Source organism: Marmota monax, unplaced genomic scaffold (genome assembly GCF_021218885.2).
Source record: "Marmota monax isolate L192 unplaced genomic scaffold, Marmota_monax_Labrador192_F-V1.1 WCK01_AAM20220418_F8-fsc00048, whole genome shotgun sequence".
In the NCBI taxonomy this organism is placed as follows: domain Eukaryota; kingdom Metazoa; phylum Chordata; class Mammalia; order Rodentia; family Sciuridae; genus Marmota; species Marmota monax.
Genome location: NW_026694895.1, coordinates 8,985,521 through 10,138,953, shown reverse-complemented (window position 1 = coordinate 10,138,953; position 1,153,433 = coordinate 8,985,521). Strand labels below are relative to the sequence as shown.

Genomic DNA, 1,153,433 nt, shown 5'->3' with positions numbered 1-1,153,433 from the left:
CACAGTAGAACACAACGGCCCTGGCCAGCAGTTCTGTCCTCTGTCCAGGTAACATAGTGACCACAGTGAACCTCTACAAGGAGGAGAGAAACTTAAGAAAAAAGCAGCAAAAAAGTAAGGAAAGGGACAAGGGGTAGGGGGAACCAGAAAATGCTCACCATCATCCCTTCAATGACAGTATTACCCTAAGCACATTTCTAGATTGAGTAGGAGCTGAGACAAGAAACTGCCGGGCAGGACTCCGATGACTTGGACGGTTAACATTCATATTATATGAATAACGTAAGAACTGAAGGACAATCCCCCCAAATATTCCCAAGGCCCTCAAGCCCTGGTTCTGATGGTGACCTCAACTATCTGTGTGATTTTAAGCAAATGACTTGACTTCTCCATGTCCCATTTATTGCTATCTTGTTTAGGTGAGGAAATAAACATTAAGAGTTTTGAATGTTGAAAGTGCCAAGCATTTATTAACTATCATTTTGATTATAATGATATTATAATGGTGCAATGTTAGTGAGGACATAGAATTCAGATGATTTGCTTCAATTCAAATCGTCCCATTTGCTTCCTGGACAGTTTTAGTTAATTGCCCTTTGATTTAATCTCCCAATTATGTAAAATATGGATAAAAAGAAGCCTACCTCTATCTTATCCCATTCAATCATGTGCATACTAAATCCATAAGACATTAAATAGGTTCTTAACAAAGATGAAGTTCCCTCTCTTCCTATTGCCAGCAGTGTCTCAGTAAGGTCCTCTATCTAACAAGAGTGTTCATTCACTCTCCAGGATTCCTGTTCCAGGGAGCCCAGAGAAATTTCCATAAAGAGCTGGGTCCAGTTGCATGGGGAGGAATTTCCCAGATCTTGGCCTTTCTTCCACAGACTCCTAATTTGGTTGTGTTTTCCATCCTAGACATATTTCATGCAAGCTACTCAAGGGAATTGAATGATATCTCTAGCCTGGTCTGAGACCCGAAGCCATCTGGAGAACATAACTTCTAATACTTGCCCCTGGTTGCATCACACCTAACCACAAACTCCATCCAAGCTGAGTCTTTCTACCACTCTCCTTTCTCCATGGATTTAAATTCATAAGCCTGAAATGACCTTTTAAAGCCTACAAAAGGCAATCCATTCTCCCTTTCACCTCCTCTGGGCTGTTTCCTTAATGAGGGAACAGAAATATGTAGAAGGCAACTCAGGAGTAAAGCCAAACCATCCAAAGTAAATCATTTCTGCATTGTTCTGGAATGTATGGCACATGTTTTCCTGGGAGCAAATTTATCTTCTTAATTGAGTTTTATTTAGGCAACTATTGAAATTAATTTCCATTCCCTGAGCACATTCCATTTGATAGCAATGGCAGGCAGCCTAAGATTAAATTTTCACTATGAATAAGCTACAGAAGAAATCGTTCGTGTGGCTAATCAATAACAACACATCTTTGGTAAAGACCTAAAGATCTCAAAGCTTTATCTCAGAAGTAGCACTCAGTGTCCTGCCAAACAATGAACAATCGATTAAACTTTGCCTTCCTGCTGCACATTTGGTCTTAATTCTCATCCTGGTACCATTCCCAAACTTTCCAACCCCATCGGGGGCTACGGTTGCTCTAGAAATCCTTCCAAGGGAGATGCAGCCATTAGACTGCTCTCTGCCACCTTTACTCAAGCCAAGCCTCAAATGCCTCAAGGTGACTTATTGTTACTAACACACGTTTTCCAGCATAAAGAATGACTGAGTTTCCCGCAGGCCTTAGATTTGGCTCTATTTGGTGGGTTGACTCTGTCTGTGACCAAGAAAACAGCAAAATCACAGAGCAGTGAGTGTTCTGAATAAACTTAAGGCAACTAGACACTTAGAAAAAGGCAGCTATGAAATATATTCAATAAATATTCTCATCCAGTTATGGTCTTTCTTTAGCTTTGACAGAGGGAATACAAACTAATCATCAGTACACAATTAGCTGTCTATCCAGGAGATGGGATTTTTCAAAATTTCCACTTGGGACCGAACTAAGACAGCCATGCAAACTCAGACACTGCAAGAATACTGCCTGAAGCATAAAAAAAAGTTGCTTCTTTGGCTACAGACCCATTGTCTGTAATCAGAATCTGAGTGAGCAGCCTCAAACTCTGAATCTGGTGAGCCTCAGTAGTCCTGGTAGTTGACAAAGGCCAGATATGGGATTGGTCAGCTATTTGAAATGAGTCTATCAGACAGACTATCAGGGATGTTCTCCAAAAGCAGGAAGAAAGAAAAAGCCCCAATTGTAATAGCATTTATCAAGAGATTTCGCCCCCCCCCCCCCCCGAAAGCACATAATGATGAAGACCTAGCGAGATAATAAATTCAGCAGTATAATTATCACCAAGCAATTTGACCCAATGTGAGCCAAGTGATTTTATTTGAGGAGTAAAAGTTGGTAATAACAAAAATATTAGGATTGCAGTGTAGATAGAGATTAACACATGGCAGTGGGGGTCAGACCTGAACTCAAGTGGTAGCTGTACTGTTTATCAGCTATGTTGCACTGAGCAAGTAAATTAACCCCTAGCCTCAGTCTCCCCTTATTATGTGCTTGGTGAAATGTGACATAATATTAAGAACCAATAAAAGTGAGGAATAATAAAGCACCAAATACAAAAATGTTGTGCAACTATTTTAGTTTTCACTTTAACTGAGTCCAAAAGAGTGGTGCCAATTGTTCCCAAATTTCAAAAAAAGGATACCCAAAAACCTGAGCAGAGTTTTTAAAGCAGGTGCTCTTAACTTGTTTTATACCAGTTTCCTCACCTACTCATGGGTATCAAAGAATAATTTGTTAAAACTAGGAAAATTGGAGAGAATTCTTTGGGAAATGTCTATTTCTCCTTGGTACCAATGAGAGACTTAGGAGATCACTTAGTGACTTGTTACAGGGCTCCTGGGTGTTGAGTACCACAGTAGCTGGAAACTGTCATATCTGAGAAATATGAGGGGCAGGAATGAGAGCTGGCTAAAGTGACATGTGGAAGTAGAATAGACAGGGTAGGTAGGTATGTGACTTCCCACAGAGTCCCAAATAGGGGCCACATGAAAAAGATAGTAGTAGAGTGAGATGGTCTTGTAGATCGGTGGGCAACCATTGCCACCCACCCCTGCATCACCTCCACCCCCTGCATTATCACCTAAATCAGGCAAGACCTGTGAGTAAGACAGGGCAACATTCCCATCACTAATCACTTGATTCTGAGTTGGCAAAGGGGAACTTTACTGAGCAGGCTTCACTTAATTAGATGAGTCTTTAAAAGAAGGCAAAATGTCAGAGAGACGGTGTCCTGCTGTCCTAGAAACTGCAGCCTTCTCGACTTTCTGGAACAACAAGCAAATACATTTTGCCAAAAACTATGTGTGGTTGGAAGAAGACCCCAAACCACAGATGAGGTCCCAGCTCTGGCCAACACCTGAATTTCATCCAGATAAGAACCCTAAGCAGAGGTCCCGTTATCACTGACCTACAGAAACTGAGAGATTTACATGATTTTAAAGCTAGTGAGTTTATAGTAATTTATTTCCCGGCAATAGAAAACTAACATGAGAACACTCTAGAGGAACAAGAAAACCTCAGCAGAAACATGCTAGAGATAAATCAGCAGATGGCCAGTGCGGAGGCAGATAACAAAGGCAGCCGGCAGAGAATATTTCATTTGTGACAGGACCCAGCAGGTAATAGATCCTCAGACATAAGGTGTTGGAAGAAGAGCATCAAAACCTCAAAAGTGCTCCATAGGACAATCAGCTTCAGTCAGTCTGTCTGGCCTGCAATGCTCCATCCAGCACCAACTCACAGTACGACCAGCCATGTTAGAATTTTTCTGTCTTCCTTCCTTCCTCTCCTACTTATCTCCCAGCTTGAACCCATCAATGGGGCTGAGAATTCATGGTCAGGAAGATGAGGGAAGATGGGTAGAAGTATAACACTGAAGAAGGTGGAAGTTCTTTAGCCCTACACCCACCTCACTGGGCAGTTTTATCTTTCAGTGGGATACCTAGTTTTGACCATTAAACTAAATTACACTTCATAAAAGGAGCTGTCTAATTTTCATCTTTGCAGTTACAATGACTATAGAACATTTCATTGTCTGAAAACCAGAAGATACATCCCAAACTTAGCCAAAATGTTTTCCAAAGATAGGGAAAGAATAGACCGGGTTGCCAAATACATCATCCAGAGGGAGAAAAAAAAAGATATTGTTGCTTTAAAATGGCATTGGATTAGTCTATTCTTTGAACAGAGAGTTACTAGGATTTTCATGAATGATTCAATAAACCAAGAAAAATATTTCTTTTCTGTTTCTAGATAAAAATCATCAGTTTGGGAGAATGAGGTGTAGGTTAGCTGAGGAGAGCCATGAAATTGAGATGGTGTAAAGACTGATAACACTTATCAGGCCGTGAACAAAAATTTTGCCATTGCAGTATATTGAATTCAGATCCAGTGAGGACCTCAGATTCTTGCTTCCATCTTAAAGGGAAGGGAAAAAGGTTGGGATTTTCAATATAGTTTTCAGATTCAATTTTAAAATGATGGTGACAGCCCGTCAGCAGCCCTGCTGCCCTACTGAAATGGAAAGGATTTCTTACACACTAGAAACTAAAAATTTGTCCAAGATAATTTATTGATTCAATGCAGATACATTTGAGAACTGTCCTAGGCAAGATCTATAATTTACCTGAAAGTCATAAAAACCATGGTACTCATTCCTGAAAAGATTGCTGTCTAGTAGTGTTTTTAAGATAAATCCCTTCCTAGAATAAAGGTAAGCATGAATGGTAACTACATATAAACACAGTGTCTCTTTAAAGTGGGAGAAACCAACAAAACTGCATTCTTATTTCTACTCCTGTAAAGGAGATTAAAGGGAAAAAAATTGTTGTGCTATAGAGAGATGGAGGAATCTCAAAGGGCAAGCAAAGGGAATGAAGATGAGACACATGCGGTAAAACGAAGGACAGAGGTGGGACAAGAAAGGGTGCAGAAAGGAAATGCACCAAGCCAGAAACAAAAGCACAGTGCAAGGTCTCCAGCATCCTTGCAATTTCTGTGACTTACTCCTGGCGAGAGCTAGGCCTAGAGAAGGAGGCCCTGAAGGGAAGATCCACGTCACTACATTACAGTCAGCATAAAGGAGGTGGCCACTTTGGAATTCTCCTCCTTCTGAGCAGTTTTATCTGCTATTTCAAAGGGTCAGGGCTGACCACTGCATATTTTAATACTGAGTCATCTAAAGGCTCTCTCTAGGTCTCTGGCTATGACTATCCTGACTCCCGTCTACATTCCCTGGCTGGAATGTCTTTCTTTGATACACTTTCATCTCCCTGTTGAAATCCTAGGCTACATTTAAGACCTAGCTCAAAACATAACTACTCCATAAACTCTACAAACACATATCTTGTCCTTGGTGGCCTATTAAGTCTAGAAGGGGAGGGGAAGGGGACTGGCATGCTGAGATCACGTACTCTATACAAAGGACTGGGTTGGTAGGTTTCCATTCCAGTTGTCTCTCCACAAGTAACAAACCATCTCCCAAACACGGGGACTTGAAACAGCCATTTTATTATGCTCATGAATTCCACACGTCAGGGATTTGGAAAGGGTATATGTAGATAATTCTCTGTTCAGTCTATTGGGGGCCTAGACTGAGACAACTTTTAAGGCTGGAAGTGACTCAAATAATGGAGGCAGGTATACCTCTGTTTGAAAGATCCACATCAAATATGTCTTCTTCACTCATAAGTCTGTTGCCCAAGTTGGGATGACTGTTCTTTAGCAGCTCAACCAGAGTGCTCAACCAGGACTCAACCAAAGGGCCTACATGTAGCCATTCCAACGTGATGGTTAAGGGTAAACCCTGACTGGCCATTTTTGACCTATCTTTGGAGGCCTCACAATATCACTCTACTATTTTCTCTAGGTCCAAGCAAACACAATCTGTCCAGATTAAAGGGCCAATGGAAAGGGTGGCAAAGATTTTGCAGTTGTGTTTTAAGCTCATCACGAATACAATCACATTTAATTCTCAACAACAACAACAAAAAATGCTTAGAGATATTGGCATTTCTCCTTCAGAGAGGAGGGGAATAAAAGGTTTACAGAAGTTAAGCAAGTTGATTAGTAGGTCTTATATCTAGAGAAAGAAGTCCAAATTTGTCTCATTTTGTTGTCAGGAATATTTTCATTGAGACTTTCTGTCACCCTTGAATTATCATCACACTGACGTTTTTCTGTAACCCAAACTCTTCGATAGCACAGATTGTATCTTTTGTTTTCTTATTACATGCACATGACCTAAGTACCTAAACCAATTGTGGGGCTTCTCAGTATAGCAGAAAGTCAAATGCACAAAAACAGAAGCTGTGCTTCCCTGTAGGGAAAAAAAAATGTAAAAATCACCATTTATCAATTCAACCAATATTTATAGAGCACCTACTAAGAGTCCAACACCATTCTAAGCAATGGATATAAGTAATATCCCTATTCTAATGGATTCACTCTCTAGGGTCTGAGATGGACTAATCAATAGATAAAAAAATAATACAAAACAAATCCTGGTAATAATAACTACTATAAAGAAAAATAACACAGAGCAAGGGTATAGAAAGTAACACTGCACTGCTTTAGACAGGGTATCAGAGAATATAATTGAAAGGGTGAGGAAGGAAATGAGGTTAGAAAGCCAATCAAGGGTCTAATGTGTGGGATCTCATGGACTACATAAGAGAGTCTCAACTTTACCCTGAGTGTGATGGGTAGACATGTTAAGAGTTTTAAAGCAATGGTAGTGTGTGTGTGTGTGTGTGTGTGTGTGTGCGTGTGTGTGTGTGTGTGTGAGAGAGAGAGAGAGAGAGAGAGAGAGAGAGAGAGATTTGATTTACATTTTCTAAAGCTAGTTTGTGATACTGTGAAAATAATTTACTATAGTGGAGCACAGCGGATTAAAGACAGTTTCAGATTTTTTGACACTCATCTCATTGAGAAGTGGGTCTATTTTTATTCATCTTGAATTTTGGCAGGATCTGTGATTGTTTTGACCAATAAAATATAGTAAAGTGGTGTTTGCCAATTTTTCTGACCTTACCTTAAGAACTTGGCAGATTCTACTTCTGGTGTCTTGGAGCACTCATCTGTATACTGGACAGCAGGCTGTGGGAAACCCAGGTGGCCTCAAGAAAAGTCTCCTATGGAGAGGAATTGAGACTCCCAGATGACAGGCTCAGCTACACTCATAGCCAAGAGCCAGCACCAACATGCCAGTCATGTGAGTGGACCGTCTCGGAAGTGAATCTTCCAGACTTAGGCAGTTCTATGTGATAAAATAAGGAGGAGAGACAAAAAAAAAATCTTCCTGGGTTCTTTGAAATTCCTGGTCCACAGAATTGTGAGATTAAGTTTCCATATAGTTTATTTTGCAACAAGCAAAAATTAGATGAAACAGGAAGACACATGAGGAGGCCATTGTAGTAATCCAAGTGAGAGAGAATGAGATTTGAGGTGCTTTCATCAAAAGGGATGAAAACTATTAAAATTCATGAAATGTGTTTTTATATAGAATTGGTGACCATATGTAGTTGCCTAATATCTTATGCAGAAAAAAAAAACAATGGTCTAGAATTAATGGCAAAAAAACAATTATTGTTAAGTATTCTTTTAAATGTTAAGCATTATTTTAAGATCTCAAATGTTTTTCCTCATTTAAACCTCATAGCAATCTATGAGGTAGGTACTGTTGATACCCGTGGGTTGTATATGTGGTAACTGAGGCACAGAGGAATTGAGTAATTTTCCTTAAGACTCTTATTTGGGGGAAGTGCTTTTACAGGCTGTCTAACTCTAGAATCCATATCCTTAGCCAATCTTACCTAGTGTGTTATACAAGGTACACTAGGATTTAGGTTATTCTAGTAATTAGTGATATGACCTTTGGCAAGTTACTTGACTTTTCTGGGACTCAGTTTTGTAATGTGTAAACTGCAGAAGTTGGAGAAGATAACCCTTAAGGTCTCTGCAAACTATAACATCCTGAGAATCTGCATGCCAGAATCCCTAGAATTTGGTATATTTATTTCTAGAATCCAGAATGGGTAACCTCAAGTGAAGTCATGAGAAATAAGAGACAGAAAGTTTATTAGGCTCTAGAGAAATTCCAGGCCTGTGTAATACATCAAAGATTAGGTGCTTTAAAAACAACTCTCTTAAGACAAGTTTCCATATCTGAGTCAGCCACAGCTTGTCTTCCTCTCTTCTCCCCTCAAGCTCTGTGGCCCAATGTGACCAGCAACAGCACCCAGAAGTCCAGCCCCAGGTTCACATCATGCTGAAAAAACTGAAACTGAAAATTTACTCCTGCAACTAAATACCCAACAATATCATCACATAGCACAGAGAAACAGAAGCACTTCTGGGTTCCAACCCTAGGTCTCCTAGACTATAACTCTTCTCATGACACACAAGCATGTTTCCAAAAATCAAAGTAGCAATTTTTTGAGAACAAGTACTAGGCTTAGTTTTGAGTTCCAATGTCTCCATTTATCTCAAATCATTTCAAATTCCCAAGATGCCATGAAGACCACTCTGTTAGCAACTGTGAAAACACTTTGATTTTCTTAAAGGAAGGTGAATGGCACATACCTGAAGAAAGTGAAGAATCATTTTTTTATGAATATGATAGATTATCATACACTAGAGCACAGTTAACCCCCACATCATACTGTTCCTCTCCTGATCTCTCCTGTGAATGTTGCATGTTAATATAACATAAAATGAAGTTTTCCCGACACCAAAGATCATAACGAGCATCCCGAATGTCAACTTTTCTGAATCTCTAAGGTGCTAGGAGTCCTTTTGGAAATTACACTGTGCCATTTAGCATGAATATTTTAGTATGAGATGGAGAGATTTCACGTTCTCCTTATACACTCACCCCTACTTACACACCAAGAGGAAGGATTGCTAATACTGCGCAGATTTCAGGATGCTGATAGGATCACAGTGGGCAGGGCCATTGTGCCTTAAGAGATCACACTCAGAGAGATTTACTTTTTTCTATTTCCAGCTTCCATACCTTTGGTTGGTTAAGACCTGAACTGATCTAGTCCTCTTGCCTTGGCCTCTGCCATTATCGTGTTATATGGTCAGCCTGGTGAGCTGCATCAGACCTCCCTAGGAACCTGGCCGTCTTTCTTTCTGAACTGCTTCTGTGTGGCTAAGTGACCAATTAAGCAAGCTAGGATCAGGCTTACCCAGTCTTTCTTTTTTGCCACACCCCTTTTGCAGTGGGTTTTGCTGGATGAGACTAAACCTGTTTGGGAACTGGTTACCTCAATGCTTTTTGTCCTTGGTCACTGAGCTGCAGCACTGTCACTTTTCTAGACAAGGCTGGCAATGGTGGGGCCATATTCCAATGGTAAGGATACTGTTGTGTTTAAAGGTTGCCTGTTTGCATGACTTCTTTCCTGTCTCTCAGTCTCTGTCCTCTTGGAAGAATCATGATTCCTCACCTAAGCAAGCCTTTCATCTTGATTTCCTGTGTGGATTTCTTTTTCTTCCCCGTGGGTCACAGTGTAAGTTGCTCCAGGATCCCCAGGATCTAGATTGTCTCTTCTCAAACACAATCATAAGTGCCTGTAAAATTGCTTGTGTCTTTATATCTAGGTTGCTCCAAGGGGTTCAGATAAAGAATTTGAGGGCTCATGGAAGAACAAACCTCAGAGCTACATAAATTGGGCCTTCTGTGCCAATGCACCTTTCACTAGAGAGTCACGTTAGTAAAATGGATACTGATCTAGCCAGCAGTAAAGTATAACCTGATTTTGCATTTGTCAATTTTGCTCACAGATTTCTATTTCCTGGGAAACTTTCTATAGGTAACTGAAATAGAGCAAAATTTATGCATTCTTAGGTCCCTGACCATATCACCTCTTAATATCAAGACCTAACCCCAAATTCCTAGCAAAGTAACTCAGTTTTCATCAGAGAGCTCTATAGTGATTTGTCAGACTTTGGCACCTAATTTCATCTGCTATTGTTCTTTGTGTGTATATCAGAAACTTTATTGAAGGCAAATGCTTGGACCAACATGAAATCCAGAAAGCCTTTCTCTGTATAATACCATCAAATGTTTATCTGATTCCTAATAATTCTCTTGTCCCTCTTAGGAATGGAAACCAGGAAGAACACTCTCCCTCTGCTCCTGGGGAGGGGAAGCAAAGTGAAGATAACATTGCCCAGTTTCACTCAAAGGCTACCTACCAAATTCAGATGGGGAAAGATAGAGTTCTGTTTTAAGAAAGCCACTGTCTTTATAAGTTTGCCCTCATAAGCAGCATGTAAATTGAGTTTTAATAGCACTGTTTTCATCAGATAGTTGAAAACACAGATGCCTATGGACCCCAAAAGACCTGGCACATTTTCCATAGCATCAGCAGGAACAGAAGTACCACGAAGCATCCTGTTAAGTCACCCAGCCACCAAACCCAATCACAGTCCCTTAACCCAATCACAGAACTGCTAAGTAAAGACCTTACAGGTCGTGTAATTTAGCTACCTCTTGGAAAAATATTGCTGACAACCTCTTCAGGATCTGGTCACTAGTCTCTGCTCTTCCCACAACTGAACATTTCTGAACATAGTAGCATCATTCACTCCAGTCTGTTTCCTAACAATGTCATCATCCTGCCCCCTAAGTCATTAAATAAATTTAAGTCTTCTTAAAATTTTTATCTCCTCCAGTATATTAAATTAATCATCATACCATGATGATGGGTCAAGAGATCCATCACCCTGGACTATCACCAAGTCTCTTCAGATAGTTTAACTTCCCTGAGCAACTTAGCAAGGCCTTAAGCAATTTAGTGAGACCCTGTCTCAAAAATAAAAGAAAATAAAAAGGTATATGGATGTGGTCTAGTGTTAAAGTACCTCTGAGTTAAATCCCTGGTACCACAAACAACTTTTTTAAAATTTCCCAATTTGATAGAACGTTTTCCTGTGGGACCCGATTTCAGACCACATGTCATTATGTCCACTTAGCTTTGGATTGTCAAAGCTTTAGTTTAAATGGGGTACCACAAAGGAGCATTGTTCCAGTTATACCATGGCCACCATGGAGTAGAAGAGGACCTTCTCCTTTGTTGAGATAAATAGTAATATCTTTAGAAACATTCTTAATTGTTACATTGTTAGAAGCTACATCACCCTAGTTCCTCCCTAGATGCAGGTAGTCAAGATATTGGCTTTAAAAGGGAAAAGGTAAGAAAATGATTAGGATCCTGACTCCTTCCTTCACTGGGCCTAACTCTTTCTGATACTAAAAGCCAATTTTTTAGTCCTTTGGCAGTGATGGCATTGTCCTTTCCTGACGAACACAATGCAGCTGGTGGTATAAGACTAATGAAGGTGGAGAGAGAAACATCCAGAGGAATAACTTCAATAGCATTTTATTGGCACTCATCCAGACAGTGTATTTTAAAAATTGGCCAATGCAGAGTTATTAGGTTGTAGAGAGTAATAATTTGTTCAAGTAGTGTTCTTATTCACCTCTTGATACTCTCTAACTGGCTAGGTAAGTATTTCTGAAATTGTAACCCACACCATGACATCAGAACCCTAGCAACATGGATACCACATCAGTCTTACTGAATCAGATTCTCTCATGGGTACCTGAAATTATCTTTCCCACAAACTCGCAAAGGACTCCTTAAGTACCTCAATGTTTAAAAACCAGTATTTTAGGTAGCTCAAGTTAAACCATTCTTCATCTTGGAGGATAAAGACCAGAGAACCCTTCAGGAAAGTAACAGATTCTCCCAGATATATAAGTATAAATGAAGAAATGCCTTCTTGCCTAGTTTTTAAGCATTGCTAGAATAGAAAAAAGAAAAATCCCACAGAACATCAAACAGTGGTAAAGCAATAGTACTCACCATACCTGTCTTTTTTAGTTGGTGGGAAAAGTGTTGATAAAAAGTGGTTGGTTTCATGAAACTGAAGATAAGAAGATCAAAAGATTTGAATAATTGCTACTCACTGTCCCACTGGCAAACAATATTATTACATGATCTCTCAACACCTTGGTCGTAGATTTCTCTATGATTTAGTGACCTGAAATGTAATAGAGGTCAAGAAACAAGGTGAGGCTCTAGAGGTAAACAGAAGTCAATCATAAAGGACCTTGCAATCCTTGATAAAGAGTCCAGACTTCACCTCCCTTAAGATAAGGAATTGTGATAGACTGGTTAATTGTTTCTTAGCTCTCTTTCCTTTCTTGCTGGCTAAGAGAACGAAGCTGGACTACATTTCCCAGACTCCTGTTGGTTAGGTGTGGTCATGTGACCAAGGACTGATCCATGTGCTATGTGTGGAAGTTTGGTGCTCCACTTCCAGGCTTGGGCCATAAAAACCTCTCACACCAGCCTCCAACTTCTTTCTCCCCATGCACCCAGCTAGAAATTAAATGTTACAGGAATCTAAAACTTGATAGAGTGAAAGAAGAAAGGGGCTTGGGTCCTTGACTCATCACATGGAAAGCTGCCATTACACCCTCATATTTTATACTAGGATATAAGCAGAAATATAAATGGATATTCTGTCAAGACAGTGGAATTTTGGACTTATCCATTGGATATCTAGCATTACTTAACTACTATAGGAATTATAGAACGTAAGGCACACAAGTTTTTTTGTATATCTATCTTGATATTACATTATCTGGCGAAAATTAGATATAAAAGGTAAACAAGCACGTGAGTTGCTTACAAAGGACTTTCTCTATGTAACATGAAAAGAACAAAGACCAAGGACACTAATTGTTTTTAGTTTTTCATCACTCTGATTAAAAGATCAGACCAGAACAATTGTAGAAGAGGAAAAGTTTATTTATTTGGGGGTTCATAGTTTCTCAATCCAAAGACAGCAGACTCCATTCTTCAGGGTTCAAGGTGAGGCTGAACATCATGGCAGAAGAGTGTGGCAGAGGGAAGTGGTTCACATGATGAGAGAAAGACTCCACTCTCCAGATACAAAATATATACCCCATAGCCATGCCCCCAATGAACCACTTCCTCCAGCCACACCCCACCTGCCTCTAGTTACCTCTCAGTTAATCCCAGCAGGGATTAATTCACTGATTAGGTTAACGCTATGCTCCAATCATTTCTCTTCCAAACCTTCTTGCATTGTCTCACATGTGAGTTTTCATGGGATACCACATCAAAACCATAACAGTAATGAACACATAGCTTAAAAATGACTTCTGTGAGTCATTTGATACCATAATCTGCTTATAAACCATTGAACCTCCCATCAACTATTCAAATCAAAAGGCTATTTCTATATTTTTAAGGAACACCAATAACTTGTACTACTTTCCATGGTAATTCAGACTTGTCCTTTGATTCTAGACATTTTTCTTTAAGTATAAATATCATTTTGCTGCATTTGAAAAATATTCAAATATCCAGAAAGATATTCTCTCAACAGCTAGTATTAGTTTCCCCCTAAATCCACTCTTCCCTTCTTCCAAACTTTCATAGATTTTGCCGAATACATCATCAACCACTTAGAAACCATGTTTCTAGTCTCACTTGCAGCTAGGTATGACTAAATGACTTAAGTTCTCTCCTGGAATGTGAATGGAAGTGGCTCCTATTCCACCCTCACCTCTTCTAACCCAAAGGGATCAAATCCACAATATCTCCAGCCAGATAGAACATTTGTTAATGTAATTGATAGGGCAATATTTTTCGGAGTTCCTGGAAGCCAGGTGCACTCAATAAGTGTTAAATTTCTTTCTACCCACTTTTAATCTCAGTTGTGAACTCAAAACAATACGTTTAATACAGTACTATTTTTTTCTGAGCATAAGATAATGGAAGTAAAGGACAAGGGATTGACTTTTCTGGCCCACTGTGTCATGGTTCAAGATTCCCATTGAATGCTCACTTCTCAGGCCCACTTTGTCCCCTTTAAGAAAAAGAGAAACTGTTTAACATATGTTTTAAACTGCTATCATTTAGTCCTCTCTTTCTTAAATTTAAAAATGACATTCATGTTCAAAGTCTTGCAAAATAAACCAGTATAATTTTTGTACTTAGAAAAAAATGCAGATAAGCACAGAGAAGAAGATGCAAAATTCTCACATTCCATCCATGGTAACTGTGTCATTCTAGTCCTTTTTTATTAACATATGCCTATACCTGTCTTGTTTTTATAAAAATAGTCATCATTAGCACATGATATTAGATAAAGTTGCCTTTTTAAGATATTTCCTTTATATAAAAAGACTAAGGGAACTAAAAGAGAAGTAAAGTTAACTGATTTATACATAAATATATATGTATATTACACATGTGGGTATATATACATTCATACAGCTTTATTGAGATTTAATTCATATGATGTAAAACTTACCTTTTCAAAGTGCACAGCACAGTTGCTATGGTTTGGACCTGGGATGTTCTCCAAATCTCACAAGTTAGGCAAGGCAGCAGTGCTCAGAGGTGAAATGATTGAGTCATGAGGGCTCTGACCCTCATGGTCAGAGGAATCCATTAATTAATCTCTTTGATGGATTAATAATTTAAATGGACTTACTAGGAAGTGGTGAAAACTGTAGGCAGGTGGGGTATATGGCTGGAGGGAGTAGGTCACTGGGGGCATGGCTTGGGGACTGCATTTGCCCCTGGCCCCTTCCTGCCTCTCTGTGGGCTTTCTATCTGCCCTCCATGAATTGAGCAGTTTCCCTCCACCACACCCTTCTGCCATAGTTTTTCTGTTTTTGCGCCAGCTGACCATGGACTGAATTCTCTGAAACCAGGAGCCAAAATAAATCTTTCCTCCTTTAAGTTGTTCTTGTCAAGTATTTTGGTCACAGTGACGAAAAGCTGACTAACACAGTGGTTTTAATATATTCAGAGTTTGTAGCCATCTGATTCCAGAAAGTTTCTCCAGCTCAAGAGAAACTCAATATCCACTAGCAGTAACTCCTCATTCCCTTCTCTGCCCAGACCCAGCAGCCACGAATTTACTTTGTATTGCTCCAGTTGCCTACTCTAGACATTTCATACTGGTAGAATCATATGATATGTGGCCTTTTGTCTCTGTCTTCTTTTATTTAACATAATGATGTCAAGGATCATTCATGCTAGGATATGTATCAGTGATTTATTTCTTTTAAGGCTGCATAATATTCCATTATATGTCTGTGTGTGTGTCTAATATATTCATGAGTTAAGTTGGCAACTTATTCTTTACTTATCAATTTTTTATTTACAAAGGAGTGACCTTCCTTAAAACCTATTAATGCCTGAAAAGTATTGCATTGAATAAGTAGGATCATTCCCTTAAATGAGATACACCATTCACTTAATCCAACCCTTTAATTACAAATGATCTTGTAATAAATACCCCATAGAAACACTTTAGCATATTTATCTCACTTTAAGTTAGAGTTGGGCACACAGAATGGGGTCAACCCTTTCCTAAATTGCATTCTGGGAGAGACAGAAGGAAGTAATTGCAAATATGGTATAGGAACAGAGTAGTTAGGTGAGAGGCAGAGGCCACTTTCTTAAACTATCTACTATCAAGTGAACCATGTTCAGGAATATATCTCTAAAAAGGTCTGTTATCCTTCAAATAAAATGATTTGCTTGACCAAGGGCAGATACAGGTCACAGACTGCCAAGATGTGATTTTTGTCTCTTTCAGACCTGAAGCAGCCTGAGGCAGTACCCTCCTAGCCCTAAAAGACTGAATATATATGATGGTTGCTGGCAATTCCTGTTGACGTGCTGCCTGACACATGGCTAAAGCCTGTCTCAGAGCTGAGAATAAATTCCAAGACAGCAATGACAGCTATAACAATGATGCCACATGTTAAAGCGTTTAAAAGCCCTCAACAGGAGTAGTTATTCAACACGACATCCTTTACTTAGATAGCTCCTGCACAATGCAACACAATGGGGAAGGGGGTGTGCTATGCTAAAGAAGAACGGGAGAATAAAGATTGTTTTGCAAAAGACGACAGGGGTGAGGTTTATAAGCAATATTCAGATGAAGTGGCCCCTATTCCACCCTCACCTCTTCTAACCCAAAGGGATCAAGTTCTTCTAAGGCATTTCAGTCATGAGCAGATGTCTACCGTGCAACAAGAAAATGAGACAAAGGGGGATAGAGCATCGCTTGAAAGAGCATAATAAACACAAATTATGCTGCCTCCAATAGACTGAACAGCTTTCATTTGCAATCTGGCTTATTCCACGTGATTTGTTTCTAAAGGACTGAGGTTTTTATTTTTTCTGGGATGGGGTGGTCAGGCCCACATTGGGTCCTGGGGGTCAGCTTCTGTGGAGTGTCCACTCAGGAACATGTGCTCCAATGGCATTTGTGAAGCTCAAGGGTTTTGCTCCAAAAGCAAAGTCACAAAAGGGAGAAGTCCTGCCAGCCTCTTGGAAGGGATTAAAACTATCCCTTTTTAGCAATTTGCCTTTGCAGAAATTTGCCAGAGACTGATTCTTTTAATCAAACAAACAAACAAAAAAATTGTGTGTGTGTGTGTGTGTGTGCACATGTGTGCAAGTGCATGTTTTCAGAGAGAGCTGTTTGCAGAGAGAACATGCCTTGAGGTTTACAAGAAGACTTGGCAACATAAGAAAATCAAAGGACCTTCTTGAGTCAAAAGAAAAAATGAAATTCCCTGGTGATTGCTGGCTCTGCAAAATGTCCTGGGATGGGGACCATCTGGACAAAGACATTCCCACCCCACCAAACAAGATGTGAGTTAAAAAACAGGAAAAGCACACCCCCACACAAAGCCAGGCCAAGGGGCCAAATGGTGCAGGGCGGCAACTCACACAATGCCAGGAGGAAGAGAAGCTCCTGGAACCTCAGTTCGGGGGCCCTAGGGGTGGGGGGAGGTCCCTGAGAATGTCCTGGGAGATGGAAAGAAACAGGGCCTGCGGATCCATAGAAGACTGGTCAAAGGAGAAGAGGACAGGGAGAAAACAGAAATTTCCATTTTCGTAACCGTTTTCCATGCTGTCTCCAAAAACTCAGAAGCTGTCCAAAGTAAAGGCTATTTTCTGTTTGGCTTTGAATGATAGAATGGCCATTTCCTTCCTGGGATTCATTTGTGTTTAAAACTTTATGAGGATGCAAGGGGTGGAAGATTTCATCTGTTGAATCAGATGGGCCTTCAATTTATCAAACATGTAAATGAGCATGATCGTCACAAACTGGCCAGGAATGTTTCACTGACATGACAGGCTATCAGCAAATTTAACTAATTTTTTTAGTTGAGTATTGGATACTCTAACACTTTAAAAATTCCCCTTTGGGGCTAGATTCTCTACATTTCTAGGTAAGCTTTTAACATCTTTCATTGGTGTTACTACTGAACCAGAGGAATAGAGCAAATATGTATATTATGGTATCATTGTTGTTTTCAAGGTCTTTTTTTTCCCCAAGTAAAGTAAGAGCTCTGTTTTAGTTAGCTTTTTCACTGCTGCCACCAAAAGACCTGACAAGAACAATTTTAGAGAGGGGGAAAGTTTATTTGGCGCTCAACAGTTTCAAGAAGTCTCAGTCCAGGGATGGCCTACTCCATTGCTACTCCGTGGTCTTAAGGACCATTGTCCAAGGTAAGGCATTACATCATGGCAAAGAGAGCAGAGGAGAAAAACAGATCAGGACATGGCCACCAAGAAGCAGAGAGAGAGAAAGTTCCCCTTACCACAGACAAAATATAAACCTCAAAGGGACGCCTCCAGCAACCCACCTCCTCCAGCCACACCCTGCCCGTCCAAGGTTACTTTCCAGTTAATCCCTATCAGAGGATTAACACACTGATTAAGTTAAGACTCTCCTAACTCCATCATTTTACCTCTAAGCTTTCTTGCATTGCCTCACACATGAACTTGGTGGGGATGGGGGACACCTAATGTCTAACCTATAACAATGTCAGATTTTCTTTCTTTACCTAAAAAAGTTAGCAATGATTTCATTTGGGGCTGGAGCCTAAAAACATTGTTTTCCCACCAGAGATGCCTTCCCCATTCTCTCAGCACCAAATACCTCACTTCTCATAAGTCACTTCAACATCTATTTTACTTCACTTTATCTTTGAACTATGTAATCAGAGCATCTTCTGCCAATCAACAGCTCATCCATCTCCATTTTAGAAGCCTATTGGTTTGGGCTTTTTTTTTTTTTTTTCCCCTTCCAGAGCAGCTGTCTACATCTTGCGGTCCACAGTTCTATGCTGGTCCAAGAAGACACTCAGAAAGTGGTCCAAAGTGCCCTCCTTAGATGAGGCAATGTAAAAGGAAAGTTGACTGCTGCCTGTCAAACAAATAACTACACAAAGACACATTGGGATCACTAATTCAGACCACAGGAGAGTCTTCAGCTATTATCAGAGCTTTAAAAAAATAAAATCAATCCATGTGGCCAGGCCAAAAACATTGTGGTCCTGGTTGCTAAGCATTCACTTCTACTCTGAAGTTTTTTTTTTGTTTTTTTTTTCCCACCATCTAAACCTGCTGGTGTGTGTGTGTGTGTGTGTGTGTGTGTGTGTGTGTGTATCAGACTTCATCTAGAAATAAGAGATTAAAAAATACAGAGGCTTTATTTTTATGTCTATGTAGGACAAAGAAAATGGAGTAAAGAAAGAACTGTGATAGTAATTAATTCTTCCTTTGCTTTTTCTTTTCATTTCCTTCCTTTTTTTCCTTTCTCCTTCTTCCCTTCCTTCCTTCCTTTTCCCCTCCTTCTCTTCCTTCCATCTCTTTTCCTTTTTGTCTGGTCAAAGATGGAGTAAAGGACCATCATGCTTGCTCCCATCTCCCTCTTCAATTGCTGCTTTCCTCTGATAACTATTGATGTGACAGAAAAACCATCAGCTGGGGGTATCAGAAGTCTCTGTCCCATTTAGAAATGGAGTTCAGGCCCTATTGTGACATCCAGGGAACCAGAAGGATCAAGATGGGCTAGGAGCTCGGGCAGTGTCTCGTAAAAAGTAAGTCAACCTGGTAGGCACTGGGCGAACTTGCAATTATTTTGTAAATAATATTTTATAAATATTTTGAAAGCTTCTTTTAGTCTTTCATTCAAACTGACAAAGGCTACATAATATTTCACTATGTTGATACATCATAGTTGTTAATCGTTCTCTGTTAGTATGTTGATGACAGATCAAACAGCAAGAAAAACTCAGAATTGTGATGCCAGAGGTCACAGCCCTGCTTGATAGAAGACTCTATCTGAACAGCCGAAATACTCTGCTTGTATGTTTCCATGGGGTTAAGGACCAGCATATGATAGGGCCTCACCTGATGTACTCAAGGTTGGAAAATACGTATGACAAGCGAGGTGCAAAATTTATAGTATATAAATATAGTTATAGAAAGACCTTTCAGCTTACCCTGGCCTCCAAATACTGAGAAAATTGGATGTGCTCACCCACACAGTTCGATTATTTGATTATTATTTGATGGAGGCTCCTAGGTCTTAGCCATTGCTGTATCAGAGTCATTCTTGGTTAACTCCAGGTCTGCTTTCCAGGAAAACCTTAGTCAGAAATTCCTCAATTAGAAAGCAATTTCTTCTCTTAAAAAGAATATACATTGGGAATAAACTCTCAAGTTTTAGAACTGGAAATTTTTAAGGATCTAGAAAATATGTCCTCACCTGAAATAATACACCTCTTCTGCTTGGCGTTCTGAGAGCATTTGGAGATTTACAACAAAGCTTTTTTTTTTTTTTCTAACCTTCCAAAACACCACAATACTGGGCCTTTGGTTGTATAATTTAGGTCACCTAGACTTTGACTACTTTTTCTTCAACCAGAATTTGGTTTTCAGATTCAGTGGTGGTTATTTTGATTTTGGTCCACATACATTCAGGAAGGTTTTGTCAACAGGAATCCAAAAAATTCAATTCTTAGAAGCATTTCTTTTTGCACCCCCTCTTATTCCTTGTCATTCTTGCTCTAAAACATGCAAAATAATTCCAACTTTCCAAAGCCTTTTGCACCTTTCCAATGCTTGTAGCAGGTACATGGGTTGTATAAATACTAACAAGGAAATCAGTCTCTGAAAAGTGCTAAATAATCACATTGTTGGAGCTATAATAGCAATACAAAGCACTTTCATTTTCACAAGTACATTTTGAATGTAATAAAATAAAGAGTGTTAGTTAAACAGAGACATTTGCACCATAGGAGGTTGTAGAACTATTCAAAGGTAACATTGACAGAGGTTAATATATGAAAGGGACTGTTGGGAACAGATTATTATTATTATTTTAAGTGGAAATATACTTATAGGGTTTTAAAGGAATAGGACTGCAATATTATTATGATAGGTTCTCAAGTTCCTGATTTTTTAAAAAATAAAAATTTGCATCTGATTAGTATATATCATTCAGTGAAACCTGAAATACTTACAGCATTTCCCCCGCCGCCTTCTTTTTCCTCTTAAACCTTTCACACTCAGTACATCAAGTTGATATAATCCAACTGGGATAAACGACTGGCTTAAAATGACCCTCAATTCTCAGCCACACAATCATGCAAAGAATAATGACCACTTTCCTTGGCTGTCACCAGAGCTCATGTGTCATTAAGAAAATGGAATCTTAGCCTTTGCCTCTACATATGAAAACTTATTCTTGGAACTGTGAAGATGGGGACTCCATTGCAATCTTCAACACCAACCACCAGGAAGCATTTTGTGCCCCAAATAAGTGCCCTATAGGCCTTCTCCCACACTCCTTCTGGTGAAATTCCACCATTATACTTTGACAATCACTGATTTTTTTCAAGAATTTTATTGATTCATGCAGTCACAGCAATATGGATACATGTTATCAAAGCATTACTTAACTTTGCACATCCTTTTTGTCTTCTCCTGACTTCCAATCTCATTTCTTATACAAAGAAAATTTGAAGGTACACTGGATCTCTTTCATACCTAGGACCATGATGCCCCATGAACCTTCAACAGTATTACACTCAGTATCTTTAAAAGTATTCTACTTGCCAAAGTCATTGCAGGAAATGTCTCTACCATTGTCTCTGCTCCTCCTTGCAGCCTTATAGCACCTCAGTCCATCAGTGATAACACTATTTGAGGACTCGAAGTTCTAAACTACTAAAGAAAAATAAGACCTTAAAAAATAGCCAGAGTTATGGGCCTCATGGAACTTAACAAACATCTATTTTTCTAACTCACAGGGTGGCACTGATGGGCAAGAATCCCTAATTTTCCTTCATTCTAATTGTAAAAATTCTGTCAAGCAAACATCTCACCAGTTCTTAGGGAAACAGCAGAGTATATTAGTGTAAAATAGAATCAAATCAAATTATACCTCTGCAATGCGTTAGCTGTCTGATATGTCATGACTCCTTAATTTCTCTAAACCTCAGTGTCCACATCTATAAAATAGGATAATGGTGTGTATGAGATTACTGTATTGTAAAAATGTAATCAGATCCTTCTGGAGTAGCCAGATCAGAACTTAACACAAAATAAGTCCCGAAAAAAAATATTGATTGTTTTTTCATTATCTTTGTTTTCACTTTGTGCCTTCTCATTTTGTTCAATAAATAGCCACTCACCCATGACCAAATGAATATACAATGTTCTGTAAGTTGAATGCTTCTGATGGTCTGCGGGTTTATAATTTAATCTTAAATTACATCTTGTTTGAACTTTTCACCTGGATTATAAATGATCTTAAGTAAAGGATTATATCATATGCTCTCCTTGTGCTTTGAGGAGGAAATCACTTATTGAACATCTATTAGGTGTAAAATGTTCCACACACTGTCAATCAACCAGCAAGCTTTATTGAGTACCTAATCTCTACATATAAATATCATCAAAGTGTTTATCTGGGTGGAATTATCCTTTCACAATTTGGTCCTTATTTTGGAGAAGGCTCATAAAACAAGGAAAGCACTCTGCTTGGCTCAGGTTTACAAATCCTTCTGTTTGAGTAAGTGTAAACATTTCAATGTGAACAGGAAGTTCAAGCTCTGCTAGGAGATGCTCATGCACAATAAACACAAAGCAATAAAGATATCACAATTTCAGTGCAAGTCTGCAGGGAGCCTGAGAATCCCACAATTGTATAATGTTACAATTTCAAACTACGTTTAATGAGCATCTGTAGGAATTGAGTTATAATGCCTTTTTTCTAAAGATTTGTAACATGACATGAATTTCCCATCAAAGTGAACCTTGTGTTACATCCAATTTAAAATGTTACAAAAATGACATTATTGTCCAACATCTGTTTTATCAGCTGATGATTCTGTTGTAAGATTATGATGAGGAAGTTATTTCAGCAGAAGTCAAGAACCCTTATGCCATCATTATCTTGAGATTACTTTCCTATTGCTTCCATATCAGGCTCATGGCAGGGAAGACAGAGTCTTCAGAGGAGATCATGGAACTTCACCTTGGCCCATTCTCAGATTCTATGCAGGGTCCTACCTTATCTACTATCCAAAGAAATGATTGTGTGGTTATCAAGCAATATAGTTTTCAATTCACAGATGAAATTTCTAGGAGACATTTTCTCATTTCACTTTCTATTTTAATTGTTTCTTTCTTTGATCCCAACATGCAGCAAGTTGACAAACCCACAATGAAGGTAAAAATTTGCCTAGTGGTAGGATGTATTATAACTCATTTTATATTTATATTTTATATTTATATTTATAATCATAGGATATATTATAACTCAATTCCTATTATTTCAATATTATTTCATGGATAGATATTACCAATAAAATTCCTCATATTGCTCTTGACAAATGTAACCTATTATACATATGGTTAATTGAAAGGTTTTTTGGTTTTTGTTTTTGTTTTTTTTTTTTGTTTTTTTTTGTTTGTTTGTTTGTTTTTTGGTGTGTGTGTGTGTGTGTATGCCAGGTGCAGTGGCACATGCCTATAATCCCAATGGCTCTAGTGGTTGAGACAGGAGGATCACAAGTTCAAGGCCAGCCTCAGCAGCTTAGTGAGGTCCTAAGCAAATTAGTGAGACTCTCTCTCAAAATAAAACAATAATAGATTAAAATTTTTCTTAAAAAGGCTAGAGATATGGCTCAGTGGTTAAGCGTCCCCGAGTTCAATTTCTGGCACACACACACACACAAAAGAGTTATTTTTGCACTTTTTAGTTGCTAAAACAATCAACAATCTGCTCAAACTAAACTTATTATCAAAAGCCTCCAGTCCACATCCCACACACAGTAGACATTCTATTACATGCTGAAAAGTAAAATAAAGTCATTTACGCATATATATAAAATGTTACCATAACCTTACTTTTGTCCAGAACCCAAAAAAAGTTTTTAAGAAATAGAGTTTTAATTTTATATGAATGTTCCACAAAAACTATTCCTTGAGAAAAAGTAGAGCCCTTGAAATAGAGGGACCAATTTTTCACAACAGTTGTGTGTTTGTGTTTGTGTGTGCGTACACACACACACATACACACTACTGGGTACTAGCTCCGAGGTCTTTACATTTCTGGCAGCACAGTTGTAATTTTTAAAAGTTGAATGTATTGTAAGCTTCTTGCACAATTCATGACACAATAGGTATACAATGATGGTAATGATCATCTCCCCTCACTATTCAAAAGTTAAATAAGAACAGGAGCACCAAAATCATTATGCTATTGACCTCCTACATTTTCCTCCCATTTCTGTGGTTAAGAAGAGCAGAATTCAGTTGCTTGAAGTCAGGGATTGTCTCTTTTATTCGCTGTTAAATCTCTAGGACCTAGAAGAATACCTGACAAATAACAGGAAGTCAATTAATAATTGTTGGCTCTTCCCCTTCCTCCTTCACTCAATCCTGTCTCTACCTCTCCTCCTCTTATATCATATCCTAAACTCAAAAGCAGGGAAAGGAACAGAGAGGAAGATAGGCAGGGCCTGGGTATCCAAATAAAGGAGACCTCCAGGCTTGGGACCACGCACTCAGGCTTGGATCATGTGGTCTTCCTTCTCCTTCTCCTTCTCCTTCTCCTTCTCCTTCTCCTTCTCCTTCTCCTTCTCCTCCTCCTCCTCCTCCTCCTCCTCCTTCTTCTTTTTTTTTTTAGCTCTGACTAAATCATCTATAAAAGCATTAAAGATTAATGCACTAATGCACTATTAGGACTTGACTGTTCATTATGGTAAATGATGCTTTGTTTGAAATTTGTAAATAAAAAATAATTTCTTCAAACTTCACAGAGGTTTCCATCCAAATCAATAAGACCCTTGGAATCATTCAGAGTGGCAGGAGATTGAGATGGGAAAAACATTTTAAAATGCAAATCAATATAGGAATCCCATAAAAAGACTGAAAAACAGAATCAGTTAAAATGAACAACTAGGTTCTCACTTTATTTTCTGAAACAAAAATTGAACAAGGCATGGTGTATTGAATCCTTTTGAAGGGTCATCCATCTCCAGATTAGAAAAATATTGCATTCTGGGATGTCATGATATTGGAAGGTTTAAAAATCAGTCTTGTTTTGCTCAATCATTTCAGAAAATATAAGATTTGATCCACTGATCTTCATAGGGAGAGGTGAGCTACACCAGAATAAAAATTAATATGTACCTACAGTGCTATTTATACAAACTTACAGAGTCATCTACACAATATGATAAAAAAGTTTAAATTTGACTCATATTTTTAAAGAAACCAGAAAACACAAGAAAAGACCAATGTGGAATTCTAGATTCTATCAAGTAGGGCTTTATCTTTCATTTTTCATTTCGGTCCCTAAGTGAAGCATTGTTTTCCCCATAAATAATGCAGCAAAAATATTCTGTGGCAGTGTGGGAATATGCTAAATATATTGTAAAGGGGTGTTAGGACTCTCTTAAAACACACACACACACACTTAAGTTTAAGCAACACATAGGCCAGAGATTTTTCTTTACTGATTGAATCAAGAATTTAACTTACTAGTTAAATATAGTGGCACAGCTATAATGCTAGCTACTTGGGAGGCTGAGACAGGAGGATGTTGCATTCACAGCAAACCTTGACAACTTAGGGAGATCCTGTCCAAAAGAAAGGTAAAAAGGGCTGAGGATGTAGTTCAGTGATAGAGAACTTGCCTAGCATATGTGAGGCCCTGGGTTTAATTCCAGTAACACACACACACACACACACACACAGAGAGATAATTCAATTTTTAAATTTATGTTAAATACAGGTAGGAGACCGTATACAAGAAATACACAAATTCTAGCCAGAAGAAAGTTTATATTTTAATAGTTATTGTTATGTTTTTAAAAAGTAAGTTGAGTAAAAAAGACATTTCTGGAAGCATTAGGTCCTTAACAGCCTAATGTTTGAGGAGGAGGAATGAGGAGAAGGGATAGGATGTTAGACTACTATAAATGTAGTGAACTCTAGGATTCTCCCTTGAATTGACATTTCACTGCTATTAGCAAAATAGGATATCATTCTGAAAGAATATTAGGATACCATTGACTATATGGGCCAAATTTTAAATACAATATGAGGTGCCCTGTCATTATGTAGAAAGAATTTACTTACTTCAAGAAGTTTAATGCTCAAATTGAAGGCCAGAATCATTCTTCCCATTTGTAAGCATGCTGACATGTTAGCTTAGGAATAAAGACAGAATGAATGGAATAAATGAATGAATGAATGAATCTCTACCTACTGAGAAATTGTGATTCATAAAACTTAAATATCTTAGTGAGATCACACTTTTAGAAAATCTAGCCTGAACCTAAGATCTGAATTCCCATGATCACTAGCACAGGTCCATGAAATATAGACAGCTCAGGTCCATATCCAATTCTGTGATGAGAAGAGGAGAATGTTGTACAGAATGAGGAGAAGAAGGGAGAAACTTGTGGAATTCTGTAGTCAGAGAGGGGAGCAGTCAAAGTCCAAAATCACAGTTCACAGTATGAGATCCAGATTCAAGCCCATTTCAAGATGGGGTTGATTCCAGGCCAAAGACAGGCAGGAGAGAAGTGACAGAGGGCAGAGGGCAGTTAGGTGGGGGTGGGACAGGAAGACTGACACTACGTAGTTCTCTAGAACTTCTTCCCCAAATTACATGATATCCAACATCTCCAATTCACAAAAACTGGCATAGCTGGGTCTGGTGGCTCGCTTATATAATACCATAGACTGGGAGGCTGAGGCAGGAGGATCACAAGTTCAAAGCCAGCCTCAGCAACTTAGGCTCTAAGCAATTTAGCAAGAACCTGCTCAAAAACTAAAAATAAAATGGGCTAGGAATGTAGCTCAATATTTAAAGACTCCTGGGTTCAATTCCTGGAATAAAATGTTTAAAAAACTGGCATAAATGCAGGTTTGGTGATTTCAAGGTCATGTGAAAATTGGTGAGAATGTACTGACACCAAAAAGAATGTCATAAAAATTTAGTCACATTAAAAAACCAACTAAAGGGGGCAAAATGATGGGCATGGAGCATGACATGAGAATAAAAATATTTAAAATGTTTATGCTTAGTATGAATGATGTCAAATATCAAGATATCATTTTTATCAAAAATTGGTGAGGGATTTTTAATAATATTATATGCAGTGTGCAGTACTTTTATATATTGGTAATAAGTGTATAAATTGAGAACTGTAAGTTAGCTATGAGTATAAAGTAAAAATGTACTCATACTCAGTAATTTTTACTTCTAAGTATCCATCCTGTGTAAAAAAATTTGAAATTCAGATAAAGACTTTTAAGTCACAGTAGTACTCACCATAGTATTACCTACAATATAAAAAAAATTGAATTTGCTAAATATTAAAAATAAGCAAATTACAGTATATATGTCTCATGGAACATTAAATAATAATTAAGCATATTGATTTTGAGGAGCTTTTAATATCATGTTGTTAAATTAGATCATAAAATCATTATGTGCCCTGATTCTGATATATCCCTACAATTTTGGTTATATGTATATGTTCATGCATATCTAAATAGATATGGCTATAGGTAAAGATGAAAAACATACAGAGATAAGAATGAACATATTAGAAGACTAAAAGAAATTGGGATAGAACATCAAAATGTATAGTATTAAGGTGATTTTTATTCTATCATTTACTGTGAACTTGGTACATGACAATGATCTGGAGTCTCAATAAATGATAGCTACTGTAATACTATTTCCAGGAACTTTTGCCCCACCCCCAATTCATAACCCTTACCACATACACACCCTGACCACATACACACCCCACCCAATGCACACATCTAGTCTTTAGAGACTATGTTTATAATAATGTTAAATTAGCACCCTCTGCCAGGTGGTGCACTACCTCCAGGGTTAGAAGAGACTAAACTCTGGGATTAGAAGAGACAGCTATTTAGAATGACTCAGTTCATACAATTAAGTCCCAGCAGCTTCCCTGTCACTTCATTCCAGACCCACAATTTCTTCCTCCCAAATCTGAAGGGTTTAAAGCCACTGCTATTTATAAACCTAACTATTTTGTTGAATTGCACATTGCCTATGATTCCATGCTTTATAAGATTAATTTTATGTGTCATAATTTGGCCTCCATGCTAAAAACATTTTCCTCCTATTTATTTATTTACTTATTTATTTATTTATTTTGGGGGGAATTCTGTTTATTTTTTCACACAATCCTGGGCATATAGTGAGTCAAACAATTTGCTGAATATAGAGTATACCAATTGTACACTTTCCAAAGTAATATATTCAACCAATAATTCATGCAAAAAACAGAATGTGTATATACAGACAATTCAATAGCTTTCAATTAATATTCAGGTGAAAAGACTGAAGCAACACACAGTCTTTACTTTTTACTTGAGAAAGTAAAGACTAAGGCCTGTTAGTCCAGGAGATTTTGATAAACAGAGCTATTATTTACCCTGGTAACCACATGAAAGAAAGACATGAGAAACAGGACCCAGAATGGGGATGGGGAAGTTCTTAAAATAAAGTAAGATAAAACATTTCCATCCAAAAAAAAAGATTTTTCAGGTGATAAGCCTCTTTAAATATTGACGTATCTACTAAGGGAAAATGTAGATTCTTCTTAATTTAGGGTAGAAGAAGGAAATAGAAAGGAAATTTGGAAATAAATTTTCATCTGCCTAAATTGGTGGCTAAATGTGGGATCCATTTGATTTCACAGATGGCAATTATTTAATTATTCTACCTTAATTCTCTTCTTTGAAGACTGCACAAAATATAGCCCACGTGGTCGAGATATTTTCAGATTTATGTGATGCTTCTATATGAGGTCAATATGGGAGAAAGAAAAGTGCAATTCTATGCAATAAGTGCCACTTGCAAATCACTTATTGTATCATTCAATAAATATTTATTGAGAACGAACTCAGCAGCATGCTCTGAACTAGAGGTGGGAATATAAGAGTGAACAAGACCTTCTAGTCCTTGATCTCATGACTGGATACTTTAAACAGACAGTCTGAAAACTGGAAGGATAACATGTCATATTCACAATGTAGGAATGTAGGTTACTTCAAATAAAGTAATCAGAAATTCTTGGTATGCTTCATGCCCTAAAAACAAACAGATGAATAGAAGGATGGGTGGGTAAGCAACAGAATGGATAGATGAATGGATTGATGGATAGATGGATGGATCAGTACAAATCAACCCTTATTATTTGTGAATTCTTTACTTCCAAATTCACCTGAGCACTAAAATTTATTTGTCAGCCCCAAATCAATACTTACGGTGCTCTCACAGTTACTCATGAATGTGCAGAAAGCAGAGAAGAACTTGAGTCACCAATTGGAATCTCTGCTAAAGTCAGACAAGATGACATTCTACCTTCTTATTCAACTTTCATATTATAAATAAGTGTCCTTTTTGCTGTCTACTCAGTGCCACATTTTTCACATTTTTGTGGTTTTGCTGTTGATTTTGTGCTGTTAAAGATGGTGCACCAGTGTAGGACAGATGCACCGTCTAGGGTACCTGAGTGCTGGAAGGCCCCCATGTGCCTTATACAAAAGACACATGTCTGATAAGCTGCTCAGGCATGAGTTATGGGGTCATTAGTCCTGAGTTTGGTTGTTAATGAATCAATAATATATATCAATTTTTTAAAATAGAAACTCATAGGAAACAAAGTTATTTTGCTCAGATAATAAAAATGTTGTGACCAGTGTGTTTTGAATGAACTTCTTCAAGTTTCTCTATTAACTTTGATGGTAAATACTCTGCCCAGCCGCCCCTGGAGACCCAGACAGATCACATGAGGGCATCCTGTTTGGGTCTCCTAAAGTGAGGGAGACTCACCATTAGGGGTCAGCTTGCAGGTGTTACAGCTTCAATGACACAAGCATGCTGTGAAAGTTTAAGAGCATTAGTACTTCTAGACCTGGAGGCCACACACAGGGAGCACAGACAGGGAGAGGGAGAAGGCCAGTGGGCCAGTGCCTTTATTGGATCCACGGTGTTAACCCAACAGGTTTTGCCCAGGAGTGTTTTGATTGGTGCATTTAAAGTAAGCAGGGATGTGTTCCAGGAGGTCACACTGTGACTGAGAAGTAGTCATTTAATTTCTCCAGCATGATCCACTTCAAGGAAGTGGTGGGAAAACCAAGAGCCCAATCTGTTAGGTGGGAGCTATTTCTTTAAGATCTTATCTCTGGCTTGAGCCATGTGGGTGTGGTGTAGAATTGTAAACTGGGTCAAAGGCAGCTGGGCCCTGCTTCTGCTTAAGAGAACATTCAACCTACATTTAAATAAGCAGGTTGAGGCAACATAATATCATAAGCACTCACCACTTAGGGGCTCACAGGTATTCTCCATAAGATCAATGCTTCAGTGTTCCCTAATTCAGTGTTTACGACAACTTTGTAGAATATAATTACCACTAATAGTGAGAATTAATGATAGAGATGGCTCTGAGAGGGGTGGTAGAAGTCATACAAAGCAGAGTAATGATGTGGCTTTTGTTTTGAGATGAAATGTCTTGCTTCTGGATATAGACAATTCATTACCTTGAATTGTTCTTGAGGGTTCTCTTCAGGGATGAGGCTGAGCTTCCTGAAGGAGCAAGTCCAAAAAAATAGGCTAAGCCTGAGAGGTCTCTATGTGTGCCAGCTGTTGGCCTTTCCTGCCAGTCCCATCACAAAGGAACATTTTCCCAGGCTCGTATTTGATTTCAACACTCAATTATTTTCTTCAACCTCACCCACATGCTAGTACATGTCCAATAAAGTGTTGAATTTTTTTTTCTCTTTAGCTGTAAACACAGAACAAATCCAACTCCCACATAAAGAGTATCTGCTGCAAAATCATGTAGCACCCACATATTTGTTTAATGAAACAAGGCCTAAGTGGAAAAGTTACAATCTCATTTAAAGTTGAGATGCCTGGAGACAATTCTGATAATGTTTAGAGGTAGATAATTGTGGGAAGCAGAAGAAATGAAAGATAAATATTGGCAGTGGCTGAAAGAAAACGAAAAGGCTATATTCAGATCCGTGAGCAACACCAATAAATGGTATGCCATAAAAGACGAGCGATTTCATGGGTATTTGATGTCTAGGTATATTCTCCTCGAGTGCCAGGAGGCTTCTGACTTCCACAAGCACAACTGCTTATGAAAAGAAATAAGAAGCATTTATTATTACGAAGCATTCAGCCATGCTTTTGCACTTACAATTTTTAACTAGAAGTCCTACTGTTTTCAGAGACCATGGACTTCTAGGTAGATAAATAATGCTCTAATAAACGTTGATCTTGGTAGTTGGATAATGCCACCAGATAAAAACAGGGGAAGAAAGAAAAGCTTTGGAAGACTGTGCATTCCCAGAGGGACAGGCACTACATTCTACAAACATTCAAAGAACGACACCAAGGAGCCAACATTTTGGATAAAAATGGATGACCTACAACAAGTACTCACACGGATCTCCTTTTTGTTCTCTTTTGTTTTTTTAAGAATAAAAACTTTGGAAATTATATAATTGGATCTTGATGTTTGTGTAGCTTGTCTTATTGCAACATTTTGACTGGTGTTTACAAGAAACCCTCCAAGCTATTTATTTTCACTGAAGGATGCAAAACATTCAAAATTTACTTGAAGAGATCTGATGACCTCTTAGAAGGATCTGATCACTGGATTTGGCTTTAGCGAAGATTATTCACTTTCATGATTCTCACATTTGCATCTGATGTGTATGTGACTGACATTGGTGTTCATCTCTCGTCGGAAAAGGCCCTCTCAACATCTTCTCAGTTCCCCTTCTCAGTGGCCAGAAAAAACATCATAGGAAAAAACCATCAGTGATGGGGGATTGGGGAGTTGGGGGTCCAGAGGTGAAGCTGGAAAGGACAAATACTTGAGAGCAAATATTTCAACAGAGATCATGGGGGCCAGGAAGTCGAGTTTCAGGGACATTGCCACCGGTGCTAACGTAAAGCTGGCATTGAACGGAGCAAGCATGTCCTGGTCTGTTCCTGACTATGGCTACATCAATGATCTCAACTCCTGTACCAGATCATTACTTCCACTCTGTTTCACAGCCAACGCCACTCTCTCTAGTATACCCCTGACACTTACACACACACACTCTTCATCATCAAAATACTTATCACGCTATAGTCTATTTATAAGATGTAGTGGCTGTGCATATGAGTTCCAGAGTCAGACTTCCTGGTTTCAGGTTCTTTACACCACTGTGGCCCTGGACGGGTTACTCTACCTCTCTGGGCTCCAATCTCTTCTTTCATAAAAGGTGATCTGGTGAGCATTTTGTTGTTGTTGTTTATAGCTGACGGTTATTTTCATGTGTAGAGAATCTCTCACTCTATGAATCTTGGTGCAAGGCAGAATCAGCCTCCTGTTATGGAAACTGAAAAGGGGGGTCATTCAGCATCCCAGGTTCCCTTGCAACTAGGGCATACCTCCTGCCCATCAGATTCACCTACTTGGGATTTTGCCTCAAAGAAGAAGAAATGGTGGAGAATCATTTTGGTGTCAGCTGGCATGACCCTAGCAAAAAAAGTCTGCTTTCCAGACAGCAGAAGAAGGAGGACCAGTGGGGATCACAGGGTTGGCAGCCTCTGCAGTGTCAGCTGAGGCATCTGCAGTTTAGTGGTATCAACTTGGAGAAATAATTTTGGCTATGGAGAAAACTAATTACTTAACAGAAACACACTAGGACCAGAAGGAGAACTGAAATGGGGCAAGAAAAATAAAACCTAATCAAATCGGTCCCTTTCATATAAAACTTTTAATAGCTTTCTATCCAACAGAATAACATGCAAATCATAACTCTGGCCCATAAATCTCTTCAGAAATGAGCCAAGCTAAATTTTCCAAACTGAAACCTTGCCACAAGATCCACACAACTTAGTTTCCTAAACCACAAAAGATTTCTTTCAGGTGGCAAACATTATCATGTTCATTCATGCCTTTACAACCCACTCTATTCACCCTGAAGGGTTCTTCTCAAAAGTCCCTCCCTGAGTACAGCACTTTCTAATTCTTTTACTGAAATAAAATGGATTAGTCTCTTTCCCTAGTCCACTCACCAAGAACTAGGGGAACTTTTGTTAGCATTTTCTATATGAAATTTGGAGTTGCATGCCTGCCTGGGACAGATTAGTTTCCTCATTTCCTGATTTCTAATATCTAACACAGTGCCAGTCTATTGATGGGTACTCAATACATAATTAAGTGTAAGCATGAAGGTCAAGAACCTAGTTCCGAAAGGAACCAACAACAAAAAAAAAAAAGAAAAAACCTTTAATAATTAAGGTACAGTTTGGTTCCAGTGAGGAAACACATTTGGGTCTAGCAGGTCTGTGTGGTGGAAGTATACAAATGTGATTTGCACCCAGAGTTTTTTGTTGGTGGGTGAACCATATAAATTCAAGTGCCTAACCAGAAGAGAAATGAAATGAACAAATCCTGACATTCCAAGAGACATTTTTGTCCAACGTCTTTTCACATTGGTTTTGGATTGTTTGCAAAGCCTTCCATTAATGGAGACCCAACACGTTAATTCTGTAAATGACAAGGAACTTAAGAGTACTTCTCTTGCTTCTCAAAGGACCTCAATTCAGGTTTCTGGATCATAAAATCTAATGTTGACTTGGTCGGATCCCATCAAACACTTGGTAAAGAAGCCATATCAGTGCTCCTCAGGACAATGAGAAGCATAGTAAGAACACCAGGCAACAAGAATTAGGGAACCTAAGAGAGGCTGCCTTGTTTCAGTCTTTTAGGTTATTTAGCAAGTATGAGCATTTTTATGGAGGAGTTCTATCTAATTCTATCATTTTGTATCTACAAAAATGCAGAAATAAATAAATACGGAGATAGGGCATTTGGGGAACAAATGAAGAACCCAGGCATGCATTCATGAAATGAGTGGAGTAACATAAGTAAGTCCTCTTGTGTTCATTGAGGGATTGGGGCTTAACTCCCTCTCAGTGCAGCATTCTCTCCATCCTACTCAGACAGGCTGCTCCCTGACACTGCCTCTCGCATCCCTAAACACTTCCTCTCTTGTTCATTCCCATTGGTATTACAATATGCATAGAACCTGCCATCTTTTAAAAAGCATCGCCCCCCCATACCTGGCCCACGACTCTACCAGAGACTACTTTGCCCTCTGTTTTCCTTCACAGCCAATCTTTCCCTACACTGTTGTCTACACAGTCTGTCTCCATTTTCTCACTGCCATGTACAGTTCAGCCTATTAAAATTCTAATTTCTGCCTCTACCTCAAATGATGAAGTCCTCATCTTATTAAACTATCTCAGCACAGTCAACAAAGTTGGCAACTCTCTTCCTGTTGAAACTTCTCTTCTGTCTCTCTTGAAGCACTACCCTCGCCTGAATGTTTTCTTATCTTTCTTACTTAATTCTTAGACTCATTAACAGAACCACCTCTATGAGGTGTTTAAATTTTAGTTTTTACAGCTCAGTCTCTGGGTTTCTTCTTTCTCTACCAAATGCTATTTCTTAGTAAAATCTTTTTTTCCCTCATTAACCTCTTTTTTTTCCAGTTTTTTATTGGTTCTTTTTAGTTAAATATGACAGCAGAATCCATTCTGATGTAATTATCCAAGCATAGAATACATCTTATTCCAGTTAGAGTCCCATTCTTAGGGATGTCCATTGTGGTGGGATTCACTGTACTGTTTTCCTATATGCGCATAGGAAAACTATGTCAGATTCATTCCACTGTCCTTCCTTTGCTTATCCCCTCTCCCTTCCCTCCATTTTCCATTGTCTGATTTACTGCACTTCTATTCTTCCTCTGACCCCACCCCCTTATTGTAGGTTAGCTTCCACCCATCAGAGATAACATTCAACCTTTGCTTTTGGGGGATTGGTTTACTTGATTTAGCATGACAGTCTCCAGATCCATCCATTTGCTGGCAAATGTCATAAAGTTATTCTTCTTTATGGCTGAGTAATATTCCATTGTGTATATATACATTTTCTTTATCCATTCTTCTATTGAAGGGCACCTAGGTTGGTTCCATAGTTTAGCTATTATGAATTAAGCTAGTATAAACATTGATGTGGCTGCATCACTGTAGTATGCTGATTTTAACTCCTTTGGGTAAATAACTCAATAAACAGGCAAATGAACTGAACAGATGCTTCACAGAAGAAGAAATATAATCGGTCAATAAATATATGTAAAAATGTTCAACATCTTTACCATTCACAGAAATGCAAATTAAAACTACACTGAGATTCTATCTCATTTGTCAGAATGGCAATTATCAAGAATATAAGTAACAATGTTGCCAAATATGTGAGGAAAAAGATACATTCATACATTGCTGGTGGGAGTACAAATTGATGGCAACCACTCTGAAAAGCAGTGTGGAGATTCCTCAGAAAACTTGGAATGGAACCACCATTTGACCCAGTTATCCCTCTTTTCAGTATATACCTTCACTGATACCTTGTACACTCACATGGTTTTATGTGGCAATAAATTTTCAACTCATATCTCTAATCAGAGACCATTACATGTAAATAACTCTTTAACATCTCCACTCTAGTGCTTCAAAAACATTCAATCATAATATATACAAAATTAAATCTTGATTTTCCTCTCTAATTTGCTCCAACTCCAGCCCTCCCTATCTAAGTTAATGATATCTTCTTCATTCCACCGATTGTACTAGCCAAAAATCTAGTAATCAAACTCATTACTTCTTTCTCCCTCATCTTCTCATCCAAGCCATTTCCAAGTTTCATTTATTTCACCAACAAAATATATCTGCAACCTGCTAACATCTGCTCTTCTTTGATCCTATGCCTGGAGTCCAAGCTACTGTGATCTTGTCCTGAACTAAAATAGTATTACTCCATCATCCATTTTTGCCTCCTTCTCCAATTGATTTTTCTCACAGATAAAGGTGGTCTTTGGCTACTTAAATCCAATTATGTTATTCTCTGCCTTAAAAGCTTTCAGTGGCTGTGGGTTCAGCAGTGGAGTGCTTGTCTAATATGCAGAATACCCTGGTACCACAAGAAAAGAATAAGAAGAAAAGAAAAAAGCATTCAGTGTCATGATGTATTGGTCAGGATTGTCTAGAAAAAAAAGGACCAATCAGTTATGTGTGTTATGTGGGGTGTGTGTGTGTGTGCATGTAGAGTAGGATAAAACCTATAATTCTTCAAGTAAAGCATAGGTCTGGCACCCTATTGACCCCTGCCCGTACCTCCAAACTTGTCCCAATACACTTTCCTCCCAGAAGACACGATGCTGCAACCATCACCACCTTTCCATTCCCTCAACTATTCCAGGTCTTTCCCTCCTCAGAGACTTCACACTCTGTTGCTACATGCCTGGAACAACCACCTCTCCATTTCACTCTCCAACTCTTATTTATCCTTCAAGTCATTTTAGACCTTCTCAAAAAGATCTGTCCAAGACCAATATTAATTTTAAGCTTTGATATCTTTTGCTTTTCACCATTGATCTTGAAACAATTTTAAATTTTATAAGTTTTCATTGAGTTAGCATCTGCTTCCAAAGTGGAACATAAGTCCAACACAGACAGGAATTATACCCATTTTGTTCACTACTACATCCTCAGGATGAAGATCAGCATTTGGCCCATTGGTAGGCATTTGGTAAATGAATGGGAAGTCAACATTTTTATAAAACTTCATTTGGTTTTCCTCACTTGATTTAAAGAGGGTAGGAAATTGTTGATTTCCAAAGGAGGCAAAAAGAACAATAAGAACTTTCAGACACAGAAGGACAACCTAAAGAGCAAGGACATAGCCAGGATACTATGGAATAAAATCCTAGCTCAGTTTTCTGGATGACTGATATAGAAAGCATAAGTCAGAATGTGTGATCAGATCTAATTGGAGTTCTAAAGTTTCAAGTGCAGTTGCAACAATTCATGTAATTTTTTACATCTTGTGCCTCTCTTCATATTGTTCATAAACTTCAAGTCTCTATTAAATCACCAAACTTAACGTTTCAAGGATGGTGTACATACTTTTGCAAGCACTTGCAAATAAGCCCTTTTAGATATTTTGCAGAGAGGAATAAGGCTTATTACCTTCTATCACTGAGCTGAATACTGGTTTCTCTGTCTAGAGGTATAAACAAGAACATTTTGCATTTAATTTTATGATTCATCTTGTCACAGACATAAAATAATAAGTCTGAAATAGATGTTACATGGATGGAAAAAAGAAAGTCCAGAACTGTGAATAATATTCCTTCAGCCTCTCAAGTAAAATGAAATGATAAATAAATCTCTCTTACTATTCCTGGTCAAGATTCAGTGATTAAAGTGCTATGTTCCAAAAATCCTACAATGTTCATTGGAATTACAGGTACTAACAGCCAAAAAAAGAAAGAAAGAGAAAAAAGAAAATCTCCCCTCAATGCTGCCTACCCTCCCCCCCACACACACACACACTGCCAATAAAGGTCAGATCCTTAAAATCATATAACATTTGCTTCACTTTCAAGTTTCCTCTTCATAAACTTTTTCATTCTGAAGAAAAAAGAACTATGATAAAATTTCTTCCTTTTGCCAATTGGATATTACCTAAGTATAATTTTCTTGTCTTCTACAGAGTATTTAAATAAAATGCACTTAGAATAAGGTTGCCATCAATTCCTTAGCTACACTGGTAAATAAATCTAAATTTATTTTACAACCTGAAGAATATAATAATGCTTAAACATAGTGTCTTAGTTGCTAAATAGGAGGTCAATGCCATTCCCTTCAAGTAGCTAACTCAGCAAAATTTGGCTCTCTTTCTAAGGAAGAGTAAAACTTCAATTACTCAACATGTTCAATATGAGATTTGATAACGAGGGGTAAGCAAAAAAAAAAAAAAAATGAGATCCAAACTTTGTTCTTCTCAAATTTTTCTGTGTCTTTTGTGATTTGAGGTTTTATATGTCTTAGATCATTCCTGGATATTAATCATAGTCATAAACTGATAGCAGGTATAGGAGAGTAGGCAGATTTTCTACTAATCTCAAACCATTTCATGAAAGTTTGTTTCTTGAACAAATTTCCAATAGCTACCTCATTAGCATTTATCTTTTCCTTCTAAAAACATATTATACAACACTTTCAACCAACAAAACATTCTGTTAAATGAAAGCCTTTGTACTGTAAGAACAAACTACTTTAGGTAGAGTCCCATGCAACTGAGGAAGTTTTAATAGAGTAATTTTGATTACACTTTTATTGGCACATGAGTTCACAAGCATTTCTCTCTCTTGGAATTCCAAAGAATTCCAAGTTCTGGGAGAGAGGGTGGGCTTCAGATTCTGGAGAGTACTGAAGCCATTCACTCAAATCACTACAATTTATGCTGTATCAAGGGGTCTCTATGAAGCAGGTTACTATAAGACAACTTGGAAGAAACTGATAAGCAGTTTGAGAAGCCACACATTTTCACGATTATCCCCAATAAACCAGGCACTTACACTTGAAATGCATATTTTTCCTCTGCACCTTTTCTACTTTCCCAACTTAGGCCACAAAAATCTTATCCATGAGCCTTATTTTCATTCTCAGAGCTCAGCACATGAGAACAAGCAATGTTTAAAGTAAGCAAAAGTAATGTGAAAGATAAAAGTAAATAAAAAAGGATAAGGGCTATAGAAAGTGAAGTCAGCCTTTATGGAAGACAATGACCATTTGAACCAGACTCATTCTTGAGCCCAAATAACCTACTCCTACTCTCTGACAGTTACAGTATCTACCCAAGAATGTGACCATGAAGAGCTGGCTTCCAAAGGTCTCTGTATAGCAGCATCTGCACTTCCTCACTGATGACACTGTTCAACTTCCACTTTTGATGATCCAAGAAAGCCAGTGCCCAAGAGAACCTCCTCTGCTCTCCTTATGGCAGACACAGCCACACTGCAAGTCTGCCTTCGAGAGGCCCCCGAGATGCTATATTCTACCCATTCTCTTCATTCCTCTTCTCACAGTCCTGGACTGTCAGAGCCACTAGAACAAAACTTGATCCCCGAAGAACTGCTCCACCTTTACTAACCTCAGGACATAGTCAGGATCAGAACTGGCCTCATTTGAAAACTGGGGAACCCATAGACAAGAGAGGATGTATTACCCAAGAACACACTATCAAGTAGGACTCAGGTTTGGAGGCGAAATGACCATTAGGAGTGACCATGGTTTTTTCCTTTTCTTTTCTGCTACCATCCCTCCACCAAGCCAAATAATTGGAAGAAGAGGAGGTTCATGCATCTCTGAGTTTTGTCAGTTTACTTTTTTTAATGTTGTTAATATTATGTAAGTGTCCAGGGGCAGCCTAGCCAAGGACGCAGAGCAGCAGCCTGCAGCAGAATACCACTTTGCAGAAGTCACCTCTCCTTATAGGGTGGTCCAGCCAGAGCTCACCACTTCTCCATGTTTCCCAACCATTTTGGCGGCGTGTCATCTCTCCAGCCTCGAGAGTTACATATGGTGAAGATCTCACTGTGTAAACTGACAGCAGAACCAGTCCAAGTTCTCCCCCATAGAAAGGGACTAGTGGGATCCCCTGTGTGAGAAAAAAATAGGAAGAATTTGTATTGCAAATAGCAACATTTCCATGGGGTGGGGAAGGCTCCAACTTCCTTATGCTAAGCAAGGGTCCCTAACCTTTTCATAAGCAGGTCCTTTTACAGTCAGGCAAAGTCTATGATGCCTTCTCATGGTCATATTTTTTAAAGTATAAAATTAAAACATATACAAAAGGAACAAATTATATTTAAATGCTAATACAAAAATATTTTAAAACAATTTAAAGACATAGTAATATAATTTTTCGTTTTTACTGCATCAAGTAACAAGATGTAGGCCTGATAAACACAAAAACATCTGTAATTTCTATTATGATTGACCAAAGAGAATACTGCAAATTCTACTATAATTAGTGGCCTATATTTATAATGAGAAACTGCTAAATTTCATTAGAGATTGGTAAAAAAAAAAAAAAAAAAAAAAAGGTGTACTGTCTTTTTAATTCAACTCCACAGAATTCCTAACCTCTATCATGAAACCCATGTGAAAAGGCTCTTCTCTCAAGAATCATAACTAAGACTTTATGATAATCGCCTATCCCGACTAGTGAGTACATACCATGTACACTTGAGTATATTTGGTTTAACATTCCGTAATGTCATTACCTTTAAATTGAAGGTTATCCAGGAGCCAGTAGGAATTAGATTACTTTGCTATCACTTTCACTAAACCAATAGTTAATATATTCTCATTAGCTCTATTAACTCATAAGCATTATTTCCCAGAGTGAGGTCATCATACCAGAAAATATTGATTATTCGCATGTATTATAGCAGGTCTGCCTGTCTCTGAGGTTGTCTATGCAGGTCAGAGCTCAGCTGAGAATATGGTGGGGAGGCACTGGTTAAATGAGTTTAGGGATCCCCATTTATCATAAGAAAGTAAAAAAAGATCCACTACACAGCAAGTGGGGACCAGCTGTTGCCTGCCTCCATTTTGCAGAGTTAAACAAAATCACAACTGTCAGAAATTCAATTTAGTTCATAAAATCGGCTTTGCCTTCTAGTGTGTTCACTAATGTTTCTCTCCCATTTTCTTATCCTTTTTCCCTGAGCTTCAGCAGGTAGTAAATGCATTCTCGAATAAACATAACTCTATCGTATTCTTTTTACTATTGGGTATCATTTTTTTATTTCTCAACTAAAGTTTAAAATTTACTTGCCTGAGGCAGAATCTACAACTTAGTTGCCCCAGCAGCAAGCACAGAGCTGAGCATATTATAAGACTTTTTTGCAAATGGCTACAACATTGGCCAGAAGTAAATAAGAAACTTTATTTAAAAGATGAAACTAAATATATTAAGTCCTAAATATATTACCTTCTTTGCTGACCACTCTTTGTTTTCATGGGTGTTCTGCTTATGAAGATAATGAACAAATCCATCAGACACATCAGAGGGAATTGGCACGTTGAGACTGGACAGTATTCTTCGGGGAGATTATATGAGCCAGGATGTTTAGCGTGGATGTGGTGTGGTGGTCTTTGGCAACAACAACAGCAGCAAAGCCTCACCTTCATTTACTCATTGGTTCATTAAACAAACACAAGTTGAGGGCTCCATAGGTGAGGAAGAGGAGGAAAACCTGGTGTAACTTTAAGAAAATCAAACCTTGGGAACATAACAATAACCCAATGGATCTCCTTACCTTTTCTTCACCATTGTCCAGTTAGACCTTGAATCAGTACAGTTTCTTCCTGTCTTGGGCTCTCACTTCCAACCATTTGTTATTTGTGCAACATAACCTCCTTCTCCAAATCAAATTGTTGCCAAATGAATCTTAATAAAATAATTATAACACTACTTAAAAATAGATAAATGGATAATAACCCGAATGTTCAGCAATAGAAAAATGATTCAGGAAATAATACTATTTCCATAATATTTTACAACAAATTGAGACTATGTTTATAAAGTGATTTTTAATAATATGAGATATTAATATTGTTATATTACGTATAAAAACTGGCAAATTATATATACAGTGTAATTTCTACCATATAAACACACACACACACACACACAAAGAAATAGAAATTCATGGAAACAGACCAAAATACTAACCATAATAATGACCTATGAGTGATTATACAAATTTTTTAAAACATAGAAATGTACAAAGAAAAATTATGCTGAAAGTGTCTAACCTTTATACATTTTTAAATCCACTATTTCTCTTTATTAACCCAAAAGGAATTTCAAAAATATAAATCTGATTATATAAATCATAATCCTGGCTCATAATCCCTAAGTGCCTTACTATGACTCACTAAACCGATGCCAGTTCTCTTAGATTAGCCTGCAGAGGCTCTCCAAGCGGATGCCTCTTCCTCTGCACCATTTCTCACACTTCTCTGCTGCAGATGGTGCTTCACATTCTGGGATGTCATCTTCAAGCTCTCCAGCCTCCAAACCTTTGCTCAGGATATTGCTATTTCCCAGAGCTAGATTAAGGAGAGGGCCAGATGGCAACTACCCTAGCTAGGCTCAAAAATATAATGAAATGGAGCAAACTGTGTTTACTAGGCCTCCATTCAGAAACCGCACTGTAGGTGTTAGGGAGGAATAATTTAATAAAGCCACTTAGGAGTGGGGAAGATTGGCAGAGGTAAGTGTGAATAACCACAGATGGTAGGTAGCTAGACTGCCTTCCAAGGAGAGTGGGTTCAGGTAAACTCAGAGTTTTTACCTGCTAAATAGGGTATATAAACCTGAGGCCAGAACCCAACGACATGGGCCAATAAAGAGGAATATGTGGGGGTTATATTCTCTCCATCCAACAAATATTGAGCAATATTTAAAAACATCAATCTAAAGGAACACCAAACCATAAATCTGGTCAGAGTGCTCATACCTTTGTCCTGTGAGTATGGCTTCTGCTACAAAAATTCCATACATCTCTCTTCCATGTCTTGCTTCTTCCCTCTTTCACATACTACTACCTGAACATCACCCTTCAACCAACTCTCTGCTCTTGGCTGATATAGCCTGTGTCATTTCATTCCATGTTAAGACTATTTAAGGGTGTGTGTTTTCTCCTTCACTAGATGTAAAGTTTTCTGAAGACAAGTTTTATTTTTAACCCCTCGCCTGCTACCCAGTACATATGAAACTGAATGAATGAACTAATTAGAGAACAAGTAAACCATGTGAATGCCAAGCCAAGAAGACGGAGATTAATCAAGAATGAGAAAAGATTCGACGGGTGCCTTACAGAAGCCAGTTCATTGAGGCCAGTTTGACCTGGGTCAGCGTGAGAAAAAGGCAGAGACCTACTAAAGAATCTACTTTGATCTGACCTAGAGAAATAAAACCCCAAAGTACCCGAGGCCTCCTCGGGCACATTTTAATGTCACTGTCTGTCTGACAGCTGGCTATAAGCAGTCCTACATTTTTCATGAGAAAATGTCATTGAATGTGAATAATTTGAAGTTCCATTGGAATTCCCTAGTAATTTCACCTAGACAAGCAGCTCTTCAGCCTGATGTCACGTTGAGTTCTTTTGGTGGAGGTGGGAGTTTAGCAGAGGCTCAGCACGGCAGGCTATAAATAGAAGAAGACTGCCTCACACATTCTAATAACAATAACTATCCCTGAACTATTTAGCCACCGCCTGCTATATTTCACACTCCTCATATTTCCCGACTCATTTGCAAGAGTCAAGCCAGGGCCATGAATCACCCTCTGTTGCTAGCTCAATCCATTCTTCCAGAATTAACCTCCAGACTCAGCAGAAAATCACAAGTCCCAGAGGAAGCCATCCTTCACATGGGTAAATTGGATCATCTCCCTTTTCAGGCCTCTGGGGGACATGCCTCTAGGGAGAAGCCCTTCCCTGCCAAGTGCCTTGTACAATCTCTCCACGATGACTTTAGAGCTCTCTCCAGTCATCACTGTCAAGGCCCAAGTTTGTTGCTTCTATGGTATTTTTGGTGGGAGTTTCATGTGATTGAGCTCTAACCACACAGACTGAAATTTTTTTCAAACATGTACAAATCATCTCTTCTTCCCTACACAACAGACCTCTGCAAATAATATCTGCTTACAAGACTAAAATGTTTACAGATAGTACCCTTCATTTTCTATCTTGTGAGGTTCCCACTAAAAATTCTACTTTGAAAGCAATTTAAAACAGACAAAAATATGAATACAATTTAAAGATGATACTTGTTATACATGAGATTACATGCTACCTTTTAACTATAATCGGTATATTTGAAGTTCATTCTATGTATGTTTAGTTGACCTTGCTAACTTTCACAGTGATTGGGAAAAATATCCAAAGGGATTCTATTAAGAGTAGCTGGATGGAGGTCAGTATTTTTAGCTCTGCTCAAAAAATTCTGTTTAAAAAAAAAATCTTCCTTTACCAAGTACCTAGAAGTCAGTCTATAATGGATCTGATTTTGTACTGAGATTTATAGGGCTCTAAAAAAAATCCATGATCCCCATGCCTTTTCTCCACCACAACAGGTTGCCACAAGATCTGAAGCTGCTGAAAGCACATTTACTCTTTTGGGCAAAGTCACTGGGTTCCTGGAAGTCCCTCCATGGGAAATTTTAATGTCCCCTCCAACACCCTGGACATTGAAGTAATGGGAAGCATGCTGTCTTTGAGTCATTTCATCTTCTTTTGGACAATTCCAAGTTTTTTTTTTAAAGTCTTTAGTACATAATAATAAAATAGACATCCAAGTACCCACCATCAAGTATTCACCATTTACAACTTACAACTTTGATATGTTTTCTTGTTCTTTCTTTTTTATTAAAAAAATTCATCATTGCAGATGAAGTTGAACCTTTCATCGGTTAGGCCCATTTCCTTCCCAAAAGGAATTCAGTGCAATCACTTCAAGGCTATTTCTTAAACTCCTTTGTATTTAGTTTGAATAATATAGATTTGCTGATATTTGACTGTTTTTTACCTAAATAATGCAATTTCGTGTGGTTCAACCTAACACATATTTTTCATGTAAATGATATTGTGCCAAACATGTAACTCTGTAATTTTCTGTTTTCACCAATATGATTCTTTTAAGGTCCTTATCCACTTAGAGCTCTGGTGCATTTATTTTAGCAGTTATACAGGGTCTCAATGTGCATGAAGGTGCCACGTTGTATTTAGCCATCACTGAGGGCTTGGTTGGTTTGTTTTCCTATTACAAAGAAGATAATAATAGACATCCTTGCCCATTTATCCATGAACACATGAGTGACAGATTCTCAAGAGTATTAGGAGTAGATTTTTCTGGGCTATCGAATACATTTTCAATTAAACAAGAGATTGCCAATTGGCTGTTACCAGTGATCACACTCAAACTTCTACTAATGATTAATAAGAGTACTTAATTTTATCTACTGTCATCATTCTTGAAACTATCAGATTTTAAAATTTTTGCCAATATGAGCGGCAAGAAATTGTTTTTATCTGGTATTTTAACATTCATTTTTTTTCTAATTACTAGTGAGATCATGACAGCTGCAATCTTCAAATACTTTCCTGCCATAAGCCCAGGTCTGCAACTTCTGCCCATTTATTGCCTATGTCAACAGTTCTCAACCTTTTGTCCTCAGGAGATCTTTATAATCTTTAAAAATCATTGGCTATCCCAAAGAGTTTTATGCATGTGAGTTTTATCCATTAATATTTTCTATATTTGAAATTTTAATTGATAATCATTTAAATATTTATTAATATAAAATTGATTATATATTAACCTATATAAAATGTTTTTATTCAAAATAACAATGTTTTCACAAATAATTTAGTAAGAAGATTGGTATTATTTTCTCTTTGCAATTTGCTTTAATGTCTGACTTCATGGAAGACAGCTGGATTCCCATACCTGTTTCTGCACTCAAGCTGTTGTGACATGTTGGCTGAAGTACATGAATAAAATTCGTCCTCACATAGGTAAGTCCTTGGAAAAAGAAAGAGATTAATAGCTCTTGCAAATAAGAGTAGAAATTCTTTGATACTACACAAAACTTCAGAAGTGGTAGTGCCTTAAAGGTTATCTGCAGTATGGAATCAGAAGTCATATCAATGAACATTATGTCTTCTATTGCATTAAAATCTATTGGTCTATCTCATAGTCTAAATAGATCTTTGACCTGGGAATGATTTGGGACAGCTTACATTGGTCATTTAGAAAACATTAATTCACAGGGTTATCAGTTCTTCTAAATGCTGACACATTTCATACAATATCAAAAAGTCATATTTGTAATACCACCATCAATTTCATTAGAAAAGTCTTTAAGGATTGGGAAGCTGTCAAGCTCAAAGTTTTCCAAAATTCTAATCTCTTCTTGAAAGCTTGAATTTTATCACTGGTAACAAATGTTCACTTTTTTCTCAGAGTGACAGGCTCATTTTGTTCTTAATTTTTAAGAAAATGTCTACCAAATACCTAAGTCTGCATAACCATAGTCTGTCAGTCATTCATACAATTTAAAATGCCATCCTATGAAAAAAAGCAGCTAGATCATCTTGCAATTCAAACAACTGCACACTTGCTTTTCCTCAGAACTATCATATTTGGATATGTGGCAGAATTAGTCTTCGCATTCCTCCCATTTTGTCCTAGGGATTAATGAAGAGATATGTATTCAAGGCTTGAAATTTTATAAAATTAATAATGTCTACAACTTCATCAAATTCTTTGTGCTTGTTTATTGGGCTGTGGAACTAAAGAATGTTATGATTAAGGTTAATAATTCTGTATGTTTGACTTTCTTGTTTGAATAACTTTGTGTTTTCTGTCTCCTGATTGGATCATGAATGATGCAGATCATATAGAACAAAAGTTAATCCTCTTCATTGAAAAAAGACTTTTTATTAGAGGTTTTTCCATCTGTAAGAAGAAGCCCTAAACAAGAAGACAAGGTAGTTTTGGAGAGGAAAATAGAAGATAGGAGAAATGAGAAGTCCATGGTATGGACTTGAAATGGTAGGGATACAAATGAGGACTTGGAATGAACAGAGTCTCAGTAAACTCAGAAAGACTATTTGAGGGCTCTGATCCACCAGAAAGGGAATTAATTGAGTAATCTATTAGGGTGATCTGTTCTGTGTTCCATTTGCATATTAGCTTCCTATTACTACTATAACATATTACCACAAACAGTGATATAAAACAAAAAAAAATATGATCTTAAAATTCTGGAAGTCAGAAGTCCAAGATGAGTCTCACTGGGCTAAATCAAGATGTTGGAAGCTGTAGGGGAGAATCCATTTCCTTGACCTTTCTACCTTCTAGATAGCTAAGACTTTCTTGACTTGTGGTCCCTGCTTCCATATTCAAAGCCAGCAATGGAGTTAGATCTTTATGTCACATTCCTCCAGTCTCCTCTTCTGCTTCCCTCTTCTGCTTTTGTGATTGCACTAGATGCTTGTGACTACATTGTGCCCATCCAGACAAAGCAGGATAATCTTCTATTATAAGGTCAGTGGATCAGCAACCTAAATTCCATCTGCAGCCTTCATATCCCTTTACCATATAAGGTAACACATTTATAGATTCCAAGGATTAGAATGTGGACATCTTTGAGGGATTATTATATTATTTACCACATCTTGGTATGGGTTGTTTTGTGAATCTCACTCAGTTGGGCATAAAGGAAGAAATGCTAAAGGGAGATAATTAGTAATGCCAAAGAAAGTCATCAGTTTTCAAAACTAACAAGTTTTTTTATGACACGTGTTATGTTTTGCTTTTCAGTATATTTATGCATTTAATGCTAGTTTTTACCCTTAAAAATGTTTAAACCTAATATAGACAAATAAAACAAACCAAATATTTAAGGAAAAAAAAGGATATTTAGTAAGTAGAGAATATTTTATTCTTTGTTCTTCTAAGCCCAAAGCACAGTGCTTACAAATAGGAACAAATGTTTGTTTAGTGGAGAGGAGGTAGAGAGAGAGAGAGAGAGAGAGAGAGAGAGAGAGAGAGAGAGATGATATAAAAGATAATCTGTTACACACACACACACACACACACATTCTGGAAGGCAAAGAAGAGGATGTAGGTGAAGACAATACTTTAAAATAAAAGAGAACTATGGAAACAGAAAAAGGTTTAACTTCAAGCCCATATTATTTTATCTTATTTCAATGGTCTCTCAAAAATAACCAAGTAAAGTAGGCTTTCTATGTTTGTCTTCTAATTTTAACACAGGAAGAAAATGCATCCTTTCCTCTCTTCAAAAAATGTAAAACATCAGCAAAGCAAATTGCAAGATGATAACTTTAAATTCAGAGGGTAAATTTTTATAGTTACATTAAATTACAGCCCCCTGAGGTTTCAGTAATGGAAATGCTGACAGACCCTGAAATACAGCAGCCATGCCCAGGGACTCCCACCCTTCCTCTCTCTCTCTCTCTCTCTCTCTCTCTCTCTCTCCCCCCCCCCGCCCCCACCTGCCCCATTGCCTCTCCTATGTCTACCACCAAGAGAAAACTGAACTATTTTTTGATCAGCTTTAGATTTCAGTACTCAAAAAAAATCCTGCCTTATATCAGAAAAGTTCATAAAATATTGTTATATATTTGCCAAAAGCCACGTTGTTCTTGATGTATCTGTCCTGAAACATGTTGTTGTCTAACAACACCTACTTTGTATGATTCTGGACACTTGAATTTAGATATTTTGAAGGATAAAAACAGAAGCAATAAATGTGAGTTCTTTATATCTGAGCCCCTTGCTAGCTTACTAAGGGACTCTGAAAACAATGGCAGAGGTTGGTGAGGGGACACGGTGAGAAAGTATCTTGGGTCACGTTGCCTCTGAGTGTATTGCCAGAGCTTCCTTCCTCTTTGGAGAGCCCTATGATTGTTATGGTCCCTTGGGATCACCCTCCAGGTTGACATCCTGCCGAAGTCTTTTAGAGCATTTTAAGGGAAGTGAATGTTTTTGGAAATTCCTTGTATGTACAGAATGAAGAGCTGATGCAGACATAGAAGAGCATGAATACCCTCACAGGTTACCTCTCACCTGGCAAGACCACAGCTGTCTACAGCATTGCTGAGCACAGCCATTGAGGTTGTGTACAGAAGTAGGTGAGCACTTAGGGGTCTAATTAAGTTTTGGCAGTTCTAAACTCTTGCCTTAGATTGAACTGAAAAAACTGAACAGGCAAGATTTTTTAGTTGCCTGATGTTTTTAAAATCTCCATAGCTCATCTTAGGAAAGATGCAAAATAGACCTCTTTTGATAGTATCTTACTGCCTTTCGGCAGCATCTTCCCCCAGGTACCCTCAGGGTAGGACTGTCCCTGCCAGCAGCATCCCAACTCCATACTCTTCCCACCAGCCTTCCCCATTCAAAATGCATCTGTCTGTGTCCCATGCCCTCCAGGCTCAATTCCCAGGTAAAACTTGATGCTTTCTGAAAGGAAAAAAAAAAAAAAAAAACCTCTAAAATGATGAAAATGAAATGAAGAAATTTCAACTCAGAAAATATTTGAGGACAATGAGTTTGGTAGCCCTCAAATCAAACCACATAGGTAGCTCATTAGCAAAGCAGACATACATAATTATTCCTTTGCATGTGTTGAATTTATTAAAGAAACCTAACCACTGCTGGTAGCAAGGCATAGCTGGAGATGTTGAAAAAACAAAGAGCCAGAGCCATTGCCTTTAAGGAGTTTACAATACGGTTGATAAAAAATAGACATAAATAAATACAACATGAGGTGCAAATATGTAAACAAAGTATTACAGGATTTCCAAGAAGCAAACACCAACCATTTCCTTCTAAGAAATAGGGTGTCTGCATACATGTGAGGTCAATTTCTGATACAAAATACATGCAGTTGTGATTATACTTTTTTCAACTCTGCATACTAATCTTACTGAAACTCCAACTAGATTTAACCCCTTTCTTTAAATGGCATTAATAGCAAATGCAAGGGGAAAATAACTAATCTGATGAGGGAAGAAAAGCAATTACACAGCTTATAAAAATATCCAAGATGATTTTTTTCCCTCCTAGCTGTCACTGGTTTCAAAAACAAAAGAAAATCTGCAACCTGAAAGAAAAAGCATAGAACTGGGTGCTGATTCAATTTTGAAGATTAAGAATGCTGTTAAGTGCCTAGTAGACCCTTATCCTTCATGTACATGGGCACCTGAACAGGAAAGGGCATCAGATCACTTCTCTCATTCTGCTTATCTACATGTTGCTAGGATAAAATTTAAAATATTCATCAAAAGTGCATTTGGAATATTTACTGGCAGAGGAATAGCATCCCATGCTTTGGGATATTTCATTGTCACCATTTCAGAAATCTCACCTGCCTGGCAGATTGCTTTGCTTAAAGTGAAAAAAAAAATAGTGGTATCTATTTTAAGCATCATGATCCTTAATTTCTTAATCTTCTGTTCTTGAGTTCTATAATAAATCCATTCAAAGCTGTACATATGCAGTAAGAAGCACACAAAAGTCACCTTTTCTTTTCTCCCCCAAAACATGAAAGTCTTTTTATTTCTGTATTAAAAGACTCTTAAACAAGTTCTCTAAGCCAGCTTTCAGAAGCACATGTCATGGAAGAATATTGGATGAGTTATTGTATACAATAATTATCCTCATATCCAGCATAATTATTTATCTCTCATCATCTCAGGAAGAGGTAGTGGTTGGATCTGAATGTTTGTGTCCCTCCAGAATTCACAGGTGGAAATCCTACCCACATCAAGGTGATGAATCAGGAGGGGTACTTTTAGGTGGTAACTAGAGCCTTCTTGAATAGCATGAGTGCCCTTGTAGAAGAGGACCCAGAGAGACTCCTTGTTGCTTCCACCTTGTGAGGACACAGTGAGATGGCACTATGAACCATCTATGAACAAGAAAGCAGCCCTTCACCAGACACCAAATCGTTGGGCACCTTGATCTTAGACTTCTCAGCCTCCAAAAGTATGATAAATAAAATAAATCTCTATTGTTTATAAGCCACCCAGTATATGGTATTTTGTTGTAAAAGTTGGGATAGACTAAGACAAGCGGTTTCTGAGCAGAACAGGGCCAACTCTAGGAACAGGCAGCAGCAGTGTGGCATTCAGGGGCTGGCTCTTTCTCATTTAACATAGCAGGGTTGTCACCAAATCTCCAAAACAGTAGTTAATAGTAGCTGCTAAGAACTCATTAGGACATGCCTTAAGACTGACAAAGATTTCAAGATATACTCCAGGAAGACATCCCTAACCCATATGCTGTTTCATATGCAAAAACCCAAGATCATGTCAACAATGGCTTCAAGGGGGTTCTGAGATGGCAGTGTTTGCCCAAGATTATTGGTTAGGACAGAAAAGCTAACCCTCTGGGTTACTAAACTTCAAAAAACATATTCCTTTCTCCTCTCTGAAAACAATAATAAATATTTTGTTTAATATAATACAGAGAGAGACAAGAACACATAAATGTATTTCTGTGCTTTCATACATCTGTCTATCTCAGAAATTCAGAGATGGGTTCCCCCCAAAATTGGTCTCTTCCTATAAGTACAGTGTGTATGCTAACATAATGCACTGTCCTTCAAGAGTTCTTGGGGTCAAAGCCTGCATGCCAACAAAACAAGCCCCTAATGCCATGGATATTAATAATTACCATTCACATTCGCACAGTGGATCATCACAAAGAGCAGAACTTAGGTGGTGAGAGAAGTTCCCAGCAACCCTCTGTAGCTTGTCTGTGTTTCTCCTTCCCTCTTTGTAGCCCCAGCCATCAAACATGTCTCCTCCTTTCAGGCTCAGATCAAGCACCAAGCCAATAAATTCTTCCCTAACAGTGGGGGGCCTCTTTTGTCCATTGATCACAGCCTGCTCTATGGGAGGTCTGGCGGATTTAGAACACCTCTGAGCACACTGCCCTCCAGCCACCAAGGCGACTCCTGGGAGGCATCACCCCAGGTTTCTCCAGCTGCTCATATATGACATCCTCCATTACCTCCACATTGTCTTCTCACAGTTCCTCACTGATGAACTCCACCCATTTTCCTGGGCGACATTCAGTTATCCCCACTCACACTGTAGCCAACACCACTCAGATTCCAAACTCACCATTTTGACACCAAACCTGTCTGTTTCCCTGCCCCCTGGTCTATTAGTTTCATTGTTCTTTATATCTAGTCTTAAGGTCAGGCATTGCAACTTTATTCTTGCTGGCCCTCTGGGAATTCTCAAAATGTTTCCCTTTTCCACCTACCTAATTCATGTTGCCAGCCCTGGATCTTGAGTCAAGAGGGCCATTGCTCTCTCCTCCTGCCCTGAACTGCTGCCACTAGAGAGCAAACCTAAGGGGGAGAGGGGTTAACTGGCACCCATGCAAATGCACACCTGTGTCCCACCAAGAATACAAAGGTTGCCTCTTGCCCCAGACAGAGATAAAATGCCCCAAGTTGTTCCACTGCCTCATTTTCCAGGAAGTTCCACAGCTCCTTTAGGCTTTGTCTCACTTGCTTTTCTATGCTGTACTTCCTGAGGGTTATGGCTCTCACTTTCCCTCCTCCAAAGATCCCTCCAACAGGATCCCTAAGCCAAACAGCAGAACTGTACAGAGCAAAAGCCCCAGAGGTTCAAATTCCGGGCCTACTGCTTATTTCCCACGTGACATTAGGTAATTGACTTAACTTCTCTTTTTTCTTATTCTCTTGTCTGGAAAATGAGAAAATTAACGTATCTGGTGGCTGTGAGGATGATGGGATATAATACCCAGATAATGTTAGACTGGAATATGATCAATAATTATTAATTATTTTTAACTAATGAAGAGGACCACTCATTTCATTTCATGACAGTAAAAAAAAGTCATGTCCCTATCAGTAAGGATCTCCCTCCACTCACCTTCCCTCTCTCTCCCAGGATTTTCAGTTGCACATTTTAACACCTCTGCATGTAAGATGGTGTTCCCCACACTCCCACTTCCCCAAGGGCAGACACTCTCTAAGGTTTACTTGCTCTGTCCTTCATTCAGTAGGTTACATCAGTGAGTCTCACATCCACTGCTAAATGGAGGGCAAGGACTGGCTTTAGACTTCTTCTTCATGCCCCAAATGACCATGGATATCCTAGATGCTCAATAAATGTTTCTTAATCAGACTTAGACTTGATTTTGGTATTCAAATTTTTAAAATTTCCCTAAGTGGCCTGAGGTGCTCATTCATTTCACCTAAAGGAGTTTAGTCAATCACTTATAAGCACCAGCAGTCTAAAGTCAGAGTCTGTCCCTCTAGGTATCACAGGCCAGAACACACAAGAGTCCCTCAACTTCCAATCAAGGCCACCCAAAGTTCACTCACTTGCCTTCCCTCAAGTGAGTGAAGGAGATTAATCCAGGAAATTTGCTTCAGTAGCAGATCCTTGACTCAACAGGTTGAAAGTACGGCTCAGGTGTGACATCTCCCAATGATGCTGATGGGGTCTTTGGAAGACAAAGGGTCTTATCCTTAGTTGTCTTTTCCAGGACCAAGCATAATGTCTGGTACATGTTTGCTGACCTGACTCTAAAGCAGCCAGTACTATGTAGGAAAAAAAAAAACAGTATGGAATTAAATTAAAGTGGGGGCATTAGAGACAGGATTGGAGATTCCACCGGTCCTGTGCTATGTCTGCGCTGTTCGTTTCCCTGCTCACATCCTTTTACAGTCTCACTTCACACTTTGTTTACAAGTAGTTCTGGAAGTATCCAGCTCTCTTATGTCACCATCTTGGCCCCTGCAGTCCCACATGGCACTTGGTTCTGTGTTCCACCACCCTTACCAGCATCAAAAATAAGCTCAGGTTACTGCAGACTACAAGCAATCTGGAGGAAAGAGAGGAAGCTTGGGTCAGATTCCAAGAAGAAACTGTGCTGGGCCCTCCTTTCTGCTTCCTTTGGCTGTACGGGAACTGGTGGCTTCTGGAAAATTGAGGCTATGGCTGCCCGCATTTGTAATGTTGTCTGATGGGGAATAAGATGATTACACAGGCAAGGAGTGAAGCCAATGCAAATGTTGTGGGATGAAAACGATGCTTAAGGAGTTTTGAAATCTTTTACAAGGCTGACTCCCATTGTGTCCTGACTTCTGCTCACCCCTACTTGACCTCTATCCAGAAGGCAAAGCAGAGCAGGGAGAACAACTTCCCAGATACTGCAGCCCTTGGGGTGGCTCAGTGTGAGGCACATTGGGGTTGAATGAAATTGAGCTTCAAGAAACAGACTGACCAGGTCCTAGCCTCTGCTAATTCACCCACCACTGTTCTTTTAGACTCAATTGTCTCCATCAAAAAAATGAGGCGGTAGGAAACAATGAACTAAGGGGGCTTTTGTATATTTGACACTAGAAATAAACCAAAGGTCCGCTCCATCCTCAAAGTTTAACCTCACCCAAAACTCATCTCTGGGCACTGCAGAGTTCCCAAATTCATAAAATGAGAAGAATTTTGGTAGTCTCCATTTTAAAGATATTGACGCATAAGAAAACTAATAAATGAGAGTAAGCACCTAGAAGTGATAAATTATTATAAATTGTACAATCATCTCAAGAATGATGGTGTTCTGCTGTCTTTTTCATTATTAATGAACAAGACAACCTTATTTAAAGTAGACAATGGTGAGCAGTGAGAAGATAAATATTTCACATTTGCATTCAAGACCTTCTCCCTATGAAGAGAAATTTCAACTTATAAATATCTCATGCTATTTATTCAATTACTTCACTGTATACTGTTCTTTTCCACTTGAATTTATATGGGAAGAAGAGCTCAGATAATTTTTTCCCTTTGTACTTGAAACTCAGGGTCATTTTTGCATTTTTCCCTAAATAATCATCCTAACACATTTTTCTTTGTCTCTCTTGGATTTTAATATTTGAAAATGGGCAACTGCTTATCTTCTAGAAAGGTGATGATTTACTACTCATACAGCTCAACTCCAAAAGTGCAGAGAGCACAGAACTCACACAGATAATGATACCTTTTTTGCCTTGCCAATTTCAGCAGCTCTTACACTCATTATGCTCCAATTCCCAAGAAATAACACAAGGGCACTAGGTAGAAATCCCATCATCATCTCAATTCGGCAAACATTCAGTCTTAGTGGAATGAACTGAACACAACCAGCACTCACCACATGTGCATTGGCTAATATAAACATTTGTCTTAGTCTATTTAGGATGCTATAACAAAATACCTTAGACTGTTGACTTAAAAACAACAGAAATTTGTCGCTCACAGTTCTGGTGGCTGGGTAGTCCAAGATTGAGGTGCCAGCACATACAGGGTCTGGTGAGGACTCGTTCTCTGTCTCATACATGGTGCCTATTTGCTTCACCCTCGCATGGTAGAACTAGTAAAGAAGCTCCCTCCGCCTTCTTTATAAGGACACCAATCTCATCATAAAGACAGGGCCATAGCAAACATTCAGATCATAAAATCCCCTAGAAGCAAGTTCTAGCTGAGGCAAGAGCATAATGCCTTGTATTTAAACTGCACATTCAGGTTAAAAAATGCTTTAACATTTCTCATTTGATCCCCACATTAATCCAGCCATCAAATCATTTTATAGATTAAGATGCTGAGCAAAGGCAAGAGGTCATTTTACTGCTTTTCAAAAAAGTACAAAACCATTCCAAATGAGAGTTGGGAAACTTCTATAGCAATCCTGCTGCAAGCAACAGTTCCAGAGTAGATTAGACAGAGCACTGAAAGCTGGATGACCCAAGTCCCCACTCTGGTTCTGCCAATTATTAGCTATGTGACCTTGGGAAATGTACCTAAGCCCCAAAACTCAAAATTTTCACCTGTAAAGACAGAGCTACGTCTCCAGATCACTATGATGGTTTAATGAAAGAATGTGAACAACAGGCTTTGATGTTTGTCATTCAAAACCACTCAGAAGAGAATGCTTTATAGCAGAAATGCACAGTGCCACCTGCGTTTCCTAATTATTGTCCCTCATAAACACACCCCAATAAACTAAAAAACCAAGAAAATTCTGCCCATGTCCCTCAGAAGATGTAAAAACATGTCACTTTATCATTAGTGACACTCTTCCTATATGTCTTATAATAATTTGAGCTTTATTTCAAGAGGTTACAGAAGTAAATATTCCTTGGACAAGAAATAGAGTTTAGAAAATGACCCTCTTCCTGTGGCAATGTCCTCTACCATCTTTGACCTACACATAGCAGCTCTCTTCCTCCTCTTTACCATTCATTAACTGCATTTTTCACAGGTGCTTTACAAGCCTTTAATGCATAATGTCCTGAGAAGCCTGACAGAACCATGATCCTTGGTTTATTCATTGTCCCATTTCAGTAACCTCCCAGCCTGGGAAACAGACATCATTCTCTGCCAAAGGAGCTGCTTTGTGCAACTTGGGCAGTACATGTCCCCGGCTTCCTTTCTCCCTTACTGTCCCTGCCCAGACACTAAGCAAATGGGATTCCTTCAGGGAGAGTTTGCATGGAATCCAATTCAAAGACATATAATTGGCAGTTTTTTCATCTTTCAAAGGCCTTTTCAATAGTCATGATGCTGCTGTCAGACTTGCTTTGATTCTCCCAAAGCGTTGCCTCACCTCCAAGACTGTTGCTAGGATATGAGGGATATCACAACTCCTGAATACATAGGCGGAAGGAAAAGATTTTCCTCTTCCTTGCAAATGTCACTGCAATTCTTGCTCTGCTTTTCTTCAGGGCAAACCTGAGGACAAAGAATGGGATAATCAAAATAAAAGTCAGAAACCAGAGGGACCAGTGCCTGACTGGGAATGGAGGTGGGGAAGGCTCCGTGGCAAGCTTTGTTTGTGACAGTGGTTAGGTGACTGCTTTATGGATCAGATCTAGAACCAGGAGATTGCACATGTGTGTGTGTTTATGCACACACAGGCATGTGCATCTCAGACAGAAGAGGGTATTCAAAATCAACCAGATTCTGAAGTATCTCTATTCTTCTCTGTCTAAAGTCAGTAAGTCAGAAAAGAGAGCTCTAGAATCTATTAAGCATTGAACATTAAGCATTGAACATTAAACATTGAGGATCTATTATTATATAAATGTAGTACTGGAAAAGTTAGGATGGTAAAGGATTATCCATAGTCCTTGATGCTCCTCCCTTCAAAGGTGAAGCCCAATTCCTGGACTTCCCTTAAGGGTGGAGTGTATCTAGTGATTCACTTATGACTAAAAAAATATGAGAGTGATTGCAAAAATGTCATGAGAGTGGGACACACTCTCCTGGGTGGCCCTCTTCTACATTTTCTATAATATCACCCATTCTGGGGAAAGCCATGCCCTGAGGACAAGCAGTCCTGTGGGGAATCTTACAAGGAAAGAAACTGAGGGCCCCTGAAAACAACAGCACAGGGAGTCTGAGCCTCCAGCCCACAGCCATGTGAACGAGCCACTTTATAACCTGACTTTACAGCTGCAGTGGAGCCTGTAGAATAATCAAAGCTCCAGCTGATATCATGACTGCAATCTCATGAAAGACCGCAGCACAACCATCTGGCTACCCTCCTCCCAAACTCCTGACCGAATTAAACTATAGGGTAATAAATGTTTCTTGTTTTAAACCAGTAAGTATTAGGTTTTATTTATTTCGCAGTAAAAGATATCTAATATATGAACTTTCCTCTAGGAACATATTAGTTCAATTAGCTACCAAAAAAATTAGACATAGGACTAAAGCATTTTAGAGAGGGGAGGAGTCAGATATCATTGTTGTTTCATCGCTAATTCACATTGACAGAAAACAGAAAACCCAGCATGTATGTATGTGTGTGTGTGTATATATATATATACACATACATATATATATACACACACGTGTATATATGTATATATTCATGTATATATACATATAATATATATAGTTGTATATACATATATATATATATACACACATATGTGTGTGTATATATATATATATATATATGTCATAGATGGACACAATACCTTTAATCTATTTATTTATTTATTCATTGGTACTGGGGATTAAACTTAGGGGCACTCGACCTCTGAGCCATAACCCCAGCCCAATTTTTGTATTTTATTTAGAGACAGGGTCTCACTGAGTAGCTTAGCACCTCACTTTTGCTGAGGTGCTGGGTATCAAACCAGTGCCTCACACATGCTAGAGAAGGGATCTACCATTGAGCTACAACCCCAGCCCCAATGATTCTTAAAACATTAAAGCCAGTGGTGCCCAACAGGGATAGGAGGGACCCAGGAACTTCCATCATTTTCCACTGTCATCTGCTACTTGTTTCTTAGTCATCACAGGTCTGGGCCACCTTCCACTTTCAAAATATGAGACTAGCCTGCACCCAGTGGGGCAGGCAACACGCACAGAAAACCATGTATACAGACTATCTAAATCAGGAAGAAAACCAATCATGGTCAAGAAAAGTCTAAATATCCCCAATTTTGGGTACTCAGAGATTGAAGAACTAATACTTCAAAGAATCCCAAAATGTCATGAAGATCAGCATATTGTGTACACAGTGTTCACACAATATGATTCCTCAGTGTGACTATAATTCGGCTCCTACAATAGCCTTTCAATAAACCTGGCTATACACCTACACAGGAAGAGCTTTGGTAAAATGTAAATTACTGACCCTATCCCAGAATCTATGGAATGAGAATCTCTGAACTTCCAGAAGGTATTGGATCACTGGCTTTGATCACATGGTTACCTTGCTGGCCCCATCTATAAAGATGGAAATGAAAATAATTCCCCAAATCCTTACAAGGATGAAGAAAAATTTAGTTAGTGCCAGAATACATAGATCTTATCAAAAGAAAGTGTCACATAAACACAGGGTTTGCTATTACTGTTATTTTGCTTGAGGAATGTATTTGAAGGCCTCCTTGAGTTGCTTCAGAAGATTATTTCCCTTTTGAAGAGAAAACCCTTTGAAGCTAGTCATTGTTTGCCTGTAGCAGACAATATGCAAAAAGAGGCTTCTTCCAAATACATGTGCTCTGGAGGTGACCTTCATGTGTTAAGGGCTGAGCATGTTTGGTAGAAGGTGAAAGGCTTATACCCATGGTTTGCTGTATCTTGGATTTGTGCTCTTTGTAGAAACTGGATGATATTGTAGTAGATGTTCTCTTATTACAGAAGCTCATGCACAAATTATAGCTCTGAGAAGCCACTAACGGCAACTAGTAGAAGTTCCCCCAAAGCATTCCCAGTTTATAATTATTCAGAGCAGAAACACAAAAAAGGAAATATACCAATACATTGATTATGGTCATTGCTGAGTAGTAGAATTTCACCACTTTCCTTTTTGCAGTGTTTTTTACAATGGTCTTGTAATATGCATAATCAGAAAATAATGTGTTAGAGTTTTTTCTTTTTTATGACAAACTGGAGGGAGACTTTGGGAGTGGTGGCAGGGCATGCTTGGGAGCTAGAGGTGCTGCTAGAGATGTGACCTGAAGCAGAGAAACAGCATTAGCCAGGTCTCTCTCTTCTTTCCTGACCCCAATTTCCTGCCCATGCATCTCTTTGACTGACGCTGACTATGCAGGGCAGACCCCAAGAAAGGCAAGAAATCAGTCTAAGAGCAAACAGGGAATTGACAATCATCCGCACATTTCAGAATTGTTTTCCATTTTATCTTTTGATATTTGGGGACACCGGGAAAGAGAGGAGCCCACACTCTCCAATAGAGCTCCTGGTACCACCACACCAAAAAGAAATTACATTTCCAAAGCAGTGTGCAAACAACCTAGCTAGATTGCCTAAGTTCATTTCTTTATGGAAAAAACTTAAGGATTCAAACCCAGAAGTGGGAGGAAGGAGTATAATTCACCAAATGAACAACATTGATCATTGGGAAAGTTTCACACACAGGTTCAATTTTTGCCAATTCATAAAATCTATAAACTGATAGATCTTAATGAATAAGGTTTTATCACTCATTTGCAAGAAACAGAAAGCAATTCATGAGGTTAGGTTTTCCAGGTTAGTTACTATTTTCTCCATTCCCTTTGCTCTTTGTGTAATCAGGCAGAGCTCAGAAACATGGCGATTCCACTACAACAACAACAATAATCCACTTGAAAGAAGGAGACAATCAAACACTCACCAAACCAACTATGAATTTGCAGAGTTTTTGGAGTTGTGGCAGTTCTGAAAAAGAACCATTATCCCTTCACCTTCAAAAACAACATCAGACTCTATTGTGCTCTGTAAAATCATCTGTAAGTGTGAGCTAGCTAAGTTCCATTTTTAATTCTCTTTATACACATCTCCCATTCATTTATTAGAATGTTTAAAACTGCAGCCTTTGCTAAAAGCCAGTCCACAAACACAATAAAATTTTTCATTAAAATATTTAAAACCCAGAACAGCAGTAATAACATCAAAACTAAATGCTAGCAGCCTGCAGCAGCAAATCTCAAGTGGCCCTTCCACCATGCAGCCCTCTTCAAAGAGGCAGCATTTCACACTTTGTCCAAAAAAGCAGAGCTACCCAAAATCTTGAATTGTCCAAAGAAATGTATGAAAGCCTTCCAATCCTTACCCTCTAGTCCTTTCATAATGTAGAGCTGGATAGACAATAGATAGATGATAGATAGAATGAATTACCATATGGAGCTGAGTCTGCTGTGAGTGTGTTTTGCAAACTAGCACATCCTGCCATGGAGCCTGGAGAGGATGGGGAGCTAATGCTATCCCCAGGAAGGATAGAGGGTCAGCTTAGCACCAACAGGTAGAGCCATTTGTGTGTACTTCCATCTATCAGATCCATTAAGATAAGAATGAAGTGCCCAATGCTCACCAGACATAATTGTGCTTCTCAAACCAAATACAGGAAGAAAAAAAAATGTGATACACAGAACAGAACATTGGAAATGAGAACTGCTGCCCAGGAAGTATCAGACTTGAGATCTGAAGACAGGCAGAGAGATCCTGTGGGGCCTAAGCATAGAGCTCACTTATTCTACAGTTTTCTGAAATACCTTTAACAGGGGCAGGTTCCCCAACTGGCAATAAGAACCTCAAACTGCAAACACACCTGGGAAAAGTAGTAACACTAACTTGATTTAGCACAAGTTCTGCAGAGCTGCCTTTCTTGAGAAAGATTTCAATTTGAGGGTGAGGACTGAGCAATCATAGGGAGGAGATATAACATAAGGAAGAATTGTCCTGTGGAGAGAGCAAACAACTGCAAGAAGGCAGCTTGATCCAGCAAGAACTTACAGCTCCAGGTCACTTTTACATCCCCCCACAAAAAAAAACAAATACGTCACAGCAGCTGTCTAGGGAACCCCCTTCCAGCATGACCTAGACCCATAATCAACCTCATGATGGTGAACAGAAGTAGATTCCAAATCCTGGTACCATGAGCTCATGCAACAGCAGGCTTATCTTCTACAATCAGGGAGAAAGCATCAGCAATGTGAAATGCAGAGGGCTTCAGGGGAAAGTGGTCATGTTCCAAGGAAAGGAGTAGAGGAACCCATATTCCTTAAGAATGTATGGTTTTTTGTTGTTTGTTTTGTTTTGTTTTTAAGAGACCACTTCTCCTGTTTTGTGTTGGGAATTCATAATCTCAGTTCTTCGATACTTATCAGTTATATTGCAATAGAGTTCCTATTTTTTCATAATAATCAAATATCATTTAACCTGAATGTTCTCAAAGCAGAGGTAAATTAAGCTAATTGAACTGACTTAACAAAAACAACTTCAGAAACCTTTTGACAGTCAGGTTTCCTCATCTCAATCCAGAATAAAAGACTATTTTCCCAATCCTTCCAATAATGGTACACACAAATTAGATTAATCCAAACATGTAAGTGAAAAGTTAATTCATTATATAATGAACCCTTAACTCCATTGAAGAACCCTTATTGAGAAAATGTTTGTATTGGAAAGTCAATAAGAAATTAGAAGAATAATGGTTTTTGCCATTCATAAATGACATCTGATCCCTGGGAAGTGAGAAGTCAAACTTATATGAAATAGGCAGTAGGCAACTTTTATCTATTATAAATATAAGGAAGAGATAACAATAACTAGATTTAGGAAGAAACCAGATAGTAAGAGAATTCAGTCATTTTTACACATTCACACTGATATATTCAGTGCACTCTGATATTCTTCTTTTTTTCCTATGAATATTTTCGTATTTTCCTATCCAAGTGTGTTTCAAAAAAACTTCATATCCTTACCTAAGAATAGACAACCGATATATTTACACCAAATACTAACCAGAAAAAATGGCAAGTGAATTGGAAAAAGAATAAGATTCTATGTAATTCAGTTATCTGAACCATAGGGTTCCAATCCCTTCTAAAAGCATCTTGACCAACACCAAAGCTACTTTTCTCACTGTGGGACATCCTGTATTTAAAAAAAAAATCAATCAACCAACCAACATATGCTCAGTTAGCCCAGTTATTTTCATTGCATACATTTGGAATGACAAAGTATCTTTGAATGAAGAGGTGATATTCTAATTTTGGAAGGCTCACTCCACCACAGTGTGGCAGGTGCTCAAAGTCAACTCCATGTGCCTCTCTAGAGGATACATAGAACCTCACTACACATAACACATTTCAAGTCCGTAAGACCCCAGAAAAAGAAAGTGGCTGTCTCCACAAAATTCCAGTTCCACAATAGCCAGCGCTCTGCCAACCAAGTGTTAGAAAGAAATTCTAAGCAAATGTAAAAATAGCCAATAGTCACAGATTTGAAGATTATGTTCACAGGACTAATCAGTCTTTGATGGCATGAATTATTTGCATGATTCTCATTATTAACCCAATTTCTAAAATTCCATCACAGGGTGCATTTCTTGCTCATGTTTGAAGGCTCTTATTGTAAGAGCTCCTCCATGAAGTGATATCCTAATTGCTATGAAAATAATCAAGGTACCACTTAACACTCTTGTCTCAAGATATTTATTTTTAGCCTCTTACTCTTACCCTACTGTAGAACCCTTTACCTTCCCAGTTCCTTTTTATTACTCAAAGATTATACACATTCGAATAAAGAGAAACAAGAAAATGTCAATAAACAAAGCAAAGAAAAATTTACTCTCCCTCTTTACAATGACTCTTATAATAATTAGAAGCACAAACATGGGGATCATTATATTTCAAATATTGTCATGGTGACAAAGTAATGCCAGGCAGCTGCGTATGATTTTTTTATACTGTTTTCATTTGTTAAAATACTTCCAACATTGTTTGCATCTTTTCACCAGCTGGCCAGAAATGGGTTTAAGTCCACTTTATGTTACAACGTCTCTAAGGCCAAAGAGCTTCAGACATTTTGAAGTCCCACATTAACAGGGTGCACATGTGTAAATAAGGAAAGCCGGCTTTACAGCTTGAAAGTGTGTAGCCCTGGATCTCACTCCCACAATGCTTGAAAAATTCCCAACTTGATTAACTTTCAGAGCCTATAAAATGCTTTGAGCTCCTCCAAGAAAGACGCTATATAAATACAAAGTATTATTATTAGGTGGCACTGGAATTTATGAACAGTTTAGTTACTTCATCAGTTTCTTAGGATGTAATTTTTGTTCTGGCTCACACAAATCCACCTGTAGGGCTAAAACAAAATTTGGTCCAATGATCCAAAAAACCACCCTCTCTCAAATAATAAAGCAAAGATATTCTCATTAGCTAGAAATAGCTAATTAACTTTTCATGCTGTTGGAACCTCACATTACACCTGTAAGGAGTCACACTAAGCCACCCCTAGGGTCAGCCAAAGCATGTAATTCTGTTCCTTTGGGGTGGCATCTCTGGAAAACCATCACAATTATCTTTCATAATATCTACTGCAAAAATAAATGCATTCAAAATTATATTTTTCTTAACTCAATAATTTAGCTAAATTTCCATGCACCCTTTTAATGCACATTTCTGGATATAATGATTTTCATAAGTTTAGTATCAACTACCAAAATCCACAATTTATTTGCCAATGAAGTAAGAAGTATTTATTGATTTCCAATAATTATTTTTTAAAAACTCACACATGCACAAATATATACTAAAGCAATATAGTGTATATCAGGGAGGAAGGAATACAGAATATAAAACCACCAAAGGATTTAGGATTCAACTGAAAAAGAAAATTGGAAATATGCACTTCTAAAGGTGATTAATAACATACAGCTGATGGTTGTTTTCCATTGACTGAATTAAATCAGATGTTGTATTAATTACAAGTGAATATTCCAGCAGGAGGTCAGAGGAGCAACTGAAATTGAGAATGCATCACCAAAGTCAAGTTGGGACTAAACTGGTGGTCCGGGTTCATTAAAATCATCTGGAGAGCTTTAAAATAATACTGATACCTGGGTCCCACACCAGACCAATTAAATTAGAAGCTCGGGAAGTGGAGCCCAGGCATAGTATTTTAAAAGCTCCCGAGGTAATTCTAATATGCGCCAGGGTTGAAAAACACTAGTCGAGACTTAGAGGGAGTCAGTCGGACAGAAAAGCAGTGGGGACAAGCATAAAAGTGAGGGAAAGATGCCTAGGTGAATAGTAGGTGCACTTGGGGACCAGTGAGCCAGCCCAGAGTGGATGGGCGGGGGATTCTGAAAAGAGCAGGAGGCCTGGGTGCACATATAGAAGGCCTTGAAATCCAGAACCACAATTTGGCTGATCATCTCCTCCTCAGACCCAGCCATTCTGAGCCCCAATTCCTCCTCGAGATGTTAAGTTTTTTTTAATATTTTAAGTTGTTAATATAAAATATTTTAAAACAACCATCAATTTTCCAGAATATTTAGTCTTCTAGGATAAACCTCTCACAGTTTAATCATTCCTCATAAGAGCCTGATGCTTTCTCAAAAACTGGAACCCAGAAAATTTCAGTTCTTGGGATATGGTCTACCCAGGCAGAGGAACCCTACTGAGCCCTGGCACAGGACATTCACCAGGAGGAAGCACAGGAGCCTGAGCACTTTGCCTTCGGGTCACATAACTGCATGCATGTCAAATTTTTAGTCCACAACAGCTTCTAAATTGGGGTGGATGCTGGTTTGTCTTGCTTTATTTTGATTTGTTTTGCTTTAATAAACTACATAGCTCTTCTATGAGTGTGCAGTTGAATTTTTTTTTTTTCCTTAACGGCAGGACTTCGCATTCATCCCTGTTCTATTTCAGCATATTTGTTTTGGCCCGCTCTCCCAGCCTCCTTCCTTGAAAGTTAATTATGTTTGATTAACATGATCTGAATGTGTCTGTTTCCAAGTGCCAAAGTGAAGTATTCATTAGCCCTTCGGTGTGATGCACAAATTACTCCACCAAACAGTAAGGAACCAATTTGGACCCTTGGGAACAATTTAACTCAATTCCAAGATACTTCAATACCACTTCCCTGGTATTCTTCCCACCTAAACAATTTATATGAAGAAAAGGCAGCAAGGAATTGATGAGCTAAACAAAGAAGTAAGGAATCCTGAGCTGAGAGTTTCCTGTCTGACTTTCTGTGAGTTTGGATTCCTCAAACATCATCTGAACTTTCTTTGTAGAAGGCCATCCTCAGATAGCAAAGCAGCCCCTCAGCTCTTTTTCTGTCCCTTTGTCTCTCCACCACCATAAACTGATTTATTTCATTCCAAGATTACAAAATTTAGCCTATTGTTCATTATTAGCATCTTCAATCTAGAGGGATGTAATTTCTATTTGGAAGATGAGTGGGAGAAGACACTGATTTCAGTTAGCATTCTTTTCCAAAGAGCAACCTCACCCTCACGTGGACTTAGCTCTGGCCAGGGCCCCCTTTCCTTCCCTATAAATCAGAAAATTATACTGACCTACTTTTCTGAGCATAGCTAATAAAAAGTTGTGTGAAGCACCATCCAGATATAATGTGGCCTATAAATGCTTTATGTTCTGCAAGTGGCATGGGACAGCCATGCATTTCTAAAGCTTAGGGGCCATATGCCTAAAGTTTGCGTCTTAATTACAACTAAGAGAATTCCACACGTGTTGGCAAGTAAGACATTCTATTTGTACTTGGCAGGTTCATTTTTTTAAATAAATTAGATAATCCAATTTGGGTTCTGTTGTTAATTTTCTCCCCTTTTCTTCTGGACAGAAAAGATGAAAGAAAATATGAAGAGTAGGAGCCTGTGGAACATTTCAGAATTCAGAAAGAACCATGAATGTGACCTCACATCGAGGCTGATCTATCTGTGTGAACATATATACATGTGAATATGTGTTCTCTAATATGTGTATTGAGGGAGTATTTAAACTGAGATTCATGGGCTCACCTCTCTGAGCAGTGACAGCATCTGACAGGAAAGGAGGAAGGGAGCTCTGGACACCCAAACAATGAACACAAAAGGCTGTTTCACATTCTGTCAGAAAGAGTTGAGGTGGTGGAACTGATGAGTCACGTGGCACCAAGCACTGCATGTTCAAATTCTGCAGTTTCTAAAAGTATTCAGCATGCTTAATTTTCTCCCATTGCTGATATTAATGATAGCACTTAGCATTTCTAAAACATTTTTCATCTTCAAAGCACTATATGAACATTACCTAATTAACTAACATTAACTAATTATAATTAAACTTGCCCTGGGCTTACAAATCAGGAGAACTTGAGGAAGGGAGGGGAGAGGAAGGAGAAAAGAAGAAAAGCTTTCTAGACAGACAGGTTCCCCGAGTTTTCTCAGACTGAATTTCGACTCAAATTATCAAAGATTTTTAAACAGTCCTTGAGATAACCTAATAGGCCTTCCCTGCTTCCCAGTGGTTAAATATTGATGAGAATGATGGTAAATGCTCTCCAGAAAAGAAAAATTGTCATTCTTATACCAACTTATATTAATAGAAGAATTTAAATGCCACTTAAAAGTGTTTCTCTGAAGCAACATGTTCTAAAATATTGAGCCAAAGAAATCTCTTTTCCTAGAGCAACTTCCCTTCACACACACACACACACACACACACACACTCACTCACTCACTGCTCAGTGGCGTCAGAATTCCGACTTCCAGGCTTTAAGTGCAGTGAGCTCAGTGTTCTAACTCATAAGCCTATTTCAGACATTTTAATGTATCTATTGAATTTCCTTTTTATTAACCTTAGCAAAAACTTTCAGTAATATTATATCCCAAGATCAAATAAAACATCCTGTTTCCATAATTCCTAGACAGAAAAGCCATATAATCAAATGAGTCTATTTGGATGCTTATGTTCTGTACATTACACTTATCTAAATTTATACGCCAAGGAGCGAGTGGGGAGATAGGGTTTAAGGCCTCTTAAAAGTTCCCTCGCTTTCATTCTCGAAATGTCTAGATGAAATATGTTGCTACGCTTGACTGGAAACCGTTGCTAAGACTTTGTTCGAGTCAGAACTTGCTGAGACTCTGTCCTAAAGCATGCACTTTAGTAACCTGCAAATTCTGTATTGTATCAAAAAAATAATGTTCCTCCTTTATGGTTCTTCAAAGGTCAGTGTTTAATAGGGCAGCGGTGCAAAACATGGCAAAAATAGTATAATTTATCTTGGCTTTTGTTTTTGTTTTATTTCACATACTTGCATTGGTAACATCATCCTATTTCTATCAATAAAGCAGACTTTTGTAATGTTATAGAAAAATCATCGCAACATGCCTGTATCCCTATAGGTTTGTGTACTTTAAAGGCCTCCAAGCTTGAAAGGGATATAATCTTCACTTCTCAGTAAGTCTCAGATAGGAACTGATACAGCTCAGTTAACAGTGGTTACACTCAGAAGCCGGTTATCGATCACCTATGTTGCTGGTGTGTGTCGTTTATCTCTGCTGAATTTGATCTTTTCATTGCACCCTTCTAACCTCCATGTAATGGGAGCCTACAGGCCCTGTTCTCCACGAAGTCACCTCCATCTTCTGAGTGCCCACCTACCTCCCTCTGAAGATACCCCTCATCTTTCTCCTCAAAAGCCTGAATCTCAGAGATAATAGAGGTTTGGGAATAAATAAATGGCTGCAAGCACCATCAAAACATACAGTAGAGGCCAGAACCTCTAATCTCCCACAAATTTTTTAGTTTTTCAAAGATGATCCTCAGCCTTTTGCTTTGCAAAGACACACAACTATATTTTAATTCTTAGCTCTCTTAAGAAAAGTTCTTTTTGATTTGGGATTTTTGTTTTATTTGTGCTGTGTGTGTGTGTGTGTGTGTTAACAGTGAAATTAATTCAACATTTGGAAAGTATCCAATGTCAAAGAAAAAGTGGATTATACAGAAATCAACATGTCACATTCTGGGAGGGATGATCCCTGGGGCACCCCATCATGGGACTCTTTCAGAAATAGACAAATAAAGGGACCACAAAATAAATCAAAAGAGAACATAATTTTTAAGATATTTAAAATCCTCTCGCTGTAAGGCTAATGGCATATGCCATTTTCATTTGATGGCCTGAGGCAAAGTCCCCTAACTACACATAATGCTCACAAAATCACATCTTTTATTTTTTGTCTTCTGCCAGGGAAGTTATATGACTCCTTATGGTGTCTTAGGAAAACTCAGTATACAATGTGTAAGCTTGCTCTGCTACCTGAATCCTTTAGAGAGATACATTTGCTAAAGGATGAAACCTAATTTCTGAGCTCCACCTAATTGTCGAATCCAAAAATCTCTTACAATCTTGATAATTGTTCTATATAATTCCAATTTCAAATGGCATCAAGTCTGCTTTAGCAACAGAGAATTTTATGTGGAGACTTTCCTCAAACATTTTTCTAAGTTAGAAAAAAAGGGAAATATTTTATATGCCATGTGTTCTGAGCTTGACGATTCATAATAAATGACAAAATGTGTTGTATGAAGGTAACACAACCCCAATATTAATACTTGGAAGTCAAACCTTGCTGTGCATAGGTTCACTACACAGCCTATTACACAATGTTTTTACATTATTTAAATCCATTTGCTTAACACTGTGTGATTCCTGCTGTAAACTCATGAGGCTGTGATATGCAGAATCTCCACCCTCACATCTTTGATCTGTTGTGCTTGAGAGAGGGTGAGGACTTTAATTAGAAGTTGAGTCTTGAATAACTTTTTCTGAATAAAGGTAAAAGAATTTCAAAAGATGAAACCGTCATCTTCAAGATCAAGCCTGTTTGTTTGAGGATTTTGAAGTAAAGAAGGGTCCCACATGTGAGGGCTGGGAATGAAGGAAGGACCAATTTAGAAATGTGCCTTTTCAGAGATGCAGAATATGTGATTAACATACCCATGCCAGGACTGCACTCTCCCCTGAATAGAGGACTCGTGCTGTGAGCCTTCTTCTCCCTGCAGTTTACATCAAGACAGGAAAAGAAACCAAGCTTCTGAGCAGGGAAACTGAGAACCTGGATTATGCCTAGTAAATGAACTAAAGCAATCTCTGTAATGGCTGTTACATGTTACATTACTTTTATGTACCCCAAGCAAAATCTGTTTAAAATAAATTTTAGGTTTAAACTGGAAGAGCTCCTAGCATAATGGTATAAGGTACCCAGGACAAAATTGAAATGATCATTCTAGAGCTACAAAAATCTCAGGAACATAAATTTTAATTTCATGGTATGCCTTGAAGTGGTGGTTTTGCAATAAATTTAAAATATATGTAGTCTCAGTGTTTGCCTGGCAAATGCAAATACATGAAACAAACATGGTTAGTAAATGAATCGACAATTCGCTACACTTGAAGAAATCAGTTTTTATACTGAATATTTCAATTGGCAAAGATTTTTTAAAAAATTGTCTTTCTAAAGGAATTACCATGAGTACAATTTACATGATGGTCCCAAAGTGATCAGGGGTAGTAAAACCATGGGTTTGCTGGTCAAAAAATAATAATAATAATTTAAAAATTAAAAACCTTAAACAACTGAGGAAATGTTCTTGCTAAAATAATTTTCTTTGTTAATGTACATAGACTCCAAAAACAAATAAATACAAACCAGTTCAAGTTTCCTTGCTGAAGGATCAAGAAGCAAAAAAAAAAAAACAAACAAAACAACAAAAAACTAGTAGAAGTAAAAAGCAAAACAAAACCACCCATCAAAGGATATAACTGGGCATAGTGGCACACACTTGTGATCCTGGCAACTCAGGAGGCCAAGACAGGGTCACAAGTTGAAGGCCAACCTCAGCAACATAGGAAGACCCTGAGCAACTTAGTAAAACCCTATTTCAAAATTTAAAAATAATAATAAAAACAACTGGGGGTGTAACTTGGTAAGAATATGCCTGTGGGTTCAATCCCCAGTGAAAAATAAAGAAGAAGGACACATTCCAGATGGACTTTAGTAGGTTCTTACCTGTGCAGTTTCAAGTATAAAACAGCTCAGAGGCTAAGAAACCTTAAAATGGAGCTGATAACATTTCAGCAACTCACCCACTCAACAAACCTGTCACCAAAAGAGCTTATTGATTGAGGATTCTCATCAATTCTTGCCCACCCCCACCATATACACACTTTTTAAAATGTAAACGATCATTCTTGATTTACCAATTTTTCAGACTAATGACACGAATCTCGCATTCCCCTTCAGTGGTACATTTGCTTATAAGTTGTTTCTTCCTTCTCTTTTTTTCAGAAGTGCGTTTTATAGCACCAGTCACTTTTCTCAAAAGAAATTCTTGCATTTTGTTTGTTTGTTTGTTTGTTTTGGTTTGGTTTTTTTTTTTTTTTTGTCAAGCTATACCATCTATCTCACTCCATCAATTCTTTTCATTTATTTTTTTTTATTTTTTTTTTTAGATTCTCTTTTTTTTTTTTAATTTTTTATTGTTGGCTGTTCAAAACATTACATAGTTCTTGATATATCATATTTCACAATTTGATTCAAGTGGGTTATGAGCTCCCATTTTTACCCCATATACAGATTGCAGAATCACATCAGTTACACATCCATTGATTTACATATTGCCATACTAGTGTCTGTTGTATTCTGCTGCCTTTCCTATCCTCTACTATCCCCCCTCCCCTCCCCTCCCCTCCCCTCCCCTCCCCTCCCCTCTTCTCTCTCTGCTCCCTCTACTGACATTCATTTGTCCCGCTTATATTATTTTTCCCCTTCCCCTCACTTCCTCTTGTATGTACTTTTGTATAACCCTGAGGGTCTCCTTCCATTTCCATGCATTTTCCCTTCTCTCTCCCTTTCCCTCCCACCTCTCATCCCTGTTTAATGTTAATCTTCTTCTCATGCTCTTCGACCCTACTCTGTTCTTAGTTACTCTCCTTATATCAAAGAAGACATTTGGCATTTGTTTTTTAGGGATTGGCTAGCTTCACTTAGCATAATCTGCTCTAATGCCATCCATTTCCCTGCAAATTCTATGATTTTGTCATTTTTTAATGCAGAGTAATACTCCATTGTGTATAAATGCCACTTTTTTTTATCCATTCATCCATTGAAGGGCATCTAGGTTGGTTCCACAGTCTAGCTATTGTGAATTGTGCTGCTATGAACATCGATGTAGCAGTGTCCCTGTAGCATGCTCTTTTTAGGTCTTTAGGGAATAGACCAAGAAGGGGAATAGCTTGGTCAAATGGTGGCTCCATTCCCAGCTTTCCGAGAAATCTCCATACTGCTTTCCAAATTGGCTGCACCAATTTGCAGTCCCACCAGCAATGTACAAGTGTACCCTTTTCCCCACATCCTCGCCAGCACTTGTTGTTGTTTGACTTCATAATGGCTGCCAATCTAACTGGAGTGAGATGGTATCTTAGGGTGGTTTTGATTTGCATTTCTCTGACTGCTAGAGATGGTGAGCATTTTTTCATGTACTTGTTGATTGATTGTATGTCCTCCTCTGAGAAGTGTCTGTTCAGGTCCTTGGCCCATTTGTTGATTGGGTTGTTTGTTCTCTTATTGTCTAATTTTTTGAGTTCTTTGTATACTCTGGATATTAGGGCTCTATCTGAAGTGTGAGGAGTAAAGATTTGTTCCCAGGATGTAGGCTCTCTATTTACCTCTCTTATTGTATCTTTTGCTGAGAAAAAAACTTTTTAGTTTGAGTAAGTCCCATTTGTTGATTCTAGTTATTAACTTTTGTGCTATGGGTGTCCTATTGAGGAATTTGGAGCCTGACTCCACAGTATGTAGATCGTAGCCAACTTTTTCTTCTATCAGACGGCGTGTCTCTGATTTGATATCAAGCTCCTTGATCCATTTTGAATTAACTTTTGTGCATGGCGAGAGAAAGGGATTCAGTTTCATTTTGTTGCATATGGATTTCCAGTTTTCCCAGCACCATTTGTTGAAGATGCTATCCTTCCTCCATTGCATGCTTTTAGCCCCTTTATCAAATATAAGGTAGTTGTAGTTTTGTGGATTGGTTTCTGTGTCCTCTATTCTGTACCATTGGTCCACCCGCCTGTTTTGGTACCAGTACCATGCTGTTTTTGTTACTATTGCTCTGTAGTATAGTTTGAAGTCTGGTATTGCTATACCGCCTGATTCACACTTCCTGCTTAGCATTGTTTTTGCTATTCTGGGTCTTTTGTTTTTCCATATGAATTTCATGATTGCTTTCTCTATTTCTACAAGAAATGCCGTTGGGATTTTGATTGGCATTGCATTAAACCTATAGAGAACTTTTGGTAATATCGCCATTTTGATGATGTTAGTTCTGCCTATCCATGAACAGGGTATATTTTTCCATCTTCTAAGATCTTCTTCTATTTCTCTCTTTAGGGTTCTGTAGTTTTCATTGTATAAGTCTTTCACCTCTTTTGTTAGGTTGATTCCCAAGTATTTTATTTTTTTGAAGATATTGTGAATGGAGTGGTTGTCCCCATTTCCATTTCAGAGGATTTGTCGCTGATATACAGGAATGCCTTTGATTTATGCGTGTTGATTTTATATCCTGCCACATTGCTGAATTCATTTATTAGCTCTAATAGTTTCTTTGTAGACCCTTTTGGGTCTGCTAGGTATAGAATCATGTCATCTGCAAATAGTGATAATTTAAGTTCTTCTTTTCCTATTTTGATGCCTTTAATTTCTTTCGTCTGTCTAATTGCTCTGGCCAGTGTTTCGAGAACTATGTTGAACAGAAGTGGTGAGAGAGGGCATCCCTGTCTTGTTCCAGATTTTAGAGGGAATGCCTTCAATTTTTCTCCATTGAGAATGATGCTAGCCTGAGGCTTAGCATAGATTGCTTTTACAATATTGAGGTATGTTCCTGTTATCCCTAGTTTTTCTAGAGTTTTGAACATAAAGGGATGCTGTACTTTGTCAAATGCTTTTTCCGCATCTATCGAGATGATCATATGATTCTTATTTTTAAGTCTATTGATGTGGTGAATAACATTTATTGATTTCCGTATATTGAACCAGCCTTGCATCCCAGGGATGAATCCTACTTGATCATGGTGCACAATTTTTTTGATAAGTTTTTGTATCCGAGTGGCCAGAATTTTATTGAGGATTTTTGCATCTAGGTTCATTAGAGATATTGGTCTGTAGTTTTCTTTCTTTGAAGTGTCTTTGTCTGGTTTAGGTATCAGGGTGATGTTGGCCTCGTAGAATGAATTTGGAAGTTCTCCCTCTTTTTCTATTTCCCGAAGTAGCTTGAAAAGTATTGGTATTAGTTCCTCTTTAAAGGTTTTGTAAAACTCTGCTGTATACCCATCCAGTCCTGGGCTTTTCTTAGTTGGTAGTCTTTTGATGGTTTCTTCTATTTCCTCAATTGATATTGGTCTGTTTAGGTTGTCTATATCCTCCTGACTCAATCTGGGCAGATCATATGACTTAAGAAATTTATCTATGCCTTCACTATCTTCTAATTTATTGGAGTATAAGGATTCAAAATAATTTTTGATTATCTTCTGTATTTCTGAAGTGTCTGTTGTGATATTGCCTCTTTCATCCCGTATGTTAGTAATTTGAGTTCTCTCTCTTCTTCTCTTCGCTAGCATGGCTAAGGGTCTGTCGATTTTGTTTAGTTTTTCAAAGAACCAACTTTTAGTTTTGTCAATTTTTTCAATTGTTTCTTTTGTTTCGATTTCATTAATTTCAGCTCTGATTTTCATTATTTCTTGCCTTCTACTTCTTTTGCTGTTGTTTTGCTCTTCTTTTTCTAGGATTTTGAGATGAAGTATGAGATCATTTATTTGTTGGTTTTTTCTTTTTTTAAGGAATGAACTCCAAGCAATGAATTTTCCTCTTAGAACTGCTCTCAATGTGTCCCATAGATTCCGATATGTTGTGTCTGTGTTTTCATTAATCTCTAAGAATTTTTTAATTTCTTCCTTGATGTCTTCTATAACCCATTGATCATTCAGTAACCTATTGTTCATTCTCCAAGTGATGTATTCTTTTCCCTTCCTTCTTTTATCGTTGATTTTCAGTTCCATTCCATTATGATCAGATAGGATGCATGGTATTATCTCTACTCCTTTATATTGTCTAAGAGTTTCCCTGTGACATAATATATGATCTATTTTTGAGAAGGATCCATGTGCTGCTGAGAAAAAAGTGTAACTGCTTGATGTTGGGTGGTATATTCTATATATGTCAATTAAGTCTAGGTTATTAATTGTGTTATTGAGTTCTATAGTTTCCTTATTCAACTTTTGTTTGGAAGATCTGTCCAGTGGTGATACAGGTGTGTTGAAGTCTCCCATGATTATTGTATGGTGGTCTATTAGACTCTTGAACTTGAGAAGAGTTTGTTTGATGAACATAGCTGCACCATTGTTTGGGGCATATATATTTATGATTGTTATGTCTTGTTGGTGTATGGTTCCCTTGAGCAGTATGTAGTGTCTCTCTTTATCCCTTTTGATTCACTTTGGCTTGAAATCTATTTTATTTGATATGAGTATGGATACTCCTGCTTGTTTCCGAAGTCCATATGAGTGATATGATTTTTCCCAACCTTTCACCTTCAGCCTATGTATGTCTTTTCCTATCAAATGCGTCTCCTGTAGGCAGCATATTGTTGGGTCTTGTTTTGTGATCCATTCTACTAGCCTGTGTCTCTTGATTGGTGAGTTTAAGCCATTAACATTTAGGGTTATTATTGAGATATGGGTTGTTCTTCCAGCCATATTTGTTTATTTATGTTACTAAACATGGTTTGTTTTCCTCTTTGATTATTTTCCCCCCTTTAGTGTCCTACCTCCCACTGTTGGTTTTCATTGTTATTTTCCATTTCCTCTTCCTGTAATGTTTTGCCAAGGATGTTTTGAAGAGATGGTTTTCTAGCTGCAAATTCTTTTAACTTTTGTTTATCGTGGAAGGTTTTAATTTCATCTTCCATCCTGAAGCTTAATTTCGCTGGAAACATAATTCTTGGTTGGAACCCATTTTCTTTCAGTGTTTGAAATATGTTATTCCAGGATCTTCTAGCTTTCAGAGTCTGTGTTGAAAGATCAGCTGTTATCCTGATTGGCTTACCCCTAAATGTGATCTGCTTCCTTTCTCTTGTAGCTTTTAAAATTCTCTCCTTATTCTGTATGTTGGGCATCTTCATTATAATGTGTCTAGGTGTGGGTCTCTTATGATTTTGCACATTCGGCGTCCTGTAGGCTTCTAGGATTTGGGGTTCTGTCTCATTCTTCAAGTCTGGGAAGTTTTCTCGTATTATTTCATTGAATAGATTGCTCATTCCTTTGGTTTGAAACTCTGTCCCTTCCTGTATCCCAATGACTCTTAAATTTGGTCTCTTGATGTTATCCCATATTTCTTGGATGTTCTGCTCATGGTTTCTTAACAGTCTTGCTGAGCTGTCTATGTTCTTTTCAAGTTGAAATACTTTATCTTCATTGTCTGATGTGCTGTCTTCTAAGTGTTCTACTCTGCTGGTAGTATTCTCAATTGAGTTTTTAAGTTGGCTTATTGCTTCCTGCATTTCTAGGATTTCTGTTTGTTTGTTTTTTATAACCTCTATTTCCCTGTATAGTTGATCTTTTGCTTCTTGGATTTGTTTATGTAATTCATTGTTGAAGTGATCTTTCATTGTCTGATTTTGCTGTCTGATGTCTTCCTTGAGACTCCAGATCATCTGAAGCATGTATATCCTGAATTCTTTATCTGACATTCCATCTGCTGCAGCTATTACCTCTTCTAACGTTGAGTTGACCTGCAATGCTTGTGGTCCTTTCTTTCCTTGTCTCTTCATACTGTTCGCGTTCCTTTCTACTTGGTGAAACTGTTGTGCTATTGAATTTTCCCCCTATATATTTATATTGGTCTTGTATAGTTGCAACGTCTCCCTCGCAGGCACAGGCGGCGGCTCTGTCCCTCTGCGGGCCGCTAGGCTTGTTCTGTCGGTGGTCACAGTTCTGTCTACTTTGCAGGCGCAGGCAGCGGCACTGCCCCTCTGCAGGCCTCTGGGGCTGTACTGCCAGTGGGTCGCAGGTCCGCCTACCTTGCAGGCACGGGGGGGGGGCGGCTCTACCCTTCCTCAGGCCACTGGGCCTGTTCTGTCTCTCGGTTGCAGGTCTGGCCTGTTCTGATGGTGGTCACAGTTCCGTCTACCTTGCAGGCGCGGGGGGGAGGGGGCGGCTCTGCCTCTCAGCAGGCCGCTGCTCCTCTTCTGCCGGTGGGTCACAGGCCCGCCTACCTTGCAGGAGTGATTGGAAGCTCTGCCACTCCGCGGGCCACTGGGCCTTTTCTGTCAGTGGTCACAGTTCCGCCTGCCTGACAGGCGCGGGGGGTGGGGGGCGGCTCTGCCCCTCAGCAGGCCGCTGGGCCTGCTCTGTGCGTGGTCACAGTTCCCTCTACCTTGCCGGCACAGGGGGAGGGGGCGGCTCTGCCTCTCAGCAGGCCGCTGCTCCTCTTCTGCCGGTGGGTCGCAGGCCCGCCTACCTTGCAGGAGTGATTGGAAGCTCTGTCCCTCCGCGGGCCACTGGGCCTTTTCTGTGGGTGGTCACCTGGCAGGCGCGGGGGGTGGGGGGTGGCTCTGCCCCTCAGCAGGCTGCTGGGCCTGCTCTGTGCGTGGTCACAGTTCCCTCTACCTTGCCGGTGCAGGGGGAGGGGGCGGCTCTGCCTCTCAGCAGGTCGATGCTCCTCTTTTGCCGGTGGGTCGCAGGCCCGCCTACCTTGCAGGAGTGATTGGAAGCTCTGTCCCACCGCGGGCCACTGGGCCTTTTCTATCCGTGGTCACAGTTCCACCTACCTGGCAGGCGCGGGGGGTGGGGGGCGGCTCTGCCCCTCAGCTGGCCACTGGGCCTGCTCTGTGCGTGGTCACAGTTCCCTCTACCTTGCCGGTGCAGGGGGAGGGGGCGGCTCTGCCTCTCAGCAGGCCGCTGCTCCTCTTCTGTTGGAGGGTCGCAGGCCCGCCTACCTTGCAGGAGTGATTGGAAGCTCTGTCCCGCCTCGGGCCACTGGGCCTTTTCTGTCCGTGGTCACAGTTCCACCTACCTGGCAGGCGTGGGGGGTGGGGGGGCGGCTCTGCCCCTCAGCAGGCCGCTGGGCCTGCTCTGTGCGTGGTCACAGTTCCCTCTACTTTCTTTTTATTTTTTTAAAGAGTTTGTTTGAAAGATGCCAGTTAGTCTTCAGTGTTGACATTGACTTCCTTACTACTTTCACCAACCAGCTACAGGAGCTGGAATCCAAGGACCCTAGAAATTTATACTGTGGGATCACATTGTTCTCTATATTCACAAGAAAAAATAAAAGTTCCAAATTACCATCCCTATTTCATCCTTTCCTGAATCATCTTAAAAGTATGTGATTAAAGCTCTTCAATTCTATCCAATGAAGCTCCATTGCCAGAGGCAATAATGCAGTGAAGATACCAGGAAGCTGCTAACTCCGAGTCCAGTGTTGTCCTGGGCCCACACTCCTGCTCCTCCCTAGTGGAGCTTTGGCCAAGAAGCATCCACATTTTTGGCCTCAGCACCCTCCTGTATAAATGAGTAGGTTGGATAGTTATGAATACAGAAGACAATACCAGCATGTGATCACACAGTGAAGAAAGGCAAGCGACTCAATTGGTTCTTTTTTTTTAATATATATATATTTTTTTTTAGTTGTAGACAGACACAATACCTTTATTTTATTCGTTTATTTTTATGTGGTGCTGAGGATCAAACCCAGTATTCAACATGTGCTGGGCGAGCACTCTACCACTGAGCCACAACCCCAGCCCCTCAATTGGTTGTTGATGTTGTGTAAACCTATTTGAGAAGGTTTGTTCATTCTTTCCAGAGGTCATTAATGTACTAGGCTATTTAGATTTGGCAATGGGTGATGTGTTCATTGGTGCCCTGTCAGATTGGGAAGATCATCCAATGGTGAACCGCCTGCTTCTAGAGAGAAACACATTATTCAATGTGTGCTACATATGCAAACTCAAATTTTGAAGTACTGAGAATGTACAACTTTCTGTTTTCATTCAACAAATCTTTCCTTTGGTTTTAGTGTTTGAATTAAATATTGGCTTGTTTCATAATTGACATGATAATTTAAATTTTGTAATGTTTCAGAAAGGAGGGTGAGTTGTTATTCAGGATGACCCTCCCAATGTACCTACATTTCACCCACCCCATCACTTCATCCTCCTTCCTGGCCTTTTGGTCTGAACTCATTCCCACCTGGCATGATTTTACATGCTTGTTTATTATTTGGTTGTTTTATTTTTTTTTTTTTGTCCCAACAGGATGAAAGTTTCATGAGGGCAGGATTTTTGTTTGTGATATTAACCCTTATATGTCCAGGATGTAGGGAAAAGTCTAGTTTATTTGTAGGTGCTTAATAAATATTTTTAACTGAATGATATTTGATTTTAAAAAGACTATTATATGGAATATTACCAAATATTAATAACAATAACATTGTTTCATAATCATATGTATGTGTGTGGGTGCTATGTGTGTATATAAAAATCTCAGAAAAAAGAGAAAAGGTCACAAAGACAAGGACTAAAGCTTTGTAAGCATTAAGCCTTCTAAATTCTTGCTACTCAAAACGTTTGGCCTAAGACCTGGTAACGTTGGCATCATAAAATGTTGACATTAGCATGGTCAAAAATGTGTAATCATTTTTGATTACACATTTGGGGTACACCATACATACCCCAAATCTATTGAATCAGAATCACTATTTTAACAAAACACCAGGTGATTCAAATGCACATTAAATTTGAGAAGCACTGACGTAGGGATCTATAAAATTTCTTCCCTGATACAAACTTCCTTGTCTAGTACAGATGTCTAGGAGCCATAGGATAGTAGAAGATTATTCCTGATGATTTGCTTTTAGATCCCTTAGGACTAGAATGGTATCAGAAGGCCTTTTTACCTAGTTCCAGAAAGACTCCCTGCTTATTGATGCTTGAAATTCCTTCAACAAGGAAGTGGAACCTTTTACTTTTACAACCAGGAAAAAAAAAAAAAGCCTAAAGTGCAAATACTCAGAAAAGGTAAAACCAAAAAATTTAATCATACTAAGGTGAAACCGAACACCAAGAATAAAAGGCAAAGATCGGATTTCTGCAAATTTTGCTAGGGAAGAAGGAGTTGAGAGAGGAAAAGGGTATTCAATGCTTATAGGTTATTCACTAGTGAAATAATATGATAGAAGGAGGGGAACAGGAACCAGAATATAAAATTTAAGGTCATGGCAATTTTTGTTCAGCAAACCCTATCTGTTTTGAATTGAAAGAAAATAATCTATTGCTATCCATACAAATTTATGAAGATTTTCAAATTCTAACTTTATTATTAAAGTATTTTGTTACTGATTTAAATAATGCAAGTATTATCCAATAACCCCAAATAATTTATCGCCTAGTGAACTACACGTTCCCTTTAGCAATTCTGCAGCACACCAGAGGAAGTGATGGCCCCAGGATCTGTGCTGAAGAGGAGCACCCCAGTACGTTAACCATTTGGAGAAATCAGGACAATGAAAGCACACTTTTTCTGGGAACTCAACCTGTTACCAGCTGATAGTCATCTTAAGAGGCACTTTTCTATAAATCACTGCAATTTAAAAACCAAATGCTTTGAAACTCCTTTTGCTAGATCAAATCAAAGTGACTCTCAGTTGGTGGAAGGCCCAGATGTGAGTTTCATAACACACATCAATTACTATCTAATCCATCACTTGTAATGACTGAATGTGCTCACTCTCATTCCCAGAACCAGTGTCATGGAAACAAATAACAGCATCAAGGTAGGAATGGAATGAAAAAAACCGCTCTAGTCACTATCTGCAGAGCAAAAGTTGAACATGTGTCAGCATACACTCAGTTTGGCCTTTTAATCTCAAACCATATCATCTCTTGAACTATTTAAAGCCCAAACTGTAAGCAGCAAAAGATGTTGCTATGGCAAAGTGTCAATTTCTCTAATAGCTCCTAGGACACTTTCTCTGCTAACAGCTAAACGTTTCCAGATAATGGTATGTTCATCAAAATGTTCATTAACCTCAGTGATGGACACATGAGAAGTGTTGGTTTATTTGTGTCCTTCACATTGTCACAGGCCACTTTCAACCAAAAATAACACTGCAAATTAACACAATGTGAATAAGATGACATAAACATGGACTAGAACATAGGCCATTAGAATAGCTAAACTATTCTCACAGCTGAATTTCTAGTCCATTGCCACACGAAAGGGGTGTGTCAGCTATCATCACTTCATTTCCTACTCGAACTGGTTGATCAATTATTCTGGTGAGAGATTATCATCATCATCACTAAAATTTATTTAGTGTTTACTATGTGCAGGGACTGCTCTGTATGTGTTATATGTATTCATTAATTTCTTCCTTATAAAATTCATTATGTGGTAAGTACTATTATTATTTGTTTTATAAGTGAAGAACTAAAGCCGGAGCGGTTAAGGATTTGTGCAAGGTCACACAATAACTTAACAGAGTATGGGCCTTGTCCTTCCTTGTCACATTTCTAACAGCTCCACAAACACATTACCTCCCATTCTCCCTGACCAGCTAGAATGTTATTTCAAAGAAAGTTGGATGAATAAAGAGATGCAGGCAACGCACTAAGAAGACTTCTTTGCAACAATCACTTTAGCAATCAAAGAGAGCGTCCACAAGGTTAGCATTTTACCTACCCAGGTCTGTGGCCTTGGAGATGAAATGTGTAACTTCCTTGAATATGATTTTTGTGGGGACAGCCCAGACAGCACCATCACCTGGAAACCATCCCAGCAAGAGCATCATCCCACCTCAGGTGTTATTTTTCTTGTGTGTTCACTCTGGGAACCAGAATCTTAACTGTGCCACTGAGAAGTTAAACATTTCATGGAGACTGCAGATGATTAACTACAGTGACAGATTCCTCTCTATGGAATAAGGACCATAAACAGTTTTCTATAACTTAACTTAAGCAAAAGACTTATGTGTCTTTATGTGTGTGTATATACAAAATATAAATGTATACAGATATATTATCAAGCATTTATTTATATATAATATATCTATATTCATTTATGTATAATATATATTATATATATGTCAAGCATTCATATTACCTTGGCCTACACAACATACAATGTGGCCGATAGTACTAATCTGCCTAGGTCTCTCCTTACACTGTCCATCATATTCTGTACTCCACACAACCCTTGTCATACCTGTGTCCTATGTTTTGGCAAGTCATTTCCTTGGGTAAATTCCTGCATTGCTAAATCCAGGCAATTTTTAATCTCTATTTTACCCTTACATGGAACATGGTTTAAGCATAGAGTTTAAACAGTAGTATTTCTTTTTTTTTCCATGATAGTCACTTTATTTTTTAATGATATACATTTTATAATGTTAAATTATCTTTTTACATTTCTGGAATAAGCTCTACTCAGTCATCTTATACCATTTTTATTTTGAATAAGCAATTTCTCAAAATATGCATAAACATGCATAAATCACAAGTGTGTACTTTGAGGAATATGACAAAGTGAACCTGTCTTGTAACCACATCCAGATTTTAAAAATACAACTTCTGAAACACCCCCAAGAATCACTTTTCCAATTCTTTTCCCCTCCCTCTTCTTCAAAAGTAATCAATCCCTAATTCCTAATAGCAGTGAGAAGTTTGACCTAATTGTGAACTTGACATAAATGGACTTGGACAGAATGTATTACACTGTATGTGATTTCTTTAGGTCATAAACATATTCACATGTTTCATCTTGTTATGATGTAAATATTTAGCTTGTTTATTTTCATTTTTGTATAGTATTTTATTGTATAAATATATCAAAGTGGGCTGGGGTGGAGGCTCAGGGCTGGGGTTGAGGCTCAGCGGTAGAGTGCTTGCCTAGCACATGCAAGGCCCTGGGTTCAATCCTCAGCACCACATAAAATAAATAAGTAAAATAAAGGTATTGTGTCCAACTACAATTGAAAAATAAATATTTTTAAAAAATTATATATATCAAAGTTTATCAGTAGTATTTTTAACAATGTTTGCTTTCTCCGGCACATTTTTTAGTTCTTCGGCTAAAAGAGGCTCTTCTTTCAAGGTGCATGATCCTCCTGTGCTATTCTTGTTGTATGACCCTGCTTCATATGACTCCCATTCTTGTCCCCGTGTGTGGCTACCCTGAGGCCACTGGAGAAATACTTGTTTTTACTTTGCTTTGCTCCTTTTGTTCAAAAAAATAAATAACATTTTTCAGATAGTGATCTAAACAGAGGATGACGAACCCTCTCCCAACTCTGAGGGAAAATAGGCAGTCTTCCCCTATCCATCCTTATACTTAGTTTCTGAAACAAATAAACATTCTTACTGAGTCTTCTAAGAGAGTTAAAACATGATCTAACTCAGCTCAGAGGAATAAAATTAATTTTCAAAGTCCATGTTGGTTGCCTGGCCCAGGACAAAATAACAGTCAAGCTAAGAAATCATTTGTGAGTCACACAAATAGTTCCCCAAAGAAGGAACCTGGTTTTAATGCTATTCGTAGTTTTTGCCCTATTCTTAGTCTCCAAAATAATATTAAATGTGCTGGGATAATAAGCGTTCATGTGCCATTATCTAAAAAAATCAAAAACATTTAGAAATCCCATAAGGTTGATAATGGTCACCAAGGAGGAAGGAAGCTCAAACACACACATTTGACGTAACAACATACCAAACAAACACTAGGCAGACAAGAGAGGCTAACTTCTTAACTTGGAGAACTGTCAAACAGGAGCTCATTCCTCAGCTCTTACGGCTCTTCTTCATCTTCTTTTTAACCTAATCAATACTTTGCTTTAGAAATTGCCTTAAAATAACATTGGTTTATTCAGTGTAACACTTAAGTCATCCAGATAACAATGCAATAGAAAAATAAAAACAATTTTAAAACCTAAACTAGTTCAGAATCATTTGCAAGTAAAAGAGACACTATTCTGAGTTGGTGATGTTAAAAATCAGGAGAGGGAGGGAAATTAGTGGCTCAAAACACAGTTAAAATCCAGGGCAGTCTGTACCAGAGGTGGAACTCCTGGACTCAGTTTCTCTCTACCTTTGGGTTGACTTCACTCTTGAGTATGCTTATGGAGACCTTGTAACTCAGGTTTACCTGTAACCTAGAGCTAGTACTCATGGCAGAAAGGTATTATCTCTTCTCCATAATTCTAACAAATGTCCATGAATTGAGTGTCATCGTCCTAGACTAGGTTACATGACCATCCCTGAACCAACCGTATGTCAAGGGAATATGATGTACTGGAAATGAGAGTAGAGGGAGATTCTATAATCTCCATCTAAGCCTCATAGCCTGAAGAAGCTAGGGAGGGGCAGTTCCCCAAAATAAAATCAAGCAAATCAACTTCCCAACCTGAGTTAGTAAATTAACGACAAACATTTTTACAAAGGGAAATTAAGCCCAATGACACAATGTCACAATTCCAACATCTTAACTAATTGGCAAATTCAGGCATACACTGAAAATATATTAGCACAGAATCCTTCCATTTCTGACAAGAAAATATGTGGATCACTCAGCTAGAAATTAAAATCTGAATCCATTTAGAAACAATCAGGAACTCAGTTCTAAAGTCATGAGCATTCACATACATGATAATATACTCTCATGTCAAAGAGGTCTGTTTCCTTTTCACTTTCATTTTCATCTTGTCCTGACATTATACCATATGGCGTGGGCCAAGTGCTCTTGTATACAAAATGGGTTCAGAGTAAATGAGCTAAAAATGTCTGACATACATAATGGCTCTTGTTTCAACTTAGCTGTGAATAGTAGATTACTGCAAACACCAAAATAATAGTGCTGCTAATGAGGATATTTGTTCATAACTTACTATACTGTCAACTCTAATGCTCAACCACAATGGCTATTATTTATTGATATGTTGTGTGTATACAAAGCAGGGGCTGAGGCCAAAAGCAGCCTCTGAATAGAGCTCACATCTATTAGATGGTGAAGAATCTCTTACAGGTAACTATTTTAAGAGATTTTGCCCTAAATCTCTGTTGTTGGAGATATCTTGATTGAGAGGCCTAGATTTACAATTAGAATACTAGGATTCACTCTATAAGAGACTAAAACAAATGTACAAAGGACAACTTCCAGGGCTGGTGAGGAGGGAGACAAAAAGGTACTTTTAGATGTCATCAGTGGGAATGCCTTTGATCCACTCTTTTGGAGAGGAATCTGACATGATATATTAAAATTTTAAAAGCACATATCCTTTGACTCAGCAAATTTACTTCTGGGAATCAATCCTGTAAAAATTAAAGTACCAGTATATAAGGCATACATAACAAGAATGTTTATTGCAGTTGCATTTGTAATGGCAAAAACTTGAAACAACTTACATGTCTACAAAGGATGGAAAGGTTAAATAGCAGCACATACTGTGGTGCAGGTTATCATCTAGCTATTAAAAGAATGAGTCACATTTATACCCTAGCTTTGTATGTATGTGACATAGTATTCAGTGGGGAAAGCAAGTTACAGGAGAGAAAGGTAGGTAAGGAGAAAAGCAACAGCTACATACATATATATAATTCTATCCCATCTTTGAAAGAATAGAGCAGTGGGGCTTGAATTCTGCTTTTGCAATTTAAGGAATCTTTGAACTTCAATTTGTGCATCTGCAAAATAAACATAATCATTTAGTGATGATCAAATGAGGTGATAATAAAAATTATTTGTGAACTATAGATAGCAAACAAATTGTCACTCAGTTAATATATTATAAGATAGCCTCATGAAGTCTGAAGCTTAGGCTCCACAAAGTCCTCCAAGGGGAATAGCAACTTGCAAAGTTTTCTGTCAATGCCAATATTTGGCATCTCTTCTGGTCTCCAACTGTGTGTATCCAGATTTACAAGAAAGAAACCAAATGGTGAAATGTAGTTAGTACCACTGCAGATTACCCATACTGTGCCAGGAAAACAACTACATGTATTCCCTAAAGGAGCCACACGATCCATTTGTTACTTTCAGGCCTAACAAGACCAAGTTTATTTTGGTAGCTAGTTAAGTAGCTAGAACATAGAAGATAATAACCTTGTAGAAATAGCATTACATATAGGAAGAATCTTCAATTTTTGAAATCAATGTGTTCTCTTAATATATGCTTAATAGAGAGTTTTAATCATACAGATGACCATTTCAACCCTAAGCTTTACTTCTTTGTGAGATGTAACCTTGGAAAATGACTGCTCCATGTATCAGTTCTTTCATTTGCAAAATTGGGTAGATAATGCCACTTACTATTATAACAACTAAATGAGTTAAAACATTTAAAGAAAATTACCTAATAGATAGTAAATAAAAGTTATTATCATCCTAATCTTTCCATTTAACATATGTTCGTGTTTTTCATTACAAGACTGATCAATATGGAAATTGATTAGTGATGCTTAATAGTATATGTCTATCAAATAAGTACACTATAATTTATTTGGATATTATTCTAAGAAATAGAAAAATGCTTGCTTATGTTTCCAATTTTTCCTGATATTTCACAATTATGAATAATATCAATATGGTGATCTTTTTCTATTCATGATTATTCTCATAAAATAAACCCCTAGAAAGAGCTTAAAGGAAGAAAAGGTATACCAGTCTTTAGCTATTTTGATACATCTTGAAAGTAGGAGTTTAGGTTATGACTATATCGTTTCTTATTCCTTTGTGAACCTCCCTTAGAACTCGACAAAATGTTCTTCACCCAGCCATTCAACACCTGCTGATGTTTGTTCTCAAGGTTCATTCAAGAAAGGTCATTATAAGAAATTATCATGTTAAAATTCATCTAATAAAACTGTTAGAATTTCAAGAGCTTTGTTGCTAATAAGGCAATTTTGAACTCCTAAAAAACCAGGAAAACCTACTTACTCAATTGACATTTTTAGCACATAAAATTCCCCCTATGAATCATATGCTCACAAACCATGCACCCCTGAACATTCAGCTCCTCTGACTCATTCTGAAACATTCTGACAACTTCTCCATTGATATTCAAAATTTCCCAATACTGTAAGATCCTCCTTTCCTCTAATTAATTAGTTCCCTTTCCCATTGGCAAAATGCAAGTGATCACCTCTTTGTTTACAGATTGCAGAATGAGGCACACATCTGCAATCTTCCACCAGTCTAAGTTTTCCCATCTTACAGGTGTGCCTCTCTAGCCAAACACCGGACTTTCATTCTCCTCTCTTCTTGCCACTGCCTACCTCTGTCCAAAGGTGACATTTTATTCTTCAAATTTCTGGATGTTTAATAAAATTCTATTTCCATCTACATTAAACTTCTCTGGAGAAACAAAATCAGGGGTGAGTGGGAAGAAATTCACTATAAAAAATTAATTCAAGTGGTCACAAAGGCTGAGAAGTACAAGATCTGCAGTTGACCATCAGGAAGCTGAAGAATCAGAAGAACCCATGGTGTAAATTCTAGTCCAAATGGTGGCAGGCTTTGAAACCCAGAAAGAGTCTGAAGGCAGGAAAAGGCCAATATTCCAGCTTAGTCAGGTGAAAAGCATTTCTTGTGACATGAGGGAGTGTCAGCCTTTTGGGTCTATTCAGGCCTTCAACTGATTGGATGAGGGCCACCCACATCAGTGACAGTAATCTACTTTACTCAAGACTGCCAATTCCAACTGCTAATCTCATCCAGAAACACCCTCAGAGATGCACCTGGAAATAATGTTTGAACAAACACATGGGTACTCCTTGACCTAGCCACGTTGAAACAAAATTAACTATCAAGCCATCTGCAGACCTTTGTCTTCTGTGCTTTCTCTGCCTAGTTCATTTAAGGAATTGCATGCCTCTCTTTGATTTCTGTGGATTGACTCAGTCTTCCAAAGCATAGCTAGCTCTCCCATTACTTTCTTTCTCTACCCTAACACCCCAGGTCCAGGTGCTCCATCAGGATCTAGGGATCACTCCACACAGAGTTCTTATCATGCAAAATAAAAACTGAATCTATAATATCTTCTCTCAATGTCCCTTTCCCTTCCTACCAATTACTACAGCAACCCCACCCCACTCCATCCAAAAAAAACCATGAAAGTCATTCCTCAGGTATTTGTCTGTTCTGTTGCTACAAATCACACTTGGCTGTTGGTCTGGCAAGTTTTCAAGTTCCTTTGCCACCAATTATTGAATTAATTAATTTTCCAGCAAGCTTGCTCTTTGTGCTATATAGCATGTAAGTGGCACTCAGGGATGGGAAGTTTATATTAAAAAAAAAGCAAGACAAGTGCTAATTTAAGTCATCATAAGAAGCACTTAAAATTTCCATATCTTCCATGTGAATCCTTATTGACCATTATCTATCTCCCAGGCAGGACAGGGCAAGTGACTTCAGAGAACTGGAAATGTCACCACAGTGGTCTTGCATGAACCCAGACCGAATTTGAAATTAAAGTCATTCTTTGAAACTTCACTGAAAATGCTAGCAATATGGCTGGGGCGATACTTCTGATTGGCAAAATGGCAAGTCATTTATCCTTTCTGCCCTTGTTTCCTCATATATGAAATGAGGAACACTGACTCACTTCACAGGACGGCTGCATGTGTTTTCATTAATTAAAATATAAGCTGCATTTATATTTTGCTTTGCTCATTCCCCTAAGCTTAGTGATATTCTGCCAGTGATATTCATTCACTGCTTTGTCAATTTATGTATCTATCCTAGGTCTTTCCTCGAGTTGCGGCTCTTGTCTGGTCCATAAATATATTTTTGTCTGCATATACAGATCCTTACAGACACATGTGTATATTTTAGTTTCCTATTTTAATGTTTTCTTTTCAATACTGCAATTGTTGGGGTCTCATGTTTTCTTCATCAAATGCTCACTGAGATCCCTATTTACTACAGAAAACTTCAGACATCCATGCCAAAAAATGTCATGTCCGACTAGTACATATCTAGCCAAATGAGCCCATATCAAACTCAGTTTTACTTTTCTTACTCCAAAGCACCTTCTGTGATTAGACAAAAGATGATGGAAACTTCATCCTAGAACATCAAACCCTGCCAGGCACATTTCCATCTGTCCTATTGAAGATTGCCAAAACCTCTTTTACTTTTTTCCCCATAAAGTTAGTCAATCAAAAATTATTTCAAGCAGAAGTTATTTGAGGACTGAGAATGTGATGGTTCCTACCCTGACTGACCTCTTGGATATGATGGGAGACATACCTGACCAGAATAGGAAGAAAACAATTGTACCTTCAGAATCTGTTTACTTCCTTTCTTTACACACACACACACACACACACACACACAAAGACACACAAACTAAATGATAAAGAACCATGTCCTTAAGGAGAGAAAATCAGCCATCTTAATCCCTAAAAGGAGCAGAAAACCTCACAGCTAATGTTGAGGCAAGATTAGAAAAGAAATCAAACTGATGCCAAGGAGGGAAGGTCAGGACCCAGATCTTGGGCTTGAAATGAACAGTGGATGGCCATCAAGTCAAAAAGCAGGCTGTCCTTATTGACAACAGCAAGAGCAGCAAATCTTGTGGATAAACAGGCGAGAATGGAAAGCATTTGCTTTAAATGTACTTGTTCTCTTCTATGGCCAAGAGCTTACAGTTAAGGAGAAAAGCTTCTTCAGATTTTTCTTTTTGAACTAAAACTGTGTTAATTCCCTAACCATTGCCAAATTAGCAATCATCCCACCATTTATCTCTTGTCGGTCTTACTTTTTAATGTTCCTCAAAGCTTCTAAGCACCATGAAAGAGTCCCATACCCAGTCCACACCCTTGCTTAGGCCCCAATTGCTCCGGTTTTTATTCCTGTCTTTCCTAAATAGCCATAGCAGGATCATGCCCGCATGTTACAGTCTAGAGGCATCAATATGTTAATGAGCCTTTACTTAAAGAAACTATGGAATGCTGATCACTACTATGTAAGGTACCATGAGAGTGCTTTTTTAAAAAAATGAAGTTCCTTCTACTAATAAAATATGCTTTCTAATTAGAGAGTTAATATCGCCACCAATACAACAGCACTGAACAAATAATGTAGTAGCAAAATAATATATGGGTAAATGGAAAGCAAAATATTACTAAATTTTTAAAGAGAAATTTTAAAATCTATTACTAAATAAGCAGAATCCAGAGATCCTAAAGGAGTGTCCTCCAGCCACAACCCCAGGAAATGAGGTCAGAGCTAACTAGGGAAAGTGATCACTCCAGCTGCCTTTGTGTTTTACTTCCCATTCAGTCCTTAACCCTCTGGCATCTGGCTTCCTTCCCGAATATGCTTTCTTTCTGGCAGTTGGTGGTTCTCAAATTTAGTGTGCATCAGATTCACCTGGAAGCCTCGTTGGACAACAGGTTACCCGGGGCCCAGCCCCAGTGTGACTAATTGGGTTCTGAGGTGGAGCCTAGGTATTAGCCAGCTCCCAGGTGCTGCTGGTCATGGAACTTCACTTAGAGATCTACCATTCTGTGGACCTGAAGCAAATGTGACCTTGAGCAATTCTCTTCTCTGAAAGTGAGAGTCCATAACCTGGCTACCTCAGAATTATGAAGTAGAACTAAAATGTAAAAGAAGTAAAATCTGATGAAAACCCTTTGTAAACTAAGCAGATGTAGCTTTTCTGGTTATCTCAGCCTAATTGCCTCTCTTTGCCACATGTGACACCAAAGATTTTGGAACTCTGTTCTCTGATCCACTGCTCTCCTGTGTCTCCCTCACTCACCCATTTCTCTTCTGTGTCCAGCTTTTCTCTTTCTACATTTTCCTTTTATAGATTAATCTAGTATCCTGGCTCCAGAATCACTCATACGAAACACACTCCCAAAGTTCAAGTTCCTTAGCCCTTACCTACCCTATTCTGTTCACAGCTTCTCTGGTTTTGTTCAAACCACCATTGTCCTCCTAGGCTCAAAAATACGTCGTCACATTTTGCCTTCACCCTTCTTAAACCTCCTTCTGTTCAACATACTTCCTCTTGTGGCCTTTAATATCTCCTGCCACATTACCTCCCTCCCTCTCCAATCCCAGTGGTGCCATCCTTATTGGCCTCTGTCCCACTGGCTTCCAGCCTGGCTTCTTGGCTTCCAGGACCTCCCTGCTCCAGTCTTCAATGTTTCCTCCTGTGAAGCTGCTTAAAGTACTCTTTAATGAAGTTCCATTCTACTCTAAAATTTATCCTGATTTTCATGGCCTAATTTATGAATTCAATAGCCGATTCAGATACCAGGATCTCTGCAATCCACCATCCCCTTTGAAGGGAGCCTAGATGGGCATCTATTGATCAGTGGTAGGAGGCACTTCTGCATGGAGCAAACTTCCCTTTCAACTCTCCAATTTCATCAAGTATGTTCACTCTTGAGTTCTAATATATCTTTAATAAATCATGGCTTCAGTCCATTCTACTTTTTGCACCAAGACACCATCTTAACTATCATATGCACCTTTACTAATAATGTCCTTTCTGCCCTCACAATTTCTAACCATCCATCAAAATCAAAGCCAATGCCTTCTTTTCTGCTGATGCTCTTAATCCCGTGGCTTCCAAGTACTTTTTTCCTCCTCCTCCTTTTCTCCTTCTCATTTTCTTCTTTCTCCCTCCCTTCCTCCCACTTCATTCTCTTTTCCCTGAATCATCCTTATGACCATATGACATACTTTATAAACTTTTATCCTTACAAAGGACCCATCCGCCTACCATCTATCCATCAGTCTATTGCTTTTCTTTGCTTTTGCAACTTCTATACACATAGCTTCTGATATTTTTCCACTTCACATTCATTCCTTCTTCCACCCTTTGCAATTTAGCTTCTAGATCCACTAATTTGTTCTTTTCAGTTCACCAACAATCTCTTCTGTGCCATGTCAATGAAAACATCCATCTTCTAATCCCATCCTGCTTTCCGTACTGTTCAGCATGTCTAACCATTCCTCCCTTCTCAATGCTCCTTCTCTTGATTCCAACACTGCACTCTTCTGCTGTTTTTCTTATCTCATTAGTCACTCATTCCCAGTCCTCTGTCATAACTGCTCTTCTCCTCAGCCTCCAAATTTTGGAGTTCCCAGGGGCTGAGTCCTGGACTCTCCTTCTATTTGCACACATTCTCCAGATATCAGCCACTTTCATGGCTTCAAGTGTCATCTATTTGCCGATGACTCCTTGTTTTATTTCAGCTTAACATCTATTTAGAGTCTCAGACAGTCTTGTTATCTTTGATATCTACTGTGAATATTAAATTTATCTAAACAGAATTCTTCATTTACCTCCCAATCTCCCTCCTAATTCTACTCCTGTCCTCTTTCTCAGTGAATGACACTGCCCACTTAACTCAGGCCAAAAATCCAGGCACATTCAATCCATCAGCAAAATATGTCTCAAATATGTCCCAATTTCTCCATTTCTACTGCTTCTACACTAAACCAAACCACCAAAATTTCTTTGCAGAAGGTTTCAGTTGTCTTCTAAGGAGTCTTTCTCAATTCACTCTTGACCTTCTCCTGTGAAGATCACACAATGATCTTTTTAAAATATAAATAACATCATATGACTCCCCTGCTTAAAACATTTAAAAAAGGGGCTGGGGATGTGGCTCAAGTGGTAGCGCACTCGCCTAGAAGGCATGGGGCACTGGGTTCGATTCTCAGCACTACATAAAACTAAAATAAAGATAAAATTTTTTTTAAATATTTAAATAAAATAAAATTCAAGTTTTGTACTGTAGGCTTGAACATCAGTCTCTACCTCTCTGATACCTCAATTGTTACCACATTCATCTCCTGAGAGGAATCTAATTTGGGCGACGTTGTTCTCTTTTTATTCCTCACACAAGTCAAGCTTCTTGACCTCAGGGATTTTACTATTTCCTGTCTCAGTAACACTCTGCTGGGTTTTGATCTGGTTGATCCATAATCACTCACAAGGTTTCAGCTACAAATATCATCTTCTCAGAGAGGCCATTTGACCACCTCTCTAAGTAGTCCGTATTAAAAAGGTACTCTCTTATCTCAATAACTGGATCAGAGTTATCATAATCTAAAGTCTTTCTAATTATGTTTTTATTTGCTCTGTGTCTAGTTTCATCTCCTAACTTCCCCACAACTAAATCAGAAGCTCTAAAATAATAAGACTCTTACCTGTAGCTTTCTATGAATTTGTTCTTAGCCCTTAAAAATAAATTAAGTGGATGGTAGACCCACTCATGAGTCAGAATGGGCTTTAAAAGCACAAAAGTCTCCAAAATATCAGTGAGTCAAAAACACAACAATATAAATCTTCTAAATGCTAGGAGGTCAGTTCATTATCGTCCTCTGGGAACAATGACTAGCAGAGACTTCCTCTCAACATATGTGTCCATGAGGATCAGTCTAACAGTGGAAAGCCAAGGTATGGTTACTCTAACGTGCCTCAAGGTTTCCAGCAAGAAGAGATGCATATCAATGTTATTTGTGTTTTTCAAAACAAGTTACAGGGTCAAGCTTGAGTTCAAAGGGTAGGAACATATGATCCTACAGGAACCAGAAGGACAAAAGACTGAAATATTTGGTCAATAGAACTTAGGACCTCCACACTTGCCTTCTAGAAGATTCCTTCCACCCAGAAGGAAGAACATGCTCACTCTTGACTTCCACATTCACATTGTACTTAGCACTTTCTTCCACCAAGCCAACCTAATGCAGCTTAAATTATCTCCAGCACTTACTCTCACCTAGTGTTAACTGTTTGATAGCCTGTCACCACCATCTACATGTAAATAAGAAAAGCAAGGACCAGATCTCTTTTCTTTTTCATTGTAGTCTGAAAATCTAGCTCAGTGCCTTTCACAAAACAGTCTGAACAAATATTTGTTGGAGGTATTTCTCGTAACTTTTCATGTGTCTGTGTTTTTTTTGTTTTTTTTTTTTTTTTTACAGCATATCTTATATGTTATATTTTCATTCCATAATAAAGCATATAGGTCTTGGAAAAATGACAAATGTCATCTATTAGCATATCCTGTGATAGAGTTTATCAGACACTGTCTTGTTTTTTTTTTTTTTCCTTCTTTTTTGTTTTTTTTATTGGTTGTGTCTGTGTTTTTATCTGCCCAAAGAGACTAGCAACGCCTCGGTATGCAGTACATAAAGACAGGAATTTACATCCCATGTATCTTCCAGTGACTCATCATGGAGATATTCACAGACTGGCAAGAACATAGTAAGTAATTGTTGTAACCAAGCCAATTAGTTGTATCAGAGCTGTTCATCAGGAGCAGTGTGCAATATACCCCTATTAAGAAGGTACTTTCAGGGCTGATGTTGTGGCTCAGTGGTAGAGCGCTCGCCTAGTGCGTGCAAGGCCCTAGGTTCAATCCTCAGCACCACATAAAAATAAATAAATAAAACAAAGGTATTGTGTCCAACTACAGCTAAAAAATATGTTAAAAAATTAAAAAAAGAAGGTACTTTCACAGCCAGCACCATCTTCTGAACTCAAGTCCATAAGAGACACACAGTGCCATCCCTGGCTTCCTGTAAAAGTACATGACAGTTTTGGGGTTTTTCTTTTTTGGGGGGAGGGGAAGACCAACAGATGACTGCATAGGTCTTCTTGAACTGTTGGTGGTCAATCTGTGTCTGGAAGTGAAACTCCCCTTTCCACAGGATTTCAACATAGCAGTAACCACAGGGCATGAATTTTGGCCACTGTTAGTGTCTCAGCTTACCTTGAATCTTAATGTGAAAATAATGTGTTCCACTCCCTTATGTTCCCTTTCCTCAGGTAGCCAAATCTTAAAATAATGGCGAGATTAAAATCCACTCCTTCTTGAGCAGGTCATCATCTGTGACGACATAACTGTCTGTATGACCTTCCCCATGTCGGAGAGAGCTGCAAAATTGTTGAGGTTTTCACAGCAAAAAACATCCCTTGGTTACCAGGTGATTTGTGTTTCTACTGACAAGCTCAAATATAGATATTCAGACATTTTTCATGCTGTAATACCGCTGGACTTATAACCTTCTTCCTCAGAAAAATGCAGTTTCAGTTGACTGAGGACTTCCTTAATCTTCCAAATCACACAAGCAACATAGGAAGCCAATGTGGCATAGAAGAAAGAGCTCCAGAGGCCTTCTTTAATTTCATGGTATATCTTGGGCAAGTTACTTAACATGAATTTCAGTTTCCTCATAAAAAAAAAATGGAGGAAAATAATGCTTACTTCCTAGATTAACTGATACAGCATAGTGTTTATCTCTGTTTCTGACCTGCAGGAGATATTCAATAAATGTTTGTTCTTTTTTAATAGCTACATTAACTATTAAACAAGGTGCCAATTTAAAGTCCTTTCAATAAAATCACACAGAAATCTCAGAATTGTTTTGAGATGATGAATACAAGAGCTCACAACAGGGCCAAACACATGGTTAACTCTATGGGTGAACCTTGGCCATCAGCCACTACACTGGGACATGCTACTGTGCTGCAACTAATTCATACACCTTCCCCCATGCTTTCATCTCATACATATAGTTTTCCTAAAATGTATCATGTTCTAGCTACGCTGGAGATGTAGTTCAGGGGTAGAGTATTTGCCAAACATACATGAGGCCCTGGGTTTAATCTCCAGCACCACAAAAAAATTAATGAAATATCACTCTCTCTTACATTGTGATTGGGAGTGTGCATTGGGACAACTTGTTTATATGGACAGCAATATAGCAATGTCCATGAAAATTTTAAATGCAAAAATTATTTGAGCCAATAATTCTCCTAGGAATTTATTCTATAGATATCCTACCACATAAGAAATGTGATATAAGTAGAAAATCATTCATCAGAACATTGCTTGAAACAACAAAATACTCTTCTCCATTAGTAGGAAAGTAAACAATGATATGGCCATACAAGACTTCTGTAAATGAGTCAATCATAAATACAGACCTGGAACAATCCCCAAGCTATGTCATTCAAAAAATAAAAAGAGTACAGAGAGGGGCTGAGGATGTGGCTCAAGCGGTAATGTGCTCGCCTGGCATGCGTGGGGTGCTGGGTTTGATCCTCAGCACCACATAAAAATAAAAAAAAAATAGAGATGCTGTGTCCACCGAAAACTGAAAAATAAATATTAAAAAATTCTCTCTCTCTCTCTCTTCTCTCTCTCTCTCTTTAAAAAAAAAGAGTACAGAGAAATCTCTATAATATACTGCTATTTAGAATAAAAATAATATGCACATGTATACTCATGGAAACATAGGACATATCTAAAAGGACACACAGGGGACTGTGAATGGCAATCACCTCTGCAGAGTTAAACCAGGTGGCCCTGGGGAAAAGCATAGTGATAAATTATTTTTCACAGAATATATTTCAAAACACCTTTTGAGTTTTTCACTATATACATGTAGTATTTGTAAAAATATATCATTAGCCAGATGTGGTGATATGTGACTATAGCCCCAGTCATTAGAAGACCAAGGCAGGAGGATGGGAAAGAAAATATATGACTATATTACTAAAAGCTCTCCCTAATCTGTTCATAAAGCAGTGATTAAGTCTAGGAGGAGAGCGATAGAAGAAAGTCTACAACGATTTATTTATTTATTTACAAAAGTACAGCATTCAGATTACTTATAATTTTTTATAAACATAGTATAAAAAGAGAAAAATAACTAAAGAAAAAAAATTAAAGGACTGGAAGGGGAAATAAAGCTAGTTCGACCATTGTCATTTCCACACAACATTCACTGCCCATCAACGAATAATTATTTATTGAATATTTATTAAGTCCTAATTTCTGTTGGATGGCTGCAGTGAGAGAAAGAGAAGTCAAGGAGATAGAGGGCCCAGGCTCTACCCTCAGGAAACTCTTATCTGATTGGCTGGATGAGACTGACAGGTGAAATGGTGAGCAGCATCTAGCAGTAAAGAAGAATCTATGAAGCAGGAGGCTGGCTGGGGAGAGGTGACTTTCTAAAGGAGGGCTTTGCAGGTCCTTTGCAACAGAGATGATGATGACTTTAGGAACAAGTTATGTCTCCGCCTTTCTCCATTTCCTCTTCTTTAAAATGGAAAACCTTCCTTGGCTCTCTTCTCACAAGGATGCTGTTAGGATTAATGAGGTAAAGTTTGTGCTTATGTAGCGTCTTTCTTCTGAGAACTCAGAGTGCTTTGCCAAGTATTCTTATTAATATTCATAGGATAGTTTATATATTTTTCACCTTTTACTTTGGAAGTTGCACATCTATACATAAACACTCCGATTCTTCTCACACTCTTCCTCAACATCGCTTTCTTTTTTGCCTCAAAATAGTGCAGATCCAAACTTTAAAATCTTGGTGGTTTTATATAGCTCAAGGCTAATAAAATCACACAGCTTGCCTGCAGGAGAACCCACCTGTACATTCTAAAATTTCCACAGTATCCATTGTATCCATATGCATGATACACCTGAGCACATGGTAAGATATCAAATATGCAGCAAGGGAGAGAAAACTATCTATATCCAAACCTGTTTTCTAATAAGAGTGAATTGCATTAGCAATAAGGGGCTTGTGGGTGGGCTTGCAAGTTTGGAGATAGAGGCTGAGCCCCACCTGCCTCCACTGCCCCCAGGAGCCAATTCATTCTGCATAACAGGGTGATCTGGGGTTAGGGAAGGTAGGGAGTGTGAAAAGACAGAGAAGGAGGGAGCACACATGGAGGAAGAAAACTGGAGCCAGGAAGTTGCAAGAGGCCATAGAAATTAGGGTGTGATTCTTCCCTGCATTCTTCTTTCCCAGATTTGAAAAACTTCTACTTAAGCTTATAAAATGTTGGAGTTTGTGGATTTTTATAATAACTTGGCTGAGTTTTCACCCAGAGAGATGGGAGTGGTGAAACAGACAAGGTGATGAGCTTGGGAAATTACAGAAATCATGGAGAACTCTGGACTTTCCATGCCTTGGGACTGACTAGGTTCCAAATTAATCAGACTGAATCTCTAAAGGAGAAAGGGCACCATCAACTTTAGAATATAGATATGTAATGTCTACTGATGCATGTTATTTATGCATACTTGCCAATATTAGGGTCTTTACAAAGTAAAATCTTATGTTTGAAACAGAAGATCCAGTTCAGCTCTCCTCTTGGACCAAGAGGCAGAATGGAGAATAGACATCACCTCCCCTAAGCCAGAGCCAAGACTGAAGCTTAGCTCTTCCACCTTCTAGTCAGGTTCTGGCTGAACTTAACAAAATCATGCTACCTTCCAAACATGCCTTTCTTCAGGCTTGCTTCTGCCCCGTTTGCACATTTGAGAACAGCACTGGCGGAAGCCTTCCACTTGAGAAGGAGTAGGAGGGCTGCCTACTCATATCACGCTACCTGTTTGGCCCCATGCCAGTATCACCAAACAAAGCTTCTTGCAGCAACTGAGAAGAAGCCATTTGCATAACTTAAAGCTATGTTGGAGTGTTGTGCTTCATGTCTGAGCAGCATAAGTCTTGAGCTTTAAATAGCCCAACCCTAACATATATTTAAGAGCAATGTTCTGAAGCCTGTGTTACATAAAGTGGAACACTTAGTGACACCACAGCAAGTGCAAGGTCCCCTTTCTTGAAAATTGACAGAAACCAACCTCAGCAAGACAGCTGGAAGGAAAACTTTCCTATGACCTGAAATTCAAAAGTGGTCATCCCTGTTCATAATTGGAAGAGTCCTACAATATTCTAGCAAGCCCAGATGTTTCCTAACTTGGTCTGCCAGTGCCTTACGAGCCCTCTGACAGAGCCACAATGAGGTCACTCTTCTGGACAATAAAAAAGGAGTCAATTCCTGGATGGATACTTAGGAATGGGGAAACATGCCTAGGTACAAAGAGAGAGCCTTAACTGGTGAACAGAAGTGGTAGACAATTCTTTTTCTCCTTTTGGTCTTTTCCCACTTAACATATAGACCCATATAAATTTCCACTACTCTCTTTCATTTCCTAATAGTTGCTTCACATACTTAGAAAGAATGAAAAGTCAAATTGTGCTCCAGAATCATCTAGGGAATTTTAATAGAATATGCATGCCTAAGGTCTGCCCCAAACTTACTGAGTGACAATCTGGAAAGGGGTAGAGGCTTTAACAGGTGTGTTCAATGCAACAGATGAATGGCAGGTTGAAATAGGGTGTTGACAGAGGGGACAGAGAGAGATGGAGGGATGAATAAATATTTAAAAAGGAGAAATCAAACTCTTTCTGCATCTTTCCATGCCTCCATAATAGTGTGAGTGAGTGTCTTGGTTGGTGTTCTCAAGAGCAACAACAATTCCGAGAAGACAAGCAAATGTCAAGTCTTTATTAGGTTGTGCTCCAAAATCATCATCTGGTTTCTAGCTGTGGTGATGAAGCACGGTTACATTGGCAAATTTGAAATCATTGATGATCACAGAGCTGGGAAAATTGTTGTGAACCTCACAGGCAGGTTGAACAAGTGTGGAGTGATCAGCCCCAGATTTGATGTACAGCTCAAAAACCTAGAAAAATGGCAGAATAATCTGCTCCCATCCCATCTGTTTGGTTTCATTATATTGACAATTTAAACTGGCATCATGGACTGTGAAGAAGCAAGATGAAAACACCCAGGAGGAAAAATCCTGGGATTCTTTTTCTAGGAATGTAAAACATACATACAAATAAAATCCCTTAATGGGCAGGAGGGGCATGATGATTGATTGGATATGAGAGATGAGAGAGAATAAAGAGTCAAGGATGATTTCCAGATTTGCCCTTGAGCAACTAGATTGATTGCAATTTTATTTACCAAAATAGGGATCCATATTCCTTCAAAGACTACTCTCCTCTGGAGAGAGTGCACCTAAACTATCCCAAGCAGATGAGTATTCCAGTTGGATTTCACGAGGTCCTAAGGAGGTCCTCCCTCTAAACACGTCCAAGCCAGCTCTAAATTAAGAAGGTCTGAGAATTAACAGATCATGTAATCAGGAAGCCAGATAGATAGAAGACAAATTTACTTGGATTGGAGGGAAATTGATTCTAAATCTTTGTCTTTGGAAACACAAATGCCTTTTTTGTTTCTGATCATAGAACTGGGGATCTATGTGGACCAAGCGGAAGAAATCTCAAACCACAGCCAGGTATTAGTGACTATTGGATGCTTTCACCTAGAAGTGCTACTCTGGGAGGTGCAGACAGATGATTTACCTTCATATCACATCTTCTAATGTGGAGGTGTCAATCAGATGTCCCCTAAGCCCTCTGATCTACAGAATAACTCTCCTTAGATTCTCTATATCCCCTTCACCTTGATGCAGAGTATGGGAGTATGGCAGCATGGAGATCAAAACCATACCCATTAGTTCCATGGTTCTCTTTCATTGGGACTGGTGAAGAGATCAGGACTGACACAGAGGAACTGGAGAACTGCATCATTGGGAAACATGGTGGATCCCATCTTAGCCATGGAAAACCCAGAAGCACCTGACTCCCCCTTGCAAAACCCCTTTTATAGAAAGTTTTTATAAATCTCATTTCAATAGTGGTTTGAATGTCTAAGGTCAGTAAAATAATTGTGTTTGGCATGGTAAAGCACCTAAAGCTGTGGTTATTAACTATTAGAATGAAATTGTTAAGCAACAACATTCCTTTCTAGAGCTCTCATAAGAAAATACCACAAACTTGGTGGCTTAAGATAATAAAAATTCATTTTATCACAGTTCTGGAGGCCAGCCGTCCAAAATCATGATGTGATTCCATGAATGGTATAGATTCTTTCTGGAGACTCTAAGAAAAAATCTGGCCCCAATCCTCTCCTAACTCCTGGCAGGTACCACAATCTTTCACCTTCCTTGGTTTGTAGACAGGTCCTCACAATCTCTGTCTGTGTCTTCTGATAGCATTCTTCTATGTGCCTCTGTGTCCTTTCCTCTTCTTATAAGGGTTTAAATAATTGGACTTAGGGCCCATCCTACATATCACCTTGATCCTCAACTAATTACATCCAATTTCCAAACAAGGACACATTTTGAGACTCAGGTGGACATGAATTTTGAGAGAATGCTGTTTAATTCACTATGGCAACATATCAAATTTTGATGTTATTGAAAACATGGCTAAAATCAGCTTCATGTGCAAAGAAAACATTTTTGTAAATGCATGTCATTCCTTCTCATACTAGGAAACAAAGAGGGAATTTGCCCATAGTATTTATCTCTGGAATTAGGACAACATGCCCCCACCCTTAAAACACTACCCTTTACCCAGTTAATGCTTTTTTATGAACTAGAAACTGAACTCTTCTCTTCCCATCCGTCAGCACCTTTTATTTTCCGGCCTAAATTCCAACCTCAAAGAAACAAAACACTGCTGAGATTAGGACCTCTTCTTTTCTGAACTCATCAAATGAAATGAATAGATCATCATAGTTTCCCATTTCTTGTTTTATTTGAAGTATCTTAATATCTTACTCTTTCTTAGAGCAAAAGAATTTGAAGATGGGTGGGGGTGGGGATGGTGGTCACATGACCTATTGGATGAAAGGAGTATTTATGGTAAAAATGAATCTGTCTTAAAAATTGTGACCCTCCTATGGTAATAACTTCAAATGCAGACAGCAATATTATCTGAAACGATTCTGGTTTAAGATATTTAAATAACCTAATGTATCACAGTCTGTTTTAAATGTAATACATTAAAACACACCTCAACACAAGCCCATAAATGAAACAAAGATGTCTTAGAGGAATAGTTTAGCTATGCCTCTTGCAGTCTAAATGTAAACTCCTCTTTAGTCTAAAAGCATTAAGATCATAATAATGAAATTTGCCATTAAGAGTCAGAAAGCACTTTTCTCTTTAAAAAGACAGATGCATTAAAATTTAATTATTGTCTCCCCTACCTGATTATCAGACAAGGAAAAAAGAAAAAAAAAAAAAGCACATTTGGGGAGGAAAATACACATATGTTCACCCAGCACAGGAATATTTTTAAAGACTCTTCACAGAGATGTTCCCCAACACCCACCCCAAGTAGAAACAGCATAATTGACTAGATATGTATGTGTTGAAACAGAAGAGCCAATGTACCAACTGCACAAGCAAACAGATACAAATCAGGCGCCTAGGAAATGACTTGGTTCCTTAATCCTGTACATACTGCACTCTCTGAAGAGTGTTTGTGTGCTTGACTCTGTGTGGCACCCCATGGCTCCTAGCTCCACACTGCCTTCTCCAGGGTAGGTAAGTGGAGATTCCTTTCTGGAGTGTGGAAGCTCGCAGCAGCAGGAACACTGCATATCTCATCTCTAATTTATGACTGACTAACTGAAACTCCTCACTGTCAGCAAACTCTGCCGTGTTTACTGGTTTGACAGCATACACACATATGGCAGAAGCCAGATGGACCTTCTCCCCCAGCTTAGAGCTAAGGGTGCTTCATTAGGAAAGAGATGCAGCCAGGCTTTGAGATCTTTGAACAAGGCTTTCCAGCATCACAGGAAGGAAGTCAGTCAGCAATCTGGAAAGAAAAGGCCCTCCCCTAGGCGAGAGATCAGGTCAGAAGAGAATTTACAGTTGCCCCGTTGAAGCCCATCAAGTTTTAAAAGAACAAATGCCCTGTCCTCCCATCCACAGAAGTCGGGCAACTGCTTCCAGAGAAATAAGTTGATACAAAATTTGCATTTCATGTACCCAGGCAGGGATAAATAGGACAATAAATCCTAAGCTCTGATTCATAGTTAACAGTGGCAAAAAGATCTGGGAAACTAAAAAAAAAAAAAAAAAGTGTCTTTGGCACTTAAAAAGATCGCAACAGAGAACCTTCTCACTACAATGAAATATTGTTCATAAGTTACAAAATAAAACACAACCCTCTGCACCCAACCATTTCACTCTAAAATTTCAAGGGAAACAAACAAAGATTTTCTTTAGTTCATCAAACATTACTGTGTTTTGCTTTTGTTTTCTTTTCTTTTCTTTTTTTTTTTTTTTCAGGCATGTTATATCCTCTCTATCTTTTCTGACTCTTTAGCTTGAGTCCTGATTTCCTTTATTTTCTGGCTTCCAAGTATGGAAATGTGTGTCTCAAGAGTAATGGGTTTAGTTTGTCTCAGAGTCCTTTTTATCCACATTTAAATCATCTAAAGTAGAGATCTCTGCAAAGTGTTCTGAGCTCTGCCCTCTCCCTAAACCCAGAAAGAAGAGTTTCTCAAGTGGTAGAGGGTGACAAGAATTAGGGGAGAATGAATACATAGCAAGGGAAAAAAAATGCCCCAGTCTCTGAACTGTCAAACCAACCCTCTGATTGAGTTAAATCCATTAAAAATTCCATATCTTAAGGCCTAGTTCCAAATCTAGAAAGGTCTCTTTTCATTGAGGAGGGAGAGGGAAGCTCATGGTTTAAGGGACTGGCCTTTTCTCTCAGACCAAATAGATTTTACTGGAAATCTCCAAGCCTCTGTACTGCCTCGAAGGCCCCTCTGGAGATAGAGCTCTAATGAATGGAAACCGTGAGGAGGCCACTGGACTTTGTTGAGAGCTATCCTACAGTTAGTTCACACTGACTTGAAATACTCCTCCCTCTCAGAGAGGCTAAAAATTACATATTGCTACAGAATGAGGATGGAAACAACTAACAATTTTCTCAACATTCTACAATGCAGTTTAAAAAAATCTATTTCTCAAGAACAGCTTTGTAATTGAATGTTAGAATATATAGGGCCACTTCTAGTTTCTACCATTCTAGGAAGAGTAATTAGATCTAATGCTTTTCATAGGAACATCAGGACTCTAGGTTCAGTGTAAGGCATTAATCTTCTGTTTAAATGTTATTTCATAGCACTAAAGAGAAGCCCCTAGTGGGAGGCTGTGGGTGGATATTAGCCTGGCCTTTTTGTGCCTTGCTAATGGGAAACTTTGATATGATTTGAAACACAGTGGTCATTGTTGGTGAAACTCCATGGAACCAAATCTCCACCAACAGCCAAGGAAAAGGTGAACAGAGTGCTACAGGACAGTACTGCCAGGCTCTTTAGTGCACTGAATTTTATATTGGTGCAGAATGAATCCACCCCCATCCTACTGTTTGCACCTCAGAAGGATAGTGAAATAGCCAGAAAAGTTATTTACAGATAAAGAAGCTGAAGACCCGAGCGTTATATGATATGCGCCCAAGTGGTTGGTGGCAGGCAAAAAATAAATCCTAAGCTTTCTATACCCCAGAATCTAACAATAGCTTCTTATATGGGGCTTCTTTGGATAAGTGAACATAACTGCTAAAGATCTAATATTCGGTTAATGGGAATACAGAACCAATGGATTGGAAAGTATAGGCTGTGTTTCATTCTAGTTTAGAGCATCTGAATATAATAAGACAACCAGAGTAATGGGAGGAGAAAATAAAATCAAGCTAGTGCAGCCAAGTTTACGGCTCAGCAAACATACTCCTGAATCTCTCCATAGTTTACACCTCAGACAGCCCCAGTCCATGAGAATGTAAGTGAAAAGAAAATGCAAATTCAGCTGCATGTTACATCCACAGTAAATGCAAAGACAAATTAAGAATTAAAGACAAATGCAAATTACTGTGCTCATAAAAGAAACCTATACAAAAGACAGGGAATGAAAAGGCTCTGACAGTTATGGATGAATCTCTGAAGAGGCTCACAGCGACTGTATTTCCGAATTCAAGCCTTTTAAAAACCGGTTAGAAGAATGAGAACAGCTGCTGCAGAGAAGGGAGGGAAAGTGCTGTGAACAGTAAACCAAGCCACAGAGTAAAACTGAGAGTGGTGTCCTTATTGTCAAGGTGAGGATGAAAAGCAGCAAAGGGACGAAGCCAGAATACTCTCGCCAGAAACAGCCGACTTTAAAAGCCAAGCCCCTGGCAAGCCTTAGGCTGGGGGAGATGGAGGCAGAAGGAGAACAAAAGAAAGAGACAAGGTAGAGAAAGAGGCAAGTGTTGGAAGAGAGGGAAAACCCACAGGATATTAGAGCAGGAGGGAGCTGCAGAGGTGTAGAACCATTGGTGAACTTCCATGACTGACAGGTCAGGCAGGTAATGGAGACTGTGATTGATCAGGAGAGGCAGACGCTATGGGAAACCATCTAAAGGCCTTCAGATTCACTCTTCCTACAAAAGATGTGGAACATCAACTGAGGACATATCTACAGATTGGTTTGTGTCATTTTTAAATTGAGTCCTTTGGTGCATATTCAAATCTGTGGAACAGGGTAAGTGTGTCTTGAATCTTAGTTGAATGAATCAATGAATCAGTGAACCCCTCATAAAAAGATAAAGAAGAAGACTCTGAAAGATTAACGACTCTGAATTCATTCCGTTAGATAAAAGAAGTTATCACTAGGCACTAGTCCCTGACCCTTAATTCAGGGCTCCTTCATCTAAGCTGCAATGCTTACACAAGAAGAAAAGGATAAATAATGTCTCCACCAAAGAATTAAAGGGAGAGATTTACAATGTCTTAGGGGACACCTACAGGCCACCATGCCACAAGGTGCTACAGGAGCCAACAGCCTGCAGGGATCAGGGCGGCAACAGAGATGAACAAAGTGGTCCTCAGCCACTAGCAAACTGGAGAGAAAATATACACCTACCCAGTCCCAGTGCATCAAGACCAAACGGGAATATGAACCAATCCCTTTTAGAACCTACCCATTTTCTGAGAGAGTACAGGAATCTTTATCTTTATTTGAAACACCTCATTTTAAAATATGGCAACCAATTCACTTTTGAACATAGTGAGAGCCAAACAAAACACTTCTGGGTCAAGGTACCCAAGACACTGCCAGCAGACAACCTCTGACTTTAGTTGTGGCACCCATTTTAAAAATGGAGTGTGTTCATTCTAAAACACTCAAACACTTAAGCTATTTAGAAGCTCATGATCCAAAAATCTCTATTTTTATTGAAGGATCAAATATATGAAAACTGCATTACAGTTTAAACACGTGCTTTCAACAGGAGCACAACAGTTATATACTTGTCACATTTCTTGGAGGTACATGTTCCCTTTATCCTTCAGTGGCATTAACTTATGTTTGCTTTTTTTTTAATCTACCTGCAGTTAGGATGGTTGTCAAAATGAAACTCCATGGCTTCCTCCTAGCATTTATGAAATATTTAGCCTTCATATGACAACTCATTCAGTCAGGTTTAGGCCTCAAGTGATTACACAAGCAAAACAGAAGAAACCCTAGACTGAGTCCAGTCTTTGAAAAAGAACAATATTATGTAATAAGATTGGATTTGAAAATGAAAATCCGGTGCATTTTTTTTATGACCAGACAAAAAGAATTCCAAAGCTTCCAACCAACAGATAGTGACTTGTCTTTTAGGACAGTTGATTCATTTAATTTTGAGGGAAAATGTTTGTCTCCTGAAGCTATTAGAAAACCAGTTTTGTCAATTATCCAAGAAACAGAATTCAAGTTGTTTATGAGACAATCAGCCCCTGAGGAATGATGTCCATACAATGAGCTTAGGCAGAAAGGAGAGTCTGTAATTTAAAACCTGTAGGAATGTGCTTTAGTTGAAGGTGCCTGCCCCTTTCTCCTCACAAAATCCTGGGCTGTGAAAAATAAAAGTGGTAAATGTTATATAAATAGTGCGTGACATTTGCAAAGGTTAAGAAGAGTCTCTTTACTTCTTTTCTTCTTTTCCCAAGTATTATATTTGAGCAGTGAACCCCAAGGTTTCAGGATTCAGGTACAAGCCTGCAGGTCAGGTTACTGGTGACACAAAGGAAGATCAGGAATTTTACCCTGTTTGTTCCTTGGAATAAAGCAAGGCCTCACCAATAAGATTGTGCCCAAACATGACCCAAGCAAGGGGTGATGTGGCATTCTGCCACAGGGTCCTAGTGGTACTAGATTTGAATGAAGCAAATGCAGCTTTGACCTCAGTTTTCATGAGGAATTCAGCCAAAATGAGAGGCTCTGCTTCACAAAACAAGTTCCATTCCATCTAGTTGTAGCTAGTCTCTGATTTTTTTTCTTTAATCCTTCTTTTCAAGTGGTTAAACAAAGAGGTTGGGTGTTCCTGCTACCAAATCTGTGAAAAACAGCCAGTGTCTAGGATACCCAAGCAGTGAAGGTGGTGGGTTTTCCAAATCATAAACACAGAACCAAATTTGGAAGACGATTCCAGGAGGTCATCCAAGTCCTTCCCTGCCTCCATACTAAGCAGAATTTAAACCTAAAAGAAAACTTTGAAATTTACAAAAAAAATCAGCTTTTAAAGTTCCTTTCTAAGTGAACACACCAATGGCTTGTCAAATTTGGGGAAAGAAAATTCTCCCTAATGTCTAGTTTACTTAGATTTTCTCTATGTGTTTCCTCATAAAGGGGCAAATCTTCCTCTCATTGGTAATATGAATACCAAACATTCTATGTATTATATCCATATTCATGTAGCAGTGTAGATATGGAGTCCCAGTAGATTGTTCAACCAAAGCATCACAGTTGTCAGTCTATAAATTGCTCAAATGTCTTTGATGTGATGTGGTGCTGGGAGGTTTTCTGGGAACTGGATCTGATGGCAATAGAACCATTGCAAACAAGGTTTCTCTTCTGATTCACAAACATTTACAGAACTCATTCATCCCTCACACATAACACAATAACCGCCCAGGATTTGTAGGTAGGAGAGACAGTGAATAACTGCATATCTGTTGGTTGATGATTGTTGACAGCTTGACCTCATGGAAAGCCATTATGGCTCATCCTAAGCCTCTGACTCAATTTTATTTAACAGTTTCCTCATCCATTGCCTCACCTGCATTTACCCCCATAACCCACCCCTTACTGAACTAGCTTGTAGAATCAACCAGCCAGGCACTTGAGTACTGAACAAAAAACAGAGTTCCCACACTTTCCACTGTGGTCCACTTTGGATTCCTGAGTGTTTGGGTTGGTATTATCTGCTGCCCTGATTGCCTGCCTAAGATCCTTTTACAGCTGTACTCCTTGTTGGGTCTTCTACCTTGCTTCCTAACCCCTGGGAATTTATCAGAAGAACTGTAACTGCTAGGCACTCCTAACAATAAAGATGATGATGAATAGGGCCACTTGGGGCCAAAGACTACAGGTTCATAGAGACTGAATAAAAATACCAAGGGAAGCAGCATTTGTGTAAGGAGAGGAGGTGATGTATCAATAAATACTTTGTTTAAGTAATTTAGAATGATCATTTAGGCTGCAGTCTGCTCCCCTCAAGACTGGACACTCCAAGTACAGTGTGAAGATTACCAGTGGCACCCCACCTTAAAGCCTGTTAGCAATGCAGTAACTAGAGCCCCACTGCAAATTTACTGAATTGAAATCTTCGTTTAACGAGGTCTTTAGATGAGTTATATATGCATGTTAAGGTTTGATAAATAGTGAGCTAAAGCATTGCTTCTTAATTCTGGCTGCACATTAGGATCCCCTCGAGATTTAAAAATATATATTAATGTCCAAGTACCACCCAACACAAATGATAGTAGAATATCTTGGCTTGGGATCTGCCCATGAGTATTTTATAAAGGTTTGGCAAGTGACACTAATGTGCAACCAGGGTGTGAGAACTACTTCCTTAGAGTTTACTTTGCTACATAGATGGGAAACCTGACCTTAATTGGCTAAATGAACTGCTTTAGGTCACAAAGCTCATTAACAGCACACAAAGGTTGAGATTCACACGGTTTCTATCATTAAAGGAGCACAGGCTTATCGCCAGGTTCAAATCCTAGTTCTGCTACTTTCAGAAAGCATGGCTTTGAGCAAGATTTTTAGCTTCTCTGAGTTACAGTTCCTCACATGGAAAATGAATGATAATAAAAATCTCATGGAGCTATTGAGATTAAAGGAGATAATGTCTATAAGCCTCTATTATCATTTATCTTCTTCTTTCCCCTTTGACTTTATAATCCCCTGTACCTTCCAATACACAATATTTGTAGGAGTCCAAGTTGGAATTATTTATGTATTAAATACTTAAGAAATATTTACTGAGCATCTGTGAGCTAACAAAAATTGAGAATCCAGAAACAGCAAAATGGTTTCTTGCCCCCAAGAAGATAGTTCTTGTACTGTGGTCCTTGCCTCTTCTCTAGCAGAATAGATGGGCATAAACAAATTACTATGCAACTTTGTATAGGAAGCAAAGTCAGGGGTGTTGTAAGGCACATAGGTACACCAGAAGAAAGTTTTATTTAAGATTTCAAGGAAATTTCCCCCAAACATGTGACATCTGAGCAGAAGAAAGGCTTCCAAGGGGACAAAGGAGAAGAAGAACATTCCCAAAGGAAGGAACAGCAAGTACCAGTGCAAGGAGGTGTGAAATGTCATGTGTATTAAGAGAGCTACTGACGATTTAGTGTGACTGTAGCGCAAATGAAAAGGGGAGGGTGGCAAGGAATGAGATGGGGAGTAGATGTCAGCCAGGCATTAGGGCTTTCTCTGCTGTGCCAAGCAGTGTGAACTTGGTCAGGGTAATGATAGGAGTCCGGGAAAGGCTCTAAGAACCAGCTTTTTCAGGTGGTGTCTTGTAACAGGGAGAGGAACTGACAGGCTCCACTCTGATGTCTTCCAAAGGGGCAAGTCAGGGAATAGATGTAATGCAGAGCTTCAACTTTAACACTTGGCTCTCACTGTGCTGTCAACCCTACAACACACAGGATACTCTAGGACTGATAGAGTCTGAGACAACGTATTTCACAGTTGCATGAGTAAACCAAGAAGGAAAAAAAAGAGAGATGATCCAGAGGTCTGGTAAGTGTGGTATCAGTGTTTACAAATTCTGTTCCTACCATGGTACTGACAATGATCGAAGGGTGATTTCTTGAAAACAATTAAATAAGCTTAGAAAGAAAGAGCCAGCCCGTCTGCCTGTGCAGTATTTCCTGCTCTCTTTCCCAGTATACTCAGTCATCTCTTTCTTTACACCCTCCCTCCTGAACCTTTGATCTGGCACATAACTAATGGCTACATTCTTAGGTATAACTGGAGACCACTTGGATATCCTATATCTGTTACATCTTAACTTTTTATCCAATAACTTTTTCTCAGTTAAAAAAAGTAGCAATTTCCATGCTAATTTAGAAAAGTATATACACAGTAAACACAAAAATAAATAAATAAATTTACCCATAATCCCACCATTCAGTGATAACTACAAAAAAAAAACACTTCAGTGCATTTCTTAGAGCTAAGCATACATACACATATGAAATTTGTTTATAGAATAGAATTACACTATGGATGTCTATTTATAACCTGCTTTTTACACATATTTATTCATTAGGTAGGGTTAGTTCTATTCAGTCTCTTTTTAAGAATGAACAAGAAAGTAAAGCAGCTGTATGCTCAAAGAAACCTAGAAACACATCCTTCAGAGAGACACAAAAGAGCAGATGAGCAACAAAGGCAAAGACAAGATGTCACAAGACTGCAGAAAGTTAGAGAAAGGACTCCCCTTTCTTCTGAGTTTCTAAAGTTCCAATATACTATGAGCCAAACTGGCTTCCTTCCCTTGGGTTCTAGGCTATTGCTTTGTATCTTCCTAAAAAATTTCTCCAGATTTTCTTAAGACTATTTGAATGGGTTGTTTCTTATAAACAAATGATTTCTAACCAAGGCAAAAGTCCTAAATAGACTGAAGATTTGAGCATACAAAGGCAGATGGATAATGGCTTGCTTAAGTAAACAAGTGATTTTTGTCTTGAAGGTAAAACTTCTCCAAATAGCGAGTTCTGTTCTTGCTGAAGTTTGTACACCATGTTATTTCTCACCCTCAGATATTAGATTAGAAATTTTATTTAACACACCATGACAACCTGTCAAAAAGAATGACTACTGTGCATTGTGTAGTCCAAGCATCTCGATTTGTCTTTGCCTAGAGTTGGATAATTGCCTTGCTTGTTTCTATTGTCATTGGGAAGAAACCAGGTAAAATGATAAACTAAGTCAGCATCCAATCTGGGGGTGTTCTTTGGTCCTTACCGTCACAGATTCCTATTTTTAGCAGGGCTATAGAACTCTGCATTTTCAAGCCCAGGATGTGGGAACTTTCTGGCAATGATATCTGTGGGACCTAAGGTCCTTTCCTAAATATTAATTCAATAGTACAGCAAAGGCATTATGGATTTCAAAAGGAATTCTGGTGATCTTTCTCTCTTAATCTCCCTGTGATATAGACTTACAAGCCCATTGTACTAGCTATTTTTTACTCCACTGAGTTTTAGTACAGACCAATTCTTTGTTCAAATACAGCAGAATGATCTCAGAGAGTCCTCCTAATCACTCTGAATAAGAGAACATCTCTTCCCTAGAAATATATCTCCCTTTATCCTGCTTCTTTTTAAATTGTACTTAGCATAAACTGACATAATACCACACTTATTTCTTCCCACCTTTTTCTATTGGTGCATGATGGTGGTACATATTAATGGGATTTGTTGTTACATATTTGTAGTCACACAAAATATAACAATATAATTTGGTCAATATCCCTCCCCAGCACTTCCCTCTCTCTCTCCCACTCCCTCCTCCTGGTTCTTTTTCTTTACCTATCTTCCCTTTGATTTTCATGAGATCCCTCCTCCTCACCTTTCTTCTCCTTTTTCCACTCTAGCTTATCCATATAAAAGAAAACATATCACCCTTGCCATTTTGAGTTTGATTTATTTCTCTTAACATATAGTTTCTAGTTCCATCCATTGTCCTGCAGATGACATAATTTCATTTCTCATATGGCTAAATAAAACCCATTGTGTAATATACAACATTTTCTTTATCCAGTCATTCATTGACGGACACATAGGTTGGTTCCACAGTTTGACTATCATGGACTGTGCTGCTATAAACATGGGTGTGTGTGCATCATTCTATTATGATGACTTTAATTTTGGGGATAAATACCAAGGAGTGGTATAGCTGGGTCATATGGTGGTTCCATGTCTGTTCTTTTGAGAACCCTCCATACTGATTTCCAACGTGGTTGTACTAATTTACAGTCCCATCAATAGTGTAAAATTGTCCCTTTTCCCCCACATCCTCTCCAACATTAATTATTATTTGTATTCTTGATTACTTCCATTCTGACTGGAGTGCCACACTTATTTCTTGATTGTCAGTCTAGCCCACAAGAAAATGTCATTTTTTTGAGGACAATGGCCCAAGTGGCTTCACCACTGAATGCCCATGGTATAGCCCAGAACCTGGCACATGATAGAGCCTTACTAAATATTTGTTGGATAAATAAACTTCTAGACATAAGATCCTAAGACTTGGGCGGTATGAAATTCCTTACAGAATATCTTTTCCTTTCCTGAAATGACAGGATTAGATTTAGGCAAGAAGGTCAAAGGTGACTGGTCACTACTCTTTCACTTCTCCTTTCAGTCCAGACTATTAGAACACTGAATTTCCTGTCTTTTTTGCCTTCAGCTCTGAAACACTATATCCAGCTGTTCCTTCTAAATTACAAATGAAAGAAGGTAGCACGTGGGTTTCATTTCTATAATACCATAATTCCCAGCCCTGGAACACTTACCACCAAAGTGCCTCTTACCACCTCAAGGGAACATCATTAAAACTTCAGCAAAAGAATCATTTTAATTCATTTGAAGTTTTAAATAAACATAGACCACATATGACAAAATCAAGCAAATAATGATGCAAGTAAAAATATGAGGAAGCCGTACTTTAATGGATTTCATGGGTGGGATCCACAATTCTGAGATGTAGTTAGTGTGATATATGTCTACTATACATTTCCAAAATGACTCGCCTTTGAATTTTCTCTAATTTACACACTTCACCTACTCTCCTTCCAAATTACCAGGTCAAGAAATGCTTCTAGTTTTCCTCCCTTAATATGCTGCTTCGCCCATTAAGCTTCACATATTAAGTTTTAACTTATTGGCTTCAGTGACACTCAATGATCCCAAGGGGGGATGCAATAAAAAATGTGTTTTTCCAAGGTGCCTTCATGCCTGGATTGCAATTTCTAATCCCTGAACTATTGCTTGCTCTGTATCTGTCCTGTGGAAAAGCTATTGATCTGTAATCTCACCAGTACATTTTCCTCTTCTCATAAAATCCCAGGGACATTCTAATTAAAGATAGACTCTGGCTACAAATTATAGAAAAAGAGGCACTCGGGCATTCAAATAGAATTCAGACCTTTGGCATTCACACCCTGGGCAATTGGGAAGCAGTCTAAAATTCTTAATCAGTCAGCTAGGTTCTGCTGTGTCCCAAAAGCAATGGTAGTAAATAAATAATAAACAACTAAACAAATGCAAATTAGACTCATGCTATTGCAGATAAAGCTATTGATCCCGTGGTTTACAATGTGTGCATTATTAGAGGCAGCGTGAGGTAGTAGAAAAGCACAGGCTCTCGTGTCCAAATGACCTGGGAATCCAGGTTTCTCCTTTACCAGATATATGTTAATTTTCTCTGTATGCCTCAGTTTCCAAATCTGTATAATAAGACCAGAATCATATATCTCATAGATTGTAAAGTACCACAATGTGGGCTCAATAGATGATGATTACCACTCCCATTTCAGATTCCCATAGTCTAGACCATGAGTCAGAGGCTATAGAGGTATTTATGCTTTTATCATTCAAAGGAATAGGAAAGAAAAATTCAATCAGTCAAGATGCCTGAAATTGGCCATAGGAATGAGCTACTGTAAACACAGGCTGGAGATGAGGGCAGGAGTCTGGCCCTGGCCCCTCAGAAAGAGTGAGTAGATTATTGGAGAACAGGCTTAACAAAGGGTAAGAGGCTCTTCCTCCAAGCTCACATTATCTGGGCAGCAGGGAAAGCCCTTCAGTAAATGAATAACCACAGCTCTCCAATACCAAGCAACAAGGACTGATCCACTGGCTGTGGTCATCCCAGGCCACTGACGACCTGGACCAAGGTGGAGGTTGGCAGGTCAGGCCACCTTAAGCTAAAAGAATAGGAGAGAAGAAAGTGAAGACCAGAAGTAGAGACTACCCTTTCCAATAGCTCAATTGTGAAAGGAAAGTAATTCTCACCTTCCTCATTTTAAGGACTAGAAAATTTAATGCCTAATAGTAGTGCAAATGGGAGCACTGAGCCACATAGAAATCTCAATTATTAAGAACCCCACCCTCCAGCAGATGTTCAGTTGTTCTTTGGCTGCCATAAGTGCCTGCTTGAGTTGCCCCTCCCTGTCTAGAAATTTCTAGGCTTCTCTTGCCTGCCATTGGTTTCCACCTTGAGTCTTCCCCGGATGTAGTGAGGAAGCAGGATGCTTAGAGCAGGGAGTGAGACAAATCTGGCTGGCATCCTGGCTCATCACTTGTGAGTTGTGTGACCATGGGCAAAGTGCTAACATCTCTTTGTGCCTCAGTTTCCCTGAGTATAAAACAGAAATAACAACAATGCTGTGGGGTGTTATGAGAATTGAATGAGTTAATACCTGAAAAGCAATTAGACTAGTGCTTATAAGTGCTCAATAAATGTTGACTATTACTGTTAGTACTAGAAGATGTGCTAACCTGTGTTCCTATAGCTACAAGAAGAGCCCCTAGACCATCTGACCTGAACCCTGTCTTGCCCTACTCCACTGTCTGATCCTAGGATAACTTCTATTTGCCAACCTGAACCAACCTCTTTCTTGCCCAGGCTTCCATTCTTGATCCTGGTCCAGACCCTATGCCACAACAACATCCTTTAAAAACTTTAACAACTGCGTTGTACTACTGCTTAACCACATGTCAGGTACTGTACTAGGAGATTTACATACATATAATACTCCCAAGCCCATGAGATAGCCATTATAAATAAGGAATCTAGCCAAGCAACAACACAGTCAGGGCTTATCTCACTGCCACACTCCTAAGCCCTGGGTTATGTTTCCTACTGAGGGTGTTCAGATATCTTACTCAAGTTAGGCCCTAGATTCTCCCATTTCTCCTTTGAAATTAGATATTTAGGTGTTGGGGTAGTGGATTGCAAAAACAGTTACCAAAACTCCCACATTCTCTTTTCATCAAGAAATAAAATTTATTTTTTTCACCCCTTTAGTCTGAGCTGGGCTTCTGACTTCTTCTGGCCAACAGATGGATGCAGATGCACTCTTGTTCTAGAAGCTGTGCACACTTGCTCTCATTTTGGGGGGACACTTACCCCTATCACCATGTGAATGAGTCCTAGAGAGTAAGAGGCTACGTAGAGGAAAAGCAACGCACCCAATCAAAGGTCAGTCAGCACAGCTGACCTGGTTCCCAATTACAGGTGCAAAGTTGAGCTCCAGCCAAGAGCAGCCAAGCCTGGCCTGGATCAACAGAGCAGTCTAACTGAACCCAGCCCAAATTATCAATCTGCAAAAGCATCATTTAAATAAATAGTTTGTGTTTCAAGTCACTGTGTTAGTTCAGGCAGCTAAAATAAAAAATTGAAATCAAAAAATGGATTGAGGGCTGGAAATGTGGCTCAAGCGGTAGTGCTCTCGCCTGGCATGCACGGGGCACTGGGTTAGATCCTCAGCACCATATACAAATAAAAGATGTTGTGTCCACCGAAAACTAAAAACAAAATAAATATTTAAAAATTTTCTCTCTCTCTCTCTCTCTCTCTCTCTCTCTCTCTCTCTCTCTCTCTCTCTCAAAAAAAAAAAAAAAATGGATTGAGTGGCTAAAACAACAAACATTTATTTTCTCACAATTCTGGAGGCTGGAAAGTCCAAAACCAAGATTCTGGCAAATGCGCAGTCTGATGAGGACCCATTTCCTGATTTGCAGACAGTTGGCTTCTTGCTGTGTTCTCACATGGCAGAGAGAAAGCTCCTTATATAGGGTATGAATCTCATCATGGGGACTCCACCTCACAAATTTAACCTAATTACCACCCAAAGACCCCACCTCCAAATACTATCACATTAGGGACTAGGGCTTCAACATGAATTTGGAGGAGATGCAAACATTCATTCCATTGCTGTCACTAAGTATTGGTTGGTTTGCTATGGAACAAAAGTTTACTGATGCAACCATTAACTAATTCATTTCTTGTCCACTGGAGTTCCTATTTACTTTAATTCCACTTGCTCATCTTCCAGATCCCTTCTTTTACTCTGTTTTTGGTCAGGCCTTGGGCAACAGATAACAATGTTAAACAAGATCCCACTAGCACTTTAGATGAGATCCAAACTTATTCTATTTATACCAAATTTCATGCCATAATAAGTCACATTATGATAAAGTATGCAGGTAATTGCCATGCATGGAGTAAAAGAATTCAATCAGTATTGATAGAGATCTAAACAAGTCTTAAATTCCCTTAGTTTCCTTTCCATTCTACAGGTTAAAAACAAAACAAAACAAAAAGACACTTTAATCAACATAAGTCTAATATTGGGACTCAGTAAAGTCATAAAGAACCCAATGTTCCTTGTATATTTCTTTTCTGCCACACATGACTTCTATAGTCCAAAATTATAGCTTGTTTTCCAGCCATTACATCTGAACTCCAAGCAACACAAAGGACATGAGCTTCTCCCCACCCCTGCCTCCTACCTGTTAATGATTCTCTCCACACAAAGTTACTCTTCACATCTTAGTGGCAGTCACCTCAGATAGAGGGCTACAGGTCACTATAAAAGAGGCCAAGAAGTGCAGTTCATGTTCTGTTGCTAAGGAGGAAGGGTGAGTGAATATTGGGAGGTAATAAGTAATATCTGCAACAGACAATAATTCATTATTTTTAACTGTAACTAGACATCAGGCAGTTTGATTGACAGTATATACCAACATAGCATCCTGCATCTAAAAAGCCTGGGATGTAATATGGAGGCATTGCCAAAGACTAACAGTATCTCAAGAGGCAATGAAAATAATATTAATTAGAAGTTCCACTTCAGGGAGAAGACTGATAAGGTACTTTTGCCATCGGTATAGATATGAGGTTTTGGTTCCAGAACCTGAGTATTTACGCAACCATGAATAAAACAGCTACTAGCAGCAATTCACAGTCTAAACTTTGTATGTTTATGTGTAACTATCTGCTTAAAATCTCTTCTTAGATATTTGTAAGGCAGTACAAATCTAATGTGTTCAAAATTAAAATCATTTTGCCCAGAAAACCTACTCCTCTGCCATTGTCTCCTCTCAGTGAACAATACCACCATATACCCAGATGCTCAAGCTAGAATCCTGAATGCCAACTGCAATGGTTCAAATTTGAACTACAAGGCTATGTGCTTCTGCAGCTCATCCTGTTACCTAATTCCACTCACTCACTCACTAAGTTCCAGTCATACAGTCTTCAGTTCCTCCAATCCTCCAATGTACCAAGTTCTCTTTAGCCTTAGTACTTTTACACACACTGTTCCTCTGCCTAGAGTATTCTACTTCCTTCCCTTACCTGGTTGACACCACCCATCCTCTAAAATTCAGTTTGAATGTCACTTCCTCAAGGAGATAAGTTAATCAGGCTAGTCCGGCACCCTATGAGAGACTCTGATAGTACCACACACTTTTTCTCTGCTGTCCTCTTCATAATTATAATTGAGTGCTTAATTGGACCACTGCCTTCCCTGCTAGAAGAGGTGCTCCATGAAGACATCATTTTCTGTCTTGTGAGGAGATACCTCCTCAGTCTAAAATACAGTGACTAGCATGGTACTCTCAGTGAATATCAGTTGAAGGAATAAGTGAATGAAAAATATTTATGAATGAATAAAGGAAAATCATGCAAGCAGAATGACTCCTATTCCCAGAAGTTTGACAGTAGGTTTGTCACTGGGGAAGACAGTATGAAGAGAGAACACCCATAAATGAAATGAACATGGAATACTTTTGCTCATTGTAAGATCATAGCTGGACAACAGCAGTTGTGACCAGCAAGCAATTCAAACAGGTTTTCATGCTCATCCACCTAGGACCAGCTGGGGATCTGTGTCTTTAGGCAGAACCGATGGATACTGATGAGCTCAAGCATAACCAGAAGGTTCACTGCTATGTCAACCTGGGCTCCTTAAACTATAAACTGAATGAGGACAGAGGCTTTGTTCATACTTTGGTGCCTAGTACAGAGTTGGTGCCCAGTACATATTTTACTGAATGAATCTCAACATACATGGCCACAAATAAGAAAAAAGTGAATACTGGGAACCACAAATTCAGAACAAGCTCAAGAGGCAGGGGACAGTTTAAAGTCATACAAGAGAACATTTAAAAACAAAACAAAACATGGTAAGAGGACACTGTGCAGTCTTTAGTTTTTGATCCAATCACAAAAGCTACAGAGCATGTCACTTCAATCACACTTGTGACATCTTTCATTTTTCCTTAAGAACTTTGCCAGCTTGGTTTGCTTTAAATGTGGATTTTCAGTGCCAGTTAGTTCCTTTCATTTTATAGAGCACATTTTTATACCATTTGAACCACACTAGAAACCAATGAGTTCAGGTGTTTTCAGTCCCATTTGGCACATTAAAAAAAAAAAAAAAGTATCACAAATAGTAAGACAATTGCCCAAGGCAGTATAGATCACTAAATGGTTTGGGGAGAGGATTTAAAAGAATAATGAATTTTTTTCTCTCTATTCACTCAATTCACAACACTTCTGTGATCAGAGGTGTAGAGGGTTTTTTTCCCACAAACCAAGCAATGGAGTCGACAACTGGGTATCCTATAATTCCATTCAATTCTGATACTATCCAAATTCAGGTTGCTTCAGATTCTACAGATTGAGGGTTCAGTCCCACAAGATTATCCCACTGACTTCAGAGGCCAATTAGAATAGGTAGTACCTTCTGATTCATTGTTTGTAAATCAGTATTCCTTTTAGAAATTTGATTATAAATGCATTATTACAAAACACCAATCAAAACAAAAAGCTTTTCTTAGAGAATTAAATCTTTAAAAAATACAACTGTCTGTAATCTACAGGAAACTCTATATCTAAAGACATAAGTATACTGAAAGCAAAAGGACATAAAAATGTTATATACAAAGTGACCAAAAGAAAGCTGGAGTGGCAAAATTATGGTAGGCAAAACATAGTCTAAAACAAAAAGTTATATGAGATAAAATATATTTAAAATTTAAAAGAAATTTAAATGAAGCAAACTAGAATATCTAATAAAAATAAAAGGGGACTTTCCCTAGGATACTGAAATAAGAATAGATACACTCACAACTCACATCGTACTTCCCAAATACAATAAGATGGAGAGAACTAGAAATAGAAAGCATGACTATAGGACTAGGAGACATCAACCCCCACTTAGTAAAAAGGAAAAGAAAGTCAAATAAAATGATAATCACAAAACAGAAGACTTTGAAACATTTTTTAAACCAATTATACTCATATACTTCATGTTCTCAATACCAAATGGAATATTATACTGGATAAACCAACTCTTCAAGAATAAAAAAAGTTAGTAGATATGAAAATATTAAAATTATTTTGTATATATTATAGGATAAATTTAGAAATCAAAAGTGGAAGGGATGTTCAAAAATCCATAAATATATGGCAATTAATTGAATACTCTTGAACATAGTCTTATTCAAGAATTGAAAGCTAAAACTAAAAGATGTTTGTACTATTCAAAATTATCTGGAGATGCTATGTAATAGCTATCAAATTTCCAATGTTATTTTTTTGAGAAACAGAAAAAGCTACTCTAGAAATTGTATGGAATCTCAAAATTGTGTGAATACCTCAAAAATATTCAGAATACAAATAACTTTGGAAGAATGGTGTTTCCTGACTTAAAAACATATTAAAAGCCAAAGTATTCAATTGGTTTTCTTTTTTCTTTTTTATTGTTCTTTTTAGATATACATGACAATAGAGTGTATTTTTACATATTATACATACATGGAATATAACGTATTCTAATTAGGTTTCCATTCTTGTGGTTGTACATGATGTGGAGTTTCACTGGTTGTGTATTCATATGTGAACATAGGAAAGTTATGTCCAATTCATTCTACTGTCTTTCCTATTTCCATCCCCCCTTCCTTCCCTTCATTCCCTTTTGTCTAACCCACTGAACTTTTATTCTTCTCTACATGCCCCTCTTATTGTGTGCTAGCATCAGAATATCAGTGAGAGCATTTGGCCTTTGGTTTTGGGGTTGGCTTATTTCACTTAGCATGATATAGTCTCCAGATCCATCCAAAAGTCATAAAGTCATTCTTTTTATGGCTGAGTAATATTCCATTGTGTATATATGCCACATTTTCTTTATCCATTCATCTGTTGAAGGGCACCTCAGTTGGTTCTATAGCTCTGTGTGTGTATGTTTGTGTGTGTGTATTAGTGTGTGTGTGTATATATATATATATAATTATAGATTAGTTTATATATGTATATATAATTATAGCTTAGTTTATATATAATATATATATATTATTTGTTTTAATTATACATGATAGTAGAATGCATTTATGCACTTTGATATACATAGATGGGATATAATTTCTCATTCTTCTGAGTGTACATGTTGCAGAATCATACTGGTAATCCAGTCAATATATATACATACAGTAATAATGTCTGTTTCATTCTACTGTATTTTCTATCCCCATATCCCCTCCCCTCCCCTCCCATCTCTTCCCTCTACCTAATCTAAGGTAACGCTATTCTTCCCTAGTACCGCCCCCCGCCTTATTGTGAATTAACATCCGAATATTAGAGAAAACATTCAGCCTTTGGTTTTGTTGGATTGACTTATTTTGCTTAGCATGATATTCTCCAACTCCAACCATCTACTGGCAAATTCCATAATTTTACTCTTACTTACAGCTGAGTAACATTCCATTGAGTGTATATACCACATTTCCTTTATCCATTCATCTATTGAGGGACACCTAGGTTGGTTCCATAGTTTAGCTATTGTGAATTGAGCTGCTATAAACATTGATGTGGCTGCATAACCATAGTATGCTGATTTTAAGTCCTTTGGGTATAAACCAAGGAATGGGATAGCTGAGTCAAATGTGGTTCCATTCCCAATTTTCTAAGGAGTCTCCATACTGCTTTCCATAGTGGTTGCACCAATTTGCAGTCCCACCAACAATATATGAGTGTGCCTTTTCCCCCTTATCCTTACCAACACTATAGCTTAGTTTTAATGAATGGAGCTGCACTCACTACTCCTACTTTGTAAGTTGTTTTCTATATTTCTATGATTGTTTCTGCTACTTTTCCTAATAGTTTAATTTGTGGTTTGCTGATTTAGTGACATGTTTTGTTTCCTCTTCTACTTCTCTTTATATATTCTATGGGTAGTTTGTCATTTACATTGAAATTTTATACAGGTCACTTAAAGTTTACACTGCATTTTAAGATGGTAACAAATTAACTTGAATTCATTGTAAACATTCAGTATATTTATATATCCTTTCAAAGTTATATGTTATTGATGTTTCAGTTATTTTTATATCACATACCCACTAACAGTTTGATAATGATTTATATGCATTTTTCTTTCAAATTCTATTACAAAATTAAGTGGTTTTGACCCATCATTAGCATAAAATAGAATTGTTTGTATGTGGCTTTTCTTTGCCAAGAAAACTTTAAATTTTCATTTAAGAAATCAGTATTCCTACCACCCTTTCCTTTGGTTTGATTAATTTGCTAGAATGGTTCACAGAATTCAGGGAAACACTGATGTTTAGTGGTTATCATAAAGAATGTGGATGAACACCCAGATGAAGGAAGACATGTCCTCAAAGTATGGGGGAAGGATGTGAAGAACACTCCTGTCACTCAAGAAATTCAAAGGTTTTAGGAGCTCTGTGACAGAAACTGGGGACAAAGACCAACTGCATTACATGCCCAGGGAACTTGACATGGATTTTTACTTTAGATTGTATTTTTCTACTATACTCACTTCTCAGTGATGGACAAAGAAAAAGGAAGTGATCATTGAAAATCAATGATTAGGTCTGGGGATAAGGGGTAGGGGGAAGTTTCAAACAGTTTAAAAAGATCATTACTAAAACCCTTCTTCTAACTTTTTCCTTGTCTTAGCTTCAAATGCCCATGTCTGTCTCTCTGATAGCTTCTTCCACTGTGGTTCACAACACAAAGTGTGTAAATTTACTGCTGTGGAAAGGATATGAAGCTGCAAATGTGCTACATTGGTGTTACAAGATATGGTCACTTTGGGGAAAATATGTGCTTTCCCACAACATGCTTCAATGCATTTCAAAGACTCAGTCTTCTAGAGCTTGGCCTCCAGCTACCCCAAAATAGCCATCAGAGAAGCAATTTTCTGGCGTTTTTAAGGGAATTATCCCAACAGGCACCCTAATCTCCTCTCTCTGACTTGTGTTAGCCAGAATCTGTCCTACAGTGTTTGCTCAGGCAAGATCAAGAAGCAAGCTTTCCTCATTTGGATGGTACTATGATTCAGGGATGCCACTGACTATGTACAATCCCAATACATGAGAGCTGGGAGGACTGCGCCATAGTAATCAAGCTGAAAGTAGATGCTATGTCATGGGATTGCTCCTCTGAGCTGAGGAGCTTGCTAAAATGCAAATTATGAATCCATTGTCACTGGGATCTGAGTTTTTCATTTATAGCAAACTCCAGGGGTGGCAATGCTGTTGGTGAGTGGGTTTTCCTTGGATTAGCAAGACCTAGACTCCGGGTTATTTGCTTACATTGTACCTGAACTTCATAGCATATGAAGTCATTATAATAGTAGTCATTCCATGTTTGTGGATCTATTTGAATGGTATCTGTTTCACACACATACACACACACACACAAAAAAAAAAAAACCTGTAATGTAAACTTTTGAAATTGTATCACTCAAAGTCTAGAACAGGTAAAGAGACAATAACAGGTAGTTGAACAGAAGGAATTTAACTTTTTCAAAATAATTTTTGAAACTAGTTACAAAAATTTTGGAGAAATTGAGAGTGAAATAACCTAGACAAAAGCAAATCAGACCAAAAAAAAAAAAATGCTGCTATCATCCCTTGAGCTATAAGAACAAAGAACTGTTATATGATCACAAGATCTGAATTATCTTGTGGGGGCTGGATTCATAGCAGAAGCTATGGCAAGAGATGGGACACAGAAAAGAGAAGATAATATAACTTTTCAAAGTGGAAAGTGGGGGTACGGTGAAAAATACTATTGCTTCTCATCTTCCTGTTCTACTATTTCTTTATAATGTATCCCACTGATCAAACCTCGCAAGAAGCTACCTGGGAAGGGAAACTGGAAATAGTTTGCAGGAGAGATCAATAAATGAATCTGCTTGCAAACAGCTTGACAGTAAAGAAATGTCTAATTTACTTACACTGAGACCATAACACCTAGCATATAATAAATATTTATTGAAAGATTCAATCACCAAAGAAGTAAAACCAGCTATCCTTTTTTATGAGTGTACACACACATGCACACACGCAAACAAACACTATATAGACACATGCTTTGCACTTACTAAAACCATAAAAGATATCTGTGGCCACTGGATTGTGGCAATGCTCTGTATCATCCAAAATTACTGTCATACCCAGACTCTAGCCAATTGGAGTGAATAGTTATCCCTGAGCGGTGAAAGTGGCAAGTAGCTTCTATAGTAGAACAATTTCCTTTTACAGTAGACTACAGTCCATCCTGGAGAGAGTAAGAGTAGGTGAGCATAAAAGACCCTCAGGACAATTTGGTTTTGCTACAGCATTATCTATAGTCAATGCAAGCATGATAGGGGAACAAGCAATACACTGTTCAGCTGAAGATTCACTTCCCCCGAAGATTCATCTCTTGCCAATAAAGCATTCAGCCAGCCAGCCCCTTATAGAAGATGCTGGATTATTATTCTTACTACCTGGTTCTTAAGAGTCAACACAGACTAAAGAAATCATTAATAAAAATGGCTACCTTTTTCTGAGAACTCATTCACTTTCATTCACTTTGTGAAGTACTTTCATGCCCTTTTTGATTTAGTCCTCACCACAACTCAGCATAGGCACTACTATGACTATTTCCATCTTATAAGAGAGGAAAAAGTGAGCTCAGAGAATAATTTTTCCTGCTTGAGATAACATGATATTAACAGAGCTGGATTCAACACCAGGCCATGTAGCCCCAAAGCCACTTTATATCTTTGACATACAAAAGGAAGATTCCTGTCATAAGGGTAGAAATTCCTTGATGTGGACTTTGGTACATGATTTCATGTGAATCCATTCTTCAGAGCAGAGGATTATACTGATCCATAAAGGGGACTGATTATCTTTAAATATCTTCTTGGGCATGCCCATCTCAGTATCTGTTTATCAACCTGGCTAATTGTCTTTGGAAAGGACTTCAGATGTTCAATAAGTCCTGATAATCTCAGCAAGTATTCCAAGAGATCTGAAACAGAGACTAACAGCATTCTTAGGTTTTCGGTGTCATTCTGAAGTATAGCTACATAAAACAGAATGAAGTTGGAGCCTGAGGAGAGCCCTTACTCCTTTGGTGATGAAAAATGACTATGACACAATGCCATCAACTCTGACCCACCTGAGCAAGGTCCACAAAGCTCAGCGAACTTCTCGTCTTGTCTACTTAGCATCTGTCAGAGCCAAGCTCTCCTTGGAAGGGCAGGTGTTCTTGAAATACTGTCAATTTAGATTCCAGACGTTGTACTTGGTATTGCTCCTGTCAGCCTCTTTAAAAAATGTATGTGTGCCAGGTAACGTATCCTAAAGTCCAACGTTCCTCTGGTGGATATAGGGGGTGATTGTCTTTGGTGCAGAAAACCCACAGAACAATCCACTCATCCTTCTCATCTTTGCCCTGTCAGAGTCACCTATGGGGCCTTTTAAAAGAGTAAAGGGAGAGGGATAGGTGCTTTCTTCCCCCTTGATGGAAAGGATCAGAAAAGTCATCAACATTTGCTCAAGAAATTCCCATTTTTCATGACTACAACTATTTTCATTAAAATCTTTGACAATTCAAATCCATATCTGTCAATTACTAGTTATATATTGAGCATTGTTAAAAATTCAGAAAATATATCATCCCTCAAGGAGCATACAATTTACCGGGGTAATCAGTTACATGGGTATTGGTTATATATTCCCACCATAATGTTGCATGACAAATAACTACATGCAAAATAAGCACTTTGTGCTTCAGTATCTGGGGTTGTTAGGCAGATCTGCTGATCTTGGCTGGGTTCTCTCATGTCTGGGGCTTAGCTGGGCTGTAGTCTGGCCTTGGTTAGATTGATCAGGATTACTGGGCTCCCTTCACATGTCTTTCATTCTCTTTCAGGGACCAGCTCGGGCATGTCCCTCTCAGACAGCAGCAAAGTGCAAAATTATTGGCAAACTTTACAAGTGTTCTTTAATAAGATCTGCTAGGTTTTTTTATTCTTTTTTTTTTCTTTTGGGGAGGGGAGAAGGGTATTGGGATGGTGATGGAACCTCATGCATTCTAAGCACAAACTGTATACCACTGAACTAAGCCCAAAGCTCAAGATCTGCTGACTTCTTAACCAAAACAAGCCACATAGCCAAATCCAGATTCAAGAGTGGAGAATAAAAAAAACACCCATCTATTTAATGAGAAAAACTTTATTGGCAAAGGACAAGCATATACAAAAGGGTAAGAAATGGATCTATAAATAGAGTCAATCTACAGCATGTGGGTAAGAGAAAAAAAATACAGCAAAGAATATATGGCCAAGCTCCTTAGGCATGACCTTCATGATCTGGACAGTTCTGACCTACAGCTTGAGCTTCCTGTCTCCTTCCCACTAGTATTACACTCTTCATCTCACTAGGTGACATAGGTGCTCTCTCACTTCCTGGCTTAGGGCCGCATCTACCTTCCTGGAAGGCCCTTCCCTCGCCCATGTCACCTGACATTTGCCCAGTAAGTTCCTTAGGCCTCAACTTAGGTCTTCAACTCCTTTTTTCAAAACTAAAACCTGAGAGAAGGGCCCAACTGCATTCCTCCAGCACAGCCTCTTGCTCAGAACCCCCAAACAATAATTGTTCCATGAATGAAACTGCTCAGGGCCTTGGCTCAGATGGGGCTGGGAAAAGAGTCCAGGGAAAGGCAGGAAATGATACCCTGAAGAAGAGAAGGGGCAGTTTCCTCCTAAAACGCTTACATAGAAATGATACAGATGGAAGGCCTTGAAAGCTAAAAAGAACCTGTAGGTCACATGGATGGGAAGAGAGCACCACTGAAATTCTTGAGAAAGAGAACATAGGAAAGATTCATTTCCAGCAGATACTCAGGAACAGCATTACCCAACAGAAATATAATGGGAGCCGCACATGGACCCACTTATGCAATTTTACATTTTCTGGAAGCCACATTTTTAAAAAGTAACAATAAACAGGTGAAAATCATCATAATAACATTTACTTATTCCAACTTATCCAAAATATTATCATTATAACATGTAATCAACATAAAAGTTAGTAATACGATATTTTACATTCCTTCTCTTCATAATATTTGCTCAGTAAGTTCCTTAGGTCTGAACTTGGCCTTCAACTCCTCTTTTCAAAACTGAAAGCAAGTGTATTTTACACTTGAAGCACATTTCATTTGAATTACCCACATTTCCAGGGCTCAAAAGCCACAGTGGCTAGTGACTACCATACTGAACATTTTAGCTCTGGGAGCAAAGGAATCATCTGGGACTAATCTAGGATGATAATAGTGATGAAAATGATGACAGTATTGAAGATGGTGAGAAAGGCAAGTGCATGACACTCCACTGGCAGAATTAGTGTGTCAGCTTATCTGAGAGAGCCTCAGCACTGGAAATGTATATTTACACATTTGGCCTTCCGTCTGCATTGGAAAGGAGAATCGATTCACATACAAGCTGTGATTTTGTTCATATTTCTGTTCTCAAAGATAACTATTTGTTAGTGAAATCTACCACCTTTATCCAAGCCATGAAAATAGTGAAAGTACTTCTGAGGCTGATTCCCAGTGTTGAGTGCAAGATTTGTGAAATTTAAGCATACTTGGTAGAATTCAAACCCATTTTTATGTACTATGGGTCACAGTGAATTCAACAACCATTGAGTGAGTTCCTACTAATTGGAAGCTTGAGCCACTGAGAAGTTATTCTTGGGAGAAGAATAAGCAAAAGCAAAATGTATTACTTTTCTAGTTATTCTCCTGGTTATATAATTAGCCGGTTCTTACAGACATATTTTGGCATGTCTATGTGTCATAAAAGTATGCAGATATATTTTATTAGACTTTATGTTAAGTCACAGAGATTATCTAGTCTAAGGGTCCTTTCAGCTCCAACTTCTTCATTTTACAAGTGAATAACTGAATAAGAATGAAGACTTTCCTGAACATAGTCAATGAAAGATCTGAGAGAATCCTCATTTCATCCCCTTTGCAGGCAAGTATTTCTTCTGGGGCTTGTTTATTTACACAATGTGCTGAGTTTTGCAGGCTTTGCTTAATTCCATCCATTTGACATGAAAAAACAAACAAATGTTCACACACATTAAGTTATTTTTAAAGTTTTTTTCTATGGCTCTGTGTGTGTAATAAATGACTAAAATATGTAAATGTATTAAACGATTTCCTGTTTATCAGAATATTCTAAGTGTATATGTTTGTACTAAAATGGATTTCAAGCAAAGACCTTAAGGCTTTCTACCACCAAATTTGATTTGTCCCAAACTGTATCTTCATATTAGCAGCTAACTCTCTTACTCTTATGAGCATCTTTAACATATCTTTTTAAATGATCTGGATTGACTGTCTAGACTGCTTCAAGTTCCCTGGATAATTTTGCAACTCCCTCTTTACTCTGACAATGTGCATGTGACCTTGAGTTTAAATTAGAGAGCTTTCCTTTCTTCTAAATGCTTCATATGCACTACATACAGCACTTAATGTTAGAGATTTTTGCTTTAAATGTATAGAGAAAAAAAATCCTGTTGAGAAATATTAAATACCACTTATCTGAGATTATCAGGTTACATGACTGCACATTTCCAGCCTTTTCTTTCTGAAAATGAATCCAGTGTTACTGAAATTTAAAGAAATTAATGCATTTTTAATCGAATCAATATACATTTGCTATAATAAGTACACAATCCATTTTGAATTGTACATTATGTTTTTTGAGACTAATAAAATCACTGCAGGTCAAGAAACAAGTATTGGAACATAACTAAAGATATATAACACACATATAATCATTGTCCCAAAGAATAAGGTGATCTCATCGGGAGCATCAGATAAATTCAAGGATTTGATAAAATCAGGAACACCTTGGAATAGGAGGCAGATATTCAGACAATCTCTTGCTCTGCTTTTTCACATGACAATATGGGCAATTACAAATTCATAAATTCATTTAAAGGGGACTCACTTTCCCCTGGGATAAACTCATCTCATGAGAACTGAGGACCTGGAAGTTAAAACCCTTTGGATCCAATAGGCAGTCTCCAAATTTGACACTAGGGACTTTTCTTTTTCTCTCTTCCAATATGTCAACCTCTGAAAAGTTGGGATATACCCCAAATATCTCATAACTGTCCCTAATAATATACAGAGCCACAGAGTGTCAAAGGCTCTTGGATATATTCTAATGCAAGTCTTTAATTCCAGATTCAATGAGGAATGTCAGTTGCATGTCCAGCTGTGTATATCTCTTGAGGTAAATTTCCATGAATTTGTTGATCCATCTCTTAGAGTGCTACAATATGCCCTTTATATCACTGAAAACTCATATTCATTAAGCTGCCCATAAGCGCAATGAGTTTAGTCCTTTAAACTTTAAGGCATTGACCATGGCTGTGGCCTTCAGAGATTTGGTGATCAAGTCTGTATTCACTCTTCTCAGACCCTTCGTGACTTTGTAGACTTCAATCACGCTCCCGCCAGCCTTCATCTCTCATATTATTCCATCCAAACTAAAGACATCTGAGGATTTGAAACATTTGGAAGCATTCCCTTTCATTTTCAGCCAAGACAAAAATAGAGGGCTCCATTGTGCTCTCAAGGAAAAAAAAAATCTATGTGTTTGGTACTTGGGACTGTCTCAAAAAAAAATGGGACCTTACAAAATACATCTCTGTGGAAGGCATACCAATGGGAGCCAGTAAAACCTAGGAGAGACGCACATACAGATATCTACATCCACTCTCACTGTGAAAAAAAAAAAACCACTCCTGCTGGCAGCCACCTTTCACAAGTGAGGATGCTGACTCATTTCCTTCTTGGTATGCACTGAGGGAAATGTGTTGCCAAAGGAGGAAAGGTACACTGTCCCAAAATATTTCTCCTACAAAATATTTCTTCATTATCTTCCACACAGATGTCACTGACTTCTTTAACAGACTCTGTGGGTACGAATATTTCTCTTAGCATGGACTGTAAAATGCAACAGCCTCCAAGTTGATTTATCAATTATCCAGATCTCATTATGAATTGCTTTAATCCGATTGCTTTCCTTACTGATACCCAGATAAGATGAACATGGAAAGAACCATGAGTTTTCACTGGGAGAATAAAACCTAGAGGCACAGGGCACTGACAAGAAAGTGAGGTTTTAATTGGTAAACCACTAAGAAGCATTGGATCTCCAGTGTAATATGAGGTCCATGATCTTTGAGTAGGGGTTGGGAAAAGAGAGGAATGTAGGGAAAAGGAGAAGGGGACAATGCATCCAGACAGATGTATTTCCAAAAGAATGTTAATTAAAATTTTACATTCATTATCTCATTTAATTCTCAAAACTGTCTTGCACATTACATACTATTATGCCAACTTATAAATATGAAAACTAAGGTTCAGAGAGTCTAATGAAGTTTTCAAAGGCCACACAGCTCATCTGCCATTAAGTATTAAATCCTCTATATAAATTTGTTTTTATTTAGTACTGACAATAACTCTACAAGGTAGATATTACCTGTACTTTAAAGTTAAGGAAACAGAGGATTGGGGAGTTTAAGGTTTTCCAAGTGTTCAGAGCTCATAAGTGACAGAACTGAGATTAGAACTTCATAGTAAAGGCTTCAAACCACTAAAGCAATACTGTCCCTTTAGCTCAAAGCTAAAGCTTTCCTGCTACCCCAACAGCAGCCCAGGGCCTTGATCATGAGTATCTTATTTTGTTGCTTGGGATCTTGAATCTATGTTCAGCTTGGTGTGTAACCCCATTTACTTTTCTTTACTAATTAAGATTACCCAGCAAATTTTTACTCTTTCCTCAGGTATGCATGTTTGTTCAAACAAGCCTTTGCCAGAAAGTCATGTACCCTGGTAGTTATTTCAGACTTTCCTATGATTGGCTGAATGTCTCTTGATCAACTACAGAGCCACTAGGGACAAAGACACATCTATGAAATAAGAGATTAACACCCTCCTAACAACAAATTCCACAATCCTATTAGAGTCTTGTATCAATCTGATGATACCACAAATATTTTCTCAAATTTTAAAACTTAGTAATGCCCAGGAGGTCCTGGAAGAGAATAGAGATCTAAAGTAAAGGATATGCTGTTTAACCTCCGTTGTTAACCCTGCCACATGCAAGGTAATATGGTTGGGGATAACATGTACCTGTTGCGGTCTTGGTGTGAATACTTGGTGTGTTTGTTTAGTTTGTTTTGAAACAATCCCACACTGTCACCAAAGCAAAGCATTTACTTATTCAATATCTATTGAGCACCAAATATATGCCCTGTGGGCTTCACAGGGCAGAAGAGGAGCCAAACAATTAATCTTTGTAGCTAGCTGACTTTTAATGAGCAGCCAATATATGCCAGGCAGCACTTCAAGCACCTTATAAGTATCATCTCATTGAATGTTCATGCTAGCTCAGTAAGTACTAATGATGTTCTCATTTGACAAATGAAGAAACAGTCGAAGGGAGTTAATTCATCTAAAGACAAGGCAGATGGTAAGCAGTGGAATTGGGATTGGACTTCAGGCTCTAGGTTTCCACACACTTGCTGTGCTACTTTCTCCTAATACTCAGAGTTGTAATACAGGTCTCTATGAGATATGGTAGGAGCAAAGAAAGGGAGCACAAAACCCAGTTAGGCTTCAGAAATTTCTGGGGGAAAAAAAATGTAGTCTAAATTTGAGGTCACTGACTCTTCTTTGAAGAAAAAGAATAAAAAAAGACTTTTTTCCCTAGTCTTGATTTATCTAATACATTTCAATTAAATACTATTATTTTTATATCATCAATATGAGCATTGAGAAAATTTTATTTCATTAAAGGCAAAAGGATTTGGGGAAACTCATTCATTTCAGAAATTATTTATTCAAGTCATTTGTTTTAATTCAACAAACTCTAAAATTCTTAGGACAAGTTATCACAAGGATAAATTCTGAGTAAGTACCGAGCTATGAAGCTAAGGATAAACTTAATGACTTCACACATAAATGTTTAATAAACCAGCAAAAGGTGTTTCTTTTTAGGGCTCTCTTAATTGTGCTTCAATTAAAAAAAAATGTTTTCAAAGGAATGTGATTTTGCTTCATTAAAAGAGAGAGAGAAAAGAGAGAGAGCAAGAAAGTGGTAAATGTTTTCTGAAAACACCAACCCAAGACTCTATCAACACTGATGTTTACTTCTGACGACCTGGGACAACCTTGCTGGACTCTGTTATTTTTCCTGATCAGAGCTCCTAATTCCAACTCCAGACCAGACAGTTAAAACAGACTTACCCTTGGGATAGGTTTTTGGAGGTCAGAAGGGCCGAAGAGAGAGAACCAAAACTGCATTCCTCCTGGCCATTGTGGACAGGACAGCCATTGTGGAAACTCTGGGAGAAGGTAAGATTCAGGAGAGCATTCCCACTGAAAGATAGGTGGTCAGGAAGCCAGAATAAACAACACATCTTCTAGGGTCCTGCCCATGTAAACTTAGGACAAAAGGTATTGAGGAGCTCCACCAAAACCTCACCCACCCCCACCACACCTAAGGCAAAGTTGTGAGCCACACCTGACCTTCAAAACAACTCTCAGTGCAATCTGTAGGCTGAAAGTCTAGACATAGACTAACTGGAGCCTTAGTCAAGCACTGGGAGTTAAGAGCTTTTATACTCATTTCCCACCCCTTCCCAACCCCACTTACCCTGGGCCCCTGTCCACACCTGCACAAATCCCTAGGAGAGAGGTTACTTGCCCACCTTTTGCCTACCTCCTCGAAGTATTCCTCAAAGGGAATCCAGGGACCATCACTTCAGAATTACTCAAGGTATTCCTAAATAGTAAGACTCCTGGGCCACATCTCAGAATGCAAATTTTCAACAAGCTTCCTAGTTGACATTTATACATCCTAAAATTTAAGAACAACCTCTGGAACAGCTTCTGGAAAGACAATAATATATGTTCTCATTCATTTGTAGAAACTAAAAAGTCAGTCTCTTAGAAGAACTAAATTATATAGTGGTCACTAGAGACTGAGAAGGGCCAAAAGTAGAAAAGATACAAAGAAGTTCAATAAGGGACACCAAAACCAAGGGGGGGAAAGAGTGCTGGCTTTTCACCAGCATAGTACAGTAACTATTGACTAAAACAATCTATAACATATTTCAAGTGAATAGAAGACTACTGAATTCACAACATAAAAATTATTAATGTTTGAAGAGGTAGAAGTGTTTATTGCCCTCATTAGATACTTATGAATTATATACCTGCATTGAATTACCATAACATTTTCCATAAAGGTGTACAAATATTATATCCCACTTAAGAGACCTCCAAACAACGTTGCTAGGTCTTGCTAACAAGATGCAAATTAGATATATACGTAAGAATTTTAGCTCCCACAGATTAGCCTCTTGTGTTAAAATCAAAAATACAACACTAAAGACTCTGAAAAAGGAACGTGATCTAATAAAATATTCTTTAATTTTTTAGTTCACTAAAGTACTAAGTTGATTTAAAAAAAACTCATCAAAGAATTTTTAAACTAAAGAGCCTTAGAAATCAGTAGAAAAAGAGAAAAGGGACCAAGGAGTGAAAGGTAGGGAAGGAGGGGGAAAAAGCTGGGGAGTGATAGTGGCCAAATTATATTGTTATATTGTGTGCAAGTATGAATATATAATAAATAATCCCATCAATATGTATGGCTGTAATATACCTATAAAAATGTGGAAAAAAAGATAAAGAGCCTCAGAGATTGCTCTGATCCTGCCCTCTCACTTTACAGAAGAGAAAAGTGAGGGTAGAAGGGCTACATCTTTCCCAAGGTCAATCAACTTGAAGGTTCAACAGGGAGCTTGGAATGGCTCCCATTCTAGTGCTCTTTCTACCTCACATACTGAATTTCTATGTAGACCATTTCTAAAATATATGTGTTTAACAACTGCTCTTGAATTTATTCATTTCAGTGACTGATTAAATTTTATTTTAAACCCAAAGATGAGCAACTACAAAACAGACCACTCAGTATTATAATTCAAATACTTAAATATTTACAAAGGTCAGCCTTTAATACTCAGCTTGGGTGATAACTATAAGTATTTATGAAAGTGGAAGGATACATATAAACATATGATAGCCAGGGAAATCCTCAAAGGCATTTTAGCAAAGCCATTGAATATTCTAGAAACAGGGTCCCCTACCACTTTGTTCAAATATCCACATATTCGCTTATTTAACCAATATTTGTCTAGTGCCAACCATGGGCTGGGTATTCCAGTGAAGTTACGTCTTTTGTGGAAATTGAGTTCCAGGGTCAGCAGTGGAGGCAAAAATCATACAAAGCCAAAATTACTCTTGGGGAAAAAATCCATTAGGAAGGCTTATAATTCCATTTCCCCCAGTTCTTTTTCTGATTGAGCATCAGATGAAGTTGTCAGCTTGCTTTTAGTGGCCATGTCGTATGAAAATTGTCTCATTAAACATTTGAATCACCCATGCTGCAGAGAGATGCTCAGATGGGAAGCACATAAGAACTGAGACCACCAGAGGACTCCTGGGGTTTCCATCTCTCATCTCTTGCTCATTCAGCAGGTGCAAAGGCAAGTGGAATCATCTACCCCATTTACATTATGTTCCTCTCTCTCCTTTTCCCCCTAAGACATAGAATTGAGTCCAAGTCTTCATTTTGTCTTTTTGTTTTGTTTTTGTTTAAGAGACTGGGTCTGACTCTGTTGCCCAGGCTTGTCCTGAACTCCAGAACTCAAGCGCTCTCCTGCCTCAATTTCCCAAGTAGCTAGGATCACAGGTGTGCATCACCATGCCCTTCTTGAATCCAAGTAATGGAAATCCAAACACTTTGGCACCTCTTGTCATTTGTCGTAATCTGTCTTCAGTTTGCATTATCCTGCTTAATCTACATGGTATTTTCTCAAATTCACTCACTTTGACCAACTAAAGAGAAAAATATAAGAGTCTTAATGATAAGAGGAGGACTTCCATTTCAAACTCTGTTACTATTATTTTAAGTTTGCTATTCAATCATATGTCCATTGTTTTTCCATCCTCCTGTCTTTGACCACCCCCTGGTCTTACTTCTGGTGGCTCAAACAGCTGCCAGTCTCTGGAATGAGTAGTGTGGTCCATAGCGTGGTGGCTACTGACTCTCATAGATGTTGTTTCCCATTATGTTCCGTTCTCCATGTAGGCCCACAATCCTGGAATGATTCCAAATAACATATTTTGATCAGCAATAAAGTTTGGTGACACTTCTTTCTTCAGCTTATCCTATCAAATTGCCTAAGCTCTTAGAAGGGAGGGAAAATTGGTATAAATTGTTTCCAGAAACCATTCCATTTACAGCCCATTCATCAACTATGTGGCATAGAGTTATGGGGATTCTTGTATATTAAAGGTAGGATTGACAGCAACAGCTTATTTCACAGCATCCTCTAACTGGAGGTCACTAGAATCTGATTGACTCTGAATTGGGAACCAAAAAATAACAGACTCCACATTTCTCATCTATAATCTCATAAGTCACTCAATCTAAGCCCAGGGCTCTATTGTCAAGCTTCGTAGTACATGCAGCTGCATAATGAACCTCCAACCAGATCAAGCTTACCCCAGTATAATAGCATCAGGATTGGTAACTTCCAGGCTGGTGACCACAAGCCATGAAGAGCTAACATTTTTCTAGCTTTGGGAAATCTGAAAACATCATGCCATCAAGGAAAATAGTAATGGGACAGCTGGCAAGCACTAAAATTTGGGACTCAGTTGTATTTTATTTGCTTTTATTTCCCAGTTCTCATTATGCTTCCTGTCCCACTCCTTTTCAATAAATTTACATTAATGAAAGACCTTAAGAAAAAAAAAGTTACTAGAAACATTAAAGAAATATTCTTTAATACATAATTGGTAATTAAAATGTGAGCATGTCCCTAGGGCAGAAAATGGATACTTCTGTTAGGAATTTCAAAGCTAATAAATACAGCAATATAAACACACCATTAAATTGCATTGTAACTAACAAACAGATATATGAATTATTGAGCCATACATAAACTTTGGAACCTGACTGTAGAAAAGACCAAAAAGCAAATGAAAAAAAAAAGTCCGAATTAATAGAACAAGTAATAGAATCCAGAGGGTAAAAGGTTTCAAAATGGAACAGCTGAAGCATTGAAGCATAGCTTCTCAAAAGAAGAATCCCAAGTGGAGGAGGACAGCAGAAGAGAATCAACATAGAAAGTTCAAAGGTTATTTTGGTAAATGCACACCTTGTGGTTTAGATGTCAGCACTAATGCCAATTTCATTCTGAAGACAGAACATGTTGCTAGAAGCACAGCTGTGGAAACAAAATGTGATTCCATTTTGAATCTCTGGCACTATGTACCTTTTTCTTAAAAGTCTATTATGGCCATGGTGGAATTTCAGGCTCCAGATTCACCCTCCCTCCTTAAACAACTTTAAAAACTAGACTGAAGATATGAAACAGCAGTATTCAGACATCTAGCCACAGGGAGCCCAGGACAGTAATTCCCTAAATAAAGAGAAACAAACCAGGAGAGTTCTACTTTAATCACCCCTATTACTGCTTGGAGAGAGTTTCTGGGCTGTACCAAAGGAAGGAAATTCAAACAGAGCCTGATGTCTCCCTGAACTGAGGAGAAGAGTTGAACGTTCAGGGAGGGAGGCCACAGTGGCTAGAATTCAGAGCACACAGAAGCAGACAGGAGAGAGCTGCCAACAGAACCTGCAGATCTCAGAGGACTCCTTCATGTCCTCATCTGGGGTACTGCCCAGCACACACATGTGGGAAACTTCTCAACACTGAGAAGGACCCCTGAAATGGAACAATCCATGGAGCTCACACAGATCTGAAAATAATTCGTGTTCCCCTGTCCACAGTGGGGAAGCCTCATCACCCAGAGGGCCATCCAGTGGTGAGCTGGGGAGCCTATTGCCTCAGTAGCGGACAACCCCCAGGCTAAAAGTTACTGCAGTTCTACCTAACAAAGTTTAAAAACAAGACTACAGATCACACTGTTTCCAAGTAATTTAAATATATCCAGAACAAAACTCAAGAATATCTAAAAGAAAACAAAAATATCCAGGATGCAACAAGATTCACAGTAACTGGCAGGCAGCAAAAAGGTACTAAGATGAAAAGAAGCATAATGAGGAGAAAGACCAATTAATAGAAACCAAATTAGAAATTATACAGATTTAGATGTGAGGTAGCCCCCCAAAAGATCATGAGTAAGACAATGCAAAAAGGTTTAGAAGAGAAAAGATTGAGTTATAAGAATCTTAACACAATCAGTGGATTAATCCCCTGATAGGATTGACTGAGTGGTAACTAAAGGCAGGTAGGGTGTGTCTGGAGGAGGTGGGCATTGAGGGTGTGGCTTTGGGGTATATATTTTGTATCTAGCAAGTGGAGTTTCTCTCTGTGCTTTCTGATCATCATGTGAGCTGCTTTCCTCTGCCACACTCCTCTACCATGATGTTTTGCCTCACCTGGAGCCCCAAGGAATGGAGCCAGCTGTCTATGGACTGAGACCTCTGAAACTGTGAGTCCCCAAATAATCTTTTCCTCCTCTAAATTGTTCTGGCCAGGTCTTTTAGCCAGAGCAGCAAAAAAGCTGACTGAAACATAGAGCAAGAGGACATACACATTGAAACATTTACTCTAACTTTATTCCATGGTTAGAAGAGTTTCTTGATCTTAGCATTGCTGATGTTTGGGGGCCAGATACTTCTTTGGTGTGGAAGTTATCCTATGCATTATAGGATGTTTAATAGCACCCCTGACTTCTGCTGGCTAGATGTCTGTACCATCTTCCCCACCCCTATTGTGACAATCCAAAGTATCTCCAGACATTGCCCAACATCTCCTGAGGTGCAAAATCACCTGTGGATGAGAACTGCTAAGGTAGAGGCCAGCATAAACAAGTTAAGGAGAGAGACATAGACAGTAGGAAAAACCCAATTTAAATCCTATAGATGAAAAATAGAATGTTTGAGGTGAAAAAAAATACACAGAATGGAGTAAATAGCATATTAGACACTGCAGAAGAAAAAAAACAGTTAACCTGAATATACAGCAATAGAAACCATCTAAAATGAGTCAAAGTCTATCATGCACTATAGTTACTTACTATATCAGATGATCAGAGAATAGTTAGGAATATCAGCTATAGGGTCATCCTAGAAACCCAGGCTAATGAAAGCTGGTGGCATCATGGTAGTTATGATAGTAAAGTAATATGATGACCACTAATAATAGTAATATATCAATAGAAGAACTATTGAATATTAAGGGTTTTGTACCAGATACTTTTCCAAACATTTTATATGTGTTTATCATACAATATTCACAACAATCCTGAGAGGTAGTTTCTCCCTTTTACAGATAAGGAAACTGAATTTTAGATAGTTTAAACGTGAAATAAAGATTGCAGAGAGGTGGGGAGGGGGGAGGGTGGAGGATGGGAAAGGCAGCGGAGCACAACAGACACTAGTATTGCAATATGTAAATCAATGGATGTGTAACTGATGTGATTCTGCAATCTGTGTATGGGGTGAAGGTGGGAGTTCATAACCCACTTGAATCAAAGTGTGGAATATGATATGTCAAGAAATTTGTAATGTTTTGAACAACCAACAATAAAAAATTTAAAAAAAAAAAGATTGCACAGATGCTAATGGCAAGTGAACCCATATCTATTCTCCCCTCTGGCCTGTGCTTCCATCACTGTGTTTGCAGACACAAAACAACTAGTTGAAAGGAAGTGATTTGAGAGATATTTTGAAGAAAAATTAAAGTGGAATTTGATGACTGACTTGAATGTGGAAGAAAGAAAATAACAGTTCAGCAAATGGAAAAATATATGATCCAAGACATAACAGAAGGATCAAAAATATAAATAAAACTGTATACACATACAGCCCATAGAACTTACACACACACACACACACACACACACACTGACACACACACAATTTTAAACGGTAAAATAAACACAGCATTTGCTTTCCTTCCCTACATTTGTTGAGTGCTTTAAATTACTTGCTTAGTTCCCCCACTGCTAGTTAAGATACAATGTTAAGACTGCAGCTCTAATTGTTGCCCCTCTCTGCTCAACACCCTGCTTCTCCTGAGTAAATATGTAAATATTCCTACCCCATGCCTAGCACATGGCAGATTCTTAATAAATATTAGATGTTTCTATTGACAACCAATTAAGCCATTCGAAATGACTTATGCATATAGACACAGTATTACTGCATAGGCCAGACCCACACTAAAATTGGCTCAGCCTTTTCTTCATGGAATAATCTTATTTACTATCAAATGATGTAGCCAAGTCACAGTGACTGGGGAAAAGAACAGATGTTCTTAGGATTATTTCCCCTCATAGTGTATGTTCTTGAAACCCTCTCATGCTAAAGTACCTAACACCCAAGCAGAACAGAACTACAGAGTAAACATTTCCCCACAAACAGGATTGCCTGCGTTTAGTCATTTTCACAGGAAGGATGAGCTAATGAAGGCAGCCAGTTTAAATGTACAATCTTATGAGCATGTCAGAAGCCAGGTGAGCCATCTTCCACAGGGCTCTGTAACATTCAGGTTCCACCTGGGCCCCACACAAAGCCTGGCTTAATCGCTTGATCCCCATATTCTGCTCACACAATTGACAAACCCACTTAGAGATGGCTTTCTCAGTATGAGATTGCTGTCCTGAGCAACGGTTGAATCAGTTTGCCTTTAAAGAGCCTCTCCATCGCCCTTGGCACCAACGTTTCCTAATGTTTATGTTTTTGAGAGGAGAGTGTTGGTGATAAAGCTCTCTGTCACACAGAGATGGATTTTTGCTCCAGCAGTTCACAAGATCTCCAGTTTTATTTAATGGCTTAACTGCTTCATAATTGCTCATATTCAGCTGCTCCTAAGCCTGATGATCTCAGCTTTTAATATGCCTTGTCTAATTTTTAGCCACATCAATCTATACAAGTAGCTCATCACTACTCTGAAATGCTAATGCTTGTCACATATTTCAATCGCCTTTATAAGACCTTGTTCTTGTGTTCATAAATCTTGATAACATCCTAGGACCTTTATTTTCTTGCCCAATGATTCAAAAAAAAAAAAAAAAAAATATATATATATATACACACACTAATTTTCTCCAAGGACAGAATTCTTTTAAAATATGAACTAAATAGATAGGTAACATCTTTTTCCTATAACACTATTTGTTAAATGTTTATAGCATTTTACACCCTTTGCCTTCTTTCTATGTTTCTTTCTATATTTTTCTTTCTCCTCTTGTTTATAAATACCTTGGGATAAGCCAAGAAGATAAATAAAAGAATAATAGGGTACTGGGGGAGACTGGGTAAGTCAGAGACCCTTCAAAACATGGTATCTAGACTAAGACCTAAAAAATAGGAAAGATGAGCTGCAGTGAAACTGCCTCAATGTTCTCATCTCCTGTGAGAGAACAGCAAGCTTGTCAATCAATCACTATATGATGGAGATTTGTTTCTCAAAATGCTAATTTCTACAGTGAGGCAAGTGATGACATCATCAGAAATGGGTGAGATAATACGAAATTGTTGCCAGACACTCACGAGCCAACTTGAAGTCTAAGGACTCATTGCAAAATATCCCATAACAGAGCAAACAGTACCCCAAGTAGAGACTCATAAATGTGCCTTAAACTGATGATGCTCTATTTCTATGGTAAGTATAGTCAGCAATATTAGTCTCTCCAACTACATTGACAGGTTTGTATTCCAAGATAGCATCCATTTTTCAAATGCCAACTCTCCATCTTTGTTATTATTTATTATGTATCACCTCCACTAAAAGATAAACTCCAAGAGTTCAGACTGTTGGTCTGGTTCACAACTATGTTCCCAACCCTGAAAGAGAACATACAGTAGGCACTCAGTGTGCTAAAAAATGAAAGGTGCCAATCTGGCATCAGAGCAATATGAGTTTCAATTGGTTGCCAATAAGACTGAATGGCCCTTGAACTTAGAGAGGAGCCTTTATAACTAACTAACTAATTAACTTTTACTATTAGGACATTAGAGTGACCATAGTAGCTGGGTTCATTTTAACAAAATCATACATGCATGGAATTTTACTTACTTAATTTCAGTTCCCATTCCCTTCCCCTTTCCCTCCTCATTTCCCTCCAGTTATTCTCCTTCCCCTACTCTACTGATCTTTATAACTAAATTTATAGTTAGTATCTTTTTTTTTTTTTTTTTTTTGAGACAGAGTCTCACTACATTGCTATGTTGCCCAGGCTGATCTCAGGTTTTACAATTCTCCTGCTTCAGCCTCCTGACTAGCTAGGACTACAGGCATATGCCAGCACACTCATTTTTTAAATGTCTTATTTCATTTTTATTTTTATAATAGGGGATCAAACTAGGACCTTGCACGTGTTTGCAAATCCTCTACCACTAAGCTGCACCACCAGCAGTATTTTTAAAACCAAAGAAAGTCCCTACAGGAAATGACTATTACAATGGTCCTGGATTATTTAAGTTACAAATTCTTTTTTTTCTTTTTGTTGATTTTTTTTAAAAAATAAATGACAGCGAAATGCATTACAATTCTTATTACATGTGTGTAGCACAATTTTTCATATATCTGTATATAAAGTATGTTGACACCAATTCATGTCTTCATACACGTACTTTGGATGATGATGTCTACAACATTCTACCATCCTGGCTAATCCCCTGTCCCCTCCATTTCCCTCCCACATCTCTACCCTATTAAGTTACAAATTCTGACATGACAGATCCAATCAGCACACTGTACATTGCCCTCTTCCAATGCCATACATCCCATAGGCTGAGGGAGAAATCAAACAACAGTGGCCACAGGGACCTTCTATCTGGAACTGATTCTCATCTGGGAACACTGTCAGAATACCACCAGGGGTGTCAGGAGGGTGACCATCTGGCCTCCCATGCCCAGTTCTCCTCCTTGTTATACCCTATGCTAAGCAAAGAACATACAGACCTTCTCCTTCTCAATTGCCTACAGCACCATAGGTTAAATAAACATTCAGTGTTTGTTTCAATTCCTACACATAAATGTCCATTTTCCTGAAACCCAGTGAGAACATAATCATTTAGTGGACTGTTTCCATTGTACCTACCTGCATCCATCATGACCAGGCACCATACAGTCATTTACAGATCATGGTCTTCACCCAAAACCAAAACATAAGGCACTCAACATAATTCTAAATTCCATGGACCAGACCTTCCAAAAATGTTCCAATAAAAGAATTGTTCTCTTTCTCCTCCAGTACTTATTACCTTTAATAACACCTGTTATGAATGAGGCCTTGAGCAAAAAGAATGTTAGCTTAAAATTGTATGTTGTTAGTTATAATTTGCCTGCTGGGAAAAATGTTGCTTAAGTAATAAATACATTTTATTAATAGCAATCTTGGTAAGAATTTTAAAGTGTCCACTTTCCAACTACCTTTCTCCTCTTTCCCTAATTTGTGCTACTTTCCAAAAGCTGCAGGTGCTCCTAGGAGTGATTATAGCAGCTAGGGCAGGTTCTTCTGACAAGACCAATTCTAGAAAAAACACCTGCATCAGTCAAATTGGTCTCCTGGGTTCTGGCCTCCCTTACTGCAACAATTTACCTCCACTTAGCATCTCTCCCTTCTCATGAACGTCTTATGGCATCATTTATCTGATAAACACACTCACACTAAAGCATCAGAGGTGTTGCAAGCTTAGTGTGTCACCTCATTCAGGAGTATTTGTGTTTCAATGGGAAGTAAAAGAAGAAAAAGGCAGTGTTTAAAATGGAGAAATGAATTTCTAATTGTGTAATTTCAAATGACAGTAAAAGAGCTACAAGTATCTTTTCCTTCTATCAACAAAAACCAATAATGTGCAATCTTAAAAGGCATTCCGTTTATCATTCATTTATCCAGTAAGTCAGCAAATATTTATTGAAAGCTCATTTATACCAGTCACTGAAATAGTTGCTTAAAATATATTACATCACAGGCAGAGTTCTTGAGTTCACAGAACTTGCAACACGCAACTCCCTGGATCTTGATTCACAAAAACTAATATCAAAATCACTGAACACTAATTTAACATTTGGACCAACACACTTCAAATACTCTTTACTTATTAGTGTTCTCAAAACTCCCAGGAGTTTCTAACACTAATTTCAGCTAAAAAGCATTACCTAGCTCTGATTTCTTTTGCCTTTTCTTTCTCTTCAGTCTCTATGGGAGGGGGAAAAAAAAAAGTATCTGCCAGAAGACTTCCAAAGCTTTTCTCTAAAAGGCTTTAGCTTCAGTTTCAAACTTACAACCCAGAGACCCCTTGAACAGTTTCTACGTAAAGTGATCCTCAAGGGAGAAATAGCAGTTTTCTTCAAACAGCAAACTCACTCCGTACTCTAGAAAGCAGGACACTTCTCTTCCTGGCAGCCCATCACAGAAAAGAGCAGCAGACCAGCTGAGCCAGAGATTGAGAGAGTTCAGGCAATAGGAACAATCTAGAAACAGCAATTGGCAACAGCAGGCACTCAGACAGTTGCACCTGGAGTTTAAACATACCAGCCTCTGTTCTGATGGTCAGTGCCCAGGCCTTGCCCCCTAACATGCCCTTTCCCATCATTCTTCTGTAACTTTCATATAGATTTTTTTTTTGGTTTTTACTCAAATATTTTCTACTTTGCTCAGACTTGTTGATTTAAAGTGAATAGTATGTCTGATTCCATCCTGCAGAAGATTGGGACAAAAGACAATTTTGCCAATGAAACTCAAAAGTTTGCCACCAAAATATGATAAAGGGTATTAAAGAAGCCGGTCATAGGCAGGAGGCTTGTCCCTATATGATCTGGAGGAACCAGGTAAAATTTTCTGTGTCTCAACAGGACCATTGTGGATGACAAAACAGTGGTCAAAAGCACACTGAACCAAAGTTGCAGTCACAGTGAAGCAAAAGGATGTCATTTTAGAGCAAACCACTTTCGCAAATTTGGGGACAGCTGACTTAAATTAGTAGGCTGAATAGAAACTTAATTATTTCTGGAGCCAATTTTCAGAGCTGCTCTAGCAGACTTTGAAGACCAGGAATTAGAGATACTTTTAGAAACTGTTTGATCTATATATAGGAGGAGAAAGCTATATAGAGGAAAAGGAAGTACTGGGCTGCTTCTATATGAGGCAGAGCAAAGTCTTCTCTAGCAATTTTTTGCACGTGGAGTCATGCTGCAGTTACTTTTAAATGATTAAAGTTAATAACTAGAGCATCCAAACAGTATTACAGATATTCTGAATGCCATGAATCAGTAATTATTAGGATATCTGGGGAACAATTTAAGCAGGGTAAAATCTTAATGGTAACGAAAAGAAATGTTAGCAAACAAAAACAAAACAAAATAAAAACCCATAGATGATAATGATTGAGAACTTCATTCTTCTGTGCTTTGAACAACAAAAATCTGCATCTTAATTTGACCTATAACTTTGGTCTTCAAATACCTGTTTTAAGTGAACATCATCAATCTATCTTATGTTTTTACAATTAAAACACTTAATCCTCTTACACTATCCCCACATCTTTCTTGAAAGAAGATAGACAGGTCATAATCCATGCATAAAAGAAGTTCCTCAGTGCCCCACCTCCCCCCGACACATACCAATGGATCTTTCTATACAGTCATCCTTCCCAGCCATGTTGAGAAGTCTGGGCTTTGGGAACAGTACCATTGTACTACCTTGACCACACATGTCCTCAGGAATCATAGTCCAAGCAAGTAAGGGGTCAAGTCATTAATTTTTTTCAAAGCAGAACTATTGATTGAAGTCTTTGCTAGTGAATTTATCCCATTGCCATGATTGATCCAAACCATTCTACTTTATCCCCTCTATCAAACCAAATCCTGCAAACCTCATTCAAATTCCACTTCATCCACACACATTCCCCAATCCATCTAGACAACATGAACTTTTTCTTCTCTTTGAGCTATCTGATTCCCACAATAATGACAACACTGTACAATTTGGGGCCATTCCAACCAGAATAAGTGCCCCTCAACCAGAGACTAAGCAGGATTGAATAAGATTCACCCCAAAATTCACATCCATCTGGAACCTCAGAATATGCACTTATTTGGAAGTAGGGTTTTCCAGATATATTTAGTTAAAATGAGATCACATTGGATCAGGGTGGGCTCTATTCCCATGATTCCTCATAAGAAAGAGACACAGATACACAGAGGAAAGACAACCATGTGACGATAGAGGCTGGATTATGTACACTGCCACAAGCTAAGGACCACTGTTGATTGCTAGTGACTATCAGAATCTAGTAAGGGTTGGGAAGCATTTTTCCCTACAGCCTATGGAGTGAGTGTGGCCCTGCCCAGACCTTGATTTCTGACTTTCCCCTCCACAATTGTGAGAGATTTCTCTTGTTTTAAGCCACTCAGTTTGTGGGGATTTATTACAGCAGCTCTAGGAAAATGTTATAAAAGTAATGTTTCATACAGGTTAAGCATTCCTAATCTAAAAATCTGAAATCCAAAATGCTCTAAAATCTGAAACTTTTTGAATACTGACATAATGTGACAAGTAGAAAATCAACTTCTGTTCTCCTGTTACGGGTCATAGTCAAAACCTGCACTAAAATATTGTATAAAACTACCTTCAGGCTACATGTGTTAGGTATATGAAATTAAGTGATTTTTGTGTCAAAATTGTGTCCAATCCCTGAGATCTCATTATGTAAATGCAAATATTCCAAAATCCCCAAAGATATGAAATCCAACATATTTTTTATCATAAGCATTTCAGATAAGAGATACTCAACCTATCCTTGAATTTCTTCTGATTGCACAGTTGTGAGCTCTGGTTCTTGATCAATAATCAATACTTGTTTTCTAACAGGATGCTACTTTAGGATGTTTGTAAAAGTTAAGGCAGCTGGTCTATGAAGCCATAAATGAGAGCTGGTCTTTAAATAGAGCCATTGGGCCATTCTCAAGATATCTGGAAAGTAAGAAAGCCCTGCTAAGGGATTTTCCAGTGTCAAGGATAGATTCAAGTCCAAGAAGTGGACAAAAATCTTAATTTTTAATGGATGTTTTTATTTGGGGTGGTGATTACTGCCTCAAATATCTTTTCTGTTCGAAAGCATATTCTCTCACCTGCATGTTATGTTTTTACACTCCTGCCTTTAACAGGAGCTGTAGAATTATAAGCAGAGGCAAAAATCTGTTTTAAGAATCATTTTGCTCTGAGCCTTTGATATGCTAATTTGATCATTAACTTCCATGGCCATATATAGTTTTTAAATTCCCCATATTTATTTGATCATGGATTACTTTGGGTTGTGGAACATATTCAGGGAATACATTTTGGAAAGCCTACTTATTAGTGTCCCTTGCCTCTTTCCATGAGAATCTTTGTCAGAATATAATAGGGAAAAAAAGTGATTCTGAATGGTCTAGATGGTAAGAATTATTTTCTCATATACTAAGTTCTTTGTTAGATGTCTCCAAGGATGGTTAACTCAGCCAATCAGTGATGTCATCAAGCCCTATGGGTCTTTTCTCCTCTGCCTTTCTCAAGAACATTGTGAGTCCCTCCTCATGATTGCAACAGCACCAGCCATCACAACTGCACATGCCAATCACTGCCAGAAAAATACTTGTTTCCTCTCTTCTGCTTCCTTTAGTCAGAGGCAATCTTTCCCCAAAAGTTTCCTATCTGATTCCCCCCATATATCTCATTGGCCAAAATTGCGCCATGCTTCTAATGCTTAACCGAACCATTTGCAAGAAAAATTAGGCCACCATGATTGGCTTAGATCTTCTCTCTTCATGATTTTTTTTTCTAGGACTGGGAAGGGAGCCCCTCATTGTGAATGAGTCACACTCCTTGACAGTGTGGAGGAAAAACCTACTCACTCCATGCTTGGTCAGTGCACACACAGGCATGTGGCCTCAACTGTTATCCACTCCTTCTATACCAACAGAAGCGCAGCTTTGTGCAGAACAGCCATGTACTGGTACCCCATGTGTTTGAATCAATGATTACCTAAGCCATTCCTAAAATCCCGATCATGTTTTCCAGATAATGGATTGAGCATCTCTAATCTAAAAATCCAAAATCCAAAATGTTTCCAAAATCTGAAACTTTCAAAGTCCTGACAACACTACAAGTAAAAAAAAAAAAAAATCCACAATGTGAAACTTTGTTTCATGCACAAAACTACCAAAATTATTGTATAAAATTAACTCCAAGCTATGTGTATGAGAGGTACATGAAATATAAATGAATTTTGTATTTAGACTTGGGTCTCATCCCCAAGAAAGCTCATTATGTATATGCAAATATTCTAAAATCAAAAAAAAAAAAAATCTGCAATCCAAAACACTTCTTGTTCCAAGCATTTTGGATAAAGGTATTCAACTTTCAGTGGCTTTTCCAGACCCTGTATTTTGGGTGGTCATAAAATATACTTCTAGTCAATGAGATAGGAATAAAAGTCTTCCGGGGCCTTCTATATATCCTGTGTCTATCTGTGTGTCTATCAGTCTTTCTACACATATAAGAATGACAAAGAATTAGTTCAAGATACTTTATCTCCCATTTATCTGCACCCTCCTCCTTTCCACCTTTGAATATGGCCATGCTGCCAGGAGCTATGGCAGTCATCTTGTTACCCTGAAGTAACCAGCCAAGAGTCAAATACCAATACAGTGAAAATGACTGACGGAAGTTAATGCCTCGTTCACTGATGCAATCACTGAGTCACAGAATCCACCCTAGATGTTCACCCTCTGAACATTCTTTGCATTATATCTGTTCATATCAGGCAGAACACTCACAGAACACAGAGAGAAAGACTTAGGAACACCTAAATTCCGGAATGGAAATACTATTGTAGCCCTGTCCACCATTCCATCAAAAAAGAAAAAGAAAGAAAGAAAAGAAGAAGAAGATAAAATATTTCTTTGGGGAATAGTATGTCAAAGACAGTAAGAAAAGCACTTATAGTTGGTTGCAGTGGTGCACTCCTATAATCCCAGCGGCTCAGGAGGCTGAGCCAGGAGGATTGCAAGTTCAAAGCCAGCCTCAGGAAAAGTGAGGTCCCTAAGCAACTCAGTGAGACCCTGAAACACAAAATAGACCTGTGAATGTGGCTCAGGGGCCAAGTGCCCCTGAGTTCAATCCTCAGTCAGCCTCCATCCCAACCCCCACCAAAAAAAAAGCACTTATAAAGGCAGGTTTGCTGAGGAAAGCAGAGGTGCCAAGAATCTATGTTGCGAGGGAGGGGTGTGCACAGGATTTCACTGCTGTGAAGCAGCAGTTGGGGCCCCAAAAGGATAGGGATGGGGAGAAGGGGCAAGGATTCTAGGATCATTTTAACCACATTTTATCTTCACAAAGCTAGGGTGGAAAGAAATGGCCCACTCAGGGTCATCAGCACTGGTGCTGTCTGATCCACCTACTCAACAACAGGATTGTCCAGGTAGAAAACCACTTTATTAGGATCTCCCTTCACTTCTCCCAAAGTTCCATCTCAATCTCCGGCTCATTTGTGACCTGTTTTGTAAAGTGCAGGCAAAGTGCTGAATTTTGCTTAGAAAAAGGGAACTGAAAAATATCAGTAATAAAATGAGATGAGTTGGCAGAGCAAGCACATGCTTAGCACATTACCACCAGCAAAGAGGAGCTTAGAGCATGGGATCAACTTGCTCACTTCCCTCAAATCATCACCACACCTTCATTGTAACCAGTTGTACATTGTAACAGTAAACTTCTATCCAGCACTTTCAGCCTGTGCCCAGGAAGTTTAAAACACTCCTTCATTTATTTGCGTATTATCTTAGTCTAAGAAATACACAAATTTATTCATGCTTCTGAAGTTTTAAACTCAAGAGTTCAGGTTAATTGAAGCAGGAAGAAGAAAAAAAACATTCAGAATAGACGATAAGGAGAAGAAAAGGCATGAATTTTCTAACTAGAGGTCCCCATAGAGGTTTTCTCATTTCACAACCTTCCCTATTTAGCCAAAGAACAGAGAAATCCGTTTTGTGCCAACGCTAAAATCTGTATTTCTACAATTCTTCTCCAGTGCTTTTCTCAAGGGACCCATCGTTTTAATTTCAACACAAATTTGTCAGGCTGGAGGGTGGGAGAATTTAAATCATACATTATTCACATAGAAGCACATTAAGAACTTGCCACAAAAATATACATGCCTTGAAATACCTAAAGTATTGCTTTTCATACCTTCTAGCTCTTTTATTTGTAACATCAGTGATATGTATGAGCCTATCAGTTAGGTTCATAATAGATGTATGAACTCAAAAATGTTTAAGAATGCTTCTCAAGCTTAGCCAAGTCATCCCTCTTTGGGCTTTCCAACCAGGGAATTATCAAGACTGACAAATATTCACCAAAATACCACCCATAATTGCTGTTTTTCTGATAGTTTCTGTTCCATGTAATCACTGACAGTCTTACGGGTCCAAATCAATCCCCTCAACCATGGGCAGGGGCCAGGGTTGCAGGAAGAAAGGCCCCAAGGCTGCTTCAGAGGCACTTCCTCTGGCTCTACCTTCCAGACTCCCACCCCAGGACCCTGGCTCTCTCTGGTTTCCATCTTGCATCCCCATGGCTGTGGCATGGTTTCCATCTCTACAGAGCCCACAGACATAAATTTCAGTTTGTTCTGAACACTGGATTCTCATCTGGACAGGCTTTCAGAGTTCCCATGGCTCTGTTTTTCAGTCTGTCGTACATCACATCCCTTGACTCCTGGCGAGGTCAAGTCAAACTTTCTAACCTAGGGGGAGGTTGAACATTGGCAAAAATGAATTCTGTCAGCTCTGTCTAGAAGGCAAGCAAAGGGAAATAAATAGTGAATGAGCATGGGTTTGAATTTGATATATGCTCAAAAAAAAAAAAAAAACAACCTAATTTGGAAAAGCACTGTCCCAGGAATTGGAAGATCTCTAAGCAGCTGGATGGACCCTCATCTAACTAGCTCAGTTTTCTAAAGTCTGTGATCAAAAGATCTGGATCACTCAAAGCTTGAAGTCCCTTCTAGATCTAAGATTCCATGGTTTGATGAAATGAGTGGATCAAAAAGAACTGGTTCATAAACTTTCTAGTAATAAACATTTCTTAAATAACACAAAAAGCCTAAAAGTACTGACCCAGAAGACAGTACTAAGGAAATGAAAGTCAGGGTAACTGAATTTTCTTCGGTTCTCCCATTCCTCTTCAAGAGAAAGCAACCAAGATGCAGTTCCTGGTAGACCTGGCAAACAATCCACAAGAAAGCAGAAGCATATATTTCTAGAATTCCTAAACTCCAGCCACCACCCAAGATCAGTGAAAGTTAAATGATGATAAGAAAGGTAGATCTACAGTATTGCTATTTGATTAAAATTTCAGAAGCTTTAGTTTAAAAAAAAAAAAAGTGACTGTTAATGTCACTTCTCGTTTTGACTGAGCCAAGGGATACACAGATAGCTGGCAAACATTAATTGTAGGTGTGTCTTGAAAGCATTTCTGGAGAAGATTAGCACTTTAATCGGTATAATGAGTAAAGAAGACTGCCATCACCAACATGAACAAGCATCATCCAATCTGGTGAAGGCCCAAACAAAACAAAAAAGTGGAGCAATGGTGAATTTGTCCACTCTGTTTTTGCCAGGATATCCTCTTTGGCCGTGGGACATCAGTGTCCCTATTCCCAAGCCTTCAGACTCAGAATGAATTACGCAATCAGCAGCTCTGATTCTCTAGCCTGAGGTGGCTGATCATGGGACTTCTTTCTTGACCTTCATAATTTCATAAGTCAATTCCCATTATGAATATCACCTCCCATATATTTATATATATGCTATCAGTTCTATTTTTAAGGAGAACACTAACATAGCGTATGACCAATTTGCATTCCATTTGAAATACGTGTGAATGTTAAGTTTTTAAAGATTCTGGTTTATAGCAAATACAATAAAATAAATATTGTAAATAAAATAAATACAGCACAGTGTATATATGCTTACCTCAATTTAATCCTGTCCTCAATAGGAACAATAAAAGTACACAAATATCCAGATTTATCCAGCTAAAGTAAGTGGGACTTTTAGAAAGCAAGATACCACCGGGGGAAAAAAAAATCTTCCCACCATTTCCATGGTGATTGGTCCTTTTCAGTTGTTAAACCAAAGTACCTGAACCTGGGTACTTTATGAGGTTTATTTAGCTCACCATTTTAGAAGTTGAAAGTCCAAGATCAGGTGATCCCATCTGTTTAGTCTCTGGTGAGGACTTCGTGGCAAATGGCACCACAATGGCTGGACTATGCAGAAGAGATGGTATAGTGAACAGGAAGCTAGGTTTGCTCTTTTTATAACAGCTTGCTGTCACAGAATCTAGCTGAGGTCCTATGAGGACTGTTAATCCCTTTCAAGGGTAGCACCATCTGCACTGACCTCATCACCTCCCACTTGCCCCACCTCTTAAAGGTTCCACAACACTCAACATCACCACCCTGAGGACCAAGCTTCCAACACATGAACCTTTGGAGGATGCACGTCACATTCGAATCTAGTTTACATCTCCAATTTATGCTGTTCATCAACCACTTTTCACTTTTCAGAAGTCTTATTCTTAGCTTACTCTCAGCTAGTCTCTCTCAAATAAATGCTTTTATCTGATAGTGGTTTAAGGTATTTCTTTTTCCAGGTATATTTGCATGTACATATGTGAAAGTTTTAAACCATCAACCTTACATTTAAGGAATTATGATGTGAGGGGAGAGAGCAGTATGGAAAATAGGAAAGTGTTGAGTGGAAATTTTTCAATTGGCCAGCTTACTTTGCCAAAGCCCAAGGGAGAGAGAGAGTTGCAAACAGATATCAAGAAATTTAAACCCCAAACTGCCAACTGCTGAACTTTTATATTTCTTTTAGGTGCAAGTGACAAAAACATAATTCAAATCAACTTGGGCAAATGTGAAATTTTACTGGCTCATAATATTTGAGAAAGAAAAGAACAATAAAGTATGGGAAGAGGAGGGACATTTCTAAACCTCAGAAATTACTAGAATGGGAACTAACATGCACCCCGGAGTTTCACAGTATTTTTCCTTCCTGCTTCACTGCCTATCAGTTTTATTTTCTCTCCCTGATGCTTGGCATTCTTCAAATGAGAAGACACACCGTGCTTGACAGTTGCTCAATTAAGTTTATAAGATATCCTGCAGATTTAATCCCAAGAAAGATGTTGTCCTCCATCTCTCTCTGGCCTCCAATCCACCCAAGGAGAGTACCATTATCTGAGCTTAAATCAGTTCTTGGACAAGTCAAATGGGCCCAAAGGGAGGGTTGCTGGGATCAGTCACTTCCAGGGAAACCTATCAGGTTAGGTTCAGGAACTGACACAGGAAAGGGTCCATTATGAGGGGAGGAGCTGGGAGAGGGAGTTCTTAGCAAAGGGTCCAAGTGTCAGGTGTTAACATCTGGGCACCGCATGGTACTGCTTAGGCCTCAATGTCTCACATTAGCACAACATCCTCACTCCTTCAATATGGAGTACCATGTGGCTTCATGCCATGGAGATTCCAAAGAACACAGCCTTCTTGGGTAGAACTGCTGTAATATAGGGGTAGCAGCAGGATAATATTGAGGAGACACACCGGGCAAAAGGATTTAGTAGATCCTACTAGATCCGTGGGTCCATACCTAGCTGATATTCTCTGGGAACTCCCAGAATTACTTAGAAAGTGGGGACAGACAGGGTATTGCTAGAGTTTCTGTTAATACTATTTAGGTGCTGTGGCCAAAAAAAATAAGAATCATTGCTGTTAGTGTAGAATATAAGGAGCTAAGAGTTGGAGCTCTGGATCTGGACAAATCTGTTCAAATTTTTGACCTACTAATTCCTAGGTATGGGACCTTGGACTCTGACTAATGCCTCTGTCTCTCAGCTTTCTCTAAAATGGGAATAATAGTAGTATTTACCTCACTGGGTTGTTTTCAGGGGTAAATTATGTGTTAAAGTTGTATTTCCCAGACAGATATAGATGGAAACCTGATGAAAACTAAAATGTCTCCAGATCCAAAGGAATGAATTTCTGGTAGTTAAACTGCAGACATAAATAAGATACTTCAGGGTAGAGAATTATGTCTATTACCCCTCAGTCTACGCATCACAGATACCTGCCTCCCTGGCTGTGTGTTCACAGTGCCAAACAGGAAAGGACAATTTCCAATGTTTTTTTCTCCTCTCACCACATCTCTAAGGGTCAGGTGACATGTATATTTTTGATGGCTTAAAAATTATTTGATCTAGACCTTGAATCAGACCCCAACTTTGTGCCCCACCTCATTGTTCTAAATAATAAAACATGGAACCCATGTAGACTCTAAGAATTAGAGGATGAGTGGGGAAGATTGGAAGACAAATCCTGAAAGAACTGAGGAATACCTCACAATGTCCCATTGAAGGAGATAGGAAACAAATAGGAAGAGTGTGCATCTGGCAGACTAGTGAATCCTCCAGGCTATCTCAGAGAAAAGTGATAAGCTGCCCTCCAGAACAAGGTCAAGATCAACAAATAATCCTTGGGCACCTGCCATGGCTCTGAATTAAGAGGGAGGCAGAAGATGGCCAGATCACTCCAGGGCATCTTCAACCAAGGGTGACAATATGTGGATGGTTGCACTACTCCTATCCAACCCCAGAAAAACGTAGGCTCAATACAGAATGTAAAAGTGGACCCCTTTGAACTTCTGACTGATGATAACCCTTGTTTTGAATGGTTGTAAAAGCCGTGAGGGTACTTTTTTTTTTCTTCTCTCTTTCCCCTGCCCCCTCCTTTAAAGGAAGTTGCTAAACTTGTTACTGGAAAGAGTCTGATTCCTTAGATTGTTCCATATGCCCAAATCTGACAGTTACACTGGCACACTTTGATTCCCCATTTCAAAAACGTGTGTGGAGACGCAACTGAGCGACTTCCATGTCACATCCTGTTCTCTCAACCCAGCTTTGACATTTGCAGAGGACTCTTCCAAAGGAATAAACTAAGCGCAGATAGAATTCAGTCTTTTCCCTTTAAGCCATCTCTTGCTTTAACATATTCTTCATCAAAGATGCACTAGAAAACACTGTCTAGTGCGTAGAGAAGGTGTAATTTTTCAGTTTCTCACTGAGACGCAGGTTGGCAAATAGGTTAATTTTAACTTCACAGATTGCAAGGTGTGTGAACAGAACAGCTATATCAAGAACAAAATAGAGCTGAGAAGAAAGAGCTGCTCTGAACCACCAAGCTGTTTCATCCTAAGGTCATAGAGGGCATTGGGGGCTGCCATATTAACTACTGAGGAACCTCTACAATATATGTCCCTTTAATTCTTACCAGGAATAAAGAAGTGCACAGAACAGAAAAGGGAGATCAGGATATCCAAATTTTTCATAGATAATACTTTTAGCTAACATTTATTGAGTACTTACTACATGCCAGGCAGTTGACTAAGAGTATGACATGCGTGATCTCATTTAATCCTTACAGAAACTCTATGGGGGAGAAAAAGGACAGTTTCAGTCTCTTACAGATAGAGAATCTAGGGATCATAGAAATTAAATAATTTTCTGAAACCACAAAACTGGTAGGTGACTTCAGAACCTATACGTCATTTCTCTATCTTGCCTTCTGCCAAAAAAAAACCCAATGACAAGAAAAGATAGTCTACTGTTGACCCCCAGTTCCTAGCCTCTTTCTGCAGTTCACGAAGGATCCAGCATTCTCTACCAGAAAGGTAAGCAAGCAGGGGCTGAGAGCAAATGAAAGAAGAGAAAGCAATTGACTTGTCGCACACTACTGTAAACACAAGGAAGTAACTGAAACCAATGGGTAGAGTGAGATTTAGGTATTAACTGTATGTTCAGTTATCAAAACTGTTCGCTGTTCCTCATGAACCTACATAATCAAGTTGACTCCAAAGCAGTTTTGTTTGCTTTGCCTTTTACCCACCTAATTAGCCTAGACAAAGAATTCACTTCTGATTTCAGATGAACAAAGTCATTCTATATGAAACATAACTGGTTCTACAAGTAATACTGCAGCAAGGTCCCACCCTTAGATTAAATATAATTTAAGGCCAGTAATGAACAAGAACATTAAGTCATTATAAGGCCTATTACTCCTACTGACTACTAAACCAAGGTGTGTTTATTCATTCACAAATGCCAGAAAAGTCCAAAGAAGGATATGCTTACCTTAATAAAGAAAGGATGTTAAAGAGGTTAACTTATGAGTGACTTAGATTCATAGTTACGTAATTCTCTGGCTATTGACCCTAGTTCCAAGGTTAGAAAACACAAACAAATATACTCAAACAAATGTTTTCAATGATAATATATTGAATTAAGTAAAGTTGTGTTAAACAGTTTAGAAACTGAGTAATAGTCTTGAGATGTTAATAATGCTTTGGGGAATGAAAACTGAATGCAATTCCTGTTTGATTTGGGGACAAAGCAGACAGACTTAGGGCAGCATGGTGTGCTGAAGTTTTACAACCTTGTACATTAAAATAAATATTTCTCTTTGGATAAAGTCAGAGTTATCCAAATGCCTTGGGGAAAAAAAGAGTTCCCCTTTAAATCTTTTTGACAAAATTCATCTCTTGAATGAAGTATGTCTATTTCTAAAGGTCACAACAGCCACTGATTGATAAATGGACACTGTGGCAGAAAGTGTTGACTAAAACCCATGTTTTCCTCTTCTTCTGAGAAGCACAGGTAAACTGTGTCTCCCACCTTCTCCACAGTTAGATGTAACCCTGTGGCCATTGGAATGGGAGCAAAAGTGATGGGCACCATTTCTGGCTCATCAGACCTTTCCACGTATGCCCCTCTATACCCTTTTCCTCAATCATGTATCCCTGGATTCCACATGTTGAAAACGGCACAGTCTCCATCAGCCTGAGCCCTTACATGGCTTCATAGGAGACAGCCACTCTGCTGACCTGTTCACTTGTTCCTATCATCCATCAAGTGAACAATAAATAAAACTCTGTGTGTGTTAGCCATATGTATTTTGGGGTCTATTCTCATGATAGTTAGCCTGCCCTAACAAACACAGACGCATTTTTCAGCCAAAAATCAGCTACAAATTTATTAAAATCATTTTATCTTAACTGACCTCCTGGGCATTTCTCAGGAAAATCACCTATGATCCATAAACAAATCCTTGCTATTATTTATCTGGAAGCACAGTTTCACATAGAAATGCCCATGTAGCTTGACTGCAAATCAACATCTATAAATCCTGAGACTATTCGCTTCAGACTCATCTTGAAACAACTGTTGGTTTTCGCTAAGGAGCCTTGAAACATGCAGAGAATGCTTCCCAATTTACAGGCCATGAGTCCCTCCCTAACAATGTCTCTATTTCTGTCTCTCTAAAGAATGAGCACGCATCTCTTGGAAGTGACGCCCAAGAACCTCATGAGTGAATCTCTGATATGCCAGATCATCATTATTTAAGTAAGGCTACATGAATCAGGCATCAATTCCTATCTCAATTGTAGGCACAGAAGAAATCTTCAGTGTCTTCAACAATGAGAGGAACAAACAACAACAACAACAAAATGTACATAAAACCAGTGTGAGGTAAATGCCATTTTCCTCAATATTTCTTATGATTACTCTGAAGCACTTTTTAAAAAAATGCTTCAAAACTATTTTAAAATTATTTTCAAATTTACCTAAATAACATTATAATGTACCTGTTGGAGATCCAAATTATTTTTAACCTACAAGAATACCAGCACCCCTGGTCGTTTCCCTCCTCATTATTGAAAAGCCAACATTTTAAGGAAGTTATTTAGTTCCTTAGCTTCTGATTCACAGATATCTAGAACAGGAAATCAGAACAGAGGCCACAGAAAAGTCCAGTCCTAGGAAGTGGGGAGTGAGATGAGGAGGAGAGTGGAAGAGAAGCTGAGGGGAAGCAGCTGATGTGAGCTTAGAAACAGGGAGCATGTCTTTGAGAGGAGGAAAACAAGACTGGCCCAAGTGGAGTAGTTACTGATGCAATGGTTGATGAGATGGTGAGTGTACAGTCACCTCACAGACTGCTTGGAGCAGCTCAGTGATGTGATCAATGTATTAAAATTTCATTGTCCTATACATTATAAATTCAAAGTACCTTTACTTTTTATGCTCAAAGCACAAGGACACTTTCTACAAATCAAGATCTCAGTGTCCCTGTCCAGTACCCTACCCACAAAATCCTCCCCTCCACATTATTTGTGGGAGCCTCCAAAAGAGTCCTCAGTGCTTACAAAGAACTGCCCACTAGTCATCAGATGCTGTCTTCTGTGGTCAGGGACCAGTCTCCTACTGCAGGAGCCTCTTGGTTGCCACTGTTAGCCCACCCCCAACAAAATATGTGACTCCCTGGCTCACATGTGGAAGTTAGGGTGCTGATAGCTATAGTAACATGAAAAACCAAAATGGATGACCTGGATCTGGACCCCCACCTGTCCTCTCATTCAAATTCTGCTCATGTTAGACAATGAGCAAATTAAATCACTCTCTGGTGATAAGTTCTTTCCACACTTCAATTCTTCCTCTGTTTCCTCTAATCTTGATTTCTTCATAAACTTGTCTTGAAAGCAAAAGAAATCTGATCTCGAAATGGATTCCTGTTCTGGTTTTTGAGGTCTGCCAATAATTTGTACCATCTAAGGGCATCAGAAGCAGCTATTTTGACCATAACCAGATGGCTGCAGCTTCCCAAATTATCTGTATCTTCAGTGTAACATTTTTTTTTCCATTTGTTTTATGGAACTTTTTGTGAGTCTATTGGTATCTTTTATTTCAGCAACAAAAATTCCCCCAAGGAACATCTTTTCAGCCTCCCCCTCAGCTTTTTCCTAATAGTTAAAATTGTGAGGTTAAAATATGAATTGAATAATCTGTCCAACTTTATAATGCTGCAAAGAAACATCAGTAACTTTCCGGTAAGACATTGCTAATTTATACAGATGAATTTAGTCTGGATCCAGTGTCTACTTAGCTCAACATTTGCACTTACCCCCTCAAACACACACACACAAACAAGCAAATAAATTTTAATAATATATGCTTTGTGTGCATATATATACATAATAACTTATGTAAGATTTTTGTCATTATTGTTTTGTTTGTTTAGGCTTGGTTTTATTATTTTGTTGTTGAGTTTGTTTGTTTGTTTTGGTACCAGAGATTGAACTCAGGAGCATTTGACCATTGAGCCACATCCCAGTCCTATTTTGTATTTTATTTGGAGACAGGGTCTCACTGAGTTGCTTAGCACCTCACTTTTACTAAGGCTGGCTTTGAAATCGAGATCCTCCTGCCTCAGCCTCCCAAGCTGCTGGGATTACAGGCATGCACCACGGTTTGGTTATTTTTGAGACAGGATCTTGCTAAATTGCCCAGGCTAGCCTCAAACCCATGATCCTACTCCTGTCTCAACCTCTAGAATACCTGAGATTACAGATGTGTGCTGCTGACTTGTAAGTTTTATATATGGCTAGAGAGAAGATTGATATAGACATATAGAAAGGTATAGATAGATACAGAACATTAGAGAAATAAGGTTATACTGATGCCTGAATTTCACCTAAAATTGGGAAGACAATCAACTTTGGGCTTATTACAATAAACAAGTTAAAACTGCAGTTTTTCGTTGTTGTTTTTTTTTTTTTTTTTTGTAAGAATTTGTGTGATTGGGAGGGGATTTAAGTGGGAATACCATAATTACTGCTTTTGGAATAAAATTCATGAGATTATTGTGTTCTCTCTCTCCCCCTCCCCTCCCCCTCCCCCTCCCCCCCCTTCTCTCTCGCTCTCTCTCTCTGTCAGACATGCCCTTCTTTAGCAATGACAACAAGCTCTATATTCATCTCTTCTTCACCAAGGGCAAGGAAAGAAGATGGTGACAGAAGTTTACACAAGACCAGTAGAACTATGTTTTGTGTCCGTCCCACCCCTTCAGCCAGATCTTTGTGCAGGCTGGTGTTTCTTTGGCAACACAGTGATAAATAATGGAGCCTGCCCTGTGAAAGGCTGTAACTGGCAGTTAGGGAGGAGGAAACTAGACAGAAAAGGGAAGATCACTGGCTGTCAGATGGGGTGGAGAACTTAGGGTGGAGAATGTTATTGTAGAAGCAAAGAGGTTAAATTATTAGTCTGCATTTTTCTATACCTGATATCACTTCTTATCCTTAAGTATGTGTGGGAAAGATCGCCCAACATAGAGGAGAGACTGATCTGGGGAGTAGCTCAAGATCATTCACTAAACTTCTTTGGGCCCTTATTTGCTCCAACTGTGAAATCAAGAACAATTCCTTATTATTTCGCTAAGGCAACTCTGAGAGTTTGAGATGCTAATGTGCTGGTCTTTAAACATTTCAATTTTGCATTGTCAAGACAGACTGGATTATGCTGAGGTTAAAAAAGAAAAAACAACTAAGATCTCTGTAACTGAACATGACACACATTGATTTTTCTCACAAGTCCATGCAGAGAGGGCAACTCTCCAGAGCAGCTCTCTTCCAAGACTCAGTCAGAGTAGCAATACCTGCCCCTTAGATCTTGGGACAACCAGCTCAGTATCAGTACTCCTCCACAGCTTCAGTGTCAGGAGAAAAGAACTCAGAGAGACAGTCACCATCATTCACAACCTTGGCCAAAATTGGCATGTGATGTCTCCCAAATGTAAGGAGAGCAAAGAAGGTACAGTTTTCACAGGAAAACCTGGAGAACTGAGAACTAAAATTCTCTTCCACACAGTTATGTCAGGAAATACAGGACATACATTTTAAATGATATAAAATTTTTAAAAACATAAATAATAGTTGAGGAAATTACCAATATTCCTATAAGTACCTTAGAAGTAGAATCTTTGTGTCCAAGACTCAACTACATGCTAATGGGACTGAAGAGAATGCTTAAGTGATAGTTCCATCTCTCAAGGAGCTTTCAGTGTTGTTACAGACACAAAATCTGCGTCAAAGAGTAGAGGCAGGTAGAAAAAATAGTGAAAAGAGCACCTTACCAGAACCAGAGTTCTTAGATTCTAGTACCAGCTCTGTCACTTAGCATAAGCAAGTACCTTAGCCATTCTCGGGTTCCTCATGTGAAAGCCAAGCATCTATTCCATCCACCCTACAGGGCTGTGATGAGGGTCAGGTGGGATGACACACTTATCTGAGCATCATGGATGAGAAAGTGTTCTCCACACATGAGCTGTAATCGCAGAACATTACAAGACAGAACCATAATGGCACTAATAGGTCTATATAACCATTCATTTAGAAACTCTATGCTTTACATTTTATTACTCTTGGAGTATAGCTGTGGACTTAAACAGGAAGAGAGAAGGAAGAGACACTCAATTACATGTGTTGGGAGCAGTGTGAAATGGAGGAACTGGATTCCTAAGCATGATAGATAAAAGGAAGGCAGGTCTGAGTAGCACAAATGGTTTCTGAGAAATAGTGTCAGAGAAATCTGAGTAGTTGTAAGGAAGGGTCCACTAATGGAGAAGTTTTGAAGGCAGGTTGACAAGAGTGGCCTAGATCTAGTTGTTAATAGGACACAGTAGGTTCTTTGATTGGAAAGTGACATGACAAAAAATGCTGTTTAACGAGATTAGACAAGATATTAAGGATGGTTTGGAGTAGAGAGGGGCTGGGAGCACATACCATCCTGTCTTGAATGGAGCCAGAGAATGGAAAGAAAACTTAGCTGTGAAGATGAAAATCAACACATGTGTCACTGATTAGATAAGAAGGATAATGGAAAGAAGAGGGTCAAAGATGCCCCCAAGTTTGCTTCTAGAAGATAACAAAAACTACTTTGCACCTTTTATCATCAGATAAGGAAGCCCATCTTAAATATTTGACATGTGGAAATCCAGTAATTACTTAATAAAATGAGAGCTAAAGACAAATTGTTTGTTTTAATGTATTTAAAGTGGCCACATGAATTCTCATTAGAAAAATGGAATGTAATTAAGATTTGAGAAGTATAGATTGCACCTGTGCTCCAGCACCTCCCACTCAATGGCCAGTTACCTCTGTGCAAATTCAGTTGGGCATATCACTAAGGCCTTGGAGAGTCTGGCCGTATCACATCTTTTTGAACCTGGAACTCACTGCATTTCCTCATAGACTTTCATGTTTCCCATACCCAACTACACTAGGCTTTCACAAGCAGGTCCAATACTTTCTCACCTCCATATCTCTTGTTTCTTCAGACCCCCTGCATGGAATGTTCCTTCCCTCTTTTCTGTGAAGAAATGTGGCAGTGTCTGGTCTTATGCCTCAATGTAATTTTATGCCTCTAGCATGCAGCTTGATTCACTTGGTTTGAGATTATGACTAACTGAATATAGTTTCCACTATCTCTAGGGGTAACCAACTCATCCAGATTTGACATGCACCATCCCTAGTAACCAAAGAACCACATCCCAGAAAAACCTATCCATCTCAGACAAATTGGGACAGATGGTTACCCGATACCTTGCTGCGTCACAAGCCAAATGATCCACACACTGCTGAGCACAGTGAACTGCACACGATAGTAAGTGTATACTCACACTGTGTTTAAGTGGTCTTTCTCTAGGCACTTTATTTGTATTTTTTAATCATCACAGCTGCCACAAGAAAGATGTTACTATTACTCCATTTTGCAGATGAGGAAACTGAGAAATAATGAACTTAAGTAGTACGCATATTTGGGAAATAGCAGAGCTAAGATTGGAACCCAGGAAATCGGATTTTTGGCCCCATTTCAGTGTGGACTCAGACATCAGAGAAGTTGGAGCCAGGCTAATGTTTCTCCATGTTTGTCCTTAAGCCAAATCTTACTTTTCTTAATAAGAACCATATATTCTACATTCTAGATATGGCAAGGACTAGTCTCTATGTGTTCAGTAATGTTCCTTGAATTGAGGTTAACTGGTTGATAACTACCTAATGTGAAAAATAAGAGAAATACATCAAGGGTAAGGGAGTCATGAAAGAGAAATATTAACTAATTTTCAACACTACAAAGGAGAAAGGATGGCAATGATGCTTTTAGTTAGAGGTTAAGATAAAATTGCACCCAGTCTGACTCTCTCCTAAGTCTCACCTCCTTTCAGTCAGATGGAAACCAGGCCCTTTTTGCAACATTTTCTCAGAACATTTCCAAGTATTACTTCTCATTATTCTTATATTATTCCATTTGCATTTTAAGCATACAGTGTAAAGACTTGAAAACAATGAAACATGCAAATAAGGAAGCTGAAAGTGTTCTTTGAAAAGTTAAGTGATGAAAAGTAATGGCATTCAAGTTCTTTAAATGCAATACATTATCTCTTAAATCGACTTTTCTACCTTCCCCCTGCTTTTGTTACGCTCTGTCTTCAAATAAAATATTCCACAATAGAGTTTTTATAGGGAAAATTAACTTTTAAAGTTTGAATTATTTATTTTTAATCTTATAAACATAATGTCTTTCTTGAAAGAAAAAAAAGTTTAACCTGAGCAGACAATTCTATGACAATTCTCTATCATTGCTTTCTGAGGGATTACATAATTAAGAGATGCATATAATAGTGGATATTCTTAAGCTTTGGGCTATTATGAGGGTCAAAGTCTTTCTCACTTTCCAGGCCAGTGCTGGTGACTTGAATTCCACTAAGGACATTTTTAACCAATTAGGTCATCACATAGCCATTCGGGTTTCATTGTGAAGATGTACCATTTATATTTTCTGTTTACATAAAATTAGCTTTCAAATTATTATCTTTCATAATCTGCAAACTCTGAGAAGAAACCATTTCTGCTTTATTTGCCTGCTTTTTAAAAAGTGACTTCAATGGCCCTCCACAGGGATCAGTTCAGTATAAGTGTATCTTCATGACGACAATAGGGAAAGACCCAATAAAACATTCTTCAAGGATGCTGAATGATCAATAAAGTCTGGGTATTTACTGTTAAGTAAGTGAGCAGAACTGTGCAACCAGGGCATGTCTTATGTGAGCTGTGCCGCAGTATTCTCTTAGCCTGGAGCTCTTCCTTGATCCTCACTTCTGAGCCACAGCCAGACTCTTTCCAGATTCTGCTCAAGAGTAGATTATTTTGGAGAGCATTAGTCCTCAGGTAACATGTTTTCTCGAGGAAGATGATATACCTCAGTTAGAAAACTCATAAATACAGACCTCGGGTGAAACATGACATAGATTAAGCTTTTCTTCCCCTCTATCTTTGAGATTTTATAATCTCTCCATTCTGCAATTTTGCTTGCTCCTGGCCTTTCTCCCTGAATGGTTTCTCTCCTTCTACTTTTCCTCCCCTGAAAAACTAGTCTCACGGGTTTGTTCAATCTTTTCCTTCCAGGAGTATTTGAATTTTAAATACTGGAAAACAGGGCTCCCCCATGGAAACTTGATTATTTTTAATGATAAAATTAACATATACTTATTTAATAAAATGTAGAAAATTATAAGGAAGAAACATCATTCCACTACCCAAAGATGGGATATATCCTTCCAGACTATTCTGAAAGCTAACATGCATTTTATGAATGAGACCCTCCATATAGTACATTATAACCTGCTTTCCCACTGTACGATTGAGTGAACAGGAGCGTGCAAAGCTCTTTTTTAAAGTGCCTTAATAAATGCTAGCAGAATGTGAATCTAACATTTTGTTTTTTTCCTGATAGAAAAAGACCTGCTGCACATTCTCTCTTTGCACCTCATCACCACCAACAACATTTGGTTAAGAAAGATGTGGAGAAAATTCTTTATTCATTTAGTAAATCAGTTCACTCCCCACATAAAATTCAGAACAATTCCTCAGACATGAAAGGTCCAGCTTCCTTCACACCCTGGGCTCCCCCAAGGCAGATACCAGGCTTTTGTTTTCTTTAGTGCTGGGAGCACGGTCATTATGGATTCACACAGTGGGCCCTGGCAAACTGATCACTCCTTTGTTTTGTCTCTAGAAAACTGTTCTTATTTCTTTGATTAGTTCCTCCCCTTTATTTTTTGTTGTTCCTTTATTCAGAAGATGTTGGAACTTCCTGCTTGGTGCTCTTATCTCGGGTGTTGTTGTATATTTCCATTTCTTCTTCTTATGGCTTTACGTGCTGAGCAAGTTCTTCTACTTCCTTTTCCAACTCTTGCACTAAATTATCTGTATATAAGCAATAATATTTTCATTCTTTAGGAACTTTTAGTTTTTATGATTGCTCTTATTTTTATGTAATATTTTCTGGACTTTCTCTGAGTCGTATGTTGTTGTTTGTTTTATTCTGTTTCCTAAATGATCTTGGTTTCCTTTGGGCTTAGTTTAGTTTAGGTTTGTTTTTGTTTTAGTTTTGTTGTTTGTTTTGTTTTTTTCTTTTCTGTTTCTCTTGATCCTTATTTTCATGGGATTAATTTCCTTCCTGCTTCTTGGCTGTGACATCATGGTTAAGAAAAGGGGATTAAGTAGCTGCTGAGGGTTCTGCTGCTGCTACATAAATCAATCTGTTTCTTGAAAGATCTCTTACTTGAGTAGGAAACCTAATGGAGAAGTATGTATCCATGGGTAAAACATCAACTAGCAGGCCTGTTTATGGGTGAGGGTTGGAAGGCAACTCAAGGCTAAGACCGTATTCATGACCCAGTCTCTAAACAAAGAAGGACTTCCACGCCAAAAACCCTAGCTTTCCTTCAGTGGTGAGGTCAATCATTTAAGACATGAAGTCTCAGAATAATTTCTGGGAATAAATGACTCTTTAGGTATCTAGTAATAAAAACCACTTGTGCCAGGTTTTGGGGGGAGGCATACATTATTAGTACAGGTACACAATCTCTTAGTTAAACTCTGAAATTCAAAAATCTAAAAACCAAATGTCATTCCTAAATTTGGACCTAACTGACTCTTCAGGTGGCAAACCTAAACTGAACTGAATGCAGCTATTTATTTATCTTCTTGGTGTGAATGGCTTAGTGTAAATCATGTAAAGAATAGGTCTTTATTTATCTACTTAGTGTAAATAGCCACAGGCATCACTAGAGAAATAGAAAAGGGTTTCATCAGGAGGTGCTGCCCAAGACTTTTCCCAAGTGTTATTTTAATATATGAAATATATATTCCTCTAAAACATCTTTCTTTCAAAGGGTCTTCTCAAAAGACTGTCACTCAAAAGGTAATCTGAAGATAAAACTGATTTCTACTTTTAAAACTGTTGTGTTTTAATATTTTCTTTGTTACCTTTGTTAGTTGGTTTTGATTTTTTCAATAGCTATGAAGTTTTCGAGACGGAGTTTTAGCCAGGATAGTCCATTTATATACAAATAGAAAAATTATTAACAATCAATTAAGTTTTTTGTTTTTTATCACTTAAAATTGATTACATTGAGTTTTTTGTCCCCTTCTTTGTTTCTTCTATGCCTATACCGGCTTTCCCGTTTTGTTTTTGTTTTATGTGCTGAGGATCAAACACAAGGCCTCATACTAGGAAAGTACATGCCACCCATGAGCTACATCTCCAGTCTGCCTGAACCAATGGTTTTTAAAGAACTAAATCTATTCCTCTTGTCATAATGTGTAATAGTAAGGCAATATGACTTAAAATCTGTAGCAAAATACCATGGTTGAAAAAAAAAATGTGAAAATGAAACTTGCACTTAGAAATCGTTCCTCACCCAGAAATAGTCACATTAGCCACATATAATTCACCAGTTATCTCAGCTGGGCAGAATCATTTTTCCAGTGGCATGTGGAGACATAAGGAGGAACCCAATTAGCCTCCCTGTTAATAGAGCCCAAAGCTATTAATAATAAATCCAACAGACACGGTTTAATTTTAAAAAAAAAAAAAAAAACCGAGAAACTATTGTCAGACAGAAATCACCTAATAAAAAAGTAATTTATAATGCACACCCTAATTAATAATTTACCTTCTAAGAAAAATATTATCAAAAGTAATTACAATTAGAACATAGTATTTCTTTTTTAAGGATAATAATATAATACTCAAAGCTAGGGTAATATTGAGTAACAAATTCAACTAATATTATCATTTCTTTCTGTCAAAAATTATGATGAATGTTTAATGCTATTTTTTTTTTCAAATACAGAGGTTCCTTTGCCTTAGCTGACAGTCAATTAAACTGGTAATTGTGACTTTACAAATGGCAAAAACTTCTAAAAATGGTCTGATATAATTCTACCTAAGAAGGATATCCAAATGCTTAAAGCTTGGATGAGAGATGAAAATTGGTTTAAGTTTGGGCATATTGAGTTACTGACCTAGAACCAATTCTGCACTAAACAAGAGACTTCAAGGAAGGAGATTAAATACAAACAGCCTCCCAGAGGAAAGAGCATTATAAGAACAGGGACTCTGCACACTTTCATTATCATATCCCCAGTTTCTTGCACAGTACCAGGCAAAACTTCACACTTAAAAATTATATTTTGCTTGAGAAAATGAAAGAATAAAGAATTATAGAAAAATGTATGACTATAGACAGTTGTAGAAGGGGCCCACGACCTTAAGGAACGGGAAAGACTAAGTCTCCCCAACTGCAGCAAGTGCTGCAGGCTGTCAGCTCTCAGTGGGTGGCCTCCTCAGGGCTTGCAGAAGCTAGAAAGACCCACCTCACCCAAGATCACACCCTTTGCCCAGGGTGGCCCTTCTCCACAGATAGATCTGTGTGAGTACGAAGGGCACAGCCTCCTGTGTCCCAGGTCTGAAAAGGTTATCCATGATTTGCAAATTCTCTATAAGATTGTCTGAGAACTCAGCTGAAATTGATTCATAGTTCAATCTTCTCTCTGACCAATCCTGCCTCCTTCCAGAGATATTAATCACAAAAGAACTCCCTAACAAATACCTTATTTGCTAATCCTCATTTCAGAGTCATGTCCCAGGGAATCCAACCTGTGACCAGATGTACACTTTAGTTGAGAAAATTGAAAAATTTGGAAAAATAAAATGTTTTTAAAGCACAATTTCCTGAATCCTCTATTCTATTATCCAACTTACAACTAAATTCAGTAAGCCAGTAAAGAAGGCTGGAGAAGGAAGAAGTCAGTTGACAGACAAGCATCACCATGAGCAGATCATCAGGAAATGCCATGTTGCTAAAAGCCAGTCTTTCAAAGCAACTGTGGACTTAATTTGCTTGAAGTCTGGGAGATAAGATGCCCCAAAAGAATATAATATGGTCACTGACCACAGGGAATTAGGTATCCAACAGGCCTGGATTGGAATCTTCTCTCTACAACTTACTGGTTGAGTGAATTTAGGCAAGTTTTTTGACTTCTCTAAGCTTTAATGTCAAAGATAATAGCCCGTGAAGTTATTGTGAAATATTTAAGAAAGTCCCTGGCACATAGTATGCACTCACTAAATGGTAGACATACTTAATTTACCAAAAAAAAAAATTATTACTAAGAAAGCAGAAAGATAATGACCTTTGATTGTCAGTCTCCCAACCTGAAAACAATGACCATTATTGTCGCAAAGGAGAAAATACTCATCTGCACCTTGGTTTTCAGTGCTCAGAAATGAGAATCCTGTGTGTTCATAAGGAATCAGAGGAAGAAATATGAGAGAACCCCAAACCTGTTTGCTTCTGGAAAGATGATGAATGGATGGGGTATTCCCATTTCCAGAATGTTGTCAAGTATATGCATGACTTTTGGAATGTGGACTGAACTTTTATACCCACATGCAGAGAGCATGGACAGCTCATCTCCAGTGAAGATTATGTCCTTAAACTAAGCATGGGTAACTTGCAACTTCCACCATGACAGAATAAGGAGATGGGAAAAATTCCTTTTTCCCAGAATCAATTATAAAGTTGGACAAAGCAGTCAAAAGCAGCCATTTCAACAGTCTGGAATTTTACTGAAGTCATACAACAAAATGAGAAGCATTTATTCACAAAATTTACCTAGCACTGGGTTAGAACAGCACATGTCTGGCATTTTGCCCAGAGCTGCTACCTCCCTCCTCCAATTCCCACCCCAGTAGTCCAACTAGAGTGGAGAAAGCCATGAAAATAATAAGCTTTGCTGTTGCTGCTGCTGCTGCTGCTGCTGCTGCTGAGGGCTTCCCTGATTTCAAGCATTTTTAGTTGGAAAGAAGACTTTGGTGACAAGGGAGGGTTAGAGCTCCCTTGGCCTGAGGTTGCTAGCCCTTTGGAGGTAAGCAGTGGACTGGCAAACTAACCAGAGTTTTAACAAGGGAGTTAGAAAAAAATGAGACCTTCAGAGAGGGCAAGACAAACTCTTCAAATGCCCTAACTAGAGGTTATGTACATGCACAGTCACCCATATATTCTTGGTTGACAAGACCTGCATCTGGGCACACAGAAAAGACTCAAAAGAACTGATGCAGTCTTGAAAATAATCTGAAATTTGAATGCACTCCCCATCCCACACCCAATCCATCAGCAGAGAATTTAAGGTACACTGGTTCAAGGTGTTCAAACCTCTAAACAATAGTTGGCTAAACACTAAACCATTTAGACACAGAGATGATTCTAGAAAGCCAAGCTTCAAAATAAAAATGATAAAAACAAACTGAGAAGAGGCATCTGGAGCCATATATTGCAGGGGTGACAGACTTCCCAGACTTAATCTAGGCAAGTTATTATACAAACAAGTAAACAAATGAAAACAAATTCTTCGCATGAAAGAATCAGAATCCAGAGTTGCTATAAGAGATTACCTACAATGTCCAATATTCATCAATAACAACAAACAAAAACATTAAGACAAGCAAAGAAACAAGAAATTATTACCTATACTCAGGGGAAAAACCGCTTAATAGAAAATGTCTGAGAGAATAGAGATGTTGGGCTTAGCAGACAAACCCTTGAAAGTAGATGTCATGAATATATTTAAATAACTAGAAGAAACTATATTTAAAGAATTCAAGGAAAAATATGACAATGCTTTAGCAAACAGAGAATCTCAAAAAAAAGAGATACAAATTATAAAAGAAGTAAAAGAATATTCTGAAGTTGAAAAGTACCATAACTGAAGTAAAAAATTCATTACAGGGTTTCAGAAGATTTGATATGAATAAACATATGGAAACATGATCATAGATTACTAGAAATTATCCAACTAAAGAACAAGAGGAAAAAAGATTGATGGAAAATGAAGAGTCTCAGATTCCTATGGGGCCCTCTCAAGCATATCAACATATATGTAAAGTTTGTTTAAGAAGGAGAAAGACAAGGAGACTTACAAAGTTTGAAGAAATAGTGGCCAAAACCTTCCCAAATTTAATGAAAAATGTTAATCTGCCAAGCAGGAAGTTCAATTAACTTCAATTAGGATAAACACTGAAACATCTGCACCTAGAAATATCAGAGTCCAACTCTTAGATGGCAAACAAACAGAAAATCTTGAAAGCATCAAGAAAGAAATGACTCATCTTGCATAGGTAAACATCAAGGCAGTTAATGACTACCTTCTCATCAGAAACAAAGAGGCCAAAAGAAAGTGGAATGACAACTCAAAATACAAAATGACTGAAGTGTACACTTGCAGTAGCTAAATTTTATGGTAGCTAAATTATAAGTTAATAAATCTGTTGAAACAAAATCAGTTTAAGGGTGAGAGACCACAGCATAGGCATACCTGGGACCATTCCTGAGAAGAGTCAGCCTCTCCGGTTCTCTCCTTCTACTTCCTCCTTTGCCTTTTTCCGAGCCTCCTTGCTTCTTTATCCTCCCCTCATCATCCCTCACTTCTTCCAGAACATGACTTCTGTGGCAGCTATAACCCATAGAGATTGCTCAAGACCAGAAATAATCCTCAAAGATAGAGAGGCTCCAACTCCTGTTTGTGAATTATAGAAATCCTCAGAGGGGCCTTCTCTGTATTCAGATCTTCCTCATTTCTTTTGTAATGAATTTCTATTTCCAATTATAAGTCTGATTTCATAAATCTTTAACAAAAGGAGGGGGAGAGAGGTAACTATGACCCTCAGAACTATAATTTTAAAGTGCCTAGCATTCAAAGAGAGACAGTTTAAGAAATCTAAAGGGAAGTTGCCATTTACATGGTTGGCCATGGTTCAGCAATTTAGCATCACAGTTTTCATGCAAATCTAGATAATTTAGCATCATAGTAAAGTCATTAATGGTATACTTTTGTTATTTATGCCAATATTTTCTATGGAAAAAATAACTTCATTTACTTCTATGCATTCATTAGAAGTGGGTAAAGGGCAATGGTTCTTTGAAAATTGACATACACTAAAAGCTGAATCTTTCTGTAAGAATAGTCAGATACAGGGCAATTTGGGCAGCCTTTCAAATCAAAACTGAACATGACAGATAGGGGCTAGCATCAGGTGGAAAAAGTTACGCAGTGTTCTTGGAGCCTGGTGCTGACACTGTACTGCGTAAGCTGGTACACTTGGTTGGTGCAGTATGCTACAGGGACATTCAAATTAAGCTCCTTTTTACAGTGCTGAAAGGACATAATGTGATACAGGCTTCACAAAACAAACTTTTATCAAAAATGAAATATCAATTATAACAATTCTACCCAAGCCAGCAGCTTGATCTGGTGGGAAAAATCTAAGGCAGCAGGTCCTAAAAGCAAAGCCTTGGGTTAAGAATCAAGAATTCATTCTGGTTTTACTGTTCAGATGTTATATAACCCCAAAACATGGCTTTACTTTCATTGGGCCTCAGTTTTCTCATCTGTAAAATGAAGGCACTAGTCCATCTGTTCCCATGTCCCCTTCATTAAAATAAATGAAGCTTATAAAATAGTCACCAAGCTCACCTCATTTTTGTTAATTTCTAGCTCATAAGTCATTTTTAAATGTTTGCTCAGGACTGGTTGTTACCCTTCCTGAACAATCTGGCAGGGAACAACTTGTTATAAAATTTACCAAATTATTTATATGGTTAAGGAACTTCCACATCATGACTGGATAGGAAAGAGCTTCAGACTAATATCCAAATATCCACAGAATTGCCTTCTTTGAGATATTTTTTCCCTTCTTTTTTTTTTAATTGTGGAATTGTGTCTGGGATTTCATCACAAAATATTCAAAGTATTCCACTCACTTTCCATGCAATTGTTAAAAGGATTAATGAGATATAAACCGGGATCAATCCACCAGCCTTTCTACCGAGTTATTCACCACCTTTGTGCCTCATAAAATCTACCCCTTATGCTCCCGACATTCTTTTGGAAGGAATTTCTCTACCTCAGCAAGACATTTAAGGAAATGAATCTTGCAAAAGCAAAGAGGTAGAGGATCTACCCTAGGGTGTTCTGCTTTACTTTGAGCAGGTAGTCAATGTTGAGCAAAGAGAAACCAGATAAGAGGAGAAAAAGAGAAAGAGAATAAATTTACAGATTGAGAATCCACTCAGTTTTCTCCCTACATTGAGTGATTACCCTACATTAAGGAACCCCATTGCCCCTACCTTCCCTGAGGAAAAGCTCCTATTTTTGTGTTTTTCTGCCAGACCTCATTGTTGAGAGGTTTATGTTTCAAGCTAGCTATTTCTCTGAATCAACTGGTGGAATTCTCTCATTTGCATTAGCTGTAGTCTTCTGGGAGCCTGTCCAGTAGAACAGGAACAGGGAGATTTATTTGCATGCGGGCTTACTGATTTTGCACAACTTAATAAGCAGGTGAAAGAGAATCATCTTGCAAAATACACATTATCTTTAGATAGTCCTTAGCTGTCAATAGTCAGGCTTTTTAAGGATCACATTTGACAAAAAGCAACGTTTGCTTAACATTATTGCTCCTTAGAGAAGTCATGTTGTAATAACTTAATAAGAAACCAATGCTTTATTTCAGCAAATAGATTTTACCCCCTCCTCTTAACTCTCTCTGTAATGTCACTACCAATATTTTTCTAAACAAATTCAATTCTTAATAAATCAATGAGAACTAAATTCCAATAATTATTTTCCATCAGGATTCAAAGTTATTTTACTACACTGGATTTCTGTTAAGTGTATTGATTCTCTCCAAGATTCGGGAAAGGGAGTCAAGATGCATAGCAATTGGACGTGATTCGAGGATGCTGTGCTTGAAGCAACTTCTCATGGCCACACATCTCCCCCTTCCCTGACCAAAACTTATACCAGTTCTGTGGTGGGAAGGTTAGACTACCATCTGTGATTTTTAATGAAAAATGATCCCAAGCCATAAGAAGCGGCTAACCCTTACCACAGCAGCTGGGCTCTGTCTCCAAAGAGAGTTATAGGGGAATCATCGCATGCATAGCATTGCTTTGCAAGAATCTGATTAGATACAGCGTGGTAACCAAAAATGTGAACAAGCACAGTATAACTTTAGAAAGTGAGATTTACTATTCTATTCTCAGTTCCACATACTTTCTAGATTTTTTGAGTAGAAAGCCATTGTTTCTCTAACTTTTGTAGAAACAAATTATTTTACTTGATCCATTTAGCAATACAATTATGGAAGGAGGAAAATCAAATGGAGGTATGAAAATCAAAGTCAAGTTTCCTCCCTCACCAACGTGACTAAAGTGAAGCACCCGAGCAGGTTGGACTCTGCAAAGGTAGAATGCATAACCTTTGTAAGAATGTGAGGTCAGAAAGGAATTGGAGGAAACTAAAATTCTGTGAGGCAGAGAAAGAAAAGTAGCATGTCAAATGAATTTAATGAACTTAAGAGTAACTAAACTTTTCCCACAATGTTTCTTGAAACAAAGCCCAAAAAGTCACACCATTTTAGAAGATCAAGGGAACAAAATCCCATCAAAAGCAAAGATGGAATTTTGCCACTATTGCAGAATGCAGGCCCCACATTGCCAAATTTTCTCATTTGTTAAGAAATTCTTACCTCTTTTCTGTGCATGCTGGGGAATCAAACCCAGGGCATGTTAGTCATGTGCTCTACCACTGTGCTATACTCCCAGCCTTGAAGATGCTAGAAGTCTTATATAAAAGTGCACGACTTATAAAAGCCTAAACAAAACACCTGTGCATACTAGATGTAAGCCAGAAACCACCTGTTTGCAACACTCTTATTTCACAAAAGGACACTGAAGCCCAAGGAGTTTAAATTCAAAATCAAATAGCTATCTTTGGACAAATATAATTTTCCTGATACTGATTCTGTGTTCTGTCCATGCCCTTCAGTAACTGGCTTACCCTAAATATGTCAACAATATAAAGATTATGGGAAGGAAAAATAAAACTACAGGTGATAAGACTCTGCCATTCTCATATTAGCCACCCAGTTTGCTGCAAAACAAAAGATTCTAAGCCTTCCCATCAGGCATGCATATGCTAGAAGAAGCATGAAGCTTGTGATATGCAGCCATGGATCTTTTGATACACAGGACACTTCTCAGATTAGACTCTGACTCAAGGGGTGCAAATCATCTTCTTCTAGGATTGTGACACTTTCTCAAAATGACAAACGTGTTGACATAAGGCAATAAACACAACTGACCAGTATTTTCTAAGAAGATTTTACTCGTTAATGCCTTGAAATAACAAACGCTATTTTAAAACATTTAAAAATAACTTATACTGCAGTATTTACTTGTTCTTGTTGAGAACTGCAAACAAAAATAGCCACTCATGAAGACTTGCATAAGATTGTGCTATGATTTTCCAATGAAATCAGGACAGATTCTCTGAGGTCAGAGATTAAAATCCACAAAACAAGTAATGCAAACTAAGAGGGATATGTCATTACTTCAAAGAAAAAAATGTGATATTTTATGTAACAGTGTATTAGGGTACAGTGACTTGCATCTTGTAATTGTATGGGATGAATTATGTATGCATGATAGATCTGCAAAACAGTTGAAGACTGGTGTTTAAGTTGTGTCTTAGAGGAAACTTCAGCATGAGTTCTAAGATAAGAATTTAAGTAACTAATAATAGAAATATTAGCAGAACAAATAACAAATTTTAGTTTTAAAATGCAAATACTTCTTTTCAAAGAAGATCTGATACATGTAATTCAGACATTAATATGTTTTTATAATAAAGTTGATAATCAAAGCATGGCTTGGCACATTCACTGACTAAATTTATCATGTATTTCATTTAGAATTGTTATAGTCAACAAATGAAGATAGTTGGAAGAAATTGCCTTAAGAAGGGTTGACTTCATTTCTTATCAAATGTCACTAATCAGTCTACTTTCTGCCATTGCACTGTCACAGAAGACTCTGGGACTGTGAGATGAATTATACTTACTACAGACTATACAAGTAAATGTCCTCTTATGTTATCAAAAGGAATCAAATTAGAGCAGCAGTGAATTGTAAATAGCTGGTCACATGATCAGACATTAAACTAGAAGGTCATTTTGTTAGGACGTAGACGCTTAAAAAAGATCTAGGAAGACAGGAAACTGAACCAATAACTAAATACTACCATGATCTCATGCTTCATTTTGGGAAACAGTGTAGAGGCAATAAAGAGAATTTTAGGACTATTTTAGATACAAGTATGCAAGGATGGTGAGCTTGCTGTCTGCAAAGGAGCTAACTGCTCCCTTATAAATGTCAGAACCGACTGCAGAAGGATCCAGGCCAATATAACATCATCTCAAAAAATAACAGCTATTATTATAGATCATGCTGCAAATGGTATTTTGAATCATACCATCCATACCAATGTAAGTTTCCAAAAGGTAAATCGTGTCGTTCCGTTACATTTCAATAGCATATCTCTAACCAGATTCTTAAAGTCCAACATTCAAATAGGAGCAAACCCTGGGACACTATTTTTTACTATATCTCCCATAATGAGAAAAAAATTTCTCTTCCAAACATGCCATATTTGTTTAAGAAACATGAAAATTCCAACCTCGTATTATAGCATTTGTCACATCTCATGTACATACTCTTTAAAGTCAGGACCAGGTTTTATTTATTTTTACATTTCTTACCATCTAACAATGCTTTGAATAGTGTAGATGTTTAGTGTTTGTAAATTGATAGTCATCAAATCTCCTTTCATTCACCCATTCAATTAATCAACCTACTTATTCAGACAATTCAAATTTTTTATAAAGTAGGAAATATAAAATGTGTGCTCTTGCCCCATATGCTTTATTTCATACATTTTTACCAATTAAGGTTGCTGGTTTTTTAAACCAAGTGTTCTGCATTCTATGAAGCATGTTTTCTCCCTGAATCTTCTAGATTTAGTAATAATGGGAAAATAAAAGTAATAATTTCAAATTCTGTTTATAACAGAAATATGGCCCGTAAATCCCTTCCTTACATTTAATGGCATGTAAGAGCTCCATCTTCTCATGGAGAACTTACAAGGGTTGCAATACCAATCCCTTGTGTCATGAAACTTAATCCCCCAGCGTCTGGCCAAATTTAAATTGGAACACATCCACTGTGCTTTCATAATCCAGCAAGATGCTAGCAGGAGTTCTGGGACCATTTATCTCATCCTTCTCAGTTTAAGGGGGTCCCTTCTCCCTTTTACCCTGAGAAATATCCCTTGGCCTGGTCCCTAAGCTACTGTTATTTGGGATTTTCAGTTAGCAGCTTGAGCTGACAGTGTCAAATTCCGGCTGTGTTAGGGCAGAGACTGTGACCACGCTCTGAGAATCACACCTCTGCTGACTACCCACCTCATCCATCTCCAGACTAATTTTCTAAGCAGCATATGGCAATAAAGAGAGATTAGAGTTGGAAGGCAGAAGACCTGGCTTTTGCTCCTAGCTGTCACTACTTTTGGTCAAATAGAGTAACCCTTTAAATATGATTTCTCATGAGTAAAATGAAGAGCTTGAATAAAATGTTTCCTAAGGTAACTTTCAGAGTTGAAAACCTACAGTCTCAGTCTCTTAGAACCATGATTTTCTGGTCTATTAAATGAAGAGGCTGTTAAGATTAAACTAGAAAATAGAAATATTAGATCAGGGAATTTAACTCATTTGTCACTGCTACAGCTCATGTGGACCAGAACAGTGCCTACCACTTTGTAGGCACCCAATAAATATTTGTTGGCCACACTGGTGCTGACCAAGGAGATGATCCAATATTTTGCTTATCTATGATCAGTACCTGCCATCACAGCTGTCCCACACTTTACATTTCACCTACTTGTCTTGGGTGTGATTTAACATCAAGCCTATATTGGAGAGATCCCATGGTTTTTGCTCTAAATCTCTTAAGTCCCTAGGTGGCCATGGTAGAATTGTAGGATTGGTCTGGGTCACCCCATTTTCAATATGGTATACCCAGTTTTTAAATAATGCTACCAACTGCTGAGAACAACTTTGGCAACTGAAGAACAACTATGGCTGCTTGGCAAAGTTTATCAGGGAAAAGCTATCTCCAGTCACCCTCCTGGCCTGAGACACACATTGATCAAAAGTTCTGCATTACTTGAAATGTTTATTGTAAGAAAACATGTCCACTAATTATGCCAATTTTTGTTTTCAGGTATGTATGTTCTATTTACTCTGTTTATACTTATTCTTTAGAAAATTTAGGACATTAATTCCCAAAAAATTTCCCCCAAAACATGTAATCCTCAGAAACTAGAGTTTTATTTCTGTGAAAGAGACCAGTGGGTGGGGGAGGAATATGTAGGAAAATACTTTTGGAAAAATATCACATGCATAACAAACATTGTAATGTTAAAAGTTCTAATAAGTCCTATAGAGAAGAAATCAACTTGTTTTTCTAGCATTTCTCCAATCTTTTGACGAGGAAATATTTTCATTTTCTACTAGAACGAAGGAACTTTTTTTGAGAAATGCTCATAAGTCTCTTCTAGTTAAATAGAAAGAAATACAACAAAATTTACTAAGAAATGGAAACCTTTAAATTCATACTGCTAAAAATAATTTCATCTTAAAATTAACCTATGAATAAACTGTCTAATGAGGAAGGAGGCAGTTCAAGCTCTGATTGGTGCTGACATTGAACTGTCCAAAGGGAAGGTCCATTGAGGCACATTTTCTTCACAAGAGAACAGTCTGTAACCTCAGCTATTATAGCCAAGTTAGTGGGTAAGGATCAGGATGCATTTACAGACCAAAACACTAGACTGCCACAAAAGGGCTTCTGACCAATACAGGAAATTTTTCCTAGAGGGGTGCAGACAGGAGACCATCTTCTTCCTGCCAGATAACTCCTCACAGATTCATTTTCGACAAGGCAAAAACTTTGGTTTTATTTTAAAACTGTTTTGAAACATATATCCACATTGGAGGAAAAACACACATCCTGAATTTATTCCATTTGATATATTTGCACAAGAGCAAGAGGAAAAGCTTGAGTCAAAGACCAATGCAATTGATGGAGATCACATGTGAACCAGAAGTACCTGTATTAGAGAATGATGTCCACACAAGACTGATTGAGTTAGTGGGTACACTGCCCCTAAGAGTCACACATGTAGCCCCATACCTATCAGGAAATGTTCACAGTTATCTTAGTTGCTTAACATAACTGTAGGTGGCCCTTGGCTTCTGATTTGACAAGAATACTATGGAGTGTTTGGTGTCAGGCACCTGGGCACCTGCACCTTATTAACAGCTCTTCCACAGACCCTCTGCTGCCAGAAATAGGAACAATGCTCTGTTCTCATCCAGAATGTGTTTAATCTCTCTAGCAGAAAGACCGATCAGATGTAGAAAAAACCAGGATCAAATTTCTTGCTTCTATCCTGGTGCAGTAGTGCTGAAACTTGGGGGCTGAAGCAGGAGGATCACAAGTAAGGGGCCAGTCTTGGCAACTTAGCAAGACTCTGTAACAAAATAAAACAAAATGGGCTGGGATATAGCTCAGAGGTACAGTGCATGCATGAGGTACATGCATGAGGCCCTGGGATCAATCCTTAATACTGGGGGGTAAAAAGAGGCTTGCTTCTGTGGTAGACTCTTCATCTGTATTGTGGGAACTCACCATGCAATTTGGTAATTGGTTGTAGGCAGGGAGAGATCAAAGCTAGAGACTGAAATTGACATTCATTGAGAGCAGTTCACAGAACAGTGTTGATCATGGCAACAAGGAGCAGAGGAAAAGCAATATTTTTACAAGACACAAGAAGGCTTTTGTAGTAGATGGTTAGTCCTTATACCAAATTCATTGTAACTAAATCCCCAAAGTCCAGACTCTTAATTTCAGGACATAAAACATTTTCATTTTACAGATCTCTTCATTGCATTGTGTACCCATGCATCTTCACATCAGATAGCCACTAATAATACCAGCTGACATTTACTGAGCTCCTATAATATACCCTGAAACATGCAAAGCACTATACATACATAACTCAGTTACTCTTCACTGCAAACCAGTGAGGTAAATAATGTTACCCTCAATATATATATAAAAGGGTCAGGCTTAAAGAAGTTAAATAACTCACCCAAAGTTATACTGCCAGGAAGCAAGTGATGGCGGCAGGCTGAAGCCAAACACTGACTGACCAATGGCCCTGCTCCTAATCACAAAGTCAGGCTGCCTCGATGAACAAAGTTTAATTTCCTACAACACAACCTCCAAGGTATGCACCCATGTTTGAAAACCAAGCAGATCCCTCCATCTTTCCCGCTGTGAAAGGATGCTAGAGCTAACAGTTTCCTTATCTCACAGCTTTCCTGAAACAAGATACCATTGACTCTGTGGCTCAAGAATCTTCAGAACTTACACTTTCCCAGGTGATCCAACATTTACATTTTCTTGTTTTTGTAAGCAAGACCCTTACACAGTTCATCCATGGTGGATTCAGGTAGTGTCTCCTTGACCTGTACTCTAGCCCTGTATAGTTACATTCATGGTCAGCTTTGCTGCTCCGTTTTACAGGCCTAGGTGTTGTGCAATCTTTATGTTGCATTTAACTGACTGAAGAGAAAGTCTCTTGTCTAGGGACAGGGACCACAGACCTCAATCCTAGAATAAGAGGAATGGTATCTTCCTCTCCTCAGTTGCCTTTGGTCAAATAAGAGCGACAATTTTAAAAACAGCTTGTTAGCTTCATGACAAACAGGTAAACTATCATTTAATCAGTTCTGCTTAGTACAGCAGTTTCCAGGTCTCTAAGGATAGGCCATAGTAACAGTTCTTTGCTGATCTGCTTTACACACACACACACACACACACAAATCTATTAAAAGAAAATCCTTTAGAACAGATGTGTTGACAAATCCCTGTCCACAAAGCAGTTAAGCTATTTAACAAAAATGTTGGTCAGTATTTGTTCTATCTGTTGTCGCTGTATGTGTTTGCCGAGTCTCAGTGGGGTGCACTGGAGGAGGTGGGGTGGGGAGAACAGAGAAAGAAGCATTAGCAAAAACAGGTGAGGATGAAAGAAAACAGCAACAGGACGCAGTGAGAGGAAGGGAGGGAGAGAGAGAAAGAGAACACCATGCAGGACAGTTAAAACAAAAGTCACAGAGGTAGTTGATAGCAGGAAAATGACACCATATTTGCCCATCAGATGATGTTAATCCCAACAGTTCTTCTCAAAATTTGGCAATCCTAAAATATCTTCCAGACCCACCCCAGAGCCCAGGCCTCAGCCTAAGGCTGCCCCCACCCACCCAGCCCCAAGACCGCCCCTACAGATCTGCACTGGAGCCCAGGGAGATGTCAGACCCAGGACCACCCCTACTGACCCACCCAGGAAGCCTAGCCCGCCTTCATATTGGGTCACTGCAGCCATCACCATAGACCTCACCACATGGTAGCCTCCACCTTGGGACAACAGACAGGGCCTAGAAGCAGCTGCATCTCCAAACAGGCAGCCATTGTAAAACACACCCTTCCAGCCCCATCTCTGAAAGTGGTTGTATTAATCTTAGGGCACCGCCACTGCTATCTTGAGTTACCCCCACTATTGCCACCACCACCTTAAGTTGCAGAAGCATCCATCTTGGGAAACCAGCCAGGGACTGGAAGCCCAACACCAAGGTGAGGTACAGGTAATCTGCAGGGACACTACAAGATTATAGGGTAGAAACTGTAATACCTTAGATGTGCACTGCAAGAAAGAAAGACACATAGACAACATGAAAAAAACAAGGGAAAAAAGTGCCCCAAACAAACCAAGATACTACAATAATAGAATCCATTGACAGCACTGTTGATGAAATGTCAGAGAAGGAGTTAATGTACATAATTAAAATTATCTACAAATTAAAGAATGACATAAGAGAGCAAATACAGGCAAAAATTGATCACTCCAACAAAGAGATAAGGAAGCAAATACAGGCAACTATTTATCACACCAACAAAGAAATAAGGGAACAAATACAGATAGCAAAAAGATTACTTCAAGAGAGACTCTGAAAAAAAAAAAACAGAAATCCTTGAAATAAAGGAAATAATAAACCAAATAAAAAACTCAATAAAAGCATCACCAACAGACTAGATCACTTGAAAGACAGAACATCAGATAATGAAGACAAAGTATACAATCTTGAAAATAAAGTTGGCCACACAGTGAAGATGGTAAGAAACCATGAACAGAACATCCAAGAAATATGGGATAGCGTCAAAAGACCAAATCTAAGATTTATTGGGATAGAGGGAGGCACAGAGATTCAAACCAAAGGAATGTATAATCTCTTCAATGAAATAATATCACAAAATTTCCCAAACATGAAGAATGAATTGGAAAATCAAAAGAGGCTTACAGGACACAAAATGTACAAAATTACAACAGATCTACACCAAGGCAAATTATAATAAAAATGCCTAGCATACAAAATAAGGATAGAATCTTAAAGGCTGCAAAAGAGAGGAAGCAAATCCCATACAACGGGGAGACCAATTTGGATCTCAGCAGATTTTTCAACCCAGACCCTCAAAGCCAGGAGATCATGGAACAACATTTACCAAGCTCTGAAAGAAAATGAATGCCATCCAAGAATCTTATATCCAGCAAAATTAAGCTTCGGATTTGATGGTGAAATAAAAACCTTTCATGATGAACACAAGTTAAAACAATTTACAGTGAGAAAGCCTGAACTACCATTCTCAGCAAAATATTCCACAAGGAGGAAATGAAAAACAACAATGAAAATCAGAAAAGGGAGCAACTACACTAAAGGAAAGGCCAATCAAAGGAGAAAACAATTCAAATTAAAAACCAAAAATAAACAAAAAGGTCCAGGAATACAAATCATAAATAATAACCCTGAATGTGAAGGGCCTAAACTCATCAACTAAAATACATAGACTGACAGATTGGATTTTAAAAAAAGAGAGAGAGAGAGAGTCTGGGGTTGGGGTTCAGTGGTAGAGTGCTTGCTTAGCATGTGTGAGGCACTGGGTTCAATTCTCAGCACCACATATAAATAAAAAAATAAAGATCCATCAACAACTAACTAAATAAATAAATAAAAAGACCCAACAATATGCTGCCTTGAAGAGACTCATCTCACAGGAAAAGACATCCACAGACTGAAGGTGAATTGGTGGGAAAAAACATCACTCACATGTACTGTGTAAACAAGCAGGGGTTTCCATATTCATATCAGATAAAGTGGACTTCAAAACAAAGCTATTGAAAAAGGATAAAAAAGGACATTTCCTACTGGTTAAGGGATTCATATATCAACAACACATAACAATCATAAATATCTATGCCCCAAATAATGGAGCAACTATGTATATTAAACAAACTCTTCTCAACTACAAAAATCAAATAGACTACAACACAATAATACTGGGTGACTTTAATACACCTCTCTCATCACTGGATAGATCTTCCAAACAAAAACTAAACAAAGATACTATAGGACTCAATAAAGCATCAGACTTAACTGACATAAATACAATATTCCATCAATCAACGAGCAAATACACTTTCTTCTCAGCAGCACATGGATCTTTCTCCAAAATAGACCGTATGTTATGCCACAAAGAAAGTCTTAGTAAATAAAAAAGAATAGAGATACTACCCTGCATTCTATCTGACCATAATGGAATAAAATTAGAAATCAATGATAAAATAAAAAATAGAAGCTACTCCAATACCTAATAATATGCTATTGAATGATGTATGGATAACAGAAGACATCGAGGAGGAGATAAAAAAATTCTTAGAGGTAAATGAAAACTTTGTACAACCTATCAAAATCTCTGGGACACTATGAAGGCAGTGCTAAGAGAAAATTTCATTGCATTAAGCTCATTCACTAAAAGAAGAAAAAGTCAACAAATAAATGACCTGATATTACATCTCAAAGCCCTAGGAAAAGAAGAACAAACAAACACTAAAAGTAGTAGAAGTCAGGAAATAATTAATATCAGGGTGGAAATCAATGAAATTGAAACAAAAGAAACAATTTTTAAAATTCACAAAACAAAAAGCTGGTTTTATTTTAAAAAATAAGTAAAATAAAACTGACATTTAGCCACCCTAATGAAAAGAAGGAGAGAGAAAACTCAAATTACTAAAATTTGTGATGAAAAAGGAAATATGACAGATAGTACTGAAATACAGAAGACAATTCAAAACTATTTTAAAAATTTATACTCCAGTAAAATAGAAAAGCTCTAAGACACCAACAAATTTCTAGAGGCATATGATCAACCCAAATTGAGTCAAGAGGACATGCACAATTTAAACAGATCAATTTTAAGCAAGTAAATAGAAGATCTCATCAAAAGTCTACCAACCGAGAAAAGCCTGGGACCAGACAGACTCACAGCTGAGTTCTACAAGACCTACAAAGAAGAATTAATACCAATACTCCTCAAATTATTCCATGAAATAGAAAAGGAGGGAAACTTCTAAACTCATCCTGATACCAAAACCAGGCAGAGACACATCAAGGAAAGAAAATTTCAAACCATTATCCCTGATTAACATGCATGCATACATTCTCAATAAAATTCTGAAAAATTTCATACCAAAACATATTTAAAAAACAGTGCACCATGATCAAGTAGGATTCATTCAAGGGATACAAGGTTGGTTCAACATATAGAAATCAATAAAAATAATTCATCACATCAATAGATGTAAAGATAAAAATCATATGATTATACCAATTGATGCAGAGAAAGCATTTGACAAAATACAGAAGGTTTTTATTTTCAAAACACTAGAAAATTTAGGGATATTAGGAATACATCTCAACATTGTAAAAGCTACATATACTAAACTCAAGGCCAATATTATTCTAGATGGAGAAAAATTGGAAGCTTTCCCTCTAAAAACTGGAACAAGACAGGGATGCCCTCTTTCACCACTTCTATTCAACATAGTCCTTGAAACTCTAGCCAGAATAATTAGATAGATGAAAGAAATTAAAGGGATACAAATAGAAAAAGAAAAACTCAAACTATCATTATTTACTGATGACATGATTCTATACTTAGAGGATCCAAAACACTCCACCAGAAAATTTCTAGAATTAATAAATGAATTCAGCAAAATAGCAAGATATGAAACAATACCTATAAATCAAATGCATTTCTATACATTAGTGATGAATCCTCTGAAAGAGAAACTGGAGAAACTACCCATTCACAATAGCCTCAAAAAAATAAATACTTGGGAATCAATTTAACAAAAGAAGTGAAAGACCACTACAGTGAAAACTACAGAACACTAAAGACAGAAATTGAAGAAGACCTTAAAGATGGAAAGATCTCCCATGCTCCTGGATAGGCAAAATTAATATTGTCAAAATTACCATACTACCAAAAGCACTATACAGATTCAATATGATTCCTATTAAAATCCCAACATCATTCCTTATAGAAATAGAAAAAGCAATTATGAAATTTATTTGGAAAAATAAGAGACCCGAATAGCCAAAGCAATCCTTAGCCAGAAGAGAAAAGCAGGTGTTATCACTATACCAGACCTTAAACTGTACTACAAAGCTATAGTAACAAAGCAGCACAGTATTGGCACCAAAATAGAGTTGTAGACCAATGGTCCAGAATAGAAGACACAGAAACAAACTCACATAAATACAGTTATCTCATACTAGACAAAGGCACCAAAAAACATATATTGGAGAAAAGATAGCCTCTTCAACAAATGGTGCTGGGAAAACTGGGAATCCATATGTAGCAAAATGAAATTAGGCCCCTATCTCTCACCATGCACAAAACTCAACTCAAAGTCAATCAAGGACCTAGGAATTAGACCAGAGATCCTGCACCTAATAGAAGAAAATGTAGGTCCAAATCTTCATCATGTCAGATTAGTCCCAAACTTCCTTAAGAAGACTCCTATAGAGCAAGAAATAAAATCAAGAATAAATAAAGGAAATGAATTTAAACTGAAAAGGTTCTTCTCAGCAAAAGAAACAATTAATAATGTGAAGAGAAAGCCAAAATTTTAAGAGCAAAAAAATGATAGATGGAGTTCTTCTTTTCCTATTCATATCCCTTTAATTTCTTTCATTTGTCTGAATAGAAGTGGTGAAAGAAGGCATACCTGTCCTGTTCCTGTTTTTAGAGGGAATGCTTCCAATTTTTCTCCATTTAGAATGATATTGGCCTTGAGTTTAGCATAGATAGCTTTCACAATGTTGAGGTGTATTCCTACCATCCCTAATTTTTCTAGTGTTTTGCCACACACACACATCAAATAGAACACTAATCTCTAGGGTATATAAAGAACTCAAAAAACTTAACACCAAAAACAAACAAACAAACAACGCAATCAATAAATGAGCTAAGGAACTGAACAGACACTACTCAGAAGGAGATATAAAATTGATCAACAAATATATTTAGAAATGTTCAACATCTCTAGTAATTAGAGAAATGCAAATCAAAACTCTCCTAAGATTTCATCTTACACCAGTCAGAATGGCAATTATCAAGAATATAAACAATTATCAACAATAAATGTTGGCGAGGATGTGGGGGAAAAGGCACACTCATACATTGCTGGTGGGACTGCAAATTGGTGCAACCACTCTGGAAAGCAGTATGGAGATTCCTTAGAAAACCTGGAATGGAACCACCATTTGATCCAGCTATCCCACTTCTCAGTCTATGTCTAAAGGTCTTAAAATAAGTATACTATAATAACACAGCCACATCAATATTTACAGCAGCATAATTCACAATTCACTGTGGAACCAACCTAGATGCCCATCAATAAATGAATGGATAAAAAAACTGTGGTATATATATATATATATATATATATATATATATATATATATATATATACACACACACACACACACACAATGGAATATTACTCAGCATTAAAAGAGAAGAAAATTATGGCATTTGCAGGTAAATGGATGGAGTTGGAAAATACCATGCTAAGTGAAATAAGCCAATTCCAAAAAACCAAAGGCCAAATATTCCCTTTGATAAGTGGATGCTGATCCATAATGGGGGCGGGGGCATGGGAAAAATGAAGGAATTGTGACTGGGCAAAGGGGAGGGAGAGGAGGGAAAGGGGCATGGAGGCAGGAAAGATGGTGGAATGAGATGAACATCCTTACCCTAGGGTCCATGCACAACTGCACATATGGTAAGACTCTACATCATGTATAACCAGAGAAAAGAAAAGTTGTACTGCAAATGTGTACAACTGCAAATTTGTGCAAATGCATTCTGTTGTCATATGTACCTAATTAGAATACATAAATTATTAATTAAAAAAAAAACATCTTCCACCCTATACCTTCCCCTCCCAAGTCACCCTCTCTTAGGGAAAGAAACCACAAAATTCTTAAGACTGGGATCTGTGAATCTTCTTGACTCCTTTCTTTTCACACCATCATGGAGCCAATCACCACTTTCTGATAATGTTTTCACTTTACAGTTGCTCATATCTGTCCCCTTCTCTCCAGTGCTATCATCATCTCTCCTGTAGCTTCTTCAATCATTCTTTACTGTATTTAGTCACACTTTCTTCCACTCTGTTCCTGACCCAGCAGCCCAGAGGATATTATTTAAAATGCCAAACATCACCTAACTGCATCTACAGTCTTTCTACTCCTATCTTTTTGCCCACTTCTCCTGCAGGAAAGATGCTTAAAGTCTTTAACTGACACCCCCATGGCATTCTAAATAAACTTCTAACACTGAGAATGACAGACAAAACCCTTTGACACTGGACTTTGCCCATCTTTCCAGCTTCATCTTTTCTCCCATCTCTCTTACCAGTTTCTATCTGTACTCCAGCCACTCTTCTCAGCCCCTGAGTTTTTCCTGTCTCTGTAGCATTGCACACAGAGAGTCCTTTCTGATTGGCTCATCAAACTCACCAACTCCATCTCCCACCTCCCACCAGCCCTTCAATTCTTTTTTTAAAAAAAATATTTATTCAGTTGTAGATGAACACATAGTATCTTTATTTGTTTTTAAAGTGATGCTGAGGATTGAACCCAGTGCCTCACACATGCAAGGTAAGCATTTTACCACTGAGCTACAGCCTCAGCAGCCCTTCAATTCTTTAGCTCTGGTTGTGGGTGAAATCAGGAACAAGGGAACTTTAGATAATTTTAATGCAGTTAATCTGGAAATTCATATGCAGCAAAATTAAACAAAGCCCCTATCTCTCACCATGCACAGAACTCAAAGTGGATCAAGGACCTAGGAATTAGACTAGAGACCCTGCACCTTATAAATAGACAGTTGTCCCTCAACGCCTACAAAATATTTGTTCCTCTTGAGATACCAAAATCTGTGAATGCTCACATCCCTGATATAAAAATGGCATAGTATTGCATATAACCTATACACATCATGCCATATACTTTAAATCAACTCTAGATTACTTACACTTAAAACAATGCAAATGTTATGTAAATAGTTTGGGGAATGATGACATGCAAAATAGTCTGTACATATTCAATATAAATGCAACTTTTAAAAATATTTTTATACATGGTTGATTGAATCCATGGATTCAGAGTCATGGATATGGAAGGAAACACTCACACACACACACATACACACACACACACACGGGAAGGTGGGGGGAGAAAAAGGTGGTGTGGGTAGAGAGCAGATACAAGACTAGGAGAAGGATCCAGCAAACTCTCCCAACTGCCCCTTCCCTGAGTTTGCCTCGCTCAGAGCCCTTGTCATTGTCACAGTCTTTTGTGGTATTGTTTGTTTTGTTTGTTTGTTTGGTGGTTGGTTGGTTGGTTGTTTGTTTAAGACAGGGTCTTGCTAAGTTGCCCACGCTGGCCTGGAAGTTGTGTCCACTTGCCTCAGAGTCCCAAGAAGCTGGGATTACAGGTGTGCACCACCATACCTGGCTAATACAGCCTTTCAATCACCAGAAGTTTTCTCCTCTTTGGGAGCAAGAAGTCTGTCAGGATATGCTCAACATAAGCCTGATGCTCTGGATGCAATAGCAATTGCTTCTTGAATAGAAAGAACCCGTGCTCATACCCAAACTTTCCTTATTGAGAAACTATTATTTGCAAAGACTACACACTAAAGGATGGGAGGTGGGAAGTAAAATTTCCACATCCTGCAGCACTAGATTTTTGGTTTAACATAATCTGGATTGAATAAAACCATCTGAATAACACATTTGGGTGGTTAAAATGGAAGTTTTACCTGCAAATAGGAACAGGCACTTTAAAAAAATACTTTGTATAGTATAAATTGTTCTCACTGATGGAATCCTATCTGCAGTTTAATCACAGTGTTTATTGATGTTTCCATAAATGTATCTGTACTGAAAGCACAGTTTATTTTCTGGACCAAAGAGTTCTAATTTCAACCACCCCAGAGAATACCCATCATTTTCATCCAATTCCTTGACTTCATAGGAGGTCTTCCTTTCTCCTCAATGGGACAAATGAACCATTTTTCCATCATTTAAGCTCAAAGTAGCTGCTGTAGAGAAAGTCCTCTGCACAAGAGAGAGCAATTCATTAGGCACTCAACAATACTACACTAAGTACCAGGAGGAGAAATTAAGGACCTAAATAAAGACACTGCCATTGAGGAACATCCACTTTTTGACGCAAATAGTCAGCAGTCTTGAAGAAAACTGCTGTTAGTGCTACGTATCCTTCCCAGTTTATAACCCTCTTTTCCCTGTTTCTTTACCCTTTCTGATTTCCTGGCCTCTCTGGCCATTGACATTAACAATCACAAGCTACTCAGATCTCTCAGAGTAAGACCAAACGTTTCTCTTGTTCCTTCCCTCAATTTATACTACACTCCCTCCCCAAGGGGGAATTTCCAACACTCTCTCCTCACCAGTGTAGAATCCTTCTGCAAAGTATTTAACTTCTCTGCACTACAATTTCTGTGGATGGAAGTCATATCTGCGTACTCTTTTATGTCAGTTTAATATATCAGTTGAGATAATGAATACAAAATATGCTAGCACCAAGAGTGCTACACAAATCTCATTGTCGTGATAACATTACTGATACTTTAAAAATATAAGAAATAAGCCTGTGATACCACCTGGGCCAAAACAGTTCATTTGCTCTTGATTTATAACTCTGCCCAAATATACGGTCCTGACGTCAATCTCAAATTTGAAAATATATATGGTGGAAGGATGGGGATGCAGGGGAATTAAAGATGAAAGAAGAAGTAAATTAAGTGACAAAAGATAGGGATTTTCACACAATCCCTTTGGGAGGCATTGTTATGTTGGTTATAAGGATAATAGTGATAGTGGTGTTAATAATATATATGTAATATTTAGTAAGCAATTAACTATGTGCCAGGCATTCTTTTAAGTGCTTTATAGGTGCTAACTCTCTGTTCTTCCAACATCCTCATGACATAGGAACTATTATTACTTTTATTTTACAGAGAGAGAAATTGAGGCAAAGAGTTACTAAATTCAGCAATCTGAGTCCAAGGCTCACACTCTTGACCACATTGTCTCTCAGAACAGTACTGCACTGATGTACACAGGTTACAGTGCCAAACTGCCTAGGATTGAAGCTACTCTATCACTTACAATTACTCTCAAATTAATGAGATAATAAATACCCGGCACATGGTAAGCATGCAGTAGATATTAGCTAGCAACACACTGGCTCAATTTGCTTTCCTTTGCTTCTCAAACAATGAACTGGCTCTGTTGCTTATCCCAAAGAAAGCGATTTTTGAAGGCAATACATTTAAAATCAAGTGCCAAGCGGAAGCCTACACAGATGCTAGTGAACTAGCTGAAGGGAATCACTAAGTTCATTAGGTTCAGCCCCTCCCAGGCTTTGCAGGGGATGGAGCATCAAGAAACCAGCAATGTTCATTTTGCCGTTTACTAAGATGGTCCTCTGTGAATAAAATTAATTGAATTTTTTTCCCCAAATCAATCCATACAGGGTAAAGCAGACACAGCCTAAGGTCTGTCTCTCTAAACAGATAAGGTGAACCACAGAGCAAGGCAATTTTAGATCATTTTAATGTAGTCAGTCCAGTTGAATAATTTAAACTAAAAATCCCTGTTTAGCCGTAATGAAGATTTTTTTAATGAAATAATTTAGGCAATTGTCCCAGATTTCCACTTTACTTCATGTGTATCTATGAAGCTTAAAGTTGCAATTGACAAACTCATTTATAAGGACCAGGAACTTGACTCTCAGCTCAGGTAAGAGGGAGAGTCTTCTGCAGTCTATTCTTTACCTTCGCAGGGCCATCCTTCCTGAGCTGTTTTGCAGAAGTCCTCAGACAGGGCTTCTCCTCCAGTCCCTCCTATGATTTATATATATATATATATATATATATATATATATATATATATATATATATATGATCAATTATTTCATAATAGAGTGTGACTCAATATATCATGCCTCCCTGGAGTATTTGTAATTTAGAAAAGAGCCACCATATGAGGGACAATCTTAACACAAAGCAATGAATCACTGTCAGTGGCATTTCAAATATCCACAGTAGGCCTATATCTTTGAGCAGGGAAACTTCCTTGCTTCCTCTCAAATCCACAGGCATCTATTAACACTATATCACTAGACAACATTTCAATTTTTTTTGTCATTTTAAGAATCAGTAACAGTGTATCATCATAATAAAAAAACAAACAATATAAACCTTCATTAATGGAAAATAATAGAGGATGGAGTTATCTATTCAGTATCACAAATCTCTAAATAACAGAAGTCACTTTCCTAGAAGAAACACAGATTTTTCTGTTTTAATATACATACAAGGTAGAGGAAAGAGTCTTTTCAAATACAATGTCATATGCACTAGCTTTCTTATCTAAGGGCAATATGTTCTAGGATCCTGAGTGCTTGTTTGAAATCTTAAATAGTACCAAACCCTATATATTGTAGGGGTTTCCTATATGTACAAACCTATGATAAAGTTTAATTTGTATGTTAAAAACAATGCTAGATTAACAACAATAATCAAAGAGGACAATCTAATAACATACTCTAATAAAAGTTATGTGAACATGGAGTTTTCCACTTAATATTTTCAGATCATGGTGGACTAGGTAATTGAAACTGTGGGAAACGTAACTGTAAGTAAGGGAGGACTACTGTGTGCTTTAAAAAGCATTGCAGGTAAGTCTGACTGTGATTTTGGATATATGCAACTGTTTTAGATACAAAGAGAGAAGTGTAGATAAGCTTATTCGTCACAGGGAGAAAGCACTGGCTCATTAAATAATAATGTTTTCAGAGGAAGGATCAGAATATGTGTGGTATAACTGTGTGTCTGCATAAATGATGTATGTATGTCCCCACAAGAAAATCCCTCCAAGTAAGCTTTAGAGATATAACATAACTTCTTGAATTTTTCACCAGTTTTGCTTAACAGTTATTCAATATCATGACAATCTTTGTAAAAATTGTTTCAATGTGTCCACATGTGTCTTTATATAGTATCATTTTAAATTCAGCATTTAGAACAATTGCTTTCTATAAGAACTGGACCACTCTCATTATCAGAACTACTACCTTTAATATACAGAATTTCAGTCTACTCTGTATGCAAAAGAAAAAAAAATTAAATTGTGGTAACATGTACATAACAGAAAATTTACCATTTTAACTATTTTAAAGTACAATGTTAAGTATTGTTAAGTAGATTCACATCCAATCTTTTCATTTGTCAAAACAAACCCTCACCAGGCCCAGTGACACATGCCTGGAATCCCACCTCCTTGGGACACTGAAGCAGGAGGATCCCAAGTTTGAGCCTGGCCAGTGCAACTTAGCAAGATCCTATTTCAAAATAAAAAGGGTTGGAGGTACAACTCAGTGGGAGAGCACCCCTGGATTTAATCTTCAGTAATATGCACATGCACACACACATACACACACACACACATCCCTGAAACCCTGACCTCATGTAATATACAATGAGTTAGGAGAAATGAAAAATAATCACATGAAGATGTAATATAATTCAGGTTTTCACAGAATGTGGGCAAGACAGAATGTCCTAGTTCAGGTCTTTCCACCTATTCTTACAAAATCATAATCCTGTTATATTAGAGTCACACCTTTATGCCCTCATTTAATCTTAATTACTTCCCAGAGATCTCACTTCCAAATACCATAGTTGGAATAAGTTTGAACCCACTAAATATCTAACAGTGAGGATTCAAGTTCAACATGAGTTTTGGTGGCAACATTCCAGTGGTCTCTCTAAAAATGTGGAGTTTGAGACCAAAATGGAAGAAGAGGCAAGGCATGCAATAATTCTGGAGAAGAACACTGTAACCAAAGAAACAGCAAACGCTGAGGGGAGAATGAGCTGAGTGTATTCAAAGAATAGCAAGAATAGCAATTTGGAAATCACAGAAGAGTGAGTGAGGAGGAGATGGCAAGAGATGAATCATAGAAGTGGGCAGAGGCCGAATCACCTAGACTGTGAAGAGGTTTGGAACTGCTATTATAGAAAGTCACTGGAAAGCCAGTGATGTATCTCAGCAGGAGAACACCTGCCTACCATGGGCAAGGCCCTGAATTTGATTCTCAGCACCCCAAAATTATAATAATAATGTCAATGGATACTTTTTGATCAATAGTAACATTCTAAATTGTTAAACGATAATCCTGATTGCTCTGTGGAAAATAAACTGTAAGGAAACAAAATAGGGAGTTGGATGTAGTTGCTTTTAACTAGGTAAGTAATGATAGGGTTGGGATGGATTGATGCAGTGGAAGGAGCAACATAAACGAGCACGCAGCAATAGTAATGAGAATTGGTAGATTTTCGGGATATATTCTAAAGGTAGAGCCAGCAGGCTTACAGACAAATTGGCTAATTGGGAGTGAGGCAGAGAAATCAAGAATGACTCCTTTGTTTTACCGTAATCAACTGACGGAATAACAGAGAGTGGATTGAGAAGGACTTGGAAAGGAAGTAGTTAACCAACAGTTACACTTTAAACCTGTTAAATTTGAGATGGCTATTAGACATCTAGGTCAAATTGTTGAGCAAGCAGTTACACAAAAGTCTGGGGAAGAGGGCAGAGTTAGAGATACAAGTCTGGAAGGCCCTAACTCTTACGTGGGATGGAAGTCATTTGATAATGAGCAGAAAATAAAGGAAAGGAGGATGGAGACTGAGTGCTGGGGCATTCCAGATTTAGAGGAATCAGGAGAATAAGAAATCAACATCCAGAAGAAAACAGATAAGCAAAGGATTTGAAAATATAGTTTATGGAAAATAAAATACAAGTGACTATTAGAAAAGATATTCAGCTTCCTTCATAATAAAGGAAAATAAGATTTAACTTCATTGTGATACTGTTGTTCACCCATAGGATTAACAAAGATCAAAATGTTAATAATATTACATTAATAAAGCTGAACAGTTTCAGATATTATGGTGAGAGAGTGTTTAAACTGTCATAGTTCCAGGCACGGTAGTGCACGCTTGTAATCCCAGGGGTTTGGGAGGCTGAAACAGGAGAATCTCAGATTCAAAGCCAGCCTCAGCAATGGTGAAGCGCTAAGCAACTCAGTGAAACCCTGTCTCTAAATAAAATACAAAAGAGGGCTGGGGATGTGGCTCAGTGGTTGAGTGCCCCTAAGTTCAATCCCTGGTACAAAAAACAAAGAAACAAACAAACAAAAAAAAAAAAAACTGTCATATTGTCTTTGGAGAGTAACTTGGCAATATTGAAATTTCAAGTGTGAATATACCCTTTGACAAAGCAATGCTACTTCTGGGAATTGTTCCTATAGTATATTTAGAAAAATGCAAAATGGCAAGTGTATTAGGATATACAGTACAGAAGGGGGTGATATTCAATAGCAAAAGGTTAGAAACAACTTTATACATCATCAGGGAACAAGTTAAGTAAATTATGACTGATCTCCAAAATGGAATACTATTCAGCTATTAAAAAGAATGAGGCAGCTCTATAGGTGCCATATGGAAGAGTCCTGAAAATGCATGATTAATATGGATACATACATTATATATTCATATTGTACCAAGAATAGCTCTGAAAAGATACACAACATACACACACCTCTGGTTATGAGAACTGTGTCTGATGGAAAAGAGACTTACTCTGACTTTATACCCTTCTGTATCTTTATAATTTTATTTCATGCACATGTATTACCTATTCAAAGGTTGTTTATTGTTGTTAACATAAGGAAGGAGTACTGCCCACAGGTCAAGTAAAATAAGGACTGAAAATTGGCCATTTCTAAGACCAGATAGAGGTCCTTGGCAGCATTGATTAGAGTTAGTTCACTGGAGTGATAGAGATGAAGAAACTTGGTGGGATATCCAAGAAAGAATGATTGGCATGTACCAATAATAGTGAATGCAGAGCCTGCACTGGAAAGAATGTGACTTATTTCGGACCCAGCCATTTCTTATCCTTTCAACCTGAACAAGTCTCATAATTTTTGAAAGCCTCAGTTACTTCACGAGTAAGAGGAAGAAAGCCATATTTGACTTGCCTATTGGACAACATTCATGTTGAGCTCAAATGAGAAAGTGCCTTTAATGAGCTATAATACCCATTAAATTAAATATATCATTATTGGTATTACTACTTAAGCAGCCTTGTGCTATAGAAGAATGCCGCAGTCTGGCTGGGCACAAATCACGAGCCACTGAAGCAGGAACAAACTTTATTTCTGAACTCCACCAGCACACTCCACACAAGCTCCCCGGGAATTCTCCCGAACGCCACAGGGCTCCTCCAGGAACCAGCAACCGGAAAATCCCTCCTCCGGCACTTCCCCAACCAATGGGAACTCTCCAGGAATCCCTGCGAGAGCTCAAGCGGAACTCAACGGGAACTCCGCCAGAACTCAAAAGTCATCATCTTAATGGCTCTCTAGCGTCACCTCTCAACCAATACTTCTGGCAAAAATGCCATGCGTCATCCCGACTCGGCTGTGGCCCTCAACAGAAGAAACCTTTGAAAAAGTATTTTGAAGAGTTGGAGATTTAGCTTTTTCTCTGTGGGTCCATTTTTATAATGCAACCCATAATATATTTCAGGTATGTCAATATTGTTACTTTATTAAATGCCTTGTTTTTACCCAATGAAATATTTTCTCCTTAAAATTCATCAGTTTTAAAACTGTAGCTTTAACTAAAAACTTAAAAGCCTCTTGCTTAAAAAAAAAAGCCTCTTGTTTATTTTTGCTTTAACAATACTGTGATAATATAGAAATGTGCAAAAATGTTTTAAAAATTGAAAATCACAACAGTCTCATCTCCCAGAAATAACCACTCTTGTACATTTAAAAAAATATTTCCAGACATTTTTGTATTTTGTGATCAACAATGCAATCCATATCCTTACTTTGGATTTAAACAAAAACAAGTTGACTCCCGCTGACACTTCTTTTTTTTTTTTTTTAATTTTTTATTGTTGGCTGTTCAAAACATTACAAATTTCTTGATATATCATATTTCACACTTTGATTCAAGTGGGTTATGAACTCCCATTTTTACCCCATATACAGATTGCAGAATTACATCAGTTACACATCCATTGATTTACATATTGCCATACTAGTGTCTGTTGTGTTCTGCTTAATCAAAACCGAAACACTGAGCCACAATATCCCCTCCCCCCCCCCACACACACTACAAACATGAGTTGCCCCCATCCAGATCTGACTTACAATGGGAAAAGCCAGAGGTTTCCCCACTCTACACTACTCTCTATGAAAAAGGTCCATATAAATATGTTGACAGAAACAACAAGCTTTAGCAATTGAGCAAGACCCTTTCTCAAAATAAAAAAGGGCTGGGGATGTAGCTCAGTGGTAAAGTGCCCCAGGGTTCAATCCCCCATTCAAAAGAAAGAAAGAACGAACCAGCTTTGATAATAGGTCCTTCTTAAATGTTGAGTTTCTGAGTTGAGAAGAAGTTGTAGCAGTTAATTTGATTCTGCCAAATAACTCTTATCTCATTGGAAACTGGTAGAATTGTGTGGATGGATGCTTTGCAAAATAAGATATGCAAAACTCCCTCTGCTACTAACCCTTTGACCACGATAATTAGGAATCACCTAATTTAGCCCTGAACACTCAGTAGTGAATAACATATTCCCACTTGAAAGAGAAATTTTAAGATGTAATAAATATTCTTTTTAATCAAATTAATCTTTGTTTGCATAAGCAGACCCATCTCCAGGGCAAGCCCAAGAATAGAAATTGCACATAAATCATGCAATACACCTCTATCTGCAAATGTGAATTTGCAAGTTGCAGAAACCTAGAATGCATCGCAGGAATAAAGATGTTTCTGTTTTTCTTCTCACCTTCTAATTGTAATATCAATACTTGCAACACCACCAAAGTAATGGGGAAATAGCCAGATTTGGTGGTACGAAGAAAAAAAAAAAAGAGTATTTTTGGCTGTACTAGCGTATTGGTTGCCGTAACTAAATACTAGACTGGATGAATTAAACAACATAAATGTGTTCTCTCACAAATCTGAAAACCATAAATCTAAGTTCACGGCACCAGCTTTGTCAGTTTTTGGTGAGAACCGTCTTCCTAGTTTGCAGGTAGACACCTTCTCACCATGTCTTCACTTGGTAGATTAAAGGCCAGCAAACTCTCTGGTGACTCTTCTTATAAGGGACCATAATCCCATCACGAGGGGCCTTCCCTCATCACATTATCTAACCCAAATTTCTTCTGGAAGGGTCTTTTCTCCAAATATTATCTCATTGGAGGTTAGGGCTTCAATGTAATTTGGGGAAGATATTGAATCCATAACATTAGTGCTTTCTGAGGTAATTTTATAATTAAAAGGATTATAGAAAGAATGAGAAGTGAAAAGTACCCTGTGTTAGAAGCCAAGAGACTTGAACTTTTCATGTTACAACTCTGTGTGTCCTTGAGCTAGCCATTTGATCACTCTCCGTTTCTTCCATTTGTTAAAATGAAACAGGTGGACTGGAGACTCAACACTAGATCTAATATTCCACTTATTCAAAGCAAAAGGAATGCTGTAGAACTCAATTTTTCTAACACCAGATAAAATTAATTTCTATCCAGCTGTGAAAAGATGATTGAATTATAACCTTCCTTTTCCTTTCCAAAGTTATCTTTCCCAAACAAAAATCCAGTTGGGTTGCTAGAAATAATTGCCGTATCTGTGGGAGAAAGAGGTTTTATTTTGCAAAACCATGTATAACACATATCATATGACTGATGAAGACATTCGGAAAAATCCACCAGAGAAAAAGTTTATATGATTTCAGATTCCTTATTAATTTCCTTTCATCGTCTTACCTTCATCTCTGAATTTACTCCTTTAAACTATGATAATGTTATTATGACCAGATTTAATACAATTAGTTAGCAATCTTTCCACTTTCCTGGTGATACATAATTGCCTAGGTCTCATTTGGTGAGGGTGATATGTAGGTTACATGACTTTTACAAGGTACTTTCAGATCCTGTAAACTATACAATTAGTACTTATGAATTTTGTTTTTCACAGGATTCAGACATTTTATAAACTTTAAGAATAAAAACAAACTCCAAGGTTAATCAATAAATGTTTATTGAGAGTTTTAAGAGTGTCACATAAGCAGCCCTCAAATTTTTTAAGTTAGGGGTAGGGGTAGAAAGTGTTCCACAGTGACACCAGGAAGCCACAAAAATGATTTTGATACAATGGAGGTTTTATTTTTCAGAAGAAATTCAACAAGTACCTGCTATCTTCATGTCAAAACCAATGGTATGTTAAGTGCACGTGTGAATTTGGCATAATGAATCCAATATTATGTATAATTATAACCTACCAATCAAAAAACAGTGGAAATAGATATGATTATTTCTGGCCCCTCAGTATAGTACAGTTCAAAAAACTCTCAGAGAAACAATATAGGGGAGGCATGAGAATCCTCCTTACATCTGATGCAACCATAATTTGATATGGATTACATTTGATGCAATTACCTAAAGAAATGGTCCATAAAAACTAAAGTCTGTATAATTTTAAGAGTAGCAACCAGATATCCTCCTCCAATTGTAATCCTGTTTATGAAGCAATGCACATCCATTTTTTTCAACATCAATGGATACAGGGCATTTAGTAAGAGACGAGTGCCAAGTCAGATATTTCTCTGATCCACATTCACCTAAAGTTTCACCAGTTCCCTCATATGAAGGGAGAAATCTCATTTCAGAATAACTTTCAATATCCATTGTATTTTGTTAAATATATATTAACTTAAGTATAATAGTACTAATTTCAGAACATAGGTTCAGTTATTCTCAATTGCACATAATTCCTTTAGACCTTGATAAGAATATTGTCTAAAGGAATATTGTCTGTACTGTGTGAACATCAAGACCCCAGATGATAACTGCAGTCAAGATTCAACAGCCAAAAGTGAATGGGCAAGGTTAGTTTTACTCCGAGTAGAAAGGGCACAAACAAGCCTTTTTCCTATTTGGATATATATACATTATGTCAGCCTTCGGCTAGACATTTAAGGGTTAACTACAGAGGTATACATGGCATTGTTCCTGACTTTTACAAACTTGTTACGTAGTTAGAGAGGCAATACTGATATACTTACACTCACAGATTTAGCAAAAAGAGGGGGAAAATAAAAACGGCTTATGTGCAAAATACTGTGCTAAGCAGAATATAAAGATGAACAAGATATACATGGTCCTTGACTTCAAAATAATTGCAATCTTATATGTAGAGGAGGATATAATAATAGCAATAAAGTAATAATAACTTCAAACATGTAGGGCTTAAATAATATACCAGGGACTACACTAAGAGATTTATAACACACGCATGATCTCATTTAATCTTCACATTAACACTATGAAGTAGGCACAATTATTCTTATTTTCCAGACGAGGAAACTAAGTTCACAGAGTTTAAGTAAGTGGCTCAAGATCATAAATCTAGCAAGTGAGACTTGTGTGTCTTGACTCCAAAAAGCATTAGCTCTTTCTGTGATAGCTCACCTCCACAAACAAATCAGTGTGATACAGCAAACGTCACAAGATCAGACCAAAGAACTATAGGGCATTTTTTTCTTATGGCATTTATTTCCGGCCATAGAAAACCAAAGTAATGGGAAAATAGCCAGATTTGGTAAAGTAGATGTTGGACTTTGGTAAAATAGATGTTGGACTTTGCCTGGCCCTTGAGCAATGGCAAAAATTCTAGCAAGAGTCGGGTAACTATAGGAAATTAGATTATTCCAGGAGGCAGAAGGCACATGAACAAAAGCAGGGAGCTAGGTGAACATACCTTTTGTAAAGGAGGGATGGTTAATGATCTTACGTGAGTGGAAGCCTCGCAAAAATATGGTGTTGTGATGGAAAAAGGGAGCTGGAACCTGGTTGAAGTCAAATGGTAACAATAGGTCTTTAATGCTACTTTGAGTTTAGACTAATTGATTGCTACCATTGATTTATTGAAATGTGTTTGAAGAAGAGCTTAATCAGAACATTGTGTTAGTGCAATTAAATAAGAACAACAATAATTAGGTGATGATATGTGACAATTATTATCAAATAGTATCTCAATGTGAGGAAATATTCCCATTGTGACATAAGGAAAAATAACCAGTAGACTGTCTGAAAAGCTGCTAAATGCTGATTGCATTTTAACCAGAATTATCACAGTCCAGTCTAGACCCAGAGTGCTTACAAACTCAGCCTTGATCAGTCACCCCTAGCAATTTGACCTCCCTGGGAAAAATGACAAGAATAGCAAGGAAAATAAATGAACAAATTTTAATAACTGCTAAACTTTGTGGAGTTCATATGATGTACCAGGAAATAGCCCTAAGCTTTTTATAATAATAACCTGATGTCTTCTCCATGAATCCAGGTTCATTGCCAAGAAAGTTAAGTAGTCCTATGGACTATTTAAATCAAGCTATACAGATATCAGAGAATTTATTTCTTTTCAAGTGATCCGATTATTAATGACAACAAATATAGTCTCTCCCTACTGTTGCACAGCTATGATTAAAACACTGAAAAATACACTCTCCGCCTTTCCCTTTCCTAACCCTCATAAGGACCATTTGTCACTAACACACTCCATTTCCAAGATTGTAGTTTCTTTTACATTAGTTACATTTAATGGTGCTTGTTTCCCAGCACTTCTGTCTCTTCAGTAAACCTCTCTTCTCCAAATCAAAGTGTAGGATGAGTTATTTCTAGGAAAAGCTCCTCCAAATAAACTGATTCCACCCACTGTGTATTCATTCTGGTGTCTTGTTCCTGAATTTTGAAGCACTTTTGGAACCTGAAGCTCACAATCTATAATTGCTTAAAGTTTCTCAATGTAAAGGCAGACAGGATTTGTGAAATGAAAAGGAAGAGAAAGATTTTGCGACCATTATCAAACTTGACTAGAGAAGGAGACAGAGTCGCCCATGTTTTCACTCACAAAACACCTACTATAAGTAAGCTATAGGCTTAAAAAGCTCCACTAGGATAGAATGTGGGGGAATAAACACTATCTTGAGCCAGATTATTACATATAAGTTTTTTTAAAAGATAGAAATTACTTCTTAATTATTTTTGTATCATTGAATTGCCTAGCAGTAAGATATACAGTCAGAACACTGAATAAAATATTTGTTGAATAATGAATAAATAAATGCTTTCTTAGCAAACCATAGATTGGTAGAAAGAAAAGTAAAATTTAACATGAACAATTCACTTTTTTTAGCCATTTAAATTGAAGTATCTCATGACGAATGAAATTTGAGTTGAATTCATTTATTATGAAGTTCTAGAAGTTTTCTGGTAGAATTTTTTTGTATCCTCTAGGTATAAATGAATTCAGCAAAGTAGGAGGATATAAAATCAACACCCATAAATCAAAGGCATTTCTGTACATCAGCGACAAATCCTCTGAAAGAGAAAATAGGAAAACTACCCCATTTACAATAGCCTCAAAAAAAAAATTCTTGGGAATCAACAAAAGAGGTTAAAGATCTTTACAATGAAAACTACAGAACGCTAAAGAAAGAAATTAAAGAAGACCTTAGAAGATGGAAAGATCTACCTTATTCTTGGATAGGCAGAATTAATATTATCAAAATGACCATACTACCAAAAGCATTATTTAATGCAATTCTAATCAAAATCCCAACGACATTTCTCATAGAAATAGAAAAAGTAATCATGGGATGCATCTGGAAAAATAAGAGACCCAGAATAGCCAAAGCAATTCTTAGCGAGAAGAGTAAAGCAGGTGGCATCACTATGCCAGACCTTAAACTATGCTATAGAGATATAGCAACAAAAATGGCATGGTATTGGCATCAAAATAGACTTGTAGACCAATGGTACAGAATAGAGGACACAGAGACTAACCCACATAATTACAGTTATCTTGTATTAGAAAAAGGCACCAAAAACATACATTGGAGAAAAGATAGCCTCTTCAACAAATGGTTCTGGGAAAACTAGAAATCCATATAATGAAATTAAGCCCCTATCTCTCACCATGCATAAAACTCAAATCAAAGTCAATCAAGGGCCTAAAAATTAGACCAGAGATCCTATAGTTAATAGAAGAAAAAATGGGCCCAAATCTTCATCATGTCATATTAGGCCCCAACTTTCTTAAGAAGACGCCTATAGAGCAAGAAATAAAATCAAGAATCAATTCTTCTCAGCAAAAGAAACAATCAGTGAGGTGAAAAGAGAGCCTACAAAATAGGAGCATATTTTTGCCACACGCACATCAGATAGAGCACTAATCTCCAGGATACATAAAGAACTCAAAAAACTTAACACCAAAACAAACAAACAAACAAACAACCCAACCAATAAATGGGCCAAGAAACTGAACAGACACTTCTCAGAAGAAGATATACAATCAATCAACAAATATATGAAAAAATGTTCAACATCTTTAGAAATCAGAGAAATGTAAATCAAAACTAAAGTTCATCTCACTAAAAATCTCTAAAATTTCATTTTACTCCAGTCAGAATGGCAGTTATTAAGAATACAAACAACAATACATATTGGCAAGGATGGGGGGGAAAGGCACCCTAATATATTGCTGTGGGACTGCAAATTGGTGCAATCAATCTGGAAAGTAGTATGGAGATTCCTTGGAAAACTTGAAATGGTACCACCATTTGACCCAACTATCCCACTCCTCGGTCTATACCCAAAGGACTTAAAAATAGCATACTATAGGGACACAGCCACATCAATGTTTATAGCAGTATAATTCACAATAGTTAAACTGTGGAACCAACCTAGATACCCATCGATAGATGAATGGATAAAGAAACTGTGGCATATATACACAGTGTAATATTACTCAGCATTAAAAGAGAATAAAATCATAGCAAGTGCAGGTAAATGGATGGAGTTAGAGAATATCATGGTAAGTGAAGTAAGCCAATCCCAAACACCAAAGGCTGAATATTTTCTCTGATATGTGAATGCTGATCCATAATGGAAGTGGGGAGAGCATGGGAAGAATGGAGGAACTTTAGATAGGGAAAAGGGGAGGGAGGAAAAGGGAGGGGGAATGGGGGTAAGAAAGATGGTGGAATGAGATGAACATCATTATCCTAAGTACATGTATGAAGACATGAATGGTGTGACCCTACTTTGTGTACAAATAGAGAAATGAAAAATTGTGCTCTACATGTATACTATGAATTGAAATGCATTCTACTGTCATGTATAACAAATTAGAAAAAAAAATAAATTTTTAAAATAAGAAATTTGAGTTTAATATGTTGGGCTTTTATGAAGATTTAATAATCTTTTTTAACATAACCAATATTGAATACCTTTAGTAATAAAATGTGGTCAGGCTGTTATATCTTCTTAGCCAAAGGAAAAAATCATACGCCCACTCCGCCTGCCTCAGCCATAGTCACCTCCACATTAATGAATGGTGTAGTGGGTTAAATGATCAACCCAAAAAAGATATGTCCTGGTCCCTAGGAACTGGCAATATTATCTATTTGGAAAAATGGTCTTTACAAATGTAATTAAGCCAAGGTTTTTGTGCCAAGATCACCTGGACCACCGAAGAGGGCCATAAATCCAATGACTACTGTCCCAAGAGACAAAAAAGCAGGAGGCAACACAACCATGAGTGCACATTGGAGCGATGCCCCCAGGAAGACCAGTGAATGCTAACAGCCGCCAGAAGCTGAAAAAATCTAAGAATGGATTCTCTCCCAGAACTTCCAAAGGGAGTGCAGACTTGACAGCACCTTGGCTTTGGACTTCTGGCCTCCAAAACTGCAAAAGAATACATTTCTGTAGTTGTATCCCATCCAGCTGGTGGTAATTTATTACAGTAGTGCTAAAACTCTAATACAAAATAGATTTTTTTCCCCTTCCTTCCCCTGAGATCATCCTTAACTTTCATCTTTTTTTCATCAAAAATCCATCCTACAGCACTGCTTTCCAAATCTCTCACCACTTCACCATTTGCACTGCTCATTGATTCAAGCCACCACCCAGGTTAGGACTGTTTATTCTCAACATCCAGGCAAACTGACCCTTTAAATATATCATATCATGCCAAAACACTTTAGGCATCCCCACAGTTTCAGAATAAAAGCCAAAATCCCTGAAATGGCCCCCAAGACTTGAGTGACCTTTTGACTTCATCTCCTACTCCGCCCTACGTGTTGCTCATCTCCAGCCCTTGGCCTCTACACCCCTCTTGGTTCCTCCTGTTATACTCCAAGCATGGTCCCACCTCAAGATCTTTGCACTGGCAGTCCCTCTGCTTGGAAAATTATTTTCTTAAGCATCTTCAAGGTTTACTCCAGCACCTCTTTTAAGTCTTTTGTTCAAATGTAACTTTCTCAGAGATGAATAAAAATTATTGAATTAAATAACTAACAGAATGTATTTCAAATCTATATATTTTATAACTATCAAGCACTTTTGCTTCACAATTATTCTGTTTTCCCTATGATTTTTTTAACTATATGGCCTTGTCTTAGTGTTCCATGCATATTTTCTCAGCATATACAGAATTAGAGGCCTTTCTAATGTCTTATATGTTAGATCCATAATTATTTAATGACTTTGGATATTATGGAAACACACACTAATGCCTGATATTTTCTGAAGTGGTATGGCATGCATTGTCCAACTAATTAATTAATTATGTTACATATGTAAGTGAAATATTCTTTGCCTTATAAGCAGGGAGACAGCTGTGTATCTCTTCATTTTTTTCAAAGTTACAAACTACTGTCAAAACCTTAAATGGTGATAAGTTAATGAATAATGTAAGAGAGTGGTTAGAATAACATAGAAAGTTAGCTTCAAAAATGAACAAACCTATCAAAGAAAAAAAACTATCACTCCAATATGGTCAGGATGGTAGCAGGTATATTATCACTACAGGAAGCAAATTTGACTGTCAAGTTGATGAAGAATAATTACAATTGTCAGGCAGAGAAATGATGAGATTGTGGGAAATTGAGCATTCTAAAATTCTCACACAAGTGTTGACTTCATGTTGTAGTCCCAAAACTCATTTTAATGCTATAAGATCCAACTCACTTTTCCAGAAGTTATTGTTGCCAGTTTTTATCCTGCCAATTGTGAGAAGTTCCAATGTGATTTTTGTGTTTGTTTGTTTTATTTGTTTGAGATTTCATTATCACATTGTCAGATTTCTAGGTCATTGCTCAGAGAGGCAATTTTAGTAGTGTTTTAAATCACTCATGTGATAAACCTTTTCTTTGGAAAGACCTCTGTCCCAGTCATCCAAAATAATTTCATAATCTCTCTTGGTTTGAGAGTTTATGGATTTGAGGCCCACATAAATATCTCTTTGGCTAAGATGATAAATTTTCCCAAGCTAAAGAGAACTTTCCGAAACCACGTTGAAAACAAAATTGCGATATTCTACTAAGTGTCAATTTCAACAGATCAAACACCTCTTCAAACTTTCAAACAGATCAAATACTTCTAGAAGTTAGGTACTGTGTGTTCCTTCTTGATTTGCTAGGTACTTGGCTCGTGGTAGTGGCATAATAGTGCAGCACTTCCTTTGAAGTCAGTATTCGTGAAGTCCCTAGAGGCACTGGGCTCAGGTAAGTTCCTCAGAGCTATATAAGAGACAGACCTGGTCTGATATGTACAATAGCCCATGGCATTACCAGTTCACATTATAATTTTGCCAGATCTTATAAACTAAGCAGGTGTGGCCCTAGTCATTAGAGAGATGGGAAGCCCTCAGGGTAAACCAGATGTTGTACAAACTATCATTAAAACTATTATCAACATCTATCTGGTGCCAAAAATATATCCAACTCATTGTTGTCTCTTGGATCCACAGCAAGACAATGATTCTGCACTTCACTGGGGACACATGAATGCCTTGGCAATTTTAACTTAGGGAAATGTTAAACCAGAAAAGCACTTGTTGCAGAGATTCTCAGGCAACATTATCCTATCCCCTCTGACTCTGGACCATTTCCAGTTTCAGCATCCTTTATCATCTTCTTCTGTAGCCAAAACTCTGAAGGAGGCCCGGATATAATTTGATCATATTTGGACAATTTTCTCCCTAATACTTTTCAAATCTATCTCTGTTCATGCCAAATACCACTGGCTTGTTCAGTCCTTCTTATCACTGACCAGGACTAACACAAGAGATCCCTAACTGTTCATTCTAACTCTTGTTTATTCACTCCCCATTCATACCAAATCCATCTCCCTACATGCATTCTCCACCTTGCAGAGGGATCTGCCAATCATGAGAAGTTCCAATGTGTGTTGTTTTTTTAATTTTTAAAATATTTTTTTAGTTGCAGATGGACACAATACCTTCATTTTATTTATTTATTTTTATATGGTGCTGAGGATCAAACCCAGTGCCTCATAAGTGTGAGGCAAGTGCTCTGCCACTGAGCACAATCCCAGCCCCCAATGTGATTTTTATATGTAGAAACCTCCTGGAACACATCTGGATCATTTCAATCTCAAGTTTTTCATGGTTCTGAATTCATTAATTGGTTCATTCACTTCATTCAACAAATCCAGAGTGTTTCAGAACTAAGGGATACAACAGTAAACAAAACATATCTTTACTTTCTTGAAACTTATATTCCTGTGGGTAAAGCAGGTAATAAGCAGAAAAATATATAAAAACAAACAACAACAAAAATACACACACACACACGTGATGGAGGGGGAAATAAATTTTAAAAAGTAGTCAGGGGAGTTCTGTCCAGCACAAACAGTTGGGAGGAGAACCTTAGCCACAAGAGGGGTATTAGGGTGCAGGGGCAAATTAAAGCCTTCCTTTCAGGCCTTCATAACTATTCTAGATATAAAGAAGCTATTGGAGGCTGAGCACTAGGGGATGTGATTACCTAAATTGTGTTTTAGAGGAAATGTTCTTACTTCTGTGCTCTGGGTAGACTTAGAGGGACAGAAATTGAAGCAAGGAAGAATATTCCCACACCAATTGTGGAGACACTGCTGTTATCCAGGTGGAAGTGCTGATAGCTTGGACTAGGTTAGTGATGGTGGTCAAGTTTGAGCTGTCTGGCCAAAATGATTTGCTGAAGGATTGAATGTGGGTTAAAAAAAAAAGAGAGAGAGAGAGAGAAATAAGAAGTAGAAAAGTAAAGAATGAAGAACTTAGCAATGCCTACAGAATCAAGCCCAAGTGTGATATCCTTCCCATCCAACTCCTGCTTTTTCAGCTTCTTCTCCTCCCTTCATGTGTAAAAGATTTCCCTCCAGCAATTCTGATCCTGGGAGTTTCTTTGCCCATGTTCCCAGTGGCATTTCATGTCCCTATGATATTTCTCAGGCTGTTCTTTTTGTGTGGATTTCTCTTCCCACATAAATAATACTTTCTCAACTTTCAGGACTCAGCTCAGATATCATCTCTTTGAAACACCTTTTCTGGACCCCATTTCTGACTATGTACCCTCCTTTTATGTGCCCTCAACATTCTTAACATTAATCATGCTTTATTGAAATTCTATTTTTGGTCAGTCTCTCCCACTGGGCTATCACCTCCACAAAGTAGGGATCTTGCATTATTTATCTTGGTATTTCTAGTGCTTCACCCAGGGCTTGCACACAGTAAAGGCTCAATAAATGCTTATTGATCTGAACTGAGCTTCCCAGGAACTCTCCACATCATCCAAGTCAGCCTGATGAGGAGCCACAGAGGATGCTAGCATCAAAGAGAAATGGAGAGGAAAGCTTTCCTGGATAAATCACATTGCATGGGAGAGTGTGCTGACCACAGGAATCACATGCTTTTCTTATGGAGTGTGGTAAAGGCAGCCAGTCCCTTTATCTTACATCCCTGGGTAAGACAAAGTCAGGAATCAAGGATTAATGGCTTGAGTCGAGGAGAGAAAGAATAGACTTACCTACTCTCTTTTGCACATGGAGGTAACAGGCATCTAGAAAAATGAAACAATCAGGCACTAGCAGCCTGTTACCTTCACCTGTGTCCCCAACATCAGCCTGTGCTGCTTTTCTCAGTCATGTCTGGTAGACATCAAGAGAATCAGTCTGCAAACTTCAGGTACAGAGCCGTTTTCAGGGGATCTATAATCATGTTACATAAAGTGGGGTTTATATAAAGTTGACAGAATGTGCTGATGTGAGCCATTTACAGTTCAATTGTAACAGAGTAGTCTGGCAAGCAGCTAGCTTTATCTGGGATATGATGTACTTTGGATTCTGCTATCAAGTCAGATTTAGAATAACAATCTGAAAGGAACCAATCCCCCTTTTTTAAAGTCTGCTTTTTCTTCCTGGGATTCAGGAAAGAAAGCAAAAGAAGCTAGAAGAGTTTGCATAATCCCAGCAAACTTTGCATTACTCTTTACAGAAATGCAAATCACCTAAAAAGTTTTTTCCAAGGGTAATATTCATTACACAAACCTTTATTTCATAGAGTAGATAACAAATTCTTTTTTAAAGAATTATATTTCCTTGAGTTAAATAATTTTCCAGGTGAATTAATCAAAGCTTTAATATTTTTCAGCATGTCTTTTTTAAAATATATTTTTAGTCATTGATAAACCTTTATTTTATTTATGTATTCATATGTGGTGCTAAGAATTAAACCCAGTGCCTCATACATGCCAGGTAAGTGCGCTACCACTGAGCCACAGCCCTAGCAGCACCCCCCCCCCTTTTTTTACTATATATCACAAATCACAATAAAAATTCTATAAAGGGACTAAATTAGGGAAGAGACATGAGACACAGACTATCAGACTGTCAGTTTAAGTGTCACATGGGTATGAAAAAACAAAGAAGTGTTTTGGTTTTCTTGTAGAATTTTTCTTCTTAATCCAGGACTATATTAACATTTCATTTATCTTCAGACATATTCTCAAATATTTGCATCAAATATTTTTTCCCAATTTGATTTAGAATCTTCTAAAGGTTTTTTTTTTTTTTTTCTATGCTGGAATTTTTTATTTTTGTAAAAAATTAAATACTTCAATATCTTCCTTTAAGCCAAGGGGGAAGGGTGGATATACATAATGAGGAAAGGCTTTCCTCCAAGAGTACATATACTATCAGCCACACTTGTTTTTTCTTATAATTCTGTAATTTAGTTTTTACACTAAATATACGGTCCATTTGGAATTTATGTTAACATAGTGAAGTCAGTGTTTAGTTATTTTTTTTTCCTGAATGGCTAATCAGTTTTCTTAACACTATTTATTAAGTAAGCCATGTTTACACAGCCACCGTTACCATATATTTTATACCCTTATTTACATGAGTTTCCCAAACTCATTGTTTTATCTCATTCTTCTGTCTATTCCTGTGCTAGAAGAACCACCTACCTCTATTCACCCACCATTGCTTTTCTTTCTCAAAAATTTATTGGTTATCTTATTCATTGGCTATTCACTTTTTCAGAATATCACTGGCTATATTTATGATCCAAAGTTATCTTGAGAATCATTTAGTCAAGCTCCTTCCAAAAAACTCACTTGGGATTTGACTAGTATCACCATTCACAAGTCAATCGACTTTGAGAACACTATCATCTTGACATGTACAAAGCGTTTCAAGCCAAGAAAAGATGTCTTTCCATTTTGTGTTTTCTTTTATGAAGCTCACTACATTTTTATTGTTTTCTTTATAGGTCATGTATATTCCATGTTAAGTTTATCTTTTGTATTTTGTATGTTGGAAACGTAGAAATTATAATTGGCCATATCTTACACTAAAATTAAGATTCAAAAAAGATCTTAGCTCCCAACTTTAAGTCAGCATACTTGTTAATGTATCATTAATGTTTAGTTCATCTCAAAATTTATGTGCCTTTACCGAGGTTCTTTAGTCATAGCCTTTGGAATATTATTGTAGCTGCCCAGTATCTTTCAAGTATTCTCAATATTTTGATAGATTCTCACACTGGGAATCCAGCCTTGCCAGCATAGAATTAAACAAAAAAACACTACTCCTTCCAGACTCACTTGTAGCTACAGTGCAAGCAGCAGACCTAAGCAGCCCCAAGTAGATTACACACACCCACAGAAGACTCAAGATATAAAAGATGTAGAAAGTACAAACAAGTAGCCACATGTAGGAGAATTCATCTTCTGGGAAATGTGGTGGCGAAGGTATTGATTCTTCAGGAGGTGTCTGTAACCAATTCTGCATGTGGCACCCAGCCCAATTAGTGAAAGGTAGTAGCAATGTTATCTTTGAAAATAGCCATCCTGCAGCACAGTGGGGAGGAGCTCTGAGCTATACTGATGGAGAGAACTTGTAGCATTCCAACCTGTTCAATGGCCTTGCAGAGATTCTGAGCCACCTAGGATACCTTAATAAGCCTTTCTCTCTCTCTAAACTATCCAGAATAGATTTTGTGATTTTTCAACTAAAATCTCCAGCCGATTCATAAATGAAGCATGGAAACTCCTTTAACAAGCACTAAGAAGAAGAACTAATATAAGTTAAAATGAATGATTTTTTATACATATTTTCCTGTTTCCTGGGTGTTTATTTAATTATAGACTTTACTGTGACTGATAGACAAAGTTTCTGCTTGAATTCCTTAAGCACTCATAAACTCGTTTTTTTTTTTTTTCTTTTTTCTTTTTTTCTTTGTACTGAGGATAGAACCCAGGGCCTCATGCATGCTAGCCAAGTACATGTGACTCTGTCACAGAGATACATATCCAGCTCTACATTTAACTTTCTCATATAAAAAGCAAACATACTTTCATAGTACAGAACTTTGATCCCTGAGTTGCTTAATTTATCATACATTCTGGAGAAAAAGTATGAATTTGGTAATGTGTATTTTTTATTCTTGTTAATATTGGCCATCCTATGTCTAGAGACTTAAGAATAGGTATACTTGAAGACAAATTAAATATTCATTTATAATTATTAAACCACAAATAAGACACTAAATACATATTATTTGTAAATTATTTACTAGTCTCAGCTATACTATTAGCCACCAACAACTCTACATATTTTATTGGGTTTCCAAGCAATATTATTAGTAAGCTAAAAGAAACCAAGTTTTCAGAATAAGATGGGACTGGGATTTACTGCTCTAGTTATTGGCTTCCCATGCCTAAACACCATCTGAAGATTTTTTTAAAAGAAAAAAAAAACCTCAAGAGCATTGGGTATGGGGGAGGGTTGTGGCTCAGTGGTAGAGCACTTACCTGGCATTTATGAGGCACTGAGTTCAATCCTTAGAACCCCATAAAAATAAATAAAGGCATGTGTCTATTTACATCTAAATATATATATTTTTAAAGATTGCTAGGTATAAAACTATGGAAAAGAGAAGTTGAATACATATTCTATTTTCTTCTTTTTCTAATTCCATTTTTCTTTCTCCGCCTCATAACATGGTTGAGCTCCTTTCCTTTTCTGGTTTCCTGTCCATTTTCTCAACTAGGTAGTGATATATCTCTTCTGCTCTTCCTTACTCAAAGTTCAAAGATACTTTGAATTTCCTTAAACAAGACTCAGGCCATCCTTATTCATTCCTGGAAATATACTTCATGCTCTGTTCAAGGCATTTGTTGGCCCTTAGAAGAACAACCATTAGCAAAGGATGAAGTCCAAGAATGCTCACATCAACCTCAAATGATGCCTTATTTCTCTAGCTTCAGGAACTGTAAACAGCATAAAGAAAAAACATTGTGTCTTCAGCACCTGGCACAGTCCCTGACATAATATGGGGTACACAAACAACATTTATTCAGTGATGCTTTGATGTGGGATTGTGACTAAATTTCTGATTAATTTGAAGTGGTCCAAATAACAAAAGTTTTCCTTCTGAAACTTATTTTTATAACTCACTTTGCCTCAAAGAAAAGACATATCCATTACAAAATTGCCTTAATTAAAAACTTTGTTATGGTTCTATTTATATGAGCAACTATATGCACTATCAATAACTATCAAGTGAAGAAATAAATGGGGACTATTTAATAAAACATTAAACTAAAACATTTAGCCCATGAGAGTCAGTGGGATTATCTTCACTGTTTTATGGATTAGAATAGATATTTCTAGATTCTTTATTACAATATAATTATATGAGAAAATCTGTATAAAATTGAAAATTCTAACATTTTTTTCTTACCTAACAGACCATACTGTCTAGACATTGTCTTCCTGTAAGAACATAACTAAAATGGGTTTTCAAATACTATTCTCTAGATTTGACTCTGGATTTATCTATTTGCCCTTCTGAAAGGTAAGCCATAATTTAGGTAGCTGCTACAAATTTTCTTTTATACAGTGATTTATTCTTCACCTATTGACTTAATTTTTCAGGAAAAAAAATGCAATAAAAAATAATAGCAATTGGGAAACCAAAAATTTCAACCTTTTCCCCCAAAAAAGGAAAGAAAAACTTGTGAAGAAGACTTGCAATCTTGAAAGGTAGTGTGGCCTTTATAAGCACTGTCTTGAAATCATTTATTTATTTCCTCAGACTAACCATGTTGCTTGGAATTATTGGCTTGCATATAAATATAATTAAGAAACATTTTCTTTCCATATAAAAAACAGATGGGTACTTGTTTTCTAATAAAGCAAAAATGATGACAGAATGAAAAAAAAAAAAAAGGAAGAAGGGAAGCTTTCCAAAATCTACAAAATTGTAATTGCTGCTGCTTCTTGGGGAATACAAAAAGGTCTTTTTTTTTTTTTTTTTTTTTCCCTTTCATACACTGGGAATTTATCTCCTCAGCTTCATCCACATTGAACCAGAATCTATGGTTTAATGCCTGTGTATGACATTGAAAAACAAGGGCCAAACTCTAAATAAGCGTTTTTAAATGATGAGTTTGTTGCTAGAGGGTTTTCAAAGGCACTTTAAAGAAAATCAAGTGGATAATAGTTGGAAACAGAAAAATAAGTGATAGCTACTAATAGTAGGTGGTCACTTACAAAGCAGAGGCTTCTTTTACTCATACAGTCTTCACATTGTTGATTTCAGTCAGTGTGACCCATTTCCTAGCCATTTCAAATTTGTGTCAACTCTCGTCATCTCTTTTCCTCATGTTCCTCACTACAGATTAAGGTCACCGATTTTTCACAGAACAATATGAAGGGGGAAAAAAAGAAAAAGAAAAACAGAACAAGAACCAATTTCAATCAGTAACTAGGAGGGAAAAGGTCAGTCTGTTAACAATTATCTACTAAACTGCCAATATATGTGAAGACCTGGAATAGATTCTGTATGAAGGAAAAAAAAAAAAAACAGGCAGAAAATACTAATCAGACCTCTTGGAGAATTCAAAATCTAGTAGAACAAATATAAAAATGATGACATACAAAAATATAGGGGAATTATGAACAGTCTGAACACTTTATGTACAACCAAGATTCAAAATGTCTGATTGATGATCTTAACTTGTTTGGCACCCTTCTCCCTATGAAGCTATTGGGTCTTCACTGCTTAGCTGAACTTAACAAAAAAGATGGTAGGACAAGGAAGTAAGACCAAACAGATCCCACTCACTTGTGTCAATCTTTCATCATGCAGGTGTCTGAACTATTCCAAGTTCACTCCAGATGCATGAATTCAAAGTATTTAAAGAAACTTTTATATCCCAAACCTATATTCTAGAAAACTATTCACTTAAATCTACTTTAGAAAATGAATGTTTCCCACTATCCTCTAGTTTAACAAAAACAATTCAAGTTGATTAATATCTTTCACTGGATTCCTTAAAAAAAAAAAAGAATTTGGGAAAGAAAAGTTTCTCCAATTGTGAATCTGGGCCAAGCAAGCAGAAAAATGAAAGCTGGCTCTGGATACCCCACGGAGCATCAGGGAGAGCAGCGTGTGACTTCTCCTGCTTCTCCTCATAGGGAGCTGTCCAAACACAGGGCAATTTTTGAAAAATAGTAGGAGATGAACACAGAACAGCAACCTGGGAAATCTCACCAAGCATGCCAAACAACTAATGCTCTTAGCTTTTTCTTCCTTCTTTTCCTGTTATTTGTTGGCAATGAGAACCCACAAAACACAGGATCACATGCATTAAACTTTTTTTCATGAGAAGTGCCTATCTCAAAAATAGTAAGTTCCTAGTGGGAGCAGAACAAGAGGTATGTTGATTCTTTTGCAGATAGATGGTTACTACTGTGGATGCCACTGTTTTTGTTTTTGTTTTAAGTGCTGAGGAGGGGGGTGGGGGAGATCCATCTGTCCTTAATCTGGAAAGGACCCAATGGTTCAGAAGCTTTTGTTTAAAGCTCACAGGATTGCTATACATTGACTTGCCTGCCTAAATGTAAGACTCAGGCCTTCACTTAGACACCCAAGTGAGAAAATTATGAGACTAACAGAATTATGTTTTTTAATAACCATTTATTGTCATCCAGTGTATTTAACTTAATATCTTATGTCTTCTTTGACATCTAGTTAAAATGTTAGTCTCATCTCACTGAAATTGATGAAATCTAAAATGTATAATTAATGACCTCCTTTGCAGAAGAGTAGAAAATTAACTTTATTTCTTTTAAAAAAAAGGTGTTATTCTCATGAATAACCAAATTTCTCTAAGTTGTTGGAAGTAGTTTAGCTTAATAGTCTTGTAAAAAAAGATCACAGAATTTTTATTCTTCCTTTTGCAAAAGAAATAAAAGCTACATGTACTGTAACACTAATGCTCAAAATTGGAGATTTTATGTTGGCTACTTCCATTCTCTGCCCCACCCTCCATCACTTTGCCATGCCTTTTCTTTCATTCTTTTGTATAATTTCTGAATTTCTCTGTCTCCCCACCCCACAAGACAGTAAACTCTTCAGAAAGCAAGAAAGAAGTCTGACTCTTTTTCGGCTTCAAAGCTCTCATCTCTCAACCATATGTACATAGTAGGTGCTCAATAGGTGTTTGCTCAAAAATATTTTAAATTAATAAATGTACCAGAGACTGTTTCTGTTTCTATGTACAGAGATGGAATTGTTGACATCACAGCCCTGATGAAAGCAAGACTTCCAAATAGGCAGATGGTGTGTTAGCAATGCCTTTGCCACCTCCACCTTCCCTCAACCTGGCCTGCAGCTGCTGTTGGAGTGAATAATGTAGCATTCCTTCTTATCCCCAGGCTGTACTTGATACCAACTAGATGTCATGTGCTCCAAGATTGAGAGCTCATATAAGAGCTTACCTGTGTGTAGCACCTTATTGGAAAGATATATATGGCCCAAGATAAACCCCTCTGGACTTTCCTGGTCCTCTAATCTGTAGGGGGAGTCAAATGCTGACTTTTACAGGAAAAAGAATTCCTGAGACAACATATATATGATTTAGGAAGATGTTTCCAGAGCCTAGGTCCAAATGGAGAAGGGAAGATTTCTCAGCTGGTGAAAGTTGGTCTAGGACAAGGCACTCACAATGGTTGTGTCATGAGTCTGCAAAGTGTGTGTCTCAATCTTCTTGATGTCAACTGTGTTCCTGCCATCAGCAGACCTAATATCCTATGCACATGGGTTATGGTGTCTGGCTTCTCATTGCCCATTCTGACACTACCCTGGTTGATGCCACAGGTTCTAAGTAGAGATCAAAAAGATTGGAGCAAGTACACTTTGAGTTCAACCTCCCTAGCTCCACAAGTAGTAGCATCTAGAAGAGTTGAGCAGGGCTACATGTGCTAGTGGACAAAGAGAACTCAATTTCTACTCCTGCCCCAGTCAATCCAAAACATCAAGCCCAAGAATCAAGCACAGAACATAAATAGTTTTAAGCACATGGTTTGCAATGGAAGGCAAAGGGTCAGCACATTCAGAGACAGAATGGTAATGATCTGCGGAGACAAAAAAAAAAAAAAAAAAAAAACTTTGATGAGCTTCTATACACAAGCTCACCAGCATGCAAAGAACTGTTAGTAGCCAGGTAGTTTGGATTCTTTCTTTTCTCAAGGATATCCGAAGGGGACAGGGAGATGACAGGACCCAGGCACACGCCTTCTAGGAACAGCTTTTAGTTTTTAATTTGTTTCCCAGAATCAAAATCAAAAAAGCATCCACTGGTTTAGGAGCTAGTGATAGCACTGAGGTGGAAGATGGTCAACGAGATGAAAGTTGCAACACTGGTGAGGCAGAAGAAGAGCCCCAGGGTAGTTAACAAAAGAGGAGACCCAGCTTTGATTCCAGGAGTGACACCTTCAACTGAGACCAATGAGGGGGAAGCCAAATGGTTGTACTAACATAATACCATCAGCAAGTAACACAGGTATTGGAACAGCTGACAGAATCCTGAGACCAAGGTAATAGAGGAGGCAAAGCTTGCTAAAGGAAACAATCAGAGCTGCTACTCTGCAAAACTACAAAACCTCCCTAGGAAGAATTGTCACATTTGCATTGGATGGCGTAAATCAGCCTTCAAGAAGCAGCTATCTACTGAGACTGGTGCTCACCTGGATGCTTTGTATGCAGGCAGAAGGGATCAGGGGAATCTTCATTTGTCATCTGCATCAAAAAAAAAATCAACATCCCTCAAATATTCATTGAATGGCCCCAACACAACAAAATAGTTTAAATCCCTGCCCTCGTACAGCTTTCCTTCCATTTGGGAAGATCTATCAATAAGTAAATAATATTTGTGGGACTAGTGCTAAGTACAATGTAGAAAATGTATCAGGAAAGTCACATAAGTTGGTGGGGACGTGGTGACAGTTATAAATGAGGCATCCAGAGATGGTCTCATCAAGAAGGCGATGTTTGAAAAAACGCATATCTTGAAATAATTATTTGTTCTCACCATGCAAATGTATACTTTTTAAATGAATGGAGGGCAATCTAGAAAGACAAAAGAGGAAGAGATGTCATAGGGATACAGGGTGTTTCCTGAGAAGCATATTTGAAAATGGGTGGGGTGGGGGATGGAACCGGCAGGAGGTCCAGTGTTGAAACATTTATAGGGAACTCCGCAGTTCCCTGGAGCTCCTACAGGAAAACAGCAGAGCCTGTTCTTACTGCCATGTCCTCCCTAGAAGCTGCTCCCTTTCTGCTGGCTGCTCTGTGGGATGCACTCCAGCTCTGGACCCCTACTAGAACTCAGAGAGGATCATATAATCTGGGAGAGAAGGAGGAGATGTAATGGGCTTCCTTTTCTTTCTTTCTTTTTTTTTTTTTTTTTTTTTGCACAAGAGCTTTTTAGTCTCCACCAGAATAACTCACTATGCTTCACAGGATTAGGCAAATTTCTTTTCTAAAGGAATAGTTGAATTTCAGAAGAGAATAAAAACAGAGGCAGAAGAAATGCTAAAATTCCAGCAATGTGGACTTTCTTCTTGAGTTTTAAGTGCACCTCACAGACATAATGGAAGAGTGAAACCTCCAAGAAGGTGTACCTGCTCTCCCCAACTCCAACCTTGAGTCTCTTACACACACACACACACACACACACACACATAACTGATCTCATGGATGGCTGTTGATGCTAGGAAAAAAAGATAAAACAATATAAATAAAGCTTCTCTACCTTCTAATTGATTTCTACATGTTATTTGGCTACAATGTTTGTGTGTGTACACACACACACACACACTCCTACTTAATGGGTCTTCCAGATCCTCTTTTACTTTTTAGTCTTTTTTAGTACTAATAAACCATGTTATTTACAGTTTCCAATCTATACCCAGATATTTAGTTCCAAAATTCTGTAGGTTCACCATGCATATTGACTACTAGTCAATATTTGAAGAACAACTCCAGCAAAAAAGCAGCATAACAATATAGCCACATAAAGACAATAATTGAAATAGGAAAATTAACATAAATTGTCCTCAGTACTTAGATAATATAGTTTGAAATGAACCTCCAAAATTTCTTCCTTGAATAGTTATCCAGTTGGATAAAAAAATTAAAGTTACCAGTATATCATTTGTTGGACAGCTATAAATACTCATAAAAAGAGTCAACATTGCCTGACTTGGCATTTTTTACCTAATAAGCTAATACAGAGATAAAAGGCCAGTTTAAACCCAACCCTCAAGGAACCACACCCCAGCATAGGAAGACAGACCCATATGGCCTCTTGGATTTGTCAAGGATCATTTCAATGTTTAGCAGAGGGAAATTTGAATATTCTTCCAATATTTAATTAGAATTTCATCTTTGAGAGCTCAGGGCACTCGTGTTTTTAACTCAGTCTGATTTGATGAGCAGTGTCCCTTCTTCTTTCTACAGATTATTTTCCTGTAAATTTTTCTTGACAAGATTGCATTTTCATCTAACTAATATTCTCTTTATGCAAATGGATGTTATTTACATATATAAAACTGGTTAAGAAATCAAAATGACACCCAATTGATATTTACAGGCAATTTCATCTGCTTATTTTTTGGTTTCATAGAATTTAAATTCAGCATTTTCTGACTTGAATTCCATTAGATTGGTACACTTAAGAGTAAAGTTGATTTCCTTTCATTAAAGTTTAGTTTCTGTGGCTTAATCAGTGAACTGTAATTGCTTAAAGTATTCATTTTTATAAGATTTTTCAATAAATTATCAAGGATGTTTAAATCTGAAAACTGATGCTATTTCTGTACTTGTGGTCATAGATACATAGCACAATCTTTGCAGCTAGTCAGCTTGCTCTACTTTAATCTAATAAACCAGCTGGGGGAAAAAATGGTTCTGTTTTCTCTCTCCTGCATTTATTTATTTTTTTCTATATGAATATGATCCTTTAATACCTTATCATTCTGTCTCAAAGGACACAAGCTTTTATTCTGAATCATTTCTTGATTCCTCGGGCAATAATATTGATGGAGAACTTACCACATGCTAAGCACATAGCGATGGATTAACTCCTTGTAACAATCCTAAGAAACCTCTACTATCAGTATCCTTATAAAGATAAGGACACTAAGGCACATGGAGGTCAACCTTGGAAGATATCACTCACTTTGTAGGTATGTTGTATTCTCACTAAGTGCAGAACAGTGTATGTGGCTACACAGGGTTTGCCATGTTCTTATTAAATGCAGTGATACATGTAAAGCACAAAGCATAATGTCTAGCATACTCTTTGCACTATAAGTGTTCAACTAGAGTTAGTTCTGTTTTATTTTCTGTGTATATTGTTCTATTATAGCAAATGCTTCACCACATTCCAATTATGTATTTAGCTACATGACCTTGAGCAAAGTGCTTAAGAGCTAGGAAGCAGCACTGCAGGATTCTTACCCAGGCAATTCTTGTCTACAGTCCTCGCTTTTAATCAGTAAAATATCCTGATAGATAAACAATACAGCATTGATAATTTCATCAAATCAATACACGTTCCACTTTCTTATGATATTATGGTACACAGGGGATGCCTCTATTACCACACTGATTTGAGAATATTACCCACAGTCAAATCTAGATGACAATATCATGGGGTAAATGCGGGGGAAAACATAAATATGGAACAAGTTTACACAGTAAAGAGTGCTACATTTGAGACTGGTTAGGAAAAAAGCATGCCATCACCTAACCCTGAAGAAAAGGGAAAGTGTATAATCCAAGGCTCAAAATAAGAAAGGAATAATGAAGCATTTTGTTCATGACCTTCATCCTGGAAATGCTTTAAACCAATAAAGAAAATAGTATTTGTGGTTTTAATGTATAAAACTTTTAAGGTGGATTCATTCTTAAAACCTACCAGATTGCCCTTTCTGAAACGCAAATCTGATATTCCTCTACCACAATCTTGTGATGGCTTCTTACCACCCACGAGGTTCACTAGCTAGGACCTGACCCTGTTTTCTCTTGCATTTCTCTCTTCTTTCTTCACCAGTACAGACCACTTGATGTAGTGATGAAAACTTGGGTTTTGAAGTCAGAAAGGCACAGATTACAGTTCCTCACTCCACTACTGCAAAGTGAGTGATGTAAGGGAGAGCCCTAACTTCCCTGATCACAATATTCCTCCTCTGTGAACTGGGGATAATTATGAATGTTTGGGGGGTAGTATTATTTGGATTAAACACAGTATATAGTATGTGTATGTGTGTGTGTGTGCATGTATTGTGTGTATGCATATAACATAATGCTCAGCATAATAGATATAATGCTCAGCATTATAGATTTCCAATTAGCTTTAATTTCATTATATTTTGTTTACATGTTTTTCCATTATGGCAAGACTCACAGTATATTCCAAGTACTTACAAGTTCCTGAATTTCTTTAGGCTCCATTTTCCTCATCTTGAAAATGGGCATTGGAATAAGTATTTACGTAGAAGATTTTCATGAGGATTAAAGAAAATAATGAAATTTTTATAGTATAGTAATCACTCACTGAAATGTTAGCTGTATTGTCACTGCTTCTGAGGTCAATGCATGAGCTCCTTAAAGACAGAATTCTGCTTTATTCCACTTTTTATCCCAGATGTCTTACACAGTGTCTCCTTATGCAATAGGAATTCAACAAAATTTCAAAGGGTGAACAAAGAGTTTTATCCACTTTGCTCTTGAAGCAGGGCTTCTTGGGACTCTCCAACCACACCAGAATTTATAGTAGTTTCAAATCTCATTTCTTAGTTCCACTGGAGATTTCAGAAATCAACATCATTGGTAAAGGTAAATGATTATAGTTGCTATGGAAACTACCTACAAACCTCAACAGTTCGACACAAAGAGTTTATTTCTTACTCACAGAACAATCTAAAGTGTGTGGGGTTCTCGTGGTTTGTGAAGGGGATAAAACTGCCAAAATCATCTAATTCCTGTAGAATAGGATCAGAGGTGTGTATTTATTTGTATTAATGGCTTCTTAATCACCACTACCCCATTTTCCATAGATATTAACAGTGTCTTTGTTTTCTGTAAGAATTCAGAAAATACTTACTAATGAAACTGCACAATAAAGTTAGGCTGTTATCCAAATATTTTAAGAAAAAAAATCTTATTAAAGAAAAGTTGCATGGTCTGGTGTTGTAGCTCAGTGGCAGAGCATTTGCCTAGCATGTGTGAGGCATTGGTTCGATTCTCAGTACCACATATAAATAAATAAAGGTCCATCAACAGCTAAATATATACAATAATATATATAATAAAATATACTTTTTTTAAAAAAGAAAAGTTGCATATAAAAGTCCTTATCTGTGAATTTTGTCTAAATAAATTCATTTTGGAAGAAAATTGCTTAAATAATAACCACATTGAAACCATTTTTTGTACTAATTTCTAGCACTGCTAAAATTTTTAAAAAAAGCACTCAACTAGCTTAGTATGTATATTAACAGTAGTGATAAGTACTCTTTATAGACAGGGTCTGAGTCTTCCTGAGTGAATATTCAATGTACAGAATACATTAGAGTATAATGAATACTTACTGAATCCTTCTATCTATAGGAAATGACCTAAGTTTTCTATATGTAGGACTTATTTCATCCTCTCAACAAACATTATAAGAGAAATCCTATCATTATAGGTCAAATATTCCTTTTCTGAAAATGCTTGGGACTAGACATATTTCAAATTTCTGTTTTTTTCAGCTTTTGAAATATTTGCATATCCATAATGAGATATCTGGGGGATAAGACCCAAATCTAAACATAAAACTCATCCATGTTTCATGTATGTCTTCTGTACGAAGCCCGATGGTAATTTTTGACAATACTTTTAGTGTACCTGCATTTTGACTGAGATCTGTCACATGAGATCAGGTTTGGTGCCAGGTTACTACTCAAAAAATTCAGATTTTGAGCATTCAGCCTTGGGATTTTCAGATTTTGAGATGCTCAATCTGTGTTCCCTTTCACAGAGACAGAATTGACACAGGAGTCTCAACTTGCCTAAGGACTTACAGCTGGGGAGCACAGGAGCCAGACAAAATTCAGGCAGTTGAGCTAAGAGCCTATGCTCTTATCACCTCTACTATCTCTGTAATAAAGTATAGATGGAAGAAAAATAATGTATTTTTGGATTCCAACTTCTGTCTTGTTTTTATAAGGTGGAAAAGATGGTATAGAAAGCCACATGGGCAAACTGTCATTAGAAACAATATAGGCACAATTGTCTTTTATCTTTTTAACTTTAAAAAAGCCAAAGCTTTAGTATAGCCTGAATTGACAGCATTGGCGTTATCAATTAGCTTGGTAGCTGCTTTCTTTGATGCCAAAAAGGTATTTCATTTGATGTGGCAAAATAATACAATCCAGTTTTAAAGGTAACATTTGAGCTGAACTCAAGATTTGCTTTAAAAAAAAAATCTGTAATCTTCAGTTACCAATGGCTGATTTCCAGATTCTATTTCGAAAGTGATAATTAGGCCTGGAAATTTTTTGCTAACTTTGTTATGTAAATCACACCTTGGGGGGCAGGGGGGGGCGGAATTGGACAAAATAACATAATAGCAATAGAAAATCATCTACCCTGAATGATTTTTTTCATCTACTCAATCAGATGATATACACTCTAGGCTTTTGATTTTTGGAGCCTATAAAAGTTCAGTCCCTGATTCAAAAAAGAATGAACTTTGTATTTATTTCACTCTGAGATATAATCTGGAATTCCTCAGGTCTTGAGTCTCCATCTCTCAACTAGTTAGTGGTTCATTATGGAGTCTTGAATCATTAGAATCTTAAATACTCTTCTCCTTTACTCCACATTCCCTTCCCCCATCCCATTTCCAACAATGCTTCTCTGACAGAATACAAATAAATCTCCTGTTCATGTTTTTATACGCTTATGTCTATACTTTTTTAAAACTTTGAGACCAAATTATACAATTTCCAAAACTTTTCTTAGTTCAAGGCAATGCCCGAATAAAAACCGATAACCTTGCATGACACAACCAATGGGAAAGGGCTTGCTTGGGCCAGACAAAAGGAGAATAACTGTATCCGCTCTTTTGTAGCAGGACTGCTTCACTGTGGGAGGCAGAATGAAAATGGTCCTACTATTGAGCACCCTGTTCTGGCTCCTTGAGAAGCCGTGTCTGGTTTTGATGGGAAAGTCCAATTCCAATGACAGACTCAAGACATCTGCAGAACTAAATATATCTCTAAATACAGCACAGCTTGAAAAACAGACCAGATCTGGTTTCAAAACACTATGTTGTTAACCCTTTTCAAGATATGGAATCCCTTGAAACGATAATCCACATAGTTAAAGAGAAAAAAAAAATGTCATGGAAAATCATTTGGATCCAAACATTTGCTTACATCTCAAAATGACATTCCCATGGTGGCTGCATCCTACCATAAATTACTTACTGTATAACATTCAATGGATTCCCAGTTGCTGGAAATAAGAACAAAGCAAAATGGATATAATTGTCCTATTCATACATTGAGGTCAGAATGGAGAGGCTGATTCATCATGGAGTCCCTAGGAAGTCACAGTCCTTTCTATTGTTTGTTCACTTGTTATTATGAGCTATTCAATTGCTGTTTTTCTTTCTTTATGCAAAGCAGAAACATAAGGTCTAGGCGAGAGAGTGGCATCCTTAGTGACTCTTCTCTCTCACACCCCACTTGACAGGGTGGCCAGTTGGTTGTCCTAGCCAGTTAGACACACATGTCTTTGTCACCCTGCCTCCTCATGTCCTCCTGCTTTAATCACTTGCCAGCATGCTTTTGTCTCTTATCTGTTCAGAGGGTAGTTTTCCTGAGCACAGACGCTCTCTTTGTTGCTGGATATTCCATTTATTATAGTTCAGTTTAAATTGTATGCATACTTTAATGATTTACCTAATTTCAGGAAGTCAATTTCTGTTTATTCCTATTTTTCCTAATGATGAAGATTCTACATAAATAAGGGAACTTCTCTTTTTAAAACTCAGATCCTGATATATCTAGTTTTTTGTAAATCTGCTGACTAAAAGAATCTTCCTAGATTTCACGATGATAACTCCCTTTTCCTTCCCTTGGAAGTACATATTTAATACAGTCTGCCCTTCATATCTGTGGGTTCCCCATCCATGGAGTCAACAGTGGATTGAAAATATTCTAAAAAGCAAAAAGAATTGCAGCCAGGTGCAGTGGCACACACCTATAATCCCTTAGGCAGGAGGATCACAAGTTCAAAGCCAGCCTCAGCAAAAGCAAGGCACTAAGCAACTCAGTGAGGCCCTGTCTCTAAATAAAATACAAAAAAGGGCTGAGATGTGGCTCAGTGGTCAGGTGCTCCTGAGTTTAATCCCTGGTACCAAAATTAAAAAAAAAAAAAAAGAAAGAATTGCATTTGTACTGAACATGTATACTTTTCCATGTCATTATTCTCTAAACAATAGAGTACAACAATTATTTACATAGCATTTCTATTATATTAGGTATTATAAGTAATCTAGAGATGAATTAAAGAATACATGAGGATTGCATAAGTTGTGTGTGTAAATTTTGTATCAGACACATTTTGTATCAGACACTTGATCATTCATTTTTTTCTCTTTAATTATGTGGAATATTGTTTCAAGGGGTCCTAGAACAAAATTCCCATGGATATGAGACTTGTTTACCTTATTCCATTCCCTTTCAGTCTGAGCTTGCCTAGCAGTTGTTCTATTGCATATCAGAAATACTTAGGAAAACCCTTCTCCTGCAGATTATAATTCTTATACAGATTAAGATGTCCAGGCACAATGGCATACATCTATAATCCTAGCTACTCAGGAGGCTGAAGCAGGAGGATCTTGAGTTCAAAACCAGCCTGGGCAACTTAGCAAGATCCTGTCTCAAAATAGAAGTTCTGAAAGTCTATTGAGAAGTATGGAATTAAGTGGAAAAAAAAACAAGAATCAAATGAAACCAATTACAGAGCAGAAATGAGGTGAGGAGGTCCTGATTAATGAAGGAGCAGAAAGAAGGAATAGATGTGAGACATTCAAGATAAACTGTCAGGTTGGTGTTAGAGTGGGGGTGGAGAGTCAGATGGCAGCAGGGGTTCAAAACACCTCTCAAATATCAAACTGGATTACAGGATGATACCATTGCCCCAAAAAGGAGGCACAGAATTTGCAGGAGAGATGATAACTACAGGAATGCATTTCTTCCTGTAAATCAGATTCAACTTACTTTTGGAATTACACTCAGTAGTCGGTTGGAAATTTAGGTCTGGAATTGAGGAGAGAGGTCAAAACTGGAGAGGTTTGTTTAGGATTATTTATATAGAGGTTCTAATTAAAATAGTACATGATCAGAATATAGACAGAGGGGGATTGGGACCTACTAGAGCCTTAAACTTGAGAATGAGTTTTATAGTTTAGATCTGGAATGTCACCCAACAGCTCATGCATTGAAAGCATGGTCCCCAATGCAGCAAAGTTCAGAGGTAAGGCTTTTAGATAATGATTGGATCATGAGAGCTCTGACCTCCAGATGGATTGATCCATGGATAACTAGATGAACTACTGGGAAGCAGGGCCTAGTTGGAGGAAGTAGGTCACTGGGAAAGCTCTGGAAGAGTTTATCTTCTCTCTGGCTCTTCTCTCTCTCTGGTTCCCCAGCTGCCACAAACTGAGCAGTTTTCTCTGCCATGCCCTTCTGCCATGATGTTCCTGCCTTAGAGCCAGCCGACCATGAATGAAATACTCTGAAACCATGAGCCAAAATAAGTTGTTCTCATCAGGTATTTTGGTCACAGCATCAAAAAACTGACTGACATAGTGGGCTAGTGGCATCTTAGGTCCTTCATCAAATCTGAGGTCAATGAAAAGGCCATTGTGGGAAACATGAGAAGAACCAAACTGGGGAGGAATAAAAGGATCATCTAACAGCAACAATGACTGTACCAGTCAAGTTATGCCAATTGCTGTAACAAATAAAGAGCCTCCAAATCTCAGTGCCTTACCACAAAAACAGTACTTGTGTTATGGTCAGTGAGGGCTGGTGGGGGTAGGGAGAGCAAAGGTTACAGTCTGTTAAGGGCTTGATTCCATGTACTTATTCAGGGACTTCATTCTCTTTACTTTACAACAGTGGTGTCAAGATCATCCTGGCACAATCCAACCAAAGGATGAGGAAAGAGGGACTGTGGTGGTGTGGAGGATTTACAAGATATTTTAGAGTTTAGGACCAGAAGAGGTATATATCACTTCTACTCTCATTCCACTGATTAGAACTCAGTTATATGGCTTTGCCTATCAGCAAAAGATGCTGGAAAATAAAATTTTGTTGTGTGCCAAGTTGGAAAAGAAAGCAGATTTGATGTGTACATGAAAATATCTCCACCATAGTCTGCCTCCTGGCTACCACATATCTGTTTCACCCCCACTCCCCCTACATAGAACAAAAAAAAAATGTAAAAGTATTTGGAGACAGAATCTTCACAAAGATAAAGTTAAAATGTGGTCATTAGAGTAAGCCTTAATCCAATATGTCTGGTATCATTATAAAAGGAGGAAATTTGGAAGCAGACACACACAGGGGATAATGATGACAGGAAGACACAGGGAGAAGATGGCCACCTACAAGAAAAACAGAGAGACCTGGAGCAGACCCTTCCCTCAGAAGGAACCAACCTTGCTGACACTGAGATCTCTGACTTCTAACCTCCAGAACTATGAAAAAATAGACTCTGTTGTTTAATCCACTGAGTCTGTGGTACTTTGTTACAACCACCCAAGCAAACCACTGAAACTCTGTAGTTTCCAGACATCAGCTAGCCAACAGAAGGGGAAAGAGGGAACTTGGAGAATCTTGCAGACTTAAGGAATCACATCCTGTATATCACATCCACTTCATAGTAATAGCTGGAACTCAGTCAGATAGTCTCCCATAACTGCAGGAGAGGCAGGGGAATATTTGGTTGTTTGTAAAAAGGAAGTAGGTTTAGTGATCCCATGAAAATGTCCTTGATGCAATGCCAAGCTTAAGTTGGCTAGCCTGAATTTATGGTAGATAACTCTCTACTCAGACTAGGAATTCCTGGTCATTTCAGCAAAGAACTGGAAGGAAGAAGAGGAAAGAGATTCTCTGCTGTTTACAAACACTGTTTCCAATTATAACTCTATTCATTTGGTCCTAAAACAGCTCATTCAAGTTTCTGCTGCACAGTTATTAGTTGAATTCTGTTATGGATTGAGTGCTTGTGTTTTCCCAACTTTACTGAAACCTAAACTCCAGTGATATGGAATTAGGAGGTAGGTGCTTTAGGAGATAAGTAGGTCTATATGAGGTCATGAGGGTGAAGCCCTCAGGATGGGATTAGTTCCATAATAAGAAGGAAAGAGACACCAGGGTCTCCTCTCTCCGGTGTGTGATCATACATTGAGAAAGTAGCCATCTGTAAATCAGGAAGGCTGATTCCAACATTACTATACTGGAACCTCATCTCAGACTTCCCATTAAGCTATCCAGTCTATGATATTTTGTTATAATAACTTTTTTTCTCTCTGCACACGTTGAATAAAAGGTACTTTTTTATTTTTAAATTTCTTAGACTTTCAAAATTCATTTTGTGGTTAGAATAGTTTGCATAAGTTACCTATTTCATTTATTTCTTTCAAAGCTATAAGTTGACAGATCCTTTTTTACTATGATATCTAGATATTGCCTTTCCTGGCCAAGAATTTGAAGTAGGTGAAAAATATGAAATAGATAATGTTGTAGCCTTTCAAATATTATTTTCTTCTGCATGTTCTTTCTCTCTCTCTCTCTCTCTCTCTCTCTCTCTCTCTCTCTTTTAATTGTACCAACTTCCAGTTACTGTCAGGTTATCAGGGTTACCTTAATCTCATGGGTAACTAGGGTAACTTCTATGGCCATAGACATTCCTAATTCTTCTCATTTCTTTCCCAATGAAATCTAATTCTTCTCATTTCTTTCCCAATGAAATGTATTTGTCCTCTCTCACACTCCCAGATGTCCAGACTTAACCCGATAAGCAAATTTACAGTAAGGTATAAATGCTGAACACAGCAGCAGTTTCATGGTTGGTTTCATGACACTCAGGGTTGCTTGCAGTGAGGTGACACACTCCAAGTAGGAAGGTAGAGTATGAAAACTTATTCATATCCCCCAAACAGAAAAACCATATATATGCCCATGGGAAAAATTCTGTGGTCCAATGTTATCCAGTAAAATATCAATATAAGAGGGGAAGTCCTATTTAAAATTATTCAAGTAGGAAAACAAGTGAGTAAAAAAAAATACGGAATATTTTAGTGTCAGGTCTTATATCTATTGTGGCTGCCTACAGTTATAAAATAATTACATTGGAGCTGGATAGCTACTTAATATAAAAATTTGTTCCTATAAAAAATCGGCCGACTTACTAACATTTAATGAGAGAGATAATAAACATAGTCCAGAGGACAACTTTCTGTTTAACAGTGAATTGATCTAGTACCCTAATAATGACTTGATTTAAGTATAAAAATCATCTGCCTTCTCTATAAATTAGCTGGCTGAAAGGGCCACAAATACAGTGGTCCAAGCCCTCTGGGAGTAGTACAGCTGGGTTCAATGAAAATTGATTGAGAGGGGAGAAAGAGCTAGAAATGTACAGGCTATATTTTAAGATTATGAGCCTCATCCACATGGAGACAATGTCTTCTTGATTCTCTTGAAACACTCTTGTACAGAGCCATGTGCATTTTTGATACTCAAATGTCCTTCAATACCAATATCAGAAAGCTTTCCACGCCTTCATAAGCTTCAAGAACAAGGAGGAGTTTTCACCTACATTCAATGTTATCATGCCATTTAAGTCCCAGAAGCTGAGAAGTCTTCCCCTCTCTATCATAAAATGTTTTACTATGCTGATTATGGGAAACCAAATCAGTCAAATAATTCAGAGTGAGATGAAGCAAAGTACCTGGAGAACCATGGGAAATGATCATAAACCTGGCCATGGATGTGAGCACAACGATATAAATGTCTTTTTAATTTCAATGATTCCTGATTCCTGAAAATCAAGAAAATTAATCATTCATTCCTAGCCTTTTAACTATAAACCTACATACAAATGCATTTAAATAGAGGAGTTAGGTTGAGCATCATAATCACCAATTTTCACTGTGGATGAGGAGGTCAATTAAAGAAAGTAGAAAAAGATAAAAAAAAAAACTTGCAGTATTCTCTGTCTCAATAAGTCGGAGGTAGGAAAGTAGATGATAGGTAGGTAGATTCATTAGCAAATGAAGCTTTTAAAATTTATTTAATTTTTAAATAAAAATAATTCAAGTATTTTCATTAAACAGAATCAAGATGAAAGAATTAGTAAGCCTCTTTCCTCCCTCTCTCTTATATACCTAGTCATTTATAGATATTTCAAGCACATCAAAGTGTAAATCATTAAGTATAAAACTAAGGTGGCATACTGATTATCTGCAAAGTCTCTTACCTCTCTTTCCCTCTGTCACACAAAAGTGGAGAAAACTGGGGCTGGGGATGTGGCTCAAGCGGTAGCGTGCTCGCCTGGCATGCGTGCGGCCCCGGTTCGATCCTCAGCACCACATACAAAAAACAAAGATGTTGTGCCCGCCGATAACTAAAAAATAAATACTAAAAATTCTCTCTCTCTACCTCTCTCTCTCTCTTTAAAAAAAAAAAAAAGTGGAGAAAACTTCTTTTCTGGTTTTATTATTCTTTTTGTTTTTCATTTCAACAAATTTGCCACCAACTGGATTAATAGTAACATGTTGGTAAGCCTTACAGAGAGACAAACAAAACACTGTCGAGTTAAAAAGTCTGCTTAAATAGCCTTTTTGTTGTCATAAATTCTTTATTTCAACATATTTGCTGTATTATTTTGTAAAAAGCAGTCTCAAATTTTATACTAAAATGATAAATTTTTTAAAAATATGGTTTCAATGATTATTTTTCAATTCATTACAAAATAACTTCTCTGATACACCAGTGGCAGTGCTTCTGGAGGATTCCTTAACAGTTTTTTTTAGAACCATAAGTTTTATAATCTCCTTAACCCCTCGAGAAGGGGTAGCCAAATTTATTGTCCTTAACACTTTTATCTGTTGTATATAAAGCCTCTCTAATTTCACATATGTGAAAGGAAGATGCAAAATAACAAAAATACTTCTTTGTTTTTCAGGACAGGAAGAATCAAGTTCTTCAGCTACACCTCTGAGCGGGTGATTAGTTAGCTTTCCTTTCCTTGTGTTCACGCCTCTGCCCTGGAATGTGCACTCCTAAATGGAGATGGTGGGAAAAGGTAGGGATCTGTCACAGGTCCAACCAGCCCCATTCAAGTCTGAGTCAGTGGAATCTGTTGTGACCCCAAATACACATGCAATGGCAGGAAAAAGGAGAAAATACAGAGAAGGATCTTCTCCAATCCTATGTGAATACTTAAAGATACCATGCATCTGCCTTCAACAACCTACTTATTGTACATCACTGCAGATTTCTACTGAAATGAAAACACTGCCCCCAAAGAGTGGCCTTTCTAATGCTTAAAATAGATAACTTACATCCTCAAGAGGAAAACAAATCCTCATTTATTTTTAAAATGTTGTCCTTTGCTCGGAACCAAAACGTTCTTCTGAACAATATCATGTAGTAGAAAGCAAAAGGAACAAACGATGTTTTAGTAACTAGGTTTTCTTATGCTAAATAAATGTAGCATGAAGTTTGCATATTGAAGAGGGCATTACGATGTAACCCAATCTCAGAAAACTTATATTGACAAATTGCTATTGGGATATATGCATTCCAGAGCACTGAGATTAATAGTATATCTATATAAAACGACAAACCTTGTTGAAAAATAAAAAGTATTGCTGCCTTTATATAAAATAAGGCAAAAAAAGCCATTCATATAAAGTTTCTTGATCAATTCTCTATTGCTTACAGAGAATTGAATTAACTGAGACTTTTCCTAGTTCAAGAAGAGTTCAACAAATTCGCTCTATCACCCCTAACCCAAAGCAAATCTTCTTTTCTTAGTCTTATTTAATTTTAACCTCTATTTTTAGAATTTCCTCTTTTGTGTGTGTGTGTTAGTGCTTGTAAGCTACCATCAATCATTTTTGAACACTTGAAAATATGCCTATTCACCTCTCTTTCCCAAGTCCCAAGAAGCAGGTGGAATTGATTCTGCTTTATTCCAGAGATTCCGTGTCCAAATCTCACCCCCTTGTTGCCTTGGGAGAGTCACACAAAGCAGATGCATTCACATTGGTAAAGAGGATTTGGGGGGTAGAGGTATGTGTGTACAACAATAACATCACCACATTGAAAATCTGGCTTGAATTACATAAAGAACTAAGTACTCCATGTTGGAGTTGCTTCAGTTGGAGCTATCTCAACTCTACCGGCTGTTCTAGGAAATTTTGGCAAACTGGATTGCCCCTTCCTACCTTGCCCCAATACTGTTCAAACTCTAAGTGACAGGATTATGGTCCCAACATTCTTTGCTTCTCTTTGCATCCCCAATGATTTCATCCAATGCTGTACACACAGTAACTGATATTTATTAAGCACTTACTATATTCCAGCCAGTGTTCTACCCAGTTAACACACTATTGCATTTAGTTGCTTCAACAACACTAAGAAGTAGATATTAATTGTATCCTCATTTTACAGAGCATAGAATTAAGGCATGGACATATTTGGTAGCTTACCAAAGTACAAATTCACACTTGTAAGTAGCAGAGGCAGAATTAGAAACCAGAGCATTCACTCTTGAACACTAAGCAGACTTTTCTCCCACTAAAAACACCACAGATGCTCAATTACTATTTTGTTCTTTACTTGTTTAATCAACTTTGATATGAGAATAGGTGATTTTGGCAAGCAAGGTCCTAAAAAGCAGTTGAAAGTCCAGTTGCTCAAGTAAACAGGTGAGTATCCTTGATAACTCAGAAAGCTTTACCTTTTACTACATATTCAGATGGAAGCAATGTAATTTCTTGAGCCAGACTGTGCTGTGGACATGCCCTGGCTTGCGTGATAGCAATAACTTCCTACAAAGCCTTCCCCTCTGCAATTTCTCCCACTTTCAAACCATTTTCTTTGCTTTCCAAATTATTGATACTAAGGTTCTAATGTAAACTAGTTCACAATAATTTAGCAAGATCATTTGTCTCCCTCATTTGTTTCAAAATTAAAGCTCATTGAGAAAGGGATTGTATATTGTCATTTTTATATCTTCTAGGTTGCCTTTCAAGTAGTAGGCTCTCAAAAAAATGTTGAAATTAGTTAAATGAGAGCCTTGTCAAGTTTGGCTACTTTTTAAGGCAAAAGTAGGGTGATCCTGACTGGCCGAACATTCTGAGAAGAGAAGTCAGGCAAAAGCATGCATATAAATATTTGTAATTTTTTCTTTTATTCTGTATTGTTATAAATGTGTTCAGTTACAAATAATCAGGTCTCACTTCCTGGCTCAAGCCAATAAAGTTTCTTTTCTTTTACAGAGCAAGATCAAGGGTAGCAGCTGCCAAGATTAGTTCAGCTGTTCAAGTGTATTCTGAGACCCAAAGCATTTTCTATTCACCCCCCTTTACCGTACTCCATGTTTTGGCTTTTCCTTTGCATGATTTTTATCTAGTATTTGAACAATGGCTCTGTACATCCCATCCTTCAGAGGACAGGAAGAAGGGAAAGTGTACCACCAACCATCCCTTTTACCAGGAAAGGAATACTTAACCAAAAGCCCCCTCTCTGCCCCAGCAAGCTTTTACCTAATATCACTGTCAGCCAGCATATGGTCACACATTCAAAAGGAAAGCTGACAAAATCAGCTTGTCCACCCTGTTTATTGAAGATACAAGAGGAAAAGTAGTTGGCAATGGCTGTGGGTCAGCCAACTAATAGTGTCTGCTATGGGGTTCTTCCCTTCCCATCTTCTCTGCCTTCCTGAGAACATCATCTCCAGAAAATTCATATATGTGTGCTCTTTCCTCCATCTCTTACCAGGCTAATATATCAAAACTATTTCTAAGGAAAGAATCTGAAGCTTAGGTAAATTCTGAGTAACAATGACTACTCTGGTATTTACACATTAAAAGAAACCAGTCTTAAGCTAGACTCTATCAGTATCTCTCACCATTTGTACTACATGCATAGCCATTTGGGGTAGAATAATTCTTTGTTTTGCTTGACTGCTCATGTAAAATATTTATCATCATCCCTGTCACCTTCCACAACTGATTACAATAATTTGAAATATCTCCTTTCATTTCCAAATGCCCCATAATAAAACTCCCTGCTGAAAACCATAGAGCTGAAAGAAGGGAGCTCCCGGGTGAAATGTCAGAAATCAAAATTAGAGACTGAGTAAGAAATTAAGCTAGGCAAGACTGTGGAAAGGAAAGTTGGATGGGTCAACATGACCTTCTCAGAGCCCTTGAAAAGTTAATACCATCTGAAAAAGAGAAAAGACTAAACAACTTTTCTCCATTTTTTGCCATTTGCTCTTTACAAAGAAGGCTGAGCATGGTGGATACACACCTGTAATTCCAGCACCTCAGGAGGTAGAGGCAAGAGGATCCCAAATTCTTAAGAAAGGAGAGATCATTTGGCGTGCTTGTCTGACCAACATCACTGCATTCCACAATCCATCATAGACTACAAATGGAATCAGAACAGGATTGGTAAAGAAGATATACCACTCAATTTAGAGAACAGACAAAGCAGCAGACATTTCACACATGTGTGCACACATATTTGCACAAACTTAAAACAGCAATTCTATTGCAATATCATCTACACACCATACAATTCATCCACTTAGCAATTTTACTTGTGTCTGAGGAATGAAGTTTTGGGCTAGGCGGTCTCTGAGGGTGTTTGCAGCTCAATGATTCTCCCACTCACTGTGTTTTTCTGAACTTTATTTTTGAGCAGGAGATGGGAGATGAAGAGAAGTTGCCCAGCCTACAATCAGTGCTAGGAGCTGAGATGCTTTACCTGCTTCACCACCCTGTGTCTGCTGAGTACATGGGGAATGTGGTGCTGCTATGCAAAAATCATAGCAGTTATAAATAGTACTGTCCTCCAAAGAGCTCAGAGCCAGCATTACCTTACAGGAGTATTTATTTCCTGCATTAAGTAGGCAGGGGTTAAGTATGCTTATCTTCACTTCACTGATAATGAAAATGAAAGGCATTGGTTTTAGGTGGCTTAGTCAAAGTTCCACCATTTATCACTGGGTTAACTGAGCTGAGATTTCCAGTGAGAGCACTCTGTTTTTATCTCTTAAAGGAATAAACTTTAATGGCAGTTTTCTACAAAGTTGAAGAGCAAAAATTACAATAAAATACAATTCCTTTGTACAATATGCTTGATGTGTTCTTTCAAATTTGATCTTTTGTTACTAACAATGAAGATTTAGCACTTATGTAGCACTTTTAATCCACAAAGCACTTTTCAAATGTTAACTAATTAAACATCACAAGCACCCTGGGAATAAGAAAGAAAGTTATTATATTAGAATTATATGCTTTCTGTAACAAGTATATTAAAAAGTTTATTTTGAGTTCCTCAGAATATTAGTGACATGGATGAAGAAATCTCATTTTCACTAATTAATTGTCATCTTCTTTACATAATGCAATAGAAAGTGTTATTAAAAGTATTGATTAGGTATTCTGGAATTTTAATTTTAGTGAAATAATATAGGGCTTGAAACTCAATGTATTTTTGGTGTGACAGATTGTGCTTTTAAAGCATAATAAAATAATATCATTAACTGTTTTAAATCAACCATTAAGAGAGGGTAAAAACATCATCGACAATAACAAAAATTACTATCATTTATCAAGCCTCCCCTATGCCAGAGACAATTCTAAGTAGCTTACATTTATCGGCACATTTAATTCAGCCAATAGCTCTATAATGAAATACATATCCCCATTTCATAGATGAGAAAACAAGGGAAGAAGGTTTGATTGCCTTGAACAGGTTTAGACAGCTGGTAGGGAATTTAGGCTCCCTGGCCCCAAAGTTCAGATTCTTACACCTAATAGTGCAATATTAAATTTGCAACTGAGGGTACATTTTTAAAAAGAAGATTTCAACTTAAACAGCCACAGGTAGTTATTAGGATACATACAACCTGTCCAGGCACATTGCAAGTCTTAAACATAAGTGTGAATTTAGAAAATGATCTAAAGTTCTGACACTATTTTAGATTTGCAAAAAAAAATGATAGATTTCATAATTTTATGAGGATTTTAATGCTTGATATTTATCTTAAGTGCAGATATACTAAAAATATCTCTGACATCACAATTAAATTTTTGAATGTTTAATTTGTCAATTTATCTGTTAATAACTTCTAAAACAACTATTAACCTAACACCACATGGGAGGAAAATGCCACATGTTACATTTTTTCTGTAGATATGAAAGCTAAAGAGTGTGTGTGTGTGTGTGTGTGTGTGTGCACGTGTGTATTCAAGAGTGTTACATAATATAAGCTAAATAGAATAAAATTCATATCTGGAAGAAATCAAATTTAACTAACCTTTGTCAGCATATATAGTTTAAAATATACTAGTAAGTTCAGTGGATGTTCAAAAAGCATTCTCCACACACAAAATATTTATGAAGCTTCTGCTGTGAATATTTGGAAAGGAAGAAGGAATAATTTTTCAAAAATTTATATAGCATCCTACTTATATTTGGGTATAGTACTACAAATATCTTAATAGAAAAGGAAATGCTCATTTACTATGATTTAATATGCCAACATTCATAACTTAATACCTAGGATGAATCAAAATGTGATATCATCCTGCTACAAGTTATTTAATTTCATTGTGAATTATATTTACACTTCAGTTCAAATAGTGACCTTGAATATCTCTTTGAACAAAATGCAGCAAAAACCGGAATGGCAACTATGAATTCCATCTCTGTCACCAAAACTATAATACAGACTCCACTGTATCATCAGGGTTTTAAAAGCCACCTTTGAGAAAGCTACAAAATTTTCACCTCCTTGTTGAACCAAACCAGAGAAAATTCCCAAGGCTCTTTTCTATTTGCCCTCCTTCTCCTACTACAATGACCTCCCCTATCACAGGAAGAGGGGCATCCCTAAGAAGCCATGGTCAAAGACATTAGAAAATATGTCAGATTTAAAAGCATTCTTGCTATTATGTCACTTCAACGGGAAGATATATATGCACCCTACTATTTTGTTACTTTCCCTCTCCCCACCCTATTAAAAATTCTATCACTTTTTCTATGTCGCTGGGGTGTTAACATACTCTTACTATAGTTCAAAACAACACAATTAGACATGGGGTTTACAAATCAGCCATGCCAATGATATTTTGAAATTCATATGAAATTAATATCCACCTTATTAGTCCTCCACTTGAAATAACTTTTATTCACTTTGTTACAAAAACAACCATTTTTAAAATTTAAAAAAAATTTGTTTTAGTTGTCAATGGACCTTTATTTTATTTATTGATACGTGGTGCTGAGAATCAAACCCAGTGCCTCACACATGCTAGGCAAATACTCTGCCACTGAGCTACAACCCTAGTCCCCCAAAACAATTATTTTAAAGATACTTATTGATTGCTATGGCTAAAATTTCAAGTACTATGTTGAATAAGGAACAATAAATTGCATAATGATTAGATGGTACATGGGAACTTATTGATACATTTTATACTTCCTTTCAAGAGTAGAATGTTTTCTTTCACTTCCCTTTGTTCCTTAGCTATACAGCCTTAGGAATAAGAAAACTTGTACCTAATACATGTGCTACGTGAGGCTACTGGAGATAATGCCACTCGTAGGCACTTATAAATCTTCAGCAAAACTCTCTAATTCAAGATATGGAGCCTAACCATCAAACAAATCTTCCAATTTAGGAGTCAATCATCTTGATAAAAGCACCAAATTTGGTGATGTTAAAAGAACTTTACAATAAAAAGAGGGAAATGTGACAAAACAGCAGGGCACACTATATTCTAACTTGTCTTACTGGGGAATTAATGTGCTGTAATGTTTGATCACAATGTAGTTGTTAAGTGAAATGATTGTGTGACAAATGAGTGTAACATAAATGTCACAAGGACATGTAGGTAGTAAGTGTTTCATTTCTAAGAAGGACAACAGTTTATTTTAACAGCTCTGTGGTAGAAAGGGGTATGTTTAATAGTGTTTATTATTTTTGTTTTCAAGATAATATTTTCCTCTGTCTACCTAGCTGAGGTTGTACTATCTATAGAATATATATGGATTATATATGTGAGTGTGCATGTATATAGAAAGATTTTTTTTTTGTTCTGCTTTTATCATCCAGAATCCAACAATGCATTTTCTTAAGAAAGAGTTTGAAAGTGCAATTAAGGGATCCCTATTCTGCTATACAACCCCAGTCAAAAAGAAGGAAAAGGAATAGTAAAAACTGTGCAGACAATGAACATGCCACAGTGCTAAAGCAGGACTCCATTGATCTGAGCTTCAGACATTTGATAAGGGTGTGGCATATAGGTATATTAGATCTTATGTTGCAGGTGACATAAACCCCCACTCAAATTGCCTTAAAATAAATTTATTAGGCTTAAGGAGTTAAATTACTTCAGGAAAGGTTGGATTTAGCAGCTTCATTGATTTTACAAATGAGTCAGTTTGTCTCTATTTTCCACATTTTATCTCCCTTTGTGTTGATTTTACCCTCCAATCCCACATACTTGCCTCTACTGACCCTATCTCTAGTAACTGCAAACCTGACATCCTATCCACCAAGTCAAGAAAAAAAGTTCCATAAGTCAAATATAAATTGCAGGCTAGGGTATCCTTGGTCCGGGTGGGATCATATGCCTCTGAACTAATTATGAGGGCCATAGAAATGAGATATTGATAAACTGATTAAAGCCAAGGCCAGGGATAAGAATAGGGTCATTATTAACTACAAAACCATTGGCTGAAAGTGGATGGAGATAGCATGGGAAATGAATATTTTGAGACAAAACAGGAGTAAATGACAGAAGAATTAAATATGTTCTCTATATCAGCCTATACATCTTCTGCTATAGTTGGCTCTGATTAGACCTTCCTTGAGTCACAGTCTTCACAAAATAAAATGATAAATGAAAAAATTTATAGATAATTCACAAGTAAACAACAAAGAAAACTAGAAATATTTAAATTCCTTAGCCTACGGAAGGGAAATTTGAAATCTTGTTCAACATATTCCATAGGAATAGTTCTAAAAAAAAAACAAACCAACATTTTGATCTGAGGATAAAGATTTACTGGTCTTGGATTGCCTTAGATTGTCCCCATAATGAATTCTTCTTGCTATTAGACTCCCTATCCTATCACAGAGCCATGCTGGAATTCTCTATCACTCCATTATGGTTTGGAGTGACAGAATTAGCCTGGCCTCTTGCCTAAGCATCTTGTCACTCACAAGCATAACAACCGCAACAAAGGCCAACTTCTATTGACTGCTTACTATGAGCCAGACAGTATGCTAAGAGCTTTATATGTATGCTTTCATTTAAGTTTCACAACTCCATTGGATGGTAACTATTATTATCCTCAGTTTACAGATGAGGAAATAAAATTGAGTTTCTTCTCTCCAAGGTCATAGCTTTTAAGTAGTGCAGAATTCTTTCTCCTTGTCCAAATGAGAAGCAACATAATGATTTTGTGGAAAGCCAGTTGCAAGGCTTTTCGATGAGATAGTAGTTTTTTATAAGAAGAAAGTCACTTTTCTTGAGGACATATAGCTACCAGAACTCTTTGAATATCTGTTATAACTATCCCAGGACAATATATTACCATAATTGGTGTTGTGGATCATATTAGTGGTAGGTTAATCAGGTAAAAGATAGGCTTAACTATTGTTCAAATATCTCTAATTTATAATAAACACATAAAACCCAGTTGATTTTTAATATTTCTTTTACATTCTGTCTATAAAGATTTCATCTTCACAATTGAACTCTTCTGTATCAGTCAGCTATTCTCCATAATAAGTCACCCCAGTATTCAAGTCAAATAAAGAAAAATATTTATTTTTCTTTTGTCATATTTTCATGGTTTAGCTGGAGTGTTCTTATTTCAGACTGGACCAGACCTGCTCTGCTGACTGGTGGAGGCAGAAGAGCAAGAAAGAAAAATCCTTCCTACAGAAGCACTCACCAGACCTTTGTTCACATCTTATTATCTAATGTTCCATTGGACAAAACAAGGCATATTGCTAAAATCAACATCAATGGGATAGGGAAATATACATCTCCCACAGAGGCTTTTGAAGGGGAAGAGACTATTATCTGAACAATAAGTTACCACATTTCCTCAATAAGGGATGAGGAGAAAATTAACATGGATTAAGCACATACACATTTAGTCATCAATTTAGAAAATACTATAGACTAAGGTTCATTGTAGCAATTATGCTAATATAAAGATGGCAGTAATGAACAATAGTCTAACGGAAAAACAAATATTATTCCTTGTGAATCCTAATTGCAATCCCATTGGTAGATATGCTCTTCCTTATTTTTCAGCTAAAGAAACTAAGGCATCAAAAGATTCAACAACTTAGTCAAAAGCCAACTGACAAGTAGCAAAGGTAGGAAGGGAATATAAAGACTAATCATCCTGAGAATAAAGCCTAAACTCATTTGACCTCATTCATTTTGCTTCCCAATTTCTTATGACTTCAGAAATGCATAATAAAAAATAGACCACAGGAGGATAAGTAAGGTTCAATCAGGCAAGCAGAACTAATAGGAGTGAAAGAGAATAAAGAATTCATTATGATAGGGATTAGCTCTTACACAGTCATGTATGTTACCTCTAGTTCTACTGCAAAAGCAGAAGGTGAGCAGTCAAGAAGAGAAGATGGTAGCAGTTGTAGTCAGCTCTTTCCCTGCTGTGACTAAAAGATCTGACTAGAACAATTGTAGAGGAGGAAAAGTTTATTTGAAGGCTCACAGTTTCAGAGATCTTAGTAGAAGGTGGGCTCCATTCCTTGGTGAAGCTGAACATCATGGCAGGAGAGGTTGGTGGAAAGAAACAGCTCACATCATGGTGATCAGGAAGCAGAGAGAAAAAGATTCCACTTGCCAGATACAAATATATACTCTAAAGCCACGCCCCATTTCTCATCTCCTCCAGCCACACCCTACCACTTCAGTTACCACTCAGTTAATCCCTATCAGGGAATTAATTCACTGATTAGATTGACTCTTATAACCTAATCATTTCTCCTTTGAACTTTCTTTCATTGTTTTACACTTGAGCTTTCAGGGGATACCATATCTAAACCATAACAGTTGCAAAGTTGGGAAGAACAAGAGCAAACTGGAAGTTCAAGGGAAAAAAATGAAATATCATCTAATCACTCATCACATCTAGTCCTAATGGTTTGGGTGGGATAAGCCAGCATCCTTACCACAGATATGTATGTTCCACTGTCCCAATGTTCTGAGAATCTGGAGGAGCCTAATTAGGAGCTGGAGGAGCTAGAGGCCCAGCAGCTGCCTCTTGTTGACAATAAATCCCTGGAATTGTGCAAACTGAAGCCGCATCTGCCCTGCCACCACCTTTCCCAAACATAGCTGCCCTTCATGTCCAAATCCCACACAGAGAATTCTAGCTGGTGGTAAGCTGGAACCAGATGGGAAGGGAACGCTAGACAATCAACATGATATGAAGTCATCAGCCTCTGTTAGAACTCTTACTGTGAACATTTTAAAACGTTTAAAATAGGAAGACATGACATAAAATGATTCTTTAAAACTTTCAAGTACCATAGAGTAGAAAATATTAAGATGTATCAGAAGACTCATGTTCAGAAGTTTCTTCCCCTGCTTCTTCTCTTCATTGTCACTTTATGAGGTTATTTCTTTTAGGATACAGTGACAATCATGAGTACCCTTCATCTATTTAATACTGACATTTCACATTTAAAGCACCTTAACAGTTTTTATCAGTATAATTCCACTTTAATGAATACTTTTTTTTACTAAAGTGATAGAAATCCAACTTAAGCTAGCTTAATGAGAAAAGAGGGAATTTATTGCCTCATATACCTAGAAGTTCAAGGATGACTCTTGCTTTAAGTGTAGCTAAGTTTTGTGGTACAAATATTATCATTAAGTTTGATTCAATATCTCTCAACTCTGCTTGTTCCTGTATCTCTTTGTAAGATTCATATTTTCTTACTCTAAATGGACTACCTCCACATATCAGAACACATAAGTGCCAATATTCCAAGTGTGCATCTCTATCTCTCCAAAAGCAAAAAAAAAAAAAAAAAATTATAAACCCTTTCTAGCATGTGTCTACACATACACACACACACTTCATTGAAGGACTCTATGTTGTCCTGTCTGGATCATATGACCACCACGTGGATCAAACACAACAAACAAAACGATAAGACACCATGACTGCACAAGCATGGGTCTGCCTTCTGCCCACTCCTGAAGCCAGAAATTGGTAGTTTACTGGGACTGAAATTTCACCAAAACCCCAGACACAAGAGAGGAACAACTTCTCAAAAAACATGGACATTCTGATCATATTAAAATGATTGGTGTCTAATTCAAAGGTACCCCAAAATCAAAGAATTGTAAGGTCTCCTTTAATTGAAAGAGAAAGGATATTGAAGTATACACTGTTATTCCCTTTTTCCCCAAAAGCACAAAGGTAACAGAAAGAAGCACTTTTATTAGTTCCCCAATAACATACAGACTATAGAGGGGAAACAAGCACATATTGGCAATAGAATCCAATGCAATTTTCTATACATAGCACTAGCCTGCTACAGTCAACAATTTAAGATACATTGAAAAAATTTCTACCAGAGAAATTTTATAACCAAACAAACTTTATAACCAAAACTTTAATTTTGAGTGAAATAAAAGAAATCTGACATCTAGCAGATAACCTATAATGTTTTGCTTTTGTTTGGGTGTTTTTTTATTGCCAAACAATCATTCATATAGCTGTTATGAATTAGCCATTCACAGCTCATATTTATATACCCCCCAATATGTATATATTGGGGTACACACACACACAAGAATAGAGAACTTTCCTGATAATGAAGAATGTCTTCTGAGAGCTGCCCCCTCCCCCTGCACCGGCAAGGTAGAGGGAACTGTGACCACGCACAGAGCAGGCCCAGCGGCCTGCTGAGGGGCAGAGCCGCCCACCACCCCCCGCGCCTGCCAGGTAGGGGAACTGTGACCACGGACAGAAAAGGCCCAGTGGCCCGCGGCGGGACAGAGCTTCCAATCACTCCTGCAAGGTAGGCGGGCCTGAGACCCACCGGCAGAAGAGGAGCAGCGACCTGCTGAGAGGCAGAGCCGCCCCCTCCCCCTGCACCGGCAAAGTAGAGGGAATTGTGACCATGCACAGAGCAGGCCCAGCGGCCTGCTGAGGGGCAGAGCCACCCCCCACCCCCCGCGCCTGCCAGGTGACCACCGACAGAAAAGGCCCAGTGGCCCGCGGTGGGACAGAGCTTCCAATCACTCCTGCAAGGTAGGCGGGCCTGCGACCCACCAGCAGAAGAGGAGCAGCAGCCTGCTGAGAGGCAGAGCCGCCCCCTCCCCCTGCACCGGCAAGGTAGAGGGAACTGTGACCACGCACAGAGCAGGCCCAGCTGCCTGCTGAGGGGCAGAGCCGCCCCCCACCCCCCGCGCCTGCCAGGTAGGTGGAACTGTGACCACGGACAGAAAAGGCCCAGTGGCCCGCGGCGGGACAGAGCTTCCAATCACTCCTGCAAGGTAGGCGGGCCTGCGACCCACCAGCAGAAGAGGAGCAGCGGCCTGCTGAGAGGCAGAGCCGCCCCCTCCCTCGGCACCGGCAAGGTAGAGGGAACTGTGACCACGCACAGAGCAGGACCAGCGGCCTGCTGAGGGGCAGAGCCGCCCCCCACCCCCCGCGCCTTCGAGGTAGGTGGAACTGTGACCACCGACAGAAAAGGCCCAGTGGCCGGCGGCGGGACAGAGCTTCCAATCACTCCTGCAAGGTAGGCGGGCCTGCGACCCACCGGCAGAAGAGGAGCAGCGGCCTGCTGAGAGGCTGAGCCTCCCCCTCCCCCTGTGCCGGCAAAGTAGAGGGAACTGTGACCATGCACAGAGCAGGCCCAGCTGCCTGCTGAGGGTCAGAGCCAACCCACACCCCCCGCGCCTGTCAGGTAGGGGAACTGTGACCACCGACAGAAAAGGCCCAGTGGCCCGCGGCGGGACAGAGCTTCCAATCACTCCTGCAAGGTAGGCGGGCCTGCCACCCACCGGCAGAAGAGGAGCAGCGGCCTGCTGAGAGGCAGAGCCGCCCCCTCCCCCCCGCGCCTGCAAGGTAGACGGAACTGTGACCACCATCAGAACAGGCCAGACCTGCAACCGAGAGACAGAACAGGCCCAGTGGCCTGAGGAAGGGTAGAGCCGCCCCCCCCGCGCCTGCAAGGTAGGCGGACCTGCGACCCACTGGCAGTACAGCCCCAGAGGCCTGCAGAGGGGCAGTGCCGCTGCCTGCGCCTGCAAAGTAGACAGAACTGTGACCACCGACAGAACAAGCCTAGCGGCCCGCAGAGGGACAGAGCCGCCGCCCGCGCCTGCGAGGGAGACTTTGCAACTATACAAGACCAATATAAATATATAGGGGGAAAATTCAATAGCACAACAGTTTCACCAAGTAGAAAGGAACGCGAACAGTATGAAGAGACAAGGAAAGAAAGGACCACAAGCATTGCAGGTCAACTCAACGTTAGAAGAGGTAATAGCTGCAGCAGATGGAATGTCAGATAAAGAATTCAGGATATACATGCTTCAGATGATCTGGAGTCTCAAGGAAGACATCAGACAGCAAAATCAGACAATGAAAGATCACTTCAACAATGAATTACATAAACAAATCCAAGAAGCAAAAGATCAACTATACAGGGAAATAGAGGTTATAAAAAACAAACAAACAGAAATCCTAGAAATGCAGGAAGCAATAAGCCAACTTAAAAACTCAATTGAGAATACTACCAGCAGAGTAGAACACTTAGAAGACAGCACATCAGACAATGAAGATAAAGTATTTCAACTTGAAAAGAACATAGACAGCTCAGCAAGACTGTTAAGAAACCATGAGCAGAACATCCAAGAAATATGGGATAACATCAAGAGACCAAATTTAAGAGTCATTGGGATACAGGAAGGGACAGAGTTTCAAACCAAAGGAATGAGCAATCTATTCAATGAAATAATACGAGAAAACTTCCCAGACTTGAAGAATGAGACAGAACCCCAAATCCTAGAAGCCTACAGGACGCCGAATGTGAAAAATCATAAGAGACCCACACCTAGACACATTATAATGAAGATGCCCAACATACAGAATAAGGAGAGAATTTTAAAAGCTACAAGAGAAAGGAAGCAGATCACATTTAGGGGTAAGCCAATCAGGATAACAGCTGATCTTTCAACACAGACTCTGAAAGCTAGAAGATCCTGGAATAACATATTTCAAACACTGAAAGAAAATGGGTTCCAACCAAGAATTGTGTTTCCAGCGAAATTAAGCTTCAGGATGGAAGATGAAATTAAAACCTTCCACGATAAACAAAAGTTAAAAGAATTTGCAGCTAGAAAACCATCTCTTCAAAACATCCTTGGCAAAACATTACAGGAAGAGGAAATGGAAAATAACAATGAAAACCAACAGTGGGAGATAGGACACTAAAGGGGGGAAAATAATCAAAGAGGAAAACAAACCATGTTTAGTAACAGAAATAAACAAATATGGCTGGAAGAACAACCCATATCTCAATAATAACCCTAAATGTTAATGGCTTAAACTCACCAATCAAGAGACACAGGCTAGTAGAATGGATCACAAAACAAGACCCAACAATATGCTGCCTACAGGAGACGCATTTGATAGGAAAAGACATACATAGGCTGAAGGTGAAAGGTTGGAAAAATCATATCACTCATATGGACTTCAGAAACAAGCAGGAGTATCCATACTCATATCAAATAAAATAGATTTCAAGCCAAAGTGAATCAAAAGGGATAAAGAGGGACACTACATACTGCTCAAGGGAACCATACACCAACAAGACATAACAATCATAAATATATATGCCCCAAACAATGGTGCAGCTATGTTCATCAAACAAACTCTTCTCAAGTTCAAGAGTCTAATAGACCACCATACAATAATCATGGGAGACTTCAACACACCTCTATCACCACTGGACAGATCTTCCAAACAAAAGTTGAATAAGGAAACTATACAACTCAATAACACAATTAATAACCTAGACTTAATTGACATATATAGAATATACCACCCAACATCAAGCAGTTACACTTTTTTCTCAGCAGCACATGGATCCTTCTCAAAAATAGATCATATATTATGTCACAGGGCAACTCTTAGACAATATAAAGGAGTAGAGATAATACCATGCATCCTATCTGATCATAATGGAATGGAACTGAAAATCAACGATAAAAGAAGGAAGGGAAAAGAATACATCACTTGGAGAATGAACAATAGGTTACTGAATGATCAATGGGTTATAGAAGACATCAAGGAAGAAATTAAAAAATTCTTAGAGATTAATGAAAACACAGACACAACATATCGGAATCTATGGGACACATTGAAAGCAGTTCTAAGAGGAAAATTCATTGCTTGGAGTTCATTCCTTAAAAAAAGAAAAAAACAACAAATAAATGATCTCATACTTCATCTCCAAATCCTAGAAAAAGAAGAGCAAAACAACAGCAAAAGAAGTAGAAGGCAAGAAATAATTAAAATCAGAGCTGAAATTAATGAAATCGAAACAAAAGAAACAATTGAAAAAATTGACAAAACTAAAAGTTGGTTCTTTGAAAAAATAAACAAAATCGACAGACCCTTAGCCATGCTAGCGAAGAGAAGAAGAGAGAGAACTCAAATTACTAACATACGGGATGAAAGAGGCAATATCACAACAGACACTTCAGAAATACAGAAGATAATCAAAAATTATTTTGAATCCTTATACTCCAATAAATTAGAAGATAGTGAAGGCATAGATAAATTTCTTAAGTCATATGATCTGCCCAGATTGAGTCAGGAGGATATAGACAACCTAAACAGACCAATATCAATTGAGGAAATAGAAGAAACCATCAAAAGACTACCAACTAAGAAAAGCCCAGGACCGGATGGGTATACAGCAGAGTTTTACAAAACCTTTAAAGAGGAACTAATACCAATACTTTTCAAGCTACTTCGGGAAATAGAAAAAGAGGGAGAACTTCCAAATTCATTCTACGAGGCCAACATCACCCTGATACCTAAACCAGACAAAGACACTTCAAAGAAAGAAAACTACAGACCAATATCTCTAATGAACCTAGATGCAAAAATCCTCAATAAAATTCTGGCCACTCGGATACAAAAACTTATCAAAAAAATTGTGCACCATGATCAAGTAGGATTCATCCCTGGGATGCAAGGCTGGTTCAATATACGGAAATCAATAAATGTTATTCACCACATCAATAGACTTAAAAATAAGAATCATATGATCATCTCGATAGATGCGGAAAAAGCATTTGACAAAGTACAGCATCCCTTTATGTTCAAAACTCTAGAAAAACTAGGGATAACAGGAACATACCTCAATATTGTAAAAGCAATCTATGCTAAGCCTCAGGCTAGCATCATTCTCAATGGAGAAAAATTGAAGGCATTCCCTCTAAAATCTGGAACAAGACAGGGATGCCCTCTCTCACCACTTCTGTTCAACATAGTTCTCGAAACACTGGCCAGAGCAATTAGACAGACGAAAGAAATTAAAGGCATCAAAATAGGAAAAGAAGAACTTAAATTATCACTATTTGCAGATGACATGATTCTATACCTAGCAGACCCAAAAGGGTCTACAAAGAAACTATTAGAGCTAATAAATGAATTCAGCAAAGTGGCAGGATATAAAATCAACACGCATAAATCAAAGGCATTCCTGTATATCAGCGACAAATCCTCTGAAATGGAAATGAGGACAACCATTCCATTCACAATATCTTCAAAAAAAATAAAATACTTGGGAATCAACCTAACAAAAGAGGTGAAAGACTTATACAATGAAAACTACAGAACCCTAAAGAGAGAAATAGAAGAAGATCTTAGAAGATGGAAAAATATACCCTGTTCATGGATAGGCAGAACTAACATCATCAAAATGGCGATATTACCAAAAGTTCTCTATAGGTTTAATGCAATGCCAATCAAAATCCCAACGGCATTTCTTGTAGAAATAGAGAAAGCAATCATGAAATTCATATGGAAAAACAAAAGACCCAGAATAGCAAAAACAATGCTAAGCAGGAAGTGTGAATCAGGCGGTATAGCGATACCAGACTTCAAACTATACTACAGAGCAATAGTAACAAAAACAGCATGGTACTGGTACCAAAACAGGCGGGTGGACCAATGGTACAGAATAGAGGACACAGAAACCAATCCACAAAACTACAACTACCTTATATTTGATAAAGGGGCTAAAAGCATGCAATGGAGGAAGGATAGCATCTTCAACAAATGGTGCTGGGAAAACTGGAAATCCATATGCAACAAAATGAAACTGAATCCCTTTGTCTCGCCATGCACAAAAGTGAATTCAAAATGGATCAAGGAGCTTGATATCAAATCAGAGACACACCGTCTGATAGAAGAAAAAGTTGGCTACGATCTACATACTGTGGGGTCGGGCTCCAAATTCCTCAATAGGACACCCATAGCACAAAAGTTAACAACTAGAATCAACAAATGGGACTTACTCAAACTAAAAAGTTTTTTCTCAGCAAAAGATACAATAAGAGAGGTAAATAGAGAGCCTACATCCTGGGAACACATCTTTACTCCTCACACTTCAGATAGAGCCCTAATATCCAGAGTATACAAAGAACTCAAAAAATTAGACAATAAGAGAACAAACAACCCAATCAACAAATGGGCCAAGGACCTGAACAGACACTTCTCAGAGGAGGACATACAATCAATCAACAAGTACATGAAAAAATGCTCACCATCTCTAGCAGTCAGAGAAATGCAAATCAAAACCACCCTAAGATACCATCTCACTCCAGTAAGATTGGCAGCCATTATGAAGTCAAACAACAACAAGTGCTGGCGAGGATGTGGGGAAAAGGGTACACTTGTACATTGCTGGTGGGACTGCAAATTGGTGCAGCCAATTTGGAAAGCAGTATGGAGATTTCTTGGAAAGCTGGGAATGGAGCCACCATTTGACCCAGCTATTCCCCTTCTCGGTCTATTCCCTAAAGACCTAAAAAGAGCATGCTACAGGGACACTGCTACATCGATGTTCATAGCAGCACAATTCACAATAGCTAGACTGTGGAACCAACCTAGATGCCCTTCAATGGATGAATGGATAAAAAAAATGTGGCATTTATACACAATGGAGTATTACTCTGCATTAAAAAATGACAAAATCATAGAATTTACAGGGAAATGGATGGCATTAGAGCAGATTATGCTAAGTGAAGCTAGCCAATCCCTAAAAAACAAATGCCAAATGTCTTCTTTGATATAAGGAGAGTAACTAAGAACAGAGTAGGGACGAAGAGCAGGAGAAGAAGATTAACATTAAACAGGGATGAGAGGTGGGAGGGAAAGGGAGAGAGAAGGGAAAATACATGGAAATGGAAGGAGACCCTCAGAGTTATACAAAAGTACATACAAGAGGAAGTGAGGGGAAGGGGAAAAATAATATAAGGGGGACAAACGAATGTCAGTAGAGGGAGCAGAGAGAGAAGAGGGGAGGGGAGGGGAGGGGGGATAGTAGAGGATAGGAAAGGCAGCAGAACACAACAGACACTAGTATGGCAATATGTAAATCAATGGATGTGTAACTGATGTGATTCTGCAATCTGTATATGGGGTAAAAATGGGAGCTCATAACCCACTTGAATCAAATTGTGAAATATGATATATCAAGAACTATGTAATGTTTTGAACAGCCAACAATAAAAAATTAAAAAAAAAAGAATGTCTTCTAATTATAATGGATTTTTAAATTTTTTTTTAGTTGTAGATAGACAAAATACCTTCATTTTATTTCTTTATTATTTTTTATGTGGTGCCTAGGATCGAACCCAGTGCCTCACAAATGTGAGGCAGGTGCTCCACCACCAAGCCAGTTCCCTTATAATGGATTTTTACTTTCAGGTAAATTGGTAAAAGCTAATCTTTAAAGCATGACTTAAAATTATTTTTCTTAATGGCCTTGTTCCCAGACAGAATGTGAATCTGGAAGTAAAACATTGAAATTGGTTCAGAACTAAAAGTACTAAAGTACTTTTCACTCTGTATTGAAGGGCTACTTACTACATGACACGCACTGAGCTAAGCATGAGGGATACCAAAGAGAACAAGATGCATCCTTCCCTTGCATAAGCTCACAGTGCAGTGGAGGAAAATTCAAGAAACACAGAAATTGCTATAAACCAGTTGAGTTCCAAATGCTATGACAGTATAGAGAAGCAAACATTTAATTTTTAGTTGGGTATCGGAGGAGAAGTCTTGTTATGCAGTTTGTGGTGAAGATGGAGGAATTTTCTAAATAGAGAAAAGGATATTCCAGTAAGAAAGAGTAGCTTCCACTATTACAGAACTTTGGGGTTAACAGGGTCACTGACAGGACAGGGGACATTAATAGGGATGAGAGCAGATTGAACAGTATGGGAATGGTAGAGTATGCCAAAGGGTTTGAAAAGATAGTACTGGGAGCAGAAAAAAAGGGTGAGTGACAAACAGGAGAGGGACTGATAACACCAAGATCTTACATAGGTTATGGAGAAGGCTAACAGGGGGGCCTAAACAAGGACCATGAAAGTCTCTAGAGGCTTCCCAAAGTTAGAATAGAAATCAAGTAACTGAATGAAAGAAGGCTCTCGGGGAGAGGGGGGAATTAAAATACCTCTTATGTGTCCAGTTTAGGAGATTAGTTGGATGGTGTTAGCATTAAAGATATTAGAAGACAAAGACATAGAAGCAGAAGGCAAGTTAGGGATGCCCTAGGAAAGAGAACAGAGCTGTGATCACCTAACTACTGTGTGTTAATTTTGTGTTTTAGTGTAAATAGTTACGTGAAATATTAGTTTTATCCATAGTACATTATTCTTTGATATATTTTGATTAATGTCACTTATAAATGTATTCATCATGTCAATGCACATGTTATTAAATAGCAGTGTGAAACACACCATCTATTTCTATATTCTCAATACTATATGAGGAGTTGAGTAACAGTCATCACATGCTCTATTCAGTATTCTGCCTTCAAGAGTAGTATATTAATTACAGATGATTTGGTGGGAAATACTGTGTATAGAGCATGTAACTGCACAATATTTAGAGACAAATTTTTTTCTGACCTCAACTACTATTCTTGTTATAAAGTGAGAACTGATACAACTGATACATTCTAGCCTTCATTTTTCATGTGGAGATGTTTTCATCTGAATAAATATAAAAAAAATTTAAACCTTTTCAAATGGTGTCTTTTGGTTTAATTTGTGAAATTGTGGACTATAGATTCTGTTGAGTTAGGATTAAACTGTTATACACCAGAAGTGGTAATAGCTACTAGTTATTGAACATATGTAACATTTTTCAATGATCTGAGAAACTTGCTCACTACTATAACTTTCACAGTAATCTTTGATAAGGCATTAAAATGTATTACAAGAGAGGTAGATGAGTTTTTTCTCACCAAATATGAGTGAAGTGGTTGGAGTGTCTAGTCGTATTTCACACTGAGTCTTTTTCATTTGCTTTTTCTTAATGCATTCAAGAGTTGTTAAAGTTTCTTATATAAAAATATGATTGATTGTTACAGTGACAGTAATTGCATTTTAGCAAAAGTAACCATTATAGTAATTTTCTTCAGGGAAGAGAAATCTAACTAACTAAAGTAGCTAGTTACTTCCTCACACATTAACTTTGAACATTTTTAACATAAAAATACTTGATAAGGGAAGTAGAGATTGAAGAACATAAAATGGCATGCAATATTTACAAAACTATTTTCATTAGGTGGCTCACCATTTTACATAGCTGTTAATCATAAATTACATGAACCAAAAGCAAGGAAAAAAAACTAAAATTTCTATACTAGTGGATCAATTAAATTAAGTCCTCAATTGCAGTCTTTAAACATGATTCTCAGATATCTTTTTTCATTTCTGAATTACATAAGGCAATTATTTTTTTAAAACCAAGAAGATTTATTCTTTTTATTACCTTAGAAGATTGAATCAAATGAATACACAAAGATATTATGATCACAAAGAAAAAGAACAAAATTAACAAATATACATGTGCAAAGACAGGGAAATACTGCATATAGTAACAATTTGTATATGTTAAACCACAAACAAAGCAACACTGACATTTAATTTTTACGTGTTCTTCTGCACACCTGAATATTAATTATCAACTAAAATGAGAAATGTGTGTTACTACATGTATTGATAAAATTTCAGTTACTGATTGTTCAGAACCAGTGATTTAACATGAATTGTATACTGGAAAAAAAATTAACTCATCATTTTTAGTTTTATTTCTAAAATTACTTTTCTTTCTTATTTAAGGCAATATGCTAATTTAAAAATTGATCAAAAACAATTTAAATGTTGGCTAAATTTGAAATTACATTTTTAAAAATATTTACTGTTAACAAAGTATAGATAGTAATTGCCAGGAGGAGTGTAAAGCAGAAGGTTCAAACTCAGTATACAAATACATGAATAGCAATTCAGGGTAACCTAAATCAATTTATTCAACTCAAATTTTTCATTGTTAGTGAGGCACAAAGAAATTGTTACATTGTTTCTTCCTCCCTTTAACCCTGTTTTTGAAATGGCACCCAGAACTTCAAAAGACAAGTTCTATAAACTCAGACATAGGAAAAGTACTTTACCTTCATGATTTTCCCTGAGTTCCCTCTATTCAACTCTCTTCATCTCCATTCCTTGGCTAGCCTCTGTATTTAAATTGGCCTTGCACTACAATTTGATTTATTTCTGTATTTATTCATAGAGCTGAGAATTCCATTTATAAAACCATATTTCTTTGAATTAATACCTTCCTTCAGTGTGCTACTATCCCCCATAGATTACAGATCCTCTCTCATTTGTTTATATCATTCTTCCCATCCACTGCATCTATAATACAAACTAGTTCTTATTACTTATGAGAGAAATTGCAGGAGTGTATGTGTGCAAGTGCACATGATTGTTTGCTTGTAAGTTATAGTTTAAGGATTTAGTATAAAGATGGCCCATAGTAGTCTTTCAGCAAAGTCCTATTTTCTTGGAGTCTAGCTGGTATCTCTTTTATTAACAGAATACAAAGGTAAGAGGTAATTACAAAATAATGAACATTAGCAGACATCAAAATAAAATGTTTGAAAGAGAATAACCAATAAAATCACAGACATTGTATCAGTTAGGAGGCTTCTTGTTACCAAAAATAAAATATAAAACATAATTCAAACTTGCATAAACAATAAGAATTTAGTGGCTCCTGTAATTACTAGTCCAGAGGATGAGAAAGACTCAGATACACTTGATCAGAGTTCTAGGTCCATTTGGCTGTAATTATTTGGTTCTTCCATTCTTTGATTAATAGCTCTACCCTTAGGAATAGATTCTCCTCAGGTTGCAAAGTTTCATCCAGCAGCAACTGGGTCCACATTCTTTCTCATTTCCATGTCTCCTAAGATGGCATGTTATTCTCCAACCAGAGAATGAAAGTCCTAAGCTTCATTCTGATTGGCCCCGTTTGGGTCTCTTGAGTTGCTTATGGTGGCAAGAAGGAAAGAACAATGTAACATTTTAGATCATCCAGGGTACATGCCTACTATACATTAATACAATCCCATGGATGTTTAAAATATTGAAATGCTCCTAAACCCAGAGGATATGTAGCCAATGCTCTGAGTTACTTCTCCCAGCTCAAAGCATTCTCCAGAGCAGGACTTCTCCAAATTCCAGAAACTAAAACATTAATATCTGAAAATTAAGGATCCATTTGGACCCTGCTCTAGCAATGCATCGGACATCCCTTCTATTTGGATGGATCATGTACTTGTTATTAAAATATTTTGAATACAATGCCAACTGAGGGTAGCATTAATTTATACCATATTAATTCCCTAAGGCTTCCATAACAAATAACCACAAATTGGGGCCCTTAAACAAAGAGCTTTATTCTCTCATCATTCTGATGGCCAGAAGTCTAAAATCGAGGTACTGGCTGGGCCATGCGCTCTCCAAAGGCTCTAGGGAAGAATTCCCCCTTACTGCTTAGCCTTTGATTTTTGCCAGTAATCTTCAGTGTTTCTTGGCTTATAATTTCAACCTCTGCCCATTCACATGGCTGTCTTCCTTCTCTGTGTGTGTGTCTAAATTTCCCAGTCATTAGATTGAGGCCCACTCTGATTTACCATATCTTAACTTGATGATATCAGCAAAGACTTTATTTACAAACAAGGTCATAATCACAGGTTTTGGCTGGTCATGAATTTTGGGAGGGGTGGGGCACTAGTTATCCCAGTGCACCCATCCAAGTGGAATGATTGCTATGAAACGGGAAAATGGCAATGCAATGTTAGGTAAGTCACCACAAAGTCCATTACAGATCCTGAACACTCTGGGCCTTAGCTCTCTTCACTTACCTGGTTACAATCAATGGTTTTATAGTTAACAGGAATATCAGATTTTATTTTCATCTTCTAAGCAGATCCCATCATGTCTAATTTCATGTTGAACTCCAAGGCCTAAGTCCATAGACTTCAAAAAGCAGTTTGGGGGGTTGGGGATGTAACTCAGTGGCAGAGCCCTTGCCTGGCATGTGTGAGGCACTGGGTTAAATCCTTAGCACTGTGAAAGAAAGAAAGAAAGAGAGAGAGAGAGAGAGAGAGAGAGAGAGGGAGGGAGGGGAGAGAAAATGAAGGCATTCTGTCCATCTACAATTACAAATAAAATTTTTAAAAAGCGGTTTGGGTGAGGGGTCTGGCAAAGAGTCTTTATGTTCACATACCAGTCCAAGCATTATCAATAGAGTGAATAGGAAATATACTCCACCTACATTAATCCTATTATCATTTTTTCAAGTGCATATAGTTGTGACTAATTAAATAAAAATTCACTGAAAACCTTCCTGCATTTACAATATCCCCTTTTTCATTAAGCATTTTTTCTATCAACAGATGATACAATATAAAGAAAGGAAGTTAAGAAGCAATATGGTGCTAAACATGATCTTAGGAGAAAGTAATGGATATTTGCACATGGTTGTATATTTCTAACAGATTATGACATTTGGTTTCAGGTAATTTTCAAGATAATATTCCATATCTTGGTGAGAATGTATAGCTCAGTGGTAGCACACTTGCCTAGCATGCTTGAGTCCCTGGGGTAGATCCCCAGCACTAAAACAACAACAAAAAAAAGTAAATATTTCACATCTTTGATATTGTAACTTTGTGATTTGTTTTATTTAGTCTCTACCTCATCTTACTAACTCTAATTATATAATTGGCCTAAATTTGCTCACTAGATGTCTATAATAAGAACACTCTAGAGTCAGAAGGAGAATGGTGACTACTGAAGTCAATAGGATACCTTAACACCATGTATAAGGCAATTTGGAGAGTGATTGTTTTGCAAGAATAAGATTTTAACTCCCTATCTTTGATGGCAAGTTATCTGATTGCAACAAACAAGTAGAAAACTCAAACTAGAGTCAGTATTACTAAGGCTTACAATATATCTGCACAGCAAAGTGAGACTGTATAGATTGAAAACCTGGCACCTGCTTAAAAGTAGATTATTCTCAAATAGGAAGAAGCATACCAAGGTCTTTATAAATATTTAACAAAAATTCAAGCAGCCAAAGCAAAACAAAATAAATAAAAACAACACTGCCAAGAAGAAAAACAAAGGAGGAGAAAAAAGGTGAATTTTTTTTTTTTTTTTTTTTTTTTTTTAGGTATGAACACTGAAAGATTGGAAGAACACTATTCAATTTTTGGTCATTCAGAGTTCATAATGGTAATTAACTTTTCATAATTCTCTGACTTTCTACAGAAGCTAATTATAAAATTTTTTATGGAGATAAGGGGCTGAATAATCTCAATGTGTCCCTCAGAACCACTCGCCATCCTTCCTACCTGCTCTGTGCCTCAGGAGGCTACTAGACTTGCTTGTCCTCAGGCTTCCTGCAGGAGCCTACTAAGCAGAAGCACCAATAGGATACTAGACAAAGGTTTAACCCTGCCTACACTTTCGTAAATAGTTCCTTCATCAAATTCTCCTCAATTGCTCCTTTTGATTGAGCCATCTGTTTCCTGCAGGGATCCTGAGTGATATTATAAGGAAGAAGTGAGTCACTCACCAAAAAGCTTGTCCTACTTGTTCAGTGGCTAATAGGCCATTCTCAGTTTTGAAATTCTCTTCTACCAATCCATGTTCTGTTCCTCATGAACTTGAATTGATGCTCATCTCTTTCATAAGCCATTTCTAAATCAGCCACATGGCTGTACTTACTAAAAACACTGACCATCACTTCCCAACCCAGTCCATTACCCCACTTTTCTACTTTTGATGTATTTATAAGCCATTTCTAAATTTACTGTTGCTTGCTACAGACTTTTTTTTTAGACCTTTTAGTGTCTTCAGTACAGAGATGATTTTTTTTGGTCTACTTTCTATAGAAATTCCATGAATGTTTCTAGAATTCTATGCTTCTTAACCAATAGATAGGCTACATTTACTTCAAAGAAGCAAATATCTCACTTTTCTAGAGTTAAAATTGGGGAGTGTGGTAAATATAGATAAATTTCCTCACAATGTATTCCCCACACTGCACTTTCACTATAAACAACATATTTGTAGATCAGAGTTCCTCTTCATCTCTAGCTCTTCTTCATGCTAGTGGGCCCCAGAAAGCTTAGTTTCTTGCCTATCAATACTTTTCCCCTGGTAGTCCTCATCCACTTTTATGGCTTAAAAGTCTAAGGAACATTTTCACTTCTATGTCTAATAGGCATTTTAATCTCAAACTTAACATATCTAAATCCAAACTGCTGATCTCCCCCTCACTCCTACTCCAAATATGTTAATGTTCCAGTCTTCCTCTTTCAGTTACCAGAAACTCCAGTTCCTTAGGCCAGCCAAAAACTTTGGAGTCATCCTTTACTTGCTCCCCATGATACCTTACAAAATTCCTATATGCAAAAATAGATTCAACCACGTCTCACTGCTTACTCTGCTACCTACCCCTTTGGTCAAGCCACCATTATTGCTTGCATGGGTCACGGCTACAGCCTCTTCACTGGTCTCCCCTGCCTCTGTCCTCATACTTCTAATAATCTTTTCCCAACAGATCAGTTCAGATTGCTTTCTTTTTAAGCCATGGTCAGATCATGTAATTCCTCTCATGAAACCCTTCCATTGGCTCCACTTTCACTCAGAGTTACAAAGTCCTTACATTACCTACAAGATCCCACTTGATGTTGGCTCTGCTATCCGTCTGCATCTTCTACTCCACTCCAGACAAACCAGCCTCTTTGCTTTTGGACAATGTACCTGTTGTTCTTTCTCCCTGCAGGACTCCAAATCATCCCCTCCCTCACCTTCATGTCTCCACTCAAATGTGATCTGTTCCTTGTACAACTCATTTCCCTGCAGTGGTGATCATCGTTGACATATGAGATATTTTGCATGCCTATTTTGTTTATTGTTTGGCTTCCCCATAACAATACAAATTCTTGCCAGGTGCAGTGGCACACACCTAAAATCCCAGTGGCTCAAGAGGCTGAGGCAGAAGGATCATGAGTTCAAAGCCAGCCTTAGCCATTTAGCAAGGCCCTAAGTAACTCAACAAGATTCTGTCTCTAAATAAAATGTAAAAAGGGATGGGGATGTGGCTCAGTGGTTAGGTGTCTCTGGGTTCAATCCCAGAACTGTAAAATAAAAAATAAAAGAATACAAATTCTTGGATAAATTTAATATTTGTTAAATATTCTTTTTTATTCATTACATATTTCTAGTTCTTAAACCCATGCCTGGTATAAGGAAGGTGCACAACATGTTTGATGAATAAATGAAAGAATGGAAAAAATACAAACGCATGTCCTTTTGCAAAAATACATAGACTTTTGAATACCTCAAGTAAATTTAAAAGAAACACATATATGGAGGGCCAATCATGACTTAGACTCTAGTAGCACATCACAAGTATGATCTCAAGGAATTTACATAGCGGATATTATGTGGCTGGTCTTAGAGATGAGATGTTATATAACTAGTTTAAAAAAGTGAAAAAAGCAGCCAGTGCAGTAGTGCATGCCTATAGTCCCAGCAGCTTGGGAAGCTGTAGCAGGAGGATTGCAAGTTCAAAGCCAGCCTCAACAATTTAGCAAGGCTCTGAGCAACTCAAAATAAAAATGGGCTATGGATGTGGTTCAGTGGTTAAGCACCACTGGGGTTCAATCCCCAGTACCAAAACATATATATGGGTTGAAACCCTAATAATTCTGACTACAGAGTCCATTCTCTTTTTATTGTGACTAAAAATGCTTCTTTGCACTTAAATAAAAATCATCACCAACAACAATAAAAGAAAAAGATGAAATCTTTTGTTTAAAATAGTATAGCTAAATGCTTGAGCAGGATTCCAAGGTATGAAAATTACAAATTTTAGCTTTCAGGGAAAAAAAATATGAAAAGGCCTGGAAAAAGGCTGAGTACAAATTAGAACAATAGGTCTACAGATTTATTTCAGACTGAAGAATTAAAGCTAGAGAAACTTTTATGAAAACCCTATTTTCTATTCTCTTTTATAGTCATCACTGAAGTGAAAGAGGCTAAAATGAAGCCCAGTCCCTCTGAGACTTTTGACCTGAGCAAGAGCCATAAAAGCCATTTCAATGCACCTTCTCACATTCACAGGGAGATTATATCTTCCCCATTTTCCAAATAACGGAGACAAAAATGCAAATGCTCAATCCATGTCTATCCAAAAGGATAATAAAGTTCAGGTTGTGTGAGGACACTACAAAGACCAGCAAGTTCAGGATTACAGAAAGTAATATGCCATCTACATCGAATGGGTGCAGCAGGAGAAGGCTAATGGCACCATCGTCCATTTACCCCAACAGGGTGGTTTTCACTAGGCTGATACTGAACAAAGATTGCAAAGAGACCTTGAATATGAAGTCAAATCTCATGAAGTAGGAAAATACAGGGAATATAGGAGCTATAAAAATAAAGATTCAAGGGATATAAAAGTAATCATATATACCTTTCATTAAAAATTTAATTAAAAAACAAAAACAAAAAACATCTCCTCAGATCTACCCTTATTTTCTACCTACTGCTTCACACTCCCACAATCCCAAAGGCTGCAAATTATTTCAAGATTTTGCTTACTGATTTGTTATCAATTGCACCAAAAGACTGACATAATCAACAACTTCCAGGAATAAAATTAGAGCCCTCTTAATTAAGAGGGTCTCCTGTCTCTGCACTTTTGTTGGCATATGAGGAAACCTAAGTTTGATTACTTCTGTTCTTCTCCAAATCTTCTTTCTTTTGAAATATGCACTATATTTTAAAACCACTATGTTTTTTAAACAGTCAAAAAAGAAAAAGAGAGAGGACAAAAGTCATAGCATCCCAGATACAAGGAAATGTTCTTGGGAAACATTTGCAAGTAGGTACCTGAAACTTTAAAAAACCACATCAATAAAATAAGAGATTATATGAATGACTTTTTGAATATTGAAACTTAAAGTATGTTGCCAGAGAAGAAGGCCTATAAAACAAGACTACACCCTTTCTAACATCCCCTAAGGTCTCATTCCCATAAATAAAGATTCTAGAGGGAATTTTATATAAGTAATTCCCATTTGGAGCCAACATAAGCTTACTACTGATGATGGTATTACAGTTGCCAGTATCCCCCCCATCCCAATAATACACTTAAGAATAATAAGTGCCTTAAAATTTTAATTCTTTGTGTGACTTGATTTGGTTTCAGAAAAAACTAAAATTTATATAAACCTTTGGGATTTTAAAAAGCATTTTATGTCTTGGCTTTCTTAACAGAATTTTGTAGAAGAGAGGTAAAATATTGAAATCCAATCATACCTGAAACAAGGCAATGAAGTTGAATTTACTACTGCAAAATCAGAATTTCAGTACCAAAAAGTACAAATGTTGATATTTACTACTTTTGGTTTCTCTATTTTATATTCATTGATACTACTGCCCAAGATGTATGTGTATATTTTTTTAACAGTTGGAAACATGATACAACTTGTATGTACCTCAATTGAAAATATTCTTCATTATACCAAATTTTGTGTGATGATGGCTAACTCAGTACTAAGGCTTGAGTAACAGTTATAGGTCTCCAAAAATATACTAAAAGATTCTAACACCCAGGAAGCACTTAGAAAAGACAAGTTGTCCTGTCTAGTTTAAGGTAGAGCCTTGTGTATTTAAAAACAACCAAACACCTGATGGAAATTCAGTAGCAATTAGACAAGTTTGCTAAAAGATAGCATGATATTACTCAAAAGTCAAACTTTTTTTTTTCATTTGCTAGGAAAATATGAATTCTCTCACTAACATCATGTGTTGTTTATAAAAATTACATACCCATCACTAAGTGGTTGGGTTCACCTACATAGTTGAACTAGCATATCAAACAAAGAAAACAGGCTTGGCCACAAAGTAAATGAAGGTCAAATAAAAGGCCAAACTAAATAGATGACACATCATGCCCTGAAGATCAACAAAGGAGATCACTGTTAGGCATAGAGGGTTTAGAAATTTCAGCAAGGTTGATTTGCTGTGCCATCACAAACACAAAGCAGCTCATTTAAGTTACTTAGTAAAACCCAATACAGCTGCAAGACTGATGAGAAGTTGGTTGTATACACTTGGGATTTTTTTCTTCACCATGCTTTACTAAAGTTAAACTACATTGGGCTTTGCATGGATATACATTTTTTAAATTTTTGGTAAGAACAGTGGTAGTAATAAACAGGTAGTTTTGTATGAGTTCTTTTTTTTTTAATACAGAGAACATTCTGTATAAATATGTGATGGCAAGTATGATGACTGAGATTAAGATGATAATGAAATGTTTATGCAACCCTTACTATGGTTTGGGTAAGTATCCCCGAAGGGCCCAGGTGTTAAAGGGCTGGACTTCAGCTCATGCCATTGTGGGGAGGTGGTGGAACCTTTAAGAGGTGGAGGAAGTTAGGTCATTTGTGGTAGTAGGCCTTGAAGAGGATAGTGGGACCCAATTCCCTTTCTCTCTCTCTAGTTCTCCTTTCTCTGCTTCCCAGCTGCCAAGTGATGAGCAGCTTGCTCTACCACATGCTCACCAGAGGCCCAATGGCAATGGGGCCAAGAAACCATTGACTGAAACTTCTGAAACTGTGAGCCAAACTAAGCCATTCCTTTTTTGAAAAAAATTTGTTTTTTAGTTGTAGGTGGACACAATAACCTTTATTTTATTTTATATGTGCTGAGGATCGAACCCAGTGCCTCACACTTGCTAGGCAAGTGGTCTACTGCTGAGCCACAACCCCAGCCTGCCGATCCTTTTTATAAGTTATTATGTCAGTTGTTTTGTCACAGTTATGAGAAGCTAATTAACATAATCCTCAACCTGTAACATTCTTCCCAAAATGATACCACACTTTTTGAACAATGATATAATCTGATCTACTTGTCTACTTGAAGGTACCAAAGAGTCCATAATATAAAATATATAAAAGTACACAGAAATAAGCTTAATAGGATGTTAAAACACTACTGGAGAACAGATAAGAAATTGTGAAACAGAGAAGATTTATGTAGTCAATAGAGTTAACATAAAAAATATATCAATTCTTTCGGAGATAATTTATCACTAATATGAGCCCAATAAGAAAAATATTGAGTGAGTTTTGTGAAACTAGCAAACTGATCATAAAGCTTATAATGAAAAACAATTATCCAAAGTAGAAAAACTTGAAAAGGGGGGCAATGAGGGGAATGAATACTACCAGATATTATAACATATTACAAAACCATGAATATTTAAAGCAGTGTGAAATAGGTTTGTCAGTAAACAGATTCATCAATGGAACATAATGTAAACTCCAGAATAATTGCAAAAGCGTGCTACAATTCAATGTATGATAAAGATAGCATTACAATCAGTGGAGAGATGATAAACACTTCAATAAATGGCTATACAATATTTGAGGAAAAGCTGTCTTCTTTTTTTTTTCTATTTAAATGAGCATTTTCTTCCATTATATATTTGTACTGTTTGTTGTTTGACTTTTGTATATTAATTAATATTGTGCCCCACTATTTTGCTAGATAGTTTTTAAGTCAAGTTTCTTGAGTTTTCCAGGTATATAATTATACTGGCTTCCAGGAAGAATTATAATGGATGCTGTGGAAGATTATACTCCAGTGAAACCAAGTTAAATTTTAAATGAATCTAAAATTTACATATAAAATCCTGAGACCATATAAATATGAGAAAAAAACACAGAATTTTTTTAACACTGCAATGAAGAAGGCCTTCTTCTTTATGACTCAAACTCCAGTTTCCATAAAATAAAGTAATAAATTTAATGACATTAAACTATAAACAAAGTCAAAATTACAAACTGAGAAACTATTTCCAGACAATTACCTGTCTCCCTAATATTTGAAGAGCTGCTAAAAATCAACAAAAGACCGACCACATAATAGAAAAATGGGGAATAATATATACTTTGAAGTCATAAGAAGAAAATGCAAGTGACTTATAAACATAAGTAAATGATCAAGTCCACTTAAAATAAAATAAGAGAAATATGTGTCAAAACTACACTGATACATCATTTTTCAAATTGGAAATGATCAAAGAGCTTCATAATACTTTTTATTATTTGTAGGAAAACAGGTCCTCTCATACATTAGGGATAGTTGTAATTTGTATGACTCTGATAGATGAAAATTTTGCAATATTTGTCAAAGCAAATTTGTCAAAGCATTTAACAGTTGATTCACAATTGGACTTCTAGGAATTTATCTATAGATATAGTTGTCCACATGTGAGAGGACATTGTGTGTAACACTATCCATGCCATTGTTTGAAATTTAAAAATTGGATACAACTCAAGTTCCCATCAATATAAGAAAATTCTTGTATATTTACAGCACTATACAATGGGGAAAAAAAGGAATGAAGAAGCTTGCTAGTACTGATCATCAAGGTATATTGTTAGCCGGGTACTATTATGCAACTTGAGAGGCTGAGGCAGGAGGATCAAGAGTTCAAAGCCAGCCTCAGCAACTGATTGAGGCACTTAGCAACCCAGAGAGACCCTGTCTCTAAATAAAATACAAAATAACTGGGGATGTGGCTCAATGGTTAAGCACCCTAGGGTTCAATCTACAGTACCAAAAAAAAAAAAAGATATATTGTTAAATGCAAAAAACAAAAAAAATCAACATATAAAATAGTGGATATTGATGATACTTAAGAGAAGGAATAAGACTATTCCTATTTCTCAGTGGTTGGATAAAGAAACTACAATAAGGCATTGGTCATCCGGCAAAGGGAACAAACGGTCACCATTTGCATGGGATATCACCATGGCAGAGAAATGGCGTCACGGGCGGAGGAGATAACTGCATTGAAACCAGCGCAGCATCAAATAAATCTATAAGAGTAAACAGTAACTCAGCAGTCAAAGAGAACAAGAAGTAACATGAGCAGCATAAAAAAGCAAGGAAGAAAAGGAGTACAAACAATGAAGGACAGCCTAAATATTCAGGAGGACCTAGAGTCAGCAGAAAAATGGTCATATAAAGAACTCAAGGAATACCTTAGACAGATGGAATGGAACCTTAAAGAAGATACGAGACAGCAAATCCAAACAGTGAAAGAACACTTTGAAAATGAATTACATAGACAGATAAAAGAAGAAGTTAAGCATCTTTATCAGGAGATTGAGATTATAAAAAAAAACAAACAATAATTCTAGAAATGAAGGAAACGATAAACCAAATTAAAAACTCAATTGAGAGTATCACTAACAGAGTGGAGCAAGTAGAAGCCAGAACATCAGATAATGAAGACAAAATATATCATCTTGAAAAGAGCCTAGCCAACTCAGAAAGGCTGGTTAAAAACCACGAGAAAAACATCCAAGAGATATGGGATAACATAAAGAAACCAAACCTACGAATCATCGGGATAGAAGAAGGTACAGAGATTCAAACCAAGGGAATGAGTAACCTGCTGAAAGAAATAATGACAGAAAACTTTCCAGAAATAAAAAAGGAAACGGATATACAAATTGTAGATGCATACAGGACACCAAGCACACAAAATCACAGTAGACCAACGCCAAGACACATTGTTATGAAGATATCCAATATACAGAACAAAGAGAAAATACTAAAAGCTACAAGAGAAAGGAGGCAGATTACATTCAGGGGTAAACCAATAAGGTTAACAACGGATTTTTCATCACAGACGCTGAAAGCGAGAAGATCCTGGAACAACGTATTTCAAACACTGAAAGACAATGGATGCCAACCAAGAATTCTGTATCCAGCAAAATTAAGCTTCAGGTACGATAACGAAATAAAAATCTTTCATGATAAACAAAAGCTAAAAGAATTTGCAGCCAGAAAACCAGCATTGCAAAGCATCTTGAGCAAAACACTACACGAGGAAGAAATGAAAAACAATAACCAAAACCATCAGTGGGAAGTGCCTCTATAAAGACAGAGGGTGGGGGGAAAGCTAACCATGGAGAAACAAACTAAATTAAAAAAAAAAAGAAGAAGAAGATAAATAATCAAACATGGCTGGAAGTACAAACCATATATCAATAGTAACTCTAAACATTAATGGCTTAAACTCTCCAATAAAGCGACATAGGCTGGTAACATGGATTAAAAAAACAAATCCAACAATATGCTGCCTCCAGGAGACACATCTGATTGGAAAAGACATACACAGGCTGAAGGTGAAAGGTTGGGAAAAAATATATCATGCACACGGTCCTCGTAAGCAAGCAGGGGTGGCCATCCTCATATCGAATAAAATTGACTTCAAGACTAAATTAATCAAAAGGGATAAGGAAGGACATTATATACTGTTAAAAGGAACCATTCACCAACAAGACATAACAATTATCAATATTTATGCACCAAATAATGGTGCTGCGACGTTCATAAAACAAATTCTCCTCAAGTTCAAGAATCAAATAGACCACAACACAATAATTATGGGTGACTTCAACACACCTCTCTCACAATTGGACAGATCCTCCAAACAAAAGCTGAATAAAGAAACTATAGAACTCAATATCACAATCAACAACCTAGACTTAACTGACATATATAGAATATATCAACCATCATCAAGTGGATATACTTTTTTCTCAGCAGCACATGGATCCTCCTCAAAAATAGACCATATATTATGCCATAGGGCAACCCTCAGTAAATATACAGGGGTGGAGATAATACCATGCATTTTATCTGATCATAATGGAATGAAACTGGAAATCAATGATAAAAGACGGAAGGAAAAATCCTACATCACATGGAAAATGAACAATATGTTACTGAATGATCAATGGGTTACAGAAGACATAAAGGAAGAAATCAAAAAATTCTTAGAGATAAATGAAAATACAGACACAACATATCGGAATCTATGGGACACAATGAAAGCAGTTTTAAGAGGGAAATTCATCGCTTGGAGGTCATTCCTCAAAAAAAGGAAAAACCAACAAATAAATGAGCTCACACTTCATCTCAAAGCCCTAGAAAAGGAAGAGCAAAACAACAGCAAATGTAGCAGAAGGCAAGAAATAATTAAAATCAGAGCGGAAATCAATGAAATTGAAACAAAAGAAACTATTGAAAAAATTAACAAAACTAAAAGTTGGTTCTTTGAAAAAATAAATAAGATCGACAGACCCTTAGCCATGCTAACGAAGAGAAGAAGAGAGAGAACTCAAATCACTAACATACGGGATGAAAAAGGCAATATCACAACAGACACTACAGAAATACAGAAGACAATTAGAAATTATTTTGAAAACCTATATTCCAATAAAATAGAAGATAGTGAAGACATTGATAAATTCCTTAAGTCATATGATTTGCCCAGACTGAGTCAGGAGGATACTCACAACTTAAACAGACCAATAACAATAGATGAAATAGAAGAAGCAATCAAAAGACTTCCAACCAAGAAAAGCCCAGGACCGGATGGGTATACAGCGGAGTTTTACAAAACCTTTAAGGAAGAATTAATACCAATACTTTTCAAATTATTTCAGGAAATAGAAAAAGAAGGAGCTCTGCCAAATTCATTCTATGAGGCCAACATCACCCTGATTCCGAAACCAGACAAAGACACCTCAAAGAAAGAAAACTACAGACCAATATCTCTGATGAACACAGATGCAAAAATCCTCAATAAAATTCTGGCGAATCGGATACAAAGGCACATCAAAAAAATTGTGCACCATGATCAAGTAGGATTCATCCCTGGGATGCAAGGATGGTTCAATATACGGAAATCAATAAATGTTATTCACCACATCAATAGACTTAAAAATAAGAACCATATGATCATCTCAATAGACGCAGAAAAAGCATTCGACAAAGTACAGCATCCCTTTATGTTCAAAACATTAGAAAAACTAGGGATAACAGGAACTTACCTCGACATTGTAAAAGCTATCTATGCTAAGCCTCAGGCTAGCATCATTCTCAATGGAGAAAAATTGAAGGCATTCCCCCTAAAATCTGGAACAAGACAGGGATGCCCTCTATCACCACTTCTATTCAATATAGTTCTCGAAACACTGGCCAGAGCAATTAGACAGACGAAAGAAATTAAAGGCATAAAAATAGGAAAGGAAGAACTTAAATTATCACTATTTGCAGATGACATGATTCTATACCTAGAAGACCCAAAAGGGTCTACAAAAAAACTACTAGAACTAATAAATGAATTCAGCAAAGTGGCAGGATATAAAATCAACACGCATAAATCAAAGGCATTTCTGTATATCAGTGACAAAACTTCTGAAACGGAAATGAGGAAAAACACTCCATTCACAATATCCTCAAAAAAAATAAAATACTTGGGAATCAACCTAACAAAAGAGGTGAAAGATTTATATAATGAAAACTACAAAACCCTAAAAAGAGAAGTAGAAGAAGATCTTAGAAGATGGAAAAATATACCCTGTTCATGGATAGGCAGAACTAACATCATCAAAATGGCGATATTACCAAAAGTTCTCTATAGGTTTAATGCAGTGCCAATCAAAATCCCAACGGCATTTCTTGTAGAAATGGATAAAGCAATCATGAAATTCATATGGAAAAATAAAAGACCCAGAATAGCAAAAGCAATTCTAAGCAGGAAGTGCGAATCAGGCGGTATAGCGATACCAGACTTAAAACTATATTACAGAGCAATAGTAACAAAAACAGCATGGTACTGGTACCAAAACAGGAGGGTGGACCAATGGTACAGAATAGAGGACACAGAGACTAATCCACAAAGCTACAACTATCTTATATTTGATAAAGGAGCTAAAAGCATGCAATGGAGGGAGGATAGCATCTTCAACAAATGGTGCTGGGAAAACTGGAAATCCATATGCAACAAAATGAAACTGAATCCCCTCCTCTCGCCATGCACAAAAGTTAACTCAAAGTGGATCAAGGAGCTAGATATCAAATCAGAGACTCTGCGTCTGATAGAAGAAAAAGTTGGCTCCGATCTACATATTGTAGGGTCGGGCTCCAAATTCCTTAATAGGACACCCATAGCACAAAAGTTGATAACAAAAATCAACAAATGGGACTTACTTAAACTGAAAAGTTTTCTCTCAGCAAGAGAAACAATAAAAGAGGTAAATAGGGAGCCTACATCATGGGAACAAATTTTTACTCCTCACACTTCAGATAGAGCCCTAATATCCAGAGTATACAAAGAACTCAAAAAATTAAACAATAAGAAAACAAATAACCCAATCAACAAATGGGCCAAAGACCTGAACAGACACTTCTCAGAGGAGGACATACAATCAATCAACAAGTACATGAAAAAATGCTCACCATCTCTAGCAGTCAGAGAAATGCAAATCAAAACCACCCTAAGATACCATCTCACTCCAATAAGATTGGCAGCCATTATGAAGTCAAACAACAACAAGTGCTGGAGAGGATGTGGGGAAAAGGGTACTCTTGTACATTGCTGGTGGGACTGCAAACTGGTGCGGCCAATCTGGAAAACAGTATGGAGACTCCTGGGAAAGCTGGGAATGGAACCACCATTTGACCCAGCTATTGCCCTTCTTGGACTTTTCCCTGAAGACCTTAAAAGAGCGTACTACAGGGATACTGCTACATCGATGTTCATAGCAGCACAATTCACAATTGCTAGACTGTGGAACCAACCCAGATGCCCTTCAATAGATGAATGGATAAAAAAAATGTGGCATTTATACACCATGGAGTATTACGCAGCACTAAAAAATGACAAAATCATAGAATTTGCAGGGAAATGGATGGCACTAGAGCAGATTATGCTTAGTGAAGCTAGCCAATCCCTAAAAAACAAATACCAAATGTCTTCTTTGATATAATGAGAGCAACTAAGAACAGAGCAGGGAGGAAGAGCAGGAAGAAAAGATTAACATTAAACAGATACATGAGGTGGGATGGAAAGGGAGAGAAAAGGGAAATTGCATGGTAATGGAGGGAGACCCTCATTGTTATACAAAATTACATATAAGAGGTTGTGAGGGGAATGGGAAAATAAACAAGGAGAGATATGAATTACAGTGGATGGGGTAGAGAGAGAAGATGGGATGGGGAGGGAGGGGGGATGGTAGAGGATAGGAAAGGTAGCAGAATACAACAGTTACTAATAGGGCATTATGTGAAAATGCGGATGTGTAACCGATGTGATTCTGCAATCTGTATTTGGGGTAAAATTGGGAGTTCATAACCAACTTGAATCTAATGTATGAAATATGATATGTCAAGAGCTTTATAATGTTTTGAACAACCAATAAAAAAAATTAAAAAAAAAAAAAAAGAAACTACAAGAACATGTGAGAAAACAATAATAACGATTATGGCTATACATGTATAAGAGAGCTATGCACATGGTGTACAGGGTAAGAGTAAAATGTTTCACTGTGCATTTTACATTTTTAAAAAATTTCAAAGTATGTCAGACTTTTTGAGGAAAGGAACAGGAATGGTGTTCTTGACAGAAGAGATGTTCCTTTACAATCCTAATCATAAGCAAACCATTTTCTGTTAGGGAGAATGGTAAGTTAATTTAAAATCATCTTTTTCATTGATGACTTCAGGACTCCTACTAAAATTTGGACCATTAAAACCACAATTTGGAAAGAACGTAAGTAATAAAGTACATTGTTTTTACTTATTTTTGGTGCTTTACCTAAATAAAGGAAATTATCCACAAATAAAATGTTATCCTCTAAGTCTTTTTAATCCTTCTTAAACATAGAAAAACAACCACTTAGTACCTTCTCCCACAACATACTTTCAGACATTTTTAATGTTATTTTGATTTTTCTTTTACTTTTGTTGATTTTGCCATTATTGTTGGAAACTCCTCCGGTTTGTCTACAGAATTTTAAAGTTTTCTGACCAAGATTGATACATTGTTTTAGTACAAGTCTGACAAATAAAAAGTATAGTGGAAAGATTTCTCAAACTGAATTTGTGAGAATGTCTTTGGTTCAGCTTCATCTTCTATTTGTCTCCTATGATTTCATCATACATGGTTTTACCAACTTATCAAGATCATTTGCCTCTCCACTAATATATTAGCAAACCATCTAATTCAGCTCCTACTAAATCTAATAATATGCTCTGAATTATTTCATCATGATATCCATAAGGATTTGAAGAAAACTGTGTTAATCAACTTTTCATCATTATAACAAATACTTGATTCTCAACTTATAAAGATAAAAATTTTATTTTGGCTGACAGTTTTGAAAGTTCTTGTCCATGGTCAATTGTTCCCATTGTTTTTGAAATTGTGGGGAGGCAGCATATTGTGGGAGAAGAGCAAGGCAAAGCAAAACTGCTTACATAGTGGGTAGAAAGGAAAAGAGAGGAAATGGAAGAGGCTGGGGTCCCAGGATCCATTTCAAGGGCATACCCTCAATGACCTGATGACCTGTAGGTCCCACCTTTAGAAGGTCCCACAGCATCCCAATAGTACTATCTAGAAATTAAAACTTAACCACATGGACCTCTGGGGACCCCTCAAGATCCAAATTCTATAATCAGACATAACTTTCCTAGCCTTGTATTTGAATACACGATCAAGGTAACTCTGCATCATGTGCAACCACAAGAGTGGGATCCTAAATAGAATAAGTTACATTCTACACATGTATAATTTGCCAAAATACATTATACTATCATGTATAACTGAAAAGAACAAATAAAAAATTATAGATCCAAATTCTAGCACTGTCCTCAGCATAGGCTTAAACTAATTGTCATTTGATTCATCTCCTCTAGAGGTATAGCCATAGTCAACTATTCTTTACCTAGAAGTGGGGCACACCAGAGTAGTCTATTTTACAGACTTTGAAAGCCTCTTTTCTCTTCTTTCAACTGCTGCAGTTGCTAATAATTCATCCCAAATAGATATCCCCAGACTTTAACCTGCCTAGATTGAATTGGTCAGAGGTTTCTCTGAAGAATACAATGTGGGGTAACTATGACAACAGTAGTGTAATGAAAAAAAATCCCTGTAAACTCCAATAATCTAGAATTCCCCTCAGCCATTGTTTCAAAGGAGAATTTATAAAATACTTAGTGCTGTAACTTGCATTATTCGGTAAAGATAATATGAAAGAGCTAGCCCTGGGATTAAAAGAACTATAATCCATTTGTTTTTCTTTATCTCCCTCCACTTTTTCCCCCAGTATTTTAGTTTGGTTTCTGGACCAGATTTAGAATAAAAAGCAAATTGGGGTGGGTGTTGTGGCTCAGAGGTAGAGCACTCGCCTACCATGTGTGAGGCACTGGGTTCGATCCTCAGCACCACATAAAAATAAAATAAAGATATTGTGTTTGCCTATAACTATAAAATAATTATTTAAAAAGCCAAATTTATCATGGGGGATAACAATTCTTGAGACAGCAATGTTAATACAATATAGTACTCAAAGATTGTTCTTTTAAAAATAAATATAAGCAGACTGCAATAATTGTAGAAGTTGGGTGATAAATGCCTAGGGGTTCCATACACCATGCCTCTACTTTTGTATATAACAAAATAATAATAACTAGGTAAACATTAATGTACGTTCTCAATTTCTTGTGGTGATGCATGTTATTAAATAGCCTCTGAATTACCCTGGGGTTCATTCCCTAAAATTGATCTAAATTCACAGTCAGAGATTAAAAGTATAATTCAGGTTGCCGCTTCACAAACCACTCCCTCTGGCAAAATGCCAGGCACCATCCTGACTTGTTTACAGACCCTAACATCAGGTAAAATATGCTAATGCTTTATTATATTTGATAATACAATGGGAACAGTAGAGAAACAATAGCTAAGTGGTAGTAACCCCTGAATTCTAGAAGTTCTGGGCCACTCAGACAGGCTACTGATATCTGTGTAGGTTTATAGTGTAGTTACATAAAGTTGCCGTGAGAAAATAAGTCCTTCAAGAGATTCTGGGTTCAGATAGCCAAAAAAAAAAAAAAAAAAAAAGAAAGAAAAAAAAACATAAGAGAGAGAATAAACTCAGGAAGAGCTGATCATTTAAGGCTGAGCTCAGAAGACTTATGCATATTTTCACATATCCAATATAAAGTAAAGAAGACTGATCATGGAATTTCTGTGGGGTTAATCCCAATGACCCTGACAGACTGATGACTGCTCTGAAGGAGGTTGATTGTACTAGAAAGAAAAGGCAGTGCTTTCAAGGGTTTGGGTTCAAGGAGAGAGCAGCAAGTGAAAAAACTGAGAGATGGGTTGCTACTTCTAGGGTTTCTTGAGGTAATGAAGCAATATACAACAGTAACACACCATATCAGGTATAGTTTTTTTCCACTAAAATTGTTGAAGAGAATGGTAGTATTCAGGTGAGCGATTGGCCAAAGGGTGAACTGTATTTTGGTGAGTTTAGTGGGAAAGTGTGTTCCAAGGAGAGAAAAATTCAGGCTATAGAGAGGTATCTGGATAAAAAGACCCTCATATCTTGAATCTTTAAGTAGCTGAGATTTTAAGTTTTTATTCAAGGTGAAGGGTAGAGAAAACCCAGCTAGAGTTACTCTCTGTTTAAGACCTGAGAGTGGAGTTTTATTATTTAGAATTTAATTGCAAAATCATAAATGAATTATCCAAGTTCCTTATTCTCTTAATAAATAGCACTTTTTCACTTGTGTGCTATTCAGTTGACTGAAAATAAAATAAAGGGTTTCTAGTAGCTATCCACAAATACATAACAGCTTTGTAGATTCTGCTTTATTTATTATTCTCATCTGTGATTTCAGAATTTATGTTCAAAATATGCTTATTAAACTAGTCAAAGATGAAAAGTTAGCCCTTATCTGAAATACTTGAGACCACAAGTGTTTCAGGTTTGCATTTTTTCAGAATTTTGGAATATTTGCCTATATAAAATAGAGAGGAAGACAGAGGGAAAGAGAGAGATGGGTTGGCTCAAGTCTAAACATGAAATTCATTTACATTTCATACATACCTTATATCAAGAAGGTTATTTTAAACAATATTTTTAGTGTGCCTATGTTTTGACTATAATCTGTAACATAAAGTGTGGTATGGAAGTTTTTTGCTGGTGGCATCATATCAGTGCTTAATATGTTTTGGATTTTGAATTTTGGAATTAGGAATGCTTAATCTGTACCGTTTTTCAGGAAAAGCCTTGTAGCATAGAGAAATGCTCAGATAAGTTAAGGACATAGATGCTAAGGTAAGGATCGGTTCCTAATATTCTTCAAATACCTAGAAAGGAATCACCGAATTGTGACCAAGCATTCTATGTTTTAGTAGAAATCAGGGAAAGAGTAAGTGGCAGAAGTACCTAATATAATCATGGGTGAATTCCTTATTCAAAGTATGTGATATTGTAATGAATGAGCATTGAGAAATCTCATCAAGGTGTATGTTTAAGTTGGATGACAAATAATCTTCTCACAGAGAGACTAAAAAGAGGAAGTTCATATTGTTTTTCTTATTGACTCACTATGACCATTGCTATCATTTAATTGGAGTATTAATTCAATAAATCTAATGTGATTACTGATGTATTTGGATTCAAATTTATCTTCTTACTCTATTTTCTATTTTATCACCTATTCTCTGTTTTGCTGTCCTTTCTATTGGATTGTTTGTTATTTCAATTATCACATCTATTAAATTGTTACTTATATATTTATTATTACCTTATTGTCTACTCTAAAATATTAGATTCTAATATTCTTATTGGAATTGCTTTTTACAATCTACCTTAAGTCAACTAATGTAAGTCCTTAAGTTGACCGTTAGTGAGTACATTTAACATTTCTTGGATAAGTCAAGGACCTTACAACATTTTAACTTCATTTACTATTGTGGACCAAACTAAGTCTCCCAGCCCCCTCAAATCCATTTACTGAAACTCTAATTTTCAATGTGACAGTATTTAAAGGTGGTTTCTTTGAATTGTAGTTAGGTTTAGATGAACTCATGAAGGAAACGCTCCTGATATAGGACTAGGGTCTGTATAAGAAAAGGAAAGAGACTGGAGCTCTCTCTTGCTCTCATCATGTGAAGACAAAGCAAAACAGTGTCTGCAAACCAGGAAGAGGGCAAGGAACTGAATTTTCTGACATTTAGATCTTAGACTTCTCAGTTTCTAATAATAAGAAATAAATATTTGTTAAGCCACTCAGTCTATATTGTTTTGTTATAGCAGCCTAAACTAAGACATATACTTTTTTACTTTTTATATTATAATTGTCATATATTAATACTCTATTTAAAAACCCTGTAATGTGTTACTACTATTGTTTGTGGTTAGATTTACTCCTACATTACTCTCCAAGTTTTCTTAGTTTTTCTATAGTTCTGCATTTTAATCTGAAAAGATACCTATAGAGTCAAATTTAGTATAAGTCTGATAGCAAAAAAAATCTCAATCTGAAAAAGCATTTAATTAACATTCCTTTTTAATAGATATTTTTATGAGTATGAAGTTCTTGTTTAGCAGTTATATTCTTTCAGAAATTTAAAGATGTATTAACCTTGGCTTTATGGTTTGCCTAGGTTCTACTAAAAAGTCAGCATCAAGTCTCATTTTTGTACCTTTGAAAGTAATGTGTATTTTTTTCTCTACATCCAGTATTTTTAATTGTTTTACAAATGTTTGAACTTAATCATCTGGGATACTTTTCATTAAATTTGTACTAAATGTGGTTTGTAGATCTTCTTGAATGTGTGGCTTCTTTTCTTTCATTAGTTTTGTAAAACTAGCTACCAATAATTTTTCAAATATTCCTGTTGTTCTATTCATGTTTTCCTATCCTTCTAGGACTGCAATTATAGTTATACCAGAACTTTCAAACTCTGTTCCACTCTTATGTTCTTTTGCTATTTTAGCTTTTATTATTCTGCCTTCTGTGTTTTCCTTTTTTGTTTTTGTTGTTGTTTTATTCCCTATGCTTAAATCTGAATATTTTCTCACCCTTAATTTACTATTCTCTGTTGTGCCTAACCTATTATAAATCCACTTTTAAAATTCATTTTAGTTCTTATAATTTTGGGCTCTAGAAAATCCATTTGGTCCTGATTTTTATATGCTTTGTTAATTTTTAATTGAATGCTGGATGTTGTGAAAAATTGCAAAGATTATGCAGGAAGTTATCTTTCTTCCAAGAGGATTTAACTTGTTCCAGAAGTCATATAATGCATAGACTTAATCATATTACTCCACTCAGTATTAGATTTCAGATTTTTTTAGGTTCACAAACTTTCAGTTTGTCTTAAAGCTTAGCCTTTACTTTTTAAGAAGTAGCCTTCTTGAAGAATTGACCTGGGCTCTTCCTCCTTCCCATTTCTGTCTCCAAAAGTTTCCAAGACTGCCAAAATCTTGGTTCAATTCTTTAACTACCAGACTGTTTCTTAACATTTAATTTCTCTGCATCTTACCTCACACAGTTAAGGAGTCAGCCTGTGACTTGAAGAGATTCAGCAGAATTTTGGGTTCACTCCTCTGTGCTTTTCTCAACTTCTAAACTCTAGTTCATCAAGTCACTTTAGCAGTCATAAACTACAACTTATCTCCCTAATCCAGTGAAAAAGCCACAGTCCTAACTGCCACTCTCTTGTTTTCATCTATTATCCATACCTTGAATGCAAAAACCAAAGTGAAAAGCATAGGTAAATATGGACCTCAATTCATTAAACTTATATCCTCTCTAGGATTTTTGTCCCTTTAATAATGGATTCTTTAATTACTTTTTAAGTAGTTTCAAATAGTTGTGACATATCTTATTTATAAATTGTTGTTCTTAATAGGAGAATTAATGTAATATAAGTTTTTCTATCATATCCAGAAATGAAAGTAGAGTCATTTACTTTTTTTTTAAAATACATTTACTTTATTTATTTTTATGTGGTGCTGAGGATCGAACCCAGTGCCTTACATGTGTGAGGCAAGCGCTCTACTGCTGAGCTATAACCCCAATCCTGAGCCATTTACTTTTTTTTTTAATATTTAAAAAATTTTTTTAGTTGTAGTTGGACACAATACCTTTATTTTATTTATTTATTTATATGTGGTGCTGAGGATCAAATCTAGCACCTCACACGTGCTAGGTGAGCACTTTACTGCTGAGCCACAACCCCAGCCCTGACCCATTTACTTTTAATTTGTAATTTTCCTTAATCTACTCTTTCAATACAATCTCCTTCCCATTTATGGCTTTGAAAGTACAGGGTTAAAATTGAGTAAAAAATATTACATACCTGGGTGGACTTGAAATAAGAGCAATGAGTAAGGTAAACATTTATTCAAATATTACGTAATATTTATACAATCTTTTCTATGATTAGCCTAGATAACAAAGTGTACATGGATTACTGAATTATGTGTTTATTTTATACAGCAAATTCATCATTCTGTGTATCCTAGGTCTGATGCTACCATTAAAAACAAAACATTCTATGGGTTTACAACTAGGAAACAGTATATTTTTGTAACCTATTTTGTATTATTACTTTTTGAATTTATAATATATACTTATTCTTTAACAAAAAAAGCAAGTTTGATAATTTTGTGCATAAGTTATTTTCTTTCTGTCTTAACTAAATGAAATAAATAGGTCTCTTTACTATTTTGCATAGGTCTTCTGGATGGGACATGCTCCATTTAGAGCTCTGTTTCCTGCTTGGAGGAACAATTAATATGCCTACTACTTGAGAAACAGCATGGCTCATTGGACTAAGCTTTGAGTCAGTAGTTTGGAGTTATAATCCTACTTCTGCTACTGATTCAATTTATGCTTCCAGGCAAATCATTTAACCTTTGTATTTGTTCACCTGAAAAATGGGACTAAAATTATCATTTATTTGCAAGAGCAGCTAGTAATAACTGATTTTGAATATAAAAAGGTACACAGAATGTATTTGGACTAGTTAAAATTACTAACATCCCTACAACTTAAGATTCCCCTAAAGCTTCAGTACAGCTTTGATTAAAATTCTTCTGATCTAAGTTAAAAAGAAGCACAATAAAGTGCAGTTAAGTGTTTTGTTTAATTTGCATGCTTAAACAGGTGGGAAAATCCAGTGTAGTTAAACCTAAGAAAACAAGAATTTAAAAAAATCATATGGAAAAGAAAATTTTTTTTCTTTTCCCACTGGCTTTATTTTACCACAAAATATTTATATATATAATTATAAAATATATAAATATTATCTATTATGAAAGTGTAAAAATAACTTTCACACAAAATAAACAATAAGCTCACATCTTTTCATTTTCCTATTCATAATTCTTTAAGAATAGAGTTTTAAATCATAATTATTTCTAAAATAATAATTTTATCTTAGCATAGGCTAAAAATGCTCTTTCCATGTTATAAAAGTAGCAAATATTCAGATAAGTCCTTTGTCGTGTACTTTATCTTTGTTTACACAAAATATGCATCTTTCTCTACTCCCTATTTAGATGCTCTCATTCATTTCATGGCCTTAAATACCATTCGTATACTGAAAACTTCTGTATTTATATTTGTAGCATTGAAAGCTCCTCCAAAATTTAGTCACATAATCTACTTGCTTACTTTATATCTTCCCTGAGGTGTCTCACAGGCACCTCAAATTTAACATTTTCAAAATTGAACCTTTTAATCTTGTATCTTGAATCTCATCAATTTGAGATATATGTAGTGCTTCTTCCGTAAAGTTTTCCACATCTAAATAAATGATACTACCTCAATTAATTTGCTCACGAAGAAAAATCAGGAGTCATTCAATCCATCAGCAAATTCTGTTGATTTCACTTCCAGAATATATCTTGAATCTTCTCACTCCTTTCTATATCAGTTCATAATACCATCATCTCTAGGCTGACCGGATGACTTTCTAACTAGTCTCTACTTTCTTTGAGAATATCCTGCAAACTCAATCTCCGTATAACAGAGTAATATTTTAAGCATAAACCTGACCACCAATGGCTTGATGCTTCACCTTGAATTGAACCCAAGGACCTTACTTTTTCCTATGAGATTTTGCGTATTATGGGCATTGTTTTTCTCTCACTTACTCATACCACTCTCCTCCTTGACATGAGAGCCTTGTTTCAGTGTCTTAAATACAATCTAAGTTTTGTACTTACTGTTTCTTCTTCACTAACTTCTTTCTTGGCTATCTCCTTTTCATTATTCAGCTTTCAGTCTTAAGTGCTACTTTCTTAGAAAGCCCTTCTTGAATCATTCTCTCTAACTAAGTCCCCTCTTTCTACCCTATCCTACTACTCTTATTCTTTATCTCAGCATTCTGTCCACTTATCAAAATAATTCCTCCCATTTTGACAGTTACTTGTTTACTGGCTATTTTTTTCTGTCTCCTTCATGGTATTGTAAGTTCAGTGAGGGCAGAGACTATATTTATTTCATCCATTACTTGTATAACTAATACCTAGTACAAATCCTATACCTAAAAATTTATTTTGGAATAAATGAATATCACAGGTAAAGATGGACAATGTATTGAAAATGATTGACCCTTATGCAATCTTGCTTTCTGGAACTTCAGTACTAAAAGGTCAAAGTTTTAGTTAAGATTTTAATCATTTGTCAAAATGGATGGAATTCACTGTTATTTTTTTAATATTGTTTAGTTATATTTGGACACAAATTCTTTATTTTACTTATTTTTTATGGGGTGCTGAGGATCAAACCCAGGGCGTCGAATGTGCTATACTACTTGTTGGGTAGAACTAATCAACCTACTGAAGGGAATTTAACATCCTAATCCTGGTACCCTAAAAGCTAGTAACACCACCCTTACCAGTTGTTGTCTAAACTAACACCTTGCCCAACTCCAACCTCCATCCCCATACACATTTCTAGCTGCTGAGGGAAGGGTTGGTGATGCCACAATTCAGAACCACTGAGGGAAGGGGGTTCTGCCAGCCACTCAGCAGTTTTAGAGTAGGCACTTTGGTTTTTCAGTCTGGGGAGGAGCTGAGTCTTAGTTCCTGAGGAAAATTGAATACTGTGGTAATCAATATAAATTGGAGGGAAGGAAAAAAAAACATCCTTTCAAATTAATTTTGTTATTTTTGTTTCTCATACTGGGTTTTGAAGGAGATGATAGTGGGGAGAAAAAGTAACATGTTGCTTATGCGATGTTACAGAGAAACCAATTGATTGTTGATATTTACATTTCTGGATGGATTACTACAGCCTTTTATCAAAGTGCTAAATATGTTATTTCTGTCACAGCTAGTTTCTCTTAACTCTACTTACATTCTTGCCCTAAAATATTTTACCTCACTGCTTTGCCTTTTATTTAATCCCACATCCTCATTCTCCTCAGTATGTTTTGTTGACCCCATTGGCATAGTGTTGCTATTGCTGGGCATAACAAAAGGGGAGGAATAAAGCAAAAACTACTGTGTGGGGTTTCCTTCTCACCTTGGGTGCATAAAGAGAAGATATTCATAAAATATATGTTGATCATTATGTGTCTTCCTTTGACTTACGAAGTTACCAAGTTTATTCCTTAGGTATTATGCCTTAGAGCATTGGTATAGAAGAAATTTGTGTAACTTTCAGGAATGCTTGTGTTATGAGAACACAGCTGTAAACTTTTATAGTAGCTAGAAAGCAGCAGAAATACTTCCAAAGCCTTCATTGAAGGGGAACTTAACCTTCTAACATATACCAAAGGTTTTCAGTCATGTATCTTCCTGAAGATGAAGAGATTTGACATCTTGCTTCAGTGATATATTCAGATAAGTCCTTTGTCCCCAAACAAGTGAATTCTTAGGGTGAATTTCTCCAGAAATGGCATAATACTCAATCTCAGGGCAAATTCAATTCTAGCTCAGTTCAATTCCAGTGCTACTTCAGAACTGAAACTTTGTCCATCTTTTTTGAGCCACATAAGTTATTAATTCAAAAACAAAATCACCTTTTACTCTTAAGCATTCTGTGTCACTATCTCATCCAACTAAACCAACTTCTCAAGATTATTACATTAGCTTGTGGTTCAGTTGAACTTCTTAGCAGGACTCTAGAACTTGAAAGTCTAACACTGGGTTGGTAACAAGGTTAGATCTTGGGTGTGAGGATTAAGTGTCATTAACTGAATCTATTTATCTCATAACATCAAATGTTCTAGTACACTAAAATCCCTTGTTTCCCTTTCCTTCCTTCCCTTTCTTCCCAAATCAGGTTGTACATCTTGCACAATGTTAGGAAAGTGCTCAATTTGTGGATTCCAAAAAGGGATTCTATGAATGGGCACAGTGGCAGGGGCCTGTAATCCCAGTTATGTGGGATGCAGAGCCAGGAGCATTGCACGTTTGAGGCCAGCCTGGGCAATGCAGGGGACACCATGTCAAACATACATCACAAACACACACACAATTTTTTCCTTAGAAAATAGGGAGGAAAGAAGGGCAGTATAATTAGCTGTAGCTACCTTTATCTTTTTTAAGCTTTGGAACTCCAGTGGGAATTAGTCACATACTCTGTGGTTTTGCTATTATTTTTGAAATTAAAAAAAAAAAAAGCAGAGGGAGGAGTGAATACAGATGTAGGAGTAGATACATAGCTAATGTTACTGGATGTTAATAACTTCTCTCATGGGGTTACTTAACTCTGTTAGAATATTCTAGTGAAGATTTAGATTTGTTGCTCCTCTTAAGTACTACAGAAAAATAATCTTCATATTCTCTTATAATGACAAATTTGAGTGGTAAGAAGATAAGCAATATGTTTTCAAGTTTCAGTTCCATTTCTGGTTATTCCAGTTATTCCACTTGCTTTGGTTTCACAACACAAGAATATTGAAGTGATGCAGTGATAAGACAACAGTAGGGCCTGTATCCAGGGCATAACTGACATCAAATTCCTGAATGGACTGAAAGTGATTCTAAATCAAAAAAGCACTTTCCCATATGGATAGTGGAATCTCTTAATTCAACCAAAGAATGGAAGTTTTATACATATTCTTCTAACCAGCTCATAAAAGCTGCAGAATTGCATGAGATCAGGGACACCTTGAAGACTAACTTGGAACTTTGTTGCACAATATCAGTCAAATTCTGAGCACCACAACTTGAGAACTGGAAATCTTGGAGAGAGTTTAAAGAGCCACATGATTATTAATAACCTTGACAAGAGGTAGAACTAGGCAGATAATTACAGGATGAACTTAATAGAAATACAGAGTAATTTAAGGAAAGAGAAAAAGAAAACACTATAAATAAAAGTGAGAAGGCTTGAGTTTTGTGGAAAAATGTGGGAATTGGTAAATTCTAAGTAAAATATCAATTAGCCTACGATACAGTTGTTGAAAAAAAGTAGATGTAAAGATATTTGTATTTAAGAAAGAGGTCAGTTACTTTTGAATCATTTATAATTTTCTTTAACTTATTAAGAACTTATGCCAGACACTTCTCCGTGTTGAGATAAAAATAGGGAAAAAGACTAGATCTCTAACGTCAGCTCACTAACATGTGGCAAAAGACAGAGCTAGTTAACTTTAATAGCCTTTAATGTGTATTCTGTAGTCAATTTCCAATATAGTATATACCCTGAGCTCCATGTGATAGAGATCTTATTTTCACATTTTGGATTCCATTATGTGCCTAACACAGCACCTTGTAAGCAAACAACATGGATTATATGTCTTTTGGGACCTAAAAGAGCTAAAAATTTTAAAAGTAAACACTTGTCTGACCATTGGGTATGTCGATCGAAACCTTCAGGTTTTTCTTCAAAGCGTAACAAACACATATTTGCGAATCTATTACGTACAGAACCGTTTTCAAAACAACGCTTTGCGTACAAAAGGTATGGTGGAAAAGGATTCAAATTGTACATTGCGATAATTGGCGTGGATATCCCAACCCGTGGGACAGGTCTTTCTTGATTAGTTTTTCCAATGCAAGACAAAACGCTGAGATAGAAGTCACAGCGGCAGGTCGCATCGCCTAGGCTGGGGGCGCCGACGCCAGCTCGCGCGTCCCGAGCTCCCTCTGGCAGCTTCAAGGGCGCGGCAGACCGGTTCCCACCCGCGGATTCCACCCACTTGGTGCTGGCGACTAGGCGACCCCCAGAGGAAGGGCTGGGCGCCGCAGACGCCCTTTGGAGACACCGTCCACCATCCTGGGTTCCTCCAGGACTGTCCCTGAACGATTGGGCGGGCACTCCAGAGAGTCCAGTTGGGCGCGATCAGGACAACAGCCGTGCATGGTACCCGGCCGCAACCACCCCGCCCACCTACAGCCCTGCCACGGCCCAGAGACTTTGAGGCACCCGCTCCCCTTTGTCGAGGGATCTTCCGACCAAGCAGGCCGGACGCCGAGGCCTCGCGTTATCGAGCCTCCGTCCGCCCCGCCTCCTCGCCCTCCAGTCAGCCCCGCCCTCGCTCTCACCCCTCCCCCGCTCCCGCCTCGCTTCCCCGACAATCTCCTCGCGCTCCCGGGCCGGCACGCGCGCTGCGCCCGGCCGCCGCTGCCGCCGCCGCCACCGCCGCCGCCGAGCGTTCTCCGCTGCACCTAGTTTCCAGCTTCGGGCCGGAACCGGAAGTCTGGGGGGCGGGGCCCGGCGGAGGCCAGGAGACCGAAAACGCGGCCGAGCCCGGAGCCCGGAGCCGGAGCCAGAGCCTGGACCAGAACTTGGCCGCCGCCTGCGCTGCTGTCGCCACCGCCTCCCGCCGACCCTTCCCTGCGCCGCTGCCTCCTCGGCCGCCACAGTCGCGAGCTCGGTTGCCAGTGGTCCGCGGACTTTGGGTGTCCGGGTTGAAGGTCGGTCCGGACGTCGGACCCAGCTTGGTTCCCGCACTGTCCGGGCGGCAGTGGACGCCGCCACCGCCGCCGCCTCCTCTTCGCCTCAGCCTGGCGTTTTGTTCCGAGAGACTCGAGAGGCGAGCGGAGCTGACAGTGATTTTGACAGTGATTTAAACCCGCTTTTGTTGTTGTTGGCTTTTCGTTGTTTGGTTTTGTGTGTTGTGCGTGTGTGTGGCGGTTTTTCCCCGTGGTGCATTTTTTTTTTATTGTTGTGCTTTTTTTTCCCTCTCTCTCTCTCTCTCTCTTTTTTTTTTTTTTTTAAGAACCCCGTGAACGTTTTTTTACCCCCATCCTCGGGGGCTTCCGAATATGTTTTATGACGGTTGATTTTACACCAGGAGGTTTGTCTCCGAGGAAGACGCAGAAAACTGGATATCTAGCGAGAACTTCCTTCGGATTCCCCGGCGCCTCGGGAAAATGGGAGCTGCTGCAAAGTTGGCGTTTGCCGTCTTTCTTATCTCTTGTTCTTCAGGTAGGTGCAGGGAGCGCGGCGGGGCTGCTACTGCGGCCGCGGCTGCCGCTGCTGGTGGCCGCGGTTGTTGTTGGGTCGGTGAGCTCCAGTGGAGCCTGGGGAGGTTTCCCCACACCCTGAGCCCGTCTGCTGCTACCACCACCCCCTGGTCTGATTGTGATCTGGAAATCTCCATGAATTTTTCTTGTTTTGAGTTAGGTTGACGAACTGATAAGAGTGAGTGCTGTGTTGTTGTGGAAGTGAGAAAGTCGTGGTTTGTGGCCATAACACTGGATGACAGCGCTGGTGGGGTTGCTGTTAAGCCACAAATACCACAAGTGACAATTTATGCAAAGGTTGAGACCCAAAAGGGGTATTCTGAAATGTCATTTAGTGTAAGCTCCTCCAAAACAAGGTGTTGTTTTTTTTTCTTTCTTTTATGAATGTCATTTTCTAGTCTTCTAATTAGTGCTTCTCCGGTGAACATTACGACATAAATCAAGTCAGTTGATATTTAATTTTGACCGTGAGAAACAATGAATCCTATCAGCAATTCATTTGTCTCTTCTCACGTTTTCTTCAACTTCATTGTCCAGCAGTGTTAAAAATAGTTGTTGTTGTTGGAGTATTAACTATAACTCAGTGCAGGAGAGGTATGCCGCTGTCTGTTGGTAATGTGCTGGCTTTCAACCATCATTTATTTGTGTGCTCTTTTCAGGCATAGATTTTGCTTACCTACGGAATACTTATTTTAAACGCTTTGTTTGGAAGCATTGTTTTCGGTTAAGAACAGCCCATGTGAAATTGTTCGTACTGTTAAATATGCTGTGCTCATGAGATATATTTTATTTAGCCTAAGGTTGGTAAGAGTGATCTGGCCATTTTATATTTGAAATTTTGATTTTGTGAGGACGTTCTGTGTTGCAACCAGTGGTTGGAAAAACTAGTCTTTTGTATTTGAAATTCTGTAAATGAATACAATATTTAGCAGCAAGGTGTGCAAATGTACATAACAGGAGAATTAATTGCATAGATGAAATAGTTTAAAAATCATAATGGATCTACTTATCCTAAGTATTCACTATCCAGTTACTAGGTTGTGAGATAGAATTATAGGGGGAAGAACGAATTGACAGGTTTCATGGTCATGTCTTTATCTCGTTTGCCACAGGGAAATTAGAGGGTGGTAGTCTTTTCTTTGTGTACCTCTGTGGTGTGTGTGTGTGTGTGTGTGTTTGTGTGTCCCTCTTCCCCACCCCCCTTTTAATAGAATCTTTTGTAATGTATAGAATTTTGCTGAATGGTACATTTCCTTGTGGTTAATAAATGGATAAAGTCTAGTCTTATGTCTGTAGTGGTATTGATCAGTTCCGGGTGGGCTGAATGTGTTGTGAAATGGCGATCATTGCCAGAGATTAACCAAAAGAATCATGTCTGTTTAAATGGAAGAAGAAACATGCTTAAGGCAAGCTGACAGTTCTTTTTGTGCATGGTTTAGGGAGGAAGCTAAACAATGGTGTGTCTGAAATGAATGAAGGCCTTGATAACATTAAACATCTTGCTTTTGTGAAATGACTTAACCATGTAGTTTTTATCTTTCCTGTAGTACTCTTTCTCCTCTGTCCCTATTATGTTCTGAATGGTGAACTCCTCTTATTCAAATCCCTTTTTCTGATCTCCTGCCCTTGAGAAGGAGGGGCATCATGGCCACTGACCAAAGAATCCTGGACATTATTCCCTCCCAAACCCACCTGAGTCACATTAATTGGTGAAGGATGTTATTCTTGAGTGGTCTTAAGGTATTACTTCTAGAAAAGCAGGCTGTTGCTATAGATCTTACAGCTTCCTCTGGTTTGGGAGTAAAAAGAATTGAACATTAGTTTCTTAGAGGATAATTTTTCACTGGGCCAGAGATTAATATTGAAAATTTTGATATAAAGTATTTTGTTGCTATGCAGCATAGAGATAGTTCATTTACATTAAATTAATATTAAGTATTGTTGCATAGATTGTTTTTTTAAATGAACATTTCTAGTTGAATTAAAATATGTGGTCCTATTGAATATAATTGAAGTAATCTTAAAAGCCTCAATCCATATTTACATGAAGGTTTTTAGTACTTAAAACGTCTGATTTTTAAAAAGGGCTTTGTTATGAATCAAATATACTTTAAAAAATGATTATTGTGTTTCTCCTGCTAATTGATTTTTCTGTGTAATGTGTAATCTGGCATGCTGGAAGTATCAGAGTGGTTGTTTTTTATGAGAATTAAGAAATTTATCAAGTTGTCAGATTCTTTTTTTTTTTCCTTTGATATCTCATTTAAAAAATTTTAAGTGGGAAACAATAGTAAAGAACAGTCCTTCTAAGTGTTCAGGATGGAAATGTTTTCTTTAGTATTTTGTGGACTTTGATTTTTCAGTTTCTCATTCCATAGTTTGTATTCTGGAGACTGATTATGCAAGATATAGCCAAGTGTATAATTTCCTCCTATCTCTCATTCCAGGGGAAACATTTTGAGTTTTACCCTCATCCTGGAATGCTTTCAGATTCCCTTTGATTTTGAATTTTTTCATTCCTCTTATCTCTTGGTTTCAAAATACAAATCTGCTTCTCAATTTTTTCCTTTTTAAAGCTTCATGGTTAGTTTGTATCTTTTCTTATAATTTGTTAAAATATGAGGATGAATTTAATACTTGTCCTAGAACTTAGGTTTATTCTACCTAGAATAATGAAGCTTTTGTGGTATTTGAGCTACATTATATTTTGTAAGAATTCCTTTGGATTCTGTGGAAGCTGGAAAGTGTGGTCAATATATTTGATGAATAAATGAAAGTATGGTAATTATGTTATATTTTCTTCAGTTCAGCTAGGATATCTTTGTGTGTGTGTGTGTGTGTGTGTATGTATGTATGCGTATATGCTTGTGTGCCCTCGCTAGTGTGTGTGTGATTGGAGGGAGAGTTGGCACTGCAGAGAATCTTCTGAGATTCTTGTTAACTTTGGCTAACAAGTGTAGATATTAAATACGTTGTTTTCTGAGAGGGAGGATCTCTTAAACGTTGTCTGTGATCAAATATAACCTGTTGAAACATTCAGACTAGGAAAAAACCCCGACACACCCCCCATTTTATTTAGATTTTTTTTTCTATTTATGAGGTACATCAGTAGTTTTCAAGTTGGGGTGATTTTTTTTCTCCCCTCTACCCCAGGGTACATTTGGAGATATTTTTGATTGTCACAGCTTGGAGTGTATGTGCTACTGGCATCTAGTGGGTGGAGGGCAGTGATGCTGCTAACCATCCTATAGGACTGTCTTCCATAACAAAGAATTATCTGACTCAGTGTTGAGATTGAAGACCTGTTCTAAACTCTTAATTTTTTTTCTTCTCTTTGCAGTACTGGGGATTGAACACAGGGGCGTTTTACTACTGAGTTACATCCCCTGTCTTTTTTATTTTGAGAAGGATCTTGCTAAGTTGCTCAGGCTGGTCTCAGATTTGCAGTGCTGCTACATCATTCTGGAATTACAGGTGTGCACTGTGCTCAGTTTAAACACTTAATTTTTAAAAGCTTAGTATAGAAGTAAAAGTGCTGTGCTTCTTACTCCGCACAAAGTCAGTTATCTAAATTTTATCAGTATTTGGAATTGGTGATCTCCAGTTGACCTTGTATTTAAAGTTTTTATCTTTTCATTATCTTTTAAAATTAAAATATGATTAAATTATGGAAATAGGCTATATGTATAGGTTGTATATATTATTGCATCCCACTAAATTTTAATAAAAATATTTTGCTGACTTTTATCAGTAAACTTACAATGGTCTATTTTGATAGTGTTCATGAAAACTGCATATTCATGGATATGATGAACAATTAGTCAAGGTATCAATCCTAATTATATTGCTTTGGATCTGGGATTCTCTCTGCTATACCAATCATCTTTAAGGATATTGCCTTTTATCTTTTTGAGATCACTGGGCTGCATGGCTATGGGGGTATGTGTGTACATGTGTCTGTACGTATTTAACATGGTGCCTAAAAGTTTTGTATGAATGGAAGAAATATGTTCACCATCACATGTGCCTTGAATAGTTTCAAGGTATAAATTCACCCTTTAAAAAGGATTTCTTTTGTCTAACTATAATTTCAAGAAACTTTCAAGTGAATTCTTAATTATATAATTTTCTTGAAAATCATTAGTTGGGTTTTGGTTACCATTAGACTTATTTAGGATACACTAAATGCTATTCTATGATCTCTTGCCGACCCTTGCCCTTTTTAAGATTAAATGTTGATCATAATTAATAAATGCATACCTTATTTTGAACTCTGGATTTATTAAAGTTAACTCAGCCAGCCAGGATGAGAATTATAGTGAAATTTGAGATAGATAGATTGATTAGATTTGATTATATGTTTGTTTATTTTAGTGACGGGGTCTGCCTATGTTGCACAGGTTGGCCTTGAACTTAACCATCTTTCTGCTTTAGCCTCTCAAGTGTTTGGAATTATAGGCATGTGCTACCATGCCTGAATTTATAGTGAAACTCTTTTAGTAGTGCTATACCATTCAGAGGAGAAGTCTGAAGTCACTTCCACAAAAAGTATGCAGATCAGCCTCATATTGTCTCTTTAACATCTCTTCATGGCCCTCTGGTATGGTACTACTGATATTTTCACCTTTGGATCCACCAGAGTCTGTTCCAAAGAAATGAAGACTAATTAAACCAAATGAGATTTTAATACTCACTAATTTGTTCTTTCAGAGTCTAAGACTTATTTTTTTTTGCATTTTTCTTTTATAAGTACTATTACTTCTCATCTTTGATATCAGATTTGTCTTTTCATGCTTTCTTATGTTGCCACTTGTCACAGTGTTCCTCAGATCATAGAGGAAGTTGGCAACCTTTAACACTGGGGTTACTGGTATACCTTCACTATTTTTGTTATAAAACTCATCATTTCCTTCTGTTATAGTTCCTTTTTCATATTCTTCCCTTTGTCTACTCCCCTGCCTCCTTTTCCTTCTATACTTTCCTATACTGTAGGCTGTTTACTTGTGGAACCTATGCTAAGTATTCACCATGCCTTAATAAGGCTCACTCATTATTTTCAGTGAAAGCAGATTGAATTTAGAATGTTTGAGATTGACCAGATAGTTTTTTTCCTCTGGTTTCTGAACTACTGTACACACATTTGGGAGTAGTGTTATCTCTTGTAATCAAATAGCTTGAACTTTAGATTGCTCTTATTTTCCTTTTCATATTCAGGTTTTTCTTAACTTTTTGCTGCTGTCATATAGTCTCTTACTAATTCATCATCTCTGTTCATGCCAAAATTTGACCATACCTGAAAGTGTATTTCTTGCCACTGATGGGCCCACATTAGCTTTTCTTTGTGGTACATTTAATTCTGTTAAGTTATGACAGCCATGTCTAGACAGAACATTGATTTTAAATTAACTATTGAACATGAAAGTTCCAGGAATAGTGTATAGAGGAAGAAGGCAGGAAAACTGTTTTAGATAGCAGTTGATTTTCCATCATTCTCCAGCTAGATTTCAGTTAGTCATTTTCATATACCCAATACATTTGGTGGTCAGGTTTTTTAAAATAAAAGTATTTAAAGGAAATATGTTGATCCTGAGGTTGAATTTTTAGAACTTTTAGAATGGTAGACCTAAGGGGGGAAATTTGGAGTTTCTTATGGATAGTACACAACATTGTTGGTTGTAGTGTTGGTTGACTTGGGTTCTTGTGCCAGTACTACCACTATCTAGCTCATCTGTCATTTTCTCTTACCTGAATCATTGTTGGTCTTTTAGCTAAGTCCAGTTAGTTCCCTGTCACTACTTTTCTTTTCAGTTCATCCAGATAGCTGCCAGAGTGGCCTCATTAAAAAATAAATCTGACATCACTTTTGCTTAAAACCTTTCACGTTGAGTCACCTTTATAGAATCTAAAGTATTAGCATGGTACACAGGGTCCTTTGATTTTTGGTTCTTGCCTATTTTCTCGAATCTCTTTGTATAGTAGTTAAGGGTATAGGCACTGACATTAGATTTCCTTGGTTTAAATTTTTACTTCACAGCTTAACCTTGGCCAAACTCACTTTAAATTCACGTGCCTCAGTTTCCTCATCTACAAAATGGGAATATTAACAGTGCCTGCCTAAGAGATTGGTTTGAGATTAAATGGCACATAAATGCTAAATATTTTGCTATTGCTTCTCTTTAGTGTGGATTCAATCAATACTTCATTCATACAAATTTGAATTACAGTTTTCTGGATGTCATCTTGTGTATCAGTAGGGTATCTTTGTACATGTTGTTTCTTCCTCCTTTACCTAGCTAACTCCTGTTGTTTTAAAAGACTAAGTATCACCTCTTTAGAATTACTCTCTATCACCCAACCTAGATTCAGTTAGTTGTTTTGTGTTCATCTAACATCTTGTAAGTCACCTTGATTTCAATAATTATTGCAAATGTTTGCTTGCCTGCTTTTACTTTACACTAGTGCAGATGTTTGCTTTCCTGTTTGCACTCTTGAAAACATCTTCTCTTACTCTACAGACTCATTCCTATAACCTGGTACACAGTAGGCACTCAGCAAATGTTTATAGAATGAATGAAATGAAATTATTTCACTTTTCTGGGCCAGAGATTTCCTCTTATGTTAAGAGATGAACTTGGATTAGATGACTTGAATTAGATGATCTCTGATTTTTTTCCTACTTTAAAAGATATAAGATTCTATAATTTTAGGATTAGTGTTCAGTAACGACATTTTGTTAAGAAAAATTATTTTGCTGGTAGTTGTTTTGATATCCTTAAGTTCTGATCATTTTTAAAGATGCTTTATTTTTTATCCTTAGACTAAATCTTTTAATATAATTTGAAATTTTATACTTAGAAGATATCTTAGATATCTTCAAGTTTCAGTAGCTTTCATGCTTTTTTGGCCATAATCCACAATAAGAATTATACATTGTGTCATGACTTAGTTCTCATGTAATTGTGTATGTGGTGTGTGTGTGTGTGTGTGTGTGTATGTAGCAGAACAAAGTTTCATGAACTATATAATCTTAATGTGAGTAGGATACTTTTAAAAAATAATTTGATTTCATTTTTAAAATGTTGAATTTGACCCATCAATCAGTGACCAGCCAATGGATTGTAAACTTCTAAAACACACTGACCTAGCTCATCAACTTCTTATTCTAACCAGTACTTCAGAGAAGGAAATATGTTCAGTCAAAAATATATACACTGAACAAAACTGTGCACTGAAAAATATGGTCATTATTTAATCTGTAATGGAGAATGTGTGTCTAGGTGTTGGAATATAGGGAAAACTGGTCTCAAGGGACATTTTATTTCTGTTCTGGACTAGTTGCATAAATTAAAGTACATAGGAAGGTGTTGTAGATAATTTTGGGGAATTCAGACTTTTTTTTTCATTTAAGAAAATTAGAGGAATTATATAGCCCAATACTAGAGAAAAATAGTATCTTTCCAGGAGTTTAGAAGAATATTCATCTTATATGAAGCAAAAAATACAAAATATCATCAGGAGCACAAGAACAGTTGAGAGTAGACTTGACCATGGTTGGAAGGCAAGTTGGGATAGAGGAGTTTTGACCTAATCTGAAGAAAAGATTTATGTAATAAAGAGATATTCATAATTGCTTAAAGAGGTGGGATATTCTTGGTCAAAGGGGTAAAAGCAGATGAAAGTAATTAAAACTTAGAAAAGGTAGAAGTGATATAGATCCTGATGGATGTTCAAATATATGATCTGGGATATAGGACAGAAGAGCAACTTGAATATTAATGTAGATGGAGGTAGTACTAAATAAAATTGGTAAAGAAGTTATAAGCCAGAAAAAAATAGAAAGAGCTTTCATAACTGAGTAAATACACAGATAGACATGGATTTAGTGATAACTATGAATGAAAATATGCACACAGATTTGGAAAAATGAAAGCGCACATAAAAAACTGGAGAGCCTGTGATATTCTCTTATGTGGTGAACACTGTTTGATGAATATGTCTTTATTGTGATACCTACTTAAAGAATTCTGAGTTTTAATGGCTCAATATGTTGTTTGTGCTTAAATAATGATCAGATTCTAGTAATTACAGTAATGAGTCTTAACTGGTCATCTAGATTATGTTTAAATAATGGTCAAATTCAAGTAATTACAATAATGACTCGTTATCTAGATTTTTATATTTTTATATTTTATATATTTTTCTAAATCTATGTGAGGCATTTTCCTTACAATAAATTATACTGTGCTATAGAAATAGATTTAGATATTTTTCTGATCTTGGTATATGCTATTCATACCTGAAACCTAAACCTTTCATTGATCATTGTTTTGTACTTAATACAGACAGTTTTTCATTTTTGGGGGGGGGGGTCTGTTATCACACTGGGAATCAATTTATCCCCTGATGTTGCTGAAGTAACAATGTTAAGCAAGGAGATACTTACTAAATGTTAAGCAAGGAGATACTAAATTGGACTAGCTACACATTTGGGGGAGGGGCTGCCTTATGAAAGATTTTTAAATTAAGTCTTTACATATTGTCTTTACATCTAGTTATAAAGCTTGAAGGGAAGATTTTTCCTAGTTGTTATTATTGACTTTAAAATTTATATTTTATAGAAAGGCCATTATTAGGAAAAATCTGTTGTTCATATCTTTATGACTATATATTAAAAACCAAGCTTGTTCCAAGGCATTATTTCAAGAGGAAAGGGCATGGGTAAATTATGAGATCTTAGCAGGTTTCTAAAACTCTGAGATTAATTTTTTAGATGTGTAAACCAAGTTGTATTAAATAGAACACTATACCACATAACACAGTGGCAAATCTAGAGTAGCTCTCACACACATATGTTAATCATTAATCTGTCTTTGAGTCTAATTGAGAAGGATATAGTGTGTAAGACATTTAAAAGTATAAATTCAGTTTTTGGGAGATTTTTTTTTTTTTTATTGTGGTACTGGAATTGAATCCAGGGATGTTCTACCACTGAGTAACATCCCCAAGTCTTTTATTTTATTTTATGTTGAAACAGGATTTCTCTAAATTGTCCAGGCTCACTTCAAAACTTATGATCTTACTGTCTCAGCCTCCCAGATTGCTGGGATTACAAGAATGTGTCACTATGTTTGGCTTTCTTGGGAGATATTTTTAAATTTGCAGGTATATTACTTATAAACTAATGTGAAATCATATTCTAACTAAAAATGATACAGACAAAATATCAGTATAGAGTGCTAGATAGATGCCAGGAAATAAACATTCAGATATCATGGTTCTTTACAAAGAGTTCTTTAAGGTCTCATTGTTCTCACTCATTAAAAAGAAACATTGGCATAAATCTGCATCTGTATTTGTCAGAATTAAAAAAAAATGATTATTTCATTTCAATTTTAGGTATTTTAAAACTTCTTTTTTGATATAGAATTTTTTGTGTTTGAAAGATTCTCAGGTCTTTTTAAGGTACCAATAACTTAAGCTTTGAAAACACAATTAGTTGAATTTTAAAATCAGTATTTTGAGTGTGGTATAATATTTTGGAGTAAAATTTAATAGGAATCTTTCACTCAAATTCCTACTTTCCTAGTGACTCTGCTTTGACCTTTGACAACCATTAAGACCTCACTTATCCCCAAATTAAAGATGATAAAATAGGTGCTCATTCATTTAATAAATAAATTCTGGATGGTTTGCTAAGTGTTTGGGATTTGGTAGTGAACAAGACAGACATATTATGCCCTTATGGAGCTTATAGTCATGAAGTAAGCAGTCAAGAAGCAGTCAAGTGAACAACTAAATATAGAGGTCATATTTACTACTGTTGAAACTAGCAGGGTGCTGAGAGGATTGCTTTTTATTCACCTCACATCACACATCACAATCACTAATTGTTTACCTTCCTATTTATTATTTATCCTTTTCACGGCTAGAGTTTAGGTTCTAATAGTAGCTCCAACAGTGAAGCAGGATATGTGTTCATCGCAATATCCCCAGGACATAGCACAGTTTCTGGCACAAAATAGAAACTCAAGAAATATTTAACTGGCTGCCCAAAGAAGTAAATGCGGAGATCTGGAGAGAGAGGAACAAGATCATACAGGACTTTGATCTAATAGGGGAGGGGATTAGAATAAAAATGCAAAGAACAGTGGTAAGCAAAGAATTTTAAGGAGGAACTAGATCTCTTTTGCAGCTATCTGAAAAATATATTGGGAGGGTATAGGAGTAAAGAGGTGAAGACTAGTTAGCAGTCTGTTGCATCAGTGTGAGCTAGACTCTCCAAGATCTCTCCTAGCATTGAACGTTCTCTGATTGTATTGTACAACTTGCTTACACTTATCAGTCTTCCTCTAGTATTATTTAGTTATCCGATGTTTTCTACTAGAAAAAAGTTTTTTTTTATGACATAAGAACTTTGAATATAGTGTCTCAAAAAAAGTAAAAAAAAAAGATAATAAAACTCGGACTTTTATCGAATTTTTGTAATAAATTTCTATATTTATATTTTGTGCATCTGCTAATTTATATTCTTATTTAAGCATTCCCACTTCTAAAACTTTGGCTTTCCTCTTCTTCAAATACTTATTTTTAAATGTTTTTATTTGTGTATTATAGTTATACACAATAGTAGGGTTCAGTTTGACATTCATAAATGCATATAACATAATTTGCTCCACTTAAATCCTTTGTACTATTTTTTTCATAAGATCACTACCTCTTTATTGTTTGAAATATGTAATATACTGTATTTTGTACCTTAATTATTATGAATAGATCTTTTTCAGGTAATTAAGCTCTTACAATAAATTCTGAAACGTAAATAGTTAATACTTTGGGCTGTTAGTTTTACTTAGTGCTATTGCCTCTAATTGTAGGTAGTCAGTTTCAGTATTCTTATCTGGAAGGATATCAAGCTTCTACTCTTGTTTAGGGAAGTAATGCTTTGGGCAGGGATATTGGCTTTTATTATGGCACCAAGTTGAACAGCATCTTTGACTAGGAAATAATTGCATTATTACATAAAGGTGAAAGCAGAAGAGACATAAAATTTTACTGAATTTAAAAAATATAATGGTGGCTACCTTTTCATTTGATGTCTAACATTTGAAGTAGGAAAAACTAACTATATTTGAGTCACTTTGTGTAAAGAAGTATAGTTTCACACCCTGTAAATACTATAGGACATTCTGTTTCTTATTACCTTCAGTAAAGTAGTTCTAGGAAAACAAAACAAAACAAAAAACCGGTGGTTAGGCTTTGTGTTACCCTATAGTGGAGTTTGATACTATAGGATTAGTGGAAAATTTTAAAAAAATTATTTTTGTTGATGAACTTTATTTTATTTATTTATATGTGGTGCTGGGAATCAAACCCAGTGCTTCACACATGCTAGGCAAGCACTCTATAAGCTATTAAACCAAGCCCTAGTTAGTAGAATTTACTAATTATTTTTATAATGAACTTGAACTTGCACAAGTGTACTTTAAAATGATATGGGGAGAACTGAAAAGTTGAAAAGTATAAGAGAATGTTGATAAATAACCAATGAGGACAGACAGTTCCCAGATGGTAGTTTTATGCAAGATGGGCATAGTATTAGAAAAACAATTTGTTTAGCAGGTATTCAGAAACAGAATAAAATACCTTTCTAAAAGACCAAGAAATAAAAAGAAGTTGAATAGAAACTAACAATACTTCTATTCTATATAAATATATGACAAATTTTATTTGGTAACCTTTTCCTATTTTCTTCTTTTGTTCTTTCTAGATATATAACTTGGTTTGGGTGTTAATTAGGAAATTAGGAGACTCTGACTACTGAGAGGGCCTAACAGCCTGTCAAGTACCATTTTCTCCAGTAACTACCTCTGATGATTTTTAAGAAGAATAAACTACTCAAGCTGATCCTTACTTCTGAAGTATGGAATAAAAGTAATAGGTTATTGTCAGAAGTGAATTAGTTGGACTATTTTTTTCTCTTTGGAGTCAGTGAAGCATAGTTGGGATCTTTTATCTTCAGGTCTTATCTTTTAGTATTGTATCCCAAGAATATTACTATACCAAGAATTATAATTTCTAACTACTCTAACAGCATGTATTTAGCAGCCCTAATTTAAGTATTTTCATAGTTAATAACTACCTTTATTTCCATGATCTCACTAAGCCAGAGAATAGAAGAATAGCTGACCCAATATATTATAGATTATAGAATTTTCTGCTGTTGGAGCATGTGATTTACCAATAAGGGCTAGTTAATAGAAACAAAAACATATTGGTACAAGTAGTCGTTTGTTGGCAAAAATGGCTGTCTAAAACAAACAGCCATAAGAATTTCCTTTGTCTTCAAATTCAGTGTAAGTCATCTATTTTGCATTCTTGGAATCATATATTAGAAAGAGCAGACATTTCTCGGGAAGAAACCTTGGGTGTTGGACCTTTCTCTACCATGGTGTGATTCTGTGTGAACTTGGGGAAATTCCATAACTCTGTGGACTTTTTACATTTCAGTGGAATTTATGTTGCTCACCTCATAAGATTACAATGAGGATTCAAGGTTACACACAAAAGCCCAAGCACACTCATATACATATATACATGAAACCTTTAAAACTTTGAAATGTTACACCAAATATTTTTAAGGAATACAACAATGTTTTCAAGGAGTAGAGAACAATAGGGAGAGTTCAGGGGAACTATGATAATACTTCTAATTCAGAATTTGTGATTATTAATGAGTAGAAATTCATCTTTAAGCTGTCAGTGAATATAGGTAATAATTCCATAGGCAATTGAATATAAAACATTAGAAGAGTATTTACTCCTTACAGTGACCTTAAAGACACTGCATACTATGGCCCAGGTCCAACCCCATTTGCCATATCTGTTGTCTGGTAGTTCCTACAAGAAATCAACTGCTTTTTATCTCTATGAGCTTTTTTCCACTTGCCTTTCATTGCTATTCATAAGAGAGACCATAGCTGACTTATTTATTGTAGTGTGCCCAGTATCTGGCAAATAGTAGATGCTTAACAAATATTTGTGAATGAATGTCGAATGCTTTCAAGTGCTTAGGACAGGAGTATGCAAACTTTTTTGTAAAGGACCAGATAGTAAATGTTTTAGGCAGTCTCTTTTGTAGTTATTTAACTCTGCCATTTTTAACACAGAATCAGTCATATGCAATATGTAAATTAATCAGTGTGACTGATTTTCATTAAAACTTTATTTGTGCATAGAGGAATTGGAGTTCATGTAATTTTTAAAATATTTACTTATTTTTAGTTGTAGATGGACACAATACCTTTATTTTTTTAATTTATTCATTTTTATGTGGCACTGAGGATCAAGCCCAGGGCCTTGCATGTGCTAGGTGAGCGCTCTACCACTGAGCCACAATCCCCGCCCCAAGTTCATGTAATTTTAATGTGTCACAAATATTCTTTTGATTTTTCTCTATTATTTAAAAATAAAAACCATTGTTCAGGGGCTGTGTAAAAAACAGGTCACAGAGTAGATTTGACCTGTTGGCTGTAGGTTGCATTTGTTGGTTGTATGGATGGCATTCCTCCCTCAATTTAGAAATATGTTTAAGAAACTTTCTTTGGAAAGTAGTTAGCATTTTCTTATAAAATCATTAAAAATCGTTTCTTATAAAAACATTAAGTTCCTAGACTAATATGCAAACCTACTTAACCTTCTGTATTGTATTCCAGCAATCCTATAGACTTTACCATCAGGAATAATGCTATCTCTGAGGGAAAATGGGTTTAATAATCCTTCTTGGACCTTAATAAAGACTCTCCCCATTATTTTCAAAACTTTCTCTTTCCATGATCTCTCTTTTGCTTTCTGGGCTTTACATCTTAGGAAACACCCTGCTTCTGGGTGCTCCTGTAGGGTGGCATAGGAAGACTAAAAACACTTTGTGCATTTGATTAGAGAAGAAAAGATGGGAGGAGAAAATCAAGGAGAGAGAAGAGTGCAAGGTAGTTTTTTTTTTTTTTTTCCAAACTAGAAGTCACAAACCATTAGAGGTCACGAAATCATTGTAGAGCGTCAATTTGACGAAAAAACAGAAACTATTAAAATGTATCACACATAGTAAGTGATAGTATTGTTTTGTGAATCTTCAGTTGTGTGTGATTATATATATATACACACACACACATATATATATGTATGTATGTATGTATGTAATGGATCTCAATGAAAAATTTATTTCTTACTGTAGTTTGTGGTCAGAAAAGTTTTATTAAAAGCCTTTGTTCTGGGGCTGGGATTGTGTCTCAGCAGTAGAGCGCTCGCTTAGCACGGGTGGGACCCGGGTTCGATCCTCAGCACCACATAAAAATAAAAGGCATTGTGTTGTGTAAATCTACACCTAAAATAAATAAATATTTAAAAAAGCCTATGTTCTAAGGGTTTGGGATATTGATCTTGAGATTCGAGTTTTGTTTTTTTTTTAATTGTATGTGAGAGCCAAATGAAATATATAAAGGAAGCCTCTTGATTGCTTACTGCAGTGTATTTCTGGTACTGAGCTACTTTATGAGAGAAATTTACAGGAGAGAAAACAGAGTCATATAGCTAATATGCTTTATAACTGAGATTCAAACAGAGACTCATTTCATTTTAGAGTAGAGTATGTGCTTCATTCCTTATATCCTGGATGAAAGAAAGAAGGCATGTATGATTTTTTTTTTTTAGACTGTGAATGATACTTTTAGGCATTTTTGTTTACATCTGAAACTCTGGGAATTCAGAATTAATATCCTTGCTTGTAAGCTTCTTACAGTCACCAGAAAAAGTTTTATCCTTGGGTTCCACATTGTTCTGTGCTTTGTCCAAATGAACCTTTATGAGCTGGCTGCCATCCAGCTTCATGAGATCCTCTTGCCCACAGTTTGATTTGAGAAGACCTAAGTTCTCAAGGATCGCATTGTACACAACTGGTCACAGTGCAGCTTTTGGGATGCTTTTGCCTGTTTTTCAGATGGCTTTTTTTTTTTTTGAATTGGCTTAGGCAGAATTATCTGAGAAATAGAGACCATGTGCTTCCCACTGAACTTTTTTCTCCAATTCATGCACAAGCCAAACTTTGATATTATGAGAAGATTTCAGTTGAGGAACTGGAACAAATATTATGATAGCTTTTTGACCACCACCAAATTCAATTCCCTTGACTGTTGTGCTGTTGAACAGCTGGGCTTTGAAGTCCAAGTTTATCTCCAGCTTTAAGAGCTCTTGTTGCCCATTGGGCTTCTGAGCTATGGGTTTCATAATTTTCGTAACTATGTTTTGCAAGACAAAAAGTATCCAAGTTGGTGGCAGCTCACTAGATTTCTTGAAGGCATTGGCTTTAGTGATAGAGCTTTTGAAAAGGTGTGAATAAATGTTTAGTAATCTATATGAGTAATGACACATGATACTTTTAGGCATTTTTGTTTACATCTGAAACTCTGGTAATTCAGAAGTAATATCCTTGCTTGTAAGCTTCTTACAGGCACCAGAAAAAGTTTTATCCTTGGGTTCCACATTGTTCTATGCTTTGTCCAAATGAATGTGTAAGAGGAGAGATTTTACTTTTAGTTTTTCTTCTCTCTGTACTTATACTCTTTGTTCCTTCATTTTTCATCAGCAGTTGGGCTCTTTACTCATACTAGAAATAGCAGGGAATTGAGGATGAGGTTTAGTGAGAAAGAGTAATATAATCATGGCGTTAACTGAGAGGGGAAACCCAAGTAGCAGGGACACCTGGTCACCAAGATGGGTTTGCTGTTCCCATGTGGCAATTTACAAGTGGGTGTAGGTAAAACAGGACTTACTGTTAAATTGTATAAGTAGAAGTCTTGGCTTTGGAGATGGGTAGCTTTGATATGCTAACTGAAAAAAAATTTTAAAGTTATATTAAGGGAAAAGTCTCTCTCAGGTAACTTGGTAGTCCAGACTCATTTACCCAGTTACCCATTTTAAATACTTAAAAATCATAATACTTGTCATTAAGACATTTCTGTCTCTGTTAAATATTGAGTGCAAATGTCGTGAAAACTAGTTCATGCCAATTCTGATCTCTACCTTGGTTTGTCATAGTTTTGGAAGAAGTAGATGGAAAGACTATTGTTCTTCACTAGAAAAGTAACAAAACCATATTTAATCTGGTTAGAGAATGGAAATATGACAGAATCCTATTAAATATAATTAATTGTTAATGCTGCTTGTTGTTTTTTCTAAGCAGTGGCTGGCTATCTCTAAACCATTTATTGAATATGACAAGTTGGAGTGTAGTGAATTGACAACTGAAGCCACTCCAATGTATTTAGTAAGAAACTACACTTTTGCAGTTGGCCACACTATTGTGTTCAGGATGCAAATAATTTCTTATTAATATTATTTATTATATTTTTATAATATTTATTTGATTTAAATCTAGAACATCATCAGTTTAGTTGGTTTTCAGGGAAGAATACTGACATTTTCAGTTTCATAATTTAGTGGTATTGTTTATACTGAAGTTTTTAGGGAATCTTTTCAGAATATTATAGAATGAAATAGTATGTAATTTAGTAGTATATTCCCAAATGAGAGCACCTCAAAACCTTTTTTTCCCAAATCAGATAAAGCAGAATGGTTGTGTTAGGGAATAACTTGAAATTTCCAAATTATATCTTGTTTTATTTTCTCAGTATCCAAATACCAATGTTTCTGGAAAAATAGCTTTCATTTATTAATGCTTTATAGTTTTGTAAGTGATTTCATGTTTGTTCTTGTTTGATTCTATTTGAACCTATTTGAAATAGGTTCTATGTTGTTATTTTGCTTTAACTCATACTCTGAGATAATACATTTTGCCTGAAGTCACTAATAAATGGAGCTAGAACTAAAACCCTGACTTTTAAGTTCAGGGTTCTTTATGCTTACCAACTTTTAGAGAATACTCCATTGCCCTCTCTCACCCTTAGTCGGGGAAATGTTTGCAGTAATTTAGAGTGGTTGCTTTGCAGATAATCTTTTGTACCAGACTTTAAAAAATCCATGTTTAGAGCCCAGAGAGCTGGAAACAGCAATGCAGCAATAAAAAGTACCAAAGTGAGCTTTAATTTTAGGACAGATATACTCTTGCTTGGCTAGCTTGATGGTGACTAAGAATCCACATGTGTTGATTGTTGCTTGAAGGAAATTTGTAGGTAAATCCTGTCCTTGATTGCTGAAGAAGTGCTTTTCTCAGTCACTTTTGTATTTTTTTTTTTTAATTTTTTTTATTGGTTGTTCAAAACATTATAAAGCTCTTGACATATCATATTTCATACATTAGATTCAAGTTGGTTATGAACTCCCAATTTTACCCCAAATACAGATTGCAGAATCACATCGGTTACACATCCACATTTTTACATAATGCCCTATTAGTAACTGTTGTATTCTGCTACCTTTCTTTTGTATTTTGATTGTGAATGTTTTAAATTGTTTTCCTAATGGTTCATAATCAAGTCAATCTCATTACACATGTGCCATAATTTTACTTTTTCATTGTTATATTTCTTTGGTCAAATTTGAAACGGGCAAGTTATGTCACAGTCATTGTATATATCAATAATATTACTAAGATTATCATTTGTTAAAACCATCACTATTAGCATCAATCTTTTATAACATGCTTTGGGCTAAGTGCTTGGAAGTTTTAGTGATAATATGTGTGATTTTCAGTACAAGATAAATATTACCCCATTTTATAAATGAGGAAACCAAGAGTCAATGGCTTGTGGAAGGCTGTGTAATTAAGAAGCAGAGTTAGAGTATCTAATCTAGATTTTTCAGGACTTAATTCTATTCTTTATATTGAATCAAATATTCTGATACTCTAAAACATATTAAAAGATGAGTTACCAACTCTTGGGCAGTATGATTTTCTTTGAACCCATTCTACCAAAGTTCCTTCCACTTCCCCCTACCCTAATAAAAACTGCTATTGTTTGCACCCCTTGAGATTTATGATGTCAGAAATGGTAGGTTATCCAGTTGAGGTGTTGATGGTTGGCGGTGACTGATAAAGCAGAGCTTTCTCCACCTCTTAAATAAAAGTAATTGTTTGTGCACAGCTGTTTAAAGACTGAGAAAAAGAAGTTGTTTCTTTTGGTTATACAATGAACCAGAATCAGAAGTAGGTCAGAATTTATTTGCTCTAATCACTACTTGAGTAATTAGTGAATCAAATGTATAAAGTAATTGTGTCTATTTAAAATAATACACCTTGATTCAGAAAAGTTGAATTAATTGAAATTTGCTCATGTAGAAGGAAACAAATTCATGTTCTTTTTGACTCATACATGGAAAATAATTTAATGATAGTGGTTATTGTTACTCACTTGGTTCCTGTTACAAATTCTGGTTTCATGAGGAAGAATATGTTAGATAAGCATGAATAGTCTGGTTTCTTTCCCTTCATTTATATTAAGATGGCTTGATAAATAGATTAATTTATTTTTCTAAATCCAAGGACCTCAATTTTCTGTTACTATAATTTTTAAAACGTAGGTTAGCTTACAGAAATTGAAATGTGATGAAGAGAATAGGAAAAAAAGGAAATCCCTTATTTCTCCAGTTTTTAGAATGATAAGTATGAATAAAAGATATTAAATGAGTAGTGAAGGCAATAATAAATCCATGGGGTTTTATTTGAACTTAAGCAACTGAATTTATAGGAAAACTAATATTGTCATATCCATGGTCCATTTAGTTATAATTGATATCAACCAACAATTAAGGATATCTACTATGGGCTTCCAAGTTTGGTAGATTCTGCAGAGCTTAACAAAAGAAGGATAGTCTTTGATTGTCTAAGAAATTAGTCACTTTGGAATGACACCCTTGCCTTCTAACACAGTACATACTCTGAACATGCAGTATAAAAAATTCAACACCTTCATTACTAATATTAATGCTGTCTAGCACCAAATTATTGACTGACTGTCCTTCTTTTTCTTTCCTTTTTTTCTTTCGTTTGGTTGCCTTTGGATTAGGTGAGAGATGCATTTTAGATTTTCCTTCGTCTGGCCTTTTTGGATGCTTCTTTTTATTGTTTCTTCCTGAATTTATTGCTGCTAAAAAAAGCACCATATAAGGATTGTGGTCCACCTGTGTATCATTGCATTTGTAGTGTTCAATATGTATTTGTCAAATAAATTAATGGGAAAGAGTCTTCCTTTTTTCTGTCACGGTCCAGTTTCTTCAGATGGCCCTTTATCTATACCTGGCTCCACATCTGTACCTTTTATTCTCTCTTCAGCTTACTGTTAACCTGAAATAAGTGAAATAATTACCTCAAAGATTGATTTTCTAATTGGTTAAAAAATTGTTATGTGTATCTGGTTATGACTTAACTGTTCTGTAAGTTTGATGTTATTGTCTGCCTGTTCCTTCTTGAAATTCTTTTGTTCCTTAACTTCTTACTTTAGGCCCTCACCACCTTAATATTCATTCTTTTTGTGTTGCTGTTTGTTCAGAGTTTAATCCTTATGTAATTTTTACTCTGTATACCCTTCCTTGCTGAAGTAATCCCATCTCTTGTAATTTTTTTAAAGCTTAATGTAGATGTCCTGAGTTATGTCTCTGACTTTGATTTCCCTCTTGAGCTCCAGACTTCTTAGTCGTCTAGTAAGTATATTGACTTCTGCAACTATGAGGATAAATAAGACACTGTCTTACTCTAGAGGATTCACAGCCTCACTGGAAGAGAATGATTGGTAAACTGGCGATTATACAGCACCTCATACATAGATTAGAATGCTTTGGGATTACAGAACAAGATGGCCCAGTTCAGTTTGGAGTGGATCAGGTTATGTTTTCTTGCAGTGATGCTTGGAGAAATCGTGAAGGATGACTAGGATTTCACCAGATGAATAAAGTAAGAAGAATAATTTTGTTTCTAACAAGGCTAGTGATTGTGTTCCCTGGGGGTGAGACAGCTCAGTGTGGACAAGTTCCTTGATACCAGATGAAAGACAACCTCAGCAGGGACTGAGAATTGTAAGCCAATGTCATGTTTGCAAAATTGTATAAAGAGTTAAATCCAGAGAGAGAGGAGTGACTGTGAAAACAAGAGAGTTAATAACATTTTCATTACTACTGATTCAAAGAGCCTATGTAAGGGAATGATTTAGATCAAAGCTCTCAAAGTTGCGTGTGCTGGATTTGCCTTTTACTGTGATACCTGTTGTGTATTGCAGTAGTAGTCATGATAGATTAAAGTGATGCTTTTCAGGCTTTAATATGTACACAAGACACCTGGAGATATTGCTAAAATGCAGATTTTGATTTGATATGTCTGGAGTGGGGCCCAGGTTCTGCATTTCTAATAAGCTTGCAGTGTTGCTGTACTGTCTGTTTAGGGACTGTATTTTGAATAAAAAGAGATTAAAGGAGCCAAGAATGTCCAGACTAAGGCCAAAGAAACAACTTACATGAGTACATGAATAATGTTACATTTTTGAGGGACTGGAATTAGTTCAGGAAGCTTAGATCATAAGGGATAAGTGGGCATGAAGCATGTTGGAGGATGAGTCTGCAGAGGTTAAGTAGGGACAGATTATGAAGGGCATGATGATTTGCTAAGGAATGTTAACTTCATGATGGAGGATGTGGAGGGGCCATTTTCAGAAGTAGAATGTTTCATCAGATTAGTGCTTTAGAATAAAGAGATACATTATATTTTTATCAAGTTAAGTACTTGTGGCTAATCCTGATAGGGATTTCATATGAGTAGACTTATAGAGCTAAGCTGGGGAGAAGCATTTGAATATCCAGCCAGTATATGTATAGGCATAGAATCAAATAGGCAGAATGAAGAATGAAAAGAGAGTCAAAGTCCAAACTCAGGGGAATATGAACATTAACAGGGCAGAGGGGGAGGAGGACAAAGAAGATGAAGATGTGTCCAGAAATATAGAAAGAAAACAAGCAGTTTCATTCCCTCCTAAGTAGAGAGACTATTAAACAGTGTCATAAGATAGAGTCTGAATACTCATCACTGGTTTGTCAGTTAGAGGTTAGTTTTTTGTAACTTTAGCAAGAAATATTTTCAGTGGAGTGCTGGAGACAAAAGCCATGTTGTAAAATGAGGAGTGAAATGTAGATGAGGAAGTGGATTCCGGTGTGATCCATTATTTTAAAGAAATATTGGTTGAGAAAGTTTGTGAAGAGATGGGGGGAATTCTTTCTTTCCCTCTGCCCCGTGGCATCGACAAGATGGGCAAGTGTCGCGGTCTTCGTACTGCCAGGAAGCTCTGTAGTCACTGACAGGACCAAAAGTGGCATGATAAACAATACAAGAAGGCCCATTTGGGCATAGCCCTGAAGGCCAACCCTTTTGGAGGTGTTTCCCATGCAAAGGGAATTGTGCTGGAAAAAGTAGGGGTTGAAGCCAAACAGCCAAATTCTGCCATCAGGAAGTGTGTCAGGGTCCAGCTGATCAAGAATGGCAAGAAAATCACGGCTTTTGTACCCAATGATGGTTGCCTGAACTTTATTGAGGAAAATGATGAAGTTCTAGTTGCTGTATTTGGTCGAAAAAGTCATGCTGTTGGTGACATTCCTGGAGTCCGCTTGAAGGTTGTTAAAGTAGTCAATGTCTCCCTTTTGGCCCTATACAAAGGCAAGAAGGAAAGACCAAGATCATAAATTTTGCTGATGAAAACATAGTAAGAAATTTTCATATTCCAGAAAAAAAAGAGATTGGAGAAGAGTTAGGGTAAAAATGTTTATTTGCTTGAAGTATTGGTTCAGGAGAGTGCTTACAGAAAAGGGAAAATCAAAATTGGAGTCAGAAACTTGGCTATCATCTTCACTGTGTTCTTTTTAGTGTTCTTTCAAATCTGTATAATTATGAAATCCTGTCAACTTGACCTTGTGTTTTTATTTCTGTTTACTACTTGCTTCTCCATTCCCATCATCAGTGTGTTAGTTTCACCCTTACCATCCCTTGTTTGAAGTCTTGACTAGACCTTTTTGATCTTTTCCTCTTCTACTCCATAAACAAAACAAAGTAAGCAAAAAAAAATCACCAGGGAAAAAGAAATCCTATCTCTCACAGTCTTTGATAGAAACCATGGAGATTGTAGAAACTAAGGGATCTACAAATCTGACCCTGACACTCAGCTTTTTTTTTTTAAATCGAGAGAGAGAGAGAGAGAGAGAGAGAGAGAGAGAGAGAGAGAGAGAGAGAGAAAAAATTTTTAAATATTTATTTATTTTTTTAGTTTTCGGCGGACACAACATCTTTGTATGTGGTGCTGAGGATCGAACCCCGGCCTCATGCATGCCAGGCGAGCGCGCTACCACTTGAGCCACATCCCCAGCCCAACACTCAGCTTCTTAAAACTCCTCACTGACTTCTGGTCACCAACAAATGATGAAGGTCAAGCTTTTTAATATGATGTACAGCAGTAACCTAGGGATTTTTTTCCACCTTCATTTCCTGCCACATACTGCCAACCACTTTGATCTTTTAACACTAATAAGACTTTATAATTTCTCTTCTCTCCCTTTCCTACATACTTGTTTTTGTTTTTTCCTCCACACTCCATCATTTTGTATGTCTTGCAGTTTCCTTGTGGACCCTCTCCCCCGTTTCCTCTCTCCTGTACACAGTTGTTAGGTGCTCCTTTCTGTGTTTCTATAATATCATATAATCACTTTCTATGTGATTGACATTTCTTCAGTTTTCACTGTTCATATTAGATCAATAGGAATTTTTCTAATTCATTTCTGTCCTTGTTGCCTGGCTTACTGATTGTGGAGTTGATGCTTAACTCATGTTCATTGAGATTTGAAGAGAGTAATGCATGTATGTTGTGGCTTGTGACTGTGCCTGAGAGGAATGGTTGGATTTCACCAAGTGGCCTTTGATTGGGAAAAACATTCTATTTACAGTAGCTGGCAAATCACAAAGCATTGAGGCAGTAAGTGTGATAATATTTACAGTATGCTAAATACTCCTTTTAGACAGGAGAGAAGAGGTAGAAAATATAACAGGAGATACGGTTAGAAATATAAGTTGAGTGAAGATGAAATGAGTCTGGGATCTCATGCTTTAAGGTGTTTCTTCTTTCGCCGTAACAATGGGCAAATCTTTTTATTGTTAATCTGGGAAATAATACTAATTCTTGAATTTTGAGGAAAGGTTCTGTATCTTCTGGAATTATCAGATGTGGATAACTCTGTCTTGTTGTGCCACATTTTAATAATTTCTGTTTTTTATTAAGGTTTAATTACCTTCCTAAAATGGTACTGCCCTTTTTGAATATGTAAGTACTTTATGTCATTGTGTTTTCATGTCCTCAGACCTTGATGGCTTCTAGATTTTTTTTACTCAGAGATAATCGTTTAACAAGGCATTTCACATTATTTTTCTTTTAATATAGAAAATACTCTAATATTCACCTACTTTTATACCCCTTAAAGAACTTTATAACATTGCTTCCTTTTGGTTTGATAACTTGTTGCTCAGAATTGCTTGGGGAAATCTGTAAATCTGCAAATTTTGCTGTGCATATGCTTGCTTGTTCAGGTTATTTGTAACAATGTTAAAAGATTGATTTTACATCATTCATGAGAGGAAGTAACTCTTCATCCTTGCCTTTTGCTTATTTCCTTAAGCCAGCATCTAATTTGTGGTTGTAAGATCCCCAGTTGTATTTCGATATATTTAAATGTGATATTTTGAAATCATGGAAGTATATCCAGGGACTGAATATATTTGAGAAATAGACAAGTTATGTCAAAGAGGGGAATAGTGTATAGAGTTAGCAGCCATACAAAAGGGATGGGTCTCTTATTGTGTTTCTGTAGAGAAAACAGAAAGCTGTGGCTTTGCTGTAGCTGAAGAGAGAATTCTATTAATAAATCAACAATAAATGTTACAATGTAGTTTATATATAAATGCTAGGTTGCATGATAAACCAGCTGAATACTAGTCAAGTAAGTAGGAAATCCAGGACAATGAAAAACATCAGGAGGCAAAATAACCTGGAAATTTAATGAAGAAAATGGGATTTCAGTGAACTTTGAAAGATGAGTTAAAATTCAGGTTGATGGAATGTGGTTGTGGTGGTGTGTGGTGGGTTGCAGGTAGGGGCTTGAACTAAGATAGGGACAGCGAGAATGGTATACTTGCAGTGTAGGAATTAAAACTGGCACAGGAGATAAGGTTGAGAGGGTATGATTGAGAGGCTAAATTATTGCCACATTAGTTATGTAGGATCTTGAATGTCAGAGTAAATAGAGCATAAGGGGTTTAGGGGTGTACAAGGTGGTATGTGGGGGTAGATACGAGAAGAGGTGTATGTGTGACTATATTCTCTTTCAGGCAAAAACATATTTTAGTAGAGTATAAAATATAAGAAAATCTTCAATACTTAGAAATGCCCATTGTCCTACTCTTGTGTAGCATAGCATCAAATTAAGCCTTGGCTTGTTTTTTCTCCCTTTAATATTCTACTTGGTCATCCTGCCTTGTTATTTATTTAATAAAATATGTTAGTTTCAAATAACTCTGCCTATCTGCCCTTTTTGAATTAGTTCTTGAGTAAAGTTATACCTTTGCCAGAATGCCATATTTAACATGCCGTTTCTGATTCTTCTTGTTAAAGCATTTATGTCTTGAGAGCAGATGTCACAGTTTGTACAATTCTTTGGCTTATGTAGTCCCCTGTGGGCTATTCACGAGGGAGTTGGCTCTAAATATTGGAGATTTATGCTTTAGCCATAACACCTGTAAGCCTGGTAACTGTACAGTGACTGTAAATACCATAATTATCATGACTCTGTTTTTAAATTGCAAGAGCTGGTTACCCTGACTTATTTCATTCTCTCCTATTTAATCCACTGACTATATCATGAAGGAGACCCTGTATTTCCTTTTTCTCTTTTAATGAGTTTTTTTTTAATTGCTTCTCATTGTGGGCTGCTTTCTCCATATGTGCCATACCCTTTTCCTTCTTTGTACTTTATACTTTATTTTTCTGCTTTCTACGTATAGCTAGAATCTTTTCCATATACTGTGTCTTGTGTGAAATCTTTTCTAACTGGTTCTTTTTATCCTTTTTGGTCTTTCTTCACATTTCTTTTATACTTTGTTTGCCAGTAAGCACACAAATTATTTTAAATAATTCCTATACTTTTGATATGTTTGTTTTTCAAAATGGATTTCAGATTTCTCTTAGGCAGAAAAAGACTCTTTTCTTTTGGTGTGTTTCCATAATGTTTTGCCAACTTTGAGCATTTAGATATGGTTAATGTCTGAAGCTCAGTCTCCTCTCCTGAGCCCAGAGTGCTCACACAGCTCATGTGTGGAGAGGTACCTCACCTATGTTGAAAGTCCTCTGGTTCCAATACTTGTTGATTTTAATGATATTAAACAGTCCCTAGAAAGATATATATCTCTTTATCTTTCCCTCTCTCTCTCTCTTTTTTTTTTTTTTGATTAGTTTTGAGTAAATAAAATGTCATCAACTTAATACAGCATATTAATCAAATTGTTAAGTAATATTTATTCTGTGTTTACCTGCTACTAATAATTTTCTTTGCATTTTAATTCTTAGATTCTAAGGACTTGAAGGGTCATCAAGAAATAATTTAACTTGCTGTGCATTTTAAGTCAGGGTTTTAGTCAAATAAAATTTATAGAATGTCTAGCCTACATGCCTCTGTATTTATGTATATATATGTCATGTGTGTAATTACAAATACATTTTTTACAACAGATATATCAATATTTTTGAAGGAGAAAAAAAGCTGTGTTCTCTGTTGTGGGTAAGTCATAGCAAGCAAAAGTATAGAACAGCTGCTCTTACATCTTCTGTCTTTTCAGTTTCAGTGGACTTGAGCAGATATGTATTTAAAAAAATTGTTATATAAATATTCTGAGGCCTAAGTCACATCCTTGGCCATCTGGTAAGATTTTGTTTTAAAGCTTGCTGCCTGCTTTTGGGGGTCACCCATAGAGCTGCTTATATTGCCAGCATTTTGCTTTTCTTCAGAGTGACACCTTATTGATCTTTCTGCTCATTCTCTTCTCATTTCTTTTTTCCATTTGCATTCCTTATGAGATGATTTTGTTTTTTCATGGTCTTTGACATGAGTAGGAGAGAGAATGATTTGAGTGGCTACTATAATAGGGACTTTTCTTTTTCCCCCTAAATATGATCCTAGGGATTGAACCCAGGGCCTTGTGCTTGCTACGAAAGTGCTTTGCCACTGAGCTACATCCTCAGCCCTTTTAAAAATTTTGATTTTGATACAGGGTCTTTCTAAGTTGCTTCCCTTTCCCTAGACTTTTCAGCATCTGGGATTACAGGCATGTGCCACCACTCCTCAGCTGTATTATGGCTTCTTACTTGTAAAGATTGTTTGCTCTCAGATACAGGTTATTTTTACCCAGCATAGCAGCAAACCTGCTTGTATACTTTCCATTTCCTCTTACAAATTAGCATTAAAAACATGGGTCCATGGTTTGGTATTTATGTATGCATTCTATTACAATACAATTTTAATGACTGATAACTGCCTTCTTACTAGCTCTCTACTTACTAGTTTTGTATCCATCAAATCAAATAATACATTATTTTTTCCATATTAAACATACAGGAGTGACTGGGGTTGTGGCTCAGCGGTAGAGCACTCGCCTAGCATGTGCGAGGCCCTGGGTTTGATCCTCAGCACCACATAAAAATAAATAAATAAAATAAAGATGATATTGTGTCGTAAGAAAAACATACAGGAGTAAAGTCTCATTAGAAGTAAAACATGCCTTTATGATAAAAGTTTCTTAGGTCCTAATAGAAAATTGATTTCATGAGTATTTAGCATGTTATGCAGTTGATTTAAAACCTTGGTAGCTTACATTGTATTATACTTTATATTATCAGAGTATTTCTGAACAGACACCTTTCTCTCTTGCTTCTTTTTCAGTCTGACAACAACAGACTGCCATGATTTTTCATCTGATGATTTGGTAAAACTGCCACTTCTACAAATTCAGAAACATTGCAATTTTGGCTCATACAATTGAAGAAATATTGATTAGACCTCTTCCTTTGACAGGAATGCTACTGGATGACCATGGTAGGAGTCTGGGGTCACCCACCACTGTCCCTAGGTCATCTAGTAGAGCAAGGTTTGTGGCAGCTGCTGTTAAATGCATTCTTTCTGAAAATTATAATGATTTCCCCCATTACTAACATGTCTTCTAACTCCCAGCATCTTAGATATATTTGGTTTTATATATAAACATTTTAGTAATAGAAGTGATACTTACCTTTTAATAGTTCTTAGGATTTTCCTTTGTTAGAAATAACCATTGCCTTACCTTCTTGGAGGAACCTTTTTAAGTACATAGGAGAAAAAGCAATAATAAAAATTGCACAGAATAATTTCCAGGTACAGGACTATTTGTAGAGAAGGCAGAGTGGTTTATGTGCTTTGGAATAGCTCATTTGACACCTAACTTGTAGTTTTTCACTTTGGAGACATTCATAGTAGCTTCATTTCCAGATGTGTTCCTTCAAATGCACACATATATTATTTGTGATGAAACATTGTTTTTTTATCAGATGAACTAATATAATTTTGAGGAGATGATTGAACATATAATAAGAGTGGGTATATTCTAAGAAGGCCTTATATTGCTATATGTATTATATTGATGGATTGCCAAGCTTGCAATGTCTAGAAAAGTGCTGCACAAAAAATATAGTGCAAGCCACAAGTGTGAGCCACAGAAGGAAATTTTAGATTTCTAGTAGCTACATCAAAATATTTGAACCTGTAATCAGTATGAAAATTATTAATGAGAATTTTTTTGTACCAAGTCTTTGAAATCCAGCATGTATTTTACATTTAAACACATTTCAGTCCAGATTAGGCACATTTCTAATGTGTGATAACTCCATATGGCTAGTGGCCATTGTATTAGATTGCTCAAGTCTAGAGCATGCGGTGAGGTGAAACTATGGTAATTAGAAAATTGATGAAGGCCAAAGATGAACACACATGAAACTCTTAGGACCTACCTCATGAAGGGAATTTTGTATGAAATTGTTTTGTATGCATATTGTTTTGGGAGAGAATCAAAAATTGGTATGAAACAGAGTTTTGGTAGATGATGATGAAATTGTCTGGAAGTTAAGAATAGTAGAAATTCAAAAGGTGTCAGGAAAATAGAAAATGGCAGAACTTGACAATTACCAGTTTATTTTAAGATGACCAGAGTAACTGATTATCATTTTAAGAAAAACATCTTTTCCTACTAAGGGCTTTTCCTACTAAGGCTGTGTCGTCATTACAAAGTTTGAAGGAGAAAGGTAGTCATTCATAATGACACCCCAGAGAAACTATTGAGATCAGCAGATAAAATTCATTGCAGAGGCTTAATGTGGGTAGCAAGGAGGCAGAGAGGATGATTTACACTAATACAGTAGAGAGGAAGAGTCTGAGGTAAATGATTGATTTTTATGGAGTAAAAACCGGACAAAGTTCTTGGTGACCTAAGAGCAAATGAAAGCTCATGCAGAATATGGTATCAAAATTTATTGCTCAGGCAGTGACTAAGAGGGCCTTGTGTAGAGTCATTGGCCATAGAATATAAATGTAGTTAAGACCTGACTGGACCACTTAACTTTGTTTTCATTGGCAAGTTACAACCACCCAAGCCTCAATTTCTTCATCCAAAAAAATGGGCAGAAATAATATCTACTTCATAGAATTGTATGAATTAAATACAGAATCTGCATGTAGTGACCTTGACTAGTATGACAGATTTCCTGTTATTATTTTTAGTTGGGGACATCAGAGGGGAGAAAAGAGTGACTATTATGTATTTTTGGAATGTATATTCACACTGTCTCTCCCCTTAAAGCAGTTTTTAAGAAGAGGAAGGCCCCCATCTACAGGAAAAAAAACCTGTTTGAGTAGTTAGGATAATCGTTTTGTTTCATAATTTCCTCTGATTTTCTGACATTTTCTGTAGCATCTTTCAGATCACATTATATATTTTTCCTACAAGAAACCTTTGTCCTCCAGTATATTGGTATGATCATTGAGTATCTCAACAAGATCCAAGGAAACCATGTCATTGTTACTCAGGAAATACCGTTGTACTTGAGTGTTTCTCTTGCAATTTTTTCTCTGTTGAATGGAGTAATAAACACTTTATTTAAGGGGGGAACATTTTTCAAGATTTGGTTAAACCTCTTGATCAGTAGTTGATGAACATTATTTTACACATAAATTATATTAGGTGAAGAAAGTACTTTCTAAATCTCATTTTGTGAGTTGTGTTGATAATAAAAATGAGAAGTCTGGGATTGAGTATGTGGACCTAATCACCTTATCTCTCTAGGACATAGTTGGGATTGTTTTTCAAACTGTGATTTGAGGACCTTTCATTATTAGAATTACTTTTGAGTAGTAGATAAAAATGCAGATTCTTAGGCTACATTTTTGACCTACTGAATCAAACTAATGGTAGCGCCAAGAATGTTTTATTTCACACTCAACTGTAGCTGTTGTACATCAATCATATGCATTTGGAGAACCACTGGAAAGGATGGCTCTTAAGATCTGGTTTGGTTCAAGCAAGCAGCTACTCATATTATTATTGGATTAGGAGTTGTGTAGGAATGATGGTATCTATTTCTGTTAACACTGTAGGATTGTTGTAAGGATCAACTAAGATTTTTAAGTTTGTAAAAATAGGATTAAGTGAAAAGATATTTAAATTTAGACTTCTGTAGATTAAAATCTAAGTGGTAGTGACTTATTAATAATGGTTTCTGTACTAGTTGAGTTTTGGTGAATCTTAGTTCTTTTTTTTTTTTTTTGAATCTTAGTTCTTATTAAATAGCTTTTGGTGCATGATTGCAGTCCACAAAATTATGTGTTTTTAAATATCCCTATCCCCTTTTTAATTTTTTTTTGGTTTTATTAGTTGCATAGAAGCTAAGTAGAATTATAGATATTCAATTTAGATGAATACAGTCTCCCTCTCTATCCATGGGTTTTGCCTCTGTGGATTTAACCAAACACGGATTGAAATGTATGTTTTTTTTTTTTTTTAATTGCTTCTGTACTAAACATTTGCAGACTTTTTCCCTTTGTCATTTCCTAAACAATCCAGTATAAGGACTATTTAAATGGCATTTGCATTGTATTAGGTATGTTAAGTAACCTAGAGGTGATTTAAAGTATGCAGGAGAATATGTGTTGGTTATATGAAAATACTATATCACTTTAAATAAGGGAGTTGAGAATCTCTGGATTTTGGTATCTTCAGGGGGTTCTGAGGTTTTTTTTGGTACCAGGGATTGAACCCAGGGGTGCTTAATCACCAAGCAATACTCCTAGCCCTGTTTTATATTTTTATTAGAGATAGGGTCTTACTGAGTTGCTTAGGGCCTCGCTACATTGCTGAGGCTGGGTTTGAACTCATGACCTTCCTGCTTCAGCCTCTGGAGCCACTGGGATTACAGGCATTTGACACTGAGCCCAGCTCTTTGTGACTCTTAATTGTTTAAAGGAGGTTATCCAGATTTAGGATTATTTATAATCTATGTTTAATAACCCTTCTCTATCAATTAACCTCTTCTGCCCTCAACAAATAAACAAAAACACCAACACAGAACAAAAAGCCACTCCATCATGACTGTACTTTTTGGAGATAAAATATCCTCTATTTTCTCCATTTTCAGAGAGTACAGGCTGTTATTGAGCATCTAGTTACAGTGTTTCATACTTATAAATTTTCTTATTTAATTCCTATACATAGTTAATAGAACCCCTTTTTATTTCTCTCTGGTTATGAAAAAAGTAACTTATTAAATATGTAGAGCCTCAGCTAAACAGCATTATATTAGAGAATTGGATTTGTGGATCTGGAATGGGCTCAGAATTCAACTTTTTGTCTGAATATTTTTATGAAGGTTGTGCAGGGCCCACACATTGAGAAACATTGCTCTTGTTTCTTGATGCCTCCAGAGACACAGATTATAGGTACTGACTTTAATGTAAGTTGGAGATAATATAATTTTGGCTTGAACATTTAAACGTTGGCCATCACAACGCCATGTGTGTTCATGTGTATTTTCCACGGGAACTCAAGATGATATTTATAGAGATGTCAAATGAAGGGACAAACCCACTATCTGTAGGTCATACCTTATAAGAAATTGGTTTGATAAAACTCATTTTATTTGTTTATATCATTGTTCTTCCTTTCCTCAGCTAGGTATATACCATAAATTTCTTATGTGTGTTTAAAAAATTATAATATTAAAGACTGAGCTCTTAGACTGGCATTTAAGTATATAATTCTCATTAGCCTATCACTGTCCTTGTCTTTATCAGACTTACAAGGTTTTAAATACCTGTAGGTATGTAAGTTCCTGTGGGCTTTTATTGCAATTGTTCCCGCTTCTTAATTTGTCTTTAAAAAGTAAAAGTGTTCTTCACTGGAAACTGGAGCAGGTGGATGGATGTAAGTGATAAATGGGAAGAGGGTGTGTGAATTCCACCAGGAATTGGTTTTCAGATTTAGTAAAGACTGTGGATTAGAATTGTTGACCCTTGACGCATCCTCTAGCCAGCTGCTTAACTGAGAACAATTCTGATGGATACAGTTGTTCTTTCAACTTCATTTTTGTTGGCTTCTGTCTTTTGCTCCTGTCCCTTTCCCATTTCCTCAGCACATACATGCATCCTTGAGTATGAAAAAAAAAGAGTATTATTATTTAAAGCTGCTGTCTGTGTTTCAAAATTATTTTGTTTTCTCTAACATATATCTTTATCTCAGGCTTCCATTCTGAGGGCAGACTTGAACTAAAAAAATTGGCCAGCCATGGCCTTATTTAGTTTCTAGCATTCCAAAGTAGTTTTTGACTTTGAATAAAGTACATTATCACTTGAACTTCTTTGAGTCTTATTTTAGTTTCTTTCAGTGGTCTAGAAATATGACTTTTTTTGCTTCGTTTAAATGTTTTCAAATAAAGATTGAGAACAGCCCCAATAATTATTAAAGTTTCTTTTTAAGAGAATGATGGATATAAACATTTCTGTGTAGAAGAAATGGTGGAATGGCATTCAAGATAGGCTAACAAAAGTTACAGAATTCTTTTCAGGACATTTATTTAAAACATAAGGCACAAGTACTAAAATTGAAACAATATAGGAAAGATCAGCAAGACCTCTGGGCAAAGGTGACATGTAAATTCACAAGGAATATAGACAAGGATGTATTGGGTTTTTATTCACGGTGGGTTTAAAAGTGAATGGTTTAACTTTATTTGCCATTCTTCAGTTTACTTTAATACCATTGTCATAGGTTAATTGTAGTTTGTAATATTAAGTAAAAAGTTGTGTTTATTTTGTCCTTGCTGCTTTTTGTTTATGATATCTAGACAAGATAGTAATCTAAAACAACTTTAGTAATTATTGAAAGGTCTTTAAAATGGGCAGATATTACTTTTATTAATATATTTTTTTACTTTTTTATTAAGCAGGAATTCAGAACTGTGAACTAGATTCAGATATTCATTTGATGTAGAATGTAAATCTGAAGTTTCTGGTTGATTTTCTCCAGATTTTCTGTGAAAGGGTACATGTTCATGTTATTCTGACTAAAGGAATAGTCTTGCTTTCTTTCTCTCTCTCTTGTTTTTCTTTAAGAGAAAGATTTAGATTTACAGGCTTTCCCTTGTCTCTTATAAATTAAATAGCAAGTTAGTTAGCTTTTTTTTTAAGGGAGAGGTAATATTATACAACTATCAGAAATTTAACTGATTTTAAGTGTTTTAAAGATGTAAGTAGTTTCATGGGAGTGGAGAAGATGATAACTTATGTATTTTGAAAACTTAAAATGCAATCAAATCGTGCTTTTAGTAGTTTAAGAAACTAAATTAGAGATGATGTTTTGCATTTTTTTTGGTGAACTTTTTTCAAATTTGACTTGGTTTCTTTTGTGCTGCTATAATAGAATACATGAGACAGAGTCATTTATAAATGATGTGATGTATTCCTTCATAGTTCTGGAGGCTGGGAAATTCAAGCTCAAGGTGCCAACATCTGGTGTAGGCCTTCTTACTGTATCCTTTCATGGTACCAGGGCAAGAGGAAGCACCTACTTCCAAAAGCCGTTTTTATAACAGCATTAAAACCATGGTCTAAACACCTCCCATTAGACCCCACCTCCCAGTACCTTATATTGGCAATTGTAAATTCAGACAGAAGTTTAGAGTGATAAACATTCAAATCATAGCAAACTTTTTCAAGCACTTTCTCAATGTTTTTACTTCCTTCCATTATCTCATCCATTAAAAGGGATTCTACTGTCATGTATAACTAAAAAGAACCAATAAAAATAAATAAACAAATAATTTTGGATTTGAAACACAAGAAGGGGGAGGAGGTTTGGGGATGATGGAAAAGTGGTAGAATGTATCACCTGAGAGTTTGATATTTAAAGAAAGAAGTCCATTTGTCTGGTAGGAATTGAGGCTGAAGAGGAGCCAGACTTTTAAAGTTCTTATATTTGCTAAAGATTTTTTATCTTAAGGCGAGTGTGGCAGGCAGCCATTAAATGAATGGCTCTAAGTTGGGGGAGTGGCTTGATATTTTTTGTTTTAACCTTAATAAAGGAATTGTCTGGTTTATGCATGAAGAACTGATTGTATAAGACAAAGTAGAAGCTAGGAAATCAGGTAAAAAGAGTATTGCTTATAGCTCAGGCAGAGATAATGATGACTTGCAGTAATAACTTTCTTACTTCAGTGACACTTCCTTTAAAAATCCTGGTTTAGATTTTCTAATTCTGTAGTTTATGATTTATATATTTAACTTGAATTTATTTTATTTTTAGCTTTATAATTTTTTAGAAAATTTGAGCTAGTTAACATTTCCTTCATCATATTTCAAACTTTTCTGTGTCTTTGTGGACAAATTAGACTTTAGGGCAAGTTTTGGATAGTGTTAAGTTTTCGTAAAGTTTAAAAACAGCCCAGAGCAGCCAAATAGGGAAGGTGATACCTCTAAGCTGTGTGTTAACATAGAAAGAAAAGGCACCAAAAGACCTAAAATGTATTTGTAATCATACAGAAACAAATTAATGAGTCTTCAATAGGAAAGAAATTATGTAGCACAAATGTAGTAAACAAGAATTTTAGTTTTTCTTTTTACTTTTTTGATACTAGAAATTCTATTCTTTGTAAGTTGAAGCAACACAGTTATACATATGAAAAAAGCTTGTGATTTAAAAAAAAAAAGCTTAGCTAAGTGATTCGTATCCATCTGTTATTTAATGTCGTAGTGAGTTATCAGCTTACGTCTTTTTACTTTAAAATAACTACTGTGTTGCTATTAAAAGCTACTTTTAACAAATATTATTATTATTATTATTATTATTATTATTATTATTTAAGCTCTCCTTTAAACTTCCAGATATTACTTTGATGAGAGTGTTTATGGTGGCTGTCATGCTGTGTCCCCCGCCCCCCACTTTTCTCACTCTTGACACTGCTGATTGATTCTTCAAGGATTATGTTTCACATTACTTTCATAGTAAGCATAAATGATAGAAATATTATGTGTTTGGGTACTTCATCTGTCTACTAGGAGCTCTGTTGTGATTTTTAAGAATGTACCTTTCATCTTTTTTTCCCCTAAATTTATGCTCAGTTTTGGGTTTTGTACATTCTTTAAAAATAGCCTATTAATCTGATGGGATTATTGGCCTCCAGCTACAGTCCTCATGATTCCCTTTCCTTGCTGGCAAATGAATATCTAATATCAGAAATATCTTAGTAAAACTTGTATTTACTTATTCCTGTTTTGGTGTAAAGCATCTTTTGAATGAATGCCAAAAGACTACATAGAACTATTTTAATCTTAAGACTTTGGCATTTATAAATATACCCCATGTTTTGTGGCTATAGGCAAAAAGTACTTTATTTTGTGCTTTTTCTTTGAAGATATCTAACTTATCCTGGGCAATATATATCTTTTATGACGGTGTAAATATCAGGAAAAGAGTTAGCAACAGGGAAACATAGGATAAACATGTTTGGAAGCAAGCTTTGTTTTATTGGAAGTTGGATAAACATTTAGAAATGTAGCTACCTAGTAAAGGAAAGGGACTAGGAGTTGTGAGAAAAGAAAGGAAAGGAGAAATACTGGGGAATGATAGTGACCAAAGTGTATTGTTATGTTCATATATAAATATATAATAATGAATCTCACCATTATATAATTATGCATTAATAAAAATATAGGAAAAAAAAGGAAATGCAGCCATCCAACTTAATAAGCCTTTTCAGTTTTATATATTACTTTTATATGCTCAGGGAGACTAAATATGGGACTGTGGTAAGCAAAAACTTGATCTCTGTACTCTAATTTGCTAATCCTTTTGATGATACCTATGACATGCATATTATAGACCATTGTTTTTTATTGATTGGTTAGTATGGCTTCATGATTTTCATTGCATTTCCAACACAGTTTACTTATTGTTTTCTGATCAATCTTTAAAATGCAATTTTATGCTTTTGTTGTCTTCCAAGACGTTTTTTTCCTTTAGTGTACCATATCCAGTACTAAAGAATATGAAATGCTTCCATCCAGTGAGGGCAAACACTGTTCACAACCTTGACTATAGTTTCATCTTCTCTGCCTATATTTACTTTAATTCTGTCTCTATTTAGTAGTCATGCTCTAGTCCCATTTCCTCCCTAAATCCTTTTAGTTTTCATTCTTTTTTTTTTGTTTGTTATGAGCGATTGAACTCAGGGATGCTTAACCACTTAGCTACACCTGTTTATTTTATTTTTTTAAATTTTGAGACAGTGTCTCCCTAAGTTGCTTAGGGCCTCATTAAGTTTCTGAGGCTGACTTTGAACTTGCAATCCTCCTGTCTTAGCCTCCTGAGCCACTGGGATTACAGGTGGGTGCCATCACACCTGGCCATACAGCCTTTTCTAATTCTTCTAGGTCTTTGTGAATTGATTTAGTGCACATTTATTGAGTGTTTATATGGTGTTAGCCACTGATGATACAGAGGTGGTGACTGTACTTGTTTTAGAAACTCTAATGGGGGTCCTAGGTTATCATTTCCAAATTCCTACTACATTTATCTAGCCCTTATCTTGGTGATTTTATTTATGGAACAAGTGTATGATCAGTTCTTTTATCTGCATACATCCAATGTAAAGCAGTTTTCTCTAAAAATTTATTCCTTAAAATAAGGTGTTATATTTTAGTTTTTATAAAATTTTTCATATTTTGAAACTTCTGTTATTTTATTTTTAACAGAACTAAAGGATAAATAACCCTTATTCTAAATGCTTGGGACCCAGAATTGTGGAGTATTTTCTCATATATAATGAGATATTTTAGTGATGGGACCCCAAAATTCATTTTAGTTTTGTATACATCTTATATACATATCCTGAAGGTTTTTGTTTGTTTGTTTTAAACAGTATCTTTAATGCATCTTGTTTTGACTGTGAGATGTCAATGTGTGGCATCATGTTGCTGCTTAAAAAGTTTCAGATTTTGGAGTTTTAGATATTTGGATTAGGATGCTTAACATGTTATTTATGGAAATCACAACATATACGTATAGAACTATTAAAAAACTAACTGCCTTAGTATTATGTGAATGAATATTTTTGTCTTAAAAGATATTTTTATTGAGAGTATTATATATCACTTTAAAAATGTATTGCTTTTCAAAACAACTTAAATGGAAGTGAAGATTATGCCTTTTAGGATACTTTTGATGGCTCAAAAAGACAGTAATAAGACACTTGTTGAAGATACAGGTAAAGTTTGAATGTAATTGTTTTATTAAATTTGTGTTTGTGATTTAAAACATAAGGCTAAATTAACATTCAGTATACATTAAACTGTATCAAGTAAACATAAAAAATTTGTATATTTTAAGTTAGTCAAGATAAAAGAAAATCTTCTTGGGGAAAATTAGGGATCCTTCATATTGAGGGCTGCCTGATTAGAAGATATTTTGGATTAAAAAACATCATTCACTGTGATCTGTCTTCCATAGTTGATTCTTTGAACATGTAGTCTGTCCATAAAGTGGCAAGAGTAATGATATGTGAAAGGGAAATAAGAATTGTTTTTTGAGTTGAATTTATTATATTTGAAATTTCATTAACCTTTCCTAGAAGACTTGAGTTGCTTATAGGAAGCACAAGTTTAGGGTAGGCCTTCAGTGGCGTACCTCTTTATACATAGTGGTAGTTTCAGACAGTATTATATCATCACCTTGTATCTTCTGTCTAAAGAAAAGAAATGTCAGTATAACTCATATATTCCCCAGTTCTTAAACTGGACATATGTTTTTTTTTTTATTGACTCATTTTAGTTGATAAACAAAATGATATACATTTAGCATGTACAACATGTTTTGAAATATGTGTACATTATGAAATGGTTAAATGATGCTTATGTACATATGCATTGCCTTACATACTTACATTTTGTGGTGAGAATGCTTAAAATCTAATCCCCCAAAGCATTCTGATATGTAAAAGTACATATATAAATAGCTGATTAAAAACATTGAATAAATATAAAACAATTTATGTTGGATCAGTTAGTGAGCACTTTAGGAGAAGAAAGAGTCCTGATTAAAAGAGTTAGGGTTTTGATATGTGTATCTTAAGAAAACTTGAAAACTGTCACATACATGAGATTTTGCCTGGGTGGCTTTCTGAAAGAGCTGGACTTTCAGGAATTACTAGAATAACATTATATAGTGAGGGGGAGGGCATTCAAGATGTATTTACTTCAGATCCAGTTGTTCCAGCACCTGTTTTTGAAAAGCTACCCTTCCTCCATTGAATTGCTTTGTCCATTTTGCAAAAATTAATTGAACATATTTGTGTGGATCTATTTCTGGTGTCTTATCTGCTCCACTGATCTATGTGTGTTTTCCTCTTCCTGTACTTCACTTGTCTTGATTTACTACAGTTAAGCCTTAAGGGGTGTTGTAAATCTTAACATTGTGAAAGTGGAGAGTGATTTCTCCCACTTTAGTCTTCTTTTCCAAAAAAATTTAAAGTAAGCTTGTTTAATGCAAAGAAATTTTCTGAATTTTGGTATGAATTGCACTAAAACTGTATGTAAGTTTAGGGAGAACTGACATCTTTATTAGTCTTAGTTCCATGACATGAACATAGTATGTCTCTTCAACTGTTTAGGTTTTTGGTTCATCAGCATTTTATAATTTTCATCATAGGGATCTTATATATGATATGTTTGTTAGGTTATAGCTTCAAATTGTAACTGGTATTGCATTTTTAATTTCCACTTTGTTGTCAGCATATTGAAATGCAGTTGATTTTAGTTTATTGATCTTGTGTCCTGTGACCTGACTGAACTCATTTATCATAGGAGATTATTTTTTAAGGTATCTTGTGATTTTCTATATAAATAGTAACATCATCTGAAAATAGAGACAATTTTATTCTTCTTTCTCAGCCAGTATCCCCTTAATTTCCTTTTCTTACCTTATTGCATTAGCCAGAACTTTTGAGTACCATTTTAAATAAGAGGGATAAGAGTGGCTATTACTACTTTGTTTCCTAAGCATTTGGTCTTTCACCATTAAGTATGATGTCAACTGTAGGTTTTTTAGTATAATATTCTTTTATGATACTCAGGCAGTTCCTCTCTATTCCTAGGGACTAAGTTTTGTTTTTTATTAATCATTAATGGGTGTTGCTTTTTCTGTATCAATTGATAAAACCGTGGGATTTTCCACTTTTAGCCTGTTGATTTGGTAGATTGCATTGACTGATTTTTGAATGCTGAATCAATCAACCTTGTATACCTGGATTAAACCTGGTTGTGATGTAGTTTTCACTTTTAAAAATATGTTGTTAGATTCCACTTATTAAAATTATGTTGAGAACTGATTCATCTAAGCTGATAAGAGATATTGGTGTGTGTTTTTTCCTTTCTGCGTTTTTTTTTTTTTTTTTTTTGTATCAAGGTAATACTGGCCCCATCAATGAATAAATGCCTTTACTTCTGTTGTTTGGAAGAAATTGTGTAAAATTGATGAGCTGTATTTTAATATTTTATGTTTTTAAGAAACAAAACTTGAATTGTCCTCAGATGCAGTTGCTTTAGGTGAAATTTTTTCTTTCTTTCTTTTTTTTTTGCAAAGGAAAAACGTTTTAGATTGAACATTAATTCTTTTTTTAAATATTTATTTTTTAGTTTTAAGTGGATACAATATCTTTATTTTATTTTTATGTGGTGCTGAGGATCAAACCCAGTACCTCATGTGTGTTAGGTGAGCATTCTACCACTGAGCCACTACCCCAGCCCTGAACATTAATTCTTCAAGGTTATTTTATGGCCCAGTAATCTACCAGATATCAAATTCTGTGTATTGACCCCCTTGCCCCCATACCCCATACACACGCTCACATGTATGTATATTTTAATGGTAGGACGAATGCAACAGTTAGTACTAGTCTTTAATGTATAACCAGTATTTTTAATATATAAATATTATCTAAATTAAATCTGATGCTGGATCCACCTGACTAAATTTTCTGTAATAAGATGGAGTGTGAATTATGGATCTGGAAAATAATTTGGAAATTGAATTGAGGGATTTGCTAGCATGTTCAAGGCAGCAGTTTGTGAGCTAGTCTGCAGGTACAGGCCAAAGCCTATTAAGCCAATGGTTCTTAACTTGGAATGAACATTAGAAAAAAAGAACTCAAAGTGAATACTATGTGTGTGTATGTGTGTGTGTGTGTGTGTGTGTGTATCCCCCAAATGTACTTTTCATCTACTGCATTTCCAGGGCATAAGAAAATAGCACTTTAATATGTGAATGTGTGAAAATACAAAGGGAATTCTGATGTGCATCATTGTTTAAGAATCACTGTACTAACTCTGCGTACTTTTCATGTATGTTTATTTCTTTTAAAAATGACAACATTAAGCATATGGAGGTTTTTTTTTTTTTTGATAGAATACATTTTTGTATAGGAACATGAAGTTTCAGGGGCTGGGGATATTAGCTCACTTGGTAGAGTGCTTGCCTCGCATGTACAAGACCCTAGGTTCAATCCCCAGCACCACCAAAAAAAAAAAAAAAAAAAAAAAAAAAAAAGAAAAAAAAGAGAGAGAGAGAGAGAGAGAGAGAGAGATGAAGTTTCAGAAAGTAGGACCTGCCATTAAAACCTAATACATGTAAATTATTTTGCCATCTTTTTAAAACCACACCTTTAAAGTTACAATGTGAGCTTAAGAATATAAAAATATATATAATTTGGTTTATTTTATAAGTACCTCTTTATGTTTAGTGTTTAGTTAGAGGTGTGATAGCATAGAAACTGATTACAGATAAGCTTGAGGAGTAGAGGAGAGATTGTCATAGTTTTTTCCATAAGACATTTTCTCTCTACCTATATTTCATATCAATGAAATGATAGTCTGGATCTAGAAAATCACTCAGAAATATTGTTTACCTTTAAAAAATAATTAGTATGAATACTTTTTAAATAAATAAAATGGCCATTAGCTTATCTTTTATCTAAATGTACTCTGTCTAAATTGATGTGACATTGGTGTTGCTCTCCTCCCTTCTAAATGGTAAAATCCTTTCAGAAAAATCCTCAAAATCCTTTTTAGTACAGTGCTTCAGGCAGCCACTCCTTGATTGGAATTAATACCAGAGTTGCAAAGGGCAGGGTTCTTTGTTCTTCAGTTTTGTTTAATTTAAGGGGTATTACTGTGCCTCAGTGGAAACTTCTTTCATAAATTGAAGGTAATTATACGGTGGTATTTTAACATAAATGAAATGAATAAAATTCACAGGATACCCATCCCTAACAAAATAAACACAAGGCAAGTTAGCTGCACTGTTGTAATCAGGACATAGTTTTAAGACAGGGTAGCAGACCACACAATCTATGGGTCAAATGCAGCCTAAAGAAAGATTTTTACATTTTTAAATGATTGAAAAATTTTGAAAAAAAAATTTTTAGATGCAAAAATTAGAAGAATTTTTATAGTGTTCATAAATAAAGTTTTATTGGAACACAACCACATTCATTCATTTACTGTCTGTGGATGCTCTTGTGCTTCACAAGCAGAGTTGAGTAGTTGCGACAGACCATATGGCCTGTAAAGCCTAAAATACTTACTGTCTGGACCTTTACAGAAAAAGTTTGCCATCTCTGTTTTAAGATAAAGTGTGGGAAGTAATGATTGCTTTGGGGTTTTTTGGTAAAGGAGGAAACTTAGTTTGCTCATATTTTGAACAAGTTTCTGAAAAGGAATAACTTAGAAAATGGCTGTGTACAAGGTAAGTAGTAGTATCAGTCCTTCTGTTATACACTGCAGCTGACAGTTACCAGCATAGTGTGCTGTCAGTTTATGCTATTATTTTTTCCATACTTGAGGGAAAAGTCCATGGCGCAATTACTACTCATAGATACTAGTGGCTTATAATTATATCTCTGTGATAGTACATTTGTAGAGCAGCTCTTCTTAGGACTTCTTTAGGCTCTCAGAAACCTCAAAGAACTTTTTAAAAATGTGGGTTGTATCTGTTAATATTAATCATATTTGAAATGAAGACAGAAAACTTAAAAATATTAATTTGTTTAAAAATAGTAATAAGTCTGTTCTGTTAGTAAAAGAACAGATCTTTATGAAAATATATTCCAAAACAAAGAGAAAGTAGCAAGATATTTTTTTCATGATTGTTTTAGTAGAAGACAACTGAACTCTTCTCTTTGTTAAGTTTGTTGTGATATTTTATTTTGAATGAAGTATATGAAGGAAATCTGGCCATACACAGATATATAGTTAGGGAAAGGAGTAATATTTTAATAATGTATTAGCTATTTGTGGATGCTTTTCTTTGATTCCATACCAAACTCAGGTAGTTTCTTTTCAATTTTGTTTTCAAATTAGCTTTATTTAAATGTAATTTATGATAGAATAAAATATATTGTTTTAGATATACAGTTCTTTTTTGTTGTTGTTTTTAAATGTATGGACCTTTTTTATTTGTTTATTTATATGTGGTGTTGAGAATCGAATCCTGTGCCTCACACATGCTAGGCAAGTGCTTTACCACTGAGCCCCACAGCCTCAGCCCCTAGATACACAATTCTATAAGTATAGTGACCCTTAAAGTAAAAAAAGTATGAGTTCACCTTTGTACTCCCCTCACAAATTATTTTGAGTATTTTAGTTACTTGCTTTCCCAGCTAAGATTAAACATAGTTTCTTTAAAGTTAGTTGGTTTGGTATCACTGATGAACTTTCCATCCCTTGATTTGTCTTACACATTGGATTTACTTATAAATGCTTTTGTAACAGTACCCATAATTCATTTAGAAAATATTCTCAACTATATAGACCTTCTAGAGATTAGTGCATTTCATTATTCACTCTTTAAAGGAGACCTTTGGGGGCTGGGGGTGTAGCTCAGTGGTAGAGCGCTCGCCTCGCACGTGAGAGACCCTGTCCATTTTTTTTTTCTTGAGGTAACAGTTTTACTTGGTTTACTTTTAAGAACTTATCTGCCAGATACCCAAGTATGAATTTGTATATTGTATAGTCATACAAGGGCTTTTTCTTGAGGCAACCATTATGCTTTGCTGTGCAGCAGAATTGCGTTTGCCTAGTTCCTATTTTGTCACAGGTATTGAAAAGAAGTCTATTCAGTGTTTGAAAATTAATACAATTAATAGTATCTGCTGCTTTTCATCAAGGATATTCTTAAATGAAATGAAACTGGTGTTGTCCAGAGAAATTTTGTGATGTCTGAGATTATTGTGGTTATTTTTATACTTAAAGTCCAGGGATTAACCTGGAAACATAAATCTAAAATTATAATACTGGGAAGACAGTAAATTGTTGACATTTTAGGAATACCTGAAGTTGCTATCTCGGGAGACAAACTCTTCTTTTATAATGATAATATAAGATGTTATACTAAGTTGTTGTTTTATTATCTTATAGGTGCTATACTTGGTAGATCAGAAACTCAGGAGTGTCTTTTCTTTAATGCTAATTGGGAAAGAGACAGAACCAATCAAACTGGTGTTGAACCCTGTTATGGTGACAAAGATAAACGGCGACATTGTTTTGCTACCTGGAAGAATATTTCTGGTTCCATTGAAATAGTGAAACAAGGTTGTTGGCTGGATGATATCAACTGCTATGACAGGTGAGAACATACTTTATTTTCTTTGAAAGTGTTGAGTAATTTTCCTGCACCTGTTCCCCCCTTTGAAATAAGATCAGTGTATAGATTGTCACATGAATTTTTCTTGCTTTTTAAATATGGAATTTTGAAGACCATTATAATATGCTCTAATGACAAGATATGTATTTTAAAGTAATAAACATGGTATCTTTATGACGTTTTATTCTTGATATATTTTGAATATTCTATCCAGTAATGAGACCTCTTAAGGAAAAATCATTTCATTGCCCACGTCAGAATTATGAACTTTTATGCCAATTTTAAGGAAAAAGGACTTTTAAAATTGCTTTATAAGAGTATATCTGTTGAAAAATATCCTCAAGGAGACTAAACCTTAATTGTAGTATTTAATTTCCTTTCAGTTTTCTTCTTTATGTATTTGGAAGAAATTGATCTTATTACATCCCACCCTACTTTTTTCTTGCTACATAGGCCTTTGTTCTTTACCCCAAGAGACATTTTAAGTTGACATTCAGAATTACAGCAGAATTAACATAGTTCTCTTAGGAAGCTACATTTTATTTAAAAGATCTTTTATAAATTGTTCAGCACTGGAAGTAAAATATAGTGGTCATGTTATTGACTGCCTTTGATATTTCTCTAAGAAGTTGGGTAGATACTGAGCCACAGAATTTCCATTACAGCAGAAAGTAAATGATGCCATTTATACTGAACCTGATAGCTACTTTCAGGAGCATCAATTGATTACCTGTGATCTCTAATCAGCTAGTCATATGTGACTAATAACAACATACATTGAATAAACCCTGAAAATTGGACTAGTTTCACATTTCATGACAAATTAAAGTGCAGTTATTTTGGTATATTTTTAGTGATTAGGGTATCCTTGTAAGTCTGAATTTTCCAAGGATTATTTTTTTACACTTAACAGGTTTTAGCAGTATTTCTGATTATTAGTCTGTCTGCTACCAAAAGTAGTCAAGTGATAAGACCTATTATGAAAGGTAAATAGGAGGGATTTGGGAAACTTTCTTTTAATTAGTTTAGATCAGAGATTTCTTTTTGGGGGGAGGTGGAGAGTAAAAACTGTTTCCTACATAAAACCAGCATTTCAACATGTGAGACTCAATGTTGAAATGAGTTGTGAGCCATTCACTGAAAGTCTGTGGAGTGCTTCATTATTCAGTGCAAATACATGCTCTCTTAGAGTGATAATTACTACACTAGCTTTGTTTGGGGAGATTAAATGCTAATAGAGAAGTATGTGAGTTTTTTTAATGCTCTAAATCTGATTGAAAAAAATTTAGTAAGGATGGTAAAAGAAGTAAGAGAAAAGAAGAAAGATTCAAGCAGTGTCCAAATGTGGAAGAAAATAAAGAAAAATGAAATTGGATGGCGAAAAGTAATTTTCTTGAACTAATTCAGCTAGGTGTTTAATCATGTTAATCTCCTATAACTTGAGGTGTGAATCTGAATATTAATTTTTAAACTTGTACATTTCTTCTTATACATTGTTAAAACTTAGATTTATCTCTTTACTTTATACTAAATAGTGTTAGTATAGATTATAATTTAAAATTTGATTTTGTTAAAACTGTCTTCTTGAAATTTCTGGAACTTTTCCCTTAATAGTTAAATTTAACTTTATTTTTCTTACAGCGATCACAAAGATTCAGTTTATTTAAAAGGGTGATTCTTTTTTACTTAAATATATATAGCTATTTCTTGGTAGTTGATTAGGGGTTGTTCTAGAGGATAAATCCACGTCTTTTCAGTGACTTAGGTCCCATTGACTGCCTCCCCCTTTTCTTCTTAATTCCATTTAATTCTTAGCAATTTGAGTTACTAGGTCCTATATGTTTGTTATTGTATATTTGTTCATTACTTGATGCTTAACCCAGTCTTGCTCATTGTGTTCAGAAAACAAATCTATTACTATTAAAAATGACAATATTAATTCCCAAAGCTAGTTTGGATTTCTGATTTTGAAATATGCTTATACATGAGATATGAGCTTGTATAAATAGTTATATGTATGTGTGTATACTTATTATTATTCCTTATTATACACATACATACACAGATTTATATGAAGTTTTTAGTTTTTAATATTCATAAAAATGGGAAAGCTATATTTCCAGTGAGCAAAAGCACTGCTAGCCTGAATTTTCTCATTGACTTATGTTGTTCTTCAAGCTTTTCTAATAATTAACAAAAGAAAGAAAAAAGATGCTTGGCATAGATTATTTATTAAAAACTGTATTAAAGCACTGGTCTCAAGGAATTCATGTGAATGTCATAAATTCAGCTGTTTTTGTCTGTTTCCTGATGAGATTTAGTAATAGCAGTCTAGGATACTTTTGGCTTTTAGGAAATGATCATTAGTCTGTATAATAAATGTGTACCAATAAAAATTTTTTTTAAAAATGTGATTCTCAAACATTAATAAAAATCTTGAAGTTGAGTATAAGTGACTCATTTATTATTTATCTCTTAGAATATTGATTTTGATTATTTCTCTTCTGTTTGTAGGACTGATTGTATAGAAAAAAAAGACAGTCCTGAAGTCTACTTTTGTTGCTGTGAGGGCAATATGTGTAATGAAAAATTTTCTTATTTTCCGGAGATGGAAGTCACACAGCGTAAGTTCATAGGGAAAATACATAAGATTGTTTAGCATGTAGACTGAAAACAAAGAATATTTGTGTTGATAGGATACTTCTATTTCCTCATATTCTATTTTTTTCAAATATTTGACACTATGATAAATATTGTAGAATTTTATAGACCAAATCTGAGTTGTTTTTTCCTTCCCCTTTCTACAGCCACTTCAAATCCAGTTGCACCTAAGCCACCCTATTACAACATTCTGCTCTATTCCTTGGTGCCACTTATGTTAATTGCAGGGATTGTCATATGTGCATTTTGGGTATACAGGCATCACAAGATGGCCTACCCTCCTGTACTTGTTCCAACTCAAGTAAGTTATTGCGCCATACTTTGTACTACTTAAAATTTTATATTTTAAAGAAATATTACTGTGGTAAAACTAAATAACAAATTATTTTCTTTTTGAGTTAATTTTTGAATGTTTATTGTCATGAGAACTACAGCTTATTTTACAAACATTAATTTGCTATGTTCTAAACTTTTCTCAAAAGTTGAGGTAGAGTAGAATGGGGGGTATTCCTATTCCTATTTTCTCTGTATAATTAATGTGTATGAATAACATTTTTTAAAATTTGATTTTCAAATATTAATTTTGATTTTCAAATGTTCATTAATTATTTGCAAGAATTTTGCTTTCATTCTAATATGTGTAAGTAGGAGGTACACCCTACTTTCTTCTTGAGGATTAATTAATGGTAGAGAAGAAGTGTCATCATAACCCTTTTTTTCTTTTCCAACCTCTTCTCTATTCTTAAATCTCTGGGCCTTTTTCAATACTACTGTCCAAACATTAGGATGGACCCAGGAAGATAACCAAGAAAGTATGAAAAACAAGTATCATAATTTAGGAACATATCTCCATAAAAAGTGTTTTAGGGGGAGGGGAGGAGCAGAAGAGCAACATTTCTCATCATGTGTTCATGTGTTACTGGTAGTTCAAAAAAAATTTTTTTCCCAACATACAAAGTATCTTTTGAAGACTAAAAACTTTTTTTTTTTTTTTAACGCTCTTGTTTCTTACTCACCTTACCCTAAATATTTCTTGAAATAGAGATGTGATTGGTAATCAGATTAAATGCATTACATTTTCCTCATTCTCTAACATGTAGGACAATTGACACTGGTCTAGTGCCTTACAAGAACTTTTTATGGAGGTAATTTAATGTTCTACAGGCCCAGGAAAGCTGAAAACTTTTGGTTATACTTGCTTGAGACATCTCTCTAAATTCTAGTTTTTATTGAGTTTCTTTTAACTCTTAAGATCAGATTACTATGGCCTTCTGGATCTCTTGGTTTAACTTTGTTTTTGTAATACCAGTAGGATTAATGGTTAAAACTTGATAGAAGAAAATGGTAAAGTCCTATAATTTAATGACCATAACAACTTCTTCCCTTTAAGCTTTATTTACGTAACACACTTCTTTCTTAGTACTTGCAGCAATCTGTTAGTATTAGATCATTGATCTCCATAACCTTTGGAAGATATGTATATGGAGAAGTAAACCCAAAGGTAAAATAAAATACATTGTTCAATAAATTGGATAAACAATATTTTATGTAATATTATGTAATAAAACATAAACAATATTTTATGTATGTAAATAACTGAAACATTTTAACTTTTAAACAGTAGTGGCTACATTTGGATTTATTAAAAATCATTTGTAAAAAGTGTTTTAAAGTAAAAAATTTTAGTACCTAATGTATATAATTTACTCCAGATAACCATAGGGTGCACTTTGCCTTTGTCAGTAGAAACTTTAAACTTTTGTTTTAGTACCTAAATTTAGAAGAGTATTCAATATTATAGTAGTTTTCTGAATTTACCATAGATTTGTGATGTGATATAAATAAACTAGAACCCACATTTAAATAAATTTGTTAAGGTTTTTATAGAAAGAATTTTAAAAAGATAATATAATCCTATATTAGTTTATATCCAGTATAGATATAAAGTTGTAGTTAAGACTTTTTTTTATAAAGGACTTGTTAATCTATATCAGATCACTTTATTTAGAAATACTAATTAATTCAAGAGTTCCTTTTTTTAAAAGGAACAATGCATGGGGCATGGTGGAACAAGCCCATAACCCCAGCAGCTCAGGAGGCTGAAGCAGGAGAATTAAGATCTCAACGCCAGCTTCAGCAAAAGCAAGGTGCTCAGCAACTCAATGAGACCCTGTCTCTAAATAAAATACAGAGGGTTGGGGATGTGGCTTAGTGGTTGTGTGCTCCGGGATTCAAACCCAATATCTCCCCCCACCACCAAAAAAGGAAGATACCATAAGAACCTGGATCATATAAGAATATCTGTCTGTGAACCCTTTAGATATTTGTTGCAATTACTAATGTTATCATACACATTTATTTAGTACTTGCATTGCTGTTATAAATTTATATGAATTGCAGAAAAAAATTAGAAATACAGATTTAGTGATATAGTAACCTGAAGAAAAATGCAAGATGAGCCTGACTTTATGCTTTCTTGCTGCATAAACCGTGGAAAAGGGGCATTGCCATTGATGTGGAATTTTGCTTTCATCACCTCTCACTGTCTCTGAAACAGTATGGTTTATGCAAACTGTAGTTCTGTAAGAGTGTTCAGTAGCCATCCTGTGACAAAAGGCTTACCTTTTATTTAAAAATAATTAATGATAATTTGATTTACATAAGATGTAAATGTGTGTTCTGGGGTGCCATTATTATTATACATAAATACATAAATTATAATATAAAAAGCATTTAAAGAAAAAGTTTTTCAATAATTTCCAGATTGCAATACTAGTGTATAAGGATTATATTTGGGATTTGTTAGAAAATATAATTTCCTGGATGATACCCTGGAAAATATGGAATGTGGTCTGTGAAATTATTTTTTCAGTAAGTTTCCCAGGTGAATCTTGTGACCAGCCAGATATGGAAAGCACTTATTTAATCTTACTTCACAGGACCAAATATGTAGTGTAAGTTCCAATTTTATAGATAGAGAAATTGAGACAGCAAAACTCACAAGTGTTAGAGTTGGAATGTGAACCAAGAACCCTCTGATACTGAAGCTTTGTTTCTATTGCTGATTCAGTTCTGCCTGTCTTTAGAAAGCAGATGCTTCTGGTATTTCACATAATTCAACATCTCCTGCCATCTCAGAATCATTGTATAGGATAAATTATTTTTCTACTTTTGGATATTGAATAGTTTGTCTAAGTACCAAAACAAGCAGTAACATTATCTCACATTAACATTATCTCAAGCACCCCCCCCCCCCCCCAGAGAGAGAGAGAGAGAGAGAGAGAAGAGAAAGAGAGAGAGAGAGAGAGAGAGAGAGAGAGAGAGAGAGAGAGAGAAGAGAAGAGAGAGAGAGAGAGAGAGAGAGAGAAATGTGTTTTCCAATTAAAAAATTGTTTTAGGGCCTGGGATTGTGGCTCACAGGAGAGTGCTTGCCTCTCATGCGTGAGGCACTGGGTTTGATCCTCAGCACCACATAAAAATACAATATATTGTGTCTACCTATAATTAAAAAATATTAAAAAAAATAAAAAATTGTTTTAGCATTGGGCTTGGTAGCAGAGGCCTATAATCCCAGTGGCTCAGGAGGCTGAGGCAGGAGGATTATGAGTTCAAAGCCAGCCTCAGCAATTTAGTGAGGGCCAAAGCAACTCAGCAAGACTCTGTCTCTAAATAAAATACAAAAAAGGGTTGAGGATGTGGCTCAGTGGTTAAGTGTCCTTGGGTTCAAAGTTCAAACCCTGTTGGAAAAATAGTCCCCAAAATGACTATTTTGAAGGGTTAAGAGGTAGGTAGGAGAGGAATACTGAATGTATGGTATTAAGGTGTCTTTATGAATTTTACCCCACATTCATGTATATCCAGTGTAATTTCAAGACTATTTGAGAAAAGATTTTAATATTTTTGCCATGGATTATTGGAGTATTCTTCTTCCAAATTCTTTAAATGTTTTACCACAATGACCAAATTTGTTGTTACTTTCTTAGGGAAATTTCTCAAATCCTTGGTTAGCGAAATGAGATTGATCAAATTATGTGCATGTGTGAATATGACATAATGAATCCCACTATTACATATAATTATACCAATAAAAATATCTTGGCTAAAGACTATTTTGTGAATAAAGTAGTCTGTTGTTAGGAATTGGTGGCATCATAATTAATAAAACTGTTATGATATTTAAATGGTAGGATTCTTTAAGACATCGGGTTGTTTAGATTTTTTTTTTTCTGGTTTCATTAGTATTTTTATCTTGAAGAAGTGATACAGGGATATAAATACTTTAAAACATGGTTCTTTTAATTATGATTTTTAGTAACCAACAAAAATCATTCTAAAACAAATCTAACATAATTAAAAGAACAGAAAAAGCATTTTGTTATTTTTTAAAAAAATTGAAGCCATGCTTCTTTATGATGGATAACTACTGTTGTTTCTACCACTATTTAATTTCTTCCCAATTACACTGGATGCAAGCCCTGTAGACAACTATTTCTGACTTTGGCCTTGTCGTTTATTAAATCCTATTCCTTCACCTTTTCTTCCTTACTGATCCTATTGTGGTTCAGGACATTTTTACATCTGTGGTTGTGATTAATTCTGTATCTTATAGTTGGTTTTCTTGTTTTCATTTATCTTCCTTCATCTGTACTATTGTTAGAATAGCATTTTACATGTTTGATTATGTTGTTTCTGTGTTTAAAAATATTTGATAACGCCCGGTGATCCACTATAAAGGATATAAAATTTGAGCATAACATGTGTCTTGTACTCTGCCTTGTGGTTCTTTCTTCCCACTACACCCTAGAACATTCATCATATGTATCTGAATTGTTTTGATTATGTACCATCCTTGAAAAAATGGACAAAATAGTGGTCAAGTCATTTTCTGTTTTCTGCAATTCGGATGAATTATGTTGGGAAGGGCTTATAGCAATTTGTGTTCATATTCCATTCTTCTGTTAGATTGTAAGCTCCTTAAAGACTGAGTATATATTGTAATTACTGCTATATTTTACACAGGTGTTTGTGTGTAATCACCATTCTGTAAGTGCTGAATTAGTGAATTGAATTTGTTGTTTGTAGAGTTATACCAAGATGTTAATAAAATATTCCAGTATTTTTTTCTTCAATTGTACGTTTTGTGCTTTAGGATTTTGCCTTGAGATAAATCTTGAGGTCATATTTTTGGAGGGATTTTAAAGAAGTTGAAATATTCCAGCTTTTATAAGAGAATGAGACTGAAACTTTCTGTCAATTTGTGTTATCCAGGTTACTTTTTTTTTTTTGCCTGTGCTGAAACTATCTTTCCACATATAGGAAGCTGCTCTTATAAAATGTAGTGAGTAAACTGAATGTAAAAATATAAAACTGTTTGCATTGCTTTCATGACTATATGTGAGTTTAAGTTTCCTGCTTATAAGATTTATATTTGTGCTAATAAAAAACACCACTTGATAAGAAAATTAACTTTAGGAGCTAGAAATGATCCCCTTTTAACAGGATATGATGTTAGCCACTTGTTCATTTTTTTAAGGCTATATAATTAGCACTTTATTATTGCAGAGTTAATAGTTATAAAAATGATACCAGCCTCTTTAGTCCTTGCATCATGGCATTTAAATAGGTGTTAGTTTGATAAGAAGTAAGGACTTTCTGATGTTTGGGATCCCTGAGTTGGACTGGAAAATAATCCTGTTGACCTTAATATTAAAGTAATAATAGGTTGTCATTTTATGCTATGCCAAATTAGTACCCACTGAGAAACTAAGTCATCTGTGAAAGTACTTTGTAGAAGTTTTTCTCTTGATAATGGGTCTCTGTTTAGATCCATTTAGAATTAATAAGACATGGAATGGGTAGGATAACATTTTTTAAGTCAATTTGAAAAAATATGCTGTTTCCTTATTTGGGAGGATGCAGGGGAAATATATTAAATTTTATTTTATAACAAAATAGTTATTATAGTATTCATAGAAGCACATCTTGAAGTCATAAGTTGATGCTAAATAGTTGGAGTTAATTAATACATATCTATTCTCTTGCTTTTTCTTTCTTTTGCCTTCTCCCTCTCTTTTAAAACTCTCTTCTACTTAAAATACTACTTATGAATACATGTTTGTTGTATCAAGATAAATTATTTAGAAAGAGGTGTGTAAAAAAAGAGAATGATTTGCTCCTCCTTTTTCCCTTTTCTCTCACTTTCCTGAAAATAATCAGTTTATAACAGCTTGGTGAATATCCTTCTGTACTTTCTGTAACCTCACTTGAGAATATAGTTTATTCCTCTTTTATCAATTATAAAATGTTTTTCTAAAATTGAATTATTTTAACAGTATACAGAAGATATATTGTTATGTGTAATCTATCTAATTTGATTAAATGATGTATTTTTAAGTGAAATTTAGTGGAGTGTTTTGGTATGGTCAGGAAATATCAAAACTGTGTGTGTGTGTGTGTGTAAGAAACGGTGTACATTTAAGGTGCACAATGTGATATTTTTATCAGCTTGGAGTTTTTTTTCTTTTTTGCCATATGCCTAAGAGATAGTACAGGGCTGTTATGTCATGTTTTTCCTTCTGTGTTCCACTATGGTATATGATTACTTTTGTATTGATAACCTAAATTATAGCTTTCTTTAAAATATACTTCTAATTGTGAGCAGTGTCATAAACTATTCATAAATATGTCCCTTGAGAAAATATTACTTTCATTGGGCATATATAATTTATTCCACTTAAAAATACTTAGAGGCTGAGTGTGGTGACACATACCCATAATACCAGCAACTTGGGAGACTAAGGTAGGAGGATTGCAAGTTTTGAGGCCAGCTACAGCAACTTAGAAAGGTCTTAAGCAACTTAGTGAAATTCTTACTCAAAGTAAAAGGGCTGAGGATGTGGCTCAGTAATAAAATGTCCCTGGGTTCAATTCTCAGCTATTCCACCCCCAACCCACAAGTGCTCAGACAGGGTCACTTGGAGATGGCTAAAGTTCTATGTCCCAAAGGAAAAAGGTAGGAAGGGGGAGAAGGGAGAAAAATGTAGTTTTATTAATAGCTTAGAGCAGTTTAAAATTAACCAAAGCAACTTATTTCTAAAAGTGATTTTCATTTAATTTTTTTTTTTAACAATACCTTTATTCTATTTATTTAATTTTATGTGGTGCTGAGGATTGAACCCAGGGCCTCACACATACTAGGCAAGCACTTTACCACTGAGCTATAGCCTCTGCCCTCCATTTAAATTTCAAAATCTTGAATTAATTTTTCCCTTTGGAAATGGGAACCATGCATAGGGACCAGAGCATATAATTTATCTTTTTTCTTACCTGACAAAAAAGAGATGGTAATTAGGAGGAAGTGAGTTTGCTTTTTCTCTGTAGTCTTCATCTCCTAGACCTCATCTTAGACTTGTTCCTTCATGCTAGCTATTTCATTGTTGTCATTTTTTTTTTTAATTTGAGAAAATAGAATTGAAAAACTCCATTTAGTAAAACAACTGTTATGGAAGCTTTGTGGATTAGTATCTAAGTAAACTAAAAACAGGTTGATTGGTTGATTACTTTGCAGCTCAGAAATGAAGGGCAAAGATTATGAAAGGAGTTGCATTAGTCATTTTATAAGAAAAGTATGAAGGAAAAAATGTCTGATTCCAGTTCTGTAGTGATTGGGAGGAAAACATTGGGGTGTTTTGCTAATGTTAAGTGCTCAAATAACTGTTAGCTGTTATTTCCAACAGAGTAGCAACTTCAGAATTGAACCCAAGCCGAGTGTGGTGGCTCATATCTATAATCCCATCTGCAAGAGGATCTCTAGTTCAAAGCCAGCCTTAACAATTTAGTGAGGTTCTAAAGCAACTCAGCAAGACTCAGACTCTAAATAAAAAAAAAATTATATATATATATATGTGTGTGTGTGTGTGTGTGTGTATCTATATATATCTATATCTATCTATCTATCTATCTCTCTATATATAATATAAATAAAAGGGATGGGGATGTAGCTCCCTGTTTAAGCATTACTGGGTACAATTCCTGGTACCTGGTTAAAAAAAAAATTGAACTCAAAAGGAATCATTTTTATTGAAACTATCATTGATATATATCAAAGTTAATACTTGGAATTTTGTGTAATAAAATAGTTCAATTTGAATTCTGTATAACACAGTATACAAAGCACTTTATACCTGTTAATTCATTTAATCTTTAAATACCCCATGAAATGGGTTCTGTTTAATCAAGTTCATAAAGAAAATTAAGGCACATATAGATGAACTGTTTAGAGTCCCCGACCCTGTGGCAAAGCCTGGGCATTTAATTCCAAGTATTGAGGTTCATTGATTGAATTACTTATAAATGACTTATTTCAATAAATAATTTGATAGGGTCTATAAAAAATTCAAGTAGGATAAAGGGATAAGTTTATGTAATTTACATTTAAAACAATTTCTGTTTTAAGTATATATAGCCTTGTAGATAAACAACCATTTTACCCACAACACAATTTATTTGTGTACAACATCATCCTTTTCCTTTTCTTCATCTTAATCTGCAGGATACAAATTCTAAAATAAATGAAATTTCTTCTGTAGTCAGTCAGAAACCTGATGCTTTTGACCAATAATCAAAAGGAGAAATGGGCATGCCTTCGTTTCTTTCTGACTTTTCATCCCAGTTCTGTCTGCTCTGAAGTGCTAACCGCTTTGTAGGGAACTTTTCCAGAATCCTTGTCTCATCCATGTTAATTTTTGCTTTGCTTTCAGGAGGAGCAAGGTGAAAGAAACTGTAGGAAGTGGGATTCATTACAAAGGAATATGGAAGATCTAATTAGATAGAATCATGGCTGTGCATTTTAAAATATCAGTATTATTGAATCTGTAATTGTATATTTGCCTTTTCCAGCTCAGAAATGTTTGCCCTGATACACTGGGTTATTTTATTTCTATCTGCTTGACGATAGGCTTTTAAAAAATGAACAATTGTAGAATTTCTTAAAATGTAAAATAATTAGATAATAAAGAGGAGACATTCAAATTCTTTTTTGATAGTCTCAACAGGTTATTGAGTGAGGTGTACAAAAAAAAAAGGAAAAATTTATATATGTATATAGATAGAGCTATAGATATCTTGGAATAGATTAAATAGTAAATAAAAGAATATTTATAGTACATAATCATGTAAACATATAGTATATAAGCAAAAATCTTTGTTTCTGGAAAGATTTCTTTGTATTTCATACCTGCATATCTTAACTCCTAAATAACTCACTTCTATATCTTCAAACACTTACCACTCCGAAACTTGGTTTTCAATAAATGGAAATAATTGCCCATTTGTTAGAATAAGGTGAATATGTAGTCCCAAAATTGTTTTCACTTCATCTGCATCCTTCCAGTTCTTACTCCATTACTTGAGAGTGTGCTCAGGGAAATCTTATTTCACCTGCCTGTGAAAGTCAGGTATCTTTTTATAGATGCTTAAGGTTCTGAATTCCTTTGTATTGCTGTTAGTTTATAATTATGTATTTAGTGTGAGTCATTGGTAAGTCTCTACCCTGGACTGCTGTAAGCTTCACGAGGGTCGGGGTAGTCAGTACCTGACACAGACAAGGTGCTCATTAAACAGTTTTTGAAATGATGAATGAAGAAATACTCTTTATTTTTTTCTGATGTTTGGCACTAATTTTTTTCCCATTTAAGGGAAGAGCAGCAAGTCTCTTTCTAATTCCCCAAACTAATTACTTGACATTAATGTGCTGATTTTATTTTTGCTGTTACCTAGAGTTGTAGAACATAATACTCAAAGCTATATTTTTAAATTTGTGAATCCAGCTCGTTTGTTTGGTTACTTTTTAATCTGTATATTTAAGTGATTTTTTTTTTTGATTTTAACTTGTTATTTTGTCACATAGGATATATTTTAAGGACTGTTGTTGGTGGCTTTTGTTTAGTGTGGGTCATTTTTGTTATCTTGATGTTTATTTGGAAATATATTAAGCAAATATACATTTTTATAAAAAATCTCTTTGTGTATTTCAGTGAGTTTGTTGTTATTTTTGGATTCTGTCATGATCCTTTTTGTCACATTGAGCTCTGTTCTTGTTTTCACTCATTTAAGCTTTGGTCATTTTATAACTTATTCTAATGTTTATTTATTAGGAATAATATAAGCAGAGATATCCTTTTTGGTAAGATGTAAGGATAGCACCTATTTGCACTGTGTTTGTACAGTGGTGTCTTTATTTCTGAAAGCACCTGTACTAAAGCAAGATCTGAGTGATCCTTGAACCTTGGGAATCTGTAGTTATACAGATGGCATGGCTTTCAAGGGATGAATTTTTCTCTGGAATACTGATAAGATGTTTTAATGGTGGGATTAACTCAGCCTTTTGGATGAATTATGAATAGTTCTGAATCATTATCACAGAAAGAATATTAAGAAGGAAGAAAAACTGGCTAAGCAGCCGGTAAAGATAAAGGAGTTATCAGTTATTTTTTTGTGCTATTTTTCTCTGTAGAAATGTTGTAGAAATATTGGAAACTGGGGAATATAACCATCTATTGGGAATAATTCTCAGCAACAATGTTTCTCTCAATTTTAAATTCAAGTCCTTACCTATTTGGGGATGACTAGAAAAATGAAAATCTTGTTCTCTGTTAGCAGTCGACTGGCCTCAGATTGTGAGACGTGTGTGTGGAACATTCCCAAGGCCACTACTACTTATCCAATTATTGAATGTTTCCAAATTTAAAGTTAGTATTATACTTAAATAAAAATTTGAACTGCTGATATATTATCAGTTTGAAATGTGGATTAACTCATTTAAATTCTATTTTAATTAGGACTCACTTTAATTTCTTTGCCTTTATGTGTCTGGAAAGTAGGTTAAAATCAGGCTTGGTCTGTCACTGTTTTACTTAATTCTGGTGATTTGTTTTACCTGTCTTATTATTATTATTAGTTTTTTACCAGTGTAGTATGTTGTACATAGTCATAGACACCAGAAACATTTTTCTCTTACTGCTGTGATCCTACTGTCTTCCATGAAAAAGGAGTGGGGCAATTCACTCAGTAGAAGTAGGAGATTCTAAAAATTCTTAAGACAACCCAGAAAATATAATCAGAGGAGAGATTCTAGCTCTATAGAAATTTCTTTAGGGCTGCTAGCTAGATTTTGTTAAAAGCAATACTGCCCTCTGGTGTCCAGAAGCCAGTTCTCCTTCATATCATTTTGAGTTAAAATGCTTGTTTTAGTCTTAAAGTGTAGACTCTAGGTACTTTTCAAAAAATCAGTAGTAATTATTTAAGACTTGGTTTAGTTCACTTGCTAGCTTGGAGTATGTTGGGTGAGATAACTTCGTATTGTTCTAGAGTCAATAATTTGTTTACTACCTCTCATCTGATAGGTAAAATCCAAGTGGTCCTTTTGTTTTTGTTTTTGAATTTTTTTTGATATTACTTTCCTCTGTTCATAAGGAAAGTAGTTCCCAAAATTCATTTAAAGATATAATACATTGGATCACTGCCAACTTTTTAAAAGCTAAATCATTATTCTCTTTCCTTTTGTAACTGATGTGTCATTTTTCATCTCATTCTGAATATGAATCGTAATTTCTTTTGCCTGTGTTTTTTCTTCACAAGCACGCCTTTCATATAATGATAGAGGTAAGATGCATTGATGTTTGTTTTATGGTTGTGGAATTTTTTGTGGATGCATATTAAACATTTTGTCCTTAAGATTTTTGTTGTTATTGTTGCTTTACTTGCATCCTTTAGTTTATATACATTTATGTTATAAGGATTTCCCCCTGCCTTTATTATAAAAATATGATTGATTTGACATAGTACTAGGTTTTGATTTTAAAGGAATGCTAAGAGTATTTATACTTATTTAAAGTAGAATATAGAAATGACTGTTTTAGCTGATTAAAAGAACATCAAGTGACTCTAATAGCCTTAAAAATTTTGTATCGTTTAATTTTTAGAGGATGTCATCAGTTTCAATGTTAGCATGTGCTCATTTTTAACAAGAGCTTTCTAGTCCAGCCCATTATCTTTTAATGTGAAATCTGTATTTTCAAATAGTTTTATCTTTGGCATTTCTAGCAAATGAACTAGCTGCAGAAATACAACTTTTGATGAATTTTTGCTGTCTGGATGTTTAAGGCTATATAACTTTATTAGAATTCACCCTTCAAATGGAGAGAATTCAGAAATAGTAAAATGATAACAGATGACTTCACAACTGTCCATCTCTATCTGTGTATTCTAATGTTGGTTATAATAATGATATTGGGAAGGAGTCCTGGGATAGAAGACTTTTTCTAATAACTGTAGTTTTAGCATGATATTTTCTGATGACATGAGTATAATCAGAGCCATTTCTAATGTATATCTTTTTAGTTTTCCAAAATAGTATGTATATTGCAAGATAACTGGATACTTAGGAAAAGTTTTTATGAAATCTTAAAACCTTTTTAGATGCTTTCCCAAAAGTAGTTTTTCAGTATAGCAGGGCAAAGCAGTATTTTGTGGATAACATCAGACAGAATGCTGCTGTCATTTCTGACATTTATATTTGCATTTGTCTTCCCAGGGTGTCATACATTTCAAAGGTTTAAGTCTTTATTTCTAGAATCAAATAAGGTTTTTTTGTGTGTGTTTGTGTGGGTAAACTACTATAATGATATTAATAAGCTGAAAATTGTTCCTAATATTCTTAGATTATTGGATAAATAAAACATATTAGAAATGCATTTAATATTTTATTTGAATAATTTCTGATTAAAAAATCAAAAAGTTTATATTGATGAGTGCTATAGATTTTATACAATTATCTTTGCTAAAAAGTTATTCAATTTTAGACCTAATCTTTTAATTGTTAAAGAATATTATTTTAAATTACATTTAAAAACACATTTCTAAAAGTTTTAATACTACAAGAATGTGCCTTTGTAGACCTTTTTCTCACTCTGAAAATAAAATAGGCCAGGTTTTTTCTCTTAATTTGAGGATTTTTACTTTTAAGTAATTTTGAAAGAAGTGTTATGGTTGTTATGATACAATATTGAATATAATTGTAATATTAAGAGGGTGACTTAAGATATCTTTCTGAAATAGTGGTAGCTTAGAAATTTGCTGAACAGAGCCTTAGAAACTTAAGGAAACTTTGAAGTTTATCTGTGCATTTGGAAAACAAATAACTATTTTTTCCCTAAACATACACATTAAAAATTATTGTATATCTTCTGAATTTAAAGTTAATGTACACAAATCATTGTTTGAACTACTGATATATTTTTGAGATGTGAATTAAATCATCTAAATCTTGTTTTACAGATTGAATCATATCTCCATGGTTGGTACCCTTTAGAACAGAGAGTATATAAATGTATATGTTATCAACAAACATTCTCAGTTTATTTATGTCACTAAAAATTTCAGTTTAGAGCTGTATTACTTTCTACCATATTACTTTCTTCAGCTTTCAGTTCTTATCTGCATACTTTAGTTTTTGGCATTTTTGCTTTGAAAAATATACCTTTCTAGCCTTTTCTGTTTAGCTTAATCATTCCTTTATGCAGTTATACAGTTATTCTTGGACCTTGAAGACTGGATGGGTTTTCTTTGCCTCTAGAAAAGTAGTTTTCAGCATTTCGCCTGTCTTCACATTTGTATAAGCAAACTACTCCTGTTGGTAGAATCTCTAATTACAGGTAGAGATAGTTGAAGAATGAGATAGGGATGGTGTAGTTTCCATAGAAACTCCAGAGAGTCTTGTGTTCCCTCCCACTGAGAATCATTCTCAAGAACCTGTCCTTCTTGTAAGATTAATAGCTGACCTCCTTGCCCTATTGCTTTGCTAACAGAAACACTCTAGCTTACTAATCCTTCATATTTTGAACCTGGAAAGAAAAAGCAACTTCTGTAGACGTTTTAAAATAAATATCTGAGTTTAAAATGAGTTACAGTAATCTATTTTACAGTGTGCTGTTTTAAAATAGGAGTTCTCAAGCCATTTTATAAAGATTGTCTAGTTTCATGTTTTTCCTATTTTATAACCTTGCAGTGTTTCTATTGTTGAGGGTCTTTCTAATGATAGATGTGAACTTTTAAACACCTGAGTGGAACCAGTAAGCTGAATGATGCCTAAGGAGCACTAGGAGTTTTTGAGGCATTAGGAGAGGAGATAAAAAGAGAGGGAGAAGAAAGGCAGAGTAAGATATATTGATCTGGGTAGCATAACATTTCCAAATGTCTGAGGAACCCAGTGCCATCATACTTTTCCCTCTTGCAACAAAAATTTTATGTCCTCCTCACAACATTTGTTATGTAGCCCTTGAAACATTTCTATTGCTTTTCTCTGGAAGCTTTCTGGAATGGCAGATAGCCAACCAATAAAATGTTTTCAGAGAAAAGTTGTCATCCTACTTTGTATAGGGAAGATTCCCTTGTTGTACTCCTATTTATATACTATGTTTGTTCTGTTTTAAAAATTAATTATAGCAGTGTTCTTTTCTTTTATTTATTATACCTTGCTATCTAATATGATGACCACTTCTTTTTTTGAATTTTGGTTTATATTTTATTTGCCAGTCGGCCTCAGAACACAAATTTATTTTGGGAATAATTATAAACAAAGTGATGAATTGTTAATATGTTAAAAAATGAGGACAAAGTATAAACAATTTGGCTATAAAATATTTCTTTTACATGCTTTTGTATTTCATACACCTAACTGCAATGTACTTAAGAATGACTGGTTATTTCTAAGATTAATGAAGAAAAAATTTTAATCAATGAAGAAAAAATTTTAAATTAAATAGCCATTAGAAAAAGTATATTTTGAGGTTTTCTTTAAGACATAGTCATAATCTGCTTTTCCTGGCACTTTTCAAATACTTATTCTCTAAGGAAATATTGTTATGAGTGATCTAAAGCTTACAGAAAATCTTAGTGGGGAAAATTAGAGAGACTGGATCAAAAATGGTGTTAGATTTTTTCTACTGCTGTACCTGAGAAGCAATACTGCTAACTGTTATTATGACAACTCTTAAATCAAGTTGCCTGCTTTGTAATCCCTACAGATTAGTGATGCTTGAGAAACTCAGTTCTAGCAAGATTGAAGTTAATGTCATCCTTACGTGTTTATCATTTATTTCTGTCAGTTGATTCTTTAGTATACTCACTTATTTCTCATTTTTAGAATTTATATGTTCCAGGGTCTGCTTATTTACACTATTATTCTTGTTTATCTACAGGACCCAGGACCACCCCCACCTTCTCCATTACTAGGTTTGAAGCCACTGCAATTATTAGAAGTGAAAGCAAGGGGAAGATTTGGTTGTGTTTGGAAAGCCCAGTTGCTTAATGAATATGTTGCCGTTAAAATATTCCCAATACAGGTATGCTATTGCAGTTATAAAGTTACATATATATATATTTTAAAAGCTGAAACCAACTAGGACATTATAACTCAGAAGCAGTCTAAACACATAGGCCTTATATTCCAAAGTGATACTGTGATACTGGGAAAAGCAGTTAGCCTTTTTATGTTTGCCTTCACATTTGAGAAATGGAATTGTTAGTACAAAACCATGTTTGTTTGGAGTGGTAGAATTATATTAAATAAACATGGGTGATCTTTTGCCAATAAAAATTCTATAAAAATGCTAAGGATTCCAATTAAAAAACCTCATTGGTTATATTTTAATATCCCTTACATTATCAAAAAAAGCAAACATAAAAGTGAAGAAGTAGCGTGTTTTGTTTTAGAATTGCTGTTTGGAGGTATGTGAACAGACTGATTTATTTTCATTCTACTTTGAGTGTTTATGTAATTATTTAAGTTTTTGTTTGGTGAATTTTCAGAGGCAGTGAATCAAGACTCCAAATAATTGGTTTACTATTGAGTTGTTTTTCTTTTAAAAATAGCTGGACTTTTCACAAAACCCTTATCAAGCTTTTACCCTTCTTTTGTTGCATCAGTGGTGTAATTTGATGATGATTCCATTTTCCCTTGCTCTTGCTTTTGTACCCTTGTGACTAATGCTATCCTTAGTACTTAAGCCCCAGGTTGGATTTGAGGATATAAGCTCTACTCCTACACCTAAGTTTTCCTTATTGCAAAGCTATCCTATAAGCAATTTGCCTTACTATAACTAGATTTTAGCCTCCTTACCTCTCCTAAAGCTTGTGTTGTAGAATCTATGAAGAAGATTATTACTTTCATTGGTTATTTTTGTTAGTAATGCAGATCCTGTAAATTACAATTTAGAACTCTTAGAGTGTACAGTCTGTAATGCCAGGATTTATTTTTTAAAAAGTCAGAGAAGGGGCTAGGGTTGTGGTTCAGCAGTACAGTGTTCACCTAGCACATGCGAGGCCCTGGGTTCGATCCTTAGCACCACATAAGAATAAATAAATAAAATAAAGGTATTTTAAAAAGTCAGTGAAAACTTATTTTAACGTGTGAGGAATCTTAACAATTACATGAACGTATTTGGATATTAAGAGCAGCATTTTATTGAATGCTCTTATGTCAGGTGTTATATATTACATATATGTATGTATATTATTAGTATGTATGTAATAGCACAACACTATGAGACAGATACTGCAATCCCTGTTTTACTTAATGAGGAAATTGATTATATATATTGCCAAAGGTCAGTGGCAGATTCAGAATTTAAGTTTAGGTAGTTTGGAGCCAGAGGTTTCCTAATCCATATGCTTTGGTGCCTGCCTTTTCAATGTCCTTTCATAGTGAAAAGAAACTAATCTATTATAAGTAAAAATGTAGTGGACATGAATCATTTGCAGGCACAAATGAGTATATGGTGACTTTAAAGCATGTTACATAATATGTTAGTCGTTGAAAACAAAAATGTTTTCTGTTTGGACAGAGTAATTCCACCTGAATTGCATCTTTCAGAGAGATTATTTTGATTACCGACAGGAGCAGCTTCACACCGTGATGAAATTACAGTGTAATACTTATAATAACTTGGAAGTAGAATGTGTTGCCATTGTAGTATGCAAAAGTGCAACATTTCTGATGAACTATTGTTCCTCTAGAAAAGGATGTTTTAAAGGATTAGGGTGGACAGGCGTTTGGTATGGAACTACCAGAACTCTGATAGTGTTAACTAATAGAACTTTCTTTCATTAAATGAAAGGTCAAAACAAAAGGTCTTTTCTACTTAAATACTTTTTTTTTTGTTTCTTTAGAACTTTTTAGGTAATTTATTAGATGTGATTTATTTAATATTTTGTTGCTGTTCTTACTATTCTTTCTTTTTAACCCTAGGATAAACAGTCATGGCAAAATGAATATGAAGTCTATAGTTTACCTGGAATGAAGCATGAAAACATATTACAGTTCATCGGTGCAGAAAAACGAGGCACCAGTGTTGATGTGGACCTTTGGCTAATAACAGCATTTCATGAGAAGGTAAAACTACCTAACACTTGAATTCAGTAAAATCAAGAGTTGGCCTACCTACCTGATGTTGACTACAAATCCCTCAGACCTATTTTTCAGTAGATAATATATTATATAGTTGATTATTATTTAATGTAAAGTGCAAATTGCTCTTAAATAAAAATCCATTTTAAAACATAACTTATTTTAACAAAAGAATGAAGTAGCTTTTTTTGTAACCTCTCTATTTGTAATACCAGTCTTTTGTCCCAGATTTTCTGTACTGTATGTAATTACCTCTCTTGCAAATACTTTAGTATAGGCAGTGCTTAGTAATTTTCATTTACTTGTTAATGACCTATTTTGATTTCATAAGCCATTTTCACTTTGAATTCTGTACCTTAAAACTCTTTAATAAATCTATAATGACAAACCCAGAATCAGAAAATTTATATAATCTTTTAGGGTAATTATCACCAAAACACCCTTGTGTTTTTTTTTTTCCTCAATTTTTCCAACTTCCAGAGATGTTTAAAAGTACCATTAATAAGGAAGTTTCATTTTTGATACTTTTATCATTGTTAAGTATGTGGCTCTTATACCTTAATTCTTCACCATAAGAATGCCCATAATCTCTAGAGGAAGTTTTATTAGTGGTTGCTTGTATATTCTGATGTATGTTATCCTAGTCCTTTGGTATAATATCTTTAAAATTGCTATAATTTCACTTTAAAATTTTTTCTAGAACTTTAGATTTTCAGTATGTATTAAGAAAAACTTGGATTAATGTGAATTGGAAGGAAATTTGGACCATGTTTTTTGTATATTTTTATGTACTCAAAGGAAAGATACATTGTCTTACACTTATAGATAAAAAATTCCCGTGTATGTATGGCTTTTGTCAAGAGCTTAAGTTTTTTTGTTTTTGTTTTTCTACCCTCCTTTCTTTAGGGCTCACTGTCAGACTTTCTTAAGGCTAATGTGGTCTCTTGGAATGAACTGTGTCATATTGCAGAAACCATGGCTAGAGGGTTGGCATATTTACATGAGGATATACCTGGCCTCAAAGATGGCCACAAACCCGCAATATCTCACAGGTAGAGCAAAATTTATTTTGTTTTTCCAGATGATTCAGAATATGTTTATGATTTAATAAGCTTTTAAATCCCTGAGTAGAATTAATTTTTCCCTTAGTTATCCAGTCATGCCCTAGGAGGCAGATGATTTTCATTTATTTTTTAAATTAGCTTTGATAATGGCCAGGAAGTATTTTGGAAAATGTATATGTTAACATCATTAGTTAAATTTAATTATCTCCGTATTTCTTAATTTAGTCTCATTTCTAAAAGCATAGTTGAGAATGAAAGTATATTTTCTTAGCTCAAAGGAAAAATAAATTTATTTTAATTCAAGTCAAGATTTAAGGTGATTTTAAATAGATTCAAGGGGATGTAAATGAAGGAAAGTCTTTTGAGTGTATCTTTTTTGTTTTTCTTTTTTAATTAAAAATATTTTTTTTTTTTATTGCAGTACTGGGGAGTGAAATCCAGGTTCCAGGGGTACTTTACCACTGAACTACATCCCCAACCCTTTTTATTTTTCATTTTGAGACAGGATCTTGCTAAGTTGCCCAGATTAGCTTTGAACTTGCAGTCCTCCTGCTTCAGCCTCCCAAGTCTTTGGTACTACCATGTCCAGCTCTTTGCTTATTTTTTGAATTACCTTATATTCTTTTTTTAGCTAAGGTCAAAGGAGACATCATTCAAACAATTGTCAGTGAGATGGTAATATCCAGACAGTTGTCATTTCTCAGAAGGCAAAATATTTTTCCTTAAAACATTGATTCAGTTTGCTATGTATTTAACTTCCTTCTTCATGGGATTCAGTTTGTTATCTTGTATTCAATTTAACAGTGGTTGTTTTAAAAGTAGGCACTGACTGATTCATTTAACAAATATTTAGTTGATTATCACCTAGAGATGTTTTTCTACAACTGGGTGAAAAAATATAAGAACCACTAACTACACTAAGCGAGTATTCTAAAATATAGGTCTATACAGTTGACAAAAGGACACAATTTAGCTATTTTTTAAAAAATTCTTTAGTTTTTAAAAATTTTAGTTTTTTTGGAGTTTGTTACTGTAAAGTTTGAAATATTCTTAACCTCTTAAATCATAGCAATTTTATCATTGATATGTGAGAATGACATAGATAAAGTGTTTTTGGAATGGCATTTCTTTATAAAACTGCTTTATGGAGAGGATTTCTTCTTCTAATCTGTGTTATGAATAGGAGTTTTGTTACTTTACTCTTGTGCTGTATGGGGACTCTGCTTAAGGTTCTTCTTTTCTCTTTTCCTTGCATGTCATATTTTAACTACTATTTTATAGCATAGATATTCTCCCTCTTTTCGATTATGAGCAAAAAATTTAAAAGATAACTTGTTGAAACTTAATTGTACTATCTTTATATTTGTAAGGGACATCAAAAGTAAAAATGTGCTGTTGAAAAACAATCTGACGGCTTGCATTGCTGACTTTGGGTTGGCATTAAAATTTGAGGCTGGCAAGTCTGCAGGTGACACCCATGGACAGGTAAGGAAGGGTGGTAATTATAACATGTAACAAAAAATAAATATGTCTCATATTTTCTTAGACTGGCATGTCAAGATTGAATTGGTATAAATTGTTGTGGAGATTAAATTAGCATCTAATCAAAAGTTATATGTTACATTTTCTGAGGAAAATGTCATTTTCATATTGTGGTGGAGGACTCAGGTGGTTTAGAGTACTACTTCATAAGATAACTCCTAGATGTTACAGGATTTTTTTTAAAAAAGTGGATCACGGAAGAACCCACTTTTTTGATGGACCACATTCTTAGGGATATCTTCTTATTAACTCAGTAGTTTTTTAATTCTTTTATTCTTTCACCGTCTTGTGGTATAGAAGAAAAATCAGCCATTATTCTTGCTTCAGTGTATTAAGATCCCCTTCCCATTTTTGTATCCAACAATTTCTTGCTTTATTTTTTGTTTCTTGCTTTTCTTTATTGTTTCACTCACTCCTTAATCTACTTTCTGTGAATTCTCTCCAGAATACAAAGCCCTTGTATAGGTCTAAGTGAGGTACCTAATTAGTTAAAGTCTATACAACAAGAACTTGGCAGTGGAAACCTTATAGAAAGGCCAAAGAGAAAAGATTGTCTGTACATTTTATTCTCAGAAGCTATGAGGCTAGGAAAGATGTTTTCACTCCTATAAGATAACCTTTTTTCAAGAAAACCAGTCTAACCTGATAGGTGACATTTCCTATGAAGCAGATGATTCATTGGCTTTGGTGTTAAATTTTGTTATACAATTATTTGGTCAGCTATTTATGAGCTTTATTTTTTTCAGCATATCCTCAAGTTTCTAAGAACATAGTTGTAAACAGTCATGGCACTCAAATTTTGCCAATGTTGACTAACAATTAAAAAATTTAGGGCAATGGTCAGCAGTCACAGAACTCTACAGAAGTTGACACCAAATCTCTTTATAAATGGAGACACTTTTGTGGCAAATACTACCAAGATGGATGTTATGTAGAAAGCCTGGGGACAAACCTCTGTACTTCTGTACTTCTTATGACTCACTGTCATAAGATGAACTTTTGGAAAGTTTCATCCTTGGTACCTCATAAGCCCCTCTGGCATTTTTTCTGAGGAAAAACTGGGGGGACTCACTGATGTCATCTTTTAATTCCTTTGCAGTTGGGTCATATGGTTAGATAAAAATAACCAATTACTTATACCAGTTGATCCTTGACTTTAGATTTTATGTACCAGAAAATTGAAACACTATTTGAAGGTACTTGCATGTTATTGTAAATTTTATATATTACAAAGAAAGAACCCTGGGGAAAAATACAAATTTTCATCTATTATCAATTTATAAAAGAGAATATTTTAGGCTAAAAATTTAGATAAGCCACGATCTTATAACAAAAGAGAACTTCAGATGGCATACATTTATCTTTAAGAGAAAAAAGGAGGACAGAATGGGAGAAAATCTTTGCCAGCAACTTTTTAAAAAGAGGATTAATATCCAGAATACATAAAGAACTCAAAATACTTCTCCTCCCTCAAAAAACCCCTACAACCCAATCAATAAATGAGCAAATGAACTAAATATTCACTTCTCAAAATAAGAAATACAAATGGCCAAGAAATATGTGAATAAAGATTCAATGTCTTTAGCAGTGGGAGAAATGTAAATAAAAACTATATTGAGATTTCATCTCCCTGCAGTTAGAATAGCAGTCGTCAAGAATACAGATATTAATAAATGCTGGCAAGGATGTGGAGGTATGAGGAGCCCTTATACACTGTTGGTAGGATTAGTGCAGCCACTATGGAAATCTCTATGGAGGTTTCTCAAAAACTAGAAATGGAACCACCATATGACCTAACAATACCACTTCTCAAGTATTTGTCTAAGAGAATTAAATACTATAGTTATCTATGCATACTTATGTTTATAGCAGTACAATTCTCAATAGCCAAATTATAGAACCAGCCTATGTACCCGTCAGCAGATGAACATATAAAGAACATGTGGCATACACACACACATACACATACAATAGAGTTTTAGTTAGCTATAAAGAATGGAATTACGTCATTTTCAGGAAAATGGATAGAACTTGAGAACATAATGTTAAGCAAAATAAGCCAAACTCAGAAATGTGTTGTTTTTTTTCTCATATGTGGAAGCTAGAGAGGAAAAAAAAAAAAGAAAGTTGGGGAGGATCTCATGAAAATAGAAAGGAGACTACAGGATAGAGAAAGGGGAGCAGGGGAGGGAGGAGGAGAGGGAAAGGGGAGGTACTGGGGAATGAAATTTATTATGTGTGCATATGTATGAAGATGTAATAGTGAATCCCACTGATATATATAGTTATACTGCACCAATAATTTTTTTTTTTAAAGTAGGCTTTTGGGAGGTGTTAATTTGTAGTATAGTTATTCAGAAGAGGAAAAAAATTAAAAGCTACCTTTTCTTTCTTTAAAGTGTTCTCCTTATTAAATAAATTGAATATTCAAAACTTCAGAGTTTAGTGATCTGTCCTTATTTATTTATTTATTTTTAACATCTGTGCTGTGTGTGTTTTTTGTGTGTGTTATTGCATGTAACTCCCCAACTTCTAGTGTGGAATAGGAGTCACAGTCACCTAAGGATGGAGCTTTTTGAAAATAGCAATAGCTCAGCTGCTCAGTACTCAAGTATATTGTGGTCTACCTTATATGTCACAAAACTTTTTAAAATATCACATAAGAATGTTGTCAAGCACCAAATAGAGCTAGCTGTACTAGCTTAGTAACCATAGTGATAGCACTAAGAAATACCAAGTTGTTGGGCACATGCTTGGTTAACTATTTTTAAAACATTTTATAATATCTGTCATTGAAGCCCTCAAAAAAAAAGGGTTTCTTAAAGATACTTTTCAAATAATTTGCAAAGGTACAGTTGAAAACTATGCAGCTTTCTCTGTTCCATCCTTCTCCCATTGTTGTTCATTGTTCAATACCTTGTGATTACTTCTAGAAAGGGAAAAATTCTAAATCTTTACCAGAATAACATCTGTTGATGTATTTTTTTTTAGGTATACTCACACATGATCTTACTATGTATATATGCTATAATTTGGTGTTCATAATTTAGTTGCTTTACCCTGATAATAGACCATATGTGGTTTTGATTCTTAAAAAAATGTAAAATGTTAGTTCATAAAGTTAATGAATGAGTACTGTTTGTTTTCAAAATATTTTTCAGGTTGGTACCCGAAGGTATATGGCTCCAGAGGTATTAGAAGGTGCTATAAACTTCCAAAGGGATGCATTTTTGAGGATAGATATGTACGCCATGGGATTAGTCCTGTGGGAACTGGCTTCTCGCTGTACTGCTGCAGATGGTAAGGGAAAAAGTATTTTGTTTTAAAAAGTACATATGCCACATTTTTGAAGTGGATGGTTACATTCAAAGGTAATAAAGTACATTTCTGTTTTAATAACCAAGAGATGGTAGAGAATTCAGGAGGCAGGGAAGCAGAAAGGATGGGACAGGGAGAAGGGAACTAGTCAGTGTTTGCTTCTTTACTGTTGCTAGATGTTTTGTTGGATACTTCATATACTTTTAGCTTATTTCCTAAAACAACTTTGGAGGTAGTTATTATCACAATTTTTCAGGTGAGGAAATTGTTTCAAGGTAATTGATGAAACATATTTGTGATTCTGATCCAGTTGTAAAGAAAGAGCTGCTACTTCAGCTAGGTCATGTAGGTCCTGCTTGTCTGGTTCTCAAGTCAACTATTTTGGTAAGAGGATATGTATATAAAGTGGGAGGGGCCTTCTGACTGCCTTTCAAGACTCTGAGGCTGAGTCTGTTTAGCACTCAGGAAATGCCAGCATATCGTTAACCATATTAAATTTTAGTTTTATCCTCTAAGACAGAACTGTGATCATGCTTTCACATGTACCACAGATAAAATTCTGCCGCCTAAAACTTTGAAGGTTTGACCTGACATAGACATTAGTCATATTCTCTACCACAGCAGGGTGGCTCTAAAGGGTTTCTTATTCTTTGTTCTTGTTATTGAAAAGTTTTTCTTTAAATCTTATAAGCATTGGGTATTTATTCATTGGTTATAAATCTGCATACCATATTTTTAATGTAAAAACTTTATAAAGTTCTACATATTTGATCTTTAGTGCTCCTTCATAAGGTCTGTACTCTGTCTCAAATATGTGGTAGTACTTTTTTTGGGTAAGACAAACTTCCTGTTAAACTTCTAAACAAATTTAAATGAGCTTGATCTTTTTTTCTTTTAATTACCTAAAAACTTCTTCCAGGTGTCAAAAACCATAGAAAAAATATGTTGAATATTTCAAAAGGTATAACCAATTAAGAATATTTTACTTTCTAAATATTATTAAAGGCTCTTGGTATACAACAAACTTCCTCTGAAATGTGAAATTTGATTTAGGGGACTACACTTTTAAAAGGAACTGAAAAGTTCCCTTTAAACCAGCTAGCTCTGGTTGGTGCTTGACAACATTCTTATGTGATATTTTGAAAAGTTTTGTGACATATAGGGGTAGACCACAAGATACTTTGAGCTTTAGTAGATCAACTGAGCTGTTTAGAAATCTGTTCAGAAATGGACAGATCTATTTCTTTAGGATTGGGGTGGGTCCAGAACCTAAGAAAGGTTGAAGCAACTTGAGAATAACTTTTAGCTTTTAAGTGTATAAGAAAACACATAAGCTGTTTGTTTTGACTCAAAAGTAGAAGTAGTATTACAATTATTACATGCATTTATGGAAATGGAAGTAGGTCAAGGAAAGATGTCATAGGAAAATACATTTTATAAGAACTTTAATATGAATTTTTCATAGTAAACCATTGGATTGGGTGTCATGGGGGACATAAAGCCCAGTCTTCAAGTAATATACAGTTAAGATGATAAAAAACATTCTGGACAATTAACTCTAAAGTAAGTGAATTATCTAGCCCAGTGCCTGGTACTAGACATTCAGTAAATGTTTTGAGATGAATGTAACTACCATAACACAAGGCAGTGTTATGGTAGTTCATAGGAGAAATTGGTGGTGAAGAAGAGTCATCAGGGAGTATTTTATGGAAAAAGAAAAGGATAAATGCCTTCTATTCTTAACTGCTTCATATGTGCAAGGACACAATTAGAATCAGGTACTTCTGACTCTTAATAAGTCAGAAATTGGGGCCAAAGGGACAGTGTGGGTGCTTTTAAATTTGTTGGTGACTAGTTGTTGATGGTTAAATTTGGTGATTTTTTTCCACATATAAATATGCATACCAGACTACTGGAAATCTTGTTAAAATTGAGATTCTGACTCAGTGGTCTGGGTTGAGGCCAGAGCATCCACATTTCTGAAAAGGCATCACCTAAGGCCAGTGGTGCTGACCTGTAGATGCAAGGTTGAACAGACATACCTTAGAATATCAGTACTGTCACTGGAGGTGTTCAAGCAGAGACCAACTGTCCAGGCATCAAAGATTCTTGTTTAGTACCAGCGGCGACAGAAACAGTTGGTCTCCTGGTAGGGGGGGTGAGGCACAGACACCCGAGTCTCCTCAATTTGTCGTCGAGCCAGAGGGGAGGAGCCGGGCCGCCGCCAGCGCCCGGAGCAGGCCCAGCGGATCGCCAGCGTGGTGACCGTGTGACCCCAATTGGAGAGGGGGCGGAGCGGAGCCGCCACCCGCACCCGCAAGGTGGGCAGACCCGCGACCCAGTGGTACATGGGCTTGGTAGGAGGGGCAGGGCAGAGCCGCCGTTTGCGCTTGCAAGGTAAACAGACCTGTGACAGCCTGGCGGGTCAGGCCCAGTGGCCTGCCAGTGTGGTACACACGTCACCCCAACTGGAGTAGGGGCAGAGCAGATCCTTCTCCCACGCCCGGATCAGGCCCTGCCGGTGTGGTGGCCACGTGACCCCAATTGGAGTGGGGGCAGAGTGGAACCGCCACCCGTGCCCGCAGGGTGAGCAGACCTGTGACGAACCTGCAGATCAGGCCCAGGGGTCCGCAGGCGTGGTAGGAGGGGCAGGGCAGAGTCGCCGCCCGTGCCAGGAACAGGCCCAGCGTCCTGCAGGCGGGGTAGTCACGACACCCCAATTGGAGTAGGGGCAGAGCAGAGCCTCCACCCGTGCCCGAAAGGTGGGCAGATCTGCGACCGACCAGCGGGACAGGCCCAGTGGCCTGCCGGTACGACAGACACGTCACCACATTTGGAGTAGGGGCAGAGTAGAGCCGCCGCCTGCGCCTGCAGGGTAGGCAAACCTGCAACCGACCGGCAGATCAGGCCCGGTGGCCTGCCGGCGTGGTGCACTCGTCACCCCAATTGGAGTAGGGGCAGAACAGAGCCGCCGCCAGCGCCCAGAACAGGCCCAGTGACCTGCCGGCATGGTAGCTATGACACCCCAATTGGAATAAGGAGAGAGCAGAGCTGCCGCCCGCGCCTGCAGGAAAGATACGCAAGCAGTATGAAAAGACAAGGAAAGAAAGGACCACAAGCAATGCAGGTCAACGCAACGTTAGAAGAGGTAACAGCTGCAGCAGATGGAATGTCAGATAAAGAATTCAGGATATACATGCTTCAGATGATCTGGAGTATCAAGGAAGACATTAAACAGCAAAATCAGACAATGAAAGATCACTTCGACAATGAATTATGCAAACAAATCCAGGAAGCAAAGGATCAACTATACCGGGAGATAGAGGTTATAAAAAACAAACAAACAGAAATCCTAGAAATGCAGGAAGCAATAAACCAACTTAAAAACTCAATGGAGAATACTACCAGCAGAGTAGAACACTTAGAAGATAGAACATCAGACAATGAAGACAAAGTATTTCAACTGGAAAAGAACATAGACAGCTCAGCAAGACTGTTAAGAAACCATGAGCAGAACATCCCAGAAATATGGGATAACATTAAGAGACCAAACTTAAGAGTCATTGGGATACAGGAAGGTACAGAGCTCCAAATCAAAGGAATGAGCGGTCTATTCAATGAAATAATTCGAGAAAACTTCCCAGACTTGAAGAATGAGACAGAATCCCAAATCCTAGAAGCCTACAGGATGCCGAATGTGCAAAATCATAAGAGATCCACACCTAGACACATTATAATGAAGATGTCCAACATACAGAATAAGGAGAGAATTTTTAAAGCTACAAGAGAAAGGAAGCAGATTACATTTAGGGATAAGCCAATCAGGATAACAGCTGATCTTTCAACACAGACTCTGAAAGCTAGAAGATCCTGGAATAACATATTTCAAACACTGAAAGAAAATGGGTTCCAAACAAGAATTGTGTATCCAGCGAAATTAAGCTTCAGGATGGAAGATGAAATTAAAACCTTCCACGATAAACAAAAGTTTAAAGAATTCGCAGCTAGAAAACCATCTCTTCAAAACATCCTCGCCAAAGCATTACAGGAAGAGGAAATGGAAAATAACAATGAAAACCAACAGTGGGAGGTAGGACAGTAAAGGGGGGGGGAAATAATCAAAGAGGAAAACAAACCATGTTTAGTAACAGAAATAAACAAATATGGCTGGAAGAACAACCCATATCTCAATAATAACCCTAAATGTTAATGGCTTAAACTCACCAATTAAGAGACACAGGCTAGTAGAATGGATCACAAAACAAGACCCAACAATATGCTGCCTACAGGAGACACATTTGATAGGAAAAGACATACATAGGCTGAAGGTGAAAGGTTGGGAAAAATCATATCACTCATATGGACTTCGGAAACAAGCAGGAGTGTCCATACTCATATCAAATAAAATAGATTTCAAGCCAAAGTTAATCAAAAGGGATAAAGAGGGACACTACATACTGCTTAAGGGAACCATACACCAACAAGACATAACAATCATAAATATATATGCCCCAAACAATGGTGCAGCTATGTTCGTCAAACAAACTCTTCTCAAGTTCAAGAGTCTAATAGACCACCATACCATAATCATGGGAGACTTCAACACACCTCTCTCGCCACTGGACAGATCTTCCAAACAAAAGTTGAATAAGGAAACTATAGAACTCAATAACACTATTAATAACCTAGACCTAATTGACATATATAGAGTATACCACCCAACATCAAGCAGTTACACTTTTTTCTCAGCAGCACATGGATCCTTCTCAAAAATAGATCATATATTATGTCACAGGGCAACTCTTAGACAATATAAAGGAGTAGAGATAATACCATGCATCTTATCTGATCATAATGGAATGAAACTGAAAATCAACGATAAAAGAAGGAAGGAAAAAGCATACATCACTTGGAGAATGAACAATAGGTTACTGAATGATCAATGGGTTATAGAAGACATCAAGGAGGAAATTAAAAAATTCTTAGAGATAAATGAAAACATAGACACAACATATCGGAATCTATGGGACACATTGAAAGCAGTTCTAAGAGGAAAATTCATTGCTTGGAGTTCATTCCTTAAAAAAAGAAAAAAAAACAACAAATAAATGATCTCATACTTCATCTCAAAATCCTTGAAAAAGAAGAGCAAAACAACAGCAAAAGAAGTAGAAGGCAAGAAATAATTAAAATCAGAGCTGAAATTAATGAAATCGAAACAAAAGAAACAATTGAAAAAATTGACAAAACTAAAAGTTGGTTCTTTGAAAAAATAAACAAAATCTACAGACCCTTAGCCATGCTAGCGAAGAGAAGAAGAGAGAGAACTCAAATTACTAGCATACGGGATGAAAAAGGCAATATCACAACAGACACTTCAGAAATACAGAAGATAATCAAAAACTATTTTGAATCCTTATACTCCAATAAATTAGAAGATAGTGAAGGCATAGATAAATTTCTTAAGTCATATGATCTGCCCAGATCGAGTCAGGAGGATATAGACAACCTAAACAGACCAATATCAATTGAGGAAATAGAAGAAACCATCAAAAGACTACCAACTAAGAAAAGCCCAGGACCGGATGGGTATACAGCAGAATTTTACAAAACCTTTAAAGAAGAACTAATACCAATACTTTTCAAGCTACTTCAGGAAATAGAAAAGGAGGGAGAACTTCCAAATTCATTCTATGAGGCCAACATCACCCTGATACCTAAACCAGACAAAGACACTTCAAAGAAAGAAAACTACAGACCAATATCTCTAATGAACCTAGATGCAAAAATCCTCAATAAAATTCTGCTGAATCGGATACAAAAACATATCAAAAAAATTGTACACCATGATCAAGTAGCATTCATCCCTGGGATGCAAGGCTGGTTCAATATACGGAAATCAATAAATGTTATTCACCACATCAATAGACTTAAAAATAAGAACCATATGATCATCTCGATAGATGCGGAAAAAGCATTCGACAAAGTACAGCATCCCTTTATGTTCAAAACTCTAGAAAAACTAGGGATAACAGGAACATACCTCAATATTGTAAAAGCAATCTATGCTAAGCCTCAGGCTAGCATCATTCTGAATGGAGAAAAACTGAAGGCATTCCCTCTAAAATCTGGAACAAGACAGGGATGCCCTCTCTCTCCACTTCTCTTCAACATAGTTCTTGAAACACTGGCCAGAGCAATTAGACAGACGAAAGAAATTAAAGGCATCAAAATAGGAAAAGAAGAACTTAAATTATCACTATTTGCAGATGATATGATTCTATACCTAGCAGACCCAAAAGGCTCTACAAAGAAACTATTAGAGCTAATAAATGAATTCAGCAAAGTGGCAGGATATAAAATCAACACGCATAAATCAAAGGCATTCCTGTATATCAGCGACAAATCCTCTGAAATGGAAATGAGGACAACCACTCCATTCACAATATCTTCAAAAAAAATAAAATACTTGGGAATCAACCTAACAAAAGAGGTGAAAGACTTATACAATGAAAACTACAGAACCCTAAAGAGAGAAATAGAAGAAGATCTTAGAAGATGGAAAAATATACCCTGTTCATGGATAGGCAGAACTAACATCATCAAAATGGCGATATTACCAAAAATTCTCTATAGGTTTAATGCAATGCCAATCAAAATCCCAATGGCATTTCTTGTAGAAATAGAGAAAGCAATCATGAAATTCATATGGAAAAATAAAAGACCCAGAATAGCAAAAACAATGCTAAGCAGGAAGTGTGAATCAGGCGGTATAGCGATACCAGACTTCAAACTATACTACAGAGCAATAGTAACAAAAACAGCATGGTACTGGTACCAAAACAGGCGGGTGGACCAATGGTACAGAATAGAGGACACAGAAACCAATCCACAAAACTACAACTATCTTATATTTGATAAAGGGGCTAAAAGCATGCAATGGAGGAAGGATAGCATCTTCAACAAATGGTGCTGGGAAAACTGGAAATCCATATGCAACAAAATGAAACTGAATCCCTTTCTCTCGCCATGCACAAAAGTGAATTCAAAATGGATCAAGGAGCTTGATATCAAATCAGAGACACGCCGTCTGATAGAAGAAAAAGTTGGCTACGATCTACAGTCGGTGGGGTCGGGCTCCAAATTCCTCAATAGGACACCCATAGCACAAAAGTTAATAACTAGAATCAACAAATGGGACTTACTCAAACTAAAAAGTTTTTTCTCAGCAAAAGAAACAATAAGAGAGGTAAATAGGGAGCCTACACCCTGGGAACAAATCTTGACTCCTCACACTTCAGATAGAGCCCTAATATCCAGAGTATACAAAGAACTCCAAAAATTAGACAATAAGAGAACAAACAACCCAATCAACAAATGGGCCAAGGACCTGAACAGACACTTCTCAGAGGAGGACATACAGTCAATCAACAAGTACATGAAAAAATGCGCAACATCTCTAGCTGTCAGAGAAATGCAAATCAAAACCACCCTAAGATACCATCTCACTCCAGTAAGATTGGCAGCCATTAGGAAGTCAAACAACAACAAGTGCTGGCGAGGATGTGGGGAAAAGGGTACACTTGTACATTGCTGGTGGGACTGCAGATTGGTGCAGCCAATTTGGAAAGCAGTATGGAGATTTCTTGGAAAGCTGGGAATGGAGCCACCATTTGACCCAGCTATTCCCCTTCTTGGTCTATTCCCTAAAGACCTAAAAAGAGCATGCTACAGGGACACTGCTACATCGATGTTCATAGCAGCACAGTTCACAATAGCAAGACTGTGGAACCAACCTAGATGCCCTTCAATAGACGAATGGATAAAAAAATTGTGGCATTTATACACAATGGAGTATTACTCTGCATTAAAAAATGACAAAATCATAGAATTTACAGGGAAATGGATGGCATTAGAGCAGATTATGCTAAGTGAAGCTAGCCAATCCCTAAAAAACAAATGCCAGATGTCTTCTTTGATATAAGGAGAGTAACTAAGATCAGAGTAGGGACGAAGAGCAGGAGAAGATGATTAACATTTAACAGGGATGAGAGGTGGGAGGGAAAGGGATAGAAGGGAAATTGCATGGTAATGGAAGGAGACCCTCAGGGTTATACAGTGGAGGGGGTAGAGAGAGAGGAGGGAAGGGGAGGGGAGAGGTGGGGAGGGGGGAGGGTGGAGGATGGGAAAGGCAGCGGAGCACAACAGACACTAGTATGGCAATATGTAAATCAATGGATGTGTAACTGATGTGATTCTGCAATCTGTGTATGGGGTGAAGGTGGGAGTTCATAACCCACTTGAATCAAAGTGTGGAATATGATATGTCAAGAAATTTGTAATGTTTTGAACAACCCACAATAAAAAATAAAAAAAAAAAAAGATTCTTGTTTGCGGAGACCTAATGACTTCTTGGTGATTCATTATATCTGCCCAGCAGTAATTGTGCTTTTTAGACTGCACAAGACTTGTATCTGTCTGGCAAATGAAATAGCTCAGTATTGATTATCAAGAGGAGCTAATGTAGTGATAAAAAAGCAGACTTAGATGAATTCAAATTCCATGGGATAGCTGTGTGCCTTTGTGCAAATTTACATAAAAATTTCTGAACTTCCTATCTGCAAAATACAGATAGTGCTCCTTCACCTTGTGAAGGCAAAATGGTGATAAATTATGTATGTAATACAAGTTTCTGGTCAGGATAGCTGCTCATTGAATCTTAGTTATTATTAACTCTTATATTAGTTATTATTAACTCTTATATGAGTAGGTAAAAGAAAGAATTATTGTTGAATACATTTTATCTGTGAAGGTACATTGACTTGTTGGGAACCCTGGTTGGAGATAGTTGTGACTTAAAAAATTAAACATAAAATGAATATTAAAATATTAAAGTTATTAAAAAATATTAAAGTTACTGTGAGGAAAGGTAGAGAAGAGGTGTGACTTTGACGTGTTTTAGTTCCTCATAGGGGACATGTAGTGGGGGTTGAGTATGCCACAGAATAAAGGTGGTTATAACACATTTAACCGAAAATCTTCAGAGGTGGAAACATCACTGCTAACCTTTCACTCTGAATTGCAAGAAGGAGTGGGTCTCTTAAAGAAGAGTGTAAGTGTAGTTGCTCTCTTGCTCTTACTGTCATTACAGCAGGTTGAATTTGGAAAAGGTGATTCAGAATATATTTTAGAAAGTTTATACCAGTTTGGAAGTCAGGAAGATTTTAATTAAAATGACCACCCCTGTTTTTTGGTCTTACATTTCAGGACCTGTAGATGAGTACATGTTGCCATTTGAGGAGGAAATTGGCCAGCATCCATCTCTTGAAGATATGCAGGAAGTTGTTGTACATAAAAAAAAGAGGCCTGTTTTAAGAGATTATTGGCAAAAACATGCTGTAAGTTACTCAGCTTTTCATTTGAAATTTGAATAAAACATTTTTCAGAGGCATGATTTATTCTCTGCACATTTCTTGGAGGACTTTCTGGGAAGGTGATCTTCACACAGGATATTCCATACTACAGTGCAAAAGGCACTTTATCAGGGCTTTGTGTACTAACCAGGGAGATGGTAAAGTCATAGAACCTTACAAGGCTCATCTCTATAATTTTGTGCATGTATCTTCTATTTGGAAACCTTCTTTAAAAAAAGAATGACTGATTCTGGGCCTGTGGACAGCTAAGTAACTTTGTTGATCACTACCTTTCATATGATGCCATTTTTAAATGTATTGAACAACATCAATCCATCAAATCACTATGGGAGTTTTTTCAAAAGCCTTTTGATTTAGGCTTAGATTTTGAAGTTCATAAGAATGCTTTAAAATTATAGATTAGGAGGCTGGGATTATAGCTCAGTGGTAGAGTGCTTGCCTTGCATGCATGAGGCACTGGGTTCGATCCTCAGCACATATAAAAATAAGTAAATAAAATAAAAATATTTTGAAAAAGAAATAAACTCATCTGTCATTAAAAAAATTATAGATTAGGCAGAGGATGGTACAGTATATTATTGCTTTGATTATTTTGGTCCAAGTATAATTAAAAATGTGGATAAAGCCAGGTAGAGATCCTGAAGGATCACCTTCTAATTTTGTATTAAATTTCAAGATGGAAATGCTGATATTAGCTAAGAAAAAGATGAAAAATAGTATAACCTCCATTACCCTTGCTTTTGAGTGTAGTTCAAGGTTGCATTGAAATGATCCTGTTTATGAAAAATGGATAGGAATTTTTGGAATTAAAAAATATTCCTGTTGTAGTAGTGTCCAGTACTTAAATATTTTCTTCTTTGTGCTTCTCTTTCATGGACTTGCATATCATCAGTAAAAAAAAGAATGTTAAATAATATGATACTTTGGTAATCTTGAAACTTCCTTGGCCTACAAAAAACAGTTTATGAAAATTTTACTGTAATTTCTAATAGAAACAATTGTTGTGGTGTTTGACCATGTTTTTCTCCTCTTAGGGAATGGCGATGCTCTGTGAAACGATAGAAGAATGTTGGGATCATGATGCAGAAGCCAGGTTATCAGCAGGATGTGTAGGTGAAAGAATTACCCAGATGCAGAGACTCACAAATATCATTACTACAGAGGACATTGTAACAGTGGTCACGATGGTGACAAATGTTGACTTTCCTCCCAAAGAATCTAGTCTATGATGGTTGCATCATCTGTACACACTGAGCAGTGGGACTCTGAACTGGAGCTGCTAAGCTAACAAACTGCTTACAGTTTTATTTTCTGTGTGAAATGAGTAGGATGCCTCCTGGAAATATAAGAAAGCAGCCCCTTGTTGAAAAATGTGGCTCTGGGAGACTACTGCATTGCCTGCAGCACAGACGTGAAGGACATGAGGCTAAGAGAAAAATTGCAAACTTTATAAAGAAACTTTTGAGAAAATGTACATGAAGAATGTGGCCCTCTCCAAATCAAGGATCTTTTGGATCTGGCTAATCAAGTGTTGAAAACTGACATCAGATTTCTTAATGTCTGTCAGAAGACACTAATTCCTAAATGAACTACTGCTATTTTTTTTAAATCAAAAACTTTTCATTTCAGATTTTAAAAAGGGTAACTTGTTTTTATTGCATTTGCTGTTGTTTCTATAAATGACTATTGTAATGCCAATATGACACAGCTTGTGAATGTTTAGTGTGCTGCTGTTCTGTGTACATAAACAAAGTCATCAAAGTGGGGTACAGTAAAGAGGCTTCCAAGCATTACTTTAACCTCCCTCTCAACAAGGTATACCTCAGTTCCACGGTTGCTAAATTATAAAATTGAAAACACTAACAAATTTGAATAATAAATGGATCCATGTTTTGTAACAAGGTATCACAAATTCACTGTGTTATTTAAGAAAAAAAAAAAAGTAAGCTGTGCTTAGTGCCAATAGTAAGTGGCCATTCGTAAAACAGTGTTTTAGCTTTTCTTGTGCTGGCTTGTAACTTAGGGAAAAGTGTTTTTTGAAATGAAAAAAATGGTGTCATTTCCCCCTTACCGTATTTTAAAGCTTCATCTTATATCCATATCCCAAAATATTGCATTCGTACCTAAGTATTTTTTTTTTTTTTAAAGGTGTGCTGTGTTTGGGGAATGAGTATTTGAAAAATTTAAAGCATGATTTAAATTTTTTTAAATGAGCTATGACACTGGAAAGCTCTTTTTTATCTTTTAAAAGTCTTTTGTTTTTTCCTATTTATATATGTAAAACTGTAGTGTTTTTCTTTTCACCAAAACAGTGTGTGGGATATTCTTTATCACTGTCTTAGGACCACCTCAGGAAGTGTCATTACCCAGAATTCCTCACTCTCTGCTTTGAGACTTGTAACTTTTATCACTTCTGCTTGGTGCCATCTTGTCAGAGTAATATTTGACGTCTGTGATATGTAAAGAATTATCTTAGGACAGAGATATTAATTAACTTTAAGCACAGATTTCAGATGTTACTGCTTTAAAACCAATCAGGGATAACAAAGTTATAACTTAAAAAATATGCAATGACATTTAGAGGTAACCAGTGTTGATGTAGGTAACATAGCTTAGCCTTCTCTCCCAAATTGCTTTTACAACTAACTTGGATATTAATTTAGGATAGTTCATGCCTTATCCTTGCTAAGAAAATGGAATTGATGGTAGGTAGGTGCCAAAGTTCTTTTTCAAACAATACTGCATTGGAGTATAATTGGATGCTTCTTGAAACTTACTTATATAGGCCAAAGTAAAACATTAATTTCCTGAATTTCTAGATTACTAGCCAAGAAATAGCCAGGATTATGCTATACTTTTTGTCAGATCATTTTGAAATCCATACATAAACTTTAAAAACAGATTTTTTACATGTCACTATCAGGAGCTTACTGTGAATACATTATCTTCAAATGGTTATTTAACCACACAGTACACTACATTTTACATGTAAAATGCACTTAATCTCTGGGAAGAATAAATTATTATTTATACACAAAACATAGGCCAACAGACTCTAAACAGGGAGGAAAAGGAGAGTAATAGCATTCTTGTCTGTGTGTCACATCCCATACAGATCTGTTTATGTTTTTATATCGTGTGTGTACCCAAGGTTTCACTGTATTCCTAAGAATTCCCATTTCAGTGTTTACCATTTCAAAAAGTACTTGGCCCCTCTCAACTTCTTGACTTGGGTTTTCTTCCATCTGGAAACTAAACAAGGGGAAAATATGGAAAATGTGCAATCAAGAAAAGAGTTAATTTAAAGACAGATTTCTACCTGTTGTAAGCATTTAACCCTTTTAAAACTTTAAAAAAAGGGATAATATGAATGTTTGGCTTATGAGAATACTAGAGATAAATTTTATAAGACCAGTTATTCACAATATAAAACATTTTGTCTTCATGTTACATTTTTTTTTAAACAAATTCTGGGTATTGTACTTAAGTTTAACCAATTTTAAAACTTGTATCCTTCTGAAAATATATATTTAGAAAATCTTTTTATAAGCAGTAAAGAAAGAATGTTCCAGTGACTGCTTGTCCTGATACGTAATCTTACTAAAACTTTCTTTTTGCAGGGCATTGGTTTATAATCAGTGTAGAGGGGGCAAGTTAAAATTTAAGCTAGGGATACTGGAAAAAAGATCAAAGGATGAAAAAAATGGTGATTTATTTGGAAGTAAACTAAGACCCCCCCCCCACACTCCAATAACTTTTCCTCGTGTGTATGGTGCTCCTCATGATGTCTTGTTCTTTGCCTTTCTGATACCTATCAGAAGTGCTGCTCTCACTCACTTTTCACCTTACCCAGATTTCCCTTGTAAAAAATCCTTTATGATTAACTGCCATAGGACTGATGGATTAACCAGTGTTTGGCTTTATTTGAAGTCTATGCCCTGCAGAGATCTTGTATGTATTTTAGATGCTAGGAAGTTTTTAGCATGTGATGTGTGATTCTTGTTTGGATGTTTTTATTACAGGTACCTTGTGAATTCCAGAAAAGAGACTGTGCCTCACAAGTGTTGGTCCCATGACCTTGCACTATCTTTCATGGTGACCTTTTGAAAATACAATCAGGAAAAACACCAACACCTTTGGAATTTAGGAATAGAATCATAATCATGAAATTAAAGACTCTCTCTTTTGCCCCTTTCCTTGCCCCTGACCAACAACTACATTTAAGTAAAATGTAGATGGTTGGGAAAAACTGGTCAGATGGTAGTTTAGTGGAATAAACTGATTACTGTTTTTTAAAAAATGCTTCATCATAGATATTTTCCAGTTTGTCTTTTTTACTTTTTGAAAAATTACTTTTTAGGAACATTTGGTATAATGTGCATAAAATAATTTAAAATTTTTGGGCAAAATGATACAAGTAGCATCTTGATTGAACATCATTTACCTCAGATATTCAACCAGCAGTACGTTTTTTATGCAGTCTCAACCCACATCCCTATTTGTTACCTCTCAAAATATTGGTGAGCAATTATTTTAGCTTTACTCTGTATTTCTTGTCAGTGTTTTGGGCACATACTTGCTATTTTTTTCTGCAAGTATTTATTTAACAGAAAGTTAAAAACAACACACACGCAAACCCTCCTCCCCCAGTAAAACCCCATCTTGGTTAAGTGATTGTTAAATATTGTAAAAATAAAATGTATGCTATCCCCATTCAATCCCCAAGTTAAATAAAAAAGTGAATATGGTATGATTTGCATATGCAGTTTTTCTTTAGCTATGTTCTTAAAGAGGGGAATGGTAGCTTTGTAATTTATTGTGAGGCTTCCGCCTTAAGAACTGCAAGAATGGGGATAGTTGTGAAAGGAGGTTTGTAGCATTCTCCTCCTTTATCTAAACAGACTGTATTTGCACCCAAGTATATATGGTGGACCTGCCAGCATTAGGCAGCCAGAGGCCTGTTGGCATTGTATAACTGTTCATTCCAACAGATTCAGTTTTTTTTAGGATAAAAAGGAAGGAAAGGGCAGCACTTAGGTAATGGTGGTTTGACAGAAACTGCAGTGCCTTCTAAACCAAATGAAAATGCAAACCATGGTGGGATGTGCGTGAATTCTCTTAAAAGACTGAACTTTCCAAAGCATGCTCTTCCAAAAAACGGAATCTTCAGGAACCCGATATTATTCTTTTGACACAAATGGCATTACAATAAAAATTTAGATAACATGGGTTTTAATTTCTTACTAACCCAGGTTGAATCAGGTCTTTGAACAAGGTTTTTTGGTGGGCCACTTGGGAAGGAATATAATAAGTTAATATTGCTCTGAAATAAAACTCTTCATTTGCTTTTCAATCTGATGATTGAGGGAAGTTTTGAGTTTTGTTTTTGCTATAATTCCTCCTAAGAAATAATATAGGCATCTTTAAGCTATGCTTCTAAGTTTTACATTGTTTTTTAAAAGTTGTTTTTTTTTTTTTCCTAGAGCTTTTCAGATTTGGTTTTTGTTTCACTTATGTAGTTAACCAGTTTATGAAATCAAGTTTCCCCACAAAAATGCCTTTGAGATGTAGCCATATCACTTGTATAATATTTCTGCTAGTCCCCCTGCCATTTGCTTTTAACTGTCATATTTTACTACAATCACTTATTGCCTCTTAGTTTTTAACTCTATGTACCTTGTTGTTGATGGATCTTCTATAGTTTTTACACAGCCAGGAAAGCACATGAGGTCTCTCAGCTTTCAAGTGGCATGAAAACCTAATAAAAATTAGGAATGCTCACATCATTTCATTAGGCTCACTCTTTAAGGTGGACAATACTTTCTTCACATAGTTCAGAAAAATTTTCAAAGGGAAAAATAAAGCTTAAAATTCTTCCCTCTAGTAATAATAGTAATGCTACTGTTTTAAGTATTTTGGCAAATGAGCTAGAAATTCATGTACGATGGCACAGAACCAGTATGCATGCCTTAGTCTTAATGAGACATTGCTGAAAAGTAAATGAGAAATCTGAAGATTTAAAGGGCTTAATTTTTTGGAGGGAAGGAAAGTGTATGCAAAAGAATAGGTTGTAACTATTGGAAGTGCTAACTTTTATCCACAAAAATTATATACTCCACTCTTGAGACTTCCTAAAACCCAGGGGAATTGTTCATTAGAGCATACTTTTAACAACTGGTTAAGGAACCCACTGTAACATGGGCTCTGGTGTCAAATCAACCTGAGTTGAACTCCAGGAGGGTCTGTTGGTCATTCCCAACCTGTATGATTCTGGACACTGCCACTATTCTGTGACTTTCCTTATCTGTAAATAACAGTACCTAAATCTCATACGGCTTCTGACAGTTAAATGGTTATACATTGCACAAGAATAGGGAATGTCTTATAAACATTTTCCCATGACATGATATGTAAGCAAATACTTTTTGAACAAAGGAAGTTACTATTACTTCTTCAGTGCTTATTACATTTCATTTTAAACATAAATCTGTGTTAGTTCCTGGATTCTTGAATCTATAAGGCAATCCTTTAACTGACATTCTTACTTTTTGAAATAAATATTCAGCTAATGCTGTCCAACACTGTCCAATATCTGTAAGAAAAATTTTCCAGGAATCTCTGACAATAATTGTTCAACAGGCAAATTCTGATCCTCTTTGACTACGGCACATCCAAGAATGCACATCTAAAAAAAATCCTACAAGGGATTCTGATGTAGATGGTCAGAGTACCACATTTTTAGAAGTTGAGCAAAGAAATAGTCAAGTTCCTTGGCCTTTTTCTTCCAAGTGAACTACCCTCTGGCTAACCTTGTCAATTTCCTGAAGTAGAGGAACTGAGGTCTGGATAGAATCCAAAATTTACACATGTACAGAAATTTTAAAAAATATGCAATACCACTACTGGAACCAAAAGGCGACTTATTCACATCAATTCTTATGTTTCTTTACTGATTTTTAAGATTTGTAAAAATATCAGGCTGCTTGGCAGGAATTAACTCTTCAAATGGACCACACAGACGCTTAACAAGTGTTAAATAACCACCTGATTCAATCCTTAGAGCAGTCACATTTTATTCTTTTGAACTGCTTATAGGACAATCTAAATTGATCACTGGAATTACAAATGACAAAAATACTCATGATTCAAAGGCAAGACACAGAGCTAAGACATCACACGTTCAACAGTTCATAAATACAAAAATTTTTATAAATATAAAGGAATATAATAACATTTCTTGTTAAAAGGACAACAGCTTTTAGTTCTTTGGAGATGTATGTATGCCTGAAATACTGAAAGCCATGTTCATAACCAGCTTAATGAGGATGTTGCCCACTGCCTAACATCTGTAGGACAATTGGGGTATTTCTGCAGAGCATTCATAATTTGAGTATTATCCAAAAGCAGTTTCATCAGCTGGTACTCTCTCTGTGAATTTACTGAAGTTCTTTCCATAGGCTTTATTAATTCTAATTGTTGTAAGTGTTCAAATGCCTGAAAGATGAAACAAATAGTTGAGGTTGAACAAGGGAAAAAAGTAGCAAAGTTAGCCCAGAAAATAGGGTTTAGTGGGTCATGGAATTGAGTGCCAAAAAAAAAAAAAAAAAAAAAAAAAAAAGCCCAACAACAACAACAACAAAAAACCCCAGCACAATAGGAATCAAAGGATTAACAAAAAACAAAGCTTTTATCAATCCTATAAAAACTTCATATTATGTAAAAACAGTGTCAGTGCAGTTATCTGTTCCTAAAGTGTTGAATATAAACAAGGCAAATTTTAACTCAGTCTTTACAACAAGGTCTTGTTCTTAACTTCATTCTATATCATAGTTCCTTCTGTACATCTTTTTTGGTGCTAGAGATTGAACACAGGGCCTCATGCATGCTAAGTACCCACTCTATCCTTGAGCTACATCCACGGCCCTTCCTGTGGCATTTTAATTAACAAGGGTTTCTAGTTTTCTTCTCTATAAAAGTGTAAGAATATGATAAGACTTGATTACCTGGTTACTCAAATTTGCATTTTTTTTTTTTTATTCCTGCTATCTGTAAGACTTTGCTGTATAAAAGTTAAGCACAGCTGTAATAAAGATGGAGGGAGGAAATTCCTGTGAGTATACTAAGACTATTTAGGTGATCCTTTAGTTTAGATTCTGCAGAATGGTACAGACATGGACATTCTTTGAAGAGTGCCACTGAGACTGTCAAACCTGTCAACAAGTTCTGTTCCATGTTCATCTTCCTGACCCTTTTTTCAAAAAATTTTTTAGTTGCAGTTGGACACAATACCTTTATTTTTTTATTTATTTATATGTGGTGCTGAGGCTCAAACCCAGGGTAGGTGAACACTCTACTGCTGAGCCACAACCCCAGACCCATCTTCCTGACCTTAATAGAGCCCTTCACTGTCTGCTTCTTCTTGCTTCTAATATTCACATATTACTGTCTCTTCTAAACTTGATGTTTTAGATATTAGGGTATTAAAAAATCATTGAATTGGGCTGAGGATGTGGCTCAAACAGTAGTGCGCTTGCCTGGCATGCGTGCGGCCCGGGTTCGATCCTCAGCACCACATACAAACAAAGATGTTGTGTCCGCAGAAAACTAAAAAACCACCAAATAACAGGATTTTGTCCATTAAGTTTCTTAATGGCATTAGTCTGCATTTTTGTCTCCTTATACTGCTGAAATTATAAAGCCAACTCAGGTTGGAAAAGGACAGGGTTACTATATTTGATGTGTTTTGATAGACTATAATAAACAGCTCCTTAGTAGAATGCAAATACTAACAACAGACAGCAGAGGGCAGCACAGTCCAACAAACTGTCAAACTGGCTGCCTTCAGAATGACTTGAACGTTCATTTCATTTCTGGATAATTTTTGTCTGAAAAAAATTTCTACAGTAAGTACCTAACGTTTAAAACTCAAAAGTGAAACCTTGATCTATATAATCAAACTGTATCTAAAAAAGGCACCTGTCTGCAAGAAAACAACAGTAAACCAAATCTTACCTTCATGACAACAGGTTTCTCAAAATTATACACAGAATGGGCCTTTCTTTGAACAAACTTCTGAAATTCTGGAGAGAGGGCAAAGACAACATTAATATCTTTAAATAAGCATCAGGGGAAAGTCAGAAAGAAACTACCAAAGTCTCATCTCACCATTATAGACCATTTGAAAATTAAAGGGCTCCTCTTCATAGATATCATTTAAATGTTTCATTGCTATTATAAGACAGATTTCCAAGACTGATAGACCTGTAATAGGAAAAGAGAAACATACCAAAAAATGTAGTTCAATGATATATAAGATTGAGACACCTGTCTCCAAAGAGTAAATAAAGTGAAAGATCATGGTTTTGAAGGATGGAGGAAGGAGAGGTCATTTTTCTAACTTCAAATGTGTTTCATTCACTATTATCTATGTAAACTTAAGCAAATCATTTTACCTGATATATTTTTTATTTGCATTTGCAAAGTAAGAATCTTTCTAAACTTAGAGCTGCCATAAAGAGACAATATATCAAGCACTCACAGTAAAACAACAATGAGAAACTATGATTATTATGAGATTTCAAATCACAAAAGGACCTTGAATGAGATTTACTCAGAGAATTCCAAACTCCTGGAAACTATTCAAAATTGTGTTTATCCTTCCCTCCTCCAGAGAGAATGCTCACTGCATTTATAAAAGGGATAATAAACATAAATGATTTCAATGCTAATAAAGGGTCTTCAACAGCAATTAGTGAATTGAGAACCTCAGTAATACAGTATTATCTGGATTTTCAGTGGACAAGGGAGGCAGAGTCAAGTTTCCTTCACTTTAAATAAAAGTGATAATAACCTTGTAAAGGACTGAGTTAAAGGCTGTCTGGATATTAAAGTATTTATAAATAAAGTGCTGTGAACAATGTTTATAAATGAAGTGCTGTGAACAATGTTAATGATAATTTTGAAAAATACATACTTAAACACACAAACTTTAAAAAACTACAAAAAACCCAAATGATTATAAAGTACGCTTCTCACCATGCACAATATTTGCTTTAGAATCCATGCTACAAAGCTGGTTTGCCTCCATTAAGTCTGCTGCAGTCAAAAATGGATGTGATACTGTTACTCGACTTAAAGCCAGCATCTAGGGAAATGTGAATCGGACAACCAATTACTTCAGCAGTTTGAGGATATCACTGAACAAGGCTGCTAAATTTGTAGTTTATTCTTATGGGTGAGTAGATATGAATACCTGGAGAAGTATTCTCAAATTTAGCTCTATTAAAATATAGTATTTCAATTAATGACACACAACTTTATAAACAAAAAGCATAACAAATTGTTTGCTGCATTCTGCTATCACCTCCCACTTATCATAATGACTTACTCTTCAAAAGAAAATACTTAAAAAGCAGAGTCCAATTCTCATGTACTTTTTGTTTACTTTCCCAAAACCTAACACAAATCCTGAACTAATGATCTCCTTTAAACACCTACTGCTTTTTTCTGTAAATACTTGTTTTTCTTATAAAAGTTTAGATATTTAGGGTTGGCAGATTTAGCAAATAAAAATCAACACACAATATAGTTGGGTATAGTGGCACCTGCCAGTAACCCCAGTGACTCTGGAGGCTGAGGGCAGAAGGATTGCAAGTTTTAAGGCAGCTTGGGTAACACAGACCATTTCTCAAAATAAAACATAAGAAGGATTAAGGATGCAGCTCAGTGCTTAAGCATCCCGTTTAATCTCTAATACTACAAAAAGAAACAAAGAAAGAAAACTACAACCTAAAGTTAATAGTATGTACCATACAATATATCAGACACCTCCATTGTCAGTAGGGTACAAGTATTTTAGTTTAAACAGAGATTAGCAATCCTTGGAGTTCATTCTCCTACTGGGTACAGCCCGGGCCACCAAGATCTCCCTCCCTTTTTTCCCCCACCCTCTTTTATATAAAATATTTATTTCATTTTAACAAAGGACTACACCCAAAGGACTTAAAAACAGCATACTACAGGGACACAGCCACATCAATGTTTATAGCAGCACAATTCACAATAGCTAAACTGTGGAACCAACCCAGATGCCCTTCTAAAGATGAGTGGATTAAAAAAATGTGGCATATATACACAATGGAATATTACTCAGCAATAAGAGAATAAAAGCATGGCATTTGCAGGTAAATGGATGGCATCAGAGAAGATAATGCTAAGTGAAATTAGCCAATCCCAAAAAACCAAATGCTGAATGTTTTCTCTGATATAAAGAGAATGATTCATAGTGGGGTAGGGAGGGGGAGCATGGGATAGGGCAGAGGGATGGGAAAGGAAGGGAGGGGCCATGGGGTTAGAAATGATGGTGGAATGTAATGGACATTATTATCCAAAGTACATGTATGAAGGCACGAATTGGTGTGAATATACTTTGTATACAACTAGAGATATGAAAAATTGTGCTCTCTATATAATAAAAATTGTAATGCATTCTGTTGTCATATATAATTAAAAAATAAATAAAAAATTTTAAAAATCGCATTCAAAAAAATAAAAAAACAATACCATTACTTGCTTATTTTTATGTGGTGCTAAGGATTGAACCCACCGCCTTATACGTGCTAGGCAAGCACTCTACCCCTGAAATATGTTCTTAATATACAAAAATATGTTCTTAATATACAAAGAGACAACAGAGAATAATGTAATACCTAAGACTACCCTGCCTCCTCCTGATTGGACTCTCTACTCTTCACCACATAAAATAACCATGCATATCTTTATATTCATACTCCATGTATATATATTCCCTAGAAAAGAGTAATTTTCAAATTTTATGTAAATACTATGTAGTCTCACAACTCATTTTTCAATGAACATTTAATTATGAAAATTTATCCATGTCGAGGTGTTAATTCTAATCATTTTTCTGTGTATTCCATTGTATATACCCACAATTATTCATTTTCTATTGATGAAACTCACCAGATTGGCAAAAAAAAAAAAAAAGAAGAAAGTTTACTTGTAGCCTTTACCTGCATTTCCCTGGTTACTGGAGACATAAATCCATAATACAAAAAGAGCTTGCAGAGTTAAGACAGAGATAATCACTAAAAGGATGATCTAAGCATATCAGAGCACCTCACTATTAATTACTATGAATGAAAAAGAGACAACAGGAAACTTGCAGAACAATGGTTGTTCATGTTGACAATATTGAGGCATAAATCAATCTATATCTAATACCTACCTATATACATGCCACACATTTCTTCATAATAGGCCTATTGCTAAAAATGACGGGGATAGAACAATGAGAGGGAAAGTTTATAGGAAAAAAGAGAAGTTTTATGAATAAAAACAGAAATGGGAAAAGAGAAATGATAAATAAACATGGCAGAACCATATAATAAAAAGCTTGTAGCCAGAGAGCCTTGGGTTAAGTTCTGGCTTTGCCATCTACTAGCTGTGGGCAAGTTATTTAAACTCTAGGAACCTCAATTTCTTTAAAGACAAAAATAAACACCTAAGTATAAAAAAAGTAAGATTATTATAAAATTTAGAAATAATGTAGGAAAAGCAACAGTATTACTTGGTAGATGTGCTAACCAATAAATGATGGTTGCTATTATTATTACTATTCTACTACTATTAAAAGTGATCAAGAAAATAATTTTCTCCTTAAAAGGTATCTGCCACGACAATTTTCTAAATAGCAGAGTAATAACAAATACTCTTAGTGAAAGAAGTTCTTTAACTTTCAGGACAATTAAGTACTTGTGCACTGATGTTAAGACACAATACACCTTAGTGAAAGATCATGACCAAATGGAACTTATTCCAGGTATGCAAACTGGTCCAACATAAAACAAACAAAGAAAGAAACAAAAACAAAAAAAAAACCACCCAAACACAAAAAATAAAAAACAACACAATCGAATGTATCAACAGCTAAAGAGAAACTGCATGATCATTCATTATCACCCAATCCAGCATTTGACAAAAATCCAAGACACAGTCATAATAAATTCTTAGCATAATTAATTTAGAATAATTAATTTGATAATGAGCATGTACTAAAAAACTATAGATAACATCACATGACTGGGAATATGGAAGGATGTCTAGTCTTAAAACTCTTACTCATCGTAGTGGTAGGAGTTCTTACAACAGCAATATGGCAAGAAAAGAAAAACCACACGGATTAAATAGGAAAATAAAACTGATTCTATTTATGGAAAGCTATTGTCTGCATAGGAAATCCCAAGGAATCATTTTTTAAAAACTCCTAAAATAAGCTAGGCTTAGCAAGACCACATTGATATGTACACACACACACACTTCACATTTTTGTACACTAATGGTAAACACACATGCTAAAACCAAAATTTAAATCCATCATTTATAACTGCTCCAAAGAAAAGTACATACTTAGGCATTAAATGCTTTAAATATGTATAGGATTTGTTTTGTGCAATTAGAAAATGCTGATTTGAGTAATAAAAAAATACAATAAAATAAAAACCACATTCAGGGACTAGAACACTATAGTAAAAATGTCAATTGTCCAAAAATTTATAGATTTAAGCACACCCCATCTAAACTTGAATCACAATTCTCATACACTGCTGGTGGAATGTGAACTAAACAGCCTTCATGAAAACCAGTATGGAGGTACTTCATATCATTAAAAATACTATATGATCTAGCAATTCCACTACTAGGTATATATTCAAAGGAAATGAACTCAGCATGGGACTTCTGAATTTCTATCTTTATTTCAGCATGTTCACAATAGCCAAGAAATGCAAACAACCTAAAAGTGTCCACCAATTGTTGAATGTATACAGAAAATGTGTTGAATGCATACCTACACATAGTGGAGATTATAATCAGTCATTAACAACACAGAAGGAACTGGAGATGACTAGGTTAAATGAAATAAGACAGGAAGAATCTTACTCCTTTGGAATGTAATAAAGTTGATCTTACAGAAGTGTAGAGTAAAATGGTGGTTACTAGACACAATGAAAAGTAGGGGAAGGGAAAGAGGGAAAAAAAGTTGTTTTTGGATACTAAAACAGTGAAATAAAAGCAAAAAGCTCTGGTGTGCCACTGCACTGTAGAGTGACTACAGATAACAATGGTTTGTACTTTCAAAAAGCTGGAAGATGGATTTTAAAAGTTTTTATCAAAATGATAACTGAGGAGATTAACAAGGACATGTCAAAACATTACAAGATACCTTATATATCAGTTAAAACAATAAAAAGCCCACAAACCAGTAGTGTATGTAAGGACCGCAGGTTTTTGCTGATATTAAAATGCTTTTGTAGAACTTCTCTCACACTTGTATCTTCTGAAAGACACTAAAGAAAAAAATATTAAAATTAAGTAATGATTCAGTCTTAAATCTAATATAATCATTTGCCTCATTTATTTATGTAACTTAGTACAATCTAAATCAAATTTCCATCCTACTGATATTCTTCCTCCTAGAAGTCAAGATACAAAAGAAGAAAACAATCCTTCCTTTCCCCCACCCCCAAATTCGAATCTAATAAGGGGAACTATACTAGTCATACTAGAGAATAACAGTTATTGTATTTGGGAAAACAAAAAAAAGTATTATAAGAATGCTTAAGTCAACACACAAGAACATAGAGGAAAGAGAAGTCCAGGGATAGCATTAGAAATAGAGAAGATTATTATTTGCAAACGGATAGTATGGAAAGACAAAGGAAGAAAATCTAATTAGAAGCAACTGCAACTGCTCATACCTGAGGTACAGATGGTGTGAAGAAAAGAGAATTAGGACATTGCCAGAAGAATACAAGATGGATAATCAACTGATGAGAAGGAAAGGGTTGAAGGAGCTAAGAAAAAAATCAAAGATGAACTATGGGGGACAGAAATGTCTGTGAATATAGCGGAATGTACTCAACTTAAGTAGCAGATAGAAAAGAGAACACAAAAGTAAGATAGATTCTAAGTGGAAGAGAATTCAGAAAAACAGTGATCTGGAAAACATGGGAAGAAAACTTTAAGAGGGAAGTGGTGATTCACAATGTAAACAAACTGAGTTATATTTTGAGGGCAGGCTAATGGCTTTAGAAATGTGGAAACCAATAGTGCCCTTTGACAAGGCACTTAAAAGGAGCCAAGCAACTTCAGTAAAGCAGAATTTAGTGGAACGTGTGGAACAGTTGGCACTGAAGAAAAAAGGGGATGAAAAGAGAGCAGCCTCAGAAGTAGAAAAGCCAAGAGGGTGTAGGGAAGACAGGCAGAATTTTTCAAAAAATCATCAGCATGGAATAAGGATTCTTCTTCCTTATATTAAAAAAAAAAAAAGAAAAAGTCCAGAAAATTTGGCATTACTATTGTTTGTTAGAGTTTCTTTTTTTCCTTAAATGTTTTTAGTTGTAGTTGGACACAATACCTTTATTTTACTTATTTATTTTTATGTGGTGCTGAGGATCAAAACCAGCGCTTTGCATGTGCTAGGCGAATCTACCACTGAGCCACAACCCAGCCCCTGTTTGAATTTCCTGCCTTTAGTGAAGGGATTACAGTAGTTAAAGGTCCCACTCTCTCAGTTGTTTTTAATTTTGTTTTTATTTTTTAATGGGGTTCTTTTTCTTAATACATACCTCCTTTTTCCATACACAAGGCCAAATATCTTTTGGAAATATATAAGGATAAATACACACACACACACACACACATACATTTATATGTTCATCATTGTATATATAATGTTAGAAATTTAAGAAATATGTGCTAATTAGAATAGGCAATAGTCTTGGCTTCTAGAATTTTTGACTCTATCAAATCTCTTGTAAAGTTTATGTGGTACAATCAGAGCACTTAGAAAAAATCATCTGGGACAAACATAATTGATGAAAGAAAACTTTCTCTGTAAAAATTCAATTAAAACAACAACAAAAACCACCTTCACCTTTTTTTGACATGCTTTTTTCCCAAAGGGTTAATCTGTACTTTGCCTCTTTAATTTTAGTGCTCTTATTCAAAACTTTCCTGTTTTGGAAAGCTATCATCTTTTTCTTTCCAATATTACTTATTCTGTTTTTAAAAGAAGTTTACATCATCTATATGTGAGCCATTACAAGAAAAAAAAAAAAAGCCTAGCTTCTCATATTTTAATTTTTAAATTGCATCTTGATTCAAACAATATAAAGTATTTGAAAATAAGGCTATTATCAACAACCACTTGAATGTAGCTATGGCATTTTGGGGAATTTTCCTTGAGAATAGTTATAATTCTATTAAATGCTCTTTCCTAGGAATTTCTCTTACACTGCCATGCTGAGATGGAGTCTACTCTACTGACTTATTGATTCATTTGAAGTAGGGATACAACAACTTTTAAATTAAGCAGGATACCTAGGTTCAATTTCACACTGAAAATATTTATTATTTAAGAAATATATATATTTCTTTTAATTTAACCTTGCAATTTAAAAAACTACTGGACAGAGAGGAAAGTACCCTGTAGCCTTCCTTACCCCACAACCCCGATTGGGACTCAGGCTATGGTGCTGAGAGATTTTTTTCAAGGGAAATTTATTAGTATATCAAAGGAAAGTGGCACAAGAGGATTGATGTATGCATGTACCCCTAAGTTTTGGGGATACAGGGTCTGCAAAAAAGGAATAAAAAAACTAGGATTGAGTCATCCTACTATCACATGGTTACCATTTTCAAAGACTTTCAGAGTTGGGCTTCACTAGTAATCCCCATCATCTTCCTTGTTTATATTCAGACTTCCCTTTATCCAGGAAACCGTGTTAAGGACATCCCACAGACAACCAAAATATGAGGATGCTCAGGTTCCGCAGATAAAATGGTATAACACTTGTATATATTATAGGAATATGTCTGCTTATATAAGTAGACTTATATATAAGGAATATAAGCAGACTCCATTTCAGCATTGCGGTGTAAAAGAAATTCCTAGGAATGTATATAGGTAATTCCTGTATACTTTAAATCCTCTCTAGATTACTTACAGTATTTAATACTATGTATCATACTTCATTGTTTAGGTGAGAAAAATAAGAAATAAAGTTCTGTATATGTTCAGTACAGGCGTAGTTCCCCAACTGCAAACTTATCTGAGGACTCAGAAACCATAGACATAGGTCAGACACTCAGAATGCAGATAACAAAGCAAGACAGAAAGATGGATGAGGGAACAGTGCAGCCTGGCTACGTGATCACCACAGGAAAACTTGGGAGACCACATACACATATTTAAATAGTATGAAAGAGTTTTCTTCTGAAAAACGTACTGTTGGAATAAAGCATACAATTCAGAAGCTGTAGAAAATGAAAGTCTGTGAGGCACTGAGAAATGGCCCTAAAGGCTAGGGATTCAAATGTTGGATTTATTCCAGACCAAGAAACAATGTGGGAGTACCTATAATAAAGGTTCCTATAGAACTGAATCCTACAATTAGAAATAATATCAACATTGCTGACCTAATTTAATGAAATAGATAATCTGAGTCCCAGGCAAGATTAAACTGGAAGGGAAAGAGGACCCACCTAATTATATCAAGACACAATATTTGAATTTGAAGAATAAAATCAGCTATTTTATATACAATTATGTATAGGTGTATCAGGAAAAAGAGTGAGAAATTATGAGAACAAAGTTAAAACAAGTAAAATAAGGTTTGACCTTTTTAATAAGGTCTACAATGTTATAAATACACTGTAGTAAAAGAACAGACATGGATACAAGGGAAATTTCCACTTTTTACCATATATTCTACATGGATTAAATTTTGTTAGTGAATTTTTATGATTAAAAAAAAAAAAAAACCTGTGTCAAAATTAACAGTGCTTATGTAAGCAGAGCATACTACATAATAAAGACAAAAATCATTTTAAGAGAAAATAAAAGCAAAATTATTAATTGTGGCACTGATATTTAAGATTTAACTGAAAAAAGAATATATCTAAAATCATTGCTTTAACATGAAACAATTTTTCAGAGCTAAAAAATACAGAAAAGTATAATTCTATGCAGAAAATTAGTTGTCATTATTCAGCTGAATTGAATATTACAGATCAGTTTTTCCCAATTCCTTTAGAACCAAAGATTCTAATATTTTCCACTCTTATTGGATCTATACTTTGCTAAGATTGTGTCATGAAGGAATTATTACAAATAACATTTTTTTAATGGTTTCAAACAGCCATTTAACTGATTACCTTCTCTTCTAGTAATTGAAACTTCTTGTCAACATAAAATTAAACTGATGATAGTATTAAGATGATATAACAATTGTTTAAATAAATAAGGCTATTCAGCTTAAGCACAGGTAAATTTAGAGTTTATAAGGTTCAACAAGGTGTTAAAACAACACCTGGACCTTTATATCTAAGATGCTCAAGGCTCCAAAGAATCTAGAATGAATATTACCAGTGTAGAAGAAAAGTGACTTAGCTTAGATTGGTTCTTAATAAATAACCCAATGAAACAAAAATTGAAGTTGTGTATGAAAATTTGAAATAAAAACATTAGCATAGAATAGGAATGAACATGAACATAGTGTTTTGCTAAAGTTGTAAATATGGAAACTAAATTTTTAATTATGTAAATTCACTTAATAAAATTGTTTAAAAGATACACCAGATACAGATAAAATAAAAACTTCAAAGTTAATTTGAAACTACTGACATTAAGTGCTAATGCTCATATGTGCAATTCTTTTGCAAAACAGAATGACATTTCAAATGCTTTTCATGAGAAAAAAAGAATTCAAAAGAATGTATTCTTCCAGTCATCACAACAGCATTAGAAGCTCTGTGTTAATTTATAAATTCTTGAAATTTTAATTTTAATTGCTTTAAATCATATACCAAGACACACAAATTATTTTAACACCACTGCTTTCAAGTTACCTGAACATTCTCATTCCACTTCTCAGCAAAATGCTTATCTGAAATTTCTTCAGGTAGTAATAACTCTTCTTTAAATATTTTTACATACTGTGGAAACCCAAATGAATTCATTAAGTGTATCTGCCGGTGAGAAAATCGTGACTTCACTCTTTTTTCTAAGAGTTCCAAAATGTCCTTAAAAACAAACAGAAATCGCTGTAAGATGCATGTTTATGAAAACATTACACCAATGTTAGAGGTACAAGTAAGTATATTATAATCTATACTTTAGCGATGCTTATTCTCTCTCCTCTCTCTCTCCATATATATATATAATTATATATATATAAAATTATATATATATATATATATATATATATATATATATATATATATATATATATATATATAAATATATATAATTAAGCATTTGAAAAAATTTAATGGAAAATAAATAATTCCCTTGTAAGCATCAGTAGGCTTGGTGATACTGTGCCTTTTTCCTATGGTAATCCCTAACAAAACAATTCAGTCTGAAAACTGCTGGACAATGTAACTACAGCCAGCTCCAGTGGTCCAGTTCTCAAAAGAGCTTGATTTTCATGGGGAGGAGAGCAGATGCTTTAGAATCAATAAAAATTTATCAAATGTTTACCTGGTATATGTCTCTGTGTGGGGAATTTTGTAAGAATTGTTAAAGCTGAACTATAAGCAGAGAAGATTGGTTCTGATTATACTATTCTCTTCTACATAAAATGTTGAATGAGGTCCAGAACTATAAAATTATAAATCTAGACAGATGATTCTCATAACATCCAAGTTAATAAATCATGATACAAAGGAAATAATTTAAGTGATCAAAATGAGATTATGGATAGTATATGGAGGAGGACAGAAAAGATTAATAGCTTAAACTAGGAGGAAGAAAAGAGAACAAAATATCTTATTTATAATAAGAATATTTTTATAAGATTTTGTAATAAGAATTAAAAGAGAAGGAGGTTATATTCAGAAACAAGGGAATTCTACATTTTATTTTCTATAAATCTATGAAGGAGGAGTTCTAAGTCATTCATACAGGCAGGTACTGAAAGTAACTATGAAAGAATTAAGAGTCTACACTGGGAAGGAAAAAAGTTTCTCTCTTCTAAAAAAGAAAATGAGTTATAGGAAAGGAAAATAAATATATGGGTCTGACAGAAAACTTCTAGAAATGGAGGGGGAAGGCTTGGAAAAAACTGTGGAGATATAAGGTGATTTTTAAATACACATTTTATCTGAATTTAATAAGAAACTTTATACTATCAGAGTGTAAGGAGATAAATACCAAAAGATCTATGCAGTTCTCCAAAGGCACAAAAGGGTTAACACGTATATAGCTTTCACAAAGTAAAGTGATGCACATACCAAGACTATGCTTAAAACCATTCTAAAGCCCCCCAGGAATGAAGAAGCCACTTTACTATTAACTGTTTGATAGAAAGAACTTCTTTAATTCTGGGGATGTATAACTTAGAAAATTGCAATAGTATAATGCTGATTTGATTTCAAGCATTTTATTTTTCTTTTTAAAAATATTTTATTTAGTTATAGATGGACACAATATCTTTATTTTTATGTGGTGCTGAGGATTGAACCCATGTGAAGCAAGTTCTCTACCACTGAGCTATAGCCCCAGCCCTCAAGAAATTTCAAAATACATGGTAGAAACTTAATGATTTTTATAAAACAGAGATTAGATTATTTAACTGTCTCTTTACTTGCTAAGTGTAGAAATTATACTTATTAGTACTTTTTTACTTTCAATAATTTCAGTGAAGGGCCTAATATATTAGTTTATAGGCAAGTGTAGTAATTGTTTTCTTGTCTTCCTCAATTTGTAAAAAGCTGGATCTATATACATATTGGTGAAAAAAAAGTTTTTTTTATTGCCTAATTTAATGACTTACTGTACCAGCAATTTAGCTTGAATGTTCTAAATATTATAATTAATTTTTTAAAATAGAAAGACTTACCAATCTACATGTAAGGCCAATAACTGCTACTGGAGTCTGTGCAGACTGAGAAATGTCAAAAAGATTATAGAGGAGTGTTTGGTTCTTATGATGAGCAAAAAGATCAAATTCATCTAATACGAAGATCACCGGGCAACTGCTAGTTCGGTCACCTAAAATAGAGAGCTTTTATATTAACAACATTTCTTAAATTTCCAAACTATTTACTACATTTCTATTATTGAAACTCATTCAACAAACACTGATAACCTACTGTTGAGTAGGGCACTTAATATGATAATAATTGGATACTCACTGAATATGAAAAAATTATTCACAAAGATATCCCCTATTGCTTTCAAATTGTTATTAGACTAGCAGATTGATAAAAAATTAAGAAAATCTTTTAAATAATTATTTAATTGAAGGCTGCAGATTTTAAATCATATAAATGTAATACTTCTTTAATAATTATAAAGTTAACAAAGATTTTTCAATACTCATATAGAATCAAAACACTTTGGGATTAAAGTATAAGAAGTCACTAATAATTATAATTACCAAATTACTTCTTTGAAAGAGAATTGTAAGCAAAAAGGCAAAATATATCTTCTTGTGGAAATAATTACTGTAAACACTGATTAGACAATGAAGTTTGATAAAAACAACTTAAATTCTTTTTAACCACAATTTAACATCTCCATAATGAGGGAAAGTTCAAAATAGACCTCTACAATAATATAGAAATTTAATATCTGATAAACTATGGTACTAAATATCAATGAGGAAAATGATTTATTCAAAGATCCTTATTTTACAATGCATACAGAAATAAATTCCAACAAAATATTAGTGATAATTATATTAAATGCAAACACTAATGTTTTCATAATCTTAAGGAGAGAAAAAATCTACATAAATGTAACTATGCAAAAAATTTAATACTTTTGTTAAACTAAAAGGTAAAAACCAAATTTAAGGGAAGAGGGTAGGGAGCACATGAATTTCCACAGGTAAACATGAAATAACCACCACGAAAATAAGGTAAAGAACCAACAGGAAATATATAAACCAGGAAATTATCAGTTGTCAGTAAAAATATGAAATGATGAGCCTCACCACTAACAGAATAATACAAATCAAAGAAATAAATTATGCTGATGATCAAGAGAATTTTTTTATTATATAGGCAAACATGAAAATTGTTTCTATTATATAGGCAAAACCCAAAAATTGTTTTCAAATAAAATTAGAGAGTAATAGCTTGCTAATGTTACTTCTTTTAAATTTGATGCCTTATAACCCAGAATTCTATTAACATTTATCCAAGAGAACATATGATCATATAAGCATGTCTTGCTAACTGTAAAAAAATCAGAAACAAAAGTTTTTAATTGGTGACTAATAAATTATAGCACCTTTAAAAAACAACATGGGAATCATAAAAATTATGCAGATAAAAATTTACAGATTATAAAACAATAAGGAAAATGATTTTATTTTTGGAATAAAGTTATATTTATCTATGTAAATATACAAAGAATATGTGGCAGGTGAATAAAAATAAAAAACAATTATTGAGATAATCACTATAATAGTTGTAGGATTACAGTGATTTTTTTTTTTTCTATTTCCACTTCTGTGTTTTCTGTTTGGTATTACCTTCATAATTAAGAGTAAAATAAAAGTTAAAAAGAATCTTTTCATGCTGCTGTATGTGTTAGTATTTACCTTTTTTTAAAGCTTCCAGAAGGAATGAAAGGTTTTCAGCAAAGCTTCCCTGAAAAACAAAAAAGAAAACAAGTAGTAAAATAATAAGAGGTTGATCCTTAGACTTACACAGAAACTACACATCTTTCTTTTCTAGTAAATTAAGAGTTACTGCCCAGACGTCCAGCCAAGTGTCAATATATTAACTATTTAAAACTTAATAGAAAAGTAAAGATGATAAAGCAACGAAAATGGCAAAACTATGTAGTGTTTTAAATTTTATATGTTCTAAAATCTGTAAAAAATTTATAGATTTGCTATAATCTAAACACAATGGGAAACCCATTTGTTCAAATACATGGTGCTCCTAAAAGTCTCTAATTGGCACTGCCAAAGAAATGAGTATGAATTTTAAAGAGAAATTTTTAAAAGGAAAGGTAGAAGAAATTTGCTTGAAAATATTAGATAATGGTGTTTTCTGCTGTGGCTGCCCAGCTTACTGCCAGCTCTGAGGCATCATGAGAGAACCTGGTGAGTTCAGAGCTCTGCCCACAACAGAGCTTGCATTGGAAGCAGAGACATCTTTTATACGTGGGCTTAGGAGTGTCTGTAAAGTCTTGTATTTTGTGCACTTTGGACAGGTCCTCTGCTGAGAGGAACTGCATCTTATTTTAGCCATAAGCTAGTTACTGCTCAAACTTGGCTGGATATTTCAACATCAAAAAAAGTGGGGACAGAAATCCCTAGTCAAAGATCTGTCCCTAAGTGGGCATGGCTGGTGAGAATCAGATGGCCTTCTCCTGGATACCCACACTGAAAGCAACATCACACAAAAATAACACAACTGTTGTAGACACTGCATTTACAAAGCATCAGTTGCTCCCATATTCTGAACAAGACAAGACTGGAGGCGAGTGCCACAGAAGATAAAGTAGTGACCAGAGAGCCCTCGTATCTCTTGGTAAAACACCAGGATTATACAAGTGTCTAAAGGGAGGATAAAATTTCCAGGTCCTTGAAAATAATATTCCCAGTAAATGGAATATTCAAAGAAGTAGGGGAAGCTATACTTAGATATATAATAATAAGCATAATAGACAATGATTGAAATGACCAGTACCCCAACTTTTTTCAAGTAATAAAACCAATATCAATAGAACCCAAGGAAACCTACATCACCTGATAAGAACCTATATGCCCATTGTAGAAATAACCACAAAGAGTGCACTCCCACTTTCTTTGTTGTCTAGACCATCCATACCTGCCTGAACCACCAGAAAACCACACTCTTGTGAAACAACAGAGAAAGTAGGTCTCTCAAGCTCCTACATAGTACATACTGTCAGAGTCCATTAATCATAGCCAAAAAAGCCACAAAAAGACAATACTATGAAGTTCAGATGGAATATACTCAACATTACACAACAAACCAATACCCCATGACACATCATTAGGAGAAAGAAGGCTGTTTACTAGGGACTTCACATAAAGATGGAAGATATATTCATCCCAACAGAGGAGCAGATCTCAACACAGAAATGAGAAATAAAAAAAAAAAAAAAAAGACAATATTATACTTACACCACCTAAAGTTCAAAACTACATATAAACAGACCCCAAAGATATTGAAGTAGATGAAATGCTGAAAAAAGAATTTTGAAATCTAAGAGAATACAAATATTGAATGAATTAAAGAAGAAAATACAGTATATGGAATGAGCATTTCAAGAAATATTTTTGAAAAGGAACAAAATAAGAAGTCTTGAAAATGACAAGTTTAGTAAGTCAAATAAAAACTTAGTTGAAAGCTCCAACAACAGACTAGGTAAAGCAGTAGAAACCTGACCAAAAAGTTTTAAGATAACTGTCAAAATGTTACAATAAGAAATAAGAAAAAGAGACACCGTTAAAATACTAAAACTCTGCATAATCAGCATAATAGGGTAAGAAGAGCTACATGCTGTGGGAATAGATAACCTATTCAGTGAAATAATAACAAAAACTTTCCCAAATCTTGGAGAAGACCTGGACATCCAGGTAGAAGAGGCATTTAGAACCCTAAATAAACATGATTAGAACCTCTCCAAGACATATTACAGTTATACTGTCAAAAGTATAGAAGAAAGAATGTTAAAAACTGAAGGAGAGAAATGCTCAGTCACATGTAAATGCAAACCTGTTGGCATCAACAGAAGATTTCTCAGCAGAAAATCTTAAGGCCAGGAGGGTACGGAATGATGTATTTCAAGGCCTAAAAATAACTACCACGATTACTGTACCAAGCAAGGTTATGCTTTAGAATCAAAACAAAAATAAAGACCTTCTTAGATAAGCACAAAGTAAAGAAATTCATGACCATCACACCTGCATTATAGAAGATACTTAAAGGAACCCTTACACCCAAAGACAAAGACAAACACAATCATGAGAGCACAGGAAAAAATAAATATCCCTAGAAAAGTAGTCACACAAATGAGAAATAGGCAAGAATCAAACATCAGTTTGGTAAACAGTCAAATGTCTAAATGAATGAGGAAGAAATTAACACAGACTATTCAGAACGCCCAGAAGAAAATCAACAAAATGACAAGAACTGTGTATCTTTTGATGATAATCCTGAATGTAAATATTTCACGAATTAAAAGGTACAAACTAACTGGCTGACAGGATTAAAAACCAAGATCCAACAGGATGGTAAAGAAACTCATCTCACTTGGAAAGACATACACAGAACAAAAGTGCAGTATGGAAAACAATATTCCCAATAAATGGAATATTCAAAGAAGTTGGAGAAGCTATACTTAGATATATAACAAAATAGACTTTAAGACAAAATCAATTAGAAGAGAAAAAAAGGTCATTACATATTGAAAAAGGCAACAATTCCATCAAGAAAATATAATGATTACAAATATATATGCACTGAATAGTAGAGCACCCAAATTTATAAAACAAAAACTAATAGACATTAAAGGGAAAGACAGATCCCAACACAATAATAATGGGTGGCTTCAATATCCCCATTTACAAATAAATCATTCCGGCAAAACAAACAAACAAACAAACAAACAAACAAAAAAAAAAGGAAACATCAGATTTAAATTATACCATAGATCAGTTCTTTAGAAGATATCAAAAGAACATTCTACACAAAAGCTGCAGAATACCATTCGTTTTATAATTACATGGAACATTCTCCAAAATAAATGTTAGGCCACTGCATTCTTAACAGATTTGAAAAAAAAATGAAATGATTTCTTTTAACTTATTAGGTCACAATGGAATGAAATTAGAAATCAATAGCAAAACAAAACAAAACAAAAAACTACAGAAATTAAGGATATTGAACAAAACACTTTTAAATGATCAATGATTCACTTTAGAAATTGGGAGAAATGAAGAATTTCCTAGAATAAAATGATCATGGAAACACAACATATTAGAATGTGAAGGATATAACAAAAGCAATATTAACAGAAATGTTTATATCAATGAATGTTTACATCAAAGAAACCAGAAATATCGGGGCTGGGTTGTGGCTCAGTGGTACAGTGCTTGCCTGGCACACGTGGGGCCCTGGGTTCGATCCTCCTCAGCACCACATATAAATCAATAAAATAAAGGTTAAAAAAAAAAAAAAGAAGAAAACCCAGAATATCACAAATGATGAGGCATCACAAGGTCTTACAAAAACAAGAATAAAACAACCCCCAAATCAGATAGCAAGACAGAATAACAATCAGTGCAGAAATAAATAAAATAGAAACTAAAAAGAACAAAGCAAGGTGCTATAAACCAAGAGTTGGTTCTTTAAAAAGATAAAATTGATTAACCTTTAAAGTAACCAAAAGATGGAAGAGACCCAAATGAATAAAAGCAGAGGTTAAAAAAAAAAAAAAAAAAAAAGAGAGACATTGCAACAAGTACCACTGAAAATCAAAGGATCATAGGATCATTAGGGAATATTTTGAAAAATTATATGCCAATAAACTGGAAAATGTGTAAGAAAGAGACAAATTTCTGGACACATAAGACCTAACAAAACTGGACCAGGAGGATATTAAAAAAATGAAATAGATCAATATAGGCAATGAAATTAAAGTAGTAATAAATCTTTCAACAAAGAAAAGCACAGGACCAGATGAATTCAATACTGAATTTTACCAGACTTTTGAAGTACATCAATGCTCCTTTATTACATAAAATAGAAAGGGAAGGAACCCTTCCAAACTCCTTTACAAAGCCATTATCAACCTGATACCCAAACCTGATAAGAATACAATAAAGGGCTGAGGTTGTGGCTCAGTGGTAGAGTGCTCACCTAGCATGCATGAGGCACTGGGTTCGATCCTCAGCATCACATAAAAATAAAATAAAGATATTGTGTCCACCTAAAAGTAAATATATATATATATATATATATATATATATATATATATATATATATAAAATAAATAAAAAGGACGCTAGGACCAATATTCCTGAAGAACAACGGTGCAAAAATCCTCAATAAATTACTTGCAAATCAAACTCAACAACTATTAAAAATACACAAGTTGGTTTCATTCTAGGGATGGCTCAACATATGCAAATCAATAAATGTAATACAGCAAATAAACTGAATAAAAGATAAAAAGTACATGATCATCTCAATATATACAGAAAAAGCCTTTGATAAAATTCAATGTCATGATAAATGCCCAGAATAAATTAGGTGTAGTAGAATCATAGTAATGGTTATGTATGATAAAGCCACAGTCCACATGATACCTAATGGAAAAAAACTGAAAGTGTTTCCAATAAGTTCAGGAATAAGACGAATGTCTACTTTCAGCACTCTTATTCAACACAGTACTAGAAATTTTGACCAGAGCAATTAGTCAGGAAAAAGAATAAAAGGAATACAAATAAAGAAGAAGGTAGTCAAATTAAACCTGTTTGCTGGTGATATTCTATACTGGAAAACTCTAAGACTCCATCAAAAGGCTTTTATAACCGATAAAGAAATATAGTGGTCTGGGGCTGTACCTCAGTAGCAAAGTGCTTGCCTAGCATGCATGAAGCACTGGGTTCGATCCTCAGAACCATATAACAATTAACAAATAAAATAAAGGCATTCTGTCTACCTACAACAACAACAACAAAAAAAAAAAAAAGAAAAGAAAATGAAGGAAAGAAATATAGTAAAAGGTGCAGGATATAAAAATCAACATGAAAATCAGTAGCGTTTCTATATGCCAATAACAGACTTGCTTAGAAAGAAATCAGGAAAGCAATACCATTAACAAAAGACTCAAAAAGTTAAAAACAATAGGTATTGTTTTTAACTTAAACACTGAAGAAAGAAACTGAAGAGGATACTAGAAGGTGTAGAGAGCTCCCATGTTCATGAAATGGAAGAATTAATACTGTTACAATAGTCCTACCACCCAAAGTGACCTACAGATCACTGCAATCTTCATAAAAATTTCAATGGCTTTCTTTAAAGAATTAGAAAAAACAATACTTAATTCATATCAAGTACAAAATACCACGAAGAGTCAAAGCAATCCTGAAAAAAATAAGATGGTGGGAGCCATCAAAATACTTGACTTCAAAATACACTACAGAGATATCCTAACAAAACCAGCATAGTTTTGGCATGAAAACTGATAAATAACACTAATGAAAAGAAATAAAGGACCCAGAAATGAACTCTCATTTACTTCCCAACAAAGATGCAAAAATCATAAATTGGATAAGAGAGTTCTTCAACAAACGAGGCTTGGAAAACTGGAGATCTTCAGAAGACAGAAAACTGAGCCATCTCTCTCATCCTGCACAAAAAATCCCAAAAAACAAAACAAACAAAGAATCAACTCAAAATGAATCAAAGACCTGAAAATTTGAAGCTGCGAAGAAAACCTATGGGAAATACTTCAAAATATTGGCATAGGCAATGATTTCCCGAATAGGACTCTAACAAGAAACAAAAACACAATGAGAAATACATCAAATTAAAACATTTTTACATAGCAAAGGAAACAATTAACACAGTGAAAAAGACAATCTATAGAATTGGCAAAAATCTCTGCTGGGTATTTATCTGATACAAGATTAAAATTCAAAAATAAACAACTTTAAAAACAGTAAATGAACAAATGATTTGAAGACAGTTCTCAAAACAAGAAATATAAATGACTAGTAAATATATAAAAAATGCTCAAAATATTCATTACATTATATAAATGTAAGTCAAAATTATATTCAGATCTCATGTCACCTTAATCAGAATGGCGATTATTAAAAAACAAAAAGTACATGAAACACTGGGGGAACACTTATACACTATTAATGGGAATGGAAATTATCATAGCCACTGTGGAATCACAGTATATATTCTAAGGATATCTGAAAGAATGAAGCCAGTATACAAAAGAGATACTTGCATAACCCATATTTACTGCAACACTATTCATAGTAGCCTAGGTGCCAGTCAACACATGGATGAAGAAAATGTTGTATATATACAAAATGGAAGAAAACACCATAAAGATGAATGAACTCCTGCCATATGCAGCAAAATGAATGAATTGCAGGACATTATATTAAGTGAAATATGCCAGGGACAGAAAGACAGTACATATTTCTCTCATATATGTAAGCTATAAAAAAAGAAAAAAAAAAAGAGTGACTATTAGGAAATGTGAAAGGGATTGTGGGGGGAGAGAGCAACAGAGGGTAGACAGGAAGATGGATACAATCAATACACAATATATATACATGCATGGAAATGTCAAAGTAAAACTCAATAACTTGCACAATTATTTATTTATTTATTTTTAAATTTTTATTGTTGGTTGTTCAAAACATTACATAGTTCTTGATATATCATATTTCACACTTTGATTCAAGTGGGTTATGAACTCCCATTTTTACCCCGTATACAGATTGCAGAATCACATCAGTTACACATCCATTGACTTACATATTGCCATACTCGTGTCTGTTGTATTCTGCTGCCTTTCCTATCCTCTACTATCCCCCCTCCCCTCCCCTCCCCTCCCCTCCCCTTCCCTCTTCTCTCTCTACCCCCTCTACTGTAATTCATTTCTCCCCCTTGTATTTTTTTCCCTTTCCCCTCACTTCCTCTTGTATGTAATTTTGTATAACCCTGAGGGTCTCCTTCCATTTCCATGCAATTTCCCTTCTCTCTCTCTTTCCCTCCCACCTCTCATCCCTGTTTAATGTTAATCATCTTCTCATGCTCTTCTTCCCTACTCTGTTCTTAGTCACTCTCCTTATATCAAAGAAGACATTTGGCATTTGTTTTTTAGGGATTGGTTAGCTTCACTTAGCATAATCTGCTCTAATAACTTGCACAATTATTATGTTAATAGAAAAAATAAACTAGAGGGATGCCTCCAAGGGAAATATTAGATAGTATTATAGTATTTGTCTATTCAAGAGCATATTGACAAATTTGTATTTATCACATCAAATTTGGCTATGTTTATACTTGGAACACAGCCATAATATTTTTGGATGCAACTTAAATATTCTGGATAAATTCTAACAGAGTAGCATGGTGAAGGCGATCCCCCACTCACTGTCTTGACAGGGTCACAGTGAGAAAAAGTGTTGGCAAAGCCGCTTTCCCACTGTCTTGACAGGGTCACAGTGAGGATGAATGCTGGCAAAGCCACACTGGTGGTGGGAAACCGAAACCATGAGACCCTTTTTTATGTAATTGGGACTTTTCATTTTCATGCTTATGTTTCTGACAGGAGGCATGAGTATGTTAAATGCCAAACAAATTAAATTTCAGATGGCTAGAACATAACAGGTAGTTCATGCCTTGAAGGCTGTTCTACTACCCCTCAGCATATCAAGGACAAAGTAGAAGGCTGTTCTTCTATCTCAGTACATTGTGGATAAACCTGATAACGGACAACAATCATCCTTTGAAAGGTCATGAGAATTTTAGGCACCACATTGATTATATCAACTAGAACCCAAGCCCATATTTCCGGTCTCTTAGAAAACCTAATCAGTATGCTTATTTCACAAAGTTCACCACATGCAGTTTCATTTTTGATTAAGGAAAGTTATATTATACACTTAGAAAAGTTAAAACATATAAAGATATATTTTTCTCTTTTTATAAACCCTTTCTTACTTTACATAGGGATATATGATGAGCATAGTTAATATTGGTGGAAAGTGGATTGATTTTTAGAACTTACTTTCTATTGAGAAAGATTATAAAGATATGAGAACTAGTGCACCTTGACTGAGAAACAAAGAAACTCTTTGAGAAAGCAGCTCAACCAGTTTTATGAGAATAAATTTAGGAATTAATTAAAATAGCTTTATAAGACACAGTTTAAGAATAATGTTAGAAATATTATTTTATTTAGATTCTTAAGTTTAGAAATTCTTAAGTTTTTAGTTGTATAGGTTTCTGATATGTTTTAAGAATGATTCATAAACTTTAGGATATTTTAAATATAAGATTTAAAGGGACTTTTTTAGATGGGAATTTTAGATTAGAAATAAAGTACAAGTGTACTTTAGGTTAATGATTGGTTAGGAGACTTAGAGTCTGGTTATGTAGTTTGGCATTAGTTAATAAGAAAATAGCATATCTTGGGAAAAATAGTAAATCTTGGGAAAATCTGAAAAATGTAAATTAGTGACGTATTTTATTAATGATTCTGTAGTTTTAATAATTATATAACTGAAGGACATATCCTGGAAAAATGTAAATTAATGTTACATTTTTTGTACCCCCAATCATGGTTAAGGAAATGTCATGTCTTGGCAAAGTTTTAAATTATATAATCAATGACGTATTCTGAATCTATAATGATGAGAAAAATTGCAATAAAAGATGACCCAGAGAAAGCTGCATTAGCTCTCTCTCTAGAGATTGCTCCAACGGAACGACCCCTGTCTCATCTTTTCGCCGACGCCAATCATCCTTCAGGACTCCCTGGATCCCGCTAGGGCAGGACCCCGGCAGTAGCAGATGTTCCAGGTTCAAATTTTTTATAATTAAAGTCATATTTTTTTTAATTCATTAGACTTTTTTAAAAAATAGTCAACTTCAAGTTTGAGGAGATTTTATAATAAAGAGAAAAGAAACCCACTTGTTAGTACCCCAATGGAAACATCTGATAAAACACACCATAACTGTTTATTAAGAAATTCTACATATTGTGATGATCAAGGCTATTTTGCCAAAACTTCTTCCATGGTAAAGCTGGAGGTATTATCCATAATTTTCCATAATACAACAAAGGCTCAAAGAAATAATAATTTAGAAAATCGGTGGTCAAAGTTACAAAAAGATGGCTTATCTTTTGGCTTTTCTATATAAAAATCCTGCTAAAGTATAAACATACACTTATGTAAATATGTATACATATTTATATATGCTTATATACATATAAAATATTATAATACATGATACACATGTGTATAATACATAAATATGTTGTGCATATACTCATACATATTTTAAATACATTTTATATAGAAATATGTATGAATATATGCATGACATTTATGTATACAAACATGCATAAATATATACACAACATGTTTATGTTTGCTCTAAGTACATCAAAACAGAACAGATCTGGGTTGAGTTAAATGACTTAGGAGCCTAATGTCCATACTCGCCAACATTTTTTGACCTTTTGTATGCTATATGCTCTCTGAGTGTCAAATACCTCATCTATATAATGAAGAAGCAAAACTAGTAATTTCTCTAAAGCTATCCCTGAAGGACTGGCTCTAGGACCCCATTATGAATACCAAAATCTATGGATTCTGAAGTCTCTTATATAAAGTGGCCTAGTATTTGCTAATCAATTATGTACATTCTTTCTTATACTTTAAATTTTCTCTATGTTAGTTTTAATATCTAGTACAATGTAATGATAGTTGTTATACTGTATTATTAATGCCAAGGGGGAAAAATCTGTATTCAGTATAAACACATTATTTTCTTGAATATTTTAAATCTATAGTAGGTTGCAAATGCATATGTAGAACCTACAGATAACCAAGGGTTGACTATGTAATAAAGTGTGGGAGGCCAACCTTACCGGTGACTGAGTTACACTCCCCAGCTGGGTGCTGAGATGCTCAGTCACAGAAATGGGTGTGTCTTGCTATAGCCCCATGGGTGAAGCTATGATCACCTGTTCCTTTGTAATATAACCCCTTGCCCTGTTTAGGATAGAATCTTCCATGGAAGTGCCTTGTGTGTGTCCCCTCCTCTTACTGTGACCTTGGGTGTGGCCTACCCAGGTGTCAGTCAACCTGCTGACAGTGGACATCATGAAGATAGACTCAGCCCCTGAAACCTGACCCCTTGCCTCATTTGAATAGCTTCTCCTTAATAAAAGGGGTCAGCGCGTGCTCTTGCTCTCTCTTTCTGCGGACCCTTAAGGTCAGAGGAGCCGTCACAGCAACCCCAAAGAAAAAGGTATTTGTGTCTCTTGTGTGGTTATTTCGTGCAGCCCAGTTAGCCCAGTTTAACTAGAGTGACCCCTGAGCCTTTTAGTCGCGAGAACAGAAACCCGGCAATAAAGATAATAATAGTGATGATTAGGATAAAATGACAAGACTGTGGCTTTTATTACTTCACATATGAATATCCAGTATGAATATGTCCATTTAGTATTGTTAGAAACATCTATTCAGATCAACTGGAAACCAAAAGTCAAAATGAGCCTACATAATCACCTAGTAGGTCACTAGCTTAGGCATACATTCTAAAGAGGAGTTAGAACATTATATTTATAGAAGGAGCATTAAGAATTTGCACTTCAAAGATCTGCAAAATATGAAAGGAAAGCATATGGTTGACTCAGCTTTTTATAGATAATAATTAAAGAAAAGAAATTCCTAAATGCCTACACAACTATGGTATGTCACTGAAGCAGGGAGTACATAGCTATGAGAGTACAGTGACAGCACTGCATGATCACTAGTCATCAGAAAATGAACTCGGAATGTAAGTATCCTATTTCAACTGCATAAGCAATATAAGGATAAGTAATTTCCTCATGAAAATTAGGTTGCAAATTAATCTTATTTTTTTAGGTCTCATAAAATAGTTGACAGGTAAAAAGTTTATAAATGTGAAAACATTTCAAATCAGTGACTTTAAATTAGTGATGTTCACTGTCCTGAGACTGCATACTGTATGAAAACTGGGTTATGGATAAATTTCTGTAAATTTAAGAGTAAGAGATAACTGACATTCGTATAGCATGTTAGCAACAAGAAAAGTAACATTTAATCTAAATTAAGTTTGTTTCCTTTCATCTTTATTGTATGTACAATAAAGCCCAGCTAACAAATTAAGTATCTGAAATTCAGAAACATTCATTATCCCAAGATCACTAGAAGTTTAAAAGATAGTAAAGCAAGTGTCAAAAATAGTTACTGTAGCTTTAAATTCAGCAGTTTTCACTATGCCCATACCACAAGTCTCAGAAGACTACAAATAAAATGCTATTTAATAGACAAATATTAATTTATCTCTAAGGACAGAAAGCATTTATCTTCTTGGCAAAGTAATAAACTTAGAGAATAGCTACATAAACATAGATTTCTTAGCTATTTTAGAACTAGCACAATCTACTATAATAATTCAAATATATAGGCTTGATAACTAAATGTATCCTAATACATTTTATATTTTTATGACCAGAGTTTTCCATATTTTAACTCAAACCTCTGAAACCCTCTCCTAACCTTCCAGAAATATAATACCTTTACTGGACACTATGCTTTGAAGATTATTTAATAAAATATCTGAAACAATACTTACAAAAACTTTATCTCCAACTACATTTTCCAGACTTAACTGCCTTGTGATTTCCTTCAGAGCAATTTTATCATTGATCTGCAGCAGTCCTGAAATACATCCCATTTAAAAGCACTAAATCAAAATATGCATTTAACAGAAGATTATTATCCAAATAAATTTTCCAATATTTTAAAAAATTTACTAGACAGGAAACAAAGTCTATTAGTTCGCATTATATCATTAAAAAAAATAGCAAAAAAGACATTTGGTAGTGTCAATAAACAGATTTCCTTGAGGATATCATTGGTTAGAAAAAGAAAGACAAAAAACACTCCATGATGATCAATGTTTGATTCCTAATATATTATGTATGGTTTGTTAGAGGCTATTATGTGGTTCATATCATTCCCATGAAAACTGATGGCCTACTTACCATTTAGGTGAACTTGTAATACATTTTCATTCACCACTTCTATATCCATGAGTTCTTTCAAAGCATGATTTATTAACTAAATAAAAACGAAAAGTTAGAGATAAAAAGCAGTCTCTTTTAAAACTAAGATTGGGGGAGCAGAATATAAACAAATTGTTCATAATTACTAAATTTTCAAATATTTTAGATAAAAAGTCTAACTAGAACCTCATGTCTGACTTTTCTTAAGATACTAGAGCCAGAATCGACAGTACATTCTTAATCATCTACCCAAACTTCTAAAAGTTTAGAAACAAACCTAATATTAAAAAAATATATATTTTATGTTTTTAGTACTGAGGATTAAACGCAAATGTTCGACCAACTAAGCTATATCCTAGTCACAACTTAAAATTATTATTTTATAAAAAATTGTGCTCTATATGTGTAATATGAATTGAAGTGCATTCTGATGTCATATATAGCAAATTAGAATAAATTAATTAATTTAAAAAATAAACATTTTCCATGTTACAGTAATCTATAGTCCCTTATGAACTTCATGTCATCGGTATATTTTATGTCTAACATTTACTATAACAATAGCAAAAATTAATCAAAAGCTACTGAAAAATATTTATCAGAACAATGCTAAATTACTGTAAAAGAAGTGTACACCCAATATATCAATTCCTGTGAAATATTGTAAACTACGTAGAATGATAACATGAAATGAAAATGAGAAATATTAGTAAATTAAGTTGAAAAAGAAACATAAAGGTTGCAATGAAAAATTATTATTAATAATAATAACATCGCACGTGATAGTCATCATTACCCTAAGTACATGTATGAAGACACAAAAGATTTGACTCTACTTTGTGTACAACCAGAGATATGAAAAATTGTGCTCTATATGTGTTATATAAATTGTAATAAATTCTGTTGTCATATATAACAAATTAGATTTAAAAAAATTTAATAATGCAAGTAAAAGTTACTACTAAATATATTTATAGTCAGTGTTTTATTGCCTTAAAACATACAATTATATAGCTTCACATTTTCAAAATGAAAAGTTTCTATACCATCTATTTAATGCTTTTCTTTATTAAATATTTTTTTAGTTGTAGATGGACACAATACCTTTATTTTATGTATTTATTGTTATGTGGTGCTGAGTATTGAATCTAGTGCCTTACACATGCGAGGTAAGCGCTCTGCCACTGAGCCATGATCCTAGCCCCCTATTTATACATTTTTACTTGAGCCATAATATTACTCTTATATTGCAATATCATAGACATCTCTTCATATTATCATTACATGCACTTATGAAAATTTGAAAATGAACAGAATTAAGAAAAATAAAACTTTCAAAAGGAAAAAGAATGATGAAATATTTCTTCTAATATTTTATTAGAATACTATCAGAAAAAAAATGACCCAGGAAAAGAAGAATATACAAAGAAATTATTACAGATGAAATAAAAATTTAGTGAGAAAAAAATTATTTAATAAAGGCACTGGGGTAACTGGTAACTATTTAAAAAATGAATTTATTAAAACTATTTGTACTGGCAATAGGATACAAGATGATAAACAATAGCCAATTATTTGCCAATATGTTAGCAACAAGAAATTTTGAATTTTATGGAAAAAGAAATTTAAAAACACAATTCACATTAGTATCAAAAGACAGTACTGTGGTATAAGTCTAACAAAATATATATAAGATCAATACAATAAAAACTCTGATAAAATATCTAAATAAATAAAAATACACTTCATGTTCATGAATGGGAAGACAATATAGTTAAGGTCTCAATTCTTACCAATGTGATCTATAGGTTGAACACAAAACCCCAGCAATTCAATACAGATTCCCAGGACTTTGTGGATACTGACAAATTGATTCTAAACTTACTATGGAAGTAAAAATAGTAAGAACAGCTGACCCAATACTGAAGATGAGCAAAATCTAATACTTAAGAGTTCTTAATTTCATGGTTTACTATAAAAACCATGGTAATTAGAATAAGTTGTATTCCATGTATGTATAACATGTCAGAATACACTCTAGTGTAGTAAAAAAAAAAAAAAAAAGAATTTTAAAATCCTATGGTAATAAAGACAATGGCAAAAACAACAAATCAAATACATCTAACAAATCAAGGGAATAGAAAGGAAGCCCCAGAAACAGATGTACACAAAGTCAGTTGATCTTTATAAGAAGCAAAGGCATTTCGATGAAGAAAAGATACCTTTTTTCCCTCCAAATGAAAATCACAAATATACAAAGAACTCTAACAATACCAAATGCTGTTTAGGATGGCACAATAAGAAATCTTATCCGTTGCTGATGAGAAAGCAATCTGGTATAGTCGCATTGGTAGTTTGGCATTTCTTACAAAGCTAAATATAGCCTTACCATGTATACAATCTAGCAATTGTGCTCCTGAGTATTTACACAATTGAGATGAAAAATTTCCTTCACATGAAAATCTGAACACTAATGTCTGTATTAACTTTATTTCTAACTGCTAAATTGGAAGCAACCAAGATGTCCTTCAATAAGTTAATGGATAAACAAACTGGTAGAGAAGCATGTATACAATGGAACATTATTCAGCAATTAAAAAAAAATGAACTAATAAGCCACAAGGGGAAATGCAGCATTTTAAATATATTTGGAAAAGGCAAGCTATAGATAAAGGGAAAACAACAGTAGTCCCCAAGAGTTCCAGAGAAAGGATGAATAGGTAAAGCATAGGAGATTTTATGGTGGCAAATTATTTTGTATGACTCTGTAAAGATGTGTACATGACATTATTGATTTGTCATATTCCATAGAAATGTATAACAGAGAATCTGAAGCTATTATTAGTTAATAATATTAATAATAATAATATATCAATATTAGCTTATTAACAAAGGTACCACACAAAGGCAATATGTTAAGTATGTGTGTATTTGCTGAGCAGAGAATTATATATGAATGCTATACAATCTGCTTAACTTTTCTATTAAAAAAGTTTAATGCTTAATTTGTCTCCTTTATTGAATAAAGAATATGAAAGAAAAGATGGAAGGGGATAAAGCAAGAATATCTTTTTGAGGTAACTAAGCAAATATGATAAAGAGGGAAAGAAAATTATAGAAGACATAAACGAATTTGAAAAAACTGCTTAGAGTTTAACAATAAATGGTAAAAAGAAAAAAACAAAGGGCAAAAAAAAGAATGCAGGATCTGAAAATTCCCTAATCTATAAAAAAAGGAATAAAACTTACCTTGCAGGGTGGAAATAAAGAATAAATGAAAGAACATATGTTATAGGGGCACAAAATACATGCTCAATAAATGCTAGTTTATTTCTTCACAGAAGTGTCTAATACTTTAAGCACAATGACCAGGATAGAACTAACATCAAGAGAAAATTTGTCACTGGGAAGAAATAGAAGGTTAAAAAAAAAAAAAAAAAAAAATGTATGTGCTACTCAATATCCCACCGGACTTTGTAAGGTTTTTGCATGCCTTCTCTATTTTTAAAAGGGAAAAAACATTGTAAAATAGTGAAATAAAACTCATTTTTAGTGCTACCTGAAATAAGAATCATCACATGTTTATCCAAGCAAAGAAACACCAAAAATTGCTTTTACCGTGGTCTTTCCCGATCCTCGGGGTCCAATAATAAGTACAGAGTTACTTTCTCCATGGATAGCAGTTCTTTTTAGTAGCTCAATTAAATGTCTGAAATGATACAAATAGGCCAAAATTTCAAATAAAAAGCTGGAATTATTTGCTGGTAGTACATTTTAAAAGCTACATATTAGTATGCACAGAAATTTCTCTTTTCTTTGGGGATCCTGACTTAGGCTCTAAATGGTCCTACTGGGAAGAACATAGGAGAAAAAGAGAGCAGGCCAGTGCTGATTCTCTGAAAACCTAAAGAGAAAACCTATTAAGTTTGGCAAACATCGAATTTTATGATGATAGGAACAATAGGCAATTTTTAAGAACCTTGCATTTAGAATCCCTTTTTCTACTAACACTATAGCCTTTATCTCCAGCACTGGGTACTAATATTATGGGAAAGAAGGTCAGAATTCTCTCTATGATATCAGGTAGTGGAAACAAAACAAAATTGATAAAGAGCTTTATCATTGTGGAAATATTTACATCTGCCCATATTTCATGATATTGTTCCTACAAACAAAGCAAAACTTTTTCTATAAAAGTATTTCTTATCCTACCAAGATCAAATTTGTGTATGATTAATTTTCAAAACCTGGTAGGCAGGGCTGGGGTTGTGACTTAGCAGTAGAGTGCTTGCCTAGCATGTGTAAGGCCCTGGGTACACTCCTCGGCACCACATAAAAATAAATAAAATAAAGGTATTAAATCCAACTACAACTAAAAAATAAGTATATATTAAAAGAAAAGAAAAGAAAAGAAATCTGGTAGGCAAACATCAGTAGCTTCATACCTGACAAGGGAATAGCTACACTTACTTGTACTGTGCTTGAACTCCAAATAGGTTAGTATGTAGACTCTGACGACAAAATCTTTCACGTAATATTCTTTGTACCTGAATAAAATAAAGGGGATAAATGTAAAAGTATTACACATGCATTCAAAAATGAATGAAAAAGTGCATGTATAGCAGTTGAGAAGAGATATTAATAAACAAATTCAATCCTTAGTACATCCTTGTCCTTAAGAGCTCTGTTACATTTTCCTGAGTTATAAAACTAATGATTCTTTTTACCTATCAAATCCCAAAGAAGTAATGAGAATTTAGTTGTGAAACCTTCAAAAAAGGGGAGAATTACTTACTTACTTTACCTACATCAGCAACTTGGGGACTATTCTAATCTTGTAAATGAATTAATACTTCACTTTGTATAAAAATGTCAGCCAAGGCAAAAAGAAGCAAATCTAATAATGCAATGTAATCTAATAATGGTTATGTACCACACACTCAAACTCTAGAGATCAACACATATAAACTGGCTTAGCTCAAATACTATCAATTGGTGCAGGATTCTAAACTGAACAAAAAAATTTAAAAGTTCATGTTGCTTTGAAAAACTACTAGATTCACAACAGAGTAATACTAAAAGTATATGATCCATGCCTTTTTAAAAAAATGCAAATAAATTGTCAAGAAATGACAAGTTCAAGAAACAAATGACAAAAAGGTAGTAGTTCAGCTACATAAGCAAATGTGTGGGTATGTAAAAGAAAACACATTTATTTAGGCTATAAAGTAAGGGTTAGATTAGGAACAGGGGTGTAACAGAGGTACAGTGCTTACCTAGCAGGAATGAGGCCCTGGGCTCCACCCCACTCCACTGAATCATTGAATCACTGAAATGAGCTAAGAAAAAAATCCTTGTAGGTACCTATTATGTCAAATAATCTAATACAATCTTCTAAAACTGGAACATTAAAGTCATTCCTTTTACGGATCTGCTCTAATACAGAAGTCCATCAAAAACCTTAGGAGGCTGTCTCAGATTTGGCCCCATGGGCTTAAATAAGAAGCCTCAGATTATTGGATTCTCTCAGACAGACAATATGGAATTCATCCTTTATGTACCAAAGAGAAAAATCTGAGTTCTCTTTATGTGTACCAGAGGCTAAGGAAAGACAATTACTCAGTAGTGATAAAACAATCCATAGTTATATTTCAGGAAAATAGAAAGAATAATGATATTGGTGCCAGACAGCCACTTATATGAATTTAAAAAGTTTAAGTCTTTCTAAATCTCAATTTCTTTATGTATAAAATGGAGATAATAATACCTCTATAACAGGCCTGATTTGAAGATTAAGGTAGTTAGTAATCTTGTTAGATTATATAGATATTATATACATAATAGCGGATACCTGAGTTGTAAAACACTCAAATGTGCTATATGTACAGATTCAGTGAATCACATGTATTCTCTACATAGAGGAGATCTATAGAAACAACACAAACCTCATTCTTTAAAAATAAAACACTAAAATCTACTAGACAAAAACTACGTGTAAAATATAAGGATAAGAAAGTGAAGTTGTAGTGAATAACTAGAAGGATCAAAATCCCAAAATATGGTGAATCCTAGCTACTCAAAAGGCTCTGACAGGAGGATCACAAGTTTGAGGAGAGCCTGGACAACTTGGCAAGATCTGCCTTAAAAAAAAAAAAAAAAAAAAAAAAAAAAAAAAAAAAAAACAGTGGTAGAACACTTGCCTCACTAAGTGATTAATTCTAATAGTGTTAGTATTAACCACATCCAAAAAAAAAAAAAAAAAAAGAAAAGAAAGAAAAGAAAAGTTAAGGTCTTATAAAGGACTATAATCATATTTAGTTTTGTTTTAAAAAAACTGATGTAGTTGAGGTCAAGTCGGATAAATAGAAATATCAGGATGGAAATACCATGCCTATTCTCCCACCATATTATAAGCATCTTAAGAGAGAGACATATATTTAATACTTAAAATACAGGATGCACTTAATATTAAACATTCAATATTAAACATTCCCTAAAAAAATCACTTAATAAACTAGAAAGTATATGTACAAAAAATGTATACTTAACATCATATGTTATGGTGAAAACTGAATGTTTTCCCCTTGAGATCAGATGTAAGATATCAATGACTGTTCTTAACATTCCTATTCAACATTTTACTGATGGTTCTCACCAGGGCAATTAATCAAGAAAAGAAATTGAAGGTATCCACATTGGAAAGGAAGAAGTAAAACTACCTGTATGTACAGATGACATGATACTGAATAGAGAAAATCCTAAAGAATACATTAAAAAAACTATTATAACGAGTTGAGCAACATTTCAAGATAAATCATCATCATATAAAAATCACTTGGTTAATACTAGCTATGAACTAAAGTAAGAAATAAAAATTAAGAAAGCAGTTTCATGTACATTATCACTAAAATAAATAAGATACCAGGATAATTTCTTTACAAAGTGGTGCAAAACATATTTTGAAGATAACATTTTACTAAGTTGAATTTAGATCACTTTAAGAGGATTAAATTATCCAAAGACAAAAGATGAAATCAGGTAGTATCATGATTGTTAATATAAAACACGTTTAAAAAATTTTTTTAGTCGTTGATGGACCTTTACTTTATTCCTTTATATATAGTGGTGAGAATTATATACAGTGGTGAGAATCGAACCCAGTGCCTCACACATGCAAGGCAAGTGCTCTACCACTGAGCCGCAACCCCAGCCATAAAACACATTATCAGTTGACATAAAAGGACTTAAGAACAACCATAACAAGTTCTGTCATTGCACATTCTGGAAAGCTTTGCTTCCACATGATGTTCAGATGATCTTATACTGATCTCTAAGGGAAAGAGTTTGTCTTTGTAATAGCCTTGAGACTATGGAAAATACATACCTGAGAAAGGCACTCTGCATGTATTAAGTTGTTACTCTTTGATTTACGACTGCTCATTTCCAATAAAATTCAATCCTTAAAAAAATGAATACAATAAGCATTATTGGCTTAAATTTATTTAAGAGTTTACATTTCAAGAATCAAAATGAATGTTTTAAAATATGAAAATAACAAAACTTTTTCAAATTAAAAAAATCCCCAATGGCTCTCCTTTGTCCAAGTTCCAGCTTATTTGACACCCTTCTACTTTACACAGTTCTTATACCTTCTCTTCCTTTGCCTTAAATCTACAATTTATCTTCCTTCCTCATTATAAAGAGTGTTTCTCTTACCCATCCATCCAATAGAATAATTCCCACAGGAAAACCTTTCCTTTCTGTTCCATTCAACAATCATACACAATCTACAGACTGGGTTAAATGCCTCTTCTATAAATATATTTTTTCTTGTTGAGCAGAGTTCTTTCTCTGCTTCTGGATTGCCATGTCCTGGGCTTCTCTGCACTACCACACCCTTCTATCATGATGTTCTGCCTAATTCCGGGGCATGCAGCAATGGAGCCGGCCATTTATGAACTAAGACATCTAAAACCATGAGCCCCAAATATAAACTTTTCCTCCTCTAAAATTGTTCTTGTCAGGTCTTTTGGTCACCCTGGTGAAAAAGCTGACAAAAAAAAAAAAAAAAAAAAAAAAAAAAATTCTCCTTGAGACTACCTTTGGCTAAAAGATCTAATTTTCTTGGCATGGGTTTCCCATAGGAGTACCTTAAAAGTCAAGTAATAATAATACCTTAAACAGTGTTTTACTTGGGTAGTAGAAGTTCTTACAAATACTTTGCTAATTTGACCCTCAAAATAATCCAAACAAGTACTATTATAATGTCCCTTTAAGATTAGAAGACACAGGTTAAGTAACTTGACCAGAATTGAACAGAAAGTAGAAAAGCCAGAATTTAAACCCAATTAAGTCATACTTTTTTTTTTTTAATGTATTCTGGACTGCGCTAGAGTCTACAGAAGGTATACAATCCTATTTAAGCCCATTTAAAGCTGTTTTGCAACTTTCAATCTCAAGAACGCATCAAACTCAAGACAGTCTGAATTACCTTCAAATTAATATTGTGATGTGACAGGGATGACAACAAAATTGAATAGGAAGCCACTTGCCTTAAATCTCCATGTAACAATAATAATTTTATAGCCATCCATGAAATAAAAGTGCCCCAGTGGGAGCCTTAGTATTCTAACAGGAATCTGTGAAGTACCAGGGGAGCCCAAGACCTAGAAAGGTGGCTTTGAGAGGGCAAAAAATCATAAAGGTGACACATGTGCTAACTGTGGTCTCAGCTCCTGATTCGTAAGAAGGTCTGTTCCTCTGAGGGCTCAGGTATAGCCCATGTTGCTTTGCTTTTCCTATAATGGGTCCAGGAACAATTATTCCCACTAGTATTATAGAAGACAAGCCTATTCTCCTGAGTCTTGACTGGATAATGAAAAGTCCCTCAAATACAGTTCTTTGTTGTCTGGTTCTCCTCTGATATAGTAGCATACAGGGCACCCTACTTAGCCCTCTTGGTTCCTTCCCAGGACTGATTTTTGTCGGGAGCTTCAAGGGTGCTGTTTGAATGAAGAGTCACAAAATCTATACTGGACCAAATTTAGTGAAGTAGAATCTAGGGCCTTGAAAATCATCAAAATATATGAAGCTCAAATAACTCTGTACAGATCAAAACATTCCCTACAGAGTGTTTCATCCTGGAATTCTAAGCAGTTCCAACCAAATACTTACCATGGTGATAGAAAACAAAAAAACCTCTCAATAAAAATTGTGGTAATTTTGGCCCCCACCATGTTTAGGTGTAATCAGAGAACAAATTTCCTGCCCAGGGTACTGGAGGGAGGCAGGTCTATGCCACCCACAGGTTATCCAATCAAAGCCCCACAGAAGGTCCTGAAAAGCAGCTCTAGACCCTCTCAACACAATGAGATCAGGCCTGCCCATCCAGGGACCTAGTGAGTGGCAAGCACGTCCATGTGACCAAAGGGATAGGCAAAAGACCTTGGTCTCAGCTATAGAGCCTAAGGCATTTTTGTGACTCTGTTTCAGCCTTACCAAGCCATGGGCAGAAAACAGTAGTGTCTGACTACAATCTCATCTAGCAACCTTGGAAGATATCCACGGGACCCAGAGAAGCTGTACCTATATGCATATCTTATAATAAAACTGCCATTTACAGGCTGTCATCCCAGATTTAGCCAAACATACTAAGGTACTGAAGGCAGTTTAGTACAGCCAGAGACCAGAGCAGAATTGTGCTCACTAGATCCCTTGGGGTGAGAGACCAACTAACCACCAACCAAGGACTGCACTATGAACCCAGCAGAAGACAAATGACCTGGTTGTAGTCTCATTTGACCACAGTAACTAGGAAATCTCATCAGCCCAGGAACATCATAAGAAAAGGCTTTAACCTGCCCAAACCGGTCTGAAATGACTAAAAGTGCTCCCTCTTTCAAATGCACTAATATCAGTACAAGGCTATAAGGACAGCACAGAATCAGTAAAACATGACACAGCAAAGAAAAACTAATAAAGCTACAGAAACTGAATCCAGAAATAAGATCTACAAAAGTTTTTAATTTAAACTAGTTTCAAGAAGCTTAATGGACTGGAGGTGTAGCTGAGTTTGAGAGTACATGCTTACGATGTGCAAACAGAAGGAAAAACAGAAGTTCACTGTGATGAAAGAAAACACAAACGAAGGAATGATTAGGAAATTAATACATGAACAAAATGAGAAGTTTAATAAAAGAAATAAACAATAAAAACGCATTAATTTTGAAGTTCGAGAATACATTGGTGGAACTAAAAATAAATCAACTGACAGTTTCAATAGTAAACAAGATCACACAGAAGAATTAGGGAACTTGAAGGCACGTCATTTGAAATGACTCAAAGAGAAAACAAAATGAAAAATGACTTATGGGAGAACATCAGCATATAAATATTTTAGCTCATTTAGCAATGAGGATATGTTCTGAGAAATGCATTATTAGGCATTTTCCTTCCTGTGTGAACATCATAAAGTGTATTTACACAAGCCTAGACTATATAGATTACTACACATCAAAGCTACATGGTAAAGTCTATTATTCCTACACTACAAACTTGTACAGAATGTTACTGTACTAAATAGGCAATTTTAACACAATATAAAGTATTTGTGTAACTAAACAGAAAAGTCAGAGAAAAAATACTAGGTAACAACAGAAAATTTTCAGCTCTGTTATAGTATCATGAGAACACTGTCATATGCAATTAATTATTGATTGAAATGTTGCCACACAGTGCATGACCATATAAAAATTAGAGGAATTTCAGAAAGAAAATATGGAGAGGAAAAGAGACAGAAAACTTATCTAAAGAAATAATGTCTGAAAATTTCCCAAATCTTGGCAGGGATATGAAAACATAGGAAAGTAAGAAACTCAATGGTAAAGGTAAATACTGAGTCAAATTCCAAAAATCTCTAGTACAACAGCTAAAGAAGAAAACTATGAAAAAGAGTTAGGAACACTTTTCAGAAGTACAGTATTTGCTTAGCACGGGTTAAATCCCTAGAATTACCCATACACAGATAAACACACATATATTCAATTTTATGAAGATCAAAGAGCCCTAAGTAAGATCACTCAAAAGAGAAATACTGCAAGATATATTTTAACCAAATTGTTAAATGTCAAATACAAGGAAAGACTTTTGGAAGTAGCAAGAAATGAGACAATCATCACAGGCAAGGAAACTCCCATAAGGGACTGGAATGAAATATTTAAAGCACTGGAAAACAAAACAAAACAAACAAAAACCCCTTGTAGAATACATTGCCTGGCAAAGTTACCCTTAAACAAATGGAAAAGACAATTCCAGAGAAACAGAAGCTGAGGAAGCTTATCATCACTAAACCTGGGTTATGAAAAATGCTATTACAATGTTGAAACCAAGAGTGATAATCAAAACCATGAAAACATATGAAAGTAAAGAACTCAATGGTAAAGGTAAATACAAAGTCAAGTTTGGAATAGTATAACAGCTAAAGAAGAAAACTATGAAAAAGAGTTAGGAACATTAATCAGAAGTAGAGAATTTGCCTATCATGTGAAAGGTCCTGATTAAATCCCCAGAATTACTCATGCGTGCGTGCGCGCGCACACACACACACACACACAAAACTATTAAAAATAAACAAACCTACAGTAATCTCTTAAAACGTACACAATGTAAAAATATATAAACTGTGGCATTAAAAACAAATCACGGAAAAAGTGTAGTTTCTGTATGTGATTGAAATTGTTATCAGCTTAAAATAACCGACCAGAAATACAAAATGTTTTATGTAGCCCTCATGATAACGACAAAGCAAAAACCTATAGGAGATTTATAAGAGATAAAGGAATCAAAATACACTCAATAGATAAATCATGAAATCAAAAAGGAAGACACCAAGAGAAAAGGAAAGGAACAAAAAGGTCCACAAAGCAAAGAGAAAACAACAATAGGTTAAGATTATCCTACTAAAATGGCTAGGACCAGAAGTATTTCATAAAGTTTTTTTCTAATTTTGGAAGGTTTGCAGACTTTACTGGTTAATGTGAAAATCTGAAATCCAAAATGTTGCCAAATTTGGAACTTTTTGAGCATTGTGTTAGGGTTCAAAAAGTTTTGGATTTTAGGACATTTCAAGATTTCACATTAAAAATGCTCAACTTGCAATAAAATGGCAGTAGGAAGTTCTTCTTATAATTACATTAAATGTAAGTGAACTAAAGTTTCCTATCCAAATGCAGAGTTGCTGGATGAATAAAATAGCAAGACCCAACTGTATGCTGTCTATAAAAACTCATTTCACCTTGAAAGACACATATATGGAAAGTGAAAAAATGGGAGAAAACATGCCATGTAAACAGAAATCAAAAGAAAGCAGTGATAGCTAAACTTAGAACAGACAAAATAAACTTTAAATTGTCCAATATTTCAGTGCCTTAATGTGTAAATATAAAAGATCTATATGTACATCAATACAATAAATGATTTCAATTCATTTTCAACAATGGACAGAAATCATCTAGCCCCACCCGCCCTCCCAAAAAATCAAAAATCAATGCAGAAACACTGAACTTGTACTACACATTAGAGCAAATGGACCTAATGGACATATTCAGAACATTTCATCAAATGAGACCAGAATGTATATTCCTCTCAAGCACAAGCAAACATTCTGTGGTACAGTTCATACATCAGGCTATAAAACAAGTTTTAACAAATAATTGATATTTCTTGTTATTGAAAAGCAGCTCTTCTAACCAGAATGGTATGACACTGAAATTAATAACAGGAAAACTGGAAAATTCTTAAGAATGTGGGAATTAAAGTACATGTTCCTGAATAACCAGATGTCAAAGAAAAAAAAAATCTCAAGACAACAGAAAATGAAACACAACTTACCAAAACTTACGTGATGCAGCAAAAGCAGTTCAAAAAGGCAAGTGTATAGTACTAAATGTCTGCATTAAAAAGAAAGATAAGAGCAGAAATAAATGAAACAGGAAGTACAGAAATGAAAAAAGCAACAGAATTAGTTTTTGAAAAGACAGAATACTGATAAACTTTTAACTAGACTGAGAAAAATAGAAGCCTCAAATACAATCAAAATTAAAAAGTGGAGATTTTATAACTAATACCACAGATATATAAAGAATCATAAGAGTTATTATGAACAAATGCCAACAAATTCAATATTTGAGAAGATGTGGATAAATTCTTAGAAACATATAATCTACAAAAACTGAATTATGAAGGAAGAGAAATCATCCAGTAACTAGTAAAGAGAACTGGATCAGTAATTGAAAACCTCATGACAGAGAAAGGCCCAGGGCCAGTCATAGTGGTGCATGCCTGTAATCCCAGTGACTCAGTAGGCTGAGGCAGAAAGATCACAAATGCTAGCTTAGTGAGGTACTAAGCAACTTAGCAAGATCCTGCCTCAAAATTTTAAAAAATAAAAAGAGCTGGAGATGTGACTCAGTGGTTAAGTGTCCCGTATTCATCCATGGTGAGAGAGAGACAGAGAGAGAGAGAGAGAGAGAGAGAGAGAGAGGGAGGGAGGGAGGGAGGGAGAGAGGGGCAGGCCCAGGACCTGATGGTTCATAATTGAACTTGACCCAGGGATTAAAGAACTAATACCAAATCTTCTGAAATGCTTTCTAGAAAATGGAAGAGGAAGGAATACATCCAAAATGATCTTACCCTGATATCACAGCCAAACAAGGATACTACAAGAAAACTAAATTCTGGGCCAATATCTTTGATGAATGTAGATTCAAAAATCATCAACAAAATACCAGCACATTGAATTCTACAGTGCATTATAGAGATAATTCACATCATTAAGTAGGATTTCTCCTTGGTATACAAAAATTTTCTCCTTGGTATAAAATTTATGAAAAACTATAAATAGACAGACATACTATGTAAAATAAATATAAAATAAATGACAAAAATCATATGACCATCTCAACTGATGCAGAAAATCTCTTTGAGAAAATTCATTATCTTTTCATTATAAAATCTCTCGATAACTAGGTATAGGAGGAAGGTATCTCAACACAATTAAAAATATTTATGACAAGTCCATGATTAATTACATATTTAGTGGTGAAAAATTAAAAATGAGGTTTTTCCACCTAAGGTCAATAACTAAAAATATATGTTGATTCTCACCACTTATATTTTAACAAAGTACAGTACCTCTTACCTCAAGGAATTAGGAAAGAAAAAGAAAAAAAAAGGCATTCTTATCATACTAAAGAAAGTTAAAAAATTGTCCATCTACAGACAAAATTACGTTACAAAGAGAAAAACCTAAACTCTACCAAAGAACTGTAAGAACCTAAAACTATAACTAACTAAATAAATAAATACAGTAAAGTTTCAGGATGCAAAAGCAACATAAAATACTCAGGAATAAATTTACCCAAAGAGATGAAAGCTCTGTATAATGAAAACTATAAAACATTGATGACTGAAACCAAAGAAGGGCCAAATAATTGAAAAAGGTAGCACATACTCATGAATTAGAGGAGTGAATATTGTTAAAAATGTCCACACTACCCAAAGTGACCTATAAATTCAAGGTAATCACTATTCAAATTACAATGACATTTTTTTTGCAGAAATGGGGAGAAAATTCCTGCAATACATAAGGCCTTACAAAAAATATTGTACAGGCAAAACCTAAGCAAAAAGAACAAAACTGGAGGCATCAACGCTATCTGATCTCGAAATCTATCACAAAACTATCATAATCAAAACAGAATGGTACTGGTACAAAAACAGACCAACAGAACAGAATAAATGCACACATTTACAAAGCCCAGAAATAAATGCACACATTTACAAAGCCAAGTATAATAAAGGTGCCAAAAACAAACAATGGAACAAGAATAATTTCTTTAAGACATGGGTGGTGGTGGGAAAATTGCACACGCAGAAGAATGAAACTGGATTCTTAATAACATACCATATGAAAAAAAAATCAACTCAAATTAGATTAAAAAGATTTAAACCGGAGACCTAAAATTGCAGCTATCAGAAGAAAAAAGAGGGAGACTCTTTGACATTGTTTTTGACAAAGTTCTAGATATGACAAAACATGGGTAAGAAAAGCAAAAAATAGACAAATGGAATTATAATAAACTAAAAATCTTCCACACAGCAAAGGAAATAATCAACAAAGTGAAAAGACTACCTATGGAAGAGGAGAAAATATTTGTGAATCATATATGATTACAGATTAGCATCTAACGTACATAAGAAATTCATATAACTCAATAGCAAGAAAAATGACCGCATTAAAAAATTATCAAGGGACACGAAAAGACATTTCTCAAAGAGAACATACAAATGACTAATAGGTAAATGAGAAAATGCTCAATATCACCAATCATCAGGGAAATGCAAATCAAAACTAGGATGAGTAATCATACCATACCTATTAGGATGACAAATTTAACAAGGATGTGAAGAAAAGGGACTGCTTGTACACTGTTAGGAATATAAATCAGTACAGACAATATGGGTAACTGTATAGAAATTCCACATAGAGTTAAACACAGAATTATCATACATACGATCCAGCAATACCTCTCCTGGCTATATATCAAAATGAATGAAAAACAGTATATCAAAGAGACATTCTCATTCCCATGTTTACTGCAGCATTATTTACCAAAGCCAACATATGGAATCAATACAACTGTGCATCAATGGATAAATGGAGAAAGAGAATGTGGTATATATATACACACAATGGAACAATATTCAGATTCAAATAAGAAATTGGAGTCATTTGTTACAACTTGGATTTACCTAGACATCACCAGTGTTAAGACACAAGGCAGAAACGAAGGACAAATACTCCATAATTTAACTCATATGTGGTCTCTAAAAGAGAAGAGTCGCTTAGAGAAGCCTAAGAGTACAATGTTATTTATTAGGCCCTCGAGGGAAGGACTAGGGAAATCTTAGCCAAAAGACACAAAGCATTGACTAAAAAGACAAATAAAATTTCAGTTCGAGTTGAGAATAAATTTAATTGTACGCAATAGTGTACAATATGGTAATTATAGTTAATAATAATATATAATTAAAAATTGATGAGCAGATTGTAAATATTCTTACAAAAAAATAGGTACATAAGGAAAATATTAACTGATTTAGTCATTCTACAAAACAGCATGCTGTATATCATGAACACAGACAATTTTTTATTTGTCTATTAAAAAATATATTTATATGTCAGAAGCATGCAAGTGGCAGAGCCAGGATTTGAACCCAACCAAGTTATTATCTTCTTAACCAACTGTTACTTATTTAGCCAACTATTTTTAAAATGCAAACACATTTCAATAAATTGAAGGAAGATCAGCCATTGTGGCTTTGTTGTGTTTTATAGTAATATTTATTAACTTCATATAGTTAACAATTACAAAGCCATCCCTGGTAATACTGCTTCCATTTTCTCTGGAAATGACCACAGGTGTGCTGCTGAGCTATGCCTTGACAAATAAATAGAAAACAAATCTCCCAATTACTGTTCAAACCAGGTAGTGAAATTTTACTCACCAACAGGAGTTCTGGTTTCAATCTCCCAAATTGGAAACCAAAGAATAAACTACTGAATCTATTCTTAGAAGAAAAATGGTCTTCTCAGTTATTTCCTAAGACAGCTGTTAGAAACCTTTTATTTGTACAGAAGACACCTTGCTTGAGAATTTTTACCTTAATGATTTTTTAAAGATTTACTTTATCACATTTAAGTTTTCTTCCCATATGTATACAAGAGGAAAAAAGGTCTTTTGAGCAATATGAGATGATTATATGCCATGAACCTCAAAAAATGTTTTTCTCAAAAAATACAGAAATAAAGGGAGCGCTTTTATAACTTAAAATACATGTAGTTATGTCTTTAATCATGAATGCCTCATAGCAACAAAATTTCAAAATGGTTAAAACATAGTTTACATGTTTAAGAAATTTATTTTTTAATAAATAATTTTTAAATCAACTCACAAACTTTATAAAGTTAACCAGTGTTCATGCAAGAGAAGGTAACAATTATTTTCAGAAAAACAGTATCAGTCAATTGCTCTATATTCTTATAATCCTGGATTGACAGCTCACTAGTAACAAATATTTAAAAGATTAATAATGTATTTTCCTTAGTAGAAGTAGACCAACATGTTTCATATTAAGATTTAGAGAGGCAGAAGGATCACAAGATGGAGGCCAGCCTTGACAATTTGTTGACACACTGTCTCAAAATTAAATACATAAACTGCTAAGAATATAGCTCAGTGGCAAAGTGCCCCTGTGTTCAATCCCTACTAACACACACACACACTGGATCAGTAATCAAAAACCTCAAAACAGAAAAAGATCCAGGAACATGCATGGTGGTGCACACCTATAATCCCAGTGACTCAGGAGGCTGAGGCAGTGGGATCCCAAATTCAAAGCCAGCGTTAGTAACTCAGTGAGTGCTTTACCAGTAATTTTAAAAACATGCTCTGTGACATTAATTCATTTCCAATGCTAACTGCAAAACTGAGTAATTACTCATAATGTTAAAAAAAGGGCAAATAGGAAGGGGGAGTTTCTAACACATAGGTTCAGGTTTGTTGCCCTGGAAATGATATTTCTTATAAATATTCATCCATATTGCTCTTGTCTTCCTTCCTGAATACTATTTGCTCTTTGCCAGTGATCACCCACCTGTCATCACAGTAACAGACATAGCCTATCAGTGCTAGTGCATTAGTGCTTAATCATTCTCCATTCATTCTATAATTGGAACTATGAAACTATAACCTTCAAGCAGCTCCATTATTTGGTTGTCTTATCAGAACACATCTTGGTCTTCATCTTTTCAATCAAGAACATTTTTTTCAGACTTTTTATATTAGGAGCCTCTCAAGTTCTTTGGTACCACCTTAGACTGATAACTTGACAGCTTTTAGTAAATATTGTATTTTTATGTACATCTTTTTACTTCTGTTAAGTTTTTCTTAGTGTATACATTTTAATTTTCCCAAGAAAAGCTGATGAATCAAATTATTATAAAACTGTTTTATTCTTTACTATTAAAACATACATATCAAAAAAGGAAATAATGTGTACATATAAATTATCCAATAAGTTGACAGCTTCTAGACCTCTGCTATTTTCTTTATAAAAGTTTATGTGAACTTTCAGGTAACCAAAGACTTCCAAGTAGATCACAGGACAACATGCACTTGGGGCATATCTTCAGCATTGTCCAGATTATCAAATGATAGGTTAAAAAACATTTACTCGGGGCTGGATTTGCGGTTCAGTGGTAGAACACTTGCCTAGCATGTGTGAGACACTGGGTTCGATTCTCAGCACCACATAAGTAAATAAATAAAACAAAGGTCTATCAACAAGTAATATTAAAAAAAAAAAATTACTGTTTTTGGAGGAAAGAAACTTCTAACTGCTTTTTATTTTCCTTTGTAGTTTATGACATGTGACCTCTTGTTTTGTCTAATTAGTATTCTAAGACTTCAAAGTTTGTTTACCATTATTAAAGTTCTTTGGTCTTCTGATGTCTTTCCTATTTAAAATTTCTCCATCTACAGCGCCCAGCTACTTTTTTTTACCTCCAGCCTAGCTTGATTTGAGAAGTTGCTATTTCTATTCATGGATTTCTTTATCTTCTGTTATATATCTTTTTAGTTTTATCAGCTTTAGTGTGAGATGTCCAGTAATCAGACTCAATTTTTCCAGTTGCTCAGAAGGTGTGATTCATGAATTGGCAGCAGAAGCATCATCTGGCAATTTAAAAAATTGCAAGTTCTATAAGCTCTGTTCCACATACCTAAATCAGAAATTCTGGGGCTGGGGATGTAGCTCAGTAGTAGGGTACTTGCCTAGCATATTCAAGGCCCTGGATTCAATCCCTGATACCACAAAAAGAGAAAAAGAAACTGGGTATGGGACCCAGTAATTGGAATGACTTCTGAGGTTTGATTGGCTTTCTGTCCATGATTTGAGGGCAGATATAAGACCATAGTTGATGGATCTAACCACAATATCCTTATGACCAATATTTAAAAACTTCTATTATTTTAAATTGAAAAAAAGTCCACGAGTACATATCATAGAAGTATGCCCTGATAGTTTTGGGGTACCTTAAAGTTGCTTTCAAAGACCACTGATCCATTACTGCCCTCTGCAGAAAGTACTGTAAAAGAAACTAGAACAAAAGTCTGTTTCTGTGTTTTGTTTTGCTTTGTTTTGTTCTGTTTTCTATCTCTACTTTTGTGCTCACTAATACAATATGATCATTCCTAAAGGGTTCTGTGTTACTACCATGCTTGGCAGTTAATGGAATTGCATGTCAGGTCAACCATTTAATTTAATCCCCATACTAACCCTATGGATTAAATATCATGTAAAATTTACAAAGGAAAAAAACTGAGGTTTAGTGAAATTTAATTTGCAAAAAAGACATGACAGAACCAAAGACTCAAATCTAGGCTCAGTTGGTGACAAAGCTATTAAGGACACCAGTACTAATAGTGAAGTTTTCTACTTCTGTTTTTCTTCCATAGCTAAGTCTACGTTTCCATCTACATTAAATTTTATATGCTAGTTATTTTTTTCTGGGAAAGTCTTTAATGCATAGAGTTCTGATCAAATATTACCTTCAAATATTTCTCTTTTTAAATTCCTTGTAATGTTAAAGAAAATTAATTTTTTTTTACAGAAATCTAGTGTTTTCATTTTCATTTCTTTTACTTAATTTTTCTGGCTTCATTTCATAGATGAAATAGTTTGAAACTACATATTTTCATGTGTTGGATAATATATTTTAAATTCCCGTTGCCAATATATATATTTTAAATATATAAAATATATTTATTATGAAAACAATAAATTTAGTCTAACTAGTAGCCAGTTATGGCTAATGCAAAATTATCAGGAAAAGTATTCCAAATTAGGGCATAGTTAAAGTAAAGATATGAAGGCTATTGGGAGTGCTTCTACATATTAACATAATAAATAAGTGTTTTGAGTAATAATTTTAATCTTCATTTGAAATAATTCTCTTCCAGTCAGCAAGAAATAATTCTCACACCATCTCCAGATGGAGTGTTTATAGTGAGGTAAAGATAAAATTAGATAAAAAGAAAGGTCGAAGGTAGGGAAGACAGAAGACAGCATAAGTATAAATTTCAAGTTAGTAGATTATTAGTACTTCCTAAAGGGATCAGTTCAAAAATACTGTATTAATCTGCAGTTTAATGTCTAGTAATTCAAGCTAGGGCACAGCTTCTATTGAGATGTCTTCTTGATTTCTACATAGCTGAAGAGTAGTTTCAAAGAAAATAAGTATTTTACGTAATTTCTAAAAAAATTTGTTCAAAATGGAAAACAGTGATGATCACTGCCAATTTTATAAAATCCTTTTTTCCTCTCATTTGCTCTGAATATTCATGGACACAATTTACTGAGGACCACAAATTTATATCACATGAACCCAAGGTTTAAACATTTTTAGTTAAGTCTTTTGGTGACCAAGTTATTTTCTTCACTGATATTAAAAAGAAGAATTGTGATTTTCTAATGTCTGATTATGCAATATTGATCAAATAATTCAAACTGAAAGGCTGGTAATTCTCTAGAAAAGCAGGGTCTCCTGCAACTTTGAGTTTTCTATAGTTTTCACTTCTGCCTAACAGTGTTCCTGGAGTCATATATAAATATACACACACATATATGTATAAAACACATGTATATGTTTTTAATAAGTTATCTATTTTATAAAAAAACTACTGGAACCCTCATATTAATAAATATGCCAATATATTTCTTTTTAAGAACATGGTGGGTTGAGATTGATTAAAAAAGTAAATATACCTTGGTGGGATGATCATATGGTTAATAATACAAAACTTTCAGGAAAAAGGCACTTATAAGTTCCTACAGTTATTTTATTTTTCTTATTAACAAGGAACACATTTTGTACAAGATGGTAAATCATCAACTCCAGTGTTAAAAAATGAAAAGAAAGAATACTGGAAGGACTACTTTAAAATACATGTCTAAAAATAAACTGTACTTGCTTCTAAATTACATAGGTTAATGAAAGAAGCAACATGATCTGCAACCAGTCTAGAAATCTTTTAGGCTTTTGAAAAGCATTATACAATGTTTTGAGCACTGACTTATAATTACAACTTTTTTTTTAAAAATTATTTGTTCTTTTTAGTTATACATGACAGCAGGATACATCCTAACTATTAAACTCATTAATAGTAGTCTATATTCTCTGACCAAATTGACTATAAACATTCATTCTAAATAGAAGAAATTAAGCTAGTGAATCAAAGCTCATGTGTTTACTTGGGTGGGTAAACAATAGTACAAAGACAACAAAAACCTCAATCACTGAAAACATTTTTTTTTTTTTTTTTTGGAAGGATGAGGGTGTCAGATAGGACACAAGATTTAACACCAGGGTAAAGTGGTAAGTGGGTAAAGAGAAAGCATATGTGGGCAAATTTTCCTTGAAAAGCCTGGACCTATCCATAAAGTAAAGTGCTTTCTTTCTTTCAACAACAATGACTTCAGGTCTTATGTTCATTTAAGAATAACAAATAAAATACTCCTTACTATTTAATAACATTTTTCTTTGCCATGCTCAGACAGCTGAATTATGTTATGTGGATCTGAATATGATGTTCCAACTCTCTGTGATTTAATTTGTAAATACTAATTAAACTACTTGAGGGAGAAAACTGAAAGTAACATTGCTCTAGAGAGAAACTATTAAAGGACTTCTATAAACTACTGATGCAAACCCAAAATCTTATAATGCTCCCTAAAACCTTTTAAGGACAGTATATTCACTGTTCTATTTATACAGGAAACAGGAGATAAAGTTCCTATAGCCTAAGTAATACAATCAACTAAAAGATGTTCCCCAATTATGTTCTCCATTCCACCTTCTATCACCATGCTTAAATAACCTCACCAGGACAAATGAAAATGTTAGTTACAACTATACTGTAATATCAGATAATTCTTTTAGGGAGGATTCTAACAAGTCTCCTTCCCCCCAATTTTGTTTTGTTTTAGAAAGATAGTACTACATGTCTCAGAACTTTGTCATACATAACATCGTATAAGAGAGGAAAATCATTCCTTTTCAGACTCCAACAAAATAAATTCCATCTCTAAAATAGAATTTTTTCTTATGTTTGGCATGCAAAAATAAAAGTATTTTGTTTAGTTAATAAAGTTAGTGAGGTTGTGGTAAGTGGAACCAACTCATAACAAGAGTATAAGCATGGGGCTGGGGATGTGGCTCAAGCGGTAGCGCGCTCGCCTGGCATGCATGCGGCCCGGGTTCGATCCTCAGCACCACATACCAAACAAAGATGTTGTGTCCGCCGAAAACTAGAAAATAAATATTAAAATTCTCTCTCTCTCTCTCTCTAAAAATAAATTAAAAATATTAAAAAAAAAAAAAAAAAAGAGTATAAGCATGTACTAGTAGAAGCCTCAATTTTGTGCCACCTTTCACTGAGTAATTCCACTTCTAAGCTTTTCATCTAATAATAATCAGATATACACAGAAATAATCACAGATACATGCCATAATGATGTTTAATATCTGGCATTGGTTATAATAAAGGAAAATACTCAGCAGGAGACGAACTAAGCCATAATATACACGTACAATAAGACTACTACTGTTCAACGACTATAGTCTTGAGTAATTTTTTTTTAAATATAAAAAGGATATTTTTTGGTTTAAAAGGATGAGGAATTTCAGTTCTGGAATGTAAGGTGGCTTGAAGCTGGCACTCATCACAAAAAATAAGCTGAACAAACAGAAAACAACTGAGATCCATGAGGTCACAGGGCAAAGTGTTTTCTCCCCAAAGTGGAGAGGCATCAGCAGACATAAAGAATCATGGATTATTGAAAGAGGATCAAAAACTGCACTGGAGCTTATTTCAGGGTACTGCTAAAGGTTCAATGTAGACAAGCTTCAGAGTTAAAGATTCTTAGGAAACCAGTCTAAGGGAGGTTCCATCACTTTTCCTGAGTTCCTCCAGGAATCCTAAATCCTGGCAATAAATACATAAATAATAAAAAAATCCTCTTCTGGGGGTGGGGATAGAGGGACAGGGGTGTTAAGAGGGGGAAGTAGCTATAATGAAATACACCTAAGCCTCAATGAGGCTTGCCCTCAAGGGAAACTATGTACCAGAACCTGACTGACTGGGCTTTTACCAGAGCCTAACAGACCCAGAGAAGGGAAATAACCAACTCCAGTTTCTTCTACCCTTCCAGACAAACCTAAAAGTAGGTGTTGATAGTGAAAGCCCAGGGACAAAGGCTCATACACACAAAAATTGAGACCTAATAATAAGTCTATAGAATGGTGCTCTTCTACCACACTTTACTACCACATTAGTAAGAACTCCTATATACTTCACAGATGGTATCTAAGAAGTCCTTAGGAAAACCGAAAGAAATATTAGAAATATTTTAAATAGAAGACACAACAGGAAATTTTAGTCTGGACCTACAGCTATGGAAAACAATAAATTTAGTCTAACTATGAAGTAGACGAATGTACAATCTCACTAAAGATATACTTAGCCCAGTTCTTATACCCACATCATATGTGGCTTTCACAATGAAAGAAAAAACAAATAAAAAACTCCTTGAAGCAGAACTAGATTCAGATATAGGAAAGATTGTGGAAGTATTACACTGGGAACTTAGAAATGACTAAGACTAGAATGGCAGGGCTCTAATGGAAAAATAAAACACACATAGAACAGCTAATCTACAGTTTATAGATGGATATAATAAGCTAAGAGATGGAAACTCTAAGAATCAAAAAGAAATGCTAGAAGTTAAAAAGACAATATATAATTCTTCTGATAGGCTCAGAAATGTAGACAGGAACCAGAAAAGGAACAGGTAGCTTGAAGTTATACCAACAGTAACTTCTTAACTAAAATGAAAAGAATGGAAAAGAATGTCTAAGAAGTGTGAGACTGAGACCAAAGAGGAGGGCCCAATCTTTCCCAAAAGGTTTTTGTTTGTTTTTTGTCTACAGATAGGGGTGTGTGTGTGTGTGTGTTTCTGCAGGCAGCCAACCTGCAGAGCACTGGCAGTCTGCTGTTCAACTGATAGTGAATGTATCCTTCCCCCATGCCCAACTGCTTGGCTACAGCTGCCACTGCCCTGGGGCACAGCCAGATGACCTGCCAGCAAGATTTGAAGGATGGGGTGAAGGCCCTCAGCGATCTTAGTTGGGCCTGCACCACTTCTGATGCCAGTGACAGCTGTAGCTATTCCCAGGATGGTCAGAGAAAATGTCAACAGGGACCAGCACTTCCCCACAGCCTGTGCAGTTGCTATGCCAACCATTTTCCCTACTACTGCTTCTGTGGCTATCCAGGAACCATAGATTAGAAACCCTGCTGTTGATTTGACCATGGTTGCCTCTGTAGCCAGGTAGGGCTGTCACCATGACATCAGCAGCTGCTCCCCTTTCAGCCTCTACCCTCTTGCAGCAGCAGTGCCTGCTGCCATAGTTTCCACAGAGACCTTCCCTTCAGCCTCAGTTGTCCGGCAACTGCTCTAGGAGACTTAACCTTAGCCAAAGCTATTTCAAATAACTGTCCAGCAGGTCCAGATAACTCTACCCAGGTACTCAGGTAGTCTCCATACACCCTGCAGCTGCTTCAGATATTTTCACACCAGTCCACTATAACAATGCCTCCATCCATGACAGCCAGGGCAGGGTGTATAGACTGGCAGGACAGCACAGAAAACCAGAAGGCAGGAGACTGTGTGAGTTAATTGGCCTGCCCCTTTTGTCTATATATGCAGCACTCCTCTAACTTTGAGGGGACAACCCAGAAACCCCCATTCCATGAATTGCTCCTCTTATGCTGAGTTTCTAGAAACCACTAGCTCATGGTGCTGAAAGCTGTTAGGAAAGCTACTAAGCACAGCTGGGAGACCTGCTCACATCAAGAGCTGAGAGCTACTGGCACTCAAAACTGAGAGCTGCACTTTGCTCTTTCATGATTTCTATATGAACTGAGTAAAAAAAAACCCCAAAGCCATCTTGTGAGAATTAAAAAAGGTATAACATGCACAATGAAAGAATACTGGAAGAGTATAGAAAAGAACAAAAGAAGCATTTGAATAATAACTGAGATTTTTTATCAAATTATTTAAGTAACAATTATTTAAGTACACTAAACCACAGATGCTAGAATCTCAGAGAAAATCAAGCAGAATAGATTCCAAAAAAATCTATACCTAAGCATATCTTATTCAAACTGCAGAAAATCAGAAAGCAAACCAAAAATCCTAAAAGAAGCTAGAAGGAAAACAACATTTTATCAATAGAAAATTAATGACAATCCCATCAGACTTCTTTTCAGAAACCATGCTAGCAAGAAAGTACAGTGCAATACTTAGGGTGCTTTAAGATTTATTTAAAACTATAAACAAGAGCTGGGCACAGTGGTACATAACTGTAATTCAAGAAACTTGGAGGCATAGGCAGGAGGATCACAAGTTCAAAGCCAGCCTCAGAACTTGGCTAGGCCCTAAGAAACTTAATGAGACCCTCTCTTAAAATAAAAAAGGTCTGGGAATGTGTCTCAGTGGTGCATTAAGCACCTTGGTTGCAATTCCTGATACCAAAACAAACAAGCAAACAACAACAACAACAACAAAACCCTAGAATTTATATCAAGTGAGATTATCCTTAAAGACAAAAAAAATGACAGTATTTGTTACCAGTAAACCTGCCTTGAAACAAATGTTCAAAGAAGTTCTTTTGACAAGAGGCAAATTATGCGCAAGTCACAAATTCAAACCTACATAGAGAGGAATAGTGTTAGAGAAGGAATAAAAAAAGATAAAGTATTATTTTTGTTATTCTTCACTGGTCTAAAAGCTTGTTCCAAATAATACAAGCAAAAATGTATTGTGTAAATATAACTTATGAATGAGTAAAATGAATAACTAATCTAATAAAAGATGAGAGAGAGAAATTGGGAATACTGTTACATGATACTTGCACCGGCCATTAAGTGATATAGTGAGTATTGTTTGAAAGAGAAGCTGAATTGGTTGTAAATTTATACTGCAAACTCTGTTAGCCACTAAAATAAGTTTAAAAAAATTATAATCAATAGATTGAGTAAGAGAAAAAAAGCTGAATCAAATAAAAACCAGAGAAAGAAAGAGCAAAGGACAGGAGGAAAAAAAAAAAAAGAACAAGGGAGAAAATCAAGAACAAATATGGTAATTATCCAATTCTACCAGCAGTGACCTTAAACATGAATAACCTAAATAATTATACCAATTAAAAGAGTAGGTTACAAAACAAAAAAACCAAGACTCAACTACATGTTCTAAGAAACACACTGTAAATATAAAGACGGATTAAAAGAAGACAAAATTATACCATGTTAGTCGAAAGGAAGGTGGAGTTGCTATGTTAATTTTAGACAGAACAAACTTCAAAGTAAAAGAAATTATAATACAGGGGTCAATTCTTCATTAAGACAGAGCCCTGACTTCAGTCTACAGCACCAAAATTCTCCCAACTCAACCAACCCAACAAACCAAATCAATCCAATCCAATCCAATCCAAACCAATCACCAAGCTAAAAAACAGAAACAAATAAGTCCACTAGCCTAGCAAGAGACATCAATAGATCTCCAAAAATAACTGATAAATCCAGCAGACAGAATGTTAGTAGAGACATACTTGAACTGGACAGCTTTAAGGGCCAACTGATCTGACATTAACAGAATATTGCATCCAAAAAGAACATCACCAAAGTAAATCACATCTGGAACGTAAAACATAGCTTAACAAATTCATATGCTCATGGACCAAAATGAATTAACTAGAAATGAGTGACAGAGGTGGCTGGAATATCCCCAAATATGTTAAATATATTGAGATAAACCAACATACCTCTAAATACCACATGGGTGAAGCAATTATGAGCAAAATGAAAATGAAAATAGAACTTACCAAATTTGTACAATGCAATGAATGCAATCCACAGATGAAGACTTATATTACTGAATGCATATATTATAACAACAACAACAAAAAGACCAAAAAATCAATAACCTAAGTGTCTGGATTGGGAAATCAGAAAACAAATTAAAACCTAAGTAAAAAGAAAAATTAGAACAGAGGGCTGGGGTTGTGGCTCAGTGGTAGAGCGCTTGCCTTGCTTGTTTGAGGTACTGGGTTCAATCCTCAGCACCGGCATAGAAATAAACAAAAAGGTATTGCGTCTATCTACAACTAAAAATGTTTTAAAAATTTAAAAAAATTAGAGCAGAAATCAATGAGATGAAAACAGGAAATCAATCAAGAAAAACCAACAAAATAAAAAACTGTCTTTGAAAACGTCAATAACATTGATAAACCTTTAACCAGGCTGACAAAAAGAGCAAATATATAAAATTGCTAATCAGAAGTGGAAAAAGGAGCCATCAGTACTGACCCAATAGACATTTAGATGCTATTATAAAACAATGTAATGAACTCCATGGCAAACCAAATTTGATAACTTAGACAATGAAGAACAGTTCTTTAAGGCACAATCTACCAAATTTACACAAGAAATAGATGGCATGAATAGATCCAAATCATCTAAAGAAATTGAATCAATAATTAATAACGTTCTATAACAGAAAACAATAGGCTCAGAAGGGTTCTGTTTGGTAAATTCTACCAACATTTAAGGGATTTATTATATCAATTCTCTACAATTTATTCCAAAAAAAATAGAAGTTGAAGGAAGACTTCTATTGTGGTTTGGATATAAGGTGTACCCTAAAAGTTCATGTGTGAAACAATGTAGGAAATTCAGAGGTGAAATAATTGAAATGGGAGAGTTGTTACCTAATCAGTGCATAAATCCACTGATATGGACTCACTGTATGATAACTGAAGGCAGGTAGGGTGTGGCTGGAAGAGACAGGGGGCTTGCATTTTTGGATATTCTGCTCCTCCTGAGTGGAGCTCTCTGTTTTTCTGGTGCTAGGTCCTGACATACTTTTTTCTAAGGCAAAATCATACTATTTAATAACAGTAGGGAACGTAGGGATTCACAGAAACTTGCTTCTAGACAAAATTCTGTGTTTTTATTTAACTCACAGATTATTTTTAATTTTTTAAAATCACATTTGCTTCTACAGTATAAGAAACCAAATAATGAAATGCAAGACATATTTTAAGCTATTTTTCTCATTTTAAAGTTAACAGTTTCAAAAGTAAACAGCACCATTTTTACTTGCTTATTAGTCCAGGGAAGAATGTGATATCAGCTAAGGCAGTTGTCACAGCCCTTGGTTCCCCTCTCAAGAGGAAAAAACTTTGAAAAATAATTTTAGCTTATTATTTTGGTATTAAACTTTCTAGTTTTAAACATATCATACTGTTAACTTCATTCTTACTATACTTAACAATCCTAGAAACACAACTATTCTGCAATGAAAATATATCAACTACAGCCAAATGTACTAACAGACTTAAATCTTAGCAACATGATACAGAAAAGATGAAAAATGATACATAATATACAATCTATTTACATGTAGTAAAAAAAAAGGAGATAAAACAAAACTTATTTTGTGAACGCTGGTAGTTAAGAAATGCTAGATCCTCTCACTGATAACTTAGGTTTTATTTGTTTTGTTTTGTTTTATTTTTTGGCTATATGACCATTCAGTATTTGTTTAGTTTCAAAATATTTAATATTATTTTTTTACTACTAAACAATCTGCTGGTTGTCAATGTATCCTCTCAATATATTCACAAGTATCAAGTACTTACATTAGTTAAATTTTAAGAATACAGAAAAGAAAGTGAAAAGTGAATGAGGGTTCTACTTATGGTAATGTCTGACTGGACCAACTTTCCTGCTGAGGCCAACAAAACTTCATTATAAAATAAAATAAACAAAGCAGTGAGAAATTACATGCCAAAAATCAAGGAGAAGGTAAATTAGAAATAAACCCCCTACTTAGTCACTTGTTCTGAAGACATTTGCCATTCAAAAGAAAAGGCTGGGAAGCAAAGCTGATTCACTAAGGCTTTGTTAAACTATGTAAAGGAACAAGGCCCACCAAAGTTGAATACTCAGATGAGTCTTTATCCAATTTAAGTTGAGACATTAAAAGGAGCTTTGTCAAGATAAAGGCAAATTTGAAGTAGAAATAATGCAAATTTGAAATCCTAATATCAAATATATAACAGGAAGACTTTAAAGACTTGAATATGAAAAAAAAAATGATTTGTAACTGGTAGCAACACTGTGTTATCTTTCCTAGAAAAATATGCTTTCTTCAGAAAGATACCATTATCTCAGAACTCATATACCTATAATTTTTCAAAAATTACTAGCACAAAGGTATACAAGAAACAAAAGGAGAGCCAGTAGAAACAAAGTCAAAAAAAAATTAAAAAGTGAAATTATCTGTCATAGAAAACAAATTAACTGTGAATACTATGCCAATAAAAGCCAAAATTCCAATTTTTAGCAGGTCTCCAGAAGTACTGAGAATGAACACAGGCACTATTTTTTAAAGACACTGATGCACTGATTCAAGAATCTCAATGAAACCAAAGCAGGACAAAGAATTCCACACAGAAACATCACAGTGAAATAGCAAAAAAACTCTGACAAAGAAAAGAATTTAAAAGAGAGATTCCCTTCAAAGCACTCACTGAGAATTAGATTGACAGCTTACTTCTTAAAATTAATAATGGAAGAAAGAAACAGTGGAATGTTATCATCAACCTGATAAAAAACAACCACACATCAGACAATTTACTACCCCTCAAATATTCAAGATAATCAAGATAAAATGAAGACATTCTAAGGTAACCAAAAAATTAAGAGAAATGTTCAACAGGGTGTGCACATTAAGGAATTTCTAAAGACTACTCAAATAAAAGTAAAAAGATCTCCAAAGAAGACTCAGAAATGCAGGATTATATTAAGAAAAAAGAGAAGTGGGAAACACATAGGAATATATAATTCAACATAGATGGTTGAGAGCACTGCTATACAAAAGAAATACAATATCAATCATATAAATAATAGAAAATTTTCTAGTACCAACATTTAAAAAAGCAAAACAAGGTAATACTGATCATAATTTTAACATAGAATCATAACAAAAAGTTGAGGTATAAACATTGTTTTCATACTGTTTTCCAAATCACCTGTTCATTTTAAATGTACAGAACACCATAATTTCATATGCTAAATTGTCATAATAAAAGTATTTGACCCATATTTTTATAAAATTTTCATCCGAGAAGCAAATTTATGTATCCAAGTTGTTCCAAACAGAGGTTTGATAATAACTCAGAAAAGTATCAGTTTTCAAATATAATACTACATGAAAATAAAAATTCAGTATCTCAGTCACACCAGCCACATTTCAAGTGCTCAAAAGTTATATTCAGCTACTAGTTGAATATGCAGAACGCAGGTAGAGAACTTGTTTGCAAGAGTTAAAGTAACATGTAAAATTCAAGTAACAACCATTATTCCATGTAAGTCAGTGAGGAATTAAATGTAGACAAAATTATCATCTAGGAAGAGTTAGGCTAAAAGCAGAGAACATATTTGCCACATTGCTACAAATTTTCAGTAAAACAAACAACCAAACAGAAAAACTGCACAAAAGAATTAGATGATTCAAAGACAATTCAGAAAGAAGAAATCCAAATAGCTAATACATTTTTGAAAAAAATGAAACTGAATCCCTATCTCTCACCATGCACAAAAGTTAACTCAAAATGGATCAAGGATCTACAAATTAAATCAGAGACTCTGCGTCTAATAGAAGAAAAAGTAGGCCTTAATCTTTATCACGTGGGGCTAGGCCCCAACTTCCTTAATAAGATGCCTATAGCGCAACAATTAAAACCAAGAATCAACAAATGGGATGGATTCAAACTAAAAAGTTTTCTTCTCAGCAAAAGAAATAATCTGTGAGGTGAACAGGGAGCCTACATCCTGGGAACAAATTTCTACCCCTCACACATCAGATAGAGCTCTAATCTCTAGGGTATATAAAGAGCAGCCAATTTGGAAAGCAGTATGGAGATTCCTTGAAAAGCTGGGAATGGAACCACCATTTGACCCAGCTATTCCTCTTCTCGGACTATACCCAAAGGACCTAAAAACAGCATACTACAGGGACACAGCCACATCTATGTTTATAGCAGCACAATTCACAATAGCTAAATTTTGGAGCCAACCTAGATGTCCTTCAGTGGATGAATGGATTAAAAAATGTGGCATTTATACACAACGGAACATTACTCAGCACTAAAAAAGAATAAGGTCATGGCATTTGCAGGGAAATGGATAGCATTAGAGAAGATTATGCTAAATGAAGTTAGCCAATCCCCAAAAAACAAATGCCGAATGTTTTCTCTGATATTAGGGGGGTGACTCAAAGTGGGCTAAGGAGGGAGAGCATGAGTGGAAAATTATCTCTAGATAGGGAACAGGGGTAGGGGGAAAGGGAGAGAGAAGGGGAATAGCAAGGACAGTGGAAGCAGACAGTCATCATTATATAAAATACATGTATGAAGATGTGAATTTGTGTCAACATACCTTTATATACACAGATATAAAAAATTGTGGTATAAAGGTGTATTAAGAATTGTAATGCAAAAAAAATAAGAGAGCTCATGTATAATGGCATAATTTGGCGGGAACATACTCTATATACAGAGTTATGAAAAACTGTGCTGTGAATGGATAATTCTGAATGTAATGCACTCCACTATTGTTATGTATGTAAGAAAAAAAAGGTTCAACCTCCTTAGTGATCAGGAGGTTGTATTATAATATAATAAATACAATGTAAATTAGAACAGAAACTAAAAGTACATTTATCAGCTTGATGAAATACAAAAATTATGAATAATATTGCAGAAATAAAAGATATATACCATACACTTCTGTGGAAATATAAATTGGTATATCCATTGTGGAAAAGACTAGCATAATCTAGAAGTTGATGATAAACATAAATAATCTACAAAAATACAGGGTTATGTGTATAAGAATACATGTATATGAATACACATTGTGACATTGCTCATGATTACTAACAACTGAGCACAATCCAAATGTCCTTTAATGTTAGAACAATTAAATTATTTGTGGCTTATTTTTAAAAATATACTATAATATAACTATACCACAGTGAAAATATATGAACTACTGCTAAGCATACTATCAGGGTCAAATCTTAGCAACATGAACAAAAAATCAATAATAGAAGATATATAATATGCAATTCCTTTACAAGCTAATCTACAGTGTTTAGGAATGCTGACACAGGTAGTTTAAACATATTAAAACCAGTAGGTAATTACCATAAAAATCAGGATGTTAAAATCAAGGACTTGGACTTCTTTTTTTACTTCATTCTCTTTTTGCATTTTACCCTAAGTTATCAGGAGGAAGCAAGGTGCCCTTTCAATACTTTGCATAGTAATCCCAGCTAACTATCCAATTTCATCCCTTGCAAGTTTTTTCAACCACAAATGCTAGAACACAAATACAATTCAACCAAGTCCTTTGCCACTGTATGCCAAGGGTCACATTTCCTCTAGTTTCTAGCATTATGTTCTTCATTTCTGTCTGAGATCACTAGAATCATTTTTAACGTCCATATTTCTCAGCTGTCCCTGAAAACTCTTCCAGCCTCTGTTGTAGTCTGTTTCTGATGGTATAAAAAAATACCTGAGCTAAGTAAACTAATAAAGAGGTTTAAATGGCTCAAAAACAAAAATAAAAACAAAACAAAAAAAAAATCAGTGACGTGGGGGAATGGTCATGACTGTGTGCACTGGGGTACTTTCAGCTCCAAAGATGTTCCAGTTCTGAAACTGGGGAGTGGTTAGAGTTTACTTTATTATTCATTATACTACATATGATTTCTTTTCCAAAGATTTAGTTTCTACAAAAAAAAAGGCACATTAATTATCTTGCTATATAATCTTTCTATTACAACGTGGTAAACAATTAGGTTTTCCAGTAAAGGAACATCTTAGTTTTGATCCCATCTGACATAATTACTGAACACAGAGAGAGTAATAAGCACTAGGCATGATGGATAAATAGTGTCCACTGCCAAAACTTTTGGGAAGTATACCATAGAAAAACAGTAAGTTTAAATGATAGGTAAAAGAATCCATACCATAGAATAAATAACATTAACACATTAAACATGAGGTTTATTTTCTGTTTAAAAAAGGAATACCTAAATAATGATCCTTCAAAATATCTTTACGAAAAATTATAGCTGGAAAATGAAAATGTTTTCAATAAAGATTGTTTGAAATACACACACACACACACAAAGACATCGCTGTTTCTCTAGAAAAGACGAGGCACCTATTTGAAAAATTTCCCATCTACACTGGAAGGGAAAATTTTAATGATATCCCTTCTCTCTTTACCAGTTATAAAACTCAACATCTAGGAACACACAATCCCACACATAACTCTCTTAAGAACAGGCACAAAGGGAGGAAGCAACAACGCTAAATATGGAGGGAAATTCCACTCAAGTATTCCCTGCCTGATCCTGTGTCAAAGCCACTCCAAAATTCCAGAGAAGGTTGCAAGGCAAGGTGCGAAGGGCACAACATCCAACATAAGTAATGCTACCGATGCAGCTGGTCAAAATTCCCACACGTGGCTTCTAATTCCCCAAATAGGTCGCCAGCTCTGAGGAAAAAGTCTTATTTAAGAGTTCGCAGCCAAGGTCCCACATATCTCACTGCTCTCTCAACATCCAACCCACGATGCACCTCACCTACAATCCCCTGCAGAGGCAGTATCCTCATCACTCCCTGCATTAGTCAGGATGCGTCCACAGGCTCATGGGGAGGCCAGGAGACAAGACAGATCCCGCTTTGCTCTGGCCTGCCCGGCCTAGAAAAGCCTGCCCCTTCCCAATATTCGCGGCAGCTTTCCACCCTACCACTTTCGATTCTTCTTTGGCCGCTGGCGTGCCTGACCTTCATTGTGAGGCCAGTCTAATAGACATTACCTCTCGCTGCTAGCTTGGTTTTATCAGCGCAATGCCGGAATCCAGCGACTATTGAATTCGTTTCCCAAGCTCGTCCCGCCGCCACCTCGCCTTGGTTTCACCTGCTGCTGCCAGCCGTACACAACCAACCACTACCAGCATGCCCTGCGCACGTATCGCCTCTCGCTCCTGGACCCGCCTCCCACTCAAATACGTGACCTCCTTTCGCCTCCGTCCACGCCCACTTCCGTTCCTCCACTGTCCCTTCGGAGGGAGGAGGGAGATGGGAATGTTAAAGAGTACCGACTTCCTCCTACTCCCCGCCCCCGCCCCTCTACCCCCCGCTACAATGTCTTCCGGGTCGCGCGTGCCTCGGAGCCTTCTGGGAAAACATCTCATTTCCTCCCCTCCCCCTCCTCCTCCCTTCAACCAACCAGCCTCCCGTCAGAGAGGGGCATGCGCAGTGAGTGCCTCCCGTCTCTTCTACCCGAACCCCCCCTCCCCCCCCCAAGCAGAGAGACCCCAGCAGCAGCAGCAGCTGATGATGAAGAGAGAGGCAGTGGCAGAGGGGGGGCACCTTTTATTTCTATTTTTAAAGGGACAGGACACTAATTTTACCCCACTTCAACCTTGAATTGAGGGGGGTGGGGGGAAGGCGGCTGAGTTCCTTCCCCCACCCTCCAGCCCGGAGCCCTGAGAGGGGGATTGAGCCTGAGAGAGAAGGAGAAGGAGTTTCTTCCTCTTCGAAAACCTCCATCCACGACTCCTACCCCCTCACCCCTCCACTCGCTTCCCTCCCGAGCCCCCTCCACCCTCCTTCTCTTTGGCCGTGAGAGGAGGAGAGAAAGAGACCAAAAGCCTCTTAGCAACACAGACCCTTTGCTGTTGCTGCTGCTGCTGCTGTGGCTGCTGCTGTTGCTACTGCTGCTACTGCTGCTTGGCCCTGGCTGGAGACATCTCACTACACCCAGGAGCAGCCACTTCCCCAGCTCTCCTCCTCCTCCTTCGCCTCCTCCTCCTCCACTCCCCCCCCCCTTTATTACCCTTTGTGTCATCCTCCACAGCTCCAGGGAAGGCACTCAAAAGTGGGGGGCAGGAAAGGTAAGTGTGTTTGTGGGGGATTCATTGCCTTCCTCTGGCTCTGACTTTCACTCCGGGGCAACAGTAGCACCAAACCACATACGCAGTGGAGCTCCTGGGTGAGGAGGGGGTGGTGCTCAGGGGGGGTGAGAGAAGGAGGGGTCGGAGTGAGGAGGGATGTGTGAGGTGGGGTGCCCATCCTGTCAGGGGAGGAAGGGCACTTTTATTTTTTATTTGCTGTTGTCAAAAGTGGTTTCTCTTCTTCAGCTAACATCTGATTGTGCCTTGCTCTAGTGGGGGAGAATACAAAAACAACCCCCCCTCCTTCCTCCAATGAGGCGCCAGGGAAAGAGACAGAAAGAGGCACACTTTCTAGATGTCACTTAAAAAAAATTTCATTTGGAGAGCTTTTTCTCTTTGCCCAGGAAAAGCTCTACTGCATTTGTTTCTGAGTGGGAAAATGTCGGGATCTGGATTGTATTGGAACTGCATATCCATTTGTAGACCTGAGTGTTTTCCCCTTTTTGGTCCTGTATGTGATTTGGATATTGACTTTTGGGTTGGAAGACTTGACTGGTTTTTGCGTTATGGGTTTATTTTCTCCATTTCTCGTTTGATCTGAGTTGAATAGAAATTTTCAAATTTTTAGTTTAGAGGCCTTTGGTTAGATTTTGACTTGCATTATTGCTTTTTTTTTGTTGTTAAATGTTTGTTTCATATATGAGTTTATAAAGTGCAGAGCTTAAAATGCTTAAAGTTTACATGCCACTGGTATTGTCTTACCCACATATGTTTCTGGAATTTATTTTCCATATAGGATGAGAATATTAGCTATTTCACAATTAACTGAGTATTTTTCTAATCCTTGTAACTTGTCTGAACAAGTAATCCCTATTGAAAACTTTATGTTGTTCTGGCTACATGGAAGGCCAAACCTCTCCATCAATAGTTTGCCCGATTGGTACCACTTTCAGTTTTAACTGAATTATTTATTTACTGTTGTAAATTGAGATGAGTTTTTCATCTCTTGGGGTACTGAAACAAATTGTTCACTATATGTGAAAGAAAATAAATGTCTAAAATATGTTTTCATGGATCAAAGAAAAGAAAGTTGTAGTTAGTATATTATAGTTAGATATAAACTGAAAGGTAAATCCAGGTTTAGATTTATAGAGCAACAATCTTGATAAAAATCATTATTCTCCATTTTCACATGGTATGCTCATAGTGAATAGCTTTCATTCAGTGCTTTATTTCACAAATGCTAGAAAGTATGTTTCTGATGTAGGCCTTACACTACGTCTTACATTAGTAGTGGTATTTTGTTTTATATACATTCTTTATCCTTTCCTTGAAGAAGGATACACACATACATTCCCTTTCTCTTTCCCTTTTTCTCTCTTTCTCATTCTCTCCCTGACACACATACACATACACCCCCCCCCCCTTTTTTTTTTATCTGCATTGGTATCTCTGCCATAATTTATGTCAACAAAAAATATTCTTCTGTAAAGCAGCAATTTTGTGAACTGGCAATATGAAAACAGCAATTTGATCAACTAGAAAGGATTGAAGAAATATCAACCTAGAAGGATATTTGCCATAAATATTATGAAGACATTATGATACTTTCTTATTTTCTGGCTGGTAAAGCCAAGACATAATATACTTGTATTTTAGTGACTGAAAAGCATTACATATGTAGAAACTTGTTCTATAAAATTGTAATTACCAACTGGGTGCAAAAATAGACGTTTATACATAACAATAACAAAAAAATAATAAAAAGAAAAAAGAGCTGTGTAGCAGTAAGCAATATGGTCTTATTTCTCTCATTGCTATTATACATTTGAATAGTTTCCTAGCCTTTCTCTGAGGTGTCATTGATGCACTGAAGCAGAAATTTGTGTCAAGTTCAAGTTTTTCCTCCACACATCTATACTGCTATTCCAGGTCCACCTGAGATTTTTTTGTCCTTACCTTAAAACCTCAGCAACCTTAACATAGGAGACAGACAGTAGAACATAGAGAAGAAATCAATTTTAATAAAGTGAATTGTGTAGGTAATTGGGGTAGTCATCACACAGTGGGCAGCTGAGTAAAAATTGACAGTCCTTGATTAATACCTTTACTTTGTTTCTGTTTCCTTTGAAAGTATTTCTTATTTTATCACTGCCAGGTTAACCCTTTAAGGTTGGAAGACTTCAGATTTTCTCTACTTTTGATAATGATTTATGCTTAGAAATCTTTTATTGTGGTTTATTTTTTAAGTGTTAAGAATTATTGATATTTTAGGATGGTAAGGTTTCAACTAGAAATATCTTGGAGGTCATTTTATCCAGCTTCATTTTCCATACCTCTGAAGTTGAGAGAGCTTGAGGAACTTGCCCAAGGTTCTAATGCCTTGAGTGGACACAGTACAGGGAACAGAGAACTTTAACACTTACTGTACTAACTACTCATTGTTCTTTGTCAGAAATGAAACTGTCATGTACAAGACCACATACAGCACTTAAGAGTTTTACATTTTATGAGAATAGTAAAGTAAATAGTGTTAAAACTTTGTCCTATTATAATTAATTCTTTGTTGTTGATCTTTTTGAGAAATACTAACTTCACTTGTTGTGGATTGTTAATATTTTTGAGAATTATATTGGCTTTCTCTAGTGCTGTTTTTTCTTAAACTTCCAATTAGGAAACATATTTACTACTCTTATATTAAAGACTCATATTTATAAAAATAAATAAAATTCACAGCGTATTGTAAATGTTTACATGGTAGTCTTACCTTAAAGAACTACTTAAATAAAAATATTTTTGTGTTATTTAAACTTAGTCCCTTACTTTCTGCACAATGCCTGGTGTACTTACTGCTTGTTTGTTATAAATCTTTTATTAGGTTTAGAATTAGACAAAGTTGAATTTCTTTACTTCCAACTGTGAGATTCCCTTTTCCTTCCTCCCTTTTCTCTTTCTCCCTCTAATTTTCACTACCATGAAAACTTTTTTCTTGAGAATTTTTTTTTTTTTTTTTAAATCTCTGCTGCGGTTCTCACTTTTTAAAATCAACAGCCAAATTAAACACCCAATGATGATGTAGTACTCCTAATAGTAACTAAAATCCTATTCACTTCTAATCATTACACAGAATGGAATTTAACAAACGTGATTGATTTTTGAATAAGCAATGATAAAAAAATTTTACATAAAAATGTAAATGTTCAAGATGCATTTAAACTTCACTTCATTGAGTGAATGGTGCAAATAGGTTGACGGAATTATTAGGCCGCTTTTACCAGCTCTATAAAGCAACTGTTACTTAGGTGACATGTTTCCCTGACTTTGTTTTTTTGGTCCTTACCCAGACAATTATCAACTTGCCAGTTTTCTATGGATATGAAGATTTACTCCTAGTCTTCAATGGGACCCCATGAAGTCAGCCAGAAAGCCTATGTCCAACATATGTACCTTTGCAAACTTGTCTGGATTTTGAATGTATGTGCAAAACAGATTGTACTTAGCTATTCATTAAACATCTATGGAGCATCTGCTGTCTGTCAGGCACTGTGCTAGGCATGTGAAAAAACAAGAATGGTCCCTGCAATTTAATGTAAAGAGATTTCTTAATTGTATTCCACAAGTGTATTGGTCATATATTTACTTTGGTTTACCTAAAGAATTTTATATTAACTAAATGAATACTGTTAGGTAGAATAATGCATGCTTAAGAAGGATATTGCTGTATTTTATTAATATAGAAAAGATAAATTTTTTTTCACTTAATTCTGTATTCTACGGATTTCTATTCTGTTTATAGTTCATTCATTTAACACAATGAAAATAGTGTATGTGACAACCATTGCTGGATTTTTATTGCTAAGTATAATTATTTTTTTGAAGATATCCAACACTTCATTAATTTACCTCTCCTTACCAAAATTAGAAAAAAAAATCAAATTCTCCAGACTTATTTTTTTCCCCAAATACTTTTTTCTATCTACATCTCATATAACTGGATATCTTTCAAGCTTATTAGGAAATCATTGTACAATATCATTCTGAGTTTTTAGACATTTCTACCAAATTTCAAGCAAACCTAACCATATGATTTCATTATTATCCAGTGATTAATATCTACTTTTTATTAGTTTTAGAATTTTAGCATATGCTAGATATATTATTTCAAGATCTTTGTGAGAAACCTCCCAGTTTTAATTCTAAAACAGTTATTTAATCTTGCTTCTATAGCTCTAGTTAAGAAAGTTGGAAGTTTCTGAAATATATGAGAGTTTCAAAACCAAAAACATCCTATCTCAGTATCTTTTGTAGCTTTCATATGTAATTGAAAAGTATTAGAGGTTAAAAAAATACTGCATTCACTTCACCTTCCTTAATGTAGTTTTAGAATGTATTTAGATTCAGTATTGGAAAAAAATCAAGGGACTTAACTCTGCTGGTACACATTTCAAGAAGATAAATAGACTCCTGAATGGTAAATTCTGGTATCTTCCACTAAGCCATGTATGCCCCCATCCCTTTTTAAAAAGAAAAAAAAATTATTTAGAGACAGGGTCTCACTGAGTTGCTTAGGGCCTCACTAAGTTGCTGAGACTGGCTTTGAACTCGTGATGCTCCTGCCTCAGTCTCCCAAGCCCCTGGGATTACAGGCAGGCACCACCGTGTCCGGCTTACATTCATTCTTAAATTTCTATCTTAGTAATAATCATAACTATCATTTATTTTCACTGTGCAGTACTGTTATATCGACTTTTGTCATTCCTTATAGTTTTCCTTGTGAACTTTGCTTTATTCTTGTTACAAATGAGGAAACTAATTACTGACCAAACATCATTTTATCATTTTGTAGCACCAAAATATTTATATTAGACTTCAGACACATTCTAATTCAAAACACACTCAGGATAAAGAATTTTTGTCAATCTATACTTCAATAAAGCACTACTAAAATCATGGCTCTGATAGCTTTTTAATAAGTTTCTGAAAGTGTATAAGGATAGAAAAACAAAAAATTCCAGTTCTTTATAAGGAACATAAAATATAATTGAAGTCATTCTTTTCATTGTCTAGCAAAAATGACATTTGGACCCTTTTTTTTTTTTTTTTTTAACTTTGTTTATCTTTATTTGGTGTTGAGGATCGAACCCAGTGCCTCACATTTGTGAGGCAAATGCTCTGCCACTGAGCCACAACCCCAGCCCTGGACCTTCTTTATACTGAGCTTTAACTTGTGTGGTATTATCTTTTCATTTTGTTACATTAAGTTTGGAGTTTCCAACAATATGTGACACAATGAATATTTACTATAAAAATTACATAAATGTGTTGGTAGTGAAACATCTCTAAACAAAGGGGAGTTTTTGCTTTCTAGTGCTTTGGTGTGTATATACACATTACCTTCTGGACTCTGTCATACAACATTTTTATAATTACATTACACATGTAGGACTAAGTTTAATGTTCTCTTTTTAGTACTATTTAAAGTGAGAAGTATTTTTAGTATGAGAATGGACAACTTTTGAATTCTTTGAATGCCTAAATTATTTTATGCTTGTACTATAAAAAAACTACTAAGGTAAAGTACTTTTTTATCCACCTAATCAGAATAGATTTTTACATCTTTTAATTAAGAGAAAAAGAGCAAAAAATTTTTTTTTCTATTTTACTATTTAAGTGATTTTCATATCAATCCCAAGTAAATATACTTGCAAGCCATATACTTATATTTACTCTTATCATCATATGGGATTTAGGCCAGTGCATTATGACCTACAGAGTTTTGGAAACATTTTTAAAATGCCAAAGAAATACTCTGTATAGTATATTACAGCTCAGAAGGGAAAGTTTGTTAAAAATGGTTCTGGCTTATAAAAACAATCTAAATAATTAGTGAAATGGAATAAGTCTGTGGTCTTGAATAATTTTCTTAGATAAGCTAAAAGTAATTCAGTTGAAAGTAAAGATTCTAACACCTGGATTTCTGTTTAAGCTATTCTATATTATGTAACAACTGAGAGATTGGAATAACTTAGTGTAATAACTTCAAAGAGAAAAGGCAAGATCTAGGTTTAACATGCATTAAGATATGCCTTCTTATGTAGATGGATATGATGGATAAATGATACTTTGTTATTCACCTGCTGTAAAGCTTATTCTTTTGTTAAAGCTGAATTTGACAAGTTTTGGGTTGAGTTCTTTCAGTTTATGTATATAGCATTTTCTTAGAGAACTTGTAATTAAATTCTGTATCATTTAGTAGATTGTTAGAATGTATTGTTTAAAGGACTGAAATGAATTATGTAACTCAATTGATTTTCTCACAATGGCAAAAAAATATTTGTACTTCGATGCCTTACATTCTTCGGCCAACCAACCAAAATTGCAGCAATGACATAGAATTTTTCAGTTTGGTGCTACTGTTAAAGCTTACATTCTTTTGCTGCCTTTTTTTTTTTTTTTTAAATAAATTCATGTATTTTAGTAGTTAGAAGTAAATGTAAAATGTTTCTTAAGAATGACTGCTAAATTTTATTTAGGTTTATTCTTGTAGTGACAGCTATTATTTCTCATACACCTTCAGTCCAGAAATCTCCACTTATGTGCCATTAATTAATCTGTGCATTATCATTCATATTAAATTACATCAAAATATTTAGAAAATCAAATACGTATTTCTGTAATGACAGAAATTAGGAGCTTTTCCAAAAATGTTTTTATTAAGACATTATAGTTGTACATAAAAGTGAGGCTCATTTTGACATAATTGTACAAGAATGGAATATTGTTTACTCCAGTACTTCCTCTTTTCTCTCACCTATTCCCTTTTCTCCTACCTCTTTTTTACTGGTTTTTCTTTTATTTATTTATTTATTGATTGATTGATTGTTATTTTAATTGGTCCTTTATAGATATATAAAGGTGAAATTCACTGTGTTATATTCATGTACTTACATAGCATCAATTTCATGTCATAGTTCTAGAGGGTTTTTTCTAGTATTATTCTAAAATCATATTCCTTTTTCCACATTTATCACTGTAGAGTTTGTGCTGAAGGATTTCTTGGCCATTTTAGACTATAATCTAGTTAAAAGGTTTGTTTATGCTTCCCATCCCTGTTCTGCTGATGGTATTAGAATGCAGGCCAGAGCCAGACATCTAACTGTTTATAACATTCAAACTTCAATTAAAGCTACAGTGTTCACTTTATTATATATCAGAAAGCTCATACCAGCTAAAAATATCATATGTAATGATGGTAATGATCTTATGTGGCCATAAGATATCCTAAATCTTACTACTCTTTAAGAATATTTTTTTCATTTATGAAGTTTTAATAATATATTCTTTTAGGATTGTCAAGTGAAGGTTATTTTCCATTAGAAGTAATATAGATTTTCCTTTAAAATATTTTTCATTTCATAAAAATGAAGCCTAACAGCTTATATTAGTGCTTCAATTGTCTAGTTTACTTGTCTTAAAATTAATACATTGTCTAGACATTGCTTTCCTATTCAATTGATTTGAATCCCCTTTGAAAAATATAGCAATATGTTGCCAATTAGAAAATAAAACTAATAGTCATATTACTCCAGTTTCCTTGTATGTTTGAAAAGAGTGTGGGTACACATAACACAGATTTTAATTTAATATTATATTGCTTTTCTAAGCTGCTGCTCTTGCCGTTTTGGCTTTATGTTTTTAAACATGTTGATAAACTGTTTTAAAGGTCTTTTTTTTAAGCTATTAAGAATATTTTAAGTACATTTCTTCAGCTGCCTCTCTGCTTTTGTCGTTTTCCTAGGCTAATCCGAAAATGACTCAATTGTATGGGTGTTTAATTTTTCAATATAGTATACAAATTTGATATATACATTGTTTTTTTTTTGTTTTTGTTTTTTTTTTTGTGGTGCTAGGGATTGAACCCAGGGCATTTTATTGTTTACTTACTTTAGACCTTGATTGACTAAACATATATATTAATATTATTTGTTATTTTTATTTTTAGTAATGGGGATTGAATCCAGGGTGTTTTGCCACTGAGCAACATTTCCAGTCCTTTTTATTTTTTTATTTGAGACACTTTCTCATCAAATTGCTTAGTGCCTCACTAAATTTCTGAGGCTGGCCCCAGCTTTGTGATCCTCCTGTCCTAGCCTCCTGATTTCCTGGGATTACAGGCATGTGCAACCACTATGGCTATGTAGATATATATATATATATATATATATATATATATATATATATATATATATATATAATAAAACACTTTATTGATGTCTATCTTTATGGCAGGTATATAAACAACATATCATTTAGGATGAAAAATGATATCAAATTGAATGAATAGTTGCTAAAATGTTTTAATTAACAGATACTACAATGGAAAGATCTACATGACTCACTTTGCAGGGCACCAAAGGAAACAATCCATTTATTTTGAAATAATATAAGATAGAAAATTAGGAAATGCTAATTATGGTATCTAAAGATAAGAATTAAGACAACCATATAAATTTAGATTTATAGATTAAATACATGGGTGGTTTTCTTTTCTTTTTCTTTTTAGTACTAGGGCTTGAACCCGGAGGTACTTTACCACTGAATTACATCCCCAGCCCTATTCATTTTTTAATTTTAAAGCAGGGTCTTACTATGTTACTTAGGGCTTTGCTAAGTTGCTGAGGCTGACCTCAAACTTCCGATGCTCTTGCCTTACTCTCCCTGCAGAGTTTGAGATCATTAATGTAAATAATAATAATAATAATAATAAATTTACAAAGAGAATATTATGTTTGTAATACTTACCAATGTATGTTTGCACAGATATACAATACACATTTTATACTATATGCACTATATTTGCATAAAGCATATGCCATGTAAATATATTAAATAAAGGTCTGAAAGACATATACCAAATTATATCTTTTGTATACATAAAATATATATGCCAGATGTTGAAAGGCTAAAAAACTCTAATGTATAATTCAGCATTACTTCGCTTTAATTTTTAACAATAAGCTTAAAGTCAAGTTGTGATTTTGTAATGAAAACATATATATTAAAAGGCGTGGTAGAGGAAAACAGGAAAATTGCATTCCTAGCCAAATAATCTTATGAATATATTCCTTGAATACCTTGAAAAAATTTGGTATTTGCTAATAACTGTCATAGCTTGATTCAGAATAAAGTCTGTCACACTGATCTAATCTTACCTAAAAGGGTAAAAAGCTTAGTCAATTGGAGAGAGAAAAATTGGATATAATAAATGTTGATTTTAAACATTTGGTTCTTACTAAAAAATCGGTTTCTCAGTATTTTCCTGGGAATATATAGATTGTGCTGCTGGGGGTTGGTAAATGATGTCAGTTATAATGTTATAGATAGTTTTGGCTGAGAGAAGAGAGAATACATTTAGTAGAGCATTGTGATGCACATCTTTAATCCCCCTGACTAAGAAGGGTGAGGCAGGAGGATCACAAGTTTGAGGCCAGCCTCAGCACCTTATTAAGATCTTCAGTGATGTATCAAGACCCTGTCTCAAAATCTAAAAAGGACTAAGGATATAGCTCATTTGTAAAGCACCTATGGATTCTATCCCCAGTACCAATGATAACAGCAACAAAAAGAGAATCCATGGGCCTAAGATAAACTTTCATTTTTTTAATCAGTGATCCAGATTTTTATATGCTCACTCAAAATATAAATGGCATAGTCACTTAACATTTCTGTACTATTTTCTATATTAGGTACTGAATCAAATATAGAACAAAAACCAGAAGGTTTTAGAACTAACTACTTTTATTTATTTAAGTGACTAAAACATATCCTTGAAAAACACTTTAGTTACCTTAGTAAAAATAACATCAAACTGAGTAGGTAAATATGCTTAGTAAAGAAGGAATTAGAATTCTGCAGAATTTATCACAGTGTGCATTTTGAGAAGACATGAGTTAGGTAGAGGAGAGATTCTAGGTTGCCACAAAAGAGGTTGTTTCAGATAAAGACAAAGCTTCCAATGGGATGAGGAGTTGAGGGATCTTGTTTTTACTATTAAAAGCTAATATTATAATTCAGAATAACCTGGTATATTAGGGAAGTGGTTAGAAATAGTATACCTTTAAATATATGTTTTGAAGATTTTATTTGCCAGAATGTAGGTTAGAAAAGAAACAGTAAAATGGGGGTAGGAGGGAATCTCCTTGCAATTATAAATAGGAAGTCCTTTAGAATCTGAAGTAATAAAAGAATATAACTTTTGCATTTACCTTTTATCCAAGTAGCCTTGTTAAATAAATTATCCCAGTCACTCTTACCACTAGCAATTGAACTGAAATTTTCCCTTCAGAAAGTTGCATATATAAATAGCTCTACCAAGTATCACGATTTCAGCTGAATACACATAATAGATTTTCCTTTAAAACTATATAGGATCATTGAGTGGTTTGCTCGTCCTTATCTTTCTTCAACAAATATGTATTGATACCTGTTGTGCGCTCAACTTGGATAGTAGGCAAAAATAGACGTGGGTCATTGTATTCTGGAACTTATACCATTGAAATAGGAAGGAATATTAATTAAGTAATCAAACAAATAAAAGCAAAATTGGAACTTTTCAATTGATGTAGAATGGTTCATGGTATTTAATATTTTGGCTTTAAGAAAGAATTTGCTCAACCTATGGGATCAAGAGAACTTTTGAGGGAGAGTTTGCTTAGCTGAGATCTCAAGAAGTATGAGTTAACTTGATCAAGATGGAGAAGAGAATTTCCTGAAAAGAAGCAACTTTACATACAAAGGTCCTGATGAGAGACGAAGCTTGGTATCCAATATCAAACAGATAAGCATAGCTGACAGAATTTTATAACAAGAAAGGGTATATGATAAAATGTGATGCTGGGGAATTAAGTAGAAGCCAAACTGCAGTACCAAACTTTGCTGAATCCTTAGGGTTACCATTTAAACTTAGATTAATATTCTTTATGCTCAGGAAAAGCTTACTATTTTTTATAGAAGGGTTGTATTATGAGAGATAATTTTTATTTCTTTCTAAACCTGGTGAAGCTTTTTCCCATTAAAAAAAAAATGATGTGACCAACATGATTACAGTGTCACGTCTCATAAAAACACCTTTAACACAAATAACGTTAGAAACTAGTTGAACATAACATTGTGTCCTGAATATAATCAGGTAGAAGCTAGAAAAGAAAGAAAAGAAGTTTACAAATGATGTCTGTCTATATTCAAAAGAGAATGTCTTGGTTGTATTTGACTAAGATGTAAATAATGAAAAAAATGAAAAAGCCTACTTCAAGGGTACTAAGCTGATGATGTTGGAGGGATCATAACAAATGATGGTAAGGGACAGTTAGTTAGACAACTTGAGAGGACCCTCAACAAACTCCTGGATGTAGGAGAGAGTTCTACCTGGAGCCAATCAAGTTAGAGGTACAGTAGAAGATATAACATAAATCTAGTATATTTTGTGTCAGTTATTACAATATAAATATTGTATAAATTCTTCTATGTTTTGTTAAGGAGAGTACAAAAATAATAACAATACAAGTATCAACTTTATTTTCATTAATATTTCAACTAATTCATAGAGTCAGAAGATATAAATTACTGGTCTATTAACTATTTCAGCCCATGATGTTAGCCTTGAACATATTGAAGTAATATTTTCAAAGATGAATAAATGTAATTTTTAATCATATTTTCATTTAACTTCTAAAGTTATCAGTAAATTATCTTCATTTCATGTTGATTTTAATTATTGAGCATCTTTGGACATTAGTTTCTATCTTTATTAAGGAATTAACAATCTAATCAATAACTAGAAATGAAGAAATGACCTGACTGGCATTATAAAAAATAATGAGTCAATTAAGTCACTTTTATTAAGGATTGAAGATCACAAAGTTGTATTAAATTGTAAGAGTGAAAACATACAAGCATTCATTGAATAGAAGGGTACATCTTACTAGTGTTGGTTGATGAATTCTGCCAGTGCATCAATTTGAAGATTGAACATCCGTCAACATGCTATCTTGACCTTAACTTTCTGACCTTCTCAGATATGGTAGACCACACTTTTAAAAACAGTTTAACATTTTAAAATAAGAACCACAGAATTGAATTTGGTGCTTATTTAGTTATTTATAAAACATTCTAAAGAAGAGAATATCACTATCACTATCATTGATTCGTTTTTCATGCACTAACAGACTATGAGGATTTTTAGACCATCAATATTTGAATTTTTTAGAATGTGTGAAAAGGAAGTTTATTAAATTTAATAATACTAAGGCGTCAATGTTCCTCCTAAATGGAAGTGAAGATACACTTTGGCAACATTCTAGAATTGTTGTGATCATTAAATTTTATAGCCTCTTACTGTCTTTCTAGCACAGTATATTCCAAAAGCCTCTAGTTCTGTGATAAGTGAATAGGTATGATTCCCCATCCCCCCAAGGTCCCTTCATTTATTAAGATTTAGAAACCATGGTTAAGTTAAAGAATAGTTAATAGGGTTCTTTAAAAAATATTGTATTTTAAGGGATACCAGCACTAACTCTGCTGAATATCAAATAGAAATCACTAACACTCAGCGTGCTAAGCAGTTTATATACGTTATCATATGTCTGATTCTTTTAACAAACAAAAAAACAAACAAAAAACATTCTGAGGAACACACAGAAATTCATCTTCACATCATTTCACTGTTTACAAATACCATCCAAAAACGTCTGTGAAAAAAGGAAAAGTAAGATAAATATCAATTTCTGTTATTGCATTCTAATTACTTCAGGAAAGAAAGGTAATGAATTTTATCCTTAAAGTTAAATGCTGAACTTAGCAGTATATTTCTATATTGTTTTAACTGTAGTGCGCAAAGATAATCGACAATAACCTTTATACTCTTCTTATTACTGGGTGGCAACTTTTACAGTTTTCAGAGACATTCATTCCTTGGTTTGAACAATAGCTTCATTTCCTGAATACTGTAATACACAGCCTTTGGTGTACTGCTGAGCTTTTGAACTTTAGTTTCTTTATCAGTAAAATTAGTATAGTGATGCATAGCTCAGAGTTGTTTTGACTATTAAATGTTAGAACACATAGGAAGTCTCAGCAATGTTGTGGAGCCATTCACTAAAAGTTGTTTTCCTTCTCTGTTTCTAGTAGTAAGTATAATCACATTTTAAACTCTTTATAAATTTATACTATGCATTTGGATTATTGAAATTTCATTTATTTATTTATTTATTTTTGGTACTGCGAATAGAACCCAGAGTTGCTTTGCCTCTGAGCTCTTTTTTTTTTTTTTTTTTTTGAGAAAGGTTCTCACTAAGTTGCCTAGGGACTCACTAAGTGCTGAGGCTGGCCTTGAACTTATGATCCTCCTTCCTCAACCTCTTGTGTTGCTGGGATTACAGATTTGTGTCACCACACCCAGCAACAATTTTTTCTCCCCCCACCTTTTCAAAATAAAATTACTTTAATTTTAAAGCTATTTTAAAAGCTTCCTAAACTCCTACATTTGAGGACCTGATCTTCATCTTAATGCTCTCCTACCTTTTGCTAATAAAATGGGCATCTATAAATGTTATAGAACTCAGATTGTAGTGAAATTAGAATAAATGGGTCTACTTGGTTAATGTAAATATTCTAGACATAGCTTACAGCATTGCTTTTGGTGATTATGATCATTAAGTGAACAAATATGTAAATCTCTTTACTTTCCTGGTCTTGATTTCTTTATATTAAAATTGGCAATATTTTACAAGAGTTGAGAGTTTGGCCACCAGAGCCAATCTGGATTCAAATCCCTATTTCATTGCTTTCTAGCTATGTGATTTATTAGCAAAATCACCATGGCCATCTCAGGGTTAGTTAATGAGTATGTACTGATGAATTAAAAGAAGGTCTTACTGTGTTGCTCAGATTGGCTTGGAATTTATGATCCTCCTTCTTCAACCTCCAGAGTAGCTGGGATTACAGGTGTGTAGTACTACACCTGGCTAATGAGTTTAAATGTGTATACTAACTTTAGAAATGCCTGGCACATGCTAAGTAGCATTAAAGTGTTAACTATTATAGTGCTTATGTATATTATTTATATGTTAGATGTAACGTAGAAAGAAAACAGTGATCAGAATATTTTGGTACATGTCTTAACTCATAATTTTACATTTGGTAGAATGAAACAAATTCAGTTTAATTTATAGTTCTAGAAAACAGTGATTAGAATATTTTGGTACATGTCTTAACTCATAATTTTACATTTGGTAGAATGAAACAAATTCAGTTTAATTTATAGTTCTTCTAAAATGTGTCAGATTTTTACATAGCATTTTGTATTTGCCAAATTCTTTAATATTTTCAAATTTAATCTGATTGTTGAAGGAGCTAGTATGAAAAATGTTCCATTGTTTCATAAAGAAACTGAGGCATCCAGAAAGTTTAGGACCTTTAAAATATGACACTAGAAAAGTGAATAGAAAATTTAAAATTAGAATATAAATATTACATTTAGCAGTGTGTTCAGCCAAACTGTCTCTACTCCTTATTGAAAATTCAAACAAACCTATTTGTGGGTAAAATAAATGTTCAAGATATATCATTCTGTTCTTCAAAAATTTCATTGGCTTGCACTGATGTGTTGTTTTAGTTAATTTGATTTACTCAGATTGCATGAAAAAATTGTTTTAAATGGGATTAGACTAATTAAAGTCAAGTGTTGAGCTAGCTATCCCTTAGAACATTTAAGGGTTGAATTTTTTTAGCTATAAACTGGCTTTTTCTCCCTCTTTGATGAACTAGGTCAAAAACTCCTTTCTATTTCTCATGCTATCAGTACTCTAGTACTATATATTATGGATTCAGTGTGTTTTTTAGCCAGCTAGAAAACGGAGCTTTCATTGTTAATAGTTGTTTCTGTGAACAGTGATCCTAAGTTTTAAACAGTGAATTATTATAGAATGAAGTTCTGCAAAACACCAGGCTTATATGGTAAACAGTATCAATATTTTTATTATTCATTAAAGAACATTTTTAATTGGTGCTTTTTTTTTCTTATATGCATGGCATATATAATTCATCAGTTAAAAAAAGTGACGGTTGCCTTGTGATCCAGAAAAAAAATACTGACAGTTAAAAGACTCAAAGAGAACCATGTCTAATAGAGAATTGTAAATGATTGCTTAGACAAAAAGGTAATGGAAAAGTATCTAGTTTCAAATTATAATTAATGTTCATTGTTACTTTGGAATAGTTTTTGACATAAAGACAGCATGAATATTCTCTTTAACAACAACAAACAAGAACTTGGATGGAGCTCAGTGATAAAGAGCACTGGCCTGGCATGTGAGAAACCTTGGGCTCCATATTCAATATATGTGCACAATACATACTCACAAATAATAGTAGTAAACAAAACTTAGTATTCCTCTCTGTCAGTTGCCAATATTCACGAAGATTTTCACATAAAGACCATTTTTTTTTCGGATGCATATTGCTATTTTTCATATTACACGATGTTTAAATGTTGTAAATAGGTCTACAATATGTTATTTTCACTTTTTTGGTATTTTTGTGTATTCATTTTGCTGATTAGGTACACAGTTCACTATTAACCCAGTTTGTAAACTTAGATTACTCACATTAAGGCTAACATAAGGTAAGAAGCTATCAAATACTGACTCAAGGGAATAGTAAAAATTTCATAGGCAGGAATTTGTCTCAGGGGAAAAAAAATGTTGTTTTACATGTATTCATTTTATATATCCATTAGAAAAGAAATACCCAGGCCTTGGGACACAGTCTTGGGTTTTTCATGATGGTGTAAATAAGTGTAAATGTTATTTAATTACTCATTCTACAAATACTAAGTACTTGCTATAGGCTAGCAATAAATAAGAAGGCAAGGACAATGGAGCTCACAGTTTTTTAAGTAAAGATCAGTACTAAACAAATATTTGTATGAGTGATGTATATTACAAACAGTTTATTAATGAACAGAAATATAAGAATTAAGAATAGAAATATAAGTTGTTACCACATATATAGGTAATGATAATAAAGGAATGTAAATTTCCATTTGTGTGTGTGTGTGTGTGTGTGTGTGTGTGTGAGAGAGAGAGAGAGAGAGATAAAAAATAGAGAGAGATAAAAAAATAGAGACCCAGAAAGGGTTGGTGGCTTATCCAAGGTCATATAACACATGGCATATCTGGGTTGTAGGTCACCTGTTTTCTAGTATATTTAGACTTTCCATGTGAAATAAAGTAGGAATCTGAAAAAGAGACTAGATGTCTAGAAAGTTGGATCACTTTAATGTAATTAATATAATCCAAAGAATCATACCTGTAAACTTTTTTATGCTTTATTTTATTTAAATTTCTTTTGGGTTGCCTTTAGTATTTATTGACTGTTTCAGAATTTTGCTGAGTTCAAAATCAGAAAAAAAATTTAAAGGCACCACTATGACCTTGCAAGCCAGTTTTGTTGGTGCCATAGTCCTAAATCTGATCTCTCTGGAAACTTTTGAGTGTTATTTATTTTATTAGTAAAGAAAGTTGGTTTCCTTTAATTATCTCAAATTTACTAAACTCTACTCTCCTTATTGCTAGACCAAAGAAAAACAGGGGATGTTGGAAAGTTAAGGACACATTTTTTTTTCCTGGAATGGTTTTGATCTAACACTTAATTTGAAATACTGTTAGTATGGGTCAGTCTTGAATGTATCTGATTAGAAATGAGTTCAAAGTAAATTAGAAAGGAACTCCAATCACAGTTAAGATCTTGGCAAAATAATACATAGAGAAAGTTAGATGATTGAAAGTTAGATGATTTTACCCTAGTTTCCATTATATTTTTTAATTTGATGTTACCCTTTAAACACCAAGTTAAATGATTTGGTTTTTATTTTTATAAAAAATGATATTAAATAGGAAAACTAGATGAACATTCTAGTAACTGACTTGGGTACAGCGAAGCACAATTATAGGATCACACTTTGAGAAGTAAATAAACTGTTTGAAAGTTGAGTCTGCAAAGCTAGACATAGTAACAACAGGAAACATCCCACCTACAATACATATGGCAAAGGAGAAAGATAGTGCAGCAGACTACAGACAAAAATAATAGCCGTGAGTTAAAAATGAGTATTCTGCTCTACAACCTTACATCTGTTGTCTCAAAAATGAAGATAATCTTTCTTCTAGATATTCTATGGTGACGTGAACATTTTTAATTGATAATTTTTTCCTTAAGTATCCCACTTCATATTTTTATATTATTGTTAGGATATAACATTAGTGTACAGTATATCTTAAACTTTATTGTTATTCTAGTATGTATGTTTTTTGTCTCTTCAGAATACATGCTATTTTCAATTTAATGTTGGACTAATTTTAAGAAATTTGTGCGGGGCTGGGGATGTGGCTCAAGCGGTAGCGCGCTCGCCTGGCATGCGTGCGGCCCGGGTTCGATCCTCAGCACCACATACAAACAAAGATGTTGTGCCTGCCGATAACTAAAAAATATATAAATATTAAAAAAATTCTCTCTCTCTACCTCTCTCTCTCTTTAAAAAAAAAGAAAGAAATTTGTGCATGTAATATTGAATATACCAAGTAAATGGTGAAAAGGTTTCACTGAAGAATTCCTTTAAATATAAAGCTCTTCTGATATACTTAAGTGTTTGTAGAATCAGTTCCCAACCTGGACTAAGAGGTATACAGGAGAACTCAATGCTAAAATGGCAGAAGTCACTACAGCTGAATAGTAATTTAAAATGAGGATAAATCACTCCTGAAATTTTAACTATTAACTAATGAAAAAGTATTCTGTACATAGAATCTCCATTTGAATCTAACTTCTAAATGTGTTTTATTGGTTTAATTTTGGTTCAGTTTTATTTGAGATTAGTTTATAGAGTCTATCTGAAAATAGAAAATGGAGAAAGGAGTTAGAAGGAATGTTGTTATGTTACGAGAATTATATATTAAAATGACATTATTAATTGAGTATATTTAAGCACAGACAACTGACATGTCAGTTATGTTTCAAAACATCTTACCTAGTTTAAGAAAAAGTGACTTTGGACACATCTTCCTGTTCCATATTTAGTAAAAGAGAAAGCAGTGGTCTATAATACTGGACCATTGTGTAGTTTGAATTTTAATATTTAAAGCACCCAAATGATTAGTAAAATCTTTCTTTAAAATTATAATAAGATAAATTATAATTTTATATCTCTGTTAAATTCAAGTATGTACAGAGTATCTAACCTTATAATTCTCTTAACACTATATTTCCATGATCTAATTAAATAAATCTGACAATTTGATGTTTATTTAATTTGATGTGCATTTAATGTATATTCATAATCATTGGTGAAATTCATGATAATTAGGTAAATATGTTAAGTGGTTACTGTAAATAACAGTGATACCTTTTTAAAATATAGCCAAAACATTTTCCTCTTTGTTTTAACTCCAGCATTAGTTTTGATAGCATACACATTTAATCTTTGTCATGAAATACATCCATTAAGTTATTGCTTACCCCTTCCATACCCTGTTAAAAGCATGCTAAAACAATACTTTTTCATTTGCATACATCATCTTTCTTCTAGGTTTGGAATAGTCATTTTTTGACCCTGAATACATGTTGAAATCATGCATGACCTAAAGTTTTAAATCAGAATTTTTAAGCATGGAGGCTATGATATTTTGTTGTTAAAAGCTCCTCAGTTGATGCTAGAACTCAGCCATTGTTGAGAATTACTGTTATAACGCTAAGAACTCTTTGTTAACATTCTCTACTTTGTCGTTGAAGGATCCTTAAACACCAGTCCACAGGTCTTTGGGAAGCTGAAGGCACTACAGAATCTGGACTCTTTAACTTGTTTAGAGAATAACACTGGGATGTGGTGAGGAGTTCCTGTGAGGATGGTGTCAGGATGGTGTCTTTAATTCCTGAGGCTAGGGCAAGAAAAATGAGAGTACTGCATCTTGGCTCAGCCCTAGGAAGAATCAGGAAAGGGGCCTTCTGGCTGGCTAGGTGAAATTGAAGCAAGTTTAAAACTATCAGGAAAGTAATATTTAAAAAGTAGACTGTATAGTGTTCATGTCCTAAAGTCCCAAGAAATGGACTTGCAGAAGAGCCACCACCAGGCTATCATATATGGGGAAAAGAAGAGAACCAGGTATTAACAGATCATCCTTACTTAGCTCCCCCTTGTACCTGCACACACATTGTACACTCCGTCATGCCAATGCACATGGTATATACTGCCACCTCGTTCTTCTAAAGCAAGTAAAGTTATACAGGTTTGAGGTAGAGATTGATTATTGGAACAGAAAGTTTTGCTTATTCTCTATTGCCTTCCATTTCCCACCTATCTTCCCTCCCTCCAAAAAACAAAAAGACATTTAATACCTATGTGCTTGTACCAGAAAGCCATTAAAGAGAACAAGCTTTTTGTAAGGTGGGATGGGTGCTGGGGATTGAAATCAGGGCTACATCCTCAAGTTCCCATTTTTGTTGTTGGGGTTCTTTACAGAAAGAGGTTGCTGAGGGTCTTGGAAAGTGGCTGAGGCTGACCTTGAACCTGGTGCTCTTCCTGCTTCAGCCTCCCAGGTCTCTGGAACAACAGGCCTTTGCCACCACACTTTGCCAGACTTTCTCCCTTAAATAGTTCATTAGAGATGAAAGGCTTAAAAAAATGTAAATATATACATTGCAATAGTGTCGAAACTTAGCATAGTCTTTTTAACAAGTTAAATGTTTGTTTTGTCTCTGCTTTAATCTGAAGGAAAGGGACAAAGATAGAAAAGCTCTATTTTCCATTTTCTAGTTTGTCATTTACCTTTATTATAAACAGAAATGCAATATATTTGCAAAAGTATTTTTAGCCTACCAAACTTCTGTTGAACAGTTCAGCTGCAGATAAATGATTAGCATATAGTACTTTTGCTATTAAAAAAATGTACTTTCCCTTTTATAAAAATCAGTTTGAATATAAGTAGTAAATATTTTTTTTTATTTTTATTTTTTAAACATTTTTTTTTTTTAAAGAGAGAGTGAGAGAGGGGGAGAGAGAATTTTTAATATTTATTTATTTTTTTTTAGTTATCGGCGGATACAACATCTTTGTTTGTATGTGGTGCTGAGGATCGAACCCGGGCCGCATGCATGCCAGGCGAGCACGCTACCGCTTGAGCCACATCCCCAGCCCGAGTAGTAAATATTATTATAATCAGAGTTTTAGGTGGATGTTACCGTGGTTCAAGAAAAAACAAGATTTTTCTTCCTTTCGTCTTTTTCTACATAATAGCCCTTAGAATAACTAAGCATGGTGGTGAATAAGGGTATTGCACTAAGAGTTCAGTGATAGTACATTTCTGTTCTTAGCAATATTTTCTATCATTTATTTTTAGTGCCTCTATAACATTTTAAAGTTGCATCCTTCTTTATATTACTGATGAGAAGGTATGCCTTTGAAGAAGAAAAAGAGTTTAGGACTAATAGATAAAACTTTTCTCACATCAGTGAGTAAGCTATAGGGAACTTAAAGCAAAAGGCCAAAGGACCTTTTTTATTTTTTTAATAATGCCATTGGATACATAAAAATATTTAGATCAGCCTTGTAAAACAAGGACAGTTTTTAAAGTTTATATTATCAAGGCCCATTACATCATTTTAAAAAAACAGCTATACAGTTCTACAATCCACAATAAATGAAGAATAAATTAAAATGTATTTTAACAAATTTGGGAAGATGAAGTAGAAGTATCCTTTTTTAAAGCCATAAAAAAATCGCAGATCTAAACTTAGAAAACCGTGATGTAATGAATTTCCTTATTAATATTTGATACTTTTATAAAGACATCAAGGGGAATGCCCCTGCAAATGACAAGGAGGGGACAAAATGACAAGACAATTAGTGCTTAAAGGAACCTTATAGTTCATGGATATCTGGTCAATGATGGGGATTATTTTTACCTGGGATTTAATGCCTCCTAAGGCAAGAGGGCATTGACCCTTTGTTGTTCTTTCAGCTCCCTTTGAAAATCTGATGAACTTATTTGACTCTTGATAGGGTCTCTGTATGGGTTTGTTTATGTGTTGCAGGGTTTTGTGAACTTTTTGAAAACCAGCAACCTCCTAGCTCACTTGGGTCAGAATCACCCAAGGTACCTATTAAAATGCAGATTATTGGGCTGCATCCCAAACTGCTGTATTAGAATTTTTTAGTAATCTAGTTTCAGGAACCTGTATTTTAACAAGCATTCCCTCATGATTCTTTCTGTTCACTACTAAAGTTTAAGAATTGCTCCTTTATAACTTCATGGGATACCCATTCTCCCTTGGCCAAGATCAAGGTTTTCCAACTTCCACTATAGTGATATTTGACTGAAACATATGTTACCTACCCATTTCTTACCTATCTACAAAATATCAAAGGGGTATCATTGGTGTTAATAAAGATCATAAATAAATGAAATGGTTTCTGCTGGACTCTTTATTTTATGGCCCTGGGGATTGAAACTCGGGGTGCACTACCACCAAGCCATATCCCCCAGCCTTTTTAAATTTTTTATTTCAAAACAATGTCTAAGTTTCCAAGGCTGGCCTAAAACTTGCAGTCTTCCTGGTTCAGCTTCCTGAGTCTCTGGGGTTACAGGCATGTATTTCCATGCTGGCTTGATTATCATTTTAATTAAAAGAAATGTTATGAAATATATATTAAATCCTGAGTCTTTCAGTACATATAATGTGCAAGTGAAGTAAATTTAATTTACTTCTCATCGTATGTAAATATACTCACTTGCTTTCAAAATGTATCTGCAAGGGCTGGGGTTGTGACTAAACAGTAGAACGCTTGCCTAGCATGTGTGAGGCACTGGGTTCAATCCTCAGCACCACATAAAAACAAACAAACAAACAAAACAAAGGTATTTTGTTCATCTACAACTTAAAATATTTTTTAAAATGCACCTGCAATTGTTCAAGTATTTAATAGTATCATACTGGGATTTCCAATAATAAGTGCTTGAAGATCTGCTAACAGAATAAATTAAGGCCAGATCTATTGTGAAATTTAAAAAAGCAAAACTTATAGAATTGTTTTAAAATATATACAGCTTAACTTCAAATGTATATGAAGATAGGAACTATCTCTACAGAGTCATCTCCATATTTGAGTGAAATAAGTTTTTGTTGTGATGCTTAAAGCAGGTGGTAGTATGTAAATCAAAGCTCTTAAAAGAATTTAAAAACTGCTTAAAAATAGTTTATAAAATTTGACCAAGCATTTCATTCCAAATCCTGATATGATCTTACTTTACTTTTGTTGGTTTATTTCTCAGATAAATTCATGGATGAAATAGACTAATGTGATTATGTCATTTCAAATTATTGGATCTGGATTAATGAACTAATATGCTCATGAAGCTAATTATTTAGTATTAAGGAAAAACAATGTTGCACCATAGCACTGAGTGGCTGTAAGTCATGATTTTTTTTTTAACACAGGAAAAAAAAATTCTCTAATGAAGGATTCTACTGTATATATTAGTTAATTTTCTTATTAAACATGTTGTTGAGGGTCAAGGGAGATCAGGTAATATGATGTGGATGACTTAATGAAGCATACTTATTGCTAAAAGAAAATTAATAATTATAAGTGATCAATGGGTAAGAAGAAATACCACTTTTGTGTGGGAAAAAATTCTTACTATTGTTATATTTTTCATTGGTACAGTAAAAATATCTACTAATGTTCATCTAAGTATTTCTTCCTTAAAAGCAAATTACATTAATACTAGTTTTATAAAGATTATCATGTAAAATCTATTATTCCTAACATCCTGTTTTAGGAAATCACATGAAAATACTCAAAAAAATTTCCATTTCTCTTATGCAGTGTCAATTTTTATAAAAGTAGGAATGTAGTTATTCTACAAAATAAAAATTTAGTTGGTGATCTTCCCATTGCATCATATTTCAGACTGAAAATTCATTTATGTTTTCATATAAGATAATACTACTTATGTGGTATAAGTTTTGATGAATCGTTGAATTCATTTTTTTGTTTCCCTTTGACTGATTTATGTGTTCCTCAAAGACATACAAATGCTAAAAAAAAAAAATAAAAAAATAAAAGACACACAAATGCTTACACACATACAAATATCCTATTTATATTTGCAATAAAAAGTGCACTATATTTTCAAAACAGTATAAAAGTTATATTAACTTTTTATTCACATGTCACTTGTATCTACTAAATACATATTTTACAAATGTATTATATCATTTTAGTCTACACAGCTTTCAAATTCAGTGTAATTTTTATTCCCATTATTGAGATGGATAAATTCAATCAAGGTTACATGAAAAATTTTTAACTAATTTCAATGCATCTTAAGCACTATACTTTCTACCTTTCAAAATAACTTTAAAATATGCCAAAAGGTTCATATTAAAAACAATGTTAGGGATGGTGCTGTAGCTCAGTGGCATGTGTTAGGCACTGGGTTCGGTCCTTAGCATCACATTAAAAAAAAAAAAAAGACAAGTAAAATTAAGGCATTCTGCCCATCTATAACTACAAAAAAAAAAAAAAAAAAAGATGTTAAATACATAGAGAGATGCCTCTCCCTTGTGAAAAAGAAGGAAGAAAGATATTAGCTTAGCTTCTTATTATATTCTAGACATAGTTACATATTCTTGTGTACATAGCATTTAATCCTTACCTGTGATATTGGCCTTGTTATTCTTTTCCATAGATTTAAATTAAGTGTCTCATTTAGTAACTTCCTTAAAGTTTTAGATAATTTGGTAGAAACAATATCTGATACTGTAGTTGAATGATAAGTGATAAATAAGAAATTGAACTTGAATTAGGTTACTCTTTCAAATAGAGTGAAGACTAATTGGTTCAGAATAAAAGCAGGTAGACTAAGAATTGAAGGGAAAATTTTCCTGTAGCTACTAGTAAATGCAAGTAGTAAGTGTCATATATCTTTCACCATTACCTTCATGCTATTAAGTATATTAGGATTCATTTAATAAGATAATCTACAAAATTTTTTGAAGACTTGTGCTGTAATCATAGGACATGATAATAATATCATGTCCTAATTTATGTATGCAATCATAGTCCATACAAATCAAATCAGCTCACTAATACTATGTTGTTATTGTTGTTTTAAATGAAGGCTTTCGATGTGTTCGTTTCTTGAAGAAAATGAAATATAAAATCTTCAAAGATTTTGTTATTGGTTGAGAAGACCATATAAACATATCAAAAGAGTTCAATAATATATGATTAAATCCTGGACTGTGTGCTTACCAGTAAATCCTGGAAGTCCTTCAAACTCTGAATTAATATAAGTAAACTTACTAACATCTCTCACAAACCTCTTTTTTGTTCATACTTTCTTGGATAGTGTCTTTCTATTCACCCTGAATCCCAAATTAGAAAATGTTATAGTTTTCTGCCACGTGTTTGTTTTCCTCCCTGGTCAGGCTGTCACCAAATCCTGTATGTTTTTTCTCTTTCCTAAGTGTTAAGTCTGCTCAGTTTTGTCTCCTTGTTGTGAATGAACTGCTTTAGTTCATTCCCTGACTAGAGAATGGCAGTAAGTAGTCTCCATAACTAACTAGTCTGCCTTTGGTTTTCTATCTAGCCCGTATTCTAAATTTTGCATAAATCTCTTTATGTTACTACCCTGATTGAAAACATTAAGGAGTGTCCCTTCAGTTTGGTTTATATATATCCTAATTTCAGTCTGGCACACAAGGTCTTCATTTGACTATCTTCAAGTTAAACCTCTAACCTCATCTCCCTTTACTCTTTCCTTTCTGCCTTTTCTTGCATTTGACCTAACTGCTTCCTCTTCAGCATTATATTGTGTTTCTCCAGGTCTTATTGTTGTATACACATACTGTCTTCTATACCATGTATGTTGCCTTACCCAGCAACTTGCCCCAGAATAGTTTTACTACAAGTCTGAAATCAGATATCACTTGTTATCCAATTATCCTAGTTCTCCTCAGGCTGAATTATTTTGCCTGAGTGGCACACAGAGTTAACTCTTATGATCATGTAAGATGATTATCTCTTTACTTTTAATGCCTATCTACTCCCAGAATTATGAAGAGCTTGCTTTGTTTTTATTTAAATTTAGCCCAAGATATCACATATTCATATCCTATGTGTATTATAGTTATTAAGACCAAGGCCTTTGCAAAGACTCAGACAGTCCTTGATTGAAGTAAAGGCTCTGCAACCAAAGGGAATGGAATTAATTTTGTGTGGAGGAGGAGGAAAGGAAGGAAGATGGGCAATGGCAAGTCTGTATGTTTTTCATATTCTCCTCTCCAGGATTAGACAGGTAATATTTCAAACCTACCAAAAGTCCAAATTGGGAGACAGAAGTTGTTAGCCAGTATTTTTAGCAAATGTCTTGTAGGTATATGGTTTTGTGCTATGCAGACCCTAGGGATACAAAGATGAGTCAGAAATGTAGTGTGAATATGGGGAGCAGACTTGTAAATAAATAAGTTATTTGAAGTAATTTTGAGGAATAACAATCTCTCATGATGATAATAACTCCCTTGGTAGAATGGCCTCAAGTCCAGAGCAGTGCCTCAGCAGAATTTTAAAGCGTGACTTGGAATTATACAGATGAATAAGTTGTAAGTGGTTTCTGAATAAGGCAACTGCATGTACAAAGACATAAGGTATAAAAGCAGTAAGACTTGTGGAGCCATTGTGTATAAGTGTAAGGTCTTATGCATAGTGTTATTTTTAAAAGCCTTTCAAAGAAGCTTCTGGTTAGGTACCACAGATAATATCCATGTTAAGTTCCTAAGTATCCGTTTTGGATATAATCTTCCATCAATATATTTACTAACCCTTCCCTTTGAAGTATAATGTGGGTAGGAGTATGAACTGTAGAGATCAGAATTCATATTCAAATCCTGAAATCTTCTGTCTCTCTATAAAGCATCATTTTACCTACTGAAAGTGTTTTTAACTGTACCCACTTCTCAGGGTTTCTAGGAAGTTTAAGCAAGATAATGAAAACAAAGCTGTTGACAGTGCCTGGTCCACTAGAAGTCTAAGTGAGACTAAAGGAATGTTAACCTGTATTGTGTCTCCTGGTGGGCCTTTGTTTCCTCCTTTTCACTTGTTTATTTAAGAAAAGATTTATTGAACACTTAATATTTATTAGATATTGGAATTTCAAAGATGATGAAGACATAACCTCTGTCCTTGGAGAAATCAAAATATAGTAGGATTTGAAAAACAACAATTAAAATACAGCCTCTCTAATGTGTTAGTGGAGAGTTTTGTAAGAAAAGAACTGAGAGAAGGTGTCCCCTTAGGGAAGTCTTCCTCAAAGAAGACTAACTAGTAATCTACTAGTCAGGAGTATCTTGTTTGGAGTTGAAGGATAGAGTGGGATAATGCTTGGAATTGAAGGGTAGAATGGGATAATGCTTGGAGTTGAAGGGTAGAATGGGATAATGCTTGGAGTTGAAGGGTAGAGTGGGATAATGCTTGGAGTTGAAGGGTAGAGTGGGATAATGCTTTTCAGAAAATAGGAAGAACATGTTCAAAAGGAAGATCAAGATAACATGACTTATTCAGAAGAATAAAATGATTCCTTAAACCATTTTTCTTAAATAATTTCTTAAATCATTTTAGAGATTTTCTTAAACCCCTAAAAGAGAAGAGGATGGGATGGAAAGCAGGCAGGAACTGAATGGGAGGGAGTGGTGCTCTATAAAGTTGAAAAGTAGGATATTCTAGGAAGTTATCCTTTCTTCTTTTCTTTGAATAAAGGGAAGAATTTTGATAGCCCTAGAAATCTGTGGAATTGTTTGGTAGAACCTAACCATAAAATGTTCATTGTGATATGATTTTACATTTCAGCTGTATTTCTAATCTGATGAGGACTGTGGCAGTATCTTTTGAATGAAAAATCAAAGAGAAAAGGAACTGAAATTTTTCGAGCATTTACTCTATTCCTGAAGTATCAGGTTTTTGTTGAGGTGGTTATTTTTTACTGAGATAAGATTTACATAACACGAACTTCACAGTTTTCACCAGAGTATATAATAGTATATAATTCATTGATTTTTCAGTATATTCACAGTGTTGTGGAACTATCACCACCGTTTAATCACAGAATATTTCCATCATTCTAAAAAGAAACACCATACCTGTTAACAGTAACTTCCCAGTTACCCCTGTCCCCATCCTCTGGAAATTCTAATCTGCTTTCTATAGATTTGTTTATTCCAGACATTTCATATAATGGAATCATACAATGTGTGGCCTCTTGTGTCTGGCTTTTTTCATACAGCATGTTTCATCCATATGCATATATCAATATTTAAATGTTCGTGGCTGAATAATTTTTCATATAGGGATGTCTATGAAATTTTGTTTATCGATTTATCAATATTGAATCGAATTGATGAACATTTTGGTTGCTTTCACTTTTAGGATATTTTACTTTTTGGATAGTACCTGTATAAACCTTCTTGGACAAGGTTTTGTGTAAATATGTTTTTATTACTGTTGGATATATACCTAGGAATGGGATTTCTGGATCACATGGTATCTCTATGTTTAATATTTGGGGAACTGGATACTTGTTCACAGTGACCACATTATTGTAATTACCACCAGCAGTGTAACAGGGACATGTGCTCTATTTTTTATTGTAGCCATCCCAGTGAGTGTTAAATGGCATCTGGTTTTAATTGCCTTACCTGATGGCTAATTAAGTTCTAATAATTTTCATATGCTAATAAGTCATTTGCATATCTTCTTTGGAGTAGTGTGTGTTAAAATCCATTCTCCTTTTTAAATGGTTATCTTTTTTACTGTGGAATTATAAGAGTTCTTCATGTATTTTGTGCTAGATTAGAGGCTCAAATTATCCTTTACACATCCAAATTTCTTAGTACCATTTGTTAAAGAGACTATTCTCTCATACATTGAATGACCTTGTCACTCTTATCAAAAATCTATTTATGATACATATATTTGTATATTTCAGCCTTTCAGTTCTATTTCCTTGATCTATAACATCTCTCCATATGTCACTACCATACCTTAACTTTATGTAGTAAATTTTGAGATCAGAAATTGTGCGTTCTCCAATTTTTTGTTTTTTTTCTAAGATTATTTCAGCTATTCAGAGTCTCTTATGTTTCTATAAGAATTTTAGCATCAGTATATCACTTTTGGGGTGCAGAGGGTGACAAAAACAACAAGAGCAAGGCTGTTGAAATTTTGATAGGGATTACATTGAATCTGTAGATCATCTGTAGGGATTACCAACTGATGAAGATTGTCATAATAGAAACTCTTCCAATCCATGCACAAAGGATATCTTTTCATGTGTACATATTCTGTAATTTTCTTACACTGTCTTTTGTATTTTGTAGCGCACAAATCTTGTACCTCTTGGTTGAATTTATTCCTAAGTATTTACTTCTTTTGATGCTATTTTAAATGGAATTGTTTTGTTAACTTCGTTTTTTGGTTGTTTTATTGCTAATATTTAGAAATGCAACTGCTTTTTATAAACTGAATATGTATTTTGCAATTTTATTGGATTCATTAGCTTTAAAATTGTTTTAGTGGATTCTTCAGGTTTTTTAACACATAAAATCATATCATCTGCAAATGTAGTTTTACTTCTTCCCTTCTAATCTGGATTAATATTTTCTGCTTCTTTTACCTATTTGTCCAGCATAGAATATCATGTTGATTAGAAATGGTACTTATTTTGAAGATTTCACTTTCTGAGAACCAAGCATTAAGTTAGTATGGGATTTTCAGAAATGCTCCTTCAAATTGAGGAAATTTCCCTCTAAGTTTGTTGTTGTTTTTTTTTTTCTCTTTCTCTCTCTCTCTCTTTTTTTTTTTTTTTTTTTTGGTCCTAAGGGAGTGTTGTGTTCTAAATAAATAAATTATTTACGTGGTTATATGGTTTTTCTTTTACCATTGTTCTATTAGTTTGGTGTATCACATTATATTGATTTTCATATGTTGAACCAGGCTCACACTCCTAAGGAAAATCCTACTCGTCTATCATATATAATCCTTTCAAATGCTTCTACATTCAATTTTCCAGTGTTTTGTTGAGGTTTGTTGGGTTTGTATTCATAATAGATATTGTCCATAGTTTTCTTATGATTTCGTTTTTTTTTCAAGGTCTATTGTTCTTGTACAATGATTTAGAGATTTCTCCTTTTCCTTTCTGTTTTTTTTTTTTTTTTTTTTTGAAAGATCTTGAGGATTGGTTTACATTTTTGCTTGAATGGTCAAATTCGACAGTGAACCATCTAGTTATGAGCTTTTATGTTAGAATTTCCTTTATAATTGGTTCATTCACATTACTTATTGTGGGTATATTCTGTTTCTTCTTCAGTCAATTCTGGTAGTTTATGTTTGTAGAAATCTGTTATTTAAGTTGTTGACATAATTGTTTATAGTATTCTCTTTTAATTTTTCTTATTTCTATAAAGTGTGTCCCTGGTTTCATTTATGATTTTAATAACTTTAGTGTTGCTCAATCTTGACAAAGTTTTGTCAAATTTGTTAATCATCTCAACTAATAAACTTGTTTCATTGATTGTGCTCTTTTATTCTATTCTGAGTTTTTAAAATCTCTGCTATAATTTTTCTTTTCTTCTTGTTTTGAGTTTAGTTAAACCACTTTTTCTTAAGGTGGAAGATCATGCTATTGATTTGGGATCCTTTTTGTTATTATGTATTATTTCATTTATTTCTTGATACTAGAGGTTGAACCTATAGGCATTAACACTTAATCCCTGAGCCACATCCCCAGCCCTTTTAATTTTTTATTTTGAGACAGGATCTTGCTAAATTGTTTAGATCCTCATTAAATTGCTGAGGTTGGCTTTGAACTTGTGATCCTCCTGCCTCAGCTTTCCAAATTTCCATCATGCCCAGCTGTGGGATCCTTTATATTGTGAGCATTTATAGCTATAAATTTCCCTCTGAGAACTGCTTTGGGGCACAACATAAATTTTCATATGTTGTTTTTTCATTTTCATTCATGTCAAGAAATGTCCAATTTTCTAAGTGATTTCTTCTTTGATCCATTGGTTATTTACCAGTGTGTTGTTCATTTCCACTCATCCTTGAAGTTTGCAAATTTTCTTCATCTATTATAATTTTCTTCTATAGTGGTCAGAGAAGCACTTTGTTTGATTTTAGTATTTTAAAAGTTTCTTGAAACATAGGTGTCTTGGAATATACTTTGCATTCACTTCAGAAGAATGTGTATTCTTTTATTTTGGTTGTAGTCTTCTATAAACCTTTGTTAGGCCTTGTGTCATACAAACCTTCTGTTTCCTTGTTCATCTTCAGTTTAGTTATTACTGTTCTTCAATGAAAGTGAAATATTGAAGTATTCAGCTATTATTGTTGAAGTTATTACTCTTTCAATTCTGTCATTTTTTGTTTTCACGTATTTTGGAATGTTAAGTGTATGTATGTTTGTAATTGTATCTCTTTTGGGTTGATTGACCCATTTTTCATTATGTGATGTCTCATAATAATTTTGTTTTACCACCACTGATTTTAAAAGATACTTTAGCATTTACATTTAAAAGTTTTCTAATTGAATATTTAATACACACAAAACAGAATATGCAACATGGTAAAAAAATGAGTCTACAATGTCACTATATAATGAGAATATAAATATTTTATTATCTCTATGTTCCTCTCTCAATCCTATCTGCTTACATCTTGGTAGAGCAAAGTACTAATGTAAATTTTGTTTAACCATTCTCTGCTTTTCTAAAAATAGTTTTATAATCTGTTTACCTATAACAATAAATTTACTTTTGCCCAGTTATCACATTCACATAAAGGGACCGCTCTGTATAGTCATGCATCACTTCACAATGAGCATGTATTCTGAGAAATGGAAAATTAATCAACTTACCTTTGCCACGTGTGAACACCATAGCATGTGCTTATGCAATATTAGGCAATATAATTGTACATGACCATCATCATATAGGCTTCTGTCCTTAACTGAAATGTTGTTATGTAGTGTACAAATTGTATGTATTCTCTGACTTATTTCAATTAGTATTACATTTCTTTTTTTTATAAATTTTTTTATTGGTAAAACAGGGACAAAAATATTTTCATTAAGGGAGGTCAGTATCACACAAAGCATTAGCCAATAGTAAATACCTATAGCACTTTAATTCTTATTATTTGTTTTCTTTTTTTATCATTACCAAGGATTGAACCAAGGGTCTTACACATGCTAGGCAACCATTCTGCATTCTACCACTGAGCTATATCCACAGACCTTAAGCTTTTATTATTACTTTTATTATAAATGAAGCTATTGAGATTTTTTAATAATCTCACTAGACACTTTTAGGCTTAAACAATTTTAGGCCAAAATTATTGAGTTAAACATCTTTTATCTAGGAGTAGATGTTCTTCTGGTACTTCAGACATTATGTTCCTAAGAGTGCCTGATAAATTTCAAAATGGAGAAGGGCAATTATATGGCATAAATTAATGTCTTCACTAAACCTACTTTTCAAAGAATTGAAAGTTCTAAGTTAAATCTTTTTCTAATTCAACAAATTCATAAGTGCCTCCTCCACTGAAGTCATTGTGCATTGTTTCCAATGAGCCTTCAAGAAATTTATAGCCCAGAGGACATACTACAAGTACATAGAAAGTTACAGCCCAGTTAATATATGCAGTGCCTTAAGAGTGATATGAAATGTCACAGAAATTCAGAGTTATAGTAAAAACTACCCCTCTTTTGGCTAGAGTAGTGGTTTGCAACCATATCAGATACTTTATCCCCTCTTCTATAACAAATATTTTCCAAGATCCTTTTTATTACATATTTGGAAATAAAACATATATGTAATATATAATATCCCACACACATAATTTATTTTCCTTTCTCTTCTGTTTTAAAAGCTTTAAGTGCACAAACTGATTGATCATAATTCTTAGTCATTGACACACTACCTTTATTGGTCTGTTCATGGTCCTCTTCTAGTCTTCTATTTATTTAGTCAGGTACAGTCTTAATAGAATAATCACCAGTAAAGCTAAGATGTAGGACCTTTACCATAACCTATTCTGGATATTTTCCCCCAACCATCTTCCTGTCGCCCTTGTTCTGAGTAACCAACCACCCAATTCCATGTTTTCATTGTCTTCCTTTTTAAAAATATAGCTTCATTGTATCTGTATGTTTTTTTTTAATTTTTTTATTGGTTGTTCAAAACATTACAAAGCTCTTGAGATATCATATTTCATAACATTAGATTCAAGTGGGTTATGAACTCCCATTTTTACCCCAAATACAGATTGCAGAATCACATGGGTTACACATCCACATTTTACATAATGCCATATTAGTAACCGTTGTATTCTGCTACTTTTCCTATCCTCAACAAGATTCATACATATGGTGGTATATTTAAATGTAGTTTGTTCATATTTGTTGATGTGAAGCATTCTACTCTTTAAATATATGTAATTTATTTACTTATTTACTAATGATGGACAATTGAGGAATTTCAATTGTTTTGTTGTTATTGTTTTGTTGTCAGGAATACTGTTCCATTGAAATTCTTTCCTTATGCATAAATGTCTTCTGCAGTCCATGTGCAAGAGTTTCTCTGAAACTGCACTCTACAATACTAGCTAAACATAGCAACCTATGTTTAAATTTTATTTGATTTAAATTAAATTTGAAAAGTTAATTCTGTTTTTCTCTGAATAGTCATATAAGATAGTGGCCATATTGGTCCACACAGATATAGATGTTTCTATTATCACATTAAATTATATTGGATGCCTTTGCTCCACCAATGCATTTAAAATATGTTTCATGGACTAGTGCTGATCTTCAAAGTGACACTGGTCTGCAACAAAGCAAGTACAAAAATTGATACAGCTTAGAAACTTTCATGGCAACTTGATATTGCTGCAACATCCAAGCTCATGATCTTTTTGATAGTAATTCATTTTATTAATTTATTAACTTTAGAATTTAGTAATTTATTTTTGTATTTAATATAGGTATTGATCCATGGAATATTGGAAATAAAATATACAGTTTGTTCATAATGGATAGCTTGAGAAACACTACTCCAGGGTATGTTTAGGTAGACTTGCAGTAACACAGTCTATACATTTCTGTTTTGGAGCATGAATGTAATCTGTTTTGTCAAACTTATTATTTTATCTATTTGTACTTCTAACAATCAGGATTTGAGTTTCTATTGCTCATTGTTTTTCTGACCCTTGTTATTGCATAATACACCCCCTTTTATATTTAACTTTTTTATGTGGTAGGTGTGAAATGGTGTCTTACAGTTTTAGGGTTTTATTTCCCAAATTATTAATGAAGATATGCATACTTTCATATGTATATACTACATGTTTGATCCTGCTTTGGATTCTTAGGTATTCTTTATATGTTCTGGATAGTGATTCTCTCTTGGCTGTGCATGTTATAAATATCTTCTCCCAGTTTGTTTTTGTTTTGTTTCATTTGCTTTGGTTTGGGTGTCTTAAATAGATATTTTAAATTTCAAATTGGGAGAAATTATTTTATGGCTTCTTCTTTTTTTCACGTTTAAGAAACTTTCCTGTGGCTGGCACAATGGTATAGGCCTGTAAACCCAGTGACGAGGGAGGCTGAGGCAGGAGGATCACAGTTTCCAGGCCAGGGTCAGAAACTTAGTGAGACCCTAGGCTGGGGATATAGCTCAGTGGTAAAGCCCCGCTGGGTTCAATCCCCAATACAAAACAACAACAACAAAAAAAAAAAAAAAAAAAAGGAAAGAAAGAAATTAATTTTTGTATGTTTAAGTTTTAAAGTTTTGTCTCTCATGTTTAGGTTTCTGAATCCACCTGTAGTTTGATTTTATTTTTCTATAGGCTTTTTAGATAAGGGCCTAATTTTCTTACCCTTCTGTGGTTAGCAATCCCATCATTCTTTATTCATAGGTTCTCCTTTACCATCAAGGTCTATTTGATCTTAAGTTTTATTTTCAGATATGTTATGGGTAACCTTCTGGGCTCCATTTGTCAATCTGTATAACCATTGCCTCAATTGGTGTAATTTTCAATTTAATCTTGATAACTGATAGTGTAAGTCTTATGATGCGCTTTTTCCTTAAGAATTTAATAATCATTTTTTCATGGTGTATAAGGAAATTCATGGGGATTTTGATTAAAACTGATCTCTTTATCATAATTAGTTCTTTTGTTCAAAACCATGAAATACCTCTTATATTTTACTTTTGCTTAAAGTCTCTCAGAGTTTTCAAGTTTTTCATATAAATATATATATATATATATTAGTCTTTAGTTTTCCATGTTATTTGTGTAGAGAAATATAGTTGTCTTTTTTATATTATTAGAAAGCTTACTAATTACTCTTTAAATCTATTAATTTATTTGCACATTCTTTGAAGTATTTTTGAAATAGGTGGTCATTCTAAATAATGTTTTGTTTGTTTTCTTCCTTTTGGCTTTCTGTGAGTGCTAGACTCTCCAATTCTGATAGTGAGCATTCTTGTACTATTGTTGATCTTAAAGAGAATGCTTTTTGTGTGTTACCTTAAATATGACTTTTAAATTTTTCTTGTGAATGCCTTTTAACAGATTTTAAAAGTTTTCTATTCTTAGTGTAAGCATTTACATCATGGACAAATGTTGAGTTGTATTAAATGCATTTAATGAGATGACTCTGTTTCTTTCTCGTTTTATCTGTAATGTAGTGAGCAATCTTTATGTAACTTTCTGAATTAAATAAAAACTGACTTAGTCTGGTTGTGTCTTTTTTATACATAGCAGCATTAAGTTTTAAAATGTTTAGTGTGGTAGAGAGGTGTTTTGCCTCTCTTAAAATTGGCCTTTGATTGCCTTTTTTGGTAAAGTGAGTTTTTTTTTTTTTTTTTCCATTTTCTGGAAAAGTTAGAGTAAGATTGGAATTATATTTATTGAACATATAGAGGAATTCACTTATAACAACAGAGCTGTGGTTTTTCTGTGAGAAGGTTTTTAGCTTTTGATTTAATCTCTTTGCTTATTATAGGAATATTTAAGAACTCAGTTCATTCTTTAAATAACAACATGCTGTGGTTTTCTATGAATTCATCAGTTTTTCCATTTATGGCCATGTAGTTTTTCCTAATATCCTCTTATCTGTTTAAGGTGAAAATTGTTGTTAAATTCCTTTATTTATTTATTTATTTATTTATTTAGTATCAGAAATTGAACCTAGGGGCCTAGGGACACTTAACTATTGAGCCACATCCTCATCCCTTTTGATTTCTTATTTTGAGGTATGGTCTCACTAAGTTGCTTAGGGCCTCCCTAAATAGTTTGAAGCTGTCTTTGAACTTCTATCCTCCTGCAGCAGCCTCCCCAGTTGCTGGGATTATACCATATCCCTCTCTAACATTTTATTATGCTTCTTTTGTTCTTGATTAGCCTTGTATTTCTATAACTATATTATGTCCTTTTTTATTTTGCTTTATTCATTATATATTCTGATGTTTAAAACTTTTAAAACTTAGATGCTTTCTCATTAATTTGCTGTTTTACCTCTTAAAATTTCAGCACTTAAGATCATTAAATATCCTCTAGGTATTCCTCAAGCTTTGATGGCTAAAGTTTTTTTGTTGGTGGTGTTTTGCTTTCTCATAAACATTTTCTAATTCTATTGTGACTTCTTCAGTGGTTTTGGGGTTCTTCAGAACTGCTATTGACAGGCTGGGATTGTAGCTCAGTGGCAGAGCATTTGCCTAGCACATGTAAGGCAATGGGTTCAATCCTTAGCACTGCATAAAAATAAACAAATAAAGGCATTCTGTCCATCTATAACTACAAAAAAAATTTTACAAAAACAAAAAAGAACTGTTATTGGCCCCAGGTTTGTTAAAGTATCTTTTTATGTTATTGATTTTAATGTGGCTTTAAGAGCATTGTGGTCATGAAATGTGATCTGTATGTTACTACATTAGTAGAAGGATCAGAATTCTTAGAATCACATACTGTAAAGATGGTATTAATTTTTCCCTTTAAATTTAATGTGTGTATATATAGTCAGATGTATTTGCAGCACTGTCATTACGTACGTGTCTGCTCTGGAATCCTAGAGATTAGTAGTTGCATGAAGAAAATATCTACGAAATTATTTTCGTAGTTAAATAATAATATAGTTAGGCTGGGCATGGTGGCCACAAGCCTATAATCCCAGTGGCTCAGGAGGCTGAGTCAGGAGAATTGTGAATTCAAAATCAGCCTCAGCAATTTACAGAGCCTATGGGGAATTTAGTGGGTCCCTTTCTCTAAATAAAATATTTTTTAAAATGGCTGGGGATTTGACTCCTTGGTTAAGTATCCCTGGGTTCAATCCTCATTACAAATAATAATAATTATATATATGGAGAAAGAGATTCTAAAGACTATTATTGAATTATTGTTGTTTCATTGCTGCTTTCTAATTTTCTGGGCACTGCAGTAAGCACTAATGCAAACCTGGCTCCAGTTTGATTTTTGAAAACAGACATTATAAACTTCAATGTGATTTATAGTTCATTCCAGAAGACTTTATATGCAAAATGATGTTCCTTAGCCAGTACTTGTAAATACTTTAAACTCCACACAGAGTATTGCTCTCAGTTTGCTGCTGATTTAAGAGTGGAAGGTATAACTCTCAACTCTCTGCCTTTACCTCTGTTTGAATTACCAGGTCCCCTCCCTCCAATACCCATACACAAACTTACATACTTTTCTCTTTACAGTATGTTTACACTTATATAGCATTTAAGCATTTGATGAACTGTTTTGTCCGACATTATTTGTGGTATATTTATAGAAAAGCAAAACGTATACTTAATTTATTAGTTTACACAGTTCTTTCCAGAATGCATTTTTTCTGTATTAAACAGCATTTCAGAAGAACATAGTGACCATATATGAGTTTTAGTGAGAACTTTTTTTAGCTATTTCAGTCTGTAAACTAAGACAGTAAGACATAATGGAAGTGTTTTATGCAGTGTATTAGATGGAGTACAAAGATGGATAGATTAATAGATGAGTAAATGAGTAAATAAATGAAAAATTTGCATATGTTATTTACAATTTATACTTCTATATGTGCTTCTTTTTGATATTGTTTATGTTAGAGGAAATAAAGAAAGAAAGACTTCTGGATGAAGAACCCTGGCAAGAATTTTTATAAATAATTTTTTGTGATAGTATTTGATTCCAAGATCAGATGAGATCAGGCAAGTTTAGGGTGGTATGGCTGTCAACATTGTGGTAGTATTTTCTTGTATAAAAAATTATATGTTGGGGCTGGGGCTCAGCGATAATGCACTTGCTGTGCATGTGTGAAGCACTGGGTTCAATTCTCAGCACTGCATATAAATAAGTAAAATAAAGGTCTACCAACAACAAAAAAAATTTTTAAAAATTATATATTTCTATAGTTTATTTGTGTTCATCCTAGTATCATCCATAAATATTTGGGTTGTCAGATGTTTTTTAATGTGAAAATATTTTCACACACATAAAAACAGGTTCTGATAATTAAAGAAAAGTATAGTTTACTACTTAGTTTCCCTATATACAATAAATGTATACATTTGATAATGGAATTATCAACAACAACTTTTCTTGCCTATCAGTGCCACTTTTATTGCTAAGGTTGAACGCAATAGGGCAAATTTATCTTAATGCATTAGATTAGCAGAAATTTAATTAATGTTAAATGAGTTAAGTAAATATTCTAGCATAATTAAGATGTTATTTAACAACCTGAATTTAAGTACATTTAAGATTACTTTTCAATTAAGAAATACCTAAGGAAATTCTTCCAATTCCTTAAAGGATTTCTCTAGCCACCTGACCATGGAGAATCTTGGTTCTTGGTAACTAGCAAGATGCTTTGAAGATCTGAAAATTGTCCCACTAGAAAGGAATACTTTTTGAATTTTTGAAATATATAGTTTATGCAGAGTCAAATTTTGTCATCCTTTCTTATGGAGTTGTTAGTTTTTCATCTTGTTTTCTTAGCATATTAGTCAGAGTTACTTTTATTAAAATATTTATTTGGTTTTTATTATCCTTCTTAATAATGCCCATAATTTTGTAGGAGGATTAAATGAAAGGCTTCAGGGCAAAAATAGAAAAATATTACTTCTAAGTGTCCATTTCTTATAACTGATATGGTGTAATTATTTAGTTTTATAAATATATTTTTCTCATTATTCCCTAAATATTTTGCCTTAGTCAAATCATATTTACCATTTTACCTACTCTTCACAGACTGACAGATAGTTCTACTATTATCTCATCATCTTTCCATTTTACTGTCTGTTCATTAGTTAACCAAAGGGCCTTTATGTTTCCATGAAGACTATAAAGAAGTTTGGACTAACACTAATGCTGATACTCTTTCTTCTTGCTTTAATTCTTCATGTTCATACATTTTTCACTCTATCACAAAAGGTTTCCCAATCCCAGAGTGACTTATGTTTAAAATGTTTTTTGAGGTTTACTTCTGTTGTGATATTTAAAAAATCAAATATAAACAATTTCTTCTAATATTCACTTTTCTGATTTTATTTACCACCCAAGTGAATTTTTATTTAGGATTTAGTCCTTTAGACAAATGTTTTTATCAGAATCCTACTTGTCTGTCAGATATTCAGGTTTTACTGATTTCTTATTATAAAATTATTATTATAAGTAGCTGGTATTCATATTCAACTCATCAGTGATACACTGGCCATTTTTATTTTCTTTTTATTTTTCTCTTTTCTAAGTTCATGCTCACTGGGGCAAATTTGGAAAATAGAAGATAGAAAAAGCCACTGTTGATACTTTGGCATGTTTCTTTTTTTGTTTGTTTACCTATCCTTTTCTACCTTCAAAATTGAGACCATCTAATTTATTCTTAAGAAAAAGAAAAATTTGTTATGATAAATATGTTACATATTATTAAAAATTATCTGATATAAAGTTCCTTTGTTTGCATACATCAGAATTTACTTAGCCATTTCCTTAATTTTGTACTTTAGGTTATTTCTGATATTCATTATTATTAAAACATTGCTTTTTTACATTACTTTACAATATCTGTATTTCTAAAGAAAATAATTATTGAAAATGATATTCCTGATTCAAACTTTATGAAAATTTTTATATTTATTGATTTATGTCTCAGTTTACTTAAGAAAATTGAAACTGTTTTATGTGTCACAGCTAGCAGTATGTCAGGATATCTAGCCTGTACCATTGAAATCTTTGGATTTTCTCTTTTTATAAAATCTTTAATTTTTATTTATTTTTGTTCTCAGGCTTTTAAATATTTTCCCAGTATTTTTTTTTCATTTGTATCTCTTTTTAATAAAATGTCTACTTATGTACTTTTTCTTTACTTCTACTGAAGGCTTCATTTTTTTTTCATTTAACATTTTAACTTTTTTCTTTTTTCTTTTTTTGTTTCATTTTTGGTTAGAGCTAAGTTACAACATGCTAAAATTTGGTAGTAACCCCTAGAATCTTAATTTGTAAAAAAGTAAAAAATTACATCATCCTTCATCGTACAGCAGTTATAGTTCTACAAAAATTGCCTACTTCAAATATGTGACAATCCCATCATTATATGCAACTAAAATGCACCAGTAAAATATATGAAAAAAAACTCCAAAGTTTATATACTTTCTAAACTTTAAAGCGTACACTAATCATAGAAGGGCTGAGATATAACATGATTTCAAAATGTATCATTTAAAAATGATGGTATTTATCTTTATATTCCATAAGCTCAGGGTAATGTAAAAACACATCTTGAAACAATTTTGCTTTAATTTCAAACAGTATTTTGTTTTACAGAATTGTGATGCTTTTACAGATGATTACATATATAGTTTCAACTTTGGCTTAAGAAGTTTTAATATTTAATGGTATTGCAATTTGAAATCATTCCTGAGCTTTGTTAAATGTGCTGTTATGATTCTTTTAATATTAGTTTTCTTTCCACCATTGACATACTCGATAAGGATTTCTCAAATTTTACTACATATTTATTACTCTGCAGTGAAAAAGAAGTGCACTCCTTTCTTTTTCAAAATATAGTATTAAACATATTCAACATATACATTTTAATAATATTCAAAATTTCTCAGTGCATATTCATAGAGTTCTTGAGACCTGTGACCTAGTCCATTTAGCCTCTCAGTGTTTTCGTATTCTAATAAAAATGATTAAAATAGTTGGGTGTGATGGTATACACCTGTAATCCCAGAGACTCTGGAAGCTGAGGCAGGATGAGCACATGTTCAAGGCCAATCTTGGTAATATTGCTAGACCCTGTCTCAAAAACTAAAATAAATTGGGGGTGTAGTTCAGTGTTAAATTACCCATTGAGTTCAATCCCTGGTATGGTACATTGGGGAAAAAAATAAGATGATGATAATAACGACATATGCTTTTAGTAAGGAGGATAACTATTAAGGTTTTTAAATTTGAGGTACATGTTACTTTTAGACTTTTTTTAAGGATTGTTGATAGATTGAGGATGAAGTTCATTTCAAAATTTAACTAATTCTTCAAGAGTTTTTGTGAATTTGTATTTTTCCTGACATTTTAGGATCTTTATTTTATTATATTTTCCCCATTTTAATATAAACTTAAGTGTGAAAAAACCCAGGTTTTAACTTACTTAGAAAATAGAAATAAAATAAATGATATGTGCTTGCTTTAGTACTACATATCCTAATAGAAGACTAGCATGACCCCTGCAGAAGGACAACAGGCACATTTTATGAAGTGTTTTATGGTTTTTCAAAAAGCAGAGGCAAATATTAACCAAGTATACAATCTTGTAAAATAAGCCAGAAACAAGGGAGCACATGCTGTTAAGTTTCAGAGTCATACAAATTTCAAGAAGGGTGGTAGGGAAACAAATCTTAAGATGTTTTAATTTAGGATACTTGTTCCTTGAAGAGCAGTATTCATCTAGAATGAGTGGGAGAGGAGATTCCCAGGTATTGCTGATAGTCTATTATTGTTGTTCACAGTTTCGTTAACTCTTTGAACATTCATTTGGTTCTGCACATTTGATCTGTGTGCTTTTCTGTAGTATGTTATACTTCAATAAAATGTTATTTTACAGATTAATAAATAAATAAATGGCATGCATGGAAGTTGAGGATCCTTAGAATTCTTTCAATTATATTCAATTATAGGATCCAAATGATTTTTTTTCTGGAGGGGGCCAGATACTAAACATTTAGGCTTTACTAGCCACATTCAGCTCTGCTTTTGTATTGCAAAAACAGCCATTAACAATACATAAATGAATGGGCTTGCCTGTGTTTCAGTAAGATTTTTTTCTTTTTTACAAAAAAAAAAAAAACAAACCTGACAACTGGATGAATTTGCAGACTTCTATTCTGATGCATGTTTTAGATGTTACTGCCTATATGTGAGCCGGCTTTTTTTTTTTTTTAAACTTGATCATCTTGGTATGAACCTCCTAAATGATGATGATACATTCTCCCACTATACAGTATACACATCCTGAAAAATCTATGAAAAATATCAATTATAACATTACTGCCTTCTTATTTGCCAGTATTTAAGAACTTTGACCCTCAGATTTTACCCAACTTGTTCCTGGGCCAAGGTATTAATTTCTCATTCTGGCATAGGATCAATCTTTTTGTCTCTAACCCAGTGTTTAGATGCCTGCATTGAATCCATTAATGTACTAATATAAACAAGTTATAGCCTTCTCCCACCATTTCCAACCTGTTTGCCCAGATTAAGAGTTGATAGTCTGTCTAGGACTAGCAAACTTATTTTCCTGGTAATATATTTTCCTTATATTACCAGGTAACTTGCTGCTTTAGCCACCTGCCTTCAAATGCCACCACTACACAAAGATTCCTTTCTCTTCTCATCATTTCTTCTGTCTGGTGAGATCATTGAGAAATTGGCACTACCCTGCATCAAGTCTATATTATTCATAACTCCTTAAATACTCTTACTTGACTGTTACTTTTCTCTGAGGCAAGCACTCCTCCGTCTGCAACCTCAGTCCTCCCCATGTGTTTTGCTTATGGCCCAGCAAATCTTACAGCTCAGCTCACTCTCTTTTTAACTATTTAACAAACAAATTAAAAAAGCAATAGCTCTGAAATCACCACTTGAAAAAATTGGAGGCCTTATATTGACTCATTTTTCCCTACCTTTCTTCTTTCCTTATTTCTTTGCTTCCTTTCTTTTTCCTTCCTTTCATTCCTTCAGTAAATGTTATTTAGAAAAAACAGTTTATAATATTGGCAGTTCTAGCTTGTACACACATAGCCTACTATTTTTATATCAATATATATCTGAAAACATACCAGAGAGCTGAAATTATTTATTAGAGTCATTTTCTTATACCTAAAATAATGATTCCTGTTTCTCTTGCCTCTTTCAGGTCCTATGACCAAATAGGCAGGTGAGAATCTTTCCTGCTTTCCTCTGTTTTTCCTCTGTAGGAGGTGGAAGTTGAACAGCCAGTATCTAGAGATAATATATTTTGGCATCTTCACTTTCCAAAGGGAAGATTAGGGGTTATGTTGTTGCCAGCTTGTACCCAGTCTTTACATAATCAAGCTCTGCATTGCCCACTGCCCCACCCTACTTGGACTAGTAGTGGGAGAAGGGTGAAACATTTTTGCCATTTTATGGAGCTTTCTGCAAAAAGAGCCTAACAGACCTCTTTTTAGTTTTCATGATAAGACTCTCCTACTTTCAAATAGTCTAGCATTTCCCAGCAATGTTAAGGCACAAGCACGAAGAAGGCAGTGTGAGAATAACTTAAAGATTGAAGGAGTTGGGCCATTAGGTATGTGTGTGAACCGCAATTGAAGCCATCAGTTGAGGCAGAAACCATGAGTATGTGAGATGCTTTGGGGATTCTCCTAGCTTGTGAGCCTTCTCTCTCCCATGGTAGAAATCAGACTGATTCTTTTAATAGTAACAACTCAGAGACATTGCCATGCGCATTTGAAATCATCATTCAACAATTATAACAAAATGTAGGAAAAATGAAACTCAAAGAATATAAATATATCACAATATGAATATACAGGTTTTCTCTATCGTTGTAAGAAAATGTGGATTTCTTCAAATTTGAATGTGTTGAATGACTACCTACCTATAAGGTAAGCTGTAGATGTCATGGAAATTGGGGAATAGGAACACCACAATATAAAGTGCTGACTTTGGATATTTTGTGCATTATAGACTTTTTGATAGAAGACACTGAAGATCTGAGCCTTGGGTGAGAATACTGTATTCTTAACTTTAAATTAGGAACTTTCCGTTCCTTTGTATTTTATTGAAATACAAAGCAAAACTAAAAATGTAAACTTAGCACTTAAATGATTTGCAGTTAATAAGACATATCTGTTATTTGTATGTTCCAGAATTAAACATATGCTATGGTTAAAGTTTTGGAGGTAAGAAGGAAAAAAGAGATTTGCAGTATTACTTTCACTAGATAGATTTATAGCCATTAGTTTTAAATGCTATGGTGTTAATAGGTAAATATTTTATCTTTATTTCTTAAAGTCTCCTCTCTACTTCCTCACTTGTATATTTAGTATTTTTTTAAAATAATAAAAATTTTAGATTGAGCAAATACATTTTTTTCCTCACCTTCAGGATCAAGCTATTCTCCAGATGTAGAATGAACTTTCACTTGTCTCATTCTTACTTAAGATTTGGTTTCAATATCCTATCAAAAAGACACTCTTTGTCTTCCTTCGGGACACTATGTAACCCATCCGGTTTTGTACTATCTATCATTGTATTAGAATTTTGGGGGAAAACCTGGAGGAAAAAAGTGGTCTTCCGAGTATCTGCCATAGAACATGGCACATAGAAGTTTTCCGTAAGTATTTGTCGAACTGATTGTAGATTTAACAGTCTATGTGCCTCTTCTGGTCAATCTCAGAAACAATAACTGATACTGACAGAAGTTTTACTGTTCACAATAACTGCAAAATAGATTGCAAAATGTACACTTTCTGAATATTCATTAACTCAGAATGGTTATGGAGTACCCATTGAACCAAGTACTATGTTAGAAACTGAAATATTTATGGGCTTTAAATGCATATACTTCAAAGAAATATTTTGGACTCCCTTTAAGAACCACTGAGTAACTTTTAGTGACAATAATAACTAAGGCATTTTTGTTGTATTTGATTTTTCTCTATAGGTTATTATTAGATATAATAGCAAAATTAAAAATTTCAGTGTTTCAGTAAACATTTAATTTGCCAAGGTATAAATAACGTTAGCTTACGTTCTGATACCTCTAAGACTTGAGATAAATCTGTATTTTATGAAATCATTTTAAAATTGTTACATCAGTAAATATAGTTTAGGATTTCTATCTACTTGCCTACAAAATAAAAAACATATTTAGATTCTATTTTTACTTACTGTTAGCTGGAATTAAACCAAATAGAAATCTAATGCTATTTAGATTTTCAAGAAAATTTTGTTCAATTCCTTTTCATTATCTTTACTACCCACTACATTCAAGTCTTCCTCATCCCAATTTCCAAGGTTGACTTCCAAAAATCTCATGGTAATTGAATGGGTATTCTAACTCTTATCTCCCACCAATGCTATAATAAAGTGCGTTAACCTGTGTGTGCAAAGTTTAACAAAATTTTTCCCCTATAATTTTAGAATCTGACTTTCTGTTAACTCTCTAACTCTGTTTCCATAGTAATCTGAGAGGGTGGTGTCTTCCCTATGTTCCTAGGCAACATTGCTTGTTGTAAAAATGACTCCCAGTTGATAAAGTTCATCTAGAAGTTTAAATACTTACAAATACCTGGCATTAAGTCATATCTTTGGGCTTCTCTATATGTGGTGACTCTTAGAAATGGGCATTTACCATGGAGGGATTCTAAAAAATACACCAATGGAGTCTCTAAGTCAGTACAGCTCCCTTACCTAAATGTAAATCTAATCTTGCACCTAAGGACAATCTAGGAGAACAGAAAAGAAACCTGCTAGATAGCTCTATGAATTACTATACTACATAGACTGCTGTCAGGACTGTTAACCGAAGAAAAATACCTGGCACTGCTCCAGAGCATAACCTCCTTGCTATTCCCAGAACTTGACTAGCCCTGTCCTGGTTTAGGAACTTTGTTCATGCTGTTTCTTCAGTTTTTCATGTCTTATTCCAAATTTTGTTTGCCTCATTGTCTCAGATCCTTTTGTATATGTACATACATATATGTATATATGTAATATATATTTCAGACAATTACAATTGTCTTATGTATGTATCAATATTCACAAATAGTGTATTTTTTCTGTGTGTGTATACATGAATACATTTGATCTTTTGTTGTATGCATGTAAATATGTAAGTACTTGACAGGAAGTACCTGAGGCAGGTATTATTCTGTCACTTTATATTCTCATTTAAGTCTTCTGATACCCCAGTGAAATAAGTACTTTCTTATTCCTTTTTGATGAGTTGAGGAACTGACTTAGGGAAGGGAAAGTAATATCCAGGGTTATATAACAGACCTTGGGACTCAAATGAGGTCTCAGTACCTTATGGAATTACAGCTAATAGATATATACTGTGGGTTTTTTTAAATTCCTGTTTAGGAATCCAGATATTAAAGATGACCTACTTTCTTGCTGAAAATTCAGCATTGTTCATTTGTTCATAAAGTTCTTTTAGACTTCCCTGTGTTTTTTTTTTTAAATATTTTTTAGTTGTCAATAGATCTTTATTTTATTTATTTTTTATGTGTGGTGCTGAGAATTGAACCCAGTACCTAACACCTGCTAGGCAAGTGCTCTGCCACTGAGCTACAACTCCAGCCCTTTCCGGTGTTTTTGAAAATGTCTTAAATAATCAGGAATATTTCTAAAAGAATCTCGTCATATATAAAATATTTGTTCCTTGTTTTAATCTTTGTTCCTTGTTTTAACCTTGAATGTAACAATTTTTATTCATGTAGAGAATTTAGTATGCTATTATTGAATTATTATATTACATAATAATATCAAGTTGAATAGATATAATGTCTTGAGACCTGCCAAAATTCAAATAACAAAACACCTTTATGTAATGAACCTACATAAATATATAAAATTACCTGAAATCTGCGTAGTAAAAATGAAGTCATTTAGTTTAAAAGAAGTTTAATAAATTATATTATTACACATAATGTCACCCCTTAGGTTAACATAATTTTAGATGTTAGACAAATTCATGTTTTATCAAAAATTAGATAAAAAGTCTGGACCAAAATGCAAACTTTAATGTTTACAGATAAAACTTCTATGGTAGAAATCATCAACATTGCTTATTCTGTGTCTGTTTTAATCTGTTTTTTCACTGCTATAACCCAAAACCTAAAAAGAACAATTTTAGATGAGAAAAAGTTTACTTGGGGTCTCAAGGTTTCAGCAGTCTCAGTCCATAGATGGCTGATTACCTGAAGTGAGGTAGAACATCATGGCAGAAGGATGTGGTAGAGGAAGGCAGCTCAAGACATTACTAGGAAGCAGAGAAAGAGAGTTCCCTTCACCAAGGACAAAATATATACCCCAAAGGCATATCCCTAATGGCCCACCTCCTTCTTAGTTTAAAACTATCCTAACTCCATCATATCACCTGTAAAATGTTTTCTGTTATGTCTCATGTGAGCTTTGGGGAGACACCTCACATACAAACCTAAGAGTATCTGTAAGTACTTCAGCCAGGTGTGGTGGCACACACCTCCCAGTGACTTGGGAGGCTGAGGCAGGAGAATTACAAATTTGAGGCCAGCTTAGTGAGACCGTGTCAAAAAATAAAAACAAATAAAAAGTGCTAGGGATATAGCTCAGTACTGAGGAAAAAAATACTATTTGACATATATATGCTATACTGCACATAGAAAAATTGTATATTCTTTTATTATAATTATTTAGGCTTAGAATTATTTTCATCTGGGAGTTGATACCTTTGGTATTAGCCAAAGGTTTGATAGAGTGGTAAGTTGAATAATTTTCAATTCAACATTTCATTTTCATTCTTTAGGAACATGTGCATTAGTTGTATGGAAACTGAATAAGTGGCACAGAATTGCCACTGATAACAAGATCATTATTTTCATAGCAGGCTCTTCTTTATGAATGCATCCTACTTATTTCACTCAAAAGTTTTATTCCAAATTTTCACGTCTCATGAAAGCTAAATCTTTTGGATCTGACTGGTTTGGAGTAGTACTATCCTTTTAACAATGCTCAATGTTTAGGAATCTTTTCTAAATATAAAAGTTTTCTAAAGGACCCTGATTTGAGTGAGAAATACAGATTTGTAATTGTATTTTGTTAATGTTTAAGAATACACATAAGTAACTCTAATGGTCATCTTTTTAATTTTTTTTTTTTAGTTGTAGATGGATACAATACCTTTATTTTATTTATTTATATGTGGTGCTGAGGATGGAATCCAGCGCCTTACATGTGCTAGGTAAACACTTTACTGCTGAGCCACAGCCCAGCCTTAATGTTCATCTTTTTAACAAAACATGACTTAGAAGACGAAGTGATGGCTGGGCAAGGTGGCACACATCTGTTATACCAGGGGCTCAGGAAGCAGAGGCAGAAGGATCCTGAGTTCAAAGACAGCTACAGCAAAAGCGAGGTGCTGAACAACTCAGTGAGATCCTATCTCAAAATAAGATAGAAAACAGAGCTGGAGATGTGGCTCAGCGGTCGAGTGCCCTTGAGTTCAATCCCCAGTACCAAGAAAAAAGAAGATGAAGTGATGGACCACTGGAGTTAGTACCTCATCTAGTGTAAACCCACTTTACACCCCTTCCAAGCTACTGGTTAAGAGTCCTGCTATAGAAACATTTGTTTCTTTGTATTTGATTAAGTTTACGTACTCCACACTTCTTAGAATTGTGAGGTTCTCATTGTGATGATTTTCTTTTACTGTTTCCTAAAAAGATGGATCAAATGAAGACCCCTACTGTGATGAGAAAGTTAGTGTAAATGACAGAAAGCCCACTGTTGTCTCAATTTTAGATTTATCATTTTTGGAGGATATAAGCAAGTCATACTGCCCATGTTCAAATAAAACTCTTGGAATTAAGGGGTAGGTACAATATTAAAAAGGGTGGTTTTACAATCACTATTAAAATTGTCTCATAATTGTTCTTCATAAATCAAACTGGAACTATATAAATGATTTTATCATTTCTCCTTCCTTACTCTTGTATTTAAATGTGTATCAATAAGCCTTAATGTCCAACTTAAATTTTACATCAATAAGGGCTTATTTACTTGTTACATTCTTATAATTTCATACTTGATAGTATTGAAATTACTTCTATAGACATGTAAGTAAAAAGTATCAATCTTTTTTGAACACTTTTGTGTTTCTATTCTAAGAGTGTAACATGGGGTATCTCATTATATCCCATAATAACTCCATGAGGTAGGTACTGTTTTTATCCCACTTTTAAAGATTATTTGTCTAAAATGAAGAAAAACAGCTGGCCTCTGTTCACACAGTTATCAGGAAGGAATTCTTGGTTATGCAATCAGGGACAGTTTGACTCTAGAGATAGTAGTATGTACTGCTGTGCTGTATAAACCTGTGCTACTAATATGAAAATGTACATTACTTATTAAACAACTGATAAAAATAGTTTATCACATAGCATGATAACATTCTATATAATGTTGATCCTAGTTATTTTCTATTTCCAGGATATCAGATAATGTTTTTATACCTTTACAGTGAATATTTATGCTTTTTCTAATAAGAAAGATAAATGAAGTTTTTGTATTTTGGAAACAATAAATAAATCACTGCCCCAAACTATTCTCTTTTCTCTCTTCTCCCTTCCTTCCTTCCTTCCTTCCTTCCTTCCTTCCTTTCTTTCCTCCTTCCTTCTTTCCTTGTCTTGTTTTTGTACCAGGGATTGAACCCCCAGGGGTGCTTAAACACTGAGCCACATCCCCCTCCATGCCCTCTTTTATATCTTATTTAGAGACAGGGTCTCCCTGAGTTAATTAGGGATTTGCTAAGTTGCTGAGGCTTTTTGAACTTGTGATCCTCCTGCTTCAGCTCTGAAGCCCCTGGGATTACAGGTGTGCACCACCATGCCCTGCTCTCTTCTCTACTTTTTCCCTTTGCTTTTTGTTTCTTCCCTTTGCCATCAAACTTGTTGCCTTAACTTCTACAAAACAAGAATAATGCTACTGAGTCCACTTAACCTTCGGTGGTTCTCTCAGCGTTAGAAAGACCTTTTGTACATTTGTATGGTATGTTATTTTTAATTCCTTTAGGTGCTTCCCCTTCCTTTGTAAGTGTCTGTGACATTTAGTTTGGTGTTTATTGGACTTCCAGACAATTGATGAAGAGGAAAAAACAAGTTTTAATGAGAGCATTCTGGTGAAACAGTTTTATGGGTGATACTGTTTCCTTTTAGAAGGAATAGTTATAACTGGCAAATAGCCGACTTCAAAATAATAGGATTTTTATATGAGAATATGGCAGTAGAGATTTGGAAATGATCCTGAGTAGCTAAAGAAATGCTGACCTCCTCCTTCTGCCAGACTGTTGTAGTTTATAAAAATTAGAGGTCCTGGGAGAATAAAGACTTCTTCTATAGAGGGCCATCAGAGAAAGATCTCCTCAGGTTTCTATTTTTTGGCAGGGGTCAGTGTCTCTAGATGGAGTGTTTTGTGAAGTCAATCCTCAGGCAACAAAGGATTGTCGATTGTTGATTAATAATTATGGGGTCGATAATAGAGATTTGGGCCTGGGGTCATAGATCAGTGCCAGTGCACTTGTGTAGCATGTGTGTGACACTGGGTTCAATCTTTAGTACCACATAAAAATAAATAAAATAAAGGTATAAAAAAGTACATAATAAAAAATAATAATGAAGATGTGCTAGAAAAGCATTGTGGAAGAAATTATTGGAAAGATGGCTTAAGGAAGAAGTATCTGAGAGCAGAATGAAGCAACTAAAGAAGATGGTAGATGACTATAGAAAAAGGAATTTACAAGTCATGGTATTACATGTAGGAAGGACCATAGGTATACTTTATACCCCAGGATAAACTGGGAATTAAAGATTTATTTAGGGGTTTTTCTTTGTTGGTTGGCTTTTGTTTTATTAAGGACAAGAGTAAAATTTGATTGCTTCTTTCAACTAGAGCCCTGCTCATCCTATATTTCCCCTTTCCAATCCTCATTCTGTGGTCTACCCTTCCTAAGTATTACACTGGACTAAGAGAATTGGAAATAATTTTCTTAAAAGTGGTATAACATCAAACTGTAGGAACTTTTTTCATTTGTATAATCTATCATATTTCTTATGAAATATATATATATATATATATTTATGATAAGATATACATGTTATATATTATGTGTGTTTATATACATAAATATGTAGTGTGTAACAAATTATATATAATATGTATACCTAAAAGATCAGCACTCAATTTAAAGACAACTGCAATATAGTTATCACCCTTCTAAAAATTAGAAAATTTCAAGAAAATAAAAAATTGGAAATATTCTTTAGTTATTATATCAGTCAGTTTTCATATTTTTCTAATTATAAGTTTGAGTTTTTATAGGTTTTTGTTTTTTTGTGTGTGCATTTTTATAGTTACTTATTTATGCTAGGATCTAAATAAGAGCCATGCATTGCATATGAAATCTTTTATATTTTTTTTATTCAGTGCCCACAATATAACTGTATTAATGATCAAAATAATTACTTCTGAAGAAATGGGGAACCATTAGTAATTAGCCAACTTATTCAATTGTAAATAACATCTGCTATAATTTGGATCTGGAATATCCTTTAAAAAAACATTTTGTCAAAAGTTTAGTCCTTAGCTTGGCCATATTGGGAGGTGGTATTATCTTTAAATGGTGGAGCCCAGAGGGATTTTCAGGTCACTGGGGGCATTCCCCCCTGGGGGCATTCCCTCAAAGGGGATTGAGGGACTCCATTCTCTTTGTGTATAATTTGAGTCCCTGCCACAAGGTGGATGTTTTTACTATCCATTGCTATCATGATGTGCTGTGTCTAAAAGCAGTAGGCCCAACCAGTCATGGACTGAAACTTCTAAAATGGCCAACTTTTCCTTTTTATAAGTTGATTTCATGTAAGATATTTTATTATACTAACAGAAAACTGACAAACTTAACATTTATATATTATAAACTATAGTTCTTTTCCTAACTTTCCTGCAAGTGTGATCTTAGAAAGTAAATACTGACCTTATTATCATACTATGGTTAAGAAAACAACCTAAAAACTAAATGATTGTTAATTTACTGTAGATCATCAGGACACTTTTTTTTTTTTTTTCAAGCAGACTGATTAAGATACTTTTGTCTTTCTGCTTTGTACTATAGCCAGGCATGAGTTTTCAAATAGTTTGAAAGTTTTCAAATCATTTCAAAGAGTTTGCAAGTAGCCTGAAGATGTGATGATTGGTAGTATATTAGTAGTCAGCATAGTCTATATTATGAAGTCATGAGAAACAACCTCAAATCCTCAGTGGTTTGAAACCAAAAGTTTATTTCTTGCTCTCCTTGCATGACCATCATGGTCAGCAGGATCTCTGCTCATAATAGTCTCAGAGAGATCTTATGGAGCAACCATCATTTCAATCATTTTTGATTACCATGCTGGAAGGCAGGAAGAGAGGGAGGAAAAAGAGAGGAAAGAAAGGGAGGAAAGGCAGGCAGGCAGGAAGGAAGGAAGGAGAAGAGAAGGAAAAAAAAATAGTCAGCCCTGGAAGATCTCTAATCTGCAATCAATGCTGGGAAGTTAATTTTCTGGATCCCTAAAATAAAAGGACCACTGTTGGTGAGTAGTACATTAACAATAGTTATAAATTGTAATAATACTTTCAGTAATAATTCTGTTGCTGACTGCTTACATATCTGTTCGCTCATTCATTTTCTCATTTATTCATTCATTTATCAAATGTTAACAATATTATATAGCTCCTATACGTGAATCACTGTGCTAGTCATTGGAAAAACTTAAGTGAATAATACACTTTGTCCCTCTTCAGTAGCTAGTAGTAGCAAAACACAAGTTTTTCTGTACTAAAGATCAACAGAATGTTGCTTGCAGGACAACTCTGGCCTAGAACCTGTTTCTCTATATCCCTTAAGCTAAAAATGTCTTATGTTTTTAAACAGCCAAAAAAAAAAAAAAAAAAAAAAAAAAATATATATATATATATATATACACACACACACACACACACATATATACAACAGAAACTCTTAAGTGGCCTGGACAGTCTAAAAAATTTACTCTTTAAATCTTCACAGGAAAATGTTTGCAGAATCTATAACTAATTTAAATTTGAAGCTCCTCAAACTAATTTTTGTCTAGCCCACTCTTGGATAAAAGTCACACAATTTTCTTGTAAACTCTGGGTAATTCTTAATGGTATGCCTTTCATTTAATCAGATGTTATATTTCTAAAGAAATAAATATCTGCATTGTTCAATTTTTCTATTCTCATCTTTGATCATCTTGTTTTAGGTAACTGGAGAAATGGGTTGCCTATTGGATATGATACATAGTCAAGTAGCTGTGAGATGAGCAAACCCATAAGATGTCTATGTACAGATATTAAGTAATAATGATTTGATTTGTAACAGGTAATAAAACAACCATAAGGATATTCATTTCTTCAGAAACATAAGAAATAAAATCTTTAGAAATCAAAGTCCGTAAGTAGAAGTTCACAGAAAAGTAGAATTCTATTTTCTGTACTATGGGCTGGGATATTCTCTTGAGGATCATTATAAGACTGTGTTCAAAATGTATAGAATTCAAAGACAATTTATGAGGTACTTATTGTGCTACAAGGCAAGTCAAGAATCATTTGTGACACACAAATTCAAAATAAAGCATATTCTGATTGATATTGACAGGTATAGAATTATATAAATTTGACTTTTTCTAAAGCAAATTTGGAGGGGGGAAAAATCCTGGAAAATATTTATTTTATAATGAGGATAGAGAAAACAACATGAGAAAAAAAAAGAAGCCTTGAGCTTATACTTAATGTAGTCTTGTTTTGACCATCAGAACTCAGTTCTCTTATATCCCCACATTTTGGGGGAAATGTTAGATTATAGAACTCTGCCAGATTCCACACCAGTAATAGGTCTACTTAAAATGTTTTGCTTTGTGAAATGTAGATTGCCAATGCCAAAAAACACTTGTTCAACCACAGTGTATAAAATTGTTATCTTGGTCAAGGTCATCTTCTGTTGAGTTGCTAATAAGAACTAGATTTTTGTGGATTGGGGAGAAATCCTCTTTTAGATCTGAACACTTAACTGTCACCTTTAACTACAAGCATTAGACTTGTTTTCCTTAACACCCAGCAAGCATAATTTTCTAAATGACTCCTAAAGTTCTTTGTAGTTTTTTTGACTATTTTTAACTGAATGACAGCTTTCAGTAATTCTAACCAGAGCCTGAGTCTTTATACTGAATATTCTAAGTATCCAGTGGGAGCCTGTTTTTTCCTGTCAACTTGACATAGAATTTTACCAGCTTTCTATACAGAAACTAACAAGTTATTCTTTATACAATAAATTTGTATTTTAGTTAGCTTTTTTGTTGTTATGACTGGAAGACTTGAAAAGAAGAATGTTAGAGGAATAAAAGTTTATTCGGGGCTCATGGTTTCAGAGATCTCAGTCAGTAGATGGCTGAATCTTATGCTCTAGGCCTGAGATGAAAGAGAACATCATGGCAGAAACAACTAGAGAAGATAAAAGAGCTCTTAAAGTGACAATCAGGAAGCAGAGAGAAACTAAGCTAGGCTCACCAGGGACAAAATAAATATCCCAAAGACATGGCCCAGCAACCCACCTTCTCCAATCAGAATGTTCCTGCCCACAATTACCACCCAGTTAAACCCTGTTAATGGATTAATGCGCTGATTAGGTAAGGCTCTTATAACCCAAAAGTTTCACCTCTAAACTTTCTTGAATTATCTTACATATGAGCTTTTGGGGGATATCTTGTACCTAAACATAAAAGTGTACCAGTGTTACCTATGGATCATGTACAATTTACTTCTCTTTGCTATTAACTACTATTTTATATAACTCTTAAGATTATAATTTATAATCTCCTTTTCCTTGTGTAGTCATTTTTTGTTAATTTCCATAAAGCATGATATACTCTTATGAAACAATGTCATATCACTGATTGTCCTTTCTATAGTGGCTAAAATAGCCCACTAAAAGATTGTATTATACATTGATATTTCTTTTTAATACACATTTCTACCTTACAAATGTTGCCTTTTTGTTGGTAATCATAAACTTCTTTTGGTTAATGCTAATTTCAAATGTAACTTTTATAACTTGGTATCATAGTCATGAAGTACTCTGGGTAGATAGTAATTTTGTCAGTTGGTTAATTTCCCGAGTAGTAAGGTATCCATATACTAAATTTGGGAGTGAATTTTCCAACAGAAACCTTTCTATTTTTTCAATTGAAAAGATTTATTATAATCATAATTGTTTCATTAAATCAGTGTATATGAAAGCAATGTAGTTTGTCATTAGTTTTACACATATCTCCGGCAGATGAATAGATGTCATTGACTTTAAAACAAAAAGTGATGTAAGGAGGGAGAAAAAGGGGAAATGTGAGGTATGGAATTAAAGCAAATTATATTCCATTATTTTATAACTGTGTCAAAATGAATCCTTGTGTTATGTATGATTAAAAAGAACCCATAACCAAATAATAAATAAATAAATAAAAGGTGGACAAAGAATGAAAAAAAAATCTAACAATATTGAATTTTAAGAGGAGAAGTTTAGTTTAGATAAATATTTTTTCCTTTAAAAAGTAAAATTCTTTTTGGAACATACAATTTATATGTTTGGAATCAGATACTTTACTAGTTGATGTTGTTGAAAAAATGATGTCATTAGTATTATCATTTTTATTTAGCTACAATTTAAAATAGAAATTGGCGCTAATGTAACAGTATTTTACTATATGGAATAATACTCTTTTTAAAAAATTTTCTGGAATCAGATTTTAAACTTGGCATTGTTTAGGTTTAAATTGTTAGGCCTCAATTTAAAGACAATTTTAGGCTTACAGTAAATTTTTTTCCCCTTCCATTCTTAAAGTTTTAGATGGACTAGGAGAAGGATAAATGTATACCTTGCTATTGGTCTTATTAGCAAATATCCTAAATTTAAAAATAAACCAAATTATCAAAAATGTTTAAATTTGGGGCTGGGATTGTGGCTCAGTGGTAGAGCGCTCACCTAGCATGGGCGTGATCCGGGTTCGATCCTCAGCACCACATAAAAATAAAGGCATTGTGTTGTGTCCATCTACACCTAAAAAATAAATCTTAAAAAAATGTTTAAATTAAAATTTGTCAAAAATATTCAAAATTATTGCATATCATGATGGCAACTATGTAAATATGCAACTATTTCAATATGTAAAAATATAGAAGGAAACGTATGAGAACAGTATTTTTCTTATGGTATTAAGATTAGGGCCTTTGGGATAGGAAAGATGGTGAAATGAGATGGGCATCATTACTCTAAGTACATGTACGATTGCATGAATTGTGTAACTCTACTTTGGGTACAACCAGACAAGTAAAAAATGATGTTCCATTTGTATATATTGAATCAAAGAGCATTCTGCTGTCATGTATAACTGATTAGAACAAATAAATAAATTAAAGTAAAATAACAAACAAAAAATAATGATAGACTTTTTAAAATAGAAAATGTGAGCTAATCAAATCTTTAAAGAAAAGATTAAGTCCTTTTTTTCCCTCTTAAGTTTTTATTTTTTCTGCAATACAACTGTTATTTTTATGATGAAAATATTTTTACAAAAATTTATTTGTCCAAAGACTATAGTTTCTTTTTTTTTAAATACATTTTTTAGTCCTAGATGCTTATTTATGTGGCGCTAAGGTTCAAGCCCAGTACTTCACATACGCTAAGTAAGCACTCTACCACTGAGCCACAGCCCCAACCCCCATAATTTCTTTAGCATATATATTCCATGAAAGGCAGCTTTCAAAGCTGAGAGTGTCAAAGCACTAGGTAATTTTCAAAATTAATATGTTTGATTATAAAGGGAGTTAAATAAATGTTAACTTCTTTATTGTCTTCTCTGAACCTCATTCCCTCAAATATACACTTTGAGTAAAACCTCTATAAAGTGAGGGTTCCTGTTTGTTTTTTTTAAATTGGTGTATCCCTAGCATTTAGAATACTTCTGGAAGAAAGTTGGCACTTAATAAGTATTGACTGAATCTGTGAATAAAAAATCAATGAGGGAAATATGTATTAAGTCTTTATTATATATTCACCAATATTTCCAACATAAATTTATTTTATGTTTTATTTATGTTCTTTTACCATCTATCCTGGTTTCGCCTATAAAATCAGAGTAATACAAAAATTGTTATAATGATTAAAGATGCCGTGAACTCTCTGATAGAGAATGTAGTAATTTAGAGTAAAGCTAAATCAACCATGATGAGGTATTAACATCCCCATTTCTCATTGAAATAAGGAATGAAAGTAAGTAGGACAGAGAGGTGGTAGTAGAACCCTGGAAGTCCTGATCTCCTTTCCACAAGTGAACTCTGTAATGCATCACAACCCAAGTTGGCACCCTCTCATACTTCCTGAATGGTTCTGGGTATGCTTAGATGATGACCTGATGTGCCCTTCTATGGGCCTCCATCAGTATCAAGGCTTAAACCTTCGGTTTGTTCTGCATGGCCCCCACTGTATTGCATCTCATGCTTTGTGGGAAAATCCTAGAAATGAAACTATACCAAATAGGAATAACTTCTCATCTTCAAAGTGCATTAATAGGTAAATAATTTAATGTTATCCATCGTCCATATAATCAGTGTTTCCTTTTACTCATTTCACTGTGAATCTTTATAAATTATTCTTACATTTAGAATCATTCTGCTTTTGTTTATTCCACAGCCTCATTCCTTTTGCTTGCTGTGCCCTCTCATATTTCTTTCCTCTTTGAGGAAACATTTCATTCATGTACAAAACCAGAGTCATTTCTCAAAGAGTCTTTGGACTACCAAAAAAAAGAAAGAAAAAAAAAAAAACCCCAAAACAAAGAAAAGCAGAATAGCCTTTCTCTAGCCCTAGACCTCTCTCTATTGTTTTAGGCTGATACCGCTCCCTGCAAAACTACCTGACTTTTTATAGAACAGGATCTCTGACTCTGAGCCCTGAGTTTTCCAGATCTTGTCATTCATTCAGAGTCTTCTGTTGTGTTTTCCTTTTTCTAAAGCACATATCATTCTCCCTGTGAAGCTTCCATCATTCCTTCGGCTCTGCTAAGTTCTCTGAACTCTACAGTAGTTTGCCACTTGCCCAGGAATACCAGCTTCCCATTCTAAGTTATTCCTTATCTTAGATGGTCATATTTCCCCTTCATTTTTTTGTTGTTGTTGTTTGTTTGGGTTTTTTTGTTTTTGTTTTTTTTTTTTTGGCCTTTGTATATCTTCTCTGATTTACATTAGCTTATTCATTCACTTTTTTAGTTATTCAGCAGGTATTTATTAAATCACTATCATGCACCTGAGTTGTGTTAAGTGTTAGGATATATAGTAAGAGAAAACAACAGACTTGGTCCTAGTCCTTGCTTAGTTTGTTGTTCAGTTGAAGCATGAGACAGTAACCTTACACCTCTATAACTCAGTTATACTTTAGTTACTGAATTTACTTGTGATTTAAGGGAAAGAGTGTTTATATTAATGAACTCTCTTGTGTGTTTGCAACCTAAAAAGAAGTTAGTGATCTTATCATTTTGCTGGTGGCCCTGCCACAATTTCATGACCATTTGGTGTGCTTCCAAAAGATGAGTAGGTTATCTCTATAAAAATATTCTTAATAATTTTAACCAACATTTACTAGGTATTGTGTTTCTTGACCTTTAGAGACATGATCTTCTCTAATCCTCACAACAAACTCATGAGGAAGCTAGGGCACAAAGAAGTTGTTATTTTCCCAAAGTCATTCATATACTAAGAGAGAGAGAATATTTAAATCCAAGTCTGTTAGATATCAGAAAAGGAGCTCTGTTGTCATGTTGTAAAATTAATCAAAAGCTAATTGTCTAAAATTTGTGTACCCCTTTACTCTTATTAACAATCCAAGATTTCTCGTCTATAAAATATTAAACAATTTAAATATCAAGGTATGGATATAACCATAGTCACAAAGGTACTCTTTAATTGGGTAGTTATTTTGCTTATTAATGTGATTATAACTTTTGAAAAGCTGAGTACTAGTTACTCTGAACTGAAAAATATTTTTATGAAAGGATTGATTGCATTTTAGTATTCTTTATGATTTTAAATAATAGCTTCTTTATTGAGAGTCAAAAGACAGTGTCTTTGTTAAAAATTATATTTTTAAAAATGAGAATATGTAAAGACATGGTTCTACCCCAAATACATTATGCATATTTTAAACGTTTTATTTAACATGTTTTATCCAAAAATAAGAAATGGACTATCCCAGACAAGGTCCTGTATTCCACCCTGCTTTTATTCAAATAGTTCTTTTCTTTCCATTGTTTATATAGTTTATTAAATAATGTTTTTGAATCCTTTACATTTTCAGTACCAGAGACTGTTTTTCCTTCCATATAAAGACTGAAAACCTAGCATAGAAATACTTTATAAGTCTTTTGTTTTGCCTGTTTGCAATTTAAGATTTAGTTTCATATTGTAGAACACAGATTTATGTAGTTCTTAAAAGCATTGAACTTCAAATCAAATACCAAGATCTTCCATCACTGTTAATATTGGGCAGATCACTTAACTTTTTCCACTTCTGTTCTCATGTAAACGTGCTAGCAACTAATGTCTTACCACAATATTCATCTTTTCTTAAAACTTTTTTAAGAGAGAGAGAGAATTGTTTTTTAATATTTATTTTTTAGTTTTCGGCGGACACAACGTCTTTGTTTCTATGTAGTGCTGAGGATCGAACCTGGGCCGCTACCACTTGAGCCACATCCCCAGCCCACAATATTCATCTTTATTTCAAAATTACAAAAGTCTGCCCAAACAGAAGTAAAAATATTCTAAAAACAAGTATATATAAAAGATATTGTATAAGCATATATAAAAGATGTGATAATCATCTATGAATTAAAACAAATAGGACAGATATATCTACCCTAATTTTCTGCCTCTTGAAATATCAGTATAGTGTTATTTATTAATTTATAAATCGTTATTTCAAAATAGATTTTTTTAAAGGGGGGAGATAGAGAGAGAGAGAGAGAGAGAAACTTTTTTGTAGATGGACACAACACAATGCCTTTTTATTTATTTTTTTATGTGGTGCTGAGAATCGAACCCGGGTCCCGCCCATGCTAGTCGACTGCTCTACTGCTGAGCCACAATCCCAGCCCTAGATTTTTTTTCATCATCACTACATTGATCTTTTCATGGAAAACTTGGGCCTTTTAAGATCTTGTCTTAGAAACAAAACAACGTCTCTTGTAGGTTCTGCTTTTTTTTTTTTTTTTAAGAGCTAATTAATCTTCTGTCTATGGATATTATATACTTTTAAGAGATATTCAAGATTAGTGATTTTTGCCCTGTTTTTTTTTTTTTTTAAACTTGTCTTTAAAAAGTACAGCACCATTATTACTTTTGGGAAAAAATCCATTATATAAATAGAAGTTATCTTGTTACTATTTATTAAATATTTTGCCACTTATTTACTGGTGGATGACTTTTTGCTTCATGCTTTTCTCCACATCTTAAGCCATCTACTCCACTATTATATACTTCCAGCTATATTTCCTTCCTTACTACCATCATTTTTCCTTAATTTTTAAGAAAGTGGATTCTAATTTGAAGTCAGAGTATTCCACTGAAAACAGAAGTGAGTTGATTGTAACTACTGAGTAAGAAGCTGACACAAAGTAGTCAGTAAGAAAGAAGAAGGAAACACTCAGGATAACCCAGTTATAGCATCCCTTGTGCCACATAAATGTGTTGGTCTTTGTAAATAATTCAGCAGGTAATGAACACTGACATAAGGACTGAAATGAACAACACTGCCCAGGTTCAGGGAATTTTTCTTGAGTGAGAGGAAATAAGGAATGATGGAAGCTGTGAATCATTTATGTGAGGCTGTTGAGAGAATGGAAAAACATTTATAAATACTGAAATAAGTGTCGGTTGTTTCTTTTCTTATCTAAATTTTTGAACTCCAAAAAAGTTCTGGGGGGAAAGATCTGCATTTTATTAATAAGAAAAAATTAAGTAAATTTTAATTCAGCCATCAAATCCTAATTTGAACTAAATTCATTTTGTGGCAAATCTAAACATGACTTTATGTAAGGGTATTTATGGGCTTTGTATTTTTAATATGTGAATAGTCTTATTTTACAATGGAGAATATTAATGTGATTACTTTTCTGGTGCTGCCCCCGTCATTTCTGTGAATGTTACATCACACATATGTACTGTATTACTATTCTAAAACAAATAAAACTTTTAAAAACTCAGCTACCCCAAAGGTTTCAGGTGAGATTGTGGACCATTAATAATATTATCATATGACTCTGGAATCACATATTTATTCATTGTTAATCATGATAGACCCTATCACGTAAAATAGATTGTTTGTCAGTCTTGTCATTCTGAATCTATTTTCTCATAGAAATACTATTTCGGGTAATGATATTATGTCCATTGAATAGATCCATAATGTATATAAAGCATAATATTAATTTCTATGTAACTAATGGAAAACAGTTTTAAACTTTATCTGTCATCTTTACCTAATCCTTGCATCCCCGAACACAAATATAACCCTGCTGCAGCCTTCATAAGGCTTCTGCAGTTCCTTCCCAATGCATGCAACAAGAGAAGGAATTCCAACAGGCCCAAGACACAGATAATGTCACCTTTATCCAATACGATTCAGGGTAGAGATGGTGAGTCTTTTTCCCTATTCTACTTTTGCTATTATTTTAATTATTTTCTTTAGATCCTAAGAACTGCCTTTTCTAAATTCCTTCCCATTTTTACCACCTGTAGTTCTGGTATCTAGAAATAAATGTTTGGGGCTGGGTTGATATCTTTCTTTATATACTACCTTACTTTTTGAATTTTGAATCACTCATTTAACCCTTCTCTATTTCTCTTAGTCTTCCTTTCATAAGGAAGGCTTATTATTTTTGCTGATAGTAATAATAAACAACAATAAATATACATGATAGGTGGTTAAAGCTATTTAAAAAATTGAGGCTGAGAAGAATGAATATTAGAAAATACTAGAAAAGCTAGCTTCTTGTCAATCATGACCTTTTATTTTCTTACAGATTATAAATTTACATATGGCAATCAGTTTTCTAAGGAATATTCCTATTGAGTTCTTTTTCTGTAAGTGATATCTCCATGTCACTTCATCTAATGTGCATTCACATAATGTATAAGTTAATAGAGTGTTTTTAAACAAACATCCTAGAAGCTATCCATGAAACAATTGTCTTTTCTTAGAAAGTAATGACATAGGATGATATGCATTTATTTCACTTCTGTTAAATAGTTTTGGAACTCCTTAGTTCTTTGCTTAAACATTTAGTTGCTTTATAAACACCTTGGGAACCATTTAGGTTATCTTCAGGATCTGTACTATTATTTTGAACTATCAGTCATTTGGGGAGGGTTAAGTTTAATTTGTACTGACAGTGATCTTTCTGAATAATGTCTGATGAATCAGGTCTTTGCTTTTTGTTATAGTTGTTGTTTTCTTTTACTTTTTGGTCAAAAGCAAGTAAAAATTTAAAAGTGTAGACTTTTGTGAAGTTATAAATTGATGCTTGTAGTAGGGAGAGAAAAGAAAGTTCAGAACTCTTTTGAATAATTATAGTCTTGTGAATCTTACACTTCAAATGAAATAACATTTATTATTGTATATGTTTTTTCTGTAATGATTTAAAATACATAGCCATGACCTTTTGGGGTGCATTATTCTATATATGTATTAAATGTTTGAATATTGACACACATATAGTCTCATTGGGAAATTGAGTCCCTAGCAATTTATATGTAGAAGAAAGAGTATTCTTGAACACCTAACATATTTCAATACTTTCATTGTTGAGCTGAGAGATATATCTGGAATAACACAATTCTTAGTACTATTATTTATTAACCACCCAAGTAACAAATAATGTACAGATATTGCATATACATTAGCTTATTTTATCCTCATAAGAATTCTTGGAGATACTTGCTTGGTTCATTTTTGTAAGTGAGGAAACTGTGGTCTAAAGAGCATGACTTCAGTCACATCTTATAAGCATCAGAACTTTCCAAGCCTCTGATTTTTTTTTTTAAAACCTCTGAATTTCTTAGATTATGTCTACTGCTACTGGCACCATCATTTGACACATTGGAAGTCCATTCTGTTATTTGTATGATGAAACCATTTTTATGAATTTGATGCCACCAGAAACTGTAACATTCATTATCTATATGCTATGGCAGTGTATTTTAAAGTATGGCATATTGAGGCACTTCCACTGCATAAAACCTCCAAACTTTAACCTAGCCCAAAAGCAAGATTAATTTGGCTTCCTAATGTGATTCCAAATTGGCCTGTCAATTATTGATACACCAAGCTTTTTCCTGCTTTAGGACATTTACACAACTGTTTCCCTTTACCTAGAATATTCTTACATCCAGTCTTTCAGTGTTTTATCAGGCATGGCAAGAAAAGCCGCCGCCTTCTTTTTTTTTTTTCCATCTGAAAGATACTATTATTTTAAAAAGTTTGATTTTCTGGAAGTCTAATTAAACATTTAGTAATTGGAATAAAAATAACTCGTGGCATACCAGCCATAAGTCAGTTCTTATAAGCAAGTATTAGAGCAAATAGGTATAGAATCCACTATTCAAAAAGAGTAAGACAATTGACTTGACCAAGATTCTGTAGAAACCACATTGCACAGACTGGATTCAAATTTTCATGTGTCTGATTCCCAAATGACTGTTTTTTCTACACTCATTGTACCTCATAACTCCATTGCCTAAAAGTCCAGGATCATCACCTTAAATTATTGGAAGTTAGAAGTATTGATAAATTAATGAACAAAATTATGGTGCTTGTTCTTTGCTCACTAAATATATTTATAAGTTGACATTCCTATCATCTGCTTAATCATTTCAAAGTGTTGCATCACCGTTAAGAAATCTAGATTCGGCAACCCTTTTTAACAGGTGGGAAAATATGATTTATCATAGGAATGTTCATTTTCGAATTCCTAAAAGAACACAGTGAATATTAAGATAACAGTTTTGAAAGTATTTAAAAGTGAACAATTTTAATTTTCCCTTACTAAAAACTACTTACTTGTGTTATTTCTGCATGAGATCTTAAAGAAAACACAAAATAAAAATCCAAATATGACCACCTCATATTTTACATTACTGTGTTATTATTTAACCACCTTAATACAGATGTAATCTGTGTTTAAGTAAAAATTATACTCGATTTACATAGTTTTAAAGTGCTTTAGTTATAGGGCATATTTTGAAGACTTTGTTTTTAGATGCTTAAAACACATTTCTCTGTTATAAAAGATGGGAACATTTAATTATTACATTTAACACTTACAAATATTTTTAGAGTTATGGTGGAGTATTTTAAATTACTTGCTATGAACATTACATGTCTCTATCTACAATACCCATTTCAAAATCAATTCCATTACTGTGAGTTAGTTTCTGTTGGAGTCTTGCTACCTTCAACAGACTTGAAAAAAATGTTCCAAATTAAGCAGCAGTTTGAAATGTTAAATGTTAATTGGGATCTCTGAGCTACAATGCCAGCTTTAACCATTTTATGTGTTTTAAAGGGAAACTGAGGCTCCTTTTTCTTCTTTAAAGGGAAAAACTAGCTAAAATAGTTTAAAGAGTTAAAAGAGCAATATTGTCAATTTTTAGTTACTCATGGACAATTGATTAACATTACATAATCAGTTTAACATTTACACTTTTTTTCCATTTTCTTTCTTGCTTTAATATGCTTTTGACTATTTAAAAGCAAATTACAAGAGAACAGTGAAGGGGAAAAAAATGACACAAGCAGAGAATAAACATTTAACCTGGTAATTCATTAGACATTCTGGGGGGAAAAAATGGAAAATGCTTTGCTAACATGACAAAGCTATAAAATTATATAGGCTTGCTCTTCTTAAAGCAGCAGTTCCCAATGGGCATGATTGCCTTTATTTGGCAATGTTTATACATGGTTTCAGCTGTATGAACCTGAGAGGGTTGGGGTATTGCTAGTAGCATGTAGTGGGGAGAGTTCAGGGGTGCTGCTCAGTATCTTACAGTCTGTAGGCCCACCCCCAATAAAAAAATAATTATTTAGTCCAAAATGTCAATAATGTGAGGTTAAAAACCCTGTCTTATAAAGTGATCCAGACCTGTAATTTCCAAAATAATAGAAATACCTAGAGATATGCTTAAAACCATGTAACTACTAAGTTAAATGGTCAAAACTCAAACCTGGGTCTCCTGACATTACCTTTGTGCTTTCCTTTGTTCTCATTGATCTTATAATCAAAACCTCAGCTGTCTTTGGTTAATTTTGGAGAAAAGAGAGAAAGAATCATAAAAGTTCAATGTTGTGTCTCCCTTTTTATGTTTCTTTTAATTGTACTGTAATTGGTTTTATATATTGTTTGCTCAAATGTGTTGTTAATACAATAACTAGAAGAACCCTTTGTTTTGGAATTCGTAGCTTTATTAAAAATTTAAGCAATACATATTACCAATGTTTATTCAGTGTAAGACATCTGTGAGGCGTACCATGGGATAGTAATATTATTAAGACAAAATTCAAACTTCCAAGGAAAGTACAGTATAAAAAGAAAATGAAACTCTTAAAATATGGGGAAAATTATTAAAAATGTAAGTTGAATGGGAATACAAACAATATTTTATCTAAAATGATGTCAGGAAAATACCAGAATGTCTAAGAACAGGAAATATTTGGGTACGCAGCAGTACTTATATGTAAAATTATATTACATACTTACTCTAAATGACTTTTTGATGACTTTGTAGTAACAAAGGTACATGCTTATATTAAAAAAGAAATAGGATACAAAGCCTATGTAGCAGCTTTTAACTAAAATGAAAAGCAGATACTGGGTGCAGCTATAATCCCAGCTACTCAGGAGGCTGAAGCAGGAGGATCACAAATACGAGGCCAACATTGGGAAACATAGCAAGATCCCATCTCAAAATAAACATTTTTTAAAATGGATGGCTGGGTTGTAAGTCAGTGGAAGAGTATTTTCCTAGTATGCACATGGCCCTGGGATCAATTCTCAGTACCACGAAAGAAAAATTAATATATATGTATATATGCAGATGAAGTACAGTTATGAAGAACTACTTATTTTTTATAAAACCTGACTTTATCCAGTTTAATTAATCAGTGATATAGACAGAGAATATGGCAGAAAATGGACAGAGCCCAGGCTTTGAGTCAGCAAACTGGCAGGAAAAATGAGTTCAGATGCCAATGATTTTGCTGGTTAGTGTGGTAGTATAAGAAAGGAAGTGGATGTTGAATTAAACTGAATAGTATTCTATGTGTCTATCAATTGTGTGACCTAGACATGGTATTCATCATTTTGGACATTCCATTTTTTCTGTAAAATAGGAAGGATGATACAGATTTTTTTTTTGTTGTTTTTGTTCACCATTTTATTTAGTATTTTTGCATAATTTTCACAACAGTGATTGATCCATAATTTTCTAAAAATATTATCCTCAACATAATAAATGTTATACTTTTATGAAAAGAATTTATAAGTTTGTTCTGCATGTTTACATGTTCTAGAAGTTTATTATAATTTTTATGTTTTGGGGGCTTTTTTAGTTATACTTGACAGTAGACTATAATTTGACTTATTGATACAAACATGGAGCACATCTTATTCTAATTAGGATCCCAGTATTGTGGTTGTACATGATATAGAGATTCACTGTGGTGTATTGATATATGTACATAGGAAAATTATGTCACAATCATGCCACTGTCTTTCCTATTCCTTTCCCTCCTCCCTTCCCTTCATTCCCCGTTTATTGGTTCATGATTTTTCTTCTTGCACCTTAGGAGTCTTATTGAGGAATTTGGTTCCTTAGGTGACATGATAAAAAGTTAGGCCAGTCTTTTCTTCTAGTGCATGTAGGGTTTCTTGTTTAATGTCTAGGTCTTTGATCTACTTTGAGTTGAGTTTTGTGCAGTGTAAGAGATACTTACCTAGTATGCACCAGGCCCTAGGATCAATTCCCAGTACCCAAAATAAAAAAGAAATGTATATGTATATATGCAGATGAAGTACAGTTGCAGAATTACTTGTTAATTCTTTAGTACAACTCTATGGTATTAAACAATGGAGATTGTATTGATTCATACATCCATGTAGTACCTCTTTTCTCAACACAATCTCTTCCAAGCACTTTGCTAGATTGTAAAAATATGGAAGTGAGCTAGAGAGGTGTGTAAGTTTTTCTTAATATGCTCATAGTTTTATCAGGGAAGACAGATAAGCAATACCAAGTTGTATTAAAAATAAAGGAGTACTGGGAGTAGGTAACTGAAGCTCTGTATTGTTATTGGTAAGGCTAGGTTAGACTATGCTTTTGTAACCAGTTAACCCAGAAAACTTCATAATTTATCATACAAGTAATTTATTTTTCACTTAAGTAATCCTGGCAGACCTCCATATTGTAGAAGCATTATGGCTTCTTAAATTTGCCATGATAGGGGAAGGGATGGTTGGAGAAAACCATAGGATGTTTAAGGACCAGTCTCATAACTGGTTTTCTAATATTTTCCCCACATTTTACTGGCCTGAAATTAACTTTATTCCCCAAATCTAACTGCAGGCAGGCTGGGAGATGTTGGGAGCCACATCTGAATATGTGATGAATATAAGCTTTGCCTTTAGTCTTTACCACAGGTTGAAAACAGTTCAGGAAAGTTTTCCCAGGAACTGTAGCACTTAAATTGCACATGAAAAATTAGGAGTTAAGTAGGAAGAGATGGAGAGATTATTTTCGGTAATAATAATTTTATGTCAATGGCTGGAGAAAGAGGAAGATGACTCCTAAGAACTGAAAGTTTACGTACTTCAACATTCAATGTGGGGGCAGAGCAGACAGAGGCATAGTCATGAAACCCTTTATATGCAATGTTAAGGTAGTTAAAAATGATTCTGAAGGCAGTAGGAAGCCACTTAAATGTTTAAAGTGTGACAGACTTTGAATAACATGAGGAGAGCAATGTGATAAAGTTTGCTTTTTAGGAAGATCATTCTAGTGAATATTATGGATTGGAAGAGAGAGAACAAGATTGCAGGTGGGAGGCCAGTTACGGAGCTCTAACAGCTCAATTGGGTAATTACAATGGTCTGCATTTAAAAAAAATGGGAATAGAAAGAAATAGATTCGACAGATACTGAAGAGATAATTATTGGAATTTAGTAGACTTTGGAGTGTCAATAATAAGGGGAATGGGCTCTGCAGGGTATGAGAAGTGATTCAGTTTGAGACGTGAGTTTGAGAGATATATGAAAATGTTTATGTACAAACAAAATAGTTGAATACATGGTTCTTACAACTAGGAGAGATGAAATTTAGGATTTATCAGCATATAGATTATAAATGAGGCCACAAGACTAAGTGGTATGCACATAAGGAATGCATACTGTAGAAAAAGAAGAGGATCTATGACAGAGACCTGTGGACAGCATTTAATGTAGAGGTTCTTAACTTCCACAGTATCTCTAAACTACCTGATGAAATTTTTAAAAATATGCTACCTACGATTTCATACTCCAGGAATTGTGATCCACTTGTCTCAGGTACTTTTTACAATATCTTAAATTTCAAAAGATCCCATAATGATTGTATATTGCAGCCTAGGTTGAGAACCATTGAGAAGAACAAAAGGAGAATATAAGAGAATCTAATAAGAAAGATCTAGTGGATAGGAGGAAATTATCTGGTGTCTCCATGCCAAAGAAAGAAAAGTTTTAAAGAATGAGAGTTTAGCTGAGTCAAAAGCTACTACTGAGAAGTAATGAAAAATAATGATCAACAAGTGACCACAGTATGTATAAATATGCATATGAATCGGTGACCTGTAGTAATGGTCATGGAAGACTAATTTATGTAATTTGAGAAGTAAGTGGGAGGAAAGAAAAGGAGACAGCCAATATCATCACTCTTTTCATGGAATATGATTATAAAAGCAAAGAGAAGGAATGGTAATCACTAGAAAGATCTTCAGATTGAAGGATTATTCCTTGTACAATGGGAGAAACATCCCTATGCTTACCTGTTGGGAGCAGTAGAGAGAATAAACAAATTGTCAATAGAAAGGAAGATTAGGTAAGACATGAGACTAGAAACCAAAACACAGGAAGAGAAATATCTTTCCATTGTAAGAGGAGGGAGAAAGTAAATCCTGGAAAGTTTAGGAAAGTGCTAGAGCAATCACTGTGGAGTAAAGAAAGGAAAACTGATAGTATTTCCAGGTATATTGGGGCCCAAACTGAGGATGATGATCAGGGTTTATCCACTATCTACAGAGTTTTATATTTTTGTTGTTTTTTGCTTGAAGCCCTTGGGGGCCTAGTACAAAGGAAAAACTGTGAGATTAGGGGTATTGATAATATTGATAGGCAAATGGTAAAGTGAAGTACAATGGGATAAAAGCTCAGTAAGGAAGGCAGTGAGGATAAAAGATAATGGATGGAAAGTAGCCTATGAAGTGATCTTAAACATATGTCACCAATGTATTTATGTATTTATAAATTACATTCATTTATCCATATGCTAATATGCTTTATATAATTTGTACTTTGTATAGCTTTTGCAAAACCAGAAATTGTAAAAATTATGAAGTTACAAAAGATAAAATTTAAAGATATGGAAGTGTTTAAGAGTTTCTTTGTGTTAGTTACAAGATCATCTTCTACATCTTACTTTGGAAATGACTTACCTCAAAAACCTATATATTGGGGAAAAAAAACACTTATATTGGATCCTAATTAAAAGGTAATGCTGGCAAGTTAGGAGGTCATGACCACAGAGAGGGATGTCTATATTTATTATTTTGAGGACATAGCAGTGATGACATCCATGGCATATCCATGGAAATCATTGATTGAATCTTACAGTGAATAAGATCACAGAGGAAATCAAGAATAGAAGGTCAGTATTGGGTCATTCATTAAGTATGTTGAAATTCTCTAGTTCATTGCAGTATTTGGATAGGAGGAAAGGAATATTAGCCGGCTGCTGAGTCTTCTGAGGATTAAAGATGAAAGGGTTTTTTTTGTAGAGGAAGTTACCTACTAGGTAACAACAAGGAAGAGATATATGGGCTTATATGACATGAGATTTTGTTTAGACTAGTGAGAGTAAGTATAATGAATACTTAAAGACCTTTCTATCTTTATTCTTCCCTTTCCATTGTAGGTGATCTACTTGAATAAATAAGTCCATCATCTGTTGATAATCATCAATAGGGGAGGAATAATAATTCATATTCTAGAATTTAATAGTTATAATGAAATTAATACTTAGTTTAAATTAAGGAATAGGAGTAAGAATTGGAGAAATTAATCTTGGAACATTTATTTGGATGTTCTTATTTTCTCCCCAAAGAAATTATGTTCCATCTTACCAAGGAAAACTCTTCATATGAATGTGTTTATAAAATAATTTTAATGATCTTATTAATTCATGTAGTTTGAAATTTAATGAAAAAAAAATGCATGAAATCTATACTGTCTTGAGACAAACGTGATGTATAATAATATAAATATGGGACATTTACACGGGCAGATCTGAACAAATTAGGAAATTTTGGACTTCTAAAGGTACTTATGAGCATCTACAGACTTGGGTTATAAGACAAAGTGAGAGTGTCAGGAACAAAAGGTAAAGAAATTGAGGAAGAACTGTCTGATTTATAAAATTGTCAAAACCCAATTGTTTTGTCATTGAAATAATCCTGATCTAATGCCTGTTATCTATTATTATCAAATGTATAATCATATATTCATATATATATATATATATAAACTTCTACTTTTACCTCTCAAAAAAAGTCTCCAACTTGCTTATATAGAAACATTCTATTCCAGTTTTCCAAGTCTGCATATCAAGCTACCCCAAATTAGTAGAATACAACAACTGTTTATTATTTCCTTTTTTTTTTTAATTTTTTATTGTTGGCTGTTCAAAACATTGTTTATTATACTACATTTCTGGGTTAGGGATTCAGACAGGGCACAGTGGGGATGGTTTTTCTCTGGTCCATGATGTCTGGAGTCTTAGCCTGAGGACTAGAAGGCTGTGAAACTGCAGTATTGTTCATTCATATGTTTAGCATGTGATTCTGACTGCTGGCTTGTTCACATGATGTCTCCTTGTAGGCTAGATGATTAGGATTAAACCTATAACTACTGCTTATATATTGTCACTTTAGACATATATATGCTATACACACACACACACACACACATATACATAATAGCTAAGACATGTATATGCATTATATCTGTATATAATAGCTACATGGGGTAGTTTTTTGTTTGTTTAAACTTCATTTTGTTGCACCATGCTACTTGGAAGCCTCAGTTTTAATGTGGACAATGTTAAACCAGAAAAATTACTGTGTTCTCTCAGTAAAAATAAGTATTAAAATTAAAACCACAACTGATTGCAATTTTGGTTTTCTTTGGTTTGCCCTGCTTGTCTTACACATGGAATTGTTTTTTACATGTGTCTCTATGGAGTCTTATGTGTACCTGTGTGCATGCATATACATACATAAAGATAAATATGTTGAACAATTTCTATATACATGCATGTATACATACATACTTAGCCATGAATGTGAAATGAAGAACTTTCTTATTTCATTTAACTCCCTTAACCCATCCCCTGATTCCTCTGATTTAAAATGATCCAGAAAGGCCTGAATTAAATCAGAGAAATAAACTTAAGTCAGGTATTTATCCCTGATATCAAGTTTTCTATTCTATTCTGTCCTCCTTCTGATTCAAAATTATTTTAGAAACAAGGTTGAAATGGATAGAAATGAAACATTATATTGTTTTCATCCACTTTGGCCCAATCTCTGAGTCACTGACCTAAAAATGGACCTCCAGTACTTTGATCGAATGCTTAACATTTTTTACCTCATTGAATCCTCACAAATTCATAGGAGTATGAATTATTGTTTCCATTTCAGAGAAAAAAGAGGAGAAAGCTAAGACTGGAAGAAATGAATTGTCTGTTAAACAGCTGTGACATTGTGGTGACAGTAGAATTCTAGAACAGATCTGCACAAGTCCAAGTACTGTGTTTCTTCAGTGATATCAGTATGTTTTATAGATTTTTCTATAATAGTTATCATTTTGATTTAAATTTAATATTCATGAGTGATTGGAATCAATTTATTTGTTCTACTCAGCTAGATTTGTATAAATCTGGATCATGTGTAAGCATTTGAAGGACCAATTGAAGATTTATGAAAGCAGAGAATTGACATTGTTAGGAACTCACATATTAAATATTTTTCCCTAGCTCTTTGTTATGACCAAAAAGAAAAAAAGAAACTATGGAAAGCATAATTTATTATATGCTGTAGAAGACCAGAATATTCCTAATCACCAAAAAAAATAGATAAATGGAAAAATTTAATCAGAATATAAGTTGCTTATAATATATATATATATATATATATATATATATATATATATATATATATAAAACTAGTCCTTTAAGAAATCAGATTTTTGACTTACAGTGAATTCCTTACATACCCACGTTAGCATCATGAAGAAAATAAATCATGTTTTACTTTATTGTCCCCAAACCAAATACAATTCCAACTGTGTTGCTACATACTGCTTGATCTCTATTATTTTGCTTTACATCAGTGGCTTTTTTTCTTTTTCAGAGTAGCATATCTTTCTGTGATATTGCATTTTGTATAGTAATCAAGATTATTTTGGGCTGGGGTTGTGGCTCAGTGGTAGAGCATTTGCCTAGCATGCATGAGGCACTCGGTTCGATTCTCTGCACCAAATACAAATAAATAAAATAAAGGTCCTTCAACAACTAAAAAGATATTTTTTAAAAAAAGGTTAGTGTAATTGGAAACAATGAAACTTTGAAAATATTTTGTTATTAATGTAGTGAGTGGCTCACTGGTATTTCTGGGGCTATAGAAAATTTAAGATAGAAGTAGTAGTTTAAGAGATTCCCCCTTCTGGGCCAATCACTAATATGGAAAGAGCCAGAAATTTACCTTAGGAAAGGGAATCTTTTTGGGAAGCCATACAACTTATTGATTTGCTGGCATGTGCTGCATGCTAATGTGACAGGTTAGTACATGAAACCATACTTTTGGAGACTCAGTCTCAGAATTCATTGATGTATCCTTTCCTTTATTCTGGACCAGGAATAATTCTCAACTTTTCCATCCCATCAAAGATCTATTGGCTTGTTTCTTATATTTTTTTACCTGTGCCAGTACATGGGAAACTGAAACAAGATGGGCTTTTTAAAAATTTCATTGTAATTTTGTCAAACATGAATCTCTAAATTTTTGTTTCAAAATAAAGGTATCTTTCCTAGAGTTAAGGAGGTAATTGGAAAATTTATTACTCACTTCATCAAATCTCATTTTTAGCATTATTCAGTAATAAATTTGAAATCCTGCCCCTTACACAATCATTTTTATGGCAGACACCAATAAAGCACATATATACATGACATACTCGTGGGGAGTATGAGGAGATTTGACAGGATTGACCTAAGTTCCCTATTCTGAAATGCTTCCTACCCCTGCCTTTCCCCTAAATATAATTTCTTTTTTAGAAAACAGTTAAGAAATTGTCACTTTGGGAGGCAGTTTCTCATCTCTTCATTTTGGATTAGCTGTGTTTCCTCTGAATGTCTACAGTACTCTTTGTATACTTCTGTCATGGTGTTTTCATTTATTTGTCTAACTCTCCCTTACTGAACTAAAAAATTATAAGTTTCATCCCTATATCTCAGTATATAATTTTGTGCCTAATACTTGGTAGCACTAAAATCTTTGTTGAGTGAATGCATACTTGAAAAAATGAGAGTGAATAAATTTATAGGTATTTTATGAAGCACACATTCCTAGAAGATTGTGTTTCAAGAGGGAAAAGGTCACTAGTTCATTACCCATGAAATATTGAACCAAGTGCCTTTCTTATACTTCTTCATCTCATCCTGCAATATTACTTTTGTTCCTTTGAATCTTTAGCCCACTGCAATAGAAAACAATGCTTGTTATTAAAGATGAGTTTTATGACTTTGTCATTGTTATTTTAACATACAGTATTGGCTATTTATAAATAGGCATTTAAAATTCTTTCAGCATTCTTGATTTAAAGTAGCTTTATTATATGGCCAGTTTTCTTCCCAAAGAATGTGGCTTTAATTATTTAGTGGATGCTAAGAGCTAAATAAGTTTTGCCTTATGGTGAAAACTTGACTTTTTGGTAGATTCCTTACTAGATATCTGTGTTTAGATTTAGGGCTTTCTGATTTAAATCTAAAATTATTCAATTTATATAGTTTTCATAACACTTTCACTTCACAAATTCTCTTCCTACTTTTTAAATGATTATGAGATACCATAATGTTTCTGAGGTAATACAATGGGATACATAATATCCCATTTTATCAGTAAATAAACTAAGAAGCATGGAGATTAAACAATATTCTAAATTGCATAGCTATGCCTAGAATTTGATTTGTATCAATAATTTTTACTATTGATTCATTTTCTTTAATAAAATTAATCAGAATTTTCTACTTCATCATGAGTAAGTTTCAGTAAGCTACATTTTTCTAGGAATTTGTTCATCTATATCTTCAGATATATTGGCAAGAAGTTGTTTTAATAATCTCTTATTTTTATAGCATTGCTAATTACATAGTTTCTGATGTTATCAGTTTTTCATGCATGCCTCCCTTTCTCCCTCTCCCTCCTTATTACTTTTTAGTAAATCTCTTCAGAAGTTTCTAAATGTCTTTAGAATTTGGAGGGTATAATTTTAACATTATTGTTACTTCTATTTAGTTTTTCTCCATAATTCATTATCTTCTTAACTGTTTACTTTCTTGTGGTTTTCAAAGTTTACTTTGTTTTTCCTTAAAATTATTCTACCGCATTCTCAGGGAATTAATTTTCATCCTTCTTTCCCATAGTAGATACTTAGGTTATAAAGTTCTCATCGAATGTTGTTTTTGCTATACACCACAGAGCATACTGAAATTATGGTTATTATTTTGTTCTGAATATTTAGTTCCAATTCCCATTCTGAATTATTTTGAGGGATTCTTCTTATTTACAGATCAATTGGATTATTTCCATTTACTGTTTTGTGTTGAATTTTAATTAAATCTCATTGTTAGTAAATGTATTATTTGTAATATCAAGTACAAATCGTTGAGCCTTAACTTTTACCCTTGTATATGATCAGACTTAGCATGTGTTCCATTTTGGAAATGTACTTGAATATAAACATTTTCCTATTGATGTTGCAGATGCATTTTGACATTGTCTCTTTGCCTTTCAATTACTGTGCTGTATAAAATGTCTCTCATCTTGGGGTATTTGTTATTTAGTTATACTTGTCCAGTTTTGTATGCATTTTGAGGATATTAGTTGTATACAAATGGGAAATTATAATATCCTTTAGGTAAATTAAGCTTTTATCCATTTTAATGATCATCTTCTAGTAATATTTATTTTGACTAACATTTATGTAATTTTGGGTTATATTTGCAATGAATATCTTTTTCTTTCTTGAACTTATATTTATGTTATATATGTGTTTTAAAAAACATAGCTAACTTTTAAAAATCAACTCCACAGTTTGTATCTTTTCACTGGATAATATAGTATATTTACATTTATTTTAATCACTGTTATATTTGCATTTACATCTAATATTTTTTTGTTTTTAAGTTCCCATTTCTTTTTCTTTCCTTTATTGCCTGACATTTATATTATTCCTTATTCTTTTTTCCCCCCATTCACTTCTTTTGTTTTTACTAGTTTGGAATTTGTGCACTCTATTTTTAGGTGATTACACTAGAAATGTTTTCATGTGCACTTTTCAATTTACTTACTGTTTAACCAAACAAAACAAAGACCTTAAAACAAAACATTTTAACCTGACCATACTTTCCCAAATTTGTATTTCTCTATATTTAATTTTGTCATTTTTAATTATATTTTCTTACATAATTATAATTGTAATGTTCATGTTGCTTATATTTACCCACATTTTCACCATCTTTTCTCCCTCATCATTCCACTTGCATTTCACATCTTCCACCTATTGTTATTTTCTTTTTTCCTAAAAGTATATTCAGTGAGGATATTAAAATAATAAAGCCTTTCAGTCTTTATTTATTTCTAAATAACCTTATTTTACTATTATTCCTAGAAGTTATTTGTTTCCTGGCATAGAATTCTAGTAGATGAGTGAATTTCTTTTAGTGCATTGAAGATATTAATTTCACTTTGTTCTGGCTTTTGTTATTTCCTTCAAGAATTTAGTTATTAGTCTCTCAGTCCTTTGAATGTAATTTTTCAGCTCTTGGAATATTTGCTTTTTGAAAGATCTTGTTCTTTTCTTTCATTTTTCTGTACATTTCAGTATATTTATTTATTCTGGTGGGATTCATTGGAATTCTTGAATGTTTGGTTGAGGTTATTTTTTTAACCAGATATGGAAAATTTGCAGTATATCCTTTAGTTTTGTTAGAATTCTAATTCAAGTATATGTAAGATCCTCTCATGTTACTTTACATGTCTGTTTACCTCTCAGGATTCTATTTAGCAAGATTTATTAACTTCTCCATTTCAGTTCAGAATTAAAATTCTCTTTTCAGCTACATTGAAGTTACTGTTCGCCCTATTCATTGTTTTGTTTTGCTTTGCTTTAATGATCACATCCTTCACAGTTTAAGAAATTTTCTTCTTTCTGAATTCATGTTCTTTTTATGTTGTTAAGCCTTTTATTTCTTAAACCATTAATCATATTTATAGTGTATGTATAGTGTGTAGTGTATAATAATTCTAATACTTGCCAGTTTCTTAGTGATTTCTGCTGTTTATTTGTTTAACAGTATCATATTAATCAATTTAAATTATTTTTTTCTATCTTGAGCTTCTCATTTTTTTTTGAGAACATATTCTTATACCTGTGATAAATGTGGAATTTTCAAGAGAATATTGTGTTTGTTTCTATCAGATACTTGAGAACAGTATTAATATAACTGTTAGTATAGTGCCACTTTGAATTCTTGGCTTAAGATTTTGTGGCCTGAACAAGTAGTACGGATTGAGACTACAAACTTCACTGCTATCTTGTGATTATAAATTCACAAGAGGGGATTTACTTTTCTCATCCACTTTGTGCCAAAGTTCTGTGCAGGCAGTTTTCTTTGCATGTTCTGTAGGGAAAAGGGCAGGGAACAGGAGACAGGAAGTGGGTTACAGGTAGTATTGCATTATCTTAAAAGACTAGTCTGTAAACACAGACTGTCAGAATTTGCATTTTGGACTAGAGTAAATTACTTAACCTTTCTGCACTTCACTGACTTGATTCCGAAGTCGAGAATTATAATGGTGCTTTTAAAATGCCCTTTTCTCAGGATTAAATTGATATCTTTGAAGTATTTAGAATATAGTAACTTTTGTAAGTGTTTTCCTATTTTCGTTATGGTCAGCATTGTTGTGCCAGCTTACTATTACCCTAAGTGGAAACATTTTCTGGTCCCACCTCTGTGGAAGACTTGGTTTTACATGTTCCACCTTTTGAGGCAAGAAAAATTAATACTCAAGTTTAACTGATTCAGCACATATCCTCAAGGTAATAACAAATTTATGATCTTCATGTAAGCATTTAAAAAACAGGTTTTTACTTAATTGTGTCCTTGGTATTCTCTACTTCTTTCATTAGCTCACAGGTATATTTAAGAGAGATTTTTATCTGGTATTTTAGTTAATTTTAATTAGTACTCAAGTTACAAGAAATAAAAGTTCATTGTACAGCTTGTAAATTCCAAAACCAAGACCAAAATTTGTTAGGGTCTGTAAACAAGTCAAGATGGCGCCTGGCATTTTGCCAGAGGGAGTCGTTTGTGAAGTAATGCCAGCGAGCCATTAAGTGTGGAGATTCCTTATTGGTTGACTGCTGTATCTAGTTTATGTTAATTAAGATAAGCTGTGTGTAATGTATATATACCCCTCCTGTCCTACAATAAAGGGCTCTCACTCCTGCTGTATCAATGTACACAAGTTGTTCGTCACCCCCCCCCCCCCCCCCCCCCCGTTAGTTTGCCCAGCCAGCCGGGCTGCGGCAAAAATTCAAAATTGATTCTGACCATGTATCTAAAGAAGGAGCTAGACAATAGATATAAGCAGACTCTTCCAAATTTATATTTCTGCAGAAATTTATATTTCTCTTTATTTGAGCAACTCATTCAAAATATACATATGATTTTAGTGCTAATACAATAGCATTTTTTTTATCAAATAGAAAAGAACAAAAGGAAACAAACTATTTAAAAGCCAATATTGAGAAACAATTAAGAATTCAGATGCATTCATATTTTTTACTGGCAAGAATGTTAATTGCCACAGCTCCTATGCAGAGCTATTTTTATATATTTGTTTGTTCATATACATACATATATGTATATTTACATATAAACCTAAATAATTTTCATGAGATGTAAATTTCAATTATAATAATTTATAAAAATAAAGGTATACATTGAGTTTTAATAATAAGAGTGATCTTGTATTACTTTATAGAAAATTAGAGTATTGGAAGGATGTAATTGTCTCACAATAAGAGAATGACTTGAGTTAAAAGTGGCATATCCATGTAATGAAATGCTAGATAGAAATTGTAAAAGATGTGTTGGAATATAGTTATGACATAAAAATAGTTCATGTTAAAGCTGATTTAAACTAAAATACATAGTCAGACTTTTTTTTTTTAATATTTATTTTTTAGTTTTCGGCAGACACAACATCTTTGTTTGTATGTGGTGCTGAGGATCGAACCCGGGCCGCACGAATGCCAGGTGAGCGCGCTACCACTTGAGCCACATCCCCAGCCCATAGTCAAACTTTTTAAAAAGCATTGATTATAACCTTCTCAGAGGTTAGCAAATTATATACATTAAAAATGTATGGTTTTCTGTGTATCAGTTATACTTAAATAAAGCTGTGCATTTTTTGAAAAGGTCAAAGGTAGTATCTCTTGGGAAAGAAGGTCATATAATTTTTAAACATTTTTTTTTCTTTTTTATATTTTCAACAAATAGCATGCTATTAAATTAGAAAAATAATAATTTACAATTGCTTACCACATTATATTTTACTTTCTTAAGTTACTGAAGATTAATATATATTTCCAGTAATTGTTTAAATGTTTATATTTTAAGCATAGAAAGCACACCAGTTAAATAATAGAAATGATAATTCTGAAGGGTTTGTTGTTGTTATTGTTGGCACTGGGAATTGAACCCAGGAATGCTTAAACACAGAACCACATTCCCAGCCCTTTTAATTTGAGTCAGGGCCTCACTAAGTTCCTGAGGCTTGTCTGGAACTTGAGATTCTTTCTACTGCCTCATCCTCCCAAGTTACTGAGATTACAGGCGTGAACCACCATGTCTGGCATCTGAAGATAATTTTAACAGTTTTAATTTATCAGGTACTTTTCTGTTGCTTCACAAAAGCTAGCACATTTAATTCTTAGAATAGCTTTATGAGTTACGCATTATTAACCTCTAATTCATGGTGAGATGAACCCAACTCAGTGAATGTAACTGGATTTTAAAAAGCTAAGTGATTCATTGGTTACATAGCTAATGAGAGATTGAGCCAGAAATCAATCCAAGTTTGCCTGATTGTTTTACAATTTGTCTGTCTCTTTTCTGCTAGCATTTCTAAAGCTATTCTGTAAATGTTAATAGCACATGTTAACAGGAATAGAAATTAATGTATATTAATTCTGTTTTTTGGTTTCCATACCCACTTTGGAATTTTTTAGACCCTTGGTTTTTACTTTACAGTATTGTTGTTAAGAAGACCAGTCAGCATATTTCAGATTCTTTTTTTGTACATAAGAGTTCCCCCATCCAATCTCTGGAAGTTTTTAGGATCTCTGTTTTTCTTAGTGTGCTATACTTTCTAAATGATACACCTTTCTGTTCAATTTTCATATTTTGGTCTGGGTACTATATAAATATTTTATGTGAAAATGAATTTAATGTATTTTTGTTTGTTTGTTTTGTGGTGGTGCTGAGGATTGAACCCCAGGGCCTTGTGCATGCAAGGCAAGCACTCTACCAATTGAGCTATGTCCCCAGCCCTTTATTTATTTTTAATTACTGTATTTGTCTTCTAATGTTAGTATTAGTGATGCAGCAGCATCCTTATGTACTTAATTGGATGTTGATCCTCCTAGACTAGTCCTCTAATTGTCTTTATCTATCATTCATTTCTCTGTCATTTTGTTCTACCTTGTGAGAGAGTTCTTCACCATTATATTTTGACCCTCATTTTCTAAATGTATACTATTTTAATAGCTTCTGATAAATCTTTTTTGTACTCTGGGAGTTTCTTTTCATGCAGAATGGTGGTATCATAAACCTTACTTAATCCCACTTTTTATACAAGGTACCTTACCTTACTCTCAGCTCTTTTTGGCATCTAAGTCCAAGCCTGCCCTGATTTCAGCTTACTAGAGAATAAAAGTTTAGTCATCTAAAAAACCAGTTGCCTGTCTCCAAAGAGTAGTTGGGACTAAATGTGTTCACTCCCACTACCAAATCCTTCCATTTGAAGTCTTTCCCCACACCTCTCTATCCAGAAATACAATTCTTGAGTTTTACTGAGGTTTTGCTTCTTATTGGTCTCTCCCCTGCTCCCAGGTTTCTCTCTCTCTCTCTCTCTCTCTCTCTCTCTCTCTCTCTCTCTCTCTCTCTCTCTCTCTCTCTCCCCCCTTCCTCCCCCCTCTTCTTTTTCCCTTTTCCTCTCCCCTTTAGCATCTGTCTGGCCTTCCCTTTCTTCTTTCTTTCCTTCCCTTCCTTTACCTCCTTCTTTCTCTTAGTTTCCTCCCTCCCAGTTTCCATTCCTCTCTCTCTCCCTCTCTTTCCCTTATGTTGTCTCTCTCCCTAACACCCTTCACTCTCATCTTTATCACCCCCTGAGGTTATCTGTAATCTATCCAAATTCTAAAATTCTGTTGACATCTTTTATGTTTTTGTCTCACAACTTTGTTGTTATTTTCTTTGTGTTATAATTTTTAAAAATACTTAAATGTATTTATTGTCATTGAAATAGTGTTTCAAGAAGGAATGGAGATGAAAACATGTTTAACATACTGAAAATTTATTAATACTGTGGACACACGTTCATGACTATGATTTTTTCTCCATTTATTCAAGTTATTGTTTAATTCACTCAATTAAGTTAATGTTTGTCTTAATAAATATTTGATGCATCTCTGAATAAATAGCAGTCGAAATAATGCAACTTTTCCTTTTTGTTTGAAATGTATTATCTACCACTTTTTTATTTTCTACCTAGTTGTTACTTAATGGTGTTGCTTTAGGATATTTAAATGAAAATATTAAATCATCAATTCTATAATTTCTGAGCATATTTTTTTAGATTTTATAGTGTACAATCATTTTATCATAATATTTGTCACCATCTAATATTAGTTCGTTGTTTATGTCCTTTTCAATTTGAAAAAATATTCAAGATCATTATAAATTATAGTGATTATTTAATATCCTTATTTTATTCCTGATTTGTGAATAGTGTTTTACTATTGGAAATATTACTGACTTCTGTTTTGAAATAGTTCATTAATTTTGGAGTATCAAAATAAATAATGACAGTAACGAATTATAGCTAAATGAATTAAAAATAGTAATCCAAATATATTTAGATAAATAGAAATAAGGGGAAAAAGGAAAATTTCTTCTAAACAGAAGAATGCCAGCTATTAAATGTAGAAAGAATAACGGAAGTAGTAAATCACCTTTATTTGCAACAATTGTAATAATTGATTCAACAAGTCACCAGTTGATGCTAAAATTATTGGTGAACAATTTTTAGTATTAGTCTATTCACATGATCTCAAAAGTCTCACCTCACATATTTCTTTTTTATCAGGGAGGAAAAAATACCTTTAAAATGAAGAAATCTGGCAGATATCCTCTTAACCAAAATATTTAACTTCACAGCACTAATAAAGGACAGTCTAACCTTGTGTTTCCTATAATTTAATGCACCATAGAAGGAAAAAAATTCCACTTGTCATATTCCCGCCAATACCATTTAACTTTAATATTAAGGAATTAACCAGATATATTCAAATTGAGGAATATTCTGAAAAACAAGTGACTTGGAGTCTTCCAAAATGTCAGTAATTTAAAAAATTAAACAAAGCTGTAGAATTGTTATATGAGAAAGGAAAATGAAGACTAAATATACCTTAAATTGAAAAAAGAAAAAAAATAGCAGAAATAGCCAAAGATTTTCTTGGGCACTTTAGAGACAAATGATAAAACATAAATATGTATTATAAGTTATATTAAATGTCAGTGTTAATACCCTGAATGTGTAGGAGAATGTCATTGTTCTTAGGAGATCCAATTTGTACAACTTTCAAATGGTTTAGCCAAAAATAATTATATGTGTATGTATATATATAAACACAAAAGAGAGAAAGAAAGGAGAAAAACCAATTTGGAAAGAAGGAAAGACTAATGTGGCAAGAAGGTGGAGATTAATTGAACTAAATGAAAGGTAGGCTGGGCCCTTTGGCATTAGCTATAAGCCCAGCAACTCAGGAGATTGAGGCAGGAGGATGGCAAGTTCGAGGCCATCCTCAGCAACTTAGTGATACCCTTTCTCAAAATAAAATACACCAGGTCAGGGGATGTGGCTCAGTGGTAGAATAACCTGGCTTCAATCCTTAGTACCGCAAAAATAAATAAGTAGATAGACAGTAATTTGGCTCTTCTCTGGGTATACTGTAACTAGAACTTTCCTGAGAAATTTCTTTGAATAAGTTAGAAAATAGAAATATATTGTTGTAACTCGGATATGTAATGTCATAAAATTTAAATCTCACTTTCCTATACCTAGAACTATACTCCTTAGTAGTAATTCTTTCTTGCTTTAGGTCATTGTTTTGTTTTTTTCTCCCTGAATATGTGTTTGTGTGTATGTGTTTCTAAAAACATACATGCATTTGTATAAACCTTTGGGTTTCTACTAAAATCCTATTCCCCAAGGCATCTTCTTTGCATGTGTAGTTATTATTAGTAGTTCTTCTCTGACATAAAATCCTAAACTAGAATGTTCTTTCCTTCTTTAAAAAACTATGTCACCTACTAACTTTCCTACATGACCATTTCCTAAAATGGTCTAACAAAACATTGTATCAAATACTTTCACTTGGTAAAAAATGAATGTTTATTAATTTTTAACATACTGCAAAGTAAACTAGAGGTGAAGAATTATCACATGAATCTCTTTGTAATTCATGGTTTCCAGTATGTAACAAAAAATAGTCTTAAGTGCTAGTTCTCTTAACAAATTTGCAATTTTTACATTTTATTGTTGAGTCATGTCTACTTTGTTGCCCACTTATGATTATTCCAATCATATTTTGTTCATATGCTTATTCCAATTATATTGTTTATGGCTTGATCAGTCTCATTTGGTATACTATATTGATGAACTTGGTGCGGGCGATGGAATAACTTTCAGTCTGGACTCACAAATTCTAGGAAAACCAGTTCTTCTACTGACTAACTCTAAACTCAGTCAAGTGTTTGGGTATCTAAATGTCTAGTACTGTATTGTCTTCTAAAACTTCCAGTAGACAAGGTAACAATCACTAATATTAACTTCTATTTTAGCATACAGTGGGAAGGCCTTGTCTTCCATTATTATGTGGCTTCTGCAGGTATTTGCTGCCATACTGTAGCTAGAAGTTGTTTCTCTGTCATGCCACTTCTAATGTTTGAAATGCAGTTGGAGTTGAATTAAGAGATGTGACCTGCAGCTTTTTAAAAAAAATAATATTCTGTGATTTAGTGTTTGATGCTTCCATTTTGCTTAAATAGTGACAGATGCATTGTTATTTTATCTGCTAGGAATATTATCTTGTGAAAAATATTTGTATTGATAGTATATGTACTCTTAAATTTTGGTATTTCTGGCATTAACTATTAACAGCTTCTAATCACTCCAATTAAAAAGTTGTTGACATTCCCATTTAGTTGGAGAAATAAAGGATAGAGGAACTTAAAATGCCACATTAGAGCAACCATTTCATTGCTTCTTTTCCAGAGGAATGTAGTAGCCACAGTACACCTTATTCTGTTATGAACAACCCCATTTCAGCATGGAAGCAACTGCTAGGAAGTTAATCGATAGGACAGAATGGTGAAACTAGATTAATAACTGATATGCATATCACTTTGCTTTTGTACCCCATTTTCCTGTGAGTAATCTGAAGATAACTATGCATACCCATACCATTTGATAAACATAGCGCAATACACACTTTGATTTGCCACTGTTTATCCTAGTAGTTATTACAAAGTAATATTGTTTTCTTTTAGAAAGTACCAAAAAAGAAAAACAAGAAAATAAAAATTACATGTAATTGTACCATCACAAATAAGCATTTTGATCCTATCCTCTCAGATTTTTCTTTTTGTAAATTTTTATTTTTTAAATGACTTTGTATTGTGACTGCAATTTTGTTATTTGATTTTATTCATTAGCAATATATTGTAAACATCTTTCCATATTTTTCAACTTTCTTCTGTACTTTTTTTTTTTTTTTTTTGGGTACCAGCAGTTGAACCAATGGGCGCTTAATCACTGAGCCACATCCCCAGCCCTTTTTTCATTTTTATTTAGAGAGTTGCTAAGTGCTTTGCTGAGTTCCCTAGTGCCTCACTAAGTTGTGGAAGCTGACTTTGAACTTGCAATCCTCCTACCTCAACCTCCCAGCTGCTGGGATTACAGGTACACCCTACCACACTCGGCTGCACTATTATTTTTTTTTTTCTTTTTTTTTTTTTTAATTTTTTGATATTTATTTTTCAAGTATTGGCAGACACAACATCTTTGTTTGTATGTGGTGCTGAGGATTTTTGATAACTGTATAATATTGTGTAGTGATTCTCACTTATTTAAATAGCTTCCATTGTTGATTTAAAATTTGACTTATTTAAACAGCTTCCATTGTTGCTTTAAAATTTTTATTAAACCAGTGCTCTGATGACACTGACAAAATAAATTTTTAAATAAAAAAATATAATTCTTATGTAAAGAGGATTTAAATTTTCTATTTTTGCACTTATTGCCAAAGTACTTTTTCTTATGTATTCTATACTTGGTTTATACTATAGTTTAATTTTTAGAGAAATCAGTAAGGAATGTAGCTAGTTTAAATACTGTCTGAAAACTTGAAGCAAACTGAAAAAATTGTGGGCTAAAGATATGAATATGAGATCTGGAAATGTCTGCTATCAGTAGAATTATATTAGGAATTACAGGAATAACTTCCAAGTAATACCTATGTAGCAGCACAGTGCAGTTTACGGATAAATAAAAGGTATGAGCTTCTTCACTTTGAGTATCTCTTATCTAAAATGATTGAGATCAGACATGTTTCAGATTTCTAATTTTTTTAAATTTAATTTTTTTTACACATGGAGTATGGGAAGAATACTTGAACTCTAGATAGGGCAGAGGGGTTGGAGGGAAGGGAGGGGGCAGGGGCTTAGCAATAATGGTGGAATGTGATAGACATCGAAGACATGAATTGGTGTGAACATACTTTATATACAGAGAGATGAAAAATTGTGTTCTATATGTGTAATAAGAATTGTAATGCACTCTGCTGTCATGTATTTAAAAAATAAAATCAATAAAAACAATCTTAACATATTATTAACATCTTCCCATAGTACTATATCTATTTACCTAACTTTTTAAGTTAAATGCAGTGAGTCTTGTATTTGAGTAAAACTACATTTGAATTGTGTTTTTAGTTAAATATATCAGTCTTTTATGTTTTATGGCTTTCCTTCATGTATGAAAGGAACCCTCTATTGCAGTAGTAGAAATATCTTTCTATATTCTGCCCTAGAGATTTTATCATCTCTATTTTCTACCTTTAAATATATATCGCTATGTTTTTTTTTAATTTAGCTAATATTGCCTTCTCCATATACACAAACAAGGAGCATATTAGAAATGCTAGTTTCCTTTTAGCTTATCACCATGATAGAGAAGGCACTACTGGTACTCAATGGTCAAGACCAGTGATGTCTGCTAGACTCATCCCTCAACAAAGAATTCCAGAGGCCTACTTGGTTTTGGAATGTTCTGCCAGATATCAGAAATCTTACTATTGCTTTCTGCCAACAACATAGCAAATCTATACTCTATCAATTATAAATAAAAACAGCAATGAAATTCATCCATTACTGCTTTAAAGATTAACTGATTTTTAAAAAAAATAATACCTGAGTATGAGGAGAAATTTTGTATTTCATGTGCTAAGGTAGATATGTAGATTAGTACAACTCTTTTGTTATTGTTATTCATTATTGATTGCCCTTTTCCTTAGTAGTATATGCCTATTTTATTGGTACAATACCTCTCAAATATAACTGAAACAAATTAGAATATTTTAAGCACTCTATTTTTTGCATTATTTCTCTTCATTGGATACTATTTGCACTGATTGCTCACATTGACCTTTTTCTTTTGAATTGCTGGTTCCACTTTTATGTCCATCAATTCTTATTCATGTAGGTTTTCATTAATAATACTGTTGGCTCTCTTGGGCCTCTACTATACACACATAGATAGGCCTGACCACAGAGGCTCTATGGCAGGAGTGGGCTAAGAAGCAGTAAGTTTCAAATACTGCATATGATAAACTGGTCAAATAAAAAATTCAGTCTTTTTCACTACAAGAGTTAAATGTTATTCCTTATTTCATCTTTTCATATAATAAACATGAGATAATATAATTTGAGTGCTAAGTATCCAAAAGATTGATAAAGATACAGTATACAAATAATTTTTCATAAATATAGTTTTTCATAAAAAACAAAAAGCTGAAAGAGGCATAATTTTAAAGCATCTTTAAAATTATGATGAGAAGGTAGATAATATAGCTTCTGCAGAATTTTAATAACATGCAGGAAAAAATCTCTTATGGCTGTTTCTTCTTTCCTTTGTGAATTTAAAAATGGAGTTCATGCAAAGGGCTAAGATATACATAGCTTCAATTTGTAGCCTTTTAAAAATTATATTTTATCTATGAAGAGAACTTAAGCTATTTAGAATAATCGTCATATTACATTACTTTAAGTAATTTCCCACTTACCATGTCTCTCAGCTAGACCTTACATAGAGGATAGATAGAAATCCGTTGTACATAGTTGCCAGTTCAGAATATAGCCATATTTTTTAAAGCCAGATGAACAAAGTATAAAGTTAATATGCCTTTAAAATAGACCAAAGTACACACTTGGATGAAGAAATAATTTCCCTCTACACATAAAAGAACACCTGTGTGTAAGCTAGTTGCTACCACTGCTGCCATTGCCAATCATCATCATCATCATCATCATCATCACCATCATCATCATCATGCTTATTGAGTGGTTGACTCTGTCAGTCAATAGTCTATATGCTTTAAATTAAATGAGATAATCTCATTTAATTCCCATAAGAATCTAATAAGATACATATTATTGTCCTCATTTTGCAAATCTAGAAACTGAAGCAATGAAAATTCAAGTAATTTGCTGAAATTGTCAGAATAAAAATCAAATTGACTGAATTAACATTTTATGCTTACAGCGTACTGCATTCTCAGAGAGAAGAGAGAAAGAGAGATAAATTGATTTTGATCTGCTCTAGCACATAAGAAAAAAAGTACTAAGTCCTGAGAAATCTTCACCATAAACCCCTTCTTCTATATATTTTTAAAATAGACATTACCAGTATTCCCCTATAGCCCCCAAGAGTGGTCACCACTATTTCCCAGCATTCATCACAGTGTCAAGCTCATAGATAACAAGGAGGAAATATTCAGAGAAAATGAGTAAAACTCTGTAATAAAGTTCTCATGGATTGACTAAAATAATGACTGACGTAATTTCATTCTGCCAAATAAATTAGTTTTAAAATATGCCCCCCAAATTACAAAAAAAATTAATTTGCCATTTGTTGCAATAAGTCAGTTATATTTTCAAAATAATTGTTAATCATTTTAGCTTCAGAATTATTCGCACTAAAACATTTCTGGTATTAGTTTAATGTTACAAATGCTCTTGCTTGGTGTTTGTCAAACTCTATAGAGTACACATGGAATAAAATTTAATATTTTTATTTTCTTTCTCAAGCTGACATTTCCTCAGATCACCTAAGGGTTGGTTTCATCCCCAAGTAATTTATATAAGGTAAAAATATGATGTTCAACTTATTTTCAACAAATTCATTTAAACTTAACACATACCGTGTAATGCACCAATTACAAGCATACAATTCAATGCTTTTTGATATATTCAAAGCATTGTAAAACAATCAGGTATATCATGTTTACATTACAAAATGTAAAAAAACAAAACCCATACACTCATTACTGATTGCTCCAAATTCTTCCCTGACCTGCCTCTGAACCTTAAAGCCATCACCAATGTACTGGCTTTCCCTGTAGACTTGCCTATCCTAAACATTTCATAAGAATGGAACATATGATACGTGGTCTTTTAGGACCGCATTTTTTCACTTAGCATAATGTTTTCAAGAATCTTGTGTATTGTACTATATACCCTAACTTTATTACATTTTGTTAGTAAATAGTTTTACATTGTATATATACAGCATATTTTGTTCATCCATGGACATTTGGGTTGTTTCCACTATTCAGAGTAACATTTCTCTGAATATTATGTACTGTTTTTTTGTGTGATTGTTTATTTATTTCTCTTGGGTGTATATCCACTAGAATTGCTAGGTAACTTTATATTTAACATTTTAAGGAACTTCCAAACTTTTCTGAAGGATCTGAATCATTTTACATTTCTAATAGTAACTTAGGAGGATCCCAGTTTCTCCCATGTACTTACTAATATTTGTTATTATCTGTCTTACTGTGGCCTTTTTGATGAATATGAAGTGGTATCTCATTGTTTTGATTTTCATTTCCCTACTGCATAATGATGTAGAATATCTTTTCCTGTACTTACAGTGAGTGGTTTTATAACTTCTTTGGGGAAATGTCTATTTAAATCCTTTGCCCATTTTTCAATTGGGTTGTCTTGATTACATATTTTTTTAAGTTGGACACAATACCTTTATTTTATTTTTTTAATATTGTTCAGTTGTCAATGGATCTTTATTTTATTTATTTATATGTGGTGCTGAGGATCAAACGCAGCACCTCGCCTGTGCTAGGTGTGCACTCTACTGCTGAGCCACAACCCCAGCTCCTTGATTAATGAGTTTTAAGAAATATTTATATATTCTGAATACAAGTTCTTTATCTATCAGATATATGATCTACAATTATTTTCTCCCATTATGTGGGTTATCTTTTCACTTTCATAATGGCATCCTGTTTATTGGTACAAAACTTCCTATTCTGATGAAGCTCAATTTATCATTTTTCTGTTGTTGATTGTACTTTTTATGTTATATCTAAAACAGGAATTAGGTAATAAAGATGCATTCTTATATTTTATTTAACATTGTGTAGTTTTAGCTTTTACTTTAAGGTTTATGATCCACTTTGAGTTAATTTTTGTGCTTTCTATATGAAAGGGGTTCAGCTTCATTCTTTTTCATGTGCTTTTCCAGTCAACCCAACAACATTGGTTGAAAAAAATATTTTTTACATTGAATGGTCTCAGTACCCTTATCAATAAGCAGTTGACTAACTGCTAGAGTGCAATTTTTGTCTCTTTGATCTGTCCATACATTTATGTCTTATACTTTAACCACTACCATCTTGTTTTTCCTGCATCCTTCTCGGTAAGTTTGAATGGTGAATTGTGAGTTTTCTAACTTTGTTCCTCTTTTTCTTGTTTTGGTTATTCCTGCATTTCCATATGTGAAATTCTAATCTTCTTATAAAATTGTATAAATTCGCTAGCTAGGGTTTTGATAGGGGTTGCATTGAATCTGTAGGATAATTTCAGGAAATTGACTTCTTAATATAAATTCTAGTAATTCATAGGTGTAATTTGTCTTTCCATTTTTTTAGGTTTTAATTATTGTCTCTCAGATTGCTTTATAGCATAAGTCTTACATTTTTTGATTAAATTTTATCCTATACATATTTTCTCTTTCAGACTATTATAAATGGAATTGCATTCTAAATGCCACTGTCATTTCTTTCTAGAGTATTAACACATAGTTACTTTTTGTACCTTGTTCTTGTATCATGCTACCTTATGGAACTCATTTATTCATTCTAGTGATATTTTTGTGGATTCTTTAGGATTTTTTGCATATAAATCATGTCATCTGTAAATAAAGATTGATTTAATTATTCCTTTTAAATCTCTTTTTTGCCCAATTACCCAATACAGTGTTGAATACAAGTGGCAAAAGTTTATTTTAGGGAGAAGAATGCAATGTCTCACCAAGAAATACAATTTTTAAAAAATATTTGTTTTTTAGTTATAGTTGGACACAATACCTTTATTTATTTATTTTTATATGGTGCTGAGGATCGAACCCGGGGCCTCGTACACGCTAGGCGAGCACTCTACAACTGAGCCACAACCCAGCCCAAGAAATTCAATTTAAACTGTGACTTTTTGTAGATGTCTTTTATCAGATTGAGAAAATTCCCTTAAATCCCAAGTATGTTGAGTATGAATATTAAGTCAGTTATTACTGAATTTTACACTGGATTCAAAATTTTGTATATTAGAATCCACATCACGTGAAGACTGACCAAAATGTCCTTCAATTATAGTAACAACATAGCCTGGTACTTTCACTTTCTAGTTCTTTTAACTTGGACAACTTTAATTTGTACCAGTTTTTTGAATTACAAAACTGGATTTGATACTAGTGCCTAACTGATAGGGCTTAAATTATTGCAAATAAACCTTACAAATAGCACTTGTCCCTTGTATACACTTAGATATAGTATAGTTGTTATTAAGAATATGTATCATTTATATATGAATTAGTCCTAATATTTTTTCACATTTATAGCTTATGTAGAAAATCACTTCTTTAAAAATTAACATGTCTTATTCAATACTTTATTTTATTCTCTCTCTCTCTCTCTCTCTCTCTCTCTCTCTCTCTCTCTCTTTAACAATGAAGCATGTTTCTCTTTGTAGCATACTTATCTATGGCTACATATCTAGTCTCTACAAATTTTGGAAATGTATGACTTAAAAACACTTGTTCAATTTGGGAGTGGTTTGTAAGTTGGTCTGGTTTTCGGTTTTGCTCTACCTGAGCTTACAGATGAATTCTTCAGCACATGCTCTATTTCAAAAGCCATGTACTATGTCTTGAAAAAGCTTGAGGAGAAGCATCTTCCCATGTTTGGTATACAGTTAACTAAGCTACTTCCTTAGACAGCATGACTGAGTAGCTATAGAAAGCAACACATCTTGCCACAAGGACTAAATTCATTAATTACATCCTAAAATTTTAAAAACTACATTTCTAGGCTTTTTATATCCGAGTAGAAAAAAACAGAACCACCATTTTGTGTTGTGAGAATTCCTTTGGCCAAAGAAAAGGGGGATAGATAGGTAGATGGTATGGGTTTTTTAAAAAAATATATCTATTATAATTTATATATAAGAATAATTTTATTAATTTATTTATGTATTTATTTATTTTAGAAAAGGAAAATTTCAGGGCTCTGAGTAGAATTTTTAAAGTTAAAGTGCTTGGACTTCTTTGGAGTCTGAGAGCATCAGTTTCCACATATTAATTTCTTTACATTGTGGAAAACCATTGCATATAATTTACTGTCATCTAATAGGGATTTAATACTATTTTAAGTCATTTTTTTAAAACTCTAGACCTAACTGACATCCTCATTTTTATAGGAAATAATTTTATGGAGTCATTTTTAACAGAAATCCTAATTCACAAATAATACAAAGATGGAGAACACTGATAATAGTAACTACAAAATTCTGGTGTTAATACAGTTTTCTCTTTAGTCCCTCACTAAATTTATTGACTGTTAACGTAGTTTTCTAATAGTTCAGCACACAAAACTTCAGAAGCAATACTTGATTATGGAAATTTTTCAAAGTATTTTGATAAAAAAGAGAAAAACTGCATTGATGAATTTAAACATGAGAGATACAAATGATAAAATGACAGTAAATCATAATAGATGGACTGGATTTGTCAAGTAGAGTTAAAATTATTCTTTGCCTTCTTATGAAGTCAGGAGTGTATATGATATATTAGAATGCTTTTTTTCAAAAGTGGGTAAATATATATATTAGAATGCTTTTATTTAAAAGTAGTTAAAGTTTTACAACTTTTCACATTTGAAGAACTACAGTTACTTAGAAAATTAGTCATGTCAATCACTTCATTTCCTAAGAACTTCATAAATTAGGTATTTTGTTTTCTTAACTTTTTCCTCAGAATGACTTGATAAAACTAATAACTATCTTTACCCATTCATTAAATTGACTATCTTTTGCCTATATTTAGTAAAATATGCTGAGTTAGACTCAACTAGAGTCAATAATCATGTTAAACATAATAAGAATGTGAAAGCAACATTTGTAAACTGTGAAGTGCTATAGAGTTCTTCCTTGGCAGTTTTCATCACTTTAAAGCTATTCTTTATTTTACCTTTTAACTGTTGGCTTTCTTTCCTAAGTGACATAGAGTAAGTAAATATCAGGGGAAACATGAGGCCAAATGACTTGTCCAAAGACAAGGATGACTAACCATATCCAGTAATTTTGTGATCTCACCAACTTTGTTCTTTTCCATTCTTCTATTTCTTCTATTCCTAATGGATTTTGCAATTTTTCTTTGATTTATCACATTTGCAAATACATAATAAGTACTTATGAAATATTCTAGCATTATGACGAATTTTTAGTTTTAAACTATTATAAGAAGCTTTTCAAATTTTTTAAATTACGAGTGTTAGCTGAACAGACATATTTAAAGAAAATTACTATGATATGCATTAACATGAGAAGATTCAAAACTGGTAACTCAGTTCTACTATAATCCAAATGAGAAATGTACACAACTTATGGGACCTTGAAAGTACGGAAAATGTTAGAAACAATATAGGTATAAATTCAACACTGTTTGAATTCACTAGCTAAACTTGGAGTCTTGTAAAAGAAGATAGTTATCAAAGATGATTCTGAGGTTTCTAGCCATGTACATTTTGATTTTATTAACCTAAGGCATAGAACAAATGTCAAAGTAGGATTGAGCGTGAATAATACAATTGTGTTTTGATTATTTTCATTCTGCATTTTACTGCATGATGTCTAGTTAGAAATTTCCATAGGAAAATTGAAAATAGATCTCTACACTCTTCACACATAAGAAGTTATGCCTAGGAAACAGATTCTGAATAGATAGGCGTTTACTTCATTAAAAGGTGTAAGCGATACACAGTGGAGCATGATTGTAATCCAGGTGACTCAGTAGCCTGAATCAGGAGAATCACAAGTTCAAAGTTAGCCTGAGCAACTTAGCCAGACCCTGTCTCAAAATATAACAAAACATAAACGTATGGGAATATAGCTCAGTGGCAAATACCCCTGGTTTCAGTCCCCAATACTGTAAAATCAATAAATAAAATAGATTAAAGTTCCCAAGGGAAATATCTATGCAGGACGAAGACTCCTAAGAACTAAAACTTATGGGAATATATGTAAAGTTGAGCAGTAGGAGAGAATCCAGTGAAGGAAAAACTAATTCCAAAAATAATACATCTCTACTGTAAATTAAAGCAAATTACTGAAAGACTTTGAAAGAAAGAGTTCTTCCCTGGAGTGTTAATTTCTTCTGTATCTTTCCAATCATTTTTCTTCCACTTATAAGTATTACTGTATTCTATTTCAGTATAGATGCAATTTTTTTTTTTACATTTTAATCTTTACGAAATCAGGAGTCATTTTGCAACCGATGTATGTGTTAAATTTCATGGATTTTTTTTTTATTAACATTGGCATAGAATTAAAACCATTGGAAAAGAGATATAAGTCAATTAGGGGTATATGTGCATGTTTATGATATATCAAATAAATGTAGTATATTCATTCCTTTGTATCTTTGTATCCCATATCCACAAATTTAGCCATGTGCAGATGAAAAATATTTCTGGGAAAATGTGTCTGTACTGAACATGTAAAGACTTTTTTCTTGTCATTATCCACTGAATAATACAGTACAGCAACTTTTTTACAGAGCATTTATATTGTTATTAGGTGTTACACGTAATGATGATTAAAAGAGATGATTTAAAGAATACAAGATGATGTTCATAGGTTATATGCAAATTTTATATAAAATCTAGAATCCCTAGACTTTGATATCTGCAAGGGGGCCTGGAACTAATCCTTAGAGGCTATTGTTGGATGTGTGTAAATAAAAGAGTTATATCATACACACATACACACACATACACATTATATATATATGTGTATATATGTGTATATATATGTATATATATGTGTGTATATATGTGTATATATATATTATATATATATGTGTATATATGTGTATATATATATATATATATATATATATATATATATATATATATATATATATACACACACATTACACACACACAACACCTATTTTTTATACAAGTGGGGTCAGGCTTTTATAAATACATACTATTCAAAAACATGCTCTTTACACATTTTTAAATTATAGAAATTTAATTACATATAAAAGTATAAGTTTTATCAATTATAAGACATAGTTTTTCATATTTTAACATCTCTGAATCCAGGTCGATCACTTCTAGCATCTTAGACTTGATGAAAAGTAATGAATTCTTTGTCTTTGCTATATATTATTCCTTATTTAAGTGCTGACAAGCTATATTGCTAATATACATACCTTATGAAAATAAGGTTATATTTGTCACTTTAAATTTATTTTCCTTATGATAAACTTAGACTTCTTTCTTAATGGAAAATGTGATCGTGACAAACATAGTGTATAAATTCTATTTTTTTTTCCTTTTTGCTGAAATACCTTTCTTGAGTTTTTACTTTCCCACTCAGACTTCAGGACTCAGCTTTGGTATCATCTTGAAAGATTATTTTCAACCTCAAAGATGTGTCCTCTATATCCTGATGCTCTCCTATGCTTAACCCCTTTTAGTATTTATCACTATGTATTGTAGATAACTTATTTATTATTCTGTCTCTCACACTAGGTTTCCTTGAGGTCTAGGACTGTGCAGCTAACACTGTGCTTATTATAGCCAATAGATATTTACTTAATAGCTCAATAAGTATTGAAATAATGAATAAGGCTATAAAAGTTTTGTTTCCCAATGTTTCTTTTAAAGACGGGCAATGAATAGTTCTTCGCTGTACTGAAAAAGAAAGTAGAATGAGAGATATATTTAGCTACATGACTAGCTTAGATGGATAGGGAAAATATAAGTACAGTAATAAATGTTTAAGAGATCTGTTAAGTAACCAAAGAAGGCATTGAGAACAGTAGGTCAAGAAGTAGGTAACTTTACAAAGGAAAAATTACTAATGGTTTTGGATAAGGCAATATAATTTTAGTTTTCAATATTTAGTTTTAAATATTAACTTTTCATGCATGATAACCAGAGTGCTCATGCTAGCTCTCATCTTTAGTACATGCTTTCTGCCTGGTGCTTCCCTCCCATATTCTGCATGTACACCAAAAGAAAAAAAACAAAGTAATTATCTGTACTTAAATTTCTCAGCATAAGGTAAATCAATTACAGTGTTAGGAGGAAGCCCCTAACCTAGTTTTAATAGGAACAGTGATAGTAATATCATCTCCGCCCCCACACACATACTCCTTATACTTATATAGCAGTTAGCTGTCTCTTATCCAGCATGGTAACATGATGGTAGTGGTCACCTGTACAACACACTACTCAGGAAAGTATGTTGGAATTCACTTAATTGAAATAGGGAGGGAAGGACAGAGAGAGAGAAAATATAATTCACAGTATAAGGATAACCTTGCATTCTCCTTAAATTAAAAATAAACAAAATTTATTCAGACTTTGGTACTTAATTATTAATAACAAATTACTGTAATACCCTGATTGAGAAACTCTATTTTTACAAAAATGTCCATATGTATTACTTAACATACATACATGATATACACATACCATAAATAACACCAATCTTTACAATAGCCCTGCAGTTTTGGTAGAATAGATCCTGGTATCCTAAGGACCAATGACAAACACTAATCTAAAGTAACACATTAATTAGTTGGAAGCAAAGTGGAAACTAATTCCCAAGTTAACTTGATTTGTGGACCTTTCCTCTCCTTCATTCTGTATTTTCATGGCATGGCCTGAAGATGACATTCAGCATGAAAACGCAAAATTTTATATATATATACACACATACATATATGTATATATATATGTGTGTATGTATATCTGCAATGCATTCATATATATATGTATGAATTGCCAGTGAGCCCCTTTTTAAATATCTGAAGTCTACTCTGTCAGCAGATATCTAAAACTTCACTTTTACCTCTGTCCTAGAAAAACTTAATTAAAATTAATGGGTTTCATGTGCATAAAATGTTTGCTCTTTATTCCTACATCACAACAATTCCTGTGTCTTTAAAGGAAATAATCTGGTATGTGAATGAATGTTCCTATTAGCACAACTGTAAGACTTTTTGCAAATTTTTGATACTAAGAGTTGAAGCTTTGGATCTATTTATTTTAGGCTAGCAATTTTAGATTTCTTTTTGTCATTTTTATCATGATCTTCAAAATGCTTTCATCCCGCCAGCCCCAGTTTTAAAGATTTTCACACTCCAAGAGAAATGAAAACACCAGAGAACTGTTAACAGTCTTAACCATGAAAATGGAACACAAGGATAGCTGAGGGAAACTTAAGAAACTTCTGAACCAAAATAGTGAGTCAGATCATAGTCGTAGGCCTTAAAAACATATGCTTGGTGAATATATCAGCCACATTGTACAAAAAAAGGTTAAAATTTTTGGAGATATCTCAGTTTATCCGACTTTTGTATGACTCTGTAAGGAGTATTTGATATCAGACTTTACAAATATATTTCATGAAATAAGAATAGTCAAAGGTAGAATTTAGTGCTGTTTTATTATTAAATAATATAGCCCTTTTTTTAACTTTCTTCCATCCATAGAATACTTTTTAACTTGTTATGGTTTAGATATGAGTTAACTCCCAAAAGTTCATGTGTGGGACAATGTAAGAATGTTCAGAGGTGAAATTATTAGATTATGAGAATTGTAACTCATCAGTGGATTAACCCACTGATTTCGATTAACTGGGTGGTAACTATAGACAGATGTGGTGTGGCTGGAGGATATAAGTCACTGGTGACATGACTTTGTGATTTATGTATTCTCCCTGGTAAGCAGAGCTCTCTCCACTTCCTGATTGCCATGTCATAGGCTGTTTTCCTGTGCCATGTTTTTCCACCATAATATTCTGTCTCAGGCACAGTACTATGAAGTCAGCTGATCACTGACTGAACTTCTGAAACCCTGAGCCAAAATTAACTTTTCTTCCTCTAAGTTGTACTTTTCAGATCTTTTGACCACAGCAACCATTCTGAAATTTGGACTACCTCCCTCAATGACCCCTCCAAATTTTTTATTGAATAAAATTTTTCTATTGCTGAAATGTTTGTTCTTGCAATACAGTTTTTAAATTTAAGTAATTTCATGGCATAGCAAACATTTTGCTCATATTATATAACCATAGGTTTAGGGCCATTCTATACACATTTAGGGAAATAATAACTCAAGCCTATGCATTTTAACCTGGAAGAGGACTGTTATCCTAAGGACCAATCACAAATATTAATCTAAGGTAACACATTAATTAGAGGCAAAGTGGAAAAAAAGTCCTAAGTTACTTTATTTATGGGCCTTTCCTTTTTCCTTCATTCTACATTTCCATGGCATAGCCTAAAAATGACATTCAGCATGAAGAAGAAATGTATAAGTTTTCATTTATATACACACATTCATATATATATATAAATATATATGAATGAATGTATTGCCAATGAGCCCCTTTTTAAATATCTGAAATCTACTTTGTCAGCATCAGTCTGTTTTGGAAAAAATGTTAATATCAGTTTTAGTTTAGTTCATAGAATATACATCATCTTCTGTCTTTTTGTAGTAGCTTTCAATTTCCTCTACATTGGTAGTATAGAATCACTGTACTTCTGGCAATTAACACTATATAGACATAATCCTGTATGTCTGAGATGCCTCTAGAGTTTTGTTTGGTTTTATAAATTTGTTTGTTTGTGGTACTGGAGATTGAACCTAGAGCCTTGCAAATGCAAGGCAAGGCAAGTGTTCTGCCACTGAACTATATCTGTATCATTGGAGTATCATTCTTTTACAGCATCTTAGTGTAAGTGATGAACTAGGTCAGTGAAACCATGCAAAATAATTTGTTTGTTGTTTACTATGACAGGAATATTTCTCTTTATTACTATATAAATATCCACCCAAAAAAAAGCATGTATGAAATTTTCACTGAATTTGAAGCTTTTGTTTCATCTCTATTATATAAACAACTTACTCTGGGAACGGGAGAAACCTGTCTTGCAGGCAAGTGAAATCACTAGAGAGGGTCTTAATACCTATAAGGAGTAACATGCATGTATATTAAGACATTGTAGAGGAAGAAAATAAGTAGTGTTAATTTTGAGTTTCCAATCGAAAGTCCCAGGGATGGACCTGCCACATTACAGGATTTGATTTGCTCTCTAGCTCTTTCTCATGTAGCAGTCCATAGAGTGAGCAGCAGCAGAAATTTACTCACTTAATGATGGTTAATGATTCTCCTGGGCAACACTGGGGAGACCAGCTTATATGTAATATATTTTATAAAGTTTACCAAAGGTGATTAGAGTCAAAATAGTTTGGGTACTTAATAAATCAGGCTTCATTTACCTGAAAACTGCATTCATCCATAACATCTCATTTACAGATAATAAGAGATGAGGTTTAACCATAAAATGCAGTATAGAGGTTATTCAAGAGGAATTACTTTGTTTTGCTGTTTTTATAAAAAGGATTTATTGGTCAAGTTATATTAACAACTAATTACAATCATCACTTATTCATATTCTAAAATTGAATTTAATAAGTGCAGTAGTTTAAAGAGACTGCCAATTTTACTATATTTACAAACATAAGTCAGATTAGAATTTGTTTATTTGTTTATTTTTGATGTCAGGGAATATCTCTTGGTCATCTTTATATTACCAATATCTAGATACACTGTATCAAATAATGAAAGTTCTTTAAATCTTTTTGTTGTCAGTTTTGTTGTGTTTTATTTTGTTTTTGGTGCTGCAGTTGGAACCCATGACTTTACACATGCCAGGGAAAAGTTGTATCACTGAGCCATTTGCCAAACTGTACTACAAATTGTTTACCAATGAAGCCTGGCCTTCCATCTTTTCTCACACTTCCATTTAGGGCTTCCCTGCTTATAATTCACCATATAACTTTTTCTTTTATAACATTACAATGTCATTCATTCTGGAAAGAATGTATCAACTTATTTACACTCAAAAAAGGTAAGACTTAAAACTCATCCTGTGTGGAAGCTGCTGACACATTATAAAGGATGTATTTTGAGTGGTGTATCTTAGTGGTAAGAGTTAGTATTTTAGAGAAATTGTTTTATCAGTCATTTCCATAATAGTTACATCACAAAATCTAATTCTAACCACCGTGTAACACATTGCCTGGCACCTAATCTAGCCAGATAATATTTTTTTAATGAGTACACAGAAGAGAAGAAGGAAGATGAGAAGATTGAAAGATCAACTTGTTTTTCTTCTTCTACATCCTACAATTAGGGTTTTTGTTTGTTTGTTTATTTTTTTAAAGGCATGCTAGGCAGTGGTAGACATGTTTACCATAGTAAACTAATAAGAGTAAATAGGAAAGTTATTAGAAAATATTTAAGAAATCAAAAGCACAATCATCCAAATTTTATTATATTACACTCTGACAATGGTTATCAGTGTAATTATAGCACATTGACTTGAATTTATTGACCAGAAGAGTTCCTGGTTTTCATAAAAACCAACTTTTTTTTTTTTAGAAAAGTTATATTATCTTTATTCTATTTAGAAAATATGAAAATTAATAGTACATTTGGGAAAATAGCTTGAACAATCTTAAATGGTGAATAACAGCTGTACTTCAGTTATCTACAAAAAAACCCCCTAAAGTTTCTGATCCTTAATGGTTCTATGTGAATGAGATGTGTCTATTCAGCATGATGGCCCTTTCGCCTAGGAAATGCGTGTGTGTGTGTGTGTGTGTGTATGTTCCTTTTTGGATATATTCACTAATAATTACTTTTCACAAAGTCAGCTTAAACTTAAGTTATTTTGGTAATTGACTTTTCCATTATTGGAGAGAACAGAAATGTGAAGTCAGACTTAAGCTACAATTTGCCCACATGAACTCTCCAAGTTTGTTTCCTCGATAGCAAAATGGAAAAAATTATGCTTGCTATATAGGTCTGTTACTAGAATTGAGATAATTTGTTGAGCACAATGCCTGGCTAATTGAAAGTGCTCAATAAATAGAACTATTATTAGAGGATTACAAAAAGAGAATTTAATTTAACTATGGTAGTATTTTAGGATTTGCTCCTCCATGTTTTTACTTTTCCAGAAATCTGAAGTCTCTTGTTCAAAAAACTGGAATTAAAATAAGTTATATAGAGATGATATATGAATTATCTTCCATTGCTTTCATCTTTTATTATAAAGAAAATTTCTCCAGGTTCTCTATAAGAATTAATCTTCAGTGAACTATATTCATATGGCAATATGAATATTACAAAAATGAACTGTTTTTTAATATTGAATAAGCATAAAAAATCAAATTATGTTGCTTAAAGGAATACTCATACATCTTTCTCATCTTGCATAACACAAAAATAGCTTACTGCTTTGCTCATAAAAATCATATTTGGAGAGTGACTAAGCATGAGACAGTTCTCAAACAAATCTTTGAGAAAGTTATATAGGAGTGAAAGTGACATTTCAGCCGTAATCAGTCTCCTAATCTAGGTTAGTTCTCTAAGGATAGGATGGTAAATTTTTTAAATCATTAAGTAATCACACATTATTTTTCAAGCAACTTTGGGCTTTGCACAAATATTAAAATTTGATATGATTCCATTTAAACCATGACTTCATATTGTGGGTTATGACTACTATCTAATTCTTTCTTTATAGGCATAATATTTATTTGTTTACATAAAATACATGAAACATTGAAATCTTATCTGAAGGTTAGTCTAATAATGTGTCATCTGTGTGTTCATATACTATCCTTGATACCTAAAAGTAATTGGTCTATGTTTAATAACAACACAGTTTTAATTAGAAAGTAAGGGTATTGGTAGTACTGTACCAGAATTGTTCTTTTTACAAAGTTTACAGCTCATTTCTCAGAATACATAGAGGGATTATGAGATTACATATAAAGGAAACCAAAGAGTTTACCTCTCATATTTCTTAGGTTCAATAATGATTTGATTTCTGAGTTTCTTAAAAGAATATACATATATTTTTGTATAATTTTTCCATGTGGTTACTAAAAGCTATTTTAAGGATATTTTGTAACACTAATAGTGTTTACAGAGTATACCATGCCAAGTAAATTATTCTTAGTAAAATATTGCAGTTCATTTCCATTTCTATAAACTCCTAATTTGATGTTTGTTGTTTTCACTTTTTTTTTCTTTTTTTGTTTTTCTTGTCATTTTGTTATCAAATATAGAAAATAGTATGTTTAAATAAAGCCATACTATTTTCAGAAAAAAATGCAGGTTAAACATACCATTTCAATGTATTTTTATTTTTACTTATTTATTTTTGTTACTGAGGATTGAACACAGGGGTACTTAACCACTGAATTATATCCTCAGTCCTTTAATTTCTTATTTGGAGACAGGGTCTCACTAGTTGCTTGTCCTTGCTAAGTTGCTGAGGTTGGTCTCAACCTTGCAATTCTCTTGCCTCAGCCTCCTGAGTTGCTGGAATTATAAACATGCATCAACACACCTGGCTCCGTGTATTTTAAAAGGAAAAAATGCTGTCCGAAAACTAATATTACATTAGGAAGATGTATATGCAGAAGAGGGGTAATGAGTATCTTTGCCATGAATTTCATAGACATTCCTCAAATAAAATATTCCTCAATAATATTCTAGATAATGATAAAATGTTTTTCTGTGAAAAGCCAGGTTTCTACCAGTCTTCGAATTACTGATGATCATGTTCATCTTTTATATTTCTTTAATTTTAGATAGACAAATAGTCTAGTAAGTAGATGATAGGCAGATAAATGGAAAGATATATGTGGTGGTATACAAATACATTTACATATATACAAGTATGTTGAAACTCCTTACCCTAAAACAACGGAAATACTCATTACTTTCTTTTAAGTGTTTGTTTTTAATAAAATATCATATAGATAGTTGGGATTATAGGTTTAGCTTTTTTAGCCCAATCTAAAACTTCTAGTATTTTGAGTGCACTTTATTTCCCTAACTCCATAAAATGGAAGTATTATGCTTTTTATTCTGATATTCATTGCCTAGTACATATTTCTCCACAATTATATGAAAACTACAAACCAAATAATTCCCCACCCCATGAATGCACTCTATTTTCCTCTTCTACATGAGACCTTGAAAATGTTTTAACTCCCCATTCCTTTTTCCTTCCAAATGAGACCTTCAGGATGTTTTTGCTTTTCCTCACCCTCTTTTAACTTCTTAATTTTGCTAAGGAGTTCAATATTTTTGCCTCTAGATTTTTTAGCATTTTTGCTTGCTGTATGTCTCTTCTATTTTAAGAATCCTTACTTAGCTATTTTATTAAAATAGACAATTGTTATATCTGTAGTTTTACCATTATATTACAAGGCCTCTTACACTGTTTTCATCTTCCTTTATTTCATTACAAGGCCTCTTACACTGTTTTCATCTTCCTTTATTTCATTACAAGGCCTCTTACACTGTTTTCATCTTCCTTTATTTCATAATTTCTGTTCTGATTGATCATTTGTTTGGTTCAAATACTTGCTTCAGTATTTTCTTCAGATAGGGTATAAGGGTGGTATTGTCTCTTTGTCTTTGAATTTTCAAACTGTCTTTCTTCTGACCTGCAAAGCAAGTGATAACTTGATTGGGCATATAATTGTTTGTTCACAATCCTTTTCTTTCTGTCTGCAATATTCAATATCTTTCAACATGAAATATTGAAGATAGGAAGTAAAATATCAATGTGATATTTCTTTTGTACCTTGTGCTCTTTCTGGAAATCTTAAAATTTTCACTTAAGTATACAATACAGAAATGTCACCTTATTTTGATGAATCTACCTTAGAACTTGGCTCTTTAATTTACAAACTTTATTCTTCTTCAAACCAAGAAACATTACTTGTATTATGTCTTTATTTCTAATCTCTGTTTTGTTGTTGTTTTTTTGAATATATCTTTCTCACCTGAGATTTCTGTGGGAATAATTTTTAAGTCTGTTTTCCCTAAAGATGCCCCACTGTATTTTTACTTAATATTTTGATTTATTCTTCCATTTGATTTTAAAATTCAGTAATTGTGAACTCAGCAAGAATATATTTCATTTAATTCTTTTTATTTTTAATTTTAAAATCATATTTTAAAATTCCAGATTTTGTTTTAAATTTTATCACATGGGAATAATTAAACTTGCTGTGTAAATTTCTTATTAGAATTAAGTGAGGTAATATATTGAGCACAATGAAAGGGCTTAATAAGAATTTTACAGGGCTGGGGATGTGGCTCAAGCAGTAGCGGCTTGCCTGGCATGCGTGCAGACCGGGTTCGATCCTCAGCACCACATACAAACAAAGATGTTGTGTCCACCGAAAAACTAAAAAATAAATAAATATTAAGATTCATTCTCTCTCTCTCTCTCTCTCTCTCTCTCTGGCTCATTTAAAAAAAAAATAATTTTACATAACTGTTGTAGTACCTTAGGATTTGCTCCTCCATGTGTTTACTTTTCTAGAAACTTAAAGACTACTGATTGAGACAGGAAAATTTATATTTATAAAGTCTCTATATTGCTTTTGTTAAAGTTGTTTCCTCTCCTCCCCAACAGTTCCATTTCACTAGAAGCACCCTAGGTTTTAGGGCACTCTGCTTATTTTTTCTCTCTCACATTACTGGTTCCCTGCAGTACATTGTCACTTCCTTGTGCCTAATTTTGGCTCTGTACAGCTTTTAAATAATGAGAGTCCCAGGATTCTCACTGCTAAGAGATTTAATTGTACCAACTGGCACACTTATTCACAATTTCTTCAGGTAACACGTTTAGGTTAAAATACTTCTTAAGATGTAGAGCCTCTGCCCATCTTCATGTCTGTTTAAAAGTATTCCACAAACACCAGCTATACCTCCTAGGTCAGAGGCTTCTTTGAAGCAAAGATCAAGATCTCTGGAGTTTTGATAATACTATCTGGTTCTGCTACCACATTCCCTCCAGCCTCTGCAGTCCCTGAAATGGACAAAATTGGGTGCCTGATACTTCCTTCTTGAATTCCAACACATCCCATAGCCTTGAACATTTTCTGAGCTATCTGGTCCACCAATCTTGTGCTCATCAGAGGAAAGAGTATCAGAATTGGTATGTGAAGGAAGATGTCAGGAACATATTCTCAAGTGACCCTTTCCCAGACAGGTTAAATGGAATAAATTTGCTTAATTTCAAAGTTTAGGTTTATCAGAGAACTACAGAATCATGGTGTTGTGTATATTCTTTTTTTAATTTAATTGATTTTATTTTTTAAATACATGACAGTGGAATGCATTACAATTCTTATTACACATATAGAGCACATTTTTTCATATCTCTGTTGGTATATAAAGTATGTTCACATCAATTCATATCTTCTTACATGTACTTTGGATAATGATGTCCATCATATTCCACCATCATTGCTAATCCCCTGCTTCCTCCCTTTCCTTCCCACCGTCTGCCTTAATTGTGACATTTTGTTTTATAAATAAGGAACTGAGACAAGGAGCTATATTCTGTGTTTCTGCTTATTCAGACTGAATTTATATTTTGGGAGTTGAAGGGAGAAATGCTCATAGATAAGTTATAAATTGCAAAAAGAAAAATATAAATTTTGGTTAAATAAGGGGAGTCTCGGGAGACTTGCTAGTGGGAAGGTGTACAGATGAACCAATTAACAGGGTCTGATGAAGGTTTGAGCTGTGGCGTGTTTTAGGCACTGGGTTCGATTCTCAGCACCACATATAAATAAATAAAGGTCTATCAACAACTAAAAAAAAATATTAAAAGAAAAAAAAAAGAGCCTCTGATGAGGTAGGAGTCTGTTACTGGGTACATTTCTTGTGGTCACTACCAAACATTGAGCATCTCAAAAGAAAAATCTTTGACCTTGTAGCCCTGTAGCTGTTTCTTTTACTTTTTCCTTTACTAAAAAGAAGGTACTGATAGCAGTCATTAGGTCAAGCATGAGGTTTCATCATTTACCAGTCAAAGCAATAGCTAAATTATGGAGTAGCTGGCTTTCAGCAGAAATCTTACTTAGAAAATTCAAAATGCAAGTATTCTGTCCAGTTCATTAAATCCAACACCTTCTTATTTGAGACTATACATAATTATCAGAGACTTGCAACTCTTGTTAATTTCCGTCAAACCCTTTGCCCATGTCCCATTCTTCTGATTTTCTTGCTTAACACACAGCATTTGTCATAATGGCTTTGTGTTACTGAAACTTTTGCATATTACTACTAACTTTTCCAATTGCTAAACATTCTTCCAACTAATTTTGAACCCATCCTTATCAACCATTATTTTTCTTTTGGGCTCTATCCTAATTGAGCCACCATACTGTTCTCCACAGGTTCTCTGTATAACCCTTTCTTCCCTGTGTGTGTATATGTGTGCACGCATGTGTGTGTGTGTGTGTGTTTTCCTTCCTCTTTCAGTAGCCTCCTTTTCTATCCTTGCCTGTTGAAACTTAAGGGTCCATCCTACAACTCCACCTCATAGGATATGAGAGGTGATACATGTATGTATGTCCTTCTGACCCTTGATTCCTGCTCTTCCCTGGTTTGGTGGGTCCCAACATATCCTTACATATCCAACATAACACCATCAAGCCTTTGAGGTACAACTGCCGATCTATGCTAAAGACTCAACAATTGTGATAAAAATCTAAGCATTGGAATTCTTAAACTAAGTCTACTTCCTGAAATTATTGGTTAGTAAATATTTATTCTTGCTGTGAAAATAATTTCTTTGAGGTTATTAAACTTTCAGTGCAGGAGACTCCCTTAGAAATTATAAACTAAAATCTATCTAATCTCAATTGAGGTACAAAGAGGTTAAAGGATTTTCCCAGATTTAAATTATTGATAATGGACCAGAACCCAATTTCTTTATTTCCATTTCAGTGCTTTCTTTAAGCACATCATATTGGACCCGTGACTTAAATATTATCTAGTAAGCACTGTGTTGTCTATGTATACTAACACGGGATTTTTGGTTAGACTTATAGAAAACAAACATTTTTTTTAACAAAACTGAATTGAAAGCACCAAATGCTAGTAATAATTTTAGTATTGATTAAATACCATAAGTATATGGGTTGATTGACATAAATACAGATCAAAGAATGTTGTACATTAAGTTTAGATATTTGACCACTTTTTTTGTCAATTTATATGCATTCTGGCATCCCAAATGAAGGTAATTAACTGGACAGATTACTCAAATGCTGCTTTAAGTTCTATAAAATAAGCTAATTGATTTGGAATTAGAGCTCCAAATCTTTTCTAGTTCTATGTTTATCTGAATCAGTGCTGTCTAAAACTTGAATTTTAAAATGCTGTGTCATCCAAAGCACTTTTTTCCTAATGCACTTTGATGTAAGGTAGGATGTATAAAACATACCTAAAATAATGTGAAAATTTCTGGAAGTGTCTTCAATAACTCATACTTTGTGTTGGGTAATGCATTGACACATTTACAAGTATAATCATATTTAATTATAAAATAATTTGGGGTTTTTAAATTTTTTAATTGACAATTATGTACATTTATGATAGGGGTAGGATGTGATGTTTTGATCTATATATATACCTTATAGAAAGATTAAGTCAACCGAGTTACCATAACCACCACCTCACTAGTGTATTGTTACACCAATGTACACACACCCATGTGTGTGGTGAGAAAATTAAAAATGGTCTTAACAATTTTAAAATATATAATCCATTAGTATCAATTGTGGTCACCATACAACTCACTAAAACCTAATGTTCCATTTTAACTAAAACTTTGTATATGTTGACCAACATCTTATTCCTCATCTGCCTTGCTCCCCTGACCCACCCACCTAGCCTCTGATAACCATTTTTCTACTCTTTTTAGGAGATCAGCTCTTTTAGATTCCACATATAAGTGAGACTGAACAGTATTTCTCTTTTCATGCCTGACTTATTTCACTTAGCATAATGTGGTCCAGTTCCATCCATGTTGTCACAAATAACAAAATTTTCTTCTATATTATTCCATTGTATGTGCATATCACATATTCTTGATCTGTTCATTGATGGACACTTTGATTGCTTCCAAATCTTGGTTATTGTAAATATTGCTAAAATGGACATATTAATAAAGATATCTCCTGAACCTAACAATTCTAATTCTTTTGTTTATGTATACCCTTTAGAGGATTGCTGGATCATATAGTATTTTTAGTTTTTAATACGAACCTACATATTTTTCAAAATGGTTGTATTAATTTATATTCCCACCAACAGTATGTAAGTGTTCCCTTTTCTCTGTGTCCATGCCAACACTTGATTTCTTTTGTCTTTGGCTGTTTTATAACTTTGACAATCTGAAATTAGTTATCATCCACATTGACTTCCTATAGATTTTGAACATTGTAAAAGGGATATATGTAATTAAAATATAGAACTTTATTTGGTGAGTTTTCATTCTCATTGTATGTTTTTGGATAACCTTACACTGATATGATATTTGATGTTACTTATTTCTTTGGTCTAAACAGCTTTGTTGAGCCTGGTATTGATGCGTTCATCTGATGTCCTCATCTCCTTCATGGCAAATTTCCAAATCTCTTAGAATACCCAAGAGCGTACTTCTTGAGATATGAGGGACTAGTATCCAAAATATATAAGAATTCAAACAGCTCAACAACAACTAAACAAATAGATTTTAAAATGACTAAAGGATCTGAATAGTTAGTTCTGAAAAGAAGAGATATGAATGGCCAACAGATATATAAAAAGGTGCTCAACATCTCTAATTAACCCACTTCATGGATATACTTGTATATGTTGATGGTGTCTTCTCATGTCACCACACCCTCGATGATAGAATGGCCCTTCTTGCTACCATTTGTGGGACCCATTCTTTCACACCTAGGTTGGAAAAGAAGAGCACAAGGGTCTCCTGAAACAGGGAAAACAGCTGATAGTAGGCAGCTTAATGGGCATAAGGTGATATTTTTATTGTGGTTATAATTTGCATTTCCCTCATGATTAAAGATGTTAAACACCTGTTCATATATCTGTTGGCCATTCATCTCTCTTCTTTCCAGAGTTGCCTATTCAGACCTTTCAGCCATTTTTAAATATTTTTTCCTTGTTGAGTTGTTTGAATTCCTTATATATTTTGGATACTAGTTCCTCATCACCAAATGCTTAGCAAATAATTTCTTCCTGTCCATAGATTTTTTTTTCTTCATTTGTTATTTCCTCTACCATACAGCTTCTGAGATTTCAATCCCATTTTGTCAATTTTTGCTTTTGTTGCACACACTTTTGTAAACCTACTCAAGATATCATTGCCCAGACCAGTGTTGTAGAGTATTCCACTCATGTTTTTATCTTTATAGCTTTATAGTTTCAGGTCTTATGTTTAAGTCTTTTACCCAGTTCATATTGACTTTTATAGATTCTGTGAGATAAGAACGCAATTTTATTCTTCTGTGTGTCTATCCAGCATTATTGAAGAGAATGTCCATTTCCCATTGTACATTTTTGGCACCTTTGTTTTAAAAAAAATCAATTGACCAGTATATATTCTTTTCTCTATTCTACTGGTCTACCTTCTAGAATGATGTTGACCAGATTATATTGTTATATATTTTATGCTTATATGAATATGTAGGAGTGAATCCCGCTATTATGTATAATTATAATGCAGCAATGAAAAAGATGGAAAAAATAAATTAACTATAACTCTTTGAGTTTATTTCTGGGCTTTTCACCTTATTTTGATGGTTAGTGTATCTTTTCTTATGCCAGTAGAATTTTTTAATTACAATAGCTTTATGATATATTTTGAAATAAAAGAGTATGATGCCTCCATATTTATTCTTTTTTTTTCCAAATTTGCTATTTGTAGTCTTCTTTGATTCTATACAGTTTTTAAATTTCTTTTTCTATTTCTGTGAAAATTAATGTAAGTATTTTAATAGGGATTACATTGAGTCTGTAAACCACTTTGTGTAGATGGATATTTTAACAGTATTAATTAATCTAATTCATGAACATGTGATATATTTCCATTTATTTGTGTTTTCTTTAATTTTTTTCACCAATGTTTTATAGTTTTCAGTGCACAGATTTTTTTTTTCCTTTTCACTTCCTTGGTTAAATTTACTTTCAGGTATTATATTTTATGCTCTGTAAATGAGTTTGTTTTCATAACTTTTTTGATAGTTCACTGTTAATGCAACTGATTCTTTATGTTGATTTTGTATGCCATTTCATTTTATGTATTTATTGATTATCTGAGTATTTTGGTAAAGTCTTTAGATTTTTCTGTAGATAGACCATATTGGTCTGTAGTATGAGACAATTTGACTTTTACCTTTCCAGTTTATATGCCTTTTCTTTCTTTCTCTTGCCTAATTTTTTTGGCTAGGACTTTATTAAATCTTTTTTTTAAATAGAAATGGTGAGAGTAGTCATCCTTATCTTGTTCGTGATATTAGAAGTAACATTGAATATGTTGCTACTACGGTGGCTTTGTTAAATATTATTTTGATGAGGTACATCCCTTCTATACTGTTTATGTGTGAGTGTGTGTTTAACATGATAAGAACTGAAATTTTGTCAAATGTTTTTTTCTCCATCTGTTGAGGTGAGAAGATGCAAATGAACAAGATCAGGGATGAAAAAGGAGAGATCACCACAGACCCTTTTGAAGTCTTTTGAATATAGACAGTATATTTATACAGTATATTAACAAAATATTTTAAATCATATTTTTATTATGGCTTAAACTTTAACTCACTCAACCTGTTAGTCCTCTAAACAGCTATGACCCGGGTAACTTCCCTGAAGTCCAGAGGACTGTCAAAACCTATTTTGAAAATTTATACTCTGTCTGTAATTACTTATGCAGAATTAGTCCACAAAGTGACTAAGGACCTTATTGGACAAATCATCATAGAAAGTCACTTAGTTAGAATTAAGAATGAGAGCTTTGGAACTGGAGATCCAGAGGCCTTGAACTTCTAGAACTCTTCCTTATTAACAGTAGAATTCAATTCAGAAGGTTAAGGTGAATATTACCTGAGACAGTATATTTATAGCACTTAGTATGATTCTAGGCCATAGGCTGAAAACTTATAAAATGAGTCTCATGGATACTCAAAGGAGAAAAAGTCATCACAACAGGAGAAGGTCTAGATAACTCAGGAATTCCCAAAGACATAAGTACAAAAATTGATAAGTGATGATGATATTCTTGAGTTATAAAGTACAAGATTTATAATTATTTTTCTTTTATAAATATTTAAAGCTTGCAAGTATAGGTACTTGAAGTTAATAATCTTTTAATTCACTCAACCTTTTAGTCCTCTAAACAGCTACGACCCGTGTAACTTCCCTGAACCTCATTTTTCCCAAAAATATACATAATAAAATAACTACATGTCAGTGTGGTTGGAAGTATTAGAGACCTGGTAATTTTTTTATTCTGATTTTTTATGTATGACAGCAGAATGCATTAATATTTATATTACACATATACAGCACAATTTTTCATATCTCTTGTTATACACAAAGTAGAATCACACCATTCCTGTCTTCATACATGTACTTAGGGTAATGGTGTCCATCTCATTCCACTGTCTTTCCTACCCCCAGTCCCCTCTCTTCCTTTCCCTGCCCTTTGCTCTATCTACAGTTCATCTAATCCACCCATGCTCCCCTGCTCCCAACCCCATTATGAATCAACATTCTTATATCACAGAAAACATTTGGCATTTGGTTTTTTGGGATTGGGTAACGTCACTTATATTCTCCAGTGCCATCCATTACCTGCAAATGTCATGATTTTATTCTCTTTTTATGCTGAATAGTATTCCATTATGTATATATAACACATTTTCATTATCGATTCATCAACTGAAGGGCATCTAGGTTGATTCCATAGTTTAGCTATTGTGAATTGTGCTGCTAAAAACATTGATGTGGCTGTTTCCCTGTAGTATGCTGTTTTTAAGTCCTTGGGGTATAGACCAAGGAGTGGTATAGCTGGGTCAAAAGGTGGTTCCATTCCCAGTTTTCCAAGAAATCTCCATACTACTTTCCATATCGGCTGCACCAATTTGTAGTCCCATCAGCAATGTATGAGTGTGCCTTTTCCCCCCACATCCTCACCAACACATATTGAATTTGTTTGTATTCTTAACAGCTGCCATTCTGACTGGAGTGAGTAGTTTTGATTTGCATTTCTCTAATTGCTAGAGATGTTGAACATTTTTTCATATATTTATTGATTGATTGTATATCATCTTCTGAGAAGTATCTGTTTGGTTCCTTGGCCCATTTATTGATTGGGTCATTTTGTGTGTGTGTGTGTGTGTGTGTGTGTGTTAAAATTTTTGAGTTCTTTATATATACTAGAGATTAGTGCTCTATCTGATGTTTGTGTGGTAAAATTTTTTTCCCAAAATGTAGGCTATCTGTTCACCTCACAGGTTGTTTCTTTTGCTGAGAAGAAGCTTTTAAGTTTGAATTCATCCCATTTATTGATTATTGATTTTAATTATTTTTTTTAATTATTATTATTTTTTAATATTTATTTTTTTAGTTTTCAGCGGACACAACATCTTTGTTTGTATGTGGTGCTGAGAATCGAACCTGGGGCCGCATGCATGCCAGGCGAGCGTGCTACCTCTTGAGCCACATCCCCACCCCCTGATTTTAATTCTTATACTACAGGAGTCATATTGAGGAAGCCTAGGCCTAATCCAACATGATGGAGATTTGGGCCTATCTTTTCTTCTATTAGGAGCAGTATCTCTGCTTTAATTCCTAGATTCTTGATCCACTTTGAGTTGAGTTTTGTGCATGGTGAGAGATAGGGCTTTAATCTCATTTTGTTGTATGTGGATTTCTAGTTTTTCTAGCACCATTTGTTAAAGAGGCTATCTTTTCTCTGATATATGTTTTTGGCGTCTTTGTCTAATATAAGATAACTGTAGTTATGTGGGTTTGTCTCTGTGTCTTCTATTCTGTACCATTGGTCTACAAGTCTATTTTGATGCCAATACCATGTTGTTTTTGTTACTATTGCCCTGTAGTATAGTTTAAATTCTGGTCTATTGATGCCACCTACTTCACTCTTCTCGCTGAGAATTGCTTTACTATTCTGGGTCTCTTATTTTTCCAGATGAATTTCATGACTTCTTTTTCTATTTCTATGAGGAATGCCATTGGGTTTTTTAGTGTTCTGTAGTTTTCGTTGTTGAGGTCTTTCACCTCTTTTGTTAAGTTGATTCCCAAGTATTTTATGTTTTTGAGGTTATTGTAAATGGGATACTTTTCCTCGTTTCCCTTTCAGAGGATTTGTCACTGATATATAGAAATACCTTTGATTTATGGGTGTGGATTTTATATCCTACTACTTTGCTGAAATTATTTATTAGTTCTAGAAGTTTTCTGGTGGAATTTTTTTGGGTCTTCTAAGTATAAAATCATATCATCAGCAACTAATTTAATTTGAATTCTTCTTTTCCTATCCGTATCCCTTTAATTTCTTCCGTCTAATTGCTCTGGCCAGTGTTTCAAGACTAAGTTAAATAGATGTGGTGACAGAGGGCATCCCTGTCTTGTTTCAGTTTTTAGAGGGAATACTTTCACTTTTTCACTGTTTAAAATGATGCAGGCCTGGTGTTTAGCATAGGTAGCTTTTACGAGGTTGAGATACGTTCCTGTTATCCCTAGTTTTTCTAATGTTTTGAACATGAAGGGGTGCTGTACTTTGTCAAATGCTTTTTCTGTATCTGTTGAAATAATCATATGATTCTTACCCTTAAGTCTATTGATGTGAAGAATTACATTTATTCATTTCCATATGTTGAACCAACTTTGCATCCCTGGGATGAACCCCACTTGATCGTGGTGCACTATCTTTTTGATATATTTTTGTATTTGATTTGCTAGAATTTTATTGAGAATTTTTGCATCTGTGTTCATTAGACATATTAGTCTGAAGTTTTCTTTCCTTGATGTGTCTTTGCCTGATTTTGGAATCTGGATGACACTGGCCTCATAGAATGAGTTTGGAAGTACTCCCTCTTTTTATATTTAATGAAATAATTTGAGGAGTATTGGTATTCCTTCTTCTTTAAAAGTCTTGTAGAACTCAGCTGTGTATCCATCAGGTCCTGGGCAATTCTTAGTTGGTAGGCTTCTGATGGTGTCCTCTGTTTCCTTGCTTGAAATTAATCTGTATCATTCGGATTTAGTTTGGGCACACCATATGCCTCTAGAAATTTTTCAATGCCTTCAATATTTTCTATTTTATTGGAGTACAAGTTTTCAAAATAATTTGTAATTATCTTCTGTACTTCTGTAGTGTCTGTTGTGATATTTCCTTTTTCAACACGTTTGAGTTTTCCCTCTCCTTCTCTTCATTAGCCTGGCTAAGGGTTGGTCAATTTTATTTATGTTTTCAAAGAACCAACTTTTAGTTTTGTCAATTGTTTCTTTTGTTTCAATTTCATTGATTTCAGCTCTGATTTTAATTTTTTCCTGTCTTCTACTAATTGGTGTTGGTTTTTTTCTTCTTTTTCTAGGGCTTTGAGATGTAATGTTAGGTCATTTATTTGTTGACTTTTTCTTCTTTTAAGGAATGAACTCTATACAATGAACTTTCCTCTTAGTACTGCCTTCATAGTGTCCCAGAGCTTTTGATATGTTGTATCAGTATTCTCATTTACCTCTAAGAAATTTTTAATCTCCTCCTTGAAATCTTTTGCAACCCATTGTTCATTCAATAGCATATTATTTAATCTCCAGGTTTTGGAGTAGCTTTCATTTTTTAACTTTATCATTGTTTTCTAGTTTCATTCCATTATGATATGATAGAATGTGAAGTAGTATCTCTGCTTTTTTGTATTTGCTAAGAGTTGCTTTGTGACATAATATATGGTCTATTTTAGAGACCATGTGCTGCTGAGAAGAATGTGTGTTCGCTCATTGAAAGATGAAATAGTTGATACATGTCAGTTAAGTCTTAAGTTATTGATTGTATTATTAAGTTTTGTAGTTTCTTTGTTCAGCCTTTGTTTGGAAGACCTATCCAGTGGTGAAAGAGGTATGTTAAAGTCACCCAAAATTATTCTTTTGTGGTCTGTTTGACTCTTGAACTTGAGAAGAGTTTGAATAATGAACATAGATGCTCCATTGTTTGGGGCTTATATATTTATAATTGTTATATCTTGTTGGTGTATGGTTCCCTTGAGCAGTATGTAGTATCCTTCTTTATCTCCCTTGATTAACTTTAGCTTGAAGTCTACTTTATTTGATATGAGGATGGAAACCCCTGTTTGCTTCCGCAGCCCATGTGAGCAGTATAATTTTTCCCAATACTTCACTTTTAGTCTGTGGATGTCTTTTCTTATGAGATGAGTCTCTTGGAGGCAGCATATTGTTGTTCTTGCTTTTTTTTTTTTTAATTGAATCTGCTAGTCTATGTCTTTTATGCCATTAACATTCAGGTTTATTATTGAGACATGATTTGTATTCCCAGTCATTTTTGTTTATTTTTGGTATTTAACTTGATTTTGTTTATCCTTTGATTAATTTTTCCCTTAGTGTAATACCTTGCTCTGCTGATTTTTAGCATTGTTTTATATTTCCTCTTCATGGAATATTTTACTGAGGATGTTCTGTAGCACAGGCTTTCTATTTGTAAATTCTTTTAACTTTTGTTTATCATGGAAGGTTTTTATTTTGTCATCAAATCTGAAGCTTAATTTTGCTGAATAAAAGAATGTTGGTGGCATAACTATCTTTCAGAGCTTGGTATATGTGGTTCTATCATCTCCTGGCTTTGAGGGTCTGGGTTGAAAACTCTCTTGAGATACAATTGGTTTCCCTCTCTGTGTGATCTGATTCCTTTCTCTTGTGGCCTTTAAGATTCTATTCTTATTCTGTATGCTAGGCTTTTTTATTATAATGTGTCTTGGTGTAGATCTGTTGTAATTTTGTACATTTGGTATCCTGTAAGCCTCTTGTATTTGATTTTCCAATGCTTAGGAAATTTTCTGATATTATCTCATTGAAGAGATTGTGCATTCCTTTGGTTTGAAACTCTGCCTTTCTCTATCCCAATAACTCTTAGATTTGGTCTTTTGATACTATCCCATAATTCTTTCTGTTCATGGTTTCTTATTATCTTCACTGTGTGGCCAACTTTATTTTCCAGATGATATACTTTGACTTCATTATCTGTTATTCTTTCTTCCAAGTGATCTATTCTCTTGGTGATGCTTTCTATTGAGTTTTTTATTTGGTTTATTGTTTTTTGTTTTGTTTTGTTTTGTTTTTGCATAGATCACTCCTTTTATTTTTTTATTTTTATTTTTTATTGTGGGTTGTTCAAAACATTACAAATTTCTTGACATATCATATTCCACACTTTGATTCAAGTGGGTTATGAACTCCCACCTTCACCCCATACAGAGATTGCAGAATCACATCAGTTACACATCCATTGATTTACATATTGCCATACTAGTGTCTGTTGTGCTCCGCTGCCTTTCCCATCCTCCACCCTCCCCCCTCCCCACCTCTCCCCTCCCCTCCCCTCCTCTCTCTCTACCCCCTCCACTGTATAACCCTGAGGGTCTCCTTCCATTACCATGCAATTTCCCTTCTCTCTCCCTTTCCCTCCCACCTCTCATCCCTGTTAAATGTTAATCTTCTTCTCTTGCTCTTCGTCCCTACTCTGATCTTAGTTACTCTCCTTATATCAAAGAAGACATTTGGCATTTGTTTTTTAGGGATTGGCTAGCTTCACTTAGCATAATCTGCTCTAATGCCATCCATTTCCCTGTAAATTCTATGATTTTGTCATTTTTTAATGCAGAGTAATACTCCATTGTGTATAAATGCCACATTTTTTTTATCCATTCGTCTATTGAAGGGCATCTAGGTTGGTTCCACAGTCTTGTTATTGTGAACTGTGCTGCTATGAACATCGATGTAGCAGTGTCCCTGTAGCATGCTCTTTTTAGGTCTTTAGGGAATAGACCAAGAAGGGGAATAGCTGGGTCAAATGGTGGCTCCATTCCCAGCTTTCCAAGAAATCTCCATACTGCTTTCCAAATTGGCTGCACCAATCTGCAATCCCACCAGCAATGTACAAGTGTACCCTTTTCCCCACATCCTCGCCAGCACTTGTTGTTGTTTGACTTCCTAATGGCTGCCAATCTTACTGGAGTGAGATGGTATCTTAGGGTGGTTTTGATTTGCATTTCTCTGACAGCTAGAGATGTTGCGCATTTTTTCATGTACTTGTTGATTGACTGTATGTCCTCCTCTGAGAAGTGTCTGTTCAGGTCCTTGGCCCATTTGTTGATTGGGTTGTTTGTTCTCTTATTGTCTAATTTTTTGAGTTCTTTGTATACTCTGGATATTAGGGCTCTATCTGAAGTGTGAGGAGTCAAGATTTGTTCCCAGGGTGTAGGCTCCCTATTTACCTCTCTTATTGTTTCTTTTGCTGAGAAAAAACTTTTTAGTTTGAGTAAGTCCCATTTGTTGATTCTAGTTATTAACTTTTGTGCTATGGGTGTCCTATTGAGGAATTTGGAGCCCGACCCCACTGACTGTAGATCGTAGCCAACTTTTTCTTCTATCAGACGGCGTGTCTCTGATTTGATATCAAGCTCCTTGATCTATTTTGAATTCACTTTTGTGCATGGCGAGAGAAAGGGATTCAGTTTCATTTTGTTGCATATGGATTTCCAGTTTTCCCAGCACCATTTGTTGAAGATGCTATCCTTCCTCCATTGCATGCTTTTAGCCCCTTTATCAAATATAAGATAGTTGTAGTTTTGTGGATTGGTTTCTGTGTCCTCTATTCTGTACCATTGGTCCACCCGCCTGTTTTGGTACCAGTACCATGCTGTTTTTGTTACTATTGCTCTGTAGTATAGTTTGAAGTCTGGTATCGCTATACCGCCTGATTCACACTTCCTGCTTAGCATTGTTTTTGCTATTCTGGGTCTTTTATTTTTCCATATGAATTTCATGAATGCTTTCTCTATTTCTACAAGAAATGCCTTTGGGATTTTGATTGGCATTGCATTAAACCTATAGAGAACTTTTGGTAATATCGCCATTTTGATGATGTTAGTTCTGCCTATCCATGAACAGGGTATATTTTTCCATCTTCTAAGATCTTCTTCTATTTCTCTCTTTAGGGTTCTGTAATTTTCATTGTATAAGTCTTTCACCTCTTTTGTTAGGTTGATTCCCAAGTATTTTATTTTTTTTGAAGATATTTTGAATGGAGTGGTTGTCCTCATTTCCATTTCAGAGGATTTGTCGCTGATATACAGGAGGCCTTTGATTTATGCGTGTTGATTTTATATCCTGCCACTTTGCTGAATTCATTTATTAGCTCTAATAGTTTCTTTGTAGAGCCTTTTGGGTCTGCTAGGTATAGAATCATATCATCTGCAAATAGTGATAATTTAAGTTCTTCTTTTCCTATTTTGATGCCTTTAATTTCTTTCGTCTGTCTAATTGCTCTGGCCAGTGTTTCAAGAACTATGTTGAAGAGAAGTGGAGAGAGAGGGCATCCCTGTCTTGTTCCAGATTTTAGAGGGAATGCCTTCAGTTTTTCTCCATTGAGAATGATGCTAGCCTGAGGCTTAGCATAGATTGCTTTTACAATATTGAGGTATGTTCCTGTTATCCCTAGTTTTTCTAGAGTTTTGAACATAAAGGGATGCTGTACTTTGTCGAATGCTTTTTCCGCATCTATCGAGATGATCATATGGTTCTTATTTTTAAGTCTATTGATGTGGTGGATAACATTTATTGATTTCCGTATATTGAACCAGCCTTGCATCCCAGGGATGAATCCTACTTGATCATGGTGCACAATTTTTTTGATATGTTTTTGTATCCGATTCGCCAGAATTTTATTGAGGATTTTTGCATCTAGGTTCATTAGAGATATTGGTCTGTAGTTTTCTTTCTTTGAAGTGTCTTTGTCTGGTTTAGGTATCAGGGTGATGTTGGCCTCATAGAATGAATTTGGAAGTTCTCCCTCGTTTTCTATTTCCTGAAGTAGCTTGAAAAGTATTGGTATTAGTTCTTCTTTAAAGGTTTTGTAAAATTCTGCTGTATACCCATCCGGTCCTGGGCTTTTCTTAGTTGGTAGTCTTTTTATGGTTTCTTCTATTTCCTCAATTGATATTGGTCTGTTTAGGTTTTCTATATCCTCCTGACTCGATCTGGGCAGATCATATGACTTAAGAAATTTATCTATGCCTTCACTATCTTCTAATTTATTGGAGTATAAGGATTCAAAATCGTTTTTGATTATCTTCTGTATTTCTGAAGTGTCTGTTGTGATATTGCCTTTTTCATCCCGTATGCTAGTAATTTGAGTTCTCTCTCTTCTTCTCTTCGCTAGCATGGCTAAGGGTCTGTCGATTTTGTTTATTTTTTCAAAGAACCAACTTTTAGTTTTGTCAATTTTTTCAATTGTTTCTTTTGTTTCGATTTCATTAATTTCAGCTCTGATTTTAATTATTTCTTGCCTTCTACTTCTTTTGCTGTTGTTTTGCTCTTCTTTTTCAAGGATTTTGAGATGAAGTATGAGATCATTTATTTGTTGTTTTTTTCTTTTTTTAAGGAATGAACTCCAAGCAATGAATTTTCCTCTTAGAACTGCTTTCAATGTGTCCCATAGATTCCGATATGTTGTGTCTGTGTTTTCATTAATCTCTAAGAATTTTTTAATTTCCTCCTTGATGTCTTCTATAACCCATTGATCATTCAGTAACCTATTGTTCATTCTCCAAGTGATGTATGCTTTTTCCTTCCTTCTTTTATCGTTGATTTTCAGTTTCATTCCATTATGATCAGATAAGATGCATGGTATTATCTCTACTCCTTTATATTGTCTAAGAGTTGCCCTGTGACATAATATATGATCTATTTTTGAGAAGGATCCATGTGCTGCTGAGAAAAAAGTGTAACTGCTTGATGTTGGGTGGTATACTCTATATATGTCAATTAGGTCTAGGTTATTAATAGTGTTATTGAGTTCTATAGTTTCCTTATTCAACTTTTGTTTGGAAGATCTGTCCAGTGGCGAGAGAGGTGTGTTGAAGTCTCCCATGATTATGGTATGGTGGTCTATTAGACTCTTGAACTTGAGAAGAGTTTGTTTGACGAACATAGCTGCACCATTGTTTGGGGCATATATATTTATGATTGTTATGTCTTGTTGGTGTATGGTTCCCTTAAGCAGTATGTAGTGTCCCTCTTTATCCCTTTTGATTAACTTTGGCTTGAAATCTATTTTATTTGATATGAGTATGGACACTGCTGCTTGTTTCCGAAGTCCATATGAGTGATATGATTTTTCCCAACCTTTCACCTTCAGCCTATGTATGTCTTTTCCTATCAAATGCGTCTCCTGTAGGCAGCATATTGTTGGGTCTTGTTTTGTGATCCATTCTACTAGCCTGTGTCTCTTAATTGGTGAGTTTAAGCCATTAACATTTAGGGTTATTATTGAGATATGGGTTGTTCTTCCAGCCATATTTCTTTATTTCTGTTACTAAACATGGTTTGTTTTCCTCTTTGATTATTTCCCCCCCCCTTTACTGTCCTACCTCCCACTGTTGGTTTTCATTGTTATTTTCCATTTCCTCTTCCTGTAATGCTTTGGCGAGGATGTTTTGAAGAGATGGTTTTCTAGCTGCGAATTCTTTAAACTTTTGTTTATCGTGGAAGGTTTTAATTTCATCTTCCATCCTGAAGCTTAATTTCGCTGGATACACAATTCTTGGTTGGAACCCAGTTTCTTTCAGTGTTTGAAATATGTTATTCCAGGATCTTCTAGCTTTCAGAGTCTGTGTTGAAAGATCAGCTGTTATCCTGATTGGCTTACCCCTAAATGTAATCTGCTTCCTTTCTCTTGTAGCTTTTAAAATTTTCTCCTCATTTTGTATGTTGGACATCTTCATTATAATGTGTCTAGGTGTGGATCTCTTATGATTTTGCACATTCGGCGTCCTGTAGGCTTCTAGGATTTGGGATTCTGTCTCATTCTTCAAGTCTGGGAAGTTTTCTCGAATTATTTCATTGAATAGACCGCTCATTCCTTTGGTTTGGAGCTCTGTACCTTCCTGTATCCCAATGACTCTTAAGTTTGGTCTCTTAATGTTATCCCATATTTCTTGGATGTTCTGCTCATGGTTTCTTAACAGTCTTGCTGAGCTGTCTATGTTCTTTTCCAGTTGAAATACTTTGTCTTCATTGTCTGATGTTCTATCTTCTAAGTGTTCTACTCTGCTGGTAGTATTCTCCATTGAGTTTTTAAGTTGGTTTATTGCTTCCTGCATTTCTAGGATTTCTGATTGCTTGTTTTTTATAACCTCTATCTCCCTGTATAGTTGATCCTTTGCTTCCTGGATTTGTTTGCGTAATTCATTGTCGAAGTCATCTTTCATTGTCTGATTTTGCTGTTTAACGTCTTCCTTGATACTCCAGATCATCTGAAGCATGTATATCCTGAATTCTTTATCTGACATTCCATCTGCTGCAGCTGTTACCTCTTCTAAAGTTGCGTTGACCTGCATTGCTTGTGGTCCTTTCTTTCCTTGTCTTTTCATACTGCTTGCGTATCTTTCCTGCAGGCGCGGGCGGCAGCTCTGCTCTCTCCTTATTCCAATTGGGGTGTCGTGGCTACCACGCCGGCAGGTCACTGGGCCTGTTCTGGGCGCTGGCGGCGGCTCTGTTCTGCCCCTACTCCAATTGGGGTGACGAGTGTACCACGCCGGCAGGCCACCGGGCCTGATCCGCCGGTCGGTTGCAGGTTTGCCTACCCTGCAGGCGCGGGCGGCGGCTCTACTCTGCCCCTACTCCAAATGGGGTGACGTGTCTGTCGTACCGGCAGGCCACTGGGCCTGTCCCGCTGGTCGGTCGCAGATCTGCCCACCTTTCGGGCACAGGTGGAGGCTCTGCTCTGCCCCTACTCCAATTGGGGTGTCGTGACTACCCCGCCTGCAGGACGCTGGGCCTGTTCCTGGCACGGGCGGCGACTCTGCTCTGCCCCTACTCCAATTAGGGTGGTGTGTGTACCACGAAGGCAGGCTCCTGGGCCTGATCCGCCGGTCTGTTGCAGGTCTGCCTACCTTAGAGGCGCGGGCGGCGGATCTGCCCTGCCCCTCCTACCACGCCTGCGGACCCCTGGGCCTGATCTGCAGGTTCGTCACAGGTCTGCTCACCCTGCGGGCACGGGTGGCGGTTCCGCTCCGCCCCCACTCCAGTTGGGGTCACGTGACCACCACACCGTCAGGGCCTGATCCGGGCGTGGGGGAAGGATCTGCTCTGCCCCTACTCCAGTTGGGGTGACGTGTGTACCACACTGGCAGGCCACTGGGCCTGACCCGCCAGGCTGTCACAGGTCTGTTTACCTTGCAAGCGCGAACAGCGGCTCTGCCCTGCCCCTCCTACCACGCCCATGTACCACTGGGTCGCGGGTCTGCCCTCCTTGCGGGTGCGGGTGGAGGCTCCGCTCCGCCCCCTCTCCAATTGGGGTCACGTGGTCACCACGCTGGCGAGCCACTGGGCCTGTTCTGGGTGCTGGCGGCGGCCCGGCTCCTCCCCTCTGGCTGGACGACAAATTGAGGAGACTCGGGTGTCTGTGCCTCACCCCCCCTACCAGGAGACCAACTGTTTATGTCACCGCTGGTATTGATGAAGTTCTCTCCTCCGCCGCTTTCTGATGACATCAGATCTCTGCCATGTTGGTATCCTATGCGAATGGCAGCATTTCGTTCCCCTTGCCGGGCAACCCAAGCAACGGGTGAGTCCTGACCTGCCCTCAGCAGGACCTGGACCGAGAAGCAGTTTCCGCGGGCTCCTAGCCCCGGTCCAGGGAAGTTCCGGGAGCCGGAACTCGGCCGCTTCGTGCTCGGTGTAAGCTCCTATAAGTGTTTGCTCCAAGAAGCAATCCCCGCGGGCTCAGTTCCGGGAGCCGGAATTCGACCGCTTAGTGCTTGGTGTATGCTCTTATAGGATCAGGGTCCAAGAAGCAGCCTCCGCAGGCTCCGCGGCCCTGGGCCAGGGCGGTTCCGGGACGGTTCCGGGAGCCGAAACTCGGCCACCCCGCGCTCGGTGTTCGCTCCGATAAGATCAGGTTCTAAGAAGCACCCAGGCACTGAACCCTAGCAATCTGTCTGCTAGCCGCAGGCGAATTGCAGCCTGAAATTACCTGTTCTATGGCTGAATGAGCTGCCGTCAGTCGAAAACAGGTATGGTGACGTCAGCTTTCCAACATGGTGGCTGCTGGCCTCCTCTGTGTTCTGACCGGTATGGAGAACCGAGATGGACCGCTTCCTTCCCCCGTCTCGAACCCAGAATTCAGCCCTGAGTACGGTGCTTGCACGGCTGGCAGAAACTGCAGCGCTGTATCCCTGTATCGCTATCTCCTAGTTATCCAGCGCGCTGCAGACTCTAGCCGCGGGGCGATTTGCTGAATCTAGATCACTCCTTTTAAGCCTCACTGAATCATTTGTCATCTCTGGAAAAAATTAGGAGATTGACTTAGCTGATACCCAAGGTAACTCCCTCTGTCTCAAGAAGATGTCAGTTATTTCCCCTGAAGTTGCAGTTTGACTGTTACCAGGATCACTTCCTCCAAGAAGTCCTGGTTTATTGTTGTTTTCTTCATTTTAAGGATTTCTGATTTTTTTTTTTTCTTTTAGAGTCTTTATCTCTTTCTTTAAGTAATCTTGCTATTGTATTTGCTACCTGTATTTGCTCTCTGGTCTCTTTGTTGGAGTGATCAATTTTTGCCCTTATTTGCTCTTTTAGGTCATTCTTTAATTAACAGAGCTTTTTAATTATGGACATTCTGAACTACTTCTCTGACAGTTCATCAACTTTGCTGTCCATGGGTTCTGTTATTGTAGTATCCTGGTTTGTTTGGGTACTTTACTCCCTTTTTCATGTTGTCTATGTGTCTTCCTTTCTTGCAGTGTGGATCTGAGATATTACAGTTTTTACTCTATAATCTTGTAGTGTCTGTGCCAATTATCTGAACCTCATCTTGATGTTGTGCTTTCAGACCCTGCAGGTGTCCCTTGATGTATGCTATTGCAACTAATGGTGGTGGTGGTAGTAGTGGACATAGCAGTGGAGGACTCCAAGATGGATGCAATGTCTTTCAGAGATGGGGCTGAAAGAGTGGGCCTTACACTGTCTTTGGAATGCCTGCTCCAAGATGCAGCTGCTTCTATCCCTGTCTGTTGTCAAAAGGTAGAGGCTACAGCGTGGGGAAAGCTATGGCAATTTCTGCAGTGTCCCAAGATGGAAGTGGGTAACGTCTGGGCTCCCCGGTAAGGGTGGGGGCGATGGCGGACTTGGACCTACCCTGGGCCTGGGTCCCCTGCAGGTTGGCAGAGGCAGTCCTGTGCTGGAGCCGGAGCTCTGATGTATGTGTGCTGGTGGCAGGATGGACTCAGACCTACCCTGAGTCTGTGTCCCCAACAGGTTGGTGTAGGTAGATCTGGGCCGGGCCTGAGAGAGACCTGGTAAATTTTAAGCATCAAGTACCTTGCATAGCATGTAAGTGCTCAGTAAGTGGTGGTGATTCTTGTGTTTATTATACTATGCTTCTCTAAACCTGTGTTGCCTAAAGTCACCACTGACTTAATTATGAAGTCCTCTCTGGTCCCTTTTTTTCCTTTGTTTTAGTTCCTAACAAAGCAAAGAATGCTGTATTATATTATATTTGATTGTACTGACCATCTTGAAATTATCCATTTCTCTTGGTCTTGTGTTCTTCTTACCCCTTTGTTCAATCCTCCTTGGAATTCTTTGCTGGGTTTTATGTTACCCACTCCTTAAATATTTTGTGTTTCCCAATTTCTGTGTGTTTTTAAAATTCTCTTTTTCTTCTACTCAACTGTCTGTGGGTTTGATATGATTGAATGTATCAGTAAACCTTTCCATCATTACCACTGGATGCCTCCTAATTGGGCATATTTAAAAGTGAGCTTGTGTGCTGGGGTTGTGCCTCAGTGGTAGAGGGCTTGCCTAGTGTGTGTGAGGCACTGGGTTCGATTCTCAGCACAACAAAAAATAAATAAAGGTCCACCAAGAACTATTAAAATATTTTTTTTAAATGAGCTTGTAATCATCTTTTACATTTTGTTTTTCCTCTTTGGTCCTATATGGATAGGTAACATTGTTCATTCCTTCATTCAATCATTGTTCAACTTATTAATTAAACAAATATTTATTGAGTGTCTATATACTAATAAAGTAAGCATATTTTTACCTCTCCAGGAATTTCTATTTCTAGTGAAAGAGACAAAACAAATAAATATTAATAATACTGTGTTTATGATATTGCTAAGTTTTATGGAGAAAAAATGAAGTAGGAAAATTGCTAAGGTGAGTAAAGATAAGAAATCAGTTGCATTTCCAAGAGGGATACTTGGGGAAGTCATCACGGGAAAAAATACATATATATATACTCTGAGCATACACTGAGGTTATAATGGAGTGAGTCTTGTGGATATCTGAAGGAAGGCTATTCCAGGATGAGGAATCAACAGCTACACAATGTGAGACAGGAATGTTCCTTGCATTTGGGGGAAATAATGAGGTAGTCATTGTACCTGGCTTAAGAGAAGAGCAGTAGCTCAAAGTGGCAACAGGTAACATAGTTGTGTTGGTTCTGCCTATACAGTTTTTAAATATTGGAAACTATCCTCCTTTACTTAACCTCTATCAATCTCCTTCCTTCTTTTCTTCCTCTAACAATTAATAAGTTACCACATTCAATCATTCTGTCACTCTCCCATGTATCCTCCACAGCTTTAACACTTTCACCTCAGTTCAGGCTTTTATCATTGATCACCAAGGTGGTCTGCTGCCAACCTCATACCTCATATTAGTATTCATTCAAGAGAGAGTTATTGAACACCTTCTGTGTTCCAGGTCCTTTGTTAGACATTGTGGATATAATGGTCATCAAACTAGAAATAATCATAGCCTTTCAACATTCATAGTAACTGGGCAAATCATAGAGGCAGTTAGTGAGTGACATCACAGCATAATAAGCACCTGGAGAACAAGCAGTCTTAGTACACATGGAGCGACAGGTAGGTCTGATTTATGAGTAGTAATGCAAGCTTTCCAAAAGAAATTATATTCCTGTTGATATTTGAAACATAAGTGGGAGTTAGGCCTTCAAACAGCAAAGAAAGTGTGTCCAAGCAAAACGACCACTTCTGGAAAGGCAAAAAAAAGGGTAAGGAGACAGGGGACTAACAGCTGTGTAGTGTTATCTGAAAAAGGACAGATGAGAGTGCTTTAGTATCAGGCTAGAGAGGTACAAAGGTGCAAGATTGTGCATACTATCTTCAGATCCTATTAAACTATTTGATAATCCGTTTGACTCTGAAATTATCATATAAAATATGAATATAATCATTCATCTCCCAGAACTAAAACTTAACCAATAATTCCTTGTCAACTTTTGAAAGTTAAATTCAAACTCTGAAACAGCACAGAAGTTTTTGTAAACTGGCTTTTACCTCTTCATCATCAATTCCGATAGGCCCTGCTTTTCTGTTTAAGCACTAACAATATAGGAATGCTTGTAATTACCCTCCAAAAAACAGACTTCAAGTCTCCAGGTCATACCAGATTCTCAGAATGCTCTTTGGTCCTTACCTTTCATTACAGTTTCCATTATCTAGAACAGTTTATTGTTAAACTTCTCCAATAGTGTGAGCTCTTTGAGGGTCTGTGGGTTTTTTATGTTAGTGTTTATTCAGAACAATTATTAGCCCCTACGATAGTGCCTGTCAGTTTTCTGTACTTGATAAATAGTGAATTTAATAATATAAAGCAAGACTGTTTAATTTTGACTGAAAACCAATGAGAATTATTTATAGGAAATAATTAACATTAAATCAGAAGATTGTGGGCACACTATCAAAATTGTTGTCCAATAAATAATGGTCAGCTTTATTAAAATATAAACTTCATGAGGACAGAAAGTTAATCTAGCTTCTTAAGTTCTCTGTCTCCAGACCTATCACATGTTCTGGTACATGGAAAAGTACTCAATAAGTATTTATCCCTGTCATACTTGGTACATGATTATTATCTGTATAATACTTAGAATTCCTTTCCTTACAGTCTCTCAGGGTGATATGGTCACAGTGAAATACTCAAGTAATTTTGTAAGTTAATATTATTTGAATAAAAAATTGTCTTTTACTATAATAATGCTTGAAAACGTCCTTTTCTGATTATTATTTCTTAAAACTACAGTATTTTATCATGGACAATGGGGGTGGATTCAGCAAAATGGATACTTAAGTCCCTAAAGTCATAAAACTAGCCTTCCTGCACGTTAACAGTGTCTTACCAGTCCAAACACAAGTATTCTTTATATAGAAGCCTTCAGACATGTACCATAAAAACTATGTCAGATGTCTCAAAGAATAATAATAATTTCTCATGATTATCTCATCACTGTGGTTATTTCTTTAAAAAAAGAACTTTAGGTAGCAAGTAAATATTATAAAATGTTAAAAACTCTACTAATAAATAAAAGAAACATGACTTTTTAGACTTTTTCAGCTAGTCATAGTGGCACACACCTGAAATCCCAGCAACTCTGGAGACTGAGGCAGGAGAATCACAAGTTAGCAACTTAGCAAGACCCTGTCTCAAAATAAAAATTGTAAAAAGAGCCGGGCATGTGGCTCATGACTTAGTTGTTGGCACCCCCTGGGTTCAATCCCTGTTACAAAAAAGAAAGAAACTTTCTCACTATCAAAGTTTTATGCATGTATGTATACACACATACTAATAATACACATAGAAATAAATGTGCTAGGAAATGGACTGTATCAGATACCACTGGTGAAACTTGAAATTGCTCTTTTTTTTAAAGCAGTTTAAAATGTTCATACCCATTACTACTTCAAAAATATTCATGTTAACAGAAATGTTTTAGAACTCGATAGATGGTAATTATACAACTGAATTGTTTACCTTAAACTGATTAACTTTATGTTATATGAATTTTACCATAATAAATTATTTCAAAATATTTATCCTAAGGAAATACTATATAAATATTATTTAATAAAGTTGTTTGGTTCAGCCTAATTTATAATAGCAAAAATTTAAAAACAGCATAAATACAATACAGAGTAATTACATATGGTCTGTCCACATACTAGAATACTATGCAGCCATTAAATAATTTTATAAGGAATATTTAATGATATGGAGAAATGCTTAAGAGAAAATTTTATATGAAAAATACTGAATACAAAATTATTGTTGGATGGTTTCTTAAAACAATCATACATAGAAAATGACTGAAAGAAAAGATTAGAAGAAAAATTTAATATTCCTTGAACTTATTTAAGCACTTTGAAGCCCTTGGCCCAGAAATTTAAGTGGCAGGTTTTCCATTAGTTGTCTTCTTATCTTTATGGTAAGACCACAAGCTATTGGGGGCTCTAATTTTGTCAGTGGCCTGTTAATTATACCCAGGGCCTTTACCCTCATGGTACAAGAGCCAAGACAGACGAAAATGTTATTGGCATACCAAATTGGAAAGTTATACTTTAGTTTATACTGTTATTTAGCTGTAAATAGGATTTCAGGTCTAGCTTGGAGCATTAACATTATTGAATAATTACTGTGTCTAATCTTATACTACATACTTTCACATTACTTATCTCCTGTAATGTAATGCTTCACCTGAAACTTTGTGAAGTACAAACTATATTTATGCCTACTTTGCAGAGGAAGAAATTGTAGAAATCTGTGTTAGGATTATTCACGTGTGATTTTTGCTCTACTACATAAGGTAATTATGCAAAAGTACAGATGTACTCTGAAACTATAGAAAATGTAATATCATGCTATATAGAATAACTGTATGTCTTAGAATCCGGTGAGGGAGCCTCCTAGAATTGATGATATTTTCATATGTGATGTGAAATATGACAGGAAGCTGTTGATTAGGATCTTTACAAGGCAGAGGGTGTATCATAGGAGAGATATTTGAGAATAATAAGCAAAGGGGTTTGTGAATTTTTTTAATTGAAAGTTATAATTAGGGATGAACTATATCTAAGCTCCTTAGAATTAGACTTTAATCTTAGTTCAAGAAAACTTAATTTGCTTTATATCAATTCTTTAAGAATTACAAAAAAAGTATTAATCTCTCTCCCTTTTGTTTGGAATTTTATTTGAACCACTGTTTTATGGTAATTTGTGTGTATGCATTTTATACTAGAAACTCTTTGTTCTCCTTAAAACACCCAAGAGCATCTAAAAACTGCCTTGCACACTGTGGGGGTTCAAAATGTTATTAGTTCAGTGAGTATTAAATTAATTATCATCCTTAATGTTACACCTTAAAAGAGGAGCTATAATGTATATCTGTTGTTAACAATATTGAAGCCTAAATAACAAACTTAAATTCAATTATATATATATATGCATAATTATATACAATAGAGTTAATAAAATATATCTTTGAGAACCAGGTTATATTAACAATATAAGACAGTTTTTTGGTAGGTGAGCATTGTTATTTCTTCAGGTGATTAAACTAGTGATATCTATTTATTTCCTATAACCTGTTTGGAGACATAAGCAATGCCATATCAAATCTCTATCCTTGAAGAAAGAAAAGGAAGAAAGGTAGTTAAATAGGTGGACTGAGAGAATTAAAATGTGTGCCATGTGTGTTTTTGTCCTCTCACAAGATCTTACAGTGGCTGGTCTAGTAGAGGACCTGGAATATTAGGGTCCTAGTAAACCACCAACTTTACTCAAAAGGGAAAAAAAAAAAGTATGTGCTAATTAAACGCATGCCATGCAGATGAGCTGGTGTGGAATTAAACTTGTTTCACTTTGCTCTTTTACCTTTCTTGCTACATCAGTCATTTTAGAGGCAGAGGAACACTTTTTTCTTTTATCTTTTCTGTATCTGTTTTATATTGAGTAGGCGTCTCTCTGTTGCCCAGGCTGTCGTATCTTGAGCTCAAGTGATTTGCCTTAGTCTTATGAGTAGCTGGAACTACAGGTGTGTGCCACTGCACCCTGCAAAATATGAATTTAAGTATTGGTAGACACACTGGATACTTTTCCCTTTAGATCAGTGAGGGGTGTGTCAGCCTTCTTCACAGTAGTAAAAAATTTATATCACAAGACTGAAAGTCACTTATAGGCTGGGCATGGTGGTGCACACCTGTAATCCCAGCAGCCCGGGAGACTGAGGCAGGATTGGGAGTTCAAAGCCAGCCTCAGCAAAAGTAAGGCTCTAAGCAACTCAGTGAGACCCTGTCTCTAAATAAAATACAAAAATAGGGCTGGGGACATGGCTCCGTGGTCGAGTGCCCCTGAGTTCAATCCCTAGTACCAAAAAAAAAAAAAAAAAGAAAAAGAAAAGAACAAGAAAATCACTTATAGGATAAAAACTAGGCTTGTAGTAAATCTTGTTATACTTTGCGCTATTTTTGTAATATGTTAAATGAATGCATTTTGCTTTTTACCAGGAGGAAATTGTGATTTGAATTCTAATTAATAAATATCTAATTGAAAAGATATGTTTGAGGTGGATTTTAAAAGTGTTATTTTGTAAAGAGCTATTAGAAGTTTCACTTATTTCTTCCTTCCTTTTTCCATATATAATGTGATCAAAATAGGATATTAATATAATTTATTGAAGTGAGTTTGCTGTGATTTGAATTAAAATCTCTCTGGGACATGAACATATTAAGAACTAGATAAATATTTTTAAAAAATATTGGGGCTGGGGATGTGGCTCAAGTGGTAGCACGCTCACCTGACATGCGTGGGGTGCTGGGTTCGATCCTCACTCAACACTACATAAAAATGAAAGATATTGTGTCTACCTAAAACTAAAAATTAAATATAAAAAAAAAGAACTAGAAACATCTGTGTAGGTGCTTTGGTCATTGCTATCATTCTCCCATAGACTTTCTCTCTTAATCCATTGAATAGAAAATAACTGTCCCTCAAGCTACATGCAGATTTTTTTCTCTTGTAATTTGATCTTTTGAAGTTGGGGATATATTTCCACTTACAAAAAACATGTCGTAAATGGAACTAAGGTTCCTAGGAAAGTGTTCCTAGAGATCACATCAACCTAGTCATCTGTAAAAGGGGAAGTGTTGAAACATTTGGGGTCATTGTTGACAGCTATGTCACAAGAAACAAGAGGAGCCAGGAGCAGGAGCGAAGGGAATTCAGAAGGAATTCCTACTGAATAACTCAGCCTCTCATGAAGTTTTTAATTTGGCAACAATGTTTTGAACAAAGTTCTATTTTGGAAAAGCAGATCTTATAGATAATGTTATTGTACCATCATCACAAAAAATTATGTAAAGTATTTGGTTTTTACATCTCTTTCTTGATCTTTGACCTTTGCCATTTCATTGTTTAATAGGTGGAAGCTAACCCACAATAAAGGAAAGAGTGAGAAGAAAAATATAAGTGTAATGGATTAGATAGTGAGGAATAGAGGAAAGGGAGGGGGGAAAAGCAAAGGAAAGGCAGTGGAATGATTCTGACATAGTTTTCCTGTGTACATATATATATGAAAACAACCCAGTGAATCCCACCACCATGTACATCTATGTAATGGAACTCATAACTACAATAAGATATATTCCATACTTGTATAATTATATCAAAAAGGATTCTGCTATCATATGTAACTGAAAAGAACTAATAAAAAATACCTCTCCCATTCATAACTTTCCCTTGGCTCAATTTTCACATTTTCGTATTAATATATAGTACTAGTTTTTTATATGCCACTCGATCACATTGAAACAAAATAGGGACAAATAAAAATTTTAAAGTGTTACAAATCTTAATTTTGACACAATTGTAAACCATTTTCTGAGGAAATACAAAGCAACATGGAAAGGCAGAGTAGAAGCCAGATATGGTTGTGCACACCTTTAATCTCACAGCTCGAGGGAGGCTGAGACAGGAGGATTACAGTTTCAGAGCCAGCCTCAGCAGTTTAGCAAAGAGCTCTAAGCAACTTGATGACAATCTGTCTCAAAACAAAAATTTTAAAAAGGGATGGGGATGTGACTCAATGGTTAAGTGTCTAAGGGTTCAATCCCTGATACCAAAAAAGAAAAAAGCATAGCCTGGTAGACTTTACTTCAGTTTCATTTCTACCAGGGCCAGAGTCTTGGCCTCTGTCTCAGTTTTGTTTGTTGTTATTATTGTTGTTCACTTATCTGCTAAATGAGGATAACATTGGGTCCTGAGGTTTTAATAATGATTAAATAACATTATTTGGGGGAAACTATATGTCATAAATCAGAATCTTAATAAATATTAGTTGAATCCAGATCAAATTTTCATAGGTTGGAAACAGTTTTTTTTTTTAAACTTTTTTTTCAGTTTTTTAACTGAAACTTTTTGTTTGTTCGTTTGTTTAGTATGGGGATTGAACCAAGAGGTGCTTTACCACTAAACTGCATCCCCAGGCCATTTTTTTATTTTGAGACAGGGTTTTCCTAAGTTTCTGAGGCTGGCCTTGAACTTGAGATCCCCCTGCCTTAGTCTCCTGAGTCATTGTGATTAAATTTTTGTTCCTTCAAGATATGCAATTCCTGTAGCTAAGTTGTTATAGTTTTTTCCTATTTGTTAGGAATTTGATGCAAGGCACTCTGAATTCAGACATCTGATTGATAAAGGCCTAATGAATGCAACAAATATGCTCCCTCTGGAGATGAAGGCTTCAGAGGCCTCTGAGCCTCCACGTTGCCTCTTCACCAGTACATAGCATCCACATCAAGAGGAAGGTGTTTTCCCAGGCACCAAAGCAGAAACATAAAGCACATTTTCCTACAGAAACTGTGATATGAACAGGATCATTTTGTCATATTTTTTCTCCTAAAATTACCATAATTAAACAATTGCAAATTAAACAAGTATACTTTATATCATATAACAAAGGGACCTCACCTAGATCTTCCTAGTTTATGGATATCTGTAGTCTCCTTGCCCTTCATTCTGAGCCAGCAATTTGAAAAAGGCAAACTTAATTCAACCTGTTTCATTTCCAAGCCAACAAACTAGATACCCAGGTGATCTGTTAATGAAGCAGTATTGTTGCTTTAAATTTTTTACTGGATTAATGAAGAACCATAGAAGTTGTTTGTTTGTTTTTTTTTTAATTTTTCATACTCATATGTAGTTTTGGAGAATGAAAAACTTAAAAAACAATAGACAGTGGAGGGGAAAAGAAGCTTTGGGCAGAGTGCTAGAGTAACTTATAAAAAAAGTATCATGTCCACTTTCCCTCTTTTTCTAAAGGTATGTCTTTTAGGACATAAGTTTTTAATCTGAGACTTTTTCTTGAGTCTCACTGTAAATGGATTTAAATCCATTTTATATTAATGAAATTGCGAAGAATGCTGACAGTTAAGGCTTATCCAAACATTTTCTCTCAAGTATTCTCTTAGCAAGAAAATTATTTAAAAGTAGAGATATATAAGTTTGATGTATGCTCATGTTGGGAGGTGGTGCAATGCTAATACTTCCCAAAGGTATTATTTATGATGAAGATGTATTATGATGTGGCTCTGATCCGAAGCTCTGTAAATTATAAAAACATGTTATTATTTTTAAATTATTCATAGAAAGGACATTTGAGAGGAAATGAGGAAACCTGGATCTTGGGCAATCTTCTGTCACTGACTCTGACCTTCAGAAATCAACCTTTATGTTCTGTGTTCTCTACATCTTGAAAAGGAAGGCCACAGTTTCATGGATTGATCTGGTTCCTTCTAGCTATAAATTTCTATTTATAGCTGTTTATTGTTATTAAAATTTGAGATAATATTAGTCATGCTCTATCTAAAATGGTTGTTTATATTGCAAACTGTTGTTTTTAAAATATACAAAAAATACATTCTTGTTTCTTTTTCCTTAAGTGTGTATGTTTAGTGAACATATTTCTTTTCTAGACTTCATTTTGAGAAAGAAAACCTTTTCTTAATTTAATCTTCCACCCTTCTCTGTTCCTGCTATCTCTACTTCATTAGGCCTACCCTTTCCCCAAAACCCATTCCCAGTCCTACACCCACACTTCAACACTGATAATCAAAGAAATCCATATAGTATTAGAGGTACCCTGACAAATTTGCGGGTACTGCTTTGTCTCTGCAGTAGCAATAGACTTGATGCTTTGCAGCTATATTATGAAAATGTAAGTCAAAAGAAATAAATGCCTGCATAATTGACCCCAGAAGTATGATTTACAGCATAACAGTATACTGGGAAGTGTCATTGGTTCATTTTTACACACTTACCTGCTTTCCACCTTTTCGTCCATGTTTTGTTCAAAAATTAATTATATCCACAATTTTGTTTCATACCTACTACAAATATTGGTCTTAATACAGATATGTCATTTACATATACTTAACTTTTTAAAAAAATATATGTTTTAGTTGTAGTTGGGCACAATACCTTTATTTTATTTTATTTTAATGTGGTGCTGAGGCTTGAACCAAGGGCCTCACAAGTGCTAGGCGAGCACTCTACTGCTGAGCCACAACCCAGCCCTATAATTAACTTTTTTACTGATACATTTCATTTTCCAAACATTACTACTGTGTAATGAAAACACATTGTGGGCAGTATGTGAACAAAAACACACTATCTCACTGTTTTAGTCTGCATTTTTGCTATTGTGAATAAAAGATATGACCAGAACACTTTAAAAGGAGCAAAAATTTATTTAGGGCTTACATTTCAGAGGTCTTAGTCCATAGAAGGCTGGCTCCATGCCTCCAGGCTTGAGATGAGGCTGAACATTATGGCAGGAGAGTGCAGCAGAGGGAAAGGAATCACAGCATGACCAGAAAGCAGAGAGACTCCACCTCCAGATACAAAATATATGCCCTGTATCCATGCCCCCAGTGAGCCACTTCCTCCAGCCACCCCAACTGCCTCCAGTTACCACTCAGTTAATGGCATCAGGGATTGTATTAAAGCTATAACCCAATCATTTTTCCTCCAAACATTGTTGCCTTGTCACATATGTGAGATTTTGGAGTGGTATGGAGCAGTCCCCAAAAAAGGAAGTTGTAAGTTCAAGTCACAAGACTACTAAGAGGAGGGACCAAGAAAGGATTTAGACAGCTAAGGAAAAATTCAAAATTTTTTACTAAGTTTTACTTATATGAGGAATTATCCATTCAAAGTATGTTTGAATCTTCCAAATGACTTTAAACCATACTTAAAAAGAAAAAAAATCACTACCTTCAAGTTAAAAATAGGAATGTTTCTATTTGCTGAAGTAAGAATAGCTAGGCTATTGGGGTGATGCTTCATATACTTGATCCTGGTTATTATCCTTGCTATAGTTTGGGCCATTGCAGGGATCTGTAAGGACATTTCTTCAAAGAAATCATAGACTGATATTGTTTGAACATATCTTTGTCCCTTGTATCCAAGAACCTGGCTCATATATTTTTTTTAACATTCAATTTGAGAATTTGAAAACTGCCTTTCTATTGATAATACTTAGCTATTTTTAGCATACCTTCTGCTTGAAGATAAACTATTTTGTCAAAATTTTGCCAACATTCAGAGTGTCATAATCACCACTGTAATGATTATGTGTGCCTAATGATTTTGCTTTTATAGTAATGTGAATGCTCTGTACACATGCTCATAGAGCCCCTTTCTTTTTTGTGCACATCAGCCTTCCAAGGGCCAGCTCCTGCATCTAAGCTATAAGATTGCCTTTGAGTTCCTGGAAGCCACTGGAAAAAGACATTAAGCAGTGAATGATTGGCAAACTTTGCCTTGTAAATACCCCAGCTTCCTTGGCCCTGGCTTAAGCAATTCTTAAGACATGTCTTGCAGCATGTGCCAAAATTTTCCCCATGGAATTAAGCTTCAGTTGACCTTCATGGTAGCTAGCTTAATAATATGCCCTATATTAGCTGCTGGTGCTTCTCATCACATTTCCACCCTCCTTCTAGTTTTTCTGAACTTCCCAAATAAATGTGTTGACTCATCCCTTGTGTCAGGGTCTGTTTCTGGGGAACCTAAAATAAGACAGCTGGGTGATTATTTATTTTATACTGTTATGATAAATTATTGAAAAAATTGACAACTATTTGGTATAATAGATTACTTTCCACATTTTATAGCCCAAAAGGATTAAAATTACCAACCATTAAATACCCGTAAGAGTTACCAAAGGTATGTGAATAAAAGGGTCTTACATGATCATCTTTTTAGTAAAATTCTAAACGCAATTTTAAAATACTAAAATCAATATGAGTAGTAAAGTCCTGACACTGGAAGTAAGGAAAAATGTATGTTTACCAAAAAAAAAAAAAAAAAAGTACGTCTTTCTAACAAAGTGTTTACCGAGATCTGTGTTCTAAAATAAAACCTTAATACCCTTAAAATACTCAAACATAAATGTTTAGGAGCAGTTAAAATTGAAAACAATAAAAATGGTAAAGAAGTAAGATCCTAAGACTAAAACCTAATATTCAGAGATGTAATGTACCAAATAAACTAATAAAATATGTAACAGCTACCTTGATACTAAAAGAAGATGTAATAAAATGGCCAAATGAAAGTATTAAGAGCAATCTAAATATACTAAGAGCATTATAATGAAAATCATTGTAGCACACCAAAATATAAATTTTAAAAATAAGTCTTTCAAAGCCGGAAATGGTCACAGGGCACTCAAAATCTTAGTGTAAAAGAAAAATCAGATGTAATCTTAAGAATAAGGGCATCCTGGAGAAGGCTGAGAGCTTAACCCCTTCGAAGCAAATAAGCCTGTTCTCTTCATCTCTGGGGAAGGTTCCAAGCAAGAGCATAGTTACTGGCAATAGATCAGTTTTAGAAGCCCAAGCCAGTACCAGACTAAGGTTGGTAGGCCAAAACCAGTTTGAAACTATGTTAAAAAATAAAAAAGCTCTTCCTCTGGAAAAAAAACAGAGATCAAGCCAATGTCAGGGATCCCAGGTCCTGCTGCATTTTTCATCCTCTACATAATAGTCTGTAAAAGCTGATGATATATATGTAGATTAGAAAAGGAAAGGTAACTTCTCAGGAACATTAACTGTGATGAAACTTGGATAACATTTAAAACCTTTGACAATAGGCATTTTACTTTATATCTTCATAAGTCTTGTCTGTTTCAGCTTGCTTTTTCTCAAGCCACTGTATGTAAGATAAATCCAGTATACCTTTTTTGTCTTTTGCTCAGCTTGACCAGTTTTGTCTTTATCACACATTGAGAAGCTATCATGTATTTACTAAAATGACTTTATTATTTAAAAATCTTAGCATTTTACCATTCACACAACTCCAATGCCAGTATCATATTGGGATTAGGAAGGGACTTACAACATAATTATCTGGGTCCCATCCTGGTTCTACCACTAAATAGTGGCGTGACCTATAGCATTTTAGTTGACCTGTTTCCCTTAATTCCCTCATCTGTTAAGTGAGGATGGTAAAAGCATATTAACTATAAAACATTGTTTGAGGACTAAATAACTTAAATATGCAGTGTTTAGAATAGTGCCTGGTGAATAGAAATGTGCTCTCTCTCTCTCTCTCTCTCTCTCTCTCTGTGTATATATATATATATATATATATATATATATATATATGTGTGTGTGTGTGTGTGTGTGTGTGTGTGTGTGTATACACACACATTTTTTATGTGGTACAGGGTGTTGAAACCAGGGCCTCTAACCATCCCCAGCTTAATGTATGTTAATTTTTTCATGTCAAGAATAGTATATTCTGGGTAAAATTAGAAATTAGAATTTGTAAAATTATTATGATACAATAATAACATTTATGTAGTGATTATCATGGGGAAATGCATTCTAGTTATTACACTTAAGTCTTCAAAAATCAACCTTTGAAACATCATGATTTTTTTCCATATTTTTTATTGACACATTATAGTTGTACATGACAGCGAGATTTGTTTTTATGTACTTGCACATGCACATGATATAACAATATAATTTGGCCAATATCATTCCTCAGTATTTCTCATTTCCCTTCTCTCCTCCCTCCTTCTGATCCCCGATGATCTCCCTTTGATTTTCATGAGATTCCATCCACATTTGTTTCCCTTTTTCCCCTCTAGCTTCCATATAGGAGAGAAAATATACACAATCCTTGACTTTCTTAGTTTGGCTTATTTTGCTTAAAATGATGTTCTCAAGTTCTATTCATTTTCCTATGAATGACGTAATTTAATTCTTCTTCATGATGAATAAAATTTCATTATGTATGTATACCACATTTATTCATTCATCCATTGATGAACACCTAGGTTTATTCCACAGTTTGTCTATTATGAATTGTACCATTTTAAATGTGGATATGCCTGTATCCATACAGAATAATGACTTTAATTCTTTGGAGTAAATACTGAAATATGATATAGTTGCCATGTGGTGGTTCTTTTCCTAGTCTTTGGAGGAGTCTCTCATACTGATTTCCATAGTGGTTGTACTAATTCACAACCCTACCAACAATGTAAAAGTATCCCATTTTCTCCACATCCTCTCCAGCATTTACTTTTGTTCACATTCTTGATGACTGCCATTCTAACTGGATTGAAATGAAATCCCAGTGTGGTTTTGGTTTGAATTTTCCTAATTGCAAAGTAATGTTGAACATTATTTTCATTTATTTGTTGATCATTTGTATTTCTTCTTTTGAGAAATGTCTGCTTAGTAGTTTATTTGCACATGTGAGGGTTGTGTTTTGTTTTGTTTTTGATGAAACAACACAATTTTTGCTTATTTTTTCATGTAGTAATTACTGTTTCTAGTAAGGAAACAAAAGTAAATGTTAGGCTACTATATGCTAATAAATATTTTACATCATTTTGTGTAATCCACAACATTCCTAGTAGATAGATTTCTAAAAAGTTCTTTTGGTTTATCTAGATAGCAGAGATACTGTAATGTATCCTGTCTAACTCTAAACTCAAATCTGCTATTACCTCTGTTTTACTAACAGGAGACATTCAAAATACATAACTGGGGTCACACAGGAACCACTCAATCAAAGTGGATGCCAGAGTCCTTGAGGACCCCTCCTGTACCAGGTGTTAGCCTTCTTAGGAAACACGAAGGAGTCTTCATGGAGGAGGGTTTCCTAGCAAAAGGGACTATGGAGAACTTAGAGTAGTGGCCATTATCCAACCAAAATGGTCATTTTGATATACTTAATATTATAACTGAGAATATGAGATTTTGTTTTTATATTAATTTTAAGCAACATTTTTAGGAATAGACATAATTAAGAATTCCTTCCTCATGAGTTTTGCAGCTAAACTATTACTACAATAAGTATATCATCCTGTTTCATTTATATTGATTGATTAATGACCAGTTAACATAGATTATCTTTATTTATATTTAACCATCTTTACAAATTATGAGGTACTAGGGAATGAACTTGACCAAATTATGTTACATGCATGTATAAGAAGCAACCGAAACCACTATTTATCATCTTGTGTCTTTTTTTTTTTATTAAAAAAAATTGAATTACAGATTTTAGGTAATGAAAATATTGTTTCTTCACCCACTTGTAATACACTATATCAGAATTAAGCTGATTACACTGTTAATTCTAATACTTTGCATTTGAATCATGAAATTACCAATATTTGACATTTTTTACAATAAAAAGATAAGCCTCATCTGACACAACCCTGTGTATAGGCATACATTGCCAAAATATTGGTTACTTTGAATGTAATTTGTTTTTATTATTTTCTCTAGGTATGAATTGAATATTTCATTTTATATTTGCCTCAATTGCTATGGTTAGGTATTCTCTGTAGTAGCCAGCCAATGAATAGATATTTTACATATTTTATATTCAATATTGACTGAAAATGAACCCACCATACTGTTTCACTTCCACATATTGTTTTGTGATTTCTTTACCAAGTTAAAACTCTATTATATATATTTAAATAGGGTACATTTTATTATAGTATCTTTTATATCTGTCAGCAGTATCTATAGCTATATGCTCAATAGTAAGAAATCATTGGAAGACCATAGCATTAAAAATGATAGCCTCATAGGGAACTTTTAGTTTTTGATTAATTTTAGGCAGTATTTAAAGCTATTTGTGAGAGATGGTATTGTGACTTAAGTCACTCATTTAGACCAAAATGGCTGACAACATGTGGTTTAAACATTTGAATAGTTACTTTTATGCATGTTGGTTCAGTTCTTTATAAACATAGAGAGATTGACCAAGTATCTGGAAATACTTCACATTTTATTTCTATAGCTTTTGAAATTCTAAAGCTATAAAATTTAAAATAATATTCCTTTTTTGCATCTCAAAAAAATGTTAACAGGACAGTCCTGTCATAAAAAGTATGATAAACAAGAGTCATGCAGAAGTATTTAAGGTTACACTTACTCATATTCAGATTTCATTTTTATTTCTCAGTCATCTAACACCATCAATAAGATACTCATCTTTTTTTATTCCTGTAGATAATTAGTGTAATCCAGATAAAATGGTTTACTCTTGCATTAGTGTGTTTTTTCTCTATTAAGACTTCATTATTCAGAAGGTTAACATAATATTGAGCTATTCTTGGTAGAATTTGAAATATTGGTCTCATTTGGTGAAAGATAGTTGTTTCCAGAAATGATAAAATCAGGCATTTTTGCTGGCTCACAGAATTCCTTACATAATATGATTTCTTTTACTGTTATAAGTGTTTGAACTAAAATTTTGCAGAAAGTCAGAGCCTGGTGTTTTCCCCCAAGTGCTATCTGTTTTGACACTCAAAGACATTAACTGACCTCCTTTTCCAACACCACTGAGGATAATTCCATACTCCATTTTTCTGTGTATTTGCATTTTTTCTGCTTCCCATTTTATTTTTTCAGTGTGTTGACATGTCAGAACTTATATATACTTCTTGCATTTCTCCCTACTACTTTTTATGCCTATTAGAAATTACAGTAGATTTTGTGTGGATTATACAGGAACTTACCTACCTCCCTACCTACCTTCCTTTCTTTCACATTCCTTTCTTTTATAACTTCATATTTTCCCAGCATGCAGCTACTTGGTTGTTTGGTTTTTGTTTTCTGTCAGTGTAATGGTTGGATATGTGGTGTCCCCCAAAAGTCCATGTGTGAGAATGCAAGAATGGTCAGAGGCAAAATGATTATTAAGCAATGGCTTTAGCCCCTGATACAGATTAACTGGGTGGTAATTGTAGGCATTTGAGGTGTGGCTAGAGGAGGTAGGTCACTGAGGTTATGCCTTTAGGGTTTTTATTGTGTACCTGGTGAGAGGAGTTCTCTGTCTTCTTCCTGATGGCCATTAAATTTGTCATTATAATAGTGTTTTGCCTTATGGTACTAGTGTTTTATGGGTCTAAAAATACCATTACCATTAACATATAGAAGTACCTACTTTCCTCCACCACACTCTTCCACCATGATATTCTGCCTCATCTGGAACCAAAGCAATAGAGTTGGCCATCTGTGGACTGAGCTCTCTTTAACTTTTCCGCCTCTAAAAATGTTTTCATCTGGGTCTTTTGGTTACAGCAACAAAAAATATTACTGAAATAGTCAGCCATGTTGGCAAATAAAATTTTTTAAAAATCATCTCTTGAAGATTTATTTCCAATAATAAGAGTTCGTCTTTTTCTGTGTATTGTTGGCTTAGTGTAATCCAGATAAATACTTGAGGGGTAGTAACTTAAATAGTCACTTTGGCTAAAAGATGAGCCTCATCACCAGATGTCCTTTAGTGTAACATTCAACAATAGATGAGGGTGTGAAAAAATGTAAAGGGTGAGTTTGGTGAACATTTGCAGCTGTAAGGATGGTTGCATAGGAGTAACATCAAAATATACATTTATGTGACTTACATACTGGAGCTACTAAGAATTTCATTATGACACTTGGTAACTTGGAGAAATCCTCAGAGAAGAACCTGTTCTATTTTAGAAAGAGATGTCCCAAAGAACAGGTATCAGCAAGGAGAAGAATATGCTTGATTTCAAATCCCTTCATTATCAGAAGCTTTCCAGGTAGATTAAGTAAATTAGGGATTTGTGGGATTCACTGAGGCATGTAAACAAAGTAGTCTAAAACTAATTTCAGATAATCTTAAATTTATTTAACTCTTCTTACATATTATAAAAAGATTGTTTTTATCTCATTTTCAATGTCATAAATACTGTAAGAAAGGGGTTAACATTACAGAACATTTTTAGTATGATTTGACCTTTACATGTAAGCAATTTATATGCTGCATTTTTTTAATTTATAGCTTTGTTTTATAAAGCTACTCCTTTTGATACTCCAAAAGAATAGTTTGTAGGTACATACTTTTTAAAAAATGTATTTATTTAAAATTTTCTATAAGCTAATTCAAATGTATCTTCCCTCTAGTTTTCCCTCAAATTAACAAATACTAATTAGTTAATATTATCAACTTCATTGATTTTGTTTTTATAATGGAAGCATCTTCTAAAAAGACTTTCTGAGATCTGATATTATCTGCTTTAATTTCTACAATATCCTAGTCATTTTTTCATTTCCATACATTGCAATTACTTTTTGACCTAGTATCATTTTTGCTACCAAAATGTAAATAAGCATTATGCTTTATATTTTGAATCTGATGTTGTTTTTTGTTGTTGTTGCTGTTGTTATTGTTGTTTTAAGGATTTGAAGTATATTTAGAATAGCTCGATGAAATTTGTCATTATAATAGTGTTTTGCTTTACAGTACTAGTGTTTTATGGGCCTAAAAATACCATTACCATTAACATATTTGACACTATTGTGGCCCTTCCTTAGGACTTCCTAATTTTTGTCAGTCAAAACAAAAGTATCTCTCACTTTCTCTGCTTCTCTCTCTCTCTCTCTCTCTCTCTCTCTCTCTCTCTCTCTCTCTCATCTCAGTTCTTCATTTCTTTATCTTACTTTCTTAACTCAGCATCATAGTCTCATTTTCTCTTTCATCATCAACAAGAAATCTTGTGCTTGAGCTAAAGAATTCTTTTGCGGTTTTTAAATTTGCTAACTTTTTTGTTTTGTCATGTTAGCCTTCCAACAATTTATAATACTTATTTTTAACTCTCTATTTAGCTAAAAATATTAGTTAATAGTATATTGATGCTTATATTTTGCCATGTTGCTTTAGAATTTTTTTTTTTTTTTACAGTTCATGATATCCTATTAAATGATTATAATTTCAGTTTTGTGCCTCTAAGAGGGGGCACTATAGCTTTGGTGTTTAATTTGTGTGCGCCTTTGCTTTCTTGTTTGCTTATACAGTTTCTAGTGACTAAAATCTTGGAGTTGGAAGGGACCTTTAAGGTTATCATGATTCAGGGAATTTAAATATACCCTCCGATGCTTAAATTCCTTCTTTGATACCCTTGTCTCTTCTCTAGTAATTGTATTTATATTTTTAGCAAAATCCTAAATAGTATAATTAGCAGTGGTTGTCACTATTGAATTTCTTCTCTTCTTTTTCCTTTTATGTAGAACTTTCTAGCATAAAAAATATTTAATTTCTAGCATTCTGGAAATGTAGATAATTCCTTTTGATGATCATATGACAAAAAAATGTGATGTTTGGTTAAAAACTGAAGATGATGTCAATGATTGTAATTTTTTAAGGAAGCCATAAAAAAGAGCTTGCTGCTCATGGCATTTGCAGATAAATGGTTGGAGTTAGAGAAGATAATGCTAAGTGAACTTAGCCAATCCCCCAAAAACCAAATGCCAAATGTTTTCTCTGATATAAGAAGGCCAATTCATAGGGGAGTAGGGAAGCGGAGTATGGGAGAAATAGATGAACTCTAGATAAGGCAGAGGGGTTGGAGGGGAAGGGAGGGGGTAGGAAGTTAGCAAGGATGGTGGAATGTGATGGACATCATTATCCAAAGTATATGTATGAAGACACGAATTGGTGTGAATATACTTTGTATAAAACTAGAGATATGAAAAATTGTGCTGTATATGTGTAATAAGAATTGTAATGCATTCCGCTATCATTTATTTTTAAAACATCAATTTAAAATTTTTTTAAAAAGAGGTTGCTGCTGTAGGAAAAGGGAACCTGGAATTTCAAACTGTGTTCCATTGAAAAGAGATTTGCTGTTAGAAATGTATAAGAGAAACCAATGAGTCAGGACTGAAGAGTGACTAGAAAAGAACTTGAGAATATATGAAAAAGCATTTACATAATCCTAATTATAAGCTTAAAAGGATGCAAACATTTGGATGGAGGAGATAGCAAGGTCACTGACATATATATATAAATATATATAAAATATTATTCCAAATAATTTTATAAGTATTTCTGTGAAACTGCCCTAGAAAAATATCTGAAAAGTTCTAGTGAACAGGAAAGAATAAATGGAAATGATTACTAAAGTTAAGATACATGAATTGTTATTGATCATGTCTCATTTGCTATCCCTTCTGAAATTTTTGTTTCAGTGACTCTAAACCTATTAACATGGACTTTCATGTTCATTCATCTCAATTCCCAATCCTTTTTTATTTGTAATATATTCGGCTTTTCATTCTTAAGTTTTGAATTAATAATTTTCAAAAAGATTATTTTTGAAGTCAGGTAGAGTGTATATAGAATTAAAGAATGAGTAACTAGCCCATTCACTGGGTCCCAACCTTATTAGCTCATTAATTGTCTCTCATGTCAGCAAACCCAAGAAGATAACAAGGCTAAAAGTGAATTTATTATGGCCATAATGTTTAAATGTATTATCTTGCTAGTATATTTGGCAAAATATTGTACTTCTTTCTCTCTGAGAAAGCTCTGAAGGTATTTGCATATAATTACATACAGAAATCACTAGTATTCCCTAAGTAATTCAGAACCAAATTCATTATTTATTCCAGCTTAAGAGATACCCTCTACAGATTCAGTGAACACTTTTAGGAAATGCTAATAGGAAAAAAAAAACGGAGAAAAATGCTTTTATTTTACTTTCTCCAATAAAAATATTTCATTTCCTATTACTACTTTAGTTAGCCTGAGTGGTGTTAACTTTCATAGATAGAATTTCAGTTTCTCTGCACTTTAAATATATAAAAAGTTAGATCACCTGGACATGTTACTGAAGTTAGGTCATATGGACATGTTGAAAGAAAGCTAAAGAAAAATCTTATGGTGGACAGGATTTAAAATTTCCTTTGAGTCTTTGTTCTTGAAAGTGATTTAGGGATACCTAATAAAGGACTCTTCTGTTCTTTACCACAAAAATATAAATATTGCATTAAAACCATAAAAAATAATTCAAGGTCCATTAGAAGAGTAATTTGGAATATAAATACTAATGCTCTTAATTGGTACTAAACAATGACTTGAATCTCCACAAACTAAAATTTATCTGATATAAAAACAGTTGAAAAAAGAAATCTTTCATGGATAACATGATTAGAGGTCTTGTTATGCTGAAGAAATATGAAATCTTTTAAAAAACAAACATAGGCTAAAAATATTTTTAATTCTTTGAATGTTTGATTTCTGTTGAAATAAAGAACCTGAGATTTTATTTTATCTTACAATTTTTTGCTATGAGCTGTTTCCATTCAACCAAGCCTGCAATCTTTGAATTAGAAATTTTTTTTAAAGTAGCTCATTGGATCAAAATGAATGGAATCTTAAGAGATGTGGAAGTTGCATACTTAATAATGATATGAAAACAAATCACCAGGCTGGGTTTGTGGCTCAGTGGTAGAGTGCTTGCCTAGCAGGTGTAAGGGAGGCACTGGGTTTGATCCTCAGCACCACATAAAAATAAATATTGTATCCATCAAAAAAAATCATGTGTAAAAATTTGTTTACATATAGACCAATAGCTAAGAGAAGTTAAAAAAAAAAAGCATTATTTTTTCTTATCCAAATAGCCATAATTTAAAATTGGGATTGTAATAGTATTTTAAGATAGCATACTTTCCTAAGGGAATTGATAACATGCTAAAACCACAAATTTACATCTCAATGGCAAATAATTTTTAATGTGATTAGGCATATAAAACAATACGTTCACAAGTTAGACTAAGGTTTTTAAAATAAACCTTTAGTATCACAGAGGCTTTATTACATTGTTTACATTGCACAGAAAAAACAGAATGTATATAGAACTAAATGGAGACTTCAAAGACATTTTTTTTTTTGCCAGGAAGAAAAAGTTAGAAGTGAAGCATCTTGGCATTCCCTTTGCAGATGGGAAAAACCTTGCAAAGAGTTAGTAGGTGTAAACCAAAACTTGCTACAAAGATATGTTAATGAGGCTTCTAGAGCTGTGGGAGATTTTAATTTATTTAATGGGTCCTTCTGGAAATACCTTTGTTAATTTTACTGTGGGACCTTGGGCAAGTTACCTACCTCTCTCCAGTTTAGATGAGAATAACACTTCTTAGGATTGTTCTCAATAAATGTTAGCTAGTAATGATGAATTGAAATGTAAGGAAGAAGTTTTAACAATTTATATGAAACTTTGGTGGTAATTAATCATAGTATACACAAACATATTTTTTAATTGTTAGAAAATAATGTAATAGATTGATTTTTTTCTGATGTAGAGCATTATGTGTAATTTACAAAGCCATTGGTTCCTATTAAAATATATAGGGAAAAAATTAGTTATAAAATATATTGATTTTAACTTGCCAGAAAACCAGAGACCATTAGGAGTTCAGTCATGCAAAGAAATAATAATTTCCAAACTAGGTAAGGAAGATAAGTGGTAAAATTTAGTAGTCTTTTAGTTATAGAGGTCACCATAATTGTTATGTATAGCAAAGTCTCAGGTAGCTTTGTTTATTAAAATTATCTTTTTCTGATGGGATCTTAAAAGGTATATATATGAGAATATATTATATTTCTTACAAAATATTTATGGACCTGTTTATAAGATTTTTCAAAACTAAAATGTTAACAGCCTTTTTTATGTTAGTGTACATGTGTTCTAGAGGGAAATGTTTCAAGACGTTTTCTATAAAAATTTTGCCTTTTGTATTTCAGTAGGAAAAAATGATATTATAGAAGTGTATCCCAATTCCCCATGCCACCATGAATTTTAAAATTTAAATTCTGAAGCTTTGAGGTCATATCTCTAGTTATAAATGAGGTTTAAAATGAGTTATAAATGAGGTTTTTAAGTATTGCATTTTTAAATATTGCATTATAGAATATAGCCTAGTTTTCTATTTCTATTTCTATTTTTACTGATTATCTGCTACACCATTTACTTATGAGGGTAGCAGGGCTTACAAAGTCTATAATTTGTAAACATTATTTTAGTTTTTCTACATTGAATTATTGCCAAAGTTATGTTTACTTTCTGTTCAAAAATCAATGCTAAACCAGTAGGTTTGGTGATTATCTTTTACGTTTAGAAATGTAACTTTTAGACATCAAGTAAAAAAAGTAGAGACCAATATCTTTGATATACTAGATGCAGCAATCCTTAATAAAACATTAGTAAATCACATTCAGTAGCACATTAAAAAGATATTAAATACACCATACTCAAGTGGGTTTTAGCCCAGAGATGCAAGTTTGCTTCAAAATATGCAAATCAATTAATAAAATTCACCTCATAAGTATAACTCAGAACAATAATCATATGATCATCTCAATAGATGGAGAAAAGGCCTCTAATAAAATCCAGCAAATATTTATGTTTAAAATGTTGGAGAAACTAAGGATAGAAAGAACTCACCTCAACATTATGAAGGCTATACATGACAAACCCAAAGCGAACATGATACTGAATGGAGAAAGATTGAAAACATTTCCTGTAAAATCAGTATTAAGGCAATGATGTCCACTCTCACCACTCCTTTTCAATATTTTTTTTTTGAAACTCTAGCCCTAGAAATCAGACAAGAAATTAAAGGGATATAAATGAAAACAGGTCAAATTATCTGTTACTGCTAATGACATGTTCCCATATCTAGAAGACTCAGGAAACTACCTGAAGTTAAATGATTTCAGGAAAGTAGCAGAATACAAGCTCAATAGCATACATCAATAACTTTCCTATACCCCAACATCAGTTGTGCTGAGAAAAAAATCGAGAAAACTACTCCATTCACAATAACCTCAAAAAAAAAAAAAAAAAAAGAAAGAAAGAAAGAAAGAAATCCAACAACAAAAACCTTGGGAATTAATCTAACCATGGAAGTAAAATCTCTTTACAATGAAAATTATAGAACACTGAAGTAAGAAATTGAAGAAAACCTTAAAGATGGAAAGTTATTCCATGTTCTAGAATAGGCAGAATTAATATTATCAAAATGGCCATATTATCCAAAGTGGTATATAGATTCAATGCAAACCCAATCAAAATATCCATGACATTCTTCACAGAACTAGAAAAAAAAATAGTCCTGAAATTCATTTTGAAGAAAAAAAGCCCAGAATAGCCAAAGCAATCTTAAGCAAGAAGAGTGATGCTAGAGAGATCATAATGCCTAATCTCATATTACAGAGCTATAGTAACAATAGACACAAAGAACAGTGGAATAGAAGATACAGAGACAAACCCACATACTTACAGGCATCTGATTCTTGACAAAGGTGCCAAAAATATATATTGGAGAAAAGATATCTTTTTTAGCAAATGGTGCTGGCAAAACTGGATATCCATATATAGAAGAGTGAAACTAGATCCCTATCTTTCACCCTGCACCAAAGTAAAATCAAAATAATCAAAGACTTAGGAATTCGACCAGAAACTTTGCAGCCTCTAAAAGAAAGCATATATCAGTACTCCAACATATCGGTGCCAGCATCAACTTTATTAACAAAATCTGTAGCTCAAGAAGTAAAACTAAGATTCGGTAAGTGGGATGGCTTCAAATTTAAAAGTTTCTGCACAGCAAAGGAAATGATTAAGAGCATGAAGAGGGCCTACAGAAAGGGAGAAAATCTTTGTAGCTGCTCTTCTGATAGGGGATTAATATCCAGGATATTATAAAGAACTCAAAAAGCTTAACACCAAAAAATAAATAAATAAATAAAAACCAATAAATGAACAAAAGAACTAAACAAGCATTTCTCAAAACAAGAACAGATGGCCAACAAATTTATTTTTAAAATGTTCCACATCTCTAGAAATCAGGGAAATGCAAATCAAAACTGCATACAATGTCATCTCACTCCAGTCAGAATGGCCATTATTAAGAATACAAATAATAATAAATATTGGAAAGAATTTGGGGAGAAGGTACACTCATACATTGTTGATATGACTGAAAATTATTCCAGTCAGTCTGGAAAACAGTATAGAAATTCCTTCAAAAACTGGGAATGACACCACCATATGACCATGCTATCCCATTACTTGGTCTTTGTACAAAAGAATTCAAATTGGCATACTCTAGTGATATAGCTACCTTAATGTTTATAGCAGAGCAATTCACACTTGTCAAATAATGAAACCAAACCAGATGCCTTTCAATATGATAGATTAAGAAAATGTGGTATATGTAACACATGGAGTTTTACTCAGCCATGAAGATCGAAATTATGGTATTTGCCAATAAATGAATAAAGAACATCGTGCTAAGTGAAATAAGCCAAACTAAGAAAATTAAGGGTTGAATGTTTTCTATAATATATAGAAACTATAGCAAAATAAGGGGAAAGGGGACAGGGTCAGATATCATAAAGATATAGAGATCAGTGGAGTAGAAGGAGATCGAGAAATAGGAAAGATGGACCAGAAAGAGGAGGAAATGTGGAATGGATTTGACAAGATTACACTATGTGCTTGTTTAAGTATACCACAGGGAGTTCCACCTTTATGTATATCTATAAACACCAATTGACAATAAATAAACAAATGAGTGAAAGGAAGACCAGTAGAGTAGAGGAAGTAGAATAGGGTGAAGGAGAAGGGGAGAAAAAGGAGGAATACTGGGGATTGAAGTGGAATAAATTAAATTCCATTCATGTATGATTTGGTCAAAATGAATCCAACTATTATGTATAACTCTAATTTACTAATGAAAGAAAGAAAACTAAAAGAAGAAATATAAAATTAAAAGTCAAAAACTGTTTTTATAAATGCAAATAATGAGTCTAGTAATAGCTTTCACAAATGCTTAGAACACTGTTTTTACAAGAAGAATAGACGCGGGGTTTTTTGTTCTTGTTTTGGGGGTACTGGGGATTGAACTCAAGGGCACTCAACCAGTGAGCCACATCCCCAACCCTATTTTATATTTTATTTAGAGACATGGTCTCACTGAGTTGCTTAGCACCTTGCCTTTGCTGATGCTGGCTTTGAACTCGAAATCCTCCTGTCTCAGCTTCCCACTGGGATTACAGGTGTGTGTTACCATGCCTGGCTAGTAGACCTGTTTTATAAAAACCAAGGATACCTGTAAAAAAAAAAAAGAGAGAGAGAGAGAGAATCTGTGACCTCAGACTGTTTCTCACAAATCAGAATCTCTGGGTATGTCACTTGAAGGTCTATATTTTGAAGTACTACATTTAGTCCTTAAATGTCTTATAGTGAGATTTCCTGCAACTACCAATTAGATCAGGCTTGGATCCATGTATTGTCATGTATCACATGGTTGTTGGAGTATATTTGTGTATGTTTGTGTGTGTGGTGAAATTTTTGAAGTCATTTTGTATATTTAATAGATTAACAAGTGTCAGTATCTCATAAACTTCTGTAGATGTTTTATAGAATTTAATGTCTTATTAATATGTAGAAACTAAGCCAATAGTTCCTGTGAGATTGTTTCTAAACCAGAAGAAAGGATAACCTTCCTTAATTAACTTAAAAAAAGAAAAACCTAGGTTGGTTAAAACATGTCTATAATTTCAGCGACTCTGGAGGCCACGGCAGGAGAATCTAAGTTTGAGGCCAGTCTCAGCAACTTAATGGAGCCCTAAACAGCTTAGTGAGACTGTATCTCAAAATAAAAATGGCTAGAGATGGGGCTCAGTGTTTAAGCACCTCTGGGGTCTATCCCTGGTACCAAAAAAAAAAAGAAAAGAAAAGAAAAACTAGGACCCGGCTCCCACTCTATAATAATTAAATCAGAATATCTAAGAATCAACTGACTTAATTTATTTTTAAAGTGCCTCAAGTGCTTTCAGTGTATAGCTGCAGCTAAGAAATAGAAATCTACACTAGTGACCAAAAAGAACAATGACAACACTAATTCAAAAATCATTTATGTTTGGCTTGAGAATCTGTAGTACTCAAAACCATATATTAAAGATATTGCACAGTAGGGTCCCAATCCTTTTTCCTTAACTGCATTGTCAGGCAATCAAAATCGAGTTTTGGGGGCAAAGAACATTCTCTCTGAAGAATTTTCTCTTAAAAAGACCTTTTCTGCTGTTTTCCTAAGTTGGTGTAATGTGCTGAATGAGAAGTTTAAGTGATAAGGATATTCATGAGAACAGAATGTTGAACTTGTTGATTTCCGTTCTGATTTTGGTTCAAATGTAATCAAGAATATATTTCTGTAATAACTTTGAACAAGGAAAGTATTTCCTATGGTGGGACAACGTTTATATAGGAGATCAGAATCTATGTATTTATAATTACATTTATTTAAAATTTTTCAAAGATTTTCTCTTGTATTTAAAATAAATGAAACTACTTATAATTCACATTTTCTTATGCTTTTTTTCTAGATGATCCTTGGAGATGTCATTTTCTGCATATATGAAATAGATCTTGAAGGGTTTATGGTTTACAGACAAAATCTTTAGAAGTTAGACACTCAAGGTAAGTAATAACTAAAGCCTCATAAGTAATTGTTAGGGTTATCTGATTATAATTTCAACTTGTAAATTTGCTTATTTTTTATAACTGGCCTAATCTAACTGACTCACATCTACATCCATTTATATTCAGAAACAATTTTTATGCCTTAATACCATCTTAACAGGAAGTATCCTATTTTGTTTATAATAACCAATTGATTAAAAATTACATGTTGTTATGGAGGGAGAAAACCAACTATAAATAATAATTGAAGTAGCTTCAATGAAACCCATGAGCACATTTTACAGAGTGTAACTTGAAAAAATAAAACAAATCTACTGTCATCCACTGTTTTCTTTTTCTTTTATATATATATATATATATATATATATATATATATATATATATATATATATGTTATTATAATATTAATTATTATATATATGTGTGGACACAGTACCTTTATTTTATTTTTATGTGGTGCTGAGGATCGAACCAATTGCCTCATGCATGCCAGGCGAGTGAGTGCTCTACTACTGATCCACAATCCCAGCCCCTTGTTTTCCTTTTAATGTATTTAATCAGTTCCTTTTAACACATTAAGAGTTTGTTCTTTACCTACTCCAGAAAACCCTGTCATGGTTTCATGTACTCATGGTACCTATGAATACCAGACCCCTTTTCATTATTTCATGACTTTCCTCACCTGGCATATCCTGTCACTCCGTGTGTTCTGTCATGCCTTCTGTGATTGCTTATATGCTTTCATTACTATACATTTCAGACTACATTTTGATAACATTTCAAGTGTGATACAAGGGGTACAAACCTCATAAAAGTTACTTTAAATGATTGTTTGCCAGATGGGGACAATGAAAGTCCAGAAAGTATGTGGCCTATAAATGGGACACTCCTATTCAGCTCTAGGATTCTTGCTGAGTGGAAATGAGAGGCTGCAAAATCAAACCTTATTTTCTTTTCCCAAAGAAACCAGAAGTTTGGATTTTAAAACCTTAATATTTCAATAACAGTGTAAGATTTTGTCTTTGAAAAAATCCAATTTTGCCACTGTGTGAACCCAGTAAAACAGTTTATGGCCTCTGGTGCAGTTTCTTTTTTCCTTTGTTCTATTTTTCTTTATTCTTTTAGAGTACAAGTACTTCAAGTCTATTTTATTCCTCTTTAATTTATGGTTATCAGCTTAGTGATTTTGCTACTTTTCTGTGATGAATTTTATTGTCAGAAATTATTTTATTTTAAAAAATAAGTCATATTACTTATTTCTAATTTATTTCCATAGTTATATATTGTAAATTGGTTACTTGGAACAGCTATTTAATTGTTTTTTGAATTATAATGATTAGATAAGTCTAAATCAGATCCTTCTGATACAAAAAAATGTAATGGACCTTTTTGCACAGAGAGGAAATATAGTTTATCACACTTCTCAGTTCATGGCACACTGTTATTATTGGTCATGAAAATCATCTCAGATTCTCTTACTCCCATCTCCAGTAGTTTCCTCTGACCATAGGAAGCCATTTTCATATGATTTTCTAAAATAATATCAATTATAGCATTCTTTTTTGCTTATATATTCATGTAAGTATTATTGTATATTTTAGGGTATCTTTTTTATTTATTTTTTAATTTTAGTTGTCAATACCTTTATATTTTTTTTTAGTGTGGTGCTGAGAATCGAACCTAGGGCCTCACATGCGCTAGGTTGCCGCAGTCTGGCTGGGCACAAATGCCACAGTCTGGGTGGGCACACAATCACAAGCCACCACACAGCTTGTAGATTCAAACAGCAACTCTTTATTCCCGAACTCACACCAGCCATCTACAATCACGTTCTGGGGAAATCCACGTTCTCTGCCCAAATCCACCTCCACTGGGCTTCTTTCTATCTCCAAAATATACTGTCTGAATCCCATGAGAACTCAAGGGGAACTCAGGCAGCAGGATACGCCCTATTCCCAGCAGGAATAATCTTAAACCTTAAACCTGGAACCTAAACTGGGAACACCCTAAACCTGATTATCTTAAACCGGGAACACCCTAATCCGCCCTGGTCCTTGAGCAAGGTCACCTACATTCAATGTCACTGCAACATGGGGTACGCTGGCAAGGAAATTGTCATACCTACTTGGCTACTGGCTCCCAGCACTAGGTGAGCACTCTACCACTGCGCCACGACCCTAGCCCCTATTTTACAATATCTTTATATGAAAAATGTCAAATTAATAAAAAGAAAATAGAATAATATTATGAAATGTCATGTGCCTATCTTTCAACTTCAACAGTTGTCCTCTAGCAGTTGAGTATGTCTCACCCATCTGTCCCCTTTTCCCTCCCCAATTTTTATACCTAAAATGTAAATATGCAAAGTGGTATTGTTCCTCCTCTGAAATTGCATATTCATATTCTTTATTCATTTTTTTCACTTGGGTCCCTGTATCTTGATTAATATGTTGTAGGTATTTGTTATATAAGCTAGATATTAATTTCCTGATATTTTTAGATATGAAAAAAAGTCTCCATGCTTCAACTTTTTAATTTTATGCATTATACTTTTTAAATAAACACCCAGCTTTTGAATATTAAATTAATTGTACTGTATCTCAGTCTGTTTTATATTTTATTTAACATTATGTTTAAACATTTATTTATGTTTCTGTGTTTACATTGCTTATAATGGCTGCATAGTATTTTATGGTTGATAGCTGTCCTGTTTTAACTGTCCATTTTCCCCAGTGAATATCACCCAAGTTGTTTCCAGTTCCCTGTTGTCACAAACAATACCATTGATGAACATGCTCATACTTATCTATCATGGGACTTTGCAAGGATTTCTTTGGAATATATTCCCAGAAGCAGAATTGCTAGATGATGGGATATATGTTTATGCATAAATTGACAAAATCCTATCAGATGTTCCCCCAGAGAAATGGTTGAGTCCATACTCCTGGTAGCCTCTTCATTCCTGCAAACCATTAGCATTATCTAGCTCTGTTTTGTTTTCAGTCTAATATGTGTAATTTTATAACTCATTGTTTTAATTTGAGTTCTTTTATCACTGTTGAGTTTGAGTCTCTCTTTATACATTTGTCTGCTTTTTAAGGCTTCTTCTGAAATTGCTTATTTATATTCTTTATACATTTTTTTATCTGGGTTCCTGTATCTTGATTATTATGTTGTAGGAATTTGCTATATAAGTTAAATATTAATTTCCTGTTAGTTGAGATATAAAACAAAAGTATTTCCATCCTTAAACTTTTAAATTTTATGCATCATGCTCTTTAAATATTAAGAACCAGTTCAAAAAACTCAGTAGCATTTCTGTGACAGCAATAGATATAAAAATATTTTAATTAAATATATAAACTATATATAGTTTATATATATAGCATATTATATTATATATATATTATTTTATATATAATATATATTATATATATATAAACTCAGTAGCATTTCTGTGACAGCAATAGATATAAAAATATTTTAATTAAATATATAAACTACATATATAGTTTATATATATAGCATATTATATTATATTATATTATATATATATTATTATATTATATATAGCATATTATATATGATACTGAGTTTTTTGAAGTGGTTCTTAATTCCAGCAACATTGCTAAACCCTAGTAGTAGTAGTAGTAGTAGTAGTATAGTAATAATACCAGGAATTGAACCCAGGGGTGTTTAATCACTGAACCACGTCACCAGCCCTTTTTATATTTTAAGACAGAGTCTCTCTAAGTTCCATAGGGCCTCACTAGGTAGTTGAGGCTGGCTTTGAACTCGCAATCCTCCTGCCTCAGCCTGCCAAGTTGCTGAGATTACAGGTCTGTACCACCACACCCAGCTGAAATCTTATTCTTTTTTTTTTATTTTTATTTTTTTAATTTTTTATTGTTGGCTGTTCAAAACATTACATAGTTCTTGATATATCATATTTCACACTTTGATTCAAGTGGGTTATGAGCTCCCATTTTTACCCCATATACAGATTGCAGAATCACATCAGTTACACATCCATTGATTTACATATTGCCATACTAGTGTCTGTTGTGTTCTGCTGCCTTTCCCATCCTCTACTATCCCCCCTCCCCTCTCCTCCCCTCCCCTCTTCTCTCTCTGCCCCCTCTACTGACATTCATTTGTCCCCCTTGTATTATTTTTCCCTTTCCCCTCACTTCCTCTTGTATGTACTTTTGTATAACTCTGAGGGTCTCCTTCCATTTCCATGCAATTTCCCTTCTCTCTCCCTTTCCCTCCCACCTCTCATCCCTCTTTAATGTTAATCTTCTTCTCATGCTCTTCGACCCTACTCTGTTCTTAGTTACTCTCCTTATATCAAAGAAGACATTTGGCATTTGTTTTTTAGGGATTGGCTAGCTTCACTTAGCATAATCTGCTCTAATGCCATCCATTTCCCTATAAATTCTATGATTTTGTCATTTTTTAATGCAGAGTAATACTCCATTGTGTATAAATGCCACATTTTTTTTATCCATTCATCTATTGAAGGGCATCTAGGTTGGTTCCACAGTCTTGCTATTGTGAACTGTGCTGCTATGAACATCGATGTAGCAGTGTCCCTGTAGCATGCTCTTTTTAGGTCTTTAGGGAATAGACCCAGAAGGGGAATAATGGATTATTCTTTTTGCCAAGAGAGATGAATTATATCACTTTGTAAATAATGACAGTTTTTTTTTCCACCTTTCCCATCATAATACCCCTTTTTTTTTTCTTTTCTCTATTCTTTTGGTTAGTTTCTTTGGAACTATTTTGCAGTAGTAGTGTAATTGAAGCATCTTCATCTCATGGTTTCTCAGTTAATTATAATATTCAATGAAGTTTTTTATATGTAACTTTTACCTAATTAAGAAAGGTTCTTCTATTTCTAGTTCGTTAAACAGTCTTATTATAAATAGCTCTTGCATCTCATCAAATGTTTTATGATACATACATTCAAATAAAATAATTATATGTTATTTATCTTATGATGCATTAATGTTGTGAGTTGTGGATAGAACTTCTAATGTTAAATTATTTATACATTTTTTAGCTTACATCATGATGTATTACTTAATCATGATGTATTATTTTTATGCATTGTGTGCTTTGTTAAGAAATATTGAGAATTTTGAAATCTACATACTTAAGTGACATGCACTATAATTTTGTTTCTTGCGCGGTATAATAATTAAGATGACATTAACCTTATAAAGTGAGATGGGCAGGTTTTGCTGTTTTTCTGTTCCTGGAATAACTTTAAAAGGTAGGAATTTACAATTTATTTAATATGTCTTATAACTCAGAGATAAAACTATGGCATATTTGTGAAATAGATGTCTTTGACTACTATATTCATCTTTAGTGCTTATTGTTCTATTTACTTTTTTTTCTCAGCTTCTTCCACTCCCCTTTCTTTGAGTATTGATGGCAGCTGATGTTCTTTCTTCAGGAGGGTATAGCTCAGAACCAATTCCCTTTGAGTGAAAAAATTACCTAGGTGATCTCAGTGCCCACATCCAACAAAATGATCATCACCTTATGGACTGACCAGGGATTTAGTGTCCTAACCCTGACTAAGGGACTCTGATTTGCCCAATCTTGTTTGACTTAAACTCTTGGTGTCATATACCATAATTAATCTTGCACTACAATATTTTTCTGCATCTCTATAACAAGAAACAGGTTAATAATGCCCTAGATTTTCTTATATCTTTTACTGTTGTCTTGATTTGAGTTACAAGTAAAAGATAAATATTTTTAAAAATAATAATTCGGGCATCATGTGCAAAGAAGTGTGTGGTCAAGGAAAATATTAGCAATTATCTCACCTACTGTCCTTTAGAATGTGTGCCAAATTGCAGTTAACTAGAGGATTTACACTTCATATTCTGAGTTTGAACCTGATAGCAACCATGTAACTTCAATACAAAAATTCAAGGTATTTCCACTTCAAAAAGAAAAAAAAAAAAGCAGCATTATAAGCAGGACATTCACAGACACTCTAATAAAAACAGAAGGAAACGAAGAGAGTCAATAAGCATAGTTATAATTTTATACATTTGAATGTGTTTCTACCATCTTAAATGTTTCAATTTTCCCATACTTTTTTCATTACTTCTTTTTAATACTTTCTTATTAAATAACAAACCTTGAGATTTATATATCTTCCCAAAAAAGATTCTTGTACATCTAACATGACTTTCTCTTTTTACTTTCTCTTACCCCTCATATTGCTGTTATCTACTTTAAATTTTTAACTGCTATGCTCATATTTTCTTCTCTTTTCATTTTGTTAGCTATTGTAAAAGACTGCCAAGATATTTTATCAGCATTACTTAATACATTTTTAAGTATCTTATTTGTTTCTATTTGAGTGTTTCATCAAAAACTATTTTCTGAGACTTTGTATGCTCAAAAATATATTATTATATCCTTACATTTGAATAAATGCATAGCAATATGTAAAATTCAGGGTTTTAAGATTTTTTCCCTGAATATTGAAAATCTATTCTCTCTTTGTCCTATTTATCCCCATTATTTCTTCAAATATGTTCTTCCTTATATTTTTATTTGTTTGAATTTCTAGTTACTAAAATGTTAGCAAGCCTATCCATTAGCCTTATTTTACATTTTCCTTTGTCTTCTCTTTAGTCCTGAAGATTTTCTTAAACTAGTCTTCAAATTTACTAAGTTATTCCTCATTTTGATTCTACTTATCTAATCTGTATCCTTCAAGTGTATTTCTCAGAACTAATATTTCTGTTTCCCTTTTTGTCCTCCTGTTCTTACTACATTTTGTTAATTTGTTAATTTTTCTCTTTTAGTATGTTTATTAAGCTAATTTTAAAATCTTGGACCATCAGATCTGTCTGCTTCTATTAGAATTTGTAATTCCGATATGTTTTTATTCTTTGAAAATATATGTGTTCCTTAAATGTTTTGATATTTCAACCTGTAAGGTTATTTCACCCTGGGGATATTGGCTACTCTGGCAGCTTATATAGTTCAACTGCTCATTGTTTTTCTTAGAGATGTAAGATACTAGGGAAAGACCAGCACCTAGACTGTGTCATTCTCAGTGAGCTCAACAAAATGATATCTCAGATCTGTGGATATTGAGATATTGAAAATGGAATTATTTTTCTGACTTCTTTCTCAACAGATTCATTGTTGGTACATAGGAAAGGTATTGATTTCTGTATGTTGATTTTGTAACCTGCTACTTTGCTCTACTACTGTTTATTAGCTCTAGCAGTTCTTCTTTCCTGTTTTTATTCTTTTATTTCCTTCTTTTGCCTAATTGCTTTAGGGACTTTTAGCACCATATTAACTAGAAGTGGTAAAAATGGATATCCTTGTCTTGTCCCAGATTTTAAAGGAAATGCTTTCATTTCTTCTAAATTTACTATGAGGTTAGTTTTGGGTTTTCATATATAAGGTAGGTTCCCTGTATCCTTGGTTGTTCAATGTTCTTATCATGAATGGTTGCTAAATTTTGTCTAAGGCCTTCTCTGTGTCTATTGACATTATTAAGTAATTTTTGTCCTTAATTTTGTTTATGTGATGAATTACATTTATTAATTTGCATTTATTTAACCATCCTTGCCTCTGGAATAAAACCAAGTTGATCATGATGTACAATCTTCTTAATCTGTTGTTGAACATGATTTGCTATTATTTTATTAAGTATTTTTGCATCTATGTTCATCAGCGATATTGGTCTATAGTTTCCTTTCCTCTATGTGTCCTTATCTGGTTTTGGTATGAGTGTGATACTGGCTTCATAGAATGAATTAGGAAGCGTTCCATTCCTTTCTATTATGTGGAATAATTCGAGGATTATTGGCATTAGTTCTTCCTTAAAGATTTGGTAGAATTCATCTGAGAAACTATCTAGTCCTGGTCTTTTCTTTGTTGAAAGGGTTTTGACTAGTGCTTCTATCTCATTACAAATTGTTGGTTTGTTTAGGTTTTCTATATACTATGTACTCTTAATTCAGTTTTGGCAGATTGTATTGGTTTAGAAATGATTCCATTTGTTCCAGGTTTTCCAGTTTATTGGAGTATAAATTCTCAAAATAGTCCCTTATGATCTGCTGGATTTCTGAGATGGCTGTGGTGATTTCTCCTTTTTCATCTCTAATTTTATTAATTTAGGTTTTCCCCCTTTTTCTTTGGTTAGTTTAATCAATCCTTTGTATTTTTTTTTTATTCTCGAGTTCATAAATTTCAGCTCTGAGCTTAAATATGTCCTTCCTTATACTGGTTTTGGAATTGGTTTGTTCTTCTCTTTCAAGAGGGTTGAGATGCATCATTAGGTTATTTGTTTGGGCTGATCAATCTATTTTAAAATGCAACCCTTCCCTTATCTTCCATTTTCCCCCCATAACTTAAATTTTTTATGCATTATGCCATCTACTATTTATGGACGGCCCATGCTAAAAACAAAATAATACCAAGACACTGAAGCAGGATTTTTTAGACACTTTCTCAAAAAGTTTTAGATTTCAAAATCTCAGTTTTTATTAAAATGTATCATTTCAAGTGAGTATTAATCAAACTAAAGTTATTTTCAAACAAAAATGTGATCTCACTTTACTAGAGAAGAAATGACATATACATGTACATGTGAGTTCTAAAAATACTTACTAGCATATATTTAGGTAAAACTTTAAAAGCAAGAACTTCACTAAAGAAGGTCTTCTGTCTAAACAAAAGTATATTTGTGTACCAGCTATTGGCAAAAGATTCTTCTAGGAGCTGGCAGAAACAATAAAGTCCTCATAGAGCATACTACTTTAATGGGAAAGATAAAACAGCATACAAATAATTACAGAATGTAATTTCAAAAAGTGACATGTTCTAAGTAGAAAAATAAAGTATAGTAAGTAAATAGAGGGTGATAGAAAAGTAAGAATTCTATTTTAGATAAGGTGGTTAGGGAAGACGTTCCTAAGAAAATAATATTTAAGGAGAAATCTCTTGAATGATGAAAAGTGATAAGCCATGTCGGAAAGAAGAGTGGCAAGAAAATGAAGCAGCAGTTGAAAATCCTCTTGGGTCAGGAAAAGCTAATTGACATAGCTTAGAAATCTAGTATGCTGGTGTAGAGAAAGCAAGGGAAAGAATGGTCTGAAATGAGACTGCAGAGATTGGAAGGGTCAGACATAAAAGGATCCTATAGATCATATTAAGGAATTTAAATTTAATTTTAACTGTGAATAGAAGCCATTGATGTGTTTTATTCATGAGACTGATGTGATTTGAAAAATTTTAAAACATCTTTGACACACTTAATTTGATTTTTTAAAATGACTAAACCGAATGATAATTTGTTTAAAAAACAACTTTTTAAAAGCTGTTATGGTTTGGATGTGAGGTGACCTCCAAAAGCTCATGTGTGAGATAAAGCGGGAAGGTTCAGAAATGATTGGGTTGTGAGAGTCTTAGCCCAATTGGTGAATGAATCCCCTGATAGGGATTTACAGAGTGGAACTGAAGTAGTGGGGTGTGCCTGGAGGAGGTGGGAATTGGGTATGTGGTTTGGGAGTTTATATTTTGTATCTGGAAAGTGGATTCTCTCCACCACTCCCACTTTCTGATCATCTTGTGAGCTGCTTCCTTCAGTCACACTCTTCCGCCATAATGTTCTACAATCCTTACCTTGAACCTCAAGGAATGGAGCCAGCCTTCTATGGACTAAGACCCCTGAAACTGTGAGCCCTCAAATAAACTTTTCCTCCTCTACAATTGTTCTGGTCAGTGGAGAAAAAGCTGATTAAAACAAAAACCATAAAATAATAGATTGATAATTTTAAAAAAATTTTTAGTTGAAGTCGGGCACAATACCTTTATTTATTTTTGTGTGGTGCTGATGATCGAACCCAGGGTTCACATGTGCTAGGCGAGCACTCTACTGCTGAGCCACAACCCCAGCCCCTAGATTGATAATTTTTTACTATAACAAATTTTTGGTAATTGAAAAATCCACAAATATAATTGAGACACTTCAAAACCAAAGAGTTAATATTTGGCAGATATGATAAGGACAATGCTGACTTACTTAAAATACAAAGAATATTAACAATTCAATATAGAAAAGACAACCCATTTGTATAAAAGAACTGAATATGCATTTCATCACATAGAAAAAGCAAATGGCTACCCAACATGAAAATATTCTGTTTTCCAACTCTTCAAATGTAGTAGCTTTTTTTTCCCCCCTTCATTTTGGGGGAAAAATCAAGAGGCTGACGACACACTTCACCCCCATTTTTGTGACATTTTTCTTTTTTTCTTTTAAAGTTGTCAATGGACCTTTATTTATTTATATCCAGTGCTAAGAAGTGAACCCAGTGCCTCACACATGCTAAGCAAGTGCTCTCTCACTGAACTACAACCCCAGACCCTGGTGACATTTTTCTAGTGATTAATTGTTGTCTATATATTTTCTTATTCTTTCCCTCCTCTTTTCCTACAATATCTTCATTATCACCACTGTGCTTGTTTTTATTATATTATTATTATTATTATTATTACTTATGATGGAATGTAATAGCTTTACCATGCTAGCTATTGTCAAAAGGTGTGTGTGTGTTGGGAAGGAGGGTCCAGAGAATTTATTCTAGTTTTACTAGTCTTCACCAGGAGGTAATTTCTGCTGCCACAGACACAAAACACTTCTTATAAAAATGGCTTGTCTATACATTCTTTGTGTGGCCCTCTCTTTTCCATTACTCTAAACCTGAGTCTAGCAGGATTCTGTTGACAACTGTGCTGGCCTCTGTTGTGATTGTAAGCAAGGCCTATAGCAGTTTAAGGTTTGTTAAGTATCTTCATGACATACATTGTTTCCATCAGTTCTTGGGATCTGTAATGCAAGGTTCTTTCACTAATAACATTTACCAAAAACTGCTTGTATTCACTTATTCACATGTGGCTCCTGCTGAAGCTGCAACTAAGACCTGGTTTTACCTGTTTTTGAGTGTGAGGATTAAACTTGAATCTTAATTTTGCTGAAAATATAGAAGGAGGAAGAGAGAGATACTTGGAGTAGGAATTGGAGAAGAGAAGAGAAAAATAAATGAAAGAATTACCTCTATGATAAAAATTCACCAGTCAGAAGACAAGAACTCTGGAAAAGACATTGAGAAATAAAAGGAAAAGATATGTTATGAGCTAGCCAAACTTAGAAGAATTTATTTCAAAGATGAAAATGTAATGAGCACAAAAGAGACTCAACATTGTAGAAAGCATCTGAAAGAATATAAAGGATTAAAATCAGAAGAATGATTTATTTAAAGATAAAATTCATGGGTGGGGTTATGGCTCAGTAGTAGAGCACTTACCTGGCACATATGAGGCAGTGGGTTCGATTTTCAGCACCACATAAGAAGAAATAAATAAAAGTGAAGGTATTGTGTCCATCTATAACTAAAAATATTTTTTAATATTAAAAAATAAAGATAAAATTCAGCAACACTTTTATAAAATAAGAAACAATTTAAACCATGAGCCAGGGAAAATTGCCCTAGAATTGTTGATACCAAGACACATTTTCATCACATTAGTGAACTTTCTTTAAACATGAAGAAAAAGCTGATGAAGCCAAAAAACAGGAGGCTTATTTCTCGTTTATCCATAACAATGTTTAGTGCCCATTGGCAGTGGAATAACACCTACAAAATTTTATAGAAAGGAAAATATTTTATATTTTAAATTCCAGAAAATAAATATATTTTTTAAATATAAAAACTGCAGACAGTGTTGAACTCAGGGAGTATTGTTCAAGTGTCCCCTTTAAAAAAAAAAAAAATCCTAGATGAACCACTGTAAGTCAGATGGAAATAACCAGAAAATTTACCATAGAAGGACTGGCAATGAGCATTGAAAGTATTAACTGTAAAGTAAATACTAAAACATGAATTCAAGCTAAAAAGGATAATAGAACACTATATTCCCTAAAAATAGAAAAAAAGATACTACCTCAATATTCTCCCTTTCACTGTTTACATAGTTTAAATTTTAAATATTTCAATTTTAATATTTAAAAGTCGAAAAATGTCAATTAAAGCTGACAAATAATAAACGATAAACATGAATACTTAATTTTTAAATTACAGCATCAAACTGATTATGTCAACATATGAGTAGTCCATATAGCCGATAATGCTACCTAATCATTTTATTACACACACACACACACACACACACATACCACACACATAGAGTATTGTTTTAAGATTTTTAATTTTATGTATTATTAGTGCAATGGTCTAAGTATTTGCGCCCACCCAAAATTTTTATGTTGAAATTTAATCCCCAATGCAATAGTATTAAGAGGTGGGGCCATAAGGAAGTATTTAGATTATGAGGGTAAAGCCCTCATGATAAGATTAGTGTCCTTATAAAACAGGCCTAAAGAATTTGCAGGTAAATGGATGGCATTGGAGAAAATAATGCTAAGTGAAGTTAGCCAATCCCAAAAAAACAAATGCCAATGTTTTCTCTGGTATAAGGGGGGTGACTCATAGTGGGGTAGGGAGGGAGAGCATGGGAGGATTAGATTAATTCTAGATAGGGAAGAGGGGTGGGAGGGAAAGGGAGGGGGCAGGGGATTAGCAAGGATGGTGGAATGTGATGGTCATCATTATACAAAGTACATGTATGAAGACTTGAATTGGGTGTCAACATACCTTATATACAAACAGAGATATGAAAAATTGTGGTATATATATGTATTAAGAATTGTATGCAAAAAAAATACATGTATAATGGCATAAATTGGCGTAAACATACTTTATATACAGAGATACGAAAAATTGTGCTCTATATGTGTAATAAGAATTGTAGTGCATTCCACTGTTGTTGTATATTTTTAAAAAATAATAATAAAATCAGTAAAAAAAACCAAAAAACAGGCCCAAGGGAACTTGTTCACCCTTTCTACCAAGTGAGTACACATACAAAGCACTATTTGAGGAACAGGATCTCACCAGTCATTTAATCTGGTAGTGCCTTAATCTTGGACTTCCTACCCTCGAGAATTGTGAACAATAAATTTCTGTTGTTTATTAATTATATAGTCTATGGTATTATATTAAAGCACCTCAAACAGACTAAGATAGTAACACAAATATGGAATAAAAACTGTCACCTAACTGAAGGAAGGCATTAGTTTTTCATTTCTAACTAAAGTTCCAATGTAGACTTTAAGAACAAATGCTATTTATTCACAGTATATTATATATTAGATATTAGCTTCAATTTTATTTCAAAAAGAGAAGAAAAACTATAATACTACTTGTATCAAGCTGTATTAGCCAAATTTCTACTTCTAAACAAGGCCAACAGACTGATTTTCATACAAATAATTGCTACTGTCACATTGATTTTATATATGTTTGCCCTACCCCTTTTCTATCTCCAGTGTTAAGAATGTACCATTTATGAAAGATTTCTGAATTCTTTTTTTCTAATACTCAAACATACTATATTATTTTACATAGGCTGTTGAAGACACAGTACTTGTTCTCACACAAACACACACAAATAGCCAAATCAGTGTAGAGCTAAAAGAACAAAATAGACATTACACTACCTGACTTCAAAATACAGTACAAAGCTATAGTAATCAAACCAACATTAGGGAGGGGGCAAAGACACATAGACCAATGGAATAGAATGGATCTACAGCTAACTGATATTTGAGAATATTGCAATATCCGAACTGAGAACAATAAAATTAGACCCCTGTGTCTTGCCATATACAAAATCAACTCAAAATGGATTGAAGGTTCAAATTTAAAAATGAAACTACTACAAGAAAACATAGGAGAAATGTTTCTGGACATTGAAATCTGCATAAATTTTATGATGAAACCCCCAAAAGACAGAAAAGCAAAAAAATTTATGTATGGGATTATATCAAACTAAAATAACAAAGGGACCACTTACTTAATGGGAGAAGATATTCATAAACTATACATTTAACAAGTGGTTAATGCCCAGAATACTTAAGAAGCTCAATAGCTCAACACAGAAAATAAACAATAAGTTTAGGCAGTAAACCTAAGTAAACATTTCTCAAAAGAAGAAATATGAACAGGCATATTAAAGTTGCTTAACATCACTAATCATGTGGAAAATGCAAATCAAAATTATAATGAGTGATCATCTCATTTCAATTAGAATGGCTATTGTCAAGCAAGGAAACAAAGGGGGGGAAAGGAATCCTTGCATACCATTAGTAGGAATGTAAATTAATAAAGTCATTATGGAGGGAAGTGTGGTGGCTCCTCAAAACATTAAAAACAGAACTAACGGGGCTGGAGATATGGCTCAAGCAGTAGCTCACTCACCTGGCATGCGTGCAGCCTGGGTTGGATCCTCAGCACCACATACAAACAAAGGTGTTGTGTCCGCCGAAAACTAAAAAATAAATATTAAAAAAACATTCTCTCTCTCTCTCTCTCTCTCTCTCTCTCTCTCTCTCTCTCAAAAAAAAAAAAAAAAAAAAAACAGAACTAACATGTGATCCATCAATCCCACTACTGGATACAAATCCAGAAAAAAAATTGAAATCAGTGTGTCAAAGCGACATCTGCACTCCAGTGTTTACTGTCACCATAGTTCAGAAATGTACACAACATCATGGTGCATTAATTGATGAATGTATGAAGAAAGATATATGCCAATGAATAAATACTATTCAGCCATTAAAATGGGATCAAGTTCTGTCATTCATGACAATGTGAATGGAACTGGAGGACATTAAGTGAACTAATCCAGATATGGAAAGAAAAGTACATAATCTCTTTCATATAGAATCTCAAAAAAATTGGTCTGACAAGTTGAGAGTAGAATGATAGTTTCCAGAGGTTGGGGAGAATGGAGGTGAGGGAAGAATGGGGAATGGTTGCTTAATGGGTAGTAAGTTACACTTAGAAGACATCAGGTTATGGTGTTCTATTGCATAGTAGAATGATTACACATAATGGTAATTACTACATATTTTTAAAATGCTACAAAAAGGGATTTTGAATGTTTTTACCTCAAATAAATGGCAAATGTTTGAGATGAATAGGCTTAACCTGATTTGAACACCACAAAGTATATGGATGTATTGAATCATTACACGGTGCCCCAAAGTATGTATAATTTTTATGTGTCAATTAAAAAATAGAAAAAGGATAGGGTTTTTTATTTTTATTATTAGTTGTTCAAAACATTGTTCAATAGAGACTTTTCTTTTTTAAATTTTTTTATTGTTGGTTATTCAAAACATTACAAATTTCTTGATATATCATATTTCACACTTTGATTCAAGTGGGTTATGAACTCCCATTTTTACCCCATATACAGATTGCAGAATCACATCGGTTACACATCCATTGATTTACATATTGCCATACTAGTGTCTGTTGTGTTCTGCTGCCTTTCCTATCCTCTACTATCCCCCCTCCCCTCCCCTCCCCTCTCCTCTTCTCTCTCTACCCCCTCTACTGTCATTCATTTCTCCCCCTTGTATTATTTTTCCACTTCCTCTTGTATGTACTTTTGTATAACCCTGAGGGTCTCCTTCCATTTCCATGCAATTTCCCTTCTCTCTCCCTTTCCCTCCCACCTCTCATCCCTGTTTAATGTTAATCTTCCTCTCATGCTCTTCCTCCCTGCTCTGTTCTTAGTTGTTCTCCTTATATCAAAGAAGACATTTGGCATTTGTTTTTTAGGGATTGGCTAGCTTCACTTAGCATAATCTGTTCTAATGCCATCCATTTCCCTGCAAATGCCATTATTTTGACATTTTTTAGTGCAGAGTAATACTCCATTGTGTATAAATGCCACATTATTTTTATCCATTCATCTATTGAAGGGCATCTAGGTTGGTTCCACAGTCTAGCTATTGTGAATTGTGCTGCTATGAACATCGATGTAGCAGTATCCCTATAGTATGCTCTTTTAAGGTCTTTAGGGACTAGTCTGAGAAGGGGAATAGCTGGGTCAAATGGTGGTTCCATTCCCAGCTTTCCAAGGAATCTCCATACTGCTTTCCAAATTGGCCGCACCAATTTGCAGTCCTACCAGCAATGTACAAGTGTACCCTTTTCCCCACATCCTCACCAGCACTTGTTGTTTGACTTCATAATGGCTGCCAATCTTACTGGAGTGAGATGGTATCTTAGGGTGGTTTTGATTTGCATTTCTCTGACTGCTAGAGATGGTGAGCATTTTTTCATGTACTTGTTGATTGATTGTATGTCCTCCTCTGAGAAGTGTCTGTTCAGGTCCTTGGCCCATTTGTTAATTGGGTTATTTGTTTTCTTATTGTTTAATTTTTTGAGTTCTTTGTATACTCTGGATATTAGGGCTCTATCTGAAGTGTGAGGAGTAAAGATTTGTTCCCAGGATGTAGGCTCCCTATTTACCTCTCTTATTGTTTCTTTTGCTGAGAAAAAACTTTTTACTTTGAGTAAGTCCCATTTGTTGATTCTCGTTATTTTAATCTGTTCTGTTTAGTTATGCATGACTGTCCAATGTATTTTGGCAAATTATACATACATAGAGTATAACTTATTCTATTTAGGATCATCCCATTCTTGTGGTTATACATGATGTGGAGTTACCTTGGTTGTGTATTCAAATACAGGCTAGGAGAGTTATGTCCAATTAATTCTATTGTCCTTCCTATTCCTCTCCCTGCTCCCTTCCCTTTGTTTCCGTTTGTCTAATCCAGTGGATTTCTAGTTTTACTCTCCCCATCCTCCCTGTTTTTGGATTCTTGCATCGGCATACCAGAGAGAACATTTGGCTTTTGGTTTTGGGGGATTGACTTCTTTCACAAAGCATGATATTCTCCAGCTCCATCCATTTACTGGCAAATGCTATTATTTCATTCTCCTTTATGGCTGAGTAATATTTCATTGTGTATATATGCCACATTTTCTTTATCCATTCATCTGTTGAAGATCACCTAGGTTGTTTCCATAGCTTGGCTATTCTGAGTTGAGCTGCTATAAAGATTGATGTGACTGCATCACTGTAGTATGCTGTTTTTAAGACATTTGGGTATAGACTAAGGAGTGGGATAACTGAATCAAATGGTGCTTCCATTCCAAGTTTTGTGAGGAATCTCTACACTGCTTTCCATAGTGGTTGCACCAATTTCCAGTCCCACCAACAATGTATAAGAGTATCTTTCTCCCCGCATCCTCACCAACATTTATTGTTACTTATATTCTTGATAATTGCCATTTGAACTGGAGTGAGATGGAATCTCAGTTGTTTTAATTTGCATTTCTCTAATTGCTAGAGATGTTGAACATTTTTTTCATGTATTTGTTGACCATTCATATTTCTTCTTCTATGAAGTGTCTGTTGAGTTCCTTTGCCCATTTAGTCATTGGGTTATTTGAGGATTTTTGTTTGTTTGTTTGTTTGTTTTGGTGTTGTTTGAGTTCTTTATGAATCCCGAAGATTAATGCTCTATCTGAGGTTCTGGTGGCAAAGATTTTCTCCCGTGCTGTAGACTCTCTCTTCATGTACTTGATTGTTTCATTTTCTATGAAGCCTTTCAGTTTGATACCATCCCATTAATTGATTCTTGATTTCACTTCTTGTGCTTTAGAAATCTTATTTAGGAAGGTGGTTCCTAAGCTGACATTATGGAGAGTTGGGCCTACTTTTTCTTCTAGTAAGTGCGGGTCTCTGTCTAATGGCTAAATCCTTGATCCACTTTGGAGTTTTGTGCAGGGTGAGATATAAGGGTTTAATTTCACTTTGCTACATATGGATTTCCAGTTTTCCATGCACCATTTGTTGAAGAAGAAATGTTGGAAATTATATCTTTTCTCCAATGTGTGTCTTTGGTGCATTTGTCTAGTATCGGATAACTGTATTTATGTGGGTGTGTCTTTGTTTTGGTGCCAATACCAGGCTATTTTTGTTGCTATAGCTCTGTAGTATAGTTTAAGGTCTGGTTTGTCAAATGCCTCCTGCTTCACTTTTTTCAATAAAGATTGCTTTGTCTATTTTTAGCCTTTTATTTAAAAAAAAAAAGATGTTTTCTAAAATGTTTATCAAGCTCACATTTTGTTAAATTACCTGAACCAATTATATTTTGTACTTCATATTATAAGACTTTTTGATATTACTTTTCTGATCTTAAAAGTCCAAAACAACAATAACAGAATTCAAAATATTATTGGTTTTGTTTTACTACTTATTAAGGTAAATATTGGAAACTGCTTAAATATAGCTCATTGTCATATACTAGAATCCAGTAAACATATTATTATTTTACATTTATAAACCAAATTTTACCTATTTGTTTTATGTATATTGTTCAGTGTGAAGAAAACACAAATTATTTTTTTAAATCTCAGATAACTACATCATTGGAAATATGATATGAATTTTTATCCTGTTACAATTTATATTCAGTAAGTACTAAAATGTCTTGGTTCTTGCCACATTGTTTTTTTTCTACAAAACTTCTTTCAGTTACATGTATTTCTTATATCTTTTTTTATATGTTTATATAAGAGAAGATTATGCAGTTATAAGTTCAGTATAAATTTTCCTAATCTATTGAAATAAACTTGTTATTACCCCTTACTGACTACCTGTGCTCTGCCAGTAGAGGGGATCATTCAACACATACCTGAACCAGTCAACTTATGAATTCTAGTGAAAATATATTCCATTAAAGCCTTCTAGAACATTAATCTGGGACTCAAATGGATGAACATAGATTTTGGTGAACTTTAATGTCCCTTTCTTCTAACAGGAAGAAAGGGACATTAAAGTTCACCAAAACTTTAATGAAGTTAAAGTTCATTATAATTTATATTTTTAAATGTTTTGTAAGGCGATTGGTTAATTTTTAAAAATAAAATTTAAATACCCTTATTTTATTTGTTTTTATGTGGTGCTCAGGATCAAACCCAGTACCTCACATTTGTGAAATGAGCACTCTACCTCTGAGCTACAATCCGAGCCCCTATGATTCATCTTTTACATATTAAAACGTTCAAAATCAGACAGATTCTAATTTTTTATTCTTTCCTTCTTCTGGTTGGATCTTCAATTTTAACTTTCCAGTTTTCAAAAACCCTTGCTCACATTGATCCTATTATAGTGGCTTTAGATTAATTTACATGTTTCCTAACCTGATTTGGAATAAAAAGAATTTGGACTTTGGACTCAAGAATATTGCAAGACCATACTGCCAAGATTATTTGCAGCATTTAATTGAGATTTTTAATTTTTGTTTTATTTTCAGAATAAGGATATACTTACTACTCTTTAGACTAGCCTTACTCTGTTATATGATTGTTTTTCTTGTGTTTCTTTACTTATCCATATTAATTACATGTTTTCATTGTTTAGAGTTTTTTCATGTTTATTTATATTGTTTACTTATATTTAAATATAAAGTGTCTGAAGAATTCTGTTATTTTTGTTTTAGTGAAACTTACGAGATCAATGTGGTTGTTCAAAGTCTCAGACAAGTATTTTCCTACTAAGATTCATCTTGGTAGCTTTTTAAAAATACTTTGAATTTGAAGGTTTTCTGATAAAAAAAAAGTGCATCTATTTTTTAAAAAAATTAATGACAACTTTTTGATATGTAATTCATATGCCTTAAAATTTACAATTTTAACATGTACAATTTATTGCTTTTTAGGATAATGAATGAACAAGTGGAATGAATGGGTAACTCTCTTTTTTTCTCTCTTTTTTAGTATATTTCTCAACATTTCTTAAGATGCAAATCCTAAGATTTTTTAAAAAATGTTATTATTTATTGAGTAAATGTTGGAAATTATATCATTAAAAATTATAGCATTTCTATAGACTAATATTTACTATACACAGTAAAGACATTTAAACTTTTGTCACCTTTAGTAAGTGGCCATCTTTTTAAAATATGAAGAAAGAGTATGACTTGCCAACAAAAAATAGGAAAGTAGGATTTTTAAGCAGTATTTGAGGGCTCAGGATGTAGCTCCATGATACAATATGTGCTTAGTATGTATGAGGCTCTGAGTTCAATCCCCAGCACCAATACATAAATAATTTTCATAATCATTACTATTATTTATTACTATTGATATTATTTATAATTTTATAATAATATAATAATTTTAATTGTTACTATTATTAAAATTATTATTATTTGTTTTTATTATTTTTACTTTGCTATTTTTTATTTGTTCTAATTAGTTATACATGATAGCAGAATACATTTCAATTCATGATATACAAATGGAGCACAACTTTTCATTTCTCTGGTTGTACACGATGTAGTTGCACCACATGCGCAGTCATACAAGTACATCTCATTCCACCATCATTCCTGCCCCCATGCCTCCTCCCTTTTCCCCCTTCTTCTTCGCCCAATCAAATTCTTCCATTCTCCCCATGCTCTGACCCCCTATATGGATCTGGATCTACTTATCAGAGAGAACATTTGGCCTTTGGTTTGGGGGGATTGGCTCACTTCACTTAGCAGGACATTCTCCAGCTCCATCCGTTTTACTTGCAAATGACATGATTTTATTGTCTTTTAATGCTGAGTAATGTTCAATTGTGTATATGTATCACAGGTTCTTTATCCATTCGTCTACTAAAGGGCATCTAGGTTGTTTCCACAGTTTAGCTATTGTGAATTGAGCTGCCATGAGCATTGATGTGGCTGTGTCACTATAGTATGGCGATTTTAATAAAAAGTAAACAGTATTTGGCTTTGAGGAAAAATGAGTAGTTAAATGAATATTTAAATGAACATTGAAAAGCACATCTAAGTTACAAATAAAAATCCAGTACAAATCAGCTTTTTTCATGTGATCTTTTTGAGTTCTTTATTTTATGCTTTCTAAATCAACTGGTTTCAATTTTGAAATAAGAAAATTTTAGATATAATCATCATATTCTTTTCGGTTCACACTTTAAAAATATTTAATACTTCTAGAATTAGGTAAGTGCATTTATACTTCTATAAATGTGGTGATAGTCATTTTGAGGTAAATTTAGAGATTTTTTAATAGACTTCATTATTGTATGTCATCGACAGTTTTATGATGTGTATTCTAAGTAGCAACTTATTTGACAGTAAATTTTAAAACGTAGAACTGAGAGTTAATAACAACAATAAAAATACCATGGCATCTAAGAGGACTTTCAAATGATCTGAGTAGCTAAGATATAAGCATGTTTCTCATGCCCCAAGGAGAGTTATTCACTCATATGCCTTATTCCTCCCAAATCATTCAATTTTCGGTGGAAGAGATATTTATATAACCATGTAGTTACTGATTTTTGTAAAGTATAAATGTATGCAGATGTCATTATTAATTTCAACATGTGCCATTTGACCTTCTAGATCAGAGATCTGCAAACTTTTTCTATGAAAGGCCAAATATTAGATATGTAGGCTTTTAGGGCCAGAGGTCTCTGTGTAGCTACTCAACTCTGCTGTTGTGGTATAAAAGCAGCCACAGGCAATACATAAACAAATAAGTGTGACTGTGTTCCAGCTTTATTTATGGATATTGAAATTTGAATTTCACATACTCTTTTAGGTGTCATGAAATATTTTTCTTCTTCTGACATTTTTTGAGCCATTTAAAGATGTAAAATCCATTCTTGGCTCAAAAGTATACAAAAACAGGTGGCAGACTGGATTTAATTCTGTAGGCTGAAGTTTGCCAACTTTTTGCTCTAGGTGGTTAAATCCACTGGTTGGAAAAATATGTTTTAGCAATACGTCTTAAATTCTTCCACTACCACGTGTGCCACACCATCCCAAAGTTCTTACCCATCTTAGCTTATGCCTGATAACAAAGGATGTTCAATTTGTAGCTTCTGTGTGACTCTAGTAAAAAATAAATAAATAAATAACAATAATTTTAATAATAACTCACAAGTAGTTCACAGAAGTAAATAAAATTTCAGGGCTGCCTACTGTGAAACTATTTGTCTCTGGTTGGGATGATGTGGCATGATAACTCAGAAGTAAAACTGGGAAATGTGGAGACTGAGCTGTAGCTCTGGTTCTATCATTATCCAGTCAAAGTGGTCATGTTTCTCAAACTTCCAAAGCACCAATGCTTCACCTACTGGTGGTGAAGGAGTATTAGGAAGTTATATGGTTATTAAAATAGTAAATATGAAATCACTTCTTTATTGTCATTGTGGTGGTCATTGCACTTTATTATTATGTGTTATATATTACTCTTGAAGACTAGATATAAATGCACATAAATTTTCTCTATATTTCTGGCTTCGTTACCCTCAGATTTTGAGCAACTTGTATCTTCTCACTGTGGATTATACCCAGTGTATTACTAATAATACTATGAAATTGCTAAATTACATTGTATATATTCTTTCTTAACACTGCTCTATGAAGGCAGTGACTTTGTTTTGTCCCTGCTATATCCCCACACCCCAAAGCACTGTCTGGAATATGTTTGGGTCTCTTAAATCGTTTCTGAGTAAATGAGTGGCACAAATAATCTCATATGTTCCCTTACTTTGCATTATCAAATGGAGTATATAAAGCTCATTATAAATAAAATGACTTAAATGCGTAAAGCAAATACATAGGACTTCAAAGGAAATCTATTTTATCTAACTTTACTGAAATATAGTTCTACCCACAAATCCTTTAAAGGTCCATGAACACTTTTTTTTAAATAAAGACAACATAGGCAAGGGACACAGATAGTTATAATTTGCAAAACTGTTTTGATAGGCTATATAATAAATGCAAGCTTTATTTGATCTCTTAAAATACTCCTTCCTCTGTATTTTTAAATAATATAAAAACAATGGATTTTCCGCCCTACTTTGGTAAAATTTCTTGTGATTACAAGAAAAACAGATTTTAGTATACAAAAAGAGTAGTTTCTGGGAAGACACTGGAGATCTTACGTAATTCATAGGTGGGATTAAAAAGAACAAAAGCTACTCTGGGAACATCAGCTTTCTCCAGAGTAGAGCCTTAGATGGGAGTTTCCATCATGCATACAAGTTTTAAAATACTAGGAGAAACCTGGCTAATGCAGCATGGATCACAGATGAATGCCTGTATTGGTTAGCCAGAGCCAAGAGGAGAATCATGTAGTAGAGCTGTTAGCACTTTGGGCCACTATTTAGTATAAGGGTGAGCTGGAATGACCCTAAGAGATGTCTATTATATAGATATATTAATATGACTGCAGAAAATGGTGTTTATTTTATACTTATTAACGTCTCAAGTTAAAAAAAGTTTTACTCCAAACTGGAAGACAACTTGGTTCATTAATAATTACATCAACTATAATTATAATTTTAAATATCTACCAGACTACCAACTGGCATATTGTTAATTAGTTTAATATAATATAATGTAGTAGCAATATTGATAAGTGTTAAGAGAACAAGTTCTTGAGATGGACTGGTATAGCTCATTTCCCATTTCTACCATTTAACTATTTGTGGAAGTCTATTCAAATTACTCGATCTCTGTCACTCATTTTTATTAACTATAAAAAGGAAGGGAACTGCTACAAAACAACAAGCCAAAATATCAGTGGCATGCCACAATAAGCATTTAATCCTTGCTCAGGCATTTGGCTATAAGATGGAGTAGGTCTGATCCAGACTGGTCTCAGCTGAACTTGGTTTCACATTGAATATGGGTCTAGATATGTACTACATTTCTCTCATCTTCCTTAGACCAGCAGATACTTGAGACATTTTTTTTATCAAAATGAAAAGGCAGGATTACAAGGGAATGGGCTCAATGCTCAAGTATATTTCAGGACTCTTCTTTTGTGATGTCTGCTGTTATTCTGTTTGCCAAAGAAGTCACATTGCCAAACCAAGTCAAAGCACAAAGAGACATAGACTTTCTATGGAGGTATTATGAAGGAAGAGAAATCTAACATCACAAGCTAATTACAGTCTTTTTAAAAATGCCACTTAAAATGAAAATACGTGTTGCTGTGGGTATAGTAACATGTTTGATTTCAGGGTGTTGTCCCAGACTTCTTGGATGATGGGACATGTTACATAATTATATAATTATAATTACATAATTATAATTATCTTTAAAAACTCCAAAAATGCTTAATTCCAAAACACATCTGGCCTCCAAGAGACCATGGGACTGTATACTATCCAGGAATTATAAATACTATGAATGAAAATGAAGCATGTATAGATACAGAGATGAGGGCTGGTGGGGAAGAAGATAAGGGTTGAAGTGAGGGAGGGTAGGTAGCTAGAAGCCTCTCTGGGAGGTAACATTTGAGCTAATTTCAGAAGCTTGCCACGGATCTCTCAAAGAAAAGTAATGTTTTGGTCACTAGGAAAGATGTGACTTTCTGGGGAAGTGTTCAATTCTGAGAGAAGACAAAGTTCAAAGACCTAAACCAAGAGTGTGCTTAGCATGTTTAAGAAGAATATGAGGACTTCTAAGGCTGTGATACCAAACAATGAGAAGAGTGATTTAATAGGTTGTCAGAGAGAAAACAAGAGTTCAATCATCTCAGGCAAGGGTAAGGCCTTTGGATCTTATCATAAATGTTTATGAAGTCTTTCAGGGAGTTGGAATAAGGGAGTGCCTTCAATATAGTTTTCTTTTAAAGACTATCTGTTGCTCCATAGATAATAATAACATATCATTCTTTGCTCTGTGTATAATGGATTATTGCTGTGGTAAGAACTGGGAAAAATGAATGATCATTAGTCTGCATGAAATTCAAAAAGTTAATGGTGCTGTTCATAAGATACTTTTTATTGATGTCCTTAAATACAAATCTTGAAAAATACACAATAACAAGCTGTCTGTTCAACATTGGTAAATTTATGAGCAAGAGCTGTGCTATGAATTAGTAATCTAAATATTATTATACTATCATGTTTATTTTTTCTTGTTCTAAATTTTTCTCCAAGCATTAGGGCTTAGAAATTAGCAGTCATGACAATGCTCTTCCCAATCTCCCTCATTCTTCCCAAAGATGCTTCTCTTTTCCCTGCTGAGAGACAGCTAGGGGAAAGATCCCTTATCTTCAAATGGTAGAAGTAGTTTCTCAGGCTGGCTCTGCCACTAACTCACTGTAACATTGGGTGAGTTATTTGACATCTCTGAATTTCAGTTTCCTTTAAGGGTAAAATATGAGAATTAAATCACCTGATTTATATAGCTCTTTTTTTTTTAACCTATAGTCATAGTTTAGTAAGTCATTTGTATTGGAAACTAACATGATTCTAAGTGAGACTTTACAAAAATCTCAAATTTGGGGGCTGGTGATGTAGCTGAATGGTAGAGCTCATGCCAGCAGGCTCAAGACCCTGAGTTCAATCCCCAGACCTGGGACAGTGGGGGAAGACCTCAGATTTTCCTTAAATATGAATCTTAAAAAATACACAATAACAAGCACTCTGTTCAACATTGGTAAATTTATGCTTGTTTCCTTTATAACAGGACCAACAAAATAAATTCCAGAAACCAGGAGCACAGAATATTTTTCTTCATCAATCCATAGAACTCTGATACTTCTCTAATTCCATCAAACACAGGAATGACCCCCTTGGCAGATGGCCGCAGAGGATGTCAACAATTTTTTGGAGGCAAGCAATGAACTATTTGTGCCATTGGTTTTCTGTTATTAATTATATGAGAACAAGTAGAATTACCTTGTGTTTTAATGGGGGGAAAAGTTGTCTTTATCATAGAATTTTATATAAGCATAACTATTTCTTCTTTTTTTTCCTTTTTCTTTTTTTCTGTTTAGAACTGTTGCATGTCAAAAATTCTATTAAGATGTGTTTTCCCTTACCTGCAGTGTTATACAGAATAAGGCAACATTAAATTCCTAAGTACAAAATTCAGATTTAAATAACAGAAGTTATTTGAAAAGAGGGCTCTTTGTATCTACCTTGGATACATATATCATGTAACTGCAAGCACTAAATATATTTTGAGATTAATTTCTACTTACTTTAGAATTATCCCGGTCATTTGTGAATTTTTTTCTTTTTAGTTTAAATAATTCTGCATCTTTTCCTTCCTTATATTTATTCTAAAGTGATCCAAAATCTTGGGAAGCCATCCTTTTATGTCCCTCACAGATTTATATCTGTAAGAATTCTGCATTAAAAGATTTCACTGACCTTTTATTTAATTTCATGGCAGCCACTATTGCTTCTGGAAGAGTAGTTGGGCAAGGATTATGGACCACAATACCATCATCAAAATTGAAATTAATTACATTACCCTTTAAAGGAAAAATCTGCTTAGAAAGAAATTGACCATGCTTAAGAGGAAAAAAAAATATGTGTGTGTGTGTGTAATCTGCAATCTCCATATTCATGAAAAATAGACATAAGTTGATGAAGATAAAATGAAATAAAAATAAATTCTAAAAATTTAACTATAAATACTCTAAAATTGAATTTGTCAACGAATTTTATACAACCACAAAAACTGTAGATATACTCAGAACGTTTTACATAGTGTTATTTCAACCTATAGGTCTAAAGTTATCTAGTAAATGTGTCTCTTTTTAAGTTGTACATAAAGGAATGCTTTCTGTAAGTAAAGGAGACCATAAATGTTTAAAAAGTCCAGTGAAAGCTTCAGAGTTTTCTTCTGTAACTAGAATCAAAATTAATTCTTGCTTTTCTGTTGGGGGAAATTTCATCTAATTACATTCAATTTATTCTGCAACTTTTTGGACAGCAAATCCTGATTACAAAGAAAAAACAGCTGTGTTGCCCTTGCCTCACAGTTATAACAATAGTATTATTAGGCAGTCACTGGGCCTTAAAAAATCATGAAGTGGTCATCCACTGGCTTCCTTCTGGCAGAGACACACCTGATCCTTTCTGAACTGCTGATGATATATGCCTTCCATTTGTAAGGATCTTCAATAAAACAGATTCTACTGCTTCCTTCAGCAATCCAATTTAGTGTAACAACTCTCAAGAATAGGAGATTCTTTCTTTTAACCTTTTATCTACTTTCATTAAGTAACTATTTCTAAAACTTCTTTTCTCAGAATTATCCTAGTTTGATATAACCACTTAAAATTTTTTTCACTTAAATATTTTTTAAAATACTAAAATTTGACCTTTTTTTTTAGTTGTCAATGGACAGAATACCTTTATTTTATTTTTATGTGGTGCTGAGGATCCTTCCCAATGCCTCACACATGCCAGGCAAGCATTCTTACCACTGAGCAATAGGCCCAACCCAATCATTCTTAATTAATAGATATTATTCCTGTAAACCATGGTTCTCTATAAACAACCCACTATCAAATATCTTTCTCTAACATTTTCATATTTAATTCATCCACATATCATCTCATTTTAAGTTTTAGTTATTCTTTAGCCATTGCAGCTTATCTGTGTAAGATAGCTTTAAATTCTATTTCTTGCACATTATTAAGAATCCACCCCTTTGTTTATTAACTTCATTCTATTTATGACCATGTCATTAATAAAGCACAGATACTTATAATTCTGATCCAAAGTGCTATCTTATTTATTTCCCATAAATTCTAAAATTATTTTCAGGCTATAATAATAAAAACTTAGAAATTAGAAAAGCAATTATAATATCACAGTTACGATTTATAAACCTGCAATCGAAGAACATGAGTTCACAGAACAGATTAAAGCTGACTGACCAACTATGCGATTCACCAGCTGTATGACCTTGCTTAAATTATTGACTCTCTTTGACCCCCAGTTTGTATATCTTTAAATATTGGATGCTAATAATAATGTAATGTTGAGTATTAAATAGGATAGTTAATATTCAGGTACCTAGCACTTGCCTAACATGTAATTCAATAAATAGGTGATATCATTATTCTACTTTTGAAAATGTTAAAAATAGGTTTCCTCATAGTAATCTCAACTCATAGTAATCTCAACTTTTATAAAAGAATAATGAATTTGTCCATTATGCATGCCAGATTCCTCTCTCTCTCTTTCTCTACACACACACAGACACACACACACACACACACACATTTATTGACCTGCTGCTAAATTTTATTCACATCAAAGTCTCCCAATAAGAACTTCATATTTTAAAATATGTAAGTGTGGGTCTGGGGATGTAGCTCAGTGGTAGAACTCTTGCCTAAAACGTGTGAGGCACTCGGTTTGATGCTCAGCACCACATAAAAATAAATAAATAAAATAAAGATATTATGTCTATGTACAACTAAAAAATTTAAAAAAAAATGTAAATGTTCTGGGCACAGTATCACACTCCTGTAATCCCAGCAACTCAGGAGGCTGAGGCAGGAGAATTACAATTTCAAGACCAGCCTCAGCAACTCAGCAAGACCCTGTCTCCAAATTAAAAAAAAAAAAAAATGGTCTGGGGATGTAGCTGATTTGTAAAGCATCCTTGGGTTCAGTCTCCAGTACCAAAAAAATTAAAATATAAGTGTACAAATGCATTTTATCCAGAAATCAGCATTAGAAAACATAACAGGCCGTATGGCACATGCCTCTAATTCCAGCTACTAGAGAAATTGAGGCAGGAGGATTACAAGTTGGAAGACAGCCTGGGCAATTTAGCAAGATTCTCTGTCTTGTCATAAAATTTTAACAAGGGCTGAAACAGGAGCTTACTGATATCATATTTGCCTATTAAGGCCCTAAGTTGTGTCCCCAGCACCACACACGCACACACTGGTCATTCTTAAACTAAGCCTCATGAAAACTAAATACATTTCAAATTTTGCAAGAAATTTTAGGTGTTTATGAGCTCACTGAAATTTTAACTTTATGTTGACCATAACTATTTGGAGAAATACTCTATTTATAGGGCAGAATGATTTGAAGAATCTTCTTCAGTAATTTGTTTTATATGTATATACATACATACATATACATATATATATTAATCAGATGTTTATTTAATCTGAGTAACTGATTTGATTTGACAGTTTTGATCTATTGATTTCTTTGGTCACTTTAGCAAATTACCACAAAGTTGGTGACTTCAATTAACAAAAATTATTCTCTCATGGAGTCTACAAGTCCAAAATTAAGTTATCAATTAAACCATATTGTTTGAAACCAGGAGAGAAGAATTTTGTTCCATGTCTTTGACTTGGCTTCTGGAGTTGGCAGGGCTTGGCGTTCCATTTCTGTTGTCTCTGCCTTCATCATCACATAGCTTCTCCCTGTGTATCTATGACTCTTTTCCTCTTCTTATAAGTACACAGTCACATTGAATTAAGGCTCACCCTTATTCAGTATGACTTCATCGTAACTTGATTACATTGGCAAATATTGTTCAGTGTTTCCAAATAAGTTCACATTCATGAATACTGGGACTTAGGACTTGAACATACCTTTTGGGGTAACATAATTCAACTCATAACGCTATCTTATATATATTTTCTCAATTTTAATTTCAAATAGGTTTAAGGAGGAAAACTGAAATTTAAAAAAGAAATTTACTTCTGAATATTCAGTTTAGCCTCTAGAAGAAAGAGGCTGTTTCATTTATGAGACAACATGGTTCATGGGTAAATATACTTGTTTTGCTTATGAATATTTTTAGCACCATTTATTAAGCATGGTTTTTTAATAATTCCTATCTAAACACTATAACTCTATTTTGTGTAATTATAAAGCCACAGTATCTTTTTTTGTTTACCTGACAAAGAGTTCAAATAATAGACTTACAGAGATTTATGATCAAAGGCTAGCTATTACATATATAAAAAATGAGTTTCCTTAAAGACTTTAGAGAGAATACAGCATTTATATTTACAATTTTACTCATAGTTACATGTTGTAAGTGAACAAAGGTTACACTTCCTTTGCTATAAACCATGGCTACTTTTTGTTTTCATGAGTAAAAATTTCACTTTAACTTGAAATTGAGAAAAATTGTTGACGTTTCAAAATGAACAACTTTGTTAAGTAGTTTCAACATTAATTCTACTGCATATTCTAGTAAAGAACATTCAACTGAAGTTTTTTTTTTCTAATATCTAACTCAATATGTGATATATAGGTCATTAGTACATTGTATCATTGTATATTATTTTTGGTCATATCTCATATAATTAGACAATTGTCACAGTTATTTAAGGCCATAAAACTTACACAGGGTGTACACCCTTATTTCATCAATTTAAGAAAAGGATTTTATGTGCATTGTCTTTTCTTTGAGCTTCTGAAAGGAAAGGTATATAAAGCATTCTTGGATGAAATACATAAAATTTCTCAAACATACTTCTGTCACACAGGTAATACTTGTTTCAAAATACTCTTTGCATATAGTAAGTACTTAATAAATGCTTATGAATCAAAAGAAGGATATTATAATAAGCCCATTTGCTTGTAAACAGCATCCGAAAGGAGAACTCAAATAAGGCAATTCATTCATAAACCTTTCAGGTTAAATATTTTTTCCTAAATTTGGTATAAAAAAACGGACAAGAACTAGAGAGCTTGCAGTTCTGGATAGTGGACATATCCTTTTTTATTTCCTAAAACTTTATTTCCCTTTGCCGAGGGTTGAAATTTGCAGGGAGTGGGTAGGAGCCTATAGAATGCATCATTGAATGATTCGTTGACTGTGTATTTCAGGAATACATAGTCAATACATAAGAAATATGAACTTAAGGAATAGAACTGATTTTCTAAATATTTCATTAAAGTACTAGAGTAATGGTTCTCTAATAGGAGTATGCTTCAGCATAACCTACAGAGCTTTTTAAAACCGTAGATGTTTTGTCTCTATTTTTGGTGTTTAAATTCAATTCTCCCATTTATAGGCTATGTGACTTAGTATTACTTAATCAAAATAAAGGAATCAAAACCTTTGAAAAGTGGGGATGACACAATTTTGGGCTTTTAGATGATAAAGTACGTTGCAAAAACTGGAAATAAAATATATACTTAGTGATTGACTAATTTAATTAGGAGAAATTAAAATTAACAGTGAGGAATTTAAGTTAGTAGAGACCATATATAGTATGAAGTGGAGTAAATACCCTGTGTTACCAACAAAATAATAATAATAATAGTAGCAACAACTGGGGAAAGTATTAGAATTTGTACTTTTACACTTAAATGTCTACATTCCAAGGCCAAGAGTTTCTTTGAAACTGGAATGGATTGATTTGTTTGGTAGATTTTTCATCAGTAGTTTTCCTAGTGAGACGGACTGTTTGTTAGGAGTGTGACAGTTTTGGGTGTTGACTAGGGATAGGATGGGGTGGTTTATGGAATTGTATGGATTAGGAAATCTCTATGGTTCCTTTCAACTCTAATATGCTATGTGTGTATATAATTGACAGTCTTTCCTTTGTGTGCATCATTCATCTATATATTTTGCCAACTTCTGTGTGCTACATATTTATGGATTTCAAAAAATACAGAATGCATTAGACTTAATAATCCCTACAATATTACATCATGGAGGTACTTAAATGAAATAATCATATTTCATTTGTATATGTTGTTTATTTCTATAACCATTTAGAAACTGACTGAAATGTGTGAAACAGGAATGCTGAAATATTTGTTCCTATTCAGAAAGAAACATCTTGTGATTGTCAAAAATAAAAAAGTGTCTTCTTGACCCTGAGACTTTGGAGAAAAAAACTTCCTGAGAACTCTGTGCAATACACAACATATTGTATAATTACAAAAGAATAAGACTCAAGTCCTTATGTTAATAACTGTCATACCTTGCATGATGGCTCCTTTACCAAACAGAATTGCTTTTGAGGCAACCATTATTTATTAATTAGATAGAATCTTAGGCAAGAGAGCCATATTTACTGTAAGAAAAATTGCTTGTGGGTAGGGGGGAAAATCTTCATAAGAGAGGTATAAGAGTGATGTACCTTGAAGGATGGAAGTCATTTGATTCCAGAGTCCCAGAAAGAGTTGAAGGGAAAGGAATTCCTAAAGGAAACACTACTTCTGACTTAAAAGTAGCAAAATGAAAACAGCAATACTGGATTCCTTCTTTCCACACCCATCCACCCCCTAGTATGCTTCAAAAGCAATTTAAGGACAGGAAAATATGTCTACAAGTAAAACTGAGCTACTTTTATTTGCTTAACTTCCCTTACTACAGAATTTTACTGCTTTTTGTTTTACTGGATTTTTAGTGAGTCGCTGCCTCCTAAAAACTGTTTTACCTCTATAATAAAATTCAACATATACTACTGTCAATGAGAGAAGGAAGGTGGGGTCACAGAACTGAAGAGACTTTGGTTCAAACAATCAGCATATTACTGGTAGGGTTATATTAAGTTTTGCTTTTGGATTACAAAAGCAATACATACGCATAGATTTTTAAATAAATAAATAACATGGAAATGTTTGAATTAAAAAGTAAATTTTATTTGATTAATTTGTTTTTAGTTCCCACAGAAAACTTGTATTAACTTTGATTGTATCATTTTGGAAATCTATCCACATGCAAATGCATGTGTGCATATGCATAACAAATACACACCTGTATATACTTTTATATCATTTTTTACATGAATGCAGATAATCCACTGTTTTTTGCCACTGGATTTCTGCTCTTTGTCTCTTTGTTATTGATTTCTAAAAGCTCATGTTATACTAATAAAAATGCCATTTTTCGTGTATTTCAAATATTTTTTTGTAGTTTAATTTACCAGTCAACTCAGTTAGTGTTAGTTTTTTTATTTTCCATACTAAAATTTTACATTTTGGTTTAGGCAAATTATCAGTGTTTCTTTTATGGTTTCTGAAGCCTATGTTCAATATTATAAAATATGTAATACCATTTTTATTCTACCCTTATGGCTTAATTTTTTATGTTTCAAATTTCAAATTATCTAAAATTCTTAGTGTCTCAGCAACTTTTATTGAATAATCTGTCTTCAACTGATTGAAAATGAAGGGTTATCATATTAAAATCCTATGTATATTCAAGTATATTTCAGAATCCTCCCAAGATATATTTTGTTTATCTATTCCTTCCTGGGAATAAACTCTTTAATTTCTGTACCTTTGTAATATTTTTAATATCTGACAAGATTGATCTGTTCTTTCTTCTTTTTAGTCCTCCTTTAAAAAAAAAAACATTTTAGATCATAGCATACTTTTTACCAGATTGAATTTAGAATCATCTTTCAAGTTCTTAAAAAAAATCTGTTGTCATTATGATTGGAATTTTATTAAAATAATAGATTAATTTTGGCAGAACCAACAATCGTAGAATACTGCTTTTATCTATCTTAAAACACTGTATATTTCCTATATATACATATATATATAGTTTGCTAACTTAGAATTACATTAACTTTATGTTTTTTATTATAGTGTTTATTTTCTAACTCATTAATCGATATAAATGGCTTATATCAATTTCCATATACCAATTTTATAGTTTGTCACCTTTCTAAATTCTTTTTTTTTCTTAATTTCATTATAGATTTTCTTAGCTTTCTCGGATATACATTGATGTCATCATAGAAGTAAGAATAAAATTGCCTCTTTCTTGCTAATATCTATATCTTCAACTTTCTCTTACCTAAATAGTTAGTATATATAGAATAATATTACATGTAATCATGTTTACTTTTTTACATAAATGTATTTCCCACCGCAGCTAGAATATATCACATTACAGCTCTCATAGCTCCAAATGAGGGATAGGTGGGTATTTATAAATGATAAAATTTTAAAAAAGTGGAATAAGGCTTTAAGGGTAATATGAATTATAGAACCAATTGCATGATAACTGAATTATACTGATGAGTAATTATACTGTCTTTTTTCAGATTACTTTTTAACCTTGGTTTTCAGCAATTTGACATTATGTGCCTAGATAAAGCTTCCTTTGTATATTTCCTGCATGAGGTCTACTGAGCTTTTGGATCTGCAAATTCAATTTTTTTTAACCCAAATGTGAGGAAATTTGCTAAAATTCCTTCAAATGTTTCTCTTTCCCTATTCTCTCTCTCTTCTAGGACTTCAAATACATATATGATTGACTACCCTATATTATCCAATGGTTGTATGGGTCACTAAAACCCTTTTATTTTTTTTAATATTTTTCTAAATGTTCTTGAAAATTTTTATTAACCTGAAGTTCACTGGATGGTTTCTCTGCTATCTTCAATTTGCTGCTACAACCATTCAATTAATTTTCATTTTGATATTATACCTTTCTAACTCTTTGGTTTTCACTTTGAAAAAAAATCATAAAATATACATAAAATAAAATTTGCCGTATTAATCACTTTAAAGTACACTCGATTTTTTGGTGGTTGTTTCTGTTTCTCTACTGAAATTCCCTATGTATTCATTATGATGATCTTTGCCTTTATAGTGTTTATACTAACTGCTTTAAAGTACTTGTATTGAGTTATCTTAGTGTCTTCTGTAAGCTGCTTTTTCTATAGATTTTTGAGTCACATTTTATTATTTCTTCACATCTCTAAAAAATTTTTCTCATACACTGGACATAGATGAAATACTTTAGAGATTCAAGATTTTTGTTATCTTGTGCTGAAGAATATTGTCTTTTTCCTAACAATTAAGTCACATTTCCCTTTCTCTAGTGAAGTTTTATCTTGGTGAAACAGTTATGTTTTGGTTTCATCCTTAAATCCTATAGTGTCTCCCCTGGTACAGAAGTATTATCTTTACTCTTAAAATGTAGCCCTCCGGGTATTTCCATGGAAAGCCTGAGGTTTTACTAAGCTAGTTTAATTTGGTGGGATTCAAACTCCTGTCTCATGCAATGGGCTGCAGCAAAAATCCCTATTTCAGCCTTTCAGAAATTATTATTTTGTGCAAGGTTCCTTCCCTATGAACTTACAGTTCAGGATTCAGCCTCCATGGAAGTTTATATGAAAATTTTGGAACTCTTCCTGTATTATTCCCCTTTCTGAGATCCCTTTCTCCACCCTTAATTTTCCACTTTCTTTCACTTCTGACTTCTGGTTTCCATCCAGTACCCAAAGCCTGAAAACTGTGGCATTCTGCTTCAGTTATACCTGCTCTTTTTTTTACCACAGGGTAAAACCATGTAAATGTAGATTTTTGGCTAGTGATGTTCCTTTCTTTCAATAGTCAAATCCTCTTCTGTTTCTGCTTATTTGGGGTCACTCTCTAATTTGTCTTCAAATAGTTCTTTCTTACTTGTTCTTTTGAGTAGTTTCCACAGTTTCCATTTTAGCAATGGGAGGGTTAGTGTGGTTCAAATTATTCCACCATTACCAGAATCAGAATTCCTAGGTTTTCTACTTTCATATTTACTTGTTCACTTCATTATTTTACATTCATGTATATCATTTCACTTCTTTTCATCATAGCCACTTAAACCTTGGTTTGATTCCTGACTCTGCTGTTTATTACTGTATTGCTTCAAATTTCTGATCATTAATGTCAGCATATATAAAGTAAAAATGAAGGAATTGGTTTTATATGTTAAATATGAAAATATATGTAAAGCATGGACATAGAGTCTGGAACATATTTGATACACATAAATGTCACTTCCTTTTATTGCCATGATTATTTTATAAGGTTGGAAGGTTATATATTACTGTATGAGACAACTTACCCAAAATCTTACTCCTGGGTGCCAGTAGGACAGACTAATTAAATTAATTCTGTGAAATAAGTTTATGTCTCCCAGGAGTTCAAGTTTCAATATTATCCTATGTAAATACAGAGAAACTGCTTGATTGTAATTCAAAGAAGAAACAGCAAAACAAAGATTAACCATACTCAGACTGCATGTGTTCTGAGCAATGTCCTTTCCTCTTCTGGTGTGCTTAAAACCCAGCCAGAACAAACTGCTGTAGCCTTCCCCTATCCCATGTCCCCCACCAAAGAACAATGAATATAAGGAAGTTTCTGATTTTAAACCCAGCTGAGAATATTTAGTGAGAATACTCAGGCACAGTAAAATAAATAGCATTTGTGTATAAAGTTAGTATAAAATGTTATAAAAAAAAAAAGTACCACTATATAATGACCTATTTTAGTTTCAGAGTTTCCTCAGGCCTCAAAAATGAATAATTTGTAGACTGGGCAAACATGTAATTTCAAAAATTGGTTATTGAATGGGATTTTCTATGAATAGTTAACATCAATGTCTGACCTATCTGCTAAAATGATGTTATGGATCTGTGTGTCTATGTTATTTTGTTTTATATTTAAGTAATATGTAGGATTTTGTGTGTGATTTCAAACATGTTATGCTTTAGTGAAAGCAATTTAATGCTGAAGATAAAGGGTAAACTGACTGATGTTGCATTAACTCTCTGTAAGCACTATTACAATTGCTGTTCACATTTATGGCTGTTTAAATAGAAACCCATTAATCATATAAACTTAGGTCTAGATTCTGATTTCTAATGCATAGCATGAATTGCCACATATCCTTTTCCACCAAAAAGAAAAAAGAAACAAAAATGCTGTGTAGCATCTGAGATTAAAATCTGTCCTTTCAGATTGATTTTATTTTTATGTAAGAAAACTGCAGTGTCAGATGAGGAAATAAAATAATTTCTACAGGATGAGGTTTCTTTTTTTATATATAATTTTAACAGAATCAAGTGTTCATATATTTCTGTAATATAATAGCATTTCTAGAATTATTATTTCACTTTTTGAAATGAAATATTTTTATCTTTGTGCAATCACATACACTAACATAAATCTTCCGAGAAGGCCCCATTGTAAAAAGAACATTTCCTAAGTTATATGAAAAGCAAGCGAAGCATATTTATAAGAAACATGAAACTGATCAGAATAGATTTTATATTTGTTGCCACAAAAATTTAACAATTTTATTAAAATTTACCAATAAAATAAAATATTTAAAATAATAAAGCTATATCCTGCTTTTGGCATTTATGCAAGTCTTTTTCTTCATTATAATCAACAGTACTTGAGATAAAAAATTTTGTTTAAATTATTTTCCAACTAAGGAAAATGGGTTCAATTTATGCATACTGTTAATTTTTACAGCAATGTTTATTAACCCGTTATGTCCCATTTTCAAATTTTATAGGTTTTGATAGATGTCCTATATATGGGTTGATGGAACATCATGGATTAAGAATTTGTTATGAGCAAAGAACCAGTCTAGGCATTTTTAGGGATACAAAAAGATGTATCTTCTACCACCCTGCCTTAAAGATAGTTTAGTAGTTTAGATAAACAAAAGGCCATATACAGCCATGTACAGGGTAGAGAGAAACTTTTAAAAGTAGTTCTCAACACTAAGATTACAGAGAAGAATATTTCTATGTGCCACTTTTAAATTTTATGTCAGAATTGCAGGTAACGTTTAAGAGAGCCTACCTTAGTGCCTGGAGCCTAATAGGTGCCCAATAAATGTTGAAATAATGTATATTCTCTCATGCCTGGCTTTGGAGGGAAGGTAAATGTACTGAGTCCATGTATATGTATTAACTCTCTGGGTAAACCTATTATTTCAGAATTACACTGATTTTATCTGGGTACTACTATTTTTGTGACCCTAGGCTAATTTTCTTTAAACTCTGATTTCTTCATCTGTTAAATGTGGTGATATTGCATATCTCATTAGTTTCATGTGAAGAATGAATGAGATAATGTATGTACAACCTTATAATGTAGTGTCTATAATAGTTTAGGTCAGAAAACTTGGTTACAATTACTAATTTCTGTTACTATTGCTTTTATAAAGAAAGGATGGATGAAAATACTCATTATAAAACATTAGTAATTAAACAATAACATTAACTTTTATGTATATAAACAGCAAAATTTTTACACCAAATGGATAGCACCTCATTCGATCTGTATTATTTGATTTTTTAAAAATTAAGGAAAAAATGGGTCATGAGTTACGAATAAACTTTAATTCATTATTTAACTTTGTATTTGAGCATTTTGTCTTTGAAAATTGAAAGCTCAAAGTGTTCAAAGTACTTAGGAATTATTATTTACTCTTTCATTCATTTATTTATACATTGTACAAATACTTATTGAATATCTCCTATTTGCTAGGTATTGTGGTAGGCACTGATGATATAATGGTGAAAACTTTGCCATCGAGAAGTTTACATTTGGTTGGCATTATTTCATTATTAATAGTCCTGGATTTGCAGTTCCAGCCATTTAGAGGTAGCTCAGAGGTAGTTGACCAACAGTGACTTAAACACTGTGCTTGAGATTCAGGGAATAGATGTCTTAACAAATGAAAGTTCCTTGGTATGATTCCATGAATCATAACCAGGCCAGACAACAAGCTTAGAAAGCTGCATAGCCCACATTCCTGAAAGTTGTAAGCACTCCTTTGTCATCTTCAAGGACAATAAATGTTAGAACATGGTTTATCAAACTATGAGGGTCTAGGTATATGTGAGTAACAAAAGTTAGGTCAGGAAGGTACAAGGTCACAATTGAATCTAACTCACTTTTATTCCACTCTAAGTAAGAGTAATTAAATTTCTCCTTATCTTTTGGGTATTAGAAAACCTTGGGCTTTAGTCTGGCAACTAGGTTCTTTTCAGAACTTCTCTTTCCCCCTGTTAATCACCTAATTTCTAATATTGGGAAAGAACTGTATTGGATAACATTCCACTAAACCTCAGAAAAGGCCATATAGGTCCTTGTTTTCTCTACTTTTCCAATTATTGTTTGCATGAAAAAGAACAGTTATGTCTTTGTTTTCTAATTGACATGTAATACTTGTATATAATAATGGAGTACTGTGTGATATTTTAATACATGTATACATAATGTAATAATAAAATTAGGATAATTAAAATGCCTATCACCTCAAACATTTATGTCTTTATGGTAGGAACATTCAAAATCCTCTCTTCCAACTCTTTTGAAATACACAATACATAATTGTTAACGGTAGTTACCCTTCTGTGTAAGGGAAAACCAGAACTTACTCCTCCTATATGACCATAATTTTGTGATTATCTACTAATTTTTCTCCATCCCTCCATGCCCAGACTCTTGTAGCGACTGTTCAACTCTATATTTCTATGAATTTGACTTTTCAATGTTCCACCTGGAGAGACGATACAGTATTTGTCTTTCGTTTCTGATTTTTTTATTTAACATTTTTGTCTAATTCTAATTTAACATAATGTCCTCCAGGATCACCCATGCTGTCACAAATGACAGGATTTCATCTTTTTATGACTGACTAGTGTTCCACTGTGTATATATATACCACATTTTTATCAGTTAATCACTAATGGACACTTGTCGTTTCCATGCCTTGAATATTGTGACTAGTATTTCAATAAACATGGGAAATACAAATGTCTCTGACATAATGATACATTTTCTTTAATTTTGCACTTGGTATTAGGCTTGCTGAACCATATGGTAGTTTTATTTTTAATGTTTTTGGAGATATCTACATATTTTTTATTATAATGACTATACTGATCACATTCCCAACAACAGCATATAGGGGAAGGTTTTCTTTTCTCCACATCCTTGCCAGTGCTTGTTATCTTTTGTCTTTTAGATAGCAGCCATTTTAACTTGTATAAGGTGATATGTCACTGTGGTTTGATTTTTTTTTTTTTGATGATTAGTGATGTTGAGTATTTTTCATATACCTGTTGTGTATTTACAAATCTTCTTTTGAGAATTGTCTTTGCCATTTTAAAATCAGATGACGACGACGATGATGATGATGATGATTTTGCTGTTGTCTGAGTTTCTATATTTCTATATTCTAGATACTGACCCCATGTCAGATGTATACTTTTCAAACATTTTCTCCCATTCAATAGATTGCCTCTTTATCCTACTGAATGCTTCGTTTCCTGTGTAAATATTTTTTTAGTTCAATATAATCCCATTTGTCTATTTTTTGTTTTTGTTGCCTGTGATTTGAGGTCTTATTCAAAACAAGCCTTGCCCATTCCCATGTCATAAAATGTTTTCCTTTAGTAGTTTTATTGTTTCAGACAAATTTTAAAGCCCTTTTGAATTGGTTTTTATATATGTTGAGAGAAAGAGATCTAGTTTCATTCTTTTTCATGTGTATGTCCAGTTTTTACAACATCATTTATTAAGAGGTTATTATTTCCCTATGTGTATTCTTCATGCCTTTGTCAAAAATCAGTTAGCTGTATATGCTTGGATTTATTTCTGGTTTCTCTTTTCTGTCCTATTGGTGTATTTGTCTGTTTTTATGCCAGTATCTTACTGTTTTGATTACTAAGTTTGTGCTATATTTTGACATCAAGTAGTGTTATTACTTCAGCTTCGTTTTTGTGGTTAGAATTGCTTTGTCTGTTCAGTATTTTTTGTAGTTTATAACAATTTTAGGATTGTCTTTTCTGTTTTTGTGAAGATTTTCACCAGTCTTCTGCTGGGGATTGTGTTGAATCTATAGATCACTTTAAGTAGAATGAACATTTTTTTTAAGTTTTTCTAATTAGTTATGACAGTTGAATGCATTCTGACACATCATACATAAATGGAGTATACCTTTTCATTCTTCTTGCCGTGCATAATGTAAGATTATACCAGATGTGTGGTCATATATGCACATAGGGTATTAATGTCCAATTCATTCTAGTATCCTTCCCATCCCCTATGCCCTCCCCTCCCTTCACTCCTCTCTCCTCTCTAATTCAAAGTACCTGTATTCTTCCCTAGCCCCTCCCTTATTATGAATTAGCATCTGCATATCAAAGAAAACATTTGGTTTTGATTCTTTAAGATTGGTTTATTTCTCTTAGCATTGATATTCTCTAGCTCCATTTAATGACAAATGCCATTATTTCATTGTCTTTAAGGCTGAGAAATATTCCATTGTGTATGTATACCGCATTTTCTGTATCCATTCATCTGTTGAAAGGCACCTAGGTTGGTTCCATAGTTATACTATTGTGAATTGAGCTACTTTAAACATTGATGTGGCTGTGTCACTGTAGTATGCTGACTTTAAGTCTTTTGGGTATAAACTGAGGAGTGGGATACCTGAGACAAATGGTGGTTTCACTCCAAGTTTTCTGAGGAATCTCCATACTGCTTTCCACAGTGGTTGCACCAATTTGCAGTCCCACCAGCAATATATGAGTGTACCTTTATCCCCACATCCTCAGCAACATTTATTATTGCTTTACTCTTAATAATTGCCATTCTGACTGGAGTTAGATGAAATCTTACAGTAGTTTTTATTTGCATTTCTCTAATTACTAGAGATGTTGAACATTTTTTCATATATTTGTTGATCGATTATATTTCTTCTTGTGCACAGTGCTGTTCCTTTCCATAACCCATTTATTGATTGGGTTATTTGTGAAACAGGAGGTATCACAATACCTACCTTAAACTGTACTACAAACCTATAGTAACAAAAATGGCATGATATTGGCACCAAAATAGAAATGTAGACCAATGGTACAGAATAGAAGACACAGAGACAAACCCCATTGCTGCAGTCTGGCTGGGCACAAAATCACGAGCCACTCACAGTCTTCTAGATTCAAACAGCAATTCTTTATTCCCAAACTCACACGGGCACTCTACAAACACGTTCTGGGCCCCAATCACGTTCTGGACAAAATCCCAAAATACTCTCTGAATCCCAGGAGAACTCAATGAGAACTCAATGGGAACTCAACGAGCAGGTGCGCCTGAGGCAGCAGGATACGCCCTATTCCCAGCAGGGTACACCTTAAACCTGGAACTGCCCTAAACCCAGATTGTCCTAAACCAGGAACCCCTAAACCCTGATCCGCCCTAAACCCGGATCTGCCCTGGTTCTTGAGCAAGGTCACCTTACATGCAATGACACTGCAAATGACCTGGGTCATGTCATGCGTCATTCTTACTTAGCAATGGCCCTCAGCACCCCATACTAGACAAAGATGCCAAAGACACACAGTGGTGCTGGGACACACAAATGCTGCCGGGAAAACTGGAAATCCATGTGTAGCAAAATGAAATTAAACCCCTGTCTCTCACCTTCTATGAAGCTCAACTCAAAGTGTATCAAGGACCTAGCCATTAGATCAGAGACCCTGTGCCTAATAGAAGAAAAAACAGGCCCAAATCGTCACCATTTAGGCTTAGGAATAAACTTCCTTAACAAGGCTCCTAAAGCTCAAGAAGTAAAATCAAGAGTCAATAAATGGGAAGGATTAAAACTAAAAGCTTCTTCTTAGCAAAAGAAACAATCAATAATGTGAAGAGATAGCCTACAGAATGGGAGAAAATCTTTACCACATGCACCTCAGGTATAGTATTAATCTCCAGAATATATAAAGAACTCAAAAAAACTTAACACCAAACACACACACACACACACACACACAAATAATCCAATTAACAAATGGGCTAAGGAACTGAACAGATACTTCATAGTAGAAGTATGGACATTTTAACAATATTAATTTTTTCAGTCCATGATCATGAATCAAACTTTACATTTATTTTGCCTTCTTCAATTTGTAGTTTTTCAGTGTTGGTTAAATTTATTCGTGTGTGTGCGTGCTCACACGCGCATACACGCATTTTATAAATGGAATTCTTTTCTTGAATTCTTTTTCTGATAACTTATTATTAGCATATAGAAATGCTACTAATTTTTGTATGTTGATTTTTTATTGAATTTATTAGTTTTTAAAATTTTTTGCTGGATTCTTTAGGATTTTCTGTATAAAAGTTCATATTGTTTCCAAACAGGGACAGTTTGACTTCCTCCTTTCCAATTTAGATGTCTTCTGTTTCTTCTTTGGTCTCACTGTTCTGATTAGGACTTCAGTACTATCTTGGATAGAAGTCATAAAATGGGCATGATTCTCTCATTCCTGATGTTAAAGAAACAGATCTCAACTTTCTGCTTTCCATGGGTTTTTCTTATATAGGCCTCTATTATATCGGGAGGTTTACCTTCCATATTCTATACCTAATTTGTTCAGGTTATTTTCATGAAGGATGTTGAATTTTGTCAAATAGTTATTCTGCATTTATTGAAAACATCTTTTGGATTCTATCCTCCTTTTTTTAATATGATGTATAACATTTATTGATTTCTTTTGTTTTGTATTTTTTTAATTTGTTTTAATTAGTTACACATGACAGTACAATGACCTTGACATATCATACTATTGATTTCTTAGCTGAATCATCCTTGCATCCCCTAGGTAAATCCCACTTTATCATGATGTGTAATCTTTTTAACATGCTGTTGAATTTAGATTCCTAGTATTTTGATGAACATTTTTTGCATCTATGTTCGTTAGAGGTAATGAGTTGTAGTTTTGGTTGTTTTTTGTTTGGTTTGGGTTTTTTGTTTGTTTGTTTGTTTGATTGATTTTCTAACCTTTATTTTCTTTTTTTTTTTTTTCCTTTGTTGTTGTGTTTCTCTGGGTTGGATATCAGGATTATTGGTATTAACTGTGTAAATGTTTGGTAGAGGGCTGAGGATATTGCTCAGTAACAGAGTGCTTACCTAGCATGCATAAGACCCTGGGTTCAATCCACAACACCACACACAAACACATAACTATGTTTGCAAGTGAAGCAATCACTCGCAAACAAAGTCCATTGTTTTTCTTGGAGACTTTTTATTATTGATTCATTTTCTTCATTGTTATTGGTTTGTTCAGACTTTTTTCTTCATGATTTAATCTTCATAAACTATATGGGTCCAGAAATTTATTCGTTTCTTCTATATTGTCCAGTTTTTTTCGATATAATGGTTCATATTAGTTTCTTATAATGTTTTCATTTCTGTGATATCACTTATGTCTCCTTTTTTCATCTCTGATTTTATTTCTTTTTCTCTCATTCTTCATTTGTCATCTTTTCAAAAATATAGCTCTTCATTTCATAGATGTTTTATTTTCCTGATGTCCATCAGTAATTTCTCCTTACATCTTCATTATTTTCTTTGTATTAATTTTGAGGTTAATTCTTACTTTTATAGAGTTCCTGAGGTACAATGTCAGGTTGCTTAACATCGTTTTGATGTAGGTGTTTATTGCTATGAATTTCCCACTTTGTGCTGTTTTGCCTGTGTTAAATAGGTTTTGTTGTGTTGTGTTTCCATTTTTGTTCACCTCAAGAAATTTTTCATTTCCCTTTTAATTTTGTCATATACCCATTGTTTATTCAGGAGTGTCTTGTTTAATTTCTATGTATTTTTAAAATTCCTGAAGTTCTTCTTTGTTATTGATTTCTAGTTTTATACTCTTGTGGTCACAAAAGATAATTGATATGACTTACATATCAATTAGGCCCCTTGTTTTGGGGCCTAATCTACAATGTATCCCAGAGAATGAGTTGAGAAGAATATGTGATCTGCATTAGTTGGATGGAATATTCTGAGACAGAACTATTTTTAGAGAAAGAGCAAGCAAAATAAAAATGTGAAGTTTTGTTTCAAGTGTAAGTTCTTACCAATAGGGAATTTAGGCAAGTATACTTGACCCTTTTGCACAACTGTAAAATATAGATGATGAAATTCACCTAATTATTAGGTGATTCAGATTTTATGAGATTTGCTTTAGGTAGGTGTTGTTTCTATTGGGAAGATGAGATAATATTTATTCCAACGGCTTTTCCTTTTAGAGTTTTGTTTTTGTTTAGCAACTACTTTTAATTAAGCATTTAAAAGAAAATCTCTTTTAAATGGAGTTGTGGCTCGGTGGTAGAGCACTTGCCTAGCATGTATGAGGCACATACATGGGTTTAATTCTTAGCACCATGTATAAATAAGTGAATAAAATAAAGGTCCACCAATATCTTAAAAAAATTTTAAAAATGAAAACCTCTTGGGCTGGGATTGTGGCTCACAAGTAGAGTGCTTGCCTAGCGCGGGCGGGACCCAAGTTCGATCCTCAACACCACATAAAAATAAAAGGCATTGTGTTGTGTCCATCTACACCTAAAAATGTAAATAAATATGTTTTAAAAAAATGAAAACCTCTTAATAAGTTACTATATCTAATAAGCTAGAATAGAATGGTAAGTTTATTCAATTAAAATACTTCTTGGTTGTGATTCTTGGAGAGTTGTCAGGGATTAATGATTAAGGAATGTTGAGTGTGAAACATACAGGGAGCTCAGGAATCACTCCAAACCTTTTTGTTTGACTGACTAAATGAGAAGTTGTTAGCTGACAAAAAAATACAAGCAGGAGGAAATATTTAGGGGAAACTCATGTGTTTTCCCTCTCTTAATTTTGTGTTGAAATACACCCTGAAGGAATCCAAATGAAGATATCTAGAAGGCAGGGAAATTTTGAATTGAGCTCGGAAGAAAGATCTGAACTGGCAAATGGAGAAAACAACTAAGCAGGACAACATAGAATTACCAAGCAATTTTAAAGACATAATTGAAATTTTAGATTAAAATATATCATGGCAGCCGGGTAGAGTGGCGCACACCTTTAATCCCAGCATCTCCTCAGATTAAGACTGGAGGATCACAAGTTCAAAGCCAGCCTTAGCAAAAGCAAGGTACTAAGCAACTCGGTAAGACCCTGTCTCTAAATAAAATACAAAATAGGGCTAGGTTTGTGGCTCAGTGGTCAAGTGCACCTGAGTTCAAACCCTGGTACCAAAAAATAATAATAATAAAACATGTATATATCATGCACAAATCCATACAATTGTGGTGTGTGCATGGGGAGGGAATAGCAGGGATGGGAAAGGAAGACAGAAAGGAGAAATCATCTTGGAAGGGCCAGAGGGTAGGGATGAACACTTAAAATAATAAATCTTTCCCCATTGGCCTATTAAGTTTTAGGGTAAAGTTTTGTGCTATTTTATATATTGGGAAAAGGAGAAGTTGAAAAGGCCAAAAAAAGGTAGATTGACTCATATTGGGAGGTTATGGGCAAAAAATAATTCGTAAAGATTGGAGAAGGAAATAAATGAATTAGAGAACAAAGTCATATTGGGTGAAATTTTGAGAGTTTGAGGAAGTTTTAGGTATGTGAGAAGAGATAGGGGACAGCTGCCCTGCTTTGTGATTTAGGGAGAGGACAAAGGGGATTTTATCTTTTAATATGCGTTAGCAATGAAATCCTATATGCTGCTACTATGTGAGAATTCAGTGGTAATTTAACGTGATTTTTAACTTTTCAGTTCTTCCTGAATATAGGCTGCTGTTTGTTTTTATCTGAACACAGCATTAAATGTCTGGTCAAGAGGCAGCTTGGCTTTATATGGGTTACTTCTAATTTCTATAGCAGTACTTCCAGCAACCTATTTATTTTGTTGAAGAAAGCAAACATGTAGATTTAATCATAGGAATTTGGCAGCCTGATGAGATAAAAAGAGTTGATGGTATTTTCCATTAGTATTCAAGATAACAAAGGTACTTATGAGTTCAAAGTGAAGATGTAAGAGAATCACCAAATTGGGAAATAGACATTTAGGAATTTGAGATCAACAGGGAATGTGTGAAAGTTTAACATCATATTGAATGTTTGAAATAATTTACAGATGAAGAAATTAAGGCTAAGAGAGGTTAGGTCTATTGTCCAGAGCTACACAATTAGAAAATATGACAGCTTGTATTCCAACCTGATTAGTGTGGGTTTAAAGGTAATTCTTTTTGTTTTGTTTTTAATATTTTTTAGTTCTAAATGGATCTTTTATTTTATTTATTTATTTATATGCAGTGCTGAGCATCGAACCCAGGGCCTCACACATGGCAGGCAAGTGCTCTACACTGAGCCACAACTCCAGCCCAAGGTCATTCTTTTTATAGTAAACATTTGAACTACCTAGAAAAAAGGGTCTATTTCTGAAATGCAAGAATGTTGGTGATAATTAGTAGGCATTGTAGCCAGTCAGAATTCTTGATTTTAAACAAAAGGAGCCAGTTCTGTCTAAAACGGAAAATGGAAACGTCATAGACTCTATAGAAAGTATAAGGATGGTAAAGAACCAGGCTTAACAATAGAAACCAAAAAAGGCATAAGACTTATCACGTAATTGTGTTCTGCTGCCTTGGACCCGTGTAGTAGTTTGATGTCTCAGTTTGATTGCAGCTTTCATGAGTAATCTCTAATAGTTTCTGTATGTCTGCTTCACTATTGTGGAAATCACAGTCCTGGGTGGAGTACTAGTTTGGTTGGACCCATGTCACATGAGTCATTATTAGTATTAAAGAACCAGGAAACAGATTATCCTGGACTATCCCAACTTGTTTGGATATTTCACACAGTAAGAAATATACTTAGATACTGGGCAACATCAATATGTCTCTTATATACAAATTGTACTATGCATGCACAGGAGTACATATGTACACACATGTGCACACACAGAAACATACACACACAAAGGAATCTTTGATGCTTACTTTCCAGTACCAGAGATTTTTCATTAAACTGATAATACCATGGTGTTAGAATTCTCTTTTTTTAAATTTGTTTTGCTACAGAAAACAATGGTGATGGTGGAAAGGTCAAAAAGTACAAGTAAAGAAAAAAAAAAGACCTTAAAACCCTAATACCTGAAGGATAAATAATAGGAACTTTTTTTGGGTGCTCTTCTAAGCTCAAAGTGAAATGATACTAAAGAGATATTAAAAAGGTATTTTGACCATCTTTTTAAAATTCATAATCTATCCTAAACATCTTTCTAGAGCAATTTAAAAGTATATACTCTTTGATTGTCTGGATATGTCATAATTTGTATAAAAATCTCAGATGATTGAACACTTAGGTTGTTATAGGTTTTCATTTTTCATCATATATAATGCTTTGTAAAAAAAATTTGTCATGCATTTTCATATTATTGTATTACTTCAGAAAAATAAATTGCTAGAAATGTGCTTGCTTCATCAAAAGCTACAACATTTTAAAGGCTTTTTAGTTATTTTTAAATCACTCTTTAGAAAAATTATATTAATATATGTGTGTGTGTGGTGTGTGTGTGTGTGTACATTTCTCTTCCAAAATCCTATTATGGACATTTCAAGCTCTTTTGTTGCTAATTTGATAAATGAAAAGTGGGTTTTACTTCTTTCATTTATTCTACAGATATGTTTGAGCCCATTTTATGCTCAACACAATTCTAATTTCTGTGGAGAAGCAAACTGCTTGCTTTTGAGGAATTTATGTTCCAGATAAACTGGATAAAGCAAAATGGAAAAAGTGAGAAAAAGAACAGATATCTAAATATATTTCAAAAGAAAGGGAGGATTAAGAAGGTTATTCATATAGTAGCTTAGATTAGGGTGTAGGAGGAGTAAAAACTTTCAACAAAAGAGGGAAGCTTTTGTTTTTCTTGATTTTAGTTTCCAAATTGAGCAAAGATAAAACAAGAAACAGATATTACAGACCAGTCTTACATGACAACTAATGCCAAAATTCTAATAAAATATTTGTAAACTAAGGTGTGTGTATGCATGCATATTCACACACTGTCTCCTGACCACATAGGCTTTATTCTCGGAACCAAAAGAGCTGTTTTTGTTTTTGGTTTTGTCTTAATTCAATGTAACCTACCACATTGAACCAATTAAAGAAGAAAAAAACATGGTCACCTAATAGTTGCATTAAAATCATTCTATGAAAATCCACAATAATTATGAGAAAAAATCTTAGCAAATTTGGAATGGATTGAAAATTTCTTAATATAAAAAGGTAACTACAGTTCATCTATTCTTCCTCCCGTGCTCCCTCTCCCTATCCCACTGTGAATCAGCCTCCTTATATCAAGAGAAAACATTTGCATTTGTTTTGGGGGGATTGGCTAACTTCACTTAGCATGACATTCTCCAACTCCATCCATTTACCTGCAAATGCCATGATTTTATTCTCTTTTATTGCTGAGTAATATTCCATTGTGTACATATGCTGTATTTTTTAATCTATTCATCTATTGAAGGGCATCTAGGTTGGTTCCACAGTTTAGCTATTGTGAATTGTGCTGCTATAAACATTGATGTGGCTTTGTCCCTGTAGTATTCTGTTTTTAAGTCCTTTGGGTATAGACAGAGGAGAGGGATAGCTGGGACAAATGGTGTTTCCATTCCCAATTTTCCAAGAAATCTCCATACTGTTTTCCATATTGGCTGCACCAATTTGCAATACCACCAGCAGTGTATGAGTGTACCTTTTTCCCTACATCCTCGCCAATACTTATTGTTGTTTGTCTTCATAATAGCTGCTATTCTGACTGGAGTGAGATGAAATCTTAGAGTGGTTTTGATTTGAATTTCTCTAATTGCTAGTGATGATGAACATTTTTTCATGTATTTGTTGATTGATTGTACATCATCTTCTGAGAAATGTCTCTTCAGCTCCTTACCCATTTTTTGATTGGGTTATTTATTTTTTTGGTGTTTAGCTTTTTGAGTTCTTTATATACCGTAGTGGTTAGTGCTCTATCTGTGTGAGGGATAAAGATTTGCTCCCAAGATGTAGGTTCTCTATTCACTTCGCAGATTGTTTGTTTTGCTAAGAAGAAACTTTTTAGTTTGATTCCATCCCATTTATTGATTCTTGGTTTTCATTCTTGTGCTATAGGAGTCTTATTAAGGAAGTTGGGGCCTAATCCCACATGATGGAGATTAGGGCCTACTTTTTCTCTGGTTGTATTCCTAAGTCTTTGATCCATTTTGAGTTGAGTTTTGTGTATGGTGAGAGATAGGGGTTTAATTTCATTTTGTTGCATATGGATTTCTAGTTTTTCCCTTCTAAGCCACCTCTTGGAGAATTTCTCATTCAGATATGTATGTATACACATACCCACACATATATATGTATACATATTTACATACACACACTTATGAAACATGCATGTTAATAAACTTGTTTTTTTTTTTCTTGTAAGTCTTTCTTTGGTTATAGGATTCCCAGTTGAGAATTTAGAACTGTAAAGGAACATTATTTTTATCTCTCTCTCTAGTTTCTAGTATCCTACACTAGTTCTTTCTTGAGTGATCAATAGTTTCCATGCCTAGATAAGAATAGAACCATCTGGAGACACACTCAGACATATCTAAGATTAAATAATTCAGAATTCAAGGCAGAATCAGCAAGCCACCAGAGGCTGGGAGACAGGCCAGGGGCAGAATTTTAAAAAATAAAATAAAATAACTGCAATAAATAAAAAATAAATTTTAAGGATGGCAAATATCCCATTTTAAAGTGAAAAAAAGAAAAGACTGCCTGTTATCACTCCAGCTTTCTAACATTATTCTAGAAGTATATAAAATGCCTGGCAAGATTCAGAATTGTCATTATTTTCAGGTGTTACTATTGTTTGTAGAATTAATAGAAGATAAAGCAAGTTTGCTAGATTGAAAATCAACTTGTAAAATCAATAACTCTGCTACCTGCCAATTTTTTCTTTTAATCAAATTTTTTTTTTTAAAAAAAGAAAAGGTATCCCATTAATTATAACAGAAATTAAAGTTTCAAGGATAAACATAAAAGGAATTTATGAACAATTTATCCAACAAAAATCATAAAACTTGGCTGAGTAACATTTAAAAATATACTAGCAAATAGATAAGTCTTGGTAAGACATGCAAAGCATACAAAAATTTAAATTCTCTTCCTCATTAGTCTATAAATATAATGTTATCCTACTTTTTCAGGGGTATTTTTGTTTTGTTTTGTTGATTACTTAAAAATAAACAGATGAACAGATTCTTATTTTGTAGCTACTAAATGTCAGACTCTAGAAGCTATATGGGTACTACAAAGAATGAAATAAGTTTCTTCAGGAATCATTCAAGCTATTCTAATATTTCATTTGATTGCATGAAGAAAAATAAACATGCAGGAAGCATCAGGCTAATGCCAATTTGGGATGTGTTGAAGGGTAGGATTTTTCAGGGAGGAGAAATACAGGCTCTGATGTCTATCTGTTTAAAAATTTATTATAAACTAAAATATGATGATACAGAAACCAAAATGATAAAAAAAAGAACAGAATAGAAAAACAGAAGCAGACCAAGGTATAGAAAATTGACAATATATTACAGGTGTCTTTTAAATTAAATAGATAAAGCATGGATTATTCCCTAGAGTTGTAACTGTTGAAATATAATTGAAATATACTTAGTACTCACAACTTAGTGTCAACCAAAATAAAAAGATAAGATAAATTAAAGATGTTGACCTTTTTATACTTTTATTTTAAATTATGAAATATTTCAAATATAATGAAAAGTGCAGAACATTAGACTGCTTGGAATTAGTCTTCTGTAACTCTTCTTTCTCATAATTTACCAATCTTGTGCTTCTTTATTCTACTTTTCAAAGATTTCTGCAAATTGGGGTATCAGGGGTTGGGGATATAGCTCAGTTAGTAGAGTGCTGTACCAGGGATTGAATTCAGGAGCATTCAACCACTGACCCACATCCCCAACCAGTTTTTGCATTCTATTCAGAGACAGGGTCTCACTAAGTTGCTTAGGCTGTTGCTGAAGCTGGCTTTGAACTCATGATCCTCCTGCCTCAGCCTCCTGAGTCACTCAGATTACAGGCATGCACCATGGCGCCTGGCAAGTTACTTTTTTTTTTTTAGTTGGACACAATACCTTTATTTATTTATATTTTTATGTGGTGCTGAGGATGGAACCCAGTGCCTCACATGTGCTAGGTGAACACTCTACCACTGAGCCATGACCCCAGCCCCAGCGGCAAGTTACTTTTATATTCTATAAACATTCTCTTTGTTCTCAATGGCTGGCTTTGTTCCTTTTTATTCTCTTTCTTTTTCTTTGTATTGTGACAGATGTAATTTAGTAATCTGGGGATTATTGGCTCCTGTTTGCTTTTTAGTAGAACAATAGGAAAGCTCTGGGTTCTGTATAACTGAACAGACTATTGTACTGGCCAGCCTTCCTTGCATGAAGTCTGTGTGAAGATAGCCATTGTGCTGGAACACCTAAATATCAAAATGCTGATGTGTCTGATGGGGCACATTGCCTCTTCTAGCCATCTTGGTTCTCACCAGAAAAATATGTTCAATTTCTTTAGAGAACAAACCTCTGTTTTCCACCTCTTAAAGTACATTGGAGGTTGCTTGTCTGCTCAGCATTCTGCAGTAAAAAGGATTTGGGAAATCCACAACTTTTCTTTCTGACTTTCAATTATTACCCACTTTACAGTCCCACATGTCTCTACTGATGTACATAATGTTTCGTGTTTCTGATTCCCTGCCTTTCTAGGGTTTTCCAGCATACTGATCTCCTCTCATCTGCCATCCCTTCCTCTACTACTCAGCTTTATCACTCACTGCTACTTGTAATTTCCTTCTTTCTGAAATCGTTAAACCCCCTATTCTGCTGATAAATAATTCCCTCACCTTTTATCTTATTGTTTGTTTTTCCTTTAAAAAATATTTCTTTATTGCTGTTATAATGAGATCTCAAGAGAAGGAGATAGGAATAAGCTCAACTTATCATCTTATAGTAGAAACCCACCTTAAGAATTTTGACTTCCTTTATTGTTATTGTCTAAATATGGAGTCTATAATTGATGTTTTGATTTCTCCTTTGGAGAATAATTTTTTTAATCTCTAGGTAGGTTTATTTTTTCTCTTTATCTTTACTGTAGTTTCTATTCTTATTGCCCTGTGATTAGTGACTAGCCTATAAATTTTTTTTTAAATGTTTAGTTGTAGATGGACACAATACCTTTATTTTACTTATTTATATGGTGCTGAGGATGGAACCTAGTGCCCCACTCTTATGAGGCAAGCAGTTTACCACTGAGCCACAACCCCAGCCCTGGCCTATAAATTTTATTTTGAGGAGTTCATTGAACTCCTTATAGTATGGAATATAATCAATTTTGGTCAACATTCCATAGACATTTGAAGAGAATGATGTTCTGTTACATACAAAGTTTTGTACATCTATTATATTGGTAATATTTACTTCAGAATTCTTAACTTGTAAATGACTGTGAGAAAAGTTATTTTTCCAAAACAGTTATTTCCATCTTCTCATGCTCTCCTTGAATTTCAAATAGCTTTTGTTTTATATTTAAGTGCTGTTTAGTTATAGTATAAAAATTCACAAAACATGTATTTTTATTATATATTTATACTTTTTAATCAGCTTAAAGTAATTCACTTTGCTTATGGATTTTGCTTTCATTTTCTATAAGTATGCTATTAATGTTGCCACTCTTGCTTTATTTTATTATTATTTTTATTGATGAAGAAAAGTTGTGTATATTTGTGTTGTGCATCATAATGTTTTGGAATGTGTATGCTTTGTGAAATGGCTAAATAAAGTTTATTTACATATATGTTACCTCACATAATTAACCTTTTGTGTGTGTGTGTGTGTGTGTTTGTGTGTGTTAAGAACACTTAAAAGTCTACTTTCCTACCAATTTTCAATCATTTTTTCCTCTTGCTATATTTGCTACAACCATCAATTTTTTCATCTTTTTTTTGTTCTAGTTCTCATTTGAAAGTTTTACATATTTTTATTCTATGAGTGCTAGTTCTTCTTTCAGTGTCATGAATATAACCAAGTAATTGCTTCCCATATGTACAATGATTTTACATCTCCCCATGCCTTTTTTGTTGTTCTTGAAATAATTTTGACTTTTAGCTTTAGATTGTATTAGCTATTTTTTATACTAGGTAATGTTTGTCAAATAATTATTTTAATATATGTATATTGTCTTAGATACATAATAATTTAGGCAAAACACAAAGATGTACTGTGACTGGCCTAGAAATTTTATTGCTGGTGTTTGCTTATAGATATTTTACATTTCTTTAATATGTTTAACAAATGATGGTAAAGTTTCTGGGTCCTTATGACTGTGAAATACTTTTGTGTCTTTGAAAATGAATGATAAAGCTATGCTGGGTTTAGAATTCTTTTTTTTAATTTTTTATTTGTTCTTTTTAATTATACATGACAGTAGAATATTTTAACATATCATATACATAGATACAACTTCCCATTCTTGTGGTTGTACATGATATGGAGTTACACTGGTTGTGTGTTCATATGTAAACACAGGAAAGTTATGTTCAATTCAGTCTACTGTCTTTCCCATTCCTCAATCTTTCTCCTCCTTTCCTTCCCCCACTCTTCCCTATTCAATCCAGTGAACCTCCACTTGTCCAGCCCTCACCTATTTTGTGTTAGAATCCTCAAATTAGAGAGAACATACAGCCTTTGTTTTTTGTTTTTTTTTTTTTTTTTTTTTTTGGAATTGGCTTATTTCACTTAGCATGATAGTCTCCAGGTTCCATCCATTTGCTGGCAAATGCCATAATTTCATTCTTATTATGGCCGAGTAATATTCCATTGTTGTATAGGTTTACAATTCTTGGGTAAAGATATTATATCATTAAAAATTGAGCATGTTCTATATCTTATCTTTATATAGTTGTATAAAACAAGTTTGAAGTCAACTTTTTTTTTGTTTGTTTACATGATATTTTTTCTGCTGAGACCCATATTGGATTTTGTTTTTCCTTTATTCTTCAAGTGTCACTAGGCTAGTTTAGAGTTTTGTTTTGTTTTGTTTTGTTTCCTGGCTACATTTAAGTAAGCTCTTTCATCTGAAAATATATTTTTCCTTCATTTCAGGAAAATTCCCAGTATTACTTCTTTGATTATTGCCTTCCTTCCATCTGTTATCTTTTCCCTTACTCAAATATTTATTTATTATACCTCCTGGATTTGACTTCAATATTAAAGGTCCTCTATACCAACAGAAACCATGTGATGTATATAGAGAGACTTATTTTAAGAATTGTTTCAAATGATAGTGATGTTGAAAGTTCTGATAAGAGTGATGCTGTGTTCTTGCATCTGGAGGCAGTCTTCAGACAGAATTTCTTCTCCACAGGGGATTCAGTTTTTTCTCTATGGTTCTTCAAGTGATTGATTAGATGAAGCCTATACATATTAGGGGAATAATATGCTTTACTCAAACTCTACTGATTTAAATATTAATCATCTCTAAAAATTACCTTCACAGCAACATCTAGTCTAGTGTTTGACTAAAGAACTCTGTACCATAACCTAGGTAAACTGTCATCTGAAATTAACTGTTACAGACTATAAATAACTTTCTCTTTGCCCTTTATTTCTTCATTTTTTTAGTTTGATTTCTAGGAGAATTTCTCAAAACAGTCTTTATAAATGACTTATTTACGACCTGTAGCATTTGTTCCTATTTTAGATCTAGCAGTTGTATTTTTCATTTAAAATTAATATTTTCTGATTTCATGTTTTTTATATTTTTGAAGTATTTCATACATTCTTAAAAATACATTTTAGTCTGAAATGTTTCTTGGATATTTATAATTTTTTTATGAATAGTATAAATGGTATTATTCATCCTTCACCTAGGTTGATCACTTTTTTGCCACATTTGGTTTATGTCTTGTCATATATGTGTGTGTGTGTGTGTGTGTTTGTGTGTGTGAGTGTGTGTGTCCCTTATCATTACTTGACTACACCACTTGAGAGTTAATTGTAGACCTTACGAACTTTTACTTAGGTACTTCAGCATGTCTCTCCTAAAAACAAAGAAATGGCTCTACATAATTTAAAATAGTTATCAAATTCAGATAATATAACATAGTAAGGTCCTCAGTATACTGTCTGTATTTAAATATTACCAATTATTTGAATAATGTCTTTTTATAGCAACTTTTTCTCTAGTCTAGATTCCACTCAAGAACTATGCAGTTTATCATGTCATACTTTTTAATGTAGTCTACTTTTCTGTGGTATTAGTGTTTCACAGAGAAGTATTTGATATTTTTCTGCAGAATGGACCTCTTTTTAGACATGATGACTTTTCTTTATTTTCTCGCCTTTAAAGAGTAGTTCTCTGTGTATCCAGTATCTGGATTTAATAATTTTGGGTGAAGATTAAATTATTTCTATAATAAAAAAAATGATACCCAGAAAAGAGTAAAAGAAATTGTCTTTTTCTGTATTTTTAATGTATTCAATTTAGGTACCTTTGGCTCTGTAACTTCAGAAAATAATTGTTTCTTCCTCTCTTCAGCATTTTACTTAGAAAGTTTCAGTTGTCATTCACAGTATTTGTAGAGGATTATGTTAAGCACAGTTGAGAATACAAAGTAAGTGTAAGGTCGGGTTCAATGCACAATAATTATATTGGTAAATTAACTAAGGAACAATTATGAGAAATGGTAAGAGCTTATGGAAATATTGGGTCCACAGTAGGAGGGTCTGCAGAATCTCAGGACAAAGGGAAGAAGAGAACCATAATCCAAGATGCCACACATACTCATAGACACAAGTAAATAATTCCTTTCCTCACCTCTAATCTTGTTCCCTCTCCAGAGGGAATCACTGTGAATATTGTTTATAAGCACAAACATAAAAATAAACACTCAGGTTTCATGTGCAAAAACAACAACAAAACAAGCTTATGAACAGCCCAAAGCCTAGGTCTTTTAACTCTTTCCTTCTTAAGTATCTTCTTACCTCTTATATGGTTCAAAAATAAAAACAATATTAAGTGGTATATACTAACTGTTTTATTTCTACCCTTTTTCCATCTGTGCCAGTACCACCTCCTTTTCTAGTCATTGCTGTTTCAAGTCTTCCTGATGTTTAACAGACAGAAACAACAATATAGATACAAATACATTCTTTCCCCTTCTTACACAACTGTGTTAGTCAGCTTTCTGTCACTGTGACAAAATACCTGAAAATATCAACTTAAAGGAGGAAGGACTATTTTGGCTCTTGGTTTCAATTCATAGTCACTTTGACTCATTTTTTGTGGTGAGGCATTCTCCCATGGCAGAGAGAATGTGGCAGAGCAGAGCTGCTCACCTCATGGTGGTCAAGAAATAGAGAAAGAGAGAGCTGCAGCCAGGGACAAAATACACGTCCAAAGCTATGCCCTCAGTGGCCCCACTCTTTCAACTAGGCCCTATCTCTGAAGTTTCCATCACCTCCCAGTAATGTCAGCAGCTGGAGACCAAGCCTTCAAAACATGAGCCTTTGGGGGAATTCCACATCCAAACTACAACAATAAGAAGTGACACTATTTATATAATGCTTTGAATTTTTTTTTTTAACTGAACAGTTTGTATTAGAGTTTGGGGTATTTTGTTGTGGTTTTAATTCTTTTTTTCAAGTTTTATTTGCTCTAATTAGTTATACATGAATATAGAAATTCATTTTGACACATCATACATAAACAGAGTATAACTTTTTATTCTTCTGGTTGTACATGTTGTAAAATTACACCAGTCTTTTAGTCATATATTCACATAGGGTAATAATGTCCAATTCATTCTACGATCTTTCCGCCATACTGCCTCCCCTCCCTTTACTCCCGTCTGTCTAATCCAAAGTACTGCTATTCTTCCTAAGACCTATCCTTTATTGTGAACTAGCTTCTGCATACCACAGAAAACATTTGGCCTTTGTTTTTTTAGGATGGGTTTATTTCATTTAGCATGATATTCTCAGCTCCATCCATTTACCAGCAAATGCCTTTATTTTATTTTTCATTAGGGCTAAATAATATTCCAATGTATATGTATAGTACATTTTCTGTATCTGTTCATCTGTTGAAGGACACTGGATTGGTTACAACGTTTAGCTGTTGTGAATTGAGCTGCTATAAATATTGATGTGAAAATCATAGCATTTGCAGGTAAATGGATGGAATTGGAGAATATAATGCTAAGTGATGTAAGCCAATCCCAAAAAACCAAAGGCCGAATGTTTTCTTTGATATGAGGATGCTGACTCATAATGGTGATGGAGGGGGAGCAAGGGAAGAGTGGAGGAACTTTAGATAGGACAAAGGGGAGGGAGAGGAAGGTAGGGGGAAAAGGGGTAGGAATGATGGTGAAATGAGTTAGACATCATTATCCCCTAAGAACGTGTATGAAGACACGAATGATGTAAAAATACTTTGTGTACAATCAGTGACTACAAAAATTGTGCTGTATATGTGTAATATGTAATGAATTGCATTCTGCCATTGTGTATAACAAATTAGACTAAATAAATAATAATAAAAAATATTGATGTGGCTGTGTCACTGAAGTATGCTGACTTTAAGTCCTTTGGGTATAAACTGAGGAGTGGGATAACTGGGTCAAATGGTAGTTCCGTTCCAAGTTTTCTGAGCAATCTTCATACTGCTTTCCAGAGTGGTTGCACCGATTTGCAGTTTCACCAGCAATGTATGAGTGTACCTTTTTCCCCACATGCTCACTGATGTTTATTGTTGCTTGTATTCTTGATAATTGCCATTCTGACTGAGTGAAATGAAATCTCAGTGTGGTTTTAATTTATGTTTTTCTAATTGCTAGAGGTGTTGAACATTTTTTCATATATTTGTTCATCAATTATATTTCTTCTTCTGCAAAGTGTCTATTCATTCCCTTAGCCCATTTATTGAGTTATTTGCTTTTTTGGTGTTAAGTTTTTTGAGTGTTTATACATCCTAGAGGTTAATTCTCTATCTGAGGTACACATTATAAAGATTTTCTCCCATTGTAGGCTCTCTCTTCATGTTATTGTTTCCTTTATTGTTAAAAAAAGAGCTTTTTAATTTGATTCCATCCATTTATTGATTATTGATTTTGACTTTATTTCTTGTACACTAGGAGTCTTCTTAAGGAAGTCAGTTCCTAACCCAACACAATGGAGATTTGTGCCTATTTTTTCTTCTATTTGGTGAAGGTCTCTGTTCTAGTATGTAAGTCTTTGATCCACTTTCAGTTGAGTCTTGTGCATGGTGAGAGAGATAGGGGCTTTATTTCATTTGTTACATATAGATTTCCAGTTTTACCAGCACCATTTATTTAAGAGGCTATCTTTTCTTCAATGTATGTTTATGGAAACGTTATCTAATATGGAATAACTGTATTTCTGTGGGTTTGTCTCTGGGTCTTCTATTCTGTACCATTGTTCTACATGTCTATTTTGGTGACAGTACCATGCCGTTTTTGTTACTACACCTCTGTAGTATAGTTTAAGGCCTGGTATTGTAATTCTTCCTGCTTTACTTTTCTTGCTAAGAATTGCTTTGGCTACTCTGGGTCTGTTATTTTTCCAAATGAATTTCATGATTGCTTTTTCTGTTTCAATGAAGAATGTCATTGGGATTTTAAAAGGAATTTCAATAAATCCGTATAACACATTTAGTAGTATGGCCATTTTGACAATGTTAATTCTGCCTATCCATGAGCATAGAAGACCTGTCCACCTTCTGAGGTCTTCTTCAATTTCTTTTTTAATATTTTGTAGTTTTCATTGTATAGCTCTTTCACCTTTTTTGTTAGATTGATTCCCAAGATTGATTTTTTTTTTGTTTTTTGAGACTATTATGAATGGGGTAGGTTTCCTAATTTCTTGTTCAGTAGATTCATCACTGATGTATAGGAACATATATAATTTATGGGTGTTAATTTTATATCCTGCTACTTTGCTGAATTCATTTTTTAGTTCTATTTCTGGTAGAATTTTTTAGATCTTCTAAATATTAAATCATCTCGTTGTCAAATAGTGATACTTTGAGTTCTTCTTTTCCTATATGTATTGCTTTAATTTCTTTCTTCTAATTGCTCTGGCTAGAGTTTCAAAGACGGTGTTGAATAAAAGTGGTGGAAGAGCCAGGCATGATAGTACATGTCTGTAATCGCAGTGGCTGGGGCAGGGCAGGCTGAGGTAAGAGGATCGCAAGTTCAAAGCCAACCTCAGAAGTTTAGAGAGGCCTTAAACAATTCAGTGAGACCCTGTCTCAAAATAAAATACACAAAAAGGCTAGGTTATGACTCAGTGGTTGAGTGCCCAGGACCAAAAAAAAAAAAAAAAGTGGTGGAAGAGGGCATCCTCGTGCTAATTCCAGTTCTTACAAGAAATACTTTCACTTTTTCACCATTTAGAATGATGCTGGCCTTCAGTTTAGCATATATAGCTTTTACAATGTTGAGATATATTGCTGCTCTCCCTAGTTTTTCTAATGTTTTGAACATGAAGGGGTGCTGTATTTTGTCAAATGGTTTTTCTGCATCTACTGAGATGATTATATGCTTCTTGTCTTTAAGTCTATTGATGTGTTGAATTACATTTATTGATTTACATATGTTGAACTAACTTTGAATCCCTGAGATGAACCCCACTTGACCATGGTGCATTATCTTTTTAATATGTTTTTGTATACGATTTGCCAGAATTTTATTAAGAATTTTTGTGTCTGTGTTCATCAGGGATAAAGTTTTCTTTCCTTGATGTGTCTTTGCCTGGTTTTGGTATCAGGGTAATATTAGCTTCATAAAATGAGATTGGAAGGGTTCCCTCCTTTTCTGTTTCATGGAAAAATTTGAAGAGTACTGATGTTAATTGTTCCTTGAAGTTCTTATAGTTCTCAGCTGAGAATCTGTCTGATCCCAGGCTTTTCTTAATTGTTAGGCTTTTGATGGCCTCTTCTATTTCATTTCTTGAAATTGATCTGTTTAAATTGCGCATGTCCTCCTGATTCAGTTTGGATAGGTCATATGTCTCTAGAAATTTGTTGATGTCTTCAAGATTTTCTATTTTTATTAGAGTATAATTTTTTATACCTTTATTTTTGTTTATTTATTTTTATGTGGTGCTGAGGATCGAACCCAGGGCCTCTCACGAGCTAGGCAAGCGTGCTACCGCTGAGTCACAACCCCAGTCCCTAGAGTATAAGTTTTCAAAGTAGTTTCTGATTATCTTCTGTATTTCAGTAGTGTTCAACATAATATTTCCTTTTTCATCATAAATGTTAGTAGTTTCAGTTTTCTCTCTTGTTCTTTTCTTTCACATGGCTAAGGTTTTACCAATTTTATTTTTTCAAAGAACCAACTATTTGTTTTGTCAATTTCTTGAATTGTTTCTTTTTAAATTTTGTCAATTTTTTGAATTTTTTTGTTTTATCAGTTTTTTTTAATTCTTTCAATTTTATTGACTTCAGCTCTGATTTTAATTATTTCCCCTTTCCTACTGCTTTTGGTGTTGATTTGTTCCTTTTCTCAGGCTTTGAGATGTTAGGTCATTTATTTCTTGATTTTCTATTCCTTTAATGAACAAGCTCAATGTAGTGAACTTTCTTCTTAGTACTGCCTTCATAGTATCCCAGAGATTTTGATATGTTGTATTGCTATTCTCATTTACTTCCAAGTATTTTTTTTATTTCATCCCTGATTTCTTCTGCTAAACATTCATTGTTCAATAGTGTATTATTTAGTGTCCAGGTGTTAGAGTAGCTTCTGTTTTTTTTTATTTTAGCATTGATTTCCACTTTCATTCCATTATGATCTGACAGAATACAGGATAGTATCTTTTTTCTTTTTGGTATCTGTTATGAGTTCCTTTGTGGCATAAGATATGATCTGTTTTATTTTTTTAATTGCTTTTATTTTTTAAATACATGACAGTGGAATGCATCACAATTAGTATTACACATATAGAATGCAATTTTTCATATCTCTGTATATAAAGTATGTTCACACTAATTCATGTCTTCATACATGTACTTTGGATAATGATTTCCATCACATTCCACCATCATTGCTAACACTCTGCCCCCTCCTTTTCCCTTAAACCCCTCTGCCCTATCTAGAGTTTGTTTACTCCTCCAGTGCTCCCTCTCCCTACTCCACTAAGAGTCAGTCACCTTATATCAGAGAAAACATTCAGCATTTGTTTTTTTAGGATTGGCTAACTTCACTTAGCATTATCTTCTCCAAATGCATTTATTTACCTGCAATTGCCATGATTTTATTCTCTTTTATTGCTGAGTAATATTCCATTGTGTATATATGCCACATTTTTTTAATGCATTCATCAACTGAAGGGCATCTAGGTTGGTTCCACAGTTTAGCTATTGTGAACTGTGCTGCTATAAATATTTATGTGGTGCTGAGGATCATGTGTCCTTGTATGTGTCCCTCTATGCCTTCCTCTATCTCAGTAACTCTTAAATTTGGTCCTTTTATGCTATCCCATATTTCTTGAATGTTCTGCTCGTGGTTTCTTACCTTTTTCACTGTGTGGTATATATTCTTTACAAGATTATTTATTTTGTCTGTATTGTCTGATGTACTGTCTTCCAAGTGGTCTACTCTGTTGGTGATGCTTTTATTGAGCTTTTAATTTGGTTTATTGTTTCTTTCGTGTCAATGATTTCTGGTTGGTTTTTGTTGTTCTTGTTGTTGTTATTGTTGTTTTAAGAACCTCTGTCTCCCTGTTGAGGTGATCTTTTGCTTCCCGTATTTGTTTATATACCTCCTTATCAAAGTTATCTTTCACTACCTGTATTTGCTCTCTTATATCTTCCTTGAGTTCACAGATCATTTTAACCATGTATATCCTAAACTCTTTCTCTGTCTTTTATTCTGCTGTGGCTGCTGATGATTCTAATGATGTGGTGTCTTCATTTGTTTGGGGCACTTTCTTCCCTTGTAAAGACATGTTGCTCATGTCCAGTACTGTGGGTCTAGATTGTCAGTGTTTTTACCCTGTAGGTTTGTAGTATTCTTGTAGGGCTCAAAGACCTCTCCTTTGTGGGGAAGGACAATGTTAACAGATCCCAATATCAACAATATACCATCTATGAACTATTTGTGGTTAGTAAGATGTTTACAGTTTAGTCTCAATGTACAGAAATGTTGGATTCAATTATTATCTAAAATATAATCAATAGTTTTGTAAAAGGTTAACAGTTTCTAACAGTGGACAATAAACTGGGGGTGAGGCTTAGAACCATACTCTGAGAAGGTAGGATGTGAGGATATAGAGTTAATATAGCTTAGGCAGTGTAAAAGAGAAATCTAATGAAGAGGGTTAGTAGCAAGAGAATAACAGGAAGTAATTTAGGGTGGGCAAGTACATGGGATGACAGTAGAGTACATAGAACAAACACACATATGTATTTAGAAAAATACAGATGTTAAAACAGTAAAATTTGGAGGGGGAAAGAAAAATGAAAGAAGAAAAAGGAAAAGAAAAAAGAAGGGTATATACAACACCTCTATATTATATTATTCACATTAGTGGATTCTCAAAGTCTTATTTCATGCAGAGTTCTTGGTTTCATATATGTTGGGGATGTGAGGGCCAGAGAATGGAGGGATAGAAGAGAAAAAACAAACAAACAAAAAACAAAGAAACCAGGGTGTTAGAGATCCATATCTTCCCTGCTTCTCTTCTCATCCAATAGGTGGGGTTGTCTGTTGTAAGCTGGTGTGTCTGCCCTCCAGATGGTAGAAGTAATCAAAGTGGGAAGACTGGTCCTAAAGCAGGGCGCCTGGATGTGGGGATTGGCCTCCACCAGTCCCTGCAGGGAGACTGCACCTTGTGGGTCTCTTTTTGGGACTGCTCTATGATTTGAGCGCCCGGTACTATCTTCGTCTCTTGTCTGGAGATTTCCCAGTTCCTGGTCTCTCTGTTAGGCTCCAAACTTTAGCCCCATCTCCCTCTCCCCTAGCAGTTCCCAACTGAGGAACCTCTCACCCCAGGGCTCCTGGTCGCACTGCACACCTGTGTTGGGCAACTACTATGTTGGGTTACCGTCGCTGGGTGCGGGGGAAGGTTGTAAACCTGGTACCTGGTCACTGGAGATCTGATCTGGGAACTGCCCCCACCTAATATGGCGAAAATGTTGAGCAAGATGGAAGCAGTCTGCTTTCAATGCTGGGGTGTCTGGTGAGGTGGGGGGAGCCTGGTGAGGTGGGGGGAGCTGGCGATGGTGTTGTGCTGTGGGTAGGTAGCAGCTGAATGACCTGCGTGGGAGCAGAGCGAAGTCTTAGCAATCTGCAGATGTGTTGATACCTGATACTGCTTGGCGCTCACCAAGCCTTGCATGGGCTAGAACTTCGGGCTTCGGGTCCTACTCCAATGCCAGGCATCCTACTCAAAGACTGAGACCTAGAGCATTGCACTGGGTCACAGCACTGGTGATTTCTACGGAGAGCAGCTGTTTAGGGGTCCTCTAACACTCTCAGAGGTGTTGTATTGTGTCTAGGTGAGATCTGGATCACAGAGCAACACAGAATGCTGCCTCCCTCTGGCCTGCCATCTTGAGAAAAGCATGGTCTGTTTTAGAGAAGGATCTATATGCTGCTGAGAAGAAAGTGCATTTGCTCATTTTGGATAAAATATTCTATATATGTCTGTTAAGTCTAAATTATTGATTGTATTATTTAGTTCTATAATTTTTTTGTTTAATTTTTGTTTGAAGGATCTATCCAGTAGAGAGAGAGGCATGTTAATGTCACCCAGTATTATTGTGTTGTGGTCCATTTGATTCTTGAAATTGAGAAGGGTTTGTTTGATGTACATAGAGGGTGCATTGTTTAGGGAATAAATATTTACAATTGTTATTTCTTGTTGATGTATAATTCCTTCAAGCACTTTGAAATATCCTTCTTTGTCCCTTCTGACTAACTTTGGCTTGAAGTCTACTTGATCTTATCTGAGGAAAGAAACATCTGCTTGTTTGCAAGATCCATGTGAATGATGATTTTCCCATCCTTTTACCTTTGGTCTGTGGAAGTCTTGCCTATAAGAGTCTCTTGGAGACAGAATATTATTGGGTCTTATTTCAATCCAATCTGCCAGTCTAAGCCATTAATGTTCAAGGTTAGTATTGAGATATGATTTGTATTTCTAGTCATTTGGGTTTATTTCTAGTTTTCATTTTGAATTAGTTTCTCCTTTGACTGACTATTCTTTTAGTGTAGTTCCTTCCTTTGCTGGTTTTCACTTTTTTTTTTTTTTCATCTTCATGGAATGTTTTGTTGAGAATGTTCTGTAGTTCAGGTTCTTCTAACTTGTTTATCATGGAAATTGTTTTATTTAATATTCTTATCTGAAGCTTAGTTTTGCTGGATATAGAATTCTTGGTTGGCATCTATTTTCTTTCAGAGCTTGTGTATATTATTCCAGGACCTCCTAGTCTGGGTTGAGAAATCAGCTGAGATCTAAATTGGTTTTCCCTATACATAACCTGATATTTTTCTCTCACAGCCTGTAAAATTCTATCCTTATTCTATATGTTAGGCATTTTCATAATAATGCGCTTTGCATGTGTCTGTTGTAAGTTTGTACATTTGAGGTTGTGTAAGCCTCTTATATTTGATTTTCCATTTCATTTTTTAGGTTTGAGAAATTTTCTGATTTATTTTATTGAAAAGATTGTACTTTCCTTTGGTTTATATACTACTTTCATCTGTTCCTATAAATCTTAAATGTGTTCTTTTCATGTTATCCCATAATTCTTGGAAGTTCTGTTCATGGTTTCTTAACATTGTCTCTCCATGTTCAACTTTATTTTCAAAATTTTGTATTTTGTCTTCATTGCCTGTGATTTTTGTCTTCCAAGTGGTCTAGTCTGTTGGTAATACTTTCCATTAAATTTTTAATTTGGTTTATTCCTTCATTTCAAGGAGTTCTGCTTCATTTCTTTTCAGAATACCTCTTTATTGAATTGTTCTTTCACCTCCTGAAATTGGTCTCTGATTTCTTTCTTCACATTGTCCTTATGTCACAGATCTGATTAACTATGTATGTTCTAAACTCCTTTTCTGACATTTTCTTTTACTGTGTTGTCAGTGGAATCTATTATTGGAGCATCTTGGTTTGTTTGGGGTACTTTGTTCCCTTGTTTGTTTCATGTTGTTTGTGTGTCTCCCCATCTAGCAGTGTGGATCTGAGGCTGTACAGATTCTACCCTGTAGACTTATAGTGTCCTTGAAGATTTCCAGTAGCTCACTCTTAAGGGGGAGACAAATAATAACAATTCCCAATGTTAACAATATACAACCTTAAACCAAATAACTCCTATTAAGATGTCTATAGTTTTGTCACAATAAACAGAAATGATATGTTCATTTATTGTCTACAATATAAACAGTAAGTTTGCAGAAGAGTTTACAATGTCAAATGGTGGACAAAGACAGAACAGAAGTGATGTCTAATGTGATATTTATGAGAAAGGTAGAAGTCAAGAATTATAGGAAGAGTGAAAGAGGAATTAATAGCGATTGGCTGTTAGCAGAAGAAAAGAGAGAAAGAGAATCCAGGGATATAGATATATTAGAGAAATAAGAAAAAAAGTAAAAATGAAAGAATACACAACAAAACTAATATACTATTCAGACATCCCCGTCCTCAATAAACTGATGCATGTAAAATACTTGTTTCAGAAATGGTAGAAATATGAGTGGGGAAAAATTGAACAATTGTTTCCATTGCAGTACAGAAGTTTCTTAGCTTCCCTTCTCAGCAGTTAGTTGGGGCTGTCTGGAGTTTGATGCTAGCTCCATCCTCAGGATGGTTGGGGTTGCTAGAATGAAAGGGATAATCCTGGACACAACTTCTGGAGGTGGGCTGTAGGCTTAGGTATGCTCCAGTTCTCTTGGTCTGGAGATTGAAGTCAGCACATGGCCAAGGCCCAGCAATTGCCGGTCCACATTGGAAGACTACACCCCGGAATTTCCTTTGGGTTTCACTCATGTGATATAGGAGCCTGTTTTTAACCCCCTACTTTACTTTCAGACTCCACAATTCCTGGTCTCTGATTCAATCTCGAATTCCATCTCTTCTGACCTGGCTCTTCGAATTCCTAGTCAGGTGCTTCTCTCCCCACTGATCCTGCAAGCAGCTAGATTGGAGCGGGAGGGGGAAGCAAGGTGGGTTTCCATGACCAGTATTCCCCAGTGTAAACCTCTGTCCATGCTTGATTTTTTCCTGATCACTTAGGACACTGTCACACAGCTTCAGTTTGCCCAGCTTATTTTTTGGGACAGACTCAGATCTGCCAGTAATTGACTACTCTAGCCGTTGGCCCCTACACCATGGCTGCAAAATTGATCATTCTGCTGTCCTCTGCACACCGCCAAGACAGATGGTGGCTTCCCTGTCTTACATGGATACTGTAAATCACAGTGTTTTTTGAGCAGTGTCTCTCATCTCTAAGCTCTCTGTACCTCAATATGCCTCAGTCTTTCCAAGAATGGGGGTTCCTTAATTCCTTTATGATTTACTATATTCACATAGGGACTATTCTGGCTTGTACCTCCAGCTGCTGTCACAGCTATAGGGCTGGGGATCCCCCCTACCCCATTTTATTATACAAGATCTCCTGAGTCCCTTTTCTCTTTGAGTGTCCTGTATTAAATTCCAACAATGTTCCCCCTAATTCTTGATCATTCACCCACAGAGCACCAGGGAAGCAACCCTTCTATTTTGCCATCTTCCTCCTTGCTCTGTTGTTTTAATTTCATTAAATAGTATCTTAACTCCTTTTGAGAGCTGAATTTTATTCTATTTGAAGTATATTCCATAATTTATTTAACCAGCTTCTCATGGAATATTTGAGGTATTTTCAAACTCTTGCTGATATAAATAATGGGATAGCATGTATTCTCGAATATTGTCATTTTTAAAATGTGCTCAGTAACTATAAGATAAATTTTCAATAGTTGATTGCTGAATCAAAAAGTAAACTTTAAAAACTTTATTATGTCAATTACCTCAGAACAACAGAAAATGGGACCTTAGGGATCAAACCAGCAAGAGGTATGCGGTCAGGCCTGGGTTTAATCTGAGCTTTAACACTCTCTTAGCACATGGCTTTAGGCAAGTCATTTCCCCTCTCACAGAGCCTCTGTGTCCTCTGTAAAACATGAGACTAGTTACTATCTTAATTAAGTGATTATAAAATAATGTATGATAATGGATAGAAATTATCTCTACTGCTTACCTTTAAGGTACTGAGCTTATTAGCCTAAAAGTGTCCACAACTCTTATGCCTGCATGCTAGACTCATTTTCTCTTTTCTGCCTCTTTTTTTAATCATACAGTAAAATTGGCTTTTTCTTTTAATGCATAATTCTATAAATTTTAATACATGCATAGATTTGTATCACTACCACCATTCTCAGGATATAAAATGGTTAATAAATGCATTTTGAATCTTGATAGGTATTGTCTAGTTAACTCTCCATAAACATTGTACTTGCACACTGCACTGCCCTGAACAAAATATGAGTGACTTTTTCCTCACAGTCTTGGCAAAAGATAAGAGTTGATTATTTGTCTTCTATGTGTTTGTTGTTACACCATTCCCAGTGCAAAAACATGAGCAGTGGACTAGGGCTACAGCAGCTGTCTGGTCCTTCTTCTCTTGATTAAAGTTGCTTAAGCCTAAAATCTGAAGCTTAAAAAGAAAAATAAATTCTAAACACAGGTTCCTATTTTAATCACATTTTAAAGAAGCTACTTTCCCCATCTGCTCCTGAAACAAATAAACAGCTTAACTTATAGCACTTTGTCATTCTGAATAACTAAAAGATAACTGAAGGAGAGCAGAAGTAGAGTCTCAATTGTAGTTGTGTACCTTTAAGATGATAACTGTTCTTTATTATGTTCACAAGTTCTTTTTATCATTTTTTATTATTATGTTAGTAATTTTCAAAAGCAGTATTTTATTTTTTCCATTTTTTATTATTTTTTCTATATTATAGTTATACATATGGTGGTTTCATTGTTACATATTTGTATATGCACACAATATAACTATATAATTTGGCCAACATCATTCCCCAGTTAACTGTTCACAGATTCTGGTTTACATATATCTTTTTTGTTTCTGTTCTGCGTATGCCTAATGTTAAAACATTTGGAAATAAAAGCTGATTAAAAAGATCTTACAATTTTGAATTTCCATTTGTAAACTTACTGACAGAAAAGATAGTGGTAATGGGATTGATGTGAGAAATTTGGACTCGGGTATTTGAAACATCTTCTGTCTGTACTATAAATGTAAATCATCTACACATAACCAAAACAACAGGCTTACAAACAAGTATCCTATGGGTCAGATTCAATTAACAGCCTGTTTATCATTGGCCTCACATATACTTCCAAAATTGGGAAGTATTACATTCAAATACAAATACCTGGCTTCTCTTGCATAAGAAGGATTCTGACCATAATTGCTTATATCATCACATCACAACTGTTGATTGAGGCATGCACTCTAATTTACTACATTTTTATACCTGTCTACCACATTCATTTTTTTCTAGTCGTTCTTCAGAATATTATAAAATTTAGTTAAAGTTTTAATAGTTTTAAGGTCAGCAAATACTTGTTTTTATTACCAGTATTTTCAGCTACACATATTATACTAAGCAATAATATTTAATTTTAAAAATTTACACATATGACTAAAATGTTTATTCTCACAATCATGAAATCTACCATTTGATTTAATGACTAGACTATTTAGCATAAAGCTTTTTTCCTCCTTTTTATGAACATAAGAGAAATGAGGTGAAGGGAATATATGAACATATATTTTCTCAATGATTCTTCTGCCTGATATATATTGATTATTCCATATCTGTGTCATTTGACTATATATATATATATATATATATATATATATATTTAGTCACTAAAAACATATTTCTTCTATATTTTGATCCCTGAGCTGATGAGCTAACTTAACATATAACTTCTCATTGATTTTAATCTTCTGGACTTTTTAGGCCCCTATTTACTTAGGTGAGTTTTAATCACTTAGTTGCCTACTCCCTACATTCTCTGCATTAAAATCTATCATGATATAAACAGAGATTGAAGATGATGGACATTATTTACTTTTTTTTTTAACACTCTAGAACAATGGAATTTATCTGGGTGATAAATTCTTTGCTTATGTGCACATTTAATTAAGATTTACATCTGAATTTTAAAAGAACTCACTGAATCTGGTTGTATTCATTGTTAAGACTCAAAATTTGTTTTATGACATGTCCTTTATCATTACTGTTACTATGTAAGAATAATTGGCTACCAGGACCAAGAATACACTAAATGAAACAGGAACCAAAGATTTATGGTACATAGTGAGGGCATGAAAACAAGGAGGGAAGGTTTAGTGAGATTTTATTATGAAAAGTATTGAGCCAATTGCTATATAAATGCAAGTTATAATTTTAACTGAGGGACAAATGAAAATCAAAAAAGAGCAATGACATTTTGATTTTCTCTTTTGTAATTTCTAACAAAGTTTCTTGGTAACACAATATGACATCCTGCCCATAATGTTTAATTTTTAGCATGATTTTCAAGAGGTTCTTCATTTTGCAAGAATATTGAAAGTTTTTCAGTTTTCCTAAGGATCTCTCCAATCCTTTGATATTCACAATATTCTACATCATATATCCATTGAATTATAATCCTTGCTGATTTTCTGTATTTCACTTTTTAGCTGGTCTTACTGGCTTTATGTGTGGTTTAAGTAGTGTTCCAATAACACTTCCATTAACTCCATGAGATCCTGCATCTTTCCCCATATTGACTTAGGTTAACTTGTATTATTCAGAGCCATAAATACATCCGATACATTTATACCCTTCAGTAATTGGGAAAACAGACCAACCAAATTTGTCATGAAGGGTAAGAACAGGCTCTTTAGTGCTGGGCAGAAAAGCATATATGAGTAGGGTCCAATTTGTGAGTGATCTGTACCTTAGTAGGTATTTTATACTGTGAGAACTTTTGACTGAGTATATTCAGACAATGAGACTCTCTGTCTTGTCTTTATAGTGTTCTGAGTATGAGAACTGTGACTTTCTGGGTGATAAATTCTGAAGATTTTCAAGTTTATTTTAATACCTTCCCCATCTTACATACACTCATCAACTATGACATTTATTTTAAAGTACTATAAAAGTGCACTTGGTGGGAGAAAGAATGTATATAAACTTGACTCAATTGAAAAAAAGTGAAATGGTTTCTCAAAATAGCAAGATAGAAATTCATAACATTAACTAAATTGAGCTGCCAGTATTGATAGTGATGTTTATTTAGCATGAATAATATTGTGCTATCCAAGAAAGATATTTTTCTATGCAATAAATATGAAACAAAAGAATCTAGTACCAGCTGACTCACCATTATGTTATAATAGATGCCATAGGCACAAGTATATACCAAGGAAAAGAAAGCCCTGGTGACAGGAGTAGGTGATCCTCAGGTGCAATTAACCACTCAATGCACAGATTAATTTAGTATAATCTATCACACAATGAAGTAGAAATGATAAAAAAAAAAGAACAGTAATCTAGTAGTGGGGGATACTGATGGATTCTAAAGGTCAAATTTTATAAATACTAATTGAGTAACATAATTTTTAAAGACTAATGTTATGCAAATACTTTTTCTAGACTTCCTATGTGTTTTTTAGGTTCTGAAATTAAAAAGTAACTCTCATCTTAATCTACAGTGATAGTGGGCATGCGCTCATGCGCTCGCTCACTCTCTCTCTCTCTTCTGGAAGATTAATTTTCTGTATTTTTGTCTTTGACAAATAATTTTGTGCTGATCATAAATAACTTCTGCTATTTTTTGAAGCTGTTTTACTTAAATATCATATTGTTATTGAACTACTTTTATGCTTAAACATACTCAACCAAACTGTAAGCTTCTTGATTTCTGATATCCACTACAGTTAATAGTGGATTTAGGAGATGTATCCAAGATGTGTTTTTTTCTTTGACTTCAATTGATACAAACTCATGCTTTTCCAGATTAAGAAAAATTAACTTGACTCCTATTTAATGTATAGTACATTTATCTCACAAAACTGTACAAAGCCTTCGTAGCAAATGTTAATTATCGCCCCTAATTCTAAATGTATGAGTACTTCTTCCAACATAGGCTAAAAGTAAAATTTCAGGTTCATGTTTTAAAGGCTTTCTAAAACAATAATGCTCGTGAGAATAATATTCATGAGGGCCTTAATAGACCTTCTTTCATTTTATCAGGACCAAGCCATTTGAATGGTTGTCCATTTTCAGTATAGCAATCCTGACTCCTACCTCACCCATTATTCTTTTTTTCTTTCTTATGAGACCACCCAGAATGGTCCCTCATCCATTTGACGTAATCACTGGTGCTGAGTCCTACCTTGTGTTCTAAGTAGAGCACCAAAGTGAAGCTATATTTCTGTTTGAAATGACATTAAATGTTGTTTAATGTCACTGAAGTAGGTGGCTTAAACCCCCGTGGCACAAAACTTCAATTTCTTAAATCCAGTTTGCATCAGAGCCCTAATTAAGGCATTGTTGTTCATACTCTGCCCATACTAGTGTAGCTGGATCATGTCTTTTTCAAATATGCATAACTACTTTATTCATATGGAATTCATATGTTGCATAATTTACTTTTTTCCCACCTTTTGTAATTTAGACAGTCTTCATCACAATGTATTTTAGAATATTCTTCTCAGCCCGAAACATAACCTGGACTCATTAGCAATAATGGCTCATATCCTTGCAAGTTTCATCCTATCTCTTCACTTCAGCCTATGCAACTACTGGTATTTATATTTGAAGAGATTTGCCAATTCTGGATATTTCTTACAAATGGAATCATACAATTTGTGGTCTTTTTTGACTGGTTTCTTCCACTCAGTATAATATTTTTATTGTTCATACAATACTGTAGCATTATCAGTATTTTATTCAATTTTATTGCCCAGTAATATCCTACATGTGTATACCACATTTGATCTACCCATTTATTAACTAATGAACATTTCACTTTCTATATTTTAGCTATAGTGAATAATTATACTATGATTATTTGTGTGCAGGTTTTTGTACAAAAATTTTTCATTGTTCTTTGTAACATAACTGGGCATGGAATTACTAAATGTTATATAAGGTTTGGATCTTAAATGTCCCTCAGAGGCCTGTATGTTAAAATCTTGGTTGCCATCTTGTGGTGTTGTTGGGAGATTGTGGAACTGGAACCTTTAAGAGTAGGGCCTAGTGGAAGGAAGTTAGGTCATTAGAGACATGCCCTTGAAGAGCACATGGGGACCCGTTCCTTCCTGTCTCTCTGTTTCCAAGCTGCCATGGGGTACACAGACCTCCTACACCACACATGCCTTCCATGATGTATTATGCCACAACAGGCCCAAAGTAAATGGGGCCAAATAATTGTGGATTTAAACCTCTGATACTATGAACCAAAATAAATCTTTTTTCCTTTATGTTGATGATCTCAGGTATTTTGTCACAATGAAAGATAGCTGAATAGCATACTGAGTCATACAGTGACTCTGTATTTAACACCTGAGCAACTATTACACTATTTCCAAAAAGATTGTCCTGTTTTACAGCCCTGTCAGGAGTGTATGAGGGTTTCAGTTTCTCCATCTTTGTCAATATTTGCCATTATCTGTCTTAGTGAACTGGTACCAGGTTTCAAGAGTTCTTTATATTCTAAATACAAGCTTATTTCAGGTATATGATTTGCAAATATTTTGTCCTATTCTGTGGAGTGTCTTTTCACTTTCTGTGTGTTTCTTAAAACATAGTTTTTTATTTTGATGATGTAAAATTTATTGATTTTTTTTCCCTTTAAGATTTTCTCATTTCCATCGTGTGTATTTAGGTCTATTATCTTTTTTGAGTATGTTAAGAGGAACAGGCTCAACTTCTTTTTTAAAAAACATGGGTATCCAGTTATCATACCACCGTTTGTTTAAAAGGTTTTTCTTTCTCCACTGAATTTTCTTGGCACCATTGTTGAAAATCAATTCACTATAAATATGAGTGTTTCTTTTCAATTCTTTTGAATTCATCTACATATATATCTCTATGGCCTGTGACTAAGCACCTCTAAATCTGTTGAAACATCATAATTTTTATTTAGGTTTGATAAGTTTGAAATAAAGAAATAGGAGTCTTCCAACATTTTTCTTGTTTTTCAACATTGTTTTGTCTACTTGGTTAGTTGGGATTTTGTTTGTTTGTTTGTTTGTTTGTTTTTGCTATTTTGAGTTCTTTCAATTTCCATGTGAACTTGAAGATCACTTGCCAATTTCAGCAAAGAAACAGGCCTGGATTTTGACCAAGACTGCATTGAATCTGTAGATCAATTCAGGGAATATTACCATCCTAACAATATTAGGGCTGAGAACCATGATCATGAGATGCCTTTATATTTGCTTAAATCTTTGATCTCTCTTAACATTGTTTTGTGGTTGTTAAAGTGTAAGTTTGTACTTCCTTTGTTATATTTATTACTGAATATTTTATTCCAATATGATTTTAAGTGGAATTATTTTTTCATTTCCTTTCAGATGATTCATTGCAAGTTTAAAGAATATAACTTTTTTAAAATTTTATCTTAATCTTGTATCCTATAATCTTGCTGATAGTTTTTTACAAGACTCCATTGGCTTTTCTATGTACAGGATCATATCATATGAATTAGTTTTACTTCTTCCTTCTCAGTATGATTCACAGTCTTAACTATTTCCCTTGCCAGATCCTTCAGTACAGTGGTGAATAGAAGTGGCAGGCAAGAGTAGACATCCTTTTTTTTATTCCTGATCTTGAAGGAAAGTACTCATTCATTCACATTTAAATATAATGTGAACTATAGATTTTTTTTTCATAGATAACCCTAATGATTGTGGAAATACCCTTGTATTTCCAGTTTATTGAGTATTTTTTACATGAAGAGGTATGGGATTTTGTCAAATGCTTATTCTGTGCTCCTTTATGTTATTGTCATATATATTACTATATGTCATATATTACTATATGTCATATATATTATTATATGTCAAACTTTATTTACATTCTTGTTTTGTATATTTCCTTTTTAAGTCAGTTAAGAGAAGAAAGGAGAAGAAATGTGCATACATACTGTCTATTATAATTACCTTTACTGGTGCTTTTTGTATTTAAAACATGGGTATTGTTTAAAGTTAAATTACCAACTGAGGCCCTAAAGAACTTTGTTAGTATTCTTTGTAATGTAGTTGTGTTTTTTCTTATTTGAGAACATACTTATTTCAACTTAATTTTTAAAAGATAGCTTTTGCTGGATGTAAGAGTCTAGGTTGACGAGTTTTGGGTGGTTTTTATTTTATTTTTCCTATTTTTCTTTCAGCACTTTGTATCATCTCACTGCCTTCTGAAGATAAGTAAGTTGCTGATCTCATTGGTGTTGCTTTGTATGAGACAAATCCTTTTTCTCTTACTATATTTAAGATTTTTTTTCTTAAACATTTTTACCATAATGTGTCTTAAGTAGGATCTCCTTGTGTTTATCTTATTTGGAGTTTGTTGAGTTTCTTAGATATGTTCAATCTATAATTTTCATTATATGTGGAAAGTTTTCAGATATTATGTCATTGAGTGTCTGTTTCTTTCTCTACTTTCCTTTTGCTACTCTCATTATGCATTTGTTTCTGTTTAGTGATTGCCAACATTTCTCTGAGGTTCTGTTCATTCTGTTTTCTGTGTTCTTCCCTCATGTAATCTCTATTCATCTTTCTTCCATTTCACTGATTCTTCTGCCAGCTCAAATCTGTGACTGAGCTCTATATCTGCTGAAACATCATAATTTTTATTTAGCTCTTTAAGCATAGTTTCTTTTAGTTATTTGAATGTATTATGTTTAAATGACTTCTTTAAAGTTTTTGTTAAGTCTGACATTTGGGTCCTCTCATAGGCAGTTTCTGTTCACTGCTTTCCCACCCCCACCCCTGTGTATAGGTAATATTTTCTTGTTACTTTGCATGTCTTATAATATTTTGTTCAAAACTGGACTTTGGGGATAGCTACATAGTATCTGTTTGCTTCTTTATCTGTTTAGTGACTTGGCTGGATTATTTTAATCAAGCCAGTTTCACCAAATATGTAACACTTTTGGTGTTACTTCTTAGGAGGCACACCTTGTCTATGCATATATTCACCCTGGGATGCCAACTGTTATGACAGTTCTCTTCGACTGTCTTTTTCCCTGTTATGCCTTCTGCCTCTATTAATTGTGTCCATCTGTTAACTTTCACTACTTGCTGGTGGAATGCTCTGTTGTTTTCATTAATTCTCCCAGTCACAAATTACTTGAACAGTTTGTTCCAATTAAATTCTAATCTCTTTATTAGAGTAATTTTTCAGACCATTCTTTGAAGTTTATTCTGACCTCAAAAAGACTCTTCTTACTTGTCACTTTTCTTGATTCTCTCTAATATTCTCATTTCTATAGGTATATTTTTCTTTCTATTTTTTAATAACTAATATCCAGTCATTTTCTGCTGTTCACTGGTGTGGCCTAACCCTTGTCTCATTTCTTTTCCTGAAGATACTAGATACTAGCCTCCTCTTACTTTCTTACTACCAAAATCTCCATTGTTTCAAGAGCTCCTTGAGGCATATGCTTTTTTATACTCTATTCTAAATAGTCATTTCTTTTGGGAAGAGCTTTGGAACTTTCTGATCTATGGCCTTTTTCTTCCCCTGGGTAAAATCTCTGAGCCAATTCTCTGAAGCTAAGGGCAGGAACAGTTTTCTTAGAGTAACACCTCTATTTTATGAACAGAGCAATGTGCAGAACAGTAGCCTCTAATCTTCTTGGTTTGCTTCTTCCAGCATAAGAAAAGGATGATGTGGGTCCCAGTGTTTTCAGTTTTCAGTCTACTTACCTGAAGTAGAACTTCTGCTAACCAGGTAGAGCTCAGTGTAAGAAGGCAGTCCGTGACTTCTCAGCTATGCTTGCTTAGAATTTGAACTCTGCAGCTTGTTGCTGGGATAATGATGACTGGCCCCTCCCTGAGAGATAAAGCCATTGGCTTGGAGCTTGGGAGAGAAGGACCCCTATATTTTTGGCCACACCTACATGGAATGGAGTCCCTGTTTTACTGAGCTAGTGGGTGAGAGTGAGAGAGGAATGTGTTGTAATTCAAGTGCCACTTACTTTTGTTGTTCTTTCCAAGTGCTAACCAACTCTTACATAAGTGTTTTTTTTATTAGTTGTGTGTAATTAAGATGATTTCCAATAATTTTAAATAATTTTGTTTTCATAATTTTTGCCAGTTGTGGTTATTTTACTGGGAGCTCTTCATTCCTCGTCCATTCCAGAAGGAGATATGAGCTACCTTTCTGTTCTTCTCAGAAGGATTTTTATTATTACATGATTTATACTTATCAATACATTACTTATAGCTCTAGAAATCACCATCTTCATTCCATTAACCACTTTGTATACTACGTATTAATGACTAACAGCATTCTCAACTATCAATAATATATGCATGGTCTTAGAACCAACATGTATGAAAAGGGATAACCTAACTTAAGTTCACCTGTTTATATACTTGATATTTTATAAGCCATCTTAGTTGTTGTCATGCTACCACCACCAATTCAATATGACATTAAAAGAATGGGGAAAATCTCCCCTTTCTCTGAGAGAAGATGATTTCTCAGTTAATCCATACTAAGATGGCATGGCCAGGCCTTTCTTCCTTCTTCCAGAGTCATTTGCTTCCCAGAGCTTTCCTGGCAAACGGTGATCTTTGCTTTGTCCCCTAATGAACTTCAGTGAAAAATTATGCAGGGCCCTAAGAGTTCTACTGTACTACTGCAACCCTTACTTCTCCCCTCCCAATCTCTGTTAACTACTAATCCTCCATCCTGATTTAACCAAGAAAAATGGAGAAACAGACGTTCAGCTCTCTTGCTTGATTAAGCCTAATATATTTTATATACAAAATATATTAAAAGTTCTGTTTTATTCCATTTCCTTGGATTATTTTTCTGTTTTGTTTAATTACTAATATCCTGTCATTTTGTTGTTAGATCATACTTTACCCACATGCAGGGTTTATAGGCTTCCACAGTATATCATCCCCATTTTCAAAAATGTCTGGGAGCCTGTAAAATAAACTTCAAACTCATCAGGAATTCATTTGTAACCTTTTATATTTGTACAGTTTACTTTCTTGTTTCCTCTGCAGTCTTCTCCCTATGCTCCATTTATCCTGGGCCAACAATTTGCTACTTTCTCCAAACATAACATTCATTCCACATATCCATGCTTTTGCTTTCATAGATATTTAACCAAGCAATTGACAGAATATCCTAATAATAACATGAGGTGCCAGAGATGCACATACTAAATCAATACCTTTATATTTGAAGATTTTTTAAAAGCTCTTCAATTTATTCTAAGACTACTTAAGAGCTTTAGCTATGTTGTTTTGTCTTCCTACAGTATCCTCCCTATCACTTGCTTTCACTTTGCCTGACAGAATCTTGCTTAACCAAAGCAAATAAAAGAAAAAGAAAAAAAAAACAACTAAAATATTATCTTTTCTGAAAAAATTCTCAACTCTGTCTTTATTCGTAATCTGATAAATATTTGTTGTAACTCTTGGCTAACTCGTATCAGATCCCTCTTTCTGTGTTTAGGGAGTACTCTGCCTTCTGAGTCAGAGAAAATTCCTGGCCTGGAGGCTCAAAATGCCAACTACTCGGCCTCTCTTTACACACTGGGCATGAGCTCACAATCAAGACTTTGCCAATCGAACACACCCACCATGAATACTGAAGCAAAACTAGAGACATGAAAACACAGAGACTGCAGACTCCATTTCTGGAGATAGATAGATAGATAGATAGATAGATAGATAGATAGATTGATTGATTCAAACTCTGTTATGATTATTTCTTTGAAGTTTACATAAAATTGTCCAGCTTTAGCTTACAGGACTTTGGGAAAATGGTAGCTTTAGTTCTCAGTTATGTCAGGTCAGGAGGATGGAAGAAAAATTAGAAATGGTAGTTTGGGGAGTTGTGGCTATATATTGGAAGCAACTAGAATAATTCAAGTTTCATTCCAGTTTGCAGATAAATGACAAAAACTTCAGACAATGAACAGGGTAATACTCTACTAACAGGTGCAGTATAGTTTCCCACTGAAACAAAATTTCTTTTGATGGTCACCTCACTTTTGATTCTTGTTTACAAAATAAGTCTGCTTTCATTAGATTGGGCCTGGTTATTTACAGAAGTGTAGGAAAAATAGTAATTGACCACATGGCCATTTTAAAATTTGCTTTGGTGGAAATTTTCATAAGGAATCTTATATTAAGCTTTGAAAAGCCTTTTGAGAGTAGGAAGCCAACTGTTGGCTTGGCCAAGATTTTGCCACTTGAACCGTTAGCCACTTGCCACTTGTGATAATTACAAAATTGAGTGAATTCCTCTAATCTCAAGGTCCTCAAGGTTTTCTAAATTCTCTGGACTTGCCCAGAAGTGATCATCTATACTCAGTTGTAAGAATAGGAAAGCTGTAAGCCAGGTATCAGACAGGTATTCCAAGAAAGCTGATAAGCATTGGCTTCACAAAGCCAACCACAATGCCTTAAATTACTAAATCTGGTTACATTTGATTCTGTGCACATAATTCTCAAATGTGCCATTCAGATTCAAGCCTTTGTAATATAATCAGTGTTTCTACTTCTGTCCTACTATAAGAAGAACAGATTCTTATTGCATTCATGCAATGATGTTCTAAACTCAATAATAGTATACATATATTGGAGGAAAAATTAATTTTGCTTACAAAGTTATAATCTACCAACGTGCTGCAAATTATAGACAACTTAAGGGTAAAAAGAAAAAGGTTTCCTTAAATCTGAAAAACAAAACAATAAAAAAGCAATATTTCAAATAAAAACTCCATAAAAATCAATTAATTCAGTCCTATATACTTATTTCTAGCTCTGTTTGATCTTAGGTTAACAGTTTGTGGATTAGCTTCTGAAGATCTGATGTGAATTCATTTGTCAAGAAAATTTGAGTATTTCTGTGACATACCAAAAAAGAGAAGAAAACAACCAACAATAACAACAGATAAGGTATTAACAGATTTTTAGTTTTGAACTTCATACAATTTCTGGAACACTAACCTTAATAACATACGCACATACAAATGTAAAGTTAAATCATATACTTCCTCTGTACTTTAACATAGCAAATAAACCTAATTAGTGTCACATTTCACATTTTACAAGGTAAGAATATTTAAGATTTTATTTTTGGAAGTCTGGCAAAAAAAGGTTAAAAGTTAAACATTTGATTAAATGGCATCACAATACTTAGTTATTCATTTAGTTAAAGACTAGAGTGACAAACTTTTTAAAGACAAATATGGAAGGATACATATGTGTGCACACACACTCAGACACACATTTACTCACACACACACACATACATATACATAGAGATACACATATATCTGAGAATGAAATTAGTAAAGCAATTTCATTCACAGTGACCACAAAAAAATAAAATACCTAGGAATAAATTTACCAAGGAAGTAAATGAACCCAATAATGAAAATAACAAAATACTGATGAATGAAATTGAAGAGGACACAAATGGACACACACACACAAAAAAATGTTCCATGTTCATGGATAGGAAGAAGTAATATTGTTAAAATGCCCATACTACCCCCAAACAATCTACAGATTAAATGCAATTTCTATCAAAATACCAATGACATTCTCCACATAACAGAAAAAAAATTTCAATAATATGTGTGGAACTATAGAAGACCCTGAATAGCCAAAGCAATCCTGAACAAAAATAGTGCTGGTGGTATTACAATAACTGACCTCAAAACTCACTTTGGAGCTGTAGCAACCAAAGCAGAATAATACTGGTATAAAACAGACACATAGACAAATGAGACAGAATAAAGACCCAGATATCAATCTATATATATACGGCCAACTGATTTTCAACAAAGACACAAGAAGTTAACATTGAAGAAAGGAAGTGTCTTTAATAAATGGTGGTAAGTTGTACTGCAAAAGAAACAACTGGGAACGTGAAGAAAAAACCTACAGAATGAGAGAAAATCTTTGCTAGCTACTCTTCTGCCAGAGGATTATACCCAGAATACATAAAAAACTTTACCCCCAAAAATCAAATAACCCAACTAATAAATGGGCAAATAAATTAAATAGATACTTCTCAAAGGAGAAGAGTAAATGGCCAACAAATATATGAAAAAAATGTGCATCATCATTAATCATTAGGGAAATGCAGATCAGAACTACGCTGGGATTTCATCTCACACTAGTCAGAATGGCAGTCATCAAGAATAAAAATAATAATAAATGCTGGAAAGGATGTGGAAAAAAACACTTTACATTGTTAGTGGGATTGTAATTCGTACCACCACAATGGAAGTCAGTATGGAGATCCTCAAAAGACTAGGAATGGAACCATCATATGACTCACTTCTCAGTATTTATCCTGATGAATTAAAGTCATCATATTACAGTGATACAGGCATGCATATATGTGTTTATAGCAGCACAATTCACCTTAGTCAGACTATGGAACTAACCTCAATATCTGTCAATGTATGAATGGATAAAGAAAATGTGGTATATATAGACAGTAAACTTTTATTCAACCATAAAGAAAAATGAAATTATGTCATTTGCAGGAAAACGGATGGAACTAGAAACCATCATGTTAAGGGAAATAAGTCATGTGTTAAAGGTCATATGTTTCCTCTCATATGTGGAAGCCAAAGGGAAAAGAAATAGAAAAATCAAAGGAAGATTGGTTGAGGAAAGGGATGAATGAGTGGGAGGCTGGTAGGGGAAAGAAGTGCTGAGGAGTGGTATTGGACAAACTATATCATCATATTGTGTATTTTGTGTGTGTACAAATATGTGACAACAAATCCCATCAGTATGTACAACTGTAATGCACCAGTTTAAAAAAGGTAGGAAAATAAATAAATAGATAAGTGATATTAAGAAAACTGGATATTCATATGCAGAAGAAAGAAACTAGAGCCCCATCTTTCACTATATAAAAAAATCAACTCAAAACAGATCAAAACCTTACATGTAAAACCAGAAGTTATGAAAATACCAGAAGAAAAAGGTTAAATGCTTCAAGATATTAAACTAGACAGGGCTTTTTTTTAATATATAAGAATTCAAATGCACAGGCAAAAAAATGACAAAACTTACAAATGGAATTACATCAAACTACACAGCTTCTACATGACAAAAGAAATAACCAAGAGAGAAAAGAGACAGCCTATCGGAGAAAAACTTTTAAGCCATTCATCTGAAAAGGAATTTATATCCAGTACATATTAAAACTCCACCAAATAGCAAACAAACAAATAATACTATCTTAAAATGAACAAATGACTTGAATAGGTATTTCTCAAAAGAAGATATACAAATGGCCAGCATGACAAATTTTTTAGAAAATGTTCAACATAACTAATCATCAAGGAAATCAAAACCACAAGGAGATATCACCTCACTCCAGTTAGAATGGGCATTGTCAAAAGGACAAAAGATCACAGTGCTGGCAAGGATGCACAGAAAAGGAAACCCTTTTACACACTTTGGTTAAAGAAAGAAAAAATTGAAATTGAATCATGTGATCCTGCAATTCCACTACAATGGAATATTACTCAGCCATAAAAACAATGACATTCTGTTATTTGCAGCAACACAGATATAACTGGAAGCTTAGGTTAAGTGACAAAAGTCAGGCACAGAAAGTAAAATACTTCATATTCTCACTTTTATGTGGAAGCTGAAAAGTTTACTAATTGAAGTAGCAAATAAAATCATGATTACCAGAACATGGAAAGACTGTACTGGAGGGGAAGATGAAAAGAGGATAGTTAGTGGGTACAGGGGTACATTCAAGTAGGAGGGAAAACTTTTTATATTCTGTAGCACAATAAAACTATTATGGCTGACATTATGGCAATTAATTGAATATTTCAAAATAAATTTGTTTAGACTTTCTATTAAATGAATGGATGAATTTATAAAGAAACCTGAGACTGTTTTTTTTTTTAAAGAGATAGGAGAGAGGGAGAGAGAATTTTTTAATATTTATTTTTCAGTTTTCGGTGGACACAACATCTTTATTTTATTTTATGTGGTGCTGGGGACCGAACCCAGCGCCCTACGCATGCCAGGTGAGCGTGTTACCGTGTTACCCAGCCCAAGACCTTTTAAGTTATGTGTGTGTGTGTGTGTGCACGCACATGCGTGTGATGCTGTAGATCAAACTCAGGGCCTTAAGCATGTTAGGAAAGCACTCTACCAGTGAGCTACACCCACAGCAACTTACATCTTTCCATTTTGAAAAGGCTTCAGTTTTTTAAATACAGATGATCTCCCACTTTTGTAGTTGTGTGAAAGCATACTCAAATGATGATTCTGTTTTTCACTTTGGGAATGTATTCAGTAGATTAGATGAGATATTTAGCACTTTATTGTAAAAAAGGATTTGGTGGTTGATTTGCACAACTGTAGGCTAATTAAGTGTTCTAAACACATGTAAGGTAGGCTAAACTATAACATTTAGTAGGTTAGCTATATTAAATGCATTTTAACTTGATATTTTCAACTTACAATGGGTTTATCTTAATATAACCCCATACACTTCATAAGTTGAAGTGTATCTGTAATCAAAAACATGATAAAGCCAAAAAAGCTTTTCCTTTTAATACAGAGTAAACCATTCTAGGGTTTCTATCCATACATTATCGAGCCCTTTAAAAAATTATAAATACATCCATCCAATTTTAGTTTCTTGAGTATACCTAAAATTTATTTCCTATAAACTTTTTGCAACAGTTTTACACCCGTTTGAGTTTTGGCCCTATTCTTTTCTTCTTTCTCATTCTGGAATAACCAGACATTTTACTTTCACACAAAATCACTCCTTTTTCCCTTACCGAAAAGACATTCTCTGTATCATTAAACTCTTCCTCATTAAAAACACATATTACTTTCCTTGAATACTTTGAATATAAATTATTGTTTGCTTTTTATTATTTTTTGTAGTTTTTAACTACATGTGTATATTTGTGATAGTTTTAAGCCATCAGTAACTTTTCTTCTTTTTCTTCCCCACATCCCACCCCCTGCTTCCTTTCCTTTACTGGTCTCCCTTTGATTTCTATGACATCTCTTTGCCCCCATCTTTCTTTTCCTTTTTCTTCTCTTAACTCCACCAAAAGATTACTAGAGGAAAGACAAAAAATTGGCAAAATAGAGGTTAAAAAATCAACATACAAAAATCAATAGCCTTCCTCTATTCCAACAACAAATCTGCTGAGAAAGAAATCACCACAACAATTCCATTCCCAATAGCCAAAAAAAAAAAAAAACCCTAGGAATAGAATAAATTTAAGGAAGAAGGTAAAAGACTTCTATAATGAAAACTATAGAACATTGAAGAAAGAAAATGAAGAAGATTATAGAAAATGGAGAGACCTCAAATGTTCATGAGTAGACATGACATTAATATTGTCAAAATGGCCATATATAAAATCAATATACAGATTCAGTGCAATCCCCATCAATGACATTCTTCACAGAACTTAAAAAAAAAACAAAACCTAAAATCCATTTGGAAAAATAAAAGACCAATGCTGGAGGCAACACAATACCTGCCTTCAAATTATACTATCACAATATAGTAGTAAAAACTTTATGGTACTGACCTAAAAATACATATATCAGTGATACAGAACAGAACACACAAAGAAAAACCAACATGGATATAGTCGTCTGATCCTTGACAAAGTTGCCAAAAACTCAAAAAAAAAGACAGCCTTTTTAACAAATGATGCTGGAAAGACTGATTATCCATATGTAGAAGAATGAAACTAGACCTGTGTCTCTTAGCCTGCACAAAAATTGACTCAAAATGGATCAAAGACCTAAGAATTGGACCAGAAACTGCAACTCCTGGAAGTAAACATAGGGTTAGCAGTACAGCATATAGGCACAGGCAATGACTTTCACAGTAGGATCCCTAAAGTTCAGGAAATAATGCCAGAAGTTGATAAATGGGATAGCATCAAATTATAAAGCTTTTGCACAGCAAAGGAAACAATTAGGAGTGTGAAGAGAGAACCTACAGAATGGGAGAAAATCTTTTCTAGCTAGTACTCTGACAGGGGATTAATATCTAGAATATATGAAGAACTCAAAAAACTTTACACCAAAAACATCAAATGACCCAATTAATAAATTGGAAAACAAATGAAATAGACACTAATCAAAAGACGAAGTACAAATAGTCAACAAATATATGAAAAAATCTTCATCATCATTAGGCATTAGGAAAATGCACATCAGAACTACACTAAGATTTCATCTCACACCAGTCAGAATGGCAGTTATCAAGAATAAAAATAAGGGCTAGGGATGTGGCTCAAGCAGTAGCGCGCTCGCCTGGCATGCGTGCGGCCCAGGTTCGATCCTCAGCACTACATACAAACAAAGATGTTGTATCCGCCGAAAACTAAAAAAAAATAAATATTAAAATTTTCTCTCTCTCTCTAAAAAAAAAAGAATAAAAATAATAATAAATGCCGGAGAATTTGTATAGAAAAAGGAACACTTATGCTGTTGGTGGGAATGTAAATTAGTACAACCATTATGGAAGTCAGTATGGAGGTTCCTCAAAAGACTAGACAGGGAACAACTATATGAGATACCACTCCTCAGTATTTATCCTCAAATTTAAAGTCATCATAATAGTGGTACATGCATACCCATATTTATAGAAGCTCAGTTTATACCAGTTAACTGTGGAACTAGCCTCAGTGTCCATCAGCAGATGAATGGATAAAGTAACTTTTCTTTTATAGAGAAAATTTTGATGTAGAAAATTCAATTGTATATTACAATACCAGCACTCTGTAGGAGCAGACTAGCAAATTTTATGAATATACCATCTCACATTTTGTAGAGGCATATGCTTCCTCATAGTACAGTTTTTCAGATGGCAAAAAAAAAACATGTTTCTTAACAGAATCAAATATGTTTTGCCTCTCTATGCCATATGAAGATACCTAAAGTATATAAACTTGAACTTATGTTTAGTTTCTAATGTTTCAGAAATTATCTTACTTAGAAATTCATATCTAACTCTAAGGTTTCCAGGTACCAAAACTATTTTCGAAAACTGTTTTAGATAGATTATTATGAAACATGATTATTGTTGAAAAGTTCATTCATAAACTTTTATCTGACTTACGTCTGTTGAATTCATTTAGTTTTAGCAACTGTCTTTGAATTGCTCAGAAAATTTTCATCATACATTAAATAAAGCTAGACGTTATCTGGTTTTATTTTTTTTTTTTATAAATCAGGCAAGTATCAAACAATCACAGCAGCAAACAGCTTTTAAAAAATAAGCAAACAGTATTCTCTTCCTCCCCCTTTTTAAAAAAGTATTGCCATATGCTTGATGTATGTCAAGCAGTTCATTTTTATCATACATTTTATTCTTAGGTTGAATTTATAATTGTGTAATCTTAAACATGTAGTAGAGATAAATGAATGTATTTGACTAATAAATATAGGTAGAATAAAATTATATGTAGGTATTATATCTAGTGCTGACAATTCTGAAGTTATACCTGGTTTTTAAAATTAATCCAACAATATTAAATTAATCTTATTTAACAAGAAGTAGTAAACCCACATGAATTTGAAGAGCATTTAAATTGGTTTCTATATTTTGGTGAGTTTAAACAATTTATTTATATAGTGCTTATTTTTATGAGAGTTGATTAAAATAGAACTCTTTTTAGGAATTATATAAATTAATTTGGTAATACCATCTAGAAGTGGGGAAATACATATAGCATAGATATACATACATATATAGACAAATGAAAATAAAAATCTTATGGTTTTCATTTTTAAAGCTCTAACCATGAGACAATAATATAAAATTGTATAATTTATAGAAAACAGCTCTTACCTTCTCTCTGTATTTATCTGAATTGTGTTTCTGTCAAAAATGGGCAAGTTGAACTTCTCTACTCAATGAAGTCTAAAGCTTCTTACCAATATTTGTAGAAAAGACTTTAAAACTTTCTTCACCCTGATAGGAAATCTTGTGGAGTCTGTGGACTGACTATGTTTTAGAAGGGAAACGGGAGTCATCTAGCAGTTGTTTAAAAGCCTCCAAAGGCCATTCCTAGCTAGCCTTACTCTTTTTTAGCCTCAGTTGGCAGACACTGAATCCCTTGATCACTACTGATGGAGGTAGGGGCCAAAGTTCAAGTGACTTGGAGAGCTGAGGAGCTGGAATGGGAAGAGAAAGGGATAATGGGTAAACAAAGAGGTAGAACTTAAAAGGATAATAGCTTGAAAGGGGACCTACAAAAGGAGCTAAAAAGAAGACTGAAAGTGGTAGGAGGGAAGAATGGTCCTAAGCAATGAGAAAGGAGAGGTCTTAGAGAAGCTAGTTTGGATACATCTTAAATTTTCTGAGGAGGTAATAGAGGCTCCATGTTATTGCAAGCAAAATTATGCTAACAAAAAGTAAACAGTTAGCAGAGCAAGGATTTAAGAAAAGAGATTTCCATCGCCTGAGAATTTACCCTGGGAGCTGGATTAAAAGGTCTCACAAAGGCAGGATGTGGTGGGGCGTGCCTATAATTTCAGCAGCTTGGGAGGCTGAGGCAGGAGGATCAGGATCTAAAGCTCAAAGCCAGCCTCAGCAATTTATCAAGGCCCTAGGCAATTTAGTGAGACTCTGTCTCAAAATAAAAAAGGACTGAGGAAGTGCCTCAGTGGTTAAGCACCCATGAGTTCAATTACTGGTACAAGAAAAAGTCTTACAGAGGGGCACAGGAGAAAACTTTTTTTCTTTTTTTCTTTTCTTTTCTTTTTTTGGTCCAGGCTGTCATGGCATCATAAATATTAAAGAAAAATTATCCATGATATCTTAAAAGATAGTAAGGAAGACTTTCAAGGGGGCATTCATGAAAAGTATAGGTGGCCATTGTGATGAGGTTTTATAGTTAGAGGAGAGAGATTGGGCTGGATTTATAGTCAAGTGGGGATTTATAACCAAGGAGCAGGGTGAGGGTCAGCAGATAGAAATTTACGTCTAGAAAGTCTCAGTGGTAAGGGGAATTCTGGCTAAATCAACTTGATAAGACTATTGAAGAAGGCAGCCCAGGGTGATGCTACTCTGGGAAATAATCATATAGCAAGGATGAGAGATTTTCACTAAACTCATCCAACAGGATACTTGCTAAAACTGGATTCAACCTGCAGAGTCACTAGACTAAGGACAGTGACCAAGGTTGTTAGAGCTTAGTTACAAAGAGGATCAGAAGAGCCTGATAAAAACTTGTTCACAGAACTATTTCAGTAGTTCTTCAGCTATTATTCTCCCTATTCTAAACCAACCTGCATCCTGCTGCTAGATTAATGTAAGTAAGTGATCACTTTAATCCTGTTACTGCATTGCTCAAATCCCTTTCATAGCTATACATATCCACTTCCAGCAAACAATGTAAATAAGCACCTAGTAGGATCTGGTAGCATAGCTGACAGCTTCTTGCCACAGCTCAACATTTCTTTGATGTCTTTTGTTTTGTCTTTGAAAATTCACAAAAGATTTACAGAACCATTCCAAAATACATGTTTAACATAAGACTGATGTTTAAAAATTAGGTATCACTTTAATTACTGTATTTAATTTTTCATATTTTCAAATAAAATTTAGGGAGATGCCTCATGTTTATCCTGACCTTTTTTTTTTCTTTTTTTCAATGTCCCATTAGTATACTTTGTCCTGTTTGAAGAGTTTGCATATATAGAAGAGATTTCAGATAACCACTTCATATTTAAGATTCTCAGTTATCTGGCCCTAATCCAAACTTTCCATCTTATAATTTACTGCTTGCCTGCATTGATCCTCTGATAAATCCATCCATTTACCCATCTATAACCATTTACCACATACCCACTATGTACCAGGCACTCCCTTCTAAAGATATTTTGCAGTATATGCAGCTTAGATATCTTTGCTTTTATCCTTTCTCCCTACATGGGAACCTTTCTCCTTGTATTGAAATGTAAATTCTTCAAGACTAATTTAAATACTAGCTTTTTCCTAATTATTACTGCATTCTGAATTCCTACAATACTTGATTTTATATATATATGATATGTATAATATATATACACACAAATATAAAAAGTTATTGTAAAAAAAGTTATTATATGTATAAATACTTCATATTTGTAAGCATCTTGCACATAAAATTTTAATAAGAGTTCAACATGCAGAGAGGCATGTAGAGTTCATTTGGTTAAAATTTAACATGTGAATTATTATTTGACTTTCTCTGTAGCACTTTGGTAACTGTGAACTTATTCTATGGGTACAGCCTTTGCACAAAGTATTTGTTGAATTGGTTTTGTTCCACCCTATTTTGAATACACATATTACTTTCATCATAATTCAATAGCCAACTAAATATCATCCAAAATTTAATACAGTGGGTCAAAAGTTATATATCTTTTTAGGTCAAAATCAGCAAAACTAGTAGGAAAGTCAAGTACAAGAGAATTTGAATTCCAAGATGATTTTTTTTTCAATGTCCCATTAGTATACTTAGTCCTGTTTGAAGAGTTTGCATATACAGAAGAGATTTCATATTTAAGATCTTCAGTTATCTGGCCCTAATCCAGACTTACCATCTTATAATTTACTGCTTGCCTGCATTGATCCTCTGATAAATCCATCCATCTACCCATCCACAACCATTTACCACTTTTGAGAGACAAAACCCATTAAGAGTATATTTATTAAAATATCAGTCTCTTCAAATTCCCAGTTTATAACTCTTGCTTACTGAAAGAGTTGTTGATTTTATTTACCTGAAATTTAAAAGTTATTTTTCTTACGTGATAATCACTTTATTACTGTTTTAATTGGCATTAAACTTTTCCCGGTGACCCTGATATTATAATATTATAACTTGTTTTTAAGCAGAGAATATCATTCTTATTCTGTTATTTTCTTCCTTTTAAAAAAATTGTAGCTTGATATTTTTATTTCTTTCTTTTTTTGGATAACAGGTGTTGAACCCAGTGGCACTTAACCTTTGAGCCACATCCCCAGCCCTTTTAATTTTTACTTTGAGACAAAGTCTCACTAAGTTGCTAAGGCTGGCTTTGAACCTGAGATCCTCCTATCCTCAGCCTCCTAAGTCTCAAGGATTACAAGCATTTTCCACCATGCCTGGTGATTTTTTTCATTTGCATTGGAATTTTTTTATTGTGAAAAAATGTGTACATTCATGCTGGTAATTATTTTCACATAATTGTTTTCATTGCTGTCATCAGGTAATGGTAATGAAGATGAAACCAAATGGTAATCATAATGAAACCAAAAGTCAGCCTCATTACATAATTATCTGATCCTTTACCTAAAGGAACCTAATGTGGAGATAGGACATAACAGATGGAGCACAAATACCATCTAATATTTATTTTAGCTACGCTTATTCAACTTCTGAGATATGAAAAAGGAGTTGAACTGATGTTTACCTCTTGTTTAGCCATGAAGAAAAGAATTGCCAGTCAAATGAATCCTGTAAACCTGAAGAAATCTTATATAAGAAAACAATAACTTTTTTAAAGCCTGTGAGCTTATTCAGAGCATCCTTATATTTCCAATTTTATTCTGACTTCAAAGTATTTTATTTTACAAAATTTATAAAATCAGCTTTTATGTGAACAAGATATTTTTTTCAGTTTCCCTTTAAATGGTATTCTATTTATAAGTAATAAAATATTTGTATACTCTATACTAATTGAGCCTGATAAAATTCACTTGAAAGTATTACAAATTACATATTTTCAAAAGGTTTTAAAAATATTTATGAGCTTGATTTCAATGGGTAAGGTAGAGATTTAGGGGTTCTGTCATTACTGACCTTTTTTATTTGGTGGATAAGGGAGCCCAATGAGCTGTTGTCAGATTCACAACCTAAAACGGTTTGAACAATTATGTGTTCTTATATTTCAATACAAAACATTTTCACATATGATATCTAACATGTGCAAACTTTCTTAATAAGGCACTTTAATTTTTGTTCAAAAATAATTAGTCATAACTGTTACCAGACATTTTGCTTTGAGAAGTTAATCTTACATTATTAAAAGTTATTGTAATGTCAGTTAACATTTGTATACTGTTTTAAGTTTACCAGATGTTTTTATATTTATTAAATCTCTTGATCCTTGAAACATTAAAGATCAATATATATAAGATAGGTAAGAGCTAAGACTTTTCTTATTGCAAGGAAGAAATCTTTCCCAGTCCCAGCACTACCTGTTTGTCTCCTGCCACACACACCACACATACATTGGCATAGGCAAAAAAAAAGCATACGTTGAGTTTTAGGATGGAGTAAACTCATTTTCTCTGGATTGGCTCTATCTTCAGCTCAACACTTGGTGGCCCTTGGTGGCCCTGACAGTTTTGAGGATCATTGACCATGATTTGGTTAAGTGCCTTTCCCGGGACCTATCATTATGAACAAAAAGAGAAGGTTATCCTGATTGTCATTGGTAGTTAGACCCATCCAGCAGCTGGGGTGAATTACCCAAAGGAAAATTTGTATGCAGTTAAAAGGTATTTCTATAGTTCCAGGGTTTATCTTATCTGTGATTACCATATATTGAGAGAATTTTTTTGTGGAATATGCAAAGCAGGCAACTTAAATAAATGGGTTAAATATGAAAAAAAGAAGCAATGATAACCTACTTTGTACTATATTAAATACTATCCCAAAACAATATATAAAGAGATTTCTCATGTTAAAAAAGAAAGAAATAGCAAAGAATGGCGTGAAGGCAAAATAATAGTCCAGCCTAGCAATTACTATCATCTCCATTTTACAGATGAGAAAAATGGTTACTCAGAGGCTAAATGACCAACCCAAACCTAGGTCTTATGATTACAAATTTTGCTTTACCCCATCTTAAAGATAAGAAAAGAGAAGTGATTCCAGGTATTACATTTATTTCTTATCTGTGATTTGAAATAGAAGGAGGCATCAGTGTTTTTAAGTGATATTTGAGTCTACCCTCTATGGAGTGATGGGTTGAACAAGATATTTTTGGAAAATAGAATGTCTCAAGATCTGTGTTATGGAGATGGGAAGAGGTATAGTAGACTGAATTGTTACAATCCAAAGCTAGGAATTTTGGAATAATAAATAAAAATAGCTAACCTTTGTTAACCACTTTCTATGCCTCAGGCATTTTTCTAAACACTGTTCATATGTCATTTAACACTCACAGGGTTCCTGTGAAATGATGAATTTTACAAATAAGGAAGCTTAAGCAAAAAACAAACCAAAAAAAAAAAAAAAACTTTGTCCAAGAAGTCTAGAACCCATGTTCTTCTTCCTATTGTGCCTATTTTTGTTTATCATTAATGCTTAAAGAAATGATGCTTAGATACCTGCCGGGTTCTGACTGACTTCCATAGCAAATGTTTTGTCTGGTACAATACCTGTTTTCTAAGAACTTACTCTATAAATTTGTCTATTGCAGCAATTCATGCGAATTTATAAATGCCTACTCAATTTCCATAAACATTATGTTTAAAGTTACTTTTTATTTTTGTTTTATTTTTAATTCTTTTTAGCCATTTTTTGGCATTTATGGAAACTAATATTTTAAAATGGCATGATGACATGGAACCTCAGTGTAGTTTTAATTTGCATTTCTCTAATTGCTAACGATGTTGAACATTTTTTCATATATTTCTTGACCGTTCATATTTCTTCTGTGAAACGCCTGTTCAGTTTCTTTGCCCATTTGTTGATTGGGTTATTTGTATTTTGGTGTTTAATATTTGGTTTTTGGTGTTGTTTTTTGAGTTCTTTATATATCCTAAAGATTAATGCTCTATCTGAGGTGCAGGTGGTAAAGATTTTCTCCCATTCTGTAGGATCTCTGTTCATATTCTTAATTGTTTTCTTTGCTATGAAGAAGCTTTTTAGTTTGATGCCGTCCCATTTATTGATTCTTAATTTTACTTATTGAGCTTTAGGAATCTTGAGGAAGTCTGTTCCTTAGCCGATATGATGGAGAGTTGGGTCTACTTTTTCTTCTAGTAAGCCCAGGGTCTCTGGTCTAATGCTAGGTCCTTGATCCACTTTGAGTTGAGTTTGTGGGTAGGGTGAGATATAGGGGTTTGATTTCAATTTACTACATACGGATTTCCAGTTTTCTCAGCACCATTTGTTGAAGAGGCTATCCTTTCTACAATGTATGTTTTTGGCACCTTTGTCTAGTATGAGATAACTGGATTTATGTAGGTATGTACTGAGATTCCATCTCATTCCAGTTCGAATGGCAATTGTCAAGGATACAAGTAGCAATAAATGTTGGCAAGTATGTGGGGGAAAAGGTACACTCATACATTGCTGAAGGGACTGCAAACTGGTGCAACCACACTGGAAAGCAGTAAGGAGATTCCTCAGAAAACTTGGAATGGAACCACCATTCAACCCAGCTATCCCAGTCCTCAGTTTATACCCAAAGAACTTAAAATCAGCATACTACAGTGACGCAGCCACACCAATGTTTATAGCAGGTCAACTCACAATAGCCATGCTATAGAATCAACCTAGGTGCCCTTCAATAGATGAATAGATAAAGAAAATGTTTATATACATGATGGAATATTACTCAGCTATAAAGAAGAATGAAATAATGGCCTTTGCCAATAAATGGATAGAATTGGATGATAATATGCTGAGTGAAATATGCCAGTTTCAGAAAAACCAAAGGTCAGATGTTCTCTCTGATATGTGGATGCTGACCCATAACAAGGGAGGGTAGGTTGGAGAAGTATAGAAGTTCATTGGATTAGACAAATGGGAATGAAGGAAAGTGAAGTGGGATGGAAATAGAGAAGAAGGTAGAATGAATTGGACACAACTTTTCCTAGGCTCATATGAATACTCGACCAATGTAACTCCACATCATGTTCAACCACAAGAATGGAGTCAAAACTGTAAAGGATTGCACCCCATGTATGTATAATATGTCAAAATATACACTACTGTGATATATATCTAAAAGCAAAAACAAAACAATTTCCACCAAAAAAACCCATAATATTTCTATTTCTTGATTTTATTTTTTACAGATACTTTACTAATTTTCTAATATTAAAGCTGTAGATTTAGATTTTTTAATCTTCTAACTCCTCACCACTAATGCAATACCTTCTCATTATATTGTTGATCATTATTTTCTAAATGTATAATAACTATTAATGTAGCATTTACATGGTTTTGGAACTATAAGTCAAGATTTTTTGAATTATAAGGGAGGTTAATACAATATTTGTATGTAATATTTTGTGAGTTTGCTGTCTGCATTGGAACATTGGAACCATTCTCCTGAGTACATTGAATGGGACGGTAGTTATATCCTGATTGCAGTATTTTAATGTTTAGTTACACACAGTATCATAAGTAAACTCATTTCTTGGCAGGTCCATATCATGTATCTAATTTTCTACTTTCTCTAAAATTAATTATTATTTTATTTTTCATTTGCTTGGTTGCCTATGTCCTTCACTATCAACTTGGGATTTCTTTTTGTTCCTGCTTTGATTTGGATCTCCTGTACTTAATGTCTTTTTCTTCTTGATTTACTCTCTCATTTTGATGGAGCATTTTCTATAGCTTTGACCTTGCCTGCTGAATATATCTTTATTCTCTACTGACATTTGATCGATGCTATGGTTAAGTATAAAATTCTAGTTTGGAATGAATTTACTTTTAGTATTTTTATGATCTCCTTCCATTGTCTGTTGACTTCCACTGTTGAAAAGTTGAAAGATACTCTAATTTCTGTTTTGTGTATTTTTCCTTTGTAAAGCTTTTAGAATTTTCTATTTGTCCTTGAGTTTTGAAATTTTATTAGGATATGCTTTGGTGGATATTTATTTTCATTCATTTGGCTAGGTACTCAAAGAGCCCTTTTTAAAAAGAAACTTGTGTTCTTTAGCTCAGGAAATTTTTCATGAATTATTTCTTTGAATATTATTTTCCTCTTCCTTTTATCTATTCTCTTTTTCTGTTATTTGGATATTGGTCCTCCTATTTTAGTCTTCTCAGTTTCTTGTCCTTTCCCCCTTATGTTCGATCTCTTACTTTCTACTTGCTGGGAGATCCAGTCTTTTTTATTTTATTATTATTATTTTTTTAACCAATCTTCTTCTGTTACTTGGATGAATAGAAACAGTTCTTCTTTTATATCTTTGGAAATAATGTTTTTGAAATTGTGTATCCTTCAATAATTCTATTTCTTGTGTGTAGCCTTATTGTTAGAGGTTTTCCTCAGCTGTATAGTAGACATGGCTATCAGCTTGTATTTAAGATAGTAGGGAAAGGGATGCCTAGATAACACATGATTGGAGTTTAATAACTATGAATTCCCTAAACTGCTATTTTGTCTAGGAACCAACATCATTCTATTGAACAACTTTCTTTTTTGGTCAGTTAGATTTACCAAAGAAGAATCCTCCACTCTCCTACCTAGAGGCTATCAGATGGGCTAATACCAAAACAAGACTTGGGAATCTCAACATGTAATGTATAAAATTTCATTCAGTTCTTCAGTTTTCAGTACACTATCCTGCCCTCCAAAATTCTCCAAATTTTCCCAGTTCAAGAACTTTCTATTTTACCCTCTCCAAAGCATGCTAGGGTGATTAAGGGAATAGTACTTGACCAATCATGAATGGTAATAACTAGTTATAAAGTAACTAATTCCTAAATACACTTCCAACCAGGCTTGCTCTTATTCCCACCTTTATCTCACTTTCAAAAGTACAGTTGTCCCTTGTTATCCGCAAGGAATTTATGCCAGGATACTCTCAGACGCCAAAGCCCACAGATTCTCAATCCCTTGTTTCATGACATGCCACTTGAAGGTAAGCTACACACATCCTTCCATATACTTTAAATCTTCTCTAGATTACTTACAATACCTAAGAGAGTGTAAATCCTATGTAAATAGTTGTTGTGTAGTATTGTTATGGAAATAGCGACAAGAAAAAATCTGTACATATTTAGTAAAGGTGCAGGGGTTTTTTTGTTTTTGACCTCCTTTATTTACTATATAGTTTCTTCTTTTTAACATTTGTTAGATTTGTGGTAAATAACTTTTTAAAAAGACAATTTCTATTTGGGAAAAATGAGAAATTACCAAATGCAACCCCTATTCTCAGTCTATACTCAGTCACCCCTATAAGCTGGATCTAAGTTTTATACTTATTGATCTCAAGCATATAAAACATTTTTGTCCATATCTAAAATGAACTGATTATCCAAATTTTTCCTAGCATCCCACCACTTAAATTTCTACAAATAAAGTAAAATAATCTTGTCAGTTTGAAGTTTCTTGTTCATTTCTGAATTAAAATTGAGTCAATTTGAGCTTTATAATAAGGTTTTACACCTATCCATTCTCTGCTTCCTTTCTACTTTTCCTCAAGTTCCTAGGGAGACTCAAATATTGTCAGCCATCGATGAGTAAGTATGGGTTTGTATACTCTTCTCTCTCGTTGTCAGCTTCCGCTAAGCCATTGCTTGGCCCTTGACTGCCAGAGTTCACCTAGGTATAGCTCCATTTACCTGACCTCTAGATTTATATACTGGATCTACTTCGGTGGGTCCTTGCCATTGTGTCCAGTGTCAAGGACCATCTATTCTTCACTCTTTTTCTTCAAACCCCTGTTTCCTTTTTATTTTCCAATTCTGTCTCAGTCACTTTTGCACACCTTTCATGGCAGAATAACTTTTCAAATGCTCTGCCATAATAATCTGGGAAAATTAGGCTCCAAAGATGTCTTTCAATGTATCTTTCCAGGTACTTTCCTTGGCAATTCATTGCTTTTGGTACCCTACATTCAAAAACAGCTCCTTCAAGTTCTTTTTCTGCCTATGACTCATATCATTTCTCCTGTGTGAAAAACATCTGTTACATTCTCTTACATTTTGTGTATTCTGTTTTTTTATTGTACAAGGTTTATGTAAATGTATATGGTAGTATTCTCTTGCAATCTTATCTACTCTGGATTTTATTATGTAAGTTTTGTGGGGTTTTTTGTTTTGTTTTGTTTTTTAATTGTTGTTTTTTGGTACCAGGGATTAAACCCAGGGACGCTCTACTACTGAGCCACATCTCCAGCCCTTTTTGTATTTTATTTAGAGACAGGGTCTCACTAATTTGCTTAGCACCTTGCTTTTACTGAGGCTGACTTTGAACTCGAAATTCTCCTGCCTCAATCTTCCAGAACTGCTGAGATTACAGGTGTGTGGCACCAGGCCCAGCAAGTTTTGTGGTTTTGTTCTTGGTTTTGTTTGTTTTGTACTGGGAATTTAACCCAGGGGTATTTTATCAATGAACTACATCCCTAGCCCTTTTATTTTTATTTCAAGACAGGGTCTCACTAAATGGCCTTGCTAAATTACTGAGCCTACCTTCAAACTTGTGATCCTCCTGCCTCAGGCTCCTGAGTCTCTGGGATACAGGTGTATGCCATTATGCCCAGAACCATGTAAGTTTTATATAAATGAAGCTTTTAAAATCAGGTAGCTTTATATGTACTGATAAAATCAGTTCACAAATCTTAGGTGAAAAAAGCAAAGTGTAAATAGCCTGCTCCATTTATGGATATATATGTAGATATGGCAACGCATTGAACATCTCTGAAAGGACACATGAAACTGATAATTGGGGTTGCATCTGAGAAAGGAAAACAGATGACTGGTAATAAGGCTGGAAGAGAGATTTTTCACTACCTTTTTAGATCTTTGAAATTCCATGGCATGTGCACAACCTGTAAATAAGTAAATAAATAAATAGAAGATAATTATAAAGCATCTGTAATTTGACTTCTTCAGTCCTGCTATGCTCCACCTTGCCTAAGTCTCAGCCATGACCAGAAAGTAGCTTTTTGGTCACAGCGATTTTTTTCCCCTCCTCTACTTTCTGACCTGCCAGTATGTCTTATAGAACTTTCTGAAAGGTATGTGGAACAGCCAACCTGCTCTAACATTCTGTATTTGTTTTCTTCCATTAGAAAGAAAAATATTTTTGTAGACAGATGGTCTGAGTTCTAAAATATAGCAGATGTTACTTAAGCTATTTTGCTGTCTTCCTGGATTGAGATGGAGGGATCCTTACTACCTTTCCCTTCACTCCTTTGACCAAGCCAACTCTATATTTTATGTTCTGTTACTAGCAAAACCTCTAGGACAGTATGAAGGTTATTTCTAAAATAGAAATTTATAGCATTGAGTTCATTCATTTAAAAAAAAAAACAGAAAGATACCAAATAAATAATCTAACATTATAACTCAAGGCCCTAGAAAAAGAAGAACAAACTAACACCAAAATCAGTCGAAAGACAGGAAATTATTGAAATCAACTGAAATAAGTGAAATTGAAACTTAAAAAGAACATACAAAGGATCAATGAAACAAAGAGTAGGTTTTTTGAGAGGATAAACGATTGACAAACCATTAGCCAAACTAACCAAAAGAGAGAGAAGACACATTTTTAACACAATTTAGAGAAGAATAAGGAAATATCAACACAGACACAACTAAAATCCAGAAGATCATTAGAAATTATTTTGAAAATCTACACTCCAATAAGCTAGAAAATCTTGAAGACTGTGACAAATTTAGAAACACAAGACCTATGCAAATTAAACCATGAGGATATAAAAAACTTAAACAGATCAATATCAGGTAATGAAATTGAAGCAGTTATCAAAGTTCTTCCAACAAACAAGCCCATGACAGTTGGGCGAGGTGGCACACACCTGTAATCCCGGCGACTCACAACGCTGAGGCAGGAGGATCCAGAGTTCAAAGCCAGCCTCAGCTACCAAGAAGTGCTGAGTAACTCAGACCCTGTCTCTAAATAAAATACAAAATAGGGCTGGGGATGTAGCTTAGTGATTGAGTGCCCCTGAGTTCAATCCCCACTACCAAAAAAGAAAAGAAAAAAGAAAGAAAGAAAAGCCCATGACAAAACAGATTCTGAGTTGAGTTCTTCCAGACCTTTAAAGAACACATATCCTCCTCAAATTATTCCATTAAATAGAAAAGGAAGTAGCACTGCCAAATTCATTCTATGAAGCCAGTATCACTCTGATACCAAAACCAGACAAAGACACATCAAGGAAAGAAAACTTCAGACCAATGTTCCCTATGGAGATGAATGCAAAAATTCTTTTTTTTTAAGAGAGAGAGAATTTTTTAATATTATTTTTCAGTTTTCGGCAGACACAACATCTTTATTTTATTTTTTATGTGGTGCTGAGGATCGAACCCAGCGCCCCTCACATGCCAGGCAAGCGCATTACCGCTTGAGCCACATCCCCAGCCCCAAAAATTCTTAATGAAATATTAGCAAACCACTTACAAAAATATATTCAAAAGATAATGCATCATGATCAAGTGGGTTTTATCCCAGGAATTCAAGGTTTGTTCAACATGCAGAAATCAATAAATGTAATTCACCACATATATAGGGTTAAGGACAAGAATCACATGATTTTGTCAATAGATGCAGAAGCTATTTTCAAAATATTTTTCTGCACCAATTCATGTTTAAAACACTAGACAATCTAGGAATAGAAAGAGCTTACTTCAACATTGTAAAGGCCATATGTAACAAACCTGAGACCAACATCATATTGAATAGAATAAAAGGAACAGTATTTCCTCTAAAAAAACAAACAAGGTAACTTTAGGTAGGGTAAAGGGGAAGGAAGGGAAAGGAGGGAGCAAGAGGGTAGGAATGATATGGAATGAGACATTATTATCCTAAGTACATGTATGAAGACATGAATGGTGTGAAAATACTTTGTGAAGAATCAGTGACTTGAAAAATTGTGCTCTATATGTGTAATATGAAATGAATTGCATTCTGCCATCATGTATAACAAATTCAAATAAATAAATAATTTAATAAAAAATACAAAAGGGGACTGGGGATGTGGCTCAGTGGTTAAGTGCCCCTGGGTTCAAACCCTGGTATTAAAAAAAAAAAAAAAAAACTTTACATTTTTAAAAGGAAAAGGCTTTAAGAAGCTTAGCCTAAGTGGAAGTACTGGAGATTGAAAGGAAACAAATTATATTACATGCATGAAAGAATATGTCAAAATGAACCCTGCTATTATGTATAACTATAATGCACTAATAAAAAACATTTTTTTTTAATTTCTAAGCAAAAAAATAAAAAGGTAAGGATGCCCGATTTTTTGTTGCTGTTGTTGTTGTTGTTGGTTTTTTTTAGTAATTATGTTTTTTGTTGTAGTTGGACACAATACCTTTATTTTATTTTATTTTATTTTATTTATTTTTACGTGGTGCTGAGGATAAAACCCAGGGTTTCACACATGCTAGGCAAGTGCTCTACTGCTAAGCCACAACCCCAGCCCAAGAGTGCCCATTTTTACAACTTCTGTTTGACATTATCCTTGAAACTCTAGTTAGAACAATCAGACAAGAGAAGGAAATTAAAAGGATATAAATAGGAAAAGAAGAAATCAAATTATCTCTGTTTGCTGATGATGTGATTTTATATTTTGAAGACCCAAGAAACTCCACCAGAAGACACCTAGATCTGATAAACAAATTTAGTAAAGTGGCAGGATACAAGGTCAGCATACATTAAGCAATTGATTTCCTCTATTTCAATAATGAATCTGCTGAAAAAGAAATTAGGCAAACTATCTCATTCACAATAACCTCAAACAAATAAAATACTTGGGAATTAATCTAATTAAGGGGTAAAGGATCTCTGCATTGAAAACTATAGAACTCTGAAGAAATTGACCTTAGAAAGACCTCCCATGTCTTAGATAGGCACAGTTAATATTGTCAAAATGGTGATACCACCAAAAGCATTATATTGATGCAAAGATATTCTTCACAGAACTAGAAAAATCAGTACTAAAATTCGTTTTGAAAAATGAGAAATGCAGAATAGCCAAAGTAATCCTGAGCAAAAAGAGCATGATGGAGGGCTCACAATAACTGACTTCAAATTATACTACAATGCTACAGTAACAAAAACAGCATGGTACTGGCACACACACACACAAAAAAAACAGGTATTAAGAGCAATGGAGTAGAATAAAAGACACAGAAACAAACCCACATAAATGTAGTTATCGAATATTAGACGAAGGCACCAGAGGAAAGAGAACCTTTTTATCAAATGGTGCTGGAAAAACTGGATATCCATGTGAAAGAATGACCCCTTTCTCTCACCCTATAAAAAGTCAATTCAGAGTGGATCAAAAACCTAGAAATTGGAACAAAAACTCTGCAACCGCTAGAAGAAAATGTAAGCCTAACACTCCATCATGCCAGCTTAAGAACCAACTTCCTTAACAGGACCCCTAAAGCATAAAAAATAAAACCAAAAATCAATACGTGGGGTGGCATCAAATTAAAAAGTTTCTACACAGCAAAGGGAAGAAGAGCATGAAGAGAGAGCTGACAGAATGGGAGAAGATCTTTGCCACCCTCTCCTCAGAGAGAGCATTAATATCCAGAATATATAAGGAACTCAAAAAACTTAACACCAAAAAAAATCAAATAAAACAACTAATAAATAGGCAAAAGAACTAAACAGACACTTCTCAAAAGAAATACAAATGGCCAAAAAAATATGAAAAAAATTTCACCTCTCTAGCAATTAGGGAAATGTAAATCAAAACCACACTGAGATTTCATTTCATACCAGTCAGAATGGCAGTTACCAAGAATGCAAATAATAATAAGTGTTGATGAGAATGTGGAGAAAAGGATACATCCATACATTTTTGGTGGGACTGCAGGTAAGTACAACCACTCTGTAAATCAATCTGGAGATTCCCCAGAAAACTAGGAATAGAACCACCATATGATCCAGCTGTCCCCTCTGTGGTCTAACAGACCTAAAATCAGAGTACTATAAGGATGAAGCTACATCAGTGTTTATAGCTGCACAACTCATAATAGCCAAGCTATGGAACCAATCAAGGTGCCTTTCAACAGATGAATGGATAAAGAAAATGTGGCAAAGACATGCAATGAAGTATTATTCAGCCATAAATAAGAATGAAATTTTGTCATTTTCTGGTAAATGGGTGGAACTGGAAACTATCATTGTAAGTGAAATAAGCCAGACCCAGAAAGTCAAATATCGAATGTTTTCTTTGATATGAAAAATCTAGTCAAAAATAAAGAAGGGAGGGGGACAAAAGGGGATGTGGTAGGTATTCCATCAAAGTAGAGAAAAGATCAGTGAAGTAGAGGAAGGGGTTGGGAATGGGGGAGAAACAGGATAAGGAAGATCAGTGGAATGCCTCTGACCTAACTTTCCTATGTATATATATGAATATACCACAGTGAATCTCACCGTCATGTATATCCACAAGACACTAATTTAAATATATATATATATATATATATATGTATGTATGTATACATGTGTATATGTGTGCATATATGTATACATATGTATATGTATGCATAATTAACAGAAAGATCAGTACAGTGGAAGAAATGGAACAGAAGGAGGACGGAGAGGAAGGTAAGCTGAACTACCAGGGATTGAATTAGAGCAAATTTTATTCTGTGATTTTATAATTACATCATATTGAATCCTAATGCTATATGTAACTAATAGGAATCAACTAAAAATTTAAAAATATTTTTATATGCAAGTTTAGCACACTGAGTAAAGACTTAGTAAATAGCCATGACTATAAATAATACATGAATGAAAAATGTATGTATGGGAATAAATCACCTAATATGGTTTTAAATGTGTTACTAATAAATATTCTTAAAGTCCATATTTAAAATAATCTCAGTTTTCCAGTAATTATAGTGGTATTCCCCACCCCAATCCAGTATCTAATCAAGTTTCATAAATTGTATTTAGTTGTCATATCTATTTACTCTCCATTAATCTAAAACACAAATCCCAGGCTTTTTGTATTATATTATTGACATTTTTAATGAAACCAATCCAATCATTAACAACATGTCCCTTAATTTAGAATTTTCTGAATTTTTGTTATTAAATTCAGGTTAAACATTGTTGGCAGGAATACTACATTAATGATACTGCACCTTCTCCAAATATTATATCAAGGTAAAAAGAAATTCTTAATGCAGTAGAAAAGTAGAATATTATGATTTAATGCAAGGTGTAAGTTGAGTTTTCAACTCTACTTGCTTTAATTTTATACTAATCAGGCATTTTGTATGTGATTTGGTATTAAGGTAGATTTTATCAGTAAGTAGTGGTCCTTTTTAAATTTATTAACTTCTTGTGAATTTTTTTAACAATTCAGAGAGCAGATAAAATCAGGTTTCTGATTTTTGAAGCTAAGAGCCAGATAGTAGTAATGTCTACATTATAGGACTGAGGTCAGGAATACTCAAGATGTTAATAGAAGTGAAATGTGACTGACAGTAATATGCTCTGTGAAGGGACTATTAACATTATTAACCCCATCCAGGCATTTATTTAAAACACACACGCACACTCACACACACACACACACACACACCATTTAGTATTATGCCTAGTACTGTAAGTTCTTTATGAATGTTAAGTGTTATAACAATACCAACCCCACCATTTACAGTTAGAAAACTGAGGCCCAGAGAAGATAAGTAATTTTCCCAAAATCATATAGCAAGTAAACGGTAATGTTTCCCACTCTTTAGCTGTGAGACCCCTCTTGGAAGCAGATAGGCAATACAGATACAATCTGTACTTGAGAATGATTTTCACTCAGCTTCTTCTTCTTACATAGTTGCCTCCTGCATCTCCCCCTGGCCTCCCTTGCCTGGTACTATTTTGCCATACTGTGGTAGGTACTCAACTGTGACGACACTATAAGCCATGCAAGTGCATAACTCATTGTGTTTGTTTGCATACATGTATCAGAAAGCTTAAATTAGTGATTGTTCTTACTAGTACTTTATTGCTTTCTCCATTTCAATACTTTTTTTTTTCTTATTTTCCTTTCAGTTACATTTTAAGGCTTAGAATTAGGTAGATCCAGACTTAAACTTAGTAGGTCAACCATCCTCTCTAAGGTAATGTTCCTGTCTAAAAATGTTGGAATATTATTGGATTGTCTGAGGATTAAGTTAGCTCATATTATAAATAATGTAATCCATATAAAATGTTTCATACATATTTTATACTGTATTTAGCTATAATTCCTTTTTGTTGTTGTTGTTGTAATGAAGATTGAACCCAGGAATGCCCTACCACTGAGCTACATCCCAGCCCTTTTTATTTTTTATTTTGAGACAGGATCTCACAAAGTTGCCAAGGCTGGCCTCAAACTTGTGATCTTTCTGCCTACGTCAGATTACAGGCATACACCACTGCATCAGTTATTATTCTTTCTTTGATATTTTACCCATTTTAACTTTAAATGTTTGGAGCTTTTTTTTTTTTTTTTTTTTTTTTTGCATTGGTGGTGGTGATAGTAAGACTGGCAACTAAGCAAACTCTTTAAAATGGATTTTAATTGAAAGAGTATCTTTGAAGTTAGGCTGTTTAGGATCAGATTCTAAAGGCTCAATGGCCTCATTTTAAAAAGGGGTGTTAATGGCTACCTGTGTCATGCCTTTTATTACCATCATATCTCTAGTGCCTTACACGGTGCTTAACATAATGTAAGCACCTCATAAATATTGTTGACGAAAAATTGAATGATTGGGAGGATTTAAAAAGATACAGAGGATCTAGCACACTGGCAGAAAAATAAATATTATATTACTGTTTTTATCAATGATTTAAAAATTATTAAGTGTATTTCCCTTATATGTATTAATAAACATGAAAATAAAGAGTATAATATTACTCTAGTAGTTAATCATAGTACTCTGAAGTATAAAGATACTAATATTCTAATTCTCTCTGGTTCTTTGCTACAAACTTAATGATATTTACAAATGAAAAAATTCCAACATACTAGTTTAATATGTTGTATAAAATATTTTTAAAGTCTTCAAATAAATGTGTGTACCTGTGTTGTTTCTATTACAGAAAGAAGAGGAGGGACTCCTTCACTGAGACTCATAAAGGCATAGAGCCTCTGGAAATCACTGCCTCTATTACACTACTAGATCTCATAGCACTTGTTATGTTTTCATCACTTTCTCTCCAGAAGGTAAGAATCTTGATTTCTCTTCATTGGTTCTTCATACAATTATAGTTTTCTTATCTATGGACTTAACTTTTTAATAAACATGAAAAGTCTCTGATACCTAGTGTTGAAAAATGCCACATGTCTCTGTTTAAACATGTTGTCTCTAATAAGTATTTTTTACAAAATTAATACATGTGCAACGTAAAAAAAAGATAATACAGGAAAATATAGTAATCCTACCACCTTGGGATACTACTCTTCATATTTTCTGGAATACTTTTCTCAATATATTGATATTTGTATTCTGTATTACATGAATCTATATAATTATAATAATTATGACTGGAAACCATAGGATATAAATGCTCTTTGGATACCCTGCTTTTTTCACTTAAAATTTATTGTAGCATTTTTCATGTCAATAAATGCCATGCATTTTTAATAACTGTATAATATTTCAGTTTAAGGATATAACGTAAATCAGGTAACCACTTTCCTATTATTAAATATTTGGAATATTTCCAAGTTTTCCCAGTGGTAAACATAAGTTCAGTGAACATCTGTACATACATTTTTGTACTCAGCATGTCTGATGGTTTTTAAAAGACAATTTCTAAAAACAATTTAAAAGACAATTTCTAAAAACAAGTGTTGCAGAAACTTAGTTCCTAACATGCTCTCTGATGAAAGCGTTCCATGTCATATAATAAAATGGAATATTATTATTCACCATCTTAGATATATGTATACCTGTGTATAGTAGTAGACCAAAATCAAACTCATTTGACTATAGAATCCTTCTTAAAATAACATATATCTTAAGGATGTTGGAAATGGGAGAGACAGTTTGGGGAAAGTAGTATATGAAAAATTTTTGTACTTTGCAGTCAGTTTTTATCATGAACCTAAAACTACCCTGAAAAATAAACTCTATTTTTTAAAGGGAAAATATTCTTTTAAATGTCATTGTATAAATTTGCATTTAAAATTAAACAAAGGCCTACACATACAAATATCTATCAACACCCCACTGAATTCTTGAAAATGCTAGCTTATGATATATTGAAATAATTGGATTGGTGCACCAAAGAGTAAATGAATTGAAAGGCTGTAACAATTTACATTCCTGACAATAGCATGAGAGAGTTCGAGAGTACCACTTTCTCAACAGTTTGTCAACATTTAGTATTAGCTGGTTTTGTTTTAAAAATAAATCTCATAAAAGCTTTTGGCATTTAAATATTCATTTATGTGATTGCTAGTAAAATGGATATCTTTTTCTATTTTTATTTGAACTTTGAGTCCTTTTGTGAATATCTAAATCTTGCTCCATGCCCAGTTCTTATTAGGGTCTTTCGGGTTTTTTATTGATATGAATCAGGAATCATATAAAAATATTAAATCAGTAAATCATGTGTTACAATTATGCTTTTCAATATTTTTCATTTTTATATTTTATTTTGATGGGGTTTTTCCCATATTTTTTATTTTTTTCATGTAAGGTAATAATGAACCTCTTTTACCTCAACTTGGCATCAATAATTAAAACTCATAAATAATCTTGTCTTATTTATACATCCAGTATTATTTTAAAGCAAATTCCAGACATTATATCATTTCATTTGTTAATATTTTAGTGTATATAATGACTCTAAATGAAACTTTACTTAACCCATATTTTATATCTGCCATGGTATGTCCGGAGGAAATCAGTTACTTAGACTATAACATACTTATAATATTACATTAAACATCAGCATTAGTTAATATTAATATAACCTAACTTACTATTTTTTAGTGATTCCTATAAGAATTTAATCATACTAAATAACTTGTAACCAAAATAGCGTGTTGCCTATCTCTCGCATATTATAAGCAGAAAGCTTAACCTATAGGAAAAGCTTCCGTTTCCTTTTTTACTAACATAGAAGCTATAACTCTTCTTTATAACATTATATAAAATTTCATTTTTCTAAGGTGAGAAGGGACTATACTTAATTGTAAATTATACAGCTATATTACCATGGACTTTCACTGGTCTCTTGAGTAATATGTTACTCAAGAAACATGCCTTCTCCAGAAACATAACAGTTGTTGTTTTTTTAAATCCCTCAATAAGATAGAACACTCTATGTGATTAACATCTGGTTTGGTTGGGTTTTTTTAAATATTTTTTTAGTTGTCAATGGACCTTTTATTTTGTTTATTATTATTATTTGTTTTATTTTATTTTGGTACTGAGAATCGAGCCTAGTGCCTCACACATGCTAGGCAAGCACTGTTACCACTGAACCACAATCCCAACCCCTCTGACTGGTTTTTAAGGTGTCAGTTCAAAAGATAGTACCTTCTCAGAGTCTTCTCTGGGGCTTGATAATACATGTAGTAGCTTGTCATAGGACATCAGGAAAATATCCCATGACAGCTAATTCCAGAAAAAGTACAAAATATCCTCAATGTAGTTCTTAAATTTAAATAATATACAAAAATAAAGTTAGTCTCCACTAGAAGTAGAATTGGCATTCCATTTAAAGAGCAAAGAGGGACAATAAGTCTAGAATCTTAGTCATAGATACGTAAAATCATACATGTTTTTATAGTTAGGAGAAATCTTTGGGGTGATAAAGTCAAATCCTTTGGTTTTATGATCAAGAAAACAAAAGAGCAAATAATTGAATTCATATTTTTCCAAAACCACACAAAGGTTTTTTTTAATACCCTTTGAAGAATTTGAGAAATAAATTAAAAATTCTAAAAAGTTATCCTTGAAAATGATAACAAAGTTAATTGTGCTTTCTATATATGAGATGACCTACTTTTTTAAAGCATTTGTCTTATTTAATCTTCATAATATTTACTTGAGATAGGAATTATTATTATCCCTTTACACACATAACAAATCTGGCTCTAACCCAGGTAATCTGAAACATACAGCTCTTACATTTAGTCACTGTTCTTGAAATAGGAGATTATTTTTGCTAGCTTTATTAATATATAGTTAACAAGTAAAAATTGTATATATTTTCTGTATACAACAGGATGTTTTGATATATGTATGTGCAAACATGGTATAAGCAAATCAAACAAATTACCATACCCATCACCTCACATAATTTTTTGTGCTTAGAATATTTTAGATCTAGTCTTTTAGCAATTTTTGTATACACAAAACAATTGTCATTAACTGTGTTCACTAGCTGTACAATAGAACTTCCACACTGTTTTCCCTAATGGATGCTAATTTACATTCATACTAGCAATGTACAAGCATTTCCTCTTCTCCATACCATCACCAGCCCTTATCTTTGTCTTTTTTTTTTTTTAATACTATGCATCCTAACAGTTTTGAGGTAATATTTTGGTGTGAAAAAGGAAATTCTTAAATGTTATAATCAGTAGGAAATGGTGTTTCATTTTCAACTGAAGCAGATACAGTTTCCAGAAGAAAAGGCAGAGGATTGCAATGGTCAATCCTAGAAATAAACCAATAATGGAAAGTTTTAGCATGACAGATGGCAATAAATAATATTTTTATTGCCATTGAATTATTTCCCATATAAGAAAAAGTGAAAAAAATCTAATTAATCTGTGGCATGATTTGACTAATCTCCTTGTTTTCAGAGACCATTGCATCCCTAAATTCACTTTTGAATTTATCAAATTATTTTGGTTTTTGAAATAGAAATTGACTAATGAAAACTGTGTGACAATATTCTAAATTGGTTGAAATCTTCTCCATTATCACAGTTTTTCATGTACTCTTTAAGGTGCTTATGTATCCAGATACATGTATTACTCAATTTAATCTTGAGGCATTTTGTTATTAGAATACTTTTTTTATAAATGAGTAAAAAAAAACTATTCAAAACAGATTTCTGCTCTAGGTTTTAGTGCTTGCTATAATTTGTATCTAAAGGTACACATGAATTAAACAAAAAATGAAGTCATGAAACCAAAAGAAAGGATGTTTAAAATGAATTTACAAGTTTAGTTCTACTTAGCAATCACAACTTTAGCTTGAGGCTTTTCCAAGGCATCATGAATAATAATTAGGTGAGATTATAGGCCCCAGGCAAAGCCTCAGGACAGTAGTGCTCCTACTCAGTCATTTATCCTCAAAAAGTAGTCTTTAGATTGTGGAGTATTGGTTGAAATACCAGGGGGAATCAAACCTGAGTCTGTCACTTTATCCCAAAAGTCATATCAGGAGTCAAGCTTTTAAAAGTAAGATAAATATTGAAAAAAAATGAAAAGGCTTCATAGGTTTTTCATTTACTGTTAGTTTATTTTTACTTTTTCTGTATATATATTTTTATTTACCTGCAAAAAGAACTTTGTAAAAAAAATTGTAACCCCAATAAAGTAATGACTATTAAAAATTATCAAGAGAGGTACAGTAAGATTTTATCAAAACAAAAGAATAAATTTCATCTCTCATTTTTATTAGAATTTCATGGAAAATTTATAGTCAAATTCTGATTTTTTTTTTTTGCTAAAATATTCTTCTAGACTCATGTGGTAAAATAATGAACTGATTAGTGTGGATATTTTGAAAGCCCTGAAGTCTTGAATTTATGGTTAATTATGTATTTTCAGTTATTCAAACCTCATTTTTCATTTTCTTGTTATACCAACTTTCATTAGTGAACACTTTGTATCTAAAAGTTATAGGAACTATACTCACTCCTTTCAAGGACATATTTACATAATAAATAGTAAAACATAGGGAATTAGCAAACTATTTACTTAACTCACAAGCAATCATCTAATAATGTGGTAAAGAACTACTAGGCTTTAAATAGTGTTTACCATTGCCAGCACTATTCTGACTCAAATTCTAAATCCAACTCTATTATTGTCCTCATTTTGCAAAAGAGGAAACTGAGTCAATAAGAGAATAAATAAGAGATTAAATAGTATATGATAAATCCAGGATCAAAAACTGAACTGAAAATGTATCCCACTTATAGAAACCTAGAATTAAGAATACAATTTTATTCTGCTAAGACTATTTTTCTTAATCCTTTGAACTCAGTTCTCCTATTTTCCCTGATAAAGCATAAAGCCGTGTCATTTCTATTTCTACTTAATTTTTAGAATGTACTAAATATAACAACTAAAAATTAAGCAGCAGTACAGCACACCAATGTTTTTAAACTACTCTTCTTTCCTCCTTTATTGAGGCTCACAATTTGAAATAATATTAGTTCCATATATCCCACAAATATTTATTGAGATTCTACTATGTATCAATCATTATTCTTTGGGCTGTTAAAATGTCTATACCACGATCTCCTTCCATTAGTTCACATAAAAACAACTGAATCTATTTAGATTTAAATCCTTTTTGGGATTATTTGCTACTCTCTTATTAGCTATTGCTTAGTATGTTTAAATTTGCAAGACTATCCTGAACAAAAATTTTGTTTCTAATGCTGGGGACTGAACCCAATGTTTTGTGTATGCTAGGAAAGTACTGGACCACTGCATAACACCCCTAACCCTCAAAATTTTCTTAATTCTTCAGAGCCACTAGGCCTGTAATTCATGAAGCATCCATTTATTCTGTTCTTTCATTGAATGCCCACTGTGGAAGAAAGTCAGCCAGAGCCAGAGCACATAAACCTTTATTCAAAAAATACCGAACATGAAAAGACTTTATAGGTGTACTCTGATTTGGAGGAAGATAGGATATCTTTTAACAGGCAGGTCAGCCAAAGTTCAGTTTGGGATAGAGTTGTTTAGGAATGGTTTTTGCAAGAGAAGGAATTGTTCTTGCAGACTTGAAGCCATTGTGGGGGCAATGTGGATTTTGTCAAGAAAGAAGAAGAGAAAGTCATAGGAGTTAAAATCATGTACAAGAAGTGATGGGTAGGAAGAAATACTGGAGACAGGACATGGGAGAACCACAGTGGAAAATTCTCAGTCTTTCAGAGTCTCACATAGTCCATAGAAGGCATCATGCTTTGTGCTAAAGATGTAGTGATAAATAAGGTAGACCTAGTTCCTAATTCATTAAAGACAAAGTTATACAATCACTTTTTCCACTGCCATAGCACAAGATAATGCAAATGTATCTATTGGGGAACCTCATCTAGGAGAATCAGTTAAATGATTTCTAAAGCAGGCATTTTAGCTGAAAACTGAGGACTGAGTAGGATTTCACAAGGTACAGTGGCTCTGAGGAGTAAGACAGACTCGTGCTACATTGTGATTTTTCATAGGCTCCTTCCAACATAAAAAAAAATTCTAAGTATATTTTTCAACTACTGCAATATAAAGATGAATGTTAATATTACTATTAAACATTTTCTTTGACCTAAATGTCCTTTTTTCTTGTTATATTAAAAGAAATTAAAACATTTTCATAAGCTTCTAAATATATTGTGAGCCATAGGAACTTTGCCTTGTGGATGGGAGAAACTGGACCAAAAACATTTCCGATAAAGGGAACCTCCTATAGAGAAGCTTCCAGCAGTTGGCTTGATCCTGGAATTAAAAGGAGGCCAATGTAGGTACATCAGAAAGTGTAGGGGAGGGCAATCTGAAATAAGGCTATTGAGACAAGAGGTGTCCCATAGACCCTGTTTAGTGTTCTGCCATTATCCCAAGAGTAGTGAAAACCGCTGAAAGGTGTGTGTTAGAGTAGGTGTGAGTGTTTAAATCAAAGTAATATATGCACATGCTTAAAATCAATAATTATTTGCCTAGTTTTTTACATTTAAACCTCACTTCTCTTTTTTTAATTGTTTTTTTAAATTTATATATGATAGCAGAATGCATTACAATTCTTATTACACATATAGAGCACAATTTTCATATCTCTGGTTGTATACAAAGTATATTCACACCAATTCGTGTCTTCATACATGTACTTTGGATAATAATATCCATCACATTCCACCAACATTTCTAACCCCATGCCCCCTCCCTTCCCGTCCCATCCCTCTGCCCCAGTCTAGAGTTTTATCTATTCCTCCCGTGTTCCCCCTCCTTACACCACTATGAATCAGCCTCCTTATATCAGAGAAAACATTCAGCATTTGGTTTTTTGGGATTATCTAACTTCACTTTACATTCTTTAATTCCATCCATTTACCTGCAAATGCCATGATTTTATTCTCTTTTATTACTGATTAATATTCCATTGTGTAGATATGCCACATATTTTTTTATCCATTCATCTATTGAAGGACATCTAGGTTGGTTCCACAGTTTAGCTATTGTGAATTGTGCTGCTATAAACATTGTTGTGGCTGCATCTCTGTAGTATACTGTTTTTAAGTCCTTTGGGTATAGACTAAGGAGAGGGTCAAATGGTAGTTCCATTCCCATTTTCCCAAAGAGTCTCCATACTGCATCTCATATTGGCTGCACCAATTTGCAGTCTCACCAGCAGTGTATGAGTTGCCCTTTTACCCACATCCTTGCCAACACTTATTGTTGTTTGTATTCATAATAGCTGCCATTCTAACTGGAAGCCTCACTTCTCTTTGCACTCTTCCTTTGATATATATCTCCACATAAAAGCAATTTGCTTCACCTGTTTTGTTTTGGGTATTGGAGATCAAACCCAGGGCCTGTGCATGGTAGGCAAGTATCCTATCACTGAGAGCATCCACCTTATATTTTTATTCATCACTTTTAGACATCATATATTAATATACACATACAATACACATAAATAAGGGAGGCATTACACATTTGCTCACCCCACTTTGCCTTTAACTTTGCTCTCCCTATCACTCTCCATTTAGTTTTATCTTCTTTTTTATTTTTCTGTTAGAACTGTAGAAAATAAACGAATACCATTATTTTTGTCCCATTAACTATAGGTGCTATTTGTGATTTTTCCCTTCTGTCAGATGAGGATATTAATATACCCACCTTCTCCTCTAGCTCTTCTCTCTCCATGATTCTGTCCCCAGTTTTTTTATTTTTATATGTCTAAAATTAATGCCATTTATATCTATTTATGTAACCACAATTTAGTAAGTAGATTCTACTTTGTTTTTGCTGATACCTTCAGCATAAATTCACCCAGATGGCCACGTCACTTAAGTTATTCCTTTCTTCCATCCTTGCTTAAGTTCTTGACCCCTGTGGCAGCTGCTCAGTACTACTTCCCTAGTCATCTTACTCTAGAGAGAAACTCCTCTACCTAGAAATCTCTCTGCTTCTTTCATTGTTTTTCTTCATCTTATTGTTCATACAAGTTATATTTTATTTTACTTCACTTTTTAATTTATTGTCACTCTCTGTCTACTGGACTGTGATAATTAGAGGAATAGAATAGTAGAACTAATTTGATTTTTTGTTGTTGTTTATTTTCCCCATTATTGTCATATTCGTAGTATCTTAAAGGGTGCCATTTTCCCAACTGGCATTAAATATTATTTTAATTGATAATTAATTACAGTTGCAAGTTATATTCCCTTACCTATGCAATTTTTTTAGTTTTCATAAAATTCCTCATTGTCTTTTGTTGTATGTGCAGTATTTTTCTTTAACATACTCCTAGTTCTTTCCAACTCTCCATCATATGAAACATTCTGGTGCATATTTTTTTCCTTTCTTCTTCCTTAGAACTGGTCTTCAGTGTACTAATATCCTTTGACTTCACAAATCGTCATCCTGGGGCTTCCCTTTCCTGCAGTCCTGGTTAGCAAACTACTGCAGCCTACATTTCTTCTCTTTTACATTTACATCCTTTAATGAACCATATCTCTTAGCAACTTCCTACAAAAGACTATAGGGAAAATCAATTTTTAAAAAAATTTCAAAGGTTTGAAATGTATTTTATTCTCAGGAAAAATGTATCCAGGTCCTAACATCAGAAGGTACAAGCCCCAGGGCAGGGCCTGACTGGAGAAAGGGTAGAGGTAGTCTATGTGTAGAGACAGAAAACACATTTAAAAGGTGCTATGTTGGATGCCTGCTTTATGAGACACTGTGTAAAAACTAGCTTTTTATCCTGGTTCTCCTAATTTCTTCTTATAATAAACTTAACAATCATAACATTAGAAGTTGTAGAAAGAGCACTATCTTTAAAGAATATGCTGAGGAGAAGTAACTGATACCCATTTAACTGTCTGATTCTTAATTCTAGTTACTATGGGATTCTAGGTTACAAATCATTCACGTGCTTCTAAAATTCAAAGGCAGCTTTACTTGGGCTGGGAAACTAGCTATTTCAGTCCCCTCAACACTGTTCCTTGCTCTAGGTTTGATTTCTCCCAAGAACTCTTTGATTAAGGTGTGTGTGTGTGTGTGTGTTGTGTGTGTGTGTGTGTGAAGGGAGGAGGGGATAGGAATAGGAAAGATAGTAGAATGAATTGTGTGTGTATTTTGCTCAGCCCTGCCCCTCATTCCCATGCTCAGCCCTGCCCCTCACTCCCAGGCTTACTTTCCTCTTACCTGCACCTCTGAGGCCCTGCCCATCTCTTGATTCTGTAGATTGATGGGTCCTGGCTACTCTAGGGTGAGGCTTCATTGGGCCCACTTCAGCAGTTCTTCTCACTCTGTTTTTTCCAGATTACATTAATTTATTGAAATCTTTCATCTGTTGATGACCTGTCCTCCATCTGTTGTAGTCTTTCATTCCTGTACTATCATTTTAATGGGTCCTAAAAGAAATAAAAATGTGTTAAACCTGCCATCTTTAAGTAGAAGTCATTATAAGTTTGTAAGCAGAAAAAAATGACCATATGGAATGGCATTTTGCCAAGATCACTCTAAATACAGTGTGAGTCATGGTAACATAAACTAACATACTGGGTTTTCCTGCATTAATTATGTAAACCTTATAAAACAGCATAAGGTACAAATAATGAAAGTATTTATTAGAATAATAACATGAATATTATATCCTTTGATATAAAAAATACATATTTAATATTTAAAGAAATACAATCATCTAGGAACAAGTTAAATACTTTCTCCTATTAAAATAAAATATAATTTTAGAATTCCTAGGCCAAAGCTCAATTGCCTTTCTTTAGAAATAATCTGATCTCTGTCTTCTGTAGCAGTTTTCCATCACTTAATTCCAACTCATCTCTTATTTTTGAACAGTTAGCTATTTAGGCAGTACTGCAGACCAAACTCAGGACCTCTCGCATGCTAGGCAAGCACTCCACCACTGAGCTATACCCCCAGCCCTCTAGAAGCTTATAGTCTTTTATTTTCAATTAGTTAACAGAATTAGGGATCAAAATACAAAATACAAAGCACATAGGTTGGCAGTGATAACTAAAATGAAATAAAATATTTGATATTTATTTTTTTTCTTTTATTATCCCATGTTTTAAATCACCGGTGGAATATCTCTGTAACTATAGTAAATTCCCTAATCCAAGTCCTCCAATTTGTATCTGTTTGAAAGTTTTGATATTTTAAAAGGGAACTGTTCATGGAAAAGTAATGTCCAATTCATTCTACTATCTTTCCTATTCCTATCCCCGCCTCCCTTCCCTTCACTCTCCTTTATCTAATCTAAAGTACTATTCTTCAGTACTCACCCCTACCTTATTCTGAATTGGCATTCATATATCAGAGAAAACATTGAACTTTTGGTTTTAGGGGATTGGCTTATTTCACTTAGCATGACAGTCTGCAGTTCCATCTACTTACCAGCAAATGCCATAATTTTATTTCTCTTTATAAGTCAGTAGTATTCCATTATATTTATGTACAACATTTTCTTTATACATTCATCTCATGAAGGGCACCTACACAACTAATTTAATTCTATATCATGTACAACCAGAAGAATGGGAAGTTGTACTCCATATATGTATAATATGTCAAAATATATTCTACTGTTAAGTATAAGAACAAAAATTTTTTTTAATTTAAAAAAGGAACTGGGCTAGGATTGTGGCTCCACAGTGGAGCACTCGCCTAGCACGGGCGGGACCTGGGTTCGATCCTCAGCACCACATAAAAATAAAGGCATTGTGTTGTGTCCATCTACACCTAAAAAATAAATATTTTTTTAAAGGGAACTGATGCCAACTAATGGAGCATACATTTTAATAGTGTCATTCCTGTTTCTTGTGTCTTAAGCAGCTCCTTTGTGTACTTGATTAAAGAATATGTGTTAAGTTTTAGTGCCATTACAGAAACATTCATTTATTCTCTTTAATTCTGTAGATCTTCTTGGTAACATGGATAATCTATTAATGAAAGTTCTAACTCTACAAATTCTAGTCATTTAAATGTGGCTTTCAGTGTTGTCCCTCTTAAATGTTGTATTGGCATATCTATGATGCCCTTTAGTGTTTTCAAATGGATTAAGAAAACTGCACTTTGACAGTTGTTTTCATTTTTATTTTCCATGTGAAGTAGTATATGTATATAAAAATTATATACTAAAAGTTTTATAATAGAGTAGCTGGGTGCAGTGATGCATGCCTATATACCCAGCATCTCAGGAGGCTGAGGCAAGAGGATCTCAAGTTATAAGCCAGCCTTAGCAACTTAGTGAGACCCTAAGCAACTGAGCAAAAACCTGTCTCCAAATAAAATATTTAAAAGGGCTAGGAATGTGGCTTGGTGGTAAGCACCTCTGGGTTCAATCCCCAGTACCAAAAACAAAAAAAACCCAAACTTGTTTTTAGGAGAAATATTCTTATCCTTCACATGTAAACTTAGAGAAAGGATAAGGAGAAAATTTAAATCCATAGATTAAATATATTCAGTAGATTTCAAGGAAAATAATGAAACTATAAAAGATCATTTCAGCTTCCACATATCTGTAACTATATGATTACAATTAAAAGAAATTGCAAAAGTGGTATGCATTTTTCATAATTAAAATATATTGTAAATTCTCTGAGTTTCTTTCATGTAAACAAAAAGATTGTAATTTTAGATATTATTATCATATGTATTTACCTTTATTATAAATCAAAACTATAGTTTCTGATTATTGCTAACGACAGTGGGATTTTTCTCAAAATTGCATATACTTTTTTATTAGCAATACATTTATTTTCAGTACATATTATTTTTATCTGCTTCTGACGGTTCAGCATGCATACATATGCATATTGAAAGAGCAATGAAAGCAAGACATTTTATTAAATAAATAATACTCCTCAAAATAACAGTTTACTTAGTAGTTGATATGTTCATTTTCAGGGCACTGTCTTTTACTTAGTATAGGGTTTTTTTTCATAATTTAAATGTTGTTATGATTTCTTAGTGGCGCTATAGCAATCTTTCTGCTTTTTTTTTTCCTATTCACAGTATTCAAAGTAGTTCGTATGACCTAGATATTGAGAATCAAGGTAGAATGTGCTGCATTGCTGATATTTACTATGAAACCTCAGAAACAGTCTGATTCTATATGCTAGAATTACAGGGTGCACCATGTTTATTGCTGTCATTTTGAAAAGTGTCTGCCAGTCTATATAATCATTTTTAAAGTTAGAATGAAAATATTGTAAAACAATATTTTTAAATGAACAAAATTTTAAAGTAATGCTTTAATATTCCAGTTAAATGCAGCAATTGATGTTTTACTTTTTAATTATACATCAGGCCAGATAAGAATCATGATAAATTTCCCACTCATTATTTATGAGGGAAATTAGATTATTTCCCTATATATTTAGGATCATAGTAACCTATTAAATTTAGAAATCTAACCCCAATAAGGTGCAATTATTAATCAGTTGCTCTTTCCTAATTTAGAGAGAATGCTGTTAAAATTGTTAAAAAAAAATAATAAAATATCATCTAGAGTCTACATTACAAAAGTCTGTTCATCAGGATAGGTTAATTATATGTCGGATTGAGGTAGAGATCTCTTCAAACAAAAACATCTTTTGCATTCAGGAAGCCATTTTCTCCCAGAAAGCTGTTTCTTTCTTTAATACTATTGTTTGAAAAACGAAACTCCAAAAATAAAAGCATTTGCACAGGTGACTGCTTTCAGGTAGAGAATCATATATGCACTTAAAGAATCTGATTTGCTTTTCTTTTCGCGTTGCATAAAATTATAAAATAGAAATGACAGATTACGTCACAAGTCTCAGCTGAGAAAATTAAAGCAGATATGCTAAAGATCTGATCTATAGTTTTGTCTATCCTCTTCTTTTTTTTTCTGTCTATGACTTCTGTAAATTTAACATTTCTTATATGAGGTATAGACATTTCCACATATTAGGAAGGATTTTTATAATTTTGTACCAGATGCAAATAGAATATACTCTACTAAGGATTGGATAAATATTGAGCTAATACAGAAAGTTGCCTGATCTTGTATTCAAGGTCTAACAGAATAATCACTTGGCAAGTTGGCAGCAGAGATACGAGTATCACAAATCTGGCACGTAGAGATTTCCTTTAAGATATTTGTCCACTTTTCAGATTTTGTGTTTCACTTTTCAGATTTTTGTCCTCTTCTTGATAGGAAAAAATAATAGCTTACCAAATGAATGTATAGGTTTGTATAGCTAGAAAGAACAACAGAGTTCCAGGTCAGATGGCCAGAATCATTATTGAGAAGGCTGTAGGCTGAACAAACATTCAGTGCCTGTTATCAAAACTGAAATGCAAGGATAGACGAAAATGAGTATGGAATGCAACTGGGTAAGGCAGAAGCTGTACAGAATCGGTTGCAAGCAACAGATAAACAAATGCAAGGGAGTGGCCCATGACCAGGATTCAAATGTGGTGCAAGGCATATTAATCTTTTTGAAGAATGGGCCTGAGACACTTACTGGAACCCACTCCTATAATTGAACAGTAAATCTAGCTCTCATTTGTTTTGAGCTCCTGGTTGAATTTGTTCTTTCTTTCTTCCCAGAGTGTTTAAATTGGTAATTCATAGAACTGTCTTCTAAAAGCTATATTATGAGACTAGGGAGAAAAATACCAGTTGCTAAGTAAATTTGGGGAATTAAAATATTCACATGCATGCATATCTATGCACACTCTTCTTATTTCTCTTTCTTGAAAACTCACCATGCCCTATGTAAAAAAAAAAAAAAAAAAAAAAAAACTTCTCAGAACTCCTGGGGAAAAGAATATAAACTCAACATTTCCAAAACTTGTTTGACCATCAAACATATACAACCATATATTGTGGAGCAGAGTGTTCCATGACACCAGTTGGGAGGAACTGTCTTCTTTGATTTAAGTTTCAATGTAGAAAATTGTAGGAAAGCAAAGTAATTTTCAAGAGGTAGCTTATGTGTTGAATGACATGGATGAATTTGTCAAATATTTGTAGCTATTCCAGTTTGCACAGAATCCTGACTGTGACACAAGAAAGGCTGACATTATTTATAAAGTTAGACAAAGAGGAACTTAACCATACTTACTTTTTTGTGTGTTTTTTAATAGTTCTTTATTTAGTTTTTACTTTAATTAGAGCTTTATAGTTATACACAGTAGTTGGGTTCATCCTGACAAACTCATACATGCATAGAATTTGATTTCAGGTCATGATCACCTACTTTTACCTCCCCCTTTTCCTTCCCCTCTCCCATTCTCCTTCCTCTACTAGACTTCCTTTTGCTTGTACATTAATTTATACTTGATTGGTTCTTTGTGTTATCCTTTCCTTCCTTCCTCCTTTCCTTTATTTTACTCTAGCTTCTTCGTAGGAGAGAAACATTTGACCTTTGAGTTATTGAGTTTGGCATATCTCACTTAGCATGATATCTCCATTTCCATCCATTTACCAGAAAATGCCATAATTTCATCCTTTTGTATGGCTAAGTAGAACTTAATTTTATATATGTATACCACAGTTTCTTAATCCATTCATCTATTGACAGGCATTTGGGTTTACGCCATAATTTAGCTATTGTGCTGCTGTAAACATTGAGATTTCTGTTTTACTATAGTATGATGATTTTAGATCTTTTGAAAAAATACCACAGAGTGGATAGCTGGGTCATATGGTGTTTCTATCCTGAGTTTTTTGAGTAATCTCTATACTACTTTTCAGAATGGAAATGTGCAAGTGTACGTTTCTCCCCACATCCTTGCCAGCCTTTATTTTTCATATTCTTGATCATTGCAATTCTAACTTGACTAGGATAAAATCTTAGTGTAGTTTTTATTTGCATTTCACTGATTCTTAGAGATGTTGAACATTTTTTCATATGTTTGTTGGCCATTTGTGTTTCTTCTTTTGAGAAGTTTCTGTTTAGTTCTTTCTCCCATTTATTGATTGGGTTATTTGTTTTGGGGTGTGTTAAGATTTTTGAGTTTTTGCATATTCTGGATATTAATCCCCTGAGTAGACAGCCTTGACAAGATTTTTTTCCCATTCTCTAAGCTTTCACTTCATGCTCTTATTTCCTTTTCTGTGCAGAAGCTTTTTAATTCGATGGGATCTCACTTATTGATTCTTTGTTTTATTTCTTGTGCTTTGGGGGTCTTGTTATAGAAGTCAGTGCCAGCGCCAATATGATGGAATGCTGACCTACGGTTTCTTCTAGTAGTTGTAAAGTTTCTGTTCTGGTTCCTGAGTCTTTGATCCATTTCTACTTTAGTTTTCTGCAGGGTGAAAATAGGGGACTAGTTTCATTTTTCTACATACAGCTATTCAATGTTCCCAGCATCATTTGTTTAAAAGGCCATCCTTTCTCCAAGATATGTTTTTTCATTTCTGTCAATTATCAGGTGGCGTTAAGTGTGTGGGTTTGTCGTTATGTCTTCTTTTCTGTTCCATTGGTCTTCATGTCTATTTTGATGCCAAAAACAATGCTGTTTTTGTTACTACGGCTGTGTAATATAATATCAGATGAGGTATTGAGATGCCTCCTGCATCACTTTTCTTGCTCAGTATGGCTTTGGCTATTCTCTTACTCTTCCAAAGGAATCTCTTACTCTTCCAAATGAATTTTTAAAATGTTTTTTCTATTAATTCTGTGAAGAATGTCATTGGTATTTTGATGGGGATTGCACTGAATCTTTATATTATTGTGATAGAAAGATAGCTAGATCATTTTTTAATTATTATATATAATATATACATATATACCATTTTGACAATATTGATTCTGCCTATTCAAGTATATGGGATGCATTTCCATTATCTAAGGTCGTTTCAATTTTTTTCTTCAGTGTTCTATAATTTTCATTGTAGAGTTCTTTTACCTTTTTGGTTAGATTAATACTCAAGTTTATTTTGTTGTTGTTGGTGGTGGTGGTGATAGTTGTTTAGTTTTGAGATTATTTTGAATGGGATGGTTTTCTAATTTCTTCTTTGGCTGAGTCACTGTTGCAGTATAGAAAAGGTGTTGATTATGGGTGTTGATCTTTTATCCTGCCACTTTACTAAACTCCTTTATAAGCTTCAGAAATTCTCTGGTAGGGTTTTTTGAGTTTTCTAGATATAGGATCATATCATCTACAAACAGATAGTTTGACTTCTTTTCCAATTTGATCCCTTTGATTTCCTTTTCTAGCTGATTATTCTGGCTAGTGTTTCAGGATTATATTGAAGGAGTGGTGAGAGTAGACAGCCTTGTCTTGTTCCTGATTTTAAAGGAAATTTTTTAAGTTTTCTCCATTTAGTATGATTTTCTCTTTGGGTTTGTCATAAATGGTCTGTACACTGTTAAGTTCCTCAGTCCCTAGCTGCTTCATCATTTTTAGCATGAATGGATTTTATCAAAGGTCTTTTCAGCATTTATTGAGATGATCATGTGATATTTGTCCTTAATTTAGTTTAAGTAATGAATTACATTTATTGATTTGTGTATATTGAACCAATCTTGCATCCCTGGAATGAAATCCACTTGATCATGGTGTATTATCTTCTTCTTGATGTGGTTTTGAATGCTATTTGCTGATATTTTATTAAGGTTTTTTGTATTTGTGTTCTTCGGGGATATTGGTCTGTAGTTTTCTTTCCTGCATTTGTCTTTGTCTGGCTTTGGTATCAGGGTTATACTAGCTTCATAAAATGTATGTGGGATTGTTGCCTCCCTTTAAATTTCATGGAATAATTTGGGAAAGACTGGTGTTAGTTCTTCTTTAAAGGTCTGGTAAAAAGACAGAATGCTCTCTCTGATATGAAGATGCTAACACACAATAAGTGGGGGGATAGAAGCTCATTAGATTAGACAAAGGGGAATGAAGGGAAGAAAGGAGGGATGGGAATAGGAAAGACAATAGAATGAATTGGACATAATGTTCTTATGTTAATATGAGTAAATAACCAGGGTAATTCTACATCATGTTCAACCACAAGAATGAGATCCTAATTAGAATAAATTCTACTCCATGTTTGTATAATATGTCAAAATACATTCTACTATCATGTATATCTAAAAAGAGCAAATTTTTAATAATAAAAATAAAAATCTTATAGCACTCGGCTAAAAATCCATCAGGTCCTAGAAGGCTTTTAATTACTGCTTCAATGACATTACTTGATATTGGTCTGTTCAGGTTTTCAGTATCTTCCTGATTCAATTTGGGCAGGTCATATGTGTTTCAAACTTTGTCAATATCTTCCAAGTTTTCCAGTTTTTTGGAGAATAAATGTTCAGAATAGGTTTTAATAATCCTCTGGATTTCAGAAGGATCTGTGGGGATATCTCCTTTTTCATCTCTGATCTTGTTGATTTGTCTACTCACTCTTTCTTTTAGTTAATTTAACTAAAGGCTTGTCAATCTTGACTTTTTCAAAGAACTAACTTCATTGTATTGATCCTGGGTAGTGTTTTCTTATTCTCAATTTTATTTATTTATTTTTTAGCTCTGATATTAGTTATTTCCTGTTATCCACAGTTTTTGGAGTGAGTTTATTTTTCTTTTTCCAAGGTCTTGAGGTAGAGCATACTCTTATTTATTTGGTATCTATATTTTTAATGTAGGGACTCAGTGCTATAAATTTTCCTTTTAGAATTGCTTTCATACTGTTCCAGAGAACTTGATATGTTTATATTTCTGTTCTCTTTCATTTCTAACAATTTTTAGATTTCTATTCTCATTTCTTCTTTGACCCATTCTTCTTTTAAGATTGTATTACTCAATCTCCTGTGTGTTAATGTGGTTTCTATTCTTTTTTCATGCTGTTGGTTTCTTGCTTAATTCCATTATGATCTGATAGGATACGTGAGATTATATCTATTTTTGTCTTTTGGGGGGTTTTTATTTGTTTGTTTTGTATTTGCTAAGATTTGCTTTTTGGTCTACCATATGATCTATTTTTTTAAAAAACTTTCATGTGCAGCTATAAAGAAGATAAATTCAGCTGTTTAAGGGTAGAATATTCTGTAGATATCCATTAGGTTCATTTAATTTGTAGTGTTGCTTGTTGGAGATTTCTTTATTGATTTTATGTTTTGGTGACTTGTCTATTGGTGGTAAGAGTGTATTGAAATCACCCAGTATTATTGTGTTGGGGTCTTTGTAGGATTTAACGTGAAGAACTATTTTTCCATGTAATTGGGTATGTTTACATTTGGGTCATAAATGTATACTGTTTTATATCTTCTGTTGGGGTTTTCCCCTTTCCTAGGATGTAGTGGCTTTCTTTATCTCTTCTGGCTAATTTTTGCTTAAAATCTGCTTTGTCAGATATTAGAATAGCTATTCTAGCTTGTTTTCTTGGCCCATATGCATGGAATATTTTTTCCCAACCTTTTACTTTCACCCTATGGAAGTTCTTGCTTATAAGATGAATCTCTTGTAAACAACATTTATAGTAGGATATTGTTTTTTGATCCGTTCTGCTAATCTGTGTCTTTTAATTGGGGAGTTAGGACCATTAACATTCAGTATTAGTCTGGATATGTGTTTGTGCCATTTTGGTATTTTCCTATATTTTATCCTGTTGTGATAATCATTTAGTGAATTATTTTTCTATTGAACTTCCGCTTTTGGGGAGATTTGGAAATTGTTTTATAGTTCCTTTGTGTGCAGTTTATCTTTGAAAGTATTCTTTGTAGTGCTGGATTTGTGGTCAAGAACTTTTAGTTTATTCTTGTCATGCAAAATTTTTATTTCCTGCTCAAAATTGAAACTGAGCTTTGCTGGGTATAGTAGTAATCTTGGCTATCAGTCATTTTCTTTTAGGGCTTGGTATATTTTATTCTGGGCCCTTTTGATTTTGGTGTCTGAACTGAGAAATCAGCAGTGAGCCTTATCAGTTGGCTGTAAATATGACCTGATGTTTCTCTCTTGAAGCTTTTAATATTCTTTTCTTATTTTCTATGTTATGCATTTTGATTATATCTTAGTGAAATTTTCATTTGATTAGATCTGTTGGAGTCCTGTTAGCCTCCGGTATATAGTTGTCTACCTCATTTCTGATATGGGAAAAGTTTTTTCTAACTATCTCATTAAAAATGTTCTTAATGCCTTTAGCTTGCATCTCCATATTCTCTTCTATCTCAATGATACTCAGGTTTGGTCTTTTAATGTTGTCCAGGAATACTTGTATATTCTGGTCATGTTCTGTAATTTTATTTTTCCTTTTATTGCATTCTGTGTACTGAATATCATATACCCTGGCGTGCCTTTATGGCCTGCCTTTATGTCTTCAAGGACTGAGGTTCTATTTTCTATGCATCTAATCTGTTAGTGATGTCCTGAAGTGATCTTTTAATTTGATTATATCTCATTTCTTGGAGTTCTGCTTGATTTCTTTTCACTATTTTTATTTCTTTATTAAAATTGTCTTTCATTTCCTGTAATTGCTCTCTTAATTCCTTCCTTAGATCTTCTTTTAGTTCATTGAGCATTTTAATAATCCATTTTTATAATCTTTCTCTAGGCTTTCATCCACCTCACTATCAGTAGAATCCTTTGTTGGGGGATTGTGGATGTTGGGCGGAGATATATTTGCTTTTTTCCTCATGTTTTCAGAGGTGTTGGACTTGTGCATCAATTGATGTAGATACCCCTATCTCTTTTGTGTGTGTGTGTGTGTGTGTGTGGACTAAAAGACCTGACAAGAGCAACTTTAGAGGAGTAACAGTTTAGTTAGGGCTCACAGTTTCAGATGTCTCAATTTATTTCTCAGGGCTTGAGTTGTCAGAACATCATGGAGGAAGAGTGTGGCTGAGAGCATCACATCAGGAAGCAGAGAGTGAGTCTCCATTTACCAAGTACAAAATTTATACCCTAAAGTCACCGTCTCAATGACCCACCTCCTCCAGCCACACTTATCTGCCTTCAGTTACCACTCAGTTAAACCCTATTAGGAAATTAATTCATTGATTATGTTAAGTCTCCTATAACCTAATCATTTCACCTCTAACTCTTCTTGAGTTTTTTTGAGGCCACCTCATATCCAAACCATAAAAATGTATAATTATCTTATTTATTCCTGGACTTCCGTCTGCTTTTGATGTCTGAACAGATGCGAAGGGGTGGAACCTGAGTTCCCTCTTGGATTGTTCTTCCTTGTGTCCTTGTTGTTGGTTCCCCCACCCCCTCACTTCATTGAGTTGGAGTCATGTCTGGGAATGTTTAGTTCAGCAGAAGAGTCTCTAACCTGTGAACATTTATTGTCCCTGTTGGTTCCCAGCACCTCACAGAATGAGTGAATTAATAGTAACAACTGTTGCAAACACAAAACATTAAAGTAAATGCCTGGTTCTTAGTATGATGTCTTCAACATTAATTACCTTCAATAAACAGGTGGGTTCAGCAATTGTCAACAGTAAAAACAATGACCGTGAACTAGAACTAGTTTTAAAGCAAACAGCAGGTGTCAACTGTATCATCCACAGCAGTAATGGTTATATTAGCATTAATGGTGGGAGCAGCAGTTATATAAACCAATTAATTCTGAAAGATGGTAAAAAAATGCACTTAGTTAATTAGGGGAAAAGAATTATGTCAGTAAGTTAGAGAAGAGTTAATTTCTAAAAAATGAACAGAGAATGCAGAAGAGATGTAGCAGGTGATGTTTATACGGAATGAAGGGGAAAAATGGAAGAAGCAAGGAATTGCTCTCTCACAAGAGAGCAATAGAATGTGGCTGATAGCAGGAGAAGATTAGGACAAATAGAAATAAAAGAAATAAACAAATGAAAATAAAACAAAACAAAAATATATAATTCAAAAAGCCCAAACCCTCAAAAGACTGCTAGGAAAAATAATTACATTTCAAAAATACTAAAAATGGGAGAAAAAGAAACAAATATATACATATATATATATATATATATATATATATATATATACACATACATATATATATATATGTGTGTATATATATATATATATATATATATATATATATATACATATATGTCCCCACCAATCAAAGCAGCCAGAATTCACACATGTGCATACACACACACACAGAATCAAAATATATAAAAAATTGTAGTGCGGTGGCAGAGCACTTGCCTAGCATGTGTGAGGTACTGGGTTCGATCATTAGCACCACATAAAAATAAAACAAAATAAAGGCATGTTGTCCATCTACAACTACAAAAAAAAAAATTCTTAAATAAAAATAAATTTTTTAAAAAAAGATCCAAAATCTTGATGAAGAATGAAGGAACTATCTGCACTGAGGTGGTCAAAAAAGTTGACCAGATTAGATGGTCAGTATGTCCCGTGTCCTTCTTTCTAATTCTTCTTTAGTTATGTCCTGATAGAGCAAGAGATGAGAGTTGTTAACCCCTTCCTGTTTTTGTGTTGTTCTCAGATACCAGTCAGAGTGGCCTAGGATTGAAGCTGTTTGATAAAAGACTCAGCTTCCCTTCTCACCAGCATGAGGTGGGATGGGTCAGGAAGTACTGTCAGTTGGCATTTTGTCCATTTGAAGCAGTTTTGTGTACTCCCAAGGTACAATTTCTGCAGAGTTCTGTTAGGGAAGTTCAGGTAGGTGGGGCTTAGGTCTAATCAAGTCTCTGGGGCTTTGTTGGGTGGGGCCTGCTTTGGAGAGATTTGATTGACAGGCCCCTATGGCTTGACAATTGCTGATCTCTGATGTAGGTCTGTTTCTCAGGAGCCTCCCAAGAAATCCATTTGTGGGGCTGGGGAACCAGTCCTCCACTCACTGCTACCCAAGAGCACACCTTGAATGTATTGACCCCCACTCCCTCAAATTCCCAGACTGCTTCATCTGGTCATGTGAACTGCCAGACACAAAGGAGAAGCTAGTAAGGCTCTCCTTAGCCCTTCTGACTCAAATCCCCGTGGATACACTCTTCACAGGGCCTGTTTTACTCACATTCCACGAGGCCTAGTCTAGGTCACACTAGACGATAGACACCTACTAGGATATTATGACTGTGTTGCCCTGATTTCTGGTTCCTGCATCATTGTAGCATCGATCACCCCAAGATGGCTCTCACCTCACCACTCCATGGCTGATTGAGATACACAGTGCATTTTTTTTCAAGCACTAGCATGCAGTCGGCTAAGATTAGGCTGCAATTTTGAGCTCAGGTTTTTTGGTACCAAAACTATGTTCTCCCATTCTGGTGAATATCCACGGGTCACTCACATGTATTTGTTCTCCTTTGTTTATTGTACCCAAATTTCTGAGTACTTGAGTACTGAGTACTTGAGCAACTTTGAGTGTCCAACATTAAATTTTAGTGAAATCCTTCTTTCACCTACCCTGCCAAAAAGCTACACACCTGCTGCTTTGGTCCGAGCCATGATGCAGCTTGGGATGCAGCTTTACTCAGTCATCTTTTGTCTCACATACTTATTTTTTAAAACATATTGCTGATTTTGGGCAGCAATCACTATATTAATAAGAGCATCAAGACTTGTTTCACATTAATTATCCAGGTGACATGCATTTTCTATTCTGGATCTGCCATCAGCTATCTGTAATACATTAAAATGCAAGTGTGACTGGGCACATGGCACACGCTGTAACCCCAGTGGCACGTGAAGCTGAGGTAGAAGGATTGTGAGTTCAAAGCCAGCCTCAGCAATTTAGTGAGGCCCTGAGCAACTCAGCAATACCCTGTCTCTAAATAAAATATTAAAAAGGGCTGTGGAGCTGGCTCAGTGGTTAAGCATACCTGGATTCCATCCCTGGTACCAAAAAAAAAAAAAAAAAATTCGAATGTGGTGGTACACATGCTTTCAACACATGAGACTTTGGGGGGCATTCCAGATCCAAACGATAGCACCACTCTATAAAGATAATTGGTTATCTATTACATTTTGAAACATATTTCCTTAAAATGAATTTCTTTGTTCAAGAAGTTGCCTAGTTTTTTATACTCGCTTTGTGTCATAAATTATGTTTGTTTTTATTTGTAAAATGTAATAATTAGGGCTGGGATGTGACTCAAGCGGTAGTGCGCTCGCCTGGCATGTGTGCGACCCGGGTTCTATCCTCAGCACCACATAAAAGATGTTGTGTCCGCCGAAAACTAAAAAATAAATATCAAAAAATTCTCTCTCTCTCTCTCTCTCTCTCTCTCTGAAAACTAAAAAATAAATATCAAAAAATTCTCTCTGTCTCTAAAAAAAGTAATAGTTATTGAAATATGCTCAATTTTAAATATTTTACTATGTCACATTTTTTAAACCTGGTACAAAATGTATATTTGCATTGTTCTAATTTCCTTACTTTTCTCAAAGTAAAAATTCTGCTTTCTTTGTGCTTATAAGCTATCTGATCTTTAGTCCCAGAAATGTAATATTGTATTTTTCTGTTCAGCAGTGAAAATTACTTTTTGGTTGTTTCAACAATGAGAATTGGTAACTCCAACTAAAATCCAGAGACTAAATTATACTATGATATATTTTTTAAAGATATTTGCCATTAGACAGGAGGAAAAGACAGTTATACATTCAGGCATCATTATAATTTAGAGATGTGATAATATTTTAGTCTATGAATTTAAACAAAAGCAAAAAGTATAGGTAAAAGGAGTAAACTAAGGATCAAGTATTTATAAATATATGAGAATGTTTGACACAGGATTCCAAAATTGTTTGATGCTTCTGTGTAAGGAGGAGTATTATTGTTAACATTATAATTGTGAAGAAAAATAAAGAATTGTTTCCTCATGGAAAATTTAGTAGCTTTCTAAGAAAAGAGAATTTTAAGTATTTCAGAAAATGAATTATTTATCTGCTGTATCTTAGTTTTTTTAATTCCACCAAAAATTTTATAGTCTGCATTAAAAATGTACTGAGTAAAACATGTTAATACTATTCTTGCCCTTTAACATCCATATAATTTCTATGAGAAAATTATTACACGTTATGTAAAATTATTTTATAGAAATCTGATAAACTTTGTTTAATTATTTTATAGAATTAAATCTCAGAGCCTTTATTTACAACAGAAAGGATTCAGCATCAGTATCAACCTACTCTTTTTTCTCTCATTGAGATTTTTTTTTAGCAAGAGAATAACTGTCTCACACCAGGATATAAAGCTAGAATTCTTACTGTAACATATTCAAAAAGAAAAACTAATTTTTTGCTGTCTTTCTCTAATTTGAATATAAGGTTACGCCATATCAACAACTAACAGATGGAGAAAAATAATGCTCTTAGAAGCTTGGCTATAAATACTAGATTAATTCCAGAAATTTGGAATTCTCAGTATTTTGCTAAGACTTCCCTAGACAATATGATTTTTTGTCTGAAATTTATAATTTAGAATATAAAAGAAGGGCACAGAATTTTACCTTAAGGTCTGTTTATTATGTCAGATGGTCCTTATTGTCTTACATTTAATGTGAAAATCATCTTTGTTTCTCTGAACTCTTAACTTATAGGAATAACTTTATCAAGAATATTTAAGTGATTTTTTTCTCTACCCTTATTGAGTCACATATGGTGACCTGCCTATAAAATATCCACATATTAAATTCACCATTCATGTTAGAATGAAATGCCCTTTTGAAAAGCTGCTTTAGCTTGTACTTATTCGTTCATTCAGCTTAAATATTGTACATATATGTAGTAGATACTGTGGTTGATCTAAACCAATAGACATAGATGACATAGTTTCCATTCTCAAGAGAAACCAGAGAACCATGACAATGCAATATAATGTGATAAAGGTAAGCATAATGTGCTGTGGAGGTGTACATAATAAGAGCGCTGAACCCATACTGTGTAGGCAGTTGTGGAAATCAATTAATTTGATTACATAAAATTGGACTAGAAAAATATAAAGTGAATTTTATGATACAAGTCAGGGTTTTTTCCTGTGTATGTTTTGTTTGTTTGTTTGTTTTGTGGTGCTGGGGATCAAACCCAGGACTTCACGCCTGCTAGGCAGCTGTTCTACTACTGACTAAACTACATCCCCAGCCCAACCAAATTACTTATTATTTCAAGATAAGCATAAGTCTTAATAAGTGTGCCAATTTATTGAATGTCTATAATATGCTAAATGTTAACAAATTCAATCTTATTATCATTCATTAGGTGTCTAAAATAATAATAATAATAGAGTGTTTTTTTTTTTCTTAAGAAGTATTTGTCTTATTTTTTTCTATTTGTTCAGCTCTTTCCAATTCAAGCCACACTACTCACTCATACCATTGACTTTTAGAGGGACTTGGGGAAAAGAATATTAATGCAAATCAATCCTTTTCTACTGAAAATACAACTCAGAATCATGGTTTACTAATTAATGATTGTTGGATTATTAACTTACTGTTGTGTGTAGAAGACAATAAATCATGATCATGAATCCTTTCTAGTAGGAAAGTGTTATGATTTATTGTTTCTAAAAGGTATTAGTGGTGAATTGGAGAACCAGTCTTGAATAAAGAATGGAAATTGCCAAAATAAAAATAATAAAATAAAAAATAAAGAAAAATGGTAATACGGGTTTAAGATATAAGATAAAAGACTGGGAGAGACATTACCAAAGTGAATATGAGTCTAACTGAAATAAGTGTAAGACAATAGAGTGTGTTCACGAGTGGGTTCAAAAGTTTGAGGATTGTGATAGTTTAGTATCATCATAAAAAGACAATGCAAAGTCACTTATACTTGAAGTTGGAGTGTTGAGCATTCACTGTTAATTTCTACAGTTCTTCCTCTGAATTTCCATTGATTTATGCTCTTAGTGAATTGATGAAAATAACTTAACCTTTAAGCAGTTGTAATTAACTCTCTGTAGTGTAATGAAAACTTGGATCTTTTCTTTTAGTCACATATTTGAAAGAACAGACTTTAAACTGAAAAGTGAAAAATCAGTTTTGTAATACTACAGGAAAGCAAATGTTCTATTTATATGGATGTGTACATATTTATATGTATGCATGTTTATATGTGTATGTATGTATGCATATGTATACACATATATCTCCAGTAATAGACCATAGACTTTCTTGAATACACTCTTAGGACCTGTAGGATTTTGAAAACTAACAGTACAGATATTGTATAAATATGGATCATGGTTTAAGTTTTAAAATGGACAAGCTTCTGCCATAAATTACCTTTTTTTTTTTTTTTTTGAGACTCTGGGATGAGTTAAATATATCAGAAAACTGTTAATGAAAACACAAACCAAATAAACTACTCTTTAGTCATCAGGTGACTATATTCCTTTTAAAAAAAAATATTTACTAGTTAGAATTACTCATAACATTTTAATTGACTTTGTGACACTTCCCTGTAAACGCTCTCCTTGTTCAGTACATTTCTTTAAAGTGATGAATCTAGTCCTACCTGATTTCAATATTGACAAAAACACTGGAATGTTTAATTAGGTTGGAATGACTTACCAGATGTCAATTTGCCGAACTCAGAATGCTACATACAGGCTCACATACTTGTTTCTAACAAAATAAGTACACACAAACATACATGGTTTCCATATTTTTTTTTACTACAAAGTCACATAGAGGGGGGAACAACTCTGAATGTACATGTCAATGTTTAATAATCCTCAATTATGTCATCTCTTACAATGTAAAAGACCCTTATGCAGTAAGAGACCCCATTCTGTTTTTCTTGTTATGTCTACTTGTTCATTTATTTGTAACTGCTATAAATTATAGTTAGTTAATAAGTGCTTATTATAGTTAGCTAATAAGTACATTTTCTAAGAATATCATAAAATGTAAAATGATAGTAAAAAGAAGAAAATTAAGGTCCTGCAGACCTTCCAGTTAAATGTTTTCCAATAGTAGGAAAGCCTGAAGCATGGCTCATTTGCTCCCTTACCCTGAATTAAGTTTGGGAGGACAGACTACCTCCTCTCTGGATTCTGGGATACTGGAGAAGATGATCTCTCAGGAAGATGTGCAAATTGGTACAATGGATACAAAATAATGATAGTGCATATTATGCTATCCTCTTGCCAAGATTGGTGGTCTACTCCTATAGACCCAGCTGCTCAGGAGACTGAGGTAGGAGGATTGTTTGAGCCCAGGAGTTCTAGACCAGCTTGGACAACATAGCAAGACTTCATCTCAAAACACAAATAATGAAACACTGTTTTCTTGACTTGTCATGTCTAGCTTCCTTTCTGCTATACATACATATGACTATACTTGTATTTATTCTTTTACTCTTATATGTGCTTTCTTCTTTTTTAATATTTATTTTTTAGTTATAGGTGGATATAATATCTTTATTTTATTTTTATGTGGTGCTGAGGATTGAACCCAGTGCCTCATGCATACTAGGTGAGAGCTCTACCTCTGAGTCACAACCCCAGCTCCGTGTGCTTGCTTCTTTTTTTTTTTAAGAGAGAGAGAATTCTTTTTAATATTTATTTTTTAGTTTTCGGCAGACACAACATCTTTTGTTTGTATGTGGTGCTGAGGATTGAACCCAGGCCGCACGCATGCCAGGCAAGCACGCTACCGCTTGAGCCACATCCCCAGCCCCATGTGCTTGCTTCTTAACATCAGAAAACACTTTTTTAAATAGTTGATAACTTGCCAACTTGTTCGTATTGTTTTGAATTTGTTTAACTTTAAACTAACATTATTTAATACCTGCTATGTATAAATATTATGTTAAGTATTGATTTTTGAATGCCATAACCTTGGACTTTTCAGAGTATAATACACATCAGTAATGAAAGTACTATAAGCACAAGATCCAAAACACTGATTTGACAATAAAATGACACAGACCTACTGCTGAATCTCTAGGCACTTTTTTCAAAAGAGTTTGGAGAGGACATATATTTTTACATTATACATTGTTCTCAGTCAAGATTCCTTATTACAAACAACATAATCCTCCTGGGCCAACTTAACAAAAAAAGGAACATTTTAAAGTAGATAATAGACATCAGCAGAACCAGAGACAGTTCTGATGTTGCCTAGTCAACACACTCCAGGAGCTAATCTACCAAAAACACTATTTTCACTGGCACTCAGAACCTATGATGCATTGGTGTGAATACCACTATCATCCCCTCTTCCAAAAAAGCAAATCTCCAGAAGAGTTACATCATTAGGTTGTTGACTTCCAATTTAAAAATCACACTCTGGATTTGATTGATAGGGCCTGGGATACTTACCTAGCTCTAAGACATACTGGGAATGTTAGTTTTCTGATTTATGCTTTAAGAAGATTGGAGTCATGTTGTAGGAAATTACTAAAATACAAAGAAAAGGTTCAAAACCTTGGGTGACTGCATGTGACAGATATCCACAGATAACAGTGAACTATATTAATTTTTATCTTAAATCTTCCTTGTATCATTTTAAATACCAAGAGTCAGATACAGAGTCATTTTCTGGAAAATATATCCCTATTTTTGTCTTCAGCAATCATTGAAATTATTTTCTTAGTGGATCACTTCCACCAACAGCTTCTTTAACCATCATCATTCACTGCTTAAACTGAAAGGGAGAAGCACATCTGGGATTGTAATAAAGGGTTTCTCAAACTTGGCATTGACATTTTGGAATGAAAAAGTTATTGGATGTTTACTTGTACGTTGCAGGATGTTCCTCTTTCTGCTACATGCCAATAGCGCACATGCATACTCACCCACAATGGTATCAAAGTCGTCTTCCCTGGGGGAGTTCCAATGAAAGTTTCTGGGGTGCTGGTTTTATTCTTTTATTTAGTCTGATTCTAGTTACCTGGATACATTCACTTTGTAAAAATATATCAACTCTACATGTTTGATTTATACTTTTTAACGGTTTATATTTCAATAAAATGAGTTTATCAAGGGAAAAAGTTGTCTTCAGATGTTGTCAAATGTACTTTAGAGTATTAAATCATTACCAGTTGAGAAATACAAAGAAAACTATGTCCCTGCTTAGTGGGCAATTAAGCAAATTAATAGATTCTACTACTTTTGCTGTGCTTCTTATAGAGCCTAACCAGTCATATATTATCTCTTTGTTACTGCTTCTAGTCACTAACTTCTTTTCATCAGAACATAAAAAGTTATAAAATTTTGAAAGGAGATAGAAAAAGTATCACTTTTTAGATCTCCATTGATTCAGTCTGCTTCCTCCAATATTCGCTTTTGCTTGTCCTCTGCCCCTTATATACAGTATAAATACTCCATATCCTCTTCCTTCTTCATGGATAGACTTGACAATGGGAACCTATAGGAAAGAAAGGAGAAGGAAAGTTAGTTTATACTAGGAATTTGAACTTTGTACTAAAAGCTGGTGAATTAACCTTTCTTAAGGTTATCATGGGAGCAAACAAAAGTATCCATTTTATTTACACATTAACTTTACTTGAATGATCTCAGTATATAGAAATTAGCAATTATTTAGTCCAGATTTGGAACTGATCCTGGAAACCCTCTTTAAATAACTTTCCTATATTTCCTTTTACAATTCAGAGCATTTGCAGGTAATTTTAAATGAGCCATTTGAATTGCATTTTTCTTTTAATACATTCTGAAGTGTTCATTAATTTATCCATATTTTCACTTTTTTAAAAAAATAATACTTTTTTAGTGAAATAATTCTCTGGGGGTACCAAGGATTGAACTCAGGGGCACTCAAATCACTAAGCCACATACCCAGCTCTGTTTTGTATTTTATTTAGAAACAGGGTCTCACTAAGTTGCTTAGCGCCCCTCTTTTGATGAGGGTGGCTTTGAACTTACGATCCTCCCATCTCAGCCTCCTGAGCTTCTGGGATTATAGGCATGCGCCCCTGCACCAGCTATTAGTGAAATAATTTTATATACTAATCCTTAAATATTCTAAGCAAAGACAAAACAGTTTAAAAAAAAGAAAAAACACTCAGTTTAATGACATTTAGTTTTGTGATAAATTTCAGTTTCAAAGTTGACCTGAATTTTATTGCTATTTTTTCACATTAACCTCCAAAATTTCTAACCTATTCTAAAACTTTAGGAACATGCCTTTCCAAAATTGAACAGCAGCATCTCATTTCCTTATTTTAAGCATCCCTGTTAATACCTAAAAAGTTATAGTTTTGCAAGACTGTGGGAATGATTAATTTTTTTCCTCTTGTTTTTAAGAAAAATAAATAATTCTATTTTTTTCCAGCATCATCTCACTTTTATAACATATCATAAATATCTCATCAGCTGTGTTAGATCATATCTTTTTTTAAGTACTCAAGGTTTTTCTATTCTTTGAAAAAAAATTGGTAGTTGTAGATGGACAGAATGTCTTTATTTTATTTGTTTATTTTTATGTGGTGCTAGGGATCAAACCCAGTGCATCACACATGCTAGGCAAGTGCTCTATCACTGAGCTACAACCCAGTCCTAGGTTTTTCTATTCTTAGATTAAATGTTTATCTTGTTCTGTCTTGAAATAAGTCACAAATTCCAATCTATGTCCCTTTTGATATTATTCATCTGGGTTAGCTTTGTCTTAATATGTCTCTCAAGTCTCCATTATTCTAATGAAAATTCACTTAGAACCTGGAATATACTTTAATAATTTAACTTGGATATACTTTAATAATATGCATAGGAAAATATTTATAAATACGTGGCTAGTAAACATAATTATTGACTTTCCAGTGATCTGTTTGAAAAGTAACAAACTTTTTGTGGCTTGAACCTTCCTATCTGTAATAGTGGTACAATTGAATTACACATGTTATGCTGGGCATGGTGTGCACACCTGTAATCCTTGCAGCTCGGGAGGCTGAGGCAGGAGGAACTCGAGTTCAAAGCCAGCCTCAGCAAGAGCAAGGCTTTCTAAGCAACTCAGTGAAACTTCCCCCCCCCAAAAAAAGAATTACACATATTATTGCAGCAGATGAAAAGAATTGGGAGAGATTGTTACATCATTTGTAAATATAATTAAACTTAAATTTTTATGCATATTGTATTCTTTATTAAAATTAAAGGAGAGTCTTTACTGAACAGAAGGGTAGGATATAATCTGGTTAAAATCCATATTACTATTACATTTTTTTGTAAAACATTTTTTTATTTTTATTAAAAAGTAGTATTCATTTTGAAAGTATCAAAGAGCAGAGACATGGGATAAATAGAAAATCATTATCAAGATATCCATTTCCGTAATGTATCCGATTAATTACTCTTAAGGCTTATCCTAATACAAAACAGCCAAATTCTGCATAAAACTTAATATTAGTTCATTCTATGTGGGTTCCTAAAGTAGAAGTGAAATTTCAAATGCAGGGGGAAGAAAACAACACCTTGGACTGAAACTAAAGCATGATCAGTAAATATGCAGGACAAGTGGGATTATCTTTATGACAAATGGAAATAATACTTCATCCAGAAAGAAAGCTGTAGGCTAATAGCCAGGTAGTTCAACTAGAAGAAACAGAAGATATAATTCTCACTTGAGATTTCCTTGTAGTGGTATTTTTTGTTGTTGTTTTTTTACAGACTACATCCACCAAATGTGAGTTCATAAAGACCAACTAACATATGTGTGAGAGCAGGAAAACAAATGGCAGATTTAGACCCTGCAAAGACTACAGATAGCAGAATTAGCTCATATGGAATACATAAAGCAAATCTGAGATGTTTAAAGATATAATCAAGCATATTTGAGTTTACAGAAGTGGAAAATATAGTTTTGGGAATGAAAAAGAACTCCTTTGATGGATAGATAAATTTATCATTTTCTAGTTGGGAAAACAAATCATTCTGGTTTTTTTAAACAGAGAAATTCTAATACAAGGAATTGGTTACAAAGATTATTAGAAAGGAGTAGAAGAGTATAAGAGGAAAGAAGTGTTAGGGAAAATGAATAGAGAAAATATCCAGAGCTCAAAAGCTAGTAACATTCCTTAGTTGGAGCCCACAAGCCTACATTCACTGAGGTGCTGTCACAGTCAATTTGGGGTCAAAGTGCTGTCACCACAATTTGGACAGGAATTACCAAAAAGTCACTGCCACTTTCCAAGTTGCTGAATTTCAAACTCACCTTATTCTTATTTCTAGACAAACAACTTTTTATTTATAATCTTCCACTAGTGCCTCTTATTAGAAAACTTGAGTAGGAAATTTGTCAGGGGAGCCAGGCATTTGCAGACTGCTATCCCCACATGTAGTGCACTAGAGTGTAAAAGAGTGGGAATGGGGCTTGAAGAATAAACAGACAAATATTTGGCAGAACTGTTTAGACGCAGCTGAAAAGATAATTAGTGGATTAAAAGATGTTTCAAAATGACACAAAATAGGAAAAAAAGATAAATACATGAAAAAATGTGGATTTGTAGACTAAAATAGAAAATTCTAAGGCTAGTCACAGACTTCCAAAGACCAAATAGAAGAAAATGAAGGATAGACATTATTTATAGAGATAATGGCTAACAGAGCATGAAGATGCCCAAGTGTAATCCCAGTGACTTGGGAGGCTGAGGCAGGAAGATCTCAAGTCCAAAACCATCCTGGGAAACTAGGTAGACCCTTTCTCAAAAAAATAAAAAAAATACCCAGGGATGTAGCTCAGTAGTAGAGTGCCCCTGGGTTCCATCCCAGTACCACATAAAAAAAGTAATAATAATTATTATTACTATTAATTAATAATAATTATTATTATTATTATTTTCCAGAAATAGTAAACAGAGGTCTATAAATAATGGAAACACAATGTATAGCAAGCAAGTAAGAGAAGGGGAAAGAAATCCATACTTTGTATTAGCGTGGTTAAAATGCAGCTTACCAAAGATGAGAAAAGATAATAAAAAACAACCTGGGTACAAAAACACAGACCTCCCGAAGAGAAACTAGGAAATGAACAACAAACTTCTCAAAGACCATAAATGGAAGCTAGGGGAAAAAAAAAAAGAAGAAGAAGGAGAAGGAGAAGAAATATTTTCTTTTTAATTAACACATATTTGCATATTTACAAAATACATTATGATATTTCAATATATACATACAATGTGTACTGATCAAATCAGGGTGATTAACATTTCTGTCTCCTTGTCATTTCTTTATATTTGGATCTTTCAAGCTCTTCTAGTTCTTCATAAATAGGTTATTGTGAACTATAGTTACCCTACTGAGCCATAGAACCCTAGTATTAATTCCTCCTAGCTGTGTCTTGGTACCCATTATCCTTCCTCCCCTATCCCTCTAACCCCCTGTCCTTCCCAGCCTCTAATTAGTCTTCTACAGTCATCTAATTTGAAATCAGCACTTTTAACTTCTTTATATGAAAACATGCAGTATTTGTCTTTCTGTGTTTAACTAATTTCACTTAGCATAATGTCTTCTAGTGAAAGTTAGTTTGCCACAAATGACAGGATTCCATTCATTTTATGACCAAATAGTGTTTTGTTGTGTATATATACATTTTCCTAATCCATTCATCCTTCAACGGACACCTATAATGATTCCATATCGTGTCTGTTGGGAATATGCTGGAGTAAGCCAGGGATTACAGGTATTCTTTGAAATGTTGGTTTCATTTCCTTTGGATGCATACTCAGAAACAGTAGAACTGGTAATATGATAGATCTATTTTTAGTTTTCTGAAGAACTTTTATACTTTTCTTCACAATGCTATGATAATTTACATTCCCACCAATGATAGATTCCCTTTTCTGCCACATCCTTGCCATCATTATTTTTATTCTTTGATAATAGTCATTCTGACTGAGGTGAAGAGCTATCTCTTTGTGATTTTGATTTGCATTTTTATGATTGCTAGTGTTGAGTATTTTTCATATATTTGTTGGTCATTTATATTTCTCATTGTGGGAAATGTCTATTCATATCATTTGTCCATTTTTAATCGCATCATTTATTTTTTGTCTTTTTTTTAAGTTCCTGGTATATTAATTAATCCTTTGTCAGATGAATAGTTTGAAAATATTTTATGCCATTCTATAGGTGACTACACTGTTGACTGTTGTTTGGATATGCAGAAACTTTCAAGTTTGATTTAATCACATTTCTCTATTGCTTTTGTTGATTGTGCTTTTGGGGTTTTATCAAAAAAAATCATAGTGTATATATGTTGTAGTATTTCCCTTATTTTCTTCTAGTAGTTGCATAGTTTCAGGTCTTACATGTATAGATCTTTGATCCATTTTTAATCAGTTTTTTTTTTTACATGGTGAGAGATACATGGTCAAGTTTCATTCTTCTGTATGTAGATATCCAGTTTTCCCAGCAACGTTTACTGAGAAGGCTGTCCTTTCTCCAATGTGTATTTTTGGCACCTTTGGTAAGAATCAGTTGCCTGCAGATTAATAGATATGTCCCTGGGTTCTCTGTTGTGTTCCATTGTTGGATGTGTCAATTTTGATGCCAGTACCATGCTGTCTTTGTTACTACAGCCCTGCAGTATGTCTTTGGTTCAGGTATTATGATGCCCTCAACTTTGTTCTTTTTTCCTCAAGATTGCTTTCAACTATTCAGGGTATTTTGTGCTTTAATAGGTATATTAGGACTATTTTTTTTCTATTTCTGTGAGAAATGTCATTGGTGTTTTGATAGGGATTGCATTGAGTTTGTAAACTGATTTGGGTAATATGGACATTTTAACACAATATTCATTCTTTCAATTTGTGAACATAGGAGTTCTTTCAATTTTTATGAGTCATCTTCAATTTCTTTCATTATTATTTTGTAATTTTCATTGTAGAGGCCATTTACTTCCTTGGTTAAATTTAAGTTTGATATTGCTGTTTATAAATGCTCCAAATTTTTATGTTGGTTTTGTAATCTGCAACTTTATTGAATTTGTTTATCAGTTCAAGCAGTCTTTTGATGAAATCTTTAAGGTTTTCTGTATATAGAATAACCATATCTACAAATGGGAATAATTTAACTTCCTTCTTATTTGAATGCCTTTTATTTTTTGTCTTTTCTAATTGCTCTAAAACTTCAGTCCTATACCAGAGAATTATGGTTAAAAAAAGAAAAAGAAATGATAAATGTCTTTCTCCAGATAGAGGCAATGCTTTCAGCTTTTCTTCATTCAGTATGATGTTGACTATAAATTTTTCATACGCTGGAAGTACTCTATAGAGGTGTGTTTTTTCTACACTAATTAATTCAGAGTTTATATCATGAAGGGATATTGAATGTTATTAAGTGTTTTTTCTGTGTCTCATATTATGCTGATGTCCTGTATTATGTTTATTGATTTGTGTATATTGTACTATCCTTACATTACTGGGATAAAATTCCACTTAATCATGGTCAATGGTATTTTACATACGCTGTTGAATTCAATTTTATAGTATTTTATTGAAAATTTTTGCATCTGTTTTCATCAGGGATATTGTCCTATCTGGTTTAGGTATCAGGGTATTGCTGGCCTCATAGAATGAGTTTGAGAGGACTCCCTCTCTTTCAATTTTTTGGAATGGTTTAAAAAGAATTGGTGTTAGTTTTTCTTTAAGATTTCGGTAGAATCCAACAGCGAAGTCATCATTCTTGGGCTTTTCTTTGTTGGAAGACTTTTTATTAAGGAATAAATCTCATCTCTTGTTATTGGTCCTTTCAGGTTTTCTTCCTGATTCAATTTCAGTAGGTTATATTTGTCTTGAAATTCATCCATTTCTCCTAGGTTTTCCAATTTGTTGGCTTATAGTTGTTCTTACTAGTCTCTGATGATCCTTTGTATTTCTTTGGAATCAGTTTTAATGTCTCCTTTTTCATTTCTGTTTTAGTTTATTTGGGTCTTCTCTTTCTTCTTTCCTACTCTCATTTTTTCTTGAGTCTAGCTCATGGTTTTAGAAGTTTAGTCCATAGCTTTGGTCCCGAGGTGAGGCACAACATCATGAATGAAGGGAATGGCAGAGCTCTGCTCACAAGGAACAAAATATAAGCCAAAGGCATGCCCCTAGTGACTTGCTTCCTCCAACTACACCCTACCTTTCAATAGTTACCACACAGTTAACCCATTCAGATGGATAATCCACTGATTAGGGTACAGCTCACATAACCTAATCATTTTATCTCTGAACATTCTTAAATTATCTCACATGAGCTTTTGTGTGATACTATATATCCAAAGCATGACACTGTATTTCCATTTTCATTTGTATCAAAAAATTTTGAAATTTTCTTTTTGACTTCTTTGATGACATGGCATATTCAGTAGCATGTTGTTTAATTTCCTTGCATTTGTACAGGTTTTTAATTTGGTTTTGAATTCTAGTTTTACTCCATTGTGGTCAGAGAAGATACATGCTGTGATTTCAGGGTTTTTTTTTTTTTAATTGATTTCATTTTGGTTTTTGGCCTATCAAAGGTCTATCCTGGAGAATCTTCTGTGTATTAATGAGAAGAATGTGTATTCTGCAGCTTATAGAAGATTCTGGAAATACCTAATAAGACCATTTGGTCTATACTATAGGTTAACTCCAGTATTCCTATGTTGATTTTTTGGTCTGGATGGCCTGTCATTGATGAAAATTGGGTGTTAAGGTCCCCAAGTATTATTGTATTGAGGCTTGTCCTTTTTAGATCTAATAATGCTTGCTTTATAAAACTGAGTGCTCTAGCATTAGGTGCATATACATTTGCAATTGTATTTCCTTGTTGAATTTATCCTGTGATAATTATATAGTGGCTTTCTTTGTCTCTTTTTACAGTTTTGACTTAAAGTATACTTTAAGTATGGCTACTCAAGCTCACATGCTTTTGGTTTCCTTTGTAGAGAATATTGTGTGTGTGTGTGTGTGTGTGTGTGTTGACAGCAACAGATTTCAAAGACAGATCAGGTTGGTTGACCAAATAAGTTACAAAGTTTAGGGCTTAGGGTTTTGAGTTTAGGGTTAAGATAAGTTACTGTAGACCTGTAAGTATTTATAATTTATTTCTTCATTTTGTATCTTCAAATCTAAGTACCATTAGCTGAACAGAACTGTTGTTTTATACACAACTATAACTTGAGCTTAGAACTGTCCCTATGGGAGTAGGCACTGCACATGTAGAGTTACTACAAATGTCTGTTGCAGAGTCTTACACACAGGAAACACTCCACAAATGCAGAGGGAAGAAAAAGGTTCTTGGAGTGCTGAAGTCACCTGCCCAGATCACATGGAAAGTTCCAGACTTAAACTTAGTTCCCCAGTCCTCAGATGGGTCTACTGTTCATTCACCCATTTATCTCACTTATTCAAGAAAGATTTATTAACATCCAATATGCATAATCTATTTTATTTCCACTGGTTTCCAAGATACAGCACAACACAAGGGATAAAGTCTATACTCCATCCCAATCCCAGGAGACACAGTCTCCCAGGTGATAGTGACTTGGCATTGGCTTCATCCTTCATAGAAGACCTGGGTTGACATAGCTGCCAAACATGGGCATCTGTCATCAACCTCATCATCAACTTAACCAAGACCACAGAATATCTTTTTCCATCCTTTTCTTTCAATCTGTATTTATCTTTCCTGGGGAAGTATTTCTTGTAGGCAGCACACTGTTGAGTCTTGTTTTGTAAGTCCATTTAGCAAGCCTATCTTTTAATTGAGGAGTTTGATCCATTTACACTCTAGGTTACTATAAATCTATGAAGACATATTACTGTCATTTTGTTAATTTTCTTCTGGTTGTTTGAATATTCTTTGTTCTTTTCTTCCTCTTTTCTTGTTTACCTTTGTGGTTTTGTGGTTTCTGTATTGATAAGATTTGAATATATTTGTTTTGTATATCTGCTTTAATATTGAGTTTTATATACTTTTGCATGTTTTCATGGTGACAGTATTCTTTCACTCCTACATGAAGGACTCCCCTAAGAATCTTCTGTAAGGTCGGTTTGGTGGTGATAAATTCCCTTGGTTTTTGCTTGTCTTGGAAAGTATTTATTTCTCCTTCAGTTCTGAAGAATTGTTTTGCTATGTATAGTGTTCTTGGCTGGCAAGTTATTGTTTTCTTTTAGAACTTTGACTATGTCATCCTATTTCCCACTCCTGAGCAATCTGCTATTAATCTAATGGGAGTGTCCCTTAAATATGACTTGGACCTTTTTTTTTCTCTGTTTTTACAATTGGTTCTTTGTTTTAGACTTGACAGTTTGAACATAATATGTTGAACTTTTTTGGTAGAATCTCTTTGGGACAATTTGTGCCTTCAGGGACCTGGATGTCCATTTCTTTCCTAAGGTTGAGAAAATTTTCAGTAATTATTTCATTGAGTGGAAGTCTATGTATTTTCCCTTCTATTCAACTTCTGGACTCATCATAATTCAGAAATTGGTTCATTTAATGAGTATCTCATAAGACTCAGAAGTTTCTTCATACTTCTTTTTTTAAATATGTATTTTTTAGTTGTAGATTGATACAATACCCTTATTTTATTTTTATGTGGTGCTGAGGATCAAACCCAGTGCCTAACGTATGCCAGGCGAGCACTCTACCACTGAGCCCCAGCCTCAGCCCACTGAGCCATAACCCCAGCCCCACATTTTTTTAAAACTTTTTTTTATTTTTGTTTCAACTGGATTATTTCAAAAGACCTATTTTAAAGCTCAGAAATTCTTTCTTCTACTTGATCTAGTCTATTGTTCAGGCTCTCAACTATATTTATTAACCTTAGGAAGTTCTTCATTTATAAGATTTCTGTTTGGTTCTTTTTCATGACCCCTACCTCCTTGCCAAATTTCTCATTTATATCATGAATTGTTTCCTAATTTCATTGAATTACTTGTATACTCTTATATCTCATTGCATTACTTTTATTTTTTTAATATTTATTTTTTAGGTGTAGATGGACACAACACAATGCCTTTATTTTTATGTGGTGCTGAGGATGGAACCCGGGTCCTACCCGTGCTAGGCGAGCGCTCTACCGCTGAGCCACAATCCCAGCCCTCATTACATTACTTTTAAATCATTCCTTTGAATTCTTTTTCAGGCATTTCATCAATTCTTTTTTCTTTGGGGTCTGTTACTAGAGTTACTATTTTTTAGGGGGTGGGGAGATATAGTATTACCTTGCTTTTTGGTACTTTCTACATCTCTGTGTTGATATTTATACAACTGCCAGTTCAATTTTCTCTACCAATTTAAAAGTGTGGCTTTGAGCATAAAAGACTTCCTCTGAAATCAGTCTTACAGTGTTGGTTTGGTAGGCTATGTTGGCTTTGGTTCCAGTTGTGCTTTAGTATAGTCTTTATTTCATTTCTTCTAGTGGGTGCATTGCTTATGGGAAAGCCCATCTATTTCCTCAAAACTTGCAATTCTGGGAACAGCAGCCCTGGTGGTTGTGGTGCACAGCAATGGGATGGAATAACAACTGTGTGGATATGCCAGTGGGCCTAGATAAGTAAGTGCAAATCATTGTATATACATGGCAAGGAGTTTCTGTGGACTTCAAAGGGGTAGAGACACACCAGCATGCCTGGCAGTATGGTTAGGTGCATTTTTTAGCCATAATAGAGCATTATTCAGTATCAACAGGGCTACCTAACAGCAAGGGTATTCCAATGGGCCCTAAGTGGGTGGAATATAGATTGCACAGCAGCAGAGGCAGGGTTCCTATGCAGCATGGAGCACACTTGTCAGTATCTGAGGACTGAGCAGAGGTGGGGTCACTCTAGCATGCCTGGGTACAATGCATCATAGTTCAGGTGTGTGTTGGTCAATCTGCAGGTCTTGTAGAATTGGAACTGTTCCAGTAGCCTATGAGAGTGAGTCACACAAAGTAACAGGGGCAGGGCACATTTGGTTTTTGTCTCAAAATGGTGTGATGCAACAGCAGCCTGGGTGGGAGAGGTCACTATGTGAACTGAGTTCCCCCTCTGGAGCAGTACAGTGGTGTGTACTCCCAGATAATTCTTCATCTAAACTCAAGGCATACAAGGTCCGTAGAATTCCTAGTCAGACAAAACTTTAGATGTCCTTGGAGCCAGTGTGGACTCTTGGGCACCCCTTTGCTTTTCCTACAATAGGAGTTCTTACCTGGATTCAGAAGGATCTGAATAGGGGCAACAGGGCAGGTGATGCAAGGCTCTTTGTTCCTTTCTTTACCAAACCATCCTGAATCTCTACTTTAGAATTTCTCCATTTCTTCTGCACTGTATCCCAGCATTCTTCCCCAAATAGTCCAGCCGAATAGTTGCTGTTTATTTTTCATTCTTGATCCTCCTTTGTGGAAGGAGAAGTGCATCTGGTGCTTCTCATCAGCCATCTCCCTCCCTTTCCAGAATAATACTTTCAAAGTGCTGAGGGAAAATATTTGTCAACATAAAATTGGATGCCTAGTAAAACTTTATTTTAGGCCAAAGTTTTAAAAACAGTCAATGGTAGATAGTTTACCACCAAGACATAATCTATAAAGGAACTTCTAAAAAGAAAAAAAAAATGAAATTAGTCACAGAATAAATGGAAACAATTTCAAAAGAAAAATCTGAGATACTGAAAGAATGGTAAGTGAAAAAAATATTGGCAAATGTGAGCAAATTCCATAAAATTTATATAAAATACAATTACTCCTACTATCACTAATAATAATAATAGGTTTTATTACATCTAATTTTTGAGGTTGACAAAGGGACAAAAATAAATATTAGACCTCAATAGTATGAAAGCCAGGAAAGGGAATATCAATATGAATATTAAAATTTCCAAGGCAACTTATGATTTAGATATGAGGTGTCCCCCAAAAGCTCATGTGTGAAACACTACAAGATTACTCAGAGGTGAAATTATTAGATTATGAAAGTTATGACCTAATCAGTGTATTAATCCACGATAGGGATTAACGGGGTGGTAAGTGCAGTCAGGTAGGGTATGGATGGAGAAAGTAGGTCACTGGGGGCATGCTTTAGGTTTTATATTTTGTTCCTGGTGAGCAGAGGTCTCTCTTTCTTCCTTGGAGCAAGAGAGAGCTACTTTCCGTCCCCCAGGATGTTCTGCCTCACCTCAGGCTCAGATCTGTGAAGTTGTTCAACCATGGACTGAACCTGTGAAACCATGAACCAAAATAAACTTTTCCTTCTTTATGTAGTTCCTGTCAGGTCTTTTGGTCACAGCAACCAAAAAAAAAAAAAAAAAAAAAAACGTCTAAAACAGAAATCCACCGAAATATTATAAAACTAATGTATGATACTCAATCCAATACAAGGAGAAAAATGGAGTAAGTTTCAAATAAAAACTACCAATTTATTTTTAAAACAAAGGGGTTAAAGTATAGAAAACAATGGGACAAATAAAAAACAAGGTAAACTACACAGAACAAGTCTAAATACATTAACAATTACAATCCGTAGCACTTTGAAAACATAAAGGTGTGAAAAGGTTGAAAATAAAAGAATAGTAAAATGTCATGCCAGGCAAATAACATGCAAACAAAAGCTGAGGCAATGTTAACGTGACAGGAAGGTCAATGCATAATAAGGAAAGGTTCAGCTCACTAGAAAAATGTAAAAAATGTTCAACCTCATTCCTTTCACAAATATAAAGTTCAATAAAATTGAAGAAATTTAGAAATTCACTATCATAATAAATTTTAAAATATATTTGTCTATGTGAATAACACAGCAATTAGAGAATATGCATTTTTCTCAAATGATTGGTCTCAATAAATTTCAAAGAATTGCCATCTTGGAGACCACATTCTCTGACAAATAAATAAATTCAGCAGCAGAAAGATCAATTTTGAAATTATTTTACATGTTGAAAAATATCTTTGAATAACTCATGAACCAGAAAAGAAGTACTTTTAGCTTTACAAATATGAATATAATAAACTTATAGGATATGTAATCTTAGATACTTGCATTGATAAGAAGAGAAACTGAAAAGTAATGACCTAGGCTTTCAATATAATGAATTAGAGAATGAACAACAGCTTTACAAAAAGGAATAATGAGATAATAAAGGTAGAAATTAATAAAATGAAAATGTCCATTCATCAGGTAGTATGATCAGTAAAATCTGAAATTGTTTCTTTTAATAGGCCTATAAAATAGAGAAACTCTGGAAGTTAAAATTTCAGTTAAAAATTAAAGAGAGAAAGCAGAAATTAAATGACATTATGAGTTAATAAGAAGGAGAGATTGGTAGTGTAGCTTGCATGTGTGAAGCCCTCAGTTCAATTCCTAGCACCATAAATGGATGGAGAAATGAGGTGGTATATGCCCACAAATCAAGTTTAGATTTAAAAGATTAGAGATACTATTAAAAGGTTTATACAATAAATTGTGAACTCTATGATGAAATGTATGAATTGCTAAGAATTACAGCTTACCAGAAATGACTCAAGAAAACACTGAAATCCAAAATAGTCCTGTAAGCATTAAAGAATAAAATATTTAATATTTTATATCTGATCTCTGTATTTGTGGGGCTGAGGATGGAACCCAGGGCCTCAAAAGTGCTAGGTAAGCACTCTAGCACTGAGTTACAATTCCAGCCCATAGATTTATTTTTTATTCACTTGACTCATTCATGAGAAGAAAACAAAGAAGAAATACCTTTGTAAAATTGGAATAGAAGGGAAGTCCTTAATTTGACAGATTATCCAAAGTTTGCAGCAAATATTCTTGCCAATGAAATACTAGAAGCACTTTCTTTAGAGTTGGAACCAGACATTTTAACATTTTCATGACAATCCCAGTCCCCACCCAAGAACAGGGGGAAAAAATCTAAGCATTGAAAAGGAAGAAACAGAACTGCCTTTATTCATATATGACATATTGTTTACATAGAAAAACTCAAAATAGTTCTGAAGTAAATTATTAGAATAATAGGAAAGTTTAGCAAAGTCACAACTATAAAATCAATATACAAAAATAAGTTCAATTTTTAATGCAAAAAAAAATTGCAAAAGTACTATTTACTACAGTAACATAGCATATATATTGTATATATAGAAATAAAAGTACCAAAAATGTGTCAGGTGTCTATAAAATCTATAAACTTTATTGTGCAATATTAAAGATAGGAGATTGTACTAATATGTTAGATTCAGTATAATCAACATGTCAGATTTCTCCAGTTTGATTTATAGATCAAAGTGATTCCAGTGACAAACACTAACAACATTTTGAGGAAATTGACTTGATTCTAAAGTTTATATGGAAAAGTGAAGGGCCTGAATGGCTAAGGTAATCCTAAAAGTGAATTTACTGTGTCAGATAAGATATTTTATACAGCTGTAGGATTTAAGAAAATGTTATATTGGCAGAAGAATAAACAACCAAAGGAATAAAATATATTGCTTCTAGATACTTAAATATGTGATAAAACTTTTATTTTTCCTAAAGCAAAGGAATGATGGATATAAACTTGAAGGTAATGATTCTCTCTGGGACAGGAAGTTTGAAACTAAAGAGTTAGTATGGATTTGTGTGCCTTTATTATTATGCTTAATAACTCACATGTATGTTATATACATATTATATGCATAATATAATTGTATTGTTGGCCTCCATATCCACACATTTTGCACCCATGGATTCAACTGCAAATTTAAAATTTTAAAAATTTTATTTGGACTTAACACATAGACTTTTTTCTTGTCATTATTCTCTAAACAAAGCAGCTATTTACATAGCATTATATTATGTTAGGTGGTATTAAAAATAATCTAGAGATGATTTAAGGAATGCAGAAGGATATATTTAGGTTATGTGTAAATACCAAATAATCTCACATAACAAGACTTGAATATCTGAAGATTTGGATAGCCACCAGTGGGCCTGGAACCAATCCCCCCATGGATACCAAGTGACGACTGTGTTAGTTTTCTAGAGTTGCCATAACAAAATACCACAGACTAGATTTGTTTTAACAACAGATATTTATGTCCTCGTGGTTCTGGAAAAGTAATTTCAATATTAAGGTCCTGGTGGATTTGGTTTCTCCCAAGGCCTTTCTCCTTATTGCATATGACCTCTTCTCTCTGTATGCCTATGTTGTCTTTTCCTATTCTTGAAAGGCACCAGTCTTATGAGATTAGGGCTCCACTCCTATGACCTTCTTTAACCTTAATTATCTCCTTAAAGTCTCTCTTCTAAAATAGTCATATTGAGGATTCGGGCTTCAATGTGTGAGCTTGGGGAGAAATCAGTCCAATTCATAACAATAATTTTTAATTAAGAACTTACAACTCACGCAGTTATCCTTTTTATTGTCCAGAAGTTCTTAATAACCTGTTTTGGAATTTCTTTTTGTATTTCTATGAGAAGAGCATTTAATTAAAAGGACCTATACAATAGTATAGAAATAGTTACATAATTTAACAACATATTCACAGATCACTTATACATCTGAAAAGTATACATTTCAACCCAGTAGATTAAAACTCCCAAGACTCTTCAATACACCTAGTTGAGAAGAAAATGCTCTGAAGTTTCTGAGTATTCTATTTAATCTTAGATAGTCTCAAGTCTTTTCAAGATTTTTTTCTTCCATAAAGGGCTAAAAGAAATGCTCATTATTTTTTGATGTTTTAGAAGAGAATGTTAAAGAACAGTACTTACTAGGAAAAAAAATGTCTAAATATAGTTTTATCACAAGAGCTCAGATTTTAGCACACAAACAAAAAGCTACAGATTTAATTTGCAATGCAGTTATATTTTACAATTTCTTGCTTTGCTCAGACTGAATGGCTTAGTGGCTTAATATTTCTCTGTACTAAGGTTTTAGAAAATGCCAACATGATTTAATATAATTTACAATATTTAAACCTCTTTTTCTTGCCTGAATGTAATGCTTGACTTTAGAATGCTTTTCTTTTGACATCATATACTTCACAAATAATGTACTTTGGGAGCCACCTAAAACAACAGCTTATTAGCAGACAGCATTCCTGTCTAGTATGTTCACCTTTTTTATTTTAAGAAGTATGTCAATAAGAATTAATGGAAGCTTTAAAATGTTTTGTACAATAGAAATATTTCATCAATTATTCTGTATCTTGTCAAAGCTTAATGGCCTGAAAGCTAATAAATATATTGATAATATTGTCAGATAAAAGCTAATGTTTACAAATCCTGATTCTATAAAGAGACCAGGTAGTATTTATTTGCTTAGGTTTTGCATTTGTTCCTCAAGGGATATAGACATGCATGATGTATTCTATAAGAGGATATTTCTGTTGACCTTTATATACCTTCTTTTTCCCCATTCTCTCTGACTTGGGTCAAATTATTGAAAAATGGAGGAAACTATATTTTTTTTTTGCTGTAGTTTACCTCAGTCTGGTATAATATATTATATAAATTTGCTTATTTTCTCACAAACTAGAAACTGCTTTATTGGGTTTCTTTAATGGAAGAATGATGCTGTTTGGCCTCAGCAACTTAGCAAGGTCCTAAGCAATCAGTGAGACCCTGTCTCTATATAAAATACAAAAAAAGGCTAAGGATGTGGCTCAGTGGTTAAGTGGGTTCAATCCCTCGTACCAAAAAAAAAGAAAGAAAGAATAATGCTGTTTATTGCAAATGTTGATTTTTCTAAAAATGCAGACAAAGTTCACATTACAAAAGGTTTTTTGGAATACTTGATATCACATTTTGCTATTGCCATGGTTATTTCTGTAATAATAACAATGTAGACAGTACACAGCAACAAAGCATAAATTCAAATTTCAAATTTTGTTACAGGTTTTGATTGATTTTTATTAACATAATCAACTGAGGAACTGCCAAATACTCTTTTTTTTAATATTATAGACCAGTGTTTTTTAATATGTTGTGTCTAGACCTGTACTTCTATAAAATTACCTGGAGGTATTTGTTAAAAATACAGGTACCTAAATGCTACCATCTTTCCCAATCAGAATATCTTCAGTCTAGCCTGAAGTCTGTAATTTAATAAGCAATACGGGTAATTCTTAAGTACACTATTGTTTAAGAACAACTGATACACATCATAGCCCCAGTATTGTACAAGCTTTGTCCCTGCTTTTTTGGATGTGTTTTATACTCCAAATTATTTCCTAATGTCCTCCAGTTTTTTCATGTCTTAAGTCAAACAGCAACTTAAACCAAGGAGAACTAGTCTCAGTTCTGGCTCTGTATTAAGTAGCCTTCCCTACTTTAGATTACCTGAAGAATTTCTGTTCAAATGTTATTGGTCCATTTTCTGTTGTCAGTACCACAGCCTAAGTAAATTTTTGTTTGGATTTTTGGTTGTCTTTCTTTTTAGATATACATAACAGTAGAATGTATTTTGACTATTATACATACATTAAGTATAACTTCTCATTCTGTAGTTGTACATGATGTGGAGTTATACTGGTTGGATATTCATATGTGAACTCATATGTGAACTAGGAAAGTTATGTCTGATTTATTCTACTGTCTTTCCTGGGTAAATTTTAATGTAAAGAAGTTTCTTTGGGCTCATGGTTCTGGAGGTTCAGGGTGGAGGGGCCACTTTTGCTGGCAGAGTTCCCAGGCAAAGCAAGACATCACATGGCAAGAAACAGAGAGCATATGTGTATGTCTCATCTAGTCTCTCTCCCTCTTCTTAAAAAGTCACCAGTATTTAATCATGAAAGCTCCACCCTGATGATTTTATCTAATCCTGATCACTTCCCAAGACCCCAGTTTCTAAACACCATAGTCAAATTGTTTCTACCCTCTTAATGCTTTGCAATGGGTATTAAGTTTCAACACATGAACCCTTGGGGGACACTGTCAAACTATCACCAGCCTTTATAGCCTGTGTTCGTGTTTATTAGGCTTAGAATATAATTATCATTTGTAAAATAGGGCCACTCTTTGTTATTGTGAGCATTGGAATTATTATCTCTTGATTCATTTAAAGAATGTTAATTTAGGGGACAATGCTTAAAATGAAAGATTCACTTTATTCTTGTATTCATTGGAAGTGCAATTTGGAGAAGTTTAAAAGAAATCGTTGTACTTCAGTCTCTTGAATATATAGCCTATAATTCTCTACTAGGAGGCTCAATTCTTTTCTGCATTTCTGGGATTGAGTTAGTTCCAGAAATATTATAGGCCACAGGACTTTTGATCTTCTTTTTGTTATATAGAGACCAAGGGAGCTAAAGAAAGAAGCCTTCTAACAAATTGTTCAGCTTTCACTCCTGTAGGAGTTTCTGAATAAAAGAAAATAAGGAAATAACAGCATGTCTTAGAGAATTGAAAAGTTTGGCATTCCATTGCAAAAGTATTCATTCCAGTGTAACCTTTTAAATTTAAGTCCACTTAATCTGTTTTAAATAAGTTTCAGAATCTTCTTCTCTTCCAAGCACAAATCCCAGTGGTCCAGGAGGCTGAGGCAGGAGGACCGTAAGTTCAAAATCAGCATCAGCAATTTAGCAAAGCCCTAAGCAACTCACTGAGACCCTGTCTCAAAATAAAAAATAAAAAAGGGCTGGGAATGTAACTCAATGGTTAAGTGTTCCTGAGTTCAATCCCCAGTACAAAAAAAAAAAAAAATTAAAATTTTGAAAAATTAAATCTCCTCTCAACTCCTATTATACTAATATTAAGAAATGTCACCTCCAGAGTCAAATAAAGAAAGTAAACAGTACCTTATCAGACTTCTTTGTTCCCTAACTAGTTAAAATAACAAAACTATAAAGCAATGCAATCTATGATCAATATCTCCCTTTCCCAGGCTACTTGGAGGCTGAAGCTGTAGAATGCATAGTTCAAGCGGAGCCTGGGCAACATATTGAGATCCTAACTTTAAAAATAAATAAAATAAAGGAGGGCTGTGGGTGTATAGCTCAGTTATAGCATGCTTACCTGGTATAAACACGGGAAGGAGAGAGGGAGGGAGGGAGGGAAAAAGGTAGGAAGATCAGAAAGGAGAAATGAGTGAAATTTGGGTATTCTTATATGGTTACCATAGGTGGAATACATCTCTCTTTTTTTAATATTTTTTTTTTACGTTGATACAGCAGGAGTGGGAGCCGTTTATTGTAGGACAGGAGGGGTATATATACATTCCACACAGCTTATCTTAATTAACATAAACTAGATACAGCAGTCAACCAATAAGGAATCTCCACACTTAATGGCTCACTGGCTCCACCTCACAAACCACTCCCCCTGGCAAAATGCCAGGCGCCATCCTGACTTGTTTACAGACTCTAGCACAGTCCCACCAACAATGTACAGTGTTCCCTTCTCCCCACATTCTTACCAGTATTTATGATTGTTTGAGGTTCTTGATAATTGCCATTCTAACTAGTCTGAGATGAAATCTCAGTGTAGTTATGATTTACATTTCTGTCATTGCTAAAGTTTTTGAACACTTTTTAATATACAAGTTGGCCATTTGCATTTCTTCTTTTGAGAAATGTCAGATAGTTCATTTGCCCATTTATTGATCTGGATATTAATCTCTCAGAAGTGTAATTGGCAAAGATTTTATTCTATTCTGTAGGCTCTCTCTTTATGTTCTTAATGATTTGCTGTGCAGAAGCTTTTTTTTTAGAACTTTGTTTTGAAATTAACTGTCACTATAATACCATCAAAATATGAAGTATTTAAAGATAGATTTAACAAAATATGTGCAGAAGCTTTTTAATTGGATGCCATCCCATTTAGAGATTCTTGGTTTTATTTTTTTTTTTAATTTTTTATTGTTGGTTGTTCAAAACATTACATAGTTCTTGACATATCATATTTCATACTTTGATTCAAGTGGGTTATGAACTCCCATTTTTACCCCATATACAGATTGCCAAATCACATCAGTTACACATCCATTGATTTACATATTGCCATACTAGTGTCTGTTGTGTTCTGCTGCCTTTCCTATCCTCTACTATCCCCCCTCCCCTCCCCTCCCCTCCCCTCTTCTCTCTCTACCCCCTCTACTGTCATTCATTTCTCCCCCTTGTATTATTTTTCCCTTTCCCCTCACTTCCTCTTGTATGTACTTTTGTATAACCCTGAGGGTCTCCTTCCATTTCCATGCAATTTCCCTTCTCTCTCCCTTTCCCTCCCACCTCTCATCCCTGTTTAATGTTAATCTTCTTCTCCTGCTCTTCGTCCCTACTCTGTTCTTAGTTACTCTCCTTATATCAAAGAAGACATTTGGCATTTGTTTTTTAGGGATTGGCTAGCTTCACTTAGCATAATCTGCTCTAATGCCATCCATTTCCCTGTAAATTCTATGATTTTGTCATTTTTTAATGCAGAGTAATACTCCATTGTGTATAAATGCCACATTTTTTTTATCCATTCGTCTATTGAAGGGCATCCAGGTTGGTTCCACAGTCTTGCTATTGTGAATTGAGCTGCTATGAACATCGATGTAGCAGTGTCCCTGTAGCATGCTCTTTTTAGGTCTTTAGGGAATAGACCGAGAAGGGGAATAGCTGGGTCAAATGGTGGCTCCATTCCCAGCTTTCCAAGAAATCTCCATACTGCTTTCCAAATTGGCTGCACCAATTTGCAGTCCCACCAGCAATGTACAAGTGTACCCTTTTCCCCACATCCTCGCCAGCACTTGTTGTTTGACTTCATAATGGCTGCCAATCTTACTGGAGTGAGATGGTATCTTAGGGTGGTTTTGATTTGCATTTCTCTGACTGCTAGAGATGTTGTGCATTTTTTCATGTACTTGTTGATTGACTGTATGTCCTCCTCTGAGAAGTGTCTGTTCAGGTCCTTGGCCCATTTGTTGATTGGGTTATTTGTTATCTTATTGTCTAATTTTTTGAGTTCTTTGTATACTCTGGATATTAGGGCTCTATCTGAAGTGTGAGGAGTAAAGATTTGTTCCCAGGATGTAGGCTCCCTATTTACCTCTCTTATTGTTTCTTTTGCTGAGAAAAAACTTTTTAGTTTGAGTAAGTCCCATTTGTTGATTCTAGTTATTAACTTTTGTGCTATGGGTGTCCTATTGAGGAATTTGGAGCCCCACCCCACCGTATGTAGATCGTAGCCAACGTTTTTTTAATATTTTTTCCGGTCAACACCCAGAAACTGCTCTGTCCTGGCGTAAGTGTGATAATGACTTTATAGCACTGCCAGCCCTAGGGTCATACACTATACCTAATTAGTTCCCCAAATCTTCCCATATCTTGTGAGTTTTCTAATAAGTACCTAGTTGCTATATATTTTCTTGTTTTCTGCCAGGACCCTAACTCATATAGCATATAAATTAAATTAAAACTTATTTTCCATTCCTTTCCTAGATTCCTTATGTCATCCACTGACCCCACACATTAATATAATTACTAAAATGTGCTAGTTTCAGATATCAAATGCAAGTACAAGAGTATCTTTGTCCTTCCTTTATTTTCACTCTAAAAAATTCCTTTATTTTCAGGCCCTCTATACATCTATGGAATGAAGAATGTGTGAAATCAAAAAAGATTGATATTAAGGTAAACTGTTTAGCAAAGGTTTACAACCCTTGGCAAACTGATTACCTGGTCTTCTTAATATAGTTGAACTTATTCTCTGAGTATATAATGAATGTGCATCTTGTGGGTCCTGTTCTTCTGTTTTCTATTTCTTATATTTTAAAAGATCATTGTGGGCTTTTGTTTTGTTTATAAATGTAGAATTTCTTGTCTAACAGACTCTCCAATGGAATCCTAATATATAGAGTAAATCAAAGAGAGGAGCTAGTTCCAGTTAAAGCAGAGTTAGCACCTAGGACACATTAGGAAAATTACTTCTTAGTATCTAATACCTGTACATACTAAATATTTGTTCCTGTCATCTATTCTCCAGCTCCAAACTTTACACCATCCCAGCCCTGTGCTGAACTGACATAAAACAGTAATAAATAAACTTCTCCATTTAGCCATAAAACAGTAATAAATAAACAAAACTTCTCCATTTTGCTAACAAAGTTTGTCCTACCGATATTCACCAACATAATCAGAAACTGATTATAATGAAATCTTTGCTTGCATTTCATCTGGGCAGAAAGATTTTCAAGAAAAGTTCTTTTTTCAACAGCATTTGTAATTTCCATCTATCATGAAAACTGATTTATTTATCAAACTGATTTATCATTGAATTAAAGGTATTTACCTTAAGAACTGTGGGAAAACTTCAGTTTAGCAGAAGAATCTCCCATATTAATGTAGGGTAAATATCACTATTTGGTAAATATGATCTCCTTTTCTCTTTTACCTACTGTTTTGTAGGAACAAGCCTACTGAAACTTGGAAGTGTTTACATCATATACTATAAATTATATCTCTTTCACCTTCCATTTAATCTCATTTTAAGGCAAAAAATGTATCCTTTTTATGATATTTGGAGTATAATTCTGTTCTGCATCCATTCTTCTAACTCAGTGCAGATACTTTCTAGTTAATGGAAAACAATATTTATTTAACTAGATCTGCAGAGATCCACCAGTAGGGAGTTCTAATAGACTGGCCTTGTGAATTGAGCCATAACTCTGTGAATAGTTATTCAGTCAATAAAAATATATTTGGTTTTTGAGTTATCATCTAGCTTTTATATAGCCATCTGGTCCACAAGGAGATTTTGAACAACTTTGCAAAATGGCTTCTTGAAATCAAATTTATTATGTCTAGAGCACTTTTTAGAACTGTTAGCCAAGTAATACTGTGAAAAAATGATTACGACTAGTCTGACAGTATGTATTCCTGGTGAAGCAAAACTAGTTCATAATTATCCTTACCTTCCTTTCTAAATACGTGTAGTACTCATCAATGTCTCTTAGAAATCTGCAAAGCTTAACAGCATGGTTTAAGACCTAGCTGCTTATAATCTGAGTCTCTATACTCTTTTCCTTTAAGGGGGAAAAAAAATAGATATAGTTTCTAGACTAGTTTCTTTAGTCCTCCAGCATTGCTTCTTTCTCTTCAAAGATTCTTCAAAGATTATCATCATCAATCAACTCATTTCAACTCCAGGTTCTCTCATTCATTTATTTCAGGAAATCTTGTGAGTCAAGATGCTTAACTTTAAAACAAAAAGAAGATTTTTACTACTGTTTCTTCGCCAGTCTGAGCCTATGATTTATTCTTTATAAAAATTTTTACATTGTATTGATTTTAGGCTTACAGAAGGGTTGAAAAAAGTGGTAAAGAGCATTTCCATATGCTCTTTACCAATTTTCCCCTAAAATTAAGATCTTGCATTAATTATTCTTATAACATTGAGAAATAGTATTAGTACTAAAACTATAGTCTTGTTTTGCAGGGGAGGGATTAAACCCAGAGGTGCTTTACCACTGAGCAACATCCCCAGTCCTTTTTATTTTTTATTTTGAGACAGGGCCTTGCTAAGTTGCTGAGGCTAACCTCAAACTTGTGATCCTCCTGCCTCAGCCTTCCTGAGTTACTGTGATTACAGATATGTACTATCAGGCCCAGCTAATTATAGATTTTGTTAACTAAACTACAGAATTTCTTCTGATTTTGTCAGATTTTTCATTAATGTACTTTTTCTGTTTCAGGATTTAGTGCAGGATTCCACATTACATTTCTTTTGGAATTCCTTAGCCTCACCTTATCTTTCATGACCTTGATACTTTTACCACTATTAAAGCATTTTGTAAAACAACCCTCAATATGGGTTTATCTAATATTTTCTCCTGATTAAGTTGAGATTATATATCAAGGGGCAAATGCTTAGAAATGTTGTAGCCTTGTAAGTGCATTATAGCACGGGCACATGATGTTGGTATTTCGTATTATAAATAATATTAATGTTGATCACTTTTTTTATTTGTTGGATTTCTGCTTTGTGACATTGCTGTTTTCCCTTTGTAATTATTTGGAAGGAGAAACTTTGAAACTATGCAGATATTTTCTTTTTAAACTTTCACTGACCATTTTTAGTATTAATTGATGAATCATGTTTGCTACAGTTATTGTGGGATTCTAAAAGTGATTTTTTATTTCCCTCATTCCTTCTACATTTTATTAATTGGAATTATTCTCAAAGGAACAGTTTTTCTTTATTCATTTTAACAGCTTTATTAAGATATAATTGACATGTACTGAATAGCACATTTGTAAAGAGTACATTTTGATATTTTGACATATTTGAAACCATTACTACAACCAAAATAATGAACAAACACATAACCATCAAAATTTTTTGCATTCCTTTCTAAATCTCTCCTTCCCCATTCTCCCTCTCTTTTTCTATCCCCAATTACTATATTATTAGTTATTATTTTATGGCATTCTATATAAATGAAATAATACAGTATATATTCTTTGTTTATTTGGCTTCTTTCAATCAGGGTAATTATTTTAAAATTTATTGTTGCTGTTTCATGGATCAGCAGTTCCTTTTTTTCATAGTTATGTTCTACTACACAGATATACCACAACTAGTTTATCTATCTATTGATCTGTTTATGGATATTTAGATATTTTCCATTTTGGCTATTACAAATGACAATTCTAGCCTACCTTTGATTAATGTTAACAAAATTTATCTTTGTCCATAACTTTAGTTTTTGCATATTATATCATATTTAAAATGTAATTTTTATAGGCAGCATATACTTAGATCGTGCTTTTTTAACATAATCTGACAACCTGTGCCTTTTAATTGAAGTCTTTACATCATTTACATTTATTAAGATCACTGATATGATAAAGTTTAAAATGTTGTTTTTCTTATTTGTCCCATGTTTCCCATTTTACATTTGTTCCATTTCTTCTTTGTTTTTTTTCCTCTTTCTGCCTTCTTTTGAACTGAGTAATTTTTATGATTCCATTTTTATTGACTCATTAGCAATTAACTGTTTTGAAACTTCAGTCATGTTTTAGGTTTTATAGTATACACTTTTAACTTTTCTTCATCTACCTTGAAGTGATGTGATAGCATTTTATTTATAAAATCAACACCTGAACGAATATACTTCTATTTTCTCTCATCTGGCTTTTGTGGTATAGTTGTTATATATTTTATTTTCTTATTTGCTATAAACCTCATGCATGTTTATTTTAAATAGTCAATTCTTTTTAAAATTTTTAAATAGAAGAAAAATCTCTTACATTTTTACCCATGAAATCACCTTCATTTTTTTTTTTTTTTTTAGAGAGAGAGAGAATTTTTTTTTAATATTTATTTTTTAGTTTTCGGCGGACACAACATCTTTGTTTGTATGTGGTGCTGAGGATCGAACCCAGGCCGCACGCATGCCAGGCGAGCACGCTACCGCTTGAGCCACATCCCCAGCCCGTCATCTTCATTTTTGAAAGATGTTTTTACTATATATTGAAAAGTTTCTGGATTTGATGAAAACTATAAACTCACAGACTCAAGAAGCACAATAAATCTCAATAACAAAAAGTATGATAAAAACAGAACTACCTAAGGCACATCATAATTAAATTGCTCAAACCAATGATAAAGAAAGAATAGCCTTAAAAACAGCTGGCAGAGGCTGGAGCTGTAGCTCAGTGGCAGAATGCTTGCCTAGCCTGTGTGAGGCACTAGTTTGATCCTCAGTACCACATAAAAATAAACAAATAAAATAAAGGCATTCTGTACATCTACAATTACAAAAAATATTCCTTAAAAAAAAAAACAGCTGGCAGTAGCGATGGGACATGTTATAGAAAGAGGAACAAAGTTAAGAATCAGTTTTCTCAATGAAGAATAATGCAGGTGGGGAAAGAGTGGACCCTCATCTCTAAAGTACAGAAAAACAAAACGTTTCATCCATTATTTCTTTTTTCTTTATTAACATTAATTGTCCATGTTAATGGGGTTCTGTGTGCTAGTTACATAAATGCATACAGAATTCATTGATGAAATCCAACCACTCTGTTTGCACCACCACCACTTGTTACCTTCCCAATCCCTTGTAGTCACTACTTTCAGATTGACTTTTATTTGAGTTTCTACATATAAGACAGAGCTTACAGTACTGGTCTTTCTGTGCCTGGCTCAATTTCACTTAACATAATGGCCTCTCTTCCATCCATTAGGCTGTAAACGATTTTGTTTTTTCTGTTTGTCTGAGTAATACTCCTCTGGGTATATATACCACATTTTCTTTTTATCCATTAATTTGTTGATGGGCATCTATCAGCCATTATTTCTTTTAAAAATTATTTTTTGTCATTTGCTATCTTCTTTTATTGGAGGATTCCAATTATATATATAGTAGGCTATTTGAATGGATCACTGATGCTTTGTTCATTTTTAGCCTTCTTTTTCTTTATTTTTTCCTGTTTATTTTAGGTTTTATCATTATATCTTCAATGAGTTCGTTAATCTTTTCTTCTATTTTATCTAATGTCTTCTAGTGTATTGCTCATCTCAAAGATTTTGGTTTTCATCTTTAGAAGCTCACTTTGGATCTCTGCAAATGTGTTTTGTATATCTATTTTTTGAACATATAGAATACAGTTAGCTATTAATGTTAATTTAGCTATTAGTGTTCTTACTTGAAAATTCTTTAATCTGTGTCAATTCTATTCAATTGATACTTTTTTATGTATTTTTTTAGTTGTAGGTGGACACAATACCTTTATTTTATTTTTATGTGGTGCTAAGGATGGAACCCAGTGCCTCACATGTGCCAGGCGAATGCTCCACCACTGTGCCACAGCCACAGCCCTTAATTCTTTTTACTGAAATTGTTTGAGTTAATTGTAGATTTGTATGCAGTTTTTTTTAACACCCAGTATTGAATTCAGGGGCACTCAACCACTGAGCCACATCCCAAGCCCTATTTTGTACTTTATTTAGAGACAGAGTCTCATTGAGTTGCTTAATGCCTCACCATTTCTAAGGCTGGCTTTGAACTCAAGATCTTCCTGACTCAGCCTCCTGAGCCACTGGGATTACAGGCATGTGCCACTGTGCACAGCCTGCATGCAATTATAAGAAAGAATACAGGAAAACAAGGTTTGGTGGCATATGTTTGTAATTCCAGCTACTTGGAGGCCGAAGCTGTAGAATGCATAGTTCAAGCCGAGCCTGGGCAACATATTGAGATCCTGTCTTTAAAAATAAATAAAATAAAGGAGGGCTGTGGGTGTATAGCTCAGTTATAGCATGCTTACCTGGTATAAACATGGGAAGGAGAGAGGGAGGGATGGAGGGAGGGAGGGAAAAAGGTAGGAAGGGAATGAGGGTGGGATTTTATGTACCCTTCATCAAGATTGAGTTTCCCTCAATGATAACATCTTATAAAACTGTAATAAAACATCACAACTACAATGTATTGATAGCATACACAGATCTTGTTCTTATTTCTCCAAATTTATTTATATTCATTTGTGTGTAGGTATATATTTAGTTCAGTAAAATTCTATCCCATTTGTAGGTTTACATATCTAATTCCAGAACCAGGGTACAAATTAGATCCTCATATTGCCCTTTACAACCACATCCACCTCTATCTTGCCCCCACCCCTAATCCCTATAACAATTAATCTGTCCTCTACTTCTAAAGTTTTGTCATTTCAAAATTGTCATATAAATTAAATAATAGAACATGCAATCTTTTGAGATTGGATTTCCTTCACTCAACATAATTCCCTGGCTGTTCATCCAAGATTGGTCTTTCTCCTCATTATATGTTATATTTTCCTTCATTTTTGCACATCTGATCATCTTTACTAGATGTTAAACACTGGGATTTTTATTGTTGTATTCTGAGTATTTGTTTATGCCTTTAAATATTCTTTAGCTTTCTTCTGGGGTGCATTTCAACTACTTAGAAAAAATAATTTGATCCTTTCAGACCTTACTTTTGAGACTAATTTGTTAGTACCAAAGCAGTGTTTATGTCTTTTTATTTCCCACTACTGAATAGGACACTGCCATGTGTTCTACCCTGTACCTTGAATGAAGAAGTGTTTGAGTTCCCAGTTCTTTGTGACTACTATTCCCTTCTTCCTTTCAGGGGATTCTTTCCTCAGTCTTAGTTTTTTTCACATGCATGCAATTATGAATATTCTGCTTAATACTCAAAGGAAACTACTGCGGATTTCTGCAGTTCTTTCTGTGTGGCTCTCTCTTCTCCAGCACTCTCTATTATAAACTCATATTGCCTTGGTGTCTCCCATGACTCCTGAGACACAATTCTTTAAAGGGTCTGCAAATTAAGCTCCAACTAGGTTCACCCTCTCTGCATGCAGCCTAGAAATTCATGTTCAGTAGTAAGCTAGGGAAGTTTGGGGACTCATCTCATTTATTTACTAAGACATCACTTTCTTTCAATGGCACGTTTCATATATTTTTCCTGCTCCTTGTCTTTTTGTTTGTTTGATTGGTTTGGGTTTGGGATTTTTTATTTGTTTTGGTTTTGGTTTTTGCTTTGTGTTTGTTTTAGATTTTTTTGTTGTTGTTGTCTGATTCAGTCTTCATCAAATATATTTTATGATCTAAGGTATATTTTCTTTGATCAAGTAGATGAAAGCAAAAAGGAAATTGAATTTTCTTTTTTTTTATTTTTTATTTTGTGTGTGTGTGTGTGTGTTAGTGTTCACCCAAGTAAAAATCTTTTTCTTATTCTTGTTGTTCCAATAATAACTATGAAGGTTCATAGCTTCAGGATTTTTTAAAACTGGACTTCATTAACTTTTCATTTATTTCACATGCTTTTTCATTTTCCCTTCCTTCTTTTCATCCTAACTTTCTTCCTTCTTTCCATCCAATAGATTTTTTTGTTTAATTAGAGTATTATAGTTATAGATAGTAGTTAGGTTCATTCCAACAAAATCATATATATATAGAATTTGGTTTTTGTTCATTCTTCCCTCTTTTCCCTACTACACTCCCATTCTCCTTCCTCAATTGTACTAGACTTCCTTTCACTCATCTGCTGTTTATTTTTGATTGGTTCTTCTTACTCATACATAAAAACAAAATTGTCTGTAGTATATTTATAGATGCCCTAAGATTATTTTTTAAGAATCATTCTGCATTTCCTCACCTTATCTATTACTCCACTATGCTCTCAATCTCCTTCTACACTACTGATCTTACCTATATCTTTATAATATGCTATCCATTCCTCCTTCTTTTCTTTATTTTACTCTAGCTTCCTCATATAAGAGAAAGCATCTGACCTTTGAGTTTCTGGGTCTGGTTTACTTTACTTAGCAAGATCTTCCCCACTTCCATCCATTTGCCTGAAAATGCCATGATTTCGTTCTTCTTTGGGCTGAGTAGAACTCCATTGTGTAGGGCATCTAGGTTGATTCCATAATTTAGCTATTGTGAACTGTGCTGCTATAAACAATGAGGCACATGTATCACCATAGTATGCTGATTTTAGTTCTTTCCAAAAACTACTAAGGAGGGTGAAAGCTGGTGGTTCCATTCCTAGCATTTTGAGGAGTCTCCAAATTGCTTTCTAGAATGGTTTTACTAGTCTGCAGTCCTACCAACAATGAACAAATGTACCTTTTCTCTCAAATTCTTGCCGGTCTTTATTATTGTTTTTATTTTTGATAATTGCTATTCTGGCTAGAATGTGGTGAAATCCTGGTAGTTTTTATTTGCATTTCCCTGATTGCAAGAGATGTTGAACATTTTTTATACATTTGTTGGCCATTTGTGTTCTTCTTTTGAGAAGTCTCTATTTAGTTCTTTCTCTCATTTATTGATTGCATTGTTTGTTGAGTATTAATTTTTTTGAGTTCTTTATATATTCTGGATATTAATCCCCTGTCAGAAGAGTAACTGACAAAGATTTCTCCCAATTCAGTAAGCTTTCTCTTCATGCTCCTAATTGTTTCCTTTACCAAGCAGAAGATTTTTAATTTGATGGCACCCCACTTACTGCTTCTTGGTTTTACTTCTTGCACTTTTAGGAGGTCTTATTAAGGAAATTGGTTTCAGCACCAATATGATAGGTTGCTGACCCTAGGTTGTCTTCTAGCAATTGCAAGATTTCTGATCTAATACCTAAGTATTTGAACCATTTTTATTTGACTTTTGTGCAGAGTAAGAGATATGAATCTAGTTTTATTTTTCTACGTATAGCTATCCAATTTTCTCAGCAGCATTTGTTAAAAAGGCTTTCTTTCTGTATAATATATTTTTCACACCTTTGTCAATTATCAGGTGGTTGTTGTAAATATGTGGCTTTTTTTTTCTGAGTCTTCTGTTCTGTTCCATTGATCTTCATGTCTATTTTGATGTCTATAGCATGCTGGTTTTGTTAGTATAGCTCTGTAGTACAATTTCTGATTAAGTATTATGATGCTTCTTGTGTCACTTTTCTTGCTCAATATGGCTTCGGCTATTATGAGTCTTTTTTTGGGGGGTGGGGTGCTGGGGATAAAACCCAGGGCCTTGTACATGCGAGTCAAGCACCCTACCAACTGAGCTATATCCTCATCCCCTATTTTGGGTCTCTTATACTTCCAAATGAATTTAATAATTGTTTTTCTCTAATTCTGTGAAGAATGTCATTGTATATTGCTTTTGGTAGAATGGTCATTTTAACAATATTTACTCTGCCTATCTAAGACCATGGGAGGTCATTCTATCTTCTAAGGTCTTCTTCAATTTCTTTCTTCAGTGTTCTATAATTTTCATTGTAGAGGTTTTTTACCTCCTTAGTTAGATTAATTTCCAAGCTGGGTTTTTGTTTTGTTTTGTTTTTAGGTTATTGTGAATGGGATGTTTTTCCTGATTTCTTCCTCAGTTAAATTCCTGTTGAAGTATAGGAAAGCTATTGATTTATAGGTGTTGGTTTTCTGTCTTCCTACTTTGCTAAACTCATTTATAAGCTCTAGAAGTCTTCTGGTGAAGTTTGTATCGTACCCACAAACAAATAGTTTGATTTCTTTTTTTCCTATTTGTATTCTTTTAATTTCCTATTTTTTGCCTGATTGCTCTGGCTAGTGTTTCAAGAACAATATTGAATAGGAGTGGTGAGAGTAGACAACATTGTCTTGTTCCTGATTTTATAAGAATGCTTTTAATTTTTCTCCATTCACTGTGATGCTGGGCTTTGGGTTTGTCATAAATAGCCTTTATGATGTTGAGGTAAATTCCTTTCATTCCTAGTTTCTCCAGCATTTTTAACATGAATGGGTACTGCATTTTATCAAAGGGTTTTTTTCTGCATTTATTGCAATAATAATATGATTCTTATCCCTAATTATGTTTAAGTGGTAAGCTACATTTGTTGATTTGCATGTGTTGAACCAACCTTACATCTCTGGGATGAAACCCACTTGATCATGGTGTATTATCTTTTTTGATGTGTTTTCCAATGCAGTTTGCTAATATTTTATTAAGGATTCTTGCATCTATATTCTCCAGCCATATTGGTCTGTAGTTTTCTTTCCTTGATTTGTCTTTGTCTAGCTTTAGTATCAGGATTAGACAGGCTTCATAAAATGTATTTGAGAATGTTCCCTCCTTTTAAACTTCATGGAATAATTTGAGAAAGACTGGTGTTAGTTCTTCTTGAAAGGTCTGGTAGAACTCAACTGAGAATCTGTCAGGTCCTGGACTTTTCTTTTGTGGAAGGCTTTAATTGCTATTTCAGTATCATTACTTGATATTCATCTGTGTTTGTTTTCTACACCTTCTTAATTTCATATAAGCAGGTCATATATATGTGTCCTCGAATTTGTCAGTATCTTCTAGAATTTTCAGTTTATTAGAGTATAAATTTTCAAAATAATATCTAGTGATCATTGGGATTTCAGATGTGTCTGTGATAATATCTTCCCCCCGCCCCCCGGTTCCAGGGATTGAACTCGGGGGTACTCAACCACTGAGCTACATCCCCAGCCCTATTTTGTATTTTATTTAGAGATAGGGTCTCACTGAGTTGCTTACCACCTTGCCATTGCTGAGGATGGCTTTGAACTCCGGATCCTCCTGTCTCAGCCTCCTGAGCCACTGGGATTACAGGCATGCGCCACCACACCCAGCGATATCTTCTTTTTCATCTCCAGTTTGTTGATTGGTCTTCTCTCTCTCTCTCTCTCTCTCTCTCTCTCTCTCTCTCTCTCTCCCCCCTCTCTCTCTCTTATTTTGGTTAATTTGACTAAGGTTTTATCAATCTTTTTATTAAATTATTTATTTATTCTAACTTATTATATATGACGGCAGAATGTAATTCATTTCATATTACACATATAGAGCACAATTTTTCAACTCACTGGTTGTACACAAAGTTTTCACACCATTCGTTTTTTTCATACATGTACTTAGGGTAATGATGTCTAACTCATTCCACCATCTTTCCTACCCCCATGCCTCTTCCCTTCCTTTCCCTCCCCTTTGTCCTAAGTAAAGTTCCTCCATTCCTCTCATGCTCCCCATTCCTATTGCCATTATGAGTCAGCATCCTCATATCAAAAAAAAACATTCGATCTTTAGTTTGGAGGGATGAGCTTACTTCACTTAGCATTATATTCTCTAACTCCATCCATTTACCTGCAAATGCAATGATTTTCTTCTCTTTTAATGCTCAGTAATATTCCATTGTATATATATACCAAAGTTTCCCTATCTATTCATCTACTGAGGGGAATCTGGGTTGGTTCCACAATTTAGCTATTGTGAATTGAGCTGCTATAAATATTGATGCGGCTATGTCCCTGTAGTACGCTGTTTTTAAGTCCTTTGGGTCAAATGGTGGTGGTTCCATTCCAAGTGTTTCAAGGAATCTCCATACTGCTTTCCATATTGGCTACATTTCCACCAGCAATGTAGAGTGTGCCTTTTTCCCCACATCCTCGCCAACACTTACTGTTGTTTGTATTCTTAATAGCTGCCATTCTGACTGGGGAGAGATGAAATCTTAAGTAGTTTTGATTTGCATTTCTCTAATTGCTAGAGATGTTGAATATTTTTTCATATATTTGTTAATTGATTGTATATCATCTTCTGAGAGGTGTCTGTTCAGTTCCTTGGCCCATTTATTGATTGGGTTATTTGTTTTTTTAGTATTAAGGTTTTTGAGTTTTTTATATACCATAGAGATTAGTGCTCTTTCTGATGTGTGAGGGGTAAAAATTTGCTCCCAGGATCTAGGCTCACTGTTCACCTCACAGATTGTTTCTTTTGCTGAGAAGAAATTTTTTAGTTTGAATCCATCCCATTTATTGATTTTTGGTTTTAATTCTTGCGCTATAGGAGTCTTATTAAGGAAGTTGGGAACTAACCTGAGATAATGGAGATTTGGGCCTACTTTTTCTTCTATTAGGCTCATGGTCTATGATTTAATTCCTAGGTCCTTGATCCACTTTGAGTTTTGTGCCTGGTGAGAGATAGGGGTTTAATTTCATTTTGTTGCATATGGATTTCCAGTTTTCCCAGCACCACTTTCTCCAATATATGTTTTTGGTGCCTTTGTCTAATATAAGATAACTGTAATTGTGTGGGTTAGTCTCTGTGTCCTATTCTGTAACATTGGTCTACCAGTCTGTTTTGGTGCCAATACCATGCTGTTTTTGTTACTATTACTCTGTAGTATAGTTTAAGGTCTGGTATAGTGATGCCACCTACCTCACTCTTCTTGCTAAGGATTGCTTTAGCTATTCTGGGTCTCTTATTTTTCCAGACAAATTTCATGACTGCTTTTCTATTTCTGTGAGGAATATCATTGGGATTTTGATTTGAATTGCATTAAATCTTAAATCTGTATAGTGATTTTGATAGTATGGTCATATTGATAATATAAATTCTGCCTATCCAAGAGCAAGGTAGATCTTTACATCTTCTACGGTCTTCTTTGATTCTTGCTTTAGCATTTTATTAGGTTGATTCCAAGTTTGTTTTTTTTTGTTTGTTTGTTTGTTTGTTTGTTTTGTTTTGGAAACTATTGTAAATGGGGTAGTTTTCCTCATTTCACTTTGAGAGAATTTGTCACTGATATACAGAAATGCCTTTGATTTATGGGTGTTAATTTTATATCCTGGTTACTTTGCTCAATTCATTTATTAGTTCTAGAAGATTACTGGTGGAATTTTTTGGGGTCTTCTAGATATAGAACCATATTGTTGGCAAATAGTGCTAATTTGAGTTCCCTTTCCTATCCATATCCCATTTCTTTCTTTCTTCTGCCTAATTGATCTGCCCAGTGTTTCAAGAACTATGTTAAATAAAACTGGTGAAAGAGGGCATCCCTGTCTTGTTCTAGTTTTTAGAGGGAATGCTTTAAATTTTTCTCCATTTAGAATGATGTTGGCCTGGAGCTTATCGTAGATAGCTTTTACGGGTTGAGATATTCTCCTGTTATTCCTAGTTTTTCTAGTGTTTTGAACATGAACAAGTGCTGTATTTTGTCAAATGCTTTTTCTGCATCTATGAGATGATCATATGATTCCTATCTTTAAGTCTATTGATGTGATTAATTACATTTATTGATTTCCAACCTTGCATCTCTGGGATGATGGTGCCCCTATCTTTTTGATATGTTTTTGTATTTGATTCGCCAGAATTTTATTGAGAATTTTTGCATCTATGTTCATTAGAGATATTGGTCTGAAGTTTTCTTTCTTTGATGTGTCTTTGCCTGGTTTTGGAATCCGGGTGATAGTGGCCTCATAGAATGAGTTTGGAAGTGCTTCTTCTTTTCTATTTCCTGAAATAAATTGGAGAGTATTGGTATTAGTTCTTCTTTAAAGGTCTTGTAGAACTTGGCTGTGTATCCATTTCTTGATTGGTAGGCTTCTGATTGGTTGTGGTCTATGTGGACTATTCTGATGGTGTCTTCTATTTCACTGCTTGAAACTGATCTGTATAAATTGTATATTTCATCCTGATTCGATTTGGGCAAATCATATGACTCTAGACATTTGTTGATGCCTTCAATATTTTTTATTTTATCAGAGTACAAGTTTTCAAGATAATTTCTAATTATCTTCTGTATTTCTGTAGTGTCCCTTGTGATATTACCTTTTTCAGCACGTTAGTAATTTGAGTTTTCTCTCCCCTTCTCTTTGTTAGCATGGCTAAGTGTCTGTCAATTTTATTTATTGTTTAAAAGAACCAACTTTTTGTTTTGTCAGTTTTTTCAGTTGTTTCTTTTGTTTTGATTTCATTGATTTCAGCTCTGATTTTAATTATTTCCTTTCTTCTACTGCTTTTGGTGTTGATTTGTTCTTTTTCTAGGACTTTGAGATGTAATGTTAGATCATTTATTTGTTGACTTTTTCATCTTTTAAGGAATGAATTCCATGCAGTGAACTTTCCTCTTAGTACTTCGTAGTGTCCCAGAGATTTTGATATGTTGTATCAGTGTTCTCATTTACTTCTAAGAATTTTTTAACCTCCTCTTTGATGTCTTTTGCAACCCGTTGTTCATTCAGTAGCATATTATTTAGTCTCCAGGTGTTGGAGTAGTTTTTATTTTTTATTTTCTAATTTATTTCTAATTTCATTGCTTTGTGGTCTGATAAAATACAGGTAGTATCTCTACTTTTTGTATTTAATAAGTGTTGCTCTGTGGAATAATATATAGTCTATTTTAGAGAAAGATCCTGCTACTGGGAAGAAAGTTTATTTGCTCGTTGAAGGATGAAATATTCTATCTATGTCAGTTAAGTGTATGTTATTGACTATATTATTGAGTTCTATAGTTTATTTGTTTAGCTTTTGTGTGGAACATCTATCTAGTGATGAAAGAGGTGTGTTCAAGTCACCCAGAATTATTGTGTTGTGGTCTATTTGACTCTTGAACTTGAGAAGAGTTTGATTGATAAACATAGATGCTCCATTGTTTGGGACATACATATTTATAACTGTTATGTCTTGTTGATGTATGGTTCCCTTAAGGAATATGGAATGTCCATCTTTATCCCTTTTGATTAACTTTGGCTTGAATTCAACTTTATTTGATATGAGGATGGAAACCCTGCTTGTTTACACACACCATGTGAATGGTATATTTTATCCCAATCTTTCACCTTCATTCTGTGGATATCTCTTCCTATAAGATGAGTCTCTTGAAAGCAGCATTTTGTTGGGTGTTTTTTTTTTTTTTTAAATCCAATCTACCAGTCAATGTCTTTTGACTGTTAAGTTTAGGCCATTAACATTTAGGTTTATTATTGAAACATGATTTGTATTTCCGGTCATTTTTGTTTATTTTTGTTATTTAACTTGACTTTTTTTCTCCTTTGTTGGCTTTTCCTTTATTGTAGTTCTTCCCTTTGAAGATTTACATTGTTTGTTTTGTTTTTAATTTCCTCCTCATGGAATATTTTGCCAAGAATGTTCTGAAGTGCAGGCTTTCTTGCTGTAAATTCTTTTAGCTTTATCATGGAAGGTTTTTATTTTGTCATCAAATCTGAAGCTTAATTTTGCTGGATATAAGATTCTTGGTTGGCATACATTATCTTTCAGAGCTTGGTATATGTTGTTCCAGATCTCCTGGCTTTAAGGGTCTGGGTTGAAAACTCTGCTGAGATCCAAGTTGGTCTTCCCTTGTATGTAATCTGATTTTTCTCTCTTGCAGCCTTTCAAATTCTATCCTTATTCTGTATGCTAGGCATTTTCATTATAATGTGTCTTGGTGTACATCTGTTGTAATTTTGTACATTTAGTGTCATATAGACCTCTTGTATTTTATTTTCCAATTCATTCTTCATGCTTGGGAAATTTTCTAATATTATTTCATTGAAGAGTTGTGCATTCCTTTGGTTTAAAACTCTGAACCTTCCTCTATCCCAATAAATCTTAAATTGGTCTTTTGATGGTGTCCCATAATTCTTGAATATTCATTCTGTTCATGGTTTTTTATCATCTTTACTGTGAGGTCAACTTTATTTTCAAGATTGTATATTTTGTCTTCTTTGTCTAAGGTCCTGTCTTCCAAATGATCTAGTCTGTTGGTAATGCTTTCTATTGAGTTTTTTATTTGGCTTACTGTTTCTTTCATTTCAAGTATTTCTGTTGTTTGTTTGTTTTTCAGAATCTCTCTTTCATGAAGTAATCTCTTGCTACCTGTATTTGCTCTCTTATCCCTTTCTTGGTGTGATCCATGGTCACCTGTATTTGTTTTCTTATCTCTTGTTGGAGTGATCCATTTTTGCCTGTATCTGCTCACTTAGCTCATTCTTTAATACCCAGATCATTTTAGTTATATATATTCTGAAGTCCTTCTCTGATATTTCATCTACTTCGCTATCTATGGATTCTATTCTTGTAGTATCTTAGTATGTTTGGGTCACTTTCCTCCCTTGTTTTTTCATGATGTCCATGTGTCTTCCTCTCTTGCAGTATAGATCCAAGGTATTATAGCTTCTGCCCTTTTGTCTTATGGTGTCCCTGCAGGTTACCAATACCTTGCCTTTAAGGGGGAGATCAATATTATAGCATTTAATGTACCCAACGTGCAGCCATAGATCAGTTAGCTTCTATTTTTTCATTTACAGTTTGTCACTATAATCAGAAATGATGAGTTCAGTCATATAGTCAATAGGTTTGCCTAATGGTTTACAGTTTCTAATGGTAGAATGGAGGATTGGGGAGTTGGCTAAGATGTTTATGAGGTAGGATGTGAGAATATAGAGGTATTAGATTATATGACTAGTGAAAGGGTAATCATAAGAAGTTGACTGTTAGTAAGAGAGACGAGAGAGAGGCAACCAATTTTACCAGGTCCTTATTGTTGTCCCTTGATAGAAGCAGCGATATCCCAGTTTCATGGTGGCAGAAGCCTCATGTGTATTTGTATCCTGATGTTGGGCTGTAGAGCCACACTTTGGTGAATAAGAAATCCCAGTGCAGGGTGTGCCTCCCCGCAATGGCATAGAGGGCACCAGGTGTGAGGCTGTGGGGCAGGCCTTTCCTTCGGCTAGGGGGCAGTGGGACATGGGACGGCCTTTCTAAAAGGGCAGCCTTTCAATCTGGATTTATCATTTCAAAGAACAAACTCTTCATTGCATTTGTCTTGTGTATTGTCTTTTTATTGTCAATTTCATTGATTTCAGCTCTGATCTTAATTATTTCCTGTCTTCTACTGATTATGAAATTCATGTTACTCTTTTTCTAAGGACTTTAGGTGAACCATAAGATCTATTAGGATCTATTTTTTTAATATAGGCACTCAATGCTATAAATTTAATTCTTAGAACTGCTTTCATACTATCCCATAGATTTCAATATGTTGTATCTCTGTCTCCTTTGTTTCCAAGAATTTCTTGATTTCTACTAATCAATCATTACTTCTTTGATCCATTCTTCATTTAAAAGAGTATTGTTCAATCTCCAAGTTTATGTGGTTTCTATTGTTTTCTTTTTTTATTTTTTATTTGTCAATGGAACTTTATTTTATTTATTTTTATATGGTGCTGAGAATCGAACCCAGTGCCTTGCACATGCTAGGCAGGTGCTCTACCACTGAGCCACCACTCCAGCCCTCTGTTGTTTTCTTGCTGTTGAATTCTAGTTTTATTTCATTATCATCTGATAGTATGCATTGGATCATAGATGTTTTTTAATTTGCTAAGATATACATCGTCACCTAAAATATGGTCTATTTTGGGAAATATTCCCTGAGCTACTGAGAAAAGGTAAATTCAGCTGATTGGAAGTGAAAATTCTGTAGATACCTGTTAGGTCCATTAAACTGTCTATTGGTGATAAATGTGTGTTGAATCTCCCAGTATTACTGTGTTGAGGTCTATAAAAGATTTAATGGCAAGGAGTATTTCTTTATGAAATTGGATACACTGACATTTGGAACACAAATATTTGCTATCATTATATCTCATTGGATTTTTTCCCTTTATCTCATCTGATTAATTTTTTCTTGAAAGGTGCTTTGTCAGAGATGAAAATAGCTACTCATGCTAGTTTTGGGGGTCCATTTCAGTGGGATTTTTTTCCCCATCCTTTTACCTTCAGCCTGTGAGTCTTTGCCTATAAGTCTCTTGTAAGCAGCATATAGTTGTATCTTGTTCTTTTATCAATTCTGTTAACCCGTGTCTCTTAATTGGAGGTTGATATTATTAACATTCTGTGCTAGTGTGGATATGTGTTTGTGGTTTCCTATCATTTTACTTTTTTGCTGTACTCAATCCTGTCTTGATTCTCATTTAGTGGATCACTCTTCTATTGATCTTCTTCTACTTGGGAACTCTGTGGTTTGTTTTGAGGTGCCTATATGTGCACTTTATCTCTGAATATTCTTTGTAATGCTTGCTGGGTGGTCATGAATTCTTTTAAAAGTTTATTCCTGTCATACAAAGTTTTATTTCCCCTGAAATTTGAGACTGAGCTTTGTTGGATGTAGCAAGCTTGGCTTGCCAATTGTTTTCTTTTAGAGCTTGTAATATCTCATTCCAGGCCCTCCTCGATGTTAGCAGCTGAACTGAGAAATCAGAAGTGAGCCTTATTGGTTTGCCCCTAAATGTGACCTAATGTTTTTCTCTTAACAGCTTTCAATATTCTTTCCTTATTTTCTATTAGGCATTTTTAATGTGGTATATCTTACAGAACTTCTTTGTGATCAGGTCTATTTGGGGTCCTATAAATTTCCTCTATGTGGTTGTCTATCTCATTCTGATATAGGGAAAGTTCCTGTAACTTTCTCATTGAAAATGTTCTTAATGCCTTTAGCTTGCATCTCCATGTTCTCTTCTATCCCAGTGATTCTCAGGTTTGGTCTCTTAATGTTGTCCCAGAGTTCTTGTATATTCTGATTCATGGTTTATCATTTTTTCGCTTTATTGCATTTTGTGTATTCTAGTTCATGTACTCTGTCTTCAAGGCCTGGATTTCCATCTTCAAGGGCTGAAGTTCTATTTTTTATGCAATCTAATCTGTTAGTGATGGTTTTCAAGTGAATGGGGGCAGGATAGTACCACAGATTGTATCCAGGGGTGCTTAATTACTGAATTATATCCCTAGTCCTTCTTATTTTTTATTTTGAGACAGGATCTGACTATGTTGCTTAGGGCCTTACTAAACTGCTGAGGCTGGCTTTGAACTTGTAATCCTTTTACCTCAGCCTCCTAGGTCCCTGGATTATGGGCATATGCCACCATGCCTGGCTCAGGTGAATTTTTAATTTGATTGATTGTGTCTTTCATTTCTAGGAGTTCTCATTTTTTTTTCAATTTTTCTATTTCTTTATTGAAGTGTTCTTTCATCTCCTATATTTGCTTTCTTAATTTCTTCCTTAGATCTTCTTTTAGTTCATTGAACATTTTAATAATCAGTTTTTTATAGTCTTTCTCTGTGATTTTGTCTATATGTATATCAGTGGAATCCTTTGTTGGGGATTGTGAATTTGAGAAGGTATAATTTGTTTTCCTGTTTCCTCATGTTTTCAGAGGTCTTGGACTTGCGCATCAGTTGAGATGAATTCCCCTTCCTGTTTATTATGTATGTCCTTTTTTTGTGTAGTTAGCTTATTTGTCCTGGGACTTCTCTCTGTTTTTGATATATGAATAGATATCAAGTGGTGGGACCTGAGGTTCTAATTATTGGTTTGGGGTTTTTGACTCCTTGGTTCTTTGAGTTGGAGTAATGTTGAGGCTCAGGTGGGCCTACATCATGTAATGAATGAGATTTACTATTGTTTGACTGAGATGAGTATTTTTCAGCAGTAGGATTTCTGCCGTATGATCTTGAAGTGTCCTAGTGTCTTTCCAGCACCTCTTAGAAGGGGAAACCAGGAATTTTAGCAACAGATGTACAGCCTTAAGATGAATGTCCACTAACACTCATTGCCACCTATATAGGATTGGTAGGATAAGCATTTAACAACAATACCAACAATAAAAAAACTGAACTAGATCAGACATTTGATAATAGGTATCTACTATTTTGTCCATGTTTTAATAATCACAATAACAAATTGGGTAGGAATTACATAAACTATATAATTTCTATTATTTAGTGGGATTACAGTGTTTTAAATAAGAGAAAATAGGTGTTTGAAAAGTGATCATAGGAGAAGCAGTATATAGGTAGCAGGTGTAAGCAATAAGAAGAAGGAATAGGGCTGGGATTGTGGCTCAGCGGTGGAGCGCTCGCCTAGCATGGGCGGGACCCAGGTTTGATTCTCATCACCACATAAAAATAAAGGCATTGTGTTGTGTCCATCTACACCTAAAAAATAAATATTAAATAAAGAAGAAGGAATAAAAATTTAATTGAAAGTAATGAAAAAAAGAAACCCAGGAGGGACAAATAGGAAATTCATCCTGCAGGATGAAGATAGTGAAGAAGGGGAGATAGGAGGGCCCAAAATGTAGTTATGAATGAATCAGCAAATGTAAGATCAAAACAACTCAAACCCTCATATAATTTTGCCTCACCTAAGTCTAATCTAGGCTAAATAATAAGCATGTGCAGGAGAAAGATATTAATGTGTATGTAAAGTTATATGAACATATATGTATATTTTTAAACCTATTCATGCAAAGAACATACACAACCACATATGCACACTCATATATACACAAAATAATGCATGATGAAAATGAGTGAAGAATAAGACAATAACATGAATTGATGTTTCCAAAAAAATTTTTAAAAACATTAAAATTTAGAAAGACTAAAACAATGGAAAAATGGAGGGGGAAAAAAAGAAGAAGAAAGAAATAGAAAAAAAAATCTTTTTTTTTTCCTTCTCCCCATCACCTGCTCTTCTGTCCCCTCCCCTCCTGTCCCCTTCCTTCCTCTTCTTTTTTTTTAATTTTTTTATTAATTGCTCAAAACATTACAATGATCTTGACATATCATACATTTGACGCAAATGGGATACGTAATCTTAATCTTATTTTTCCTCCTGTACAGATTGCAGGATCACATTGGTTATACAGCCACGTTTATACATAGGGCCATACTAGTGTGTATTGTATTGTGCTGCCCTTCCTATCCCCCCCTCCCCTCCCCTCTTAATGAGTGATAGAGGACTTGTTTCCTCTGCAGTAGTCAAATCTGTTGGCAGGGATGGATTTTCATTCTTTTTATTTATTTTCGGCTCTGTATTTTTGGCCACTGTTTTTGTGCTCCTCAGCTAGGTGCAGAGTATAGTAGCTCCCAGCTTCCAATCTCCCACTATTGATTGGGATAGACTGGTCAATACTGATGAATTGTGTAATCCTATAGCAGGGGTAATGCAGAGTTCTAGATTGGAGTTTCCAATTGTTGGGGGTTTGGACTTTGGTGGGTTTTAGAACTTTCTTGGTAGGTATTCAAGATTTGGTCCATGCCCCTATTGTTGTGGAACTGCCAATCTCTGCTTGACTTCTGGATCTCTAGGGCTTCCAATAAAATCTGCTTTTAGGGGATAGGGACAAATCTTCCACAGTTTTCACATTCACCACTATGGATGTGAATTACCAGGTATTCACCCTGTTGTGCATATACATTTTTGTGGTCATAATGAGTATCTTTGCAATAACTTTTATGGGATGCTAGCTATTATGAAAATTTTCTCCCTTGGGATCCAGAGACTGAATATCCAGGTAAAACATGGTGAATGAAGAAATTTTAAAATGTGCCTATTTTGTGCCCATTTCAGTCTCTCTGGTTCAGGCACCCTCTGGGAATTTTTTAGTTGGCTTCTTGTAACTTTCTTTGAGAATTCCCAGTACCATATCTGTTCACAAATATGCAAACTATGCAGGGACAGCTTTCAATGCCCAGGAACATTTTTCTCACCCGCTGGTGTGTTCTGTACCCTTCAAAGGGCTTTCCACCACTTTAGAATGATTTTGCCCTGCAAAACACTTTGCATTTGTTTTACTGCCATGTTTCCCCTAACCCACTCTGTGTTCATTAAAATCAGCCTTCCTCTATAAACCACTTACTTTGCTGAGTCAATTTTCTTTATTTTTTAATTTCGTCATTTACCAGCCACATGCCTGTTTTTTCTGAGCTCCCCACTCCCTCCTCCGCCTCCTCCTCCTCCTCCTTCTCCTCCTCCTTCTTCTGCTGCTGTTGGCAGCCAGAGTTGGCTCATCTCTAAGGTAGTTATCTCATATTTAAGTTACCAACTTTCTGTAACTCTATGAATTCTTTTTATAGTTCAGTATTGAGTGGAGGTCCTTAGTTACCTCGCTGAGGAGCAGTCTTCCCTCTTTGTAAGTCTGGTGCTGAGGAACTGCTGGGACCTGCTTCTTTTCTCCAATCAGCCATCTTCTCTCTGCTCAATAGATACTTTTTTTAAGGTCATATAATATGCCAGATGCTGGGCTAGGCACTGGACATAATGTCATAAAAAGGGTAGACAAAATCTTTTTGTGTGTGTGTGTTTTTTTTTAAATTTTTTATTGTGGGTTGTTCAAAACATTACAAATTTCTTGACATATCATATTCCACACTTTGATTCAAGTGGGTTATGAACTCCCACCTTCACCCCATACACAGATTGCAGAATCACATCAGTTACACATCCATTGATTTACATATTGCCATACTAGTGTCTGTTGTGCTCCGCTGCCTTTCCCATCCTCCCCCCTCCCCCCTCCCCACCGCTCCCCTCCCCTCCCCTCCTCTCTCTCTACCCCCTCCACTGTATAACCCTGAGGGTCTCCTTCCATTACCATGCAATTTCCCTTCTCTCTCCCTTAACCTCCCACCTCTCATCCCTGTTAAATGTTAATCTTCTTCTCCTGCTCTTCGTCCCTACTCTGATCTTAGTTACTCTCCTTATATCAAAGAAGACATTTGGCATTTGTTTTTTAGGGATTGGCTAGCTTCACTTAGCATAATCTGCTCTATTGCCATCCATTTCCCTGTAAATTCTATGATTTTGTCATTTTTTAATGCAGAGTAATACTCCATTGTGTATAAATGCCACATTTTTTTTATCCATTCGTCTATTGAAGGGCATCTAGGTTGGTTCCACAGTCTTGCTATTGTGAACTGTGCTGCTATGAACATCGATGTAGCAGTGTCCCTGTAGCATGCTCTTTTTAGGTCTTTAGGGAATAGACCAAGAAGGGGAATAGCTGGGTCAAATGGTGGCTCCATTCCCAGCTTTCCAAGAAATCTCCATACTGCTTTCCAAATTGGCTGCACCAATTTGCAGTCCCACCAGCAATGTACAAGTGTACCCTTTTCGCCACATCTTCGCCAGCACTTGCTGTTGTTTGACTTCATAATGGCTGCCAATCTTACTGGAGTCAGATGGTATCTTAGGGTGGTTTTGATTTGCATTTCTCTGACTGCTAGAGATGTTGAGCATTTTTTCATGTACTTGTTGATTGACTGTATGTCCTCCTCTGAGAAGTGTCTGTTCAGGTCCTTGGCCCATTTGTTGATTGGGTTGTTTGTTCTCTTATTGTCTAATTTTTTGAGTTCTTTGTATACTCTGGATATTAGGGCTCTATCTGAAGTGTGAGGAGTAAAGATTTGTTCCCAGGGTGTAGGCTCCCTATTTACCTCTCTTATTGTTTCTTTTGCTGAGAAAAAACTTTTTAGTTTGAGTAAGTCCCATTTGTTGATTCTAGTTATTAACTTCTGTGCTATGGGTGTCCTACTGAGGAATTTGGAGCCCGACCCCACCGACTGTAGATCGTAGCCAACTTTTTCTTCTATCAGACGGCGTGTCTCTGATTTGATATCAAGCTCCTTGATCCATTTTGAATTCACTTTTGTGCATGGCGAGAGAAAGGGATTCAGTTTCATTTTGTTGCATATGGATTTCCAGTTTTCCCAGCACCATTTGTTGAAGATGCTATCCTTCCTCCATTGCATGCTTTTAGCCCCTTTATCAAATATAAGATAGTTGTAGTTTTGTGGATTGGTTTCTGTGTCCTCTATTCTGTACCATTGGTCCACCCGCCTGTTTTGGTACCAGTACCATGCTGTTTTTGTTACTATTGCTCTGTAGTATAGTTTGAAGTCTGGTATCGCTATACCGCCTGATTCACACTTCCTGCTTAGCATTGTTTTTGCTATTCTGGGTCTTTTATTTTTCCATATGAATTTCATGATTGCTTTCTCTATTTCTACAAGAAATGCCGTTGGGATTTTGATTGGCATTGCATTAAACCTATAGAGAACTTTTGGTAATATCGCCATTTTGATGATGTTAGTTCTGCCTATCCATGAACAGGGTATATTTTTCCATCTTCTAAGATCTTCTTCTATTTCTCTCTTTAGGGTTCTGTAGTTTTCATTGTATAAGTCTTTCACCTCTTTTGTTAGGTTGATTCCCAAGTATTTTATTTTTTTTGAAGATATTGTGAATGGAGTGGTTGTCCTCATTTCCATTTCAGAGGATTTGTCGCTGATATACAGGAATGCCTTTGATTTATGCGTGTTGATTTTATATCCTGCCACTTTGCTGAATTCATTTATTAGCTCTAATAGTTTCTTTGTAGAGCCTTTTGGGTCTGCTAGGTATAGAATCATATCATCTGCAAATAGTGATAATTTAAGTTCTTCTTTTCCTATTTTGATGCCTTTAATTTCTTTCGTCTGTCTAATTGCTCTGGCCAGTGTTTCAAGAACTATGTTGAAGAGAAGTGGAGAGAGAGGGCATCCCTGTCTTGTTCCAGATTTTAGAGGGAATGCCTTCAGTTTTTCTCCATTCATAATGATGCTAGCCTGAGGCTTAGCATAGATTGCTTTTACAATATTGAGGTATGTTCCTGTTATCCCTAGTTTTTCTAGAGTTTTGAACATAAAGGGATGCTGTACTTTGTCGAATGCTTTTTCCGCATCTATCGAGATGATCATATGGTTCTTATTTTTAAGTCTATTGATGTGGTGAATAACATTTATTGATTTCCGTATATTGAACCAGCCTTGCATCCCAGGGATGAATGCTACTTGATCATGGTGTACAATTTTTTTGATATGTTTTTGTATCCGATTCGCCAGAATTTTATTGAGGATTTTTGCATCTAGGTTCATTAGAGATATTGGTCTGTAGTTTTCTTTCTTTGAAGTGTCTTTGTCTGGTTTAGGTATCAGGGTGATGTTGGCCTCATAGAATGAATTTGGAAGTTCTCCCTCCTTTTCTATTTCCTGAAGTAGCTTGAAAAGTATTGGTATTAGTTCTTCTTTAAAGGTTTTGTAAAATTCTGCTGTATACCCATCCGGTCCTGGGCTTTTCTTAGTTGGTAGTCTTTTTATGGTTTCTTCTATTTCCTCAATTGATATTGGTCTGTTTAGGTTGTCTATATCCTCCTGACTCGATCTGGGCAGATCATATGACTTAAGAAATTTATCTATGCCTTCACTATCTTCTAATTTATTGGAGTATAAGGATTCAAAATAGTTTTTGATTATCTTCTGTATTTCTGAAGTGTCTGTTGTGATATTGCCTTTTTCATCCCGTATGCTAGTAATTTGAGTTCTCTCTCTTCTTCTCTTCGCTAGCATGGCTAAGGGTCTGTCGATTTTGTTTATTTTTTCAAAGAACCAACTTTTAGTTTTGTCAATTTTTTCAATTGTTTCTTTTGTTTCAATTTCATTAATTTCAGCTCTGATTTTAATTATTTCTTGCCTTCTACTTCTTTTGCTGTTGTTTTGCTCTTCTTTTTCAAGGATTTTGAGATGAAGTATGAGATCATTTATTTGTTGTTTTTTTCTTTTTTTAAGGAATGAACTCCAAGCAATGAATTTTCCTCTTAGAACTGCTTTCAGTGTGTCCCATAGATTCCGATATGTTGTGTCTGTGTTTTCATTTATCTCTAAGAATTTTTTAATTTCCTCCTTGATGTCTTCTATAACCCATTGATCATTCAGTAACCTATTGTTCATTCTCCAAGTGATGTATGCTTTTTCCTTCCTTCTTTTATCGTTGATTTTCAGTTTCATTCCATTATGATCAGATAAGATGCATGGTATTATCTCTACTCCTTTATATTGTCTAAGAGTTGCCCTGTGACATAATATATGATCTATTTTTGAGAAGGATCCATGTGCTGCTGAGAAAAAAGTGTAACTGCTTGATGTTGGGTGGTATACTCTATATATGTCAATTAGGTCTAGGTTATTAATAGTGTTATTGAGTTCTATAGTTTCCTTACTCAACTTTTGTTTGGAAGATCTGTCCAGTGGCGAGAGAGGTGTGTTGAAGTCTCCCATGATTATGGTATGGTGGTCTATTAGACTCTTGAACTTGAGAAGAGTTTGTTTGACGAACATAGCTGCACCATTGTTTGGGGCATAAATATTTATGATTGTTATGTCTTGTTGGTGTATGGTTCCCTTAAGCAGTATGTAGTGTCCCTCTTTATCCCTTTTGATTAACTTTGGCTTGAAATCTATTTTATTTGATATGAGTATGGACACTGCTGCTTGTTTCCGAAGTCCATATGAGTGATATGATTTTTCCCAACCTTTCACCTTCAGCCTATGTATGTCTTTTCCTATCAAATGCGTCTCCTGTAGGCAGCATATTGTTGGGTCTTGTTTTGTGATCCATTCTACTAGCCTGTGTCTCTTAATTGGTGAGTTTAAGCCATTAACATTTAGGGTTATTATTGAGATATGGGTTGTTCTTCCAGCCATATTTGTTTATTTCTGTTACTAAACATGGTTTGTTTTCCTCTTTGATTATTTCCCCCCCCCCGTTACTGTCCTACCTCCCACTGTTGGTTTTCATTGTTATTTTCCATTTCCTCTTCCTGTAATGCTTTGGCGAGGATGTTTTGAAGAGATGGTTTTCTAGCTGCGAATTCTTTAAACTTTTGTTTATCGTGGAAGGTTTTAATTTCATCTTCCATCCTGAAGCTTAATTTCGCTGGATACACAATTCTTGTTTGGAACCCATTTTCTTTCAGTGTTTGAAATATGTTATTCCAGGATCTTCTAGCTTTCAGAGTCTGTGTTGAAAGATCAGCTGTTATCCTGATTGGCTTATCCCTAAATGTAATCTGCTTCCTTTCTCTTGTAGCTTTAAAAATTCTCTCCTTATTCTGTATGTTGGGCATCTTCATTATAATGTGTCTAGGTGTGGATCTCTTATGATTTTGCACATTCGGCATCCTGTAGGCTTCTAGGATTTGGGATTCTGTCTCATTCTTCAAGTCTGGGAAGTTTTCTCGAATTATTTCATTGAATAGACCGCTCATTCCTTTGGTTTGGAGCTCTGTACCTTCCTGTATCCCAATGACTCTTAAGTTTGGTCTCTTAATGTTATCCCATATTTCTGGGATGTTCTGCTCATGGTTTCTTAACAGTCTTGCTGAGCTGTCTATGTTCTTTTCCAGTTGAAATACTTTGTCTTCATTGTCTGATGTTCTATCTTCTAAGTGTTCTACTCTGCTGGTAGTATTCTCCATTGAGTTTTTAAGTTGGTTTATTGCTTCCTGCATTTCTAGGATTTCTGATTGCTTGCTTTTTATAACCTCTATCTCCCTGTATAGTTGATCCTTTGCTTCCTGGATTTGTTTGCGTAATTCGTTGTCGAAGTGATCTTTCATTGTCTGATTTTGCTGTTTAATGTCTTCCTTGAAACTCCAGATCATCTGAAGCATGTATATCCTGAATTCTTTATCTGACATTCCATCTGCTGCAGCTGTTACCTCTTCTAAAGTTGTGTTGACCTGCATTGCTTGTGGTCCTTTCTTTCCTTGTCTTTTCATACTGCTTGCGTTTCTTTCCTGCAGGTGCGGGCGGCAGCTCTGCTCTCTCCTTATTCCAATTGGGGTGTCGTGGCTACCACGCCGGCAGGTCACTGGGCCTGTTCTGGCGGCGGCTCTGTTCTGCCCCTACTCCAATTGGGGTGACGAGTGTACCACGCCGGCAGGCCACCGGGCCTGATCCGCCGGTCGGTTGCAGGTTTGCCTACCCTGCAGGCGCGGGCGGCGGCTCTACTCTGCCCCTACTCCAAATGGGGTGACGTAAGGGTAGACAAAATTATTGATCCTTTATTAAATTCTAATAATGGAAAAAATGGCAATAAATACATGAAATTATTTTAGTTAGGAATATCTGCAGTGAAGGAAATAGCATTAATTTTAAGGTGACATTTGAGCTAAAAAGTTAGCATTGAGTATCAGAATAGTGTTTAGTCTAAGTCTACTTATCCCCTCTACTAAGCAAGGTACTTCTGAGTGTTCCACTCTAACCTGATGAGTTAATGAAGTAATGAGCAAGAGCAGCCAAGAAAAGAGCTGAAGGAGTATTACAGAAGATAGAACAGCAACTTTGGAAATCCAAAATAAAGAGTAGGTTTGATGTGTTCAAGGTCAGAAAGGACAGCATGACTGGAGAGTCATCTGTGAAGATGAGAGTAATACAAAATAAGGTCAAGGAAATATTCAGAGGTCAAATCACATTGGCCTAAAGGGCCAATTCTTAGACTGTATGCCTTCCTTTTATTTTTGAAACATGTCCTTTTTATACCTGAGTCAGTCAGAAAATTCCCTTTGCAATCACTTGAGCCTATATAGATCATCTATATCTCTCTTTTTCATCTTTGTGCCTAGGCTTGTTGTATATTCAGAGTGTCCTCTTTCCCCCACCTTAATATCCTCTAGGTCCTTATTTGTTACCATTATGTAAGAATTTCAAAAACCCTTCTTTGTCATCTGTATAACAGATGATGGTCATGTACTTTGAGCTGGCTTTGAAAACTCTGAACTATGTTTTTTATCCAGTGTAAAATAACTGTGACCACTCTCAGTGTTCACTTCTTGGGCTTTTATAATCTCAAAATAATATTCCCAGTATTCCAACAATGCCTGCTGTTAATGATCAAAATTAATACAAAGATGCTGTTTTAAGAGAGAGTTGTGAGCAACGCATCTAAAATCAGATGTCAGCTTTTAAAAGTCCCAAAGTCTTCTAATAGATTGCTTTACCCAATCTATTCGCAACACAGCAATAAAAGACACATTCCTAAAGTACAAATAAGGCTTTGTCCCTCCTCTGATTATACTTTTTTGATGGCTTCTCATTGCAAAAGGGCCCTACAGGATTCCTTCCCTTCCTATTTCTCCAACCTCATCTCATGCCATTCCCCTTTCTCTCATTACACTGCAGTTATACACCATAATGCTGTATCTCTTTCCTTGGTTTCCAGAACATACCCAAATTTTGTCTAACTCTTGAGTATTTTGCAGGCAGTTTTCTTTGCCTGGAGTACTTTTCCCTAATTCTTCTCTCATGGTCAGCTTCTTTCTCACTATTTGGTTTGAATGTCACCTCCTCAGAGAGGACTTTCTACCCATCTAAAAGAGTTCTTTCCTACCCCTCACCTATATTCTTTTTTGGGCCTTATTTAATTCTTTCATCACACCTAACATGATCTTCAGTTATTTTGTTTATATATTTATTTACTGGTTTTTGAACTATGTCTACTACTATGATGTAAGCTTCAGAAAAGCAGATCTAGATCTCTATTGTTCTTTATAATATCCCCATAGTAGGCCCTAATGAAATATTTAAATAACTTCATTCAAGTTTATACTTAGCTCATATGTTGTTGAATGGATGAGTGAACAAACACAAGAAAATTATGAAACTTATAGCAAAATTGAATTTTCAATTAATATTTTCTTTAATACTGAAGTATTAAAGTCCAGTGATGGGGAAAGGACATACACGTAATATAAAATCCTCATTATCTGAATTTCTGATTCAATGTTACCCTGTTAATCTTGTGAATCCATTGCTAAATAATATTAAAAAGATTAATATTAACATTATAATCTTATAGTATGCATTTTATTAAATATAATATCATTTTTAGTCATTTTCAGCAAGTCTTCCTCTTGTATTTGTTAAACTGATGCAGACTTAGTAATGTAAAATTTTTCATCAGCTCTCAAATATATACATAGATAATAGGTAGATATAAAAAGATTGAGGCTGCTAAGAATTTTTTAGAAAAATGGAGCCAGTCCCAAATAAACCAAAGGCTATGTAACAATTTCAAAAATTTCATATGTGTATGCTAACCCATAACACAGAAGGGTGAGTGGAAAAGAATAGAAGTCCATTGGATTAGACAAAGAAGAACGAAGGGAAGGAAGGGAGAGAGGAATAGGAAAGACAGTAGAATTAATCAAACATAACTTTCCTAACCTTATATATGAATCCACAATCAGGGTAATTCAACATCATGTGCAACCACAAGAATAGGATCCTAATTAGAATAAGTTATACTCCACATATATACAATATGCCAAAATATATGCTGTCATATATATCTAAAAAGAACAAATAGTTTCTTAAAATGCAGTTTATATAGTATTGAAATCTTTAGCAATACATGGTATAAAACCATAATTGAAAATATGAATAGTATGGTATTTTATCTTTTATAATTCAGTATTAGTCATACAATACTGTTAAATCACAGGCTTATATTATAATATCCTAACTTTTTTTCAAAAATGATATTGTCTATTGAACTGTTCATGCTTAAAATATGCAGATTATCACTATAGTTGTTTATTGAAGTGTTCATGCTTAAAACATTAGAATTATTGCAGACATGTCTTTAGATTTAATTGTTCATTATTAATAAGAACTTTAATATCTAAATTTGAAGCGTGAGGGTTTCAGGATTATTTTCTTATCAAATTGGTATATTCTCTTCATTTGTCCCTCTTCTTTTTGAGTACAAAACTTTGGTTATATTCTATAGTTTCCTACTGTGCTTAATAGATTATTTATATGTCAACATCTGTTTCTGATTCCATTTTGTATCTTTTTGATAAAATGAACAAGTCAATATCTAGCAATATTGCTTAGCCATGAGCCAGAATTAATGTATTCTTCCAAATATTATGTAACCTATTTCAGAGACTTTATATAGGTCATTAGAGACTGGTTTATCAGATGATTGGTTTCTCTGACTCACAAGTATCCATCTTAAGAACTATTAAAAAATATTAAAACATAACCTATTTGTGTTTAAAACAAAAAGCTGCAATAAAAAACACATTCTTCAAATGATACTATACTTAGAAATAAAGAAATCCTTATCTTTTTATTCTATATCATTGCTTCTGATTCAGGTTGCCATGGAAATTTTTTCATTAACATTAGATTGATTTACCCAGAGAAAAAATTGTTTGCATCATTTCATCTCCTAATGTTCCTTAAGCCTCCTAAGCCAACTTAGCATTTTAACCTCCAACTCATTCCAGATTCCCAGAGTTTCTTATGCTGAGTATTATTGAAACTCAGATATAACACATTGGTGTGCTCAATGTTAGCATCAAGGTCATTGTCATGTTTTCATTCTGTATTGGTGCAAAAAAAAATTTAAGTATTTTAAGTCATTAAGGAAAAACTCTGAATTTTAAGCTGAAGAATTCCAAGGACATTTACTTAATAAAATAAAGTCAAATGTCTCCATAACACCTTCAATGACATGGTCTAGGATTTTTTTTTTTGCTATGACATATCAAAATCCATGTTAATAAGCATAGCAAAATGGTATTTAATTGAGTAATTAGACCTCATATACCTGTATATAATGTGTTAAAATTTGTTTGTAAGTGAATATTCAACTTGCAGAGATTGCCTAAAATAAACATTATTTTGTCCTTTCTAAATACTTTGATTGCTTCATGTCACTCAAGTGAATCTCTCAAGTGTTGTCCAAGTTATTCCATACGTTTTAAGGGAACATGCCATATAATTATTTGGTTTTAGTATCTAATGACTAAAATACAAAGAATACTTTTACTAGGTCACCCAAGATGTAAAGGTCAGAAATTAAAGGTATTTCATGTAAAAAAAAAAAAAAAAGAACCCAATTTCACCATTTATAAATACTAAAGTACTACAAGCTTGTGTGGGATATTTAAATGTCACTCAAATGTTTTTACATTAAAAAAATGTTCTTCAAGTCATTTCACTGGACAGTGAGCAAATCTAAGAAATCCTACCATACATCTACAAAACTACCTATTCTGGATGTGTGTTCTGTTCCATAGTGTGAATATACTATGATTTGTTTAGTCTCTAGTAGGAATTTAGGTTGTTTTATATTTTTCACTCTAATGACCAATGCTGTAGAAAATATCATTTTCATAACTCTTCTTTGTGCACATATTTGATTGTTTTTCACATATATTAAAGAAGGGGGATTGTTTCAAAGGATATATATTTCTGAAATTAATGTAGATACTGATCTTATGATTAAAAGGCAATACTTCTTTATTGCTTTATTTTGCATTTGCTGATTACTACCAAGATGGAGGGAGCAACATTTCTTATGTTTACTGGCCTTTTTGCATTTCTTCTCCGTCTGTTCATGCAGAGGGAGGACATTTATCTTTTTTTATTGACTTATAGGTGTTTTTTAGACATTCCAATTATTATTTACACTTTGACTTTTATCTATGTTGCAGAAAATTTTTCCCAGACCATCAGTTGACTTTTAGGAGTTTATTTGTGTCTTTGTTATGGTTGTTTTGCTGAACAGAAATTTTAAGTTTTTATGTAGTAAAATTTACCAGTCTTTTACATTATGGCATTTTCTTTTTATATTTGTTTTAGTAAACCTTCATAAATTCAGCAAAGTTAAATGTATTCTTTTATGTTTTCTTAATGTATTTATATTTTAGATTTACTTTTACTTTTGCTTTTGCTTTTTTTATTTTTGCTTTTTGCTTAAGTCATGAATCATCTGGAATTCATTTTTGTGAATTACATCACTTACAGAACTCTTTTTTTTCCCCAAATGGATATACAGTCACTCCTAATACATGTATCAAATTTATCATTCCTTTTCCACTCCACTGATATGTACCATCCTTAAAATGCCACCGCTATGGTGAAGTAAATTTGTTTATCTATGGGTTATTTGTGACCATGCTCTTCTTTTATTTTATTTCCCTATTTCTGCACCAGCACTCCAACTTTTGCCATATTTTGCTATTGGATAGGGCAATTTTCCTTCCTACTTTTGTATATTAATATTGTATCCAGTGACCCTCTAATACCTTTCTCAGTGGTTCTAATTTTTAGTTCAGGTTTTCTGAGTAAGTAGTAGTATTGACTTTAAGATTAACAGTCTTTATTCTTACTAATTATGCCTCATATAAGAGTTATTTGTCCTACAAAATATTCAAGACAAATCCAATTCCACATAAACATCTGTGGAGGTACCCATTTCTATCAACTTTTCCAGAAGATCTTACCTTTTCCTATGCACATCCCAGCCAAATTGGCCCTTCTCCATCCTAGGTAAGTTTGAGTTATTTCTCCTAATTTCTATCATGTACCTACATCTTTTAAATATAAATGTAAACATAAATGTATATGTATACATACACACACATATATACCATCCTTTATCTTAAAACTTGATTTATTCTAACTCTCATATGAGACTGGGGAAGATATTCAAAAGTAGAATAGCTCATTATGATATCAGCAATTTCTGGCCTGATATGAATTATGTTTCTTTCCCCTTTACTTACATGAGCATTTAATTGCTTTTTCATGAATTTGTTTTTTTAATATTTTTATTTGTTGTTGATGGATCTTTATTTTATTTATTTATGTATTTATTTGTATGCGGTGCTGAGAATCGAGCCCAATGCCTCACACATGCCACACAAACGCTCTACCACTGAGCCAAAACCCAGCCTTTCATGAGTTTGTTTTTGTTTTTTCAACATTTGACGTCTATTGGTCAAATTATTTCTCCTGCCTCTTATGTACCCAGTTTCTTTCCTTCCCCCCTTATATTTATATACTCTACACCCTTTAACTTCATATAGACCTTTATTACAGATAAAATTCCATTTTCTGTATCTTAAATAATACAGCTCCAATATCCAAATATTGGTTGGGTTTTTTTGTTTTTTTTTTTAAAGATAGAGTGAGAGAGAGAGAGGGAAAGAGAGAGAATTTTAATATTTATTTTTTAGTTTTTAGCAGACACAACATCTTTGTATGTGGTGCTGAGGATCGAACCCGGGCCCGCACGCATGCCAGGCAAGCGCGCTACCGCTTGAGCCACATCCCCAGCCCCAAGGTTGGGTTTTTTTATGTTTAAAAAATTCATAATTTGAAATAATACCAGCCTTACATAGAAGTTGCAATGATGCAAATTACTCTCTTCATGCAAAGAATAGCTTATCTGAGGATAAGAAAACTAACATAGATAAGAAACTGAGCATCAGAAAACTAACATGGTCTAAGTCACACATCATGGAGCAGAGGTCGGATTTTAATCCCAATAAGTGTAAATCCAGAATTTATGCTATTAACCAACATACTGAGCTAATTTTTCTACTCTCCCTTGTTGCTTTTTTAAAATGTATATCTATAATTCTTACAGATTTTTATAGTTCTCTGTGTATTTCCAGTAGACCAAACCATGTTAGTTATATAGTTCAGATCTTGTGCATCTTTATTAATTTCTTGCATAGTAGATGTCTCATTTTTTAAGAACTGCTTGTTTACTTATACCAAATAGAGAAATGTCCATTTGTGAATTTATAAATTTCCTATTTTAATTCTATCATCTTATGGCAATTATTTTTAGAATACTATGAGGTTATGTATTTTCAGAGTTTTTATTTCTTGATAATAGATTTTTCATTCAATACTTAACTCTTATCAAAATGTTTTTTCAGAATGAAAATAAACCTCATACTCCAAACAGCTTCATCTTTTCAACATGAAATTTCAGACTTTCAGTCACAAACAAGTATTACTTTTATAGAAGCAAGGGGAAATCTCTTATCTAACACAATCTGAACTTTAGTTGTTCCAATAATTTTAAAGATTTATTAAAACAGAATTATAAAAACTACTTGCAAGTAAACATTTTTATTTTAACTTATAATAGAAAAAATATATGTTCAACCAGTAGTCTTTTTGATCAAGACCTTTCTCTTTATTACTGTATAGATTGTAGTAAAGTCCAAAATTGGTATAAATTATCTTTACATCAATAACATCATATATTCTGTCAGTCTCTCTCTCCCCACACACACATCTTCACTTTAGGAAGTGATGGGAACTGAAAGACATAAGCAGTAAACAAAATGCAAAAGTATTGAAGATTTTTAGGGCCTAGCCCCCAATCTACAGGATTCTCCTTTTTTCTCATTCAATCTTAGAAGTTAAAACTTTGTTTTCAACTTAGTTTTTGTTCGTTTTTTGATCGTTCACTTTTTTATAATTGTATTTCATCAACTTACAAAATATTTTACTAAATTTCTAAATCAGACCAACAAATATTGTCAGCTCAGATAGCTTTGGAAAAAACACAGGTGATTTGGGGAATCATATAACTAGTAAGAACAGAGATAAGCATTCCATCTGTTTTCAAAAGGATATGCAGTTTTGATGAATTCTGTGATTTGTTTTTTTTAAAATGGTTTTTTTAAGAAATAAATGACAGCAGAATGCATTACGATTTTTATTACATATATACAGCACAATTTTTCATATCTCTGGTTGTATATAAAGTATGTTGACACAAATTCATGTCTTCATACATGTACTTTGGATAATGAAGTCTATGAATTCCACCATGCTTGCTAACCCCCTACCCTCTCTCTTTCCCTCTCACCCCTCTGCCCTATCTAGAGTTCTTCTACTCCTCCCATGCTCCCCCTCCCTACCCCACTATGAGTCAGCTTCCTTATATCAGAGAAAACAGTTAGCATTTGTTTTGGTTTTTTTTTGCGGGGGGAGGGGGGGGGATGGCTAACTTCACTTAGCATTAACTTCTCCAGTACCATCCATTTACCTGCAAATGCCATGATTTTGTTCTCTTTTATTGCTGAGTAAAATTCCATTGTGAATATATGCCACATTTTTTTATCCATTCATCCACTGAAGGGTATCTAGGTTGGCTCCACAGTTTAGCTGTTGTGAATTGTGCTGCTGTAAATATTGATGTTGTTGTGTCCCTGTAGTATGCTGCTTTTAAGTCCTTTGGGTATAGACCAAGGAGAGGGATAGCTGGGTCAAATGGTGGTTCCATTCCCAGATTTCCAAGGAATCTCCATACTGCTTTCCATATTGGCTGCAGTAATTTGCAGTCCCACCAGCAGTGTAGAGTGTACCTTTTTCTCCACATCCTTGCCAACACTTATTGTTGTTTGTCTTCATAATAGCTGCCATTCTGACAAGAGTGCGATGATATCTTTTAGAGTAGTTTTGATTTGCATTTCTCTAATTGCTAGAGATGATGAACTTTTTTTATATATCTGTTGATTGATTGAATATCCTCTTCTGGGAAGTTTCTGTTCATGTCCCTGGCCTATTTGTTGATTGGGTTATTTGTTTTTTTGGTACTTACCTTTTTGAGTTTTTTATATACCCTAGAGATTAGTGCTGTATCTGATGTATGAGGGATAAAAATTTGATCCCAGGATATAGGCTCTCTGTTCACCTTACAGATTGTTTATTTTGCTGAGAAGAAACTTTTTAGTTTGAATCCATCCCATTTATTGATTCTTAATTTTAATTATTGCTATATAGGAGTCTTATTAAGGAAGTTGGGGCCTAGTCCCATATGATGAAGATCAGGGCCTACTTTTTTTTCTATTAGACACAGAGTTTTTGGTTTACTTCCTAGGTCCTTGATTCACTTTGAGTTGAGTTTTGTGCATGGTGAGAAATGGGGGTTTGATTTCATTTTGTTGCATATGGATTTCCTGTTTTCCCAGCATCATTTGTTGAAGAGGCTACCTTTTCTCCAATGCATGTTTTTGGCACCTTTGTCTAATATAAGATAATTGTAATTTTGTGGGTTAGTCTCTGTGTCCTCTATTCTGTAACATTGTTCTACCAGTCTGGTTTGATGCCAATACCATGCTGTTTTTGTTACTATTACTCTGTAGTATAGTTTAAGGTCTGGTATAGTGATGCCACCTGCCTCACTCTTCTTGCTAAGGATTGCTTTAGCTATTCTGGGTCTCTTATTTTTCCAGATGAATTTCATGATTGCTTTTTCTATTTCTATGAGGTATGCCATTGGGATTTTGATCGGAATTGCATCAAATCTGTATAGTACTTTTGGTAATATGGTCATATTGATAATATAAATTTTGCCTATCCAAGAGCAAGGTAGATCTTTCCATCTTCTAAGGTCTTCTTTGATTTCTTTCCTTAGGATTCTGTAGTTTTCATTGTATATATCTTTCATCTCTTTTGTTAAGTTGATTCCCAAGTACCTTTTTTTTTTTTTTTTTTTTTTTTAGATTATTTTAAATGGGGTAGTTTTCTTCATTTCCTTCTCAGAGGATATGTCACTGATATACAGAAGAATTCTGTGATTTGTTTAAGTGAAGGTAAGGTAAGAGAGTTTCTTCTGTAGTTCAAATGAGAATATATTCTTCAAGCAAATAAAGGCAAAATTGCTGAAATTATTTATATCTGACAGATGTCATTATCAGAAAATAACTGCAAAGGAATGAAATTACTTTTTTATGAATTAAATTACCTACAGATCATCAATGTTTATTTTAGAGGTTTCAAGAATCTTTAATACTAGCTGTTTTTAGTTTATGTGATAGGGATTTTGCCTGTAATAGGAATATCAGCATGTTTTTTAAAAATCATAGTTCTTGTTACTCCCTAATTCAAGTTTTCTACTTCTGTTGGATCCTATTCTTTTGTCCTTCTGTCTAATCTCACTAAATGTGGACTGAAAAAATTGGAAATAATTTTTATAATCTTTCTGGCTTTTAAAACTTATGTAGAAATAATAGAATTAGAAAGAATTTAAAAATGCACACTCAAATAATTAATCCAATTGTAACATTAGAGATCACACAAAATGAAATCAAATCATACAAAAATAAAGTGTGCTGCTAGTTTATGTTTATGGATTTCTGACTAAAGTTTCCCTACAAATTTTTATGTAAATGTTGGAACTTACAAGTATTTGTTTGTATTTTAAATTTTATAGTTGGCCTTTTTATAAGCGTGGGTTCAATATTACATATCCAAATCAAACTAAGCAAGCAAGAACACTTCTTCTGCATCTTTGCCAGAATGATGAAGTACAAACAAGATTCGTGGGCATCTTCCTACCGCATGTCCTTACCACTTCTCAACAGTTTTGCAGTGGCTCCGGGTGCAGTGGTACACTCCTGTAATTCAGTATCTTGGAAGGCTGAAGCAGGAGGATCATAAGTTCAGTCTAGACAGTCTAGACAACTTAGCTAGACTCTGTCCCAAAACAAAATATTAAAAGGTCTGGGACTATAGTTCAGTGGTAAAGCACCCCTGGGTTCAATTTCTCATTTCCAAAAAATACATATTTTTTGAACTGACAATTAATGTAATAATATTTTATATTAAAGAAAGTTTTTTTGCTTAATTTAATTTTAGGTAGTTCTTGCCCATTTGTTAATATTCATGAACACTAACATGAATAATGATTATATATAGGAATTTTGGGAAACAAGATTTTTTTAAAAAAAGAGAGAGAGAGAGAGAAAATTTTTTTAATATTTATTTTTTTTTAGTTTTCGGCGGACACAACATCTTTGTTTGTATGTGGTGCTGAGGATCGAACCTGGGCCGCACGCATGCCAGGCGAGCGCACTACCGTTTGAGCCACATCCCCAGCCCCTGGAAACAAGATTTTTTTTAACTCTTCCTCCAAGCTTCTGGGCAATTTTAATTGTAGAATCTTTTAATATTGCCAAATTAGCTATTTTTTTTAATTGTTGCCATTTGTAGTAGCTTATCTATGGTAATTAGAATGAGTCAATACTATAAAAGCAAAACAAAATATAGAAACTGGTTTATTAATAAAGACAATTTAAAATTGCACTTTTCACCAGTATTCTTAATTTAATATTTTTATCAATCAAAACAGCCCATTCTTATTAATGGATTTTATGAATAATGACATAATTTGATCTTATAAAATGAACAAATATCTATTTGGTTATATGATTGATGCTCCATTTAGATTTCATTTAACAGTAGAGGCTACTGATAGAGTGATCTGGCCCAATCTATTAATTTTACAAATTAAAAATTTTACCAGGGGCTGGAGTTGTAGCTCAGTGGTAGAGTGCTTGCCTAGCACATGTGAAGCACTGGGTTCAATCCTCAGCACCACATAAAAATAAATAAATAAAATAAAGGTATTGCATCCATCTACAACTAAAAATATATTTAAAAAAAAAAGAATGTAACCATTTGACCCATAGAACTTAAAATCAGCATACTACAGTGATACAGCCACATCAATGTCTATAGCAACTCAATTCACAGTAGCTTAACTATGGAACCAACCTAGATGCTGTTCAACAGATTAATGGATAAAGAAAATGTGATATACATATATACACAATGGAATATTACTCAGCCTTAAACAAAAATGAAATCATGGCATTTGCAGGTAAATGGATGGCGTTGGAGAATATCTTGCTAAGCAAAATAAGCCAATCCCCAAAAAACCAAAGGCCAAATGTTTTCTCTGATATGTGGATAGTGATCCATATTGGGAATGGAGCAGCTGGCTAAGAATGGAGGCACTTTGGATTGGGCTGAAGAGAGGAGAGATGGTGGGGATTCGAAGGATGGTGGAATGAGACAGACATTATTGCACTATGTACATGTATGATTGCATAAACAGTGTGACTGCATAGTGGATATATATTTGGAAAAGAAATAAGAAGTTGTGCTCCATTTGTGTAGAATTGAAATGCATTATGCTGTCACATATAACTAATTAGAACAAAAAAACTTTAGAAATAAATTTTTTAAAAAATAATTTACAACTCAGTTTAAGTGTCTTGCTTAAAGTTATGTAACTAGAAAAACCACAGATAAAATCTTTCTAACCCTGAGTTCACCGTTGTTTCTGTTTTGTTACATTATCTAGGTTCCTGGGATACATCTAGTTTTTGCCATGACATTTAGCATTTAATGACATGATTTAAATACAGGCATTTATTTATTTATTCAAAAAGTCATTTTGTGGGTACCACGCACTCTTCTAGGCACAGGAGACATACTCTGAATCTGGAAATTGTGCTGAAAATAAAATAAGAAAAATAGTTTCTAGTCAAATCTCCATTCAATGTTGGGTAGATATATATTTGGAATTATCTACCTTGTATGTGTTTGTATACCACTTGCTATTTTTTGACATATCATTAATAATAACTTTTCTATCTGTGGTTTTATTTTAGAAAAGCTAAAAATGTTCTTTAGTATTTTGAAAGACAAGAAAAATGAATTCAACAGAAGGCATGTTATTTGTATGCCATATACCTAATAATATGTTTAGTAACCAAAAACACAAATGAAACAAGGAATGTGTGTAGATTAAAATGGAGTGTGGCAAGTGTAAGCAGTGCTGTAGGCTGAAAGACGAATGTATGAGTAACTCAGATGAACAAAAAGTTCATTATCCAAAGTACATATATGAAGACACAAATTGGTGTCAATATACTTTATATATACAACCAAAGATATGAAAAAATCAATTTAAAAAATGAAATGAAATTAAGTTTAAAAAAAAAGTTGCTCTGAGAAAGTGAAAAAAATCTTTGTATGCCCAGGGAATAATACATGCATAAGCATAGCCTTGTGAGCAGCACAGACATTTCCAAAAACTTTTAAAAGTTTAGTGCAGCAGGATGCTATGTGTTCTTGGGAGGAGTGATGTGTGAGAATTTCTAGGCATAAGCAGCTAGTTGGAGAATCGAAGTAATTAAAGTGAGAACTTCTTATTTTATGCCTGAGGTAATCGTTATGCTTCTACCTTATTTCTATTCCTTAGTGCAAGTTCTTTTAGACAAGCACTTAGTTTGTATTTCTCTATATTATGGTGACTAGCTGAGTCAGGCTCAGTATATACTTACTGATTAGCTGTGCTCTTTATCCACTCAACAAATGTTTTTGACTCCAACATACATGAGGTTCTCTATGTGCCATGGGAAGAAAAAACTTGTGATTCAAAACCAGCCTTTCAAAGAGCTATTGAACTCAGGTCAAGAAATACAAGGAGTTTTTGTTGTTGTTGTTTGTTTGTTGTTGTTGTTGTTGTTGTTGTTGTTATATTGACTACTGTATCCATACTACATAGTAATAAATACTAAGGAGAAAAAAAAATGTATGTAAGAGTAAAATATAAATTATCAAGCCTAGAAAGAGAAAGTAGTTACTTTATTTTGTCTTGCCTTAATTTCCTCAACACTAGAACAGAAAAAATAAAGTTTCCTATCATATACTGTTGTAGTAAAGATTAAATAAGTTAACATATGTATGTATAGAGTGCTCAGTGCAGTTCCTAGGAGATGATGACTTGACTATCATTTACATATTTGGCTAAAATACCTTCAGCACCACAGTCTTCTTTTCATCATTTACCGACTTCTGTTAAATCATGTACTTTCCAGTAGTTTAAACTACTTCATCTAATATTCCCTTTACCCATGTATTGCTCCTTTTGGCTTTTGTCTCCAATATACACTCAAATCTGATATTCCTTTCTCACCAAAATTAACCAATCATTCTTTGATATTACTTTTTCTCAATGACAATATTTGCTTCTGTAGATATTAGGACATCATTTTTTATTTTAGGCATACAGCAGACATCCACATCTTCCTATGGAAAATATTCATTAATTAATACCTCATCACTTATCACATTTCAAGGTTAAAAAGTCTAAAAAAATGAGATCTTTATGTTTGCTTACCAACTAAAAATGAGTACGATATTGGAAGTGTTGTTAACAGACAAAAATGTAAAATCTGTAATATTAGTCTTTTAGAAGAGAGATTGTTTGCATAGATTAGGTGAAATTTCAGGTCTCCTACTAACCTTTCTTTGTCTATTTAACCTCTGTGCATCCCTAGATATATTCTTTCCTTACTGCTGCCCCCATCCATGAAAACCAGATTAACTGTGCTCATTTAGTATTCCATGCTTAATCTGTACCATAGCCGGGATCATTTGATATTACCTGACTGCTGCACTCCCCACTCTCACTGTCAGGCAGTTGTCTGCTTGAGATGGGGACCATGTTGGCTTCATGTTTGAGTTCACCATGTTTATCTTAGTGCTTCACATATAGATAAATATGTAATACATTAAATATAATTCCGGAATACCTTTTACTTCACAGGTCAGTGATTTGGGGTTTTGGGGGAGGGGTTTTTTGTGGGGTTTTTTTGGGGGGGGGTGGGTTTGGGGTTTTTTTGTTTTTATTTTTGTTGTTTGTTTTGTTGTTGTTTTATTTGTTTTGTGTGTGTGTGTGTGTGTGTGTGTGCTGGGGATTGAACCCAGGGCCTTGTGCATGTGAGGCAAGAACTCTACCAACTGAGCTATATCCCCAACCCCCCAGCCCCAACCTAGAAACATGGTCATTTAGCCTTGGCTGCACGACCCTTAATTTGCTTCTTTGCCTCTCTTTCTAAGGAACAGCACTGTCTAATCATATTGCCACATCCCATTCTACACATTACCTTAACCTGGGTGATGATGTTATCAGAGGAAGGTGGCCCTAAAGCAAACAAACACACTAAAAACTAAAAAACGAACAAACAACAACAACAACAACAAAAAACGGTAGTCTGGCCCTCAGGGAAAATCTCAAAGGTGGTAGGCACCCTGTGGAGTAACTGTGGTACAGGTTTTGATCCTAAACTCTTCCAAGTTAAAAACTTGATTTTGCTATTTACTGTCAAGAGTAGTGGGCCTCTGGGATCTAACAAAGACCATCTATATTTACAAAAGCTTTTTTTAAAAATTAATTTCTATACCAGGTGACCTATTTATATATGTATGTTTGTTTTTAGTGACTAATACTTGTACCTGCTATCCAGGTTGTTAACTAAATTATATATCACAGTGCCTATGAAATCTATCACATAATTAGAAGATTGTTCAGTAGCTATGGAAAAAGAGAAATAAGTTAAATGATTATAAGGATTATTTTACCCAGGCTGCAGAAGACTTGTCGAACAGCATAGTTTATCAATGTCTCCCTGAAGGCTAGAAGAAAATAAAGCAAGCAGTTATGAGGTCTCAAGTACACCTTTGAAAGACCTTATGAAAAATGTTCTTAATTGCTAAAAGAAAACAATGTTGTAAATCCTGGGAGTGGTGAGTAGGAGAGGTAATCAGTGGCATTTTATATATCTTATTAAGAATAAATTATATAGTTTGGTTCCAAAATTCTTTGATCTCAAGATTAGTTCCTAAGATAATGGTAATGTGATATTGTCAACAATGATGCTAAGAAAGAAAGGTAGAGGACTAAAGTGAAATGGAAGGTCTCATATTATTTACATCCTCTAACTCAAGAATCACCAGTCTTGGGGCAAACTCACTTTTACTAGGAAAGTTGTCTGGATGCTTATGGTTTTAGCTAGCTTACTGGTGTTTTTATATGTACTAATAATGCATGATAATCTACCAAGTATTCATTTACAAAAGAAACTGAGATGTAGGCTAAATGATCAGTAAAAATGAGTTGTACCTCTTGTCGAGAGCTACAGTGAGTCCTTCAACCCTTATTTCAAGGTCCTTTCTATTCCAGAGGTTGGAAACCCAAATGCCTACAGAGGCCAGACTGGTGGGAATGAAGCAGGAAGCCACTGCACTGAACTGGAGAGCCAAGTCCTTTCTGGAGGAGCAGCCACTGCTCCGTTCCAGATAATTGTTGCAAGGCAGGAATGTTGACCTAGTGTTACCACATTGTCCAGTTTCTCAGGTAAAGCAGGAAATGCAAATTTTCATGTGAATCTTTTGATATAACTATTGTCAATTAATTATTATTTACGAACCATGTAAAAGGAAAGCACTTCTTTATGTGGAATTTAGCCCAGCATTCTTTTTATAACTGATCTTATATTTTGCTTAATTATTTGTTAAATTAGAAATTTTATTTTTACTGGTTTTGCTTTTTTTAATATATCATCTCTAAAATATTCTATGCTTCATTTTGTCAGAGTGAAATTCCCTAGCTCTTGTACCTGTATTTATCAGTTTTCTTTCGCTGCTACATTTTTCCTGCCATTCTCAGCATTCCAGCAAGCTGTCAGTTACATGCTAAATGAAGTCCCTATGCGGCACTACATATGATGCTGTTAAACATCTGTGGGTATTGCTGCCTACTCGTTTTGTTCCTGATGTGTGAGCTACAAAAACACAATAAAAAATCATTTATTTCATGGAGCTTGTGAGCTCTGTGGGCCTCCCCCCTTTCTAAAAGCCACACAGAATGGTCTTCCTCATCTTGTTTCTTGAGAGAACTTATCAGACATTTTATTTAAACTATAGTTATCTTTTACATTTAGTTGTTTGGGGGACATTGATTGGACTTGAGTATTCCTAGATACTTATATATATTCAGAGACAATGTTTTTGGATGAATTTCTTCAATGGCTGAGTAATGTCATTTTCACTTTAAGAATAACCTAGTTGGGCATGATGGCATATGCCTATAATCCTGGCTATTCAGAAGGATGATGCAGAATGATCCCAAGTTCAAGGTCAGCCTTGGCATTAGCAAGTATCTGTCTCAAAATAAAAAGGGTGTGTAAAGTGCCTGGGCTCAATCCTACCATACAGAGAGAGAGAGAGAATATATAACCTGGTTTTCACTCAAAATGGATTCAAGACTTGAAACTATGAAATACTAGAAGAAAACATAAGGGAGATGCTTTATAAATTGACCAGGGAAAGGTTTTCTTTTTTTTTTTTTTTTTTTTTTTTTTTGTATTTTTTTTAAGATCTTAAAAGCACAGTCAGCAAAAGCAAAAAAGAACAATGCTCTGAGTTAATCTAAGAAGCTTCTACATAGCAAAGTAAGCAACAGAGTGAAAAGACACCTACAGAAAGGAAGAAAATATTTGTAAACTATACATTTGACAAGGGGTTAATATTAAAAATGTATATAGACTTGACTCAATGGGAGAAAAAGGAAAAACAAATAACCCAAAAGATCTGGAAAGACATACAAATGGCCAACAAATATGTGAAAAGATGTTAAACATCACTATTCATCAGGGAAATGCAAATTAAAATAAAAGAGACATCATCTCACTCCAGTTAAGGGTGTCGATTATCCAACAAAAAAAAAAAAAGTCACAAGTGCTGGTACAGTCATGGAGAAGAGAAACTCACATACTGTTGCTAAAGTTAGTACAACCATTTTGGAAACCAAGTATGGAGGTTCCTCAGAAAACTAGAAATAGAAACTTCCATAAGAACCAGTAGTGCTACTACTGGTAATGTATCCAAAGGAAATAAAATTAGTATGTTGAAGAGGCCTCTGCACTTCCATATTTATTGCAGCACTATTCACAATAGCTAAGACATGGAATCAAAGTAAGTATCAACAGATGAATAAATAAGATAGATACATAGGTAGGTAGATAGAGGAAAGATATAATACAATACTATTTGGCCATTAAAAAGAATGAAATCCTGTCATTTACAACATCATGAATGAACATGCAGAGTATTATGTTAAGTGAAATAAGTTAGGCACAGAAAGACAATTAATGCATGATCTCTCTTTTGTGGAATCTAAAAAAGTTGATTGATCTCATAAAAGTAAAAAGTGTAATGGTACTTGCCAAAGGCTGGGTGGCTAATTCTACAGGGAGTAGACATTGGCTTACTATATGTAATTATAGTTACATAGGAGGAATAAATTTCAAGAGATCTTTTGTACAGAAAAGTGACAATAGTTAATGATTATATCTTGTATTTTTAACAATGTTAAGAGAGTGGATATTATATGCTCTCACCATAAAAATTATAGCTACATGAGGTGATACATTTGTTAATTAGCTAAATCTAATAATACTGCAATTTATATGTACTTCAGAATATCATGTGGCACAAGATAAAAACATACAATGGTATACACAAGTTTTAAAATAAATAAAAATTTTGAAAGAGTTGCCTGAATCTAGGGATAGGCTTAGTATAAAGTACTTGCCTAGTGTTCATGAAAAACCCTGTGTTCTGTCTCCAACCTCACACACACAGAAAAGAGTAACCTTATTTTCAAGGTTATTGGGGGACTCATTAACTCTGTTTGGTACTGTTTGCTCCATGTAGGAACTTAATCCACTCTCAAATTAATTGAAAAATGCTAAATATTTCTATAGTAAAATAATATACATATCGGTTATTTTGGAATATTACAAATATAAGCATAATTTGTTGTTATTCTCACAGCACAGTTTTAGGAAAAATCAATATTGATGTACATCAGTTTTCAACAATGATTTGACCTGTGTATTTTAAGTTGCATCTTAAGTGACTAAAATACTACTAATGCAATAATAAATGGTGAAAATTACCATTTAAACCTGCTGAGTTTACTCTTAAATATATTATGTAAATGCAGACAAGTTTTTTAATCAATATTCTCCATGAGAAACCTAATATTATAGAAAAGCAAATAAATAACATTCTATGCTGAAAACTAATATGCAGAGATATATCATAATAATTTTTTCCTTCTGAATTATAGTAAGTTTGTCAATTATTTTATAAATATTCTAAGGCAACAGAATATTCTTTAAAATTATTCTCTAAATTTTTTTAATCATATGTATTTGAGAGCTGATGACTGCTCACCTTTTTACTTTTAAGAGAGAAAGTTTTCTACATATGCATTCATAACCTCCCTTTCCACATCTTTTCATATTTCAAAGGTAGAAAGGGAAGATTTAACTTGAAGCTCTCTTGTTTCCACCACTTTTTCTTTGTAGTCATGTAGGATGCCAAGGGCAAAGAAAAGTTCAGTTATAGGGAGTAATTCATGAGGAGGAAAGAAGTGGGTATTTTAAGAGAATTACAAAGGGAACCTAAGTGGGACTTGAAAACTCAAATATATTTGAGTTTGGAGAAATTAAGGAAGACCTGTGAGTGACATTTAAACTAAAATAAATAGGAACTAGTTTAATGAAAAACAAGAAGATAGGAATAGAAGATGCTATTCTAAACTGACAAATAGGAGTGAGCCTGGAGGCATTTTAGAACCAAAGTGACAGCCTTAATTTTTCTTTGTAGTATTTAAGTTATTCAGGTTAGTGCAATGTCCTCTCTGATTCTGCGTATATTCTCTCCACTTGATTAAACATTATTCTCTTTTTTTTTTTAGTTGTAGGTGGACACAATACCTTTATTTTATTTATTTATTTTTATGTGGTGCTGAGGATCAAACCCAAAAATACTATAAAATAATTGTGGAATATTATTGTGGAACCTTAGAATATTTATAAAATAATTGATGAGCTTACTAATTCAGAAGGAAGAAATTATTTATGATAAATCTCTGTGTATTAGTCCTCAGCATAAGTATGTTATTTATTTGCTTTTCTATAATACTTCTATGATTTTCTCATGGAGAATATCAATAAAAAATACTTGTCTGCATTTACATAATCTATTTAAAAGTAAACGAAGCAAGTTTAAAGGGTAATTTTTACCATTTATTCTTGCATTAGTAGTAGGCTAGTGCTCTACCACTGAGCTACGACCCCAGCCACACAAACATTATTCTTATTTCTAGTAAAAGTTTCCTTAATGCTCTTAAGGATTAAGAAAACAATTAGCTAATCTACAGATAACAACACTTAAATTTATGGAAATAACATTTTTCCTGATTGCAGACCTAATGCTTATTTACTGTAGAAAATTTTGCAAGTACAGAAAAGCAACAAAGAAAATATGTTTTTTCTAAAGAACTTAACAGTGGTAACTGGGCGAATAATGCTATTCTATTCCTATATTTACATATGGAGTAACACTTTGTAATTTAAGTTTTATCATTGTATATATGGCTTTGTAGTATGTTTTTTCCACCTAAAAATATCATGGTCCTTTCCCAGTGCTGCAAAATTTTCTATAACATGATTTTAATAGCTTATTCATAATAATTTGGATATTTACTATGTCTTAGGTACATATAATTAATTTTTTTTTCACAGAACAATCATATAACGTTATATTCTCTTTTGCCCAAGGTCACAAGCTCATAAAGGGTAGTGCCAGTGTTCACATACAGACAGTCTGACTCTGGAGCTTATACTCTTAACCAGTAATGCTACGAGCCTTTCAATACTATAATTAAAGTCTATTTTAGACTTTCATATTATTTCCAGTTTGGGTTTTGGCTATGTGAAATAATACTTAACAATTCTGTGAGTTGGCAATTTAGTCTGGACTCATTTGGGCCAGCTCATCCTTATTCCACATGATGGTACCTAGGCTCATTTTCATGTCTTGGACCCCACTGCCCTGGATGGGCAGCTAGACTTCTGTCTATACACGTAGTCTTTCATTCTAAAGTAAGCTAGTTCGGGTTGTTTACATGACAATGGCCTTCCAAGAAACCAGAGTGGAAGATGCAAAACACTCCTCCTTATAAGTAAACTTCCTCCCTAGAGGGAGGAATGTAGGCCAAGGTGCTTCTTAACCTTGACTCTGAGGATTGGCCTAACTCTTGGGACCCTGTCCCTATACTTCAAAGTTTGTGAAAAATGTAGCCTTCCAACTTGAATTCAATCTCTTATTCACTAATTGTGAACTTTTATACCCTTCTATACTAAAAGTACAAGAACATCTGAAACTGAAATACTTTAGTTGTTAGGGCAGGAAAGATATGCTTATTGAACATATCCTGATACAATTGTGTTAAACAAAATATAAGTATACAGATATAGTTTGAATGAGTTAAGTAGAGGCAGGCAAAGATATTGAGTCTCTTATAAGGATATATTATCTGAAAAGTATGTGTTGGAAGAGGTGGCTGCCCAGTGATAAGAGCCAAATGGAAATAATAATCAGAATAAAAATGGGGTTAATTTATTGCAAGATTTAAAAAGAATGAAAGAAGATATACTGTAAAGATAAATATACTCATATATTAAAATGCATAGCTTGAAAAACTAAATGAAGGGTTAAATAGATGAGGAAAGTTGGGGACTGGTTAGGAAATCCAATCACACATGTTGTATGTATATATTGTTTGAGAATTTAAGTACAGAGTCAGAGGCAGGATTTGAGGGGGGTTTTTTGTTGTTGTTTTGTTGATATATTGGGAATTGAACCCAGGTCCATGCTTATCGGTAGGCAAGTGCTCTTCCATTTAAGCTACATCTTCAGCCTTTTTTTTTTTTTTTTTTAATTTGAGACAGGGTCTTGCTGCATTGACCAGACCATTCTCAAATTTGTAATCCTCCTTCCTAGACCTCCTAAATAGCTGGGTTGCAAGCATACACCACCACACCCAGCTCAGAGACAAGTTTTATGTGGGACTCAGTTTCAACTAGAGAACATGAGATGTTCACTCTTGGCAATGTAGGATTCTAAGTGGACTTATTTATCTTTAAATATTTCATGAGCTAAGTTCATAATCATGTTATAAAAAGTATGAATGATAATTTAGGCATATCAAATAATATCATGTTTTACTTAATTTACAGTCTCGTGATAAATTAATAATTCATTACATGTTAATTCTATACCACTGTGTATTCAAGTACACAAGACCAGTAAGCATAAGATCAATGTGTGATGACATTATAAACATTTTAATAGAATTTATTCATAATAATCACCACTCTAAAACCAATTCATTACTTTTACCATTAATTAAATTTGACTTGAAAAATGTATGATGTTTGATGTTACTTAGAAGAATAGCTATTTACTTGTTTTTGTGATGTCAGATTCTCTGATACTCAGTCTTCGTGATATTTTGGGTATGATTTTTTAAAGTACACACTTAACACTGTATAAAGTAATGAGTTTATTCTTAAGTTAACAAGATTGTCAGTAAAACAGAAAAAGTTCATTGCATTAATTAGCATCTTATTGAAATATAATTTTAATTTTATGTTGTTGCATTTATTTACTTTACCATTTTTATTCAATTTTAATGTGTTCATAAATTGCTCAATAAATAAAACTAATAGCTTACAAATAAATTTTAAAGTTAACATATTAATTTGATTTTTTTTTTCCTTTTGCAGTACTTAGTATCAAACCCAGGGCTTTGTGCATACTAGGCAAGTACTCTACTACTGAGATACATCCCCAGTGCAGCATATTACTTTTCTTAAAAGGCCCATCATATTCATGCACAGAAATTATCAATCAAAAATTGTGAGATCATTAGGGGAAAATCTAGAGCTTTTTTATATTTTATCAACATGTATACTCATTAGCTTATTTTAAAAACTTCTCATGTATTGATAAAATTTTGTAAGTTTATATGGCAAAGTTCAGAACGTAAAATTACATTGATCAATTAGAATATACACAATCTTGGGCTGGGGTTGTGGCTCAGTGATAGAGCCCTTGCAATTCAATCTTCAGCACCACATGAAAATAAATAAATAAAATAAAGGAATTGTGTCCAACTAAAAAATAAATATTAAAAAAAAGAATATACACAATCTTCAGGAACTAGCCAACACACCTACTCTGTGCCAGGAATTATATCAAGAACTAGGAACATAGGTCTTGGAGATACAAGGTCCCTGCTGCTCTGAATGTGTTTATATTCCTAAAGGGAAAGATAGTTAATAAGCAGTAATAATCAGAAAATAAGAGGTATCAGTGAATTAACAAAGTCTAAGAGAGTGGCTGGGGTTTGCAATTTTCTTGTGGAGATGACATCTAATTTGAATTCTGGATGATCAGAAGAAGCCAATACAAAAAAAGAAAATCAAGTCACTCAAATTCAATTCACTGATAGCCAATTTTAAGAGACTTAATTTGCATATTGAAAGGAAAGAGGAAAAATGAAAACATTGGTGGAATTGTGTGTTCTCAGAACACACACACAAACACAAAACATGCTTTTTGAATTTTATTGTTATTGCTACAAAATTGTTTGTCAAATACATATAAATTAAGTCATAAGTATATGATCTCTCTTGGATCCTGAGTGTTAGTGAAATGGAGGGTAGCTTTTATATTACAGTATCTTTTCTTTTTTAACATGTTTTATTGGGCTTTAATGAAGCCACATTAAATAGGTCTTTAGGGAAGGAGAGATAAACATGTGGAATATATAAGGTTTTTTTAAAAGCATAGTAATATTAATATGTTAAATTCAGAAAACAGGAGAAACTGCAGTTTTTACAATGCAAACTATAGGAACAAAGACTGACTAATTTTGGACAATGGGTCTCTGTATAACATAAAATTCCAAAGTCTTGGAAGCAAGAGGAACATACTTTCATATTTAACCAAAGAAATCATACATGGGTTTCAAAAGTTTAAGACACATGGCCTGAAGTGCTTTCCTAAAAGTATCATCCTAATACTTAAAGAAATGAATCGAGAGCCCTAAAATTACACAATTCTATTTTAGCAAATAATTCTGAGTGAATTATCAAGGTGGGCATAGATTTACATGCAGGAATATTTCTCTTAGATTTATTTGTAATTATGAAAGTTTGGGAGAAATGCTATCTCCACAAAAGGAACATAAATAAACAAAATTTTAAATAAATAGCCAAAATTTTCCATCCAGTACTTAATGTTCATGTTTTAGAAAAATACTTAATGCTTTACTTAATAGGAATTATATAGTAAAATTCCTAAGAAGAAAAGAATACAAAATGGGACGATTCAATATTTAAAAGAAAAAAATCACACTTACATAGAAAATATTTAGAATCAGTATAACTGCTTTGGAGAACAATTTGGCAGTGCCTATAAAGTTGAAAATGTACAAGCTCTACAACCCAACATTAATGTGCTTGACATAATGATAGATTAAAAGTTGTAAAATCTTAAGATAGAATATTACGCAGATGTTAAAAATTAATGCATTTGAACTGTATATCTACAACAAAGATAGGTCTGTATATTTCAGCAGAGACAGTTTCCAAAACAATGTTAAATTTTAAAAAGAACGTTGCAGGATGGTATAATATGGTAGTATTTATATAAAGTTTTAAAACACTTATAACAATACAAATATTGTTTACAATACACATGTAGGAAATAAGCACATAAAATTATAACCAGAAATGATACAGGCCAGAATCATGATGGGAGTTGCCTTTGGAGCAGAAGGGAGAGGAATGGGTCTGAAAAGCAAATCAAGTGGGACCTGATGATGGTATTTTACTTCATCTGAAATATTTTCTATGTCCTTTATTTGGAAAAAAAAAACTGACAAAATGCTTATATTGCAAATTTTAGTGGTAATGATATATCCTTGTTTATTTATGAAACTCATTTTTGTGTGTGCTTTAAAACTTTAAAAAACAAATGATTGAAAGAAAATATGTCAATGTTTGCAGTGATTATCAATCTTCAGGGAGATGACTTCAATTTTTATTTTCATATCCAGGCTTCCACATTGATGCTGAACATTACACTATGCTTAGGATAAAGTGGTACCTTACTGCTTGAGTCCATTCAGGCTACTATAACAATATTCCAAAAACTAGGTAGATTAGAAACAACAGCAATGTATTTCTCACAATTCTGGAAGCTGTAAAGTCCGAAATCAATGAATCAGCAGATTCAGAGTCTAGTTAGCTCACTTTGGGGTTCATAGATGATACTCATAGCAGCTAGCAGAGTGCCTACTACACAGTAACTGCTCTGTAATGTTGAAGGAAATGTGAATAAACACATAGATAAACAGCAAAAGTCACAGTCAAAGGTACAGTGAGTGGAAGACAGAACATTAAGTGGGTCATTTCCATGAGAAGCAGAGCACAGTGGAATGGGCCCAGTGATGCAAATTACCACCTTGGGACTGTTATTATTTGGTACTTTTCTTGATATCCTGACTTTTCCCTCAATAAATTTTTGCTACCTTTCTCATTTCCTGCCAGTGCTGGCCACACCCATAAGCACAGTCCCTGATTTACAGCTAAATGAGTCTTTACTTTATTACATATCCTTAAACTGTCTCAGAGCCAAGACTACACATAAATACAAATAAGGCATATACCTGATGGGCTTTGCTATAAGATAATCTCTTGCTTTCCTAGTGAGGAGATCCAAAAAAGTGTTTCTGACCAACTTAGGTGTATAGAGTTTCAGGAATGCAGATTAAATAGTCATGTTCATTCACATTTTTTTAATTTGTTAGTTTATACATGCATATTTAAAACATTATCTATAAAATGCATTAATTTTTTTCATTTAAACTTTATGAAATCAGTTTAAAGCTTCCATATGAATCTCAAGTCATTTAACATAGATTTCCAGAGCAGAGCATCTTCACTTCTATTTCAGTTCTTTAAGGTACAACATTTTTTGATTTTGTGGATGAAGCTATCACTGAAAACTTTTTATCACAAATAACAAGTCCCACCATATAACACTAGGATGATTTTTTTACTCATCTTTTAGTGTAGTTTTATGAGGCCAACAATATGACTAAATGCTAAATACTAAATTGATCATTAAAAGGCTTGTTTACAACAATAAATGGTGCTACCAACTGTGACATCATATTTTCCACAATATTAAGTACTAAATCTTTTCAAAATGTACTTGTCTTTTTTTTTTATGCAATAGCCTCATCAAGATGAATTCTATAAGCATTCTACAGTTGCAGTGGTCACTACAGTTTCAAGTTAATGTGTTTTCTCCAAAAAAAAACCCTGTGACTTAATAAAGGAATTAAGAAAGTACACCATTATGTGAGGGATTTTGAAAATCTTGACTATAAAGCAGCTCCCAATCTGAACAGTCTATAACACTGGGGGGAAATCTTCTATTTGAAAATGTACTATAAATTTATTTTCTTTAACTTTTTTAAAAAGAGAAACCTTATCTTCTTTATGCTAATGATTAGGAAAGAAAGCTGAAGCATAGCTGCATATAATATTAAGGAGTAATCAAAATGTGAGTGGATTAACATCATTTTTGGGTTTACAGAACATTAGAGGTTTGAATACATTTTGATTTCAAGTTAGAAGCAGGCTCTGTGTGTATATATCTGTGTATGTACTTGTAATGCCGTAATTATGGGTCTATGTCTAGGAATTAGAAAGTTGCAAATGGTGAAGAGCAAGTAAATTGGTTTAACTAGAGTAAGTGGATCAATTTAAAAGAAGAAAACAAGTTCACTTTGATGTGTTCTTGTGATGGCAGAGGAGATCAAAGTGATAGGGAACAGCTAATAGTTTATTCTATTTGAAAATTGTGCAGCTTCTCAGTTTTCAACATTAAATATACAGTTTACATATCTGCATATGTTTCAGGCTACATTATTGGAATTCTGAAGTCATGAAAGCATCAGATGAACCAGCCTGCAACACCTTGGATTCAGATTGGAAGATAAAGTTTAGAAAATGTGGCCTTTAAGGGCTGGTAGTACCTGAAAATATTAATTAAAAATGACACCAATTTCTAAACAGTAGAAATTATTTTAGTTCAACATCAAGGTTCAAAACAAAATGTACAACTAAAAACTTTACACTCCTCCCTCCCCCACTTCAGACAGGTGCCAGCATTGGTGAATTATGATTTTCCTTAGTTGTAAGCACTCATTTTTACCCATGTAAACCACCCCTAGGAATTAAGTATTGGTTATTTAATGTAGAGTATAATGGGAAACTGATTAATTTTACAATGGCAGAGTTCAAGGACTTGGTTCCAAACTGAGCCGAAGCTTCCCAATGCTTTTTGTACAGTCTGAGAAAAACTGTGCTGCATTGGCCCATTTTTGAAGGCCATCATGCTCTGTAATATGAAGATATCATCTTAATGCTGATATCTTTGGAGAGTCCCAAGCAGACACAGAAAATGAATGGAGGCAAGGAGTGTGACGGAGGGGACAAGGAAGGAGGTCTTCCAGCTATACAAGTTCCTGTGGGTTGGCAGCGTCGTGTGGATCAAAATGGAGTTCTTTATGTCAGGTGAGCCCTTATTTATTACCTATGTCACCTCCAAAGTCATAGTTCCAAAGTTAAGGAGGCAGAGTCTGTTCTTCTTTGAGGGAACAAAATATTGTGACTGACAGCACCTCAGATAAGTTTCAATAACTGACCTCTGTGCTAGAAATGCACAAGTACTTTTATTCTGTACTGTTTTGTAGTGTAAATTGACATAGATTATCAGAGAGAATTTTTATGCATTAATTGTGTTTACATGAGGTGTCATTCTGCTTCTCTGTAATAAGGATAAAAAAATATGAAGATTTCTAAAAAACTTAAAGCATCATTACTACATTCACAGAAGAATGCAAAATATTGGAAATAGACCCAATGCCATTTGGCAATATTACTCTGTTCTTAAAAGTACTTCAACTGACTTTTCTGATACTAAAGTTCTGTTTTTAATCTATTAGCAGTCTTACTTATTAGACTTCTTAATGCTTGATATTAACCAAAAATAATTTGCTTATTTTTTTCTGCACAGTTTTTAATCTATTTCCTTGCATGTAATAATAAAAATAAAGTCATGATGGAGATAGCTCTTCATATTACAAGTAAAAATCATACAACTAAATGCAAATGCCTCCTCTTTAAAATTTTCATGTTATATCTCTTTTAGAACAAGTTGAATGGAATAACTGAACTGTTGGCAAGAAGTTTTAAGTCTTATTTAATAAATAATTGGCATCTAAGTTCCTTATTTATAATTTTCCAATAAATATATAGAAGTTTAGGTTACCATAAGTCTTTCTTCATGATATAATAAAAAAATTAAAAGTAGACTTCAGATTTTATTAATTCCACATTAAGCAGGATCATTAAATTGATGCTGTTATTTTCAATGTGGCTCTTTGCATCCCAGCTTCAATAGAATTTTCAGTTCCCTATAGATGTATTTGTATGAATGAGGTATTTTCTGTGGTACAAATAATTTCATGCTTTAACAACTCAAAAGTCAGTTCAGATGTGGGTTTATTGTTTGTTTGGTTGGTTGATTTGTATGCTTGTAAAGTGCTTCTTGAGGTAAACTTAATTACCCACTGAAATTATTTTGTCACATAAAATTCTTATATCTATAATATTAATGATGTGCTCTGTATTCGAGGAGGTGAAGGAATAAAAACACAAGGAATGTGGAGCTCATCTCATAATAGAAAAGATGGACAAAGATACAAGGAATAACTTTTTCCAAGTGTTTCTATTACCAATGTGGCTCATAAAGTGCCAGAAATACTTTGTTATAAATATAAGAAATTATCAGTGATATATGTTTATATTTATGGTTATTCTAGTTTGTAAAGAGATGATGTATGTTCAACTTGAAGCAAATGACTTAAAAATCTTGATAATTTTTTTTACTCCATCTTATGAAAGATAAATCAACTTTTCATATTGCTATGAGCAAACCATGTCAAGTCTGGGAGTCAAAAACTAAGAAGTCTAAAAGTTAAAAAAAAAAAAAAAAAAGAAGTCTAATTAAAAGTTGATCAGTCACTTTCAGTTAATGTCAGTTCATAATTTTCCAAGACTGACTTCTTCACTTTTCTGATAATCATGTTAGTATGAGTTCTCCAAATTTAAGTCTGTACACTTGAGAATTATTTTAAAAACTAGACTTTTGCAGGTAAGGTTAAATGCTTTCAAATTAAATCAAGCCACCTGGGTTTGATTTGTTTATATATAACCAATTAAAATACTACTTGAATATATGTATGAGGCTAGCCTACCTTCAATGGCTACCTTCTCAATGTATAGTTTACCCCTCATTTTTAGGTTAATCTTCAATTTCTCCTGCCTCCTGGTAGCATTTTGAGGTGACACATTAAATTTTCCACCTGTTTCCAATTTTCTAAACTGTATCCATGCTGTAAAACTTGTAACTATTTTTTACATTAATTATTGCCCCCAAAAGTTAATTATAAGAGCTACAACTAAAGGAAAGAATCCAACTGACTAAGAGGAAGAGTTTCAAGAGGTCTAGAATACTGTAAAGGAATTTAGGAATTCTTGCCTTTGATTTTAATTTCACAATGAAATTCCTTTAGGATTCAGTGCATACACTTTCTCTTAAGCAAAATGTTGGCAATTTCTCTTCCCCCAATTCATCAATTCTTATTGTGAAAAATCAATAAGGTTAGTTATTGGTGACTTTGTTTTATTGAAATTATTATACCTCCAAAGCCTCTTGTTGCCTCTCCTTGCATATCATTTAGAAGTAGCCTAAATAAATATGACGGTTTTCATTTAAATTGTTCTTTGTGCCCAAGTCATTTGGACAATTGGCCTTAAACAAAATATGAATTGCATTTTAAGGCTAGTTCATTTATGACTGCACAACTGCTTATGTTTTTTAGAGGCAGAAAGTCTATGGCCAGTAGTGTAATACTTTGTGTATGAATTGGAGAGTATTGTTTCTGGATGAATTGGATCTAAAGGCTTAAGTTAGGATTTTACCTAATAGTCATAAATAAAAGATTTCAAATGAAAAGTTCATAGGAATTTCAAAGCATAATACTGATTTAAGTTGTAAAATCAAGATATTCATAAAGCCCTAAAATGTAAATTACCCATTTTAAACTACTACTCATTGTAAATAAAAAATCAAAAACTTATCCTATCATCTAAATTAGTATTTAATCTGTTTTACTAATTTTTGTGACCAGAGAGGAGTAAGATGAAAAAACCTACCCACTTACCAGCCTAAAAAATGCAAGGCACCTTTTGTCTACCTAACACCCTGTTTCCTCAAAAACTTCCCATCTTTTGTCAGCTCTGTTAGATTCCTCTCTGCACAATGTTTCTTCAGTACAATTTGAAGTAGGCCACAATGATCTATCTTCAAAGAAACACACTGGTAAAGGAGAGAAAGAAATATTTTTACATAGGGTCAACTTGGTTTTAGACTCCAAAATAAACAGTGAAGAATATATTATCTCTGACTTTTGTAGACTTGCCAACTTTCTGGTTTGAACTTTAATATGTTCCTAAGTTTCAGTTTTTCCTCAACAAGCTTTGAAAGTAAATGTCGTAGTTTAAAATGATAGTGATTCTTTTATGTAGTTTTTTCCCCCTGTTCCTTTCTTGCCTGTTTCTGTCCTTTCTTAAGAGTAGTATTTTTCCTGTCTTTAGTCCACTCTTGGTTTTCAAAATACTTTTGTTTAATTTTCTGTGAAGATCTGTATTTTTCTGAGAAATATTTTGGTACAAAAGAAAGAGCGATAGTGTTAAAGGCTATAATTTAGTAGCTAGCATAATATTGACAAAGAAAATGCTTTCCCTAGCAGGAAAATATTATCCTGTGAAGGACAGTAAGACTATAAATTATGCCTTTTTTCATATAATATGTGCAGTCAAAATTATTTCCTGATGTATTTTTAAACTATTTTTACAGTCCCAGTGGGTCTTTGTTATCTTGCTTGGAGCAGGTTAAAACATACCTGCTTACTGATGGAACATGCAAGTGTGGCTTGGAATGTCCTCTTATTCTTCCCAAGGTAACCATTTCACAATAGAGCTACAGCAGTTTTTTTATTTTTAGGTATTTTATATATTTGCTTTTCTCATTTGGCATTTCATTTTTATATTAGTTCTCCAATCATGTATTTGTTTTAACTTTTATCTAATTAGACATCTTTTACATGCATTTTGGAATGATTAAAGATTGTGGGAAATTTACTCAGGTCATTTTCAAAGGTGACAAACTATATTCATATTAAATATTTCTTTAAAACCACAATTCACCTTTTTATTAGAGCTGTACCTATGCTCAATATTTAGTAATGCAGTATTTTCTTTAACTACTCTAACTGCAATATTACTTTTAGCATGGTTATTGATAAGTCTGTCATAGATGTTTCTAAAATTGTAAAGCCAAACCCTCATAACCAAAATATGAAAATGTTTTACTCCTTTACAAGGTAAAAAGTAAAATTACTTAAAATAGTAAAATGTTATTTGCTATAGAAATAGATCATTCTCTGAATGTTTTATAGTATTAATTTTCAAACTAAAAATTAATAAACAACTTTTTTCTTTTTACTGTTACTGCATCATAAAAAAAATTTCTAATAAGTAAATTTTTAATAGAGCAGTAGATTTTCTAAGTCAGTGAAAAGGTAATATAAATACAGTAATAAAAGGAAGCCAAAGGAAAGTTAGCATGTAGAAATATCATAGTTTTTTGTTTTGTTTTTATATCTAGATTTTATCTGTTTTTGTACTGGTATAATATCAGGAACTATCTAAAATTGGAAACATTATTAGATATTAAACTTTTCCATATATTTATCTTGGTTATCTGAGAATTACTGTAATTTTCATTATTTATTTTGCTACTAAAAACCGTAAGTTCAGCAGAAGTATTTATTAAGTTATATAACATTGTTTTCCTTAAGTTTAAAAACTTAAGAAAGTTTTATTCAGATTTATGGCTTAATCTCAGTACAATGTTTTTCTTTTTAAAAAAGAGGATCTTTTTATTAAATGTTTTTGCAGATGTATTCTAAACAAAGACTGTGCTTTTTCCAGGTATTTAATTTTGATCCTGGAGCTGCTGTGAAACAGAGAACTGCAGAAGATGTTAAAGCAGATGAAGATGTCACAAAGCTATGCATACATAAAAGAAAAATCATTGCAGTGGCCACACTTCATAAAAGCATGGAAGCCCCACATCCTTCTCTGGTGCTCACCAGTCCCGGAGGAGGAACAAGTATGTAATATGGCTAAGGGGTTAGGAATTCTCCTCCCCCGCTCCATTGCAAGAGAAGGAGATGCTGGAAATCACTTTGCCAAAGCATTTTCCCATTTCACTTTTCAAACATGCACAGTGTTTTTAAGGTTTTATATGATCTATCATTTTAGTGCAAACAGCAAATTAATTCTGAAAAATTACCATGAGGTTATTTCCCAGAATTCCTTGTGCAGATCATCTAGTTACATAATCAGAATAAACACTAATTAGCACATCCTAATGCTATGCAGATGTGCAGAGCTGAGCTCATAGAAAAGAAAGTGCCATTGGTTTTTAGGAAACAAATGTAGCCATTTTCATAGGGCCGTATTGGAAGATGTGATATTAAATCCCCAACAATTTAGCGGTTTTGTTAAAAACAAGCTGTTTCTTTTCTTTTTTCTTTTTTTTTTTAGTCATTTGATAACTATTTGTTGAACACCTACTAAACAAAAATCATCTTGCCAAGAACTTTTTATGAGCCCCCACTCAACTCACTCTCAATCTCTCTCCCTCTCTCTCTCTCTCTCTCTCTCTTTCTCTCTCTCTCCCCCTCACACACACACACACACAATTTTTTTATATCTTTATTTTATTTATTTATTTTTATGTGCTGCTGAGGATCGAACCCAGGGCCTCACGTGTAATAGGTGAGTGCTCTACCACTGAGCCACGACCCCAGCCCACACACACAATTTTTTTCAAGAATTAAAAGCTGCAGAAAAAGTGCAAGGATGGCTCATTAAGTAGCCATCTACCATTTGCTTAGAAAACCATTTATATTTTGTTATAGAAAGTTGCAGGTATTGTCACAATTTACCCCTCAAGGACATTCCCCTACGTAACAACAATCTAATGATCATATTTGGGAAATTTAACGGTGATATAAAAATGTTGTCTAACATGAAGTGTATTTTAATTTCTCCAGTTTTCCTAACAATATCTCTTTTCACTTTTTAAAAAATTGACTTTAAAACCAGAATGCAATCAAAGATGGTGCACTGCAGTTAGTGTTACATTTCTTTAATCTATATCGAGTCCCCAGTGTTTTTAGTCCTTCATGGGACTGAAATTTTTGAAGAGTTCAGGCCAACTAGATTTGCAGGCTGTTCCTCAATTTGGATTTGCCTGATGGTTTCTTCATACTCAGGTAATACACATTTGATAAGAATTCTGCATGGGTGAAGTCATAGCCTCATCAGGATAAACACCTTCACCCATATCTATGACACTGTTTGATTGCTTGGTTAAGTTTGTGTCCATCCAATTTTTCCATTGTAAAGTACCCTTTTTCCCTTTGTGATTAGTATGTGCTTTGTGCCATTATACTCTGAGACTGAGGAACCTCTTTTTGTAAAGGCAAGAATATGAATTCCCTCTAAAATATTACAATCTGCTTAAGACTTGAAGAGTGGTTCAGAATGAAATATGGCAAGCACCAAAGCATGAGTTGATGAGGGGTAATTGATACTGTTCTGCAAAGTTCTGAAAAATAGGGACAATGAATGTGACCTGTAGAGCTCAGAGAAGGCTTCATGGCAGAACCCTGATTTAGACCAGCTTTGGGAAAATAATAGGATTTAGGCATATGAAGGGAATAGGAAAATTATTCTTCAGAATGAGTGTGACATAGTTAAGGTATAATGTGGAAACTAACCTAACTTGAATGGAAGATTAAAGAAGTATAATAAATTGCAGCCAAACTATTGAGAGCCTGGAATGTTAAAAAAACAATTGCTACATCATACAGGTAATTAAAATCTCTGACTTAGAACTCAGGTGAAGAGAGATTTTGCAGCAATAAGCATAAAGCCTCTTTCCAACAACCCTCTAACCTTTAAATATAAACGGGACTAATTTTTACAAATTGCTCCACTTCTATATACTAAGATATATAAGGAAAAAAAAACTTTTAGGGAATGTTATTCTTTTAATAAGGTACAATTTTTAAATTAAAAGAGTTGCAACAATTTAAACATAAGTTTAATAATAACAAATTATTTAAAATTTGCCTTTAACCTGCCACCTTGATGTTTTAATTTTTGCATATTATCCTGAATGTATTTCTGAACGTACTTTTGTCTGCTGTTGATCTCACATCACATTATGTCATACAGTTTTACCTTTTTCTACAGTCTGCCTTATTGCCTTTCTTAAGACCCAGAAGAATCTTAATCTAAGTCCTTTGTCATACCTATACATACAAATTTAATTATTGAAATTTACGATAAATATTTAATTAGTATAGGCAATAATTGGTATATTTCTATCCCTTCTAAGTGCTACACTTCATTGGATTGTTACTCTTACTCTCTTCAGCAATAGCATTTTTTCCATAACTTTAAATTATTTCATGAAGTTGAGGTTTAATAATTAAAAATCAAAAGTCTCACATAGTAGCTTTTATCTCCTTTTAAATAAATATATAAACATTTACATTGTTACTGTTTATTCTTTAAAAGGTCTACTTGAATATAAGTGGGTGCCTGGTATTTACACTTGCCAACTCTTGTATACCTTACTTCCTAAATGTCATATAGCCTCAGCCTGACTTTTGCTAGTTTGTTTAGTATTTCTGTTACTTTAAAGAGGATAACTATTTTGCCTTAAATATGGACAAAATTCCTTCTAAAACACAGCAATTGTCTAAATTCTTTTTGTTGAATATAAAAATGCCAATATTCATATTATTTTTAATCACTGAACTATAGATAATTATATGAATACATTTTTATCTGAGAAAAGATGCAAGCAAGTGATTATGATTAAAGAGAACACAGCCAGTCCCATTATAATTCTAGTGATATGATTACATGTAACTGTTGTTACTATATTGCAAGCATAGTACCCTACATATTTTTAATGTTATTTCTTTAATTACAAACTTTAAAAATAGGCTTCAAATGACTTTATCTGCTGCCATTCTGTTATGTTATTGGTTCTCAACATTTTCTATATTATATCTCAAAATTACCTTATTAAATAACCTCTACCATGCTAGAATTAGAAAGTTTGCATTTTCCAAGAAAACTATATGTTCACTGCTTTCTCATACTACTTGAATGCACTCTACCTTGACTTCTGTATGTCCCAGGTTGTGACTGACTACCTTAAAAATTTTTATTATATGATTTCATCTGTATACTGTCTAGCAAGTAGAAGTATTTATCTTAAATGTGCATTTCACCTTTTAGATAAGTATACCTCTGATTGAAAATGAATCTAAGTATATTTGCTAATATGTTTTGGTTCTATAAATAGTATGGCAAATATATAGTAAGAAGGGTATGACTTTCATCTCCTGTGCCCTGACAGACTCATTGGCATTTTCTCACAGAGTCCATCTAGAGCTTAGCATCCTTTTCAATACAGCTCTGTAATCAGCCTCTATAAATTGATGGGAATTGGCATATGAAACAAATTTTATTTGCCATCTCTGTTTTAGAAGGCACAACTTCATGAAAGAGTTAAGCATCCGTAGGGGCTTAGAAACTGAAACCTAGAATCCTAACATGATAGAGTGAAAATTCTGTATGATGAACCAGCTTGCTTTTGTTGCCTCTATTCTGTCTGATCTCCAGAAGAACTGAAGGGATTCCAAAAAGCCAGAGAGGGAGAAATGCATTCATGTAAAAAGAGAATTCTCAATAGCAGCCCAGTACTGAAGGTTTTAGCACTCCATTGAATTTTACATTAGAATTCTATCCTAATAAAAGATTTGTAATCTCTTACCTAAATTGGTTGATTAAAGCCATTTTGACAACAATGACAAAGGGCAAAGAAATTATAGTGTTACAGTGTTGTAGACATCATGAAGCTAAGAATGACTGTAATATCACTGCATTTATTCTTGTTATCATTCCTATTTTAAAAGATGCAGAATTCCATTCATGTAATTCACAAAAATAAAGAGTCTTACTCTCAGAATGAAAATGTTGAGATAAGGAAATATTACTGTAGCTATCCTGAGAAGGTTTCAGTAAGGTAATAGATGTGTTTATAGAGTAACAAATTTTCTTATAGAAATGAAAATTCATTTAAGTCATACAAGAAAATAAATATGTCACACAGATTATGATTTCCAATTGTAATTGTGCACTCAAAAATTTTAAATCCAATAAGATAGTAACATCACCACTTCCATCTGGGCTGTCAGTCTTGATTTTGCATATTCTAAATCTTATTAGAATGACTGATGTCAGTATGTACTGATTTAGATGCCTAGGCTTTCTCAACAGAAAAGAGGTAAACAAGACTAATGAACAATTACTGAGAATCTTTGGTCAACTAAGGAGAATAAAGTACATTTTTTAAATCAAAGTTTAAGGTAGCTGCTTGCAGAACCTTTTTTCATTGCATAGAATCATAATTTTTATTTGCAAATTTGTATTTCCTGATGACCTTTTCCCTATTTCTTCCTGATTTCCTCCTTCCTTTCCTCCCTGCCAACACAAAAGAAAGAAAACTCTTAACAGAATCTTTTTTCTCTTTCACATCAGATGCAACTCCAGTAGTACCTTCACGGGCAGCAACTCCAAGATCAATAAGAAATAAGTCTCATGAAGGAATTACAAATTCTGTAATGCCTGAATGTAAGAATCCTTTCAAGTTGATGATTGGATCGTCAAATGCCATGGGAAGGCTATATGTACAAGAACTGCCTGGAAGCCAGCAACAAGAACTCCACCCTGTCTACCCCCGGCAGAGATTGGGCAGCAGTGAACACGGACAGAAATCTCCATTCCGTGGCAGCCATGGAGGCCTGCCAAGCCCAGCATCATCAGGTTCCCAGATATATGGAGATGGTTCAATCTCTCCACGGACTGACCCACTTGGAAGCCCTGATGTTTTCACAAGAAATAATCCTGGTTTTCATGGAGCTCCCAATTCTAGTCCTATTCACCTAAATAGGACTCCTCTTTCTCCACCTTCAGTAATGCTACATGGTTCTCCTGTACAGTCATCCTGTGCAATGGCTGGAAGGACTAATATACCTCTTTCCCCAACTTTGACTACAAAGAGTCCAGTAATGAAAAAACCAATGTGTAATTTTTCAACTAATATGGAAATACCACGAGCAATGTTTCACCACAAACCACCCCAAGGCCCACCACCCCCTCCTCCACCTTCTTGTGCTCTTCAGAAAAAGCCATTAACATCTGAGAAAGATCCACTTGGCATTCTTGACCCTATTCCTAGTAAACCAGTGAATCAGAACCCTGTTATCATTAATCCAACCAGTTTCCATTCAAATGTCCACTCTCAGGTACCTGTGATGAATGTAAGCATGCCTCCTGCTGTTGTTCCTTTGCCAAGTAATCTCCCTTTGCCAACTGTAAAACCTGGCCATATGAATCATGGGAGTCATGTACAAAGAGTTCCGCATTCAGCTTCAACCTCCCTGTCCCCTTCTCCAGTGACATCCCCAGTGCACATGATGGGGACTGGAATTGGAAGGATTGAGGCATCGCCCCAAAGATCACGCTCATCTTCCACATCATCAGATCATGGAAATTTCATGATGCCACCTGTAGGACCCCAGGCCACTTGTAGTGGTATTAAGGTTCCACCCAGGTCACCAAGGTCAACTATAGGGTCCCCAAGGCCATCAATGCCATCAAGCCCTTCTACCAAGTCCGATGGACATCATCAGTACAAGGATATCCCTAACCCATTAATTGCTGGAATGAGTAATGTACTAAATACCCCAAGCAGTGCAGCTTTTCCTACTGCATCTGCCGGAAGTGGTTCTGTAAAGAGTCAGCCTGGTTTGCTGGGAATGCCTTTAAATCAGATCTTGAACCAGCACAATGCTGCCTCCTTTCCAGCAAGTAGTTTACTCTCAGCAGCAGCCAAAGCACAGCTAGCAAATCAAAACAAACTTGCTGGTAACAACAGTAGCAGCAGTAGCAATTCTGGAGCTGTTGCCGGCAGTGGCAACACTGAAGGACATAGCACTTTAAACACCATGTTCCCTCCTACTGCCAACATGCTTCTCCCAACAGGTGAAGGGCAAAGTGGTCGCGCAGCACTAAGAGATAAGCTGATGTCTCAGCAAAAAGACTCATTACGGAAAAGAAAACAGCCACCTACCACAGTGTTGAGTTTGCTAAGACAGTCTCAAATGGATAGTTCTGCGGTTCCTAAACCTGGACCCGACTTGCTGAGGAAGCAGGGTCAGGGTTCATTTCCCATCAGTTCAATGTCTCAGTTACTACAGTCTATGAGTTGTCAAAGCTCTCACTTGAGTAGCAATAGTACCCCGGGTTGTGGGGGCTCAAATACTGCTTTGCCTTGCTCTGCTAACCAGCTGCATTTTACAGATCCCAATATGAACTCCAGTGTTCTTCAGAATTCACTGACACAGAACATACCTTTAAGAGGGGAAGCCGTGCACTGCCACAATGCAAACACTAACTTTGTTCACAGTAACAGTCCAGTCCCCAATCACCATCTTGCAGGTTTAATAAATCAGATTCAGGCTAGCGGGAACTGTGGGATGCTCAGTCAGTCGGGCATGGCTTTAGGAAATTCATTACATCCCAATCCACCTCAGTCAAGAATTTCAACGTCCTCCACTCCAGTGATACCAAACAGCATTGTTAGCAGCTATAATCAAACAAGTTCTGAAGCAGGTATGGTTTTATTAGAAAAAAGTACCCAAAGGTACTAAGTTTTTCTACGTTTTTTTAAAAATTTGTACCAAAATATTTATTATAAGAAATGATCCTTTCCCCATTGTGAAATTTTCTTCATTCTTTAGTATTTATAATTTTATTTACAGAATGGTAGGGATTTGTCTATTGGAAAGAATAAGGGGATTCCATATGTTTCTGTTATTTGTTATCAATCTGTGTCATTTTGAATATTGTTCAACTTTTAGTTGGTTTTATAACCAATGGACTATAAATTGCAAAAAAAAAAAAAAAAAAGCCATAGAAAGCAGGGTTTTCTGGTTATGAGACATGTCCTGGTCTATGCCAATATAGAAGCTGTTTCCCCTTGCTTTTGTTTGTATTCAGGTAAATGAAGCTCATCTTGGAAAATCCAAAAAGGCAAAAATAAATGGATATTATTTTTCTTGCTGCTGAACAGAAATAGGTGAATGGATAGGAAAAAGTAACTAGAAGTTGTATGAAATAGGAAGCTATCTTCTAATGTGTTTTCTTATCCTACTTTGCTATCCTTTATTATAATTTGTTTGAAAAAATTCAAAAATGAATATTGGCTACTTCTTTTTTTAAAAAAAAAAGTAATAATTTAAGTTTTCTAATAAAAAGGCTTGAAAACCTGATTTCCAGAATTTTTGATCTTGAAATTGCTTTAAATTTTCTTATAGAACTAAACCATTATTTTTACCATTGACACTAAGGTTTTGAACCCAAATTTAATGTAAATCTTCACCCACTATTAGTGAAGGAGACAAGTTTATGTAAAAGTAGACACATTAGAAAAAGAACTATGTTTTGTGCAATAGAGTCCTCAGAAATCATTATAAAAACTGTATGGAAGCACTAAAGAAATGAATTCGTTGAGACTTCAGAAAATTTGACCATGAAAACATTAGAAAAACTACTAAGAGCCCAACACTAATGATTTCAGATTTGTGGGAAATGACAGGGAGGCAATAAAAGATGACTGCAGAGTTATTATAATTCTTACTTGAGAACAGCAAGCTTTAAAAACCAGATTGCTCCTGGAAATGAGAAAACTGCTAAGGCTTTTACTAATCAACTACCATTAGATTTTGTGGACTGTATCACACCACCATGCTGAAAATGGATACTCTACATGTCTATTGCTGTAGTAAAACCAAAAGTGTTTTCTTCCTGGTGTTGCCATCTTTCACAACCTGGTTATATGTTCTGTGTTGATGTCAGTATTTAATGAAGAACTGTTCAATGACCTCTTATGTTAAAAAGAATACAAGGTTTAGAAGATATTCAAAATTATTAGTGCCTTCTTGATATTCTTAGTTTAAGGAATCTTATGAACCTTTATTTTTTATGTGTTTAACAGAATTGTTATCCCATAAGGGGCTTCCAGCTGTTCACTGACTCCTTATTCATTAATTCTACACAAAAATTTAATCTTATACATATAGAAGATTAAAGTTACATGATTTCTATAACTATTTAACAATGTACCATATTCAGTGAGCACACATTCAATCATTTTGATGAGACATTGGTAGTCTCATTATATTATGTAGTTTTGATAGTTTTGATACCCCTTACCTCAATTTACTTAATTTCAGGTCAAAATTCATATGTACAAAGTATATGTATTTTATTAGTGATATATTTCAATTCATCCATAATGGAAAAGACCAATGTTTGTTAACATTCTTGTTTCTTCTGATGCCAACTTTAGGCTTATTTTTTATAATATAAAATAAGGTCACTTATTTTTCTGTCCCATGTATCTATGTAAAACATCTGACTTCAATTGCTAGTCCTGGTGGTATCAAAGCACACAGGTTAAAATGATATTAATATAAGAGAAGCTTTAGCATATATATAACTAAAAAAGAACTAGAATAAATGACTAGTAATGAAATGATGTGACCAATGATGCACAAGCTAACCTGAAAACATATGTTTAATTAAAATCTAAGTTAGTAAGAATTTTTAAACTATTTAACCTTATAAAATTAAATACTAAGTAATGTACTTAGGTCTGCTGTGCAGCTGGTTATGAAAATGGGTTGACTTACTAATTAATGTAACTCTTTTGATGAGCTAAATATTGAAGAGATCTTTAGTGCATGTTTCTTTTTGCTATGAAGTAAATTGTGTCAATTGAATGTACTGTTCTTATAATCACCTGGCCTAAATATCTGTTCACACTGACATTTATTCATTCATCAAATAATCATTAAGCACCAAGGCTGGGCATCCAGAATGAGACAACAGGTGACAGTCACAGCTATCCCTGTAAGAGGTTTTCTAGGTATTCCTACTACAACAGTAATATATGAGAAGAAAAATGGCTATCATTAAGTATCTACTATGTGCCAAGTGGTTTACCTGTGTTATTTATAATCTGTGCAGTTTTCCAGAGTATAGAATTTTATTGTCCCTGTTTTCCAGAAAAGGAAACTGAGCCTTAGAAAATTTAACTGTCCAGGATCAAATGTAACTGAATCAGAACTTGAACTCAGGTTCATCTGATTCTAAAATCCATTTTTCCCCAGCTGTATAAGTTCTTCATCTGAAATGTTTAGTGTACAAAAATAATTGTTTTCTACTTCCATTTCAAAATCTTTTAAAATGTTCAATAGAAGATGAATAGAAGCACATCAATACATGTTAGAAGCCACATTTATAAATTTATGATGTATTGTTAGACAATATCAATTTTTGAACTCTACTATCATAGCACAAAATGATTTAAATGTTTTTCTCAGTTACAGAAGAAATATCCAAAATATCATGAGAACTGCCCTTATTCATGGATCATAGTTGGGGACCTTTCTGTCAATGAGTTATCACCTCACTCAGATAAGAATGGGTTTCCTACTGGGTGGCCTATCACTAGACCTTCGAAAGAGGTGACTGTGCAGATACTAATCATGTTGTTCCAAGACTGGTAGCATAGTAAGTGTGAAAGAGACCCACAGGTAACACGTCCAGCTGCACCCTGTGCTAACAGCCTAGACATAGCTCAGGTGACCTGCTCCATTCAGTGCCTTTATTCACTCTCCTAAGCAGCAATTCAGAAACATCACATTAAGACATTGAAACAAGAAATTACTTTCTCTGAAAATGCTTAATTTGATTGGTAACTTATTTTCAAAACTTCTTTTTAAAATGATTTTTTCTATTGTTAAGACTCCAATTATTGAGTCTTAGGTCTATATATGAGTTCTGTATTATTTACATTTAAAATATACAACTCAAACAGAGGAATTAGGGGCAAAGATTGTGACAAAATCAGATAAAAGATATGAAATATTTAGAAATCATTTCTAAAACTTAGGGGCTTTATTAATTCTATTTGGTGTTTTCAGAATGGCTTTTCACTAGAGCTGCTCAATACTCTGGATTGTAATGTGTATAGGTTCCTATTAGCTTTTTGAATATAAAATTGCAATTCAAGCTTAATACTTTCATGTAACAGATGTAGAACTAACAGGAGGATATTTGGTGACATGCCCCAAATTCTAATGTTCTGGTGAATGTGGCATCCAAACCCCAAAGTTCCTAAATCACAGTCCAAACAAACTGCTGAACACAAGCATATGCTCAAAATCCTTCAGCAGTAAACATTTCAAACAACTTTCAGTTTTTAAAGAGAGACAAATTTCAGTACTTCAGTGGTTCCAGCTCATGTCCTGTGGTGTTTTGATATACAGAGGGAACCAAAATCAAGTGCCCTTGACTGGCAGACTTCAAAAGGCCCATGCTTCCTGGGGCTTCTGGCTATAGCACACCTGCTAACCACGTCACTAAAACACCTATCCTGGGAACCCTGGCCTCTGTAGGGGACTTGGCCCTGTCAGCATCCATACAGGAATGTGTCCCTCCCATGACCCTGTGATGTTTCACAATTTTCAAAGAAGAAAGATTTAGATTATTCTAGTAACATTCTTTCTTAATAACAATCTTCCTCCTTCCAATATAATAAAGTCATTAAATATAACCTTTTCATTTAAAATGCTTTTATATCCTATTTTCCTTAATAAAAACATTTAATCAACTCTTCTCAGCACATGAAAATATAATCATGAGGGGACAGAGTATGGATTTATGACAAATGAGGAAATAATTAAAACATTTATTTGCCTTAACTCTTAAATATATACATTGACTAATAAGAATATAAATAAACCTATCAATGAATATATTCATGAGTATTTATATAAATATATATGTATATTTTTAAACTCTGTGAAAGCAAGTGTTTTCTTTCAGCACAAAATACATTTGAAACTCAGGACAGCCATTGAAATGGTAGGTATAAGACAATGAAATAGTTGAGACCACAAAAAAAAATGCTTTGGGTAAAAGACTACAAAGTAATGTGTTTAATTTTTTTGTTCTTGTGTTTATTTATTCTCAGAACATGCCAGTAGAGAAAATAAGGGAAGTTGTCATCCCTTACATTGTTTAGATGAGCCTACAAGTACAGAAATTTTAAGGGATGAAATGTCCAAGGGCAAATTATACTATATGTTAGCCTTCTCAAAGTATGGGAAGTTTGTGTGGAAATAATCATCTAGTCTCATACAGACTAATGTAGACTGAAGAAAGAGGCAGAGGCTCATCGAAGGTGGTTAACTAGATTAATAACAATAGTCACTATTGAAAGTATTTCCACCAAATTTTTGAATAACTAGATTTTATTCTTCTGAGGCACAAGGCTTATAGGTTAAAATTTGCTCTGTGCTCTTGTTATTTAACCAGACAACAAAACTGTATTAAATTCTGGGATGTGTGATAAAAACCTATGTCTATTCTTTTAGTTAAATTTTTGCAAAATGAGCCATTTCTTCTTTGCTGTAAGATATTTTTACTACAGGCAATGTCTTGCTGTTTAAGAAGGTTTCCTAATATCAGAGTTAAACCATTTGTTTTGTTTACATGTTCCAGGTTAAATGTTTCCTTGTGTACAAAGAAAAAGTTAAAATATGTTTGACTTTAGACATTGAGTCTATGTAATCAATGGTGATAACAGAACTCAGAGTGGTGTGATATGTTTGTTGATTCAATTATCTATTTTGTACCTTTCAAGAAATAAATTGCCCCAGTGTGCAAATTGGGAGAATTTTATTCCACTGCCATACATTATGCTCACTTATAAAGCCAATAGAAGGCTTTAAGTTCTCTAGGTAATACCTAACCTGTTATTTCCTACAATCCAGTAGCCCAAAAACATTTAAGTAATTTCAAAAAATGCCTACATTCTAGAGAGTAATGTCAGCTCTACACAAATTTGACTCATAAATAATGCTCAAAAATACCCTATTGCATCATCAAAATGGATTTCATTTCTACATGCATGTTGTACTAAATAATTCAAATCATGAAGTTCTTACTTTCTAGGAACTTAAACATTATTGCCAGCCAACTAAAGAGTAGAGGAAGGATTATCTTTTTTAAATTACTATACTTATTGCAAATTCAAAGTAAAAACTTACCTTTTTATTAACTAGGAGTGGAACTAGATAGACAGAAGTCTGGAGGAGTCTCTGAGGTATCTCTGGTGTTGGAACTAGCCCAGGGAAGCTCAGTATCTATTCAAGACCCAGGGGCACAGGTACAAGAGAGAATATTCATCAGACATAGAGCAGGGCTCCTCTGCTGGATGACCCCCCAGGGACCCCTTTCAGATGCTTCCTGGAGCACAACTCCATTCCCCAAAGATTGAGAGGCCTGGTCCCAAAACAGTGTTTTTCAACTTTTTCTCACAATAAGAAATTAACGTGTATTATAGTCCACTAGACATACATATTTAATGCATAACAAAATTTTCATGAAAAAATGCTTATTACTTATGATGTACTTTGGTACTTTCAGTCCCATTCTATCACATTCTTTTTCTGTGACAGTCAAGACATACTGAAATGATTTTAGCAACCCCTGACATATCATCTATTTAAACTATCAGAAACAGTTTCCACAAAGTAGCTATGCAATGTTCTCCCTATTTTATTTTCTTTTTTATTTCACTTATCAAAAAATACTAGTTGGGGCATACTAAACTAATTTTGCATCCCACTACTGTGTCTCAAAACTGTTTTAGAATATTTGTGAGATAATTTGTCATTTACTGAGCACCTAGGATGTGGTAGGCACTGTTGTAGCACTGCAGACAAAATGGGATATCATAGAAGGATACAAAGATGGCCATGTTAGAAACAGCATTCTCCACTCCTTAAACAAAATAAGGTAATATGTCCAGCTGCCATTCATGAAGTATTTCAACTATTATTCATGCATAGTCAGAAAACAGAAATCCCACCAAGCTAGGGATTTAACCTCTTCTCTCAATTCTTGTGACTTCATAATACATACTAAGAAAAATGGGATTAAAGAGGCATTTGGGGTTTTTTTAAAACAAAAACTTCATTATTTGAGTAATCTGAAAAAAATTCAAGCATATTTAAATTACTTTCAGCAGTTTTCAGAGTTATTCTATGTTAGCAAAGTAAACAACATGATCAGTCACAGGATTTTTTTTTCTTTTTGTAACTTCATTATTACCACAAGACTGACCTCCTCCATGTCGTCATAACTATGGGGAGGTCATTCCCCAGATTTAAGCTGGATCCCTTCCCCACCCCAGCAGCTGGTCCTATTGTGGGAGGACAGCGTCTCCTCAGACATTGCCATTGCTCCCTTCTGTCTTCCCTACCTTCTGTGTGCTTTAGTTTTGGGACCAGCTACTAGTCACTAAGTCTTCCTTTCTATTGGAAAGAAGGCATATTAGGGATTTATAGTGGAGTCCAAAGCACAAAGATGGAGGTTGATTTGTTTTTATAAATGCATATTACCATGCTCTGTTACTAAGACATGAAAATATTAATCATGTCTTATTGGAAGATCTAGACTTCTCTTAAGTTACCTTCTGATTTATTATTATTCAAAATCAGTCCTTTAAATATAGAGATCCCCATTTCAATGAGATTGAAAAACATTTATTAGACCACTAGACCATCCTAAGTTCTGTTATCTCTAGAGCATTTATTTTCTTGTTTTCAATTGTCTTATTTTTTACATTGCTGGGGATTGAACCCAGGGTGTAGTGTGCCAGACAAGTGCTCTAATACAGAGATATACCCATTAGAAGCACTTATTTCTATTAATGACTACAATTGACCATTGGTAAGTGTAAAGTACACTTACTAGAGCAAATGATAAAGGTCAAGTGTGAAGAATACTTTGTATATGACTCAGTTCTTACATTTTGGGTTATGGGTAAAAATAAAAATCAGCATTTGGGCATAAACCAATATGTATTCAAAGTTGAAGATATATAGATCAAGCTAGTATAATAACATTTCTTATATACTATATTGATCTGCTTGGTATGAACTTCATGCCCTTTTTTTGCACACATACAAAGTCATGTGTAACAGTATTTAAGAGTAAGCCGTATAACAGTTTAGCACAGTATAAATAATGACTTTCTCAAAGAATGTTAATGCAGGAAGAAGAAATAAATTTAAAGAGGCACACGTTGCCTTAGTTTTGAAGAGCAAGTCTAAAACCAAAGCAAATAAAACATCTTAAGAATTAATATTAGGAAAATTCCTTTAAAAGCTTCTGATGCTATTTCTGTAAAGACACACATAGACAAATATACATATATGTATAAAAACTGTAAATCTGTGTAGATTATTGTTCATATTCAGAAATCTACCCCCACTGGGCAAAGTACCACTGCTTCCTCATCAGACTAGACACCTCAATCACTGGGGGTCTAGGCATGTGACCCCAATAACAACTAAGTTTATTTGGGTGACTTTTCATTCTTCTCTCCTACTATTTAAAAGCAACAGACTCCTTCCTTGAATCATAATTATGGATACTTCTCTGTTGCAAATTAAGGATAATAAAGAATAGTAACTTCTAAGGAAAACTCATCTACAAAGCCTTGCCATGTATATGCTAGAGTATTTAGAAAATGAAAGTGCCAGTTTATGGTGACTGGTGTGAAATAATCATTATTTCTAATTAAAGGACTAAGTTGTTCCAGAATCCCAGCCACCTTTTGATTATTAACTGCTAAACATTTAATGGATAATTTACTTTTTAGAAAATTCTTAGCCACTATTTCTTTCATTAGATTAAGCACAAAACATGTTGGCTGGATGGGGAAAAAAAAAAAACTGTCTTAACACAACACTTTCCCCATATGCTTCAACATACCATAAGGTTTTTATGCAGAACTATGAAATAGGTTCACCAGATAGTGCCTATTTAAGATTAAGTGGTTCAAGAGTAAACAATCTCCAACTTCCCCTCCAGCTATAAAAATTCATCCAAATTCTTGTTCCTTTTTGAATGACCTTGAGCAATAATGAATAACTAAGAATTCAGAGTATATTGGGGTCAACTTCTCCCACTGTAAGGGAATTTTTAACTCAGACTACCTGAGAGCCTTCTGAACTAATTTGTCATCTTCCACCCATGACCTTCCCATTGTGCCTTATCTCCTGAAATTGGACCAACACACTATAAAGTCAGTTTTCACCTTCTCCACATACCTACACACAGAGCATCAAATTATCTAATTTCCAGAAATTGAGTGCAGGTTTTATGACCTTACTAGATATTCAACCAACAAGTATTTTTTTGAATGTCAGCCATGTGTCAGAGATTGTGTGGAGGCTTGAAATTAAAAAGGAAAATAAGAAATGATTCTTCCCTTGAATGGTTTAGAAAATGGCCTCAGATTTCTTCACTGTTGTCACAAAGCAACAAGTTTAACTGTGAGCAGAGGGAGCTGGGATTTGGGAAGGCCACACACCTTCTCAGTCATTTCTTTGTTTTGGGGAAACACAAGACTGACTCTTCATTACCTTCCATCCATATTATCTATATTTTTTAAAGTTATTCTGCTTCTACTAAGAACCCCTTTTTAATCTCCTTTTCATTTCTTAAGTCCCTGATCAAATATTATCACTTATGTAGTTTTGAGACATCTTTAGTTTATAATGTCCCCTTGTTCTATACACCTGTTATAGCTCTTAGCATATTGCATTGTAGTTACACTAGCTAATATGTGGAAAGCACTTTCAAATTTCCTAATTTATAATAAAATGTTCAATATATATTAGGAAGGAAAAAGGAAATTTTCTATATTGCTTTGCCTAAACTGAGTTCCTGGAGGAAATGGCAAGTTTTTAAAAGTTCGTATCACCATTCTATCCTATTGTACAGCAGAGTGTAACTATTTGTTGAATTGATTTGTTGAAAATTAAAATAAAAAATACATCTTGATTCATGTATTACCTTTAATATACTTGTTATCCACTACCATCTTGTTGATAAGACAAAAATATACTATACTTTTTAGTTGTAATTCCTCAAGAATATTCGGATGGAGAGATTTTAAAATATGTTATCCCCAAATGACTCCTTCCTTGAATCATAAATATGGATACTTCTCTGTTGCAAATTAAGGATAATAGAGAATAGTAACCTCTAAGGAAAACTTTCATCTACAAAGCCTTGCAATGTGTATGCTACAGTATTTTGAAAATGAACTCTGCCTATGGTGAGAGGAATGGTGATCTCTGCATTTAAGTATGCCATTATTTAGCAGGTAGGAAAAATTGTCACTGATAGTGATTACTAGTAAATAAGACTTTACTAGCTCATTTAAAAAGATGGTTTCCAAATGCAAATAATGCACAGTACTTGTACATGGAAATAACAGTAAGATTGAAAAAGCAATGAAATATTTAAGATGTTGATTGTTTTGTAAAAAATATGAATTAATATTTAAAGAATTGTATATCATATGCCAACTTCAGCATTTGGGATGTCCTCTTACCCTAATCTTTGTGAACATAGTCATTATTTCATGATAATATTTCATAAATATTTATACTTTTTCAAGGAGGTTTTTTTTTACCTCATTCTTCAAATAAAACACTGAGAGCTTAAAAAAAGAAAAAGTAGATTATGACAAATGAGGAAAATTACAAATCCTTGTTATGGAGATACTCTGTGAAGTGACTCAGATATACTGATTTTTACTTCTGTTAAACACAGCACCACTACTAAGGTCATCACTGCTAATGACTACCACTGTCAGCAATAATTAGAAGAATAACTCCTTATATTTATATAGATTTTTACACCTTACAGACTTTTCACTTATTTTTTATTCTCACAACAATAATGCCAATGATAGAATATTTTCTAAGGAAAAAAATCCAGTGGTAGCAAAGAATATGTACATAGATGTTCATCCCCATGTTAAATATAATGATGCAAAGTTGAAATATAAATGCCAAGCTTTATCAGAATGTCTTAATAAATATAGTCAGTTCATTTACTACACAGTGAACAGTATAATTACAAAATTAATACATCAAAAAGTAGAAAAATTGTGTTATTCTAGAGGGTAAAAAAATGAAGAATATAAAATTATATGGATACTAATATTACAACTAAGGAAACACTTCTGTGTATTTGGATCTGGCTTCGATGGTAATATGGTCAAATATAAAAGTAAAATGTTCCAGTTATTTTAGTTTTTCAGTGACACTGGTATTGTTCATTATACCATATACGTGTTTATTACTGTAAAATAAAATTAAAAGCATATGCTTATAATAACAAAATATTTGTTAAACATATGATTACAGTTAATAATGCATCTTTTTAGGGGAGACTTTTTACCAAAAAATGATTGTAGGTTCCTTTTCAGTAGAATGTGGGCTTTTCTTTCCCAACTCCACCAACCCTTGAGCATTTGATCACTTGGGGTGATTTCAAAGAACACTGGTGCCTGGCTGTATCCTAAGAGATGAATTTTTCAGTGGATTTGGGTTTAAGCACAGGTATTGGATTGTTTAGGTGTGTTGTTTTTTTTTTAATTCTCTGTCTATAATTCTATTGTAGCTTGGGTTGAAAATCACTAATACAATCTTAAGAAATTGTCTGAATTTTCATCTTTAGAATAAGACTTTCAAGAATAAGAATGCTATTTGGATGCTAATTAGACTGATCTAATTTAAGGAATTTTAAAAACAAAGTATCTTTATACTATCAGAATGGCAAGATCAGTAATCATCTTATTCATTGTTAAAAATAATATAAAATAGAATATTGGTGAGAGATGAGCACTATCCTACACTGTTTGTAGAAATGTAAACTGAGTGTATTGATCAATTTCACTGAAGGGCTTAACAGTATGTCTTCAAAGCTTTTAAAATATGGAAATCTTTCTGTCCTTGCTATTCCACATTTAAGAATCTATCGTTAGAAAATAATAGGACAAAATGGCAAAGATATATTAATAAAAATGTTTATCATAATTTTGCCTATAATAGTAAAAAAATGGAAGCAATCAAAACATTCATGAGTGGGTTGATTAAATTGTGTATAGATCAATAAATGGCACTAGTAAAATGATTCTGTAGCTCTATGTGAGTTAACATGGGAAGATGGTCACAGTATGTGGATAAATGAAAAAGTTATAGCATTATAGCATGATACTAATTTATTTAAATATATATATACACACATGCACACACGCGCACGCGCGCACACACACACACACACAGAGGCAGAGAAAATCCTGAAAGCTATATAACTAAAATATCAATAGTCATTGTTTCCATAAGTGTTTTTATATTCTGCTTTATACTTTTTCATACAGTCTAGGTTTGTGGAGGGTTTGGGGTTTTTTCATTAAAACTAAGTACTAGTTTTACAAATAAAAATGGAAATTTTAAAAAATGAAAAGTATATATCTTCAAAAGTGAAGCTTTGCACTTTTATTTCCCCAGTTGAATAAACTACAAAAGACTCTCCCATCTTCACCCTAATTGTGAAAAACAAGCTATTTGATATTCAACAAGTTATTTTTTAAAATGCCACACTTTTTTAACATGTTTATTTTTCCAAGTAGGTTAAGTCCCAGTAAGAGATATAAAATCATCTCTGATACAGTTAATCTAGTTACAACCAATGAAGATGCCATGTAACAAATAAATTGAAATGTATCTTAATATCCATAATTACTAACAGGGTTTCTTTCTTTCTTTTGCATTTTAGGCAGTTCAGGCCCATCATCCTCCATAGCCATAGCTGGTACCAATCACCCCGCCATCACAAAGACAACGTCTGTTCTTCAAGATGGCGTCATCGTCACCACCGCAGCTGGAAACCCACTGCAGAGTCAGCTGCCCATTGGGAGTGATTTTCCTTTTGTTGGCCAGGAGCACGCACTTCATTTTCCACCCAACAGCACTTCAAACAACCATCTTCCACACCCCTTGAACCCCAGCCTCCTCAGTTCTCTACCTATCTCTTTGCCAGTGAATCAACAGCATCTCCTAAACCAGAATCTATTAAATATCCTCCAGCCTTCAGCAGGAGAAGGCAAGTCTGAGATCAACCTCCACCCTTTAGGTTTTCTCAACCCGAATGTAAACGCTGCTTTAGCTTTTCTCTCCGGTGACATGGATGGGCAGGTATTACAGCCTGTTCACTTTCAGCTCTTAGCTGCTCTGCTTCAGAACCAAGCCCAAGCAGCTGCCATGCTTCCCCTGCCATCTCTCAATCTGACCATCTCAGATCTTTTGCAACAGCAAAATACCCCTTTACCCTCATTAACACAGATGACAGCCCCACCAGACCATTTGCCAAGCAATCAGTCAGACAACAGCCGAGCTGAGACCCTTTTAACCAGCCCCTTGGGGAACCCTTTACCAAGCTTTGCAGGCAGTGACACTACTTTTAACCCCCTGTTCCTCCCAGCTGTCACTGGGGCCTCAGGATTAATGGCCTTGAATCCCCAGCTGTTGGGAGGTGTTCTGAACTCGGCATCGGCCAACACCGCTAATCATCCAGAGGTTTCCATAGCAACCTCCTCCCAGGCAACCACTACCACAACCACTACATCATCAGCAGTGGCAGCACTGACTGTCTCAACACTTGGTGGGACAGCAGTGGTGTCAATGGCCGAAACATTGCTGAATATATCTAATAATGCTGGGAATACACCTGGTCCAGCTAAACTCAACAGTAACTCTGTGGTGCCACAGCTACTTAACCCTCTACTGGGGACAGGTCTGCTTGGTAAGTTAAATTTTTTCACAAATTTTTTAAAAAGAAACGTTTTTCTAATTCTATTTTCTCCTTTTTAAAAACTCCATTTTGTCACACTATTTTTTAAAATGTTTTTGTTATGTCACAGCTTAAGGAACTAAATATAACAATACCCCACATGACCATAGTTATACAAACATGAGAATGACTTTTTCCTTTTCCCTTGTTCTAGCAATACTAAATATTATTTTAGTCTGCTTTCTCTTCTAATTCTGATGCCACCTAAACCTAACCTACCCATCATTCTCTTAAGCCAAGTAGCATCTTATTTTTCAAATAATAAAGCACAGGTACATCTTAAAAATAATTTTTATTTCAATTTTAGTTGGTGTGGCATCACAGGGTTAGTATGAGCAGCTGCACAGTGGCTGGAAACAGCTTGAGGAAGTGTTTTCCAGGTGAACCCTAAATAAACAAATCTAAACACTTGTCCAGCAAAACATAAACAAGGCATAAAAACACTGAAAGCTAAAGTCTGTCCAAGTTCAAGGAACAATCCCTCTAGCTGTTGCTAGATTTCCTCAGAATTATTCTTTTTAGATGTTTGTGGCTTAAAAACAAAGTCTTTCTTATGCATTGTCCTCTCTCAAAGAGTTAGAAAATGATGTTAAGCGTATTTAACTCTTGAATGCAGGTAACTATAATGTAAAACATAGGGATGGTGTCCATAAAGTCCAGAAGCATATGCAAATACACATGATGTGGTCAAGGCCATGTTCAGTGTGTAAAAAAAAATAAGTTTATGTTTCTAGATATTACGGACATCTTTAATAATAATAATTAGTTTTATCTGGCATAAATCATTGTAATTAAAAAATCTAAGTAGGATCACAAATCTACATATTTCAAGTTATAGGGGAATTTCTATGAAATTGTCCTCAAAATAATTTCAGTACTTTCAAAACAATTTTGAATATAAATTTAGTTATTAAATAATGCTAATTAATTATATGATAGTTATCTTAAAGATTATGATAATGGATTATTTTGTTTTGTTAGTTTTCCTTACAATTTTAATTTTAGGTGACCTACCTTATACTCCAAAACAAAATGCATTTATCTAAACTAAATCTCTAATTTTATTTGGTGGTCTTTATTTATGATTGTGGCTTAACAATGAAAGTTTATAAACAAGGCCTGATCAGACCCACTCATTTAAGTTATCTGATCAAGTATGTATGATTACTAAAATATTTTAGGACTAATTTCTACCTTTAATTGTAGACATTCTCATAAAAAGAGAGCCAAGAAATCACATAACATTGACACTCAATATATAAGGATTAGTTAATGAATAGAGCAACTTCTAAGTAAGTAATCTTTGCATGATATAAAATCCAAAAACTAATTATGCAAGATAAAACTAAATAATAAAGCTACCCTTTCTTTACCACTTAGTAAGACTTTGAGAAGAAAAAAAAAAAGAAATGAAATGAATAAATGAACTACCCATTAAGTTCAGCTTCTAGTTTTGTTTTAGGAATTCTCAGGTACAAAGACAGGCATAGGATCTCTGAAGGATCACATTGACTTGTATTTATGTTTTTCAAACTGTAGGTGATATGTCATCAATAAACAATACTTTGAATAACCATCAACTGACTCATCTACAGTCGATGTTAAACAACAATCAGATGTTTCCTCCAAATCAGCAACAACAGCAACTCCTCCATGGGTACCAGAATCTCCAGGCCTTCCAAGGACAGTCCACTGTTCCTTGCCCGGCTAACAATAACCCCATGGCTTGTCTGTTTCAGAACTTCCAGGTACTCACCTTCCACTTTTGTAGAAACCAATGTCTGGGTTTGTTTAAATATTTACTTTGGGGGAAAGAGTGAAAAAAGTAGATTTTATACCTTTTTATATCTATTTACTGTTATTTCTCAATATTGAGTATTATTCAATAGGCCAGTCCTTTGTTCAAAGGTAATTTTGTTTTATGTAGTAGTCTTTTTTGAAACTCCGAATGTCACTCTCTTAAACGCTTTTGTCTTTCTCATTGCACTCTTGATTAGGACCCTCATCCTTATTAATATACCCACTGACCTCACTTCTCCAGGCTCAGCTTTCAGCCCTGATCCTGGGCTTCTGCCATATAGTCTTTTATTTCTATGAAGTAAATTAATCCCTGATAGATTAAGGGGTCTGATGGAAGAAGTACCACTAAATAAATATAAGAAGAAAATATATAAGATTTTAAATATATATATATATATATATATATATACACACACACACACACACACACACACACACACATTTGTGTGTGTGTGTATGAGAGAGAGAAAGAGAAAGAGACAGAGAAGTTTCTGTAAGCAAAACAAAAAACCAAAAAGTCAAAAGAAAAAGAAGTAACAGAGCTGACTATATAAAACTTTTAAATCTCTGTACAATATCAAGGATATTCTGAACAAAATTAGACAACCAACTGGTAGAAAGATATTTATATAATATATACCAAATCATTGACACCTGTAATATAGAAAGAACTCCTATGAATCAAGAACAAAAAGGATAATTGATTAGAAAAATGAACAATACATATAGATAATTCATAGAAAGTGAAATATAATTGATTAATAAAATACAAAAATAATAATCAAAGTTATACAAATTAAAATGCTGTGTCCATCAAAATGATGTATCTATTTCTGACAAGAGTATGACGGAATTGATTTCTCACTCTTTTGTTAGTCTGTTTGAAAGCAGGAGGGTAATTTGGCAGTATATAAAGTTTTTAAATACACACATCTCTGTGCCCAGAAGTTCAACTTTTATGTTTCCATTTAAGAGAAATCTTCAAATGTGAACAAAATGGTGCATACCAGAATTTTGATTACATGAATTAAGTATCCATCAGCAGGAAAATAGTTAAATGTGTTATAGTGTATCCATCTACCTAGTAACTTAAAAGATTAACTAGACTTAAACAATCCAATATGGAAAAAATCTGTAAGACTAAAGACTTCAATACTGCTCTATTGCCAAAACAGTACTACAGTAAAATTACATTCATTTTGAAAAAAAGGAAAAGGAAGGAAGGAAGGGGGAAAGAAACTAGGTTTCCTTTATAATTCACCTACACAATTTAACATATTAAAAAGTCTGCAAGGGCTGGGGATGTGACTCAGTGATAGAGTACTTGCTTAGCATGCATGAAGTCCTAGGTTCAATTCCCACCCCCCAAAAAGTAAATAAAGTGTCTGCAAGGAGTGCTCCAGCACTGGTTACTTCTGAAAAAGGAATGGAATAGGAGTGGAGTAGGTATTTGGGGTGCAGAACAGTGATGTAGAAAGCTTTTATCTCTTTTGACAATAATAAAACATTCACATGTATCTTGTATAATAAAATAATTCAGAAAGGAGGAAGAAGTGTTCAACCATGTCACCAAAAAAAGCAAGCAAGATAAAGCCTGAAGAGAATTCACTAGACTTAGCTATTAGTACTTAACCAGTGAGTTGGTAGAATGTAGTTTTGGTAGAGTAATGGGAGCAGGAACCAGATTGCCATAGATGGAATGGTGAATGGAATATTAGGTGTGTATTATGCCAGGCCCAGTGGCTTACACCTGTAATCCCAGGTTCTTGGGCGGCTGAGGCAGGAGGATCACAGGTTCAAAACAAGGGTGAAGTGCTAAGCAAGGGTGAAGTGCTAAGCAATTCAGTGAGACCCTGTTTAAATAAAACACAAAATAGGGTTGGTGATGTTGCTCAGTGGTTGAGTGCCCCTGAGTTCAATCCCTAGTACCAAAAAAAAAAAAAGAGTGTAGATTACATTTTCAAAACCTTAACTATGCAGAACATAAGAGAAATAGGGAATACTCCATGGGGAAACTTCAAATAGAACACAATTTTAAAATATGGAAGCCATGCACATGATTATATGCCAAAGGAGAGAGCCACAAAAGTGAGAGACTGAGCATGAAGAGAAGGAATAACAAATGAGGCAAGATACCTGAGGGAGAGGGCTTGGCATCCAAAGCCTTAATGGAGAGCTTACCCACAGAGCACAGAAGGAGCCCCTCTTATCCTGGGAAGTAGGACAAGACAGAGGACAGGTATAGTTGCTGAGAAATGTGTGCTGTCACAGAGCAGGGAATATCAGAGGTATAAGAGAATATGAGAACTCTTATCTGGTAGGCTGCATGCTCTAAGTAAGGTCATTCACTAAGAATAATGCAGGAGATGGCATAGCCACCAGCCTGAAGAAGTAGAGGAAGATTTGAATAGTTGTGGAGAGTAAGAATGATATCTAATGAGAAGATCACAGGATTGAAGGGCAGCAATGGCCCATAGTGGAGGTTGAAAGCCATAAATTCCTATCCACAAGGTATCCAGCACCCTCAGTGTAGATATAAGTAAAAGAGGCAGTTGAAATGATCCAAGATTGAGATTTTTATCTGGTAAGTATAGACAAGAGGATAATAGCAAGAGAGTAGTTGATGTGTTGTTGTATCCAAGGTTGTATTTTAGTTAGGAAGGGCATAGAAGCAGAAAGGGAGTGATCATTTCAGGGTAGGGGAGATCCAAAGTATCAAGGGTCTGGAGGAGCAATTTTCAGATAGATGTTAATGAGATTAAAATAACCTTGAGGACTTTGTCAAACTGTACTCGTCCTTCCTGTTCTACAATTCTAATGTACTCCTCTATAAGCATTCTCTCCCTTCACTCTCCCCAGTTCAGAATCATTTCTGCAGTAAGCCATGGTCACATTGACAGCGTGGGGATATCTCTTAGCCAACAGCTTGATGAGGTTGAGGAGTTAGCATTATTAGCCCATCTGAAATCTTCAAAATATAGTGTCATATCATCAAAATATTTTATCATTAAGGAAGGAGTCTATTCATTTTCTTTATTTTATTATAGATTGCATTTCACTTAGTTAAATAGAATCATCAGTGAGTTAAAAATCAGTGGGCTAAAATTTTCAAAATCTGGTTCTTTTGGTTTGGTTACCTGTGACTTGTTACCCAAGCTGCAAAGACCTTTAACCTCACAAAGTAAGTGGGTCATCATCTGAAAACATCTAGTGTCAACCACCTCAGGCTTAATTTTTCTAGAGAACATTAAAAAAGAAAGAAAATGTGTTAAGTGATTTTTAACCAAAGAAACAGTACTCAAACATGAACAAGATGTAAGCTTTTCTATGTGGGGTGACTTTTTCTTTTAATTTTGAGTCTTGTTTATTATATTTCCTTTCTTGTTAGGTCTGCTTATCTTTTTTATTTTTTATTTTTTTATTTATTTTTTAGTTGTAGATGGACACAACATGTTTATTTACTTCTTTTTCATGTGATGCTGAGGATAGAACCCAGTGCCTCACACATGCTAGGCAGGCACTATACCATCTGAGCTACAACCCCAGCCCAAGATCTGCTCATCTTTTGATAAGCTTAAAATTATGGCCTTTCTCCTCAAGGCCTTTAAATTTTTCCCTCTCTCTCTCTCCCTTTCTCTCTCTCTCTCTCTCTCTCTCTCTCTCTCTCTCTCTCTCTCTCTCTCCACCTCTCACTGCTTCCTGTCCATTTCTTTAAGGTAAGAATGCAAGAAGATGCAGCTCTCCTAAACAAAAGAATAAGCACTCAGCCGGGGCTTACGGCACTTCCTGAGAATCCAAACACTACACTTCCACCTTTCCCAGATACACCTTGTGAGCTGCAACCAAGGATCGACCCAGCTCTTGGTCAGCAGGTGAAGGATGGACTCGTCATGGGTGGCCAAGGTGATGCTTCTGTAGATGCCATTTACAAAGCAGTCGTTGATGCAGCCAGCAAAGGAATGCAAGTTGTCATCACCACTGCCGTCAACAGTACCACTCAGATCAGCCCTATTCCAGCTCTGAGTGCCATGAGTGCCTTCACTGCCTCAATTGGTGACCCACTAAACCTGTCCAGTGCTGTCAGTGCGGTCATTCATGGGCGGAACATGGGAGGTGTTGATCATGATGGCAGGCTGAGGAATGCAAGAGGGGCTCGGCTGCCCAAGAATCTAGACCATGGCAAAAACTCAAATGAAGGAGATGGGTTTGAGTATTTCAAGTCAGCTAGTTGTCACACATCCAAAAAACAGTGGGATGGGGAGCAAAGCCCCAGAGGAGAGAGAAACAGGTGGAAATATGAGGAATTTTTAGATCATCCAGGCCATATCCATAGTAGTCCTTGTCATGAAAGGCCCAACAATGTCTCTACACTGCCATTTTTGCCTGGGGAGCAGCACCCAATACTGTTACCACCAAGAAACTGTCAAGGGGATAAAGTTTTGGAGGAAAATTTCAGGTATAATAACTATAAAAGAACTATGATGAGTTTTAAGGAGAGACTAGAGAACACTGTGGAAAGATGTGCGCACATTAATGGGAACAGACCTCGACAGAGTCGGGGATTTGGAGAGCTGCTAAGCACTGCAAAGCAAGACCTAGTCCTAGAGGAGCAGTCTCCGAGTTCCTCAAATAGTTTAGAAAGTTCTCTAGTCAAAGACTACATCCATTACAATGGAGACTTTAATGCCAAAAGCATTAATGGGTGTGTGCCTAGCCCTTCAGACGCTAAAAGCATCAGTAGTGAAGATGACCTAAGGAATCCAGACTCCCCCTCTTCAAATGAGTTGATACATTATAGACCAAGGACGTTCAACGTTGGCGACTTGGTCTGGGGCCAATTCAAAGGACTGACTTCTTGGCCTGGAAAATTAGTAAGAGAAGACGACGTTCACAATTCATGTCAGCAAAGCCCAGAGGAAGGGAAGGTATACCAATCTTTATCCATTGTCAAATACTAACCTTTGTTCAGATATCAATTATTGTTTTTTGTTATCATCACTTTGGATTCTTTGGATTTGAATTTAAGATTCTTCATGACTCATTGAGGTCTCACAAGCTTCTGGAGCATAAAATGAAGAGGGGATGGTTATAGTCACCAAAATGTCATATCAACAAGGGGTGAGTTATGAAGTATTTATAGATCCCCTTAGGCTTAGAGTGGATCTAGCCCAAGAATGAGATTTCCAGAATTTTGTCAACTCTGCCTTCCTTCCCTGTGTTTACCTATTTCTTTATTTCATAATCAGAGGAGGAAGGCAAGTGTCAATCACTGGGAAAAAAAATGTGGTTAACTGGGGGAGGGTCTCTGAATATGGCAGAGGTAGGGGTTCTACTAGGCAACAGGAAGGTGAGGGAACAATGTCTCCTGCATGTGCTTACATGTGACACATAGGACTCAGCAAGGGTAAAAACTGGGTGGAGTTGCAGCAAGAAGCAGCAGGTAATGTCTGTGAGTTCAGAATGGTGTCTCCTTTCAGGAAAAGTTCTGGGCCTTTGTAACATATGGAAATGTTTAACCTCACAATCTGGTTCTACTTAACAGAATCTGATCACATATATTAAATGAAAACTCTCCATGAAACTACCATTCAATTTAGAAGAAATTAGTAGGAGTTTTCTGGTCTTTTCCCCTTTTACAAATGGTAAAATTGGCCCACTAGGCAAGAAATATGTGGAATGTTTAAAGCAGAAAAATTTATATTTGACCAGAAGGAAATAATTATACCCATTCTCCTCATATGATGAAAAAACATAATTTTTTATCTTCTTAGGTAATAAAAATTACTCTTACAGGTATATATTATTCTGTTAAAGAGTATATTACATGAAGCTATTTTAATTCTGCCCAAACTTTCACTGGAACTTAGGTTTAATGGCAGGAAACCAAAAGCATTTCTGCCAGCACAATAAAGGATTGTCTTTCTCCAAAGAACCAGGAGGTCCTTAAACCCTTACTTGTAGTGCCTAATATATACTTGTCAAGATACACTCTGGGAATAATGTTTCTAGGTTTGATAAGAAAATGAATTCCATACTCCTATTCTCAAAACATTTTATTCTCTGTGCTTTCTGAGACCAGACAAGCATTCCTTGGGTTGATAAACCCAAATATTTTTGACAGTTTATTTAAGAAATAATTAGAAACAGCAAAAAATAGACTTTTATGATATAAATGGAACTGTTACAAATACAAGATGTAGTCAATGAACTGTTTTTCCATTTCTGTGCAAATGAACCAAGCCTCTTCATGTGCCATTTTATAAGAAGCTGAACTAGAAAAGAGATTATGGCCCTCCTTCCCAGAAAACATCCTTCCTTTCCTAAGTGCCTTGTCTAAAAATCTTTTTTTTTTTTTTTTTGCCCTGGATGGAACAAAGGCATGTATTTTTAATACATTTCACATTGAACAATGATCCAAAGTCATTTTTTTGATTAATCTGTTCTAAAATCCTGAGGATGAGTTATTCACTGATGTTAAAATTTCTTTTTAAAAAAATCATGTTTTAAGAGTACAAGAAGTTATTTTGCCTCACCTAAATAAGCAACTAGTTTGTATTCACTATAAAGAAATAGTAACTCTTTCTGGAAATCCAGATTCTTCTTCTTTATTTTAGGCAATAAATTCTTAAGAAGAGGATGACATTGTTTTTGAAAATTCAATTATTCAAATATTCCTCCTCCCATTGACTAACATTGTAATTTTGCATTCTCAGGTTAAAACCTTGGTATCAAGATACATTAAAAGCATTTTAGTAATTCAGAAAACCTAATTTAAAGCACACATTTTAAGATGAAAAACTGAAAACATGTAATAAAATATTAGTGATAGCACATGAAATATTTATCATCAAAAAGCAAGATATAGCAGCCTTAAAAGCTCTCGGGCACTCAGCATTTTTAACAACCTCTAGTCTTTTCAGGATCCATCTCACTTTTGCACATAAAAAAGCAAACCACTACTTCACAACATTCTTTTTTATCCTTTGGTCCACAAAACAAAGGAAGGACTTCCTCAGGCTTTATTTAATGATGCCCAGGGAACACAATGGTGCTAGTTTATAATACCAGGAAAAAAAATAAATTTCAACAGGCCTGACTAACTGCAAGCCAGGTATCCTTTACTTGATGTATTAGTGACCCTGGTTCATCAAGAAAAGATTAAACTATTTCTGTGTAATACCAAAGCATGATTTATTTGAAAAAAGGTCTGTGGTAAAACATCATTTTTAATTTGCCCTCTTATCCAAGTGAATCAGTTATGATGGAAATTTTATTTGCATAGAATTCCTTAATGCTCAGCAATGTTAGATAAATAAAGCCTTGTACATTAATAACTAGGCTTCTGCTTTTTAAAAGGTAAGCAGTGCTTTAAGTTCCCTTCTGTATACTAAAATGCCTGACATTTTAATAAAGTCTACAGAGAATGAGACAGACTAATTCCATAAACAACTTATTTATTATAGTAAAACCTTATTAATTCCATCTTGCTGATGTGAAAAGTTGGCTCATTTCCCCTAGTGTTTATCTTTGAAGTTTTGAAAAGTATAGGTTTGCCAAACATTTTAAATAAACCTTCTTAGCCTCTTAGCTTTATACTATCTCTGTGTCCACCAAAGTAAATTAATCTAAGATCGTGTCAGATCCCACCAGATAAAAAATCTATGTTAACTCAAGTTTTAAAGTAGATTTATTATCCCTCCTTCCATTCCATAGCCTGTCATTTATATTTTCAGTTATACCCTTCTTCTCAGCAAACTACCTCAAATTCTTTCTGGAAGCAGGCAAAGAAGAGAAAACAACAATTAATTAACATGATCACAGATTACTATTTGAAAGTGAGCTGGATCCTCTCTAGTTTTCATGTTGCATGAGTGGTCTTTGGTCTAGGTGAAGCCAAGGGTATAGTTGGAGTACTGGTATCTTCCAAGACCTGAGATAGCTACCTTGTCTTTAAGTTCATAATTAGCAGACTCTTTGTTTGTTAGAAAAAAATGGCTTAGTCAGTTTATGACTTTGGAAAGGCATTTTTAAGCTTTGGTGGGTTAATATATATAACAGAATGATAATGCATTAGAAATGTTCTACGGTTTCTGAGATGATTTCCTAAGCATCACACACTGCATGAACATAGTCTAGAGGGAACTTGTGTTGACAGAGCAGTGTGGTAGAAAGAGGCATGGACTTGGGCATTCTGAAGTGAGCTTAATCCAAACTCTGTCAGTTAAGTGACCCTGTGTAGAGTTATTACTCTCCCAAGGAGCTGCAACCTCCTTACCTCTCAAGTGGGAATATTAATTCTTACCCAGAATGCTGTCTTTTAAGAATTAGATAAGATACCACAGCTAGATTGTCTAAGCAAACAAAAGTGGCTCAATAAAAATTAGACTCTTTATCCCTATTTTCTACGTCAGACAATATATTAATTTGGAAGCCACAGTGATGGGAATGAAGTAGTTGACCTCAGTTATTGTTGAAATTGTTCAAGACTATTTTATGAACTTTGGCATATCATGTACAAATTGGCATCTGATTGTAAGTTAGTATTAGCAGTTAATTTCAAGCAAGAGTTCTACCTAGAAGCATTTTAAAGTACTCAGTTTGTTGAGTGAACTTGAAAGTTCCTCTTCCCCTCAATGTTTCCAAAAAATATCAACTCAGACTTTCTTTCCTTACCTTCCTACCTTCCCTGCATATACAGACACCAATATCAATTAGTAGAAATGGTGGTTAACAGTCTATGAAAAGTTGGGCTGAATCACGTGTGTACTCCTGTTCTAATACTGAAGCTATACAACAGCACTAGAGGGTGTTGGGTGCCTCGTATTGTACTGTTTAGGAAGTGGCATCTCCTTACTAATGTTTTTCCCTTAGTTATCAGTTTGTAATAAAGTGTGTTATAGGATATAGTTATATTTGTTCTAAATATACCTGTGCAAGTTTCTCTCTGAACCATGAACCTTTATCATTTATGGTTTAGTCTCCAAAAATAGGACCTCAGTGCTATGCTCTAATACACAGTCGTGTCCAGAGAGCTCTGCTTCCAGATCTTGGCATGGTGTTAGGGAATTCTTGGAAAGGAAAGTGGCTACCCTGGCATTTCACACATATGCCATGTTGGGTGAAGATTCTTAAGCCTAAGCAACTATGGGAGGAAATGGAAATCTTTATGTACTTATTATTTCAGTAATTATTTTAAAATAAAAAAATGCTCATTTTCTAAAACATATTTCATAACTGTCATCGGCCACTTTTGATCTTACGTGAACTAGCCTGAAAGGGTTGCCTCTCATGTAATAATAATCAAAACATGAAATTCTTGGATATTTTTCAGCATAGATCATTGATTTCACTCTTTTTGAACATTTTCACATTGGTTTTCATGTTTCATTGTTCTTACAGCTGATGTGTATTCTGACCTGAGCCAAACTTAAGAAAGAATTTATTATCAGAGTGGTACCAAATTGTCTCTTTTCAATGGAATGTCTTTTCTTGGACATGTAGACAGATACTTCTAATTTCCAGGAAAATGTCTATAAAAGGCATAGTGGGGCAGGCACCCCATTCTTAGAATCACACTTGGGCTTTTTTTTTTTTTTTCACATGGTTGTATTTGGCAGGTATCAATTAAAAATAGCTCTCTGAATATCAGGCACTCAAAATTGACAAAATTCATTATTGTTAAAACTCATAATCAAATTTACTTGGGAGCAAGACACTTTCAGTACGCAAATTCAGCATCATACCTTTGACAGTGTGGTGCATAAGCAAATATGGCTTCCCTCAGAGATTGGGCCTAGAGACCCACCCGGGGTGATGTGCCCTCCTTCAGAGTTTAAAAGTTTTACTTAGAAGAACATTCTTTCTGTGACTGATTCTCAGTGTTAACTAATTTTTTTTCCCTTGGTAATACAATACTCTATTGAAAGTGTTCTTTGTATTCATTTTGCCTTATTCTTTAACTAAAACTGTTAGAAACTAGTCCTTTTTCTTTGTACTCAATCAAGGTCCATAATATTTAGGTTGCATTTCAGCTGCTAGTGTGACAGGGAAAATCAGTGCTCCGTCAGCACCAGAGTCTCCTTGGAAAGGAAACAAAATAGTTTTTGGAAAGTAATAAGGTGTAAAATTCAGGCCAACAAAGCCACTTCCTGATCAAAATTTGAAAGATAACAAGAATGAAGCACCAAGTAACATCAAGAAATGCGACTATTGGGGAAAAAAGACTAAAGTGAGCAAAAAGCTTGAGTAAGACTGTAAACCCTACTGTAGTGAATTGTAGAATATAGTGAACATTTTTCATCCTGAGCAAGATTAAACAGGAGTGGGAGGCCTGTCTCCCTTCACACAGGTAACTGAGATCTAGCGCAGGGTTCACAAGCCTGACAGCACAATATTCACATAGATAGCAGTAAATGGAATCTGAAGTCTGAGGCATACGCATGTGACATGAACTTTTAAACACTGTTTTCTTAGAAATGGAGTTTATCCAAAACACATAATTCTGTTTATGTATTGTGGACTGACATGAGATCTGCTATCACATTTAGAGCACTTACTTTCCTCCTGTAATATAGTTCTGTAGCATTAAAAACACTGTTATCAAATGCAAAAAGGAGCCGGAGTGGTGGCACACACCTGTAATCCTAGTGGCTTGTGAGGCTAAGGCAAGAGGATCATGAGTTCAAAGACAGCCTCAACAACTTAGCAAGGGCCTAGGCAACTCACCGAGACCCTATCTCTAAATAAAAATTTTTTTTAAAAGGGCTGAGGATGTTGCTCAGTGCTTAAGAGCCCCTAGATTCAATCCCCAGTACCCACCACCACCCCCCACAAAAAAAAAAAAAACACGCGTACACACACACACACACACACACAGAGGAAAGGAAGTACCGGATGTCTCAGATAGTACCACTGCCCAAAATTGTCATAGTGTGGATCTGGTTAGTTCATTTAAAAATGAAAAATCCTAAAAATTAGGATTCATTTAAGGGGCTTCTCCATGAACACTATCACTATTCATTTTGCTGTAATGAGGTTTATCCTTTCTGTGGAATCAACTTTTTTACATAAGTTACATATTATTTATTATCAATTCACATTATTTAAAAAATGTTGAAATACTTCACTGAAGTTAGCAGGATTTTTTTCAGTTTAAAGATGTTATTTTTGAGATACACACTATCATTTTAAATATTTACTATTAAATAAATGTTTGATAATAATGAACTTGATAAATGCTTCCTATTTGTTGATTCAGATCTTTGTTTCCCAGAATTCAGCTAAAGTTGCATTTTTTAAATTTATTTTTTAGTTGTAGTTGGACATAATACCTCTATTTTATTTATTTATTTTTATGTGGTGCTGAGGATTGAACCCAGGGCCTCACATAAGGCAAGTGCTCTACTGCTGAGCCACAACCCCAGCCCTAACATTGCATTTTGCCTATCCTATTGTTTACCTTAATTTTTTTTCTTTCAATTAATTTACTAATTTATTTATTCATTCAATAAATATTTGTTTGCCATCTATGTACTAAACACTATTCAGACCACTTTTAAATTTAAATATCTACTTTTAACCTAAGTTATCATATATGTGAAATCATAGGCATGATGTTATTTGTATTTTTCTAACATAAATTTACATAAATATATAACTATTAAAATATTTGAAGATTTGTTCATATTCCACCTAAAATAATTTCGTATGTCACCAAGGCGAAGTACTTAGGGAAAAGCTGCTTTGGTATTTATGTATGTATGTATGTATTAAATTTTCTTTTAGTTTTAGAAGGACACAATACCTTTATTTTGTTTATTTAATTTTTTTACATGATGCTGGGGATCGAACCCAGTGCTTCACGTGTCCTAGGCAAGTGTTATACCACTGAGTCACAACCCCAGCCCATTGGTATTTATAAAGTACGTCCATGTTCACAGTTTTAGATCTTCTCACTGACCCATAATGATGTGCATGATTATCCCCACTTGACCAAAGGAAGAACTGAAAACCAGAGAAGTAGCATTCCTAAGACACAAATCATGGACAGTTAAGGCAGACTCCAAACTCTGGTCTTCTAACTTTGAGCTTGTACTTTTTTCATTATACCATTGCCCCAACATTTGTAGAGATAGAGTGGGGAATGAAGACCAAAGGCGGAGCTGGAGGTCAGCTGTCTGGCCTATTGTGAAATCTGTCATGCAGCTTGTGCTCCATCCACTGACCTTTATGTGATGGCTTTGCCCCAGCACTAAGTATTAGTAAAGAAATCACAGAGTGGTATTATCAGGATTAAAGCCTGCAGGGAATTTTGACCTCATCTCTAGTTAACTGGGTCTATTCAAAAGTGATCTAGGATCATTGATCCAAGCTTTTCTAATATGTACTTTATACTTCATTTTAGAGTCTTGGTGGGTCTTTCTGAAAGGTTCCTATTTCCTTTTGTCATAGACTTTAAGTTACTTCTGAGATATATTACATGCTACTGTGCTGACCCCAAACCAAAATTAAATTTCCAAATGTTATTAGTGTGTACCTTCTGAACTAAATAAGCAACAAGAGAGACTCAGTCTTGTTCAGAAAAGCTCTCAATCTTCTACTAAACAATAGTGTCTGAGTATGACACTATGTCATGTGTGTTTCTAACACCTCTGCACATACTCCAAGACTATATATGGAAGAATTATTATATTTAAAGACTTAAAGTGAGAGAAAGAAGAGTTTTTAAAAATAGTCAACATGTATATTTAGACATGAGGTAGTATGTGACCTATAAATGCATCTAAATTACAAGTATCTTTTTCTAATTCTTAAATAGCACATGTGTAAAGAGATCTATCATTATGACCATTAATACTAGCATCATTATTGTTAGGATGAGACTGTGGGCAGATTATGACTAAAGAGAAATATAAAAAGTCCTCTCCCAATTTCTCACTAAAATAGGAATGAAATCATTTATGAAACTCTTCTAATTTATAAATGTATAAGAACCCAAGATTATAATTATAGGTAAAGGTATTACTTGCTTCTTCAATATAGGTTTTAGAAGAATACTTTTGTATGTTTAACCTTTTCTAATGTTATACTTATGTATTTGATTTCCAGGTGCTTTTTTTGATTTACAAGTTAACTGAGTGATTAATAAGGGAATGTTCATTATATCATTAAACATGATTTCCATTTGATAAGAAATTGGATTTATTTTGTTCTCTGATACCATTTTGGGGGGAGTATCTTCAAAGAATTTCTTAAATATTGTTCAAGCATATAAATACTTCCCCCAGAAATCACACAGAGTCTTCATATATATTTCATGATACAGATATATAATTCTGAAAGAAATCAAATAAACATTTTCCTCTGGATATGTATGATCTTGTCATAGCAGAAATGCACAGTGGTGTGTATCTTATTTATATTTAGTTTAAGATAGCACTGCCATTACCTCTTTTGAGGTCATTTAATCCTTTATAAATAATGTAGTTCATTATGACAGTGCCTTAGTGTCTTGAGGTAGATATAAATGGAGAAACTATAATAGAAATTAGTTTTGAAAAAAAATCACTGGAAAATTGTGCAAGCATAAAAAATTTGAAGATTGAGCAAGTTATCACCTAAATTTCTGTAAAACTGTAACTTGATTTAAATAGTTATGTTTTTTAGTGTGCATGTTTGTTTTTTGTATGTAACTTTATATAATTTATATACATAAAATGGTTGTATATTTCAATATATATTAGAGTTAGTCTGATGGAAAGAGGTTGAACCCTTTGGAGTCAGCTGAGTTTTAACTCTGGTCATGCTACTTAAACTTATGGGTCTCATCTGCAAAATAAAAATAATATTAGTTTGCAGTATTATCATATTAAATGATAAAACAGTGCCTTTGACATAAAAATGCACAAGAAATGTTTTCACTGTCCCTTATTTCTTTAATTAAAAATAAAAATTGACAACTTTACAGAAATAGTTTTACCTAACAGTTTTTTAAAATTCAGATAAATAGGGCAAGTTTTCATTGCTGTGTCTTTGTTTCTGCGGCCTCAATCCATTTTGAGATCTGTCATTACAATAGCTTGTATCTAATAGGACTTTTTGTTACAGGAGAGCTTTCTTTCACCTAAAAGAAGTTTATTTAAAAATAAGTAGAATTAGTTTTTGATACATAAATGTAATGTGCACAGCATCTTTTATATTCCCTTCACATGACTGAATATAGGATAGAAACTCCTTTCTAATGTGAAGTGTAAAATATAAAAATGTAAAAATATATTGGGGAACTTTTATTTTATTTTGTTAAACAATAAATGGATACATTCAACTTACTTAAGCTTCTCTAGTCATCCAATAGGACATGTTTCTTTAAGCAAAGTGTTATGGGAACACAGTCCTGTCTTTTTCTAGCGCACAATGGATGGGTACCCCCAATGAACATGTATGTATAAGATATTTGTATTCATCAGGAAAAAGTACAAAAATATAAAAAGGAAACCATTCCCATTATTTGACTGTTTTTCTTTGCATTGACCAATTAGAAATGTTGGTACTCAGACACGATAATGGAAACATTTTGTTAATCTAATAATAATTTCCTTGCTTATTAGTGTTTATTTTCTTAACCATGAGGCATTTTAATGAACTCTGAATTTTCATGTAAAGTGGGTTGTGATGAGGAGGACAAACTGTTATAAGAGACCGCTTGAAGCTGTGTTTACACAGCAAGCAATAGTGTTTCTATAAGGCTGATTTTTTTTTAAAAGATCAAAAAAAATAGCAAAGTTTTTAAAATGTATTTTTAAAAATTCATTAGTCACATACAGGTTTTCCTATGGTTTTTTTTTTTTTTTTGGAGGGAGGTATGGCTTCAAGAACCATGAACCAGCGGGGCCTGGTGGCATGCTCCTGTAATCCCAGGGGCTCAGGAGGCTGAGGCAGGAGGATTGCGAGTTCAAAGCCAGTCTCTACAAAAGCGAGGTGCTAAGCAACTCAGTGAGACCCTATCTCTAAATAAAACACAAAATAGGGCTGGGGATGTGGCTCAATGGTCGAGTGTCCCTGAGTTCAATTTCCGAGACCAAAAAAGAACCATATTCCAGATCAATGGGGGCATATAGCAAAGGCTGCATACAAACCCCCAGCCACTTTCTGTTGGCCACACTCTGCTGAGGTAGTAGACTTCACACAGATTGGCACTGATACCACAGGACAGGAGCGGGGTCATGCCCATTCAGTATTAGCAACACCCTCTTCCCACCTCAGCCTGGACTGTGGGTTGCCTATGGCCCTGCTGGTTCTGTGGCTTCTCAGAGCCTAAGCAATCCAGATAATAGCTGCTCCATGCCAGAATGTGCTCAATATGATGTCACATTTTAATGCTCACTTCAAGTCTAGCAAGAAGGTAAGTGTTATTGTTCTCATCTTAAAGAGGAGGAAAAAGACTCAAATTCTGACCTGTTGTCTCCAAAGGCCACCCTCTTCCCTAACCATAGCTCTTGTATTCCCTTTAGTGAATACTAATGCTCAGTGACTGAACATCAGGAAGTGTGAAAGTGAATCAGAATTTTTTATTTGTACGATTTTGTAAATTGGAGGTTATTTAAATTCCAGGTTTTCTTCCCCAAACATTATTTTCAAAATGTTGACAATTTCAAAGCCAAACAGTCTTTCATTTCCATTGAGACTGCAGCTTAGAGCCATAGAATCAATCTCTAGTTGAACAAGGACAAAAAAATTGACAGGGCAGTGAAGGTTAAGGCTCCCCTCCCCCAGTGCAGCACCTGCTTGTACAACAAGAAAATAAAAACTGTGTTGAATGATTGCAGGTCTGGGTAATGTGGTTTGGTGTTCATACCTTCACTCAGGTGGAGCCGGAGAAGTTGAAGACACTAACAGAAGGTTTAGAAGCCTACAGCCGAGCCCGGAAAAGAAACAGAAAGTAAGCACTTTTGTTTCCCCAATTTGTTTTTCAAGGATATGATTTACTGATTTTTCTTCAAGGAAAAATGAAATCTCACTGATCCGGTCCATGTTGTAACCTGTGTAAGTGCAGTTTAATAGCTATCACCAAAGAGGACCATTTTAGACAGGCCAAATTAACCATTCCAAAAATTATATTGTTTCCTAACAATTTGTGTTTTCACTCTGTGTGGGATTTACTTCTTTATCAGCTCTTTCCCCACTCCCTCCATCTCCTTGCCTCTCATTTAGCGGGAAAGAAAATATGATTGATGTTTCTTTAAACAGCAATTAAATATGCTCTAGAAGTTTAGTTAGCTTATCCATTTGCAATTCAAATGCTTTGGTGGGGAGAATACACCCATTTGTACACATATAAAATATTTTGGCAGATTAGCTATTAGTCATAAGGATCCTAACTAATGATTTTTTGTTGTGGCAGGGGTATGGACTTTAAAATAGGTTTTATTTGGAATTATAACAAGAAGTTGAACTTGGGCCATTATTTAATCAGTCTTCCTGGATTTTTTTCTTGAGGAAAATGTAGTACAGATGAGAAGAAAATATTAGAAACCGTTTTTTACTACAATACAATGTTTTATGTATAATAATTATTATTTCATATGAACATAGAGAACTACAAATGCCCTTCTGTTTATGTACATAAAGTTCTTATAATATATCATTGGCATACCTGTACAGTTGCTATAAATACCACATTATCAAACAACCTCAAATCTCATATTAATTTTTATTCACTTATGAAATGATCCTCACATCCTTCCCCCAAACATTTACACCTAGACTATCTTTTTGTATTTTATCATCATTTTAAAAGTATCACTTTAACTTATGTGTATATCAAGATTTATAAAATGGAGATTAGACTGATTAGTAGTATATCTTGCATAAAAGACTTAAATAATGATACCAATAAAAGACTTAAATAATGATACCAATAATATCTACTAAAGGGCATGTTCTTGCCCTTTGTGGTGTTTTCAGTAATTCTTCTCAGCGGCACAGTTATAGAAGTCAATAAATCTTGGAGAGACTCCTCATCTCAATAGACTGTCTCATAAAAAGACGACAACCACAGGGTAACTCCTGTGTTCTTGTGTGCATACTCTTTGGAAGGCAGCACTTGGGCACTGGTTATTGTGAGGGCTGAGTAAACTGTCAGATAAATGCTGTACATGTCCAATGAAGATCACAGAAATCCAGGTCCCCTTCTGCTCTAACTAAAGTGGTACATCTCTTCAGAGGTTAGGGTAAGTTAAGGCCAAAAAAATTAATAGCAGGTCTGCATGAAAGGAAGGAAGTTGCAAAACAGCCACATCGCAAATTTTTAGTGGGCCAGTTGCTATAGAATATTCAATAGTACATATTTTTTGGTGTAAAGATCCCCAAAATAATTCCACAGTGAAGAGCATGCCAGTTATTTTGGATTATTGGCAAAATAGAGTTTATAACACAGAAATGAAATAATGCCTCCAAATATTTAGATACACTGCCTTGAAATGAATTTCTTTTGCCCATAGATTTGCTGTTAATCAGTTTCTAAAATGTAATGAGTAACAAACAAAACACAACTTTAAAATCATTTCTTTACAACCAGTTTATTATGTGTGGTGAATTAATATGGGCACTATCTGAGGGAATTCTCCTGATCATAACCATAAACTTAGATTACATGTTGAAGAGGCAGAAAGAAAAAAATATGAAGTAAATATTAGTAAAAAGCAGCTTTGTTGATCATACTATTATCTAACCAGTCTGACTTACCTTGTAGATACCCAGTAGAATACATTTTGCACAGATAATTTCAAATCCATTAAGTTTTTTTCCTCCCAGTCACAAGATAGAACAGAATTACTGAGCCTATTTACAAATAAGGACACTCAGACCCAGATATCTTAAATAACTAGTTAAAAGTTACATAACTGATAAATGATACATTAAACTAAATAATTTATTTATTCCCAATTTAAGGAGACTAATTTAGAAAAAAAAATATCTGCCTGTGCCAGGCATACTGCTACTCCAGTCCCTGGAGCTCACTTCTAAGTAAAAGAACAGATACAGAAACAAATAAAATGTGAAAATAGCAACGATAGCAAGATATATAGTGTATTTGGGGATCATAGAGAAATAGCATTAAACCCAGATAAAGAAAGGTTTCTAGAAATGATATCTGAAGCAAGCCTTACACTCCCATAGGTTTGTAATGATTTCAATAATATCTATTAAAAGAAACCACACCAAGATGGGGGTAGAGTGGATAGTGTTTAGATAAGAACAGCACTTGGATTTGTAGGAAAGTATCAGATAGGAAGTTATAAGAGATGTGGCCTGGGGTATAAGCAGGAATCAGATCATGAAGGGCTTAGAAACAGCCAGTAAGATCTTTATCTTATTGGAAGTGCCTGAAGGGCTCAGATGGTTGGATTTTCACTTCAGATATGGATGTGGAAGAGAACAAATTTTAAGAAAACAGTATTGGAGACAGGGAAATCATCTAGGAGCTCATGCCAGAAGACAAGGGAGGAAGAGGACCCAAACCAAGAGGTGGGTAATGAGAATGGATGAGAATGAGGGTGGCCAAGAAATATTGAGGAGGTAAAATTGACAGAGCATGGTGATTGATCACAATGTGAAAGAGGCCAAACAATCAAGGACAGCTGTCAGGTTTTTAGCTTGGGTGACTTGATGGTGGTGGAAACACTGACTGGTGTGGGAAGTACAGGGGAAAACTGATGAGTGCAGTTTGGGGAGCCTGTGGACTGGACTCACAATCCTGAAACTGGGAGAAGTGGTACTTGACAATGTGAAATAGCTGTAGTCACACAGAGATACTGTGATCACTTGACGAGTGGTGGGCTGAGTATTGAATGCTGGAAAAAACTGAACACTTAACAGACAGAACAAAGAAGATGGGAGGAGGAGAGGAGAATCAGGGGAAGTGGGTAAGGTCTTAGAAGACAAAGATTGAAAATTTCCTGGATGATGAAATGATGGACAGAAGTCCAGTAAGACAAGAACTGAAGATCTCCATTGTTGGGCAGTTTGGAGGCCACTTGTGGCCTTACAGAGCAGTTTCCAGTATAGTGATAGGGGAACAAAGTACTCCTAGTTGAGGAGAAAATAAGAATAAGAAAGTAGAGGAACAGATAGAGGCTATTTGCACTCATTTCTACACATGTAAAAAAATTTTGGAAAAGAACAATGAAGAATCTTTCAGATGACAAAGATTTCACTGCTTTGGTAGAATGAGAAGAAAAGAGGAAACGTCTAAGAAAGGAAGGTGGTATTTGGAACAAGAGGGTTAAGAGGTTGGTTTTGACCTGGGTTCAGGTCCTATTTCTGTGACCTCATAGCCGTGTGCCTTTGGGGATGTTGCTTGATCTCTTGAAATCTAAATTCTTCATTTCTAAAACAGGAATATTACTTCCTATCTTGGGTTTGTTATAATATCCTTAACACAGTAGTTGGCTAATGATATTTAGTAAATGGCTATTTTTATTATAAAGAAACAAAAATATTTTTGCCAGTTGAAACATTCTAGCACTGTATTAGATATTTAGAACTTTATGTAGTTTTTGTTTTGTTGTTTTTTGTACTGGGGATTGAACCCATAGGCACTTAAACACGGAGCCGCATCCCAGCACCTCTCCCCTCCTCACCTTTTAAAAGATCACTTATCTTTTATTACCATAATTCCTTAACAATGTTGAAATTGGGCCTAGCCTGTTTTTAATATTTTATTTAGAGACAGGGACTTGCTAGAATTCATAATCCTCCTGTCTCAGCCTCCTGAGCAGCTGGGATTACAGGCTTGCACCTGGCTCATGTAGTTGTTTGAATCCTTAATATCTATCTTAATCCAAACTATACAATAAATAAATATCTTCAAACAGATGTATTAATTGCATCCTGATCATATAATTAGTATAAAATGTTTATATAAAACATTATTCTGGGAATTTTGTACTTAAAAACATATAGCTTTATAAAAGAAAATTTTGGTATCTTTTAGCTATGTTATAGTTTTCATTTAAATGAGGATCAAATCTTCTCTCAATATGTACAATTTTTTGATAGCCTGATATTTTATGAAGCTGCAAAGTGCTGAAGTGATAAAATAAATCTTATTTTCATGCTAAACCAAGAAATGATACTTAGCTTCTTTAATTTCTTAAATCTGCCTGCTTTCTATGTGTATTTGATTTTCAGACTATAGGGTTCTTGATTTTCAGGTCTCACTTAAATTTGTTCTGTTCTACCTGCAGTGAGTCACAGTCATTCTGAACTGTCACTGGAGTAACATGCCATTTCTCAATTCCCTCCTATTTCTTGTATCATTCACAGATCTGTACCTGGCCTTTTTCCCCTCTAATTAGCGAAGATAAGGATAATGTGTGACAATATAGGCAATGAAGTTGAGAAGTGGCAATTATCTCCATTAATAATTAGAAAGGTGATTATATGAACATCTATTACTTAATCAAGTAGTTTTTAGAGTGTCCATTAGTAAAAATGTTTATTATTAAATGTCAGCAGGGAATAGAAAATAGTAGAGGAGACTCCATGGGGAGGCCCTCTAGACTGGAAGACTAAATTTTGACTAATTGTTCATTTCATGAACTCACGGAGTTTTTTCTTCCTCTTTTAAATTAATTCTTCCCTGACCTAACCAGTTAGTGTGAAAATTGGTTTGCAGATTTGACATCTGGGAGAGTCTATCTTTACCTCTTGATTCTCATGATGTATTCAAATAATTTTATGCCCCACATCTATGCATTTATTTTTCTCTTTCAAAAGTAGTAATTTCTCCCTCTACTAATTGTTTTAACTTTATTACAGACAAAACATTATACTAATTTCACTTAAGTTAATGCAAGGTTTTTACAAATGTTTTAAATATTTTGCTGAAGAAAAAGATGTGCTGCGAATTGAACCCAAGGCCTCACTCATGTGGGCAAGCACTCCAACAAGCCACATACAGGTTTATTTTAGATAATTATAACTTTTTAGATACAGTCAAATTTTTTTTCAATAATAAGGATTATTAATTGTTTTGGTTTTTAACTTTTTTTCATATTTTTTAAAATTTGTTCTTTTTAGATATACATGACAGTAGAGTGCATATTGACATTCTATACATACGTTGAGTATAACTTATACTAATTAGCATCCCATTCTTGTGGTTGAACATGATGTGGAATTAACAGTGGTCATTTGTCATTACATGAACATAGAAAAGTTATGTCCAATTCATTCTACTGTCTTTCCCATTCTAAACCAGAAAGATTTTATAATCAAAAGATACAACAACTAAATATCATTTAAAACTGATTTCCATACTTTCCAAAAACAACAAAAAAAATATTAAGGATACATTTATTTAACACATTACACAAAGCACGATTTTTCTGGGACATTTGGTAGTGCATGATATTCTCAGAACCTTCAACAAACAGCCTCAAAAAGGTCCCAGCCTAACCTCAGCCAAACTCAGATGACCCTGCAGACACCTGAGATTGGGTTCCCTCTTATTCACTCAGGATCATGCTTCACAAACTCCTCAATGGAAAAACAACTCAGACTGACTCTTCAAGGTGGCCAGGACCCCTTAACACAGGAATGGGAATGTGAGTGAGAGACGATGCCTATGTGAGTGAGAGACGATGCCTATGTGAGTGAGAGACGATGCCTATGTGAGGAAACACTGATCACTGGTTAGGAGAAATGAGTGCATCCTATCAACTTGAACAGTGCTCATAAATAATGGTAAAGGGAAAATGGGCAAGTATGTATATCATGAAACCTGTGTGCATATAAAAAACATAGTATGATACTAACATCTGTTCATGGATGTGTCATGTAAGATATGAAAACAGACCAGAAGCTGGGGAGGAACATAGGAAAGAATGTGACTGGAAATTGTGGAGAGATGGGAAGTCCAATTTTTTTCTTTTTAAATAAAACTTAAAGAAAATATGTAGTTTATTGACAGTTCATTCTGGAGAGGGAATGTATTAGGGTCATTATTTAATTCTGTGCTCTTTTCTGTATTGTTTAAATTTCTAAAAATGAATAAGAAAAATATAAAAGCTAAAGGTTATCTAACAAGGCCAGCAAGCCAGAGAGGGTTGGTGCTATATTGCTCTTATAATTTGGTTAAAACAAGTACACTCAGTCTTTCCTTTTGGTTAGACTCACTAAAGTGCATACATGTCTTCCAAAACATAGGACCAACCATGTTCATTTTGGACAAATGTTTTTATTTAGCAAACATATGCAGCTTTCATAGTGTGCCTAGAAATGTAACACTCAGGGGTAGAAAACTCAAGAATTCTCTAAGGGGCAGAAATATGAAATGAAATATATAAATTGTCCGGTCATGGTACGAGGGCAGTGGTGAACCGAAAGGCCTCATCTGAAGTTCAAAATGTTTCTGCGCATACTGTGCTAGCCAAACTAAGTGGGACTGTGAGGAAAATCCTCCCACAACTACAAATTTCCAATCTCCATGTGATGCTGAGATGGGACTTAACTCTTGGAAAACCATATGAATAGTATTACCTCTGCAGCTTTTCTAGTAATTGTCCTATCAAGATAAATGAAATGGGGCTGGGGTTGTGACTCAGAGGTAGAACGCTTGCCTGGTATGTGTGAGGCACTGGGTTCTATTCTCAGCAGAACATATAAATAAGTAAATTAAATAAAGATCCATCAACACCTAATTATATATATATTCACAATATTTGAGTATTCACAATAATTGAGTAATTATTTATATGCATAAAGGAGGAAAAACAAGTTAGCAGGATGAGCAAAGGGTGAAAAACCACAGAGAGGGATAACGTGGATTTGCCTGATTTTAGTAATCAGTGCAAGAGCTTCATAGGTAGTTTCAGAAATGACAGATGTACCGTGTGTTATTCAGTTCAAATATACATGATAGAATGCTGAGAAGAGAGAAAAAGTCAAAGGAGTGATAGGTACCCTGAAAACCATTATTCTTTATCCGTTCAAATAGTTACATTATTTTGGCTGTAGGGAAAATATGCTGAGGAACAGGCTCAGAGCCACAGGTGTGGCTAAAAAGAAATTTCTCACCTGATAAGAATTTTAGCCTTTAGTTGCTCAATTCCAGAAGCCAGGATGCTCCAAAGAGGGCAGAGGGAGCTCCCTAGTGGCCAGAGCCTGTAGTTCAGCCCCTCCGCCCTTCAAGCCACAAATTGGCAGATGGCAGCCAGAGAAAAGGCAGGCTGGATTCAGGGAGTCTGAGTTGCATTGGTGGGTGGGAAAAGAGGCCCCGGCCCAGTTTTTTCCCAAATAACCAGACTATGGAAGTAGCATGTAGAAGGGGAAAGAATTCATTTCTCCCCACTTCATATGTTCAATTTTTTTAGTAGCTTTCTGGCTTTAGTCATTAGTATTCAGTGATAAGAAACATAAAGTAACGTTTTGTCATCTGAATTTTCCAAATGTGAATATAAATTGACTTTCTCTGGTGGAATTCGTACTTTTGTTTTCTACTTAGGGAATTAAATTGAAATTTTTGTTTCTTCAATTTATTAAACTGGTGTGTTGTTTTCATTAATTCCAGAAGTGGGAAGCTAAATAACCATTTAGAAGCTGCTATTCATGAGGCCATGAGTGAACTGGACAAAATGTCTGGGACTGTAAGTTAATTTGTTTTTCCATTATACTGTGTTTCTTTGAAAATAAATTATATTACACTTTTTGGCAAAGTCTCTCAAATATTGTCAAGTAACCCATGCAGCAATTCTAAATTACTAGACTAAGAAAGAAGACTGATATCAGGAAAGATTCAAAGTCATTTAAGAAAAAATAACCTAAAAAAATTAACAACATCCTTTTTTTCTGAGATAAGTAACTTTTGTTTTTCTATATAACCTTCTTTAAAATGTGAACAGCAATATATTGAAGTTTAAACAACAGCTTTCTGCATTGACTTTGTTAATGGCAGTAGCCATTAGTGCTACCTAAATATTCAGTAATGCAAATTTCACTCTGTCCATTGGACAAAAAAGTGAAATTGAAAAGTTGGGTCAAGATCAAGGGTATTTAGACCTTTCATTTTCCACCTACTGTTACCTTAAAAATATTTGGCACAAAATTATATTGTTAAATTATAAACTATAAACTCGTTTTTTAAAGTAGTATCTACTTTTTTTACAATTTTTATTGAACTGTGCATATAGTAGTGTTGAATGTGAGTTTAATTATTATCATTTCATTCACATATTGATTCATATAAATACTCAAAATATAATTTTAATAGTCTCTAAAAAGTGTGACTTATCTACAGCTATATAGCAATGAAAGGTAACTTCTTTTATTTGATGTTTGAGTTAGCAAGATTATCTGAATTTCAACAACCTATCTAATGGCTACTTAATGATAAATGGAAGTTACAGATTGAAAAAAAAATGTTAGGATTCATATGGGCTTAAGAAATTTTGTGATCCAACTCATCATTTCATAAATAGGGAGATTGAGACACTGAGACATTAAATTTCCCTGTAGAATTATAGGAAAGGTCTAGATCAGGGGTTAGAAACTCAAAAGTCTTCTAGGGTCAAGCAAATAATATTAGGCATGAGAACAACAGCAATTGGAATGGACTGAGAAAGGCCAGAAAAGTGCACTAGTTACAGTAGGCTACCCACAGGCTTCCAATCCTGGGAACCCCACCTGGCAAAGACCATTGTTCACTTGAGTTTGGTCCTGGCAGAGGACACTGTTATTCTACACAGTCATTCAGGGACCCAGATCCTCTCTGTATCAAGTATCTGCCATTCCTCAGGACATCAGAGTGATCCCTATATCCTTTGCATCCAGTCAGTCCAAGCAGGTAAAAGAATAATGTGTGCAGAGGACTGTCAGCATAGTTCCCATGGGCCTGGCCCAATTATATGGCCACCTTAAGGAAGTGGACAAGGCACTGTGGTAGGCAATGTGCCTGCCCAGAAAAAAGATAAAATGGGTTTGGTCGTCATCTCATTACTCTCTGCCTCAGGACATTTGACCTTTGTGGTCAATGGGCATCTCAGAGTGATGAGAACCATGCAGCATGGGGCACATTCTCCTGGAGTTCCTTCTTCCATACTCCAGCAGATGTTAGCCATGTGAGAATCTATGCTAGTGTGGTAAGATCGCACCATTTTTCATGACAATTTTGAAAAAATCAAATAAAATACCTTTTTCGGCCACGTTTAGTTTACAGTCTTGAATAAAGATTTCTGTCTTCAATTATAGAGAGCCTTCAGTTAAGGTTTTCCATTATAGTTAATCTTTTTTTTTTTTTTTTAGCTGTAGATGGACACAGTACCTTTATTTATCTTTATGTTGTGCTGAGGATTAAACCCAGAACTTCACCCATGCTAGGCAAGCATTCTACCGCTGAGCCTCAATCCCAGCCCTATAGTTATTTTTTTTAAATGTATTTAGAGAGGATTAGGAGGAAGAGGCAGTTTGAAGAACTCATAAACATTATTTTAAATTTTTAAATATTATCTTCAGATAACATTCTGCATTTGACTAGCATTAGCCTCTACTGTTAGCTAAACTCCACCCCTCCCCATGCTGGAGATGGAACCCAGGGCCTTGCCTCACATTCTAAGAAAGCACTCTACCACTGAGTTAAATATCCAGCCCCTAAATATTAATTTTAAAATGTATAATCCAGCCAATTTGTAGTGGACCTCAAGAGCCGATTGTGCGCATCTCTTCCCTAACTTAAGTTCTGTGACATCACATTGGTAGGTTGCATTTGCCATGGAGGAAATATTTACACCACAGAAATTGGCAAGTGCTATCGTGGACTTGTGTTCAAGTTAAGAATTTGCTGTGCCACTGCCTTGGGCCCATCCTGCCTTTCCTGGGTCTTGACCTTGCTCCCTCAGTAGACACATTACAATGTGAGGCACCTGATTACCTCATCACTACCCGTCAACATCATATCTGCTATCTAATGCTCTAGTGCTATTCAATCTCTGCTCGATGAGATGCACAGCCTCCAATGCTGCTAGTTCCTGCATTTCTCTAAAGATGAGCTCAATTGAATAAATGAAGCAAATTATGTTATATGCATTTTTAATATGTCACAATGAGCCCCACTATTATATATAACTATAATGCACTAATTAAAACATTAACATTCTTAAAAAGAATCAATTGCTCTTCCTAGACTACACAAGCTCAGACGTGCCAACAGATGGTAGTGATAGTCTATTTTCCATCTTGATTCTTCTCAGAAACAAACATCCTTGGGCTGAGCTATGTGTGTGTGTTCTTCTGATCTTTGACACTTCTTAGTAGTTGTAAAATAAGTAAGGTGATAAACATGTCAGTTATGTATTTACACACTTTTCCAGGCTGTAGAGAAATTGGTGATCTAGGGCCCTCTGGCAGAACAGACTTCATTTTTGAATGTACAGGGGGGATAGCAACTGTGTGCTGACTTCCCCACACACTGGCTTTCTTCAGTTCTTCCTTGTGTTCCCCCAGAGTGTTGCTCTGCTTATCAGTTTCTAGGATTCTCTAACCTTTTACTGACTGTGGGCACACTGAGATCTTGGGAAAGATTCTAAACACCTCAGGATATCAGTGATTGAAAGTGAAAATCAGAGTCTGTTCCCTATCCTATTTCTTTGCCAGAAATCATATAGTGATTGTGATTTCAACCACTTTTGTTATTGTTTTCACCTTTTTTATTTCCAGGTTCACCAAATCCCACAGGGAGACAGACAAATGAGACCCCCCAAGCCCAAGAGGAGGAAGATCTCCAGATAACAGAGACTACTCCACTAATGCCCAGTGTTTATCAAAGGAACATGCACAGATGTATCTGTATATAGGTATTGATATGGCCACAGTTATATCAATATTTAAACTATGGCAGATAGTTACCACCACAGGGTGCTAAAAGAAGCAGTGATACAAAAGTTGTTTGATCAGGAAGGATAATGAATGCTGGAAAAACTAATCACAGTCCCTCTATGATGAAAGTGATCAATGGTCAAGAGATTACTGAGAAACTCTTTTTCTATAATACTAAAATTGTGATTATAAGAAATAGTCCAAATGTTTCTGAAAAATTTTCAATGTTGTATATAGAAAGTACAGAATTTCATGGTGATATCAGAAATGTAAATATTGTACAATATTGTCATGTACAAGCGTACCTAATGCACACTTTATCTTTTATTGTACAAAGAAATAGTGTACAAAATCCTTTTGGTTTCTATGGAGTACACCTACCAGAGACTACCAGTGTAAAGTGATAAATAAAAATACAACCTAAATGCTTTTCTATGATAATGTAAAAGATGCTGTTTTTGTATTTAACAGCAGAGAAAAGTCATGACGATGTAATATCTGAATTATGACATACACTGCACACCACTGAGTGTCCATTTATATTGTCTATTTGGAATGAACCTTGCCTGGAAGCACTGGACTCAACTTTAGGTGTCTAGGAAATTGCGACCTTACAGATTTGTAAAGGGATGAGGGCTCACAGGTCTAAATTAAGAATTAAGAAACTGCAACCATTTGTTGCATATTTTTTTTACCTAAGTTTTAAAATAGAATAGGTTTTATAAAAAAAATCTTAGATGGAATATTTTACTCAGCAGCCATTTCTGTAGTTCATATTTGATAGCCACCTGTTGAACTAGATAGATTACCACCATTGATGCTCAGAATTAAGGTTCTTTTGCAAATGATATCTGACAAGGTAAACATTTCTATTTCCACACACAGAGGCAAAATCCCCACTTTGAACCCATTTCAAAGGTAAGAGTGGTTATAGTTCAGTTTTTCAATAATGGCAAAAGAAAATACAAATCATCAAAGCTAACTTCATATCCACTCGTCAGTATTACTTAACCCAGAAGTTAAGGTGGCTTACAAAATTATTAGCAATGGTAATTTTTTATCAGTATTATGTAACATATCAGATTTATTTTATTTAAAGAATTATTTATACCATTAACAGATTCTTATATATATATTAATGTGGCTGAAATGTGCAGGTTAAATCTATTAGCCAAATTATTTATATTATATGAAGTAAGAAAAAATGTGAAACAAATGTAGAGAGAAAATACCACATTACAGTGTACAAACCTAAAACTGTGAGCCATTGTAAAGTACAAGGTAATTAATAAGAAATGTAGCACAACATAACTTCCCATCTATTTTTTACAGTTTTTGTGGTGGTGGTACAACCCTGTCTCCTAGGCAGTTAAGCAAAGCTTCAGGCCACCAGACTTCAGTTGAAGATTATCAAAAGAAGGGGTCCATTATTCCTTTTTCTTGGATCCACAAGCCCCCACCCCCAAACCACTCAGAGCACTGCTTATCCTCTAGTGGGGGCTCACCAATGGTCATTGTAATGCTCAGCTGCTGTATCCCCAAATGCTACCACTTCCCCACTCCTTTCCCATCCACCTGCAAATTCCACAGTCTTGTCATGTAGCAGAGTTCCAGTAACTCAGGAAAAAGGAGACCAAGGTCATTCCTCAAGTTGGTTTCTTGGGGCCACAGCACAGAGCATGCCACCTGGGCTTACTTTTCATAGCAACAATTATTAGCTCTTCCTCCAGGTCCCCTGTGTCTCTCTGTCCCTTCTGTTCCCAACCTCACCCCTACCCTTGACCCTGATGGAATGCAACTGGCTACACTAGGCTTCATGGCCTGGAAGTAGGAACCCTTCCTTCATGGGGTAGGTTCATTTTGTCTTTTGCGTATTGGTGGGATTGCCCGCCTAGTCCTTCCTGCAATCAGAGGAAGTAATCTTTGGATAGCTTAGATGACATATTTTTGTTATAATTTGAAATATTTAAACCATTAATGTTCTTTTTTTTTGCACCAACCCGCTTTTCTACTGTTTTGTCTACACAGTTGTGTTTATTCACAGATAGATGCATAAGTGTGTTTGTGTGTTGGGTGTGTCTGCATGTGTTATGTTGATATGTAGAAGACGTTTTTAGTTTGCCTCTCTGTCTGCACACTGAATTTGTGTCAGTCAAGCCTGCCTTTGGGTATCTTGAGGGATTCAGTTCATGCTTCCCCATCATTGTATACTTTACATCAGTAGACCATGTAAAGTACATCTTCTCCCATGATTTCACTGGTTGCTTATGGCTTGATATGGGTGCTAGGTATAGTTGTCTCAGTCCACTGGGGTTTTTTTTTCCTCTCTTACAGTTGAATGGTTTCATGTAAGCAGTTAATGTAAATATTGTTAGCATTTTAGGTCATGCAGTGCTGTAACATTTTTTTTAAATGTTGCACCTACTTTACAATTAAAAAATTGGTCACACACACTTCAATTCTGCCCATAGAGCCATTTCTTTCTCTTTGTATTGAAGCCAATTCATTTTTTTTTCAAATGAAGGCTAGCTCTTCTATGTTAGTACATTTTTTTATTCCCTAAAATCAACTTTTAAAAAAGAACAAATCCAAGAATGGGAACAGAGTGAAAAATTTTTGCTTCTTTAAAGAACATAATAGTCCCCACTGTAAAAGGAAATCAGTTTTACTTTGTGTCCCTTAACAGTCCTAGGAAGCTCAAGGAGAATAAACTACATATCTAAGTAGTTTTTAAAGATTATTTCAAATGAGTGAAAATTAACTGAGCAGCTCTTGTGTGGTTTGTCTTTGTTTGTAGCATTAAAAGCAATCCAGGATTTTTATTTATTTAAAGGAACATTTTTGGCTTGTACTCTTCAGTGACATTATGAATGAAAATGCTTTAAGAAGAACATTCATTCCTCGTAATATCATGGGCCATATTTAGTCTTTTGTTTAGACGCTGACTTTGAGTTTTTGCTAAGTCTGTTTTTTAAGTAAACACAGCCTTCTCACTTGGACTTAACACTGCAGAATTGTGGGAAGAGCAGAGGGCCACTATTTTTTTTTTTTTTTTACTTTCTGTAGTTTTATGAAGATTCTCATATCATATGAGTTGATGCCTTTTTCATTTCAGACCATGAGAGCAAGTTGTCATCGACTCTGGTGATATTCCATGCAGTTTGCAGTATCCTCTTGCAAATCACAAGCAATTTTGTATTAGGATTTTAAAATCGGAGATACATAAGATGTTGGTGGCATTGCTCTTTCTGAAAAGAAAGCCAAGATTCTAGACCTTCCTGAAAATCTGTCATCTTATTTTACTTTGCCCATTTATGCTCAAATGGCATAATGCAAGCAAGATTCAAGACTTTTCAATGTAGTGTATAAAATAAGTTATGCATTACTTGATTCATTTGGGGGATATGAACAAAAGATATCAACTAGCCATAACTGTAATATTGAATTAGTTTTTCTCTCTTCCATTCACTCTATCACATTTGCATTAGCCAAAGAGATAAGAACATTAGTAATTTATCTGTATAAACAACCCAGAAGTGAATATGAAATCAGTGAGCCAAAAAGCAATAAACAACTCAAGCATGGGAAATCCTGTTGACAGTGGGAGTCTGATATAGAAAAAAATATATATATATAAAAAGAATTATCTTCAAATATGAAAGATTAATTTGTATCTATTGTAAATATGTATTATCAGCCTTATCTGCTTTTATACACACTGTGTGTGTACCTCAGTGACCTTTTATAAACCGGAAAAAATGGTTGATTTAATCATTTGTTATGTAAATACAAAACTGTCTATAAATTGGAAAATTTGATGCCATATGGCTTCATAATATACAAATGTGTTTTGTAACATCATGCCTTTATGGGTTAAGTATAAATACACTGGATTGTCTGTGTAGAAGAGTAGCAGTTTACATTTCACCTGCATTTCAAGTGGATATTTTCATCCAAATGGTTATACAATTAGAAAAAGAGAACCACCGGAACATTTTCAATGTGAAAAACAAACATGGTTTTGATTTCATCGAGACTTCTTTTCCAATCAAGAATGTGTGCAATTTTATGTTAAATGCCTTGCATTATGAGATTTCCATAAGAGACTCATTCTCTGACAGGGATTTACCTAGGAAAACTCCCCAGTCATTCTTCTTAAGAGATAGGCTACATATCTCTTTTTCTATTATCAGGCAGGGAAGAACCCTGGCCTTCTTATTGCTTTTCAACCTACTCTTTGCTTTGATTCCATACATCTTAGAAAGAAGCACACAGATAAATATGGCCTAGTGCTCAAGGTCCAAGGAATCTACAGAATGTCACCTGAGTGCAGGGCTTTCCAGTCTTGGGCCTATTGACATTATGGGCCAGGTTATGTTCTATATGGGGGAACTGCCCTGAGTATCTAGGAGATTTGGCAGCATCCCTGGCCTCAACCCACTAGATGTCAGTAGTTCTTCCTCCCAAATTGTAACATTCAAAGATAACTCCAGACATTACCAAAATGTCTTCTAGGATGGGAAGGTGAGGGGTTCATAAGTAGATTCAAACCACTGCCTTAATGGAACCATTTAGGGAGTATGTACATGTGTGAAATATGGGCCGACTTGCATGTTATCATCAATAGAAAACTGATTCCTAAAAGCACCCAAATCTTCTCCACATGGTTAAGGAAGTAAATAAATTAGCATTAGCTTTACTTTGAACTTGATGTTTTAGATCATCACATAAGATAATCATGTTTTGAGAACTTCCAGGTAGTGGTTTAGGAGAGTTACCCAGACACTTGTAACTCCTCTCAGGGCAATGCAAGGAGCTGCAGGTAGTGCAAGGCCTGCAGATGGAAGTGTGGCAGCCTCCCTTAGGTCAAGACAAGGAATTTGCTAAGGGAGCCATGTTATGTATGAGTTTTAACGGCTTTCTACAGCAGCCTGGTTCAGTTTTATTTTTAGTTATCTTCTCATCGGTTCTGACAGAAGCAATTCAGAAGATCTTGGAGGTATCATTGATATTTTTTCATACAATGAATATTTATCAAATGCCATCATGTATGTACCACACCCTCTATGCAGCATGGGGATACAATGGTGAATAAGATGGGCCCATTCTCTGCCCTCGTAGAGCTGACAGAGAAGACAGCAAATAAACATGTAAGTATAATAAATAATGCCCTTGTAATTCCAGCTCCTCAGGAAGCTGAGGCAGGAGGATTGTAAGTTTGAGACTGGCCTGGGCAACTTAGTGAAACCCTGTCTTGATATAAATTTTTTTCAAAGGCTGGAATGTTGCTCAGTGGTAGAACACTTGCCTAGCATATACAAGGGCCTGGGTTTGATCCCCAATACTGAAAAATAAAAATATGATAAATTATAAGGGCTAGGTTAGGGTAGCACATTGCAAAGCTGCTGACCTCGTTTAATGGGGACAGGGCTTTGTCAAGACTCTGCCCTTCGAATGCAGTGAGGTAGAGTTATTATAGGCTTCTAAGAGGCGATATGATCAGGTCTCGGTTTAGAAAGATTATTCTGGCTGCAGTGTTAAGAACAGGCAGTTGGAGGGGGTAAGAGTGAAAAGCATATATCGCATTTGAACTGCAGCAGTTTTTAAAAGCTTCTTCAAATACTGAAAAAAAAAAATTCCAGAACCACCATTATTTTTCATGTTACATTTGTGGAGCAAGTTTCATTACAGTCTAGAGGTATGCATGTAAAGAATATATACATATGTGTGTGTGTGTGTGTGTATGTAAATTCATTTGTAATATAGATTGAGCATTCTTTTTTTTAAAGCTTTATTTTTCACGACTTTTTTTTTAGTTGTAGATGGACACAACACCTTTATGTTATTTATTTATTTTTATGTGGTGCTGAGGATCAAACTCAGTGCCTTACACTTGCTAGTCAAGCACTCTACCGCTAAGCCACAACCCCAGCCCAGACTGAGCATTCTTAATCTGAAAATCTGAAATCCAAAACGCCCTAAAATCCAAACTTTTCTTTCTCAAAACCAAAAAAAATGCCCACATGATGCCACAAGTGGAAAATTCCACATCTGATTCCATGTGATGAGTCACAGTTAAAATGCAGACACACTAAAAATTCTGTATTAAATTCAGGTTATGTGTATGTCTCAGGTTTACCTGAGACATAATGAATCCTGTGTTTAGACTTGGGTCCCATTCTCCAGATATCTTATTATGTATATACAAAATTCCAAGATCCAAAAATATTAAAAATCCAAAACACTTTTGACCCAAGCATTTCAGATAAGGGATACTCAGCCTATAGACATGAAGAAATGCTATTCAGTACACTTATACTTTCTACGGTAACATTACTTCCTATTTCTACACAAATTGGAAAACAGTAGTGTTTCTGCTTTTATCAATGGTTGGGAAGATTTAAAATCCCAAAGCATTTTGCTAAAGTAATAGGAAGCAAGCAAGACCTGCTAATCAAAATGCACAGGTAAGTGTTCAACAGGTGTGGGCCTTTAGGGTGATCTCCTTATTCCATATACCTCCCTCCAAAAGGAGAAACTGCAGTGGAAGAGTTAAGATGCAGGAGGTACCAGGTGAGCACTGAGGATTATGGAAGCACAGGAAAGCAGGACCACAGGGGGGTCAGGCCCAGAACAAGGCCATCTGGCTATGGGGATCTCTGCCCCACAGCAGGGGAGTCCACAGTGGCCTTTCATCATCTCTTCCAGCCTGTGATTATGTGCAAGCTCTCTAAAGTATCCTGGACCACAGTCACCTTCCAGACTCAAGAACAGTGAATTTGAGGGCTTTTCAAAGCTAATTATTGGTTTATAAAACAGAGGCAATGCAATAACAGGCATCCAATCCTATGATCCAAAAGCCAGAAAATAGCCCTTCCCTCTAGCACAGACTCCTGTACCCAGGAAATGGACCCTCAGCCCATTATAATGGACTGGGCCCTGGAGAGTCCCGGGCTAGATACATTCAAACCTAGACTGTGCCACTAACTAGTTGTTTGACTTTCAGTAAATTGCCTGACATATCTGTACTTAGCTCCCTCATCTATAAATAGCATATCTAATATCTAATAATACCCACAACAATCTAGTAATAGTACTTCCTTCGTGGGGTTGATAAAGGATTGACTGGGATAATGCAGATAAAGTTCTTGGCACCTGGCATATGGCAAGAGCTATGGAAATGTTGTTATTAAACTGCTGTGTGAAAGATTTTGATGAGCAAAGTGATCCCCCTCTGTTAGGGATGGGTGATGTCAAACACAGGAGCAGTCGTATCCAGAGTTGCTGTACCTCCCTGGGAAGCCTCTGTAGGTAGGCGAGTATTTGCAAGTCCAGGCAGTGCTGCCAAAAGGGGACCACTTTGTAGAATCCCTTTCTGGCTCCCCCTTCCAGTTCCAAATTTCCAGATCTACTATCCAATGTGTCCTAGATGAATTCTACAACCTGTGGTGCCACATGCAAAAATGGACCAGCAAAATTATTTCACAATAAATTAGTCTAGAAAATTATATCTCCAAGAAGCTAAGTGAGCTGACTGTAGTGACCAGGGCAGAATCAGAATCAGGTAGAATTTGAAAGCTTCTAACATTCAGCTTCAGGGTGAAGTTAGAACCAGTCAAATCTGGGAATGCAGATTTAGTACAGGGAAAAGTATATTTGCTTCAGAGATTGAAATTTGAGGTCTTAGTTCTTGATACCAACTGGCTTTGATTTAGAACAAATTACTTAAAAGACTCTATAGCCAGACTTGAGAGAGAGAGCCCAGTTATGCAGTAGCTGTGTAACCTCAGACAAATCCTCTCAGGCCTTAGTTTCATTGCCTAAAAAATTGGGGATAAAAATAGAATCTACCTCAAAAAACTGCTTGAGGATTACATAAATTTAACTCATTTTTCCCATCATCCCAGATATGGAACTCCTATAAAAACCTAGATATAACACATAATACATAATATATATATTATATAGTAATAAATAATTATAATATTAATACTATATATGTCTTAATACTATACATGTATGTATTAATACTATACATATATATATTAATACTATATATACATATGTGTGTGTGCATATATATATATATATTATGATGTCCAACCTATTTTAATGGACGTATGTTGATTTCATGGAAATATTTGCAGAATTGAAAACTTGGGACTTAATGACTAATACAGATGAGCACTTAGAAGAATGTCAGGCATATAGCAAGTGCCATGTAAGTTCAGTTCTTATTGTTAATAACTGTATCTAATATATGATTACATACATTATGACATACAATAGAGGAGTTCTTTAACATACTGGTGGGAATGACATAGTCCTCATGTAAAAGAACCATTCTTCTGTGGGGTACTCATCTAGGAGGATCTTGCTGTTCACCTTTAACCATGATTCTTCATCTCTGATTTCAGCATGGATACTCTTAAGAGGAGTAAGATTTTGAACCAAGCAAGAGTCAGGAAGTTCCCAGAAGATTTGAGAGTATAAGGGGTTGAGGGATACAGGGAGGTGTTCATAATTACCCTGGATTAATTGTACCCAAAAGACTAACATGAAAACGAAGAGAGATAATACACTGAGAAGTGCATTTAAAACAGAAGAAAGAGCTAATATTCTAAAGTAGTAGTATTTAAAATCACTATTAAGGATTATTATTTCGGTCCAGTATTGGTCCAAATACTATACTTAGACTTTTTCAGACTGTAAAGACCTAGGCACATCTTGCTGAGAGAGAAGGAGAAGAATGTGCTCAATCCTGATGGAGGGATGGGTTTAGTTGAATGCTTAGCTCCTAGGGCAGGGCCTCCTTAAGGTTTCCTGTCCATCCTGCTCCCTGAGCCACCACAGAACACTGTGTATGGGGAACGTGGCCAGGAGGATTGGTGGCCTGAGGCTTTGGTCCCTGGACTGTCACCAAGTCCCTCCAGAACATAGCTATCCCTGCCAAGTTAATCTTAAATAGCGTTGATGATCAGGAGGTAGCCTTAGGAAATCTCCTGTGACCTTTTGCAAGCTTCATCCCCCTTTTACAATCAAATAAGAGATTATTTGGAATCAGTAGATCCCCCCCCCCCTGCAATTTCAAAATAAACACAGAGGCCAGGAGCTTGTGATTTTAGCCTGATTCTCGTTGTTCTGGTTTATTTGGCAAAGAATGGGAAAAGCAATTTCACAGGAGCTGGAAAAAAGCATGCAAGAATAGAATAGAAGAAATGCACAAGGCTCTCCGGACAAGCCATCTGCTGGGGCAGGAGTCAGCAAAGGCGAGAAGAGACAGTTTATTCCCTTCTCTTTTGGCTTCCTGGCCTACCCAAATGTCCAAGGGATCACAAAGGGACCAACGATTCTAGGGAGGATGGGCAAGTGTCTGCCTTTTTTTTTTAATTAATTTTTTTATTTACATATGACAGTGGAATGCATTACAATTCTTATTCCACATATAGAGCATAATTTTCATATCTCTGGTTGTATACAAAGTATATTCACACCAATTCATGTCTCCATACATGTACTTTGGATAATAATGTCCATCACATTCCACCATCATTTCTAATCCCATGCCCCCCTCCCTTCCCTTCCCACCCCTGCCCTATCTAGAGTTCGTCTAATCCTCCCATGCTCCCTGTCCCTACCCCACTATGAATCAGCCTCCTTATGTCAGAGAAAACATTCGGCATTTAGTCTTTTTGGGATTGGCTAACTTCACTTAGCATTATCTTCTCTAACTCCATCCATTTACCTGCAAATGCCATGATTTTATTCTCTCTTATTGCTGAGTAATATTCCATTGTGTATATATGCCACATTTTTTTAATCCATTCATCTATTGAAGGGCATCTAAATTGGTTCCACAGTTTAGCTATTGTCAAAAGAGTTCATGCCCAGTGATTGCCATCATGCAGAGCCATAGCTTTCTGAGTGGAGACCAAGATTAAAAAGATGTGAGGTTCCAACCTTTTACCAAGAATTCCTGTAAGTAAAATAAAATTTAGGACACACTATATATTATACATGTATGTATATAATATATGTGTACTACTTACTGAATTAATACATCATATATGTTATAAAACACACAAAATAGAAATTAGGAAACACTGAGATGAACTGATAGAAGTCTTTCTATTTTCCTCCCTCATCCTGAGGGATTATCTTGCATCATGCCTACAGTGGGTACATTCAACTGTGGAAATCACTTGTCTAAGCAAGGAAAACTAAAAGGTCATAGTATGTTGCTCCACTGACCGTAGGCGGGGATGGAACCATCAAAGAGAGCCATTCAAAGGGAACCCAGCTTTTCTTACTCAACTTTGCATGCTCAATCCTCAGAGAAAGAAAAGAATTCCTGAAAACCTGATAGCTAATAAAATATGTATTTTATATTAGGTCCGAGAATAACCTTGATCTCTCTATAAACTCAGTTTCTATGCAAAATATCTATCTGGATCTGAGATAAGTTCACTGAAGTTCCTGTCACTTGCTAGGAAGAGTCACCTACCCAGTTTGCAAGGGAACAACCACAGGCAGATACTTTCGTGCTACAATTGGTGGGCATTAGAGGGCACAGCAAGGCCGCTGTAGGACTTCCAGTTTACAGGCTTGCTCAGTGCCCTAACTGTGCACATGCCTATGTGCTCCAAGTACTCTCAGCTCAGGATAGTTCTGGAACTTTTGACAGGTACTCAATTCATGTGGTTCTAGGCAGTTCAATCATAAGGGCATTGTATTGTGGGAAAAGAGCTGAACTGGGTCCTAGTTGTGGTTCTGCTTTTTAGTTGAATGAACTTGGGCAACTGCCTTAGCTTCTCTGAACCCAAGTTTTCTCATCAGTCCTTAGAGATACAGGTATATCCTACCTACCTCTGCCACAGGGTTCTCATGAAACCTGTATAAAATGAAGTCAGAATGTACCCATGCCCATGTATTAAGGTCTTTTCAAGGCACCAAGATAAATATGTCCTAGGAATCCTTAGAGTTATTCACTCTCAGGAATTTTCTCTTGAGAAGCCCAGCCCAGAGGAAAACATAATAGATTTATCCTCTGAACCCACAACCTGAGGCTTTCTAAGCCTAAAGAATAAGCCAGGTGGACAAGAAAAACTTCCATAAAGCAATGAGATATGTTTCCATATGTTCCTGTAATGCCAAGGTTTTTAAGGGATATTCTTGCTTAATCGTTCATTCATTCATTCAAAAAATACTTATAAATCATCTTATCTCTGAGATAAACTGAAACAGGCTCTTCAAGAGTTCAGTGGATGAGAAAGACAGAAACAATCACTACACAACATCAGCAGGAGCCACAGCCAGGTGTGTATTACAAAGAGCTCTGGAACAGTGGGAGGCTTGAATACTGGGGAACAGAGTTAAAGGACTTAAGGAGGAGTAGGAATTCATGGGTTGCCCTCAGGCCAAAGGATATTCAAGAGACCAGGAACAAAGTGCAAAGGCCAAGGGTGGAGGTGAGGGGTGGGTTGGTATGGAGATCAGCATGGTTTTCTGGAAACCGTACTGGATCTCGGAAGTCCTCAAAGTCATATAAGGAAACAGAGGGACAGATAATCAGCTAAGAAAGCAAGCAGAAACCATACCATGGTGGAAGTACAGTGCTTCTGGTCTTTCAGGTCAGCAAAAAACTATTTGAAGCGTTTTAAACGGATGAGTGACAACCAGCCATACAGAAAAATATCAACATGTATTTATTATGCACCAGCACATGGCAGCACTATTCTAGGAGACAGTGGTGAATACCCTCATAAAATATATTGTTTAATGTCAAAGACCAATGCCGAATAAAGTGCAAAAAGTGTTATGACACCTATAGGGTTCTATGGCACTATATATTTTGTTTTAGAAAGGTCACTCTGATCACAGTTCCAGGGTGGAGAATTTCTCCTATCCTCCTAGGAAAATGTCGATAGGGCAAATTTGCTCCACTGACCCCAAGGTAAAATTTAACTTCCTTCTGAGAGGTTCCACCAAGATATCATTGACCCTGAAATTAAGGAATGGGGAACAGCCTGGATAAAGTCAGCAATTTAATAGGGTTACATTTAGAACCCATGAGAGTTGAAGTCGGAGACCTACAGTGTAGTTTCAGTTCTGTTTGATTATCCATGTGACTTTGGACAAATTGCACCACTCACTGGCCTAGTGATTTTTTTTTATTTGTTCTAAATAGTTATACATGACAGTAGAATGCATTTTGATGGCCTTAGGATTTTAAGGAGACCATAGGGCTCCTTTCAAAGTAATACACTAAGATTCTATTGAAGAGGGCTACTACTTAGCATGTTCTAGCCAATTCTTGTTTACTAAGGAGACTTCTGCTGAGGTTGTCTGTGTGGACCTTTCTGAGATCTTTCTACTCACAGACTGACAATAAAAAGACAATCTTCTGGGGGCTGGGGTTGTGGCTCAGTGGTAGAGTGCTTGCCTAGCATGTACGAGGCCCTGAGTTCGATCCTCAGCACCACATAAAAATAAATAAATAAATAAAGGTATAGTGTCCAACTACAACTGAAAAATAAATATTAAAAAGAAAAAAAAAAAGACAGTCTTCTGAAGCACCCTCTCCGTACAACTATAGTCTCCCTGCTGGTCCCAGCACTTAACATTGTCCTTTTTGGAGGGCTGAATTAAATAAAATAAATGGGTAACAAGGAACAATTTATGCATACACTTCATCTATACCTTAAATCAGAATGGATTTATACCTACCTTGGAATGTATTTGACATTTTCTTCCTTCCTTCCTTCCTTCCTTCCTTCCTTCCTTCCTTCCTTCCTTCCTTTCACTACGAAAGATTAGATGAGGTAAAAAGATAACAATGCATAGGATGACCTTTGAGAGGCACTGGAAACCCTCTCCAGTCCATCACAAAGTATATTCCTTGGCCAAGATTTCCAAATCCAGGGTGGGACTGGGGCTCAGTGGTAGAGCACTTACCTTCCATGTGTGGGCACTGGGTTCGATCCTCAGCACCACATTAATGAATAAATTAAAGATATTATGTACATCTAAAAATTTTAAAAAATAAGATTTCCAAATCCCTGTGAGAAAAAGAAATTACCTAAAGACCTGACAGTGTGGTAAGGATGGCAGGGAAGATGGGGGTGAGATCTTCATCCCAGTTTCACATTCTGTCATACCAAGGGACAGAGAGGTGGAACACCTGCCAACATGTCTCATACAGAGGCCACAAAAGTGATGGCATGTAATTCTTGTGTTGTTCTACAACTGTGTTCACCCATCTTTGAGATCAGAAATAAGCAACTTCCATCCAGATTCCACACGCCCAGGTGGCTGTGGTTTGCAATCTCAGGTGCAGCGTGACTGCCCAAGGAATCACAGTAAAGAATTTCTTCTTTTCATATTCAGTGTTTTTGGATGTGGACTATTAACTGGGATCCTGGCTGGCACTGGTGGCCAGAACATTTGCACAAGGCCTTTCTGTGTGGCCTGGGCTTCTCACAGCATGGTATCTGGGTTCCAAAAACAAACATTCCAAAAGAAGAACCAGGTGGAAGAGGCCTTGCATTTTCTAGTCTAGCTTCAGAAGTCACACATCAATGCTTCTGCCAGATTCTGTTGGTTAGAAGCAAGATCTCACAATCAGCCCACATTTAAAAGGATTCAACTCCATCTCTTGATAAAGTGACAAAAAGTTTAAGTCACCCCACAAGTTTTTAACAAAATATGTGATTGTCATGCATTCTCTTTGCTATTGTGTAAGGATTGCTAATATAAGAATAATTACTCATAATTTTCAGCATTTATCATATGCCAGGAATACATTGTAAGAGTCAAATGGCATACTTCTCCATTTATAAGATATATGCTATTACTTTCCAATTTTTCAATTAAATTTTTAAATTAATTTAATTATTTTGTAGTGCTGGTGATAGAACATGGGGCCTTGCACATGCCCTGTCACTGAGCTGCATCCCCAGTCCTATTTCCCCATTTGGTTTCAGGAACCTAAATCTTAAAGATTTAAATAATTTGTCCATGTTACCGAGTGTAGAAAGATACAGGCCCAGGAAGAAGCCCTCAGAGTTCAGTGTCCAAGCACCTATCCACTAAGCCATAACAGTCACATTTCTCCAGGTTATTTTACACATATAAGATGAAGTTCAGATATATAAAAGTGATTTCTCAAAGTCAGTAAGTGGATGCATAATAATATAATCAACCTCACAAAAAGTATTTGTTTAGCTCATGATATGGAAAATATTTTCTTGGTAGCTATTATAATGAAGATTCCTGGAGGGAGGAGGTTGGATTTGAGGCAAAAATGCTATGGTTAAAAAGGACCCTCCTTAGGGACTAGGGCTGTCGCTCAGTGGTAGATCACTTGCCTTGCATGCATGAGGCACTGGGTTTGAATCTCAGCACCACATAAAAATAAAGTTATTGTGTCCATCTACAACTTAAAAAAAAGGAGCCTGTTTAGCCAGGTTTCATAGAAGGAAGGAACTTCTTGGAGGAAGAAGTAGTTACTGAGTATTGGAGAGGACGGATAAAAAAAGAGGTAATTTCTGGGTTCTCTAGGTACCTTGCTTCCATAAGAGGATAAGATTTGGAGAGGAAAGATTTATCTTTAAAAGATTTCTTTCTCATGAAGAGATTTATAAGAGAGATGCTACGTACAATGCAACATAAACTCTCCCTGTGCCTTTAAAAGTTTTTTTGTGAAATTACAAAAAAGAAAAGAAAAATATTATGATGATTTTGGTGTAAGTGAATTTATTATGATAGCTAGTCTGGAGGCAGCCTGAGTTTTGTATCAAGATGGTTCAGAATCAGCCCATGCTGAAAAGTGGGGAGCTGAGCTCTGGATTTTAAATCATGCCCTATAATGAACTGTTCATGTTCTTCACTAATAGTTTTAGTGCCAGTAGACACCTCTTCATCCTTCCCAGGAATTGATGTCAAACCTAGTCCATTCTAGGAAGAACGAGTCTCCTCGTGAAGCAAGTGCTTACTGAGGCCAGCACCCTTATCACAGGTAGACACAGACAAACTCAGCAGGTCTAAATTCTGCTCTGAGGGACTCTTCACCTTGTTTTTCCCTCTCTGGATTCCAGGAACTTAATAGGAAGGTGAATCCAGTTCAGTCCAAATATATAAGAATTTCTCAACCGACTCTTTGAAATCAGCTCCAGGCACTTGTTGAACTAAGCCAACACTCTGTGCTGAGAACCAGATACATTTTATTCTCACTGCTTAATGGATTGTCTCTGGCTCCTCTTCATAAAGGAAGTGGCAGTAACTCTTCACCTGTTTAGCTGAAGGCACAGGTCTAGTCTAAGCTCGGTCAGCTTTGGGTTTCCTGTGTTATTCTTGACGGATGTCAACTGCTACCTCTTGCCACAGATTCCAAATGATGAGTCTTGGCTATTGCACAAAGCATAGTTATCTAACATTAAATATTGATTGTTTCCTGCCAAATGCTCTGAAAAATACCGCCTTTATACTGTGGTTTGTGTAGCTTCCTTTCTCTTCCACCTACACATTGTGATGATGGTTGTGTTTTCCCCTTGGAGATGAATGAACATTCACAGCACCAAAAAGAGCAAAGTCTCTAGACCCCTTTTCATGGCAAGAATTGGTTTTGCTCTGAATGGAGTCATGACTTAAGGTTCCTCCCCGTGCTGATGGATATCATGGAGTTTCCCAGTCAATGCTTTTAAGCTTCTCTCTCCAAGTCACCTTCAGAGTCCTATCTTATCACTTTGTTGAATATTGTTTCTGTCTCCTGGAAGCTTCCATTATAAGACAGAAGATTAGCTACCCAATGGTCTGTTGAAGCAGCAGAAGTGGAAAAGCCGAAGAGTGTGGCAGTGTGGCAGGAGGAATGTGAGGATGGCTGGCACATGGACAAAAGAGGTTTTGTAGAGGAGGGCTCAGTGGTTTGAGCAGAAAAAGGACTGAGCAGATGCCTGTGAATTTTGTTTCCAGGAGTTAAGTAGCAATTTCCAAGAAATACTACAGGGGAGTGATGAAAGGGGCAGGCAGGTACAAGGGGCTAAGGAGGCAGAGAGGAAGCAAAGCCATCAAGAACTTACTCTTTCAACTTGTTGAGCACTGGAAGAAGCCATCATGATGGGACGTTCCAAGGACAGAGGTTATTTCCCAGGATGATGCAGTGGCCATTGGACTTTTTGACCTCCCTGTGTTCCCTCTCAGAGTCTCCTACCCAAGCACCTGCTGAGTGAAGAGGACGATGGTTCTCTCTATTCTTTATTCTCCCAGATTGGACTGAGGTGGACACCTGATTCAAGAAAGACCAAAGTAAGTTTCTTTAACTGATTTGGCTTAAAAAAATGAATAGGAACAATCAGATTCCTTCTTGTAGGAACCCCAAACCAAGAGGCACAAATAAAAGATGCCCTTCAGGAATGAGACCTTGAGCTGAAAATCAGGGTGACAAGAATAAAATGGCTTTGGGGAGGGGGGCATGTTCATGCCTAAGTCATAAGAATAATGGGAAGTGACTGGGAAAGAGCTCAAGAGAACAAAACCACCCTCCAGTGCTTACTATATTTTAGATGCTGTACTAAATCCTTTTTATTAATAAAAGACTCGCTTATTTCTCATAACAACCCTAGCAGATGGTACTATGGTTATCCTCATCTCACATCAAGGATGCCAAGTTGTGCCCAGAATGTCTCATGATAAAGCCCTGGTATAAGCTATATGTTCTCATGAATCCTTGTGTTAGCCACCAGGTGACACTGCTTCTCATAAGGGAAGTGACAGAGGGGCGCTTCCTGAAGCACCTGGGGTCCGGCTCTTCCTAAACTCAGGCACTTGGGTTTTATTGGATTTTTCCCTAGGTCATCTGGGCTTGTCAGAGCTCGTTCTCCTAAGGGGGTTTCAGTTCCTTGAAATCGAAAGAACCCTACCTAAATCAGGTGAGGAGAGTGAGCTTTCCAGGCAGGAGAAACTAAAGATGTTAGAAAAAAGATTGTTGATGATGCAGAGCTACATCTGGGGTTAAAGGAGAGAGAGGTTTTTCTTCTCCCACAGCTAAAACCACATGGCTTAATTTTACTCACAGTATTCCATGATAAGTCAACTAACTAGCCAAATTATTGGGGAGTTACAACACTCCATTGGCTGTGCCTTTGCGTTTGGCTCAGTCATAGTGGCTTAGGTGACATTGGGCCCGTCATGGCTCCTGGTTTCTGAGCCTTAGTTTCTCTGTTCATTACAATGGGAATGATGATAAAAGATGCACAGAACTGGACTTAGCAGAACTCTGAGAAGGCTGGGGAAATGCAGATAACCAGAATGGGGCCGCCCCTGGTGGCAGTTAGACCTGGGATCTTGAGTCAGGTTTTCCAGAGTCATTTCTAGAGATGGTCTTTGAGGTGGCGATGAGTACAGAAGTTTTGTCAGGGAATATGTGCAGGGTCGGCACCTGTGGAGCGTGATGGCAACAGGACTGGCAGAAGAATGCCACAGGACTTCAGCTGGAGAGCTGGGAACTGGAGCTGGGGTGGCCCTGTAGTTTGTTCCAAATGAAGGCACAAAGGTACCGTGGAGAAGCCACTAGGTCTAAGGTGCCCTGTTAGATAATGCAGCTTCCCACGGTCCAGGGCAGTTCCTGGAAAAGGACCCTGGTGAGAACATCAGAAGCCAACGTGCCAGGTAGACAGGGGAGGGGAGCCTCACTCTGAAAGGGAGAGGGTGGCATGTGAGAACATCCACTACCTACAGAAACTAGGCCACACTCCTCAGGGGCCAAATAAGTGGGGGAACCTGGGTATCGGGGAAGGTGGGAAGAGAGTCCAGGAGGAGATCACAGGAGGCCATTTGTGCTGATAGGATCCTGCTCTGTTCCCATCTGAAATCACTGGGAAATTGAGTGACCCATGGAAATGCTGCACATGGCTGAATGCATGTGGAAACTGAAGGGATGCATTCTGTAGCTAGTCTGAGGCCAGGAAGCCTGAGGACCCTATAAAGGAGCTACAGAGAAGCTGGAGGTAACAAGGCAAGGAAACTGTAGGGAGGCCACAGAATTTGAATGTGGGTCAAAGTTAACCTAAATCTCCAAAGACAGGGAGGACCCAAGTCTCATGTTGGATAAAGGCACTTTTCCTGGCATACATGGAGATTTGGGGATCCAGACCTCAAATTGCAAGGTAGGAGGAAAGCTCTCTCTCAGCACGTGCACTCCCAGTCACCTGGTGCTGTTGAGTCACTGAGAACTGTACTGGGCCTTATTTGGGGAACACACAATGAGATGTGCAGGAGAAGGACCTTCACCCAGAGCACCTCCAGCGTAAGTTAAGGGGTGCTACTGTCTGAAGCAGGCCCCCCCCAAAAAAGTTGAAGTCCTAACCCCAACTGTGACCATATTTGGAAATAAGGCCTTTGGAGGTGATAAAGGTTAAGTAAATGATAAGAATGGGACCCTAATCCTATAGGACTAGAATCCTTATAAGAAGAAGGGATATCAGGAATGCACCCACCAGGAAAGGCCACAGCAAGAAGGTAGCCATTTGCAAGCCAGGGACAGGCTTCAGGAGAAACAAACACCACCAACTTGGACTTTTGGTCTCTGGAACTATGAGAAATAAATGTCAATTGCTTAAGCCACCCAGTTAGGGCAGCCCAACCAACTAAGACAGGGAGACAGGCAATGAGCAGACTGAGGAGCTTGGTGCCAGAAGCAAAATCCAACTGAATGTCCTCACCCTGAGGCTGGAGGGACTGGACTGTGGCCAGAGGGTGCTACACGTGACCCCGAACACACAGATGTAAGGTGCCAGAAATCAGGACCTCCCTGTGGCTTCACATCAGCAAACAGCAGCTTCCTGTTCACTGTCCCTGGCTGCAGGAGCTGAGGAAGTGAAGCAACTTCACAGGCACGCCTCCTCCTTCTGACACTGCCTGTGGGCCAGTGTCAATGTCATTGACCTGAATTCAGCTTTGAAAGGGAAGCTTTTTCTCGATCCTTTGTTTGTTTCATTTGTTTGTTAAAAGGAGGATCCAATTTAAGAAAACACCCAACGCTCAAATCAAAACTCAAAAGGTGAAGAGTTAACTCTCTGGGTCTTCTTATCTGAAAAATGACACAGTGGCATGAGATTTGTGGCTTTTTCTGTTCTTTCTCTTTCTTTTTTAACCACAAGGAAACTTTCTTCAAAAGAAATCTTACCAAGAGGCAGAAACAAAAGAAGGGCAGCAGCATAGAACTGCTCCTTCCTAAAGGTGAGGGATGAGTTCCAGTTCCTGCCCTCCGAGGGGGCTTTGTAAAGCAGTCTGAAGACCATTCACTATCAGCTCCTAAGTGCTCCTCCAGCCTCCTCTCTGTGGAGAGTTGGTATCCTGCACACGTGGCTATGACCCCACCAATCACCTGAGCAAGGGCTGAGGACCATCCCTCTGCAACCCTATTCAGGGAGCAGGAACAGGAATTCATCAGGGAGGTGACAGTGGGGCCCAGGGAGCTTTCTCACTCATCTCTCCCAAACTCAACATCCATCTGCTAACACTCCCCACAGGGGAGGGAGGGCTGGTGAGAATCGAGGGGCCTAAAGAGTGGGTTTGCAGAGGTTTAATGCAGAGGTGGGCTCCTCTGCATTAAACAGGAGGAGTGGGTCAGAAGGGACACATCTGGTTACAGAGAAGGTGGAAGCACCAGATAAGAATCCACTCACCTCTGGAGACCTTCAGCTCTCACCTCAAGTCCCCTCTTCCAGGCACCTTCAGCTTCTTTTTCTCCTCCAGCCTTTTCCAATTGGCAGGAGCTGTGTCTCTCTCCTCATTAAATAGCAAACAAAACTCTGAAGACCTTCAACCCCTATTCTCCTTGTTCACAACTTTTTGAAAGTGTGCCTACAAGTCTCATCTCCACTTTCTTATCTCGTAATCACATTCTAAATGTTCTTTTTGTATTTACGTATCTGATTCCTTGCTTTTTTTTTTTTTTTTTTTTTTTGATTCCTTGCTCTTTTATCGATTGCATTGCCAGTGCCCTGTTAAACATTTTGTAAGACTGGAAGACGCCGCACCACACGACACAGATCACCAAAGAGGTTTCCGCTTTATTACAAAAGGCTGTGTGTTTATATAGGTCTAAGGAGAGGTCACAGGGCTGAGGTAGAAAACAGGTCGCCCGTTTATTGGCAAGCTCTTCCATATGTCAGTTCCCGAGCCCAAGAAGTTAATTCTAATTGGGGCTAAGGCTTCCCACCAGCAGGGTTTGAACATTGGCGCCGGTGGGAACCTTTAGTGCCAGTGAAAGAAACAAAGAGGAGAAAGAGGGTCGTTAGACGCCATGCTGGGGTTTTTCTCTGGGGTGCTGCTGCCATTATATGTTTTCCCAACACATTTATTCTTGTGGTGGGCCACTGGCTGAGCACAGAGGTCTTGAACTTGCTCATGTCTTTTGCAGGGGGAGATTGAGCAGCACCCATCCCCATGAGGCTTGCATGGCAGCCCTCCACTGAAACCAGATATGACAAGTTCACAGCCAGAGTTCTTGATCTTGGGTCCTTTGGTGCTTATCTCACTTCCCATATGTGCCACCAGCCCCTCAGCTCTGGAGCTCACCAGCTGCCCCTGCCATCTCCAGGAAGAGCAGCTCCCTCCACCAGATCTCCCTCCCGACAAGCCAGTGGCCACCTAATACCTCTCCATTCTCATTGCCTTTGACTTTCATTCATTCTCCCATCATCTTCAACCTGCATTACTGCTACGACTTCCTAACTTAGCTCTGTTCCCACTCACTCCTTTCTAATTAAGAAGCCACATGCTACCAGAGTAGACTTTTAAAGACTGATCTGTTGCTCACCAGATAAAACCTTAGCTCCCGAATGTTGCCTTAGAGGCTGGCATGAACTGAATTGTATCCCCCACAAATTCATATGTTGAAGTCCTGATACCTACTTTGTCTCTATTTGGAGATGGAGTCTTTAAGGATAGAGTTAAGATTAAATAAAGTCAGAATCCTATAGGACTTGTTCCTTATAAGAAGAAGGAGAGATACCAGGAGTATGTGAAGCAGAGTGTTTGCAGACTGAAGAGAGGCCTCAGAGGCCAACCCTGACAGTACTTTGATCTTGGACTTCTAGTCTCCAGAACTGAGACTGAGTTTGAAAGGAAAAATATATGTTTGTGAAAAAAAAAATAGTTTGTGAAAAAAAAAATGTGTGTGAGCTGAGGATATAGCTCAGTGGTAGGGCATTTGCCTTGCATGTATGAGGCCCTAGGTTTAATTCACAGTATCTCCACATACAAAAAAATAAATAAATAACCTCTTATCGGAAAAATAAATGTGTATTATTATGTCCACCATCTGGGGTAGTTTGTTATTGCATCCTTAGCCATCTAAGACAGGGCTGTTTATGGGCTCTGCCCAACCTTCCCTCTTCACCCACCTCTCCTGCCTGCCCCCTTTGGTATCTATGTTCCAACCAGATGGAACTACATGCATGGCCTTAAATGTACCACACTGTCCCTCAAATCATGTTCTTGCCATTTCTTCTGCATAGGAATGTCTTCCACCCTACCATGCCTACCAACTGGATGACTTCAATGCACACATTTCCAGCTGAATCAGTGGGATTCTTCAAGGATGGCATGCAGGGTTTGGAGTTGGCTACAATTATCATCTCCAATTTCTTGTCTCTCATTTACATGAAAATTTTCTGTTACAGGGATTCATTTCTTAATTTTTTGTTGATGATGCTTTACATTTTTTTCATTTGTTCTTGAGTATCCTCTGTGCTTTGTAGCCATCCTTTCAAACTCAGTCTCAAACTTGCCTATTCACTTCACACCATATGTAAAAATTAACTCAAATTGGACCAAAGACTAAGTGTAAGAAGTAAAACTATAAAGCTCTTAGAAGAAGAAGAAAAAAAAATATATATATATATATAACCTTGGATTGGGCCGTGGTTTTGTTTTTGTTTTTTAGATATGACACCAAAAACAGGAGCAACAAGAGATAAACTGAACATAACAAATTGTTTTGTGTTTTAAAATACTCCTTTGAAAAAATAAAAAGGCAACCAACAGAATGGAAGAAAACTTTTGCAAATTAGTAACTGATTTGGAACTTGTATCTAGAATGATTTACAACTCAACAATAAAAAGGTAAATAACTCACTAAAAACTGGCCAAGCATTTTTGTGTAGACACAAAAAATATACTAATGGCCAATAAGCATAAGAAAAGATGCTCAACATCACTAGCTATCAGGGAAAGCAAATCAAAACCAATGAGAAATTACTTCATGCCCATTAAGACTGGCTCCAATAATAATGAAAACCACATGTGCAATGGCATGTGTTGGTGAGGATGTGCAGAAATTTGAAAACTTACAGGTTACAAGTAGGAATGTAAAATGGAGTGATGGTTTGAGTACTCATCAATGGTCAAACACAGAGTTTCCATATGATTCAGCAATTCCACTCTAGGTATGCACCCAGGGGAAAGAAAAGCATGTCTACAGAAAGACTTGTCCATGAATGTCCACAGCAGCATTGTTCCTAATAGCCAAAAAGTAGCCAAATGTTCATCCATTGGATAGACAAAATGCAGTATATTCATACAATGGAATATTATCCAGCAATAAAAAGAAATGAAGTGTGATATATGAAGCAACATAAAGGTAATACTAAAGACACTGTGGTAAGTGAAAAAAAAGCACAAAGGGCTGTGTGTCATATGATTCCATTTACACAAAATGTCCAGACTAGGTACATTGTAGAGACAGAAGGAGGTTCTCTAGGGCATGGGGGTTAAGGGAGAGAGACTGGGAGTGAAGGTTGAGGGGTGCAGGGCTTCTTTTTAGGGTAATGAAAGCATTCTAAAGTTGATTGTGCTGCTGAATACATAACTCTGCATATACTAAAAGCCATTGAAGTATATACTTCAAATGGGTGAACTAAGAGCAGAGGCCTGGTCATGAGAAAAGTTTAGTAACTGATTTAAAGGAAAATGTTAGTGACTCACTGCATCTGCTCTTTTCCCTTTGAAGTTTTATTAGCAATTATTAGAACATACCTTCACTAAAAGGAATAAATTTACAATTTAAACCTCACTATTAAAAATTTTCTTTTTAAAATTTCTTTTTCCTGGAATTTTTCAAAAATATAACTCTTTGGGCTGAGGTTGTGGCTCAGCAGTAGAGCACTCACCTAGCACATGTGAGGCTCTGGGTTCGATCTTCAGCACCACATAAAAATAAATAAATAAATAAAATAAAGGTATTATGTCCAACTACAACTAAAAATAAATATTAAAAATAAATAAATATAACTTCAATTTTTAAAAATATTTTTTAGTTGTAGATGCACACAGTATCTTTATTTTTACTTATTTATTTTTCTGTGGTACTGAGGATTGAACCCAGGGCCTCATGCATGTGAGGCAAGTGCTCTACCACTGAGCCCAACTCTTCAATGTTTAATGTTATCCTCTGTTCAACAACTCTTCCCACCAGATTATAAACTTTTAGCAGAGCAGTGTTCAGGCATGTCATGTTCTTCAGTGGTGTCACTAGCACCTAGGACAGTGCCTGGCTCAGAATAATCTCTTCCTAAATATTTGTTAAATAATGTTTTATGGTTAAGCAAATGCCTGAGTGAGTGGGAGTAATTTCTGGTGTCCCTAAAATATCTCACATCAATATACCCTTTAGTAAGTCTGGTCCTGGGGAGAAGTTGAGGGTCAAAGAGTCTATAGTGTGGCAATGCAGCCCTGGTGCCTTTGGAATTGGCACCCTGCCTGTTCCAGTGAGGCTGTCCCTGCTCTAAGTATCTCTGGCAGAGATGGAGGAGTCAGTGGAGGAGCAAGGACTTTGTAGCTTTTACAGCCTCTCCCTGTTTGACCTCAAGTGCTAATCCCTACCTAAACCATCCACTGCATTCACTAGACATTCAGCTGCATGACTTCTAGTCACTCCTAAAACTAAATTGACCTCCTGAATGATAAAGTTCTACTACGATCAATATCATTCCAAAGATAGTTGAAGGGCTTCTGAAGAGAGTCCCAGGAGTCTGAGAGGCGGCTGTGGATTCAACACCACGAGAGAGGAAAAATCCTCTCCTATGTATAAACTGGATGTGCGTATGAAAATACATGACCTCAGGTGACCTCAGGTATATCCCTAAACAGACGGGGTCATCTCAAGAGGGACCCTGTGGTTCAGGTGGGAGGTGCCAGAGATGCTGAGATGCCCTCAAAGACAGAGAAAAGCTCACCATAAAAAAATGAAGAAAGAAATGAGAAATGATTTATCTCTACCAAAGAAAAGCATGAGCACAGGTTGGAGGTGAGGGGAAGCCCTCACTGTGACGACCTCTGGAAGCTGGACCAGGAACACACAGTAGATAGAGTAAGAAATTCATCCAGTGACAGCATCTCCCCTACCAGACATCCCAGACTGGAATCACTGGATGGAAGCTCAGCACATTTTTAAGGCTCTTGATTATACTGACTGCTTTTCCTGAAAGTTTGTCCCTGGCACCTCATTCTCAAAAATTCTTAAATTGATATTATATGTCACCCCCAATTTGCATTTCTGAAGACAACAGAAGTCTGAGGTCATTGGAAATGGCATGAAAGGCTAGGGTTACAGTAGGTGTTTTACAAGCACGAGGCCCTGCGCTCAATCCCCAAATAGATGTTCTTTTCTTTCTCTGGAATTGTTTGGACAACATCTCGCTCTTGCTGTATCCCTAGGCTTTCTTGCCACATGTAGAGTAGACAATCCTTCATTCTTCCCCCCTACCCAAATGGAGCAGATTCTGAGCACTGGAAATGTACCCAGGGCTGAGGAGGTGAGCACCCAGAAGTGCACATGATCTAAGCTCACTGTCAGTTTCAGATCAATGTTTTTCTCTTTAGTGAGAAAAGAAAATCTGAAAGGAAAAATGAACCAAACTGGATGACAGCTGTGGATGTCCATGCCTTGGACCTGTGCAGTTCCCTGGACTTCCAGGGCCCACACCCACTCCTCATCCCACTTTCTCGTCACACCCACACTGGTGAGGGGCAGGGACTTGTGTCCTCTTTTACAGATGAGGAGAAAAAGAGGTGACCTGCTTACCAGTGCCCTTGGAGGAGATGGGACCTGCACTGGCTGGTTGTCCTCCCTCTGTCCCCTCACTTGTGTTGGCTGATTTACTCCCTTCCACTGAGGACCTCCATTCACCAGGTACTGTGTGCCAAGCACCAAGGAGACACGATCACAAGTAACAACCCCTGTCCTCTGAAGGCCACACCTCTCGACCCCTACCTCACACTCATTCACCTATCTACTTGATGTGTCCACTTGAGCCTCACAGACCCTTGTTAGGGTTTGGATGTGAGGTGCCCCCAAAAGCTCACATGAGACAATGTAAGAAGGCTTAGAGGTGAAATGATTGGAGAGCCTTAATACAATCAGTGAAGTAATTCCCTAATAAGGATTAACTGAGTGGTAACTCAAGGCAGGTAGGATATGGCTGGAGGAGGTGGGTTACTGGGGGCATCCCTTTTGGGTGTATATTTTGTATCTGGTGAGTGGAGTCTCTCTCTGCTTCCTGATCATCATGTGAGCTGCCTCCTTCAGCCACACTCTTCTACCATATTATTCTGCTCCACTTGAGCCCCAAGGAATGGAGCCAGCTGTCTATGGATGGAGACCTCTGAAACTGTGAGCCCCAAATAAACTTTTCCTCCTCTAAAATTGTTCTTGTTAGGGTTTTTAGTGACATCAGCAAAAAAAAAAAAAAAACTGTCTAAAAACTCCATCACCCTAGCTTGTACACCCCCTGCCTCCTGCCCAGCCACCAAAATCTCCCCACCCTCCTCTCCTCACCATCCACAAACCAGAGGGCCAGCGCTGTTCGGGACACCTCCACCTCCTCAGCTCACATCCAGCCCATCCTCTCTGCCAGTCCTACTGATGCTTCAGTATTTCCCTGAGAGTTTCCCAGCTGTCCCACACATTCATACAGACAAGTGGATGTCATTCTTACAAGCAAATTACTTCAGGGCTTATCCAAAGTCATACAAACTCCCACATTCCCACCTAGCCAAAAAGTCCCAAGATACATATATGACAAACTAATCTGGAAGGTATAAAGTGACCACGTAGACTGGACTTGCAGAGTGACACCTGAAATAAGGGAAGAGCTGAGCCACGTTGCCAGTAAAGGCTGGGGATGTGAGCCACAGAGAAAGTACCGCTGCAGAAAAGATGTGTGGGTAGCCTGACCTGAATCCTCCAGGTCTGCTCTCCCCTCCCTGAACAGATGCCTCCTGGGAGAGCACATCAAGCAAGTGTTTAGTTGCCTGTCTGAACATCTGGAACCAAATACAGTCGTATCTGTGGGTTCCACATCCATAGATTTAACCAACTACCTCTATACTGAACCTTTTTTTTTCTTGCCATTATTCCCTAAAAAATACAGTACAAAAATTATTTAGTTAATATTTACACAGTATTAGGTCTTATAAGTAATCTAGAGATGATTTAAAATATACAGGAGGATGTTCAAAAGTTATATGCAAATTCTACACCATTTTATACAAGGGACTTGACTATCTACACGAGGGACTAACACACACATCCTCCAGAAGCACTGGTGGTGTAGGAAAGGCTCTGTGGCTCCTCCTGCAACCCAGATGGGTGCAGCTTGGATTGTAGACCTGGACCTCACTGTCCACCTGCAGGTCTGTTTTCCATAGGGCTAGTTTTGTTGTCCTCTTACTGTTTCAGGATGGGGGCCTGACTTTTCCACAGATCCAAGGCTGATTTTAGAAAACTCTTAATTGACAGGACAAAGGTTGAAAGGGTCACCTTTGGGGTTTGTGTTGATTTTGAGCCTCGACCTGGTTAAACAGAAAGAGGCTCCTGGAAGCAGAAGGAGGGGCAGGGCTTCCTTACCATTCACTTAGCAGAGAGATCAGTCCTGTTGTATCCAACCCCTCTCATGAGAGGCCACAGGATGGGAAAGGAGCCTAGAGCAATCCGTTTCATTTAGAAGAAGGGCATCTGCACATCTGGTCATGCTGCTTTAGCCCCATAACCAGCCCACTGGGGGTCAGCCCTCTGCTATCTTTAAGGAGTTCTGCAGCATCAGAGAGGCTGGAATGCAAGAGGGCCCCACCAGGTAGGATAGGTAAGGATATCACCTGGCTCTGGATGTCCTCCTGCCACCTCTCTGAAATCTCTGTCAGTAACAGTGTTTCACCTAAGACAGATGTCTCAAAAAGTTAACTGTTAAAATGCAAATGGGCTGTAAATCTCAGATCACAAATCCAGGAATACTGCAAGTGGAGCATTCTTTTATTTTCTTAATAAATTAAAAATTTCATAATTTTGAATGCATCCCACTCCCCAAATCCTGCAGGACTAGTGGGAAATTCAACACTGTCTTTCTCGGAGTTAGGAGGTCCCAGAGCCTCACTTGGCCCAGGGGCAGGTTGAGGCCTCATGTGGGCCACAGGGTTCTCTTGTAAGCTAGAACATTCTGCCCAGTTTGGGGCTGGCAGCCTCTGTGGGTCATGTTCTCCCTATGGGGGCTGCAGGAGAAGCAGAGAGAAGGACTCACGGACCCCACAGACCCCTCTCCTCCCCCAGGTCAAAAGGAGGACTTGTTCTTTCACGTGGGCCTATTGCTGATGGGGGCTCCTTCCTCATCTCCCCAGTGGGCTTTTCTAAAACAAAAACAAAAGCAGAAGGTGTGCCACCTGCCTATCTTTTTTTTTTTTAAGCAAGAAAGTAAAAGAAAACGGAAGCGATACTCGATGGAACAGGAAGAAAAATAGTATTTTGCCCTCAAATTATCACACCATACATATCTATTCCAGGAGAGGTTATGACCCAAAGGCTTGGGGTTTGAGATTCTCCTGTGCAGCCCAGGGCCCTTGCCACCACAAAGCTGAACTAGGTGGACTGTCAGCCCAACGCCACTAGCTGGCAAAGATGGAGCCAAAGGAGTCTCCTGCCCTCTCAACATGCCTTTCCCCGACATAGAGAGCAAGGTCAAAAAACATCCACTGGGCGCCCCTCCTGGGGAGAAGCAGGCAGGGGAGCAGGCCCTGTGGACTGAGATGAAGGACCCAAACATCTGGGGGCTGTGCAGGAGTTGGTGTTTGGATGTGGCAAGTCAGGGGGAGGCAGGAGGGAGGCAGGGTGAGATCAGTCTGTTCTGTCCATGGGGCAGCTCACTGATAGGTGCCCCCTCTGTTGCCCCACATGGGAGTTCAGGAAAAGAGAAGGGAACAGAGATAAAGGGGCAGGATTTCATGTCCTCAGCCACTCCTGCTAAACTAGGATCCTCATATTCATTCTTTATGCCACTCAGTCTTCTTAACCACACCCCCACCAGCATTCTAGAACAACTGGTGGGAACAGACCTTCCTCCATGACAAGTGAGATCCAAGTTCCCAAGTTTGTTTAGTCCCCTTGCTTCTTGATCCAAGATCATTATCATAATTCTGGGCATTAAAGAAATTTTTCTCAAAATGTGGCAAACAGATCACCCCTCAGCACTGCCTGAGAAATTCACATAAAATGAAGATTTTCTGGAACTCCAGCTACCCAGTCACAGTCCCTACGTTGAGGCTTAAAAACCTGTGCCCAAAACAATTTGCCAAGTCCAGTTGATTCTGACGGACAGACTCTAGAGGGCTGTAGGAAGCCCCTAGTTCTGGTCTTTGTGTGTTTGTGTGAGTATGACTCGGTGTGTGTGTCCATTTGTGTCTCTGTGTCCAGGTAAGTGGTTCTCTGTGTGCACATGTGTATCTATGTGTGTGTCTGTATGCAGGTCTACAGGTACATGAGTGCACGTCTGTATCTGTCAGTCTATTGTGTGTCTGTGTGCACAAGTGCATGTGTGTACACATGCTGTTCAATATCAGACCTCCTTCCTGTCGGTGCCCTCTCCCCCACAGCCCAGTGATTTGTCTGGACCCTGGAAACATTTCCACAGGGAATATTGCGCTCCAAGCTCTTGTCAATATGGAGGTAAAAATGCAACTGTTGATACACCTAATTTAAGACTCCTCCCACCCTTGTGTGCATCCTTACCAGTGCACTGCCACCTTTGGTGACCTTTGGATGTCATAAACAAATCAGGCTTATTAGCTGCTGGTGCTCTCAGAGAAGGATGCTCTTCCCAGTTACCCCTAGCCTGGAGGAGACAGAGTTAAGAGCAGAAAAAAAAAAGGTGAACTAATGAATAGCTTCTGGAAGAGCCTCTGAACACCAGGCAGCAGGCCTTGCTCTGCCCCAGCCCCTCCAGACCCAGGAGCCCTGTTTTTCTGGATATAAAATCAAGCCATAGCCAAGCTCTTCCCAAGAGGATCAGGTCCTACCACCAACCAAGCTTATTCCAGGCAGTACTGTCCTCTGAACTCTCATCAGAATACAATAAGGAAGGAAGAATGAGGACCCTCCCCTACTTCTATAGGAGCAGAACTAGGGGTTCCAGGGAGCTTCTTGCAGTCAGTGTCCATCAGAATCACCTAGGCTAGATAACTTGTTTTGGACACAGGTTTTCAAGTCTCGCCCTCACACCTCCTCAGCTTCTCAGCCCCTAAAAGGAGCTGAAGACCAGTGTGAATTTGGTTCCTTGCAGCCTCATTCTCCAAGTCTGGTCTTATTGCCAAGAATAGGGTGACGCTGATGAGCAGCCTTAGAGCCAGGGGAGGGCTCAACCTCAGCGTAGCTTACACGTTTGCTTAACCAATATTTGTTTAGTGTCAGCTGTGTGCCAGTTCTTTAGAGGCACTCTCAGTAGTCATAATCACAGCAAACATGTGAGGTCACAATGGCCAGGAGCTGAGCCAAATGTAGGGGATGCATCCTCTCATTCAAGCCTACGACCACCCAAGGCAGCAGGAGCCATTGCTACGGCAAGGGGTCTCTGCCGCTGCCTAATACCTGAGATAATGAGTACTGGCCTTGAGCCCAGGCCCTGGGTCCAGGCCCCCTGCCTCACACCTGCTTCATTGGAAGCAACAAGGGTCACAGTGGCTCAGTGTCAGCAACTTGTCAAAGATTAACTGAGCTTTTATGTGTGAGAATCAGGATTCAAACCTGAACCATCAGGCACCAAAGCCCACTCACTTCATATTGTACCCCAGGTTGTGCCCTACCTAGAGGTGGGTGCTCCACTGGGACCCTCAGAGGGACAAAGACAGTAGTGGGTCATACTGGCCTCAGGAGGGTGGAGGTCCGTGTCTGGGGCTGCAGAAGGATGTGGGAGAGCCTGGGGTGAGAGAGGCCTTGTCCAGCTCTCCAGGAAACAGCAGCTGGCCACTCAGGCATAGCAGAAGGTGTAGGCCTAACTGCTGTGGAAGGCTGAAGAAACCTTCTCAGCCACCCACAGGCAGCCTCTGTCCATCTCTTGGTGACCTGTACTGCAGAGGTGAGATCTGGCTTTGGGATTAGGAGGCCATAGCCCAGGCTTGCCGTAGGAGCTGTGTGGGATATTTTGAGAGCCTGTCTGAGGACTTTGTCTTCAGGGAAGAAGTAGCCTTTCCAGATTTCTTGGCCATAAAATGGTAACTTCCCTGTTCCTAAAAACTCTTCAAGCTCTTTTTCTGGATATAGGTACCAGATCCTAGGACCTGATCTAAAATTACCCTGAGTCCCAGGGATGTAGTTTTTAGTAGCAGAGCATGTGCAAGGCCCTGGGTTCAGTTCCCAGAACACAATAAATAGATGGTAGGTAGATAGGTAGAAAGACAGACAGATGATAGTAGATTAAATTAAATGACCTTCAGAGCCTGGCAAAAACAAACATCTCCAATGAGCAGAACCCGAGGAATGAGAACAGGGCCTTGCAGATCTGGATTAGAAGGTAGGAATGCCATCAGTAGCTGCAGGACAGACCAGAATTATTCACAAGTTCCACTGGGAGCAGCATGTGTTGGGTGCAGATTGTTCCACCATGATTCCTGGTTACAGCCAGTCCAGCTCTGTATTTTTCCTACCCCAAGCAGCTTAAATTTCTTTGCTACACAATTCACAATAGCTAAACTGTGGAACCAACCGAGAGATGCCTGTCAGTAGATGACTGGATAAAGAAAATGTGGTATTTATACACAACGGAATATTACTCAGCAATAAAAGAGAATAAAATCATGACATTTGCAGGTAAATGGATAGAGTTGGAGAAGATAATGCTAAGTGAAGTTAGCCAATCCCAGAAAACCAAATGCCAAATGTTTTCTCTGATATAAGGAGGCTGATTCATAGTGGGGAGGGGAAATGTGAAGATGAGACAAACTCTAATTTAGAAGAGGGAAGGGAAGAGAGGGGGCAAGGGGTGTAAAAATGATGGAGGAATGAGATGGACATCATTACATGTATGAAGATATGAATGGTGTGAATATATGCTTTGTATATAACCAGAGATATGAAAAAAATGTGCTCTATATGTGTAATATGAATTGTAATGCATTCTACTGTCATATATAACAAATTAGAGTTAAAAAAATAAAATTAAAAAAAAGTTAATGGGAAGACATATTAGAGCTGATCTCTTGTCCCCTTGTGATTTGGCCTTTATTGAAACTCTTTTTGCAAAACCCCAGTGACAGAACCGGTTTCTACGCATGTCAGACAGCAAGCCCTTTCTCTGTTTCAGATGAGTAAAGCAAGTCAGACAGATGCCCATGGACTCCCGGTACCTACTTTTCCTCTTCTCACCCAGCTCGTGCTACAACTGACAGAGGGAAAAAGGAAGAGAGGGAGGCAGGGGAAGGGAGAGAATGAAAGGACTCTTCACAGGAGTGTGGACAGCCCACACCTAGAGATGGCTGTTAGAACTTGGGCTAAAGATCTGGCTGTCAGTCTAGGCTAATGTCTCCAAATATTTCTGATAGTCCCAAAGGTCAATCAAAACTTTTTGAACAGTCATCCACAATATGTGAATATTTATTTATTTAGTGACATGTAAATATATGCCATGTACTACATGTACTACATTATACACTATAGCATATAAATAATATAAAATATACACTAAAATGGCAACATTAAAAATACATTCAAGAGGAGTTCTAAATTTTCTTCCTGCACTCAGTGGACTGACTTAAGTGCCCCTGACTTAAGCCTTTGCTAATCCCGGGGGCATGTAGGCACCCTCCCCCTCCAACCAAAGGACATCATCATGTGACAGAGGCATCGGAAACTGCAACAGATATGCTACATCTTCACAGAGTGTCAGTTTTACTCAGCTATGGGTAAGTCAAAATATTTTAATGTAGACCTGACTATATTATGAAGCAGAATTCACAACCCACATGAATTTTTAAGTTTGAAGAGGAGGCTTTGGGAAAAGTTCTGCTGCTGTGGGACATGCTGGACTCTGGGATGGATGGCCAAGATTATGACTTCTGAGGTTGGGACGCTTGGTGAAAACATTTCCAATCAACATTCTAAGTGAAGGCAACTAAGCCCAAGCATGAGAGTGTTAAGAAACTTTGAGGTACTGAGTGGCTGAATGTTAAATAAGAACATCAATGCTTTACTCTGAATAAGAGTTTCCTTATTCTTCATTCATTCAACAGATATTTACTGAAATGCCTGCTCCAGTCCAGCAACCATTAAAGAAGTTGTGTTGAATTATTTAAGAAGAGACTTGTCTTAAGAGTATCAGACCCAGAGAGAAGGAAGGACAACTATGTTTGGAAAATTGCAGTAGCCATTCCTCTGAGCCCCATCTACTTTTTTGAGTCTGTTTCTCTAACTGGAATCAAAGTTACCATGAAGATGCAAAGGGAGAGGTATTTTGAAATTATAGTTGATAAATAGGTGGAAATTCATCTAAATTATGCCTGCAGTTTATTTCTTTGGGCAATATTGAACCAGAATGAATGCCCAGACTAGCACTGGGCATATTGGAGAAGAGCAAGCAATCCTGACATGAGTCCTGGCCACAAAGGGAAGGTTGACAAGGAGAAAGGAGATCTCGAAATATGGTTGTCTAGGGAAGCATTTGGATGCATCAAACAATGGGTAGAACTACCAGACTGCTAAGAGGAAAGAGACGATCTGCCTCATACACTATTAGTGCTGTGGTTACTTCTTATTCTCCTAAGATTTCACAATCCTTAAACATAATTACTATTACCAGATTAATGGCCACACCATGAAAGGACTGCAAGCAGGAAGATGGTATGTCAATCGTCATCAGTGATGACTAATCAGCTCAGGTTTAGGACAATACTGAACCCAGCCTTGCCTGTGTAAGACAAGGCTTAAACCTCATCTCAGACCAGGCATTATGTGTGTCTGAGTGCTGTACTGAGTAGTTGGAAATAAACTCGGGAAGGCAAGGCCTGCTAGATTGAATCACTGATGCAGAGAAAAAAAGAATGAAGTCCTAATATTTGGTGAGCTGATTGGTTGGAATGGAGGGGACAAAAGAGGTGGATCATACATATGGGAGACCTCTCTTCCTCTAAGTTCCTCTCCACGGAATGATCTCCATGGAAAGCACTTGCCTATCCTTGGCCTTAGAAGAATGACAGAGAGAGGGAGAAAGTGTGTGGGAAGGTGAGAGAGAGACAGAGACAAAAGAGATTAAGTGTGGATGACTCCAGGGTCATTGGCAAATGACTCCAAGCATAACCCTCTGGTGAAAGCCTCATTGCCATCTCTGAATCCAGAGGACAAATCACCAGCAAGCAGTTCTGTTAAGGAAAGGGTCTAGGGAACAAAGGCAGGAAGTCATACTTGCGTTGTCTGGAGGGCAGGTGTACTGTTCTGCTAGGACTGCCACAACAAAGTACTACAGACTGGGTGGCTCAGATGACAAAAATGTATTTTCTCACAGTTCTGGATGCTGAGCATCTGAGATCAATGTGTCAGAGCACTAGTTTCTTCTGAGGCCTCTCTGCTAGGTTTGTAGATGGTTGTCTCCTCCCCGTGTCTCCCTAGGGTCTCCCTCTGTAATCTCTTCTTGTTTATATCAGCCATATGTAGGGCCAACTCCAATGGCCTCATTAACCTTACTTGCCTCTTTAAAGACCCTATCTGCAAATACGTTCTGAGGTACTAGTGGTTAGGACTTTAACATACGAATTCTGGGGGCAGCAGACACAATTTATCTCTTAACAGAAGTGTTTCCTTAACTTTGGTGAAAGGAAGCATTGGGAGAAAAGAGAACCAACAAGTTCACTGGGTCGAATGCGATAGAGAGGGAGACTGACCAACTTGGCTCCTTGTGGCGGGACCTCAGGAGTGATGGGCTCCTCACAAAGTCCTTCTTTGTGATCCTCACCACGGCAGGGTGATGAGGATTCTAGGAGCATGTTGGCCCAATCACTCACATGAAAAGAAAGGCCATCCTTGACCCCAAACAGCCTTGGCCTCATTGCCCCATGGGGTGGAGGTGTCTGCATGCAGCAGCTGTGAGGGACCCACAGGGTCTGACCTCAAGACAGAACTCTCAGGGGCCAGATCTTGATTCTTCCTCTGCTCTCCTGAGAAAGTGCCCCCGCCCCCCAATTTACGTCGCCTTGCTGGCTCTAGGACAAATCCCTTTGGTCAAGATATGGTGCTCTCAGGAGCCATTTTGTTCAGTTTTGAGATCTCTGTTACTGCAGCGGCCTGAGTCTCGGAGAGTGGAGGAGAGAAGCTCTTGCTTCTAGGGTGCTGGCACCAGGAGGCATTTGTAATGCTGCTAACAGCTCTGTGCAACTCCAATCTGGCTTATGCAAACCCAGTCATTTTGCAGCCCACAGGGAAGTCTAGGAGGAGGGATCTGCTTTGATGTATTATCAAAGAAGATTTTTGCATTTACGTGGGAATAGCTAATGCTAAAAATATTGCTATTTGGGAGAAACACAGGCCCATCTATTCCCTAAATTTGGATATTTACAATGATGCTATGACGTCTTAGAACACTCGTCATTAAACAAACAAACAAACAAACAAATGTGAAACTCCTTGTTTTCTTCTTCAAAAAAAGACCAAATGAATGGAGGGCAAAGCATCCATATGCTTGTGCATATTTCTTTTCTTTTTCTTTCTTTCTTTTTCATCATCTTCTTTTTTTAGCCTGCAATTGAACCCAGGGGTGCTTAACCACTGAGCTACATCCCCAGCCTTGCCCCCCCCCCCCCCACTTTTTTTTTGTATTTTGAGACAGAGTCTCACTAAGTTGCTTAGGGCCTTACTAAGTTGCTGAGGCTGACTCTGAACATGCATTCCCTCTGCCTCAGTGTTATGGTTTGGATATGAGGTATCCCCCAAAAGCTCATGTGTGAGACAATGCAAGAAAGTTCAGAGGAGAAATGGTTGGGTTGTAGGAGTCTTAACCCAATCAGTGACTTAATTCATGATGGGATTAACTGAAGTGATAGGGTATAGGTGGAGGAGATGGGAATTGGGGTGTGGTTATGGGGTATATATTTATATCTGGTGAGTGGAGTCTCTCTTTCAGCTTCTTGATCTGCTTCTTAATGTGAGCTGCTTCCCTCTGCCACACACTCCACCATGATGTTCAGCCTCCTCTCGAGCCCCAAGAAACGGAGCCAGCCTTTTATGGACTAAGACCTCTGAAACCATGACCTCTCAAATAACTTTTTCTCCTCTACAATTGAGCTGGTTGAGTCCTTTAGTCACAGCAGTGAAAAAGCTGACTAAAACACTCAGCCTCCCAAGTTGCTTGGAGTAGAGGCCTGCGTCACCATGCTGTTGGTGCGTATTTCTTGCCTCCACTCTTCAGACAAGAGTCCTCCATGACCCCTCATGCTGGAGCATGAGTATGACTGTAGCTTCCCAGAAGTAGGAAAATGCTTTTCCATGGCACAAGTCTTTGCTCACAAGGGCTGGGGCCTGGCACATTTTGTTCCATGAAAAAAAAATTTTTTTTCTATAATCTGATCCAACCCAAGGAAATAGGAAGAGACTCAAGTCAGGATCTGACTGACTGAAAAGCTCTGTTGCTCACCAGTGATAAGGGATTCACTTGGGCCTCTCAACCTCTGAGTCTGGGCTTCATTTGTAAGATGGGAATAATATTATTTGACTTTCCCCCTTCATGAAAATCAAATGGTGTCGTGTAAGTGAATGTATTTGTAAGTGACAAGGTATAGGACATTCCTTGGTTTTATCACCCAGCATTTTTTACCTCTCCTTCCAGTAAAGGTTTAAAGACTAACTAGAACTTAAATCAACTCTGACCAACCCTATCTCACCATTAGTCCCTGAGCTACAGGTGGACCTTGATCCTTTCTTAGTCCTGGGAGCAGAAAGCTGTCCAGACCTGGCCTAGGAAAGCCTTGCGGCCTCCCAGGCTCCTCAGTGGTGAACTGGCCCTCCAAAGCCTTTCCACCCTCTCTCCCAGCATGCCACCTGTCTTGTGATGTTTGCAAGGGCTGTACAACCAGAAACTACCCTTCTCTGACTCCTCTGCAAGAAATGATCTGAATGTAAACTGTTACCCAAAATGTTCCACTCAAGCAAGATTTGGAAGGCAGATGTGAGACAGTGATGGTTTCCCCATGACTAATGAATTTCCACTCACATACATGCTCACAAAGATACCAGCTCCCACAGCAAGTGGTCCAATATGGAATCAATGTTGTCTTGAATTTGAGAGACAGTTTGGTGGCAATGGCAATGCCTGAGCCCTGATCCCAGAATGAAATTCCTGAATTCAGTCATTTCATGGTGGCCTCCTAACCCCCCACCCCCTGCTTTGCCAACTATTTCAAGCTCTGCTTGTATTCTGGGACTTATTACTGAAGATTCAACGTAGAACTGACTCCTTCAGGCCATGCAACAATTTTGCAAGCATCCAATTCTTGTGTCAAAGCCCTCTCTACCCTAAATATCTAAAGTGCTTTCTGTATTTTACAAATGAAATTGGCCTGGTCCCGGAGGAGATGGACACTGGAACTAACCCAGACAGGGAGAGTCAGATCACAAAATTTTATTGCAACAAATGAAAAATGGAGTCTAACTTTCTAATGGACTTGGAGGTTATGAGGCCAGAGCAGCTGGCAGCCATTTCACCTTTGCCAGATAGCTTGTCTGAGAAAAAAACAGCCCAAGAAGAGCCAGGCCAAAAGATGAGAGAGGACAGAGCTTGACACCATTTGAGTAGCTAGATCAAGCAACATCCTTGCCAAACCTATCCCTGGATTTTCCAGTTACAGGAACCTATGACTTCCCCCTTCCATCGAAAGCAGTTGCAGTTGGTTATTCCATCATTTAAACAGAATATCACTTTTGAGGCATAATGGTGACAACAGAGAGAAACCACACAGCAGCAGTGGTCAGATGATTACAGACCACATATTCTCAACTAGGAATTGAAAATCTCCTGGGTGCACTTCATAGTTTACAGGTGAGCAGGTCTGGGCTGGGCCTCCTGGATCATATGGGGGACACATGTGCAATTGGAAAACTCCCTCAGGGAAGGAGTTCTCACATGTACCTTTGGAGTGGCTGCTGTGGGACAACTCACAGGAAGGGGAAGGAAGCAATGGGCATTCCTTGGTGACACTTGGATGTGTTGAATCACACATTCATCTTGAATCCCAGTTTCAGGCACTAATACTGTATTTTACTCAATTTTTATTTTCTTCTTTTAGGGTTAAAAAAAAAACCTTTGCATTAATTTACTCAGTATGAGATGAGAACCACCAGATGAGAACCCTATCAAGTGAAATATTTCAGCCCAGCTTGTGTAAGCCGAAGCAGCTGGGCCATTTTTTAAAAAAAAATTATAATAAATAAGTGAATACATAATCAATCCCTTGAGTGCCAGCTCTCTGCTCTGTGTGTTCTGGGAGCTGTGCTTTTTTATCTTCTATGCCCCCAAAAGAAAAGCAGTGTAGGGAAAAATGTTAACATACTGTTCTCTGTGACATGAACCAACAGAAAAAAGCTAAATGGTTAAAGCTCATTCCAGAAGGCATATATACCAAGGTTTTTTGTGGGTACAGATTTAGAATAATCCTTCCTTTTCTGGAACAAATATTAACTGTTTAACACCCAAAACCACCGAGAAGAGAAGGCAAACATTTTGATGCTGGTTTCTGCAAGGCCAATAAGACAGCATTATGAAGTGGTATGAATAACCACAGAAATAAATATTGATCAAGCATTTCTGAAGCACTTGGACAGGGCTTGGGTGGTCAAAGATGTAGCAGACATGCTTCATGGGTTCAAGAAATTTATAGTCGACAGAAAAGCAGGCTTGGTGAAAGAGCACGCTTATTTGACAGAGGATTTTATCTTAGGAATCAAACAAAAATTATTCAAAGGCAAAGCTGAAGGATAAGTTGGTTGATCAAACCAGCTGACTCCCAAGTATGACTCATAGAATAGCTCTGAAGTCAGCTCCCAAAGACGATTTCTGAAAATATTGCAAGCATCTTGGAACTCATGTGTAACCAAGCTCCTGAGATACCACTTTGAAGGGGCAAATTCATTTGATACACTGTGTAAGTTCCAGTTTGCTTGCTTTCTGTTTCTGTTTTTGGAACCATACATGAACAAAAAAAAAAAAAAAAATCACATGATTAAATGCTTGGTTGATGGAATTTTCCTCTAAACTGAATTTCCCTAAGCCTTCCTGGGATAGAGACAGTCATTAGGGCACATAAAAATGAGCATTAAATTATACTGGCTCATCGCCTCTGCATTGGCATTGACTTTGAGCTCCCTTCCCCCATGTATTACCGGGGTCTCCTCTGTGTAAAAGAATATTCTCCTCTCCCAAGATCTTCTGCCTGGACCCCTCGTTGCTGGTCACTGCCCACAAAACCAGTTGGGGCCATTTTGGCCAGGATCTCTGGGTGTATGGACTTCCCCTTGGGACCCTATTTATTCTGCAAACATGGGGCAGGGACCTTCACCCCAACCCTGTATTGTATTTCATCCTCTGGACTTGGGTCTCCAAAGTCTCTGTTGAAGGAAGCTCACTGACATGAACACAGTTTCTTTGTAACTCAACCTTGTCATCCCCAGCTGGGGAATGGACACCACAATGTCTAACTCCATCCTTCCTCCCACCAGGCTCTCAGTTGAAGTCCCCACGGCCTCCTGTGTGCACACAGTCCTGCTAGCAAAGAACCCCCTGTTAGATCCAGCAGGACCCTAGCTACTTAAATAAAGATCAGGCCAGGGCCGTAAGAAGTTGTCGTGTCCTGTCATTCTCTTGGTTTCTCACAAAGCTAACCTTAGGCCAAAACTTACTTGTAATTAACAGAATGGGACCTGGGAAGGAGGCTGCAGCTCTCTGTGATCAGAATAGTGTCTGTAAGTGACCATACAATGGAGACACACCTCATAGGCTCCGGGGGCAGGGGTGGTCAGCAACTCTGGAGGCCAATAGAAGATAACATAGCTACTCCTCACCAGGGTTTCTTTCAGGGAATCAGATTGTAGGGGGTGTTCACATTCTACTTTGTGAAACCTGTAATGACTTAATTCTTTTAAAAAAAAGATGTTTCCTCTAAAAAAAAAAAAAAGTCTCTTCTTCAAAGATTGCGGGGAGAATGAACCAAGGCTTCAGATATGAGGGGCCAGGCTCCCTCCACTTCCTCACCACCCAGCCCCCTTCTTCTTGCAACTGTACATTTTATTTGAATATTTGAGGGAAAGAATATATTTATATTAAAACAAGCATGAATAGATTATGGAGTCAGATGCAAAATTCACATGAATTTTTAAGACATAACAGGAGACTTGAAAGAAATTTCATATCTGCTGCTTCAGGGCAGGCGTTCGCTCTGGTTAGGGATACTTCAGCAAAAAGTTTGAGAAGTTCTGATGTGGGTCCCAGGGGGCCTCCAGGAGCTTCCTCACTGGGTACTGATAGTGTGAGGAGCTACCGGAAGGCAGCTGGGCGGGGGGGCGGAGAAGGAAAAATGGCAGTTCTTGAGGTCAGCCTCTGTATAATCATTGTCCAAGTTGCCTCTTGGACCTGACACCCTGTGAGCTGAGGAGTCCCCAAGTGTCTTCTTCAGGTCCACACCACCAGTCAGCATGGGACAGCCCCAGAGAAGTGAAGCGCTCTACCTCACATGGCCTGAATTCAAGGCTGCCCTACTGATCCTGCTACCCGCTGCACCTTCTAACTGACAATCCCCATGCTTCCCACCTTCTGACCTAGACTATCTCCAGGATGGCAGCCCAGAGTCCCTGAGCCAGGCCACCTAGAGGAGGCCATGAGGCTTCATTTCCCTGGGCTGGGTCCAGGAACCTATCACTGTGCTCTCTTGACCCCAGGCTGCTCTGGCTCTGGTCAGTCACCCCCATTAATGATCCCTTCCCTGACAGACTGGTCTCAACCATTCCACTTCTACGTCCAGGATAAAGCGATTCTGTGGTTCTTCCAGACACGGGGAAATGAGTTCCAGGTGGTTGTGGCCCACTTTGAGGACAAGGGCTGCTCTCTTGCCTGTTGTGGAGATGAGGCTGAAGTAGGAATGCCTGGCAGCCTTTGCAGAGGAGAAGGTATGGCTCCCGACCCCCGCAGGCCACAGTGCCCTTCAGGAACTTGAGCTGTTCTAAATATCTGTGTCCTTCCTGGGGAGGGATCCAGAGGTTCCCCCATCCTCGGGGGTCTTCATGTGGTTCTCAACCCCTGGACATCAGAGCCAGTGGCTTCTCCCACCAGGCTTCTCCCTAAAGCCTGGGAGACAGGGGGTGCTGACTTAGGGACTTTAAAGACTTCCACTCATCACAGAGGACAAAGGAAGAGGCCAAGGACACCCTCTCCCCTGGAGTGGACTGCTGGTGAACAGGAAATGGCTCCAGCCTTTCTTCCTCCCAGCTTTGCTTTCTGTTTCAAGTCTATATCTTTGAGTCACATAAACATTTTAGAGCAAACAGTAAGAAACCAGTCGGGTGTGAGGGGAATGTTCTGAATTCTAATAAGCCATTCTCTCTCTGGAAGGCAACAGCATGGCTTCCAGGTTCCAAATTGGGCTTTGCTTTTATCTGCATTTGTTCTTTTCGTGTTCTGTCCCCTCCAGCGGGAGCTTGGTAGATGCTTATGTGGCCAAATAAGGTCTTGAGTGGGTGATTGAGGCCACAGTTGTGGGAGGCCTCAGCCGTGGCTACTCCAGACGGATAGCATCCGATATTTACTTATTAAATAATATTACTTATAATTTAGTTATGTGCCAGGCACTGTGATGGTGCTTGGGATGGAGAGTGGAATCGTGTGAACAAAATCTCTACCCTCTTAATCTTAAAATCTAGTGGAGAAGAAAAGGAAAATGACAAAAGTTTCCCATTCTGTTGAATATTTAAAGAAGACAGGCAAAATGCCATGGTGTATAGACACACCTGAAGAGAATGTCACTTGGCTAGAAGTGAGAGAGAGTCAAAGAACGCCTTCCCCAGCAAGTGACATTGAAGATGAGACCGAAGGGCATCAGCAACACAGAAATCAAGAGGAAGGTTGTGTTGGTCAGCTTTTTGTCTCTGGGACAAAATACTTGACAAGAACAATTTAAAGGTTTATTTGGGCTCCAGTTTTAGAGATTTCAGTGCATGGTCAGCTGGCTCCATTGCTTGGGGTCCAAATGGTGGAGAGGTGTGGTGGAAGAAATCTGCTCAACTCATGGCGGCTGGAAATCAGAGAAAGAGAAAGAGGAAGGGGTCAGGGACGAATGTACCCTTCCAAGGCCTGCCCTCCGTGACTACTCTAACTAGGCCCCATCTCCTACAGTTTCCACCAAATATAATGCCATCAACTATGAATTCTTCAATAGGTTAATCCACCAATGATGTCAGAGCCCCACCCAAGAGACCTGCCTCTGAATATTGCTGCACTGGGGACCAAGACTTCAGCACACAAGGAGCCTTCGGGGGACATTCCAGAACTAAACCGTAACAATGGTGAAGGTCAAAACTCCAAACTGAGGAATCAGCTTGTGTGAAAAGCAGAAGGATGGGATGTGTTTAAGGAACTTAAAATGTGCCACATCTCAGGAGGGGACTGAAGGGAGGTAGGCAGAGGTGTGGCGAACATCAGTTGGTGGGAAGCAATTGACAGGAAAAGCAAAGTCGTGATTAGATTTGCATGTTTAAAGGGTCACTTTGACTGTTGTGAGCAGAATGGAGAGACCCAGGAGGGGATCGGATGGAAAGTTAGGGGTTGGCTGCATGCAGTGGGTGTGAGAGAGCGCTCAGGATGACCTCTGCTCTTGCCCTTTCCAATGTTACATCGTAATTGTTTCCTTCGACAACAGTACCCACCAGAATCCTAAACAGAAGATCTGTGCCTTATGAGAAATCCATCCCTCCCACCTCGGTTCATTCTGTGCTGGAATTATGGCTGAATGCCCTCGGAGCAGAGATCAGCAGGATCAGGTTGGGGGATTATATTTGGCTGCTACTGTTCTTTTCTGGGTCTGAGCAGGTTGGGAGCCGTGCCTTGCCCATGTGGGGACTGGGTGGGCAGTGTCTGGCCAGTCCCTGGGTTTATCTCCAATAGGAGGCCACTCTGCCCCTCCAGGAAGTTCTGCCAGTCCCCTGGGGTGTCTATCAACCTGGTCTTGGATGCATGGCGCAGGGGATTCAGGTCAAAATTGTATGACCCCGGGCTTCTCCCACATGCTCTTCCACTCTTTAAATGAAAATGAAGTAAGAGTATCAGTTACTGGGAAGAGCATCCACTCTCCTTTTAGCCTCATGCAGGAAGTTGCTTAATGAGCTCTAAGATGTGACCTGCATTGACCAAATTTCCTACATTGAGTCTTCCTGCCCTCCGCTCCCAGGCCTCTCCTTGCCTACATCTCCCTGAATTCACGTGATACCCTCCTCTCCTCAACCTTCTCTCTCCTTGTTTTTACCCTACTCCCCCCACCCAACTCTAGGCTCAGTAAGACTTGTTTTTCCTGACGCATGCCATAATGCTTATTGTTCATCTGTTTTCTGAAAATGTCTCCACTTTTAAGAGGTTTTGTGGCCTTGCTTGGCTCTCCTTCCTGCTAGACTGCCAACTCTGAGGACACACCCATCTCTGGCCCTCACTCCATCTCTCCCAGATCTAATAATGTGATGATTGGATTGCATCCCTTTTAAAAAAAAAACACTATATTGAAGTCCTAATTCCCAATGCCTCCAAGTATGATATTAATTGGAAATAAGGTCATTGTAGGTGTCATTTCTGAAGACAAAGTCATACTGGAGTAGAGTAGGCCCCTCATACAGTACAGCCGGTGTCCTTGTGAGAAGGCAGTCATGTGAAGGCAGAGATTCTCGAGGAGAATGCCCCATGACCATGAGGCCAGAGGTTGGAGCTATGCAGCTGCTGGCCAAGCAGTGAGGTGAATGGCTAGGAACCACCAGAGGCTAACAAGAGGCAAGGAATGATTCTTCCCTATGAATTTCAGAGAGAGCATGGCCCTGCGACATCTTGAGTTGGGTCTTCTGGCCTTTACAACTGTGAGACAGTTTCTGCTATTTTAAGCCATCCACTTTGTGATGGTTGTTATGGCAACCCTGGGAAACCAGTACAAAAGCCATTAAGAATGTCCCAGGACTTTTCCTTCCAATGGCCTCTCCAACCACTGCCGCAAGTTTTACCAAGCTTCCAGTTCCTACCTGACTATCTCCTTCATCCTGAGAAGGGTGATGTTTCTGTAAGTGTGAGAGCTCTCTGTTTAACTGTATTTAACTGTGACTCACAAAGTTCAAGTAATTTGCTGACCTTCACGCTCTGTCATCTCTCCCCTGCTCCAGGTGCCTTTCCCCATAGCTCTCAATAGCCTCCCCACGTGCTGAATAAACTATTATTGCTAATGTGTGTTGAGTATTGCCCATATTCCGCTCTTAGAATGTGAACTCCATTGGAAAAGGAATCTGTTCTGCTCACTGGCATGTAATAGACAAACAATAAAGGGGTGATCAGGCTGGAATTCAGTGATTAAGTGCTAGACAATCAAAAGTTAATTTTTCATTGGTCTGAGGAATCCAAATGAGATATACAGTGAAGGCAGGGCCTATCTTGGTTCTTGTCCATCTATGAGCTTAAGTTCTCTTCTGCCTGAGGGCTCCACAACCTTGATTCTCACTGTGATCTCATCTGTAGTGATGAGCCCAGCCAGGTGCTTGCTATCTAATACTCCAGCATAGGGTCTCCAAAGACAATATTGGCTGGCACAACCAGGGGATCTAATTGTTTCAGACTGGGACAGTAAGGCTGAGCAGAGCTCTAGAGGGGCATATTTAGAGGACCAAAGTGTTCTTTTCCCTCTGAGCTATGTGCTGCCCATACAGTGAAGCTCTCTGATTGCAAGCTACAGCTACAACTTGTTCATTGAAACACATGAACAACTCTAAGGCAGAAATAAGCACCACAGAATTGGGCAAGTTGGGAGGGCTATGGTGGGAAGATGTCAAGGGACCTAGAAGTAGCCCTTGAAGAAAGAGAACATGTGAGAGGGCATTTCATCAGGACATAGTGAGAGCAAAATTGTGAACAAAGACCTGGGCATCAAAATACATTTAGAAGACAGTCCCTGACCATGCACGAGTGGAGAGTGCACTGACCTGCAGATGATTCCAGGACAGAAAATGCCAAGGCAGATGGTACTTGAACCTTCTCACCTGGGAACATACGTGTCCTGGTGCCAGACACAGAAGGACTAGGTTCTGAGCTAAAGAGGGAAACCTCAGTTTTTTTTCTACTTGGATAAATAACATCCTAATAGTTTGGTTATGGGTACTCTAAATAAAATATAGTGACAGAGGTAATATAGCATCAGTCAAGTTGTCATTAAAAATACCAGAAGGTGGTTGTTGGCAGCGTTGGACCAGAAATATGACTCCCCTGAGGAGGTGCCATCATCTGCGGGCTGGCAGAGGGGCCTCTCTCTTGTTCTCTGGCTGGTTTTTCCTTGTTTCCTCTCTGGCACTGGCAGGGTGGTAGGCTCTTTAGGTGGACCAGAGGGACCCTACTGAGAGTTTGAGTGAGCACACCCCACCCTCCTGAGAGGCCTTTTGGAAATGGACAGTGAAAGGTTCATGAAGAGAATGTTGTGGGAAAGAGAATCAGCACTGTGTGAATTCTCTGCAATGGTGCTGACATGGAATCGATTTCTGAGAAGAGGTGAGCATTAGCCACCAAAGATAATATGATGGAATAGTGGATACAAGTCTCAAAGACCACTAAACCACCCATGTCCATGGTGGGCAATTGTTTTTCATTATAATGACAATTATAGGAAAATTGAAAACACACTGTGGGAGTTATTAATTGATGTTTTTGGTGTCACTCCAAGTCAGAACATTGGCTTAAGTTCTTCTTATTATTATTATCAAGATCTTATCAAATGGAGTACCTTCTTTTTCCTAGATTTAACCCATTCATCTTTCTTTTCAATGAAACTTGTTTAGCTACTGTGAATCTGTGGGTCCACCCTTCCTTTTCTGCAAGACAAGATCCATGTAGACAGTCCAATTATTCATTAGGTGTCCAACTGCTGCCTCTTTTTCCACTTCCTGAAACCTAGGGCCTCGTGTGGGAGGAAGTTGGCCTCATGTGTGTACTTCCTTTGTCATCAATATTTTTTATGACTCTCTGAAAGTAGAAAGAGCTGTGGTTTTTTAAACAGGGAACGGGGTGAAGTGGAGGTGCTTTGTGCCAATTCCTGTCTCAAAGATGCATGTAGACTACTTAGCCCAGTAGCTGTCCCAGAGCACCTGTCAATCAATACCTGTTACCTTTCTGAGATGACCAAAAAATAGTGAAGGACTGGGTGAACACAGCCGAGACAGGGCACACACAGATGCCCATTCACATAACCCAACTACAATTGCAAGAAGAACAGGGGAAGAATATCAAACAGCAACAGAGATGCCCTCAGGGCTTCTGCTCCTCAGTACATACATGATCTTTTGGCCCAGTTTGAGGGAGTTATATCAGACAGGGCTCTGCTCCATCCCCAGGATTTAGACCCCCTCCAGCCTTTCAATTTTACCAACCCACAAAACAAGTATGATTCTCAGGTTGAAATATATATATTTACAACATGTCTCTTAGACACAAGTCATCTGCACATCTACTACTTGGCCAAAGAAAGTGATTTTTTCCTTACTTAGGCAGAAGAGAAAAGTGAGCACTGGGTTAAACGTTTTGGAAGATGGCTTATATCTAATGTAGCACATAAGTACTACCCCATGAGCCATTTTCAATGCCCAATTTTCAGAAGATTTTAAGAGAAAAAAAAAATCCTTGACCACATCCAGGTTTCATCTTATGAGCAACCCCCCACGTCAAACCAAACAGCCCCAAGTCAAAAGAGGACACTCTCATTAGCCCTTCTTTTCTTATACTGCTGCCCACCATCTCTGCCTCTCTCAGCCTCATTCCCTGTGAACTCATGAACAGTGATTCTCCTCTATTTTATATTCAACCTGAAGTCCCTGGGTGGAGGAGGAGGGGGTTTCCAGCAGAATCCACTGGTAAAAAGAAACTCCTTCTCTCTTGGCTCCTTGTTCCCAAGAACAATCCCACAAGAAGGCTGCTCTGTGTTTGCCCCTTTGCACTCAGAATTGGCTGAAAAAATTCCAGACAAGACAAGTTAGCCCCAGAGAGCAGGCCAGGGGCCTATGGCAGTGAAGCTGACAGGGTCACTATGGCTCAGCGGACCAACTCCCTCTTCTTCTCTCTTCAGTAGGCTTCAGCTGAAGCCGCACCAACTGGGTGCCCAGCCCAGCTTCCTTCTTCCCAGGGTGCTGCCTTCTGTCTGGGGTTCAAGTACAGCTGAGGGTGCATAGACTTTTCAAGTGGGTAAATGGCCATGAACAATTTGGAGAGGGAATCCACTTCCAGAGTCTTAACTTCTAAAGTCCCGATTTCTAAAATCGTCTCATAAAAGTTCCCATGCCCCCCTCACCCATTGTAATCTCACCACAGAGCCTTGCTCTGGGGTATAAAAATCTCCTCCAGTCAAAAGAAAGGAGATGGATATGTAGGTTTCTGGGGGCTCCTTTAATGATTCATCAAGGCATCTTTCCCCCTCAGGGCTTCCCATCTTTCCCTGGCTCAGGCATAGTTCTGTCAAGGGTGAAAAGCGTGGCCCACATTGAGATGCTCTAAATTTAGAACAACTAAGGCAGTATAGGTTAGTGATGATAGACTTTTTTACATGATTTATTTCAGAGTCAGTCTACATTATTCAGTAATTAAAACTTATTTTATCAAACCAGCTCATGAAATATTTATTCCAATTATAGCTAGTCCTCATCTTATTTCATCTACGAAATGTTTAATCTTTTATAACTCCTAAAAAAACAAACTTTTATTCTAAGGATGAAGCATTTAGATGTCAACTTTAATTTGTGCAATGGGGTATATGGCTGTTAAAAATTGTTTTAGGAAGTACTCGAGTAAAAGAGTTTGTAGTCCATGGCCCAAAGCATCTCCTGTTCCCACTGTTGGATCTCATTTACATAGGTTCCTCCCCTCTCCTACAGCTGTGCTATCCAATGCATAGGCCCTAGTCACAGGTGGCTAACAGTCATACTGGCCACATTTTAAGTGCTAAATAGCCACATGGAGGTGACTGTTATATTGGACAATGCACATAAAGAATATTTCCATCACCACAGAAAATTCTATTGAACAGTGCTGGTCTGGAGCATCCTGGGAAATGACATGGCATTTGAGGGGCAGGCACAGTTCCAGGAAAAGATGTGATCTGGTTAAAAAAATGTAATCGTTCTATCTTTTGAAAAATGTAATTCGAGCACATGATGCAAAGTTCAAAAAACACAAAATGGTTGATAAGGTAAAGTAAGCCTCTTTCCGTCCTTATCTCCAATGACCCAGTTTCTCTTCCCACCAGTTTCTTGAGATTCCCTCCAAAGATATTTTACTCAAATGCAAGTGGGAATGTGGGCATCTAGGTGACATTTGTCTGACACTTTTGCTATGGACGGGGCAAGTTTGTGTCTCTTTCTGAATCTGGGTGGAATATTACTGTTTTGAGCATGGAAGAACTATCATGTAATTTCCAGGTAAAGTCCTAGGGCTTCCCACTTGTTTGCTGAAACACTTACTCTTGGAGCCCTGAGCTGCCATGTGAGAAGTCTGACTACCCTGTCACTACCAAGCCAGAGAGACCACACATCAGCACTGGGTCAGCTGAGTCATTCTTTAACCAGAACAACGAAAGTGCCAGACTTGAGAATGAGAAGTCATCTTGACTGGTTACCCCGTGACTCATGAGAGGAGTTTTACAGTTTGATTGGAAAGTTTTGAAAAACTTAGTAATAGATAGAAAAGTGGGTAATGAGAAATATGAGGTAATGAGTAACCCCATGATAACCAAAATTGACTCATAAAAGCAGCTTATATGGGTCAGCTGTGGGAGCTTACGACTGTAGTAATGCCAACACAGAACACTGACTTAGCCAAAACTGGTGATAGAACTACATTAGCAGGATGGAAGGAGGGGAAATGTTCATGGGGAAGGTACATGGAGGCAATAGAAAGCTTCTAATACTGAAGAAGCTAAAAATAGCTGTATTATTTAGAAGTACAGATATAAGTTATAGAAGAAGCAGATGGGAAATACGGAAGCATGTGTGTGAGCCAGCAGGACCGATTCAATAGAGAGGGAGATACAGATGGGGAATAAATGAATGAATGGGGGGCAGTCACTCAGAGCACCAGGAAAGAGTCTGGCAAGTCATGCAATGCTATGTTGCGATGCAGTCAGAAGGCCTCCCCAGATGCTAGGCAAATGACAGTGCTATGTCTTAGACTTTCATCCTCCAGAACCATGAACCAAATAAACTCCTATTTTTTTAAATAAATTACCTGCTATTTTATTACAGGGACATTATCTTCCCTGCTTACATGCCATAGGTTGGCAATTAGCTAGGAAGACAGCAAAAGAAAGAAAGAGTGGAACTATATTATCAAAACACTCCTTAACGCTCATTAAAAACCATGAGCATCAGATAAGCACTTCTCCGAATATGTTGTTAAGAGGTGATAAAAAGAGTTCTTTGATCAAAAAAATTTAGGAGATGCTGACTTACACAAACAGAAATTAGGATTTGTGTTTTGACAAGACCTCTTAGAGGCATTAACATGTTAACCTACTTGTGACTCTTGAAGGGCTTTCCATACACAACATTTCCCATGCCTACTGGAAGAATTTTCTACAAGAACTTGCATTCCATGGACAAGCCTCGGCAAAACTCACTGAACAGGGTTGGCCTCTTACTGAAGCATTTCTTAAGAGAGGGAGGCTGAGATAGGAAATAGGACCTAGGAGAGGTGAAAGGAAGTGGTTTGTCTCCAGACCCCTCACTTAGCCTTCTGCCTGCCAGGGATTCCTCGACTTTAATATCTCACTCCTACAAACCTTCCACAGCAACATATTTCTTATTTCCTCTCTTCTTTGTTCTCCTGTGCTTTCTTCTCTCAGAGCTCTCTTGAAAGAATAATGGAATTATCCATTATTGTAAATTCATTTGATGTGCTTCCCCAAAGGATATTTTATAGAGAATTTATGGATTGGAACTACTTGGCTTAAGTAAATGGTTCTCTATTGGAGATTCAGGCTGGTGGGAGGGATTTTTAATGGAAGAAACTTACTGAGGGATGTCTGCTACCTGTTTTGGAATCAAGGGGCAGCTGGGAAGGACCAGGAAGCTATCATTGTTCCCCCAAGACTTCAATCAGTTCTACTCTGGGACATACGTACTGTAGTTCTGTGTAATACTTTAAAAGTCGAATACAGTTTTTAGCATTTTGGGGTAAAGATCAATTTTGTGCCCTACCGCTTATTTATGTGATATTTCTGAATCAAATTTCTACTTTTTTATTCCTCTGAACTATACTCACTTTGACCTTGTAACTGAGCATTTCTTATCAAATGTATAGTCAACACATTGCAGAGGTGAACAGTATAAGCATCAATGGACAAAGTTTTACATTTATTTTTCCATGACTTGGAAAAAATATAACTGGGGGAGATCTTTTTGTTTGGGGTTTTTCCACCCCCATAATCCATGAGCTTCTCAAGTAAAGTGCCCCATATGATAGCCCTGTGTCAAGGGCCTACCATATAATAGTTTTAATAGTGCTTAGCTAATATGAATCTCGCAGTTGCATTTCAGACCAAGGATTTTAGACCCTTTCCCCATTTAACTTAATGGTTGACTGTAAATCTCTCTGCATTTTGCTTTGCCATTATTTTCCAATCAAGTATGAGCACATTCATCTCACAAAATTTTTTTGAACAAGATATTTTAAGTTTTGAAGTCATTTTTAAGGTGTTGGGATATTTAAAACTTTTTCTATCTCTTCCTTACAGCAACATATAACCAATCTATGCCATCCAATAGGCTTCCAGCCACTGATGACGTAACCCCCAACTCAAAAGGAAGTCTGTGATACAGAAATACATTATCTCATGGGACAGGAGGCCCAGAACAGGACCACAATCAATGCTGGTAGAGTCATTAGCTCAACAATTGGTTCAAGTTGCTAGTGAGACAGCTATTTTAGTGGACATTGTACCCAGATGTGCTGGTGTTGAGGAAGAAAGGGAGAAAGGACCATCTTTCTGTCTGTGTCATATGGAATTGTCCCATCAACTCCTATATTTTCCTCTGATTTGGCCAGTTAGGACGTGTCTACTCTTGGACCAAACACTTGGTCCAAGAGGAATAGGATTGTTATGATTGCTTGGACAAATTGGGATCAACTTCTGGACATGGGCTGGGCCAGCTTACCCTAGGACAGATGCTGCACATGGGGGAGGGGGATGCCCACATCAGACAACCTTCTGGCAGGAAATAGGCAGCTTTAACAGTAAGACTATCCACAAAAGTAAAGGCAAGGTGCAGGAAAAACACAAAAAATACCCTGGTACCCACCAAGGGCTGGTAACAAGGAGGCATGCTGGGTTTCTATTCTCGTGACTAAAAGGCTCAGGGGTTACTCCAGTTGAACTGGGCTAACTGGGCTGCACAAAATAACCAAACAAGAGACACAAATACCTTTTTCATTGGGGTCGCTGTCACGGCTCCTCTGACCTTAAGGGTCTGCAGGAAGAGAGAGAGAGAGAGAGAGAGAGAGAGAGAGAGAAAGAGAGAGAGAGAGAGCACGTGCTGACCCCTTTTATTGAGGAGAAGCTATTCAAATGAGGCAAGGGGTCAGGTTTCAGGGGGCTGAGTCTATCTTCATGATGTCCACTGTCAGCAGGTTGACTGACACCTGGGTAGGCCACACCCAAGGGCACAGTAAGAGAAGGGGACACACACAAGGCACTTCCATGGAAGATTCTATCTTAAACAGGGCAAGGGGTTATATTACAAAGGAACAGGTGAGCGTAGCTTCACCCATGGGGATGTAAGGAAGACAAGCCTGGGCAGGAAGACCCAAGTCACTCGAACCCTAGAACCCTAGAAGAGCGGGGCAATCTAGCAGCATAGGTGCCTGACACCACATCGCCCCGCAGGGGAGTTAAGTCAGTCACATGCGAGGTTGGTCTCCCACAGAAGCATGCTCTCCACCTGTATTGTTTCCTGTGGCTGCTGTAACAAATCAACACAAATTAGGTAACTTTAAAAAAAATCAGATTTATTCTTTTACAGTTAAGGTGACCAAAAATCTGGAACTCCCCTTAGAGCTCCTAAAAGAGAATCTTTGCCTTCTGGAAAAATGGGCTATTGGCTTTCCTTGACCTATGGCTGCCTCGCCAGGATGTCTACCTCTATAGTTACATTTTGTCCTCTTTAGTAGGTGAGATCTTCCTCTGCCTCTCTTATAAGGACACTTGTCATTGGGTTTAGGGACCACCCAGGTATTCCAGTATAATCTTCTCATCTTAAATTACTCAATCACTACTGCAGAGACCCTTTTTATAAATACAGTCACGTGCACAGGTTCCCAGATTAGGATGTCTTGTGGGGGTGGGGGTGGCACCATTCAGCCCACTCTACCACCCCAAGGCTGGCAGGAGTAGGGGAGGGAACCAAAACCACAGAGAGCTTTGTGCAGAGGGCCATCTGATGGGGCATGGCCTTCAGAAGGAGGCTGAGCAGGCCCACTGTGAGGGACGCAGAGGGATCGATACCCCAGCCTTATGCTCCTGTCTCCCTTTGATCTCCTGCTGCTGTTCCCTATTAGCCAAACCCAACCAGAGCTTTTTGATGCAGTCCATAAAGGTCAGCCTCTCTCCAGGGCCACAAAGTGATGAAGAGAGAAATGGAGAAGGTCTACAGGGGCAAATGGAAGATCCAGAGCACAACGCTGAAGCAAAACTGAGGCTCTAGCAGGAATGAGGAAGGGGAAAGGATGCTGGTAGGTAAGTAACAGCCACCGAGCCTGCTCACATCCACCCACTGCTCCCTGACGCTTTAACAGAACTACCAGTCTAAGTAGAGCAACCAGCTTAAATGGACCTAGTGCTACCAGTTAAATAAGCTATTTGAGCTCTCTGTTTACAAAAGCAAGTTATGTTGGTTACAGAAAATTGGCAACATAAGTGAAAACACAAAGAAAAAAAGGTTACTACTATACAAAGACAACCCAGTGTCCATGTGTCCTTCCAACATACCACACCTCCAGCATGGATGTGTATGTTTAACAAGATAAGTGGACTCTGTGTCCATTGCTCAGAATACTAGCATTTTTCTATCTACAAACATATCATGAAATTTGCCCATGTGTTTTTACACATTCTTTAAAAATAGTATATTTTTAAAGGCTGCATAGTATTCTATTATGTGGCTGTACCATGCTTTCTGAGGTTTCAGGTTTGAAATCCCTGGACTCCAATGTCACCTGATCCATGGAGAGGTCATCCTGTCAGACCCCTCAGGCCTTGTTGAATGCCTGGCTTGGTAGCTTAGAATCCAGGCCAGTTCAATAGGATTGGCTTCTTCTCCAAGGAACAGGAACGGGTAACTGGGCTGGGGCTGGGCTAACTGGTCAGTTTTGAGCTTCATTGTCTCCCTTTCTGGATTCTGCCCCTGCCTTCTACTGAAGTACTTACTCCCTGCCCCCACCAGAGATTTAGGTGAACTGCCTCCTGATTTATAAACAACCCCACCTGTGGGGGTGGAGCGCCCCAGAGTGGATTTTGTAACAATGAATTTGGGGCCTCCCTATTTCTCTTCACATCTCCATCCACCATGACTACCTTCTCTCTCCCCACCTTGCTAGCCATGGCTTGCAGAAAGTCCCAAAGATGCTTCCTATACTGCTATATATTAAGTTCTCAGCCAGGTGCAGGGGCGCACACCTGTACTCCCAGTGACTCAGGAGGCTGAGACAGGAGGATTGAGAGTTCAAAGCCAGCCTCAGCAAAAAGTGAGGCGCTAAGCAACTCAGTGAGACCCTGTCTCTAATTAAAATAAAAAGAAAATAGGGCTGGGGATGTGGCTCAGTGGTTGAGTGCCCCTGAGTTCAATCCCTGGTACTCCCCTCCCCCCAAAAATGTTCTCAGCTTAATGTCACCCCCACCCTGGGCTTTTTTAAACTGTCAGAAACACTTTCATAATATCTTGGTAAAATAAGTTTCAGAAATTTAGGGGGAGGATGAGAAAGCTATGTCCCTCTGCTTGGGTGAAGTCCTAGACTCCCTATACGGACCCTGTTCCAAAGATCATTCCTTGAATTTAGGAGCAGGTCTCGAACCTAGCCAGGAGGCCTGGGAGGACCAGCGAGTGGTAACTTGCCCCAAGAAAGCCCAACCTCTCTCTCTCTCTTGTCCTTTGTGAAGATGCCCCAGGCCACCGTGTAACCCAGACAAGGGACCAGCAGCACTCACTCTGCTCCCAAAGGTGTCCACAGCCACCTAGCAAAGGGCTCAGGTTTCAGAGTCTTCCCAGAATATTCCAACAAGCTCAGGACTCTGCACAGCTGGGAGTCATTAACCAGGAATCAAAGGGCAGCATCGAGGGGAAGCAGGGCCTCCGGCTTGCCCAGAACCCTCACTCTTGGCCTCCACAAGTGGAGGAATCAGCCTCAAGGCAGAGCTGGGCGGCCCATCTGGATCCTGATACCTGCTCTGACAGTGCCCGGCAGGGGAAGGCATCCCAGCCTCCAGGCATCTTCTCCAGGATGGGGTGGCTGAGGAGACCTTGAAGGGACAAAGCAGCTGGCCCTGACCCTTTCCTTTAATCCCTTGGGTACTTGTCCTACTGGAGTCAAGGCCAATGCCTTGACTTAGACACCTCACTGGGCCTCTGAAGAGGTCGAGAGAAAGTGGACCCTCATGGAATTGGGGCTGGTCAGGAGGCTCCAGTCATGGCTGACACTTTAGGATACCCGCTGCACTGCTTGAAGCCTGCTTTCCAGGGCTTTCGTGTGGGCCTGTAAAGAATTCAGCAGATATTATAAGACTTTGGTTAGGCCTATTTGTGTTCTCAAGAAAATATATACACAATGGAATATTACTCAGCAATAAAAGAGAATAAAAATTATGGCATTTGCAGGTCAATGGATGGAGTTAGAGAATATCATGGTAAGCAAAGTAAGCCAATTCCAAAAAAACCAAAGGCCAAATGCTTTCTCTGATAAGTGGATGCTGATCCATAATGGGGGGACATGGGATGAGTGGAGGAACTTTAGATGGGGCAAAAGGGAGGAGGGAGGAGGCAAGGGGGTAGGAAAGATGGTAGAACGAGACGGATATCACTACCCTAGGTACATGTATGATTGCATAAATGCTGTGACCCTACTTTGGGTACAACCAGAGAAGTCAAAAATTTTGCTCCATTCGTGTACAATGAATCAAAGAGCATTCTGCTATCATGTATAACTGCTTAGAATAAATAAAAAGAAAACTAGACAATCAGTTAACTCAGCTAAGGTTTTGTACTCTCTGAAAGTCCCAACCTGTCTCAGGGATAAAGAAGTCCTCAGTCAGGGGCCTTGCCTCTACTGCCTACCCTTCCCAGAACCCCTCTCCTGAGGTCTGCCCTATCCCAACAGTTCCCCAGCAAACACACTCAGTAGCCTGCCTGCTCCCTGGCTTGAGGTTAGCTAGAGTCTTTCTTTTCCCAGAGCCTGGCCCAAGCAGAGATGGGAATAGCCTCTTCTCTCCCTGTCAGGGTTGCTGGAAGCCACATAAGCTCAGAAGAACTGTCTGCAGCTGAAATCAGCCCCTCCTCTCCGCAGCTCAGGAGGGAGACCCTGGGAGGGCCAAGAATGTGCTGTTACAGACCAGACTTCCTGCCTCAGGTGCCCTCTGACCTTCAGTAATTACAGCTTCGGAAGTGGTTGGCTCCCCATCTAGAAATTGGAGATAATGAGCCCCAACTTCTTGGGGCTATTGAGGGTTTAATTGATTCATGGTGGCTAAGTGGGGGGCAATCCAGGCCTGGAATTCAGGGAAGACAGCTCTGTCAACAAGGTAAGAAGGCAGTGTGGCCTGCCTGAACTGGCCCCCAGAGAACAGCCCTGGCGTCTGGAGCTCACTGGCTCCCTGCCCCAAGTTCCTTTCTTCCTCTAAATTCTTCAAAGTCTTCTGATGCTGTGCTTCTAGGACCCTCTAGGTAAGGGTCCATTTTCAGATCCTTCATATTGCCGCTTTCCTCACATGAGATGCCCACCCCATATTTCCTTGTCTAGTTCATTCAAATCATTTCCTGCATAAGTCCCACTTTGCCTGCAGTGCTTGCTGTTTACACAGGCCCAAATGGTCTCTCTCTAGGAAGTCCTATAGAATAGCCCTTCTCAAACTCCAATGGGAGTCCAATCTGTTGAAATGCAGATCCCGATTCAGAAACTCTGGACTGGAGCCTGAGACCCTGTATCTGTATCAAGCTCCCAGATTGTGCTAATGCTGCTAATCTGAGTAGCACACTTTGGGAGCCAGGCCATGGGGCTTAAGCCTCCTAAAAAGGTACAGGCTTTTCTCCCCTCTAATGAAATCATGTTTCATTAGTTCAAGTGCATAGTTCAAACCTAATGACCTTTACCTGTAAAGTCAATTCATTAGACTGATAAGTATGAAAGTGTGAAATTGAGTGTTTAGATGACTGTGGTCTTATGTCAGCTTGTTTCCAAATTTATTTCTGTATTTTACTGAGAAAACTTTGATGCATTCAGACAATTAATTGGAAGTGATTCGTTTTTTTCAAGTAGTGATTCATCTGGAAATTTTCAGATGTTCTTCATAGTGAGTGATCTTGTAAGAAAAACCACTATGCCAGGAAGAGTCCGTCCAAGTTCTCCACAAATTTATTTAATTTGGTAGTACAAAACAGGTTAATGTTTTGGTGAGCACAACATGTTAAAGTATGTAACAATTATCAACGTATTTGCTGTTTTGCTACTATTCTTAAAGTGCAATTTTTAAAAATAAAATTCACACCAAGTCGTTGTATTACCACGGAGCAACTTTCTCAGCCTCAATACTGTGGCGACGTTGGGCTGGATAACTCCCAAAGGTTTTGTCCTATACATTTTACATCTTTTGCAGCTTCCCTGTCTCTAGATGCCAGCAATGTACATGCTTTATTCTTCTTGGCATGGTTATGAGGGGGTGTGTGAGAACCAAAAAAAAAAATGTCTCCAAACATTACCAATGTCCCCTGGAGGGCAAAATCATTCCACATTTTCAGAATCATTACCCCACACATACCAGGATCTGGGGTTTCCATGAAACCTTCCTTTAGCACTTGGCCAGCAACCCCTGAGGTTGTTCCATAGCCCACCATAGGGACTCTTACTAGATTGCAAACTCCAGTGTGCAAAGCCATGAGGACAAGTTCATTGTGAACAGCGACTTGCTCAATGTGCTGCCCAGCAAATGTTCATTGATTGATTGATACACTAGCATCAGCCCTGGCTGCCTGATGTGGATAATTTGAGAGAAATCTGAGATAAGGAACACAACCCTGTCTGGAAAGCATAAACATATCAGAAATACAAGGTGATAATAAAACTGCCAAAGGGCATTTGTTCATCCACATTTCTTAGCCTGTTTTCTCCCAGCCAGAAATAGAACAATGAAAACTTCTTCCACCTTTGCAGAAATTTTCTTTATTCCCTAGTTCCCTGGACTGGGAATATGGCTCAGTGGTAGAGTTCTTGCCTAGTATGAATGAGGCCCTGCGTTCAATCCCCAGCACTGCAAAAAACAAACAAACAAACAAAAATGAAGAACAAGAAATAATTTTTTTATTTATTCCCATAGAGTGGCATCAGTTCTACTGTGTATTAATGGTGAGGCTTTTAGCACTTAATCACTTTATTTATTTATTTGAGAGAGAGAGAGAGAGAGAGAGAGAGAATTTTTAAATATCTTTTTTTTTTTTTTTTTTAGTTTTCCGCGGACACAACATCTTTGAATGTGGTGCTGAGGATTGAACCCGGGGCTGCACGCATGCCAGGCGAGCGTGCTACCGCTTGAGCCACATCCCCAGCCCAATCACTTTAAATCTCTATTTACTAATCTATAAACTAGAAGTAATAATATTCATTTCATGAAACTGTTTTGAGGATCAAATGAGGTAATATAGGTAAAGTACTTATCCACCCAATGAAGTCACAAAGGAAACATTTAGTAAATATTAGTTGTTCTGCTTTTGAGGCATCTTTAAATATTCCCATTCTAAAGAAGAGAGGCTGGCCAAGATAATGCAAAACAGCATTAAAGCATGTACATTGCTGGCATCTAAATGTCTCTTCTGGTTAACTTGGGAAGGAGCCTTCTGCCAACTCCATTCCTCACACTCACATACACATACACACTTTCTCCTCTACACTCAGCCCTCACCTGTGTCCTGCATCCAAAAGGAGGTTATCCTCCCCACCTGCATCACCTGCATCTCTTGGATCACCATCATCCACTCTACCCAAACCACAAACAGGAGAGCTGTCGCTTCTCCTATTGATAAGTCCTCCAACATCTAGTGATGTTGCTTCTAAAAGATGAATCACCTCCATAACTTGATTCCTTCTACTTTAGCACAGCCCTTTGCCTGGCCTACTTGAACAATTACAGTAAGTCCCTAGTATTTCTCTCACTGTGTAACTATGATGTCCCCAATACCATTCTCCACTGTGTTCAGAAGAGGCATTCAGTGATTTCTTACACTTAGATCAAGTTCAAGTATCAAGGCAAGACACACATGTGTTGACAGAGACCTAGCTCTGTGCTCAGGTGATGCCCGATGGCCGATGCATTCTGTACTAACCATGCTGCTCCTCATATGTGGATATTTAGAGATATTCTTCCCCTAGGTAGTATGTTCATCTCTTCCCTGTTTGTCTACCCAGAAACTCCTCTTTATCCCTTGGTGGCACCCCCACCAAAGCATGCCAGTAATCAATGGCATGGAATACAATTGAATGACAGCACTCCTTGTCCATTTCCCCAGCATTCTGGGAATATTGATGTACTGAGAAAATCATCTCTGCAGTCAATGGAAAGGTCTGCATAGCATATAACAACACACAGGGCACACATAACCACAGACATTGTGAGAGTGGACTGATTACCTCGCCAGGCACATCTCACCAGCTGGTGACAGTGCATTCATTTCCTGGGTTGACATGTGAACCTTTGGGGTGTGTTTCCTCCACAGGGTCAGTCTTTCTCAGAAACCCTGCAGATGTTCTCACTTTGGTTCCTGTGAGGCCCTGGGAAATGTATCATTTGAGAATATAGAATTCATTTCTTTGGCCCTTGGCACACAGAGGCTTGGAGGCATGTGAGTGACGGCCCCATTCACTCGGGATTCACCTCCCATTTCTCTCCTTCCCTTCACTCTTCCACCCCCAATTTTTCTTCTTCTCTTCCACCCCCAATTTTTCTTCTTCTCTTCCCGCCTCATCTCTCTCTCTCTCTCTTTTCTCTCTCTCTCTATTTTTATAACTGCTGGGCAAAATGAAAAGATTCCCATCACTGGAGGACAAAAACCAATGTTCTAAAATGTCCTACAAGCTAAGGTTTACTGAGCACTTCACACACACCAGGAACTGTGCCAGGCGCTTCCTGGGGTTTATCTTACTTAGTCTTCACAGTGAGCCTGCAGGGCAGGAGCTTCTGCTTCTTCACTTTTATAGAGAGGAAACTATGACACGGAGAGGTCAAGTCACTTATTCAAAACCCCACAGCCAGCAAGGAGCAGCGGCAGAAGTTGACCTCCCTTGTGTGACTCCAGGGCCCACACTGCCATATTCCATTCCCACTGGGGAGTCCTACAACAGTTTCATGGGTTGCATTTCACTCTTCAGCTCACTCGTCCACTCTGTGGGGTTTCCTGATTACCTCTCCTTCAAAAGGGGGAAAATGATTTTAAGACAATAGAGGGAGTAAGGAAAGAAAAGAATTGTTTCTTCCAGTATAGAATGCTGTTTCTATACACTTTTTTATTATTATAAGTGCCATATCTCAAAGGTAGTATTTTGAACTCTACCTTCTCAACAGTCTTTCTACCCCAAAAGCCTAACAATGCACAGAAGTTTGTCTGAGGGGAGATATTTTTCTAGAAACAGCCTAATCACAGAGCCATAACCTTCAGCTCTTCCCACCCCAGCAGGGGTGGCGTTTGACTTCTTCTGGCCAGATGGCCCCCGCCATAGGCCCAAGGAGATTGCTGGACCTGCGGGTGGTGGAAGCTCCTGATGGAAGGACCTAGCAAATGACGTAAATGAATAGCAAAATGATTAGGAAAAATATACCTGTGTCCTCCTCCTGCTGAACCAAAAGGCTCCCAGGCCTGAGCTTGGGCGTATTCGTCTGACCACAGGCTGTTCTCATTAATTAAAACCATTTCTAAACAAAAGGGAAATAAGAGCTCTCTCAACTCTCATAAAAATTGTCTCCTCTAGGGCCATTATTGTTCAGATCCGGGAGCGAACTAGTGACAGCAGCAGTGTAAAGAGGTTGGTGGCCTTGACTGCATGTCACTCTGCGCGCAGCCTGGGTGGGATTCTCTGCTTCACTATGTCCTGGCTCACTTGGTGCCACAAAGTGAAGAAGTTTTGCACCTTACACGGGGCAGGCTTGATCCAAGAAGGTTCTGGGACCTTCTGAAAATACCCAGCACTCAGAGAATGAGGCCAGTGGAGTGGGGTGGGGTGGGTAGAGAGCCCCCAGGAGGAATGGAAGGGACCAGAGACAGAGCAGGGCTGCACTCCGCTTGTGCCTGCTCCTGCATGTTTCACCTGCCAGAGGACGAGCATGCAGGGTAGCTCAGTCCTTGACAGCAGGCGGGAAGATTGGAAAAGAGTCTGTTTAGTGGGCAACTGCAGCCAAGCGGGCCACCATGTCATCGTAGCTCATGGTAAACCTAGCTTTTAGTGACCTGACGGTTTTCAGGTGACACTGACAACTTCCATCCTATGAGTCAGACCTGCCTCTATAATGGGCAGTCAGGGACAAGCCAAAGGAAATGCCTCCAGCCACCTCTTCCTCGCCCCACTTGGTGCCTGCAAAGCCCTACTTTCTGCCTGGGAGACACTGGGCTGAAGAAGAAGGCAAGAGAGGGAGGGAGGGGAGAGATTATAATAGGAACCAAGTGGCAATCCCCTGCCACTGCTTCCCTCTGCCTGAGGGTGAGTGTGGAGAAGGCACTGGTTGGGGGAGGGGACAGGATGCTGGCAGCCCAGTGCCTTTGAACCTGCCTGAGAGATGGGTCTGTTCCCTGTCCTTTCCCTGTGCGACCTGTGCGATGAGGAAGAAACCGCTGCTGTCCTTCTTTTGCATTTTTGTCATTCTCATTATTATTCTTGCTCGTGTCCCCCTCTCCAATTCTGACGTTAAAACATGGAAAATTTTTGCATTTGGGACTGAAGAAAATCTGGCCAAAATGTACATAGTGAATTTTTACCTTGTGCTAGGAGTAAGAACTGTAAGGGAATATCATGATTCACTCATGGTCTCTCTAACCTGTCCCCCATCCACTCTCCATAACTCTCTGTTGACACTGACCATCTTTAAAAGAAAGATGGTAAGCCAGGTCCTGCCTGGAAATCTTCCTCAGTGTCTCTGAGGAGACATTTGGGAACAGGGTGGAAGAAGCACTTTAATTTTCATCCCTGGCAGGTCTTAGCTCTTTCTCTGGTTGTTTATAGGAGCCCTCTCAAAGGAGCCATGACAGGAAGAATCAAAACCAGTGCAAAAGAGCAAAACAAGGGCCCCTCTGGCTCCAGGCTCTATGAGAATCCTTGAAAGAAGGGGAAAGTCCACAGAACCCTGGCTAGGGTACTGCTGCTGCTGCCACCATGAATGCCAGCCAATGGCCAAGGACGCAGAGTGACCATGTGTGCATATGCCCAGTGCTATATGTCCTTGCTTCAACCGTACCCATGACCATAGAGCAGGAATCCCTTCCTCACCAACAGGTGACCAGGAAGTGATTCAAACCAGCAGACAGCACAGCTGGGGTGAGGCGGAGTCTAGAGCCACACCCAGAAACCGAGAATCTCAAAGCTGGGGAAACTAGCTCTGTAAGTCAGGAAACAAACCTAGAGGCCAAGTTTTCTGATCATCTGTGCCTTTTCCATGTCTCACAGGAGAATTTGAGGGTTAGGGTGGGAGACACATGTAAAGTAAATACCACTGAATAATGATATGAAATATTATATAATGTTCTGGATGCTCTCTCCCTCTAGAGTTGGTTGACTTTTGCTTCCAGAGGGCAGTTTGACTTGGGCTATTTGCAGTAATCCAACCTTGGACTGAGCTTCTCTGAAGTTGGGTTTCCGTCTTCCTGAGGACAGAACTATTTCTGGTTCTTCCTTATTCCTGCAGGGTTGCCCTTTGGGGATCTCAATGACTTCAAACACATAGATCTTCTTTAACCCAACTGTTCTAGTTGTTGTCAACAGAGAGTTGATCTAATACAATTTAGGCTAGCAGAGCCAGAGTAGAAATCTAGTCAATAAAGTGTTTCTTTTAATCTAAAAAGAACAAATAAAAATAAATAAACTTTTAAAAAAGAAAAAAGTATTTTTTGAACGTCTATTATCTGCTCAGCATTGTAGAACTTCAGTGCATGTAAGAGAAAATACTTGTGTCTTGCCCTCCATTCATTTGAGGGGATGAGAAAATAGCTGGAATGGTTATAGCAGCCACAAGAAGAGGACATCATAGGAGAGAAATGGTCATCAGAGAAAGCTGTGGTCATCATAGAAAGTTTCCTTTGTTCCTCAACTCCCATGCCACAAAAATAGTAAAGACTCCTTATCATGTTGTGAAGAGGTGTGTGCAGCTGGATGTGTTGTGTGCACAGAAACACACACAGGAGAGAGTGGGCCTGGATTGGAGAGCAGAAGGGCAGGGCATCCTTGGGTGGAGAGCATGCATGATATCCTGCCTCGCTTTGGCCAGTCCAGTGCAGCCACGTAAGAGGCACCTCACAGGGAAGTCTTGCCTGAAGACAGATGCTCCCACTACAGTGGTTTACTTTCGTCAGCTTGGTTGTCTCTTTGCTGCCTGTTCCTTTCTTGTCTTAGTATCAGGACGATATTGAGATATGTCTAATGAAATAGGCAGGACAACTTGCCTCCAAATGACCTGCAGGGTCAAAAACATCTTATTTAATATCCACTCTGAGCAGGAATTGTTTTCCCTCTGTGATGAATTGGGAAATTGTTGGGGTTCAGAGAAGCCATATCACATAGTTAGTAAGAGATGCTTTTACTCCAAAATAGATGCCCTTAGGCTACACCCATTAAGTTGTACCCTTCACCAGAACCTCCTCAAACAAAAAAAAAAAAACCCACATGATTTCCCACTTAGATCTTGTCTTAGTTTCTCTGATTTCCCTTATAATGATGCTTTGGGGAAGTCATTGAGATATTTTGAGTGGGGCTTTTGGTAAACTTCCACCAATCTCTATTAAGTTAGTTAGCTTATAAAGTTTCCCTGAGGCGAAATTACCTTTTATCTTTGTTGATATCAGAGCATCAGGAGAACACATGATTATAAACAGTTTAGTTGTGAGAAAAACACTAGAGATTTGAAACACACACACATCAAAAGGACACATCATCAAAAGAACCACCTACACCACCACTCAGCTCCGCAGCTTTGTTCCTCCCAGCCTGAGAAATGGGTGTGTTCTCTGTAGCCAGGAAGCCAACCAGAAACATGGGAGTGGGTCTGAGAAAAACCAGAACTTTAAGCAGTTTTCTGGATGGCTACGTTGACTCTGTCACTTATTTTCCTCCCCATTCCCACATCCCCACACTCTGCAGGTGAGGCATTTCCAGCTTGCCCCATTGACCTCTTCACTCTTGACCAGCCTACAACTCCCTCCCTGCGGTCAGAGGTCATCTTCCTTAGGGGAGGCTGCTGAGAGGGACAAAGAGCTCGCAGCAGGGGCTCCTCAGCCCACTGTCAGAGAAAAAGACCTAGACCAATGGCTTCTTTGGCTTTCTGCAAAGTATCAGGTAAGCTTCTAAGGAGGGTCAGGAGAACATGTCAGAGGGAGTGACAGCTTGGGAGAAAGCCTGGGGACTAGAGAGTGGGGAAAGATGAGGAGAGATGGGAACAAAGACAGAGAGACAGAGTATTAGGGAGCTGAGTTTTCCCATAGGAATGGTGGGCACGTGCTGTGAAGCCAAGTCACTCTTTTCATTCTTCAGCAATGGCTATTTCCTTTGTTGAATAATGAGACCAAGTAACACCAATGTCATGTGGTCAAAAGGCAGAAGGAGGGCTGGGGAGGTAGCTTAGTGGTGCAGTTCTCACCTAACATGTGCAACCATCTGGGTTCAACCCCCAGCACCATGGGGTTGGGGGAGGGGGAAGGGCAGAATGAATCTGGGAGGAACTGAAGATTGTCTAGTCCATCCAGCTGTTGAGAAAGCAAGACATAGCTCAGTCAGCATGGACTTCACAGAAAAAAAAAAAGTCATGTTTCCCCAAATTTGAAGTCCTAACCCTCAGAACCTCAGAATGTAATCTTTTGGTGGGGGAGGAGGGGTAGGGTCTTTACAGAGGTAAACAAGTTGAAATAAGGTCTTTAGGGTAGGTTGCAATTCAAAATCACTCTTGTTCATGTAGAAAAAGGAAATTTGGAAACAGCACACACGCAGAAGAATGTCATGCTAAGAGAAAGGATCAGGGTGAAGCTTCTACAAGCCAAGGAATACCAAAGACTGCCACCCTACCACCAGAAGCCAGGGGAGAAGCAAGGAACAGGCTCTTCCTCAGAGGACTGAGGAGGAACCAACCTTGTCAGCCTCTTGCTCTTGGACTTCTCACCTCCAGAACAGCGAGAGGACACATTTCTGTTGTTGAAGCCACCAGTTCATGTTACTTTGTTACAGCAGCCCTAGCAAACTCTTACCTTCCTCCATGTCCAGCTCTAATTCTCCAACATTTTCCCCTAAGTGATAGCAATTTTCTTCTTTCAGTAAATAAACTGAGATATTGTGGAAAGTGAAAGAAAAAATACACCAAACTACAGATGATGTATTAATCTTTTATAAACAAAGTCCCAGGAAAGTTTTATTTCAGGAACATGAAGGCAAAGTAGTTAGCACCTCACATAACTTTCTTCATCCAAATTATTCTCTAAGGCTGCAGTTATAGCTCAGTGGTAGAACACTTGCCTAGCACATGGGAGGCACTGGGTTCAATCCTCAGCACCACATGAAAAATAAATAAATAAAATAAAGATATTGTGTCCATTTACAATTAAAAAAATTTTTTAAAATTTATTCTCTAGGGGCTGGGGATATAGCTCAGTTGGCAGAGTGCTTGCCTTGCACGCAAAAGACCCTGGGTTCAATCTCCAGAAGCAAAAACAACAACAACCACCACCAAACAACAACAACAAAAAAAACGTTAAAAATTTATTCTCTAGCTGTTGAATAATAATAGGAAGAGAAAACTGGTTTGGTAAATAAAAGATTGAAAGTTTTTTTGTTATTGTTGTTATTTTATTTTGTCAGTGATTGAATCCAGGGCCTTGTGCATGCTAGTTAAGAACTCTGTCACTGAGCTATACCCCGAGTCGTTTTAAAAAAATTTTAATTTTGAGACAGTGTCTCACTCACTAAGTTGCCCAGGATGGGCTCAAGTTTGAGATCCTCCTGCCTCAGCCTCCTGAGTATCTGGAATTACAGGTTTGTGCCACCATGCGTGGCAAATGGTTGAATGTTTTGGGGATGCTGAACCAGCAAGAGAAAGGCTATTGCAAAATTACAAAAGGAAGGAGCAAAGAAATAAGGTGTATCTCTATTACCTATCTCCCCATTTTGGAAATCAGGTGCACTTTCAAAATATAATTAAGATCACAAGGTAAAGAGCATTAGTGAGAGATGTACCAAGTGAGGAGGGGGTTAATTCATTTATAAAATCCTTCTCCTCCAAATATGCCATTATACAGAAGTGAAACCTCTTCCTGCCAGTGTCTGATATCCAAGTGGTATTGTAAAACAGATCTGTGGGTATCCCAGGATCCCAAATTTGGTGGGTCCCTTGTATGTACTGAGTTTGCTCTTTGCATAATCCCTTAAGAAATAGTGAACAATTCCATTTGACTTTAGACTCCTTCCAGGTGAGACACCTGGAAGCTCTAATTACATTCACAATGATTGGGGCTACAGCAGGGGGCAACCTCCTAGAATATCCTGCAGAGAGTCTTACCCACAGGAACCTAGAGTCAAGTCAGATAGTTTAGATTTCTTTATCATGCTGATAATGGAGGAAGAGATTATCATCCATCAGAGACTAATCAAGTCAGAACATGTGTTTTGTAGTATTCCAGGCTTTATGAAACAACTCCATTTCTAATATATCCAAATCTCCAATAAAAGATGATATTTAGTGGGATATTACTGTGATAAGAACATGATGTAATATATACCCTTTATTGCATATGCCACCACCTCGAGATATGCTACATAGATTCTGGCATCACAAATTGTTTAAAGGAACTCTTCCACAGAATGCAACATTTAAATATGACTTAGATTTACAGACACATGCACATATGTATAATATTCTTCCATGATAAGAATTTCATTCAATGCCTAGAGTTCAGTCCCACTATAGTATCAAAGAGGGTAGAATTTTTAAAGAGCAACTGTCTGACTCTAAGAAAAGAAAGGAATGTTACTTGCATAGTAGAATTCAGTCCCTGGAACCCTGCTTAAGTCCATGGAACCCTTTCTTTTCCCATAATGTGGATGTCATATCTGATTCCCCCACTGGAGGCACTCCCTGCTGATCCCCCAGTTACATGACCCTGGCAATGAGGAACCCAGGAAGCAGGGATGCCCATGGAGGTGGACTCAGGGCTCTTAGGTGTGGCAAAGACCCCATGCTGGTCATTTGCTGCTGAGGGAAAGGCTAGTAAATGACTCACTGTAACCATGGCAACAGGAACAGTGGAGCTGGTGGGGATTCTATGTCTTCCTTGTTTCTAGGAAGTAATGTGGTACCATGGCACCACCTCATCATTCCTTCATTCATTATTTGAAGCTTTTTATCCATTAAATAAATATGGGTTAAGTGTTTGAGATGGGCCAGGCAATGTGGGTACGACTTTGAGAAGCTTCCTATTGTCATTACTGAGGTCTTCGGCACATGTTTATTGATTGCACACTCAGACAGGTTCTGAAAATATAAGGTCCGTGTTCTCAAGAAACATCAGAAAAGATGTAATCTGTTATTACACTGAGCTCTTGATAACTTCACACCTCTCACTTACATATGAATGATTCTAATACAATAATGATTCTAATACAATACTTCCTATAAATATATGTTTCAAAGCAGAAGTTCTTAACTTTGGCCCATGGACAGATCACTGAGGCAGCTTTTCAAAAACCCTGTTGTTTCAGCCCCACTTCAACCAATTGATTCAAAATCTCTGGAAATGAGGTTCAGTCATTAGATTCCACTGTACAGGGCTCTTCGATGTCCTTAGAGCTCTTACTTGCTCTTGGAGTCCTAAACACATGCAGAAGACTTATCTCTAATATATTTTAACAGTCTTATCTGCCTTTAATTCTTAGCAAGCACATAGCATATTCCTAGCACAGAATAGGGACACAGAATGGAAAGTATGGCTGCTCCTTTCCATTCTTCCTCTTTGCTAGAAAGTATCTGGAGAAAACTAAAACACATTAATTTAGGGCTTGAAATGTGCTTGTCAAAATGCATATGCTGAGGGACCTTTACATTCAAAGAAATGATGTTACTCTTATTCATATAGATTTGTCAAAGTGCTTTATTATATATAACTACATGAAATAATGTTCCAACAATAACGTTTCATCACCCTTGACAGCCAATGCTGAAAGGATAGTTGGAAAAAAGTTTTTGAATCTGCTGATGAAATATGACACGGAAATGAAATGCTGGCCACACTGGAGTCTGGAATGTTTTCAGATCAGAATGGAAACCTGGGACTAAGAAAAGAATAACTAAAGATATAGCAATTTTCTTTTACATTCTCCATGTTAAGGAGGAGCCACTGGCTCTTTTGTCTATCTGTGAGTTTGTGTTCTGATTGGTTCATTTCATTTGGGTCTTCTTAATAACCAACTTCTACTTAGTCATTGGAAACATTTTTTAAATGCTTTGGATTTTATTTGGTTGTTAGAATGACAGAAAATGGGAACTCACATAGCCCTTGACAAGAATCCAGAGTTTCCACAAGGACTGAAGGGGGAGAAGGCTTTCCCCATGAGGGAAAATGATTCCATTCATTCATTCATTCATTCATTCATTCAATATGTGTTTGTTGAATATTGACAGAAGGAAGGAAGGGAGGGAGAGAGGGAGGGAGGGAAGGAGGGAAGGAGGTCTACAAGAGAGTCCTTTGGACAATGCTTTCCAGGGAAAATATTTCCGTATAGAAATATAAAAGTGGACTGTTTTTCATGTGAATAAATTCACCCACACTGTTGTTACTTTATGTAGATTTTTGCACTTCCCTTTTTACTCAGAGTCTTGCAATTTTACTACATGGGACAGGTATATTTCTAGGTTGGCAAGCATTGGGACTTAAGATAGTACTGAGATTTGGTGGGAAGAAGCAAGAAAATTAGTGCTGTATATTTTTATCTTATTCTGAGCCTCAGAACTTCTGTTTAGCTGAAGGACCACAAATTATGGTTTGGGGTTTTGATTTGGATCTAAATCAACATTTATTCTTTTCCTCTAAATAAAATAAATTTTACTTCCTAAGTTTTATCTGCAATGTGGTATCCTTCAAAGACGGTAGAAGGGAAACACATGAGAATCTAATGCTTTTAATCTATCAGGAACCTCTGTGCCCTGGGAGAGGTCTCTGAAGGATTAGTTTTAGACAAGCCATGGCCAAGTTCAGCTTCCAATGCTTCTCCAACTTTAATATGCATATAAATCACCTAGGACCAGAAAACATGAAGATTTCAACTCATCAGAATTGCCATTAGAGCCAGGCCTGTCCTTCCATATTTTAAGTCCACTATCCATATTTTAAGTAGAAAGAGCTCAAAGGACTTCCCACTGGTGGTAATAAAGGGAAAACAGTGTGTAATCTCTAAAATCTTTTCTTTTCTAAGAGTTTTTCCCAGACTGTTTAGAACAAATCTACTTTCCATAATCCCAAACAAAATTTTTTAAATATTTATTTTTGAAGAAAAGATCGTATCTGAAATCCCTCATATGTTTCCAGGAATAAAGAAACCTGATGTTTTTTGCCATAATAAATCTAATTAAACTTCAAGCTCCAGTAACTCTAATTATACACACTTAAAAGCTGTATATGGTTAGTATCTACTTTTGTTTATATACGTGTACTTACACATATATACATATGTTTATTATATATACCTATATGTGTATTGTATATACACATTGTATATATTGTGTATTGCATATAAATATATTATGTATATATACAAATATACATACATATACGTACATTTATATGTACATCTATTTGTCCACAGCAGCTTTGACTCTCAGACTTTAAACTCTGGGGAACAGATTTTGTGCTTCTGATGATTTAGAATCATGGAAACACCAAACACAGGAGCTAAGAAGACACCTAGGGATCAGCTAGTTCCATGTTGTCCAAGTACGGCATAGCTACACCTGGGGCTAAGTGAGATGATTTTAGGTAAAATGTACACAAGCATTTTATAGTTTTTATATTTCTATATATATTTTAATACATAAAACATAGCTTATATATGAGGGAAAGATATAATTAGGTATACATGGCCCAGGATTTCATAGATTTATTAAAATCCACATAAATAATTGAGGATCTATTTTTGTTTTTAAAAATGTATCAGTGTATATACTTCCATTGTATTCTAATGTATAAAAATGCATTATCTTAAATTTTAAAAGTAAATTGTTAAAGGCTGGAGTTGTGGCTCAGCAGTAGAGTGCTCGCCTGGCATGTGTGAGGCTCTGGCACTCGCCTCGCATGTATGAGGCTCTGGCTTCGATCCTCAGCACCACATAAAAATCAATAAATAAAACAAAGGTATTGTGTCCAACTACAACTAAAAAATAAATATTTTTTAAAAATTAATTGTTAAAAGAACAAATATGTTAATATCATTATCATAGCACATACATATAGCAAAAATTGCAAGAACTGTTTACAGATAACTGAGGTTTCCAGATCTAGAATTAGATTTTAGTTCTAGAACTCATAGTTGATGAAACTGAAACATCAGCATGTTTCAAAGAACTTAAGGTACCATGGATCACAGGATGTGTCTTAATTTTTGAAGTGCTACTATATGAGGGAATCTAAGAAATAAATGAAATATGAAAGTGGGTTAACCAAAATCAGACATCTATAATTAAAAGTGGTTAAAGAGTAATTTCTTCTCTCAGGGCAGTTCTACTTCAATAGGTGATAAAGTGTTGATCTAAAGGAATAATATTCTCCTGATGGAACTTCAGGTACTACCTATGGCAGGTAGGTGGGTGGAATAGTTTCAGGCAGAAGACTTTCCCTGATAACACCCTTGTAGAGGACAACCTTTTCCCCTCTAAGATCTTCCCACCAGAGATCACCAGATCACTATCTGTAGGTGAGTTGGGTCTGTTACTTAGTGCAATGAGAGACTGAGGGTGGGATTTGGGTTTATGCTGCATGATTTTGAGGAGGGTTCGAAGAAGTGGGGCTGCACTCTGGATTATTAGATGCTGTCATAAAGCAAAGGCAATTCTGTGGTTTGGTATCTCTTATCTAGAAGGAGAAAGAAACAAAGGTGAGCTAATGCTGGGATTGGAAAGCAAACAGCATTCACTGCGGTCAACCAGGACAAGGGATGTTTGGTCATTTTTGTGGTTTGGACAATGTTCATGTTTTGGTCCATGTTCACAGGTGAGTCGTCTGGTCTTTGTCTTGATCCATCAGGAACAGAGAGCAAGTGGTCTGACCTGATGTTAGTGTTCTGTGAAATTGTGTCCAGCAGGAGAACAAGACCTAGCTGTGAGTTCAGGTCAACTCCTGGATGTTGGGGTTACTTTTCTTTTCACGCCTCCTCTATGCAACCTTCTCCTGAACCATCTTGTTCCATTTTGAAATTAAATGCTGGTTGTTAGTAAAAGGACAGCGAGTTGAGTTTTGCATTATGCTAATGAATTTAAGGCCCACCTTAAACTCTATGATGGCAGATGCTTTTAACTCTGAAAGTAATTGCCTTGCTATTTTATCTCTATAAAAGAATACAATCTTCAGCCACCCATAACAATATTGTACTCAGTGAAGGGCATAATCCAGGTGCTCATTGGTTAATCCTACCACAGCCATGTCATACATATGAATATTTGTCCTACTGAAACTTGCTTGGGGTTTCTGTGCTTGGTCATTTGTGTTTACTGATGGTGGCAGAGAGAGAAGAGCATCTTAGAACTCTCTCTAGGTCCAGGATGCTAGCAGCCAGTGCTTTCCCAAAGCTAAAGGCACTCTTAACTAGAGACAAGTAGCAGGGAATGAAGGAGATTAGTGTTTCCCAAGAAGCTGAGGGCCAGGAGCTCCCTTTGGGGGTAGTGAAAACATTCTGGAATTAGATATTGGTCATAGTTGTGCAGTCTTGTGAATATATTAAAAACCACTGAATTGGACACTCAAAAGGGTGATTTACAGTATGTGAATTTTACCTCAATTTTTAAAAATTTCTAGAGGGAGTTAATAATAAGAGGGATCAGCTAATAATTCTCCAGAGAGACACTCTGAGTGGCCATGGTTGGATTTTTGTCTCCTAAATTGTGGAGTTTTTCTAGTTCTTTGGCATTATGGCGGTATTATGGAGTTTGATGTGATTGACTGGCTTAGTAACAAAGGTACTAATGACAATGAAAGCTTTCTTCTCTAGATGAAGATGACTAATAGAATTGGTAATATAAGCAGCATTTTTAAGTCAGTCGTTGTGTTTTCAGAAAGGATTTGTACTCCTAAAATATTTTGTCACTAATTCTGGTGGAAGTCTAATCAGAAGCACTCATAGAATTCATTCCTAAAAGGGTTTCTCTACAGGGCAAAAGAAAGCATATGCACAGCTGTGCGGTGCATATAAGGATGCTACCTTCTGTCAGGCCCTGGGCACACAGGATGGACTGGACACAGCCTGCGGCCAAGATCTTCCATCGTCGTGGCACCACGGAGCTTTTTCCATCAGCTGGGTGAATGGGCTGGGCTGCATTTTTGTTGGTTGGCTTAAGCTAATACCCATCTGATTCTACGATAGTGAAAATTAAGACTGCAACTTGGAATCAAAAAAAGAAAAGATACTTTTATTTCTTATTTAGGTAAAAACTCTCAGAGAGGGACTCAGTCTTTTCTTAGGGACTTATTGAATCCAGGGATAATGACTAGGATGGCATTTGAGCCAGGACAGACGACTGGGGCAGCTACCAGAGCTGCCTCTGGCCCAGGACCTGCTCTGCTCTGCCATTTTGTTTTTGTTTTGGTTCAGGGATTGAACCCAGGGGACCTTAACCACTGAGCGACACCCCCAGCCCCCCCCCCTTTTTTTTAAGAGAGAAAGAGAGAATTTTTTAATAGTTTTTGGCGGACACAACATCTTTGTTTGTATGTGGTGCTGAGGATTGAACCCAGGTCGCACACATGCCAGATGAGCGCGCTACAGCTTGAGCCACATCCCCTGCCCACTCCCAGCCCTTTTTATTTTTTATGTTGAGACAGGGTGTTGCTAAGTAGCTTAAGGCCTCGTTAAGTTGTTGAGGCTGGCTTTGAACTTGAGATCCACCTGCTTCCAGCCTCCGCAGCTGCTAGCATTACACACAAGCATCTCTACACATCTCTACACCAGGCTCTGTCATTTTTTCTCTGGGAGGTATCACATCAAGTGGAATTCTCATGCAAAAAAGAGCTCCCCAGTAATTTCGGGCTTCCAAACATTTTAAAATGTGAGCACACCTTTTTTGAAAGAAACAAAAACATAAACTTCTGTATAACTATTGATTGATAAAATGCATAACCATAAATAGATCAAATAATTCAATAACACTTTAAAATGATTTTGTATTTCAACAACTACACCATTATCTATATCCACAGGAAACAAAATAATAGCATTTACTCTGTTTAGACACTAATCCTCTCAACCATCAGATTTTCAAAGATTTGAAACTGCTATCCTACTTTGTGTTGGTGAGAAGGTGACAAACTCCCACACTCTGGATAGGATAGGAATTTGGTATGGTCTTTTTAGAAAGATATTGGGAAATATCTATCAAAATTTATAAATATATATATATATATATATATATATATATATATATATATATATTCTCTTTTAGCTGTTCCATGTCTGTAAAATTATCCTACACAGGTTTATAAAAGGAATGAGGATGTTCATTGCAAAGCCCCTTATGAGATATAAAAACTGGAAAAAACAAAAATAACCACCAATGGAGACTGGCTAACTACTCATATAGCAGAATACTCAAGAGCCATTAAAGAGATGGAGGTCTCTGACACATCATGAAATTCAAATCCCAGAGTGTGTATGTGGGATGGTCTCATTGATATAAAAAACATATCCTAAAAGCCTACACAGAAGCAAGGGACACTTTTAGCTTTACACTAGAATTTCTCAAGTTTAAGTACTATATGGATCCTGTAAAGGGAAATAGTTCCTTAGTTACTCATTATGGTCTTAAAATTTTTTATCCTAAATTTTACTTATGTAGGTATAAGTTTTAGAAATCAGTGTGCCCTTTCTGCTTTTAGCACTAATGGAAATATAACTCCAGGGCTGGAGTTATGGCTCAGTGGTAGAGTGCTTGCCTAGCACATGTGAGGCACTGGGTTCAATCCTCAGCACCACATAAACATTGATAAATAAAATAAAAAAAGGTATTGCGTCCATCTACAACTAAAAATGTACATATACAAAAGAAACATAAATCCAAAAACAATTTAATTTATAAATTAAAAGTTTCTAAAAATCTAGGAATTTTGAGCCATGATGTGCAAAAATGAGATCTCTGATGGAGTTAAAATTGCAAAAAGGTATCACCTCAGGTACATAGGCATATTAATTTTTTTGCTTTTGACCTTGAAAATACTTCATATTGCTATAGTATTGTAAAATTGCCAAAACTTCAAGTCTATGTTTGGCATTTGAGATAATCAGACCACCTTAAACTAAAACTGTGGACCAATTTTAATGATAAGGCACCTGAAAACTCTAAATTGGTTTTGTTTCCTTAAAATTAAGGTTCATGTTTGATGGGGTTTTTTTATAAGCATTAAATATTTTGGGAAACAGGAAATAATATATGAATCTGCTTGTTAAGAAAAGGCATAATTTCAACATAAAGTTCACAAAGTTTGGAAGGAAAATGATTCTATTTTGTCTATAAATGCAATGTTTAAACTCCTCCCAGCACTATGTCCTGTGGCCTTCAGATGGCCCAAATGCATCATCTTCATGTTGTCAGCTTCTGGTCTTTTCTCATTATCCCTCATTAATTAAACTAGTACATTACTCATTTTAATTATGTTAATGTTCAGGATGTCACCTTGAATTATCAATTTATTAAATAATTTTAAGAATTTTAAGTCTTTGTATATGAAATTACCATTCAACTGCAAATTATCACAGCCAGCAAGAAGTTTTGTCATGATAACTAGAAAAAGTATTCAACCTAAGGGTGCTAGTATCATTTTGACATTGGGACCTGCCAACTTTGTGGCTGTCAGACTTGCTTTTGTGACTCTTTCAAGGTTAAAAATCAAAGAATGGTCAAAATGATTATGGCATGAGTGGAAGGATTTTGAGTGATTTTTACATTTTCCTTGTCCTTTTGTGTATTATCTGAAACATTTGAAATGATTGTGATTATTTACATAAACTTAAAATTAAACAATACAGCTAATTTTGTTATGGAAAAGAATTTTTTAAATGCTGTCAGTTTATCTCTTGAAGCTCAAAGATTATAAATGCAAGTGAAAATGAGAGTGACACAGATGTGACCTAGCATTGAGTTAGATGTGGTCACCTTTTAGAATTTGGATGATGGAGTTTTCCTTATCCAATCATCTAGAGGGCTATCCCTATGAACAGATAAAATTAAAAATAATTTTGTGTAAAATACCCTAGAGGTACTTAGACCTGGTTAAAGAAATGCTTTATATCCTTTTATGTGTCTTAAAGTTTTCATAATAAGCAAGATAAAAACAAAATGGCACCATCTTCCAATATCCTACCTTTCCAATATCCCCCACTCCTCCCACCTCCTTTCTAGGGTTTTCTGTCCCCTTCTGTGCTGATTAGAGCCTCTACTGGTTACCTTGAGATGATCTTGACTCCCAGGACCATGCTTTGATCTTATACAATCAGTGCATGAACACCAACCCTGGAGCATTACCAAGACAGAAAAGAACAACAGACCAAAGATTGGATGCCAAACAGAAAGCTCAGTGCTTTTAGGATTAGGGGTGGGAGAGAGTTCGGAGTTTTAAAGCCTAAAACCATATGCTCCATATTAAGAAAGCCAAATCTCTTAGTGTTGCTGATTGGTACAGATATCTGGTCTTGCAGTTAGTGGACACTGGGCCACCAGGACAACAGATAAACCACGTTTTCTGCATGGGTGATGTTCCTAAGTCCAAATTCTGGAACCCAGCCAGATTTATAGCAAGATGATCTGATCTGGCTTTGTCAGCATCCACAGATGCCTTAAAACACCCACTACACAAGATAGAAGAGACCTTAAAATTTTGCTAGTTTAATTTTCTCAAATGAAGAGAAAAGGAGACTCATAGTGATTATTACTTGTCCAGTAGATTCGTTGAAACTAGAATCCAATTCTCTTAACTCTTTGAAATTACAGTGCATCACAAATGTATCTTAAATGAGATAACTACAGAGCCTGTATTCAGCCAGATGTGGTAAGTAGCACCCACTGAGCCAGAGTTTTGTCAAAGAGTTGCCTTTTATTAATGTCTCCCTCTGTTTCCTCTTTCTTAGGCTGGGTTCCCAGAAGAAGACCCTGAGACCAGGATTCTTGTGCTACCCAAGTGTTAAGAAAGTGCTCTGAGAAACCCAAAAGGGAAATGAGGAAAGCAGGACCCAGAAGGAAGGTGTTTTAGTCAACTTTTTTGCTGCTGGCTCTAAAGGACCTTACCAGAACAAATCACACCCATCTGTGATTTCCTTCCTGTTGGGGTTTGGATGCGAAGTGTCCCCCAAAAGGTCATGTGTGAGACAGTGCAAGAAGGTTCAGAGGAGAAATGATTAGGGGAGGAAAGTTAATATGAAGGCTCATGGTTTCAGAGGTCTTAGTCCATAGAAGGCTGGCTCCATTCCTTGGGGCTGGAGGTGAGGCAAAACATTATGGTAGAAGAGTGTGGCAGCTCACATGATGATGCAAAAGCAGAAAGACTTCACTTTCCAGATACAAAATATATACCCCATAGTCATCCCCCTAGTGGCCCACTTCCTCCAGCCACATCCCACCTGCTTCTAGTTACCACTCAGGTAATTCCTATCAGGGATTAAATCACTGATTGGGTTAAGACTCTTACAACCCAATCATTCTCCTCCAAAGCTTCTTGCACTGACTCATACGGGAGTTTTTGGAGGACACCTGACATCACAGGAGGGAAATCACAGATGGGTGTAATTTGGACAAAGACTAGAGGAAGGACCTTTGGAGTAGAAGTTATGCTTCAGAAATTTGTCCTCCTGATTTGAGGTAAGAAAACCAGTCCACATACCCCTGGGTCCTGACGGAGGACCTGCCTGCAGTAGCTTAAATTCCTGGCACTTATGGCCCTGCAGGGGCAACTCCAGGGAGAGCTCCAGGGGCCACGGGAGACACATGCGAGGGCAACAACACACAGAATAGAACAGGGGACCACAGGGATGTGGGGAGCAACAGTAGTATCCACGACACCCCCAAATTTCATAGTCCAATCTTCTGTCAGATCATTTCCCTTTTCTTCACAAAAATGTATTGCACACCTGTAATCCCAGCAGCTTGGGAGGCTGAGGCAGGAAAATCTTGAGTTCAAAGCCAGCCTCAGCAAAAGTGAGGTGCTAAGCAACTCAGTGAGACCCTGTCTCTAAATAAAATAGGGCTGGGAATGTGGCTCAGTGGTCAAGTGCCCCTGAGTTCAATCCCCAGTGCACCCCCCACCAAAAAAAAAAGCATCATAAAAATGAATCTTCTAGATCAGGAGTTGGTAAACTTTTTCCGTAAAGACAAGTAAACATTTTAGATCTGTTTTAACTACTACACTCAACTCTGCCAAAGCAGCTGCAGACAACATATAGACAAATGGGTGTAGCTACATTCCAGGAATGTTTTGTAGACACTAAAATTTGAAGATCACATAATTTTCACATCATGAAATGTTCTTCTTTTGAAATTTTTCAAACATTTAAAAATGTAAAAGCCACTCTTTGCTTGCAGGCCATATAGACAACAGGCATTGAGTTGAATTTGGCCTGTGGACTGAGTTTGCCAACCTTAGCTCTAGGTCAGTGGCTTTCAGACTCTTCTTGACCGTGAGCGTAAGAAAGGCATTTGATTTTGTATTAAACCTAGAACATACCCGCACACATATACCCCATCTGCAATTAAAACTAAAATTTCTTACAATAGTTCTTACCTGCTCTATAAACAACAAACTCTGGTGTTTTTTGTTTTCTTTTCATTTCATTTTGTTTTATTTTTCAAAGCTGTTGTGACCCTCTGAATTGCTCTTCCAACTCCCCCCCCCACCATGGGTCATGTCATCTCCAGTTTGAAAGACCACTGGAGGTCAATTGAAGTCTATGTTCTGGGGTATGGTGGTATCCAGTCCCAGTGGCCGGTTTGTATTCATCTATGCTGACATTACTTGGAATTTGCCAGTAAATAACATGAAGACAAAAAAAGATCCTATCACAAACCTGTCAAGGGCAGCATGACAGGATCGCCTGCCTCAACCTGCCTAGCACCAGGTGTTTCAGCAAGTTTCAGATGGCTCCCTGTCTCTCTTGATGTGTGATGCAAAAATTTCATTTGAACTGAGCAGAATTCAGAGCAAACAGGGAATTTAAAGCAACTGCAGGCCCCAGCCCCAAACCTCAAGTTTGGCAGTTCCGAAGAGGCTTTGGACCATTTGCAATACAGCCATGTTTGCCACCAGCTGAGGTATTTGAAAAGTGTGACAGTTTCAAATATTAACCTCCTGGTGTAATTCAGCTTAATATTAAAGTAGACCAGACCATGAATGCCTCTAAAAACAAAACAGAACAACAGTTCTCTGTGATTGGAAGACAAAATATGGAGTCTCTGGTATTTTCTGCTAATGGAGGACAGCCTCGGTCTCTTCATTTTGGATTCAAGGATCATGGGATCTGGGAAACAGGCATTATGTGAAACTTGGCCTTCATCATTTCCCATTGTCCATTTCTCCCTTGTCATTTTCCTCTGGGCTCCTGGTCTTGCTTCCCTGCCTAGATTTTTTAATTGACACATAATAATGGTACTTTTCTATGGGATACAGTGTGATATTTCAATACGTGTAGCCCATGTGTGTGATCAGATCAGGATCTTATCTAGATTTTAAAGGTGGGAGGAGAGAGGCAGGGAAGGATCAATTTGAGATCCTATTAAAAGAATTCATGCTCACCCCCATTTTCAACATCTTCCTCCCTAACCTCCCCCCACCCCCACCCCCACCCCATGCATGTAGACACATGCTCCATTCCCTCTCTAACTGCAGTTCAGCTGAGTTGAAAACTGCGATTGTGAGGGTTGCATGGCTAGTTCCCAGGGATACAGTAGTGAATGAGATAGGAACCTGAGGTTGATGAGCACAGAATACAGGCCCCCAGGAGAGTGAGATGACTTGTGCAGTTCTGTGTTTGCCATGAAGCCACCAGTAATCCAGGAGGTGTAGCCATCCATCATTCCTCACAGGCACAGCCATGGGCCACCTTCCAGGGTTAGGCTCCACCAGCAGAAGTCTCTGACTTGTGCAGTCTCAGCTCTTCCTCTTTAGGTGCAAAAAAAGACATAAAATCTTTGTAATTATAGGAGAGAACATCTTCTAAAAAGTTCATCCATGATAAACACAAATAAAGCAATACTTGAAAAATATATTCCAGGATAACCTAGAAGGTGAATTCTCAGGAACTTTATTTTTCTTCTCTAACATGTTACCTTTAAAGTACTTAAAAAGTATGTCATAAATATAATAGCTATAAAATTTATATATGTGCACATGAGCTTATTCATTATAGGTATTTCATTTATGTGTGATTGTAATAACCTTTTTAAACACTTACATTGTGGGCATCTTTGCTTGTTTTTGAAGTAGCTGGCTTTCCATTGTGTGACGATACAGTTAAATTGCTTTCAGTCTTTTAGTTCTGAACACAGCGCTACAGCCACCCATTTTAAACATTTGCTTTTATGTAGATGCACGAAATAAACACAGGATAAACTCTTGGAGGTTAGGTTATTTATTCAAAGGTTATGAACATGTCATACCAGATTACTCTTACCCAATCAAGACGTAAAATTTCTCTACAACCTGATATGATATAAGTTTTTAAATCTTTGCTAATCTAATGATGGAAAAATTAATCTTCATTATTTTTTTAATCTGCATGCTCAAGGCCATATATTCCCATATTTATTGGCAATGTACCTTGTTTTCATTTTTATGAGAAAATTATAAGTCACTGGGTTCCTTTAAAAGTCATGATGTTAAAATGTACAGTTCAGTGGTTTTAGTATATTCACAATTTTATACCGCCATCACCATTATCTAATTCCAAAACATTTCCATTGTCCCCCAAAACACTCCACACCCACTCTCCAGTCCCTGTCAACCACAAATCTATCTCCCTGGTTTTGGCTACTCTGGACATTTCCTATAACTGGAACCAGATAATGTCTGACCTTTGTGACTGGCCTCTTTTTTTTTTTAATTTTTATTGTTGGTTGTTCAAAACATTGCATAGTTCTTGACATATCATATTTCACACTTTGATTCAAGTGGGTTATGAACTCCCATTTTTACCCTGTATACAGATTGCAGAATCACATCAGTTATACATCTATTGATTTACATATTGCCATACTAGTGTCTGTTGTATTCTGCTGCCTTTCCTATCCTCTACTATCCCCCCTCCCCTCCCCTCCCCTCTTCTCTCTCTACCCCCTCTACTGTAATTCATTTCTCCCCCTTGTATTTTTTCCCTTTCCCCTCACTTCCTCTTGTATGTAATTTTGTATAACCCTGAGGGTCTCCTTCCATTTCCATGCAATTTCCCTTCTCTCTCATCCCTGTTTAATGTTAATCTTCTTCTCATGCTCTTCGTCCCTACTCTGTTCTTAGTTACTCTCCTTATATCAAAGAAGACATTTGGCATTTGTTTTTTAGGGATTGTCTAGCTTCACTTAGCATAATCTGCTCTAATGCCATCCATTTCCCTGCAAATTCTATGATTTTGTCATTTTTTAATGCAGAGTAATACTCCATTGTGTATAAATGCCACATTTTTTTTATCCATTCGTCTAAAGAAGGGCATCTAGGTTGGTTCCACAGTCTTGCTATTGTGAATTGTGCTGCTATGAACATCAATGTAGCAGTGTCCCTGTAGCATGCTCTTTTTAGGTCTTTAGGGAATAGACCGAGAAGGGGAATAGCTGGGTCAAATGGTGGTTCCATTCCCAGCTTTCCAAGAAATCTCCATACTGCTTTCCAAATTGGCTGCAGCAATTTGCAGTCCCACCAGCAATGTACAAGTGTACCCTTTTCCCCACATCCTTGCCAGCACTTGTTGTTTGTCTTCATAATGGCTGCCAATCTTACTGGAGTGAGATGGTATCTTAGGGTGGTTTTGATTTGCATTTCTCTGACTGCTAGAGATGGTGAGCATTTTTTCATGTACTTGTTGATTGATTGTATGTCCTCCTCTGAGAAGTGTCTGTTCAGGTCCTTGGCCCATTTGTTGATTGGGTTATTTGTTCTCTTATTGTCTAATTTTTTGAGTTCTTTGTATACTCTGGATATTAGGGCTCTATCTGAAGTGTGAGGAGTAAAGATTTGTTCCCAGGATGTAGGCTCCCTATTTACCTCTCTTATTGTTTCTTTTGCTGAGAAAAAACTTTTTAGTTTGAGTAAGTCCCATTTGTTGATTCTAGTTATTAACTTTTGTGCTATGGGTGTCCTATTGAGGAATTTGGAGCCCGACCCCACAGTATGTAGATCGTAGCCAACTTTTTCTTCTATCAGATGCCGTGTCTCTGATTTGATATCAAGCTCCTTGATCCATTTTGAGTTAACTTTTGTGCATGGCGAGAGAAAGGGATTCAGTTTCATTTTGTTGCATATGGATTTCCAGTTTTCCCAGCACCATTTGTTGAAGATGCTATCCTTTCTCCATTGCATGCTTTTAGCCCCTTTATCAAATATAAGATAGTTGTAGTTTTGTGGATCGGTTTCTGTGTCCTCTATTCTGTACCATTGGTCCACCCGCCTGTTTTGGTACCAGTACCATGCTGTTTTTGTTACTATTGCTCTGTAGTATAGTTTGAAGTCTGGTATCGCTATACCGCCTGATTCACACTTCCTGCTTAGCATTGTTTTTGCTATTCTGGGTCTTTTATTTTTCCATATGAATTTCATGATTGCTTTCTCTATTTCTACAAGAAATGCCGTTGGGATTTTGATTGGCATTGAATTAAACCTACAGAGAACTTTTGGTAATATCGCCATTTTGATGATGTTAGTTCTGCCTATCCATGAACAGGGTATATTTTTCCATCTTCTAAGATCTTCTTCTATTTCTCTCTTTAGGGTTCTGTAGTTTTCATTGTATAAGTCTTTCACCTCTTTTGTTAGGTTGATTCCCAAGTATTTTATTTTTTTTTTTGAAGATATTGTGAATGGAGTGGTTGTCCTCATTTCCATTTCAGAGGATTTGTCGCTGATATACAGGAATGCCTTTGATTTATGCGTGTTGATTTTATATCCTGCCACTTTGCTGAATTCATTTATTAGCTCTAATAGTTTCTTTGTAGACCCTTTTGGGTCTGCTAGTTATAGAATTCTAGGTATAGAATTCATTTATTAGCTCTAATAGTTTCTTTGTAGACCCTTTTGGGTCTGCTAGGTATAGAATCATGTCATCTGCAAATAGTGATAATTTAAGTTCTTCTTTTCCTACTTTTATGCCTTTAATTACTTTCGTCTGTCTAATTGCTCTGGCCAGTGTTTCGAGAACTATGTTGAACAGAAGTGGTGAGAGAGGGCATCCCTGTCTTGTTCCAGATTTTAGAGGGAATGCCTTCAATTTTTCTCCATTCAGAATGATGCTAGCCTGAGGCTTAGCATAGATTGCTTTTACAATATTGAGGTATGTTCCTGTTATCCCTAGTTTTTCTAGAGTTTTGAACATAAAGGGATGCTGTACTTTGTCGAATGCTTTTTCCGCATCTATCGAGATGATCATATGGTTCTTATTTTTAAGTCTATTGATGTGGTGAATAACATTTATTGATTTCCGTATATTGAACCAGCCTTGCATCCCAGGGATGAATCCTACTTGATCATGGTGCACAATTTTTTTGATATGTTTTTGTATCCGATTCGCCAGAATTTTATTGAGGATTTTTGCATCTAGGTTCATTAGAGATATTGGTCTGTAGTTTTCTTTCTTTGAAGTGTCTTTGTCTGGTTTAGGTATCAGGGTGATGTTGGCCTTGTAGAATGAATTTGAAAGTTCTCCCTCTTTTTCTATTTCCTGAAATAGCTTGAAAAGTATTGGTATTAGTTCCTCTTTAAAAGTTTTGTAAAACTCTGCTGTATACCCAATCCGGTCCTGGGCTTTTCTTAGTTGGTAGTCTTTTGATGGTTTATTCTATTTCCTCAATTGATATTGGTCTGTTTAGGTTGTCTATATCCTCCTGACTCAATCTGGGCAGATCATATGACTTAAGAAATTTATTGATGCCTTCACTATCTTCTAATTTATTGGAGTATAAGGATTCAAAATAATTTTTGATTATCCTCTGTATTTCTGAAGTGTCTGTTGTGATATTGCCTTTTTCATCCCGTATGCTAGTAATTTGAGTTCTCTCTCTTCTTCTCTTCGCTAGCATGGCTAAGGGTCTGTCGATTTTGTTTATTTTTTCAAAGAACCAACTTTTAGTTTTGTCAATTTTTTTCAATTGTTTCTTTTTTATTTATTTTTATGTGGCGCTGCGGATCGAACCCAGTGCCTCACACATGCTAGGCGAGCACTCTACTGCTGAGCCACTACCCCAGCCCATCACTGTGGTTTTTATGTGCATTTCCCTAACAACTAATGAGACAGAGCAGGCTTTTTGTGCTTACGGTCATTTGTTTATTTTCTTTGAAGAATATCTATCCAAGCCCACTTTAAAATTGGCTTGTCTTTTATTGATGAGTTTTTAGCATGCTTTGTATATCCTGGATATTAGGCCCTTAGCAAGATACAAGATTCGCAAATAGTTTTCTTCCATTCAGAGCATTGTCTTTTCACTCCCTGCCCCAGTACTGGGGATTAAATCCAGGGCCTCGTGCATGCTAGGCAAGCACTCTACCACTGAACTGCATCCCCCAGTCCTTTCTTTATTTTATTTTGAGAAAGAGTCTCACTAATGTGCCCAGGCTGGCCTCAAACTTGTGATCCTCCTGCCTCAGTCACTTGAGCAGCTGGGATTAGGGGTGTGTATGACTGTGTTTGGCTTTTTATTTTCTTAATAATGTCCTTTGAAATGTAACAATTTTTAAGTTTGATAAAATTCAATTACTCTGTTTTTCTGTTTGGTTGCCATACTTCTGGTGTCAGATCTAAAAAAATCTTTGGCTATCAAGGTCACAGATATTTACACTTCTGTTTTCTTCTAAGAATGTTATAGTTTTGTCTTTTACATTTAAATCTCCAACTTATTCTCATCTAACTTTTGTATGTGGTGTGAGGTAGGGGTACAAATTCATTTTTTTTGCATGTCAATATCCAGTTGTCATTTACTGAGAGGGGAAAGAAGATTGCAGTAGAAACAAGTTTAGCAGGGAAAATCAAGTGATGGTTGTAGGTATGTTAAATCTGAGATGTCTATTGAACTTCCAGTAGAAATTTCCAATGTACCAATGGATACAAAAACCTTGAGTTCAACGAAAACATCTGGCCTAGATAATTGAATGTTGGAGTTTTCTGTGTATAGGTGATATTTAAAAGTTAAAGTTGGTATAAACTCATCAGGGCAGTGAACATACATAAAATGAAAAAAAAAGGCTCTCCAACACTTGGATGTCAAGAACATGAGGAGGTACTGGAAAAGAAATACATGGTGTGGCTGAAAGGAATAAGAACCATTACATGCATGTTGGGGTGCAGTTCTACATATCTCAAGATGTCTGATTTCTAATGTAATAAATCATGCAGGAAACACAGTCTGCATGATTTCAAATTTAAAAAGAAGTAATGGAAATGCTTTTTATATTGATTGTATTGGTTACATACATGTCAAAACTGATCAAACTGCATACTTGAAATATGTGCATTTTATTGTAGTTTTATTTTACTTCAATTTTACCTCAGTAAACTATGGGGGGGGAGAAGAATAGTTCCATGATGCCCATGTCAAATCAATGCCCTTATGTTACATTCTAGAAGGCTTTCTGTAGATGTCATACTGCCATCAATCCTGCACTGGCTGAGAAGTGTATAGACGGGTCTAACTTCTTCAAGAACCCAGTCTTACTCACAACTGGCCAGCAGCCAATGGCCAGAGGACTGTGCAACCTTCTCCTTGTGTGGACTTTCGGTTCTTGTGTGTGTCAGGTTCTTGCACAAACAACACAGGGCCTCTCTTAGTCTCCCCCTGCTTCCTTTTTCTCTGCCTAATCTCACCTCAACTCTTTTTGTTTGTGCCATTCTGTTTGCTCTGCATACTCTTCACAGTGGAGTATGTAGGATCTTCTTCCTAGAATGTCACATTTTCACTTTTGTCACTGCAGTTGCCAGCATCAAGCCGACTCTACCTTCAAGGATATTACGTAGTAATCCCTGACAAAGGGTGTCCTCCAAAGTCCCTTTGGAACAAGGTTACAGGCACCTCCTGACTGTTGGAAACTTCCAGTATGACAGAGAATGACATGACAGAAGATGAGGAGCAAGGCCTGGATGCTGCAGCTGCCAACCCTCATATCCAGAGCCATGTCCGTGGTCTGTCACCCCAGGGCCCACCTGCTATGGGTCTGCATCACCAATTAGCCTTTCAGCCATTCTGGAAGGAGCCAGATCAAGCAAAGGGGCCTGCTTGGGTTTGATCACCCTGACTGCCAAATTGTGTATCTCTTCGTATCTTATCAAAAGTGGGATGACACCAACAAGGCACATGGGTATCCGGGCCTCTGTGGGGCTATTCAGATCAACATTCAAAGCAGATGGTTTGGGGCATGTGAACAGATGTGTGTGCTGGTCCATCTTAGCCCAGTGCTTCTCAGTGGAAGCTCTATGAGCAATTTGGGAAAGACACCTCTTCATTGTATAGGATTGTTCCAAGCACTACAGGATGTTTCATATCCCTGTTTCATTCCACCAAAATTCCAGTAGCACCCAACAGTCACTGCAACAATGAAAGCTGCCCTGTACTTCCCTACACAAGTCTGCCCCAGGTCAAGAGTCTACAGAGCTGATCTTTCTTTTGCTGCTGTAGATCCCCTCTCCTCAGCAGTATTTTTACCTCTGAGCATAAGAATTCACAGGGTACACAGAATTCTAAAGATCTCCCCCAAGATTCTCATCTCCTTCTAAGTCAAATGAGAATCTAGGTACAGCTGTGAGAGGACTTTGCAGATGTAATTAAGGTGACTAGCCAGCTGAATTGAAAATAGAAAGATTATTCTGGATTATCCAGGTGGGCCTAATGTGATCATACGAGCCCTTTAAGGCAGCAGCAGAAGGCAGAAGAGTCAGCCAGAGGATGAGGCAGAAGAGGAAGTCAGGAATATTTCATTGCTAAAGGGGGAGGTGCACATGAAAAGTCTGAGAAGAAATGCAACAGCCTCTAGGAGAAAAAAGTGGAAGCCAGTAGGGCAGCAGGGACATCAGTCCTACAACCACAAGGGACTTCACCTGAATGAGCTCAGAGGCAGATGCATCCAGAGCCTCCAGAGGGGAACACAGCCCAGACAACACCTCGGTTTTAGCCTGTGAGAATCTGAGCAGAAGGAAGATCAAGCAGAACCCACATACCTGGACTTCTGACCTGCAGAACTGTGAGATCATAAATGGTTGCTGTTAGATCAATTCACAATAACCACACTGTGGAAGCAACCTAGAAGCCCTTCAATAGATGAATGGACAGAGAAACTGTGGTATACATACACAATAGAAATTACTCAGCATTAAAAGAGAATAAAATTATGGCCTTTGCAGGTAAATTGATAGAGTTAGAGATATCATGCTAAGCGAAGTAAGTCAATGTTGAGGGCCACAGCCGAGTCGGGATGACGCATGGCATTTTTTGCCAGCCAGACTGCGGCAAGTCAATCCCCCCAAAATATAGGCCAAATGTTCTCTCTGATAAGTGGATGTCAATCCTTAATGTGTAGGGGGGGGGACATGGAAAAAATGGAGGAACTTTGATTGGGCAAAGGGAAGGGAAGGGTAGAAGGGAGCAAGGTGGCAGGAAAGATGGTGGAATGAGATGGACACCATTACCCTAGATACACATATGACTGTACATATGGTGCAACGCCACATCATGTACAACCAGAGAAATGAACAATTGTGCTGCAATTGTGTACAATGAATCAAAATGCATTCTGCTGTCATGTATACCTAATTAAAATTAATTAATTAAAATGGCTGATGTTTAAGATGCTAAATTTGTGGCAATTTGTTATAGTAGCCATAGAACACTAATACATCCCCCCCACACACACACCAAGAAACTGTTTCTATCTGTAAATAGCACTTATGGTGAGGAAATGTTTCCTAATTTTTTGCACTAGGATCTGTTACTCTATGCCTCGCACCATCAGATCAGATTTTCTTTCTCTCAACCACATAGACAGCCATGCTATATATATTGAAGCTCATCTGAGCCTTCCTTTCTGTGGAACAAACAGTCCCTGTGAATTCTTCATCCTGGATACTTTTCTGTAAATAAACCATGTTTCATTGAGATCTCTGGATTTGCATTCTAGGTAATTGGGAATTTACTGACAACAAAGTAAGTTTTTAAAAAGTCTTTCTGAAGTTCTCACTGAGACCCGTCACCCTGACTCTACGTGAGGCGCACCACTCAGACTCATCATGTGTGAGTGTACTTCAGGACATGTGGGGCAAGCAGGTGTCTAGATGGGCAATGCCTGCTGGGAGCTCTACTGCCTGGAACATGGGATTCAGTCTTATGGCCAAATGCCCAGTGACAAGACTATTGGTGGAGGGGAACGACTCCTTCACCACCTTCTTCTGTGAAACTGGTGCTGGAAAACATGTGCCCAGGGCCGTCTTTGTGGACCTGGAGCACACTGTAATTGATGAGATCCGAAATGGCCCATACCGACAGCTTTTCCACCCAGAGCAGCTCATCACTGGGAAAGAGGATGCTGCTAACAACTGTGCCCTTGGTCATTACACCATTGGCATGGAAATCATTGACCCTGTACTCGACCGGATTCTCAAGCTGTCTGACCAGTGCACAGGACTTCAAGGCTTCCTGGTATTCCACAGCTTTGGAGGGGGCACTGGCTCTGGCTTCACCTCCCTCCTGATGGAGCAGCTCTCTGTGGACTATGGCAAGAAATCCAAGATGAAGTTCTCCGTCTACCCATCACCTCAGGTGTCCATAGCCGTGATGGAGCCCTACAACTCCATCCTGACCACCCACACCACCCTGGAGCACTCAGACTGTGCCTTCATGGTGGACAACGAGGCCATCTATGACATCTGCCGCTGCAACCTGGACATGGAGCACCCAACCTAACCAACCTCAACTGCCTCATCAGCCAAATCGTGTTTTCCATTACAGCTTCCCTGCGTTTCAATGGGGCCCTCAATGGGGACCTGATGGAGTTCCACACCAACCCGGTGCCCTGCCTGCACATCCACTTCCCCCTGGCCACCTATACACCAGTCATCTCTGCAGAGAGGGCCTACCACGAGCAGCTGTCGGTGGCAGAAATCACCAATGCCTGCTTTGAGCCTGCCAACCAGATGGTGAAGTGTGACCCCCGGCATGGCAAGTACATGGCCTGCTGTACCGTGGGGACGTGGTGCCCAAAGATGTCAATGCCGCCATTGCTGCCATCAAGACCAAGCGCAGCATCTTGTTTGTGGATTGGTGCCCCACAGGCTTCAAGGTTGGCGTCAACTATCAGCCTCCCACTGTGGTGCCTGGGGGGTGACCTGGCCAAGATGCAGCATGCTGTGTGCATGCTGAGCAACATGACTGCCATCACCGAGGCCTGGGCCCGCCTGCACCACAAGTTCAACCTGATGTATGCCAAGAGGGCTTTTGTACACTGGTATGTGGGTGGGGGAATGGAAGAGGGTGAGTTATCTGAGGCTCGAGAGGATATGGCTGCCTTGGAGAAGGATTACGAGGAGGTGGGCATCGACTCCTATGAGGTCGAGGATGAAGGAGAAGAATAGAACAGCTGCCTGGAGCCTCCTTACTATGTTTATTGCAAAATCCTTTCAAAATAAAGTTTCCTTGCACGGTTTCTTGTCCCCTCTGTGAATGCTTGAGCTTCTGCCGCCTTCCCCTTTGTGCTGCTGCTGCTGCTACTACTGCCCTCGCTATTTGCTGCTCATGACACTTTTCCCTTCCATGGCTAATGGTGAGACTTGCCAAGGGGCCCTTGCCAGGCCCAGGAATCATGACCCCAGGGACGTTGATATTAGGTCCTGGTGGGATCCAAAATAGGGAGGAAATGAGGAACAAATCCCCCTGGATCTGTCTATCCAATCACAAACTATTGAAGGATATGAGTCTTCACTTCCTTTCCAAGTAGGAGTTTAAATCCAGTAGTTTCTGTGTTGGAGAATGGACTGCCACTCGGTTATTCCTGCTGCTTCTACATCCACCAACTCTGGAAGCAAGACTTGGGCAAGGCTTTGCTGTGCATTATTAGAGTTTGGGAATGGGGCTGAGCTGGCCCCAAGTTCCCAGGCATGGAGCCCCATCATAAGCTTGGGGGGTGGGAGGGAACAAGGGCAATCTGGAGTTGTTTTGCCATTGCACTTCTCAGCAGCTTTGCATAGCTTACTGTCTGTCTTGCTTTGCTGGAGCTAGGGCTGTGCCATTAAAAGAAGTCAGGTCGTCTCAAAAAAAAAAAAAAGTCTTTCTGAGCTGGCGTGTCTGACTCTTTCATTATAAAGAAGAAATTTTCATCTTTATCACCAAAGAGAAACATCATTTTCTGAACCATCAACCATGCTATTGTCTACCATAGAAGAACATCATTCAGAATGACCTGAAATCAGGAAAAAGAAGTTGAAAATTGTTGGAAAAGTTTCAAGAGTATGGATCTGTGTGGATATTATAGGTTGAGATAATTAGGATGAAAAGTCAATGCTTGAGGGGCTGGGGGTGTGACTCAGTGGTAGAGTGTTTGCCTAGCATGTGTGGGGCACTGGATTCGATCCTAAGCACCAAATAAAAAATATAAATAAATAAAATAAAGGTATGGATCCATTTGCAACTAAATATATATATATACATATATATTTTTTAAAAAGTTAATGATTGGGTAGTTAACAGAAATTTCCCTGAGTGAAATAAGCTCAACAGAAAACAGCATCACTTGGGAATTAGAATGCTGTATTTCGTCCATCCAGCTGGGCTTTTTAGAATAAGATTTCTTCATTTGTTCTTGGAGCATGGGGCAGTGGCTTTGTCCTGGCTTTGCCATGACATCCAGCAAGGCAGGTGGAACTATTATTGCCATGATTCTCAACTGAGAGTGTTTGAAATCAGCCAGCAGCAGGGTTCAGGACTAACTAGAACAAAAATGGATATCATGAGGAGGGGTGAAAGCCTTTAAGATTGAAGAAAAACTAACATGAATCACCATTAAAAATATTAAATATTCCACAAAAAGATCACTTGGAATTATACACAGGCGTAAGGAACAAAAGCTATTGGGAATACTTTGGAAGTGACCAAGAAAAACTAGATTCAGTATTTAGAGACTAAGCACTTACCCTGTTTGCTCTGTTTGCTTTGTATCGTAAGTGAACAGTTTCCTGTCTTGTACACATATGGGCATTTTCCTCAATTAAATGTTTAGCACTTTTGGAAGAGTGCACTTTATGATTTCTTTGAGTAAAATAGAAATCAAATACTCAGAAAGTACTCAATTAATTGAAGTGAATGAAATTGCCTGTTGACTGGCCCAATAACAAATTAAGACACTGTTGTTCTAATTAGAATACATATCTCTTGGGAGGACTCTAAATTGAATAAGAAGAAACCATATGTTCCCTATTCCTCTATCCTTCCTCCTTAAATGATCCACTGCTCTATGGTGACTTCTGCATTAGAATTGTCTGGAGATGCTGATTAAGAATGAAGAATTCAGGGACTGGGGATATAGCTCAGTTGGTAGAGTGCTTGCCTTGCATGCACACAGCCATGGGTTCAATCCTCAGCAATACACACACACACACACACACACACACACAAGAATAATTCAGGGCTGGGTATATAGCTCAATATAAGAGTGCTTGCATAGCATGCATGAGGTCCTAGGCTTACTCACCAGTACTGGAGGAAAATAAAAAGGAAGATTCTATACATCACTGCTCTATATCCTATATCCAGTGAATCAGAAATGATACTTACATTTTAAAACAAAGTATAAGTTATATATAATTAAATGTTCAATTTTAAGTGAATTGTTCAATTATTTCAAAATATACACCCTAATTAACCATCATCTTAACCAACTTCTATCATCCCAGAAATGTTTCTTAGGTCCTTTTCCAGTCACCAACTTCCCAGAAGCATATGTACATGTGCTCGTGCACTCTCTCCCTCTCTCTCTCTCTCATAGACAAACACAATATTTATTTATTTATTTTATGTGGTGCTGAGTAGTGAAACCAGTGCTTTCTCACATGCTAGGCAACACTCTACTACTGAGCTGCAACCCCAGCCCCTACATCCTCTTCTGAGTCATACTCAACATGCTTTTGAGATTCATCCATGTTAATATAAGTATTGACAGATACTTCCTTTTATGGCTAAGTAATATTACACTGTAGGAATATGCTATAATTTGTTTACACATTCACCTGCTGTTGGGCATTTGGGTTGTATTTATTTCCTATGCTGTGTAAAATATCAGCAATTTAAAATAAAACATAGCAGCTTGTAAACAAAACACATTTATTAATCTCATAGTGTCCAAGGGTCAGATGTCTGGACACAGCTGAGTTAGGTCCTCTACCCTAGGTCTTACAAAGTGGCAAGCCTGTTGTCAGTGAGGCTGCATTACTGTCTGGAGCTCAGGACTCTCTTCCAAGCTCACACAGTTCTTGGAAGAATTCAGATCCTTGTGGTTGTAGGACTGTGGATCCTGGTTCTGACTGGCTGTCAACTGGGGCCAGCCCTTGTAGTTCCTACCACATGGACCTCTCCATGGGCAGTTGGCAGCATGACTATTTGTTTCTTCAAGGCCAGCAGGAAAGTCTTCAGTCTGCTAACAATGAGCTTTCCTTAATGTAACACAACCCAGAGAGAGACATCCCATCACCATCACGATCATTGCTAACGGTTAGAAGCAAGTCACAAGTTTCACTCACACTTGAGAGGCATACACAAGTCTGTGGATTACCAGGGGCCACCGTAGGGTGTATCCACCAGAAGTCAGCTCAAGCTATCAGCTCTCACAAATGCCAGCACACAAGTCTCTGTGTGAACATGTGCTTTCACTTCACTTGAGTAAATGCCAAGGAGTGGAATTGCTCCATCCCAGAGTAGGTTTATATTTAAGTTGACATGAAAATGCCAAATAGTTTTGCAAAAGGTCATACAGCTTTACACTGTCCTCAGCAATATAACGAGAGTTCCAGCTGCTCCACATCTTAACCAATATTTGCTGTCGCCTGCTCTTATCATCTTAACCACTTTCTACTGGGTGTGAAATCTGCATTTTTATTGAGCAGTGTGGGTGATTCTTCCATAGGCTCAACCACCACTTTATAGAAATGAGTCACTCAGCTATTATCACAGGTCCCTCAAAAGTCCCCAGATCTAACTGATCAACCCACCCACAGGGAGCATTTCTTAAAAACAGATTCCAGCCAGGTGTGGCAACGCACACCTGTCATCCCAGTGACTAGGGAGCTGAGGTAGGAGGATTGGAAGTTCAAAGCCAGCCTCAGCAACTTAGTGAGGCTCTAAGCAACTTGGCCAGACCCTGTCTCAAAATAAAACTTTAAAATGGCTGGGAATGTGGCTCAGTGGTTAAGCATGCCTGAGTTTAATCCCTAATCCCTAGAACAGAAAGGAAGAAAGAAGGAAGGAAAGAAGGAAAGAAAGAAAGGGCACACACTGTGTATCAGGCATCATGATATGGTATGAACACTAGCTGGGAGCCAGGGAGGAGGACAGCTCACTAACCAAGCAACTGCAACATGAGTGCTTAATGCTCCTCATTAAGCATAGCAGGGACACCTAGTCTGATGGTGGGTGCTAGACTCCTCCAGGATGCTTCTTACCTAACAATCATTTTTATAAAGCCATATTCATATGAGTAGATGTGACTGAATTCTTCCATGACCAACAGTTGTACCTTCCAAGCCAGGCCCATGATAGTCATCTGTCTAGGACAAGAGCACAGAGGAGGACTGCTAGATACTTCAGCATATGAGCCAAGAAAGACAGATGGGTGGAGTGATGAAAGGACAGGGGTGCATGGGCCGCTGCACCCTTGAATGCTGGTGAAGAAAACCAAGAACGTAAACCAAGAATTAGGAATCTCTGGCTGTGCTCTAGCTGATCTCTTTGGGATTCCAATACCTCTACTTCCACAAGAAAGAGAGAAAACAAACAGACAAATAATTAGAACAGTATCTCAACAACCTGTAGATAGAGGATGTCTGAAAAGTCTGAGAATAGGGTAAACCTATCTTTCAACAGTAGGCTACTGTGTTTTCAAATAATATGCTCATTATTCTCCTCCTTTTTTTTTTGAGCCTCCAGACAGCTTTTCAAGTAAAATTCTTCCAAATTTTAGCATATTACAGAAGGTTCAAGAAAGTCTAGAAACAGAAAATAAGCTGTGTCCTCTATTAGCCAACTTTTTAAACACCCTGTATACTCTGTCCATTGAACTCTAAAGTAAGTAAGGCCACTAGAGTCTGGGAAACCACACAACTTGCCCAAAGTCTCCCACTGACTCAATGGTAGAGCCAGGATTTAAATTCCACCTGCCTGAGGCCCAGACTCAGCCCTGAGCTCCTCCCACTCCAAAGTGTTGTTGCAAGACCACTGCACCTCTCGACACCTTGATGCAGCCTGACTCTATTAAGTAATGGGCCTATCTCTTTATTGCAGACTTTGGGAAACTTTTTGAGATGTCAATAAAGTTATGGGCCCTTTCTGGAGACAACTGAAATGTTGCATTTGATGTTAAGTAATGTTCCTTAAAATTTGCCCCTGGAAATTCTTGGGGATTATGGACTCAAGTAAAGAACCATTTCTTTTGGTGGTAAAGTTCTTTTTCTCTTCTTCTTCTTCTTTCTTTTTAGGCTGTAAAGTTCTTAAAGAAAAAGATTGAGAACTCTGTTTTCTTACCTCCACTCTTGTGGCTGGTATGATGGAGCTCTGGAAATGTCTGCCTTACATGCAAATGCTTCAGAAACTGTCAGAAAGGGCATGAGGAGTCAGTGAAGCAAATAAGGAAGAGAAAAATTCTTTCCATAACAATGATGGCACAGGGCATAATAAGGTTTAATAAATTATAGCTCTATAACTAAAAAGAGCAAATAAAAAAAAATAATGATAGCTCCCTTTCCTTTCAGCAGAGACCACATGATTATAAAGGCACCGTCACCAGGCAGTCCTCCACTTAACTGTCTGTGTTGCTACAACCCAGCCAGCATGCACATGAATGTACGCCATGTGTGCACTCCAGCCCTCTGGGCACAACAGGGGACAGGGACATGTGCATTTGGGTCTTTTCCATGAGATCCACAGAGGCTTAAAGACATTTTTTAACTCCTTTGAGACATTTTTAAAGTCCCTTTCTTTAATTGCTGAGAGTCAGAGTGGTCTATTGTCATCTATAAATTTACTAGGACAAGGGTACAATGTGATACCCACTTTAAAAGCCCTTTTTAATTTAATTTAATTTTTTTGTTATCAGGGACTGAACTCAGGGGCTCTTAATCACTAAGCCACATCCCCAGCTCTTTTTGAGGCAGGGCTGGCTAAATTGCTTAGGGCATCACTAAGTTGTTGAGGCTGGCCTTGAACTTGTAGATCCTCCAGCCTCAGCTTCCCTGGGTTTCTAGGCATGTACTATTATGCCTGGCTCAAAGCACTTTTGAGTAAAGAATGATCCCCCCTGTTGAATCCAGGAAATACATTGGAAATGAATTAGTCTCTCTCAAATTTTCCTCCTGAGTGCTCCTTATCTCCACCTCTCTCCCATCACTGTCTCAGCATCCCATGCCATGTCATACACAATCCAGATGGCCTTATTGTCCCTCTGGTGAGCATGTCTCACTCACAAAAAAGTAAGCAATGTACACAGCATGCACTGGCACCTTCTTCCTTGTGTTCATTTACTAATGAACAAGGAAGGCAAGCGCAGGCAGGGGGACCAAGTAGTGAATGATTGGCTACTCGGGCACAAGTCTCTCAGTGATGTGATACGGAGCAATGAATGAGATCGACCCTTAGAAAGTCCCTCACAAGCTGCGTGGTTTACATCTTTAGGAACTATGTTCTGCCTGTCTTCATACCAGGAAAAGTAGACAGCTGCCCACATGGAGAGATTTCATGAAACACAGAGCCCATTTATTCATTCATTCAATAGAAATGAATCCTTACCATGTACAAGGTGCTACATGAAGAGCAGTGGGTGCCTTTGGCTTGTCATCTCATGAGTATCTACTCCAGAGGGAAACCCAGGAGTCTTGGAAGCTGGAAGGAGCCGTAGTTCTCCCAGGCAGAGTGGCAACAGTGGGGCCATGGATTGAAGACCTGTAGGAATTAGCCTGAAGGCATTTGAGGAGAATGGGGAAACTTGGGGGGGAAAAAAATGGGATGACCCCAGAGGCAGTGTTATGCTGGAGCCTGCTTTGACTGACTAAAGAGCTAACTGTGTGCCCCTGGCACTCTGATCTGCAGTTGCTGCCTCCCATCAAGAAACTGAAGGATCAAGGAGTTTCATGACGCAGTCACATGGAAGTGCCCCATACACGCTTGCAGAGCAGGGCAGCAACAGGCAGAGAATAGCAGGGAGGGTTGGAAATTAACCAGCACATTTCCTGAGGCCCTGAAAGGATCATAACTGCTCACCCAGGGGTTTTAAAACTAGAGTTACCTTATAAAAGCAGCAACTCTTGATTTTTCTCTGTGGCTAATAATTCAAGTATAATTTGTAAAGTGCTATGAGATTCAATTCAAGACTTGCTCCATCCCATAAAACTAAATTCTATTTCTTTAGAACTTCCTCAAATAAGAAAGAAACTATACCCAGAAGGAAAATCAGGGCAAAAGTTATTAGTTCAATGACAACATGGAAGAAAAAGGAGCAGGCTTGGAACAGAGGGAAGGCTGCAAGGTAAAAGGAATAAATCTATTAACATATTTACATAGTGCCAACTGTATCCTAAATATTCCGAATATCTTAATGAAAGTCATCAAAATGCACAGAAATAGTAATTCAAAGCAAAAAGGAAATCTGGGTATTAAAAAAGGAACAAAATTAGAAAGGATTTGAAGAAGGTATTAGCAGCCTTTAACTGCCAAAAAACAGAAAACACAACCCTCCAGCTTAAACAAAAAGAGAATCATTGGCCTATGTATCTTGACAGTCCAGGTCATGGCTGAATTTAATACTGCTTGATGTTGGAGCTCAAAGGAAATCACCAACACTCAACTCTGTCTTTTGCAGAAAGATAAATGTGCAGCCTCTATAATCTGATAAATGGGCTCATCACCCAGTCGCATCATTTATTATCTGTATCACCTTAGGTAGGTTAGCTAACTTCTTTGTGCCTCAGGTTTTCAACCCATTAAGTGGGAGTAGTTAGAATACCCTCATCCCAGGCCATTGTGAAGATTATCTACTACAGTGACTTTCTTTTTTCTCTCTCACTTTTTAGTAAGTTATATTATTTTGCAAATAACTTAAAAAATTACATGAGGACTTTAATAATGATGGAGGAAATTATATCCTACCATAAAGCCTTAAATTAGGTCTATTGGTGAATACTGCTAGTTCAGAAGCTCTGAGAAATGTATCTTGCTTCGACTTGAAGATGGATTTTATACCTTTTTTATCACTACTTTCTGATTTAATTGGGGGCAACTGACTAATTGTTGGGACATAAGTCATGATAGCCTTGGTGACAAATAGAACTAATCTCCCAAATGCTGACTCCCTGTGATCTCATGTTTGTTCTTGTATTGATTGGTGGAGAATTTCTAATTGAAGATCTTAGAAGTTCACCTATAGCAGTGTTTATCAAAATGTTGCCAGTGGACCACACATATCAGAAAAACTCAGAGTGATTGTTTACAATAATGAATCCTTGGCTTTACCCCAGAAACCATGCTCAATTGAGTATTTGCAACAAATCTGCATTTTAACTAGTACCAGGTGATACTGACATACGTATCACCTGGTACTAGTTAAAATTACATATATATATGTATATATGTATATACATGGGAGATATATATTTATATATCTCCAAAGCTATAGATACAAGACTCTTTATTCTCTTTTATATTCATCACCAACACCACTTATTTATTAATTCATTCAACAAATATTTATGTGCATCAGTCACTATCTAAGGTATTGGGGAATAAGATGGTGAATAAGATTAGACAAGTCCTTCCCTTCTAGGGGCTTATAATCTGGTGGGAGTGGGAAGAGAGACAATAAATTATAAAACAAATAAAATAACTTCAGGTAATATAGAGGAAATAAAACGATGGAGATTTGGGGAGGGGCCAAGTGACTCAGTGGTTTCTTTAATGTGAATGGTCAAAAAAGACTCAAGGGAGAGGCAGCATTCCAGTTGGGATGCATGTTCTATGGTTTTATTTTTCCCTAAAAGTTTCAAGGATGAAACACACATGTATACACACACACACACACACACACACACACATGAAATCAGCCTTATTAAACAAATGGGATGAGGAAATCCTTGAGATTAGTTTAACGAAGAGGGTATTTTAGCTGAGCATGCACACACTTAAATTAGATGTGTCAACCATGATGCCTACCAACTTGCAACAGTTGATATGATAACCAAAATGAACATTAAGTGCTAATGGGCAGGTAGTGTGCACAGCCTGGGAACAACAGGATAGTTCATGTCCTGGGTAAGATAGAACGGGATGGCAAGAGATTTCATCATGATACCCAGAATAGTTGGTAATTTAAAACCTATGCGTTGTTTATTTCTGTAATTTTCTATTTAATATTTTCAGACTTACACGAGTAACTGAAACTATAGGAAGTGAAGCCACAGAATAGGGGGACTGCTATAGGAAAAGATGAACTGGGCTGTCAGATCCACTCTCAGAAACTAGAATGAGGAAATAACGAACCAGGCCAGGAGAAGCAAGCTCTGAGGCTGAAATAGTGCATTGAGAGAGACTGCAAGGAGCAGTTTTCTCCACACATGACCAGAGAGCTTAAAGAGAAACAGAAACTGTAAGGCGAAGAAGCAAAAATATAAGAAAGCAGAAATAATGAGATGAAGTTCACATGGCATGAAGAGTAGCTCAATGTCACAGGAAAGGCAGGTCACGTGGCGGGGGGATGATTTTCTCTTCGACCTGCCACTCCAACTCCTATTCTTCTTCTGGCTAGAATATGTAGCTTCTCCTGTGTGCCCACAATTTTTAAATCACCAGAAGGAGCAGGAGAAGCAGAGCTCCCAACATGAATTTTTTTTAGATAAATTGGATGTGTCTCTATCACTAAAATTATTTATAGTCTTATTTTGAATGATGTAATAGTAGCACAATTATAGCTTAAACACACACGCACACCCTTTTTGTTTGTTTGTTTTGCTTTTTCATGCTTCCTGGATGTGAGGGAAGTGAGGAGTTGTACTTATTCTTTTACATATCACTTCTAGAAATACCCTCAAATGCCCCACATGAAGGTCATGACTCTAGAGTAGCCCCCCCCCATCTTCTTGCTAACTTTTCTGCTTAGAAAGTGAACAGGGGAGTGGGATTCATTTGTAGATCAGCGACACCTCTAACAGAATTGGAGTTCATGGATCCCAAAAAATAAGAACACTATGAGTAACCCCTTTCCTCTCTGAAGCTGATTTTCTTCTGATGAACACATATCAGTGATTGGTGGTTCCTTAGAAATAGTTTCTGGAACAGCTTAAGCATCAGCTACCTCCCTAGGGAGAAAGAATGTATAAATGGAAAATGCATCTGAATGTCAGATCCCATTCCCAGTCCCTTTGAGTAATATGAAAAAGAAATGTTTTGGAGCAGTTGAGATATTTAGCTCTGAAAATTAGCCAGAAAGGAGCTAATTGGACAAAGTTCACTATTTTTTTTTTTTACAAACCCCCTTTTGAAATAAACTAGACAGAGGTTCCTTTCACTTCCATGGGAGTTTTCAGCAAAAGGAGAAAGGAGGACTTTATAAGCTCTAAACAGCCTCGGAAGCCATTCACAGACTTCCTAGCATTCTCTGCCATTTCCCAGTGCTGAGGGCCCTGAATGTGGCTTCTCACTATCGTCATTGTCCCTCTCAGGCATTAGCCTAGCAGCTGAGCTCTCTGAAGCTTATAGCCTTTGGAGTATGAGAAGAAGTTACCATCAAAATGGATTATAGGCTACACAGAGATGAGCCAGGAGCTGTGGTCACAGGGATATGAAGAACATAGGACTATTTTCACACCCTCCTGGATCCCATTTCCTGCCCCCTGTGCCCAGTCGTTCCTGCAGCAACTCTGGAAAAGCCTTGGTGGTGGGGGCACCCAGGGAAGCCATCTGAACCAGCAGAGAGTCTCTGACCTGTGTCAGAGAAGAAGACCTCCATTGCCTGCTTCATCAAAGCCTCCTCCTCTTGCTCTGTTGTGGCTGGCCTTCCATTACTAGGCTACGAGGATCCTTAGCCCTTTGCGGGGTGGTCACAAGAGGTTCCAGCACCTGGCCAGTTCTCCACATGTTAGTTTACATTTTCCTCTGCTAGGAAAGTCTCATCCACTTTATTTTTTTCACACATATTGTGACATGTTCTTTTCAAATGTTGGTTCCCTCAGGAAAAGGGGAATTAGGTACCACTTTTAGAACATCGTCACCACTCATTTAAATCCTCTTTTTTTTTTTTTTTTGCCAACTGTGAGTGAATTTCTCATATGTCCTTTCTGGTTAAGTATTCAGAATCACTCAGGACAAAATAATCTTAAGAATAATCCTACAAAGATCCTAATGACATTATACTCAGAGGAATGTCCCAAGAAGAAAATTCCAAGATGTCAATGAATGAATCTCTTTAAGGATTTCAAAGTGATGTCCATCCATGCTTGACTCAGTTATAACAGCTGAACAAATACACACAGATCCAGGAGGTCCCCAATCCTTCCTTGTCTTCTGAAGATGATCCCCTCTCATGCTGAGCACTGTACTTTTGAGATAAGAAACAAGATGGACTTTATAAGTAGGTATCAACTACAAATTATAATCTGGGGAACTTTGAAAAGACAGTTACACTTGCAATATTTTGCAAGCCCTTTATTAAACAGGAATGCTTTGAGCTGCAAATAACAGGGAGTTAGAATTGTGCTTTCAGCCATTTTTATTGGAGAGAGGCAGGTCCGGAATTCAATGACTCAATGATGTCATCATGGAATAGACACTCTCTACTTTTCTGCTCAGACATCACAGAGAGCTGACTTTTTTCCTGTGTGTAGGTTACCGAATGGTCACAACACCACACCAGAGTAGATGGACACAAAAACACACAAGGGCTTTCTTCTTATAGAGATCTGTGTTTGTAGCTGAGAATGGAAGCTGGAACTCAGCCATACACCCACTGCGAACCCAGTCACTGACAAAGGAAAATCACAGTCCCATGACTGACTAGAGCAATTGTGACCTATCCAGGGGGCTGAAAATCAGACTTAGGTCTTACCTTCTCTAAAATCAGGACTCTTGTTCTATGAGAGGAAAGAAGGGCAAGGACAAGGACTGTGGTTGTTGGGTAGCAGCCAAAAGCGACTTCCATAACCGCTAGGCTCGCTAATGCCTGGAATCCAATCCCACAACTTGTTCATGGATGCTTTCTCCCAACATAGGCTCTTCCCCTGTCAAAGAAAATTCCTTACATTTTCAAAACACTTGTACCACCATCCACAAACATTTAATTAATCATATTTTTAGATATCAAATAGCAAGTTGAATGCCAAGAGAAAAACATATTAATTATGAGTTCTAGTGGTGTACTTGTAAATCTTTAGTTACTCACTGAGGAAGAGCCCTGATTTATGGCTGATGATGTCTGGGGTATGTATTTCCCACCATCGTAGGTTCCAGGCTATCGGTAATTTAGCAACTGGTCAACCAAATCCCTGAAAATGTAGCAATCCACTCTTGTGAGCTCACAGTAATCAACTCCAGCACAACCCTGAATGACTCTGTGCTACCCATGAGCTAGGCAATTGTGTTGTACACTTTTATCTGTCTGATAACGCCTTTAATCTAGCACTTAAAACACCTTATGAAATAGGTATTATCATCGCATTTTACAAATGAGAAGCCTGGGCTCAAAGTAGTTTGATCTCATTGCTCATTATAGGTTACAACTAGTCTTTGTGACTCTGGGTACAAATAGGAGACCTGTGGCTCTCTCCAGTTGAGAGAGCCTCAAATGCTGGGAATTTTATCCAGGTACCAAACAAATACTTATTACTAGAATTGTGCGCACTGTCGACTCTTAATGCCCTTGGAGTAATAAAGACTAAGGCAAACTGAAAGTCACCAAAAGCCTTTATTCTTGTTTTGAAGAAAAGAAAAAAGAAAAACGTAAAGATCTCATCAGAAACATCCAAAACAGAATACCTTCTGTTCTCATTGTGAATGTCCCATATTGAAAGAAAGGTTAAGTCCTTCTTATTTTTTTATGGCATCAAAAGGAAAATGTTCTAAAAGCACTCGTATTGGCATTCATTTCTACCTTTAGCTTTATACCAAGGAGCCTTGTGGCTCGAATGTACAAGCAGATTTTACAACTTGTATATTTCCTTATTTTAGAAATATCCCCCAGCATTTCTGCAAACTGTGAAACTGTGGGGCTCAGCCTTGCTTTTGCTTACCTCAATAGGAGGTAGAGAGGTGCAATGATGGTAGTATAAATATGAACATGCTCCATAACGGTCAAGTACATTTTAAAATGTAAGGCATTGATTCCAACTCACCAGCCCAGGTGACCAGCATGGTCCATGTTGTCCCATGTCAGAGACATGAGGTAGCTGCTGGCCCATTTCTGGGATTTCGTCACTATTTCCAACCCAGTGCTCAACCTCAGTGGTCTCATAGAAAGACCTGCTGGTCAGTGTTTCAGGCTCACTGGCCTGGTGTTAGAGTGAGGTTTTGGTGTAAACTTAGTTCTGGGGGTACAGGAAACTCTGCTTGTACCTTTTAGAGTCAGAGATGATTCCAAAATTGACAAAAAAAAAATTGGGTTTACCCGATAATAGTCTATCTGCAATGAATATGGCCTGTTCTCCTTTAGAGAAAGGAGAATCTGCCACTTTCAGATTTCACCTTGATGGTCCTTTCTTTAAGGTCTTCTCTAGGGCCAGCCAAGTAAACACATGCTGTCAACATTACACAAGGCCACTTAAACAAAGCACTCACCTAATTGTTGCTACTTGACACAATTCCTTTGCTCCACTCAAAGAGCAACTCTATGGCTGTAATAATCTTTAAAGGAATGAGTATGTTCTTCATTTTCAAAATAAAGTCCATTCCCCAGAAATATAATTACTTTCATCATAAAGTTGTTTTTTCCCCATATCATTGGGCATTTATTAATCACCATGAAATACTACCAAAAGCATCCTGGAGAGAGAGAAAAGATGCAGTAAAGTTGGTAGAAAGCAAGAGCTCAAGTCAGACTGGTAGGAAGCAACCAAATTTGTGCCAAAAGGCAAATTCTGGTTACAAAGTCCCACATATCTTCCCTGAATTCCTGTTGCCTTCCCCTCTCAAAAGTAAACTCACATTTCTATGTATACTGAGAAACAGGAATTCGTGGAAACCAGAAAGACAATGGCCATTGAGATTATTCCAGAAGTATATTGTTCTTGAAGCATACTATAGGCAAAGAAAGGTACAGTTTAGAATCAGTACCATTGTAATGTGTTTTTCTCCAAAAATACTATAACAGAAGTTATTCATCTTGTCTATAACCATGTCTCTGTTCTCCCTTGTTCTATTTTCTCTCACCAATCTCGAACCATTGTCTAGTCTTGGTTTTCTACTGCTTAACAGGTGCATTGTCTGGTCACATGACTCCAGAAGAGAGTTCTGTGACTCTGCAGAAGACCCTAGGAAGATTTAATAGCAGCAGTTCTCAAAGAATGATCTTAGACTCCTGGGCGTCCACACAACCCTTTTAGGGGATTTTAAAAGTCAAAGTTATTTTAATTGTCATGCTTTGTTTTTAGAATGACTCAATACAGCAGTGATAAACAGTAGCCATTGGATTTTTTTTTTTTTTAATGAGACAGGTCTCACTATGTTGCCCAGGCTGATCTCAAACTCTTGAGCTCAAGAGATCATCCTGTCTCAACCTCCCAAGTAGCTGAGACTACAGACACTTGTCACCAGGTCCAATTGTCTAGATTCTTTACTGCCATGAATTCACAAAAAAAGAAAAAGGAAAGCCAGTTGCAGTTAAGAATTTCCTTCTGGGGCAGTACACATTATTAATGTCACTTATCGACCCTTGGGTATGGGTGTTCTTATTATTCTGACAAAATAGGAAATATGCACAAAGCACTTCTGGGTACCAAAGGACATGGTAGCTCAAAGAAAAGGATTTGTGTGATTATGTGAATTGCAAGTTAACCTACCACTTTGTTTATGATTCTTTGGTAGACATTGCTTGAAAATGAACAAAGGGGCTCTATTACAATCAAGAAAAATAACTGACAATATTTGTTGCCAGCGATAAAAATTCAAGCTTTCATACAATAATTACTATAATTACTAATTTTGGGAAAGTTGTATCTGCCACTATGAACTTAATAGCGTCCCAATGCTTAAAAGACTTTTCTAAAAACACCAGTAATGTTAATGATATTTTTTTATATTGTACAACTAAATGCATGAGCCTTTGGAAGATGTGCTTAATTGAGTGAATGACATTTTCTAAGTGACCAAATACAGGATATTATAAAATCATGCCAGACACCACTCAAAGTGCAACATAGGGGAATGGATTTTAATGTAATGGAATATAAAAACTCCACTGATATGTTTTTATATTTCCAGATTGAACTAACTTTTAAGGAACTACATTATGGTTTAGATCTGGAATGTTCCCTGGAGGCTCATGTATTGAAGGCTTGGTACTTAATACAGCAATGTTCAGAGGTGGGCCTCTTGAGAAGTAATGCGGACTCTGACCTGATCAATGGATTAATCCATTGATGAATTAATAATTTGATGGCATTATTGGGTAGTGGCAGAAACTGCAGATGGTGGAACCTAGTTGAAGAAAGTAGGTCACTAGGGGCGTGCGTGCCCTAGAATCATACATCTTGTTCCCATCCCCTTCCTGCTCTCCCACCTCTCTCTCCCTCCCTTCAGGCTGCTGTGAGCTGAGCAGCTTTCTTCCACCATGCCCTTTCAGCATGGTGTTGTGCCTCATCTCAGGCCCAAAGCAATGGAATCTGACAACCATGACCTAGAATCTCTGAAACTGTGGGCCAAAATCAATCTTTCCTCCTTTAGGTTGTATTTCTCAGGTATTTTAGTCACAGGAATGAAAAGTTGACTAACATAGTAGTATCAAAGAATATCCAGTCATACGAAAAGGCTACTAAAATACTTTTCTGTATATACAAATACTATAAGTATATGCAATATGACTCTGTGTATACATATATATGCTCTGTTTATAATATTTATCTATGCATTTGTATATATACACATATATATGTGTATGTGTATTCCATATACCTACAATAAAAACATAATTTAAAAAGAGATTATTTTAAATTGATTTCCTAGTTATAACTTTCAATATGGTAAATATCAATAGATATTACACTTATTTTGGAAATTCTTTGAGGTTCCTCAATACTTTTTAGGAATCTAAAGGGGTTCAAAGTCCAAAAGTTTGAGGACACAAGACTAAAGGAGGCACATTACAAAGCAATAAAACTAATCTCAAATGGAGGTGCTAGAATTTATGGAACCAATGAGTTGTTCCCTGTGGGTTGATCATTGCTTAGGACTGCTGCCATCAGGCAGCCCTAGAACCCTTCTGCAGCTTCTGGACAAAACACGCCCACGATCTTACCACCTTACCATTGAGAGACATTTGAACCATAGTTGGGTTATCTACTTGTGACAAACCTACTCACAGCAAACTTGATCTAAATAGACTTTATTCTGTCTCTGAAAAAATCTTTCTTTAAAGGAAGTAGGGTTGCTTTCTTAGCAGTAAAGAGCATTTTCCATAGACTCAACAATTGAAGTAGTGTACGGAAAGTTGGAGGGCTCTGAGATGAGGATGCCAGAAGGGAGTCTATTCCTTTCTTTCCTCATTCAAAAGGTATTGCCTGAGTGCTTGCTACGTTCCGTGGCTGAGCTGAGTGTGGGGATGTGTGCTGAGCAAAACAGACTCAATCCCAGCTCTTCACAGAGCAAGGCAAGACGTTAGACAAGCAAGCCCATTAAGGAACGTTATGGGGATAAATGCAACAGAGGAGAAGAATGAGAAGAGGAGATGGTCCTTAGATGGGTGAACAGGGAGGCCTCTCTGAGGAGGAAACATGGAAACTGGACTTGAAGGGTAAGAAGGAACCACCATGTACAGAATGAGGGAGGGTTTCCCAGATCAGCGCACAGCTTATGTGAAGGTGTTGGATCATTCCCTCTGCAGGGTTTGGAACATTCTGGGCACATATTTCCTTGTGGTTGAGCACACTGGCTCAGAAGTCTAACTTCTGATTTACCACCAGCAGGCTGCTTAACCCTATGGCAGTCACTCAACATTTCTTGTCTTGGTATTGTCCTCTATAAAATACCAAAGGGGGTATTTCTTTATAGACAGGGATTTCCTATGGATTATGTCAGTTAACTTGTGTCCAGTGCTGGCGCTCATAGGAATAAATAAAAACAAATAATTGGCAATATAATACCAGTTTGCAGGAACATAGTTGAGGTAGTTGGCCTTGGCCAGGCTGAAACGTCCTAAGTAATCTTGAAGATAGTACAGCATCAAACCTCAGCTGTCCTGGTTATAATGTAGGAATCATATATTGATAGAGCCAAGACAGTTCCAGAATTCCAAAGAGGATTAGATGAAATAAGTTGTTGAGAAAAGCAGTTATTAAAACTTAGGATTCACATGAGTTTTAGAACTAGACTTTTTGCAGAAGGGGATCATTAAATGCACACCCAGGTGGAGGCTGAGGTGATGAACAGAAGAGAGTGCCAAGCAGTGAGTAGGACAGATGGGAGCACTGGCCACAAGCCCAGACCAGGACTCAAAAGATGGGACCGGCGAAAGCCAGGGCCTGGTCTCAAAGAGCAATTAGGAAGCAATTTAAATCTTTCTTTAGGTATTTCAGAAAGTTACAAAAGCAAGAGGTATAATATTGCATGGACACACGGGCAAACATCTTGACATCGCCCAAGGTCCTTCTCGTTCCAAGAATGGGTGCTTCTTTTCCCCTTCCTCCTCCAAAACACTTCCCCTAATTCTTGCTCGCATTTCAAGCCATAATGGCTTTTATCATTTCTCCCTCTTCTCATCCTTTGCAGCAAAAGTGAAAGAGAAAGTCCATAGTAGTGCCTAGAGATGCTAACACACCCCCTGCAGGAGAAGAGCAGAGGTAGAGTTTAGTTCTACTCCTTCCATCTCTTGCCAGCTCAGGAGTGTACCAGATAACTTGGAAGCCTGTACTTCCTTAAGTTTCAGTCTGAGCCACTACAAGGACTATGAAAATGACCATGTCTCTGCAGGATTTGTCTGTGTTGTGTTTACTATCAAAGTAAAAAACTTCTAGTAAAACACTTTGTTGCAAAATCAATGCTGTTATACAAATTGTTGGTGTTAAGTCTAAACTAAGGTAAAAGTCCACACTCTGGAAATGATGCTCAATGATACACTGTGCTGGATATTTTCTGCTGCCCCTTCCCATCCTGTTTGTACCCTTCTCCTCCCTTCCCTTAGTCCCAGGAGGCTCACCTTTGTGAGCTGAATCAGCAGGCAATTTGGCTGCTTCAGTGCTTGATTGCTATCAGTGAGGAACAACAGTGAATGTAAGAAGTGGGGAGGTGTGAAGAAGTTGAGTATTGATTTATTTTCTGTGCTCCCTCCCCACCTGGTCACTGCAACCTTCTTCTGAAGGCCACAGCTCATTGCAGATAGCAATTGCATTTCTACTCCTCAGGCCTAGAGGTGACAAGAGTGCCTTTCTGTTACTAGTCCCCAGATACAGGCCTAATCTTGTGGTGTCCTAATACACCCTGTAAACCATCTCTTATCAGGTCCATCTTTCTCCTGCCTAGACCCTGACTCTAACACCTCTCAAATAAACAAACAATATCCAAACAAAATAGGATACCTTACTTGCTTACATCTCAATGAAGGAGAATGGTCTCTTAAGCAGGCATTAAAAGGAAGGAAGGAAGGAAGGAAGGAAGGAAGGAAGGAAGGAAGGAAGGAAGGAAGGAAGGAAGGAAGGAGTTGTTTTGAATTTAGTCATGGATGCTGAATGCATCAGAAGGTAGGAAGATTCCCTACCTGCTCCCCTAGCTTGTCCTTGGGTCCCTCCCTATGGTATTTTGCTGCTGCTGCTTTTCAAACAGGTGGAGGCTGCTGCTTTCTAAACATGGTACAGATTGTAAAGTCCTTTTTTTTTTTTTTTGGATATCAGGGATTGAATCCAGGGGTACTTAACCACTGAGCCACATCCCTAGCCATTTTTATATTTTATATTTTATTTAGAGACAGATCTTGCTGAGTTGTTTAGGGCTTCACTAAGATGCTGAGGCTGGCTTTGAACTTATGATCCTCTTGCTTCAGCCTCCTGGGATGCTGGAATTAATGGCATGTGCCTGGTGCAATGTCCTTCTTGTGGTCTAGGGTGTTAGGTGAGTGTCAGCTCTTGCTAGGTGTCAGTATTGGTGAGTGTCTCATCAGACTTTTCTGCCACATTGGTTTCATGACTGTTGTCTACTGTCTCCCAATTATTCAGGAGATTATTAAAAGCTCTCATTCTTTCTCAGATTACATTGCTTCTTGGAAACCTTTGGCCACTGAATCATACCTGTGTTTTTTCTGAATTTTTAGAAAATTTGCTTTTGAGGGCAGAGATTATATACTTAAAAAAAACAACAGGGTACTTAATATGATTTACGGCCTGTGCTAGCTGGCAAGGCATACAACAGTAAGAAAACAGAACTCTTTCTACTTCCACGGATCTCAGGTAATATAGGAAACCATAAGCATGCTGGGATGGTTAATTTTAGAGGTCGACTTGACTGAGTTAAGGAACACCTAGAAAACTGGTAAAACATTACTGCTGGGTGGTCTGTGAGGATGCTTCCAAAGGAGATTGACATCATACTCAGTGGAAAAGATCTGCCATTGATATAGGCAGCCACCATCAAGTTGCCTGGGGGTCCAGACAGAACAACAAAGGAGAGAGAGATTTTCTTCTCTCTACTGGAGCTGGGACACTCAATTATCCTCCTGCCCTTGGACATCTCTACCCTCCCTGTCCATGAGACTCCCTCAGCAGCCCCCAGGATTCTCAAGTCTTTGGCCTCAGACTGAGACTTACACCATGAGATTCCCTGGCTTTCAGTCATTCAGTCTTGAACTGAGCCACAGTCCCTGCATCCCAGGATCTCCAGTTTTTAGACAGTTTGTTATTGGACTTCTCAGACTCCATAATTTCATGAGATAATTCTCCTAATAAATCCATTCCCACCTATCTCTATCAATATCTTATTGATTCTATCTCTCTAGAGAACTCTAATGTACATGTTAATAAATGTAAAATTGCAAAGTATGATGCATATTATTAATAAGAAATGGTATTATAACATATGATGGACCGTCTGATCTACTCTGAGAGGCCAAGGAAGGCTTCCAGGAGGTGGTGACATATTAGCTAAAATCTGAAGAATGTGCAGGAATCAGTTGGATCAGTTACTCTCAACCATGGGTGATTTTGCCCCTCCATGACATTTGGCAGTGTCTGGAGACATTCTTCATTGGTACAACTTATGGATGCTGCTGGCATCTAGTGGGTAGAGGCAAGGGATGCTGGGCTAAGGAGCTGAAAACACAATTCTCAGAAGAAGATATGCACTAGAAAGGCCTCTCCCCAAAAGAACTATCTGGCTCCACATATCAATGGTACCAGGGTTGAGACTTGAACTTGTGGTTCCAACCACAGAGAACAACAGATGCACAGATCCAGCCTAACACCTAGCCTGGCACAGAGACAGCATCCAATATTAAACTGAAGTTTGGGTTTAAATTGGTTGAAATATCACCTCTGTTTTTCTTTTCTGTCATTACTTCTGTTAGGTAAAATTCTGTTTTACAAGGCTGGGGTAGGAATAAATATGACAGAAACGTTTCTCTCCAAAACATACATGCAATCGGAAGCTTGAGTCAAGTAAGACAGTGATATATAGTTGATGGATGTGGGGATTTTTCTTTCAACCTAACATTGCTTGAAAATAGAAAATGCCCTCTTTATTTCATTTGGCAATGTGACTCCCTGAAAGTGGACATTTGGAGTTGTGGTCCTCAAATGGTGATCTGGGTTGAGCTAAAATGGAAATTATGGTTTCGGGAAACTATAGAGCCATCCACAGCAGAAATATAAAAAAGCAAATGGACATGATATTTGGAGATAGGAGAAAAGAGTGAAAGGGAACTAAAGTTTATGGAGTACTTTCTGAAGTCAAGGCATGTGGGTACATCACTGCTTCACTTAAGAACTACTTATTAGGCTCAACAAGTACTTATTGGTTGCCAGGACTTAGGAAAAATAAGACTCTGGATCTAATGGAGAGACAGATGAGCAAATGATGATAAAAAAATATGAATAATGCCCCCAACAAGTGAATTGGGTGATGCACTGAGTAGGCCTAAATCAAGGATGCCTGAAGGGCAGAATGGGAGGGCGTCCCCATTTTCCATGACCTGCATGGAAAAGGGGCCAATAGATGTGACTCATTGGTGGACTAAGAGGACCCTGAGCAGAAGTCCAAGGAAATACCATGTGCAAAGAGAAGGAAATTGGAAAAGAGCATGGCTTGCTTAGAGGGCAGTGGCTACATGGTATGACATAAAGGATGTAGACACTGGGGCTTGGAGTGTGAGGGAGGAAGAGGAGTGGCAGAGGGTAGGGACATGGAGGTCTGTATGCTCGCTAAAGGAAGCAAAGGAGAGTCACAGATCTGTGTGTCCAGAATCACTGTTCTCACAGAGACAAACCCACATAAATACAGTTATGTCATACTAGACAAAGGTGCCCAAAACATACATTGGAGAAAAGAGAACCTTTTCAACAAATAGTGCTGGGAGAACTGGAAATCCATATGCAGCAAAATGAAACCAAACCCCGATCTCTCACCATGCACAAAACTCAACTCAAAGTGGATCAAGGACCTAGAATTAGACCAGAGACCCTGCCACCTAATAGAGGAAAAAGTAGGCCCAAATCTATATCATGTCAGATTACACTCCAACTTCCTTAACAAGACTCCTAAAGCACAAGAAATAAAATCAAGAATTAATAAATGGGATAGATTCAAATTAAAAAGCTTCTTCTCAGCAAAAGAAACAATCAGTGAGGTGAATAGAGAGCCTACAGAATGGGAGCAAATTTTCACTACATGCACATCAGATAGAGCACTAATCTCCAGGATATATAAAGAACTCAAAAAACTTAACATCAAAAAAGCAAACAACCCAATCAATAAATGGGCTAAGGAGCTGAAAACACAATTCTCAGAAGAAGATATATAATCGATCAACAAATATCTTAAAAAATGTTCAACATCTCTAGTAATTAGAGAAATGCAAATAAAAACTACTCTAAGATTTCATCTCACACCAGTCAGAATTGCAGCTATCAAGAATACAGACAACAATAAGTGTTGGCAAGGATGTGGGGAAGAAGACGCACTCATACATTGCTGGTGGGACTGAAAATTGGTACAACCACTCTGGAAAGCAGTATGGAGATTCCTCATAAAACTTTGAATGACCCATCTATATCACTCACTCCTTGGTCTATACCCAAAGGACTTAAAATCAGCATACTATAGTAACGCAGCCACATCAATGTTTATAGTAGCTCTTTTCACAATAGCTAAGCTGTGGAAGCAATCTAGATGCCCTTCAATAGATGAATGGATAAAGAAACTGTGGTATATATACACAATGGAATTTTACTCAGCATTAAAAGATAATAAAATCATGGCATTTGCAGAATGACCACTGTGGATACTGGTGGTTAGGAAGGTAAGACTGGGCAGAAGAATGTACTTAGGAGACCAGAGGAGTCCTGCAAGAGTGTCTGAACATGGAGAAACACTGCTGCAATACAGAGCAGCAAGGGAGTGGACCACAGGAAGGATGAGGCCACATCCACAAGGAGCCTAATTGCCATTGCACTTGCAATTAAGTTTCAACACATGTATTTTGGAAGACATTCAAACTATAGTAACATATATAGCTTTTTGTGGTTTGTATAGCACTTTCACACACTTTACTATATTTTGTACTCACAATAACCCTGTGGGGTTGGCAAGTAGTTATTTTACTATCTGCAAAAACAAAAACAAAGAATCAGAGAAACTGAGTCCATTGACCAAACAGCCATTAACAGGCAGAACCAGGATTGGCAGAATTTTTGACTTGTTTCTTAAATGTTTGCCCTTGCCATGCTCCATCCTTCAGGGTTCTGGTTCTAGAATGAATCTTATCTTCCTCTCTTGCACACACATTTCTTTCTGCCAAGAATAAGCTTTCTGTCCCATTTCCACCTGTTTACATCTCACATTTCAAGGTTCAGATTGTATTTCCTCTGTAAAGTTTTCTCTGATACCCTCCCAAGCCCATCAGCCAAAAGTAATCTCTCCATAGTTTCTCCCCCATAGTGTGTGTGTGTGTGTGTGTGTGTGTGTGTGAGAGAGAGAGAGAGAGAGAGAGAGAGAGAGAGAGAGAGAGAGAGTGTTTCTCTTGAGGTACCTGTGACCTTCTGTGTTGTGCCATAGTTACTTCTGGGTGCAGTTGTCTTGTCTATGGGGCAGCAGGCACTATGTACCGATCTATTCTCATCTTCACATTCTCATAATACTTCATGGAAAGTAGGAAGCATGCTAGGTCATACTGAATACATGAGTAAATGTGTAAATGAATGAATAAAGTAAGAAAGGTAAAATTCCCAGAGACATGGTATTTGGAAATGAAATGTTTCAACAGTCTTCTTCCTCCTAAATATCTCTATTCCAGGGCTGAGAGTAGAAAAAAGTTTAAAGATGCTCAGCCCACTAACTTCTGTTTAAATTTTATGAAGAGGTCGCCTGATTTGTCATATGAAGTCAACCCAGAAATAGAGCACCAAACTTGGTTCAAGATATCTGGTAAACCAATGTTATACCTGGGATTAAACTTTTAACTTAGATCTTCTTTGATTAAAAACTAAGACCCTATGGCCATGATTGGGAAAGTCTTTAACTGCATGTCCCAGGGTTTCACCAAGAAGGCATATCTCAGAATGTAGAAAAGAAAAATCCCCATTGATGATGGCTTCCTAGCCTTGAAGCCTGTAAAAAGAAAATGTGTGTAGTGCAGAGAGGCATGGAAATTGGAATTAGCTCCACAAGAGACACGGGGAAATGGGCAAAAAACTTGAAAAGACGTTTCTCCAAATGGCCAACAAACATACAGAAAGATAAAGAATAAGAATTAAGGATATATTCTTGATGATAATAAAATTTAAGAACCAAGAGTTTAAAAGTTAACCTTTCTAAGTTTATATTCTATCATTCTGAATACCTTTGATTATAGTCTAATAAAAACAGTAGGAAGTTTGGCAGGTGTTTAATTCTGACTCTGGAAAAGATAATCCTACCTGTGTGCAGTAGTACATACCTGTAATCCCAGTGACTTGGGAGGCCGAAGCAGGAGGACCACAAGTTTGATGCCAGCCTGGGCAAATTAGTGAGACCCTGTCTCAAAATAAAATATAAAAAGGGCTGGGAATGTAGCTCAGTGGTAGAGTATACCTGGGTTCCTTCCTCAGTTCTGTCCTGCTTCCTGCAAAACGATACTCCAATTTTTATTTTTTAAGGACAAAAATAATTTATTCTGCGTGCTTAAAACTTTGTTATAATTCATACCTGACTCTGTTTATTATAAAGCATTATAGAAGAGTAATATGTCTATTTATTCAGTACAAAATTTATACCAAAATGAGCATCGCAGAAAATAGACAACGAGACCAGAGAACTTACAACCATCTGCTCAAGACCAAGGTTAGCTAATGCTAGGACCAGGTGTAGATACAGGTCTCCTGACTCTTACATCAAGGTTCTTCAAACTATATTGCTTCACCAGGTTCAAAAGAGCCATCCACAGCAGAAATAAACAAAAGCAAATGGTCAGTAAATTGATAGAGATCAGAGTGGAAGGCAGAGGGAAGAAATGGCAGCAAATAATGGAGCCTCAGCATTTACGAAAAGCAGTGGTGAGAAATTAATACGACAGTGACTCCAAGCCCAGGTTTGCTATAAGTATTTTCAATGCAGCATTTTTTTGTTTGAAGAACTAAATGTGGACAATTTCAGGCTCAATCCAAGATCTCTGCCCATCTTCTCTTGGCTCTGGTGACCTCCCTATATTAACCATGACTGTAGAAAATTATGTGGCAAGATCTATGTGCTCCAATAAAAGGGGCACAGGGAATACAGTGAGACCTTGCACTGTTTGGGAGCACAGCTTGAAGCTTATGAAATTGGCAGGATTTTCTTTCTTTTCTTTTCCTCATGTCTCTCCAATCAACCTTCCCATCCCTGACACCACCCTTCCCCCTACATCTTCTTGCCTTTGCCTAGAGGAAAAAAAAATAAAAATAAGGGAACCGAAGGAAGCCAAAGTGGGGGAGGGAGAAGAGAGACAAGGGACATAGGGAAAGCAAGAGGAAGATAAAATTGGAGACAAGAAAAGATGAGGAAGAAAAGAGGAACTGGTGGGATGAAGCTGTGTAAATTATTCTGATGCAGAATCACCTGGCATAATTGTTAAATGTGTATTTCTGGGCCACATTCCAGATCAACCAAATTGGCATCTATGGAAGTAGCATCATTTAAAAGCAAATGGAAAGCTTTTTGATAAAATAATTACTCCCCTTTTTGTTAATTTGATTTCAAATTTTGTTATTTTGATTTCAAATTGGAAAATCCATTTGCTTCTTTAAAGTTGGCAAAAAAAAAAGAATTATTCCATTTATTTGCCTAAAAGGCTTTTCTTTTTTATTCTGCAGAACAATAGATATCGTTACTTTACAGGAAGAAGTTGGCGTATTTTCACACACATCAAAGCAGCTCTGAGACATAGCACCTTTCATCAAAAGGATCTGCTCTAATGAGAGTAGCAGGATGATGTCAAATGGGTTTTCTTCTCCCACAGGCATTGATGCTGTGGATGCAGGAAAACCCGCACTCCACACATGACTGTGTTGTTTGTCTTTTCCTTCAGATGCAATTGTCGGAATGTTTTGTAAATTATGGGTCTTTTTTTCATCATTAGCTTGCCTACTTTTCTTCCTTCCCTTTTTTCTTTCTTCCTTCCTTTCTCTCTTTTTTCCTTCCTTTTCTTTAATTGGTATTGGGTTAAGGTTGGCATATTGCCTGCCATGTTGGGAGATCCTATCACATCTTGTCTGCAGGGCCAAATCTAAGGGTTGCCACTGTGCCTGTGGTCAAATTTCCCTATGGCAGAAACTGCTGGGCTAAAGGATCTTCTGCAGAGTGTTGACGCCTGAGTGCACATGTGGAATTAGGTAGTATGTGATATGTCCCCATCAAGCTGTTTCTGTAGGGATGATTGTTGCAGCTGGATGCATGCAAGTCGCCTGGTGTATTAGCCACGGCTATGATAGGAATCCATATTGAAAAGGCCTGCTGTGTAGTGATCATGTTGTCTAACCATGTTGAGCAGTATTTACTGGGTAAGTGACCATGTTGTGTACCCATACCTAGCTGGGCCTGCTGGGATAGTGATCACATTGTGTGTAATTGTGTGGCCACCCTGGGAATTTATTGCTATAGATTAGGCCACAGGGCAGAAGAGAAGCCAATAATTGTACTTGTTCTGGTCTATTAGTTGTACTATTGAGAGCAAACATCAGCTTCTAGTATGGGAAACAAATCTTTGGTGTAGCGATAGAAATAAAGTTGACATTCTCAATTCTAAGTATTTTTTTTTTTTTTGGCAATTCCCTCTCTTCTATTTTATGTAATGGCAAATTACTTGTAGTTAGGATAAGGTGGCTCTAAAAGTAATGAAATCTGTACAAACTTAAAAGGCTATATTCAAATTAATGAATAAAATCAAACTTGATTTAAAGCTTATTCATATGGAATGCCTTCAGAGCTATTCATAAATTCATAAAAATAGTAAAGAATAAATGTCAGAGAACATAGCACCAAGCAGGATATTTGTTATTATTATTAGTATTAGTATTAGTATTTCCAGTATGGGTGATTGAACTCAAAGTATGCTTGACTATATCCCCAGCACCCTTTTTTATCCTTTCTTATTTTTTTTATTTGTTCTTTTTTGATATACATGACAGTAGAGTGTATTTTGACATATTATACATACATGGAATATAACTTCCCATTCTTGAAGTTGTACATAATGTGGAGTTATACTGCTTGTGTCTTCATATATGAACACAGGAAAGTTACGACTGATTCATTCTACTGTCTTTCCTATTCCCATCCTCCCTCCCTTCCCTTCATTTTCCTTTGACTAATCCAATGAACTTCTATTCTTCCCTCTCTTGTCCCCCTTATTGTGCATTAGTATCTGCATATCAGAGAGAACATTCAGCCTTTGGTTTGGGGGGATTGGCTTATTTTTTATTTTGAGACAGGGTCTTGTTAACTTGCCCAGGTTGACCTCAAATTTGCCATCCTACTGCCTCAGTCTCCTGAGTCACTGTTTTTACAGGTGTCCATCCCTGCTCCAGCTTTATTGTTCTCTTTTAGCTAAACTATTGAAAGAATTTTCTTACTTTTAAAGGAGCCAGGAAATGTTGATAAAACCAAGACTACCAGCCTTATGTTCTAATATGTCCTTGTAGTTAAATTATGTCAATACTTAATAAAGAGAGAGAAGGTCAATAAGTAATAAGCCTGGTTCAATAAGCACACAAACATTCACATTCCCAGCAGTGTGACCTCTCAAAGTGGAGATTTGGGTAAGCTTATTACATTCTGGAAACTTCTTCTGGAAAGGTCTAAAGTTTACAAACCAGGTAAGCAAACCAGTGTCATTATACCCTCCCTTTATGATGGGAAAACAAAATAAAAACCGAACTAAAAAAGTCCACTCAAATGTTTTTTTTTTTGTTTTGTTTTGTTTTTTTTTTTTTTAGTAACCAGGCTTGTCTCTGAGGGCAATTCTGTTCTTTATAGAACCAAGGTAGATGTATAGAAGGGAACATATTAGGTTGAATATGGTCTAACAAATTTGTTAAAAAACTTCAAACATTTTCATTTGTAAATTCTTTCAGAAGTTCTTCCTGTATGTTACAGATGTTATATTATAATTCTTGCTAATGTGATTTTATGATATCACTTTTGAACATGATGACCTGTTTCTCTGGCAAACAGAAACCCAGATACAGTCAGCTGCCTTATGATGGGGTTATTCATGGGTTAGTAACCTACTCCTTTCTGATTTTGGATAGGAACTGCCATTTTGCTATTTTGACAGCAGCTTGAATTATTAAATAAGCTTTATAATTTCCTAAAATAAGAGTATAATAGCAGGAGGAAAGAAAAATAGGGAAGAAGGGAGGAGGATAGAAGGAAAAAGGGAAGGAAAATCAGGATTCTTCCCTCAAATCCTGTCTGAACGCATTTTGTCCAGATGTGGTACACTTATACAAATTTAAACTGAGCAATAAATATACAACTTATAATAACTTTAATTATTATGTTTTCAAAGGTCTATTCTTTTAAGAAAAGCAGTAGGTAAAAGATTAGAATATTTAAAATATGTGTGTATAAATATATACAAATGATACATAAGATCTAGATTGATTTCCAACCTATTTTAATGCACCTGTGTTAATTTTATTGAAATAGTCACAAAATTGAAAATTTGAAATTTATCAAGGCCTGGTGATTCACCTCATCATAGTTCTTGAAGAAAACTTTCGGAAAATGGGAAACGAATCTGGCTTTTAGACAGTCTGGTTCCATTTACACATAAATCGGTCACTAATAAAGATATAATCTTCTCATTCAGAAAGATCTAATGCTATCTCTTTGGCCAGGTCCTATGGTCAAGATGATTTGAATAATTGTTTCTTTCGCTCCATGACTGGGTAATTGATGAGACTCAAACTTAAGTTTTTATTGTATATATGCTACAGTTCTAATTTTATGTAATTTTAATCACCTTACCATGTAAATAAAAAAGCAGAAGGAAGGGAAAAGAAACAGTAGTCTTGATGTTTATTGGGCTTTTACTATTTGCCATGTATAATGTTAGCCAATTTGTATAGTGTTATTTCATTTACTTCTTGCATGGGCACATTAGATACATTATACAAAGTCGCAGAAGTTAAACAATATAACAAGGGTCACAGAATACCCAGGACCAGCTTTGTCTTTTTCCAAGCCCAAGGTTCATTACCAGGATTTAATCCTTCTTCCTTTTTTCTTTTAGTATTGGGGATTGAACATAGAAGTGCTTTACTGCAGAACAACATCCCTACACCTTTTTATTTTAAAATTTTGAGACAGGATCTCGATAAATTGTTCAGGCTGGACTTTAACTTAGATCTTCCTGCCTTAGCCTTCCAAGGAGCTGGGATTACAGGTGTGTACTACTGTTCCAGGCTCAGATTTTGATTTTTTAAATGAGCTTTTGAAACCATCTACCTAGGATAATGATAATGACGACAAAGAAGAAGAATTACTATTATGTCAATAGAGAGAGGTTTATGAAGTGAAAAATAAGGATTTTTCCTTACCATTATCCTTTCATGCAATCTCATTTCTCTCACTAATATTTTGGTAAAATATTCCAAATTTATCTCTATGCCTAAAATAGTTTTCAAAAGTAGTTTGTTTTGACATCCCTGAGTGAGTGCAAACTCAGGTTCATACTGAAACCTGGATCTATTTCATATGTTACTATATAAAATATGAATATATTACTTAGGCCATTAGTACTCACGAAGTACTAGGAGAAAGACCACAATGTCAATAGAACCTTCAAGCAAAAAGCTCCAGACCAAGCTATTGCTGCCTCCAAACTGAGTGGAAGACATCAATATGGTGGTAAAAATTGGTTCTTCATCTGACATTCACTTTTAGAGTTTCTTTGTGCAGATTTCCTTAAGTTATCTGAAAATAGTAGATCTGAGTCATCTGTAGGCACAGGGCTATGTACCAGCCCTAGGGGAGAATGCCCAGTACTGGGAGAACTGTCAGGAGAGGGGAAGTGTGGAAGATGGGGACTGGGTATGTAAGCGCCCCATCTATGGCTCTGAGTAGGAGGAACTGATGTCTTCCTTTAACCGTGTTTATACTGTGCCAGGCACAATGGTACACGCCTGCAATCTCAGCAACTCTAGAGGCTGAGGCAGGAGAATGGCAATTTTAAGACCACACTGAGTAACTTAACTAGACCTTGTCTCTAAATAAATAGGACAGTGAATGTAGCTTGGTTTTAGAGCATTTAAAATTTGGGTTCAATTCCCGAATTACTTGGGGTTGGAGGAGTGGATTCTCTGAAACAGTTTCCTTTGGATCAGCTGTGGCACAGCCTGCTAGGCTACAAAAGCTGCTCATAGCAAGGGACAGTTAGAGATGGGGCTTTCAAAGTAAAGGCACAACATAAACACTGGAAGAAGAGTCCAACTAAAAATAAAGCTGGCAGACAATAGCTATTGCCACTTGGTAGAGAATGACCTTCATGTTGATGCAGTATGCACAAACTCTCCACCTTCCCCCGCCCCAATGCCATCTAACCTGAGAGAGCAATGCACATTTCCTTTATGTAAAGGTCAAATTAGCTCTTGGCTCTGCCAGTGACACACCCTTAGCTCACTGCAAGGGAGAAGGCATAGCTTTCTAGTCAGTCATTAGTCCTGGTAAAGCTCCTTTCATTCCAGAAAAACGAACAAACAAACAAACAAAAACAAAAAACATTAACCTTATCCTTTACAACATGGTCATTTAAGGCTTATGGTCATTTGAGCCATATGATTCTGCTTCAGGCAACTGTATAGAGCACAATTTTGAGCTCTCTCAGCCCAGTTTATCATGAGACTACAGTAGAGAAAAACACTATTCAAGGAGGATTTCCTGGAACCCATGGTATCTATTAACACTCTCAGGATTTGCATTTGGTGGGATGCAAAAACTTCTGTAGGATTGTTGGGGCTGCATGTATATGATGCTGTCAGCTTACATGGAGGGTCACTACAAGAAACAGCCCCAAGTATACCTCTTTTGTGTCTATTTGTAAGAACACTGCTGAGATAAATATTATACTACCTAGTTGTTCTATTTATGAAGACTCTTGGACATTCCAATGAGGACAAGGAATAGCTGTCATATTATGGAATGGACATTGTGAACTGTGAAGCTGACGAGGTTTTCTAATTTCAAGTTACCAGGAAATTTAGAGCCCATATTCTATCTCAGTGTATTTTAGCTACTCTCAAAAGCCACCTGAAATTCTTTCTGAAACAAGATGAGGGGTTTGGATGAACCAATAATATTTAAGTAATTAGTGTGTTTTATTTAAATGGTTTCTATTTCTTGTCCTGCCAAATTTACCATTAATAACTGATGAAACACAGTGAACCTGTCTTCCTATGAGGAGAAACAAAGCTGGTTCCTTTCTGCCTTCTAATGAGCCATTCTGGAATTTAGAGAGCTCCCAATACCTATTATTATAGGAAACAGGCTAATATGTTCAGGGGACAACAAAGATAAATCAATTCGCCATTTTAATTCAGAATTCCAGCTGCATACTCCATTCACAAATCCGTGCTTATAAACATTAGTCCTTTGTTGATGGGAGAGACAAAAACAATATGTGAGGGGAGCCACATTGGAATAGCAACCTAGGTTTCCTAGCAATGGACTCCTCTCAGATAACACTTTGAACCCCAGCAAGCTTAGTTCTCTGAGCCTGCTTGTTGTCTGAAAAGTGCCAGCAAGGATGGGAGACTAGACCACCTTCAAGCAGAGAGAAACAGCCTTCCCAGTTACCTTCCAAAGACACAGGGGGGGCGGGGGTGGGGGAGGATGAGTCATGGAGGATGTCAGTGAAGAAAGCTGAGTTGAATAGCAGGTATGCAGCTGTAGACCCCCAAAAGCCCCAGGATCTACAACCCATCTCCCTATGAAAAATAATATGAAAGTTCCAGATAGTTCCATGAATGGGACAGTGGCTTCGGTTGAATGGCAGCTGTGCTGAATGTAGAGTTAGTTTCCTACAAATGTGGAATTTCTCAAGGGCAAGATAGGTGCATTGAGCCGAATGTTTTCTTTGATATAAGGAGGCTGATTCATAATGGGAAAGGGAGAGGGAGCATGGGAGGAATAGGTGAACTCTAGATAGGGCAAAGGGGTTGGAGGGGAAGGGAGGGGTTATTAATGATGGTGGAATGTGATGATCATTATTATCCAAAGTACAGGTATGAAGACACGAACTGGTGTGAATCTACTTTGTATACAACTGGAAATATGAAAAACTGTGCTCTATATGTGTAATAAGAATTGTAATGCATTCCGCTGTCATATATAAATAAAAAAAAAAGATAGGTGCATTGAAAAGGATTCTATTTTACCTCCCATGGACTTGTTCCAACAATTGTGTTTCCCAGTTTCAAATTCTTTTTTTTTTTTCAAACATCACTATCATGTACTTTATTCAAATAAATAGGATCATATTTGTCATCTTGATAGAAACAAGTGCCTCTCGCAAATCCAAAGTCCTAAAATTAAATCTACGAGCCCAATTGCTGTTGGACACAGATAATTGTCCAAGTCAGATTAATCAGCTCCATCACAAGAGTTTTACTTATTTCGGGTATCTCCATTCAAAAGCCAGAATGTGCAGTGTCAATCTATTCCATGTGTGGGGCATCGGGTGTGTTTTCCGGTCAGGGGTGGGATGAGGAATGACAGGCTATGGGTGGGATTCAAAACCAAGTGTCATGGACTCTCTGGAGCTGTGTGTTTTGAAATCTGTTTCCTTCAATTACATCTGCCTTATTTTCCCTGGGTTAATAAAATACAGAGCTTTCAGGCTGATTATTTTTGAGACTATTTGGATTCTTTCTGGAACTAGGAAGTAAATCGTCAGTTTATACACAAGGTGGCACCCTGTGATTCCAACCAGGTCTGAGAGAAGAGATTCTGCTAAGAGACTGAGCCGCAACTACAAAGTTTTTATTTATCATGTGGTATTTCTGCTGTGGCGAATAAAAAGGTGGAAGTAGGTGTTTGGCATATCACCTCTCAGTATAGCCTCCATCATCTCAAAGATTCAAGCTGCCTCCATAAAGGGTGCTGGAACCATAGGACTAATTCCAGTCGATTGCAATAAATGCAGATCCCACATTCAGATTACATATGGAAAACAACGAAGCTTTATTGGTTCTAGGCTCATTCCTGGGAATGCAAGGGGGAGGGGTAGAGATGCAGTTCACATACCAACCTAATTAACTTTCAATTGGGTTTGCTGAAATAGGGAGCCAATTAGAAAGAACTTCCCATTTACAAAACTCAGAAATAGTTGAATAGTAACTGTTTACTATTTTTAAGGTTCCTTTCAAAAAGTAATTTGTCCATTATTTGGAAGCTGCCTGTCCTGATTTTAGCAGTGGGAAATGAAAATTGGAATATAATCTCAATTTTTACAGTTCTTTACTATTTGTTCTAATTCAGACTATATTTATACAGGGGATTTATTTTTCAATATGACTTTAGAACTGGTTCTAATTGTTGGGTTTTACACATTAAATTTCCTGGGCCACATGCATGTCACTTGGAAATAATCTAGAGCATATTTGAAGTGAATTGATTTTAGAATGATTGTACTCAGTGCATTGTGTGTAGAAATTAAAATAGGCTCTTAGGCTGCATAACCCTTTGAAATAGGTATGATAAAGACATTTTATAAGAGGATCTACTTCAAAGGTTGAAAGGTAATTTTCTGTCTTTAGCATTAACAAATATATGGGTATACTATAAATTGATTAGAAATAAACTTTGTGAAAAATTGTATTTACATACAAATAAACACTACTTCCAATTGTGAAACAGGGGCAGTCTGGTTTGGGCACTGAATTGGAAGCCAAGAAAACAAAGAATGTGTCTTCATTGAAAAATGTATTGTGTTATTTGCCTCAAACTGTTTTATTCCCAGCTCTATAATTATTGCCTTCAGGACAAGAAGAAAATGGAGATTTGGGGAAGAAATCTGTTGCATGGCCAAAGTAAAAGAATAACAGCAAAATAACCACTATAGCAAAAGCTGCTCTTATAGTTGAATTTCAGGTTTCAAAAAAGTTTGAGTTGCTTTGATTCAAAAATTCCTATGGCCAAATTCAGAAAGATGGAGAACAGAGTAAGCTAAATGAAAGCAAATATTGGCAGCAATGCTAGGTCAGATGACAGGCCAGTAGGATGTATGTATGAATTCCAAGCTGGAGTGGGCTGGGGTTGGTATCATTAAATTTCTTCATGGAGTAACAGTCTACAAACAGATAATAGATGTCTGCTATACATGAAGCAAGGAACTGGGGATATACTGATTAATGGAACAAATGTCATTTCTTGGGGCTATTGCATCTTTAGGCTCTGGGTTATGCATTGAACAGCCATTAGTTGGAAGTTGGATCAGCAACTTTAGAAAGTTGAATCATCAATGAACTGAAGTATTAGATAGGAGGGTAGCATTGTTGAGAATATAAGAATTTTGGAGCTAGGATATACCTGGATTTGAACCCAGTTCTATGAGTTATTTATGTTGACATTTGGCAAATTATTTGACTGAGGCTGGCTTCTTTATTGTTAAAATTATAATAATTCTGCTTATAAATAAATATTATGAGTTATATAGTTATAAGAATTAAGTGTAATTCAATTAATTGAGATCATTTAAGTATCACTATAATGGCTGGTATGCTATAGATACTTAATATTTATTTTCCTAAAGAAGTAACAATAAATACAGAGACTGGAAGAAAGCTAACATTTCTGAACCTGAGAAGAGCTGGGCATTCAGCTGAAAGCCCTGGATGACTCATTTTTTCAACCAATGCTTCCACTCCACTCTTCCTACTTGAACCCAGCAATGACCCCCTCCCAAGAACTTCATGTTCTTCTTTGCAGAGGACTGGAGCTGCTCCAGAGGGTAGCACTCAGAGCAGGCCATGCCTATAAGCTTGAGGAAGGTACTGCTTACAAGAAGTGAGTCACAGCGTTTCCATTGATTCCAATAACTGGATGTAAAACACTCAAGTCCACTAAACAATGCTCCTACTCTTGCGGGACAAACTGGTTAGATTATTTAGACTCTGAACTCCATATCATGAACTCCATATCCACCATCCTGCCTTCAGAGGAGGAGGTGGAGAGAGAAAGGGAAAAGGGAGAGGAGGAAAAGGAGGGGAACGAAGAGGAAGTACAGAAAGAGTTGCTAGTGAAGAAAGATACAGTTTTGATGTCATGTAAACATGACTGTAGGAATCCATGTTTTCGCTGTTGGACTTCAGCAAACCATCTATCAGTTATTAGAAAATGGTAAAATTGTTACATTCTTCTTGGGGATTTTGTGAGAAATCTGTAATGCTTAAAGACTAATCAAGAACTCAGCAAAAAGAGGGGGACATCAACAATAGTTGGTACTTATTCGAGCCAACTTGATTTTACCTCCTCTTTGGAGCTTCCTGTAACTAGTTCAGGCTAAAACTATTTTTCCTATCTCTGAAATCTCACAGCAATTGTCTTTAGATGCCATTTCATAATTAATCACGTACTACTGCCTCGTTTCATCTAGTTTTCTTCAAGTATTCATACCTGGGGGGGGGGCTGTCATTTATCTTTGCAGCTGACCCTTTCTTCGAGTATTTATAACTCTCACTGTTATTCATGTTTCCCACCGTCCTGTCATTCTATCAACACGAAAGCTACATAAGGACAAGAACTTTATCTCAGATTTCTTTGTGTCTTCACAGCACACAGTATTTTACACACATCGGCCCCTTGGGAAATGCATGGTGTCTTGGTTAAACTTTTTAAATCGAACATTTAAGAACTCTTAACATTTTTGAAATCAGAGAAATATCTACGGTCCACTAAATAACTCTAGTTTGGGTGACAGATTTGAAGTTCACTTGTTGCATGCGGCAGTCTCAAACCATTAACCCTGTGTCCATGAGCATCTTCCCAGTGAATGCGAGGCTGAGCAAGGATGCCTTACTTTGGAAAGCTCTTTCAGACAGGTACTTAACAGAGAATTCGGGGAAGAGAGCTGGGACTGCTGAACGTTTTCGCCGCTGCACCCCTGAGTGGACAGACGGAATGGACCTTTCGCATCTCCCCAGGATGCGCGAACTGGAGATGCTCAGGGAGCCCTGGAAATAAGCGCTTTGGGGACGGCTGTTGGTCTCCCGTGGATAGTGTCCTTTCCCGCCCACAGACTTAGGTACACAGGAGCGGCTCAGCGCTGCCGTCTCTTGCCCGGCGCCTTCCTCTGTGTCACCCATCGAGCGGAGTGACCCGGGCGCGAAGGCACAGGCACACGTTCTGGGACGCGGGGAACTTGCGCACCTGGCACCTGTCACACCGCGAGAAACCCGGCGGGCAAGCGGAGGGGCGCCACCCGCCACCCCGTCTTCCCCAAGAGTGGCGAGGCCGAGCACGCTCCCCCGGCCGGCAGCGCAGCGGAGAGAGTGGGTGGGCAGGCGAGGGAGGGGAAGGGAGAGGAAGAAGGGAGGGAGGGAGAGGGCGAGGCGCGTCCCCGCGGCGGGGGCGCGCTCTCGCGCGGGCTGCCGGGATCGCTCGCCGCCGCTGTGGTAATGTCCGCCATGTTGGCCATGGCGCAGGGAGCGGATCGGGCGGGCGAGCGGCGGATCTAGTGTGTGGAAGCGGCCGCGGGCGGCGGGGGGCTGTTTTCGGGCGGGGTGGGCGCCCATGCTGTGGCCGGGGGCAGTGAGGAGGAGGAGGAGGAGCGGGCCGGCCGCGCTGCACTGAGGAAGGAGGTGGAGGAGGCGGCGGGAGTCCTCCCCCCTTCCCCGCCCGCCCCGCCGCCGCCGCCCGGGCTGTTCCTGTAAGGCGGGGAGACAATGAGTAAACTCTCCTTCCGAGCGCGGGCGCTGGACGCCGCCAAACCGCTGCCCATCTACCGCGGCAAGGACATGCCTGATCTCAACGACTGCGTCTCCATCAACCGGGCCGTGCCCCAGATGCCCACCGGGATGGAGAAGGAGGAGGAATCGGTAGGGACTCGAGTGTTTATTACCCCCCTTTCCCTCCTCCCCCCTCCCCTTTGTCAGTCGGGCCTTGCCATTCACAGAGCGCTTTACGCTCGCTGGAGGGCGCCGCTGCCGCTCCAACGCACGGGACCCTACGCTGGCGGAGTAGCGTAAACTCTCGGCCGGCGCAGCGCCCGCCCGTGGCCGCCATGTTGTTGCGTCCCAGTGTTGTGATTAGCTCGCAGCGCCGCTTACGCTGCCGTAAGGGGGCCTTGCCGTAAGCGGCGGCCGGGAATGGCGCAGGGGATGCGCTGGCCGCACTTGGCGTACAGCCTCTGTTTACCTTTTTTTTTTTTTTTTTTTTTTAATTCCCCCAGGCTCAAAGTTAATTAATGCTGAGCGAGCATTTGACTAGGAAATATTTCTCTTTCACTTGAAAATTTGGTTTTGCTTTGGGTTCTGTGTGCAATGACTTAAGAAAGTAAGGCGTTTTCAAAACAAACATCTTTCAGCAAGGTAACAATCCTTACTCCCCCGCCCGAGATGGTGCAGCGGCTTGGGGCCTTGCAGCACTGTGCTGGGGGCCTCAACTGCGGAGTGGGACGTAGCTAGAGAGCGGTCCGAGCCGTTCGAGGACTGCGAGGCACCGAACGGGCGGGCTCTGCCTGCTTTGCTGGGACGCCGGCTCTTAGTGCGCAGCGTTTTGAGGAAGCCGAGATGCCCGGACTAGCCGCCCGCGCAGCGCTTTTCTGGGCGGCGTCCCTGACAATTGCCATTGGAGGGTGGTCTTTTTAGAAGTGGAGGACCTAGTACATCCAGATTGATAGTTGTGTTTTCGATAATAGGACCTTTTGGCAAAAATGTTCCTCCTACCGCTTGTTAAATTTTGCACAAGACTGAATTTCATTTGACATGGCAGAGAATGTTTATGACTCTGGAGTGGTGTTACTTGGATGCGAAGTTCATAGTAACGGCACCTTCAAGAATTTCTTCAATGAACCCACAGTCCCGCCTTATTGTCAACTTTGGGTGTGTGTGGATTGGTTCTTTTGCTTCTGTGACTGTCAAAAGAAAGCTCGAGGTTTCCGTGATTGGTTTTCTTTTTTGACTATTAATATTGCAGGAAATACACTTACGCCTTTCATTGGCTGCTCGAGTTCTGACCTCATTGTGTTACCCTGTTATTACTACTTTCTGCTGTGATTTAATCACATTTCTCTTTGGTGTTTGGTTACTTGAAAGACAACATTTTCAGAAAATGGTATAGCCACAGCATCAGGATGAATATTCAGTTTAAAAAAAAAGATTCGTGCTTAAAGCTCAAAGCTGACTTGTATGTGAGAATTTTTTATTTTGTTTTACAAAATTTGTTTTTAACTTTAGTTTTCCATGAAAAGCATAATTCAAAAACAATGTTAATAGTGTGTATGAAAATTGAACTTTAAGAAACAACTTTGGAAATTTCCTGTTATTTTATGGCTTTTTACACCCCCCCCTCCAAAAAAAAAAAAGGATTTATAAGTCTTAAAGTCAATGTGTGTAATTACTTGAGGCCTATTATTTTAGAAGTGAGTCAGGACCCCTGTTGTAGAATGAATCGTTAACCCCTTGAAGATACATTATTTTTATTTTTTGCACTCAGCTCTGTAACACTTGGTCCTTAGTTAACCACATGTTTAGGTATTTTATCTTGGTTTAGGGGAAAAGTTGAGATTAGTTTTATATATATATATATATTTTAAATGCTCCTGTCATAATTTTAATTTTTGAGTACAGCTTGTGATTTTCCATTTGGAGCATAAGTGCTAAACTTAAATTCTATTCATTGGCCTGCTTCACCTGCCCAATTTTAAGGAAGAAGAAAAAATCCAATTTTGATAGAACTGAAGTCAGAACTCAGAACTGCTAACTCTTTATTCTATCCTTTCTGCCTATTTAATATTACAAATGGAGCCCTCTCTACTCCCTTTACAGGAGATGGAACCCAGGGGCACTCTACCTCTGAGTTAAATCCCAAACCTTCTAATTTTTAATTTTGAGGATGGATCTCTCTGAGTTGCCAGGGCTCGTCTGGAACTTGGGATTCTCCTGCCTTAGCCTTGTGAGTGGCTGGGTTTACAGGCTTGTGCCACCATGCTAGGCACACATGAAGGTTGTTAAAATAAACCCTAATGGATAAAATGTACAGTCTAAAGTCTTGCTTACTGGATGTCCAGTTGGGGTAGTAAGTTTTTCTTTTTCTTTTTTTTTAAATAGCATGTATGCTGTTAAAAAAAAATGAGAATATTTGGGCTTTCATCACGACCGCCAATTATATAATGTTTTTAAGCAGAATGTAGTATTTTAAAACAAAAAGTTCTGCCTTAATAAAACAGTTCTAAGCAGTAGTAAAATATAAGTTCCACAGATGTTTTGTTTCACTTGAATTGTATTTCAGTTCAGCTTCCAGCGTCTAGATGTCTTAAGTGGTTATCTTCATTAGTATTTTTTTCTTAAATCATGATTTGTAAAAAAAGAAAAAAATCCTCCCTTGGCCTATAGATTTATAATTGTTGATTGGTATTTCTAAACCGTCCTTTACTGGGTGGCTGGCAAAATTTATAACTTCATTTTGAAGACTTCATGGTTGACTTCCCCCTCTTTACACTTCTTTCACTTCCCATCCCCATAAAATTAAGGACTGTCTCCTCTTTGTAACTGTGGACTGTCATTGGACTTTGTTTATATAGTCATTGATCAATTTTGAGTTATATTCTAACAATGCCTAAATATGGTAATTTAGGTTTCTTTTAGCTTTGGTGACATTGCTACTATTATTGCTGACCACATCATTCTCTTACTCCTTGCCCCACCTCCCCATGCTAGGGATCGAACCTACGAAATTGTGCTTTACCAACAAGACACATCTCCAGCCCCTTTTCATTGTCGTTTACCTAGGATCTGCCAGTTGATAGCCTTCTATAATTTTGTAGTACTCCTCATGGTACTTGGTCTAGGTCAAATACAATAAATGTATGTTTGTTTATTTTTATTTTTTAATATTTATTTTTTAGTTATAGATGGACACATATCTTTATTTTTATGTGGCACTGAGGCTCGAACCCAGTTCCTCACGCATGCTAGGCAAGTGTTCTACCTCTGAGCCACAATCCAGGCCCTAAATGTGTGCTTATTTAAACTCTAAACCAGAAAAATCAGATGATAGGTAGTTCTTCTACCACCTCATGAGTGTTGTATGGTAATAGTTATTGTTTTAAATAATACCTACCATTTATTGAATACTTTGTATGGCCCAAGTACTGTGCAGAGAGTTAACATATATTTCATTTAATCCTTTTTGAGGTATAACTTTACATAGAATGAGATGTAAATTTTGACAAATTTATACACTCATGGAAACAAAATATGGAACATTTCCAACTCTGGTAAAATTTTCCTTATGCTTCTTTGTAGCTAGTCCTGCTGTACTGCTAGTTCCCAGCAGTCACTGATTTTGTTTTTCTTTCACTGTACATTAGTTTTGCCTTTTGTAGAACTTTATGTAAAGAGATGTGTACATATTTTGTTTGTATTAGGCTTCTTTTGCTCAGTGTGATGCATTTTATATCCTTGTGTGCATTTCTTTTTATTGCTGTATAGTATTCCAGTGAATTGATATACTATATCCATCCATCTGTTGGATATTTGAGTTGTTTTTGGTTTTGGATATCATTTAATCCTAGTAACAACCCTTTGAGGTGCAGTAGTTTTCTCTGTTATAGGTGAAGAAATTGGAAGGTCTTATTGCTAGTAATGGGCCGGGATAGAATTTAAGCCCTTGTCTTTGATTTACCATTCCTGGGGCTGGAGTTGTGGCTCAGTGGTAGAGCGCTTGCCTAGCATGTGTGAGGCACTGGGTTTGATCCTCAGCACCACATAAAAATACATAAATAAAGGTCCATAATCACCATTCCTCATATTCAGGATTCTTACAGAACCCAGGATTATCATTTGAGTAATTGTTCATTATAATTTTTTGTAAATAATATTTTATTTTGTATGATTCTGAGAACTTTAAAAATTGGTATTAATTGGCCAGATTATTACATTATAAAGTGTACATTTTCTTCACTTAACTCTGACTCTGTCTTGTTTTTCCTTTCTTGTATGGGAGAATCAAACCCTGGGCCTTGTGCTTGTGTGCACATTAAGCATGGTCTCTACCATTGGGCTATATCCCCTCTCTTAGCTTTGCTTCTTGCTTTTCAGATTTTTCTTTTTTTTCTAAGTAGTTCATAAGCTTTGCTTCTCCCCATTTTCACTATTATCAATGAATGTTTAAGTTATCTTATGCATGTAAGAATTTTGCAGGAAGCTATACATTTTATTATTTAGATTTTTTCTCTCGTTACATGTAAAATACCGTTTACTCATAGGTATGGCTGCAGTATTGGTCTTTATCGTATTAATTAACTCTCACAGATATGTGTAGACTTGAGATATTTCTTCATACCAGCATGAGCCAAAGTCTACATGAACCATTATAATTCTGCTTATTTTTAAAGAAAAAGATCATGACTGATTGGAATTGTCATTTCAGTGATAACTTGGCACTAATGTATTTTATATTTCATAATAGATTCTGCAAAAGATACAAAGTGCAGTTTTGCAAATTGATATTGTAAAAACATGAAACATTTCTTTCAGCAAAAGCAAATGACATGTCAGGTATTAACTAAATATCAGGCTTTATCTAAATAACATATTGAGTAACTATTTAAAGGGGTTCATATATCAAAAAGTTTGTGTGAGTTTGTATTGACATGTTCTTAGGACTAAAAGATAATGTAGACCTTGATTTCCTGGAATGTGAGACATTAAGAAACATATATAGTGTCTGGAAAATTAGAGAAGCTACTGGGTTAAATCATGATAGACATTAAAAGAACATTAGAAAAAGTTAAATGTCAGTGCAGTTGAATGAAGTGAGAGACAGCTTACTGAATATATAACTCAGGCGTCAAGGAGAAAGAACCAATTCAGGTTTTTATTTGGTTATAGGGTATAGTTGAAACAAATATCTGAGTAAAGGAATATTTAAAACAAGTTCTGTGTATGTTAGAAAACATGGAAGAACCTTTCTTTTAGTTTACTTATCTTTCCTTGCTTATCCTTCTACCCTACCCCTGCTGATCTAAACCTTAGAAGGGTAGTACTGTTAATCATTCTCTCAGCTGTTTTTTTTTTTTTTTAAACACTTGGACACTTGGATGTACATACATCTTTTTTTTTTCTTTTCTTCCTTTTCTTTTGTTACCTTCTACATCTTCAGCACTAGAAACTATTTAAACTGTAAGACAGCCCTCAGTATACTTGATGAATAAGTGAATAAAAATTGGTATGGAGATTAGGTTGAAAAAATGTGAAATTAAACCAGCTTGTATAGAGTTTTGAATGTTGGGTCCAGGAGTTGGTAGAGTGTTGTAGAAGAAGGATCTTTTGAGATGCAAATCTGGAGTTACTGTTTCTAATTTTGGTTTTGTCATTAAGTAGCCATATCTTAACCTCAGGTTGTTCATCAGGATCATCATCACAAATAACATTTTTTGAGTGTGTTAGTGTATTTGAGTCCTGTGCTTTGTTAAATTCAGGAGATGGTTGAGATGGTTTAGAGCTCTCATTACAATAATAAGATGTGTAAATGCTATTACCTCTTTTCCAGGAGACACTGAAGTTTTAGAAATTAAGTAAAGCGTGTAAAATCACCTAGCTAAAGAGAACACAATAGAGTTGAGATTAGAACTCAGGCCCTATGGCTGATTGACTCCATGGCCCTGAGCTTCATTGTTACACTGCTTCATTTGTGTAATGGGTGGCTTGAAAACTAAATTACATCTAAGATCCATTATAGCTTAACTGTTCTACACTTTATTATCCCGTAGGCACAGTGGAGTCACTGAAAGTATTCTACTTAAGGGAATGATAGACTGAAAGAGGCTGATATATCCACATTTCTTTGAAAAATATAAAGGAATGATTTATCCATGGTGTAAGTTTAGATTTCTTCTCTATCACTTATCCCAAAATGAGGCCCTATAAATATTTGAAGGATGGGATGATTAGGATGCTTTCAAGTAACAGAAACCAAACCTGGTTATTTTAAGGAACTGGGAATTGTTACACTTGAATAATATAAGTCAGAAGCCCAGGAAATAGGGCAGCTATAGGCCCTTTAGTAGCAAGTGATATTAATATTATTGAACTCTTAACAGTTCCCAATCTTTTGAGAAAAAAATGTAGGATATTTAACTGTGTGTGTTCTGGAGCCAGACTATGTAGATTTGAGTCCTTGAGCAGATTAATGTCATTTATAAAATCCCATGGGGTTGTGGAGAGTATGAATTATAGTGTGCTTGGAACAGTTTGTGGCCTGTAGTAAGCATTCAGTAAATATTAGATGTTGCTACTATCATCATTGTTATATTTCTTTTCATTTAGAATTCCAGATTCTTGAGATGGAGAGCATTATTGGTCTCTATTGCATCAGGTCTCTAGTTCTAATTAAGTCTGCTCCTCAGGGATCTGACATGAGAGGTCTGCTACTGATGGGTATATAACATGGTCTCAAACTTAGGGAGTTTTTTAATCCATGGTTTGTCCCAAGGTGAATTTGTATATTTACTTTGTTTTTAAAACTTTAAGTTGACCAGGTGCTTTAATTCAATTAGAATATTTTGTTGGTATTACATTTTTAAATAAATTTAAATTAATAACTAGAAAATAAATCTTCAGAGTTCTTTTAAGAAAGCAAATCCTTCACAAGGGACAAGTTTTGTGTGGCTTTGAAGAAATTATTGAAACCTCTGGGCCCTTAGTTTCCTCATTGCTGAAATAGAACTGGATTGAATGATCTTTAAATTACCTTTGGTTTTAAAAATTACTTGCATCTATGAATTCATATGTCTATCTCTGGGCATATTGTCCAGACTTAATTAGATGAAAAGAACTAACAAAAGTGCCACTAAGTGTTAAGAAAATATTAATATTAATGTGACACTAAATATTAGGAAAGTACTAATGCATAAGATTTAACTCCTTAGTACCTTATTAGGATGCCATCATCTTGGCTTGGGGTTCTTTTTTTAATGAGAATCAATTGCATTTATCGACCATTTGATACTAAATTTTCCTAGAAATCAATAGAGCAATCCACTCTACATCTTTTGAATATGATCATTTCTGCAATTTTTATTTTCTTTCACTGTCTTTGCTTCTCTTATACGTTGCTGTTAAGTGTTCAGAATTTTGGTAGTATTTTAAGTGTTTTTAAATAGCTCCTGTTTTTCACTTGAGGTTGTGTGTAAGAATGTGTGTGTGAAAGTTATGTATGTATGAGAGTGTGTGTGTATATATATATGTGAGGAAGAGAGAGAATATTGCACTTATTCTCCCAACTAGACTAAATATGTTAAGGACATTATTATTATTACTACTACTAGGGATTGAGCCGAGGAGTACTTTTACCACTGAACCATATCCTCAGCTGTTTATTTTTATTCTTTTTGGAGACAGGGTCTCACTAACTTGCTTAGGACCTTGTTAAGTTGCTGAGGCTGGCCTTGAATTTGTGATCCTCCTGCTCAGCCTCCTGAGCTATCGGAATTACAGGTGTGGGTCACCATGCCTGACTTATCATTTGTTTTTATTCTGTACCTAAGGCAAGCATGGTAGCAATCCAGGCACTTCTGTCACTTTCTGATGTGTTGGAAAGTTTATAACATAGGCATTGACCATGATGCTAATCACTTGAATTGAGTTTGGTTGTATAATTAAACATAGCTTTGCATCTTCATTGAGTTTTTTGTTTGTTTGATTTTTTTAACCTTTATTTTATTTATTTTTATGTGGTGCTGAGGATTGAATCCAGGACTTTGCACATGCTATCCGAGCACTCTACCGCTGAGCCACAACCCCAGTCCTTCATTAAGTTTTAAGTAGAGTTGAACTGGAGAAATGGTAATAGAAGGAAAGGCAGATTGATAGAAATAAGCCACGAAAGAGACCAATATAGATAACAAAAAGTCTATCATGATTGATTTTATCTTTAAGCTAATCCTTTAAGATAAAAAAGGATTATGTGCCTTGTCTATACTATATTAATAGAATACAATATCATATTTGCCTACTTCATTGCTCAGGCCTGTTCCTTGTGAACTTAATTTTATGAAGGATAATGTCAGTCATTTCCAGATTCTCTCTCTCTTTCTCTCTTTTTCTTTCTTTCTTTTCTTTTCTTTCTTTCTTTCTTTCTTTCTTTCTTTCTTTCTTTCTTTCTTTCTTTCTTTCTTTCTTTCTTTCTTTCTTTCTCCTCCCTCCCTCCCTCCCTCCCTCCCTTCCTTCCTTCCTTCCTTCCTTCCGATGGAACTCAGGGGCACTGAATCACTGAGCCACATCCTTAGTCCTCTTTTTGTATTTTATTTAGAGACAGGGTCTCACTGAGTTGCTTAGCACCTTGCCATTGCTGAGGCTGGCTTTGAACCTGTGATCTTCCTTCTGAGCTGCTGGGATTATAGGTGTGTGCCACCACACCTGGCATCATTTTCTTTTATTTATCTGCTTTTTGGGTCTCTTTTTTCCCCAGTCAGCTTGTATGTTGTGAAGTCAGTGGAATGTAGCAGAGTGGAAGAGTCTATTAGCTAGACTCTAATTCATATCTTCACTTCCCAACTTTTTTTTCCTTCCTTTTTCTTTTCCTTCCTTCCTTCCTTTTTTTTCTTCCTCCTTTTTTATTTTGGATGGGCAAAGGACTTGAGGCTGTTGATGGGGGAGATGACAGGCAAAGTTGACTATTTTAATGTGTATTTATTAATGGTGTATTAAAAGAATTCTGAGGAAAATAAACTGTAATGAAGGATGTCATAAAGAAATAGTGCTACTTGATTATTGTACAAGTAATGCATCAGTTTTATTTGTCTGCTTTTTGTAAAGTGCTTGGAAGAAGATTGCCTATCCATTGTAGGTGCTTGGTCAGTAGGAGTTACATGTTGGCTTTATTAGCAGAATTCATCAGGGTTTTCAAATAACCCCAAAAGAAATATAAAAAGATTTAGGTCAGCAATTCTCAAAATTTAGCATGCATCAGAATCCCTTGGAGGCTTTGTTAAAACAGATCTCTGGGTCTTACCCCGTAGTGTCTGATTTAGTAGGTGTAGTGTGGGCCCTGAGAGTTTGCATTTTAAAAATGTTCCCAGGTGATCCTGATGCCACTTGTCTAGGGACCCAACTTTGAGAAACATCACCTTAACAGATAGAATAGTGGTTCTCAGCCACACATTAGAATATTTAGGATGCTTTTATAAAGTCCATGTGTAATTACCAATCAAGTCATAATTTAAGGGTGATTCTGATATAGTAGGATGATTTGTCTAGGTAGAAAAATGTGTGAACTCTTTTTAACTGACTTGTTGTTTGCTTATGTATAACTGAAATAAAGTGTACTTCAACAGACACACATGTATACCTATGCATTAATACAATTCATTTTCACTGTTTAGGCATTTATGTTCTATAAAGTTACCATGGGCACAGAATTATTGAATACTGATCCTTACGGGACATGCATGGTTATGTTCCTGTGAGCCACTGATTTGGTTCAGTTAATGAATACATAGCTTTTTGTTTTATGCGTTTTTCTATTTAAAACTGCCTTATTTAATATATGTCATTGATTCATTGACATTGAACTCACAGCAGCATTCTAACTCATCGACTTCTTGTGCTTGGGAACACTAGACTATACTTACTGTTTGGGGGCCCCTTTAGATGGTAAAACCAATTACAAAAAGTACAAAAATAGGAAAAACCTGGCACTGAATAGAATGTGAGAAGGACATTTGTTTATAGTGTGAGATCTGAAACACAAGTGTCACCCTGTTTGATCTTATTTGGGAATGTGTTGATGACTCAAATTTTTCACTGCTTTGCACATGTTTACAAATGACTTTGAAAGCGCTGTATTAATTTTGGTGTTACAAATAAAAGTTAGTGAATAAGCAAATTTGCAAATATGGGAATTTGCAAGTAATAAGTATCAGCTAAACCTACATATTTTTTCCCTTTTCAGTTCTATTGTGTTAAAAATAATTTTGGTCATGAGCTATTAAATTGGTTTTCTTGATTAGTGGTTCATTGGTTCGTCCTACAGATTGAAAAACACTGCTGTAATTGATTCAACATTACGTGTTTATATTATTTCTTAAACTATAAATGGTGATGCCGAACATATATATATATACACACATGTGTATATGTGAGTATGCATTTCCCTTTCTATATTTGGGGAATACAGGGTTTAATTTTGATGATGGGGAGCTAGGTTTTGCTGGGTACATCATTATGTGTGCATTTGTAGTAGGTTACTATGGTTGGATGTGGTCTACAGGCAGTGTTATTGGTGGCGGTGGCAGTGGTAGAAGACTTGAAATAAAGCTAGTTTCTAGTACACTGGAAATCTGATTTCTGGCTCTGGGATTTTAGTAAATTATGACAGAATAACAACAATTTGGATACCTTGTAGAAAAAGGAATTTCATTGAAGTCTTTATGTCGGGGATTCTTAACTGAGGTCATTGGCACCTAAACAGACTTCCTGAGGTCTGTGAACTTCCTGCACTTCTTTCTCTTTTCTTCTCTCCCTTATTTCTTTCCCATAGTTTGTGTGTTTTCCTTCTGCCTCCCAAAGAGTCATCAGGCCTAGAGTAAGTGACCATAGAATTCATTTACCATGAAAAAACAGAGGAGGTTAAGAATCACATTTAAATTGATAATGTAGATTATTGTTTTTAATTGTAATTCTCATTGGGTATGAATCACAAAGTCCTAAATTTTCTGAGCAGTCTGAGGAGTTAGTTAAAGCTTTAGATTGAGTTACACTAATGTGAAATGCATAATCTATTAGTTTTTACATGGAAGCATGTCACTGAAGAATACAAATGTGTTCAATATAAGGAAGATTATTCCTTGTAAGCACTGAAGTAAATGTAGATATTGTCTTCCTGTATTTCTGTGGAAAGTGTTTAGAAATGATGATATAATTAAAAGTTGCCTGACTATTGTTGGGACATTAACACAGCATGGGAAGTTGCTCATTCTTTTGGACAGCAAAGCAGTACTAGCCACCACAGCTTTTTTTTTTGTTTTTGTACGGGGGATTGAACTCAGGGGTACTCGACCACTGAGTCACATCCCCAGCCTTATTTTGTATTTTATTTAGAGACGGGGTCTCACTGAGTTGCTTAGCACCTCATAGTTGCTGAGGCTGGCTTTGAACTTGCGATTCTCCTGTCTTAGCCTCCGGAGCCACTGGGGTTTCAGGCATACACCCCAAGCCACTAGGATTACAGGCATGTGCCCCAGCGCCTGTCCCACAGTTTTTTGTTTTTTTTTTTTTGTTTTTTTTTGAGATAGTTAATTTCTCTATAAATTGGAGAAGCAAAACCCCAAATCATCTAACTTCTTTAATCTGTTTATAAGATACAAATTGAATACACCTTATCCAACATGCTTGAGATCAGAAATGTTTTTGATTTTTTAAAAATACTTGCTGCATATATAATGAGATTACCTTGGGGATAAGACTTGGATTTAAACATGAAATTTATTTATGCTTAGTATATACAGCCTAAAGGTGACTTTTATACACTATTTTTAGCGTACTTACTTTTTGATTGTGACTCATCACAAAAGATCAAATGTGAAATTTTCTTTTTTTCAGACTATGCACAACTTAAATTTATTCCCTTTAACTTAGTTTTACAACTATTAACCTAATATGGTGTATTTAAATTGATACATAAAACATAAAAATTATACATATTAATGGGGGAATCACATTTTCATATGTTGTGTAATGTAAATTGTGTACACTGTTTAATGTTTAAATCAGGTCAGGGGCTAGAAATGTAGCTGAGTTGTAGAATATGTGCTTAGCTCATCCCCAGTTGAGAGTAGATGTGTAGTTTGTATTTTCTCCCCAGCACTTAGCTCAGTCCACAGCACAAATAATTAAATTATTAATCATTTCTATCCTCAAACATTTATTTTGTTAATTTATTGAATGTGAAAACATTCATTCAGTATTCTTCTAGCATTTTTGAAAACTACACAATATGTAATTGTTTTCTGTAAGCACCCTACTATGCAATAGCATACCCCAACTTCTTATTCCTGATTGTTAACTTAGAATACATCAATCATCCCTTCCTCCTCTTCCTCTTCCCTACTTTTCCCAGCCTTGTAATCACAATCTACTCAACTTTGAGATCAATTTTTTTAGATAACACACGAGTAAGATCATGTGTTACTTGTCTTTTTGTGCCTGGCTTATTTCATTGAATATAACAATCACCTGTGCTGTGCATGCTGTTGTCAATGACAGGATTTCTTTTTTTTTTTTTTTTTTTGTGACTGAACACTATTCCATTGTGCATGCGTACTACATTTCCCTTATTCATTCATCAGTTGATGGACACCTAGGTTGTTTCTTTTTCTTGGCTATTGTGAATAGTGTTACAGTGAACATGGAATGCAGATATCTTATTTACATACTGATTTTTTTCTTTTTAATATATACCCAGTAGTGGGATTGCTGAATTATATGGTAGTTCTATTAAGTTTTTGAGCACACTCCATACTGTTTTCCAAAATGGCCGCATTAATTTACATTCTTACAGAGTGTATGGGTTCCCTTTTCTCCCCATCCTTGCCAGCATTTTTGTCTTTTTAATAATTGCCATTGTAATTGGAGTGAGGTGATATCTCATTGTAGTTTGGACTTGGAATTTCCTGATGATTGGTATTTCCATATTGCTTTTCTTTATTTCTAGTACAGATAATACTCTTTTGATGTATATAACAACACTACTGAATTTTGTGTCTTCTTTTTAGAAGTGTCTAGTTAGTCTATTGCCTATTTTAAAATCTGGGTTGGTTTTTTTCTTTTTTTGGGTTGGTGTTATTGAGTTTTCTAGAGTTCTGTATATTTTCTGCATATTAACCCCTTGTTCCATGTACAGTTTGCAGGTATTTTCTCCCATTCTGTAGGTTTTCTCTTCACTCTGTTGATTATGTCCTTTGCTGTGCAGAATCTTTTTAGTTTGATGCAATCCCTTTTGCCTTATTTTTGTTTTTGTTTCCTGTGCTTTGGGGATCTTATCCAAAAAATCCTTGTGTATTCCAATGTCTTGAAGTATTTTCCCCCCTATTTTCTTCTCGTGTTTTCCCATTTTGAAGTCAGTCTTTAATCCATTTTGAGTTGATTTTTATAACTGGTGAGAAAGAAGGGTCTACTTTTATTCTTCTTTATGTGGATACCCACTTTTTCCAGCACCATTCTTTGTAAAGGCTGTCCTTTCTCCAGTGTATATTCTTTGACCCTTGTTGAAAATCAGTTTACTTTGATTTGTTAGTTTACTTACAGGCTTGTTGTTCTGAAGCATTGGTGCATGTGTGTGCACACATACACAGGTGTGCACTCCAGTGTCTTGCCGTTTGATTACTACAGCATTGTAGTGTATTTTGAGATCTGTATGTAATACCTACTGCTGTTTTTTTCCCCCCTCTTCCTTAAAATTGCTTTGGCTATTTGGATTTCTTTTATGGTTTCCGTTACAAATATAAGGGTTTTTCCCAAGTTCTGTGAAGAATGTCCTTGGTATTTTAAAATCTGGGTTTGTGTTATTGAGTTTTCTAGAGTTCTGTATATTTTCTGTGTTTTAACCCTTTGTTCCATGTACAGTTTGCATCGACTACATTGACTCTTTTTTTTAGTATTAGAGAATGGCAGCTTGCATTTAGATCATTTGTTTGAAGGGAGCTTGGCAGGAAGAAATATAGTGGCTTTTAAAAAGAAGGGTATTTGAAGCATAGATATGGTCACTAAAAGAAATTCTTGTGGACTGGGCATTGATTCTAATTTGTTACTACTATTATTAGTAGTAGTAGGTAGTGGTCTAGCATACAAAGTTACTGTATAATGTGATCAGTTCTATATTGATGGATGTTGATGTATAGTTAAGAGTTTTTAGTCCTTAGTAAAAAATGCTTTTTCTTTTTTTTTGGGGGGGTCGATGTTGGGGATTGAACCCAGAGACTTGCACATGCTAGGCAAATATCCTGCCACTCAACTATATCTCCAGCTCTTTTTATTTTTTATTATTATTTTTTTAATTTTGAGTCAGGGTTTCACTAAGTTGTCAAGACTGGCCTTGAATTTGGCAGTCCTCCTCCCTCAGCTTCCGAAGTTGCTGGGGTTATAGATGTGCACTACTGCACCCAGCTTTAACATGTTTTTCCATATGAACTTTATAATTATTTTGTCTAACTTCACAAGATAATTTGATATTTTTATTGGGATTCATCATACATTTAACAGTCAGTTTATAGAGAATTGATGTCTTTATGATGTTGATTTCCTATCCAAGAACATGGTTTGTTTCTTCATTTGAAGTGTACTTATATATCTTTCAGGAGTCTTTTTCTTGTATTGATTTTGTGTTTTATGTTAAGCTTATTTCAGGAGTTTTCACCTGTTTGGTTACTGTTGTAAATGACACTTCCTCTCATTATTCTTTATAACTTGTTATTATATTTAAGAAAGCTTTTTAGTTTTATTTAATTTTGTTTCTTACAGCTTTACTAAGTTATCTAATTGTTAGTACAATTTTTTGCATTGATTTTCTTGGGTTAATGAGTTAGACACCATATCATCTGCAAATAGAGATAGTTTCCTTCTGCTTTTCCAAATAGTGAGCCTCTAAGTGTGATTCCCTTTTTAATTCTTGGAATTCCATGTTAAAAAGTATTGGAGAAATGGATGTATTTGTTTTGGTTCTGACTTTAATGTGAATGCCTTTCATTACATAACATGTAGATTACTTTATAGATTAGAAAACAAGTAATATATATGTTTACAAAATATATATTCTATATGTGTATATGTGTTACATGTAATACATAAAATGGAGGTTAAAACGTGTCTAGTGTCGGGGTTTTTAGCCCCTATTCCCTCCTGACCTGTGGGAGAGATTGGGGGAGCGAACCAAGAAAGGTAAAGGTTGACTGGCTGCCTGCACCCAGCCCTCCCTTGCAGGAGGACAATCAGATGCACCAGGGAGAACAGTCAAAGCAGGATCTCCTTTAATGAGAAAACACACACAGCTAATATATTGTACAGGAGCCAATCAGGATAAAGATCAGCAGGGTGGGGAGAATTTACATCTACACCCATCCTATGGGCAGTAATGGGAGACAGGAGCTGTCTGAGAGGGCAGAAGGGTTCTAAGCCTATCCTAGAGGTGGTCCGATTCTTCATCACAACCCACGGCAATGCCTTCTGGCTAATCTCTAGGTGCTCTCTTAACTACATGTGGCCCCAGGACTGGGAAGCGGGTAGCAGCCAGCAAGTTAAGTTTCCTCTTTTCTGATGCAACATGCCCTACCTTACATCATGCCCTACATCTAGTGTATCTGTCATGAATGAGTATTGAATATTCTCAACAAAGATGCTTTTTTTGCTCTTCTTGTATGATTTTCCCCCTTAGATCTAATCGTTATTGATGAATATTAAAATTGAACCATCTCAGCTTTCCTGAAAAACCCTATTTGTTGTTCTTTTTAAAAAATGCCCTCAGTTTTATTTGCTTTCATTTAGAAGGACTTCTAAGCTTTGACATCTTTTGGGTCAAATGTGGCTACCTCCATAGTTTTAATAATTCAGTCTCATTTCTAAATTTCTGGGAGATGAAATATGATTGGTATAGTTCAGGTCAGGTATTTAGCCTGGTCCAGTTAACTCTGGCTTCAGGTAAGGTGAGGTAATTTACTTACAGCACAGCACTTACAGGAGAAGATGGGTAAGAATCAAGAGGTAGGACATTGTCATTGTTCTTGTCCATAGGCTGTAAGGACTGCTCATTCACATAGCATCCACGTCCTTTGGAGCGGGATCTGGAGATGGTCTAATGCACCCCAGGAGATATGCCAATTTTGTATTTTGCAAAACAAAACTCACAGTTATAAATAGTAAATTCCAGTTTGTATAGATTTCATAGTTTTTTTTTTGTAAGTGGCATGCTATTACTTGGTCCTCCCCTGGCTATTTTACTCCGCAGTACACATTTTCAATGGTTACTTGGAACTAAGACATATCCTACAGGACCCTCCAAGTCACCCACCCATCTTCAGCCCCTTAAAAGACCAGGGTCTTTTTCCTAGTGTAGGCATGCTATTAAATTTTTTAAAGAATTAGACCATAGATGTGGAATTTTTGAAGAATCATACCTTTTCTGTATTGTACATAGTGACATTGTTTTAGTCAGAATTTGGTATTTGAAAGATATATTTAAAAATAAATTTGAGATATACCCAACACATAAAGTATACACGTTAACATATTCATTCAGGTAAGTGTTGGCACATGAGTATATGTATGAAATCCTTACACAATCAAGATAATATATTCAACCCTCCACCTCCTTACTTACCTCTTTAATCTTCAGGTGTCATTGTAAATTAGTGGTTTGCGTTTTCTAGAATTTCATATAAATGAAATCACATAGTATATACTGTTTTTTGCCCTGGTTTCTTTTCATGCTGCATTTGTTTTTGATATCCATACATATATAGTCTAGTGTTATCAATAGTTCATTCCTTTTTGTTGCTCAGTAGTATTCCTTTTTATGACTGTCACACAGTGTTCATTCACCTGTTAAGTGATTTTTGACTGTTACAAATCAAGCTACTGTGAGCATTTTTTTTTTTTTTTGGTACCTGGGATTGAACCCAGGGGCACGTAACCACAAGCCACATCCCCAGCCCTTTTTTTGGTATTTATTTAGTGACAGGTTCTCACTAAGTTGCTTAGGGCCTTGCTAAATTGCTGAGACTGGCTTTGAACTGCCTCAGCCTCCTGAGCTCCTGGGATTACAAGCATGCACCACCATACTCAGCACTGCTGTGAGCATTTTTGTTATCAGATTTACATTTATTTGTTTTGGTATATAAATACTTGATGGTGAAATAGCTTGATCATATGATAGCTATACCAAAGAGATTTTAACTTTTTACAAAACTGTCAGACTGTTTTATACAGTTGATGTATCATAAAGATACATTTTTTATTTGAGATGTTTATATAGTTTAGGACCATGCTACTCAAGTTTGGCCTACAGATTTGGGTTCACCTGGGAGCTTATTAAAAATGCTGAACCTTGCCAAGGACAGTGGCACATACCTATAATCCTAGTAGTTTAGGAGGATGAGGCAGGAGGATTACAAGTTCAAAGTCAGCCTCAGCAATTTAGCGAGACCCTGTCTCAAAAAAAAAAAAATGCCTGGGGATATGGATCAGTGGCTAAGGTCCCTGGGTTCAATCTCTAGTCCCCTTACTCTGTTTAAAAAAAAAAAAAAAGCTGAATCTCAAGTACCATCACAATCGAAACATGCATTACAAAAAAAAAGATTTGTGGATTGTTCAGATGATCATTAGAATTTAAGAATCTTCGTTGAGAAATGCAGTTCTTAAATTTTTTTCTCTGCTATACCACACCTGAGGGCTTTGACATATTTAATGTGGAAATTTTAAATGGGATTTGGGAGTTGCTGGATAGGTTTTAGAAATGTGACAGATAATAATGATAAATGTAGTGTGTCTTCTCCATGCACTCTTCATAGTGATTTATTTAAGGTATTAAAGTGTTTTGGCGATTGCCTATTTGAGATTTGGTTGTCAAGAGGAATTGCTTCAAAGTGTAGAGCTATCTTGCCTGACACAGTTTCTTATGGATAAGAGTTATCTGTTGTCTTTTTGTGTAATTTCCCTGGTGAATGAGTCTGTTTGCTAGCCACTTCCCGCCCCCACGTTTTCCTTTCTTCTTTAAGTTCTTAATCTGTCTTTTTCACAACCAGTGGTCTACTTCTTATTTTTGTATATAGGTCTGTATGGGTTTTCTCTCTACTTCTAGTACTTAAGAAATGCAAAAATAGTTTCAAAAATGATTTTATAAACCAGTAGGTAAATAGACTGACAAATGGTGCATTTTAAAACCTAGTATCAGTTGCTCATTGTTTTGGATTTCCTCTATTCATTTTCATTATTGAATGATATTTAAGAGCAACCTACATTGTTGTTGGTGTCACCTTTCTAAATTCGTGGTGTTGTTGAAGATCATGTTATTAATCAGCATTAGGAAATTCTCACTTTAAATCAAGGTTCTAATCACACAATAGACAAGAGAACAAAAAGTAAACGTTTGTTACTTTATCAAGCAAAACAAATTACAGTTAGGCAATTTATAATTTGAGTTTTCCGAAAATTGAATTGTAAGTCAGATATTCCAGAATTATAATGCTTTTGACAGCATATTTCTACACCTTGAAATTACTTTTAGTTTTACATTTCTGTTTAACTCAGTGCATTCAAGTCTTTCATCCCTAACTCTTTTCCATATACTTCACAGGCATTTAAGATAGAGAAACTATGAAAGATTTAGTTCTGGCTTATTTACAATTTAGCACAACTATCTTTAGGAAAGAAAAATCTTTACCCTGTTATTAAATTCAAAAAGGACTTTATTGCAAAAGGACATTTAATTCTTTAGATGATAAATGTCTTTAAATATAGCTTTACAGGAAAAACAGAATACTTAATGTTGTGACTGCTTATTTTATTGTTTTTTAGCAAAAGCCTATGTTTCTTTTTTTAATATATTTTTTTTTTAGTTGTAGGTGGACACAATACCTTTATTTTATTTATTTATTTTTATGTGGTGCTGAGGATCGAACTCATTGCCTCTCTCATGTGAGGCAAGCGCTCTACTACTGAGTCACATCCCCAGCCCAAAAGCCTATGTTTCTTTGGGAGGCAAGGTTAATGAAATATATGTAATGTTATCTATAAAGGTAGTATGCATTTTAAATATTAGAAAAAATCAGCTATGGTGGTACATACCTTTAATTCCAGTGACTTGGGAGGCTGAGTCAGGAGAAACATAAGTCCAAGGCCATCTGGGCAACTTATCAAGACTGTGTCTCAAGTTAAAAATCAAAAGAATAGGGGATGTAGTTTAGTGGTAGAGGACCCCTGAGTTCAATTCCCAGCATCAAATAATAGTAATAGTAATAATAGTAGCAGTAGGAATAATAATGATGATAATATAATAATAATAAAATACTGGAGAAATTAATGAAATACACCTTGTAGGCAAATTTTCCTCAAGTTTTATTAAAATCTCAGTTTTTAAAACACATTTGTTAAGTATAATAAAAATACATTTCCAGAAAAATTAAAGATGTAGTAAATATAAGACCACAACTTTTTGTTTTGTTTTTGGGGTATCAGGGATTGAACTCAGGGGCACTCAATGATTGAACCACATCCCTAGCCCTATTTTGTGTTATAATTAGAGACAGTATCTCACTGAGTTTTTAGCTTCTTGCTGAGGCTGACTTTGAACTTGCGATCTTCCTGCCTCAGCCTCCCAAGCTGCTGGGATTACAGGCATGTGCCACCACGCTCAGCACAAGACTACAGCTTTTTAAATCACCACTTTCAATGGATAAAATTAATATCAGACTGTTTTGAAATTTTTAAATGCTTACTCTAAATTTTTGTAATTCTAGAGGACCACAGTGTGTCACATTGCCTTAAGCTAATGGTTTGTTAAGCTGGTGCTTCTCAAAGTGTAGTTCCCAAACCCACAGCAGCTTTGGAAACTTTTAGAAATATGAATTGTCTGGTTCCGTTTGAGAGCTGCTGAATCAGAAATTGTTGGTTTGTGTCAGCAATGTGTTGAAACAGGGCCTACAGATGATTCTGAAGCCCACTAGTGTTGAGAACCACAGTTGAATTTTTATTCTAAAATGTTGATTATTGGAGCTCTTTTAGTCAGAACAGGACAGCACTTTTCTTGAGTCTGAATTCCGCCAGTTGTATAAGTGAATGACTGAAAGACATGGTTGGTTATTAAGTTTAATCTGTCATAGATTCTTAGATGGAAGATAATGTGATTCAAGATCTGGTCAAAATATATTTGCTAAATGAAAAGAGGATTCTGGTGTTCTATATTGCCAGGAGCATGGATCACGTAATTAAAATTCAGTTGATAGACTTGAGAAGGAGGCAGCCTAAGAGACTCTGAGAGGGAATGGATGAGGAGATGCCCAAGGCGAGATAGAACCCAAGGCCCAGAGGTTTCACCAGGAACAACTTCCCAATCACCCTTAGTGGTTTTGGTCAAAACCCAGGACCCAAATAAAAGACTACCTGTAGACCTAGTTAACAGTAAGGATCAGCTGTAGCTGTGAAAGCAGTGGCTGGGGGTGCCCTAAACCACATGGTAACTCTGGGAATGCTGGAAGATCAATGGTCACTTCCTGGGAAAGGAACCTATAGTTCGTTTAAGTCTACCAGAGACAGGGGTCTTACCTGAAATGTCTGGTGGTGGGTGCAGAGAGGGTGTTTGGCAGAATGGAGGGCATGGTCCCATGATGGAGTTCAGATTAGGGCCTGGGGATGCTCAGTGACCCTCAAAGAGGGGAGCGGGCTCACCGGGAGAACCTGATCCTGGGTTTTGGCACCGATGAAAGGAAAGCGAGGAACTGGGAGATGGGTGAATGAGAAATGAAAGACAAGAGACCAGGCAGTTTATTTGTCTGAGCTGACAAAGGCACATCCCTCCATAGTGGAGAGAGGCAATAGACTTGGGGTTGGAGACTTTCATGGGGTTGGCTCAGGGATTAGAGCCGAGTGGGTCCTAATGTAGGTGATTAAGGGTGGGGTTGGTATGAAGGAGTGGGCAGGAAAATGGTGGCTGTTACTTAGGATGGCCGCCCAGATGTTAAGCAAGGACCTTACAGTAAGTTTTCTATAGTTGGTTGTCCTTTATCAAGTTGTTTCTGTCTTTCTGGGAATTTATTACGAATGGGTATTAAAAGATTTGCTTTTGATATTCAACATTTCTAAATTATTGTAATCTTTTTCCTTTTTTTGTTTTAAAAAAATCTTACTATTTTGATTACCTTTAGTAAAAATAATAAACATTTATCCACTGTGCTGCAGACCATTGTGAACACTTTATTAAGTTATATAATAATCATACAATCCTTTAGAGTATATATTAGCATTAAAGTTGACATATAAGCTTTCAGTGTGGTTACATGAATATTGATTTTTGAAATGGTAGAGTTTGTAATTTCTTTTTGTATTTCATGTTGGTTTATTCTAGTATTTGTTCATTTTGTTTTTTGAGCATCCTTAGAACTCTACAAGGAGTGCTGTACCCTTAGAGAATTTTCATTCTTATCTTTCTACTCCATTCTTTATATCATTGTAATTCCTAAATAATATGTGAACAGTTTTTATGACTGTCTCATGGGTACTTGAGAAGGATGGGTTGCTAGTTTTTTGTTGCTGTGACTAAAGTTCCTGACAGAAACAACATAGAGGAGGAGGTTTATTTTGACTCATGGTTTCAGGGGTTCAATTCATGGTCATTAGTTTCCATTGCTCTGGGCCTAAGGAGAGGCAGAAGGCATGGAAGAGGAAAGCTGCTCAGCTCAAGGTCACCATGAAGCTGAGAGAGCTTGTGAAGAGCCAGGGATAAAACATAATCTCCCAGGTCATGCCCTCATTGACTGACTTCCTCCATCCATGCCCCACTTACCCACAGTTACCACCCAGTAACTCATTCAGATTATTAAGCCATGAAGTGAATTAATCCACCGATTAGGTTATAGTTGTCATAATCTAATTGGTTCACCTCTGAACATTCTGCACTGTCATGTGAGTTTTTCAGGGACATCTCATACTCAAACTCTAAAAGAGGGGCATTGAGTGTAAAGTTTGATACATAGCTATAAAATCTACCTTATCAATTAAGTTGCTTAAGTCTTTTTTTGTTGTTGTTCACTTGATTAATTTTATGCTAAAAGTGGTGTATTAAATTTTCCTCTTATGGGTGTGCTTTTGTCTATTTTGGTCCTTGCATATACTGTAGCTTTTGCATCATAAAATGGTGCTGTGTTACTTTATGTATATAGATACTAAATCTTTCTTGTGAATTATGGTTATTAGCATTTAAAAGTGCTCTTTTGTTGTTGTTTAATGCTCTTTTGTATTCTACTTGTTTGTTATTAGGATATGCTTGTACTTCTTACTATTTTCACTTACCCATTAAACTTTTGTTCATTTTCCTCATCTCTGGATCACCTTTGGAGGGTGAGGTATATTTCTTATATGCTGCATATTATTGAGTCTTGAATTCCAAGCATTGAGCATCATTTTTTTTAAAGCAGTGAGTTAAGTCCATTCTCATTTATCAATATGACAGTATATTTGCGCTCAGCTCTTTCATATTTTATATTGTGTATTATGTCACTGATTGTTTTATACATTACTGTTTAAAACAGTCATTATTTGGTAAGATTTGAATTTTTATTGAAGTAGTTATATTTGTGCTTATCATTATTAGTTTTCTCTTTCGTTAGCCTTTTTGTTTGGTACTATACAGATTGAATCCTAAACTTCTCTACCACTGAGCTATAGCCCCAGCCTTTTTTCTTCCTTCCTCTTTTTTTTGCCCAGGGTAGCCAAAAACTTGGGGTATTCTTGCCACAGCCTCTGGAGTTGTTAGAATTACAGGTGTGCACCACCACACCTGGCTTTGTTTGATAGTTTTTAACAACATACTTTAATCTTCTGTACAATAGTGGCTGCTTCTAAACACCTTCCATGAAGATAGAATTTGTTCTATCTTCATTTTTTTACTCTTGCTCCTTTGCCTTTTAGTTCCATTGTTTTCACTTTAGTGCTCTAAATTTTTTCAGTCCTCTTGATAATGGAAGGACAATTTACCTGCATATAAAATCTTCAGTTCTCTTTGCTGTTATTAATGTTTCTGGAAGCGCTGCTTCATTGATGCTTTTTTGCTTTCTAATTGTTTTGAAGTGTAGTTCATTAGACCTTATAAGTTACATTATTTTTGACATAGTTATATCCAGATATGTTCTAGAATCAGTTCTTGTTAATTTTGTCAGATGTCTAGTGGACTTTAGTGTTTGTGTTTGTGTATGTGTTGGGGGGAGATAGAGAAACGGGGAATGTTTGTTTAAATAAATACATAACAATTTACTATCATAAAATTCTGTGGGCATTCTTTGTAGTTTTAATATATTTTCTTACAGTTATCTTAAACAATAATGGATATTATTTATTAAGCACTTAATATATCAGACTTTGTACATATCTTTCCTTAATCTTCATTTACTATGGGTTATTAGGAAAGAACCAAAGAAACATTACTAAGAAATATTAATATAAAAGTAACATATTCAAATGTGTTACAAACAAAAGTGATGTATTCAAAGTCACGAAATAGGACATAGGAGACCAAGACTTCAGAGGTGGCCCTGGCAACAAAACACACCTTTACACTATCTGAGCAATCGTTAGGTAGGATTCTGAATCAGAATATTAGATTAACATTATAATTCATATCAGTATTAAAGAAAGAAAATAGTAGATTAATTAATATTTTCCAGATACAGAAAGAATGAATTGCTAGTTAAAAGGCTTTTTGGATTACTGGTGTGTTTTCTTATTTTCATTTTTCCCAATTCTTTCATGTTCTTATTGTTTCTTTAACTATTGTTTTTCTTAGCTTCTTTGGTGAATTTAATTAATGAATATTAGACCACCATCTAGAATGAATTTCTATTGATGTTTAATATAAATTATAAAGGATTAAAAAATCCAAGATATCTAGCAGATATTTTCACCTTGAATAAATGGCCCGTTTCAACTGAGTTTTAACAATTACACCATTCTAGAAGTATGGACTATACATTATAGTAGAATCAGAAGACATATTAAAATATGTTTACTTTTTATTTATTTATTTTTTCAGGACAGTGGCCTAAATCACGCACAGATAATGTAGGTTTGTTCTGTTTTGACATCTAATGACTGTTATGGTACTTTATTAGGATGATTATGCTTTCCTCTTTTTTTTTTTTAATGCACTAACTAAAATTAAGGGTGGAACAAGGATGGGTAAAACTGTTCCCTATGCGTGCTATAAGAGAAAAGCAAGCTTCTTTAATTTTATGTGTGTTACCTTGAGTTTACTTGGTCATCAGCTTCTGTTCTTTTCACTATTAAAATTTTGGCCAAGATATTAATTAGTATTTAGAATTAATTCATTTAAGCAGTTTATTGAGAGATAATTCAAATATCATATAATTAACCCATTTAAAGTGTGCAGTCCAATGGTGTTTCGTATTCCAATGCTATGCAGTCATCACCACACTTTTAGATCATTTTCTTCACCCAAAAAAGGAACTTCAAAACCAGTAGCCGTTGTTCCCAATTTCTCCTCTTCTCCATCCTCCCCAGGTCTCATGCCCCCAAATCACTTATGTACTTCCTACTTGCCTATTGTAGAATTTTATCCTCAATGTATATCTTTGACCAACATCTTCCCATCCCTTCTTCTCTCACCTATCCTAGACTGATAAAAACATTTCTACTCTCTCGTGAGGCCAGCTTTTTAAGATTCTACATGAATGAGATCATGCAGTATTTGTGTGTAGTTGCCTGCCTTATTTCATTTAACACAATGTCCTCCTAGTTCATTCATGTCACAAATGACAGAGTTTTGTTTTTCAGTGAATAAACTTAATTAGTATCCTATTGTGTATATATGTCACATATTCTTTATTATTCATCCATTGATAGACACTCAGGTTGGTTCTATATCTTGCTGAATAAATAGTGCAGCAGTAAACATGGAAATGCAGACATCTCTTCAACATGCTGATTTTATTTCCTTTGGATTTACCCCTCAGTATTGGAATTCTGGTTCATCTGGTTGTTTAATTTTTTTACCATTTTGAGATAATGCCACAGAGTTTTCTATAATGACTTTTAATTTATATTTCTACCAACAGTCTGTAAGGACTCCCTTTTCTCTACATTCTCAATAATGCTTACTTTCTTTCTTTTTTGATAAGAGACATTCTAACAGTTTGGACAGATCCATGTTAATATTAAAATTGGCTTTTCTGTCACTGCACAAAAAGGCCTCTGGGATTCTTTTTATAGGGGTCAGAAATTGAATCTGTGGAGCCCTTTGAGGAGCATTGTTATTACAAAAATATTAAGTGTTTTATTCCATGAACAAGAAATGGGTTTCCATTTATTTATCTTTTTAAAATTTAATTTATACATATCAGTGAGTTTCATATAATAGTTCATTGCACATTTACATTAAGCAATATTTAAGTCAGGTTAAGCATAATTATCCCCTAAAACATTTACCATTTCTTACTTAGGTATTCTTTAGTGTCTTTCAATAAATTTTGATTGGTGTGTGTGTTGTGTGAGAGAATGTGAAAGTGTTAGTTTCTTAAGTTTATTTTTATTTTCAGTTTTGATATTTATGTAATCAATACAATCAATATAAAAAACATTTCCATTACTTTTTTAAAAATTTGAATCATGCAGACTGTTTCCCGCCTGATTACTTTAGAAATCAATCACTTTAAAATATATAGAATACCTCACCCCCACATCAACCTTTTCAAAACTAAATGGTGCACTTATAAATATCTCTGAGGTCAAGGAAGAAAGCACAAGTATATAAAAAGTGCTTTGAACTAAGTGATAATAAAAGCTTAAAATATCAGAATCTCTGTGATGAAATAGTACTGAGATGAACATTTATAACAAAGACTTGTATCAGAAAGAAGCTAGAATAATAATCAAAAAATTATTATTTTTTAGTTTAAATGAACTTTGTTTTCTTAAAAAACAATGCCTAAATGTGCTCAAGATGACATCAGTTCCATTTGTCATAAGTCCTGGTGTTGTGTGGATGACAAACAGCAGCCAGTTACGATGATAGATGATAGATCCAAAGTAACTGCCAAATTTATTAACATTTCTCCATTTATAAACCATCCTTTTAAAAAAATCATATATGTGGTCACAGCATTCTCATGGTTGTGCAGGAGAGTGACCATGCTATCTGGATTTATGTTTTCACCAATAAAGAACTGGTAATTTTTGAAATTAGCAAGGGTGTGCTTGATTTGTTCTGCAGTCTCTGCCATAAAAGGTTTTACTCTCTCTGGTTTCTGTTCTTCAAGTTTGCCTTTGATTGATTTCATGTATTTCTTGTATGCTGCTTTTGTGAAGCTGGTTTCTTGCAAGTGATGGTTCATGACAATACCAACACCAGTGATTACTGTGCTTTTGGTACCTTCGCCCTCCGGTCCTTCAGCCAAAGCATTTCTATCAAGGAGTGAGTCATCAGTGTTACCCTCTGTCCTACTGACCATCTTGCGCTCCACCTCCAGGCAGAGGCCGTCCACAGTCTCCTGGATCTTGTAAATGTCAGAGAACTTCTCATTGTAGCTGATGACGTCTGGGTAGATAATCATGATGGCGATTGGAGGGAGACAACAGCAGCGCTAGATTAGCAGGAACCGGGAGCTTGCTGTGCAGAGCAGCTCTGGGAAGTGCAGGGGGAGTGGGCAGAAAAGCTCAAATTATTTTCAAATTAAGTAGTAGGAAGGAAAAAATAAGAGAGCAGAAATATATGAAATAGAGAATAATACAGCTAAAATTTGATAAAAATTAAATAAGTCTAATCAAGAAAAAAGCAAGAACACAAAAATTAATATCAATAGAAAGGGAGCTATCAAAATAACCTGACAGGTGCTAAAATATATTAAGGTAATATTACAATTGTATGACAACATATGTGATAGCTTACATAATATGGTCTGTTTTAGAGAATGATTTGTGTGCTGCTGAGAAGAAAGTGCATTCAGTCATTGATGGGTGAAATATTCTATATATGTCTGTTAAATCTAAATTATTGATTGTATTATTTAGTTCTGTAGTTTCTTTGTTTAGTTTTTGTTTGGGAGATCTGTCCAGTAGTGAGAGAGATCTGTGTTAAAGTCACTAGTATTATTGTGTTGTGATCTATTTGATTCTTGAAGTTGAGAAGATTTTGTTTGTATCGTAGATGCTCCATTGTTTGGAGCATAAATATTTATGATTGTTATGTCTTGTTGATGTGTAATTCCCTTAAGCAGTATGAAACATCCTTTTTTTGTCCTGATTAACTTTTGCTTGAAGTCCACTTTATCTGATATGAGGATAGAAACCCCTTGTTTACATGGTCCACGTGAGTGATGTTTTTTCCCATCCTTTCACCTTCAGTCTGTAGATGTCTTTGCCTATTAAGTAAGTCTCTTGGAGACAGCATATTGTTGGCTCTTGTGTTTTAATCCAGTCTGCCAGTCTGTCTTTTGATTGATGAATTTTGGCCATTAATGTTCAAGGTTATTATTGAGATATGATTTGTGTTCTCCATCATTTTGGCTCATCCTAGTTTTTAATTTGAATTAGTTCTCCTTTGATTGACGGTTCCTTTAGTGTAGTTTCTTCCTTCACTGGTTTTCACATTTTTTTCCCCCAGTTCATCTTCATGGAATATTTTGTTGAGAATATTCTGAAGTGCAGGCTTTCTAGTTGCAAATTCTTTTATTTTTTTTTGTTAATCATAGAAGGTTTTTATTTCGTCTTCAAATCTGAAGCTTAATTTTGCTTATGTGTAGGATTCTTGGTTGGCATCCATTTTCTTCCAAAGCTTGTTATATGTTATTCCACGACCTCCTCACTTTGAAAATCTGGGTTGAGAAATCAGCTGAGATTCATATTGGTTTTCCTCTATATGTAATTTGATATTCTTCTCTTGCAGCCTTTAAAATTCTAGTCTTATTCTGTATGCTAGGCATTTTCATTATAATGTGCCTTGATGTGGGTCTGTTGTAATTTTGCACATTTGGAGTCCTATAGTAAGCCTCTTGTATTTGATTGTCCATTTCATTCTTTAGATTTGGGAAATTTTCTGATATTATTTCATTGAAAAGATTTTGCATTCCTTTCGTTTGTATCTCTGTGCCTTCATCTATCCTGATAAATCTTAAATTTGGTCTTTTCATGTTATCTCATAATTCTTGGAAGTTGTATTCCTGGTTTCTTAACATCTTCACTCCGTGGTCCATTTTATTTCAAGATTATATGTTGTGCCTTTATTGCCTGAGGTTCTGTCTTCTGAGTGGTCTAGTCTGTGGATGATGCTTTCTATTGAATTTTTAATTTGGTGTATTGTTAACTTCACTTCAAGAATTTGTTTAGTTTTCTTTCAGAATTTCTATCTCTTTATTGAAGTGATCCTTTGTTACCTGTATTCCTCTCTTATATTATTCTTTACTTCACAGATCAGTTTAACTACGTATATTCTAAACTCCTTCTCTGACATTTTTTCACTGTGATGTCGATGTATTCTGTTATTGGAGTACCTTGGTTTGCTTGGGGCAATTTGTTCCCTTGCCTTTTCATGTTTGTGTGTCTACCCAACTAACAGTATGGATCTGAGGCAGTAGACTTACAGTGTCCCCAAAGGTTTCCAGTATCTCACTGTTTAGGGAGAGACAAATAATAACAACCAATGGAAACAGTTTATACCACTAAACCAAATAATTCCTAGTATGATTTCTGCAATGTTAATTATCACAATAAACAGAAATGACATGATAAGTTATTGCCTGTGATAAAAACAGCAAGTTTACAAAAGGGTTTATGTTTTCAATTGGTGGACATGGATAAAACAGAAGTGATAGGATGTGATGATTATGAGGGAGGAGGAGAGAAGACAGGAGAAGAAGATCAAAGGTAGAGTGAAAGAATAATACAGATTGGCTGTTTCCAGAAGAAAAAAAAAATCAAGGAAACAGGAGAGAAATATATAAAGCAATAATTTTTAAAAAGATTAAAAGAATACAAAACTAAACAAACATCCTAATTCACAAAAAACTTATCCATGTAAAATAACTGGCTTCAAAAAATGCTAGAGATGAGCTGGGGATATACCTCAGTTGGTAGAGTGCTTGCTTCGCATGCACAAGGCTCTGGGTTCAATCTCCAGCACCCCCCCCCCCCAAAAAAAAAAAAAAAGAAAGAAAAATACTAGAGATGAGAAGAAAAAAAAATAGGAGACTATATAAAAGTCCATGTACCATTAAGGCCACAATTAAACAGTTATGAAGAATTTAAAAAAAAATCTTGATGAAAAGTTAAAGAATTCTTTACATTGGAGTTCAAAATATTCTCAGCTTCTCTTCTCAGCAGTTTTAGGTGGGGTCTTCTGGAGTGTGATGTTCCACCCTCTGGATTGCTGGAGTGAGAGAGGTAATCCAGTAGGCAGAGTTCCTGGAGGCAGGGTTTAGGTTTAAGAGGGCTGGAGGCTCTTTACTGAATGGTAATTTGCCTGGAGATTTTAAGTCAGTGTACCTCCAGCACCCAGTACTTGCTGGAAGACTTCACTCCAGAGATCTCCCCTAGTTTCTACTCTTGTGGCCGGGGACCCAATTCCTTGTCCCCTATGTTACCTGCAGACTCCACGTTTCCTGGTCTCATGTTCATTCTCCAAACAATTTATCCTGCCCTAGCCTTCCAAGTTCCTGGCTAGATGCATCTCTCCCAGCCAGTCCTGCAAGCAGTTGGATTGGAGGGGTAGGGAAGGAGGAAGGGTTAGATCTGGGTGGGTTTCTTTGACCAGTTGTCCCTGTGTAAACCTCTCTCCATATTTGATTTTCTCTTGGTCACTTTAGCACACTCTACATCGTGCAGCATGTGTTTACTGGGCCTGTATTTCAGGCCAGACTTGGCGTTTGCCAGGAATCAGCCCCCTCAGTTGCCAGGCACCCCCCCCCCCCCCAAGCAGCTGCAAAATAATTTCTTCCTTAGTCCTCTACCACGCTGCCTATAGAGATGGTGGTTTCTTTTCCCACACATGGATACTGTGCAGCTCATCTTTCAGGTTTACCGCCATTGTGCTTGATCTCTAAATGCTCCATACCCAGACACACCTTGGACATCCCCAAAACATGGGTTCCTTTAATTTCCTTATCCCTCCACTATGCTCATGGAGGGATCTCTCTGGCTGGAGCTTCCAGCCCGGCTGTGGCAATGGCTGTGCCTTTGGGGATTTCTTCCTTATTTTATTATATCCAAACTCCTGAGGACTGATCTGCTTTGAATGACCAGTTTTAAATTCCAGTAAAGTCCCCCTGCTTTTTTTTTTTTTTTGTTGTTGTTGTTCACTCACCTTGCCTGTCAGTTTTCTTGGTTTCACTTCACGAAGCAGCCAGGAACATTGTACAACCTCCTTATTCTGCCATCTTGAAAACCTCACCTTTTAACGTATATAGTTCAGAAATATTAACTATATTACATTGTTAGACAAACATGCCTAGGACTTTTTCATCTTTTAAAACTAAAACTCAGTGGGGCGTGGTGGCACACACCTGTAATCCCAGCAGTTTGGGAAGCTGAGACAGGAGGATCGCCAAGTTCAAAACCAGCCTCAGCAATGGCGAGATGCTATAAGCAACTCAGTGAGATCCTGTCTCTAAATAAAATACAAAATAGGACTGAGGATGTGGCTCAGTGATTGAGTGCCTCTGAGTTTAATCCCTGGTACCAAAACCAAAACAAAAAAACCCCACAAAACAAAACAAAAAACCAACCCCCAAACAACAACAACCTGAAACTTTGTACCCACTGAATAGTAATCACATGTTATATACCACCTCCAGCTCCTAGCAACCACCATTCTACTTTATGTTCCTTTATGTTCCCTTTGATTGCCTCAGAAATGGAATCATGCAATACATATGTTTTGTGGATGACTTATTTCAGTTACATAATGCCCTGAAGATTCACTCTCTTTATAGTATATAACAGAAATCCTGCATTTTAGGGCTGAATAATATTCCATTGTATGTAAATACCACATTTAAAAAATCAATTCTGGAGGCTGGGCCTGTAGCTCAGTGGGAGAGCATTTGACTAGCTTGTGTGAGGCACTGGGTTCTATCCTCAGCACCACATAAAGAAAATACAGACATGCTGTCTGTCTACAAGTATTAAAAACTAAAAAAAAAAAAAAAAAATCTATTCTAGGGTCTGTGGACTTTTGGGGTGCTTCCACTTCTGGGCTATTAATGAACAATGCTGGAATGTAAACTTTTGTCAGTTGCTTTATCTCCATCAATTGAAATAGTTATGATTTTTGTTCTTCATTCTGGTATATTACAGTGATTGATTTTCATATGTTGAATCAACCTTACATCTTTTTAGTATGTTGTTGAATTTAGTTTTGGGTATTTTCTTGGAGACTTTGTATCACTATTTACCAGGGACATTGGTCTATAGTTTTTTGTAGTATCTCTTTCTGGTTTTGGTGTAAGATTGGCCTCAAATAATAAGGTTGGAAGTATTCTTTCAATTTTTTGCAATAATTCAGAAGGATGAGTATTTATTTTTTTTCAATGTTGTTGGGTATAATTTTCTATTGAAGTCATCTGGTCCTGAACTTACTTTATTGGCAATTTTTGATTATTGGTGTGACTTTCTGACTAGTTAAAATTTTGTTTGTATTTTTTATTTCTTCATGATTCAGTTTTGGCAGATTGTTTCTTGAAACTTGCTCATTTCTTCTAATGTATCTTAATTTGTTGGTAGTCTTTTATCCTTTTTATATCATGACATTGATGAACCCAGCCTAATTCCATCTTCAAATTGGGAGCCATCTCATCACAAAGTCATGAAAAATTAATTTCTGTTTTACTATAAATTACTGCAATTTCTAAACTTGCTTGGAATGCCTGCCGGTGCCTTGAACTCACCCATGCTTGGTTTTCCCTGGCCAGATAACAACCCTCTCTGAAACCCTAATGGCGCCTCACAAATTCTGATGTTGGGATCTAAATTTACTCCCTAAGTGCTGAACCATTTAGACCATTAACCTACTACCTATCTGCCTTTGTATTATGCTTGTCAAAATTCTGTTATCTGTAAGTTCTCAAGATGCCCCCCCCCCCCCTTTTGCAACTTTTTATGCTATAAATCTGCACTCCTAGAGAACTGGAGCACTGTCCTCTAACCAACGGGTTTTGGGAGAGACAGTCCTGCCTAGTTGGAATTACAAGCTTACTTTAATTTGATTTAAAATTGGAGTTGGTGGTCTTTTCTTTGCGTCGTGGTTTAACACCATCAGTGATAATGTCTCTTCTTTTTAATCTATTTTTTAAAAATCAATCTTGCTAGAGTTATGTCAGTTTCATTGATCTTCAAACATAACACAACTTTTGGTGTTCTATCTTTGGGTTTGCTTCAGAGTTTTTCTAGCTCCTTGACATGTTATAGTTAGGTTGATGATTTGAGATTCCCTTTTTATATAGCTATGTAGCACTATAAAGTTTCCTCTTCATACTATATTTCTTACATTCATAAATTTTTATGTGTTTTCATTTTCATTTGTCTCAGGATATTTTACAGTTTTTCTTGCTATTTCTTCTTTAACCCATTGGTTGTTCAAGAGTATGTTGTTTACTTTTCACATATTTGTGAATTTTCCAGTTTCACATATTTGTGAATTTTCCAGTTTTCTTATTGATTTCTAGTTTTATTCCATTATTCATTGAAGATATGTACTATGACTTTGGTCGTCTTAAATTTGTTTTTTGACTTTTCTTGTGATGTAATATGTGATCTGGAGAATGTTCCATATATAGTTGGGAAGAAAATATTATTCTGTTGTTGGCTGAAGAGTTCTGTATGTGTCTCAGGTCCAATTAGTCTGTAGTGTTCTTCAAGTACCTTGTCTCCTTAGTGATGTTCCATCTGGTTGGTCATTATGTAACCTGGGGTGTTGAGATCTTTTACTTCTGTTGTTTAAGTATGCTTCCTCTTCAGTTTTCTCCATATTTGTTCATAAAATTGTGTACTATTGTGCTAACATATTTATAATTGTCATTCTGATGGTGAATTAATTTGTAATGTCTTTCTTTACTCTTTTGACGAAAGTCTATTTTGTCTGATAAAAGTTTCACCTTCCCTGTTTTCTTTTGGTTATCATTTGCATGGAATTACTCTTTACATCCTTTTTACTGCCTCTTTTGTGTGTCCTTATGTCTAAAATGAATTTCTTATAGACAGTATATAATTGGAATTTTTTTAATCAATTCATCCTCTCTGTCTTTTGATTAGGAAGTTTACTACGTGTACATTGGAAGTAACTACTGATAGGGAAAGATTTAGTATTGTCATTTTGTTATTTTTCTATATGTTTTGTTGTTTTGTTCCTCTGCCTCCTTTTTGTGTTTTTGTTGATTTTTTTTGTAGTGACATTTTCATTCTTTTTGAATTTTCTTTTCTGTATCTTTGAGATATTTTTGTTTTTGAATACTATGGGGATTGCATCTCTTAGAGTTGTAATAGTCTGAAAACGGATAATTTGCTTTTAGTCATATAGAAAAACTATGTAACACTTCCCCCTACTATTATTTTATGTTTCGGATGCACAGATTGCTTCTTTTTTAAAAAAAAATCTGTATGCATTAACATAGTTTTATAATTATAGTTACATTTTATGCTTTTGTCTTTTAAATTGCATAACAAAATTAAAAGTGATGTACATGCCACCATTACAATATTATAGGATTCTGTGTATCAGAGAGTTTCACACTTTTGTATGCTTTTTGTTTTTTTTCAACTTGAAGTACTCCTTTAGCAGTTTGGTAAATAGCTATATTAGTGATGAACTCTTTATCAAAGAAGGTCTTTATTTATTCATTTTGGAAGGATGTTTTACTGGATATTTTATTCTAGTTTGGCATTTTTTTTCTGTCAGTGCTTTGTATATATTATCTGTCTTTTGGTGTATGATAGTTTTGCTGAAATATTCACTGGTTTTTTTTTTTTTTTTGGTGGGAGATACTAAAGATTTAACACAGAAGCGCTTTACCACAGAGCCACATTTTCAGCCTTTTTTTTTTGTTTGTTTGTTTTTCATTTTGAGATAGGGTTTTGCCAAGTTGCTTAGGGCCTCACTAAGTTGGTGAGGCTGGCTTTGAGCTTTCCCTCCTCCTGTCTCATCCTCCCAAGTCACTAGGATTATAGGTGCCAGACTTTCCCTGTTAATCTTATTGGAGATCCCATAAGTATTTTTTTTTCCCCTCTCAGGATTTTCTCTTCAAGAAAATTTGTTTTTTAGTTGTTGGATCTTATTTTATTCATTTATTTATATGTGGTGCTGAGAATCAAACCCAGAGCCTCACACATGTGAGGCAAGTGATCTGCCACTGAGCCCTAACTCCAACCCTTCTCTCTGACTTTTGATAGTTCGATTACAATGTATCTCAGTATGGATGTCTTTGGGCTGTCCTAATTGTGGTACTTTGAACTTCTTTAATTTGTATGTTCATTTCCTTTATTATATTTGGGAAGTTTTTTGACCATTATGTCTTCAAATAAGCTCTTGGCTCCTTTCCCTCTCCCTCCTCCTCCATAAACTCCCATTACCTGTGTATTGGTCTACTTAATAGGTTTCCACAATTCCCTTAGGCTTACTTTTCTTTATTCTTTTTTTGTTTTTCTTCCTCTTACTCAATAATTCCATGTGACCACTGATTCTTTTTTTTTTGGTTAGGTTTGATCAAGTCTTCTGTTGAACACTTCTGGTGAAGTTTCCAATTCAATTATTATTTTTTTTCCCTTTGGCTGCAGAAGTTCAATTGGATTCTTTTTAAAAAAACAATTTTTATCTCTGTTGATACTGTCATTTTGTACATGAGTCACTTTACTGATTTCATTTACTTGTGTTGGTGTTCTCTTGTAATAAATTGTTCAAAACAATTACTTTGAATTTTTGTAATTCATAAGTTACTATTTAGGCTTTTTTAAAAAAAAATTTCTTTTTTGCTGTGATTTGTACATTGAGAAAACAGCTACCTCTCCTAGTCTTTAAAAACTGATATTGTATGAGGCCAAAACCTTGACAAATCAGCCCAGCTAGGGATTCTGAGAGCCTCTCAGATCTTATCTGGAGATGCATCTTTGGCTTGTGTGTATAATTTCTCAATTAGAGAGGTTTGCTGTTTTCTTTTCAAGTTGCTTATAATCTTTTGCACTCTGGTGTCTCACTGCACTACTCCTGATTCTCTGTCATAATAAGCTGCTGAACTCTTTTGAGGGAGAAGTTTTGAACTGAGTTCTTCCTCCTGATTGCACTAAGTTGTGCTGGCTTCTTTAGTGGCACAGGTTCTCTGATGCTGCAAGAAGCTACTGAGCTCTCTTGTTTTCTGTGACTCCTAGACATCTAAAGTATATCAGTCCCTCAGGCAGTTAAGTGAGAATGTTGGGACATGTGTTCTGTACCTTTCTCAAGAGAGAAGCTATTAGCTGGCCTTTTTCTCCTAATTCACACTCATCTGTGCTAAATTGAGGGAAGGACAATCATGACTGAAATGGCTTTCTTGAAGAAACCATTTCAATATAGCTATTCTTGACTTTGAGCTTGCCTAGGGGACTACAAATTCTAAGCTGGTTTTGGGGTTAAGGTTTTTTGAACTATATGTCACGAAGTCAGTATGTGTGTGGGAAAACAAGGTCTGGGACATATTATTTGTCCATATTACTTCTTTGTGTCCTTTTTGCTTGGTAAGTTCATAGTTGTCTTTTCTTTGAATGTAATTCTAAATCCTAGTTCTCTTGCATTTCTTTGTTCTTCAAGGATGCCAATTATGTGAATGTCATTCCTTCCTTGCTTGATTTACATTCTCCCTACCATCTTTCTTACCCTGTTTTACTTCTGTCTTTACCTTATTTTCAGCCACTTGATATTTGACTAGTCTTATGCAGAATACATGTGGGTTTTATGTTTGTTTTGTTTTTAAGGATACATTTCATTTGGCTTCTAATAATTTTAGCCTTAATGTGAGATAATCTTTTCTTTATTGAGTTCAAAGTCAGCTCTTCACATTTGTTTTTATTCTTTGCTTCCTTCTCTGATTTTATTTTTAAATTTCTGATTCAAGGTGATTTTTTTCATATCCCACATGCTTCTTCACATGCACTGTTTAATCCTAGGAAGATGTTTTGAGAAGTGCATTGTTTAGAGACTTTGTATGTGAACATCGTAGAGTGTACTCTCACAAACCAAGATGAAAACTATAATGTTATTAGGTGATAAAATCTTATATGTCATATATGCAGTCCATTGTTGAGACCAAAATATCTTTATGTGGTATGTGATTGTATTTAAATTTGGAGCATTTTTCTTAAAGTTTCCTTTTTTTTCTCTTCACCCCCCTCCCTCAGACTGAGAATTTATCAATAGAGATGGAGCTAATTGTTGTCTTCTTTAAATAATTAGATTTAGTTAAATTTTCTTTTCATTTTTGTAGATTTGGGGTGGTTCCCAATATCCTTAAGTTAGTGGTGCCCTCTTCTGTCTGTGTAGAATGACTTTCTTTTGAGGACAAGTTAAAGGAAGGCCTTTGTTCATTCTGGCTCTTTCTAACTAGTCTTTCAAAATCCCCATTGCCTCTGGATTTATGTGAATTAGGTTTATTGGGGATGACTGTACTGGGAAATTTAACCTAGGGCCTCACAGATGCTAGGCAAGCACTCTACTATTGAGCTACATCCCCAGCATCTTTTTAATTTATTTTGAGAAGGGGTCTGAATAAGTTGCTCAGGCTGGCCTCAAACTTGTGAGTTCCTGCCTCAACCTCTGGATAAGTGGACTCAGTTCTTAATTTTATGCTTTTCTGCAAAGATTTGAATCTGCTTGTAGCCTCCAAATCAGCACACTGTTGATTTTAATTTCTCTGATGTTTGCTGTACTTTCTTGTGCTGGCCCATCTCATTTGCTTTGTCATTGTGGTTTTATAAGTTTTTCAGTTCTTTAGTAATAAGTTTGCTTCTTTTGGGAGATGGAATAGCTATCAGCTATATTTAATGAGGAATTTTGCATGTAAATTCTTAAATAATGACTTTGTATGCAGCCTAACTCATTGGATAAATCTGAAAGCTAAAAAATTGATGTAGGAGAGCCAGACAAGCTGGGATTCAAATTTTAGCCCTGTTCATTTCTACCAGGGTAGACATAGAACCTAGTTTGTCTCCAAAAGAAAACAAAAAATATCTTTTTCATACTTATAGAAATAGAAAAAGCAATCTTTTCATATAGAAAATTAAGAGACCCAGAATAGCCAAAACAGTTCTTAGCAAGAAGAAGGAAGCAGGAGGCATCACTATATCAGACCTCAAACATACTACATAGCAATAGTAACAAAAACAGCGTGGTATTGGCACCAAAATAGACCTCTAGGCCAGTGGTACAGAATAGAAGACACAGAGACAAACCCATATAGTTAAAGTTATCTCATATTAGATAAAGGCATCAAAAACATATATTGAAGAAGAGAGCCTTTTCAACAAATGGTGCTGGGAAAACCGGAAATCCATATGCAACAAAATGAAATTAAACCCCTATCTTTCACATGCACAAAACTCAACTCAAAGTGGATCAAGGACCTAGGAATTAAACCTGAGACTCTGTGCCTAATAGAAGAAAAAGTAGGCCCAAACCTCCATCATGTCAGATTAGGCCCCCGACTTCCTTATTAAGACTCCCTTAGTTCAAGAAATAAAATAAAAAACAAATGGGATGGATTCAAATTAAAAATCTTCTCAGCAAAAGAAACAATCAGTGAGGTGACTAGAGAGCTTACAGAATGGGAGCAAATTTTTATCACATGCACATCAGAAAGAGCACTAATCTCTAGGATATATAAAGAACTCAAAAATCTTAACATCAAAAAAATGATCCAATCAATAAATGGGCCAAGGAACTGAACAGATATTTTGCAGAATATGATATACAATCAGTCAGCAAATATATGAAAAAATGTTCAACCTCTCTAGCAATTAGAGAAATGCAAATCAAAACTACTCTTTAAGATTTCATCTCACACCAGTCAGAATGGCAGTTATCAAGAATACAAACAACAAGTGTTGGCAAGGATGTGGGGAAAAAGGCACACTCATACATTGGTTGTAGGACTGCAAATTGGTGCAGTTTATATGGAAAGCAGTATGGAGATTCCTTGGAAAACTTGGAATAGAACCACCATTTGACCCAGCTATCCCACTCCTCGATTTATACCCAGAGGACTTAAAAACAGCATATACTACAGGGACACAGTCACATCGTTGTGTATAGCAGCACAATTCACAATAGCTAAATTATGGAACCCACCTTTCAGTAGATGAATGGATAAAAATAATGTGGTGTATACACACAATGGAATATTACTCAGTATTAAAAGAGAATAAAATCATGGCATTTGCAGGTAAATGGATGGAGCTGGAGAATATTATGCTAAGTGAAGTAACCCAATCCCCCAAAACTAAATGCTGAATTTTTTTTTTTTTTAATATTAGGATGCTGATCCATAATGGGGAGCAGAGGGAGCATGGGAAGAATGGAAGAAATTTAGATGGGGCAAAGGAGAGGGAAGGGAAGGTAGGAGATATGGGGGTAGTAAAGATGGTGGAATGAGATGGACATCATTACCCTAAGTACATGTATGAAGAAATGAATGGTGTAACTCTACTTTGTGTATTGTTACAGACACATGAAAAATTGTGCTCTGTATATGTAATATGAATTGAAATGCATTTTACTTTCATATATAACAAATTAGAATAAATTAATTTAAAAAATTTAACACCAAAAAAACTCAATAAATGGGGTAAAAGGAGCTGAACAGACATTTTTCAGAAGAAGATATTTAATTGATCAACAAATATCTGAAAAAATGTTCAACATCTCTAGCAATTAGAGAAATGCAAATCAAAAGTACTCTTAAGATTTCATCTCACACCAGTCAGAATGGCAGTTATCAAAAATACAAACAACAATTAGAGTTGGCAAGGATGTGGTGGAAAAGACACACTCATACATTGCTGGTGGGACTGCAAATTGGCACAACCAGTTTGGAAAGCAATATGGAGATTGCTTATAATACTTGGAATGACCCATCTATCCCACTCCTTGGTCTATATCCAAAGGACCTAAAATCAGCATACTATAGTAACATAGCCTAAGAGCTGTATAGCAGCTCTTTTCACAATAGCTAAACTGTGGAAACAACCTAGATGCCCTTCAATAGATGAATGGATAAAGAAACTGTGATGTATATACATGATGGAATAATTTTACTCAGCATTAAAAGAGAATAAAATTATGGCATTTGCAGGTAAATGAATGGAGTTGGAGAATATCATGCTAAGCGAACTAAGCCAATCCCAAAAACCAAAGGCTGAGAATGTCCTCTCTGATAAGTGGATGCTGATCCACAGTGGGGGGCAGGGCATGGGGAAAATGGAGGCAAAGGGGAGGTGAGGGGATTTGGGGGCAGTTGTGTACAATGAATCAATATGCATTCTGCTGTCATGTATACCTCATTTAAAAAATACATTTATTTAAAAAAGTTTCTTTCTTAGATTTTGGTACCTTTTATATATGACTGAAGTCATGAATTATTTAGATTGTGGGGGCTCCTTTTAATGATATAGAGAATGTATAATATCTCTATGAAAACCACTGTTTAGGTATAATTACAGTAGATTTTAGAAGAATGTTTCAGAATGTTAAAGTAGCCATATGAAGTGGGTTTGGTGTATTTGATCTGTAAGTAGAGAATTGATTTTTTAAGGAAGTATGGAGATTACAAATCTTTTGAGGGCTACATTTATTTCATTCTGTATATAAATTAACTAATAGTATTTATTGCCTCTTTTCACTTATTAATTTGTGATTATTAGAATGCTTTGAGTGCATGAGTAAACAATCTGTGTTCAGTTTTTAAAGCTAAATGTGTTTTGTAAATTCTGTTGTACATAGTGTTATCATATAACAATGCTTTTGTTGTTTAAAGAGGAAACTCAGTTGCTGAAATTTAAATTATTCATATGCCTTAGATTATGGTGCATCATCATTAGTCTTTAGGGCCTCTCTCTTCCTCTCCTTCTCTTCTCTTACTCTGTATTTTAATTTTTAAAAATATTTTTTAGTTGTAAATGGGCACAATACCTTTATTTATTTATCTTTATGTGCTGCTGAGGATTGAACCCAGGGCCTCACACATGCAAGGCGAGTGCTCTACCACTGAGCCACAACCCCAGCCCCTGTATTTTAATTTTTATTATGGAAATTGTCAAATAAATAAAAGCAGAAAAAAGAAAAGAAAAACAGTATAATGAATCCGCTAACACATGGCCAATCTGTTTTCCTCTTTGACACTAATCACACACAGCCTGAATTTTAAAGGAAATTGCAAGGCCCCTCTTTGATTTAACTTACTTATTCTGTTCTACCTCTCTTTCCCTTTTTCATTCTTTCCCCCCAACCCTCCTTCTAATGTTTAATGTGTGTCTTCTGGCAAATTTAATGTTATATTATGTGCATTTATATAAACCACGTTATAACTCGTTCTATTAAGAATTTTCACTCAACTTTTTAAAAGATCTACCATATTAAATGTACATATGCACTGTTGGTACCAACTGCTATATAGTATTCATAGTGAGCATTTCCCACATTTTATTTTTTTTGTTCTCATAGCCATAGATTCCCACATTGCCCCAAATTGCCTTCTACAATAGATATTGTTTTAGTGTATAGATCCATTTGTAAACCTGTGTGATATTTTCTTGGGGTTATATGTTCAAGACAGGAAGTGCACAGAGAAGGCAGATTTAATTTGACCATGTATTGCCATTACTTTCTAGAATGTTAGCAGATCTGCAGGAATTTGTGTTTTCACACACTTGCTAACACTTGGCATTATCGTAATTTTTGTCTTGCTAATAGTTTTACCTTATCTGTTTAATTTGCATTTCTCTGATTACAAATGAATTTGAGCATCTCTTTGATGCTTTGCTAGCCTTTGGGGTTTTCTTACATGTAAATTGCCTGTTTATATATGTTATCCATTTTTCTTTTGGGACTGTTGTCCTTTTCTTGTGGATTTTCAGGAGTTTCTTACACATTGTAGTTATTTATTTATTTTTAGTTGTAGATGGACATAGTATCTTTATTTATTTATTTTTGTGTTGTGCTGAGGATTGAACCCAATGCCTCCCACGTGCCAGGGAACACTGAGCTACAACCCCAGCCCCACAATCTAGTTATTAACTACTTACAGGTTTTAGACATTGAAAATAACTTCTGTCATTTTGTCAGAAGTTTATGAACTACATCCATTGTGTCCTTTGCTTAATAGAAATTTTAAATTTTGATGTAATACATTTCATGAGATTTGTTGCCCTATTGTTTTGCTTATGAAACTCAAAGAATTTCTTTTCTGCTCCTGTAGCAGTAACAAATTTTCCTTTTTTGTTAGGTTCATGATTTTATCTTACACACTTAGATACATAGTTTGTGTAGGTATTTCCTTTGGTATTTCTTTGTATCTTAAACAGTTTGGCTGTTGCCCTTTAGTTATGTGGTGTGGTTTTATCCCAACCTTCTCTTTATACATGAGTCTGATCTGTCTTGGAGCTTTCTTATTACATTGATTTATATGAGAGGCTGCATAATTAGTGGTTATTAAGAACATCAACTCTGACTTTGCTACTTATTAACCCAGTGATCTTGGGCAAGTCTCCTAACCACTCTGTTCCTCATTTCCTATTCTACATAATAGAAATAATGCTACCTATTCCCCAAAGTGGAATTAAGTAAAGATTTTTAAAGTGCCTATTAGATAGCAGTAATTGTTATGTAGTTAAATACGTCTATTAAACTTTTTGATGCATTTTATTGCTACATATATACATTGTATATATAAATGTAAGCTATTTATTCTTTTGGTATACTTTTTTTTATTACTATGCCTTTATGTATATTTTATAATTTATGAGAGGACAGTCTTCCAACTCTTGCACATTTTATGTTTCCCTTTAAAAGTTGACTTAGCTATTCCAGGACTTATGTTTTTCTGTTTAAATTTCACAATACTCTTCTTGAATGTGCATGTTTTTCTAGATTTAAATTAGTCTGACAAAATGCCAAAGAGATGTTGATTATAATATAGTATAGGTGATTATTTGGGGTAAGCCGATATGACTTGACCAGATCTGATGAAACTTAACTGCTTGTAAGAAACTTGGTAGCTGTCCTAGCTTACTGTTTACTTGTTTATACCATAATAAGTTTGTTTCCTCATTTACTCATTCCTGTTCTTTCTCTTTTGTTTTTGTATCCTTTGTTTCTTGCTCACTTTATTAATGACAAATGTCAGAAGATTATGAAATTAACATAATTTTTATGTTATTATTATTGATACCTATCTTTCTACCTTCATACCATCATCCTACCTTCCTTTTAATGTACTTCTTTTAATCTAATCTGTGTGAAGCTTTTTGCATATAACGGCCATTCTGTATAATTTTATTTATATCTTGCTACATGAAAACTTTTTGGATCATTGCACTGATGCTTTTTGAATAATAACTTTTTACATAGCCAAAAGTCTTGAATGAAGTTTTCTTAATTTCTTCAAAATTTTTATCAATACAATAGGATAGAATCAATAATTTTACTTTGCGTATGGATCACCTGGGTTTATATCAATGTTTTGTCACGTAGGGTTATGTTACCTTGAACAAGATACTAAACATCTTTATTCCTTAGTTTATGTTTTAAAGTGCTTTGCGTAGACTGATACATAGTAGGAATCCAGTAAAGATTTCATTTTATTTATTTGTCCATTTAATATGTATTGAGCAGGTTTTATGTGTTGTAACTGTCATATGAAAGTAAACAAAATAAGCAAAAATCATGGACTTCTTGGAAATTACTTTATGTTTGGGAGGAGGGACTGGACAATAAATGAGATCTTGAGCATGTCAGATATAGCTAAATTGGCATGGAAAAAAATAAAGCAGGAAAGGAGTGCTGGATAAGGAAGTCCTGAAAGACATGACATCTCTGATAGATGAGACTTTAAGGAATTTCCAAAGTTGCCTATTTGGATATTTGGATATTTGCAAGGAGAAGCAGTATGACTAGATTAAAAGGATGGGAGAAGAGGGAGGAAATGCCAGATAGAGAGATTCTTATAGGTCATTGAGTAGCTTTTCACGTTTACACTGAATATGGTGGGGCTTCTTGGGGAGTGACATGACCTGATTTGATTTACCTTTTAAAAGGTAAAACTGCTTTATGGGGAATAAGCCATTGGGGCAAGGGAGGAAGTAGTGAAAGCATTTAGGAGTAAGCATTACTGGAGTAAGTTGTGCAAGTGATGAAAAGCGATTAGAACCTACATGTATTTTATAGGAACTTTTAGTTAAAAAATATTTTCTGCTTTACGATGGCAATACTATTTATTGAACATGCAAAACTTTATCTTTCTTTGAATTATTACAAATTTTGTGCTACTACAGTAGTAGTAGTGTAGAAGATACTTAGAATCTGTAATAGAATCATTTAGTGTGACTCACATATTTTTCCTTATTCTGTCAGTAGTGACATGCACCTTAATTAATTTAGCAAACAAGTATCTATCTTCTGATAACTGAAAATTTAAACTCCCATTTGTAAGTATGCATGTATTTAATTTTAGAAAAATTCTTTTTAAAATGGTAATAGTCTAAGGTTTATGGTACCAGTATAAGCCACAGGTATTAAGGGGAAGTGATGGCAGTGTTTTCTATAGGTCTGCAGTAAAGAAACTATTTATAATTGAATGAAAGAAATATTTATAATTGATGCTTGCAGTTATTAAACAACTTTTAAATAGAAGTTTTGAAATTTGAATTAATATTATCAAAGCAACTTACATTGCCTACTTTACATTTTCCAGGAACATCATTTACAGCGAGCTATTTCAGCACAGCAAGTGTTTAGAGAAAAAAAAGAGAGCATGGTCATTCCCGTTCCTGAGGCAGAAAGCAACGTCAACTATTACAATCGCTTGTACAAAGGAGAGTTTAAACAGCCCAAACAGTTCATTCATATTCAGCGTAAGTTTGTTAATTTATTGTTTTTTATTTGTAATTTAAATTTAACAATTAGTTAAAGTCTTTTGCCCAGAGATTTTAATTTTTCCGGTTATAAACACTTATTCATTGAAATGTTAAGCATTAGACATTAAAGTCCTTCTACTTACATTTGAACTTGGAGATCATTGTGAGTTTTAGTAGCATTTGGAACATTTGATGTTTATGCAATATAGGGTTCTATATTGAACTTACACTTACAGTTAAAAGGTGGTGGGTTACCATACCCAAATGAGATTTATTTTAAAGTCCCCTTGGCCATAATTCACAAGGGTTAGAGCTGAATTTTCTGAAAATTTTCAGTATTACATTCTATATGTACCTTCATCTAGTTTTTATAAAATTCTATCTAATTCTGCCTACTTAATATTCCATTTTCCTAAAATGATCACTATCTCTAGCTTTAAAGCCATTTCACCAACCTCCTAACTATAAGATTTGCTATTCTTTTTCTCCCTTCTTTATTCTCTTCACAAAGTCTGCCTATGCCAGGGTGGTCTTCCTAAATTGTCAGTCTGAGCAAATTATGCTCTTGATTAAAATCCTACTGTTCTTCATTGTCAGTAGTAGGAGTGTTCAGCTGATTGTGCATACAGATGCTGGTGTCTTGGTATCTTGTCAGATTTTTTTTTTTAATTATTGAGTAGCCAGTTAAAATAGAGATTCTAGGGTTCTACTTGCCTACCTAAAGAACTTAGCTCTTTGAAAATCCCTGGTTATGCAGACTGGTGATATGTATTTTTAAGTTTCCAGGTAATTCTGAAATACTACCAGATTTAAGACTGATTTTTAAGATTAACTGTTTTCCATTATTTCCAAGATGCATGTTTTTTATTTTTTAAAGATGAAAAATGGGATTGCATCTTGAATAACTGTTGTCCAGGATTGTTTCTGCTTGGAATTTAGGGACATTACCAACCTGAGACCACTTGAAAGTCTTTGTTTCATTCATTTATTTATTTTTGGACTATAATGTTGACTTTAATTCAGTCAACAGACCTGCTTGAAGTTCATTTCTCAGGGCAAGATTTTATTTCTCTCTCCTTCCACCTAAGGACAAGTTGGGAAATAAAAAGTTCTTCACTGTCCCATTTTGTATGGCTGGTTTATTACTTTATCTTACAAAGAGGGCATAGTTTTATGCAATAATATTCCATTCTATTAAGCTTCTTAATATTAAGATTCAAGCATAAAGCCCCCCCCCCCCCCCGCCCTTATGGTACATACAGTAATGATACATTCTTGTAATTGATGGCAGTTTAGATTAATAGAATTCATTAGTAGTCAGATTCTTTAGTATGAATATAAGGTCCTTTTTGATTTGTTTCCCTCCTTCTTTATCTCTGGTTACTTTTCTCTTCCCTCTGTGCTATAGGGAGTTACTGAAAATTACTCCCATTTGCCTTATTTCACATTTCATACTTTCTTGCATGTGGTATTTAAGTCTTCCTTTCCTTCATATAACTTATTTAAGATTCAACTATCTTATGAAGCTTTTTTTTTTTTTTTTAATTCTACCGGTCATTGCTTATTACTGTATCTTATACATACCACTGTTACAGAATTCATCACACAAATTATTTGTAACCATTCTTTCTTTCCTTTAGATTGTAAGAGAGCAGGGATTATTATATACTATTTTCTCTTTAGAGTAAAGTGCTTGGCTTATAGATGTAGTATGTTTGTTGACTGACTGATTTATTTTAAAAAAAAAGCCTTTTGGTTGTAGAAAGATTTTTCAGAGACTTTTCTTCTACGGATTCAAGAAAAACACAAATGCAAAACTTATAATTATGTGATTTGTTTCTTATGTATTCTTTGACTTGTGTTCCTTTGTCTTAGTGAATTGCCTTTACCTTTGACTCAGTTAAGAAGGAGACAGCTGTTCATAATGGGAATTTTAAGAAATTATCTTAAGCCAAAGTATTAGTTCTTTTGTATTTTACTAGTAATAAAGCTAGATAGCAGGACCATTTATAAAAATCCATTCTAGGAAAATCAAGAGTCAAAAATTAGGTGTATCTCATCTGGTTCTGGCCCGTTGGATACAATAAGCAGTAATCTTGTGTTGGTTTTTTCATTTCATTTTATTCTATTATTGTAAAAAAATGGAATAAAAATAATAGAAAATTATCTTATTTTTAAAAGTTTGTTATCATGTACTAAGCATTGTATACACAATATACTGTATATATGGTTTTTAAATTCTGCCTTTTCAATTTTGTATTTCAAGTTTCTCAGGTTTTTATATGTGTTTTTACGTGTGTGTATATGCTTCCATCAAATCCACAGTTTGCTTCTCATATGCCTATTATTAGACTTAAGGTTATGTGTACTAAATTTTAAGCTCACATTTTTATTGAGGTTTTTAAATGAAAGTTTAAATTTTTTTTAACCTAAATTATCGCCAATTCCTTAAATATAAGGAATTTTAGAAAATAGCACCTTGGATTTTTTTTTTTTCCCTTTAATGAAAGATTTGAAAGAATCCCCATTTGTCTAGCTAGGAAAAAAAAATTTAAAAAATTGTCACAGTAGAGTGGCCTTGTTTATGTTTTTCACATTGCTTGCCTGGGCTTTAGCAGAAATCTCCTTATTTAGTTTTGATATCTTTAGTTCATCATTTATGCTGCCACTGTTGTGACTACCCATTTCACAATTTTTCAACAACTCTCGTTTGCCTAGGATAGATTTTACCACCTTTGTGTGACGTATAAAATCTTTGTGTCTTTCCAATTATGTTTCCCTTTGTGTTCTTCCTTTAAGGTACTAACCATTTTGAAATGAATAGTTTCAGGTTTTTTTTTTTTTTTTTTTTTTTTTTTCCCCCTTCTCTAGATTTTAAGCTCCTCAGGAGCAGGAGCTCTTATTTAGTTTATTATTTTTATTACTCAATACAGTCTCACACTGTTCTCAGTACACTCCCCCCCCCCCCAATTTATCTATCCCTTCCTGCTTTAAGCTACAACAATGATGAGCTTTTTGCAGCTCTTCAACTTACACTTAGTTTTTCATTTCTTCACAAGCCCTTTACTTCTTACTTTTGCACAGGTTAAATGGAACCTGCTTCCAGAATAATCTTTAGAAACCTTGTTTTGACTCCTTTAAGCAGAATTCTTAGCACTGTTTGCCTCAAGGCCTTCTGTGTCATTTACACTTGTCATTATGGCACTGACTATTTTCAGTTGTGATAGCCTTCTGTTGCATTATAAAGCTCTAGTAGAACTCACCAAGAGCTAGGACCTTTTTAGGGGAAAAAAAAAATCTTTTCATTTCACTGCCTAGTATAGTACATGTGGTTATATATGCAATTAACTATTTACTGGATAAATAAAATGAATTAATGAATTGATTAAAGGTAAAACCATACACATCATGGTATTTTTTAGATATAAATCTTGTAGCACTTAAAATTATATTGTCAAAAATAAGGTTAAAATTATTAGTGCATGCAATAAAATTGAAGGACCTAATGTGTTGCATCCAAGTTAGGAGAGGGGAATTCTCTTATTCATTACTCATTTTAGAGCAAATAGTTGGGAGCAAAATGATTTCAGTCTGGTATGGTTATGAGATAAATATTTTTGTTTTTTCATCTCCTTTTCAGTACCAGTTTCTCATAATCTCTATACTGGTATTTTGGGGGAATTTATTTAATCACAGAACACTGGATTATTCTTATCAGGTTGGAAGCATCTTGAAGTCTCTGATATCCCAAAATACTCATATTCTTCCAGACTTAGGCTGATTCTATATGCCCATCAGTTGTGCACCACGTGTTTTATATATCATTGAACACATCTACTCTGGTACCTCAACCTAAATGTTACAATTCTTTCATTTCTTTTGGAGTTTAGTAACTACTTTAAATTCAGTATCCAACCTTTTCTCCTTGAGGAAAATGACTTACTTTCAGTAAACTATTTAACCTCCTGTTAACCCCCTTTAAAAATGTTACAGTATCTTAAAGTTGGCATTAAGTATTAGAATTTTAGAACATGAAGGAACTTGAGATATTGGTTTACAAAATTTTTTCCAACTTTGGAAATAATTAAATGGTTCTTGGTAGTAGTGTTCTTGTTTCTTTTTTTAAAGTTAAGGTTTATTTCCTCTTCTAATTGCATCCCACCTACAAATACAAATGAGTATATTGCCTCACCTGCTGGACTAAAAGAAAGTAAAATTCAGGAGAAGGAGTGGGTTGGGTAGTTCCTTGTTATCCATCTGGAAGGAAAGGAACATTACTTTACACCTAGTATACTTCAGGTTGGCTCCTTTTCAATCAGATAAAGCTGATCATTATCAAGTCTACAATGGAAAAAGAGGAAAATTGCACTTATTCAATGTAGTGAATCTGTATATTCAACTATTTTCAGCAAGAGTGCAATACATGTCAGCTTCACAGCTGACTTTCATGTCACTATCCTTGGAATTTCCTTTTATATCCCCCCTATCATAGATCCTTTGCCCAGGGGCGGGCAAATATGGTTTGATTAGAAAGAATGGGGAATGATCCAAATATTTGGTTAAAAAGAGATCAAAAGACAAAATATGAGTATTGTTTTGTTTATACAGTAAAACTTATTGGTGAAAAGAATGTATTCTGGGAACATCATTCTCTTTTAAAAATATCACTGAATGTATAGTAAGAAATCATTTTGGGCACAAATCTCATGAAATTATTTTAGACATTCAGTACTAGAAAAAATGATGCTATGAATACAGAATAAGATTGTTATCAATTTGTGGAAAACACATTCCAGGTGAAGCTGGATTGCAGGTTGAGGTTAGAGGACTGACTAGTAGTACAGTGAACAAGGCCAGACAGTGAGGGCAATCCACTTGCAGATCATCTGGCCCTAAGGATCTTCCTCACTTCTGGGGTTAAAACTGTTACCACTTACTATCTTTAGACAAAGCTCAGTATGGTGCTAAGACTGAAGTAGTAAAGCAGGATCTGGGTGGCTGATAATTTAGGAAGAAGAAGGGGCCTGCAGCCCCAAGAGATATTACATAATAAAATGATGCCCAGCACTTGGGGGGAAAGTAAAATAATCATTTAGTAGCCTGACTGAGATGGGGGGAAAAAAAAATCTGAGTTCAAGCAGAGTTCTCCTTCAACCTGTGTGCAGTTTTGTGTGTCTAAAGTTAAAAAAACGGTATCTGTAGTGACTTTGAGTAAAATGCAGCATAATAGATTAAAGACCATGGTCAAAGAAATCTGGAAGAAAATAAACAGGTAAATTTGCTGCATAGTGGCTGTATATTTTAAAGATGGTACAATTAATAGACAAAGCATGAAAGTAGGATCGGTCATAAGGTGCCTGTTTCTTGATATGGAAGGAAGCACTTAGAACCTTCCTCTGGGGACTTCCGAAGAAAATACTGTGATATAACTCAGCACATCTGGCTGTACTAGTAAAAGTTCCTAGAAATGGGGCTTTGGCATATTCACCTAGCAACTAGCATCTCCATGGAAGATTCTCCAATGACACCACACTGGCCTGAGAATTAACACCTTTAAACATCTTGTCTGTCTCCCATAAAAAACTAAAGGATATTTGTCTTCCCATCTTACCTGGTAATATAATTCTGTGGGTTGTCTACCTTATAAAAATGTTCTCTCATATGCTTACTTCCTGAAAATGTTAATAGTTAAGACCAATTTTTTTTTTTTTTTTTTTTGCCATAGCTGTGAGTAAAACATAGTGAAACTGGTATATACTTGACTTCCATGTCCAGTTCCTGTCAGTGTTTTATATAAATTTTGTATGTGCTAGAGAGATAGTCCTCAAAGGAATGTTATGAGGCAACTAATATTTTAATCCCCATTTTGAACTTAAAAATTACATAGAGTCAGGTTTAACCTGTCTTTGAAGATAATCTCACAACCCTAATGAAGGAGACTGAAATTGGGAAAGGACTGTGTGACAATTGATGATTTCTAAATCTCCAGTTAAGCTGTATGCTTGGCAAAAAAGATAAGGTTTACTTTGAATTAAATGAATTGGACTGCATAGGACCTTGTTTGGGTAGCTTTAATTTTTATCCATCTCTTTAAGAAAAAAAAAATGCTGTTTTCTATACCTCTCATGGTTTCAGACTAATATGGATACCAGAAGTGAGTCATGTAAAGGATGGGAGATTAAAAAGGAACTTTCCATAATGTTGCTTTTTAAACTCAAGGCAATATTTCTGTGATTAAAATAACTTTTCTCACTGACATTCTTCTTGTCAGTAATCAAAGTTATAAAGTTACACAGTCCCCTTTCCATGGAGTTGAAAAACCTTAAGAAAGGGGATCTCGCCCCCAAATAGTTTTGGGCTTTTGTGTTTTGTTTTTGCGGGGCAGGGGATGGTTATTGGGGATTGAATCAAGAGCCTTGCACCTGCTAATAAGCAAGTACTCCATGACTGAGCTACATTCTCCCAGGCCTAAAAGAGTTGATTTTTATTACTGACTTAAGAGTCTTCTTTGTTTCTCTCATAGAAGCCCTATTTGTATTTTGAGAAAGTGATTTTATATTGATTATAAGGAAAAATGAATTATTAATTACAGAAAAAACCCTAATAATCCCATCTCCCAAAGATGCCCAACACAGATAAAAGTTGTGTTTTCCCCCTTCTTTATAAATATATATTACATTGTGTGTGTGTGTGTGTGTGTGTGTGTGTGTTTAAGAGTGTATATGTGTGCTTGTGACTTTTTTGATAGTAAAAAAAAGTAAGCATTTTTTTCTAGGTAATTAAATAATTTTCAAAGCTATAAAATATTGCAAGAAATTAGTTTCATGTTCTTTATTTGGCATGAATCTATAAAAAGGCCAGTACTAAAGGTTTATTTATTTATTTTTTAAAAACTCATCTGCATTTATTACTGTTTAAAGCAAAATGTTGACTTGGGCACTACATGTTTCCATTCACAAGCCTTATTGAATTACTTTTTGAACAGCTTTGTAACACACCTGAGGAGGTTTAAGCTTTATTTTTTACAATAATTTTAGATTTACAAAGAAAAAAGGCAGTGTAGTTTCCATATGCTATCCACTAAACATATACACACACTTTTCCCTACTATTAATTAATGTCTTGCATTTAGTTGATACATTTGTAATAGTTAATGATATTGATACCTTATTATTAACTGAAGTCCATAGTTTATAGTGTGCTTTTGGTTATGCAGTTTTATGGATTTTGAAAAGCTCATAACATCATGGACCAGTCACTATTACAGTATCTTACATAATAGTTTTTACTATTATGAAAACTTTTATCTTGCATTTCACCAATTTATCCTTTTGAATCCTTCACAACCACTAATATTTTTGCTCTCTTTAATTTTTCCTTTTCCAGAATGTTACATAGTTGGAATAGTATAAAGCATATCCTTTTCAATTGGCTTTTTATCAATGTGCATCTGAGGTGGTTCTGTATTTTTTTATTGTTTAATAGCTCGTTTGTTTTTATCATTGAATAATGTTCCATTGTATGGATGTGCTACAACTTGTTTATCCCTTCATTTATTGAATGATATCTTGGTTCTGTTCTAAACATTTATGTATGGTTTTATATGATGAATTTTCAACTCATTTAGGTATATACCTAGGACAACTGTGTTCCAAAGCGACTGTACTATTTTGTATTCCCACTGACCAAAGAAGTGCTTTTGGCTGGCATCCTTACCCCAGGACTTGGCATCTCAATTTTTTTGGTTTTGGCTGTTCTAGTACATATGAAGTGTTATCTCATTACTTTAATTTGCCATTCCCTAATGACTTAGGATGTTGAGCACTTTTTCATATGATCAACTTTTATCTTCTTTAGTGAAGTGTCAATTTAACTCTTTTGTCCATTTCTTATTGAGTTGTATTTTTTCTGTTTTAGATTTCAGTTTTTTATATGTTTTTTATGTTTTCTGCCTCTTCAAGGGTTGTCTTTTCAGTTCCTGTCTTACACAGAGTAGTTTTTAATTTTAATGTAGTTTGCCAATATTTTAAAATGAATTATGCTTTTGTTATTGTTTTTAAAAGCTCATCACAGACCCAAGATTACTGAGATTTTCTCGTGTGTTCTAAGTTTTATAAATTGCATTTTACTTTTATGTCTACAATCCATTTTAAGTCAAATTCTGTAGACGGTAAAAGATCTGGTCTATAGATTTCATTTTTTTTCATATAGATGAATGTCCAAGTATTCTAGAATCCATTATTGCAGATTTTTTTTTTTTTCATTGGATTCCCTTTGTTCTTTTGTAAAAGTTCAGTTGATAGACTAGGGATCTAGCTCAGTAGTCAAGCACTTGCCTAGTATGCATGAGGCCCTGAGTTTAATCCTCAATACCGCCCCCCACCTGGCAAAAAAATCAGTTAACTATATTTATTTGGATCTCTTTCTGTGCTCTCTATTTTGTCCCATTCATCTTCTGTCTCTTTCATCAATATCAATCATGCTGTCTTGATTACTGTAGATTCACAGTAAATCTTGAAGTCAAATAATATATCTTTTGCCTTTGTTCCTCTTCACTTGTGTTGTCTTTTCTGGGTCTCTTTCCATAGAAAATTTAGAATCAAATCATTTATATCTACAAAATAAACTTGCTGGAATTTTTTTATTGGTATTTTGTTGTATCTATAGATCACTTTGGAAAGAATTGACATTTTAATGGTATTAAGTCTTCTATCCATGAGAGTAAAATATCTCTGTATTTAGTCTTTTTTTTTATCAATTTTAACATTTTTCTTATATAGCTCTTATGCATATTTTATTGGATTTATTATGAAGTTTCTTTTTTTGGTTCTAATGTAAATGGTATTATGTTTTTAATTTCAAATTTCGAATGTTCATTGTTTGTCTGATTATACTCAACTAATTCCAGAATTTTTTTGTCAATTCTTTGGGATTTTTTTATATTGTTCTGTAATCTGTGAACAAAGTAGTTTCATTTCTTTTTTACCAATCTGTATATTTTTTCTTTTTCTTGTCTTATTGCATTAGTAGCTAGGACTTACAGGATAGGATTCAGTAGAACTTAATGAGAGGGAGCTTTGCCTTGTTCCCAATCTTAGTGGGGAAACATCTAGTTTTTTAAAATTACAACCTTAGCTATAGGATTGATATGATCATGTGATTTTTCTCATTGAGCCTCAGCAATGGATTACATTGATTTTCAAATGTTAAACACACCTTGCATCCTTGGAATAAATATCATTTGGGCTTAGTTACACAATTTAGTTGCTACTAATTTATTGAGAATTTTTGCATCTATGTTCACAAGAGGTATTATTCTGTGGTTTTCCTTTATTGTAGAGTCTTGCTGTAGCTTTGGTATTAGGGTAATGCTGTTCACATGGAATGAGTGAGGAACTGTTGTCTTTGCTTCTACTTTCTGGGAGCAGTTAGAGACATTCTTAAAACTTCTTCCTTAAACCCCCTCTCTTCTTTACCAGATATTGAACTCAGGGGCACTTAACCACTGAGCCACATCTCCCATCCTATATTATGTTTTATTAGAGACAGGGTCTTGCTGAGTTGCTTAAGGCTTTGCTAAGTTGCTGAGGCTGACTTTGAACTCATTATGCTACTGCTTCAGCCTCCCGAGTCACTGGGATTAAATCTTTTAATCTCTTTATTTGTTATTAATTTATAAAGGTTTTCTATTTCTTCTTCAATCAGTTTTGGTAGTTTGTGTTTTGTTCGTTTCATGTAAATTATTAATTTGTGGACATAGAATTATTATCATAATACTTTTATCATTTTAATGTTCAGAGAACCAAAAGTGATGACTCTTTCACTTTTGAAGTAGTAATATGTCTTTTCTTGGTTAGCTGGGTTAGAGCTTTATCAGTAATATTGATCTTTTCAAGAGCTAGATGGCTGGTTTTTGTTAACTGTTTTCTTTAGAGGTAAAGAAAGTGGAAGGATTTATGTTCGAGTAATGAGAATGAACATGTTCAGCACATTTCAAAAATTGCTTCACTTTTGTAGTGTTAAAATTTTTTTAATATTAACTAGTTTAGCTTTTATCATTCTAACAACAAAGTAGAAATTTAAAAGTTCAGAATTTTGTGTTATTAAATTTATCTAATGTTAAAAATGGCTTTTGTTTGGGATTAGAAGATGAAAATTTGCCTTTCTTTTCCTGTTTCCTTTTCCCTCACAAATACTGATAGACTAAGGGAATTTCAAAGCTGATAGAAACCTTATAAATTGTTTAGCCGTTAGAATGAATTTCACACCCAGAGTTAAGGGACCTACGGGACCTCCTCAACTCCATCTGAGGGCTAATATGTGAGTCTCTAGAACTGGGACCTAGGAATCTGAATTTTTAACAGGTTCTTTAGGTGATTTTAAAATAAGCTAGTCTCTGCAGTGGAACCCTATATAGAAGGCTCAATATGTTGATTTTACCAATCAGTAACAAAAGCTAGGAAAATTAAATGACTTGTATAGGGAACCACATCTGTTGGGTGAAAGTGGTAAGTCCTTTAAGTCTACCCACTATCCCACACTTTCTGTGACTTTAAACAGCTAATTGAGTAAGGAATTGTACATGTTACACAAATTAAACACAGTTTCTCTTCATCTTAAGGCAGCCAAAAGTACCCCCAAATGAATTGCATTATTGGAGCACCCCCCCACCCCTGCTGCTTTTGTTACCATTTTAGCATATTTCTTAAAGGTCTACTAGATGTGGCCCCTCAGTGACTCCTAGTTTAATTATTAATGATTAATCTTTATTCCTAAAAATCCTTCTGTTTTTTCTCAACTACATGTTTCTATTCCTTTTTTGTTAGTTTGTTAGATTATAGGGCCATGTTTTTTATAATGTGTTCTGCAAAGCTCAAGTCACCTTGATGCTTGGGATGGTGAGGGCAGTTTTTTCAAAGGTGTGTTTTTAGTTACATTTTATCAGAATCACTTTTTTTTTTTTTTTAAAGGAAACAAACATGGGGGAAGAGGAACAGATTCCAGGACCCTTATCTTTGAGGGTATGGCCTGAAAAATCAATATGAAAGCATGAATTATATCAACTGAGAATGTAAAATGGTATAGCTGCTGTGGAAAACAATATAATAGTTCCTCAAAAAATTAAAAATAGAATTACCGTTTGATCCAGCAATTCCACTTCTATGTATATACCCAAAAGAATGTGGTGTTAAATAGATACTTGTGCACTCAGGTTCTTAGTAGCATTATTTACAGTAGATAAAACATAGAAACAAACCAGGTAGTCATTGATAGATTGGATAAGCAGAATGCAGCACATATTTCCAATGGAATGTTATTAGGTCTTAGGAAGGAAGGCAATTTTAAAATGTACTGTAACATAAATGATTCATGAAGACATTAGTTAAGTGAAATAAGTCATTCACAAAAAGACAAATATGGTTTGATTCCAATTATATGAGCTATTAAGAGTAGTCAGAATAATAGAAAACAAAACAGGAGAATGCTGATTGCCAGGGACTACCAACAGAAAATTGGGGAGTTATTGTCTAATGGATATAGAGTTTTTGTTTTACGAGAATTACTGAGATAGATGGTGTAATGGTTGTCCAACATTATGTTTATTTAATACCACTGAACAGTACACTTAAATGGTTAACAGGATAAATTTTATGTGTGTTTTAACACAATAAAGAAAATGAAAAGAAAAACATGCATTGAAAGAATACACTCAAATGTGAGAATCCATGTTCCTAATTAGTTATAGTGATTGACAGTGCAGATTGTCATATAAAAGGGTTCCCAAACTCATTGATAAACTCAACATTTTTACTTATTTTTTAACCTCTCAATCCTTCCCCCTTTCCTTTACTTCTTAATGAATGCCCCTTTTAGGAATTAAAACAACAACAGTGCTGTAAAATAAACCCAGAAATGGGATCAAATTAGCTTTACTTTTGTGGTCAGTGAAAGTCTTAAGCTTGGGCTGTAGATATGATCAGTGTTAGAATGCTTGCCTAGCAAACCTGAGGTTCTGGGTTCAATCCCCAGTAGTAAAACGAAAGAAAGCAAGCAAGCCTTAGGCTTCTAAACTGGACAACAGGCTACCAACTATGTCTTGGTGATCTTAGGGATTTTTATGATTATTCCCCCACCTTGTTCTTTTATTTAGTTTAGGTTGTTTTGGTTTTTTTTTTTCCTTACCCAAAAGGTAAAAGAATAGTACAAGGAATCTCTTATACCCATCACCTCACCTTAAAACATTTATTTATTCCTCATTTTTTTTTGGTAATATATTTTTTAGGCAAAAATTGTCTTGAGATAATGACTTTTCTAAGCAGAGCCACAATACCATTATGATAGCAAAATTATTCTTTAATATCATCTAAGTTAGAAGGAACTTTGACCAAATAGAATATTCAGCATTAGAGCCTGTCTTTAGGTTCTAACCCTCAGATTAGATGTTTCACTCTATATATTTACCACTGTACAGTTATCATTAAAAAAAAAAAAAAAAAAAAACAAAAAAAAAACCTCTTAAAGAACTTTTCCTCCTAGCAATAAATTAGTGTTGATTAGTTTTAGATCCAGAATACATACATCTTTTTGAAGGCATGTAGTAAAGGTGATTGATCATTTATAGGAGTTTTAACTTGTGAATATTTACTAAACTATACCCTTCTTGGCCCCTGAAAATATCTTCAGCTAGAAATAAGTTTGTAAAAACTTTTTAAATCTAATTATATTGGACTATATTAATATTATATAAAGTTTTTGTTATGAAGTTTCATAAAAAGTAATGTCATTGGGTTACTCAACTGAATGGCATTGTAAAAGTAGGGTCTTGAGAAAGACAAATAATTAATCAAAGGATAAAAAATTTTTCCTTCTAGTTTTCATTCATCATGAATATTATTTTTAATTTAAAAGGTAGATTAGAGGCTTGAAGAATTTTGTTCTCTGAATTGAAAAAAATTCTACATTTTTGGCCCAAATACATGTTTGTTTGTGGTTATCATCATGTGCATATATAGTTTTTTTCATTAGTAAACTTTATTTTTTAGAGCAGTTTCAGGTTCACAGAAAAATTAAGTGGAAAATAATAGTTTTGAGTGCCTCTTTTTTATTCTCTTTTCTAAAGTGAAAGCTTAGATTGCTTTTAGATTTTTCTTCTTTTCCAGCATATGCATTCAATGATATGGATTTTCCTTAATGCTGCTTTCTCTGCATCCCAGAAATTTTGACAGGTTATTTTCTGTTTCATTTAGTTTGGACAATTGTAAATTTTCTCTTGAGATTTCTATTTGACCTATGTGTTATTTAGAAGTATGTTGTTTCGTATCCCAGTATTTGGGGATTGCCCAGCTATTTTTCCATTATTCATTTCTAACTTAATCCCATTCTGAGTTTAGAACATACTTTAAATGATTTTTGTTCTTTGTTAAGGTACGTTTTATGGCCCAGAATGTAGTTTATCTTGGTGAATGTGCTATGTGAGCTTGAGAAAATAATGTGTTTTGCTTTTGTGGTATGCAGCCTTTTATAAATGTCAATTAGATAATTTGACTGATGGTGCTGTCCAGTTTAAGAGTATTTTCTTACTGATTTTCTGCCTTCCACGTTTATCCATTTGTGATAGAGGGTATTGAAGTCTCCAACCATGATAGTGGGTTCATCTGTTTCTCCTTGCAGTTCTGTCAATGTTTGCCTTACATGATTTGATGCTCTGTTATTTACAGATTAAAGATTGTTATGTCTTCTTGGAGTATAATGACATTATGTAATGTGCGTCTTTATCCCTGATAACATTCCTTACTGTGAAGTTTGCTTTGTCTGAAATGATTATAGCTAATTCCGGTTTTGTTTGGATTGATGTTAGTAGGTATGTCTTTCACTATCCCTTTAATTTATATGTCTTTAAATATAAAAAGTAATTCTTGCAGACAAATAGTTGGGTCTTTTTTTTGACCCAGTCTCTTTTAAGTGATATATTTTGACAATTAACACTTAAAGTGGTCGTTGAGATAGTTGTGTTAATATTTACCATAGCTGTTACTTACTGTTTTTTATTTGTTATCTTTGTTCATTGTTCCTGTTTTTGTCTTATATTTTTTCTGCTTTTTGTGGTTTTAAGAATTTTATGATCTCATTTTCTTTCCTTTCTTAGCATATCAATTATTCTTCTTTATTACCTTTTTTAGTGGTTGCCCTAGAATTCTCACTGTACCTTTTCAGTTAGTCCAAGTTCACTTACAAATAACACTATACCACTTAACAGGTTGTATAGTACCTTCTTATAAGAAAATATTGTCAGTTATTCCTTTCTGTTCTTTGTATGATGTTGTCATTCATTACATGTATACACACATATCATCCATCATTTGACAGGGATACTTTACTGAGAAGTGCACCATTAAGTAATTTGTCATTTTGAAAACATCTTAAAGTCTATTTACATATATTGAGTATATTTACACATACCTGTGTGAACTAGGTCAATTATTGTGCACTCTTTGTATAATCAAGAGACATGGAAAACATGAAATGTATAAAAGTTGCAACAGGCCTTGCCCAGCATACTTTTACAGTAAACTTTGTTTTGACAGATATGGTAGGGCACACCTGTAATCCCAGCTACTTGGGAGGCTGAGGCAGGAGAATCACAAATCAAAGCCAGCCTCAGCAGCTTAGTGAGGTCCTGTCTCAAATTAAAGGGGTATGGTTGTGGGGGCTGTTGATATATAGCTCTGTGTTATAGTAACCCAGGGTTCAGTCCACAGTAATCCCCCCCCCAGACCCCATGATTTCTTTTTAGAAGTAGGAGAACATTTTTAAGAATGTATAGTGAATACATAAACCAGTAACAGTCATTTATTACCATTATTAAGTATTTATGTGCTGTATATAAGTATGTGCTATCTTTATATGTGTCTAGCAATACAGTACATTTGTTTATACCAGCATCACCACAAACTCATGTGTTGCATTATGATGTTAATGACAGCTACACTCATTAAGCGATGGCTTTTTTGTTTTTAGCTGTTATTAATTTTATGGGACCACTGTTGGATATGCAGTGATACTGACTGAAACATTATGCAAGACATGACTGTGTGCATTTGTGTGTGTGCATGTATGCATATTTATAAGTGAGATGCTCACATATGTAGGCATACATAATCAAATCCATTGTCAGTTGTTATTTTGAACAAATTGTTTTCTCTCAGATAATTGAGAAAAATAAGAGTTTTATGTTGCCTCCACTTATTCTTTTAAAATTTCATGTAAAGAAGGTCTGTTGACCATTACCTCAATTTTCATTTGTCTGAGAAAGTTTTTGTTTCTCCTGCACTTTTAAAGGATAGTTTCAAAAGGTACAAAATTTTAAGGTGAAGAATTTTAGGTTGGTAAGTTTTCTTAATATTTGAAATATTTTACTCCACTCCCTTCTTGCTTGCATGATTATTAAAGAAAATTGGTTGTAATTCTTATCTTTGGTAATATTTTTTTCCTTTTAAGATTTTTTATCTCTTAAGGTTTAATCTTTGATTATTTTTATCATATCTTTGTTTTTGATATCCTGAGGATTGAGCCCAGGACCCCTCACACATGGTAGGCAATTGCTCTATCATGTATCCCAACTCTTTTATCATATCTTTGAGTATGTTATCCCTAGGTATAGTGTATTTTACCTTTATCCTGTTTTATATTTGAGCTTCCTGGATCTGTGGTTTGGTGCCTGATATTCATTTTGGGGAAATTCTCAGTCACTGTTACTTCAAATATTACTTCTCCTTCTGGTGAAATATTACTTCTTTTTCTAGTTTTCCCATATGCATTTTATACCTTTTGTAGTTGTTGCACAGTTCTTGGAATTCTGTTCTGGTTTTTCTGGATTTTTTTCTCTTTGTTTTTTAGTTTTGGAAGTTCCTATTTTTATATTCCCAAATTTAGAGATTCTTTCCTTAACTGTGTCCATTCTACTAATGAGCCCATCAAGTTTGATCTCTTGAAATTTCTTAAAATCAGTTCTGTTTTTGTATATTATGTATTTTTTTCATGAAAGCTATAAGCATATTAGGTTTTTGTATTCCCTGGTCAGGAAAGTATAGCATTCTTATCATATCAGAACTGATATTCATATGTTTGTTTAGTTTCTCTTTAGAATTTTTTTTAACTGTGCCTTATAATTTTCTCTTGAAAGGTGGACTTCATTTATTGGGTATAAAGAATCACTACAAATTGGACTTTGATGAGGGTAGTGGTAAAGATGTGTGGGATAGAGACATTGTTTAGTCCTGTAATTAGGTGTGTCTTTTGGTGACCCTGAATCTCTGGGTTATGAACTTTGGCATTATTTCTCAGTGCCCCACTACTTCTGGGGTACAGGGCAGTTAGTAGGGCTCAAGTTGGCTCCCCTTACCCCTTCCCCAGGTTAAGTAGGCTCTGATAAAACACAGGCAGATTAGCTCCAGTGAAAGTATAGCTCTTGAGCACAGGCTTTGTTAAGATCAGAATGCTCTAGCATATTTCAGAATTCTTACCTTTCTTCTCCTGCCAGAAGCTCAAGGGGATTCCCCCACCCCTTAATATTCACTATGAGGACCTAGTCAAGTTCCTGAAGGTAAAACAAATGTATGAGCCCCTACCTGACCCTTAGTGCCTGTGATGCCTGGAATTTTTCTTTCTCAGATGTGCCCATACCATGCTTCCAGTAATTCAGCAGTTACCTGGGTAGGTTTTCTATACACATCCCTCCCCATTGGTTCACATAGAGGTTTCTGCTCCAGTATGTTGTGATTTTCTATATTTCTTTGTATTCACTTATCTCTCCGATTGTGGGAGCAGTGGTTTCACTTTGACCTCACTTCTCTCACAGATCTAAAAGTTGTTAATTTTTGTTTTGTTCAGTTTTTACATTTTTAAGAACAAATGGCAGTTTCTAAGTTCTTTACCTGGAAATTGGTAATCCTACATATAATTTGGTATTTAGCTTTTTTTTTTCCCCACTTGATGTTTAGATTATTTTCATGTCCTCTTTATAATGTTTTACTGGTTTTGTGTTTTTTTATTTTAGATTTCTTCTAATTAAAACAATTAGATTTTGATTTTTAACAAAACTTAAAAAAAAATCTATTGTGGAGTTTTTTAGTGTCTATTTCTAAAATATTTTCAGTAGGAATAAATATTTGCCTTTTGGGAGAATGAACTTTTATTCAATTTTGAAAAACCCATTCAGAGCCAAGTATGGCTACTTAGATTTTATTTGAATTTAAAGAAATTTTTGACTATATAATGTTACAGTGTTTTCTTATGTGTGTTATAATTTATTCTAGAGAACAGTTTTAGAGGAAGGGTTCTCACATGCTTTTAATTTTTTCCTTAATTTTTATTCAAATATATATGATTCTTGAGGATTTAGTCATAGCTTATTTATTAAACTTATTTTTTTAAAGGTTCATTTTTAACTTCACCTCAGTTAAATAAAGCAAAATGATCTGAGTAGGTTTTATATTATGCTCTGAAATATAAAATTTAAGGCAATAGTTTGGAGATATTTTACTGCAGTTCATTTAGTGTTAGTTGGTCCATTATGTATAGGCTCAGTTTTGAAGATACAAAGAAAACAAGTCTTTTATTCAAGACTCAGTCAAAAATTCAACTTTCTATGTAGTAATTGGCAATTGTTTGGCTGCTTATTCTAGAGAACTTTGTAGAGAATTGTTAGACATTTGCAGTATGGAAGCAGGGACTCTTGGCCAAGATATTGTATTGGGACTGTAAAAATCTTGTTATTGATTGTGAGAACCATCTGAAGGATATTAGAATTATGACTTCATATAGGTTGTTTTGAAGAGAACATGGATGACACTGGGGGAATAATAACATCATAGTGAATCAGTGGGAACCTAGCTGCAAATTCACCTCTTAGTCCTGTGGTACTTAATCACTTTTTACAATTAGGGTATTACTTTATTAGACATTTGGGAGCAGAAAATATTTTTCATCTCTTTGATTACTTTGGCTCTTTTAGTTCAGTACTAGCAGTACTTGATATTTCGTGTTAAAAGAAACAAATTGAAATATTCATGAATTTTCAAACCTTCTGGAATATAGAATTTAATCTTTGAGGATACTTCTATTAGTCATCTCTGTGTTAGAATTGCCTTGGTTTTTTTATTAGAATTAAAGAGGTGAGTTCTGAGAAAGTTGTGCTTAAACATTTTTTTTAAATAGCTTTTGACATAATTTTATTTATTTTCCCCAGTGCTAGGGATCAAACCAAGGGTATTATACATGTTAGGCAAATGCTCTAACAATGAGCTACACCCTCAGTACTCAAGTTTTTAAAATTTGGCCTGATTTTCAATTTATGGAAAAGTTTCCAGAATAGTTTAAAGAATTCTGTAGACCTTTCTCCATGATTCACTAAATGTTAACATTAAACAATATTTGCTTTCTCTCTTTACTTCTCCTTTCTTTCTTTATAATTCTCTTTCTTCCCCCATATAATTTCCATTCTGAACCCTTTTAGAGTAGGTTGTAGATGTCATGCTCCTTTACTTATGAATACTTCAGTGTTTTTTTTAAAACACAATTTTTCATATAACCACAGCATAGTTATCAAAATCAGTAGATCTTCTTTGACATAATAATTAGCTAATATATGTTGATTTCATGTATAATTTAATAATTTTTGCAATAATATCAATTATAGCAAAGAAAAATCCCAGAAAATGCTTTGTATTCATTTGTCATTTTTCTTCAGATAATTCCTAAGTCTCATGCCTCATGCTAATGACATTTTTTGGATATAGCCTAATTATTTTGTACCAAGTTCCTTAGGTTGGGTTTACCTGCTTCCTCATGACATGGCATGATTCAGGTTAAAATATGTGTTGGGTTGTTTACTTTTTTATTGTGGTAAAAATATATGTAATATATATTTTAACCTTAACAATTTTAAGTGTACATTGCAATATTATTAACTACATGGATATTGTTGTACCCCAGCTCTCTAGAACTTTTTCATCTTGTAAAACTGAAACTCTATATCCATTGAATATCAGTTGCCCATCCTTCCCTACCTCCATCTCCTGACAGCCACCATTCTGCTTTGTTCCATGAGTTTGATTATTGTAGACGCCTCATAGATGGAAAGATGCAATATTGGTCTTTTGTGGTTGGCTAATTTTTCTTAGCAGGAAAGATTTGTTCATGGTATAACATGACAGAAAAGCTGAATAATATCCTTCTGTGTGTATATACTGTGTTTTCTTGATCCATTTATGGGTCTGAGGACATTCGGGTTGCTTCCACCTCTTGGTTATTGTGAATAATGCTGCAGTGGACATAGGTATACACATCTCCTGTTTTTAATTCTTTTGGATATATACCTAGAAGTGATATTGCTGGATCATATGGTATTGCTATTTTTAATTTTTTAAGGAACTGCCCTACTATTTTCTATTGCAGCTGCATCATGTTACATTCCTACCAACAGTGTGCAATGATTTCACTTTTTCTACATCCCCACTAATATCTAATTTTCTGGGTTTCTTGGTAGTGTCTATCCTCATGGGTAGGAGGTGAAATCTCGTTGTGATTTTGATTTGTATTTTCTTGATGGTTACCGATGTTGAGCATCTTTTTGTACATTTGTTGATCATTTATATATATTCTTTAGATTAATACCTGTTTGAGACCTTTTTCCCATTTGTAAATTGAGTTATTTGGGTTTTGTGAGATGTAGTTTTTTTATATAAGCTAAATATTAACTCCATATCACAGATATAATTGGCATTTTTTTCCTGTTTCTTTCCACTTTGTTGATATTTCTTTTGCTGGGCAGAGTTTTAAAGCTTGTTTCAGTGACATTTGCCTATTTTTGTTTTTGTTACCTGTGCTTTTGGTGTCATAGCTAGGAAATCTTTGTCAAATCAAGTGTCAATAAAACTTTCTTCCTTCCTATGTTTTCTTCCAGGAGTTTTATAGTTTCAGTTCTTATGTTTAGGTCTCTGATTCATTTTGTTAGTGCTTTTATACAGTATAAAGTAATTCTTTTGCATATGAATGGTCAGTTTTCCAACATCATTTGTCGAAGAGACATCTTTTCCCCACTATGTAGACATGGCACTCTTATTAGTCATTGACCATATACAAGGGGGATTATTATTATTATTATTATTATTTTTTTTTTTTTTTTGGTAATTGTAGGACAGCATACCTTTATTTTGTTTGTTTTTTTATGTGGTGCTGAGGCTCAAACCCAGTGCCTTACACATGCTAGGCAAGCACTCTGCCACTGAGTTACAGCCCCAGCCCCAGCCCCAGCCCCTATATGTATGTCTCTTTATGTTAGCACCACATTGTTTTTTCACTGTGGTTTCAAAATAATTTTTGTAATTTAAAATTTATTTTTAAGTTAGATACTTTAAATTCACAGCTGAGTTGGTTTTTTTTTTTTTTTTTTTAAACCAGGGATTGAAACCAGGGGTATATAACCACTGAACTACATCCCCAGTCCATTTTTAATTTTTTTATTATTTATTTATTTTTTGAGAAAGAGTCTTGCTAAGTTGTACAGGGCCTTGCTGAGTTGCTGAGACTGACTTTGAACTTGTGATTGATCCTCCTCCCTGCTAGCCTCCCAAGCCACTGGGATTACAGGTGCACACCACTGTGCCTGGATGGAGCTGTTTTTTAAAAACGAACTTCTGGTGAAATCCTTACCAAAGGGCCTTTTTAGTAAATGAAATTATTGATTGCCCTCCACATTTTGTCTTATAAGCTTGGTTTTTTAGTTCTACTAAGACTACTGTTTCAGTTCTGGTATCATCTGTATACTGAGTTTATATCATTGTCCATTATTTTGCTAACATTAAAATAACAAATCTGTTGGAGAAGAATATGTATTTAACTTACGTTCCTGACCATTTAGGGGCTTATAGAGATACATTCTTTTATATGATATTTATTATTTACACTATTAGATATTCTTAGTAAAATTTCTATTCTTACACATATATTGTTTTAAAGTTAGTTTATACTGGTTAAGCTAAATTACTGCCTAAACCTAGATGTCTAAGTAAGACTTCTTGCCCTCATTCTGTAGTTGGTGAATGATGGGTTGAGAATGAATGGGAAGGATATTAAGTTTGAACAGAAAATGTGGAAAAATGTCAGATGTGAAACACAAGTAACTAATCCAGAATATTTTTTTAAGCACAAAATTATTTTTAGATTCACAAAATAACATAATTTTATTTAAAAATAGGTAATGCATTCAGTGATTCCTAAAGAAAAAATATATAAAAACAAACCTAATCCTGCCAGCCTCCATTATGGCCCACTGTTATAATTAGTCATTTTTATCAGTTCATATATTCTCTTAGAATTTTCTTATCTAAATTTAAGCACATAGGAATTTATATTTTTATACCCACTGCTACTCAAAACTTAGCACACTATTTGTACTTTTCTGAACTTTTTTCCCCTTTCATCCTTAGGAATATTGACTAGAAATTATCTCATTAACATGTACAGTGTGTTCTTGGTTTTTCATATTCCTTCATAATAGACCATTGTTTGTATGTGTCAGTTTATTATCCAATTTCCTGTAAAAGTAAACTTGAGTTGCTTCCAGGCTTTTGTTATTACATATAGTGCTTAAGTAAATAACTGTGAGCATGTGGAATTGCATAAAGGTATGCTTATATCTGTAATAGAAGTTGCCAAATCACACTCTTGAGTTAATGCCATTCTGGGCTTCTACTAGCAGTATGTGAAAATATTTGTTCTCCCATATACTGATCTAAAGACTGATCTCAGTTTTGGAATTTTGCTAGTTTGATAGAAGTCATATATACCTCATTATGTTTTGTTTGTTTTTAAGTGCGTGTGCTGCCAAAGTGTATTTGGCGCTGTATTTTTTTTTTTTTGAAAAATTTCAAAATATAATAAAAGCTTTTTATTTTGGAAAAATTTCAGATTTACAGAAAAGTTACACAGGTAGTACAGACATTTTCTATATATCTCTCATTCAGTTTTCTCTGATGTTATCATCTGGCATTACTGTGGTACCTGTGTCAAAACTGATAAACCATGTTAGTACATTATTAATAACTAAATTTTACCTTTTATTCTCAATTGCTTTCAGTGTCATTATAATTTGGATTTCTGTTTTGAATAAGTTTGAGTGTCTTTTCAAGTGTTAAGGAACCATTTGTATTTTTATCTTCTGAACTGTCAAGCTGCCCTTCGCTGAATTTTCTATTAGGTTGTTAGAAAGCAATGAGGGAAAATCTGAAGGAGAGGAAAGAAATTAGAAAAAGCAAAGAGGGAAAGCAAATGGGTTATTATTCTTACATACTTTTTAAACCCAGGGCTTAGTACATGTTAGGCTAATTTTCTACTGCTCAGCTATACCACAGCCCATTGACTTTTTAAATCATTCTTCAACTACTGTTACTATTATTACTATTGATATTATTTATCCCATGGGTCCTGACACATATTATTAAGCTTGGTCTCCTCTGTAATAATGAAAATCCCCACCTGAAAGATTAAAAGTGTCTACTTATCCATTCTTATGGTTCTCATAATTGCCATTGTTGCCACTCATTTTGGCCAATGTTATTTACATAAAGTGTAAATTTTTCAAAGTAGGAAAGGAATGTACTTACTTGGCTATCAAAAAGACCAAGAGTAATTCTGATTATGGTACAAACCTAGAGCTTTTTAAAAATCAGTCAAGTAGAGGTTGTTGGATCACATTGCATGACATTGTAGAAAACAACTTTGAACTTTGCTGCAATTCACTTTCTTTATTTGTAAATTGGTGGCTAAGTCTCTGGCTAAGTCTTATAATTCTAGGAAATTTGGAAGTCAAAAGTCCTGGCTACTAACATTCAGAATCTCTGTACATCTGTAACCTCAAGTTGGAGGCTGAATCAGAACCTTGGAGAGCTCCAAGCAAAGGAGGAGATGGTGCTTTTTTTGCTTCTGAATTCTGAGATGTACCAGCTTTTCAACAGCTTTGAAAGTTATTTGAAGCCTGAGTACCTTAAAGATTTACAGATTTTTCAAGTTTAATGCATTTTTCATTAGGCACAAATAAAATAATGTTTTGGAAGACTGGAGCAGTGATTTTCAAAACATGGCCCAACATCACTTGAGTGTTTGTTAGAAATGCAAATTATAAACCCTGCCCCAGAGCTGCTAGACCACAAACTGATGATCAGGCCCAGTAATGCCCTCCATGTGATTCTGGTGAATACTAAGCAGGCTTTAATACTCATGCCAAGGAGGGACTTTTTTGAGTCTTTTTGTCAATTTTTTTAATGTTAAGAAGTATGTGAGATCTTAGGAATATGTTATTATATTCAAACCGCTTCCTGGTTCATAGTTTACTCAGATCCCACTTTAGTGTACACTGGTTTCCATTGAATTGAAATTTAGATATGTAATAGCATTTATTCATGCTAGACTTATAAAACTATTCAAATTTGCCTTTTAAAATTTTATATAAGTGCATACAACTTCTTTGGACATACAGTTCTGAATATTTGTTTTACTTTCGGAGGTGGTTTTGGATCATATAGACTCCTTTCTAGTCTCATTTTTGATAATTTATATCCTGTGGTTTAAGCATAGACCCTCTGCTTTTCTGTCTTTACTCCTGCTGTTCTGTCTAGAATGGCCTTGTATTCACTTTCTCTATGCTTCATATGATATTAGATAGCCTTATTTGAAAGTATTATGATTAATAGTCAAAGAAGAGCCTATAGAAACAAGGTGTACTGGTGCTTCTGTCTTATTTTGTTGCCTACCGAGGTATTACATATTGGCAAATAGTTTCTGGAAGTAAATGTTTAATAAATTAAAAATGTATGAATGTAGGGACTTTGTATGAAGATGTATGTTGCTTCTTTTATGTTTAAAAAACTACCATTGATAATTCATAGGTGAACACTGGAATTTTTTTCTACATGAAATAGGTTTGAGAAGCATTAGAGATCCTTTTGTTTAATTTCAATTTTTAGTGATTAAAAAAATTTTTTTGAGTGCCTCATACACCAAGTAGGCAATAGTTTGTTTTATATATGCATTTTAGTCAATTCATAGTTCTTGCTTATTTTCCTATATTAATCTGTTTTATTAGTTTTGTTTGTTTGTTTGTTTTTTGGAACTAAGTGTAGTTTGTAAGCTTAAACTCTTTTAAGTCCAAAGTCAAACAAAAACAATTTTGATTTATTGATATCTTTGCTTCCTTTGACAGCCCAAAGAATTTTTCATTACTGCTGTTAAGTTTAAAAGGTTTTAATTTAGTTTTGGAGTGTTGTAGTAGGTAAAGTACTAAGTTTTATGAGTCAAAACGCTGAAACCTGTGCTTAAATTCACTAAGGTTCTTAATCTCTTCATTTTCTAATATGTGAGATAAAGTATTTCTGTCTTTGAATTATGCAATTTTAATGTATTTGTATTAACACAATATGACCAATATTCAATTCCGCTTTTTGTTAATAAGATTCCAGGAGTGGTGATGCACATGGTGGTACACACCTGTAATCCCAGTGGCTCAGGAGGCTGAGGCAGGAGGATCACCAGTTCAAAGCTAGCCTCAGCAAAAGCAAGGCACTTAGCAACTCAGTGAGTCCCTGTCTCTAAATAAAATACAAAATAGGGCTGGAGATGTGGCACAGTGGTCAAGTGCTCCTGAATTCAATCCCCAGTACCCTGCCCCGCAAAAAAAGATCCCAGTAGTAGTGTTGTAGCAAAACTGTACTATCTTAATATCTCTAGCTGGGCTTGAGGATTAAATCTGCATAAAACAGATTAACAGGAGAAAAGCATACATATTTCTAATCTGCATGGGGGAGCCCTATAGGAAAATGAAGACCCCAAAAATGGAGGGGCCACATTGTTGATATACTAAATTGAACAAATTATGGCAATTATGGAAAAGTAATCAAAATACATTCAGAGACTAAAGGAAGATAAGAGCTATTTTAACACGGTATAATTGTACCAATTTCTCTTAACCTTGACTTTCCATCTCTGGCAAGAGGAATGTCTCCTTACTCCTTTTACGTGGAGGGCATCTTTCACGTAAAAGTTTCATCTTCTGCTTTTAGGAAGAAAAGGGGGAGGTCATAGTGCCCTTCCTGCGCCTGCTATTTTCCACGTGTCTTTAGCTCAAAATAATCTTTATGCCAGAATGGCATATTTTGTGGTGACATTCTGTTACTCTTCTGTATCTTAGAAAGAGAAAAAGGTGAGAGGAAGGAAAGAGGATTTGGAAGAGGGAGAAAATTCAAAGTGAATTCCAGGAATTAAAAAAAACCCAAACTCTAAGAAGTAAGAACTGTCCAAATTTTATTTTATGACACTTGAGATCTTTACTTTATTAATAAATATTGCATGAGCAACCATATTTAATTATGTAGTTTCCCCCCACACCTGGTGTTTTTCCACCACACAAGGGGAGGGAATTATATGATTAATTGAACATCTGGGTTCTCATCTGTTACTCCCCTTAGGAACTATTAATTTTTAAGATTTTTAAAAAATTTCCTCCTGCTTCCCTTCCCATACCTTGTTTACTAGAGAAGGCTGCTATGTAATTTGAGTAAAGCTAATTTGAGCCTGGATCTCTCAGTATATCTTTGTTAATTCTAGTTTTCCTCTTCAAACTTTACAAATAGTTTTTAAAAAACATAAGACTCGGAAAGCATTTTTTTCTGGCATCCTCTTTCCTTCTTTTATTTGCTGGTATCTAGTACACTATAGACTCTCAATAATTTTCTTCAAAAAGCACATAAGGAAAGTGCTCTGAAAGCATAATATAGTAAATGTTGGCTCTGTTCTTCCTGTCTACAGCATCTGTAGCCTGCCTATCTATCTATCTATCATTATCTGTCTGTCTGTCTGTCTGTCTATCTATCTATCTATCTATGTTTGTTTTCCTGTCCAGAAAACAGAGTTTTAGGCAAAATACAAATTTTGGTAATTAAATTTTTAAAAAACAGGGTTGCTATTTTCTCATTTATATAATTTGATCCATTTGGTAGAGATATAAGAGAAAAAAGTAAAATTGGCCCTTCATATTTGAGTGTTCTGCATCTATGGGTTTAATCAACCATGGATTGGATATTCAGGAAAAAGAATACACCTGTACATGCATATACAGATATTTTTCCTTATAATTACTTCCTAAATAATATAACAACCTTTCTGTAGCATTCACATTGTATTAGGGGTTATAAGTAATCTAGAGATGATTTAATGTATGGGAAGATATGCAGGCTGATGTGTGGAGGTTATGTGCAAATACTACACCATTATACATAAGGGACTTGAGCATCCACGGATTTTGGTATCCTTTGGAGGTCCTGGAACCAACCCTACATGGATATCAAGGTACAACCGTATACATATACAATGAGTCAATGACTCACTGTAATTAAACTGCTATTGAACAATAACATCTGTCTGCTCTCCTTACTAGAAATATTCAAGCTAGATTTGCCAGTCTTTTTTCCTCTTTGTTTTATAATGATTACAACTCTAAACAGCTGTAATCAACTTTAAACAGATTTTATCATGTTGACTGTTAGGTTTTTGTTTTGACAACTTTATTACATGAATTAAGATGGGAGTAGAGAGGGGCTGCCTCTTTGTGTGTTGGTATTCTTTAAATGGATCTTGAGCTTCTTGCTCTCTAACACATGGCTATCTGCTTGGTCACTTGGTCGCACTGGCCAGACCTTGAAGTGATGGTCTTAAGCTTTCTGTGCTCTGGAAGCAGACCTTCTGCTCCACACATTTTTTTTTCACATTGTTTTTCAGAAATTTTTATTCAGAGTCATATTTCTTTTTTAAGTTTTTTTTTAAAACTCCTTTTTGTTTAAAATATTTTCTTCCCCAGGAGTCAGCTTTGCCCCTTGTGACTTGGGTAATGCATAGTGCTGTTTGTATCATTGCTGGCTATCCTGTGCTACTGAGGAGCACAATGAAAATTTCTCTTTAGAGAAGGGCTCTTTAGTAGATGCATTGTAGACCACACTTTTCACTCTAGTTTTATCCATTGTTTTGAAAGATGCTCATCTCTCTGCAGTGAGCTGGAAAATGAAATACAGAACTCCATTTTTGATCTTTGGATTTGTGAAAGTGAGAATTTGTCTTCATATTACTTATATTTTTCTGAACAGACATACCCAGGCGAGGTTTTGTATGTTTCCTTTTCCTTTAGTTCATACAACTTTATTAATGCATGTGGTTTTTCTGTCTCCTTTGTGATGAATTTTTCATCTCTTGGTATGTAAGGACATGTTCTATGGATGTGTTTGTGAACATCTGTGGTATATTCTTTAGTTATAATCTTTTCCTTACTTTCTTTGCTTTAACTATTCTTCCTGAGATTTACTTGTAAAGGAAGAACGTGAGGGATTATTCCTAAATGTTTTTAAAGAATTTGCTCCTGCCAGGCACAGTGGTACATCATGGAGGATCAAAGTTTGAGACAGTTTCAGCAACCTAAAGAGACCCCTCTTAAAAATAAAAAAAGACTTAGGGTGTATCTTCAGTGGTAGAACACCCCTGGGCTAAATCCCCAGTTCCAATAAAAAATAAAAGCGGCGGGGGGGGGGGGGGGGAACTTGCTCCTTTAGAAGGGGAATTGTTACTCATCAATAGCATACAGTTCCCACCAATGATGTAAATCCCTTGCAAAGAACTCAAGCTCAGATATATGTACTCAAGATAACTTTTTTTTTTTAAACCAAGTAACCAAAATGAAGGCGACTGACAGACTGCTCCTCTAGTTTGGGGGACAAGAAAAACAACACTGGGTATGACCAGGTCATTCATTTTGTGCTCAGATGCACAGAATATACTCTTAAGTCCAATAACTATAAGGTGTAAGTGTTTTTGAGGAAAACCCTGATGGACGACAAAGTTAATTTCCTGTTCAGGTGTGTTTTTTTAAAGTAAAAGTCTATTTTTACTCAAAACAGTCAATCCTCTAAATGAAAACCTGTGAAATTTCTAAGACAAGGATTCATCTTTTTATCTACTGTGTTCTAGCACACACACACACGCGTGCGCTCGCTCGCTCGCTCTCTCTCTCTCTCTCTCCCTGATCTGTTAAGGAAACACTTAAGAAATTGAATTTGCATGAAAACATACATTTAATATGTTTTGCAAACATCTTTTGGCACTCTCTAAACTGTTCCTGTGATACATGTAGAAGATAGGTATTTCTAGACAATACAAAGTATCTCTGTATATTTTGCAGCATAACAAGAAATGATAGAAGGAAATGATAGAATAAAAACTCTTAGGGGCTTCTGGAGATGGATGGTGGTGATGATTGCACAGCAGTGGGAATGTACTTAGTCCCCCTGACCTGTACAATTAAAAAGGTTGAGACACTAGTCCATGTATTGATTCTTAATTTTACTTCTTATAAATGGGATAGCATCAAACTAAAAAACTTCTTCACATCAAACAATGAAGAACATGAACAGAGAACCTACAGAATGGGAGAAAATCTTTACCACCTGCACCTCATATAGAGCATTAATCTCCAGTATATTCAAAGAACTAAAAAAACTTAACATTTAAAAAAATACAAATGGTCAAAAAATATGTGAAAAAATGTTCAAAGTCCTTAGCAGTTAGAGAAATGTAAATTAAAACTAGAGTTATATTCCACCTCACTCCAGTCAGCATGGCAATTATCAATAATACAAGTAATGATAAGTGTTGCTGAGGATGTGGGGGAAAAGGTTCACTCATACATTGCTGTTACTGCAAATTGGTGCAAGAAAGTAGGAAGATGCCTTATTGGGAGCTATTAGGTTTAAGTATATATATTGTTTATACTGTTGGCAAGACTAATCTGCCTCACCATTAAAGGTGAGGTGCTAGAAACCTTCAGGGGCACTATAGTTCTACAGGGTAGAATTTGTGCTGCTTTAGATCCATACTTCTAGATGGGAAAACAGACGAACAACATGAATAAACAAGGGAATAAAGCGCCCCAAACAAACCAAGATGCTTCAACAGCAGAAGCCACTGATAACACAGTAGAAGAAATGTCCAAGAAGGAGTTCAGAATGTACATAGTTCAACTGATCTGTGAAGTAAAGGATAGTATAAGGAGTGAAATCAAAGAAAAAATACAGGAAGTGAAAGACCATTTCTATAAAGAGAGATCGTGGAAAAAAAAAAAACCAAGCAGAAATCCTCAAAATGAAGGAATCAGTAAACCAAATTATAAATTCAATAGAAAGCATTACCAACAGACTAGACCACTTGGAAGACAGAATCTCAGACAATGAAGACAAAATATATAACCTTGAAAATATTGTTGAACATGTGGAGAAGATGGTAAGAAACCATGAGAGAACATCCAAAAATTATGAGATAACATGAACAGACCAAATTTAAAAGTTATTGGAATGGAGGAAGGAGCAGAGATACAAACCAAAAGAATGTACAATCTTTTCAATGATATAATAGCAGAAAATTTCCCAAAACTAAAGAATGGAATCAAGTACAAGAGGTGTACAGGACCCCAAACGTACAAAATTACAGCAGACCCATACCAACACACATTATAATGAGAATGACTAACATAGAATAAAGATATAAGCTTAAAGTCCATGAGAGAAAAAACTCAAATTACATATGGGGGAAACCAGTTCGAATCTCAAGTGATTCCTCAACCCAGACTCTCAAAGATAGGAGGTCCTGGAATAATATATTTCAAGCTCTGAAAGAAAATGGATGCCAACCAAGAATTTTATATCCAGCAAAATTAAGTTTCAGATTTGAAGATGAAATTAAAACCTTCCATGATAAACAAAAATTAAAAGAATTCACAAGTAGAAAGCCAGAACATTCTCAAATAATCCATGAGGATGAAGGGGGGGGGGAGTCAAAACTAGCAAAAGGGGATCTACACTAAAGAAATATTCAACTAAAGAAGAAACTAAGTTAAATTAAAAACAGAATAAATAAAAATGACAGGGAATACAAATCCTGCCTCAATAATAACTTTGAATGTTAATGGCCTAAACTCATCAATCAAAAGGCATAGATTAGCAGATTGGATTAAAAAGCGAGACCCAACAATAAATGTCTTCAAGAGACCCACCTAGTGGGCAATGCCACCACAGTCTGAAGGTGAAAGGATGGGAAAAAACTTATCACTCATATGAATTGTGTAAACAAGCAGTGGTTTGCATTCTCAGACAAAGTAAACTTCAAACCAAAGTTAATCAGAAGAGACAAAGAAGGACATTTTATACTTGTTAAGATAAGAATATATCAGCAGGACATAACAATTTTAAATATTTATGTCCCAAACAAGAGAGCATTTATGTGCATCAAATAAACCCTTCTCAATTTCAAGGATCAAATAGACTACAATACTATAATACTGGGTGACTTTAACACACCTCTCTCACTACTGGATAGATCTTCCAAACAAAAACTAAATAAAGAAACTATAGAACTAAATAATATAATCAATAATTTAGACTTAACAGATAAATGGAATATTTCATCTATCAATGAACAAATATACTTTCTTCTCAGCAGCACAAGGCTCCTTCTCTAAAATAGACCGTATCTTAAGCCACAAAGTAATTCTTAGTAAATACAAAATTAAAAAAAACAGATATTTTCCTACATTTTATTAGATCACAATGGAATGAAATTAGAAATCAATGATAAAATATAGAAGATACTGTAACAAACGAAGACTAAGTAATACACTACGGAATGATGAGTGAATAGTAGGAGAAATCAAGGATGAAATTTTAAAAATTCTTAAAAGTAAATGAGAACACTGATACAACATATCTGAATTTCTGGGACACTGTGAAGGCATTACTAAGGAAAGTTTATAATGATGTTACACAACATTTCCAAGCCCTAGAAAAAGAAGAACAAATCAACACCAAAAGCAGAAGACAGGAAATAATTAAAATCAGAGCTGAAATCAATGAAACTGAAACAATTGAAAAAATTGACAAAACAAAAAGTTGGTTCTTGGAAAAAAATAAATAAATTAGATAAACCTCTGGCCATGCTAATGAAGAGAAAAAGAGAAACAACTCAAATTACTAAACTACAAGATGAAGAAGGAAATATCGTAACAGTCATGTCTGAAATACAGAAGATTATTAGGAACTATTTTGAAAATTTATACTCCAATAAAATAGAAAATGTCAAACATATCAACACATTTCTAGAGACATATGACCTACCCAAACTGACTGAAGAGATTATCCACAATTTAAACAGAACAATTTCAAGTAATGAAATAGAAAACACAATCAAAAGCCTACCAACCAGGGTTGGGGATGTGGCTCAAGTGGTAGCACGCTTGCCTGGCATGCGTGCGGCCCGGGTTCGATCCTCAGCACCACGTACAAACAAAGATGTTGTGTCCACCGAAAACTAGAAAATAAATATTAAAATATTCTCTCTCTCTCTCTCTCTCTCTCTCTCTCTCAAAAGAAAAAAAAAAAAAGCCTACCAACCAAGAAAAGCCCAGGACCAGATGGATTCTCAGCCAAGTTCTCCAAAGAAGAATTAACACCAGTACTCAAAGTATTCTATGAAATAGAAAAGGAGGGAGGGAACCCTTTCAAACTCATTCTGTGAAGCTAATATCACCCTACCAAAACCAGACAAAGACACATCAAGGAAAGAAAACTTCAGATTAATATCCCTGATGAACATAGATGGAAAAATTCTCAATAAAATTGTGACAAATCAAATATAAAAATATATTTAAAAGATAGTGCACCACTATCAAGTGGGATTCATCCCAGGGATGCAGGGTTGGTTCAATATATGAAAATCAATATATTGACAAATTCATCATATTAATAGACTTAAAAACAAGAATCATATGATCATCTCAACAGATGCAGAAAAAGCATGACAAAATATAGCACACCTTCATGTTCAAAACACTAGAAAAACTAGGAATAGTAGGAACATACCTGAACATTGTAAAAGCTATATACTAAATCCAAGGCCAGCATCATTCTAAATATGGCAAAAAATTGAAAGCATTCCCTCTAAAAGCTGGAACAAGAAAGGGATGTCCTCTTTCACCACTTCTTTTCAACATCATCCTTGAAACTCTAGCCAGAACAATTCAAAAGAAAGAAATTAAAGGGATACAAATAGGTGAAGAAGAACTCAAACTATCACCATTTGCTGGTGACATGATTCTATATCTGGAAGATACAAAAAATTCCACCAGAAAACTTTGAATTCAACAAAGTAGCAGGATATAAAAACATCACCCATATATCAAACACATTACTTTACATCAGATGAATCCACTATAGGAAAACTACTTCATTCACAATAGCCTCAAAAAAAAAAAAAAATAGTATACTACCTGGGATTCTATCTAACAAAACAGGTGAAAAACCTCTACAATGAAAACTACAGAACACTAAAGAAAGAAACTGAAGAAAACCTTAGAAGAGGAAAGATCTCCCATGCTCCTAGATAGGCAGAATTAATTTAATATTGTCAAAATGACCATGCTACCAAAAGCGTTATGCAGATTTAATGAAATTCCTATTAAAATCCCAATGTCATTCTGCATAGGCAATCATAAAATTTATTTGGAAAGACAAGGGACCCAGAATAGCCAAAACAGTCCTTAGCAAGAAAAGTGAAGCAGGAGGCATCTCAATACCAGACCATAAACTATACCACAGAGGTATAGTAACAAAACCAGCATGATATTGGCACCAAAATAGACTTGTAAACCTGTGGTACATTATAGGGTCTCACTGTCTGTATGGTGCATTATAGAAGACACAGAGACAACCCTACATAAATACAGTTATGTCATACTAGACAAACGTGCCAAAAACATTCACTGGAGAAAAGATAGCCTATTCCACAAATGGTGCTGGCAAAACTAGAAATTCACATTTAGCAAAATGAAGTTAAACCTCTATCTCTCATCCTGCACAAAAATCAACTCAAAGTGGATCAAAGGCCTAGGCACTAGAACAGAGACCCTATGCCTAATAGAAGAACAAGTAGGCCTAAATCTTCACGATGTTGGCCCAGGATTTGACTTTCTTAACACAAGACTCCTAAGCACAAGAAGTAAAATCAAGAATCAATGGGATGGATTTGAATTGAAAAGCTTCTTCTCGGCAAAGGAAACAATAAATAATGAGGAGAGAGCCTATAGATTGGGAGAGAATGTACCACATACACCTCCAATTAAACATTAATCTCTAGGATACATAAAGAATTCAAAAAACTTAACAGCAATAATAATAATAACAACCCAATCAATAAATGGGCTAAGGAACTGTAAAGACACTTCACAGAAGAAGAAATACATGAAAAATATATGAAAAAGTGTTCAATATCTCTAGCAGTTAGAGAAATGTAAATCATATGAGATTTCGTCTCATTACTGTCAGGATGACAGTCATCAAGAATGTAGGCAACAATAAATGTTGGTGAGGGTGTCGGGGGAAAGGTATACTCATACATTGCTGGTGGGACTGCAAATTTGTACAACCATTATGGAAAACAGTATAGAGATTCCTCAGAAAACTTGGAATGGAACCACCATTTGACCCCGCTATCCCACTCCTCAGTTTATACCCAAAGGACTTAAAATCAGCATACTACAGGTATTGCAGCCATGTCAATGTTTATAGCAGCTCAATTCAAAATAGCTAAACTATGGAACCAACCTACGTGTCCTTCATAGGTGAATGGATAAAGAAAATGTAGTATGTGTGTGTGTGTATATTTTCAATGAAGTATTACCCAACTTTAAAGAAGAATGAAATTATGACATTTGCTGGTAAATGGATGGAGTTGGAGAATATTATGCCAAGTGAAATAAGCCAATCCTCAAAAAACAAAGGTCGAATACTTTCTCTAGTATGTAAATGCTAATTCACAATAAGGCAGGGGTCACTAGAGAAGAATAGCATTACCTTAGATTAGGTAGAGGGAAGTAAAGGGAAGAGAGAGGAGGGGAGGGGATGTGGAGATAGGAAGGATAGTAGAATGAAACACACAATTACTTTATATTTGTGACTACATGACCAATGTGATTCTACAACATGTACATTTAGAAAAATAAGAAATTATATACCATCATGTAATGTCAAAATACATAAATGCATTCTGCTATCATGTATAACTAATTAAAACAAAAAAATTAAAAGCATCCTTTGGAGATAGATTGAATGTGAATAATAATGTGATGTTATATAATTATTTAGATGATGAAATATTTTATATACATGTCCCTTGCTTTATTATTTCACTTATTGGTAAAATTTTATGTGTAATACCTCATTTATTACAAAAGGAGTTATAGCAAAATTTGTGTCATTTATATCTTATAAGAAAATTATCAGAACAGGTGATCCAGATAAAATTATTCCTTTTGTCCTAAGTAATACAGTTTGATGTATACCTGCTCATGCTGCCACATGTTTCTGTAATACCAATTAGCTGAGCAAAACTGATAAAAGGATGAATGGTGATTGATAATATGTGGAAGTTGTCCTGGTTCTTTTATAACTTTTCCCTACCTAGTCAGGAAGACAATTAAAATCTTTAGTGGGAATGGGGCCAAAGCTTTATTTAGTTAACAGGCACACACTAAGGATCCGTTCAACATCAAGTTTCAGGTTTTCAGTTCTTCAGATATTTCAATGAAATTGATACAGGTGTATGTAAAGCCACTGGAAATCTTAATCTACAACTTATACATCCTTTATTATCAAAGCAGAAATACAGGTTCTGTAAGTAGGATGCTGGGACAGTATAGTATCTTTTACATAAACCATCCTATAAATAGGACATTGTATAAATATGATATCTGGGACAAAAAGAAGAAAATTAAAACCAAATTTCTGTATGAAGGATTCCTTTCCCAGAGAGGTGCCCCCTTAGTCTTACACAGCACTCAACTAGTGGTAGATTGTGTTTTGTCCAGGAACCCCAGCATAGCAGTCCTTTTATAATCTGTTCTGTCTCAGCATCTACAATCCAGCAATTCCGTTTTATTATTTGTGTGTGTGTGTGTGTGTGTGCGTGTGCACACATGGTATTTGATACAGCATTTTCAGTTTGTTTAGACTCAGCAAAATTATGGATTTTTCAGAACCCTAGTATTTTTGTGTACATTTTGGATATGAAGATTTTTTTAAAGAACATGTATTATGGCAAAAAATCTGTATTTTTCATATTATTAATGTAAGCTAAATTATTACATTCAGTTTAAATATTGATGAATAACTCATTAATGCATGAAAACAAAAGGGTAACTGTGGAGACCCAGAAACAACTTTCTGGCCCAATTGAAACCTAAAGTTTTCAAAGCTAGACAATCATTAAGGATGATTTTGTTTTTCAACAGTAGATTTCTCGATGTTAACTCACATCCCTAAGAGTATTTCAGACAATATCTTTTGATGAACTGCCATAAGATTATTTTCTTTGTTAGTGGATAATAAAGCCTGAGAGGTAGCCAGGAGAATAAACTTACCTCAAGAAGTGAATTTTGAAAATTGTACTTCCTTAGCAGCATTTGCTTATCTTTCATACTCCAGGATTGGGATTGGGGACATTCATTCTGTGCCCATATTTATATACATATATTTTAATTTTCTTTTTTGGGGGGCTAATGGGAGTTAAATTCAGGCACTCAGCCACTGAGTCTCATCCCCAGCCCTATTTTGTATTTTCTTTAGAGACAGGATCTCACTGGATTGCTTGGTGACTCACTAAGTTTCTGAGGCTAGCTTTGAACTCTCAATCCTCCTGCCTCAGTTTCCAGAGTCGTTGGGATTACAGTCATGCACCATCGCACCTGGCTCTACATAAATTTTAATTTAAAGTAAAAAGGTGTAATAAATGGCTCGGATGAGGGCTTGTTAAGTGACAGTTAGTGATGTCACAATTTCTTGGTCTTTTCTGGGAAAAGTGATTCTAAGTAAGTCAAGGGTGGATTCTAATTATTTCCTTAGTTAAAATAGACTAGATCAAGGAATGGCAAACTATGGCCTCTGGCTTGTTTTTGTTAAGACTGAAAATGTGAAAACTGTTTTTCACATTTTTAAAGGGTAATTTAAAAATTACAGTAATAAAGAGGAGGAAGAGAAAGTTAGAAGAACAATATGTGGAAGAGAACAAGTGGATAAAGTTTCTCCAATTCTATGAATAATATTCAAAGATATAAGAAATTTCTAAGAGTTCTTTTAGTCTTCCATTTAGGAGGAAACTTTTTCCTAACTGAATGTTGATAGATTGCTGACATGCTGAAACCAACCTCTGCAGTCACAGGAATGACCCTCTGATATTTTCATAATACAAATTTTAAAACAAGTCTGGATAAGACAATAACATTTAAATGAGCTGAAATGAAAAATATAAACCTTAAATTCAAATTATTTTTCAAATCAGACTAGATTTTCATTAAATCTACATAGCACAATTATAACATAACATGTACACACATACTACAATTTAATATGTAGGTTTTAAAACTGAATAATGTGACAGGATTCATTGTGACTGCTTCAAAATATGTAGACCAAATTTCATTTTTAAAATATAAATATTTGCTAGGTGTGGTGGCTCAGGCCTGTAATCCCAGCAGCTGAGAGGCTGAGGAAGGAGGATCTAAGTTCAAGGCCAGCCTCAGGAACTTAGGGAGATCCCAGACAACTCAGCAAGACTCTGTCTCAAAATAAAACACAAAAGGGGCTGGAATGTGATTCAGTGCCTGATACCCCAAAACAACAACAATGCCCCAAAATATAAATAATTGAAAATTGTAGTAAAGAACAAGTCCCTTTAAAGACACTATATCCCAAATTAAAACACACACACACACACACACACACTACAAGAGAGACCCTCTCCCATATTAATAAAACTGCCTTATACTTATCAATCAGCTGACACCAGTATTGGTCCTTTATGCTTATACCTTCTCCCATTCCCCATGCACATTCTTACAGTACACAAAAACCATATTTTCTTAACTGCCACACTAACTGGGTATATCTGCTTGGGGTCTGCCTCAAAGCGAGCATAATTAATAATGCAACCTCAAGTAAACACTTAAGATGCTGTATGATTTTTTAAAAAAAACCTGTTTGATTATTATATTGCATCTTGGATATCTTTACTTTGACCTTTGTAAGTACAGTGAAAGTTGGAAACATATCAGCCAAGATTTCTATCTGTAATCAAGAGAAAGAAATCTATTAGTAAGATACTAAATATTTCAACATCTTTGGAAGTGTTGGGAAATCAGGTTTAGAATCTGCAGTACCTAAAATCAAACATGACTAAATGTTTATCTTCTACCTTTTTCATGGATTTGAAATGTTTCCCTAATGAAGAAGATTGGGTGCCCAACACTGTGACAAACACCTGTATGCCAGTGGCTCAGGAGGTAGGGGCAGAAGGATCTCAAGGTTGAGGTCCCAAGCAATTTAGGAAGAGCCTGTCTCAAAATAAAAAGGCCTGAGGATGTTGTTCAATGGTAAAGCACTCCTGGGTTCAGCCCCAAGTTTGCCCCAAAAGTTGGGGGGGGCTGCACATTGGGTACAAATTAGTCTTAATAAGCCAAAGAATGTTTTAGTTTATCCAGGGGAGATCTTAGCCTTCAGAGACACAGAAGAAAGTATGATATTTGTAATATTTAAAGTATTAATAGTTCCTAGTTATTTGTAGTTGAGACATCTTTAAAATATTAGGCTAAAAACCATGATCTATATATCCCTTTTATTAGGAGCATTATTGCTAAAAAAATAAAATTATATTATACTTCACTTTTTCAATTCTGCTGAGTTTGAATATACTCCCATCTGCTAATGGAGTAATTTTGAGTAGTAATAGCACTGTATCGTTTCTGAATGCTTTACTTAGTGCTGGGCTCTTTGATAGGCACAAATTATTTCATTTCATCCTTATAAGAGTCTTATGAAATAAGTACATTATATTGACTTTGCTTTAAAGCTTAGCTACTAATGTCCTATCCATTTTTCTAGTCCTCTTAAGAATGTCTTATAAAAGAAATCTATAGTATGTGATCTTTGGCTTTTTTTTTTTTTTTTTTTTTTTGCTCAGCATAGCTCCCTTAAGATCAATCAAATTGTTGTATTGTATGTATCAACAGTTTGATCATAACTATGACTTTGTGTAAATATATCTTTTTCTGCTCCTTTTGATGAATATTTAGTTTTTTTCCCCCTAATTTATTTGTTTTCATGAGTAATGATGTAATGGTTGGCCTTGTACATGTCACCTCCTCCACCTATCCATTTATGAAAGCTTCTCTAAGATATAGGCTTAAAAGTGGAACTGCTGGGTCTCACAGAAAGTGCACATTTAATTTCACTCCAAATATTATAGAATTACTCCCCAAACTGGTTGGTCATACCGATTTATATTTTCAGCATTTGTATATGAGAATTTTCATTTCTTTTTTTTTTTTTTTTTTTTTTGTCAATACTTGTACTTATCAAACTTTATCATTTTTTGCCATTTTGATGAAGTGGTATTGTTGATTTAAAAATAAGCCTTTCACCAATTACATTTGAGGTTTAACATCTTTTTATATGAATTATTCTTCCAGTTTTTTGGTCCACTTTTCACTGATTCATTTTCTTACTCTATTTTAAGGGCTTCTTTATTCTGTATACATTTTCAGACATTCGTTATGGAAATTTTTCAACCTATTGAAATGTAGAAAGAATAGTAATAATGAACTGCCTTATACTTATCAATCAGCTGACAGTATTGGTCCTTTATATTAATACCTTCTCCCATTCCCCAATGATTTGATAGCCATCCCAGCATTATTTCATCTGGGACTGTTGGAACATAATCACAGTACTCTTCTCTAATAGTATTACACTGATGCTTTTAACATGTAATGATACTCATATCATACCACCTCTTAAAAGAAAACACAGTATTTTCTTAATATCAAACACTGAGTCAGTGTACACATTTCTTGACTGCCCTGTGTTATCAGTTTCTTTTATTTTCTTGTATTTCAAAAAATTGATTTGTTTGAATTGTGGTCTAGAAAATTTGGCATCTTTGGTATCTAAAAAAATTAGAATTTTTTTTGAACTGGAGTGCAGGAAACTTCCATGTGTTGTAATTGCTTATTGTCTTCAGATTTTTAATCAGGAACCAAGTATTTATTCTGACTTTTCTATGAATGATATCTCAGGATCTCTAAATAGTTAAGAAGGGCAAAGATCTCTTTATATGGAAGTATTATAGTGAAAGCAGATCAAGAAGGAATGATACAATGTTACTATTTTGCAACTTGTAATGAATTAATGGACCAAGGTAATAGCCATTAATGGTTGCTGACATCATATAAGTGAGGCACAACCAAAAATTAAAGTATTTCCTGGTGGAGATTTGTTTCTTAGGAACCCCCAAAGGTGTTAGACTGTTTCTTTTATTTTATAATTATGATGGAGTATGGATTTATACATATTATGTTTAATTCCATTACGTTGATTGTCCTTATCAGTACTCATAGTCACCTGTCTTTGGTTAGTAGGAGCCTATTCAGATAAGCTCCTAATCTTTTCAATATGACTCTGGCATCCCAACATGCAAGAAAGCTGGAATGTGCCAGATTCACTGTGTATTTCCTAGTCAATTTAAAAACAACCATTTCTGCAGGATGGTCTTGATCTGTAGTGAAAAACTGTATTTGGAATCTCCAAGCTGGGCAGTAGGCATGTTCATTGCTACTGGGTTGGCCATTGTCTCTAAGATGGCTTTTTGTTGTTGTTGTTGTTTTAAACAGAACTCAATGGGAAATACACATTTTTAAAAAGTTTAATACATTATGTGTTTATGCTACTGTTTCTTGCTCTAATAAAAGTACAAGGTTAGGCTGAATATATAGCCCAGCATGCCCTAGGTCCTGGATTCAGTCATCACAACTGCAGAAAGAAAACAAGACTACTCAGGTTTTAACAGTATATATATCTTCATCACATGTATCCTAAGAATATTCACTCAATTCCCATGTTTTATCCTTCACACCAGCACGACAGTCTCAGAAGAATAATAATACCAATCCTGTACCAAAAATATAATCACTGAAAACACAGCTTCAGGATTTTTTGTTTGTTGGTTGATTTTTTTTTTTTATCTTAAAGATACTTTAATATAATCCAAATGACAGTTGGTTTACTTGTCCCACTTAATTTTTTGATTAGGGATTTTACCCAAGATTTATCATTATGTAAAATATTTATGTGGTTCTAAAAGTAATATCTATAAAACAAGGTATATTCAAAAGAAATATTGTTATTTGAAAAACCCTCCCCGACATTATATTCCTTCCTGCTATAATTATCCTTTTCTTAAAATTTCATGGCATAAGTTATCATTCAGTGATTAATACATAGACCAATGGATATAAAAAAATGTTAAAAATGTACCCAAACAAATTTGATGTGTCACAAATAATAATAAAGGGGCATTACAGATCAATGGGGAAAGGATGTAAGTATTTGGCGAATAGTGCTAGGACAAATTTTCCATATGGACAATATATAAACAAAGAATATGAACAGCAAAATTGACATTTTTCAGAAGAAAATATACATGTGGGATGTCTTTATGTCTTGAAGGTAAGGAAAGAATTCTTAAGGCAAAGAACAGAAACTATAGAGGCAAATACAGATAAAATGTCTGTATAACAAAAGACATCATAAACGAAAATCAGACTGGGAAAAGATACAAATGAATGTAGTCCTTTTGGGCATGTGGGTGTGGAGGGAAAGCAAGCATGGGCTTCAGAATTCATCAGACTTAGGTTCAAATTCTGTGTGACTTGGTGCAAAGTAATTGAAACACTTCTAAAGACTTGATTTCAGTATATACAAAACAAAAGGTACAAGTGCCTTTCAGGATTTTGTGAAGGTTAGAGAAAATTTATGTAAAAGTATACATTTAGAAATAAGGAGTTGTTGGGGCTGGGGATGTGGCTTAAGCGGTAGCGCGCTCGCCTGGCATGCGTGCGGCCCAGGTTCGATCCTCAGCACCACACACAAACAAAGATGTCGTGTCCGCCAAAAACTAAAAAAATAAATAAATAAATATTAAAATTCTCTCTCTCAAAAAAAAAAAAAAGAAAGAAAGAAAGAAAGAAAGAAAAATTAGTTTCTATTATGTCCCTATTCCTATTCCTTCCCTATCATCATCATTACTCCATGAATAAAATGAAAGTGAGCTTAAAAAAAAAAAAGAAAGGAAAAGAAACAAAGAAAAGAAGAAGGTGCATCAGTGGTAAACTTTATTATGAATACTTGTAATTTACAGTACTTGAATTAAGTTTTATTGAGTTACTTAAAACTAACTGGAGACAGGGTTATAAAGAAATCAAAGAGTAAGTTCTGCCTTAGAATCTTGAGATTTACTTTCAAGCATGAAGCATGGTTATATTTTGCAAAGGGTGAAGTATTTTTAAATAGGTGCTTTTGGTCACAAGGTTATGAACAACTCAAATAATTAAAGCAGAAAACAAAGTGAAATAATTGCAAGGATTCTTAATGTCTATGATCTGAAAGTACAATTCTTAATATTTTACTTTTTCTCCTATTTTTTATTGCTTCACAGCAGTGATCTTCCATGACCCATAAATGGCATCTTTTTACCTCTTTGTTCTTATCATTAATTATCATACCATTGCTGTGGGGGGTTTTTTTAGAGTTTACTTTTAAATTTACATTTGATTTTCTTACCAAAGCAATACATACATCATTAGACAAGTTTTAAAAATATTTTTTCTGAAAAGTTGTCTTCCAGCTCTGATGCAACTACGTTTTTCTTTAAGCACTTATGTTCAAAATTCTAAATAATGGTTTTATACTATCTTTTTAAACTACGTTTTAAAATATTATCTCTTGATTTCATTCCATGTAAAACAAGAATTTAGTTCTTTCACTTTTTTAAATAGTACATTTCCCCCAATTTTTGGCTATAGTTTATTGAACCAGATTCAATGTTTATAATATTATCATTATGCAGATATTAATAGCTGAGAGATAATTAAGACTGATTATATTTTCTTTCTTGTGTAAGTTGTATTCTTAAAGGAGAAAGGTTTCTTACCTTTGTATCTTTTTCTATGTACCTTTCCTTAAATTTGTCCCCAACTCTTAAACAGAAATACAACTCTCATGTTTCAAACAGTAGGACGAACGGTCTGTTAGTTTTATTTCTTCTGTGGACATTTTTTCCTGGAGCCATTCATTCTTTTTGTTGCTTTATTCTGGACAGGGTGCTCTGGGGCTTGCTGTATGGTTGTCATCCATCATTTTGGGGATTTCCTTGCTCTCAACTGATAGTTTTCCATTCTTGGATTCATGCTTTCTACTTTTAAAATTTACTTCATTCTAATGGAGTACTATTCCTGTAGCATCCCAAGGTGAATTTTTTTGATATCTGAAATTACTTGTGTTCTAGCCTCATACTTTTGATATCTGAAATTACTTGTGTTCTAGCCTCATACTTGATCGGGTGAAGAATTTTAGGCTGGAAACAGTCATTATCTTCAGAATTTTGATCACTGTGTCAATTGTTTTGTTTTTGTTTTGAAAGGAAGCTCCTGTGTGACCCAGACTAGTCCTGAACTTTTGGCCTTAAGTGACCTCCTAGACTCAGCCTCCGAAAGTAGCTGAGACTAACAAGATATGCCACTGCACCCAGCTCAGTATCCTTGTCTTTTAACTTGCAGTATTGCTGTTCTTTATTTTTGCTGTTATAGTTTTAAAGTTTAATTTTTAATATTTTGATCTTCTATATAGTATCCTGTTCTTGTTATTTTATTTTACATAGTATCCTGTTCTTGTTATTTTTTTATGAATTTAATATTCTTTCAGGATATATGTTTTCTTCTTGCATTGTCTGTTTTTCCTGTGAAATCCTTCTTGATGTTTTTTCTCTTTTCTTAAATATCTGAATTACTTGACTAACCATCACTTATCTGATGGTTCCTCCCTCCACTCCCAGATCAGTTCACTTTCCCAGAGGAATGGGCTTCCATCTTATTCTTGAATGGCTGGTAGTATTTCTGTTTCTGATTTTATAGCTGAGTTGGGGGATGTAAATAGAGGAGTGGGATAGACTATAGGGTATTTCATGATTCAACATGTGAACTTTGACTTACTCTTCTTTGGTATGAAGTCTTAAACTTGTACTTGGTATAGTAGTGTTTACCATTGACAGGCTCTCTTGAGTAGTCTTGTAGATTAACCTTCAGGCTTATACCTAGCTACACTGGAGGAGGGGAAGTTCTAATTATCTATTTAAAAATTTTCAACTAGTCTCCCTATTTTCAGAACTACCCTAATCTTTCCAAGAGTAACTATTGATTTCATTCAGGACCTAGATGGGAAAAGGGGAGTTTCCTGCTATGTTTCCCTCTCCTGCTATTTTATATTTTAGTATTCTCTTACCTGCTCATTTATATACTTTATAATAATTTTGAAAAATTAGATTTATAATTTCTCATCTCATTCTCATCACTTCTGAATATGTATGCCATTTGGAAAAGAAAAATCCCTTTTCTTTTGTTTGAATGGGATTTTGAGATAAATATATCATCTTTCTGACTTATTTAGCCAGAAAACATCTCCATGTTCACATTTCTGTTAAAGGAAATCTGGCCCAAGTCAGCTTTAAACCCTGACTGTTTAAAGGTGAGTTGCTCATCTGTGGTACAGTGAGTTCCCTATGGCATGGTATCCAACATGACTGAGGAGGGTCCAGAGCCAGGCAGACATATAAGAGTCCTGAATTCACAAAATTGAGGTAGAGAAGTCACCAGTGTAGGTTTTGATGTTATAGTAAAGCCTCAAATTTAAAGCACTTTTGATATGTTTGGTTTGTAAAAGAGTACTTATACAACATATGCTATTGCCTCCTAGTTCTATAAATAACCAGAGAAAAGAGGGTGAGTAAATAAACTTTTTGTGTTGACTATATATTGTCTAAAGGACATGTAATGAAGACCAAAGTAGGGGGAAACATTGAATATTCTGGAGTCAAAAAGATAGAGAGGCCGGGTGTTCTGGTGCACATCTGTGATCCCAGCGGCTTGGGAGGCAGGAGGATCACAAGTTCAAAGCCAGCCTCAGCAATTTAGCGAGGCACGAAGCAACTCAGTGAGACCCTGTCTTTAATGGAATACACAACAGGGCTAGGGATGTGGCTCAGTGGTCAAGTACCCCTGAGTTCAATCCCCCGTACCTAAAAAAAAAAAAAAAAAGAGAGAGAGAGAGAGAAAGAAAGAATAACCACTTATAAAATACTGAGTAGGGTCTGTCGTATCCTACCCTTATAGTTGGTTACTGACATCAGAACCTACCTACCACCTCAAACCTCCACCCTCACCCCATTGGAAATGCAACCTCTGTGAATGGGAAAAAAAATATTCACCCAGAAGGTATTGAGCTGATAAGGTCCTCTTCCCAAGTTCACTAATCAGGAGAGAATGATGGAGTACAAAGAAACTGAAAAGTATCCTTCTATACTCTCTTGAGGATTTAAGTTGAAAAGTAGTAACATATAGTATGTAATAACATATGTTATTAACATATAGTATGTAATAGGCATAATACTAGGAAGTAATAGTAATTCATATTTATAATCATTATGAAGTAATGGACAGTAACTTGCTTATCATCATGCCTTCATTGTATTGCATGCTAGTCATTTTGTACTATGCTTAATAAGCATCATTTAATCTGAAAATATCTTGCCATATTTTGGCCCTGGGAAATTTTCTTGTTATTTCTTCTTCTGGGTTCATTCCATTAAACAGCTCTTCTTGTTACATATTTGCATAAGAATATAGCCAATTACTAAAGGACTTTAAAAGACTCTTTTAACTAGAAGTAATCCTTTCTTTATCAGCTAATTCTAGATGGACAGTATATTCTCTAAGCTATGACCAGTCATCTTGTAGATGCTTTACATATTCCAATAGCAGGTTATATCCACTGCCTTACTTACACAGAAGTTGTTGGCCTCCTTCTACAGAGCATACAAACTTTCCTGACAGTTACTGCAAGACACTTTTTGATCTGCTTTCCTTCCCACTTCCTTTTCCCTTCTCATAGTGATCATGCACAACTTAAATACCCTCATGTTTCTTAATTGTTTGTTAGTTAGTTAATGTTACCATAAGAAGTCTTCTCTGTGCAGACAGACACTTGCTGGTATTAACCTTGTTCATCATGTATAAATTCTGTCAATATACATCAAGAAATTTCTCATCCTTTCCCCCTCTTTGGGGGGGGGGTAGGTGTATAGAGGAGTATTTCGCTTGGTTGATTGGCTTGTGAAACTAATCCTCTATTTTTAAGATTTGTTTTTTTTAATCAGGAAAAAGTTTTCTGGGTCTCATAAAATGAGGTATCTGTAAACTTATAGAAAACATTTTGCTGGTAGTTTTAAAGAATCCCTTATATTTAAGAAATGCTATTTTTAATCATCAACTTTAGTGCTCACTTTTTTCTCTTTAAGTATTGTGGAGAGGATATGCAAATATGACTAAAGTAATTACTGCTTTTAAAGAATTTCTTGTCTGGTAGAGAAGATGTTCGGTATAATATAAGGTAAAAAAGAGGTATAAATGAAACACCAGTACTTGGTTTAGAAGCAACAGAATACCTAAATCTATAATGATCTTTGTGTAGTTTTTTTAATAAAAAGAGAAATGCTAGTACTAGAATATTTACAGAGCTAGTGCAAATCTTTGCCCTGGTTCTGATTTAACACATTGTCAGATCTCCTATCAATTCTCACTATTAATTTTTCTAAACTATTTCCCAGCTTTTCTTGTCCCTTCCCCTGCCTCACAAGCTGGGGTGCTGGCTTTTATAAGAATAGAATAAGAAGATAGAGCAGATAGGAGGTGGAGGAACAAGAGGTGAGTAAGATTAGGTAGGTGTGTAAAAGATGGTCATGCAAAAATTGTATATATAGCCTTGCCCTTGAACATTTGAAAATTTCTGTTTACCTTAGAAATTAATAATGTTGAGTTAACTCTGCTCAATACTTCCTAAAATTTTTCTCTAAAATGTCTTCCAGTTTTACCAACTACATGATTTTATTAACTTTTTGTTGTTAGTCTATGGACTAAAGGCAGATCATTGCACATTTATTGTGTGCATCTACAAATATAATGTTCCTTTGTAGAAGGAAGAGTGATTTTTTAGTAATATGTTTAGTTTGGAAGATCCACATCATCTATCACTGAGTTTGACATAAATTGGATTGACTTTATAAAAGTGTAGCTTTGAGTTATTGATAATCATGTAGTAAAAAGATAGGAAAAGTACATCTTGTTTTCAAGAATATTTAAAATGAATCATACTTATGAAATAATCTGTATCATTAGTTTACCAGTAACTATAATTTCTCTGATTCATAAAACTCTTTTTGTACTTTGTAATACAAGTTAAATACAGTAACATTTAACATTTTTAGAATATGATACACATTGGGAGATAAAATACTATCTGCTACACAGTGAGGTTGTGACAGTTAATTTAGTATGCATAAAGTATGCTGAACAACAAAGCCTGGTCCATAGTGCAATCAAATTAACAAGTATTAGCTAACTTACTTTTTTCTTATTATTTAGTGGTGAAATTTTCTTAACAAGTGAACTAGAATTCATATTTATGAGATGTAGTCACTTTTTTTTTTAGCACAAATGCTTTTAAATATTAAAGTTCCTCAGTATTGCCTGTAATAATGGGCTGATTTTACTGAAATTTTATAAATATGTGTACTGTTTAGATTACTCTGTTAAGAATGACCTTTCGAATATCATTCTGAATCTGAGAGGGCCAGGACATTTCACGTGATATAAATGGAAGATATTCACCTATACCTTGATATGCAGGCAACCTTAAAATAACCAATCTATTGGTGATTGGTGTATCTATTGCCTTGCTCTAAATCTTGTCATGTAATTTCAGTACATAATTTGGCACTTGAGTCTTTTCCCCTTTTATATTTGAATAATTAGTACACATATATGCTTAAATATCAAACAATACAAAAGGAAAAAAATAAAATTTATTTCCCTCTACCATCCTATTCCCAGTGTCCTCTTACCCAAAAGTAGAGAACTATTACTGGTTTCTTGTGTATCTTTTCAAAAATAATTCTGTGCTTTACAAACACAGGCATATGTATCCATTCTTGTCCTTTCTAAAACAGTACATTGTATACACTACTATTCTGCACCTTAGCTTTTTTTTTCACATAATGGTCATAAAGTCAGCTTTATTTCATCTCATTTTACATGGGTCACTCATTCTTTTCTCAACCTTTCAGTCTATACTTTAGTATATATGTACTGTTATTTATCTAATCTGCAAATAATTGCCTGTTTTCTATTTTTTGCTTATTCCAGTATCAAAATTAAGGCCCTGTGTATATATGTTTGTATCTGCATAAGTTTATTTGTAGGATAAATTCTTAGAAATAGAATTGCCAAGTCCAAGAGGATGTATTTTTTTTAAGTCTTTTTAGTTGTAAATAGACATAATATCTTTGTTTATTTTTTATGTGGTGCTGAGGTTCAAACCCAGTGCCTCACATATGCCAGGCAAGCACTCTACCACTGAGCCACAACCCCAGGATGTATTTTTAATTGAACTAAATATCAGTTTATAATTTCCTGCTCATATTCCAAAATAGCATATTAGATCTTACAGCATATTTAGATCTTAGTCTATGTGATGAATGAAAGATGTCTTCTTACTGTGTTTGCATCTATCTAATTATGAATAAGGAAAAGGCTTTTAATGTTTAAAAGTCACTTACACTTAGTCTCCATTAAAAATCTTTTGCCCAATTTTGTTAAGTTTCTGGCTTTTTTCTTGGTAATTTTAAGAAATCAGCCCTTTTATGTGTTACTTTTTCCCCCCCCCGTTGGTTCTTTGTCTTTAGACTTTATTTGTTAAATTTTGTATGCAGAAATTTTTAATTTTATTAATATAATCATTTCTTATATCAGTTCTGTGGTTTCTGAATTTGTTCTTGTTCATACATTTCCCCCTCGTTTCCTTATAGTATTTTTATGAATTTTATTTTTTACTATAAAATAGTGTTGAATATATTATTTATTGATATTAGAAGTGGTGTAGGAATTCAGATTAATTTTTTTTAAATAACTAGTCTGCCTATATCAACACCTTGGGTTTTTGTTTTGTTTTTTAATGGTATTAGGTAGGGATAGAACCCAGGGTTGCTCTACCACTGAGCTATACCCGCAACTCTGAATTTTTTTATTTTGAGGAAGGGTCTCACTAAGTTGCCCAGTGTGGCCCTCAACTTCCAATCCTCCTGCCTCAGCCTCCTACTTCAGCCTTCTGTGTCATTGGGATGACAGGCACACGCCAATGTGCCCTGCAGCTTTTATATATATATAAAATGCTTTGCTTTTTATCTTCAGTGGTTCAAAACATTAGCTATGTACATAGGTTTATTTCTAGATTCTTAATTTTGTTTCATAGCTTCTCATTATGCTACCAGAACTACCATGTTGATTATCTTTTTTGTAATTACTGTTATAAATTTTATCATGTGATCATTTTTTAAATAAGAAATTAATTTCTTAATGTTTTTACTCTTAAATTTTAAATCATATGTAAAGCAGACTATTTTTTCTTCCACTGTGCAGTTAGCTTCTGAAACGGATTTTTAGATATCTGCTCACAAACTCTTTGGTCAATACATATAAATTTAGAAGTAATCTGTGGTCAAATGTGATAAAAATACCGTATAACTTCATTATTTCTCCTGAGTTTGAATAATATTTTTTTTTCTTTTCTAGCTTTTAATCTAGACAACGAGCAACCAGATTATGATATGGATTCAGAAGATGAGACCTTATTAAATAGACTTAACAGAAAAATGGAAATTAAGCCTTTGCAATTTGAAATTATGATTGACAGACTTGAAAAAGCCAGTTCTAATCAGGTACTGTACCATGTAAAAATGTCTCTTTCTTTCATATATTTCAGTTAGCACCTTTATTTTACATTTTCTTTAAATCTGAGTGTTTTGAATTTCATTGTCTCTTGAATCTCTTTCCTGGGCATCCTAGAATTTTTATTTACAATATTCCTTGGACAAAATATTTAAGCATAATTTTCTTGAATAGGAGCATTTAAGAGTAGTGTTCTAGCTTTTTCCTGTATGGATAAAAAATATTCTCTTACAATGTCATAGTATCTTCTTGATCTTTCTAATAAGAGAGTATTTTTGATGCTTTAGCAACTGAATTTGCTTGGTTGTGTCTCTAAGGCAAGCATCAAATCTTGTTCAATTGCTCAGATTTATATTAAGGTATTCATTAAGGTATTTCATTAAATAGATTTTAGTTTTAATTACTGTATATTACTTAAGTATTTAAATTAGGAAAAATTATTCACAAAGTAATAGAGAATTTTCATTACTGAGATGTTCCATATGTGGCACAGGGAATTTAAAGTGATATTGTCTGTCTAGAAAACAACCTCGCAGCACGTGTCAGGAACCTTAAAATGTTTACACCCTTTGCCATTTTTGGGAATCATTCTCAAATGTAATCAGAGGGCTGAGGATATAGCGCAATGGTGCAGCACTTGACTGCCACAGGGACCTGGGTTCAGTCCCTAGCACTTCAAAAAAAGAAAAAGATGTGACAGATTTTTGAACAGGAAGTTAAGAATGAATTTTTAGTTGACTCTAGAATAAAATACATAATACTGCCATTAACAATCATGATTTTTGAAAGGTGACTAAGCTGTAGGAAACGGTTCCATAATATAATACTATATTTCAAAAACAGGATATAAATTGTCTATGTGGAAAACACTGAGGTTTATTTAAAAGCATTTATATTTGTACATTTATGGAAAAAAAGTAAGAAAGTACAACTAAATGCCAACTATGTTTGAAAATATTGGTGATTTTTAATGTTTATTCTATTTTTGTTTTCTAAATTTACTATGATAAGCATGTATTATTGATATTGTAATTAAGATTTTTAAAATAAACGTTTTAAAAATAATCTTTGGTGTACCTGTGTGATATATTGATATGCTAATTGTTAATTAAGAAGTTATGGATACAATGGAGTTTCAAATAAACTTTTTACAATAGAGTATAAGAACTTTTCATCAGCTTACTTATCAATTCTCCTTGTTCTACAACTTAAGGTCTTTAAATCCTTAAGGAGTTATCAACTCTTCAGAAGCATTTTCCAAACTTTTCCATTGGAAAATTAATTGGCTGCATATTTAGCCTTTCTGATAGGCTTCCCCCAGATCCCTATTTTGATGGAAAGTAATATCCATTGTACTATTAAAAGAAGTACACTTAGAAAATTAATTTTGTAAAATTCAGCTGATTTTTGAGGTAATATAACTTGTTTTTTTTTTTAAATTGGGAACTTTTTTAAAATTAACAAATTGATACTTATAATTAGTGGTCATAGTTTTCCTGGGATTTGGTCACTGCCATCAAATGATAGTTTCTGGTTGTTCTAGATGGAAATTTTCCTAGCAGATTAGGCCACAGCAGCCTTTTGGTATTTCTGTTATTTGCTCAGAAATTACTCATAATTGCTCAGAAATTATTCATGATGGCTGAGATTGTATCATCAAAAGCCTTCAGCTTTCTGTTCTATAATTTGCTTTCTTAGTGCCCAGGTGAACAAGACAAGTGATAACATTGAATAGGAAGATGACAAAAAACCTGCCTTTATAGAGCTTATTATCTAAGTTTGGGCAGGATAAACAAAAAATGTAAACAGTACAGTTAACTGAATATATAATCAGCACCATTTTATTTTAGTCTTCTTTGTTACAGGTTTCTAGGCCTTGAACATCTAGGTAGGTGCAAAGCGTGAAGCATTTGTTTCAGGCAGTGGGAAATAAAGGTGAAAGTTTTGTCAGAGGAACGGTCCTGTTATTAGAATCAAGAATTAAAGACACCAATGAGCTGTCTGTCTTCATTCCAAAATCCTGCTATAAGAATTCATTAATCACATTTTTTTCCTTTTTTGCGGGGCTGGCCCTAGTACCAGATCCCAGGGCAAGGAATCAAGTTTATAGTTAAACTAATATTTATTAGGTTGGTAGAGAAAGACATCAAAGACAGACTGAGGCAAACCTTCTACCTCCATCATTCTGAGAGACTATTTCATTGAAGTCATTATTGAAAATTCCTGTTGCCAGATTTTATGATTGGGTTCAGTCTCCATCTAAATATCTCACAAGTTTTATATATATGTTTTTTTTGTTTTGCAGTGCTTGTAAGCATACCAAGCTAAATGCTCTACTGTTGGGCCCACCTTTATCTTGAACTACACCTTTCTTTTTGGTTTTGCCTCTGTTTGTTTTTTTTTAATGATTTAGTCCCTTGTTTTCTTATGTTTTTTTTAAAGACAGGAAAAGCACTGGATGGTTTTATGTATAATTTAAACTTAAATAGTTAGATATCTTATTTTTCATGACCATACTTTTTTGCTTGCTGACTCCTTTTCATTTAAGTCCTTTAAACATTGAAGTTTGAAATTTTGTTCTTATTGTTATTATTATTTGAGTTTTGGCATAAAATCATCCCTGAGTATTTTTGTCGATAGAATAATCCATGTACCCTTGTCCTTGACCTCCTTTTCAAGCTCTGGGATTTTTTCCCCCTCTTTTGATGCTGTCTGATGGTTATCTCCATCTGGATGGTTCACAGACCTCTCAAGTTAAACCTTTCCAAAACTGAATTTACTGTCTTATCCTAGATAGTCCTATATTATCTTGCCAGTGACCCCCTAAACTCCTAATCATCTGGATTTTTTAATCCCTTTCCTTCAATCCCTAAATTTAAATAGTTATCAGATTCTTTTTAATATTAAAAATGAGTCCATTTAACAAAATTGGCAAATGAATGGTAGATAAAAATAGATAAAATTATCAATGTTAAACTTATTAAAGTTGATCATTGTGATTATAAAAGAATATCTCTATCCTTAAGTACATACTTTAGTATTTAGAGAAATGTATCAGGAAAAAAATGCTCTGTTTATGGAAAAGAGCATAGGAAGGAGCAAGTATGCACACACAAATGGATATAAAAGCTCACAGTGATCAGGAATAATGGAGTACCTCAGTAATCTCAGCAGCTCAGGAGACTGAGAGAGGAGGATCACAAGTCTGATGCCCACCTAGGCAATTTAGCAAGACCCTGTTTCAAAAAAACAGGGTGGGGCTGCGAATGTAGCTCAGTGGTAGGACACCCCTGAGTTTAATCCCCAGTACTGAGGGCAAAACAAAAACAAAGCTAACAATAAATGAGCCTAGGTCTAAAGGGTATTTGAAATAATTTCTAAATAAAACAATTACTTTTTTAAAACTACAAGCCCCTTTAAATGTCATTCTCTCATAAAATATTTTCTTACCAAAACATTGTTCAACAAATGGACACTTTTAAAAGGTTTCTTTCTAAAACCCTTGATTTATAAACCCTTGCTATCACCTTTCTAAACTATGGAAAGCCCTATTTTTCAGGCATTTTCTACTACCCTTTATTTATTACACATTCCCATAGAAAGACTTAGTCTTTACTCTCTATCTTCCATCCCCCCTCCCCAAAACAGAATGCTCTGCTAACACCAATTAAGAAGACTACCAACCACGAGTTCCATAATTTTCCTTCTCTTCTACTTGCATACCACATTTATCCTCTTATAGAGGCATAATCCTAACCCTTTTCCAACTCTTAATTTTCTCTTCTCTCATTTCTTCAGTCTTTGTCTATACCCAGTAATGTGCCCAAGGATCTCTATTTCCAAAAGAATCTTTCACTTATTCTCATTTTTGGATTAGCCACATTTGGTTTTTCCTTTGTTTACCTTTCACTCACATCACAAGCCATTTCAGTTTACTGAATTGCACTCTTTTAAAAAAATTTTTTTTTTTTTTAAGTTTTAGGTAGACACAATATCTTTATTTTGTTTTTATGTGGTGCTGAGAATCGAACCCAGTGCCTCACGCATGCTAGGCGAGCACGCTACCACTTGAGCCACATCCCCAGCCCTGAATTGCACTCTTTAAGGATACTAAAGGCCTCCTACTTGCATCTAGGAGCCTTTTTCAACCTGTATTCTAATTATGATCCTTATAGTTGACCACCTCATTTTCCTGTTTTTTTCAATCTCCTCTTCAATTGCCCCTCTCTATGTTATATGTTGCTATTTCCTTTGGTATCTGTCTTCAGTTTTTATTCTTAAGCTACCAATAGCTTGTTGCAGGTTCCCAAGATTTGACTCTGCCTCTAAGCTCCATGCTACTTCTTATGGAAACTTTCAACCTTAGCAAATATTTCAAATTCACATTCCTGACACCACCTACCCCTCCCTCAGGTTTACTTTCTCTTTCTTAATGGCATCATCATATTCTGTTCAGTTGACCAACCTTGCACTTCAATTATCAACTTTTCGATCCATTTCCTCCATTTTTATTATATCTTACCTGGACCACTGCAATTCTGCCACCAGCTATTTTATTAAAAACTAGCCTCCTTTCAAAAAAACAAACAAAACCTGTAATGGTTTCCACTATCTATAAAGTCCATATTCCACCTGACTCTAGGCACACTGAGCTTTTCACTGATACCTAATGTACCATGCTGCTTTATTGTTCCCTCTGCCTAGAAAGCCAAGTCCTACTTTTCTTTTTCCTTTATTTTTTTTTTCACCCTGTTTTCTACATTGGGGATTAAACCCAGGGACACTTTACCACTGAGTCACATCCCCAGCCTTTTAAAATTTATTTATTTTGAGACAGGGTCTTGCTAAGTTGCCAAGGCTGGCCTCAAATTTGCAATCTTTCCTCAGCCTCGTGAGTAGCTAAGAATTAAGGATGTGTGCTACTGTTCCAGCTCAGAACCTACCTTTCTAATACGTGGTCTTAGTAAACAAGGAATTTACATCCCAAGATGATCATTTTACTAAATATTTGAAGTCATTTGATAAGCTCCACCTTCACAAACCAAAAGAGGAATTTTATACTAACTTCTACTATACTTCTTGGAGTAAGCCTGTAGCAGCCCTGTTTCTTGGTGTCATATTCATGGAGACTGGAAGTAGAAGGGAAACTGGAGTTCTGGATGGATTTTTCCCAGAAAGACTCACTCCTAAAGCATTATGAGTAGTTAGATGTGTTGATCTTTTTGTTTTGTTTTTGCCATTGAGTTAAATACTCCTTTACACTGCTTTTTGCAGCCTAGGACTTTATTCTGCATTTGGAGAATTCTCGGTGTGATGAATCTTGGTGCAAAGCAGATTTCTGCTCTCTAGCCCATAGGAACTGAAGGTACAGGAGCTAGGCACAGTGATTCATGCCTGAATACCAGATCCTAAGGAGGGTGAGACCAGAGGATCCTTAAGTTCAAGGCTAGCCCAGGCAATTTGGTGAGACTTTGTTTCAAAGAACGAAAACAAAACAAGGTAGAAATGCTGAATGCTCTTTCCTGATCCTTTTTGCATCCAAGGCACTGTTGCCTTGTGTTGAGGGTACTATTACATGACCTGGGCTTTGCCAATTAAAATCACTGAATTTGAATTTAGAGCCTCTATTACAAAAAAGCAAGGACAATAGAGAAGTCTCTGATAGTGGTTAAGAGATTGGCATTACCAAGGCAGCAGGAGCAGCTGTTCTAGTAAATCCCCATACTGTTTATGCAAAACCAGCAGTGGATTTCACCATTAGATCAGTCCCATGGCTTTAATTTTAGGTACTGCAGATTCTAAACCTGATTTCCCAACACTTCCAAAGATGTTGAAATATTTAGTATCTTACCAATAGATTTCTTTCTCTTGATTACAATTAGAAACCTTGGCTGATATGTTTCCAACTTTCACTGTACTTACAAAGGTTAAAGTAAAGATATCCAAGATTCGATATAATAATCAAGCAGTTTAAAAAAAAAAATCATACAGCATCTTAAGTGTTTACTTGAGATTGCATTATTAATTAAGCTTGCTTTTAGGCAGACCCCAAGCAGATATACCCAGTGTGGCAGTTAAGAAAATATGTTTTTTGTGTACTGTTAAGAATGTGTGTGCTTTTTTATATGGGAGAGGGTCTCTCTTGTTGTGTGTGTGTGTGTGTTTCTTTGTTTGTTTTAATTTGGGATATAGTGTCTTTAAAGGGACTTGTTCTTTACTACAGTTTTCAATTATTTATATTTTGGGGCATTGTTGATGTTTTGGGGGACCAGGGATTGAACCCAGGAGTGCTTAACCACTGAACCACATTCCAGCCCTTTTTGTGTTTTATTTTGAGACAGAGCCTTGCTGAGTTGTCTGGGGTCTCCCTAAGTTCCTGACGCTGGCCTTGTACTTAGATCCTCCTTCCTCATCCTCTCAGCTGCTGGGTTACAGGCCTGAGCCACTACACCCAGCAAATATTTATATTTTAAAAATGAAATTTGGTCTACATCTTTTGAAGCAGTCACAATGGATCCTGCCACATAATTCAGTTTTAAAACTTACGTATTAAATTGAATATGTGTGTACATGTATGTTATAATTGTGCTATGTAGATTTAATGAAAGTCTAGTCTGATTTGAAAAATAATTTGAATTTAAGGTTTATATTTTTCATTTCAGCTCATTTAAATGTTATTGTCTTATCCAGACTTGTTTTAAAATTTGTATTATGAAAATATCAGAGGGTCATTCCTGTGACTGCAGAGGTTGATTTCAGCATGTCAGCAATCTATCAACATTCAGTTAGGAAAAAGTTTTCTCCTAAATGGAAGACTAAAAGAACTCTTGGAAATTTCTTATATCTTTGAATATTATTCATAGAATTGGAGAAACTTTATCCTAACCATCTTATTATGATTTCATTATTCCATGATCTCTTTGTTTCCATGGGTTGGCAGTATTAAGAATCAGAAAACTATAGTGGAACCTTTGAAGGAAAAAATGAATTAATAAATAGATCCTTCTAAAGTAGTCATCTCAAGCCTGGTGATAAGTGAAATAATAATGAATTTTAATGGATTAATGTCCCTTCTCTATGAAAAAGAAAAGGATTTTTAAATTTTTTTAATTTTAATTTTTATTTTTTGGTACTGGGTATTTAACCCAGAGGCACTTTCCACTGAGCTATATCCCGAGCCCTTTTTATTTTTTATTTTAAGACGGGGTCTCACTAAGTTTCTGAGACTGGCCAAGAATTTGCAAGCCTCCTATCTCAGTCTCTTGAATTGCTGGTATTACGGGTGTGCATCACCGCACCTGGCAGGAAAAGGATTATTTGTGGCATTTGTCTTAGAATTTAAACAGGTGTTTCCCTTTTTTGATTTGGGCATATGTGCCTGTAAAAAAAATAGGGCATGATTTATGTTTGAGTTCTTTCCCAAAGACAGGAAGACTATAATTCTACCAAATTTTTGTTGTTGAACACGTTTCCATTTTCTGGAACTTTGGTAAAGGAATTTCTCCTTGACTAAGAACAGAGCAGGGAGGAAGAGCAGGAAGAAAAGATTAACATTAAACAGATACATGAGGTGGGATGGAAAGGGAGAGAAAAGGGAAATTGCATGGTAATGGAGGGAGACCCTCATTGTTATACAAAATTACATATAAGAGGTTGTGAGGGGAATGGGAAAATAAACAAGGAGAGATATGAATTACAGTGGATGGGGTAGAGAGAGAAGATGGGAGGGGAGGGAGGGGGGATGGTAGAGGATAGGAAAGGTAGCAGAATACAACAGTTACTAATAGGGCATTATGTAAAAATGTGGATGTGTAACCGATGTGATTCTGCAATCTGTATTTGGGGTAAAATTGGGAGTTCATAACCAACTTGAATCTAATGTATGAAATATGATATGTGAAGAGCTTTATAATGTTTTGAACAACCAATAAAAAAAATTAAAAAAAAAAAAAAAAAAAAAACAAAATATATAAAAATATATATATATATTTATTTCATTGAATGTGATGTTTTCTCCTCAGATGATAATTTCATTGCACTGTATTAATGTCATTTGAATATATCCAGTATTAACTTTTAAAGTCACATCACAACTTCATTTTGTCAATTTTGGACTGCAGTCATTCATTCTTAAGAACATAATGTGAAAAGTGATTATTGAACCCTTTTTAAATTTAATGTAAATCCTTATAGTTACTTTACTTTTGTGCTTGGTAGTACTGTTTAGGCTATTGCACAAATAATAAGCCATCAATTTTGAAAGAAGTAAAATGGTAGAAAAGCAGTCATTTTCTAATACTGAAAAGAAATGCATGCACTCCTGGTTGTTCTCTCTCTCCCACCTTGTAGCTTATTGCACTGAGTTCCAAAGTTCTTATGTTGTCTTATTGATTAATTTGATCTTATCCTACCATTATTGCCATATTATAAGTTTCTTTAGGTAGTGGATTTACCTTAAAGCTTTTTCCTTAGTTTTTCCATAACCTATAAATTAATACTTATTGATTATTAATTCTACTTTTTCTTAATTCACCATTTTATAAATTAGAAAACACCAATTTTCACCTGTGGTTTATTAATTTGTGTATTAAAAATGTGTGCATTGAAATTGCTAGGCAATTCAGGGGTTTTATCTGTTAGCAAAATAAATAGTCCTTGTTTTCATGAAGCTAGTACAGTTTAGAAGAAAAGCCCAAAAAAGTAGGATAGTGTTATCACCCCATATCCACACCTTTCTAAATAATCAACATCAGACTACTTTAGAAATATTAAATTTACTTTAGATTCTTTTTGCCAGTTAGATGGTTTCTACGACTTTCTAGTGGTTAAAGTAAGCATGTTAAGTGACAGAACTTATTATTATTATTATTATTATTATTATTTTTGTAATTTTTATCTGCAACTGGTTCTTAACCCAGTCGAATTAATGTTGTTGTCATGATAGAGATGCAGTGATACTAGCAGGTTGTCTTAGCATAGCTAAAGATAAATTTTACAGAATGTTTAAAACTAGATTTTCCCACAAAATAAAAAGTTGCTGTATAACAGCATAAAACCAGCAATTAACTGAGAAAATACAGTTAACGCTGGACAGAAATAGTAGGATGTTTAACTGCAAACTATATATTAAATTCTTACTAGTTGTGATGTAAGGAGGGTACTTAACAAAAGACATTGCAAGCTGGAGCAAGGACCACTAGTGAAGGAAAACTGAGCAGATATTTTAATCCCAGCATGCCATGCAGAAGCATAGGAAGTAGTGTTAGTTTGGTAATACTGTTACATAAGAAGCTCATTACTGTTCTCTGATTAGTGGCAAGATTTATCAGAAGCATAATGACCAAACAACTGAAACACATGCAGGATGTTTCCCTGGCCCTTCAGAGCACAGGAGAGCTTCTAGTGATGCTGTTGATGCTCAGTTTGAGGTACAATAGATCCAGAAAGCTCAACTCTGGGCTGGTGGTAGAGCACTCGCCTACCTAGCATGCATGAGGCCCTTGGTTCAGTCCTCAGGGATGCAAAGAAATCCTACATAAAGCCCAATTCTTAATCTACTCCTACCCTTGTAGATTTTGGGGTATATAGTACAGTTTCAGAGAACTTCAACAGTAGAAAGGCATCCCTTTAAAGGTAATGTGTGGAAATACTGGTTCATTGCATAATGCTGAAATTTACAGAAATATGCTGTTTTTCCTTTATTCAGTTCCAAAATAGGAATATTATAATAATATTTGTTGTTTTGACATTACGTAAAATGAAACCTTTTGTATCTTCTGGTTGCTATTGAGAACCAAATAGAAGCTACTTAGTAGGCTTGAAAACTAGTAGACCTTAAAATATGTAGAATCATAGATTATCAAAATTTTGAAAGACCCCAGGTGTCTTCTAGGCCAAGACTTACCTAAGGCATAAATTCAGTATAGTCTTCCTAACTATTACTTATACATTTTTCTTAAATTGTGGAACTTCTACCTCTCGACAAAATAATTAATTTTTAAATAAATCTCCTCTAACTATTGAGACCTTTATTAGGTTGAATTGAATCATGTCTTTACCATCATATTATCTGATCATAACTGTTAGAATGGATCACATGTTTTTCTGATAACTGTAGTTCAATTTTGATTTTTTTTTCAAACATTGTAGTTGGTAATGTCTTGTTTTTCATTTAGCTTGTAACACTTCAAGAAGCAAAACTGCTGCTAAACGAAGATGATTATCTTATTAAAGCTGTATATGACTACTGGGTGAGAAAACGTAAAAACTGCAGGGGGCCATCCCTCATTCCTCAGATAAAACAAGAGAAAAGAGATGGCTCTACCAACAATGACCCTTATGTTGCCTTTCGGAGGAGAACAGAGAAAATGCAAACTCGAAAGGTAATGTGCAAATTATATTTGATTGAATGTAGATCAGTAATAATTTAAGACCAGTAACTTTTTTTCCTAATAATTTGAATAAATTTGAGTAATTTGAACATGAAAGCTAATAACATTGATAAACTTTATGTTAGAAATCCTACCCTTTATCTCATCTATTGACCATTTGCTTTTTGGTGTTTATGTACTACCTACACCTTTCATAAGGTGATAGTATTTTAGGCTTGTAGTTGAAGTAATATGAAGAATTTTGTGTCCTTATATATCTTACAAATTTTGAGTTCTTCGGTGAATTTTGCATTCTGTCATTTATCTGTTCTGTTTGGGAAGTTGAGAATTTGAAGTAATACTGCTTTTCCTTGTTGGTTTACTTAGGAGCTTACAATTCCTTTAAAAACGATATTCTAGTTCTTACAAGTAAAAATGAACTTTGGTGCCTCTAGCTACTGTGGGGTCATGGGAAGTAGGGAAATGTTCATTTTCAAACCAATCCTGGCAGCAGTGGGATCTTTTTCTTCTTTTCTTAGTTGACAGTTGTGTTAGATTTCAAATTGATGGACTTGTCCCATCTAGCTTTCAGTAGCAGTGTGAGCCAAAATTCTAAGAGAAATAGGATCTCACACTTTGGACTGATATAATACAGAACAACACATTTCTTATAACTTATATTTCTTATAATTTACATTTCTTATAACTTAACAGTAAATACTACCTGGTAATACATTCTCTAACATCACAAAGAATTGGGAACATGTAAATGTAAAACTATGAAGAATTATAATTGGAGGCAGGGCATTTTCTGTAGATTCTTGTTACTCCTAACATTGAAAGCTTGTCTTTGTCAGCTGTTAACCTAACAGCTGTGAAGCATAACAGCTGCCAGAGATGATATATTTTAGGAGAAATTCTCCTACTGGTTAGTTACCAGAACTTTCATAACTCTTTCTTATGGGTTTGATTTTCTTAAACATCACAGAATGAATTTCCCAAGCATAGATGACATTTGCTAACCCAGGCTGTTTCCAATTTGGCATTCTAGTAAGGGAATCTAAGATATTTATGAAGACGTTACACTTTGCTTAGAAAAGAATAAAATTTGATAAGTTCATAAAACTACAAATGTGGACTATTGGATGCAAGGAAGGAAAGGTTTATCTGAACTACCAGTTGCTTTTTAAAACAATATAATTGATTTAGATGCTTTGTAAACCATGAACTGTTAGCAGTGTCTTTTGAGGAAAATGTATTGTTGGACTTCTTTTAGTGAGTGAGGATGAAATATTTTTAATTAGCAATATTTATTGGTATTTAAATAGCATTTTAAAGATTAAAATATGGTTTATTCTTTCTAATTATTGTATATTGAAAATTACTGGTAGCTGTTTCTTATGCTTAGGCACTCAACTGTTGTGTGATTACAAATTTCTCCTTACTCTAAATCCTACCCTTTCTCTTGTTTTCTTGTTGTTTGTTTTGTTTTGTTTTTATTTTCATATTCCTCTGAAGAGTGGTACATTTTCTTTTTAGTGTTCTTTGCTTTTTATTTCTCTGTTTTTACTCATAGGTCCAAAGACTATTACTCTGTCCTGCAGTGTTACTAGTTGAAAATGTTTATGTGTTTCAGAATGAAAAAGTGAGGAAAGCACTTAACAAATAATGCATATCCTCTACCTGTTCAGATGGTGGGCAGGCATTGGGATATGCAGTGAATGAATACTGCTAACCAAGGCTCTGTACTTATTTCATGAACTTATATTTCAAGCACTTATATAGTTGATACAAAAAAACTACTGAAATATTTTTTGGCTAATTTTAATTTTAATTCAGTAAACTAATATTTAATTCAGGAGTACATAGTCATTTTTAATGAGATAGTCTTAAGGAACTAGCATGTGTTAAAGTACTGATAAGTCCTGAATCAGCATATACATTTAATATGTTTAACTGCACAACTATAACTTTTAGTGCCTATGCCTTCTCTCCTCCCTCTCCATGGCCCTGAAGTGGTTCCCAGTTCGGGCCTCAAAACAATCATCTGTGAATCATCGCTGGTTATAAAAAGATCTGTAGTTAATTCTGAAATACAGTAGTTTGAGAATCACTTCCCTGGAGATTTGACAGTAGGTACAGAACTGTTAACTAGAATAGGGAGAAAAGAGTTGGCCCAAAGAAGAGACAGTTGTGAGAAGGGATTAAGCATTCAAATACAGAGAAAAGGGCCAATTTGAGGGAATAGAAAAGATGTCATTATGAATTCATGATTTTTAATATTGATAAAACTAGAAACAGATATGTATTTGGTTAGGTATGTACATACATATATTTGTACATTTATTTCCTAGGTCTGTTCACTGAGAGACTATAGAAGCAGTGATACCCAGTACAAAAATGGGTGTACCTAGCATGCATAGGACATGATTTTTAATACTGAACTCCATTGAAAGGAACCAGGGCTCCTTATGAAAATTGGTTGATTCCATGTCTGGCGCTGGGAAAATAAAAAGATAAGCCTGAAAGAAATGTGCTGCTGTACCAGAAAATAAAAATGTGATTGAAGAATGTTGGAGCCCCATCAAAAGGACACAGGAGTCAGGTTGAAGGGGGACTGTACTGATCAGAGCTGGGAAAGTTTGAGCATCGATATAATTAGCAACGAATTGTAACCCTTAGAGTAACCCCTGAGTCCTTAGAGATATACTATAACAAGTATAGCAGCTATACTTACTGCTGTAAAGGACAATACTGGGACAAATATGAATAAAGCCTTGGAATTAAGATTTTTATAGTTAATTCCCAGTTCTTGATATTTATGCTGCAATGATATATGTGTATATCTTTGTTTTGAGAAAAAAACATACAAATGGGGGCATTATGTTCAACTTTTCTTGAAAATTTCAAATACACTACCAATTATATATGTATATGTTTATATATGTCCACATAAATCAAATGTAAAACATTAATTTGGAGAATCTGAATGAAGATATATGGGAATTACGTGTTGTATCATTTCAAAATAAAAGTTCTTTGTTTTTAAGGAGTAAAAAGTACAGGACTGGGGAAAGGAAAAGTTAGGAAGGGTAGGTATTTGGGCCTGAAGAGAACAGGAAATGAGTAAGCCTAGAATCCAAGAATACTTTTTGAAGAGGAGGGCAGTCTTTAAAGGTTCTAGTGCACTTTTGAATGTTATTCAGTTGCCAGTGGCATGTAGCCTTACACAATGATTCACTTTTGGATTCTGTACGTTTGTCATTAGTTAAAAACCAGGGTAGAGGGCATTTGCTATACCCTGCACAGAGTAGGCACTTTAATATTTGCTGTTGATAATGTTAATTTTTAATTCACTATATTGGAAGAAATTATTGATCCAGTTTAGGTTATTTTCAATACATGATTGTTCTTTTCTTTCTTTTTTTTTTTGCATTTCCTTGAATGCAAACTTTATTTCTTTAAAAATTTATTGGAGCATTATACAATTAATGGGATTCCTTATTGCATATTCATACATGTGCACAATACATGATGGTTATTTTCTAAATGCAAGAAACTATACACAAAAGAAAAAGTAAAACTTCGAGTTTCTTTCAATTCTTATTTTCTCTTTTATAATTCTGTTTTGAAACCTCTGGCACTCTTTCTTTAGGTTCTTTCTAATGTCATTCATATTAAATTACTAACTCAAAGATGAAGTGATTGCGTAAGTGTCTGGACACAGAGATTAAAGAGGGGTAGTGGTCTGTTTTAACAGTTCCACGCCCTATATAAATACTCTGAATATTTGATTTAACAAAATAGTTTACATGAATAGTAACTTTATATGCAAACAGATGATGCTAATTATAGCTGAACCTTCTGTAGTTATTAAACAAGGCTTTAATTTTGTAATTAAATTTAACATCTTATATTTGATGTTAACAATAGTTAACAACTAATTAACAATATTCTACAGTTATGAACTTTTGCTAAATCCCTTTTCTACTGTGTTACTATGTTGAAACATGATAATACCATTTCTTGAGATGCATATTCTTCATACCTTGAATTATCTGAGTTTCTGAAGTTAAGCTTTGATTGTTGAGCATTGCTCATGTTTATATTGGCAGAACTATTTCTGTCATTGAAAAATACCTTGCTACAATATGAATGATCTGTATTTTTTTGATAAAACTCATTTTTGTTTCAGGTGGATGTGTTTTGAAGTTTTATTATTGGAATTATTGCTTCTATGCCATTCAGTATTTTCAGTGGCCACCAGCGTTTTTCCCCTGAATGTCTATTACACAATAATTGCTTATATTTTCAGAGTTAAATAATTGGGTTGTCTTATATAGTTGTTCTTTGGATGATTTTTAAATATTTTTACATTTAACATTTTTAAACATTTGCTTTTATAAGATAAATTTGGATCTGATAAGATTTTGTTGAATGAATCTAGAAATGTGGATAATTGGGTTAATTATTCTTCTAAAATTGTTACTTTTAATAGAATCGTAAGAATGATGAAGCCTCTTATGAAAAGATGTTGAAACTGAGACGAGAGTTTAGTAGAGCCATAACAATTTTGGAAATGATTAAGAGAAGAGAGAAAACAAAACGAGAATTATTGCACTTAACCTTAGAAGTTGTGGAAAAAAGGTAATATTGGGACTGTTACACCTTTAGCCAAATGATGGGCAAAGTGTTAACAAAAAAATGGAGAAGGGGTACTAAGCTTTTTGGTAATTCTTACCAAATTTCCCTTTTTTTTTTAAAGACTTGTGGCTACTAGTTGTTTGTTTTTTTAACTAAGTTCTTGGCAATTTGAATTGCCGATATGAGGGATTTTGGTGTATAAAAAACTGATTCTCTAATAAGCTTAATTTTTGGCAGAATAATCGAATTTTATTTAGAAAAGAATCTAGAGATCATTTTGTTCTCTATGTTCAAGTTTCTATTAAAATTTATTAGAAATGAATGTTTGATTTTATTTTCTAACTAGGGAGACAAAATTTTTTGGTTCTGCTCTTTTGGAAATGTGTTCTCTGATATATTTTCTTGTGTAAATAAGTGGACTAAACTGAGCAAAATTTTATGTGATTCTTAAAGTAAGCATTCTAAACTTTTCCTGGTTCTTTGATAATGTAGAGTGTATGAGAAATTAATCACGTGTACTTTAGGTATTTTTGTGTTTGTTTTTTGGTTTGTTGCATTTTTATTGAACCCCAATATGAGATCCTTTGTTTCTATAAGTTTTCTTTTTAAAAAAGAATCTTATTGTTAGTTCTATTTTGTTAGTTAATTGAAATGTCATGTTTTTACTTTAATGTTTTTATCGTTAAACTATGGAACATTTTCTAATATTTTGTTTCCTTTTCAAGATACCATTTGGGGGACTATGGAGGTGAGATCCTTAATGAAGTGAAAATCAGTAGATCAGAAAAAGAGTTGTATACCACTCCAGCAACTCTTCATAATGGAAATCATCACAAAGTCCAAGAATGTAAAACTAAGGTAAATATTCTCTGGGGAGAAATTATGTATGGAAATGATGATCAGATAACTATTCATTTCTGTAGTTGTCTACAGGATGTCTATAGGATGTCTACAGGATATCTATAGGATGGTTAAGGAAAGTCATTAACATCAATTTAGTTTTTACTCTTTGCCCAGCACTTTATACCAGTTTTTACATATATTTTTGGCCCATTAAACCTCACAACAATCCTTTGAAGTAGGGTTTACCTCTGCATGACTTGAGTTCAAGCCTCCCAAGTACATGGCTTTCCAACATACCGTCTTATTTCACTGGAGAATAAAGGTAATTATAGTCTAGTTATTGTCACTAGCCCCACCAAGTTCTGCATGATAGTGGCAGGCATTAAAATGTAAAATTGAAAGCTTTCTTCATTGAGATTATTGGGAGTTATTCTTGTCATCATTGTCATCATTGCCAGAATCTGCAGTTATCACTTTACCTACCTTGAATGACTTTAAAAGGTCCTCTAACATCTGGATCCAAATTTCCTCCTAATAAGAAAACTGTACTCAGTGATTATTTTATTCTTAAATTAAATAATTATATTTATGTAGTACTCATTGGTACATTAATTTTTTAATTGGGTTATATAAAAATTAGTAAAACCTTCAATTTTAAGGAGTTTAAATTTAAATAAGGAGATCAACTTGACCTTATTCTAGCAAGATGTTAAAAGTGACTTAGAGTGTTTGTGGAAAATTCATCTTTTACAAATGTACACAGTCCTTGTTTTTCATGAGTTCATTCTTAAAGGTCAAGGAAGAATGTGGAGCATGAAGATTTCCTCCTTTATTCAACTCATGTCAATTCAAATACCAGGTTCTTATTAATCACAGGCATCTAGCCCGTCTACAATTCCCTTTAAATTTTGCTTGTCTTACTAGCCGAAAAGTTATCAATGCCACAAATGTCATTTTGTAAGTTATTTTTCAAAATCCATTTTATATCAATCAGTGCTTTTCCTAGGTATGCAACTGTTAAGCATTAGAATATGAAAACTCTACCCCATAATTACTGATAGAATCAGCCTTTATTGTAAGCTGAATCTTATTTTAGATCTTCTCTAAGAATACTTGGCCCATTTAAATACTGATTTTACAGATATGGTTGCATCCATACTTTAAATTACCCCATTACACATAGTTAAATATTTACTTTGTCACACATCCCATCTTAAAATATCAAGAGTTTCTAGGAAGTTGGTGTTTACTTTTTCTAAATAGTTATACCCTTTATATAAAATAGTTTATATCTGTCTAAATACATAATCTGCCACTCAGGCAACATTTTCATTGTGTGCAGTTTTTACCCTAAACTAGTTTTGACATTTGGACTACATGAGGAAACATAGCTTTTTTAAAAATTTTACACTTTGATATTGTTTATAGTTTGGTGTCTGATAGTCATTTAAAATTTTTTAAAAGTGTTATGTACATTATTTTTATTAAAAGAAATGCCAGTATGTTAAAACATGTAGAAGCAGAGTTGCTCTGTGGAAGGGAGATGGGGGCTAGAAACTACCCCATCAATCAGTCCCTTTTCCAGATGGCCTCTCAGGTACCTCCCCAGAACCCTGGTGTACTTGAGAACCATTTGATTTTTGTTCAGTTGAAGAATAATTACATATTCTAAAAAGTGAAGTTTTTTTTTTCTAGTTAATCTTGTTTTTCTCAAAAGATTACCATCTAAAGACATTTTTTAAATTAGAAATAATTGCATAAATAAATTAATGAACTCATAACCTCATTCAAATTATTTTTTAAATAAGTTGTTTTCCTCTTTAATATAGTGGATTTATATAAGAATTGCATTCAGATACCTTTTAAACATTGGATTGCATAATAGAGCAATATAAAATTACTAATAGCTTTACTAATACAAAAAGCAAACAAATATCATAATTAGTTTTCATTATAATTTGCAGAAAGTAAATCATGTTTCAATTCATGATCACAAAGTAATTTTTGCATACTAAAAACAGTAAAATTATCTCATGGATAAAAATGTATCTTTTTCAAAGAGCAATATAATTTTTCATGATTTTATTCTAAAATGATTTTCATTTCTTCCTTTTGGGGGTAAATCATCATGTAAACAGCACCCTCATCATATATCTTTGAAAGAAGAGGCTTCTGATGTTGTTCGTCAAAAGAAGAAGTACCCAAAGAAGCCTAAAGCAGAGGCTTTGATAACGTCTCAGCAGCCCACTCCTGAGACATTGCCTGTGATCAATAAGAGTGACATTAAGCAATATGACTTTCACAGCTCAGATGAAGATGAATTTCCACAGGTGCTTGTTTTAAAACTATTTTAAAGACATTTCCTCTCTTTTATATTGTTTTATATTTAAAATATAACTGACATTTTAAGATTTCTAATGCTTGCTTTGTTAACCTGTTACAGCATAAACTTTTTCTTCGTTGTGTGTTTGTGTGGCCACTAAAATAGTACTTACTTTTATTTTCCATAAGTTCAACAGGATTTCTGTTGTGGAACATCAAAGTGGTTTTTAGTTTTTCCTTTTGTAAAAATTAACAAACTTATCTTTTGTATTCAAAGTGAATTTTCAAAAATGGAATTACTGATCCAAAGTGTATCAGTATTTTAAGACATTTAAACATAATCATGAGCTAGGGATATAGCTTAGTGATAGAGCACTTGCCTTGGCATGTGTGAGGCTAGGCTGTGAGTTTCATCCCCAGTATCACAAAAACAAATAAACATGATTGTAAATATTCAACTATGATAATTCCCTTTTTTCCATATTCTACTAGCATTATATTTTATGATATTTAAGTTTTGCTAATTGCTGGGTAATAGCTATTTGATTCTGAAGATTTAGAACTGATTAAAGTAGTAACTTATGAAAATATATGTTTGGATATTGCAACAGCTTTATAGCAAAATATTTGCAATTACAATTTTTAATTTTATTTTCACAAGTGCTATTCTTAAAACAAGACATTTAGTTTACATATTAAAGGATTAGTTTTTTCAGAAAGTGAATTTGGTTTAGCACCTAGTTTAGCAGTACCCTCTCTTTTCCTTTCCTTTTTTTTTCCCTATAGGTATATATGGTATAAAAAACTTGAAGAGAATTCTGTAACAGATACCTTGAATTCACTATCAGTTTTATCATATTGTAATAGTTTTGCTTATTTTCTTTAAAGGCAGTTTTGTAACGTCACAAATATGTTTAGAAGCAAGACTATTTCTAAAACCCTTTATTACTGCAACCATTTAAAATTCAGATGTTTACATTCAATGTAAAATGTGCTCCTTTTGGCTATTTTTATTTTTAGTCACTGCATAGTTCATATTTCATGTGATAGTAACAGATGCACATAGATGTGTTTAAATTTGTGTGTTCTTCAGAACCACTTAATGAAACGGGTCATACTTGTCAGAGGATAGTACAGTTAGGCTAAGGCAAAACTTTGAATAACCATGAGACATTGATTATATGACTATTTTGAAGGAGTGAAGGATTCAGTATCCTATCAAATAGTGGTTTTTCCAGATCTAGAAAATAGTGAAAAACTGTAAGCAGAGAATACAGTTATTAAAGAGAACTGCTAGAAGTTTGGCACCACTGGAGCACAAAACAACAGAAGAGGAGGAAAGGGATTAGAGGAATGATGCCTGCAGTAGTAGCCAAATGGCAGATGGCCTCTATCTACTTATATTATTGAGTATTTAAAAATTTAAGAAAATGACAAGGTTTGTTAAATATATGTAGAAGAGTATTATATCGATAGTGCAAATGAGAGCCTACAATTTTTTTTTTACATTCCTGTCCTATTAAGAAGGATGCCATAGGATAGTATGACCTTCTATAAGTTTTTTTCTCCTGTTGTGACACTCAGTCCATCCAGCCTAAGAGGTGGACTCACTCAGAATAAGTGAGTCCCCCTTACGGATTTTCATTTCAGCTTTATTTTTCTATAATGTTTATTCATATAATTTCCAAAGAAATTGCATTTTTGAAACCTTTAGACTTTTCTGAGTCCTAGTACTAGGTCTCAAACAACTCTCTGGTTTTTATTGGTATCCCTGCATTTCTAAAGAATAGTTACCTGTAATTAGATATCATTCACTGAGGCAGGTATTTAGAATGTAGCTGTTCTAAATTCAGGATTTTTATTGCTAAAAATAGTGTTACGGTGATCTTTGTCCAATAAACAAGTAAAAGAGGAATAAGGAATGTGAAGAAAACAAACATTTTAACCAGACTTACCCAAATGATGTACAGAAGGGCAGAAGGAAAAACCCAGTTTCTTCTGACTGTGCTTCTGGTTCTTTTAATATCAGCTCTTTCTTCCTTTGTCATAGCTTTCCCACATATACTGGAATCTACTCTGGAGAATGATAGGAGAAAAGAGATAATATACTGTAGGCCTATAATTTCTAAGATTTTAATTGCAAACTTTCTGTGTGTATCTTAGATCGATGATTTGCAAAGAAACCAAACTGTAAAATTTATACTTTAAATTTCCTCTCAAATTTCACCTTTGGAACTTGGTTCCCTAGGAAAAAGAATCAGCTTCAGCTCACTGTTTTTGTATCTTCCCCGTAGGGTTATTGGAGGTATATTGGAACCTCAAACAAATACCTTTCTCCCCTGGATGACTCTGCTAAGTGGTAATTTGGTAATTACCACAGTTTGGAAATAATGTGGAAAGAATATTTTTCTTCTCAAAATAGGGAAAGAGGGATTTGTGAGGTTCAAAATGTGCAAGTAAATATGATTGAGCTAGCATTTGTCAGAAAAAGTGGGACCCTGCCAAGTGAAATTGTGAGACAACTGAAACTTAAGTACCAAAACTTTTGTTGTTTTTGTTGTTGTTATTGTTGTTGTTGTTTAACTGTTATGGAGGAAATTTATCTAAAACATTTCTTTGATGTGTTTGAATATATTTATATATCATTTAATCTGTTTTTATGACATAAGTATGCTATAATGTATCTGTGCTGCCCTAGAGATCACACTGTTTGGCCTGATGTCACATGGCCCCAGACAGAATGCTTTTCAATGTGACAGCCTTTTGAAAGACTATTATTTTCCTTTAGGATTGACCATTTCTCTGCAACCAGTCTGCTTACCTTTAACAAATCTTCTTTCTTCTAATTTTCTGTTTCTGTACTGTTGAGTTTTAAAAGTAATTTTTTTAAAAATGCGGGGGGATATTTTTAAAAAACAAACAACAACCAAAAAAAACTCCTTTTGAGCAAAATCTGTTACCTTTATTGTGTTTTTTTGTTGTTGTTGTTTTTTGTTTTTGCCTGTTCATAAGTGTTTCTAGTTTTTGGCTTTATTACAGAGAGAAATTATTGGATAAAAAGAATACCTATTTATATGTGAAGCATAACTGTCATCATTAAGTATTTATGGCCACATATACTATTTGTAAAATATAAATGGGATACAGAAGAACTCTACTAATTGTTTTTAAGTTTATAACATAACACTTCATGCTAATAAGCAGTTCAACAATATCATGTATACTTACTGCAAGAACTGATTTATTAAAAATTAGAATTTTTGATCATAGAACATATTTACTAATCATTAAATGTTTGGGGGAATTTATTGCCCACTAGATGTAATATAGGAGTGATTTGCTGTTGGTGATCAGATTTTAATTTTAGGTCATTGCACTTATTGATTTATTGACTTTAAATAACTCCTAAATGGATACCTCTTTTGTTCAGGTACCATCCCCAGTATCAGAACCCGAAGAAGAAAATGATCCTGATGGTCCCTGTGCTTTCAGAAGACGGGCAGGATGCCAGTATTATGCTGTAAGAACTTTATTTTTTGTGATATTTTTATAAACTGGAATTAACAGATAACTCATGTCAGGGTAACTTAGGCTTGATCTAAAAATGGGAAGTGCATTAGTGGCTTTTATTTAACATTCCCTATGTGAACACCAGTAAAAGATGTTAAAAGATATTGAGTCCTTTCAAAAGGTTTCAGAATTCTTTGCTTGGAAATTGAAAATTCCTCATATTTTAGAAATCCAGTTTTGCTCTGGGCTGTAACTATAGCTTTAGCATTTGTTAGCCCCAGAATCTCCTAAGTTGGTTCTGGAACCTTTGATGACTGCTGAGTATTTATGGAAATTTATTGTGCTGCAAGTCTATCTTATGCATGCATAAACTTGGAATTCTCTTTGTGCTGTTGTCAAGTTTTGGTGCAGCATTACATCAAGGAGTGGCTCTGACTCCCTAGTGCTAAGGTTTTCTCATGAAGTATAACTATAGAGTTAAGAGGATGGTTTTGACTTTCTTACATGGATTGTAGAGACCATTTATCTAATTGCATTATGGTAAGCACACACTGACAACTTTTCCAGGGTATGTGTATTTAATGTAGGAGTATGAAGATTTATTTACAGGTTATAGTGATGAGAGAAGGGGGAAATATGAAAGGGGACAAAAGTGGTAAGACAGAAAAATAAAATATGAAGGTAATGAGAAGGCAAAGAAATGGGCTGTATGTTTCTTCAAAGAGGAGGCTTAAGCTTGACCCATGAATGCTTGAAATACAGTTTTAACTTTTTTACTTTTTGTAACTACTCCATGAGTTATCTTTTTTTTTTTTTTTCCTTCAGCCTCGTTTGGACCAAGCTGACCATACATGTGAGAATTCAGAATTGGCAGATTTGGATAAGTTGAGGTATAGGCATTGCCTTACAACACTTACAGTCCCAAGAAGATGTATAGGATTTGCAAGGAGGCGAATTGGCAGAGGTGGAAGGTAAACTGTTTGTTTTGATTGGTTTTTGTTTACCAGCTAGAAGGGAAGGTATAAAGAAACTGTTAAGTTCATCCAGTTAATACTTGGTTTTATGTTGCTTTTCAGAGTCATAATGGACCGAATATCCACAGAACATGACCCAGTCCTGAAACAGATAGACCCTGAAATGCTGAATAGTTTTTCAAGCTCTTCCCAGACTATAGACTTTTCTTCTAATTTCTCTCGGACCAATGCTTCCAGTAAACCTTGTGAAAATAGACTGTCCCTTTCTGAAATATTAAGCAATATCAGATCTTGTCGACTACAGTGTTTCCAGCCAAGGCTACTAAATTTACAGGACAGTGATAGTGAAGAATGTACCTCAAGAAAACCAGGGCAGACTGTGAACAATAAAAGAGTTTCTGCAGCATCTGTAGCTTTATTGAACACCAGCAAGAATGGCATATCAGGTAAGCTGTCACTGTGTTTAGAGTATATCCTGATGCTCTTTCTCCTTAATTTTCATTATCTACTAAATAGACTCAATACCTTTTAGAGGTTTATTTTCCTAATACCACTCAGGAAAGAAATTTTATCTTAACCTAGTACATTTCTTTTTTTCCCAACCTAAGTAACAAAATTGTACTTCAGGTGGTTCACATTTTAACCAAAATGTCCTAACTAGTATCTATAAAACCACTGACATGTGTTTGGAATGTGAATGTCTGATATGATAAAAGTGTAGGTAGAATGTGTAGAGTTCTCTGTGGGCAGACTACTGTTTACAAGCTGCCACCAAATCATCATAGCACAATATTCTCTGGTTCTTGTGCTACAAAAAAAATTCATTTTTGTGTATTCTTTGCTGAAATGAAAGCATTGCTTCTTGAGAGTACCATTGAATTTTTTCTTTCTGAAAAATGATGTTTTTTTAGGAGATTCTCTATGAATAGTTTAGATTTTGTCTGGTAGCTCACCCTCTCCCATTGAGATCAGAAAAAGTATTTTTTACTTTAAAAAGACATTAAAATCAGTTTAGTATTTTTATGACATGTAAATTGTAAATAATGTATAATGTTAGAAAAAACTAAGCTGTAATTTTAATTTGGTCTGTGGATAGTCCTTATCACATTTATACAAATGTGTATAATTTATAAATATCCTTATAATGTATTCATTGTAAATAATACATGGTATCCAGAAGAGAAAAATAGATGTGACTTGACTTATACTTTGGATAGCCTTTCTTTCTGTAAAGCATATGTATTTTTAAATTATTTCCTGGATGGTGCATTTTAGGATTCGGAATTATTATATTAAATTTACTTAAAGTAATATGAAATCATTTTAGCTTGAAATTTGGTGTCTATAGTAATCAGTCTTTTTAATTACTGAACTGCCTATTTTTCAAGTTGATGTAGGCATTTATTTGTTTAAAAGTTGTAATAGAAAATTTGGTGCTTTGAATGATTGGAAATTGGCATATAATTTTCCAAATGTTTTGGTTAACTTTCTCCTAAATGAACTTAAGTAAGGAAAATGGCATCCCATTATATAAATTTAATGAGTCTGTGAACTCTCTTGAGCTTTTGAAACTGAAGTGGATAAATACCTAATATGATTTGGGGTCACAGTATTCTTAAAAATCTAAAGATAGTAAGAAACTGACAAATAATTAGATTAAATCTTTTATTTATTTTTTTTTTAGCTAGCTACCTTATTTAACTAAACAGAAATTCCTGTATTAAACATTATTCAGAATAATTTTGCCAAATGGGAATTTAAAAATAGATATAGGCATTTATCATTACATTTGATCATAGAATGAATTTTTTCTTTACCAATTTATACCATAAAAATTATTTGTGTGTATTTTTTCTCCAGCTAAGCAGGGCCAAATATTTACAGCTTTCTACTATATTTTCCAGATAAACTCTGGATTTAACTTGACTTTTTTTGTAGAAAATGTATATATGTTGTATATGTTATTGTATCATCAATACATTTTTGTATACAATTGAAAAGCTATAGTAAAAAATTTTAAGTTCCCATTTGTACCAGCTATATTCATTATATAGTTTTATCACTTCTGGTTAGATGGCCTTAAATGAATTTAAAGACTGATATAAATTCCCTCTCCTACCTGAAGAGATAGTAAGGGGAGAGTTTGGGGAAAGTTGCAATTTTACTTGATTATGTATTGATCTGAAATACAACTTAATGTAACTTAAATGGTCCCAAATAATCAGCTCTATAATTCTATTACACTATCATATATCAGCATAAATAAAATCATTTAAAATACTATCTTTAACCATACATGCATGTCTCAGGGAATGTAAATCACAAGTGTACAATATTAACATCATAATCAATAAAGGGGTTTGTTTGTTTGGTCTGGTTTTGTTTTTTTGTTTGTTTGTTTGGGGTTTTTGGGGGGAGGTAGTTTCTTTGTTTTGTTTTGTATTTTTCTGCCTTTCCCTTACCATCAAGGGGGAAAAAGTAGTCTTTTTATTCTGTGTCCTTTTTCCTGTATTTTTAAATACCCCTGCCATAATACCATTTCATGCTTCCTTAAAAGACTTAAAGGCCTAAACAACAATTTAGGTATATTAGAAGCCAATATTTTAAAATCAGATCTTTCATATTTAAACATTTGTAAGTAGAGCAAATTGATTGTTTGCCTCTCTACTGACTATTACTCATTAGTCCTTGAGGCCAGTAGGCATTTTGTTTTTAATGACTTTCTTTTGTTTAATATTAAAATATTATGGCCAGATGCAGTGGCACACACCTATCTGTAATCCCAGGGGCTCAGGAGGCTGAGGCAGGAGGATCATGAGTTCAAAACCAGCCTCAGCAATGATGAAGCACTAAGCAACTCAGTGAGACCCTGTATCTAAATAAAATACAAAATAGGGCTGGGGATGTGGCTCAGTGGTTGAGTGTCCCTGAGTTCAATTCCCAGTGCTCCCAAAATATATAATGTATGGGGACTTGGGATTATAGCTCAGTGTGTGAGGCAATTAGGCACAGGACTGTAAATACCTAATGCCAAAAGTCTCTATATGCCATTTTTGTATATAATTAAAAAGCTGTAGTAATTTTAAGTTCCCATTTGTACCAATTATATTCATTACATAGTTTTATCACTCTGTTTAGACGGTCTTAAATGAATTTAACTATAGTTCAGTAAAGACTGATATAAATTTCCTCTCCTACCTGAAGAGATAGTAAGGGGAGAGTTTGGGGAAAGTTGCATTTTTACTTTGATGGGCATGCACAAAAGAATGGACTCTTCATGAATTTTGGTTTCTTTTATTCTGTATGTCTTTTGCTCGTTCTTAGCATAGTGGTCATGAGAACATTTTTTTAAGAATAGTAAGATTGACATGGGACCATATTTTTACCTTGGCAGAATATCAGTGAACTGAACAAATTATTAGTATTGAATTTTCTTTCACAGCTGGGAAATCTCAGCACCTAAAGAGCTTAATCAGAAATAGAAATCTAATGCCTGTAGAAAGTGTTTTTATATCACAAGTTCCTCAGTTCTTAAGGAAACAGAGAGAAAAAAAAAAAAAAAGAAAACTGTGTCTTACATGAACCAGAGGGTTATTGGCAAAATATGTTATTAATAACCATGGCAAATATGTTAATTTATAATTCCTGTGTTCAGAATATATTGTTCATTAATTTTATATTCTTAAAACTAAATTTGTATTCTAGTGATATAAAGAACTAAAGACTTCATTTCAAATCAAAGTGTGTGTTTTGTTAAGTATTAAGTAAAATAAAGATGTGCTATCTTAATTGAAAAACTCTTCTCAATAAAAACAGGATAGCCAGGCATGGTGGTGCATACCTATAATCCCACCAACTCCAGAGGCTGAGGCAGAAGGATCACAAGTTCGAAGCCAGCCCCAGCAACTTAGTGAGGCCCCTAAGCAACTAATGAGACTGTCTCAAAAGAAAAAAATTAAAAAGGGATTGCTGGGCATTGTGGTGCACACCTATAATCCCAGCAGCTCAGGAGGCTAAAGCAGGAGTATCACAAGTTCAAGACCAGCCTCAGCAAATTTAGTGAGGCCCTCAGCAACTTAGTGAGACCCTGTTTCAAAGTAAAACATAAAGATGTGTGGATATGTCTCTGTGGTTAAATGATTTGTGGTTCAATTCCTCGGTACAAAAATAAAAAGACATACATGCACACACACACACACACACAAACATATGGGTTAGGGCTCAATAGTTTAGCACCCCTAGGTTCAAATTCTGGTACAAAAAGTAAAAATAAAATAGGATAGAGAGAGAGAGAGATTGTGCTCAACATAGCAAGTGAATAGCCAAGGAAAATTATTTCTTACATAATATTTTAGGATTTTTTACATACAAAGCACTGTGTTAAGGTTTTAAAGTTGCAGAGTTTAAAAAAAAAATCAATACTTCTTACCTGCAAGGACAGCACATGATAAATAATATATTCTTTATATAAATACAGGATAACATTTTTTGTCAGTTGAAAATGCAGCATTATTTGAGATGGTATTCTTAAGTTGAAAACCCAAGAAAAGTTATTTCATATCTAAAAGTGTTTTCCTTGTTCAGGCTTGAAAGACCATCTTAATTTACATTTAACCATGGTTTTCGTAAATTCAGAGTTGCAAGTTACCACATCTTTCTCTTTCCACGTGTGTTAACACAGTAACCCTTTTGGCTAGTTCCTGATACCTTAATATTGCGAGTTTATAAATTCATTAATAGTTTGTACATTTCCAAGAAGAATTCCTGATTTTTAATTTAATTTTGTTTCTCTTCTCATTTTTTCTTAAATTGCCATGAAATATTTATAAGTGTAAAAGTTTTAACATGAGTAAGACTGTTAGCACTACTAAGATACTCAAAAGGATTTATCATTTTTATTAAGCTTGCTTCTGAAGGTGAGAAAAGGATTTAAACGTAAGGGATTAAAGAGTTTGACCATTAAGTGAATAATGATGACATTTTAATTGTAACTATTTAGGTTGGGTATCAGCAGCTTAAATGGATCTTTAATCCATTTTCATTATCCTCACACCCATTTGTTCCTCATTCCCCTACCTCCCTTATGTTTTTACTCCCTGCCCTTAGAATTTGTTAGTTTGCCTATAACTAAAAGACTTTATAGAATATATGTAGCCCTGGAAAGCTTATATCAACTCTCCTGGATTACATTTGTCCTTGGAGTAACACCAGCGGTTTATGTGAACCTGACTCCCTATTGTAACCTGGAAGATTTGAAATAGAATCTCCCTCTCTCCCCAACCCTCATCCAGTCCCATACCTGTCCTTCAAAACAAAAAAGCTTACATGCTGTTAACATTGCTTTAATAAAGCATGTGTTAAAACATATAGCAAAGACCTATGTAATAGATCTGTGTGATAGATGAAAAATGCTGAATAATATATTCATTTTGACTTCTAGGGTAATGATGTCCATCTCGTTCCACCATCCTTAAATGATTTTCACTACCATATTAGGTATTATTCATTAAGATGTGAAAACTTGGTCTAAGCCAGTATTTGAAAAATTCATAGCTTCCTAAGAATACATCATCTTAGCCCAGTTTGAGAAAAACTGGGTTGAAAGTTAAAAGGATTATGAAAAACAAAGGCAGGCATGCATTCTTGGGAAACACAAAAATCACAAGTTTGTACTTTGATGAGATGATCATCCAGGAGACCCAAAATGTGTTTCTGTTCAGTTTTTCTTGTTAGTTTATCAGTGAAACAGTAATACAAAGTTAGCAACTACTTGTAAAGGTTTCACATAAACTCAGGAATATCTCTGTGTTCCCAAGCTCAAGAAATAGTGATCTAAAACTTTGTAATGATGTTAATGTAAAATCTGTGAAGGTACTCAAGAATATGTTTTTCATGGATCACTGTCAGAAAATAGGAGGAAAAGCTGATAAGAGGTCAGCCTAAGCCAAGCACCATGTAAGAATCACAAACCTAAAAGGTAAAGGATAAAACGAACAATTCCTGGGACATTTGAAAACAATAAACATCCCAAAAATAATACAGATATTCCAAGGAAAGGTACATGGAATAAAAGCAGACTGTTAAATCCAAGATGAGTAATGGTTCAGATTACATAGAAGATAGCCAGAAAGGTTATGGGCTTTCATGGAAGATAGATTGTAGGTTATATATAATGAGATCTGGACATGCAAGAATTTACTTACTTATGGAATGACATATTTGTGTATATAAAGGGTGAAATTCTGTAACAGGTATACTGATCTGCCAGAATGTGTTACCCAGGAAGATTTATAAAACTTCATACTTAGGGAAAGAATACTTCCTTACTGTCTGTCTAGAGTTGTGAGGTAATTGTCACATTCACGAAACAGATTTTTGGGTTACTTTTTTTTTTTTTTTTTTTTTTTTAACTGTAGTTGGACACAATACCTTTATTTTATTTATTTTTATGTGGTACTGAGGATCGAACTCAGGGCCTCGCATGTGCTAGGCGAGCACTCTACCGCTGAGCCACAACCCCAACCCAGGTTTATGGTTACTTTTAAACTGATAGGACTTTGAAGTATGAAGTGAATTTCCTTTCAAGCTAGCAACTTTTTTTTTTCATTACAGCTTAATACTTATTCATAGTAGTTGGTCCATTCCAACAAACTCATACATGCATGGAAATCTATTTCAGTTTATGATCCTCCTCTTTTCCTTCTCGCGCCTTCTCTCCCATTCTCTTCCTTCTTCTAGACTTCCTCTCGATCATCTATTAATTTATATTTGATTGCTATCCTATTTTTCCTTTCCTTTATTTTACTCTTAACTTCCGTGAATGAGAGAAAACATTCGACCTTTGAGTTTCTGAGTTTTGCTAATTTCACTTAGCATGATAATCTTCATTTCCATCCATTTACTGACAAATACCATAACTTCATTATTTTTTATAGCTTAGTAGAACAGTGTGTGTGTGCATGTTTGTGTGTGTGTATCATAATTTCTTAATTAATTCATCTAGTGATGGGCATCTGGGTTCCATAATTTAGGTATCATGAATTATGCTCTATAAACATTGAGGTGGCTGTATCACTTTAGTATGCTGATTTTAGATATTTGGGGAGAATGCCAAGGAGTGAAATAGCTGGGTCATATGGTGGTTTCATTCCTAATATTTTGAGAAATCCTCCATACTGTTTTCCAGAGTGGTTTTAACTAGTCTGCAATCCCACCGATGTATAAGAATACCTTTTCCCCCACAACCTCATCATATGCTAGCAACTTTAAAGATGAACTAGGGAGAGGAGACACCATAGCCCACGCCAGTAATCCCAGCCACTTGAACAGTTAAGGCAGGAGGACCTCAAGTTCAAGGCCAGCCTAAGCAACTTATCGAGACTCTGTATCAAATTTTTTGAAAAGGGCTGGGGATGTAGTTCAATGGTAGAACCACCCCTAGGTTTAATCCCCAGAATAGGGGAAAAACAAAAACAAAACATTCCTACTTCCACTTTGTGCCACCACTACCCCACCCCAAGCTGGCTCCCTACCATGTATTTCAGTCCTAAACAGATTTAGTCACTATAACTGTGACTTCTTCCTGATGTATTTTAATGTGTGCCTCTTGATGCCTTAAAGTCAGTTATGGAAGTGTTTATTTTAGTTTTGAAAGTGTTCTAATAACTTAAGAAAGGAAAAATAATAAGTAGAGAAAATGCTTTCAAATTTTTACCATTTATCTACCATGGTGTAAATGAACCCTGAGAGCCACGATTCAATATTGTGTCTGTGCCATTAAAACCATATATTTCTTAACTACTTCCCTTTACCCTCAAAATGATAAAGGAGTTAGAAAGGGTGTTTTGTCTGTATTCCAGTTTTGTATCATGATTACTCTTTGCTGTTTTTACTATTTTGTCCTAGTACTACTTTGTTTAAATACTGAATTTTTGAGGTAATACTAAAGAGAAAATTTTAGATGAAGACCATCAGCTTGTTTCAAATATAAAATACCTTAACAGTAAAGAACAATATCAAGAAAGGATATAACATACTGAGTTTGGGGGAAGGGGAGAAGAGGGAAAAAAATTAATGTAACTTTAAAGCATATCCATATTATAGGATGATATTAAGTTTTTAATCAGTAATTCTCAACTTAAAAATGAGATCAGGAACGAGATTTTTGGTATCACAGTCAGCCGAAATTTTAAAAAGCTGAGAAACACCATTAATTTGAATAATTTGGACTGAGACATGGTTGGAATTTTATGAGTTCCTATAAGTAGAAAAAGAATGGAGTTTCTGAGCAAATGAATAGACTCACCAACACAAGACAATAAATGCAGACGTCTAAAAAAGTAGGTAATTTTATCACCATCCTTTTTAATATATACATAATGATCATCTGTTTACAAAAGCAAGTAGGACACCTGTAGTTGGCAATGCTGTGTTAGCTGTGGACTACCAACCCAAAAGTAATACTTTTTTAAAGTATGTTTTTATTAGAGCTTTATAGTTATACGTAGTAGTTGGGATCATACAACAAACTTACACATGCATCTAAAAGTAATACCTTTCATTTTTTTAAATGGCAGTTTATTCTTTTCACTAATTTAGATATTTATGTATCTTATAAGAAACGCTTGGGACCAGAAGTATCTCAGATTTCTGAGTTTTTCAAATTTAAAATAGTTGTGTAGCCTTTACTATTTGAGCATCACAAAATCTGAAATCCAAAATTTTCCAAAATCCCAAATTCATTGAGTATTGTACATTCAGAAAATTTTGGTCTTGGCAGCATTTTAGATTAGGAATAGTCAACCTATACTTTATTCTGAATTAGTTAAGATTTTACTAGCTCTCTTATAAGATTTTGGAAAAGGAGTCTTATTTACATTTCTATTTTGAAATAGCCATAAAAAGTATTTTCTCCTTATTTGGTTTATTCCTCAGACTTAACCACTTTGAATCTCCTTTTCACCACACCACTAAGCTCAGCTCTGGACAATCAATACTGGATTTAAGGACTGCTAATACCAGATTCCAAGTTTACTTCTTTTGAAATGGTCCGCTCTTATTGTACATATAAGACTTACAGATTTATTTGGGTTTGAGATTTTCCTCTCTGACTTTGTATCTAATAAGCTGTTTTTCATCTCTTTCTCCAAGGTTTTCAAACAGCTGGAAATTCATGAATACTTCACATTTTCATTTGATTTTGAAGATTGTAACTTTAGAATTAAATTTTTTTTTCATTTAAAAATAGAACACTTGCAGTGAATTTAACATATCCAAAGAAAGATATTTGATTTTGTTGGTAATTCAGTAAAATAATTAATATGTACTTCAAAAAATACAGGTAATGTTAAGATTTTCGAGTGAGCAGTAAATAGCTCCAGATTTTTTAATTGCTATCTGTTTTTCCCCCTAGTATGATTCAATACAAATTTTAATGATAATGTTGTAGAACAGAAATGAAAGTTTTTCTAAAGCTTTGTTTATCTCTGGGGCTTTTTGTAGGAGTAGGCTTTAAATTTCTCATTTGTGATGCTCTTAAGCAGGAACATTGTGGGGGTAGAGTCATGTAACCTGGGTTCAGGGTGAATCCTAGTCATATTGATTAACTAACACAAAAGGTGACTCATACAGTTGGCATTTCTTTATGTGTATCTTTTCTTCCCAACTACACTGCAGAACTTTATAGTAGTGACCCTCTTCTTAATTTGTTTTGCCCTGTATTCACTGTAACTCATAGTGACGCACTCTCCAGCATAATAGATATATTTACTTGTTGCTTCAGTGAAATAGGAGAGCAGAAAGAAAGCTATAATGAAAAGTAGAGTGTGTCTGTAATCCCAGCTTCTCAATAGTCTGAGGCATGAGGATCACAAGTTTGAGGCTAACCTGGGCAATTTAGTAAGACCCAAAATGGACTGGGATCTAGCTCAGTGATAGAATACCCCTGGGTTCAATCTCTTGCCGCCGCCTCCCTAAAAGGGGGGTGAGTAGAGCAAAAATGGCCCTTAGATTATATGTATTCTGATGGGATTTAATGTTTCATTACTCTAAAAATTCAGTAACCTCTAGAAAGTAGCTTTTGTGTCCTCTAAATCAGTTTATCAGTGATCTACTTAAATATCAGTGAATGAAATTTTGTTTACATTTCTTTGAGGAAAATGATTCTTAATTTAACTTGATTGATTATTTATTTATTTGTTTATTGTGTTGGTGCCAGGGATTGAGTCCAGGGGCACTTAACCACCCCAGCACTTTTTAATTTTTTTGAGACAGGGTCTCAATAAGTTGCTAAGGGTCTAAGTTGCTTAGGCTGGCTTTGAACTTGTAGTCTTCTGCCTCAACTTCCTGAGCTGCTGGGATTACAGGTGTGTGCCACTGTCCCCAGCTTAGTTGATCTTTTAATCAACTAAGAAAATAATATGTTTTTATATTAGACCCAATTTTAACACACTTGGCCGCAGTATGCTTGATTATATCTGAGAATACAATTGTATCTTTAATTTTCTCGAAAACTCTTTATTTCTAGCTCCTATTTTTATAGGTAGGACTTATTTTAAGTATTGAACTGCTGGCTTAAATATAGCCAATAGTTATGTTAGATGAACATCTATTTTTCTAATTTGTAACTAAAGAAAGGTATTTTCACTTCAATGTCATATGACATTGAAGTAAAAATTAGTCTTGCAGGTGGTCTTGCTTTCTTACTATAAGGCTATAATTTAGTCATCATCATTATTTACATTAACAAATTGAAATTTTTCTCATTACATGGTCACCATAATAGGGAGAATTAAAATTAATAGTAAATGCCCTAAGTCTGAATAAATGGTAAAATCCTCATGTAAGAACTGTTATTCAACAAAAACTATGCCTAGAAATCTTTTTTAGCATTTTGATATTAGGAGATCATGGATTTAAGCATATGCCTTACTTGATGAAAGATTTGTCATTTTTATTGGGTTCCTTGACTTATGTGTATTATGATTTGATTCCTCTTCATCTTAATTGTGGAATAAGTTTGCATTGTATTCTATTTGTATTAAGTATATATTTAAAACACATATTTATCCTTTATCAGTAACAGGGGGCATCACAGAAGAGCAGTTTCAGACACATCAACAGCAATTAGTTCAAATGCAAAGACAGCAACTTGCTCAGCTTCAGCAGAAACAGCAATCTCAGCATTCCTCGCAACAGACACATCCAAAAGCACAGGTAAGCCTGTCTTTTAATCACAGTTGTCCCTTTCTTTTTCTTTTGTGATTTTGTTGTTTTGTTTAGTTAGGTCACAGAAAATAACTGATTTTGCCACTCTTGATTTTGAGAATTTCTTTTTAATTTACATAATATTAAGTGAGTAGTTATAAGCTAATCTCTGAATATTTTGAGAAAAGTACTGGAGCCCAAATATGGTATTTTTAATTTAGGAAACAAATAACTTTTTATTGGAAGGGTTATTGAGAATTTATAAAAGTAATTATGTGTTCTTAAAACTATCATCCCCATTCTTGATTTTATAACATTTTTGATCCTTTCTAAACTATGTGTTTAAGTGCTATGTGACTGTGCCTCATGAAGCTAGAGGTAATTCTCTTTGAAATGTGCAGTAAATCTAAGCAGCATAGCCCCTTGCCTCTGAATAATGTTTCTCTGTAGCAAAAAAATTGCTTCTAGGGAAAGTTGTTCATAAGACACTGTTAAATAAAGACACTAGGGATGAGAATAAAAATACTTTATGAAAACTGTAGGAACCAACCCTGCCAATACCTAGATATATGAGCCTTGTAAGATTTACTGTGGACTTCTGGCCTCCAGAGCTATGTGGGAATAAGTGTCTGTTGTTTAAGCTTTTAAAAACAAAACCAAGCCAGGCTGTAATCCCACTTATAATCCTACCTCTAATTCCAGCTACAGTGGAGGCTGCAGCAGGAGGATCACAAGTTCAAGGCCAGTCTCAACAGCTTAGCAATACCTTGTCTGAATCAATCAATCAGTCAATCATAAAATGGACTGGTGGTATGGCTCAGTGGTAAAACACTCAGGGATCAGTCCCCAATGCTGCCAAAAATATACATACACACATATTTATATCTCAAGTTGAGCCTCCTGAAAAGAATAAACCTTGCATTTTTTAGGTCTTAAATTGTATTGCTCCATAATTATACAAGTACTCAATTTGGTTATGTTCTGCAAACTCTAAGGCCAGCATCTGCCCATAGTGGTTCAGCTTATTCTCAAACAGTCAGTACATTGACCTTAAAGATCCTGAGTCAAACACCATGGAATTCTCAGTGTCCCTGGGCCCCATCAACGCTCTTGTGACATCTAGATAGGTCTGGACGTGGCTTTACAGACTATTGCTATTGGCTTTAGTAACAGTTGTAAGTTTTATACAGAATCAGGGAGTGGCCATTTAACTTCCCTTCAACTGTGAAGTCCTGGATCTCTTAATCTAAACAATTGTGACTATTGAAGATTAGAAAGGCAACAGTCTCTAGGGTTTACTCCATTCCTTAATGTTCATGAAATCACATCTAAGAAACTGAGAATTTGACTTTGTCTGTTTTATAGGGCTCAAGCACCTCTGACTGCATGTCTAAAACACTCGACTCAGCCAGCGCCCACTTTGCTGCATCTGCAGTGGTCAGTGCACCTGTTCCAGGTCGAAGTGAGGTAGTCAAGGAACAGAACACAGGCCACAGCAACATAAATGGTGTCGTCCAGCCTTCAGGTACAGCTGGGGTTTCACTTGAAGTTATAGCTCATGAAAAACTTGAGTTTGGTTTTATTTCTTATCTCCAAAGGAAAAATGTATATAAGAAGTCAATCATTACTCTTCAGAATTTCTGTGGAAAGATATGGGGAATAGCTGGGTATTTTCTAGAATTCACATAGTGTCACTCCCTGTTTCCTCCTATATGCTGGCTCCCTAGCTGTGTACACTATCCTTCCTGGTTTCATTCCTAGACTGTTAGTTGCTTCGTATTTTAGTATATCCATTGAACTAATTACTGACCATCACCATTGAGTCATCCACATGTAGATTAAAGAGTGAGATATAAGCAAGGCAGTCTGATAAATAAGCTTTAAATCAGATTTACCTTTCCATCCAGCATACTCATGGGAGATTTTCTTTGACACTTCCTCCTGAAATACAGTACTGTGAAACCCTGTGTGCTTTTTACTATCCTGAGTCCTCAAAGACAACCTTCACTTCTTTCTTAGACTTTTGGCTTTTCCATTTGTTTTACATATACCCATGATCCTGTTGACCATCTATCTTATTGTAGTTGCCTTCAAAGTCACCACATATAGAGGCAGCAGAATGCAAAGCCTCTTTATGCAGACCAGTAAGCAAGAGGGTGTGCTTTGGGTTATATCAGATGAGACTATTGTACTTAATGATAAGCAGCTCTCTTTGGAGAGTGTTATGTGAAAAGTTTTAACTTGGTATTTAATTAGATGTAAATGTTTGCATTAATTTTTACTATTAAACTTCTAATTTTTAAAGTATTTTATTAATGTCCCATTACACTAATTGAGTGGTTTTTCTTTTTATCTTTCAGGAACCTCTAAAACATTATACTCCACCAATATGGCTTTATCATCCAGCCCAGGGATTTCAGCTGTACAACTTGTAAGGACAGTTGGCCACACTACTACAAACCACTTAATCCCAGCATTGTGCACAAGCAGTCCTCAAACACTTCCCATGAACAATTCCTGCCTGACAAATGCAGTGCACCTCAATAATGTCAGTGTTGTTTCTCCAGTCAATGTGCATATCAATACACGGACTTCAGCACCATCGCCAACAGCCTTAAAACTTGCCACAGTTGCTGCCAGTATGGACAGAGTGCCAAAGGTTACTCCCAGTAGTGCCATCAGCAGCATAGCAAGGTGTGTGTGTATTCTCTCTCTGCTGGCTATTTGTGGGAGGAGAAAGACTTTTTTTTTTTTTTAACTGTTCTAGCAATGGGTGTCTAAGAGACTTGCTTTTCATCATCTTAAGGATCTGCTTAGCATAAGGCTCTGTGACTTAGGTTATTTGTTTGAGGTTTCTATTAGGATGCTTAAATGTCAACCAGAATTGTAAAAGGAAAAAAAGAAAAAGGAGAAAATGTCAAATTGGCAAATAACATCACTATTTTTTAGAAGCTTCATTTACTTTTTTTGTTGTTTAGACAGTCTGGAAGATTAGAGTTGTTATTATTAATTCCATACCAGAATTTCAGTTTCAAATCACAATTTATGTGTTTTTAGCATTTTATAAAAAGAAATTTGATGTATATGTTAAAATTGAGACTATTCCAGGAGTAATTAAATCTGTAATAATGTATTTAGAGTAAGTTTTTATATTTTTTTAATCACACTAATGCAGAGAAGACAGTAAATCAGAAAAAACTGATTTGCATGTATTAATAAGTACATGACCTTAAACCTATAAAATTAAACTCTAATTGGAGGTGATTTAAATAATGTTGTACTCCCATTGATGATTCTCTTTGAGCATCATGTATTCCACCTATTGTAATAAACTGGGATTGTCCTGTGTTATATATTTCATCAGTAGTTATCATTAGCTTCTACAAAAATCTGTATTTAGTTGTTATCTTTCCTTAAAAAAATTAGTTATAATCAAGAAACTAGAAATTAGGAATTTCTGAGTTGAAAACATCTTCATTCCTTTCTGGAAATAATAAAAGTGGAGAAGGTTCTTAGGAAGTCATGTTTAATTGTAGTCACATAAAATTGCAATCTATAAATGCTGAGTGTTAACAGATCCTAGAGATTAATGTTTATTTTACTTTTTGCCTCATAGAGAGAACCATGAACCAGAAAGATTGGGTTTAAATGGAATAGCAGAGACAACAGTAGCTATGGAAGTGACATAACCTAAAACATGTGGCTTTTCCTGTGTGGATGGTATGCAGTCATTCATATTCCAGCTGAATGCAAAAGGCGACACTCTGTGGATCACAGAGCGTAACAATGGACCTAAATGGACTACAGTATATCGGATGTTAAGTCGATATATGATGTATATTTTGTAAAATTGGGAAAATCACTACCTTGTAAAATAGTTTATTTGTATCATCAATATTATTTCTGTTACTTGAATAGTAGATATTCATCATCATGCTTTTGCACTTGAATTTGCAACTGAATGGATTTTAAAAAATAATTCTTTAATGGGATCATGAGCATGAAATGGGATCCTGCATCACTTGTTTTAACTATTTATTTTGCCATGTTTACATTTTGTATCTTGTAAAAATAAATCCAACTTTGTGTCTAAAAAGTTAAAGATTCATAGCTAGGAAATGAAATTCTTGTAATTTTTTTCTAAAGGAACTGTAAAGTTTTCACTTGGTTCATTTTGTTTCACAATTTGACTAGATGGACTTTTTGGTAAATACTTTAGTGGCATTTCACTGTCAAATATGAAGTTCAAGGCAAAATAGTATTTTCTATTACTGTGCAGGGGAAAGGGATGGATCGATACATGCAAATTTAATGTAGTAACTCACTTTTCCATATATTTTGAATGTATATTTCTATTTATAATACCAGTTTATAAAAAATAATTACACAGAAAAAACGGACTAGGAAAATTATGCATCTAGCACATTTAAACTGTGCAGACATGAAAATTTTTCAAGGATTACATTTTATCTGAAGACTGCATATTTTAACTGGCTTTAAAACTGTAACACACCACATAAAAGATATTTACCAGGTATGTATTGCATTATATCATTGCAATAAATATTGGAAGTCTAGATATCGAGCCATCCCAGGTGTTTGGGGGGGGGGGGGTTGTGGCAAGATTGTCTTTTCAATTTTGGAGAGTTTTCCTGTGGCTACAAGGCAAGTAACGGGTTGGAAAAAGTCTGACTGTAAGCGTTGGACACCTTCATAGTGTAGTGTTTTAGTGACTTTTTTTATACGGTTCTTGTAAATTAGATACGTGTAGTGGTGTTTCAGAATGTTTGTTTATGCACTAGTTCAGACAACTTTCCCTGTTACTTGTTCTTGATAAGTGAAAACTGCAGGGAAATAAAAAATACATATCAAAACATGGACATGCTGCATATGTGTTTATTTCACAATGTGCACACAGTAAAAAAGAAAATTTAAGGGAGATGATAGCACTTAACAGCACTTTCCATTGTCACAGTGCTTTCCAAGCATTAATAAAAAGAATTATAAGAAGCTCATCTGTGGGCACTATTGGGTTTCAGATAATCCAATATAAACTACCTTTGATATGAAAAGTTCTTAAAATATTTTACAGAATGTAAGTAATTTTCAGTGTAGCAGTCATTGAAATCTCATAAATGAGCCTCATTTTATAAATAAAAGTTTAGAGTAGAATTATATTGCAGGGGAGTTTTGTCAAGTAAGTACTGGGAAATGTAAATATTTTTAATGAATACAATTAAAACCATTTCAAACTTAACATAATTTTATACTTTACATTTTTTATATCTGCAGTCCTGAAAGTTGTAAATTGATATGTCAGTTGAATTAATGGGCCAAGATTTCTGAGAGTGGTTTTTATTCAGGTCCTAACTGTGTAAAGCAATTTATGGTCAGAACCTTAGGAAAAATAAATAAATTTAATTTCTTCATTGGTTGTGACCTGATAGGATCCATTATCGTTTCTGCCATACTACCTCTGGAGTTACTCATTGCTGATTATATAAAGGAAATAATTTTGATATGTATTATGACTGTGTTCATTCTGCTTATAGTTGGATGTATCTTCTTGCTATTAAGATTTTAAAACAACTTTAGTGCCAATTTCAGAGAAAGCATTTTCCCCCCATTTTACTGAAGTAAAGCATGAAGTCAGTTTGCCTTATGTGATATATGTGTTATAAATAAGTAAAACAAAAGAACTATTTGTACAGTTTCTGGAGGTGGTGGCAAATCCAGAACTTACTGAAGACTGATGACCAATTTATTTGTTCCTTTTGAAGTAAAATAGAAAAAATAAGCCTTCCTTATTTTGGTGGTTGTAACTGTTTTCGTGGATGGCATTTCAGTTACTTGCATACACGTTTTTCCAGTGCTTTTCAAAAACAGAAGAAGTAACAGTACTTGTTCTCATTTTATTAAATTGGAGGATAGTTTATTTCTGCACTGGCAGTACTCTGGACAGCACCACCATCTTTCTGTTTTCTGAGGAAACTAGTATTGGTACCTGGAGCTTTTAGAATACTGGGGGAATGTTTCATTGGAGGGTGGTGGGAATCAAAGATGTTTTGTTTATTTTAAATTAACAAAGTAGTAATTCTCATGTGCTAGGATATCCTTTAATTCAGTAAAAAAGAAAAGTATTTGTAAACTGCATTTTTCTACCTTCTTAAAGAGAGTGCCCTGCTTCCTTTCTCAGTAATTCAAAGTCTTTTTTATGATATAGCTCTAAGTGTATTTGAGGAGGTGTTGATATGTTTCTTTTGCAAAAGACCAAGGAAAAGTAAAAGTATTTGGAGGCCACTTTAAAAAAAAATAACACATACATATATTCTGGCTGTTTTAAAAAACAGGAAATACAGTATTTGTAACTGTGCTTAATAGTTTTTAAAAATTATTTCTCAGGTAATTTGGGGTGGTGATGTGGAGGAATAGTAAGGAAGAATGACATTTCAGAAAATTTGATTTTTCTGACTTGTAGTACAATACTGTGCTTTTCAACAAATTTTGTTGATCATTAGTACATTTAAGATGAAGTGTTTTCTTGTCCCTTAACTGACTTGATGAACTACTCAGTTAAAAGGTAAGGATAACTCAAGTGATTCTGAATATTATATCCTATAAGACTGGATGATTTCATCACTAACAGCAACATAACAGCTAGTTCATGGAGCTGGGCGGGTTCTCTCAGTTTTCTTTAGTCCTATCAATAATTGTGTAATGTGTGTACTATTATTTTCCTATTTTACAGATCAGAGAAAAAAATGCTTAGAGGAGTTTTTTGCTTTCCCTGTGCCACATAGTTACTGAGTTAAGAATTAAACTTGTAGTCACCACACTTCTACCCACTGTCTCCCATCTATAACATGAAGAAAGTACCCTTCCAAGAAGTTCTTCTTGTGCTTCTTAGTCCACTTCATAGCAACATCCAAAGCAGTTTTTGATCCATGTAGAAGACAGCCTTGGGGGAGGGGTTGTGGCTCAGTGGTAGAGTGTTCAACAAGCATGTGTGAGGCGATGTGTATGATTCTCAGTACCATATAAAAATAAATAAAACTGACCATCTATAAAACAATTATGTATTTTTAAAAAGGCAGCCTCCAGCACTCTTACAGCACCAGGCTGAGTACATTAGATGCCACTGTGGCTTCTGGCCATCCATCAAGCAAATCCAAACCAATCAGTTTATCCTCCTTTGTCTGCCAGATCTAACCAGTAAGTGCTATAAGGTTGTCAGCACACAGCAACTGAGCAGTGCTGTGTGCTGAATCTTGGCTGAGATGAGCCCTTTCTGGACCTTAGCTGCCCCATCTGTAACATGAACAAGTTCCTGAAACTATGAAAGAGGACATACCCAGAAACTTGGTGGAGGTGTGCATGTGGCCCATGTGTCACTGGTTGCTTTACCAAGGAAGCAAATGGTATCAGATCTAAGGCTGATCACAATTCGTCCAGAGCTGTTTTTTTTTTTTTTCAAATCTATTATCATCTATTATAATCAAGGCTGAGTCTAGACAATTATATTATATTGCAGCTGAGCTTGTATGGAACCAATAATTCTAACCAATTTCAGAGTCTCAAAAGGGCATAAGAATTATATGTATGTATTTTTAGAAGCAAGGACAATGGAGAGACAATTGAGAGAATACAGAATACTCCCTTTGCTACTTATCACTGAACTTGTATCATAACAATGAATAGGTAGAATTAGATAACTTCTAACCTCTCTGCTAACTCCAACACTGTAGGAATTTAGTTCTCCCCCCACATGCGTACATCTGTAACATGAACAAGTTCCTGAAACTTTCTCAAAAGCAAGTGGCTCCCGTGCTTTTGAGAAAAATTGCCTTCCCTGCCTTCATAAGTGTCCATTGGCCTACTAGCACCTTCAAAAGTCAGACCCTGTGTGCCTCCTCCAGATCCTTTTCCTGTTATTTAAAGGGAGAACTACTTGTTTCATGTATACAGGGGTGTTTTTGCTATTACTTGCCATAAAGCTTGAAATTTTAAGCCACATTCCTCCAGCAACAGTTTATTAGATTATGTTGTCTTTCCCATTCCTCCCCCAACCTCCAAGACTGGGGATTGAACACCGGGGCACTCTACCACTGAGCTACATACACCTGCAAGCTCTCTTTAATTTTTTTTGGGGGGGCGGGCGGATAAGATCTCACTAAATTGCAGAGGCTAGCCTCCCACCTCAGCATCCCAAGTTGCCAGTATTACAGGCATGCCCTGCTAGACCCACCTAGTCTTTTATGCCATATCAGGAAAAAAATTAATCTCCAGTATACAAACTTGGTTTCATGAACAGCACATTCTAGAGCAAAAAAAATTTTTCCGTTTACCAGTGTTGAAACCATTTAGCCACTGGTATAAAGAAGAACACTGTTGGGCCACCAGAGTTTATGGGCACACATAGCTACTATATTATAACACCCATTTCAGTTGCTTTCACTGCAATAAATAGATTTAGATCCTTGATCAAGTGTGCCTAGGTTAGAGTTTGCCAATATGAGGGGTATCAGCCTTCAGTATAGGACATCCATATGCCACACTATGGAGTAAAAAACTTGACACATATCTTAGTATATAAGGAATCTTAACAGGCTGAAATCAAGATGGTGACTGGGTTACATTTTCATCTGGTGGATCCTGGGAAGGGTTCACTTCCATCTCCTCAGGTTGTGCACAATTCTTTTCCTTCTGGTTGTCAAAGTCATAACAATTTGCTTTGAAGCCAGCAATGAAGAATGTTCCTACTGCTTAGCATCTCCTACTTTAGGAGCTCGCCTGATTAGACCAGGTCCATGCAGCTTGGTCTGATTAACTCACCTGAATGATTAAGTACTCTAATTAATTAACTGCCAAAGTTCTTCATCTTTGCCATAGTGTGTTGGTTAGGAGAAGGTCACCAGCCTTATGTGCACGTGGGGAAAGGAATTAGAGGAGCAGACATTGGGAGACAGGAAACAGGGCCACTGTAGGATGTGTCTGCCACCACATCTTGGTAATCGGTTAACTCTAACCTGCTACCACACATCCCAATCTTCATTCACCTCAGGATCGTGTATTAATTCTGCACCTCCATCCAACTCACCTATTATTATAGAAACAGTTAAGATGCTCTGTAGTTCAAATATTTTACTGCTTTGTGAATCATAAATCCCACAGTCCTGGATGTTGTTGGGCAGGAGGTCAGGTTAGGACTAGAGATTAGATATATCAGCAACACCAAAGTCTTTGTGGAAATGAACTGAGGAGAAAGAGAAGTGTGAGCAGCAGAATGTTCAGCATCTGAGTGGCCAGGTTAGTGGGTGGGGAAGAGGATGTGGTCATCCAGGAGGCTTTCATCTCCCTGGGAGATCATACAGAGGCAGCATGCACAGATGAGTGGTCGGTAAAGTAGTCCAGGCGATGGGAGTTAAGTCAGGAACATGGGTCAGAAAGCTTGAGGACATGTCTTACCAGCACGTCTGGCCATCAGAAACACCTGGGAGAGCTTTTAAAAAATACAGATGCGAACCATGAATCCCACTATTACATATAATTTTTATTATAATAATAATATAATAAAAATATGGAAAAAATAAAAATACTGGTGTGCGTCTCACTCTTCCCAGGTCAATTGAATCAGGCTCTCCAAAAGTGAGTCTGGATGCTGGTATTTTGTGCTTGCTTTAGTTCTTTTGTTTGTTTGTGTGGTTGGTTGCCTTTTTTGTTCATAAGTTCCCCATGTGATTGCAGCTAAGGTTGGGAATTACTGGTCTAATTTTCCTATTTCACAGCTGTGACGGTGGACAAGTAACTTCACTGAGCAACTCAGATTTTCTCAGCTCTTAAATATAGAGAATTAAATTATTCCCCTAGTCTCATTAGCTCTACAAGAATACAGAGAATTCTCTCACTAAACAAGCTCCATGGCCACTAAAATCGTGTGAATTTTGAAGAATTCCTTGCAACAAATGTTTTCCCTTGCCCTTTAAGATTTTGCAAGTGTAGGCTTTAAAAAACTGGTTCTAAGCAGGGCGAAGTCGCACGCACCTGTAATCCCAGCGGCTCGGGAGGGAGGCTGAAGCAGGAGGATTACAAGTTCAAAGCCAGCCTCAGCAAAAGCGAGGCACTAAGCAACTCAGTGAGATCCTGTCTCTAAATAAAATACAAAATAGGGTTGGGGATGTGGCTCAGTGGTCAGGTGCTCCTGAGTTCAATCCCTGGTACCCAAAAAGTAAAATAAATTAGTTCTATTTCAGCAATTCAATGTAGATTTAAAATATGGTTACTTAAATTCTCTAGGGCAATTCCTAAATATACCCCATACCTTCCTATCTCAAATGATCTAAGTTCCTGTTATCAATCCCAGAACATCATGCTCAAAGACCTGTTCCTCTACAGAGTGTAATTAGCACTTTTCAGGCTCATTTATTGCCAATGCTGGAAGTTTCCAGCCTCTCTAGACCAACAGCTGTCAATACACCCCTTTTTAAGTGTATATTACTATAGCATACAGTCCAAGATCCCAGCAGATGCCTGAAGTCAAGGATAGTATGGAATTCTAAATACAGGTCATCCCTCAGTGTCCACAGGGATTGGTTCCAGGATCCCTGTGGATACCAAAATCCATTGATGCTCAAGTCCTTTGTATAAAATGGCATAGTATTTGCATATAACCTATGCATGTCTTCACATATTCTTTAAATCATCTCTATATTACTCATAATACCTATTGCCATGTAATGTAATGTAATTGTTATACTGTGTTGTTAGGGAATAAAGACAAGAAAATATCTATACATGTTCAGTAAAGATGTGATTTTTTAAAAAATATATTTTTTATTTGTGTTGGTAGAGCCATAGATATGGAGGCCCAACTATATACATACATACATACATACATACATACAACTATGATAGTTTGATTCATAAATTAGACACAATAAGAGATTAACAAATAATAAAATAGAACAATTACTGGGGCCATTATTATGTAAAATCAGAGTTATTTGAACACAAGTATTGTCACAATGTGACTGTTGGTCTGATAACCAAAATGGTTATTAATTAGCAAGTGGGTAGAATATACAGCATGGATACACTAGACAAAAGGATGATTCACACCCTGGCAGATGAAGTGGTATGGTGTGAGATTTCATTATGCTACTCAGAACAGTGTGTATTTTAAAAGTTTTAAGTAGTTTATTTCTGGAGTTTTCATTTAATATTTTGAGACAGGCTGTCTGGGGCAGGTAATTGAGAAGCTCAGCAAAAACTGCAGATAAGGGGGATTGCTATAGTTGACTACAAAGACAAAATAGTTGTCCTTTAAAAGCTGTTTTAGAGGAACTTTTTCTACCTAACATTTACACAGCATATTGGGACTTCTCTGGAGTTTTTCTTAGTAACTTTTTGCCTCTCTGTGCCATCTTTATCCTGAAGACTTCAAATCGTTTATCTTTAGCCCAGAACTCTGCTCTAAATTCTATTCTCCTGTATCTAATGCTTTGTTTACACCTCCATTTGGAAGTTTCAGCCATGCCCAAACTTACCATGTGTAAAATGGAAAAAATTTTTCTACAGTCTCCCTAACCATTTCCACCACCTCTCCATCCCACCACCAGCTAGGACTTCCCATCTCAGGATATGGCACCACCATGCACCTAGACGTCATCTCCCTTCCCTTTCCTCACCAACACCCCACTCTTACACTCCACTGACAATTCTTTTATCTTCTTAATGTGTTTCCAAATATACAGAGAATCCATCCACTTTTCTCCCTGTCTAGACCACGGCCACTTCTCCCACTTTTCCCTACTCCCATCATTGCTGGTTTCCAGGCAATCCAATGGGAGCATATGTCCTTTAACAATGAGATTCTATCAATTCCTCCTAGAATCCCACTTGAAATTGCCATTCCTACCATGGCTGTAACCTCCCCCAGGGCTCACCCTGCCTTTCTCTCCAGACACCCTATCTTACTTCCCACCCCACTCACCACTCTTGGGCCCTCTAGTCCTTGACTTTAGCAATTTCCTGCCTTGGTGCCTTTGAACATGGAGTCCCTTCTGCCTAAAACACCCCTCTTTCTACCCTCTTGGGCTTTGAGCGTCCCCTCTTGGAGAGCTGTTCCCTGGTCATCCCTCTAAAACTCTCTGGCCATCCTCATCTGGAGGATGGTTGTTTTCTGTCTCAGTTCTGATCTTTGAATTATAAAAGAAATAATTAGTCTGTCTGTTTCCTGGTCCTGTGTCTCGTGAGCCCTTACAGTGGTAAGGACCTAGTCTCTGCTGTATCTCCTGCACTTGGCCCAGGGCCTGCCACAGAGTAGGTATTTGTGTCCTTGGTGAATGAGTGAGTGCAGGAATAACAATTAGTTCTATTAAATAAGGTCAAGAGTTTCCTCTTCATTTCATTTTTTAATTCTTTTTATTTTTATTTATGTATTTATTCATTTGGTCCCAGGGATTGAACCCAGGGACACTTAACCCCTGAGCCACATCCTCAGATCTTTAAAAAAATATTTTATTTAAATACATGGTCTCGCAAAGTCACTTAGGGCCTCGATAAGTTGCTGAGGCTGGCTTTGAACTCACAATCTTCCTGCCTCAACCTCCCAAGCAAGTGGGATTATAGGCATGCTTCACCGTGCCCAGCTTTTTATTGTTATTTTAAACCAAACACGGTGACCACCAAACAGCTTCATTTTTCTTGAACTTATTGGCCAAACAAAGCAGTTTCCATTTAAAATAACTGACCCTTGGCTTCACATCCTAATTTTCCTTGTGAAGCTTCCTTCTGAGATTGCTATCATTTTATCCAGCTTTCATTCCACCTCCTAGCAGATGGCTGTGGGTGGAGAGTGGCAGAAAATAGGATTTAAGAGTCCTAAAAGCTATTTTTCTGCTTACATTTATATGGACTTAGCAGTTGTACTCAAGTGTAAGAACATCCAGGAGCAGGTTGGATAGCTGCTGATTTTGTCGTCGTGTTTGTAAGCTAGAAATCTTTCTTTAATGTTGCTGTAAGACGTATCTGGGTCTGTGTCTAATCATTGTTTCCTTCTACATAGTGATGTCAGGGTGCATTTTTGAGAAAGATCGGATTTCAACAGTTATGGGGGATTGAATGAGTTATCAAAGCTTTCCACTTTAGCTATTCTGTAGGAACAATGCTGACAACCATCAAAAGCCATCTCAGCTATTTGCCAAAAAAAAACATAAATTATATTTGTACCCAAACTGTTGGATGTTTGACACCAGGTCTCTCCCAGATATGGCTTGACTCCGGGTTAATTTTTCATCTAGAAACTATTCTGTCCTGGCTGTTTTGGAGAAAACTCTTCTCCCCCACTTTCATCACTGAAGGTGAAATTCACTTCAGTGCTTATGTGAGGGGCAAACCTTTCCTCGAAGGCATTTGCCTAAAATTTTTAACAACCAACAACTTCTCTGCAAATGACCTGGTCCATCTCTTCACCAGAGAGGGGAAGAAGCTCATCCAGAGTCACAGAGCTGGATGATGCCCAATCTCAGGCCCCTCCAAAAAGGTTGCCAATTCCCATATGCTTCCTGTGCATGACCTGGTACAACAAATGATGGTTGGACTTTTGGTTTAAAGTTCTGATTTTGAAAGTGTCAGATGGTGATATTACTCATGAACATTCAGAAGGTTATTACATATATTATATCAGTTAGGTACTCTTCCTAAATATCACCTGCCTTGGACTCCATATTTTAAATGATCATTTGCATTTAGGATATTTGATTATTGCATCTAAATAGAAGTTCATCATATAATTTGATGAAGAAGTTCATCAAATTACCCAATCTTTTGAACAAAAACTGCAAGCAACCATTTAGAATTTTTTCATAAATTCACTAATTCAGACTAATTTCATTGGATTGAAGATACTTTCTTGCATGTATTTATGTTAGATGTATGTTTCAAATTAGCAACTCCACAAGAAAGTGGTACATCCCTGGAGTCATAAGCTTCTGCTAGTGACTTTCAAATCTTTACAAAATAATATGGAAATCTGAATCAAATACCATCTTTTTCTAGTTTTTTTACTAATTTTTTTTCAGAAGAATTTGTTTTCCATTGTATTTAGTAATTGTTAAGCATTCAGTGTATTGAAGACATCCTGGGGCACAGTGAAGGATATAAGAATTGCAAGAGGTGCTGACTTGGTGGCGCTTACCTGTAATTCCAGGGGCTCGGGAGGCAGCTAGCGGGGGCTGAAGCAGGAGGGTCGTAAGGAGATCACAAGTTCAAGGCCAGCCTCAGCAACTTAGCAAGGCCCTAAGCAACTTAGTGAGACCCTGTCTCAAAATAAAAAGTAAAAAGGGCTGGAGATGTATGTGGCTCAGTGGTTAAGCACCCCAGTAACCCCAGTACCAAAAAAGAAAAGAAAAACAACCACAAAGAATGCAAGAGGCCGGACTCCTGGAAGAAAGACCTGTGAAGAGGAGGATGGGAACAGAGACATCAGCCAACAGCAGCCTTGGTCCTAACCTCTACTTCTGCCAGATGTAGCATTTGAATTCCTCTAATAGGGTTCCCAACCTTCAGCTTACAGCCTTTCAAAAACAGAATGTAAGTCAGGTTTGCCCAGTGGCCCATTGTTTGCCAAAAACATCTTGATGAACTTCCTATGTGTGTGCATATGTATGAAATTTCCAAAAATGGGGTTACTGAGAGAATAAATTCACTTGCACTTTTCATAGAAATTTACAAAATGGGGGTTATTTTGTATTGTGACCTGTAATATGTGAGTGTGTGTGTTCCTGCCCAGACTCACCAACAGTAATACAATAACAATATATAATATATATTTTATATAATATATAATATATATAATATATAACAATATAATAACAATAAATATATAACAATGTATAATAAATATATAAAAATATATTTATTTTTAAACTTGGGGGGTTTTGTTGGTCTGAGAGATGAAAGAAGTTGAGTCTCTTTTCACATATTTAAGGGTGATTTTTATGTCCCTTCACCAATTTTGATATTTGGTCTTTTTTTTTTTTTTTTTTAACCTGGCACTTAGCATACTGCTTTAAGCTTTATCCATGCTATGGTATGAGTCAGTGTTTCATCCCTTCATGTTTATCCAATTCATTTGTTGATGGACATTTGGGTTGTGTCCACCTTGGAGCTATTGTGAATAATGCTACTGTGAGCTTTGGTATTCTTGTTGTTTGTTTAATAATCTATTTTTCAAAGCTTTTTGATATAGGAGTAGGAATATACCTTTTATATTGTATGATAGTTCTTTGTTTCACTCATTGAGGAGATACCAAACTGTTTTCCACTGTGGACATAGCATTTTACCAACCATCAGGAATATATGAAAGTACCAATTTCTCCACATCCTCACGGACACATCTAATTTTTTAAAAAACATTATGATCATTAATCGGGCATGGTGGCACAGGCCTATAATCCCAGTGACTTGGGAGGCTGAGGCAAGAAGTTCTCTTGTTCCACGCCAGCCCAGGCAACCTTACAATGTCCTCTCAAAATTTTTTTAAAATGCCGGGCATGGTGGCAGCTGCTTGTAATCCTAGCAGCTAAGGGGGCTGAAGCAGGAGGGTCGTAAGTTCAAAGCCAGTCTTAAAAAAAGTGAGGTCCTCAGCTAAGCAACTCAGTGAGACCCTGTCTCTAAATAAAATACAAAAAAGGACTGGGAATGTGGCTCAGTTGAGTGTCTCTGAGTTCAATCCCTGGTACCCCCCAATTTGTTTTAAATGTAACAGGGCTGGGGATATAACTCAGTGGTAGAGCACCCCTGGGTTCAGTCCCCAGTACCACACATCTCTCTCTCTCTCTCTCTCTCTTTCTCACACACACACACACATACACACACACAAATAAGCACACAGAATTATGACCATTGTGGTTTTGATTTTTATTTCTCTGATGACTAATGAAATTCAATATATTTTAAATATACTAAGTAGCTAATTGACTATTTGTGTCTCTTCTCTAGAAAAATGTTTATTCAAGTTCTTTGCCCTTGTTTAAAATTAGGTTGTTTGTGCTTTTTAGGTTGAATTGTAAGAACTCCTCTTTGTGTTGTAGATATGGGATCCTTATACGCTCCAGGATTGAAGGATTTTCTCCCCTTCTATAGCTTGTTTCTTCATTTTCCTGATGACACCGATGCCCAAAAGTTTTTAATTTTGAAGTTTAATTTATCAGTTTTGGGGCTGGGTTTGTGGCTCAGTGGTAGCGCACTTGCCTAGCATGTGTGACGCACTGGGTTTGATTCTCAGCACCACATAACAAATAAATAAAATAAAGATCCATCAACAACTTAAAAATATTTTTTAAAAAAATTTATCGGTTTTGGTTGTTTGTCATTGATGCTCATGGTTCTGATGTCATATCTAAGAATCCATTACCAAATCCAAGGTCATGAAGATTCTATCGTATTTGATAAGATTTGTATGGTATTTAGGTCAGTGATGCATTTTTTAAAATTTTTATTAGTTATTGATGGACCTTTATTCATTTATTTGTTTATATGCAGTGCTGAGAATCCAACCCAGTGCCTCACACATGCTAGGCAAGCACTCCACCACTATGCCACAACCCCAGTCCCGGTCATCGATGCATTTTATGTTGGTTTTTAGATAAGCTGCCAGCCAGGGGAACAGCTTCATTCTTTTGCAAGTGATGTCCTGTTCTCCCAGCAAGGAGACCATAGCTTCTTGCACCCCTGACAAAAGCATGTGGGTGTGGATGATGGCAGGCTGTGGCCCCTCGGCTTCTGGTGTTCCACCACTTCTGCCTTCCATACTTGGCACCCTGCTTCTGTCCCCTCAGCCTCAGGGTTTCCATCAGTGAGCCTGGTGACACTTTGCCCCTGTCCTTACCTCAGGAGCCTTGCCCATGGTGCCCACAGCCTCCTTCCACTCTCTCAATTAGTTGAGAAGCTTTCCTGCAGCTGACACAAGGCCAGGGCTCCTGAATCCCATGCCAAGGAACCTCTTGTACTCATTTACAACCACAGTGCCCCAAACATCTAACCTTGAGGACATCTGTGAAGCACCTCCACTCCTCAGGCTGGCAGTCACATAGGAACCAGCAGCAGGCACAAGGCCATCAGGACCCCCTGACCTGGTGCTCCTTGCTGGTCCTTGTCTCTGCTGGGGAGCAGGCAGTATGGGCCAGGGGAAAGGAACTCAGGGTCTTGGGCAAGCTTGCAAATTGTTTCTGGTCCCCCTGGCTATTGTTGGATTACAGAAACAGAGATATATTTCTCTCCCCACAAATTACTGGATCACGAATTTTTCATTTCAGCCTTGTGAACATCTCCTGCCTACCCTACCACAACCTAGAACCTTATGAGCATGTGCCAATCAATCCCCAGTAAGAAGGTCACCCTTGGTCAGGAATGGTGGTGCATGCCTGTAATCCCAGAGGAAGAAAGATGGATAGTTCAAGGCCAGTCTCAGCAATTTAGTGAGGCCCTAAGCAACTTGGTGAGACCCTGTCTCAAAGTAAAACAAACAAACAAACAAAAATGTGGCTCAGTGATTAAATACCCCTGGGTTCAATTCCCAGTACAAAAAAAAAAACAGGAAAGATAGCACCCTCCAACAAGAAGACATGAGCTGGTTTGCTTTGTTAGCACCCAAATCTCAGAGCAGATTTTAAAGAACTTCTTATTTTTTTTAATCACTATTTTATTGTTGTTTTAGGATTTATAGCCAATCTTATATACTTGACAGTATATAGTTCAGCACAGTTCAATGAAGTGATAATGGAAGACACATATATAATTTAAAATTTTCTAGTAGCCATATTGAAAAATGTAAAAAGACACAGGTGAAATGTATTTATTATAGATTTTATTAAATTGTGTAGCTCCAAAATATTATAGTTTAAATATGTCTTAAATATTTCATACTGTTATGAAATCTGTTTAATGGAAGACCATTTTACCCTGCTTCCATTTTTAAGTTTATGTTTAGAAAAGCTAAATAGTAATAAAATTCAGCTCCTCAGTTACACTGGTCCTATTTCAAGGGCTCAGAAGCCACAGGTAGTGTGGGAGGCGGTTCTGCAGTGGAACAGTAGGGGCGCTTTCTGAATCTTATTTCATTATCCCTCTGCATTACCATGTCTTTTGTTTTCTGTAGGGAAACAAAACCCAGAGGCTCTGTCCATGTGGGGTCAGTCAGTTCCCAAGGACAGTGAGGAAGGAGGGATCTGCCTCTCTCATGCAAGCCCACCAGGCCAGAGATGGCACCCCTCACACCCTGCTTACTGGGCTCTTATACTCCCTCCACTTTCCACGGGCCCTAATCATCCCAGGGCCAGGAACCAGACAACTAAGGATGCCTGGTACCCCAGAGCTGCTGGAAGCATTCAGACTAGCCAACTCCACACCTGCGTACCTTGCCTCAGAGCTCCATCCTGCAAAAAACATAATAAAGGTTCTTACTGTAGCTCTCTCTGTGTCCTGTCCAAGCCTGTGTTTCTTCATGGGCCCCCTGTGGTATGTGTCATGCCTTCTGTTCTAGGGAACTATGAGCATAATCAACTTCTCTCTTCAGCTGGGGATGTAGCTCCATTGTAGCACTTGCCTAGGATGTGCATGGCCTGGGTTTCATTCGAGCATCATCAAAACACACACACACACACACACACACACACACCTTACTTCTTCCTTCATTATAAGTCATTTCTGTGTCCTTGTCTCACCATGCCCTATTAAAATAACTCCCAGGTATCCTTAAAACACTCTCATTTGGGGCTGATTTCCTTTTTCTTTCTTTCTTTTTTTTTGGGGGGGTGGGGGTGGGGTGGGGATCAGGGATTGAACTCAGGGGCACTTGACCACTGGGCCCCACCCCCAGTGTTTCTGACTCAGTAAGTCTGGGACAGGACCTGTGAATCTGCATTTCTATCACTTACCAGGTGATATACTGATGCTGTTGGTTCTCAGAGTGTGCTGGGGACCACACTTTGAGAACCATTATTTTAGGTGTAGCACTCAGGTCTCCGCCAGCACCAGAGATGACCTTGGCCAGTCTCCACTCCTGAAACCCAAGCTTCACTATTCTGCAAATCGTGTGCCTGAGCCTTCTGGGGAGAGATTGTCCTGATGTGGATCGTTTTGTTCCCCTGAAGCGATTCTTACATATTGCTCTGCCAAAGATTGTTGGCCAAGAGCAAATATCCAATATTATTTTGCACACTCTGTGTGTTTTTGACACTCAGTGATGATGGTAATTTCCAGAGCTCCACAGAACTATTCATTAAATCTCTCCTCTTCCCCCTCCCCCAAGTGAGGGAGACCAGCGTTCTGATTCTGGAACAAACAAGGCTCGTTGGGGCTTATTGCTAGGAGCTGCAGACATCACAGGAAGAAAAACCAGGAAAGGTCTTATTTTAGAGCAACCCATTTCCACCTGGTTCCCTCTCCTTTCCCACCTGATAAAGATGCTGGCTTTTCAAGAACCCAGCTCAGCTTCTGAAAGTGGAATAGGGAAAAGAAAAGCAGGGCCCCTCCCCCAGCAGCCACCAGCCTTCCTTGGAGAGCAGGGGAAACCTCATTAAATGACAGCAAGTTGAAAATTGTCAGCAAGAGAGCGATTTGCATGCAACATTGAGCCCCCTCTGCAGTCGTCATTTCCGAGTTGTGACTGCCTGTCTGCAAGGACACCTTGGATGTTTCCCCAGATCGCTGCAGTCTCCAAAATTGGACCTGCTTTCCTGAGCTGCCTCCTGGGAAGGTGGGGGTGGAGGAGAGAGCAGATTTTAAAGAGCTCCTTAAATTAAAACCTAAAGCGTCTCCAGACTGCACAGTGAGAACTGCGTCAGCCAGGCGTGCTTTCCCTTGACACAGCCCATAAATGATGCAGAGATATGGCCTCTGGATGGCCTGTCATTTAACTCTTTCTGCACTATTGGGCAGGGCAATCTTTGGGAGCCACCCCCCGCTTCACCAGCAGCTCATTAGAGGGCTCAGAGCATGTTTTTTTCTTTCTTTTCTATTTTTTGGTACTGGGGCTTGAACTCAGGGGCACTTTACCACTGAATCATAGAGTCATAGCCCCAGCTTTTTTTTTTTTTTTTAATGTTTTATTTTGAGACAGGGTCTCGCTAAATTGCTTAGGGCCTTGCTACGCTACGGAGGCTGTCCCTGAACTTGCAATCCTCCTGTCTCAGCCTCCTGAGTCACTGGGAATACAGGTGTGCACCACCATGGCTGACTCAGAGCAGATTTTGAATCAGGGGTTCTGCTAATCAGAATCAGTTGAAGAGTTGTTGTCGTTGTTGTTTTCCCCAAGAAATATCGTGTCTAAGTTCCTCCCCATACCAATAAAATCCAAATTTCTGAAGTCTGGGTCTGGGCATCAGTCATTTTCACCTCTTGCTCCTTGGGCAACTCGAATGTGCAGCCAGCACCATGCCTGTCTGCCACTCACTGGCTGGGTGATGCTAGGAGACTGTTCAGCTCCTGTTTCCCCCTTGATCCAATGTGTTTGCCTCCCAGGATTGTGGTGAGAAGCACAGGAGGCCAATGAGCATAGAGAGCTTAGTAAGTAGAGGATTCACAACAAATCCTCAATATATAGCATATTCTGTTTGAATGTGGGTTAACAATTGAGGGAAGAGCCTGCAGTGTAGAAATGAAGTGATAAAATTAAGCAGGGCCTCATGGTAGAGTGCTTGCCTCACATGTGTGAGGCCCTGAGTTGAATCCCCAGTACTGCAAAAAACAAAGGAAATGAAATGGTAAGCCACAGATTGGGAGGTAGTACTTATAATACATATATATCTGATGAAGGATTTGTACCAAATATTTTAGATGAATCTCTATAAATCAGTGGTAAAAAAAATATGAGAACAAAGGATTGAAAAACTTAGACATCTCTAAAAAGAAAATGTAAGATTTTCCAATAAGTCCATGAAAAGATAGATGTTCAACATCACTAGGCATTCAGAAAAGGTGTATTAAAATCACAATGAAAATCACTTCACGCCCATTAAAACAGCTGGAATTCGAAGGATGGATTATGCCAAGTGGTGGTGAAGATGTGGGGCAATCAGATCTCTCATACATTGAGGGTAGAAGTATAAGTTGGCACAATGGGTTCTTAGAACTGTGTGGTAATTTCTCATAAAGTTAAGCATGTAGTACTTGAAATACAATCGCACTCCTCTCCCAGGAGAAATGAAAACATGTCAACAAAAATACCTGTACTTTAATGTTTATAGCTGTTTCTTTTTTCTTTTTTAAAATTGTAGGCAAAAACTGGAAACAATCTGAATCAATTGGTGATTAACAAATTACAGTATGCAAATTAAGTTTTAACTCAGTGTTAAACACGAGCCAGGTGAGTGCTGTAATCTCAGCAAGTCAGGAGGCCAGCCTCAGCAACTTAGCAAGACCCTGTATCAAAATAAAAAATAGAAAGACTCGGGCTGGGGCTCAGTGGTAGTGACTACTGATACAGCGAGGAGGAATCTCAAAAACAGGTTGAAAGAAAGAAGCCAGACATTCAAGAGTTTGCTCTGTATGATTCCATTCATGTGAAGTCCAAAACAAAATCTCATCTATGGTGATACAAACAAATCAGTGGGTGGATGGCACTGAGTGGAAAGAGACATGAGGAGACATTTTTTTTGTCAGTGGAGATGTTCTGCTTATTGTTGTTGGCCATAGAGACATGAGAGGTGCGTTTGTCAAAATCCACCAACCTATAAAATTACTCCTATGCATTTTATTACTTATTATTCAACAATAAGAAAGAGTGTTAGAACAAAATAAAATCTCACACCAGAGACTTTCAGTGGTCAGGGGCAAAGAATGCACATGGGAACACAGGTGGCAGCTTGGCTGTCACTACCAGCTGTTTTGCCTGAACCACTGGAGAGAGGCATGAAGTGGAATGTTGAGGATGTGTGTCTCCACACCAGGGCGTGAGCTCCTCTCTACTCATGCAAACCTCTTGACAGGTTAAAGAATTTTCTATTCTCCAAGGTGTGTGCAAATAAAAAGTTTTGACAGGATGAAAGCATCCCATGTGGGTTTTCAACATGTATATTTGCCAGAGACCAACCTGACAATGTGATGTTGCACTGTCTTAACATAGCCGGGACCCCTGAGCAAGGCAAGAGGTACTGAGTGGCTAAAGAGTTGAACAATTTGAATATCACTGAGGATGGTGACTACAGTGGATTGAAGCACATTGAATATGTTTAAATGCAATTCATGAGTGCATGATATTACTAAGATAGCAAGGACAATAAGAATAAATCTAATTGGACACCATTTGAGGATACTGGGACATGATGCCCTTATTTTGAAAACTGGTGAAGAAGAGGAAATAATTAGGCATATTTATCCTTTCTTCTCTTTAGTGACTCTGCCACAAGGCGAAACAATAATAGATGGGAAGACATTACTTTTATCAAAGTATTCTAGTTATTAAATGGATAAAGAATAGTGGGTTTTGAATATCACAGTCTTGGATCTAGGCAGGGAGCATAATGGGATATTTGCATCACAAAAATACAACCAGACAGTCCAGGCCTCCTGATGGAAACTCACACTGCCATTTACCAAGTATTTTTGCCAAACATACCTAAGTAGAGTCCAATCAAGTCTATAGATTTAATTGCCAATACAAGGACCAGAATACTTGTTAGATGACATCCATGCCCTAAATCAGCAAAGCTAGTTTTGAAATACCATTGTACAAACGTGTTTATTTTTTTTAACAAATTAATTATAAGGAAAAAATAAATAAAATGCAGAAAAGAAACCTAAAAGTTAAAATAGATTTTGAAGACATATCATCCAATCGTGATGTATAAACTTTATTTGTATCCCAATTCAAATAAGCTGTAGGAAAAAGAAAATATCAACAACATTTATGAGCCAATTAGAATTCTGGATATTTACTAGATATTAGATGGTGTTATTGATTCATAGGTGTGATACTGATATTGTATTTTTTTTTGTAAAAGGGAATCATGCCTTTCTGAGACATATATTGAAAATTTTACAGGTAAAGTAATATGATATCTGGGATATGCTTCAAAATGATGTGGAGGAAATAAATGGATGGGGGAATTGATAAAACAAAACAGGCCCTGAGCTGGTATACATTCTTCATATTTAAGCTGATGAGAAATATAGAGGAATTCATTATACTCCATGGTAAACTCTTGTTTGTATTTAAAGCTTCCATAATGCACGATTTTAAAAAGAGGGAACAGATAAAATTTTGATTCCAATATCATCTTGTTGGAAGATAGAAATTATGGATGCTGATTAAGCCTCAATATTGATAGAAAAAAATGCTCAATATCATTGCCAAATGTAAGCATAGCATCATATAAATAGAAATAAAATACATCATTTTCAAGTAACTCAGGGAGGGAAAAGATCTAAGATACTTGAAATAGAGCGAAAGGCAAATACAGTAAGAAAGCTTTCTTGTGCTTCATTAATTCCAAGTGATTCCATCTTTGTTTATAAATACACGGAAGAAAAATGGAAGCCCAGAGAGTGGACTCTCAGTGGAAATAAAGACATCTCTCATCTTACTTGATTTACTTGGGTGATGGCGAATTTTAGGTGTCAACCTGACCAGGGAACCTTGATAGCTGGTAATGTATTATTTCTGGGTGTCTGAGAGGGTGTTTCCAGAGCAGATTGGTGGGTGAGTCAGTGGCTTGAGTGGGAAAGATCCATACTCAGTATGGACAGGCACCACTCGGTTGGCCGTGGACTCAGAGGAAAAAGGGCAAGGCGGGTTTACTGACCCTCCTGGGCTGGGACAACATTTTCCTGCTCTTGGACATCAGAACTCCAGGCTCCCTGGCCTTTGAACTCCAGGACTTGTACTAGAAGAAGTCCCTCCCACTGCTAGGTTCTCATGCTTTTGGCCTCACACTGAGAGTTATACCATAGGCTTCCCTGGTTCTGAAGGTGTTGAATCCGAACTGAGCCACACAACCAGCGTCCCAGGGTTTCCAGCTTGCGCATGGCCTAACAGGGGACTTTGCAGTCTCTAAAATCTTGTGAGCCAATTTCCTTAATAAATGCCATTTTTATCTACCTACCTATCTACTTATCCATCCATTCATCCACCTATCTTTATACCTATTATCTACCTACCTATCCATCCACCTATCTCTGAATCTATTATCTGCATATCTATCCACTTACCTCTATATCTATGATCTATCCATTCATCCACCTATCTCTCTATTATCTAGTTAGCCACCTATCTCTATTTCTCTATTATCTACCTACCCACCTATCCACTTATCTCTATATCTATTATCTATCCATCCAGCATCCACCTATCTCTGTTATCTATCCATCCATCCTCTACCCACCAATTATCTACTTACCTATCTATTCATTCATCCATCCATCCATCCTCTTATCCTACTATTATCTATCATCTATCTCCTATTGGTTCTCTATGGAGAATACTGACTTGGCATTATTTGGATTTTTTAAATAAATGTATTAATTTGGGGAACTTTATTTAAATATCAATGAAAGATGACAAATCTTAGCTACTCATGGGGATTAGGTGGCCTTGAATTTCACAGTTTCCTGGAATCGTGCCCATGTAACACCATTTCACCTCCACCACAAAGATAGTATACAAAGTTCCCATTTCCCATGTCCGCAGCACCCAGTTTCCCCTATTGTTAGAATCTTATGTTACCAACAATTAATGAGCCAGTGTTCAATATTGATGTTATTATTAACTAAAGTCAATATTGTATTCAGATTTCTCTCCTTTTTATTTTACATCTGTCCTTTTTCTGTCCTCATGTCATTTAGCCAACATATTTTCTTAGACTTCTAGGCTATGACATTTCTCAGACTTTCCTGCTTTTGAATGACACTGACAGTTTTGAGGAATATTGATAAAATACTTTGTAAAATATCCCTTAGTTTGTGTGATGTTTTCCTTGTGTTTTAACCATGATTTTGTGTTTCTGAGAAGGAGACCACAGCACTGAACTGCCTTTATCTACCTGTCCATCAAAGATATAAACCACCAATGTGACTTATCACTGTGACATTGAACTTGATCATTGGAAGTGTTCAATATCACATAAAATTGTCCAGACCATATTTCCAGAAGAGATTCTTAAATATGTTCATTAGTAGTGTGTATATCTCCCCCACACACACCCCATGTTCTGGAGATTGAACCCAGGGGTGTTTTATCACTGATCTTCATCCTCAGCCCTTTTGTTTTGTTTGAGACTGAGTCTTGCTAAGTTTCCTATTCTGGCCTCTAATTTGTGATCCTCCTACTTCAACCTCCCAATTTGCTGGGATTGCAGGCATGCACCACTGCACCCAACTTTTTAACAAGAAAAACATTTGACCAGTATTCCATTAAGTCTGATGTAGTTACAGATGCTCTGTGACTTCTCAGAGCCCACTAAAAAGACTTAATGACTACAACAGTGAGGGTGATCGGAGTAGGAACTGTGCCTCTGAAATCACCTAGACTGACTCCAGCTGCTTCTGAACTTTATTAGGTCATAAAATCCTCTGGGGTGGGGCTCATGCCTGGGTTGATTACTCTGCCCCTCAGAAGCAACCCAAAGCTTCTCAGCACTGGATACACTTTAGGTGGCCAATATGTGCTTGTGAAATAGCTGAGCAGGTGCATGGCTAAGGGTCTGGATGAAGAAGTCCCTGTCTCCTGGCCTGGCTTCCCTCCTGGGTGCTCCTCCCTGTGCTGTTAGGCTCATCTTTGTAGGCAAGGGTAAAACTGAGCCCTTGCCCAATAGGCCATAACCATCTGCTTAACATTTGCCAAAAGAAGGATTTATGATCATAAATATCTAGCTTTTGCAACTCAGAAGCATCTCTCAAGGACCTAAGAGCCATTCTCAAGAATGCAGCCATTGAAAGCATAAGAACTCTGTCTCCAAGGCCCCATGGAAGGACAGAATCCCAACCTTGATAATTACCAGGCAACAAACACAGCTGGCCTGGTCCCATTTACATGGACCAACACTTAGTACTTTTTACTTCTGACTCAACTTTTCATCTCCCCCCACCCATTTACTTGCTTTTAGTTGGCTTTAAAAATCACTGATTCTGGAGGTGTGTTATGGTTTGGATGTGAGGTGTCCCCCAAAAGCTTACATGTGAGACAATGAAAGAAGGTTCAGAGATGAATTGATTGGATTACAAGAGCCTTAACCCAATCAGTGAATTGATCACCTGACGGGATTAATTGAGTGGTAATGGAAGGTAGGTGGGGTGTGGTTAGAGGAGGTAGGACATTTGGGTGTGGTTTGGGGTACATATTTTGTAGCTGGCGAATGAAGTCTCTTCTCTTCTCTCTCTCTCTCTCTCTCTCTCTCTCTCTCTCTCTCTCTCTCTCTCTGCTTCCTGATCATCATGTGAGCTGCTTCCCTCTGCCACACTCTTCTGCCATGATGTCTAGTCTCATCTGGAGCCCTGAGCAATGGAGCCTGCTGTCTATGGATTGAGACCTCTGAAATCATGAGCCCTCAAATAAAATTTCCTCCTCTAAGTTGTTCTGGTTGTGTCCTTTAGTCATAGCATCGAAAAAGCTGACTAAACCAAGGTCACACAGCTCAGCTATACATTATTAGTCTCCCACTAGCTTTACTGCAGATAACATGTATGGGATATGACGATAACAGTTGCCTAGGTTACTTTTCAGGGACTTGAAGGCCATTTTGTGGAAATTACTGACTCTTCACTTGGGCCTGCGCTGGTGTCTGATGAGTGGCCTGTTGATGTCAGGAGACCAAAGACTCTACCCTCAAATGGTACAAACACTGGCATTTTCTGAACATGCATCCCATGAACAGCCAAGAAGATGGATTACACATGTGCACACCGCTGATTACTTTACCTCCAGTCCCCTTTCCCCAGGCCTTAAACTACATGCTTCTTCACCCCAAACCTTATCTTCAGGAAGGCAGATTTGAGCTTTGGCTCTCCCACCTCCATGCTTGGCCACCTTGCAGATAAACTCTCTTGCAAAACTTGTTGCATGTTTCAGTGATCGGCATATGGTGTCACACAGGCAAGACAGGCCTGGTTTAGGAACAGGGAATCTCAGCAAGAAAGTGAAAAAGAAGTTGGGATGGATTCAGACTTTGCTTGTGTGGTTTGGGAAGGGTCAAGGATAAAGGGCTTTGCTGTGAATTGGATGCTGTCAGCGAGTGAGGCAATCTTTGGGAGTGTAAAAGGTCTTACCCATTGGAAGGGCTGCTGTTGGTAAAGAAGTAGGAGAGAAACAGTGAGAAGAGAGGCTTGGTGTTTTGTGGATTGCACAGTGACCTTGCTGTTGTCTCACTGTGCCGTGGTATCTGAGTGGCCGTGTCTTGATGTTGGTGTTCCAAGAGATCATTAATGCTCAGCAGGAGAACAAAGTGGCCCAGCTGTGAGCATCAGACCAGCTCATGAGTGTTGGGGGTGATTTTTTTCTTTCTCATTCACTTGATTTCACTTCTTCTCTTCCAAATGGATTATCTCCTTTAGTTTTTTCAATCTCCTCAAATGGAAAGTGTTTGAGCCCCCTGAAATCCAACGCCTGAGACAAGGATGTGGCTGGAGCATTTTCTGTGGGAAAGCGAGCCTGCAGCAGGAAGGAGGGAACAGAGAGAGCAAGAGAAGTGATGCTTAATTCAGATAGTGCAATGGAGGTTGCTGCTGCAGATGAGAGATGTCTGATTCCCCAGGACTCTAAGGAGAGCACAGAGCATCCTCAGATTGTGTCCCGAGCCGAGCTGGGGAGGTTAATTGTACCCCAGCTGACCCTGCAGCTCCTGAGGGCCTCTGGTCTGGGCTGCCCATGGGACATTAACTTCCCTGCACTTCCAGAGCAGTCAGCTCTCTGCTTGAGAGAAGGTGCCAGCAGCACAAAGGCTGAGGCAGCTCCTGGCCGCCTTCTTCTGTGCAGAGCTGTTGGCAGGACTGTGAGACTGCAGAACAGAATCGGCTGCACCAGCTGCAGCTGAAACCAGGGGTGCTGCCTGGTGTGGGCAGGCATGGGAAGCACCTGATGGCTGTCCGTAGCATTTGCAGACAGGGGAACTGAGGCTTGGAGAGGTCATGCAGCCAGTAAGATGCACGGCAAGGTTGTCACATAATTCATTCTTTCTTTTAACCATGACGCATCTCTGTCCACTGTTCTGGCTGCACTCGGAGCAGCAGGTTGTCTTGCTGCTGCCTTAGGGATCACATTCAATACCCTCCTCTTGATGCACTTTCTCATGCTACTGTGCCCCCACTGTCTTTTCTTACTTGACATAGGCCCTACTTCATTCCTCTCCTTTCTCTCTTCCCTTTATTAGAAATTCTAGGGAATTAAACACGTGCTTGGAAATAATTTGGCAAGACAAACTAACTTCTGCAGAAGGACGTGCTACCAAAGAAAATACTACATGCAGGCACACCTGGGTGGGTGGCGGGGGAGGTCTGATTTTATTCCTAGTGCAGTACTGCCCCTTGCTGATAGGAGGAGCTCAAGGTTACAATCTACATGATTGGCTAATTTTAAAATTGGGGCAGGCAAAGGGAAGGGCTGTAGTTAAAATGGCTACCATTGGATCTTATGTCCCAACTAAGGCTAAATAGTATATTTTAAAATTGAGAGGCTGGGGTCATGGCTCAGTGGTAGAGTGCTTGTCTAGCACATGTGAGGCACTGGGTTTGATTCTCAGCACCACATATAAACAAATAAATAAATGAAGGTCCATCAATAACTAATAAAATTATTTTTAAAAAAAGGAACCACTGAACTTTCTTCACACCTTTGAGCCTCATCAAGGTAGTAAGGCAGGCCTGAAGTATTCCTTTTCCACCCACTGCACCTGAGCCGTCCTGTCTTCCACCAAGGAAACAATTTCTGATATTCCCACTCCAGGTGAAGGTAGCCTGGACCAGGATGTGCTGTAGTTGGGGTCTTGAGTGTACCCCTAATGCCCATGTGTTAAAGGCTTGGACCCCAACCATTGGCACTACAAGGGATTGGGGGAACCTTTAGGAGGTGGGGCCTTGTGGAAGGAAGTTAGGTCACTGGGGGTGTGGCCTTGAAGGGGATATTGGAATCAGTGCCTTCCTGTCTCTTTTTCCTTCCTGGATGCCACGAGGTGAACAGTTTCCCCTACCACACGCTCTCACCATGAATTACTCTGCCAGCACAGGCCCTAAAGCAGCACAGCCAACTGGCTATGGACTGAAGCCTCTCAAACTGTGCACCAAAATAAATCTTTCTTCCTTTGTATGTTGATTTTTCTCAGGTATTTGTCACAGCAATGGAATCCTGACAAACAGGTGTTGTGGGCTGGGAGTTTGTGGTTAAAAAAGAGGAGCTCACAAGTGTCCTGCACCCAGGTCAGGTTACACACTGAGTTCTCATGATCTCACTTGTCAATGGCCTGGTCACATTGTCCCTGCTCTCCACCTGCCAACCATCTGTGTTTTCAAACCTCACTAGCTCCTTGGTCTTGGTCTCATGGTTTTTATTCATCTAGCCTTTATTGACCTTTCTATTGTAGACCGCAAACTCCTAGGACTCATGGACCATCTTTGTGCATCTGTCATGAAAGTCACAGTAAAAGAGTCTTGTAGACTGATCTAGCAACTAGGTCGAGTTTCCTTGGGCTGGGCCAAAAACCAATGGATAGAGGTGCAGTGCAGGGGCTATTTTCATGCAACAAAGGTAACTAGTACTCATGACTGTGTCTGCTTAAGTTTTTCCAGGCATGTCTACCCAATTAGCAGCTTGAGGTGAGTGACCACTTGTTTGTTCTTTCTTCCCGCCCAAATGTGACTTATAATGAGATGTGGGTATGTATGGGTGAGGAGACGGGTGGTAGCCTCCTTTGTCAAAGATGCTGGCCAAGATGTTGAACACACATGGATTATACCATGCACCAGACTTGGAATTGGGCAGTAATTGGTCGGAGAAGACTGATGGCCCAAGAAATAAGGGGTTGCTCAGAGAACGAAGAATAGTGGTCCCTAGGTATCCAAGAGGGATTGGTTCCAGGATCCCTCATATACTAAAGTCTGAAGATACTCAAGTCCCTTATAAAAATGGCATAGTATTCACATATAATATATACATATCCTTCTGAATGAAACGTAAATTGTCTCTGGATTAGTTATAATACCTAATGCAATGTCAATGCTATGTAAATACTTATTATATTGTATTATTTATGACTACTATAATTATCAGGAAAAAAGTCTCTGCATGTTCAATACAGGCACAATTTTTTTTAAATTTTCTTTTAGATGTAGATGGACACAATACCTTTATATATTTATTTATTTATTTATTTTTATGTGGTGCTAAGGCTCAAACCCAGGGCCTCGTGCGTGCTTGGTGAGTACTCTGCCACTGAGCCACAACCCTAACCCTTCAAGTATTTTTGATCTGCACAAGGCCCTGTGATGGATTCCCAGTACCATAACAGAAAAATTAGTGTATTTATATATATATATATGTTGAATCCACAGATTCAGAACCTGGAGACAGGGAAGGCCAGCTGTACAAAGCTGGTAAGTCTAAGGAGCTGAGTTTGGATTCTGAGATCAAGAAGGAGGCAACAGGAAAATCTCAAGAGTTCCATCCCAAACTGGATTCAGAATCAAGGGAGACTCCAGAGGTAGTTAAACCTGAGCAGTAGAGAGGAATGGGGCTGTCTTCACAGGCTCCAGGCAGAGGTGCTCATTCATGCTCTCTGCTTTGCATGATCAGGAACAGAGGCAGGGTTCTGGGGACATTTCTCACTCTAGCAGTGAAGGCATGGACTAGGCAAGAGGCTGTGTAGGTCTTTGGTGTTCTTGGCTCCCGTCTTGGTCTGTCCTTTATTCCATAGAGACCTCCCCAGGGTGGAAGCTCATTTTGGGGAGCTCACTGCCCGCTGGCTGTGCCTCTGTCCAGAAGTGGGCAAAGTTCACAAGAGTACAGCTGGCAGGTGCATATAGCAGGTGGAAACTGGGCCTGGGAGTTGAAAGTGGAGAGGTTGGGTGCTGGTGCCCAGCTGTGTTCCAGAAAGCATTTGTGCTGATCCTCTAGGGTTCAGCGGCACAATGCCACTAGAGCTTAGAGGCAAGGTGCCTTGGTGACTTTAGCAGTAATCACAGTATTGAAGCAATGGACTCAGTGAGAGAAAGTGGATTGTTGGCATGCTTGCTAGCACTGCTGATAAAGAATTAGGAAAAGCCTAAGAGTTGCCAAAGCCATTAAGACTTCTTAATAAATTTTAAGGAATGGTGAGTTAAACGGTACAGACTGGTGGGGCTGCTCCAGGCAAATGTGCAGGTTTTGTTATCGGGCCTCATTCCTTGTGCAAATCTTTCTCATCCACTCTCATTGGTGTTGACAGCAAAAGTAGGTTGAGTGCCTACTGTGTGCAAGGCCTATTTGCAGGCACTGAATGTTCAAAGAAAGAAGTGAATATCTCATGTCCCTCAAGTGGCTCAATAGGGAAGGCATCAATAGCCCTCTTAGAAAGGAGCCTGGACCAGGGCTAGGTGAGGGTCTGGGACACTGCTGCTGTCCCTGTGTTGGCCTTGTGACAGATGGACAGTGTTTGTTCTTTAATTTCAATGCCACTCTTGATTGACAACTCCCACCATGTGACTGCCTTTTTCAGCCCCAGCAGAACTTTGGGTCAGGATCCTCAGGGATGGTTTAGGATTTTCTTAGGAGCATTAAGTAAGGAACTTAGGGAAATTTACTCATCTTCTCTAGCCTTGAATTTCCCACTCTGCAAAACAAGGCTGTTGGACTTTTGAGTGAACCCTAGGTAAACTAGGTAAACGGCTAGTAATAAATACTCAGTGAGTTGACAGGCTTTGCCTGTTCCTACTTTTCAACCCCTCTATACCTACACCCTCCCCCCCAAAATCCATTTAACTTAATTAATTTCTCAGGCACCCCAAGAGAAATCACTAGGACTGGGTGCATGAGTGGTGGCTCTCAATCACAGGAATAGTGACTGCCTTGGACAACAACCACCTCTGCAGTTACACTCTGACCAATTACCTCCCAGTGTAACTGCTGAGTGCTCAGGACTTGGGCGTGCCTCCCGCAGTGATGCATCTGTGGCTAATGTGGCAATTTGTGTTAAATGTGTTCCAGCCTGACCCTGTTATTGCTGCCCCACAGAAACAGAGGCAAGATGCCTGTGACCTAGGTTACCTGTGCTTGTTTATTCTTGGCACATCCCCTACTTCCCCAGAACCTCAAGAGAGTCCCTTGATTGATCTCTTCCCTAGGACGTTCCAAATTTAAAGACTTATTGGTCTTGGAGTTCCTTGCAAGGAACTTTGCCTCTGTCCACCACCAACGCAATGTATCAGCAATTTCAAAATACACCAGGAACCAAGCCTCATCTTGCTGTGTTCCTGGCTGAGGACCTGCTTCTCGTTTGCCCCTCTGCAATAGCCACTTTGCTCATTGCCCTGCACCTTGAAATAACCAAATGCTACAAGCCAGGAGCCTTAAGCAACAGACATTCAATATCACCATTCTGGAAATTATAAGTCCAATATTAAGGAGTCGTCAGGGCTGAGCTTCCTCTGAATTCTCTAGGAGAGGACTCCCCCTTGCCACCCTAGCTTCAGGTAGCCCCGGCACTCCTTGGCTTGTAGCTGTGTGACTCCAGTCTGTGCCTCTGTCTTCACATGAACTTCTCTTCTCTCTGTATCTGTCTTTACATGATGTTTTCTCTATATGTCTGTCTGTGTACAACATTCCCTTTTTTATAAGGATATTAAGTCACATTGGTTTAGGGCTTGTCCTAAAGATCTTATTTTAGTATTTTTATTGATGCATTATAATTACACATAATAACACATTATAATTGTACATGATGGTACATAATAGTGGGATTTGTTGTATGTATTCGTACATGCACATCATGTAATTTGATCAATTCCCTTCCCTTGCTCCCTCCCCCAATCCCCTTCCTTCATTTTATTAGTCTCTCTTCTATTATCATTCTCTTTCTTTTTTCTCTCTAGCATCCACAATGACAGAAAAAAAAAAACGAGAAAAGAGAGGAGAACAAGTATATTTTTACAAAGTTTCTTCTTATTATTTCTGGTCTCTTTTTTCCCATGAGTTTAACTTACCGGCTTCTGTCATTTCTTCATTCTGATACAATTCTTCTTTCATCTCTCTCCTTTGTATTGTTATTGCCATTTCTATGTTTCATCATTCCAATAATACAATTATAAACATGTTGTTTTGTACAACCAGTTTTGAATCAGTTAGGAAAAAAATAAATCTATACTTTTTTAATATAATTACATAATTAATTACCTTTACTGATGCTCTTTGCTTTTCTTGTGGTTTCAAATTTCCATCTTGATTTGCTTGCTTTCAACCTGAGGCACTTCATTTACTATTTTTTTTATATGGCAGATCTGTTATCAATAAAGTCTTTCAGTGTTTATTTATTTTGAATGTCGTTATTTCCTCTCCACTTTTTAAAGGTAATTTTGTTGATACAGATTATTGGCTGATTTGTATTTGTTTTTGTTTTGGTACCGGGAATTGAACTCAGGGGCACTCCACCACTGAGCCACATCCCCAGCCCTATTTTGTATTTTATTTAGAGACAGGGTCTCACTGAGTTGCTTAGCGCCTTGCCATTGCTGAGGCTGGCTTTGAACTTGCGATCTTCCTGCCTCCGCCTCTTAAGCCCCTGGGATTATAGGTGTGCGCTACTGTGCCGGTGAGCTTCCCTTCTTGTGAGTTGTTTTTCTTTTGCTACTTTGAAACTTTTTCTCTTTGATTTTCAGCATTTTTACTGAAGTGTGGATCTCTGCATTTATCCTGCTTGGAGTTTGCTGAGCTTCTTGAATGTGCACATTAATGTTTTCAGCAAACTTGGAAAGTTTTCAGTTATTATTTTTTTGAAAAATTCTTCTGCTCCCTTCTCTTTCTTCTTCTTTTAGCATTTTTGTTATACTTATGTTAGTGTGTTTAAATGTGTCTTATATTTGTTTGAGGCTCTGTTCATTTTTCTTCATTTATTTTCTCTCTGTCCTTTTGACTGTGTAATCTCTGTCAGTCTATCCTAAGTACACTGATCCTCTGGTTCCAGTACTATGTTGAACATAAAGGTGAAAGTGGGCATCCTTGCCTTGGTGTTGGTGTTGGAGTCTAGTCTCATCACTGAGTATATTTGCTCAATGATGATATATGAACATTTGATATATGTTTGTTTATAATGTCAAGGTTGTTACCTTCTATTTCTAGCTGGTTGATTTTTTTTTGTTACCATGAAAGTGTGTAGATTTTTATAAGATGCTTTTTTCTGCATCAATTCAAATGATTGTATGATTTTTGTCTGTCATTCTGTAATAACAGAATGTTGTTGCACTGATCAATTTTCATATGTTAAACCATCCTTGCAGTTCAGAAATAATACTACTTGGTCATTGTCTCTAAAACTTTTAATAGGCTACTGCATTCTGTGTGCTGATATTTTCTTGAAGATTTTGGCATCTATATTCATAAGAAATATTGGTTTATGGTTTTCTTATGGTATCTTTGTGTAGCTTTGGTATGTAGGTAACAGTGATCTTATAGAAAGAATTGCAAAATGCTTCCTTCAATTTTTTGTAAAGTTTTGAGAAGGATTGGTATTAGTTCTTCATTAGAGGTTTGGCAGAATTTTCCAGAGAAATCTTCAGATCCAGGGCTTTTCTTTGTCAGGAGACTTTTGATTACTAATTCAATCTCCTTAGTAATTGTAAATGTACTCAGATTTTCTATTTCGTTTATGGCTTATTATGTATAGGCTTTGTGTTTCTGGGAATTTGTCCATCTCATTTAGGTTATCCAGTTTGTTGTCATACATTATTCATAGAACTCTGTTAAAATTCTTTATATTATAGAATTGATATTAATGTTTCTACTTTCACTTCTGATTTTAGTAATTCATGCCTTTTCCTTTTTTCTTAGTCCATGTAGCTAAGAAAAAAAATTAGCTAAATTTTGTTAATCTTTTCAAATAATCAACTTTTTGTTATTTATTTTACCCATTGTTTTTCAATTTGTTATGGTTTAGGTATGAGGTGTCCCCCAAAACTTCATGTGTGAGACAACTCAAGAAGGTTCAGAGGTAAAATGATTAGATGATGAGAGTCATAACCCAATCAATAAATTAATCCACTAATAGGGATCAACTACGTGGTAACTAAAAGCAGGCAGAGTGTGGCTGGAGGAGGAAGGTCACCAGGCTTGTACCTTGGAACATATATCTTGTTCCTTGTAGGTGGAGCTTTCTCTGACTCCTGGTCGCCATGTCCTGAGCTGCTTTCCTCCACTATATCCTTTCGCCAAGATGTTCTGCCTCATCTCTGGTCCAGAGGTGTCAGCCATCTATGGACTGAGACCTCTGAAACCGTGAGGGCCAAATAAGCTTTGCCTCCTTCTCTAAATTGTTCTTGTTAGGTCTTTTGGTTACAGTGATGAAAAAGATCACTAAAACACAAGTCTCTATTTGGTCTCTGTTCTAATCTCTATTATTTCCTTTCTTCTGCTAGCTGTTGGTTTAGCTTGTTTCTTTCCTTGTCTTTAAGGTATAAAGTTAGACTGCTGATTTTTCTCTTAGAAAAAGAAAGACTTCCTTCAGCAGCCAAACTTCCTTGTTTTTAATGTAAATGTTTATAGCTCTAAATTTCTCTCTTAGTACTATTTTCACCGTGTCACATGTTTTGGCGCATTATGTTTTTGCTTTCATTCATCTCTAAGTATTTTCTAATTTCCATTTTTATTTTTCCTTTGATACATTTGTTGCTTAAAGAGTCCATTGTTCAATTTCTATGAGTTTATAAAATTTCCAGTTTTCTTTCTGTTATTAATTTCTAGCTTCAACTTGTAAAGAACATAATTTGCATGATAAATATCTTTATCCTCTATTGAAAATAAAAAAAAAAACTGAGGCTTAGCATATGGTCTATCCTGGAAAATGTCCCATATACATGTAAGAATTGTGTATTTTGTTGTTAAGTAGAATGTTTTGTGTATGTCTTAGATTTAGTTGGTTTATTGTGATATTCAGTCCCCTGTTGCCTTATGTGCCTGCTGTCTGCTTGTTATATAGATTATATAGAGTGGTGTATTGAATTCTCCAACTATTATTAGAGAACTATTTCCCCTTTCAATTCTGTCAGTTTTTATTTCATATATTTTGATGGTCTGTTAAAATACATAAATGTTTATGGTTGTTATTTATTCTTGCTGTATCAAAAATTTTGTTAGTATATGTCTTTGTCTCTTGTAACCTCATTTGATTTAAAATCAACTATGTCTGATATTAGTATAGCCAATCCCACTCTCTTTTGGTTACTATTTGCATTGAATATCTTTTCCCATCCCTTCACTTTCATTCTATCTATGTCTTTAGAACTAAAGTGAGCCTGTTTTATACAGCATGAAATTAGTTGGGATTTTTTTTAAATTCATCCTACCAACTTGTATCTTTTGATTAGAGAATTTAACATATTTACATTTAAAATACTTACTGGGGCCAGGCATGATGGTACATGTCTGTAATACCAGAAACCTAGGAGGCAAAGGTAGGAGAATTTCAAGTTCCACGGCCATCTCAGCGATTTAGCAAGACCTTGTCTGAAAATAATAAATAAAAGTGTCTGGGGATATAAAGCACCCCTGGGGTCAATCCTCAGTATTGCAAAAAAATAAAAAAATAAAGAAAAAAATGACAGAATTGAAAGGGGGAATTTTTCTCTAATAATAGTTGGAGAATTCAATACACCACTCTATATAATCTGTATAACTTATTGGGGCTGAGGATATATATAGCTCAGTGGTAGTTCTTGGTTCACATGCATGAAGTCCTGGGGTCCTCAGTACCACAACATAACTAACTAAATAAATAAATAGATAGTACTTACATATAAGGAAGGATTTACTTCTCTCATTTACTATTAATTTTCTGTATGCCTTGCAGCTTTTTTTGTCCCTCATTTCTTCATTACTCTTTCCTTTGTTTAGCTGATTTTTAAAATTTTTTTAATTAGTTGCTCAAAAAATTATAATGATCTTGACATATCATACATTTGATTCAAGTGGGGTATGAATTCTTTTTTTTCCACGTGTACAGATTGCAGTATCACATTGGTTTTACAGCCACGTTTATACATACAGTCATATTAGTGTCTATTGTATTCTGCTACCCTTCCTATTCCCCCCTCCCCTCCCTTCCCTTCCTTTCACCTCTCTACCCACTCTATGACACTTTTTTTCTCTCTCTCTCTTTTTTTCTTCCTTACACCATCTTATATGTAATTTTGCATAACAGTGAGGGTCTCCTTCCATCTTCTGTGCAATTCCCCTTCTCTCTCCCATTCCCATACATCTCTCATCCCTATTTAATGGTAATCTTCTTCTCATGCTCTTTCTCCCTGCTCTGTTTTGAGTCGCCCCCCCTTATATCAAAGAAGACATTCGGCACTTGTGTTTAGCTGATTTTTGAAAAAAAAAATTAATTGTTAATGGACCTTTGTTTTATTTATTTATATGTGGTGCTGAGGATGGAACCCAGGGCCTCACACATGCTAGGCAAGTGCTCTACCACTGAGCCACAACCCCAGCCTTCTTTAGCTGAATTTTTGTAGTGAAACATTCAAATAATTTTCTTTTGTATATGTTTTTGTACGTGTGTGTGTGTATACCATGATGGTTATATTGCAATGTCTGCTACAGTTTGAATGGGTCCCTTCCAAAACTCATGTTGAAATTTAATCCCTAAGTGGCAGCATGAAGAGGTGGGGCCTTTTAGGAAGTGTGGAAGTCATGAGGACTGCACCCTCATCAGTGGATTAATGCCTTTATAAAAGAGGCTTCTAAACAGTTTTCCTCTCTTGCCTTTCCACCTTCTGCTATTTGAGGACACAATCACAAGATGCCAGCTTAGAAGCAGAGAGATGGGGTTCTCACCAGATGCTGAACCTGCTGGCAGCTTGATTTTGGACTTCCAGGCTCCAGAACTATGAGAATTAAATATCTGTTCTTTATAAATCACTCAGTCTGTGGCAGTTTGTTATAGCAGCATCAATGGACTAAGTCAACATAGCTATAACAATATAATTTGAATTTATACCAACTTTAATAACATGAAAACTCTGCTCTTTCAACAGACCTGTCTCTACTCCTTTCAGTTATTGGTGTCACATATCTTTATATATTGTATGCCCCCAAACAAACTAATATATATTTTATTTTATTGGGGTACCAGAGATTGACCTCAGGGGCACTCGACCACTGAGCCACATCTCAAGACCTATTTTGTATTTTATTTAGCAACTCACTGAGTTGCTTAGTGCCTCACTGTTGCTGAAGCTGGCTTTGAACTTGCCATCCTCCTGCCTCAGCCTCCTGAGCCTCTGAGATTATATAATATTTTTGATGCATTTTTTCCTCTTAAATTATGTAGAAAACAAACTGTGGAGAAACAAACCAAAGTTACAAAATGGTAGCTTTTAGACTGGTAATTGTCTTTTGAAACGTATTAGTCTCTAATATCATGTAGAAAATAAAAAGTCAGGTCACACACCCTTGTTACAATAATACTAACCTTTATTGTTGTCCCTGTGCCTACCCTTACTAAAATCTTTATTTCTTCACATAGCTTCGAGGTACTGTAGTTTGTAGTTTATAGTTTCAAACTGCCAAACTCCCTTTAGAGTTCCTTGCAGGGAAAGTCAAGCAATAATTAACTGCTCTAGTTTTTGTTGATCTGAGAGTGTCTTCATTCCCCCCCCCCACCCCCCACTTTTAAAGGACAGTTTTGTCAAGCATAGGATTCTTAGTTGACAGGATTTTGTTATGTTTGGGGTTTTTCGTTTTTAGAACTTTTAATATATCAGCCCACTGCCTTCTGTCCTCCAAGGTTTCTGATGAGAAGTCTGTTAGTGATCTTCTTGAAGATTCCTTATAGAAGTTGCTTCTCTGACGATGCTTTCCCTTTGTCTTTCAATGGTTTCATTATAATGTGTCCTAGTATGGTTCTCCTTGAGCTCATTCTCTTTGGAGTTTGTTGAGCTTCTTGGTGATTTATATTCATGTCTTTCATCAACTTTGGGAAGTTTTTGGCTATGAGTTCTTCAAATATTCTCTCTGCTCTTTCTGGGACTCCCACGATGCACATGTCAGTTGTCTTCTTGAGGATGTCCCATAGGTTCTTAGGCTTTGTTCATTTTTCTTCAATCTTTTTTCTTTCTGATCCTCTGATTCAATAATGTTTACTGTCCTATCTTCACATTCACTGTTTTTTTTCCTTCTGTCTGTCTAGTCTGCCTTTGAATTCCTTTAGTGACTATCATTTCAGTTATTATAACTTCACTCTCCAGAATTACATTCTGGTTTCTTTTTAGGTTTTCTATCTCTTTATATTGATATGTATTGGTATTGCTGATACATAATTTTCTGGGCTTTCTCCATGTCATCCTTTAGTTCTTTGGGCATCTTTAAGATAGTTTGTTTAATGTTTGACAAATAGATCTACCATCAGTTATTTTTTCAAGGACAGTTTTGTTGACTTAATTTTTCCTTGAAATGGGCCATACTTTTCTGTTGTTTGTTGGTTGGTATTCCTTGTGATGTTTTTGTTGAAAGCTAGACATTAGATTTTGTAAAGTAGTAATTCTTTTTTTTTTTTAAGAGAGAGAGAGAGAAGAGAGAGAGAGAATTTTTTAATATTTATTTTTCAGTTTTCGGTGGACACAACATCTTTATTTTATTTTTATGTGGTGCTGAGGATCGAACCCAGCGCCCTGTGCATGCCAGGCGAGCACGTTACTGCTTGAGCCACATCCCCAGTCCAGTAAAGTAGTAATTCTGAAAATCAGATTCTTTCCCTCCTCTAGGATTACCTGTTTTGTTTTTGTTGTTGTTTTGGCTTGGTTTGGTTGTTTTATTTTTTCCTTTTTTTGTTGTTGTTGTTATAGGCTGATTGTGTGCTGAGTATCAACCTGAACTCTTCTCAGTGTTTTCTGAGCCTGCCCCTTCCTGTGGGCATACAGGGTGACTTTTTCTTTTTCCTCATATGTGTGGCTGCTTCTGAATGTCTTATGTCTTAGCATCTGACTCACAAAGGAGGACAAAAAATAAAAAATGAAGGGTGTAGGCACTGGCCCTTTACTTCTAGAAGTCACTTCACCCATAGTGGGAGGGGCTTGCGACAAGCCAGAGGTGCAACTTAGTCTGCATCTCTGTAATCAGAAGCAGTGACCAGTGATCGGAGTGCAGAGTCCTGATATTTGGAGAACAGGACCCTTTTTGCCCACCCTGGATCTTCCAGACTGCAAATTGTTCCAGGAACACAGCATGGCTGCCTGCCAAAGGACTGGGAGTGGGGGATGGGTAACTGCTACTATGCTAACAGCCGCAATTGGCCCAAATCAGCTTCAATTTAACTTTCAGGCCTCCTCCAGGAAGTAACAAGCCTTCAATAGACCCCAGAGTTCCAACATAGTACACCAGACAAACTCTGACAGTATAATTGTCTAGGTGCCAAAACAGATTTCTGGTGCTTCTTTCTCCACCCTCTTCCCAGAATCCTCCCAGTCTTTGAGGTTCATTCTGACCCCAGGGGGCTCTTCTGTCTCTTTCCCTTGTTCTTTCTGGTGAACTAGCTAGACTATAGTTTTGCTTATTGATCCTAATTAAAAGAGACTATTGTTTTCTAGAGCACTCTCAGGCTGTTTCAAATAAAGTCAATTCCTTTGGCCAGAGCTTTGGCATCTCTGCTGGATGGCTTTTCCACCTGAGCAGAATCTCTGAGCTAAAACTACTCTGTCAGCTGGGCAGGTGGCAGGACAGCTCTAGTCTTCTTGCTTGCTTCTGTCCTACCAGTGAGCAAACTAGAGGAGAGGTGACTGAATGCCCTGGCATTCTTGGTTTTCCATGCCTGTGAGAGACTTTTCATCCTATGGAGTTGGAAGGGATGAACCTGATTTTACCTGTAAAATATGGTAACCCTTGATTGAGAGAGAGAGCTCTGTCTTCTTGGCCACCTTTATTTGGGATAGAACTTTCATCAACCTGAAATGGGAAAAAGAAGGAGTAGGTCATGGATTAAAACCATGCCACAGATGGTTGCTATTTTTATAGAGTTTAATAGATTTCCTTGAACAAATGTTTCTTATTTGTTGTATATCTTAGGACAATTTCCAGAGATTAAAAGCGTTTTTTTTTTTTAAAAAAAAAAAAACAACAACTCATTTCCATCAGTTCTGCTTGTTTTGATGGGGAATGGGAATGCAGGGCTCAATGGGCCACCAAACTGGAAGTGGAACTTCCATCGAATCCTTTCTGCCCCCTGAGTATGAGGCAGTTTTCTTTGGGACATTTTGATTGATATTATTACTTTTTTAGGAACCTTCCGAATTCCTAGCCAGTGACCACTAATTGAGATTTTATACTTGATTTTATACTCAGTTCCTCCTTCCTCTTCCTCCCCAAGCACAGAATTTTAATATTATCTGGGGTATTAAAAGACCCAGCTAAAGACTAAAGCAACTCAGTGTGGTTACCTGAATGAGTTCTAGTCATTGAGTTGCAAATGAAAGTGTTGCTGCATTTTGCAAGAGACTGCTTAATTTCAGCCAGAAATAGAAACCTTTGCTTTTCTTGTTGCCTAGTAAATAGCATTGATGGCTGGTGCTTTAGCAGTCATCCTTAACGATGAGGTAAACTTGAAGGCAGAAACTACACACTGAGGATGGCAGAGGAGAAACATAGAAAACCTTTTTGCTCAACTACTGGGTGACCTGAAGCTCCCATATCAGTGTTGGATTGCCTTTTTATAAAGAATATAAATCTCTGCATGTTTTAGACACTATTTCTTTTCTCAAATGTCACCTCCCTTGTGAAGTCTTGCCTCATCCCTTGACAACTAGAAATGGTTTCTCTTTCCTTTGAATTTTCATAACATTTACCCCTAACTCTCTGTAGTATTGATTCATAACCATAATATTCTCCCTTATATTAATGGTCTTTGAGTTTATGTTGTAAGGGAACCAGATGGCTAGACTAATAAAAATCTAGCCCAGATCCTCTAAGGCTAGCTACAGGGGAGGAATCACCAAGTAGGGAGTGTTGGCTGGACCTCAAAGGCTAACTCTCACTCTCAAGATTCACTTGTCTCCTGGAACTCTCTGACTGATTGCTCCTACCACCTATAGGCTAGCCTTGGGGATCCCTGCTTTACTTTTAAGTGTTCAGCCCAAAGCATTAGGATATGCAATCTTTCACTTAATTCCACTTGGCACAACTGAGAACAGGCTGGAAGATTCTTTTTTTAAAGGCTATTGAAAGCTCAGGATAACCAAGGGGAGATAAAGGAAAGTAGTGAAATAACATTAGATCATCTATCTACTACCACCTTTGGCTTAGAGGTCCCTGCTACATTCTTTGCTATCTCCAGATAGCAGATACTCTCCATCCCTTGCCATCTTTAGATTCCAGTTGCAAACTATGTAGATGAAGCCATTACACTATCTTAAAGTCTTTAGAAGATGAAGGTAGTGGACAGCTGTGTCCTTCATGCCCTGGACCCTTTATATCTTTGAAAACCTGACGATTCAGAAGATAAAGCAAATAGCTCCTATCATTTAAAATCTGCCTTGTAAAGGTCAATCTTTTGGTCCTGGAATTACATCCAAATGGACATTTTAGTTGAACACTCATAAAGCAAAGATCCCCTTCTCAATGAAACTGTCTGTGAGTAATTCCAAGGAGTTAAAATTAGAATTTAAGAAAGTAAAATGTTAACTTTGCTGGATGTTGAGTTGAACCTTTGCAGATATTAATTGAAAGTAGCCTTAACTAAGGAAGGACCAATAATAATGGAGGAACTAGCACAGTACCTAGGCCTTGCACTGAACTTAAGCAGGGCCAAGAGATAATGGGACTGTTTTCATGGAAGAATTTATGACACAGGGTCCAGGGCAAATTTTCAGGGCAGGTGAAAAGGTGTAGCTGAGAGATAAAAATACTAAACTAATAATAGCAAACACTTCCATAAGGTTTAGATTTTGCCAGGCCTGACCAGCACTTTATGTGAGCTATCTCATTAATCCTCATAGTAATTTTGAAGCAGTACATTCATCTCCATTTTACAGATGAGGAAATTGATGCACAGAGAGGTTAGGTAACTTGTCCAAAGTTCATCAGGTATAAAGCAGTGGAGTTGAAATTCAAACCCATGGAGTATAGTTCCAGAGGTTGGCCTCTTACTCCCTTACTATCTACTTCAAGTGTCCATTTCTCTGCATCTCTGCGTGAAACCTTGAGTGCTTTGGTTGGTACCAGTTGCTATAACAAAATACCACAAACTGGGTTGCTTATAAACAACATATTATGGTATAGAGATGAGGTGTCTCCCCAAAGCTCATGTGTGAGACAATGTAAGAAGGTTTGGAGGTGAAATGATTGAATTATGAGCGATGTGACCTTATCAGTGAACTAACTCACTGACCTGGATTAACTGGATGGTAACTATAGGCAGGTTGGGTGTAGTTGGAGGAAGTAAAGTCACTGGGGTTTATATTTTGTCCTTGGTGAGTGGAGCGCTCTCTCTGCTTCCTGGTTACCATGTCCTGGACTGCTTTTCTCCACTCTGTCCTCCCACCATGATGTTCTGGCTCACCTCAATCCCAGGGCTATGCAGTTGGTCAACCCCAGACTGATCTACTGAAACCATGAGACTCATGTTGTTCTTTCAGTTCTTGGGGTTTCAGTGATTCAAAGCTAACTACAACATACAGCATTTCTCACAGTTCTAAAGCCTAGAAAGTCCAAGTTCAAGGCACCTCTCGTGTCTTCACTTAGAAGAAGGAGCAAATGGGCTCTCTTGGATTTATTTTATGAATACAATAATCCCAATAAGGACTCTATCCTCATGACCTAATTTGTTCCCAGTGGCCCAGCCTCCTAACACCACCACATTGGGAGTTAGATTGCAATATGAATTTGGGGGAACTCAACGTTAGGACCATAGCACTGAGGGTATATTGACAGAGCTTGTCAATGGCTTTCCATTCTCTTCTGAAGACGAATATTCCCAATGAATAGAAAAGTGACTGATTTCCATCCATTTATTTTTTTCAACTGGTCACATTATTGAACTCTCCTATTAGTTCTATTTGCTTTTTAGCTACGTCTCTTGTGATCTGTGGTGGTGGTAGAGGTAATCATCTTTCCTACAATTATGTATAATTTTGTTTCCATTTTTTTTTCTGTAGCTCTGCTTCCCAATTATGTTTGTTGTCTCACCACATCAGCTGTAATTTATGGAATAATAAAAATGAAATTGAGTTTTCCTGTGGCTATTGGGAGAAAAAAATATGAGATGAGACCACAGGGTCAGAGTGAGCTGAGAAGGTGCTATTGCAAGAATGTGGGAGTGATGTTGGAGGGGCTCAGTCTAGGAGGACTTCCACAGATATAAAAAGGCAGGGATACATGGGAAAGATGTTTTAGATAAAGAACTTACTGAACTTGCCATGTGGGTGAGGAATAAGCTAAATATATCCTACCTGAGACGGAGTGATCTATGTGATGGTGACAATTCATAACAGATGTTTGTATCCATTGAAACCATATGGCTGGTCATCTAAAAGGAGGTAAAAAAGTAAACAATTTACATGCTTCTGTTTATGATAGCATTAACATGTAATTTTTAAAATCAAATCTCCATGGTTAAATCTTCTATCTGTAAGCTATCCATCCCATTTGTCTGCTCCAGACCCACAGACTTTACTTCAAAATCACCCGTATGCTTCTGCCCTCAGGGCTTTCATGGATTCTGTTATCTTTTCTTCGAACCATCTTGGCTAACTATCTCCTGCCCAGGAAGCCCTTCCCAACAAACACTTGGGCCAATTCCTCCATGCTGTCTCATAGCATCCTGCATTTTCTTTCCAAAGCACTCACCCTGGTTGCAGTTTGGTAGATAATTGATTGTGCAATGTCTGTTTCCTTCATTAAACTGTAGCTCCACGAGGGCTGTGTTTACTCCTGCTGTCTCGCACAGTGCTTGACCATCACACATAATCTGTAAATGCTTGGTTGACACATTCATGACTACCAAAACTATATCTTAAAGAATTAACACTTTTAGAGTGCTTTTCCAATTTATACACACATTTTATGTCTCTTGTACCTCCTTTGGTCTTCACATCAGCCTTGTGTGGCTGTATAGAAATAGAGATTCAGAACATTGGCTGGCACTTCACAGGTGGACAGAGGCTTCCCTGGCATCATTTCACTTGATGCCTACCTGTACCCAAGACGAGGGGTCTTCACATGTGCAGGTCCTTCTCTGTGCTCAGCAAGTCCCCCACCATGGACTCACTTCCCGTCTGTTCCATGCTTTCTCCAGCTGCTCACGGCTCCTAGCTGCTCTTTTCTCTAGAGAATTACCTCTTCCCAAGAACAAAGCATGGAATCTCTTCACCCAGATATATGCATACAGCCACCAACTGACTGGTCCTGGGGTACAAAGGGCCACCACTCTCGGCCTCCAGGTGGTGCAATTTGTGCATTAGAGTTCCTCAGGGCTCAGGCTGAAGCCAGTGTCCTGCAGAGCCCACGCCCTTGCTTAGCTCCTCCAGGTCCCATTCCTCCTGCTTCCCAGACTCACCACTAAATCTCTGCCTCAGGAATCCCCATCTCGGGCTTCGCTGTGGAGGAGTCCAAGCTAAGATGCAGTGCCTGTGGAGGCTCCACAGAGCGTGCACATGTGGAAGCCACATTCTCAGCTCCCAGGGCTGAGCAAACCTGCAACGGAACTTCCCCAGGCATGAGGGCACATGTCTTCACTCTCTGATGAGCTGGCTACTCTGAGAACACAGCTGTACTCCCTCCATCTACTTTTAATTCCTGAAAATAGAAGAGGGGAGTCTTGGAATCAGAGTGGGATTTCCAACAATGGAGCTTCATGATCTTAAATCCCTCTGTCACTGGACCCCTTGATATCCAGGCTTCTGGAGAGGCCTGGGGAGAATTGGAACCTTCTGTCTCTCCCTTCCAGGGTGCTGATGGTGGGCTTGTCAGTCCTCCTTCTCTAACAGACCTTGCCTCCTGCAAGGACATGGCTTTACACTGTGACTGCCAGAGGTCCACTCTTCTGAATGAACACAGGAAAGCCCAAAATTCACCTCAGAGATGCATATATGCTATTCTTGTCCCCATCTCTGTTCCTCCCTAGATGGTAAACTCTAGGAAGGCAGGAATCATGTCTTGCTTACCTTAGTATCTCCCATGGTAGCAAGAATATAATATCGTCTTCTAAGTTGGAGAGTCCTTAGAGATATCTGGTGTAGTCTCCTGAAGAGTCTGCTGATCAATGAATAGATGAATATTTTCTTTTGAATAGGATCTTGTAATAACTTAAGCCATGTGTTCAGGTAGTTTGCTCTCTAGAGCCAATTTATATTTGTATTTTAGGGCAGAGAGACCTACAGGTGACCTCAAACCCTATTAAATAGGAAGCTATCTTTTCTGAAAAACATCTATTCCTAAAGCTTGACTGACATGTTGAGATAGGGAGCAGCTATGGTGAGGGCAGAGTTAGAGATTTTCACACAATGTATTTGGTCCCAGGGTAGAAAATTCTCCAAGCTATCTCTATTTATTTTTTGGAATAAAATGAGCCGGTCCCAGGTGCTTTATCTCTTCTTGATCTCAATGCTCTTCTCCTCTGACTGCCTTTGGTCACAGATGGAGGCTTCAGATAAATCACAAAGCAAAAGACCCACTTTCAGATAAAGTGGAGCTTATCCCTATTTCCAATGGTTGAGATTTTAAAAAATGTGTAGACTTGCCCTGACTCACCCTCTCCTTCCCTCCTTCCTTCCTTCCTTTGGTGAATGGTTGCAAGAATGCCTTCAGTAAATGGCCTCCATTGTCCACACTTGTCTTGGTTTGCTCAGGCTGCTAAAACCAAATACCGTGGACTGGGTGGCTTAAACAATAGAATCTTATTTCTTAGAATTCTGGAGGCTGCAAGTCCAACATCAAGTTTAGTTCAATTTGAGTGAGGACTCTCTTCCTGAATTACAAATGGCACTTTCTCACAGTGACCTCAAATGGTGGAGAGAAAAGGATCTTACTTTCCCCTTCCTCTTCTCCTCCTTCTGTTTTTGGTATTGGGGATTGAACTCAAGGGTGCTTCACCACTGAGCTATATCCCAGCCATTTTAAATTTTCATTTTGAGATAGGATCTTGCTAAGTGGCTGAGGCTCTTCTCAAACTTGCAGTCCTCCTGCCTCAGCCTCCCACATTGCTAGGATCACAGGTCTGCACCACCAGACCTGGTTCTTTCTTATAAAGCCACAGTCCTACTGGATTAGGGACCCAACCTTATGAACTCATTTAACCTTAATTACCACTCAAGACCCTATCTCCAGATAAAGCACATCAAGGGTAAAGCCTTCAACATATGAACTTAAAGGGGAGGCATCTTCAGTCTCCAGTAACAAAGTTTGCCATATAAGTTAGTAGTCCTCTGTGACTCTCTGGTCTCAGCCATATGGCTTGATTTGGCCAATGTTAACAGATGTGAGGCAAATAGATGCATGAAAGGTATGCACCCATTTCCCCCTGTCTCTTGCCCAACTGTTCTTGCCTACTCTTACGTCTCCGCCTCTCCATGAGGATGTGCTGGCATCATCCTGGTGGGGTGATGTAAGGCATGTATGGAGAAGAGTCAAGGCTACCTCAGAATCAGCCAACAACTGGGAGATCCCCTGAAATCTGAGTGAGTCCAGCCAGGATCAGCGGAACCAGCCTATTTCTGCAGGACAGCCCAATTGAATTGGGCAGGATGAGAAATAATAAAGAGTTGTCATTTTAGGCTATTACCTTTTTGGATGGTTTATTACACAGCGATACCTAACTCATATCCTCCTGTATTCCCTCCCTCCTTCTATTATTTCTTTTTAAATTTCCTCATGTGCATGTATGCGTGTCTTTTTCCTACAATTCTTCTTCTGTTATCGCGGGGACAGGAAAGATGGTGGCTGGATTAAGGCCCCAACCTTATGAACTCATTTAACCTTAATTACCCTAGGTACATGTATGACAGCACATGTGATGCAACTCTACATCATGTACAACCAGAGAAATTAAAAGTTGTGCTGCATTTGTGTATAATGAATCAAAATGCATTCTGCTATCATGTATAACTAATTAGAGCAAATAAAAAAATTGAAACATATCTCCAAATTTTTTTAATTTGTTTTAATTAGTTACACATGACAGTATAATGATCTTGACATATATAGTTGAATCAGATGGGATATCATATCTCATTTTTCTGAGTATACAGGTTGCAGAATCACATTGGTTCCAAATTGTTTTTAATTCCCTATTGTTTTAGAACAGTGCCCTCACAGCCCTCTCTATCCTTTCACCCTTACGTCTTTGCTTTTCTTCATGGCTCTTGTTACTATTTTGACACATGGCTTCATGTGGGTATTTGCTTATTGTCTAGCTGCTCCAGTGAGCCGCGAGAGGGGTTGGACCACGTCTATCTCATCACTGTTGCATCCTCAGCCCCTAGAACAGTGTCTGACATTTAGCAGTCACTGTGTAGATACCTGTGGTATGAATGAATCAATGAATCAATACATTTTCAAGACACCAGAACAATGATCTCTGTCTTCTATGTACGTGTGCACGTGTGTGCATGTATGAACATATTCACGGATCTGTACAGAGAAACTGAGTGCTTGTGGCATGGAGTAAATAGAAAATAGAACCTGGGAGTTCATTTTTGAGGCTGGAGACAGCATTTTACTGAGGTGGCTAAATGAACACCCATACAAGTGGACAAATAATAGCACAAACCATTAATTTTCATTAATCGGCATTAGGAGGATGAATGTTGGCAGTGTGTATATTGTAGGAGGAAGAAGTTCTTCAAATAGGGCTGGGAATTGTTTGCCAAATGGACTCAAGCTGCTGTCCTGCCCACAGCTATTTTACTAGCAGAGTCTGGAAGCTTCACTAGTGATGACAGTGTTGGTTTTTCCAAGTGCTGTACCAAATTCATCTTTTTTTTCTGGGTTAATTTAAAGTGTCTTATCCAGTTAATTCCTTGGCGATTCAATTGCTCGCTGGTTCTCTCTCTCTCTCCTCTAAGGAAACAATAAAGCCACATTGTATCGTGAGCCATTCCGAGCAGCTGGACCAAGTGAGGCAGCCAGTTTCTGAAGCAAGGCCAGCTGGCAGCAGCCTGACCACCAGCCGTATCAGGCCCTTCTAGATCTGGGTGTTACTGTTATGACAGGCAGGAGGCGGGCACAGTTGGCAGGAAAGTGTGGGCATTGCCCTCTGGTAGGACTGAATGTGGAGTGAATGGTACTATGGAGAACACCGTGTGGCGGAATCAGCCTCTGTCTGAGGGAGAAAGAACAGGTCTCTCTCATGTCTGCTCTCTCCCCAGGTCTCATTGCTATCAAAGCCATGTTGTTTTCTCAGGGCTTCCCCTTTCCTGGGCCCTCCTGCCTGCCCACTCTTTCCCATCTCTGTCCAATTGGTTAAAGGGTTATTTCTGATGACCACGATGGTGGCCCTTGGTAGCATGAATTTATCCAACAAAGGCCACCTGTCCTGAGATGAGCCAGTGAGTCCTTCTCCCAGAAATGAAGACAGGGAGTGGGAGAGCTTTCCTAGTTCTTCCTGTAGTTAGGCAGACACTTGAGTTAGCAGGTTGAATATTCTGTGTTAGCCTAGAAAGGCAACATTCGAGAAAAAGAGGAGAAGGCGAGCCCAGGGAGGTGCAAGATCAAGAGAGAGACTTCACCGTGCGCCATCCGGATTCCAGTGCTTTCTCAGCTCAGCTGCAGCCAAGCCTTATTCCTTCAAGAATTAAAATTAACTCTGTCCTTCCCTGCTTTTCCCTTTAGCTATAGAAGCTGATTTCTGTTGTTTGGAACCCTAAGAATCCTAACTAACTGCTCTGGAACATGTTCCTCCCTTGCTGCCATCTGGGTAACATGTTCCTTGTCCTGGGGGAGATGATATCTGGCTCACTAACCCTTAAGCCTCAAATACTGAGACCAAAGGAGCCCAAAAGGCTGGAGCTATTCATCCTAGTCTCCACCGAGGAAAAGGGCACTGGACAGGGAGTTCAAAGACAGAGAGAAAGTCAGAGCCCCAAAGGAAGAGCGATGAGTCTCTCCAATTCTACCCCTGCACTCTCAATATCTCATTGGTGCTTCTAAGTGTGCTTAGAGTTCTGCTTTTATCTGACTACTTGAATTACAAACCTCCAGGGCTTCCCACGGCCAGTTGAAAGCCACCCAGACCCTCCAGCCTGCTGTTCAAGCTCTGAATGACTTGGCAAAATTTCCAACTTTATTTCCAATTTTATTTTACAGAGTCTCCACACAACTCTGCATTTTCTGTCCCCTGAAGTTAGGCATGCTTTCAAATCTCTGCCCCTTTGGGCAGGAAGTCTGTACCTGTACATCTTTCAGGTTTAGATTTATGTTGCCCTCCCAGAAAAATGTTATAAACCTACCCTCTCGGCAGGAGGATAAGGAGAGACTGCCTTCCTGGTATACTTTACAATATGGAGGGCTATTATTCTTTGTCATCTTTGTCAATTTAATAGGCATTTCCTTGGTTACCAATGAGGCTGAAGAGTTTTTCATGCATTTCAGGATAATTTGTAATTCTTTTGTATATTGCGTTTTAATGCTCTTGGTTGGTTTTTCTGCTGTGCATTTACAACTGTCATATTGATTTGTAAGAATTCTTTATTGAAGATATTGACTCTTTGTCATGTATGTTGCAAAAGCCTTCCTTAGCTGATTGTTTTATTATTACTGTGTGAGGATTTTGATGGAGAAGACTATATTTTTATAAGGGATAATATATTGTTTTTTTCTTTGATGGTGGCTGTCTTGGGTTTTTGCTTAAAATGTTATTTCTCTTCATTTCCCTATAGCTTATTGCCCAGTTAGATTGGAATTCTTTGAGGGAGAGGTCTCCTTGGGTATCAAAGTTGTATTCCTTGGGCTGGAGTTGGGACTCAGTGATACAACATTTGCCTAGTGTACCCAAGGACCTGGGTTTGATCCCAGCACCAACAACACAAAAAACAAAGTTGTATTTTTTGCCTCTATTCTATGCCTCATTTCAGTATAAATGGTCGGTAAGTAAGTTATTGTGGTGGGCAGCTTTCTAAATGGCCCCGACCTCTTAGTAGTCACACATTTGTGTAACCATTTCCCTTTGAATGTGCACTGAATGTATTTGTTTCTGGTCAATGGAATCTGGCAACAGTAATGGATAAGATTAACTTATAATAGACTGTGGTTTCTGTCTTGCTCCTTCTCTCTCCCTTGTTCTGCCTGCTTCTGTTTGAGGCCCACCATGATGGGGAATTGAGGCGAGCCTCTGGCCAACAACCATATGAGTGAGCTTGGAAGTGGTTCTCTCCCTGATTGAGCCTTATGATAACCATAGCCCTGCATGAGAGAATCAAAGCCACTGGGCTATGGGGTGCCCAGTTTCCCGACCTACTATAAAATAACAAGTGATGTTGTAAGTGTTGGTGTCATTTGTTACAGAGCAATAGATAACAGATATAAGTGTTGAACAAAGGCATCTAGGTCTTGGGTATTTTTACTTGACCTCTATGAAAGAAAACTCCATATCATTCACTGCTTCAAAAAGTAAAGGAGATTCTCTATGGGGAGATGCCATCATCCCTCGAGGTCTCTGGTGTCTTTAACATATTTACAAGGAACTGATTTGCTGAGGGTGCTGCTGTGGGTAATAGAAGAAGAGTGTTCATATTCATTCTTCTTTCCCACAGTCTCTCAGGAGGATGGAGCCCTGGAAGAGGAGTCTAGTTCTGTTTTGCTGAGCACAGTGATGGATTTGGAGCTGCAAGTTTGGGACAAAGCTGGACCACCATGGACTGGCTTTGAGAGAGAAGTCATGTGAGGTGTCAGAGGAGAAAGGGACCCTGTGTGGCTGTATGATGGAGACAGGACTTTAGAGACATGAAGTCTACTTAGTGATTTTTAGGTTGCTCACTGTGGATATGCAATAGAAGTTCCTCATCTCTGTTTCCTGGCTCATGTTAGGAAAGATTATGTCCTTCTTAGTGCTTTCTTCTGAGTGGAGTTTTAGAAGAACTACCAATACCAAATTTTGTGTCCAAATGGGGCCTGAATGAATTCTCGAAGATGAGAGAATAGATGACATACAGGTCACCTGGGATTGTGCTGAGTCAGCCGTGAGAAGGGAAGGGGTCTTTGATGCCCCTCACTTCCTGCATCTCAGCTCCTAAATGGACCTGCAACTGGACCCCTGGCTGCCCTGGGATTGTGTGATTGCCAGTGCTCATTCACAGGTGTCCCTTCCCTACCTCCAGGTCACAAGGGTTTGACTTTTCTCTATTCTTTTCCTCTCCCTTTTTAGATTCAACTGTTCCCCCATCTTATTTTTCTAGAGCCCCTGACTCCCTCATTCCCCCACAATAATTAACACTAAAGTTTTAATCCAGGAAAACAAATCTGAGTCAATGTGTCAGCTCTCTGGAAGGAGGAAGGGCTTTCTCCTTCAGATCAGCTAATGTCATGCTAAAGGGCTGTGATAGTCTTTACTTTTTCCTCCCTGAGCTGTATTATCTGGACATCTTAAGCTGATAGATTTTTTTTTCTTTCTTTTTCTTTCCTTTTTTTTTTTTTTTTTTTTGTGGTGCTGGGTATTAAAACCGAGGGCCTTGTACATACAAGGCAAATACTCTACTAACTGAACTATATCCCCAGCCCAGAGGTGATCAATTTTAAAAGACATTCAGATTTTCTATTCCATGGCAACAGATTATTTTTGAAAGTTTTAAAGGAATCTTTCAACAGCTTTTCAAAAACATTTCATCTGCTCGTTTGGTTTTTAATCTTCACCATGGTCAGATCTTTTTTTTTTTTTTTTCTTTCACTTACAAGAATGGAGCTGGGCCTGGGCAATCAGAAATGATTAGACCTGCTCAATAACCTGCAGACCCTGCGGTTTGAGTTAAATGGCTATCCTAGGGGCTGCCGAAGACGGGGAGCTGATGTGAAAATGGAAGCAATTACCTAGATCACTCAGACAGAAGAATTTCTGAAGCTTTTTTTTTTTCCCTTGAACAATCCAGATGATTGCTTCAATTTACACTTCTTACTGGCAGTAGAGACCTGGACAGAAACTATTCTGTAGGAGTGGGATGAATAAAAGGAAGCAGAGTGCTTGGAAAATGACTGATAACTCAAGGGAGAAAAGGGTGGAAGAAACTCTCACACTCTGGCCTTGATTTCTGACACCCTCCAGCAAGTCAAAGTGAGGCTGCGCATTGTTGCCCGAGGGATCCAGATAGTTCTTCATTTTCTGTTTCAGCTCAACAATGAAACTTTAGAGCCATGCAAGTGTTACAGGTGGAGATGACAGAAGAGATGTGGACTGGGGAACTATGAGTGTGCTGGAGGCTCTTCCCTGTGCTAGCTGGCCAGGTCCTCAGTTTGTTAACCCCTCACTGGGGACCTGCAAGTCCTTGCTGCCAGGAGGCCTTGCTGGGTCAGGAGGTAGAGAGAGTAGGTGCTTTCCTATTAGGGCACATCACACCTGCTCATTTCACTATGAGCAAAACTCAAGACAGTGGGACTTTGTCATTCCCTGAAGCAAATGTTTTATGTACTAGGAACCCCAGGGATTCCTTTCTGCAACTGAAAATCCACATTTGTTGAAAGTATGGAATGATGAACAAATGCTTGAAAGCAACTTATTAATCTACTGCTTTGTGCCTGGTTATTACACAAGCCCTTGGAATAATAATGTAACTTTACATTAATATAGACCTTTTTTTTCAAAAATTTTTTAATATTTAATTTTTACTTGTAGTTGGGCACAATAACTTTATTTTGTTTATTTATTTTTTTCTGGTGCTGAGGATGGGTCCCAGGGCCTCGTATGTGCTAGGTGAGCTCTCTAACACCGAGTCACAACCCCAGCCCTTTTCCTTTTTTCACGTTGTCCTGGGAAGAGTAATTCTCCCAATTTCTTCACATCCTTTTCCAGAGTTTATTTCCAAAGCAGTATTTCTTTTTTCACTTCTCACATATCTAGAATAGTTAATATTTTTAGCATAGTTTCAACCAGATGGGATAAAAAAATATTCAGAGAAGTTGAATACCTTTTCCAGGGTCACAGAATTTGTTCACAACTAATCTGGAATGAAAAATGAAGGATACTGATTGTAGATAGCCAAGACTCCATCTACAATACATTTTCATTATGTTCAGGTTTATATATTCATTCATTTCTTGTTCTTATCATGATTATGATGAACATGGGTTGGTCATTAAGAAAATATATATCAAGCATGTAAATAATACACGATTCCCATAATATAGCAAAAGGGGGGACTGGGGATGTGGCTTGGGGCTGGGGATGTGGCTTAAGCGGTAGCGCACTCACCTGGCATGCGAGCGGCCCGGGTTCGATCCTCAGCACCACATACAAACAAAGATGTTGTGTCCGCCGAAAACTAAAAAATAAAATATTAAAAAAAAAAAGAAAAAGGAGCATCATACACACAAAACATTTAACATAAACAAAAACTACTGTGAAGTGGGAAGACCTGAGAACAGAAATAGACATTAATATGAAAGTTATTATAAGCAGCAATCAGGTGCCAAATCAGAGGGACAAATGACTTGAGAAGAGGAAAAGCAGCTCACAGCATTCAGGGAGCCATGTTTATCAATTATTGCAGGCATTAAAGGGGCGAGGGCTTCGTGGAGGGATTTCCCATGGAATGAGGGTGTTCCACCCTCCTGGCACGTGGATGAGTCCTTGTTCACCTTCCTCTGGGCCTCCAGGAGCTCCACTATCCTGAAGCTGCCTGAATCTCATTCTTTGGGGGTTTTATTTCATTTTTTTTAATACTGGGGATTGAACCCAGGGTGCTCTACCACTGAGCCATATCTCCAGCCTTTTTATATTTTGTTTTGAGACAAGGTCTTATTAAGTTCCTTAGGGCCTGTCTAAGCTGCTGAGGCTGGCTTCAAACTTGTGATTCACTTGCCTCAGTCTCTCGAGTTGGTGGGATTTCAGGCTTCACCACCATGCTTGGCTTATCCTTTGGGTTTTTATGGAGACTTCTTCACTTAGGCATGATTGAAGCATCGACAAGCGTGTCGAAATGTGACTGGACAAAAAGGATGTGATCTATGCTGGTAGAGCCAGAGGGGGAACCCAGCAAGGCCTGTCTGTTCAGATTCTTCTTGGCCTCTCTGTGCAGCATTCCTTCCTCCAGGGTATGGGGCAGAACCTCTTCTGAAACGGGAGTCTTATCATCACAGAACTTCTTTATGACCAGGTCCATGAGAGAAAGGCAGAAGGTTAGAGTATACTTTTGGTTTCCATGACCTCCCCTGGAGAAGAGAAATAATAGCTTATGGCCAAACTTGGCAGAAATAGGAACAGGTGGGAGGAAGACAGGAGGTCAGCAAGAGAGATTTTAATTTCTGAAGACTTCTTCTGAGGCCCAATGTGCCTCAACATTATAACAAAAGACTGCCTTTCACTTCTGATGCTCTGAAAATGTTTTGAAAAGGGTTCACTTAATAAATCTGAGTTTACAGAGTGGTAGCAAGTGTCATGTAAGCAGTTAATAGTTGACAATGGAGAGATAAAAGGGTGAATAAAGAGTGAGTCCAGTGATACATAGGGAGCCCAGGGACACCCAGGCAGATCCTTGTATACCCCAGGTCATCCATGATTCTGACCTCCTCAGATAAACCCGTATATGTGAGGTCTGGTCCTCTGATAGGCGCAGACAAACTGCTATCCCCTCCAGTATTTAATGAAATTGTTTTATTTTGCTATAGCAAAATGCATGAAATTGGGTAATTCATACCAAAACAAATAAACAACAACAACAAAACAAGTTTTTTTGGCTCATAGTTCTGGAAGTCTACAGGCATCTGGTGAAGGCAACTTGCTGCTTCAAACATGGTGCAAAAGCAGAAGTAAGTGGGCATCTGTGAATAAGCTCACATGGTAAGAGAGGAAGCAAGAAAGGGAGCTGAGGAAGCCAAACTTGCTTTATAATAAACAACTTTTGTGGTAACTAATCCACAGTCCCACGAGAGTAAGAACTTATCCTGGAACAAAGACATTTACACTAGTCATTGCTGTGACAAAATCCCTGAGAAAAGCAACCTAAAGGAGCAAGGATATATTTTAGCTCATGGTTTCAGAGGATTAAGTCCTTGTTCTGCTGGCTCCATGGTTTCTGGACCTATGGTGAGGCAGATCATCATGGTAGAAGGGCATGACAGTGAAAACCTGCTCACCTTCTAGTGGTGAGTGGGGGCAGGTGGAGAGAAGGAAGATGGGAGAAGTGGAGGGGCACAAGATATAGGTCCCAAGAGCATATCTCCAAAGGCCCACTTTTCAACTTGGTCTCACCTCCTACATTCTCATTACCTCCCAATAGTTCATTCAGCCACAAATCCATCAATAGAATAATCCATTGGTGAGGACAGAACTCTCATAATCAAATCATTTCCCCCAAAACCCCACCTCTGAACATTCCTGCACTGGGGACCAACCCTTCAATTCATGTCTTTGAGAGATATTCCAGATTCAAACTAAAACAGCATTAATCCCTCTTAATGACCTAATCACCTTTTAAATGCCTCACAGTCTCTGAACACTGTTATAGTGGGGACCAAATTTTCAACATGAATTTTGAGGGCACCAGCAACACCCACAGCAGAAGCTAACCACTACGGATGGCAGGGCTCTGAGTCACAACCTAAGAACTATTTAATGTGAAAACGGACTGGAAAGTGGCACTTGGGTTTCTTTTGTTTTGTTTTGTTTGGTACTGGGGATTGAACCTAGAGGTGCTTTAACCAATGAACTTTATTTCCAGCCCCTTTTGTTTTTTCCTTTGAGACAGGGTCTCACTTAGTTGCTTAGCTAGGTTGTTGAGGTTGGCCTTGAACTTGAGATCTGGTCTCTGGGATAATAGGCATGTACCATGGCATCCACTGGCCCTCAGGTCTTTTTAAAACTACTTCTGCATCTGAGAAGAGGAAGCCCAATTGGTACTGTTTATAATGGTTCATAAAAGTTCAATTTAGTGGGTCCGTTGGACTTATTTTCTCCCCTAGGCAGAGCACTTGCATTCCCAGGTGTACCTGGATTTAAGCAACAGTTGTATTCTGAAAATTAACTGAATAACCAATTATTTTATAATTACTTATTCAGCACCTGGTAATAGTGATAATACTAACTAAAATTTAAGAGATTATGTCAAGTATATTCACACACTATGCTAGCCACTTTTGAAGTATCATTTCTTTTCATTTGCTCCAATATTATGATGTTATTGCTATTTCAATGACGGAGATGAGGAAACTGGGTGCTAAGGAAATTCAATAACTTGCCATAGGATGCATCTTGTAAGTGTGGGATTCAAACTCAGATGTAGCTTCATTCTAGGATGGATTCCTTCTTCAGCCCTGCCACAGTATTAGAGGCAGATTGCACTGCTCAAGTGTAGTGATAGAGATAGATATAGGAAATTAAGGGGACATAAGTGAGGACTGCCAATCTTGTGTGGCTGTTTAGATAGTCAGGGAAGTATTCCTGAGAAAGGAGGGCTAAACTGTGTCTTGGAGGGGAAGGGAGTGCTAGAAAGGTAAGAGTGGACACCCAATTGTTCTGCCAGCTGGGCTCCACCCTTTTCTGGGAATATCCCACTATGGGATTCCTGTATTATAAGTCCGTGACTCTAGTTGAGTGGTCTAGGGGCCTAAGCCATTCATAGACTTTTCCTAGGATTCTTCAAATCAAAATGCAGAATAAACATCTAACTTTATCTAGTGGTAGATGCTGAATAATGATACCAGAGCCTGATGCAGTAGTACCTGCCAGTAATCCCAACTACTTAGGAGGTTGAGGATAGCAAGTTCAAGGCCAGCCCAGTGTGTGGTGAGAGTGTTATATCATTAACATAGATGTAACACATTTTCACAATGTCAGAATTTATGGAATGACAAATTCCCAGGTTACACTATTTTCATCAGCTTCAGTTCACTGAATATTTGTGGGTCACTTAGTAGTCATAAGCAGGGCAGTCACAGGTTCTTTTGTTCCAGTCTTAATTTTTAATATCTATAACACTAAAGACATATGCATGCACGCACGCACGCAGAAATGCTGTGAAAACGTTAAGGCAGCCACAGGGGGTCAAAAGGCTGAATTGAGAGCAAAGGCAGAGAGCAGATATGAATGTAGTGTCACTGCGGGTGATCAGATAATATTAAGAACCAACCAAAGAACTTGTTCTGTCTGCAGTGCTGTCAAACTGCAGGAACTTCTTCTAGGTCAAGGTCTAGATGGCAGTATCACAGTGTCAATTTTGACTGTGGTCATAAAGGGCAGGAGAAATTGCACTCTGCTAAAGCCTGAGGACAGAGATTTGGAAGTTTGCCACTGTGGCAGTTTTCCTGGGCAAGGCTGGTAAGGAGTGACCATGTGACAGGGTCAGGGCGCTACCATGTTCAGTCTTAGGGTGATACTCCTTTTATAGGTCTTGAGTTAGGGGTTTATATCATTTGGTGATCTGCTATGTTCAGTAAACTCATGGTACTGGTTTTTCTGATGAGTTTGATATACTGTACATCCACATGCTGCTGATTAATTTGGTAAGTTCACAGGTGGTCATTCTTATTAGCATGAGTATCAGATTATGCCTTTTGGTTGTGCCAGGCAGATGGTAGTTGTTTACTTATACAAACAAGGTGTAGAGACATTCTACCTCAGCACTTAAACTCAGAATGGAGTAGCTTATGGCAAACTATTGCTTTATATAGCAGAGTAATGAAGGTTCAGGCATAGCCTTAAAACTGTTGTACTATATATCGTGACGTAACTCAGAGCAGAGCACAGTTTGCTCTTTATATTGGGCAACTTAGAAAGACTGGGAATAGAACTTAGAGGTAGAATGCTCCTGGGTTCCATCTCCAGTATGGTGAGAGGGGGATTGGCTACTGGCAGCTGGGTTTTCTGACATGTGAAGGAGTAGTCTTGAGTGAGAAAGAGTGAGGCCAATATGCTGAGAGAACAGGCTACCTGACAGTACCCTGCCTTCTAGTTCAGTTGTCTAATCACTTTTTGAATAAGTGAGATCAATTTGTGTTCTTCTGATAAGGTCTTCCTTTGCCTCAATGGCTCCAGTTGGGTTCCCATAAAACCCCTAATATACTTACTAATTGAGATGGAATGGGTGACTCCAGGAGAGCAAATGACCTAAACAGAATATCATAAGCAAGCAGAGCAAGAGGTGAATGCAGGAAGATACAAGTAGTTTGGTATTTGCCAGAGTATAAACATCATGATAAGAAGTGGCAAGAGATAAAGCTAGATAAAGTAGGAAAAAAATTTGATCATAGGGTCTGGGCATATCCTGTATAGAAATTTAGACACAATTCTATATACATTCTGCTTATACTCCTTTAGTAACCACTAGGCAGAGGTTCACTAAATTGATATAATTAATAGAGAGATGTTTTAAACTTGGGATTCATTGGCAGGCTTCAGTTGTACTTCAACTGTTCGAAATAGTCTGTTAAATCTGTGGGATGTGCATAGGTTTATTTAATTATTATTATTTTACTTTGGCAAAGGTCTCTAACTTTCACCAGCTATTAAAGGAGCCCCTGAGCCAAAATATATTATGAACTGCTCTCTGAAGAGGCATTTTCAGGTCTAACTGGTTTCCAAATACCCATGCAAATCTCATCGCCCCCTCCCCCACACCCCGCTTCCTCACACCTCTTACAAAACTCTTTAACACAGAGAAAATACTCAGTAACTGTTCGGTTGTATACTGTCTTAAGTAGTGATTCTTTTTTGGGATCATCTTTGT

General features: G+C 35.8%; 5 protein-coding genes, 1 long non-coding RNA gene, 1 other non-coding gene and 4 pseudogenes across 20 annotated transcripts; 7 read left to right on the top strand and 4 right to left on the bottom strand.

Annotated features, from left to right (window-relative positions):
* Positions 1-38,883: 38,883 nt before the first annotated feature.
* On the bottom strand, positions 38,884-55,812 carry LOC124080813 (uncharacterized). Its single transcript, XR_009225175.1, has 4 exons — positions 55,687-55,812; positions 44,977-45,051; positions 40,779-40,909; positions 38,884-39,109 (listed from the first exon to the last, which is right to left on the bottom strand). It is a non-coding gene; the product is annotated as an uncharacterized LOC124080813 (long non-coding RNA).
* A 35,981-nt stretch (positions 55,813-91,793) lies between these two features.
* Positions 91,794-98,092, top strand: LOC124080861 (small ribosomal subunit protein uS8-like; annotated as a pseudogene).
* Positions 98,093-278,165: 180,073 nt separating this feature from the next.
* On the top strand, positions 278,166-362,361 carry Acvr2a (activin A receptor type 2A). 5 transcript variants are annotated; one of them, XM_058573482.1, is made up of 13 exons: positions 278,166-278,291; positions 278,672-278,805; positions 321,903-322,110; positions 324,643-324,752; positions 324,936-325,090; positions 336,427-336,450; positions 340,047-340,190; positions 342,095-342,238; positions 343,160-343,305; positions 344,688-344,802; positions 348,021-348,159; positions 357,445-357,575; positions 358,646-362,361. In XM_058573482.1, the coding sequence occupies exons 2-13, from the start codon at positions 278,751-278,753 to the stop codon at positions 358,838-358,840; spliced, it is 1,566 nt and encodes a 521-aa protein (XP_058429465.1). In that variant the 5' UTR covers positions 278,166-278,291; positions 278,672-278,750; the 3' UTR covers positions 358,841-362,361. The 5 variants fall into 5 exon arrangements, with proteins under 5 accessions (XP_058429465.1, XP_058429464.1, XP_058429466.1 ...); XM_058573481.1 differs by lacking the exon at positions 278,166-278,291 and having other exon boundaries at positions 278,585-278,805; XM_058573483.1 differs by lacking the exons at positions 278,166-278,291; positions 278,672-278,805 and adding an exon at positions 304,004-305,957.
* LOC124080852 (small ribosomal subunit protein eS7-like) lies at positions 293,580-294,266 on the bottom strand (annotated as a pseudogene).
* Positions 298,098-300,994, top strand: LOC131423501 (small ribosomal subunit protein uS12-like; annotated as a pseudogene).
* Positions 362,362-364,667: 2,306 nt separating the features above from the next.
* Orc4 (origin recognition complex subunit 4) lies at positions 364,668-427,582 on the bottom strand. 4 transcript variants are annotated; one of them, XM_058573484.1, is made up of 15 exons: positions 426,628-426,815; positions 405,376-405,434; positions 399,872-399,946; positions 396,958-397,034; positions 396,106-396,196; positions 392,467-392,542; positions 392,055-392,140; positions 380,246-380,294; positions 378,536-378,687; positions 376,542-376,715; positions 371,891-371,977; positions 367,647-367,755; positions 366,777-366,872; positions 366,624-366,691; positions 364,668-365,105 (listed from the first exon to the last, which is right to left on the bottom strand). In XM_058573484.1, exons 3-15 carry the CDS (start codon positions 399,926-399,928, stop codon positions 364,917-364,919), a joined length of 1,311 nt encoding a protein of 436 aa, XP_058429467.1. In that variant the 5' UTR covers positions 399,929-399,946; positions 405,376-405,434; positions 426,628-426,815; the 3' UTR covers positions 364,668-364,916. The 4 variants fall into 4 exon arrangements, with proteins under 4 accessions (XP_058429467.1, XP_058429468.1, XP_046282892.1 ...); XM_058573485.1 differs by lacking the exons at positions 405,376-405,434; positions 426,628-426,815 and adding an exon at positions 427,483-427,582; XM_046426936.2 differs by lacking the exon at positions 405,376-405,434 and having other exon boundaries at positions 426,628-426,814.
* Positions 427,569-844,361, top strand: Mbd5 (methyl-CpG binding domain protein 5). Of its 6 annotated transcripts, none has more exons than XM_058573476.1 (20): positions 427,569-427,707; positions 506,107-506,176; positions 578,822-578,915; positions 653,877-653,910; positions 658,512-658,632; positions 681,197-682,540; positions 683,734-683,857; positions 734,361-734,418; positions 777,348-777,521; positions 788,020-788,676; positions 792,086-792,188; positions 793,222-793,402; positions 797,923-800,058; positions 812,164-813,189; positions 814,777-814,985; positions 818,754-819,962; positions 830,901-830,974; positions 836,559-836,645; positions 838,610-838,685; positions 841,750-844,361. In XM_058573476.1, the coding sequence occupies exons 10-20, from the start codon at positions 788,525-788,527 to the stop codon at positions 841,819-841,821; spliced, it is 5,325 nt and encodes a 1,774-aa protein (XP_058429459.1). In that variant the 5' UTR covers positions 427,569-427,707; positions 506,107-506,176; positions 578,822-578,915; positions 653,877-653,910; positions 658,512-658,632; positions 681,197-682,540; positions 683,734-683,857; positions 734,361-734,418; positions 777,348-777,521; positions 788,020-788,524; the 3' UTR covers positions 841,822-844,361. The 6 variants fall into 6 exon arrangements, with proteins under 6 accessions (XP_058429459.1, XP_058429458.1, XP_046282923.1 ...); XM_058573475.1 differs by having other exon boundaries at positions 830,862-830,974; XM_046426967.2 differs by lacking the exons at positions 681,197-682,540; positions 836,559-836,645 and adding an exon at positions 833,455-833,562 and having other exon boundaries at positions 830,862-830,974.
* Positions 844,362-854,319: 9,958 nt separating this feature from the next.
* Trnaa-agc (transfer RNA alanine (anticodon AGC)) lies at positions 854,320-854,392 on the top strand. Its single transcript has one exon. It is a non-coding gene; the product is annotated as a tRNA-Ala (tRNA).
* Positions 854,393-928,619: 74,227 nt separating this feature from the next.
* LOC124080868 (tubulin alpha-4A chain-like) lies at positions 928,620-930,028 on the top strand (annotated as a pseudogene).
* Positions 930,029-966,109: 36,081 nt separating this feature from the next.
* On the top strand, positions 966,110-1,098,849 carry Epc2 (enhancer of polycomb homolog 2). 2 transcript variants are annotated; one of them, XM_046426916.2, is made up of 14 exons: positions 966,112-966,500; positions 1,010,312-1,010,471; positions 1,059,397-1,059,542; positions 1,069,728-1,069,934; positions 1,074,421-1,074,569; positions 1,075,292-1,075,424; positions 1,077,548-1,077,739; positions 1,081,162-1,081,251; positions 1,082,067-1,082,212; positions 1,082,318-1,082,661; positions 1,093,293-1,093,429; positions 1,094,786-1,094,945; positions 1,095,781-1,096,114; positions 1,097,037-1,098,849. In XM_046426916.2, exons 1-14 carry the CDS (start codon positions 966,348-966,350, stop codon positions 1,097,107-1,097,109), a joined length of 2,424 nt encoding a protein of 807 aa, XP_046282872.1. In that variant the 5' UTR covers positions 966,112-966,347; the 3' UTR covers positions 1,097,110-1,098,849. The 2 variants fall into 2 exon arrangements, with proteins under 2 accessions (XP_058429494.1, XP_046282872.1); XM_058573511.1 differs by lacking the exon at positions 1,077,548-1,077,739 and having other exon boundaries at positions 966,110-966,500.
* LOC124080846 (translationally-controlled tumor protein-like) lies at positions 992,443-992,950 on the bottom strand. Its single transcript, XM_046426917.1, is given in 2 exon segments — positions 992,443-992,472; positions 992,474-992,950. Coding segments are annotated over 2 exon segments (507 nt in total).
* Positions 1,098,850-1,153,433: the final 54,584 nt, after the last annotated feature.

What these genes read in the sequence shown, in the direction of transcription:
- Acvr2a (XM_058573480.1), top strand. Translation starts at nt 305,949, where the DNA reads ATGACCATGGTAGGAGTCTGGGGTCACCCACCACTGTCCCTAGGTCAT. An exon ending in AGGTCATCTAGTAGAGCAAG is followed by an intron (nt 306,010 to 321,902) that starts GTTTGTGGCAGC and finishes ATTATCTTATAG; the next exon opens with GTGCTATACTTGGTAGATCA. An exon ending in CAGGTGACACCCATGGACAG is followed by an intron (nt 344,803 to 348,020) that starts GTAAGGAAGGGT and finishes AATATTTTTCAG; the next exon opens with GTTGGTACCCGAAGGTATAT.
- Epc2 (XM_046426916.2), top strand. Translation starts at nt 966,348, where the DNA reads ATGAGTAAACTCTCCTTCCGAGCGCGGGCGCTGGACGCCGCCAAACCG. An exon ending in AGAAAATGCAAACTCGAAAG is followed by an intron (nt 1,069,935 to 1,074,420) that starts GTAATGTGCAAA and finishes TACTTTTAATAG; the next exon opens with AATCGTAAGAATGATGAAGC. An exon ending in TCCAAGAATGTAAAACTAAG is followed by an intron (nt 1,075,425 to 1,077,547) that starts GTAAATATTCTC and finishes TCATGTAAACAG; the next exon opens with CACCCTCATCATATATCTTT.
- Mbd5 (XM_046426967.2), top strand. Translation starts at nt 788,525, where the DNA reads ATGCTGATATCTTTGGAGAGTCCCAAGCAGACACAGAAAATGAATGGA. An exon ending in AAAGCCCAGAGGAAGGGAAG is followed by an intron (nt 819,963 to 830,861) that starts GTATACCAATCT and finishes GAATGATTGCAG; the next exon opens with GTCTGGGTAATGTGGTTTGG. An exon ending in TGGACAAAATGTCTGGGACT is followed by an intron (nt 838,686 to 841,749) that starts GTAAGTTAATTT and finishes TTTTATTTCCAG; the next exon opens with GTTCACCAAATCCCACAGGG.
- Orc4 (XM_058573485.1), bottom strand. Translation starts at nt 399,928, where the DNA reads ATGAGCAGTCGTAAATCAAAGAGTAACAACTTAATACATGCAGAGTGC. An exon ending in TAGTTGGAGATAAAGTTTTT is followed by an intron (nt 380,295 to 392,054) that starts GTAAGTATTGTT and finishes TTTGTTTTTCAG; the next exon opens with GGAAGCTTTGCTGAAAACCT. An exon ending in AGAAACCTGTTGTCATGAAG is followed by an intron (nt 365,106 to 366,623) that starts GTAAGATTTGGT and finishes TTCATCTTTCAG; the next exon opens with GCATTTGAACACTTACAACA.